This window comes from Marmota monax, unplaced genomic scaffold (assembly GCF_021218885.2).
Source record: "Marmota monax isolate L192 unplaced genomic scaffold, Marmota_monax_Labrador192_F-V1.1 WCK01_AAM20220418_F8-fsc00021, whole genome shotgun sequence".
NCBI classification, from domain to species: Eukaryota; Metazoa; Chordata; class Mammalia; order Rodentia; family Sciuridae; genus Marmota; species Marmota monax.
Window position 1 is genome coordinate 13,855,473 of NW_026695228.1, and position 1,073,601 is coordinate 14,929,073.

The 1,073,601-nt window shown below is 39.9% G+C and overlaps 4 protein-coding genes and 1 pseudogene across 20 annotated transcripts; 3 read left to right on the forward strand and 2 right to left on the reverse strand.

The window, feature by feature from the left end:
- Window positions 1-153,734: 153,734 nt before the first annotated feature.
- Window positions 153,735-188,586, forward strand: Ctnnb1 (catenin beta 1). 3 transcript variants are annotated; one of them, XM_046437493.2, is made up of 16 exons: window positions 153,735-153,933; window positions 174,331-174,391; window positions 174,822-175,049; window positions 175,212-175,465; window positions 175,595-175,833; window positions 175,922-176,123; window positions 177,357-177,501; window positions 181,534-181,637; window positions 181,716-182,054; window positions 182,306-182,464; window positions 184,260-184,379; window positions 184,873-185,023; window positions 185,119-185,240; window positions 186,253-186,313; window positions 187,275-187,495; window positions 187,799-188,586. In XM_046437493.2, exons 2-15 carry the CDS (start codon window positions 174,379-174,381, stop codon window positions 187,481-187,483), a joined length of 2,346 nt encoding a protein of 781 aa, XP_046293449.1. In that variant the 5' UTR covers window positions 153,735-153,933; window positions 174,331-174,378; the 3' UTR covers window positions 187,484-187,495; window positions 187,799-188,586. The 3 variants fall into 3 exon arrangements, with proteins under 3 accessions (XP_046293449.1, XP_046293450.1, XP_046293448.1); XM_046437494.2 differs by having other exon boundaries at window positions 187,958-188,586; XM_046437492.2 differs by having other exon boundaries at window positions 187,275-188,586.
- Window positions 188,053-724,864, reverse strand: Ulk4 (unc-51 like kinase 4). Of its 5 annotated transcripts, none has more exons than XM_046437489.2 (38): window positions 724,712-724,824; window positions 723,972-724,078; window positions 721,803-721,985; window positions 702,927-703,026; window positions 701,158-701,297; window positions 694,879-695,041; window positions 690,649-690,750; window positions 690,015-690,098; window positions 685,459-685,534; window positions 682,238-682,330; window positions 679,780-679,895; window positions 679,569-679,638; window positions 678,742-678,838; window positions 674,149-674,253; window positions 671,853-671,913; window positions 669,942-670,123; window positions 669,121-669,167; window positions 661,559-661,637; window positions 634,114-634,221; window positions 629,278-629,361; window positions 616,070-616,231; window positions 594,682-594,864; window positions 564,304-564,431; window positions 539,282-539,415; window positions 537,692-537,813; window positions 537,470-537,526; window positions 532,198-532,249; window positions 532,007-532,101; window positions 497,006-497,057; window positions 496,762-496,906; window positions 482,411-482,503; window positions 457,136-457,184; window positions 410,387-410,492; window positions 342,987-343,153; window positions 336,815-336,913; window positions 295,340-295,525; window positions 194,927-195,012; window positions 188,053-192,206 (listed from the first exon to the last, which is right to left on the reverse strand). In XM_046437489.2, exons 3-38 carry the CDS (start codon window positions 721,938-721,940, stop codon window positions 192,128-192,130), a joined length of 3,840 nt encoding a protein of 1,279 aa, XP_046293445.1. In that variant the 5' UTR covers window positions 721,941-721,985; window positions 723,972-724,078; window positions 724,712-724,824; the 3' UTR covers window positions 188,053-192,127. The 5 variants fall into 5 exon arrangements, with proteins under 5 accessions (XP_046293445.1, XP_046293443.1, XP_046293444.1 ...); XM_046437487.2 differs by having other exon boundaries at window positions 723,845-724,078; XM_046437488.2 differs by lacking the exon at window positions 723,972-724,078 and having other exon boundaries at window positions 724,712-724,864.
- On the forward strand, window positions 629,637-630,843 carry LOC124087603 (E3 ubiquitin-protein ligase RNF220-like; annotated as a pseudogene).
- A 92,605-nt stretch (window positions 724,865-817,469) lies between the features above and the next one.
- Window positions 817,470-944,511, forward strand: Trak1 (trafficking kinesin protein 1). Of its 11 annotated transcripts, XM_058576621.1 has the most exons (17): window positions 819,479-819,690; window positions 849,954-850,148; window positions 900,133-900,209; window positions 905,999-906,115; window positions 908,928-909,028; window positions 909,890-909,998; window positions 911,967-912,045; window positions 913,029-913,159; window positions 914,630-914,704; window positions 915,381-915,518; window positions 919,857-919,933; window positions 921,488-921,724; window positions 922,696-923,015; window positions 929,568-929,786; window positions 938,693-938,795; window positions 939,586-939,678; window positions 941,702-941,840. In XM_058576621.1, the coding sequence occupies exons 1-16, from the start codon at window positions 819,600-819,602 to the stop codon at window positions 939,656-939,658; spliced, it is 2,142 nt and encodes a 713-aa protein (XP_058432604.1). In that variant the 5' UTR covers window positions 819,479-819,599; the 3' UTR covers window positions 939,659-939,678; window positions 941,702-941,840. The 11 variants fall into 11 exon arrangements, with proteins under 11 accessions (XP_046292349.1, XP_058432599.1, XP_058432601.1 ...); XM_046436393.2 differs by lacking the exons at window positions 819,479-819,690; window positions 939,586-939,678 and adding an exon at window positions 817,470-817,753 and having other exon boundaries at window positions 929,568-929,918; window positions 941,702-944,511; XM_058576616.1 differs by lacking the exon at window positions 939,586-939,678 and having other exon boundaries at window positions 819,431-819,690; window positions 929,568-929,918; window positions 941,702-944,511.
- Window positions 944,512-960,749: 16,238 nt separating this feature from the next.
- Cck (cholecystokinin) lies at window positions 960,750-966,261 on the reverse strand. The gene is made up of 3 exons (XM_046437460.2): window positions 966,109-966,261; window positions 964,797-965,012; window positions 960,750-961,139 (listed from the first exon to the last, which is right to left on the reverse strand). The coding sequence occupies exons 2-3, from the start codon at window positions 965,008-965,010 to the stop codon at window positions 961,006-961,008; spliced, it is 348 nt and encodes a 115-aa protein (XP_046293416.1). The 5' UTR covers window positions 965,011-965,012; window positions 966,109-966,261; the 3' UTR covers window positions 960,750-961,005.
- Window positions 966,262-1,073,601: the final 107,340 nt, after the last annotated feature.

Sequence of the window (1,073,601 nt, forward strand, 5' to 3'; positions counted from 1 at the left end):
TACAGATAAGACCTTAGAAGGCTGGGGATCTTGGGAAATCTTTCTCACACACTGGGCTGTCAAATTGTCTGCAAATGTTCTGCTAAGTCTTCAATCAGTACTTACCTGTATGCCAACATCTAATCCTGCCCACAGTTGTACACTAGCATGAATTGGCTTATTCTTGGACCTCCAACAACTGAGAGTCCTGCTTCCCCTGGTGACTAGACCAGGAACAAAGTTTAAATACTGTTCTTGGAAACATCGATTCCAGTCTGACCCTCAAATCCAAATCTCTTTCCAACTCTTGGCTCTTCTCACTGTCAAAATTAATGCTTCCTGCCCTTGTTGGTACCTGTTTGGAATTGGTGCCCAAATCATTTTCAGAAAAATATGGAGGAATAGGGAGTAAGGCCATGTCCATGACTGCTACCAGGTTCCAGGTGCTGTGCCAGATGATTTCATAGATTTGTGCTGTTTAACATAATAGCAACCAACCACATGGAGCTATTTAAATTTCTACTTTTAATTAATAAAAATTAAATGAAATTTAAAGTTCTTCAGTTGCCCTTAGCTACGTTTAAATGCTCAGCAGTCATGTACAGCTAATAGCTTCTGTAATGGGCAGTGCAGACATAGAACGCTTCCCTCATTGTGGAAATTGTCTCTGGACATCCTGCATGTAGTTCTTCTTTTTTCTTAAGCCTTACAACAGTTCTCTGGGGTAGTTTTTCAGTTAGTATGGATTGGACTGCCTGGAACAGAAAATCCCAATTTGAAGTGAAAATTTATCATTTATTTTTAAATAAATAATGTTTATTTATATCAATCCAAAAGAGAGGTGATCCCAGGAACAATATCATCGATGAGGTTATCAAGAACCATGACCTTCTGGTCTCGGTGCTTTGCCTTTCAACTGTCTTCATTTCAAGTCTAGTTCCCCATGTGACTGCAAGATGGCAACCAGTGGCCATTGAGATAATGGGCCCACAGCTTATATCCCCCAGGAGAAAGTAAAAGTTCCTCTCTTCCAATCTGATTGGACCAACTGGGATCACATGCCCTTCCCTTAACCAATAATAGATGCCAGAGATTTTTGCATATTGCTTGAGATGAATCTAAATCCCTCTATGGAATTAGGGATTATAAAAAGTGGAACAAAATCACAGTTCTGTTAGAAAGGAAATGGATATTGGACAAACAAGCATTATTTTCTGAAACTGTGTTATTATTCCCCTTTCATGAACAGGGAGACTGAGACTCAAGGGATTAAGTCACCCCAGGTCACAGGACAGAGCAGAGAATTAATCCAGGGTCTGTCCTAGAACAGACTATGTCACTGCTTACATGCCATACAACATTTACCAGTCATATTTTGTCACTCAGCAGCCCCATGCCACAGTGTCACTGCAGTGGTTGTCACCCCATTCCTGATTAGTATTAGCATGATGAATAGCTAATAAGGCGAAACAGCAATGAACTTGCTCTGATCATTGCTCTGTGTATACAGCTTCTGGTTATCTGTTGTACAGGACACATTATGCTGCTTTTCTCCCTCCAACCTCTCCTTTTATGTTAAATATATGATTTTTATCCTCAGAAGGGGGATTATCTCTGAGCAGAATTGGCAAGGTTAAACACTATCTATAAAACACATTCAGCTGTGCCATGAAATGAATTACATAATATATCAGTCATCTACCTGGCTCTCAAAAACCTGCAAATGCATTTCTGTTCAGTATGGGTGAGTATTTTATATTTTGCCTCCCTTCCCATGAAGGTAAAAATGACCTTGGTTCTTAGGAAGTGAAGATATATCGAATGGTTAGGATCAACACAGTTCCATTTCATTTAGTCTCCACTAAAATTGCAAGGAGTGAAAATAGAGATTGAATTTATTTTACTATATATTGCCTCATTTGAACTTTAGTAAGGCATTAGCTTCTAAAGAAAACCCTCCCCCTTCCATAATCTCTTATTGATGGGATGTTAAGGAAATTGCCTTGACTTTATTGATTCTGAGCTATGAGGTACAATGTACCCATGGTGTGTTAAACTGAGAAAAGTGTGCTGGGCTGGCTATCGCTGCAGAGATGGAACTTGCTGTCGGAGCAGCACTTTGGCCTTACCCAACATGCATGGCTATTCTCCCCAAAGAGCAAATTAGTAGAACGCCAGGCGCATCAGAGCCTTCTCACACAACCTTGCTTTAACAGAGCAAGCAGTAGAAGGAGAGGAGCCTCTTGTCCTAAGGAAAGAACAGCAAGCCCAGACCCCCACCAGGCCAAGACCACTTTCTCCACATCTCCAGGTTCCTGAGGGACAGGAAGCCCCCTTCAGAAGTCTCCCAAGTAGCCCCTGAAACTGTGTCCAGCAAGAATGTTTCATTTCTCCGAGCCACAGAGTCCTCAGCTATAAAATGATGTGGCAGGGTGGAAAAGGTGTCATTTGTCCAGGGTGGCAATGTATGCTGGTAATTTCAGCTACTCAGGAGGCTGAGGCAGGAGGATCCCAAGTTCAAAGCCAGCCTTGGCAATTTGGTGAGACTCAGTTTCAAATTTAAAAATACAGAGTTGGGTATGTAGCCCAATGGGAGAGCCCCTCTGGGTTTAATCCCCAGTATCACCAAATACACAAAGTTGTTATTTTGGGCTGGCACCAGTGTCTCTTATACATTTATTAAGAAAATGGCTAAGATGGGTCATTCTGGGTAAGGAGGACAAGATCCCCAGAGAATGGTCTGCAAGGGGCCCGTGGAGCAAGCTGGTAGCTAACATGCCCTGCATTAAAAAGCTATCGGCATTCTGTGGGGTTGGGAGAGAATCCTGTGAGCAGTAGAGATGTGAAACAGGTGGGAAGAGAAGACACTGGGGCCAGTCTGGTGAAGATAGGACTTTTAAGATCAGGAGTATCTTTTTACATTGATTGTGATGAAAAGTCATTCACTGCTTCCAAACCTGTGATAATATCTGTCACTCACACAAAAAGTGGTTCCGTGTAGACTAAGAGGGAGGCAGGGCTTGGGACAAGGAAGAGTTCACAGTGCACAGTGCAGAGGGGGCAAATACCCCAGGAGGTGAGTGGGGATAAAAACAGGAGTTGAGAAATGACCATGAGAACCCTAGCCCCGTGCATTACAGATATCTCAGGGAGGAATCAAGCTGAGAGCGGGGCAATGCTATCTCTGTTAGATCTCAAAGGATCCTCAGCTACCTGGACCACGAGGGAATATAATTCCATACTTGGCAAGGCTGAGGGGAGGCTTCCCTGTGTGACGACAGTTCACGATTCCTCCTCTTCCTCCCTGCTCTCCACTTCCTATCATTTTTTTAAATTTTTTTAATAGTTATAGGCGGACACTATATCTGTGTTTTATTTATTTATTTTTATGTAATGCTGAGGATCAAACCCAGTGCCTCCTGTGCTAGGCAAGTGCTCTCCCACTGAGCTACACCCCAGCCCCACTTCCTATCATTTTTGAATAACGTGTTCAACTGACCACAGCCATCATTCAAGAGCTGTCTTTCTCTAAGAGAGACAAACAAGCTCCATGGAACATCACATGGCTCCCCCACATTCATTGGGAGTCCGGCTTCAGTTGCTCTGTCTTCCCTCATCCCTCGCTCCTCTTACCCACCCCTCATGCCCCTTACCCATCCCTCCCTCAGCTCTCACTTCAGCTTCCTACCTGATAATCCTCCTGCACCTTCCTGGTAACACTCCCCATTCCCTTCAGCTCCATGGGGAACTGCCTTCCCTCTGTCTCTTTATTCTGAGCATCCTAAAAAGCAGTTAGCATCCACAGACACCCATCAGAAAATCCTGCTTTGTTCCTACTCTCACCCAAGTCCCATGGGTGCTGGGATGGTTAATTTTAGGTATCAGTTTGCCTGGATTAAGGATTACCCAGGTGGCTGGTGAAGTGCTATTCCTGAGTATGACTCTGAGGGTATTTCCATGAGAGATTGACATTTGAATCGGTGGACTGAGTAAGGAAGATCCGTTCTCACCCATCCTGGACTGAGGACCTGGATAGAGCAAAAAGGCAAAAGAAAGGCAAATTCACACTCTCTCTCTTGAAGTAGAGGCATCCTTCCTCTGCCCATGGACATCAGAAATCTAGGTTCTCCATCCTGTGGGCTCCAGGATTTCTTTAAGCAGTTCCCCAAATTCTCAGGCCTTTGGCCTCACACAGAGTCACATTATCGGTTTCTGTGGTTCTGTGACTTCATGACTAGGACAGAGCCACACTACAAACTTCCCAGGTTCTCTGGCTTGCAGATGGTCTATCATGGGATTTCTTGGCCTCCTTAATCACATGAGCCAATTCCCCTAATGAATTCCTCTCACCTCTGGATGGATGGATAAGTAGGTAGATGATAGATTGATTGATTGATTGACTACTTTTTTCTGTCTCTTTAGAAAACTCTGGTTAATATAGTCCATAAGGCCCCAATGGATGTATTACTCATAAAATTATGTCACAGGTATATGGTCAGAAATAAGAAAATGATCTCCAATTGAAGATGCCTTGGGTTCTCAAGTCAGGGCTGATTTAGGAAAACGAAGCGTATCTTTGTGAGCATTCCCTTCCTTTCCAAATGCATGTCCTATACAAACCTCTCTTCCACCAAATTTTCACTTTCATTTCTTCCCCAGAACATGCCCCTCACTTAATAGCCAACTGACCTAATGGACCCCACATAGAGATACTTAGCTTTGTAAAAAGGGCCACTAAAGGAACTGCATAGAGGGTCATAGAGTATCTGCCACCAACAAGGGAATGTTTAGGACAATGTGTTTGGGATTGACGATGCAGATTGACCTTTGCCTGCTGACCCTGCCAACCCTCTCAGAAAGAAAGAAAGATAGAATTGCATCACCTGCATATGTCCTCAGAGCTCAGCTCAGTTTCTGCACAGAGAATTCTGCACAGAGAAGACAGTCTATGAGTGTCCACTGTCCCAGGCAATCCCAGACTAAGGGGCCACCGCTGCTGAAAAAAATGAGCTTGCCCACCTCTGATGACCCCCAATTCATAGATAAAAAGCTTTCCCAGGCCCAACAGAGAGGCACTGTCCCTTCCTTCCTGGACGTGATAATGAGTCACTTTCTCAGGCACGAGATCTGAGGGGAGTGAAGGTTAAACAAATAAACCTCTTTCTTGCTGATATTAACTGACTCGCACGCTGTGCTCTGGGTATTGCACTAAGTCTGTTCTTTTTTTCTTCATTTTAGAAAAAAGTGGAAGGAGTTGAAGATGGGGTGGGAGGCGAGCGACAAGGGTCAGGGAGAAAAGGTCACAAGGGCGCAGAAAGTTCCAGTGTACAGCAAATGCATGTTGAATGAACTTCAGCTTGAGGTGACTCTAGACATTATAGAGGTCACAGACCAACGGTTCAAATGCCTGTAGGTGGAAATGAGTGCAGCCAGCCACATAGGTAATGAGGGACCACTGCTCCCAGGAGGGCTCGAGCCCTTTCTATGACTGATACCCTTTCTCAATCCCAGACAATTATTGCCAAGCAGATATGTGGGTCCCCTGTGACTAGAGATCTTCCTATTTTTTTTTCCTCAAGAAAAGTTAGAAATCTGTTTTCATGGGGAAAAATATGCACTTTGAAACATTGGAAACCAGTTCAAAAATTGTGAATGCTACACCAGTCAATCAAAATGCACCTGAAGACTGACTGGATGGAATCCTCTCTGTTTGGTGTGGAATAATGATTCTCAAACTGAAGCGGGTGTTACAGTCCCCTATAGAACTTGGTAATAGCACAGATTGTTACGCCCATCCACCTCGGGCTCCATTTCTAATTCAGCCGTACTGGGATAGGGACCCGAAATCTGAATTTCTAACAAGTTCTCAGGAGATGCTGATGGAGCTGGGTTTAAAGGGTTGTGGCCACACTTTGAGATTCACTGCCCCCATGATGGACTTTCTAGCAGTTTGAGTAGAAAGGGCTTACTCTCTCCTTCAGGGCTGCCTGTGAATGAAGTCATGTGTGACCTCTGTCAGCCTTATATTTAAAATAGGAGCCTCAGGCACTAATTCCTGGACACTTTCATTTCCTGATTATATTTTCCTGAGAAGGTCTGGACCCCTAGTGTCATATTGTCTTAAGTTCCAAACTAGAAAATGCTCTCCTAAAGAAGCAGGTGCCCCTTAGACCTATGACGCTCAGTGGCATTCGATCATGTTAATATTAGATAAAATCCAATATAAATCCTCGTGGTGTCAGGGGTTCTGCAAGGTTGTTCTAATTGCCTGAAGCTTAAAACACATTTTTAACCTCTTCTGCCATCAGAGAGTCAGTTCCAACTAGGCCAGGGGAAATTTATAAACCCTTGGGGGTCTCATTAGGACAGGAGAGCACATTTCTGGTAACTAAGGAGCAATGGACAAGCAAAACTCTCTGCTCCAGCAGGACTATGTTTAACCAGGGCTTCTTTTGTTTGCTTTTTTAGTTTTTTAATTGCCTTTAAAAAGTTTTTTTTAATTGACACATAAAATTGCATATATTTATGGGGTACCATTTGATAGTTTGATACGTGTATACCTGTATAATGTTCAAATCTGAGTAAACATATCTATTTCATCAAATATTTATTATTTCTTTGCATTGACTACATTCGAAATTCTTTCTTCTAACTTTTTGAAATATACAGCATAACATCATTATCTATTGTCTCCCTACTCTGCAATAGAACTCCACAACTTATTTCTCCTGTCTAACTATCGTTTGGTGCCCACCAATCAACTTTTCCCTCTCCCCACAACTGATGCTTCTCAGAGAGAGAGGGAATCTAGTTCTCCTAGAAGATCCACAGCTAGAGCCCCAGAATGACAGCTCACAATGATGGATCTAGGTACATAATCCCAAAGGTTCCAACATGCTCTCACTTATCCCAAGTACCAGTCTGTCTTGTCCTTGAAATTTCCCAATATCTTCTCACTAACATATAAAAACAGGAGACTAGCAGACAACTCTTGTGATAGCCATTCACATCACTGTTTGGCATCTGGGGAAGACCATCACCCAGGGCAGAACGTCACCCTGCAGGTGAGTGTAAGCACCTGTGACTAAGGCAGCCATAAGACCCCTTCTCTGAGTTTGGTGGGTTCCACTGGGAGAGCTCCCAGTGTGGCAGCTGTGAAAGCTGAGGAGTGACGCAGCTGGATGGAGCCTCCAGGGTGGAATGTAGATTGGGAAACCAGCATCCATCCTGCCAAGATTCTGCTTTTGCAAATCTGCTGCTGGTGCTCAGGTTTCCCTGATGACTCTTTTCTTACCTCCCCACCACTCTTCTGCAACCCTGCTAGCTCAGATTTAAGGGTCTCTCATATGCTAAGGTCCTTGTCCCCTCTCACATGGGCCCTGGGGCCTGTGTTCCTGCCATGTTGGCCTCACTGAATCACTCCTGCTGTAGCTTAAGGCCGCATCCTCTCAAGGAATCCTGGACCTGTTAGAACCATAATGGGACCTGAGCACCATTTTACAAAATGCATGTAATGAAAACTGAGGACCCAGTTGGACAATGACCCCAACCTACTTGGCCACCATGAGCAACTGTACTTCAGAAAAGGAGTCTGTGGATCTGTTCTGTCTTGTTTCATCCAAGTGTGTCACCCAAGTGTCCTGGGCTTCTTTAAAATGTGGAGCAAAACCTTACATGTGGTTCTTTGTTGCAGGGATTCACTCAGGAAAGAAATGGAGGAAGAACTTTTAAATGTGGATAAAACAACATGGGAAATTGTTTTTTTTTTTAATGTATTTTCAAAGAGAGTCAACCCTTAACTAAGTACAGGAGTCAGTCTGGATATAGTCATCATGCCCCCCCACCCATGGGACTTCTTTGAACCTACACAGCTTTGCCTGTGTGAGTTGCCTAAGAGCATGGCCACTGAGAAGCCCACCTCACAAGACCCTGCCAGCTCTCATTCATAGCCAGGTCTCACTGCAAGGTAAAGTTGGGGTCACATGCCTGGGTACCAGGTGATAGGTAAAAGTAAGTACAGAGGCCGAGGATGTGGAGCTGAGCGGAAGGTCACACAGAGTTGCTGGTCCTGGCCCAGGTGTTCATCAGCTGCCTGTACCCCTTTAATGAGATCTCCCTGAGCCTCAGTTTATTCATCTGTGAAATGAGATAATAACACGGAGGCCAGGATGGGTCAGGGGATTACTAAGCAAGGAAATGGTCTCCACTGGGGTCTGCTTCAGCCTTATTGTGTGGGAAGTTCTGGGATATGAACGGCGACACAGACTTGACTCCTTCTGGAGGCCAGGGGCAATTGCCCATTGGCTGTCCCTACGTGGGAAGGGGACAAGGTGGTAGGGTAGCCTTCTGGGGGATGTAGCTCCCATTGGGCTGAGGACGATTCTCTAGAGAGAGCAGCAGCGGTGACCACTTTATGTCCAACATTTCTAGCAGCTGGGAATACACCCCTTGGTGAAGGAGATCTGGGTTGGGCACTACCTGCACCCACCCCTCCTTCTTCACTTCTCTTTAGTACCATAGACCCCTCTTACCCGTGGCTTCACTTTCTGTGGTTCTTATTACGCATGGTCAGTCACAGCCTGAACCATGAATCCCATCATCACCAGATGAGGGGTGAGTGTGGTACAGTAAGATATTTTGAGAGAGAGAGAGAGAAACCATATTCACATAACTTTCATCAGGGTACATTGCTATCATTGTCTTATTTTATTATTTTAATTATTGCTGTAAATCTCTTACTGTGCTGAATTTATAAACTTTACTGTAGGTATGTATGTATAGGGAAAAAAAAACAGAAAATTTTTACTTTGGCTCACAGTGTTGGAGGTTTCAGTCCATGGTAGATAGGCTCCATTGTTTTGGGCCTGTGGCAAGGCAGCACATCAAGGTAAAAGCACAGAGTGAAGCAGAAACTGCTCACCCTATGGCTGGGATGAACACCCCCAGTGACTGTAAGACCTCCACTAGACCTTGCCTGGTAAAGTCTCCCCTGTCTACCTCCCACTAGATCCATGAGCTGGGAACACATGGGCTCCAACATATGGGTTCTACGGGACACTGCAGATCCAAGTTATAGCACCTGCTGACTCAGAACCATAGGCTAACATGACCCTCAGGTGCTCTGTGTGCACTGAGGCAGGGGAACTGCCAGGGTAGGCACTGTTCCTTTTTGTCTTCCACAGCACCATCACAATGCTCGCCACATTTACGGAAACTTCGACACTAACTTGTTGATGTCCAAAAAAAAAAAAAAAAAAATGAGAACATGAAGCCAGCAAAGAATTTGGATCCCCACAGAATGGGATTTATTTTCTTTTCCATATATTTATGGGTGCATTATAATTCAGACTGAGATTTAAAACCCAGTTTTTTATCAACTAGACAGGTGACCTTGGGTCAACGATTTTACCATGCATGCCTTTTCTTCTCCATGGGTGAAATGAAGAATAATTTATACCTCACAAAGTAGTCATGAAACAAAGTAGTCAAAACACCTAACTGTGGGAAAAATGGAGGAACTTTGGGCAAAGTGGAGGGAGGAGTGAGGAGCGGGTATGGGGGCAGGAAAGATGATGGAATGAGATGGACAACATTATCTTAGGGACATGTATGACTACATATATGGTGTGACGCTACATCGTGTACAATCAGAGAAGTGAAAAGTTATGCTACAATTGTGTACAATGAATCAAATGCATTCTGCTGTCATATGTACCTAATTAAAATAAAGAAAGAAATTAATTATAAAAAAAAGAAATAGAACTTGGGGGAAAAAAAAAACTAACTGTGCCAAGCACATAGTAACATGGGAAAAAAAATAAAGGAAAAAGATATTTCCAAGGTCTAGCTTAGTGCTTGACATACATTAACATTTAGGAAACATAACTGAAATGAATTGAGTTGGAACAGGTTAGCTTTCAGCCTCCAAGGAAACAGAATGTCCACATGAGGAGGAGGGAGTTTCAGAAACTTTGATCTCACTGCCTGCTTTCCTCTTGTGCTTGATGGTTTTCACAGCGTATCATCAGCTGTTGACACATGGGAGGATTTGTCCCTGCCTACGCAAAGTCTTTGCCTTGCGACATTCGGGGGATGGATGGAGATGAGTGAGGCCGGAGACCATGTGGCCTTGGCATTTGGCATACACAGGCCGCCACCCTCAGACTTCAAAGCAAATGGAGCAAACTGGTCCTGTGCACCAAATTCAGCATTGGCCCCTGTTTTGCTAGACCTATAAGGTTTTAATTTTATTTTAGTTACCGGAAGACTTTTAAAAATCAGGAGAATTGGGGGAAAGGGGTGGAATCTGACTTTCTGGTTTCTCTTAAAAAAATCAGCATCACTCGATCCCCAGGCCTGCTGAGCAACCGTTAGCTGAAGCTAAGAGTAGCTGCTCTCTTTGGCAGCCTACACATCCCACTTTGCCACAGCCTATACCATGCCCTCTTGTCACGCTTCACCTAAACATATTCTCTCTTGGCCTCAATCCACCTGTCTCTATCCTCTTCTTGACTGGCCCCTGGAGGGACAGAAGATCCCAGGGAATTTGCAAAGAATTTTGGCCCTCATAATCCAGGGAATGAGGCTTTGAATGTATTGTGTCTTCCTCTTAAGCATCAGGGAGACCCTCAAGATCTAATAGAAACATTTTATGTTTTTCATTATTTGCGCACTTAGTGTGTATTGAGATTTCTACATAATTTTCATGTTAAATTTTTATAATAATTCTGAGATGGATGTTGTGAGTTCCATTTTGTGGATAAGAAAAGTGATGCTCAGAAAGGTTGACATCTAAATGAAGGGCTGGGGATATAGCTCAGTTGGTAGAGTGCTTGCCTCATATGCACAAGACCTTGGGTTCAATCCCCAGCACCACAAAACTTAAAAAATAGAAAATAAAAAAAGAAAGGTTGATACACTTTCCCAGGTTCACATGGGAGGCCAGTGGCAAAATTGGGACTTAAGCATGCATCTGGCAGACCCTAGTGTTGCTAAGCCCCCGACTACAGGCTTAACTTCATATATGTGCACTTATGGGCTGCAAGATGGTAAACCCCCATAGATTACAATACACTAACTCCATCATCTGAAACTAGTTGAAAAGAAAGATAAAAACATCAATCAGGAGCTGGGTGCATTGGTGTACCCCTGTAATCCCAGCGCCTTGGGAGGCTGAGGCAGGAGGATCACAAGTTCAAAGCCAGCCTCAGCAAAAGTGAGGCACTAAGCAACTCAGTGAGACCCTGTCTCTAAATAAAATACAAAATTGGGCTGGGGACGTGGCTAAGTGGTCGAGTGCCCTTGAGTTCAATCCCCAGTGTACTCTGCCCCACCAAAAAAAAAAAAAAAAATATATATATATATATATATATATATATATATATATATATATATATATAATCTATCTCAGGGGCGAATACTGTTGGATGCCTACTCTTTCCTATGTCTTTTAAATGTGTGGTCAAGCTCCATCGAGCAAACCTCTCAATCTGTATGCCGGTGTGGGAACAGAGCTCTTCTGCGGCTGAATGCACACTCTGTCAGCAAGCCAGGAGCTGATGGTGCCTTGAGCTGCAGCTGAACTTCAAATGGGGCTTATCCCTAGTGACTAAGTTGCTCTCCACATACTTCTGCTCAGCCATGGTACCTCTGGAGCCCTCTTGTCACCTATCTCTGATGCCACCTTATCATCTTTTTGGGTTACTCTCAGAATTCTGCCCCTACCTCCCCACCCCTGGATTATCCCAACAGTGTAGAGTGACAGGGAACACTCAGGACTCAAATCAGTTCTCCATAACTTTATATCACTGCTCACTGCTCCTGTTTTATTTTTATTTTTTGGTGGGGGGAAGTACCGGGGATTGAACTCAAGGGCACTCCACCACTAAGCCACATCCCCAGCTCAATTTTGTATTTTATTTAGAGATATGGTCTCACGGAGTTGCTTAGTGCCTTTTGCTGAGGCTGGCTTTGAACTCTTGATCTTCCTGCCTCAGCCTCCTGAGCCACTGGGATTGCAGGTATGCGCCCCTGTGCCAGCCACTGTGCCCCACCACTGCTCCTCTTAAAGGGAATTTTCTCAGCTTTCTGTCTGCTATAGGATTTTGCTGAATTCATGCTTTGATGAAATGTTAAAACTAGGCAAGTTTCCATTTCTCCATTCAAACAGATTCATCTCTTGCCTACAGGGATTCCTTTTCTTTGGCACTCCTGACAGAATGGTGATGTAGCCTATGTTGATACCCTCAGAAATATGAAATTTATTACCTCAGAGGGCACTCTGTTCTTTATTTCCGAGCACTGAATTGTAACAAACTCTTCTTTTAAACTATCTGAAATCTCCAACATTTTTATGTTATTCATTCATGAGCAAACGTGTTGAGCACAGATTTGGTTATGACATAATATGACAAATGACAGCAAATCCACTCAAATTGAACTACCCAATAAAAGGTATTGGGGTGGGGGCCGACGGCTGGTGTTGTGGCTCAGCGGTAGAGTGCTCCTCTAGCATGTGCAAGGTCCTGGGTTCGATCCTCAGCACCACATAAAAATAAATAAATAAAATAAAGGCATTGTGTCCAACTACCAAAAAAAAAAAGTATTATTGGGAAAAGGGCTTCAAGGGAGGCTTGTCCCGGAGTTCAAAAATACCACAAAGGACCAGGCAATATTTCTTTTCCACTCTGCGTTCCATGCCATTGCCCCATCCTTAACCTCTCCTGGAAGCTTCTGGGTCAACCTTTGTGTTAGTCCAAAAAAATGAATGCTGCAGTTCCAGGCCTCTCATCTCATCCTGCAGGGGAGCCAAGAGCAACCCATCAGCTTCTTCTCCCAAGTCCTAAGGCTCACTCTTATTGGCTTAAATTGGGTCACATGTCCATCTCTGAACCAATCACTGCAGCCAGAGGGATGAACTATGGAACTGGGGTTGGAGTGTCTATCCCATCCACACCAAAGACATGAAATGAGGGAGTGGGAAATTTTCTAAAGGGAAATGAAGACAGTGTTGACTGGAGAAGAAGATATAGATGCTGGGGAAGAACCCACAAGTCTTTACATTTTTACAGCTGCCATGCTGGTTATTTAGGTTAGCAAGTTAAATAAAACTCAAATCAGAGAAGCCCATAGCATGGTGGGAACACTCTTGATTACTACATAGGTTCTCGTCAGTGCTGGTGCCCCATTCTGGAGTAGCAAGAACACATACCCTCTTACGAGAAATCTTCAGGCATTTGAAGACACCTCGCCCATCTTTTCCAAAGGCTTCCCTAAGTTAAACATTCCTCCATCATCCAGTCGTAAGCCTTGTTACTCCATGTATCAGACTCAGACTATGACAGGCTCTAGCTGTGGATAACATGAATGACAGGCACAGAACTGAACCTGAGTCCAGGAACAGTGGGACTGTGTTTAGGACAGGATCCCCCACAACTTGAAAAACAGGATTGGAGTCAAGTAGTTTCCTGGGGAGGTGATTCCAGAAGATACCAGCAGGTAGGGAGGGGAGACAGCCAATGCAGAGTAGTTAATGAGCAGGCTGTCACGGTGGGCACGGTGCCAGGTGAGTCAGCTGGGTGGAAATAGAATACTTAGAAGTCATTTCTACACCAGGACATCCAGCATGACTTAGTTAAGCCCAATGTGACTGTGAACCATACTCCTCCTCACCCAACTGAAGGAGGATCAGCTCATCTCTGCCTTGGCCAGATTCCAAGCTTCTTGTGGCTGTTCCAGCTGCACCTAACCCTGGGGCATTGTGCCAGAGGGACGCTAGAGTGGAAAGAGGTCATTGTTTTCGTGGATTGTGGCTAAAATACCTTGTCTTTGCAAATTTTACAAAAACACGGTGCCTCGGGAGTATTTTATCCCAAAGGGCCTTGGAAGGAAGCAATATAAGGGAAGAGAACTGAAGCTTATATTTATTTAGCTTCAGGTGACAGAACACCTGCCTCAAAGTGGTTCCCAAACCAAGAAAATTTACTGGCACACAAAATGGAAACCAGACGTGGGTGGTGTGTGGGATTCATATAGTAGCTCCTTATGCTCACCAGGGACCCAGGTGGTTTTTTTCTGCCTTTCCTTTCTTCCTGCTCTGGTTTGAATGTGTCCCTCAAAATTTCGCGTGCTGTGAACTTAATTCCCAAATTCACGTGTTAGTAAATTGGAGATAAGATCTTTGGGAAGTAGTTATGGTTAGATGAGGTCCTGAGGATGCGGCGCCCATGGTGGGATTAGACAAAAGGGGACCTGTGTTTGCATGCTTGTGCTTTCTCGTCTGGTGACGCCCTTTGCCGTGTTACAATGCAGCAAGAAGGTCTAGTCCAGGAGGAATGAAAGTGTGCAGGCCACTGAAATAGATGAGTAAACCAGCCTAAGGACAAAGAAAGATCCAGAAAAGGGCTGGGGTTTTGCTCAGTAGTAGAGCGCTTGCCTGGCACGTATAAGGCACTGGGTTTGATCCTCAGCAACACATAAAAAAAAATAAATAAAATAAAATATTGTGTCCATCTACAACTAAAATATATATATATATATATATATATATATATATATATATATATATATATATATATATATTTAAGATCCAGAAAAAGCCCCAGACCCTGTCACGATGGGCAAAAGGTTGACATCTGCAGCTGAGGGGGAGAAATAAAGAATGTCCATACACTTCTGCCCTTTTCAATGCTTTATTTACTCAAATCACTTAATACGATTTCACTCTATAGGTTCTTAATCAAGAAAATGACAATTCTTAATGCTAGGCACTGCAATAGACAGAATCAATTCACAGCAAACAATTCTAGATTAATTCTAAACACTGCAAAACACACTTAATCATGACAGGCTCATGACAGACATTCCCTCTGCATGCTAAGCTTAAGTGTCAAATCTAAAGTCTCAAGCCTTAGGCTTTAAGTCCAGCAGATGCACACTCTCAGACCGTGGTGATCAGATGAGGAACCAAGGCAGTTTTCTCCTGGGGTGGAGCTGATGGCCAGTTGAGAGGTTTGTAGGGAGAAGACTCAGCTCTCATCAGGGTCAAGATGTGGTTGTAGAGTTTGAGAGTGGTGAGGAAGATGCAGAGGATCAGGCAAATGATAAGAGTTGGGATGTCAGTCCAGGCCCTCATCAGGCTCTCTGGCATGAGGGCATCAGTGTAATCTGGCTGAATGTCTGTTCATTTGCTCCATCACTTATACTAAATTTTGGGGCTTCTGACCACCCTTAGGCTCAGGCCTAAGGCCATCTTTACAGATGCAAGACAGCTGACTTCATCTACAACGGGAAAAGATGGTACAACAGAATGATTCAAGAGCAAAGGCTCAGGGCATGGAGAAAGGGCTGAGCTGCTCCATGTGGCTGGAGAACAGGGAGGGCTGAGTGTCTTGCAGGTAAGCATGGCTGGTGGGCAGTGGGCACATTGCCCTGGACTTTCAGCCAGGCTTCCCCCATGGACGTCATCCTGAAGATGTTAAGTAGGCCAATGAAGAATGTTGAGTGACAGAGGGACATGGTTACATTCAGATTTAAGAAGGCTGGTTTTTTTTTTTTTATTTTAATGGGTGTGGAGGAGTGATGGACGGGACTCCAATTAGGAGTCAAGTACACATCATTTCAAATTCTGTAGAATTGGCCGACATGGTGTTCCACCTGAAACAGACTCCCCACCCCCTTACACACATACTCAGCTCTACCAACTGCTCCTGAGGGATCCTCAGAAATCATCATAAACAGCTTCTCTCTTCCAATCTTAGGCCATTGTCAGCCATCCTGCAGTTGCTACTCCTGTGTGTGCCTGTGAACACGTATGTGTGTATGGGTGTGCATGTGCAGATGTTATAGGGTGCAGTTCATCCACTCCTTGCTTTCCCCCTTCACCAATGATCCTCAAACTCCCTGCAAAGAGACCTTGAGTCATGTATGGAAGAGACAAACCACAGTGTCCCCCAAAAACCTCCTCTGTCCCTTGAAAGTTCTGACCAAGAAAGAGGACTGAGTTGGAAACCAAGACAGCTCTGTACTAGGTCCCTATATATGATCCTGGGACAATATTTTATGCTCTCAAGTCTCTGTTTTCTCTTGTGTAATATGGGGAAAGGTATTCCAGGTCTGTGAGCTTAGAAGGGTAAAATAGAAGGTAAAGACTAAATTGTTGAAATCTGAAAATTAAATTTTCTTTTTTGATCATCTGTATGGAGCAGGCTTATGACAATATTGATAAGAGCAGTGCTTTCTTTGGGCCAAGCAACTTTATTGCCCCTTTTAATTCTCAGATGCCAGATAAGGAAAGGAGGCCTAGAGAGATCAAGCAATATACTCAAGGTCACAGAGCTAGTTAGGAACAGAACTAGGCTTCAAATCCAGTGCTGACTGGCTCCCAGGGTTCCCTGTTCATTGCCACTCGACTGTCATCTTATGATGGCCTAGTAGTCACTTAACCACTGAGCCACATCCCCATCCCTTTTTATTTTGTAATTTAAGACAAGGTCCCACTAAGTTGCTTAGGACCTCACTAAGTTGCTGAGGCTGGCTCTGAACTCACGAACCTCCTACCTCTCGGCTTCCCAAGTTGCTGGGATTACAGGTGTGTGCCAACATGCCCAACTCCCCTAGTAGTCTTGTGACTGGTACTCCAAACAGATTTCAAAGCAGAATAGTATATATCTTTATCCTATTCTTGGAAAAGACAAGAGGTCCCCAAATATCAGGTATATAGTTGAAGAAAATCAAGACTTAACAAGATCTGACTTTGGAAGAGTAAAGGTAACTTCCAAACAGAAAACACATTCTCGTCTGGGGTGACTGCTGGAGTTAAGAACAGAAAACAGAAGACACAGGCAAAGTCCACTCAGTTTTAGGATAAGAGCACAGGACAATGAGGATATTTCCAGGTTTACTGTGGAATATATGTAAACACACCGAGGTCAAACCCAAGAAAACAATCAAATCAGCAAGCATTCACAGGGCACATATTATATGCTGTGATGAATATCATACCACCAATTCCTTTTCTTAACTGTAGTTAAATAAACATAAAATCTGCCATTTTAACCATTTTAAGTATGCAAAACTACAGCCTAAAGAACGATCCTATTGTCTGTCATAACCACCATCCATCTTTCAAACTTTTCCATTTTCCCCAATGCATCCTCTATACCTGTAAAACACTAATTCCACCTTTATGAGGAACCTAATGTTGCCGCATGCACCAATTCCTTTTAAGCAGATGTCACTCTTTACATTTCATGTCTTACACAGCAGAGAAGTGGGCACAGAATTGACACTTTGATTTATTTGCTCACTTACTCCTTCATTCATGCCAGCATGTCTAAGTCTGAGCTACAGAATAATCAGCAGCCTTCTGCTGCCTGATATGAGCTATAGTGAGACAGGAAAAGCATAAAAAGGTCTCAGTAACTTCTGAGCTACATTTCTCACAGGGCTGTGGGAGGGCTGGCAACAAGGAGAAAGGATGTATTTTTGAGAGGATAAAGCCCCCTTATTATAGCATTACACAAAATTCCTGCTGCTACAGTTTCCTTCAGGAAAACTCCAGGCGCGGTCAGTACCGGTGTATGTAAAACAATGAAGACATTCTGAAGTCCTATTTTTCAAAGCCAAGAATAAGCTTCAGGAGTGCAAGGAAATGTCACCATAAAAATCTGGGGAGAGGGAGGCATCCCGGAGACCACATCAATTCAGCTTTTCTCTGCACTGCTGCTTATTGACACACCTGCCTTGTTCTCCCCAGAGTGTGGAAAGGGAGCCTTGTTAGGGAAAAGAATTTTGCTAGATGCTTCTTAAACTCCCAATGGCGGTTTGACTTCCTCTCACTGAAAGCAATAAAGATCAGGCACATGTACTACATTTTTTATATCTGTGTGCGTGAAGCAGGGAAGCCCATGTTTGTCCATTCCTTTCCAAGGAAGACAGAGTTACATAGGTGCCCAGCTTGTTGAACCAAGAGTAGAGGGCAAGCATTCTCAACTTCTGCACTACTTACATTTCAAGCCATGTAAGTCTTTGTTATGGGGACCTTGTGTGCATTGGAGTATTGTAGGACATTGAGCAACTTCCCTGACCTCTACCCATTGGATAAAATAGTAACACCCCAACTCTACCACCAAACCGTGTTTGTGACAACCAAAAATTCTGCCAATTATTGCCAAAGGTCTCCTAGGGGGGTATGATTTCTATATTTATTTAAAACAAGCAAACAAACAAACATCCAGGTGAGGTGGCACTTGCCTGTAACCCAAGCAACTTGTGAGGCTGAGGCATGAGGATTACAAGTTCAAGGTCAATTTAGCAAGACCCCGTCTCAAAATAAAAAATGAAAAGAACTGGAGATGTAGCTCAGTGGTAAAGTGCCTCTAGGTTCAATTCCCAAGTCTTAGTTGGGGATTCCCAGGTTTACCCGATTCCCAGGTTTACCCTGAGAATCAAGGAAAACAAAAAAGCAATCTTAAATTTAAATTTCAGATAATCAGTAAACATTTTTAATGTAAAATATATCCTATTGTAATTTTTGGGATACTTATACTAAAAAAAATACTTATCATTTATTTGAAATCTATCTGGGGCAAAATCACCTCCATTTGAGAACCATGAACTAGGATGACCTACCATCCGAGTTTTCCCGGAACTTTTATGGTTTTAGCAGCAAGAGTTCAACATGCCAGGAAACTCCTCAGTCCCAAGCATACTTGGACAACTGACCTCTTTAGAAGATCTAGCCTCAACCCTTTGTGCTAGTTTCAGTTTTCAGGCTCCCACAGACCCACAACATCCTTGATAGATTCTGGTGCTTTCAATGGATGGAAAGCCTCCATTGAAAGGTTGACGGGTAGGGCTTTCAATGGGAACTACTAAATGGCCTTATGTTTGCAGAGTTGTTGATTTGCAAACACATTACCAATAACAGTTCAAGTCAGACTTCAAAGTGGTCTATTGATTTTGACAGCTTCAGAGTAGATTATTCTTCCCAGCAAAAAACATCTATATCCCAGATATTTCATCTTAAATAATCTAATACTCCAAGCTAATGGGACTAGGCTAGTAAGACTCTAGCTACACTTTGGTTTTTTGTTTGTTTGTTTGTTTTGTTTTGTTTGTTTGTTTGTTTTTCTTTTTTTTTTTTTGGATTGTTGTTGCCTTCATTCAGAATTTTATTGACTGATCTTCCCCCTCCCCCAATCCAGGACTGTTACTAAGCAACATGAATTTCTGTCCCCACCCCCACCCCCCATTATTTTACATTGGGTAATTCAGCAAAGTGAGACTTGGACATGAGGGCTGGTGTTATTGTAGAAGATTCTCCTGTACTCATTTATCTATTGCTACCGAGGGTATAAGTCCACAGACCTCCCACAACCCCACTCTATAATTCCCCCTGCCCCAGAAATCTGGACTTTAGGCAATAAGAAAACAAAATCCATCTTAGTTTCTTTAGTCATCTTATATTATCTTACAATTAAATTAGCTGATGGAATAGGGCTGTGAAAATAGTGTTCTCCAAGAATTTGGAAATGCAACCATTTTTTAAGGAATTTAACTGAAAAAGTTTCCACTCAATGACTGTGACTGACTTGGTAAGTTTTCTCCTGAGGAATCTGAGAACGCTCCATTATTCCCATCAGTACATCTGGGATTGTCTCCGAGAGGCAGGATGCAGTGTGATCACTGTGGTGTGCTGGAGCCTGCCCATGCCAGCTCACAGGAGCCATTGTGCAAACCTCTCTTCTGGCTGCTGACTTGAAATCAGCCTCAGTGGGAGTATTTACACCCTGGAACTTGACTTGGCAAATGTTACAAATCAGGGCTTATTTCATTTTTAAACTTTTCCTAGAGAGTCATTTGTTAGACATTTACTAGTATACCCTTGAATTAAATGTAAGCATAATTAATACCTAGAGGCTTGGCCGGTTGAGTAATGCCATAACTGGAGAAGGACTTTAGAAACGGCCTGGGGCATTCTGGTGGCATCCCCAAGGCTGCAAAATTGGTCATTGTCTTACCAGTACCTAAACAGGGAGAACTACATATGCTCCCATCCTGGGGTCAGGGGTATCCTGTGTGCTCATCTGCTTCAGGGCCTCTGGGAAACCTTTTGAATATCATTTGGCTTTGTGAGTGTAATTGGATTTATAATGTAGGCTAGTACTATTTCTTCTTATAAGTTAATAAATCAGCATTCCAGACTATATATCTTTGTTGGAGCTTGTTACAGTTTGGCAGTGAGGTATCCCCCAAAGCTCTCATGTGAGACAATGCAGGAATGTTCAGAGGTGGTATTATTACATTATGGGACTATAACCTAGTCAGTGGATTAATTCGTTTTATGTGTTAATAATTTGAAAGCACTACTGCACTGAGTGGTGACCATATAGACAGGTAGGATGCAGCTGATGAAAGATCATGGAAACATCTTTGGGGTTTATATTTTGTCCCTGGTGAGTCAAATGTTCCCCATCCCCAATCCCTCTTCTTCCTGGCTGTTATGAAATGAGCATTTTTCCTCTTATACCCTTCTGCCATAATGCTCTCCCACACCTTGGACCCAGAGCTATGGAGTTGGCCAACTACAAACTGAACCTCTAAAACCACAAGCTGAAATAAACTTTTCCTCCTCTAAGATGTTCTTGTTGGGTATTTTGGTCACAGCCATAAAAAACCTGACTAACATAGAAATTGGTACCAGGAGGTCATTGTTGTGAATAACTTGACCTTGTGGTCAGAAGCATTTAGAAATGGTTTGCAGGAAGAGTTTGGAAAAATGTGGAGATGCAGAATATAGAAGCCTTAGAATGAGGCAAGCAGAGCTTAATGGGTGATTCTGGTAAGAACTCACAAGACCAGAGTACCAACAACACCAGGTTCATGAGGTTTCAGAGGGGAAGGAGAACTCCACTGGAAATTGGACTAGAGACCATTCGTGTTACTTTCCTGCAAAGAAGCTGTCTGCATTTCGCCCATGTCCTGAGAGTTTCTGTGAGGCTGAATTTAAAGGTGACAGACTGATTAATCTGGTGGAGGAAATTTCAATGCAGCATAGCATTCAGACCAGGGACATAAATATTTCTAGAAGGTTTTAACTAAGTTTACTGTGAGAATCAGGAGAAGAAAGATTTGAAAAATTTGCAATTTGACCCAAAAAAAGTGTGTGTAAAACTGGGGCCAAGAGATAGATGGTTGTTGAGGAGATGCTAGTCACTAAAGAGAGCTAAGTACTCTATACAGAGACAACAGGAAATATGGCTTGAGGGCATCTCTGGAATTGGCAAGGGCACAGTCATCACAGGTTCAAAGGTATAAAAGTAAAAGTTCCTTTGAGAAGGGACCATGTGGGCAATTTGCTTGCACAGGGGACCTCGGAAGTTGTTTCACCACAATCAGCTGCCCAGTCACTCTGAACCCACTATATCCATGGTACCACGAGGCCTGGCTACTGCTCAGGATGGTGGCAGATCTTGATATTGTCCACGTGGTCCTGGAATCTGCAGGAATAGAGAATGTAGGAGTTAGGGGGTCATGGTAGCTTCCACTGAGATTTCAAAGCAAGTATAGATTTCAGGCAAAGTATAGCAGGGTCAGAATCCCCTCAGATAGCCCCTGAGTAAACATGTGAGAAGGAAACTGAAGCTACAGTGGAGACCCCCAAGATTAAGAGATGTCAGTAACATGGAATCTGACTACTGTTTTAGTCAGCTTTTCTCACTGCTGTGACCAAAAGGACCCAACCAGAACAACCGTAGAGGAAAGGTTTATTTGAAGGCTCACGGTTTCAGAGGTCTTAGTCTATAGAAGGCAGGCTCAAGGTGATCATGGCAGTAGAGTATGGCAGAGGGAACCAGCTCACATGATAATCAGGAAGCAGAGAGAGAAAGAGTCCACTCTCCAGATACAAAATGTATACTGCATAGCCATGGCCCCCATGAACCACTTCCTCCAGCCACACCCCATCTGCCTCCAGTCACCACTCAGTTAATCCCATCAGGGAACCAATCCACTGATTAGGTTAAAGCTATAACCCAATCATTTCTCCTCCAAACCTTCTTGCATTGTCTCACATGTGAGCTTCTGGGGGACACCTCACATCCAAACCATAACATCTATCAAGGAAAAAGGAAGAAACAAGCTAAGAGTGAGGCTGTGTGGGCTGCAACCAGAAAGGCCGTGAGGGTGGAGCTACCCAAGTCCCTTGAAGAGAGCATCATGGTGCCAGGTGCCCCAGATGCTCAATGTGGATCTACAGAACTTATTTGCCCAGCTGGATTTCAATCTTGCTTTGGTCCCATCCCTTTTTTCTATGCCCCTATTTCTCCCTTTTGAATGGGAATGTTGACTCTGTGCCATCACATATTGGATATATGTAACTTGTTTTTGATCTTTACTGGGACTCACAGCCAGGAGTTTGCCTTGACTCTCAGGTGAGATTTTGGACTTGGACTTTTGGGAGATGCTGGAACTGTTAAGACTATGGGAACTCTTGAAAATGAGCTAAATGTATTTTTCATGGTGAGATGGGCATGAGTTTGGGGGGTCATGTTGGGGTGGAATGTTGTGGTTTGAATATGTCCCCGAAAGCTCATGTGTGAGACAATACATATCAATTCAGAGGTGACAAATCAGATTATGAGAGCTATAACCTAATCAGTGGATTCCTTCATTTGATGGATTAATAATTTGAAAGGACACTATACTGAATGGTGACCCTAGGCAGGTAAAGCTGGAGGAAGAAGATCAATGGGGGTCATGTCTTTAGAGTTTATATTTGACCCTGGTAAGTGAGGTTCTCTCTATCTCTGCTTCCTGGATATCATAAACTGAGAAGTTTCCTCTACCATGTCCTTCAACCATAAAGTTCTCCCTTACCTCAGAACTATGGAGTCAACTCATCATGAACTGAACCTCTGCAACCATGAACCCCAACACAATTTTTCTCCTCTAAGTTGTCCGCGTTGAGCATTTTGGTCCCAGCGATGCAAAACCTGCCTAACAGAGAGCACAAGCATAGTAGTTACGTGCCCGGGTGTTGAACAGAGTCAGTTTGAACACCATCCCTATCATTTTCTGGCAGTCATAACCTGGAGCACGTTGCTCAGCTTTTCCAGGTCCTCATCTTTATCTTTCCTTCTGATTAAGGTCCAGCTCAGATTTTCCCATCTCCGTGCACACACACACAGATTGCAGCACACACAGATCACACCCTTCTCTAAACCACTTATTTTATTTCTAGTCTTGTCTCCACCCACTAAATTTTATTATGCTTGAAGTCTAGAACAATGTTGTATAAATGACTCTTTTACTTCCCCAGAGGGTAGGTGCCTGATGCAAGCTCATTAATAAATTAATTCACTAATAAACATCTGTGGGGTTTTTTCAGGAGGAGTAAAAGGTATGTTTCACACTCACTCATTAAAAGTGCCAACCCCCCCACTGCCCATTGCAAGAAATGACTCCAACTCTATCAGTTAGGATGCTTTTAGATACAGGGAATAGAAAACTCACACTCACACTGGCTTTCACAAGTCTAAAGACAATAGAGAAGTGGAAACAAGTCAGCTACCGAGTGATAGCGTCTTTAGGGAGCCAGGATCTTCTATCTTGCTACTCATCTGTCCTTGCTGTTGATCTCTTCTAGGGTTAATAGCAGGGCAAAACATCAGTATCACACTCTTATGGCAAAGTCCATAGGAAGGGAAGCCATCTCTCTGAATCTGATTCTTAGGAGTGCGTAAACCTTTGCTGGACCCTTGCTCCCCAATCACACAAAGGCTTTTTCTCATGTCTCGTTGGTCAGGAGTTGACCACATGCCCTTTACTTACCTAATCCCTGACAAGGAAAATGGGGTTAATATGGACCATTAGGATGAACCACATGGGCTGGGATAAATGATCAAAGAGTGCATCTCAAGGACCCCCATAAGATCTGCCAGTGTGTCCATTTGACCCTTTTTACACCTCCATTTCCTCCTTCAGCTCCAATCGCCTGCCCCATTGACACTGCCTAACAAGTTATTGCCTATATAACAAATTCAGCTTCCTCGTCCCACTAAGGGGTCATCATTGCCTCATATCATATTTTCTTCTTGAAGAAGTAGGCATTTGGTGAGAAATCTAAGTAATCCGTAACCTCAGGACTATGGTGTATATATAAGGTGACTTCAACATGGGAATCTCACTAATTCAGCTTCCCCCAAAGGAAATTTCCATCTGATATGCAATGCAACAGTCCTCTATTGAAGTCTCATCTTTCAGGTAATAGTTAATAAGAATGTGTTATCAATGACAGGGCTTGCTTACATATGCTCCAGGAGGGGAAAAAAGAGATAAAAGAATCCACAGTGATGTGATGTCAAATGACAGGATCTTCCACATGGCTGGTGAAAGATAACTGCAATCAGTCTCATAATCTCTTGTTTTTCAGTTGGGCTTCAAAATGTGGCATCCAATCCAATTGCTGTCAAAGGCGTCTTCTACTCAGAAACTTTAGAAAGGCAAAGGATGTAAATATCCTGCAATCAAAAAGAGGTAGGTGTTATTTGCCTCCTCTTCCCACCTCTCGAGAGCTTTACTGTGCCAAAGATGGAAACACATCCAACTTTTTTCCCTCTGTCAGATTTATATTAGTAGCAATCATTTTCTAAGCACTTAGTATGTCTCTGGGCCCCTTTTATGTTTATGTCATTTAATTTCTACCACAATTTTGTGAAACTGCTAATAAAACCATCCATTTAAGCAAAGATCCAATGCTAATGTGAACTTGATCTAATGTTTTTCCCCCATACTGTCTCTCTCTATCCTTACTGGGCTTAAAAGGTGGGTTACTGTTACCCTCCATTTTAAAGATGAGTTAACGGAAGCTGAACTGTATAATATTTTGATAAAGGTTAGTAGACTGTAAGTGGAGGAGCTGAGTCCTGACCCCAGGTCTCTGGGCCCCAAAACTACCTTTGTGCCTTATTCAGTGCTACACGAACATCTGATCTTTTATTTCCTCCAAAGTCTTATTATTCTCTGAAGCCCTGTTGAATCCCTAGTGTAGTGAACCTAGGATTGCAATGCAAGCTGGAACTTTCAGGAGAAGCAAATGACAATAGGCAAACTGAACCCCAAGCCTTCCCTGGTTCTAGGCTGTATGTCCACCCACAGTTGTGGTTCCATCTCCCAGCCATGAGCCCTTCCCATCGGTGGACACCTCGTCCCCTTCCTTGGAACTAAAAGGAGATTTGCTTCCCCTAATTACCAAGAAACACGGGCCCGAGTTTAACCCTTGAGCCCAAGTCAGTGAGAAGCCCCCGAACAAGGGTCTGTAAAGACAGCTCATGAGCTAAATTTAGCCTACAGCTTGTTTTTGTACAGCTCACAAGCTAACACTGGGTTTTACATTTTTGAATGGTTGAAAAAAATCAGAAAAAAATAATATTTTGTGACACATGCAAATTATGTGAAATTCAAATTTCAGTGTCCATAAATAAAGTGGTGTTGGAACACAGCCACACTCACTCCATTTACATTTCTGGCTACAATGGGAGAGATGAGTTGATGCAACAGAGACAGTAGGACCTGCAAAGCCTGCACTATTTAGCAGAAAAAATGTTTGACAACTCCTTCCCTAGGAGGGCTCTGAGCCAGTCAGCAACTCTAGCATTACGTGTCCACCCAACAGAACACATTCAATAGGACACCAATGGTACTTCTAGCCCTATACAGAGCCTACGGGTAGTCACAAGGCCCCACAGACAAGCTGAGACCATTGATGTACCTGTCCTTTTACTCTTAGGTACTTTAGCCTTATTCAGGCATTTTTGTTGCTGAAATCTCTAGAGGCTAAAAAGACATTCCCCCATGCCTTTGAGGACAACTGTTACGTGGCAGGCACCAGCTCCCATGCCCAGGCGCACAACTGCCCATAAGTACCAACACCATAGCCCCCACAGAATGCCTTCATCCACCGGACCTTTCCTCAGCTCACTTGACACACATGGCTGAAACCATGCAGCATATTACTACCCCTTCAGGTTTTGCTGGCTGCCAATGGGAACAATCACTAAAATTAAGAGAAACATCTTTCTCTTCCCTCTTCAGATATAGTAGTGCAAAATTTCCTTTGAATTTTTAGTGAAAAGAACTATATTAGATGCTGTCAGTGCCCTGCCATTATCCCTTGGTACTAACACAGTATGCAAGAACTCAATCCAAACATCTGTATCTACATCTCTGTGCCTGAGCCTTTGTCCCCAGGAAGTGGGCTGGAAGTGCCAGGGCATGACCATCCCAGCCTCCAGCAGCCCTTAGCCTGAGATTCTCAGGAGATGGTGTCTATATACCCCCAAATCCCTCCCACCTCACAGGATAACTCTGAGATATGTCTTGCATTATGTTTTCCCAGAGTTTCCCAAAAAGATTACGTTCTGGTCATGACCTGTGCTCTACTTCCCAAGCATTATTCCCCTCCCCTCCCAGAATCCTCATCTCTGGATCTGCTTCTGGGAGGAATACAAAGACTTCAAATTAAATCTACAGTTCTGGCTCAGGTGTGGGTCATCGATGAGTGGACTAGAAAAATCTGGGAGGCAGACACTGTGTTGTGTCCCAAGCATCCACCCTGCCCACTCCACAGGCAAGTGCCTGGTACACAGTTGACCTTCCACACACGTTAGCTCCTTTTCTTCCTTTTTTCCCCCCAGAATCACACTCCCAAATATGCAGACCTAGAAACAGAACAAGATGACCTCTCATTTGTAGTTCATGCAGCAGACTTCCTTTGAGTTACCTAAAGAGCATAACTGACATGGGACTCACAGAAGCTGTTTTCTGATGTGCAAAAGCAGAAGTGGGAGTGGAGTTCAGGGATAGGGCAAAGGGAAGAGGTGGAGGGAGGAACAGGAAAAGACAAAGACCCAGAAATATTATCCAAAAAAAAAAAAAAAAAAAAAGACTTAGTCTTTCTGAAAGGGTTTGAGCCACTGAGGGAGCTACTGGGTTAATGGATACAAGTTGGTGGTAGCAAATTGTTCCTTTCCTTTAGTGGAAGGGATTTGACAGTTCTGGGGTTTTAACTGTAATGATACTGAAGAATCCAGTGGTATTTAACCCAGACTTCAGCTGTCCCTGGTCCCTGCATCCTCAAGCTTGGGAGAGCAAGTGACCACTCATGGTCACTTCCTGCAGGTCCTACCCGCCCAACCCCCCTCCCCAGGACAATCCTAATACCATTCTTAATGCTTCATCCAAAACTTGAGGCCAAGTGTGTTTCAGAATTCAGAATATATTTTAAAAAGGTGATTTGGAACATGCAGCACATTTTACATAACACCCCAGTGGACACTGGGACATCTTATAATCAATGGCATTAATATTTTTGCAGCAGCATGCATGCACATTCACACCAAAAGAAATCAATAAAGTCTATAAGTAGCCTCCCTTTAGTGCAGGTCAGATATTTCTGGCAAATAATATTATTTGGGTCAGATTTTGATTCTGTTTAGATTAGAACCAACTTTTGGTTTTCAGAGTTATTGGATCCTAAGATTATGAATAAAGAATTAGGGACCTACAGAAGGATATTCTTATAACAGCATATTAAATCTTGAAAGGAAAATGGATTCTGGTTTTCATCCTGGATGACACCTCACCAGATCCTATTTGTGAGAGGCAAAGATGAAGCCAGAGCAGGCTCTAGTCCCTGAGAGCTAGAGTTGAGCTAGAGTGACTGGCTGTGCTATCATAGGCTTGCAGGGGAGAGGGTCCCCTAAAGCTGGAAACTGCTAGAACCCAAGGAGGAGGCAGGAACAGGAAGCAAAGAGGGGCCAAGGCAGTCCCCAAAGAGCCAGATTAAGTGTTGTATCTTGGGGACACGTATGAGGTCAAAATGGTCAAGTTGTAGTCTCAGAACAGGGAGGGTAGGAGGAATGGACATTCTTCTTTGGGACTGGCCTATGCATGAGGAGTAGGTCAACTAAATTGGATGGATGGGCACTGGCTAGCCTGGACTTAGCTCCAGAAGCCTCTGCTGAAAAGCTGCCTTCACTACCTGGACTCATGGGAGAGGATTAGGTCATCAGATTAGCTAAGGGCAGGCCTGGCCTCCCGGGGATGGGAAGAGTGGTTTCTTCTGCCTGAACCACTCTTGTGACATATCCAGAAGGTGTGCTTTTGCAATCTCTTCTCCATCAATTACTAAAAAGCCAAGGGACTTTGGTCTATAGCTATTTTCTCTTGCCACCAGGGTTTAGAAAGTGGACAAGTTGGGTTTGATTATTTTACACCCAAAATTCAAAGCTTAGTTCTCAAATCCTTATTTGGGATCCAGCAGAGGTCACAGCCAGGCAGGCATTTGGGATGGAACAGAGATTCTTACAAGGCCGGCAGGCTGCTAAGGCCATGTCATCTGACCATTCCCAAATAGACCCATTTAGATGGGCCAAGAACCTCCATGATCCAAGCCCTGACACAAAAAGGAGGCATGTTTTGTGAGCTGAAGGTAAGTCCCTCAAGGGTATACCCATGGAGCCTGAAGAAGCACCCATATTTTGCATTACAATGTCACACAAATAATAACAGTAAACACACAAACAAAAAAAGAAGAAAAGAGAAAACCTTTCTGGGGGCAGCTACTGTTCTAGCCATTTTACGTAAATTAAACCATTTAATGATAACAACCTCATGTTTTCAATATGTATAGTGGCCCCTTGTCCCCACCCTTGACTTCTGTTTGGCTATAATGGGGATCTTCTTTCGTGAACAGTATCCCATAAGCAGGTACACATGGCCTTCTCTTCTCTGCCTTGGGGACTCTGGCTCAGCCCTCTCCAGGACAGAGCATGGAAGCCTTACCCCCACCCCCTCACTGGTCAACTTCCACCAAAATTCAATGCTTAGTTCTCAAATCCTTATTTGGAAGGATCAATGGGTAATTGCTTCTGCCTTCTTTCCTTCTGGAGGACAACCCTGGGAGGCTTCTGTACCCGTCTCAGTAATTGTAGAGCCATTAGGCTCCCCACTGCCAGCAGCAGTAACAAATAATGCGCCCTAACATCGGTGTTTTCCTCCTTCCCTGCTTGTTCTTCCTCTTGCCTCTTTCCTGCTTCCTGGGATCACTTCCCAAATAAGAGGCCTACAAGCAAAACCTTGTCTCAAGATCTGCTTGAGGGAAATCCAAACCCAGACAGAGAAGTATTATTGTTTCCATCTCCCTTTCACAGACAATCAGTCAACAATGAATATTTAATGTTGGCTGATGAATTAATAAATGCGAGATTCAGGTGGGAGGAAAATGAGATGAGCCAAATATTGAAAAAAAGAAGTTTCCTTAAAGGAAAGCAGAAGAGAGAGGATGTCACGACCGGCTGCTTTCTGCCCCAGGCCCATACAGCCCAGTAATGGGGCGTGTGTGTGTGTGTGTGTGTGTGTGTGTGTGTGTGTGTGTGGTCTGTTATTATTTGTGTGACTATTGTAAATGTGCTCCTGAGATTGCTAAGCTGGTGATCTACATGGGCCCTGGGCAGAAATGGCTTTGACTTCCCACTGAAACCGGAGGTTCTTAGGAACCCAGGTGGCTTTGCTGTAGACCTCCTCTCACTGCATGTGGCCAAGAGGAGCTAATTTTCTCTCCTCATAGGGAGCAGGCCAGCTCCTTGAGGGTGAAGAGCATGCATGGCCAGTATGAGCGGTGAGATCCGCTCCTGAAGAAGGCCTCTCCCGGGTGAGGGCCCACCGTCTTGGAGGATCTTGGGCCTGGCTGGCAGTTGTAGCAGAATGGACAGACAATGTAGCACAGTGACTCAGCCTGGGAGGTGGGTCAGGGAGATCTCCGGTGCAGCCAACTGGAGTTTCTCAGTGTGGCCAGCACCCCCATAGCAGGTCCATGATTGGCAGAGAAAGATGACAGCATGGTTTCCTCCAATAACTTGGTATGATTCATAAGCCATTCTTGGAGACTTCAGGAATACCTTAATAGAGAATTTTCAAAATACTAGAGTCACTGCTAATAATTATTGTGACATAATTTGTCCCCCACGAATGGTGAAGCCTAGGGACCGATGGTTACAATACTCTAATTTTTAAAAAGCATGCCTAGAGTTCCTCATTCATCAAAGTGTGACAATGATCTCAGAACTCGGACTGCCTATGCTGGAATCTCAGTTCTGTAGCTGACTAGGTGTGTGCCGTGACATGTCTATAACACAGTTGTCTCCCTTGTAAAATGGGTAGAATGTTAATAATTGCCTAGGAGATTTGTTGTGAGGATTAAATAAGACATTGCATTTAGAATACTTAGCACAGAGAGTAATTGCTTAATGCTTGCTAGAGAATATTATTAGCCTGACACTAACCTCAGCTTCTTGATTCCCAACTAAGTCTACAATTGTGAATGCTGATGACTTGATTTGGCCATTCGCTGTTTGAAGACCCTTTTCATAGAGGAGTTTTCCATTTCTTAATTCTTCATTGTCAATGATGTCTGCTTCCCACTGGAGCTGCTCAGAATAGCAGAAGCTGGCTTTCCCAGCAGGTTTTGCAGCCAGGGCACAGACTATTATCTTGGATCCACCAACTGTATACCATGCTGGACTTTGACTCAGGAGCTCTTAGTCATTGGTGGATATCTTCTCTCTCTCTCTCTCTCTCTCTCTCTCTCTCTCTCTCTCGCTCTCTCTCTCTCTCTCTCTCTCTCCCTCTCTCCCCCCACCCCCTTCCTCCCTCCCTCCCTCCCTCCCTCCCTCTTTCTCTCTCTCTCCCTGGCTTTAGGGTTTTGTTTTGTTTTTTTAAAGTTGTAGACGGACACAATACTTTTATTTTTATTTATTTACTTATTTGTACATGATGCTGAGGATCAAATCCAATTGCCTCACATGTGCTAGGCAAGCACTCTACTACTGAGCTACAACCCAGCCCTCTCCAGGTTCAGGTTTGTGGCACAGGCACAGAGGTGGCAGCAATACCAACAATAGTGCTCAGGGTTCAATGATGGAAGCAGTAGCATTTTCCCCAGATCCCTTCTGCCATGTGATTCTGGGTGTTGCTTCAGACTACTTATTCTCCACCTCTGCTCTCCACCTTCCTGGAAAGTCTCTAGCCACTCGTATCCTTTTTATCAAATTCTCTTCTGCTTCCTTCAGTCATGGTTGGCTTCTGATGCCTATAACCAAGAGTCACGACTGCTGCAGCTACATTGCAATGCAACAGAGCCATGGCCTGCAGCTCGCAATGCGTACACCTATGAGTGTCTCCTGGAGCCACCAGTAATCCTATATATTTAAATATGAAGCCAATGCAAGCTATGACTCATGGAACCTCATAGCTTCTCACCTGCATCATGGAGACAAGGTTCCTCTCAATCCATCCTCAATGCTATAGTCAGAGCAATGCTTAGAGAAGCCAGATATGAACCCAACACCCCATCTTCACGTTAATGATATTTGGCATGTTCATAATCTGACCATTTCTCAACCATGTCTCCTCTCTCCATCCAGCCTCCATCTCCAACACACAAATATCTACTTGTGCAGAAAGATTGGGTTCCACTGCTTGTAGCTCACAGGATTTGCCAAATACTAAGGTCAACTCATCATTTACCCAGCAAGACTATATCCAGAGGTCACCTCCTCCCAGAAGCCTTCCTTTCCTTGTATGAATTAGGCATCAGAATTCTCTTGGCATAATCCATTGTCAAAATTTGTGTATCCTCTTGACAATTGACTGTGTCCTTATATAGCTCTTCTTTGATTCCTGGGTGACAAGGATGGTTTCCTTCATATCTGTGCCCTTAGCTCCTCAAGTAAATTAAGAGTTTGGTCAACATCTGCTGAATTAATAAATTATCTCTAGGTTTCCTTCCTCCCCTGGCACCCCTTAGTTCTTGTTTAGGCCTCTATCAGATCTTTTATTCCACTCTGCAGCACCCGACAGTTATTGGTAAACATGTCTTGTCCACCTTTGAGCATTACAGTCCAGGGTCCAGGGTCGTGAGCACCCTATGAGGGTTTGTGAAATTGGTTTAACCTGAGTCAACAAGGTGAGATGGCAGCCTGTATTGTTCATGTTTACTGCATTGTGGAATTGTGAAAATCCTATCCAAGCTCCTTTTGAGATTCTCCTACTCCTTTTCTTTTTCCCCCAGTGTGAGTGAGCCCTGCCAGATCTTGCTCACAAAACCTCTTTAGCTCTGAGCTTGGGGTTTGACCCATCCATCTTTACTGTAACCAACCAGTGTGTGATACCAAACTCTGAAGAGGACTCAAGAGAAGCCAGGTGACCTAAAGCGGGTAGGAGTGGATGGTTGCAGATGAGGGACCCAGAGGTCTGGGCTCTCTTCCTGCCTTAGTAGATCCAGGCTGCCCCGTTCTTTTGTTTCTGAAGTTTCCTGGTCCAGGCCCTCACCAGGGACATATCCAGCTCTGTCATCTCCAAGAAAATCAAATTAAGCTGGAAAAGAAGATACTAAAAAAAAATCCACACAGCAGCCTTCAGTGATGAGTATAGAAGAGCAGATACAGACGACACTGATGGCTATATTGAGTCACCGACAACTGCACCCAAGGCTTCTGTTGTAAAGTGACTTTTGGAAAAACTACCTGTTCCTCTCCTCACGGCCCCCACCCCTTGCTTCCCCTTACATCCTGAGTCATCTGCAATATAGCCTGGTAAGCTCCCAATCTACCCTGCCTGGCATCTCATTTCATGCCACTCAAGGACAGCTCAACTTCCTGTTCCCTCTACCACCTTTAACTCCTGGTCTCTCTGGTAGGCAGTGAAGTGAAAGAATTCAGGAGAGCATGGAATCAGACTTGGGTCCTTCACATGGCAAGGTACCCTCAGTCTCACCTTCTTCATCTGTAAAATGGGACCAGTGTTGCCTATTTTGCAAAGTTGGTAACAGGATGGCCAATTTAGTACCCTAAAACACATCCCATGAATGTTGATCCTGTTCCTTTCTTAATTCTGATCCTGGCAGTCTGGGAGCCTGAGGCTTACTGTATTGGCGGCCGCCCAAAAAGGGCCAGAGTAAGAGAAGAGGAAGAGAGAGGAGCCAGTGGACTGTGCAGATGCCAGAAATGAGAAATGATTGAGCTGTTTAACAGTAAAGGATGATTCTCCCAGGCTTGGAGGAGAGGTCCCTGGGCCACACCTGTCATAAAGCATCAGGAAACCATCAATCCACATCAAAGCAGTCAATCCCTTAGTCTCTGAGAGTTTAAATCATAAACACAATCAATACTAGACTCTGAATGTTGCAGCTGCCCTTCACCCAGAGGCTCCTGGAGGGACCACAAGCAAAACAGGTTTCATGCCAACTCACCTAGGATCACTCACTCCTTGAGGAGTCCAGTTGCATTCTGGGCATCAAGGGCCAAAAATGTGCATCCATTTAAGACATTTCCATTTCTGAGTGATTTTGCATAACAAGGTGCCCCACCAGAACTAAAAGGTTCCATTCAAAAGTGGGACTGTATTATCACTTTTCTTGGGTCAGATTCCCTAGAGACAGAACCTGTCAGCTTCCTAGATGTGCTCATACCCTCAGTAACCCTTCATGTTTTTAAAATGCTTTATAGTATGTGAAGGTTTTGGCACACATGAGTCTTGTAAAGAACAAGGATGCTTTTTTCTCATTTGAAAAAGTAGGAATGGGACTCAGGGAGTGTAAATAGCAGCCAGCCTGTGATTCATAGGACTGGGACCCTAACCTCAGTTTCTGTCTAGACCAGGTCTCTCATTCTCTGTATTCACGATCAACATTTTAACATTTCTACTACCAGATATTGAGTTTGGCCTGAAGCTGCCTCTACACATTTTAAGTTTGGCTTAAAGCTTTCTCTATACATAGTGAACTGTAACCTAACTTGATGGGTAAAATAGACTAAATCGATTCTTATAACAAGTAGCTGAGCTTCAGTCACGACAAGCAGCCAACTGTTCAAATCTCCTTCAAATAAGACAGATGTGAGCTATAACTGATTGGGTTGCTCTGTACCTCATTTCCAACTTTTTTGGTATATCCCTTTCTCTTCTTTGGCTATAATTATAACTTCCTGTGTGGTAGAGAAAGGTATTCTGAACCCATTTTAGTTCATACTGCTGCCTGATTCTAGAATCATAAACAAATCCAATTAAGATCTGCAAAATTAGATTTATAATTTTGTTTTTTAACATGGGTCTCTTCCTTTCCTGAACCCTTTAAATATTTCTGTTTCTTGAGCATTGTGACCATAGAGTATTGCAGCTTTCATCTCATAACTGACATCTTGCTCATCTTTACAGCTCTAGCATCTAGTATGGTCCTGTTTTCCAAATGAACTCAGAGGCCATTGTAGATGCAGCTAAAGGGCACAAAGGCAGACCATGCATGCCTTCAAATGCCCAACGAAGGCAATTGCACTTAAAACCCATAGACTTAGGGACTTAAGTTGGGCTCTAATCTAATAGAATCTCCATCATAGAATCTATATAGGTCCGTGTGGAAGACGCGGGAAGTAGTGTTTTAAATATCCCAAAGCCTTCAATATGTGAGGATTTTTGCTGAAGGAACTATTCTATTGTAGGAGAACATGGTCAGGGAGGTTAGATCCAAAATTGCTCAACCTAGAATTCGAGACATCCATGAATGGCCCCTTGCCTTCAGTCTTATTGATCTTCTTCCTATCTTGTGCTCCAGTCACTTTAAGCTACTTGCAATCCTGAAAATGTCATCCAAATTCCAGACACCTCACCTCTTCCTGTGCCATTTTGCCTTTGCATTTTCTTCTCCTTGGGAATCTTCTGTTCAGTGATGGCAGCTAAGGCAGATTCTAGGTCTCTTTATATCACTGACTCCATTCCCCAATTGACTTTGATGAGATTGGGTCAATTTCAAGGATATTTATTGTGATATAGGAACTAAAGTCAGAACACTTCATGTGACCCAGGAAGATCAAAGTTCTAAGCCTTCTAAAAGCCCAGGGGCCACAAGGGACCAGTGGATCCCTCTGTCCAGGATTAAACCAGAGATTGTTCAGTCCAGAAAAAAAAAAAACAGGGGCTTGGGCAAGTTTCTCTAGGAGTTACACTAAAGACAAATATTCATGTAATTTATGTTGTTTTTGTTGTTGTTTTCTAAGGTTGGAACTGGGATTTTTTTTTTTTGACTGAGATTTTGTGATATTTTTATCACTTCCTCTCTCTCTGCTTTTCCTGCAGAAACCTCTCAGCCTGCTTCAACATTCTGTCCTTCAGGGAATATCTGGGGGCATCCAAGATGGGAAACAGTTGCCATTAGAGAGAAGAAACTCCTGAAAGTTTAGATAGAAAAGTTTAAGGATTGGAAAGATAGGTGCATTCTGCTGTCATGTATACCTAATTAAAATAAATTAGATATTTTTTAAAAAAGAATAAGTGTGACCCCTGGATATTTCTCTTTATAAAAAGCTCTTTTCTTACCACCTAGGAGTAAGGTATTGAACTGAGGTAGGATCAAAGAGAGAAGGAAAAAAAAAAGTCTCAGAAGGACAAAGTCCTTCTGCTTAAGTCTAACTGCATAACACACGGACTTTCGTGAATCCAGAAGTAAGGCAAATATTTAGTATAAGAAGCTAGGTGTAGTCAGTAGACATGACCCAAATCCCTTCTCATCTCCTGATTGGTTTGATAATGATAACACTGTTGAGTCCCCACCCCAGTTTCTACCCTCAGGCCATACTGAGAGCCTTTTCTCCATATTTTATTTGACCTTCTTCTGTGAACCCCATCTCCACCAAACATGGATCACTTCTGGCCTTGATGAATCACTTTTCCTGATGCTACACAGATGACTTTAGGTACTAAAGAAAACCAAAACAACACTAAAAGTTTCAGATAAACCATAAACAACAGGAGTTTGTTGTTCATCTCTACCCAAACCAGTATTAGAGACCTTTCCACAAAAATTGGTAGAAAGGGAAGGAGGTGCACGGAGGCAGATATGTATTAAGCATCTGATGTGTGCCAGACACATCACCAATTGTATTTCATGTAATCCTCCAGTGATTCGGTGAGATAGATGTCATTGTTTTCCCTAAAATCAAAGGAGGTTGGAGAGTTTTTGCAACTTCTTTGCCAAGATATTTTTCACACTTTAAACCTAGATCTGCTTGATTTTTAAATGAACCATAGAATCTGCTGAATATTATAGGAACCTGAGAATTCTCCAGGGCATCCTTGGACGTCCGAAGGCATGGTCAGGCATACAAGGAGAGAAAAAAAAAAGAGCAAAGGAAAGGAGACAAAGAGACAAAACGAGACACAAGGGAAAGGAGTGGAAGAAATTGAGAACCCCATGGTATGGCATGAAACTGTGATCCAAACAATTATCTCAAACATTCCTCTGTCTTGGCCCTGCTCTGAAGTATCAGCTAGTTGCTGAGGACAAAACAAAGCCCTCTTATGCAAAGGTGCTAAAATGTTCAAGACATTGCTATATATTTGGCTCCTCACATCTATAGAACAATGGAATAGTGGTGAGAGAGGTGTGTTAAAGTCACCCAGGATTATTGTGTTGTGGTCTATTTGGTTCTTGTATTTGAGAAGTGTTTGACATACATAGATACCCCATTGTTTGGGGCATAGATATTTATGATTGCTATGTCTTGTTAATGTATGAATCCCTTAAGAAGTATGAAATGTCCTTCTTTATCCCTTTTTCACTAACTTTGGTTTGAAGTTCACTTTATCTGATATGAGGATGGAAACCCCTGCTTGTTTACATGGTCCATGTGAGTGGAACGTTTTTTCCCACCCTTTCACCTTTAGTCTGTGGGTGTCTTTTCCTGTGAGATGAGTCTCGTAATATAACATAGAGTTGGGTCTTTTTTCTAAATCCAATCTATCAGTCTATGTCTTTTAATTGGTGAGTTTAGGCCATTCACTTTCAGGGTTATTATTGAAATATGATTTGTATTCCAGGACATTTTGGTTTATTTTTGGTTTTTAACTTGACTTGCTTTCTCCTTGGATTGGCCTTTCCTTTAGTGTAGATCCTCCCTTTGCTGATTTTCATTGTTGTTTTTCATTTCCTCCTCCTGGAATATTTTGCTGAGGATGCTCTGTAGTGTCAGCTTTCTCATTATAAATTCTTTTAACTTTGTTTATCATGAAAGATTTTTATTTCATGATCAAATCTAAAGCTTAATTTTGCTGGGTATAAGATTCTTGGTTGGTAACCATTTACTTTTAGAGTTTGGTATATGTTGTTCCAGGATCTCCTGGCTTTGAGGATCTGGGTTGAAAAATCTGATAAGATACGAATTGATCTCCCCCTGTACATGATCTAATTCTTCTCTCTTGCAGCCTTTAAGATTCTATCCTTATTCTGTATGCTAGGCATTTTCATTATAACGTGCCTTGGTGTAGGTCTGTTGTAATTTTGTGTCCTATAAGCCCCTTGTACTTGATTTTCCAATTCATTCTTCATGTTTAGGAAATTTTCTGAAATGATCTAATTGAAGAGATTGTGCATTCCTTTGGTTTGAATCTGTGTCTTCCCCTATCCAAATAACTCTTAGATTTGGTCTTTTGATGCTATCCCATAATTCTTGGATGTTCTGTTCATGGTTTTTTATCATCTTCATTATATGGTCAACTTTATTTTTCAGATTGTATACTTTATCTTCATTATCTGACGTTCTGTCTTCTAAGTGATCTAGTCTGTTGGTAATATTGTCTATTGAGTTTTTAATTTGGTTTATTGTTTCCTTCATTTCAAGGATCTGAAAAGCAGTATGGAGATTCCTTAGCAAACTTGGAATGGAACCACCATTTACCCAGATATCCCACTCCTCAGTCTATACCCAAAGGACTTAAAATCAGCATACTATAGTAACACAGCCACATCAGTGTTTCATAGCAGCTTAATTCACAATAACTAAACTGTGGAACCAACCTAAATGCCCTTCAGTAGATGAATGGATAAAGAAACTATGCTATATAAACACAACAGAATATTACTCAGCATTAAAAGAGAATAAAATTAGGGCATTTGCAAGTAAATGGATGGAGTTGAGAATATTGTTCTAAGTAAGCCAATCCAAATCAACTAAAGGCCAAATATTCTCTCTATCACATATTCTCTGATAAGTGAATGCTGATTCATAATGGGGAGGAGGAGGCATGGGAAAAATGGAGGAACTTTGACAGGGCAAAGGGGACGGAGGGGAGGGAGGGTGCATGAGGGCAGGAAAGATGGTGGAATGAGATGAACCTCATTACCCTAGGTACATGTATGACTGCACATAGGGTGTGATGCTGTATCGTGTACAATCATAGAAATGTAAAGTTGTGCTACAATTGTGAACAATAATAAAAATGCATTCTACTGTCATATATACCTAATTAAAGTAGATTAATTCATTTTAAAAAGAAATTAAAATTAATTGAGGGAATTTTCAGATAATGCACAATTAAACATATGTATTTTGTTTACATAAAACCAGATGAGTATTTGCTTTCCATTAACTTGATATAGTTGTATCATATCAATAATAATAAAATAATAAAAACTTACAGCACCAAAAAAAAAAAAATGGAATAGTGGCAGGTGACAGCTCCCACGTGCATTTTCACCCTACTCAGTATGGTCAACATGTATATGAGGGTGGGACAATGGCCAGAGGGAAATATGCAGGATTCAGGTAAGCTCATAATTTGTCACACCTTCACACCAATATTCTTTAAATATTAGTTCTATTAGTTCGATATTTGTTTAGAGGAGAAGATAAGTCCTAAGTGGAGGAAGTGCTAAGCCACCCTCTTTTACTTGTTGGAAAATAAACTATGTACAGAAAATTACACTTATCATGGATACTCACTGAGTTTTCACAAACTGAACTAGCATTGTTACTAGTACCTGGATTTTTTAAAAAAGTAAAATTATGCCCAGAATCTTCTTTTATGTTTGCTTCTTTGTCTCCTCCCAAGGATTAATCAGTACATTGACTTTCAACAGTAACAATCAACTGTCGGAGTTTGGGGATTTTTTTTTTCTTTAAATGGATGAAGCCATATACTATGTACTCTTTTGTGTCTGCTTGACATCAAGTGAGACCTATTCATATTGTTGGATGTAGTTGAAGATTGTTCAATTCCGTTGCTGATTGCATTCCATGGTATAAATATATTGCAATCTATTTCTCCATCCTGCTGGTGTTGGGCACTTGGAAAGTTTCCAATTCTTGCTACTATGAATGGGGCTGCTATGAAAAATCTAGAAATATCTCTTGGTGAACATATGTAGATATTTCTGTTGAGGAGTTTTGTAGATATAGCTAGACATAGACATACACAGAAATAGAGACAGAAAATGCAAGGTCATGGGGGGTGGGGCACGTGCTTATCATTAGTAGGGATGCTACCAAACAGCTCCTCAAAGTAACTTCACTAAGTCACCTTCCCATCAGCTTACTGTATAAAGTCCACAATACGGTTTTTCTAGGGGTTTTGTTTCTTTTTATACAGGCGCCTTAGCAGGCTGACCACTTCCAATCCTCCATCCCTAAAAGACATATACAGTTCACCTTTTAGGAATTCTGGAAAGTGCCGTTTTCTCCATTTTTTTTTTATTTTAAAGAAATCTTAGTACTTTGTACCTTTGGTGGACTGGCATTCTGACCCAAGGGGCCATTCCTTTCTTACCTAACTCTAGAAAACAAATTCATAGATGTAGCCAGACTATGTTCCCACTGGGCCAGCTCTATTTCCCTCTTTTTCTCTGCCTCTCAGTAAAATCTATCAGTGCAAGTGAGTAAGAGTGGGATTATCATGGGAATTGCTATAAATCTGCCCTACTTTTTTTTTTTAAGGAAAGCATTTGCAAGCTTCAGTTCCTTAGCAATTACTAGTAATAAACTTCTTGGTCACACCTCACTGACACTGCAGGTTTGTTAGCAACCAGCAATGTGATCCTAAATAATATCGTTCCTTCCCTTAGCACCATGCTCAACTCTGGGCAAGTCAGAGGGGCCCCTGCTTCAATCCTCATGCCTTGAAATTTCAAATCCCCCAGCACCCCCTTGACCCTCTCCCACCCCTAACCCACTCCTTAGCAATGCCTTCCTGAAGGCCTTCCTAAGAACACTCCAGTGTTTGGAACCAGCCAGAACCAGCATGACTATTGGGCAAGACATTCTGAACCTGGACCAGGACCCATGTGGGCCCCATTCTTCTTGAAATTCTCTTTTGCCCATGGGTACAGCTAACCAGATGCCCAATGAGCTGCAGGATTCATGCTCTGGAGTTGTCCCAAGGCCACCTGATGTGCAGACTCCTTCCACTGGCTGGTGCAGTATTTCTTCCAGAAATACTAAGCTTCAGATTGTGTTTGATATTGCTGATTTAGGGTGACCCTCACCCACATCCAACACAGAATGAGGTGAGGGCTCTGAATTACCAACAGTTCACCACCAACCCTTGACTTGGGTCAGGTGCATGGGCCCATGGATTAGCTCCCACAACATGCTCTCACAATTGGCTCTCACCCCAGTGCTGCCTCTTGCTTATAGCTCCTGAGGGAAGTAGAAATATTTCACTCCATTCTCCCTAGGGCAGTCACCCTATCCCCTTTCTGGCTCTGCTCCCTTCCAGGCAGTCCTCCGGGGTTGGCAGTACCTATCACCTCCAAGGGCTTTTAGGACTGTCTCCACAAAGCCGGTGGACCTGTTGGATCAATGTCCTCCTTTCTTCCTATCAATCAATGTGGTGACATCATGTTCTCTCAAGTCAATCTTTTTTATTAATGTTTCTTTTTTTATTCTAATTAGTTACACATGACAGCAGAATGCATTTCATTTCATTGTACACAAATGGAGCACAACTTTCCATTTCTCTGGTTGTGCACGATGTTGAGTCACACCATTGTGCAATCATACGTGTACCTAGGGTAATGATGGCCTTCTCATTTCACCATCTTTCCTACCCCCATGCCCACTCCCCTCCTTTTCCTACGCTTTGCCCAATCCAAAGTTCCTCCATTCTTCCCATGCCTCTTCCCCCCATTATGGATCAGCATTCACTTATTAGAGAGAATATTTGGGTTTTAGGGATTGGCTTACTTCAGTTAGCAAGATATTCTCCAACTCCATCCATTTACCTGCAAATGCCATAATTTTATTCCCTTTTAATGCTGAGTAATATTCTGTTTATATATACCACAGTATATATACCACAGTTTCTTTATCCATTCATCTATTGAAGGGCATCTAGGTTGGTTCCACAGTTTAGCTATTGTGAATTGAGCTGCTATAAACATTGATGTAGCTGCATCACTATAGTATGCTGGTTTTAAAAGTCCTTTGGGTATAGACCTCACGTCAATCTTAAGGGACAGCAATTCCATGCAGTAATGGTTCCATCAGCCTGTCTGCTAGTGTGGAAGGCAGGGGTGCAATTAACCTTGAAAGCAATCAGTCTAGGAATACAGTGAGTGCAGTGGAAAAGTTTAAGAGAAGACACAGTTGGAAATCACGTTGTGCTACAAAATCCTAAACAACAAATTTAAAATGACAAGAAAAAGAAGCCTCATTCAAATTTTCCTGCATACTCTGGAAAATTTTTGCATTTGTAGTTGTGATGGTCAATTTTAGGTGCCTGTGACTAGGCCATAGTCCTCAGTTATTCAATCAAACACAAATCTGAGTATCGTAAATGTGATTAACGTCTACCAACCAGTTGACTTGATATAAGAAGATTGTCCTCAATAAAATGGATGAACTTTATCTAATCAACTAAGAGGCCCTAAGAGCAGACCTGAGGCTTTTGTGAAGAAGAAAGTCTAACTGTGCACTGCAGTTCTTGCTCATGCCTGACAGTTCTAGCCTGTCCTTCCTGATAGCCTGCTTTATGGATTTCAGACTTGCTTAGTCAACCTCACAACCCCATAAGACAATTCTTTACAACCGATCTCCTAATATGTGCCTATCCTACTGGCTGTTTCTCTGGTTGGCATGACTGATACAGTGGTCACCATCAATGAAGCAAAGTTAACAACCTTTGAGAGAGTTGCTAAAAGCCATTATTCACAAGTAGCATCATGAGTAATAAGGAAGCCAGCAGTAAATACACGGCATTAGGGAAATGCAGAGGCATAAAAATCCATTTTGTTTCAATGCCAAGCGTTCCAAAGAGCCATGGCGCTGTGTCACTGCCTCTCTCTCATAGTGGGAGATTACCCAGGAATAGTGCATGTCACCAAAAAAGAACATGAAGAAATGGTTCTTGGGCCTAAAAAAGGAAAGACAGTGCCTGGATACCATGGGGAAACTTGGCATTCACTGATAGAACAACCAATAAATACCTCTACTCACTATTGTCAATCTTTGCTGACAAATCACTATGGCTTAGATGGACCCATGAACTTTTTAATACACTTATTAATCAACTAGTCTATACAGTCAGGGACAGGGGAAAACTTTTTTTTTCTGGGGTTCACACCCAGTATGGGTGATCATGCATTCCTGCTCACTTTTGTTGCCTGATAGGTAATGAAGAATCTGGCTTCTTCAGAGTTCCTTTTACCTTTAATAACCTGGTTCTTTTCCCAAGGAATTCAAAGCATCTTTCATTTATAACTGTGACTAGGCCATAGTCCTCAGTTATTCAATCAAACACAAATCTGAGTATCGTAAATGTGATTAACAAATTTCATGTCAGAGGATATGGGGTTTTTAGTTTGGTTTAAAGTAAAGTCCCCTTCATTTGTCCACCCAAGGCCTCTTACTTCATTCAGAGAGAAGACTTCACCATTCCATTCTCAGACCATGGGCATCCTCTTAGGGCAACTCTCACCTGGATCCACAGCAAACACACAGACCAGGCAAAGTTGGCTTTGGGTGAAAGTGCAGCGACACTCAGCCAGGAGGCCTTGCAAGCAAGTTCTAGCCAGTCCTCCTCTGGTGATTGAACACAGTCGTGCTGCCTACACTTGACCTTAAGGCAATGAAACCACTGTGGCAAGCATTTCCACACATGGTGCTTTGACTCAGACCACTGTGCATAGGTGGGTCTGAAGCAAAAGGATTACTAGCCTGGAAGTCAGGTCCTCCAAGTTCTCCAAATAATTATCTCTGCGAAATGAGGAAGGCTTCTTTTCTCTCCAGACTTTGGTTTCTTCATCTATAAAAGGAGCGAATTGCTTGGAATAAGATACTAAGGTTGCTTTCAGTTCTCACATGAGGCATTTTTTAAAAATGTGTAACATTTAGAAGGAAAATGCAAAAATAATGTAACCCTATTTCTTCTGCTTGTGGGAGTGCAGTTTTAAAACTGGGTTAGGTAATATATGTATTCTCCTTTATTCTGTTCTCCATTTGATTTGTAGAAATGAAATTAAACATCAGCATTTAGAGGGATATATTAGGCAGGACAACTGACACCTGGCAGGATACACTGCCATCAACACCTAGAGAGACAGAGGGACAGCTGAATCAGCAGTCCAAAATGAGAGAACTTGATCTTGACTGGGTTCACAGGCAAACTTGGTTTAACCAACAAGGGTTTTAAAAGTGTGAATGCTGATGCCTTTCAATGGAGCATGTGCAAAAGGCCAGGTTCTACCATCTCCCCAACTCCCTCCCTGTCCATTACACTTCACTCATGACAGATCCCACCAAGCCACCCAAAGGCACTGAGTTTAGGAACACACATTTATTACCCCTTCCTGATAAGAGAACTAAGAAAAGTGCTTTTTTCCCTTTCCTGTTTTGCCTCCACTGTATTTCTCAGTAAATATTATATGGTCAGTGAGGGTACAAAGAAGTTTGTACTTCCCTCTATGGGTTAATTGTATCCTGATATAACAGAGCAAGAATGTGAACTTGGAATGAACAGACTTGGGCCCAGTCTCCAGCTCTACCATTTGCTTCTTTACCCAGAGCCTCCAACTTATTTGCCTTCCAGAGTTTCTGCTGTGATCAGCAAAAAGCATCTGGCACAGGGGAGCTCCCAGCAGGAACTCAATAAATGCTAATTCCTCTCTCATCCCTTGCAGAGTCAGCCTGAACCTCCCTCCCATATCTTCTCCTGGGAAAAGGTCTCCTGGGCCCATCCAGGCTGGGCTGTGGTGTGCAATTCCTCATTAACAGATGTGAAGAGCCCAGAAATCAAGCTGGAGTAGAGGTGCACAGGGTGGTTCCTTTTGCAATTGCTCATGGAAGTGGAAAACAGCACCATGAACATGGTGACAGTAATGGTCAAATGCAAGATTCCCTCCTCAAAATGCCCAAGACACCACAGCTTTTGGTAGCCTTTTTTTTTTTCAATCAAAGCAAAGATTTCTTGAAAAAAAAAATCACATAGCAAAGGAAGCCAAAGGAATGTTGATGCCTGTCCCTAGAAGCCACATATATCTATTTTTGGTTCCCAGTAAAGCCCAGTACACTGTAATTAACATAATAACATGCTCGCTTCTATAAAGACAGATGACACAGTTGACCCTCAGGCCCCATCTGGGCAGAGGACGTGTGCTGTGGGTTGTTTTGTCAGCTGGGGACCTGGATTCTTCATTGGTACCCTCTCATCTAGTTTGGATTAGGACCAGACATTTTCAGGAAGACCAGAAAAGATAAGTGTGGGGTCAACAGGACCTCTAAGGGAAAAATCAGCAAATGTGAAATCAGGAGGCATCATGGGTAGAACTGGTATGGAAAAATTTTGCTCAAGTCACTTCCGTAAAGATCATTAGGCTCTTGAAGCTCAGGGGAATTAAATCTTTATCTTGGTCTTTTCCACCCAAGCTGGTGAAGGACTCAATACAGTCTCCCTACTAGACCGCTTCCTAGTCTTGGGGATGTCATACATTTGCTCTCAGGACAACGTCATTGAGGTACCAAAAAAAAAAAAATACCCCAATCATCCACAGGTAGGAAGCCTCGGAACATTATAGATTGCACATGGGTCATCTTAGGTGGTAAAGCTTTCTGAATACCCTTCCTTAAAGATAACACTGTCCCCCGACCTGGAACCTTCTCTTCCTGCTCCCCTCAGTAATCTTGACTATGTGACTCCAGTCTGCTCTTCTCCAAGTCCACTAGGTGATCCAAGTTTTTCAATATTACATTTAAATTCTTTTGGTCCCTGTCTACCCTTGAGTCATTGGTCGCTAAACACTGGAATCATTCTGCTTGTCCAGGGGAAAGAAAGAACAAGGAAATCTCTTACCCAACCTCATTTTCCTCACTTGTAATGATAATCTCTTAGGCCTCTTCCATTTCAGAGATCCTAATCTTAAGACTGGCTTGTCCAAAGGTGAGCATGATCTGCTATAAGCCTATCATCATCAGATATGTGTGTGTAAGTGGCTTTGTTGTGCACAGACAGGTAGAAACAGGTGTGTGTATGTACATAAAGCTATCTTTTATGAAAGCCATCAGAACCTACAATTATAAACACCTTAGTCATGTACACAGTAGCATTCATCCTTCACAATAAATTTAATAAAAGCAGAGCAGGTATTGCTACTCAAATCCAGATCTTCTGACTTTGGACCAGAGACCTCTTTGTGACCCCACATTGCATCCCTGGTAAGCAGGAGCACTGGAAGTTTATATGTCTCAGAATAAATGAATAGGGCATTCTTCCCTTGTTTCTGAGTTGGTGTAATGCTATAGTTAAGATTGGACTCTGCCTTAGTCTGACCTGTATTTGAATCTTAACTCTGCCGTTTAGTTGCTGTATACTCTTGAGCAAACCACTCAACTGATACTCTATAAAATAAAGGAATTAATAATATACACATCAAAATGGAGTTATAAGGATTAATTCAGGTAGCCCATGGAAGTGTTTAGCACAGACACAGCACTAATAAATGATAGCATTAATTGGATTAATATCAAGTATTTTTAACTTGCATTGATCCCTCATGTGTTTCTTGCCACATGTGTTCTGAATAATTTTAATTTCAAAAATCCAGGAGCAATACGTCACTCAGTAAAGAACTTGAGTCCAAGGTAAGGTTAGATGAGCAGGTTCAGAAATTACTTTTGAGAAACTCAGTAGAAAGAAAGTCACCACCTCTTATAAAATGCTGTGGTCTTCCAGATTGTTGGGTTCATGTGATTCATGTATGGCCAACACAGAGAAAATCATGTGTTGATAAACAGAGCTTCCCAAAAGGAATGACTGACAGGTCATTTTAAAGGAGCATCAATCCCATAAAAGGCCAAAAATAACCATAAGCAGCAGCAAGAAACTTGGCTTTTAGCACAGTACCGCCTCTCCTGCATGGGACAGGAAAGATCTAGCTGGAAACATCATCAGGAAGAAAAAGGGTCTGCAACCAGATCAACCCAAGCCACCTTCCATAGTGGAAGCCAACTCATCTGAAGTTAGGTTTGAGACTACTCTTCTCCACAATCTAAGTACCCAGCTGCTGCCCAGACGTGGCTCCTGGAGAAGCCAGGATCCAAAGCCCAAATCAAATGAAGCATTAGGATGCTAACTGTAAGGTATCTAAGGTTAAAGGCAATAGAATCTACTTCTTAAACCAGCCCACAGAAGGTTCTCACTCCACTGCATTTTAAAAAAATTTTTAATTTGTTTTAATTAGTTATACATGACAATAGAATGCATTTATGTGCTTTGATATATCATACATAGATGGGATATAGTTTCTCATTTTTCTGAGTGTACATGTTGCAGAATCATATTGGAATCATATTGAATCATATTGCAATCACGTATATACATACAGTAATAATGTCTGTTTCATTTTACTATCTTTCCTATCCCCACATCCCCTACCCTCCCCTCCCATCACTTCCCTCTACCTAATCTAAGGTAATGCTATTCTTCCCTAGTACCCTCAACACCTTATTGTGAATTAGCATCTGCATATTAGAGAAAACATCCGGCCTTTGGTTTTATGGCATTGGTTTATTTCACTTGGCATGATATTCTCCAACTCCAACCTTTACTGGCAAATGCCATAATTTTACTCTTCTTTAAAGCTGAGTAATATTCCATTGAGTATATATACCACATTTTCTTTATCCATTCATCTATTGAGGGACACCTAGGTTGGTTTCATAGTCTAGCTATTGTGAATTGAGCTGCTATAAATATTGATGTGACTGTATCACTATAGTATTCTGATTTTAAGTCCTTTGGGTATAAACCAAGGAGTGGGATAGCTGGGTCAAATGGTGGTTCTATTTCCAATTTTCTGAGGAATCTCCATACTGCTTTCCATAGTGGTTGCACCAATTTGCAGTCCCACCAGCAATGTATGAGTGTACCTTTTTCACCACATCCTCACCAATATTTCTTGTTGCCTGTATTCTTGATGATTTCCATTCTGACAGGAGTGAGATGAAATCTTAGAGTAGTTTTGATTTGCATTGTTCTAATTGCTAGAGATGTTGAACACTTTTTCATATATTTGTTGATCAATTGTATTTCTTCTTCTGTGAAGTGTCTGTTCAGTTCCTTTGCCCATTTATTGATCAAGTTATTTGTATCAACTGCATTTGTTTTCCAAGTAATTGTCTAATGCACAATCCCTTGGCCTCTGGGAACCTTCTCAGAGAATACAGTACTTCTAAACTGGTTTTATCTTTTAACTATACATAGGAGAGTGGAGGCTTAAGTATCTTGGAAAGAAATCCAAGGACAGATGAAATGGAACCAAATAAAGAGCTCTGGTCCAAAACTGGGGGCCAAGACTGGGTTCTGCCTCTCTCTCTTCTCTGATTTTCCCTGTCCCCCGTGGCCTGTGGCACAAGGCTCCATGCAAAGGTGACACTCCATCTTTGGGTACACTCAGGGAATTGCAAGCTTCCAAAGTGGTGATGGCAAAAGAACTCTCAAGCCCTTCAAATCCAGAGATTCTGCTTAACCTTCCACTCTGTAGACCTCAGTCTCTTAATCAACAAAACAAAACCATGGAACCTGGACAGGCCTCTTTAGAACATTCATTCTCAATGGGAATTATATTGCTCTGGACCTTCAGGAATTCTGGGGGCCACCAAGTACCTGTTTATCCAGCCTAGTCTTAGCCTTAAGCTAATCCTTACCCTCAATAAGAGATGGCCCATTCTGTCTATGCATGGGGTCAGTTTAGGTTGTCACCTAGCCTTGGCAACACTCCTGGCTTTGAGTTGGTGAGGGCCGAAGATACTAAATATTCTGCAATGCACAAAATAGTACCAGAAAACAAGGAATTTTCTGGCCTAAAATGGCCAAAGTTTCTCCACTGAGAAATATTGATATGGTGGGATAATAATAATTATAAAAAATGACATTAAACTCAGAGGACAACTTCAAATCCCTTTAGAGCCAGTCAGGGACTGCAGGATATGCCCCTCCTCAAGATCAAATTCAAGGATTCAAATTCAAGTCTTTAAAATACTGCCAAAATATCCCACATGCAGTGCATTTGACTTTTGACCTCCAGATTGTGGCCTTTTGATAAGGGTCATGAAGATATTCATGACAAATTAAGTGAAAAAAGAAAGGATATTAGTTAGTATGATCCCATTTTAAACATATGTATTTTCTCTTCATACATATGTGTGAACAGATAAGATTTACATATCTGCATATCAGCATGGGTGTATATGTGTGTATGCAAAAATCATTTCAGAATACGGAATGAGATTTGGTGATAACAAAACCAAAGCTGCTGTGTTTTCTCCTGAAGTTTTCTCTAGCCACGAGGAAACATGAACCTTTTTAGCAGATATTGGCAACGGCTTATAATGGAGGTCCCCTGGGAATCATCTATGAAAAGAAACAGCAGCCACAACTCTGGGGTCTATGCCTGTGATTGTCATCACATCCCAAATGAGTTTTCCTAACCTTCAATCAGACTTCTGATGGATGTAAATCCACACCCTGGGCTCAGTGTACGTAGCCACAGGAACTGCAGCAATGCTGAGGGGTGGGGTACAGGCTGGGTGGGGAATGGGAGGAAATCGGTCGCAAAGGAGCAAACCATTCTCCACTCGCATGTTCTTCTGTGAGGAAAACACGTGTGCTGGCCACTAAGACAATCATTCTGGGCTCAAAAACAGGAAGAAATTCACTAAACACTACATCACCAGCACAAAGAGCAGAGAAGGTTTGCCAAGTGTGTGGCCCTGCCTTGAGAGGATACCAGCTAAGTCTTTAAAGGCAAGACCCACTGCCAGGCTCATGATTTCTAAGGCAAAGGCACAGCCTCATTTGCCTTAGGCCTCCAAGCTCTCAGACTATCTTAACTTGGGCCCATCTTTGTCAAGAAGGCACTGGGATTATTTCCCCATATAGGACTGAGAGCTTTTCTGAGCTCCTCTGTTATGCCAAGCCCCAAACCTGCGTCATTTCTTCTGCTCTTGACAATAATTTCTTGATGAGCTTGGCCCCTTACATGTACTATCTCATTCAATTCTAACAAAGATGCTACAAAGCTATTTGTTATCACCAAATATCATATTATTGATAAAGAAATTGTGGCTCAAGGAGATTCAGTCCCACAGCTACTAAGTGTCAGGTTTCAAATCCAGATCTGTTAGTGCCACAGTCTCTAACTTCCTGTGCTTATCCACCCTTGCACACCTCCAAAGGGTGACCAATGGAGCTGAGGTAGGTCCCATGGGCAGGGAAGCCATTGCAACTGATTTTCCTTGAGGATAATGTCCAAAGGTGTGAGGAGCTCTGGAATTAAGCCTTAGAGAAAGGACATAGACTAACCATTCAATTTATCAGCTGTGCCACTGAGCCCATGGTCAGAAATTTATCCCTGTTAAAATTAAATGTAATGAGTAATGGTATTTGTTTATAGTGAGAGCTGATGTAGGAGAAGGGATACACATCACTTCCTCTCAGATTCCACCCAACTTTGCTAAATGAAATATTAGTTCTTTCTTATCTAATGTTGCATAAAAAAAAAAGTCCCAAACTAAGGGACTTAAAACCATCACCGTTTATTTAGTTCCTGATACCATGCACTGGTGATTTGGGCTGGGCTCTGCTGGTGGTCCTGTCCTTGGGTACCCCCACACATCTGCAGTGAGTCACATCTCAGTTGTAGGTGGACTTTGTTAATTCTTTTTTTTTTTTTTAATGGTGTTGGGGATTGAACCCAGGGCCTTGTACATGCGAGGCAAGCACTCTACCAACTGAGTTATATCTCCAGCCTGACATTGTTGATTTCTGAGGCCTGACCTGGACAATGGGGCTGCTCTGGCTCTGGTTCACTTGGTCTCTTGTTATCCAGCAGGCTCATCAGCTGGGTCCCATCATTAGACAGGGACTGGGGTTGTGGCTCAGCAGTAGAGCGCTCGCCTAGCACGAGTGAGGCCCTGGGTTCGATCCTCAGCACTACATAAAAATAAGTAAAATAAAGGCATGGTGTCCAACTACAACTAAAAAATAAATAAAAATAAAAAATAGACAGGTTTTCAAAGAGAAAAGTCCACAAAACTTCCAGAGACCTAGACTCAGAACTGACCCAGTGACAGTCCTGCCACTTTGTATTGGCTAACACAAGTCACAAAGCCAACCCAGATTTGAGGGGTAGGGAAATAGACTTCACCTCCCCATGGGAAAAGCTACAAAGCCATATTACACAGGGACATGGTTTTAGAGAGGGGGCAACTTGTGGTCCTTTTAGAAATAACATGCCACAACTGGCTTAATGTAAATTCAGTTACTAATCCCATGATGCTTCCCTAAAGATGGCCTCCCTCTTGCCCCTCCACATTCAATTCAAATTACCCTGGAGCATCCTACAGGGAGATGCTGACTTCCAATCCCCACCCCATCTCTACCTCATTTCCTGCACCTTGTAATTAATATGCTTCTTCAATTCTTCTAGAAATTTCTGCTTAAAGAAATGCCTCCTCACACACACCCTAATTAGAGTGGGATAGCCTGATGCCTCTTCTTTGAAGGACCCTAGTTCAGTTGGTTCTCTGTCCATTTCTTCACACACTAATTGTTCAAAAAATAAAACAAAACAAAAAAGTATTTATGAGCTCCATAACATACCTAGCACTGCTCTAGCATCTAGGAAAATAAAGGGAAGAGTGAAACCAGTTCCTGCTCTCAAATAGTTCATAGTCTAGTGGGAGAAATAGACACAAACAAGACCCATTTTTTTTAATCTATTATTGTAAGTGCAATGATAGAAGTATTGCAGCCCAGAGGGTCACTAAGCCTTGGGCAGAGGAGGGGGTAGGGTAGGCTGATGCCTGAAAGAATCCTAAAGCCCACGAACTACTGGAAGGTGTTACATGGAGTAGAAACAGCAAGAGCCGTGAACAATAGTGGGAAATGGCGTGGTGTGGGTTGGAAAATACATCAAAGCACAGAAAGGAAGTTGAAGCTGTGGACCTTGTGAGCTGTGTTGATGATTTTAGGTTTTCTTCTGAGAGCAGTAGGGCTGAAAGGGTTCAAACCTGAACTTGGAATAATACGTAGTTTATATCATTCTTGCTGCTGGGTCACTTAGGAAGAGATGATGGAAATTCTGTCTTGAGTATCCTGGACTTGGGTATTGGTGGTGAGCATATAAGGTGGTGCTTCTGATAAGTACTCCATGGGTTACAAGTGGCAGAGATGGTAGATTGATTGACTAGAAGGGAGGAGGGCCTCATGTTAACACTTCCAGTTCAGGTGACTGGGTATAATCACCTATAAAAGCATGGAACACAAGAGAAAGAGCAGGCTCTAGGAGATTATGGGCAAGTGGCCTAGGTAAGATTGAGGTGCTTATGAAACCTCTTGGTGGAAGTATTGAGGGAGAAGTTGGATATATTAGAATTAAGCTCAAAAGAGAGGACTAGAGTCATGAGCTCTAGATCAGCATGAAACTGAGGAAAGTAGAATAAATCAGGGAGAGGATGCAGCATAGAGACAAGAAGAATATTTAGGATGAACCTTAGGGAACATCTACATGTAAAAAGTTCTTAGCAAAGGAGGAACCCATGAAAGTGAAAGAGAAGAAATAGCTCATGGGAGAAAAATAGAAAGAGTGAATGGGGCAATACTAAGAGAACCTGGGAACTTCATTGTCAATGGATAACCAGGGAACAGAAAATTCAACATTATGGAAGTGATCAACCATTTCCAATGCATCTCAGTAAGATGAACTCTTAAAAATAATGCCCATTTGATCTGGCAGTTTAGAAAAGTAATTCTGTGACCTTAATTCATAGCAAACAGTTGTTTAATGGTTCCATAGTCTATACTCTAAGCAAAGACTTTTATTTGGAGTTTTCAAGTAATGTTTGCAACAACCCTTCAATTAATAATAATTAACCTTTATTGAGTGATTACTATGTGTCATAGATTGATTAACACTCTTTATGATAATCACATGAGGTAAGTTTCCATTGCTATCATTTTAAACTAAGGTTAAGGAGTTTACCCAAGGTCACACACCTGGGAACTGATGGGGCTAGGACTCAAACCCAGCCAGGTCTAGCTGGGGAGTCCATGTTCTGCACCCTGGTGCTGAACTGCCTCTCCCCTTAAATGTTATCTTCATGTTGCAGATGAGGATAAAGGACCCAACATCACAGAGCTAACACATAGCATGGCCACCATGGGAACCCAAGTTTGCTATTAAACACTGCACTGCACAGTACTAGCAAGGACAGCCCTACAGAGTGGTGGGTCAAAGGCAAACCACCAGAAACTAAGGCATACTGGGGAGGTGAGGAATGGAGCGGTAGGTATGTTCCCACCTATGTGGGAGATGCAGAGAAACAAGAAGCAGGCAGAGAGCTCTTCCAACTGCAGACTTGCCCAGAGGGTTCTGGAGAATATGGAAGTCCAATCTTTCTAGGTGAAACTTGGGCTCACCAGATACTTCAGCAGGACCCGGGAATACTAGATATATGGTTCCTTTCCTCCTGCCAAAGTCCTCATTCTAAACTTCAAAGTGGCTTTCAAGGGAAATCTGGCTGCTTCCCCCAAGGGCCAAGCAACACCAGCTTCTTAAAGGGAGTAAGGAGAAACAGGTTGGCTCTCTAGAAGTATTCACCCAGTATGCCAATTTATATTCCATGTGATTCAGCAATTATTTATTGCATTCCCATGGGCGTAGACCAGCTGGAGCTAAACTTGGTAATTGTTTCCCACCTTATCCTGGGCAATTACATTCCAGCTGATGGTACATACATCGATATAAATTGTTCACCAATAAACATGTCCCTTAAGAGACTTTATTTATCTTTTAGAAGCTTCATGAAATAATCATACAGATTCATCATGCCATATGCTGCCTTTAGATTTTATAGGGGATTCCCCATTAACTTTAATAGGGAAGGTTGTAACATGTCTCCCGCACCCTCTCCCTTGGCATAGATCAAGGTTAGCGCATGGCCAATAAAATCATATTTTTCTAAAGACCTATTGGTTCATTCCTGATCACCTCCTCAGTGATCGTAGGAGTACCTTCTCCAGGAAGGCTCTTGTGTTATGTCTTCTCTCCGGTAGAATGACATTCCATACAGGCTCACACTTGGTCCTCAGTCCCTGTTTACCAGCTCATATTGATCTTACGGTGTAAAAATCCTTCCTCTCCTTGAGCTAATGTTCTTCTACTCACTGTTGCCACTAGTCCCACCGAAAATCATGGTCAGACTTCTGTGGGCACTTCCAGGTGCTTCTGTAGGTGCCCTGGGCCTTCCACATTTTGTACTTACCCAAAAGCTCTGACCCTTCAGGCTTCCCTCCTGCTTTCTACTATCTGATTTGGGGATGGTTTGGTTTTTTTTGTGAGTGTGTTTTGGAATTGACTTTGGTATTAGGGAAGAGAGAAAGATATTGTAATAAAAAAATAAAAAATAAACTTCCAAGAAACCTGGGTTTTGAAAAGATTTATTTCATGTAACTGTTCTGGGGGTCATTCCAACTCCAACTTATTGCTCCATAATCTTTGGTTGCATGACCAAAACCAGGTCATAGGTACCTCTCATGTCTGTTTGGACGTGTGATGTAAGAAAAAAATAATTCAAGAAAAAAAATGGACTTTTTGTTCATGTAACAATCGCCTGGAAGTAAAAATTTTCACACACCTACCCATGCCCATACTTGGTCCCAGAGGTGTGTCCAGCTGTCTCATTCCAGTGTAAACTCTGATACTATGTATGGGAAATGGGGAGAAGGGGTTTTGTGGGCATCTAGCATTTCCCCCACATAATCTTACTAGGTTAGCTTCTTCTGGAATGAATGACTGAGAATCCAACGTGTTTAAAGGGAATTTTTCATCACAATAACATTTTTGTAGAAGAATGAAATATAAACCAAATGAAGAGCTGGGTAGTAACCTTTGCCATCGTGCCTCAGACCTTCCTGAATTGTCTTCAGCTAGTGTAAGACCTTAGTAGAAAAGTTCACTCTTGGCTTCTTCCTCACACAAAGCATATCTAATCCATCCAAAAATAGTGTGGGTTCTTCCTTGACTACATATTCAGAATCTAAACATTTCTCACCACTACCCACTGCCAAGCCAAGCGAACATCAACTCTCCTATTTCAGTAGCTTTCTAATGATGGGAATTCTGCCCACCTACCATTCTAATCTCAGCACAGCAGCCAGGGGGATCCCTTAAATCAGAGCCTGTTATTTCTCCTATTGAAATTTTCCAATGATCTGTTAATAGTATGTGTCCCCCAGTGGAATGTGATCTGGATGAGGACAAGAAGCCATATCTCTACCATTCAAAATATCTTAGGTGCTTGGTAATATTCATTGGGATACATGAGTGAATGAAATGGCAAGGGACAGAGATAACTCCTGTAAGAGTAAGTACATTTAATCAAATGCATGAAAAAAAAATTCTTTACCACTTGTACTATCGTCTAAATCAGTGCCTCCCAGTGAGAGAGAGAGCAATGTTGTCCAGAGAGCATGATCCGTAATTCCTTAATTGAAACCATGGGAGGAGATGACCAGAGAGAACATGTGCCCTTCAAGAAGAATCTGGAAGAGAGTCCAATCTGGCAGGGGATAAAGAAAGATACCAGTTGGGCTTATGAATCAGTGAAAAGAGATTCAGAATAAAAATTGGGGTTTGTGGAGATATCCTAGAAAGTAAGGCCAACAGGGTATCATGGACTGGTAGGTCCTTGGAGCCTATAGATTCAGATAGAAAGAAAATATCAGTAATCTAAGAAATGCAATTCAAGCAGAAGTGGTGTACTGTTTCCACGACAACAATTAATATATCTTTTAGTAGCAGCAGCCAACATGAGAGAAGTTGGGAAAGAAACAGTACCATCAGGCATAGCTGATCACATTGTAAACCTTTAATATATCCATCTTTGGGGTCATATTAAGAAGAATACTATCTTAGATAGGAAGCCTATCTTAGATTTTGCCTGAGGAAGATGTTAATAGAAGGAAACAACTATAAAAACCAAGACATTCATATAGCAGTCATCACCATAGCCATGTGTACTACTAGGGAATGAGTCAGTAAATGACGGTATAGTAACTCAGAGGAATATATGTCACAAAGCCTTAAGAAATAATTATGAAAACCACATAGAAACACTAATGATGCTCATGACAAAAAAAAAACCACTCTATATGTTGTAGATGGTAGGCTTAAAATCTTTAAAATTATGTTCACAATATAACTTAGACTAAAGAAGAGTATCAAAAGTATTTTTGTCAGTGGGTAGGTTATTGTTTTTCTTTTTCTAAAATTAACTTTAATTACTAAAGCTCCAGAGTTCAGTCTCTGACAATAGAAAATGATTTTGCATAAAAATGAGGGAGGGCAGGAAAAGACACCCCCTTTCTTGGTAGCTGGTCAGTTACTAATGCCCCATGAAATAGCCCAGCACTGGGAAGTGCTAAAGAATATGAGGCTCAAGTATTCTTCCCAGAGTGCTGTCCAGCCTAGCCATAGTGAAAACTGGGTCTATTCTACCTACTCAATTTATGCAGAAAATCACTGGAACTTTGGGCATGGAGGCCTCTTGGAATTACAGTGGTCATACCACATTCCCTGCTATAAACAAGAAAAATGTGAGATGGTGAAACTCTTGAGGATACTTCCTGCCTTCCAGGCAAAACACGGAACAGCAGCATCTGGCTCAAAGGCCAGGGTGGGGAAGACTCAGCCTTCTTGAGTTAGCTGCTGAGGAACCTCTGGCCCTGAAGCCTATGCTGCCGGAGAGCAATTATTCAATTAGTCCCTGAGCCTGCCAGCCCTTTGCTCTCAGAACAACTAGAGTGCAAGTGTAAAAGGAGAATAATTCCTTCCTTTCACAACTTGTCTTTTTTAATAGCTCACTTTTCCAAACTCTTCTACACCCAGTGATAACGGCCATATAATCTCAGAGACAATGCTTGTCGAGGTCAGATCACCTCTTCCCTGACTCTGAGCAAAGCTACATTTTAAATTCCCTCTTTCCAAAAACTGTTGTCAGCCCTAACCTGAGTCTTTTCCACAGAAAAATATCCAACCTCTTGTAGTTATAAGCATTTGTAAGGCAAAGGAGTATCCCACAGTTCAACTCATCTGGAAGTCCTATTAATGTGACCACTTTCCACAGGGCTGAAATCATATTACCTGCTTCCCTCTCCTCCAGTCCACTGACACAGATAGTAAGAATTACTCAGAATTATTATCACCACAGAATTATTATCATCATCATCATCACGGTCCCATTTATTAAGTCCTTGTGTTGTGCCAGGATTGATGGTGCACACATAACTTTTCCATCCATTTCATCTTCCCAACAATCCTATGTATTAGATACTGTTATCTCCATTTTGTACAGGAGGAAACTGAGACAAAGCAAAGCTAACCAACTTGCCAAGGCCACATGCAAATTGAAATATTGTACTTTGATTCGAGAACCTGTTCGTGTCCAGAATGCCCCCTGCCACCTACATAATTATCAATAATAAAAAAGAGACAAAGCACTAACAATGGAAAAGATTCCAAAGTTTAATTTGCTTTCTAAAGTATTTCTGATTTTCTGGGAATTGAACACAACCATAAATAAATTCACCATTGTGACCTGACTGGGGGAGAAGGGGTGTTAAAAAGCTTCTAACAATAGCCCAAACCTGAAAATGTTTCCTTTCAAAATAAGCCTCAAATCCAGCTTTTTGCTCTGGAAAGGAAGGTATGAGTCTTAAACTAAAACAGAAGTTTAACCAAACCCAGTAATTCTTCTAGGTCTAAGTATCTCTGCCCAGGACCTGTCAATTTTTTTTTTTTTTTGAGAGAGAGAGAGAGAATTTTTTTATTTTTATTTTTATTTTTATTTTAGTTTTCGGTGGACACAACATCTTTATTTTATTTTTATGTGGTGCTGAGGATCGAACCCAGCGCCCCGCGCATGCCAGGCGAGCGTGCTACCACTTGAGCCACATCCCCAGCCCCACCTGTCAATTTTTAAAAGACTCTTCTTATTGACTTGAACAAAAATGTTACCTAGCATGATGACTTGAGAATCCTCACCATGCATTAGTAGGATTTGCCTCAAAAGTCTTAAGGAGAGCAGGTAGGAATGGGTGTGAGACAGAAATGTGAGAGAACAGGACAGAACACAAGAAGGCACTCTCCGGCCTGCACAAGTGAGGTGAGCACAGGTAATCTGGATGAAGCAGGAGGTCCCGTGGGAGGCAAATGCAGCCCCCAGCTAGAGAGCTGCAGGAGTGTCCTGGCAGCAAGAGGCCACCCCAGCCCAAGGCTTCCTCAGATATCCTGGTTGGGTTGGGGGTCTTTAGAGAAGGTTGGTTTCTCATAGGCCAGCAGGTAGGAAGGCCACATGAAATTATAGGAGCAAAACACAGATCTCACCATGGGCATAACTTCATTTTTATCCACAGGGTGGTAAGAAAAGAATACCCAGTTCCAGTCCTAAAAATAAAGCCGTCACAGAGCTGCCTGTTCAATTCCCCCAACAACCTACAGGATAAAGCCCTGACTCCTCCACTTGCCACACAAGTCCCTTTGTGATCTGACCCCTGTCTCTCTCTTCAGCTTCAGCTCCCAGGATTACAGTGTCCCCCTACCCCGGACCCAGTGTCCCCATTCTTCCCCAAATGCACCATGCCCGTGCTGACCTCTGCACCCTCTTTAGAACACCCACCTCCACTGCCTACTACCTCTTTCACAAAGCCTCACTTCCTGCCTTTCACATCCTGCTCCCCAGTTCCTCAGGCTTTCCTTTGGGCTCCAAAAAGCCATTCATCCCTGCTCAGCTGCTCAGTGTGTGGTGTTATGATTGTTGGTGGTCATAACTCCTCTCCCATCAGCTGGGCGTCTCTCACCCCATTCCTGTTAGCTTTCCTTCAGGCTCTTCAATCAAACCGTATTGACATGTGAAGAGGATTATTAAGCCAGTAGTCTAGGTAACCCTGTGTCTAAGTCAACTAGTCAGCATTATGTTAGAAACCAACATAAGCCACAAAGACCTGTGGAAAGCAAGCCCTAGAGTGTTGTATACTAGATGCCACAGGTACAGGTGACCCAGGAAATACACCTGTATGTGGTGCCTGCAGTGAACTGGACTCAGTGAATGTTGGTTGAAACGAGGCTCTCTGTGGGCCTTGACTCCTTGTGTCCCTTCAGACAGCATTGAATTTATATTTATCATCCCTTCCCAGAGAGACTATAGCTGTCAAAATTTCCCTGAATAGTTCCTAGGAAAATTTCTTTTAGCACAGACTAGCTTTATTATTATTAATTATTATTATTATTATTCAAGAAGAAGGGAGAATTTTAAGAAGAAAAAATTGAACCATTCAGGAAGTCCCCCATCACTGGGTCCCCACCCCTGCCTAGGACACTGACACCTTCCAGTATGTGCTCATTCACTGGTTCCGCAATCACAGCAGCAGCAGTGGCTCTGGAAGTTCAGCCTCTGGGCAGCTGAACGACAGTCTCCTCTTCACTCTCTTCTGCCATGGTCATTTACTAAGCTGTTTGGCCCAGTCTCCCTGGCCACATGATAAAGGGCAGTGCTCACAGCACCTGCAGTTTTTATGATGCAGGTCACTTTACTGTCAGTGTGCCATCAAGCGCACTGAATTCTGAGCACTTGCTTCCAAAACATCCCTGGCTATTCAGATGTCTAAAAGTCCCCTCTGCTGTATTTATTTTAGCATAGACACAAGATTGCCTGGCCTTCTGGCTTAAGAATACTCTCCACTTTGTAACAAGGTTTGACATAAGAGGCTCAAGAAAAGAGATAGGAATTGTCTTTTTTTTTTTTCAGTCTACCTTCAGAAAACTTGCTTCTCTAAAGTTAATTCATATCTGGAAATCAGCCAAGAACTCCTAGGCCAGTGCCCTTCAAAAGGCCTCCCCCTGGGCATCTAGGGAATGCAGTAGGATTGATTACCTGAGCAAGAAGGCTGGGAGGTCCCAGGACTGGAATTCCTCCCACAGAAAGACCAAACTAGGGTTTGACACCAGGACCCCTCTCATTCTGCAACTGGGGCTCAGGTCCTACTGCACATCTGTGCCTCGCTGCTTGGCACAAATTCCATTTGGAGAAGGCACAAGCTGGGGTTTTCCTCCTTACTTGGTCTAGCTGCAGGACTTTCCTCCTCTAGAGAAGTAGCTGTATGTTAGTCCACATATAGGCTTGGACCAGGCCCCCAGAGCATTCTCTACCACTATTACTGACCCTAGGACCATACTGCCTTCCCAGGGCTCCTGGACTTCTTGTGGGGACCTGGAGTTCTGGTCCCTGGAGTGAGAGACAAGCCTGGGAAGACTTCCCTACCATTCCCCTCAATGCCCAGTTCTCTAGCAGGATCCTCTTCTGCACATGGAACTGTTCTAATTTCTAGCCAGACAATTGCTCCTTCTTGAAATTCTCTGGAATAAAACCTGCCTGCAGCCTTGTTCTTGGTGTAGAAGAGGAGTTAGCTCTCTGTTGTACCCCAGGACCTAGCCAGGCTTAGAGTCATGTGCCAATCCAAGCTTCCCTGGGAGGACCCAGAGCATTTTGATTGACAGCGCTGTGGCTGAGGAAAGTGGGGTGACCTGCAGCATGTGTCAGCCAGGAGGGACTGAAGCCACTGGGCTTAGCAATGGGCAGACAGCCAGGGCATCCTGGAAGCAAGAAAGCCCAGTTGTGGGTGGGGTCTGCTAAATGAGCTTGGAGTCAGGAGCTGAGAACTAGCTCTGAGTCAGCTTCAGGGTTCAGACAGCAGTACCTGGGGACAGGAATAAGGGCAGGCAAGAGCAAGGGCAATGTGGAACCACACTGTAAGTGCAGAGCAGAGGAGAAGGAGAGTTTGGGGCTCAGCAGAAACTTCTTAACTCCCTGTAGAGTGAGAGCAGAACACATACCTCCTGGGCCTCCAAGATCCTGACAAAGGGCCTCAATTGTGAAGAGAGAGGGCCTTCATGTGATTGCAGCCAACAAAAGTGTGAATTATCCCCTTCATGTGCCAGAGAGTGACTCTTTCTTGTGCCCACCTATACCCCTGAGCCCAAACTAGCCATGAGGTATTTGAGTTTTTCAGGGAGCCTGCATAGAGAGGGGTCCTTTTGTCATCAGCAAGGACAGCACTTCATCCACCCTTCTTGCCTCCAGCTCTTTCTTTGGGAGGGGGTAATCAGGGACTGAATTCAGGGGCACTCAACCACTGAGTCCCATCCCCAGCTTTATTTTGTATTTTATTTAGAGACAGGGTCTCACTGAGTTGCTTAGCACTTTGCTTTTGCTGAGGCTGGCTTTGAACTCACAATCTTCCTGCCTCAGCCTCCAGAACCCCTGGGGCCTCCTGCTCTTTTAAGGGACAAAAGTACTTTAGATTCTCAGAATGGCAAGACAAGTACCAGCACAAGTGTGAAATTATAACCACAGTCTTGGATCCATTTTTCTTATCCTAAGGAATATCCTATTCAACATGCAATATTGTTAAGGTCATAGAGCTCCTATGCCCAGATAAACTCTGTCCCCCAAAAGCATTACTCTGAAAAACCAGACACATCTTATGCCCTGGTGGTATAATGATGCCACTGCTGGAGATGTCTTGAGACACCTCCTATAGAGCCAGCAGAGACTATTTACGAGGCACTGACCAGAACCAGTATCGCTATCATAAAACCACACCTTGTTTTGGCCCAAGAATGGAATTAACAGTCTATCTGTCAGGACCAGGATCAGACATCGGAATAAACACCAGCTTTCCTGTGTGTTTTTCTAAAAGTTCTACAGTTTTACATTTAAGTTTGTGATACATTTTGAATTCATTTTGTATAGGTATGAGACTGAGAGGAAGGTTAAATTATGGATGTTCAGTCACACCAGCACTATTTGTTGAAAAGACTCTGTGTCTCTCTCTCCTTCTCCCCCTCCCCCTGAATTGTTTTTGCACTTCTATCAAAATCAGTTAGGCATATTCATGTGGGTTCCTTGCTGGGTTCTTTGTGCTGGTCCATTGATATTTGTCTCATCCACCATGTCCCTGTAGTTTTGATTAGTGGAACTATATAGTAAGTCTCAGAATGAGATTCTACACAAATTTATTTCAGAAAATTGAAGTCTTGAATTGTTTTTCTCCCGTTTTATTCTCTTTTTCAAAATTATTTTATTTCCTTTGCCTTTCCATATAAATTTTCAAATCATCTTCTATATCTTTAAAAAAAATGTCAATCTTGGATTTTTAATAGTAAATGTATTAAACCCATATATCAATTTGGGGAAAACTGACATTTTTATTGTGCTGATTCTTCCAATCCCAGAACACAATGTTTCTCCATTTATTTAGAGTTTCTTTGATTTCTTTCATTTAGTGCTTTATAGTTTTCAGCATACAAGTCCTATACATGTTTCATTAGATTTACCTAGTCTTGTACATTTGATTTACATCTAAGTGTTTCATTTTTTGACTGAGTGATTATAAAAGGTATTGTATTTTTTAATTTCAGTGGTCATGTGTCTACTGCTAGTATGTACAAACACAATTTATTTTTATGTTTATATTGTATTATATTGCCTTGATATACTAACTTAATAGTTTCTCTTTTTTTTTTTTTTTTTGGAAATTCCTTGGAATTTTCTACATGGACAACAATGTTATTTGTAAATATGAACCAGTTCATTGCTCCCTTTGCCTTCTCTCTCTGTATACCTTCTATTTCTTTCTCCTGTTTTATTGCACTGGGTAGAAATTCCAATACATTGTTTCACTGGGAGAGCAGACCTCTTTGTCTTGTTCCTAAACTTAAGAGTAAAATCTTTAGTCTTTCACCAGTAAGCACAAAGTTAATTGTAGGACTTTTGTATGCTCTTTATTGAATTGATGAGGTTCCCTCTACTCCACTGGGGATTGAACTCAGGGGCACTCAACTACTGAGCTGCATCCCCAGCCCTGTTTTGTATTTTATTCAGAGACAGGGTCTCACTGAGTTGCTTGGCGTCTCGCCATTGCTGAGGCTGGCTTTGAACTCGAAATTCTCCTGTCTCAGCCTTTCAAGCCACTGGGATTACAGGCGTGCGCCGCTGCACCAGGGTCTAAGAGCTTTTTTTAAAAACAAACAAACAAAAAAATCATAAATTGGTGTTGAATCTCGTCAAATACATTTTTTGCATTAATTTAACATGTAGTTTTCTGATTGGTTTTAAATGAATAGTGAATCATCCTTGCATCCTGGGAATAAGCTATACTTCATCTTTTATATATTTTTTCCCATATTAATAAATTCCATTTGCTTGTGTTTTGTTCAACATTTTTGCATCTATATTTGTGATGTGTATTGGTCTGTAGTTTTTGCTTTTTTTTTTTTTCCTTTTGTAATGTCCCATTTTGGGTGTTAAAATAATACTTAGCTTCCTAAATAAAAACGAATGGGAAGTGTTTCCTCTTCTTTATTTTTTGAAAGGAATTTGTGTTGAATTGGTTCAAATACTTAGAATTCTCCAGTGAAAACATCTGGGCCTGGTGATTTCTTTTTTGAGAGTTTTTAAATTCTGAATTCAATTTCCTTGCTAGTTACAGGACTATGAAAATTAGCCTTCATGCAAATGTGGGTGAGTTGTGACAGTGTATGTTTTTCAGGGAGGCTCCACTTCCTCCCAGGCGTCAAATGCATGGGTGTACAGTGTTTCTTTATCATCTTTGTGTGTCTTTGGGGTCCCCTGTTTTACTCTTGATGTGGGTCATTTATGACTGCTCTCTTTCTTCTTTTGTCAGTTTTGCTAGAAGTCCATTAATTGTATTGATTCTTTCAAAAGGATCATCTCTTAGCTTTCTAGATTTTCTCTATGCTTTCTGTTTTAAATTTCATTGATTTCTGTTCTTAACTTTACTACTGCCTTCTTGCTGCTCGCTTGAGGTTCATTTTGCTCTGCTTTTCCTAGCTTCTTTTGGTGAGAGCTGTGTTATTGATCTGAGACTTTGTCTCTGCATTCATTCAGTACCGTGAATTTTCTTAATAGCGTTGCTTTAGCTATGGCCCACATTGTTGATAGGCTGTATTTTCATTTTCATACTGTTCGATGTATTTTTTTTTTATTTCGCCCTCCAACTTCCTCTTTAACTCTTGGATTATTTAGAAGTGCGTTGTTTAGTTTCCAGTTATCTTCCTGTTATTGATTTCAAATTTGATTTCAATGGGGTCAGAGAACATACTCCATACGATTGCAATTCTTTGAAATGTACCAAAGTTTATTTTAATTATAGCCCAGGATATTGTCTAGCTTGGTGTTCCGTGAGCTGTGTTCCATGGGCAATTGAAAAGAATGTGTATTCTGCTGTTTCGGTGAAGTGTTCTATAAATGTCTACTAAATCTTCTCGGTTGATTGTGTTGGCATCTATCAATTCTCTTTTTTCCTTCAGTTGACATTTTTCTGGTTCTTGTGTTACAAGGGATTTTCTACTGAAACCTGGGCATTTTCACAGGATAAGTCTCTAGTTCTTATTTAAACCTTCTGTTCTATTTGACTTTGGGGAAAGGGGGACCTTATCACTGTCCAGAGGGGATGAAAGTCCCAGCTCCTAACTTGGCCTTCTAGGATTTGACACTGGTGAGGGTGAAGAGATGCCCGTACCAGCAATGAAAGTGGGGAGAATTCTGGGGTTCCCATTTGGCCTTTGCAAACACAAGTGGGGGTAGCATAGGTCTGTGGTGTTGGGCTGGAGTACAGCAGTTATCACTTAAAACTTTCCTCTTTCTCTCTGCAACTTTAATATACATATATTAAAGCAATTCAGTGAGACCCTGTCTCTAACTAAAATATATATATATATTGTAGTTGGACACAATAAATACCTTTATTTTATTTATTTATTTTTATGTGGTGCTGAAGATGGAACCTATCGACCCACCATGCTAGGTGAGTGCTCTACTGCTGAGCCACAATACCAGCCCCTAGTCTGCAACTTTAGTTGAGACTTTATGTTTTTAAATCTATGCACATTGGTGTTTCTGGGTTGTAGCTTCTTCCGCTCCAAGTTTGGCATACATGAGGCAAATAGAAAATGCAGAGAACTCATCAACATGTAGTTTTTCGGGTCCTCAGGTGCCCAACTGATCTGTTGGCCTTCTTTCCTCTACCTTCCAGTATCTTCTTATGTTTGTTTCAAAGAATGTCCAGAGGTTTTTGTTTTCTAAAGGTATTCTTCTTCTATTCCATCTTCACAGAAGTTTTAAAGTCCAATGGCACATTTTTCATTCATTTTCTTTCAATCTTTTTTCTATTCATTTCTAAAAACTTTAAAATTTTCATGTATAAATTATTTTTTAAGCTTAGCATTACAATATAAATATGATTTTAATGGTTATAGAATATTCTATCTTACTAAGATCAAGTAATTTCTTAGCCACTTATTCTTCTTAATTACTTGGATCGTTTCCAAGATTTTATCATACAATTCCTTCAGCCCCTCTCTTAATGAACATGTGACTTGTTTCCAGATCTACTGATTAAGTATCACTGTAATTAACATCTTTGTGCCAGGTGCAGTGGCACACTCCTGTAATCCCCACAGATTGGGAAACTGAGGCGGGAGGACCTAAGAGTTCAAAGCCAGCCTCCGCAATAGTGAGACACTAAGCAATTCAGTGAGACCCTGTCTCTAACTAAAATACAAAATAGGGCTGAGGATGTGGCTCAGTAGTTGAGTGCCCCTGAGTTCAATCCCCAGTTCCAAAAAAAGGGGAAAGCATTGTGCGTGAAATTGTATTTCTTTATTTGTAAGTTATTTTTGAGTATCAGTTCTAGAAATGGAATTACTGAGAAATCTATATAGATACATAGATATAATACATATTTTAATGGATAGTTTAGAATATGTCTGTAAGAAACATCAATGGACACTTGCCTATAGCATTTGGATTCAAAGGAATTCAAATGTTTTCACTCTCATTTCAATTTGAGACAGAATATCACCAGCCTAAGTTAAACAGATGTGACCATCATGGTCCTCCTGCTGGGGTCCTTCATCAACCTGCTAGTCAGCCATCATCTATTATCATTTGTGTCTCAGACATGTCACCTCCAAACAATGATCAGCAAATCCTTTAATACTCCAGTCCCATGTTTCTTAGTTTCATTCGGGTGTGTATACTCTAGCAATAAATTATTTTAGAGCATTCATGTGTGCTGTGGTGAGAGTTTTTATAGCCTCCATAAGTCACTACAAAATGAGGGTTACACCTGTGCTATTCAAACCAGTAGCCACTAGCCACATGTGGCTATCTAAATTTAAATTAAAAACTCAAGTTCTCATCTGCACTCTCCACGCTTCAAGTGCTTGAGAGCCACATGTGCCTCGTGGCTATTATGTTGGACAGCAAGGATTAGAAATTTCCCATAATGGCAGCAAGTTCTATGGGACCAGGCTGGCAAAACAATTCCTCTGGGGATTCAGCTGTCACAGAGAACCTTTGTTTCATAATTACCTTTCCACAAATCAATTGAGATCTGAAATGAAGTACATCCTCCTATTCATAGAAGACACAAAGGGGCACCCCACCTAGAGAGGCTGACGGTAATTATAACCGTAAGCGACCTTTGAGGATTTACTAGGTGCCAGGCACTCGGCTAAACACAGCTGCTTCCCAACAACCCTAAAGTGTGGGTACTATTTTATACATAATGAGAATTTTCTGGTGAAGAAAATCTTCTCCCGTTCACTGTAAGTAATTTGTTTTGAAGAAATCCTTAATATGATGCTTAGGGTAGAGGGTAAGACTACAAAATTGTGTCCAAAGCATAAAAGGCATCCACCAATTTGCTCTATTACAATTTATTTTTCCGAGGGAAGGCAGCGGAGAGAAAAAGTTATCATTAGGAGGATGAAATGTGAAGCAGAGCACCTCGAATCTCTTTACAAAGCCCCATGTGAAGTAAGAAGCCTGAACCCTTGTCCATACAGACCTGCAGGCAGCAATCCCAGGAGAAAAGGAGGCCTTTGGCCTGGGGTCTCCCACTTCAGAGTCAAAAGGAAAGTCTGGGGTCCCCTGGTTCAGTGCAGGTGTCTCACTCTGGTTGCTGGGAGAAGAGACAGTACAAAGTCAGCCAGTGCTTTGGGTACTCCCAGGATCCTGCTCCCGGGGTCCCCAAGCAGAGGGGATGATGGAAACTTGTAGTTCCTTGAACCACTTGATGTTTCCAGGAAGAAGCAAGGTGAGGCATCTTTGCAATTCTGTATGCTGTGGAGTGGGAGTCCCAGCACTCCCTGAGATATGGGGCTTTAAACCTGTCACAGTAAATAGTCAGGAATTAATACACCAACTCCCTGGCCCTGGCAGTGCAATTTGCCATCTAAATTGTTACCTTCCCCAGAACGGTACATAAACAAGATGAGCAGGTCACAGGAACTTTTCAGCAGACGTGGTACTCATAGGTAACCAGCTCTTCCCCAAGAGGAGGGAGGGGAAAGAAGATGAAGGGAGTTGGCGTTTCGTGCATGCCTGTGTGCACCAAGCAGGGAGACGGATACCTAGCAGGTTCTGCATCTTTGATCTCTGCGACCTCCTATAAGGGAGGAATTGCCATCTCCATCCTGCCAGGACAATGAAGGTCAGGATCATTTGCCCAAAGTCACTAAGCTAATGGGTTAAGGAGCCACCCTCAACCTCAATGCGTCTGACCCAAATGTCTTGCTCCTCCATTGAATCAGGTCTAAAACAGTTCTAGGAGAAAGGCATCAATTTTGTTCCATAGGGAAAAAAAAAAAAAAGTCCTCCTTTTATCCTTCCTGTGCATCTTCCTCCAGCTGCCTCGTTCCTTTGCTTCCTACAGCCACACCTGCCCCTCCTTGTGCTGACTGTCTAGGGCAGCTGCAGCATTCTGCTCACATGAGCAAAAGGCAGAAGAGCTTGCAAGTTTATAGCCTCCCGGGTGGTCCTTAATTAAGGACTGACAGAGTGGGGAATCTAAAAACCCAGCCCCCTTGCCTGAATCAAGACAAGCCCTGAGTTGTGACATGGATCACCCTATGGAGCCAGGTTGAGCCTGGGACTCTACCTGGGTCCACACCCTTGTCGATTCCCCACCTGCTCTGCCTCCCCACTCCCTTCCTGGTTTCTTCTGAGGACATCTCCCTAATAAGTCAATTTCCCAAGCATCCCGGCCTTAGTGTCTGCTTTTGAGAAACCCACCCAAATATGAAGCATTTCCTGGCTAAAGGCAGTCAGGTTGTATCTGGGACAGGGTTGACTTAATGACTCAGGTCTGTTCTCCTTCATGAATAAGTTACTCGACGTCAATACCTGTCTTTCAGTGTTGGCTAGATTGCCTAGAACATGAATCTCTACCCTGCTGATAAAACAGGAGTGGATCTGGATATTAAAGGAGTTAAAATTTGAACCCAAATCAAAATGTTGATCTATAAAACCTCATCAAAAAGACATTGCCCCCCCCCCAAGTTCTTGATATGACTGGTATGACCACTCAAGCAGCTTAGGGTACAACCAATCATATCCCTTCTATTCTTCTTTGTCCAGTTCCTCACCTTCCCGCCTTATCTGGAAGAAACTTTCTCCTTTGGACTTCTCTATCCCCATCTCCCAGTATTCTTTAACTTTACTCAGACTTATGAGTCATGCCTGAAGGAGAGGGAACAAGAGCCTGTAGTCTCCACCTCTACTATGGCTTCTGTTTCTGTCACATGGTGTCGCTATTGAAAATGGGGGCTGCAGAGTTGGATCAGAGCCTGCCATGCCCAGACACACAGGATGCAGCCCAACTGCAGGGGTGCCTTTCTTACACACCACCTTGTAACTATAGGAGACAAACATGTTGTCTGAAACTTGCACTACTGTGCACAAGAGGTCACTTGTACAGGTCTCTGTATAGCACACTGTGTTGTCCCAATGGGCTTCAGGGTCATGGTTCTTTTAATTCATGTTCATAGGCTCAGCCAGTTCCATACACTCCACTGGGGGAGTATCCAGTCTCAGCCCTTCTCCCTATCCTGGCCCTAACTCCCATCCCCTTCCCTATACCAAAAGACACAGCCCATGGTCTCTCTTGGTGAGGTGGGTCACCACCCCAGGCTTCCCTTCCTCCTTTGGGCTTCTTGGTGTCCTCTGGCCAGGGCTCCTCCGTTGAACAACCCAGTGCATGAGGGAGGACTAATGTCTCTGAATATCAGCAGCTTGAGGTACAACCAGCCCTACCCCTGTATTCTTTACTCACTCAACTCCCACTTTTCCTCCCACAAAGCTGAATTGTAACCCCAGAATTTACATGTTGAAGCCCTAAGCCCTAGTCCCTTGGAGTATGGCCATATTTGGAGGTAGGGGTCTTAAGAGACACTAAAGGTAAAAACAGGTCATCTGTGTGGGCTCTAAGCCAACGGGACGCTGTTCTTGTGAGAGGAGATGATGACACAGAGAGAAGAGAGCGTGTGAAGATACAGGGGGCCAGTTGCCATCTACAAGCCAAGGAGAGAGACCTCCGAATAAACCTGCCAACACCTTCATCCTGGACCATGCGGTAATGAATTTCTGTCGTGCAAGCCACCCAGTCTGTGGCACTTTGTTATAGCATCCTAGCAAACTAATATAAAGCCCCTTGCAAACTTTTCTTCTTACCTTCTGCCAGTTCTGCCACCTAAGGGGCATTGGGAAGAGTCAGCTTTGTTCAGGCACATAGGGCACCCCCTCTCCCCCTAGAGCCCACACAGATGTTCTCCTCCTCTCACATTTTTAAAGGAACCATTCTCATGTTCGAGGTGTCTTCCTGCAGCCCCCCAGCTGGAGAAGAAACAGGCATCTTGCTCCTGCTCCGTGATGACATTTTATTACCATACTCAAAGCACTCAGCTACCCCCACCAGCAATCCGACTCCCCAACCCAGGTCTACACGCTTTTGTTCTTGCCTTGCAGCATGAGAGCAAGAAGCATGGGTCCTCCTGATTCTACAACAAGGAAATGACACCACTTACTGCTCTATTTCACCTAGAATTGGTACGGGGAATATACAGAATGTTATTTTTCCAAAAAAAAAAAAAAATTTAACTGCTTGGAAGGAAGTCACTACTCTCACCCATGGAAAATTAACAGGAATATAATCTCCCCCACATGCAGAACTACCTCAAACGCCTAAGGGACTTCCCTAGAGAGATCCAAAGCAACACAGGACCCCTGAGACGGAGTCTCTACTAATTTGGTTCCCTGGGTCACCCAGAAATGGAAGCAGGTGGCCTAGGGAGAGGGAGGCTGGTATTTCCTCTCCACTCGCGGGACTGCAGTACACTTTACATTTCCCAAAGGCCATAATTATTTCCTGGAGAAGAAATTCAAATGACCCAGATAGTTAATTCAGTGAGATTGGCCCAAAAAGTATTTACCTAAAAGGCAGTTTTGTCAGAGAGAACATCACAACACAGTCAGGCCTTGCTCTCGTTGCCTGCAAACTGCAGGTGCCAGATCCAAGTCTGAAGCCTAATGTAATTAGAGGGGGCAGGAGGTTTGGGAATTTGGAAGGCAGAGAGAGGGAAAAGGAGAGAGGGAGGGAAAAGCAAAGAAAGAGGGAGAGGAGAAGGAAAGGAAAGAGGAAGGGAGGAGAGAGATGGTTTCCTTATGAGCTACCAATGCAATGCCCCTTGCAGGGGCTATCTATGATTCTCCTGGAGCCTAAGAGTTCCCTCTGAGTGGAACAATAGATGCACAGGAGTAGATTTGGCTGTCTCCATCTCCCTTTTTATGTTCACCTCTGGACTAGTTAAGACCACCTTTCCTTTCCTCCAAGGCTCTACGCTCCCCTCCTACCAGAACCAAGCCTCAACTCTGCATCACCTCCTTGTTTCCTGTAATTTAAACACTGGTTCCCTTAGTACAAAGAGCTGAGTTCTAAGTCAGTGAACTCACTGACACCAACAGCTTCTACGTGTTCAGTACCATGCTCAGGGCTAGAGATGAGCTGACTACACCATCAAGGGACAAGTAAGAAAATGGAGTGGAAAGAGCTCCACGGAAACAGGAGGATCCCAGTGCCATCTGTGTAGGCTCTAAGCCAACAGGACTGGTGATTGACAAATACTAATTGAGCAGTTACCGTGTGCCAAGTACTGTGCTGAGCCCTTTGTTGTAAGTTAGTTCATTTCATCCGTATCAAAAAACAGCAAGTCTGATTATCATCTCTATTTTATAGGTAAGGAAATGAAGAGCCAGGACTTGAACTTAGCTCTTAATTATCATGTCCTTAAGAAGCCATGTCTTAATTACCCTATAACTAAGGCTCTCAGTGCAACAAAACGTAACCGACCATCAAGGTCAATTTCTCAACTCTCTTGTCCCTGTTTAAGAAACAAGCCCAGGCAGCTACTGACAAATCGACCTTCCACCCATGAACCCATGGGAGCTCACCAAGACAACCAGAGATGGTGTTAGAAAGAGCATGCTGTCTGCGATTTGTGTAGTTATGGCATAAATGCACTGTTGGACAAGGAGCTTTGTTCACATGCTAACCCTGACTTCTCCCTACCCTGCACTCTTCTCTGATTTGATGAGGTTGAAAGAGGCTACTGAGAAGTCCTGAGGAAGAACTTGCATTCTTGTCTGCTCCCCAAATGCAGAGTTGGGCTCCAACCTGGGTATAACCACAATCATTCAGCAAAACCTGGGTTGGAAGATCAGTCTTTCCTGTAGGGCTTCAGTATTTGGGTTTCCAAAGTTGCCACACCTAATCCACTTCACTGGTGAAGAAGCTGGTATTATTTGGTCAATCCAGAAGCTTCTTGATCTGCCTCAATGGTCCCGAATTCAGGCAAGAAAGAGACATGCTATGTATTGGGCTTCTTCCAATCCCAATAAGAGAAATTGTTCCCAGCAAAGCAAGAATGGTGAATGGGCTTAGAAGAAGCATTAGACCAATCTTAGGCACTCAGAGAATGTCAATCACACAGTCTGGCTAATGAGAGTTCAATGATTCAAGATAAAGGAAAAATACATCCTGCTAACCTATAATTTGAAGAATTATATTTTTACTCATATAAAAAGTATAAACCAGGCACAATGGTGCTTGCCTATAATCCCAGTAGCTTGGGAGGCTGAGACAGGAGGATCACAAGTTCAAAGCCAGCCTTAGCAATGGTGAGGCACCAAGCAACTCAGTGAGACCCTGTCTCTAAATAAAATAAAAAAAATACGTCTGGGGATGTGCTCAGTGATTGAGTGCCCCTGAGCTCAACCCCCAGTATCCCCCACAAAAAAAAAAAGAAAAAAAAGTGTATATAAATGTTTTTTCAGACAGGTACTCATGACAAGTGAGTAGCCATATAGAAATTAAGCACAAATGAAAACTTTTAATTTCTTCAGATTTGGGGTCTGTTTATGTCATATGTAAAGGATCTTGCTTCCACCAACTGACATTTTTTGCATGCCCGAGCTTGGAGCTGAGTTTGCCAGGATCTTTTACACACTAAACCAGTCCTACCACTTTTATGAGAACCCTAAAAGTTCGGGACCACACAGGGCAAAAATATCCACTCTCTACGTGATCCTGGGTCAGCCATCCATCTTACCCTGCCTCAGCTTCTTCCCCTGCAAAACAAAAATAGCAGGACCTCCTTCCAAGGTATTTGTGAGAACTAATCAGTAAATGCAAACATTTTGTAACTGTTATATTCTTAGTTTGAAGGGATAAAACTTAGGTGAGGCTGAAGATAAGGAACAAAAAGACCAATAAGAGTAAAGGGAGGGCCAGAGACATGTGGGACCCTTCTGAGAGCTAGTGGATTTAGTGCTATTTGAAGAAAAAGTCCAAGAGCAAAACAGAAATACTTCTACAGCCTCCTCCCAATTCCAAGATTGTGGCTAATGGCTCAAGGACCAGTGTCTTGATATTCAACTGGTACCTTCCCATACAACCAAGCATTGAAAGCATAGCTCAGGGGTTAACAGGATTTCCCTCTCCCCGGTTTCCTGTGTGTTAGTCTGATCTTCCCAGAAAGAACATAAGCTCCTTGTCTCACACAGGATGTCTCTGTGCGCCCCACAGACCTGGGCCCAGAGCTGGTCCAGAGCAGACCCTCAATAAATATTTGCAAATTGTCTGCTGGGAAGGAGGTCTGACTTGGGCCAGCTGCATGGCAGACTCTCTGCCTCCTCTCGGCTTGTGGCCACCTGTCAGATCTCAGAGACACAGGCAGGATGTGTTTCTAGCACCTATGGAGAGAAGAACCTTCTTCTTGGTCTTCGGAGGGAAGACAGTTGATGTTCAAGGTGGGGTCCTGGAAAGCTGCAGAAGCCACAGCAAAAGCCCCGGATAGGCATTGCCACTTGGTGTTTCTAGTGACATAGGGAAGGGTCAGGTGAAAGCTGACTCTCCTGGCTGGCAGGTATTGTCACTCAGAATATTCTCAGCAGGGTCCTCAGGAGAGAGAACAAATCGGAGAGGGCAGGAAGTCACCAAAGAGCCCTGCACTCTGCAGTGATGTGCCCCCCCCCCCGGCCGCCCCCCGGCACGTCTGGCCACCCGGCAGCTCCAGCAAGGAAACAACTTCTTTTTGTGGTCTGACCCTGGCTGGCTGCCAGGGCTTCAACAAGAGCCTTGTGATGTGCACTTTTGAAATGTGTTGGTGGCGCGGAATGGCATGTCTAACTCGTGTTTAATGCCCATCAGCATTTATGTCTCTTTCCCACGCCCACGGAGGCAGACTGGCTGCATGTGGGGAGCTGCGGTGGCCTGTGTGACACTTCCTTTTACCCCAATCCCGGCCTCTGTCTGTCCTAGGGTGTGGCTTCCTTGGAGGACAAAGAGAAGACAAGAGTAAGTTATGCATGAGGTTAGCTGCCAGTTTCACAGGATACCATTTTTTAAGTCTTCATAACCATTCTGCAAGGAGATATGGCCCCCGTTTTACAGGTGGGGAAACTGAGGTTTGGAAAAGTTAAATCTTTGGCTCAGGGCGATGCAATTAGAACCTGTGAAACAGGGATTCCATCCCAGCCTATCTCCTCCAGGAATCAGACTCTTCCCAGACACATCAACTGGACCTCTCATAAGGCCCCAGGGTCATTATTCTTGAAGACAGAGGCAACCGCACTCCACATTTCCATCATAGATGACCATGGACATTCAGAGTTTGAAAAGGACTGATATAGGTCGGGTCAGCTCGTTCCATGCTCCTGGTTTGCTTTCGGTACTTTCGACTTGATGAGGGTGTTAATTCACAAAGTATGCCTATCAAAGTGTGAACGTCACCAGGATTATTTTTTCCCACTCATCTCTTATTGTTCTATTAATTATTAATTAAGGCAGCTACTGCCCAACAGTTTTGATAGAGACATATGCTGACTTTGGGTGGTCTCTAGGAAACCCACACCAGAATGACCTCCCCAACACACCAGTGTGAAACAGTCCCTTAAATGCATGGGGGTTCATACTCTGGTGACACAGCCCTTTCCACGGCATGAGGTGAGAAGAAACCACTTCAATCAGACAGCCCTTTGGGACCAGGTTCTCCCATAAGATTGGTCTGTGAGGGTCCATAGTTTATTTGGAAAGCAATCCCAGGAAGTGTCAGTAGGGTAGCCGGGCAGTGAGAGCAGAAAGGACAGGAAGAAAACATATGGGGGGTTAACCATCAGGTCACTGCAACTGAGGCTCAGTTCCCCAAGCGTTCCCTAGGAAACTGTATAGAATGACCTCAGAGCTATGCCATCCAAGGGACAAGGGAACTAGGACTTCTGTCCACCAGTCATTTTGTTTAGAACAGGCTAAACACTCTTGTGATCAAAGTCCTCAGGCAGAGAGACACTCAGGTCTGAGTTCAGAATCAGTCAGCAGGTGTGGGCATATCAAGGTATCACGGGGATATGGGTAGCATACAAAAAGCAGTGCTCAAGTCCCCATGATGGTCCCACACCAGATCCCAGAAATGCAGGATAAAACTCGTGCCTTCTTGACCTCCTCCTCCTCCTAATTGGTTGAGATTTGGAAGATGCCATAGCCTGGGCTCTAGGTCGCCTTGCTTGTCTGCATCCACACCTTCTCAGGCATCTCGGATGGGAAGAAGAAACCAGGGGTTATTGCCGGAAGGAGTCTGAGAGGATATAGATGGGGCTTTTTATAATCAATCAAAGGCAAACCTTCTGGGAAGAAGAGCACCAACCTAGAGATCTCTCAGTGCGTTGGCTAAGGAGTCAGTGACCATGCTCAGGTACTGCAGTGAAGATTCAAGACTTGTAGGATTTGCACACTCTTCCTGGAAGTTGCTCATTAGAAACCAAATGAAGCATAACTCATAAGTCAAGGAAGATTAGGGCATAGGCTGAATGGATCATATGCAGCCTAGAGGAGGGTGCTGCACCCCATGCCCTCTCATGGTACAGTGAGGGACCCCTGCTTCCTAACCTCCCTTCAGTGATCCTCCTCCTTCTTTCTGTTTCTGTGTCTGTCGGGATTCCTTCTGGGGGTCCCTGTGGGCTGCTTCTGTCCCCATCTGTTCTCTCTCTGTCTCTCTCCCTCTGCCTCTCTCTCTCCCCCTCCCTCCCCTTTGCTATACTCTCTTTATGGCCACTAGTTCTCTAAGGTTCTCAACCATCATCTCCTGTCTCATTCTTCTCCTTCATTCCCTCTCCACCCCTCTCCCTTTCCCTGGGCTCCCCAAGCCTCCTTCCCCAACCTCCTTTAGAGATTTGTGTTCATCCCTAGGAGGGATTTGGAGTTGCAGCAATAGGAGCTGCATAAATAATTAGTGGAAGGAAACAGAGCATATGTATCCCAGTCTATGTTGCCTGTGTAGGCGGCAGATGGAGGCCTGACAGGCTCATCCATTGCCAAGGACTGCTCTGAGTGTCAGTCACCAGTGGCCCTCCATTCAACCGCCCCTTTTAGCCGCGATCAACATTTCAAAAGAGAACGCACAAGGCCTACAGTAGGTTCCTATAATTCACCCAAGGGTTACGCCTGCCACAGGGAGACAAGCCGCATTCTTCTCTCTGAGTGAGCTATTTTTAAGAATGCTCCCCCTCCCCGTTTCCAGTTCCCAGTTCAGCCCAAGAGCTGAATTAGATTCTTTCTTCATTTTGTAGGGCTCCCCCTCTCTGTTATTATATAAAACCATTTCAGCCCTTAAGGAGCTGGCATCTGACATCCACAGCTACTGAATCCCCAGAACAGAGAAGGGAAGGAATAAATAGAAGGGAGGGAAAGAAATGTTCTGTTTCCGCTTCAGCAACATGAATCGTCAGAGAGTTAAATAGCAACAAAGTATTTGGTGTTAATCTTTAATATTCCCAGGAACTTGTCACCTCCTCCTTCAATCCCAGAGCTGCCTTCCTCCGAGTGATTCTGGCGCCTCTCACAAGATATCACACCTTCTATTATGCTCTAAAAAAAGTACCCACCAGAGGGGAGTTCTTAGTGATTAGACTGCTGGGGGAAAGAAAAAAAAAAAAGAAAAAGAAAAAGAAGCTGTTCCTTGCTATTTACAAGAAAATGACTGGAAAAGGATGAGCCATGGATTTCTTCTCTGGCAGTCTTTCTTATTTGGAGCAGACCCTGTCTGAGCTCAGCCCCTGACGCAATCTCTCACTTCCCTGGGCTCCAGAATCAGAGAGTGGCACCTGACAAATATCAAGGGGTGGAGATGGCATCAAAACAGGGAGATGGGCAGAGGCTTGGTGCCTGACACCTTGGTTGTGCCATTACCGAGAGCAGCTCCTTCCCACTGGGGACAAGGCAAGCCGGTGACTTACTTTCACACAAATGACGGGATTCTACCTTTAACATACACCGTGTAGTATGTATTCTCCATATGGGTTCCCCAGAGGCAGATTCTGAGATCAGAAGGCCAGAGGGGCCTTCTGATCTGGGAGGAGAACCCAGGAAACACCTTGGAGGAGTTGAAAGTGAGGCAGGAGAGAAGGAGTCCATCAAGGGTGTGTTACCACCCTTAATCCCCTGGGGAACTCCAGCCAAAGCTGCACAGGGAGGGCCAGTGTGCTGGAGTGTTGTCTACCAACTCTTCCCCGTCCTTGGTCAAGGGCTGCTGGAAGGGCCTGAATCCTCTGGCTCTCAGGGTGTGTGCACAGCTGCAGAGAATAACTCCAGCAAAGACATGCTGGTGCAGTTGTTGGAAACACATCACCCTGGAAAGCAGGAGGGGATGTGGACATGGCATCCACTGTGAATATCAATTCACCAGTATCATTTGTGTTTGGGGCGGATAGCTTCCATGTAAAGAGCATAAATCTAAGTTTAACAGATAAGCACTGTCCTTACTATACCAAACCTCTTCTTTTTGAGTTATCTTATGGGTTTTAAGACACCATGTCACAAGACGTACTGATGTCATTACCCTAACACCATTGGTCAGAAGGATTTTTATGAAGGAAAGGCTTTCCTGTTTGTAGAAAGGTCCTATCCTCACCCCAGATGCTCCATAGGACTTTGTGAAGCTGAGTAGTCCTTCCTCTCTTCCTCTGGCACCTGCGGACCTAGAGTGTACCCAAGCAAAGCAGAACAGAGCAGGAAAGAGGAAGGAGATGAGTAGTTCCCTCCATGCCAGCCTGCCAGTTCACCTCCGCCATCTCTCTCCAGAACATGGATCTTTTGCAGACACTCTTATTGTTATATAGCATGTCTACCAACATGCTTCCCCTCCTAGCTCCATGAGGCCCAGGCCTTGATCTTTTCCAGAATTGTACCAGCAGGTGGTAGATGTCTAATCACTTTTCTCAAATGAATGAATGAACACATGTCATCCCTGCCCACTTAGGACTTCCTTCAGCACCTCATTACCTATAGGACCAAGTTTAAACCCCTTACACTAATTCAAGGCTCTTTCCTATTTCCCACACTCATTTGTACCCAAGTCTTATGCCCTCCCATTATTCCTCTACACTGGGGCTATTGACCATTTGGCCAAAATTTCAACTTTTTTAACTCCTTTGCTCTTTGCATATGTTATATCTCTGCCCAGAATGCTCTTTTGCCTTTCTTCTGCCTGTGAAAGGGCTACATACCCTCAAAAAATCTAACCAAAAAAGTCCTTTTCAATGTGAAATCACCCTCACCTCCTTCCAGAGGTATAAGATAAGCAAATCATTACACCTAGCATGTGTTGGGAGCACTGGCTAAAGGAGATGACTAGCACCCTTTTAAAAACACTCTGATATTTACAAAAAAAAAAAAATTAAAGGCCCCTAAGTATCCAACAAGAAAGCTTTCAGAACTGATTTGGCTTTCCTTATACATTTTTCAATTTAGAGTATTTTGTTTCATTTTAATTCATCAAGCTTAGAGAAAGAGGCACCAGAAACATTCTGGAGTTTAGGGACTTTAGAGGTCTTCCTGTTGGTCTACTTCCAGGAACTAAAATCATTCATTCATTCACTCATTCAGCACACTGTGCCAAGCATCATGCAAGACCTAGGGCCTAAGAGTAGAGACTTACATGTGACCCAGGCCCTGCCCTTCAGGCCACACACTCTGAGGGAAGTGACCAGCAGAATGTTACAGATCATTAAGACATTATACAGTTCCTGACCATTTGAAAGGGCCTGCTTTAGAAAATTTTTTAAATTATAATAATGAATTAGAACCTATTATATAAAGTAAATAGCCAAGAATCCACACTGATGAAAAAGAGTAAATAGATACATAGTAGAGAAGGGACAGCTCTTCCTTACAGAGCTCTAATTTAATAAATATACAAGGAGTGATGGGAAAAGAAAATTGCCACTTGGCAATCACCACATTAATAATGGTTGCAGGCAGTAACTCAATGCTAATGCAAAAGTTAGAGGACAGATGTATGCTAAGGATGAGATATTTGCATAACCTCAAAATATCTCCCAAGAGGAAAAGGGTACACTTGTACATTGCTGGTGGGACTGCAAATTGGTGCAGCCAATTTGGAAAGCAGTATGGAGATTTCTTGGAAAGCTGGGAATGGAGCCACCATTTGACCCAGCTATTCCCCTTCTCGGTCTATTCCCTAAAGACCTAAAAAGAGCATGCTACAGGGACACTGCTACATCGATGTTCATAGCAGCACAATTCACAATAGCAAGACTGTGGAACCAACCTAGATGCCCTTCAATAGATGAATGGATAAAAAAAATGTGGCATTTATACACAATGGAGTATTACTCTGCATTAAAAAATGACAAAATCATAGAATTTACAGGGAAATGGATGGCATTAGAGCAGATTATGCTAAGTGAAGCTAGCCAATCCCTAAAAAACAAATGCCAAATGTCTTCTTTGATATAAGGAGAGTAACTAAGAACAGAGTAGGGTCGAAGAGCATGAGAAGAAGATTAACATTAAACAGGGATGAGAGGTGGGAGGGAAAGGGAGCGAGAAGGGAAATTGCATGGAAATGGAAGGAGACCCTCAGAGTTATACAAAAGTACATACAAGAGGAAGTGAGGGGAAAGGGAAAAATAATACAAGGGGGACAAATGAATGTCAGTAGAGGGGGCAGAGAGAGAAGAGGGGAGGGGAGGGGAGGGGAGGGGGGATAGTAGAGGATAGGAAAGGCAGCAGAACACAACAGACACTAGTATGGCAATATGTAAATCAATGGATGTGTAACTGATGTGATTCTGCAATCTGTATATGGGGTAAAAATGGGAGCTCATAACCCACTTGAATCAAAGTGTGAAATATGATATATCAAGAACTATGTAATGTTTTGAACAGCCAACAATAAAAAATTTAAAAAAAAAAAATATCTCCCAAGATACCTCTTCTTTACAAAGGAAGAGCAGGAATTTTTAGTGTGGAAACCTGACAGATGCACCTCAACCAGGTGATCAATAGCACCAACAAGAAGACATGTTGCCATCATGTCTTACAAGCCCATAGTAAGAGGGTTCTACAAGATGACTGCCTAGCATTTTTCAAAAGTGTCATAGTTATAAAAGGCTCAGGAGGCATGACAATCAACTGCAATGTGGGATCCTGGATTGAATTCTGGGCCAAAAAAGCAGACATTAGTCAAATAATCAGCAAAATAAGAATAAAGTCTATAGGTCAGCTAGAAGGGTTATCTAGTTGTTCATTTCTTGGTTTTTACTCATTGAAAGATGTTAACATTAAGAGAGTCATGTGAACAGTACACAGGGTACTATTTTGAACATGTTTTTGTAAATTTAAAGTCATTTCAAAACAATAAATCCAAAAAATGTATGGAGTGGGGAGAAGCCTATGCTCTTTCCTCATCTTTCAGTATCAAAACACCCAGGGAGTGGATCTGAAATATTTTTCTAGTTTATCTCCATCCCCACAAGGCTGAGGCCTCTCCAGGGACATCTCATTCACTCTGGGGTCCTGTGGTGTTTGTGTACAGGAGCTCTCCTATCATCTGCTCCCCCATCTCCCACCCCTTACATTCTGAGGACCATTGCTTAGAAATAAGAAAAGAATCTGTGGAGAAAACTCTGTACTTGAGAACAATGTTATTTGAATATCACACCTTTGATGAAGAGAAAAGACAGTGCAGAGTTGGTGGGGTGGATAGTTTATTTGCAAAAGGGAGCACAATCCTCCTCCTGTCTCTTGTTTAGATCTCTTTGCAAGGTACCTTTCTGAACCCTCTACCCCTCCCCCTTGCATCTGTATTGCTCTTGCACTTACTTTGAGCAACAGACAGAAGTGACACTGAACCAAAAGAGAGGTCTTGCCTATTTCTGCTCATTCTGCTTGAACCCTCTCAAGGTGAAGAACCCTAAGCTAGCCTGCTGGAAGATGCAGAGGTCCCATGGCACAGAGACAAGCCAAGGTCAGCCACTCATTAGACACGGGAAAGGAACAATACCTGCATGAACCTGCTAGCTGACTGCAGACTTGTGAATGAGCCTCACCCAGACCAGAATCACCTGGCCGTGTCCAGCCAAAACAGCTGCCTTACAGTGCTGTGAGTTAAATAGATGGCCATTGTTTAAAGCCACCAAGATCTGGCAGTGTTAGTCACACAGGCTGGACAACTGATAGGGAGGGTAAGACTTCTATTTCTCTCTATTCTAATCTCTCTCTATTCTATATCTCTCTCTATTCTATATCTCTCTCTCTATTGTATATCTGCAGGCTCAGGGACGAACACTGGGCAAATGCAAAAATGTGGATCCTTGTTTTAAAGAAGAATGGTCACGCCAGGCATGGTGGCACATGCCTGTAATCCCAGTGGCTCAGGAGGCTGAGGCAGAAGGATCGTGAGTTCAAAGCCAGCCTCAGCAAAAGCAAGGTGCTATGCAGCTCAGTGAGACCCTGTGTCTAAATAAGATACAAAATAAAGCTGGGGCACTAAAAAATAACAAGATCATGGCATTTGCAGGGAAATGGATGGCATTAGAGCAGATTATGCTAAGTGAAGTTAGCCAATCCCCAAAAAAACAAATGCCGAATGTCTTCTCTGATATAAGGGGGGGTGACTCAAAATGGGGTAGGGAGGAAGAAGATTACCTCTAGATAGGGAAGAGAGGTGGGAGGGAACAAGAAGGAGAAGGGGAATTGCTTGGAAGATGGAAGGAGATGTATAACGATGTATAATGATGAGGATCATTATACAGAATACATGTATGATGATGTGAGAAAAAAAAAAGAATTGTGTCACCTTAGATTGGATAGAGAGAGGGGAGGGGAAGGGGGGAATGGAAGGACAGCAGAATAAAATAGACATTATTATTGTGTGTGTATATACGTGACTGCATGACCAATGTGATTCTGCAAACTGTACACTCAGAAAAATAAGAAATTGTATCCTATCTGATTCGAATGTATGATATGTCAAGTCATTGTACTGTCATGTATAACTAATTAAAACAAATTTTAAAAATAAATAAATAAATAAAGCTGGGGATGGGACTCAGTGGTTGAGTGCCCCTGAGTTCAATCCACTGTATCCCACCCCCCCCCAAAAAAAGAAAAAGGATGGTCATAAATAACACCAAAAGGTCTCTCCTCCTAAAAGAGAGAATATGGACCCCTCCCCTACTCGAAGGAAAGGGATTCCTTTGTAAGAATGAGGAAGCAAAGCACAGGCAAGTCCAGTGGGGAGCTCCTCAGTATGTGGGGAGCTGCTGGGACAATAGAGACAGAAGCAGCTCAGTGATCTCCCTGCACAAATCTTATTAACACCTTCTCCCTGAGGGATGGTCAGCAGGCTCCTGAGGCTCAAGTTATAGGACATGCAGCCCTGGGAGTCAGACCGGCTGGGTTGAGGTCAGCACACTGGAGAAATACATCTCAAAGGACTGTCATAGAAAGGATAGGAGGAGGAGATGGATGGCCAGAGGGCTAGCAAGGGTGAGGCAGGAGGGAGCATGAGAATATGTCTGGGGGCGATCTCCATGAGTACCAGCCACAGAGTCTTTTGAGCCGGAGTTGTAGGTGCCTCCCAGAGGCTGGGAACAAGAGGGGCGAGACTCCCCGGAGATGAGATAGTAGCTAAATTTCAGGTTAACTTACAGCATAAGTAGCTTTGCTTGAGGTTTGGGGTCCTCACAGTCCATTCCTCTACGCTTGGGCCCCTCAAAGGCAGAGCCCAAGAACAAGGCTGGGGAACCCATAATGCTCAGTGCAAAGTGAGATTAATGCTCAGTGCAAAGTGAGGTTAGTGGTTCTGAATGGTGTCCAGGTGTGTATCTCCATGAAGATGGTGGATATTGTGTGCTGTATTTGTCCCCTCACATGAGAGTCTCAGTCCTTGCTTCAAAAGGCATCCCTAACCCTCACTCAGATGCTATGGGAGAGAAGCTAGATGTCTACTCTGTTCTGTGTTCTTGTCAGAATTCAGAACTGGTCACTGGCTGGGAGGCGCTGTCTTTACTTGTCTGAGGACATAGGTTTACTCCCCAAGGTCACAGCTTATCTTTGCTCTCAGGAAGTGCCTTCTTGCCCTGGACACAAAGGAAATGGCCTTCAGTGCCCTTTCCCTAGCTCTGTCTCCCCTAAGGCCGATCCTGGTTTTTCCAGGAATTGGCTGTCATCTGGCCACTGAGCTGAGAACCACACAACCCAGCTACACAGATCATAGGAAAATAGAACTCTTCAAAAAGCAGGCTGCTTATATATTAGAATTAAGGAATTATTTATCATTTATTCTATACTGAGAGAAAGAAATGGAAATGAAGGGAAAGAGAAAAGAGCAAGTACTCAAAAGAAATATGGTAGTCAATATTTATTAGATAGGCCGACCAGCAATAGCGCACTCAGGGGAGGCATTCCTTGACGTGCGACATCTTGGTGGGCAGCAACCACCCCCCAACACCCCTCACCTGGGACTCCTTCTTCCTGCACTCCAGGCCTCCTCTATACTGACAACCAAGCTCCCAGAATGCCGTGTGCTGCCCTTGGCTGAAAATTAAACTTGGGTTTATTCCAACCCAGCTCAGCTCTTTCTCTATTGTTCCCCTTAAGAGGTAAGACAGCTATTAAAATAAACAGCAGGGCCCTCAGCCACACACGCCCCTTGTTAATTCCCATGATTAACCCTGAAGGGGTCAATAAAGAATAAGCCCATGATTAATTATTTAATGATGGTCTCCCACTTCCAAGCCTGGACTGTCTTATTCCTCAAGGCCTCTGTGAGGGGTTCACTATGAGCTTAAAAGTTGAGGGTCTCAGACCCAGGGGAACTCATCTGCCTTCAGGGATTTCTCAATGGACAAGTAGACATGAAGACATGAAGTAGACATGAAGAGTGCCAAGGTCCCTGACAGAAGGTGAGGACACTTTGGGGTGAATCAAACTTTGTCAAGCACCATCATCACTTGGAACAAGGCCCTTCGTAGGGTCCAGGCCTCATGTTTGCCTGAAAGAAGTTATCTTCACCTCCCCACAAGAGGCCATATTTGGCTTTTATCAGAAATCCCCAGGCAGTAGGTTCCACCCTGAAATTCAACTGCTCCTCAGGGATGAAGCAGATTTTTTTTTTCCCCAAAGCGGCAGAGCTTCCTTAAAGCCACCATTTATAATGCAAGTTCCCCTGAGAACTTGAGAAACATCCCTTAGTAACATTCCCTAGTAGACTCATCTGCCAGACATGAATCTCCAAGAATCAGACCCTAAGACAGGGATTCAAGCGCAAGTGGATTCTTTCTGGAATAAAGGGAAGTGAGGAAGTTGGGCAAGAAGGGGAGAGCCACCAATAACGGGTACTTTGTTGACCATTTACCAATATGGGTCACTGGAGTTTAATGCCCTGGGAGAATTGGGAGCCTTGTAGAACACAAACCTCATATTATTCTCAACTTAGCTGGGGTATTTTTATACTAACTTCCACAGTCTTTGGTTGAGGATAAGCAGGGAGCATGGGAAGGGAAGAGGGATGTTCATTCCCAGGCATGTACAACCTTTCATGTGGATGGGTCAAATGGGCTTCAGTGACCAGAGGAAGCATTCAGGAAAAGAAATGCAGGCTCTGGCAGATGGAAGTCAGACCAGCACACCCTGGGGTGGTGAGGGCCATGAGTATGAGCAGGGGTTCCCAGCCTCTGCCACAGGCCTCTCCATGTGAACAACATACCAGCAGTGGTGGTTATAAATAACTTGATCTATTCCCTCAAGAACCAGATCTTCCATAGGCAGGGGAGGAAAGTTACGTTATCTGGAGAAGGAAATCGTGTGATTGTCCACCACTGCACAGATAGTAAGTGGCTCCAACTCTCTGATCCAATATTCCAAATCCTTGTTATTTGAGCACTTGGCCAGGATGAGGAAATTGGCAGCCAAAGAATGGACATGGAATGAATGAGGAAACCCCGAGGGCAGATATTAGCTACCATTTATTGAGCAGTTATTATCTACCTCACCTTGTTCTAAGTTTTCTAATGTGTATTTTTCAAAGGAAATCTTTGTAATATCTTCATGAGTTGATGCTATCATTTTCTCCACTTAACAGATGAAGAAACTGAGGCACAGACTCAGACAATTATTGTGTGTTCCCCCTTATATGTGCTAGGGGTGAAAAGTGATATGAAAGTATCAGGGAGATTAATAAGGAAGTGAGTCAGGGGGAGAGGGGAGTAACCAGGGTGGGTATCATCAAAGTATGTTATTTGCATGTGTAGATATGCCACAAGGAACCCCTTTATTCTGTATAATTAAAATGCACTAATTAAAAATAATTTCCATTGAGTCTGGTTCATAAATCACAGATTCTGCTGGGCCCTGGCCCTCAGAAACTCTAGATCTGAGCTGCTCGATAGAGTATCCATGTGGCTCTTCCTCACAGCGAACCGTTAAACCTAGAAGGCCCAAACTTGGGGACCCAAGTAAGCTCTTGGAATATGGCTAGGCCACGTTTGAAGTATAAAGCACATACAAGTTTTTTAAGGTTTGGCATGAAAGTAAAGGATGTAAGATCCCATTAATAATTTTCATGTTGATTGAGTGTTAAAATCAGTGATCTAACTCAAATGTATTCTTATTAATTTCACCTGGTTCTTTTTACTTTTTAAAATATGACTACTGGAGCATTTAAAATTACATACGTGACTTTCATTGCATTTCTACTGGAAGGCACTGTTCTAGAAGTTCCTGAAAGAATTCTCAATCTCTTCATCCCACGTAAAGTGACTCCTCCCTTAGCCCTCCTCACGTTAGTGAATGGCCCTGGACACAGGTGCACACACAGTGACAGCCACACAGCTTCATATCAGCTCATTTTTAGTGCCTCATTCTTACCTTGGAAACAATAGCCAACAACCATAGATGTTTGAAGAAAGAACATGAAAGAAGAAGACCAAACTGAATAAGGGGAAAAAGAAAGAATGGAAAGAAAAATGAATCAAAGAAAATGCAAGAAGCAAAACGGGGTGGGGGGGAAGTTTTAAACCCTGAAATTAATGTTCTTATAGACAAAAGAGAAGATTTTTTTTATCTGTGAGACAACATAACACTATGGAAAAGGAACACTCAGCAAGCAGAGCTCCTAGGAATTAGAAACTTAATCTGCCAATTTTTTTAATCCAGTAGAAAGGTTGGAAGAAAGTAAAACAAGAAGGCAAAGAATCAGATAATAGAATAGCAAGGATAAGAAAATGAAGTAGTCCATAGTGCTGTGTGAACTTTTTTTTAATCATGACTCTTTGTAATAAATGCTTCTCCTATTGCACTGCAACCCGGTACATACACATCGATCCTTACACGGTACTAGTATGTGTTACCCGATATGCTGTATTAGTCAGAGTTCTCCAGAGAAACAAAACCAGCAGGTCATCTGCAGATGTACAAGAGGAGATAATTCCCCTAATCATAGGGGGATTGGCTCCCATAATTATGGAGGGTGAGAAGTCCTGACGTGCCATCTGCAAGCTGGAGACTCAGTCGTACAATTCAGTCCAAGTCCAGGATAGCCGTCGGTACAACTCCCAGTCCAAGGCCAAAGCCCAGAGAATTGGCAATGGGGAATAGAGGGAGGGCATTCATATAAGTCTTGAGGCCTAAAGGACCAAGAAACAGAACTCTGGTGTCTGGGGAAACAAAAAGATGGATATTCCAGCTTACAAAGAAAGACCTAGAATTCATCCTTCTTTCAACTTTTTTGTTCTGTCTGGGCCTGAAACAGATTGTATGATGCCTGCCCAGAGTGGAGAGGTTTGATTTTTTTTTTTTTTTTACTCAACTTACTGATTCAAAGACTAACTTCTTCCAGAGTCACCCTCACAGACACACCCTGAAACAATGTTTTACCAACTATCTGAGCATCTCTTAGTCTATTCAAGTTGATACATAAAATTAACCATCACATACGAGACTCCAATTGCTTATTTTATTCTAGCCTATTTTATTTTGGTTTTTAAAAATGTTCCTTACAAAGAAGTATGGAGATTCCTCAGAAAATTTGGAATGGAACCACCATTTGACCCAGTTATTCCATTCCTCATATATACCCAAAGGACTTAAAATCAGCCTGTAGTGATGCAGCCTCATCAATGTTTATAGCAGCTCAATTCATAATAACTAAACTATGGAACCAACCTAGGTGTCCTTCAACAGATGAATGAATAAAGAATATGTGGTATGTATACACAATCGAATACTATTCAGCCATAAAGAAATGAAATTATGGCATTTGCTGGTAAATGGTTGGAACTGGAGATCATCATGCTAAGCAAAATAAGCCAATCCCAAAAAAACCAAAGGCTGAATGTTCTCTCTGATATGAGGATGCTAACTCACAATGGGGCCCTGGGGATAGGGAAGAATAGAAGTACTTTGGATTAGACAAAGGGGAATGAAGGGAAGGGAGGGGAAATGAGAATAGGAAAGATGGTAGAGTAAATTAGACATTACTTTCCCATTTGCATATATGATTACATAACCAATGTAATTCTATATCATGTACAACCAGAAGAATGAGAAGTTATACTCCATATATGTATAATATGTCAAAATACATTCTACTGTCATGTTTAACAAATAAGAATTGTTTAAAAAATATTCCTTACATATACTAAAGTGGTCTTTCAACTTTCTATTGGTTTACAACATGAAACATGAAAAACTCTTGTCTAAAGGATGCAATACTTAACCTTAGAATTTTGTAAGAAAAAAAAGATGGGAAGAAATTAGCAAATAAACTACAAGAAAAATTTTTAGGAATTGGAGGACTCACATTTTCTATTTAAATATTACACTGTGAGCCTCAGAGAGTGTAAGATTCACACAAGATATTTCATAATCAAATATCAGGACAATCAAAGATAAAAAGAGTCCTTAAAAATTTCAAAAAGAGAAGAAAGTAACAAACAATACAGAGATACAAAGAATCATACCACACATCTCAATAGCAATTGTGAATACTAAAAGCAATGGAGCTAAGCCTCCATTCTGGGGAGAAACTAAATTCAAAATGGAATTTCACTTCTGGACAAACTCTCAATCAAGTATGATGTAGAATAAAGACAGTGCCATGCAATGACTTAAACATACAGCCCCCATACATTCATTATTAGGAAGCTACTCTAGGATGTGTCTTAGCAAAATAAAAACATAAACCCAGAAGTAGAAGAAGCAGGAGATGAATCAGAGGAATCAGTGACAGAAAATGCTAGGAAAACAGATCTGTCTCAAGACTAGGAAGAAAGAGAACAGGTAGGAACAGAAAGTAATACTATCTGGGGATGTCTCTGAACAGTGGGATAATAGGTTATTTGCTACATTTAAGAGAAATATTGACAAAGTATTACCAGATCTATGGTAGTACTGGGCATGGATTGGAGATGAGGCAAAGGTCTTGGATACATAGAAAATTAAGCAAGGGAAAAAGTGGAGTACATCTTCAAGAAGGGAACACAATCATAATATACTGCTTGGTTTAACTATGAGCAATCTTTTCATGGTCTCAATAATGTAAACATAGATCTGATTAACCAAAAGTTGTGATGTATCATTGAGATTGATGGGGAGTGACAGTGTAAGTGGTCACTGGATGCTATTTTAGAAGAAGTTAATAAATTGCATACACATTGACACATTAAGAAAGAGCATATAATTCAAGAATAACATATAATACAATATGCATATTATTTAGGGGAAGGAAACAAGAGATAAATGTGTTTGCATTTGGGTATTTGAAGATAAGACAAGGGGACCATAGAAGGAATTCTTATAAGTCTTTATAGTCATATAGGATTTTAATGTGCAGAATTTACTTTGTGAGAAAATTTAATTTCTTTAAGAAGAGTCATCAAAAAATCAGGAAATAATTTTGTTGAATTTCTTCAAACTGTTGATTCAGTAGAAATTAATAAGTAAATGTATTTTTTACATAGAATGTTTATTATTAGGAAATCAACCTCCTCCCACCTGCTTCCATGCTCATGTTGAACATATTCTGAAGATAATTTCTCTTGGGGGTTGCTAATCAGGATCCCACCAATCCTATTCCAGTTTGGCCAGCAAAGACTACATGTGCTCGAACGGCAAGATCTGAATTTTGGAGAAAATGATGAAGAGTTGTGGTTTATCATTGGGAGAAACTGTACTTTCCTCCCTAGTGAACTGCTGGCCCTGGCTGGTGCACCCCTGGTTCTTCTTGGACTGCCCTCATCTCCTTAGATGTATTGTGCTGATCTTAGACACAGAGGGCTTTCAGGGAGTGTCCACACTGGTGGGAACACATCTCCAAAGCCAGAGACAACTGTTTCAAAACTGACTAAAGAAAAGAAAAATAAATGAATAAACTCTCAGGCAGACATGGTGGTGCACGCCTGTAATCCCAGTTGCTTGGGAGGCTGAGGCAGAAGGATCTTGAGTTCAAAGTCAGCCTCAGCAAAAGTGAAGTACTAACCAACTCTGTGAGACCCTGTCTCTAAATAATATTCAAAAATATAACTGGAGATGTGGCTCAGTGGTTGTTTCCCTGAGTTCAATCCCTGGTACTCCCTCAAAAGGAAAAAAGAAAAAGAAAAAAGAAAAAAAGAACTCCCCTAAAGTTATTTAAAAGACAAACATGGGGGTGGGGTACTGGGATTGTGGCTCAGCGGTAGAGCACTTGCCTAGCTCATGCAAGGCGCTGGGTTCGATCCTCAGCACCACATATAAATAAATAAGATAAAGGTATTGTGTTCAACTACAACTAACTAAATAAATAAATAAATAAGACAAACATCTCTGGGGAAATGCAAATGATTTTTACAGGCAAAGATATCTTTCTCAGTGATTTTATTACTTAATAATAATATGAAATACTTTTTTAGATGAAATAGAACAGACTCTACGTAAGCAAAGAGCCCCTTAAAATTGTTTTTTCCGGGTATTCAGATTTCTGACGGGACACCTGGTAACAAAGGAGGCAGACAAAGCCCCAGAAGCATGACTTAGCCTCCTCCAGCTTACACTCAATGTGCAGAGGAGCCCAGGGGTCCATCCCTCAGGCCTCCTCTTGAAGTAGAGGTGAGGGTGTTCATATTGCCATGCAAAGTCTGAGCAAAAGTAGTTTTGCAGCAACCAGAACCAATCAGAAGGACCCAAAACTAAAGGTCCCTCTGTCCCCAGTTTGAAAACACCATCTCTGCCTTCTGGTTTTTCCTTTCCTTTTGCTTGACTGAATTTCAGAATATAGAATAAAATCTGTGCATGCCTCATCCAATAACTACTCTTAATTGTGTTGCTGCTGCAATGTGTAATAATGCTCTCTATGATTATATTGCTGTACAAATCCCTCTCATGCACATTAATTCACTTGACCCTTAAAACTACCAAGTGAAGTCGGCAGAGCATCTTATAGAAAAATGAGGCACACAGACACTGAATGTCTTTCTGGGAACACACAGCCAATAACCATTAGCGGAGAAGCCATTTCATTTCCACCCAGGGTTTTCCCTCAAAGGAAATGGAGCTGTTAATAATAACTATATATAATATAAAAGTGCCATATTCAGCAGAAACAAGAAAAAATAGAAATTAGAATAGGTATATGGGCTGGGTAAGGAAGGTCAACGAAGTCCTACACAGTTGCTATAATTCCAGACACTGTAGCAATCTAAGCAAAAAAAGAAAAGAAAATTAGTCATAAAGCTCCAGTTGTAAATGATAAGCGAAGCCAAAACCCAACATTATAGATAAAACTATCCTTGAAAATATGTGGTTCCATTTTTCTCATCTCAAGGATTATCCCATTCAAATCAGCCCCACTTAGGTATCACCTGGGTCTACCACCTAATCACTCACTCCTAGAAACACACAACCTTGTTATGGGTGTAGCACAGGTTCTGGGGAACATCTACAGGCTCAAAATCAACACTTCCCTATCAGCATCTCGAGAAGGTAAAGCACAGCTTCCAAATGGAGTGATTGGTGTTAGTCAACCTGCTAAAGAATTATTCCCAAAGGCTGCAGAGAAGAGTCAAGAAACTTATGTTCCATTATAGCACTGTCAATCAAGAATTCCCCCTGAATCTTTGATTGAGTTCCATTAACATCTCAATGACTCAAGTTCCCCATCTGCAGATGGAATATAATCCTTCCATCAAGTGCTGCTAAAACAAGCCAAAAGGGAAACAGTTGTATAGTTACATCTGGGAAGACCCTCACAGGGTGTTGTTGGCACCTGCTGCTTATACCTTACTAACTCCTTTCTCTTTTTTTGCTAGAATTCAATTTTGGGGAGAGGGGTCCTCATGGGTCAAGATATCCCCCCATTCCTTTGGGACAAGATATGGAAACATGGATCAACTGAAATCTTTGAGATTCTTCTGGAAATTAGAACTTTAAATGAAAAGACATAAAGCTAAAGACATCTGATGAAAAGACCCCAGAAAAGATAGCTCACGAGATTTGGATTAAGATTCTCATGAATCCCTTGGTTCCCATAGTCTGATCAATCAGTTTTTTCCTATGATTTTATAAACCACCCAATACCCTTGCAACAAATTATTTTGTAAACTAAATTAACATGCCCAGGCTTGGTGGCACAGGCCTGTAATCCCAGCAACTCAGGAGGCTGAGGCAGGAGGATCGCAAGTTCAAAGACAGCCTCAGCAACTTAGCGTAGACCCTGTCTCAAAATAAAATATAAAAAGGGCTGGGGATGTGGCTTAGTGGTTAAGCACCTCCGGGTTTGATCCCTGGTACCAAAAAAAAAAAAATTAACTAAATTAACATGTCAATTCCTGTTGCTTCTTATCCAAGAACTCAGAAAGACACAGAGAAAGAATGTGCATGAGAGATGTCCTTTTTTGACATCTCTTACTACAGGACAATGTAGTATAATAAAACCAGGGGCCCCCCTCTTAGGTTTGCAGACAGTTGACTTCTTGTATCCTCACATGATAGGGAGAAAGAAGCAGTAAGCTATCTCCTGTCTCTCCTTTTAAGGGTGCATCATTTTATGATGATTATGGTGTCAAAACCAAAATTGCCTCTAAAAGCCTCCATCTCCAAACACCTTCACTGCTGAGAACCATAGCCAAGTAGGAATGACGCATGGCATTTTTGGTTGAAAGGTGATGCCAGCAAGCCATTGAGATGATAATGATTATGTTAAGATGTGCATTCAATTGGAGATTAGACCCCTGCTGTCCGCCTTGGCCTGCTACTTTGGAGCTGTCTTGGGACTCCCGAAGAGTTCCCATTGGTTGGGGAAGTGCAGTAGGAGGGATTTCCGGAGGAGGGATTTCCTGTTGGTGTAGTGTGTCCCGGGAGAAGGCCTCGTTTGTGGCATTGGCGGGAGTTTTGGAAATAAAGTTTGTTCCTGCTTGAGTGGCTCGTGATTTTGTGCCCAGCCAGACTGCGGCACTTCACAGGGAAAGTATGATTTCAAAGTATGAATGGGGTAGGGGGCACTCAAACATTCAGTCCATAACAACATTCAAGATATTTCATTCAAACAGCTGGCAAGAAATGTAGGCTGGGAGCTCAGCTGGGAATGCAGTTTGGAGGACCTGTAAGTGTCCTCTCCATGTGCCGTGGGCTTTTTACCACCTACAGTCTAGGTTTCAAGATGGAACATTCCAAGAGACCCAGGCAGAAGCTGCTGGACTTTTATAACCTAACCTTAAAACATTTCAGAATAGTACTTGGCTGCATTCTAGTTGTTCAGCAAGTCACTAAGCCCAACCCAGATTCAAGGGAGGGAAATTAGAATGTTCCTCCTGGGGGAGGAAAAAACATGCTCATACAGAGAAGGAAGGAATTGATAGAGGTCATTTTTGGAGACTACCCCTGATATCAGCTTTAAAATGACAGTTGATGTGCAAGTGATTTATATAGGAGAAAATGGGTGAGAGGGCAAGGGAAGCAGGTCAGAGAAAAGGAAGAAATCCAACAATGAGGCCATCTTGGACAAAATTCCAGCCTCAACCTGACTGCAAAGATGAGCTGTGGAATGTAAACTGTACCTTAGGGTAAGACCCAACTTCATAATCTTATATGGGTCAGAAACTGGTGGCCAGGAGAGGACACTGGGGACATGAAAACACATGCACACTTTCCACTTTTCTACACATGGGCAACTTAGCTCCAGTAGCTCTAAGGGCAGACCTCTAAAAAGAGTCATCAGTGCTACCCTGAAATGGAAAGCCCACAGATGTGGGAGAGAAGGTGCACAGAAATGTAAGAAACTCAGGGGGATCTGAGCAGAGGACCAACTCCATCTGTGACAACTGGCTTAGATGCCTTGAAAAGAGGAGGTAGAAGTGAGAATTTGTCATTGACAAATCCTCATGTATTATTTCATTCCATTGTCACAGCTGCTCCATAAGATAGGTCTTAGAATCTCTATGTTCCTGAGAGAAACCCCATTCTTGGAAAGGTTAAGTAATTTACCCACAGAAAAGAGTCAGAGCCCAGAATTATATTATTCTAGGGCTCTGCTCCTTCTTTAAACCAAAATAAAGTGACAGAAGACTAGGAAACTCAAACTATGCCTCTTGCCACAAATCATGCTTGGAATGTACCCTTTGGGTACAAAAGCTTAGGTTTCCCTCTGATACCTCACAAAACCGGATCACTTGTAGAAGCCTCTGCACTCCAGTGGAAGATGTAGCAAGGTTCTCTAGCATTCAAGTCATGCTATTCCCAGGAGCGATGCGAGGACTCCATCACTCATTTAAATCAATGGTTTTCAATGAGAATGGCAGGTGAGGTCCTGTTCCTACCAGAGGACATTAAGCAACATTCTAGAGACATTTTTGTTGTCACAAGGGGCAGAAGGGTCTTGCTACTGGAATCTAGCACATAGAATCAAGGGATGTTGTTAAACATCCCGCCCAAATTGTCAATAGTGCTGATCTTGAAAAATCCTGCTATACAGTGACAAGAGTCTCCAGCCAAGAGAGTAGAACAGAAAGGAGCTGTGACTCTCCCATCTTTCACGTGACCCAACATCTAACTCATATTGAAAACAGAATTTTGGATGGTAGGTTTTTGTCCCCAGGAAATACAACTAACTCTTTTCTTTCCCTTTTAGTAGCCTGTTCTGGTTAGACTTCCTGAGTCATGCCACATCATGGCCTTCCCAATGACCCACTGATGTATGACATTCTTGGGCCAGAGAAGATAGCCAGCCATCTTCTGGGGGAAGAGGTGACAGTAACTTTAAAAGTGAGAAAATAGATAGTGGATTGTGTTTCCATAGCAATCTGTGTTCTCTACTTACTAGTCTGTTGCTTCTTAATCATAGAATCTATTTAATGGATGAGAGAAGACAGTGATGTGTCTCAACATTTGGGAATGTTGTATACATCCATCTATAGGTGAATTATGGCCATAATTTCAATGAATGGTCATGTTAAACATTAGTTAAATACCCAAACAAGGGCTTCCTTTTCAAGTAGTCACCTTGGGAGGCTGTACGTTTATTTTAACAAGTCTTCCCTAGCTCAAAATGTATTCATACTTCATCCTTTAGAATTGCCTTCCATTTCAGCTTGGAACAACAAAAGAAAAAAAAAACTCATTATCTCAGAATCATACACTTTATTTATGATCCAAAATGGTATTTCTCACTTTGAAAAACTACTAGACTTTGTCAGACATATCTATGAACAAATCTAGGGCATTTCTAGACATCAAATATACTCTCAAAGAACGGAACTTTGCAAGATATTTATCTTCAGAAACCACCTTTTATAATAGATTTAGGTTACAGTTTAGAATAAGATTATGCCCAAGGTTAAAGTAAGCCTTGAAATATTCACTGTTCATTCCAAATTCATTCTACGAGGCCAACATCACCCTGATACCTAAACCAGACAAAGACACTTCAAAGAAAGAAAACTACAGACCAATATATCTAATGAACCTAGATGCAAAAATCCTCAATGAAATTCTGGCCACTCGGATACAAAAACTTATCAAAAAAATTGTGCACCATGATCAAGTAGGATTCATCCCTGGGATGCAAGGCTGGTTCAATATACGGAAATCAATAAATGTTATTCACCACATCAATAGACTTAAAAATAAGAACCATATGATCATCTCGATAGATGCGGAAAAAGCATTCGACAAAGTACAGCATCCCTTTATGTTCAAAACTCTAGAAAAACTAGGGATAACAGGAACATACCTCAATATTGTAAAAGCAATCTATGCTAAGCCTCAGGCTAGCATCATTCTGAATGGAGAAAAATTGAAGGCATTCCCTCTAAAATCTGGAACAAGACAGGGATGCCCTCTCTCACCACTTCTGTTCAACATAGTTCTCGAAACACTGGCCAGAGCAATTAGACAGACGAAAGAAATTAAAGGCATCAAAATAGGAAAAGAAGAACTTAAATTATCACTATTTGCAGATGACATGATTCTATACCTAGCAGACCCAAAAGGGTCTACAAAGAAACTATTAGAGCTAATAAATGAATTCAGCAAAGTGGCAGGATATAAAATCAACACGCATAAATCAAAGGCATTCCTGTATATCAGCGACAAATCCTCTGAAATGGAAATGAGGACAACCACTCCATTCACAATATCTTCAAAAAAAATAAAATACTTGGGAATCAACCTAACAAAAGAGGTGAAAGACTTATACAATGAAAACTACAGAACCCTAAAGAGAGAAATAGAAGAAGATCTTAGAAGATGGAAAAATATACCCTGTTCATGGATAGGCAGAACTAACATCATCAAAATGGCGATATTACCAAAAGTTCTCTATAGGTTTAATGCAATGCCAATCAAAATCCCAACGGCATTTCTTGTAGAAATAGAGAAAGCAATCATGAAATTCATATGGAAAAATAAAAGACCCAGAATAGCAAAAACAATGCTAAGCAGGAAGTGTGAATCAGGCGGTATAGCGATACCAGACTTCAAACTATACTACAGAGCAATAGTAACAAAAACAGCATGGTACTGGTACCAAAACAGGCGGGTGGACCAATGGTACAGAATAGAGGACACAGAAACCAATCCACAAAACTACAACTACCTTATATTTGATAAAGGGGCTAAAAGCATGCAATGGAGGAAGGATAGCATCTTCAACAAATGGTGCTGGGAAAACTGGAAATCCATATGCAACAAAATGAAACTGAATCCCTTTCTCTCGCCATGCACAAAAGTGAACTCAAAATGGATCAAGGAGCTTGATATCAAATCAGAGACACGCCGTCTGATAGAAGAAAAAGTTGGCTATGATCTACATACTGTGGGGTCGGGCTCCAAATTCCTCAATAGGACACCCATAGCACAAAAGTTAATAACTAGAATCAACAAATGGGACTTACTCAAACTAAAAAGTTTTTTCTCAGCAAAAGATACAATAAGAGAGGTAAATAGAGAGCCTACATCCTGGGAACAAATCTTTACTCCTCACACTTCAGATAGAGCCCTAATATCCAGAGTATACAAAGAACTCAAAAAATTAGACAATAAGAGAACAAACAACCCAATCAACAAATGGGCCAAGGACCCAAACAGACACTTCTCAGAGGAGGACATACAATCAATCAACAAGTACATGAAAAAATGCTCACCATCTCTAGCAGTCAGAGAAATGCAAATCAAAACCACCCTAAGATACCATCTCACTCCAGTTAGATTGGCAGCCATTAGGAAGTCAAACAACAACAAGTGCTGGCGAGGATGTGGGGAAAAGGGTACACTTGTACATTGCTGGTGGGACTGCAAATTGGTGCAGCCAATTTGGAAAGCAGTATGGAGATTTCTTGGAAAGCTGGGAATGGAGCCACCATTTGACCCAGCTATTCCCCTTCTCGGTCTATTCCCTAAAGACCTAAAAAGAGCATGCTACAGGGACACTGCTACATCGATGTTCATAGCAGCACAATTCACAATAGCTAGACTGTGGAACCAACCTAGATGCCCTTCAATGGATGAATGGATAAAAAAAATGTGGCATTTATACACAATGGAGTATTACTCTGCATTAAAAAATGACAAAATCATAGAATTTACAGGGAAATGGATGGCATTAGAGCAGATTATGCTAAGTGAAGCTAGCCAATCCCTAAAAAACAAATGCCAAATGTCTTCTTTGATATAAGGAGAGTAACTAAGAACAGAGTAGGGTCGAAGAGCATGAGAAGAAGATTAACATTAAACAGGGATGAGAGGTGGGAGGGAAAGGGAGAGAGAATGGAAAATGCATGGAAATGGAAGGAGACCCTCAGAGTTATACAAAAGTACATACAAGAGGAAGTGAGGGGAAGGGGAAAAATAATAGAAGGGGGACAAACGAATGTCAGTAGAGGGGGCAGAGAGAGAAGAGGGGAGGGGAGGGGAGGGGGGGGAGGGGGGATAGTAGAGGATAGGAAAGGCAGCAGAATACAACAGACACTAGTATGGCAATATGTAAATAAATGGATGTGTAACTGATGTGATTCTGCAATCTGTATATGGGGTAAAAATGGGAGCTCATAACCCACTTGAATCAAATTGTGAAATATGATATATCAAGAACTATGTAATGTTTTGAACGGCCAACAATAAAAAATTTTTAAAAAAATGAGAAAAATTAAAAAAAAAAGAAATATTCACTGTTCAAATCCATCTTAGCCACGTTTATGATAGTCTGTATTGATGTAGCCATACTTTGGTTAACCTTGGTATGGAACGAATATTTTCAAGTGGACACCACTTCTGTTTCTGGTCTTGAGTTGCTAACTGTAGCTAGCATGCACTGGTCTGGGCACACTGTAGAATAAACAGACATGTGGACAGACGATTACAGTTCCAGACAATATTCAAACTATGTCACAACCGATGGGGCAAAGGCATCTGTTTGGCCAATCAGCATAGACTTCAAGTTTCAGCAGGGACCTGCTGGGTTTGAATTAACCCTTTAGTTGCTGGATTGTGGGGCCATCCAGAGGTTCAAAGCAGAGGCTGAAGTGTGGTATGGAGGTATAAAAATGGGATTTTCAGTTCTGTGTTGAACAACTGGTGTCCATGAGCTCAATATGAGCTCTGGTAAAAATAATAATAATAATAATAATAAGCAGGATAGGAAGTATACAACAGAGGGGGCACAGAGAAGGGGTCATGAGTCATGCAGATGCTTGGCCACCTCATCCCACCTGTGAATTCCGCTCCAGGTACAGTGGGGAGTTAGCTCCACAAGCTTGGACATTCTCCAGCTGACGTGTCCTAAGTCACGCTCTCTGGCTCTCCACTTTCTGCACTTGACCCACTCTAGCTCAGCCCAACAGTGAGGGCACTTGCTGTCTGTGTGGCAATCTGCAACCAGTGGAGCGGAGATAGGGAGGGGAGTGCTGGAAGACACTTCAGGCTCCTCTTTTTCAACCAGGCACCCTGGGAGGCCTGCTGGCCTTCGCCACAGTCTCAGGAGACTCACATCCCCTTCACCATAGAAGCAACCTCCGTAAACGCCTGTTCACCAACTTTTCCTCCTCCACTCTCTCTGCCCCTCAGTCTCACCTCCAGAAATAAATTCATGAGCCTTTATCTCAGGCTTTTTTTTTTTCAGAGCAACCCAAAACCAGATGGTAAGAGTGAGAAAGAAGGCAAGGTTCAAGCTGCTTCATTGCTTCCAAATAGCAGAGAGCATTAAGATCCAGGAACCATAAGATCTCAGAGCAGTCAACCTGGTCAGTCACTAAAACTTCTGAAAAACACGAGGTCCAGCTCCTTTCAAAGGCCTCCCCCATTTGGACTAACCAGTATTGATTTCTCTAAACATGTATCAGCCTCCAGAAAGCCATGCACAGTACCGAAGCAAGGAAAATGATACCAAGTAAAGTTTTCACATCTTATCTTCGTCCTCTTACATTTTTTTGAATTCTTGTTTTCCTCTAACAATAATTTGATTTCATCCTTTTCTTTCTTGGTTGTCCTTATCATTCATCTTTTCAGTTATCCCTTGGCCTCCTCCAGCTTGCACATCCCTCCTACGACCGATTTTTATCATCAATCTGAAGCCCTGTCTATTCTCCTCCTCTCTGCCATTTTCTTACCTCAGACCCTCAACTCAGCATGCTTTAGTGACTGCCTAGGGTCACCTGTTGCTTGCTACCACAATCCATTCTTGGTTCATTGCTAGGAATACCTTCTGTCAGACACAGTGTTGGGATTTGAAGGACATCTTGATAAAGAAACCAAAAACGCCAAATTCTACCTTCCTCCCAGTGAGTTTGCTAAGATGCGTTTGCCATTGTACAAAGGGAAATGTGGGAAACAGCGCACCATTTTGGTATTTTCAGACTTAAAAGTCCAACACAAAACCTTCTGGCAAAGTGACTAGAAAGTATGGTCAAGTGCCTAAGAGAAGGAAGGTGTCTCTCTCTCCCACAACTGAAGACAAAGCTCTCCATAGTCCAGCACCCAAGACAGTACCCAAGTGCACATGACTGAAGAATAGAGGAACACATGTGCTTAGTGTTTCAGCTACCTCAAAACAAAAGTAAGAAGGAAGCAGAGTCCCAGGGAAGAAATTATATGATTGGGCCCACTCCCAAGCAGGAGGTGGAGAGTCTAATGAGGAAGAGGAAAATGACCATAAAAACACATTTGTATGTCCAGTTTACAAAGGCATTTTGGAAACAAATAGAACAAAACAAAATTATAAGGAACAAATTTGCAAGGATAGTGATAAAATAAGTTGTTCGATTTAGCATCTCTAAGAAAAAAGAGAAAGTCTTAGTTCATATGTTTCTGATCTCAAAAGTGTAATGTTGTTCATATATGCCTTAAAAAAATTGGTTATAATCAGGTTGTCACCAAAAAAAGACAGCACAGACACTAAACAAAGTACCTAGGAAGTCAAACTCCACCCTGTATTATAAGGACATGATAATTCCAGAAGGGGAGTGCATAGGCTTAATTTGAACATGGATGTGGGACAGTCCAATGTGGCTCATATGGCCTCAAAGATGACCCAAAGATGTCAAAAGTGGGATCGGGGAAATTAGTGTCCCCTGATCTACATTGCTTTGCCTTTAAGGGATTGTCAGGGTCATGTGAGAGTTGGATCTTAGCCTGGACAACTTGCAGTTAGCTCCCTTACCTCTGCTTCTGAGTTGATTAGAAACTGCAGTGATGCTGACAGCCTGCTGGTGCACCCAAACCCATCCTACGGTTCCTTCTGGCTACCTGATGTCAAGGTCAAAGAAAGGGCTCTGCCTTAGTGTACCATTGTGCATTTCTACATCTGCATTGTATTACACAGAAGTAGTATTCGTCCATAAGTGAACAGGATCTGGGCAGCATTCTGAAGTCTAATTAATTTAGTTTAAAGAAACACTCAATTGGGAAAGAATGAAAATGGGCAGGAAGCTAGACCGTAAGCACCTTTCTCTCCTTAGAGCCTATTTTCTCATGCTTTTGTTAACCATCAGGCTCCCAGAAGAAGCCACAGAGCATCGTGGACACCTAATTCTTCTTTTTAGGGTTCCTCTTTGGAATCTTTTACACCCACGCACTGTTTCTTTGATGTTGCTTTCAGAAATCTCTGAAATGGGTAAAGAAAAGCCACTTTGGTTCCACAGCCCACTCCCTGATGCTCTGCTATGGTTTAGATGTGGTTTGAATGCTTTCCCCAAAGGTCTATGTGTCTGAAGCATGGTCCTCAGTGAGGGGGGCTTTGTGGGAAGTAATTAGGTCATGGGGGCTCCATCTTTGGAAAGGATTAATGCTGGTCTCATAGGAGTGAATTAGTTCCCACAGAAGCAGTTGTTGTAAGAAGAGCAAGCTTACCACCTCTCAGACCCCTTGTTTCCTTGCTTGCATATGTGTCCTTTCTACATATGGTTCCATTTCTGTTTCTCCACATTTTGTAATGCAGCTGGGGATCCTCATCAGGACACCAGCACCATGCTTCTATCGTTTCCAGCCACCAGAATCATGAACCAAGTAAATCTCTTTTTTTATAAGGTACCCAGCCTCAGTTATTATGTTATAGCAACATGAAATGAACTAAGACAGTACCCATTCCCAGCCTAGCTCACCAGAGAAGTTTACACAAAGAACTCAACCCAAATCCAAGATAAAAATGAAATTAAGACTCCTCCCACCATTATAAAGTTTCCACACAAAAATTACAATTCTTAGAGAATATGAAAGTTCCAACAATGCAATCAGTTTTCCATTGTTGCCTGAGAGAAAGTAAAATCTAAAATCAAATCTCCCCCACTTTTCTACTTAAAGAATCCCATGTCTCAGAATAGCCTTTGCTGATTTTGTTCCTTCTGTTCGGCCTAAGCTGAGGGATCACTCTCAGGAACCAGGATGGAATCTTGATTTCCTCTTCAATAGCTACAGCACAGGGTGGCTTCTTGGTGGAACTGGTGAGCCCCTACTGATGTCCTTCAGGAAAGATTTATCTAGTGCTGAGTACTCCATGACTCCCACTTCCCCACATTCCAAATAAACTGTCCACATAAGCATATCTCAGTTTCAGTCATACACCGCAAAGTGACCCCCCGGCACCCCAAGAGCTTATCAATCATGTAAATGCTATTTTCCTTACTTTTATGGTTTAGATCTGAGAAGCTTAAATAATTGGATTCCGAGAGCCTCAACCTGATCAATCCATCCTAGTTTGACAATCATTTGAATCGACTGTCAAACTAGGATGGACTGACTGGGAGGTAACTGTAAGCAAGTGGGGTGTGACTGGAGGGAATGGGTCACTGGGGATGTGCCCTGGAGGGTTCATCTTCCCTATGGCCCCTTCCCTTTCTTGCTCTGCTTTCTGGACTCCATGAACAGGGCATTCTCCCTCTGCCACACTCTTCTGCCCTGATGTTTTGCCTCACCATGGACCCAGAGCAATGCACTCAACCAACCATGGACTAAATCTCTGAAACCCGGGGCTTAAAACAAACTTCCTCCTCTAAGTTGTCCTTGTCAGGTATTTTTGTCACCGTGTTGAAAAGCTAACTAACACACGGGTCCCCAAGAAATAGGGTGGGAAAGAAAAAAAAGCAATGCTTTTATCACACTACCTCCTCGAAACTGGCAATGGCTCTCCATTGCTTAAAGGATGTACATCTTTTCCCCAGTGTTTAAGGCTTTCTGGGATCTAGCCAAAATTTATTTCTCCATCTCTGCGTGCTATCCATGCCATTTTACCTACTTCCAATGTCCTCCCTCCTCCTTCCAATCATTTCCCTGCCTCAGCCATTAATTTAGTTCAGATGCCACCTTTTCCATGAGGTTTCCCTGGCCACATCCAGTGGTATTTCCCTCCACCTCACCCTTCTCCCATCCCTGAAGGACAGCAACCTGTGTTACTCACCCACAGTATTGACCCTGGGCTCCCTAATTGGAAAGACCAAAATTACACCCCCTAAGGCCTTAGCAAGAACCAGGTACACAAAATATGATCGTACCCTATGGAAAATTTGGTAGTCAAAAGTCACACTCTGATCCAGGCACAGTGGCTCATGCCTGTAATCCCAGTGGTTCGGGAGGCTGAGGCAGGAAGGAGGACAGTGAGTTCAAAGCCAGTCTCAGCAAAAGCAAGGTGCTAAGCAATTCAGTAAGACCCTGTCTCTAATAATAATGTGGCTCAGTGTTCTAGTGCCCCTGAATTCAATCCACAATACCACCCCTACCCGCAAAAAAAGTCTCACTTTCAACTCATGTTAATTAGGCTTTGCTTGCAGAGAATAGACTCTATTCTAATCAGGCAAGGCAGGAGCAAATTATTACAGGGTATTTTCAGCTTATTTGATCTGTATAAGCACTCAATAAACAGGTTAATTTTTCTGAAATGATTCCCAAAGCCACAGGAAAAGATAAGCCATACAAAGAACAGCTGCTTCTCCTACAGGTCAGGGGCCCCTGGAGATAGAATCACAAGCATGTGGAGCTAGGTGCCTGCTCACTTAGCCCTTCCATACTCATGTGAGTGCACTTGAAAGGCTGACTCCAACTTCTACCCAGAACTTGATCTGCAAGGAAGTCTGGGAAATGTAGTTCTTGGCTTTCTAATCTCTGCACACTACAGGAAGGGTAGAATGGATGTTGAGTTGGCTCCTAAGTGTTAGCCTTGCCTCTTTACTTCACTGTGGAGAGAGAGAGAGAGAGAGAGAGAGAGAGAGAGAGAGAGAGAGAGAGAAGGGAATGAGAGTAAACAAGAAAAAGGAAAAATTCATCTTAAAGATCACTATTCACCCCAACTCTGCCATATAGTTAATAGTCCAGAATCTTCAAATAGATGTTTCTGAACGCTGAGGCAGTATTTTGCAAACATTCATGTAAAAATCATTACAGACTCCCTATTTGTCAAAATTGTTTTTATTATAATGTTATTTAAAACTCAGAAACATAAAAATAGCTATAAAGTTCTCATGGTAACAAAGTCTTAAAAAAACAATAAAAATTAATTTGCAAATTAAACACAAGCAAAAACTCTAAAATGTATGAATTTCAAACCAACATTTCTTTAGCATGATAAATGATGTTGTTTTGTTCAAAGTAAATCACCAATGGTGGGACCTAATAGTAGAAAAATTCATTTGCTCGTTTTACATTTCACATGTTAATGGCCTGATTCTTTTGATTTTGAGTGGGATGGCCCATTGTTTCAGTCACTGTCAGTATCATTATCATTATTTTTCCTTTTTAACAATGAACTCATTTTTAACCACTGATTTTAATGGGCCAATCAATTTAATGGTGCACTCCAAAATAGAGTACTGAAAATTTTAAAGCACCATTTAATGAAAACTTCTTCAGTGCATAATTACTAATACCCTTATTGTTAATGAACTGTGGAAGGTTGGTTTGTACAAAGAGATGGTTCATGCACAGCACTGCTGCACGTGCGGTTCCAACCGCCACAACGCAGGCTCTTTGGAGGGCCACATGTATATACCACTGTGTGCAGGTGATGACTCGTCCTCCCACCTACTTCCTCCATATGAACTGCTGGGAATCCTTTGTTCCCATGGATTCATTTAAGCTTTCCTTGGAACCAACATGCTCATCAATATAAATGTAAACAGGAATAGTACTTGGTTAAGACAGTTCTTATGAAAGAAACAGGATCCTCCCTGCAAATCAACAAGAACACGCCAGGAAATCCATGGGGGGGGGGGTGGGGGGGAACCTGTGCAAAGAATATGAGCAGATAATTTTTAAATGTGGAGGCAAAATGGCTAACGAGCCTGGGAACTGATACTCACACTGACACAATGAATTCAATGACCAGTCACAATAATTATGAGACGCTGTTTTATATCCATACAATTGGCAAAATTAGAAAGTCAGATAGTACCAATATCTTGATCATAAGGGGCAAGCATTTGGGAGGAAAACCTTTATATACTAATTATGGGAGAGAAGACTATGTGTAGCCAGTGGAAAACAACCTAACCTTACTGAGTGAAATTAAGTATGTCCATATTCTGTGGTCCAGAAGTCCCACCCCTGGATATACATCCAAGAAGATCATACACTCAGGTACTTGAAGGAATATATGAAAGGGAATTATTTTTGTATCACCTCCATATATATATATATATATATATATATATATATATATATATATATATGAAGAGATTTTGTGTTAAATGAGTTGTCCATTAATAGGGGAATGGATAAGCAAAAAATGGTACCAGCCCACTGTAGAACACAAAAGGCAAACAGAAGTAATGAGTTAGAGGTTCATAAAGCAATACTGATAAGTCCCTAAAAGCATTTTGTTGGTTACAAAATTTAGAATGAACTCTCTGTTATACTACCAGGTCAAAAATGAAAGCATATTCATACACAAATGTGCATTTTCCAAAGATATATACTTAAGACACATGCCAAACACATCCATGGGAACCCATAGAGGGATGAGATATGGGAGTATGCATAAAGAATAGAGACAAGAAAAAGTGAAAAATAAATAAATAAAACAAAAAGGAGCTCTACCTCAACTTACAAAAACAATGAGAAGCACATGATGAACTCCATCTAAAAGTTCAAAAAGGAAAACTAAGTGTGTGGATATGTGATAAATTTTAAAAAATTGAATCAATGTGAATTGGTGATTGAGTTGGATATGGAGATAAGATAAAGGGAGGTATTAACAATGAATCCTAACATATTAGTGGTAAAATAATTTGACAAAGATGACATTTATGAAAAAGGATAATATTGGAGAACTGTACTAGGGGAGGGAGGAAGTGAAAATTAAGAGGTTAATTTTAATCAAGGACCTGAGAGCCATTCAAGCAGAAATACAGCGTTGGATTTGAATAAATGGGCCAGGACCTGAGAAGAGAGGTCTAGGATGGTTTATATTACTTAACCCTCAGGCTGATGTAACAAAGAAACTCAAAATACAGACACTTAATAAAGCAAAATTTTACTGTTGTATAATTCTGCTCCATGAGATAATTCAGGAACCCAGGATTATTTCATCATTTTCCTCCATCAACCCCAGAACGTGTTCCCACTGAAATTGGAAGTTACCACTTGGTCTATATCCCAGCCTGTGGGAAGGAGGGAGGAGAGAGAATCCAAGGCAAGTGGCTTGTCTTTAAATCGGAGATTAACCAAAAGTTGCACACAATTGTGCTCATTTCCAGTTGGTTGAAACTTGGCCAAGTCTCAAAGCTGACCTCACCTAGTCACAAGAGAAGCTGGGGAATGTAGGGTCTAGCTGAGAAACACAGGGTCTGGCTGACTCTACTACTATGGAAGAAGGGAAAAATAAAACTAACAGGGCAACTAGTAGTCTGCCCACACAAGCAGTTAAGAGTCCTAATCAAACATGCATCTAAAAGCAAAGATGCAGATAAAGTAATGTAAGATGACAAAATAGATAACTAAGAAAAACAGAAAGAAACCGAGCCCTCATAGATCCCACTGTTAATGATGCTGTTGAAGTAGGAAGATCCCAAAAAATAGATTGAAAACCAATGGAGAGGGCTGGGAGTATAGCTCAGTTGGTAGAGTGCTTGCCTCACATACACAAGGCCCTGGGTTCAGTCCTCAGCACAGGAAGGAAGGAAGGAAATCAGTGAAGATATAGGAAAGAAAGCCAGCAGTGTTTTGTTAAAGGAAAACAACAACAACAACAAAATCTCCCCCAGAGAGAAACCCCACTCCAATGGGAGATGGGAATTCATGAATAATATTTCAACATCCTTATTCTACATAGGGACAGTGTCTCAAGAGATACCAGAAAGTGGAGTCCCACCTGCCCACAATAGTGACCTATTCATTAGGTGGGCTTCTTTTCCTTCCCCTTCTCACCTCCCTAAATTCCTGTGGGCTTCTGGGGATCTGCTTCGCAGAGATCCCCCACTAAGACAATGCCTCAAAATGCACTCTGGTAGTGTTATCATGATCCTGTTGCTATGACTCCACACTAGTGCTCAGGGCGGCCAAAGCTGGAGCCTTCCCTCAGGGCCTGTGCCACAGACCAGGGGATTTATTGCAAAACTCAAAGACCTGTATCTCCAGGTCACATCATTTCACAATCCTGCTGGCTCTGGCTATGACAGATCAGACTGCTCCCTAAATTTAATACCCCACTGAGCTACAACAACAACAACCAAAAGGAAAAAAAAAAAACCCACCTCACTAGACATTCCACTCCCAAGAAAATAAATAAAATCTGCGTCTCTGATGGCGAGGTCGGAGGATGTTTTATTTTCACACATTTGCACTGCACCTTCACAGGCCGAACCCATGAATCCTCAGTCTTTATCTCGACACTATATTAAATGGGAATTAAACTGAGTGATAGTAATGGCTTTTCACAAGTTCAGAGGGAGGAAGCCGCTGGCAGTGCTGGGCACAGTGGCCCATAGGGGGGAAGGCAGCTCTGCCAGGGAGCCTTGGGCAGTGCTTCCAGTCCTTGGTGCAAATCCTACTCCACATCTGCTTATCTCAATTGCTCCCCAGAAAAATCTGGCTACACAGAGGACCTGGATTTAACTCACACTCTCCACAATGTTCACAAGAAGCCCTGTTTATTGGAGCTGTCTCCCTGGGAGCAAAACAACTTTGAAGCAAGACATTGTTTTGAGATTAAACTTCAGCGTTTCAGAATTGTTTCATTTCTACACACCTGTAATCCCAGAGGCTTGGGAGGCTGAGGCAGGAGGATCGTGAGTTCAAAGCCAGCCTCAGCAATTTAGCAAGGCACGAAGCGATTCAGTGAGACCCTGACTCTAAATAAAACAGAAAAAAGGGCTGGGGATGTGGCTCGGGGGTTTAGCGCCCCTGAGTTCAAACCCCGGTATTAAAAAAAAAAAAAAGAATCATTTCCTTTCTGAAAGTTTTGAAGTTTCCCTTAACATTTTAAGTCTTTGTCTATGTTCTCGAAGGACAAAGCAGAGTGGAGAGAATGACAACAGGCAAAGGAGCAAAGCCTATTTCATTAATCTACCCTTTTGGTTCAAGAACATGTGTAGCTATATTCTTTATCGTTCTGGGGTCAAGTATTCCCAGATATTGATGAAAGCTTTGGGCCTCTCCCCAGAATGCACATGTGAAATGGTGCCTATCCTACCACTGGTCCTCTGATTAAAGACCTCTGCCAAATGAGAAGGAGGAAGAGGGGTAAAAATAAGAGAAAGCAAGAAGAAAGGGGGTCAATGAAGAAGAAAGGCTTGAATGACTCTTTCCAGTTGAAAATCACTTTCACGTACGGTACAGTCATGGACACCACAAAGCAACCCTGTGATGATCTAGATCATTCTGCTACAGGAAGGTATAGGAGGGGTTCATGACTCAAACTTGGGGTCAAAAGGCATCTTGGAAGAGATGTTTCTAAGGGACCTGAACAACGAGTAGAAATTCACCAACCAGAAGGGGCAAAAGAAGGTGCAAGGTTTAGAGAAACACATGTGCAAAGGTTCAGAGTTAGAGAAGATTCAGATGAGCCTGGGAGAAAACCTTCCCATCTAAGGCATCCCCCCCCCCCCCCGCCCATCACAGCACACTGTCCTCAGAGCGAGCACAGATGCACTAGAAGAAATAAGTCAACTGAGATGCATGGGGACTTTTTTAAACCTTTGTTTTTATTTCTCACACCTGTTCCATGTTTCCTTCTTGAAACTGTCTTCCTTCACATACCCCTTGGGTTTTCTGCCATCTTGCTGACTGCTTCTTGCTTGGAGTCATTGTGAGCTCCTCCTCTCTCCAATCTGAGAGATTGGATCCAGACTTCAGTCCTTGGACTTCTCTCTTCCATTCTCTCCTCTGCATTGGGCTAGACATACCATCAGAATGCTGGTGACTCCTGTGTTGCAACTCCCAGCCAGGCTTCTTCCCTGAAGCTGGATATCCCACTGCCTACCTGCCTCCACAAAGACACCTGCTATGCATCTCAAATACAGGTGCAAACCCAAGGTGCTCCTGCAGTCTTCCCCAACTCCAAAAAGAATGGCAGCAGCTCAGGCCTAACCCTCAGAGCCATTGCGGACTCCCCACCTTTATCCTTCTATGTATGATCCACTAGCAAATCCCTATTGGCTCCATCTCCAAAACATATCAAGAACAGACCATTTGTTACCATCACCTCTGGCCTAGTTCACTTCAATAATCTCCTTTTTTTTTTTTTTGATCTTTGTTTCCCTTTCATCTCTCACCCTTGTAGGAGCCAGCTCCTGTTAAAACTTGTCAGATCATGCTCCTTCTCTACTCAATACCCTCCGAAGGCTTGGTCTTCTGAGTAAAATCCCAAGTCTCACAATGATCCGTGATGTTCTGCAACATGTGCTCTCCTGTCCCCACCGTCTCATGGACTTCTGACTTGCTCACACCCAGGCAACCACACTGCTGTGCATTGAAGGATTAGTCCCCAGGTTAGCCCTGTTGGGAAGTGGGTCCTAGCAGGAGGTCTTCTAGACATCAGGGTATGCTTTTGAAGGGAACAGTGGGCCCCTTCCTCTTACTCTCTTTGCCTCCCAGCTACTACAAGGTGAGCCACTTGCTCCATCATGTGCTCCCCACCATGATGTGCTGCCCCACCACAGGCTCAAAGTCTACAGAGTTAAGCACTATGGATTGAAGCCTAAGAAACCATGAGGCAAAAAAAAAAAAAAAAAAAAAGTTCTTCCTTATAAGTCCTTATAAGTTGATCATTTCAAGCATTTGTTACAATTTGTTAGAGTAACACATCTAACTAACACACACACACACACACACACACACAATTTTATGTACCATAAACACATGAATCCCACTAAAACCTCAGGGTTTTGGCTGTTGGCATACCCTCACCTGGAAAGCTCTTTCCCAACAGTCTATAGGGCTGTCTCCCTCCTTACTTCTTTCACTGACATATCTCTTCTCAGTGATTTCTCTGACCTCTCTGCCCAAATACTTTCTGTCCCTCTTCTCTGTTTTATTTTCTCTTTGACAGTTTTCACCATCTGACACACATTTCATTTAACTTGTATACTCTCTATCTTTCCCCCTAGATCAAATAAAGGGAAAGATAGAGTTTTTATCTGTTTTGTTCACTGTGCCTTGAACAGTACCTGGAACATACTATGTTCTCAATGAATATTAGCAAATATATAAATGCATAACAGGGATTTAGTCTTGAGAGTCAAGTTTTCCATTGAAGAACTAGATGTTCTTCAAAATATTCTAATTTCCAAAAATCTAAGAGCCCTGAAAAGGAGGGGATAAATTTATGCCACAAGTTGGAAAGAGAATGTATGCTATCCATTTTTTTACGTTAGTCATTATGAAGAACTTTCTCTTGTCCAAAGGGATAAGATGGGGGCTAGAAGACAGGTATAACTATAGTTCAGTAACAATCTGATCTGTATTTGAAATTCTGAGAATGGGGGGTGGGTGATAGACTCCCCAGATAGGAAGAGAAATACCCAAGGATGGATGGGGACTGACACTTGCTGCCTGGGGTGATTTAAGTAGATGAGGGATTTAAAATAGCAGAGTGCTGTGGTCAGCTCTGTATTCTAGAAAGATCATTCAGGTGCAATGCAGAGAATGGATGTTACAAGGGGTAACAATAATAGGGGCAGAAATAAAAGATGGGAAACTCTGCAAGTCAGTGGTGGATGAGATCTGTAGCAGTAGAAATAGGTGAAAGATAGGTTAGAGAGACATTCAAACAGTGTGAATGATCAGTGGTTGACTGGGTAAGGCTGGGTCAAGACAAAATGAAGCACCAAGATTGGGACCCCCAGTCCTGCTGTATATCTGATAAGCAAAAGAGAAGGAGAAAAGCAACTTTGGTTGGGAACCAGGAAGCTGCTTTATGCCTAATGGCAACAAGAAACTCATAAAATTCATTAGTAAAATGTTTGTGAAGGAGTTGGCCCTTCAACCATAAAACCATGACCACTGGGCCTGGAAGAGGACATCTAGGCCAACACCTTCCTGTCCCCTAAGCAAGAGCATGAGAGGGGAGCACTCTTCCACCCACAGAGGATGAGGCTACAGGGGAAGGGATGAGCTAGTTGGTGATCCCAACCAGGGTTTTAAGAGGTTGAGCCTAGCAATGGCTCAACCTGGGTGTGCTGGATGGGACTGGTGGAAAAAGGCCGAGGAAAACAAGTGAAGGAACAAAGAAATTTCAGTTATGGTAAGAATGATTTTTTTTTCTTTTTAAGCCTCAAAATTGAGATAAACCTGAGGCTGATCCCTCAGTGTGGTTTCAGCTAGACAAATCACCCCTCTGGGGTGCTAAGATCATCTGTAAATGGGGAGATTTGATCATTTACCCCAGAGATCAAATGAGACAGCATTCAGTGCTTCATAAACATTAATTCCATTGTGTCACCCACTCTCCGCCTCACCACCCAATGTACCTCTGCCTTCCAAAGCTGCTCTTACTGCGACTCCATCCAGAGTTTCCCCATTTAAACTCGCCCTTTTCCAATTCCCAGGTTATTGCTCAGAACTCTTCCTAACTCCTTCACTTTCCTCCCTGGGGCTGGGTCCATCCACAAAAGCGTATAAATGTTCATGGCCGAAGAGGTAAAGCTGACTATCTGCCTGGACTTTTCTGGCTGGCATGTAGAAGCCTGTTAAGGTTCTGCCTCCCATCCCATTTTTAAAAGAATGTACTTGCTCAGATCTGTTAGAAAGACTCCTCTCATGTATTAATTATGTCCCCACTAATTACACAGAAGGGATCAGCAGCATTATTGGAAGGGATGGGAATGGAACAACCAGGAAACAGAATGATGAGCTCAGCTTGGGCCTCACACTTGAGTCCAGTCTGAATTGCAAAAAAAAAAAAAAAAAAAAAAAGATTTTGAATCTTTTCTTTCTGTGCACACAAAGGGTGGAAATTTCCAGTCCCTGATCTGGTGGGCTAACTGGAACTGCATATGAAATGGGGCCGGGAATGAAAGAAAGGAAGAGAGGATCATATATTTCCTAATTCTAGGACCCCCCCCCCTCAGCCATATGACATTCCTCTTATTTAATAATTGGGTTCAAGAAGAGCAAGAGGAGGAACCCTCACACATTCAATGCCCGTTTCCCATGTCAGGGACATTACACTGTAAAAGAGAAGTTGAGGAAATGTGTTATTTTTCAAGCACAAAAGGAAGGTGAAAGCTGTAAGGCTTGGAGGCCCAGAGAGTGGACATAAGCCAAGGGCCCATGCTGCCTCCCTATTCCAGCAGCTTCCCTCCGTCTGGAGCCAGCAGCACCTTGGACTTCCAGAAAACCCATCAGGCTGAAGCTTCAGAGAAGCTACCTGGACCCCTCCCGCCAGGGCCATTGTAGGAGTGATGGAGGGCCCCTTGTACAGGGCCCTTGTAGCAGTAATGGAGGCCTTTCCAGGAGTGGTCAGCCACCACAACTCACCAAGGATAAGGCCCTCAGGTTACCAGACAACCTGTGATAAATGGGCACCCAGAGCCATCCAAGGACAACCCACCTAGCTTGCCTCATAGCTTTGGAAACTGCAGCCACCTCCTTCAGGGGGAGGCACTGAGTCTTGCGAGCTGCCCTGGGCCAGATGTTCCTCAGGGAGGGAGAATAGGTAAAAAAATTGATATGTGTTACTTTTGTTAAGGAGAGGGTGGAGAGAGGAAAAGGGGTGGAAACCCTTGCTTTAGCTTATCCGCACCTGAATGCTTTAAAATTATTGATAAGAAAGTTTTAGTTTTCAAACTTAGGCTAAAGAAAATTATAAAATCCACATTGGCAATGAATAAATTAAAACCACATATCTTCATCCTGGAGATGAACCCTAATTGGTGTCTACCTTTCCAAGTTTTGTTATGCAAATAAGATTCATGTTTAAGATATTCATAGCTTAGATCTGGTCTATTAAATAGTATAACATATCATGCACATCTTTCCAAGTCAGTAAGTAAACATTATGTTTTTAAGAACCACCTCTTATTCTGTTGTACGAATGCATTATATTTCTGGAATCAATCTGCTATGGGTGGGCATAAGTTTATTTCTGTTTTTGTTGTTGTTGTTGTCGTTTGTTTTTATACAAAAATAATGCACTGATGAACTTCCTTGTTGCTAGATTATGGCATGTGATTATAATTATTTTCATAGAATTAATCTAGAAGTAGAATTAGAGCAAAGGGTGTGCACATTTAAGAGTCTTAATAGATACTGTCAAATTGTCTTCTAGAAAGATTGCAAGGTCTACAATCCCTTATCCCCACAACACTCTGAAAATTGAAAATGCCTTCTTAAATTTAGTATATAAAATTATGTGGTGGCAACCCCTGACCTGAATGAACACAAGGCGATTTACAGCCTTTAATTATCCCATTTAGTACCGAGTATTTGGACATTTCACTATAGACATATAAATGTATTTGATCGTGGATATTACCCTCATCCCTGTGAGGAGTGTTATATAAGACATAGTACATACGTCATATTGCTGTATCCAAAATCTGAAAATAAAAAATTCAAATTCCCACATACTTCTGGCTCCAAGGATTTCAGATAAAGGGTTGTGAATCAGTGTTAGTACACAAGAGTGCCATTCTCTCTATGTACACACCAATGCACAATTTTATGAGTTATTTTCATCTTTGCAGCCTGATTATAAAAATCTTAAGTGAAGTGAGGCATTTCCTCAAGTTATCTGACCATTTGAGTGTCTCCTTACTTAACCTATTAGCTGTTGTTTACATCCCAGGACCGTCAGCTCCAGCTCTCCCTCTGACCCTCTGATATGTCAGTGCTGCTGCTAATGATCTCCTCACACCCCTGAGGGACCCCTGACCCATGCTGCCCACATCAGCTCCTCACCCTCTGCCTCCTGGTCTTCAAGTCTCCCTTTTGGCAGGTGGGACACCATTTTCTTCTAACCTCTGGGTATTAGACAGAGGGAAGGAGATGGTCCAGAGCAAAGACATCCCTGGTCACACTATTACTGCATACAGTTTTCTGTTCCCGAGAGGTATAGGAGGTTGAAGGGGGTGTGGTGTGTCAATTCTACTGAAGTCTCACCCCTATAGTAATTACAGTTTCACCAATGGAGCCAACTCACCTCTGCCCATTCACAGATAGGATCATTTTTGCTACCACTATCAAGTCATCAGTTCAAATGACCATGAAATTATAAATAAAACCATACAGGGAGCTGAGCCCAACAGTCTACTCTCAGAAATGCCCCTGATATCATTTAGCCCTAAAAGGATGTAGGTAATCCGAGCAGAATGATTCAGGGAATACCTGGGAAAGAGTCAAGGGCCAAGACATGTCCATATGCATGTGGCACTGATACCCAGTCACATGGATTGTCATAGCTGCCCCAGGTGTCTGGAGGCTGATGGCTCTGCCTGCCTTGCAGATTTCGATTTTGAAGCAGAGGCCAGCCCCTGGCTGGTGCAAGAAGTGCTCCCTTCCAGCCCCGCCCCTGAGTCTATCACTGAATCATTCACAGGCTGGGCCAAGGCCTCAAGAGCACAATGGGATGGGCTGCAATCAGATGCTTCTCTCAGAGAGTGTAGCTCCAGCCTGGAGGAAGGATATCTGAATCCTGGGTAAAGAGTGTCTCTAAGCCCTTATAAGAATAGCTGCCGCCACCTGTAGACAGCAACAACCAAAAAAAAGAAAGAAAAGAAAAAAAAGAGTCTTTATGCAGAACCTTCAAGAGAGCATCTGAGATCACCTGTGTCCTCCACACAAGCAGAGCTTCAGTGTCTGGATGCCTGAGACTACGCAAGCAGGCTTTGGGAAGTGGGCCAGTGGGATTCACAGGTCACGTTTCTGCGCACAGTGAATTCCAGTGGCTCTTAATCTGGCCTACTGATGGGGTTTGAATATCAGCTCTACTGCTTGGGTCACTCAAATTTTTTGTGCCTAACTTTTCTTATCTGTGTAGTAGAGAGTAGTATTACCAGAGTAATACGAGAAAAAGAGAGAGAAAGAGAGAGAGAGAGAAAGAGAGAGAGAGGTCAGCTGCATAAAGTTCATGAAATAGTGCTTGGTGCATGGTAAGCAAACAGTAAATGCAAGCAGTTATTATTATGTTTTATTACTATTTGGGGGGATTATTAATTTATATCACATGAAGAATAAAAAGATATTTGATCATGAACCTGGACAGTTCATTATAGAAAATACTAAAAAAAATATATAGTAAAAAAAAAAGTGTTGTTTTCAAGGCTCAAATTCTAAGTGCCAGACCAAAGAGAATCCATAATTTCTCTGGATAATAAAATGAATGTGAGAACATGTGGAGGAAGAGGGGAAACCTCAGAGTACAGAATAAGGAACACAATGAGGGGCTTCAAGGAAACCCACTAGGGCACTGGGGACCAGGCAGCAAATCTGGGTCACAGTGGAACTTACTTCTTGACACACACACACAAAAAAAATTACCACCATGATATTACAACGAGGAGGGGTCCATAATTTTAAAGAGATTCCAAAAGTAGCTCTAGTCCAGCAATATACAGAAAGAAAGAAATTCTTAGAGTTGAGGGCATAACATCAAAGAGTTATGAAGGATCAATTCAGGATAAAAACTCCCTTAAGAAACTTAATTAGGGATACTAACTCCAAGCTGGGATTCAAAATGAAATGGCAAAAGGAGAAGGGACACAAGGTTTTACTACTTATTTTCTCTGTATGTATGTACACATAGACACCAAAGGGATCGGGGAACAGAGTGAATATTTGTTGGGCATTAATCCAGTCTAATTTATTACTACATATGTGAACCTAACAGGAAAAATGGGCAACCATACCAAAAATGTCAATAATGGGATTCTGTGTGTCAGGAACTCTTGGTTCAGATTTGGTTTTGGTGTTAGAGAAGGTGTTAGGTCTCAATATCCCACCTCTTAGGAAGCTCCTTGACCTTTGCATAAATGTGCCCACCTTGTACCTAGCAACCTCACATAAGGACACATAAATGAAATGCAACAATTAATCCAGAAAAGACCCTGCTGCATCTTTCTCTCACTCTGATCACTTACAAAACAAAAACAAATTTTCCCATGGAAACCTGTAGCTTCTCCTGTTAAACACAGAGGCTGCTGGCAACTTCCATATAGCAACTTCATGTCCTACTTGTCTTCACACACAGATTTGAGGGAAAAAGTCTAGCAAGGGGATCCCAAATTATTGACAGTGGTCATCTGGGTGGTAAAGTCAAAGGTGATTTTTATCCTTTTTTTTTTTCTCTAAACCTTTGTTAAAACCTGAATTTTAAAATAATGGCATATGTTAGTTGTATAGCCATATAAAATTAAGCTAGTTTCTTTCTTTCTTTCTTTCTTTCTTTCTTTCTTTCTTTCTTTCAGGGGAAAAACAAAAATTTCTTTGTCTCTTTGTATTCTCAGGATAAAAATGCACCTTTCTATGTTCACAAGGTCCCATAGGATCCTGTTCCTTTAGAGAAATTTTAATTATTGGGTTAAAAGAAACTGCTGCTCTTGTTAGTCCAATGGTCAGTTATTAGCATCTTTACCTGGTTGAACCTACCCAGGTCCTCATCCTCAGCTATGTGCTGTTCTCTCTACCTGCAAAATCCAACTCCACTCAATCCCATCTTTCCTCCTTCTTCTATCTCCCTCCCTCATTAAGTCTTCAAGTCTCCCAATCATTATCAAAGTGGCCTTGACTGACCCCTCAATATTGGACTTTCCAAGATCCTATCCATTCACTCAATAAATAATTACTAAGCACTAACGATGACCACGAGCCAGCATAAAGGTATGCAGCAGGGACACAGCAGTCATGTGACCCTCTAGACATGCTATCATGTAATTTGTCTGGGATCTTATTTCTGATCTCCTTTGGTAAACTGTGAACTCCTATATGTCAGCCTTTATGTCCTACATGCCACTAAACAGTCACAGCTCAACATACCCAGCACATAATAATCACACACGACTTTAATACAAAATAAATGAATGCCTCAAATTTATTAAAAATGTTATCTAATTTATTTTTCTTCTGCTCTAGTTTTTTCTTCCTTTTTTTTAAACATTATCACTCTCACAATTTATCTTTTGACAAAAGGAAACAGCTGATAAAAGAAGCCCTCTTTTGTTCTGAGTTTCCTGGCCAGGTTGCTCAAGTCCTGTTTGCTTTGACCGCCTCTGGAGGGCTTGCTGGGTGAGGTCAGGGAAGGGAAGGAGAGATCCCGCCAGCACTGGAGCCTCAGGAAGCCAACAGCAAGGCTCCCGCTGTGTGCAGGGAGGGAGGGGGTGGAGGGTGAATGTCCAGCCTAGACAAAGCCCAGCCTGAGGAGAAAGGTGTGTTTCAAACTTATTCCCCCATCTCCGGATCTGCTCACCAAAGTAGTCTGTGCAATCAGGCTACAGAACCTTAGGACAGATAGGGACACTATCCCCAAAGTCTTTGCTTTTTCCTGGAGAGGCAGAGCTGGGAGGATCTCAAATCTGTGACTCCTAGCCTCTACTCAAACATGACGTCTGAGTGATGAATCACCCACAGTTATTAACTGAGCACCTATGTTGTTCTCAGCACCTGTTCAGGTAGGCGGGTAGTGGGGGAGGCAAATTCCCAGCCTAGAAAATCCCCAGAATGTGAATGATACGATTTGTGGTGTCCATAAAGTTGTGCAACTCACCTGAGTGAATCAGAGTCTGAGGCCCTGAACACCTTTGCAGGAGGAGGAGGCGTCTTCAGGCTGCCCCTCCCAGAAACATAGGCTCAGAGACCCGCCTTCTCCAGGCTTCTCCAGGCTGAACCTGTTTCTTTGTCTTAAGCATGCAGGAGTCCTGAGAACCCATGCAGGAGAGGGAAAGGGATTACCCCTGAGTGAGCACCACCTCCAGAAGACTTAGGCATGTGTAAACACCAACACTATGTAAGCAGACCTAGACTATGTGCTTTGATCATCAAGACCATGAGACATCTGCTGCAGAGCCCCCCAGCACTGTATTGCTTCCTCATATCTATTATACACTAGCATAGGGTTTCCAAATCACACACTCGGTGGCCGCTTGCAGTTTGTCTAAATTGAGCAGAACAGATTTTCCAGGACCTTGCCATCTCCAGTCAGATCTATTAGCACCGAACTAAACCATGAGATCTGGCAGCTCATAAACATACCTTCCACCACCCGGTATCTCTCCTTCACCTTCTACTCTCTCTGCTTCCATAAGAGGACATGCAGGAGGAGCCATTGTAGGTGTTCGATAAATATTTGCTAAATGAAAGGGGAAAGTGTGGCCTGAAGACAAGAGGAGGAGGCCTCAGAGGTAGAAGCAGGCCTGATTTCTTCAAGAAATGTTCACAACTATCTTGTTGAGAGCTTGTGTAGACCAAAAGGTCCTTCCTCCGGCACCCATCCCTGCCCAGGAAAACACAGGAATGAATGACAGTATAATTTATAGGAGCAATAAAAATCCATAGCTACCCATTACCTCCTCAGATGACTCATGCATGTATGTAATTGCAGTAAAACATCTCAACCAGCAAGAACAGAGGTTAGCGTTGGCGAAGGAAAGAGTGTCTTCCTAAAATGCAATGTTTTACTCCTACTCAGGCTGGACATTTAGACCTAGGATCTTAGGGTTACTGTATAGGAAAATACATATGGGAAAACTGAGGCTCATACTAGTAACTGATCCTTGGCCACACAACCAGGTAAAAACAGTGTTTATTATTCTCCTGCCCATTGTCACCCAGAATTCAGCCTAGAATGAGAGCAGATGATCGTCAGAGCAGGAAGATTGAATGGCCAGAAAGCAAAGGTTGAAATCAAGTTAATGAAGAAACCAGAAACAAAATATACCAGCATGTCAGGAATAATCCTAGTGAAATAGGGTCAACCAGGAATACATTAAGAAGGGGAAAATGCTAGTGTATCCCTCCAAAATTCATATGCGGAAACTGAATTACCAATATGATGGTATTAGGAAGTGAGTCCTTTGGGGGGAAGTGATTAGATCCTGAGCATACAGGCTTCACAAATGGGATTAAAGGGGGCCTCCAAAAGCTAGCTAGTCCCTTCCACCTTGTGAGAGCATACTGAGAATTTACTATCTATGAACCAGTAAGGGAGACCTTCCCAGACACAGTATCTTCTGCCATCTTGATCTTGGAATTTCCAGCCTCCAGAACTGTGAGGAATAAATTTCTGTTGTTTATAAGCCACCTAGTTTGTGTTCTTTTGTGCAAGCAGCCCAAATGAACTGAGACAGAAGGCAATTAAGAAAAATGGAAGACTGCAGCATCGGGTATTGGCGAGGAAGATGGAAATGAGCACTCTTGTACAGTAGTGGTGGGACTGCATGTTAAAAGAGCCCTTCAGAGGGCAATTCAGCATTGTCTAGTAGAATTTAAAATGTGCATCTCTATGACCCAGCAATCCCACAACTTCCCTAGAGAAGCATTTGCATATGTGCACAGTGAGATGTGTTACAGGCTGTTTATTAAAGCATTGCCTAGAATCATGACACATTAGAAACAACTTATGTATCCAATCATAGGGATGGATACAGAAAATGTAATATATTCACACTATGGAATAGCACAAAGGAATTAAATAGAGCATGAAGATCCAACTAGGGCCACCACAGCTTATACCATGTCTTTATATGAATTCAAAAAGGATAGTCCCATCTGTGTGAGCCAATTAGAAAGAGACACCCCTTTCTCTGGGCTGAGCTAGCAGAGATGGACTGAGTTTCCACCTCCACATACTCTTCCCGCTGTGTGACTAGAGCCTAGTTCTGAATCCAGACCTACCAACCAAAGGACTCATGAATGGAAAAACATTGTAGAATCATATGTGTTTAATTTAAACACCATTTTTTTCTCTAAGGATATAAATACATAGCATACATGTTAATGAATAAACTAGAGGCACCTATCTTCCCCACAGTAGCTATTACCTCTGGTAAGAACTATTGGTAAAAAGTGCCCTTTAACTTTTTCCAAAGTGTTGTAATTTTTCACAAGGAGAATACATTTCTCCATAATTTGCATCATAAAAATTAAATTTTAGACTGAAAATATAAACCATGGGAAGGTGGGTCCTTGAGGCAGAAGGAGAAACTTGGGACACCCTAGGTGAGCCTCGTCTTACCCTCACCATGTCAGCACCAGAGGTGAAGGCAGCCTGTGTGAGGGCCCAAACCTACACCAATTCATTCTGCCATGAGGTAGCTTAGAAAGTGACAGAGAGTTGTATTGGATGGGGAAAAAAACAAAAAACACCTTTTTAGAAATCAGAAAAAAAGTGGGCCCAGTGAGACTCTCTCTCTCCTAGGCACACTTGCAAGCTACCTTGTGACTTCAACCCCAGAATCCCAGCCTCAGAAACTGGAAGAAAATAGGAGGAAAGGAGTGGAGCTTCCCCATCCTCATCCTCTCCCAGGGACATCATTTCCCAATATCAGCAGCACCTCTCTGTCCCTGTAGAAAGTGGTGAGAAAGTCAATACACCAACCTGAACAAGATCAAAGGATTCAGCCCACAACTCTAGGGGGCTTTGCACGGTGAAAAGAAGGTGAGAGAAGTTGACTGGTCTTGAAATTGTTTTTTAATGGTTTGATTTCACGGTCTTCTTGTTACTTAAGTACCATTCATCTTCCTCCAAGTCTCTAGCAGGAGTTTCATATGGCTTGGCAGCTCAATTTCCTCTCAGCCTACTGGATGAGACCAAAGGTCCACTGGTCACTTATCTAAGAAGGCACATTGGAGCCATTAGGACCCATACCACCAGGTCCCAGCATCTTTCTCTTTGCAAGATTTACAGCCCCCTTGAGAATGGATTTATATCTCCGAACACTTGCTATTCTTGTCACCTCTATTCAGTGGCAACCCTTGTATTGATCGTTCATGCTTTGGGTACTATTTAATTATCTCTCAGAACAATTGACCACTCAGTCAAGGAGACTTCACTGAAATGACGATGATGTTTGACTTGAATGTGCAACGTAAAAGAACAAGAGTCCCACACCATTTCCTGCATATATCTCCCTTCCCTTTACCTCGATCACCCACCATCATGCTCACTCACCAGCAAGTGGGACCATGATGGGCGGCCCAGGTGGATTTCCATGTTACACCTTCTCTCTCAGGGACCAGCCCTTATGTCATATCCCAAAGCCAACTCCACACAATTTGACTCTCATACTAGGAATATTATTTCTCTTCTGATGACTGAAAGAGAAGAAAAAAATGTGAAGTGAAATGATGGCAAACAGAATAATGAAAAACTGAAAGGCCAAGTCAGCATTTAAAAGCCATGGAAGGATAAATGACTGGTTGCAAGCTGACCCCAGCATCATCTTGCTATTATCGAACCTCATGTCTTGCTCCAGTCTCTCCATCTCCTCAGACTTGCCTGGCAAAGCCCAATACCTTTGTCTTGGTCCACATTCCTGCTGCTTCTGGCCCCATAGTTCTCCCAGAAGTCAACCTGAGCCAAAGACTCAAAAGGAAAATTCTGGGGAAGTGGAAACATCACCTAGGATGAGAGGACGTGAGTCAGAGAACCAAAGAGAGTTCTTGAAGGCCAGGGAGGCCCGATTCCCTTAGAGACCTCAGGGCTCACTTCCAAGGTGTCCCACCTGAATGACAAAGAAGTTGAAGCATTTCTTCTCCAACTCCCACTCACCATTGCCTGAGAGCTGCTCCTGGGGAACCACTTCTCTGGCCCTTTCAGCCTTCCCAGCACACTTTGGAAAGAAAGCTCGGGCTGAAAGGACATGCATGCAGTTGGCAGCTGTACCCTGTCCTGGAGGGTGGGTCCCAAGGACATGGGTAAGTACTCCCACAGAAACTGCTACAGCTCTTCGTCTCCCTGTTGCCTGGCAAACTCTTATTTATCTTTTAAGATCCAAGCGAAATGTGACCTTCAAGATGTCCCTTCCACACTCCCTCCCCAAGAGGAAGAACTAATAGCTTCCTCCTTCAAGCTCCATTAGCACTTTGCACACATTCAATTAAAGCAGCAGCCATGTTTTGTTCTGCTTTGTTTGACTATTATTCCCAAACAAACTGCACAATTTGAGTGTGGAAATAAGTCTGAGCCATCGAGGTATCTTAACACCTTCACCCATTCATTTAATTTGAATTTACTAGCCTCTATCTTATAGCAAGCACTGTTTCAGATACTGGAAATACAGAAGTAAAATAAAATAATAATTCTGGGACCCTGCTTCCTTGATTTTAATGTGTGTTTGTGTGTGAGTGAGTGTGAACGCGTGCATGTAGAGGTGACAGATTAAAAACAGACAAATTAATGTATAATATGTCATTGGTGATAAACATAATAAAGAAAAATAGAGCCAGGTTGGAAATGAAAACTAAGTGTTAGGGATTGTCTTTTAGGTGGGATGGGGAGGGGAAGATCTCTCCTAAAATGACATTTCAACATGGATGTTTGGTAAAGGGAGGGTTGGTCCCTAAAGATATTGAGGAGAAAAGCCATCTGGATAAGTAGAATCATTTTTGCAAAGGCCCTGAGGTGAAAGCATGCAGGGTGTGCTTTGAGAAGAGCAGGAAATGCATAGTCCACTCAGATCATGGCTGATTTCACTGTAAGATCCACCTAGAAAAACCCATCTTCTTTTGCTGAGCTTCCTCATCCCATGCCCAGCTCTAGTGCTATACTTACCATATGATACTATAGTCACACATAAGGTCATTAAGGGTAGAGACTGTCTCTTTTGATCATTTTTGTGATCTTTGTACCAAACTCAGTGTTCCTCTGTCATAGATACTCTTTACACTGACATCCTTATTATCTTCCATTGAAAACTTGGAAAAATAAAGATCAAGTCAGAGAAAAGGTTCATTTCCATGCATACTTTCTGTACTTGCTACAGTGCCTACTTGCAAAGGAATATTGGAGAATTCAGCTTCAGAACAGTTGGTCGCAGTGGCCATTCTTGTACGAAATTAGGATTCTTTTGGGGGAGATGCAGCCCTAAAGTGTATAGCTCTTTCTCTCAAGGGCATTGAATTGACTCCAACACTTGCAGACATTTTGCAGATTGACCAGAGTAACTGTGCTGAAAAACAATGATGTAGGACAAGCTTTATGGATGAATGTGGTCTTCAGTCCTCTAGAAACCACCAAGGTTCTAGGTCTCATCCTAAGGCAGAGGCAGCAGCTGCTTAGGGTTGACTCAGACAAGGACCTGAGTGATTGTATTTTAAGGTGCTAAAAAGATGACAGCATGTTCCAGAAAAAAAATCCCATGAGCCTTCACATTAGTAAGGACATTTGGAATTGCAAAGGCAATTGTGTTTTTTCTTTCCAGGACTCTACTTTTCCTTTAGAGAATTATACCTTTCCTACTCCAAGAATGTGCTTCAGGAGAGGGTGGAGTTGGCAATCACAGTTCCCTTGATTACAGGGTCAGGATTCCATGACCTAGGTACTATTAATATTTCCATTTTATGAATGAATAATCTTAAGGTTCAGCCAGATGAAGTATGTGCCCAAATTCACTAATCTAGGGGTCACACCCAGTTCCTTGTGGTTCCAGGGAACTTGCTCTTCATAGAAATGACAGGGAACAGAGTAACCATAGGGCAGAGGGGACACAGCCAAGTTCCAGAAGCTACCATGAAGGCAACATAGTACTAGTGAGTTAGTCCCAAGAGCTCATGCAAGAGATAAGGTAGGGCCTGAGGATATAGCTCATAGGGTAGAACCAACTTTAATACCCAACTAAAGAACAAGCTTCAGGAATCCAAATGGACTTCAAAGAGTTAGAAGTCCTCATAGACACTAGCAGGGGAGGCAGGGGAAGGGGTTAAGGTATCATCTACAAAGATAGTAGAGTAGGACAGCCTACAGTCCCTCAGGGACCTCTGGGGAGAGATAAGATGATTCTCCTTTCCTGGGTTACCAGGAGTCAGAACAAGACTCCCTGTCCACAGACATTTGCCTTGTGTCCAAGAGACAATCCAAGGTGACCCATTTGAAGAGGACATTCACATACCAATTCAAGTAGGGTCACCCTAGAAATACTGCCAATTTGAGGTCACCCCTGACCTGTTATTTGAGTATCCTCAAGAGCAACTAATTCAGCAAGGTATTATCAAGCCCATCAGTGATAACCTTGGTGTCAATATCTGATTTCAAGGGGCAGGAGGCAACACAGGCCCGCCCAGGGGACAGTCCTGCATCAAGGTCATCTGGTTATAAGTGAGAGAAACGCGATTCAAACAAGCTTAGGAAAAAGAGGCAAAACTTACCCTATAAAAATCATACCACAGGAAGGTCAAGTCCCCTGGAAGGAGGGACCTAAGAGAAGTTCATTCTCTCACCTTTTCTCTTCTCTTTGCTCTCTGCAGGAAGGCCTCATTTCCTTCCCTCAGGCTGAAATCTTGATCCCCAGGAGAACATACATTCTCTTAACTCCATCATCCAAGAAGAAAACTCCAATTAAGTCCCAGAAGAGGTCCTGATTTGCCATCCTAAAACCAATCACAATTACCAAGGAGTGAGGTATTGTTGTTGTCCCCACCAGTCAAGGATGTTGGATACCAAAATAACAGCCTTTATTTGAACCTCAAGGAGCTTTTGGTGTCGGGCATAGGAGGAACAGTCCCCCAAAGAGAATGGGAGCATGACAAGGACGTGACCCCACAAGAACTACTGGGACCTGGGCAGTCACACCAGTAGTATCTACTTCAGCTCCCAGATTTTTCACCCTTACCAATCCTACTCCTACCCTCCCTGCAGGGAATACATCTACTAAAGTCCTTCATTTTGTGTGGCAAACCAGTGAGTCTGGGATCTCACCCATGTGAATAGAAGAGTGGTCTTTGTTATGGAGAATGGGAAAAGAAACAAGACTAATACTATTTGCTAGTTTCCTCTGTTAAAATCTTCATGGTGCATCCCTAATCCACACAGCAAGATCAATAGTAGTGTCCCATCTTGCAGATCAGGAAAATGATATTGAGAGAAGCACAGGTAATTGCCTTGGGTCACAAAAGGGACAAAAAGGGGGTCCAGGTGAATTGAGCCTATCTTTTCACACTGTTAGCTCTGCCAGAGGTGATACTTCCCCAACCTATGGAATCTCTCCCCACTAACACTTGCATATTGGCTGGAAGGTAGGGTACCCACCCTGGGGGTAAACATTTTTTTTTTGTCATATTTCCAGCTTATTCTCCTACCTGCCTACAGATATCTGCATGGAAGGAAAAAAAAATGTCTGAAATCCAAACCCCTAGGAAAAATAACCCAAGCCATTGAGTGATGGAGTCTTCTTTGAGGCTTCTGGTGTACAGTTGACAAAACCCTTTACAGATGATTGCAACAGGATATTAACCAGGTCCTCTTGTCCATGTGGAATTGACAACTGGTACCTTTAGATGAGAAGAAGGTGGTATTAATCATCCTTGCATTTAAAAAAGGTGACACCTCCCCCCCACCCCCCAGGGCTTCTTAAGAGACAGCAGAAGTAACCACTCTACAATCAGTCACTAGCCTGTTCCTGGACAATACATACAGACAGCAATGAGAGAAGGACAAAAGAGGGGATAAATGGAGAGATCTGTGTAGCTTTGTGGTGGGAACATCATCCCTGGCAAGACTGAATCCTTGCTTCTCCACAAAGGATGGGGAGATATGAGTACTTTCTGTTCCTCACACCCATGGGGAGGAGAACTCAGAAGAACCCCAGTGGAAGGCATCATATCTCTCTCTCTCTCTCTCTCTCTCTCTCTCTCTCTCTCTCTCTCTCTCTCTCTTGCTGTCAACAGGCAGAAGGCAATGCATTTGGAGCTCCAGAGGATTTGTAAATGTCTCCTGAAGATTTGTGACCCCTAGGAACATCCTCATCTTGCCTGGAGTAGGAGGCTTAGAAGAGACTTAGATGAAAAGGGTCCAGGAAGAAGGAGAGGACACCTCCACTTCAGAAAAAGGAAATAGAAGGTTAGAAGGCAAGGCAGGACCTCTGAAGTTACCCCACATGTCCCTAAACCAAGAGAGGAAATGCTCCCTCAGAAAGGGCACTAGGGACATGAACTGCTGGTGGAGTTGACAGGAGTTGGGGCCACCCCTGAAGAGTCTTCAGCAATGGAGATAGGATGAAACTAAGCATTTACCCAAAGAATCCATACCCACTTCCTATACCAAGAGGGATCTATAAGAAAAGATCCCAAGCTTCTGAGAGCCCCAGATCGAACTAGAGAGACATCAAGAGCACCCCCACAACAGGAGAGTTGTGTAAATTGACCCCTGCTTCCCTGGCATTGCCACTGCCCCAGTGTAGACAAGCAAGAGACAGAGGAGGGAGGGAGAAGAAAAGAAAGCTCCATGCTCTCTCTTCATCCTTCCCACTTGAGTCATGTGTGTAGATAGCAATGCCAAAATCATGGTACTGAGTGGGGTTTCCAAAAGAACATGGCTGTGTGTAATGATTGGAGGGGCCAGAAAGTTATGGAACCCGCCAAGATGAATTAAAGGTCAAGAAAGGCAGATGTCACAGAGGAAAGGAGTGAGCGCAGGGATAAATGCCTCATGCTTGCGTGCCTACCCTGCTGACTGCTCTCAATGAGATACGTGCATTTGGATTTTCTTAATTGATCTACTTTTCGTAACCCTTCTGAGACTTCCAGAGCTCATTTTTATGTGTTCTTTTAGGGATGAAAAACAAAACCAGAGCTCTCTAACTCGGCTTTGCTTGTGTCTGCTTGGCTCATTCTCTCATATAGCAGGGAGGCTTTCTCTGGGTGGCTGGTAAGGGGTTACCACCCACTCCATCTTCAAATCCTTCCTATCTGTAATCTTAGGAACAGGTTTCAACCATCTCTAGTTGAAAAGACTCAGGGGAGGAACTTGATTGGCCTTGCTTGTGTCCCATGATCCCCCTTCCACAGAGTCAGTCTTGTGATTGGCATACCTCCCCCCATCACCATGTGTTTGGACTTGGGGAGGCAAAGTTCCCCAGGACACAGCTGAAACAAACAATACTAGAGATAGCCACAGGATACTAACATGCATCTTAAGTAAGCACAGCTTTCATTCTTCAGACGTCTTGGAATTCCTGTTCCTCTGCATAGTTCTAAAAGATGGTTTAAATTATGTGGGCTTTTAAAGAATTCCTTTTAATGGAATCAAAGTGATGATGAAAGAAAATAAAAGTGAGTGAATGAGATTTCCACCGTTTAGGCTCCTCTTCCCTAAAAATTATAAAGGCCTATTTGTAAATAAGAACCTCTCTTTGGCCATCCTTTTTGCCTCCCCGTGGATAATAAATGATTAAAATGTCATGTGTTCAGTGTCTACTGTTTGGACAACACAGATCATAAGAACATTCCATCTTCAAGAAAGTTGTGTTGGACAGCACTGGTTTTAGAGGCCTAAAATACAATTGGCTGAACTAAGAATATGTTGGTGATCACAGCAAGTCAGAACCCTGAAGGACCAAATGCCCCGAGGGCAAGGCCATTCCTCTGAGATCAGGATTTTTGCAGAAATTGCTGGAGGTTAAATGTGGCTCGGGAATTGCTGGTGGCACTGGCCTGGCTGCTTCTTCCAGGTAGGAGCCAAAGCCCACCAATAGGAGATATGCAGGTACAACTGGCTGGAGCAATAGCAGCTAAAGGCAGGAATAGATTTGCCTTGCACATTCCTTTCCCAAGAAGAGACCTCACTCTGGGACCCAAACTTGTTGGGGAGAAACAGAAATAAAGAAAAAAAAATCACTTAAGTTAGTCTTTCCAGAGAATCCATAACCTTTTCCTTTTGCTTTGTATTCCCTCCCTCTTTACACACTTTCAAATCTGAATGAAACCTAAAAAATAAAAGTCTAGAGAGATTTGGATCTGAACATCCAACCCGGAATACTCTTTATTTATTAGTTAGTTGGTTAATTTGTTTGTTTTATTTATGGTACTAGGGATTGAACTCAGGGGTACTTTACAACTGAGCTCCATCCCCAGCCCTTTTTATTTTTATTTTTTATTTTGAGACAGGGTTTCACTAAATTGCTTAGAGTTTTGCTAAGTTGCTAAGACTGCCTTTGAACTTGGGAGCCTCCTTGCTCAGTCTCCCTATCTGCTAGGACTGCAGACATATGTCACCAGGTCCATCACCACATCCCGCAACTCCTTTTTATAAATGTATCAGAATCAACAATTCCCCTAGGTAATGACTAGTTTATCCTAGTTTTCTTTGCTTACCTAGTTCTTGACTTGGTGTTGGTATTTAATCCATGTTGGGATTTAGAAAATGTTGCTGCATTAATGGCATAAAGAGACAGTATAGTTGCCTAAGAAAACATTTATCTATTAAATATAGGCAAGATAGCCTAGCATGTGCCCTGGGTTCAAACCCCACCATCACAAAATAATAATAATAATAATAATAATAATAATAATAATAATAATAAAGGTCAAGAGGGGATAAGAAATTTAAAGATACATCACCGAAACCAGTGGCTGCTAGAGCACAGGGTCACGAAAATCTTGGTTCTAACACTGGTTTGGGCTCTTTTAGAGACTAGTTGTGCTCCTTGGGCCTTGGTTTACTAACTAAAAACGGAGGTACTGACTGTTGCTCTGAAATTCTCCACATGGTGACAACTAGCCATCCCTTCTTTGACCCAAAACAAGTGTATTTTCTTTTCCCAAAAGTGTATGATATATTCCCACTTGCTTTAATATTGGTAGAAATAAGAGAGTTTATTAAGAAGAGTTAATTAACCCTCACCCCCCCCCCATCAAAGGTAAATTTGGGAGTGTCCCTTTTGGCTGGGGCTAGCTTAAGTGACCTGTAATTAGGTTGTAAAACTGCTCATGATTATGTAAATGTCTTGCTGAGCCCACAGGAGAAGTATTCCCTAACCCCAGAGGAAAACTGGAAACCTGACAGAGTGTTGGACTTTTGAAAGCAGAGAGAGACTGTATATGAGACTCCGGGACTTGGTTAATGCAGGTGGTCATAAAATTACAGGCAAGAAACTTAATTTTGTTTTAAAGGTCAAAGAAACAGGCATCTTCAAGTAGGTGAGAAAATACCTACATACACTGTACTTTACACGTGTAAATACTTACATGTCTCTGGTTTGGGAAAAAAATGCTAGTGAGTTCAATATAATCATTACTATCCTCAGATTAAGAAAACTGAGACCAGGAGAGGTTCACTTTGATTCATTCACATTACTGAATGCCTACTAAGTGCCAGGCACTAACCCAGCAATGCACATGTCAGACATAAAACTTTCAGCTCGATGAGGGCTGTAAGATACTGAACAATGATTATACAGATAAATACTTAATTACAATAATGTCAAGATCTAAGAAAGGAAAAGTCTAGTCACTCGGGAGCAGGTAAACAGCAGAGCAACTCTCTAACTTAGTGCAGGGGTCAGAGGGAAACTAAAGAAATAAGCAGGGACCTGAAGGGTGGGTAAAATGTCACCAGGTAAAGCAAGTGAGGCAAAGGAAGAAGTCCCAGGCCAAAGGAGCATGACAGTCACGGACTCCGAAGCTGATCCTGGCCCTTAGACTGTGCAAGGGTCCCTAATGGTGCTCTTTCAGGATCCAATCTCCCTTCTCAGCCCTCTGCTATTTTGCAAGTATGCATTTATTTTTGTGATTATTACACTGATGCCTGCCTTCCTCAGTAAGCAACAGTTACAGGAGAGACCCTGCTTCTCTCTGTACCTTCAGCACCTAATCCAGGCCTGCATCAGAGAGAATAGGGGCCTATATCCATTTTTTTTTTTTTGAGTGAACAAATGAATAAAGCTAACAAGTGTGAATAATTGTGTAATTAATGAAAAATGGAGAAATAGATAATAACAAAAAACTTGACCTTCAATTAGTAGGAGGTCTTTAGTGTATTGCATGACCCATAATGCATTTGCTCTAAATAGCAGTTATTTTTTAAGATAGCAGCTAACCTAAACTCTGGTAATGACTGAAGATTTCCTTCTATCACTGTGATGATATCCCTTTGTTGGGGTGAGAGAAGAGAAGTGACTTGTTTACATACTACAGGAACTCTGAACCAGAGGCTTGGTCCCAATGACCTGGCTGCCTCTGGATAAAAGGTGCATGAAAAATGGAAAGGCTGTTTTTTTTTTTCTTCTTTCTCACCCTGCAGCATCTCACCTATCATGAGCTCATATTATCAAACTTTGAAATCTTCATACCTCCATCTCAGACTTTCTTCTGTCACCTGGACAATTATTTGCTTAATATTTTTCTTTAAATCAACCTAATGTGTTCCATTGAAATGTTCAAAGGAAAGAATGCTCTGACTTTTTTTCTTAAACAGTGAACTTCGATAAACACAATAAAAACAAAAGTATCTTGAGTAAATCGGAATATGAATGTGTGGGAGAGGATCTTAGCCTGAGGCCTGCTCTCTCTGCGTTCAACCAAGAAATGCTAGAGGAACTTCATGCCTAAGGAAAATGCTCCCAGGTAGGAAGATCAGGAAGAATGCAGTGTACCTAAAAGGGTAAGTATGAACACAGTTGACCATTTAAAGCAAGAACAATAATAACATATAACATACATACGTAGAGGTAGAGATACATGAAGGTAAGAGCAAAAAGTCAGAAGAGGGGAATGCAGATTTCATGTTGTAAGGATCTCTGTAAGGATTCAGGCTGTGATAAAAGTACCAATTTAAAACAGACTGCAATAAGTTAAGGATCTGTTTTGTAATTTTGAAAGTGACCACTAACAAAATGATTCCATAAAGCACAACTTAAAAGTTCATACAGGACATAAAGTGGGGGGGGGGGGAAGAAATTAGCAAAGGTATATTAACTTGGTAAAAAGAAAAAAAAAAGCCAATATAAATCACAAAACTTCAATAGATCTGAAACTTGGGGTAGGGGGAATAAGCTTCATGGTTTCGATTCTATGTTTTCTAATCCTGCATGCCTGACCCACCTGAAATCTGTCCCCTCTTACCCCAAGTAAGTAAGTGCTTATCTACCCAAAGGATACGACAAGGAAGTCATCCCATTACTAGAAGTGGTGCTTGCAATCAGATATCCATACCCTCCTCATTTTTCTCATGTCAGAGCAGAACTAGGCTCAACATGAAGAGGCAGAAACCACTTCCAACCAGAGGACTTCCTTCAAACCAGTGGTTTTGCCCACCAAATAGTATTGGGCAATGTCTGCAAATATTTTCAGTTGTCACAACTTGGGAAAGGGGACTGATGGTGGCATCTAGATTGCAGAGCTGCTGCAGAACATCTAATAGTCCACAGGACAGCCTCCGACAAAAAAGTAGTATCCGGCTCAAAATGTCAGTAGGGCCAAGGATGAGAAACTCAGTTTTAGGACAAACTAATCACAACACCAAACTGGATTCTTAATTCCAACCAATAAGAGAGTTGGCAACACAAATACACCTGTCCTGAATTCCACACTGGGAGAAAAAGTTTTACCCCTACTTCCCTGGGCTGGAATCAGATGCATGGTTAACACCGGCATTCTTCTCAGAGAGTTTGGTGACTGGTTCTAGAACATACAAAAAGCTCTCTTTTCACAAAGTTGAAATTCTGGAAGTCAGGTAAAGTCCTTTCCTAATGATAAACTCCAGAGAGACAGCACTATGGAAATAGAGTAATGCAATGAAGAGATGCTGTTTTGACATGACACATCCATGGGACCTAGGATGAGTACACGTGACCTCCCTAACTACAGAGGACCCCAATCTCATGCCTTCAGTAGTTTCTCAGGGAGGCCTGAATCTCTTTACCTGTATTTGCTTTACTTGGTTGTACAGGATGCAGCCATGCGCTTCTCTGTTTCCATGGCACCTGTGTACTGTACCTCCCAATGCTCACCAGCAAAATGCCACCAGGCATAGCTGTCACCCTTGCCTCCTCATTCACTGGAAGCACAGGCTTCTGGAGCCAACATGCTTCCTTCAGAGAAGCACCCAGCCTCAGGGAATGCTGCCCTCCTGTCTCCTGCTGACAGCCAGGGCTCGGCAGAGCCTTGGAGGAGAGAAAGTGAAGTTCCTTGGAGGCCTGCTGATCCCTGACAGGCATCCCCAGGGATTATGGCAGGTAGAGAATTCTCTCAGGGCAACATTTCTACTGCCCCATAGGCTTCCTTCCTGCTAGGTATGTGCAGGGGAAGGGCCAGGAGTGGGACAGTCATGTGCAAGGTCAGGGAAGGAGGAAAGGGAGGGCTAATAGATCTGGGAAGGCTAATCTCTCCAGCCTGTGGCCCTGCACAGAATCTTCCCATTACTTCTCCTCAAAGTTCTCTAGTAGTATCAGCTGAGGGAGATGCAAATCAGACCCCCAAGGACTCCCAGGGTAGACAGTGCACATTCATGCTGAGGCAGGGGCTGATTTTCCATTCAGCTGTGTTGTTGCAAAGCTATCACTGTGCTCATGATAAGTTTTTCTCCCTGAGTGGCTCATCCACAGCTGTACCAACCACCATGGTGTAGACCTCAGCCAGCACCTGACCATCCACCAAGCCTATTTCCACCCCTTGGTCTTAATCACATCCATTCTCCCCATCCACACCTCCACTGCCTGTCTTTCTTCAGGTAGATCATCTCTTGCCTGAATGCCTGAGGACCCCCACCCATCTTCTCACCTCCTGTCTCCTGACAATCCCTCTCCCATATCTATGGGTATACCAATTCTTCCCTTGTGATTTTTCAGAAACATAGCTCTGATCACCCCCCTGCTTTAAACACTTAAAAGACATGCCCTAGCTTCTAGAAAATTCCAAATTCCTTCGGGCTGAACAAAAGGTCCTACTGGAATTCAGCCCTCCTTTTATCTCTGGCCAGTCAAACCCAGAGAGGGTGATAATTAGATGAGTCCATCAGAGAGAGAGAGAGAGAGAGAGAGGGAGGGAGAGAACAAAACCTCTGACCCCCTTGCTTTGCTCTTTTTGAAGGTCATCCAGGTCAAGGCAGCTGTTTACAGGCCAGGGGAATCAGTCAGAGCTGTCTCTAAAGGGCAACAGCATATGCTTCTGACCCAAATCTCTAGTTCATACCTCTTGCGCTCCTCAGAAGAGCATCTTTCAGGATTCCAGCCTTCAGCCCCTTTCCTATTGACATCTAAGTAACAAGGTAATGATGAGGCTCCCTCCGCTCCTACTCTATTCTCCAGGCACAGTGCTAAGCCCTTTACCTGTCCACTTGTCCTATCTCATTTCATCTTCACAAAAGCCCTATGAGGCAGCATGACTATCATCCTCATTTTGCAGATGACCAAACTGAGACCAAGAGGTTAACTAACCTGAAAGTCACACAGACAGAAAACGGCAGAGCTGGGAACTATAATCACAAGCATGCCCTAAAATACTTGGCCATTCTGTTTCCTAGGTGCAGGTGGGGAGCAGAACGAGGAGGACACTTTGCAGTTTGTTATTTATTCTTCTGTGTAGACTTTGAGCGCATGTTAGCAGCTGCTGACTTGACCTCTCTTTTGCAAGGATTCTTTAGTCCCTTTGAGAATTTATGCATCCTGTTAAATAGAAAGGATTCAGAAGTATCTTGATGGTGAGCAGAAGCTTGGCCTACTATTCCTGGAAGAATTTGGGAGTCTTGGCCAAGTCTGGTTAGAAAAGGAGAAATTTCTACTTGGTCACCCTCATATCAAAGGCTGCAGGCAGGGAATCTCAGTTCACAAGGTAACCTCCTACACACCCAGAAAAGAAAGAGTTTGTAGATTTCACCCATTCCAAGGGATCCTCTGGGAACGTGAATGGGTGTTCTGGCATCTCAGTGATAGCAGCTGACTCACGTCCCCTCTCCCCATGGGAAAGCCTCATTACCTCCCACGAAAGACAAGAGGTGGGACCGTAGCCTGAAAAATGCCATTCAGTGTAAGAGGAGTGGTCTTAGGTGTGAAGACCTACACTTGAGATTTCCCAGAGGTGGCTGATTCCTTAAAAAAAAAAAAAAATGAATGTCTCAAGCTGCCCTTCTCCCTCTTGCTGTTCTTCATCTATTTTGTTGTTGTTTAAAGGTCAATGAAAATGTACAGCACAGGTTATTCAGAACCTACCTCTGAGGATGAGACTGCTTTTTGCAAAGGGGAAATTCAGCACGTGTGATTTTTACCTCCCTGCACAGTACAGAGGAACTATGCCTGAGGACTGGTGGAGTGAAGAGGTGAACTTGACTCGAGTCCACCCGGGGTGGGTGGGATGGACATGCATTCCTGGCATTCAGGAGAATACCTGCTCCAAGATTTATGGGCTTCATTTTAGGTTTTAATGGTTTCTGTCAAAATTCCATGAGGCTTTATGACTGATGGAAGCAAGCAAAGGGGAAGAGTACTCCAAGGTACTGGAAATAGCAGGTGGGAAGGCGGGGCAAAAGAGAGCATGCATTTGTTTGTCAAATGTTTACTGGGCATCTAGCATACATCCTTGACTGATTCCCATGGGGACGTGTGACTTTTGAGGACACTCCCAAGGCCTTGCAATTCTTGGTTTCTATGGGAGAGTGGAGGTCTATTTTCATTCTTTTAATGGGGGAGCAAAGACTGACATTTTAGAGGAGCCTAAGTTCATGTGGATGCTTCTCCAACCAGCAGTGAAGCTTCTGGAAAATGAAGCCTATGAGCTGACCCAGGGCAGAGGTACAGAGACGAGGAACTGCTCATTGCTCTTTCCTGGTTCTAAATCCTGCACGTCTCCAAGTCCCTGGCAGACTCATACACCTGTTCACGTGAGATTTTGAACCTACCCGATGATGTCTGCCAGACTTCTGTGTCTGAGACCCAGACATGCTCCCCACGTGCCACCCATATCCTCTCACCTCACAGCCCAGGTGGTGCCCACAGCAAACCACTAGGCCTTTCCCTCTTTCTTGCTGCAGCCTCTCAGAAATAAATGTATTCAATGCAAAGGTACCAAATGGATGCAACGGTTGTTTTTAAATGCTGATTTCATGTCCCTCCCAAAGGTACTCTCCTTCTTTTTAATTTTACATCAGATTGGCGATAACAAACTCTAGGGCAGATTCATCAAAGGAAACTGATAATTACTGACTGTACATTTTATTTTGTTCATTATTTTGTTAACACCTGATTCTGAAAAATACTCCTTACGAATGGGTTAGAAGCTGGCATAAAAATTATTAGTAATCACAAGATGTTTTTGCATAGAAATAGGTTTATCACCTGCCAGCTGCAGTTAAGTATATGGGACTTGCTTTGTGGCAGCCAGCAGCATCAGCAAGTACCTTTCCACCTTCCTCCAGGTGACAAACATCTTCTATCCTTCAGGCTGAGATGTATTTTGCTTTGCAGAAATGCATCTTGTCCCAGCTGGAATTCCCTCCTGATAGGTAGAAAATATTAGATTACTGAGGAAGAGAAGACAGAGGTTGGACAGTACCAATACGGACATCAAGGGAGAGCTATCCTGAGGACTAGTTGGGGTGGCACAGTGGAAGTCTCCATCATTGCTGACAGTATCAGAAAGAATGTACCCACTCATCCCAAGAGGACTACATCAGTCTCCTGTACTGTGTAAGGAGGATACCTTAAGATGCTTCCCAACATCTTTCAACAGCTTTCTTCTTTTGGGGGGAAGATCTTGGTTTGTGACACTTACCAAAGGTAGAAGTTGGAACTCCTCTTGCCCAGCCACCCCAGCTGCTAAGGTGCAGGCAGGTTACAAGCTCTTTCATTTTGACACACCCACATGAGATTTTGGGAAACTGGTGCCATGAATTTTGTGCTACAGAGAATCCTGATGAGCATTGCTGCAAATTATTCTAGATAGCCTCCAAGCCTCCTATTCGGGAGAATGAACACAGTATTTGTGCACAAGCATACACCTCTGAGAGCAGATCTGGGACCAAATCAGACTACTCTTCTTGGTCACGGGGCCTTCAGGTCTATTCCTCCAGTTTCTCTCAGAAATTTTGTGAAATATCTGATATTCTTGAACAAATTCCCCTTCAGCTTAAATTGGTTAGAATGAGTTTCTGTTTGTCCCTAAGATTCCAGACTGTGTCCATAACTCCATATAAGCTGCAATTAACAGAAGTCCAAAGATAATTGCTGGCTTCCATAACCAAAAACCTTCAGGACCAGGTGTGGTGGCGCACACCTGCAATCCCAGCAGATTGGGAGGTTGAGGCAGGAGGATCACAAGTTTAAAGCCGGCCTCAGCAACTTAGCAAGGGTCTGAGCAACTTAGCAAGACCCTGTCTCAAAATTTTAAAAATAAAAAAACAAGGGCTTGAGACATGGCTCAGTGATTAAGTGCCCTGGTACCAAAACAAAACAAAATCTTCAGGAATGACCACATTTGGGGGGCAAGACTGACTATGTAATTTGCAGGGCCTTGTGCAGAATGAAAGTCCAAGGTCCCTTTTCAAAAATTATTAGGAATTTCAAGATGACATAGTAGGAGCATTAAAACATGCACAGGACCCTTCTAAGCTCAGAGCCTTATGCAACTGCACAGCTTGCATGTCCATAAAGATAGCTCTGCCTGGTGCTCAAACAATGTCACCAGGACCCCAAAGTCCTTATCACTACCTCTTGGCTCAGCTTTTTTTTTCCTGTGTTGACGTCTTCAAGCTGTCCCCCAGGAATCCCAAGCTTTAAGAGCAACAGAGAAAGGGTCCCTTTCTTAAAATTTCCAAAAGAAACCCAGAATTTGTTGTAACTGGTCAAGCTCCTATCACATACCCATTTTGGAAGGTCAAGCCATCCCTACTCTAGAGCCCTGTGACCTTGGAGTGGAGGAGGAATAAGAATGGGCCTATAATCCCTGCAACTCAGGAGGCTGAGGCAGGAGGATCAGGAGTTCAAAGCCAACTTCAGCCAAAAAAAATCAAGGCACTAAGCAACTCCTTGAGATCCTGTCTCCAAATAAAATTCATAATAGGGCTGGGATGTGGCTCAGTGATTGAGTGCCTCTGAGTTCAATCCCCGATACCCACCCCCTCCCCCAGAAAAAAAAATGGATGGAGGGCAGGTAAGCAACAGAGGTAACCACTGTACCAAGTATGCATGAACAGTAGGAAATATGACCCCTTAAGAAAATGTGACAGAGAGAGTTTAATGTTCAATGCATGCTCTGCTCATTTCCAGTTTCCTTTCGCTTAGGTTTTGACCTGTGCAAAAGTCATGGACTGTGAATTAGTTAAAAGCTAGCGTCCTTCCTCTATTTTTCTCCTCCTCTTGGAAGCCACATTTACAAGGTGGTGGAAGTGCCTGATTGGCATTGCATTATACTTACATTAGCAAGAAATAAACCTTTTAAAAATAAGCTACTGAGATGGCTGACTTTGTTTCTTACTATAGCAAAGCACAACCTATTCTAACATAGTACATTTTAGAAGATAGAGAAAACAAGGTTTCTCTGGCTCTTAGTGCTCCTGAATACTATATGATCAGAGCATGTAGGAGCACAGTTGATACGGTTAGGAAAGGTTTTATGGTGGAGAAGATATAGGTAAGATTTGAATAATCAGGAAAAAGGGATCATTACATGTAGAGATTTGTGTGAATAAATGATACCCCATGACTTAATATGCTGAAAATTGTACATTCATTCATGCTCTCATTAGGATGCTAGAGGCTGGAGAATGTAGCAGACAATCTCTCTATGTTGTTAGCCCTCTAGCACATCATCCCAAACACCATAACCCCTCAGTTGGTCTGGGGAAAAGCAGAATATAACCAGATATATACTTTCATCTCAGGTCTATCAAGCAGCATTCCCCACAGGCCAGTTCAGGACAATGCATGTCATAAAGGGTCCAGGAAAAAATTCAGCTGCTTCTCCATCATATTGGCACATTAAAGGCTTTGAGAATTCCCATAGTAATGAAACCTATTTAATTTTGTCTGTGTGTTTTCTGAACTGATTAGACCATGGTACCTCTTTTTCCCATAACGCTATCAAGGGATACTTATAGACACTATGGCATTTCCTTTGTATAACAAAAAGGTCAAAGGTAATAAAATAGTATAAATGTTAAATACCTGCAGTTCAGACCTATCAGCCTCTATAAAGCCAGAAAGACAGTTATGATCAATACTCAGCTAACTTCCTGTTCATCCTGGGCTAAATCCCAAAGATATTGAGATGGAAGCAGGAGAAGAGGCAGATCCTTTGTATCCATTTAGAAAGTTCTTTTCGGCAAGTAGCAAAGAAGACGGCGTCAGCTTAAATAAATAGGAGTCACCTTTTTTTCCCTTCCATAACAAATTTCAAGATTTCAGGGTCAGTGCTTCTGACTTTGTCTTGACCTCTCCCTTGTGGTCATGATATAGCTGCCTAGATTCTTGATTTCACATCTACGTTCAAGACAGGAGGAAAGGGGCAAAGACACGGTGCCAGTTTTCTCTATTGCTTTAATCAAGAAAGTTAAGTCTTTCTTGGAGTCTCCAGAAAGTAAATTTTTTGTTTCTCACTGGTCTATGTTGCATCTGGAGAAAGGCAGGGAATGAGCCTAACCTATCTCAGTACAAGGAAAGGCAGAATGGACACTGGATCAGTTGAATTGCCTGCTACATTCTGCTTCCAAATGTAACCACAAAGACTCAGAATCTGCGTAGAGAAACTTTATTATTTCAATATGTTATTATTTCTGTATGTTAAATTCTAGCTGATGCTGCCTTTGTTTTAACTTTAAATTTCGGATGCCACTCAACCTGAAAAGCATATAGGATTGTTGAGCAAGCAGCAGTTTGACTTTACATCCACTCCTGTTTATCTGTTAGAGAGTTCATATTAGTTTGGACTATTATTTGTTTTCCCCATCCTGAAATCTTTCTCCATCAGCTAGATCTCAGGCTAATTGTTTCTCAGTTTTTTCCTGCTCTGGAAAGTAATTGTTCCTTTTTATGAAGAGCCTTTGGAATCCCCAGAGCAAATTTTGTTTAGGCCACATTGATTATACTTTATTTCGTAAAGAACATATTTTCTAAATTTGGTAAATCACATGAAACTCCAACCATCTGAACACGGATGGCCCTACAAATATATTTTTTTAAGTACACAGCCAATGTATAGTTATACGGTGCTACTTATTTGGTGTTCTTAGACACAGTGTTAAATACATTGTATAGAGTATTTCATTTAATTCTCATGACTACCCTATGAGGTAGGGCTTCTTCATCTTATAGATGAAGACAGAGAGATTGAGAGAGACTTAGGACTTGCCCAAGTTCACACAGTCAGACAGTGATAAAGGATGGACTTAAATCTAAACTCTCCCAGAAATTCACACTGGGAATGCTCAGCTGATAGGAAATCTCCTAGTGGCCTTCACCATGCAAAGGCTGTGAAGTAGAAGCAGGTATCTTCAACAATCAGGGGTTTCCTTTAGGGGGGAGGTACTGGGGATTGAACTGAGGGGTACTTGACCACTGAGCCACATCCCCAGCCCTTATTTAGAGACAGGGTCTCACTGAGTTGCTTAGCGCCTCGCTTTTGCTGAGGCTGGCTTTGAACTCGTGATCCTCCTGACTCAGCCTCCTGAGCTACTGGGATTACAGGCCTGTGCTACCATGCCCAGCAAAGGGTTTCTAAGACATTGGCACGATGGGAGACCAGGAGGACACTCAGGTATCATCTGGGGTCCAGGTTGAAGTCCAAGTACCAGCAGATCTCCCCTGCAACCCACCCTTACACACCTATGCATAAAGTGTCCAGAATAGGGGAGGGGAGGGGTAGACTCACTCTCTTTGGGGCCAAAAGGATTCAGCCTACATCTTTCATTTCTACCCTGGTCAAGGCTGTTCCAGAACCACAATCCCAGACTGAGAAGTTGAACTTCATCAAGACTTCTGAGGAGGTCTTGGAACCATGCCAAGTTCCAGCTGTTCCCTTACTTGCCCAAGCACTGTAATGCTGCAGAGAGAAAAGCCTTCTCTGGTTGCCAGTCAAGATGCACAGACCAGTTCCTCCTACAACATGCCCAGGCATGCTGACCACACTGAAAACACTGATTGGTCAGATATGTTGACTGTGGTCTTAGGTCAAGTTCTCTAAAAGCAGACTCTAAGATAAAGACTGGTGTACTGGTGCCAGGGGAGACCTGGGAGGAAACAAGGGAAGCAAGACAGGGGAGGGGAGGAAGCCAAGCAAGGTATGTCCCTTGGAGAGTGGCTTCAGCCTGATCCCATAAGAAGCCCTGGAGTGTGAACTACACCTCACAGTTGTCTGGACATGAGGCAAGGGAGCTGGCATTGCATGTCTTCCTTGACTAAGAGCCACTCCCTATGTGGGTAAGCATGTAAATTCCTCCCTTCATCCACACACATTCAGAGCCAGCTGGTTCTCTGTGCATGTAGACAGAGGGGGTGCCAGGAGACCAGCAATTCTTTAATAAGAAATGCAGATGCTGGCTTTTGGAGGTGAACACCAAAGTCAGGAAGGGGGTCACAAAATGATACAGGTGATCTAAGATGTGGTAGAGCTCACACCCTGAATTCAGACCTACCTGCAGCAGCCCTGATAACATACTGAAGTATGTGACTCCAAAGTGTCACTGGGAATGTTCGTGTGTGATTCTTCTGGCCAATGAATGAGGAAGTATCAGGTGATGATAATAAGGGGTAATAATAAGATACTACATATTTCTGAGATTTTGTTTACCTAATGTTTTAAAAATTAATGTTAGTCTATCATAGTGCATGATACAAAAATCAGCTTCCTATTTTCTAATGAATAAATTACACAATATTTATGAGAACTGTAGGAGTTTCTGAGTCTGTCACAGAAATAAACTTTATACGAACTCTGCTCATATATTTGGACACCTGCACTTAGTCACAGGTGACTACATACTGCTCTTGAGAAGTGCACATCATGACATCATGACTTTCATGAAGGATAGGACTCCAGAAGAATAGGATTCGTTGTGAACAATAAAATATATGAATAACTTTTATAATAACTTTAGTGAGGTATAATTCATATGCCATATAATCTCCCCATTTAAAGTGTACACTTCAATGGTTTTTAGCATACTCACAAAATTGTGCAGCCATCACCACAAATAATTTTAGAATATTTCCATCACTCCAAAAAGAAACCCCATACCCATTTACAGTCATTTCTCATTTCTCCTCAAATCTCCAGCCCTAGGTAAAAAAGTAAATAGGGCTGGGGAGCCATCCTTCTTGTTCCTTTTTCCAGAAACCATATAGAAAATCTTCTGGAAAGAATCTTTTTGGAAAGTCTCCTATTATCCATGTTTGCCTGGGAGAGCTACAGCTTTTGAGTGCCTTTCTGAATACCAGGCTCTTTTGACTGGCAAATCAACAGAAAACGAAAGTCTATGTGGACTCAGTGCAGCTGGGCTAATGAAGCTGGCCCCATGTCCCAGTGCTGGAGGAATGTGAGCATTTGCACGATTCTCTACCCTGAGAGCAGCAGTCTCCTGCACACTAGGCAGGGGAGTGGCCTGGTTTCCTTCCTGAACACCAACGGGATGTCAGGTGGGTCCCTACAGAAGGCCTGCATTTCCCAATCCTGAATTGGGGAAAGCAGAGCATTCCTTATACAGGAAGTTGGCAGTGCTACGTGGTCCTGGCTGAGCCAAGTTACAAATTTCTGTAAAAGCCTCCCTACCTTTTGGGAGAAGAAAAAGGCAAGGGAGCACTCTGCCTGTTATAAACCCTTTAGAAATAAATTGACAACACTACTAAGAGATTTCTAGCTGACCAAAATATTTTTATTTTTTCAACTGAAGCAAGGAGTCAAGAAAAAGTCATCTCTGAGACTCAAGGTTGTTAAGTCAATTAAACATAATTACCTGTGTGTAACTTTGCTGTATAAAAATGTTGGCTAGAGTCACCGAGTTGGGTGCATTAAATAAACATTCATATGAAGACCTTTTCCACCAAAATAGAAGAATAAGGCAGGAAAAGGAATACATTTTCTGAACATCACATTGGCTACATTAAGAGGGCTCTGTGATCACATTATTATGTGCTTTGTCTTCAAACAGAGACTTCCCTGTCTTTTTCACCCATAAGCAGAAAAAGTCCTCTCCATGCTCATTATCAGACTCACGGAGCCCGTTCTCTCTGATGTGTCTCCCTCCCTCACTTTGGAGCTCCACTTCCTTGAGATCTGTCATTGTCACCTTTATTATAATGGTGCCTTACAATCCCACAGCTGGTGACACTCAGGGGAGGAGTATTCTGATGAGGAGGGTGGGGGCGCCTGGGAGACATTGGTGATGGAAGTTTCCACAGAGGCTACACTGAAAATTTGCAGAGAGAATGGAAGGCAGGCAGGTATTTTTCCACCCAGTTTTACTCCCCTGGTCTCATGTAAGGAAAAAAAAAAATGGTATAAGAAAAGCTGTTGAAAGTATTCGTAGAAACAGAGCTTACTGTTACACCAGTTGTAACAGGCAGGAATATTCCCGTCTCAGGTAAAGCAAGCAGAGGCTTGTTCCTACAGAGACCATTGTTGAGTAAACAGGTAGGGGTTGTGTGCTTTCTTTGTGTCATATGTAGGCAAAAGGAGCTTAAAACACAAATGATAAGAAGGAACAGTGGCTGGTTTCCTCGTATCAAATCCAGTGGTTAGATAGCTAACCAGACCAATAGGACCTGAAGGACTTCTTTCATTCTTGTTTAGAGATTATGCCTCTGTGGATGCTACCCAATTAAAAGAAGGACAAAGACTAGCAAGTACAATTCACCCACATTTAGGGGTAGAATTGGCCCAGGATTTCACAAAAAGGCAAGAGCAAATTAAGTATTTTTAAAAGCTAAAGGATTGTCACACTGATAGGTAATAATATATCAAAAAAAAAAGGTTAATCCTACCAGTTAGTAGGATTTAATCTGTTTTGGTCCAAAACAACTGAATTTAATCAAGTTCATTCAGAGATGTGACTTCTATGATGGTTTATGACACTCTAGAGATGAATAAAGTCATGCATGTCTGTTTATCTGTCTATCATCTATCTATTTTGGGTATTTTTTTCTCCCTAAGAATAAATAACTATCAAGACAAAAATAGATTTATAACATACCCAGTAGTGTGATGAGTTGCAGAAATCAGATTTTTAAAAAATCATTAGGGACCTCTCACTGGTTTTTGTTTTTGAGCCTGAAATTAAAAATGTGCTGCCAATTTAGGAGAGAGTGGGTCTAATGCCATATGGAAATGGCCCACAAGTTGCTCTGTCATTTTGAGCAGGAAAAAAAGAATAACTATGGGAAAGGGAAAATATATACACTTTGAGAGATAAAATTTATTGACATAAAATATGGACTCCATAAACTAAAAATATACAGAAAGTCTATTTCAGATAGAGAAATACTGCAGAGGAAACTCTTCTGCTACAAGGGTAGAGAAGGCCAAGTTAAGAGGAAAGCCAGGAGACTTATAATCATTTGCAAGAGGAAATAGGTTTAGGCAGTGAAATATGACATCTCGCTCAAAGTAATCCAAGGGCAGTTTTCGTAGAGGTGGGTGATTCTGGAAGAGGTTATGGAACAAAAAAAATCACAATGAAAGTGAAAGCTGTTGAGCCTCCTTCAGGATAAATTCCAAATAGATTAAAGATAACAATGTAAAAATAAAAATAGTGTTATTATAAAACATTAAAGCCTTCTTCTATAACTTGAAGCATAAGAAAGAATTTCTGACTATGACTCAAAATATAGAAGATACAAAATAAAAAGTTTATTACTTTCTCTACATAAAAATAAAAGTCTCAGAGGAGGAGGAGAAATAACAAGGATGAGGGGGACAGAAGGGAAGAGAGGAGAAAAGAGAAAAACAAGAAAACCTCACAAAAACATCATAAGCAAAGACAAATTGTAAAAAAAAGTCATATCACAAAGAACAAATCTTCCTAATATAGATCTCATAAAAATTTATGTGACCGATAGGTAAAATATATAATCATTAGTTCAAGGAAGTAAAAAGAAAAAATATTCAGATGTATGAAAATATGTTCACCTTCATTCAAAGGTAAATGCAAGTTCAAATTACAAGGACATCATTTGTAAAATTCCAAAAGTTTGATGATGCAGTATTAGATCGGGTTCTACCACAGATCTTAGTGTAAATAGTTTATTTGGGAAGTGATCTCAGGAAAACAGCAGTAGAGAAAGAAGTCAAGCTAGGATGTGTTATCAAGCCAATTGCCACTCTGAGTACCTAGAGCTCAGGTGGGAATCAGTGGCACAGTGTAGAATGCTCTTCAGACTCACCCCTGCTATCAAGAAAGCAGTGGTATGTACCTACCAACACCCAGTCCATTACCATTTGATGGTTGCTTGTGGGGAAATTACTCTCAGGCATTTCTGCCCCATCCATTCTCCATGCTCACCCACAGGCCAAACCTGCTCTCTAAAACCAGAAAAAAAAGCTCTGGGGAAGAGGTTTGCAGCTGTAATTCAGAGATGACTGTCTAGAGGGTATGGTTGAGACACCACAGTGTTTTCACACACCCTCCACTAATGAAACTGCCAGAGAATAGCCCCTCTCACACATTGCTGGTGAGAATGGAAATTATTACACCACCTGTTGTCATTGGGAGTGCCTATGAGACATTGGTTCTTTGACGGTATCATGCGGATTCTTCTCTCCTAGTGTATGTAGTATGTGTGTGTGTGTGTAAGATTTGCACATATAATAAAGGACACATGTGCAAAATTCATACACAATTATTTGTAATGGCAAATGCTTGAAAACAATGAGAAGGTACTTTAAATCAATTAAAGTATCATGGAAAGCCATGCAGTTATAAAAACAAATAAAGTAGCATTCTGGGTACTAATGTGATACGATTTCCAGGATATGTTAGGTGACAAAAATAAAGTGCAAGAAAGTGATACCCATATTTGTCATAGAGAAACCAGTATAAGGATATGATACAGAAGAAGTTAATAATAACCTTAAGGTGAAAAGGGAAATTGCTAGTACCTGGTGGTTTAATATATTTTATATATATATTTTTTTCCTGGATAAATACCTGAAGAGTTTTCTAAAACAAACACCAGTTCTCTATTCTATACAGCTAGTGACTTGCAGCCTTTCCAAAAACCCATATCTGAGGGCTAAACTCAATGTTGAGCTAATAAAGTAGTGTAGAAATTATGTCAATAAAAAAAAAGAACATTCTAAAAGAAAGTTCAATTGAACTTTCAATTGAAAACCATGGAAATTTTTATTTCAATCTGTTGGAAATAGATACAATAACCAAGTAAAATAGTTTTACTAGAAAAAATATATAGCAAAAAGAAAGAAAGGGAAAGTCTATATCAACTCAATCCAGTCAAGTTAATGAGTCTGGCTCAGCGTCTCAATCTGAAAGGAATATATGATACCAATTGATGTCTAGTGGCATGGATATGATGCACTTTTTTACTCTCTGTCATATATTTTTGATTTGTTAGTATGTTTTACATGTATACAACCTTGAAATTTACATGTGTATATTTTGCAATCTGGAAAAAAATAGTAGAAATGCAATAACTAAATCACATACTAGAAAGAGAGAGAAGAGTAGAAAATAATAAAAATGGGGGGCTTATCAAGCCAGGTGTTGATCTATAGGAATCCGGATGACTGAAGTGGAAAAGAAATTTCTTGGAAGGATATGGGATAGTTCGCAGAATCACCAGGAAGGTAGAAAAAAATCAAGGGCTTGAAAGACAAGCAGAAACCCAAGGAAGCTACGTAGTTGTAACCGCAGAACCATCTGGTGAGGATGCTGTTGCCATCTCACCTATTGACCCTGGCCACCTCTCCCATATCTAGGGAAACAAGATGTCAGAACAGACATTTCAACAAGATACCAGGATATGATGGTCTTTATAGGTTCAAGTGAGATGTGAGGCAGGTTGCCAGGCTGAAACATTGAATAGATGGCTCAAAATCTGGTATAATGAAGACATCAAAGGGATGAGAGGCCACAGTTGGAAGAGGATCCTTGAAGAGGACCTTAGAAGGGCTACTATGGACTCCCTCCATGCCCCAGGGAAAGGAAGTCAGAGAGTTCCAATAGAGGAGCTGCCAATGAATCCACAAAATCCCCCCAACAGAGCCACCTTTAAACATTGGCTGGAGCCAGAGAGCAAAAGCCAGTTTACAGCAGTAATCAGCCAGGTAATAAATGTTGCATTCCTCTTACACGTCTTCATGGGACCAACCCCAAAGGGGTAAAATATATAGCAACTAGTCCATGGGGAGGATCTGATAGAGAGAGGAAGACATCAACTCACCCTAGTTGGGAAGAGAATTTTTACCTCCAACTGAAAATAGAGGTATGGGTTAATAAATAGAGGTGGTATTTTTGCGCCTTAGTAACCACAGGTCTATGTTTCTTGACAAAGACCAGGAAAGTCATGGACATTCAGGACCACCCTTATGGAGCAAACATAAAGGTAAGGCAGGATGAGGTGGACAAATATAAAGTAGCTTTTAAGATCACCAGTCCCAATTACAGTAAATTGACAATTGCATAGAAAAGAGACATTATCGCTGCAGTCACTAAAACATTTAAATTTTCTCAGTTTCTTTTGTGTCATCTACTCCAGTGAAAGCCCCAAATAGAAGCATCTGATTGGTAGCGCTCAGACCTCAAGTCCATGTCTCATCTGCCATATCCAGTTGCTGGAAAAGCTCTGCTTGGGGAATCCCCCAATCTCAGAGTAAGTGTTCGGAAGATGGATTCTTATTAGAATGAGAGGCTCTTATGGCTACTTCCTTTTTTGGGAGGTGGGGGGCTACTGGGGATTGAACTTAGGAGCATTTGACTACAAGCCACATCCCCAGCCCTTTCTTTGTATTTTATTTAGAGACAGGGTCTCAATGAGTTGCTTAAGCACCTCACTTTTGCTGAGGCTGGCTTTGAACCCGCGATCCTCTTGCCTCAGCTTCCCAAGCCACTGGAATTACAGGTGTGCACCACCATGCCTGGCTTCTGATGGGTATGTTACCAAACTAAGAGAGCACAAGAGAGGGAAGAGAGGATTCCAAGAAGAGTGGCATAAACTCTGCCCTCAACCAAGTGGTCTCCCTCCACTGCAGCAACTACAGCATCAAAGCATCTCACTTGTATATAGAACCTTATAACTTGAAAAGCTCTTTCATTTTCTCTTGTCAACAATGCAATAACTCTCTGCATTCCAAATGGTGACCTGATCATAGTAGTATTCAATAAATATTTGTTGAAGGGATGAATGAGTAGAGGCGTGAATGGGTATAGAAGAATTAAACCCAGTGGTTGAAGTACAGGCTTAGCAGTCCATCAGCCTTGTTCAGCCCTGTGCAGTGGCACTTACCCATGGTCATGGAGATGCTGTCTGTGCTGTGCTTAAAATGAAACTGAGGAATTTAATTTAATCTAAATTTAAGAGCCACATGTGGTTCAGGGCTATTTGACCAAACAGTGCAGATCTGAGTTCAAATTCCAGCTCTGTTTATTGAGCAAATAAATTTGAGCAAACTCCTTAATTTCTTGAAGTCCTTAATTTCCATAAGTGTGCAGTCGGAAAATGATGCTCTCCTTTCCACTGGCTGTTAAGAGGTCTCAAATATGAAAGATGTTGTTCAGGGTTGTGAAGGGCAAAGCTTCAACTTGGCAGAAGCTCAATAAATGGAAACCACCATTTGGGATATTGTGACTTCCACTACCACTGCTGTTACTGCTACCACAGAGATGATACCAAGGCTCAGAGAGGTTGAAAAGCCTGTCCATCATACAGTTAATGCACAGCAGAATGGGATCCGAATCTCCTGGATTCATTATAGCAGTGGCTTTTCCAAGATCCCATTAGGGCCTTAGCATTGTTTGTGTGCTGAAAAGTGGATTTTTCCACCAATGTTGCAAGTAACATTCATATTGACATAGACTCCACAGGGATTGGTAAAAGATAATTTTGTTTAAAAGCAATACAGGATTTATAGCAGCTTTTTGTCATTATGTAGATCCTCAATCAACAGATACTGAAAGTACAACTATTATTAAATTGAGGCATTTCATAGTCTTAATTTCGAAAAGGCATCCTTTATCCTTATTGTTAACACTTCCCTTTGAAACCAGTATAAAAGAAAGGAAAGACAAAGGATATTTACAAATACACACAAAAGAGTTAAATATATATTTTTCAATGGTGACACAAGAATACACAAGGTATAATTCCCTAAAAGATTCTGCAATAATCAGCAACTACAGAAAAAAACCAAGCTCTGAGTTTAATTTTAAAAACTAATTGCACATACTGAGAATGGGAGAAAAAAAAATGGTTTAAAGCATATTATGGGAAAGATCCAGAGTTTTAGAACAGTGATCCTGTGTGGAATAAATATAACTCATATAGCATATGCAGATCCACTGGAATGAAAAAATACTAAAACCCCATATTTACTTTTTACCTTGAACAAAAGAAAGAAATCAAGCTGTTGACAGCAGTACACATATATAGTTTGAATATTCATCTAACGGGTATCTACACAAAATTATTTTACTAAGAAGACTGAAACAGTTAAAAATCTTTAGAAATTTTAATTTAAGACTCAGGATAAACCTGCAGGGTGATGTGATTATTAAAATTAAGCCAAAAAGACTGAATCATCCCTGCCCTATTAGCACACTTTTTCCACGTAACAAACCATCCCAAAACAAACAATCTTTCAGTAATTATCATATTTTTTTATTTTTCAGAACCTATACCATGTCACTTATAATGACAATTTAAGAATAAGGGTCATGAAAATCAAGTACTTTGAAGAAGGGATGGGGCTGGGATTGGCTTGGTGATAAAAGAAGCACACTAATAAGAAAAAGGAATATGTATGTTAAGTATTTTCTCCCTTGATTACTTACAGTCTGGTTCTAATATGATTTATAGTGGCAGAAGAAATGCTTTGAATGGGTGATTCCTTGAAGCAACAGAAATTCAAGCACCTTCTTCTTTTCCTAAATTGATTTAATTTCACAATTATAAAATTATATGAATTCAGAGTGGGAATGACACAGGCTGACATAGACATTTCTGGAAAGTCCCAGTGGAGATATATAAATTTCATACTTGTCAACTTTTCTTATTTTTATCAAAGAAATTGACTATTTCTTGTTTCTCTTTTTGAAAGAAACCAATATTGTCTTTGTTTCTTTTTCTCCCCCCACCAGATTCTATAATTATAAATTCAAAATGTAAACAGATTTGAAAATAGGTGATGAAGAAAAAGCTTTAATATAACAAAAGGAAAATAGAATAAAATGCAAGTCTAACACTGCATGAGAAATCTTGATAAATATGCAGTACCTCTGTATAGAAGGGTGGTTATGCACATCATTGCTTATCCACCTAAAAGGAGCATATGAAATAAAATATATGTTAAAGAAAACCCATACAAGTGTTAAAAATATGTGCATTGTATATGAAATTTACCTATTGTAAGATTTAGAATTAAATATTAAGTTCATCCAATAGAATAAACCTTAGTAACTAATAAATTTGAAAATTTGACCATGATAAAACTAAACATAGGTGGGTAAGTAGGTAGATAGATAAATGGATAGAGGTTTTTAACAATCAAAACATTAAGGTAGCAATGCAAACAGAAATGTCATTTCTTTCAGTAGCATTACTGAGAAACACATCAGAAATGATTGTATTCTTTCTGTAAGAGAATTTTTTTTTTTTAGCCAAGTAGTTAAAAAAAATCAATCTCTATGTTCCTCCTCTTTTCCAGGCCCTAAGTTATTTTTTTGCTGAGTGATACAAAATAGAAAATGGACATTTGCTTCTGGCACTGTGACCTTCTCCAGGCCCCTGCTGGTGCTACCCTGATACAATGTATTTCTGGCACACAGTTGTGATATAAACCACCAATCATTCTCCAAAAACACTCAATTTGACAGCAAGTAAAAGTAAAAACAAAACAAAACAAAAACAAATCTCTTTTAATATCAAGGAAGAATGCCACCTTAGAAACACATTTCCTTCTTTGATAAGACACAGGATTTTAAAAAAATAATTAGTTCAGATAGGTAACCACTCAACAATATATTTTTCTTCAGTAGCTGATCCATATGTTTTCCAACTGAGACACAGCATAAACCTCCATGTGTTTGAAAATGCCATACCCTCCACCCCAGGACATACACAGTCACATACACATGCGGGATGGAACTTACCCACTCATGACTAAACCATTTGTGATGAGATGGTGAGGGCAGGGGAAAAGGACTGGGGAGGATTTTAATTTTTTTTTATTTTTTACAATAGGCATATTTACTAAACAGGACATTTTGCTCTGTATTTTGTTTTAGAGTGTGTGTGGGGGATCACAATTGTATTTTGACTTTATATGGTATGGGTGACTCAGTTCACAACAGAAGCACCTGCAGCAAATTAATTTGTTGTAGCACATTAATTATCTCATAGCTTCTATTTAGGCTGCAGCTGTTGCTCTTATGTTAATAATATTTTTTTTTATCACCACTGTATACAACAGGTTATGGCAATAATAGAAATATCTCTTTCTTTTTGGGCTATCCCCCCTGTCGTTTCCATTTTTTTCTATGTCAGAAGGGAAGACTGAAAGAAATTCAGGCAAATTAAGCCCCAAAGCGCACTGTAATTTTCTATTTCTGAACTGATTTGTGAGAGAATGGGTAACCGAAATTAGCAAAGAATCACCCCACACAAAGATGGCGCGTGCAGAATTTGTGAAAGCGAAAAAGAAGACGAAGGACAAGCAAAAGAGGGACGGAATACTGCAGTGCTGGGGTGGTGAGTGTTTGGATGGGGGCGGGGACAATGCTGCAGTTTTCATGAAATAATAAGGTGGGGGAAAAAAGGCATACAAAGAGTAGGTTTTTCATTGTTTGTAAAATATAAACACAGATGAATTCTGTCTTTGGTTTGTTCATGCTTTTCACTCTGCACAGCAGGGATGTTCTTAAGAAGTTGCCCTCTGCGAAATTTCACTAAATGGGAACCGTGGACCCTGCATGATGGGATTATAATCACACCAGCCACTCCTTTTACATAATTTTTTGTTTAAAATCCAGTAAGACTCCCTGTTTTTAATATATATAAAGCAATAGACATGTATATGTCGATAAACTGAGAGTTTGCGTCCCCCTATAGCCTAGTGCAAGCTAAAACAAAAAACTGGTAATATTACATCTACAAATCTCAATGGATTCAAAAACAATATGAAAATTTTTAGCTGACAAGAACATGTCTGCTGCCTGCAGTCCCTGCAATAGCTCACCATGTTGCCTACTAACCGAAAGATCAAAAATTATCGATTTCATGGCGCTGCGTGCTCTGGAAAGAAAAGCTACTTTAAAATTTGCATTGTTTAAGAAATGAGTTAAAAGAAAAGAATCATTTTTTTTTTCTGAACACTTTGGAATGTGAAAATGGCTAGTTTTAATCTTATCCATGATTTACTATAATTCTATTATTTTTAGCAGCTGGAGTCCAGAAATGATTTTTTTCGATGAATTTAGGATTTTGCCGCAGTATACATCTGCAGTCCCAGAATCCTCCGGTAAGTTAATCCTTCTTGCGATGGGAAACGCCTTTAACCTTCTTGTGAATGAAATATCTGCAACCATTTTGAAATTTTTAATAGAGAGGTTGTGTGTATCTTCGAGCGCATGTGGGTGTTGGGGGGGTATGTGTATCCAAAGCATGATTTCTTAGCAATGCAGTGGTATTTGTCTTAGTTCTTACAGACATTGAGAAACATATATCTCCATGTTCTTTGAATATCATGGATGATGCCTCCATTGCTTCTCCTTCACACTTTCTATGGTAGCCATTAAAACGTACTTCCTTAGTATGGTAAACCAATGAAGGCCTTGAGAACACAAAACTCCAAGCATGAAGGGCGTTCCTGGCATAACTAAGGGACCAGGCCACGGCCACCACCATGGCCATCGGCTCTGTCTTTCACTACCCCTCCCTTGCTCTGCAGTGCACATTAGCTGCAAGCTTTTCCACAGTGGCTTTCCGCTGAATTTGCCCAGTGGGTTCCTAGATTACTTCTGTGAGCGAGAAAAGCCAACCATGTAGTCTGACAAGAGGTATTTACAACTACTTAGCCTGTTCAGCTGGAAAGAAATCAAAAGATAACACTGAACTCTGAGATGATGTATTGCAAATCAAAAGTCCCAATCCATAAATAGCCCACTTGATGAACTGCTAAATGAAAAGCTGATCCTTATTTTTGTCCAGTATTTTCACATTGCCATGAAGAAATATTTTTAAAAGATCTTAGAGTCAGGTTTGTTTTTAAATGCATAGGATTTCGCTTAGTGTTACCTTTCTGCTAGGAGGGGATCCTTCCCAAGGGGATTCAGTCTAAAGGGGACCACACCCTAGCTTCGCAGCTTGTTTTCTACCATTTCTCCTTATTTTAAAGTAGGATTGACTAACAGTTACAATTTTACATTAAATTAAGTGACCTAATCAAAAGGAGACAGTCAACCGTTTTCTTTTCTCTAAAGGAAGCTCATTGTCTTAGGTGCTCAATAAATGTTTAATTAATAGATTTGATAGACTTAAGGGAACAGACCTTCTTTTTCTTTAATGCTAACTTGATTGATATTTTTACCCGAAATGCAAAAACAAACTGGGCATTTATTTATTTTTTCCCCAAAGGCAATTCAAAAGCATATGTTTTGATGAAAGGATGCTTTACGCTCAGGTTATATAGCCAACAATTGATGTGCCAGTGGTCTGATACCTTGACAAATAAAATCTTCTCTTTTAAAATCAGCTGGAGACACTTTTGGTTTCTAGGAACACAGCCTAAAATTTAGGACCATTTGTCTGACACCATTTCACAAAATTAATTTTTGTCACACCCATTTTACACCAAAGATAAGTGTTTTTTATGAAATACATTGCTGAAGGTCAATTTTTTAAGTTTCACAAAATCACTCATTAGGTATCTTGATTCTGTATTTCTCTTTGGTTTAATGATAGTATGTGTCTTAATTTCACATAAATTATCCATCTCATATTTTTGGTGAGACAACTGGAACAATTTGTTTTATGAAAGAAATCAAAAATTCTGAGCAATTTGTTAAATTCAACTGACTTGTTTTAATTCTGGTTCACCCAATAATTCTAGTATGCTTGAATTTAATGGGAAAAACAACATGCTGCATTGTTGCAAATTTTACATTTCCTTTAATACCATCAATAGGGATTTAAAATTTTTTATTCTAAATTTAGATTAAAATTTCAAATTATAGAAAAATGCTTTATTTGGGCAACTGAAAAAAGAAATGTAAATATAGAGGTGCTTTTAGCCTTTATACCTTCTAAAGATGCAGATATTTCCTAACCAGTTTTAATAGTGTGCCTTATTCAGCAAAATTAACTAAACACAGAAAAAAATCTGTTAAAAATATTCCTCTCATAGGGGTAAACCAGCCATTTGATTTTAAATGCATGACTTTCATTGAATTTCGAGTGTATTCTTTAACTCTGCTTTTGATAATTAAAATTGGAGTTCAGTACCTGGAAATGCCATTTACACTTTTTGAGTTTCTACTAGAAACATTGCTTTGATAAAATACCCTTTTCTGTTCAATCTGTTTATGACCAAGTTAACCACAATCAACAGCAGCATTAAATTTTACAGAATTACTAGCAAAGATACAAATGAAAAAGTCTTTCTAGACAATGGGTTCCACTGAGCATCATGTGTGTGGACTTTTTTCACTGCAGTGGTTCACATGTGCTATGGGGATAGACAGCAGTTGACATTATCACTATATGTAGTAAAATACCCTAAGACAGAAAAATAAGTTATATAAAAAAATACGTTGGCCATAAAGCATCAGCTCTGCCAAAAAGTACAAACACTACCTCTATGAATAAATGAGTAAGTAGGTTTCCTGCCTGTATTTATGTATAAAGACCTATTGTTTGCACGCATTAATTATAGTCCTGGGATGAAAGCACTGAGATAACTTTCACTGTTGCTTCTTGTACTCTCCCTGTGGTTTTGGAAGAAAAACAAGAATAATAGACTAGAAAATGAATTGATCATAATTGTTCCGGTTTTGACAAATGCCAATCTTGCTGAATTACAATGGAGACATTTCCAAGGGAAATTAAGAACCAACTTCAGCTTTATTGAAACGAATTAGAAAATGGTTTTGAAGAACAGAAAATTAGTTTCAAAAAATTAGAGGTTGCCGAATCTATAGCTGCTTCTATAAACATCATACTCGGATTTCTCAAGTAATACCGTAGGAATGAGATCCTCCCCGCCCCTAAGAAAAATCCTCACAAATACATCTATGGATACCTAGTGACACAGTGGAACCAGATAAAAATAGAATCTATACGAATTAACTTAATTGACATTGCTCTGGAGTAAATCCATTTCCATTAGTTATTTATTCACAGTAGGTACTCAAAAGACTTGTTGAATTGTAGGCTTGGTGCCCAGTCCACCGAGAGTTCACCGCCTTCGGGAGGGAGTGGGAATGGAAGGCAACTCTGCCGGCGATTCCCATCCGGATTCTGGTTGAGTGGCGGGTGAGGTGGGGGATCCACCACCCGGACCGTCAGGGGGAGAGGCTTTGGGCGCGGCGGGACTGGGCTGCGAGCCAGGTCCTGCAGGGAGCTTGTGGCCCGACGGCAATGTCTGCGAGACCCTAACTTGGACCCCGCTGGGAGACCTCCACCCAAACGTGGGGTGGCGGCGTCCAGCAGCGCTTAAAGTCGGGCGGGCCCCGACCACAGCGCGCGCGCCACCGCCCGACCCCGAACTTCCGCCCTTCGGGAACCTGTCCCACCCGGCCAGGGGCCGCGATCTAGGTGCCGCCTCTTGCGGACCGCGGAAAACGCGCGGCGACTCCGCGTTTGCTCTCTCGGTCTGCGGACGCGCGGAGAGGGGCGTGCAGCTCGGGACAGCAGAAGACCCCTGAGCCACCCTCCTCCAGCGCGGCCCGCAGGGACCTGGCTTCTCAGCTTCCGACCTCTGGGCCCTCACGGATCCCCCCTCCAAGCTAGCAGAGCCGAGCGGCCGTCACCCTCCACCCGGGGAGTGTCCAAGGGACGCGCAAACGCCCCGCCTCCGGCCCCATCCGCCGACGGACGACGGCGGGCCGCGGGGCACGGGGACTACTTTCGCGCCCGCCCGCGCCCCGCCCCTTGTCCTCGCGCGGCGGAACGCTCCGCGCTGCGCCGGGCGGCAGGATACAGCGGATCCTGCGCGACTTATAAGAGGTCCTTGTGAGGCGCCATTTTAAGCCTCTCGGTCTGTGGCAGCCGCGCTAGCCCGTCCGCGGGAGCCGTGAGCGAGGGGAGGCGGAGACGGAGGACGGTCCAAGGAGCAGCTCCAGTCCCCGCCGAGCCGCCACCGCAGGCCGAGGACGATCGGACTCCCGCGGCGGGAGGAGCCTGTTCCCCTGAGGTGCTTGGGCGCTCCTTTCCTTATCCTTCCTGGGCTGCTCCCGTTCCCTCTTCGGAGCCAAACTTCGTCGCGGGCGCGCGGTCCCGACGGCGGGCGGGGAGCCGGGCCCGGAGCACCTCGGAGGCCCAGGCTGGGAAGCGGGGGCAAGGACTGAGGAGTGGGGCGGGCCCGCCCGGGGCGCGGAGGGCGGTGGCCGGGCCCGGGCTCTGGCCGCGCTGCCCCGGGGGCGCCGCTGTTGGGGAGGGGGTGTCGTGGGGGCGTCCGGAGCCCGGATGGCCGGGGGGTGGGGGTGGGGGTGGGGGCCACCACTGGCGTCCGGGCTCTGGTCGCGGCCGAGTTTGGGGGAGGGACCCTACGCCTCGGGATGCGCCGGCCGGGTGGGGGGCGGGGTGGGGCCGGGGGCTCCGCCTTCCAGCCCGCGGCGAGTTGGGGTTCCTTGCGGTGGCGGGGACACCACCCTAGGTCCCGTCCGCTTTAGGGGATGGGTCCGGGAGACTTAGCAGGTTTCCTCTTTCGTTCTTAAGGAAAATAAGAGAATTGGTAATATTTTCTTAATGCTCTGGCTATGTGAGTTTGAATCCAAGCAACTTTAAACCTTAGAGTAACCAAACTCTTAGTGCAGTCGGCACGATGCGTCAGTAGGGTGTGCACAGATGAAATCGTGTCTTCCACCTCTATTTTTCTCGTACGGTGCAGATGAGTGAAAGCAAAGCGACTTATACTGGTTGTCTTGGGTTTGTGGCAGTGGAGACGAGACCCTAGTAAAAGAGAGGGGGTGGGGGCGAACGGTGACTCGCTTACTGTTTCTTACCAAGTGAGCAGATTCAGCCTCTGACTGGGAGAATTAGAAATACGTTAATCCAAGTAGTTTTATGGCAGCTAAACTTGATTTTTAGAGGACATTTTCTTTTGGGAGAAACGAAAATTTTCCTTGATTCCAAATTGGCTAAATAAATAAAATTCAGGCATTGCAACTTTGTTTCAGTGTTTTGTCTGGAGAGAGAACTTTGAACCTAGACTTTCAAAGTTTAAGTTCCTTCCCATAGCCCGCTCCTGAATCCGCCAAGCTCGAAAGCTTTGGCGGTGGGGTGTAGGGTTTTTTTTTCCTTCATTTTCTGTTCCCCTTTGGAGGGAGCATTGTCTCATACTTTGTATCTTCCAGACATCTGTGGTCTCCCCTCCCCCCGAGTTTGTGAGTAGTGAATGAAGAGAGACTAGGCTGCTGGTATGCAGAGGTCGGCAAAAGGAAATCGAGGAGTGGTTTTAGTGAAATAAGAGCTTTGTATCATGAATAATGGTGGCTTAGACGAGACATCAACTTGAAGAGACGGCAGCATTTTCTTTGATAAAGTCTAGGCTGATGTTTCTCAGATCGCTAAGTTGTAAATTATTTTGTCTGGAATTTATGAAGCCATTATTTGTTATTTGGTGAACATTCAGTATCGTTAGGTGTTTTTGTGTTAACTTTATTCCAAGAAATATAGATCGAAGTATTATTTACTTTATATTGGTGTTTGCTGTCTGCCTAAATTAGTGACATAAACTTATACTTTGGAGGCTTTTTGTTTTGCTACGTTTATTTTTACATTCAAACCATCCAAATCTCCGAATTTAAAACAAAATAGCCACCGCCACCACCACCACAAAAAACAACTTAAGATTTGAGGATGTCCTTTCACAGTAGACAAAATTTGATTAATTTGCCCCCATATTCATTACTTTGACCTAATCTTTGTTCTGAAGGCCATGTACAAGGACATGGCCCTGAAGTGATTGCAACAGTAACTTGAAAAACTTGCAGAAGTCTTTTCTATAGGATTAAAGGAATGCTGAGACTATTCAAGTCTTAAGTCCTTGAGGAGGGGGAAAAACTGTGTTAGAAAGGTTACTTAGTATTGCATATAACTTAAAGTCCTGTAGAGTCCTAGGCCTGAGAGTCTCAAAGACCAGAACAGTTATTTAAAAGTTTATAGGAAAAACCGAATTTTTAAAAAGTGGTTAATTAAAAAAGGGAAACATTTAACAGTGTTCAGGAGTCAAGAAGTATCCAAGAGATGTTGGTTTTTTGTTTTGTGTTGTTTGGGAACTGTCTGTGATTTGATTACTTCCTTTACCATGATTATTGCAGAAAATGTGCAGTCCAATATTAAAATTTATCAAACTTAATCCTAATTGATGACAGGAATAAAAATTGTTGTAAATGAGGGTAAATGCTTGTTTTCAAAACACTACTAAAATAGAAAGGGAAAACCAGGAGCCACATTTCAAACATTTCTATAAGTATACTTTGAAATGTGGCAATTAGAAAACTTGCAGAGATCCTTTTTGTTGTTGTAAGATAGAACAGATTGAAGAGCTCATAAGTTATTAAAACCCTAAAATGGATTACATATGTATATTCAGTCAAATGGAACATTTGTGTTATTAACCTGAGGTACTATATTAATCAATCATAAGGTGATTTTATTTCTCTCCATAATCTAGGCTGATAATAATTGTAGATTAATAGGTGGTAAATTTTAAGAGAACTTTTTGACATTGGTCAGAAGTATGACTTTAATCCAAGGCAGAAGGTATGAATGTTTTTAGAACTGCACATACTTCTAATAAACAATACTGGTAACTCCTTTGTAGTGCTGCATGTTTTTTTGATTGTTTTGAAAATATTATTATTAGCTTTTTTTGTTGACCTCTTTTAAACTATTGTTAAAACAACTTTACTGAAAATATTTTTATTCCATAAAAGTAAATGGTAAAAATAGGAGCTGCTTCTGCTTTGTACAAATCACATACAGATCATTGCCTCCTGTACCCTATTGACAGGATACTCATTTTCAGAGTCAATTCTCTTTTAATAGACTATTGTTTATATAATATTTCTCCAATACTGACTGTGATAGATAACTAGGCCAATAGGTTAAATTAAATACATAGTCCTCTGGCTTCACAAAAGGGAAATATGTGCCTTGTATTAATTTAAAATGAGTTAGGCATTAACTCCTATAGGGGTTCATCTTTTATACTCTAGAGAAAGTTCTCTATTTCCTCTGTTTACTTAAGAAAGTTGCCTTTGTGTTTACTGCAAGACTCAGCTTGACTTGGTTTGAAACCTAGATTTATCTGTTGAGGCCTGAACTCTGCTGTCCTTGAAATATGCATATAATGTTTTTTCCCTAAGGAAAAAGAAGCTCTTAAGGAGAGAAGTCAAACAAATTAGAAACCCATTTTTAGGGTTTTACCTCCTTTTTGGACTTGTGTTATGGGCATCTTTTTAAAGACACATTTCCTACTCCCAAAGTCTCTTGAGTCCTGAGGCAATAGAGTGAAGTAGTGTTAGAACATGTTTTCCTTGCATGCTTTGGTCATGTTGAGTGCCCTCCAGTGGATATAATATAATGCTTGTGATTTTTTTTATTATTATTATTCAACAAAGTTTATGTGTAATGTGTTTATGAATAGTTCTGATGAGAGAACCAACTTGAAACCTTATGAATTCTAGAATAACTTATAAACACTACTAATTAAAAGACTGGTATGAGTAAATGTCATTGCTACCAATATTTGAAGAATAGTTAAATTAAGATCCCTTTGTTTAAAATATAACAATAAACCAAAAACTCATTTAAATGCTTTAGGAGATAATCATTTTTAGTCATTGAAAAAAAAACTAAAAAAAAATCTCAAAACTTTAATGAAGATGGGAATTGTTAATTTGTCTAACATGAATAAGTGCTCTATTAGGAACTAGATAAGTCAGTATATGTGAACTAAAATACAGTGCTGTAGCAACTGGACTGACTGTAGGGTCTCTGGTACAGAGTTATGGGCCATAACCCATTGAATTTTTCAGTGAAGACCTTTTTCTAGGCTCCTTAGTTGAAGTTTATGCATTTCTGTTACTAACATTATTTTCTGAAAATACTTATTTCAAATCAGAGTCTGATTACTAACAGAAATGAAGCTTGTTCTGGATTAGAATTTGGAAGTCAAATGGTTAGTTAATGGAAAAATCTCAAAGAGTTTAGGTTTTGTTGTTGTTGTTGTTGTTTTTGTTTTTGTTTTTTAAGCTGTCTCCGAGACTGCGGTTAAAATGAAATTAAAATGTTAATAGTGTAGGGGAGGAAAATGATAGTATCACTGATTGTTCCGCTTTGCCTTTGGCATTCAGTATAATTCTGTGGAAATATTGATTTTTGACTATAAGAAATCTATAGTTATTATATCTAGTTGAGTGTTTAAGACAAGAATGCCTTAAGTAAATGGTTACCTCAAAATGGGTTAAATATTCCTCCATAAAGTCATACTTGGGATGTCCAAGTTAACTGCTTAGTATTTGCAGCATTTATATCTAGCAAGCTTTTTTTATTTCCAGAGTTTGGAAAGTTGGGTATTTAGTCTCCATATTTAAATGTTACTGTGACTGGACTGAAAAAATGCAAACCATAGACCACCATTTGTTTTTAAAAGCATTATCTGAAAACGGCACTGCATGCAGGCTTCTGTTTTTTTTTTTTTTTTTTTTTTTAAGATTTTTATGAGAAATGAAAGTAGATTTGAAAGTTCTTTTTAATTCACACAAAACTTATTAAAAAATCTTACTAGAAATTTATCTCTTGAAATTGATTACTTCCTTCATTAATATAACACACAGCAATTGGATGTTCAAGAAATATGATTCCGTAAGATTGCTTTCACAAGCCATATAGAATTTGGTCTTACTACATTGCAGTGGATATGGCTACTCAGGTATTTCTAGGGTCAGGAAGATGCTGGGTATCTCAGACCACTCAGAACCTCTAATGGGAGAGCACCATGTCTCATCGAAGCAGCTGGTTGTAAGCAGCACCAGCCATCATGTGAAAATATGGTTTATTTTGCCAGATCATCATCCTCTTCATCTTTTTTTTTTGGCCTACAAGAAGTAGGAAATCGGGATTAATATACATCTTTCAATGTGCAAATATTAGTATATGAAATTCAAATGTTAAGACGTTCTTCATCCCAAATAAAATGCATCTATTGCAGAATACTGCTAATTTGTATATAGTACTGCTATCTGTAGTAGTACTATTTGGTATATAGGTTTTTGTGGTGATATTTTGAAATGACTGGTTCTTGAATTTATGTAATTTAGCAAATAACTGGTAAGTTTTTATTTAAGCACTTGGAAAATGCCTTCTATTAATTGATGATAAGGAACTTAAGAAACAGTATTCATATTATTAACTTGTTTGTGAAGTCTGGGAGATCCACACTTTTAAATTAGAAATTAAGATGGTTTGATTGAAGGAAGAAGGGGCGAAATAACTTGCTCATTTCATTACCTGACCAGCTTAAATACAGTTCTTTATCATTTTAAAGGGAGTATCAAAACTTAACCTATTAAGACACTTAATGCTGGAAAGATTCTGTATGAACACAATTTCTGTCAACCTCAAATTTTACACATTAAATCATGTCCTAGTCAGAAGAAGCCTTAGCATTTCTAAGCATAACTATTGGTATTATGTTAGATTCAAAATTTTAATTAATTGAATGTGTTTTACTTAATCCCTTTTTAGTCAATACAAATTTTATGCAACAGTTTAATAGATTTAGGTTAAACATTTTATTCTAACAAGGTTTTTTATTTCCAGACTTTGAAAAGTTGACTGTTTAGTCTTCACAGATCATAAGCCAACATTGGTTTTAAAAAACATTACCTGAAAATAGTGCTGTAGGCTGTAATTCTTATAAAGTATGTACAAAATGCAAGCTGATCAGTGAACCTTTCATAAAGCATTAATCTCAGAGGTGCCTCACTTCCCCCTTGATTATCCCACAATTCCCATTGATTTTATGGAGCCATTTTAAAGTTTCTTTTATAATATTTCAGAAGTTTTCTTAACTCTGATTTCTTTTGAATTTTTGGAAAAGCTTCCCCCTCTTCCTCTGACACTTTGAAGAGCTTGAACAGCTGGATGATGATGGGGTGAAACTGCTTCATAACATTTGTCATTTTCTCCTCCATTTTAAAATTTTTTCACTAATGTTTCCATGATTTTGCTTGTGATTTAATGATTCATGAGTTGCTGGACTGATACTTTCTTTTTAACTGATTTGAAATGGATATGTTAAAAAATTGAGGGGGTGTGGTTAGCTGACTTGTTCTTTCAAGTTCATCAGCCTTCATGTCTTAGACCTTAGCCCTAGTTAATAAATTTTATCTTAAATGCAAGTAACTGATCCTGAGTTGGAAGTAAAAGTGTTACAAAAGCTGAAAGATGAATTTAATGAGCTTTTATTAACAGTTTTGTGATAGCTGAAATAATAGTGATACATATGTATGTTATGTAACACTATTGGACACTATTCATATAAAAATATGAGAAGTTAAATTTATTACAGAGTTTCTTGGGAGTGCAATTTGAAGATAATCTGAATAATTTGATACACTGAGAAGTGGTTGTCACAAAGTTATCCCAATTTCCCTTTAATACAAAGTAAACTGATTGAAGAGCTATAACAGACTTTAAGTACTATACTCTTTTTTTTTAAGTATAATTAAAGTGATTGGGGGTAAGGGTATAGGGAATGAGTCTGTCTTTGAAGTTTTCATGTACTAGATGAATGCCATGTGTATAAGGGAGGAACAAGGATTCTTGGTAACATTTTTCAGTGTAGCTGATCCTGGAAGCTTCCAAATGGAATTCCAGTCCCCTTGTATAGGAAAACACTGAATTCCATTCTGAGATGATTGAAAGAATGAAATGATGTCAAATAAGGTATATTATCTATACCTTATAATTCATTTAGATGAAAAATTGTTGTTTAGGAAAAATAATATGCTTGATAAGGCTGTACTTAAATAGAATTGTAAATTTAATGTGTCAGTTTTCTGGCATTTTGCCTAATGCTATTGTTCATTTAGCTTTTTAGCCCAACTGATGTTATTTTATATCTGAGTTGTCTTCCATATATCATTAATCCCTACTTTTAATTTTGCCATCACTTTTTTGGGTTCTGAATTGTGGATGAGAAATAAAAGGCTAGGAAGTTTATAGAGATTAGACATCTAGGAATACCAGAAGATTGGTGGTCATTATTAAGGCAGAGTGAATATAGTTAAAATAATATTGTTTAATATGGGGAAGCTGGGAACACTAAAATGGGATTGTTTTGTTGTTTTTGTTGTTACACAGTACTATTGATCATACTTGAAGAATACTTTGACTATATGCTAATGGGTCTTAGGTTTGCCCTTATTGTCATTATATCCCAAATCCTTAAACATTTGTCTAGAAAGGACTAAGGCAAAGTACGATTTAATGCCTCTTCTTTCTCCTTGACTAGAAGCTAGAACCTACTTCACACCCCAACCTTCCTATCATCAGGCTGTATTAAAAAGGTGCATCTTTACAATGAAGGAAGAATTGCATTTTGGTCAGAGGCCAGTCCTGGTGCATGCCTTTTCAAGGAGTTTGTTACTTTAGTTATACCTTGCTCTCCCAAGAATCTATTTTAGTTCCCATCTCCCACTTACCATCATCTTTTGAAATCCACTCATTATGACTTCTGGAATGCATCATTCCAGAATTACTTCTTGGTCATTCTCAAAGTTCCAAGCTTTGATTTTAATGGTATCAAATTTTACTACCCACTACTTGTCTTGATTTCAGACATCTTCCTGGGTCATTCTCCTCCTTCCTGGAACACTTTATTAGGTCCTCATTGTCACTCTCTCCTTTTTAATTCTTGGTAATATCAGTACCCATATAGAACAGTGCTAATTTCAAATCTGGTTTATGAACTCTTTATTGCCAGTACGAATTGTATTAAATTTATTTCAAAACGTGAATTACCTGTCACTAAGTTCACTGAGTTCAACTGGCTTTTTTTTTTTTTTTTTTTTTTTAAGCAAGACTTTTTGATGAAGAAAGCAGTGTTTTGATTTACAATCTGGCACAGACTCTGTTTTGGCACTTTGAGTAACATTGATGTAGAATATGCTTCCAGTATCCTGACCGCTTAGTTCTCTGATTTCTTCTCTTGTAATCTTATTTTCCACCTTAATTCTGTCACATCCCCATTGTCATATCCTAGAATACCTTTTTTGTACCAGTAACTTTGCCCTCTCTCCCCATCTCATTTCAGGCACTCCACTCTTTTATTCCTTTAGTAAACACTTCAGTTCCTACAGCCCCACTGGACCCTAGTCTATCCAGACTTTCCCATCAGTCACTCTAATTTATACCCAAGTGAAATTTCATTTTTAATTGTAATCATTGTCCTTTATATATGCTCAACAACCTTGTCCTTCCATGGGACAATGCCCAGTGATCCATAATCTGTTAGTTCACTTTGTGACTATCTTGTACTTTTCCCTCTACAATGTAATGTCCAATACTTCCTTTCCACTTTCTCACTCTAACTTAATGTCCTTACTTTCCAGTTCACTAAGAATATTGAGCAATTGGAAGAATTCCTATAGCTCCCATATGTGTGACTGTTCCTTTACATTCTTCTCTGATGCTGTGAATGGATGTCTCCAATATTTGCTCTAATTGTATACTAGATGACATTCCCTTTTTGCTCTCGAGAATATTACTCTGCCTTTCATTCATTCTCCCTTCTCTTGCATCCTTGGTAGTTTACTTCTCTGCTGATTCTTCCCATAAGCACACTAAAGTGCTATTATTTATCCCATTTAAAAAAAATCTTTTCTACCATTTCTTTTTTCACTCACCACCCTAGTCTCTGTCTCTCTTTAAGGCAGACACTTTGAAATAGTTGCATATATGTGCTATTTGCCCCCCCCCCTTTTTTTGAACCCCTGCCAGTGTTATAAATTTTTAGTCTTCATATCATTTAACCTATTTGTAGCAATTAGCCCAATTGCTAGGAACATTTGTTTCACTTGACTCTGTCTAGGTAGGTTTTTCTTTCTGCCCTACTGGCTGTTGCTTCGTTGATTTTTCATCCATTTCTGTGACCTCTGGTTGTCCATATTTGTTGTCTAACTTTAAGTAAATGATGTTTACAGCTATTTGCTAATGACTTCCATTTTTTTTTATTCCTAGCCTTGTTTGCTTCTTAACTCTAACATTCTCATATTCTGCATATTAACATTCTCATTAACATTTTTTATATTAATAAATCTAAAACTGACCTAGTTTCTCCCAAAGATTTATATATTTTTTGCCTTTCTTAGATAAAACTCTGTTACTCAGGCTTAAGACTGCAGTTCCTCACTCATCTTTCTCCCACCCTCCAAAATTCTTTCTGTAAATCCTGTCTGCTTTTCTTTCAAAATATATCCAAAAATCAACCATAGCTATGCTGTCTTAATCTTTTGCCTGGATTATTGCAAAGGCTTTCTAATTGGTCTTCCTTTAAGTGCATTCTCAACACAGTAGCTATTGTAATCCTTTTTAAAGCAATAGATCATGTAACTTTTCTGTTCAGAAATCTCTAGGAGGTTTACCTCTCAGGAAAAGCACAAGCTCCTATGTGTTCAGACCATGACCTTCATCAGTAGGTATTACTTTTCTCTTCTTGCTGCCATTTGACTTTTTTGTTTTTCCTTAAATTGATCAAACATTCATGGACTGATGTCAGATATCACTTCCACAGTGAGATATCTTTGTTCACTCAGTTTCACTCTTATTATACTCATGTATTTAACTTCTGGCAGTTAATCATACTGTGATGTGTAACAGGTGTTTACTTGCTTGTTATTTTCCCTCTACAGGCTTCTTTTCCTGGCTTTGTATTCCCTGGTATCCAAAACAGTGTATGAAATTTATAGGTATTCAATAAAGGTTTGTTGAATGAATATTCCAGAACCAACCAGCTTTTGTTTCCTTTCAGCTAATGCCCTATTTAATTTTCTGCTCCCTTGGTCAGACTGAAAGAGATATCTTATATACACGGTCTCCAGTTTTCATCCTCATTCCAGTTTGTGTTCTTATTCCAGTGAACATGCTTTTGTTGAGTTCACTGCTGAACCTCTGTTGTCTAATCAGATGAATACTTTTTTACTTTAGATTTGCTGGATCATTCAGCATCTGGTGCATTTTGTACTTTTTTTCCTTTTAGAATAGCACTGTCCAATATGGTAGTGTCCAACTATGTGATTGTTGAACATTTGAAATGTAGCCGTGTGACAAGAACTTATTTTTTAATACTAAATTAAATTTAACTGTTAATAGCCACATGACTAGTGCAGTTTTAAAAACACCTCTTTTTTACTTACGTATCACTACTAGACCTAACTGCTCAAGCCAGACACCTAGGAGTAATCTTTTTTTTTTTTTAATTTTTAATATTTATTTTTCAGTTTTTGGTGGACACAACATCTTTTATTTTTATGTGGTGCTGAGGATCGAACCCAGTGCCCCACGCATGCCAGGTGAGCGCGTTACCGCTTGAGCCACATCCCCAGCCCTAGAAGTCATTTTAATTCCTCTTATCTAATTTCTCTCATCTACTATATCCCTTTCATCGTCACAGATAAAGTAAGTATTACTACAGTCTAGCTATTTTTTGTGCCTAGCACTGCTATGCTAGCCTAAGCTAATACCCATCACTTGGACTATTTGTTGCTCTAGCTGCTGTACTGGTATTTATTCTTTATGTTTTCCTTCCAGGTTTCAAATTATAGCTAGAACCAGCTTTTTAGAGCGCAAATGACAGCTTGTTCATTCATGTACTTTATAACCTTTTATGAGTTCTGATGATACTTAGAAGAGAGAAAAACATTCCTTCCCAAAGGCTAGAGTACCCCATATAATCTGGCTGTTTTCAGCCTCATCTCCTTGCACTCACCCCTCTCTGTATAATCAAACCACTCTGATCTGAAGATTTCTTCTTAAAAGATTAAGTTCTTTCATGACTCCAGACCTTTGCACATAGTATTTTTTACTTTTGGAATGTTTTTACTTTTGTTTTACTCACAGGCTGGCTCTTTTGCATGTTAATCGCATCTGCTTGAAGGTTGTCCTTCAGAAGTCTCAGGTTATTAGTGAGATCTTCTGCTTGGTCATTCTATTCTCCTCTGACACTTTGTTGCTTAGTTAATCACTCTTTCATTGTAATTGTTAAGTTATTGTCTGTCCCTCTCGATGCAAGAACCATGTTTGTTTTAATTACCTTATATCTAGAATCTGTTAACAGTTTCTCCCAGCATATAGCTGATGGATAAATATTTGTTGAATAAATGAATGAAATCTATACATTGCATTATGCTGTTAGTATTGCTATTTCCTGAAACTATTGAGTAAATAAAGGAAACATGGGAAAGCTTTCTTTGGAACAAACAAATCTTTTGAATATGCAACAATTGGCAAATTGAGAAAAAAATATGCCATTGGGATATTCATGTGTAGCACCAGGTTATGACTCATTTACTGGTTTATTTTGGGATTCACAATAGAACAAAGATTAGGGGCTATTTCTTATTAAAGATATTTATATTGAAATAAAAAGCAGTTACATTTTTAAAATAAAAGCTTCCTAGCTCACCGTACTTTCCTTAATATTCTCTTCCCAAATATTAGAGAACCTAGGGTAAGGCTCTCAACAGAAGAAAAATGTCTTTCTTTTAGGGGAATAACATAAATTTAACATGCCTGGTGGGGGACAGAAGGTTGCTAAAGATAGGAATCTATGTTTTAATGAATACATGTTTCTTAGGGAGCTGATGTTAGGGTTACTCTTTGGGGTCAGGGGTTTTTGTTTTGGGGTTTTTGCTCTTTTTATTTTTTACCTTGAATTACTTCCTTATGTTATTCATAGAGCTTCGACCATGTTATAATTTATAATATACTATTTAGCTGGGGGTAGCAGCAGCAGCAACCTATGACACTTAAAAGTGTAATGCCAGGACCATATACCAGCCCCTCTAATAAAGAACTGCTTAGTCATCTGTAATTTTAGATGTTCCTAGTTAACCTGATTAATACCTTGGAAGGATCTGCCGGTTCTAAGGGAACCTTTGAGCTAACTTTATATGGAAAATAAAAGTCATGCATATATTGAAACTGCATTCTGGTTTATTATATACTAGTCTTAATGACTGGAAATGTTTTTCTCAAATAGTCTTGGTGTATCATTGGGTTCAGTTTTGTGTTTTTCACACAGCCTGTTTTAGAAGAAAAAGCAAACATTGTGACCTTTCTTTGTAACCTGTTAACCCACTTGAAACTCTTTTCTGTTCAGGCCTTCACATTTAGGCTTAATATATTTACTTAAAATATAAATTCATTTACCTAAAATGTATAATAAAATGAGGAGTTGGCAAACTATTGCATACTTCTATTTTTGTATGGCCTGTGAACTAAGAATGTTTTTTACATTTTTAAATGGATGGAAACTAGTCAAAAGAAGTATAATATTGCACAACATAATGAAAGTGATATGGAATTCATATTTTGGTTTTCATGAGTGAAGTTCTATTGGAAAATAGCTATGTTCATTAGTATGATACTATCTGTAGCTACTTTCAAATTTTAGTCACAGAATTGTGTAGTTACAACAGTGAACTTATGGCCCACAAAAAACTTAAAATATTTACTGTCTGGCACTTGACAGAAAGTTTGTTCATCCTTGTTCTAGATGTATTAGTTCTTCATAAATGAAACCTTCATGGATCTGAGGCATTTAAAAACCTCTTAGGTTATATATAATTGTTGGACATCTAAGCCTTTATATTACATTTTGTGTGTGATACTGTCTGCTTTTTGAGCATTTTTTAATTGGCAAACAGTTTATCAAATGTTTAAGGGCTTAATATATGCTAAATACTCTGAAAACAGTGGGGAACTAAAGAAACAGTCTCAACCCTCATAGGAAATCATTCATTGAGCTTTTTTTTTTTTTTAAAAAAAAGATCAGTTGTGTGATTTTGATAGGGAAGGGAAACTTGTAACAACTGGAGAAGAGGAATGTTATCCTTAATGTACTATAAAGCAGGTGCATTAAATTACTTCTAGAAGCCATTGAGTCCCTGCCAGTAATTCTGCCTGTAGTCTAGACATAGAACAGATTAACATGGAAACTTTCTTGAAGTAAAATATTCCCTTTTTTTTTTTTTTTTTTGGCATATCTAGTATTGTATAGGTAGGTACAACGTCAATAGTAGGGAATATGTAGCAATTCAGATCTTGGTAGGATTAAAGGATTTTTTAAAAAATAATTTGGCTGTGGTTATTGTTCAGAGGATACCTATATCTAAAATTGCTAACTAACCTTACTTTTATCTGCAACACTGATCTTACCATTTATCAGTAACTTGCATGTGACTAAGCTACAGAGAGACCTGAAGACCTGGATTTGCATTCTAACTGAGCAGTTCATTAGCTGTACTCCTGTATTGACTGCTGCTAGTTAGTTTTCTCATGTGATAATTTGGGGGAATGATGCCTCCCTACTTTATGAGGTTGCTAGGAAGATTAAAGGAAATAAATAAACTAGGCTCAGAACTGAAGTTGTGGCCTTAATTATGTAGCCTTGTTTTAGTATGTTAGGGGAAAATTGAGTGTTCAAGTTGATATCTGGTAGTATCTTCAAATTATGCTATAAAAGATTTAGGACATGATGGTGACATCATCAGAAATTTGGCATGCTTTTATAATGCATTTGAGTCTTAGATTGCTGGCTTTTATAGGATAAAAATTATGAAAGAGAATCTTTAATAAATGACTTATCTAAACATAAAAAATTGCAGTAAACATTATTTCCTTGCTTTAGAAAAAAATGTAGGTTATTTTTCCAAGAATATATCACTTTTTATTATATTTTATTTTTAGCAATTTGTTTTTGCCATTGAGGCAAGATGGTTGACTTAGTTTCCATGTGTCTTTTGCATAGTCTCTTTCATAGGCAACTTAGTTATAATGCTTAGAAAATATATCCTTAGCTTTGTATTCGAATATTTGGCTAAAAGTGTAGGGCTAAACAATTTCACAAGATACCTTCTTGGACCAATACTTTTTAAAATAATGTTATTATATTTAGTTCTGTAACATAGGCAACATTTTGTTTAGGATTTTGCTAGGTTGTTGAGGCAGGCCTTCAACTTGATCCTCCTGCCTCAGGCTCCTGAGTCACTTGCATTACAGATCGCACCATCATGTCTGAGTGACCTTTCCACCCTAAATATATTCTATGCTTTGCATTTGATCACTACATGGAGTAATTCTGCCTATCCTTACCTGGTGAGCTCCTCCTCTCCTCAAATGTCACTTAGTTAGAGAGGCCTTCCCTGACCAACCACTCTTGGTTAGATGGCACTCCTCTTCTACCAGTGACATTCTTCTCACCTTGTTTATTTTCTTTATAACATTTCTCATTCTCTTAAATTGTCCTGTTTTTATTGTGTAGTTCTCTAACAGTAGAATATAAGCTTTACTAAAGTGTGGCCTTGACTCTCTTACTCTTTGTTATTGCAATGCCAGTAACATAAAAGGCACTTAAAATTGGTTCAGTGGATGAATGTTATTTCATGTAATGAGTAAATTATTATTTATTCAGCCTTTGTTGATGGACATATGGGTAATTTCTACCTTTTTCTCTATGAGTATTTCACTGTACAGACCTTGTGTTATGCTTCTATGAACATTCCTGCAGGATACATATGTTACAAAAATGGAATATTTTTAAGTTACAAAGTACTTAAACTTAATTCAGCGAATAGTGCCAGCTTACTCTAAAAAATTTCTGCTAGTTTAGTGGTATCCTTCTCAGCAATCATTGCCAGTCTGATAAGCAAAAGGTACATGGATTTGGGGGCTGAGGCTGGGGCTAAGTGGCAGAGTGCTCGCCTAACTCATGTGAGACACTGGGTTTGATTCTCAGCACCACATAAAAATAAATAAAATATAGGTATGGGTCCATCTGCAACTAAAAAAAATTACAAAAAAAAAAAAAAGGTACATGGGCTTAAACATTGTTTGTAAACATTATTGCTCACTTTCTATTTTTCTTTGAAATGCTGTTTCTTCCTTTGTAATGTATTTTTTTATTCATTTGTCCCAATTTTTTTTTGTACTATGGATGTTGGCCTTTAGTCATGTTTTACATGTTCCAATATATTATTTTAAAAATCACATTATTTGTCCAGAATTAAAATGAATGTGTGTTTGTGTCTGTGTGGGTTTATGTATATATGTATATATTGTGTGTTCCTTTTTGGTTTCAAAGTTTCAGTTTCACTTAACATTGATTGGGCTTCTTAACCATGGCCTTTTTTTTTTTTTTTCCTATATTTACCCAAATTTTATATCTCTCTCTTTTTTTGTGTGTGTATTTGATGAAATGTAATGTAGTAAATAAGAATGAAAAACTTTTTAGAATAACAAACCAGTTTCTACTAAAACTATTAATCATATCTCCTGAATAGCTCAATTTTAGTTATTTTAAAAAGACTAATGTACAGATATTTTTATTTTAAAACTGTGTTTGAAATGCTGATAGCTATTTTCTTATTTTCATTCCATTACTTTTATATACAAAGTATACAAAATAATGTAAAAGAACACCTATGCACTCACCAACCACATTAACATTTTGTAGTTAATGCAGTTTTGTTCTGATTTTTTTGAACAAAAACAAAATACTATATAAGAGTTAAAACCATCTTTGATACCCTTTCCTATCCCATTTCCATTGCTTCTCCCCTTAGTATGAAATGGCTATGGCACATTCTTTGTATTTTTTACTACATAAAAGTATAAGGCATTATTTTGGGGCTTTTAAATATAATTCGCATAAAATTATATCTTGGAAATTATGAAAATGTGCCCATATAGATCAAGCCTGTATGTGTAAAGTACTTTGAATAGCTTTGTTCTAAAATATCAATCTTTTTGTTTGCTTTTGTTAACAAGCAGCAGTATACTGGAGAAAAACAATGTCTGCTTTTTGTATTAATTGGTTTTTCGAGGTGGAGCAAAAGATTATTTTAACCCTCCCCTCCCAGAGGACTAGTACTATTATAAAATTGTTATAAATCCAGATTCTGTATGAAGTTACTCATTGATGAAATTAACAATAAATTAATAAATGTAAAGGATATTATCTTGATCCAACTATTTTAAATAGTAAAGTTATATTCTGAGACAGAATTGACTGCATGTGTTTATAAAGGGGCTTATTTTGCTGGGCGTGGTGGAGCATGCCTGTAATCCCAGCGGCTTTGGAGGCTGAGACAGGAGGATCACAAGTTAAAAGCCAGCCTTAGCAAAAGCGAGGCACTAAGCAACTCAGTGAGGCCCTGTCTCTAAATAAAATAGAAAATAAGGCTGGGGATATGGCTCATTGGTCGAGTGCTCTGAGTTCAATCTCCTGTACCCCCCAAAAATAAAAAATAAAGGGAATTATTTTTATATAATATGTACACGTACTCCATAAAAATAATAAAGGGGTCCATTAAACATTTATCATGCTAAAAAAATACATGTAGCCAGAAAGTTAAAAAAAAAAAAGTTTAAGCACTTAATCTGCATAAAAGTTAAAAACATTTTTTAGGGTGGATGGTGTTGATGTGATAAATATGTTAGATAGGCGGACATAACTATAATTTCAGACAACTTTCAAAAGTTGACAAGACTTTGGGTAGGTTGGTCACTTGAATGATGCCTTCTGTGAAAATTATATTAACTTATGCTCTGTCAGTACTTATTTAAATACTTATTTCAATATTTTGGAGCTATGTGTCAAGGGACTTAAATGTTCTTACCCTTAAACCCAGTAGTACTACTTGTAGAATTTCTGGTAATGGAAGAAATGAAGAAATGAGGGATGGACAAATTAAACATCCAAGAGTGGGAGGAAAGCTTAAATTATAATATAGATACATGCTGTATCTATATTATATGTATATATGTATAGATACATGTTCTACAGTTACTTTGTTGAATATAATATCACTATAACTAAAATGCCATCATTAACTGTGTGCTGGTCTTACCAAGTTATGGAAATGACCAGGAAACCTTTTAGACTGAGCATATATTATTTTATGCTGGGGTAGGGAAAACAGTTATTGGGAAGAAGGAAGAGATCATTTGGGGGAGCATCTTTATTTTCCCTGCCACAAAGACATTTTATATTTCTAATAGCCACTTGTGCACTAAGACAATACCAAAGGCACATAAACTTTAGGTATTTTGGAGAAGCAAAGGTCTTTTGGTATTTGTTCCTTACTGCCATTCCAGGAAGACGACTCCCAAGACACATACATAGCCAAAGAGCAAAAACAGAAAGAAACCTAGAGTGAAATGTGACTTAAAAACTTATTGTTCAGTGAAAAGTTTTTAAAACAGGAAGATTTTGGGAAGATGCATTAATTTTTGCAATGGCAAAGCATCGTCAGGGACAGTTGGTAAAAATGCACATGCATGTGCTTTTAGATGTACAAATTAAATTATACTTATAACTTTTTTAATCCCTGGAGATACATCAAAAGTTTCTGATAACTCCTGAAATAGAGAAGATTTTAATAGAGAAAAAAATGATTGCCTTTGTTCTAGTACAGATTATGGGAAAGGTGAATTGTTAGTATGAACTGCCAGTATAAAGCTGTCATTTTTATAACACCTGCGTTAATTTTAAATGGTAAAGTAACTCCCAGTTAGTAGTACTGTACCTTTTTTAAAAACTTAATAATTAAGATAATGTTGTCCTGGTGATAACTGGAAAGATAAGTTTAAGGTGAATTCCAAGTTTGTTGAATTAGAATTCTCATGTGACTCCGACAGGAGAATTTATAGAATATAAATCAAATAGCAAGATGAATTTTGAGGTATTCTTTATAAAACATTTAATTGGAAAGAGTATATACTTACATAGCAGAGAAGACCAAAGTAAAGGACGCATGTGTCCACCAGCACCTTCTTTCTTTGTCAAAACATAACTTGGGAAAATAGTAAGTTGGTGGTAATACAGCTTTTAAACACAAAGCAGATGGAGTTAGTGATCATCTGCATTTAAGAGCATTTAGTATTTCATGATTTTTAAGCACCTGCCTGCCCATCTTAGTTGGTACGTAGATCTTCCCACTTTTGTTTCTTATAAATCTTTTTGAAATGTCTGTTAGTTGGAGTTTTGATCTCCTGCATCGATAGTCTTTGTCTTTCTCCTTTATGCTCTGGAAGCATAAATAAAGTTCTATTAGATAGTTTATTTATTCTCTCTAATGTATGTGTGTGCAAAGTTAAAATATTTCTTTACCCCCAAATTTTTACGTTTTGTCTGTTTCTGCAGAGTTGAGTTTTTTTTTGTTGGCTTTTCTTGAGCTTTTTACTATGATGTTAAAGGTTGTTCTGAAGTGATTAGTAAGACTTGGCTTCTTGTAAGCTCTGGGCCTGGCCCCTTTAATAATTGGCAGGGTGTGGTGGAGGAGAGCCAGGCCTTGGCCTGGAAGCTCTGGTTAGAGGAAGAATGAGGAAGGTTTTTCCTTTAGGGCAAGACTCTGCCCTACCTCTCCCTGGATGGTCCCTTCAGTTTCTTTGGTGAATAATGTTCGGATTTTTGGTTTATTTGGATCTGTGTGCAGAACATTGTAGGAGTGAGGGGACCTATGCTGTAACTCTGTAGTTCCCCATTTTTACTTCTGATTTTTACTAATACTTGCTAATGGACATTACCCCACCCTCATCTCAGGGTTGCAATGAAGAGTGAGAACAATTCTTAGGTGTTGAGAAGTCCCCAGCCTACTAACGGATTTTGTAAGTTTGAAACACAAACTTACTTTTTTTTTTCTGTAAAATCATATAAATCATATTCAAGTTATCACGTCAGCCCACAAAGTTTATCTAGTAACCATGACTAAAATATTTTGACTTGCATCAACAGTGAAGATCAAATCCTATATTTCAGTGAAGCCTGATGTATGGAAGCACATAACCTGTAGACATGACTGCTAGTTGGTTTCTGAGTTTGTTGGCATTGACCAAAGGAGAAGCTCAGTATAGAATGTTTTTAATATCCTTTCCCAAAAATATACTGGGAGCTGGAGTGAGGAACGTATTTTCCAGGTGGGGTGGAGAGTGATAAAGTAGCCAGTCATAAATATAAGCAAAAATATAAGCTAAAACACAGCATCCATGTATAGAGAATTTGAGCGCCCAGCACGGTATTTCTCAAAGTGTGGTCTGCACAATATATACTGCAACCTAAAACATTCATTTAAAAAATTAAGGTTTCTACCAGGCATGGTGTCACACACCTGTAATCCCAGCAACTCAGGAAGCAGAGGTGGAAGATTGCAAGTTTGAGGCCAGCCTTAGCAACTTGGTGAGACCATGTCTCAAAATAAAGGGTTGGGGAAAGTGGCCCTACGTTCAATCCACAATCTCAAAAGAAAAAAAAAAAAGAAAAAGGTTTCTATAATCCCCTTCAGTTCTGCTGAATCACAATATTAAACATATAATCCATTAGTAAATTGGCTTAAAAAATGTCTTATTCCATATCTTTACACACCCAATACGTTAATTTGTAAATATTCAATATATTAATTTCTAGTGCTTACTTTATAATTAAGGATATTCTGTCACTAGAGTCCATTCTGTAACTGTTCTCATTTGAAAATGAGTTCCTGTGTGATTCAGTATTTTACATCAATATTGTGTAGTAAAGCTAAAATTCAGACATCATTTAAATTCTAGAAGTTTTATATATATGCAGCAATTATTTTTGATACTGATTACAGTAGTATCCGAGTTGGCAGAATTTGTATTTATAACAAATCATTGCTGAAGATTTGAATTTAGAAAAATTTTACTAGTAAACCTGATTTTGTGTTGCAAAGTCATTTTACTTAGTGGAAAAAAAAAAAAAAAACCTAAAAATCACTGTTTTGATCCACTCACCAAAATCTGTTTTATGAAGTTCTTTTAGGTGACATTGTAATGTATCAGAGAAGAAAACAAATAACGTGTTTTTAAAACCTGTTGGGCTGCCTCCTCTGTCCAGAGGGGATCTGTGTTTTGTTGTTGTTGTTGTGTGTGAAATGTTAAAATAGAAGAGATCTTTACCACAGAAGTTTATTTATTTATTTTTTTATTTTTAGTAGTTTCCCCTACCCCTTGACTTTCATTATTAGAACTACTAAGCTTTCTCATCAATATCTTGAATAGCCATAATTTATTTTTCTACTAAAAAGAGGTGGCAGTTAAGGAAGAGCTTTAATTAAAAAGTTCATCAATAATGGAGCTCTGGTTGGTGTGTTTGGAGGAGATTTTGGGGGTTTCTGTTTTACTAAATTACATAGATGTTTAGTTTCTTTTTGTGTGTTGCGTACGTGTTGTGCAGGTGGGCATAGTCCTTGACACTTATCAGGTAGATATCTCAGTGACTTCTGAGTATTAAAATCAAACTATGTTTAAATCCTAATGACTTTCAATTAACTTTTTTCAGGGTATTTGAAGTATAGTGTACAGCTGCTTTGAAAATCCTGCGTGGACAATGGCTACTCAAGGTTTGTGTCATAAAGCTTTAGTTACTGAATTGGGGCTCTGCTTCATTGCCATTAACCCAGTCTGGCTCAGATCCCCCTGCTTTCCTCTCTCCCTGCTTACTTGTCAGGCTACCTTTTGCTCCATTTTCTGCTCACTTCTAATGGCTTGGTGAAATAACAAACAAGCCACCAGCAGGAATCTAGTCTGGATGACTGCTTCTGGAGTCTGGATGCAGTACCATTCTTCCACTGATTCAGTGAGTAACTGTTAGGTGGTCCCCTAAGGGCATAGATAATTTCATCGCTGAGCTAATCCTATCATTCTGCTTTCCTTGGCTGCCTTACAGATTTAACTTTATTTCTAAAAGTAATTAAAAGGTCATATCACAGATTTTTTTTTTTCAAATTAAGGTAATATTTTCAGTGTACTAATATGGTTTCATTATTACAGCTGATTTGATGGAGTTGGACATGGCCATGGAGCCAGACAGAAAAGCAGCTGTTAGTCACTGGCAACAACAATCTTACCTGGACTCTGGAATCCATTCTGGTGCCACTACCACAGCTCCTTCTCTGAGTGGTAAAGGCAATCCTGAGGAAGAGGATGTGGACACCTCCCAAGTCCTATATGAGTGGGAACAAGGATTTTCTCAGTCCTTCACTCAAGAGCAAGTAGCTGGTAAATATTAATGTCTTACTGAAAGAATGCAGTGTTTAGAATGAAAGTTTTCTTGGAAAATTAGGATGTGATAGCTTCGATAAAATGAATGGTATGGTGAAAGAGAGTAATTCTGGTGAAGTCTGAACTTTGGATAGTAAGTGTTGAATTTACCTTTCCCAGATATTGATGGACAGTATGCAATGACTCGAGCTCAGAGAGTACGAGCTGCCATGTTTCCCGAGACGTTAGATGAGGGTATGCAGATACCATCTACACAGTTTGATGCTGCTCATCCCACTAATGTCCAACGTTTGGCTGAACCGTCACAGATGCTGAAACATGCAGTTGTAAACTTGATTAACTATCAAGATGATGCAGAACTCGCCACACGTGCAATCCCAGAATTGACAAAACTGTTAAATGATGAGGACCAGGTAATCAATCAATCACATAGCTAGCTTTTCAATCTGCCTTAATGGAAATTCTCAAGGGAATAGTTTCACAATAGTTCTTCAGAATCAGTATTTGAAAACTAATGATGTCTCTTAATTCCTGTGTTAAAGGTGGTGGTTAATAAGGCAGCAGTTATGGTCCATCAGCTTTCTAAAAAGGAAGCTTCCAGACACGCCATCATGCGTTCTCCTCAGATGGTATCTGCCATTGTGCGTACCATGCAAAATACAAATGATGTGGAAACAGCTCGTTGTACTGCTGGGACGTTACACAACCTTTCCCATCACCGTGAGGGCTTGTTGGCCATCTTTAAGTCTGGAGGCATTCCTGCCCTGGTGAAAATGCTTGGGTAAGAAAATATGTCAGAGTACTTGAAACTAAGACACAAAGAGAATGCAATCACAACATTTCTGATGAAGCTTTTTTCTCCTTCCCAGTTCACCAGTGGATTCTGTATTGTTTTATGCCATTACAACTCTCCACAACCTTTTATTACATCAAGAAGGAGCTAAAATGGCAGTGCGTTTAGCTGGTGGACTACAGAAAATGGTTGCTTTGCTCAACAAAACAAATGTTAAATTCTTGGCTATTACAACAGACTGCCTTCAGATTTTAGCTTATGGTAATCAAGAAAGCAAGGTAAAAAAAATTGTTTTGTGGTTTTCATGGTGCATAGGAGACCTTCAGTGTGATATAACACAGATCCTTGAAAATTCATAGTATTCTTCACCCTTTGTATGGATCCTAGACAAATTGGGCATCTCTATTTCTTTAAATATTTTGAATATGTGTAAAGCACTATGCTAAGTACTAGAGGTATAGCAGGCAAGCTTCTTTTTTAGTTTTCAATCATGGGTAGGAGAGAGGCATTGAAATAATGAACTAATTACTAATTCATGTGTTAAGAAGAAGAGGAGCTATGAGAGCACATAAGAAATGAAATAAACCTTAGGAGACTTGGGAGGAGGTGATAGTTGAATTCAGCTTTAAAAGATGACAAGGTATTGACTAGGTGAAGGTTAGGTGATGAAATGGCATCTTTCAAACTCCTAAGGAGGGAGGAGCATGTAGATTCTGGAATTTAAAAAGTACATAACTGGGCATACTGGCATACCTATACTCCCAGTGACATGGGAGTTTGAAGCAGGAGGATCACAAGTTTGAGGCCAGCCTTAATGAGACCCTGTCTAAAAATTAAAGTCTGAGAATGTAACTGTGGTAAAGTGCCCTTGGGCTCAATCCCCAGTATAACAAAAATAGAGAGTAAAAAGGAATAACCGTTTGAAGTAAGGCTACTATTGACATAGATCTTGCAGTGCTTTGTAGGAATTATTAAAAGTAAAGTGGGAACCATAATCTTCAGCAGAGGCATAAGGTGATGGGATTTGTTTGTAGAATATTAGGGATAGGGTCTGGAGGTAGAAATATACAGGAAAGTAAAGAACCAGAATGAATGATTATTTTACAGTATCTCTTAAAAGTGGATATGATAAAGAAAATTAGAATGTCAAAGATGAATTTCAGATATCCATTCTGGTTTAAATTATCAACGAATCAGTTTTGATACAACTTTCATCACTAGTGCATACCAACATGGTTTTGTTTTGTTTTTGCTATAAACAGCATAGGAAGAAGGAAATCAGACCAAAGTTGATGTTGTCTTGGGAGAACTGGGATTCCTGAATTTTAGTGCAATGCCATAGCAGGAGAGGTTAGATAAAGCCCTAGTATTCCTAGACCTCTAGGGTCTAGGAATACATTTTAATCTGAAGGCACGCTGGCTTATATTCTGGTGTAATAAGTTAATAATATGGCTTTTCTCACGCATTTGACCAAGATTCCATGACTAACAATATGTATACATCTTTCTAGCTGATCATTCTGGCTAGTGGTGGACCCCAAGCTTTAGTAAATATAATGAGAACCTACACTTATGAGAAACTGCTGTGGACCACAAGCCGAGTACTGAAGGTGTTGTCTGTCTGCTCTAGTAATAAGCCGGCTATTGTAGAAGCTGGTAAGTATGTGTATTTCAAGATCTTGTGTACAGTGTCTGTAATTCTGATTAGATTACTTACTTTAGGACAAGGGGAATTTACCAACTGAAAGTAGATAGTCCTATTGAATTTATAGCCAAGATCACATTCAAAAAAGGGTACATTCTGCTTGTCCCAGGTTTGGTGCTATTTAAATTTAATTAAACTCACATACAGTGTTTTGCTTTGGTATTCTGTATTGTCAGTGAGCTGTTGGTCTGTTGTGAAAAATAGTTTTTACTGTTTCTACTGTTCCTCTGTTGTTTTCCCCGTATTTTTAATGAGGCAAAAATTGTATGTGTTAGTTTATATTGTGTACATGTTGGCGGTAGGAAAAAAAGAGTACATGGTTTGCACTAGGGTCTTTCGTTAGAAGTCTTGGAAACTGTTATTTTTCAGCTATCTAGCGTCCTTTCTTCTTTCTATAACCCACCTAGTATCATCTACCTAGATTCTCAAACCAAGCTTCAGATCACTACTGGGAGAGGAAAAATATAAAGGCATTTAATAGAAGAAAATGTTGGGATATAGAGTTGGTAACACACTTTGTGTTTGTTAATAGTAATTTTACTTGAGAATTTATGGGAAAGAAGGGGATTATGATTGCCTGGATTGGCTTGCTGACAGTGGGATCCATAAGCTTGAGCTAGGCAAGTATGGCTGAGTTCATAGAACAAGAGGATGTAAATTCCGTAAGCTCTTCCAGAGACACCCGTATTATTTGTTTAAAAGTACAGATAATTAGGCTAACTTAATCATAATCCCTAAAATGTTTTTTTTTAAGTGAAGATAAACAACTTATTTGAAATGACAAAAGGTCTGTTGGTAGCTTAAAATTTATGGAATGGAAGCCTAGGAATATTCTATTCTTTTTTTTTTTTTTTTTAAGATTTCCACTAAGTTATTCTAATGTTTGTTTACTCTGAACATACTTAGCACCTAATGTATTTTAAGCAACGGATTAGGCACATGATATACCTTGGGTAACACATAGGGTTCCTGTGCTTATTCTCATTCTGGGGAATGTGACAAAAATAAATTGGAATGCATGTTATGTGAGAAATAAATAGCAAATAATGAAAACAGAATTAACGGTGATGGGAACTGGCTAATTGGAAAGGGCATTACTACAAAGGAAATATTAAATGGGACTGCATGGTAAGAAGGAGTCCTTTCTACTGTCTAAATGGGGGTAGTGGTGGTAAATGCTTTGAAGGTAGAGAAAAGAAATAAATGTGTAGTATGAGTAGGAAAGAGATCGTGGAGCTTCACGTGCTGAAGAAGAACATGTAGATAGATAGAATTTGGTAATAGGGTGAATGTCCCAGTGGTTGATGAATTAGGCAGGACAATATCATGCAGGACTTTCTAGGCTCCTTTTGTTTCTGGAGTTGTGTGCTTTATTCCAATTTTGGTGTAACTTCAGTTAGTTTGGAAGAATAGGTGGGATCTGAATTCTAAAGGATTCCCTAAGGTTATATTTATCTTAAAGATAATAAGAAACTAAACATTGATGTGGCTATGTCCTAGTAGTATGCTGTTTTTAAGGGGCACAGCCATATCAATGTTTATAGTGGCACAATTCACAATAGCTAAACTGGAACCAACTTAGATACCCTTCAGTAGATGATTGGATAAAAAGAAATGTGGCATATATACACAATGGAATATTACTGAGCAATAAAAGAGAATAAAACCATGACATTTGCAGGTAAATGGATGGTGTTGGAGAAGATCCCAAAAAAACAAATGCCGAATGTTTTCTCTGATATAAGGAGGCTGATTCATAGTGGGGTAGGGAGTGGGAGCGTGAGAGGAATAGATGAACTCTAGATAGGGCAGAGGGGAAGGGAGGGGATAGAGAGTTAGCAAGGATGGTGGAATGTGATCGACACTTATCCAAAGTACATTTATGAAGACACGAATTGGTGTGAACATACTTTATATACAACCAGAGATATGAAAAATTGTGCTGTATATGTGTAAGAATTGTAATGCATATTCTGTCATTTTTTAAAAAATCAATTAAAAAATTTTTAAAAAGTAGAGGGAAACCATCATAAACAGAATCATAAATTAGGTAATAAATAGCATTTTAGCTCTCCCCAGGGAAACAATTTTTTTAGTGTACCAGTTTTTGCCAGGAGAATATTGATATATATTAAATTTGGGTCTCTGGGTTTGCCTTGTAAAATTTACTATTTTGTATATAGCCCCTGGTGGGATTTTACCTCTTCAGCCCAGTGAAATAAAAACAGAAAGGAGAACTCTTTACCTAAAATTACTGATCCTACCAAATAAACACAAGCTTTTCTCTCCTTACCATAGGCCATTTGCCTCAAATTATTTAAAAATCTCTGTATAAACCTGTTGCAAAAGAAAAAAAAACAAAGCTAACAAGAAACTTTGGTTGTTGAACAGTGGCATAGCACCAGAGCAGTGCGTTTGGAATATTAATACTAACATTGTGTGGATCAATAGTGTGACCAAAAGTTTAAGAGGACCAGATCACTGAGATGTTATAATAGGAATGAAATACTTTGTTTTTAGAGATACATGGCAAATTTGTCAATGTTTGAGACTTCTGAAAGATTCAGATAATATAATAGGTAAGGGACTAAAGGAGCAATCAGAAGTGGTTTGTGGTGGGGAGAACACAGGTACTGTGAAGATAAATGAAACTATCAGAAGGATTGCTTGTTTTTTTTCTTCTTTTTCTTAAAATAAGAAGCTGACATATTCAGAGTGTAAGTAGGTATCTGGTAAACTATATGGTACCAGGATGCAGATGAAGGCAGAACTAGAAATTTTAGAAGTTCTTTTAGTCCATGAAGGTTAAGATAGGAAGAAAAGTGGAGAGGGTCAGGGACAGTGTCTCAAAGTCATCTGCCTGGGACTTTCCACTTTAGACCTGCCAAATCAGAATGGTTGTATGTTTTTAAAGTCTCTTGAGATATTTTGATGAGCAAGATCCATTCTCTTAGTGTTAATAACTGTGTAGAGGGAGGGAATGAAGTCTTAGTGGAAAAGAAAGTTGTCATTTAACAAATTCTGAGCATCAATTTTATGCAGATCACTGTAGCTGGAGCTACTGCGAGGAAAGAATCTGAGATGATCTGACGAATGAACAAGGGAAAGTGTCTCTCGCTGCATTCAGAAATGTTATTAGTTCAAGAGAGATGGTGAAGTTAAACTAGTATGGAGGATTGGGTTTCATTTTATATGCCTTTTCCAGAATAAATTTCTCCCATTAAAGGTCATAAATGAAGGAAAGTGTGAACCTTTGGGCTAATATATTTTGGAGTCAGTGACATTTGTTATAAGATAGGGTCTTACTATGTTGCTCATACTGGCTCAAGCTATCTTTCTGCCTCAACTTACCGATTAACTGAGACTACAAGCACATACCACCACACCAGGCCCGTCAGTGACTTTTATATGGCCACCTTTCAGAATTGGTTTCTACCCCAGGAATTTACATAGTTACTTCAAGACTTTGCTCAAATGTCACTCTCACTCTGAAGTGACCTAATTACCTACTTAAAATTGCAATGTGCCCCCCAATTATCCTATGTTGTTTTTCTTTGTAGTGCTTAATACCTGTATTTTAATTTATTAATTATATATTTGGTATCTGCTACCTCCCTCATACTAGTGTATGTGCAGCTCAGAACAGGGTCTGGTACTAAATAAATATTTTTTAAATGACTGCATGGATGAAAAGAAATAAGTAATAGAACTATTACCTACAGGGGGGCAATGAAGATAATGAAGACATTTTCCATATAGGAAAAGAAGGAACTATAGATATTTCACAGAAGTTGTCACTAGTGAGGTGAATTGTTAAAGAAAAACCAAAGTACACCCTGGAAAATCAGGAATAAAGTATCAAGGAGGTGGGGAGATTGACTTTGAAAATAAAGGGGGAGATTTATGTGACTGTAGAAGACATTGAGAACTTTCAGGAATGTATAGCTAATGGCCGTTGCATTATATCCTTTGTAATTTTCTAGGTGGAATGCAAGCATTAGGACTTCACCTGACAGATCCAAGTCAACGTCTTGTTCAGAACTGTCTTTGGACTCTTAGGAATCTTTCAGATGCTGCAACTAAACAGGTAAATTCTGAGGCAGCTGGTGCTTTGGTGATAGGATTTAGATGCATATGTACTAAGCATCTGTTTTTATCTCCATAGGAAGGGATGGAAGGTCTTCTTGGGACTCTTGTTCAGCTTTTGGGTTCAGATGATATAAATGTGGTCACCTGTGCAGCTGGAATTCTTTCTAACCTCACTTGCAATAATTACAAGAACAAGATGATGGTGTGCCAAGTGGGTGGCATAGAGGCTCTTGTACGTACTGTCCTTCGTGCTGGTGACAGGGAGGACATAACTGAGCCTGCCATCTGTGCTCTTCGTCATCTGACTAGCCGACATCAAGAAGCAGAGATGGCCCAGAATGCTGTTCGCCTTCACTATGGACTACCAGTTGTCGTTAAACTCCTACACCCACCATCCCATTGGCCTCTGATAAAGGTATGTTGTCAAATAGAATGCTGTCAGAATTGAAAATGAACCACCTTTAGCTATTAGATGACTGTCTAGGCATAGGGATTGATAAATAGGAATTGTATTCCTTCAGAAATGTGGCTGGAATGATGTTCGGATTCTGAAATTTTGTGTAGTTATTATTGCTTTTTAGTTAATGCCAATCGTTTTAGTGATAATTATAGGCTAAAAAAATGATTTTGTTGATTTGTATGCCATTTCTTCCCTCTTATCTACAGGCTACTGTTGGATTGATTCGAAATCTTGCCCTTTGTCCAGCAAATCATGCACCTTTGCGTGAACAGGGTGCCATTCCACGACTAGTTCAGCTGCTTGTTCGTGCACATCAGGATACCCAGCGTCGTACTTCCATGGGTGGAACACAGCAGCAGTTTGTGGTAGGTAAATCTTTACTATAATATCTGGCATTTTAAAGGAATGTATACATTGAAAACTTCCTCAGTTATTGGCTCTCCCAAACCTCTAACTGCAGGACTGATGATGATGAAAAAAACTAAAATGTTTCTATGGCTGCAAAGAAGATACAGAGTAAAGTGGTCCCTAGTGACATTTTCTAGGACATGTTTTTGGCATGGTTTAAGCAGAGAATGTGGGAGTATAATTTGCTACTGTAGGGTTAGACACTTAATGAGTGCTGTCATTTAATGCATACAGAGGCTTACCTACTTAGGAAATTCAGTAGAGCTTTAATTTGAATACCAGTCTGTATGATTTTAGAGCTTCTTATCCTCCACTAAAAGATAAGTTTTGCTATAAATGCTTTACAGGTCTTTTTACTGTGTCTTCCATGTGAGGTTTTAAACTGTTTTCAGACCTAAGAATATAATATAGAGTTCAAGAATAAGTAATACGATTTTTGAAATCTTTACCCATAATATTCTCATCCTAAAGCTCTCGTGTCAAGTTAGTGTCTTAAAACTAAGTGTATAATCTTGTAAAGATAAAAACACTTCTGATTCCTGAGCCCTTCAGGATTCAGAACTTGAAAAAGTTTTCTTATTTAACCCATTTTTGTCCCCTGTCCCAGATGTGGAACACACCTATAAAAACTTAATACATTTATGTATAATTCTGTAATATATGCTTATATAATAGTAAGAGTATGATTATATTATGTACCTGTGTCAATTTCATTGCAATAATCACAGAATATAGAAAACTTGGGATTGGGTTAAATCAGGTTATTTTAAAACAAAGACAAACCCTACTGGAAAAGATCTTAGGATTCCCATATTGCTAATTGTTCTGTGTATTCACTCATATTGTGGCTTTCCTTTCTCCATTTATTTGTTATTGACCCATTTCCATGGAGTAGCTTAATAGAATGCGGATGGGAACCTTTTTTAAAATTTTAAAGAAGGAAGTTGTTTATAAAGCCACTGAAAGCAGAATCGTAACAAAACAAAAAAAATTAACCCAGAAACAGAAAGCATATAATAAATACTTTACAAAAGCTAACTTCCTTCTCCTATATAGTTGTTGTTAAAATAGTCTTGGTAGACATGAAGAGTAGATTAACTAAGTAAGTATTTCACCAAATAAATGTAGATGTCCAAAAATAGAGAAAATAGCAAGAGGTAGTCTGAGCATTATTCTGTGTGTCATCTCAAACCCTCTTACCTAGCATGGTTGGTATCTTAGTATAAGAGAATTACCTTTGGGAATCAAGGCATACAGAAATCGCACAATTGGTCATTGGTGTCCCTAGGGTTTTGTTGTGGTACTACCGGGGACTTGCATTTTCATTTACCCCTTGCATAGTGCACATATAATATAGTTATATTATACTGTTTAGGAAATAATGACAAGCAAAGATTATGTGTGTTCAGTATAGGCCCAGTTCTTTCACTTCAAATACTAATGATTTGTGGTTGGTTGAATCTGCAGATATGGAACCCATAGATATAGAGGGCTGTTTGCTTTGTGCACAGCCCTGGGTATGGAGGAGGGGTGCTGCTTGGAATTAGTGCTGCCGGGGCGCCTCCTTTCAGTGACATTTCACATGATGGAATCCTCCCTCATTCCTGAACTAATTGTAGATTATGGGGACCTTTGGGTATATAAGTGAATAATTATAGTCTAGTAATTGCTGCTGAGAATGAAAAGCTGTTGAAGTTTTATAAACTTTAGAGAGAAGACTACCCTATTTGTTAACCATATTTCTTTCGATAGGAGGGTGTCCGCATGGAAGAAATAGTTGAAGGTTGTACTGGAGCCCTTCACATCCTAGCTCGGGATGTTCACAACCGAATTGTAATCAGAGGACTAAATACCATTCCATTGTTTGTGCAGGTATGTTTCGTTTTTAAGTGAGGTATTCTGGATCTAGATTTTATATGTTCTTACGTTTTCAGAAAATTAAGAGAGACCAAAATAGAGACAACCAATACTTAATTTTATGAAAATGTCATTCATTTTCCTTTGTCATTATAAGGAGAAACACTGTGACTAAACCTTCAAGAAGAGGGGAGAAACTTCACATTACATTTTTAGGGTTGCTCAGGTTTGGAGGATGGAAGCTGGCCTGGGCTGCCAGGGCACAGGCATCCAACCAGCTCTGGTTTTTCTAGATCTTAGATTCAAATGGCCTCTGAAGAAAGGATTTGTAACTCAAGAGTATTCTAGATAGAATTCCAGTGTTCTAGAGCATTATTCAGAGAATGTGATTTGAAACCAATAAATGCTGCTCACGCTCCCAATTGGGAATGTTTGCACCACAGTGGGGTGCTTGCTATGCTTTTAATTTTAGATTTAATTAGGTCTTGTTTATGTGTTTTCTCCTTAGCTGCTTTATTCTCCCATTGAAAATATCCAAAGAGTAGCTGCAGGGGTCCTCTGTGAACTTGCTCAGGACAAGGAGGCTGCAGAAGCTATTGAAGCAGAGGGAGCCACAGCTCCTCTGACAGAATTACTTCACTCTAGGAATGAAGGTGTGGGTAAGTAGAAAAGGAACAAAAGCCTTTTAGTGGATATGTGCGGACAGTAAAGCCTCAGCTTTTCCTCAATGGCCATTTTTCTCTTCCTTTCCCAGCAACGTATGCAGCTGCTGTTCTATTTCGAATGTCTGAGGATAAGCCACAGGATTATAAGAAACGGCTCTCAGTTGAGCTAACCAGTTCCCTCTTCAGAACAGAGCCTATGGCTTGGAATGAGGTAGGCAAATGTGTTCACATTGATCTGGTAGTTTGCTAGAGCAGATTGCTAGATTGTTGTTTGCAGCACTCAGTACATGTTCATTTTCATTGATGGTATCTATCCCTGGATGGAGTGTTGGTTGTCTTTATGCTGTTCAGCAGCTGCTTTGAGGAAGAAGGAAGTAACCAGTTCAGAATCATTTAAACAAGTTGTCCCTTAGAATTCATAAGGAAGATATTTTTGAGGAAGGATATATAGGAAAGAGACAGAGGCAGTGTGTTAAGCAGTTAATTCAAGTCAATTTATTGATACTTTTTTAAAAACAGTTTTTCATATCTATAACAAATAAAAGTAGAAACGAATTTTTCTTCAGTGCAGGATTTCATTGAAACACTGTAGTAAACAAAATTAAAGCCAACCTGGAAGTCTGTTTTACCCACCCTATAATAATAAACTACAGAACATAGTCATACAGTGAATTATATTTGTTGAATGAATGGAAAGAAAAATTGGCAATCTAAGGTTTTTTTTTTTTTTAAACAGTGAGTAATGTGTTAGTTGGGTTTTTAATAGACATTAACATGTTCCAACTTGAGCCACCCATCCTTATGCCAAACCTATTCTCATAGGTCTTCTCTGTCTTAGTTAATGGCAACTTTGTTCTTCCAGCTGCTCAGGCTAAAAATCATCTCTTTCCTACAGTACATTCTGTCAGCAGCTCCTTGGAGGGGGCATGGGGGCATTGTGCCCATTGGGTTAATTGCTATATCTCTAGCACCAAAAGTGCAGTGTCTAGCATATAGTAAGTGGTTAGTATGTTTAGTTGAAAGAATTAGTTAAATGTTTTCTCTTTGCACACAATTAAAAATAATATCTTTGAGGGAGGGATGTTTAAAGGACTCTGATTTTTAAAGTGTTTTTGTAATATTGCCTTCCATGACTTTTGTAATCTTCAGAGAATGCAAGAAAGTATAAGTTGAATTTTCATTTTTTCCTTGTATTCTTTCTTTCCTTGTACTCATTTATCTAGACTGCTGATCTTGGACTTGATATTGGTGCCCAGGGAGAGCCCCTTGGATATCGCCAAGATGGTATGTCTCTCATATTTCTCCATATTTAACTCCAGACCATGATAAAGTTATAAAATTTTATGACAGAGCCAGTTTGCTCTTCTGGGAAACCAGTATTGGCAAGAAAGTAGTGGCTGCAATTAAAGGCAGTTCTTAAATTCCAGAGTCAGCAATACTATTTTTTTAATTGAGCATAGGGAATTTTGAACCACACATACTGAGCATGCAGCAGGATCACACCACCAAATACACGTCACTTCTGGATCTGTGCTGTGTAGGATGTTCCAGTTGCCTGGCTTTTTATTCTTTTTGGTCAGAGAACCCATAATACCTTTGTCTGCAAATCTATCTATAAGCTCAGATGGGGGGGTATGTGTGTGTCAGTACTTATGTAGTTAGTTTTGAAAAGCTAATTTGAATCTTGATAATGAAGATGAAGAATAGAGTAGACTAATAACTCTGAACCTTCTTAAATTCATAATCTCATCTGGTTTTACCTAATTCCTAAACTCTGAAACTCATAGCCTTCTTACCATGGCAGATCAATGTCAACCCTTTTTAAGGTGTCATTGGAAAGAGTGTCTTGAGTTTTGTTTTTTGTGGGTATAACCAAAACTTCACCCCATCACACTGCCTTGTTATTATTTCCCTAATCAATGCCTAAGAGGCCACACAGTGGATTGCCGTTTTTTTCCTCAGGCACCTTAAGTCTCTTCCAGGGTAAAAGCAGAGTGTTCAAGAGTATGTGGATGGTATGACTGAAACCGCTGGTGTGCTTCTAGTGAAACACACGGCTTATGTAGTCTCACGGGTGGCCTCGCTCTTGAGGCCTACAGTGAGTCACTGCTTGGCTCAAGAAAGAGGTTCAAGACGTTGGAAAGGACTGTTTTCTGACAAGTTTGCTACTAAACTGTGGCTGCCCTAACCTCAGTGTCAGCCTGTGTGTTTCTCTCCCATTTTGTTGCCACCCCAAATTTTCTAGATCCCAGCTATCGCTCTTTTCACTCTGGTGGATACGGCCAGGATGCCTTGGGTATGGACCCCATGATGGAGCATGAGATGGGTGGCCATCACCCTGGTGCTGACTATCCAGTTGATGGGCTGCCAGATCTGGGACATGCCCAGGACCTCATGGATGGGCTGCCTCCAGGTGACAGCAATCAGCTGGCCTGGTTTGATACTGACCTGTAAATCATCCTTTAGGTAAGAAGTTTAAAAAAGCCAGTTTGGGTAAAATACTTTTACTCTGCCTACAGAACTTCAGAAAAGACTTGGTTGGTAGGGTGGGAGTGGTTTAGGCCTATTTGTAAATCTGCCACAAAGATATATACTTTGAAAGGAGATGTCTTGGAACATTTGGATGTTCTCAGATTTCTGGTTGTTATGTGATCATGTGTGGAAGTTATTAACTTTAATGTTTTTTGCCACAGCTTTTGCAACTTAATACTCAAATGAGTAACATTTGCTGTTTTAAACATTAATAGCAGCCTTTCTCTCTTTATACAGCTGTATTGTCTGAACTTGCATTGTGATTGGCCTGTAGAGTTGCTGAGAGGGCTCGAGGGGTGGGCTGGTATCTCAGAAAGTGCCTGACACACTAACCAAGCTGAGTTTCCTATGGGAACAATTGAAGTAAACTTTTTGTTCTGGTCCTTTTTGGTCGAGGAGTAACAATACAAATGGATTTTGGGAGTGACTCAAGAAGTGAAGAATGCACAAGAATGGATCACAAGATGGAATTTATCAAACCCTAGCCTTGCTTGTTAAAAAAAAAAAAAAAATTTTTTTTTTTTTTAATATCTGTAATGGTACTGACTATGCTTGCTTTGAAGTAGCTCTTTAATTTTCTTTTTTCTTTTTTTTTTTTGCAGTAACTGTTAGTTTTTTTTAAGTCTCTTGTAGTGTTATGTTATAGTGAATACTGCTACAGCAATTTCTAATTTTTAAGAATTGAGTAATGGTGTAGAACACTAATTCATAATCACTCTAATTGTAATCTGAAGAAAGTGTAACATTGTGTAGCCTTTTTTGTATAAAATAGACAAATAGAAACGGTCCAATTAGTTTCCTTTTTAATATGCTTAAAATAAGCAGGTGGATCTATTTCATGTTTTTGATCAAAAACTTTATTTGGGATATGTATGGGTAGGGTAAATCAGTAAGAGGTGTTATTTGGAACCTTGTTTTGGACAGTTTACCAGTTGCCTTTTATCCCAAAGTTGTTGTAACCTGCTGTGATACAATGCTTCAAGAGAAAATACGGTTATAAAAATGGTTCAGAATTAAACTTTTAATTCATTCGATTGTGTCACCTTTTTTCCTTGACATTAAGTGTTACAGGAGTCTTAAGTTTACCCAGACTACCTTCATCCTGAGCAAAATTCACATAGTGAAAGTAATAATTTTAAGTTGTAATGAGAGAGAAGACCTTACCCTCTGCATAGGATTATTTGCCAAGTTTCTTTAGTACTTGGCCCTGGGTTTAAAACGCCCCCCTACCCCCCACCCCCAGTGTATTTCAGCCTAAAATATTGTGATTCTAACTAAAGAACTAGTACTCCTTCACCCTAGCCTCTTGGTGTAGTTATGGGTTTAATCTTGATCTTGCTCAGGTAATCAAAGACCTCCCCAGTTCAAAGATATCTGGGTACCTTGTCTTTGAGCTACACTAAGCTAAAAGTCGAGAAAGCTGAAAGCCAAATAATCACCCTCTTTTAGATGGTGTTTCATTTCAAGTATTTTTTAAAAGTATACCAATTTGAACTTCAAGAACTTTTACCCAAGCGTGACTCAGAGAAGGGAATTTCTTCAGCTCCACTTTGAACTGATAATTAAACATGCTTAAGTGTCTATGTCTATCTATCTGAACATAATCAGAGAGCCTGAACAGGTCTTCTTCCACACCATCTGCCAGATGAGCCAGTCATCCTGGTGGTAGGTCTGACAGGGTTCATTGCTCAGGACAGACTTGTAAAGACTTGCGATTTTAGTCTTTTAAAGTGAAACTGTTTCATGCTTAAGGAAACCTGTTGGTTTACTATGTTTAAAACATAGTGACTGACAAACATGCATTCAGATCAACTTCATCTAGGGAAGACTTTTTGTAAATATTTCTTTCATAAAAACAAAATGTTATTGGAGTTGAAAGAGGGTGCCTCATGCATGACAGAATCAGCCAGTACTGATAGGTTGGTTAACACTAAAGACAGGGGACTGAGTTAAATATATTGACATAGGTGCAGTAAAATAGGATGAAGGACAATCTAGAGCTTACATGTCAATATTAATAGTATTTATGTAGACTGTGTTTAGACTGTTATAGATGTGGAACACCTATAAAATGGGTTAAAGGATTTATAAGCTAGACAACATCTTAGAACTTTTGCCTACTGCTATACTTTTGAAGTTCCATTTAAAACACTCTGATCAGCAGGGTATTCTGGAATGTACTTAGAAGCACTAAGGGCAGTTAATCACCAAAATATTTAGGAAGAAAGAGAGGAAGGCTTGTTCTAGTAGCTGTCAAGCCTAACTTTATAAAGAGGTAGTTAGCACTGTTGTTGGCACAGCACCAGAAATGTGTATAGGATGTAGGCACTCAGAGAAACTTTGGAAGTAGCATAGGTCAGTGAGGAAAACTTTCATAAAGCTGTAGAACTAACTATTAGATGGCCAGAAAAATAACCATTACCCCAAAATATCAGGGTTTTAAATAAAGGTGGTACCAATACTGGTTTGGGTTTTGCCTCAAAACTCCAGGATGTCTGTGGAGCATGATGTGACACCCCATGTTGCAAGCCCATGTGTCCTGGTGTCTTTGTTCACACAAAACACATACTATATAGTAAAAGAGCCACAGTTTCACACAATATGGGTGTGGGTACATTACAAGATCTCTTTCATACAATACTGAACAAAAGCAACTTACTAATGCATGCTATAGAACTTAATTTTGTTAAAGGGGGAAGGGAACAAGCTATTTAAGGAAAGAACTCATAGATGGTGAGACTAAAAAATTATGAAGTGCTTAGATGACTACAAAACCCAGAATGGTCCTTAACCTGGGGAGGGGGAGATGCCATAGGCTCTTTCCTGTAAATTGAAATGGTGGGACTTGGGGAGGACAGGGAATAAAGCAGCCAGCAATGTTGAGCTCTGGCCAGGAATGGTCCACTGGACAAAATGATTCTGAAATACCAAAAACTTCCCTGTTTTGTGTGCAACACCAAAGATTACTCCCTGCTTAAATAGAAGGGGGAAAGAGTCTTCCACTGCTCCAAAATACTTCTGAGAAGACTCCACACCCTGAACCTTAGGGCTGTTTGTTCCCCCAGGAACAAATATAAAAGGAGGGGTGACAGATACAAGGAGACCTGTATCTGTTCTGTGCACCCAACAGGCAGAGCCCCTGAAGCTGATCCAGGCCTCTGGCTGCTCCACTAACTACCCCGTACTCGGGCAAGATCCCATACTCTGGCAGATCTAATCAGGCCTGAACCATAGGCATCTCGCACAGCAGGACTTAAATCCTGAGGCCTTCTCACCGTGGACATGAAGTAGACTATGAGAGGGCAAAGGAAACTGCCTGTGGTGGGACACAGAATACACTGAGTCACATATCAAGCTCTGAATACCTACTGATGGACACAAGGGTTACAGAGTCACAGTCTTGAATTCAATCAAGCTGCGCGGCCTTGTGGGCAAGTAAAACAGCAGCCCCCTGAGTGTTTTCTCATCTATGAAATGAAGCTAAGGCGGCCTGCTGTGCAGGCTGTATTGGGGATTGAATAAGGTAATGAACATTTTTTAGATGGGGAAAATGAGGCCTCAGAGAGGCCAAGGGATGGCCTCAACTTGTTGAAGCTGTCCAAGATCCAACCCTACCTTCCATATTCAAGAGTAAGCCTTCCCCAGGACAGCAGTCCTGCATCCTTCCACAGTGTACACCAAATAACTGCACTTGACTTGCAGGAAAATTAAAAAACCTCCCTGTTTTGTGTACAACACTGAAGATTACTCCCTGCTTAAATAAAAAGGGGAAAGAAGAACCTTCCATTGCTCTGAAACACTTCTGGGAAGACTCCACACCCTGAACCCTAGGGCAGTTCCCCCTAGGAACAAATAAAGGGGTGGAGGTGTGCTGGGAAAATAGGGAGACCCATGTCTGTTCTCTGGACCCAACAGACAAGACAATATGAGGCAGAAGCTAGAAAGCTTTCCAGGATAAGGTGGGTAGGTGGTAACAGTAAGGGAAAACGATCTTGATACCATCATCCCATCTAGTTGGGCATACTGTCTAGGAAGGCAGCATTCCTGAGCCTTTTGCATTCCTGTAGGCAAACTCAACCTATCTGTACTGGTTAGTAAATCTTGCCCAGTCCTCCCCAGGACTACTGAAATCAGTTTGTCCCTGGAACAAAAAAGTCCTGACAGGTAAAGTGGGAGGAAGACAAGGGGCTGAAACTACCTTCCAGAGGCTTGCTCTGGAGTTGCAGCTGGGTAAAAGATCTTTCCCATAGAGAAGCAGACCCAGAACTGTTTCTGACCCTGCTTTAGTAGCACAGGCAGGGCCTACTTTAGTGGAAGCCTACTCAGCCCACACGGAGAGAATTCTTGATCATAGCTAGCAAACCTGGGCTTCCCTACAAGAGCCAACGAGTCCATTCTGAACCAGTTGTCTAGGGCCCAGAGTTAGTGAGAGAACTTCAGTCCCAGGTTCTGGGTTCAGCTGAGTTTTATTGGGTCCAGGCCCAGCTGTGGCTGGTGATGCAGCAAATGTCTGGGAGAGGACCTTACCCACGCAGCCAAGGCTTGGTGTTGCAAAGTGGGCCTGCGCTAAGTGCCTTCCTGCTTCATGCCCACGGCTTGGAGGATTTCCAGGGCCAAGGAAGCCACCACACTGTCAACAGATAAACTGTGAGAAAGACCAAAGTAGACAAGACTTAACAGGCATGTGTGGGGTGAAAGGCCTTGATCAAAGGGGTTGTCCTTTTCATTTAAGCATTCAGTGGGACAGCAGCTTCCTAGAGCTCTGTACATGACCTCTCTGGCAAGCAGAAATAAGAACCCCTGCTCCCGAGCTGTGAGGTGAGAATCCTGCTGCTCACAGCTCTGGTGGGGCTCAGATCTGGCCATGCTGGTGTCCTTAAGTTAGGCCCTGACTCTCTCACATCAAATCAGCTTCTGCCAGGAGCACTGATACTGCACTATAAGGACCTGACAGCAGCCAGACTGCTGAGCCTGCACCCTCAGGGGACCTTCCCAGCTCCTTCCTGGAGCAGACTTGTGGGTCCTAGAGCCACTCTGCATCCTCACTGGCCTGTCCTGCTCCATTTTGCCAGTTCCTGGCCAATCAGCCAGGAGCTTTGGGTTTCCTGCTCTCAGAGGTATAGATGTGCAATTAAAAACTTAAAGTGGAAACTTGGTCACCCCAGCACATTGTTTGAGACACTTGTGAACCTATGATTTAGCAACTGTTAGCAAAGAAAAGAATGACATTCACATAGCACTGACCCTTGAAGTGTAAAATTAGCTCATGGCATACTCTTGACAGCACAGAAATAGAGCTGTTACCACATAAACGGTTGGGTGGGGGTGCCACATGAAAGACGGGTGGCAGTGGGATGGGGCTGCAACCAGGACATGGTGCCATGAATTCCTGCTCTGTGCATCAAAGGCCCCGGGGAATAGCGGGAATGCTTTTGAACTCTGGCCTGCTCCTGGCTGAGCCCAGGCTGGTCTGGTGGGGCCAGACTGCCACCCCGCCTGCCAGAGCAGCCCCAGAGGGGCTGGCCAGGAAAGCAGATCAGCCTGCGCAGAGCAGCATCAGAACTGAGAGAACTGCCACCTACTCTGGCTGGGCCATCTGAGCCAAGTCCAAAGGTTTACCTGGTGTCGATGTTTGGTTGCTAGAGTGATGTGTGTGGGTGCAGGAGAGGCCACCACCTGTGGAGTGCTAAGCCTTATTTGGATAATTTAAAGCACATTTGGGTCTAGCTCCCCTGTATTGGTCCAGTACAATGTGTTAGCTTTGGCTTAAGGGCAGGCAGAGGGCCCTGCTAGGTGAGGAGCCCCACAAAGGTTGACATGGGAGAGCTGGGAGCTCTCAGGGGCTATCTGTCAAACTCCACTCCTCAATGGCTCCCCTCACCCCCAGTGCCCTGCTTGGGGTGACTACACCACGACTCTGCAGAAGGCCAGGATCCATGGATACCCACAAACCAGCACAGCAGGCCTGCAGCCCAGCCCCAGAAGTCCATTCACATCTGACACCACAGGGGCCCAGCAAGGTGGGAAGGGACTCTTTGCCTCCAGGCCAGCCTCTCCTAACCTCACTGGAAAAGCTGGAGACAAACCACTGATCTGTTTTTTGCAGAGGAGGAAAAGGGGCTGGGGCAGGCCAAGAACTGGTGTCCTCCTCCCCACAATCCAGCATTCAATGGGACAGGCGGGCTGCCACAGAGCCACTGTGTAGACTCGTCTCGACAACACGGCGGCCATGTATTAACTCAAATGAGTACCAACCCGAAACACGAGCAGGGAGTTCACAGAACCCTGCGGTTCAGAAAACAGAAACCACAGGAAATGCCTGACTCCATGATCTACGGCACACACTGAATGAGGGTCAGGCATCCCTTAGGGCGTGGGTCCTCCCCAGGGTGGGGAGAGAAACTGGGATCAGGAGACTGGCCTGTTCAACCTCTGGCCACCTCCCTCAGCTTTGGGGGCAGTGGTCACAGGGAGGAAGGCTGCATTCACCAACCTCTACCCCGGCCATGCTGAGGCACTGACTTCAGAGTGAGGCCAGTTGCACGGCACCAGCTGATAAGGGATGGGTGCTGGACCACAGTGAATGTGGGCACCCCTCCCACGCCACCCCCTGCAAGTTCAGTGGGGGCAGCTATATGTTACTGTAGGATGGTCCTCCAGTGACTCGTTCTCATGTCCAAGTGTCAGCGTTACCCTGGGCTGAGATGCCAGTGCCTGCCCTCAGTGTGTCACATGCTCCTCGGGGACAGACCTACCCCTGGCCTAATAGGGACCTTACTTCTAGGATGTTCTAGACCCACGGACTGTCCAGCTGAGGCACAGGAGGCTGGCCTAACCCCACACTCAGCTTCTGCGTGTGGACTGCTCTGTTCCTGTGTTCCCAGTCTGCCCCCTGCAAGAGTCAGCTGATCCTCGTGCCGTGAAGCAGGCTGAGCTGCCAGTTCTGCCCCAGGCCTGCTGGGCCTGCAGGTCAGCCACAAGGTACTGATGACAATGCCTCTGGCTGAGGTGCCATGGGGGCATGTGTACGAGGCCAGCAGGCACTGCCTCTCATCAGGCTCACTGCATCTGCACCTGGTTACCGTCCACCCAACCTCCTGGCATGTGGTGGGGATACCGCCATTCTGCAGAGCTTAGGCTTTCTTTCCCCATATTGATCCCTGTTCCCCTCTTCTTTCCACTATAGTGAAGCTTCCCAGCAGGTAGAGGGCCCAGAGCTCCTCCCCACTGAAGTGTCTCAGTGGCAAGGACAGGCTCGGTGGGAGGTGTTGGTTCCTGATATAGGAAGAAACGAGGGGAGAGGGGTGGTGGAGAGCATCTGCCAACCCTGTGCAGGCTGCTCGACTCCTTCTGGGCCCCACGTACCTATCACCTGGAGCCAGTTGCTCCAGAGCCTGCAGAAGGCTGCCAGCATTCTTGAGGCTTTCTAGGTGCTTCTCATTGGAGGTGATCTGCAAGGGAGGTGAGGAGAAGAGAGTAACCAACTGGTCCATCCTGACTCGCCCTCATGGATGGGCACCCTGAGTGTCAGGCCCACGTGGTGCTGAGGCTGCCTGTGGCACTGGAGAGTGGGCCTCCAGGCAGTCTGCAGCCCCCCCCCCCGCCCCCAAACCCTGGAGCCCAGAGTGCTACTGACCATGAGGATATAGGCAGGAAAATGAGACCCTGGGGTGGGCACAAGTGAGTCCACTGGGGCTGGAGTTGACCAGTTCAGGGTGGGTACCTGTGGGTCCCCCTTGTGGGTCCCTCAGGATGGTTTGTGGTCTGGAAGCCTGAACATTCCAGTTAAAGCAAAACTCCACTGTCTGTGCTGGGACCCAGCAGGCCAGCTACTAACTGGAGATCTGCCCTTGGGGCTCTGAGCCTAACATGATCCCTTTCATGTGGACACAAGGATCATACTTCTGAGTGCCTGGGGATCTCAGGAGCCTGAGAGGAGGAAACAACCAAACCCCAGGAAGTGTGCCCAACTCATCACCAGTCCTGGGAACAGCTCACTTGGCATCCCTGACTCGGCTACACCCACCTGTGGGGGTCACAAACTCTCAGGGCTGGAAGGGGCTTGGATGGGAACTGACCCAGCCTTGGCACCCACAGACCTCAATTCAGCCCCTACATAAAACAAATCCACCTCCTGTGAGGCTGAGACAGAAGCTTTAGGGTGGAACCTTTAATTCTACTATTAGACTTGATCCTTTGTTTTGATTTTTGTTACTGGGGAGTGAACCCAGGGACACTTTACCACTGAGCTGTGTCCCCAGGCCTTTTCATGTATTTATGTTGTACCTTTTAAAATTTTTTTCAACTTCTAAGTTGTCGAGGGTCTCACTAAATTGCTGAGATTGGTCTCAACTTGCAATCTTACCGCTTCAGTGTCCCCATTTGTTGGGATTACAGGTGTGTACCACCACACCCGCAAGACTTGCTCCTCTTAATTCGATCTTTGATTGTTAGTTTAATATTGTTGTGATAAACACTGTGTGGCACTTTCCATTTCAGAGGGCTCTGCAGTTGCCCAAATGTTCTCATTTAACCTTCTCAGCAGCCTCACCTTGCAAGGTGAGTACATGCCGTGTTTTCTAGGTAATCAGGTAATGGAGGCCTAGCGAACTTCAGGGCCCACTACAGGAATGCACATGCACTTGATCCTCTCCCCATGAAGCTGGCCCTGACTGGCCTCAGCTGACCTCACTGCCCAAGTGTTCTGTGTCTCTCCACTTGATCATAGCCACCTAGGCTGGATTAGCATCTCCCTTGTTCTCAAGAAGATCATAGGGTAATTAAACCTTAACATGGACCCTGAACTCCATGTGAGTGAATTTGCACCTCCCCCGAGATCCTTTCCTACTTCGTGAGTGTGCCAGAGACCAGCTGCCAGTTCAACTGGCATCAGCTGTGATTTCTGCAAATATTTGCATCTTAAAAGAACTGCATGTAAATTTGTTATGAAATCTACACTCAACTTGGTGAGTTCAGAAGACTGCTGTTTGAAAATGTCATCTGGAGTTCAAGAAGTCTGAGGTAAGCACAAACCTATATAGAAGGTGCACTGCACATCAGAGCTCTGTGTAGATTCCCACCTGACTTCTCAGACTGCCTCAGACAGTTCAGCTGAGCTACACCTAGGCTCCTGGACCCAGCCAGGCCTGCCACGGGAATGTGTGCAGAGGCCACACTCCAAGGAAGTCACCCTACAATTTTCAAAGAAATAAGAGAACTTTTACCCAAAAGGTTGGTTACAAGGTGCCAATAGAAAACTACGGTGAGAAGTGTGCAATCCAAGGAAGAGACCAAAATAGCATCATATGCAGTGTCATAAACGTAGGCATTAACAGAGCCCCAAGCACTAAACCATGTGATCTGACCATGCATGACCATGATGTTTAACTCTACAGTTAAACATCAACTCTTGTCCTGTGTACAAAAAGCACATTAGAAAATAAAATCTTTAAATTATATCAATCAGGTTCCACTTCTGCGTAAGACAGAGAAAACACATGCCACCCTGTCTGTCCCTCTGAATGCAACTATCAAACCTAGGGAGAATGCACAGGCCAGCTATTTGAGAATGCCAGATGGTCAACAGCAATAGGCCAATTTGGGGAGAACCCTGAGTTCAAAGCACCTGCCTGGTGGAGAGTTTACCACTTGTCTCCAGTGCAGGCCAGCCCAGCCTCAGCAAACCCACAGCCCAGAGGGGAGGCAAGAGTGGGCAGACACACCACTCCAGGGAAAACCCAGCTGGAAGAGTGGAAAGGGGACTCCCCAGAGCTCCTAGAGTAGACGAACCCCCACACCTTGCTCCTGTTCCTCCATTGTGGTTACCCTAGGACCTGGGCAATTCTACGGGGGCTGCAGTGGCAGCTGGTGGCAGCAATAGCAACCAGCAACAGGAATCTGAAGTCAGAGCTCCTCCTCTCTGCTCTTCCAGTGTTAGTAACAGACATGGTGCAATTGTGGAAAGGGAAGGTTTCTCCCCAGACAGAAAATGGGAGACCCAGGAAACCAGAAAGTACTGGGGAGATTCCTGAGGAAGAGCTTAGGAATGCAACCCAGTAATACTGTGTATGGAATCCCTGGGTTCATCCGCAGCCTAGGCATGCATGAAACAGATCCTAAGGGCAGACCCAGAATTGACCTAACAGATATATCTGTCCACATCCCAGACTGACCCCTGGGGAAGGGACATACTAGATAGAGGCACACAGCACTGCAAATCCTGTGAAACATTCAAAATGGCAGTTCCCACCTGCAGCTGAAACTAACCAGCATAATTGCTTGCTTAAACAAAAATATCAATATTCTCATTGGGGTTTCAACGAGAGAGTCTTATACTGCAATATTTAAAATGACTGGGATAGGGCTTAATGGTAGAGCACTTGCCTAGCATGCTCAAGGTCCTGAGTTTGATAACCAGCATTGTAAAAAACAAAAACAAAACAACAAGAAGAAGAAAACACACATACACACAATGACCAGGGTAAAATTCAAAATTAACTGGCATTTGAACAACCATGAACATCTCAGTCACATAAGGCAATCAATTCAACACAGTAAATACAATAACAGATGTTAGAATTACCTGATGAAGACTTTAAATTGTTATAAAAATGCAAACAAGCACTGGTACTCTTAAAAGAAGCATTAGAAGAGAATGTATCGGTGAGAATATAGAAGGTGCAAAAATAAGCCAAATGGATATTTGAGAACTAAAGTGGGCCTCGGAAATCCTCACTACACTGACTGAATGGTAACGTGGAGATCAGAGTTAGGGAACTTGAAGATGGATGAATAGAAATCACCCAATCTGAGCATCACAGAGAAAAGATATTGTAGCCACAGATGAATAGCCTGTCACGAACTTGTGGGGCAATGACAAAAAGTTTGTACCACTGGAGCTACAGAATGAGAAGACCAAGAATGAATGGATGAAAAAAATATTTGAATAAACCAAAGCGAAAACTATTCCTAGTGATCAAACAATGTTGAGTAAATCACTAACAAGAAAAATCCACAGAAATCAGGATTGAAACTTGTCATAACCAAAATTGTTGAAGACAAAGAATCTTGAAAGCAGACAGAAAAACCAAGATGCATGAATTTGAGGGTAACAATTATTTGAATTACTATAGATTTCTCATGAGAAACCATCAAGACCAAAAGAAAGTAAGTGGAGTATCTTTAACATGCTAAAATAAATGCATTATCAAACTGTAATTCTGTATATAGAAAATATGACTCAGGAATGATCTATCATTCAGGAATGTCGGTGAAATAAAGATATTTTTAGGTGAAGAAAAAAAATAACAGAAGCAGAGCTGCTCTAAAATAAAGGAAGTTCCTCAGAGAAAAATATCATAAGGAAAGGAACTTCAGGATGAAGGAAGAGCAAGAGAAACGGTAAATGTAACAAAATGTTCTCTTTGCCTTTCATGGTAGAATAGCAAGAATTATGAGATTTTCAGTATATGTACATGTAGCATAAAAGACAATTGGAAGCAAGGTGTGGTGGCACACACCTGTCATCCCAGTGGCTCAGGAGGCTGAAGCAGGAGGATCACAAGTTCAAAGCCAGCCTCAGCAAAAGTGAGGCACTAAGCAACTCAGTGAGACCCTGTCTCTAAAGAAAATACAAAATAGGGCTGGGGATGTGGCTGAGTGGCCCCGAGTTCAATCTCCAGTACCAAAAAAAAAAAAAAAAAAAGAAAAAAGACAATTGGAACATGAAGCAGGGAGGACAAAGAAACCAACGAGGTAGCCAGGTTGCATATTCCAACTCAAGTGGTGAAATATTATCTTAAGTACACTGAGAGAAGCATTTTATAATCCAGAGAGCAAACATCAAAAAAAAAAAAAAAAAAAAAAAACTATACAAAGAGATAGTTAAAAAAAACAGTAGATACATAAAAATGTAATACTAAAAATACTCAAGTAGCTTTATAAAAGGCAGCAAAAAACAGAGAAAGTAGGGAAATGAAAACACTGGAAACAAACATTTAATAATTATATTAAATGAAAATGATCTACCAGTCAGAATGGCAACTATCAAGAATATAACCAACAGTAAATGTTGGCGAGGATGTGGGGGAAAAGGCACACTCACACATTGCTGATGGGACTGCAAATTGGTGCAGCTAATCTGGAAAGCAGTATGGAGATTCCTTGGAAAACTAGGACTGGAATCACCATTTGACCCAGCTATCTCTCTCCTGGATCTACACCCAAAGGACTTAAAGCAAATTCTGACAAATTTCAATGCTATAAATCCAACAGAATATGTCACAATCTCTAATGATAACAACTATAAGATGCGGATGAAAGAAAAACCAAATAAATGAAAATACTGTGTTCAAAAATTGGAAGGCTCCATACAATAGATATTAATTCTCACAAAATATGGTTTAATAAAATTCTTATCAAAATACAATTAGGAATTTTTGTAGATATAGAATAACCAATTCTAAAATTTGTGTGGAAAGGCAAAGACCTAGAATAGCTTTAACAATTTTGAAAAATCAGAATAAAATTTGAGGAGTTGTACCACCCAATTTTAAGATTTACTATATGGTTATAGTAACCATGACAGTGTGGAATTGGCAGGGGGACAGACACAGAGATCTACGGAAGAGAATGAACCAGAAATAATGTCACACAAATATTGTCAAAATTTTGAGAAAGGTGCAAAGGTAATTCAATGAGGGAAGAATAGTCTTTGGAGCAAATGATGCTAGAACAAAGAGAAGCTTATCTGCCACAACATGAACTAGACACACTTTTATACCTCCTAAAAATGTAATGCAAAATAGATCTAAATGCAAAATATAAAACCATAAAACTTTTAGAAGAAAATACAGGAGAAAAATCTATGTGAAATCAAGTTTGTCAATGAGTTTCTAAACTCAGAAACATGATCCCTAAAAGAAAAAAAATTAACAAATTGGACTTAACAATATTAAAAACAGTCATCTTTGAAATACTGTTGAGAATGAAAAGATAAGCCATAGACTGTGAGAACATATTTGCAAATCCCACAGCTTAATAAAGAGCTTGTATTCAGAATATATAAGGAACTTAAAAAAAATTCAACAATAAATAAGAGAACCACCAAACCAACTTTTTAAAGGGGCAGAAATTCCGCAGAGACAACTCACCAAAGATGACACATGGGTGGCAAAAGAGAAAAATGTTCAACATCATTTGTCCTCAGGGAAATGCACATTAAAACTGTAATGAAATACCACTAATACTTAGTAGAATGGCCAAGATTCATAAAACTAACAACAAATGCTGGTGAGGATGCAAAATAACAGAAACGCTTACTCACTGCTGGTGGGCATCCAAAATGGTACAGCACTTGGGAAGACAGTTTGGCAATTCCTTGTAAAAGTAAACACAGTCACCAGGTGGCCTAGTGATTGCACTCTTAGGTATTTACTCAAGTGAAATGAAAACCTGGAGCCACACAGAAGCCTGTATGCAGAAGTCCACAGCAGTTCTATTCATAATCACCAAAATGTGAAAGCAACTATGATGTTTTTCAACAGGGAAATGAAGAGCAAGGAAGTCATTCATGTGTCACTTAGAACCCAAGCACACCTGTGCAGTCTGATTTTTTTCAAACGAGATTATCAGTAAGTTCAGGTAACTTTTGAAGAGAGTTTTAATTCGTCTTCCTAAATTATTTTGTCCCATGACACCAATCCGTTTTCTATAGCCAAACCTGAAATATTAAAATTCCTAATTACTTTGAAATCAATGATCCTTAAAACCAAATGGCTCCTTTCTTCCAGAATTTGGTCTCCTTTTAAACCATTGAAGGTTATGAAATAGATGGGAACCAAGCTTCTTTTAGAAGCATTCCACTATATCTTAACAGACAAGGTGACTTTTAACATTCTATGTTCTCAATACTTAATCTGCTCCAAAGTCATCCCACCTATTTCTCTTTTGAGCTTCCTAAACAAACCGAGACCCACAGAGAAATATTACCATTTTAAGTGAGGTAGAAGGGACATTTGTCCATTTTGATTCTGAATTCGTAGCTAAGTGACCACTGCAGAAATTCTCATGGCTGTGATGACAGCAGTCAAGAAAAAAATGCTGCACTGATTCTTTTTTTTTTTTTAATATCTTTATTTTACTTTTTTTTTTTTATGTGGTGCTGAGGATCGAACCCAGGGCCTCCCATGTGCTAGATGAGCGCTCTACCGCTGAGCCATAATCCCAGCCCCTGCATTGATTCTTTAGAAAACAAATGTAAAAGAGGACTGGCAAAGAGTGTCCACAAACTACCTTATTCCTGTAGTTACTATTTTCATTACTAGCACTCAGTTAATATACAAGCCAAGATAAGCAAACTCAGTTTTATTTTGCAATAACGTACTATGACAGAGGTTGCTGAAGCTCCAAGTCCATGAGTGGTTTTCAATACTTCAACATGTCAAATGGCAGGCACCCATTGCCTGAAAACAAAGTCGTGCCTGTCTTACATTTCTCTACTTAATTATGAAGACGCACTTGCCAAGTCTGAAGTACTAGTCCTTATCTAATGCTGCTGAGACATCTGCCTGGTAGACGTATGAATAAAATCAATCAGAGTGAAGCAGGAATTATATTAAATACATGAAGTTCACCTTGTAGACAGGTTTTGTGCAAAATATAGGGTCTTTGAGGGATAAATCCTAAGAGCTGGCAATGTGAGCTTAGAATTAAAATCAACCTGGAAAGACAATCCCTCTATTTCTGTTTAGTTGAGGATGTGTGTGTGTGTGTGTGTGTGTGTACATACAGGTTGAATATCTCCTATCTGCAAGATTTGGATCATAAGTGTTTAGGATTTCAGATTCTTTCCAGATTCTGGAATATTTGCATATACAAGAGGAGATATCTTGGGATGAGAACATGAAAATTCTGAATGTGAAATAAATTTAGGTTTCATATACACCTTGTAATAATAACCTGAAGGTAATTTTATATAATATTTTTAGGAATTTTGTGTGTGAATTAAGTTTCATGGTATGGAATTTTCCACTTGTGATATCATATAATTGCTCAAAAAATTGAAAATTTTGGAGCATTTCAGATTTTAAAATTTTAGTTTAGGGATGCTCAACCTAGGTATATGTGTATGTATACACACACAGTGTAGTTACATAATACCAGATAACACACTTTGAGTAAATACACAGCTTTATTCAACTTTCTGCTGTGTTAATCAACCTGGTCCTGTGTTAATACAGCATTCATGCATCATTTGGTATATCCCAGACACTGAGAAGAGATGCTTGTGTCCTGCAGAATAATCCCTCAAGTCCCCTACCAGGCACACAAATCATAAGGTAGTGGATTTATGCACAACACCCTGCAGTACAGAGTTTGGGTTGGCTCTTTTCTCAATTTCAGCCTTCCCAAAGGCAAGCTAGCAGGAGGAGCCACCTTATGCCTTCTAATAGTGGCAGGACCCTGGCCAGCCCCTTCAGTTTGCAGGCAAGACTATGAGAGCAGAAAGGACAATAGCTTGCCCAAAGCACAGTGGCCACTGAGGGACAAATCCAAGCCTGGATCCTGCACCCTTTTTCTAAGGCCTTCAAAAATGTACAAGTCAGAATGTACTTCTGTTCCCTATCACCATGGCACATCATGAATTTATGCTTATAAATTATTCTCATGAAGCTCATAAAATGCTCCAGTGTGGGCTTCTGCATTTATAAGTGTTTTTTGGTGTGGAGAGGTTCGCGGCTGGCTGCGACTGAGTCAGACATGGGCAGGCCGTGGCACTTATGAGTACGTAATAACATCTGTCTATGCCTTTAGTGATCCTGAAATGTGTGTGGCAAAACGAAGCCAAGTTAACTTTCTAATCATGAGTTCCTCCCAACAGGCCCAGGCAACACTGACGGACTAGAAAAGAATCAGGGGGGTGAAGCTGACATCAGTGGGAGCAGCCCAGGTGCTCCGTGGTGCTTGTTATTACAGACACACACTTCACACAGGGGAGGATTATTTTAATTCTGTGGGCTTCAGATCTTATAAATACAAGTAAAAACAAGCAGGTAACTATGACAACTCTACTTCAGAGAGATTCAATTTCAAAAATAAACCTATGCATTCATTCCCTTTATATTGTTCCCTCAACATATACTTTGCCCTCTCTTCAGCTGGGGTTTTCATGCTACTTCAAAGCCATTTCTCTGACATCTTCAGACATGCCGTCTCCTTGCCATCCGACACTGGGATGAAATCCGGAGAAGAATCTGGTCAGTGTGATAGAATCTGGCATTCCCTCTCCTACTTTCTACCTGATGTTGCAGTGTGCATTATGGGTCTTTCTAGAAACTTCCATAGCTGATGCCAACGTTTCATCTTCTGTATTCAGATCAGAGCAATGCCATTTTAACACATGCTGCTCTGCATCTGGGCCCATGTGCTCATCACATCCTCCATGGGATGCTGAGGGCACCTGAGACTGAATGGAGTATTTTCATGCACAGTCTTCAGCTGCCTTGCCTCATCTGTGCCTTTCCTGGAGTCCGTTTAGAAACTTCATCTTCCTTAGCAAAAACAAATGAGGCCCCTAATGACCAGGGCTGGTAAGCAGGGAAATGATCTGGAAAAAAATCTAGAGGTATCTTCTCAGGGTTCCTGTCAGTGGATCCACTGATAATCAAGAAGTGTGGAGGTCCTGGTGGAGCCTATATTGGGGCAGCTCAAGGAAAGAGGTAGGCCTGATATTTAGCCTATACCCCCATGAATGCAGGTTCCCTGGTGGAAGACAAAGATATTGCAAAAAAACACCCTGAACGGTATCTCAGCTTAAGCAGTGCCATCTTGGTGTCCAGGTAGACCATTATGGGAGGCATTCTTCCATTCTCTCACAAAGCAGTTTAGCTTTAACTCACTAGGAGAGCTGCAAGCAGCATCAAGGCCCAGGGAAGTATTGGCATCTGGAATATAGTGGTTCCTCAAGTTGAAGAAGGTTGGGATAGGAGAGAGAGAAAATGGCAGATCACATTTTATTCAAGAGCACCCATGAGTCTTCATGTTGTATATTCCAAAAGAACTGGGACGAAGAGAGATGTGCCCTTTACTGCCGACCATTGTTGCTGATCCTCATCATTTCCAGCAGGAAAAGGAACCTTGGAGTCCCTCTCTCACATAGAACCAGAGGTTCCTGGTCCTGACTTATGGAGTCTGTGGGTCATATGCACCGTTCAGCAAACTATTCCTCATACAGAGACCAAGACTCATTTGGCAACTCTCTCAGAGCTTGACTACCAGAAGGCTTGTCACCTCTCTCCTCGGATAGTCTAGTCTGTCCTTGCTGGTGATGGGAAGTGAATTATGGTCCACTGGGGAGTCATCGTGGGCCATTATATTGTGTCTTCTTCACAACAACCCTATGAGGAAGGTCTTCTATGGTCTCTGTCTGAGGTAGGTGAAGGGGGTGGTCACTAGTAGAGCTGGATCCGGATCTGCTGACTCTCCTGCTGCCCACCCTGTGGCTGTACTGTCTTGCCTTCCCTCAGCCCAGTTACCATGCGGCCTTTGCCTCCACTCATTAGGGTCTGGCTGCAGCAGCAACCAACACAGACAGGGCCAGTGTGTGGTGAAGGTGGAGCTGGCACCTTCTAAGAGTAGGGAAGAGGCTGACATTCCACTGTGGGGGGAGCCGGCCCCAGCTTCTGGGAGCCCAGGTCCCTGAGGAAACAACTTGGCCTGCAGAATTTAAGACATCAGCTTCTGGAGCTGGGTCAAAGTGGGGAGCAATGCTGTCTCCACAGGACATTTCCAGATTTGGAAGAGAAGTGTTCAAAGGATGAATCTGAATGATCAAGTGGCACGGGAGAGCAGACATCAGTGAGAACACACTAGAGTTGAAAATTTTTCTTCTCTCTCTTGACCTTTTCCTCCTCCTCCTGGTGTCTGGATGCTTCTCAACCTTGCCTGACACCCCCATTCTCCTCTCCTGCCCACTCTTGTCTATACTTGGGGGCCCCTGCTAAATCAGAGGCCATGAAAGTGACATACTGAGGATTTGAATGTTTTTCTTTTTCACCCCATAAGACATTATTATTTTCTAGAACAAAATTATCCATAGCTGCCTCCTCCTTCATTTGAGGCCAGCCAATTCTCTCAGCTCTCCACAGGGCAGTAAAAATGCCCTTATTGCTTAGAAACTGTTCATAATTACATCAGTTTCTAGCCATTAAATCTGGTAAGTTTAAAGTGCTGAATGTAATATAGCTGGTCAGGGAAATCTTTTAGGGCTGATCCAACTAACTATCTACAACAGCCAGGTCCAAAATAAGTGAGGAAAAAAGTTTTAATTGACAAAAAATTATAGTTGTGGACCTCTTGTGAATGTGAGAATAAACTAGACTTGACCCAAAGAAAGTTCTAGTGAAATACAGGATCAGGACATACCATTTTTCCCAGGGAGACCTGAACCAAGTGCTTAGAAAGAAAAGCATGAGAAAATAGATTTCCAAGGTAGTGGCAATGGGACATCAACCAAGGGATGTGGCTGAAACTGTTTCTCACAAGAGAAAATGCTTGGGGTTGGTAACCCTGGTGTGATTTGGTAAGTGTGAGAACTTGAGCCCTGAAAAAAAGAGGAATCATGTGAGTTTTGCAAACTTGTCCCAAACACATCTTAGCCAGTCCTTAGAAATACTGCATAAGGCCAAACTGAGGTGTCTATTTGACAGTGCAGTCACTAACTTTGTGTTATGAGTGGTGTGTGTGTGTGTGTGTGTGTGTGTGTGTGTGTGTGAGAGAGAGAGAGAGAGAGAGAGAGAGAGAGAGAGAGAGAGAGAGAGAGAGAGAAGTAGACTGGAGAAGTAGCTTAACGGTGCCCATCTCCAGCCTTAAAAAGTAAAGAAGTAATTTGAGATGGCAGTAGGTGTCCGTAGGTGGCAGAGCTGGGGACAGAATGATGAGGCAGAAGCAGCCATGAGAATACCTGGGGGATTTGAACTCCAAAGAGGGACCACAGGAGCAACACGAAGGCCCGAGGCAGCAATGAGCCTGGGATGTGGAAGCAGGGACTGTAGGAGGATGAGAGGCAAAGAGGGTGAGGCCCAGCACCAGGTCCCCAGAATGCTGACCTCGGTCCTCCTCCCTGCCTCCACTCCCCAGGGAGGTGCAACCTGGACCTTCACCCTCCACGGCGAGAGGACGCCCCAGTGGAGCTGTGAGCTGCAGGTGACAGATGAGGAGGTCGGTAAGTAGAGTGCTGCAGGCCCTTGGTGTAGGGCTAAGTGTCCAAACAGTCCCTGGGCAGGGGGCAGGGAGCGAGAGAGAACTCTGCATTCTTTTTTTTTTTTTTTTTTGTGCTGGGGATGGAACCCAGGGCCTTGTGCATGAGAGGCCAGCACTCTACCAACTGAGCTATGTTCCCAGCCCTAAAGGACTGCATTCTTCATGACAGGGAAACAGAAGAGATTTCTATAAGAACTAAAGTAAATGCAAGCACTCTTCAGAGAAGAGGAGGTATGGATGGGCACACAAAACTTACATTTGAAAACAGGCAACATAGGAGTGGAGGGGTGATCACCTACTTGACCATTTTTAGTCATCTTTTCAACAGAATTATTATATGAACGTTTGAATTTGGGGGTAAGTCACCACTTTCTAATACATGGCAAAATTGTCACCTAAATGAGTGAAGTCTTCAACCCCCTCCTGCAACACATGGTAACAGAGGAAGTTAGTTGGTTATGGCTGGCGTGAATTCTGCCCATACTGACATGCTCTATTGACAAAAACATCTTTGCTGCAGTGAATCCACAATTAAGGAAGGGAGACTGAGGAGACGACACAGACTTGGGACCCAGTGTGGGTCTTCAAGGCCCTCAGAGGAGCCTGAGTTCAAAAACCCTAAGGGTATCAAGTTGGGATTTGTAGTGTAGGACACAGAGCCCTAGTGTCAGAGGGACAGGAGGGCTCCAAGTGGTGAGGCCTGAAACTCGAGGCTGGGCCCTGAGCCTCCAGTCTGGAGGGGTCACTCCTGGGCTAACTGGCACATCTGTAGCCACAGGTAGGCAGGCCACAGAGCAGCCAGCTTTGGGAATGAACAACATGTCCCTGGACTCAATGGCAGTCACCCTGACCTGGCACTCCCTCAACACATGCCAGAATGAGGCTGAACACAGTTGGGCCCCAGAAGCAGGAGCTGGTGGAACCACTTGAGCTAGGAGTCCCCTCAGTCCTCCTTTGACCTTGCTCTGTCCTCCTCACTCCACCTTGTATGACTTCTGTGACTTTCCAAGGGAACATGAGGGACCATTGAAATTCCCTCACGTTAACCAAACTGGGAGGAATATAGAGCAGGAAGGAGAATTAAAATTAAAACACACTTTGGTTTACACGATTAAAGCTGTCAGGCACCAATTAGTCAAAATTTAGGCCTGTACTGACTGCCGGACAGATGAAAACTCCCATGGTGGTTGTTATTTTTGTCAAGGAACTTGATCAAATACTGCCAGACTCCATTTGGAAACGTTTAAATAATGACCATTTTGAGAAAATGAAGAGCCCCTTTGAGAGACCTCACCCTGCCCTCCCTCGGTGGGAGCAGAGTCTGAGGACATTCTCGGTGAGGCCTGGCTCCGGAAGCAGAGAGGGCAATCCTGAAATTGCTAGATTTTCAGTTCAGACAGACAGGGCAGCTGCCAGCTGACCCCAAAGCATTCATTATGCAGGACTGGGTGGTGACAGGGGTGTGTGTGTGTGTGTGTGTGTGTGGTGGCAGGGGCTTGAAAAACTCACAACGGAGTCTGCTGACCCACACTCTCTGCTCTGGGGAAAGTCTGATGGGCCACTAGGACCCAGCAAAATTTGTATGCATGGGAGACAACTTCCTGCCCAAGTGTCAGATTGACCTTGGGGTAAAATTAACTAAAGCAAGGTCTCAGAGGCTGCAGAGGACTACTTCAAAGAGCCCAAATATTTCTCTGTAAAAGTCTCTTGGCAGGCAGAGTAGACTAACCTCCACAGGCCTCTATCCTTTGTCCTCATGGAGACCAGCAAGGACAGGGAAAGTGGGGAGAGTGGCTGGTGCTGGTGGCAGGGCAGGGTTGAGGATCCTGGACTGAGAGGAGTTGTGACTACATGTGTCAATCACTCATGTGACCTCCTGTGAAACTCCAGCACTTCTATAGAGACACCAAAGTTTTGGTCCAAGGTCTCCAGTGGGTAGAGCCGAAGCTTCAGAAAAGCCTCAGGCTGGCTGAAGACGGCTCTCACATCCTTGAGGAGCAGAGAGGACACATGAAGAGAGGCATCTCAGAGCCAAGGTCCCAGGTTCTGAGGCCCAGAGGGACTCCCTCCTGCATGGTGAGCAACCACAGGGAGTTCTCAGGGACAGGCTGTTTGGTTTATCACTGTTTCTTCACATTGTTCCTAATGGCTCAGAGCATACGTTCCACCTCTCAGAAGCCTAAGAAGGTGACACCAGAAGAACTTCAGGTGCCTTTGGACTACCTAGAGTGCGAATAACTTAAGCAGTTCATGGACGCCAGCTCAAACACAAAAGTATCCTTCGGAGGTTTTCGTTGAACAAAGGTAGGAAAATAGTTTGGACTACAAAAGGATTTCAACAGAGGGGAGACCAGGGGGTTGCTATTCTTCCTTCTAACCCAAGTGCTAGCTCTCCTACCTTCCCACAAACAGCCTCTTACTCCCATGGTCCCTTGATCATTTAACAGTGCAAAATTGTACATAAATATGTACAATTAATTATGTGTCAATTAAAAGCAAGCAAACAAACCCACTCTGCTCAGCAACCCGCTTATAAGAGCAAAGGAATTGGTGACAGGAGGATGCGACTGCCTCTGCCTCAGTCTTCTAACCCTTATTGCCCCCCCTACCTTAGTACTATACATCCTGCATGGCTTAGGTCTTCATATGACAACCACCATAGTGAAATGTCATTTGCATGCATAACCTCAGAGTGCCATGAATCCCACGACTCTTACTCACAGAGGAGGAAATAGCTACCTCCAGAGGCAAAGTGACCAGCCATGACCTCTCTTAGAATACTTGATCTCAACCATCTAACAACCCTGAGAAGGAGTGCAGGAATTTCAAGCCAGGAGCGGAAGCCAAGAGGCAAACAAGATCAAGATCATCCATGACACAGGAGAAAAGCCGATTTGGTGGCTCCATGGCCTAGGTTACTACTTCACATTAGTGTTCCTCTACTTGGGGTGATTTAGGTCCGTAGGAGACATTTGGCAATTTTCAGTTCAGACAGACAGGTCTGGTTGCCACAACTGGGGGCAAAGGGGAGGTGCTACTAAGGCCTAGTGGACAGAAGCACAGGCTAGCCCCCGGGATAAAGAGTTACACGACTCGAGATGTAGACAGTGCTGAGGTTGAGGCACCGGGTAGACCCCCAGATCCTTGCTGGATCAGACTCTGGTGGCTCTCATGTCATACTCTATGTGTACAGTGTCTTTCTTCAGGTTACCCACCTCCACGCACCATTCCTTTCCCCCATCCTAAGGTGGAATCTTGCAGCAGCATTTCTTCGGTGGCACATGGGCCACTGGCCATTGCTTGGATGAATTCTACTCCAGGGTTGACTTGGGCTTCAAGGTCCTTCTGAGCTTCCCAAGGCAGAGAGGCTCTGACAGATCATCCTTAAAGGCCCTGCACCCCACCATCCCCACAAGTAGCTCCAGTAAAGACTCAGATCTCTAGTTGAAGGCTCTGAGTGTAGCTTCAGGGCCAGCCGAGGAATAGTACCTTAGCAGTGTGCAGGGGCCGGCCGGCCCCTCAGCTCTGTACCAAAGTGCTCACTGGTTACATGAATCCAACCAAACCAGCAGACATTTTATAGCCTGACCAGTGGACACTCAGATGTCATCAGGTAGTTATTTTTCCCAGATGACCCACTTGAATGAGAATTGGAAGCAAGTCTTACTGCATTCATATGAAATTAGTTCTGTATGAGTTTTAGAATATATCAGAATTTAAGCAAAAAAAAAAAAAAATGTGTGATGAGCAGAACTTCCCCTACCCACTCAGTACTTGGGAATCATATTCAGGCCCTCACATGTTAGGCAAGTGCTCTTCCACTGAGACTCAACCCCAGCCCCAGGTCTTCATTATTTCACATTTAGGATATAGTCATTCAAATGTATTCCTTGGGAATGGATAATTCCATCCATCTCCATTAACTTCACTAATCATTTCAATATAAATCCATGAAAAGAATAAAGGTTACAGACTATAGGAGTCTGACATGTCACTCAACATGTCCTTAAAAGGAAACAAAAAACAATCCTGGAAACAGAGACCTGGCCTGGAGAGATGAACAAGCCCCAGGAACTCATGGTCCCGTGTAAGTGTACAGTCTTCTAATATCTGGATTAGGCGGGAGAGTACAGCACAATCCAGACGCTCCTGTAACCGAGGGACACCATGAGTCTACATCCACTTCACGACATTACAAACTAGCATGGTGAGTCAGCTGCTACCTCAAGGAGATACACACATTAATAATGAAATGGATTAAGATCATAAGGTCTGCTTTAATGGAATGCAACATCTCAATTCTTATGAAAAGTAAATTATGTACAGAACCAAAGGGCCTTCCTTCATGGTATTCTTTTAAATAGAACAATCTCCATGTCTCTTAAAAATTATAAACATCTGGTTCTACAGTTAGTTTCCTATAAAGTTAAATATCTTAATGAAGTTTATAATAAAGAACGTGCACATGATCATGTTGAAAGTGGGCTGGGGAAAACCTGTCACTTTTTGGAGCCCAGGCAACATAGGTGATGTATTATCTTCTACCTCTAGTTTAAAGGTGCAATGAAAAGACTGTTCATTGGTGTGAACTGTTATGTGTGAAGATTATAAAGGAAACTGTTTTTTTTTTTGTATTAGCTAGAAAATATACACTTATAGTAGAACAGATAACACACACATGCAACACATACACACATACATAACTGTATACTGCACAAATACCACACAAGGTTGTTGCTAAAGTTTAAGGGTAAGAGATCACTCAGAGAGTAAGAACTGTAATACAATATAAAATCTACCTGCAGGGGCAGGGAACACAGAGTCCAGAGAAAAGAGGTGGCAATAAGGCATGGTCAGATGAGGGAGGAGACAGATCTAACAGAGAGAGGGTATAACAGCTGGGGCTGGACCGCAGGCTGGGAACTCACTTCATCCATCAGACCCACCCACCCAAGGGCCTATGGCCTACAACAAGCCTAGGCTGGCTCACAGCCACTGCCACCCACTTCTTTCCACAAGGGACCCAAAGAATTGTTCTGCACACCTGTGGGGGTTCTTGGTCCTTAGAGTTGGAAATCAGAAATAAAGTTGAGACTCTCCCTTTCCTCCCTAATCCATTTTAACTTTTTGTTGTTTTTCCAGGAGTACACAGAAACTGGGTGGGGGGTGGAATCAGCAGTTCAACCTTCCGCCTTTCTTTCTTGGAATCAAGGTAGCTTTCTGTTAGTGTAATGGTAAGAGCTAACGCATATTGAGTGCTTACTATATGCCAGTTCTGTTCTCAGCACTTACAAATAAATTAGCTGATATAAGTTTTTAAGAGTTAAACACTAGTAATGTCCTCATTTTATGTATGAGGAAACTGCAGAACAGAAAACTTAAGTTTCTAAGAAAAATACATGAAACAAAGTAAATTAAATTCAAATCTCATAAAAATGACAGTGTCTAAGAATTAAGTACATTTTTGGTTTTCTATCCATTTGTTTTTGTATTATTAAAATAATTGGCAAAACTACTGCGATAACTTTTTTCCTAAAAATAACCATCTTTCTAAATTATTTTTTAACCTTTTATATCACACATAATTTCTATCTAATTGTTATAGAACTTACAAAACCGTTTTCTACACTTTTCTATTGTTTTCTCACATTCTACTCCATCTTCATATATTAATAATTTAACAACTTCATTGACCTATAGTAAACTGACAAGTGGAATTCATACAATTTGTTGTTTGGACATAGGTATATAATTGTGAATCTAACTCCTCAATCAACATGCTGAACATATCTATCATTCACAAATATTTCCTTGTGCTCATCTGTAATCTATCCTTTCTATACCTACCCTCACCTCCAAGGAAACCAGTGATCTGCTTTCTGTCACTACATACTACTTTGCATTTCCCTAAAATTTATACAAATTGAATCATACAACATATGCTTTTTTTGTCTGGCTTCTTTCACTCAAGTTGAGATGCATGCATTTTATAGCATGTATCAATAACTCAATGATTCATTCCTTCTGATTACTGAGTAGTACTCCATTGCATGGACCAATGTATCTGATTACCTAATGACTGACATTTGGGTTGTTCCAAATTTGGGCTATAAATAAGGTCACTCTGAATTCTCATTGTTCATATGAGAACATGGTAAGAGTGGAGTTAGTATTTCTGATGCACTACATTTCTTTGAAGATCCAGATTTCAAGCTGGCATCTCTTTCCTTCTGACTGAAGGGCTTTCAGCTTGTGTATATTTGAAAACTCTTTTATGCCTTGATTTTAGAAGATTTTTTTTGTGGTGGTGTGGGGGGGCTGGTTATAGAATTGTAGGTTGACAGTTTTCCTTTCAATAAAGATGTGATTTGTTTTCTCACTTGTATTGTTCATGAGAATGTGCCACCATCCCTACTTTTGTTCCTGTGTTGATAATGCTACATCTTCTTCTGTTTTAAAGGTCTCCTTTTTGTCACTAATTTTGAGCAGTTTTATTGTGATGTACCTTGGTGTAGTCATCTTCATGCTTCTTGAGCATATTGGATCTGTGGGTTTATAGTTTTTACCTAATTTTAAAAAAATTCAAGCTTTAGTTCAAGTACTCTTGCTACTCTCCTCTTCACTTTTTCTCAGGGACTCCAATCATACATGCATTAGGCCAAAGTTATCCAATAGTTCTATTTTCTTTAAAGAAATTGTATTTCATTTTGAATAGCTTCTATAACCATGTGTTCAAACTATTTTTTTTCTTTTATAGTGCCTGATCTGCTGTTAATCCCATCCTGTGTATTTTTCATCTCAGACACTATAGTCTTCACCTCTATAAGTTCTTAGTTTTTCTCTTTTTGTCTTCTATGACTCTGCTAAACCTTTTGCACATATAGAATATAGTTATCAACACTCACGTCTATCCATTCTGAGTCTGCGTCATTAGATTGATTTTTCTTCTTCATGTGCCCTCTAAACTTTGTTGCCAGACTATGTAAAAATTTACCTTGTTGGGTATGTGATATTTTTGTACTCCTAAAAATATTCTTAGTTTTTGTTTTGGGATGCAGATGGCTACTGGAGACATTTTGATCCTTTGGGGTCGTGTGTTTCTAATTTGCTTGGTGAGTCTAGGGCTAATTATTCTCCACTAATTTCTGAACATTTTACTTGATGCCCTGTGAACTGTGAGTACAGGCAGTGTGTGACTGCCTGGGCACTGTGCCTTTACTCCTTCTTATGGTTATTCCCCAGCCTCACTCAGGTGCTCATTCGTGCTGCTTAATACTCAGGGGACCATCTGTCGATCTTGGGGTTCCTCTCCAGTGCTGTGTCCTGGGAGCTCTAGCTGCCTTGGCCTCCCCTGACTCTCAGTTCTGTCTTCTCAAGTCAGGGAATCTGCTGCACCCCACTTCAGTGCCCCTCCAAATGCTGTGGCAATTACCTCTTTGTTTGCTCTCTCAGGGTCACAATCTTTCTCCTGCCTGATGTTTAGTATTTTAAAAATAATTGTTTTATGTTTGCTCATCCTCCTCATCCTCCTCCTCTCCCTCCCCCTCCTCTCCCACCTCTTCTTTTTTGCTTATTTCAGGCTGGCAGGAAAATCAAGGCCCTATTATTCATCTTGACCAGAAGCAGAACTCCTCCTGTATTAATTTGCAATGCTTACATGTCAAAAATTATCTAATGTTTCCTCTATTGTTGGTTATGTGAGATGTTTCCAATTTTTTTTAATTTTTTTATGTGCATATGCATTAGTTTATATATACTCCAAAGTTGCACAGCAACATAGCCAACCAACACCACACATCAATTCAGTCATGGTGAGAATATTTTCAGGAAATAAAGGTTAATTAACTTTCTAAAAAGGCCTAGGGACTGATTCATGAATTTAAAGATGGGTGGCAACTACAGAATCTTAAATTCAATTGTTCATAAGAACATTTGGCACAGATATCTCAAACTACCAGTACAGTCATTTATATCCTATGGAGCTATGTTCCAATTTGATACTGCTCCAAATAATTGACATTTCTCTGAGTATTGCATTCCATGGACTCTCGTGACACCTATTTACAGATGTCCTGTTTACATGGTGGCAGGGAAGATAAAGGGTTATTAAACAATATATCTTCATCACAGCTAAACAACTCTGATGTGCCTGGGTTCAGTGCTCTGTCACTAATAACTCTGCATAGGGTGACCTGAGATGCCTGTACTCTGCACTATTTCTAAACTGGCTCAGAGGCCCACATGCCAGTGGGGTAAGTAGAGTAAACTGGATTGTTCTACCATCCTTGTGCAAAGACACAGGCAATCTTGTACAGCCCTTGGTGTCTGGTAAACACCCTAGAAGAAGCAATTTATCTTTCTATAAAGAATGTTAGGACAGTGACAAAGCAGAGCTACTAACATGTGATTTGCTATTCAGGTTTCGGGGATCACCTAGGTTGGTGATCTATCATTACAGAGGAGGTCTAGATGTTCTCCCCTTCACCTCTGGTTAGAAACAATTTGCTGGTTACAAAGAACAATTTTATAGCACTTTGTTAGGGGTTACAATAAAGCATTGGTATGGATTTTGCTTTTGAAAGTATTTGTCTTATTTGACCTGATATTTAGGTGATTTTGAGGCAAACCATTAAGTACATAGAAACAAAACATTAGATCAAAAGATCAAACTTAAAAAGAATGCCTACAGGATCAAAGCCTCAGCTCATCCTCTCTTGCTACAGGAGCGTAGAGCAGAGGGAGCAAACATTTCTTTTGAGAAATGCTCTTTTCAAAGAAAGATCAGAATCCAGCTCTTAAAGAATGGCCAAAGGGTGGGGAGATAAGGGGTGGAGAGAAATCAGTAATGGCACGCAGAGCAAACTTTTCAGTTGCTAGTCCTAACAAGTTGGTACATCAGTCATATGTCAGAATGCTCCTGAGAGAACAACCCAACTGTTGGTGAATCTGCTCAGAATCTTTCCTCACGTTTGCAGGGTTCAAGGTGATGCAATCTGCCCAGGAAACGTGTAGCTCTGCCATGCCCTCCAACTAAGACAGACCCAGATGCTGCTCCTACTGGCCCCAGGCAGAGCAAATGGTTAATGAGCTGTCCCGTTGGGCCCCGACTTTATTTATGAGTGCATTAAAGACCAGAAAATTGACACAAAATGGGACTTTGATGCAAAGTACCAGGAATCAGTCCCTTTGGCAGCTCTTGATTCCAGACAATGACAGAACATAACAGCTTGGACTCACACTGATGCACAAGGGCCTGACTTAGCATCTCAGAGGAGGGAATGAGCTAGGGAAGGTGTACCTATGAATCTCAGACACCTGCCACAACAGCTAATTTCAAATTGCACAGGTTTCAATTCACTGACTAGGTTCAAATCTCTCGCTCTCCTGTAGCTAGCTGATGATAGCAAATGTGGTACAGGTTTGTAACACATGCCCAATTTAACATAAGAGTTCTTTTGCCAGAATGCTGAGAAGTCCCAATATTCTGGTTCTCTGGACCTTTCCAAAACCTTCACTTCAGATCTAATCTATGCTCTCAATTTGTCCCAGAATCAAAGTTTTGGACTGTCCCTTGCTGTTTCTGTGGACCCTCCCAGGTCAAAGCTTCAGCCCTTGAACCTGTTTGGTTGACAGGGGAGGTCAGATGATAATAGCAGGTGACAGAAGAAAAAGAGAAGATTGAGACAGGCTGACCAGAAGGCAAATTTCATATTTTTTCCTTCCCAAAGAATATGATAGAAAGTTGACTAACTAAAATCAAATTCTGCATGGAAACAAGCAATATGAACAGAAGCAAAAGATAAATAATAAACTGGGAAAACAATTTCAACATTTATTACAAAAGCCTTATTTCCCTAGTTAAAGAGCTTCTACAAATCAGTAAGTATGAGGTTAACTCAAACACAAAAACAAACTGAACTGGACAGAATACATGAAAACACAGTGCATATGAAAGGACGTGCCCATGGTTTTTAGACAGGAAACTGTGTTCATGCTCACTTACGGTAAGTAATGAGAAGAACAGCAAGATGCCATTTCCATCTATCTGATTAGCAAAGACAAAGCAAGGGAGGAGAGAATGGGAAGAAAAGGTGTGGAATGGATAATGGCTGAAGCTTGTGTAAAAGGGGGAGGAGAATGAATATCTGCCACTTCCTTGCAATATAAAGCATCTCTTGGGTTATATGCAGAAAATTAATTTTTTTGAAAAAAGGCCTTCTCCAGAGAATTTGGTGGCTAGCGAAGGGATTGGATGGGAGAATGCTCATTTTATATTCTTTCTACTGACTGAAACTTGCCATACAGCTAGACACGTCTGTCAATATCTGGGGAAAGAATGTCTTTTCTGGGGACTCCTTTTGATAGACATGCTGATAGGTCAGGCTGAATCTTCAGAGATCAATACATAACAATTTCCTTTAAGATAATTATGGTACATTAGCGTCTGTGAAGGTCTTGCACACATTCTCTTCTTGAATTCTTGTAACCACTCTCTGAGATGAGCATTGTCTTAATCTTTTTTTTTCTGACAGTGGAGCGAGGCTTAGGGCTTAGAGGACAACCTTCATCGGCCAGAGAATGAAATTCCAGAAGTGAAACAGGTAGCTGCATTTTTTTCTAGACTTTCCCAGCCCAGGATTTGGGCTATAAACCCACTCTAAGCCAGGGGAGGAAGCATTTGAGGGACGGGGAACAGCTGAAAGGCTAAGACTGGGGTGACCAGCAGAGGTTTACACATATAAGGCCCTGAGGCCTACTCAGGAACAACTAGACCTTTAGGAGGAGGAGGCAGAACATGTGATAAAAGCTTTTCCAGAGCCCTGGTAACACCAGAAGCTGTTGCCACAGCCGTGGCTAAGGAGAAGGGAAAGCCGGGGTCGGGTGGAGACACATGGCCCCAGGCTCGCTTTCAGGAGTAGACAGGAACATGAATTTAAAGCACGGCTTCCTGCTGAAACCACAGAGTACCTTCTTCCTGTTCCACACTCAGAGCTTCCTTTCTTCACATGGTCCCTACTTGCCTCTTGGCTCCAGTATTTCTGGCAAGACTCTTCACCTGAATAGTGACAGTTGTTCAGGAGGCTTAACCTATTCATGTGAGATTTGCTTTCTGGTCAGCCTGTCTTAACCTTCTCTTTTTCTTCTATCACCTGCTATTATCCTGTGACCGCCTCTGTCCACCAAATGGGTACAAGGGCTGGAGCTTTGACCTGGGAGGGTCCACAGGAACAGCAAGGGACAGTCCAAAACTTTGATTCTGGGACAAACTGAGAGCTCAGATTAGATTTGAAGTTGCTCCTGAATAGGTTAAGCCTCTCTCCAGGGGATGTCCTCAACACCAATTGCACTTCATGAGTCATAAGTCAATGGGCTTCAGAAGCTCAGCCCATGTCTGTCTTGGTGGTAGGATGCTGCGATTACATCTTGTACTATGCTGTCCATGTAAACTGCTTATTGCAGACAGCAGAGGGAATAATGCAGAAGAAGGCTTTGAAGGATCCCCATCATCAATCTCAGCATATCAAAGAGCCTGGCAGTAACCCTAGGAGTTTATGGCAGAAACTCAATGGAAAATGGCAAGATCAGAGTGGGGACTGGGTTGGGGGAAAATAAGGTGAGCCAAGAGCAGAAATGAGGATCACTCAGCAGGCAAGGCCACAGGGTTCGTGAGGGCCAAGTATGTAAAGGGGTTAGGGGCTTTTTTCTTCTAACATGCAGGAAGAAAGAAATTGCTTTTGTTTAACTTGGTACATGGAAAGACAATAGGACTGAGCAGCAGAGAGAAGGATACAATTGCCTGCTGGCTCAAGAACAGAAATTATTTGAAGACAGAAAACAGAGCTTCCCCTGGTTTTTTGCCCCTGGGATATGGATTTTGGCTGTGAATGGGATATGATGCTTATCTTTATATTGACTTTTCTTGATCCAAACTTGAAAAGCAAAATAAGAACAAATGGGGCCACCATGGATGAAATTTGGTTGTGTAACTTTGCTCTGCAAAGAACAGCACTCCAAGTTATGGCTGATGAAGGGCATGGTCCCAATTTGCCTTTCACCAGAGACATTAACACTCCTGGGATGTTTTAGTTCATTCTGTGCTGTTATAAAAGAATACCCAAGACTGGGAGATTTATAAAGGACAGATTTATTTCTCACAGTTCTGGAAGCTGGGACGTCCAAGGTTGAAAGGCCTTCCTCATGCAAAAGTCTTCTTGCATTATCCCATGGTGAACATGGAAGAGAGAGGGAGAGGGAGGGAGACAGGAGGGAGAGGCAGACAGGAGGGAGAGGGCGAGAAGGGAGAGGGAGAGAAGCGGGGAGAGAGGGGCCAAACTTGTCCTTTTATCAGGATTCTACTCCAGTGATAACAGCATTAATCCGTTCATAAAGGCAGGGCCCTCATGACCTCTTAAAATCTCACCTCTCATCTTTGTTGCACTGGGGATTAAGTTTCTAAAACATGAACATGAACTTTGGGGGACACATTCAAACTATAGTGGAAGGGTTGAACTCTCTTCAAACAGCCGATTTTCCAGCTAGTGACTGAGGTCTTGTGGAAGTGGAATTTATCACAGTAAGAACTTCACATCCTTATGGGATGATATTAACACTTTCCCAGGGAGGCACTGCACGAAGGTGAAACCAGGTTTGGTCATCAAAGCTCAGCCCAATGAATATTGTTGTCTTCCAGGGGACATTACACACAGGGACATTTGAGATGGGGCATGCACAGCTTGCTTTCTTAAATGAGGCTGAAAGTTCTTTTGGATGTTGATCTCATGATCCTGTATAAATATAACCAGATTGGGTTAAATGAGCCTGAGGTGGGTGTGAAAATACCTAACAGGAACATAGTGACTTCTTTGACAGGATGAAAATTACACTAAAATTTCAGTTTGAGTCTAATTATTATCTATGTATTGTTTTGTGGGGAAACTAAACTTCAAGAAATCTCAAAAACAGAAAAAAAGAAAAAGAAATAAAGGAAATACAGCAGGTATGAAGATCTCTGTGGCTATTAGAAATAATCCATATCCCCTGTTTCCCTTCCTTACAGAATCCAATTTCATTCAGGTATCGGCTCCTGTCCGACATGGTTTGACCTGGGGAAGATGCACCCACCTAAGCACCAGGGTAGTTTCCCACTGGTCTGAGATAATCCTGGTAAAGTGATTCTCTTATTTAGTCAATAAGTCTTCAGTGAAACAGTGGAAGTCTGCTGGAGGCCTCTGGGAAAGACTTTCTTCTCCAAGATCCAAGCAGGTCATGGAGACCCTTTGGAGACTGTGTCTTGATTTGACATCTGGAACTGCTACAAATATTCTGCCATGTCCAGGAAAGCAGCTCATGTGAGGAAGGGGAAATTCAAGAAAGATGAGCCAGTCAGGGCCCTGGAACACCCTATACCTCTGGATTCTTTCATGAGACACAGTTTAAAACAATTTGGCATGCTATTTTTGTTATTTTCTGATAATATAACAACTAATATGCAGCCTTAAGAATACTTTGAAGGATACTTTTAGTGTATCAGTACTCAGGACTCAAGAGAAAGACCTGCCAAGTCCACTGCTGAGCTTGTCCAATGGCCATGTTATTTCAGGGAAGAATTGCTCCTTGCAGTAATTTTTTAAAAAGCCAAAATATTCACCCTAGTTTTAAAACATGGTGGCCGAAGATGGTGAACCTTAGGGACCCCCTTTGTTCTGGTTCACAACAGAGCAGACATCCCCACGCAGGGTCTCCATCTGACTGTGGGATCCAGACCCATGTCAGAGAGTTGCAGAGAGAGCAGCAGAATCAGCTGCCAACTCCTGAGGCTTTCCACCTTTCTGAATTTGTTTTCTACTAGAGCTGATCACCCATACATTTTTAATAATTTAGTTAACCTATTGGAATTGTTTTGTTATTGCTATTGTAGAGGCAATTATTAACCACATACTTAAAATGTTCCTAATTTTGAAATAACACACCATCATCTGCATGCACTGAACACATTTAAATTACAGCTATTGTTTACCGAGGTGGCCATTTCAGATATCAGCAGGAGAGGACACCAAACACTAAAATGACTGGAATAAATCACCAAGGGCAACTCGGTACACTCGGAATTCTCAATTCGATTTTACAATCACCTGGACCCAATACCCACTGACAATATCATAAATACTGACATGAAATTCCCTTAGAAATTTAGCTGCATTGAAAATATCCACAAAACACAGGTGAGTTGAAAATGATTTTGGTGCCCGAACACAAGCACCTTAGGCTGAGAAAAGCAGAGGTGGAAGTCACCTTTCACAATGATAAAAGCCTGACTAGTTTTCTGGGGCATCCACAGACTCTCAGGTTGGCAGTGGCTCTGGAGTCCACGTGGGTAGAGCAGGAGGAATTTGGGGGCACATTCATCTAAACTCTCCTCACTGTATAGAGGAAAGTGAAAACTCAGGACAGAAAGGGGGATGGGGAACTGATGAAGGAAGGGAGTCATTCTCAAATCAGACAGTAGACCTGAACCCTGTATCTTCTCATTCGATGAACTTTATTTTGGTATAAGTCCTGCTAAGGTCTCTGTCATATAATATTATAAGGACGATGATGATGACAACTAAGTTTATTGAGATTTACTATGTGCCAGGTACTTTATATGTGCCTTTATAATCATGCAACAAATGGATGAGGAAGTACTATTATCATCACAATTTAACAAATGGGAAATTGAGACAGAGGTTAAATAATTTCTACCCAACTGAAAAGCAGAGGAGCTGCGATATGAACTCTCAGTCTGGTTTCAAAGCTCCGCTCTTACTCTTAGGTTACATAGGCTTGGGTCATCTTCAACAGGCTTCCATCCTCAATGAGCCCTATCTACCTGTGTGGTGGTAGTAGTATTAGTGGCTTGTACTGGGAGTGAGGTTAGGGAGTCCCCAGGAGCTGGACTTGATTCATTACTGAGGTGTCAAGGAGCTGGACTTGATTCATTACTGAGTGTCAAGTGACTTAAAGCAACTTTGTAAAGCAGATGTCCATACATGCTGTCCAGAATTATTGGGATACCTCTGGGTTATGAGCTCCCTGTGGGAAAGGCCTGTGAAAGTCATAGGCTGAATATCATCTCTTGAAACTTTGGACCATCCCCATCTTTCTATATTCTTGCCTATATGCAGGAACCCTGGAACTACAATCCCCAGATTCCCTTGCCAGTAGGTTCCAGATTAGATTCTGCTGGAGAGATCAATCATAGGATATTTGGAAGGCAGGCAAGAGAAACTATTATTATGCAACATATGTGAGTTTGCTGGTGGCTTCTAGGCTTCTTCCTGAGAATTCAGTAGCAATAGCAGTTGAAAACTTTTTTTTTTTTTTGGTAGTTTTCTGTGATCCTTGTAAGCCATGGTTTCTGAATACTTCTTCTAAGTTTGACTCCATCCTCTTCTGTCCACGATACCATACAATCCAGAGAATCAGGTCCTCAGTCAACCATAGACCAGGCAGCACTTTGCCTACAGATTTACAGCAGGTGAAAAGTGCTCATAATCACTGATGGTACTGTATCTATTATGTGATTCTTCCAATGAATGGAGACTCAGATACCCCAATAATATCCTGCACCATTTATAGCAAATGACAACCCAGCTTAAAGTGTAAGAAATTCAGCTTACAAGATAATATATAAACTCAACCAGAGAGCTTCCTGCAAATTTTTCAAAATTGGCTTTTGGATTTCCTGATGGTTGACCTATTTCACTATTTCTGTTAATAAGAAGATACAACATTATGATTCAAAGGAAAAAAGCATTAACTTTTTCTAAGAGTTTGAATATTTTAAAAATGAGTTTAAGAATCACTATTCACTCCCAAATCAGCCAGTCCCCCAAAATCAGTCCTCTAAAACTTCAATACTCTTCCACTATTGTCCTGTCCACGAGTATTTTCCTGATTTTAAAAAAAATAAATTCAGCAGGATTGTGCTACTTAGAAACATTTAGATCTTCCTATTCTTGTTTTCCCCCTATTCAATCAAAAAAGAAAATGAGATTTGACCTAGATGTAAGAAATACGGATCCCAACAACCATGATTATATCCTCTGCTGCAACAAGTAAATCACTAAAAAATTATGTTCTCTGAAGCATATTAGAAGAGTGATGACTTTAGGAAGGGTGTCATCTTTTATGCTTACTGGGGATCCTCAAATCATAGAGGTCAAACAGAAGAGACACTCAAAATACTTAAGAACTGGCATGGCATGAGACCGAGCAGTCAGAATGGGCACCATGACCAATCCAAAGCAATGCACACTGTGATGTTCTGGGTGAATGTCAGCCCAGGAGTAAAGCATCAGATTTGGAATACCTGAACTTCTTAGAGAATCACTGAAGGTTATAAGGAAATGGAATAATTCATTGAGTTAGAATGAGTAAGGTAGAGTTAGGAGTAGAATATTTGCAAAAAAATGGCTGCAATTATTCTCCTCTCTGTATCCACACCTGACATTGTAGCTCTTCCCATTGAAATGTAGAGTCTATTTCCCATGCTTGAATCTGGGCTGGCCTCGTGACTTGCTGTGGACAACAGGATGTGACAAAAGCAATGTTGTGTCAGCTCCAAGCCTAGGACTTGAGAAGCTTTGCACACTTCCATTCTTCCTCTTGGACCTCTATCTGTGTGAAAAACCTGAGCTAGCCTATTGGAGAATAAGAGGCCATGTAGGGCAGAACTGGGCCAGTTGTCCCAGCCAAGTCCCAAGACACATGAAAGACCCAGCTGAGATCTGCAAAGCCTACCTGACTTACAGCTGTCCTAGCCCAGATGAGAAGACCAATCAAGACAAGCCAAAGACTCTCTAGCAGGTTGTAGCCTACATGGCTACCTGAAGAATCATGAGCTATATGTGTGGCTCTTGTTTTAAGTCAATACGTTTCAGGGTGATTTCTTAATACAGTAATATTTAACTAACAGTTGTGGAGGGTCTTCTAAAAACTTGGATGAGGAAACTCTATGTTCTATTATCCTTTGCTCAGAAGGAGAAATTTATAATACCAATCAAAATACTACTTTTGTATTGCTTTATTTCCAACCACTATAGCCCATATTCTCCCACATTGCTAACTTGTATTTATTATAATGAACTTAATGGTTATAAAATATTCCACTGAAGGCATATTAAATAATTCATCTACTCATGTCCATGTAGGTAGACATTTAGATGGCTTACAATTTCTAAGAATTATAAATAGTTTTACATATATAACACACTCCATATTTTGGATGATTTCTTTAGGACAGATTCTTAGGAGCAGGATTACCAGGTCAAAGTTATTAACAATAATGTGGCTCTTGCAATAGGCCATGAGACACTTTTCACAGGGGATGAACCAATTTTCATGGACACCAGCAGAGGAAGTGCATTGGTTTCATAGAACACTTTCCAGAACTGGATATATTTTATTTTTAAGAGCTACAAATTTACTAGATAAAAAATTGAAAAATAAGAGCTTTGGTTACATTTATTTGAATGGATAAAAGCCTGGAGCAATCATGGAGCTGTCTGATTTATATACCACTGGAGAAATGAGGTTGGCATACAATGTTGAAAATGCAAAGAACTAAGGAAGAGGTAAATGCTTCTCAGATATTTACTTCTGGAACATCTACAGCATCTCTAAATTGTAGAAGCCAGTGGTTACTTTCCTAAAATGATCTTTTAGAAGAGGAACTCTCATTACTATGCACATAATATTTGAATATGTATAAACCACCTATAAATGTATATTTATATGGGTGATTACTTAACAATCACATTGAAGGGATAAAAATAACTCAACAACAGACTCTATAGGATTTTGCAATAAGTTCACTGATATTTTTATTGGAGTTAGTCTGCTGAACACTACCCAAACAACATGACTACACCTGGGTGAACCTTTACGTTAAGACTCCACAATACACACACACACACAGTCAGTCATGGCACAGCTTGGTGAGGCTCCTGTGGCCTTCTATAGCACACCCAGAGAATTGTGCAAAAGCACCACATGGATCCCAGCTAGGAGAACACTGTGGGGACACCTCCCCAGGCCTGGTACAAGAGACCTCTGGCTAATAGCAATTAAAGCCCTGAAGTTTATTTAAAAAGTTCATCTTCCCTTCTCTTTTATAACCCAATTTGATCATTTCACAGATTTTTTTTTCTGATTTCTTTACAGGTTTCTTTCTGATGTAGAATACCCAGGACCTGAAATCAGAATAGGGAAGCAGCTAAATTCAGATTTGTAAAAGGGGGCCATGCAAAATTGTGTGATATTTCTTAGGCTCAGGGACTTGTCCAAGATCTCACAGCTTCTCTGGATGGAGGTGGATAAAGCCCAGAAAGGGTCAGAGGAGGCTGTTGTATCTCAGTATAAAATGAAAAGCCATGGTTTCAGAATCATTTATTGCCTAAGGATCATCCACATTGCCTGCTGCCTTCATTAGTCAAGACTGAGAGCTGAGCAAGATGGGGAGAAATCAATATGCCGCAGGGATGGTGCCACTGATGGAGAATATTGTAGTAACTAGGGTTCCCCCCTCTTTTAACTGGCTAGCATTTTATTTCATTTTAAAATGAAAAATGCTATTCAATCTTTTAAGACTAGGGGAAATGTGCATTTCAATATAATGACAGAATACAATGGACTGAATCTTCCCAGGACCCGAGATATCTTCTAATTAGCTCTAAGTTACATATTGTGAACTGATATAACACATCAGCACTAATTTATTTAATGTATATAGCCAGCTGAAAAGATTTCACATCAATCCTAATTTATTTAACTTTCAACCAGACAATAGTTTAAGTACTGAGTGGAATGGCTGATCGTTATTTTCTGCAGAAACAGGCTTTCTGGTGTACTATGTATGAGTTAAATGCATTTACTTTAAGTGATGCAGTTTAAGTATCTTTATTTTAAACATCTACCAATACAAATGAAGAAACAAACAAAATCAAGAAGCTGGACTATCAGTCCATGTACACTGTCAGACATGTTATTGCTAAACTATTTAATAAGAAAGATACTTATAAAGACAAGACATGCCCATGAAAATAAGTCAATTTGAATCTGTGATGAATTTAACATCTATTACTAAAAGATATTTGATGTTTATTATCTATAGTAAGACTCAGTTTTAGGTTCTAAAATAATCCTGGCTTCCTGATTAGTAAATATTTTTGTAATATTTAATATACTTAACATTTTCTATTTAACATCAACACTGTGGTCCAGACCTAACTGATACTGTATGGTAAGAGTCTGACAAGAGCAAGGGAAAATTATTATGTGAAACAAATGCACCAAGAAGGAAATGTCTTACAGAAACCACTGACCCAGGAGTATTCTACCCTGAGCTATATCCCCAGTCCTTTCTTATTTTGAGACAGGATCTTGCTAAGTTACCAGGCTTGAACTTGAGGTCTTCCTCCCTCAGTCTCCCAAGTTGCTGGAATGACAAAAAAACCACGTGTGAGCATGCAGGCATGTGCATGCCGCATGTGTGTGAATATGTATCTATCTAGATATACAGACACTCTCACTGCAAAAAAAAAAAAAAATGTTGGGCCAGTAGAAAATTGAACAGATATGTTAAAATGTTGACTGTCAGTTTAAAGTGTTTAACTTTCCTCTCAAGAGATGGCGTTTTCCTCAAGTCATTATTGAGTAGAAACAAAGTAGTAGCTGAATCAAGACTTAATGAAATTGTTTAAGCATGTTAGTAATCAGGGTTTTCATACAGAAGCCAGGATTAAGAGATAGAAAAGGTGTGCCAGGGAAGGCTTTGCTATCAGTTCTGCTTTTAAATGTCTGGGTAGTCATTTGAAGAAAGAACACAGCAGAACGGGTGGTTGGTGGGAACAAAGCAGTGACAGATTATTCTCCGAATGACCAAACCTGAGCTCTAATGAGGTGATTTTATGAAAACTCAGCATGTTGTAATGAGCCATTTATATAACTATTTGCAAAGCACTTGAAACATTCAGAATATTGCCCGGTTGTGACACAGGTATATTTGCTGTCCAATTATCCCTCAAGTTCTTAAATTTGAGCAGACAGTTTTTAAATGAAGGCAAATAATAAAAATTCCTGATTCCAAATACAAAATTCACAATGAATACCTGTTGGCATTATGGAGAATTTTAAACATTTCAAGGATCTATGTTAGTAAAAATCTGTCTTTGGCTCTATACATGTTGATTTTAGATAAACAAAAGTCTAAATCATTTTAGACTTTTGTTTATCTAAAATATTCAAAAGTCTAAATCATTTATCTCTAACTAATTCAATATAGGCATAAGGGAATTTCAAAATATTAAAGAATAAGTGAAACATTTCTTAAATGGAATATCCTAGAAGAGTCTATGGCAAAAGATTGAAAGAATTGTACACTTATGTCAGAAAGAACAAAATCAATAAACATTCAAAAGTCATGAAATGCCAAAATTCAAATGCAAATGTTATAATTATTTTTAGGTCATTATGTTTTAAAAATCACAGTCTTGCCTTTGATAATAATTATTTGGCTTTTTACTGATGTTGACACAGTCCTTTTCTCAGAGTTTGGAAGAAAATATTTTCCTATTTTCGAAGAATATTTAAAGAGCTTCAAGCTCAGGAGCTGATACTGAGATATTTTATTCTGCCCAAATTAAGATTAAATCACTGAAAGTGTCAGAGCAGGAAGTAAAACTCTAGGGAGGCTATTAACAATTTAGCATTTCTAGTTCATGCTGGAGAGTTAATTCCACTTGCCAAAGAAAACGGGAGAAGTGGTATTCATTAAAATTAAAATATTGTGACTGCAGACATGTACCGCCACCTTTATATTAGAGCACATCAGGAATAACATACAAATGTCCCCATGGATCTGGTGAGGTTAGTGAGGTCTCAGCTTGATTTCTATTTCTTCACACAGAAAAATACAGACAACCAATTCTCAGTTATTCGCTAATGGAAGGAGGTTGCTGCATACATGTATAGCCGTGTCCTCTGAGATGTTTTCCCGGGCCAGGGAATAGTTATGATCTTTAAGATCACAGCTATAAATTTGCTTTTTCTGCACAGTAATTTACTTCTGACATACTCTAGTCTGTAACTCAGGGTCACCTTGGGCAGTGTGCCCTGGGAGTATCCCTGTGCCACAGGCAAGCTATGTGTGGGAGGATAGCAGCCTGTGGAAGTGACTGGCATGGAACCCAAGGGTTGCATGGTGGAGCAGAAGATGAAAGGTGATAACCAGGAAGTACTCAAAGTTCCCCAAGACTTCTCAGAGGTATTTGAGATGAGGCTGGAGAGATGAAATCCCTATTGCATGTGGATCTAATGGAAACCCTTTGAAAACTGGAAAATGTGAGGTAGTAGGTATTATACACAAAATGGGTCTGGGGCTCCCTTCTTCCTGGTGAGGAGCTACTTAGCATCTCTAAGACAGACAAAGGAGAGGTCTGCCTTTAGGACAGTGATGGATAGATGAGCCTATGAAGCCAACAAAGAACTTGGACACGTTAGCTCAGTAGAAACATGGAGATTTTTCACAAGGATAAATATAACACTTGGGGTTCTTAGTTTCAACTGTAAGTTACAGAAAGACAGCAGAATGTAATGAGGAAGGGGTACCAAGGGACAGTGTTATGCTTCTGACTTTTTTTGCGGGGGGGTACTGGAGAATGAACTCAGAGAATGAGCCACATCCCTACTTTTTTTCATTTTTAATGTTGAGTTAGGTTCTCATGAAGTTGCTAAAGCTGGCCTCCAATTTGTGATCCTCCTGCTTCAGCCTCTGCAGTAGCTGGGATCACAAGCTTATGGGCATGTACCACCACGCCAGGAACTTTGTGTCTTAACTGCATCTAGGTGCTCAGCTGTATGCATTATGATGATTCTTTAAGTTATACAGTGATGTTTACATACCCTTCTATAGGAAAAAATAAATTTTATAATAAAAGAGTTAAATTAAGGAAACAATTGAGCTAAATGTGCAACTGAAAAAGTTAGACAAGCAATAGCAAAACAAAACAAATTCCATCTGGGTGCTCCTTATTAGAAGTACTTCTAAAACATAGGTATGGAAAGGCTAAACATTATAGAAAAAGAATAACACAGAGATATGGGAAAGTTAAAATTATGGAAAAAGACCTACTAGGAAAAAGAAATCTAACATAATTATATTAATAATAATAAAAAAACCCAACTGGTCTTAAGATAAAAACCATTGCTGAGCATAGTGGTACATGCTTATAATCCCAGCGGCTTGGGAGGATCATGAGTTCAAAGTTAGCTTCAGCAACTTAGTAAGGTCCTAAGCAACTCAGCCAGACCCTGTCTCTAAATATAAATATATATAAAAGGGCTGCGAGTGTGGCTCAGTGGTTAAGCACACCTAGGTTCAATCCCTGGTACAAAATAAACAAATAAAAATGATTAAAAAACCATCATTAAAGACAGAGAAAACCACTACATAAAATTAGAAATTTCATCTATCAATATAATAAAAAAATTCTAAAATTGAATTTATCTGGTAAACTAATCTCAAAAGTAAGAAAAAAACTGAGAACTACATAGAGAGAAACATACAGATTCAGAAACTGATGATAAAGCAGAAACAAAATTTAAATATGTGTGTATGAATAACAAGCTCAACTTAATGGACATATGTAGAGCTTTACTCCCAACACTCAGACTCAGACACATTTTTCAGTGCATGTATTAAACATTCATAAAAAGTGATCACATACCAGGCCATAATGTAAGTCTCAAAAATTATCAAGAAACAGAATCCATACATCATATTCTCTGACCATGACACAATTCAATTAGAAGTCACGGAACAAAACAACTCATGGGTTTGGAAATCTAAGGTTATATTTATAAATGACTTAGGATTCAGAGATGAGATTAAATTGCTAAAGAATTTAGAATTGAATGAGAATAAAAACTGTATATATCAAACTTTGGTGGTATCAATGACCCTAAGAGAGTTATGTACGGCCCTAAGTACTGATACTTAGAAAAAAAGAAAGGTAGACAGGTAAGGAGTGCATCATAAAAATCAATAGAGTAGAAAAACAAAAACAGAATAAACCCAAGGAAAATAAAAGAAAGGACACAAATATAGCAGAAAACATAGCAGGAAGCAAACACGCAAACACACACACACACACACACACACACACACACAGAGCCAAGAGATGATTCTTAGAAAAGATGGATACAGTAAACAAATCTCTGGAAAGGTTGCTCAAGGTAAAAAGAAGAAACAACACAAGAAATGAAAAGAGGAGCATAAACAAAGATAGAGCAGAGATGGACGCAATAAGGCCCTAGTGGTTCTGTGTCCCATGGGCAAGTTATTTAATCTCTATACCACTTTGATCTCATACTCTGTAGATTAGGGGTATCCAAAGAATCAATCTAATATGACTGCTATGAGAATTAACCTGGTTAATTCTAACTAATATGCCTGGATCCATCTATGGCAAGAAAAACCAATATATATAGTGCTAACTCTATATCATTTTGTCCATTTTCCCTTAGATGATGGACTATTTTATTACTCTTTTTGAAGAATAGCTTTTGGTTTTTGTGATTTCTATTGTTTTCTATGCCTCTAATTTCTCCCGTTATATTTAGCATTTTCTTCCCCTGCTTTATTTTTGTTTGTTCTCCTGGTTTTTTACAAGCTTCAGTCAATACATTTATTTTTAATGTTTCTTGTTTTAAAATTCATGGTTACTGCTAATTTTTTCTCTAGCTAAAGTTTTTAAGTTTTGCTTCAAACTTTATAATGCTATTTCTTCAATTCCATATTGGTTTTAAAACATGCCTTCAAATTCTTTTGACACTCCTCTCATCAAAAATGGAATCTATCCAGGTGCCATGGTGCACACCTGTAATCCCAGTGACTCGGGTGGCTGAGATAGGAGGATTATTAAGTGTGAGGCAAGCTAAAGGTCAGCCTGGGCAATTTAGTGAGACCCTGTCTCAAAATAAAAAAAAAAAAAAATTAAAAGGCCGGTGATGTAGCTCTGAGGGAGAATGTTCCTTCATTCAATCTCCAGTACTATACATAAACATACCAATAAATAATAAATCTTAATTTTCCTCTTTTTGTATACAGATCAGCCTCAGGACTGACCTCCAATGGATAGAAGGTGCTACTTCTGAAGCCAGCTTCTGCACGGCTCTGGAGCTCCTGAGATGGTATCCTTAGACCTTAGCCACCATGTTCTGGGGAGCCCCTGGCTACATTAAGGAACTATATATTCCAGGCGAGAACAGCCAAGAGGCTGGAGGCTCCCTCTCTCCACCCAGCTCCCAGAGAATAGATGCTCTTGCTCAGGTGTGGCATACCAAGATGGGGTCCCCTGATAACCCTCACCACAGTTGGCTCCCAAGGCAGGACCCTCCATGCTGGAGGTTCTGGAAGAGGGAACTCAAAAAGGATAGAGGCTCCCACCTCCACCCTGCGCCTTGTTCATAAAGCAGGGACATCATTCTGAGACAAATTGACCGTAGTCCCTTTACCCAGCTCCAGGGGTATAGCTTAGATTTTTCCCAGGGGAAGAGGCAGGCCTTAAGAACAAAGAACTACCAATATTCTCCTCAAGGAACAGACTTTGAAATGGCATGAGGAAGTTGGAGCCCAAGGATACTTTCTCAAAGACAAAAGATATAAACAAGTTGGGGGAAGCTGGTTTCAGGGGGGGCAACATGCTAAAATGTAGCCCCATCTTCTTCAGCAGAGAGAGAGACAGAGAAAAAAAACAAAAAAAAGAAGGAGCATTAGCGTGAATGCTCAGAGGAGCCCTGTAGGTATCAGAACAAACCTGAAAGATTATCTCAAAAACTACAATGCAGAGAGACACAAATTCAACTAGATTAGATAGTAGGGCAATTTTTGCCCTAAAACATTCTTGAAAACAATTACAGCAATGAGGCAGCAAGTAGTAAAGATGAACAGCTGGATGTGATACCAAAGAGCCATGTGTCTTATCAGAGATCACAGAAAGAGACACAGAGCCCTGCTAAAGCCATGATCTTCCCAGGTGACTGGATACACGGGAGGATGCACTCACTGCAGGGAAGGGGTGGGGGCAGAGAGAAGAACAGACTTCACTAAAATAATCCAGCTAGGCACTAAGCAAATAAAAAATAACAAGCTCCTGGGGAAGGAGAACCAGTAACCAGAGTTGCTACATTATCTAAAAAATTGTCCGGTTTCCAACTGGAAATCATAACCTACACATACACATACAAACCTTCCCCTATGTAATTCTCTCATCTGGCTGTTCCTGAGTTGTATCCATTCATAATAAACTGCAAGTCTAGTAGTCAAAAAATAGGAAAATATTACTGACACACAGAAAGAAAAAAGGTAATGACAGAAATTGATTATGAGAGGACCAAAATGTTAGAATTAACAGACAAAACATTTCAAAGTAGTATGTTCAAATAACTAACAGAAATCATGTTTAAAGTAGGACAAGAAAGCATGATGACACTGTGTCATCAAATGGAGAATATTAAAAGATTTCTTTTTATAAAAGTGAGATTCTGATGTTCAGAAGTTTAAGAGATGAGATGAAAAATTCATCAGAGACCCTCAAATATAGATTTGAAAGGGAAAAAAAAACAATCAGCAAACTTGAAAATATGTGGATACAGTTATGCAATCAAAAGAACCGAGGAAATAAGAATAAAGAAAACTGGACAAAGCCTTAGGCAAATGTGGGTACCATCAAGTGTACCAGCATGTGTACAGTGGGAGTACCAGGGCAGGAGAGAAAGGATCAGAAAAACTACTTAAAGAACAATGGCTGAACCCTGTCCAGACTCAATCACTACCTACAAAACCAAGAAACACTCTCACTTAACAGTTGAAATTTCATCTTTCTCCAGTTGATGTTCATTTAACCAGTGACACAGCCAAAACCCCATAGTCCTTCTTCATCTCTTTCCCTCACACTCTACTTCCAATGCAAGAGCTAGTCCTCTATGTACAACCTGGACAGTACATCTCAAGTCCAATCTCTCCATCTCTACTCCTACCATATCAGTTCACCATAATCTGTACATCTTCTGGAACAGGAGTCTCCTAACCAGTTCCCTTCTTTCACTCTTTCCCACTCCAGCCCTTTCTTCCCATGGAAGCCATAAATCAAAATCATATTATTCCTTTGGTTAGAATCCTCTGAGGGTTTCCCACTGTAATTAAAATCTAAACTCTACCAAAGTGACACTTGCTCTGGTATCTGTCTACTTCTCTGTCCTCGTCTCCTATCATTCTCCCCTTGTCCACCATGTTTTAACCTCATCAAACCTTATTCCTTGAGCAAGTCAGTTCAACTCCCTATAGGGGCCTTTGCATTTGGTCCAGTCCTAGAACACTCACTCTCCTAGTATTCTACATAACCAGCTCCTTCTCAGTGCTCAGTTCTTAGTTATCAGAAAAAAAGCCTTTCCTGACTGTATCTTCCTTAGTTTTTCTGAATTAAAGGAAGGTCAGAGTATCTGAATAAACATTTCCCCCAATGAAGATATAAAAGTTGTCAAAAGCACAAGAAAAGCTGCTGAATATCACCAGACATGAGCAAAATAAAAATTAAAATCACAATGAGATACAACTTGACACTCACTAGGATAGCCAAGACCATAAAAGGCAAACATTAACAAGGATATGTTTAAATTGTGAAGAAATCAGAACTCCTGTAGGACACAGCTGGTGGGAATATAAAAGGGTGCAGCCACTTTGGAAAAGAGTCTGGGAGTTCCCAAATGATTAAACATTGGGTTACCAAATGTAACCCAATTGATCTCAGCAATTCCATTCATGGGTATGAGCCCAAGAAAAACAAAAGCGTATCCAAACAACAATATATGCAAATTTTCAGAGCAGCCTTATTCATAATAGCACAATGGTGAAAATTTCAAATGACTACCAACTGATAAATGGATAAGTAAAATGTGAGATATGTCCATACAATGAGATATTATTTGGGGAAAAAAAGGAATACTACAAAATGGATAAACTCTGAAAGCATTATATGAAGTGAAAGAATCAAAAAAGGCCACTACTGTATAATTCCATTTATATTGACTACTCAGAACAGGCAAACTATAGAAACAAAAATTAGTGGGCTTGAGAGAGGGAGAAGCAGGAATGATTACTAATGGACGTGAGGTTTAAGAGTGATAAGAATTTGTAAAATTGATTATGTGATGGTTGCCCAACTATGAATATACTAAAAACCATTGGATTACATACTTTTAAATGTGAATGATATGGCATATGAATTTTATCTCAATAAAACTGTTATTAAAATATGATATATTGTCCCGTCCCCATCCCTCACAGCTGTGTAAAGCCCATGGACATTCCTGCATTTTCTTATATGGTTCACTAATCATCATGTATGGCAGCATCTAAAATAGTGTCTTGTAGGTTCTATTAATGGGCATTGAAATCTTTAATTGAATTAGTGCTATAGTTTTGGTCTGGAATGTCCCCTAAGAGCCCATATGTTAAAGACTCGGTCCCAGCTTGGAGCTATTGGCCAATTTCGGAACCTTTAAGAGGTAAATCCACTGGGAGTTCTACCCGTCACTTCATGGTGTACCCTTGAAGGGGACAGTGGGCCTCCAACTCCTTCCTTTCTCTTTGCTTCCTGGCCAAGAGGTGAGTGGTTTTGCTATGTCACGTGCCCCTACCACAATCTGCTGTCTCGCCACAGTTTAAAAAGCACCAGGGTTAAACAATCATGGACTGAACCTCCAACACTGAGAGCCAAAATAACCCCTTTCTCTTTATAAGTCTGTCGTCTCAGGCACTTGTTATAGAAGTGGAAATCTGACTAATACTCGTTTTGAATATGTCCCTCTAGTCTTTCATTCTTTGTTCATATATTTCTCTTCACAATTTAAAATTAATATTATGTCAGGCATTTCCCCAAAACATTAAAACTCTTCTTACACTGTTTAATGATTGAAAATTTTAATGTAAAATATGCGATTACATCTATGTCCTCAGCAATTCAAACTCATTTATTCTGACTTTGAAATACTGTCATTTACCTTTTTAAATTTTTAGTTCCTATGCAGCTGATTATTGAGAATGATAAATACTCCCACCTAAGGATTTGGGAAACTTCTATGAAAGAAGGAAATGATAGGAGGCAGTTTCAGCCTGATATTTCCCTAACCCTTCTCCCACATCTCTCCCTCACATCCTGCCTACATATATTTACTGAAATACAACAACTGTTTTTTTCTTGGTTAAATAATACATCCCTCTGAACAACAAATTCCTTATTATAATGGGAAAGTTAAGATAAACAGCTACTATTGAGTAGAATTGTAATTTTGATGGAGAAATTTACTAAAATATTCCAGATGGTGTTCTGATGTATCCTGTAGCACAGGGCTATGCAAACCACAGACTGGGGCTATGTCATTCCCTAGAATACCTTACAGTGATTACAGAAAAGAAAGATGTAGTTTCTGGTCCTGAGGTTGGGAAAGCTGCTGCCAGTTCTTATGCTTTTATATGTTTACTGTTAACTCACAGATGCTGTGGGGAATTAGTCACTTGAACTCCCTCTTCCTGTTGATACCATTTTATTGACCCTTTCACTAATAGGTATATCCAACACTATTGTCTCAGGGATTAAGGTAAATTATGAATGAGTCTAAAGGCAAAAGTTGCTCTCAATTCTTTATCTTAACCTCTTGAGAAAATCCTAATGGGGGAAAATGTAGGTTAAAAAAAAAAAGAGAAAAAATTACTTGTTTTTTTTAGTTCGTCCATTCCATGAGTGTTATGAGACATAAATAGTAGGAGATGAAATTTTCTCTGGCACAGATAGTTGGGAAAATATTTTTAAAATTTAAGACTCAAAAATTCAGTGGGTAAAAAGTTTGATATTCTAATGTAAGAAGTTCAAATTGGTGTGAACTGGGTTGTCCGGATAGTTTTTTAAAATGGTTATTTGCATATTTTAATAAAAATGAATAATTGGATTTGGCTTTTTAATTCAGTAAGTTGGCATAGTTTTACCTAGTTTTTAGTTCAAAACTTTAGTTTTTTAAAAACACAATAGTACTGAAAGGCAAAAATTTAGAATAAATGTTACAAGAAATATTTGTGTTTTGGATTTGCTGCCACTATTCTAAAACATTTTAATGAGGATCTTCTCTATAGTTAGGGTACTATGCAGAGTGCTGGTAAGAAGAGAGGCCCAGGGCTAGTGGTGCCCACTAGGAAATCCTGATGAGGGGAGGGGTCAGCCAGCCACTAGAATCATTCAAAACTAACAGCAACAGATAATCAGCAGTATAGTCTCTGAGGTCAGAATAACTCGACCAACACTTCAGACATCATTGTTGGACCCTTGTGTTTCCAACCATGGCTTGCAAAGAAAATGGGCTATATTTGGAATGTAGAGGTCTTAATCAGCAACATCCCCCATAACGTGAAGAAGAAAACAATCACATCCAGAGACTCAAATATGACTTCCAGGGTATGTTAATTTGGTTTAAAAAAGAATTGTGGCATGGAGGAATCAGTACTGCAAGTTATATTATGGTGGGTTTCCAGGAATAAAGGACTGTGTCTAAAAAGATGTGAGTAGCCTAACAGGACTATGAAAACAAGTTTAGCTGTTTCTTGCATGATTTCTAGAAATAACGTTCTTACTTAAATATAAAAGTACACCATTGTAGTGAATTTACAGGATGCATTACTCTCTCAAGTGTACATGTACAACTCCTCTGGGATGGAGTGCTGAAGACTAATACATGGAAGGACTTGTGATTGCAATTTATACAGGTTGAGTATCGCTAATCTGAAAATCTAAAGTCCAAAATGCTTCAACATCTGAAGTTTTCTGGGTGCCAACAGGATGCCACAAGTGGAAAATTCTATACCTCATGTGACAGCTTGCTATTGAAACACAAAATTATTTAAAATAGTGTATAAAATTACCTCAGGCTATGTGTATTGGGGACATATAAGGCACAAATGATATCACCAGATATCTTATCCCAAGATGTCTCATTAGGTATATATAGGTATCCCAACAATCCAAAAAAAATTCTGAAATTTGAAAGACTTCTGGTTCCAAGCATTTCAGAGATAAGTGAAAGCCTGTACTCTTCATACTCTTCAAAACAGATAGTTGCCATCCTAAGAGAAGTTAGGACTTCTTTTCCACTGAGATTCAATGACTCAAGAATATTTAAAAATACTTTTCATATCATATATGACTGATTATCACAACTCATCAAGAATGAGCAAGGCAGTGAGGCTGGGGCTACAGCTCAGTGGTAGAGCACTTGCCAAGCATGCACAAGGCCTTGAGTTCAATCCCAGAACCACCCACTCACTCCCCCAACCAAAAAAAAAAAAAAAAAATGAACAAAGTGTTTAAGTGTTGTCAGTTTTAGGAGCGCTTAGATCAAAAGGGAGAACCTGGTTCCCTGAAACTCTAAGTTCTATTAATTAAGAAGAAACCTTTGTGTGTATTGTTTTATTAGACTAGACAAATCCTGGTCACAGAGCAAGATGCCTTGTCTCTAATCTGCCAGGGCAAAGGCCATCAAGTCACCATATTCATTTTTGAAACATTCACTGGGTGTTTACCATGCACCTGACATTTTCCTAAATACTTTGTATGTATCCTTATAGAAATTACAGAAATTAATTATTATTACTCTATGCAATTAATAGATCCAGAAACTAAGGTTCAAAAAGATTAAATAACTCTCCCAGAATCAGTGAATTAAAAATGGTAGAGGCTAGAGTCATTGGAATAAATGAAGAGCCCAGGCTTTTATCTATTGATTCCATACCATTTTCTTCATGTGTACAGCTATAAAACATTCTCAGAAAACTTAGTAATGACATAAATGTTATATTTTTATTTTGTTTAAAGGTGTAATAATAAAAGTAAATAAACAATTAACAATATTTTTTTAAAAAAATTCCTGGAGAGGCTACATACGATTGGAAAATTTGCTACTTGAATTCTGATTCTAGTCCTGCTGCTTACTGGTTATGAGAATTAATGGAAACTCTTCTGAAGGTTTTGAGCTCTGTTTCCTTAATCTTCCTAAGAAGATTAAGGCACTGCACAGGAAGCACTCTCTTGCTCCAGGGCACCTGACAAAGGGCAACCATCAGCATGATGAGATAATCTAGAAGGAAGTTCCATGTAGACCACACACTAAAATGCAGGGATGTCACTATTATTGCCCCACAGTGATGATGAATGTGATAATACAAGCCAATTATTGGGACCACAACACAATTTTCAAAGACAAGCAGAGTGATGGGATCCCTAGCAGCCTAATAAACCTAACATACATTCCTCCTGTTTCTATGGAACTGAGGGTACCCCTAACCTTTCCTGGCCCCATAATCTAGGTCAGGCACTGAGAACAAGATTGCTCCACTGTCCTGGACAAGATTCCTTCTCTTTGTCCTAAATTGATCATCAGAGCCCCTGCTTTAAATAAGTCACTTAGCCTGCTATGGAACAAGTTTTAAGATTCAGTACTTTAATGCAACAACATGTTACTACTATTTTTATTTTTTCTTTTCAGCCTGAAAACTGTCTCTAGATCTTAATTGCCAGGTCTGATTCTTACTTATTCTCTTTAAAATGCAACAAACTTATACTGTGGTGAGCCGTGTTTGTAGACCGTTGCCGCCATTAGAAAATGGCGCCGATCTCCATTGTGGATCTTGGTAAACAACTCCTTATTAGGGAAAGTTGGCGCGCTGTCCCTCAACACCCTATGAGAAAACCCCGCGTGGCAGCTTTGGATTAGACTTGAGTAAGCTTTATTAGGCTATGCTTGGGCGCTCGGCAGGGGGTCACTAGAAGATGATACATGAAACAAGGCCTGAATAAACTGCTGAAAGAAGAATCCTGTGTCTTGTTTTCCCTTGCCGGCGAGGGGTCGCGACATTATACCCTGGGAAGGGGCTTCCTCCTAAGATCTTACATTTCCACTAGCTACTTCAGGAGGCTCCTTTAAGAGAAGAGCAGTGTTAATTAGGTTGGTGATGGCCTCTGAATACCTTTTTCTAGTATCTAGAATCAGTCTTGGGAGGAAACTCAGCATTAGTGTGAAAAGAACTAGGGGTATAAAATATTCAACAACTCTTCCTTATAGAAGCCTTATTTCCTGCACCCAGAAAAATCCTTACTCAGATGACTACTGTACCCAGTGACTGGGCGGGCGTTGCAGGTAACGCTTCCATTGCATTTTCTTTGTTAAAAGCCCCTCGTTTGGATTGTGTAGACGGTATATCTACCACAATTTGGCCTACGTAAGTAGCATCACTCGAAGCACTAACTGCATGCCACCCGCTCTGGATGAGCAGATTTCTCAGCCCCATTTCAGATCTGAGGAAGTAGAATCTCATGCAGGAATCAAGAATCTGAATTTCTGCAAAGTTCTCTAGTGGTTATCAAAAACACTAAAGTCTAAGAACCACTGGTATAAGAAATGATCAATGCGTACGTCCAGTCAAATTAATGCTCAGAATAGACTGGTACCTAGGCTACATCTCAAATGTATTACCACTACACTCAAGATTTTTGCTTCACTCAAGTTAGGCAAAATCAGAAATAAGTGAGTGTCAATGATTTACTGGATGACATTTCAAAATTAAGGTGCAAACAAGGACATTGTTGGAAGTTATCTTTATGAAGGGGGATGTGAGAAAAACTTTTCAAGCAAGGCTCTGAAAGTACAAATTAAAGGCAAAAAGTTGATATTTTTCTGGTGAATGAAGGACACTGTAGGTAAAATTGACAGATATGATAGTTAGGAGATGATATTTGCCACCTTTGGATCTAGATTTAGGCATCTGTCTATATATAAGCAATGCCTGTAAATGAACTAGACAAAGCCAGATAAACCAAGAGACAAATGGACAAAGGATATAAAGAGAAAATCTGAAGAAACATTTGCAGAGAAAGTCAAATTGGATTTATGAGATATTATTTATACCCATCAGAAGGGATATAAATGCCTGACAAGGATGTGCAGGAGCCAAGAAACTTCAGGAACTGTTGTAGAGGATCTGACCCAGGAAAACCACTCTGTCAAATAATCTGACAGTATTAACTGAAAGAAAGTATATCTGTGCCCTAAGCCTAGCAAGTCCACTTCTGGATATATATTCTAGAGGCAAAGAACTATATGTACATATGGCAACATGAATGAAGTTTAAAAGTATAATGTTAGGTTAAAAATGTTTTTTAAAAGAGAACAAGATCAATAATTTAATTTGTATAAATAAAAAATACACCTACATATCTAAAAGAGCACTAATACATACACAATAGCTTTGTGTATATAGACTTTCAAACTCCATTCATGGTGCAATATGTAAACACACATATCAAGGATGCAGGTTGAGGACACACATTAAATACATAAGAATGAGGGGGATAGGTATTAGAGAGAAAAAATATTAAATCCTAACCTATAGCTGAACAATAATAACAAAACAAAAAACAGGTGCATAGTATATCTATCTAGAGAGAAAGGCTTTAAATTCAGACAAAGAAATAAACTTTTGATAACTAGGGTTTATACTATTGACTAAAACCAAGTGGTCTCAACACCATTATACCATAGAAAGTGAATTCTTCACCAGCTGGCCAGGAGCTGATGACCAGGAATGCCACAGCCAGGCTCACGGTCTTGCTGACTGCCTAGCAGGTGAGGCTGGCGACAATCACACCTGCAAGTCTGATGAGATTCTCCTACCCTATTCAAACCTCAGTCCCACAAGATGGGTGGAGGGCAGACATGATGGCAGGGGTTGCATTAAGGATGTCTTTCCTAAGTTAACAAAAAGCAACAAGCAAAATAAGGGCAATTCAAAAGAACCAAGGAATAAAGATAAATAGAAAAAAAAATAGAATTGAAATATTTTTTCCCTTCTTCCTCGTGGGTTGTGTAGGGCAGTTACTTTCTTGGAAGTCATAGACTCAGAAGACAGCAAGCTTGCACCTTGAGTTTCTGAGCCGTTCCATGATTTAGCAGAATTTCCATTATTTGGCTTTGAGGAATCATGATTGCCTGTCACTGCAGTTTAAGCCCACTAAGAAGCCAATGTTGTCAGCCCAAGCTCAGGGTTCTGAGGTCAAAGAGGCTTCAGCTGGGGCCTTAGAATCACAGGGCAGCCCTTTCTCTTACTTCAATTCATGGAGCAGGTTTTGAAATCTCTGGTGTGCCCCACCTAAGGGTAGGCAACCAAGAGGACACAAGAAGATGCAGGTCTTGCCCTTGGGGACAAGATATCTGGCTGTGTCAATACACCTACTATCCAATGGCTATTAGTCAACTGTCTGCAGAATAAGAAAGATAAACTGACTGAGGAGGACTGTTGAACACCTGTTTCCTTTATAAGATCTTTTATCAAATACAGTGCATTTATGAAGTGTGTACTCTGTGTCTAGAACCGTACAAAGACCTGTGTATTCTATGCTCAGAGCTAAACAAAGGCACAGAACTGTAAAAATACCCAAGTCTTACTGGGGAAGAGAGGAAAGATTTAAAAAAAATTAACTAAAGGTCAAGAATCAGAGAAAACAAGGCGCAGAGAACTACCCTCAGGTATAGAGGATCAACTGCCAAATAAGGGGGCAACCACGTGGGGCACAGACAGCAGAGGGCAGGCAGAAATGGCAAGGGGCCTTGAAGGATGGGTGGGGTTTGGACAGGCAGAAACAACAATGTGGAGTAATAAGCAAAAGCATAAGGTTGAGGTGGAGGCCACTTTTCTCTGGGCCTCCACTTGGCAGCCTTTTCCTCTCCATTTCATCAAAGGCAACATGAGGGCATTTCCTTCCTTCAACTCATACACTGTGATCTTAGGAGAGTCTCCTTCAGTTTTCTCGTTTTCCAACCAGCATCTCGTGACAAACTACACAAACTGCATTCTTGAGAGGAGGAAGTGTTATACTCTAACATTTCCTTGGAAAAACATAAAAGCCACAAGAGTAAAATCAAATGGTCGACTTTCTGAAGGAGATAATTACCCACCCAAACTAGATCATTTACACTAGCAGGGAGACAGGCAAGGACCAGTATGGCTTGTTTCGGTGGTGAGAATGTCCCTGATTTCTTCACAGTGCAGCCTACAATTTTCTGATGGTTTAAATGATATGTTTTTCTTTAAAGTACAGCTTGACATCATACAGTGAATGCCTAAAGACTACAAAGTGTGTATAATGGAGATATTTTTTCCCCAGTAATTCTCAAGGTAAAACCCTTCTCTTTTTAGAAAAATAACAGTATCAGTTTGGTTACACAGAAAAGTGGGAACACTAAAAGAAGCTCAGGAGTTGGAGGAGTCTCAGGGAATTTGAAGAATTAAGATTAACTAGAGGTGAACTTATGACAGAGTCAGTTTTTGAAAACTTAATCTCTTCATCGGTTTCTTGAAAGAGTTAAACTCCAATTAAATATAAACAGGAAAGCAGACATCATGTTATTCTGTAATACATGGTACTTCTGATACAAATGCTTATGCATCCAGTAAATTCCAGAATACATGTTGGACTCTCAGGTGAAAACAGTTTTCAGAGACACTGAAATTGCATATAAGATGTTCTTGGCACTGAAGAGGGTATTTGCAATTAAAAAATGGATTTTATTTTCTAAATAAAACACGTACAATATGTAAATAAATTATACATGTTCACATATATATGTTTGTAATTAAATATACACCTAAATAATGCACACGTATGTTCAATAATATGAAACCAGATCTTCAACGTCTTTCAGGAGGATCACCATGGATAGTGACTGGGCCCATGGATCCCCCACTAGCTGGGGCAACACTACATGAGCTGTGAGTGTGGCCTTGTCTGCTGCTCGGGCTCCCAAGAAGAAACTGCTCTGATCTGCACTCTTTTTTTTGGCAGGTAGCAAGTACACAGTATTCCAATCACGAGTAGTACCATCGTACCTCACAAATCAATACGGACAACTCTTCAAATTTGATTCTTGAATACAAGTTTGCAGCTAATTCCTGCAAGAATTTCATTATTAACTGAAGTGCAATTTAGAATCTTTGATTGAAATGCCTGCCTGCTACAATTCCCAATTCTCTTCTTTAACTAGATTACCCAGCATTTGTTGGAAAATGTGTTAACTGTTAAGTTAAAGAAAGTTATATTTACATACCTGTATATATACACAAAAATACATATTTGATACAGTGATATTGTAGATAACCTCCTCTGCTAACAAAGAGTAAAAAAGAAAATACTAGGTGAATGGCAGACTTAAGGGTAAAGAAGCTGGTAGTCAATAGGGGAAAAACTGAAGATTTCTGAATAAAAGAAAAAACTCAAGTGAAATATATATTTCAGTGGTCATCTGTAAAGGCCATTTTGTAAAAATATTAAGCATTTTTCAATGACATTTCTTTTTCCTCTGTTTTAGTCACATCACCTGGACTGAAGGATGAACAGTTTAACTATTTTGAGGCCATTTAGAAATGGTCCTCTATGACATGGCATGTTTTAGGAGAAACACAGTGAAAGGCCCAGAAGACAGGGACAGCATTAGTCAGACCAGCGATCAGAGGCAGAAGACAGACCCCCTTCTCTTCCATCCAGAGCAGTGCTAGGGGACACTGAGGAAAAGGTTTTCTATAAGGGCTTCAAATTGAACACAATCTCTTAACCAACCGCTTTAGGGAGAATGACATAGAAAAGACCAGTGTCTGATGACATTGCATGTATGCCAGGCTGCTCCCTGGAGTTTCCAAGTTTGTGATTTGATAGAACAGCACTGAATTTTTGCTTTAAGGTGATCTGTTTTATTTATTTTGGTGAAATGAAAATAAAACAAAAGAAAGAAGTTTGGAAATTAGCCTCTGGCTTCTAGAAGAGGAAATAAAAGGTACAATCTAGCACTGTCTTCATTTACCATCACATCCTAAGAATTTATTGGAAGAAGGTATCCTGCTGGAGAAAATCCATAGGGCACTTTGTCCAGGAGCAAATGATCCTGAGTCGCTGGCCTATTTAATTTATCTCATTATATCAAGTGCACCTTTTAATCACACCAACAAATTGCTTCCATGGCCATTTATAATTTGATTTTCTCACTTTTCACTATAGAATCTCTACTTCTTATCATCTCCGTCCTTTTGCCCTTACATGGGCAGCAGGTCACTGGCTATTTGCTTTCTCCGTAGTTTCCAGGACACACACTCCTCCAGGATCCACTGAAAGAAGCTGCTTCAGAATTCCTGACTATTAATATAATTAACACCTTTTCATTCTAGAACAGGCCCATAGTCACCTTTCAAGTGCAGCAATTATGGAAATAAGACATCCAGATGTGTGGTAATTTCTTAATAACTACACACCTATGAAGTGCCAGGGGAGGCCACAAGGTTTCAAACCTGCTTAAGTATGCAATGATGCTAATTAGGACGATAACTTGTATTTATGCGGCGCCATCCTGCCCCAGCAACCTAAACTAGCATCAAGGCATACAATTAACAGTCCCAAGTAAAGAGTGACAACATTCAGAACTCGAGTCTTTTCAGCAAGAAACAAACCCAGGCAGAGAGAACCTTAAGGCACACTGGCATCTCTTTTCTTGTGGAACAGGCTATCCCAGTGAGTCAGAGGTGAGGGGCAAAATGAAATGCAAACATCTCCCTTCCTTCTTAAAGTCTTTTAAGAAGAGGAACTAACTCCTAACTTAGGTGAAGACCTGGCATGAACCCTGAAAGATGCAAAATGATCTGGATAGATCGGGATGGTCAAGACGAAATAAATAGGATAAATGCAGATTTCCACAAAGACAATTAACTTGTGCTGAACATGATGGGGAAGATGAGGCTTTGCAGCAACATGTGTGAAAATGGTATCTGAACACTTCAAGTGATGTGACTTCTAGGGGCAGGGATGTGATCCTAAGTGCTATCAAGAGAAAACCTGTATAAGCGTCAGCAAGGGAGGTGACCAGTTCCATTCTTTCTATTCATGGACAGAGAATCACATTCACCTCTGGCCAATGCATTTTTAGAGACAATAGACAAAAGAGGCCAGAGCAGTGGAGGATCTGAAAATTAGAATGGGATGGGATCAGAAAAGCAGCAGCTAAGAGAAGGTAGTATAGTGTGTTAGTTGACTTTCTGTCACTATAACAAATACCTCACATAATCAACTTATAATGAAAAAAGGTTTAACTTGGTTCAGTTTTAGAGGTTCAAGTTCATGATTAGTTGGCCCAGTTGCTTTGAGCCTGTGATGAGACAGCATGCCAGAGTGGAAGGATGTATTGAATAAAACCATTCACTCATGGTGAGGAAGCAAAGAGAGAGAGAAAACAGCTGAGGTCCCACGATCCACCCCCCCCCTTTTTTTAGTTATACATGGACTCCATATCTTTATTTATTTTTATGTGGTGCCGAGGATCGAACCCAGTGTCCCACATGTGCAAGGCAAGCACTTTGCCACTGAGCCACAACCCCAGCCCCCACCATCCCCTTTGAAGGACATGCCCCCAGTGTACAAAGAACTCCCACCTCCCGAAGGTCCACAGCATGTCCCAACAGCACCAAGCTGCGAGCTACCAACACATGGGCTTTGGGAGGGAGGGCATTCTACATCCAAAGGACAACAGCTGGGGATGGCAAAACAGAAGAGATAGGATGGCTATATACAGGTATTCCTAGAGTGGTATTACAGAAGAAGGACTGGGATGATGATGATGATGATGATGATGATGATGATTTTAGGGGTATCAGGATTGAACTCAGGGGCACTTGACCATGGAGCCACATCCCCAGCCCTATTTTGTATTTTATTTAGAGACAGGGTCTGAGTTGCTTAGCACCTTGCTTTTGCTGAGGCTGGCTTTGAACTCGCCATCCTCCTGCCTCAGTCTCCTGGGTCACCGTGATTATAGACATGCGCCACCATGCCTGGCTGGGCTGGGTTTATTCTAATTTTGCCCATGAGCAAAATTAGATTCCACTGTTAGAAGTTAGGGAGGAACTGTGTCTCCATAGAAGACATATGTAAGCCCAATATAAAGCCGTGAAAGCTGCTAGGCCTCCTCCTATGTGATTTGCTCAAATAGAAATTGGACCGTTCCTTATAGTTCTTGGGTAAGAAAATGATGCCCCGGACAGAAGTGAGGGTGAGGCTGCCCCTGCCAAGAAGAGTAAACCCTGCAGCCAGAGTGGACATAGGGAAACTGCAGCCTTGTTCTTCTATGGTGCCAGCCATACAATCTTCTTTGGATCCTTATTCTTTTTGGTTTTGATCTTTTTTTTTTAAGTCTTTTTAAATTACCATACAATAAAATTGAGCTTTTTGTATATATAGTTCTCTCAACTTTTAGCTAGTTAATTTCATGTCCATCACCAACACGTAAATCTTTCCATCACTCAAGACGTAAATCTTTTCATCACTGAATATAATTCCCTTGGGCTGCCCCTTTCCCCAAACCCTTACTGATCTCTTCTCTGTCCCTATAATTGTGTCATTTCAAGAATTTCTGACAAATGGAGTCATGCACTATGTAACTTTGAGACTGGCTTGTCTCAGCATGGTGCCTTTGAGATTCATCCAAGTTGCTGCAGGTTCCAATAGTTCAGCTTCTTAAACAGGACTATGTGGAGTATCACTGGGATACTCTGAAATCTGTTTTTAAGGTTTTCCAAACTTTTATGGCTCAATCTGGGTAGCAGTAAATCAAGTGTAAGGAAATTTATGTTATCTCCTGCCTCTAATATTCTTTTTCTTTCTTTTGGTATTTAATTTTAAATAAAATTTTAACTCTAAAAAAATGTATACTCACCAAAAAAACTAAATGCCTCATATCACTACATTCATACATGAATAAGAAAAGGAGTTTTTGTCTCCACGGCTTTCACCATTAAAGGGAAACACCATTCATGGTTTGGTGGCTATTCTTTATAATCCATTTTCTAAACTTATATGACCATATAATATTCAAAATATATTTATAAAATTTGGCTCTTACCATAAATACAGTTGTACAACCCAATACCATAAATGCTTTTTTAAATATCAATACATCTAGTTCTATCTCATTCTTTTTAACAATGGTGTAGCACTGCATTACAGAGGTGGGCCAAAATTTATGTAATCAACATCTACTGATGAACATTTTACATTTTCTCCAAGTTTTCACCAATCATGTAGCAATAAACGTCTTTATCTTATGTATTTTAGGGTTTATAAATCATTTCAATGATGAAAAAAGGTTTTTGTAAGAAAGGGTACTTATGGGAAAGGATATAAGATTTGACCAATGGTACTGCATCAGGGAATAAAAGTACAAAACTATATGGAATTACTGAAACTTAAGTATCAAAATTAAAGTTTCCTGACTTGCATGAGCAGGAAGATGTTTCTGATTAATATCGCATTAACTGGCCTTATCTCCACAGGTCTGGTTAACCTGTTTCTCCCCTGAAGGTCAGAGCTACTTCCTGCCACAGACTTTACAGTCCTATCTTATTTGAGCTTCCTGGACTCACTTGACTGGAGTCAGTGCCAAAGAGATTGGAAACTGCCAGCACAAGGATATTCTGAATCTCTACGAAACCCTCATGTCTATTTCTTCCTTGTTGCATTCAGTCAACTTCTATCAACTGATCTCCCCCGAGCTCCTGAGGATTAAGTTTACTTTCCAAAAAAAAAAAAAAAAAAAAAACTGACCCTATACTGACTTTTTATGAGTTTTACAAATTATCTGACAATCAGAGCACATTTGGACATCTGCCAAGGTTGCCCACTGCTCACACGCTATGCCAATTCCTCAGGCGGTGCTTATCTTGGAAATTTTAAAAGGCAAAATCAAAATTAGGTTACAGATAACTACTTTCCTACAAATCCAATCCAGAAATCAGGGACCAGGTGTCCCATGGAAATGCAGTTACAGAAGCATCAATGATACTGTAAGAAGCACATGCATTACTCAGATGACAGCAGGCAGAAGTTCAGAGTCAAGTCACAGGCAGAGAAGTCATGTTTACATCTAAGCCACCTAAAAAAATCCAAAAAACCTTTCACTAACAGCACTTGTGTTTTAAAAGTCCTTTTATTTCACTTGGACTTCATAATATTTCTGAGGAACAGAGTTGAGGCTCGGGAATAGTCTAGCCAAGGTCATGTGGTCATGCTCACAATGGCTGCAGAGGTCAGAGAGAAACAAGTTGGGGAGGTCAGAGGACGGTACAAGAGGCAAGCCGGAGTGGCCAATCTCTGACATCTCTACAGGGAGTTATGTGAGATCTGCAGTTTAACACTTGGCATTGTAATTTCCCAAAGTCTGAAGGGTCTGCTCATTTAACACACAGACTTCCTCACAAAAACACCAAAGAGGTCTCAAATTCCCCACTACTGGGCTATTACTGAATCACCCTAGTGAACTCTTATAGCAACCATTTGATTGAATAGAGAGCACGGTCACCAAGCTGACTCAGGTATCTGTTGGCTCTGTGGGTCTGGACTGTAACGATTCATTAGCATAAGAGATCTCTAGTTAAGTCTGGATTGCATCAGGCAAGTCTGTCCACCTGGGGGCAGGGAGCTCCTCTGGGCCAATACCTGAGGAAGTGGCCCAGCAGTGATACATGTAAGAGATTCATCAAGAGAACAGCAACTTGTGGGCAAGTTAATCCAAACCTGGCCTGTACTCTGGGGTTCCTGACAGCAATCTACTCCAAGTACCTAAAGAAAATGGAGTGTTCTAGGATAATAACGTGTGCAATTATAGAATAATACTGGAATGTTTAATATAAAGTCCTTGCCTTTAGATCCTTGGGGGGAAAAAAAAAGTGAAAACAAGAAGAAAAATGTCCATCTAAGGTTATGCCTCCTATGCTCTTCATTTCCTGTACACTTCCTAAACCCCAGAGTATCAAGTGTCTCAATGCCATTCAGGATCCCTCAGTTTCTCATTTGTTCTGTTTGTTTAGATATATTCTTAAGAATTTTACAGATTCAAGGTAGTAATGAACTTTCTGCAATCTACTTTCCTCATCACTCCATAACATTTCACTAAATTCACAGAATCTCTAAAGGTGTTGGAGGCAAGTTTCTTAACACTTTCTTTTATCTTTTTGGATTATTTAATGAGTGTTTCCTAATAATTCGACTATTAATAACTTTTGCTTCTTCCTAGCACCTTATATAGAATAAGTGATTAGTAAATGTTTGTTAAGATAGAATGAGTAGATCTAGTATTTGAGGGAAATAAACCATAATTGTAATTAGTAGTTTCCTTGGGACTGCAGTGTAATTTCTTTCCTTCTGCTTGTCTTTCTGTGCCTTCCATATGTTAAAGTAAATAATTGCTAAAGATTAAGTAAAACGTAAAAGTGTGTGTCTGTTTAAATAGCCCTGTTTTATTTTTCATTGGTTTGCTAGGTAGGTCTTTATGCGGGTGTTTTGTTTTTTATTTATTTATTTTGCCACAGCGACCAAAAGATTGGATACAAACAATTTTAGAGGAAAAAAGTTTATTGGGGGCTCACAGTTTCAGAGGTCTCAGTCCATAGCCAGCTCACTCCAGTGCTCTGGGCCCAAGATGAGGCAGAACATCATGGTGTAAGGGTGTGGTGGAGGAAAAGTGGCTAGAGACATGGCGCCAGGAAGCAAAGAGGGTTCCTCGCTGGGGACAAAAACGTAAACCCCAAAGGCATGCCCCCAGAGTCCTACCTCCTTCAGCCACACCCACCTGCCTACAGTAACTACTTAGTTAATCCTTATTAGGGGATTAATTCCCTGATTAGGTTAAAGCTCTTACATTATCTCATCTCTAAACTCTCCTGCATTGTCTCACACATGAGGTTTTGTGGGACACTTAATATCTAATCCATCAGAGCTGGTTGGAATGCTGTCTGTTCAGGAAAGCTACAGCAAAAAACAAACAAACAAACAAACAAAAAACCACAACTGGCCCAACCTGATAGCACAGAATCATCAATGAGGAATATGATGAATTCAGATTCCTGGGGACCACGATAGAAGACAGTGATTCACTTGGTGTGGACTATGGGCCAAGCGCCTCCAAAGCAGCAGAGCTGTGGACTGGTACTGGGGAACCACTAAGCTAAGTAAAACAGTGACAAATCAATAAAGCGCCAGGCCTACCTAGTGGTTAGGTGCTATTTATTATATAAGATGACAAGATTTTTAGAGGAGAATAAAAATTCACAAAAAAAAAAAAAAGAGTATAACTAAGAAAAACATCAGGGTGACAAAACTCAGGATAGGACAAGGTCACATTTGCAGAATTGCTTCTTTTTCCTCAATTGTTTATTATGAGATATGTGTTGCTATGGTGAAGGGAAGAGGGCTGAACATGGAGGGCTTTTAAAAGGGGGTTGCCTATCGAAGGGGGCTTAACCTTATTCCTGGGCGTTGGGTGGACAGGCTGCCTCATCTGCTCTCAGTTGCAGGCCTGTAGAGCCACTTATGGTTTGGTTAGCCACTCAGGTTCTTTGTTTCTTCCTGTCAGCCCTAGGGCACCCCCCCAAGCCTTAGCTATAAAGACAGGGTGTCCCACCTGATGGTCTAGACGCCTTCTAGCTCTACATTTCTGGGCTTTTATGATTTTGGAGAAGTTTCTCATGGGCTAGTTCTCTGTGTAGGCCGTGGAGAAAAAGATCAGTGCATTCTCTTTAAAGCATATCCATAGCCACAGGAAGCATCTCTGCCTTGGGCTCGGCAGGTACTCCTCTCTGCTGGCTGCCACTTCCCTCCCTCTGCTTCCAGGGCTCTCCAAATGGGGCAGCTGGAAGTGCCCGTGTGAAGCTATATAATCAGTTAAACAAAGAAAGATTTCCGAGCCTTTGAAGTGCTCTGCTTAAAGAAAGATATCCGAGATGTATGTGTTAATATGTGAGAATATATTTGAACTTTGTGGAAAAGGACTACAAATAGTAAAAATGTCACATGTTCAATTAACTCCTGTTTTAATCCATCCTTTGAAGGAGTGGAGATAAAGACTCAGACAAAGGGAGAGGGGAAGGGAGAAGTGAATGGGGCAGAGACGCCCGGAGTGTCACAAGATCACACTTAGAAGAGACTGCCAAACGAGGGCCCCTTTCCTAGGGTTAGAGAATTTAAAACAGGATAAAAATGTTATAATGTTGAGGGTGAAAGGGAGAAAGGTGAACAAAAGTAAAATGATATTTACACAAATGTGCCGAACAAAACTTAGGATTCTAAACTGACTTTTAAAAAGTGCTTTTAACAATGGCACCTTTATAATAGTGGGTTGTTTTTGTTTTTTTGGTACCTGGGATTGAACTCAGGGACACTCGACCACTAAGCCACATCCCCAGCCCTGTTTTATATTTTATTTAGAGACAGGGTCTCACTGAGTTTCTAAGCACCTCACTGTTGCTGAGGCTGGCTTTGAACTCGTGATCCTCCTGTTTCAGCCTTCAGAGCTGCTGGAGGTGCATCACTGTGCCTGCCTTATAATAGTGTTTTTTGAAAGACAAGTAGAGTGGATAATTAAGTCATGAAATAACAGTATTACATAGAGTACGTTTTAAGTCAGTTTTCTTCAAAAGCTGTGCTGGGAACTAAGGTAGGTTGTTTAACATAGGTTAGCCTCATGGTAAAGCTCACCAGCACAGTGTCAAGAATCACATTCCACAGCCTGAGATTTAAGGGCTGATGACAGAAATCATCAGCATCTTCACATACTTATCAATTTCTACTTTCGATTACAAATTCCTAACTAGTAAGAATATTGCCATCTTCACATTGTCCTCATCAAGTTTTATGGAATTGGAGATTACTGAAATTATATCTCAATGGTGGCTAATGTCTCTTAGAAACAGACTAAAAAGAGAACAGATAAAATTAGACTCCACTTTGCAAACAAGTCACAACCACTAATGACATAAGATATAGGAAAATCATGGCCTGTGCCATGTGTTAAAGAGTCCTCTGCATGATGTCAAACTGGAGGTAATTATACCCTGGAGGTAATTATAAACAAGTGTACTGGAGGCATTGGGAATCGGGGGAGTTGGAAGTGTGTGGCATCAGGACAGAAAGGATGGACTTGGTCTTTGAATATCACCAAAATTCTTACCTCAAACTATTCTTATTATAGATATTTAAAAGTTCCACCCCAAGTCTCTAAGGGAATATGTAAAAAATGGAACATATCGACACAAAGCAACCCAAATAAAAAATGCTCTGCCTTCTATAAAAGAAATACTTAACCTGAAAACAGGAAAAACTGTGCCACAAGTCTTTTTAAACCTATTATGGAACCAGGCCAGGCTAGGGGATGAGGGCAAAAATGAGAGCCCAGCTCACTGTCCCCTGCAAACTGCTGAGGCCCAGCCTTGGCCCTCTCAGCAGGACCCATTCCCGTCACCAGAACACAGAGATGGAACATCTCTGCAGGGAAACACTTCTTGGGCAAAGGGAGGCAGCAAGAGAGAGCCCACATGTAGGAAAGGGTCTTCCCATGTTGAATTTAAAGCTTCTAAGAAATCTTAACAGAAGTAGATGGTGGGAGAAGTTCTAGGGCCTTTTGAAAGCTCTCCAGTGTTACTGGGGTCTGGAGGAGGGGAAGAAAAGTATGTCAGGAGGGCCCTGTGGACTTCTGTCCTGTGTCACTTGTGGATAAGCCTAGAAGTCCACTTCTCAGGGTGAAGTCCACGTATTTTAAGGCTTAAGGAGAGAACTAAGGTACAGGTTAGCAATGGGGAGGGGGGGCTGATTCAAAGATGCAGGAGGGGAAACAACATCTGAAACTTATTTCACCTCAAAATCTATACCCACCCTCCTTCCTCTACAAATGCCCATGGTCCATCCCTCCAGCCACATGGAATTGTGATTGAAGCAGTGGATAGCATGCCACCCTGTGGCTTCCCACCGCTCCCAGACCTCAATTTCTTAGTGGGCGTCATCTGAGCTTCCTTTGCCTCACGCCTCCTTCATGTACTGTGTAGTTAGACTTACCACGCAGTGTCTGCACTGAACATATACAGATTTTTCTTGTCATTATTCCCTAAACAATACAATATCTCAACCACTGACATTGTATTGGGTACGTTAATCATCTACAGATGATTTAAAGTTATAGGAGGATGTATATAGCTTATTGCAAATACCACTCCATTTTATATAAGTTCTGCAGCCGGTGGTGTCCTAGAACCAATCTCCCAGAGATACTAAGGGACAACTATTTTTAATTATATTATTTGTATAAAAAAAGAAGTTTGAGCATTAAAAGTTCAAATCCATATGGTTTTGACAAGCTCCTTGCAAAAGGTAGGGTTGAGGATCAGGAATAAGTCACCATCTCCCTCTGTCACTGTTGCTGTCTGGAAGGGCCTATGTGAGGGAGGAGTGGGCAGGAGGGAAGGGGAGGGCTGTACCTGAGGGGCATGTCAACATCAGCCACACCTGCTAGGACAGGAAAAAGCATGCATGCCCATACACACACAACAGAAGAACATGCACACACAGGGAATTATGAGACCCAAGCGCAGAATTCACCTACAACCAAGACTGCACGACACTTGATGATTTATCATTCACCTTTCCCACAGTGTAAAGTGTTACAGTTCTCATTCACAAAACACAATCTTCACAGCCTGTTAGCAGCAGAATCAGCCTCAACCACAGGCAGTAAATCCAAACCTGACTCCTCTCCCACTGCCGGGGAACCAAGTACAGCCCTCTGGCTTTCCCATCCTTATGGGAACCCTGCATGTCAGGCAGCTCTGGATATGGCAGCCTTGAAGTTCTGTGATCAGGGGACAAGCTGGCATCCATACGACAGATGGACGCTGAGCACCTTTCTGTCTGTCCTCTTCTCTGAGAACCAGAGAGAAAGATGATGAGAGCTAATCAAGTTCTTATTGCCTCATACTCTCCTCTCAAAGGAGAGACATTTCTCAAATGGAACAAAGCAATTTCTTTGCCAAGGAAAGCTTTTATGTTCACCTTCAAAATAGCATTTCTGCTTTGCAGAGAGCCTTTCAGAGGGACACCTTCTTTGAAAGGGAGGAAGTAAATATGAAGAGAGAAAGTGTCTGTAGCTCCAATTTTTCTCCAACAGGATTGGAGTGCTTTGACATAACGGAGTCTGGCACCTGGGAATCCAGCTTCCCTTCCCCCAACTGTGACCCAGGTGTGGGGAGTCTGCAGCTGTGGACACACAGAGTGAGGGCCCACAGGAGACTACCCTGCTGCATAATGGAGGCCTGAGCGCTCCTGCTCTGAGAAGGTGGATGTCACTGCCATGCTCTCAGGCTTCATAAAGGAATTCCAAGGTGTTTAAGAGAAGTAAGTAAACATTACTTTCTGGATTATGTGGGTTCCTTATTACTTAGCCTTACCTCTTGATTTGAAGACATTCCCCACTGACCTTTCTACAAATTCCCTTCTTTACTCACCTAGCCTTTTGCTTTAAAATGTTAAAGACTGCCCTTAAAATCCTAATGGGATCAGATGGAACTTAAAAAATGTATTAAAAATCCCACTTGCTGGGACATAATTTACCAGGAAGCTCTCCAGTTTCCTGAAGGGATGCCAGGGAAGAGATCCAGTGTGTTGTGGAGGGTACAGTAGTGTATCAGGACTCTGCAGAAACACAGAACTAAGGGACAGTGAGAGTACATATACATACATGTGTATATAAATACATGTAGAGATTTATTATGGGGTATTGACTCATGCCATTATGGAGGGTAGAAAGTCCCCAATCTGTTGTCTGTGAGCTGAAGACCAGGAGAGCTGGTGGTGTAGCTCAAAGACCTGAGAGCCAGAGAGCAGATGGTATAGATTCTAGTCTGAGTCCAAAGGTCTGAGAACCAGGAAACACCAAGGGAAGAATACTGATGTTACAGCTCATACAGCAAGGATACTGGATCCTCCCTTCTCCCACCTTTTTGTTCTGTTCAGGCCCTCAGTGGATTGGTGATGCCCACCTGCCCTGAGTAGGGCCATCTGCTTTACTTAGTCTACTGATTCTATGCTAATCTCTTCTAGAAACATCTTCATGGACATCCCCCAATTAATGTTTAACCAGCTATCTGGGCACCTCTCAGCCTACTCAGGCTCACACATAAATCAACCCCCACAAACAGCACAGTGGGCATTGTAAGCTGGGGGCAGAGACCAGGGTAAGATTCTGAGGACACTGCCAGAGTTCTGCCCAGTCTCCTTGGGTCTCTTTTCTGGTTGGCACCCTCTTCCAGGGACATGCACCAGGGGATCTAGACAGAGGATTGCTCTTGGCCTGCCAGTCAACTGCACCTGGGAATTCGCTCCTGCAAGGCTGCCCTTGACAATGACTGGCATGAACATCATGTATGAAGGCTTTGTTTCCTAGACCTGAGTAGGGACAAATTCTGAGGCATAATCTTATACCTAGTATCCCCTGTGCAATCAGGATGGAGCCACCCGCTGGACATACTGAGAGTACGTTTGTTTGGCTTCTTCCCATTTTCTGTCTCACTTCCCTGTAGGTCTGCTGGAGCACTTTCACAGTATACAACTTGCACCTGGCTCTTTCTTTCTGGGTCTGCTTCTGAAGGACCCCCTTAAGACGGAGTGCCTACTGCTAAGGACCAGTAGAAACAGGGCTCTTTTGATGAGATGGGGATGGGACGATCTCTACCCACCAATTTTTTGCTTTGGGTCATCCTTTAGCAATAGTGGGAATTATACTGCAGAATCCAGACTTGTCCATATAGCTGGAGAAAAAAGAGCCTTTTTTTGAATACAGCGGCTTTGCTTACCAGTGAGTTTAATCATATTCACACCTAAAGACCCATCTATTACTGTTGCTTAACACTTGTGGACAGTGGGGGCGGTAATGGCTGTTGTTTTCCTCAACAGTGATTAATATTATTTGCATAAATTTCTAGAAGCACTTAATACAAAGAAACAAAGTATCCACCTAAGCAGTGCATGAAAAATCAGCATAATATTAACCAAAAGAGGAAATTAAAAAGGAAAATGTCACCAGAAATTTTTGCTTATCAATCTTCATTCTTCCCCTTTAACACTGTTTCCCCGCTGCTTATATCACATTTGCATAATTAAATTGCTGGAAGCGTGTGTTTTAATTTGGATGGAAAGTACATATTATTTCTACTGTATAAAAAATTATTTGATGTTTGATTGAGTTTTTAATGCTCACTCTTCAAATTACTAAAGAGAGAAAAATAGTTTTGTTTTTCTGTTCTTTTTTTTCCCCTAACCTATTTGACCACGAGGCATTCAGATATTGTTAGAAGGTTACAAGTACAGAATTAAGACCAAACTAATGCAAATATAAGTCTCTAGGAGATGGGAAATGGAGAGCTAATGCTTGGGCCAGTCTATCTGTGGTTCCAGATTTTTATTTGCCATGTGAACTGGGTTGGGGGGTCATCTCTCTCTTCCTCATTCATTCATTCATTCATTCATTCATTCATTCATTCAAGAAATAACTTTTAATGTCTACTCTGGGCTAAAAAGGGATTAACTAGACTTCCAAGGTATAATATAGAAGTTGCTAGCCATACATGGCTATATAATTTGTTAAATTAATTAAAATCAAACAAAATTAAAATCCAGGCCCTCAGCATTGATGTACTTAAGAGTGTCCAATAATCACCTATGGCCAATGGCTGCTGTACTGAATGGGACAAACACAACTCATTCCTATCATCATAGAAAGTTCTACTGGGCATGCTGAACTAGATGATTTCTAAAGGTTCTTTCATCTCTAATGTGTGATTTAATAATGTGAAAATGAGCCCAGGTTCATACAGGAAACCACTCTCAGTGCCATGCTGAAGTGCCTGCCATTTTACATGCACTCACTGGGAGTGTTTCAGAACTGGACAGGCAGGAGTGAGTACACAGGGGATGAAGGGGCCCATTTATGCTCTTGAAAAAAATTAAGAACCCAGAAAAGGAGAAGACACATGTGCAAACTGTACAAGCAGGCATGGAGATAAGAGAGTAATTCTTAAGGTGAGTATAGAACCAAATTCCTCAATTTTTCCAAATGGTAACCTAGCTGTCTCTCCCACCTCTGAAGCATCCCAGGCTGGTGACATATCTGGTATTTCCTCTTGATTAAAAAGGCTTCAGGGCGTGGGGTATGGAGGTATATCTCTAATCCCAGCTAGTTGGGAGGCTTAGTCAGGAGGATTGCAAGTTTGAGGCCAGTCTGGTCAATTTAGTGAGATCCTGTCTCAATATAAAATAAAGAGTTGGGGATGGAGCTCAGTGGTAGAATGTCCTTGGGTGTAATCCCCAGTACTGCACACAAGGAGAAAAATAGGCAGGATTATGTTGCAGCATTGACAGTAAGGGAACAAGTTGATTTATATGGGATTCACTATTTGTCGCCAGGCCCTGTGATGGTGAGATCATTTATATTATTTTCCAAAAGATAGTCACATGAACTTGATCATGCATCTTACTTTAGTATTATGGTGGATAGAGATACTTATCTCCTTGCTTTGGACTTAATCTTGTGATTTGATTTGGCCAATGGGATGTTAATGGATATGATGCAAGTAGAAGCCTAGGATGTACTTTCATGGTTGGATTTGAGTCTTTTTGTGCCTCTGCCACTGCCTTCAGAAAATTTTGCTCCGACTAGTCCATCGGCCAACCTGCCTTTTGTACTCAGCCTAGCTTAGGTCAGCTGGACTCAGATGACCTACAATCACATGATCCAGAAATAAATGCTTATTGATGTATGCTACAGAGTTTTGGGGATATGTTGTACATTCTTGTGGTAATGGATAACCATTATAGATGGTAAAAAAAAAAAAAGGGTGGCTAGTCCTGGTTAGAAAAAGTACACCATTTGACACTCTGATTTTTTTGGACAACTGAGTTCTTTGAAGGAGCTGGACAGTCAATGCCACTTTAAGCATGATGAAGACAAACCAGATCAGCATTGACAACTAAAGTTCTATTTGTCAATGTTCACCTACACTATGGGAAGTCTACTAAAAGCATTACAGCAACTGAGGGAGAAATGCAGATGTTAGAACCACCATATGTTATAACTTTGATTTTACAAAATGTATACGTTCCCAGTCATCTTCATCAAGTACATTCTTTGCTTCTATAATAAATTCTTTGTGCTCTATAATGGAAAGGGAAAGGGGAAACTTTGAAATTAAATCATTCCTTGAGAACCTTCATTTTCTCTCTTCACACACACCAACTTTATCATCAGAGACCCCAAGGCATGAAATCACTAGAATATAGCAATGTCTGGCACAGAAGAGCAGATGAACACACACATGAATGGCAAACATGAACCCCATCATGCCCTCCCACACTCCAGAATCAGGCAAGGTGCGGCAAGTGCCACCTCTCATCTCTGCCCCTTGGACCCAGGGCTGAAACTCTGTTGCAGGAGGTTGGCTGCATCCTCTGGTAGCAGCCAGAAGGGTGAAGGACAAGGGAAATGAAAATGTGGGGGCTTCAGCTTGCAATCAGGAAACCAGGGCAAGTGACTTTAGGGTAGCCATATTTGATCTTGAAAGTTCCCGGAAAGAAAGCCCTGCTAAGCATCCCCATGAGGACCCCATTCCTACATTTCACTTTCCTAATCAAGATGATGTCCATCCCGCAGAGAAGACAAACAACTAACTGAACAACAAAAATGAACTTTAGATTTTTTTTTTCAAATATTGCTTTAGAAATGGAATGCATTCTGAAGTGACTGTAAAATGGTTTCATAAATAAAAATTTTTATATATTAAAAGTCAAGGCAGCATAAAATTGCAACAGATATGTCAGATGAAGTAATGAAGTAATTTGGGGTTTAAAAAATTTTTAATACAGCTTGTGACAGATTCAGTGTAGGTGCAATAGAACCAAATGCCATGGTGGTTTACTGAGTGTCCCTCCCTCTGATGAAAGTCTCAGTCTGGAAGAGTGTGGAAGCATATGGGGAGAGTCAGTTAATGTGTCCATGGTTCAGAATCAAGCTTCTCTATCTAAATTTTTATGCAGGGAAAGAAGCAAACCTATACAGTCACAACAGAAATGCACAGCCACGGGCTACTTCATGTTCTCAGGAAAGAGATCAGAATGGGGAGGAAAAAAGGGATGCCCAGAAGACTAATGGACTTGCACTACAATCTACGCTTCCATCTTGAGTTTCAATTGAGCCTGAGGTTTCTAATACATTTTCCTTGTCTATGTTGCAATCAAAGTTGATTTAGAGGCCTCTAATAATTAGGATGTTGCTACTGTTATTAGAGCTAAAGTCATATAAGAAATGCATAGGCAGCTACTGCCTAATAAAGAATCAAATGAACAAAAAAAGTAAACGGCTGACAAGCTGTGGTCTTGTTTTAATTTGAATCCTCACGAGTTCCCATCGCATTGTAGACGCACATAAGGATGAATAAGCCTCTGCTGCCGTGGAAGCTTCTCCCTCCAACTAACGCTAATTATCTTTCTATTTTCTACCACAGGCCTCGTGAGGTGATTACTGACGGGGACATAAATGGGACCCAGAAGCTGCAGCAGGGCTGATGGGCCCTTCTCTTTGGTTTTACACAATTTATTTGAAAAGAAATGACTCACCTAGACAACACGTTAAGCATCTCTGTTATCTTTATATTTTTCAACACTGAAAACAGGATCATGTTCATTAATGTTCCAGTGCGATAAGCTTGTATATGCTGCCCCTCCATGTTCTTCACTTTAGCAGCATCATTAGAACCTTGGTTGGGAAAGCTCTGGGGAGAGGATGGGCCTTTTTCCTTTAGGACTCTCATCAGAGCAATAATAAAGCTAAAAGTACCATCACCCATTCAGTAACAGAGAGACTCCTGCTCCCAGAGGAACTAGGGGGTTGCTCTTGGTGCTTGTCTTCAGTTTAGAGCAAAAAAGCCCTGGAGTTCCTTGGAGTGCCCCTGCACCAAGCATGGATTTCGTCTAACCACCTCTAAAGGAAGTGGGGAGGGTCTAGTAGGCACCTGGGGCTGCAAATCGCAACTACTCTGGTAGTATTTAACCAGGGCAAGCTCATCACCCAACTGCCTGGTCCCACTAGTCCTATGACCCTTCCCCATTTCTGAGATCAACAGAAAGGCTTTGGTGAGTAGCTGCCCTGGATGACTTCAAAGCACTTGGTTTGCAACCCTGGTATATGCTTTCTTGTACTGTATTTTTTAGTAATATAATTTGAATCTCTCTTCCCCAGTGGGCTACAAAATTCCTTGTAGGCAAGGAGATTTAAAAAAAAAATTAATCCTAATGTCTCGCACAATCCCTTACAGACATTCAGTTCTACTTCTTCTTCTCTCCTTTCCTTCCTCTTGTCCTTCTGTCCTCCCTGTGTCTGTTTTCTATGTAAATCCTACGCATTCTGCTCAATGCTAGTGGGGAGTGAACAAGCAGTTTCTGAACTCTGATCTCTATATAGAAACTAGACATAAGGATGTTATGAAATGCTATTGTGGGGGTGAGACAGGAGGTCATCCAGCCCTCATCAGAAAATGCTCTACATGGAGACATACATAGATAGCAGTGATTTGCCAGGAGAATAGATAAGGACAGGAGGAGGGTGGGAAGGAAACATTGCTCCAGTAGTGGGAACAGATCAGTGGTGTCCGAGTCCAGCTGATGGAGGGAACTGTTAGGGGCCTGAAGAGCTGGCAGGTATAGAAGAGGAGGTGAGGAGATACCAGAGAGAAGCAAAAGTCAGGAAGGACTTCCTAAACCACATCCAAGACCCCAGGCTTCCTCCTGAGGGCAGTGGGATTGCTGTCCGGTCTTTCAGCAGGACAGGGAAGTGTTCTCGTGAATGGACACTAGGCACTGACTACATGGATTGCCTCATGCATGGAGGACACAGCTCCTGCTCCCTGGGACTCTCTTCTTCTCACCTCTTCAGTTTCCTACCACTTTCGTTTGGATAAAGCACAAAATCCTGGAGTTTAATTTTATCCGTTTTTTTTTGGGGGGTGGGGTGGGGTGGCAAGGATGGGGTTCCTTCTTTCACTTGCCTCACAAGTAACACTAAATTTCCTCTTTGACAACATTAGTCCTACCCTTTTTGGCATACGGAAGTTCCTGATTCTACTTCTTTGCAGAATGAGCTCAGCAACACTAGCCTAGCGCTCCCCCAGCACCCAGATTGGGCTGCCCGGAGGGCAAGAGGTAAGTGGGCCAGCAGACAGGAGGAGAAGCAGGGAGGGAGGGAGAAGGAAGGAGAAGAATCCTACCATTTAGTTCCTTTAGACTTGTTTCAATATTTTCAAACTTTTGCTTTTAGATTATGTGAACTTTTGTCATAAACAACTTTTAATAATAACTGTACAATTAACAAGGGAGTATTTTTTTGTGTTGCAGAAAATAAATCTGAAGTAAAACAATTGAAAAAGATGACAGTACATAGATACTCTATCTCTAGTTCTCCTCCTCTAAAACAACTAGTTTAAGGAATTGTTTTCCAAGTATTTTTAGGTCTGGACCATTTAACGTGACAAGAAATGGGACAGTCACTGGACTTGAGGGCTCAATCACATATGTACTCTGCTTTCTTCTGATGAGTTTCAAACTTTTCTAATGACTTAAAAATAACCTACAATACATGAGTCATTACTCAGGGTTTGTCTTCAAAGAATGTCAATTACAGAATTTAGTCACTAAATCCCCCTTCTTTAGACAGAGGAATGAACATTTAGGGGAAAAAAATCCAAAGGATTTGTAAGTAAAAATTTATACCTTTTTAAAAAATAGAACAGGTACTAAATAAAAGCTGTAGTTCTAGCTGAGTTCAAAGGCACACTGCAATAGCTTTCAAGTTTATCCCAATGATCAACTCAGTCCAAAGTCATGCATGTGCTGACTAGACATGTCATGTATATATTGCTTTTTTAAGTCGTTAGCATGCAAAAAATGTCTTCATGCTTGAAAAAAATGATAAAATAAGGAATTCTTAGTTTAAATATTCCCAGTTCAGAATCCATAGTCTCAAACTGTGAAACAAGACCGTCCATAACACCCTAGCAAACCAGACAGGTATTTTGCTCCCCAGCTCTCAAAAACTAAGAGACAGTTGATTTCCTCCCAGGGCAAGTGCTTATCTTGCCAACTTCATTTCTCCCTCTCATGCATGCAACATCCATTCTAAAAGCTTCTTTTTCTCTTTCATAAATGGTTCTCCCTTTCCTGCCTCCATACTACTCATGCTATTCCCTGAATCTAGAATGTTCTTCCCTCTAAATATACACATGTCCAAATCATGTGTTTCAAAACTCATCTCTAGCACCGCATTCTCTATGAAACTTGCCCCACTATTTCCAGAGGAGATGGGCCTCTCCTTCCTAGGGAATGTCTGGGCCAATTGTCACCTTGCATCATGCTGTCTACTCTGGGCTCACTGAGAGTGGGGTAACCTCAGGGTAATACTTAGTGTACTGCTTTACTTACAAGAGGCATCAGTACCTGTTACCTGCACGAGCAGTTAGGTATTAGGAAGGTATATGAACACACAGATTTGCCAAGTTAAAAGTAAGTAAATTGAGAAATGGCAGAAGAAGCATAAAGTCTAAAATGTGAAAGGATGCATTTTTAACCCACTAGAATCAAAGTGTGGAATATGATATGTCAAGAAATTTGTAATGTTTTGAACAACCCACAATAAAAAATTAAAAAAAAAAAAAAAAAAAAAAAGGATGCATTTTTAAAACAGGTATATTCACCTCCAGCAAATTACAAGTTGGCATTTCTGGGTCCCTGAACAAGGTGTCCTGGAGGACAAAGTCAAGGCTATCATTTTTAGCATCTATGAAAAAGCCTGGGTTTGGGCAAGTGTTTTACTTAATGTTGTTTATTTTTCAAAACAGCTCCACAATGTATATATCTCTGCCTTTGCATAGGAAGAAACTGGGGTTAAAGGAAATGAGTGAACTAAAAGAGGTTCAACTACTGAAAACTCTTCTGCCTCCAAAGTCTTCCCACAACTTTATGTTCTAAGAAAGAGAAATATAGACATGCACAGTGAGTCCAGTAAAACAGGGGTAAATATGTGTATAAGACTCCTTTAAGTGAAGCTAGTTTTAAACCAGGAAAAAATTCAAAGAACCTATCTGCGTACTATTTCCTAGAACTTCTGCCTTCATGAATCCTCTTGCCTATTAGATCTGGCATTATCTTCATGGTTGAAAAATAAACTAGCAGCATCCAGCTGCCCCTCTCCAGTGTGAGCCAGTCCTCAGTTCTCAGCTTCTGGGAGACGCAGAAAGCTCAGTGACTCCTGAGCACTGATGGTCTTCTGTAATGTCACCCAGAGCTAGGCCTGTCTCTAAATGACCTGAGGAACCTTGAGAAGCAGTGGTCTGAATGGTTCACAGTCTCTAAGACACAGGTCCAATCAGATGGGACTGCTGCAATCTTTCCATCTCTGAACATATTCGGAAGACAGGGGCATCTCTAGCATTCAGGCCATATAAGAGGTCACCTGAAATGGAAGGATGAACTCTTACTGAATTCACTGCACAGCTCCACTCACAATTGACCACTCACAATAAAAATCCATCTATCCCCTCATACCTATCTAACATAACTCCCAGAAGGTAGAGACACTTGTGACTACCCTTTGCCAAATATAAACACAAGACTCTGATTTCTCCTTGGAGTTTGGGGCACAAAAAGAAAGCATATACGTTTCTCTATGAAGGAATCTTGCTATGGAATTCAGGGCCCAGGGCATTTTATTCCAACTTTCAATGATATAACAAGCTTTTGTATAGTTTTTCCCCTGTAAAGAAAAGGAACTATCATGTTGGTGCTAATCTCAAGGACACACATCTTTCTGAAAAATAAGACATGGATTATTTTGTCCATCTTGCCATTATTAATATGAACATAAATTCTCTGTTATCTCATGGATACATTTTCCAGGCACATGGTATATATTTTATAATTTAATTCTACATTATGAGGATGTGATTTGTGAAAGTTGAATCTTAACACAGATCTTTTCTATAGTTTACGTCTATCTGATATTTAGCAAATTTAGCATTCTCATATTTAACCTAAGAAGACAATAAAAGTGTAAGCTGAAGAAACAGTTTCATAAAATCCTAACTTGGTTGCTTCTGTCTCTGCTACAAGAGATAGAATGTAGCATGCTCTTGATCATCTGTTTTTTATTTTGTTTTTGTTTTGTGAATCATTAGCCCTTTTATTAAGAATAAAAATTATGGCCGCTTCCTCCAGAAAAATATGCCTGAACAGAAAAAACAAGTTTTCATATAACTGATTTTATTTCATTAGAATTTGTTTCCTTAACAAACAGAACGTAGAAATAATCTTTATAGACAATTATATATCTTTATCCTTTTTATGTGTTTATTATGCATATAAACCAAAAAGTAATCCTGCTTGGGAGTAAACTTCAACTTGAAGACTTAATTATTGTTTATTTTGCATAGGAAGCTGAAACTCTGGCATAGTCTCTGTGTGTGTCCGTGCGTGTGCATGTGCTTGTGTGTGTTAACAGTAAACAGAATCAGGTGCATCAAACAATTCCCGAATCATCAAGGACTCTTGTATTTAACTCAAGGCTTACTCTTTCTTTACTGTGCCTTTCAATAATTGTCACTGTGTTTGGCAAGGTCTACCTCACTGGGCTGCCTCTGCTCTGTCATCACAGAAAAGATGCAAAAATCCAACTTGCTACCCTGAAGTCTCGGAGTTGGGTGGTGCTGCCAGAAGCACACATTTCTCTTTCTGCAAAGAAATTAAGGAGGCTTTGTCCTTTGGAAACTAACCTTCAGGGCCTCTTCTTCCAACATGGAGAAGTTTATAAAACGGTCTCTACTCTCCTCTTCTAGAATGAAAGATCAAGATGTCTCATAATTTCAGTAATGGGGACTATAGGACCTTGTCAGGAAGGATCTTCCTCATTCATATGACAAAAATGGAAACAGAACTTCTAAGTGTGTCACATGATAAACTTCCCCCATGCAGACCGTTCTGAGAATGGATTTTCTTTCCACCCCATCCAGAGGTGTCTTGGGACTTCGCACCCTCCATCATGCTTGACAAATCCCTGAACAAGGTGGCCATTCAAGGCCTTGGCTGTCTTTACAGGATTCACTACCAAGGTGGGAATACCTGTGGGACTGTTTGCCAACAGCCAGGTGCCAAAGTGTACAGCAGTAGAGGGTAATGGTGCCTCCTTCTCAAAAGCAGTTAAGTCTGGGGCTCTTTGACTGCAACAGTATGCATCTGATGGACATTAGTCATAGGCTGGTTTCCTGGAAATGCTCCAGGAAATTCACCCAGGTGCATTCTAAAGAAAGCGAGACCACTGTCTATCTCTCTGGGATGGAGATATATATATATATATATATATATATATATATATATATATATATATATATATATATATATATATCTGACAGTGAGAAACCCCAGGGATTCTACAATGGGTAATATTTGACGGGCACTGCTTTATTCTTTTTCTTCTTGTTCAAGCTACAAGTCCTACAACTGCAGTCCTCATCCATTCTGAAATACAACAAGATGCTTATTGGTTGCCTAAGGGAAGGTTTCCCCTTGGGGACAACTTTCCAAATGAAACTTCTTCCTGACAGAGAAGATCCCCACTGCTTGGCGAGGCTCTAGGCCAGGTGAACAGAAAGGATTCCTTTTAGTCTGCTGCATCCAGTAGTAGGTGCCCCAGTGACTTCTGGGCTTATCTCCAACCACAGGGCCAGGGAGCTGATCTTCCCTCCTCTCTGTCACCTGATTCAATAACATATGGTCTCAACAGGGTGCTGTTGCTCCCAAAGGGGTGTACATGGGGGTTAGATACTATAATGGTTTATGTACCTCCACATGACCACAATACATAGACATATCAAAATATTATACAGAGAATTAGGGGAAAATATCTGAAAAGGTTCTTTGGGTGCATAATGGAAAGGTTGACAAGCACTGCTAAAGTATACTTAAGAAGGGGACTTGGGGTGTCTCTTTGCTGTTCTTAGGATATTTGACCACGGCCTCCTATTCCTTACTCAGCTCTTGGCTCCTGGTTTCCACATGGCTTTGGAGACCCCTGACTCCCCTCCCTTGTAAATGCTATAAACATCATTGTAGCTACTGAAGAGCAATTAGAACCACACGCCCCTGACAGTGCCTACTGCCAAGGGCTCATCCTCAACACACTACTGACTGTATTCACCACAGTATTTATTGACAGAATCAGAAGGGATTTGTAATTCCAAAGAGAAAACATAAAATTCTGCATCAAGTTTTGATGTTCCCCAAAGTTCTTAACTAGATTGCACCACTGGGAGGTTCCCCCACTCCATTTTGTTGACCCCTTTATTTCAGATAAGAACTCATTCTGCCCATGCTCTTGGTTCTAGACCCTTCTGGCCACCTACAAGAAGCTAAAAATAGTCTATACCATACCACCACTACCACCACCATCACCACCACCACCACCCCCACAGGACAGTGTCCTTTGGATTTGCCCAGCAGAACAGTTCAGCTCCTCTTTGATTAATCTTCTCCCTTGGACTAGATTCCTCATCCCCACAGAATTCAAAGCCTAAAAAGGAGACTGCTTAGCATGCAGGAATGCAAATGACTCAGAGGACCTAATCTAAGGAACTGGTTAACAGGAAATATGCAAGCCCTTAAAGTCAGACAAGGCCACTTTACAAAAGAACAGGTCACAAGCATTTTCAAATTTCAAGGCAAAAGAGAACAATGCGATGTTCTCTTGGGTTTCAGAATGTTACTCATGTTTCTTAGAATCTGTTTCTCACTTTTTCTTCTCATAGTTTTACTGTGGATTCTTGTTCAAGACCAGCACTCTCTGGTAGCTTTCCACTTTGGGCTTGGGGAATCTATGAAAGGACTTGACTTTGGTGTATCCTATGGATGCTCTTGCTCACTCCGGAGAAATTTAAAGCTTCATATCTATTGCTCATGGGTCTTTCCATCTTAAAGCCCTCTCTGGACATCCAGTTCCCACTGGCTCTTAGAATAAGCAGGCATGTATCCATTAGGCATTGACTTACCTCCCTGACTATAGATCAGCTAGGGCTCTAATCAGAGGGCCAGTGAAATGGGCAAAAAACTGTACTAACATATTTGATCAACTCTTTGAAATAGAAGAGTGATAACATGAAGTCAATAATAACTAAAGCAAAAAAAGTAAAGTCTATGCTTACTAGATTATAACTTGGTTCCAAATCTGTATTCATTACAGACATGTCTAATTGCAGATGAGAACATGCACTCAGTGTTCCTAGTCTTATTTCCATAGGGTGCACCCATGATATTAATTGATTAGCAATGTTGGATGAAGTAACAAATAGTGACCCATTCCTCCCTTCACCCCAAACTTAAATAACTTAATTCATTAGCATTTAGTTCTTGTTTCCCTTACAGATATAGTTCAACATTTCAGAGGTTGTTTTCTACATGGTGCCTCAGAAACTGATGCTCCTTCCATCTTGTGGCTCCAATGTCCCATGGAAGTCTCAGAGCTTTTTGTATATAGTTATCAAGTGAGCAAAGGGACGGCTGAAAAGACACCTCTGCTCCAAAGGAAACTCAACTCAGAAGTCACACACCTGTGCTCATACACCACTGGTGGAACCTGAACGAGAGGAGGCTGGGATGTGAAGTTCGGTTACAAGCAACACCATGCTTGGTTTATCACTGGCCACTCTGTCACTGCCATCAGTCCAGAGTAGCTGAGCAGAGGCTGTATTGGGATCATGAACTCGTGGGGAGGGCCTCACAGGACCTCAGAGCCCCAAGCCTCACTGGCTGCCATTTTCATAGACTGCGTTCATTATGAATCAAGCCTGCATGGATGTTTCAGAATTTCAGTGGAGCCTGGTTTTCCACTGGCTGTGTTATATATGAGGCATGTTTTCAGTTAGCTCAGTTAGTATTAGTTTCTTACCACAAACACTGTGTGTCTTTGGTACCCGGTCCCTTACCTGTTAGACTGGGAGCTCTTTGAGGACAAGATACAACAGAGTACTCCTTGTGCTTTCTGCTCTTGAATTGGGATGTGAAGAAGCTTGACACTTGCCAGCTTACAAAAGAGGCCTGGAAGGTCTCACTCAGGGCAATCAAACTGCCAGGTTCAGGCAGCTCACCGAAGAAGCTGTGCTTACTAGATTACAACTTGTTTTTCCAAATCTGTATTTATTACAGAATCATGTAACTGCAGATGGGTACTACTGTGCAACCTTCTCTAGGTTAAGCACTTGGCCTCTGTTACATTATGAAAGCCCAGAATGGGTTGGTGACCTCACCTGTACTGGTGGACACCCCTCCCCCTACTGATCTAGGCTGTCTTCTTTCTCCTTCCCCCACATGTGCATCAAAAGCACCATTATGCTTCTGTTCATCTTTCTTGAAGGAGTTGCTCTTGACTCATTTACACATTGGAAAGCAATTAGGAAACTCCTATTTGCCAAGACACTCACTGTGCTCATGGTAAAGACATCATCTAAAAATGTCTGTCTGTTATTGAGGCTTGTTCCCCAAAGAAAGATCTCCAATGGCAGAATTGTAGAAAATGAGGATAACTTTCAGGAAGTACCCAGGAGACAAAGAAACTCTGAAGTAGAAGGGGATTGCTAGCACTCTTTTTTTTTATTGGTTGTTCAAAACATTACAAAGCTCTTGACATATCATATTTCATACATTAGATTCAAGTGGGTTATGAACTCCCATTTTTACCCCAAATACAGATTGCAGAATCACATCGGTTACACATCCACATTTTTACATAATGCTATATTAGTAACTGTTGTATTCTGCTACCTTTCCTATCCTCTACTATCCCCCCTCCCCTCCCCTCCCATCTTCTCTCTCTACCCCATCTACTGTAATTCATTTCTCTCCTTGTTTTTTTTCCATTCCCCTCACAACCTCTTATACGTAATTTTGTATAACAATGAGGGTCTCCTTCCATTTCCATGCAATTTCCCTTTTCTCTCCCTTTCCCTCCCACCTCGTGTCTCTGTTTAGTGTTAATCTTTTCCTTATGCTCTTCCTCCCTGCTCTGTTCTTAGTTGCTCTCATTATATCAAAGAAGACATTTGGCATTTGTTTTTTAGGGATTGGCTAGCTTCACTTAGCATAATCTGCTCTAGTGCCATCCATTTCCCTGCAAATTCCATGATTTTGTCATTTTTTAGTGCTGCGTAGTACTCCGTTGTGTATAAATGCCACATTTTTTTATCCATTCATCTATTGAAGGGCATCTGGGTTGGTTCCACAGTCTAGCTACTGTGAATTGTGCTGCTATGAACATTGATGTGGCAGTATCCCTGTAGTACGCTCTTTTAAGGTCTTCAGGGAATAGTCCGAGAAGGGCAACAGCTGGGTCAAATGGTGGTTCCATTCCCAGCTTTCCCAGGAATCTCCACACGGCTTTCCAAATTGGCTGCACCAATTTGCAGTCCCACCAGCAATGTACAAGAGTACCCTTTTCCCCTCATCCTCGCCAGCACTTGTTGTTGTTTGACTTCATAATGGCTGCTATTCTTACTGGAGTGAGATGGTATCTTAGGGTGGTTTTGATTTGCATTTCTCTGACTGCTAGAGATGGTGAGCATTTTTTCATGTACTTGTTGATTGATTGTATGTCCTCATCCTCAAAAAAAAATAAAATACTTGGGAATCAACCTAACAAAAGAGGTGAAAGACTTATACAATGAAAACTACAGAACCCTAAAGAGAGAAATAGAAGAAGATCTTAGAAGATGGAAAAATATACCCTGTTCATGGATAGACAGAACTAACATCATCAAAATGGCGATATTACCAAAAGTTCTCTATAGGTTTAATGCAATGCCAATCAAAATCCCAACAGCATTTCTTGTAGAAATAGAGAAAGCAATCATGAAATTCATATGGAAAAATAAAAGACCCAGAATAGCAAAAGCAACTCTAAGCAGGAAGTGTGAATCAGGCGGTATAGCGATACCAGATTTCAAACTATATTACAGAGCAATAGTAACAAAAACAGCATGGTACTGGTGCCAAAACAGGCGGGTGGACCAATGGTACAGAACAGAGGACACAGAGACTAATCCACAAAGTTACAACTATCTTATATTTGATAAAGGGGCTAAAAGCATGCAATGGAGGAAGGATAGCATTTTCAACAAATGGTGCTGGGAAAACTGGAAATCCATATGCAACAAAATGAAACTGAATCCCCTCCTCTCGCCATGCACAAAAGTTAACTCAAAATGGATCAAGGAGCTTGATATCAAATCAGAGACTCTGCGTCTGATAGAAGAAAAAGTTGGCTCCGATCTACATATTGTGGGGTCAGGCTCCAAATTCCTTAATAGGACACCCATAGCACAAGAGTTAATAACAAGAATCAACAAATGGGACTTACTTAAACTAAAAAGTTTTTTCTCAGCAAGAGAAACAATAAGAGAGGTAAATAGGGAGCCGACATCCTGGGAACAAATCTTTACTCCTCACACTTCAGATAGAGCCCTAAAATCCAGAGTATACAAAGAACTCAAAAAATTAAACAATAAGATAATAACCCAATCAACAAATGGGCCAAGGACCTGAACAGACACTTCTCAGAGGAGGACATACAATCAATCAACAAGTACATGAAAAAATGCTAGCACTCTTCAATCACCCCAGAATGGTAATTCTTGGTCCTCCAACACCTAAGATTGGACCTGGGTTGAATCTCAACTTTCAAACCTAAGAACACTCTTGGGTTTAGCAAAAGCCCCACAGAACATAACTTCTCTTATTAGAGGAATTATTCTATAATTCTTTACCTGTCTTGAATATTCAGTGATTACTTTTTTAGAGTTATCCTTTCTATGACTACGTTCTTTTTTTTTATGACTACATTCTTAATAGAGATATTGAGGTAGAAAGTCTTCAGGGCAGTATTCATAATCACCCTCCTTACTGTAAGAGAGCTGTCAAGATTGTTGTTGGGGAAAATATTTTAGAAGGTCTCAAATCAAACTGCATAATCAGGATCCCTGTTTTATGCAAATTACAAGATATATTCTTAACCGCATCATAGGAACTAATCATCCCAGCACCACTGCTCAGAGAAAGCATCTGCCATCCAAAATTTAGAACAATAATTCACAGTCTATGGAACGGTGTAGCACCACAGATTAGACTTGTTAAAAATTCATAATGATTTCATATAAAAACATTACATTTTTATAGTTTCAAGAAATGACAGGGTAGGGTTGGTATAAATGTTTAACTAGCATTGTCTCATTTTTCACACTTTGTTTATTTCATTATTGGGTGTGCTAAAATGAAATAGCTAGCTTAAAAATGTCATCAAATTAAAAACAGAAAACTTGGGAACAAATATTCTATGTGAACTGTCTTTCTAGGCCCTATGGCTCATTCCACCAACTTTTGCAGGCAAACACCTGGATATTTTACTTAATTATCACATAATTTCTCCTTCTAGGTAACTTAAATTGTAAATCATTCTGACCTTGGTGAGATGAAACATAGGTCATGGCCTTTAAATTTGTTTCCATATTTAAGGCCACTGTGGAAAGACCTATTCCCCTGGTTTCTCCATGCCAAACTGCTCTTTGGCTATTCTGTGACTCTAGATGTTTTTCTATAAAGGAAAAAGAATTATTCAAAAACCATCAAGTCTGATTATTAGGAATTTGAGATGTGACAGTCACTGGGATGTTTCAGACACAGAGAGGAGACCTGGAGCTGCCTGGCAGGAATATGTTTGATTTGCCGTTGTCAAGTGTGTATCATCTATTGCCCTGTCCCTTGATAGTCTCTCCTGTTTTTAAATCCCCAGTGATCCTAATGTTTCTTTTCTGATAAATCACTCAGAGAGGCCCAAGGATGGGGTGACATTCTAAATTACAGCACCAAAAACTATATCCTTACTACTAACTAATGGTAGAATAATCAGATCTCAAAGTCCATGCCCTACAAAGCAGCACAAAGGGACAGCTTTGGGACAGTATGGGTGGTATGACTGCTTTTTCTGGGATTCTTAATTTTCCCAGTCATTTCTGTAATGTCTGAATTGTTTTCATGTACTGCTTATACAATCAGAATGAAAACAAAGATTTAATTTGCTAAGAAAATTAATGCTCCTGTGGTCTGTGTGTCCACAAGGCAGACAGGATCAGGGTGGAAGTCAGGTAAAACCAGGCAAAGTCCACAGAGCCTGGAGTTCAGGGAGCAGCTCTGAGTGGCAATAGCAAGTCCTAGGTAGGATCAAGGCAGAGGGGACAGGAGATCCAAGGGAGGCAGCAGCCTGGGAAGTGTTGTCCAGATGGAATAAAGCCTGGCAGTTTCGAGCGGCAGGTTGAAAATGGCCCCTCCCTGCACCTGGGGGAGTGGAACTTTGAGCTTAAGGGATGAAGACTTAGGCCCATGCTTTGGAAGAAGGCAAGGGAAAAGGGGACAGCAGCAGTACAAGGTGAGATGATGAGCAGCAAGTGAGAATTAGGGATCCATGCAACCAGGAGATATGAAGCCTTTCTGCTTGCAGGCATCCTCTGCAACCACAGAACAGAATGGAAATGGAAGGAAATGGTGACCCTAGAAGGTGAGGGTAGGTGAAGACATTTGAGTAAATATTTGATTCTCACAGAAACCTGTGAGGCGGAGGGTATGTAATCTTTCATTCATTAATAAATGTTGAAGGAAATTAAGCAACTTGTTTAAGGTTGCCCAGTGCAGAGCTGAGGCTGAAACCTAGACCTGACACAAACACCCTGCCTTGTCATGAAAGAGATCTTGCAAGGAATAAGCAGCAGCTCATCAGTAGCTGAGCCACCTGTGGGAAGGCACTGGTGGCACATGGGCAGAAGGCCTCTCTGAGTGTGGGAAGATGCTGGGCAGGTAGCTCAGCCACCACAGCCTCAGGGTAGGTGGAGCTGAAGATGAAAAATGTCCCTCAGTGTCAGGTTCTCAGAGTGGGACACCAAGGTCTCACAGCTCAGGAAGGTGTGGTTAAGTACTCCCTGAACCTAAACACTGTCACGTGTGTTTGCTCATCACTGTCCAACACCAAGCATAGAGCCACACATACAGTTGAGCACGTAGTAGGGCTCACATGTTTGTAGTAGGCACTTACAAATGTAATGGCTTAGGTACAAATCTGCAGCCTGCCAACCCAAAAACCTACCCAACTCCTCTTTAGTCTGTATTTTCAAGAAGATGGGGATCTGATGAGTGCCTATTGCAGCAGATGTCATGGCAGATCCGGAGATGAATAAAAATCATCCAACTAGGGACTGGGGTTGTGTCAGCAGCAGAGTTGCCTAGCATGTGCAGGGCACTGGGTTCGATCCTCAGCACCACATAATAATAAAATAAAGGTATTATGTCCAACTTCAACTAAAACAACATATTTTTTAAAAAATCATAAACACTTTGCACCTACCATGTACTGGGCTCCATTCCAAAGGCTTTTATAGAAGTAACTCATCTGCTTCTCCCAACTGCTCCATCCAAGAAGAGTATTATTAGACACCCATTATATAGATGAGGAAACTGAAAGCACAGACAGGTCTTAGTAACCTATGCTAGTAAGTTCTGGAACCTAGATTCAACCCACTATTTTGACTCTAGAGTCCATGCTTTTCACAATTATGCCACAATGCCTCTCATGATCTCTAGCCATGGGACAGTTGGGGCAAACAGGAAGTAGGCTCTGATGATCAGACAGGCTACAGCCCATCAGGGAGGAGCAAATACAAGTTTGCAAAGAGAATTCATTTCTTCAAACTACATGCACTGTACAATTCTAGGAGCTAGGAAGACAGCAATGAGGACAGAAATGAACACATTTCTTCATCACAGTGCTTATAATCTTAGAGTTATAGATAAATAATAGAAAATAAATAAATGGGGTTGGGAATGAAGCTCAGTGAGAGAGCTCTTGCCTGACATGGGAGAGACTCCAGGTTTAATCCAGCACTGCAAGGAGGGGCCAGGGGAGAATGGAAGGAAGATGGAATGAAATGACAAGGCAAACAGACACAACACCATAAGATGGTGGTACCTGGGAGAAAGAAAGCCAAAGCAGGAGGCAGAAGATGCAGAAGCAGGGCAAGAGGCACCACTCCCTGCACACTGGTCTCCAACCAGTTGACAGGTGATGCTTGAGTAAAGACCAGAAAGGAATCAAAGAAGAAAGCCATGTGGGTATGTGTAAGAATCTTTCATCAAGAGGGCATAGCACATACAAAGGCCTTGCAAGACAAGCATGCTTGGTGTGTTTGAGAAACCCCAGGTATGTCTAGACTAGGGTGAGCAAAAAGAAAAGTCATAGGAGTGGTGGTGAGATGTGTATATGGTGGAAATCAAATTTCAAGGGCCTTGTAGATAAGGTAAGGACTTGGATTTCCCTCCGAGGTAAGGTCTTCAACATCATGATCTTACTTGTGGCTGTGTCCAGAAGAGACTATAGGATGGGAGGCAGGAGTGAAGCAGGAAGACGAGCTCAAGGCAATCAAGTGATTTACCTGAGAGGTGATGGGTATGGATACTAGAGGTGGAGGTTAAAAAATGATCCAATTCTTAAAGAATGTCAAAGTAGAGCCACAGAATCTGTGGATGGATGGGAGTGGGAGGGAGAGAGAAGAGTTCAAGACCATTTGATGTGACCCCTCACTGTCTTGGGCCACTGCTCACAGGGCACCTGCTGCAGAAGCATTCCCTACTGATACAAGGTCTGACCTGAGAAGTGTGACATTGCCATGACTGAGACAGCAGGCACGATGGAGTAGCAGGCTTGGGGAAGGCATAAGTCTGAGGTGTCCATGAGTCAGGCAGGCAGGGAGATATGGAATAGGCTGTGTATGGGGGCCTGGGCAGACTGAAGGTACAAGCATAGAGTCCCAAGTATAAAGATGCTAATAAGGGCAAGGAACTGCTGAGCTCCCTGAGGGGTGAACACCTATGGAGAGGAGAAGTGGTCTTAAGATTGAGGCTTCAAGCACTCAACAGAGACACCAGCAAAGAAGTCCTAGAGGATCAACTGGTATGTTGGGAGGAGAAGCAAGAGAGCTTGGTGTCCTAGGAATCAAGGGAGTGAATGTTCCAGAAAGAAGAGTCATTGGTGTCACAGTGGCCAAGTAAGCAGAGGATTGAGAGTTGATCATTCACCAGCTACTGGTAGACAAGCTGTGGGTACCAGAGCCTGGCTGGGTGGAGACAGTGAGTCCAGACAACACGCCCAAGGAGTTTTGTTGGGGACAGGAGCAGAGGAATAGGGCAGAGCCAGGCAGGGCTAGATAAGAACGTAGGTCAAGAGAGGACTTAATCAAAAAGATGGGGATATATCTGCATATTGAATTAGGATAAAAAAGACCTACGAAAGGGTACTCTGAGACTATAGGTGAGAGAACAAGGAGATGTGTTGGGGGCGAGTCCTGGAGGAAGAGGGAGGAGCCGAGTCTGGGGCAGAAACAGAGGGCTTTGCCTCTGCGAAATATGCAGAGAGCTCACCAGCTGAGAGAGATGATGGTGGGTTTGGACATCTCTAAAAAAAAATTTAAATAGAGAGTTGTAAACTTAGATTTGATTGGGGGAAAACTCCAATCTGATAAGATAAAACTGAGGGAAAACATGCAACATTAATCACAATTACCGATTTCTCAACCTGTTGTTGAAAGTACTCTCAGACACAAACTCAGCTTTTTCTAGGATCAGACATGAGATGGGCCATTCCCTGTGGAAGTAGGCGACTGGATACAGAACTTGTTGGACTCCATAAAAGTGCTTAGGAGCTCAACCATGCTGTTAAGAACACATTATTATTTGGAGATGATTTTATATTACAGCGTTACTATGAGATTAAGTTTTCAAATTGTAATGCCATTAATTGGGACTTTTTTTTTAAAGCAGAATTTTATTGGGTGGTGGATTATTTAAGTGCTTATTATTTTGTTTAACCAGAACATTTTTTAAAAGCAATTTTAATTTTTTATTGGGTGGTGGGTTACCCAAGTATTCATTATTACTCATAATTTTTGTGTGACGAATATTCATAATGAAAACAAAATATGGCATTTTATTCAAATTTTGATATGAAGTGCAGGTTTCTGCCATAACATCTTTAATGAATAAATAAAATGACAACATCATTTTTTAACAGATTCTAATATTTTGGTGTTTTTAGGGAAGGTGGTTATCTTTGTAGTTATATATCATTAACAAAGTAAAAGCTACAGCAAGCTTATAAAACAGTATAGCTGAGTAAGCCTATACTTGGGTGTTCTGCTATTCATAATATCACATGGGTATCTATTTTCAGAGAAGAGTTCTAAACAGTCAAGCAAAGATTAATTTCTGTTGAAATAAATTTTGCTGATAAGCGTATCTTACTGTATTCTAGTTTCCTGGGAGCCCCATCAGACAGATGCCTCTGTCAACCAGAGGGGCCCCCGTGTAGCCATGTCAGAGAGAAGACACTAACTCTAGAGTATACAGAAGGTTCTTAGGTATGATGTTACTGTCATTTTTCTTTCTTTCTTTTTTTTTTAAAGAAAAGACTATTTTAACAGAAGCCAGAATACCAGTTTGTGACTGAACTAGAGGTTGACATATTTGAGGTACTCATGAAGCAGAGATCAATTAAGAACGTTCAAATTAGCAATATGATTCTCAAAATAAACCCCAGAGGATTTTGCCAATTCTTCATTATTTGGGGTAAATACGATACACTATGATATTTATAATGGTTAAACTGTTACGTTAAAATATCTGGGTTTACATCCTGTCTTCACCGTTTACTTACCTGGCCTCCTGTGCTCCGGTTTCCTCAACTGTAAAATGAGGGTGACATCCTAGTCCCTCTTAGGGTTGTTCGGAAACTATCCATGTCAGTGACTCAGCTCAACAGCCAACCCAGACAACTCAATACGTGCTGGCTTTTACATCATCGTTAAGACAATGATCAACACAATAACTTTGAGGAAAGCTGTTTTCCAGTCCATAGAGTTCCACAATTAACAGTTAGTGATAATAAACAGAATATCCCTGGGAGGAGCACTTAGCAGCAGAGAGCAAATCCAGCTTCATGACAACTCAGAGACTCAGGAGAACCAGGTACCAAGAGAACAGAGCCCCATTCCAGCTGCACTGTTGCTGAAGCGTTTCTGTGCAATGACATAGCCTCCAGTACCATTCACCACAACATGCAGCTGGCCAGTGTCCAACCTTTGTAGTGATAATGGAGGCAGCAAGCTTGTGCACAACTCCACAGTGGCCTCTCCCCACCATGCTGCCCATCCCCAGGATGCCCTGGGGCCAATGGTGAGACAATGCCAGGGGCTCCAGCTCTCGGTGGCCCTGTAATTAAGCCTAACAAGGCACACGGAGCTCCCTGGGGGATACACAGAGATGCCCACAGTAATTGGCAACAGGCCTCTGGTTCCCCAGAGGCTGAGGATTATGTGTTGGCAGCAGGGAAGGGCCAGGGAAGGGTCAAGGCCTTGAGGGAGGCCAGATGGAATCACCTATCTTCATGCATAAGTCATAAGCAGCTCTATTGACTGCAGTGAGCTCTCCTGAGTGAGACACAGCAAAGCCAATCCCTGGTTTGGTGAAGCAGGCCACAGAGGCCGCTCCTGTGCTGCGAGGCTGCTGCTGGCCCACATCTCCCTATGGTTCCAATAAAGCTGACTTTAGAGCTCTGGTTCTTGCAGACACAAGCAATAAAAATATGTGCATCATGCAGGGTGTGTGCTAGTTTACCTATCACTGCATTCTTCAGCAGAAGCTATGGACCGCTGACAGGAAAGGTGTGCATGTTCAAACAGAAATAAGCCTTTACTGAGGAAACAAGGAGGATAGAAGTGTGTAATGTAGAAGGACATATACCTGGGTCTTGAACATTATAATGATAATTGTCATTTTCACAGGGTATATTTGTGTGCATGTGCAGGTTTATGTGTATTTTCGTCTTTTATCAATGGCCTTTTCTGTGCCAAGCATACTTTGCTAACTATCCCCTATAGTTCTCAAGTAAGGGCCCTGGCAGGTAAATTAGGATTCAGCTTTAAGATGTTAAGTGATGTGCCCAAGGACACACAGCAGGTGAGGAATAAGTGAAGATTTGAAAGCCACGCCTAAGTCTCTTGTCTTAATTCAGTCGCTGGTGATTGACTGGAGAGGCGCACTTAATACTCCCCCCACTCCACTTCTGGGCCTTTGCTCCTGAACTGATCGATCTGCAACAAGTATGGCCTACCTGACCTCCATGAGACCCTGTGTGGGGCCTCTTGCACAAATTACTACATTATTAATGTATTAGCAAGTGGGTATTATCATTTGAACAAATAAGATAACTCCTGTACTTCTGGCTAGTTGTTTCAGTTTTATTAAATCAATATTCTTTTCCTAATACTTCTAGTGCTACTCAAAGTCTACTTGTAAATTCTTTACTAGACAAACAAGACAGAGGGCCATAAATAGGTATGCCAATTTTGAATGATATTATCATTTTCAAATAAAAGGAAAATAAATAAAAGATGTTCAAAGAAGGATGTTAACAAATCTTCTAGAAACAAGTGGACAGACATGAATTAAAGCTCCAGTCTTCTCTCCAGCAAACATACATGAAAGTATATGGAAATGGCTAGAGACGGACTAGATTCTGAAGAGGGAACCTCACAGACTCATATCTTTTTTTGTTTTTTTCCCCATACCTTTTTTTTTTTTTTTATGGCTTCCATAACCACTCATTCTGGATTTTCAGGAGCAGCCTATAGCATAATACTTCATAAAGACATGCTCCTGAACCATCTGGGGGACCTTATTAAAATGCACTCTGATTCAGCAGGCAGGAGCCTGAGATTATGCATTTCATGTAAATTCCCAAATAATGATGTAATTATAGGTCAGGGACCACATTTGGGGGAATAAAGGGCTACAGGTACTGTTATTTCTGTGACATCACTGAATATCCCAGAGATGGCACTATTTCATCATTTTTTATTACGCCCTGGATTCTGAACCCACCAGTTCATTTTGCTGCCATATCTGATCTGGAAAATCTAGTTGTCCTATTGGTGTATGACATGAATAGACGTTCAAGTCACACTGAAAAAGTCACAAATTCCCATTTAAAAGGAGGGAGAGAATAAGCAAAAATTGACAATATGTGGCAGACTCATGATTTTGAACTTTGATACAAATTTAAAATAGCAAATTCAAAATAACTTTCAAATAACCAGATTATCTTCCATGTCCTGATGTTTTTACAATTAACTGGGAAGAAAGTGATATATATATATATATATATATATATATATATTTATATTTGGGAAGTAAGACAACTACATTTTTTTTATGCAGCCAGAAAATCAATATAACATAGCAATGACGATGATGATGGGCACACTGATGATCAACAGTGACAATTGCCATGGTCAAGCAATTATGTTTCAGACCCATGCTAAGCTCATTGCTTATACTACCTCATTTAATTTTCACAACAATCTTATGAGAGAAATATAATTGTCCCCATTTTTTAGATTGGAAAACTGAGACTCAATGAGGATAGGTTATCCAATTGTTTACCAAATAAAAGATCAAAGAGGAACCCAAGACTGCCTCCCCCAGACCACTGCTCTTTATGGTTAGTTATGCTAAATGAGCTCTTTTGATTTCAAATGCAGAAGCAGCACTAAATTTTCATCCACTTCAATGTAAAGACTTATGATAATAAGACCACAAGGAAATTAAGGGCTTTCAGAAAATAAAATTAGGACCATTGGTTTTCATGATTAAAACATGTGGTTTTAAATCAAATATTCCATATTGTGAAGTAAATTGTTCAGGAATCATTTGGATACACTCCCTGCTTATTTCAATAAAGGATGATCTGTTAATTACACACACTTGATAGCTTCATGGGTTAAATCCTCCAATTCAGAAAAAACAGTATAGTTTCACAACCATACTAACAATGGCACCATTACAAAGATGGGAAATGTCCCCAAAGCCAATAACAAGCAGCATCTGGTAACTCGCCTCTCCATGGCTGAGAACCTTTGGGGGCTTAGAAGGAGTCCCAGTCAAATGGCCTCACTACAAGAGCACATAGATTCTCAACATTTTCTTAAGATTCACTTCAATGGAAACCCAAGGCTAATAATTTTGTGGTGATTTTTAATAAGCTCAATAAACAAAGAGGGACAATAATTAGGTTAAGTATGGATTGGGATGGTCTTTTATTTATATATCATAATATTGGAAATATAGAGTAATTCCCAAGAAAACATGTATTTTGGGGAGTGAAATATACTTTGTATTTTAAACAGGATAAAACAGTCATTATTTGGTCTAAAGTAAATACAGATGATCCCTAACATGTAACTCTTCTAGTTCAGATTTTTTAAAAAAATTTCTATTGAATATCTATGATATTCAGTAGAAATTATACTTTAAATTTTCTTCTTTTCCTGGATATCAATATGTGGCATAGCATGCCCTTGAGATATTGGGCAGCAGAAGTGGGCAGCAGCAGTGGGCTGCTCCCAGTCCGCCATGCAATCATGTGGGGAAATAACCTATACTCTGTAGTGCACTATTTTATTTACTAAATTATAATATTTCATAGATATGTTCAGTGCATTTTGACCTAAGATATTTTCAGTTTACAATAGTTTTATTGGGATGAAACTTGAAGAACATTTGTATGTGACAATATTTAGTTCAGCAGATTCTCCAAATGAAATTCCCCAAATACCTATCTTTGGAAAATATGGCTGAATACAACAGAGGTGCACATACACACACATATGTATGCACACATATATTTATTGTGTAACACATTTATTATTTATATATGTCCACAAGATACTATTATACAACTGTATACTTACTGTACCATGTGTTCATTTCTCAGTCTGTATATCTGTTTACTGTATTATATGTCGCAGATGCTCTACATGGGAAGGATATGGGGGGAACAATCTCTATGCCAAGGTTGAGTTCTGTCCCTTTTCTTGATGCCAGGAGGGTACTTAATTTTGTAGATCCCTAGACTTGTCATACCAACATACTATTCCCATGAAGGGTTCTTGGATTTCTCAGATCCATTCGCCACAATTCTTAGCATTTTATACTCTGCTCAGAAACAACTCTCCAAATTGGTTTTATAAATAATTTACTTGGTTTTTGTCAGAGTTTATTCTGTTATTCAATCCCTCTATAGGATTTTTAAATTTGAAAGTCACATTTTGTTTTACAGATGCAATAATCTTTGAAGTCTCTATGAGGATGCTAATTAGATCTTTTAAAAAAAAAGTCTTGTTTCTCATATTCTCTTGTGTTGTTCTGCGGGCACTCTGGATATGGACCTTCCTCAAATGCCCAGCAATTCTTCCTTATCTGTTCATGGTAATAAAGGAAGATCTATGGGAGTGAGTACCGGGCAGCCTGATGAGCTACGTTGGCAATTTTTAGGATCTTGCTTTGATTTCCTTGGGGAAGTGAGAACTGTGGGCAGTCTTGCCTGTAGTCAGTCAGTGAGAAATGAATGAGAAGTAAGAAGAGACTTCAGGGAGGAAAAGGGATGGAGGTTTGAGCATGTCCTTTGGGGGGAGGGCAGTGGCTCTGGGGGATTAGGGCAGCCTAGTTCAGAATCCAGTACTTCTTGTGCCAACCCACAAGAGGAAAGATCCTAAGAGCAGCTTCCAGGGTAGGACTGGGCCTATGCTCCATCCTTTCTCTGAGCCCCTGCTTTTTCTGAGGCCAGGATTCTGCAGAGCTTCTCAGTATACCTGCTTCTTGCCTGTGGTGGTTGGAACTCTCCTAAATTCTGAATTTCTTCCTGTCAAACCAATTCTGTCTTCTAGAAATTTCTCAAATTAAGTATCTTATTGATACTCTTCCCTGTTTTCAGAGAGATTGTTCATTTTTTACTTATTTTTATATTTTGATCATTTTGATGGAATTTGGGAAGACACATGAAATTTTCACCATCACAATTTAAAATCCCATGTAGAAATATGTTTCATATATAACAATAAATCCCACTATTATGTACAATTATAATGCACCAATAAAAATCTGAAAAAGAAATATATTTTAACATACTTATGTATGTACACACATGTACATGCCTACATGTTTCTCTGAATATCTATGTGACTAGAAAGAAATAAACCAAAATATTAACTATGGTAATTTATGGGTTATTAGTTTAAAGATGACATTATTTTCTTCTTCTTTACTCTTATATATTTCCCTAGTTATTGATCCTTCCCTCTTTTTCAATGTTGCAATTTGTTAAAACAAATTCACGTATTATAAAATTCAACATTTTAAAGTGTACAATTCAGTGGTTTTTAGCATACTCAGAGTTGTACAACCATCACCACAATAATTTGTAAATCCCCCAAAGAAACCAGATGCTTTAACGGTCACATCTTATCCCCCCCCTTTCTATCCCCTGAAAATCCTAATATTCCTTTAGCTTTGTAGATTCCATAGGTCACTAGTCCATCTATGCATTGTCTATTCGGGGTATTTCATTTAATTGAAGTATACAGTATTGGTGTTTGACCTGTCTCCAAGGTTCATCTATGCTGTTTTATGTGTCACTACTTTATTCCTTTTTTTTTTTTTTTTTAGAGAGAGAGAGAGAGAGAGAGAGAGAGAGAGAGAGAATTTTAATATTTTTTTTTGTTTGTTTTTGGTGGACACAACATCTTTGTTTGTATGTGGTGCTAAGGATCGAACCCGGGCCGCACGCATGCCAGGCAAGCGCGCTACTGCTTGAGCCACATACCCAGCCCAACTTTATTCCTTTTTAATGGCTGAATAACAGTCTATCCATGGAATTGCCACATTTTATTTATCCAGTCATCAGCTGATGATCATTTGGGTTGTCTCTACATATTATTTTCCTTTTTGCTGATAGAATCCAGGTCTTTGCATATGCTACATCAATACCCTACCACTGAGCTACATCCCAATCCATTTGTTTCTACATTTTTGCTCTTATGAATACTGCTGCTGTGAATTTCATGTACAAATTGTGCATTACAAACATTTTAAAAATAGTCTATAAGCCAAACTCTTAAGTAATCTGGATTTGCATTTCTCCTACTACCATAAAGTATATGGTTTTATTATACTTTTAAAATTTATCTAGTATCTGAAAATACCTAGATAAAATAAATGAACTTTAAGGGCTGGGGATGTGGCTCAAGCGGTAGCGCGCTCGCCTGGCATGCGTGCGGCCCGGGTTCGATCCTCAGCACCACATACAAACAAAGATGTTGTATCCGCCGAGAACTAAAAAATAAATATTAAAAAAATTCTCTCTCTCTCTCTCTCTCTCTCTCCCCCCCCCACCTCCCTCTCCCTCTCTTTAAAAAAAAAATGAACTTTAAAAAGTAGACATTCTTGCATTAACTGGTGAACAACTAGTAAATTCAATTTTTTTTCCAACAAGACACGGGCATGAATTAACGATGCCTATAGTACTTATAACCATTTTTTAAGAAGACAGGCCTTCCTTTTAGGAATATCATTTTGAATACATTTCATTCTCTTAACATACAATACTCAGAAAACAATACTTGTGTGCTGAATTGAAACCTGCTAGGCTGTGAAAAAAGGGGGGAAACCTATTTTGCTGCCCACTCATAGAACGCAACCCTTAGAAAGGGATTATTTCCATTACATTTTCATCAGGGACTAGCAAAGAAAAGTATATCATGTTATTACAGAGCCTGGAAAGGTAATGACTTCCAGGTTGCTAAGCAACGCCACAATGTTAAAGGCCCCAGTATCTATGATCTCTAGAGACACTCTCAAATTTCATTAAAACCTACTCATAACCATTACACAAAAGGCCCATGTGGAGTTTATAAACAGGCTTAGGTTCTTGACATAATAATGAAGAATTAAAAAAAACAGGGGCATCAAAACTTTGTGGTACTTAATACCAAATATGTTGACTGAAATCTGTAATGTTTCTAGAGGTGTTTCACAGAAAGAAAGTACTATTAATTTATAGTAAATAAAAGTATTTATATCCTGAAAAAATTATACATGGAACTTTGAGACTTTCTTTGAAGAAGGGACAAATATGTTGTGTATATCAGAAATAGAAGCAAGGATAATTTAAAATGAGAGCCCCAATCATGATTTGCATCAAGAAGGGTCATGAGAGCAGCATGCTTTCAAGTAAAATAGGAAATCAAGATGCAACAGGAAATAATCCTCAGGAACAATTTCAAAACATTTCCCTTAATAATGATGTTAGAAAAAGCTAATCACTGAAACAGAAAAAGTGTGCTGGGCTTCAATAACAATTTCATATGTATCATTGAGATGCTAGCCTAGGATATTTGGTAACTGACCAAGATGCCAATCAGACTTGATGTCTCTATTGCACAGATGCAGGCCCCCTAATCTCTTCTAACCATCTCCTAACTATTCTCAGCAGAAATAGTGGAAGGAGATCATGTGATTAGCTTAGTCTTACTCTTCAACCCTATAAATCAAAATACCTTTTTTAAAAAGCAAAATAATGGTGACATACCTAAATGGAAGAAGGTCAAACACACAAAAGACCCTGAGGAGGTCAATCCCCCATACCAAAAATACAAACATAGATTAAACGGGTCATTTATTGTGATAGTGGATATTTAAGGCATTCTTGAATAAAAATTATGCAGGCATATGAGATCATAGGTTTGCTATGCTTAACAGGTAGTTATAGAGTGGCAGAAGATCCTTATTACCCAAGTATTTCTTTTTAGCATCCAGTTTCCGAGGAACACTCACTGACTCAAGAAGCATAAATCTCAGGGGCATGAAGAAGTTCACTGATAAATTGATGGGTGGTTGGCTCTCATATACCCACGCGCAAAAGTTTAAAAAAAAAAAAAAACTCAAATTTTGCAGAAATGTGGAATTTCATGAAATCAGTGATGGTGGAAGAGTCACATAAAAAACCTTCAATGTGTAAGGTTCTGAACACACAGGAAACAATACAGGATGATTAACCCTGAAGAAGAGGAAATCCGTTCAAGGGTGAAGATAGAACAGGCAATTGAAAAGGGAATATTAATTTGAACAGCAATGGAAAATTGACAAAAACAAATAGTTTCACAAAAAGGAACATTTTTTATGTTAACATTTTTATGGTGCCATGGCAAGTTAAATATGAATAATGTTATAATGTGCCATCATGTAATTTCGATAATGTGAAATTTTGACAAAAATTCTAGCATCATTGGTAGAGCCCCAAGTGATGGAGTGAAAGGGGCCATTCTATAGGTCTTCTGAGGGTTCATATGGAACCTGTATCATCAGAGAAAGGCTGCTCCTCTGCTGACTCCCATGGGAGGGGGATATGGGAACATAACACTCTGGGTGGGATAACTTGCATCCTACCTGGCATTGGAAAGAGTCCCAGAATTCTGCAGGTTCCAGCAAGATCCCTTCCTCTCAATCACATCTGCCTGGGGCAGCTAGGTTCAGTCTTATCACATGTTGCATCCTGTTTATGTCACCACTATGAAAAGCCTAGGTCCCCAGGCCAGCCCTCTTCCCCTGGGCTCTCACCCCTATAAGGCTGTGTTCATCCCTTTATCGGACTCCCTTGTTCATGCCTCATCTTGAACCCCTTCCCCTGGGCTCCTTGACAGTCACCAGCAAAATCTATATCTTCAATCTCTTCCAGAATGCTCCCTTTACTCTCTTGCTCAAACCAGGTTTTTCTCTTAAAACATGCTTCCTGTGTAGGTGACTCTAGTACACCTTGAACCACTGAATCCAGAGAATCTCCTTGGTTCTCATGGAATTATCTTTGACTATTCTCTTTGTCTCTTGGCCTCAATTCAATATGTCAGCAAATTTCAATGTTCCAGCTTCAAGATCTTTCCAAAATATGACCACTGCTTACCCTACCCAAGCTCAATCAGGACTCTGGGATGACAATAGCCTCCTAACTACGTTCCTTACCCCTCACCCTCTTCAATGACTGTTCTCAAATACAGTTACCAGATTATCTCATGCTTCTGCTTACAGCCCTCAAAGTTTCCCACCTCCCTCAGAATAAGGCTGGTCTTTATAAGGTTTCAGAGGACCTTGGTGACTTTCTCCCTCCATCTCATCCTCGCTGCTCCTCCTTGTTCATCTTGCTTTGCACACATGGGCTTCCTGACAGTTCCTAGGACATAGCAGATGGGCACATGCCTTGTAGTCTCTGCAACTGCTGTTCCCCTGACCAGTACAGCTCTGCTCCAAATACCCTCTGGCTGCTTCCTCCATACTCTGGAGGTCTTTATTCAGATGTCACCTCAGTAAGGCCATCCCTGGTCACATTACCAAAAAGTTAAAAATATCCCACTGTCCTTCCTGTTGTTCTTTCCTTCTTCATGCTTTTACTATCTAAACTACAACACAGTTCAATCAATAAATGTGGCCATCATCTGATTCTCCCCCAGTAAGCTCTACTGCAGGTTTTGTTTTGTTCTGTTTTATTCATTGATGTATCCCCAGCATTTAGAACAATGTCTGCCACATAGGAGGCACTGAATGTCAGCCAAGTGCTAAATAACTCACTAGTAAAAAATCTTCATAGTGTTGTTAAAAGACAAATTTATTTTAATAAATTTTAGTTTCATTTTTTAAGAACAAATCCCAACCAAACATTTAGTCATTACTGACTAAAATAGGTAGTCAGTTTAAGAAATCTACATTAAGTGGCTAATTTTCCATTATCACTTATTCTGAATTAGAAAAGGAATCCCCATTTTACAAACCACATAGCTAATTCAGGTCAAGTATTTCTTTTGAATTAAGAACATTAGTTTAATGCAAAAAAAAAAAGCTTAACTTTACAACAGTCTCTAAGATAGATATTTAAAATATCAACTGCAATATTCGTTTATCTTCAGCTTTTTCTATGGTCATTTAAAAACTGAAGACCCAAAACTCAACTCTAGTTCTCTGCTTTAACATGTGGCCTATCTACTTTGAACCATCCTATTAAGGGCAAATACAATATTCCTATGAATATAATGTAGACATTAGCTATTGTTTATTTCAAATTACATGTATGAAGACACAAATTGGTGTGAACATACTTTATATACAACCAGACATATGAAATATTGTGCTCTATATGTGTAATAAGAATTGTAATGTATTCTGCTGTTATTTATTTTTTTAAAAAATCAATAAAAAATTAAAAAGAATATTTTAAATTAATTATAATTATACAAAATGGAAAATTCTACTTAAAACATTAATCATAAAAAGAAGAATTAGAAACATCTAATATAGGCGTCCATAAGGGAAGGGCCTCCAGAACAATTTTCATTGCTGTTTGCAACCACAAAGAAGTATTTTTCAAAAATGTTCATCCTAATACTTAACATGTTTTGAATACTCATCATTTTGAGAAGTTTTGTTAAAAGTACATCCTTAAAGAAATCCCAAATTACCAGGGACATCTACAGCATTCTGCAAGGCAAAAGCCACACCATGAAATTGATGATGGTTAAAATGACCAACTCAGAATCAAGAAAGTGCCATAGTAAATTAGAATCACTATAAATTGAACCAAAAAAGAAAATTCCCCCAAAATGGGAATATTCAAGGTTTGAATAAATAAATGACCCCTAATAGTAAGTCTTCTCTTTTTCTTTCTATTTTTTTTAAAGTTGTTAAAAGGCAACAGAACATAAAACAAATTCTAGGGACTCTTAGCTTTTCACTTACATTGGGTGGAGTCTCAATGAATTAGTGCCATGGAAGGAAGCAGTTTTCCTGCAGCTCTTCTCTCTTTTTGAGCAATATTATATCTGTTACCAAGGATAGTAGATTGGCCCTTCCCACATTTTAAATGTTCTCTCCCTCAGGCTTAAAAATGGACTATTTCTTTTGCTTCATGAACACTATCCTATTTTTATAATTTTTACCTCTTCCTTTAAAAAGTTGTCAGTGTGGGGACTAGGGATATTCATACAGTGTCAGTGTATCTCTCCAAGGATTACTTAGTAATTGCAAGAGCAGCATGCACCTATGATGGAGAGATGTGGCAGATGGCTCCTCAAACAAGCAACTCAACTTAGCATCACCCGAGTGGGACAGCTGGGCATAGTATGCTTCCTAATGTGATACAACATGAGGGCACACTACTAATGAGACAGTCTGACCCAAAATGTGATGAGGAAACATTCAGATTCTTATAAAATGTGAGTCATTTTACAAGACAACTGATAAGGCTTTCAAAAAAATTCAGTATCACAAGGGAAAAAAGGCAGAAAGACTATTCTAGATTAAGAAAACATTGATTAAATTTAGCATGTGAGATTTGGTTGGGATACAGCTTTGAAAAGCTATAAAAGTCACTGTTGACAACTAGAGAAAACTAAAGGTGAGCTAAATATTAACAATATTATGAAACTGTTCATTTTCTTAGGTGTGATAATGATATTGTGGTTAGTTAGGAGCCATATGTCACAATGTCGTTACTTTCACATGATTTAGAAAACACACATAACAGAGAAAGATGTTAAAATAACAATTCTTGGTTATGCACTCATGCATCATACTATTCTTAACTTTTCTGTGGTTTTAAACTTTTTATAATAAAAAGGAGGGTGAAAATGTTATCAATGGCAGTAGGACCTAAAGGAGGAGAAAGGCTTCATAGAGAATGCAGGAATGTATTTTATCACCCAGAATTTCAGGAAGGGGCAGGGGATCTGATTCTCTTGAGAAAAGAAGTCAAAAACAGAAGGAAACTAATACTGCCCAGGGGTTATGAACATCAGACTGAGGAAGGGAAGGGGAGCAGCCCATGGGTTGGGTGGAGAGAAGCAAGGAGCTCATGTTGGAGGGGAAATGAAGTATCCTCAGAGTGGACTTTCAGGAAGCTTTCTCTGTCACATGCACATCCTGGAGTACCTATGGTGGAGCTCAACATAGTTCCTCATGGTTCGTCAAGGCACTCTTATTTTACTGACAGTGACATAGAAGACTAGCCCTGAGAGGGACTGGCTACAAATGACTCTGTTCTACCAGCTACGTGCCTTCTCTGCCTGTCCTACGCAAAATCTCAGAAATGTCTCCTCAGAGAATTAAGTGAAAATTTGAGCAAGGTATTTCTTTTCTGTGTTGGAAAGATACAACAAAATCATTCAATGAATTCCAGAGCCAGCTTGCAAACTCTATGGCAACCACTGGCAGAGAATATTTTCTAAGTATAAATGGGAATGTATGGATTCAAAGCAAGAGCTCTCTGGGAACCTCTTAAGAGTATCCTCTCAGAGTTTAAGAAAAATTGTTCAAAAAAACAGATTTCATTAAAAAATGATTATATTTACATTTTACTAAGTTGTTATATAATGTTTCTCTTACAAATTTTACTGGATTCACACCATTCCCCATTCTTTTTTTCCTTTAAAAAATAATAAGCAGAAAAGAAAACCAGAACCAACCAACCACCAATAAAACTAGGTCTTAACTACAAGAAAACTGGGCAGGAGTGAAGTGAGAGAGACATCATTTTGCTTATTTATCACACCTCAAAGAATATTTCCTTACTTTTCTAGCAGAAGTTAGGGTCAAGGCACTCTTATTTTACTGACAACACATAGAAGACTGAGCCCTGAGAGGGACTGGCTACAAATGACTCTAAATGACACTAAATGACTACAAATGATTCTAAATTTTACAATCCAAATTGGCCCTAAAATAGACAAAGAGTAGCTACAGAATTTCCAGTTTATTTGATCTCTCTAAAGTTTTAAAGACTCTCTGTATGAAGAAATGCTAGGCTACATTCATTTTCCCTAACAGAGCATGTCTATTCTCTTGTAGAATGAAAAACACCAAGTGTCTTATGTGAGCATTTGGAAAGAAAATGATGGGGAGCACAACAAGATTTTCTGAAGGCCATAGGGTAAAGAGGCTCCAAGGAATATATATTTGTAATACATCTTTAATTGTAATCACCTTCAGAATTATCCCATATCACACTCCTACCACCTCTGCAGCACCAGGTACATGGGCTGAAAGTGACTGGGAATTAGCAACAACAGCTTATCCCAATCACCCTCCCGTGAATCACTCTTCTGCTTTCATAGAGTAGTATACATTTAAGCCAATTTAGGCACAAATGGGTTAGTGATGGTTCATGTGCAGTCAAATATTTTGAGTGTCAGCATAAGCTAGCTTTAATTAAGAGACAAGTAACCAATCTACAATCATTACCCTGGGAAAATTCCCACATATCAAGTTTAAGGAATAAGTAAACTTGAGAGATTCTTGAAGGATTCCCATCACATTTTAATGCTAAAGTACAAAGCATAATTATAATATCTCCCAACTTCCTGTAAATTACAACAGATAATTAAATTGTTAGGTTCCCCCAACATTCTTTGAATGTTCTAAATACAGACTATGAAGAGGACCCAAGGGGCAAAACATCCCAACTCATTAGCAGAAATTAAACATGTTTCTTCCTTATCGAAAACCATGGTTTCAGAAAGTTACTGTCACAAGATTGGAACTTTAAACAGAAATGTCAAGAACTCAGCTGGAGGGATCTGCCACCTTATTCCCAACAATGCCTCACTAATAGCCAGGGCTCACCACTGATACATTTATTACCTGGCCTTGTAAATTATGGGGCCACACATTCTCTCTGATTCCATCCAGGTTGACTCAGCTTTGGGAACAGAAGGGTACTCCTCCATCAGGGATTTATAAGAGACGGCTCCACCAGTTGAGAACATTCTTCTCTTTAGATGTGCTCCTGCAGGAGTGTACACTTAATGATTGTTTTGAGGTAGGTCCTTAAGTAGCTTGTCTTTCCTTTCTTAACTTCTTACAACTAAGAGAATGCATTGATCAGGCCCCCTTCATGCAATTACTGACACCAGGTAATAAATATGGATTGGCCCCTGGCTCTGTGGAATCTGGTTCCTCTGTTCCCGTGAGCAGAGACTGAGAGGCGGGTGTCATCAAAGTCACAGGAAATCTTCACTAGCATTCCTTATGCCACTCAAGTTTCTGTCCTTTACCTATCTGCACATCAAATCTCATCCATTGCTCAAAAACTTGGCAGGGACATTGTAGAGAAGATAGAAGCACTAGTTTGTGGACTAATTAAATGCCTTTTAAGGTCCTTCTCAGTCAAAATATAGACTGAAGAGCACATATGAACAATTGCCAATGACAAAATTATATTCTGTGGATGTTCCTTATTCAGCTCAGTAATACTTACTAGATACCCATTACATGCCAGGTGAAGCATTATGGTGAAGCATTACTTCATAGTGAAGATAACTAGAATTCAATTGGGATGATGCCATTACCCTTTTGTTTCAGAGATCAGAATTTCCTAATTTTAGTAACAATGTCCAAACTCCAAATGCTATCATGGCTCATATTTGGTAGCCCCTGTCCTGTTTCTGATGTCTCCCCAAACTGGCTCCATAGATTTCTGGGCCTTTATTTAGGAAGTGCTGCTTCCTTCTCCACATCCCTCTAAGCTCAGTTTAAACATCACATCCTTGCCAACTTCCTCCCCAAAGGGACTGTTCTTGTGAAACTTTGCTGGCTCTTGCAGTACAGCAGTGATTGCATTCTACTCTGTAATTCAGTTGACTGTTTCTGAATCTGTCCTGGCAGAGATCCTTGAGGGCAGGGAGCAGGAAGATCAGACCTTACTGTTCTAGTATCTCCAGTGCAATACTTTGAACACAGTAATGACTTTAGCTATTATTTTCTCATGAAGAAAAGAATGTATCTCTCAGGTGCCTTCTAGATCAAAGTTTAGTTGAATCTGGTTTGATGAATACCTGTAGAATCCAAATCAGTACTAAGAGCAGCTGTACAGAAGCTGGGTACTTGGAACGAGGATGGACTATGGGCAATCCAATTTGGGCTTGATACCAGCGATGCTATTTCCTAAGCTACTGGCATTGGGACATTGCTTCCGTTCACTGAGCCTTGGTTTTTAACCTATAAAATGGTAATAGGCACTGGGGGTGATCTCTAGGACTGCTGTGAATATAAAAATAAGACTGTGTATCAAAAGTCCTTACACAAGGACTAGCACTCAGTGGAAACCAATGTCAGACGTCAAGTTTTTACTGACAATAAGATTACATCAGTACCCTGACAAAAGGGGAATGTGAAGGTGAGAACAGAAACTAAGCCAAAAGTTACAGAATAATGGCTGCCGAAGAATTAAAGATAGGGAGTAGCAGGATGAAGTAGAAGAGGAATGGAATGGTTCAAAAGTGTATGCAGGTATTATACTATTCTTTGGGTAACTTGTTGCTTTTTCTCTCCAAAAGTACTCAGTTCAATACTCAGTTGAAGTAGAACTGGGCTTCAGGATGGGCGAATTCAAGGCCACAACTGAATTGATGAGGGCCCTAGAATCTCTCATTGTGTGTTTTATATGACTTGAACCCAATAAGACTGACCGAGTAATTTAGAGAGCTTTCAGAGGATTCAAAGCACTTATCACAGATGGCTGCACACGTTACAGGTACTCTTGAATAGCTGAATTAGAAACATTAAGGGATCAGGCTGACTTATAGGGGCATACTCCAGGAGTCAATAGGAAAGTATATTTTTTTCACTGGAAATATTCAGTCTGTTTTTTCTTATTAAGGAAATAAATTATCATGATAATTTCAAATCAGAACATTTTTGCACCTCACTTTTTAGAAATTATACAGCAAATAAAAAGATAAACGTGTGGTTCAAAAACATATTTGGTATTTGACCTGAACTCATATGGGCCCCATGTATGGTATAGTTTTAACACATGGGTAAAAATTTATACATTTTGCTGCAGAAATATGTGCTTCATAATGGCATTGTCTGGGTGTTCCCTGTGGGTATCACGTACTGTGTGAGAATTATGCCAAATAAAATTTGAAACTTCTGAATTCCAAAACAAATCTGGGCCCAAGAGTTTCAAAGGAGGGATTGTGGATCTTTACAAACTTAATCATGTCAGACATTAGGCCATATTTTTCAAGCTTTTATCATTCTCTATCAAATCAACACTCTTGCTACATTTACATATCACCTGTATTATCATACTTTCTAGTACAGTAGTTTCCCTTATCCAATTTCCTCTCCTATCCCATGGTTTAAGTTACCCACAGTCAACTGTGGTCCAAATACATTAAATGGAAAATTCCAGAAATAAGCACTTCATAAATTTTAAATTGCACATTGTGCTCAGTAGCACAAAGGAATCTTGTGCTACCATGCCTGGGGTGTGAATTACCCCCATCTAGCATATCCATGTGGTCTTTGCGATCAGTTAGTCACTTGGCAGCTGTCTAGCATATTAGACCCACTGTTGCAGTACTGTCCCACAGCGAAAGGACAGTGATGCAATTCAGATATGCCAAATAGAAGCCAAAGTACTTCCTTTCATATCATCCCAAGAGGAAAGGTGAATATAGTATAATAACTATTTAGAGAGAGAAAGAGAGCACAAATTCACACAACTTTTACCAGGTACATTGTCATAATTGTTCTATTTTATTATTGTTAATATTTTACTGTACCTAATTTATAAATTAAATGTTATCACAGACAAGTATATATAAGAAATAGATACATATATTTACAGAGTTCAGTACTATCCAAGGTTGTTGGCATCCACAGAGGTACTAGAAAAGGAGGGACTACTGCACTTGCCTTCAGATCCTTTTTTCTTAAATAACATACCTTTTAAAAAAATGCCTTATATCCACTGCAAAAGTTGAAGGTCTGAGAGGTCTGCTCTCTGGTTAAAGAGTGAAATTCTAATCGAATAGAGAGGTGGTTAAAGACAGAGTAGAATGAAACTGAGATCTTTGCCTCAAATTATCAGAAAGCTCAAAAGAAAACTGAAAAAGAAATAACTACCTTTCTATATGACTCAGTGTCATCTGTGCCATGCCAGCACACCATCTCCAAGATCCTATGCTTTGGGAAACTGGCCTAGACTGTCATCGTCCTGATACTCAGGAAACAACTCTGCTGAGAGAGGAAGTCTGTATGGGGATGGGGACATGGTTGTACAAAAGCATAACATAGCAGTGAAGAGGGCTCATTGTTTTTTCTCTTTCTGTTCTGTCACTCAAAGCCTGTCAGCTGGATTCAGTGGTCACTTGCTGCAACTGTTTACTTATCAAATTGGCACCAAAGTAATTTTGAGTACAACTCTCTGGAGCATTCACAGCCTCCTCTTGTCAAAGGACACCTCAGAACAATAGGACCTAGATGTGAACACAGACTGACCAATGAAATGACAAACAGGACCTCTATCCTTTATTAACTACACTAGCCACTGTAAGTAATGGCCTTCACAATTGGTAGAGTAAGATTTATTGTAGAAAGAAAATATGTCAGTATTGAAAAGTACCTTCAAATAGATATCATCTATACATATTTTTGTAAAAATAAAATAAATTGGATACAAGGGAGAGTTCTTCCTTAGAGTAGCATACTGGGAGTTGGAAATGTTGGAGGTTAGAAATCTCCATTTTGTAACCATTTCAAAATTAAAAATACAACTACACATTGATTAAACTAAGTGATCAAAATTAACATCACCAGTAAGGGGAAAACATCATGAGCCTCTGGATGTGGTGGACCAATATCACTACTGAGGTATTCATGAATCTAATCATGAAGAAACATCAAACAGACCCCAATTGAAGGAGATGTTGCATAATATCAGCCTATATTCTTAAAAATGTCATGAAAGACTGTAAGATTGTTCCAGATTAAAATACACAATCCTGGTCAGGTATGATGGCCACAAGCCATGATCCCAGCAACTGTGGAGGTTGAGGCAGGAGGACAGAAACTTTGAGACTAGTCTCAGCAACTTAGGCACTCAGCAACTAAGGAGACCCTATCTCAAAAAAAAAAAAAAAAAAAAGAGGGGGGCCCGGGGATGAAACTCACTGGTAAAGTGTCCCTGGGTTCAATCTCTAGTACCACAACAAAAATAAAAATAGAATCCCAGACTGTATTTAATATTAGAAAAAAACATAAATTATTAGAATAGTTGACATAATTAGAATATGGATGTCAGAGTAGTAAAAGAACTGAATCAATGTTAAATTTCCTGATTTTGAATACTAGTATAGTTAAGAGAATATTGTTTTTTTAAAAAAAGAAATACATGCTATGAATTCAAGAGTATGAAGGCAACCTCTTACCCTCAAGCAGTTCATGAAAAAATGCATATGTATGCAAATAGGAAATGATCAATATTAAAAATAGGTGACTGTGAGAAAGATAAGTGATAGTTGTTTTACTACTCTTCCAACTTTTCTGGAAATTTGAAATGAGGTCTAAGAAACTCCTCCCAGTTCACGAGGCTGACATGGAAGCCAACATCATACTCCTGATTTCCATTTGGACTCACCATCCTTCTGAGAATCCTCAGCAGAAGCTTCTGCTCCTTTGGATCCTCCCTGGACATCAGCAAATCAGCAAAACATTCCACATTTTCAGGGGACAGGCTGTCTGGGTTTTCCCCTCCATACAGCTGAACCAGTATAGACAGACACTTGGATGAAACCTCAAAAATTTCAGGATCCTCACTAGGAAGCTGAAAAGTAACAAATAGGATACTTTAAATTCCATTGAAGATAACGTTGGTATTCCTCAAAAAATACAGTAAAAGTTGGCTCAGAACATCTGTCTGAGCAGAAAGTTTGACTAATTGAATATTTTTTTAAATGAATCTATTGTAAAGTTATAGGATAGCTCAAACACAAGGCTAATGGCACAAAATCAAAAGAAGATCCTGTAGTCCTTTTTTTAACCAAAGGAAAAAATGAGCAGAACTAGTAGAGGATGGAGATGTATTTTACATCTGGCACATGCATGGATTCATCTCTATTTACGGGGGGAAGGTGTTGATGGATTTTTCAGGGGCAAGTTCCTTTAGATTATCATTTACCTGTAACTTGCTTAGGGAAAATCCACTTTTTAGAGAATATTAAGGAATATTTTAGCCTTTTCTGCATCCAAATCATCATTGACTCTACAGAGCATTGGTTCTATGTACACTAAAAGATACAACATGAAATAGTAATCATATTATAAACATTTTAATCTATTTTTAGTTTTTATTTTATCTGCAATATCTTTATTGAGATGTAATATTTATACCATATAATTCACCCAAAATGTATAATTCAACAGTTTTTAGTACATTCACAATAATGCAACCATTAATACAATCAAACCTATTAAAATTATTTTTGGTGCTCTGGATTGAACCCAGGGCCATGCCACACTAAACACACACTCTACCACTGAGCTATATATCCAGTCCCTTCAATGAATTTTAGAACATTTTCATCATCCCCAAAAGAAATCTTATACACTTTAGTAAGATTTTGCTATCCCCCTTTTCCTGTGCTTTTTGTTTCAATGAATTTACCTATTTTGGATATCTCAGATACAAAAAATCCTATAAAATGTGATCCTCTGTGACTGGCTTCTTTCACTTAGAATCACGTGTTCAAGGTTCATCCATGTTGTAGCATGTATCCATAGAATGGAAGTAACACATTTTGTTTACCTATTTATAAGCTGGTGGACATTGAGAGTTTTCAATTTTAGGCTATTCTGAATAATGCTGCTGTGAACATTTGTGTACCTATTTTTGTGCAAGCCTGTGTTGTTTCTTTGGGGTATATACCCAGGAGTGGGATTGCTGGGTCATGTGGTCACTCTATATTTAACCTTTTGAAGAACTGCCAGGCTGTTTTCTGAAGTTGCAATTTGCAACAACAATGTCTGAGAGTTCCAGTTTCCTTACATCCTAACCAATACCTGTTATTATCTGACTTCTGCATTCAGCCCTCCTAGTAGCTATGGAGTATGGTTTCCATTTGTACTTTCCTAATGGCTAATGATGCTGAATCTTCTCACATGCTTATTGGGCTTTTGTATATCTTTTTTGGAGAAATAGCTGTGCAAATCCTTTGCCCATTTTTAAAATAAATCATGTGCAAAAAAAATCAATATAGCATGTGACTTTTTATGATTGAGTTCTGATAGTTCTTTATGTTTTAAATATGATTTTAGAAAAACAATTTTCCATTCTGTAGGTTCTCTTCTACTGTCTTAATAGCATTCTTTGAGCACAAAATATTTTAAATTTGATGAAGTTTCATTTATCATTTTTAATTCAGGGTTTATATACATGATTTTTGCAACATATCTAAGAGTTCACAACCAAGCTCATGAGGACTTATATGCTTTTCTTGCTAAGGATTGCTTTGGGCCTCTCATTTTTCCAAATGAATTTCATGACTGCTTTTCTTTTATTTCTATAAAGAATGTCATATGAATTTTAATGGGAAAATTCGTAAAATATGTATAGCACTTTTGGTAGTATGATCATTTTGACAATATTAATTCTGCCTATCCAAGAACATCAGAGGTCTTTCCATGACATGATCTCATATCTAGAAGACCCAAAAAACCCCATGAGAAAACTTCTAAAACTCATAAATGAGTTCAGTAAAGTAGGAGGAGACAAATCTAACACCCATAAATCAATTGTGTTCCTTTGTTCCAATGATAAATCAGCTAAAAGAGAAATTAAGAAAATTATTCCATTCACAATAGCCTCAAAAAAACATACTTGGGAATCAATTTAACAAAAGATGAGCTTTACAATGAAAAGTACAGAACACTAAAGAAAAAAATTGAAAAAGACCTTATTTTAATTTTCATTCAGTTCTATATGCATTTTAAAAATTTCCTTTAAGATGTCATCTTTCACCCATCAATATTTGGAAGTGTGTTTTCTTTTTAGGTGTTGGAAAATTTCCATTTGTCCTTCTGTTATTGACTTCTAATTTGATTCCACTTTGGTCAGAGACTACTGTATGATTTCAGTATTTAGTTTTTTTTATTACTCCTTATTTATAGTAATCACATACTACCTTTCTGTTTTTGTATAAGTGTTTGCCTTTTGAATATTTTAAACTTTCTTTTACAAACTTCCTATCCTATTTTCTTTCCTCTTAATAAATTTTAATTTTACTATCTTTAAGAACATTCATGTTACTGCCATCATTAGTACTAAGGAGGCCATAGTTGATACCTTCTACTTACTTTAATATTAGATCTAGTTCACAGCTGTTCATTGCTGCTGCTATTGTTAAAGGGTGATCCCACCATTCCATTTTGTGGTATTAATGGTGTACATAGGCACTGGACATTTATTCTAATGAGGTAATTGATCATTATTGTTGCTGCTGGTACTTGTTTCCCTTTTTTCTGAAGAGGAGCTAGGAAGCAACTGGTACACTACAATTTCATAGGGTATAGACTCTGTAGCTGAACTATACCCCCAACACACAAACCAGCCCCCCACACAAACCAACCCCACTCAAGCTTCAATAATACTATAACACATAGAATAGGGGAGACAAAAACTTTAAACCAAAGACTAGATCCAAAGTAAATATGACTAGAAGGGAACATCAGGTCCTACTCTTTTTTTTTCTTTAATATGTACTTTTTAATTGTAGATGGACACAATACCTTTATTTTATTTTTATGTGGTGCTAAGGATCAAACCCAGTGCCTCATACATGTCAGGAGAGCGCTCTACCACAGAGCCACAGCCCCATCCCCAGGTCCTACTCTTGGACATCTATACCTACAGCAAAATCAGAGAAAGAACTCTAAAATTAGAAAAACACACACCATTATAGCAGTTTAATAATAGTAAATTAATCCAGCAGTTCAGCAGCAAATCTACAGGCACTGGTGGTGAAAAATAACACTTGAAATACACTGAACTTATGTGATGAAGCAAATGGAAACCAACATGGAAGTCATTACAAAAGAGACAACTACATGCCAAAGGATGTCCTCAAAAAACAGGAAAAAAAATCTACCTCAAAAGATGTGCAAGTATAAGACCTCTGAAACATGAGGAAACAGGCAAATAAGTCTCCTCCTATCTAAAGATATAATCCCCCAACAAAGGAACACACACAAAAGGTGACAAAATTTCAGAGAAAGACTAAAAAATTGATTATTAAAAGAATTAATGAGTTAAAAGAAGACCTAAGAAATTAATTAAGAAATGAACTAAGAGAGCAATTACAGGAGGTAAAAGACCATCTCAACAAAGAAATAGAAACTCTGAAAAGGAACCATTCAGAATTAGAAACAAAGATACAATAAATCAAATAAAAAATTCACTAGGTAGCATTACCAACAGACTAGATTACATAGAAAGCAGAATCTCAGGCCTTGAAGATAGGGCATTTGAGCTAGAACACTCAGTATGACAGTAAATAAAAATAAATAAATACCATGCTCAGGATATACAAGAACTCTGGGGCAAGATTAAGAGACCAAACATGAGAGTCATCAGGATAGAGAGGGAATAGAAATACAGGCTAATGGCATTAAGAAACTTTCCAGTGAAATAATGTCAAAATTGTTCACACCTTAGAAATGAGAAGATCATCCATACACAGGATGCATATAGAACCCCAAACAGACAAGATCAAAAAAGAACCTCCTTCTAGACACATCATAAACAAAATGCCTAACAAGAGAATGATAGAATATTAAAGGCTGCAAGAGAGAAACATCAGATCACATTTAGAGGTAGACCAATACCACTCAGAATCTAAAAGCCAGAAGAGCTTGTAATGAGATAATCCAATCTCTGAAAGAACACAATTGCTAGCAAAAGTTGTATATTCAGCAAAGGAATTATTCATAATTGTATAAGGAACAAAAACTTTTAAAGATAAAGATAAAAGAATTAATGATTATAGAAAATATTTAAAGAAATACAACAGAAAGAACTCAAACTTCACAGTTCTCAAATGGTTGAGGCTTTCCAGAAGAGCAATTAAACAAATGAAAATAAAAATAAGTTAAATCTATGAAACAAACCAAAATGACTAGAAATGATAAACATGTCTCTGTAATAACTTGAATCTCAACTTTCCAATTAAAATACATAGATTAGTAGACTGGATTAAAAAACAAGACCCAATTATATGCTGCTTGCAACAGACTCATCTTATACACAATGATTATCCACAGGCTGAAAGTAAAAGAATGGAAAAACATTCCACACAGAATCTGAAAACAAGCAGGAGTAGCTATTCTCTTATGTCAAAGAACATTTCAAACACAAATTAATCAGAAGAGACAAGGAAGACAGCTAAATGCTGTTAAAAGAAATAAGCCAATAAGAAGATATAATTATAGTAAATATTTATGCCCCAATGTTGGCACACCTAATTCGTAAAAACACTTCTTCTAGTTCCAATACAACAATACTTGGTGGTTTCAACACACCCCCTCTAAACAAGAGACAGGTCATCCAGACAAAGATACTTCTCACCTAAATGAAAGTATAAATCAAATGGAGCTAAGAGATATCTATGGAATATTTCAACCAAAACAGCTGAATACACTCTCTTCTCAGCAGCTCCTGAAACCTTTTGCAAAACAGACTATATTTTAGGACTCAAAGCAATTGTTAGCAAATACAAACAAAACTGATATTATTCCAAGCAACTTATCAGATTATAATGGATTGAAATCAGAAATCAACAGCAAGAAAATTTATAGAAACCACATAAACATATGGAGATTAAGACCCTTAAATGAGGAATGAGTCATTGATGAAATTAGAGGATAAATTTTTAAAATTCTAGGATTAAGATAGAACACCAATACAACATTCCAAAGTATCTGGGACATTATGAAGGTAATACTAAGAGGAAAGTTTATAGCATTAAAGATCCACATTAAAAAAACAAAGGATCCTAAATAATCTAGTGCTATATCTAAAGGGCCTAGAAAAGCACGAACAAACTAATTCCAAAACCAGTAGAAGACAGGAAAAAATTAAGATCTGAATTTTAATTGATACAATAGAACATTAAAAAAAAACTACAAAGGATCAATGCAACAAACTTCTATACTTCTAGATCTGATAAACAAAGTCAGCAAAGTAGCAGGATTCAAGAACAACACTCATAAATCAACGGCTTTCTTATACTCCAAAAATGAGTCTGCTGAGAGGAAAATTACTCCAGTTACAATAATCTCAAAAAATACTTATGAATAAATCTAACTAAGGAGGTGAAAGATCGCCACAATGAAAATTATGAAACACTAAAGAAAGAAATTAAAGAAGACCTTAAAAGGTCTACCAGGTTCATGGTAAAATTAATACCACCGACATGGCCATATTACCAAAAGTAATCTATAAGTCACCATTAAAATACCAATGACATTCTTCACAGAACAAAGGATTATAAAAACAGTCCTAAAATTTATATCAAAAACCCAGAATAGCCAAAGCAATCTTAAGCAACAAGGGTGAGGCTGGAGGTATAACAATACATGGATTTCAAATTATATTACAAGCTACAGTAACAAAAATAGCATTGTACTGGCAAAAAAAAAAAAAAAAAATAGAAACAAAGACCCCTGGAATAGACTAGAAGTCACAGAGACAAATCCATATAAATACAGTCATCCAATCTTTGACAAAAGTGCCAAAAGCATATATTGGAGAAAAGATGGCCTCTTAAATAAACTGCACTGGGAAAACTCAAAGTAAATTGAAAACCTAAGAATTAGATCAGGAACATGAAATTGTGAAAAGTCAACACAGAGGCAACACTCCAATGGCCTGGGCATTAACTTCCTTAATACAAAACTGCTAAAAGCTCAAGAAATAAAACTAAGAATAGGAATATCATTAAAATAAAAAGCTTTTGAACAGTAAAGGAAACAAGAGCATGAAGAGAGAGCTCACATTTGCATCATGAACAGCCAGAGGAATGAGAAGTTGTGCTCGATACAATATGTCAAAATGCATTCTGCTACCATGTACAGCTAATTAGAATAAATTTTAAAAAGACTACACATATCAAAATTTAAAAAAGAAAGAGAACTTATAGAATGGAAGAAAATCTTTGCCAGCAACTCTTCTGATAGGGGGTTAATATCCAGAATATATAAAGAACTAAAAAATACTTAACACCAAGTCCACTAATAAGCCACTCATAAAATAGGCAAAAGACGGTAGTGAGACCCTGCCTCAAAATAAAGAGCTGGGGATGTAGCTCAGGGGCAAAGCATCCCTGGGTTCAATCCCCATTACAAAAGATAAAAAAGGAGAAGGAATATAAACAACAATAACTGTTGGCAAAGAGATGGGAGGAAATAAGGTACACTTTACATTGTTGATGAGACTGAAAAGTAGTACAACCACTTTGGAAAGCAGTATGGAAATTCCTCAAAAGACTAGGAATAGAACCCACTGTATGTTCCAGCTATCTCACTCTTCAGTATTTATCCACAAGAACTAAAATCAGCATATTATAGTGATATATGCATACCCATGTTTATAGCAGCACAATCCACAACAGCCAAATTAAGAAACCAGCCTAGGTGCCCACTGACAAATGAATAAAGAAAAGTGGTAAATATACACAATGGAGTTCTACTAAACAACAAAGAAGAGTGAAATTATGCCATATGCTGTTAAATGGATGGAAATGTAGAACATCACGCTAAATGAAATAAGCAGACTCAGAAAGTCAAAGGTCAAATGTTTTGTTTCAGATACAGAAGCTAGAAAGAAAAAAAGGAATAAAAAAATGGAAATTCACAAAAAATAGAAGGAAGATCAGTAAAGCAGAAGCAGGGGATCAATGGGAAGTAAGAAGGGGTGGGAATGGGGAAGAGGAAGGGAATGAAGTTGACCAAATCACACTGGGTGCACATGAATATAACACAATATATATCAACTTTATATGCAATTATAATGCATCAATTAATTAATAAAATCGATACCAGAATAGAGAAAAGGGATTGGAGGAGGGAGAAGAGGAAAGGAGGTAATACTGTGGATTAAATGGAGAAAAATCATGTTATATGCATTTTTGAATAGTCAAAATGAACCCCAATATTTTGTATAACTTTAATGCACTAAAAGTAAAACTACTAGACACCTGGTAATGATCCCTGAGAGATGGGAGACAAATAGGGTCAGACTAGAGACTTGATAGGGTTTTTAGAGTAAAGAACACAGAGGGATCAGAGGTGGATTCCTTAAATTGTCTCAGCACATTTTATTTTACTTTGTACCAGGGATTAAACCCAGGAGTACTTAACCCCCGAGCCATCTCTCCAGCCCTTTTTTATATTTTATTTTGGGGGTTCTGAGTTGCTATAGGGCCTCACTAAGTTGCTAAGGCTGGCTTTAAACTTGCTATCCTCCTGCCTCAGCCTCCCGAGCTGGTGGGATTACAAGTGTGGCCTTTTATGATAAAAAGGGCTGCAGTTGTGGGGCAGTGGTGGATCGCTTACCTACATGTATGTGACACTGGTTTTGATCCTCAGCAGCTGCAGTTGTGGGGCAGTGGTGGATCGCTTACCTACATGTATGTGGCACTGGTTTTGATCCTCAGCACCAGAAAATAAATAAATAAATAGATAGATAGATAGATAGATAGATAAATTGTGTCCATCATGAAATACTACTCCACTATATTCAAAATAGAAAATAACCCAGGAGGTGGCTAGGATTTGGAGAAATTTGAGCACTCATACACTGTTAATGGGAATGTTAATGGAGCAGGCACCCAGGAAAACAGTCTGGCAGTTCCTCAAAAGGTTAAACACAGTTTTGACATATAACCTAGATAGATACTCACAAGAAAGAAGTGTATATTTATGTAGCAATTTGTACACAGATGTTCAGAGCAATATTACTCATAATAGCCCAAAAAGTGGGAGCAACTGAAAACTCCATCAACTGAAGAATGGACACACAAACATGGTACACTTACATGGTGAATATTATTCAGTAGTAGCAAGAAATGAAGTACTTATACATGCTACAAACATGAATGAGCTTGGTACACTAGGCTAAAAGAAAGATGAAAACATCACATTTTATGTACTTCCAAATAAAACACATAGCATAGACCAATTTATAGAAACAAAAAGTACATTAGTGATAGATTAGAGTTGTAAAGGGGAGGGAATAGAGACTGATTTCTTATGAGTTTGAGGTTGTTTTGAGGAATGATAAAAAAAATTCTGGAATTAGATAATGGTTGCACAATAAACATCAAAACCATTGAAATATACACTTTCAAAGGGTTAATTTTATGGTATGTGAATTATTTCTCAATGAAACGACTAAAAATACCAATTCTACACAGTCTCCATGCCAACTGAAGAGGAAGGAATTAATTATAACTTATTCTCCTAGATCAATGACATTCTGACACCACCAAAGACAACAGAAGGAATAAACTATAGAACAAGACCCCTCATGAATATAGATGTAAAACTTCTAAATAAAATCATAACACATAAAATTCAACATTATATTAAACAATAATTACAACTAAGTGTAGAATGTTCTAGGGATGCAGGTATAGTTCAACATTCAAAAATTTATCAATGTAGCTGGGCACAGCAGCACACACCTGTAGACCCAGCTACTTGGGAGGCTGAGAAAAAAAGACTGCTTGAGTCCACAAGTTCAAGACCAGCCAGGGAACACAGGAAGACCCCATCTCAAAAAACACAAACACCCAGACCTATCAATGTAACATACCATATTTATTCATTTCCTAGAGCGTCCCTAACAAAGTGCCACAAACTAGGTGGCTTAAAATAACAGAAATTTTTTGTCCCACAGTTCTGGAGACTAGATATCTGATAGCAAGGTGTTGGCAGGGCCTTGCTTCTTCCTAAACCTCTGGGGACGCACCCTTCTTTGCCTCTTACAGCTCACAGTCCTAGAGCCCCAGCTCTTCTTTGATTTGTAACCACATAATTCCAACCACTGCCTCTAACTTCACAGGGCCTCTCTCTCATGTCTTTGTCTCAGTCATAGTGGATGAGGGACCCACCATACTCCAGTGTGACCTCAATTTATTCTATCTGCAAGAACTCTGTTCATAAATAAGGACACTCTGCAATACTGGAGGTCAGAGTTTCACTATTATCTTTTTTTGGAAGACACAAGTTAACCTGCCACATCATAATCCAAACCACATGACCATCTCATCAGAAAAAATACCAGACAATAACCAGTACCTATTTATAACAAAAAATCAGCAAGCTAGGAGTAGCAGGGAACTTCCTCAACCTAATAAATGGCATGTAAGAGACAGAATCCTTTCCTCTGGGATCTGGCAGACAAAAAGGATGCCTTTTCATACCACTTTTACTGGCCATTATTTGGGACATTCTGGCCAGTGCAATCAGTGCATCCTCCCTCCCATCCAGACCTCTGCCCTATAATATCCATACTGGAAAGGAAGAAGTTATTTTATTTGAAGAAGAATGATTCTCTGTATTAAAAAAACAAAAACACATGTAATTTATAAACAAACTACCAGTGTCTGTGAGTTCAACAAAATTAAAAGGTTTAAAAGCATCACACAAAATTAATTGTATTTTGCATGTAAACAACAATCAGAAATTAGAATTAAAACAGTACCAGTAAAACGGCATCAAAAATTTAGAAATCCTTAGAGATATGCCTGAGAAAAGATGAAAAGATCTATACTTAGAAAACTACAAAATATTGGTAAGAAAAATTAAAATTGACCTAAATAATGGAGGAATACACTTTGCTCATCAGCCAAGTGACTCAAAATTGTTAAGATGACTATTCTCCCCAAATTAATACATAGACTCAATATAATCTCAGCTGAAATGCCAAAGGGTTTTTTGTTTTTGGTAGAAATTGATAAGCTGATTCTAAGTTTCACATGAAAATGCAAAAGGACAGCCAAAACAAATCTGAAGAAGAGCACACATATAGACTCAGATGAACACAAGCAACTGAGTTTTGACCAAGGTCAATGACAATGCAGTTGAGGACACATTTTTGACAAATAAACAATGTGAAAATTTTGATTCATACCTTGCATCATTTACCAAAATGAACTCAAAATGAGTGCTAAGCCTAGAGTTAGCACTCTAAAAAAAGCTAAAACCATAGACTTCTAAGAGAAGACAGGAAAAAAATAGTTTTGTCCTTAGGTAGAGGAAATATTTCTCCGATATGGCTGCTAAAGCATAATTTTGAGAGGAAAAACTGATGAAAGCTGATATTGACTTAAAACATCTGTTCTTCAAAAGACAAGGTTCAGTTCATAATATGCTTAATAAATAATAGGTAGTACCACAAACACATACCATCACAAAATGCCCCCTCTAATGCAGGACCAATGAAAAGTATTCTTTCTGAACAAAAGCCCTAAAAAACTGTGGCCCTCCCTACTTCTGGAAAATGTACATGTTATAAGTGACTGCATTCCCATTTTTGTCTAACAACCAAGACTCTCAAAACCAAAACCATGGCTGGATATTCCCATTTGTCATCCTTTACTTTCTCTGATTTTATTATCCTGTATTTTTTTGATGCTAACTTTCTTGCAAACATTCTTATTAGCCACCTCAAATACTAAGTGAGAGAGATGAGATATGAATACAGACATGGATATGTACGACTTGGAAATATTCCTAAGTAAACTTACATTTGAATTTTAAGAACTGTTTTATAGTAATCTAAAATCACAGTTGTACTGTGTTTACTAGTCCCTTTATTCAATTTATGCAATACCATGCATTTTAAAATCTTTTTAATTATGCAGTCTATTTTTAAAATATTGCCTGGTATAGTGTTTTGTCAAAAATTACATGGGGATATTTATTTTCAAAGAAGAGAATATATTAACAAAAAAGGAAAAAAAAATAATACAACATTTCCTGCCCTTTTTATGCTGCCTAAAAGCATTTGAAGAACGGAATCCCTCTGTTTGTTAGGGCATCTTTAACAAGCCTTCACATTAGACCATCAGTCCTGTTCCTTTTTATTTTCATGTATCACTCTTGCCAAACTTAGCTGAAGGGGCAGCAGAAAAGGGTACATTTATGCAATGAAACATTCTGGTTGGAGACACTTGAAGGCATCAGACTTAGTTATGGTTTTGGAAGGGAAAGAACACTTTCTACTGGTAAATGAGTTGAGGTGCTTAGGGATCTTGAGGATTAGAGATCAGCAGTGAGACTGTCAGGGAGGACAGCCTGAGAAAGAAATGGGAATTGGCTTGGTGGCGTAAGAAAGACACAGTGACTAAACAGCTTAGATTATCAACCAAAAAAGAAGGAAAATGTGATTCACATCACATTTGAATGTGGTAATTCCAGACAATGCACGGAAATATTACTATCCCTATTTCCCTTGAGAAATAGGGAAACCTCAGTCTCCTTTGACCTCCAGGCGTATTACATTCATAAATGTGGAAACTTAAAATAAAACCTGCCACTACCTTTATTTATTTGGTCATAAGTTTGTATGTTGCATTCAGGATTTTTTAAAAAAATTCCCCAACAAATAAAAAATTACAAATAGGAAAAATGGGCCTTGACTTCTGAGATTCCTATACTGTCCTAACTTTCATAATGTATTTCATGGTCTCCTTGTCAGGAACTAAAATATGGAAAACCATAGCTCCTTTTAAAAGCCATAAACATAAAGGCAGAAGGATATTTAAACAGTTCTATGGAAGTGGCCAAGTTTAAGAACAACAGAAGATAAATATATTAAAAGTGAACACTAAGATGTTAAATTTTATGGAAAAGCTTTGGCCTGATCATGTCACTTACTGCACTATTTTAGACATTCAGGTGGATTCTCTCGGATGAGATGTAGCTTTGAGATATCCACCCAAGAAGTAACCAAACGCCCCACTATGCTTCCACACATGCCCCCCTGCAATCCATTTCCACATGGGAGCCACAGAAACCTTTTTGAAAACTTAGATTACATCACTTCCTTGTTGAAGCCTCTATTTTCTTCTTGTTGCATTTTGAACACACTAGACACTGCTATGGTCCACAAGATCCTCCGTGTCCCAGGCCCTGGCTTTTCCTCCTGTGCTCCTATGCCCACCACTGCACTTGCCCATTATGCCCTAACCAGTCTGGGCTTCCTTAACTAAGCCTACCAAGCATGGTGCCATGCAAGGTGTTTGCATCTGCAAATTCCTTGGTCTGCTGTCCATTGTCTATTTTCACAACAGCAGTTCCACATAAGTCATAGCTCGATCCAAATGCCACCATCTCAGAGTCCTCTGTGGCCACCAGTACACACACCAAAAAACCCTCATCTTATTCCCACTGCCTTTCTCACCATCAAACCCACTTTGTTGTTCTGCAGAACAGCTCTCTTTTCATTAGTCAGACCAACTGTCACTCTCAGAAATGAGCACACCCATTCATTTGGCTCAGCCCATAAAAGCTGACTTGACCTCTTCTGGGAACCTGATACAGAGGAGACACCCAGTAAACATGTGCTAAATAAATGTACCAATACACATGCTGCATCGGCAAGACACCCAAAGACAAGAAGAGTATACAGAGATATCCTTGAGTAATGTAAACTACAAATAATGTAAGCATTTATACGCCAAATATTACTGTCCCAATGATTTTTGACAACAAACTATTCTGTAGAGGAAAATGTGAACATATGATCTTTATGAAAACACAATGACAGTCATACATTTCCAGGCAAATAATAATTTGATGAGATAGTAACAACAGGAACACTAAAATAGACATAAGCCATTACACAGAAATGAAAAGAAAGTAGCTATAGATGTAGGACAAGAGCTTAAAGACCTGACAGAAAAGATGTAAAATGGTAGGCCCTTAGACAAATTGGTCTCTACCAACTTGTACTATTCGATCAGTGGCATTTTAAATACTTACTGTAAGTTTCCAAAATTTAATAATTGGAAGATCTCATGTAAAAACCTAAACTTCCCATTTTTTTCCTCTGGCAGGTTGAGGGCAGGTTCTCATTACTCATGTCTACCACTGAACTGAGTCTGGCAGGAGTTCTCTAGAGCCTCATCCTACTAAATTCCTCACTTCTAGAATGATGCCCTCAGGTTACAGAGTGCCTCTTTCTAAGCAAATGGTTTGTCAATTGCTGTACCCTCAAAAGACAACAACAGAAAAATGATTTGATTTCTTGAGTGACATAGATAATGCTTCCTGATACTGTTCAGGTTTCCAATTGTGTCAGAAGGAAAAATACAAGGAGAAATGGCATCAGCAATGAACTTGATAGGAACAGAACCTGAGAAAAGGAGGAATGTCTGGAGTAGCAAGGAAGATGGGGCTACAAAACAGGTTTGAAGCACCCCATGTGATAAAGAAGGCATATTGTGATTTGCATAACATCTTGAGGCAAATTACCCAGGAGGACAAGCCAGAGAGAAAGGGGGAAAAGAATTTGTTCAAATAAGACAGCACTTGGGCATGGACAAGACTGGAGCTAGAATAGGGAATTACAAAGCACCCTATGAAACAGAGCTGGGGACAGAACATTCTGATGGGCACTCTCTGATCTGCTGACAGTGCACTGAAATGTACATGCCAGGAACGCCAGGGCTACAGCCCCTCCTGAGCTCCATTTGAAGTGGAATGGCATGACAGTTAACATGTCTCTATGCATGTGAGATAGCAGGGAGTAGAGGGTACATTTATGCAATGAAATATTCTGGTTGGAGACACTTGAAGGCATCAGACTCAGATATGGTTTTGGAAGGGAAAGAACACTTTCTACTGGTAAATGAGTTGAAGTGCTTAGGGATCTTGAGGCTTAGAGATCAGCAGTGAGACTGTCAGGGAGGACAGCCTGAGAAAGAAATGGGAATTGGCTTGGTGGCGCAAGAAAGCCACAGTGACTAAACAGCTTAGATTATTAAACAAAAAAGAAGGAAAATGTGATTCACATCACTTCCCGAGGAGACGTGGGTTTGGGCAGAGGTTGTGAATAGGTATGAAGAACTCACAGAAGGACCAAGCTAGTCTAGCTGTAGAAAAACACACGTCTCTAAGTAGTAAGGCTCCCTCTGAGAGAGCTCCAAGAAGGCGGAGAACTTCTCTGAGAAGGAGGGTAAGGAATTGCACTTAGGTTGCAGAGGCCAACTCTGCAAACCTGAGGTGCATGGGGGCTCTTCCCACCTAGGCAGCAGGAAGTGGGGGAAAGGCAGGTAAGCATACACACAGCCTCTTTTAGGAGCTGAACCTGGAAGAGACACACATCCCCTCTGTTCACTTCTCACTGGCCTGACCTTGGTCAAACACATGGTTCCACTGAGCTGGAAGGGAACCTGAAAAATGGAGTCTTTATTTTGGTGCTGAAGGAGTTAACAAGCCACTCTAGCATATTCACTATTTAAGTTAAAGGTCTCTCTGACCTTGGTGCTGTTTCTTAAAAGCAGATGAATTCCCATGTGAAAAATGGGACACTATTTTTTGGCAAAGACAGAAAATTGAGGCTGAGGGAATTGGGTATAAACAAGCCCTATTAAGCTATCCCTTACCTTACTATTTTTCTACCCAATTAACTATCTTATCCCAAGCCCCTTTGCTTTATTACAGTTTCCCAACTTACTGGCCTTGTCCATTTCAGTACAGATGTAACCTGCTTGGCCTCTTCCAGGCCTCATTTCCTTAGAGGACTCCTGTGCAATATAAAGCTTGTATTAAATAAATTTAAAAGTTTTTCTCTTATTTATCTACCTTATGTCAATTCTCAGGTCCAGGTGGAATCCTATGGACAGAGGTGGAGCTCTGTCACTCCTATGGCATCACAAGGAGAGTGGATGTAGGTGTACAACTTGAAGCCTCTGCTACATGCACCCCATGTGTCAAGAAGGTCCTGATGTTGAAGGAACAGCATGCACAACACAGGTAGTCCCTCTATCCTGCAGCCCTTGCTGGAGATAGGTAGCCCATGAGTGCATGGGCATGTAACAGAACATCAGGCCGGTTAAGTCCTGTTTTAGACAGGGCTGTTAGAAAAGGTTTCTTTGAGGAAATTCCCCTTGAAAACGGCCAATGCAGTGAGGGCAGGAGCCAGGTTAGCATTGGGGGAAAGAGGCTTTCAAGGTTAAAATGCCTAGTTCAAAAACCTTGTGCCATCACTTTAGAATGCACCAAAAAATAAGATGGATAGATGAAAAAAAATGGTAAAATACAGAAAAATGTTAATTATAGAATGTAGGTGGTGGTTATATAAGGGCTTACTATGCAATTCTTTCAACTTCTCTGTATGAAAACTTTTGTAATAAAAATGTTGAGGGGGGGGGGGAAGCCCCATGACGGGCCTGTGCTTGGTATTTCTAAGGCGCAGCCAGGAAGCAGCAGGACTGAGAAGCTAGAAAATGAGGCCAGGAGGAGAGCAAGATGACAGGGCCTGAAAGAGATGGTCGTCCTGCTGCTCTCACCACAGCTGCCGTGGCAGTTCTCCTGGAGATGAGATTAAGGCCATGGATATACAAGTATGAAACGCAAGGTACAGGTTGCAGCTACAGTTCTAAATCTAGGACTCCTAAACAGCACAAGCACCATGGCACGCATGCCACTGCAGGTCCCTTGTGGAGGGGGCAGCAGGTAGCACAGCCCTACAGTGGGGTGTGGAATCTGAAAAGCTGTCCTTGGGGAATCCTCACCAGCACTTCCATCACCACTGCACTGCAGAAAAAGAAAGCTTCTCTCTTCAGCTTCAGCTGCATTAGGGAAAAATCCTGGCACCACCTTAGGGGTCAAAGGATACATCCTAGGTTGCTTTGTCTTTGCCATGCAGAAACTGGTGAAGAGCACAAGAGGGATCAGATGACGGGGTTACTCTTTGTGAAGACTTCTGAAAATCTCCCCACTGTCCTCACCTCCCCTGGAGCCAGAGGTGCGTGGGTTTCAGTACAAGGTCAGTACCTACTGTAACTGTGGCAGCCTCCTGTGGGGTTTTTGGGGCTGGGTTTCCTCAGTCCTGCTTAACTGTTTACAGGCTTCAATCTGCCTCTGTCCACGAGAAGCACACCAAAATCTTAATCTGCTACTGATTCCAAACCCTTTATTCATTATTTTAAGTTTATTCCTGCACTTTTCCTTTGCAGAAGTCTTGTGAGACACAGAAGATGGATGTGTGGAAAAAGCCATAAGAAGAAGTCTTTCTGTTCAAGACTTTCTTGGCACGTCCCTCACATGGATGGAATTATTGTTAAAATTAATTTGTATCTTAATTTAGAATTTTTTAATAGTAATAAATCTTTACACTACGTATCTGACATGTCTCTGAATTTATTTAGGTCACACTTTGTGTCCTTTAAACATTTTCTTGTTAACGGATTATTTTTGTTCTTTTTATAGTATGATTTTAGTCACTTCTGTGAAAGGGACTTTCTTTCATTTTGCTTTCAAGTTAATGCCAATCAAAAGAAAAGACATTGATTTCTGTGCAATGTGATCTTACGTATCATCTTATTTGTTTTATAGTAGCAACCTATTTTTTATTTCAATTTCTTCTTTTCTAGGGAAAAAAAAAACTTACCAGTTGCAAGCAATGATCACTTTTAGGCTGAAGACCTACTTCTCTTAACTCACAGCATTTCCTATAACCCACTGCCTATCACTGTCGACTACTAGTGACAGTACAAGGTGCTCCTCTTCTTCAATTTTAGTGAAAAAGCTTTTAGTCTCCTTTATTTAAAATGTTTACTATTGATTTCTAGGAAATAATTTTTAGCATGTTTGAAGTAATATTCCATCTCAAATGGAGTTTAAAAAATGAAATATGGTCAGCTGAACATGTAGTATCAATTTATTCTCTAAACTCTTAAATATTAAATCATGTTTTTCTAGTGCTTGAACTATTTATGAATTCCTCAAACTCTATTGGGTTATACGGGTACTTTGATGTACTGCTAAAATCGATTACTTTTTGGTTTTTTAAACTTCTTACCTACAATCCTAAGTGAAAGTAATCTTCAGGTGTTCTAACATGTTTTCTAAGACTTCTTATTACAACTTCATGAAAGCTTTCCATATTATCCTGCACTCTGAGTCATTTAGGGAACACAGGAGGAGTCTATTCCTTGGAAAATTTAGAACTCACATGTAAGACCATCTAGGCCTGGCATCATCTTAATGACAGCTCTTGAAGATGCAGAATGTCATAATACCACAATCCACTTTGTTTTTTCTTTTTCCATAAGATGATTTTGGTAGTAACTAATGGAATTCTAATATTTATTCTTCAAATTGACAGTCATTCTAATTGCTTATGAAAGAAATGTTAGCAGGAAAATAAAGAGCAAAAGTTTTCCTCTTTCCCTCAGGTGCAGAAAATCTGATTCTATTCTGTCATTAAACAGTCCATAGAAATATTATTTCTAATTAAGGACATCTTTTAAGATACCTATGAAATCAACATTTAACTTTAAAACATAAAAAATTCTCACTGGCTGAATTGCCTGGAAATGTTTGCTTTGATAATCATATGTATATTGACATCTTTGAATTTCTACGGGGTATAAATACTTTATGAGATTTATTTGTTGAATTGGCATTTCACTTTTTTCTACCCACTGCAATAAAAAAATTAGATCTGTGGATTCTTATTTTTAAAGATGATCAAATTTTAACAACTGTTGAAACTTTATATTTTTATCTATTCTGATGCTACACTCAGTAATTTACACAGTTCTAAAAAAATCTACTTCTCTACATATCCAAATATAATGCCTTGATGTTATACATATTTTGCATTTATGTGGCTTTACTTCATTTCTGTTTCTTAATGCTGTAGCCACAGAATCCAGACTGAATGTTTATGAGATGTCATTTTTACCTCTGCACAAGAAATTTTTAAAAAGACTCAGAAGACGCAGCACTGATAAAAGATATAGGAAAACAGGTACATTTCCACATTTTAAAGAGAATGTAAACTGTTAGAATCTTTTAGGGAGTTATATAGTAATTAATATTTATTAAAATAAAATCATGTTTTTATCTAGCCATCTCATTTTAGGAGTTTATTTAAAAAGAAAAATGAGAAGTACAAAAACAAAGTGGAGACATTTACTGTATCACATTTATAAAAGCAGACAACTAGAAACAACCTGAATGACCATGAATCAGGAGGTGTTTGAATTGAAAAAATAATGGTATATTCACACCATGAAAAACTATACAGCTGTTAAAAAAGAATGAAAATGACTTATAAACAATGACTTGAAAAGATACCCACAATATTACAAAATGTTTACTATAGTCTTATTTATAGAAATGATAGCAAACACTCAAAAATGGAAGTCACTGATTTAAGTACTTGCGATTATAAGCAGTGAAAAGAATGAACATGTCAAATGTAAACAGTGGATACAGGGGGAGGAAGAAGGCTTAGTTTTACTTTAATCATTTCTAAATTGTTCCAAATGCTACAATGTACTCAAAGTACTGTTTGTAATTAAAATTTTATATCTGAAAATAAATCTGCCTTTCTTATCCCTAAATGTTAAAAGGAGGAGGGAGGGGGTAGGATTTCTTAGGCATGCTGTGTAGTGTCAATAGTGACATGTACCTGGCTTACCAAAAGGAATGGTGGAGAAGACAGGAGGGGCTCAGCCTGCCTGCAACAGCTCCAGGAACAGACTTTCAAAATTTCCTGTGGTTCTCAACAAGGAAACTTGGAAATGTTACTTTCTAGTTTTTAAGATTCAGAAGTATATTACAAAATTATATGATTTAAAAGTCTATTAAAATTACCATTTAAAAACCCCAGGATATTAAAAAATACATGAAGTCCTCCTCATTTTAAAATAATTCCTTTCTAAATAATTCCTATCTTAAAGACTAGATTTGAGGTAGAGACTATATTCTGAAAGAAAAAGAATGGAGATAACACATTTTTTTCTTAGAAAAGGTTATTTCTATTCAAAATAGATATAGCAAAATTGGGAGGCTAATAAAATAAGGTCAACCTCCTTCTAACAGTAAAAATTTGTCAAACCAGGCAATTTTTACAACTTCTAGAAGAAAATTCTCTATATAAAATTGTTTAAAGGTAGTTAAGGCTTTATTATCTAAACATTTATCATGAACTCCATAAGGTAAAGTCTCAGTTTTCTAAATGAATGGTTCATTTATTCAAAGTGACTGATCCAGAACTAAAATTAAAATAAGACTTTGTCTAAAGCTTTATGCTATAGAACTTTGTTGCCCACAAAGTGCCTTTCCTGGGAGCTCTGCTCCATGCACCTTCATGATCTGCACAGCACTGCAGGGGACTTGACCCTTCAGCTGAAAGGGCAGGTTTTGCACCAATAGAGCTGTTAGGGTAGCTAATTTTAGAGCTGCAATGAAATTGTTGGAAATACCCTTGGGTACATTATTTTAGCACATTAATGAGGCTGTTCACAAAGAGTGTTTATTACAATAAGAGATGGATGTTTATTAGATCCGTAATATGATTACAGAACATGCTGTATGGGAAGGGCCTCTGGGAGCCATAGGCAGGGTAATTTTGCAGGCATTAAACCAAAACAAAAAAGCCAAACATCATTATCAAAACTGCTAACTTTACTGTATCACAGTTATGGGTAAATATCCACACTATTAAATATCCACATTATTTTCCTGTTTCAAAAATGATGCATAGGCATGCTTTCTGAGTTCACAAACCATCAATTAGGCTTCCTCTGGCGGTGGCAAATAAATAATATAAAACAAAGGAAATGCACTGAGTTTGCTGTTTACCTTAAATATAGTCCACTTTTGAAGACACCTGGGAATTTTGTTAATTGTAGCCATAATGGTTTTTCACCACATTTTATTGTACTACTGAATAATAAAGATATTATATGACCAGCAATAATACAACAGAGACAGAGGCAAACAGTGAGTGGGCAGAGCATTTGCCATGCACCAAGGGCTATGCTAAGAGCTCCTCATGCATTACTCCTTCTTCCTCCCAGCAACTTTGTGGGCTGTTACAATTTCCTCTCTTTTGTGAGGTGGAAAAGGAGCCTTATTAACTTGCCCGTGGTCATTCATGTGGTAACCACTGAAGTCATCTTATGCAGCTAAACAAATGGGTGCTCAGGGCTGACCCATGTGACTCAGGGAAATGCCACCATCTTCTGCCAAGTGGCCTCATACAGAATGTCAGATAAGTTAGGTAACATTATTTTGTCTCCAATTTTTAAAATGCATCCATTTCTTTCTTTGTTACCTGTAAATGTGCATTTCCATGGTACTATGCTATTATCCATGCTGATAACACAGCAGCAGTAGTTTCCACAGTTTAAAAATCAAGTTTATGTATTGAAGACCAGGAATGACAAGGTGAATTGCAATCAGTATGACCTTAAAACACTTAAAAAAAAAAAAAGCATGGCAAAATACCTATTATCCATCAGCACTCCAACTTTAAATGAAATCTTCCTTATTACCCCAAAAGAAACAGCATAATATCTCTGGAGTCTATTTCTCTCTGATGAGCCAATGGAGAAAAGGTGTCTTTCCAGAGGGGGACCAATCCTGAAAATTTCACTTTCTCTGCAAAAGCATGCAATATAAAAACAATGTCTTCTTTGTGACCCTTGGGAAATATGCAAGAATAGCTCTCCCACTTGGAGGCTGCCACACTCATTTCTTGAGTATCCATGGAGGAATCGGTTCCAGGATGCCCAAGGATATCCAAATCTGCAGAGTTCAAGTCCCTTCTATAAAATGACACAATACTTTCATATAACCTAGCACATCCTTTTGTATACTTTAAATCCTCTCTAGATTATTTGTAATACCAAATGTGATGTAAACACTAAGTAGTTGTTACACTGTATTGTTTAGGGAAAAAATGACAAGAAAAAAAATCTGCACTTGTTCAGTACAGACGCAATATTATGTACACATAGAAATCTCTCACAATGAATCCCACTGTTACATATAATTACAATGTACCAATAAAACTTAATTTTAAAATAGTTTCAATTATAGGAAAATAATAAGAAATTTTGCTAAAATACTGAGAAAGGGGAAAAGAGCAAATTACAGACCTGTATGTATACTATAATCACATTGTATAAACAGGGGCATATATATTTTCATTTCACACATAAATACATGTAACTGTGAAAACAAACATTATTTTTATGAACCAAGATATATATGTATGTATTTTTTACCTTTTAACCCTTCCAAAGAGTTTGAATTATTTTTACATAATTATACATATATTAGTTTCAAATGAACCTATATACTAGTATATAGTATAGTGTTTTTTTAAACACATCAACAAGGAATAATCTTAATATACATATTATATTATACATATTATATGTGTACAGACACATAGATGCATATAAATATATGCATCTATGTGTGTATACACACACACACACACATACATTCATCCATACAAAGAATTTTTATTGGAGACTACATATGGATATATAATCTGAGAGAGAGAGAGAGAGAGAGAGAGAGAGAGAGAGAGAGAGAATTTTTTAATTTTAAAAAGAACAGCATATAAAATGTATTTGTTAAACACTCAAAATGTTTAGAGATGGGCTGGGCAAAGTTCAGTGGTACAACAGTTGTCTAGTATGTGTGAGGCCCTGGATTTAATCCCCAGTACTGTGTAAAAATAAAAAAATAATAAATATAAAAGAAAGAAAAAAGTAAAATTCTGTAAACTATGCAATCATGAAAATGGAAATCAATAAGAGAATTTACCTGCCTATAACCAGTAGGACCAGTTTTTCACTTTTCATTTGCACTCTATTACCACATATGTGAAGTCCTAGCATGAAAATATATTACCTTATTTTATATTTTGATATTTTACTATGCTTTCCCAGTATTAATGGTCAAAGTGTTTTAGTTTGAACTAAATGAAAGAATAACTTACAGGAAAAAAATGAGTTTTGGTTCGTAAATGGTCAATTTGTTTTTCTCTCAATGATAAATTAAGGGAAACTGATCACTGAGTTAAACATTGAATTTTCTGTATTTGCAGTGTTTCTGCATGATGGATTTTGTAATTATCTTGGCTTCTGCATTCCAAACAGCTTTGAGGTATCATTTATAAGAAATGTGAGTTTCCCACTTTTGCCTCAAGTGAATCTTTAGTTATAAGCTAAGCCATAATTATAAAAAAGTTATGAGTTAAAAATTTTTCCCCTTCAATTCACACTGACAAAAAGAAAGATAAATACAGTTTAAGCAAACAATTTACACTTAAATTTATTTCTCTGTAAAATGGGTGGTTGTCTACTACATATTTAAAGTCTTTGGTTCAAGAGATGTGCTCCTGATGGTAGAACATTCTCTCAGAGAATGGATCACATATCTCAGGTGTTTAGTGGTGTCCTAAAGACCTGAGGACCTAAGGACAGTTTAATTCCAAGGACAGGTAGAAATTTTAGAAACTTTACTAATGATCAGACTATCCAATCAAAGAGAAAATTCAAGTACCTATTAGAAGTTATATACAAACTAATGATCCAAATTAACAATACACCCATTTCTAGAAAGGATGCTGATGAGGTCAAATCAATTAAGGCTGATTTTCCTCCACTTGTTTTAGCAGATCATGTAGACAAGGCCCAAAGTAACTCAAAAATTGCTAAATAAAGTTCCATGTTAGAATAATAGTAACTTTGAACTAAATATGTGATCAATTACTCTTTGACTTAAGTGATACTTTAATGGAAGGGAAATAGAAAAACTGCACGTTAATGAACTTAAGAATATTCCTTGTTGATGTGTTTTAAAGAAACACTATACTATATAATAGTATATAGCTTCATTTAAAATTAATACTAGTTTTTTATAAATTATATTTCATTATTTATTAGATACTTCAATATCTCTTAAATGAACTTTACAAGAATTTGAAGGGGCCATCAGAGATCTTCTAATCCAACCACTGGCTTGGAGGCAGAAAACCGTCATTTCAATTCCCTGGTAAATCTTTCAATAAACGGGATGAAAAAGAAGCCTTTATGCATTATGTCAATCAGATGTATGGGGTCACTGGATATGAATGTAGCAGGGGCCACATCCCAAAATGGTCTGACTGCATGGGGATGGGGACCAGGTGGCCATGTTCTTTGATAATAATTAGAAAGCAGACCCAAGGGCTGCTGCTTATGTTGGAAACCAAAGCCCCCAAGTCCTCTGCAACAGAGGGACACAATTCAGCTCCCTCAGGAAGGACATTGAGAATTAATGAAGATTAACAAATGTTACAGGTGGTATACCTACAAAACCCCTCATCTGCATTTTTCCTTAAAATAATTGCTATTTTTAACATTTCATGAATGTAGCAGTAGGTGCCAAAACTTGGAACATGCCACGTTTGCAAGTAGAAGGTCTAGCAACATTTTTAAAGTGCAGGATAGGTTCAATAGAAAAAAGAATGTGATATAGGTCAATAATACTTTGTATTGACAGCGTGTGGAAACAATAATGTATTTGATATTAGGGTTAAATAAAATATATTATTAAAATTGATGTGAAAACAAAAAAAGAAAACTTTATGCTCTACTGAGTTGTATGCAGCTGTTTATTTTGGAAGTAAAGAAATATTTCTTATAGTACTACAGAGCCTTTTTTGCTTTTGCCACAGGAAAGTCAACCAAATTGCTCTTAATCTCCACTCAAAAGAACAGGATGCTGACCTTTGCTGGCAGAATCAAAGAGTGAATTTTGATGATAACAGCTACTATGAGAAACTCAAGAGTTGCAGAGCTGTTGAATATTTATCAAGTTTCTTACTGCACTGGCCACTGTCAGGAAAGATGGAAGAGAGGTGTACTTCTAAATCATCTAAGCAGCTTGTAGTTTACCTGGCAGAATTGATTCTGGAATTTCACATCCCAAATTTAGAGAAAACTTAACTGTTTACTAAAAATGATAAGGTATATTATAATGCAGACACTTCTCTCCATCTGATGGGAAGAACATCAGATATCTCTAGAATGGAAGGAATTGGCAATTAGCTGTTATTGCTTCCATGCCATACACACTGTACTCTGAGCAGATCAAGAGAACACCTTGGTTCCCACTCATACAGGATGAGCAATGCCTCTAAGTTTCCAAGGCTGGAGCTGACTGCCATGTGTCCTGCCCTGCTTCAGGAATACTAAACCTGTTTTATCTCCCACACCCAAATCAAAGCAGAAATTATCTGAATCCCTTTGCCGACTTCCACAGATGCTTAGACATTAGTGTGCTAACTCTCCCAGAGAAGAAATCCATACTTCAGACATGTTTCTTTTTCTGATTCTAATTAAAGGAATATCAAATAGTAACACGTATTTTCTAATTCTGAGAGTATCAAAAAGTATCTAGGAGCAACTTTTTGAAGGATATGGCGAAGAAACTATTTATTTTTGCAAACCTTTTTGATCCTGGTAGAGCACCTGAAAGCATTAGGTCCTGGAGGAACAGAAGGCCAGTGGGGAGGGTTATAGAAAAGCATGTGCAAACATGACTTGAGGCTCCAGGATGGGAGAAGGGAGGGGCACGAAGGCATAAGGACCCCAAGTCAGAGGGGTGAGCATCAGGACCTTTTTCATTTGCTTACTCTTTGCAAAATTAAAACAACTTTAGTGTATTCTAAATTTTAAGTACATCTTTATTGAGAAAGAAAAACAAAAATAGAGAGAACAGCACAGAAAGGCATTTTTTAAATAAAAATTTGTCTAGAAATACATTATCCCTTCGTGTTTCTCCAATCTTCTTTTTGTGTTCTTTATATACACAGAATATGATATAAATCAGACCAGATTCTAACAGTATAACTCATTCATGCAGCTAATGTTTACTTGTTGAGAGTTTGCCATGGTTGAACATGTTGAAAACGTCTAAAGGATAAATCTGGGAACTGAATAGGTATGTGACTTCCAATCAAGAGATGCACGAGTTCAAAAATTGTAACCCCCTCCTCTCATATACATACATAACAACCAAAATAAGAACTTTTCAAGATAAATATCTCTGCAGACCAGAAATTGAACAAACATATAACCAGCTTGAATTTCAAAAAGCAGCCATAAGTAGCTCTCCCAAAACAGGATCTTCAATGTAATAACAGCACCACTTCTAGTGTGGCAAGATAAAAGCTAAGTGTAAAGTGTGAGGTGAGGGCTGGGATTCTGTGTCCACATAAAGAAATGAAGCAGCTATCCCAGCTCTGGGTCCCCTTAAACAAGGTGGCTCTATTGTTGAAAATATCATGAACAGGGGGCTAGGGCTCAGTGGTAGCGCACTTGCCTGGCATGTGTGAGGCACAGGGTTCAATTCTCAGCACCGCATGTAAATCAATAAATAATAAAGATCTAGCTAAAAAACATTAAAAAAAATTATAAACAGAACCTGGGAAAACAGGTTTACTGCAGGCTTAGTATCTGGATTTGTGATATACCAAATATCTCTGTGAGATTGAAATCTGGGCCTCTCATCTATTTCTAGATTGGAGGACCCAGGGCAGAGCTGAGGTAATTATGAAACCAGGGGTCAGCCGGTAAAGAGAAAAGAAATAAGAGCATCACATAACACAAACAACTTCCACACTCTTGATGAGCCTAAACAGGAAGGAAGACTAAAATGGAGAAAGAGAACCACCAAATACAAGAACCATTAGATGCTTCCCTCAAAGATCCATATGTTAACAGCTTGGCTTCCTAGGATAGTGCTATTGGCAGGTGCTGAGAATCTTTAAGAGGTAGGGCCTAGTGGGACCTCCTTAAGTCCCTGGAAGCATACCCTCAATGGGTATCTTGGAATACCCAGTCTCTCTTGCTCTCTATATTTCTGGTTCAGTACATAATTTCTTGCCATTGACATCCATACTTGATGATGCAACCAAAGGTCAGTTCTGAGACTACACTAGAATATTTGAATTTTGAGCCTTCAAAACTGTGAGCCAAATAAAGCTCTCTTTACTTCCTAAGTAACCTGTATTTTGTTATCATAATGCAAAGTTGACTAACACAGTTGTATTGACTATTCTAAGGTCCCTTGTATTTCATATAATTTTAGAAACAGTTGGCCGATTTCTACAAAAGTCTGCTGAGATTTTCAGTGGGGTTGCATTGAGTTTATATTTGGGAAGAATCTAACAATACTGAGTCTTTCAACTCATAAACAGTTAACTTCCCATGCATGCAGAGGTTCTTTAATTTTTCTAAGCAATGTTTTATAGTTTTCATATGGTTTGTCAGATTTATCCCTACTATTTCATATATCTTTTTAATATAAGGTTGGATTCAATTTATTTAAATTTTGTTAAGGATTTTGGCTCTATGATCATAAGAGATACTAGTGTGCAATTTTCTTGTAATGTCTTTGTTTTTTGGTATAAGGGTAATGCTGGCCATATAGAAAGAGGAAATAGAACTACTCTGATTTTCTAGGAAAGTTTTTATAAAATTCTTAATTGTTTGGTTGAATTTAATACTGAATTCACCTGGGGCAGCAGATTTCTTTATGGAAACATTTTAAACTAAAAATTTAATTTTATGAATGATAAGGTGCTACTCAAGTTATCTATTTTTTCTTAAATAAGATTCATTTGCTTCTGTTTTTAAAGAATTTTTCAATTTCATCTAAGTTTTTTAGTTGATAGGCATAAACCTGTTCAGAATGTTAACTTTTTAATGTCTGTAGAATTTGTGAGTGTCTCTCCAGATTCCTCTTCTCATTGTCAATGAGTTTATTAATTTTGTTATATTTTCAAAGAACTGAGTTTTGGCTTAATTTCTCTACAGTTCTCCTGTCATTGACTTGTGCTGTGATTGATACACACACACTCTCTCTCTCTCTCTCTCTAGATTATCCTAATATACTTCTACTCTATTTGGGTTTAATTTGATTTCCTAGACTCTTGCGGTAGAAACTGAGGTCACTGGCTGGAGACCTTTCTTCTCCTTTTCTAACTTAGGAGTTGTGTGCTATAAATTTCCCTCCCTATAAGTTCTGTTTTAATAGCATCCCACAAATTCTGCTGTGTAGTGTTTTTAATGCCAAGCATTAAGCACTCCATATTTAACTTCATCTGACCCTTGACTTTTTCCTTTGCAGCTACTTCCTCTAGCCTGTCAATTGTGTGATACATCAGAAACTGCACACAAGCAATCTAATCAGTAAACAAAAATAATAGTTGTTTCTCTTAATATTTGCAGAACTGAAAAACATCTTGTGACTAGGCAATTAAGATCAGATGTGCATCATCTGATCCTTCAACAGTCTGATCAAACTTGTCTTGCTGTGAGAAGATGCCTGTGGTTTACAAACAACCATCACACCCTATATAAAACACTCCTAAATCAGATTCCCTGCAAGATGGACTTTGAACAAGAGTCCTCCATCTTTTGCATCAGCCAGCTTTTCAAATAAAGTCACCTTCCTTGCCTGAATTCTTTGTCTCTTCAATGAATTGGCTTGTGGTATGTGAAGCAGCTGGATAAAAGTCTGATAACATTTTCATTTAGTTCAAATTTCTAATTTTTTATTTTTCATTTAACCCATGCTTATTTAGAAATGTCCACCACTTTAGATATTTGAGAATTTTTCTAAATATGCTTCTTTTTATTGATTTTTAAATTTAAACTCATCATGGTGAGTTTTATATATTTATAAAATATTATTACCATGTAGTACAAGTTACATAAAATTTTTATGTATTTATAAGTTTTCAAATGCTTTATATGACTTGAATCATTCTAGAGACTTGTTTTATGACTCAGAATATGAGCCATCTTCATAAAATGTTCATGCACTTGAAGGAACATATTTTCTACTTTTGTTGGTTGTTCTGTGAATAACAATCAGGTCAAATTGTATAGCACTGCTGCTTCAATTTACCATTTCCTTGCCCATTTTCTATTTGTTCTATCAATTATCAAGGGAGGAATACTAAACTCTAATTAAAATGAAAATTTGTCTTTTTGTCCTTATGTTTATAACACGTTTTTTGCTTCATTTAGCTTGTTCCACACTGTTATGTCTACTTAATGAACTGTCTAACTTATCATTAGAAAATGACTTTTTATTCCTGGTAATATTCTTTGTTATACAATCTACTCTGGTTAATATTAAAATAACCGTGCCAGCTTTCTTTTGACTCGCATTAGCACAATTCACCCTCTTTTATGATTTTACCTTTAACCAACTTGTGCCTCTTATATTAAGGCAAGTCTCCTGTAGGCAGTATGCAGTTGGTCTTGATTTTTTATTCCACAAATGGGAGGGAAAAGCTTAAAGTGAACTGTTGGCTAATGGGAAAGAGATACCACTGATTTGTTAGAAGGTATTGGGAAGCTGGGACAAGACAGAAGGTAGAAATATTATAAATTGTTTTTTCTAAGGAAACATGGATACCATAGAAAGTGATAAATGTTAAGAACATCTGAAACACACCAGATGCAGTGGCCCATTCCTATATCCCAGCAGCTGGAGAGGCTGAGGCAGGAGGATCCAAAGTTCAAAGCAGTCTTCAGCAACTTAACAAGGCCCTAAGCACCTTAGTGAGCTCATGTCACAGGAAACAAACAAGCAAAAAAAAAATGGGATGAGGATGTTGCTCAATGTTTAAGTGCCCCTGGGTTCAATCCCTGGTACCAAAAAAGAGAGAAAATCCGAAACATAGAGAAGATGGAGTAAGGAAGAAAATAAAAATCACTTGTAGTTCTATCACCCAGAGTAAACCACTGCAAGCATTTCAGTGTGTGTCCTATTATTTTTAGAAGCAGTCCTCTCTTTGCATGGACCATAAAAATGACCATGCAGACTAAAACCATGCAAATGATCTTAATGAATGGGAAAATTAAGATTGCTCTGTTTCTTAAAATTTTTAATCAAAACATTAAAAATCTCTTATTATAAACATCTAGGAGAATTTAAAAGGAAACCTTTTATTTAGCACTAATTTGAAACATTGAAAATCAAAGTGTTTTATTTATTTAAAAACACTTATCAAGGGCTGGGGTTGTGGCTCAGTAGTAAAGTGGTTGCCCAGCACATGTGAGGAACTGGTTCGATTCTCAGCATTGCATATAAATAAATAAAACTCCATTGACAACTAAAAAAAATTTTTAAATAAATAAATAAAATAAAGTCATTGTGTCCATTTACAACTAAAAAAAAATTTTTTTTAACCAACCACTTATCAAGAGTTGTTTGAACAGTCTGAATAGTCCTTGTCTTGTACTAAAAGTTTCAATGTGAAGAAGAGACACCCTTTCCATGCCTCTTTCTAAATCTGGATCAACTCCCAACACTTTATCCTTTGCACTTGTTCGCATGCATGTGTGCATGGTGCAGGGGAAAAGCCCAGAGCTTCATGCATGCCAGTCAAGCACTTACCACTGAGCCACATCCCCAGGCCCATCCTTTGCATTTTCAATGTCGTAAAAATATCTCTAAGAGTTCCTACAATTCAAAGTGGTGGGTAAGCACCACTTCTTCTGGTGCAACCTCATCCTTTTAATGAAAACCATCTTTCTCATTTAGGTAGATAAATTATCCCTAGGTTCCTCAGGCTGTGCATCTAAGCCACTCGAAGGGCAACAGTGCCAACATTTCTGCAGTTGTTTCTCTTTTTTAAATTTTTTAACTGATTTTTAAAAAATAAATGATAGCTGAATGCATTACAATTCTTATTACACATATACAGCACAATTTTTCATATCTGGTTGTATATAAAGTATGTTCACACCAATTCGTGTCTTCATACATGTACTCTGGATAATGATGTCTATCGCACTCCACCATCCTTGCTAATCTCCTGCCCACTCCCATACTCTCCCACCCCTCTGCCCGATCTAGAGTCAGCTGTTTCTTTTATAACTCCATTTACTTTCCATTCAAATTTCTCTCCCCACATTATCACTTGTTTCTTTGGTGCACTTTCATCTTTGCTGAATGACTCCTTTCCATTATTCATTTTTGTAAAATGGTATCTGCATTTATCAGTAGGGGGCAAAGAGGCAACAGAATCACATGTTTTGGAGTCTGTGTATGAAATAAAAAACAGGTACACAGTAATCAACTGGTAATGGACTTAGAAATAGGTGGCATGATTGGTCATTTATGATGATGCATGTTTGTTAATTACATAGTGATTTACTGACTGAAGAACTGGTAGCAAAGTTTGTACTTCATGCCCTTACTCCCAATTAATATACCATGGGAAATGAAATTTGGACCATGTTATTAAGGGGACTGATATTGTTTAATTGGAATTTAGGCCTAGCAGAATCATGCAAAGCAAGGACAACCTCTGTGTATGTGCCTATTAATTGTAAATTATGCTGAATGTTATTAGTTATTAAATGACTTTAAATACAAGTTATATATATTTAAGTGTATGTATGTACACATACACACATATATATATTTATATAAAAATGTATACATATATTTATAATATAGATAATATTTATATATTTGTGCACCGGGGATTGAACCCAGGGGGTACTTTACCACTAGCAACATCCCAGTCCACTTTTTATTTTTTTCAGGGTGGGGGTACCAGGGATTGAACTCGGGAGCACTCAGCCACTGAGCCACATCCCCAGCACACACACACGCGGGTGCATGCACGCTCTCTCTCTCATTTTAAAATATATATATATACATATACACACACACACATATATATATGTGTGTGTGTATATGTGCATATATATGTGTGTGTGTGTGTGTGTGTGTGTGTGTGTGTGTATATATATATATATATATATATATTTTTTTTTTTTTTTTAAGAGATGGGGTCTGGGTTGCTTAGTGCCTCACTTTTGCTGGCTTTGAACTTGTGATCCTACTGCCCCAGCTTCCTGAGTTGCTGGGATTACAGGCATGCACCACCACACCTGGCTCCTTCTATTTTTTACTTTGACAGTGTCTTGCTAAGTTGCTTAGGGCCTCTCTAAGTTGCCAAGGCTGGCTTTGAACTTGCAATCCTCCTGCTCCAGTCTCCCAAGTCACTGGGATTACAGGTGTGGGGCACTGCTCCATGTTGCTTTATAATTTACTTCATTTGTTTAATATGTTGTAATTGTTTCCTATGGCAATAAATACTGAATTACATCTCTTTTTTATTAGTTTCATTGTATTATACAGAAAACATAATTAACTAATACACAACTGACTGCCAAGATACTTCTAATTTTTCACTACTAAAAACAATCCTACCCAGAAATTCTTTGCTGTTTGCCAATGTGTCTCCTCAGGGTAAATTTCTAACCCTTTTATTGCCGAGTCAAAGGCATTTTACATTGGATAATATTATGGCTTAAACTGTGTACCCTAAAAAGATGTGTTGAAATCCTAACCCCTAGTACCTTGGAAGGTGATCTTATTTGGAATTGGGGTCTTTGCTTAGGGCCTCACTAAATTGTTGAGGTTGGCCTTGAACTTGTGATTCTCCTGCCATAGCCTCCTGAGTCTCTGGGATTATAGGTATGTGCTGTCATGGCTGTTTTGTTCTTAATATTATTATTTTGTAATTGGCATATCATGATTAATAAATATTGTGATATTTCATTTAAACTTATATTAAAATATTTTTTCCACATTGTTAACATGCTTGGAAAAATCATATTTAATGGTATCATAGAATTCTGTCTTAAAAATGAAATTTAATTTATTTACAATTGGTAAATATAGGTTATTAACAAAATTCTTCATACTAAAAATAATTCCACGAATATATCTGTTTTCACAATCAATTCTGTATTTTTGTGTTTATTTCCTATGCAAGGTTTCTAGAAGTAGAATTCAAATGTATAAATTCAAAAGTATAAATAATTTTAAGACTCTTGATATATACCAATTTACCTTGTAATTTACCAACTTTCATTCCATAGTTGGCTTCCAACTTTGAGTTCCAGAACTCCAAAAACCATGGGTAGTTAACCATCGTCATCAATTCTTCCACAATATGTGAGATATGCATGTGTAAATTATACTAAAATTTGGATGTATTCTGATGTGGTCCTAATTGTTAACCTCTATAACTTTACCTGCATGAGAGTGCAATTACTAAGACTCACTTTCCTCAATGATGCACATAAAAACTCAAGCATTAGTGATGCCAAAATATCATAATCCTAGACTTCTAAAATCAAGGAAAGTGTACTGGGAATAAAAAATAAAGTGCATCCTTAAAATCCTTTTAATTAACTAGACTTTGTTTTCGACATGACCCATGCATGTTTCAGTTCAACATTCAAGTCTTTCTTCTATACTACTCTCACTTCCTCTTTCTCTTTGGTCTGTTCCTCTGTCCAGTCTTGTTATGTTAGGGAAACACATCCACATTAAAGCATTACTACTTGAAAGGGGGCTTGAAAAGAAGTCAATGGAAGGATGTTGGGTAGGTCATCAATGGGGGTGATTTTCTAGAGGAGGTGCCTCAGGCACTCCTTCTTTCCATCACAGAAGTGAATGTTTTCCTACTCAGCTTAGAGCAGGCAGCCTTGATCACTAACAAAATGCTATTTAAAAAATTAGATATGAAAAATGCTCTTTATGTGTAATATGAATTTAATGCATTCTGCGGTCATATATAACAAGTTAAAATAAAAAATAAAATTGCATTAAAAAAAACATACTTCAACATTACTACCATTTCAAGACAAAGGTGTAAGAAGTAATGGGAGAGTGCGCACCTGCAATTCTGGGGCCTGTTTCCCTAAAACTACCCAAATATAAATATTGAATGTCAGAGCCCTGGGAACTGCTGTTAGAAAAGGGTACTGAAGCTGTGGCATCTATTTTGACTGCTTAGAGGCTTCTATGATCACCAGTGCTGCTGGGATCCTAGGGCTGGGTTTTTATATATCGCAGTTACTACAAGTATAGCAGTTTTCAGAAATACATGAGTCCCTGGGCAATGCTAACTGCTCTTTCATGTTCTGTCAATCAAAGATGGGGTATAGGTTGTTGCAGAAATCAGGCTGCCCAGTGAATGTTAGAGAATAACCTGCCAATAGGGCAACATCTAGAAAGAAGTCAGATGATGTGATTTGAAAGCAAATGAACTGGTTATCCATAATCATTACCACCTCTTGAGGGGCTAGTTCAGGTATGGTAGAAGAGCAGGGGTGCAGACAAACTGGATAAATTTGTACTTGATTCTATGTCTTACTAGATTTGGTCTATTCTCAGTTATGCTAAGAAAATATACTGTACATGTTAGCTTTTCACTTCTTTTCCTACAAACATATTTACTGAATCCTTTCTCTATACTAGGTCCCAAAGTGAAGCAAATAGATATGGCCCTTGCCTTCAAAGGACTTACAGTCTAGTGGGGGGAGGAAGACATATACAAGTGATTTTGCTACCGCGTCATTTCAACTTATTATAACCTGTATTAGTTATAGTTTATAATGATTGCCATGTGAGAATTCGAAATTCCTCCTGAAATTATCAATTATGTGCACAACTTTGCATATGTCTGGGTCTAGGCATTTTTATGGGCAGAGAGTCTAGAATCATCAGTTTCTCAAAGTAGACTAAGGATATCTTTCTTTTACATACAGTTCACTATGATTCTCCTACAATGTGTCCACTCTGCAATCCATTATCAACTATAGGCAAAACATTAATTGGAAAATTCCAAAAGTAAATAATTCATAAATTTCAAACTGCATGCCATTCTGAGGGTTCTCTGGACACCAACACTATAATACCACTACAATTGATCTGATAACTGAAATAGCTAATAATTGACTAACAGGTGGGGTAGGATATACATGTGGATACACTGGACAAAGGGATGATTCATGATCTTACATGGAGCTAGACTGGGAAATTTCATTACACTACTCAGAACAACATCCTGGGGATTCACAGGGAAAGTCAATAGTAGCCTGTGTCATTCACCTTACTTCATCTTGGCACACAGGCACTGTATCATCACACATTTTTTTAAAAAGAGAAAGGGCGAGTACAGTATAATAAGATATTTTGAGAGAGAGAGCGAGCGCAACCACATTCGCATAACTTTTACAATATGTTTTAATTGCTCTGTTTTATTATTAGTTGCTATTGTTCATTTTTTATTGTGCTTAGTTTATATACTAAACTTTATCAAAGGTATGCATGTATAAGAAAAAAACAGTACAGATGCTCCATGATTTACGATGGAGTTACATTCAGATAAACTCGTCGTAATTTGAAAGTATCTTAAGATGAAATGCCTTTAATACACCGAACCTACCAAACATTACAGAAAGCAACACAGCTCAACAAACATCTTGAGAGACTATCACTAGCATATTGCTAGCCTGGGAAAGGATCAGAATTCAAAGTACAATTTCTACTGAATGCATATAACTCTCAAACCACAGTAAAGTCAAAAAATTCCAAGTCAAGTCATCATAATTGGGGGGCATCCATATACGCAGTTTACCCAGAGTTTTAGGCATCCATTGGCAGTCTTGGAATTTATCTTCCACAGACAAGGGAGATAGACTGTGATTCATAAACTATGGATTGATAGGTTTCATATTCTGTTAAGGATAGATAAGTAGTTTATTTTCATAGAACCATATGTGGAAAGAACCTCAAAAACTAGCAAGTTCACTCTTCTGTCTGTAAGCCAAAAGCCTCAAAAATTATCCAAGTAAGATGAAAATTGAAAGTCTGTTTATTTTTTCCCCACAGGAAAGCAATTCCAGCACCTCATCCTGTAACCTATTATATTTTTAAACAACCACTGTAAAATTTATCTTTGATCTAGATGTGTTCTACTTTAGGTCCTCCATGGCCTTATTACTATTTTTCTTCACTTTATATACAGCTATAAACGTTTGTTAATCTTTCCCACAAAAGATACATGGCAATGTTCTTGTCACAGGCCATTTTTAAATCTAATGGCTCCAGTAATAAATGTGGATATACACAATACAGCTCACATACATTAGGCAGACGCCTGGCCAATAAACAAGAACCTAAGTATGATCAAGTTACTTGTTACAGAGGCACTGTCTCACAGAGCTGGGAAAAATATCTCAGAGAATGATTTTTATCCTTGGGTAATTACCTACTCTGGATGCCAGGGCTGCATCGCCATGAGACACCTGTTATCTAAGATGAACAGTGTAAGAGGCTGCTCCAGGAGAACTCCAGGGAAAATCAGGATGATCTATAGCAATTGACACTCTTCAAGCAAACCTGACTACATACTTTTACATATGTAAATGTTCACAGTAAATAATCAGAAGAAAAACTGGAAAAAGAGAGTTGATAAGAGGAGCCTTTGGGAAGAATCTGTAAACACCAGTGGGGGGAGTCCACAAAAAAAGTTCCAGAATCTGCTGAGTAAAGATCCTGAGCTAAGCAGAGGGGTCCTGTCTCAGGCCAGCTGGGTGGAGAGAGATAGGAGGAGGAGGAGTACTAAATGAAGGAAAGACTAGCCATCAAAAAAAAAAAAAAAAAAAAAAGCAGAGGATTAGGGTAGATTCACATATAGGATAACATGTGATTGAATGAAAATTTTCACAGAAATGACACTCAACTGCCAAAGTGAGAAAAGAAAGCAATTCGCTTATGAAATGCAGCCAGGACCCTGCTAGATACCTTCCCATGTACCACCTTGTTTAATCTTCCCAGGTGAGAATCAAAGGTGCCTCATCCAAGATCATACAAGCTGGCTGGCAGTAGAGCCAGGCACTGAGTTTTTGATTTCTGACTCCAAGTCCAGGGTGCCTCCACTTACCTGGCAACCTCGAGCCTAGAATCACATTCCAATTTAAGTAATTGGGGGATAAAACTGTATGGAAATGGGCTTCATGAATTTCAGGAACTAGCTGTAGTACAAACCAATAAAAGTTGTCACATAATCCTAATTTAATCCTGAACCAAATGAAATGCCACTTTTGTAAAGCCCCAGTGGCCAGATACTGGCATTTTTATGTAATTCAATGTATCACAAAGGCATTTAAAAGAAAGAAAAAAGCCATTAGCCCCAAAGGTAGAACCCAAAGTTGTGCTTCAATCTTACAAAAGGCAGGAAAAGGATGGGGGAAGAATACATAAAGCATATTAAATATTTAAATGAAAAATCCTAAAATATCAACACAAAAGACCATGTCACGTGTTCTAAGCTGACCTCCTTCCTTTATCACAGGAACTCCGAAAGTCAGCCTTCAGGTAAAACCTTCTGATTTTGAACATGGCAGATGCATATCACCCTGTTTAACACACCTTTGCTGCCGGCAGACAATCACCTGTCCGCTCAAAGTTCCTGGTTTTCTGCCCTTCAATGACCTCAGAATCAATAGAAAACTCCCCCAAGCAGCACCTAGGCCCCTGAAGCATCAAGTCTGCATTGTAAGCTTCAGTCTCTACTTTTAACACTCCAAGAATTTTTCATCATGGCCTGTTCTGGTTGTTAAAATTCAATTACCTGGGATAGACACCTGTTCAACAAACAATTCTGAAAGATGCAAATTCCTCCATGACAGGAGATGAGACTGCCTACTCCCTTTTGAGATTTAAGTTTAATCACTCAAACTCGGCAATGAGCCATGTAACAGGGCAGTTATTACAAGTATAGTCAGAGTCAAGCTCATCAGCTACTGGGTGAGGCTGTTCCCTGCATTTTGAAAGCACATCTTAATCATTTATATTTCCCAATTAACTCTAAGGAATTGGATATGACTACGTAAAATAGAAGTGTTAAGATAACTTTTATCCTTCCTAAACAAAAAATGATTTATTAAGTCTACAAGCACTTTTCCTCATTCATGTATTTCTCATTGTCTTCCGGACAAAACGCAAAAGTAGCCTCATTCAGAATCTCTCCCTAAACTATGCAAATTGCATCTGGAGATGACTCCTAACTAAGGGCATTTTTCAAAACTTAAAAAAAAAATGCAGAATGGATTTCTAATCCAGTAGATTATGTTTCAATGAGAGTATTTCCAAGAGTTGTACGAGTTGGAAGTTAATCCATAGGACAACTAGAATTGTAGTGGGGAAAACGTGGGCTTTGAGATCAGACATCTAGCCCTATTATTCTGTATTATATATTATGTAAGCTTTAGGGTTCTTATTTGTAAGGTGAGGATGGGCCCTTCATCATAAACAAGGAAGGACTAAATGAGGCCAAAGGTAAAGCACTGAGAGCAGAACCTAGCTCACTGAAGGACAGGATACCATGTGGCAAATATGAAATCACTTTCATAGGAGATTTATTTGTTCAGTACTTACTATGTGTCAGATACTGTTCACTTAATCCCCATAATATCCTCATTGTCTAGTTAGTATTATTAACCCCATTTTAAAGGTGAGGAAACTATGGAATCCATAAATTAAATAACAAGTATTGCTATTTAATATTTGCCCAATGTGACAATTGGTAAGTGGCAAAGCCAGGTGGCACTTGTGCCCAGAAGTTCCATGCAATACTGGCTTTCCTTGCTGCTATTATTGTTTCACTTTTACTTACTTCTTGTATTTTATCTTCCATGTCATTTTGAATTTGTGATTGCATGGAATGTAGATAACAAAAGAAAGTTTCATTTGATAAAGGGTGACTGAATGTACTTTTTACATAAAAAGACTTTGGAGTTAATTGGTAAAAAAAAAATAAAGCTAAAATTAATTTAATTAAAGTTATTCCAGGGAACAACAATTTGACTTAAAAACATTGGGAAATTTTATAGGCACTGAAATGATATGTTTAAAAGTTTTTAAAAAAGTAACTCAATTTACTTTTAATATATTCATTTTATGAAGGAAGTTCAGATTACAAAAATATAATAATATAAATATTGGGAAATAAACACATGAAAAGATGCTCAATACTATTCATCATTACTGAAATGCAATTTGAAATCACAATGAGGCATTACCACACTATTTTAAGATGGTCAAATATTTAAAATATATTTTTTTTAAAAAAAGAACTGATAATATCTGGGACAAGAGCTCTCATCCATTGCTGGAAGGACATAAAAGCCACTTGACTTTGGAGAATGTTAGATTTCCTAACAGTGGGTCATCTTACTTTCTGGAGTGAGCTCAATTTGATCACTGTGCCAGAAATTCATTGCTTGCCATTGGTTCCATATGTATCCTTCAGTACATGTTCTGTGATGATGGGCAGATTTCCTTAAAGCCTCCCTCCTTCAGAGTAAGACTGTTACTTTCCTCCATAGAGGGCATTTAAGGCACATTATAGGAGTCAGGGGTTCTCTTGCTGGTTCTGGTGACTACACCACTAATAAGTGTGGGTGTAATGGCATTGGTCATGGGCTGCCTACACGATGTGCCCAGGACTCAAAGTCCCTCAAGGATCCCCAGTCCTAGCCAAGGTTATTATCCTATTGCCTTCCCAACAAGGATACTGTGCACTCCAAGCTTCCCCACATTCACTAGCACCCTAATTCCTTCTGTCTGCCTGCATCCTACAAAGGTGCCACTCTCTGTGGACCTTCCTACAGGCACTGAGCACTCCAAGTCTTCTGCCCACAGTGACACCTGCCCTCATCTGCATGCCCGCCCCTGGCTCTGATTCTCCTGATCCCTGGGGGGTTGTCTTCTGCTCTCTTGTGGACTGTGGGCAGCTCTGGGTTTTGCAACCCAACAGACTTCTCCACTGTATTGTGGGCTGCACCCTGCTCTCTCGATTGAAGTCTGATCTATGCCTTTCAAGTTTGCCCTTTCACCTCAGTTTTAGGGTACCTCTTTTAAAATCTTAGAGGTATTCTATCATAGCTTAATAATTCTTCATATTAAATTTTTTCTGTTTAAATCATTGTGTGCTTTCTGTATCCTGATTAGGCTCAGAATGACATAATAACAACATTTTATTCCTGTACTTATGGGTAGTATTTACTAATAGTGCATTTTACATTATTTTTATTTTTCCTTCTAATTTTATTATATTTTGGGGTAAAGATTTTAGCCTATACAATTACTACATACTGGAATTTATTGATACTCTTAACACAATACTTGGTCAACTTTGAAAAGATGCTTCCCAGAAAATAAAGATGGTATAGTCTCTATTTTCAGAGTATGGAGATGAATATTTTCCTATTAGATCAATCTTACTAAAGTACTCATATTGTCTATAGCAGCTTCCAACAAACGTCTAAAGAGCTAGAGAGTAATTAATATAGATTTATGGGATATAAGGTTTCTGTTATAACTATTCTGTTACAACTCTGCCATTAGGAGGCAAAGCAGCCATAAACAATGTGTAAATGAATTGTGTAGCTGTGTTCCAATAAAACTTTATTTACAAAAACAGAGTGTAGAACAGACTTAACCCACAGGCCAATCCCTACTCTGTCAGGCAATGAAAAACATATGTTCAATATTTCAATACAAATGGATTCCTCCCTATATGTTTTTAGTTCTTCTCATTTTATACCATTCCACGCATTTGATACAAAAAGGTTCATAGCAGTTATATCTTCTTATGGACTTTATTCTTTATAGAACCCCTCTTTTCCTGTTAAAGGGGATTTTTTTTTTTTGCATTATACCTTGTATCTAAGATAGGGAAACACTTAGAAAGAACAATATAAAGACCAAATATAAGTTTCAATAAGTCCATTAAGAATAAATGAGTTCAACTGGAATAAACTCACCTATTACAAGGAAAAAAAAAATCTCAGACTAGGGCAAACACTGAAACCGTATCTATAAAACATACATGTGAAATAGAGTGCACTCAAAGTTTCCCTTCAGTCTTTCTTAAACTATTTTTAACCTTTTTGTTATAAATGTAGGTATTATCTTATATCACATATTGTGTCCATTTACTTATCTTCAATAGGGCATTTTTACATCTTTTATACATCCTTCAAGCTGTGTAGTTTATTAGTTTTCCCTGTCTGTTCACAGAAGCCTGCTTTGTTTCCTTCCTTTTTCTGTGAGAGCACAGGATTCAGCCCTGATGTTCCCTGATGTAGCAATTTTGCTGCTGTCCTGTAACTTCCGCAACATTCTATACCAAAGATCTGTCTAGTTCCCTGGGTTTTGTGTCCTTCCCTCACTTCATTGTAAGTCTATGGGCCACATTTTTGGTGACTGCTCTATCCCTTATATCATTTAATATAAAACAGTAGTGATTTTTTCCCTTTTTAAAATTTCCCTTAGTTGAAACAAACTTTTACTCATTGAATACAACTAAGTCTGCAGAATTATTCATCGAAACTGCATCTGTCCTCCTTGAAGCCACAGGGCAGGAAAACCCAAATCCAGCAGTTTTTCCAGCACTCAGAGCTGCCTGCCTCTGTGAAGGGTGGCAGCCATAGAGATGCATTTCCTTGGGTTGTCTGTGCTGTCATCCTTGGAGCCACAAGGCTGCCTCCACTCTTCAGGAGTTTTTATGGAATTTCATCCACAGGCCCTCTGGCTGGCTGCTCTGTTGAAGGGCAAGTACTGTATGTTGGGTCCTCTTTGTTCAAAACTGTTCAGTGATCCAAATTCTGAGTTTCTATTGGGCTCTTTTCATATCTTCAGTGGTCTTGTGTAGTCTCACCCATTTTTATTTAATTTCACCTATTTTAATTGTTCCATTTTTGTTGGGGTTGAAAAAGAAGGTGCCCCAGGTCTATGTCTGTGTTTTCAAGTTTCTGGAAAGTCCTGCAAGCCAAGTGTAATTCCAAAATCTCCTTTGGAAAGGGAGTTGATTTCCATAATGATTTACTCTTCCTTCTTGGAATTCATTTGTTCAATTCTTTTAAACCTCACATTAAGAAAGTAATTAGATTTGAGAGTCTGCCTTACTTAAATATCTATTTAAACAAATGATAAGCTTCTTGGTTTTAAACCATAAATTCAGTATTTCCAGAGCAAAAAAAAAAAAAAAAAAAAACCTTTCAAAGTTCTTTTGGTTCCAGTTTTGAAGGGGATTAAAATAGCATAGAAACTCAAAAGTTCATGAAATTCAAATAAAATTACTTCAACCTCAGCAATATTCTGAAAGACACATAAACAGGTGAGCTCTTACCAGTGGAATAAGCAGGCTAATGAGGTCTGTCAGTGGTTTGCAGAGCACTAGCAGGTCTTCGGCAGCCTGAGTGTCCCCTCCTAAACCAGACTTCTGGGCCTAGAAGAGTGGGAAGATAAATAAAAATGGGTCTTGGTGATTAGTCAGCTTAGCTATAGGAGACAGATCCACTCGGATTAGCAGACGTAAGGATCTGGAGAAGCATTCTGCCTGGGTCCCTGACACAGGACATAGAGGCCCCAGAAGAGATATAACACGACAAACAGTGCACATGCTGCCACTGCCACCAGTTCAGGATACAGAGGCAGACCAGTGAGCCCACAGATAAAGAAATAACAAGAACTGCTGCTGGAGGAAGGACGGTGACACTCTACATGCTGAAGAGGATAAGCACTTTATCTTTCCTACTTCCCTGAGATGACGTGCTTTAGCCCCATTTCTTAGGTGAGAAGACTGAAGTTTAGAGAAACTGTCATTTGTCTAAAGTCCCACAGATAATGGGTGACAAAGCTATTTGATTCCAACTCATGTTTACTAATCTTCTGAGAATTTTTATGCGATATATATATGTATATATATACATATGTATAAAATTAATTTTTCTATGTTTTCATTGCATGCATGCATACACCTACAGAGAGAACACCTTCTAGAATATTTACCACTGAATGAATAGGCTTCATATACTGATCTACATTTCTTATGACATATAAGCTTAAACTACCTGAGAAAAAGTAAAAACCATTCACTCATTTCTTAAAGTGCATCATCTCCCAGGAGTTTTATAGAACTGTCATATTCCAAAGGACATTTCTATAATAGAGATGAATTGTTTTATATTGAAAAGTAACATTGATATTTATTGTGTTTGCCATAGGATGTATATATTTCATTCATACTTTTTCTCTCTGATTTTACTTTTATTCAGAAAAAACAAACCACTTTTAGATGACTTTTGCCTGAACTCAAGGAGCAGGCTGCCCAGCCTTGGATCATTAACCTGGACTCCAAGATCTTTCTCATGAATGCCAAGTTTGCTTCTGCACTTCAGACCTGTGAACAGAATTTCAGATGCCTGCCTTTTTTTTTTTTGGTTCAAAATGACTTGATTTAAAATGAGATACTTGTCTTTTAGTGATATACACCTCTCTACAGTTATGGGGAACAATAGTGATCATTAATTTGGAAGCTTGGAGCTTCCCTCTTACCTACCTCACTATTGGAAAGGCAGAGCTTCCTCCCAGAAAATAAATGTGTTGCACTGTCCTAGTGGCCTGAACCTTCTTGAATCTTGGCCGTTGGTCCTGTGCCTTCTTAAGCATTGTCTGACATGGAATATTGGCCTTATCAGACTAAACATTTAACATGTCTTCCATTAAAGTAAATTGATTCCCTCTTGGTAAGGCTAAGGCTGTGTTGCAAATCAGGACCTAGGCAACAGCAAGGGGCATGGTGTCCCTGCTTCCTTTCCAAACCTCATAAGCAAGCAGATGGAGCAAAGGAGCAAGCCCACAACGGGGAACTTTTCCACCAGGATGTTTGGTAGTGCTCTGGATCCTCCAAGATCTGCACAGTTGTTTATTACTAGAGCCAAGAAACATCTAGACTCTGCCCAGCAATTGTCATGGGTTCCAGAGACAGAATGTTGCAGCTTTGTAGCACAGAGAATTGCATGACAGGAATGCATTTAGAAATTCAAGTCTCTTCACAAAAGTGTCAGCACACAATGGAATCTCTGTGCAGCAAGGGCTACGTGGAACAGAAAACATAGGTTCCAACAAACAAATGCAGAGGCCCAGGTTTGCTCTCTTCCCAATACGTCTTCACTTCTCAGAATCACGCTTCCTCTAGTGAGCCTTCTGACAACCAGATCTGTGGCTCTTTGGGTGCATCTTGCACAGGGTTCCTGTCTCTACACTGTCAGCCTCTGTGCTCTCCAAACCCCTTTCTAGAACTTACTGTCACTTGTCATTGCTATACAGTAACTTTTCCCATGACTAGCCATCGGATATTCTTGACCTATCTAACTGGTACAGTCCAGGCGAGAGAAGATAGTGGTCTAGGTTAAGGTTTGAGAGGAGTAATTGGATGTTAGATATTTAAGGTAAAATCTATATTATTTGGTGACAGATTATAGGTGGAATATGAAAAATTAAAATTTTAAGATGTACGCCCAGGTTTTTGTTTGCACAGCAGGGTGAGGGTGGCATGACTTGCTGGCAGGGGAATGGGTTTGGAAGACAAATCCTGAGCTCAGTTATGGACTATGGGATAAGGGATGGTCACAATAATTAAGGTGCTGTACATATGTATGGATATCCCTGAGAACTCTGGGTAGAAATAACAAATCTAATAGTTTTAAGATATAAAACCTGGGGATGTCAATATTTACTATTAAATGTTTACTATTAAATAGAAATATAACAGGATATAATGAGATAGAATATAGCCAACTTCCTGGCATAAAAATGTGTGGGACTAATACAGTTTTGTGATATCTACCATTGCTACATGAACCTAGTGCACAGAAGCAAGTGCTCCAAGAGGTCTACTGATAAACACAAAGGGAGGCCATCTGTACAGAATGAGACAGTTTGCTACCCATGCAGTTGCTGGTAGGTTTAAGCACATGCTACAGCACAACTGTCCATGGTGTGGACCAGATCAGTCCAATTCCACACTCATTGTGCTCCCCAGATGCTCTCATGTGCATGCTCTTGATGCACAGATGACCAAGACTCAGTCTTTACTCTCTAGGAATTCACAATTAAATTTAAAAGATAACCAGTTTCCAAACAACTTCACAAAAGACGGTACAAAACTTCTACAATAGAAATAAAAACAAAGTTTGGGTGGCATAATGTGACAGATGACTTCATCATTTGGATGGTGGAATAAATTCTACATGGAGTATGGAATTTTGGATGTTGGGGATTTCACGAGGAAAGGCAAGGGAGTAACAAGAATCAGGATCCACCTAGAAGATGGTGATGGGAATGCTTGGTTTGGGTATGGGCAGCATAGAAGCCTGGCAGATGAGACATCATGTGGCTGAACCAAACAAGACCCTGAGTGCCTCCCCAGAGAGTCGTAAATATATGTCATAGATAATGAGGTGTCACTGAAGTTTTCAAAGGAAAGGATATGATCAGGACCATGGGCTACGGCAGAAAAATTTCACCTGCACTCAACAACTGGGCCAGGACAATTCATGGGGAAGAGCTACAAGGGGAAGACCACAGAAGAGTCAAACTGGATAATTCCAAGAGATTCTAAAAATAGAAACTACAGCCTCTCCAATAATAGATAAGCTTTATGTGCATGTGAGACTAAAATGCAGTGACCCTATCTCAGTCTTCTAATGGAGGTTCTGACACTTGCCTACACTCACTACAATACACTTGCAAATTATCAACAGTTGAACAGACAACTAAAGAATAATGTAAAAAGCTTTCCTACACCCACTTCAAAAATGACAGAAAAAAACCTAGGAATGGAAAGTTTGGTAACCTGGGTTATATTACTAAATATTTGCCTTCCTTAGAAAGGCCATCCCCAGCCTCAAAACTGAGTTTGGCCTCTCTACCATTAGTCATTCTGCAGCACCCTGTACCTTTCAATTGTTGCATTTTTCACAATAAAATAAAATGAAAATTGGCTTATTATTTGTGTATTGACCATCTTCCCTACTAAACCGTAAGCTCCCTGACAGCTAACACCCTTCTCTCTTGACCTCTACTTAAATTGTAGGTGCCTAGCCCTATGCTAGGCTCCTAAGTAAAAAATAAATCACCAAACTAATAACTCACAAGCCTGCTAGGAGTTAATCAGCAAATATGAATTAAGGGCCCTCTCACACAGAAGGACACAGAAATGAGGAAGTCATGGTCCACAGTAAGCTCATTATAGACAAGAAATTGAGTACCTTTCTTCTTGTTGCTGTTTATGATACAGCAACCAATTAGTGGCTAACTTCCTGAGCCAAGTATATGTAAGACACTTACATACATAAGTGTCTGAGTTTCACCACAATTCTGCAGAGTAGTTATCATATCTGCTTTACAGATGAGAAAAGCGGTACTCAAACAGGTAAAGTGACTTGTTCAGGCCCACACAGGTGTACTTGGCACTTGAATGGAAGATATTCCAGTTTGCAAGGCCCAACACTTCACCACACCAGTGAATCTCAAGCACATTATTTTCTACCTCTCTATATGTCACACATAACACTCAGAGGGTTAAAATTGGACCAATGCTGAATCTCAGGTAAACTTGGGGGCAGTGATTTTACTCTAGATGGAGATTCTGACACTTGCCTACACTCACTACTCATGGATCAAACCACTCTCTTCCTTGGAAAAGAAAAGTACTTCATAAATCTAACCACTGTTATAATTTACACACTGCCACTCTTCAATTCTACTTTAAAGAAGTTTCTGTATAAAGTAGATAGAGATTTTGAGTGCAGAAGAATCCCTAGTGCGGTGTATTTTGTAAATGGAAAAGGTGACTGATGGTTTTGCAAAGTACTTACAGCTCCGTGTTTCAGGTGGCTATGCCTTTGATGAGCACTCCATTTCTTTCCCCAACTCTTTCCCCTAACTCAGTCTCAAGGACTCTACCTCTTTCAGACTGATGCCAGGTATCATGGAGATCAAAGCCAGAGGTCAAGGCCAAAGCAATATGTGACAGATATTATAAGGAAGGATTCAGAAAGATGATAGCATTAAAAGACAGTGTTAAAGATTATGAAAAAAATTAAAACCAGTGATCTATTGGCACAGTAGCCAATGGAAAAAAAGATAATTAGAAAACATTTGTATTCAGGAATTTTCTTTTAAATACCCCTAAATATATATCTCATCATTTGTGATAAAGGAGAATTTCTATTATCTGGGCTTTTTAACTTCTGATCCTTTTTATTAACCTACAATTTACAAGACATAGTCTTTTATACACTGATATCACCAAGGTATTTATCTCTTGAAGAATTCCATAAAACTACCACTGTAGTTTATATTCTCTGAAGACAGACTCTGTAGAAAAAAGGAAAACCTAGAAAAAAATACAGTAACTCAAGATTCCCAAAGTACTTAAAATGCTTTACTGTTAATTTAAAATGATTATAGATGAGCAAATAAAAACAACAAGATAATAAGAAGGCCATGTTAACTTACTGGCTTTATAATTTGGGTTGAACACTTAGTAACTACCAGATTTGTTCCAAGGATTGTGGAATTATTTATTAAATCATACTCGACAAGCCAAATACTTGACTGGCTTAACAGTGCATAAAAGATACCATATATCATAGTGATAACCCAGGGTCTAGGGATTCATTCTTGGCTCTGCTACTCTGACTCCTGGCAAGGTATCAAAACAGTTCAGTTCAACTTTAGCTCCTGCATATATCTGAGCTAGGATGCTACTATTTGATATACATCTCTTGTAATTTTACCAGGCTTTTAAACACCACAATGAATTCATATTGGCTATATGCCTTTCTCTTGATCTAAGAAATCAGCTGAGTCAGTTGGCTAGGAGAGAACATTAAATGAATTAGGCATGTGGAGACATATCACACGAAAGTACTCAATAAGACCACATCTCCTTTTGTCCTTAGAACTTGATACTAAGTAAGCACAGGTTAGACTTCAGGCCCAACTGAATTTTTCTATAGCCAATGAATATACCTCTGATTCTTCAAATCACCTCACAATTCCATGTTAACAGTTATAAGGGAAAGCAAATGAGAAAGTTTATATGATATGCACACATGTTTACATGTATCTTATTACATCAAATGTGTGTGCGTGCAAAAACTTCCAATCCATTATTTCTAGAAAGCTAACCCCTCCTGCTGATGAAGTCTGGACATGAAAGTCTGCACCCTACTTGGCCTGCCCTAGGATGCACCTCAGGGAAGTGCTTTCCTTGGACAGAAGTAATTTCCCAACTAATGCTAAGTCTTTGCTTACTATGCCTCTTTTAGAGCCTTCCCTTAGGATTTTGTGATCAAATCCTCTCGACATTGGTCATCCCAAGTTGGCTTTTGGTAGACTTGAATAAAATGTTATTTTTAAAAAAATAATAAAGACTCATCAGAAACAACAAAGAGGAAAGTGTGACTTGGAGTAGGATTGCTCAAGATGTAAGAAAAGTGATTCTCTACCTGCAAAGCCAGGCGTACAACGCTGGATGTATACGTCAGTATGCCATGCAAAATATCAAGCAGGGAAAAGAGCAGTGTGGCTGCCATCTCATTGTTGTTTTTATTGTCCACATCCAAGCACAGTGTGGCAGTTTCAGTGAATAGATTACAGACGTGACTGACAAGTCCTGAGGATAAAAAAGGAAAAAACACTCATCATAAAACAATGTGTCACATGAACCAGACAGAGAGGCATTCTTACTCTATGTTGCATAAACTTCCAATCCTAAGCAGTACACTTACCATATTCACTGGGCAAGCTATTTAAGATGCAAGTGATTCTGATGCAAGGGTTCCCAAAACACACTTAGAGAATAATCAGAGGATTCTGACACTGAAGGAAAAAGTGTTATTCACAAACATGCTGTCCCCAGATTCCCCATTGGAGGTCAGCATTCTTCAATTAACAAATTAGGGACCATGATGGGACCCATCATCTCATGAGGTCTATAGGTAGTAAGTGGGTTATTTCCAGAAGATAATGCAATAAAGCAACTTTTTTCTCATGAATTTCAACAATGTAAGATTAATAATGATCTTAAGAAATTTAAAATTTAGAAATTGCCATGTCCTATCATTTTGACTCTGCAAACCTATTAAAAGTACAGCTGGTTCTCATCAACTTTTAGTTTGATGTTATCTGCCATAACAAATAGATTTTCACATTTTGGTAACAGTATTATTTACATTTAACTTGGCATTTTTATTGGTATTATTATTCAGCATTAGCCTTTGAATTTATAAAAATGAATGAGATATAAATGTGATTAAAATAAAATGACGTAAACCTAAATAATGAATAAGACCTTGGGCACCAGTGAAACATAAATCAAAATGTTCTTAAAAATTTTTTTTTTCCAAAGACAATGTCTTACACAAGCAGATTATGGGAGAAAGAATGGTAAAGAAATACAACATGTATTGAAAGCTGGATGGCATTCGATCCACAATCCATTTGCCCCCAGCCCCCAGGTCAAATGAATGGAAACCCTGCCAGCCACAGCCATTCAAGCTTTGGCATCTCTTCCAGACAGCGTATATTGTCGCTTCCAGCAAACCAATCTAGTTTTCTTGTCAACTATACCTAAGTTTTTAGACTATAAAAGCAACTAGTTGTCATTAAAGGCAAAGACACACCAAAATTACAAAGTCATCAAAACTGTACTCCTTGTGGCAAAAACAGGTATAAGACACAATTAACAAGATGCTCTAAAAAAAAAAAATTGAGCCCTAAGGTTGAAGATAAATACACTTGAAGAGAAAGTAGAATGAATTATTGTCAAAGTCTCTTTATTAAATGACAAAGTCTTATAGCACATATCACCAATGACAAAGTGCACAGAAACCAGGCATGACCAGGCATTCTCCATACAGCTATTATGCATCACTTTTGTACATGCTATGAAATAGTACTTGTCATCCCTGAGATGCAGATGGAGTAGAAAGACTTTAAAATGAAGTATTTGGTAAGCATGTACTGCAAGAGAAGGTGTATCCCTTCTGGGGTTCCTGAGGAATTTATAGCATATCATACAGAAAACTGGTGGTGTCCAGCTTGGAGTAGCAGAGAAGGAAGTGGCTCTTCAGAAAGCAGAGGTGACCCATGAGCAGCCATCTACATACAGCTTGAATCAGAGTAAACCACTGGCAGGCCACAATGTTCTCCCCATGTTCATTCAGTTTTATATCAGAACATCCTTCCTTAAAAGGATGAATGCAATCAAATCCCTTCTGGGAAGGGAAGACTTTCCCGCCTGCTACGGGAAAAAAATAAGGCAAGAAGTGCCCAGCTCTGATTTTGCACACTGAAGTCACCAGCTCCCCAGGGAAGGTGTTCAAATGAGATTAGAAGTATGAGGCAAAAATCTTTTTCACAATAGTGATAATGCCAGAAAGAACCACCAATATGATTTTAGGTGACCGATCTCAGCCATATTTTTAGTTTTCTTCAGAGCCAGAACTCTCACTTAGGGTCAAAATACATGTTTTTCACATCTCAACTATTTATTACAAAAACAAAGAAAGTCAGAGACAGTTCAGTAAAATGAACCCTTTTTTCAACAATTATCAACATTTTGTCAATCTTGTTTTATCTACTTGTTATTAAAACTATTTTAAAGCAAATCAGATACCTTATTTCTTCTGTAAATACTTTAGTATAGCTCAACAGATAAAACTGTTTGACCTGTACTGTCATTACCACCTAATAAAATTATTTCTTAATATACAAAATACATTATGTTCAAAACTCAACTGTCTGAAAATGATTCTTTTATACAATGGAATACTATAAAAAGCAATGAACTGCTGATTCCCACAACAATAATGGACGAATCTCTAAAACAATGCTGAGAGACAGACCCTAGAAACAAAGAAAAAGTCTACAAATTGAGTGATATGAACACATTTGTTTAAAATTTCAAAGAAAACCTGTCTTTGTTGATTTATATCAGAACAGCAGTTGCTTCTGGGAGAGGCACAGAATAGGATTTTCTATGGTGACAGGAATGTTCTGTATTTCATGGGGTGCTGGTTACAAGTGTGTATGCCTTTTTAAAATTAAATGAATTTTATATGTAAGATTAGCATTTTTCACTGCATATAAATTATACTTATTACATATTATTTTTAAATGCAGAGTTAAAAAAAAAACAGATTGTGATATACAAGAGCAATGTTTGAGAAGATAAATGAAGAGGTGTGTGTGGTCTGCCCTGGGACAATAGGAACATTAACTGAGCCCTTGCTGTGTCTAGTAGTACATATGCTTACTGGAAGAAATGGAGAAGTAAATTTTTTAGGAACTAAGTTAGCTTTTAAAATATGCTGAGTTTGAGATAACAGAAGGGCATCCAAAGTGTTGATGTGCCAAGGCAGTTGGAAAGTAAGCCTTAAAGTCTAAGTAGCAGTTCATAGTGGGAAAGGGGAGGTAGGAGATGACTGGAGAGAACAAAAACGTTCAGAAGAGACAGGCAAGTTTGAGAGGCAAAGACTGAGGACTGAGTAAATCCCAGAAATGGTCAGGGAAACAGGAAATGAAGGCACAGGTGCTAGAGCAGGAATCAGGATTGTGTCAGGCCATGAATATCAAGGAATGATCAGATTTTAAAAAAGAAAAGGAGATGTCAAGAATTCTAACTGAAGATCAGTAAAATAGAAAAATAGAAGGCCCAAGTTCACTACCCCATAGAAAGTCAAAACAGCAACTATCCCAAGAGAACACCTTAGTGGGCGGGGGGGAACAGGCAATCTGCCTGAGACACCTTATGGTCCACAGAACTAAATAAAAACTGCATGAAAAGGGTAAGAGAAATGGTCTCACTGTGCATCACCCTTCTCCCTCTCCAAGTGGACACAGAGTCCAACAAAGAAGATTCTCCCAGAGACAACCAGAGGTGGAATCCAGCTCCTCTACCTCTTTGAGATGCTTCCCAGGAATCCCCCACCTATCCCACCTAATGGGAAACACAGGGGTAAATATCATGGTTAGACCACCAGGAGTAGAGTGGAAACAAAGAAAGGAGGTAGACTTCACAGTAATTAGCATGCAGATCTTGGTGGTAGTTCTATGTACCTGCCAGCATAGTGCCCAGTCAGAAGTATATGCTGACAGTCGAGCCCATCTGAAAAACTCCACTGGTCAGTACTAGAAGTGGTGATTTCTACCTGGCTTGAATCTTTGAATATCAAGCCTGCAGGACCATCATTGAACCTTAACCTAGGGCTCCACATAAGGAGGGAGAAAACTATAGCAGCAATTTTTGGCAAAGAGCAGGGGTTAGACTTGCCATATCAAAAAGTTTAAAAGTGTTCAACCCAGCCTCAAAGCCCACCTTCAAGCCCTGCCTAGGCAGGGAGGCAAACCTCAAATATGCATATCCACATCCCAATCAGTGAGTCCACCCAACCTCAGGGCACCTCCTGCAACCCTTTCCAACTAATGAACTCAAACCATCTAGCTAGAGAATATGCTTTGAGGCCAAGTTCAATCAGAGGCAGCTGTAGCCTGACTACAGAGCTCAGTCAGATAGCAGAGACCAGCCACCTGAACCATTCAAACTCAGAGCAAAGGCAGTGGGCCACACACTAGAGAAACTGGAAGCATACAATGCCTGCATAGAGTCATTATCATTTAGTCCATCCAGAGTCACAGCTAAACTAAAAAGTGAAGATCCCTGCCAAAGAACACCTGTAAAAGAAGAGGTAGCTATCTCCTCAAATGTGTGGACACCAATGCAAGAAACAGGATTAGGAAGAAACAGGAAACCACGATGCCTCCAAAAGAATCCAACAGAACTCAAATAATAGACCCTAAAGGAGGTATATAAAACAACACAATGACTTAAAATGATTCTCTAATATTCAATGAGCAACCAGAATACAGTCATGGGCTGGGGGTAGAGTGCTTACCTAGCACTGCATATAAAAAACTAAAACAAGGGTATTGTGTTCATCTACAACTATAAATATTTTTTAAAAAGAATACAGTAATATACCACATAATATGTTCATTATACACTATAAATATGACAGTGATTCCATAAGATTAAAATGGAATTGAAAAATTCTGTTGCTTAGTGATATAACAGCCATAGTAATATCTCAGCACAATGCATAACTCATGGATTTTTGGTGACACTGATTTAAACAAACCTAAAGCACTAATGGGAGTACAAAAGTATAGCCACTCACAATTATGTGAAGTACATGATACTTGATAAGGAAAATAAATGTCTATGTTACTGATTTATATATTTGCTATAGTATGTTCTTTATTATTATTTTAATGGGCTCCTTTTATTTATAGAAAAAAGTTAACTGTAAAACAGCCTCAGGCATGTTCTTCACTAGGAATCCCAGAAGGCATTGGTACCTTAGGAGATTACAGCTCCATTTGTGTTGGTGCCCCTGGAGACCTTCAGTGGGAAAAGATATGGAGGTGGGGGACAATAATACTGAAGATCCTCGGCCTATATAAGCCTAGTCTAATGTGTTTGTGTCTTAGTTTTTAACTAGAAAATACTATATAATAACTATATAAAAACATTTTTTGTATAACTGTTCAATGTGCATTTTAAGCTAAATGTTAATATAAGAGCCATAAAATTAAAAATTACAAAGCTTATAAAATAAAAAGATACTATAATCTGAGGCTAATTTATATTTGAAGAAAGAAAAAAAGCTTTGAATGGATATAGTATAGCCTAAGTGTACAATGCTTGTAAATCCTATGGTCATGCACAATAATGCCAAGGCTTTGACATTACTTACTATTTCTAGAGCCACCCAAAGCAATTTCCAGTTCTATAAGCTCCATTCATGGTAAGTGCCCTAGACAGGTATGCCATGTATTATGTTTTATACATTTTACTGTATTTTTTATGTTTAACGGGTTTAGTTACACATATATCATTGTGTTGCAAGTGTCTACAATATTAAGTACAACCTGGGATCAATAGGCTATACTATGCTGTCTGCCTGTGTGGTACTACCTAGGTTTGTATAAATATATTCTGTGATGTTTGCACAAAAAAATTGCCTAATGATGCACTTTTTAGAATGTATGCCCAAAATAAAGAAATGCATGACTCTTTACAGTTTTCTTTTAAACAACTACATGAACTTTGGAAAATAAGACACAAAATGAGGCTAGAAAAAAATCCAATACAAAGATTCAGTAAAAACCTAGATCAAGATGAAGAATCAGTGAACTTGAAAACAGAACATTTGAAATGATCAAATCAGAGAAGCAAAAAAGACAGCAAGAGAAAGAATAAAGCAAATGAGAACTATGGGAGACCATCAAGAGGCCTAAATGTATAACAGAGATTCAATAAGAGGAAGAAAAACAGACCCTTATATATGCCGGAATGGCTATGATCAAAAAAGAGATCAGTGTTAGCGAGAATATGGAGAAAGAAAACCCTTGTACTAGTATACTGGTAGGAATGTAAATTAGCGCAGCCATTATGGAAAACTGTATGGAGATTTCTCAAAGAATTAAAAATAGAATTACCACATAATCTAGAGATTATATTTCCTGGTATTTGCCCAAAACATCTAAAATTAATATATCAGAGATGTCTGCACTGCCATGTTTGATGTACCACTATTCACAATAGTCAAGTTATAGAATCAACTCAAGTAACCACCAACAGATGAATAAGAATGTGTGTGTGTGTGTAGAATGAATAAAGAGATGTGATGTATGTATACAATGTAATACTAGAAAAATAACAAATTTCTTGATTTGCAACACAAAATTGGAAAATACTATGCTAAGTGAAATAAGTCAGCACAGAAAGTCAAATGTGTAATCTACAATAACTGAACTCAAAGAAGCAAAGAATAAGAGTGGTGTGGATACAAGAGCCTGGGAGATGGGGAGATGCTGGCCCAAAAGCACAAAATCTTAATTACTCAGGAGAAATAAAGCTTTTTCATCTTTATAGAACACAATGGTGAATTAAGGAAATAATTTATTGTACATTTCAAGGTCATTAAGTACATTTTAAATAATCTCATTACCAAAAAAGTATTAGAAGTTGTATATTAAGTAACTTATTCAATGATTTCACTGTATCCATAAGTCTTAACATCACTTTGTACCCATACATATAAATAACCATGATATCCATTTACAATTAGTTTTCTTAATTAAAGAAAAAAAAAGAAGAATGTCTACATAAGAGAATTCAAAGCCTGAGAAAAGTTCACTGATCTGGAAACTTTCAGGTCACAGAAGACTGTCACTGATAAACCTACTTTTGCATAAAGCCAACAACACCAGTGATCCACAGTTCCTAAAGAATTAAAGAAGGTTCCCTTGCCAAGCCTCACAGGATTTAAGGATTAGATTGCTAACATTGACAAAGTTGGTGAACAGGCTAATACATGATGTATTTTACACAAGTGAAGGAATAAATCTAAACATGAAGCTTTGCCAATCAAAGTAGCAACCTTTAATCTGAAGGTGTGGGGTAGGGGGCAGTAACAGTCCCCATACAACTTTTTATTCTTTTCCACAGATCAAGAGAAAGATACTCCACCCTCCAAAGAGATGCTGTGAAGCTGAAGGATATTAAGCAGGCTGCACTCTGCAGAGTGAAAACTGTTCAAGGAATCAAAATGACAGCAGAGATGGACGTACAAATCCTTCACCTTGGTCTTCCATTAAGAAGCCTAGAGCCCCTCCCCCTGCGCCGGCAAGGTAGACGGAACTGTGACCACCCACAGAGCAGGCCCAGCGGCCTGCTGAGGGGCAGAGCCGACCCCCACCCCCCGCGCCTGCCAGGTAGGCGGAACTGTGACCACCGACAGAAAAGGCCCAGTGGCCCGCGGAGGGACAGAGCTTCCAATCACTCCTGCAAGGTAGGCGGGCCTGCGACCCACCGGAAGAAGAGGAGCAGCGGCCTGCTGAGAGGCAGAGCCGCCCCCCACCCCCCGCGCCTGCAAGGTAGACGGAACTGTGACCACCAACAGAACAGGCCAGACCTGCAACCGACAGACAGAACAGGCCCAGTGGCCTGAGGAAGGGTAGAGCCGCCCCCCCCGAGCCTGCAAGGTAGGCGGACCTGCGACCCACTGGCAGAACAGCCCCAGAGGCCTGCAGAGAAGCAGTGCCGCTGCCTGCGCCTGCAAAGTAGGCAGAACTGCGACCACCGACAGAACAAGCCTAGCGGCCGCAGAGGAACAAAGCCGCCGCCCACGCCTGCAAGGTAGGCGGACCTGCTACCGACCGGCAGAGCAGGCCCAGCGGCCTGCCGGCGTGGTAGGCACATTGCCCCAATTGGAGGAGGGGCAGAGCCGCCGCCCGCGCCTGCGAGGGAGACTTTGCAACTATACAAGACCAATATAAATATATAGGGGGAAAATTCAATAGCACAACAGTTTCACCAAGTAGAAAGGAACGCGAACAGTATGAAGAGACAAGGAAAGAAAGGACCACAAGCATTGCAGGTCAACTCAACGTTAGAAGAGGTAATAGCTGCAGCAGATGGAATGTCAGATAAAGAATTCAGGATATACATGCTTCAGATGATCTGGAGTCTCAAGGAAGACATCAGACAGCAAAATCAGACAATGAAAGATCACTTCAACAATGAATTACATAAACAAATCCAAGAAGCAAAAGATCAACTATACAGGGAGATAGAGGTTATAAAAAGCAAACAAACAGAAATCCTAGAAATGCAGGAAGCAATAAACCAACTTAAAAACTCAATCGAGAATACTACCAGCAGAGTAGAACACTTAGAAGATAGAACATCAGACAATGAAGATAAAGTATTTCAACTTGAAAAGAACATAGACAGCTCAGCAAGACTGTTAAGAAACCATGAGCAGAACATCCAAGAAATATGGGATAACATCAAGAGACCAAATTTAAGAGTCATTGGGATACAGGAAGGGACAGAGTTTCAAACCAAAGGAATGAGCAATCTATTCAATGAAATAATACGAGAAAACTTCCCAGACTTGAAGAATGAGACAGAATCCCAAATCCTAGAAGCCTACAGGACGCCAAATGTGCAAAATCATAAGAGACCCACACCTAGACACATTACAATGAAGATGCCCAACATACAGAATAAGGAGAGAATTTTAAAAGCTACAAGAGAAAGGAAGCAGATCACATTTAGGGGTAAGCCAATCAGGATAACAGCTGATCTTTCAACACAGACTCTGAAAGCTAGAAGATCCTGGAATAACATATTTCAAACACTGAAAGAAAATGGGTTCCAACCAAGAATTGTGTTTCCAGCGAAATTAAGCTTCAGGATGGAAGATGAAATTAAAACCTTCCACGATAAACAAAAGTTTAAAGAATTTGCAGCTAGAAAACCGTCTCTTCAAAACATCCTCGCCAAAGCATTACAGGAAGAGGAAATGGAAAATAACAATGAAAACCAACAGTGGGAGGTAGGACAGTAAAGGGGGGGGGAAATAATCAAAGAGGAAAACAAACAATGTTTAGTAACATAAATAAACAAATATGGCTGGAAGAACAACCCATATCTCAATAATAACCCTAAATGTTAATGGCTTAAACTCACCAATTAAGAGACACAGGCTAGTAGAATGGATCACAAAACAAGACCCAACAATATGCTGCCTACAGGAGACGCATTTGATAGGAAAAGACATACATAGGCTGAAGGTGAAAGGTTGGGAAAAATCATATCACTCATATGGACTTCGGAAACAAGCAGGAGTGTCCATACTCATATCAAATAAAATAGATTTCAAGCCAAAGTTAATCAAAAGGGATAAAGAGGGACACTACATACTGCTCAAGGGAACCATACACCAACAAGACATAACAATCATAAATATATATGCCCCTAACAATGGTGCAGCTATGTTCATCAAACAAACTCTTCTCAAGTTCAAGAGTCTAATAGACCACCATACAATAATCATGGGAGACTTCAACACACCTCTCTCGCCATTGGACAGATCTTCCAAACAAAAGTTGAATAAGGAAACTATAGAACTCAATAACACAATTAATAACCTAGACTTAATTGACATATATAGAATATACCACCCAACATCAAGCAGTTACACTTTTTTCTCAGCAGCACATGGATCCTTCTCAAAAATAGATCATATATTATGTCACAGGGAAACTCTTAGACAATATAAAGGAGTAGAGATAATACCATGCATCCTATCTGATCATAATGGAATGGAACTGAAAATCAACGATAAAAGAAGGAAGGAAAAAGCATACATCACTTGGAGAATGAACAATAGGTTACTGAATGATCAATGGGTTATAGAAGACATCAAGGAGGAAATTAAAAAATTCTTAGAGATTAATGAAAACACAGACACAACATATCGGAATCTATGGGACACATTGAAAGCAGTTCTAAGAGGAAAATTCATTGCTTGGAGTTCATTCCTTAAAAAAAGAAAAAAACCAACAAATAAATGATCTCATACTTCACCTCAAAATCCTAGAAAAAGAAGAGCAAAACAACAGCAAAAGAAGTAGAAGGCAAGAAATAATTAAAATCAGAGCTGAAATTAATGAAATCGAAACAAAAGAAACAATTGAAAAAATTGACAAAACTAAAAGTTGGTTCTTTGAAAAAATAAACAAAATCGACAGACCCTTAGCCATGCTAGCGAAGAGAAGAAGAGAGAGAACTCAAATTACTAGCATACGGGATGAAAAAGGCAATATCACAACAGACACTTCAGAAATACAGAAGATAATCAAAAACTATTTTGAATCCCTAAAGAGAGAAATAGAAGAAGATCTTAGAAGATGGAAAAATACACCCTGTTCATGGATAGGCAGAACTAACATCATCAAAATGGTGATATTACCAAAAGTTCTCTATAGGTTTAATGCAATGCCAATCAAAATCCCAACGGCATTTCTTGTAGAAATAGAGAAAGCAATCATGAAATTCATATGGAAAAATAAACGACCCAGAATAGCAAAAACAATGCTAAGCAGGAAGTGTGAATCAGGCGGTATAGCGATACCAGACTTCAAACTATACTACAGAGCAATAGTAACAAAAACAGCATGGTACTGGTACCAAAACAGGCGGGTGGACCAATGGTACAGAATAGAGGACACAGAAACCAATCCACAAAACTACAACTATCTTATATTTGATAAAGGGGCTAAAAGCATGCAATGGAGGAAGGATAGCATCTTCAACAAATGGTGCTGGGAAAACTGGAAATCCATATGCAACAAAATGAAACTGAATCCCTTTCTCTCGCCATGCACAAAAGTTAATTCAAAATGGATCAAGGAGCTTGATATCAAATCAGAGATACGCCATCTGATAGAAGAAAAAGTTGGCTACGATCTACATACTGTGGGGTCGGGCTCCAAATTCCTCAATAGGACACCCATAGCACAAAAGTTAATAACTAGAATCAACAAATGGGACTTACTCAAACTAAAAAGTTTTTTCTCAGCAAAAGATACAATAAGAGAGGTAAATAGAGAGCCTACATCCTGGGAACAAATCTTTACTCCTCACACTTCAGATAGAGCCCTAATATCCAGAGTATACAAAGAACTCAAAAAATTAGACAATAGGACCTGAACAGACACTTCTCAGAGGAGGACATACAATCAATCAACAAGTACATGAAAAAATGCTCACCATCTCTAGCAGTCAGAGAAATGCAAATCAAAACCACCCTAAGATACCATCTCACTCCAGTAAGATTGGCAGCCATTATGAAGTCAAACAACAACAAGTGCTGGCGAGGATGTGGGGAAAAGGGTACACTTGTACATTGCTGGTGGGACTGCAAATTGGTGCAGCCAATTTGGAAAGCAGTATGGAGATTTCTTGGAAAGCTGGGAATGGAGCCACCATTTGACCCAGCTATTCCCCTTCTCGGTCTATTCCCTAAAGACCTAAAAAGAGCATGCTACAGGGACACTGCTACATCGATGTTCATAGCAGCACAATTCACAATAGCAAGACTGTGGAACCAACCTAGATGCCCTTCAATAGATGAATGGATAAAAAAAATGTGGCATTTATACACAATGGAGTATTACTCTGCATTAAAAAATGACAAAATCATAGAATTTACAGGGAAATGGATGGCATTAGAGCAGATTATGCTAAGTGAAGCTAGCCAATCCCTAAAAAACAAATGCCAAATGTCTTCTTTGATATAAGGAGAGTAACTAAGAACAGAGTAGGGTCGAAGAGCATGAGAAGAAGATTAACATTAAACAGGGATGAGAGGTGGGAGGGAAAGGGAGCGAGAAGGGAAATTGCATGGAAATGGAAGGAGACCCTCAGAGTTATACAAAAGTACATACAAGAGGAAGTGAGGGGAAAGGGAAAAATAATACAAGGGGGACAAATGAATGTCAGTAGAGGGGGCAGAGAGAGAAGAGGGGAGGGGAGGGGAGGGGGGATAGTAGAGGATAGGAAAGGCAGCAGAACACAACAGACACTAGTATGGCAATATGTAAATCAATGGATGTGTAACTGATGTGATTCTGCAATCTGTATATGGGGTAAAAATGGGAGCTCATAACCCACTTGAATCAAAGTGTGAAATATGATATATCAAGAACTATGTAATGTTTTGAACAGCCAACAATAAAAAATTAAAAGAAAAAAAAAAGAAGGCTAGAGATGTCAGGGCATAGCCAGGTCTGCATCCCTGGAATGACCAAGACAGTCTTTTTTTATTTTTCTTTTAATCCCCCTTTTCTCTCTCTCCTCTCTTGATTAGATTCAGTCAGAGGTGGGGTGCAGTAACTATTCATGGTTTAGGTCAGCTCTGCTTCAGACCCTGGTAAAGGCACAGCCACTTTTTATATTCCTCTTGCCTCTTTCCACTGGTTCTAAATAATGCATACCTACTTGAGGTAAGAGGTACCCTTTATTGCATAATATTGTAAAGATCCAAGACTGAAGCTTAAACACTGAGGCAAATAAACAGGGCAAGCTTCAGCCAAAATTGTCTCCAGACCAGAAGACCAACTTTTGTCTCCAATAGCTAAAAGTAACACTCTGCATAGACCAGCATAATAAAATAGGATTCTGTGCCTTGCTTGCTTGTCATCTCCCTCAGACATTGTATAAAGGCATATGTTAGTACTCCAAGTCCCCTGGTCAAATGCCATCATAACTACTTCTTAATACTTCATCCCAACATTTCTAAAGAAATTCATTAAGTCAAAGAACCCATGAATGATTTTGCATTAATTATAACTAACTCATCAAAAAAATCAAGAATTATTTTGTATTAATTATAAGCAAATCCCTAAAGGAATCATCCCCATAAGTTATTTTCAAGTGTTTAATGTTCCAGGAATATTAATGTGCATGAGTTGTTCCCAGCTCCGGTCACTGTGTCCTTTTTATATTATTACTTTTTTCAAAATGTGTTGGAGAGCTAATTTAAGAGTATAGTTTGAACTAAGCTTTTGAAAGTACTTCACGTTTGTAATGTCAATGATTTGAACACAATACTTTAAATCTGAATGTAACCACCCAAAAGAGAATCTTTCTTTTGGATAATTTTACATTTACATCATGCAAACATGTGGTCATTTCTTCTAGGGATCATTAAAGTAAACCTAAGCAGAACATCTGGAAAAGGAATATAAAAGCATCTATAAAATTCAATGTAAGTAAGTCATTCTTATCCACATTGACCAATGCTTAACCACCAAAACCAGAACTTACATTAAATCAGCTGAGTTAAAAGTCTGCTTTTAAAAGCAGAGAAAAACTTGGAGGGTGAAAGTGCCAATGCCCCTCTTGGTCACACTAACAGGATTTAAGTGGAAGCAGGGGTGAGCTGTGGGGTTCTGAGTCGTGCAGCATCCAAATGCACTCAACCTCTCCTGGTCAAAGGCCCATGAGCAGAAATGACCCAAATGAAAATACATCCAAATATCCCTGAGGATTAATAATTTCCAAGCCATTTCACAGTAGATAATTGTGTCCGCTATTCCAGCTCTGGTTAGCATATGTCCAACATGCTCTCACAGTTGGCTGAGGCATTTCATAAGAGGCCACAGGTATCACACTGTGCTTGTTGCCAGGCCAACGTCCCTGGCTTTGATGCCTCTCACATATTTTCCCTTCCCACTTTGCAGTTTCTGTAGCATGGAGTTTTGGCTTCTTCATCTAAAGGCCTCGCCCCACCCTCTGCCAAGCACCAGGGCTAGGAGTTTGCCTCTCCCCAGTCATGGGCAGGATATCAAACAAGTTTAGCTCCATGAGTGTGACTAGCTAGTTCACAAGTAAAGCAACTCACTGGACATGTAATATGAAAGAATCTCATGGATCATGGGCTCCTTGACTACAGCCTGAGGCTAACGTTTTAATTATTTTCTTCCAACCCAAAGGACCTCTGTATTCAGAACTTTTATTTAAATTACTTTCCTAACAAAACTTTGTACATGAGAGTATTTTAGAAAACAAACTGGCCCAGCTCCCTTCGGATAGCACAACTATCCCTGGAATCATATGATGAGCCCAATATATTATATTGAATTATTCCAAGTATATAATGAATTCTGGGTACCTATCCTAAGAGACTGCAATGCCCTTTTCTAGTTTAAGCAGAGTCCCTCGATTTTAACTACATAAAATCTCTGTGGCCAGAAAGAGGCCCGAGTTGCATACTTGAGAATAAAAAGTTTTAGAGAATGAACTCAATTATAAAATCCCAAAATGAGAAGTTTGTTAACACACAAGGTATTTTTTGCACTGAAGACAGACTCATTTTGATTACTCAGCTAAAGTGGCTTAGGACTGCCTTAAATATACCTGGAACAATTTTGTGAGAATATAGAAACAATTTTGTGAGAAGTGGATTATTAATTTCATTGGGAAAGGTACTGGGAACTGAACCCAGAGTTCCTTTACCACTGAGTTTTATCCTTAGCTCCTTTTTTATGTTTGATTTTGAGATAGGGTCTTTCTAAATTTCCCAGGCTGGCTTCAAACATGCACTCCTCCCGTCTCAGCCTCCTGAATCTCTGGGATTATGTGTGTGTACAACTGTGCTGACTAGAAGTGGACACTAATTTCACATCTAAAATTTAAAACATAATGTTGTTCATGATCAATTAAAAAGATAAATTCTATTAACTCAAAGGTATACAAACTTATTTTTCCATTTCTGCCAAGGAATGGATGAGTAATAAATGATTGATCATATATTCTAGTACTCAGGAAAGCACTAGAATGAGAGGGGTGCAGGGGCTGGGGATGTGGCTCAAACGGTAGCGCGCTCGCCTGGAATGCATGCAGCCTGGGTTTGATCCTCAGCACCACATACAAATAAAGATGTTGTGCCTGCCAAAAACTAAAAAATAAATATTAAAAAAATTCTCTCTCTCTTTAAAAAAAAAAAAGAATGAGAGGGGTGCAGAGGCAGGAAAAGAAATCCTCTGGTAGGGAGGATCCCTTAGCAGCAATACTGCTTGGGTTCTGCCCTGAAAGCCTGCAAGCTTTGTCTAATTTAATTCTGACTTCAATTCAGCTCTTGCACATCCTCTGGAACCTCCCCTGTCATTTATCTCTGAGATGGCAGGTAAACATCTAGGAAAAACCCTGCAACTGTTTTCATTCACTGCTTAATTCTCAATATGCTGAGCAGATAATGCTCATTTTACAATACTGGACAATGGAAAAACTACAACACTTAATAATGGTTCCGTCCCTTCAGGGCCTAAAGACATCAACACCTCAAATAAGGTACTAGGTTGGTGCCACTTGTCGGAGGAAATGAAGATCAAAAGGAGGGCAGGGAAAGTACCTGTGGAGAAGAAAGGACTTCCGGACATCTGGATTTGGACTACCAAAGGGAAGAGGAAAGATACCCTGGGTTTGTTCAATACATAGTGAGAAGGATTTCTATTTGGAATTTGAATATGCTTTATTCAGACAACTTGCAGGAAGGCTCAAGTAGAAGACCTGTGAAGGACAGCTAAGAGGCTAGGGCAGAAGAGTAGAGTGAATTGGTATTCAGACTGTTGAGACTCTTTCAGGATAGAAGGCCCTAGATTTTATCCTGTAGGCAATGCAAATTGGTAAAGATTTCTCCTGTTGTTTCTTATTATAAAAGCAATATATACTCATTATAGGTAAATTCCCATTTTCATTTGTTCTTATCATACTCAAAAATTCAAACAATACAAATGTATGCACTTGTGTGTAAAAGTATGATATAGACAATGAACAGTTTGCTGACATCTTTTCCTCAAATTCACCAGTTTGCTACAGTTTCTTTCTAAGCATATGAAATATATGTAAACACACAGACTATGCATCATGCACAGAATATAGTTTACAACTTACTTTCCTCACTGAATAATATATCAAAGGCATCTTGCTATATACACTTACACATATATGTATGGCTAACTCATTGTTTCAAAGGACTGCAGTGTCTTATTTTAAAAATAAAATTCCATAATATCATTAACAATCCCTAGAAGGAAAAACTGAAGATCAGCCACCGTGTGGTTATTGTGCAGGAAACATTCCACCAATTCCTTCCCTGGAGTTCCAGACACAGTATAAAGAAGGAAAAGAGGGAACTGCTCTGAGAAACACCATCTCACATTGGAAAACCACAAATGGAAGTGATGATGCCTCATCCCAAGGATAGTTTCCAGGAGCTGGGCTGTACCAAGAATGAAAAAGGAAGGGATGGCCAGAGAAGGGAGACTTGGGGGAGAGGGGCTTCAAGTGCCAGCTCCAGGCCCAGCCCCAGCCAATCTAGGCTCAAGAATGGCTTTTGCCTGCACTAAAACTTTTTTTTTTTTTAAACTTGGCCAGTTTAAGTTTCTGATATATGCATGTATGAGTCTTAAACAATACAATGAACTGGAAAGTTTTTTGTTGTTTTAAATCTTCTTTTAATGAAGGAGATTAACAGTCTCCAGTTTAATAGTTTTAATTTGACTCCATACATTATTTTTTCTCCCTCCTTCCTTTTCTTTCAATCTGTTATTTATTTATCATTTTTATAGGAGTCCAAAGTTGTAGAGCAGTCCCTGATCTCTTTCCTCTTCTCCAGAGGCAACATCGTTCACATTTTTTACTCGATCTTATTTTCTTCTAATATATTAGCTATGCTCTATCAATATTCTTTTTAGTTTCAGGCATATTCTGTTGACTTCCTATTATGGAATAGGAAAATGCTGCTCTCTTTCTCCATTCCTATCTCACAAGTGCACAGTTCCCAATCCTACCTCCTCACTATGCTTATCTCTTACTTTTGATCAGATGAATATTTAGTAATTATATTGATATGATTATATGAACACTATTCCCAAATAAATAATGTAGGAAATTATGATTATTTATGCTTTTACTTTTTATCCTCCCTGGAGTTAATAATTCATAAAACTCATTGAAATGGTACTTTGACAGCACGAAGGCTGAAATATGTCCACCCCCCACCCCCACCAATCATTCCACTGAAGATATATCCACACATTAACTTCTGGAACCTTTGAATAGGATCTTATATGACAAAGGGGATTTTGAAAACATGATCATAAATCTCAAGATGGGGAGATTATTCTGGATTATCTAAGTGTTCATAACGAATCACAAGGGTCCTCATAAGAGGGATGCAGGAGATCAGAATGAGCAGCAGTAGGAGTGGTGACAGAGATGAGAAATTTGAGTATTGCAAGAAAGGGACAATAGTCAAGGAATGCAGGTGTCCCTGGAAATTTTTCAACTTGATTTTTCAAAGCAAGGAAACAAAAAGCTTCCAGAAGCAATGAAATCCTGCCGACACCTGGACTTTAATCTTCTGACTCCATAAGAGAACTTGTGTGTTGTTAGCCACTAAATTTATGGCCTTGTTACTATGGCAACAGGGAACTATGGAGGAAACAAAAGCAGTTGCCTTGGCTTGGTCTGCCATCTTTACCAAGCAGTCCTTAGCTACTGTTCGTAGTAAAAAAGATGTACTTCTGATTTGGCATCAACTGATAAACTGAGAATTTAGAGAAGCAGTTTGATAATACTGGAGACATTCCATATTCAATATATTGTTTTATTAGGAATTTTTACAAATAGGCTAAATTTTGGTTGGACAAAACAGGAAGAAAACAGCATTTTTCAAATTATAGTTAAAAAAAAATCATATTGGACTGGGAGCCTAGAGATGCAGACCCCGATCCTGCACTACAACAACCTGTGCTACTGAGTTTCAATCTCCTTGTGTTAGTCAGTTTTGCATTACTGTGACAAAATATCTGAGCTATCAACTTATAAGGAAAAAAGGTTTATTTTGGCTTGTGGTTTCAGAATTTCAGTCTGTGGTTACTTGGTCCTATTGCCTTTGGGCCTGTGATAGCACAGTACATCATGAGGAGGAGACAGAGGAGGCCTGTTCATCTCATGGCATCCAGAAAGCAAAGAGAGAGAGAGAGAGAGGGAGGAAGGAGCAGGAGTCCCAATTACCTTCAAGGGCATAGCCCCAATGATCCAACTTCCCTCTACTAGGTCCCACCTTCTAACGGTTCCACCACCACCAACACAGCACAGGCTGGGCACCAAACTTTTAACATGTCGGCCTTTGTGGGATTTTCAAAATACTAACTATAGCATTCCTCATTTGAAAAAAAAAAAAAGCTTCATGTGATTTCTGATTTTATTATTGTAAAAAACAATGTGACAACTGAATTATATTTATCTTTAAGCCTGTTACAACTCTATATTAAAAACTATTTCCATATATTTTCAATAAAGTCACAGAAGAAACCGTGACTACCATTTGTAAATCAGTAATCAAAACCTAAACACAGACACTGCAATAAGGCAGTACAGAGAAACTTTAATAACAGCAAATACCTCTATGATCCTTACCAGGTGCCAGCTATTATTCTCAGTGACTTAACCCACATCCTTCAATAACACCATTTCAAAGGATGAAATTCAGGCTCAGAAAGGTAGTTTGCCACAGCCATGTGGCTCCATGGTGTGTGTTAGTGCCCACCATGTGAGATTGCTTTTCTGTAACTAAAAGGACTAGAAATAGAAAAGGAAGAAATTAAGATTATCTAGTAAGTCTGAAGTGTGAATGTAAAAAAAAAAAATCAGATGTGTATTTAAAAATAAAATCCATGACAGAAAAAGATATGAAAGATAAAGGGGAGGGCTTCACTTGAAAAGCCGAATCTCTCCCATCATTAGAGAAACACAGGACTTTTAAAAAAAACAAAAGTAAATAAAAAGAAGGGATACAGAATCACTATGGCACCAGGCATTCTACCTTAAAAACAAATCTGCTTCATAGAAATCATACTTTGCAAAACTTATTTTCACATTTGCACACAGCAGGTGTATCGTCCCATGACAATATTCTACTTCAGTGGCATCTTTCTGCAATAGTTAATTAACAGGTGCCAGTCACAGCAAGCCCATGCTGGCTGATGTTGCAGGAGATGCAGAACCACATTAGATATTCAACACCAGTGTTGTCAAGAAAATGACAACAATCAACAGGGAGCACATTTCATTTTCAGTTGTTTGGTGGACAAAATAAATATTAGTTACAAAGAATCTGAAATGCAGCTTTTACATATCAAGTTTCCAAAGAATTTGAAGTTACACTGAAAATCAATTCAAGTTATAAGGAGACTTCTAAATGTTCACTTAAACATGAATGTAAAAGATGAAGTTGGCTGAAATAAAAACACAGGGGAAAAGAATTAGGAAAATGTGGTTAAAAGCAAACAAGAATAATACAGCCCTTATTCCTTATCTCCTTGTACCTGATTCCTATGTGCTCTTAGCATATTCGACCTTCTGGAAAACTTGCATTTCCTTAGCTTACTGGACACACTACTCTACTGGTCTCCTCACTGACCACTCCTTCTCAGTTTCCTCCTGTTCACCCCTAATCAAGTATATGTTCACTCATCTGGTGAATATCCACTTTCCTCCTCAACCATTAATTCTACAGGAGCAGGAAACATATCAATTTGGGTTACTTCTGTATCACTTAAACTTTGCATTAAGACTCATAGTATAGTATGTGCTTAAGTAACATGTGCCAAGTTATTGACTTGACAACATGACCAAAGGAGGGCTTCTTCTAGGAACTTGTTGATTATTCATAAGAAATCCCATTATAATTAGGAGATGTGCAGAAATGAATAAAGGTCACCCAAAGGAGAACAAGCAGAGGCTGTTCAGAGGTTGCTAGAGTAGGAGACTTGGTATCATCACTTGGGTTTGGCAGAAACTTGAGGCAGGTAGGAATAGAACAGCTTTAAGAGAAAAGACAGGAAGCCTTTTGACCTTATGAATGGAAACTATAGGCATGGGGAGGCTAGAGGTAGGTAGCCTAACTAGAAGCACAGCATCGTTTTATTAATTTTCCAAACATGGGAGCGTATTTGGCTTTCTAGGGTTGGTCCCAAGCTGATAGCTGGGGAAAAAGTTATAAAGTAAGTTGAAGTCATTGACCAAGTCATGTGACTACCTTGGGGAATTGCTACAGAGGTGGTGGTTTGGCTTCCTGGGCCAATCACTATGGAGTTTGCAGATCTGAATTATACTCTCACTTATCATCTGGCCATATCTATTTGTAGGTTATCTCTCAAGGGTAACGCAAGACGAAAATCCATTAATGTCAGGAACAGAAAATAAAGCTTATTCTCCAAATTTTCTCTCAAAATCATGGAGGTTTAATTTTGCCAAAGCAATAAGGAAATGAAATAAACTAAAATACCAAAAAAAGTTAAAATTATCATTATCTATAGATGATGTACTTGTGAACCCAAAGAAATAAAAAGAAACTGTTACCAGTCAATGCATAGCATTCCTTAATATAGACAATGCCCAATAGAACTACCTAATTTTTTAACATGTAAAATATTTTTAAACTTTTTATTAACTCATTGTAACAGTGAGGTTCATTCAGACAATCATACATGCATAGAATATAATTTGCTCCATTGTAGTCTCTAGTGTTCCTCTTTCCCTTCCCCCCTTCCTCCCCATAGTCCCCTCTCTTCTACCCTACTGGTATCCTCCTTACTTTCTTTCTTTTTTTTTTTTTTTTGGTATCAGGGATTGAACTCAGGGGCACTTAACCACTGGGCCACATCCCCAGCCCTATTTACTATTTTATTTAGAGACAGTTGCTTAGTGCCTCACTAAATCTCTATAGCTGGCTTTGAACTCACATCCTCCTGCCTCATCCTCCCAAATAGCCAGGATTACAGGTGTGCAGTTCCATACTGGCTTATCTACTGTTTTTCAAAATGATGCTTTGTAGACATAAAGGTAGAATTCACTGTGTTGTGTTCATATGTGTACACAGCATAATTTTATTAATTTCATTCTGCATTTTCTCCCTTTTCCCATCCGTTTTCTCCCCCTCAATCTCCTCCCTCTACTCCATGATTTTCCCTCCTTTTTCATGGTATATGCACCTCTCCCTCTTAATTTTCTCTTCTTTTGCTTTAGCTTCCTCGCATGAGAGAAAACTTTTGACCCTTGATTTTCTGAGTCTGGCTATTTCACTTATCATGATGTTCCCCAGTTCCATTCATTTACTAACAAATGTCATCATTTCATTCTTCTTTATGACTAAAACTCCATTGTGTATATATACCACATTTTTTTAATCTATTCATCTATTGATAGGCATGTGGGCCGGTCCCATGGCTTGGCTACTGAGAACTGTGCTGCTATAAACACAAATGGGGCTGCATCCCTGGAATAAGCCGATTTTAGATCTTTTGGACAAATATTAAGGAGTGGGATACCTGGGTCGTATGGCAGTTATATATTCCTAGTCTTTTGAGGAATCTCCATACTGCTTTCCAGAGCAACTGTACTAATTTGCTGTCCCAATAAGGTATCAGCATATCTTTTCCTTCCATATCCTCACCAGCATTTATTATTATTTATACTACTAATTGTCATTCTAACCTAAGTGAGAAAATCTCGATGTAGTTTTAATTTTAATTTTCCTGATTACCAGGAATGCTGAACATTTTTTTCATATATTTGTTGGCCATTCATATTTCTTTTGAGAAGTGTATGTTTAGTTATTTTTCCCATTTAGTAATTAGCTTATTTGATTTTGGTGCTAAGTTTTTTGAGCTTTTTATGCATTCTGGATATGAATTCCCTGTCAGAGGAGTAGCTGGCAAAGATTTTTTTCTCCATTTTGTAGGCTTCCCTTCATTCTCAGTCATTTACTTTGCTGTGCAGAATCTTTTTAATTTGATGTTATCCCACTTATTAAGTCTTCCTTATTTCTTCTTTAGTGCTCTTGATAAGGAAGTTGATACCTATACCAATATGTTGGAGTGTTGATGCCAATATGTTGGAGTGTTTTTGGTTGCAAAGTTTCTGGTCTAATTTCTAGGTCTTTGACCCATTTTGATTTGACAGGGTAAGAGATAGAAAGCTAGTTTCATTCTTCTACATCTGGGTAATCCAGTTTTTCCAGAACCATTTGTTTAAAAGGCTATATTTTCTCCAACCATATTTTTGGCACTTTTGGCAAGTATCTGATGACAGCAACTATATGGGTTTGTCTCTATGTCTTCTATTTCCATTGGTCCTTGTGTCATTTTTTATGCCAATACTATGCTATTTTTGTTACTGTATCTTTGTAGCATAAATGGAGATCTGGTATTGTGATGCCTCCAGTGCTGCTCTTGCTTAGTGTTACATTGGCTATTCTGGGTCTTTTATTTTTCCAAATGAATTTTAGGACTGATTTTCTAATTAAGAATGACACTGGTATTTTGATGGGGATTACACTGAATCTGTAAAACACTTTTGATAAGATGGCCATTTTGACAAAATTAATTCTGCCTGTCCAAGAACATGGGTGGTTTTTCCATCTTCTAAGATCTTCAATCTCTTTCTTCAATCTTCTATAGTTTTTCTATTTTTTTAATTCTTTTTTCTTTCTAAGGTTATTGTGAATGGGATAGTTCTCCTGATTTCTTCCTCAGGATATTCATTATTGGAGTATAGGAAAGGTATTAATTTATGAATGGTGATCTTGTATCCATCCTGCTTCTTTCTGAATTTGTTTATCAGATATAGAAGTCTTCTAGTGAAGTTTTTGGGTCTTCTAGATATAAGATCATGTCATCAGCAAAAAGATAATCTGACTTTAATTTTTTTAATTTACTTCTCTTGCTTGATTGTTCTGGTTAGAGTTTCAAAAACTACACTGAATAGGAGTAGCGAGAGTGGATACCCTTGTCTTGTCCCTGATTTTAGAGGAAATATTTTCAGTTTTTCTCCCTTCATTATGATGTTGGCTTGGATTCTGTCATACATAGCCTTTATAATGTTGAGGTATGTTCCTTCTATCCTTAGTTTATACAGCATTTTTAACATGAATGGGTGCTGTTTTTGTCAAAGGCCTTTTCTGCATCTATTGAAATGGTCATAATTCTTGTCTTTAATTCTATTTATAGGGAGATTTACATTTATTAATTTGTGTATGCTGAACCAACCTTGCACTCATGAGATAAATAAAACCTACCTTCTTGAGGTGTTTTTTAATGTGGTTTGCTATTATTTTATTAAGGATTTTTGCATTAAGGATGTTCATCAGGGATATGGATCTGTAGTTTTCTTTCCTTGACATGTCCTCGTCTGGTTTTGGCATTAGGGTTATACTGGCCTAGAGAATGTTTTGGGGAATATTCCCTCACTTTCTATTTCATGCAATAATTTGAGAAAGACTGGTGGTAGTTTTTCTATAATGGTCTGGTAGAATTCTGCTGAGAATTCATCTGGTCCTGGGACTTTCTTTGTTGAAAGGCTTTTAATTGCTGCTTCAATCTCATTGCTTGATATTGTACTGTTGAGAATTTCTATATTTTCCTGGTTCAATCTGAGCAGGTCACATATGTCTAAAAATTTGTCAATGTTTTCTAGATTTTCTAATTTACTGGAGTATAAATTTTCAAGATAGTTTCTAATACTTCTTTGGATTTCAGAAGTGTCTTAGTGAAATCTCCTTTTTCATCTCTAATTTTATTTAGTATTTTGGGGTTTTTGTTTTGTTTTGTTTTGTTCTTTGGTTAGCTAGGCTAAAGGTTTATCAATCTTGTTTATCTTTTCAAAAACCCAACTCTTTGTTGCATTTATAATTTGTGTTGACTTTTTATCTTTTCAAAAAGCCAACTCTTTGTTGCATTTATAATTTGTATTGACTTTTATTCTCTATTGCATTCATTAAAGCTCTGATCTTAATTATTTCCTGTCTTTTACTGAAAAATAAGTTTCTTCTTCCTTTCTAGGATCTTGAGGTATAGTACTTAATTATTTGGGATCTTTTTTTTTTTTTTAATGTAGGCACTTAGCACTATAAGCTTTCTTCTTAGAACTTCCTTCATACTATTCCAGAGAATTTGATATTATATCTGTGCTCTCATTTGTTTCTAAGAATTTGATTTCTTATTTCTTCCATGATTCATTCCTCATTTAAGAGTATTGTTCAATCTCAAGTGTTTATGTGGTTTCTATCATTTTTCTTGCTGTTGATTTCTAATTTCATTCCATTATGATCTGAAAAGATGCACAGGATAATCACAATTTTTAAAAATATTTGCTAATACTTACACTATGACCTAGGGTCTATTTTCGAACAGGTTCCATGAGCCACTGAGAAGAGAATGAATTTAGCTGTTTTGGGGTGAAATATTCTATAGATGTTTGTTTTAGTCTGCTTTTTTTGTCATTGTGACCAAAAGACCTGGTCTTTTAGAGGAACCACTTCAGAGGAGATTTTTGCTCAGTTGTAGAGGTCTCCGCCCATAGATAGCTGACTCTATTCCTCAGGGCCTGAGATAAAGCAGGATACCCTGGCAGAAGAGTGCAGTGGAGGAAAGTAACTCAGGAAATGCCCACTGGGAGAGGGGGAGGGGTGGGAGAGAGAGAGACTGAGACTTCCCTTACCACTGATACAAGATCCACCTAAACCAGCTACAACCTACCTGCCTATAGGTACCACCCAGTTAATTCCTGTTAATAATTCACGGATTAAGCTCTTACAGCCCTGTCATTTCACCTCTAAACCTTCTTGCATTGTCTTACACATGAGATTTGGGGTGACTGTTCAGTCCACTTATAGTATTATTTAGGTTGGAAGTATCTATTGATAGTACATCTTGATAACATACTATTGGTGAAAAGGTTTTCCTGAAATCACCCAGTATTATTGTATTGGGATCTATCCAGGACTTAATGTCAAGCAGTATTTTGTTATTGTCTTTTTTAGGTAATCAGCGAACTTATATTTGGGACATAAATATTTACAATTGCTATATCGTCTTGTTGGACTGTTCCCTTTACCAGTAGATAGTGACCTTCATTTCTTCTGATTAATTTTTGCTTGAAATCTCCTTTGTTAGATATGGAAATAGCTACTCCTGCTTGTTTTCTGACTCCACTTACATGGATTATTTTTATCCTTTTACGTTCAGCCTATGAATATCTTTGCCCATGAAATAAGTCTCTTGCCAACAGCATATAGCTCAAATTTGTTTTCTTGTTGAAGTCAATTCTGCCAACTACATCTTAATTCAGAAGACCATTTATAATTGATGATAATATGAATAGAGGCTTGTATTTCCTATTTTGGTTTACTTGCTGTATTTAATTTGGTTCAAATTTCATTTAGCTAGTTGCTATCCTAGAGTGTTTCATCCATTTCGGAACTCTGGGATTTGTTTTTGAGTTCTTCTGTATGTGGTGTATTTTAAAATATTTTTATAGTGCTGGCTTAGTGGTCCTGAATTCTTTTGTTTTATCCTTATCATGAAAAAATTTTATTCTAATTCTGAAAGATAGCTTTGCTGAATATAGCAATCTTGGGTGGCCACTGAGAGCTTGGAAAATTTCATGTCAAGCCTTCTTTGATCTTATGGTCTGAGTTGAAAAGTCTATAGTGAACTCTACTGGCTGACCCAATGCTTTTCACTGGTATTTTGGTGTTGATGCTTCTTTCTTGATCTTGTCTATTTAGGGTCCTATATGCCTTCTGTATGTATATGTCTGTCTTATTTCTATTATGTGGAAATTTTCCTGTTACATCTCATTGAGATGCTTTATCTCTATGTTCTCTTCTGTCCAAAGGACTTTCAAATTTGGCCTCTTGATGTTGTCCCAGAGTTCTTGTATATTTTGATCATGATCTTTTTTCCTCCCGACTGTATACTGAGTTTTTGAGTTCATATATTCTGCCTTCAAGGCCCGAAGTTCCTTCTTTGAGCCCTGAAGTTCTGTTTTCTACATAATCTAATCTATTGGTGATACTTTTAAGTAAATTTTTAATTTGATTCATTGTGTCTTTCATTTCCAAGTCCCGATTGATTTCTTTACAGTGTCTCTATTTCTTTATTAAAATAGTTTTTTACCTCTTGTATTTGCTCTCTTAATTTGTTCCTTAGATGATCTTTTAGCTCACAGAACATAATAATTAGCCTTTTAAGTAGTCTTTCTATGGAATTTCATCTACTTTCATATCAGTCAATTCCTTTTTTGTGGAACTGTAAATTTTGGGGAAAAACTTGGTTTGTTTTTTTCCTCATGTTTTCAGAGGTCTTAGACTTGCATAACTGTTGAGACAGATTCTTACTCTTATTAGGATGTATCCTTCAGTGTTTAGTTATCTTTTCTATTCTTGAGACATTTCAGTTTTTTTTCTATATCGGTAGACATTCAGTAGTGTGACCCAAAGTCCCATTCTAGCTGTTCCTATCTTGGTGCCTGGTTGTTGGTGTTGGTTATTGTACCTCCTATTGAAGTTGAAGTGGTTGGAGCTTGAGTGGGGCTAGTTTGTGCAGAGAGTTGGATTTCCTCATAATATGGCTGAGTTGTGAGTGTAGTTCAACAGCAGGATCTCTAGCCTGTGAATTTGTAGTGTCTCAACCCTCTCCAAGTTCCTCTCGGTAAAGGGGGTGCAAGAAATAGCAATAATGGTAACAACCAAATAAGCCTTAAAATAAATGTCAGTTGTTCCATACAATTATAACATTAATTGCCACTTGAAGAGAAATAGGGGGTCAGCATCAACAATAAGCAGACATGAACTAAATCTAACATTAAATGGCAGTGTCTACTATGCTATCCACTGTATTAATAAGCACATCAACCTGAATGTTGGGGGTAGAAACTATATAAACTAAATAGTTCTATCAGATAATGAAATTAGAGATCCTTACATGACGAGAAAATGGGGTAGGAAGGCAAAAGAATTTGAAATATTTAAAAGTGAACAGAGGAGACGCAGTAGAGAAGTAGCAGGTGATGGCTATAGAGGAGAAGCAAAAAAAAAAAAAAAAAAAACTAAAATTAAAGAGTGAAAGGAAGAAGGAACAAGAAAATTTGACTATTAGAGGGGGGAGAAATAAGGAGTAATAAGAGGAACCAAAACAGACATACCAACAAAGAAATAAAAAATCAAACCAAAACACACACACATAAAATTTTATCCTCCAAAGTAAAAACAAGGCTAAGTAACAAAGAGATGAGGAAAAAAAGGCAATTCATATGAAAAAAAAAATTCACATGTGCATGCAGACATGTGTGTGCGCACACACACACGAATCTATCAGAGCAACAAGAACACACACATACAGACATATGTAATGGAAAAGGTTAAGAAAAAAATTATTAATGAGAAATGGAAAGCCTTGTCTCCACTGAGGTGATCAGAGAAAAGGATGATGTACTGTCAGAGCAGGGCTGATGTAAAAATATAAATGGGAAGTTCCAGCAGCTGAGGTTTAGTTCTGACTGTCTTTTCGAACTTTGTAAAAAGATATTTAAGATGAGGTACATACCCTCTGTGGCTGGGCTATGTAAGTGCTATATAAAGAAGAAATGTAACACATTACAGAAAGATTCAAAGTGAGAAGTGAGACTTAAATAAACTGAAAGGCATATGGTCTTCAATGGAAAGTATCCATAAAGACACAAATATAATACAAACTGGCATATAATTAATATTGGTGATCAAAATCTTACTAGGATTTTTGGAGAAAAATTTTATTTGAAAAGATAAATATATAAGAATAGGTAGATTTTTTTTTTAAAAGAGAGTAAGTCCCTACCCTATCAAACATCAAAGTATATTCCAACACCACAATAATTAAAATATTGTGATTCCAATACAGGAATTAAAAGCTTTACCAATGGGGGAAAAACAGAGTACAGATACAGATAATCAGGAATGTGCATTAAAAATATGTGAGTTCTTATATAAACAAGGATGTGAAAATATGAATTTTAAATTCTATTTTTTTCTTTTTTTGTGGTGCTAGGGCCTTGTGCATGCAAGGCAAGCACTCTACCAATGGAGCTATATCCCCAACCCTTGAATTTTAAATTCTAGAAGGAATAGTACTGGTATAACTGCTTAACTATTTTAAAAATTCAGGAATAAAACCCTACATTTCACACTATTCATATAAATAATTCAGTCTGATTGGAGCTTTAAATATAAAAACCAAACCCTCAAGTGGGGAAGGATATCAAAAAATGTGACAGAAAACATTGATGGAGTGGACAATGAAAAGTTTAGAATTACTACATTTCAAAAGACTCAATAAAGTTAATTCATTTTTTAACTTATGAAAATGTGTTAATATGCATAATACACAAAGAGCTCTTACAAATTGCCAAGGAAAAGATAAATAGCCCATTTACTCACAAGTAAAGCATAAGACAGCTATTTACCAAATAAATACAAATGATCAATAATTCTATGAAAAGTGCTCATTTTATCCATTAAAGAAGGCTACTTGGATGAGCAAGTGAATAAAGAGACAAGAAACCATTATAAATGATGATGTAGAACTACTTATAATAAAGAAATATGTCTAAAACATAATATGGATAATCAAGTTAGAAAAATCCATTTTTGCTTTTTTGGCATATATATTACAGGCATTTGAAAGTAACTTTTGTAATTGAATCTTTCCTATTTTTCAAGCACTGTGTCTTTGCCACACATTATTTTATCTAATGCTCCTAAGGCACTCAGCTATTATTTCCACCACTTTGAGAAAGCAGCTTGTTCAGAGCTGGAAGTAAGTCACAAACCCTGGCAAGCTACCTCCAGACCTGATTCTGCCTCAGAACCTAATGCTGCTTAGTAAGCGCTACACATATGGGTAACTCAGGTCATCTCTGGGGAGATAAGTTCACTTTTAACTTCATACACTTCTGCATTATTTAAATTTTTATAATGAATATGCATTGCTTTTGTGATTGGAAATGATACAGATATTTTACATCTTGTAAAAAATTAAAAAGAAGAATGATTGACAGTACTTTAGCATTTTTAAATTGTGGATAGAAACTCAATTTGCTAAGGAGTAAGGCTTCAGTTTGAGCTTCTACAATACCAAATGAAACTTTTACTGCATTCTGATACTTTCGTGAGGTTTTCAAGAAAGTTTCAAGTGTCTAAGTAAGAGAGCTAGATAGCAAGAAAAGAAGTATGACTTGGCTGGTTGTGGGGCACTAAAGTGCTGGTTTTGCTTATCTAACTGAGATGGCTTCGGCTCAGGGGCAAAAATGTGAAAATCAAGAATTTGGTTCATGGAGCTGAGAAAGGACATTCTTGAGTGATCCTTCCTGGAGGTCTCACAGTAAGAGGGATCTCATTTCTTTCAGGAGCCACCCTTCCCACTTAGACTTCATCTCAGTCCCTTCAGCCTCCTACAAACCCTTTTCCCTAAGTTACCGACTTTCCTATAAGTTTCCTTCATCTCTCCCTTTCATCTGAGAATATTCCAATTTCTCAATTCCTAAGGAAATCAACTGGCCTTGGTGTCCCCTTAAAATATCATCCTATTCTTCTTCCTTTCACTAACAATGTAGACAAATGTCCCTTTTTTATTTTTTGCACCATTAAAGGTATGACTAGAATTTTCAGAGGTTATTTTACCAGCTTACACTTCAGATCTGCTTATTTATTCCTTTTTTCTTTTTCTTAATTATTTTTCAGTTTTTGATAGACAAAATACCTTTATTTTATTTATTTACTTTTATGTTGTGCCAAGGATCAAACCCAGTGCCTCATATGTGCCAGGCAAGCACTCTACCACTGAGCTACAACCCCAGCTCCAGGTCATTTCTTCTAACATGTTCTCTAACATGTTCTCTAACATGGGAGCTTAGATCCTCAGGGAAAGCAGTTAGAAAGGGAATATCACCAATCAGCTGGAACCTGGAACATAAGCTGGAATCCCACAAGGATGACTTGAACCCTGCTTGTTCCCTTCCAGGGAAGGGAGGTCAAGATCAATGGTGGTCCACGTTTGACCCAGTTATCCCTCTCCTCCGTCTATACTCAAAGGACTTAAAAACAGCATACTACAGGGACACAGACACATCAATGTTTATAGCAGCACAATTCACAATAGCTAAACTGTGGAACCAACCTAGATGCCCTTCTATAGATGAATGGATTAAAAATGTGGCATATATACACAATGGAATATTACTCAGCAATAAAAGAGAATAAAATCATGGCATTTGCAGATAAATGGATGGAGTTAGAAGATAATGCTAAGTGAAGTCAGCCAATCCCAAAAAACCAAATGCTGAATGTTTTCTTTGATATAAGGAGACTGATTCACAGTGGGATAGTGAGTGGGAGCATGGGAGGAATAGACGAACTCTTGATAGGGTAGAGGGGTTGGAGGGGAAGGGAAAGGGCATGGGGTAATTAATGATGGTGGAATGTGATGATCATTACTATCCAAAGCACATGTATGAAGACATGAATTGGTGTGAATATACTATGTATACAACCAGAGATATGAAAAATTGTACTCTATATATGTAATAAGAATTTTTGTAACACATTCTGCTACCATATATAAATTAAAAAATTTACATGAAAAAAAAAAAGATAAATGGTGGTCCAGATGTTACTATGTGTCAACAAGGTGAGTCATGAGAGCAGCCACAGAAGTCCCTTATGGTTCCTTCTCTCCCTTCATTTACCCAAGTAGTTCAAGTGGAAAGAAAGTCAATGTCTTCATAAGGAGCCCAGAGAACTTAATGAGAAAACTGGTCATAGGCCAGACAAGAGAGTGGAGGCTATTAACACAAAAGGAGGCAGCAGTGTGTGGTTTATAGTCTCAGCACAGCATCCTCCTGTCATGATGGTGTGTTTGGTATTCAACACGCATCTCTTGAATGGCTCATATGGTGCATTCTTCTTTTTTATTCATTTTTTCCTTGCTTTATCTTATTGTTATTTTTTTAATTTCTCATTTTTCTTTTTTTTAAATTTTGATTTGTTTTATATGACCACAGAATGCTTTACAATTCATATTACACATAGAGCACAATTTTTCATATCTCTAGTTGTACTGCAGCTTGTTTCTCACATTTTTGTTGGGTTCTCTGTTGCTCATCACTAACTGACTGGAAACACAGTCCTTACGGATGGAGGAATGGGTAACTGGGCCTTCTGAAGACTGATTGTCTAGGGGGCAGTGGTTTGACTGAGGGCGTGATATAACTCATGCTCTCATTCTCTTGCTTCACTCAGTGCCTCACAATCAGTAAAGTGGAGCACCTCTAGTAAGAGAGTCAAATCCTACTAAAAGCCCAGTGAGCTGAAGAACAGTTATATCCCCCTTCCTGGCATAATCTTGCCTCCTCATGACACTACCTGAAAAAGAATGAATGCTTTCTCCTTAAGCTTCATACCCCTCTCCATCCCATACACACACTAACTACAAATCGATTCTTCTCTATTTAGGAAATGTACCCTATGTGCTGTTGTATTTTCAAGGAAGTGAGCATTAACACACCCTAAGAGTTGGTACACTGGTACACACAGATTCTGTTATAGTTCAGTAACTCAATTCATCTCAATCAGGAAAACTTCCCTCAGATGTCACCTCCTGCCAATCTTGACCAGAAAAATTCTAATCTCTAGATTCTAAGCATCATAAAGCCCAAAACACACTAATAATAATTTACACAGGACATAACACATAAAATTATCACATATGAATTCTCTCTTTCCTTACTTTAATTACTAACCTATATGCAGAGGACCTTTCGGAACAGGCCAAAGCCATGATGAGGTTTTCCTGTTCCAAAGCCATCATTTGAAATCTTGGTGGTAATACCATCTTCTCCCTCTCAACCCAAATGTCTGTTACTCAGTCTCCTTTTCCGTGTCTCTAAAACGACTGTGTGCTACAGCTCCTTTTCTGTTCCAGTTTTGATATTGGACACCACATGCCAAATTTACTGTATTAGCGTTCCTTCTACCTCTGCTTTCTGTCCCCAAATAGGGTAAGCCTAATCTTGCTCATTATCAATGACATGATATTGTCTCAAAACTACGAGAGCCTGAGCACTGTGCCGTCACTTACCTGGGCAAGTACGAGTCCTGCCCAGCATTCAAAACCCTCCACTAGTTCCACCATAGACCACACCTCCAGCCAGAACCCACCTTCCCCATGTTCAGTCCTGCCTCGGTGCTCTGTTCCACTGCTCCCTCCAGCTGAGAGGGGCTTGCATCTTTTGCCCACAGTCTTTGCCTCAGTTCAAGGTGTTCTACTTTCTCCTTACTTTCAACTTCTGTTCATATCCTCAATTTCGATCATCTTGTATTGATTTTTTAATCCTCTCACATAAAAAAGCCTCTTCCCATCTAAACTGCAAGTTCCTCAAAGGAAGAAATACTTGTAGAATAAAAAACACATTAAAAATATTGAATATATATATGTATTTGAACTGAGAATGTGCTTTTTGAGCACTATCTGCAATGTCTACCATAGTCTGGAATACACGTGTTAGTAAATAATTTTTTAGTTGTAGAGGGACACTATCTTTATTTATTTTTATGTGGTGCTGAGGATTGAACTCAGTGCGTCACCCTCATGAGGCAAGCACTCTGCCACTGAGCTACAACCCCAGCCTCAGTAAAGGAAATTGACTTAGATAAGAGACTGTGAGACTTCTGGCGGTAAAAGGAATGGACAACAACTTCTACGTCATTCTACCCAGAGTATACATCAGTACCTAACACCCACCAGCACTCAAAAGATGTCTGTGTGAATGATAGTGAAAAAAGTAGATAAAGGAGGGGAAGAATATCTACGTAAAAGTTATGAATATCACAGATTAGAATTTTTGCAAAATGAAAAAGATCAGTAAAAATGAGTACTAACCACTCAGAAGATAGAGGATTCTACTGGTAATAGCAACAACAACAACAAAAGATATCTAAGAATAAGTTTAATAAGAATTCTACAAGTTCTATATAAAGAAATAGTTAAAACACTATCAAGAACAGAAAAATAGATAAAAATTAAGAAAGTCATAGGATAGGAAAACTCAGTATTAAATAACTACCAATTCTTAAATTAATCTATCAATTCAAAGTAATAGCAAGAAAAATAGAAGTCAATATGGTTTTTCACTAGACAAGCTATTTCAAAATTATGGAAAAAATTAGAAAGCAAAATACTAAGAAAACTGCTAAAATAATTGGATGCAGAAACTATGGCAATGAAAATTTAAAACACGGGTTGGGGTTGTAGCTCAGTGGTTGAGCGCTTGCCTAGCATGTGTGAGGCACTGGGTTCAAGCCTCAGCTCCACATTAAAAAAAAAAATAAGTAAAATAAAGATATTGTGTCCATCTACAACTAAAAAAAAGATTTTAAAAAAAGAAAATTTAAAACACGTAACCATACTGCAAAAATTCAAGAGTTTCTCACTGACACATGTATAATCAAATTAAAGGAAAAAAATGAAGCCTAAAATCTATGCAAAAAATCAGTATCAAAGCGTGACAATGGAGAAAAGATGAACTGTTAAGTTGAGTGCTGTTAAAAATGTGCAGTCATAAAATAATAACTTCTATACTGAAGACAAATTGCAGGTAGATCAACTATCTAATAATCAAATCTGAATCCATACAATTAGTAGAAGAAACAATGGTCATTTTATATTTTTGAGTTAAGAAAGCATTTAAATATAACATCAAATCCCAAATAGAATTCAATTTTTTAAAAATATTTATTTTTAGTTGTAGTTGGACACAATACCTTTATTTCACTTATTTATGTTTATGTGGTGCTGAGGATGGAACCCAGGGTCTCACAAGTGTGAGGCGAACTCTCTACCACTGAGCCACAACCCCAGCCCCTCAATATGGTTTTTAACTAGCAAGCTATTTCAAAATTATTATGGAAAAAATTAGAAAACAAAATACTAAGAAAACTGCTAAAATAATTGGAAGCAGAAACTATGGCAATGAAAATTTGAAACTTATAAATTAAATTTAAGATTTACAAATATTTAATAAAAATCCTATTTCTGTAGTAAGATAAAACATTAAACTCAAAAGACAAACAACAAAGTGTCAATCTTTGTATAACATATCACAAAGATCAGTTTTCATTTATGTGTAAAGAATTCAATGTTAACCCTACACAAAATATATGAGGGAACTGCTTCTCAAATGTCAGACAACAAGCTGTTCAAGTCTCTGACTCTTGTGCAGAAAATACATGAAATGAGCCCCATACTCTCCCTGGCTTTTTATCTGAAGGAACTTTCCAGACTAAGGTATAGGTGACAGGTCCCAAGCAGAGCATGGCAGTCTTACTTTGCTGTGGAGAAGTTGGAGATTGGACTTAGTGTTTGCTTAGAGAACTAGGTTTTCTAGGTAGAGTAATGAAAACGGTGGAGATGCTCAGAAAAGGAGCTTAGGACATCTGCAGGGTAGTACCCTAAAGTGTCAGACCAATTACTAAGATGTGGACAAGGTTACAGGAGTTGTGGTAAGGAGCAGTATCCTGAAAGTTGTAAGCTGCATGGAGTCTGAAGATCTCACAGATCTGGGGGACAAGTTCTGACAAACCAAAGGGAAAATATTTTGCCAAATATTTGAGTATTTAACTGAGACCCCATGGTAACAAAAATTAAAAAGAAGCTTGGAAAGATTCAAGCTAAACCACGATTAACTAAATGGCAACTGGAAAAGAACTCAACATTCTCTAAAGATAACAAAATACAGATTCACAATATACTCTGCAGAACTGCCAACTTGCAATACAAAATTAGTATTCATATACAGAAACAGGAAAATGTAAACTGTAACTAGGAAAAAAATGAATCAAACAGAGCAAAATAACCCTAAGTTATCCGGTAGTTTAAAGTCACTAGTGACAGTATATGGAGAGATATAAAAGGAAATATGGTCATAATGAATTAACAATTATAACTCTTTCAGACATAAAACCTACAAACCAAATGGAAATTCTAAAACTAAAAAGTATATTATCTGAATGAAGTATTCTCTAGTTGGGATGAAGAATAGACTAGAAACAACAGAAAAAAGCCTATAAACCTGAAGATTAAGCTATGAAATTTTCCATTCTGAAGAGGAAAAAATATTAAAAATTTAGCAACAGTGATCTGCTGGATGATGCCAAACAAACTAATATAAACATTTTATATACATAATAACTGGGGTTTAGGATAAAGAAGAGAGAATGGAGATATAAGAAATAAGGGTCGTGGTTTGCCAAATTTAGGAAAAACAAAATATATACTTGCAAGTTCAAGGAACTCAGTAAACCTCAAACAGAAAATTGTAAATAAGATTATATTTAGACACATTAATAGACAGATTTCTGAAAGTCAAATATGCTATGTCAGAGATAAAAGACTTTTATATTAATTGAAAGGTCAATTCATCAGGAACACACAACAATCTTAAATATAAGCACAATTAATAACAAAGTTTCAAAATGCATAAAGCAAAATGTGATTTAAGTAAAGAAAATCTGTATTATCTGGAGATTTAAACATTTCTCTCAATGATAGAAACACTGGGAAAATCTCAGTATAAACTGGGTGTGGTGGCACATGCCTCCCAGGCTCCCAGTGGCTTGGGAGGCTGAAGCAGGAAGATCACAAGCTCAAAGACAGCCAGCCTCAGCAATTTAGTGAGACCATGTCAAAAAAGAAAAATAAAAAGAGCTGGGGATATAGCTCAGTGGTAAAGTGCCCCTGGGTTTAATCCCCCTGCACAAAAACAAACAAACAAACAAAAAAACAAAAACAAAAACAAACCCTAACTCAGTGAAAAAGAAAAATCAGCTATGAAAAATCTAAATAGTACTCTCAACCACCCTGATATTGATGACTTCTAAAAAGTGCTATGCCCAACAACAGCGGAATACACATTATTTCCAACTACACATCAAATATCCAAGAGATACTACATGCCTGCCTGAAATAATGTCTCAGTAAATATTTTAAATTGAAATCTTACAGTGTGTTCTTTCAACACAACTGGAAATAGATCAGAAATCGATACCAATAAACTACAAAATTCACAAATGTTTGGGAATGAAAGAACATACTTCTAAAATACTCAAGGGTCAAAGAACAAACCACAAGGGAGTTAGAAAAGATCACAAAATGAACAATAATGAAATACCACAGTGATCAGAAAGAAATCTGTCACATTAAACACTCTAGCAGCAGCTTTAACTTAAATTCTATAAATTTCCACATTACAAATCTACAAAAGCAGCAGCAGCAGCAAGTCCCAAGGAAAAAGAAAGGGATTAATTGAGAAAAGAACAGAAATAAACGAAATTTTTTTTAAAAAAGAACTGATACTTTTAAAACTAGTAAAATTTATAAAATCCATAAGAATATTAAAGAGGAAAAACACAAATAAATACAATGTAATACCATTCTGCAATAGAAAGGAATAAAATACTGATATATGCTACAAATATATAAACCTCAAAAATGCTGTGGGAAGTGAAAAAGGCCAGATGCAAAAGACTATGATTTCATTTATGAGAAATGTCTAGAAAAGATAAATCTACAGAGACCATTTACCTATTCTCTTGCCAATACTTTTACTGAGCTAGAACTCAATTCTAATGAGTACAATAGAATAATGGTTTTCAAAAGGTTTTTTTTATTGATAAAAACCCTTTTGTAGAACTCCTCCTGAAGAACCCCAGTATTCCATATTGATGAGAATAAAGATGCTCTGATGAAATGACGAGAAGGATGTCTCACTTGTGATTGCCCCTTGAAAACCACCTTCTCTAAAGTAGCCTAGGCAATCAGGAGTAGACCAAACAGAAAAGCCAGAGTTAAGAATATCTGTGAAACTTCCAAAGTACCACAATAGAATTCCAGTATTTTTTAGCAGAATGTCAGCTGCTATCCTATGTGTAGGGTGCTGAAAGCAGGATACCTGGGCAAATGTTTATTGATTAGCACAAAATCTGCAGTGAGCTTATATCCTGGGTATAATCTATTATATAATGGTAAGGGTGGGAGACTAGGTTTTAACTTCTGCATAAGGTGGTTAAACATGAGGATTTTTTCCTGTTGTTCAAAAACACATATTAATTCCTCCATTCTGTTCCTGCTTTCATTTGAACTTCCTGAGTGGTATATAGGACCCATTTATCTTCACTTTCCTTTCCTTACCTGTTAAAATAATTTCAAACCTATTAACTTTAATCTGAAAAGAGGTTAACTGAAAACAGTGGGACACACAGTTTCCTCTGATATATTATTTTCTATATAATCTGTAAATGTAGTTCTGATTTCCTTTTATTATTTAATTTCATGACATTTTGATAGAATCAAAAGAATATTGACAGTATATAAGTAAATTATGAAGCACAATAATAAAACAAACACCCAATATTATACTCAACTGAAAAAATTAGAATACCATCAATTCCATGTAATCTCCCTGAATAATTCCCCATAGATATTTTGGTCATTTTGAATTTTAAGTGTTTAATTCCTTTGCTTTGCTTCCACAGTATTATTGTAAAAATATATTGCTTCGCATACTACCTAGTTTTTGCTTTTCAGTTTTACAAAATTAGTTATCATACTACATATAGAATCAGGGAGAGGGGCTTGCTTTTATTTCTCACTCAATGTTTTGTTTTTAAACTTCATCCATATTTCTGCACAGACCTGAATCATTCATTTTTACTGATGGACAACATTCCTGTGCATGATTTTAGCACATCATTCTATTGATGTTTATGATGCTATAAATAGTTTTGTACATTTCTCCCCATCTATGTAAGAGTTTCCTGAGGATATATTTGTAAAAAAGGCATTGCTTGGTCATTGGATACAAAAATGTTCAATTTTATAAAATAAAGCCAAACTGTTATCCAAAGTCAGCTTGTCGGTGTACACTTCCATTTATACTGTTCACTAGAATCCATAGCTTCACCAGCAATCTTCCATCTTTTAGAAGAAAGGAATGCTTTTTCTCACCACACCAAATTTAATTTCAAATGCTCATAGCAAATCAGATTATGATAAAAACTATTTCAGGAAGCTGGACATATGATATCTAACTGGAGATCCGCAGGGCTGCCAGTGGAAGCCTGATGGCTCTAGGAAGCGCAATGGAAACCAACAACCTCAACAAGAGGCCAAAACATAATTAACAAATTCAACATGTATGAAAGGTTTTAGTCCTTATTATACAAATAAGCCTGACTGATGCCAACTCTTCCTTAATACTTCCATTCTGTCAACCTAAAACCAAACTATTCTGCAGACTCCAGCATCAGCAGGAGTTCAGCAGTATACCCCATCTCCCTCCAGCCACATAAACACTGAAAAGTCAGATTAAAGGAGCTCTAGAGTCTGTTCACGCTAAGATTCCTGAAGAATACCTAAATTTTTCAGAAATCATCTATTTAGGTTAGAATGTTAAAAAATATTACAAACAGTCATTTCTGAACTGGCTAAAAAATTAACCTAAATACTGATGTCTTTTTTCAGTTAAATTTAACTGACAAATGTAACATATGTAATTATCATAGATGCTTTCTCAATAATTTTTTTCTTTTTAAAAAGGAGAAACCTGGTTATTAATATCTGACATTTCAATGTCTTGAAATGATCTAAAACAATACTGCATTGCCAAAGAAAAGAACTGAATCTTACTTAAACAATTGAATATATTTTTAAAATAAGCAAAGACCTTGAAAAGAGCAACACTAGAAATCGTTAATTTCAGAATTTCAGCTCTTGGAACAATTTATTTGGATCAGTGTTTTGATTTCAGCAACAGAAAAAAAAACACTTTGGTTATGTCCTACTACATAAAACAAAGCAAAAAAATAAAAATTAAAAAGCACCCCAGAGAAATAAGAGGTCTATAAACTTCGAGTATTTGATTTTTAATTAAGGCTGAGCACTCCCTTGGTCAGATAGAGAAGGCTCCTCCCCAACACACTGAAGTGACCTGACCCTGCCTCCCTCCCTTCATGTCTCTGCTCAACTAGCACCAATGACAGGAGAGGCCCTCCCAAGTAACTCTGCATACAGCTCTTCCCTTGAAGTGCTACCCTCCTACTGTTCATGTCACCAGATGACATGTTTTTACTACACAGATTAGTTACTGTCTCTCTCATCTAGAATACAAGCACTGTTAATACAGGGCCTTCGTTTTATGCCATGTTGTGACCAGTATCCAAAACAGTGGCTGAAATTTGTCAGCTCTCAACAAATATTTAAATAAATGAATATGGAATGACTAAGCAAATGGAAATAAAAGCCATTTCTGTTATTCTGGATTATAAAATGCTTCAGGCCTTCAGATTGATGTATGCTAATATGGAAGTGTAGAGCATAATTTTGAATTTCATTTTCCATCAATGTCTGATTACTTACTGATTAAATCTGACAAGCTGCAATGGGAGAAAAATCATTATTAGATCTCAACCTATCATCTATAGCAGATAAATGTAGCTAATCATATGTTTTATTATACATAATAGCTTTTAGAGAGGAAAATATATGGCCACAATGTCACTGTAAAAAATGCTCAGTGTAACTTTGCTCTCTACATCTGAATTTAGCCACATGGATATATAGTTCTACTTAGGTCTTTAAACGTAAACTACGAACATATATTTTAAGATAACATTTCATGTGTAAGTGGGTCATTTTCAATATAATCACGAATCATAATTTGAAATGCACTGGAGTTGTTGCTTTCTATAATTTGTGTACAGCATGTATGTATATGTTTGTCTGTGTACCTAGATACTTTCATATAATCAGAGACCCCAAAATGGAAGAAAATTAGTACATTTGTAACCTATTTTTATATCAGTTTTGTCAACAAAACAAGGATCTACATCAAATAGACAAGGGATTAGTTCAGAGAGAGAGAGAGAGACAAACAGAGGAATGAATGGAAAACCTCAGGCCTCTGTTACAGAAGCACGAGCCAACAGAAGTTACACCAGGCTGCAGCATCTATTTTCTCACCCCATCCTCTGGCCCCAGAGACAGGAATTCAGGTGAGCCAATCAATCTGAGAGGATGGGTAGATGGTTCTCCTAAGTGTAGAATTAGGATGAACATCCACTGGAGGAAGAAGAGTACAAGTGGACAATAATTCATGCACCCTTTTTTTTTTTTCCCCAAGTTCTGAGTCAGGCAGGGGCTTTGAGCAAATCCTGCATTACAGTCATTTTTCTTCTTGCTGCTTTCACTGCTGTTTTCCCCCTTCCATTTTGGACTCTTTTAATTTTTCTTTACAATTCTATAAATTTCTCATCAATTATTCTTCCTCTTGGTTTTCTTCTTGCCTTGGAACCATTAGTCTGGCATTAGTGAATATTTTTTCCTATTCTCTGTTACTTAAGTGTTTTGTTGTTCAGACCACAGTTCTCCAAAGTGATTCATGGGAATGTGATTTTAAAATATTACAATGTATTCCATAGTTATTTTTACAAAAAACGAAAATCCCAAACTGTTCTTTTCATGGGACCAACACATCACCCTGCCTAACAGAAGGGGTGATGCTACTTAACCTGAAGAAAGAGGTCGGGCAGCATGACCCAAGAGAGGCAGAGTGGAGGATGCCAGAACTCTCTGCAAAAGTATAACACTGTGTGTATGTATGGCACAAAGCATGTCTGCCAGCCTAAATGAGTGCACCAATTATGTTATCTAATGTTAACTAGGTTATCAAAAAGTAAACACATACCTTATAGATTCCTGGGGGAAATGAAATTTTAGGAATACTAATAATACAAACAAAAGCAAACAAACTCATAGTGGGGTTGGGAGGGGGAACATGGGAAGATTAGATGAACTCTAGATTGGGAGAAGGGGAGGGAGGGGAAGGGAGGGGGCAAGGGGTTAAAAAACATGGTGGAATGAGATGGACATCATTACCCTAAGTATATGTATGAAGACACAAATGGTGTGAATATACTATGTATACAACCAGAGATATAAAACATCGTGCTCTAATTTGTAATATGAATTGTAATGCATTCTGCTGTCATTTATAACAAATTAGAATCAAAAATTTTAAAAAAGAATAAACAAAAAAATCAGAGCAATTTTGCTCCTTCGTTTTCCTCAGCCACAATATGATATTAAAAACGATGATAAGCTAATCATATCTGGAAAGAATTCTGCTAAAAAACTGGAAACTATAAAAACTATTGTTAAATGAATCTTGCCATGTATTTTACCTTGATATTTTAGCAAGAAATTATGTGAAGCCATAATAATTAGTAATAAAATTTAAAACTAAGTTTCTGCAATGGAAAAATAGTACTCAATCCAGTAATGCCATACATTTTTAGAAACTTAATGATAAATATTCAGAAACCTCTGTGAGGTTTCATATTTTACAGTAAAATTCAGGAAACCACAAATCACTAGGCAAAACATTTTCTTTTATACAAAAAAAGTGGATGACATAATATATAACAACATCCCAAAATGGATGAAATTTGATTGTTATCAATTAATCACTGGCAACTTTTAGAAAATATTGCTAATAATCTGAAGCAGCAAGTATTAAACTATATTGAGACAGACTAGACCAAGTACAATTAATTCAAACATAAGTCCACTCAAACTTCCAGATTCTGTCCCTATAAAGAAATATTCAAATAATTATGTTTTCTATGAGCCAATTAAAAATATGCTGAAGACACATTTTGAGAACAAATCATTTATTTACTAAAAATGTATCTTAGTAAAACCTCTATAAATAAAACTACTGATAAAATAACTGCCTCAATTTGAATTTTTAAAAAATTATTCTCATGTTAAGGTCACAAAGTTAACACCACATGCAAAATTTATTCCTAGCATCATTTACTGACAAACTAATGCAAAAGGGTCATTGAATGGCAGAAATGCACAATGTGTTAGAGGAAAAAATGAAAACAAAAATAAACACATACATAACTATAGACTCAGATAATATTTATAAAGTACTAACTTTGTGAAAGACAACATTCTGATATATTCAGACTCATTTTCATGTAATACTTCCTAGGTTAGATATAATAATTAAGCCTATTGTTACAGGTCAGGCCACTGAGGCAAAGAAAGGTTAAGACTTGGTTGAGGTCATAGTGGATATAAGCTGCACAGCCAGACAATCTGGGCCAATAGTAGCTACTCTCAATCACTAAGGCAATGATATGATTAGTTTTACAAAACCAAGATGTTTCAAATATAGGCAAATCTTTAAAATATTTTATAATGAGACATAGAAGGATCGGGGGGAAAACATAACCTGTACCACTTTGATCATGGCTAAAGTCTTAAAATTGATGCTAAACTTGAAGATGACATGCAGTTTTTCTACACTAAGATTCTAAGATTTTGTATTTAAAGTTGTCAGTATGCTATCTAGCAGAAACTAATATAAACCCACACTTTCTTAACAACAATTTTAGAAATGATCAAAATGCATATACAGACACAAAAGAGAATATCCACATAAAAAAGTGTTGTATGAAAATACAATGAAACAGTACTGGATACCACAAGAAAAACTACAATTAAAAAGGACAAATAGCAGATACGTTGAGCAACTGGAATTTTCTTACACACACTGCTGATTGGAATGCACATTAATCCAACACTTAAAACTATCTGGCAAAATCTATAAAGTCTAATATATACTCAGCTTTGACTACATAATTTCAACCCTAGATCTGTGTGTGTGTGTGTGTGTCTATGTGCATATGTGTGAATGCATCCAAAATGAATGAAGAGATAGGTCCTCAAAAAACATGTAAAAGAATACCAATGGCAATCAAACTGAAAATAAGCCAAATGTTCATTAAACAAAAAAGAAACTACAAAATATTCATATACTAAAAACTTACAAAAAACCTTATAAAAAGAGAAAATATGAATAACTCTCACAGAAATTATGCAGGAAACAGACATGAAGGGCATATTTTATAATTTTTATATGGCCTTCAAACAGGCAAAACTAATCAACAGTGATAGAAATCAGAAGACTGATCAGCTCTGGGTGGGAACATTGGTGGCGGGAGGGGGAGACTTGGAACTTTCTGGTATGAAATGCTCCTTTCTTTGATCCATGTGTTGATTTTGTATGTGTATATATCTCTATATTCAACTTAATATTCAATAAGTTGCATGCTCAAAATTAGTGTGTTACATGTATGTTAAACCTCAAATAAGTAAAATAATAAAAGAATCAAACAATTTTCACATTGATTTAAATAGTTTCCAAGTAAATCTCAGTAGCTCTTGATAGAAATACATCATGTTCCAATAGTTTGCAAGAAGAAGTGATATACTGGGGAAATATTTTACTAATTATTTAAAAATAAAAATTTTTGCATAGCTGGTATATGGATTGAAAATACACCTAATTTAGGAAGCACCTCAATGGTACATTTTTCTACTCAGATCTATGCATTGTTCATGAGTTTTAGTTTTTAGTTATAATAGTTATTAAGGAAAGTAGCAAAATAAAATAAAAATGACAGGAGGTTCAAATGGCTGAATAGAAATGTCCACCACTCACCTCTTCCTCCACTAGGAATAACCAAAGTAAAAGGTATATTGCTGGATTTGGAGATAAGTGAATATAGGAGAATACCAGAAATCATCAAGAGAAACTGGAAACACAACAACATGCTAAGAAAAATAAAATATGCTGTCATAGACCACCCCAGATCCACAGCCAGGGGAGGGAGGAGTCTCCCCTTTGCAGGGTTAAGGGTGAAAGAGAAAAACCATCAAAGCAAATGCAATCCTAGCTGAAGTTTCACAATCCTTACAGACATGTAGCCCACTTAAGAAACCTGAAATCTGCACAGTAGCCTTATATGGAAAAGGATTTCATACCATCCTCCAATGAACCCTGATTACTGTAGCCAAGAATCATTTTGAAAAGGAACCTACCATCTGAATTTGGATGGCTCTGAAAGTCACAAACCCCTGGGTATTCCCATCTCTTGAATAACATATACACTCTCCACTGCACTGGCTTGGGGGGTAGTGATACTGTGAATCCAACTTGAACCAGAAGAACAACTGTGACCTAAACTCACTTGGTTCCCTGCACTGAGGGAATTGGTGTTGTGACATAGAGGGAAACCAAGGATAGTGTCCTCAAGAACTGGAGATCAGGGCACTTGTCCTCTCAGACTGAGGGCATGAACCAGATGCACATGGACCCACATCAGTGCCAGGTTTGAAGGCGGGAGGCAACAAGGTTCCATCTGCCCCTATCCCTGTGTCACACTCAAGCACGTGTTACTGACAGGTCAGGAAAGGAATATTACAGTCCCTTCTTCTATCATGCTCACAGGGACATGCTGAGGAGCCTTGTGAAATTCCATGGCTCCAGCCATTGCCTCAACTCTGGGAGCACATAGCTAAGGGACAACAAGAGCAACTTTGGCTTGCCCTGGCTATGTCCCACTCCTGCTCACTCCCAGATGGGCATTACAAATGAAGAAAGCAGGGACCCCTTGCGGTGATGACCACAGAGGGCACCAAGAGGAACCAAAGAAATAGAGAATAATAATACAACTCCTATAGCTATCTCACCTATATGTTTTCTGCCACTCTGTCCCTGCACATGGTCTGAGCACACACTGCTGACAGGGCTGGGTGTGAGTACCATAGAGGGGATGCTACAGTTCCAGCCATCTCCTCTCCCCATGCACTGTATGAGCCTATAGCACTGGCTAGTCAGAGAACAAAAGTGTGAGGCCTCTCATCACTGCTGGGGTTACCAGTGTTGAGGCCTTTGCTAGTAGCAGAGCTAGCATCCACACTGCCTGAGGAAACCCCTACCACCAGATAGGGGCCACTATTCCCATTGTAGTTGCAGCCACACAGTAAGCACCTGCCTGAATTGCTACTTTCCACACTACTGCATGATCCACAGAGAAAGTGGGTCTCTCTGACTCTGTAATGCTACATGCTGTGTTCAAAGTCATTAAGCACAAAGCATAAGGAAACCATACTATGATGCTCAGCTTTAATCAAAACCAAAACTGTACAACAAACCAACACCCAAAGAAACATGTTCAGGAGAAAACTGCTTAATAATGTTACCCCATATAAGTGGTAGAGATACCTGTCCAATAAGATGCAAAGTTCTAAATGTAGGAGTACAAGAAATGTAAAAAAAAACAATGTAATCTGTCACTTCCAAAAAACATAACTCTCTAGCAATACATTCTAAAGAAATAGAAATGAATGAAATACATGATAAAGAATTTAAAAGGATGATAAAATAAAAAGCTCAATGAGATCCAAGAAAATACAGTAAACAGTTAAATAAATTAGGTACACAATGCAGGTTATGAATGAGAAATTCAGTAGAAATATAGAGATTCTGAAAAATAACCAATCAGAAATCTTAGATATTAAGAGCTCAATAAATCAAATTTAAAAGTACAGTTGAAAGTTTCAATGACAGATTAGCTCAAGTAGAATATAACAGGTCTTTTGAAATATCCCAGTTAGATATCTCAACATTGTAAAAGCTATCTACACTAAGCCCCAGGTCAACATCACCATAAATGGAGAAAAATTTTAAAAATTCCCTCTAAAAACTGTAACAAGACAAGGATACCCTCTTTCACCAATTCTACTTAATATAGTTCTTGAAACTCTAGCCAGAGCAATCAGACAGATGAAAGAAATTAAAGGGATATGGATAAGAAGAGAATTACTCAAAATATCACTACTTGTCAACGATATGATCCTATACCTAGAAGACACAAAAATTCCTCCAGAAAACTTCTAAAACTAGTAAATGAATTCAGCAAAGTAGCAGGATATAAAATGAACACCCATAAATCAAAGGCATTTCTGTTCACAATAGCCTCAAAAAAATTAAATACTTGGGAATCAACTTAATGAAAGAGGGAAAGACCTTACAATGAAAACTAAAGAATGCTAAAGAAAGAAAGAAGACCTTAGAAGATGGAAAGTTCACCCTTTTCTTGGATAGGCAGAATTAATATTGTCAAAATGACCATACTACCAAAAGCATTTTACAGATTTAATGCAATTACAATCAAACTCCCAATGACATTCCTCATAGAAATAGAAAAAGCAGTCATGAAACTCATCCAGAAAAAAAATAAGAGACCCAGAATAGCTAAAGTAATTCTTAGCAAGAAGAGTGAAGCAGGTGGCATCACTATACCAGACCCTAAACTATACTACAGAGCAATAGTAACAAAAGAGCATGGTATTAGCAACAAAACAGAACCTGTAGACCAATGGTACAGAATAGAGGACACAGAGACTAACCCACATAATTACAGTTAGCTTGTATTAGACAAAGGTGCCAAAAACATGCATTGGAGAACAGATAGCCTCTTAACAAATGGTGCGAGGAAAACTGGAAATCCAGATGCAACAAAATGAAATTAAACCCCTATCTCTCACCATGCACAAAACTCAACTCAAAGTGGATGAAGGATCTAGGAATAAAACCAGAGATACTTCACCTATTAGAAGAAAAAGTAGGCCCAAATCTCTATCATGTCAAATTAGGCTCCGACTTCCTTAATAAGACTCCTATAGTGCAAGAATTAAAACCAAGAATCAATTAATGGGATTAATTCAAACTACAAAGCTTCTTCTCAGCAAAATAAACTATCAGTAAGGTGACTAAAGAGTCTACAGAATTGGAGTGTTTTAGCACACACACATCAGATAGAGCACTAATCTCTAGGATATATAAAGCACTCAAAAATCTTAATGCCAAAAACAAGTAAACCAATCAATAAATGAACATTTCTCAGAAGGTGATATACAATCAACAAATACATGAAAAAATGTTCAACATCTCTAGCAATCTGAGAAATGCATATCAAAACTACTCTAAGATTTTACCTCACTCCAGTCAGAATGGCAGCTATTAAGAATACAGACAACAATAAGTGGTGGCAAGGATGCAGGGGAAAAGGCACACTCATACATTGCAGGTGGAATTGCAAATTGGTGTAGCCAATCTGGAAAGCAGTATGGAGATTCCTTGGAAAACTGGGAAGGGAACCAGCATTTTACCCAGCTATATCACTCCTTGGTCTATACCCAAAGGACTTAAAAACAGCATACTATAGGAATGCAGCCACATCAATGTTTATAGCAGCACAATTCATAATAGCTAAATTGTGGAACCAACCCAGATACCCTTCCGTAGATAAATGGATAGGGAATATATGGTACATATGCACAATGGAATATTGCTCAGCATTAAAAGAGAATAAATCATGGCATTTACAAGTAAATGGATGGAGCTGGAGAATATCATGCTAAGTGAAGTAAGCCAATCCCAAAAAAACCAAATGCTGAATGTTTTCTCTGATATGAGGATGCCGATTCATAATGAGGATGGGTGGGTAATGGGAGGAATGGAGGAACTTTAGATAGGGCAAAGGGGAGGCAGGAGAAGCGGGGCATAGGGGTAGGAAAGACGTTGGAATGAGATGGACATGAACAGTGTGAATATGCTTTATATACAACAAGAGACATGAAAAATTGTGCTCTATATGTGTAATATGAATGGAACTGCATTCTGCCATCATATATAAAAAATTAGAATAAATTTTCAAAAGAAATATCCCAGTTAGACAAAATGCATAGAAAGCAAAGAAAGCGTACTCAAGACCTATGAAACACTATTACAGGAACACATATCCACATTCTTTAAATACCTGAAGATGAGGGGGGGAAATTAAAAGCATAGAAAACTTACTGAATGAAATAATAGAAAATGTCCCTAATCTTGGGAAATGGATATCCATTTATTTATAGGAGATTTATATGACTTGAGATAGAAATGACAAGAAAAGATTTACACTATAGCATATTATGTAAAACTGTCAAAAGAATAAGACAAGAACAAACTCCAAAATCTTCAGGAGAAATTTGCTAAATCACATTTAATGGCAACACCGTTAGATGAACAAATTTCTAAGCAGAAATACTACAGGCCAGGAGGGCACAGAATAATATACCCCAAATCCTCAAATAAAATAACTAAGATTACTATACCTAGTTAGCAAGGCTACCTCTCAAAAATTAAGGAGAAATAAGTAACTCCCAAGACAAGCAAAAACTAAGGAAATTCATGACTACTAGACCAGCCCTACAAAAGTTGCTTAAGAGAATTCTAATCTCAGAAGTGGAAGAAAGATAGCTACCATTGTAATAGCAAGTGAAAGTATACATTCTCTCAGTAGATACAATTAAGAGAAGTAGAAAAGAATCAAACAGTGGGGCTGGGGTTGTGGCTAGGCGATAGAGCGCTTTTATTGCACATGTGAGGTCCTGGGTTAGATTCTCAGCACATAAAAATAAATAAAGGTATTGTGTCCAACTATCACTAAAAAATAAATACTAAAAAAGAAAAGAATCAAACAGTAAACCACCAACCCCCAAAGATGAGCAAGAGAGAAAGAACTGAACAAACACTATTCAAAACAACTATTCAAAATCAACAAAAAGACAGAAACAGTCCTTAACTATAACTTTGAATATAAGTGGACTAAATTCCCCAATTAAAAGACACAGACTATATTAATGGATTAAAAAAATAAATACTCAACAATATGTAGGTCACCAGTAACACCCACAGACTGAAAGTTAAAAAAAAAAATGGTAAATGACTTTCTGAGTCAATGGGAATCCAAACCAATAGCTACACTTCTATCTACCAAAATAGACCTTCAGACAAAAACTGTACGGAGAGATAAAGAAGGTTATCATATAATGATCAAGGTATCAATTCAAGAAGATGTCACAATTGTAAATGCATATGTCAGAGCACCCAATTTTATAAGAACAAACAATATTATGGACCAAAAGAGAAAGATGCACTTCAATACAAATACAGTGGTGAATTTCAACACCCTACTTTCCTCAATGGTCAAATCATTCTGACCAAAAATTCAACAAAAAAAATCACAATTAAACTAAAATACAAATCATATAGACTTAGCAGACATTTACAAAACATTCAATAGCTGCAGAATACACTTTCTTTCCAATCAGTTTATGACATTTCTAGAATACATCATTTACTGGGCTGTAAAAGAAGTTTTTAACAAATTCAGAAAAGTCACACTGCCTTTTCTGATCGCAAAGGAAAAACAGGAAGACAATAGAAATAAAAAGTTAGAAATTATACAAATGCACAGAAGCTAAACAACATGCTCTGAATGAACAGAGGAGTCACTAAGTCAGTCAAAAATATAGTACAAATATCATGAAATAAATGAAAACAGAAATGCAATATACCAAAATTGTGGGATTCAGCAAAAGCAGAAGTACAGAGAGGAAAGTTTATAGTAACAAGTTTATAGCAACATTTGTACATATCCAAATGTAGAAAGGTCATTAAAAGCCTGATGATACATCTCAAGGATGTAGAAATACAAGAAAAAAAATGTAAAATACAAGAAATAACCAAGAATAGGAAAGAAATAAAGACTGAAAAATACAAAAGATGAATGAAAACAAGGAGTTGGTTTTGTAATCAAAGAATCATGTGTCACCTTACCTGGTTCAGACCTAATTGCAGACATAATTACCTGGGAGGCTAAGGAAGGTGGATCACAAGTTTGAGGCAAGCCTTGGAAATTTAACAAGATTCTACCTCAAAAAAATTTTTTAAAAAGGCTGGGGATGTAGCTTGTGGTAGAATGCCCCTGGATTCAACTTCCCATATAAAAAGAAGAAAAAAAAGACAGGTCTTGTCTTAAATTCAGTGTTTGGGAATGTCTTTCTATCACCTCCATTTCTAAGGGATAGCTTTGATGAGTTCAATATTTTTGGTTGGCAACTGTGTTTGTTTGTTTGTTTTCTTCCTTTAGCATTGAAAATATCATGTAATTCACTCCTGATATGTAAGACTTCTCTTGAGAAGTTTATAACCAGCAAATCAGAATACACTGTATGCTTTGAGGACCCTTTGTCTTTAAACTTCTGAAGCTTGATTACATCTGGAGGCAGATAGGTTGGGTTCATTCTGATTGAAGACCTTTGACTTTTTTGTAGGTGAATACTTCCATCCTTCCCTGGGAAGTTTTCTGTTATTATCTCTTTGAAAAAGCTTTCTACCCCTTTTACATTCTAAAATCCATCTTGAATCCTAATAACTCAGATATTTGCTCTTTAATGCTTTCCCCCAAAGTTCTAATAAGCTTTCTTCATCTAATTGTATATTTTCAAATAACCTATCTTCAAGCTAACTTCTGTATGGGTCTATTCTGCTACTGATGCCTTCTAATGCATTTTTCATTTCACTTAATATACTTCTCAATTCAGGGATTTATTTTTTCCCAAAATTATTTCAATCTTTCTGGTACATTTCTCTGATAAGGTACTGAATTGTTTCTCACCATTTTCTTGAAGTTCACTGAGTTTCCTTTAAACCCCTATTTTAAATTCTCTGTCCAAACATTTATACATATTGGTCCCTATTCAGCTGTTACATGAGCTCATCTGAAAGTTCTTGATGCTTTTTTTGGGGGGCGGGGGGGGGGGCCATGACAATGACGCCTGCACAATGAAGGAATAGGTATTTATTCCATTCTTCATAATTTGGCTTTGTGTCTGTCCTTCCAAGAACTCTAAGATATCTCATTTTCTCTGAGCCTGTGATCACTGCTGCCATCTCAGCATTAAGTGGCACCCTAGACCCAGGTTTGTGATGAGTCTGTGGTTGATGTTGCTGAGGGCCATTGCTAAGTAAGAATGATGCATGGCATGACCCAGGTCATTTGCAGTGCCATTGCATGTAAGGTGACCTTGCTCAAGGATCAGGGCGGATCCGGGTTTAGGGCGTTCCCGGTTTAGGACAATCCGGGTTTAGGGCGGTTCCAGGTTTAAGGTGTACCCTGCTGGGAATAGGGCGTATCCTGCTGCCTCAGGCGTGCCTGCTCCTTGAGTTCCCGTTGAGTTCTCTTTGAGTTCTCGTGGGATTCAGAGAGTATTTTGGGATTTTGCCCAGAACATGATTGGGGCCCAGAACGTGAATTCCCCCAGAACGTGTTTGTAGAGTGCCGGTGTGAGTTCGGGAATAAAGAATTGCTGTTTGAATCTACAAGGTGTGTGGTGGCTCATGATTTTGTGCCCAGCCAAACTGCGGCAGATGTGTCTTCACAGTCTCCACTTTAGAGAATGCCCCATTCATGAGTCTGCCCCAAATCTACAGTCAGTATGTCATTCAGATGAATTGGAGGAGTGCCTGAAAAAAATGTAGTCTGTTCCCAGACACCCTAATGCCCAGTCACCAGCCAGTGTCAGGCACTGTGGGATTCCTTGGAGAGGATCACTGGAGGTTCTTACTCCACTGCATTATTACTCTGGCACTCCTAATATTTATGAAGCAAAAGTGACAATAAAATTAGAATGAGTATCTCAATGATAAATACTTGATTATGTGGATTGAATAAAACTCTTTGGATGACCAGTTGGTCAAGATATGATTAGGAGGATTGAGTATTGTATGGTCATGCTTCCATCTCATAAAATGGAACCACTTCCAATTATCCTTTCTTATTTCAGATATAACAAATATCCTGTCTTTACTTTTGAACTTTAACTTTAAAATTGGTTTCAGGTGTTCCACGCCAGCTGCATGTCAGAGAGGTAGAGCGAATATCATCTCCATATGGAAGGTGCACTTGGTGGAAGCCCAGGATTAAAGAAAGCAAGTCCCAGTGAAATTCCTGAGAGGTGGGTTAGCATGGTTTTAGTCCATGCATAAAAATAACTTTTCTAAACACTAGCCAATTGTCTAAAATAAAAATGTATGCCACTGGCCACTCAGCAAATCAAGGGAGAAGAAAATAAACAGTGTCTATAAAGGGTTGGGGGGATCTTGAATGATCAGTAATATTAGCCTTAAAGAGAAGACAGTGTTCTTAGGCCATTACACAAACGAACAAACAAACAAAAAGCCTGTTATGAGAAGCAGAAAGAAATGCCTAATGGTGCCTTGGCTAAGCACTCAGTATTCTGGAAAGAGGTGAGTCAACTCTTGGTGTGAACACAGGGAAGGAAGGATGCTTAGGTTGGAAATTCTGTATCTCTGAGCCCTTTCCCGCTGGGGTATCCTGAGCTGGTTTCTGGACCTCATTAGTCTAGTTTTTGTCATTTGTACAATGAAGTACTTGAACACATTATTTTTAAGAATCCTCCAACTCTAAATATTCCATGATTCAAAAATGATTTATTGAATAAAGTTGAAGGAAACAAAATTCAGGTCAGAACAACTATTTTCAACTGGAAAGAAAATTCTATGGGTACAGTTAGGAAGATGGGGGGTGATCAACTATAATGTCCAGAATAATTAAGCTGAACACTATTAACAGAATGGAAATAAATGACATATGATTTATTCAGTTATTCATAGCTGGTGACAGAGCTATCTAGAGAAGAAGATTGGAAGAAATTCAAAATTTGGTGCTTGTATAAAGTAAAGATCTTATTATCTGCAATTTACTAATACACATATACGTGTGTGTGTATACGTGTGTGTATTATATATGCATATAAGTGGAAAGCACTGATATCTTACTTTTTATTAAAAAATGTTAATGCTAGATCATTGCTCTTTGGGGACTCATTTTTTAAGAGTTCAAAATTATACAGGCTTTAACAATAAAATGCATACAGAGACATTAGAAATCTAAGTGATCTCTTGACATTTGACTAAAAGTCAAAGCAGTGGACCACAAGACAAATAGAGCACTTCACCCATGAAGGTGGACTATTAGCTTTGTTTCATGATCTGTAAATGAGTTATTAAATGCCTCTATAAAGTTTTATTACTGTTTTAATCCCATTAATAACTGTCTTCACATTAAATGTTCTACTGTTTGCTGAATATGGCTGCAATGTGCTGCAATTATTACTGCCTGACATTAGTTTTTTTTCCTCTAAAACTAAGGATATAAAAGCGAAGGCGTTAGAGACATTCCGCAGCACTAATTCTATAATTTAAAGGAAAAAGCCAAGAGCCAGATGTTAGCTTCTTCCTTTGCACAAGTATAACCTGCTTGATTCCACATTTCCATCTCTAGTTCCTAAGTGTCAGCAGCCCAAACATAAGGGAATAAAAGTGAATGTATGTTTCAGCACTTTGTGAAAGCACTCACAGAGAAAACAATCTACTTCTTAATAGCTTTCTTTCATTACATTAACTTCTCCCCTGCATTTCATCTTGGAGATTGCAGGAATGTTTATAAACACTGGCAAGGATAAGAATCACAGAATCTTAGAACTATGAGTGCTCTAGGGGCCACTGGAAAACCTCCTACCCCACTGGAATTGCCTTTGTTATACTTTCCTTCCAGATTCCTGGGCACTCACAGTGCAGAGCACTGACTGTATCCGGAAAATGACCTCTACGTAGTTGAGTCTCCATCTGTTGAAAAGGTCTTTCTTATCCTGAACACAAAGTGGGCTGCTCTGGAACTTTCACTAGAATCCCAGGTTTTGCCTCCTCGAGCTATTCCTAGCATTAACGTCCTCCCTGCCAACAGGAAAGGGAGACACATCCCTGAAGACATCTCTCAGGGATGTGGTTATTCATCTAACCTACAAGCCAGTCATCCTAGCCTCTTCCACCACTCCTCAGGAGAAATGGCTCCCACTTTCCTATCATGAATGCCCAATGATAAGTAGTTTCCAGTTTCATTAGCAATGCTTAAGATATTTTACCCACAAGTATACTTGACATTCCTCCTCTTAGGGATGAGATGACTGATGTCCCACAGTTGGTAGAACACCCAGTACTTCCCTCTTGAAACATGTGGTAGGTCATTTAAAGGAAAAAACAAAGAATATGAGTATCCAGATTCATGGGGTACTTTCAGAACAGAGCACTCACAATGTCCAGAAGTTGACCCCTGCTCATTTGAGACTTCCACCTGTTGAAAATGTCTTTCTTAGGCTGAACACAAAGTGGCTGACCCAAAACTTTAACTAGAACTCAAGGTTCTATTCTTTGGAGCTACTTAGAGCAGAAATATATGGAACACAGATAAAAATGTGGAGGAAGCAGGGCCATGATAATCAAGATAAATTAACAAAAACCCTTAAGTTAAGACATTATCACCATAACATACTAAATGTTTTATTCATTTTTAACATTTTATTCACTTTAAGTTGCTAAAATGGGAATTTAATATTTCTTTGACTCAAGTTCTATAGGAAATATTCAAGATCTTCTGACTCTACAGTTTCAAGGAATTGCTTCTAAATTTGATTTGATGTCTTACAAGCTACATATATACTAAGGGGGATATTTAAATGTGGTCTTTGTGGTCAAAATAGTTTGCTGTCCATAAAGTATTATGCTTCTTTCCAAAATGTGGAAATACTGCTGGGAATCTGTTGCTTAGTCATGTACTCTCTGCTTCTTAACGTGGCCATGAGACAGAATTTCTGATCAGCAGAATGTGAACAAAAGGGATGTGAATCATTTCCCCACTGCATTCCTTTTCTTGATTGTGGTAAAATATATAGGACATAAAACCTTACCATTTTAACAATTTTTAAATGCACAATTCAGTGACAGCAAGTATAATCACAATGCTGTATAACACCATCCCTATTTCTAGAACTTTTTCATTACAGAGAAGCTCTGCACTCATCAAGCAGTTAACTCCCAGTCTTCCTTACCCTGGCACTATAAACCCCATTCTACTCTCTATCTCTATGAATTTGCTTTTTCTAGGTACCTGACAAAAATGGAACCAAATAAAATTTGTCCATTTGTGTTTGGCTACTTTCACTTAACAATGATTTGAAGCTTCTTCCACATTCTTCATGTCTCCAAATTTTATGCCATTTTATGGCTAACATTTCATTGAATACATATACCATATTTTGTTTATCTTCTCATCAGAAGTCAAAAGTAGTTTCCATCTTTTGGTTATTGTATATAATATTACAATAAACATTTGTACATGTGTTTAAGTTCCAGTTTTCAATTCTTTTGGGGCATATTACAGGAATCGAATTGCTGGATCATATAGTAGTTCCAGGTTTATGAGGTGCCACCTTACTGTTTTCTACAGTGGCTGTACTATTTTGCATTCCCACTAGCAATGCTTGCGAGTTCCAATATCTCCATTACCTCATCAACCCTTCTTTTTATTTTTTAATAATAATCATATCATCATACATGTGAAATAGTCTCATTGTGACTATTGGGTGGTTTGTTCTTTGTTTTTGATGCTGGGGGTTGAATTAATGTGAATTTCTTTTGCACTGCTCCAATGACTAATAAAGCTGAGCTTTTATTCATGTGCTTATTAGCCATCTGTGTATCTTCTTGAGAAGAATATATATTCAAGTCCTTTATACATTTTGAACTTGTTTGAATTCCATTTGTTGAGTTTAGAAGTTTTTATATATTCTGCATTATAATCTCTCATCACATATATAATTTATAAATATTTCTTCCATGAGCTGGGATTCTAAAGAAGCAGGTACGTATGCCTTCTCTTTTACTTTACCCTTCTGCCTGCTAAATGCGGAGGATTCCAAGACCATAGAGAATAACAGAGTCATAAAATTCAGGGGACAGGTGTTACATGAAAGAAAGCCATACTACAGACATGTAACTGATAATTTATTTTATGCTAATCCACTATAATTATAGTTCTTTTTTTCTATTATCTAGGATTATTCAACCTGAGGATTCTCTGTCCAAATGTACATTATATTTCTTACTGTATGATCTAGGAATCCATGATTTCCATTTTCCAGATCTCATCTCCATCAGTGTCCATTAAATGTGGCCTCAAACCTTCCTGAATTAGACTTTTCTTTATTCAATTATATGCTAACAGTATTATCATTTAATCTAGGCAGACATTTATCTATAGCACTGAAACCTTTTACTTTTAAAATGAGATATTTTCTACCCATATTCATAGGCACCTATATTTCTTTGTAACTTTTTAAAAACAGTGGCTCTAAGATCATATTTGTGGATTTTTATGTACTCTGTACTGGAATCTATTTGTGTAGGTAAAGTTTAAATCATTTAAAATAGGAGATACTGTTTTAGAATCTAATCACTTATTTGGGGCTTTCCTTCTCTTTTTTTCATTATCTGCTTACATGATTCCATGTGGAGATGAATCAGCTATTTTTAGTATGTACTTTTAAATACTTATGCTAATTATATTAATTATGCTTGAAATTTTGCATATATTATCATTTAATTTTCAAAATAAACATATGGAATAAGCACCATTATCCCCAGAGATATTAAGACCCAAAGAGTCTCAGCAGATAAGTTGTAGACTCCAGATTGAAGCCCAAATAATTATCATTACCATATTACCTTCTTTTATTCACATACTAATATCTGAATTCTTCCTTAAATAATGGACTTATAGCCTCTTTTTTGGAAGACAGCTTCAAAAAATGCTCTTTCAGGAACTCTTTGTGATATCTATAGGAGGCAGAACTAATTGTGTGCTAGTCCTTGATGCTGTTATAGATTCCCACTTTTTAAATATCCCTCCTTACTCTTTTTCATTAAGTATTTAATCTGATCTAGTAAAAGAGCTTGTTAAATATTTTCTTTTATAATGAAATGCTTTCTGATAACTGATAAAATAGCTTTGATATTTCAAGAGCATTTTAGACATTAAGAAACCTAAGTGAATACTAGTGCAGAGGCTCTGGAGAAGAGGTGTATCTCTGCAGTCCATTCTATCCTAGTGAAATGGTAAAGACAGAAAAATGGAAAGACCTATTACAAATACATGGTTCACCACATTTCAAAACTGAGGTCAGAAAAGTTGAAGAAAAAATAAGATCACTGCATGAAAATTTTCAACTTTCCAAAATTGGTCTTCTAAATTTAAGATTGTGGTCTCAGTCTTTGCCAGTGATTTTCATCATGCTCCAGTGAGATAACATCTGCACTTAGGAGCTTATTAGCCAGCTGGGTCCCAAGAGTATGCCCTTATCACAGGAGAAACTGAGAACCTATTTCAAAAAATCAAGCAACATTTCAAATATTATTCATTTCAACAGCCTTAAAAGAATCTAATGTATAATGTCTTACACAGAACAGATTCTAAATAAATATGCACAGAAGGAAGAAATATGTGAAGCACATCATATGGATGAAGTTAAAGGCCAAAAAACACATATACAGGGCATTTTGTGACTGAGATTGTGAACAGTGTATTTATCTAGAAAGGGAACACTGAACATTCGATTTATTTTACATAGTCACTGAGTATTTACTAAGCAACTATGACACAGGAGGAACTGTGCAGAGGATGTAGCTGTATGGGATAGGCAGGCTCCTTTCTTCAGTTTGAGAGAATGAAGAAACTTCTGGATATGCATGGTGGTGCCATTATGCATAATGTGAATACACTTAATGCCATTGAACTATTACAATTAAAAATGGTTAAAATGGTAAATTTTAAGTTATGCATACTATAATAAATAACTTATGTAATGAAATCACATTATACAAAAATGAAACAAGCCAATCAATAAAAGGCTAGATGACTTTTTGTATGACATGACTACAATATGCAAATCTATAAAGATAATTCTTAGCTGCCTGGGAAGAAGAAATTACAGGGACATGGAGAGTTATTGCTAATGATTATGGGTTTCTTTTTGAGGTGATAAAAATGTTCTAAAATTTTGTAGTGGTTATACAACTCTGAATACACTAAAAACCACTGAATTGTATACTTTAAATGGGTAAATTTTATAGTATATACTAAAACTATATTAAAAATTAAAACAGTGATTATAAAGTAGCCAAAGTGCAGGACTAAGCAATATCATTTACTCAAATATAGTCTCCCCTTTCTCACTATTCTTTGTTTCAATCCTTATTCCTTTGAGTGGACTTTCAAACATATGCCCAGTAGGGACCTCAGAAACAAGTCAACTGCAATCCAGCAATTGCAGGGGGGCGGGGGTATAGAGGGCAGAGAGTGGAGTAAAACAATCAAAACCATACTCACAAAATTGGCCCTTGTCATTCTCCAGTACTTCCTGAACCCCATAGTACTCAGGATTAGAGCTATATAGGAAACTGGGACCAACAACCCCGCACTTTAGCCTTAAGTAGGCAAGAGATATAAAGGTACCTAAGACAACAGACCAAGGATGAAATGAACACCATAGCCAAACTAGGAGAAAGGAAAGACTGCGAGCATTTCTGGAAGATACAAGGTTCAAGCAGATGCTTTGGTTCCCCATTTTTTTCTATTCTCTCTATCCATAAACCTAACAGGGGAGTCTCTCGTCAACTCAGCAAGTGAAATAAGTGCGAGACATCAGGTGTCCCACATCTCATGTAGCACCTCAGTAAGACTAATATTCTAATGCATTACTAGAAGAGTAAGATAGCAAGGAGCCCTGTGATTATTAATTTGTAGCATTGCCTTTTCCTATAAATAAGAGTCCAAGACAACTTCAACTTTTCAACTAAATAGTAAGAAAAATGATGGCGATTCGCATACTGAATGTTTTCAGGTTTCCTTCCTGGCCTACTTCGCCACCCAGCATCTGATCTGTATGGGTGGCATCATTGAACTCTCTTGCCCTCTGTTTTCCCACAAGGTTCAGCCAAAGGCAGCCACTGGCAGGAGATTGAAGGGTGCATGAGAGTAAAGCTGGGCCTCTCCCCTGAAGGTCCTGGTTCCTGTATGGCAGCCCTCTCTGTGCAGTTCCCAGCTCAGGGCCCATCCCCATTCCCTCCCTGTGTCTTGCCCATGATATTTTCAGTATGGGCATCAAATAATATTTTATATGTTTTTGATGGTTGATACTATCACCAGAAAAAGTCATTTTTCACCACATTTTCCTAGGATAAATGTTATTTTTTATCTGTAAATTTATTTCTGGAGCATTTTCTTCTATTTTTGTCACTTTTTTTTTTCTGGTGCTGGGGATTGAACCAGGGCCTTAAGGATGTTAGGAAAGCACTCTTCCACTGGTTTACATACCCCATCCCTATTCTATTTGTAAATATTTCTTTCATCTGTTAAATTTCCTCTGTCCTCTTCTGTAATAGCACCAATTATTATGTTGCATATCCTTTGTCAATGACCTCCATCATTGACTCTATTCAAATTTCTAAATCACTGATTGTGTGTGGTTTCTTGTGACTCTTCCCAGTTGGATAATTAGACTGAACTTGATGCACGAATTACAGAAAGTGATGTAAAGTTCTGATTCCAAATCTAGGCGACCTTGATAGATTAAAGAGGACAGATTAAATAGGGTCACATATTCTTTGCAATTCTAATCTACAGGTCGAATCTCTTTCCCTACCCTTGACCCAGCTGGTTTAGTGATTTCCTTCAACCTATTAGATGCTATGGAAGCAACATGAGATTGCCAAGGCTACAAAGCAAGAAGCTTTGCCGCTTCCCTCAGACCATCTATGAATGCTTCCACCATGTCAAACAGCCCGAGTGAATCTCTTTGAGAATGAGAGGCCTGTGGAGAGGGAGGGCCTCAACCCCAGTCAAAGCTCCAGCCATGTGTGTGAGTCTAGTTGACACCAGTAGAACCTAGCTGAGGGCCAACCCTCAGAAGAGAGCGTAAATGAGAGCACCGTTCTTTTAAGTCACAACTAGATTATCTGGCAAAAACTAATTCACTGATAAGACTTTTTATTAATTAAAGACTAGTTAATTAACCTTTCTTCTTCATATATCTTCATACTACTATGAGGGCAGCATGCTCATTATTATTATATTATAATGTCTATTATTTCTTGAGTTGACTCACAGTTTAATAACTACATTTTACAAGTATGTTGACTTGTAGGGATTTGAGGGTTCACCTAAGAGAGTTTGAGTTAGCTATTGGATGGGCATACCACTAATTTTGTAAACAGAACTTATAGAAACAGTCTTACCCATTCCTTTATTATAGATCTTTACAGCTTCTTTTCAGGCTATGTTGGCAGTGCTGACTCATAGCAACAAAGACCTTATGGCCTCCAAACCTAAAGTATTTAGTATTTGGTCCTTTGCAGGAAAAGTTTGTCAGTCCTTGATGTACACCTCATTTTGAAAGACAGTCTTAAAAGGAAAGAAATCTAAGAGCTATTAAGTGTGCTTTCTTTTTCTTAAAACTTACCCAACTCTTGGTGATTATCTCGTCATTTGAGTAAACACCGATTTAGATAGTTTAATAATAAAACTTTGATGAAATGATTATTTTAATTTCTGGCACTTCGTAAACCACTGAAGACAAACATAACTGCTTTAAATGTTTTTGTGGAGGTGTTGCAGTTTTTTTGGTGCTGCATTGTGTCATGTAAATCCATTGTCCTGACAGCTTTGCTGATAAAACTGAAGCTGGAATTAATATCCATTATTGAAAGGTCATTGCACAGCGATGAGCCAGCAGCCAGTTTTAAAATGTTAATAACTCTGATATTTTTCAAATACAAACAAAAGGTTCTATTTGGTTTTATAATTCTTTCCCCAAATGTTTCTCATTTAAAAATGAAAATGTTTAAGGAAAAAAACTGAGTAACATACTATAGTTGCATGCTGGTGATAATGTCAGTGCACCTACTCATCAGTATTAGTGCACACTGTGGCAGGCCTAGCAGGCAGCAGGCATGGTATTGAGGCCCTCCTATGTTATCTGCCATGCTTCACTAATTCTAAATATCATGATCAATAACTTTCCTATGTTCATATGTGAATACATAACTAGTGAAATGCCATATCATATACAACCATAAGAATGGGATCCTAATTAGGATATCAGAAGTTATACTCCATGAGTGTATAATATCCCAAAATATACTCTACTATCATGTACGTCTAAAAAGAATTTAAAACTTAAGAGCACCATTAGTTTATATATATATTTTTTGGTGGGGGGTACCAGGGATTGAATGCAGGGGCACTCGGCCACTGAGCCACATCCCCAGCCCTCTTTTGTATTTTATTTAGAGACAGGATCTCACTGAGTTGCTTAGTATCTCACTTTGGGTGAACTTGTGATCCTCCTGCTTTAGCCTCCCAAGTACTGAGTTTACAGATGTGCACCACCACACATGGCCAAGAATGTATTTTATCGTATGTTTATGTCACCTGTTTTGTTACTTGGTACTTCAATTTATGCTTAATGCAGATTTTCTTTGAGACTTTGATAGAAGTTTTGTTCATATGTTGTCTCTATATTCACATAAAGAGTAAAATTAGTTGGCTAAGATGTTCTAGAGAACACTTCCCATTTAGTACCTGATGCTTCTCATTTTCAACTCAGAACCGTTGATGTTCATATCTTCCGACATCTTTTGTTTCTCCAGAGTACTAGAGCATGTCCAGAGTACTCTGAGGTCTCCAGGTTTCCATCCAGGGTGCTCACCCCATTCTGCAAGGCATAATGTGCATGTGGCAGCAGCAGTAGCTATGTCAGGACCAACCACCATGTGGGCTGCAGTGGTTGAGGTACTGATTTCAGAAACACCTCAATATGAGGTGGGGAAACATGTGCCTTAGAACTCATCCTTATGGCTACTTGTCCCTTGCTGTTGGTGTGTTGGTGCAGTTGGACACTGACTGATATGATGTTGTAATGAGACACTTAAGTCCAGAAAATAATCATTTCTCCTTTATATTACAGTTCACTTATATTGTGGTGATTTTTAGAATATCAGAATTAGAATTAGTCCTGCAGGTTCGGAAATAGAAAATTTAATCCTGTACAAAATGTAATAAACATATAAACCAATGAGGAAAGGAAGCCAGAATTGAACAGAAACAAAGATTCACCAAAAAACTTCATCAAATATATAGGGCAGCAAATTGTCCGAGACTCTTCACGTGACCATACTCCACCGACTCTTCACATATTCAAGGTTTACAAATATTCATAGGATCTTTCACCAACTTTGGAAAACTAAACCCTTGCATTTAGCAGCTAGGGGGTTCTGAGAGCAGGATAACATGAAGCCAAGTCAGATCTGGGCACTGAGGACTAGGATCAGATGGTTTTTTTAAGGTCACAAATCTTCCCATCCCCTCCCTCCTGGAGTCGGCCAGCAAGAGGCAGGATGGAGTTCCTGGCCTCTCTGGAATCCCAGAAGCCCCTACTCTTCCTTGCTCCACCACACTTACAGCCCCACCACCCTTCTCAGGCTCAAGATCATCTGTGCTCATCAGGACCTTTGTCTCTACTTGTGCTGAGGCAGGAGGATTCCCAGGTCATCCTCTTTCTTTCTCTCCTGCAGTCTAAGCAGCAAGAGGATTTACATATTCCGCTTGGAGTTCATAGCCAGTTATCAGAAAAATCCCTCAGATTGTCCACTTCTCTTCATATCCCTTTACCTTCTGACTTCATGTGAAAACTGCCTTGCAGAGAACCTTGTCTCCTCTGCAGGCCTTCAAGTGAGAGAATCCCCCTGCCTCACTGCTTTTACCACAGAGCTTTCATGATGTTCCTTTCTTCCACACCGGTGCTATTGGACCAAGGGACAGCAAACTTTCTTAAAAGGCCATTTGGTAAAATATTTTAGCATTTATGGACCACATAGATTTTAACTACTCAATACTGCCATTACTGCACAAAACCAGCCACAGTCAATACCAACATGAAGAGACTTATCTATGTTCCAATAAAACTTTACTTGTAAAAGTAAGCAGACAATGATAGGCTGTAGTTTACTGAATCTCAGATCAGCAATCTGCATCACCTACTTCACCCACAATTGCCATCATCCCAGACCACTACACATCACTTCACCTAATTCCCTGAAGGTCACTGTTCTCTCTCCAATGCTACTCCTACCATAATTATTTTTCTGATTTCCACTTTATGCTCCAGGTTTTGAGACTGAAGTGTGTTATGGTTAGGGGAAGGGGAGGGACTACAAGAAGAAAACAAAATTTGTGAATGTAAAGTTGTCCCTGAGCCCCTGAGCCCTAAGCTTCACAGCTGTAGGGTAAACTCACCTCTGTTCCCCTGAGTTCTCTGACTTTAAAAATCCATTCAATACAATGTCAGGAACCACCTTGTTCACCTTACAGACAATCCTTCCTGACCTCTTAATTCCCTAAGCTCCTGCCCTCAGAGATTAGTCCTCTGTCCCACCTCAGCCATGTGATCCTATGCTTTCATGGGTCAGCAGCTTCACACCTCTGTAAGCTCACTTTCAGCCATCTGACTCCTCATATGCTGTCTCAGCTAGCCAGCAGAGCTACTCAGAGTCTAAACAGCATTATTCTGCATATCCTGCTTCTGTGCCAGAGGCAGAGTGGAGATTGTTTTGAAGGGGTTCATGGTGGTCTTTTTTTTTTTAATTGGAGTGGCCATCAATGATCTACAGAAAACTAACATTATTAGAAGAACCATACTGTCCAAAGCATCAGCAGCTGGCACTAATAAGGAGTTTGGAATTCCTCAAAAACTCCCATTCCAGAGCATTACCACAGTTTGATTTATATCATACCTCCCATGTCAGGTCTGGAGCGGGGAGCCCATCTGAGAGAAAAAGCCCATATCCGTGGCATTTGTTACAAAAATCATTGGCAATTTTTTAATATCAGTTGCCTGAGGCTCAAATATCAATTGAGGCAAAATAAAAAATCATCTAGAAACTTAAAAGGAAGATCTGTGGAAAGAAATACCTATATATCAGACTTTCAAACACTTAGACATATTCTTGAGGGAATCTACAAGGTTGTATGCGTGCTTAGCCCTATGCACATGACTGGGAAAGACCAGAGGCCAGTCTTTCCTCCGGCTGATGCCCTGCACAGACATGTAAATTGCCTTAATATTGAAGGCACGTCTCCAACACATACAGTCTTTTGGCAAAGACTGGGAGACATGATGATTTAAGAAAATGTCATTAGCTGACCACTAAGCTAAATGAACAGAAACTTCTGTGGCCAGATACTACAGGGCATATAGACTTTACCAAATTAATGCCAAAATGTCCTTATGCAAACAAACAATAAAAAAGGCAATAACAAAATAGCCTTATGGAAGGATCTACTTTCCAGAGTTGACACATTATGTCATCTGAGACACCTACTTTTCAACAACAACAAAAAAAAATCATAAAACATTCCCAAAAACAAAAACTAGAAAAATATGACCCCCACACAGGAAAAATGTGCATAAACACTTTTTATGGAAGACGCACATGTTGGACTTACTGGACAAAGATTTTAAAACAGCAATATATAAAGAATTATAGAAAACCATATCTAAACACTTAAGGGAAACAATAAAAATGTCTCTCACTAAATAAAAAGTAACAACAAAGAGAAATTATGAAAGAGAATCAAATGTAAATTCTAAAGTTGAACAGCACAATAATTGGAATAAAAAATTCTCTCACTGATCTTAGAAATAAATAAAATTACAAGTGCATGCCAATAAATCAGTTAAGGTAGAGGAATTTTTAGAAAGACAAACTATTAAAAATGACTCAAGAAGAAGTAGAAAATATACTTATGACCAAGAGATTGGCTTTATAATTTAAAAAACCCACAAAGCATATGGATATAAGCAAGTATGGTTTACTGACTGTAATAACCCAGGGGCCATCTTTAGAGATTAGAAACTAGAGTGTACTCTCTAGCCCCTAAAAATTTTGTCCTTTGCACACTGAAAGTACAGCTACATAGACATAAAATTATCCAAAATCTCATATGAGAAAAGATCAGTTTAAGGATTTGTGATAAGGATCTTGTCATTTAAGTTAGTCTAGACATACATGAGGTTCGTTGGGTATATTTCTCCCAATGTAGCTTCTTGAATAGTTTCTTTCAATCTTGAAGCCCTGTGAACTTTGAACACAAATTATCTGCTCCTCTATATTCTCAGACTGTAATAATGAGACACAGAAAGAAGAAAATACTACAGACCCACTCACTTAAAAAGAAAAAAAAAGGAGGAGGAGGAGGCAACTAGAAGCTGAAATCTTGGTGGACACATTTTTTTAGTTCTCTTTATGCCAAGGGGGAACATATTCTTTGCTTTGGACAAAATTCTGCTCCCTGAGAATGTTCCTTTCTGGCTCTAGCTTCTACCATCTGAATCATTCCTCCTTTTCCCTAAGAGTGAACTATATCTGTGGATGAGGAAATTACTCAGCCCAATTCTGTTCATACAATTCTGAGAGGCCTTGAAACCTCTTTGCATTCTGAAAAGCAATGTCACTGTCTTTAGCCCCCACTGGTGTACTTCTAGTAATATGGTTCTATTGAAAACATTGTTATTTCCTATAAGCCACTGATGTTTACTCCAAAAAACAAAAGCACACCCATTAATTCCTTCAAACATTGTCCATGATAACTTTGGCAGACAATCAGGTTACTGTGCGAATAATGCTGTTAAGATACCGAGTATCCCTGGTAGCTAGCTGAGACAGTGTATGAGGAGTCAGATACCTACAAATAAGACCATAGAGATGTAAGGCTAATGACACAAGAAAGCATGGGATCACATGGGATCACTAAGAAGTCAAGCAAGGAAGGATTATCTATAAGGTGTAATCTAGGTGGTGACTGAAAATTTGTGTTCAAAATAAAGTACTGTTTTAGTGTGGGAAATTCTCATGAGGCTATATTGAAGTGATTTAACTGTGGGAAACTGAGTAGACACTGAAATGAATTTGTTCAGCCATCTACATTAATGATTATTTCAATGTTTTCGGATATCATTTCAGATGATTCAACATGAATGAATGAAAGTCATGCTACAAGATGAAAAAAAAATTATATTCAATAACTTGTTAGAGTTGGAGCATAGGTAGATATGCCCTGAAACTCATGAAGCATGTGTGTCAGGGGTCCTCAATACTTGAACAGTTCTAAAAGCTTAGAAAGTGTAGGGGTGGGGAATTTTATGCTTTTAAAATAAAAATTAAATAAGCCATCATTAAGACCAAACATGGGAAAGAATGCATTCTCCTCATCAAAAGCAAACAAAGAAACCTACAACCAGTCACACTTAAGAATGGAGATTGGGAAATACTGCCCAAAACATGAGCAAAGAACACAATTAGAGAACAATATGCCATAAATGAGCTAGGATGAATTAAATATTAGGTAATCTATTAAATATAATCCATCCAATAAACAGATTCAAGAAAAATCATTTGATAGTTTTCATTGAGGCCAAAAAAGAATTTGAGAGAAGTCATTATTTATTCTTGATTACAAAAGAAAACAGATAAATTTAAAATGGATGAGTATTCTTGATCCGGAGGGAAAAAATTCTGAGATAAAACCAAGATAATATTCTCTATTCCATTCTCATTGTTTCTTGCAATTAGATGAGAGGAAAACATGGAGTTATGAAAATTGAGGGAAAAACTATCATTATTAACAATTATGATGATTATGTAACTGGAAAACTGGAAGAATCATCTAAAAACTATTATGACAAATTCTAAAATTAGGTACAAAATACACAGAAATCAAAAACTTTCAAACGCATTTTTTAAATTGAAAAAGACATAAGCAAAAAAGTCCTAATTTTAAATAACAATTAAAGGATAAAATAACTAAGAAAAGATTAACTTAAGAAATGCTCAAAGTCTAAACCAAGAAAACTATAAAACATCACTGAGCACACACGTGTCCTGAATAAACAGGAAAACTTAACTTGCTTTTAGATTCAATACGGCTTGGTATAAGCATAAATTGGCACATTACTTAGAATAACCTGTAATTATTGCCACAACTTACAAATGCACATACCCTTTGATCTAATAACTCCAACCTCAGGAATTTACCCTAGATATCATCTTGCTCCTATCTGAGAATATGTATATATTAGATTATTCATTGCACAACTGTCTATAATAGCAAAAGATTGCGTATTATCCAATTTAGTGAATTATGCTATATTCATAAAACAAAATAAGATGCTGCAGTGTAAAAGAATAAAGATGTCTATGAACAAAACTCCACAATTGTTGGCAATGTTTACTATTGGAAATAAGTGCATAGTTCTCTTAGGGAAGGAAAAAAATTATCAACATTTAAGCATAATGTCTACATAGAAATAAAACTCGAAATTCTTATGGGCAAATGTCTAAACAGTAATTTTAAATCATTTTATTCATTGACAGATTTTGTCTGAGTTTTATTGTGAAATATTCTAATAAAATATTTTACTGGTCAAAAAGCAAAACATTCTCATGACTTAAAATATTGTACAGATTTGCATAAGATATAAAACAAACATACTCTTAACCCATCCAGTCTCATTTTTCAAGACTCTTTTGATTGGCAGAAGTAAGTCTAAAAACTATTTCTTGGTTTATCACCTTCATTCCAGGAGTAGTATCCCTATTGAACCCCACTTTGAATTTTTGCTGGCCATATCATTACTATTTCTAGATACTTACCATGTATTTTGACTTACCAACTTTAAATAGTACTTCTTGATGCTCTGCTATGCAAGAGGAAGAAACTTACCAATGGACAAAACTCAACAGGATTAGAGATTAATTCTAAGAAACAGTTACCTTGTTCATAAAGTAGCTTCATATTGGAATCTTTGCAGGCAACCAGATTGCTGAGTAGGGCAATCACACTTTGCATAGTATTACCCAGAATGCTCTCCTGATGTTCCTGTAATAAATTATAGTCTCCATTACAACCACATAGAAATAAAATTACATCATCATAAAGACAAATGAGCTCAATACCTCCATTCTTCCCACAAGGTTAAAGAATTATTTTTTGCATTGTAATGACTCATATCCTTCTGGGTTAAGACTCTTGCCATCAGGAAGTTAAGTGAGCCGAGAGGCTGAGTAAATCACTCAAAAATCAGCCAGAGGTATGCATGCAGTCCTTGCCCAAGAGCTGAGCAACAGCCACATGCTCCTTTGTGCTTTAGGCGGGTAATAAGTGAACAAAAACCAAGCATATGGAATTTAGAAGACCATACTTGAAAGTGAGGTTGAGATCATAAAAGAAAATTACTCTAAGAAGTATTTCCACATTTTCCAGATTATCCTGGTACTGATAATTGCCCACTTTAGCCTTGTACATCCATGTTGTAATATGACTTATTTTATTACGGCTTCGGTGCAATAAACTACATTTGGGACCTAAAGAGTAGATTTTGCTTTCTTCACTACACTTTTCTTCACTGCAGAGAGTAACTTAGGTCCTTAAAAGAATGTGGAAATTGAGTAATTCTTCAGTTTCTGCTCCTCAATTTAAGGACAAATAAGGTAATTTCTTAGTAGTTTGTAAAGAAGCAAAAAAAAAAAAAAAAAAAAACCTTTTTTTTGTTCCCTTTTTCATTCCTCTTTTTTAAGAATTAAAACCAGATTAAATTAGATTTAAAATTTTTCATGATTCAAAAATGAAGAAAAATTCTTTAAGCTCCAGAAGTAGGATGAGGCAATGAGATGCACAAGGTGCAAAACTCAGGCAGCCCTCACGTATAGGCTCACACAAGTATTCATTGAGAACTTCCAGAAGCCTAGCTGGTCCCTGCCCTGTGACCCCTCTACTGACAGCTAGGCCCATCCCAAGAAGTAACAAGTAGGCCAATTGGGTAGGCTCTATTTAAGCCTTTTCCTGTTTTTCTCTTTTTTCCTCATACATAAAGAAATGTATGGTTTACTCTGCTTTTAAAAAATATATATCACATGTATTAATTCATTTAATTAATGAATGAATAGCTATTTTGTGCCAGGTACTGTTCTAGGAAATGGAGATATACCAGTGAACAAAAACAAAATCATCTGTTCTCACGTAATAGACCACAAAAAACAATATGATAAATAAATTGTCCACTGTGTGAGAAGGTAACAATGATCTGGCAAAAAAGGGACAGCAGGAACATAGGCTTGAGAAGGCAGTGGGGCAGTCCATGATTTTAAATTGGGTGGTCAAGGTGAGACTAAGAAACTGTCACTTTTAAGAAAATTTTATCTTTTATACATGCTAAAACATCTTGGAAGTGCTGGGATTAATTCATGCTAAATAAACTTCTTTCAAAATAACATTATAATTATGTTACAAAGATAGCATGCAGTTTCCACAGATCTTCACATAGATTTCCTGATACCAGTCAATATTACCATCTTACCTAACCATAAAACCAAGAAATTAACATATAGTACTAATAACTAAATTACAGACTCTGTATAAAATTCACCATTTTTTCCCTAATGTCCTTTTCTGTTCCAGAATCCAATCCAGGATCCATGTTGCCTCTGGGTTTAATTCATTTTTGCAGCAGATATTTACTAGGTGCCAACTGTTCTAGATACTGGCTTATATCAGTAAACAAAACAGAGAAAACAAACCACCAAAATTCTTCCCCTATTGTTTACTTTGTAGCAGAAACAGAAGACAATAAACAACAAACATCATAATTACATGACATGTCAGAAGGTAATGGGTGCTATGGGAGAAAGAACAGCAAAAGGAGTCTGGGGAAAGGTGGTTTGAAGGGAAGCTTGCTGTTGAATATGGCAATCAAGCACAGCTCCTTCAGAGGACAACATTTGAGTCAAGATTTGAAGGGAGGGGTGGTGTTTTTCTTTTAATACACAACTAGGTATACTAGCTAATTTGTTTTAGGATTGTATTCTAAAGTGACATTGCCCCATGAGTGACATCTTTGTCTGATTTTAGTATCAATGTCATGCCTGCCTTGTCCATCCATTTTATTGCATAAGTATTTATTGTACACCTAATCTGAGAGATTTGACAGAAGAACTCATTCATAAAAGCTCTGTATATCTTTGCTAGTAGATCTTTAAAATTTTTTAAAATCTTCTACGTGGTTTATCTATACCTTACCTCAGTTTGGGTTAAATCCATTTTCCTCAAAAATCATCTATAATGTCTTGAGTTTTCAAAGACATTATAATAAAATCACATATAGTTTTCACTTATACCTTCACAAATCTTCTCTAAAACCTATTTATATTGTCCTTTATACCATATCCACTATCTTGTGGATCAGACTCATCAACACTTTGTTTATACTATTGGACTTTTCAAGAAACCATCTTTCCATTTTATGCTTTCCATTTTTTGCTTTGAGTGAGTCATTATGAAAGTCCACAAATGTCCCCCTTCTCTCTGAGGTATACAGTAGGCTGGCATTTCTTTGCCTGTTTGTAACTGGAAACAATAATGAGACTTCCTTTGGCCAATTAAACTCATTTGGGCAGAAGCTCTAAGAAGTCAGTGAGGGCATCATCATCTTATCTTTCCTCTTGCTCCTGGGACCTTCCAGATGGTAAAATGTTATGGTATAGATGTGGTGTCCCCCAAAAGCTCACGTTTGAGACAATGCATGAAGGTTTGGAGGAGAAATGACTGGTATAGCCTTAATATAATCAGTGGATTAATTCCTACTGGGATTAACTAAGTGGTAACTGGAGGCAGGTGGGGTGAGGCTGGAGGAAGTGGCTCATTGGGGCATGGCTATGGGGTATATATTTGAATCTGGCGAGTGTAGTCTCTCTCTGCTCACATGATGTGAGCTGCTTCCCTCTGCCGCACTCTTCCACTATGATGTTCTGCCTCACCTTGAGCCCCGAGGAATGGAGCCGGTTTTCTATGGACTAAGACCTCTAAAACCATGAGCCCTCAAATAAAATTTTCCTCTCCTAAAATTGTTCTGGTCAGATCCTTTAGTCACAGCAGCAAGCAAAAAAAAAAAAAAACTGACTAAAACCTAGAGTCACCAACAGCCTGGCTCCCAGAGTAAGAACATGAAGCAGGCCAGGAGCCCCTTAATAGACACCTGGTTTTCAGAGCTTACAAAAATGCCAATACTGCATATGGCTCTGAAACTCTTCTCTCAACTGACTTGTACCTCCCACTGATGAGAGCTACTTGATTTCATATGGGTTTTACCACCTACATCTTGGTTTAATGTAGGACCAGCTGGTTCTTTCCAAATACTGATGCCTAAAAACTTCTAGCTTTAAAAAGCACCCACTTAAGAGCACTTTTATAGTGGATGTTAATGTTTGACTGTTTCTCTGACACCAGCTTAGGAAGATTAATGTGAAAGCAATGGTCTGCCACGAGTTTCATCTAATTATTCTTACAGTTGGTTGGAAGGAAAGGGTGATTAATAAGCACCAAGATGACACTACATGTTATTCATGATAAAGTAACTAATGATACATAGGAAACTTATACTTGTGAAGAAAAGTAAAGCTAATAAATCTTTTATTTTTGGTCTTGTTTGGTAAAATAACACATACTCTTCCTTATTTAAAGGCCCTTCTATCAGAAAACATGGGTCAGTCTCACTGGAGATAAACCCATTTGATAAACATGGGTTTTTTTATGACTAAATGTGCCTTTTCTATGATACTCTTGACAATATTTTCACTCATTCTGAAGCCAATACTTTTCCTGTGTTCTTGGGGTGAGTGCTACATATTGATACAGGTATTTTCTTTTGGTATAAAAGCCCTTGAAAGCTGTTGCCTTCAGACACTGAGAACCCAGGATCAGATCCTAGCAAACAAGGTCCTGGCTGCTGGCTTGAAAATCTTGGATGACTACAGATAGAAGGCTGCTGCCAACCCACTCGATCTACAGAGGTGTATGACACTGAGGCATGCCCTGGTCACCAGCACCCCCACTAGTGTTATTACTAGGGGTATTCTGTGCATCAGTACCAAAAAATATCAATTTATATCTCAGTCTTATCTGAATTCGATGCACAGAATAAAGAAGAAATTAATCATCCTGCAAACCACAACTGGTTTCCTTTCCTAGACATTATTTAAAATATTATTTTTTGTTGTTGTTGGGTTTTAAACCATTCATAGATCCTGAACTTTATTCAGCATAAAGTGAACTCTATTTAAAAAATTACAGAATCACCTTTACTTGCTTTTCCTCTTATAAGCATCCATTATTCTAAACAGCACAGATGAGGGAGACTTCAGAACACAGTAACTGTTCCTGCTCAAGATGAGGACTTGGTCCTCTAGGGGAACTAAGACAGCTATTGCTAAGGACTAGATCATAATTTCCCCGGAAAGAATGCTAAATACATGTGAAGAGCAGTTGAGAAGGTGTAAATGTGAATTAAGCACACTTCTATTAACTTTTATCAAATTGAGTTATTTCATCTCTCTCGGCAACTTTAATAAGATTTGTTCTTGTTCACAACCATATTAGCCTACAAGGGATAAATTATGCATTGAAAAGCACCACATTTACTTGTTAAAGTCAGAGTGGAAGATTATACAAAGGGAGAAACATGAGAGTAAATATGTGGGACAGAGTTCCTCTTGGGCACGACTGAGAGACTGGTGGAAGGAGATAAGGGACACATAAGTTTGGTTCAAAGACTGCAGGCTAATGTTGGAGGGGAGGGATGGTTCTGATCAAAGACTGTGTCATCATTAGATGCTCCTCTGGGACAGCCCCTTCCTCTCCTCCAAATTTATGCCAGAGTCCCAGGGTAAAGGACAATAACAAAAGGCTGAGTAAAATCCTTTTTTTCCCCCCTCCAATCCCCATAGCTCACTAATAAAGCATGGAGTCCACAGCACTGGTATCCTGATATGTTTAAGGAGAATGGGGGGAGGGAAAGGAGACAACAGAAGCAAGTGATGACCTACAACAGGACCTTCAGAACACAGGGTTTAAGGCACTGGCAGCACAGGGTCATTCTTGTCATGTGGCAGAAGAGCAGTCACATGGGCCTGGGCGGAGACAAGACAGCACTAAAAATGCACTGAGAATCTTCTGAGCATTGTGGCCTGTACCCCAGCACTCCCCTACATCATCTCAGTTCATACTTATGAAAGCAAGGCCACGGTTACAGTTCTCCTCTTTTTACAGATAGGGACTAAGGTAGTCGGGACAAGTAAAACTTGTGAAGCTCTGTAGGGGCAATGCTGGGATTTTGTCTGTGGATGGCAGAAGTTATGCCCTGATCACCATGGAGAATAGCCACATGACCCCAGGACTGAGGTTCCTCGGGATGCGGGGAGGTCACCAGGCCAACTAGTACACTCAGGTAACCAAAACCACTTGTGGTTCCACCAGATTATTTGTGATGAATTAAAGAGAGTCTGGAGTAAAGGGGTGGAAAGGACAGAGGAAGTACTGATTTCAGGCTGCTATGAAAACACTTGCCTTTCTTCCTTTCATGCCACAAGGTGCCATGCCTTATACCACTAGGATCTTCTGGTTTCAAAAGAGCCCTTATTGTTTATCACTATGCTGGAAAACATACAACCCAGGAATTACAATATAGGTACTAGCAACTGCAGTAAAGAATGAATCATCATATTACCCAAAAGAATAAAAACACACACCAGAACCATCATTAATAGCACAATTTTCAAACATCTGTAGTAGCATTGGCTGATGGATGCTCTTACATCTTCTATGAGGTGAGCTCACAGAACAGGCATTATTGATGCCCCAGAAAAAGCAATTCTGCTGTACTTCATGACGAAAATATTTAACTCACAATGTCTCAAGTTTTCAATTCTGCAAATACTTCAATGAAATTTACACAGGTGCATTAAAATAAGTTGGAAATCATAATCTAGAGCTTTACTAATTAATAACATACAGTAATATATTTTACTATATATAAGTTTTTTTAAGTGTTACACATCTTTTAACAATAGGACAAAATGGATTAACTCCTTTATCCATAATCCATCAATAAGCACAGCTGACCCAATTTGTGTGCCTATCACTATAGTATGGGGACATTTAATAAACAGAATAGTTGAGAGCTCTAATAAAATACAGCATTTGCCAGCAGAGATAATTAGAATTGAAGGAGCAAAATTCTAGTGTTTGGCAACACAGATGAAACAACTTCATTAAAATGTACAGCTTCAGCAAATGAAAGGCAGGAGAGCACTGGACCCTGAAGAATCAGCCTTCTCAACACTAATTGCTTCAGTGCTTTAAGAGGACAGCTCTGAAATACCAAGGGCACAGCAAGGAAATGCCAGTAAAAAATGACTAGCCCTTCCAAAGTGGCCCCACTGTAGACAGGGCCTTACACTTCATTCTAATACCTGATAGTGTAAAGACTACTGAAAGACCTCACATATCTCAATCTGAAAGTATGACAGGCTTGTTGCAGCATTGCTCACAAAATAGCTAAGATAAAGAAACAACCCATATGTGTGTCCATTGACAAATGGACAAAGGTAAAATATATGATATTAATGTGACACGATATAAATGTGATATGCATATAGTGCATATAAAACAGATAAATGTGATGCATGTATAGTGACTAGAATGGAATATTATTCAGTCTTTAAAAAGACAACTGCCATTTTCCACAATACAGATGAACCTGGAGGATCATATGCTAAGTTAAAGTAAGCCAGGCACGAAAAGAAAAATATTGCATGATACCATTTCTACATGAAATCTTTAAAAACTAAAGGCTGAATATACAGAAATAGAGGATAGAACAATGGTTACCACAGATGGAGATGGTAGGGAGAAAATGCAGAGATGTAGGTCAAAGTAGACCAAATAGTAAATATGTACTGCACATACAAGGACTACAGTTAATAACACTCCGTCATATTGGGGGGTTTTGTGAAATAAGTGAATTTGTTGTTGTTGCTGCTGGGGCTTGAAGCCAGAACCCTGTGCATGCAAAGAACATGCTCTACTACCGAGCTACCTCCCCAGCTAAGTACATTTCTGCTGCTTTTGTCATAAAAGAAACTATGTGAGATAATTAATGTTACACTAATTCACTACAGTAATGGTTTACAATCAATGTGTATCCCCATACATCAGGCTGTAAAATTCAAGTATACATACCAATTTTTTTAAAAAAAAATTTGGTACATACAAGGTCTAAGTAGTCAAGGTAGAAAAACTTTTGTCAACTAAAACTAACAATGAACTATGGTCACTCTCTTCTGTCTTTGGTGTAGGTCAGAATCTACAAGAAAACAACTAAAAACTACAACTAAGCCTGGGGATAAGGATCCAGACAGAAAGAAGAGCAAAAACGCATTGAAGTATTATGCATATAAATATCTTTGATCGCCTGGACAGAAACACATAACACTTTCTATTTAGCATATATTTAGATTACATTTCCTAAAGGAAAAAAAAAAGTATATTTTTCTAAGAATGCTAACATACCACCCACACACTTGTACAGCAGCACCAGGATGTGATGGTGTGCCCCCTCATTGTCCTTTGCAATTACTCTATTTGGTTAAATTCCGCGATATAGGAATACCAAGCTCGGAAGACAGCCTTCACAGAACTTCAAGAACTCTCTCTCAGGGAAAGAGGACTCTTGTGCAGGTTACTGATTTCTCACAAGGCGGTTCCAGAGGCAGCTCACAATCAAGGGGATCTAAACTGAGCCCACTGCCTCCTTTGCCTTTGCACATTCTTTCATTATTCCTTCCTCAGTGAAAAGCCCCATAGCCTCCCCAGCTACTGTGGGAATCATGGGGACTGCTAAACCATTTGGACTTCTGCCTCTTGTTGTTCTGCCTCACTCCTACAAATAGCCACAATATCCCCACTGTCGCTGCCTGAGATTGAGCAGTCATCATTGTTGGCTGGTACCATCACAACCCCTGAAGAGAGTCCCTACTTCCCAGCACACCTCCTCAACTGGACTCTTTTTTCTAATGCAGCAGAGAATGTTCTCATTCCTGGGGCTTAAATCTGGGAGGCTGTAGGCCAACTGCGGGGGGTGGGCGGTGGGTAAATTTACAGTAGGTTCAAGATGACTGTTCCCATGGTCTACTTTGTGTTTAAACCCCTGGTGACATTTAAAGTCCTGAAAAAAGGGGAGGCCACAAGAGTCATGGGGTGGCAGAAACAAGGATACTGTTGCCCTAGTGTTTTCAGTCCCACAGAGGATATCATTCTATGGTTTTGGAAATAGTCTCATGACTTATTAGGCCTAGGGGCAAACAAGAGTGAAAGGAGCAAGCTGAATTAAACTGAAAGAACACAGGGTAATTTAAATTGATTCAGTTATTCACCTCATAAATACATAGGTGGGACTTCTTGGGAATAAAGGTCAAAGAATTTGGGGATCCCAAGTGGGACTATTTGGGTTAGATGGTGTTGAGGCTGGGGCAATTGCCACTGGGCATTTGCTATACCAGTTGCAAAGTCATTTTTGAGCTCCTCTGCCAACATGGTCAGGGTTTCTGGGGCTTCAGCAGGCTCCGGCAGGAGCTGAGGAGGCTAAGGGAGAACCTAGTCACATGCTTTTCTCTCATCTGGAGCCAAAATTGCATGATGCTCTCCCACCATGAGTCTCTGGGTACAGGAATAAGTCTCTTCTTTCATTTGGGGCATCATCATTTGAAGGTCTCCCTCCACTTTCTGATTAAAGACGCAAGGGAATTTTAAATTATTTTAAAATTTGATTGACAGAGGCCCTCTAGCAGCAGATAATACAAGTTATAATTAGTGATACATTCCAGCTGGCACAGCAGGGAGGGTTTGGATCAACTGGTACCATTTGCCAATCAGTATGCTGAGCTCGTTTTTAGGATCCCAGTCCTCCGTCAAGGGCAACAACAATGTGCTGTGAATGCCCTTCTGGCAGGTTAATTGTGTCGCTTGGCTTTCCCAGCCCTACCCTTTCATGTTACTTAGGCTTCTAGCAGGAAGCTTCCATCCTCTTGGCTCCTGACAGGGCCCTGTGCCTCAAGGCAGGTGCACTGGGCCAGAGCCAACGCTGCTCAGACAGAAGAGCCTGGCAACACAGCCAAAGGGAGGCTGCCAGCACCAGCATCCCTAGGGAGGGACTGTGCACCTTTCGTGTGTCTGTCTGGAGTGTTGAGAGACAGACCAAACTGCACAATAATCCCCTGAGCTAAGACCCAGCCCAAGGTAGGGAGGACAAATGATTAAATACAAATGTGCATTCTGACACAAAATTCCCCCAGCCCTCTCCTTATATCCCTGCCACTGTGTATCCAAAAGTAAAATAATAATGGTAAATAATAATAAAATCTTAAACTAAAATCACTCTTAAAAATTCAGGCCAACTGTGATTTCTGGGGGCATGGGAAGGTTGCCCCTCTTGTGTGGGGTGGGGTGTTCATCACCTCCCTGGGCTTGCCTTTAGTGCAGCCCTTCACGTGAGTACAGTAAAGTGTTGCCCAATGCTGAGCCCCAGGAGGGCAGAACTAGGAGTCAACCATGTCCCCAGGGCCTAGGCACAGTGGCCTCAGAAAAATTAAAAATTAAAGAACAATCTTGCTCAAAGTTGCTTAGGCCAATACAGCTGCAGGGAGGGGCACAGACAGTCTGTGAGAGGCTCCTTGAGGAAATTAATTGGTAAGCAGAAATTGCCTTCAATCCAGCAATTAATATGTACTGCACACCTAAATTTCCTACATAATAGTGTGAAATAGAACTATAAAAGGATAAAAATGGCCTTTCTCAAAGTTTTCAAACAGTATCTATTTGCTTTTGAATAACGTGCAATAAATGATAAATTCTGATATTTTTACTTGAAACATGTAAAATTACTGACATGCTAAAATCATCATGTACTCATGAGGCACTCTTATCAGCATGGGAAACCACGCTCTTAAAATTCTGAAACACTGGCACAATTTTAATGTGACTTTCTGTAACTGGCTCACAAAGAAGTGTTTCTTCCTAAACAAAAATACTATAAGTGGTGTGAAAATGAAAAGACAATATCTACAACTAGACAGTTGTCAATCACAGGGGTCTTTTACTGTGGGAACGTACAACATTTGGCAATGGGAGTAATCCCTCGTGTTGGTGCCCACAGCTCCTGTCTGGAAGAGGGCCTGGTAAATTCTGCAGAAAGACAACCTCAGTGGGCACTGGCTAGAAGTTTATTTAAACCTGAGGTTTGGTGAGCCTAAAGGAATGGAGCAGCAGAGCAAAACGACTGAAGAGCTCCAAGCCGTGATTTGCCCCAAACCAGCCAAAAAACAAGGTGCAAAAGCAAGAATCATAGACTACCAGACCCTGGAAGAATCTCAGAGACCTGTGTAGTGCAAAGCTTTGATTTGGAAGATAAAGAAATTGAAATTCTGAGAAAGCAATGTAAGGAGTAAAGGCCAGGACTAAATAACTCAAAAGTGTACATTCCTTTCTCATCAACCTCACAGCCCCTCACGGTTCATTGCCTAAAAATCACACCAGGACATACAGAGCCAAGGACATGACTTTAAAAATGATTTTTAAAAATGTCCCCACATTGGAATAATACTGTAAATGCTGTTCACCGGAGCTGCAGATTTGGTTGTTCTTAACACCTGCTCCAGTAGGTCCACTCTTACTTGCCAAAAGTAAGGGATCGGTCAGCTTTCCCTGAGTAAATGGGAATACCTCAATGTAATGCCCACTGAACTCAATGCTGCAAAAGAAATATTTTCTGGATTTGATAGGATTTTTGAAACAGTTTTTACCAAAAAAAAAAAAAAGGCTGTCTCTTAGGAAGTGACAGCCATCTTCCAGTAAGAGATGAAATCTTAAACAAGCAGCACCTTTTTCCAATAAATTATTCTGAGAAAATGACAAATCAGACACCAGGGGAACTGCATGCACGTACATTGTGTCTTCAAAAATCAGCAGTGTAAGGCAGCCTGGATATTTGTCACTCACCCTAGAATTTGCTGCATTTGATATTTTATGCATGATCACATTTCTGTTTTTAATCTCCATAACCGAGGGCAATCACTTTTCTTAGGCTCTTCTTAGATAATAACAGTTATATTTGTAATAATTACTCTTTGAAACATTCAACAAGCTCATTTTCGACCACACAATGACAGTAACTACACCATCTTGGAGAATATGTTGGGTGTGATAGGACAAATGATCCCAGGAATTTTTCAACTCCCAGATAATCTTTACTGACATTTATTATTATTAACTGGAATTAGAAAATAGCCTAAATATATGTATAAACTGAGCATGTTAATGTGGGTCAATAAAGATGTTAAAAGTTTCATGCTGGACAACCGGAGAGAGAATGAAGAGTCCTGTGATGTGAAAGGTTTAGAGAGAAAGAATTAATACACTCAGACCCTGTGTATAAGCCAGGTATATGCTGGGTAAACAAGAAGCACAAGGAGATTCCAGGAATCAGAAGACTTATCAATAACACCAAGGGAGAAAGTGACCATATAGTGGCCTGTCCCCATTTCTCAAATCCAGAAGAGAACTTGAGAGAGCTTCAATTATTTAGGCTAAGCCAGGCTGGGAGTCTACTAAGGACTTTGAGACATCAGCTAAAATCCAACCATGCTCTTCAATATCTCCTCTGGATCAAATACCAATGGGTATCATAGCTATATGCAAAGTGTCCAAGACTCATCTGAGTGTCCATTTGGTCATATCCACTGCTTCTGCATCAAAGCAGCAGTTCCACCAGTCCACGAGCATTCCCCTGAATTCAGAAATTGGAAGGAAGAGAAAGGGAAGGCTTTAGTGTTTCCATATTTTTTAATTGCTATATCCCCCCAAAACAAGGTTCAGCTTTAGGAATAGATTTAGATTTCTAGAAGGTTTTATTAAACTTTACTCATGCCAGTCCAAGAGAAAACTCAGAAAAACAAGTGTTAAGAATGAAGAGACACTGGAAGAATAGAAGCAAGAAAGACCAGGAAGGAAGAAAGGATAGGATAGAAGGAAGATGGAACAGATGGCTTTCTCTTGTAAAGAAAACTATATTCAAATATAGTGAGGCTGAACTCAGGTACAGTGCATGTTTTCTACAGGTGCTAAATCACAAGATCTTCAATGCAATCAAAATTCACCTGATTCTAAAGCTGCCATTTCTTACTAAGCATGACTTGACAGACCTAGTGTGGCCAGCCACTGGGCACCTCCAGTTGCTGAACATCATCAAAGAAATGTGCACAGAGAAGCAGCTCTTGAATCTATGCTTCGGCACTGCTGAGGGTCTTCCCACTGTGACCCACACCATTCTCCATAGGCAGGGAGCAGAAAAACAAGCACAGTCTTTCTCTCTGATTCTCTTTACCTCCAAACACCAAGTTGTTTTTTGATTCATGGACTATACATGTCAGTATTGCTTTCTTACTGCCACTCTTACTTGGCTGGTCCCTGTGAGTACATAGAGTCATAACGTCACAGGTCCTTCTGCACATGAATTTTGATGAGCTGCCGCTGATTAAACACGTGGTCCTCTAAGGCTGACTGGCTGGCACAGAATCCTGTTAGTGTGCATGACAATGAACAGGTACACATGATGGTTGCCATGAGCTTGTATTGTGTAGAGTGAGCACAGAAGGAATACTGGTCTTTAACAAAGGCCTCTGAGCTTCTGGAATATACATATACCATTCATGGAGAAGTGGACTTTATTATTACTTAGTCTTATCAAATATCTTAAAATGTCACCTCTCAGGGTAAAAAGAAGCTAAATAAACCAACCAACTAAACAAACAACAACAACAACAAAAAAAAAACACTTGTTTTGGAGATACAAGAAATAATCTCTATAGCAACATTAATACAGTTTCAATTCTGAACCATTTCACTATGCTTAGAAGCAGGTTCTGCTATACCAGGCTAGAGAATCTACCCAGAGAGAAAGCAAAGACCTAAGCTATAGCATCCATGTCTAGATTATCACCAGAACTAGTGATAATCACTAGATTATCACCAGTAGGGGCAGGGAAAGGAGTACATGCTCAGGTAGCTGGAAACATTTTGTTTCAAACTCTGCAGATGATAGCCAGCCTTTCCCCTGAAGCAACTGACAGCACCCAGCTGCATCATACAGTTGCACAGCTGGAAGCTCAACCAGACACAAACAGCATAAGATGCTGCAGATTATATATGGAGAAATGATGCTTAATGAGAGGTGATCTGTTGGGGCCTCAAGGCGACTTTCAAGGTACTTTTTTGTATTAACATTCTTTGATGCTAAATCCAATGCTGTGTCTTTCCAATTACTCCCAGGAAAGAAATCAAAGGGAGAATATCTAAATGGGGTTTAAAATTTTCAAATTACAACTTTTTTTAAGCTTTCTGACTGTATTAAAATTTTTAAAATTTTTGTACAATGTTATTGTTTGGATATAAGATATCCCCTAAAGGTCCTGTGTTCATGCAGGAATATTGATGGGTGAAATGATCAGATTCTGAAACCTGGGTAAACAAGAAGCACACTAATCAATCCACACTAGTTTGAGTGGGCTAACTGGGTGGCTAATTGTAGGCAGGTCAAGCATGGCTGGAGGGGGTAGGTCACTGAAGGCAGGCATACCCTGGAGAGTTCATCTTTCCTGCAGCTCCTTCCCCTTTGTATCTGCTCTACTTCCAAGCCACCACGAGTGGAGTGAAGCAGAACTCCTCTGTCATGCCCTTCCACCATGATGTTTGGCCTCACATTGGGCCCAGAACAATGGAGTTGGGCAACCATGAACTGAACCTCAAACTGTGAGCCCCAAACAAACTTCTCCTCCTCTAGGTTGTTCTTGTCAGGCAGTTTGGTCACAGTAATGAAAAGCTAACTAATACACAGTCTCATTTATTTGTGGACTGTGGCAAAGATCAAATGCAAGTTTTAGCACAAGTTGACATTCCCACACTCATTTATGAGAATACACACTACTTCACTCAAGAACAAATTGTGTTATTATTAGAAGAAAACAAATTCTCAGAAGCCTGCCTTTCTGAGACACCCACAGACTATCTCTCATTTTCATAACTTTGGCAGATTCAACGAGCACAAACAGCACTAGGTAGGGTCTTCTCAGTGTCTCCTCCTGAGCAGGTGTAGCCTCGCATTCATGGAAAGGGCACCAAGTCTCTGCTGGGCTCCTTTCAGTGTATCCACCAGGAGGATACACATACACCTACACATACCACTGTTGACCTCCAACTAATAATAGCAAAACACTTCCTTACAAGCATAAGCCTCACAATGTCATTCTGCTGGCCTTAGAACCAGGACCATGGGACTGATTGTGGTCTTCAGATCCTGAGTGCTCCTGCTCGCTGCCTGCTATAGTCCAATCCACTCCAGTGGCCCAGTCTCAGAATCCAACTGAGTTAGTCCAACTTCATCAAACAAATACTGAGCAAGAGTGGGTGGGGAGAGAGAGAAGGGTATAATTATGAGTTATCACTTTTCAATCACAGGGATTTATAAAACTGAAAACAGAACCAATTTGAACATAGTGAATGGTTTGTAGTTAAGCTCTCACATTAAAAGAGGTTTTAATGTTTCCAAAACAAATACACATGGACATCCAGATCTACACTAAGCCTTTGCAAAATAATATGTGAACAATTTGTTCACATAGTCATCATTTTGGGTAGTTTTTCTGAAGTCTTTTGTCTTATTTTCTATATCTTTGTCTTATAGAAAATCCACTATTTTCTGAAAAGGGAAAAGTAGATAATTTTCTTTGCACACAACTGAATATATATGTAAAGAACAGCATGTGCTAGGCCTACCTCAGATTCTGTAGTGTCCAAAACTGGCACCCAGACACCAGCTCTTGGAGAGATGTCCACCCAACGGGTAGACAGGACAAACATCTCAGGGTAAGAGGTGCTGCAGTGTGCTGACCAAGGCAGGCCAGAGGGTGAGGGCTGGGTGAGATAAAACTCAGGAAGGAGATGAGAATGGAGTTGGGCAGAAGGTAGCAACAGACTGGAGAGAGGCGGAGGAGAGAGGCGGAGAAGAGATCATGGCTTCCAAAGAACAGAGGAGACATGGGAGCATGTTTGCTGAGGGACAGGGAAGGAGACATTGCAAAGAATTACTCTGAATTCCTGGCTAAGATTTTTGGAATCCACACTAAATCTTCACAATAAACAAGTGCCTAGTAGTAAAAACAAACTAGAAGTAAGTCACAGAGATATCAATTATGTCATCTTCAGAGTGGGTGGAGCAGAGTTGCACAGCCTCAAGGGGGAGCACCACAAAGCCTTGCTCCTGCCAGCTTCTCTGAGCATCTCAACTCCTCTCTGACAAGGCTGTCATCACCTGACCTCCACACTTCCCTTTCTGCTTTCAGTGGCCCTGTGGGCCTCTGTGCACTGACTTTAGATCGAATCTAAATAAAGTAGGTTCTACTTCGAGCTGGGAAGGTCAGCACCCTCTCTGGAACTACATTAAAGCAAAGGGGCAATGTCTTCTGGAAGTTTTTTAAGAAGTTGGATTCTTAACTATTCAGATCTACAAAGTTCTGAAAAATGTAAAGAGCAAGTGCTATTACTGATTACCAATTTTGTTCTTACCTGCAAATATCATTTAGCAGCTGTGGATATGCTAAGGAACAACTAGATGAATTCTGAAGTACCCTCAGAGCCTCTGCACTTTAGAGAGATTTGTCAGTACAATTCAGTTTTGTTTTCAACTTTAGAATCTAACTTCTTTTCGATGTAAGCTCTTAGATAATGATATTTATGGCTTTCAAGAGATGGGGTGAGGAGAATATAAGAAATTCTGGATGTGAGACACGGATATCAAATAGTGGAAATGAAAGAACAGAATATTATTAGCTATTTTCGGTTTTTAATGGAACTCACAGGCTTCTATATGTGCCCAAGAAATGCCTCAGAACTGCAGTGTGGCAGGAAGCCCAAATGAGGTCTCAGAAAAGATAATGGAGCTTTAATGATGGAAACAGTAAGAAAATTAAATCTAATCATGTTCCATTAAGCATACTCTTAGCTCCCATTTTTACTAAATTATTTTATTATGATTTTGCCTCTGTCTATTGAAATAACCTTTTATGGCAACTTGATTTGCAAGCACAAATAAGTCTCATTTATTTTCCACTATGAAACCCTGTGGGATTAATAAGAAGAGATGGATCATCTAAAAATCTTACCCATTCTACAATCAGGAAGTATGCATTCAGGAAGATGAACACTTTGTTTTATATTTATATTTGTAAGGAAAGCATTATACCATAATTACAGTCTCATTTAACAGTAACATAGCACCTGGCAACTCCTGTACCAGCCTTGAAAAGGCAGCCAGAATCATGCACTCTTCATGTGCCGTTGTGTCTTACACCTCACCTCCTGCGGCCTTAGTCATTTTTCTCATCTTCCTCCCATTTTCCGATGAACTTTTACCATGTTTGCAACACTTGGTGATTATTGACTCAAACTGCTGGGTTATGTGCTTCCAGCAGGATATTCCTGCACAGCCATCTCGATGTGAATCCTAGGGCATGGCATGGTGGATTATAGACCATCTTGCCATCTGTCCAGGAACACAGACAAAGGATATAGCAGAGGAAGATGGCGGAAACTGTTCACACTCCTAAGAACATGAGCACCTGTCATATATGCAGGTTGTATTTTAAAGAGTCTTTCCAAAGCATGTTTGCTTCTGAAAAATGTCATAAAGGGAAAGTTGTGATGACTAACTGAAATTGCAATTCACTATTTTAATGGGTTTCTGGACAAATCTTGACTGAGCAGATTAGAAACTAGAGGACTTAATGAGGAAAATCTCTCACATGTAAAGAATGGTATCAATGGGAGGAGAAAAGATTGGGAGATGAACATTTAGTAAAGAAATAAGATTAGTAATACGGATAAATCAATTAATAGCATCAATTTTCATAAAGCAGGATATATGGGGATAAATATGCAAAAACACACTAAAAATAGGGTACTTTATTCACCTCCCTCAATCTAAAAGAGATGAAGCGAAAAATCAGTATAGATAAGGAAGTCTTGAACAACAGGCTCATTATGATCTTTCTTATAGGCAGAAGTCAAATGCTGAATTCTATAAAAAGAACAGTTTTTAGGTATATACCAAAAATGTATGAAAATTCACCACAGCATATAAAATAATTAATCTGAAAAGGAAATTTAGAAAATAATCTCATAATTTGTATTAATATCAAAAGACTTTACATTAAAAACTACAAAACATTGCTAGAGAAAATAAAAATATATATAAATAAGTCAGACGTGGTGGTGCACACCTGTGATCCCAGCAGCTTGAAAGGCTGAGGCAGGAGGACCACAAGTTCAAAGCCATCCTCAGCAACCTAGCAAGGCCCTAAGCAAGACCCAGTCTCTAAATAAATATAAAAAGGGTTGGGGATGTGGCTCAGTAGTTAAGCATCTCTGGGTCCAATCCCCAATATCAAAAAAAAGCAGGAAGAATAAATAATAAAGGGATGATATCCTATGTTCATAGTTTAGAATACTTAATATTGTTAAAATGTCCACATGTAAAAGAATAAAATTCCTTCCTCACTCATATCCTATACAATAATGAACTCAATATTGATTTAAATACTTAAAACCTAAAACTACAAAAATTATAAAAGAAAACAAAGCTTCAAGACATTATATTTGGAAATGGCTATATATGTTATATATAATGCCAAAAGCAAAAGCAATAAAAAATTTGATGTTTTAAAATATGAAAAATAAAAACATCTGTACATCAAAGGAAACAATCAGTACACTGAAAAGAACATCATATGGAATGGGAAAAAATATTTGCAAATCATGTCTTATAAGGGATGATTATCTAGGATAAATAAGAAACTCCTACATCTCAAAAAAAAATTGGAGGAAACAATTTGAGATAGCTCCATCACTTATAATCATAGCTACCTATAATAATTTGTTCTTCATTTCACATAAGAAATACAATCAATCAACAAATACATAGAAAAAATTCATCATCTCTAGAAATTAGAGAAATACAAATCAAAACTAAGATTTCATCTCACTCCAGTCAGAATGGCAATTGTCAAGTAACAATAAGTGTTGGCAAGAATGTTGGAAAAAGGTACACTCAAACACTGCTGGTGGGACTGCAAATTGGTGCAACCATTATGGAGATTCCTCAGAAAAAGGGAATGAAACCACCATCTGATCCAGTTATCCCACTCTTTGGCTTACCCCAAAGGACTTAAAATCAGAATACTATAGTGAGGCAGCCACATGAATGCTGAGAGCAGCTCAATTCACAATAGCTAAACTGTAGAACCAACCTAGGTTCCCTTCAACAGATGACTAGATAAAGAAAATGTGTAACATATATGCAATGGAATAGTACTCATCCTTAAAGAAGAATAAAATTATGGCATTTGCAGTAAATGGATGGAGCTGAAGACTATCATGCTAAGTAAAATAAGCCAAACCCAAAAAACCAAAGGTCAATGCTGATCTATAATGGGGGGAGGGGAATGAAGGGACTTTGGATTAGACAGAGGGCAGTGAGAGGAGGGGAGAGGGTGAGGGGATGGGAAGGGCAATGGAAAGAGACAGACATTATTACCCTATATACATGTATGATTACACTACCAGTGGGACTCTGCACTATGTTCAGCCACAGGAATGAGAAGTTGTGTTCCATTTGTGTATAATGTGTCAAAATGCATTCTACTGTCATGTATAACTAATGAGAACAAATTTAAAGAAATGATGTTATTATTATAAAAAAATTCTTGGTGAGCATGTACAGAAATTAGAATCCTTCTACACTGTTGGAGGAAATGTAAACAATGGTACCATCAAGGTCTTAGGTACTAGGACTGCCAAGATAAGTAAGAGCTAGGCTTGGCCTTCAGTTGAGTTTATCAAGCTGAAATCAAGTAGACTAATGCTATTGACAACTAAGATACTAATGTATCAACTGGTGTTTCACTGCCTTAATCTAATTACCTATAAGCTAATAGTTCTTTTTCACTCTATTGAAACTATATACCTACCTAAGAGTGAAGTTCAATTTGTTCATTAGCATGGCAAGCAGAATTCTAAGACCCCATTACATGCCATTAAGAACTTTGCAAAGGTAACTATATAATTAGACTGCTGACTTTAAGATTTGGAGATTATGCTGGCAGGTCTAACCTAATGACATGAGCTTTAAAAAGGATAAGCAATTTCTTCAGTTGGTTTGTAGAAGATGAAATTGGAAACATTCAAAATATGACAAGCACTGCTAGATAATTCTATTCATAATGGAAGGATCCATGGAACAAGTAGTAGCCTTCAGGAGTGCTTCTTAACCAGCAGCCAGTGAGAATGTGAACACTTCAAGCCTAAAAGAAGGAATTCTGTCAACAATGTGGATGAACATGGGATACTTCCACTGTGACTTCAAATAACAGCACAGTCTAGCCAATACAATACTTTCAGTATTGTGAGACCCTAGGTAGAGGATCATGTGGGGCCTGATTGGAATTCAAACCCATAGAAACAGATAATAAATGGATATTGTTTTTGTGTTTTCTTGCCCTTAAAAATTAAATAAATTATTATCAAATATATGGTCCATGTTTAAATTTATTTTCTTGCAAAAATATTTTTCAGTTTAAGTTGCTCACATTCATATTAGTTACACTCTAAGTTCCCTTACTCTGTATTTCCCTCTTTTTGATTTACTTGTTGTAGAAATTAAAATTGCTTTTACTGTAATAATTCCCACAGACTACATCTTCATAGTGTCATTTATGTGTTCTGACCACATTATTTTACAATGAATCTCTAGAAGTTTTCCACCTTGTAAAACTGAACATATGGAAATGTTCGAAACCCAATTTGTGCAATTAATATGTGAACACAGGTATGCAACATTCACTTCCTCTTCCACAAAGAACTGAAGTAACAGGAAAACAGCTCTATTTGAGGTAACTGATCATGGGAAAAAGCTAGATTTCAGTCAAAGAAAGACTGGAACTATTTAAAACTCAGAGACCTAGTAAAACAACACAGAAAGATGAACAAAGCACACTGGGAACTGCCATCTAGAGTTCCCTAGCCAGGGAGCAGGGGAGACTCCCCTTTGGAGTGGTAATAATGAACAAGACAGGCCCCCCACAAACTTCATTAGCACAGATTCCAGTGTCACAGATTTAAAGCCCACTTGGGGGTGTAACCTGGAGTCTATGCAGTAGCTTTGCTTTAGAAAAGGATCTCTGACATAATCGGACAATCCCAAGATCGCACACTGCTGTAACTAAGTGCCATCCTGAAAAGGGGGCCATTGTCCAAATTCATATTATATAAGGGTCAGAAATTCCCTGCACATTCTCATCTCCCCCACAAACATTCTACCACACTTGTAGCCTCATAAACCCAACTTAACCCACTAGAGTCACTATGACCCAGCAACCAACCCCACTTAATATCCTGCGTTACGAAAGATTGGTGGGTGTTTCAGTACAGAGGGAAGCCTTTAAGAACAGCAAGATCAGGTGCTTGTGCTCTGGGACCAAATGCATGATCAGACACGGGTGAACACTCAACAAAGCCAGGTCTGCAAGCAGGTGTCCATGCAGTTCCTGTACTCACCTCACTGCTCACTTCTGAGCACATGACACTATTGAGTCCAGGAGCTAGTACCACAGTTACTGCTGCCATAGCCATGTAATGCATTTAGGTATGCTCTGTTACACAGGCTGAGAATGAGTGCTGAGGCTCCCACTGCCCGCTCCCCACCATGTCATGTCTAGGCTCTTGCTCCTCTTGGACCTTAGTATGAGCACCACATATGAGGTGCTATAGTTCCTGTAGCCACCTCCTTTCCACACATAGTGTGGGCTCAGGCCACTGGAGTTGTTTCAGGTTTCCCACCAGTGCTTAGGTGTTCAGGGCCAGAGGCCTATAAGAGAAACAGCTTATCTTGAAAGTTCCTGAGAAAAATTTCATTGCCTAACTGGTGCCACCACTCCCATTGTTGGGGTGGCCACACAGTGAGCACCTCACACTCACTGCTATCTGTGCCACATGTGCCTAAGTGTTCCCTGTGTGGCCCTTGGAGACAGTGAGTTTATTCAACTCTGTCATATCATTGTGTCCCAAGTCATTTGTTACAGCCAAAGAAATTACAGAACACTCTGGAGCTGGAACCAAAGCCAGCAATACATTCTAAACTGACACCTGAGACATATACATCCTCAGGAGCAAGTCATTTACCATAAAGGCCACTCCATAAAAGTGGAAGAGAGAACTGATGCACTAGATGTGTAAATATACACAAAGAATAGGAAAAACTAAGGCAACATGGCACTTCCAAAAGAACACATAACTCTTCTAGCAATAGATCCCAAAGAAAATATGGATGAAACGCCTGGTAAAGAATTTAAAAGAATGAGTATAATGAAGCTCAATAGACATGACCAGAAAAGATTCTTAAATAATTCTCAAAACTACAGAAGAAAAGCAATGAATCCATCTAAGGGAGCCCCCATTAGACTATGTTGATGGAGAATTGGAGTTATTTGATTATAAGCCATGGTAAAACTAAAATTCATGTTAAGTGAAAGCAGGCAAAGAGAGGTCTGCCTATAATTGTTTTTTATATGTACACATATAGATAAATGTGTACATATACATGTATATATAGAAATAATTCAGATGCACACATGCTAACATGTTAACTATGAATTCTATTACACAGAAGGTGACTATAGTTAATAATATTACATCATAGAATTCAACACTGGAGATACATTGATGGATTTTTTTAAATTGAGACTCAAAACCTAAATGATCAGGACATGTAAAATTGTACAACTTTTATTTCTCGTTACAGTTTGGTTCTGTGACTGAATTCCCCTCTGTCCACCCCTTCCTCATATCATATCCCAGGTTGAATTTTTTTTTTTAGGCAGATAGTCCATCTCCCCTCCCACACAACTAAACCCCTAGTGAAAGCAAATAATGAATTCTGTATAGTAGCACCTTGAGCTGTCCTTTGGATTCACTTTGGTAACAGAAATCCAAACTATGTTGCTGGGGAACTGGAATAAATAGCAGAGACTAGTCACATGGGAAAACCCAAGGCAGAACCTGGTTTCTGCGCAGGTCCTAATGACAGAGCACTGCCCATATTCAATCACGACTTTCTAATTACTGCCCCAAGATGAAGAGTTTATGCTGGATATTATCAGAAGTAGACAGAACACAGAATCTTGAAAACACAAATATAGAGATTTCTTGAGAGGGCAAAAGCTCTGCATGGTAAAGGATCTCAAAGTTAAGGTCTACCATTCATATCACACCAGGTGGAGAAAAAAGAACAACCAACTCCTTAACACAGCAGGTACACTGAGCCCTCCTAACATGTAATTTTCTGAATTTAAAAAAATTCTGAAAAAAAGTCATTTCTAAACACATCTTTCATTACTGGAAGTCTCTGACTTCCTGGTGGGCTCAAGTTAATAAGCCATAAAATTTTAAGGCCCCTTAGGGATGCATGGACCCATTGAACATTACAAGATCCCCTAATGTGCAAAACTGATCAAAGCAGAGAAGTCTTAGACTTGCCTATCCAGCTCCATTCTCTCCTGGGAAGTTATCCGAGGAAGAAATAGAAAGACTTGACTTTACTTCAACCTGCTATGCTCTGCCATCTATCTAAATGGGTTTCAACACTGCTTACTTTGCAAACTAAACCCTCTAAAATATTAATTGTGTAAAAGTAGCTTAACTGGAGCTATGGAAAAACTATAAAATGTTTTATAGTGAAATAAAATAAAAATCCAGTGCTTCAACAGATACAGAGCATCTCAGGAGACCAGACAGATAGAGAGACATATGTGAGCAATCTCCCAGAGCTTATGAGTAATATATTTCAAAGGAAAACCTATCATGGAGAGCAAAATGAATCATTTTTACAATGAAATCTAGAAATTGCCATAGTTATATAGCAAAGCAGAAATTATTCACATGTGAATCATGTGGGGACAGCATTAGAAAAAAAGAACATTATTTCTGCTTTGATCAATTTATATCAAGAACCATGCTATGAATTTTAATCTAAGAAACATCAAACATAAGTGAATATTTTTTGGCCCATAGGATATACACACCAAAAGACCCAAGTAGATTTCATATTTAATCTCAGTTGCTGCTTCTCCAAAGACTGTTTTGTATTGTTTTTCTCAACCACTTAAATGGTAGACTTATTATTTAAAAAAAAAAAAAAGTGGCACTGTGCTCATATCCTATTATTGCTATAAGGAATTACTGCAAACTTCAAGGCTTTCAACAATGCACTTCATTGTCTTACAGTTCTAGAGGTCAGAAATCCAACACAGGTCTCACTGGACTAGAAATTCAAGTACCTGCAAAACTTCTTTTCTTTTTGGAGGCTCTAGGGGAAAATGCACTTTCTAGCCTTTTCTAGCTTCTAGTAGCTGCTGCATTCCTTGGCCTCTCCCAATGCCAAGCCTGCATGGCCACTTGAGTCTTTTTTACAACATACTGTGTCACCTCCTTCTTCAATATTTACAGGACCTCAAGATCATGTTGGGCACACAGGATGATCCAGCACAATCTCTTAATATTAAGGTCAGTGAAATAATAACTTTAATTCTACCTTCAACCTTAATAAACCCAGTGTTGTGTAATATATTCACAGGTTTCAGGGACTATGATATGAACATTTGGGGGCTGGGGGCATCATTCTGCCTGCTACAGGTACAAACTCTGAAAACAATCCCTAGCCATACCACAAGGGAGAATCAACATCAACATATAAGAAGAATGCCCAGAAAAGGTGCTTATAAAGTAGAGAAGTTACTGAACAACAACTACTTGTCAACATCTACAAAAGTAAAAATTAATTACTCAATATTGCTTTACTCACATGTTCCAAAATGTACTCCCCACACCAATGACTCTCAGGTAGATCTTTCTAAATGTAAATCTAATGATCAAATCCTTCTTTAACATTCTTCTTGAGAGGACATGAGGTCAAGTCCAAACCCCTTAGCACGAAATGGAAGCTCATCACAGGCTGGCCTCACCACCAATTGCCCTTGAGCATGTACTCACTCACACAGGCATTTAGTGAGCACCTACTATTGCTAGTAAGCAACCTAAGTACAGAACACAGTGGTGACCAAATATGAAACAATTCCTGTTACAGGAAGTCATTTATCTAGTGTTGGACTTTAATCCACTAATTTCACTGACAAATATTCTTGAGATATCAGTACTTCCTGCGCACCTGTGACAAAGGTATCTTTGACCCAGTCAGTCTAGATGATCCTCCAGAAGAGATGCCTGAGGGCACAGAAGATCTTGGGGGCTGATGTTCAAAGGATAGCAGAAAGACTTTAACAAGCCAAAGGACAGGCACATAATGCCCTTTAGGGAAGGAAACAGCAAGTACTGAAATGGTAAGTATTTTCCTCCTGAAAGGGAAACCCAAGCATCCCAAAGAACTGCACCACTGCATGTCTGTTATAACTGACATTACACTGTATTATATTTGTTGACTTATGTCTGTCAACACAGTGTGCGCTCACTAAAGCCAAGAAGCCATTCTTCCCCCTAACTCCAAGACTGCCCAAAAGAGCAGTTGACTGAACAGCAATAATTAACAGATTAACAGAAATCATATACAAAACAAAACCTCCACGTGAGATGGGGGATATAACTCAATGACACAGCATTTGCCTACTATGTGCAAGGCCCTGGATCCCATCACCAACTCAACAAACAAATAAAAATCTCCATAAGATAATGATTTCCATTTACTTCTCTCTCTGACATAGTCCAAGGACATAAAGGTAGGTAGATCTGGCTGAGAAATAAAAACAGATGCCTGTTATTTATCACAAAGAAAATTGGCAAATGGATATAAGTATTTAAATCAAGAGATCAGGAAAAGAATAAAATAACCCTAATGAAAAAAGAAATGGGAATTGATTAAAGAAGTTTTATTAAGGAATTAATGTAATAGAATAAAATCAATAAAATTGGTAAGTATCCAAAAACAAGTTCTGAAAGGGGAAAAAAAAACTTTAAATCAAACACTAGCTATCTTAATGTAGATCAAACGGAGAAGTCACCTATATATCAAATTAGGAGGAAAACAGGGTAAATAATAACACATATTAAAGTATTCATACACTGCTATTCCAGTAACAGAATAGGTACTATAGAGAAAAAAAAAATCAAATTTCCAAAATAAAGACAACAAAAACTTTAAAGGACTATAACTGGGAAAGAAATTTTAAAAGTTGCCAAAGGATAAATAAATGGGGGAAAAGATGAATCTCCTGTGTAGAAAAATTCCAAATAGCTTATGTAAATATTCTGCCCTCAAGCAGGTGGAACTTAATTTCTCATCCTTTGAATGTCAGAAGTGCTTAGAAACATGTTTCCAAAGGGTGAAGTACAGAAAAGGGAAAGGAGGTAACTTCACAGTAAAGAGGCTGCCAAACCTCAGCCACATGGTCCACGTTAATAGCATCAATGACAAGTCATGTTGGCTGCAGGCACCACTGACATAATGTGATGAGAATGGTACTTCATTTCCATAGGTTCCCTCCCCCACATCCATAACACCTGTCTCAGGAGAAAAAGAATAATGGACACACCTGAATTAGGCACCATCTACAGAATAGCAGTGCTACTCAAAACCGTCAAGGTCATATAAATCAAGGAAAGTCTGAGGAACTTCCACAACCAAAGAAAATTAAGGAGACATGATAAATATAATATAGTATTCTGGGTGTGTCCCAGAAGAGAAAAAGGACACTAAAGAAAACTAGTGAAATCTGAATAAAATATTGAATCCTTCACTGTGATAAATGAACCATAGTAATGTAAAAACTTAGGGAAAGTCGGTGAAAGGATACAGGACCTACCTATACTACCTTTGCAACTTCTCTATCAATCATTTAAAGCTATACTAAAAAAATTGTTCTTTAAAAAAGTGGTCAAAAATTAGAATCTCCTAAAAATGAACTAAGCCACATAGTTTCAGAGCTAACTTCTAAACAAATTTTCTGTGAAGGGAGATAAAATTTCTATACTTTAAAAAATAGTGACATTAGTATGCTCTAACTTGTGTGTTTTTAAAAATAATTTTAGTTGTAGATGGACACAATACCTATATTTTATTTATTTTTCAAAATTTATTATTTATTTAGTGCTGAGGATCAAACCTGGTGTCTCACCTGTAAGGCAAGCACTCTACCCCTAAGCCACAACCCCAGCTCACATATATATTTTATACTATAAGTAACCACTAACAAATCAACAGAATGAGATACATTAAGAATACTATAGACAAATCAAAATGAAATTCTAAAGAATGCTCAAGTAATTCACAAGAAAATTTTAAAAAACAAAAAAGGGGTGGTAAAATAAAATGGCAGACAATATCTAAACATATAAATTTACCATTGAAAAAAGAGATTTGAAGAGTAGTAGATCAAGGGGGAAAAATGACCCAACCACACACTCTACAAAAAACTCCTTTAAAATACAATGATAGCCAGCATGGTGGCTCAGGAGGATTTCGAGTTCAAAGGCAGCAGCAGCAACAGCAAGGTGCTGAACAACTCCATGAGACCCTGTCTCGAAATAAAATACAAAATAGGGCTGGGAATGTGGCTCAGTGGTTGAGTGTCCCTGAGTTCAAGCCCTGGTAGCAAATAAATATATAAATAAATACAATGATAAAGTACAGGTTGAACATTAAAAAGATGGGAAAAGATATGTCATGAAAACATTAATCAAAAGAAAGCAAGGGCCAGGTGCAGTGGTACACACCTGTAATCCCAGTAGCTCAGTAGGCTGAGGCAGGAGAATCCAAGTTCAAAGCCAGCCTCAGCAATTTAGCAAGGCCCTAAGCAACTTAGACCCTGTCTCTAAATAAAACATAAAAAAGGCTAGGGATATGGTGCAGTGAGTGGCCCTGGGTTCAATCCCTAGTACAAAAAAAAAAATTTAAAGAAGAAAGTATGGCAATATAGATATAAAAAAAAGTAGACTTTAGAGGAAAGAAAATTACAGGATCATAGACAGTATATAATGATAAGATTACATAATGATTCAATTCACCAAGATGACACAGAAACCCTAAACATGTGTAATCCAAGAAACAAAGTAACAAAACATTGAAGCACAAACTGAGAGACAAATTGATAGAAAAACTAAAAAGAAAATCAGCAAGGACATAGAATAACTCCACAACACCTTCAACTAACAGAATATAATCAATATTTATACAATGTTATGAAGAGTACCAGATGCATTCTTTTCTAAGCATCCACAAAATATAAATGAAAATAGACCATATCCTGGGATATGAAACAAACCTCAAAATATTTCACAAAAATGTACCTATACACACATATTGTACCAATATGTATTTTCTAGTTTTGATATTATACTATGGTATATGTTACAACCATTAGTGGAATCTGGATACAGTATGAGACCTGACTGTACTATCTTTGTAACTTCTTGTAAAATTACAAATATTTCAAAATATAAAATTTAAAAGTAGATGACACAAAAAAATGACAGACCAATTTCATTTACAAATATTCTAAACTCCTTTTAAAATTTTTGCATACTAAATCCAGCATTACCTTAAAAACAATGAGTGCTCCACATGTAATTACTCACTAGATATGTAGTGAGTGGCTATCCAATCCCTGAGACTGCCATGCTCCAGATGACAGGTGAGGTTGGGGCAACAGACATGGCCCCTCACCCTCACAGGACTATTTAAGATGAGGTAGAGAGGAAGGGCCTCAGTACACACTGAAGGTGAGAAGGAAGAGAGAGCAAAGGTCGTAAGGTAGGAATAAAGTAGGCTCATTTGTGTCCTGTAAGTAGTTCACTGTGATTAAAGCACATTCAGGAAAAGGAGAACAGGGATGACAGGAGATGGTGAGCAGCAGCCACAGTCACATCAGGTAGGCTTTCACAATGGTTGGGTTTTATGTTTTAAGTAGTAAGAAGTCAGTAAAAATAGAAGTACACTGCTGTAAGTTTCTTATATAAGACATGGTGTAAAGTACACTTCTAGATAACTTGAGCATATTTCATTCTGATATAGAAGAAAAATAATATGCCATGTATAGATAGGACATATGTGGGATAAACATGAATAGAAATAGATGAAAGAATCAGAAGAGACCTAATATTCATGCATCATTAACTATACATGAGACATCTGGGCCCTAAATATTCATGATAGAAATAGAAATAGAAAGCAGAAAATATTCAGTACCTACCTAGTTTGAATAAAGCCACACATTATTGACATCTCTTTAAGCCTTATATGTTCTTTACTTAACAAACACAAAACACATGAATACTTAGAAAGAGCACTGTCAAGCTACAGCAAGGGCCAACTCCATGTCTCTGTCTCTCTTATACAGCCAATATGTGTTATTGATCCAAGATACTTTTCATCTGTGGACCTTCTTTCTCAAATTTCTACTTGAGAAAGGTTGATGCAGCAAAGAGAGAAAGTAGATATGAACATATGGGTCCCCAGAACTCAGGTATTTCAACCTGCTTGCACCTCACCCTATGCCTTGCTTCTCACTGCATGTAATCGATCGATTTTGTAAATCAAATGATGTGAGATTACTTATTTGATCTGGGACTCTTTACATTCAATGAGCTCTCAGATACTCTGAAAGCTTATTTAGAGGTCACTATTACATCAAGGTAGTTATCTACATGATAGCAGGCAGACTGGCACAAATTGAAGATACATATTGTCAGTTCTACTCTAGTCACTGAGAAGGAAAATAATTGATCCAAAAGAAGGCAGGCAAAGGGGGAAAAAAACATTAAATACAGGAAACTTAGATAATGATGATCCACATAACAATGTTCTGGTCAATGATAGACTGTACATACAAGATCCCATAAGATCATAATGAAGCTGAAAAATCTCACCTAGTGATGCAGTAACCACCATAAGACCAAAGTGCAATGCATTATGTTTGTGGTGATGCCAGTAACTTACTGCATAACCATAAACCTACTGCACTGCCATTCAAATGAAAGTATAGCACAGAAATTATGTCAAGTACATAATATTTGACAAAGAGATTATTACTGGATTATGCATTAACAATACTATACATATTTATTAGACTGTACTCCTACTTACTAAAAAGGAGTTTACTGTAAAGCAGTACACCTATGACACAATCAGTAGTCTCATACATCTTCTGGTTACCACATCCCTTGACAGAACCATGAGACCACATGGTGCGACTGACCCATACCACCTAGGTCTGTTTAAGTACACACTGATGTTCACACAACAAGGAAATCACCTAATGATACTTTTTTCAATATAACCCTGTTAAATGATACACAACTATAGTAAGGCAATAAGTTTAAATACAAAAACATCAACAATTACATTAAGTGGAAATGTTCCAAACCCGTTAAAAAGAAGACTTACATTGTCAGAGTGAATAAAAATGTAAGCCCCACTATCTTCAAGAAAACAACTTTAAATATAAAGACATAAATCGGTAAAGAGTTGAGGTATGGGAAACAATATGACACATGACCAAGGGTGATATTAACATCACATAAATTTCAGGATAAAGAATACTGCCAGGAATAGAGTCATTTCAACAATAAAGGAATCCATTCATAGAGACTGCTACAATCTTACATTTAATTTTCACATGGAATAACAGACCTTCAAACTAGAAAACAAAACTGATACAAATGAAATAAAAACACAATTGTAGTCAAGAGATTCCATCACTACTCTATTAAGTGACAGACAGGGAAAAAGAAAACCCATAAAGATATAAGGAACTTGAACTACAGTGACAAAAAATTGACCTAATTGACATTCAGAGAACACTCCAACAACAACAAAAAGATACACATTCTTTACAAAACATATGGGGAATATTCACCAAAATAGACCATATAGTGGGTATAAACAAATCTGAAGAAATTATATAAGATGCAACTCATACAAACTATCTTCTCTAACTATAATGCAATTAAATTGAAATCTGTGTGTGTGTGTGTGCGCGCACACACGTGCATGCACGCGTAGTATGGCTTAGATATAGTTTGTGTATACCCTTCAAGGATTCAGATGCTGGGAGCCTGGTCCTCAGTGTGAGTTGATGGCACATTTGTAGGAAGCAGCTAATGGAAGGTAGTTAGGGGGCATTGCCCTCGGAAGGGATTAACACAGTTCTCTCCAGATCCCAGACAATTCCCTCAAGAACAAGCTTTTATAAAGAGAAGACCTGGCCCCCAAATCTCTCTGGCTTACTCTCTTGCCATGTTGTTTCTCCCTCTCACACATATATTCCTGCAAGATTCATGTCATGATGCAATTCACCAGAATTGAGCAGATGCTGGCACCATGAACTTGGAACTCAGACTTCTGAGCCCAAATTATACAGAATTGGGTACACTGTTATAGCAATAGAAAACAGACTAATAGGCTGGCATTTCCCACAAATATTGGAAAATTTAAAAATACTTGTAAATAATCAATGAATGTAAGATGAAATCAAATGGAAATTAGAAATTAGGCTGAATAGGCAAAAAAACAACTTATTAAAATTTGTGGGTTGGAGGGCCAGAGTTGTGGCTCAGTGGTAGAGCACTTGCCTGGCATGCCTAAGGCACTGGGTTTGGTCCCCTGCACCACATAAAAACAAACAAAGAAAATAAAGGTATTGTGTCCATGTACAACTAAAAAAAAAATTTTTTAAAAAATTATGAGTTGGAACTAAAGCAGTGTTTATAGGGGAAATCTATAGTGCCAAACAATCATCATATTAGAAATACAAGTCTGAAACCAGTGACTTACAATTCTACATTAAAAAACTAGAATAAAAGCAAGAAACGAAACCAAAGGAAACAAAAACGGATATAATAAAGAATGAAATTAATAAAACAAAATGAAAAGAAAAAAATAAATAAAAAGATAGTTCTTTAACAAGGTAAACAAGTAAACCCTCTGGTCAAACTAAGTGGGAAAAGAGAACAGAAAATATAAATATTCAATTTCTTATTATTGTTTAAGCAGTATGAGAAAGAGAGGAGAGACATCACTATAGGTGGTCAGATGATGCTAATAATAAACACTGCTGTGCCAATAAATCAGAGAAATGAGGTAAAATATATAAATACCTTGAAAGACATCAAAAATAAATACATGTGGGCATGGAGGTGTAGCTCAGTAGGAAAGCATGTGTTTACCATGTTAGGACCTGGGTTAAATCCTAAGCATAAAAAAAAAAAAAGGAAGGAATTGGAAGGTAGGAAGAAAGATTAAATAACTCTATATCCATAGGCAAAAATGAATTTTTAGTTTAAAACCCTGTCACAAAGGAAATTCTAGTCCCAAATGGGTTTGCTAATAAATCTTACAAAACATTTAAGGAGAAAATAACAATTCAAAAATAAATATATATAAATATATACACACATACTTTGTGTCTGTATCGCAACATCTCTCTATGTGTGATATATATTAACATATGATTATTTTAACAAATATATACTATATAAATATGTAATATGTTATGTATAATAGTATATATTTATTATATATTATTTACTCTGTGTGTATGTTTCTAGTATAGATTTATTATATATTATTATATATAATATCCCAAAGATAAAAAATCCCAAAGAAAATCAAAGATGGGAAAACATTTCACTCATTATTTGAAGCCAACATTGTCCTGACACAAAAATAAGAAAAGATTACAAGAAAAAACTACAGACCAATATGCTTCACAAAAATTCCTAATTTTTAAATGTTTTACTAAATCAAATTGAATATTATATTAAAAGAGTAACATAAAAAATATATAGGCTTTAACCTCAGATATAATTTAGGCTTAACATTTAAAAATCAATAAATACATAATACTAAAAAATAAAATCTATCTGATCATTTCTATAAATGCAAAAAAAAAATCCATTCATGATGAAATCTCCCAAAGTAGAAATGAAAGGAAATGTTTCCATCTATTTAAGACTTGTATCAAAAAAACACTATAGTTTATATCAGACATAATGCTTTCCCCCTATGATCTGACAAGACACTAAGATATCTACTCTGAGCATCACACCTGTACAATAATAATATTGTACCAGAAGCTCTAACAAGTAAAACACATACCTTTGGAAAAAGTAATACTATCTTACCTTACAAAGTCATGATCATCTACAAAGAAAATTCTATAATTGTATTATATAACAATTAGAAACAAAAAGTGAGCTTAGCAAGATTGTAGGACAAAAAGTATACAAAAATCAATTGCATTTTTACATGCTAACAATGAAAAATCAAAAACTGAAGTAAAATACCACTTAAACATATTAAATACTTAAATTTGACCAAAGCTGTATGAGACTTATACAACGCAAACTACAAAATATTGCTGACAAATATGAAAGAAGGTATGTATAAGACATATATCAACTTCATGGATGTAGAAACCCTGTTATTCAGATATCAATTCTCCTCAAATTTACATATAGAGACCAAAACCCCCAATAAATACCTCAACAAGGTTGTAAGAGAAATAGGCTGATTCACTTATAAGCAAATTCAAAGAACCTAGAGTAGCTCAAAAACTTAAAAATGAACACATTTAGAGAGTTTACAATAATAAAACAGTATGATACTGACACAAAGATATATGAAACAATGGAACAGAGAACAGAGTCCAGAAATAGACTCACATGTATATGAGTGATTAATCTTTGACCAAAGATGTCTATGCTAAAGGGACAATCTTTTCAGCAAATGATACTGGAAGACTGGATAGCTTCAGGAAAGAAAATGAATTCTCACTTCATAAGATATATGAAAATTAACTCAAGTATATCATAGATCTAAATTTAAAAGAAACTATTAGGGGGCTGGGGATGTGGCTCAAGCGGTAGCGCGCTCGCCTGGCATGTGCGCGGCCCAGGTTCAATCCTCAGCACCACATACAAACAAAGATGTTGTGTCCACCGAAAACTAAAAATAAATAAATAAATAAATATTAAAAATTTTCTCTCTAAAAAAAAAAATACAAACTATTTGGCTTCTGAAAGAAAAGAGGAGCACAGTTTGTGAAGTTAGGTTTGACAAGTATTTCTTAAATTAGGACACAAAAATATCTAGTAAGCAAAAGTTAATTTTTTATTTTGATCAAGTCAAATATAACTTTATGTGTGACATTACAAAAACGAAAATGCAAGCCACAGCTCTAGAAAAATATTCTGCTTATACATCTAAACTAATATTTGTATCTATATGTAAAATGAACCCTTACAAATGAACAAGAAAACAAAAATGGAGTTTGTACATGCACTTCACCAAAGATGATGTTCATATGGCAAATAAGTCCATTAATAGGAAACAGTAGGAAAATTCAAATTAAAGATATACTACTATAAATCCATACGAATGTCTAAAACTAAAAGGGATAATCTTACCAAGTGTTAGCAAGAAAGGGGAATAACTGTAATTTTCTCACTGCTAATGGCAAAACAAAAATGTCACAGCAGCTTTCAAAACAGTTTTATATTTTCATAAAGTTTAAATATACACCAATTATATAAATTGGACATTCCATTCCTAGGCATTTATCTAAGAGTAAAGAAAGCATATTTTCAGACAAAAAAAAATTGTGCACAATTGTTCATTGCAAAATAGCCCCCAAATAAAAAAAAAAAACCAAATGTCCATCAACAGGTGAATAAATTTTGTATATGCACACAAGAGCAAAGAAAAGAAACAAACTTTTCATGCGATAACAGCCCCCAAATAAAAAAATAGCCCCCAAATTAAAAAAAAAAACCATCAACAGGTGAATAGATAAATTTTGTATATGCACACAAGAGCATAGAAAAGAAACAAACTTTTCATGCGATAATGCAGATGAACTCAAACTAACTATATGCAAGGGAAGAAGCCAAGCAAGACAGAGTACGTACCTTATTATTCAGTTTATGAAAATTTTAGAAAATGCAAGCTAACTACAATGACAGAAAGCAATTATGCAAGACAGTACTGTGATGTCAGTAAAATGGTAGAATACGAAGTTCCTACGAACTCTCATACTGCTACAGAGTCACTAATGATGGTAATCACTCCTAGATAAGAATACCTTTGTGGAGGACCCAAAGTCTACCTGAGAGTTCCAGCACATTGAGGAACAAAAAACCTGAGAGAGAACACATTGGAAAGGGGAAGAAGGTAAGTATAGCTTGGTGCAAGAGAGAAGCCCTCATGGCCCACAATTTCTCCCATTGAGGGAAAGTCAGAGTAAAATGAGTGCCTGCCTTCGCCATCCTTAAAGAATGCTACTCAAAAGGCCTTTAGGGCCTGATCCACTCCACTCAGAATATTTAGAGATCCACACAGATGAATTATATGAAGGCAGCTAGAAGCAGGGAGAAAGGAACTGGGTGTCAGCATGGCAACCAGCATGTCTTTCTCAATAACCAGTCATGGATCCTGCTAACTGGCTCACAGACCACTAAAAGGAGCTCTTCTCACTATGAATAACACATCCCAATGCACAGCCCACATGAATCTCTGCAAATAGTATACAGATATCAAAGAAGAAGGTATAGATAATATATATATATAGATATAGATAATATATATAGATATAGATAATATATATAGATATAGATAATATATAGAGAGAGACATATAAAAGCAGGTATAAATATTAGAAGCAAATTTCAGTCCACTGGACAGACATAAGGAGCACAACATTACACACTTTGGGGCACTGCTCTAAGGAAAACAGACAAAGAGACTCTCAGTACCACTCCTGGTTTTAAAAGATCAAGGAAAGAAATACAACCCTAAGACTTCTCCATTCAGAAAATGAAATGATGATGCACCCATAGAAAAGATCAGGGAGACCCCTAAAATCTCTAACTAGACAGATATAGTGAAAGTCTCTCTTCCAAAGCCAATCAGTAAAAACTGGAGTATATGTATACCACTTCAAATGCAAAGACAATACAGAACATGTAAAATGAAGGAAATATGACACCAGCAAAGGAACAAAATAAGGCTAAAGCAGTTGACACACACACACACACAAAAATGGAGTTCTATGAATTTCCCAAAAATGAATTCAAATTAATCAACTTTAAAGAAATTCAGTGAGCTACAAAGGAACATAGACAACATTACATTGACAAAATGAATTCAACAAAGAAAAAATAACCAAACAAAAGTTCCAGAGCTGAAGAAAGCAACACCTGAACTTTTCAGAAAAGTTCAACAGAGCATTTTAATAGCAGCTTTGATCAAGCAGAAGAAACAATCAATCAAGTCAGAGACAAATCATTTGCAATTATCCATTCAGAGGAATAAGAAAGGAAAAGGGGAAAAAAGGACTGAAATCTTGTGGAATTTATGCAACAGAAACAAGGAAACCAATGTACATATTTTGAGAGTTCCAAAAGAACACAAAGAAAAAAGGCAGAAAGCTTTCTCATACGATTGATGACTGAAAATTTCCCAAATTTTGTATGGGGAAATGATCATCCAGATCTACGAATCCTAAAGAATCCCAAATAGATTAAAAATAAAGATGTCTTCACTGAGAAACATTATTATAAAATCTTTAAAAGTCAAAGAGAATTTTGAAAGCATCAAGAGAAAAACAGCTTATCACATACAAGGGAAACTACAAAAGACTATCAGATTTCTCAGCAGAAACTTTACAGGTCAGGAGAAAGTGACATAATATGCTCAAAGCACTGAAAAAAGGAAAAATGCCAATAAAGAATATTATACAGGACAAAGCTATAAGCTGTTTTTCAGAAATGGAGAAAGACAGACTTCTTAGACAACAAAATCTGAGACAGTTCATCACCAGTAGACTTGCCTTATGAGACATGCTAAAGAGAAATCCTCAAGTTAAAATGAAAGGATGCTAACAATATGGAAAGTACATGAATGTAAAAAATAACTGGTAATGGCAAATACATGGTCATATTCAGAGTACTGCTACTGTTAAATGGTGCTGAATTCATTTTAATTCTAGAATAAAAGTTAAAAGAAAGTTAAAATAATTATACTATCTTGTTAATGATACAATATAATATAAAAAATATAAACTACTGTATCAGTAACAAAATGAGGGAGGAAAGAAAGAGAAGTTAACAATGTGGTTGAAATTAAGTTGCAATCCATTTAAAATATACTGTTATAACTAATCGATTTTTGTGTAAGCTTCCTGGCAATTACAGAGAAAAATAAACCTATAGTAGGTGGGTAAAAGTTAAAAGGAATCAAAACAATTCACTATAAAAAATCATGTCTCAAAGAGAGGAAGAAACTACCAGAATTTCCAGAACATAATGAACAGAATGGCAATACTAAATTCTTACCTACTGATAATTACTTTAAAAGAAAATGGATTAAACTCTCTAATCAAAACACAAGAATAAGTAGATTTTTAAAAAGTAAGTTTCTACTACAAACTGCCTATGTGTGTACCATTAAGGACACACATAGGCTGAAAGCGAAGGGATATATATATATTTCTTTTAAAGCAAATGGTAACCAAAAGAAAATAAGAGTGGTTATATTTACATAATGAAAGAAAGTAGACTTTAAGTCCAAAACTGTCTTTCATTATGTAAATATGAAAGTAGACTTTAAGTCCAAAACTGTCATAAAAGACAAAGAAAGTCATTATATAATAACAAAAGGGATAATTCACCTTCAGGACTCATATATTCAAAACATTCCATCTAATTAGCAGAAGAATACAAATTCTTTTCAGGCACAGATGAGACATTCTCCAGGATATATCATGTGTTCAGTCACAAAACAAGTTTAAACACATTCAAGAAGAGTCAAACAATTCCAAATATCCTATGCTACTACACCCTATGAAACCAGAAATCAGTAATTAGAACTTAGAAAATTCACAAGTATGTAAAAATTAATCAAGACACTCCTGAACAATCAATGGGTTAAAGAAGAAATGTTCTAAAATCTCAAGATTAACAAAAATGGAAATGCAGCACACCAAAACCTAAGAGTGGTAGTAAAAGTAATTTTAAGAAAGAAGTCTGTATCTATAAATGCCTACAATATGGGAGGTAGGGAATCTCAAATATCCAACCAAAATTAATACCTCAAGGAATAGAAGAACTAAGACCAAAATTAGAAGGAGGAGGAAAATAACAAAGATTAGAACAGACATAAATGAAATAGAGACTAGAAAAACAATATGAAAGATTGATAAAACTAAGAATTGAAATTTTGCAAAGATGAAATTATAAAGTGTTGGGGCTAGGAGTATAGCTCAGTAGTAGAGCATGTGTTCAACATGCACGAGACCCTGGGTTCAATCCCCAACACCACAGACATAAAACTAAATGTCTTTTAGTTAGACTTTTTAAAAAGGGAGAAGTCTCAAATAAGATAATAAATATTATAATTAATATCACAAAAATACAAAATATAAGTAAATATAATATAAAGACTACAATGAATAATTATGGGCCACAAAATTTAATAATCTAGAAAAAGTAGATAAATTCCTAAAAATATACAAACTACCAAGACTAAACAATGAAGAAATAGAAAATCATAGCATACCAAAACCAACTAAGGAGACTGAATAAAAACTTCTCAACGATGAAAATCTCAGAGTACTTGATGGCTTCACTGGGGATTTCTACCAAATATTTAAAGAATAGTAATACCAATCTGTCTCAATCTCTTCTGAAAAAAGTAGGAGGGAATACTTCCAAACTCATTTCATTATTCCAAAGCCAGACAAGGATACTACAAGAAAATTACAGACCAATATCACTGAAAAACAGAAATTTTAAAAAAAACTCAACAAAAACCAGGAAACCAAATTAAGTACATAAAAGTGATAATACATCATGATAAAATAGGATTAAGCCTTGAGATGCAAGGATGGTCCAGTATATGCAAATACATAAATGTAATACACCATATTGAAATAATGGAAAATAAAAATCATATAGACATCTCAATAGATACAGAAAAAAGCATTTGACCCAATTTAACGTCCTTTCATGACAAAAACATTCAACAAATTATGTACAGAAGGAATGTACCTCAACATAATTAAGAACACCTATGGTAAGACTACAGCTAACACCCAACTCAACAGTGAAAAGCTAAAAGCTTTTCCTCTAAAATTGGGAACTATGCAAAGATGCCTACTTTCTCCACATCTATTTAAAACATTACTGGAGGTTCTAGCCAGAACAATTAGGCAAGAAAAAGAAATAAAAGTCACACAAATTGGAAAGGATGAAGTAAAATTTTCTCGCTGGGCAGGTGACAGTTTTAGTGAAAAGCTTTTAGAACTAATAAATGAATTTGGTAAAGTTGCAAGATACAAAAATCAACGTTGAAAAAAGCACTTGTATTCCTACACACTAACAGTAAACTATGTGAAAAAAAAATTAAGGAAATAATTTCTTTGATAATAAAACAAAGCAATAATAAAATACATAGTTATAAATTGAACCAAGGAGATTAAAGATCTGCAATGAATTCATGGGGTGGGGGAATAGAATACATCAACATGAACTTTCACACAAGTTCATACAGAGATGACAAAGATATTTTGCTCATTATTTTTCATATTGGCAGAAAATTGGGGACAGAAGGCCAGACGTGAATGTCCATCAACAAGGAGTGAGCAAGATAAAAATGTTGCTAGGGCTGGGGCTGTGGTTCAGTGGCAGAGCACTTGACTAGCATGTGTGAGGCACTGGGTTCAATTCTTAGCACCGCATATAAAAATAAGTAAAATAAAGGCAAGCTATTTATCTACAACTACAATTTTTTTTAAACTTTGCTAACACAATGAAATATTATATGGTCATTAAATAAGATGAAGAATACATGTGGGCATACATGCATGTACCCCACACATACACTGTTGCCAAGAACATTGAGATAAATATTAAGTTGGAAAATTTAGTAATGTCTCATTTCTGAAAACAGATGAGACAGACACATGTTTAAAAAAACAACCAGGAGGACATGCATCAAGCTGTAAGCTATGAAATGATGAGAGACCTTCACATGATATGGCAGACAAGTCTGTATTATTTAAACTTCTTTGACATATATATTATTTTTGTTACCAAAAAAGATAAAACCAAAGATCCTATGTAGTAATTTGCCCATACTGGCTTTGCATCACAGTCTTTCTCCAATTTGGTTCCTCTAATAAATCCAAAATGCAATTTCACTTGCTAGAGCTATTTAAAAAACTGTACTTTCTCCATAAATCTGTAAACTGATTTAGTACATCAGATTTCCTGGCTCAAACTAAAAATCCTTTGCAGCTCTGGGTAATAACATAAATCTTTTTTTTTTTTTTTTTAAGTTCACCCAAGAAAACAAAGGCAAATGTTCAGAGATGTTTGCCATTTTATTTAATCAAAACTAGTATCATTTCACTGACGTTTCTACTTTCTTAAAGTACGCCAGGCGCAGCAGTACACACCTGTAATCCCAGTGGCTCAGGAGGCTGAGGCAGGAGGATTGAGAGTTCAAAGCCTGCCTCAGCAAATCCGAGGTGCTAAGCAACTCAGTGAGACCCTATCTCTAAATAAGGGGTGGGGATGTGGCTCAGTGGTCAAATGACCCCGAGTTCAATCCCTGATACCAAAAAAAAAAAAAAAAAAAAAAAAAAACATAGGTATTCTCAGTTGTTTTGTTCATAACTGAACTTTATGGGATCTTATGTTTCTGAAGAATTTTTAGAAAAAATAATATTCAGTGATTACATACTGAGAATGTATAATCACCATTTTACACGAGGCTCTTCCAACAATTCTTTGCATTTACCTTGAGTCATTTTACTTTCTGCTATGACAGGGCTCTGAATACATGTTTTTTGGTGTCATGTGACTGGACAAAGCTTGACCGCAACAAGCATTTTATTTTTGAACACAAGTCTGAAACCAACATGGCCAGTGTCCAATGACTGGGCATTTCTAGATAGTCCAGAGTCAGGAAAGAAGTTGAGTGGTAACACTTGCCCTGCCCAAACGTCAGGGGAGCCACAAGCAAACCATCTTGTGTAAGTGCATCACATTGAAGGACACTGGCCTTTCCTACTATTTCATCTTTCAATTAATCAACAATAAAAACTCAAAACTACAAAAGCTTACAGTCTTGGAAAGTACATTTTTAACATTTACTCACTCATTTACTTGTCTCCTATGCTTCTTAACTAGACTTCTTTAGAGAGAAAGACTTAAAGCAAGTCTAGAAATTTGAGAGAGAAAGACTTAAAGCAAGTCTAGAAACAAGAATGATGATGAATGAGCTAGTCAGCTTTCCACTACAACAACACACACCTGAGATAAATACACTTAAAAAGAAAGGCTTATTTTGGCTCATAGTTCCTGAGTTTTCAGTCCATGGTTGCTTAGCATAATTGCATTTGGGCCTATGGAAAGGCAGCACATCATGGCAGGAATATGTGGTAGCGTAAGGCTGCTTACCTCATACAGCCAGGAAGCAAAGGGGGGAAGGGGCCAGAGTGCCAATATCCCCTTCAAGAGCATCCCCCAGTGGCCTAACTTCCTCCAAGGAGGCTCTGTCTTTTAAAGGTTATACCTCTTCCCAATAGTACCATAGCTGGGAACACCTCAGATCCAAACTACAGTAACGGAAATACTCAAGATCCCACTATTTGGGAGAAGCCATATGTGAGTAACATATTTTCAGTCTGTGCCCTGAGGATGGCTAAACATTAATACTAAGCTCTAGTTTAGCCATTTTCATTGGCTATAATTTATAGTTTTAATGAAAGCAATCCTCTTTCAAACCAGCTGAACTGATTATGTAGAAACTAGTTCTTCTTTAGCCCGGGTGTGCTAATCTAAGTTTTACTTTAGTTTAGCCCATTCAGCTAACATGATACTGATCAAATTAGTCATTTTTTCAGATGCTATATGACCAATTTCACTTTATTCACTCCAGTATCAACAGATCATACCCTAGCCCTACAAAGTTATTTTCCAAATATATATTTATGACACAAGCTTCCAGAACTGGATATGTTTGCTGTGTGTTTTAAGTCATCTTTGTATGCAATAGAAATTCATTATACAGCTCCATTCCGCAAATTACAAAAGCCCTTAATGGGGGCAAATGTAGGTTGAAGAATGAGATTTATCCTGCATATAATAGGTAGTCTGCATAAATTTCAGAGTATCTTCTTAGGTCAAGTGTTCTGATATTTTAATCAAAAATCATTTTATTTCAGACATTTTTGCCAATGTGCAAGGCAGAATCTTATTAACAGCATACTGGACACAAGCATGAAGGTTCTTAAAATTATAAGAAACTTTCTGACCTGCTTCCAAGAACTAACTCACATTAGCTGAGTTGCAACTAGAATAGAGCAAAAAAAATTTTAAAAGACTGAAGCACAGGATTGAAAACTTTTCTTAAATGCAATATAGCTGCCACTTCACACAACCTTAATGACCCAGTGATTAAATTCTTTAGGCTCCAAGGGTCCATAAAGAAACTCTTTTCTAAACACACAGTTCACGTGAAAGATTTACTAAAGTTGCTTCAACTGATATTTTCAAGAATTGTTAAAACAATATTATTGTCAAACTAGTGTATTGCTAATCACATTTTTATTGTTAACATTTGCCACTGAAATTGCTCTTCAATTGTTTGTTTTGGAACAGACTCATAAAATATCATGACAGCGATATTTTGGCACATATTGGAAAATCTGCCATGAATAAAGATTTTTTCCAATAAAATAGAGTTTGCCTATATTACTTGGCATTAAAATGATTTACTGAAGTAGCCAAAACATAAACCACTGAAATAAAATGAGAGATTAGAGTTATAGCAACATTCAAAGACTGATACATCCAAATTCACATTTAAAACACATTTTAAAGCAACTTCTACGCTTTGGAAAGTGGCAAAGCGGAAAAAAGAACATCCTTCATCCTACTCATCTGGCAATTCTACACATAAAAGCCAAGTCATCATGATGCTTCTGAGGGCTCATATTCTTCAGGAACACACATTTATTAAGCAGATTCAGGATGCCTTAGTGCTGTGGACCCAGAAGATTGCATACACTAGAAACCAATTCAGCTTATTCTAATGCATGCTACTTCATCCTTCATTCCCTGCCGAACACTGGTTCTGCCAAAGAAAATTCAGAGTTCTAAAGCAGGTAGGCCCTGCCGCGGAAGTGTTACCCAGGTCCCAGGACAATCACCTTTCTCACCTTTCTCCATTGCTTGGCCAGCTAAAACTAGGGCAACTTCCAGCTGAAACACAGATTTGATTGAAATGCTGCCCACTCTGCTCTGTCATGTTATCAGAACTCCTGGGACTTTGGATCAGACCTCAGACCAGCTCTGTCTTCCATGTTCCCTTCCCCACAATTCCTTTGGTTGACCCTAAAAGCCTAACTTGCAGCTTCCTGTTTTCATCCTGTGGTGGCAAAAGATGCAGGGACACTCAAGTTGCCAGTATATGCCCATGACCTTAAGCCAAATTTGCTCCACATCCCAAACCTGTGACTGATCAGTCTACTTCCACATTGCAGGAGGACAGGGATTCTAAAAGAATCACCCCAACCCCTTCTCTCTCCAGGTAGAGGCTAGTGTCTGGTTTTAAAGGGCCTAAATTACTTGCACAAATATGAAATAAACGTAGTATATGACCCTTCAGGATTTCACCCAGAATATCCTTTAGCCTCACTACATAACCCCTTCTCTGTGACCTCTGCTCCATATACTGAGGCCTCAGTACTCACCATGCCAGGTGCTGATCTTGCCTTTCCCTTTCCTCAAACTGCAGTGCTTCCCCTTCCTCAAGAAAACTCCTTTGTCCTGAGGCCCTATAGAAAGGTCACTACTTCTGTGAGACAGCAGCTGTGACTTCTTTCCTCCAATGATGTGCTACACATCGCTTTTTCCTGGCAACATTATTGTAGAAGGCCTTGTATGCAGCCTTCCAGACAGGAAGAAGCACTGTGCCTCCTGAGTAGGCCATTACAATTAGAGATTGCTTTTATTTCCTTTCCAAAACAACAAAAAATACTTTTAATTGGCCATTTAACAGTTTGAATCCATCCCTGGAACTCCTGGTGGACCATATAATGCCTGCTGTCCCTGAGACTTCCACATGGCTACTCTCTACACACAGTTCAACAAATTCAGCATTCTGCTCCGTGCCTCTGCACTTGCCTCCAGGCCTGCAGGAAAAACAACAGAAGCTGCCAGCAATTTCTGCCCATCAGAAGAGACAGGCTTACTTTCTTAATGAAAAACATCTAGGAGATGTACTGCTGGTAAAAGCATACCACACGGGGACTTTAGGAAAGAACAAAGAAGTTACAAAGCCTGTAAGAAGTTTGTAAGCACATCAAACATGAACAGTTATGGGCTGGGAGTAAAGAAAAAAGTCATCAAGGTTCAAGGTAGACCACAATCTGAGTGAGTGAAAAGCTCTTTTGTCATTTTGTTAATGGGCAGTTAGAAGGCATAAGGAGTAGCAAACATGCAGGGTGCCACACAATCTCCTCATTACTCCTTGTCCTGATCACAGCATTGCTAGAAGCTGTCATATATATGTTAGACAACACCTAGACCCTCAAACTTAGAAAGCAAACTGAAGTACATACTGTGTTTCCTTGACTCTAGGAACCCGTCAGTTCTAAGATGCACCGTTATTTTATCAAGTGCTAAGAAAGAAAAATGTTGCCAATTAAACTATGACACAGTTTCTTATTACTCAGAATTTTATTTTCTTTTTATTGAAAGAGCTCTTTCAGATGTATTCAGACAGATTTTTATAATATATCACTCTCAGGCATTTATAACAAGGAAAATAAAAGTGAAATAAATTGGTTTAGGCAATGACAACCAGGTCACCTCACTGAAAGCAATTGTAAAACACCATTGATTTGGAAAGTATACCTCAGTTTCAGAAATGTTAAACTCTGAAAAATGTGTGATTCATAGAATCAATAAAATATTGTTATGTATGGCTCAGTGATAAAAAGTTTAAAAAGTCAAGGTAATAGTTCATGGGATAATGGCTACGAAGACCTTCCACTGATTAAAAATGTATTTAAACAGAAAAAAAAAAATCTAAGATTATTTAACTCAAGAAAGACAAAAGTAGAATAGGAATTTAATAATGCTCTTCAAGGACATCAAAATGCTGCTCCATGAGCAGTGTTTTAAAGTCCCTTGTTCTTTACTTTTTAGCATGAAGATCTCTTTCTACAAGAAACCTGAGTATGGGGCTGTTTTGTTCAGAGTAAGAGCATCTTCCCAGACACATCTATGGGGCTAGGACCAGCTTAACTCCTGACCTGAACAGATGTGTCCCTTTCTACTCACTCCCTACCACAGTCACAATCGCATGACAAGGGCTTAAACTGTGGTAGTGACTAATTAATTAAACTTTCACTTCAGTGTAAAATATGAAGCACTTGCTAGGTGCTCAGTACACAAACATTAATATATTTAAGTAACTTATAAGAAAGAATTTTCTATATCAGAATTTTAGACCTTGAGATGACAAAGGGTAGAATGAAAATTTCTTCTCACAAAAGGTGAATTAACCTTAGCAGTTTAGAAAGCCTCCTGCCACAAAGATGAATCACATCTATCCGTTCTAAATACACATACACACACACTTATTTTGGGGGTGGAGAAAGTAGTGGGGAATGAACCGGGGGGCTCTCTACCACTGAGCAACATCCCCAACCCTTCTTTTTTGAGACAGGGACTTGCTAAACTTCCCAAGCTCCTCTTGAAATTGTGATCCTCTTGTCTCAGCCTCCCAAGTTGCTGGAATTACAGGCATGCACCACTGTGCCTAACTCCATTCTGGCTTTAGAAGTCTACAACACTGGTTACTTTTCAAATGCATACTAAATGTGGTGGTCTGGATGGTTTGGGTGGCTGGTCCCACTCCCAACCATGTGGCCAAACTTAGCACCTTGCTGTACACTATTCTCCAAAACAAATCCGCAAGTATTGTTCATCCTTCCTACTAAAGGTGTCTATTAGTATACCACTTGGCAAAACCTAAAACTCTGCTTTAGACAGCTCTCAATCACATTTCTTCATCTCCGTTTTCTATATCCCTTCTCCTGATACTGCCTGAAAACCCCCTTGTAGTGTATTCAGTCCAGGCTCTCGTCTTGTATATTCCATTCAGCATGGCAGCTCTATTCCATCTGGTCACCAAAGCCATACTTTGAGAATGCTGCCCATTACTACCCTTACTCCTCATCCAATGTCAAAAGCTGAGTGCTATGGTTTGAAGGTGTCCCTTCCAAAATTCAAGTATTGTCAATGTGACAGTATTATGAAGTGAGGCCTCAGGAGGTGTTTAGGCTATGAGCTCTCCTCCCTCCCCAGTGGGAGGCTTCACACAGCATCATGCATGCTTGCCCTTCCACCTTCTGCCATGTGAGGCACAGCTTGAGGGCCCTCACCAGATGCCAAATGCTGGTACACTGATTTTGGACTTTCCAGCATTTAGAACCATAAGAAATGAGTTCCTTTGCTTTATAAATTACCCAGTGTGTAGAAGTTTATTAGCAGTGCAAATGGACAAAGATACTCAAGATAACCCAACCAGCATTCCTGAAAGGGAAAGGGGCACCTGTAGCTAAGAAAAAATGCAGTTTTTATGACATAGTCATAAAAGCATAGAAAAAAATTTTGTTCTAGTATTTGAAGATGATTCAAGAAAATTTATCGTGTGACAAAGCTAATGAAGCTAATGCTCCATTGATGGCCATGGTAGGTTAGATTGACCTGGCTGCAGAAAGTTACCCACCTTTGTGTCTTTTTCTGTCATTGAGTTCTGGAGGTAACACACTTGGTAAACAGAGATAACACACCCATAAACAAAAGAACCTTTTGCCAAGGTCACTCCTTTGCTCTAAACACCAACTACATTTTCAGCCTAATTCTGGGTGTGAATAGGGATCTAAATAGGGAGTTATTAGAAGTGACTCTACAAATAGGAGTCATAGATGATATTTAAGATGCATTCAATGAATAGAAAAAACATGGTATAAGAAAACTAAGCTATTCTAAATTCTAAAGAAGACAATTTTCTAACCAGGCATAAAACTGATGGTTTGGTACCCAGTAATGTTCATATTGAGCATCAGAAAATTAATACCAAGTATGGCAATAATCATCCTGCCCTCTCTCCACAAACCAAACTCAAATAAGGCATTCTATGCTGAAAACACATATTATTCAATGGAAATAAGATGCAAATGACTTGTGAAAGGGCAGGTCATTAAATAGTGTCTCTATACAATTTCAGAGCATATCATCCCTTTACAGATAAGAAATCTAAGAGATCTAATGAGGTTAAGTGAGATGATAAAGAAGATTCTTTGAGTTAGAATCTGGGATTTAAAAAAAAAAAAAAGATAGCTTGGTAAAAATCTTTAGACTTTTAAAATTTCACAGCCCATTTCCTTTCTTACCAGAATTACTTCAAAAATGAGTGGGATCAGTTTGCTTTCTTCCACAAGTCTGTTAAAAAAAAAAGATAACCACACATTACAATGTGTATATTTAAACTATACATTACAATATATGTATTTAAGCTATTGCCCTGATGCGGAACAAGAAAGTCCCTGTGTTTAACTGTTAAATTCTGTAACCAAGAAACATTATGATTAAATGTTCGCTTTTAATACACTGAACTATAGCTATTAAATACAAGAAATATGAGTCTTCTTTAAAAGTGACTACTATCTTGGTCTTATTCATCTATAAAAGCGAAATCTTAAATAGACTGATATTTTAATGTGAAAATTAATTAAAATTCACAATTATTATAAAGAATATCAAAAAGATTTGCCAGTTCAAAGAATGTAACCAATCCTCACTACAGTTAAATTATAAGCATGTGACACTGTAATTTTTTATATATGCCTCATTAGCTGTCTTCTCGGCATTAATGAATTAATGTACAATGAATTTTAACGGCCTTTAATTTTTAAAAAATTGGACACCAATCATCCAATACACTCTAGGCACTCTCCCTCATCAAATCTAGTTATAAATTTTCATCAATTGTAACACAATAATTTTTTCATGCAATTTAAGAGAAAGTAGCCTTGATAACACCAGAACTATTCAAAAGTCAGTTTTTATTAAGAACAATATTTCAATCTTTAAATAGTCCTTTAATCCTGGGTTCAGCAAACTTTTTGCTGCAATAGTCCACATAGTAAATATCTTCTGTTTTGCAGGCCACACTGTCTCTATAGCAACTACTCATCTGTCATCACAATGTGAATGCAACCATAAATAATACAGAAACAGTTCATGTTTATGTTCCAACAAAACTTTATTTACAAGAAACAGACAATGGGCCATTTGGGGGCCACAAGCTTGCTGGCTCCTACTTCTAACAAAAAAATCACTCCATTGTAATATTTTATTAGAATTAACTTCGTACGATAAACTACAAAGCTTAAGATGAGCATATTGCATTTGTTGTAGATATGTGCAGTTTGTCTATTTTACAAAAAATACCAGGTGGAAACAATTTTATCATCTGTTTCCCAGTAGCTTGTTCACAGTAACACATGGATAAAAGAAATGCCTATGAGATTAACCATTAAAAATATCAGTGTTTACAAATCTATGTCAAGGTAAGAGAGAGGTTTCCCAATGACTAAAGCAGTTAGAAAGACCTATTTCAAAAATTAAATGTGATTACTGTTCCCCGAAGCATCATTCACAATAACCAAGATATAGGAACAATCTGGGTGCCTACAATGAATAAGTGGATAGAGAAAGTGTGGTGTAAACACATGACAGAATAATTTTCAGTTGTTAAAAAGAAGGAAATTCTGTCATAGATGAATCCAGAGGATGTTATTCTAAATGAAATAAGCCCACACAGAAAGAAAACACTACATGATCTCACATATCTGTGGAATCTTTAAAAAGTCAAATTAATAGAAGTAGAGAATAGAAGAGTGGATACCAGAGAGGCTGGGGCCGGAACTGGACAGGAAAAGGGGACACATTAGTCAAAGTGTACAAAGTTCAGTCCACCCAGAGGAACAAGTACTTGTGTTATATTGCATAGCTCAGTTACTATGCTAGTAAACAATATATTTTCTACTTCAAAATTTCTAAAATATTTTAAATGTTCTTACCACAAAGAGTATATGCAGTAATGAAAATATAAGTCTGATTTAATCTTTGCATGATGTGTATATATGTAACATAAAATTACATTTTATCCCACAAATGTATACAATTATTATTTGTCAATTTAAATAAAATAAAATTTAAATAACAAAATATTTAAAATAAATATGTAATTTCTGTAAGGGGAAAAAGGTTTTGATTACAAGTTGTAAATTCATGTATATTTTCTCACTTTCCTGGGCAATGGAAGTCTCAGATGTGAGGATGTAGCACCTCACACTAAGCCTGGGTAGGATGAGATATGCACAAGCTAAAGACCAAGCACAACTTCAGGTCCAGCACATTCATCATCATCTTTCTCACTTTCCTAAATGTTAACTCTCTATTTTACTAACTTTGTCTTAAGTCTTTGTGATATAAAATATCATTAGGTCCAGGATGAAATACCCAAGGGCATATATCTCAAAGTTATCCTAGCAATTAAGGCCAAGAAAGTCCCAAGAACAAAGGTACCACTACTTCTCCAGTGATAACTAGAAGTCCAAGTCTCCCTCTATTTATTAGAGGCTGCTGTATCATTCAGATATAGAAGTGTGCACTCACAAGACCAACCTGTTCATTTAAAAATATAATAAGTTATAACCAAACTAAACTACCGTAATTCATACTTAAAAATTAGAATACATTCTTCTCCAGATCTCTGCATAATGAGCAGGCTGGATTGTCTTCAAAGTCCCCTCTAAAATGTAAAACTCCAGGCTTTACGTTCTTCTGAACAGTCAAAAATGACAAATTTTGTTCCTTGATTTAACATAATTCAGAGTCACACTGGTAAATTAAAAGGGAACTCAAGCAAAGTTTTAAAATGTCATTAAAAATTCTATATTGTTTTCTATGATTTATGAACTAAACTTACATGTAACTCTAAAGCAAATAAAGAACCAGGGTGTCTGCAAACCTTTACAACTATTGAAGACTCTATTTTTCAAAATTGTGGAAAGTGATTAACAAGTGGACAATGAGATGAATATGCTGGGTTTAATCAGTACTTAAAAATTAAAAATGAAGCAAAGAATATCCTGAAGTGCCAAACCTAGTACTGTTCTGTATCTGTAGTATGCTGGACAGGGGCAAAATAATGGTTATTTATTCATTTTATTTCACAGTGAGTTGTAGATGAACATCTGATATCTAAAAATTTGAAGAGACTCTTTGTACACTGCTTTTGCTCTATAAGATGCTGACAATAATGAAAGCTGGCTGAAGGGCTGATAGAAATTCGTTGAATTACTTTTGCAACTTTTCTGTATAGATAAAGCTATTACAAAATAAAATGTTTTTCTTTGAGTCTTCTCTTTGAGAGGAAGAGTCTATGTCGTCTGCCTTTAAACCTCGGCAGAATTGTGACTGCTTTGACTAACAGTAGCATAGAAAAGATAGTTTGTGATTTCTGCCTATACTCTCTATATCTTTTTCTGAATTTTCTTTTAAGTCATTTATAGTATTTTATAAAAATATTTATTCTAGGGGCTGGAGTTGTGGCTCATTGGTAGAGCACTTGCCCTGCATGTCTAAGGCACTGGGTTTGATTCTCAGCACTGGATATAAATAAATAAAAATAAAAGTCCATCAACAACTAAAAAAATATTTTTAAAATCCTCTGAAAGGGAAATGAGGAAAACTACCCCATTTACAACAACCTCAAAAATAAAGTAAAATACTTGGGAATCAACCTAACAAAAGAGGTGCAAGACCTCTACAACAAAAATTACAGAATGCTAAATAAAGAAATTAAAGAAGACCTAAGATGGAAAGATCTCCCTTGTTCTTGGATATGCAGAATTAATATTGTCAAAATGACCATACTACCAAAAGCATTACACAGATTTAATGCAATTCCAATCTAAATCCCAATAACATTCCTCATAGAAATAGAAAAAGCAGTCATGAAATTCATCTAGAAAAATAAGAGACCCAGAATATCTAAAGTAATCCTTAGAAGAAGAGTGAAGCAAGTGCCATCATTATAACAGACTTTAAAATATACTACAGAGCAACAGTAACAAAAACAGCATGGTATTGGCACCAAAATAGACCTGTAGACCAATGGTACAGAATAGAGGACACAGAGACTAATCTACATAATTACAGTTATCTTATATTAGACAAAGGTTCCAAAAACATACATTGGAGAAATGGTGCTGGGAAAACTGGAAATCCGTATGAAACAAAATGAAATTAAACCCCTATCTCTTACCATGCACAAAGCTCAACTCAAAGTGGATCAAGGATCTAGGAATGAAACCAGAGACACTGTGCCTAAAAGAAGAAAAAGTAGGCCCAAATCTCCATCATATCGAATTAGGCCCCTACTTCCTTAATAAGACTACTATAGCACCAGAATTAAAAATCAAGAATAAGTGGGATGGATGCAAACTAAAAAGCTTCTTCTCAGCAAAAGAAACCATCAGTGAGGTGAACAGAGAGCCCATAGCTTGGGAGCAAATTTTTACCCGCCCCCCCCCCACACACACACACACATATCAGACAGAGCCCTAATCTCTAGGATATATAAAAAAATCAAAAAGCTAAACACCAAAAAAACAAATAACCCAATCAATAAATGGGCCAATGAATTGAACAGACACTTCTCAGAAGGTGATATACAATCAATCAACGAATATATGAAAAAATGTTCAACATCTCTAGCAATTAGAGAAATGAAAATCAAAAGTATTCTAGGATTTCATCTCACTCCAGTCAGAATGGCAGCTATTAAGAATACAAACACAGGGCTGGGGTTGTGGCTCAGCAGTAGAGCACTCACCTAGCCCATGCGAGGCCCTGGGTTCAATTCTCAGCACCACATAAAAATAAATAAAATAAAGGTATTGTGTCCAACTACAACTAAAAAAATATATATATAAAACAAACAACAATAATTGTTGTCAAGAACGTGGGGGGAAAGGCACACTCATACATTGCTGGTGGGACTGCAAATTGATGCAGCCAATATGAAAAGCAGTATGCAGATTCCTTGGAAAACTGGAAATGAGACCACCTTTTGACCCAGCTATCCCACTCCTCAGTCTATACCCAAAAGGACTTAAAAACATAGCCACATCAATGTTTACAGCAGCACAATTCCCAATAGCTAAACTGAGGAACCAACCTAGATGCCCCTCAACAGATGAATGGATAAAGAAAATGGAATATTACTCAGCAATAAAAGAGAATAAAATCATGGCATTTGCAGGTAAATGGATGGAGTTGGAGAACATAATACTAAGTGAAGTTAGTCAATTCCAAAAAATCAAATTTTTCTCTGATATAAGGAGACTCATTCACAGTGGGGTTGGGAGGGGGAGCATGGGAGGATTAGACCAACTCTAGATAGGGCAAAGGGGTGGGAGGGGGAATGAGAGTAGGAAAGACAGTGGAATGAGATGGACATCATCACCCTAAGTACATGTATGAAGACACGAATGGTGTGTATATACTTTATATACAACCAGATATGAAAAATTGTGTTCTGTATGTGTAATATGAATTGTAATGCATTCTGTCATACATAACAAGTGAGAATAAAAACTTTTAAAAAATAGTCTGAATACCATTTGATGCATAACTAACAACTGCAAACTTATTAGCATAAAGAAATAACCATTTTCCAATGCTTATGGATTCTACGAGTTATGAATTTGGACAGGGCACAGTGGGGATGAACTGTCTTTGTTTCATGATGTCTGGGGCCTCAGCTGGGAAGACAAGAGCTTGGGGTGCCTACCACAGCTCCTCTGTCTGGCTAGGCAGGAATAAGTAAAGGAAAGCTCCATTAACTGTTCGCCTGAGAGTCTACTGCTGCCCTCTCCCTGTGGCCTTGGACACTCCAGCATGACAGCTGGCATTGAGAGGGTGCTTCTGAGCAGAGAGTGTCTGGAGAGTGAGCACTCCAAGAAAACCAGAGGGAAGCCACACGGCCTTGCCTAACCCAGCCTGGAAGTCATGTAGTGTTGATTTCTCTGGGTTCTAAGTGGGAACAAGTGAGTCATTAAAGTAGTCCAGAATCAAGTGGAAGGCAACTAGACTCAAACTCTTGGCAAGATATGGCATAGTCTCTTTATAGAAAAGAGTGTAGGATAAGAGATATTTTCATGGCCATCTTTGTAAAACAGTCTGTAACAAATAGAAAATGTTTAAAATATTTCTTCACCACAGTCTGAACAACTCTAGTTTAGAGAGTCAGAAACCAGTTAATAGGTCACTAAAATGCTATAAGGGGGGAAACTGTGGGCATTATAGTATCACAAAACAAAGTCATACACACTTATTAGTTCAACATTCTGGGGGTCAGATGTCTATGTTAACCTCTCACAGTCATACAAAGCCAGAATCCAGGTGTCAGTTAAGCCATGCTCTATCTGGAGGCTGAGTATGGAAGGGATCTATTTTCAGCCTCCTCTTGTTGGCAAAATCAGTTCCCTGTAGGAGAACTGAGGTCCCTGTTTCCTTGCTGGCTGCCAGCTAGGGACCCTTCTCATCTCCTTCATTCCTTTCCATTTGACTCCACTATCAAAACCAGGAAAGGAGGCTCTCTTCCATGTCCAATCCTTCTCAAGCTTCAACTCTCTTTGGCTTTTCCATCTCTGAACACTAGGCCAGACTTCAAGGATTCTTATGATTGGTCAGGCCCAGCCAGATATTCTCTATATTTTAAGGTCAACTAATGTGGGACCTGAACTACATCTATAATAACCCTTCACAACAGCACTAAATTAATGTTTAATTGAATAATTAGAAGAAGGGTTACAAGGACCAGGGGCTGGGAATCTTAAAGGCCATCTTAGAATTCTGTCTATTTCAGGTCTAAACTTGTTCCCCAATCCAGTTCGATCTTGGCCCTGCTTCCCTTCCTAAAATTAATTCATATTTGATTCTCTGAATAAGCCATTTAACTTGCATATCGACCCCAAACAGAAGCTGAACTTGGTTTAGTTTTCCAACACTACTGGTTAGGAGTTTTAGATTTCATATTTGTTCTATAACTGACTGAGCATTATACTACAAATATAGCTTTTGTGTTTACATAATTTACCAGTCTAGCGGACCAATGACAGTCATTTTAAATTAAAAATCTCTAAAATCAACTTGAATTTCAAATTACTGATTCAGTGAACCGGCTTCAAAAAGAAATGGTTTCCTAATGTTTATAGTATGATATTATGTCTACCCTGAAAGCAATAACATTTGCAGCTTTTCTCCTTGAAATGCTTGCCCTTGCCTGCAATGCTTGCTAATCCACTTACACAGAATTGCAGAACACTTTAACAAAAATGGAATAATATATACTAGGAATTGTTTTTCACACATACTAAAACGGGAAGGGTTGATATTTTAGGTTTTGCACGAATAAATTGTAGATCCAGCCATTTTACAAAGATCTACAGTGTCTTAGGAGCAGGCATTATTATTCTTCCCTGAGGATGTTTATATCCCAGAAGGCACAAAACATATCAAAATAACTTAATTCAAGTTATAAGGCTGACTGTTTTATTCACTAAAAAAGTCCCAGAATTAAGTTACTATATGAAGATATATTAGAATGTACCTCCTACATAAAGAAACTTCCCACTGCCTAAAATAGCATGAAAAAGATGAATTTTAGCAAGAAAATTTTTGGTGAGATTAAAAGCAAGTGTTTTCCAACAGGAAGAATATTTTAAGCAGAAATAGAAGAATTTTATGTTGCATACACTACTTTGCAAAATATTTTTACACCTAATACCTCAACAGATGCTCAATACGGTCCTGTGATAATCCACATCTATTGAACGAAACAGGGCTACAAAGTGTAACTATCACAGAAAGCACAGAAAGTGAAATGAGTGTAGTCAAGAGGATCTCCACACAGCATGCAGAACTCTTTTTTCAAGGTATCCCTGATGCCTCCAAACTGCAGACACTGGCATATACCTGAAAGTCCTATTTATCCAGGGCTTAACATGAATTGCCCCTACACAGGCAGCAATGCTCTTGATCACCAGCAGAGGGCTGTGGCCCCTCATTCCCACATCCTGCCAGTGCTTTCAGTTCTACCTGGGTCCAGAACCTCCTCACCACACTTCCCTTCCTGTCTTTCTGAAGCCTGTGGCTCTGCAGCGGGTCTCCTTTCTCTAAGGATTCTGTGAATCCTTGGCATTCTCTGCAACATGTGACCCTATATCCATCTCACAGCTCATGTTGAAACTACAGCAAAAGAGGCATGTTCGTTCTTGCACCAAAATGGGGAGGAGACTTAACATAAAGAGAAAGTATCAGTAAGATAAAAGGATTAATAGTAGCACAGACCAAGGCAAGTCCCTAAGAGAATCATCCAATTGTATATATGGTCAGATTTTCTTTTCTCCTACAGATATAATTACTATGCTTTATTATTGGGTTCATATCAAATGAGATATTTTAAATATCGCTTTCAATGTCATGAATCTGTTTGTTATAGTCTTTCTTGTCCTTTTCATGAAATGAAAACAAAATTTTTTTGTTTTGGATTCTATTTGGAATCAGACTGAGATTTCTCCCATTCATTCAATAAATATGTATTTAGTGCCTCTTAGTGTCATGCTCTGGCTAAATGAGAGCAACATTAAGTATTATAAGTTGTATGATTGATATTTAAAGTTAAAGATCCATAAAGGGGCCGAGCGCCATGGCTCATCCCTATAATCCCAAGGGATTGGGAGGCTGAGACAGGAAGATCGCAAATTCAAAGCCAACCTCACCTTTTTGCTTAGCGAGGCGCTAAGCAACTCAATGAGATTCTGTCCCTAAATAAAATACAAAATAGGGCTGGGGATGTGGCTCAGTGGTCAAGTGCCCCTGATTTCAATCCCCAGTACCCCACCCCCAAAAAATTCCATAAAAGGGGGCTGGGATTGTGGTTCAGCGGTAGAGTGCTCGTCTAGCACGTGCGATGCCCTGGGTTCGATCCTCAGCACCACATAAAAATAAATAAATTAATTAAATAAAGGTATTGTGTTCAACTACTTCTAAAAACATAAATTTTTTTTTAAAACTCCATAAAAGGTAGAAAAGGAAACAGAATCCTCTGAAGAGCTGGGGTAAGGGCTTCGAAGTGCAACCAAACCAATAATGACAATGGTAACAAACAGGGATTACAGCTACTATGTGGAACATACAGTTCAGAGGCATTATTAGTCCTTTTTTCTTCAGATGAGAAATGGAAGTACAAAGAAGTTGAATAAATGGATTAAGTGGCAAGTAATAAGGCAACTTAAATGCGAGTTCACATTCCACAATATAGGTTACTGCTTGAGGTATACAGAAATAGGTTATTTTTTTAAAATATTTTTTTAGTTGACAGAACTTTATTTTTATTCATTTACATGCGGTGTTGAGAATCGAACCCAGTGCATCACACATGCTATAAAAGCACTCTACCACTGAGCTACAACCCCAGCTCCAGAAATAGGTTATTGACAGAGACAGAGGGACAGGTAAGCAGGGGAAAAAAGCAGAGAGCAATGAAGTATGTCCTGGGAAAAAGCCGCAGCATGGAAAAGCAAAACCATGGCTCAGTAAGCACAATGGAAAGCAAGTTTATTACATATGTGGACGAGGTAATAAGAGGATCAGGCTGGAGGAGTAGGCGAGGGCAGGTCACAAATGGTCCTGCTAAGAATACTGCAGAGAAGCTTGAACATGATCCTCTGGGTGAGAATTGGCAAACTACAGCCTGCAGGCCATATGCTGTTGGCTACCTGTATTTGTATGGCCCACAAACTGAAAACAGTTAGAGATTTTTAAATAGCTGAAGAAAAAAAAATTTTAGACTGTAATATATAAAAGTTATATGAAATTAAAATTTCAGCTTCTAGAAATAAAATTTTAGTGAATCATAGCCATGATCCTTCCTTTACACACTGTCCATGACAGCACTGAGTAGCTCCAACAGAGACCATATGGCCTGCAAAGCCTAAATATTTACTACCTGGCATTTTACAGGAAGTTTACTGAGCTCTGTTCTAGGTGACCGGGTGTCATGGTGGGTTGGGATAAGGCAAAGTGATATCATTAGTAGCATTTTATGTCTCCAATCGGAAGAATGGCCTGGAGAAAAACAGGATCAGTGAGCAGACAAGGAGTACTCTCAAGATAAGAGGTGATAAATCAGTCAAAGTAGGAATCCGTAAGAATCTATAGGAAAAGATGAGATACACTAAATGAGATTGTAGCAAGAAAACTATTGGATACAGGAAAAAGATCTAGAATGATTCCAAGTACTTGATTTGTGCTCCCAGGAGCCACCAAGAGTGATACAATAATCATCACAAGAAGCAATCTCATTTATTGGAGCTCCCTATGTGTGGAAGCACTGTGCTTAGTACTTTGAGTCACTTAATCCTTCCTGTGAGGCAGGAATTAACCTGACCCTGCAAAGGGGAAAAACTCACATTGAACCTTGTTCAAGGTAACACAACCAAACGGTTTCAGAGTTCAAAAACTTAACTGCTCTAAGATACTGTTCTAAGATAATGTACAGAGGAACAGCATGTTTGGATAAGAGATTAATTAAGTTTGAAAAGAGGAGTGAAAGACTCAAGGCAGAAACCCAAGACGTATCAACACTTAAAAAGTTACTAGGAAAATATAAAATAAAAAGCAGTGGTCACAATATTCACGAGCTGGGAAGAAGGAATGTCAATGGCAGTAGAATGGAAGAGAGTAAAAATGAAAATAAAAAATAATAAAGCTTAACACCCTGTTCACTTTTTAATTGTAGATGGATGCAATGCCCTTTATTATTTATTTATTATTTTTTTTTAAATGTGGTACTGAGGATCAAACTCAGCGCTTCACACATGCTAGACAAGCGCTCTACCACTGAGCTATGACCCCATCACTCTTGACGTTCACAGTTTAGATTTGATTCCTTATTCCTGTAGGTACATTATTATTAACTTTAGCAACCCTAAGCTCATTTTAGGAGCTATTTCTTAGATCAACTTGTGATTCTATGGTGCTAAGAATAGAGAGCAATGATCAACTTGACACCACTGAACTAATGTTATTTTGCTGACTATGAAACCACAGATGGGTGATTGATCATCATTCAAGCTCATGTTTCCTAGAACCACCAGACCCTGTGTGTGTGTGTGTGTGTGTGTGTGTGGAGCAAATTTCCAGTTTTGTCCCAACTACAGCAAATAATTATTTTTAAATATTTTATATAACTATATAATGTTATTTGCATAAAATGTATATAAGTATAGTAAGATAAATATAATATTTCATTAATGTTATCTAGGGGAAAAAGTATTACAATGAAAATATATAATGCCACCATTGTCTTTTTTTCTATCCATGTAAGACACAGTATCAAACCTATCTTCAAAATAGCAGCTACCATTCACTGGGCATGAACTCTGTGTTGCACTGAGCTCTGTGCTTGAACATCCCTGCCTCATTCAACACCTATGAATTCTGAAGTTTTGTCCAATTACAGAGGAAGACACTGAGGCACAGGCTGCTGAGGCAATTTGTTCAACCTGCAAAGTCAGTCATGAATCTGAGATTAGAACTGGAATCTGCCACTATCAGAGCCTATAAAATACATCATATTGGGATGGGAATTGGGAGAAAAGTCCAAATTCTAGTGATTTTCTTAACATTTTAAAAACAAGTTTCCATGATGTTAAATATTCATATAAAATATGAGTTGTTCTATATTTACAGCTTTCTAACCTATCCACTTATTTAACTAGTCTCCCCCTCTGGATGGAACACTGTTTTACACGATCTATTCTTATACATTAGAATGAAAATAAAGGTAGTAGGGCTAAGGGATCACTTCAAATGAATTTCAATTCTGAATTTCCCTAGCTTTGTATTCCTGGAAATTTACATAAACTTTGAGCTTTATCTTCACCACATGCAATACTACCACATGCCAGTGAAGCTTTCAGCATTGTCTGGTACATTAAAAAAAAAAAAAAAAAAAAAAAGTCCTCCAAAAAGAGATACTGGCTGTCTTTACTTTTAATGTTATCATTTCAAATAATGTTTTAGGAGGCATTCTTGTAAGTACATATTTATATGTACTTTTTACTATTTTCTCAGGATGTATTCCTAAAAGTAGAATCAAAGATATTTAAGATTTAATCTTTTTGTCTTTTTGATAGCCACTCTGACAGATTTTAATTTGCATTTCTCTAATGATTAGTGATGTTGACCATTTTTTCATATACCTACTGGCCATTTGTATGTCTTTTTTTTGGGGGGGTGGGGGGGGAGGTCAGTGTACTGGGTACTCTACCACTGAGCCGTTTCCCCAGCCTTCTTCATTTTTTATTTTGAGACAGAGTCTTGCTAAGTTGCAAGACTGGCCTCAAACTGAAGATCCTCCTGCTTCAGCATTCCAAGCAGCTGGGATCACAGATTTGCACCCTTACACCTGGCTATGTGTCTCCCTTTAAGAAATATCTATGCAAGTCCTTTGCCCAATTTTTTTTTCATCAGGTTGCTGTCCTACTGTGAATTGGAGTTTCTTATATATTTTAGATACTGACCTCTTATCAGATGCATTATTAGTTTGCAAATATTTATTCCTATTCTATAAGTTGACTTATCTTCTGATCACTGTTTCCTTTAGCTGTACGAAGCTTTTCAGTGTAATGTAATCTCTCATTTGTCTGTTTTTGCTTTTGTTGCCTCTACTTTGGGGTTTAAGGGATATACTAATTTAAAAGGCAAGCAGCAGTATATGAAAGTGAATTTCATATTTCATTAGACTCTCAAGTACTTTAAAAAAAATTATGTGGCTTTCCTTCTCAGTTAACTTGCTATCTTAACATAATTTTCTTCGCTTATTAATGAGGTAAGTCTTTCACATGTTTATTGTGAGGAACTGGCTTTTCATGTCCTTTTCTGTTTTCCCTTTGGGCCTATGCTATGTTTGAATCTCATGAAAACCCAATGAAATCTATCCCTACAACCTGCCCGAATGGTTAGGCAGGATTTACAATGAGGCTGAGAAAATAAAATAGCAGGAAAATGTGGTATATTCTGAGGGTATGAAATGTCTCAGCAGCATTTACCTCTCTGAAGAACCGTGACTAATCTACTTGACTGCCTGGTTTTTTCCCCCCTATGTAATAATATGCCACAGCAAAGAATGCTAAGTGGCAACACATGTTCAAGATGGTATTAAAAATGTCCCAAGAAAGTCGCAGAATGTTATTTGACACTCAGACCACTGTCTAATCTGGCAGCTCTCTTTAATTATATCACAAAGGTTCCATCTGTACAGCAAACACTGATATATTCTGACCAATAACTGTCACCACACAGAATTAGAAGACTCTTGACATGGGAGAGGTTTGGTACTGAGACATGACTGATGTATCAAGGGTCTGTGTGTTACACCTCACATTACATTCCATTCAGCTCATCTTCACCAAGCTGATTGACAGGGGCAGGTGTATGCAATATTCAAACAATGTATAACTTTATCAAGAGTAAATAAACAAGAAAGAATTCACAGCACAAGTACTTTGTTAATTCCAAAATGGCAGATCACCTTGATAAATCACCAAAAGGGTGTGGAAACATAGGAACAGAGCTTGCCATCCTACAACTTGCCAAATAAGAAATTTATTCTTTCAGAATTCAGGAGATACACTGATGGCATCAAGAAACTTTGTTCAGCCATCATTTCTAGAGTCAGGATGCCATAAACTGATGGTTTTGCAGGCTGTAAATACAAATAAATAATGGTTGCTGAATTAGACTCGATGACCAAACACAAAATATATGGGTGTCACAGAAATGCTTTAATTTGAGACAATGTTTTCTTCTGCCCCTGTTTGCAGTGGTGCACAGTTTGACACCATCAGAAGCAAAATAAATCTGCATTACCATTAGAAAATAACCAAAAGGTAATAACTGATCAGTCAAAATTCAAAAAAGCTAACAAGAAAAACTGGGAACTCCCACCAAGCAAGGATAAACATGTGTATCAGTTAAAACAAATTGTCCCTACGTCATTATTTGGATCCAATGCCACTGTCACCTTTTCACATTCCTTAAAAATTAAGCAATGAAGTGAAGATGTTAGTCTGATGTTAAATAAATAATTTAAAGAATATTCTTTTTAAATTCTGAAAATATTGATGCCTATAGTGTCTAGAAGAGGAAATGGAACAGTATAAGAATAAAGTGTATTGTTTTAATACTAAACCTTGTGTACACATGAGAAACCAAGTGTTTCATCAAAACACATCAACATTTGGATGGCTAATCGCCTATGAAAGCCTGTGAAGGTTTGAGTTTCATCAATGCCACCATGACTGCCGTCTTCAATTCCGCACTGACATCCTCATCCTAACACTCAGGGAAGTCCCACAGATGCAGACCACTCACAGCTCTCTGTCAGCACAAACCCCACAACTGAGACATTTCTTAGCACTTTGTAGATTGAGGAGGCTGCCAGTGAACTTAATTCAACGTGAAATCAGGAGCCAGAACAGAGCTCAAATCCTGGAAGGACGGGGAAGAAAGAGGTAGAACTGATCCAGGAACTAGAATCACACCATGAATCCAATTCTAGCAGGAGCTGCAGGATGGTGAAAAGCAAAGAAGGTGCCAGAACCTCAAGATGGATGATGGCAGAGGGAAATGAAGGAGAAACATGCTTTTGTCATTATCCACATGATACTAAGGCTAACTGTGCTGAGAAACTGAATTGCTCTTAGATGTAAATGTGACACAGTGAGACTTACAGCAGAGTTTGACTTTAAAGTCCACTGTGATAGTGACTTGTGTTCCAAAATAAAAGCAGCTCTACTGAGTAGAACAATGGACCAAGAGGTCCACTAATTTGCTCAAATTGTTAAATTTAATGATTAATTTGATCTTGCTTCAAGTGAATTGTGGGGGATGGGACAAATTTCCTCTAGAGCCCCCATTTTCTTCCTGCATAAAATGAAGACACTGGCCTAACCATGTCTTTTTACCCTGTACAATGGATGTTCTGCATCTTGGGGCCTGGAGGAAACATACAGCCGAGGGCTAGCCAATTCCTAGAGAAAGCAAACAGCCCACCTTTCAGCAGATTTCCTATGCAAACCAACACACCTCCTTAATTGAGCTTTGAAAACTCTAGGCCACTATTCATCTGCCATAATCCCTCCAGAGACAGGTACAGATACAGGTTGTAGGGTCAGCCCTTACAACTCAGAGCCACTCAAGTTGTCAAACCAGCCAATCCTAAACCTATTTACTGTTTTACCTGTTCTTTTCCACATAAACCACAATAAAGGTCTCTATCCACATCTTCCTGTGCTTCCTGATTACCCTGATGCTACCCCCTTCTGCTCCCAGTATCGTGGTGCTCCCTCCTCTTGGGATCCGAGTCTAATAGACTATCTTTTCAATGTCAGTCATCTCATTTTGGTTGGCTTTACCCTACCTGAATAATAAAATCTACATTTTAAAACAGCTAAATGATCTCCAAAGTTCCATAAAGTTCTAAACAGCTGATATTTTTATGTTCATATATATCGTTTTATTCTTTAGACCAAGAGTTGGCACTTTCTGAAAAATTTCAAAAGTAAATATGTGGGGCTTTGGCAGACATAAGGATCTCTGTATCACAGTTGTCTCTCGGTTTGTAAGTTTTACAATGCTTTAAAAATGTAAAAACCACTCTTACCTCACAAGCCATACAAAATAGGCTGCAAGCCTATTGGCCTTCTGGATCACAACCTGCCAATCCTTGCATTAGAGAAAAAGGGAAAGTTGACAGACCTTAGGATGGCTTGCAAAACCCAAAAAGCATCATTGACTCTGAACTCAGATTTAAAACCGCTGTATAATGCACAACTGGGGAATCAATATTTGTACAATAAATTCCAAATTGTTTCCTTGTAAATCTCACACTGGACAAAAAAAATTATTTCTAACCCAGAAATAATTGCTAAGTGCTCACATGACAATGAATTCACATCTACACTGAAAGAAAACAATGAGGAAATATCACTGCCTGAAATAACTACCTGAAATAACTCTGGCCAGATTCCAGTAGACACAACTTCAACAGGTTCACAAATCCAGAGAACCACAGCAAGCACAATATGTCTCCTCTGAATATACTTTTGCAACTTGTAAATTCCTCTAGAACCAGATAACATAAACACATCCAACTTAAATACATCAACACTTGCTTTAGAATTGGAGGTTCTATTTAACTAACAGCTTTCAAACATGGTTAAAGACCACAATTCATTAAACCAAGAAAGAAAAAAAATTCCCAAAATGCTAATTTTTCAAGGGTAAAATAAAGGTTTATGCTAAGATCTATTAAAAGGACAATTTCAGTGGAAGAACACAAAATACCCCAGCAAAGCCAACAATTAGGACAATTTTTATTTCCAAATTTTTCCTAATTTTAATATCAATAATACACATTGGACAAGTACACAACACTAATCCTAAAATCAAGGCAGGGAGAGAAAGTGGGTGAAGAAAAAAAAAGAAAACCTCTTGCCAGGCGCAGCAGTGCACAACTGTAATCCCAGTGCTCAGGAGGCTGAGGCAGGAGAATCACAAGTTCAAAGCCAGTCTCAGGAAATCGAGGCACTAAGCAACTCAGTAAGACCCTATATCTAAATAAAATACAAAATACAGCTGGGGATGTGGCTCAGCGGCTGAGTGCCCCTGAGTTCAATCCCTGTTATGGCCCCCCTTCCCACCACTGGAAAAAAAAAAAAAGACCAGAATTTTGATTCTTTTACACTTGCGTTATCTTCTGAAATTCCTCTAACTTTAGTAAGAAGCATAGAGGCGAACCATATGTGCTGAGAACAATGGAACATGGGCTATGTCCACAAAAGAGGAAAGAGCAGGTTAAAAATGGATGCTCAAGAGTGCAGCCCCTGTTGGAGAAACCCTCTAATCTGCAGAGTGCTGGTGAGGAATAAGTAGGGAACCACACAAAGAGTGACCCTAAAATGGAAATGGGAGCCTCAGAGACTGGCTTGCTTCTCCTTATGAGGCTTTTCTGTATCCAAAGGCACCCTGAGAAGCAACATGTTGTTTCTGGAGAAGTCATTTGTTCTAATTTTAAGAGTGAAGTTTTGCATTAGTAGTTATTTTACTCAAAGACATTTCATCCAAGGAAATGCTTTAGCTGTAGAAATTGAGCTAAATGAGGAGGAGAAAACACTCTAAATGGCTTATTTTAATAACAGAAAAACATCTCGAACATAGCCAACATTTCTGAGGATTTGGGCTTTATTTTAACCAGTTATGAAATTGAAATTTAAATTTGTATAGAATTTTAAATCTACATCAAAATATGATAAAGCCAAATTAATATATATAAATGGAAAGGCAAACTCATGAATGGAGTGTTCAAAATGAGTTCACAAAAGAGGAAAGAGCAGGTTAAAAGATAAACCCCAAGATAAATCCTAAAAGAATGGCCCCTCCCCATGCAGTTTCTTTCAACTATTGAAAAATTTGTTTACACTATTTTATAGGGTGCTAGAGCTGTGGTCTGAATTCTTGTCACCAAACATTTCCACCTTCTGTCAAAGGGGGTCACCTCTTCTAGGAATACCTCCTTCAATTTTTCTTCCTCTGATCATGATGAAGAGGAGAAAGAAGGAAGGGAGAAGGAAGGGGGAAGGAAGGGGGAGAAAAAAGGGAACTCTTCTTTAACAGAGACACTTTAAAATTAAAAGCCCTAATTTCCCAAATTTCCTGATAAAGTTTTTCTGCAGCTGAACTTCATCATGATGAAAGAGAATGAGGACAGAGGAAATGGCCCCAAAGCCTGAGCAGACACTAGTAAGGGCTGAAAACCTGAGTTCTACCATACACTGTATGTACACTCTGGCTAGCTCAGCTGGCTAAATATATATATTTATTTATTCTGGCTTCTGTTTCTAAAACTAGTAAGGCTTCTTTAGGACCTACTGCAGTAGATTAGCTACTTTCCCACTTTGGGCCACACTGAAATTAAATTTATTTTTCCTTTGCTTATGCAGGTGGGTAACTAAATGCAGGTCATGGGAAACCAGCAGGGCCTCTGGCCTGGGGTATCAGCAACACTTTTAAAGTACTGTCTATGGATCCAATGGTAAAAACTCTTTATTTTCCAGAGGAGGGAACTTAGGTACAGACAGGTTGACTAACTAGACTAAAATGACACAGCTAGCTGTGTTACAGTCATTTAGATGCTGCCATAATCTTAGGGACATGCAGGTCTGTCTGAAAATATTTCAACATTTAATAAAAGCAAATATACAAAACTGTCACCTCCATTAAATGGTAAGCATCCTTAAGGTAAAAACTGTATCATATTCTTTATCCCTGTCATCATTCAGTAGATGCTGATAAGATGTTAAATAAATCAATGAATCAAGGAGTCAACAAATGAACCATCAATCAAAGAGGGAAATTACTTGGAAATAGGAGACCATAAGGCCAGAATATTTTTACTGAAGGATACACCACTGATTCACGATGAAGTTCATTTAAGAGATCCCTAAAAATTTTATTTTTCTAAAAAGCATTTTTATGATCTTGCCATAAAAGAAATGGCTTTAACATTTTGAGGAAACTAAAATGATAGCAATTTTTCCTAGGTATAGAATATAAACAATACTTTTGCAATTCAGAAAAATAGCTAAATTTTGCTCCAAAGAACTCAAAGTTAAAATTCAATTTCTTTACGGAGGGAGATTTTCTGAAAGCTAATTAGCTCTTAGTGGAAACAAGCTGCTGGAGTAATGCTCTCTCAAAGAGGAATGGTTTGGTGCAACCTACTGTAAAATTAAGAAAGAAAGGGCAGAGCTCAGGAGAGTTAACAGATTCCCTCCAAGAGTAAAATTGCACTAATGTGGAAAACAATTTACCTCTCTGCTATAAACTCCGCAATAAACTAGATTTGCCAAACCAGAAGTGTTTTTGGTTTGTTTGTTTTAAATACGTCATATATGTCTTAGCCCACATTCTCTTGCTTTAACAGCATCCCTGAGACTATGAAATTTATAAAAGGAAGAAGTTTGTTTAGAATCACAGAAGTTTGTTTAGAATTTCTAGAGGCTGGGAAATCAAAGATTAGGTGGCCATATCCAGTGAGGGTCTTGTGCTGCTTCATAACATGCCAGAAGTCATAAGACATGTGGAGGAGAGAGAGAAGGCAGTAAAACTCCTACAGTAACTAACTCTTTCTCATAGGAATTAACCTATTCATGAGGGCCCCACCCCCATGGCCCAAGCATCTCCCATGAGGCCACACCAACCCATACTGCTGCACAAACTCTAAGGCACACACTGGAGCCATAGAAATATACAATGTAGATTTGATCAAGCATTTGCTTTATTTTGAAAAGGAAAAATAAACCTTTAATGGTACTAAGGTTTTTTGAGGGTTTCCTTATCCAAGAATACTCCCATAAAATCAGAAAAAACACCTAAAAATGATAATGCTTCACTTGACACAGGGTAGCTTAATGTCCCAATGGTTATTATTTGGTATTCTAAACTCAGTGATTTCCAGCTACACTAAGATCTATACCCTTCAAAGAACATGATGCTAATGGATTCAATTAATAAGTTAAATTTAGAGCAGTGGGTCATGGTTATTTGTATATTAGAAATCTATTTGCACAAAACAGGTCGCTGTACTTGATATACATTTTGCAGTCAAGCTTTTTCCTAAAAACCACTGCTACCAAGTAGATGGGAAAGATCTCTGAGTTTAATAAGTTAGCATTTTATTTTTTTAAAGTTATTATTTAGTCTAACTTGTTATATAAGTCAGAATGCATTTCAATTCATAGTACACATATAGAACAAAATTTTTCATGTCTCTGGTTGTGCACAAAATAGAGTTACACCATTTCTGTCTTCACATATGTACTTAGAGTAATGATGTCTATCTCATTCCACCATCATTTCTACCCCCATGCCCTCTCCCTTCCCCTCCCAATACTTTTCTCCATCTAGAGTCATCTAATCTTCTCTCCCTCTTCCAACCCCACTATGAATCAGCCACCTTATATCAGAAAACATTCGGCATTTGGTTTTGGGGAATTGACTAACTTCACTTAGCATTATATTCTCCAACTCCATCCATTTACCTGCAAATGTCATGATTTTATGCTCTTTTATTGCTGAGTAATATTCTATTGTGTATATACAGCACATTTTCTTTATCCACTTATTTATTGAGGGGCATCTAGGTTGATTCCACAGTTTAGCTATTGTGAATTGTGCTGCTATAAACATCCATGTGGCTGTGTTCCTGTAGTATGCTGTGTTTAAGTCTTTTGGGTATAGAGCGAGGAGTGGGATAGCTGGGTCAAACAGTGGTTCCATTCCCAGTTTTTCAAGGAATCTCCATATTGCTTTCCAGATTGCTGATGGGACTGCAAATTGGTGCAGCCAATGTATGAGTATGCCTTTTTCCCCACATCCTCGCCAACACTTATTGTTATTTGTGTTCTTAGTAGCTGCCATTCTGACTGGAGTGAGATGAAATCAGAGTAGTTTTTATTTCCATTTCTCTGATTGCTAGAGATGTTGAACATTTTTTCATATATTTGTTGATTGGTTGTATATCACCACCTGAGAAATATCTGTTCAGTTCCTTGTTCCTTTTATTGATTAGGTTTTTTGGTGTTAAGTTTTTTGAGTTTTTTATATATCCTACAGATTAGTGCTCTATCTGATGGGCGTGTGGTAAAAATTTGCTCCAATTCTATAGGCTCTCTATTCACCTCACTGACTACAGAACATTAAAGAAAGAAATTAAAGATGACCTTAGAAGTGGAAAGATCTTCCTTGTTCTTGGATATGCAGAATTATTATTGTCAAAATGACCATACTACCAAAAGCACTATCCAGATTTAATGCAATTCCAGCCAAAATCCCAATGACATTACTCATAGAAATAGAAAGGTAATCATGAAATTCAGCTGAAAAAATAAGAGACCCAGAATAGTCAAAGCAATCCTTAGCAAGAAGAGTGAAGCAGGTAGCATTACTATACCAGCCCTTAAATTATATTACAGAGCAATAGTAACAAAAACAGCATGGTATTGGGAACAAAATCAACTTGTATACCAATGGTACAGAGTAGAGGACACAAAGACAAATCCACATAAATACAATTATCTCATATTAGCCAAAGGTGCCAAAAACATATGCTGGAGAAAAGATAGCCTCTTCAATAAATGGTACTGGGAAAATTGGAAACCCGTATGCAGCAAAATGAAATAAACCCATCTCTCTCATCACGCACAAAACTCAACTCAAAATGGATCAAGGACCCAGGATTTAAACCAGAGACCCTGTGCCTAGAAGAAGAAAAAGTAGGCCCAAATCTTCATCATGTCGGATTAGTCCCCAACTTCCTTAATAAGACTCCTATAGAGCAAGAAATAAAATCAAGAATCAATAAATGAGATGAGTTAGCATTTTAGATCCTTGCCAAAATAAGGGTGATAGTTCTCAGCACTGGACTATTCTGTTTTGGTTACAGTAAGCAAATATGGAAAATTTATAAAACTGACCATATATTAGTATATAAATAAAAGTAGATACAAACCAGAAATGGAAGAAAAATATTATACAGTGATAATCACAATACAATAAACTAGAAGTGAATATTAAAACTCAATTTTCATATATCAAAATGACAAAAGTCATGTACACTAATTTGATACAGGTTTCACACAAACTGCCACTCTTATATACATAGTGAACAGAACAGAAAATTAAGGAACAGGAAATTGGCACAAATTAGACTAGAGACAATTTGGGAACATCTTTCAAAATTAGAACTGCTCAGTCTAGAGGTTCTCAATGGTATTTGTGCATTTAATCATCTAGGAAAAATGAGCAATTGTTGTTTAGTCCTAGAGATCATGATTTTATTGGCCAGAAAAGACCAGGGCTTTAGAAATTTTAACAAATTCCCAGGTGACACTAATGTACAAATATTGTACAACTGTTGAAGCAATTCCACTTCTAATCATTTACCCTACATATATCCACACATGTAACCTATGTCATTAATTATATCAAGAGGTTAGAAAAAATATTCTCCAAAAGAGGACTTGTTAAATCAATATGGAATATTCATAAAATGCAATATTATATCTTAAAAAGAGGAAAAATTGTAAAATACCTTCCAATAAAGCTTAGGGGATAGAGCTATAGTTTTTAATAAGGTGAAAAACAGGGTAATCAGCATGCTATCATCTATGTGAAAAATAATACACACACAAATTAATAGTAGCCATCTCTTTAGAGTTCAGTGTATGTATATATAACATTATTCACTGTTTGCAATATCACAAGATTAGAAATAAGTCTATCCATTACAACCTAATTAGATAAAGTATGATATATACACACAAGGTAAAATCTCACCACTATAAAGTACAATGTGGAAGCTCTCTACATATTGATATAAGACGCAAATCTTGAGAATATTCTGTTAAGTGAAAAAAAAAAATCAAGTGACAGAAAAACGTACATAATGCTATTTGGGTGTAAAAGGAAGAAATGAGAAAATATACCTTCACATTATCTTGCATTTGGACATGAAAGAAATAAAAGCAGCGCACCATAGGTCATGCTAGGAAATGAGACAAACAAGGAAAGGAATAAGTCTTTTCAATGTCTTTTTACATTGTTCTCTTTCCTGGGGCGGGGGGTGGGGGGGTGGAGGGGGGGAGTATTACCCATTCCAAAATCTTCCACTTAAAATATATTTTTAAAAATTCTAGTAGGGAAATAAAAACAAATCCCCAAAGTCTAATTATTGGTTATTCTTCCCTCCCCAACCTTTAAGGCTGGTGCATGCACTTGTCATGTTTCACATGGGTCCCAGGACCAAGGACCACCCTAAAGTAAGTGGGAGCTAGAAGATAACCAGAATTAAATGCTTTGCTCTTGACCCTTGGAGCCTGCACCAAAACACGTGGTGCCACTGTATCTTAACACCTTGCTTCTTGAAAACAGGCAGGCAAAACAGAATCTATAAAGACCCCATGTAAAGTAAAATTGGCATGGGGAGGCAGTTAATCCATTTAACAAAACGATTTAGGTATCTTTGCCTATCAGTATTCAAAATTGATTGTGCTCTTTTAAATAGTTATATTGTATTCTATATTATGATTACATAATTCAATTTATATTCATATAAAACTATATAGATCATATAAAATTTTCACATTTTAAAAATTATTTGCCTCAGGCTGGGCATGGTGGTATATGCTTATAACCCAGCCACTTGAGGTAAAAGGATCACAATTTCAAGGCCACCCTGAGCAAGTTAACAAGACTATCTCAAAATTAAACAAAAATAAAAGGGCTTAGGGGATGTAGCTATAGTAAAGCACCCCTGGATTTGATCCCTAGTACTGGAAAAAAATTTGCCTCAGGAGAAATCTTTGTGCATATGGGAGTTTTCCTGTAGAACAGATTCTTAGAAGTAGAACTGAAGTTTGAAGGTTATTCACCTTTTACTTTTTAATTAGACACAGTGAATAAACATTAAGAGATTCAATATTATCAACAGTCGGGGAATGCAAAATAAAAGTTCCATTTTTATTTACTAGTTAGCAAAAATACAAATAAACACTTGCATTAAAAGCATTTCAGATGGGGCTGGGGTTGTGGCTCAGCTGTAGAGTGTTCGCCTACCACATGTGAGGCCCTGGGTTCAAGTCTCAGCACCACATATTAATTAATTAATTAATTAAGGTATTGTGTCCAACTACAACTAAAAAATATTTTTTAAAAAGCATTGCAGAATGTGTGTGTGTGTGTGTGTGTGTGTGTGTGTATATATATATATATATATAAAATTTAAGTAGTGCGACATTGTTTAGGAAGCACACACTAAAACAGTAACAACATCAACCTTAAGGGAAGAGAAGTGTAAGAGGCAGTTGGGGGACAGGGGGGTTGAGATAGGAAAGCCCAGGAAATCTCCAGATTCTACTTTTCGAATTTAAGAGAAAGACAACATATGAAAACACTACTTGCTCAAATAAAACAAAAATATAAATTAGCCCACTGAATTCTGTTTGTAAACTCTGCTTAGTGAATAAAAACAAGAGTAAATTAATTTTTAAGCCTATTTTATGATCATTTTTAAAATAAAAATAGTTTTATAGAAGCTATCAATTACCTGTTTCTACTTCTCTAGAATTCTCCTCAAGCACCAATATGAGGAAATTTAACTGAATTAATAGAGTTGGCAAGAAGGAAAAGGCGTACAGAAAACATGTCACAGGAATGAGCTAAAGTCGACATTAAAAAAGTAAATGCAATCTGTTCAATCTCATGAGAAGATAAAATTAGCATACAGCATTAGTACTTGATGTCAAATGCCTAGGAAAGAAGAAACTATCTGACTTTCTACTCAACTTCTAAGACAGATTTACTCTTTAGAATTAACTAATTCTTGAGGAAGAGAAAATGGTGCTTTCCAAGTGAGGAACTTGGGAGTTCCATGGCCAGTACCTTTTGGAAGACTCTAAAAGGCTTCAGGAACATGGAGTTTTCATTGCGCTCCCCGAGTTCTTTTGCAACACCACCCAGAAAGGACCAGGTAATATTTATAAGGCACCTTCGGTAAATGGATAAAGGAAGGTAGCCAGACTGCGAGCTAGACAGCCCCAGCATCATGGACAAGACCAAGAACACATGGTAATGGTGACTCATGGCACACACAGGTACTCCCACACACCCAGCTTTCCACTCTCTAAAGTAGAAAAGCCTTTCTTATTTACTAGTAGCAACTAGTAAATGGTAATGCATGAAAATGTAGCATTTCTGTGATTAGAGAGCAGACAAGAAAAAACACAGGTGGTTGGAAACGTGTGATTTAACTCTTCATTTAAAATGAACCTGTGACTCTGGAGGTGCACTGCTCCTATGGATGGTATTCAAAGCCCAGAAAGACCTCAGGTATCGCCTGCCCAACACTACTTGTTTTCTTGTTTGAAAGCACCGGAAAACCTCCTCCTGTGTTTCCCTTCTGTGGCCCTAGTTATTCTTAGATGAACTATGCCTGGCAAAACTAAAAGTATTCTAGCAACCAGTGCTAATGCAATCTGACATTATTCAGTATATTCAATAACAGCAAAATTTCCCCACCACTTAAAGAATAGTATGTCAATTGAATAAAATGGTAGCAACGAAGAGTCAATAAGTACTACTGAGATTTAACAATATTCAATGAAAAATGTGGCACCAATTTTCTAAAACTATATGTAATAGTTTTTTTCTCTTTAAAGAATTTATCATTTTGAAAGCATCATGCACTTTACAGGATGCAAACTCAGGTAAGGGATTAAAAATTTGAGCACAAGAGCCAGCACAGCATACATGACAGATAGTACAAACCAGGAAATATGAAAAAGTACCACTTTGGCAGCCCAAATGTTGGTATTTTAGAATCTCATCATCTGTAACATTTCCAGATCACATAAAACACATTTTATAGATGAGAAACAAGACCAAGAGATTTGAACTTACAGTACCTGGTAAAAGTCGGGTTGTGTTCAGTCATCGCGACAAGCAGTTTGAGAGCATATGCTGGTACTGGGTCTGGCTCCATGAGGATGTGCTCATACCTGAAGTGACAAAGGCATTAAAAAACACTCAGTAGTTTCCCTCACTTAAATGCCCCATTTAAATAACAGGGAAAAAAAGAGACCATAAGGTACAAACATCTGAGAAAAATAGATATAAAACTATGAGCTATAGGACATACAGGTTACTCAAACTCAGAAAGCTTCCACAGACTTCACTTCCTAATGGTAATGACATTGATCTACTTCATAGAAGACGGTTGTCAGGAATATTCCTTCAGATCATCTAGCACTAAGCCTGCCACATAATAAAAGAATACAGAATACCCTCACATTTCAAAATTCACTAGGGGTCTCCTGGCACACAACACATAGTTGCACTCATGGCTAAGACGCAGCATACAACACAGTAAGGACACACAGCTGAATCACAAGGGAAGGATTCCATATGCAGGTTTCTCTGTGTACTGAGAGTATGCAAGTGCTTGCTCTCTCTCATGTAAGCAAGTTCTGTTTCCCCCAGAACCCACCTTTCCATGAGGGGCTACACTCAGCACAAATTTTCCCCAAGCATTGAAAATATAGTATGTGTGTGATGTTTCTGCTTAGGGAAGCAGATGAGAGACTCAATGGCCACAGTTTTTATGAGGGTTTGCTCGCACAGGCAATCTCTGACATGTCTCAAAATTCCAGATTCCCAGAAGGAAAGCAGAGGTTCAGCACAGCCAGGTCCTGTGCCCCATCCGGACATATCAAACTATACTTATCAGCTAAGTATGGCCTAGGAGCACTTTGAGAGCCATCTTCCAAGATGCCCAGCTTTATGTGGATAGCTTTATGTGGTTAACGGTCTCAGGCTAGGTATGTTAACTCTTCTGCAGAACACTCTTACAATTAATACTTTTAAAGTTTGACCAAATTAAAACAATGTTATCAAAGAAAATAAAACTCAAAATGCCTTCATCAAAAGTTTCTACAACAAAATGCAGACTGTTCCCCCATGTTCTTTGCTAAGCAAGAGGCTGCTTTGTATACATCTTACCTATTTAAGTCCAGTGATCCAGTGAACAGCACTGTGTAGATACTCAGTAAATAAGCATCAAATGAGTGAGTGAATGGATGAAAAAACAAACTAACCAATCAACTTTATGACTTATTTCTCTGGAGTAGCCAACAACTAAAAAGCAGGGAATAGAGGGCTTGGGGAGGACTCTCTAAAAATACAAAATGGATATTTAAAAATCCTACAATGAAACAGATGATTTTCATCTAGAGAACAGGGCCCCGGGCTCTTACTCAGAGCTTATTTACTCTCATTTTGGAAATTATTATCTAACAAGCTTAATTACACAGCCTCTAAGCCCACAGTCATTAAAAAGGAGCCAAGAAAAGGGAGGAGAGGGACTATTACAGAAAAACAACCTGAGAGTTACAAGAAACAGGACTAAAGCATAGGGGGAAACAAACAAAGCAATCCCAATTCTCCAAGCAGAGAGCAGACAGGGGAGCATTTAACAGAGAAGCTGCCTCAATGGGGCCCCAGGGCCTGCTGCATACTACAATGTTCAAAATGGGGGTAGTTAAGAAAATGTTATGCTGGAAAGAGTGTTCTGTTTAAGGACACAGGAAGTACCATATATTAGAATGGTTGCTTAATTTTTTTTTAATCACAGCATTTATAAGATTTGTCCATATATTATAAAGATGAAATACTAACCACTCATAACATCATAGAAGGTCAAAAATAGCATTGTTAAAAGAAACATAGCACAGGATGAAATTAGCCAAACTATGTCATGTGCATGTATGAACACATCACAGGAAATTCCAGTTTTAGGTATAATGCACCATTTTTTAAAAATTTAATGTTTGTATAAAAAAATGCAGCAAAATCAAGTATGAGTGATATCAAGAAAAAAAAACAGAAAATATTTTCTCACAGCAACAAAATCAAGTAAATTTCTTTAGAAGTTATAATGCATTTGACAAACTTTAGCTACCAATACACATTTTCTTTAAAAATGGCCTAGGAAAGACAGAAGAAATAATCTGTTCCCTTCTCTAAGTATTCTTAAATAAAGAGCTCTTATCCCAAGTTGGGATACCCAAGAACACTCATAGATTCAATGATTTCCTAGAACTCAAAGAACTTGATAAACCTCTTCTGCTAGTTATGACGCATTACAATGAAAGGACACATTAAAATAAGCAAAGACAAAAGACAGAATGCAGGAGAGACAGGCGCCAGCCGTCAGTGGTCATCTCCCACATCTCCCAGTGCAGTGGGACAGAAGTGCTTGATCTGCTTTGTGACAATGTGGACAGTGTAGGAAGTACCGCCAAACAGAGAAGTTCACCTGAGCCTTTGTGACCAGGGCCATTACTAGGCATGGAGAGCCCATGTGGCTGACTTTAATTACTCCGTCTCCAGCGCCTCCAGAGGTCAAGGGTCCCACTATATCACATCCTTAGCACACATTATGTGGCATGGCTCGGGCTCCAGGTATACAAAGACATTCTAATAAGGCAGGATGTTCCAAAGACCAATAAGTCATCTCCCAGGAGACAGTCAAGAGCCAGTTCTTTATGAGGTCCAGGGTTTAAACACCCAACACGTTCTAAGTTAAATCTTTGATTCACACATAGTTAAAACTGAGAGGCACTGACATTGAGATCAAAAATAAAAGAATACCTCCTCAAACAGGATACTTGTATTTGGAAACCAAGGGCCAGGGCCTCTCAAATTGAAGGTGAGAAGCTTCTGAAAAAATGATTCACATACCCAGGATAACTAGCCCCTTGCCCAACCCCAGACAATACTGAATCACGGAGGGAAGAGGTCAAAACCCCATTAATTTTTTTTAAAAGGTTCCAAATGATTTTCCTACTTACATGCTTGACTGGAAAGCATAGGAGAAAATAAGGACAATGATTTAGAAATATAATAGAAAAAAACACATTCCCCACAGGCTGAAAAACATGCTTTAAAACAGTCTTGACAGGCAACATGTAGTACTGCATTTTAAAACAGCGGTGAAATTTTTCTAAGTGTCCTGAGGTTGTCTGAGGTCACCTGACCTTGAAAAAGAGGGGGAGTGCCTGGGGGCCTCAAGCAGCACAAGCCTGTGTGAGACAATTCTCCCAGAGAATATTATTCTATTAACTCCTTTTGGGGGGGAAAGAATAAAGTTCATAACAGACATATTTAAAATACAAATATTAAATATATTTTGGTTTAATCAGATAGTTTTGTAATGAGCAGCAAGATCTAGCCAAAAGCATGCTACAATTTACTAAGCTTATCTTCCAAAGACAGATAAGCAGCTGATAGTAGATGGTTGCCACACACCTCTGAGTGTAACTAGGCCAAAAAAAAAAAAGGAATGAGCCCTGATTCTTTAAACTGCCTCAGAGGGTTTCAAGAATCAGAGGAGCACTTCAAGTTCCCTGAGCCTGGCTATAGGTCGCTATCAAAATTGACAAACAGCACCCTGAGCAATAGTGTCCTTGGATCCCATTCCTCTACCTCCAGAATCCTCTCTAACCAAGGAGCCAAGCAACTAGAATCCAGAAAGGAAAAGCCATTCAAACTAAATTCATATCCACTTGGAGAGAACATTCCTAAAAACCACATATTTTTGACCAAGGTGAAAAGCCAAAGTATGGGATGTCTTTTCCTCCTCATTCTTCACTCCCAATCCTAAAAGAAATGAATCTATATCTTGTCCAAAGCCTGGTTCAAATAGGGCCCAATTAGGTAGGCTGGGAAAAAAACTGAAACACGCCATCCAAATAACTCTGGATCATGGTTGAGAGGCTTTTCTGAGGGATATGACCAAAGAATTGGCCAAAAGAAAGTGTCTTCAATTTCACTGAGTAGAGGAAGGAGGCACTGTATCATAGAGAAGTTGATTCCACAAAGATTAAGTCACAAATTCACTTTTCAATCTCAACGGAGTACACTCAGAAATGGGACATGGGGAAAAAGTGATTTAAAATATTTAAGAAAAAGAAGAAGATCCTGCTAATAAAGTACATTATAAAATCAAAATAATGATTAAGCTTAGAGTGGGATCAAGAATATACATATTAACAGAAAGGAAAGAAAGGTGACACCTAACGTTGGCCAAGAAAGAGTAATTTTAGAGTGAGACACGTCAGGCAATACCTTATGGAAATGTATCTCCAATAGATTAAAAAACGCAAGTAAAAAATTTAAACTTCATGAGAAGATAAAAATGTATTCCTGAGTAAGCAGTCCTCTTTAGCATGAAAACAAAAATGTTTATAATTTTGAAGTTTTTAAAAGTTAAATATTTCTCAATAGCACAACCACTTCAAATATCATAAGGGGAAATTATTTGTAGAATATTGGTAAAATATTGGTAATATTCTTACTATAGTCATTTGTTGATTAATGGCAGGATATAGTCTAAGAAATGCATATTTAGGTAATTTCCTCCTTATATGAACATCATAAAATCTACTTGTCCAAACTAAGACAGCTACAAATGTCAACAGGTGATGTAATCTTATGGGACCACAGTTGGATATGTGGTCTGTCATTGATAGTAACATCATGCAGTAGTGATGACTATTTAAAGAACTATTGAAAATCATCGAAGATACCACTGAACAAATGGACAAAATTCATGTAAGGTTAATTAAAATGACCAAGAAATGTGGGTGAAATGGTCTACTTCATTAATATCTGAAGGAATATGTGTTAGAACTAACAAGGGAACAGCAAAATGGGCAATTTCATAATAGAAACCTAGTAGGATAAACTGTCCATCTTTGAAAAAAAAATTGGCAAAACATTTCAAATGTCTTTGAATTATATATAAAGTTCAACACAGTAATTCTACCCCTAGAGAGTCAACAAAAGGAAATAACAACATGCTCAAAGACGTAGTCATAAAAATAGTCTTTGTAGCATTTTATATGACAGTAAAATACTGGAAAAATAGTTACTAGAAGTTCCCTAACTGGGAATTGTTCAGATGATTTTTAGTACAACTATAAAGGTAGATGTAGATGACAAGCAGATTACAAGATAGCCAATAAAATATTGTTATATAAGTAGCCAAGATACAATCACAAATGTAGATATTTACAATAAGATGACTGGGAGTGGGGGCAGAGAGATAGGTTACAAACAGGAACTTTCATAAAGTATTAAGTAAATCTCCTAGGAATGGAGAAACCATACAGAGGAACAGGAAAACACTAACTCAAAATGGCAGACAAAGGGCAAAACAAACAGTTATGAACAGCTGAGTAAATACTGCAATGTTCTACAATCTATAAAAGAATTCTAAACAAGAGAATGCTATGAGGAAGAGAGTGTTTCTTAAAATGTAAATCTAACAATGTTAAGATAGTTCTGGAACTTGAGAGCTTAGAAGAAAGAAATGGCTGGGTTTAGATAAAGAGGATGCCACCAGCGAGCATGGTAGTGCACACCAGTAATCCCAATGGCTCAGGAGGTTGAAACAGGAGGATCACAAGTTCAAAGCCAGCCTCAGCAACTTAGTGAGGCCCTCCCTATCTCAAAAAATAAAGGGCTGGGGATGTGGTTCAGTGTTTAAGAGCCCCTGGGTTCGATCACTGGTAACACCCACACCACAAAAAAGCAAGTTTTTTTTTTAAATTGATGCATTATAATTATATATAATAGTAGATTCATTATGTCATATTTATACATGCATATAACATCAATCACATTCCCCTCTACCTTCCCTTTCCCATTATTTTCTCTACTAGTATCTCTTCTATTATTATCATAATTACTGGATTTTAATTATATATAATAGTGAGATTCATTGTGATATATTTGCACATGGACATAACATAATTTGGAAGATTTCATTTCTCATTACTTCCCCCATGCCCTTCCTTCCTCCCTCTCAATCCCCTTTCTCTTCTTGGTCTCCTATTTTCATGAGATCTTTTTTTATTTATTTACTTTTCTCCTCTCTCTCTACAGCAAAGGTGTTAAGGTAAAAATCTTTCAAAAAGGCTAAAGAATCTTCCATGAGCTGCTACGAGAAAGGGCCAAATAACTTACTATTTCTGGCATTTTTAATAGTCCCATCCAAAATCTGAACCAGATGACATCTTGAATCAACCCCCAAAGTTTATGATAGACTATAAATCAAACAATTAGTTATTATCTTAAGGACTTACTAGTTGTGTGATTCTTTAGCATTTGGCATATATATATATATATATATATATATATAAATACCAGAGTTAAAAGGAAGTCCATGTTGATAAAGAAATAGACAATCATCATCAGTCTACTGGGAGGGTCAACAGAGAGGGGTGTGTGTGTGTGTGTGTGTACACACATTATCTAGATACACACATGTAATTTTTAGAATAAGAGAAAGGTACAATTTTAAAATAAATATTAAATAAAATTTCAGGTAGTAAGCATGTTCTCTCTAATCAGATGAAAAGCAAGTATTAAGTCTTAAGAAAGGATTCTAATAAACAAAATATACCCAAAGAACTGGAGTGAAAGAACTATCCTTATTCAGAGAGAACAAAATTATGTTTATGTCCGATTATTGACTCTAATTCCCAAATTATCCTAATTTAGATTCCTGTAGGTTATACCCCTAGAGGGTAAAATGCACCCATTTAGGCAGACTCAAAACATGATAAAAGCATTAAGTAAAGGGGGAAATATAGAACATTATGATGCCTCTTTCTGAGGTAAAATATTTACAAGTTAGATTTGAAAAAAAAAAATTACCCGAGCAAAGGTCAAAAATGAAATAGTCCTTCTATTCTGACTCCCAGAGATGACCAAGTTCATACTTATTTATATCTATTTTAACATAGAATTCTTGTGACCAAAGGAGACAAAGATGCAATATAGAATCATCCAGCTGTCTTGAATCATAAACCAAAATTAGATCATCAAACTCATGATTTTTGCTAACCAGTGTGTTGCCACTAACAAAATCAATTTCTAAGTTCCAATTTCTAAAGGAAAATACAATTCTAATGTGTAAGGAATATATTCCCCTCTCAGATTCCAAAATACAAAGCCTTAATAATTCATGCAGTCATTAGGGCCCTGATGATTTTACAGGTCACAAGAGAATTATAAGAAAAGAAAGGCTATAATCATTTTCCCCAGGAGAAGAATGCTGAATGCCATACTGTCATAAAAATATTATAAGCATATTTATATCAGCATGATCTCTTTTCAATATAAAACACTCAAAAGCTGAAACAAAATATAAAACTAAAATACACATGGATGAAATAGCTCTAGCCTACAAAGGCAAAGAGAATGGCGAATTTTTCTCATGGCTTGCTACACCACTTAACACCTCTGAATATCCTATCCAAACAGCCCCTCTCTTTTTCCCCTTCCCATCATTCACTATCTCTCTATATTGTTTTATCTTCTATTTTTTTCTCACTACTAATAATTACTTGAAGTCATATTACATAATTATTTGCTTAATGCTCTGCCCCCTCCACAGGAATGTACTTCACTGAGGGGCACAGTTTCAACCTTGTTCACCATTGTATCCGCAGAGCATGGTGCAGAGTTCATTCAACATACATTTGCTGAATGAACTAACAAAGAAAGGAGGGAGAGAGGAAGAAAGGAAGCACCATAATCTGCATGTGCATAATTCACAATGAGTTAGAAAACAGATACTTCAATTGCATGAAATTAAATCTCAATAAACCCATTGTAAGCTGAAAATGCGTTTACTGCATCTACCCTGCCAAACTCACTAGCTTAGCCAAGTACACCAGAGTTATGGTTGTTTCCCCTGGAGATTGCATAGCTGAGATGGAGATGCGGGTCTCCACTGCTGCTGCCTCCCCAGCTGCCTAGCATCACAAGACAGCGTCATATTGCCTATCAGTGAGTGACCTGGGAAAGGATCAAAATTCCAAGTACAGTTTCTACTGAATGTACATTGCTTTCATTTATCATAGTCAAAAAAATCATTAAGTCAGCATCTTAAGTCAGGCCATGGGTATTTACATCTGTATGAATATTAAGATTTCCTCTCCCAAAAAATAGCCAAGATGTATTTCTGAAGGACCTAGTCCTAGTTAAACATTAAAGAGATGTGTCCTCACCTTATGTAACATATCTCAGGAAAAAATGTTCGAACAGTCAGCATTAGAATATGTTCAGTACTAAGATTTCATTGATAATGACTTTGATAAACTTCTGAGAGGTTCTGATGTTATTAAAAAGGTCAATTTGGGCTTAAGTTCCATTAAATACTTACTGCCTTGCCTCTTCTGCATAAACCTTTAAAAATTAAATCTTGTCTCTCAGCTGAATAAAAATCATGATAATTTTCTGAGTATATGTGGTATCTTTCTTCCCAGAAGAGGAAAAAAAAAAAAAGAAGACCTCCTTAATCATATAGACAAACTCAGTTAACTGTTTCTGGCATTCCAGTTACCTTGAAGAAAGGAGGAAAAGCTGAAAGAAGGGAGGAGAAAGCAAGGGCATACATTCCAAGATAATGGCAGGGCCAATATATGAATCCAAATATACTAGCCACAAGAGATACAGGTTTCCAGTGGCCAACAGCAGCAACTTTAATAAGTACAGAGCTTCCTCAAACTGGTGGCAGAAGAGGAAGGCAGAGGAATTTCAAGAATGAGGAAGACCAACCCAGATGCCCTTCAATAGATGAATGGATAAAAAAAATGTGGCATTTATACACCATGGAGTATTACGCAGCACTAAAAAATGACAAAATCATAGAATTTGCAGGGAAATGGATGGCACTAGAGCAGATTATGCTTAGTGAAGCTAGCCAATCCCTAAAAAACAAATACCAAATGTCTTCTTTGATATAATGAGAGCAACTAAGAACAGAGCAGGGAGGAAGAGCAGGAAGAAAAGATTAACATTAAACAGATACATGAGGTGGGATGGAAAGGGAGAGAAAAGGGAAATTGCATGGTAATGGAGGGAGACCCTCATTGTTATACAAAATTACATATAAGAGGTTGTGAGGGGAATGGGAAAATAAACAAGGAGAGATATGAATTACAGTGGATGGGGTAGAGAGAGAAGATGGGAGGGGAGGGAGGGGGGATGGTAGAGGATAGGAAAGGTAGCAGAATATAACAGTTACTAATAGGGCATTATGTAAAAATGTGGATGTGTAACCGATGTGATTCTGCAATCTGTATTTGGGGTAAAATTGGGAGTTCATAACCAACTTGAATCTAATGTATGAAATATGATATGTCAAGAGCTTTATAATGTTTTGAACAACCAATAAAAAAAATTTAAAAAAATAAATAAGTAAAAATAAAAAAAAAAAAGAATGAGGAAGATTTGACAAACTGTTGCTGGCTTAAAGATGGAGGAGGCTCTTGAGAAGAAATGTGCATGTCTTAAGGGACATAGGGCAGCAAATATATGGATATTATGGTCCTACAACTATGTAGAGCCACCCAGGAGAGGAATGCTAAATGCCTACTGTCATAAAATTATTGTATTGAATAGTCACCCCCCAAAATATATGACCAATTCCTAACATGTAGCCTTACATGGAAAAAGGATCTTTGCAAATACGGTTAAGGATCTCAAGATCACCTAGATTTAAATGAACTCTAGAGTCAATGTAGGTGTCCTCACAAGAAAAAGGTAGAGGGGACCCTGGAAAAGACACACATGGGAAAAGGGCAAGTGAAGACAGAGGCACAGACTGGAGTAATCTGACCGAGGCTCCAGGGGAGAGTGGCAAGAAGGGGTACCTGATCTAAGCACAGTATGTACAGGTATGGAAACGTCAAAGTGAAACCCACTAACTTAATAGGACTGAATTAATAGGACTGAATAATTATAATAACAATTAATAGAGCCAAATAATTATAATAACAATTTTTAAAATCCCTGCAGCCATCGGAAGCTAGGAGAGAGGCATGGCCTGGATTTCCCCTCAGAGTTTCCTTAAGCAACCGACACCTTCCCATACCTTGATTTCAATTTCTGGTCTCTTAACACTGTTAAAAGAATCTATTTTTGTGTTTTAAACCAGTTGGTTTGTATTAATTTGTTGCAGGAAGCTAAAAAAAAACACAAGAAACTGAGTTCTGCAAATAACCTGAACAGGTTGAAAGCAGAATATTCCCCAGAGTCTTCAGATAGAGTCTGCTGGCTAGGCCCCTTTTACTGCACCTTAGCAGAGAATCCGGTCACCTCCTAGGACTTGGGACAGAGCTGTGACCTAATAAATGGACGTGGATTTAAGCAACTAGGTTTGTGGTAATTTGCTATGCATCAATAGAAAACAATGTTTAGCATTCAATTTTCTTATATTATTACATCAGTTAATCTTTACAATCCAAATTTATGTAAGAGTTTTGATAGTAGCATCCTTGTCTTGCTCCTGACCTTAATGACAGTGTCCTTCATGAAGTACTTCCAAAGCTAGTAGGGAAGGATCACTAGAGTTCTGGGAGATGTTAACCGGGAGGCTGTGGGGAAAGTGTCCTAAAGTCACAGAATACTGAGAAAACTCTGCTTTAGAAAGTAAAATGGGTGAACTCAAAAGCACAGTTTCAAAAGAACACATTTCTTCTGGATTTGTTTAACAACATGCAGACCCACAGTTTTCTTTTTAAAAAAAAAAAAGACAACGACAACGATGACAGTGGTGGTGGTAGAGGTGGTGGTCTGGATGTTTAGTTAATACTTTGGTCAACATTTTTATTTACATGACTTAAAAACCTCTTCAATTAAAATTCCAAAAATTTTTGGCTTTGTCAAAGAGTAAATTATTCATAATCCCCACAACTAGAAATATTTACATGCCACAGTTGCTCATAGTATTTGGATAAGCAAATGGGCTGATGGAGAGAGAAAACATTTTCTCCACAGCTTATTTCACATAGTTCTATAAACTACCCAGAACTCTGCCTCTTCTATACCTTTGTAAACTGCATTCTTGCCTGGAATGCCCCATCCCTCTCTTTTCATCCATACTGAAGTTTCAAAATCTGACTGAACTACTCTCTAAAAATGATATTGTAATCTGCATATAGTAGGCACTAAAGAAGTAACTAAAGTTCCTTTCTTTAAAAAGTAAAGAATATACACTGGGAAGAGGTAATGGTTCCTTCAGATTCATTAATTTACAGAGTAAGCAATTCGTTCACAGTATTGATGACAATTTTGTGATCATTAATTTTATGTTAACTTCACTGAGCCACAAAGTGCCCAGACATATGGTCACATGTTACTCTATGCATGTGTCTGTGAAGGGACTTCGAGATGAGCTTAACATCTGAATCAGTACACTGTGGAAAGCAGACTGTCCTCCCTAATGTGGGTGGGCCTTAATCAACTGAAGACCCAAATATGACACAAAGGCTAAGAGGGAGCTCCCTGGAGCTGGGACAGAGAAGTCATTCCCTCCTTTCCAACTAGACCTGAAACAATATCTCTTCCCCAGTGTCAAGCCTACCAGTTTTGGGGACAGAAGCCACACCATTGGCTCTCGTGGGTATCCAGCTTGCTGAACACAGATCTTGGGACTTCTCAGCATGCATCCTCATGTGAGCTAAATCTTATACATGTCTATATTACATATGTACATATACATATATCCTAATGGTTCTGTTTCTCAGGAGGATCCTAATATGATGTTTATTCTTCCAATTGATCTTTCATTCATATTACTCAGCAGTCCTGATAAGAACATAGGCATTGTTGGGAGTCACCCCAGCTCCAAAGACTAACTTCCCAATCCCCCAAGAAGAGCCGTCCAATGGTGAGCCCTGCTGGCTCACATGATCCCACCGTCCAATGATGAGCCCTGCTGGCTCACATGATCCTTACCCACCAATCAGACTAGCCCTGCTGGCTCACATAATCCTTACTCACCAATCAGACTAACCCTGCTGGCTCACCTGATCCTTACACACCAATCAAAAAGTACCCCCTGCCAACTGTCAGACCACCCCTGGCTCTATAAATATGCAGAGCTGTTCCTCAATAAATGGGCATTTTCTCTGATGGCAAGCCTTGATGGTTCTTTCAGGCATCATACCAACGTTAAATTAGTTTCCTTCCTGAGAATTTGTCAGGGGCTACTAGAAAAGAAACAACCTTTCTCTAGGTATCTCTACATCACAGGAGCCATTTAACCCCCAAAAGCACAAAGCCTATCTAAGAACAAAGTCATGTAGGTGTTGGCAGAGTAGAGAGAAGGGGAGAAAAATACCTACATGGAGTATTGTAGACATAAATCAAACCCCTGAATTCAGCTGTATTTGGTGCCAGCACAAGCCTTTGATTTCTCAGTTATGTGAGCAAATAGTTTTTTAAGTTAATTTAAACTGAATATTATTGTTTTCAAATAAAATAATCTTGACTAACACAATACTTTCATGTAATAACTAAGGAGCTTACAATAATCTGCATGAAAAGACTATCACTTTGGCTTTATCTAAAATACTATTTAAGGTCAAAGGAGGATTAAAACTTTAACAGCATTAAAAGTATCAACATCACTATTTCTACTTGCCAAATTCAAGTAGATGCTATCAGCTCCTATGAATACTGGAAACTTCATAATTAAGCCATTATATTTGCATACCTAGTAGAGAAGATGAATTTTCCAGTATTAACATTTCTAAACATAATTATCAAGAATTTCATCTTCAAAAACCAAATTCTTTGCCAAGGTTCTAGTTTTCCAGAGTCAAGAAAGCTAAACTAATGTGCTACTTGTATTTCATTGAAAAAAATTACAAAACATTACTGAATCCTTACTATATATGCCAAGTAAGCAGAATAAGCATTATCTATTTTAATGATCACTTCATGTCTATAAAGTATGTACTATTTGTACTCTTCTTCTATTACAATCTTCATTTTAAAGATTAATAGGAGAGATTAAAATAATAAGCCTAATAAAAACAGTAGTGGTGTTAAACATTTGTCAAGAGTGTACTACAGCCCACACACCATACTGCTGTACAAGAAGGATCCTATTTAATCTTCACAATTATCTTTTGGGGTAGGTACTATCTTTGGCTTTATCTGCAGATGAGAAAACTAAGGCTTAGAGACTGAAATGCACAGTCCAGACCTGTGCTCCACATCAGAATCAGTCTGTAAGTTTGAAGACATCCACACCACATCTTGGTAAATTCCATACTACTACTTGAAGTGCATTTAAAGTTGTTTAATAAAAACTTGAATTTCTCTACATTATTTGCGTCCTTGAACTGCCATATGGTTTACATTTGTATTTTCTTCTTTAATTCCTCATCTTTGAAAAAGACAAACAATAAAGGAAATATGCATTATATATTTCAGCTCAAATGAGTAATACAGAAGCACTGAATTAGAGTTAATAACTCTAATATAGACTTAATTTTATAAAAGATAGTTGAAATTCTTAACAATTACCAAAATCAGAATGCAAGTACTCTGGTATCTATATTGTGATAATTATTTTTCTTAAATGAGAATAGATCTTGCGAAGTAGAACAAGAAGAGGAAAGCATCAGGTAAGGCTGCTAGTCTAGAAAACTTGTCAAACTGAGACTGCATCCTAGGTCTTAAAAGAAACCATGAACAGGCACTCATACTAATACAAAATACTTAATTTTAAATACTAATACATAAATTAAATACTAATTTTGCAAAAAAATCATTTAATAGTGATATGTGACATACTTTTGTATTTAAATTATGATTTGATAAGATTCATTGTTTCCTGAGCTACATCATTGTAGTGTTCCACATTTGTCATGGGAATTCTCAGTAACCCATCCTATTGTGTTATGGGAACAACAGAATAAAAGGAAAAAATAATCTGTCTCTGTTAACTCATCACCTGTCCCACCAACTCTTTCAACACTCCCCAAAACATCCTATTTGTAACTAAAGAGTTTGGGCAAAGGGTAGCCTTCCTTCCATCTCTATTGTTTCTGAGTAGAGCCAGAAGTCTCAATGTCTTACAACACTGACCTGAATCATAAAGCTCACCCCAAGCCAGGACCTCCTTGAAATCTAAAACTTCAGAGTCATGTGTGTCTGGCAGAAAATATAGGAAACTCTAAATGAATGTTTTTGAGATGGACTGAGGTTGTTCTGGGTCCTCTACAGTTTAACAGTTACCGTCTGTCTCTAGACTTCTTTGACACTAAATATACAAATATATGTTCATAAATATAAGGACTTAGAACCCCAACTCCATCACTGGACCTAGTTTAACAGAAGCTTCCAGGATGGCCTACACTTCTCTACATGAGTGCAGAAGCAAAACACTCACTGGGGAAGTAAGACGTCTCTCATAAGAGCCAGAAGATTGCCTTCAGAATCAATGTTTACTTCCTCCTCACCATTCCCATTCTCCTGGTTCACAAGTAGAGATGTGGTTTCTGACAGCAACCGCAAGCTGAAGAGTCTCCACTCCACTTGGAAGAGGGGAAAAATGTCAAGAATGTGACTACACTGAGAAAAAATTAAAACAGATTATGCAACTGAGAAGATTCTACTAATGTGGTCTCACTTACCATTTTGACTTTGAACCAAGGAGACCAAGGGTGGCAGGATATAATCAACAACCTAAAAGAAAGGATGGGAAAGACTTGGGTTGAGAACTTTCTATTAACACAAAACCAATCTAAAGCACTATCTAAGAGAGAGGAAAATAACAGCTAAATTTATCCTAGACTTAAAACCCTTCATGACATTTAATAAACCACCAAACTCATTTAACTTTGAAAAAGTTCTCAGGTCAAAATGACACTATGAAAATCAAAACAGTAATTTCTCAAAACCTTCAGCACTTATGAAAGGAACTTTTAGTATATAATGCAAAATCTGGCTGGCAAAGGTTGGTATTAAACCACCAAATTACATGCATAAACTGTTGATCATTACTTAAGTTTAAGCTAAACAACGATCAAAATGTTGGTGAAAAAGAGAAATACTAATTCATGTCTTATCAAATACATCAAAGGACTATGACAAGTTTATTATGGTTATTTTTGGAAATAGGCTCAAGAGATGTAAATATGCTATATAAAGCACCCTATGAATTCCCATTTACAGTAGACACAGGACACTCAAATATGGTTTGAAACTTAACACAAAAGCTTAAAAATATTTTTTTCCTCCAAAATACCAATGAAGAAATGACAAATCATTACTGCAATCTAATCCTGAAACCTAATTTCTCATTTGATGGACTGCTTTTGCTGTGCACTTGTCCTATCCACACTGGCAGGCAGGAGAAACTATGCTATACACAGGCACACAACACCTTGGTCTAAACCAATGTATTGATGCCCTGCACAGGTGATGACTCTCCACACACGCTAGGTGGCCCATAAGTATGAACCTGTTCTATCTCCACTTCACCTGTGTTTACATGTAACATTGTATCTGGATATTTTTAGGGACCCTAAGAACCAGGGATATTTTATTCACCCTCTACCACTAAGTAATGGACATCACTCAAAGCACAGATGTCACGCTCCACCTAAGGTATTTGGGGAACTCCAAACTTCCAATTCAAAAAGCAGAAACTTACAAACAAAAGAAATATATCCTATTATTGGTATATATCAAAATGATCAACACCTATGTTGAAGGTTTAAGAGTATATATTGAGAGAGGAGTGGAACTAAAGTAAGTGATAGAAGTGTCCATCTCAAGGTTTGAAGAACAATTATGATCGACAAAAAAAAAAATGAATATATAAAAAGTAACAGTTTCCTGTTTACCTACAGCAACCAAAATAACTGGAAAAAATATACCATTTATAAAAATAGAATTCTAAGGTACTGTTTCAGTTTAGATATGAGGTGTGCCCCAAAAGCTCATGTGTGAGATGGTACTAGAGGTAAAATGATTGGGTAATGAGAGCCTTAACCTAATCAGTGGATTAACCTACTGATGGGTATTAACTGGGTGGTAACTATAGGCAGGCAGGTTTTGGCTGGAAGAGGTAGGTCACTGGGGGCATTCATTTGGGGTACATATTTTGTTCCTGGAGATCAGAACTCTGCTTCCTTTTGCCATGTCCTGAACTGCTTTCTTCTTCCATACCTTTCTACCATGATGTTCTGCCTCATTTTGGACCCAGATCTATGAAGCTGACCATCTATGGACTGAGACCTCTGAAGCCATAAGCCCTCAAATAAACATTTCAGCCTCCAAAATTATTCTTGTCAGGACTTATTGGTCATAGCCATGAAAAAACTGACTAAAACAGTACCTATGATATAGCCTTCATAGAAAGACACAAACACATACAAAAAATTAAAATTGGCAGGTACTATATATAGACACTAATGGATTTCTGGCTTCCAGTCTGAGGTAAAGAGCTTGGAAACCATCATGACTATCCTTACAATGAGGAAAGAAGTGGATGGGGAAGGTGACCAAACTGAAAATCAACAACTTGTCTTAGATACATCTGAGACTAAAGTCATGGGGCAAACTATCATCCCTAAACCTGGAGGGGCAGGCAAATAGGGAAACCAAAGCTTTCAGGGGCAGAAAACACACTGGAGCCACAACAGAAAATTAAAGGGCAACTGACTAATTGTTGGGGACTGTGCATTAATGGAAGGCAACTTCAGAGAAAAAAAAAAAAAAGTTTTAGGGAAGCCCTCACACTCTGGGGAGTCTGACCTCTAAAGCTCCACCAAATTGTCAGGGTAAAGACCAGGTAAGAATCTCCTGAAGCTACTGGCAGGGGCCAGGGGAATCTGAAATGTGCCCAGGGCACTCTTTTCTCGTTAACAAAGACCCAGACTCAAGGGACCTCTTTTACCAGAGCCAAGCCTTCTGTTTTTGACAGAACTTAACTGACCTGGCCTTTCTGCCTTTTCTACAGGGTAGTAAAAGCAGAGAAATCCTTGTGAAAGCCCAAACCCAGAAGAACATGCTCACCAAAAGAGTGACACCTAGTCCAACAATTAAAGAACATTTCCCTTAACCCAGTATCTTACCAGGCTCCTATATTAAACAGCATTACAACTGAGAAAAGCTCCAAGACAAAGACTTCATTTAAAGAAGACTTCCTTAGGAAAACCCAAAGACAAGAGGAAAACAAAATCAAGGAACACTACAGGAAATGTTAGCCTCTGAAACCTACAGCTATCAGACAATAAACACAGACGAGCTCAGCCTTTGATAGCCATAAAATTGCACACAAAAGGCCCATTTTCCTCAGTTCATTTTGTCTAACACCTGATGTTGGGATGAAATATTCAGTTTTGAAAGTAAAATAAAACCAACCTAGAATCTCATACCAAGGGTAATTATCATACAAACAAAAGGGGAAGAATGTTTTTGTAAGTAGAGCTGCCTTATAAAAAAAAAAATGTTCAAAGTTGTTCTTCACAGAGAAGGGAAATAGGGCAGAAACTTATATCTACATAAAGAGGACTATTAAATAAGTAAATTAATGAAGGTCGATTTCCTGCAAATTATTCTGTAATTCCAATGCATCAAAAGTCAAAATCCCAACAAGGCTTTTTAAGAACTCCTCATATTGATTCTATAATATATATGGAAAGTGAAAAGTCAAAAATAACAAAAAGCATGGGGCAAGCATGGTTGATCATATCAAATTTCTGAGTTTATTATGATGGAAATAAAGTGGTACAAGCACAGGTTTAGACAAAGAGATCCCTGAAATAGAAAAGCAAGTCTAGAAACAGACACACATGGTGTTTTCGATTTTTGCTGCCATAACCTAAAAACCAGACAAGAACAATTAGTGGAGGACAAGTTTACTTTGGAGCTTATGGTTTCAAAGCTGTCAGTCCACAGAAGGCTGGCTCCACTCCTCTGGGCTTGGGTGAGGCAGAACATCATGGCAGAAGTGCGTGGTGCAAGAAAAGAGGCTCACACATAATGATCAGGAAGCAGATAAAAATAAACACCCCAAGACATATAAACACCCAAAGACATATCCCCAAGGACCCATCTCCACCAGCCACACCCTACCTGCCTACAGTTGCCACTCAGTTAAGCACTGATGAGGTTAAAAATCTCATAACCCAGTCATTTCACCTCTAAACCTTCTTGCATTGTCTCACACATAAGCTTTTGGGGGACACCTCACATCTAAATCAAAACACATAGCAATTTATAAGTGGCTAAGACAGTACTACCAATAGCAGGGGTCAGGGTATTACTTGAGAGCATAAGTACAATGAACCATGTACTTTATTTTTTAAAAATCAGAGAACTTTTTTAAAAATTTACAGAGAGCTTAAAGAGCTAATGGCAAAAAAGAAAAACTTTCATAGGAAAATATGGAATAAAATTTATGATATTAGAATAAGAAAGGGATTTTTTAATTGATACCTAAAAAGGACAAACTAAAAGGTGAATATTATCTTAGTTTTTTGTTTCTGTAACAAAATACTTGAAGTTGAGTAATTTATAAAAGACAAAAGGTTTGTTTAGCTCAGTTTTGGCCCAATCAGCTCAGTCTATGTTGAGTGCCTCATGGCAGATGGCATCATAATGGCAGAAATAGGAGCAAGAAGTCGGAATGATTCAAGAACTAGGCTTTCTCTTTTTATAACAACTCACTCTCTTGGAAATTAATTGGGGTCCTGAAAGAACTACATTAATCTCTTCCAAGGGCACCACCCCTAATGACCTAACCATATTCTACTAGTTCCCACCTTTCAACATCATTACTCTGAAAACTCTGAGAATCAAGTTTCTAGCACATTCATCTTTGGTTTCACACTCAAACCACATCCAAACCACAGTATTATCATCCCTCGGCATTCAAAGTAGATTAGTTCCAGGAACCCTTACATACCCAAATCTAATGATGCTCAAGTCCCTTACATAAAAATGATATAGTATTTGTGTATAAAACCTCTGTGCATCCTTCCATATACTTTTTGATCATCTCTAGATTTATAGTAACTAATACAATGTAAATTCTAACTAACCTGTTAACACTGTACTGTTTAATGAATAATGACAAGAATAAAGTCTGCATATGTTCAGTAAAGATGCCCTTTTTCCCTAATATTTTCAATCCATGGTTAGTTGAATCCATAGATGCAGAATTTACAGATATGAATGGCTAACAGTACTAATAAATCTAAAGATTGAATACATGTAACCTTGAATACAAACCAAATGTAAACTTCTGTGTCATTCTCCACATTTTAAAAGAGGAAATCTAATTACGGCATCAATTAACTTTTCAACTAACAGTTTTTCTTTGAATAACTCAAGACAATTAAAATGGTACCCACCCCATGTGATATAAATTTAATCCTTACAAGTGGGAATAATCCTTTAGGAATAACAAATAGAAGAAGATAATGTGGGAATTAAATGCGTTTTCAATATATAAGTGAACAGAAAAAGTTTAGAAGATTGACTAGCTCCTATTTGTTGAGTAATGACAGCTAATGACAGTAATTACTTTATAAAAAGAAGGCTATCCACCCAGTAAGAAATAAATTGAAAAAGTAAGATTACATAAGAATGCATATTTGGCAAGCTGAGCTAGATAAAGAACATAAAAACTAAAAAAAACCAAATCAATATTTTTCATATTCCATTCAATAACTACATAGATCAAAATAATAAATAGTTTTCAAGAAAAGATTATGGTTTTTAAGACTCTAATAAGAAAAAGAAGATCATGTGTCTTTTTGGCAAAATGTGCACTTAAAAAGATTCTAGGAAAAAAAAACCCATGAACATAAAAATTTAAATGTTAGTTACTTCAGGGATTTGGGATGTAGACAAAGAAACATTTGGTCCCTGGACTAGTTTCAAGCAAAATAAATAAATTCAATAAATATAAGAAAATATACCGGACTCCAAGATGGCCGCGAATAGAGTGCATCACACCCCGTATACCGCGCCACTGCGCAGGTGAATAACGAGTTAGAACGACAAAAAACTATCTTGTTAGGAACTTACAGCAAAATGGGGGTGCACCGAAACCTAGAGGAAGGATTTCCAGCACCGAGCTCCAGTAACTGAGTCTCAAACACGAGCCAACTGTGCGACCAGAGATCCGGGCTGACTGATCCGCGCGGCCCATCCCGCGGCTACAGACGGCAGGGCGCCACCGAGAAGCGACCAGCAAGCAGGGAGAAACGTTGCTACGGATTCTGTGGAATCCTGCCGGCTGAGCCCTCACTGAACCCCGGGCAGAGTTCGGGATTTCAGACGGGGAAGGAAGCGGTACAGTTCTATCCCCCACAACGGAAACTCCACCAAGGAAAGCAGCGGCCACCATCTTGGAGAGCTGAAGTAACCACCGCCACTCTCCAACAGATTGCAACAATAAAACAGGTGTATATTACTCTGCTCATCTCCCATACAGCGGGGAATTTGCATAAAATCTCTCCTAGGCTTTCCGGGGGAGGGATTATCAGAGCGAGCCTGCATAAAGACGCGGGGAAAACTAGAGACACCTGACCTTCAACTCCTCCTCCCATCAGCGGCAAAAACGAAACCTGTCTTGCCAGGCTGGGGGAGGGGCAAGCGGAAAAAATCAAAACAATAGAGTTCCGGGGATCCCAATAGCCACCCTCCACACCCAACAAACGGCAGGCCCAGAGTACAGTTTGAACTGCCGAGAGGCATCACTCAGGGGAAATCTGGTCTAGCAGGAGAAACCAGGACTAGCAGGAGAAACCAGGGGACTAGAGGCGAGGCCCTCGCGACTGGGTGGCTGGAGACCGAACACCCGCCAGCGACAGTCCTCCCGCTGACCCCGTGACTGGACGGCTGGAAAACGCCCGCCCGTCGGCGACCTACCGCGCGACTGGGCGGCTGGAGACCGCCAGCCTGCTGGCAACCGATCACCACCGGCTGCCCGCGCAACTGGGCGGCTGGAGTCCGCCCCGCCACCGGCAACCGATCGCCCGCAGGCGACCAACCGCGAGACTGGGTGGCTAGAGATTGCCCGCCAGCCGGCGACAGCCCACCCGCTGCCCACGCGACTGGGTGTCTGGAGTCAGCCCCCCCCCCCCCGCCGGCGACCGATCGCCCGCCAGCTGCCCGTGTGACTGGGCGGCTGGAGACCGCCGGCCCACCAGCGACAGCCGGCCCGTTGCCCCTGCGACTGCGCGGCTGGAGACCACACGCACACCGGCAACCGTTCGCCCACCGGCTGCCCACGCGACTGGGCGGCTGAAGACCGCCCACCCGCCGGCGACCGACCGCGCGACCGGGTGGCTAGAGATCGCGCGCCTGCCGCTGCCCGTGCTACTAGCCGGCTAAAGACCGCACGCCCGCCGGCGACCGATCAACTGCCCGCTGCCTGCGCGACTGGGCGGCTGGAGACCGCCCGCCCGCCGGCAACCGAGAGCTGAAACCAACCAGAGACAGTCCAGTCCCACCCCCCCCATTCGGACACCCCAGCAAGGAGCCTGGGACCCACCATAACAGAGAGGTGACATCACTGGAGCTCGGCCATCGGAATTCCTTCCCAGCGGAATCCACTTTAGCAGGCATAGTCTACCAACACAAAGGAGAGACAACAGAGATATACAAAACCAAAACAAATCTATAGAAGAGAACAGAAACACAGCAATCAAATAGAGCTGGAAAGTAACGTGAACATCATGAAAAAACAAAGGAAAAAAGGATTACAAACAATGCAGGACAACTTAAACCTACAGGAGGACCTAGAAGCATCAGAAACATGGATAGGGAAAGAACTCAAGGCATACCTAACTCATATGGAAAGGAATATTAGAGAAGACATGAGACAGCAAGTCCAAGCAATAAAAGTATATTTTGAAAATGAATTAAACAAACAAATTCAGATGGCAAAGAACGAGCTTTACCAGGAGATAGAGATCTTAAAAAAAAATCAAACAGTAATCCTAGAAATGCAGGAAACTATAAAACAAATTAAAAACTCAAACGAGAATATTACAAATAGACTAGATCAAGTAGAAGTCAGATAATGAAGACAAAGTTTATCAACTTGAAAATAATATAGTCAACACAGAAAAGATGCTTAAATCCCACGAGCAATCTGTTCAAGAGATATGGGATGTCATAAAAAAACCAAATTTGAGAGTCATCGGGATAGAAGAAGGCATAGAGATTCAAACCAAAGGAATGGACAACATATTAAATGAAATAATTCTAGAAAACTTCCCAGAGATGAAAGATGGAATGGATTGCCAAATTCTGGAAGCCTACAGGACCCCAAACATTCAAAACCATAATAGACCAACTCCAAGACATATAATTATGAAGACAGCCAACATACAGAACAAGGAGAGAATATTAAAAGCTACGAGAGAAAGGAGGCAGATTACATTCAGGGGAAAACCAATTAGGTTAACGACTGATTTTTCATCACAGACTTTGAAAGTGAGAAGATCCTGGAACAATGTCTTTCAAACGCTGAAAAATAATCGATTCCAACCAAGAATACTGTATCCAGCAAAATTAAGCTTCATATTTGACAATGAAATTAAAGTCTTTCACGATAAACAAAAGCTAAAAGAATTCGCAGCCAGAAAACCAGCACTGCAAAGCATTTTGAGCAAAATACTACAAGAAGAGGAATTGAAAAATAGTGCCCAAAACTAATAGCAGGAGGTATCTCAGTAAAGGGGGAGGAAAATAACCAAAAAGTAAAAACTAGCCAAACTAAAATAAATAAATAAACAAACATGACTGGAAGTACAAATCATATTTCAATTGTAACCTTAAATGTTAATGGATTAAACTCACCAATCAAGAGACATAGGCTAGTAACCTGGATCAAAAAAACAAATCCAACACTATGCTGCCTTCAGGAGACTCATATGATAGGAAAAGACATACACAGGCTGAAGGTAAAAGGTTGGGAAAAATCATACCACTCACATGGCCCTCGGAAGCAAGCAGGAGTGGCCATACTCATATCGAATAAAATCAACTTCAAACCTAAGTTAATCAAAACGGATAAAGAAGGACACTATATACTGTTAAAAGGAACCATCCACCAACAAGACATAACAATTATCAATTTGTATGCACCAAACAATGGAGCTGCAATGTTCAAAAAACAAACTCTCCTCAAATTCAAGAGCCAAATAGACTACAACACAATAATTATGGGTGACTTCAACACACCGCTCTAGCCATTAGACAGATCCTCTAGACAAAAGCTGAATAAAGAAACTATAGAACTCAACAGCACAATCAATAACCTAGACTTAACCGACATATATAGAATATATCAACCATCATCAAGTGGATACACGTTCGTCTCAGCAGCACATGGATCCTATTCAAAGATAGACCATATACTATGCCATAGGGCAACTCTTAGTAAATATAAAGGCGTGGAGATAATACCATGCACCATATCTGATCATAATGGAATGAAACTGGAAATCAATGATAACAGAAGGAAAGAAAAATCCTACATCACATGGAAAATGAACAATATGTTACTGAATGATCAATGGGTTACAGAAGACATAAAGGAGGAGATAAAAAAATTCTTAGAGACAAATGACAATACAGACACAACATACCGGAATCTATGGGACACAATGAAAGCAGTTTTAAGAGGGAAATTCATTTCTTGGAGTTCTTTCCTCAAAAAAAGAAAAAACCAACAAATAAATGAACTCACACTACACCTCAAAAACCTAGAAAAGGAAGAGCAAAACAGCAAATGTAGTAGAAGACAAGAATTAATTAAAATTAGAGCAGAAATCAATGAAATTGAAAAAATTGATAAAACTAAAAGTTGGTTCTTTGAAAAAATAAATAAGATCGACAGGCCCTTAGCCATGCTAACGAAGAGAAGAAGAGAGAGAACTCAAATTACTAACGTACAGGATGAAAAAGGCATATCACAACAGACACTACAGAAATACAGAAGATAATTAGAAAGTATTTTGAAACCCTATATTCCAATAAAATAGAAGATAGTGAAGATATCGATAAATTTCTTAAGTCATACGATCTGCCCAGATTGAGTCAGGAAGACACACACAATTTAAACAGACCAATAACAAAGGAAGAAATAGAAGAAGCCATCAAAAGACTACCAAACAAAAAAAGCCCTGGACCGGATGGGTATACAGCAGAGTTCTACAAAACCTTCAAAGAAGAATTAATACCAATACTTTTCAAGCTATTTCAAGAAATAGAAAAAGAAGGAGCTCTTCCAAATTCATTCTATGAGGCCAACATCACCCTGATCCCGAAACCAATGGTACAGAATAGAGCACACAGAAACCAATCCACAAAACTACAACTTTCTTATATTTGATAAAGGGGCTAAAAACATGCAATGGAGGAAGGATAGCATCTTCAACAAATGGTGCTGGGAAAACTGGAAATCCATATGCAACAAAATGAAACTGAATCCCTTTCTCTCGCCATGCACAAAAGTTAACTCAAAATGGATCAAGGGCTAGATATCAAATCAGAGACACTGCGTCTGATAGAAGAAAAAGTTGGCTACGATCTACATACTGTGGGGTCGGGCTCCAAATTCCTTAATAGGACGCCCATAGCCCAAGAGTTAATAACAAGAATCAACAAATGGGACTTACTTAAACTAAAAAGTTTTTTCTCAGCAAGAGAAACAATAAGAGAGGTAAATAGAGAGCCTACATCCTGGGATTTTTACCCCTCACACTTCAGATAGAGCCCTAATATCCAGAATATACAAAGAACTCAAAAAATTAAACAATAGGATAACAACCCAATCAACAAATGGGCCAAGGACCTGAACAGACACTTCACAGAGGAGGACATATAGTCAATCAACAAGTACATGAAAAAATGCTCACCATCTCTAGCAGTCAGAGAAATGCAAATCAAAACCACCCTAAGATACCATCTCACTCCAGTAAGATTGGCAGCCATTATGAAGTCAAACAACAACAAGTGTTGGCGAGGATGTGGGGAAAAGGGTACACTTGTACATTGCTGGTGGGACTGCAATTTGGTGAGGCCAATTTGGAAAGCAGTATGGAGATTCCTGGGAAAGCTGGGAATGGATCCACCATTTGACCCAGCTATCGCCCTTCTCGGACTATTCCCTGAGGATCTTAAAAGAGCGTACTATAGGGATACTGCCACATCAATGATAATAGCGGCACAATTCACAATAGCTAGACTGTGGAACCAACCTAGATGCCCTTCAATAGATGAATGGATAAAAAAAATGTGGCATCTATACACAATGGAGTATTATGCAGCACTAAAAAATGACAAAATCATAGAATTTGCAGGGAAATGGATGGCATTAGAGCAGATTATGCTAAGCGAAGCTAGCCAATCCTTAAAAAACAAATACCAAACGTCTTCTTTGATATAAAGAGAGCAACTAAGAACAGAACAGGGAGGAAGAGCATGAGGAAAAGATTAACATTAAAGATGAGTGGGGGGAGAGAAAGGGAGAGAGAAGGGAAAGCATATGGAAATGTAGGAGACCCCCAATGTTACACAAAATTACATATAAGAGGTTGTGAGGGGAAAGGGGGGGGAACAAGGGAGAGAATTGAACAACAGCAGATGAGGTAGAGAGGAAAGATGGGAGGAGAGGGGAAGGGGGATAGTAGGGGATAGGAAAGGTAGCAGAATACAACAGTCACTAATATGCCATTATGTAAAAATGTGAGGGTGTAACCAATGTGATTCTGCAATTTGTATTTGGGGTAAAAATGGGAGTTCATAACCCAATTGAGTCAAATGTATGAAAGATGATATATCATGAGCTTTGTAATGTTTTGAACAACCAATTAAAAAAAAAGAAAATATACCAACATATGACCATATTATTTTCTCAACTCTCAAGAAAATATAGATGGGAAATATGTACAACTAACTTTTATATTTTTTAGTGGCAGATGGATCCAATACATTTATTTATTATTATGTGATGCTGAGGATCGAACCCAGTGCCTCACACATGCTAGGCAAGCACTTTACCACTGAGCCAAAACACTAGCGCAACTAATATATCTTAACATTTATGCCAATATGAACTCTATGTAGGGTCACATTAGTCAGAGTGCACGCATGCGCAAGCATGTACACAACACAGAGATTTATTCAGATGAGCAGATAGGATGGAGGTAAGGGGATTCTATCACCTCCACTATTGAAATTTAATAGCTACAGTGTTAACAGAAAATAGAAATGATGAATATATAAGCAAAACAAATCTTTAAAATTTTTTCTTGAGGCCACTTTTTAGACCACTGCTGTAACTCTATTCATATAAATTTATCCTTCAGCATGAATAAAATAGAAAAAGTATTGAAATCTATAAAAGTGCCTGCTCTATAGGATGCCAATTTGCTTTTGTGTCCTAGTTATCAGCTGAAGTCACACTGAATTCTGCAGTTTAAATAAAATTCTCAGCCCTTAATGCTGTAAGCAATCTAATGTCCTCCCCAACTTTCCTGGGAACTTGCAGAGGCTTATTTTACTTTCCCATGGCTCACTGCCAACTCTGTTTCTACCTCACTTACTGTTATATTTGTTTTTCACCTTAACCTGCTCTTTCCTTCTGAGAGACTGGATATACAAAGTTACAATGACCCACTGTCATGGACAGCAACAGAACTCTATCCCCCATCCTCTGAGAAACCAGAGGGAAGCCAAATCAAAGCTCTGCAGCCATTAGTCTGCTTCACTATGCTTTGTGCCCACTTTTCTTCCAAGTTAGGACACAACAGAGAAAGCCAATACACTGCCCTAACCAATCGCATAAGATGGCCCACGTCTACTTAGACCACCTCTAGACTCTCCATGCCAATGGCCCCCCAGTCAGGACATACCTGAAATATTCCCTTTTTTCACTGTTTAACCCGCCCACTTCTTTACTTCCTTTGAGTGCAAAAAGATGGCTGATTCCCTTGCTATAGCAAGCTCTAAATAAATAGTGTTTCCATTTGGCTGGTCTTTATTGGATTCCACCCACCTCTGTAGACATAAAACAGTTTCTTTTTAAGGATTAAGTGCAAACATTTCACAAGTCTTGCTATGTATACTAGAATTTACTGAGAGCTTGCAGTGATGGAGACATTATGAAAGCGACACCAGCAATTTAAAGTTGAATATTAACTATCCTTATTATTAATCATCTTGAATTACCTGCAAAAAATTTACCTTTTCCACCAACCTTTCTCTACCAGCTCCGAGTCTGTGCCCCACTGCCTGACTTGTTGGCTTCTAGGATCCCTCTTTGTTCTTGCCTCCTGTCCTCTTTTATTTCCCCCACCAATGAATAGCTGTTCATTTCCTAACAAGACAAATTTTAGGTACTTTATACCTGTCTTCTCAAGCACTCCCTAATCCTACCTAAAAAAGAAACTGAAACACAGTTCAGATACATCTAGGCCTAATAGCTATAAAAAGGCCAGGCAGGTGTTTCACAGTAGCTTCTTTGCCTTCCACCAGACCATAGTCCTGGGAAGGAGCACCTGTTGGCCCCCTAGGATCCAAGTGGACATCTTCTCCCAGGGGGGTCACTCTCTTCCAAACACACTTTTAAACAGTAGGTATTTATTTTCTTCCTTCAATATCCACTGATTTTTATCTAAAACTGTGGCTAAGTTCCCTTAGGTTCTGGGAAATTTCAAGTCTGATATCATATCAACACAATAAATGAATATTACACTTACTGATTAATCATGTTGAAGATGTGTTTTGTTTTAAAAAATAATGAGTAGGGCTGGGGATATGGCTCAAGTGGTAGAGCACTCGCCTGGCATGTGAGGGGGGCTCGGTTTGATCCTCAGAACACCACATAAAAATAAAAGATGTTGTGTCCACTGAAAACTAAAAAATAAATAAATAAATATTTAAAAATTCTCTCTCTTTAAAATAATAATAATAATAATGAGTGATTCATGGTGGACTTCAACTAGTATTTTAAAAAGTTACATTAAAATAGTATTCTTTAATTTAAAAAATGCAATACAGCATAACAATAATGGAAAACCTCCCTCACACACACAAAAAAGATGAAACCCTAAAAACTCTCTGCCAAGTCACTTGTGAGTGACAGTGAGGAAACCATGATGAAAAATCTGACACAAGATATGGCAGAGAGCATGCCCTAGACCTTCAAATTGGCATAGCTTTGCCTGTTGGTAACAGGTCTCCTTATCAAAAAGCAGAGACTGAGCACACTTTGGCAGAGTTAGAAATTTTTTTTCATCAATGTTTTGCCCTTCCAAATTATTCCACAGAATACATAAAAAAACATGCCATTAACCACTGAAATTCTAATTAGAATCCACTGCACCAATGACTTCTAACAAAATTCCATTGTCACTAATTTTACTCTTTTATAAAGAGTAACCTAAGGAATTTTAATATTTAATGTTAGTGTTAGCAATTTCTTAAAAACATTCGACAATGTCAAAGTTAATTTGAGGACATGTCCTAAAAACAAAATACTACTGAATTCTTTTTAAAGATAGAAATTACTGAAGACTAGGAAATTTTTTATTTCTTTGCGCAAAAACTAGAATCTTCATTTAAATGAGAAAGTGCACACAAAATAGTTATTGTTAAAATGATCCTCAATGGCATGTCCCAAATGAGATGAATGTCCAATTTAGGGACACTAAAGATGGCTCTGGAACAAACCCAGAAAATAACAAACTAACTTGGATTATGCAAACACTTATAGCACTAAATCTCGTTTTTTCTTCAACAAGCTATTAATACACAAGATGATTCTTTGTTTATAATTTAACATTTTCCATTTCATGAAATGTCAAAGAGCTTTAAGCTGTAAAAAACCATGCAACCCTATTCAAGCTACCTTCTTTTAAAGAAAAACGCAACAATCTCATAACTTACTGAAAAATGTACCTCTAAAAGGTAATCATTTACAATGAAAGTATGTTTTACATAATTGATTTTATAAACAAGTTTATTTTACGTTGATTTTATTGATGAAAGTAAATTGCTTGAAAAGTTTTCTAAGTAGTCAACTGAATTCTTATTCTACATTTGAAAATGACATCACTGTTTCCATTTTAGGACACCCTAATCAACCTGAAATACCTGATAGCACCATCATTAACACAGCCACCTCAACTGTCAGCCTCTTCTCAGCAGAGGCTGCCTCAGATACACAGGATGAGGTACCACAGACTTAACATCTACCTCTACTTCTAGAAGAGGCCACTCAGAAAAGCAATCTCAAGCAGCTAAGAAAGCCAGACAAAACATTGGTTAAACAATCTTCTTTATAATATTAAATAGCTAGTAGATGGCAAGAATTCCCAAGACCATATCAGGTTAACAAAAATTCAAAAAAGTGATTACTGGCAAGACTATGAAAAAAAGGGCACGCTCATGTGTTGCTGGTGGGAAAGTATAATCAGTAGACTACAATGTAAGGAATGCTGGCAGTATCTAACAAAAGTACATATGCATTTACCTTTTTAATTGGATGCAAAATTTTTTTCAAGGAATTAACCATCAAGATATACCTCCAACAATAGGAAACTGCATATGAACAAAGTTATTTATTGTTTTTATTTGCAAAATACTAGAAACCACCTAAAGTTCTACACAGACTAGCTGAATAGCCTATGGTATGAATACTAACTAGAGTGCTATACTGCTCTAATAAAGAGGAAGATAAATATGAACTGATAAGAAATAACATCCAACATTATTATATGAAAAAGCATAACATAGAAGACAATATGTATTACCAACTCTATAAGGAAAAAAATGGGAAAAGAACATATACATTCACTTTACAAAAAGAAACACTGGAAGGTAAGCCAGAAATCAACAAAGGTGGTGACTCACAAGGGTAGGGAGGACATGACAGAGCATCAGTTGAGTGCAAAGGCTCTATATATACCCAAGGGAAGGGCATGATGTTCCTCTGAATATATCTTTGATAGTTTTGATTTTCAAACCTTGTCAATGTTCTACATGTTTTAAAACATTAAAATCAACAAGGGGGGAAGTACATTTAAAATTGAAAGCATTACCAATAATAGCATTTTATACACACATATATTTCTTAGTCCCATTTCTTGGAAAAGTCTAGGAGCTAAGACATTCTAAGAAACAGACCAGAGCACACTTAGTGTTCCGATCTTAGTCTGTAATGTTCTTTCCCACTAAAGGAAACCAGAGATCCTCAGAGAAATGATTAATTCTAAGGCCACGACAGAATAACAAATTGAGGCCACAGTATCTTATTGTGCCAGAAAGTAAGGAAATGCTCAAAAAAAAAAAAAAAAAAAAGATAGGCAGTGTCACAAGGATACAGAAGCCAATTCAAATGGACTTACACTGATCAAGTCTTGTGAATTTCAGCACCAAAATAATTTAAACAATAATGAAGCCACTGATAAATACAGGAAAGAGTGGTAGACAAAATGTTGCCCCCTCCAAAAGAGACCCACATCCAAATCCCCAGAACATTTTGATTTGTTACTTTACATGGCAACTGGGACTTTGCAGATTTAAGTTAAGGATCTTAAAAGGGGATATTATCTTAGATTATCTTTATTAGAATCCTTGTAAGAAGGTCTAGAAAAGTCAGAATCAGAGAGGATTTAACACTGAAAGCAGAGGTAGAGACCGAGATGTGAAGATGCTACTCTGCTGGCTTGAAGATGGAACAAGTCAAGAACCAAAGAATACAGGTGGCCTCTAGAAGCTGGAAAGGGAATGAAATGGATTCTTGCCTTAAAATATCCAGAAAGAACATAGCTATACTGACAATTTGATTTTAGCCCCAAAGACTCATTTCAGGGTCTGACCTCCAGACCTGTAAGATAATAAATTTGGGTGGTTTAAAGCCACTAAATTTGTGGTAATTTGTTATAGCAACAATAGGAAACTAATACTGACATGAGTTCATACCAATGAAAGATAGTGAAGATGTGTATTCATACTAAATAACTTTGCAAAAGAAAAAAAATTAAATATACTTGTGAATATATAGCTCACATTCACCAAGTTCTAAATAACCCTTTTCATATTTATGAAAACTTTTAAATTCAAATATAAGATACTAACACGCAGTTAATCTTCACAATTTGAACGCACTGAAGTAAGTAGCACCCAGATGAAGAAACAGGGTATCACAAACCCTTTTGTAGCCTCTTCCAGTCACTGCCTAAACAGTGACCACTGGAGGGTAACCACTATACTGACCTGTAACAAATTTTTGGCTGTTTTTAAACTTTGTACAATTTTAGTTTCATATTAAGTTGGTGAGATTTATACATATTGGTAAGAGTAACTATAGACTCATTCATTTTGTCTTCTGTATAGTATTCCAGCTTACAACTGTCCCATAACATATTTCTTTATAGACTGGTGATAGGCACTTTGATAGTTTCCAATTTTGGAGCTGAACATTCCTGCATACATATTTTGGTGAAGCTAAGTTCACATTTCTGTTAAATGCATATTTAGAAGTGAAACTACTGAATTATTAAGTCATAGTATATACACATGATCAGCTTCTTCCAAACAGTTTTCCAAGCTGATTGCACCAATTCATACTCTGACTAGCAGTTTCTGAGAGTTATGTTTTTTCTACATCCCCATCAATACTATGAACTCAAATAATCAGCTTAAATGACTCAATATTAACCTTCACCCTTTAGTTAAAAAAAATTAATGATATATAATAAGGTTTAGCTTGGTTTTTAATGTCAAATAGAACTGCATCTTAGGCAAATTATATCATTAGACTTTTCCAATAAAGAAATCTTTATTTCTTTGCTATTTAATGTTTTTTGAAAGCATTGTGAGTGGAAACAAAGTCTATGTACAAATAAAATTCCTATAGTTTACTGACTACTCTGTAGGCCAGACTAGTGACTTCCAACTCTGAGGCACTAAATGGTCTAGAAATTCAGAAAAATCTCAGTTAAACACTTGTGCTCAGGAAGAGTTAAGTGCATTCAGCCACTTCCATATAATACAGTATTGATCAGGAACCTTGAAGACAGTGTGTGCTCAAATTTCAAACAATGTTAGGCTCCTTGGGGTGTGGATCTTCATATATTCCAGTCATGCTCAAAAAGAGATAATTAGAGGACGTCCCATGAGTTATGGCATTAAAAAATACTTTTTATGAGGCTGTAAATTGTAATGATACCTTTTTATCATACTAGAGGTTGCAGTTTCAATAATTAGTATGCTTGCATTTCATGAGTAGAAAATAAACTAATTAAATTTCTATTTAAATGCAATTCAGATATTTATAAACACTGGATCTTAACAAATTAGCCATGAGGTTACTGTTCATTAAGCAAAGGAATCAACAGCAACATCTCAGCAAATAATGTCTCAATCTTAGACTTAAAATTCATTGCTGTGAAAATCACCATGTCAAACAGGGTTTCTAGGTATGATGGGTGTGGTTACTTGGATTAACACTCACTGCAGACAATGAAGAGTGCTAGATAAAATATAAAAAACCAAAATCCTAAAAATAGTTAAGGTGTCAAAAACAGTGAGGGATTTTTCAGGCCAATTTCTGGACAAAAGCTTAAGCAGAGCCTAGCCAGATGGTGCCAGGAGGTAGTTGCCAACAATACCAACACAGGGCTGCCGTGGGGTTAGTGGGGCCAATACCTCCCAGGATAGGAGCTTTTTGAGTGGGTACCTGCCGAGAGAGGATTCAGCTCTCAAAGTGAGGGACCAACCCTGAACACACTCGTGTTCCAGAACAAAAGTGTGTCCTAGGGAATCATGGTCTCAGACCTGGATTCTCAGGAATTTGTATACTCAGATAACCTGAGTGTGAGGCAAGGTCCCAACTGGTAGAACACTTAGATGGCTGGCGGAAGCAAACTCGAAGCCTCTCTGGAGGAATGAATGTCCACACTAGGTTTCAGGGAACGCCCACAAATGGATGTCAAGGACAATGAGCAGCAAGGAGTGAACCATCAAACCACCATATGAATATAATGATTTGGGCATAAACAAGATGTAACAGATACCACAGACTACGAAGAATTTTGCTATCTTATTCCATGGGAATTATCAGACATGCTGTATAGGAAAACTACATTTTTAAAGTGTAAATAAATAAATCACAAAGAGAATATCTATAGGGAACAGGAAATTATAAAAAGCAGTAAACATTCGAAAAGAAAAAAAGACAAGCAGAATTTCTAGAAATGACAAAATACAATTGAAAAATAACCAAAATTAAAATCTGAATGGCTATACTTGAACACAGAAAGAGAACCAATAAAATCATTTAGAATATACCACTGAAAGAGAGGATGAAATATGCAGAGGCATTTCTTGTAGAAATAGAGAAAGCAATCATGAAATTCATATGGAAAAATAAAAGACCCAGAATAGCAAAAACAATGCTAAGCAAGAAGTGTGAATCAGGCGGTATAGCGATACCAGACTTCAAACTACACTACAGAGCAATAGTAACAAAAACAGCATGGTACTGGTACCAAAACAGGCGGGTGGACCAATGGTACAGAATAGAGGACACAGAAACCAATCCACAAAACTACAACTATCTTATATTTGATAAAGGGGCTAAAAGCATGCAATGGAGGAAGGATAGCACCTTCAACAAATGGTGCTGGGAAAACTGGAAATCCATATGCAACAAAATGAAACTGAATCCCTTTCTCTCGCCATGCACAAAAGTGAATTCAAAATGGATCAAGGAGCTTGATATCAAATCAGAGACACGCCGTCTGATAGAAGAAAAAGTTGGCTACGATCTACAGTCGGTGGGGTCGGGCTCCAAATTCCTCAATAGGACACCCATAGCACAAAAGTTAATAACTAGAATCAACAAATGGGACTTACTCAAACTAAAAAGTTTTTTCTCAGCAAAAGAAACAATAAGAGAGGTAAATAGGGAGCCTACATCCTGGGAACAAATCTTTACTCCTCACACTTCAGATAGAGCCCTAATATCCAGAGTATACAAAGAACTCAAAAAATTAGACAATAAGAGAACAAACAACCCAATCAACAAATGGGCCAAGGACCTGAACAGACACTTCTCAGAGGAGGACATACAGTCAATCAACAAGTACATGAAAAAATGCTCAACATCTCTAGCAGTCAGAGAAATGCAAATCAAAACCACCCTAAGATACCATCTCACTCCAGTAAGATTGGCAGCCATTAGGAAGTCAAACAACAACAAATGCTGGCGAGGATGTGGGGAAAAGGGTACACTTGTACATTGCTGGTGGGACTGCAGATTGGTGCAGCCAATTTGGAAAGCAGTATGGAGATTTCTTGGAAAGCTGGGAATGGAGCCACCATTTGACCCAGCTATTCCCCTTCTTGGTCTATTCCCTAAAGACCTAAAAAGAGCATGCTACAGGGACACTGCTACATCGATGTTCATAGCAGCACAGTTCACAATAGCAAGACTGTGGAACCAACCTAGATGCCCTTCAATAGACGAATGGATTAAAAAAATGTGGCATTTATACACAATGGAGTATTACTCTGCATTAAAAAATGACAAAATCATAGAATCTACAGGGAAATGGATGGCATTAGAGCAGATTATGCTAAGTGAAGCTAGCCAATCCCTAAAAAACAAATGCCAAATGTCTTCTTTGATATAAGGAAAGTAACTAAGAACAGAGTAGGGACGAAGAACAGGAGAAGAAGATTAACATTTAACAGGGATGAGAGGTGGGAGGGAAAGGGAGAGAGAAGGGAAATTGCACGGTAATGGAAGGAGACCCTCAGGGTTATACAGTGGAGGGGGTAGAGAGAGAGGAGGGGAGGGGAGGGGAGAGGTGGGGAGGGGGGAGGGTGGATGATGGGAAAGGCAGTGGAGCACAACAGACACTAGTATGGCAATTTGTAAATCAATGGATGTGTAACTGATGTGAATCTGCAATTTGTGTATGGGGTGAAGGTGGGAATTCATAACCCACTTGAATCAAAGTGTGGAATATGATATGTCAAGAAATTTGTAATGTTTTGAACAACCCACAATAAAAAATTAAAAAAAAAAAAGAAATATGCAGAAAGACAGAAACTTAGAAAATAGAAAATGTTTAACGTACACGTGATCTAAATTGCTAAAAATGGAACAAAAGAGGGAATAAGCTGAGTTAATGGCAGAGAACTTTCCAGACTGATGAAAAAGGACAATCCACAGAGTCTGAAGGCACAGAAAATCTCAGAATACATTTTTAAAAGAAATTCACATTTAGTTACAATATAGTCAATCTACAGAACACCAAAGATACCTCCCACCAAAAGAAGAGTTTTAGAATGAGACCAAGGAGACAAAGATTCCTTCAAAAAAAAAAAAAACCTGAAGACTACAGCTGATCCTCTCCAACAACAGTCCAAATCATAAGATTATAAAGTAGTATCTGTGCAATGCTTAACAATTATGGCAAAAATAACTGGAAACTCAGAAAAAATATCCCTCAAGAAATAATGACTTCATCAGACAGTTTGGCAGCAACTCACCTAAGGTTTAAAAAAAATGGTAAAGGGTATATTTCAGTCAAAAATCAGTGAAAAGACAAGGTGAAAATGAAGAACAAAGGAAGTAGCAAAAATAAATGAGCTTCCTATTAAAGTGCGATGTTAAGGTTTGATGAGGGTGTTTGAAACAAACACTTGGAAATGCAACAATAACATAAGTATCAAGAGGGAACTAAATGGAGGTAAATAGGTTGAGCTGTATTAATTAAGGAAAATAAGTTTCAAGTTCAGGTTTTAATAAGTTCACATACATGATATTAATTTTAGGGTAAGAGGTAAAATAACAGTGTATAAATACGACCTTACATGGGGGGGGGACGTCAATAGGACTAGAAAGTAGAGGTGGAACAAAAGAAAACATTTATGGCAAAAGTGTGAAAGAAGACAGTAGAATTAATCCAAATATATTAATAATCGCACCGTGTAAATGGAGTATATGCCCAGTTATAAGTCAACATTTATATGAATTAACTTTTTAAAAATTATATAAAATGTATATGGATATAAAAATAAAGAAATGTTGGAAGTAAAATGACACAGGAATTATCAAGCAAATATTAACCAAAAGAAAGCTTGTATGTTTGTATTAGGATGGGACAAAATAGACTTATGACATACATCAGTAGAGATCAAGGAAGTCATTTGCAACTATAAAAGATGACATAATTGCATATTTGTATACAATTAATATGGCCTCAAAATATATAAAACAAAATCTTTCACAACTATAAGAAGAAATAAGAGTAATGAGATTTATATACACTTCTCTTAAAAGTTTATAATATAAGCAGATCAACATTAGTAAGGAGAGTGTTAGAGTTTGCATCTGGAATATTCTCAAAGGCTCAGGTGTTGAAGGTTTGGTCTCCAGTTGATGGTGCTATTTGAAGGTGGTGGAAATTGTAGGAGGTGGGGTCACTGGGGATGTGCCTTAAAGGGTATATTTCATCCTAGACCCTTCCTCCCTTGTGCCCTCTCTGCTTTCTGGCTGTATGAGGTGAGGCGCTTTCCTCCACTGTACCCTCTGTCAGGAAGTTTCTGTCCCATCTCAGTCTCACAAGCAATGGAGCCAGCTGACCACACACTGAAACCTCTGAAACTGGGAGTTAAATCTTTCCTCCTCTAAGTTGTTTCAGATATTTTATCACAGTGACAACAATCTGAAAACACAGAGAGGAAGGATTTAAACAAAATAATCAATAAATATAACCTAATAGACATATATTGAATATTGCACTGAATACCTGGTAAAGTACCCATTCTTCACATACAAAATATCTACAAAAAAATAGGACTATGATGTCTTTAAAAATACGAACAAACTGAAACCACAGAGTAGATTTCCAAACTTCAAAATAATTAAGATAGAAATCAAATCTAGAAATAACTATAAAGCGCTTATATACTTGGAAATTTTAAAATATATATTTTATATGCAAACACACCATGAGTCAAGGAAAAAAAATTTTTTTAGAAAATATCTTAACCAAAAGATGACAAAAATTCTATATCAAAGCTTATGAGATGCTGCAAGAACAGTATTTAAAAAGAAACCATCTTTTGGTGACATATGTTCATCATTACCCTAAGTACATGTATGAAAGCACGAATGGTGTGAATATGTTTTGTGTACAACCAGAGATATGAAAATTTTTGCTCTATATGTGTAACATGAATTATACTGCATTCTGCTGTCATATATAACAAATTAGAATAAAAAATAAATAAAAAGAATATTTAACCAGAAGATAGCTATTATAGAATTGCAAAATAAAAAAGAAATGGGGCTGTGGGGTGCTGGGGTTATAGGTCAGTGGTGGAGAACTTGTCTAGCACGTGTGAAGGCACTGCGTTCAATTCTCAGCAATGCATTCAATTCTCAGCACTGCATATAATAAATAAATAAATAAATACATACATACATAAAAAGGTTAAAGGTCCCTTGACAACTAAAAACATTTTTTAAAAAATTGTGAGTGGGACAAGGAAGTGGTTTGTGCTAATTAGTTATGAAAATCTGTCTAGTATGTTGGGGAGCAAAGAGTTTGGAACCATAACTGAAGAAAAATGAGAGCTGTGGAGAAGGGGAGAATTTGAGCATGCTGTAACTTTAACTAGAGAATGGACTCTTGAGCCAGGCTCTATCACTGACTGCATGTGATAGATTTCCTTACCCTTAAGCGGTCCCTGCCTTAATCTAATATAGTGGCTTGGAAATAACAAGCACTCCATAAATAATGCCTACAGTTGATATTTTAATCAATAAAATTTTATTATATTCATCCAAAAAACTATCTTTAATGCAATCGAAAACAAATAATCTAAATATTTATCCGAAAAATAATGAATAAAAGACCTAAAGAAAAAAGAAATAAGGTTTATTAGAGCAGAAATATGAAATAGAAACATAAGAGGAGACTGGCAAAACTGAAAAGTGGCTCTTGGATAAAGTTAATAAAGCTAACAAAACTCTAGTTAGCTTGTTCAGGGAAAAAAATATATATATAAAAAAAAGTGATACTAGATCACACTGCCACTAAAGGCAGGAAGAAAATATGAATCTCTTCATGCCAATAAATTGTTAAAACCATATTTAAAAATAGAGAAACAAAACTAAATAGAGGGGCTAGAGTTGTGGCTCAGTGGTGGAGCACTTGCCTGGCATGTGAGAGGCCCTGGGTTCGATCCTCAGTGCCGCATATAAATGAATAAATAAAACAAAAGGTCCATTGACAATTTAAAAATACTTTAAAAAACTAAATAGAGAAAAAAATTGAATTAAGAGAAAACTATTCTATAAAGATGACCCTCTTCTTCCCTTAAAACAAATGTCTTAATAGCTTCACAGGGAAATGCTAGCAATACAGAGAATGAAATAATTCCCACTCTTAAAGGATATAAAAAGAGGGGACACACCCCTATTTTTATCATAATTATTAGTACATACTAATCATACAATAAAATGAGTTTCATGGTGACAGTTTCACACACGTAACATCCTCGGATTGTATTCACTCCACTGCCCTCTCTTATTCCTCATCCCAGTCTCCCAAGTCCCTTCCCTTCCGCTGTCATGTCTATTTTTTAATATTTTTTAATTATAATTGTTGGCGGATCTTTTATTTGTTTATTTATATGTGGTGCTGAGAATCAAACCCAGTGCCTCACACATGCTAGGCAAGCGCACTACCAATGAGCCACAACCTCAGCCCTATCATGTCCCTTTTTTCCACCCCCTTACAAAACCTGACAAAAGCAATAATCTTCAGAGGTCTAGTATCATATTAGTATAATTATCATCAGGGGACAGAAAGTATAAAGGATTTCATGATAAAAGGCCAATTCAAGAGAATACTTGGATGAATACTTCACTAACGTTTATCCAAATGGTCACTAAATATGTTAAAAGGCTTCATTAAGTCCTGAAAAAAAATTAAAGCTATGGTGAAATAATACTATACAGATCTGTTAAAAAGTCTGAAATAACCAGAGTTAGGCAGGATGAGAAGCACCAGGTACTATGCTGCTGAAAGTGAATGACCACCCTTAGGGAGAACTGAGTTCACATGTACCCCATAACCAATGAGTATGTATCCTAGAAATAACATGTGCGTAAGTACACCAAAATACATAACAATATTCACAAAATACCATGGATAAGTGCCCCAAACTAGAAGCAACATAATGCCTGTCCAAGGATATTTTAACATATTGTATACACATATTCATACTATGGAACTATACTATACACCAATCAAAAATTTAACCTGAAACCACAGGAAATTGTTACTCCTACTTCTCAAAACTACATCTGAAAATCTTTGTGAAATAGCAAAGGGACCATGCAAGAACCAAGATCAATAATCATTAATAAGGAGGGAAGATGGCGGCGAAGGGAGTGCATTACCCCCGTGTGCTGCTTCACTGTGTGGGAGTATGACAAGTCAGGACGGCTAAAGGATATCTTGTTAGGAATTTCCAGCAATAGTGGGGTGCGCCGGAACCTGGAGGAAGGATTTCCATCGCACGAGGATCGGCTACGGGGACTCAAACGCGAGAGGTTTGTCGCACGGAGGGTAAAACTGCTTATTCAGCAAATCGCCCCGCGGCTAGAGTCTGCAAGGCGCGCTGGGATAGAGACGCAGGGTTACAGCGCTGCAGTTTCTGCCAGACGCGCAAGCACCGCACTCAGGGCTGAATTCTGGGTTCGAGACGGGGAAGGAAGCGGTCCATCTCGGTTCTCCACACCGGTCAGACCACAGAGGAGGCCAGCAGCCACCATGTTGGTAAACTGACGTCACCACACCTGTTTTTGACTGACCGCAGCTCATTCAGCCATAGAACAGGTAATTTCAGGCTGCAATTCGCCTGCGGCTTGCAGACAGATTGCTAGGGTTCAGCGCCTGGGGGCTTCTTAAAATCTGATCTTATCGGAGTGAACACGGAGCGCGGGGCGGCCGAGTCCCGGCTCCCGGAACCGTCCCGGAACCGCCCTGGCTCCGGGCTGCGGAGCCTGCGGAGGCTGCTTCTTGGACCCTGCTAATATCAGAGCAAACACGAAACACCAAGAGGCCGAGTTCCGGCTCCCGGAACTGAGCCCGCGGGGACTGCTTCTTGGAGCTTACACTTATAGGAGCTTACACCGAGCACAGAGCGGCCGAGTTCCGGCTCCCGGAACCGTCCCGGAACCGCCCTGGCTCAGGGCTGCGGAGCCCGCGGAGGCTGCTTCTTGGACCCTGCTACTATCAGAGCATACACCAAACACTAAGCGGCCGAATTCCGGCTCCCGGAACTGAGCCCGCGGGGGCTGCTTCTTGGAGCCTACACTTATAGGAGCTTACACCGAGCACGGAGCGGCCGAGTTCCGGCTCCCGGAACTTCCCTGGACCGGGGCTGGGAGCCCGCGGAAACTGTGTCTCGGTCCGGGTCCTGCTGAGGGCAGGTCAGGACTCACCCATTGCTTGGGTTGCCTGGCAAGGGGAACGAAATGCTGCCATTCGCATAGGATACCAACATGGCAGAGATCTGATGTCAGCAGAAAGCGGTGGAGGAGAGATCTTCATCAATACCAGCGGTGACATAAGCAGTTGGTCTCCTGGTAAGGGGGGTGAGGCTCAGTCACCCGAGTCTCCTCAATTTGTCCTCGAGCCAGAGGGAAGGAGCCGGGCCGCCGCCAGCCCCCGGAGCAGGCCCAGCGGCTCGCCAGCGTGGTGACCGCGTGACCCCAATTGGAGAGGGGGCGGAGCGGAGCCGCCACCCAAACCCGCCAGGTGGGCAGACCCACGACCCAGTAGTACATGGGCGTGGTAGGAGGGGCAGGGCAGAGCCGCCCTTCGCGCTTGCAAGGTAAACAGACCTGTGACAGCCTGGCGGGTCAGGCCCAGTGGCCTGCCAGTGTGGTACACACGTCACCCCAACTCGAGTAGGGGCAGAGCAGATCCTTATCCCACGCCCGGATCAGGCCCTGCCGGTGTGGTGGTCACGTGACCCCAATTGGAGTGGGGGTGGAGCGGAACCGCCACCCGTGCCCGCAGGGTGAGCAGACCAGTGATCAACCTGCAGATCAGGCCCAGGGGTCCGCAGGCGTGGTAGGAGGGGCAGGGCAGATCCGCCGCCCGCGCCTTCAAGGTAGGCAGACCTACAACAGACCTGCGGATCAGGCCCAGGAGCCTGCCGGCGGGGTACAAATACCACCCTGATTGGAGTAGTGACAGAGCAGAGTCGCCTCCCTTGCCAGGAACAGACCCAGCATCCTGCAGGCGGGGTAGTCACGACACCCCAATTGGAGTAGGGGCAAAGCAGAGCCTCCACTCGTGCCCGAAACGTGGGCAGATCTGCGACCGACCAGCAGGACAGGCCCAGTGGCCTGCTGGTACGACAGACACGTCACCCCAATTGGAGTAGGGGCAGAACAGAGCCGCCACCAGCTCCCAGAACAGGCCCAGTGACCTGCCGGCGTGGTAGCCACGACACCCCAATTGGAAGAAGGAGAGAGCAGAGCCGCCGCCCGCACCTGCAGGAAAGATACACAAGCAGTATGAAAAGACAAGGAAAGAAAGGACCACAAGCAATGCAGGTCAACGCAACTTTAGAAGAGGTAACAGCTGCAGCAGATGGAATGTCAGATAAAGAATTCAGGATATACATGCTTCAGATGATCTGGAGTATCAAGGAAGACATTAAACAGCAAAATCAGACAATGAAAGATCACTTCGACAACGAATTACGCAAACAAATCCAGGAAGCAAAGGATCAACTATACAGGGAGATAGAGGTTATAAAAAACAAGCAATCAGAAATCCTAGAAATGCAGGAAGCAATAAACCAACTTAAAAACTCAATGGAGAATACTACCAACAGAGTAGAACACTTAGAAGATAGAACATCAGACAATGAAGACAAAGTATTTCAACTGGAAAAGAACATAGACAGCTCAGCAAGACTGTTAAGAAACCATGAGCAGAACATCCAAGAAATATGGGATAACATTAAGAGACCAAACTTAAGAGTCATTGGGATACAGGAAGGTACAGAGCTCCAAACCAAAGGAATGAGCAGTCTATTCAATGAAATAATACAAGAAAACTTCCCAGACTTGAAGAATGAGACAGAATCCCAAATCCTAGAAGCCTACAGGACGCCGAATGTGCAAAATCATAAGAGATCCACACCTAGACACATTATAATGAAGATGCCCAACATACAGAATAAGGAGAGAATTTTAAAAGCTACAAGAGAAAGGAAGCAGATTACATTTAGGGGCAAGCCAATCAGGATAACAGCTGATCTTTCAACACAGACTCTGAAAGCTAGAAGATCCTGGAATAACATATTTCAAACACTGAAAGATAATGGGTTCCAACCAAGAATTGTGTATCCAGCGAAATTAAGCTTCAGGATGGAGAATGAAATTAAAACCTTCCACGATAAACAAAAGTTTAAAGAATTCGCAGCTAGAAAACCATCTCTTCAAAACATCCTAGCCAAAGTATTACAGGAAGAGGAAATGGAAAATAACAATGAAAACCAACAGTGGGAGGTAGGACAGTAAAGGGGGGGGGGAAACAATCAAAGAGGAAAACAAACAATGTTTAGTAACAGAAATAAACAAATATGGCTGGAAGAACAACCCATATCTCAATAATAACCCTAAATGTTAATGGCTTAAACTCACCAATTAAGAGACACAGGCTAGTAGAATGGATCACAAAACAAGACCCAACAATATGCTGCCTACAGGAGACGCATTTGATAGGAAAAGACATACATAGGCTGAAGGTGAAAGGTTGGGAAAAATCATATCACTCATATGGACTTCGGAAACAAGCAGGCGTGTCCATACTCATATCAAATAAAATAGATTTCAAGCCAAAGTTAATCAAAAGAGATAAAGAGGGACACTACATACTGCTTAAGGGAACCATACACCAACAAGACATAACAATCATAAATATTTATGCCCCAAACAATGGTGCAGCTATGTTCGTCAAACAAACTCTTCTCAAGTTCAAGAGTCTAATAGACCACCACACCATAATCATGGGAGACTTCAACACACCTCTCTCGCCACTGGACAGATCTTCCAAACAAAAGTTGAATAAGGAAACTATAGAACTCAATAACACTATTAATAACCTAGACCTAATTGACATATATAGAGTATACCACCCAACATCAAGCAGTTACACTTTTTTCTCAGCAGCACATGGATCCTTCTCAAAAATAGATCATATATTATGTCACAGGGCAACTCTTAGACAATATAAAGGAGTAGAGATATTACCATGCATCTTATCTGATCATAATGGAATGAAACTGAAAATCAACGATAAAAGAAGGAAGGAAAAAGCATACATCAATTGGAGAATGAACAATAGGTTACTGAATGATCAATGGGTTATAGAAGACATCAAGGAGGAAATTAAAAAATTCTTAGAGATAAATGAAAACACAGACACAACATATCGGAATCTATGGGACACATTGAAAGCAGTTCTAAGAGGAAAATTCATTGCTTGGAGTTCATTCCTTAAAAAAAGAAAAAACCAACAAATAAATGATCTCATACTTCATCTCAAAATCCTTGAAAAAGAAGAGCAAAACAACAGCAAAAGAAGTAGAAGGCAAGAAATAATTAAAATCAGAGCTGAAATTAATGAAATCGAAACAAAAGAAACAATTGAAAAAATTGACAAAACTAAAAGTTGGTTCTTTGAAAAAATAAACAAAATCGACAGACCCTTAGCGATGCTAGTGAAGAGAAGAAGAGAGAGAACTCAAATTACTAGCATACGGGATGAAAAAGGCAATATCACAACAGACACTTCAGAAATACAGAAGATAATCAAAAACTATTTTGAATCCTTATACTCCAATAAATTAGAAGATAGTGAAGGCATAGATAAATTTCTTAAGTCATATGATCTGCCCAGATTGAGTCAGGAGGATATAGAAAACCTAAACAGACCAATATCAATTGAGGAGATAGAAGAAACCATCAAAAGACTACCAACTAAGAAAAGCCCAGGTCCCGATGGGTATACAGCAGAATTTTACAAAACCTTTAAAGAAGAACTAATACCAATACTTTTCAAGCTACTTCAGGAAATAGAAAAGGAGGGAGAACTTCCAAATTCATTCTATGAGGCCAACATCACCCTGATACCTAAACCAGACAAAGACACTTCAAAGAAAGAAAACTACAGACCAATATCTCTAATGAACCTAGATGCAAAAATCCTCAATAAAATTCTGGCGAATCGGATACAAAAACATATAAAAAAAATTGTACACCATGATCAAGTAGGATTCATCCCTGGGATGCAAGGCTGGTTCAATATACGGAAATCAATAAATGTTATTCACCACATCAATAGACTTAAAAATAAGAACCATATGATCATCTCGATAGATGCGGAAAAAGCATTTGACAAAGTACAGCATCCCTTTATGTTCAAAACTCTAGAAAAACTAGGGATAACAGGAACATACCTCAATATTGTAAAAGCAATCTATGCTAAGCCTCAGGCTAGCATTATTCTGAATGGAGAAAAACTGAAGGCATTCCCTCTAAAATCTGGAACAAGACAGGGATGCCCTCTCTCTCCACTTCTCTTCAACATAGTTCTCGAAACACTGGCCAGAGCAATTAGACAGACGAAAGAAATTAAAGGCATAAAAATAGGAAAAGAAGAAATTAAATTATCACTATTTGCAGATGATATGATTCTATATCTAGCAGACCCAAAAGGCTCTACAAAGAAACTATTAGAGCTAATAAATGAATTCAGCAAAGTGGCAGGATTTAAAATCAACACGCATAAATCAAAGGCATTCCTGTATATCAGCGACAAATCCTCTGAAATGGAAATGAGGACAACCACTCCATTCAAAATATCTTCAAAAAAAATAAAATACTTGGGAATCAACCTAACAAAAGAGGTGAAAGACTTATACAATGAAAACTACAGAACCCTAAAGAGAGAAATAGAAGAAGATCTTAGAAGATGGAAAAATATACCCTGTTCATGGATAGGCAGAACTAACATCATCAAAATGGCGATATTACCAAAAGTTCTCTATAGGTTTAATGCAATGCCAATCAAAATCCCAATGGCATTTCTTGTAGAAATAGAGAAAGCAATCATGAAATTCATATGGAAAAATAAAAGACCCAGAATAGCAAAAACAATGCTAAGCAAGAAGTGTGAATCAGGCGGTATAGCGATACCAGACTTCAAACTATACTACAGAGCAATAGTAACAAAAACAGCATGGTACTGGTACCAAAACAGGCGTGTGGACCAATGGTACAGAATAGAGGACACAGAAACCAATCCACAAAACTACAACTATCTTATATTTGATAAAGGGGCTAAAAGCATGCAATGGAGGAAGGATAGCACCTTCAACAAATGGTGCTGGGAAAACTGGAAATCCATATGCAACAAAATGAAACTGAATCCCTTTCTCTCGCCATGCACAAAAGTGAATTCAAAATGGATCAAGGAACTTGATATCAAATCAGAGACGCGCCGTCTGATAGAAGAAAAAGTTGGCTACGATCTACAGTCGGTGGGGTCGGGCTCCAAATTCCTCAATAGGACACCCATAGCACAAAAGTTAATAACTAGAATCAACAAATGGGACTTACTCAAACTAAGAAGTTTTTTCTCAGCAAAAGAAACAATAAGAGAGGTAAATAGGGAGCCTACATCCTGGGAACAAATCTTTACTCCTCACACTTCAGATAGAGCCCTAATATCCAGAGTATACAAAGAACTCAAAAAATTAGACAATAAGAGAACAAACAACCCAATCAACAAATGGGCCAAGGACCTGAACAGACACTTCACAGAGGAGGACATACAGTCAATCAACAAGTACATGAAAAAATGCTCAACATCTCTAGCTGTCAGAGAAATGCAAATCAAAACCACCCTAAGATACCATCTCACTCCAGTAAGATTGGCAGCCATTAGGAAGTCAAACAATAACAAGTGCTGGCGAGGATGTGGGGAAAAGGGTACACTTGTACATTGCTGGTGGGACTGCAGATTGGTGCAGCCAATTTGGAAAGCAGTATGGAGAGTTCTTGGAAAGCTGGGAATGGAGCCACCATTTGACCCAGCTATTCCCCTTCTTGGTCTATTCCCTAAAGACCTAAAAAGAGCATGCTACAGGGACACTGCTACATCGATGTTCATAGCAGCACAGTTCACAATAGCAAGACTGTGGAACCAACCTAGATGCCCTTCAATAGACGAATGGATAAAAAAAATGTGGCATTTATACACAATGGAGTATTACTCTGCATTAAAAAATGACAAAATCATAGAATTTACAGGGAAATGGATGGCATTAGAGCAGATTATGCTAAGTGAAGCTAGCCAATCCCTAAAAAACAAATGCCAAATGTCTTCTTTGATATAAGGAAAGTAACTAAGAACAGAGTAGGGACGAAGAACAGGAGAAGAAGATTAACATTTAACAGGGATGAGAGGTGGGAGGGAAAGGGAGAGAGAAGGTAAATTGCACGGTAATGGAAGGAGACCCTCAGGGTTATACAGTGGAGGGGGTAGAGAGAGAGGAGGGGAGGGGAGGGGAGAGGTGGGGAGGGGGGAGGGTGGATGATGGGAAAGGCAGCGGAGCACAACAGACACTAGTATGGCAATTTGTAAATCAATGGATGTGTAACTGATGTGAATCTGCAATCTGTGTATGGGGTGAAGGTGGGAGTTCATAACCCACTAGAATCAAAGTGTGGAATATGATATGTCAAGAAATTTGTAATGTTTTGAACAACCCACAATAAAAAAATTAAAAAAAAAAAATAAAAAAAAAAATAAAAGAATGAATTTTAAAGACTCAAAAAAAAAAAAAAAAAAAAAAATATAATCATTAATCTCCAAAACTGTTACCATGGCCAAGTTCCTTATGCAACATATTACTTCTCCCAGTCCCACTGGTCAGCTCTCATCTTCTAGAAGGCTGCTCTAGCACAGCTGAATCATCAACCAAGTTACTAGTCCTTGGGCACAGCTCCTCCTGAGTGTTTTTATACTTGCTACTGCCTCTGCCTAGAAACTTCTTCCCCCAGATTTATCACTTGTCTATCCAAACATCCATTATTGAAGAGAAAAATAACTACTTATAAAAATCACTTAACTCACCCACTTACACTTTCATGTTTCCTTCATAGGACATCCTACCACTTGGTGTATTAAAATTTATTTGAATATTTATCATCTCTCTCTCTCTCTACTTATAGGTTCTATAAGGGTTACTACTTTGTTTCATTTCTATCCTTGCCCTGTGCCTGAAGTAGTCCTTAGTAAGGCAAGGCAATCGATTAATACTGAAGGATTACCCAGAGCAGTTAGATATTAAATGTGATATGTTTATATGTTTCATATTTGCCATGATTCCACACTTCCTTCCTAGAGCTAAAATAAGAAGAAAAATGGAGAGTAAAGATTACAGCTAGGTGCCGTGGTGCATGCCTGTAATCCCAGTGCTCAGGAGGCTGAGGCAGAAGGAACAGGAATTCAAAGTCAGCCTCAGAAATTTAGTGAGGCTCTGTGTCAAAATACAAAATAAAAAGGGCTGGGATGCAACTCAGTGGTTAAGCACCCTTGGGTTCAATCCCCAGTACAAAAAAAAAAAAAAAAAAAGATTACGGTGCTGGCATTTACCAATGATCTTTAAACAACTTTCTCTAACACAGTGAGTTCAAACACATCTAAACAAGCCTTAAAATTTCAGATATAGAAACGCTTGATACTTCAAACCATCACCACCCTTGACCTCACTGTAACCACCACTAAAGTACATGCTATCTTGTTAAAATGTTGAGGAAAATTCTTTAATATGCAAAAGGATACAATTTTAAGAAAAATGTTGAATAAAAACTATAAAAGAAAGAACAAACTTCATGAAGGAGTTGTGATAAACTTACTGAACATAAGAAACACACACACTGTTCACTTTGCCCGGTGCAGTGGCGCAGCCTTATAATCTCAGTGGCTCAGGAGGCTGAGGCAGGAGGATCACTAGTTCAAAGCCAGCTTCAGCAAAAGCAAGGCTCTAAGCAACTCAATGAGACCCTGTCTCTAAATAAAATACAAAATAGGGCTGGGGATGTGGCTCGGTCATCGAGTGCCCCCGAGTTCAATCCCCAGTACAACACACACACACACACACACACACACACACACAGAGTTCACTTTTGAAGCCTGGGAAGTTAGTGGCATTACCATATTCACATTACAATATCTGAGGAGTTAAAACATTCTTCTAAATACCATTTGACAATAACTGAGAAAACCAGCAACTAAAATTCCAAAATAACATTCTTCCACTGATTTTAAAAATAATTCCTAATTAAGAAAGCAAAATACAGACTCCTTTTCTAGCATTCTAAGCTACATTTTAAAAATCTTGATTTTCAATATGCATATACTATAAGCCCAAATCAGAAATGAACTAATTCTAAGATGTCACAAGCCAAGGAAGGCACTGTTTAAATGAAGCATTCAATGCAAAAAGGGAGGGCTGGGATTGGGGGAGGATATGAAAGGATAATGTGAAGAAATAAATTCCAGAATTAAATCCTACAATGCCATCTATATGACTATGAAGGGGTCAAAAAATAATGTTTCTTTATAATTTCCTTAGTACAATTTTAATTTCTAAGTTCAGTACTTTCATTCATCCTCATTACAGGCATTCCCTAACTTAAGTGACTGTTCTCTAAAATTTTGCCTATTGGGTTTTTTCAATTTGAGAAATATTTTCAAATCAAAACCTTTGCTGGGTTTTGCCCAGCAAAACCAGGGTATACTCTATTATCCAAAAGCAGTCACTAGGGTTTGGGTCCCTGTACAAATCACCAGTGCTGCAGTGGGAGGAGCAGGAGTGGGGGACAGGAAGGGGAGGATGAGACCCTGTCTCTGCTCCAAGGCAGGTTCCAAGAACAGCCACTCCCTGAAACAACTGCTAAGACTAGCTGGCTAGTCTTCCTGGGGTGCTTTCTGATAAATAGCAGAGGAAGCCTTCCTTCCCTCTGCTCATGTCAGCAGCACCCAGCTCTCCTAAGGATTTCCCTAAGGCAGAGGTTCTCAAGTGGGGGCAATTTTGCCACTGAGAGGACGTAGGTCAGGATTTAGAGACATATGAAGTGGTCACATCTGAGGATCCATGGAGTGAAAGCTACTGCCCCGATTGAGCAGAGGCTGCTGAACATCCTACAATGCACAGGGCGGTTCCACAACAAACTGTCCATCCCAAAATGCCCAAGTGCCCAGGTTGAGAAACCCTCTTGCAAAGGTTTATATTTGGTTACAATAAATAATCAGGCAAGGAAGAGGAAGAGGCTGGGATAAAGATGTAACCAGAAGAGCATGACAAGAAAGTCAATAACAAAAGGAACAGATTTCCTAGGTCTGTCCTGCTTTTCGAGATGGTTACTGCATACGAGGAACCCATCTGAGCTAAGAATACGGAAAGCAGGCCCCTTTATACAGAATTACCAAGGAAATGAAAAAGAGCTTTTTTCAAAAGTTGCGAAAACTGACCGTAGAGCAATAATCTTTCAACAAAACAGGATATTGAATTATTGCTTCAAAAGCCGACAACGTGACCTTGATAAATTCTTCTGATGCTGTCAGCCCTAGGAACACATTTAATCATTATTAGTAAAGGTGTTTATTTTCTAAATCACAATATCGAAATGCCTCAAACATTGTATGTTGTGTGGTCTACTCACCTATAGCTCCATCTATGTTAGTTTCTCCCGAGTCAATTGATTTAATATGACTCTGAAAAATAGAAAATAAAAATTTTTAATAAACGGAAGTTTAAAAATAACTTTAAAAAAAATTAGGTAGTTAGTATTCCTCCCAAAACTGTATCTACCATTTTTAATGAAACAACTCTTAAAAAACATTAAATACACTCTACATATTATGAATACCATAATCATAGTTTTAAAACATGACTGTAATACTAAAAGTTATAAACTATAATTTTTTAAAGAAATTTTTTAGTTGAAGATGGACACAATACCTTTATTTATTTTATGTGGTACTGATGACTGAACCCAGTGCCTCAGATGTACCAAGCAAATGCTCTACCACTGAGCTTCAACCCCAGCCCATAATCATTTTTAAATATACAAATCATCATCAATGAGATTTAATGCTAGAATACATTAAATAGCAACTGAGAAGGTAAGAATGATCCAACTGATCCATAATCATTTCCAGCAACATGCCACACTGACTCTCAATACCTGGGATATTAGTAACAATGACACCCCATTCCTTCCAAGAGCTCTTCCAGCCCACCTGCCTGGTTCTCCCCCACTCTCCCAACTGATATTATTCATGTTTTTAAACATTTTGCTGCATATTCACATATCCCTAAATAGTACATTTTTGGTATGGGCATTTACTCAAACTGCATCCCTTTCATACAAATGGAAAAGTATGTAGCCATTAAAATGCTCAGAAAAAGAATATTTTTTAAAAAAATATATGGATAAGAATTAAAATACTTATGTTAAATTCAAAAAGTAGAATAGAAACACACACAAACACACTGTGTGTATATACACAGTCTCAATCACATATGTCATAGGTATAATTTCTTCTATAAACAAATGCATACATATGAATAAAATATTAAGGAAACAACATATTAACAGTGGTTATTTCTGGGTGTAGAGTTGTGATTTTATTTTTTTCATATTTCACTATAATTTTCCACATTTTCTCTAACAAGGCTGCACTTTATATTTTAAATGAATAAGCATAAATTACTCTTAAAACAAGAAAAAAATCTTAAAGACATATTTACTTTCCAGGTTATAAAGAAAATCACAATCTACGAAATGACAATTGAAAATTCCAGATATTCTGAATTCTCTTTTTCTATCTATGAATAAACAAAGAAAAAACAGACTATATATTTTAAAAGGGAGATAATTATAAGCTTTTCATAATAATAATCTGGCTAAAATAGTTTCAAGAAATTCCAAAATGGGACATTTCTTTTGTAAATAATTATTAATTTGATGCTAAAGAAAATATTTGGAGGTACCTTTGGCTATAATAAACCCACTTAATGGTCTAAGTCTTACTGTAGATGACAGGCACATAGCATTGTCAATGCCATGATCCTTCTCATGTAATTACTTTGAAAGAATATGTAGATAATATACAGATACTGAGGACATTAACATAAATTTTCCAGAAGGAGATCACAGAAAGGACAGGCATCAGTTTCTTTCAGAGCCCAAGATGGGAGGTGTGCTGCCACTTTTCCTTTTCTGTACTCTTGGGATTTTCTAAGCACACATTTCTTTTTCTTTTTTCCAGTGTCAATGAGGGTTATCAACATGATGATATTATGGGTTTCTTATATAACTTCTTTATACTTCTCCTATTTAATTAAAAGTATTCCTACTGGATATTTCATTAATTTACCAATTTTAATGTTTTTTAATATACTTCATTCTTAGTGTAATAGAACATAATGAGGTAAGAGAATGGGTTAGGAGGCATTGGAGATTCGAGGAGAGAAGATATGAACAGTCATCAAGGTGAGCGTCAAAGTATATAAACTAAGAAAATAAACGAGATGTACAAGTCTGAGGGAGAGCTCAATTAAGACAAACAGTCATGTATTCAGGGTGAGAATAATGCAAGCTGTATTATCTCTTTTAAAAATATAAGAGGGCTGAAGCTGTGGCTCAGTGGTAGAGTGCTTGCCTGGCATGTGTGAGACCCTGGGTTCGATCCTTAGCACCACATAAAAATAAATAAATCAAGGTGTGTGTCCATCTACAACTAAAAAAATTTTTAAAAAAATAAAAAATAAATAAAAATAAAAGAGTGTTCCATCTCTGCTTTACCTACAACAGAAGCCAAAAGCTACCAAACCAACATTCACAGATAATAAAAAATCTACAGAGGTCACAAAGTGTGTCCTTTTTTGATAGAAATACATAATTAACACATTATGTACTTTTATAAACTGATAAGGGCCAGAACTGACGAAAATACAACAAAATCCTTTTCTTTAGCTCGTTAATCAAGCGTGTTTTCAAAAAGACCAAGAAATACAATGAACATTAGGTTAATATACATGGTAAGTTCCCTATTTTCTGTCATTATCTCCCATTTCCAAACCCAGTTCAATGGAGGCCCAAAACAAGTATGAAATGCACACTCCTCCTTGCAGCTCACCAAAGACTGACTACTAAAACTTGAAGAAGAAAAAAAAAAGTTATGATGACTGTTCATTTCTACCAATAAGAAGTGAAAACAGCAATTATCAGCTAAGTAGTACTCTTTAGCCCAGAGTCTTTGAAAGCTTGATATTGGTTTAAGAGTACCCTCCTAAACCATTTCCAAACAGCAGTCTATCTAAAATATAAGAAGACCAAAACCTTGTTTCACTTGAGGGGGGGGGGGGGCCTACAAAATGCAAATTTCTATAGTCATATTTCCATATACTAGTATAGAATTTTTCTGCCAAAAAAAATAAAAATAAAACAAAACCCAAAGATAAATGCCTTCAGGTCAAACAGGCAATCTGTGCTCCGGTGCCTTTATGCAAACTGAACCCAGTGTGGGAAGCACAATTCCAATGCCCTCTCTATCTTGCTCCTTATGACCCTTGAAACAGTGGACATCACACGGACATCGATGGCTTGTTCCACGCCCACCTCATGCAGGCCAGCATCTCCTGCAGAGCTGCTTCAATGGAACATCTTGTCGCTATTGGACACAGCTCTTAAGGTACACTACGAATGAGTGTACCTTAATTAAGGCACATTTTTAAAATATAAAAATGATAACATACCTGCTACATGGTAACGACCACTTTTATTTTAAAAAATATTAAAAATATTTTTTGTCTCCAGATGGACTAATAAGGCCTTCAAAGTACAATGCTATGGATGCAAACATGAATGGACTACTTCCTCATGTCACCAGCCCCAAAGAAACACTGTGATCTGGAAAGCTTCAAGCCACTGGGCTGAGTACTGGGTTACAAAACATTCACAGTTGTATAGCCCTCCCATGTCCCCTTCCCAATTTTAATATATGTTTAGGAATTCTTTGCTTAATCAAAATTATAAAAGAATTATTTTAAGGCAGAAAACTCCAGAGGTTTTACTTCTAGTAGGGTGTCTGATGAGTTGCCCATGTCTTATGACATGGATAGGGCATTATCTATCACTTGAGTAACAGTTTTGATGACATCTTGAAAAGATTATGAATTAACTCACAGAAGCAATGTCCAACTCTCAAGAGTTCATAATAAATTCACAAGAAGTGTAAGAAAAAATAAATCCAGGTCCTGAATTTCCATCAATAATTTACTCTCTGTAGTAGTATTTCATCAATGCCATCAACACTGAGTATAAGAAAGGTGAAAATCAGGGAAAGCTAACAAGATACAATAACAATAAAAAAAAATTCTGGAACTAGCCATGATTCAAACAAGGAAAATGACCTGAACAGAGCCAAAAGACCCATCTCCATTTCATTTCTCTAAATTCCCTTTATTTGGGTGAGATTACAATGGGAGGGGGAGGGAATAGGGCTAAAATTTTTTTCTCAAAATCATGATGAGATGTTTGAACAAGGAAAGTTATTTTCCATGTACTAAGATGACCCTACAGAATACTCAAGAGTACTCCCACACTTCCCTTCCTCAAGGTGGCCAACTCCCTTTTCTTTGGACACAGTATTGCAAGGAACAGGTATAATACCTGAAAGTCTATAAAGACTTTTAGGTTAGACACTTGTTAATTCCTTGAGAACGTACTGTGGGCAGAAAAAAGAACTAAGGAAGAAGAAAGAACACAGGATAATTGTACCTGAACAAACATGATGCCAAAATACTCCAAAATAAGCTATAAAGAACAAAACTACTCTTGACAGCGATGTGCTGGTGCAACAGGATTATAAACACTTAGAATTATAATCGTGCTAATATGGTACCCATATTCTACTTAAAAAGAGCCAATAAAAAAGCAAGTTAAAGATAGTTGTCTACAGATGACCACTGTAATTAATAATTTGCAAATTCACCAGTGAACTACCAAAACCACATACTTTATAGAATCTGGGCTTCAAGAGACTACAATGATAAAGATTTGAAATTGAACACAAAATGATCTCTACTGCATTGCCAGAACCCACTGTTTCCTGTCAGTAATATCCATTCAACACTTGTACTTAAAAACATCATACTTCACCATATGATGAACCTCTAGAAAATCATATTCTCACTTGTGGGTGGCAGTAATTTCTTTATTCCAAAATAACAATAAAGCTGAGATGCCTACTTCATTTTAACTAGATCCTTCTGTGGCATTTTGAAAATCTCAGTTCAGTTTATTACAAGTATCAAAGTCAGACTGGAGATGCTATCTGACAAGTACCTTGGCTTTTCCTTTGTGTACAGCTTTCTCATTTTATTCAACAATACACACTGTAACTACAATACACAAGGGAAAAGATAACTCAAAACTATATCCTAAACAAAAAGATAGTACAATGATTTAGTTTTCATTTCTACCTATGTCATGACATCAAAATTAAAGAAAAAACTAAGCTGAGTTTAACTCAGAGAAATGCCAACACAAAAAGATGTGACACAATTGGACAATGTAAGCCTAAATGAATAACAATGAGTACATATTCTTTGCATTCCATGTTCACCATTTTATTTTAAATTTGTTCATGATGTTTAATACCAAAATCAATGAAAGTATTTCTGTGGACTAACTTACCCTATTTGGGGTGATCTCTGAACAAAATACATTATCAGGAGTAAATATATTTTTCTCCAAATGTCAAATTTTATTACAGTCAACAGATTAAAAATATAAAAAGGTCACTTCCCTGGAGACAAATAAATGCCACAAGAATTTTTAAATTACCTCATATTGACATCAAATTCCACAAACAGAAGGATAAGACATTTTGAGTAAGAACATGAAAAACTTAAGTGCTACTCACAAGAATAGTTCCATAACTGAAAAGAAACTCTTCTGTTACAACTTGAGGTCGAAATACCTGTGTGTGATGAGAGTTTCCACAGATTAAATCCCGAAAACCATGAACAAATTTTGTTCAAGACACAAATAAAAATGTTTTTTCTGAATTGATGTTTCTCAGCTTCAGTTTACAAAGAAGTGAGCCAATTTATATTTTCTTTTCCCTAAAATGATGGTACGGTACCTGAGAAGTGACGAGGTGAAGTACTACAGGCATCAGGGGGAGGCACATCTTCAGCTGTTTTGCTTGAACTGTGGATGGGTGTTTCCGACCAGAGACATTAGCCAAGGCGTTGAGAATGTCACCTGTGAAGCATCCCAGAGCAGGCGCAGAGGTCAAAGATCACACGTGGAGGTGCCCATGGTCATTGCTTGATTACTAATTAATCTCCAAATAATGGGTCTAAATGGTATGACCTGTGTTCTTTTTATTCACAGGTACTGAGTTTAGAAGACACCATGGCCACTAGGGACAGAATGTAATATTCTGCATAAAAGCTATCAAATAAACTCAATCTCTCATCTAGAATTAAAAATAGAATTTACAAATAACTATTACACACTGGTTTTAGAAAATCTTTTTGTATTTTCCAAAGTTCAACTATGATCGCTTATTACTCTTATAAATAGGAAAAATTACTTTAAATTTTTAAGTGAACAGATAATGGATCATGACTTTTAAAAACCAAAGGATATATATAGTAAAAAGAGATCAGTTCCCAAACACCTCCCTGAACTCAGCTACCAACTGAAAAAAAAAAAAATCTTCTCCTGATGTTTTAGTAAAGAGCAAAAAGTTATTATCAGTTGATCATGAAGATATTTTCATTATTTTGAAGTTCTGAATCTCTATTTCTTAAGTATACTTTATCGTAACAGTTTGAAGCAAACTATATTTTAAACACTTTTGGTTAATAGCTACATCTGCTGGAAAAGCATGCAAAGGGATTTAAACTACACATACATTTTCCTTATTTAAACTTCTTCAAATAAAAAAGTGATTTAATTGTAATAAACATTCTTTACAAATCATTATCAGATATTTTTACCTTAAGGATAGTTTTTCAAACCAAAGACATCTTTAAACATTGAACTTTAAACCAATACTGTCAAAATTCTTTAATATTAAATTTTGACATTTCAGTTTTTTAAATTCTATATATGTTCAAGTTCTTTTATCAATTTTAATTTATGCCTCTACTCTTTTTTTTAGGGGGTGGGGGGGGGGGTAAGCAGGGATTCAACCCAGGAGCACTTTACCACTGAGTCACATCCCCAGCCCTTTTTTAATATTTTATTTAGAAACAATTATCACTAAATTGCTTAGGGCCTTGCTAAATTGCTGAGGCTGGCTTTGAGTGATCCTCCTGCCTCAGCCTCCTGAGTAGATAGGACTATAGGCATGTGCCACTGTGCTCAACTATGGCGCTAACCTTAAGAGAAAATTATTTTCTTCAGATTTAGGCAGGAATAACTTTTGAGAAGTTACCTGCAATAATCATAGAAGTCCAATTTTAAGCAATTAACATGTTTCCTTCTGTTTATTTCTAAAATTCCCAGATTACCTCAGATAACACCTCAATGTAACATTTAGCCTGCTCACATCTCAAAAATATCACTAATGCCAAATAATTATAAAGACAGATAAATCTTGAAACTACATTTAAGGAGAGTGTCATTGCACTCTCCTGTAAAAACAGATAAGACAGTGCCTAAAAGCTAAGTCACAGAAAGGTAAGCAGCAAGAGGGCCTAAGGACAAGACTACAATTTACAGAGGATTGTTGGCAGTTCCTGCACGATGTGACGGATGAGAAGATCCAGGCATCTAGAGAGGTATTCACCACTGCCTTGCTGCTCCTTGCCTGGAGTGGTCTTTCTGCTGTCCCTCTCGATGTACATCACCAGCCTACAAATGGGAAAGTGCACAGATCACCTCTCATGATAAGACAGTTACTAACATCTATCCCAAAAAGCAGCCAAGGCAAGGGTTTCCAGAGGACCTGGTCCCAATCATGTGGACATTTAGATTCACCAATTTTTCAAGCAGAGACAATAGTGATAGTCAATTTCTGCCTTAGAAAGTTCAAAATGTTTATGCAGAAAGAATCTCAGGCAACTTTGAATCTGTCTCCTAGGGTATTACAAAACAATGCCTTGATTTGATTCGCCTTTGGTCAATGGAAGAAAACATTATTCTCCAGATGATAAATGAAAGGCAAACAAAGATGTCTGCACATAAGAGCTTTTTGTGTTCCAAAGATTCCAAGCATAACCACAAGTTGACCTGCACTTTTGGTGATCATCAGCATTAAATTTGATTGGAACCCCAGGCAATTCATATGAATTCCTATTCTTTTAGTAAACTGTATGCATAAATGCAAAAAAAAAAAGGTTTCATTTTACACTGGGTTATATAGACAGCAGGTACTGTCTAAACATCTGGATTGTACATGTCTCTCTACTAGTTTTATAATATCTTTTAACCACAGCAAACCACATCAGTATCTGAATCAAATATTTCCAACTCAGAACTAGAAAACACAATGGACCATGTATCAGACCGGGCCTGATGCAAACTTCAATGGATCATTTCAGCCTTTATTCAGAAACAGAACGACATCTATGGTAATGGATCCCCTTTCCTGGTGGAAAATGAGCCACTGAACAAAGGAGGGGACTGGGCTTTTATAGGTTGTAGGTGATTTAGTGAGCATGTCAGTAGTCTGGACACTCAGGAATTTGAGTTTGGGGGCTGGGAGTCCATGGCCAGCACCTGGAGAAGAGTTATCTTAGAAGAGAATAGTGTTTCCTAGAGGCTATCACTTTAGGTTTGATGAAACAATTTCTTCCTGCCTGCAGCCAGTATCTGAAAGGGATTTACCTAGAGAAAGATGAAACCTATCAATATCTGGCTTTTTTTTTCCAGCCCATTTTCCCAGGCCTCACTATTTTGGTGCTTTTCATGTTCCATATCCAATAAATCATATTATGATTTAGATGTGGTACCCCCCCCCCCAAAGCTCACATGTGAGACAATCCAAGAAGGTGTGGAGGAGAAATGATTGGATTATAGCCTTAGCCTAATCAGAGAGCTGATCTCTGATGGGATTAACTGAAATGGTAGGGTGTGGCTTTGGTGTATATATTTGTATGTGGCAAGTGGAGTCTGTCTTTTGATCACATGACCTGAGCTGCTTCCCTCCACCACCCTCTCCCCCCATGATGTTCAGCCTCACCTCTAGCCCTGAGAAATGGAGCCAGGCTTCTATGGACTAAGACCTCTGAAAACACAATGGACCTCAAACTTTTCCTCCTCTATAGTTGTTCTGGTAGTCATAGCAGCGAAAAAGCTAAAACAGACCATGACCTTAAATATTTAGGATGCTGTTGCTGGCTGAGGCCCTCCCCACTTTTTCTCAAATGAGTTTGATGAACTCAGTCATTTTCACAAGTTCCCATTCCCAGCAACTCTCTAAATGATGAGTTCATGGATTTCATCATGGAAAAGTCCCTTTGCAACAACTTCCCAGTCATCCATCTCTCCATTTCTGTTTTCTTACTCATCCCACTGAACTTTTGCTTCTCAATTCCCACTATAAACTGAAAAGAGGTGGTTTTGTACATAATACAGATACATAGGTATACTGATATCTTGACACAGCATTCATGTGATTCTCAATAGATTTATCCATGCATTCGCCTTTGTTTATTACTATTTATAACCCCATAAGGGAACACACAGGAAGTTAGTCTAGATTCTGCATCAGTTAGCATCCTCTGTTCTAGTCACTGATTATAGATAGCCCTTGCCACACTCTAACAAATGTAAGACACTGGTTAAAATACGAGAGAATATTGATGCATCACTAGGAAGGTATCAATAGTACTTGAAAGTAGCAGCATAAAACTTTCTGATAATGAATAACCATAGAAGAGCAAGACCCCATTCCCTTTTATGATAAATGGACTATAAAAAACATCAGTCATGTAAGTTGTCATGTACTGAATGGAGCCGTCTTGGAGTTCCTAGTCCTGAAGAATCATCATGGCTCATAGCTTCTAAGAGAATGGCAGTAACTCCAAAAACCTTTTAATTAGTTGGGACCTGTTCCATCAGCCCAACCAAGGAGAAGGACAGCCCTACTTCTTCTTGTTTTGCTTGACATCTCTCTGCTAAGCTTTGCCATGGTCAGATTTGGACAGATTTTCCAAAATTAAAGATGGCATTTAAGTACATCACTTCTCAAGATAGGTTTTTGCAGAACCCCCTCTGACTGTATCTGGTCTCGTTTCTACTTGCTAAAATCAAGCACTTCCACTGTGACCATTCATTCCTCAACTTCCTAGGAATTTTATTAATTTAATCTGTGACATTTCTTCTCAATTCATTAGCCCTTGCTTTTCTTCACTTTCTTCATGATTGGAACTACAGATTAGTCAGTTGTTCATGAATATAATGAAATATCTGAAACAAGCTACTTATGAAGAATAGGGTATTTAATAAAGCTCACAGTTTTGGAGATTTAAGGGCTCAAATCATCTGTGATGGTCTTCCTGCTGGCAGTCATGAGGCACCACACAGCATCCATCATGCATCAAGAGACAGAAAGCTCGTGTGTGTTTGTGTGTGTGTGTACGTGTGGTCTCTCCCTCTTCATATAAAACATCAGGACTCAACCATGGGAGCTCAACCCTAATAAATTAATCTAATTCTAATCAGTTCCCAAAGGACCCACTTTTAAACGCTATGATCAGATTAAGTTTTCTCTTCTAATGCCTCACAATAGGAATTATTAACACATGAAACCTTGGAGAACACCAAAACTATATCCAAACCATAGCCAATTATTTCCCACAATCTATTATTTGACTACACTCTTGCTGCTCTTTCTTTTCTTTGCACCCATAAAGCCACATGAACTCTGGATGCATCCAACCATCTATTTTCTACAGAGAAGGATGCTAAAGTAAACTAATGGAGTAAATGTATTCAACTATAAATGCATTAACTCCACTGTTGAATGACCCAAATGGTATCAATGATTCAAGTGGTCACCTTATTCCCAAAGTCTATTTTCAATATTTTCTTCTTTTCAAACCACCAATCTTCCATGTTATCTTGAGATTGAGTGTTGTGCCTCCAAGTATGAACACACAAAACATACAGAAACCCTTCCTTTCACAACAATGGATCTATCCCTTCTTCCATCTATGCTGACCCTTTCATGGTTTTCTAGCAACTGCCCTTCTGTCTCATCTTCTGCCAAGTGTCTTAAAAGGAAAACCTATAAATACTACCTCCACTCTTCTAGATATTTGTTCCTCAATCCTGCTCTATCTGGTTTTCACTCCCATCACTCTCTAAGGTCACCTCAAATCCAATGGGCATTAGTCTGCCTTTACTTGTCGTGACAAGTCAACGTTATTGAATACTGTTCTCATGCCTCCTGTTTCTCTATCCATCATGACATCATACTTTCCTAGTTTTCTTCTCCAGCTTCTTTGGTTGTTCCTTCACACTGTGTGTGCTCCTAAATCTTCAAGTTTATTTAAAAAATGACTTCTAGGCCATTACTTTCCTCTTTCTATCCTTTTGACCCAGGCCATCCACTTTAATTACCTGCCATATTAACAGACACCTTCCAATTCATATCTGGAGCTAAAACCTAAGCCAATATATTCAACTACTGACATGATATCTGCTTTTGTTTGCCTCAACTACACTTCAAACACTATGCAACCAAAATAAACATCATTATCTCACCAAACCTGGTTGTCTTACAACTATGATATCCTACTCTCGACTATTGTTCTTTAGCCTATAAAGGAAACCAGAAACCCAGCAAGTCAATCTTGAAATATTCTTCAAACCCTTAGATTCTCCACTCTGTAGCCAAGTGCAATCTACCATATTCCCTTGTCCTAGACTACCACAACAGCCATCCAGGTAGGTTATCTGCTTGTTTCTGTCAATCTAGCCTCTGTACTCACTACATCTAATCTATTCTCATCCATCCAGCAACTCCCCTATTAGAAACCCTTCTATGGCATCTCATTATTCTTAACATGACAGCTCTCAAAACTCCTTATCATTACCTACAAGGCCTACAAAATCTGCCCCCAACTACCTCTCCACTTCATCATGCTTTTTCTATCCTTCAATCACAATGTCCTTCTTTTAGTTTCTTAAACTCAGTACTTCCCACAGAAACAGGATATTACCTTAACTTAGATGGCTCTTCTCTCCACTTCCTCCAAATAAATTTACATCTGTATGCCATAATTCCCTACAATTTCCACTCATTTCCCTAAATAAAATACTTATATATCATTATATCATGGAAGAGAATGCATTAAAATCTTACCCAACTATAACTTTCTAATACATATTTTTTGATTACTTGATGACACTCATCATCCTTGTAAACTTTAAAGGACTAAATCTGATTCCGATAATCACATCTTTCCCCTTCTGGGCACAGTTTCTGACACGAATTAAGTACTCAATAAATATTAGATGAATAGGTAAATACAGCTGTTGAAATGGCCTTACCGTTTTCTCTAGCTCTCTATAGCAACTGCTTCATCTTTATTATTCCCTAGGCCCTTTTCTTAATTCTAATATTTGATGTTATGTTTGCTTAAAATTTATACTACTGGATTATATAAAAGGTTAAAAAACAAACAAATGAATCTGCTTAGAAAAAAAAATTCCAGGAGAAATATCAGAAGGCTAATAAACTGGGGGAATGTTTTCCATTTCATATCACAAAAGGTTAATGTATATATACACACACATCTCTCAATTAGAAAAAGACTAAAGGCAAGAAAAATCAAATGCACACAGAATTTTAAAAGGAAATATACCCAGAATACAAATGACTCAAGCAAAAATATATTCCACTCTTCTCATGAGAGAACTATACATTAAAATGACATCTCTTCTTTCATATACACTCACAACTCAGGAAGTTTGATAACAGACTCCCATGGAAACTCTGAGATACTAATACTCTAGTAATTCACTATTGGAAACAAGCAGGTACAAATCCCATGGGGAGTGTTATAGTCTAGACTCTGAACATCCTGCAAAGGCCCAGGAGTTGAGTGCATACACTATGGGAAAGTGGTGGGGCCTTTTGTGGGTGAGACCCAGTGGAAAGAAGTTAGGTGACTTAAGGACATGCCCTTGAAAGAGATACTGGGACTCCAGCTCCTTCCTATCTCTTTGCTTCCTAGTTGACATGAAGTGGGCAGCTTTGCTCAAACACACACTCCCACCATGAGGCAGTACCTACAGACCCAAAAGCAATGGACTAAAATTATGGACTGAAACTTCAGAATTTTGAGCCAAAATACTGTCCTGCACATAAGTTGACCATCTCAGGCATTTTGTCAGAAAGGAAAGCTTATCTTGAGCCTGACTGCTCTGGCTCAGGTTTTGAGGACTGTTTTGAATAGGAGCCATGAGAATGGACAGCCTTCCCTTTCTGAATTCAGAATACTTTTAGATTTCTCCATGTAGTATGATGTTAGCTTTGGGTTTGTCATAAATGGCCTTCATAATGTTGAGGCAAGTTCCTTTGATCTCTAGCTTCTCCAGTGCTTTTAACATGAATGGGTGCTGGATTGTGTCAAAGGCCTTTTCTGCATCTATTGAGACAATCACATGATTTCCTGTTTAAGTTATGAATCACATTTATTTATTTATGTCTGTTGAACTAACCCTTGCATCCCTGTAATGAAATCCACATGATCATGGTAAGTTATCTTTTTGAAGTGTTTCTGAATGGTTTGCTAATATATTATTAAGAATTTTTGCATGTATGAACATCAATGATATCTCAGTCTGTACTTTTCTTGATGTGTCTTTCTCTGGTTTGGGGTTACAATGGCTTCATAAAAAGTATTTGGGACTGTCTCTCTTTCAATTTTGTAGAATAATTCAAGAAGAGTGGTGTTAGTTCTTCTGTAATGGTCTGGTAGAGCTCAACTGAGAATCCGTCAGATCCCGAGTTTTTCTTTTTGGGGGAGGCTTTTAACTGCTCTTTCAACTTCATTATTCGATATTGGTCTGTTTAGGTCTTCTTTATCTTCCTGATTCATTTTGAGTGGGTCAAATATGTCTAGAAATGTGTTAATGTCTTCCAGATTTTCCATTTTATTGAAGTATAAATTTTCAAAATAGGTCCTGATAATGCTCTGGATTTCAGAAGGGTCTGTAGTGATATCTCCTTTTTCATCTCTTGTTTATTTTCATTTTCTTATTTTTCTTTTGGTTAGTTGGGCTAAGGGTTTATCAGATGTCTATCTTTTCAAAGAACCAACTCCTCATTACATTGATCCTGTGTATTGTTTTCTTATTCTCAATTTGATTGATTTCAGTTCTGATCCTATCTTTTACTAGCTTGGAGGCATTTGTTCTTTTTCTGAGGCCTTGGGATGGAGCATAAGATCATTTATTTGGGATCTTATTTTTTTAATGTAGGTACTCAATGCTATAAATTTTCCTCTTAGAACTGCTTTCACGTTGTCCCAGAGATTTTGATGTTATATCTGTTCTCATTCATTTCTAAGATTTTGATCCCTATTCTCCCCTCTTCTTTGATCCATTCTTCATTTTAGAATATCATTCAACCTTCAGGTGTTTCTAAAGTTTCTATTCTTCTTGTTCTTGAACTCTAGCTTCATTCCATTATGATCTGATAAGACACATGGTATTATATAGATTTGGGGGGGTGGGGCGGGGTGCTGCAGTCTGGCTGGGCACAAAATCAGGAGCCACTCAAGCAGGAACAAACTTTATTTCCGAACTCCCCTGAATGCCACCCAAGCCCTCTCAGGGACACCACACACCAACCAGAACTCTCTCACCCTCCACCGGGCTCCGGGAGAACTCAACTCAAGGGAACTCCAAAGTAGCAGGCGCCTGAGGCAGCAGGAGCCGCCCCTATTGCCAGACAGCAGGGGTCTATATACAATTGAATACACAGCCTGTTTCAATCCAGCATCATCCAGTCACAGCAATTATACACAGCTTAGCTTAATTATCATCTTAATGGCTTGCCTCTCAACCATTACTTCTGGCAAAATGCCAGGGGCCATTCCTACTTGGCTGTGGCTCTCAACAGGGGGGTATTTGCTAAGATTTGCTTTGTAGTCTAGAATATGATCTATTTTGGAAAAAGTTCCATGCACAGCTGGAAAGAGGTGGAGTATTCTGTAGGTGTCAATTAGGTTCATTTGATTTATAGTATGGTATAGGTTGGAAATATATTTATGATTTGATGTTTTGATGACCTGTCTAATTGGCGATATGGGTGTACTGAAATCATCAGATATTATTGTTTTGGGATATATGTGAGATTTAATGTCATGGAGTGTTTTTTCCATGTAACTGGGGACTTTGAAATTTGGGGCATAAATGTTTACTATTATTATATCTTCTTGTTGGGATTGTTCTCTTTACTAGGATATAATGAACTTCTGTGTCTCTTCTTGAAAAGCCAGCCTCTATCTCAGAGCAAAGCTGTCCAACGAAGGGACATGGCCTTTGTCCTTGGAAAAACCCACAGAGCACTCCTAGGCACATTCCCACCCTGCTAAGTTGTTTATCTACAGGAGAGATCTGCTGCGCCAGCTGTCCCTGACTCAGTCAGGCTAGGTGGGGATCCATAGCAGCCCCCAATCAGCATGAGACAGGGAAATACCTGGGATGCCAGATAACCCTCCCAGTAGTTTATGGTAGTTGATAACCTGTTGGGAAACCATGTAGTTCAGCACGTACACCCCTCTTGGCTTAAACCAATCAGTTCAAAGGAATACCCCTTTTGTACTGACCAATCACCCCTACCTAACTTGTTCCCTCCAGTGAATGTGCTAATCATGTTTTAGAGTTGTTGTTTGATTTTCCCGCGGCGTGAGGTGATTTGTTATGCTATATGTGAAGTCCCTGCCCTTTTCAAAGAATGTATATAAGCTCTGCTCAAGCTATTCTCGGGGCTTTTTGCTCTTTACCTCTTCGAGGTAGGCTTGGAGCCCCAGCATGCTGGACCCCCAATAAACCCTTTGCTGTTGCATGAGACAGTCTCTTGGTGGTCTTTTCCTCTGACATTCGCCTGACCTTTACATTCTGATTAATCTTTGCTTGAAATCTGCTTTGTCAGATATGAGAATAGCTACTCCTGCTTCTTTTACCTGAACCATAGCACTGGAGTATTTTTTTGCCATTCCCTTACTTTCAGCCTGTGAAGTCTTTGCCTATAAGATTAATCTCTTGTAAACAGATGCATCTTGTAAATAGATGCATTCTGATAATCTGTGTCTTTTAATTGGGGAGTTTGAAACCACTAACATTTTGCATTAGTATGGATAAGTGTTTCCTGCTATTATGGGTTTTCTTGTTTTGTTATAGTTTATCCTGTCTTGATTCTCATTTAGTGAATCATTCTATTGAACTTCTTTTGTTTGGGAGCTTTGGGAATTGTGTTTTAGTTCCTGTGTTTGTGATTTATCTTTGAGTATTCCTTATAGTGCTGGCTTAGTGCTCATGAGTTCTTTTAGTCTAATTGGTGATTGGAAAATTTTTATTTCACCCTCGAATTTTAAATCAAGTTTTGCTGGACATAGTATCCTTGGCTGACACTTTTTTTCTTTTAGGGCTTGGAATATCTCATTCTGGGCCCTCCTTAATTTTAAGGTCTGAGTTGAGAAATCAGAAGTGAGCCTTATTAGTTTGCCTCTAAATGTGACCTGGTGTTTAGTTATTGCAGCTTTTAATATTCTTTCTTTATCTTCCCTATTAGGCATTTTGATCATGATATGACTCAGAAAACTTCTTATTTAACTAAGTCTATTTGGGGTCTTGTAAGCCTCCTGTATGTGAACATCTATGTCATTTCTGATATGGGAGAAGTCTTCTGTAACCATCTCAATGAAAATATTATTTATGCCTTTAGTTTGTATCTCCATGTTCTCTTCTATCTCAGGTTTGGTTAATAATCAAAGAGATATTGGGGGGGGGGGGGTAATATCTGGGATAAAGCAAAAAATGGAGGCCAGCTAAGAGACTGAGGATTTGAAGACAGCAATGAATATATGTTAAGTTACTATTAAAAGATCTAAAACTATGGAGGTAAATTCCAATTCAAATTGGAAAACTGAATCCGAACACTTTATGTCCCCTTTTTTACCTACTCCCCTTGGAAAGTTCTTCAGTACCATTCACAGTCAGAACTTTCAAAGAATTTCTTAAAGATGAAAGTACAGATTAAAAGGATCAAGGGCTGGGGATGTGGCTCAAGTGATAGCACGCTCGCCTGGCATGTGCAGGGCGCCAGGTTCGATCCTCAGCACCACATACAAATAAAATAAAGATGTTGTGTCCACCGAAAACTTAATATTAAAAAATTCTCTCTCTCAAAAAAAAAAAAAAGAGGATCAAGAGATGGCAAAAGCACACATGAAGGAAAAAGCTACCTGGGGAAACAGACAGAACCCCAGCACCACCCCAAGCCCTAAATGGCAGGGAAATAGGACAAGTTTACACTTACAGGATAGTAAGAAAAGAAAGTTTCTCAATTTTATAAACAATTTTTAAAGAAAATAAGTAGCAGGAAACCAGGGACAAAAGTAATGCTAAATACAAAGAAGGATCAGAGAGAGAGAAAGAGAATGTTAAGAAAAAATAAATGAAGGAATTGTACTTTAAGAAATTTCATCTGAGAGCAGCACAGTTAATGATTGAGATGGGGAGAAAGCAAGACAACTACGTGTTAGAAGTACACAGGCAGGAAGGAGAAAAAGAAAACACAAGATAAAAGAGAAATGGGCTGCCTGGAAATGGTGTGAGTAGAAGACAAAATTCAAGTAGTTCATCGTGGAGAGAATGACATATTTTCACCATGAGAAGTAAATTATATGGGTTTTAGAAATGGAGAGTTCAAGCTCCTTGCTTTGACTTTACCTGGAGTCCTCTACAAGGACACCATCACCACTGCTCTCCCCCATTCCTATCCTTCTAGAACATTCCTACTCCCTTCAAGTGCCACTGAGCTCTATTGCCTATCAATTGGACTACCCCATTGCCTATTTTTACTTTATATCTTCCTATGGGCAGTAGGCTACTAGAATAAGATATAAATTATGGATATCCATCCTATTTGGATTCACATTAGATAATTTCACCACAGGTTACTAGTTCCTTACTGAGCCATACACTATTTCCAAAGAATCAAAATACCCCACTAGTGTTTTACTCCATTCTAAGTTCATTTTTTATCAGTCTACTACAGATTCTTTGACTTCCTTTCCCCATACAAGAACAATTTGCTTTAAATATGGGATGCATTTTTCCTCTCTTCCATTTCCCTGCCAGAATCCTCAGCAAATTCATTGTCCAATTCAATACCTCTGTTTGTAATTAAAGCTTTTGTCTCTAAGCTTATGGCAGCCAAGTGATAAATGGAATTTTGGCCCAAATTCAAACAATAGTGATCCTAATATATCTAAGGGCCTTCTCGGATTAGTTCTTTACTTCCCAAATATGTAACTGGAAGAGACATAGTAAGCAACTAGCAGAATCCAGACATTGGCTATCTGACCTTAGACATGAAGACTAATATTATAAGTGACAAATGCAAGTATAGAATTTCCCCTCTCTACCAAGATAGTAAATCTAGTAAATCGTATCAACAGAAAAACTATAGAAAGTAGAACCAACAACAAAAATTTAAAAGGTGTAGGGATGATAATATCTATTACAGCTCCATTTAAAGAATCAATTCACCCAGTATAAAATCTTGGAAAATGTTTGCAATGGATCTTGAACGACAGTGAGTTATCTAAAATGTAAACATGTTATAATTATAACTGCAGCTACAATTTAACATGTAATATCTCTATTGGAGCAAATCAATACAGACCCGGCAAATTTCTTACCTGACAAAGACAACCCTTACCCCCGATTGAGAGAATACACCAACAAGTGAAAGAACAACCAGTATGTGTTTGTTTTTACTCATCAAGGCAAATGGGTCATATTAACTGTCTTGCTGCAGACTCTGCCAACTCCCCTGCTCTTGACCATAAAACAGCCTGCAAAGATCTATCCCCAAGTATCATACACCTATATTATTTTGATGACATAAGGAAGAGTCAGCAACAAGTATTCTGGAGGACTTAGCAAGTCACTTAAGAGAAACCTCATTAAAAATTCAGGGCTTACCACCTCAGTAAAGTTCTAGGATTAAGTGGTCTAGAGCAAGTTCAGAAAGTATGGGAGTCTGATTATAACAAAAAAAGGAAACACAATATGTGGTGTGATTTTATGAATTTAGAAGGCAATACATACCATCTTTGGATCTGTTTGTTTCGCTCACATTTATGAAGAGCCTTAAAGTTGCTAGTTTTAAAGGGAGTTGGATTAAAAGCTCTGCAGCAATTCCAAGCTACTATGTAAGTGGCTCTGCCACCTAGACCTAACATCCAACATATCTATGGCGCTGAGTAGCTACGGAAAATATAACTCCAGGAAAGTACCAACAGGTCAATCACAATCCATCTTTGTGCTTTTAGAGCAGAACCTCATTCTCATTTGTGGATGACTATTGTTTTAGAAACAGCTTCTCATAGAAAATAAGCACGTATCTGTATACGGGGTAAAAATGGGAGTTCATAACCCACTTGAATCAAACGTATGAAAAATGATATGTCAAGAGCTATGTAATATTTTGAACAATAATAAAAAAAAGAAAAGAAGCACGTGACCACTGACGTCAAATGAGCTTATGATCTGAGCTACATATCATTAACCTCACTTCACCATGCCACTAGGTTTTGGATACACATCAGTAAACCATCATCAAGTAGGTTGATAAATATAAGAGACTGAGCTTGGATAGGGCCACAATGTACACACTACATAAGAAGATGGTTCCTATTTCTCCAAAAAACTCCTCTGAATTACCTCCTCTCAATTCTGATTAAGAATAATTTGTGGGCTGGGACTGCAGCTCAGTGGCAGAGCACTTCCATAGCACATCTGAGGCACTGGGTTCCATGCTTAACACTTCATAAAAATAACCAAAATAAAGGTATGCTATCCATCTCAACTACAAGATATTTCTTTTTTTTAATAGAATTATTTATGAACAGCTGACTGAAAAAAGAAAAATTCTGATTCTGGTTAGTGAATGATTCAATACGATATGCTGGCACCAAATGAAAGAGGACTGTCACATTACAAACCTAATCAAAAGCGTACCTGAGAAGAACATTCTCCAGTGAGCAGAATTTCAAAACAGATTTTGTTGGACTCTGTGTTTAACTGAGATATGGCCACTGGCTAACAGTTTAGTAAGATGGTCAGGGACATAAGACTGGTGGCAAGAAATTCTAGGAAAGAGGTTTGCTGATAGACCTGAGAATGGGAAAAAAGTATGAAGACATTTGTATGTGATGTGGATGTCAAAGAGTATCCATTTCAGAGGAGGCCCTCAATAATCAGGTAGATGACATTCTGCAAATGGCAGTCAAGATTCCTTCTCCAGTCACTCCAGTGCTCGTACAACAGGTCCATGTACTAAGGGGATGGGAAGTGGCAAAGATGGAGTGTATGCATGGGCTCTGCAAAAGGAATGCTCGTCAATGATTATGTAGATACTGGCCCTCCAATCAAGAAGAAAACCAATGCTGAGAACTTGGTGTAGTGCCATTTCCTCAGGAGAACAACCAGTTGCCTAAAACAGGTTGATTTGAAGAAGGAGCAGCAAACTATTCTCACTAGAATAAACACAAATCCCTGCACACAAACTTCACCAACCTATAAAATGAAGTACAGACTTAAGAAATGCTTTACTTACAATCATGTAATCAAAATAGCAATGCCTTTGATCAAAGAACTTGGCAATGGGCTCAAGCCTAGGAAATTCATAGTCTTGGCTGCAACTATCACATACACAGCTCTTAAAAGAGGAATGGCTTATGGAGAATTCAGTCGTGGTGTCAACTGAGGAAAAATCATGTTAAAACTCTGGGCTCTATCTTAAAACATGAAGGATTTAAAACATGAAGTATATGTTTTGAAATGGCACCAAAAAAATATGGTATTATCTCCCCACACAGTTCTGGGAATCAATAAGCAGAAGAGATCCTCTCTCATGATTATAATATTTTTGCCTTCAGTCACCATGACTTTGAGCTCTGCTGGGTTGTTTCCTAGGAAGAAAAGGTTCCACCAGAAGATACAACAACTAAACTAGAAGGTCAATCTGGGGATACAGGAGGCTTACTGTACTGGTTGGAGTACGTCATCTTGATTACCAATGAAAACTTGGTGGTTGTTTCACAGTGAAAATGGGCAACTATAACAAAAATGTTCTCTGAAGAACCTCTCAGAATGACCATAAAATCTAGTAGCTGAAGTGAGAGAAAACCTCAGCACCAAGAAAAGTCTAGTTCACTGAGGATTCAGATCTTTGAGGTAATTTACATCCCTAGTAAAGTGCAAAGATATGATTCAAGTGTATTTACAGTACTAGAAATAGTTAATCATAGAGATTTCTAATTCACATTACAAAAACACTCTCAAGAAGCCTCAACAGGTAGATCAAAAGTTGTCCTCCTGCACTGTGGATATAAGATAGTGGTTGTGTTTTTCTTACTTTGACAATATGATGGGGTAGAAACAGTATTTGGTTATCATTTTAACTTGTATTTCTGATTATTAATGAGGCTGAATATCTATTCCTATCAGGAATCTCTCCACAGTACAGAGATTATTATGTATGATGCAAAAACTTACAGGTTTTTGTTAGCATGTAAGTTTTATTTATGATTCTTAGGGGATCAAGTTTCTAATTTATATGTAGCCAAACAATCAGTATTTCCTTTTATGGTTTCTTTCATTGCCTTTCTACTCAGAACAACCTTCCTTGCCCATATTTAAACATATTTTCTTCCAGATGTTTATGGTTTCTTTGGGGTATATAATTCTTTAATCCATCTGGAATTGACTTTTGTATAGTATAAGCAGAGAAAATAATTTTTCCCACACAGTTAACCAATTATCCAGAGTAAATATTTCTTCTTTAAAAAAAATCTTTCAAGATCAAAGCAGATTTTCTTTTATTTCACTGATTATCATATTAATGCAATGCCATGGGGAAAGGGGAAGAAAAAACTCTAGGAAAACCCGATTCATCAGGAGCACTGACATTTCAGGCTCACAGCAAACCTATACAATGAACTTACAAGACTATTCATCCTCTAAAAGGGTTATCATTTCTAGAGACACATAAGGCCCTATTTTATCACCTGTCATATTCAATATGAGAATGAAGCCATTTGAAGAAATAGGTGGACATTTGGGGGCTATCATATCATTTTTATCTGATCCTGACAGCTCAGTTTCACTGCCTGTCTTACACTAGATGGATTTGAGAGCTGACATCATAGAAAATGTGCTGAAATCTAATCCATAAAAGACTACTGGTGATGATGGTAAGCAGGAAAATATATCTGCATAATGTAGCAAAGGTTATCACGGGCTCCTGATGTGGGGCTTCAGTTGTCAGGCAGATGGGCAGCATCATGATTTGCAGAAAGCCAGCTGCTAGTGGAGTTTCAAGGGAAAAGAAAGAAAAGAAGTGCAAGTTTCCATACAAACTCATCACAGAGAATTTTAACATCTCTCTATAGCCTGCAGGCTTGCTCTCTTTTGCATATCTTTATATTCAACCTTGCATCTTATATGCACACTAATATAATATCTGGGCTACAAAACACAAAGAAACAAAAACCAATCATTTTCCACTGCTTGTACCCATATTTGTTTCTGGGAACAATTTGTTATTGAAGTACATCTAAAAGTATGAAAAATTTTGAACTTTCACTGACTTAGAGATCCACTTAACCTTTAAAACAACTGGTACCTATTGCTAACATTTAGGGTTTTTTTTCTTTTCATTAGTTTTTCTTATAAGAGTGAAATAGCTCATTGTATAACAGTCTAAACACACAAGTGAAGAGATAAATAATGTGTTTTTCCTACGCTCCTTAGATAATAAACTTGATATTATTATTCTTTGCCTTTTTTTAAATGACTTTTATACAAATACATGCTACAGAATCATTTTTCCATGTATGTTGTTTTTAAAAATGTCTTCAAAATTAAAATAGAAAGCTGCCCTGTCATTATTTTTACTCATCTAATGAACATTTCTCTAAGTTAATCAAATAGGTCATATATATTATAGCTATGTCATATTTACTGAGCCAGTTCAATATCAATGCATGTAACAAAGCTGCATTGGATACCTTCATGCATATATCTGGAAAAATTAATAGTTTGATTTCTAGCAGCTAAATATCAAATGCAAACCTTTTAAACTGAACTTATGGGTATTGTTAATAGAAATATGCGTTTCTACAACGCTTTCCAACAAATCACAGCAACTCACATTTCCATGCAATGTGGACAACCAGTGAAAACACTTAAAATATCCAAAGGAAAAAGACAGGTCATAAAAATAAAGTAAAAAATATAATTGGAAAATAAACAAAATTTAAAAACCTCACTGGATGGGCTCAATAATGAATGCAGATAGAAGAAAAAGGTCAAATAAATTTAACTTATAAAATGTAAAAAGTACAGATAAAACAGACCAAGAAAAACCAGAGTCCCTGGAAGCTGTAGAGTAACAAAACACTTGTATTATCAGGTCTCAAAAAGGGAGGAGTGGGCAAATGAAAACGAAATAATGACTGAAAATTACCAGATGATATAAATCTGCAGATTCAAGAAACTGTGAGCCAACACCAAACAAGATAAATCCATAGAATCCCATAATGTACATCCCAATTAAACTTCTATATCCTTAAAGCAAAACTGTCCCCACTCCTGCATGGCCCAAAGAGGAAATAGGTCTCTTCAAATCTACCACAACAAATGCTATGCCCAAAGTCATTAATCACAACCAAAGAAGCTACTGGAAACACACATTATGGTGCCTAGCTAGAATCAAAGCCAGTATTGAATAACAAACCCAAACCTCCAAACACATCTTCAGGATATGTAGAAATATGTTACACCAAATGCAGAAATATCAATGAAGAAACACGATAACATGACATCTCCAAAAGATAACTCTCTGGTAAGAGATTCCAACAAAATCAGAATTATGAAATGCTTAATAATTCAAAAAAATATTTTTTTAAATATCAATGAGATCCAAGTGAATACAGAAACAGTTAAATGAAATCAGAAAAACAGTGCAGGATATGAATGAAAAATCCAGCAGAGCTTCTGAAAAAGAACTAAGAGAATTCTTAGAAATGAGGAAATCAATAAGTCCAATTCAGTTGAAAATCTCAGCAACAGACTAATCTATAAAAGAAAAGCCCCACATTACATTAAAAGGCAACTCCCTTAGACTAAGAGCAGATTTCTCAGCAGGGTGGGATGGAATGAACATATTCCAAGTCCTCAAAAAGTTCTAGTTTTTGCTACCTTGTACTTTCAGTTATTCTTTCATCTTTCCATTATGGAACTAAACAATAAAATAACTATTGTATTATTATGCCGAGCAAGATCATTCTTCATAAGGATGGAAAAACAAAGAACTTCCAAGATAAAAACTGAGGGAATTCATGACCAGCTTTACAAAACATGCTTAAGGGAGTTGCACACACAGAAGTGAAAGGTAGCATGTGAAACTATCAACTCCCACTAGAAGAGTAGATACATAAAAGAGAAATGAAAAATGACCAAACACTATTAATACAATACACCATCAAACAACAAAGATGAATAAGTCAAAGAAAAGACCAAAGGAATATTCAAAACAACTAGAATAAAAAACTAAATGACAGGCATAATTCAACCATTTCAATAATAACCCTGGATACAAATGGACTTAATTCTCCAACTAAAAGGTACACATTGGTTGTACAAATAAAGGAAAACAACAAATCCAACAATATGTTCCCTACAAGAAACTTGCTTCACCAATAAAGACACACACAGACTGCAAGAATGAAAATATAAATTCCAAGCAAATGGAATCCTGAGCAGGAATAGCTATACCTATATCAGACAAAATAGACTTTAAAACAAAAACTATAAGGAGAACACATTACCTTCATTATCATGCATTACCTTAATATAAGACCTGAAATTCCAAAACTACTAGAAGAAAACACAGGGGATACACTTCAACTTATTAGTATAGGCAATCATTTTCTTAATTAGGCCCCAAAAGCACAGGAAGCAAAAGGAAAAACTGACAAACGGGGACTACATTAAACTAAATAGTTCTTGCATAGCAAAGGAAACAGAATGAAAAGAAAATCTACGTAATGGGAGAAGATACTTGCCAGAGGGTTAATGCCAGAATACATAAAGAATTCAAAAACTTAAAGAAAAAGTAATCCAAGCTGGGCATGATGGCATATACTTGTAATCCTAATGATGCAAGAGGATCACAAGTCTAACCTCAGCAATTTATTAAAACTCTCAGCTACTTACCCGGATCCTATCTCAAAATAAAAAGGACTGAAGATGCAGCTTAGTGATAAAGCACTCCTGGTTTCAATCACCAGTACAAAAAGAAAAAAGAAAAATACAATGAAAAATGAATAAATAATCTGAATACACTTCTCAAAAGAAAAGCAAATAACTGATATATTTTAAAATGTTCACATTAGCCATCAGCTAAATGAAAATCCAAATTACAATGGGTTTCACCCCCAATTAGAATGTCTATTATTTTAAAAAAATAACAGACATAGGTGAGCATATGGAGAAAAAGCAATTCTCTACACTGTTGGTGGAAATATAAGTTAGTACAACCATTATGGAGAAAACCATGGAGGTTCCTCAAAAAACTAAAAGTTTACTACGGTATCACTCACAACAACTAAAATATGGAATTAGCCTAAGTGCCCATAAACAGATGAATGGATAAGGAAAATATGGTGTATATACACAATGGTTTATTATCCAGACATAAAGAAAAATAAAAATATAGGGTCGACACTCCATCATGTAAGTTCAGGCACTGGCTTCCTTAACAAGAACCCTAAAGCTCAAGAAATAAAACCAATAAATAAATGGGATGACATCAAATTTAAGAAGCTTCTACTCAGCAAAGGAAATAGTAAAGAAAGCCTATAGAATGGGAGGAAAATCTTTACCAGCTGCTCCTCAAAGGGGATTAATATCCAGAATATATTAAGAATTCAAAACATTCAACACACACAAAAAAAAAAATCAAATAAATGGGCAAAAGAACTAAACAGACAATTCTCAAAAGCAGAAACACAAAATGGTCAAATATATTTTTTAAAGTTCAACATCTTTTAACAATCAAAAAACACAAATCAAAACTATACAAGATTTCTTCTTGCTCCAGTCAGAATGGCAATTATCAACAACACAAATAATAAATGATGGTGAGAATGTAAGGGAAAAGGTATGTTCATACATTGTTGGTGGGACTGCAAATTAATACAATCACTCTGGAAGATTGTATGGAGACTCCCCAAAAGATTAGTCACAGAACACCACATGACCCAGGCATCCCACTCCATGATATTTATCTAAAAGAACTAAAATCATCTATACAACACAGACACTTCAATGTTTATAGCAACACAATTCACAATAGCAAATTATGGAATCAGATAGATACCTGTGAACAAATGAATGAATCAAGAAAATGTGGCATATGTACACAACGGAGTTCTACTCAGCCAAAAAGAAGAATACAATGACACTTGCTGGTAAATAGGTGGAAATGGAGAACACCATGCTTAGTGAAATAAGCTAGACTCAGAAAAATCAAGGATTGAAGGTAGAAGCCAGAGCAAAATAAGGGAAAGAAGGCAGTGGGGGAGGGGATCAAATTACAAATACACAGAGACAGTTCACAGAGCAGAAGGTGGAGAATGACAGGGAGGGATGAAAGATGGGAAAGGGGAAGAAATAGAAATGAATTTAACAAAATCATGTTATATGAGTAGTAAAGGGAATTTTACCTTTATGTATATGCAGAAAGTACCAATCAAAAAGAAAGGAGTGAGGGCTGGGGTTGTGGCTCAGTGGTAGAGTGCTTGCCTCGCACATGTGAGGTACTGGGTTTGATTCTCAGCACCACATAAAAAATAAAAATATTGTGTCCATTTACAACTAAAAATATATTTTTGAAAAAAAATAAAGGAATGAAAGGAAGATCAGTAGAGGAGGGAGAAGAGGGGGATGGAGGAGAGGAGAAAAGGAGGGATGGTGTTTAAAATCAAATTCCTTCCATATCTGGTTTTGTCCAAATGAACCGAATTACCATATATAACTACAATAAAAAGAAATATACTGATAACACTGTGATTTAAAGGCAGCTTAAATATATATTCTCTGGGGAATTATACCACAAACTTGATATATATATTGTTTTTAATTTTTAGAAATTGCTTTATTTTTATCTTTAATTATATAAAACATGTATGTGTTTATTAAATTTGGACCATAAAACAGATACATTCAGAGATGTACAGCTCATCCCTGGCCCTGCCTCCCTATTCTCTTCCCACCCACTAATTTACCCTTCCTTGTTGCAAATTTTTTATTTAACCTTCCATTTTTTCCTCTTTGAAAATGTTAGCAAATGTACCTATTATTTCTGTGTTCACCCTTTTTCCTAGATAACATGTAGTATGCTAAATGCTGCTCTGCACCTTGCTTTTTTGGGGGGCGGGGAGGGGAGGTAATATATCTTGGAGATGACTATAGCTGTGGTTATGGATATTCCCTGTTCCTTTTCCCCTCCATTATGGGGATTGGGATACACAGATTTCTAAAGATGGTCCTTCTCCAAGAGTTCCACTCCTAACTACTCAACCAAACAGTAATGTAGGTACTACTGAGAATGGGAGTTGGAAGGTGTGAAGTTCCAGTTCAGTTAACCTTGAGATATGGAGAACATCTGGGTCAGCCTAATCTAATCAGGTGAGACCTTTGAAAGCAGATCATTTCCCCTGACGGGTGGCGGAACTAGACAAAGATGTTTGAACCATGAAGCGAATTCAGGGCATGAGAAGTGATCTTGCCAGGAAGAAAGCTAACAGCTACATTGCGAATTTCTAATCCAGAAGACTTCAGTCCTATAGTTGAAAGAAATTAATTCTACCAATCACTAGTGAACTTTGAAGAGAACACGGAGCCTCAGATGAGAGCTACAGCACCAGCCAATATCTATGACTTCAAGCCTGGGAGGTCAGCAGTAACAGAGTGCCCACCCTCCTAACCCATAAAACCATGAGATAAATAGGCATTATCTAAAGTCACTGAGATTATGGCAATTTGTTTCAACAAAAAATAGAAAACTAACACGGAGATCACCACAGTTCCCCGACTAGATTCCTGGTGCTGGATGCTTGGGTAGTTTAGCCCTGTGCTGTGTCATTTCACTTCTCATGCAGTCTCCTAGAAGCAAGACAGCTAGGTCAAAAGGTAAATGAATACGTTTTTTATTTTCCTTTGTTGAGGTCAAGTATCCCTACTCTAGAAATCCAAAGTCTGAAATGCTCCAAAATCTGCAATTTTTTTGAGCACTGACATGATACCACAAAGGAAATAGTTATCTTGCCACACTTGACTCATGTGCCTGGTCACAGCCAAAAATGCAGGCACACTAACAATATGTATAAAATTACCTTCGGTCAATGTGTGTAAGATGCATAGGAAACAAATGAATTTCATGTTCAGACTTGGGTCCTATCCCCAAGATATCTCATTATGTATATACAAAAATCCACTCCCCAAAAAAGTGCTTCTGGTCCCAAGAATTTCAGATAAGGGATATTCAACCAATATTTCCAGATTCTTCTTCACAGTAGTTACACTATTGTGCATCTTTTATACTGGTAGTGTAAAAAAGTGCCAGTTTCCAGAGCCTTGCCAAGAGAATACATTGTCAAATATTGCCAATGCATTAAGTGATAAATGGCATCTTAGTGTAGTTTTAATAATTGGCATTTCAATTAAAATAAGGCAGATTTAGCATTTACTCATAAGTTTAAGGGTCATCTGCTTTCCTTTTTCCATTAACTGGCTGTTCATGGACTCTTGTCTATTCCTGTCCAATCCTTTTAATTTACTTTGGGTTTCTGTGTTCCATGTCACAGGTCTTCCTCAAATATCTGGTGATTTTTTTTTTTAAATGACACTGAAGTGTGGCTGGAAGTTTGCACATAGGAATAGGGCTTATGACAGATGGCCTCTAGTGTAGGACAAAATTCCACTGGCTGTAGTAGGGAACACTCAAATGTCAGCCATTGTGGGGCTTTTATCAGATCCCCAAGAGCTTCCCTAAGATGATGCTCCAAACTCTGGGCAACAGTAGGTAAGTCAAGCTGCAAGCAGTCCGAGTTTGAATGGGAAGGTAGCTAAGGCCCTCCCACAGAGTAAGTTTACTTTCATACTGTCATCTGCTTTTCCACAAGCTCCTCATCCCCTCTTAGCCACACTATGCAGAACACCTCTCAAGAGCCCTGCTACAGTTGGAGAGGAGAAGCCTCCCAGATGCTCAGTGTAGGAGGAAAGCTATGGCTCAAATCTCCATAGCAATTTCTCACTTATGCTTTCAAAGTACCTGGTAAGCCCATCTCCTTACCATTCCAAATATTACCAGGTAGTAATCATGTCTAATATTGGCCTCATCCCTTGTAGACAATAAGAGATTTCAGCAATCTCCTTCCACTAAATGAGTAAAGATTTATCCGTCAGCTTTCCAGCATCCAAAATACAAAGTTATGGGGAAACAACACTCATCCACTTTTAGTCATCTTTCCCTCTGCCATTGTTGTCTTGTGCCTTTTTAACTCCTTTACTCTCATTCACATACAGAAGACATAAAGTTGAACCTGAAGATGACTACTAAAACTACCTTGATTAGAAATCATCCGCCATCTGTCCCTCCTCCTCCTAGAATTCCTGGCGCTTTGCAAAGTGAGGCCTCCTGGACCCACACTCCATCTTATTGTTTTCACATGGATTTCCCATGTCTTTGTCGCCGGCTCAATACAGTTCAGCGTGTTCTTTCATATGGACTTTCAAAGCCGCAATGACATCCCCAGCAGAGACCATTGTCTCTCAGTTCTTCTGTTGATTTTCCAAAAAACCTGCCTCTCCATAGTGTTTTCATTAATTGTTAAAATTCTTTTCTGTCTCTTTCATTAGTTCTGCCACAGTAAGAGCTGCCTGGTCTTCCTGTTCTTTCTCCTTCAAGAACTATGTCTTGCAAAACTGCCTGGGGCAAACGTTGACCTACTAATTTCTTCCCCTACTCAGCACCAGTTGAGGACAGGTGCGCCAAAGCAGGTGAGGAAAGGGAAGCAGGTAAAGTCGTCTTCCCAGAGCCTCCCAGTCTGGGGCAGGCTGGCCCCACCAATTCTTTCAGCCCTACTCCAGATGTCCTGGACACTTCTGAAGTAGGAATAGGACTACAGACCCCAATCATCACACAGAGAAAGCATCTGCATTTAGAACCCTGCAGAAGCTCCAAGGTCTATATTCACCATCAGGGACTCAAGAAGAGGCGTGTCATCTCTGCCACACAGTGCAGGAAGAATGCAGCCCACCTGTGAGATCCGCTCTCCACACTTGCCCTGCTGGCTATGTTGCTCCAGAGAATCAACATGGACTCAGTCAGGATGTGCCTTCAGGCCATCTGTTTCCTGCCATTTGTAAAGTTTTCTAAATATTCATCTAGAGACACACAGAAGTCACAGCAGTTCCCTGGGAGGACTGGATGTGCCATGAGTCCCCAGACACTGAACATCTGAATGGTTTTATTCCTCCCAGTTAAACAGTCTTTGCAGTTAGGGTTGCAGAAAATGTTTCAGATAGAGTGATCTGAATGGCTCTCTGAAAAACAGAGACCTGAATAACCCAAGGCAGCTAGCCAAGCAAACCCTGGGGGGGGGGGGGGGGGAAGAGATCACAGCCACTGAGAATGCAATTGGGGAAAGACTTAAAAGCAGTACAACAGGCTTAGTGTATTCAAAGAGTAAGAAGAGCACTGTACTGTCACGTATAACTAATTAAAACAAACTTAAAAATTAAAAAAAGAGTAAAAAGAAAACCTGCATACTGGAAGCAAATGAGCAAAAAGACTACAAAACAAGGGCTAAGAGATGGGCAGGAACTGGATGAGGCCGGGCAGAGTGGGTCCTGGTGAGGAGCCGGCTACTATTTTATTATGGCTGGGTAGTACCAGAAGAGTCTGAGCAGGGAAGATGAGTCACGACGGTGTGTAGATACTTCTGCTGCTCTACAGAAACCAGACTGAGAATGAGAAATGACCTAAGAACACAAGTTGAGAAACTTAGTTCATCTGGTAGAAAATGATGGTAGACATAAGGAGCGATCAAAGGCAGCAAAGTCACTGTTAAGGCCATTGAAAAGTAATGAAGACAAGTGACCTCCACTTCCATCTATTATGGACTAACAGCAACAGGATTCACTTCCAATCTAAAACAAAATATTCAAAACATCAATTTTAAAGACAATAAGCAGAAAATAAAGAAGGATATAAGTAGTAAATCCCCAGAGATGAAAAACAATGAAATCTTATTAAGCGCTTCTAAATACCCTTGAATTAGACGTGATTAACTATAATATAATGACTTGCTAGAAGGTAAACAACAAGAGAAAAATCACAGAATAAGGCAAATACCTTCCATGTGAAGAGTATATTCAATTATAGCCATAGTCATGAATTGATATTAGTATTTGTCAGCACTTATCTGTAGGAATAGACATTCTCAAAGATTAGCCAAAGCTCACACCAAAGATCAGCTGCAAGTGACTTCATGATGTGGACACTAACTTTGACTACCAGTTAAGCTAAATGTTATCTCCCCTATAAAAAAAGAATTTTTTCATTAATACAACTCTATTACCAAAAAAAATTTTTTTAACATTCTCAATCATTATTTTTCTTCTGTCAATAAAAGACATGTGGGAATTTGCCTTGTTATATAAATATCAACATAACAGTCAAAATTTTTCCATTTTGCCCACAAAGCCCAATTGTGAATTCTCTGGATGTTTACGGGAAAGAAAAAAAAAAGTAACTGTACCAATTCCTAATCCAAATCAATCTCAGCATTGCACACTCTCTTCTTATTCCAGAACAAGTAAAAACCTAGATGAAGAAGTGAACATTAAACCAGATTTTAAGGAAACCTCTGGGCTTCAACAGAGGTTAATCATAAAGCATCATAGCTTGAAGGGAACTTATCTCTTCCTTTTAGAGGAAGGAATTGAAATGGAGAGGGAAAAAAAAAAAAAAAAAAAAAACAAGCCCCAGTCCAGAGTAAGTCCTTGAACTCCCACCCAGCTTTCTTCCTACCTTACAAGTCTGCTCCTCTGGAGCCTTCACAGCTACTCATTCCAGAATCTCACAACAACAACAACAACAAAAAAAGCCTACCATTGGTTCTAAAAATCCTAAGGTACAAAGGACCAACTCTAACACCCTGCCTCAGAGTGGGCTCAGATCTAGATAGAGTACCCCAGGTACTTTCACACCCCACTTCAGATTTAGAATCTTCTCAGGTTCTTTGTGTGTCTAAGCTGAGATTGTAAGACATATTAAACTCTTGGAAATTTTTAGAAAAAAGTTTTCAATACCAGATGCATAAAGGCCAAGAAATATCCTGTAAAATGCATATGAAACTACTAATAAAACATGAACTAAATTGAAGTTATTGATGAAGCCATCCGAGAAGATCATACCTTGCTTGGCAGCTGAGTAGCAACATCTCACGATTATGCATCACAATATACAAAAGCACCAGGAAGGCTTTGGCTCTAATGGAAGTTGAGGGGCTGTCAAGTAGACGTATAATTGTGGAGACAAAATCCTGTGGAAGACATTTAAAAAACCTTTTTGAGAAAATGTGAAAAATCCAGGATGGCTTCAATTCCCAGAGTAAATAGATTATAATAAATAGACAGCAAGAAATAAAGTATCAGCTACTGTTTTACACTTAATTTGTTCTAGACCCCATACTAAGTTTGATATGTATTCTCTCATTTAATCCTAAAGTTTTGCCATAAAAATTGACAGTAGTATCCCTATTTTATAAAGAAAAAATAATCTTGAAGAGGTAAGCAACATACCCAAATTCAGAGCTGGATTTGAATCTAGACCAGCTGAGTAACAAAGCCGACCTCTTGACTCATTAACCACACAATTCAATGTGTGGCAGTCACATCTGCATTCAGATGTCAATCTGAGCAAACCCGCACATGCAGAGATTATATCTCTAGTCCACATCTGAGATCTTAAACACAAAATGAAGGTAACCCAACATTTCTTAAGTCACAACAGATAGTAGAATAGCTATTGAGAGTGCTACTTGCCCTCTTAACAGGCAACTGTATTATTATTTCATGTGTACATTGATACACAAATATAAAACACACACACACACACAGAGTCAATAAATAGAAGAAACCAGAGATATAAATACTGTGTGCTTACGGAAGACTCGGGGAGCTCAATTTTTTTGTTTTTTTTTTTTTTTCTGCCATGCCTTGGTGCCTTTACACTGAATATTCTATTGCCAGGTGAGAAAAATTTACAATCATAAATGTGTTTTTAAATAACAACTTAGACCCCTTTTTAACATAAAAGAAAATAGAAATAAAAAGGGTTTGGGATGTAGTAAGGTACTTCTGGGTACAATTCCCAGTACCAAACAAAACTAAAAACAAAAAATCAGAAACCTCAGGCCTTTCCTAGTTCAGATATCAAAGATATAGGGAAGATTGATTAGTGGAGCAGGAGGAGACTGAGAAGGACAGAGGAGACAGGAAAGGAGAGGAAATATGGAATAAGTTTAACAAATTTTAACAAACCCACATTATATGCATATATAAATATGCCACAGAGAATTTCACCCTTTCTGTATATTTAGAAAGTACCAATAAAAGACAAATTTTAAAAAAAGAGCAAAAGGAAGATTAGCAGAGAAGGAGGAGACTACGGGGAGGGAGAGGGAAGAAAACAGGGATTGAAAAATTCCTTACATGTATGATGTTTTCCAAAATGAATCCAACTGCTATATATAATGCTCTAATTTTAAAAAGAAAGGGTGTGGTACAAGAGGTAAAAGGGCAGAGAGAAAGATTCATAAATCTATCAGAGCGGAGAACATGTTCATAAACGATTTATTTAAAGAGAAAAAGTGTGAGAGATGTGAGAAAAGGGAATGTTAAATTCCATATGGAAATAAAATGCAATAAATGAAAAAAAAGAACCACATAAAACTAGCCAATGTGCTTTGGTACATTAGTAAAAAATTAGTAAAGGGATAATTTTCTTGTCATAAATATCAATAGTGTACCTAAAAAATAAAAGAAACTACAAAACTAATCCCTTGAAAATTGGAACCTCTAATTTTTTTCTACATAGAATCACATTAACACATTTCAAAAACACTGCAGGCAACATTCATAAATGGCTATTTCATGGAAAGACAAAAATAAATGAGAATCTAAAGATTTCAGCTGATGAAAAGCTGGCTCCATCTGCTGTGGTCTGAGTGTTTTTCTCCTCCCACAAAATTTCAAGGTTGAAATTTTCACCATGACTCTGTAAGTATTGGGACGGTAGGAAGGTGATAAGGTCTTGTGAACTGTACCCTCACAAAAGGGTCCACTACCCCCATAAAAGAGGTGCCAGGGACCTTGTCTGCCCTTTTGACCATGAGAGGACATGTACAAGGTGGCATTGTTGAGGAATACATTCTTACTACACACCATATCTGCTGGCTCCTTGACCTTGGACTTCCTAGCCTCCAGAACTGTAAGCAACAATTTTCTGTTGTTCATTCATCAGCCAGCCTGAGGTATTTTGGTTAGAGCATTAAAAATGGTATAAGTTACCACCCATCCAAAATTTAAAAAAAAAAAACCAATGATGAAGCCCAGGTAAACTGTATTATCAATCTTAAGGAAACATCATTAAACAAGCACTTATAGACATGAGAAACATCCAAGTAAATCAATTACATAAGAAAAGGAAGTTAATGTGAGCTGGGGTGGTGGCTCAGTGGTACAGCACTTGCCTAAGCATACGTGAGGCACTGGGTTCAATTCCCAGCACCACATAAAAATAAACAAAGGTATTGTGTCCATCTACAACTAAAACAGATTTTTTAAAAAGGAAGTTAATTGCATAGAGAGAAGGAAAAACAAGTACAAAAATTCAACAAAATACAAGCAAGTTGAATCCAGCAATAAATCGGAAGTCATTATGACCAAGTGGGGTATATCCCAGAAATCCAAGACGAATTCAACATTTGAAAAACCAGTGTAAAACATCACATGACAGATACAAAGAGAAAATTTACATGATAACCAATTGATAATGAAAAAGTATTTGATAAAATTCAACTATTTACAATTTTTTGAAAATTTTCACAGCAAGCTAGGAATAGAAGGGACCATCCTCAATCTGAAAACAGACATCTAGAAAAACTCTACAGCTAATATCACATTTCACTGGATACTTCTAGGAACTGGGAATTAAGCAATGATGTCCACTCTCCTCACCCATGATTCCATATTTTACTGAAACCTATAGCCAATGCAACAAGGAAAAAGAATATTTAAAAGACACTGGAATTGGAATGGAAGAAATGTTAACAGATATGACTGTAGAAAATCCACAAGGAATACACCAAAAAAAAATTCCCCAACAAGTGGGATTAGCGAGACCTGGTATATTTCTGTATATTAGAAATGAGTAATTGGAAAACAGTGTTTGTAAAATAACATCTTTCAATAGCTACAACGACAAACTGGTTTAAACCTAACAAAAATAGATTCTTTTTCGGGGGTGGGGAGAAATAGACCAAGGATTGAACTCAGGGGCACTTGATCACTGAGCCACATCCCCAGCCCTATTTTGTATTTTATTTAGAGACAGGGTCTCACTGAGTTGCTTAGCACCACACTTTTTGCTGAAGCTGGCTTTGAATTCATGATCCTCCTGCCTCAGCCTCTCGAGCTGCTGGTATTATAGGTGTGCACCATACACCAGGCCAAAAATAGAGTCTTTACAGTGAAAATTGCATAAATATAAAAGACTGATAAAGGTTTAAGGACAGACGTTCTATGTGATAGAGTAAAAGAGCTAAATTAAAGATAGCACTTCTCCCCAAATTGACCTAAAAAATTAATGCAATTTTAATCAAAATGACAGAAGGATATTTTATAGATACAGACCAGCTAACTTTAAAATATATAAAGAAAAAGGAATTAGAATTGATCAAACAATTCGGGTGAGAAAGAAAATCACATAATGGTTTTCTGACCAAAAACTACAGTAATCCAACAATGTGGTACTCACAAAATGATAGCCATATAGTCCAAGGAAATAAGACAGTGTTTAGAAATAAAATCAAATAGTTTATGACAAAAGTACAAAGGCAGTTTTGAAGAAAGGATATTCTTTAACAAAAAATGCTGAACAACTCGATATTCACATGGGAAAAAAAATAACTTCAAATTAACTAAACTTTAAACCATCTATGCAAAAATTAACCCAAAACAGACTGTATAATCAAGCAAAATGTAAAACTACGAACTCTTAAAGGAAAAAAAATGTTCATAATCTTCAATTAGGAAGTGTTCTTAGATATGAAATCCAAATCACAGTCCATAAAAGAAATAATTGACAGTTAATTAAAATTAAACTTCCTCTATGAAATCACTGTAAGATACATATGAGCAGAAAATACTTGTATAAAGAATTCTTAAAATTCAGCATTAAGAAGTTTTAAATGCACAAAATATTTCAACAGACATTTCAGCAAGGATGTCAACTACCATTTGAAAAGATGCTCGGTATGCTTAATATCATGATCATTATAGTAATGCAAATTAAGATCACAATGAGATACCAGTATACATTCATTAGAATGACCAAAGTGAAAAATTATGACTGCATGGAACTATTAAAATTTTTCTACATTGTTAATGGGAGTGGAAAAATGGTACAACATTCTGGAAAATAATTCGGCAGTTTAAAAACTAATATTAAACATATACCTGCCGCAGTCTGGCTGGGCACAATTCAGGAGCCATTTGTCAAAAGAAACAAACTTTATTTTTAGAACCCCACACACCAAACAAAACAGCTCCTCAGGAAAAACCCTCAGAGCCCAACTGCCACCACCAGCTTCCCACAAGCCTCTCAACCTCCCCCACTCCTCCTGCTCTTGAGGCTGATTGGCTGGGTTGCGTGTGCAGAGCCAAAAAAGTCCCCCAATGAGCAGCTCCATAGTCTGCAAGGGCAGGGAAACAGCCCAATGAGCATCACCACAGAGGAGCCAATCAGCTACAAGTTGCTGGGGCCACTCTGAGCCAATCATCAGCTGGCAGTCTGAAAGGGCAGGGAATGGACATAAGTACGTACAAACATACAACATAAAACACAAGTGTGCACACAACACATAATATAATAGTAAAGGCCTTATAACTTTTTACAGGTGAAATCTCCATTGCAATGTTTAAAAACTCTATAGTCAAAAAATAGAACTGATCAGCAAAACATTAACCTAGGTCTGTATGAGCTCAAAAAACAAAATAGAACTTTATGATGTGGGAAAGGGCAATAATAAAATAGATATTGAAAAAAGCATCCTGGTTCTGTCGCAGATGTAAGAATAACCAAACTGGAGTTTTGGATATCAGTTGTTATGGATTTGAGCCAAATCATCTTCTTTTTGGTCTGTAGAAATCGCTTTAGTTAATCTCTCTGGAATCCAAATTGGCTGCTGTTCTCCCTGTGGAAACACATAAACAGACCCCCGACTCCAGACAATCACTGGGTCAGGACCTTGGTTAATCTCTCTGGAATCCAAATCGGCTGCTGTTCTCCCTGTGGAAACACACAAACAGACCCCCGACTCCAGACAATTACTGGGTCAGGACCTTTCCATTGTCTTGTTAGAATATCCTTCCAAAGTACCTTGGGCTTATGTACATTTTTTGGACACATATGCCTTTCCGCAGCACTAAGCCCTGATGAATCCAAATTTTAGAAGTTTAGAGTAAAAAGGGTTATTTTAAGTTTATCTTTGGGGAATATATACCCCTTCCCATATACCAATATGTGTTTATTCTTATGCAATGAAAATTTATGTTTACAAAAACATACTTGTACACAAACATTAATAGCCACATTATTCATGGTAGTCATAACCTGAATGCAATACACATGTCCTTCGTGAGTATGTGATACATCCACATAATGAAATACTACTAAGCAATAATTTTTACTCTATTAAAAAAAGCACAAATGAGTTTCAAGTGTGTAATGTTAAGTAGAAAAAAAAAATGGAGAAAGTAAATCTGTAAGGTAGGAGGGATGAAACTGGGAAAGAGTGGAATGAATCTGACCTAAATTTCCTATATGAATACACCACAGTGAATCTCACCATCATATACATACACAAAACACTAATTAAACACCAGAAAGAGCAGTAAAATAAGGGAAGAAAACAGGGGGAGGGATGAGGGAAAAGGAAGGGGGACTAAACAAATTACATTCCATGCTTTTATAATTATGTCAAAATGAATCCTATTATCATGTAACTAAAAGGTGCCAATAAAAAAATAAATAAATAAAAAACTAAGGTAGACAGGACATCAGTAATTGCCAAAATCGGGATGGGAAAGTCTTACTAAAAAAGGAGCTGCACAAGATCATTCTTTGAGATGAGGGAATTATTCTATACCCTTCTGTGGTGCTGACAAGAGTCTATGTAGGTTTATTGGTTCGTTTGTTTATACTGGGGATTGAACCTCAGGGTTAACCATTTAGCCACATCCCCAGCCCCCTCCACTTTTTTTGAGACAGGGTCTTGTTACGTTCCTTAGGACCTCACTAAATTGCTGAGGCTGGTTTTAAACATTTGATCCTCCTGCCTCAGCTTCCCAAGCTGCTGGAATTACAAACATGTGCCACCATGCCTTCCTTGCAGGTGTTACTCCTCTGAACTCAAAACCAATAAAACCCAGTGAATTGCACTTAGTATGTACATTTCTAAAGCAATACAAAATTTTACTAATATATACATATATCAGACCAATTCAAGCAAAAACAGGATGGACATTTCTGATATACAAGGTATTCCATCATTCTTCTTGATATATAAGACAGAATTAGACAAAAACATGGTACACAACAAAAAGAACACTGTATAATGCCAAAGGCCACTATTAACAAACTTATTACAGCAATGAATGCAGTAGTGAATGGTGTACCCTAAATAGTCCAACAACCCCCCTTTCTAAAGTAAAAACTACACAGATGTGATAAGTAACAATCTTAATCACACCCCTAAGTCCAAGCCTACCAAAAAGAACAAAAATACACAGGATATAGAAGGCCTAAATAATATAAACAATAGATTGGATGTTAGGAGTATACATCAAAATTCATGCTCAAGTAATATGAAATAGACCTTTTTTTTTTTTTAATCAGAGGGGGGAAATGCCATATTTTAATTCAAAAACAGATGTAACAGGGCTGGGGTTATGGCTCAGTGGTAGAGCACTCGCTTAGTACATGCGAGGTGCTGGGTTCAATCCTCAACATCACATAAAAATGAAGAAATAAAATAAAGGTATTGTGTCCAACAACAAATTTGAAAAATATTTAAAAAAAAAAAAAAAACAGATGTGACAATGCATACCAAAGAACTATAATGGTCTTTAAGATAACAGAAAACATGATATCCTCCAGGGAGCCTACAACCAGACTAAAAAATAAACACATACCTCCACACTACCCCCAACATGTATGCACAGGCTGTATAAGCAATGATTTATAAAGCACATTGGAAGAACAGGATGAACATACCCATCTGTGTATATGTACATGTTTTCCTTAGAAACATAATAAGGAAATAAACCTTTTTCTTAACTAATCATGAAATGTTCCTTTAAATTGGTCACAAAGAAAACCTTAATTAAATCCATTAAAAATCATTTTTGAGAATATAAAAAATGAAATTAATAAACACATCAAGGACCCAAAAGTTTTATCTGAAAAGTTTTAAAACTGTTAAGTGACCTTAAAAAGTGGGGGAGAGGGGAGACAAAATTGCAGAACATAGTAAAAACAGTACATATCGGAATCTATGGGATACAAAAAAAAGCATTAATTATACAATGTATAAATAGATATCTAAGTGAAAATCAAAAAAAAAAAAAACCTAAACTAAATGCCCAACATAAAAAGCTGAAACAAAATATCCAAACTGAGACAAAAGGAATGAAATAGGAAAGATGCACACAGAACTATTAAGGTAGAAAATACAACAAAAGGAAAATAATTAAAAATGGTGGCTCTCTGAAAAACATCAAGAAAATAACTCACTGAATTTATAAAGAAAAAAGAGGAGAGAGCAAAGATATAACAAAAGAATGAAAAAAATAACTATTGCCTGGGTTTGATGGAATGAAGTAAAAGCTGACTCTAGGTATTATGTATGGAAATAGTTCTGTTTTATTGTTGTATATATGCCATTGTGTGAAGATGTAAATATTTCTGTATCCACTCTACTCATGGATATTTGAGTTAGAGTGGGTACTATTATTAGGGAAGCCATATGGACATTTTTGTACATGTCTTCTTATGAACACACACATCCATTTCTCTGGGTAGGTACCTGGAGTAGAACTGCTACCTTCAGAGAGTCTCAATTTACTCTCCACCAAAATGAGAGCTTTACATCTGCACCACCACTTGTTATCAGCTGCCTGTTTTTGTCTAATTCTGTCTTTTATCTCAAGAAGAATGAGGGAATACCTTGTAAGTACTTAACTTACATTAATGAACACAAATGGCCTATTTAGATGGCACTTTGCAGAAAGTTCACTATTCCTTACTTTAAAGCTATCCAAAATTCTACACTCCTTATCCAAACTGATAAGGAACTAAAAAAGACTCAAGACGATGAAAAAAGGAAATCTATTTAAACCTCCTTCACAAAGGAATACAACAGAAGACTAGTATAAATAGCAAGAAACTAAGAAAATGAACAAGTGCAAAGAAAATAAAATTGACATGGCTGTCTGGCTGCCAAACAACACAGCTAGCCTAACGGTCCTTGCCAAAAACTGGTAGGGGAGTGGCAGAGCAGTGGAGTGGCAGAGCAGTGGGGTGGCAGCCAGGGTGGGATGGAGCGCAGCCTGTGGTGATGTGGAGTCCACTATGCAGGTGTAGTGGTCCTGAAGCACAGTGGGCCAGCACTGAGGTAGGCTGGGGCAAGCTGACCCCATCATGCCACTGCAGCCCAGCTTGCACACAGTGGAGATGGCCACTACACAAGCTCACTCAACACAATGCTACAACTACAGACACCCCACTGAGCATGCACAATTCAATGACTTCAACCTCCTCCTTCCCTAAGCAGGGAGAAAATGAAAGTAAAGCAAACCTGAATGGGCTTCAGGGATAACCAACACTGTGAGTACGATTTCAAAACCTAATTAGCATAAATGTGGACCAATAACAGTGAACCATGTGATATATAAACCCCTACTCTAGCACTCTTGGGGACAGAGAGTTCTGTTCCTATTCTTCAATAGATCCTTCCATTACACTCACTCATCCTGGTGTGTGGAGTTCATTCTCCAAATTCACAGGACAAGAACCCAGAAAGAAGAAATTGATGGTGAACTGCTGGGGTCTGCTGCAACAGCAGAGGGCAGCACAGCCCACCATTGAGAACTGCACCTTCTGCAGACCTCACCTGCCAGCAGAAGCAGAAAAACTATTCTTGTCCGCTAGCACAGAAAATCAAGCTTCATCTCAAAGTTCCAGTTTCAAAATCACAAGTGTTTTAGCTTCTTTTAAAAATGTTTAATGCACACCAAATATATGTGATCTTACTCAGTTTTATATTAAAATAAACATTTTTTAAACATTCTAGATTTAAAGAAAAATTGATTAATAGCAACAAAAAAAAAAAACCCACTTATGAGGGAAAAGCTAAAAAGAGAAATGCAGGACAAAAAACACTAGATTCTTACTGAGTGATAATGAAGCCCTTGAATAAATGGAATGGTAACATAAGATGTTGTTAAAGAACTTGAGATCCAGTGTCAAGAAAACCTAAATATGAAGGCCACCTTTCTTGGCAAAATAATCTCTGATCTGGTTTCCTCAACTTTAAAATATAGTGAAGAAAATATCCAGGCTGGATACAGTGACTGAAGGCTTTTGTCTATCCAGATTCTAAAAAATACCATAAAGCATAAAGCTGCAAGAAGTACATTACTATTATGGAAAAGACAAAATACAAAAAAGAAATGCAAGTGTATTTAAGAATTTAAAAAATTAAAGATGTCATTAAATGATACTCTTATTACAGTTCTTAAACTACAAAGATTCCAAATAGGTTGTTAAAATTTACATAAGGAGGGGAGCAACATTATGACACTATGTATCTGTCAAAATGAATAGATACATAGGGAAAAGACCTGAAATACTTAAAAGTTACTGCAAGAATCAGTATCTTTATGTATCAACAACTTTAACCAATAAAAAAAAAATCATGGACACTGAAATAAAACCACCAAGTGACACAACCAAGCAAAAAACTTATAACTCTAACCTCAAAAATCAAATGAGTTTAGGAAGACCTGGTATATTTTTATACACTAGAAATGAATAATTGAAAAACAATGTATTTAAAGGATAATGCTTCAATACATGTAACAGAGATTGATTTAAACCTAACAAAAATATGGTTGTCCTCACTAGTAGTCAGGGAAATGCAAAGTTAGAATAAGAATCTGCTTTATGCAAAGCAGACTAGCAAAGATGAAAGTGGGTGGCAGTTAGTGCTGCAGGATCCCCGGTAAATGAATAAATCTTAAACACAGCTGGCAGTACACTAGATTCTTATTCCTTCTTATAGCTAGCAGGAAAGAACTTATTATTTCTCAAAGGCCTTACAAATGTTATTTTGTTCTAACATAGCTATTGTATCTGAAGAAATGCTGACAAAGTGATGATAAGTGAGTTTTATGTTAAAAAATGCTCATAGTAGTATTGTTATAAGACAAACAAAAACAGAAAACAATTTTACCATGTAAAAATAAAATTGGTGATTTGTTAAGTCTTAATTGTAACTAATACATCATCTAATACCCAGATTAGTGTTCTTCACAAAAAAAAAAAAAAAAAAAAAAAAATGATAGATATATCTCAAAGGGAAGGAAGGGGGAAAGGAAATAGCAGAAGTGGTGCTACATGACACCACAGATAGGCCTGAAAGGGTCATGAAGCTGCACCTGGTTTTCCTGGAACACTTTGTTTTAGAACCCAGCCACCATGCTATGAGGAAGCCCAAACAGCCTGTGGAGGTCCATACAGAAGGCACACAGACCCCACCCCTAAACTTCAAGGGAATTTCCACAGAACTAGCACCAACTTGTCTGTCATGAATGAGTCATGAGGAAAGTTCTCCAGTACCACCTCAGCTAACACAGCATTGCACATGTTACAGAATCATGAACATAACAACTCACTGTTCTTGTCTAAGTTACTACATTTTTCAGTGGTTTGATAACATAGCAATAACTAAATGAAACATAACTTAAGCATATAAAAAGGAAATTTTTCCAGGTATAAAAATTTTTCATACAGCAATAGATTTTAAAACACAGAAAGGTCAGATAATAAGTGATGATGATGTCTATTATATTTTTATTAGTGTATATTACTCAGCCATTACTAAATCTTGCATAATTAGTGCCATGCTTATGGAGTCAACAAAAAAATTAAAAAATCAGAAGTAAAAGAATGACATAAAATTTATTCATAACACAACTCTGAATAACTTAAGATAATGCAGTACAATTTTAAACATAATCCAAAATGCCTTCTACCCTAAACAAATCCTCATTTAGTCATAAAAAAAAAACTGAATAAAAAGTAATGACTTTGACCCTCTACAACTAATTGACCAGAGCTCCATATTTATTCTTCAGAACAGGCACCATACTTCTAGAACAGTATTCCTCTTACAACATTTGAGGAAGGAAGATTACAGGCTGCAGGCTAAGACTTAGTGTCATAGATAAATAATCAACACTACCTTTAGAGAACCAAAAAATGGCCTCGGGTCACTACAGCTTGCAATCCACTCTGCATCCAACTTTGATTTAAATTCACTTTGTCATACAGCTCAACATACCTAAATATTACATACAGTGAGAATAGTAAAACTTAGACCACTACCACTGCTTGACCACAGTAGAAGCTGTTGAGTTCTATAACTCAAAGCATAGCACAAGTATATGTCCAACATTCACCACCAGGAGTGAGTGGTGCTCACTGGTGATTTCAGAATAGGCATCTATTCTAACTACAGACGATATGGTGAGCCATTCAAAATGTTAGGAATTTGTCCAAAATATATGAAATATTCATCAACAAAAAAATTAATCAAAATTAAGCAAAATAGTAAAATATTCCTCTTATATATCTCATAAAGACAGAATTATTAAACTAGCAATGAGGAAGAAATCTTCATAATTATTTCCTGCAAATTTCAAGAGGTAAAACTGATGTTCTTCAACCCTCTGTCAGCTAAAAATAAAGAAATAGAGCCTGGCCATCCATTGATAATAGCCTCAAGAAAAAACAATGAGAAATTATGTAGATAACTGTACAGACACTATTTTGCTGTTTAATAATGTTGGAAATGAAAAACAATACATTGATTAAATCTGACACTGTTTCTAATAATGCTTTCCTTAAAGGAGTTTACCCAAGTAAAATGTCTTTTAGAGAATGCATATTAATGTAGACTAAAAATATGTTTTAAGCTCAATCTGATTAAGATGCATAATTTCCATATTCCAAATGCTTGATTAGCAACCATTAAGTGTGAATGATTAGTAATTTTGCAAGAAAAAAAAAAACAGAGTATATTTAACATACAAATTTTTCACAAAATAATTTTACATGCATGAAATTTCCTGGTGATCTTCCATGGTACTTCCAAATAATATAGAGATCATGACTTCACACTTATTAATCATTGTTGTGCTACGTAGCCAAAACTAGACTGCTAAAATTAAAATGGACAATAGCTAGTGTCAAAATTAATAAGCAAAGAAAAAAGTTTAAAAAGCAATAGAGTTACCAGCCAATGTCAATAACACTACAAGGAAGCTATTTCACCAATGTGTATCAACAAATTGACCTGTTAAATACAATCATTTTAAATATTAATACTGAAATCTTGAAGTGACCTCCAAAACACATCAAGTCTAAAGTATGCATTACTGATTATTCAGCAATGAAGTTACAAGGTCACATGCCTTAGAGGAAAAAAATGAATCACTGTAGTTTACACTTTTTTTTTTAAGTGCCATCAGCTAAAATAAAGAAGAGCTGAGTTCCAAGAGTTTTACATGTTACTTTCTAACATGGAGAGTGTGGTACTCAGTTGTGAGATAAAATCTTGCATTTTTTAAAGCCACACCAATGATTTATTTACAAAGCAATTGACTAGTTTGTTGTAATTTTCATGTTTTCCCCCTTCTTGTATGTGTTAAATATAGATCACTGCAGGTCATAGCTTTTTCAAATATTTCTTGGTTATCTGAAGCTCATTTTCTGGTTGATTCCTCAGGAAGAGCTCAGAGGAACTGATCTCTTCTATTCATACATATCTGTAATCTCTGCAACATAAGGCATGTTATGGTTTGGATAGGAGGTGACCCCCAAAAGCTCATATGTGAGACAATGTATGAAGGCTCAGAGAAGAAATATTTGGTTTGTGAAAGCCTTAACCAGATCAGTGAATTATTCACCTGACAGGATTGAATGGTAACTGAAGGCAAGTGGGATGTGGCTAGAGGATGTGAGTCACTGAGGATGTGTCTTGTATCTGGAAGTAGAGATCTCTGCTTTCCCATCATGACGTGAGCTACTTCCCTCTATCATCATCTCCTATCTTCTTGTTCTGCATCCTTGGAGCCCTGAGGAATGGAGCCAGTTGTTTATGGACTGAGACCTCTCAAACTGGGGGCCCTGAAATAAACTCTTCCTCCTCTATAGTTGTTCTGGTCAGGTCTTTTAGTCACAGAAGTGAAAAAGCTAAGACAAGACATAAAATGATTGAATGTAAGATCCTTGACTCACATCTTTTTTACTTAGCCATCCCATCTTAAATACCTTTTCCACTGAATTCTGGCATCAAGTATTGCTGTAGAAAAGTCTGATGACAGTATAATTTTTTTTCTTTTCCGTGTGTCTAGGTCCTTTTGCTTAGAAGTCTAAAAGGCTTTTCTCAAGAACATCTTAGTGTTGCTATTAGAGAATAATTTTTTTTTTTTACTTCAGGAAAACACTTAATCGATTATGGATTTCAATACTTGTTCCATTTCTTTTAGATTTCTTCTTTATATGTTGGATTCTTTTGTGTGTGTGTGTGTGGGGGGGGGGGGGGGGGGTACTAGGGATTAAACCCAGGGCCTTATGCATGCTAAGAAAACACTCTTCCAACTTAGCTATATCCCCAGCCTCAGGGATATTCACTTTCTTCTCTAAAACTCACTTTAATGCTTCTAATTTTCTCCCTTAATTTGAGCTTTTTTCTTCTATTCCTAATATCTTATTATAGGTTGGATATTGCTAATCCAAAAATCTGAAATACTCCAAAATCAAAAACTTTTGCACTCTGACATGAGGCTACAAGTGTAAAATTTCACACCTGACTTCATGGGAGCTGACATAATCAAAATATTGTATATAATTACTTTCAGACATTAATTACTTTCAAAGGTGGAAGATCAATCAATGTGATGTTTAGACTTGGGTCCCATTCCCAATGATTCTCATTATGCATATATGCAAATATTTCAAAATTCAAGAAGTTTAAAATCTATTTCTGGTCTCTAGCATTTTGGATAAGAGACTCCACCTAATCTGGGCACTGTGATGCACACCTGTAATCCCAGCAGCTCAGGAGGCTGAGGCAGGAGGATTCCAAGTCCAAGACCAGCCTCAGTAACTTAGTGAGACCTAAGCTACTTAGCAACACCCTGTCGCAAAATAAAAACAAAAAGGACTGTGATGTGGCTTAGTGGTTAAGCAATCTTGGGTTCAACCCCTGGTTACCCCCCCCCCCAAAAAAAAAAGGATACTCCACCTTCAATTCACAAGTATTACAGTGTCATTCTTTTGTGTTCCTTTATAAAACTGTCTTCATTTTGGCTTTTCCCTTTATTTCCTCGCCTTTCCCGAGATATGCCATTTCTCAGTATCTTTCTATAGGTATAGCCATTTCTTTTCTATTGCTGATTTGTGTAGTTCTCTAAGAGGTTCCATTAATTTCTTAATTTCAGTTTTTTAAAATATTATAGTGTTCACATCCTTTATGGTCATATTTCATCTAATAATTCTTCATTATCTATTAGGATGTTTTTCAAAACCACTTCTTATACTCTTTTATACTACCTGTTTATGGGCTTAACCACAACCAATTTATGTTAGTGGTGTTTAAATGACATCGATTTTACAGTACTTTTGGGAAAGAGGTTCTAGTTTGATCCCTCGAAGAAAGGAGTGATAGATCTGGATAACTTTGTAATTTTTATGATGCTAAGGCTCTTTCTCTCTGTTACCATGAAATACAAATATGGCCTCTAAGAGCCAGGTCCTCAGTACCTTCCCAGTGCCTCCCCTTCCTGGTCCCCTCCATGCCTTTGCCCTCAGGGCTCTCACCATATTTAATATGTCTCCTAATTCTGTTTTTTTCCAGGATAAGGTGCTGTCTTCAAGGAGGGAGTTTTTATTGGGCGTTTCTAAAAGCCTTGAGTTAATCTTGCCTACTCCTACCCTACCGGTCTTTTTATGCTCACCCAACACACTGTAAGGCTATGAAGCCCTTTTTAGGTTTCAGTGACTTTTCTAAGAACTGCGTGCCAAGTTTTCTATCTTAAGTGAGCAATTTTCCTATAAGGGGTAAGCACTTGCTGGAAATTCCTAGATTCTCCAATTTACAGGACTGCCACAATTCACCTTCTCCTTCCCTCTGTAGCTTCCCAAAGAGCTGCTGGCATCCCATGTACATTCATGATTTCACTCTACCTGCTCATATCCTAGGGTTTATGTAAATACTTTGAACATTTTTTATAAAGATAACTGAGATTTAAAAATTACACACAGCAGCATTTCTCCTCCCCAAATCTGACCCCAAGAGGATTATATAATGCTTAGTTTTTAGTATTTCTCAGTTTAATTAGAATTCACAAGCAAGAAGGGCTATGATGTTCATTATTTCATCTGAATAATCTTGCCAGTAAGCAATTATAATCTAAAATCAATTACAGAACTGTACGCTGAAGTATGGAATTCCCAGATAGGTCAGCAACCACAAATATTTTTAAATAAATATTTCATCCCACAACCAAGGCCTTTCTAACATTAATCTGAAATGTAGACCACAGCTCAAAAGACCAAGACAATGGAGAAAGAGAGACAGAGAGAGAGAGAACCCAGAAAATCCATAGCCAACCTACCCATATCATGGGTAGGCAAAAAGATCTAATGTTACATCCCTCAAATGTTCAACCAAAAAAAAAAAAAAGTTTCCCTCGTTCACACCCATAAAATAATCTTAAAGCTACCAGGGTTGTCCTATGCAATCGTGTGATTTACATGTGAAATTTACATTTATGCTTTCTGAATCCTAAAGAGATGGAATGGGAAGAACCCAGTAGACATTTAGAGATAATTATTTTTGAAAGCTGAATAAAATATGTTTTTTAGTTAACTTCAGATTTTTCCCCAAACTAAACAAGTATGGCAACAATCATCCATGAAGAGCTAAAGATTGAAAGAAGATGCCTAATTCTGTCACTCATAAGAGAATTAAAAGGATAATATTTTTCTTGCATCTGAAACATGTGATGCTCCAGCTAATAATACAACTACCACAAGAGAAGTCAACTCACCCCACTGGCTCACCCTAAAGCCCCATCACATTCTATCTGTCTGTCATTTACAAATGCCACATCACTAATCTGTCAGAATGTTTTTCCATTCAAACATGTGTGGTAATGTTCAAAGTCAGTGGGTTTAATAAGCCTTATCATTTGCAATGAAGGATAAAGTTCTGAAAATTTGGTATATTCTGGGGCTTCAGGTAAAACTTAAGAAATAGAAAAATGATAATCACAGTGTTTCCATCTTCAAATATCCTTCTAAAAAACAAAAGGAAACTGGAGATCACAAATGGTCCCAAAACCCAATAAATGAAAAGATGGGTGCCTCTTGTTGTTAATAACATTGCTAATAAGAACAAAAAAGCAAATCAGGAGCTTTAAAATAAAAACTCTTCCCCTTCCAAAGGAAAATAAGTAGTGATTTTTATCAAAGTAGTGACTTTTTCAAATCTTATTTTAAACACATAAGCCCTAGTTCTCATTTTTGCTTTTGAAAAACATTGCTAACATGGACATAGGTGAAACCTCTATTGCACCTTCTCCAATTGCACCTTCTTCCTTCTGTCCACAGCTCTCTCCCCCACTTCTGTTCAAAATATCTGAAGCTGATGAATTAGTGCTGGCACCAATATATTTTACTGTGTAATTTTGCACCATAAAAAATATAAAGACTTGGAGCCAGGCATAGTGGTGCATGCCCATAATCCCAGAGGCTGAGGCAAGAGGATCACAAGTTCAAAGCCAATCTGGGAAACTTGGTGAGACCCTGTCTTAGAAAACTAAAAAGGACTGGAGTGTGCCTCATTAGTAAAGTGCCCCTGGGTTCAATCCCCAGTACCAAAAAAAAAAAAAAAATATATATATATATACACACACACACACACACACACACACACACACACACATATATACACACATACACACACACAAAAGAGGGAAAAAAAAAAAAAAAACACAAAAAGACTTCGGTATCCAGGCTAGGGTTGTGGCTCAATGGAGGAGTTCTTGCCTAGCATGCGTGAGGCACTGGGTTCAATTCTTAGCATCACATATAAATAAATAAAGGTCCGTTGATAACTAAAAAATGTTTTTAAAAAAAGACCAATATATATTATATTTTGCAGTTTGTCTTTCACTCAAAGTTCTGAGATTTACCAGTGTTAATACTTTTCAAGCTGGTTTATTCATTTTTAACTACTGTACAATACTGCACCACATAGATACATTAGTTTAGTTACACAACCTCTTGTTGGTTGACTTTTACATTGTTTGCCATCTTACTTTATTATGAACACAATACTATGCTAAACAATTTTCACACATTTATGTGTACACATATTTCTGTATAAAGATATATTCCTAATAGGGATATTTATTGCTATGGTATGTACATCTTCAGCCTCTACTAGAGAGAAAATTGCACTCCAAAGTGACTGTTAAAAGAACTTCTGCTGGCCCATTCCTTTACCAACAATTCTTATCGTCACACTTACACATTTGCCAGTCTAAGAATATAAAATAGTGACTCATTTTAACTTTCATCTTTTTCTCAACACCAGTTCAAGCTTATCAACCATTCCTGTTTCTTCTGTGAAGTAACTTCACATGTAAGTCCACTTTGTCCTATCTTTTTCTTGTTGTTATTCAACTATTTTTCACATTTTTTATGTTGGACACCAATTCCTTAGGAAAGCTTTCCATACAACAAAGTCACAAAGAGTTGGTTAAATTATATTTAAGTTTTTCTTTTCATATGTTACTCCTATAATGTAAGGAGAGAGATCCAACACTCAAAAATCAATAGGAAACCAATTGAAAGAAAGAAATGTGGTACATGCAGACCATGAAATACTGTTTGAAAAAAAGATGAGGAACATTCTATAAACAGCTATGAGTTGTCTCTGAGATATATTAACTAACCCCGCCCACAAAAACACATAAAAAGAGATATATAAAAGGTGTACCCTTCATCTAAGAAGGGAGGGATATTGCAGAACCTACCAGGGTTCTTTTCAGAGCCAACTTAACAGATTCAATGGACTATCCCAGATCATGTTTTCTACCCATTTGCTCAAAATCCAAGGCCTACCAGCAAGGCAGCATCAGATGCCAGGCAGCACAGCTCAGATGCCATGAGAAAAGAACCATACTGTGTGGGGATGGGAACCACCTTGACTTAGAGGGTCATACCCAATAGGTATCAACATCTAGAAACAACCCCCTGGGCAGATCTTCCAAAGAGTTAACAGAGGATCTCCTCAGAAATAAAAACCATTGCATTTATAGAAGTCAAAAGTTACCGCTTCCTACCAAGTATTTATTATTTTCCCAGTCCAGATGCAACTTATCAACCAGGAACCATTTTTTAACCAGAAGGATTCCTGCTTGGTAACAGAGACAACAGGTTCATCTTCACAGGTTCCCAGAGACACAGTTAAAGATGAGACGAAATTTACATTTTCAGAAAGAAAAGCAAAAGGTTTCATTATATAGGGAGAGAAGTAGGCAGAGATGAATAAAGAGGGAAACATGTGTACATTTTTATGTGTGGAGATAAAATAGAGATATTTGCTTATATTTTAAGTGGAAAATTAAATGTCACCCTAGAAATATTTACACTCAATAAGAAAAATGGAGAAAGTGTAGAAGATAAAGATGAAAACCAGACTTCTCTGAATTGGTCTTCTCTTAAAATGACATTGGAACCAAGTTAATGTTTTACATGGTTATAAAACAAATGAAGCCAAAAATTTTTTTTAAAAAATATGTCATACCTAAAGTGTACACAAATTGGTGGCTTAGTAAGACAAAGAGTTATATAAAAGAAGGTTAAATGCATTAATTAATTTGGTGGAAATACCCAAATACAAAAGAACTAAAAAAATTAAAGTTAATAAGTTGTGTTCAGAAAATCATGTTAATTACACTGTTATTGTTCAAAATATACAATATAAATATTATAAAAATTATATGTCATTAAGATTTTCTATTTAACAGAAACAAATACTAATATAATATAGTGTATTTAAAAATACAGTTAACGTATTTTTAATTTTTTTTTTAGTTGTAGATGGACACAATACCTTTATTTTTATGTGGTGCTAAGGATCAAACCCAGTGCTTCACAAACACCAGGCAAGCACTCTACCACTGACCACAATCCCAGCCCAGTTAATATACTTTAAATACATATTTCCTAGCTCTGTTCATTGCAAAGATGTAGAGATAATAACCAAAACAGTAGTAAGGAGTACCCATACCAGACTATGGACCCTAAATACTAGTTTGCAGTAGAAAAACCAGGACTCCTTGAGAAAAATGGATGATTTCAGATCCAGAGCAGAAAATGCACAAGAGGAGTTGTGCAACTACTGTTGTATCAGTAACAAGAAAGCAAAGACTATTCACACAGACAAAAAACCTGGGAGGCACCTTGCACAAGTTTCTGGAAAAGAATATTATGTACAATGGATTGAAACACATCAAAATCTTTTAATTGGTTCTTTTTTTTTTAAATTTTTTATTGTTGGTTGTTCAAAACATTACAAATTTCTTAATTGGTTCTTTTTAGTTATACATGATTTTTCAGTTCATAAGTACACAAAAAGAATCAATCTTTGGAAAATAGTAGAAAAAAAATCAATGCATTATCCTGAAAACCAGACAAAAAATGAAGCATTTATCCTGCCTTTGCTTGTATAAACTGTATCTCAGTACAAGGAGTTCATAAGTAAGACCCCTTTCCTATAGAGGAATCCTAACTAATGAACAAAGAATGATAGAATTTAAAGACATACTATTATGATTATAATATATTGACATAAGTAACTATCATTGATAACTCCTAAAGCCATTAAGTGAAAGGCTTATAGGGAAATTTATAATCAATATATTGTATTGAAACTTCCTGAAGCCACTGTTCACTCAACTCAGAAAAGAGAAAGTCAAGCAATTATTATGTGTCTTCTATTATACAAAGAACATACAACTATACATACAATCAACGAAGTATTCCCCCCCATTCAACTTGAATCTCAAACCTGTTAATAGCAGTTTACAAATACAGAAGTCATATGTCAAAAGATTCACATTTTCCATGTTGTTTGCTAGATTCAATCAGCAAAAAACAGCTGTGGAAAAAATCTAACTATGATTAGTTTACTCAACAAATTCATTACAAAGAAGGGAAAAAACATAAGGGAACACAAATACTAAAAGAGAACTGAGATCAATCAACATAAAATAAGAAACTTAACGGGGCTGGGGTTGTAGCTCAGCGGTAGAGCCTCACCTGGCACCCTGGGTTCAATCCTCATCACCACATAGAAATAAATAAAATAAAGGCATTGTGTCCAACTACACCTAAAAAATAAATATTTAAGAAATAAAATAAGAAACTTGATTTGATTCTGATTCAAATAATCTTTTTTAAAAATCATTTTTTATGAGATAGTCAAGAAAATGTAAACTCTGCCAGGATATGTCAGAGAATATATTGGGAAAGTATTAATTTTTTAGTGTTGAGTGACATGAATATATTTATTTTAAAAGATTCCCATCTACTACACGTACATATGAAGTTGTTACACAATGATGTGATGTTGGGTTTTGCTTCACAATAATGCAGAGGGAAGACCAGTGTTTATGTGCCAAGTATAAATGAAGAAAGAATATAAATAAAGCACAATGAGCCACGTATTTAAAAGTGTTGATGGCAGGTATACATGGGGCAATTACATTATTCTCTCAACTTTATACATGAAACTTTGTCTTGAACACACCCACCCATCCCTTGATAACCACGACTACCATACTAGTTTCACAGCAATCATTCTGATTTTCACTTCATCTCCAGTTAGCTTCTGATTTTTTTTTTCCCAAGTTAAGATATGTCTTTGCAAAAATCATCCAGCACCTCTAAGGTTTCTTTTTTAATGTTTTTTAGTTGTAGTTAACAAATACATTTATTTTTATTTATTTATGGTGCTGAGGATCAAACCCAGAGCCTCGCCCATGTTAGGCAAGCGCTCTACTGCTGAGCCGCAACCCCAGCCTGCACCTCTAAGGTTTTTAGAGTAAAAACTTGCAAGGCATCTGTTCAGCTATACTGTCAGAAACAGAAGTCTTTCAGATTCTGTTCTTGTTCTGTTTAGATTTTCTAAGTTCTAAGAATAGTCACCTTCTACTGATACCCTGAGGTCAGACAACGAAGCCCATTTTCCAAGTGGCATGATTTCTGAGTCAAAATGTAAAACAGAACCACAAATTCCAGCAATCCAAAATAACTTACTGTGGTTCACCAAATTTAAAAAGATGAAGATTATGGGGAGAAAAAGAATCATAATTTACCATGTGACCTTGAAATATCTTGGCTGAAAATCTTAAAGATAAAAAAGTAAGTTGAAGGAAATGAAGGGACTATAACCATGGACTTAATAAAGCTCTAAACCAAAATTTTTGACATATGTGAAGATATATATTCAGGGTACAATGTTATCATTTTTACTGGAACTGTAGCTATTTGCCAACATACATAAAACCATAGTGTTTTATATATAAACTACACAGGAAAAGGGACTTTTTTAAAAAAATGCAAGACTAAACTAGGAATTTTATTTAAAAATTTATCCTAAGAAAATAACTCTGAATGTCCATGCAAAAGGATTTAACCATAAGAATGCTCTCCATGGCTTAAAGACAGAAAATTTAAATGTGTAATAATGAACTGTTGGAGTGATGCCTTCATAAAATGGATGTAATAATCTTTTAAAATGATATCGAGGGGTTAGGGCGTAGCTCAGTGGCAAAGCACTCACCTAGCACGTGCGAGGCCCTGGGTTTGATCCTCAGCACCACATAAAGATTATGTACAACTACAACTAAAAAATATTGAAAATAAATAATATGATATTGAAGAACTGCAGTAACTGAGCTAGACACACATTCTTAACCCCTCATTGAGTAATATTTATCAAATATACAGTTGATCCAATTTCTGTGAGAAGATTCTAGTAATGTGTGTGGCAGCAGGGAAGGGGGAAACATGTAAATGAAATGTGCCTATGTATATGAACTTGAAGAGATAAATATTAAAATGGTTACAGAGGTTAGCACAGTAAGCACTTTAAATTTTTTTGTATTATGTATTCTACATATTCTGAATTTACCATACTGAATATGTAAAACCTTAAAATTTTTAAAAGTTAAAATCTGGTAAAAATTACATTAGATTTCCAGGGATATTTTAAATGTTGAGGTGTCATAACTAGAGAATATCACAATGGACTCATCCAGCATCTTTCTACCCAATAAAGAGCAAGAAACATCCATGAACTCCCAAGCTCCTTCAACCCCATCTCGTAATGACTGCATGTCTGCAGGACCCAAACAGCTTGGAAGAACCAGAGAAATATAACTATGAAGTAAACCAGGAAAAAAGTTTATAGGGTAAATATTAGTACATACATTCAAACCAAATCTGCATGGTTTCTTCTTAAACCTTATCAGACTTTCCAGAAGTCTCTTATTCACTTAAGAATTTAAGTTGAAACAGTACTCTCCCCTTTTCCATGTTTTTCCAAGCAGATGCATGAAATACTAATCCCTGTACGTGCTTTTTTTCTATACACATGTATCTATGTGTTTAATTTACAAACTAAACTGATAGTTTTATAAATTAGGCACAGAAAGAAACTAGCAATAACTAATAATAAAATAAATATAACAATATAATAGAAATTATGTGAATGTTGTCCTTCTTTCTCAAAATACAGAATTTTCAAGCTGGGCACAGTAGTGCATGCCCGTAATACCAGCACCTTGGGAGGCTGAGGCAAGAAGATGGAAAATTCAAAGCCAGCCTCAGCAACTTAGTGAGATCCCATCTCAAATTTTTTTTAAAAAAGGGGGGAGGGCTTGGGATGTGGCCCAGTGGATAAGTGCCCCTGAGCTAAGCATGTGCTGTAGCACTGAGCCATATCCCTAGCCCAAAAACGTATGATCCAGAACCAAAAAAAAAAAAAAAAAAAAAAAAAACAAGATACAAAATTTTCCATTCAATATTTTCAGACCACAGTTGAACCATGAAAAGCAAAACTACAGATAAGAGGGCACCACTACAATCAGCTCCCTAACATCTAACCATGATTCCAGAATCACATAGTAAATGCCATTCACCAAAGGTTTGAAAGTTTCCTGAGGGGTGGGGGGCATTGAAAAATGTCACTTTTTGTTTTGCCCAATTTTTCCAATTACTGAAATATGGAAAACACATGATTTGTGAATCAAGAGAGTCTTCTGTTACTATGGGGGTATATTTGTATTACATATATAGAACACTTGTTTTGTATAAAGGATTTTTCTGCCATTTAAGTACAACTACAGGCAAGCAGATCATGTTGAAGATAATGACACACAACAAAACCATCACAAGTAAGGCAAATGGCTGCTGGGTAATGATTATATAAAAGAACACTGATACCCCAGTAGCTAATGCAGGTGACAGTGTGAACAGATTCCACCAATACCTAAAAGAAATACACACAAGAAAATGAGCATAATTCAGAGGAAAACAAACTACAGCATCTAGTTAATGTGGTTTAAGATGAAAACCTAGCTATGGTTTCATATCTCAAACAGATTAATCACTAATTACAAATAACAATGAAAACTTCAAGTATACTGCTAATTTAAAATTTCTGAACTCTAGATTTTATTATAATAGAAAATAACATAGGCTTAAATGACTACTAGCTAAATAACAAGTGAATGTTATTTATAGCATCTACCTTTCTAGAGAACAATCTAGTAATATCTGTGCAGAGACTAATCCATTAACAGTAGAGGCAACGTATTAGAGGTGAACACAAAGATGTATTTAATAAGATGATACTTGTTTTGGGGCAAGTGGGAACCGAACAATGGAAGGCAAACAGTTCAATAAGAGGGAAGATTCCAATTATTGGAGCTTCAAAAATGACATCATCTAACAAACCATACGTTTTTGGGCTAGGGACATAGCTCAGTGCTAGAGCACATGCTTAGCTCAGGGAAGGGAAGGGAAGGGAAGGGAAGGGAAAGAAAGTGGGAGAGGAAAGAGAAGAAGAAAATGTTCTTAAGGAATATTTAATATCATTAACATATTGTGAAAACAGATAAATCAACATTTTTATCCTAACTTTGTAAACTAAAATTTAGACAAAAAATAAAATTATCTCTAAATAACTGAGATTGTACAGATGATTCTGATTTCTTCTTCTAAACTGTCTTCAATAAGCAAAAATTTTTTATTGAGAAAGATAGGAATAGACCTCTCTCAAGAACTTATTTTCTAGGCATCAGTCTACTCAGAAGAACCACATGTGCAGGACACAAGAAACTTTGTATTGGCTCCCATATCCCTTCATCTAGCACTCGACACCCACCAAAACCAAACACTTGCAGGGGCAGGGTGAGGGGGACCCTCATTTTAGCAAGAATAATGTGAATAAACCTGTTCCTCAAACACATATGTATGTACAGATGCATGCACTTTTATCTTCTTTCAGTAAAAATAAAACAATAGCCACTGTGTCAAACAAAGCCCATGTGGAGGGCCAATATCACAGCCCTACATGATCCAGATCTGCTTTCAACTTCCCAGCCTCTACCCATGTCCCTTCATTCCCACTTGCTGTACTTCAACTCTGCTGGCTTTTTTCCTCTTTCAAGATTGCCCCAAATAGTTTCACATTTTAGGGAAGCTGACCCACTAAGTTCTTCCCCCAGCTCTGCACCTAGCATGCTCCTTCTCATAACCTCCTCAGGGAGGCCTTCACCAACTCCTCCTCACACCCAACTATACTAAAGGAGACTGGCTGCACATCGATTCCTGCAGTCAGTCACTCCGTCCCATTACTGTTTATGATTTTCAGAACACTAGCACCTCCCACAGTTATTTTGTTTCCTTGTTTACCGTCTGCCCTGTTAAAAGTATAAACATTTATATCCAGTACTTATATCTGCCATGAACTTGGAGAAATAGTCAACACACAAAGTCTCATTTGTGAAAGAGTTACAAATTGCTAAAAGTACATGGGCCAGAGTGAATGCCCAATAAGTGGTAAAATGTTTTAATTAATAAAAAATAAAAACTTACATTTTAAATGAGTTTGATTATTATTGAGCTGTTATAGGCACATTTGAAAAACTAGAAGAGAGAAGATGCACTTCTATTCCAGCCACTCAATGGAGCTAAAATTCCTGGATAATATACATAAAACAAACCCAAGATGACTGAAAGGTAAAGAGAAGGAAGCAGAACAGCTAGGGGCCTTGGGACTTCTGTTCCTCGGGTTAGCTTTTTGCCTCATATCCCAGAGTGGGCTCTAGAGAGTCTAGGACCTTGGAAACACTAAAAGATACACATACACAAGTACATAAGAAAACCAGCTCTCTCAAACCAAAGGACCTAGAAAGGGGCAGACAGGAAGAGAGAAAACTTTAGTTAATAGTTATTTCACTTAAGTTCAATACCATGAAAAACCTAAACTCCAGCTCCATCAGCAAAGGGTAAGTAGGATGCCATGACTTCCATCTTCACATGACCATAACAAGTCACCCCAACACTATCCCCAACCAAAGCAGTGTCAGAAAAAAACATGTAGAGATGTGGGACTTTCATCCCAACTCTGCAACAGCCAGGTCCCTCTCCCCGCACTGTAGTGTCAGTGTAGACTTTATGAAAAGCCTAGATCTCTAACCACACTAAACGACACACTTCCCTTCCCTCTCCCTGCCAGTATCAGGAAAGGCACAGTAGGAAGCCTGCACGTTGGCCTTTCACCAGGAATGAGTAACCCCATGCCAGCCAGGTAGGCTACCAACAGAGGAGGCCTAACGGAAAGTCTCAACTCTCCCTCTAGCCCAGCAACAGTGGGCAGCTCTTCCACCAGCTCAGGTATCAGAGCAAATCCACTGGGCACCCGGAATTCTGCCCCAACCCAGCAGTAACAAGGCAGCACCCTCCTTTGCCCAGCCAGTTTGGTGTCAGAGGGAGCCTAATAAAATAGATTTAAATAAAATCTAGAGACTTAATACCACCCAAAACATCTCATAGATGGAGCTGCAGTTTTGCAAGATGAAAAACTTCTGGAGGTCTGATTCACACTAACATGAATATTCTTAATACTGAACTCCAAACTTAAAAATGGTTAAGGTAATAAATTTTTCAGTTTTTCTCCCACAATAAAAAACTTTAGAAAGTGCCAATACTGATCAAAAGTAAATTGTTACTTATCATTCCATATGTTTAATTCCTCATTCAAACATTTAAGAACATGAAAATCAGTTACTCATTATAAGACAAAAATCATATGAATACATCTTATTTTACTGCCATTGGAAAACACAATATTTTAGGTTTAATAAATCCCCATCTGTGCTAAGAGTTTAAATAATTAGCTTCCAAAACTGGGCTTCTTACCATAATTCATGCAGTAAAACTACTTGAGTGTTACTTTTTAAATAACATTTAATAACTTGGAAAATTTAATAGCAAAAACTAGACACATAGATTGTTGGAAAAATACTTTATCTGAGGGTAAGTTTCATTGTGGCATATTGGTACATGCACATAACATTTAATTTCACTAATATCCCTCCCCAATAACTCCCCTTGCTTTCCCCTTCCCCCATCCCCTTCTTTTGCCCTATTGGTTTCCCTTCTGCTTTCATAATGGCCCTTTTATTCTTTCTTTAACCCCCACTAGCTTCCACATGAGAAAAAAAACACACCAGTTGCATTTCTGAGTCTGGCTTATTTTGTTTAACATGATGCTTTACAGTTTCATCCATTTTCCTGCAACTGACGTAATATTCTTATGACTAAAGAAAACTCCATTTGCATCTGATTTCATAAAATATGTATTTAAGTGGTCCCATTTGAGACCCAATAGTGTTACTTCTACCATGTTTTCCAAAACTTAAAATATCTTTGACTCATTACCTTCCACCTTATGTATAGCCATTACTTTTTTTTTTAAACCTCTTTACACACTTCACTGAACACTAATGTTCTCAGAAAGGACTTTTCAGACCATAAAACTCAAATGGAATCACCTAGAGATGACATTAAAATGTAGATTCTGATCCAGCAGATCTGTAGTGGGCCTGAGAATCTGCATTTCTAACACTTCCTAGTGATGCTGATGCTACTGGTACATGCATCACTCTTCAGCAAGGGGTGAGAGAAGTCACTTGTTACAAGGGTACTAGAGAGACCCGTTTATGACACCCTGGTAGGAATGTAATACTACCCCCACAATCATGCATAGACATAATATTGTTAAAATGGCATATTACCAAAAATAATCAAGAGCGTCAAAACAACCCCCATCAAAATACCAATACCAAGGCGAGCGCAAGAGTGAGCACACTCACGCATAGTATCTGTGTTAGGTTTTTGTCACTGTAATCAAAATACCTGAGAGCAGATAAAGTTTCTTTTGAACTCATGGTTTCAGAAGTTTAGTTCGTGACTGGCGTACTTCATCACTCTGGGCCTGAAGTGAAGAATATCATGGCAGCAAGGCACAGGAGAGAAAAGTTGCTCACCTCATGGTAGACTCCAGGAAAATATAAACCCAAAAGGCACACTCCTAATGACGCATTTCTTCCAGCCACACCCTACCTGCCTAGAGTTACCACCCACTTACTCCATTCAATTTATTAATCCAATGGATTAACCCACTTTATTAGGTTACAGCTCTCAAAATCTAATCATTTTACCCCTGAACATTGTCACAATATAGGAGTTTTGGGGGGACAGACACCTCATACACAGACCACAATAGTACTCTTTTTATAAACAGACATGTAGATCAACACAACAGATGAAGCAAACCCACATAGTTACAGTTATCTGATTCTTGACAAAGGTGCCAAAAATGTATGTTGGATAAAAATGGTCATTTTAACAAATGGTGCTGGGGAAACATCCCTGTTTAGAAGAATGTAAATAGACCCTATGCAAAAGTCAACTCAATATGGATCCAAGCTCTAAGCATAAGAACAAAAACTTTGCAATTGCTAGGAAAGAATAAAGGGAAAACACTTAAACATATAGGCACAGCCAATGACTTTTTGAATAAGACTTCTATAGTTCAGGAAATGATAGCAAGAATCAATAAATGGAATAGCATCAAATTAAAAATCTTTGGCAAAGGAAACATCCACATGAAGAAAGATTACTGAATGGGAGAAAATATTTGCCAACTACTCTTCCAACAGAGGATTAATATCCAGAACAAAGAATCCAAAAAACCCAACAGACACACACACAATCCATCCAATAAATGATCAAATGGATTGAACAGACTTCTCAAAAAATACAGCCAGGCAAGGTGGCACATGCCTGTTACAGAGACCAGGAGGCTGAGACAGGAGGATTGCTAGTTCAAAGCCAGCCTCAGCAAAAGCAAGGTGCTAAGCAACTCTGTGAGACCCTGTCTCTAAATAAAAATACAAAATAGGGCTGGGGATGCGGCTCAGTGGGAAAGTGCCCCTCAGTTCAATCCCAGGTACCTCCCCCCACAAAAAAAAAAAAAAAAAATGGCCAAGAATTATCTGATAAAATTTTCAACATCTTTAGTCAAAGAATTTCTCAAAAACCATACTGATTCCATCTCACTCCATACAGGATGACAGTAATCAAGAATACAAATGACAATAAATATAGGCCAAAAAATGCAAGCTGGGGTAAAGGAACTCTTAAACACTGTTGGTGCAAAGTAAATTGGTACAGTCACTACAGAAACCAGTATGGAGGTTTCTCACAAAACTGAGAATAAAACTACCATATGACCTAGCTATAGCATCTTTGCTATTTATCCAAAAGAATTAAAATCAGTACACTCTAAGGATACATGCATTACCCATGTTTATCACATGTGTATATATTGCATTTTCTTTATCAATACATAAATGGGTAAAGAAAATGCAATATATACACACAATGGAGTTTTATTCAGCCATAAAGAACAAAATTATGTCATTTGTAGGAAAATGTATAGAACTGAAGAGCATCATACTAGGTGAAATCAGCTGCATTCAGAAAGAATGTTTTCTCTCATATGTGGAAAGCAGTGGGGAAATGGGTAGGAGGGACTTCACAAAAGTAGAAAGGACATTAATAAGGTAGAAGATGATAATCAGAGGGGAAGGAGGAGGAAAGAGTAAGATGTACCTGAAAGTGAAATTGATCAAGTTATATGTGTGCATCAATAGGCCACAGTGAAATGCAGCATTCTGTATAATTAATCTGAACCAATAAAAAAGAATGATGATAATATAAAGGAATATGAGAAAGGAGATGTGAGAAGGGTGGGTTGGCATCATATCTGCTACATATTATGTATTAGGTAATGTAGATTCGTTTATTGTTTCAGATTTCTCTTTAAATTTGGAGGGCTTTCATAGGATTGGCTAATGGGCAAGTGGTATGGCTTCACTTAAAATGGTAGCAACTTAACACTGAACGTCCAGCAATTACTGGATTTGGAACGTCTTTGTTGTTCAAAATAAACTTATGTGATGGAGACCCTACAGAAAAATAAATATGGTTGATTTAACTGATTTTTAAAAAGAATGTAATACTTACAAATTATACTATAGATAATACAACATCAAAGGAATAGGGAGAGACTAAAACTGAGAAAGGGGGCTCCAATAGTGATTTGGTTTGGCAGAGTATCAGACAAGAATAAAAATGGGTCAGAGTAAGCAGAGAATGTGAAGGGATCCCTCCCAACGCAGGAAAAGGACATGGAAAAAAATAGGGCCGAGGTGGATAAGACATAATAAATGCCAGCATATAGGAACGACTCGAATTTTCTCATTTTTCATTACTAAAATGGGACAAGCAGGCAGAATTCATTTATTGTATTTCTATTTTAATCACTAAAATGCTCTTATAATGTCTTCAAAGGAATGCTGTATGGTACAAAGGTTTAGAAAATTCAAAAAGATCTCCTGGGATGAAGAATAAACTCTACAGAGATGACATTATCTGTTGAACCAATAAAACTATATAAGAAATCAACTTTTAAAAGTAGAATAATGGATGAAATTGAAGTCAATTCAAACCTTTTCTTGGATTAGTCTTTGAAGATGAATCCCACAGGACAACATGGCAGTGAATAAGGTCAACAGGTACTGCTGAACTTTGCAGATGGCAGAGGCCAGGGAATTTATTATGGAGTTTAGTCCCACCTTCTCAATAACATTCTGGAAGGCAGTAGGAGACTGGCGAGTGATTCTACACAAGGCCTGCAGAGAAAGGAGAGCGATTGCGATTGTCAGACAACTTAAAGCCTATTAACCATTACCCCAAAAGAGAACATACACTCCTGTGCAAAAACAGGAAGTACTAACCTTGCTCCTTTTTTATTTTGGCACAAGAAAGAAAATTTAAACAAACTTAAAAGGAGAACAGTAGCCTAGCTGCCAATAAAATATAAAGTTGTTTTAAAACATCAGTATTACAACAATAATCACTAAATTAATAAGTTAACTAATTCACAAGTCTATAAGAAAACTTCCTTTTTAAGTAATAAACATTAAATGTATTTTTGTTCTTTTTAGTTATATATAATAGTATAGTATAATTTGACATAGTTATACAAACATGGAGTACATCTTATTCTAATTAGGATCCCAGTCTTATGGTTGTACATGACACAGATTCACTGTGTATTTATGCATGTACATAGGAAAGTTAAGTCAGATTCACTCCACTGTCTCTCCTATTTCCTGTCCACCCTCCCTTTCCTTCATTCCCCTTTGTCTAATCCTCTGAACTTCTATTTTTCCCCTTCCCCTCCTTGTTGTGTGTTAGTATCCACATATAAGAACATTCAACCTTTGGCTCTGGGGGATTGGCTTATTTCGCTTAGTATAAAAGTCTACAGATCCATCCCATTTTCCAGCAAATGCCATAAAGTCATTCTTTTTAGTGGCACAATAATATTTTTATTGAGTATACTTACCACATTTTATTTATCCATTCATCTATTGTAGGGCACCCAAGTTGATTCCATAGCTTAGCTATTGTGAATTGAGCTGCTATAAACATTGATGCAGGTTCGTCACTATAGCATGCTGACTTTAAGTCCTGGGTGTATATACTGAGGAGTAGGGCAGCTAGGTCAAATAGTAGTTCCACTCTAAGTTTTCTAAGGAATCTCCATACTGCTTATCACAGTAGTTGCACCAATTTGCAGTCCAGCAATGTATGAGAGTGTACCCTTTTCTCTACATCCTGCCAACATTTGTTATTTGTATTCTTGATTGTCGATATTCCAAATGGAGTGAGAGAAAATCTCAGTGTGGTTTGAATTTGCATTTCTCTAATTGCTAGAGATGTTGAACATTTTTTCATATATTTGTTGATCACTGGTATTTCTTCTTCTGTGAAGTTCTGTTCAGTTCCTTTGACCATTTATTAATTAACCAGACCTTAAATTATACTATAGAGCTATAACAAGAAAAACAGCATGGTATTGGTACCAAAACAGACCTGAAGGCCAATGGAATAGAATAGAAGACACAGAGACAAACGCACATAAATACAGTTATTTCATACTAGACAAAGGTGCCATAAACATACTTTGGAGAAAAGACAGCCTCTTCAACAAATGCTGCTAGGAAAACTGGAAAGCCATATGTAGCAGAATGAAATATAACCCCCATCTCTCACCCTGCACAAAACTTAAACTGGATCAAAGACCTAGCTAGACATTAGACCAGACAACTTTCATCTACTAGGAAAAAAATATAGGCCCAACACTCCATCATGTTGGCTTAGGAAGCGAATTCTTCAATAAGACTCCTAAAGCACAAGTAGTAAAATCAAGAATAAATGGGATGATATCAAACTAAAAAACTTCTTCACAGCAAAGGAAACAAGAGCATGAAGAGCGAGCCTACAGAATGGAAGAAAATCCAAAGCCACATGCACCTCAGATAAAGCATTAATCCTCATGATATATAAAGAGCTCAAAAAACTTAATGCCAAAGTGGGCAGGGGAGACAATAAATGTATTCTTTGTGCAGGCACTAAGTTCTGAAAACTACTAATAAAACTTAATATTTAACACTGTTTACTGTATGGAACACTATCTCAGACTGTCTAAAAATCATTAAATTCTTCCAAGCATATGTAAGAAAGGTAGTGTTACCCCATTTACAGATGAGACTAACACTTAGAGTATTTAAGTAATTTGCAAAATGTCAGAGCCAGGAAAAGGCGGAGCAAGGATTCAAACACAGGTAAGTTAGCCCTCCAGAGCTGTTGCTAGATTGTTCATACTTTTTCAAATTATCACATGAGTTCCTCCTCCCTGATTTATATTTAACCCCAGTCTATAATTTTCATTAACAATGAAAAGATCAAATACAAGACAAGTTGTTAGAAATATGATGTCTAGAAGACAGAGGAAGCAGGAAGGGAGGGAATGAGGGAAACATTTTTTTTTTAGAACTTTGAAAAACATTTCATTTTCTAGAAAATCAGGGGGAAAATATTTTTTCTATCACCAAGAATGAGTTTCCTTTTAAACTTTTTCCTATTGATAATATAAGGAATACAAGTGTTGGTTGGTATAAAATTGAATCTTTCGCAAAAATAAAATGCTCTAAAGCACATGTTTTCATTTAATGCTAACCCTTATTTCCAGTCTTTATGAAAATGCATCTCGCTAAAAATACACTGATGTAACAATAGATTTTTATATTTATTATGTATGATTTTTAATTATTTTATAGCACATGTATTATAAGGTAAATTTATATATATTTTATATATACGTATGTGTATGTGTGTAAGTGTGTGTGTGTGTGTGTGTATATCCCCCCTCAAAAAAGCAAGTTTCAAAATAGAAACACAGATAACATGAGAACACAAGGTAATAAGATGCCTTCAAAAGTTCAAAAACTTTCCAATAACTAAACTCATAAATACTGAAGTGAAGCAAATGTCAAAGAAATTTTTAATGGTGATAAAAATGATAAATGAACTGGGCACACAGCCCATAATCCCAACAACTCAGAAGTTTAAAAAAGGAAGATCACAAGATCAAAGCCAGCCTTAGCAAGTTAGCAAGTCCCTAAGCAATTTAGTGAGAACCTATCTCAAAATAAAAAATAAAAACAAAACAAAAAGGCTGGGGATGTAACTCAATGATAAACTGTCCCTGGGTTAAATTCCCATTAACAAGAATGAAAAAGGAGATGAAGGAGGAGGAAGCGGGGGAGGAAAGGAGGAGGGAAAGGAGGAAGTGGGGAGGAAGAGAAGGAAGGGGGGAAGGAAGAGGAGGAAGGGGGGAAGAGAAGGAAGGGGGGAAGGAAGAGGAGGAAGGGGGGAGGAAGAGAAGGAAGGGGGGAAGGAAGAGGAGGAAGGGGGAGAAGGAGAGGGAGAAAAAGGGAAAGGGGAAGGAGGAGGAGGAGAAGAAACAACTAGAAACAGAATATGCAAGAGCTCTGAGACATTTAAAGACCAAATTTAAGACTCATAGGTCTGGAGGAAGGGGTGAAAATACAGAATAATGAGAGAGAACTAATTCAGTGAAATAATGGCAGAAAGTTTCCCTAATCTTAGGAATGAGATGGACACGCAAGTACTGCAGACATTTAGAACTGCAAATAGACATGAGTTCAAAAGAACCTCTTCACGACATATTATAGCTAAAATGCCAAAAATTCAGGCCAAAGAAATGTTTTAAAATTGTAGAAGCACCAAGTCACTTATAAAGGCAAGCCAATCTGAATGCCTATAGATTTCTTAGCAGAAACTCTAAAGACCAAGAGGGCAAGTGATGATGTATTTTAAGACTCAAAATAACAGAAAATAACTGCCAGCTTACACAATGATATTCAGCAAAGGTATTCTTCAAAATCAAATAACAAAAACCTTCCAAGATAAGCATAAACTGAAGGAATTCATGACCACTAAGACAGTACAGCAGAAGATACTTAAAGAAATCCTACACACTGAAGAAACCAACAAGAGAGCCTGGGAAAGAATAAAGCTCATTAAAAGAATGGACAATCAAATAAGAACTAGGAATGAAACAAACATTAGAAATAAAATAAAGTAAGGGGAAGTAATGTATCTCTCTCTCTCTGCAACCTCCTAGATGTAAATGATCTTAATTTCCCAACAAAGAAACAAATCTAGCAGGCAGGATTTAAAAATAAGACCTAATTTTGTCATGCGCAAGAAATATACCTTACCAGTAAAAATATTCACCAACTGAAGTTCAAAAAGAATAGGATATGATAGTCCATGCAAATGGAATCCAAAATCTAGCAAAAGTAACTATTCTTATATCTAACAAAGCATATACTGAGTCAAATTAGTCAGAAGAGACAAAGAAGTTCAATGTGTTATTAGTAAAGGGAACAACTGAAAAAAAGATTAAAATTCTAAGTATTAGTACCCCCCAAATCTCAGTGCACCCAATTTCATAAAACTACTCAAAAGGACGGACAGGCCCTAATAAAAGGAATGATCTCAATGTACCATCCACACAGAAAATCTATAATGATACTACAGAGTTAAATTATACATTAAATCAAATGGACTCAACAGACATGTACAAAATATTTCACCTAACAACAGGAGAATACAGTTTCTCTTCAGCTGCTCATGGAACTTTCTCCGAAAGAAATCTTATATTAGGCCAAAAAGCAAGTCTTGGCAAGAAAAACAATGAGAATTCCTTGTATCTTATCAGGTTATATAATAATGGAATGATATTCAAAATCAAAATCAAGAAAAAGTACAGAAATTATAAAAACACATGCAAACCAAACAGTACACTTTTCAATAATGAGTGGGTGATTGAAAAAATCTAGTAAAAAATTTAAAAATTCTTAGAATCAAGTTGAGAATAGAAACAATATATCAGAATCTATGGGATAAAGCATAGGCAGTTCTAGGAGGGAAATTATGAGTGCCCACATTAAAAAAAAAAAAAAATCACAAAGAGCTTGATGCATCCCAAGATCTTAGAAAAATGAGAATAAACCAATTCCAAAACCAGTAGAAGGAAAGAAATATAGAGCAAAAATTCATTAAATAGAGAAGAATACAAAGGATCAGTGGAAGAGTTGGTCCTTTGTAAAGATTGATAAATACCCAAACTAACCTAAAGACGCACCAAATCCAAATTAATAAAATTATGAGAAAGGAGATGTTACCATTGACACTACAGACAAAGAATCATTAGGAATTATTTCCAAAAAATATATGCTAACAAATGGGAAAATATGGAAGAAATGGACCGGTTTCCAGCACATACAAGGATATGGAAAACCTAAAGAGGCCAATAACAAAGAAGAATATGAACATAGTAATAGAAAGCCTCCCAAAAAAGAAAAGCCCAGTACCATATGGATTCACAGCTGAATTTTACCAAATGTTTACAGAATATTTAATAATGCTCCTCAAATTATTCCATGAAATGTAAAGAAAGGAAACACATCCAAACTCATTCTATAAAACTGGTATCATCCTGATACCAACACCAAACTGGACACATGAAGTTTCATATCAGTATCTTTGATGAATATAGATGCAAAAAATCTTTTATAAAATACTAGCAAACTAGGCTGGGGTTGTGGCTCAGTAGTAGAGCACTCGCCTAGCACATGAGAGGCCCTGGGTTCGATCCTCAACACCACATAAAAATAAGTAAATAAAGGTATCGTGTCCAACTACAACTAAAAAATACTAGCAAACTGTACTTGACAACATATTTTTTAAAAATCACACATAAATGATCAAGTTGATTTCATTCCTGGGATATTAAAAATGATTCAATATAGACAAATCAATAAACTAATATAATACAAATAGAATCAAGGACAAAAATCACATAATCATCTCATTAGTTGAAAACAACGCCTTGGACAAAATACAACACCCCTTCATGATAAGAAAAAAAAATCCTTAAGAAATCAAGAATATATACACCGCAACACAGTAAAAGATATATATGACAAAGCCAACATCACATTGATGAGGGAAAAGCATTTTTTCTAAAATCAAGAACCAAGATTCTTTTATTCAACACAGTTCTCAAAATTTTAGAGCAATTAGGTAAAAGAAATACAGAAACACAAACAGGAAAGGAACAAGTTAAATCATGCCCATTTGGAGATGATATAATCCTATACTTAGAAACCTTAAAGCCTCTACCAGAAGACTTTGATGAACAAATTCAGCAAAGTAGCAGGATGAAAAAAAAAATCAACATACAAAAAAAATCAATAGATTTTGTATTCTTCAGTAATGAACCCATGGAAAAGAAAATCAGAAAAACAATCCCATTCACAGTAGCTTCCAAAACACACACACACACACACACACACACACACGTCCCTAGGAACAAATCTAACCAAGGTGGTGAAAAACCTCCACAAGGAAAATGACAGAATGCTGAAGGAAAAAAAACGAATATACTATAAGATAGAAAGACTTCCCATGTTCATAGACAGGAAGAATATTGTTAAAATGGCCATATTACCAAAAGTGATCCACAGATTCATTGCAATTCCCATGAAGATGCCAATAACATTCTTCACAGAACTAGCAAAAGCAATCCTAAAATGCAGATGAAAGAACAAAACACCCCGAATTGCCAAAGCAATCTTGGGCAAAAAGAGCAATGCTGGAGGTTTCACAATACCCAATTTCAAATTTTACTAGAGTCATAGGAAGAAAAACAGCACACCAGTGGCATAAAAACAGGCATATATAAAGCCGGGGTTGTGGCCCAGTGGTGCAGCGCTTGCCTAGCGTGCATGAGGCACTGGGTTCGATCCCCAGCACCACATTAAAAAAATACAAACAAATAAAAACAGGCATATAAACCAACAGAATAGAACAGAAGCAAAGACAAACCCACATAGATAGTCATTTGATTCTTGACAAGGTGCTAAAAACATTTTGGAGAAAAGATAGTCTTTAAAAAAAAAATAGTGCTAGGAAAATTGGATATTCATATGTTGAAGAATGAAACTAGATCCCTATTTCTGACTCTGTGGAAGTCAACTCAAAATGGATTAAAGATCTAGGCCTAAAATCAGAAATTTTGTAACTGTTAGGGGAAAACACTTCACCATATAGGTACAGGCAATGGCTTCCTATTTTTTTTTTTTTACTTTTTTTTTATTGGTTGTTCAAAACATTACAAAGCTCTTGACATATCATATTTTATACATTAGATTCAAGTGGGTTATGAACAAATGGCTTCCTATTCTGATTAGAACTCCTATAGCTCACGAAATAACAAGAATGAATAAATGAGAGTGCATCAAATTAAAAAGCTTTAGCACAGCAAAGGAAACATTTAACAGCATGAAGAAACAGCCTATCGAATGGGAGAAAATCTATTCCAGCTACTCTTGTGGCAGAAAATTAATACCCAGAATACACAAAAAATTCAAAACCACCACCAAAAAAATAAATGGGCAAATGAAATGAATAGATAGTTCTTAAAAAAAAAAAAAAAAAAAAAAAAACGTACAAACAGCCAACAATTTTCTCAAAAAATGTTCCTTTAGCCACCAGAGAAACAGATCAAAACCACAATGAGATTCCACCTCACTCCACATTAGATGGCAACAGTCAATACTACAAAAAAAAAATAATACACGCTGGCCAAAATATAGAGAAAAAGAAACTCTTATACACTGTTGGTGGGAAAGTAAATTAGCATAGCCACTACAGAAATCAGTATGGAGGTTCCTCACAAAGCTGAGATTAGAACTACCATATGACCCAGCTATAGCACTCCTTGGTATTTATCAAAAAGTCAGCATTCTTTATGTTTACACAGCACATTTCACAACAGTCAAGTTATCAACAGTCAATGGATAAAATGATTTATAAACACACACAATGGAATTTTATGCAGCCATAAAGAACAAAATTATTATTTGCAAGAACATGGATGGAACTGGAGAGCATCATGTTAAGTGAAATAAGCCAGACTCAAAGACAAGTACCACATACCTTATCTTATAATGGAAGTTAGTGGGGGAAGAAGGGTGGGGGGCTGGGGAGAATAGCATGATAGCACAAAGGAGACAATTAGGTTTAGGAACAGGATCAGGAAATGGGGTGGGGAAAAGGAGAGGTACTAGGGGGTGAAACTGATCAAATTATATCCATATACAAATATGCCACAATTAAACCAAATATTCCATGTAATATGTGCCAATGAAAAAGCTCACTTGTAATGAATCTAAAACTGCTATTGATGAAACCAAAACAATCATTTCTTTTTTTTAATCCAATTTTTGTTTAAAGAGCATTTTAAATGATGTCCTTAAAGATCACACTGCAACCAAAATATTTCAAGAGAGTTAGGATCCTCCCAACAGTGATTCAATGCAGCAAAACAATTAATCTCATTAACACTGTAATAACTCTTAGAGAAGCTGACACAGCAAACTGACTTTCAATTGGTATAAAATCCCTGATTATAATGCAGAAACTTCCTGATAGAATACGGACATATCTTTTAAGTAACATTCAAAACAACATGATGACAATCTCAGTGTCTCCTCTTCAGAATGCTGTTCAAAAGCTTAAAAAATTTTCCATTTTGAAAAGCTCACACAGAAGACAATCTTTAGTCACTTCTGAATATTAAATTCAGTTGAATGCTTCAGAGCAACAGAGATGATGTGGAGTCTCAGCACAATAGTGTTTGTACTTTCTGAATCAAAACAAAAACAATGTCAAGTTCAATCTTCAGTGATTTGGTTTTTAAATACTTCATGAAACAAAGTTTGAAAATATATTTCATAACTGTAAATAACCGTTCCAATTCAAAATTCCCTTCAAATTTTTCTTCAAATAAAAATTTGATACAACTCAGAATTTGAATTGTTAGTCTTTTTAATAAAATAATTTCTAAAAAATAGACTAAATCAGAAGTGAAGGTGGCATATTTATTACAAACAGAGTCACCAAGGGAAGAAAAGAACCATTTCTCTTCAGTCTTTGAAATGATTTCTCAACATCATATGATATTATCCTGAAAGCTTTTTCAAACTATACACTCTCTCATCTGAGCCTTGAAAGATCTTAAGATATATCAGGATAAATTCAAGGTGAAGAGAGAGAAGAGAAAGTAGTTAATGTTGCTTGAAAAGTGCTCACTCTACCCATACCTCTAGTGAGAATAGTGAGAACCACTACCCCACATATCTTTTGATACCTTTTCATCTCAGCACTTCAATAATTATGATTACACCAGTCAGCTCCCCGATAGGAGCCATTTTACTCAATTTAATTTCTCAAGTCCCCACTGTGATTCCTATAAAGAGATTCCCTATAATCCCAATAATCTAAGATTCACTTTTATCTATTCAACCCATTTCCCCAACTCAGGTCCACTTCCTCCAACTACCAATGCCTATGAATGATGTCACCACTATGGAAAAGAAATAAGTCATCTTTCACTTTAAAGCACACTGGTGTTTTCTAAGGGCTAGAAGGTCTCAGAAACCCTCCTAGTCTTTAGTACCCTCCCAGGGCACTAGTTCTCACACTTCAACAGGTTAAACATTATCTGGAGGACCACTGAAGTGCAGATTACTGTGCCTCATCCTTGCCTACCACCTCTCATTCCCTAAAGAGATTCTGATCTAGCAAATCTAAATTGGGGTGCAAAAAATTGATGTTGATGCTACTTGTCTGGGGACCACACTGATGTAGAGGAATCTATGGGGCCAGACCTCATTAGGAGAAATGACTCAGAAAATCAGTGCGAGGCAGCAAATGTGGACAGTTACAAGTGGATCAAGAAGCAGGTTCATGCCTCAGAGCTAAGCAATGCTATCCCCCGCCCAATGCTCATTCATTCAATCAACATCACCAATCCTGAGGCATCTTCCATGTGTTCAGGAGAGGAAAAACAGGGCTCCTATCTTTACACTCTAATAGGGAAAACCATATATAAATAAGTGGAATACAGCTGTGTTCATTTCTGTGAGGGGAAAATGAGAACCAATCACAATGGCAAGGAAGAGGAGCCAGATACATCCTAATGGAGGTGACACATAAGGTGAGACCTGAAAAATGAGGAGTTGCCATGTGAAAACCCAGCAGAAAACATCCCAGGTACAGGCAAAAGAAAGGGGAAAGGTCCCAGGACTGAAAAATGTGCAAAAATCCTAGGAAATATCCAATTATAAGCTTGACTGAGCCATACTAAGTAAGGGAACTAGTGTTACAAGATGGGATAAAATATGCAATGCAGTGGCAAAACCATGAACGATCTTAAAAAGTCATGGTAAGAACGCTCAATTTCATCACCAACTAGGTAAATTAACCTCCATGACACATTCCTTAGAGGTGAATATGGAAAAAATAATTGAGAAGAAAGTTCACCTCTAGCAAGGCCCCCAGGGGAGGAAGCAACTGTTATTTCTTGCCAGGAATGTATGTGAAGTATCTTCAGAATACACATTCCTAGTTTCTTTTTATTTATTTATTTATTAGTTGTAATTGGACACAATATCTTTCTTGTGTTTATTTTTTTTAATGTAGTGCTGGGGATCGAACCCAGGTCCTCCCTCATGCTAGGCAAGCGCTCTACCTCTGATCCCTAGCCCCAGCCCACAGATTCCTAGTTTCTATAACCTGTCTTTAATTCTCATATAAATCTGCTCACAATACAGGTGTAATGTTCTTAAGATTATGATATTAGGATCATTCTCCCCTATTATTTCACTTTTTCCCCCCTCCCAGTAAAGAGGGAAAGTTAATGTAAGTAACCTCCTGCCCTTTACTCACACTTGGGAGAGGAGGTTCCCTCAAATTCTGCAGGAAAAGCCCTAATGTGCAATCAACAGACCTGGCATCAAACTGAAAGATGCACAAAACATATTTCTGGATTTCAAGGAGTTCATTATCTATAACACATTAAAATAAAATAAACTAACATAACTAGTTTGCTAAGCAAAGTATGCTCACTGCTTTAAATATTACCCTAAAACTGAAAGCACTTATCAATTCATAACTTCTACCTACTACTTTAAATAAAGTATTGTGAATCCCTCTGGAGGGAAGGGGAAAAGTCATTAGAAATTTTAAGCAGAAGAGGAGACACAATTTCATGAAGTTCACTGTGTGTGGAGAACAGAACTGGTGATGCATAAAATTGGCCTTTGGAAGACCATTTAAGAAGCTAGTCCAATGGTCCAGGTGAGAGACAGTGGTGTCATGAATTATGAGATAGCACAGTAGCTGCAGAGGGAGGTAGACAGATCTGCATTAGAATCACGGGGCAGGTTGACTAGCAGGCTATTAACAGTGACACAGAAGGAGCCAAGAGAAGGGAACATTAAAAATGACTGCTAACCCTCACTCTCCTTAACCTATTCTTCTTAACCTCCTCCCAGTTTCAAACTGCACCTTGTAAGGAAGCAGGACAACAAGAAACAGAGTGCTGAGTCAAGGAGGGGAGGAGGAGACAGAGTAGCAGTGGCCAGAAGAAAGAAGAGTAACACTGAGTAGGGGGCCAGAATGGTGGAAGCTTATTACACCAAGGGAGTAATGTTGAGAGCCACAGCCGAAGGGGCCCCAGCAAACTTCCAGCTGCCGGCTGATGATTGGCTCACAGCGGCCCCAGCAACATCTAGCTGATTGGCTCCTCGGCCCCAGCAACATCTAGCTGATTGGCTCCTCTGCGGTGATGCTCATTGGGCTGTTTCCCTGCCCTTTCAGACCACGGAGCTGCTCATTGGGGACTTTTTTGGCTCTGCCCACGTGACCCAGCCAATCGGCCTCAAGAGCAGGAGGATTGTGGGAGGTGGAGAGAAGCTTGTGTGGGAGAGAGAGGCTTGTGGAAAGCCGGTGGTGGCAGTTGAGGCTCTGAGGGTTTTTCCTGAGAGGCTGTTTTGTTTGTCGTGTGTAGTTCTAAAAATAAAGTTAGTTTCTTTTGACAAGTGGCTCCTGATTGTGCCCAGCCAGACTGCGGCATTTGGTGGCTCGCACGGGGAGCGACTGAGGGTAAGTGAAACTGCTCGCCCCTGAGGGCAGGGCGAGAGGATGGGTAGCCATTTTAAGATTCTTCTTTTGTTATTTTGTTTCACTTTTGTTTTAAGTTGCCTGTCCCTGGAGATGTGCAAGATGGAAGAAAAACCGCTCACATCTGAGGAACAGATAGGGAGAAAGGACGGATGGACATTTCAGGAGGCTATTATAATGATTTTGTGTTGTTCCAATTTTGTTTCACTCAGTTTCAGTTTTGTTAGGCGTTATTTTGTTGGGTTGTATTATAGTAGAAATACGGGATCAGAAATTAGTAAAAAACAAACTGAAAGAGTGTTAAGTAAATTGTTAGAGGAAGGAGGCATCTCAGTAAAATCAAGAACAATCAGGGCATACGTTGATACAATACAAAAATGTAGCCCATGGCTTTTTAAGGAGGAGTTGTTAAATATGTCACAATGGAACCATCAATGGTGAAGATTTAAAAAGAAAAGAAAAGCCCAGGGACTCTGCCAGTTGGCACATTGCCATTGTGGACGTTCATATCTTGTTTGCTTAGTCCAAAGCCTTCAGTTCAGACAATGGTAGAGGAAGAAGAAGACATAATGATTCAAGTAAAAGAGAAGGTCTCTCAAGTTAGTCAGACAGAGGAAAAGATTCAAGTAAAAGAGAAGGCCTCTCAAGCTAATCAGACAGAGAAAGAAAGTGTAAAACAGAAAAAGCCATCAGGGGGAAAGTTACAACAGGAGACTGCTACTAACACCTTTCTATCACCAGAGGACGTAAGTGTCCAACTAACAAGGCCACCTCCATATGCTGGGAGGTCCCCAACCCCCGCAGTTGATAGTTGGGATCCTGAGACAAGATCTCAAATATTAACATGCCCTGTATTTGAGGCAGGAGTGCAGCGATTTTACCAAGTTTTAAATTTCAAAACAGTGAAGCAGCTAAAAGAGGCTGTAACAACCTATGGTCCTCAAGCACCCTTCACTGTAAGTATGGTCGAATCCATTAACAACTTGAACATGACGCCAGCAGATTGGGCTAATATGTGTAAAGCTGTGCTAAATGGAGGACAATACCTGTTATGGAAGGTTGCCAATGAGGAATTTTGCAAGGAGACGGCTAGGCGAAATGCAGCAGCTGGTTATCCTCAGAGAAATCTAGATATGTTGTTAGGAAAGGGACCTTATGAGGATCAGCAGCAACAAATTGCATATGATCCTGGTGTATATGCACAAATTGCTGTAGATGCAATTAAGGCATGGAAGACTTCACAAGGACATGGAGGTTTACAAGGTCAATTATCTAAGGTAATACAAGGAGCTAATGAACCTTATGCTGAATTTGTAGATAGGCTTATTCAAACAGCTACCAGAGTTTTTGGGAATACAGAACAAGCAATGCCATTACTAAAACACCTGGCTTATGAGCAAGCGAATCGTTGGTGCAGAGATATCATTAGACCATGGAAACATGAAGATTTAAACACATATATTAAATTATGTAGAGACATTAATGAACAAGAGCAAGTCGTGGCAGCTGCAGTAAAACAGGCTTTAGATGCCAGAGACATTAATGAACAAGGGCAAATTGTGGCAGCTGCAGTAAAACAGGCTTTAGATGCCAGGCCAAGAACATGCTACAATTGTGAACAAACAGGACAGTTTAAAAGGAATTGCCCCATTGGAGGAGGGTTTAACAAAACTAGGTATCAAAGGAGTAGAATACCAGGTATTTGCCCACGATGCCGTAGAGGGAGACATTGGGCTAATGAATGCCGTTCTCAAACCACCATAGAGGGTACTCCATTATCAAAAAACGAACAAGGACCAGGTGTTTATCCACGATATCGTGGAGAAAGGCATTGGGCTCCATTGCCAAAAAATGGACAGGGGGGCCCAATGCTCCGGGGCCCAAAACCACAAATATACGGAGCACTGGAGGAACCCAGCAACCCCATCAGGGTAGTGCCCAGGACACATTGTCCATCAGATCCCTCATCAGACAAACCAGAGGGAGCGCAGGGTTGGACATCTGCGCCTCCGCCAGAGCAGTACTAACTCCAGAGATGGGAGTTCAAATCATTCCCACAGGGGTGAAAGGACCTCTTCCCAAAGGAACAGTAGGCTTATTATTGGGACGCAGCTCTTCTACTCTAAAAGGACTTACGATAAGTCCTGGGGTAATTGATCCCGATTATGAAGGTGAAATAAAAATTATAGCCAGTTCTCCAAAGGGTATATCAGTAATTTCACCAGGAGATAGAATAGCACAGTTACTAATAATACCCAGCCTACATGATAAATTTTCCAGTTGTACTGTAGAAAGAGGTTCCAAGGGATTAGGCTCCACAGGTGTAGATTGGGCTATGCTTTCTTTAAATTTAGATTCTCGCCCCATGCTAAAACTAAATATTCAAGGACATGAATTTAATGGGCTACTGGATACAGGTGCAGACCTTAGCATCATCTCTCGTCAAGAATGGCCAAAACATTGGCCATTACAACAAGCCACTCAAACGCTTCGAGGCCTAGGAGTGGCGACTAATCCCCATAGAAGTGCAATGGTATTAGATTGGAAGGATCCTGAAGGATGTGAAGGAACTATACAGCCATATGTATTGGATCATCTTCCTATAAATTTATGGGGACGAGATGTCCTAGATCAATTAGGTTTGACATTAACACATAACATCAACCAAAATGCACCCACTGTTATGACTAGACAAGGTTTTAGGAAAGGAAAAAGATTAGAAAAACAAGAACAAGGTATAGCAGCACCAATACAAATAGATCAAGGAACAGACAGACATGGGTTGGATTTTCAGAAAGGGCCACTGAGACAATAAAAATTACTTGGAAATCAGAAAGACCAGTATGGGTTCCTCAGTGGCCCCTGACTAAAGAAAAGATACAAGCAGCCCATGACCTGGTCAAACAACAATTAGCAGAAGGACATATACAACCTTCTGTATCTCCCCATAATACTCCCATTTTTGTCATCAAAAAGAAATCTGGTAAATGGAGATTATTGCAAGATTTAAGAGCCATTAATAATGAGATGGTTATTATGGGACCTGCTCAATCAGGGATTCCTCAGTTGTCTGCTTTGCCAAAAACCTGGTATGTTTTAGTTATAGATATTAAAGATTGTTTTTTTTCAATTCCAATTCATCCTGAGGATAGTCCACGTTTTGCATTTACTATCCCTGCACTGAATCATGAAGGTCCTGATCAGAGATATGAATGGAAAGTACTCCCTCAAGGGATGGCTAACAGCCCAACTATGTGTCAAATTTATGTTAACAAAGTAATCCAGCCACTTAGAAATCAAAATCCTGAACTACAAATATTTCACTATATGGATGATGTATTATTAGCACACAAAGATAAAAACACATTGCTAGAATGTTATGCCACACTTACAAACTTATTAAAAAATTATAATCTAGAGATAGCAATAGATAAAGTACAATTAAATTTTCCAATTAATTATTTAGGAGTTCTATTATCCTCAACCATGGTCCGTCCACCAAAAATGCAAATACGAGTAGATCAACTCAAATCACTTAATGACTTTCAAAAGTTATTAGGAGACATAAATTGGATAAGGCCTTATTTAGGTATACCAACAGGAGAGTTGGGACCTTTATTTGATATCCTAAAAGGTCCATCAGATCCAAATTCACCCCGAATGTTAACGCCTGAAGCAAGAAAGGCATTAAAAATCATTGAAACATATATGGAAAATATGCATTTGGATAGAATTGATATAACTTTGCCTTTATTATTTATTGTACTACCAACAAAAAATATTCCTACAGGAGTATTTTGGCAAGAAGGTCCATTATTATGGATACATTTATCTTATTCTCCTAACACTATTCTGACTAGGTATCCTGAGGCTGTAGGACAATTAATACTCAAAGGAATAAAAGCAGCAAAGGGAGTGTTTGGAATTTCTCCCAATAAAATTATTACTCCATATACTATGAATCAAATTGATGAGTTAGCTAATGAGTTAAATACTTGGGCAATAATCATGTGCAAATCTAATGTTTCATTTGATAACCACTTACCATCTAATCCTTTATTGTCTTTTTGGTCATTGCATCCTGTAATTTTTCCAAAAATGACAAGAAAAACACCTATCATGAATGCTCCAAATATATTCACTGATGGGTCAAATAATGGTACAGCAGCAGTAGTTACCCCTGATCAAACTTTTACATTTTTAGTACCCAAACAATCAGCTCAAAAGGTAGAGCTTAATGCAGTTTTACAAGCTTTTGTGATGTTTAAAGATTCTGTATTTAATTTATTTTCTGATACTCAGTATGTAGTTAATGCTATAGTATCTCTTGAAGATGCTGGTAGGATTTCCCCTTCTTCTACTGTTTTCTCTTTGCTTTCCACTATACAAAGTCTAATCTGGGACAGAAAAGATCCATTCTTTATAGGACATATCAGGGCACATACAGATTGCCTGGAGCCCTTAGTTTGGGCAATGATTTAGCAGATAAAACTACACATGACATACATATTTTCTCTACACTAGAAGAAGCTATAAATTTTCATAAAAAGTTCCATGTCAATGCTAATACTTTACAAAAGCGTTTTAAAATAACTAAGAAACAAGCTAGACAAATAATAAAACAATGTCAAAATTGTGTGACCTTTTTACCACAAGTTAATCTTGGAGTCAATCCTAGAGGATTGATACCTAACCATATTTGGCAGATGGACGTCACACACTTGCCAGAATTTGGAAAATTAAAATATTTGCATGTTACAGTTGATACTTCTTCTGGATTTTTGATGGGCTCCCTTCATGCCGGAGAAAAAACTAAAGATGTTATAGCTCATTGCTTACAAAATTTTGCCACTGTGGGTGTTCCAAAACAGTTAAAAACAGATAATGCCCCTGGTTATACTTCTACCTCTTTTAAACAATTTTGCTCAACATTTGGCATTACTCATATAACAGGAATCCCATACAATCCACAGGGACAAGGCATAGTTGAAAGAGCTCATCAAACTATTAAAATGTACTTATTAAAGCAAAAAGAAGGAATTGGGAAGGGGTATATATTCCCCAAAGATAAACTTAAAATAACCCTTTTTACTCTAAACTTTTTAAATTTGGATTCATCAGGACTTAGTGCTGCGGAAAGGCATATGTGTCCAAAAAATGTGCATAAGCCCAAGGTACTTTGGAAGGATATTCTAACAGGACAATGGAAAGGTCCTGACCCAGTAATTGTCTGGAGTCGGGGGTCTGTTTGTGTGTTTCCACAGGGAGAACAGCAGCCGATTTGGATTCCAGAGAGATTAACCAAGGTCCTGACCCAGTGATTGTCTGGAGTCGGGGGTCTGTTTATGTGTTTCCACAGGGAGAACAGCAGCCGATTTGGATTCCAGAAAGATTAACTAAAGCGATTTCTACAGACCAAAAAGAAGATGATTTGGCTCAAATGCATAACAACTGATATCCAAAACTCCAGTTTGGCTATTCTTACATCTGCAACAGAACCAGGATGCTTTTTTCAATATCTATTTTATTATTGCCCTTTGCCATATCATGAAGTTCTATTTTGTTTTTTGAGCTCATACAGACCTAGGTTAATGTTTTGCTGATCAGTTCTATTTTTTGACTATAGAGTTTTTAAACATTGCAATGGAGATTTCACCTGTAAAAAGTTATAAGGCCTTTACTATAATGTTATGTGTTGTATGTATTATGTGTGCACACTTGTGTTTTGTGTTATATGTTTGAATGTATGTATGTCCATATATCATATATGATGAGCGCTCATGATAAAATGGATCCAAATATTTTTTTTTCACGTGATTTATATGGTTTAATTTAAATTGGGTAAACAACTGTTGAGGATTGTTTTAATATGTAAACAAAAAAGAAGGTTAACAGATCTGTTTGTTTACTTTCACCTTTCCTTTTCATTATATTTAATAATTCTCTTAAAGATAATGTAAATTGTTAAGAAAATTGTTTTCTTTTAGTGCCTTCTGGAATGTTACATAATTTTTTCTTTAGCCATTATTGCCAGAATTCCTATCTTCATCCCAGTGCTGGTGAAGTCAAAGATAAAACCAATCTACAGCTTCTACAATAGCCATCACTGAACTGCTTGCAGAACTTGCCTGGACACATTGTGAGCTCACCTGTATGCATTGTGAACTATCTGTTGGTGCAGCGACTTGTGGTAGTGTTGGGGTATTTTTGCTGATGATGTCATTGGTGGTACAATTTTTCCAAAAGGAGCCGTCAATTGGCTTGGTGTATCTTCCTCCCTTCTGCTTGTCATGATCGTCCAGCTAAAATTTGGGGGCCAACAGAGGTGAGGCAAAGAACCTCACCCCCCCGCTGGTACAAAGACCTCTCCACAAGTGTGGCTGTATACTGGACCGGTAGTCAGTGACGGGTAAGATCTAATTGCAATGGTACCAACCTAAGGACCATATGTACTATTGGACAACCTAAGGCAGGCACGGTCCCTAAGCCACAAGCTTGTTGTTTAAACAGAGAGGGGGAGATGTTGAGAGCCACAGCCGAAGGGGCCCCAGCAAACTTCCAGCTGCCAGCAAACTTCCAGCTGCCGGCTGATGATTGGCTCACAGCGGCCCCAGCAACATCTAGCTGATTGGCTCCTCGGCCCCAGCAACATCTAGCTGATTGGCTCCTCTGCGGTGATGCTCATTGGGCTGTTTCCCTGCCCTTTCAGACCACGGAGCTGCTCATTGGGGGACTTTTTTGGCTCTGCCCACGTGACCCAGCCAATCGGCCTCAAGAGCAGGAGGATTGTGGGAGGTGGAGGGAAGCTTGTGTGGGAGAGAGAGGCTTGTGGAAAGCCGGTGGTGGCAGTTGAGGCTCTGAGGGTTTTTCCTGAGAGGCTGTTTTGTTTGTCGTGTGTGGTTCTAAAAATAAAGTTAGTTTCTTTTGACAAGTGGCTCCTGATTGTGCCCAGCCAGACTGCGGCAGAGTAAATTAACTGATAAAACACATCAGTAAATATAACTGGAATTATTGGAGCCAAGTTTCTCCAGATTTACAAACATGGCATAGGGGAAGACTAGAAAGAATCCTAAAGTATCAGATTAAAATGAGAAGCATCAATACCAGTAGTCATAGGAGTGTTACATTATAATGTACTGAAAATTGTGGCAATCCAGGAGTCCATAATGATATAGATACAAATATACACACATGCACACACATGGGAGAAGGGGCAATGGTGCCTTGAAACAAAATACCAACTAACACCGAAGGCCTGTTTTTATATAGTTCATGAATAGTACGAAATGTGGTTTTTACATTTTTAAAGGACTATTGAATACAAAACAAAAACATGCATTAGGGACTGAATGTGGGGAGAAAAAAACTCATAACATTTATTATCTGGTCTGTTATAGAAAGTATTTAGCAATCCCTGGTGTAAAAGAAATGATACAAATGAATGTCCATCATGTGGCAGCTGGACAGTTCGGAGCCACCGAAGGATGCTATGGAGGTATAATGAGGAAACTCCAGATAGACTGAAATGGGGCCTCATGCTACCAAATAAAAGCCATACACTTCTTAAAATTATAAATGTCACAAAAGATACAGTCTGAAGAACTGCTTCAGACTGCAGAGACTAAAGAGCTATGAAAACAAAATACAACACATGAACTTGAATAGGATCCTGGAGCAGAAAAGTAAAGAAGACACTGTTGGGACCATTGGCAAAATCTCAATGAAAAGTCATTAGATTCAGAGGAATGTTAAGAACAGAGTATAAGAAGCTCAAGATGAAAAAAATCAAGCTTGATGCCCCAGATGAAGAAAGGAAGGGCTAGAAGGTATGAAAATTTGGTGGGAACAATTGGAAAAACTTGGCCAAGAAAAGAAACGAAGCTGAATATAAAGATGAAAAGCTAACATAAACCCCATAAACTATAGTTCAAAGATGCCTTGAGGAAATTCACTAGTGTACTCCAACTCCTTCTGATAGTTTCCCATTGATTAATAGCATAATGAGTTGTTTTCTTTTAAATTTTTAAAACATGTTTCTGCTGGAGTGAGTGAGTGTGTGTGTGTGTGTGTGTGTGTGTGTGTGTGGTGTGTGGGGGGGGGGGGGTAAATGGATAATATATACCCTTTCTTAACGATATTCAAAGAGCAGCATTTTTAGCCCTTGATCTTCAAGATTACATAGGTGATATAAGAACTGAAAAGAAATCATAAACATCCACAAGTTTCAGCAACATGAAAGTCATTGGTGACCTAAGATCAGGTTCAGAAGCATTTAAGATAGTTTCCAGATACTGATGAGGAAACAGGGGCCGGAAAAGAACAACAGTACAGTGCAGAAAAACTCTAAAGCCACGTGTTTGTGAAGAGTATGCTTGTGAAGGTACTTTTTGCTATGTTTGTTTTTGCTTTAAGGGGAAGGGGCACAGATTAAAAAATACTTGAATCCCAACTACATGTATCCAGTGGAGAAGGAAAAGTTCAAGACTTGGGAAAAGAACAAAAGTCGCCATAGACGTGAAGTTCCCAAGGAGGAACCAAGAAGATGATTTGGAGAAACATGAAGAAGTTTGTCCCTGACAGGAGCAAGGACAGCTCATCAATTATACTATGAGGGAAAGAATTGAGAGGTGTACATATAAATAGGTCAATAGATATTGAGAACAAATAATTTCCACCAGATGTCCCCATTTTTCTCTGAGCAATAAAGACACTTCATTTAGTGAGGACACAGGATGAAATGTGGGATTAGAAGTTTAAGGAAAGAAAGTATGAAACTGTCACAGAGAAGAAGCTGACAAGAGAAGTACATTAAGAGAGCCACATAATGTTCAAAGCCAGATGAGACTGGTAACCAAAAAGAGTACTTACATAAATCCTATGAAAAAGACTTGCATTTGTTCAGAATATTAAACTGATATAACCATGCAAACACATCTTCATACATAATTGTCCTTTATTATATAATCATGTGCACAAAAGAGCAGACAACTAATAAAAGCATAAAAACTCAGACCACAGATGCCTGAACATTAAATTCAGCTTTTCTGAACTACATAAGATAAAATCTTTTAACACAAAATCTGAACAAGGGTACTAACAAGAAAAAGCAGGAAACACTAAAAATATGACAAACCAAATCCCTGTGCCCTATTGCCACAGTTTTCCACTATCACCTCCAAACAGCTTTTAAAATACTGTCATAGTCCTACAAAGTCCTACTGGAATTTCCTCATAGCCCCCAAGGTTTTCCAGGTCCCGTTCTTAAAATCCCACTTCAGGAAAAAAGAAAAATCAAATTATTGCTTTCACCAACTATTCCTCTGAGATTTCTGTTTTCTACTAATTGAATTAAGTTTACTCTTACTCTGGCACATGTCTTCAAACTTGGCATTTAAAGATATGTCCCCGAAAGATGTTCCATCTTACCGAAATTGCTGTTATCCTAAGAGAATCAACGGTGGAATGTCTGAATAGGTACCATAAAACAGGTCCAACTTCTCCTGTAATAAAGCCCTGCGCCTGAGCTGAAAAAGTTGTGCAGACATTCTCAATAATCTTTGCAGCCATGTGATTCACAACACGTTCTTCCTAGAGAGATCAAACAAGGAGAAATCCAGAGACTATTATTTAGTAGTAGGAATACATGCATGTCATTTCTTCAGACAAATCTCTACCCAATAATAATATCTCTCAAAACCAAAGTTAAAAACCAAAAACTGTTAGAACTAATAAATTCAGTAAAATTGCAGGATACAAAAATAAACATTAAAATCAGTAGCATTTATCTTTTCGGGTGTAAGAGGGTAGTGCTAGGGATTGAACCAAGGGTCTTACACACACTAGGCAACACTCTACCACTGAGTTACACCCAACCCCAGCCCCAATCAGTGTTATTTTTATACATCTGAAACTATCTGAAAAATAATCTCATTTACAAAGCAGAAAAAAAAAATACACTTATGAGTAAATTTAACCAAGAAAGTGAAAGATCTATTTACTGAAAACTATAAAACCCAGATAAAAGAAACTGAAGATGACACAAATAAATGGAAAGTATTCTGTGTTCATGGATTGGAAGAATATTGTTTAAATGTCCACACTTCCCAACGAGATCCACAAATTTAATATTATTCCTATCAAAATTTGAATATCATTTTTCAAAGAAATAGAAAAAATCCAGCTCCCATTCTTGTGTAACCAGAAAAGACCCCAAAATAGATGAATAAATCTTGAACAAAAGAAAACCTGGAGGTTTCAAACTACCAGATCTCAAAATGTATTACAAAACTACAGTAGTCAATATAGCATGAAAACAGGTCTATTCATCAACAGAAAACAATAAAGCCCATAAATAAACCTATACATTCACTGCCAACCTATTTTTGACAGAAGTGCCAACAACATACAATGGGGAAAGGAAAGTGTCTTTTCTATAAACAGTACTGGGAAAACTAGATATACAAATACAGAAGAATAAAAGTAGACCCTTACCTTAATCCTTATATAAAGAAATCAACTCAGCATGAATTAAACTCTTAAACACTTGAAATTATAAACTATTAGGAAAAAAAGGAAAAGCTCCTATGACATTGGTCAAGGAAGATATTTCTTGGATATGATCCCATAAACACAATCAATGAAAAACAGAAAATGGGATCACATCAAATAAAATCTTCTGCACAGCAAAAGTAACAATTAATACAGTGAAGAGACAACCCACCAATTGGGAGAAAATAATTATAAATCATACATTGGCTACAGAGCTTATATCAACAACATATAAGGAACTCAGACCACTCAACAAGAAAATAAATAACCCTATTAAAATCATGGGAAAAGGACTTGAATAGGTATTTCTCAAAAAAAAAAAAAAATACAAAGGGCCAACAGATATAAAAAAGTGCTCAGAAAAATGGAAATTAAAACCACAAAAAATGAAGTAATTCCATATCTGTTAAAATTGACTATTAGCAAAAAGATAAAAATCATACCTGTTGGCAAGAATGTGGGAAAAGTGAACCCTTGTAGACTGTTGGAAGCATTGTAAATTAGTTTAGGCATTTTGGGAAACACCATGAAGGTTCCTCAAAAAACTACAAGTAGAACTACCATTTGATTTGGAAATCTCATAACCAAAGGAACTGAGGTCAGTATCACAGATGCCTTCTCTCCCATGTTCACTGCAGCATTGTCCACAGTTGCCAAGACACGGCTAATACTACCAACCAAGCTTCACATTCACCAGGCACTCTGCTCAACAAAAGAACACACTTTTCCAAGATCACACAAAACAGTACCAGATTAGGTCATGCTATGGACCATAAAAAAAACATCTCAGCAAATTCCATACTCGGAAATGACTTTGTGATGAATGACAAACTTCAACAAACAATAACAGTTTAAAAACACAAAACTTCTACAAGACATCATAAGAATACACTATCTTGAGTAGGCAAAGCTTTTTAGGACAAAGAGGCACTAAGAATGAAATATATATTTTAAACTTCATAATTTCAAATTTCTGCTCATAATGACAACATTAAGCCTCACAGTTTCTCAGTCTGGGAGAAAATTTATAAAACACTAATATTAAATATCTAAGCATACTATTTCATGGTATATTTTAATTTAAAATACTGAATGGAGAATTATATGTATAATATAATCCCACATTTGTTTAAAATATACACAACCAAAGGAAAAGCATAGAAAAATGACACTGTTAATGATGATTCTAACAGGTGTAGGTCACAGGAAAAGGAGTCCACCAATGCTACTTCACCCATATTTTACACTGTTTGGATTGTTACAGTATGTGTGCATTACTTTAATATGATGTCTTTTTTGTGTGTAAAAACAAAAAAGAGGCCTGAGGCTGTAGCTCAGTGGCAGAGTACTTGCCTAGCATGTGTGAAGCACTGGGGGGGTTTCAATCCTTAGCACAGCATAAAAATAAAGGCATTCTGTCCATGTACAACTACAAAAAAAAAAAATTTAAAGAGAAACTGTTCAGTGATATCTAAGTCTAAGCCATGGTTTTGCATTCTACCAGCTATACAATTCAGGCACATTCACCTCTGTGCCTCAGCTTCCCCATCTATAAAACAAAGATAAAATGAGGCAGTTTGATAAGTGTTTGTGCCATCTGATTGTCTTAACAATCCAGATCATGGAAAGTACTGTGTTCTCTATAAGTGTTAATTTTTCTTCCCATTACTACTAGTAGCATACCGTATGAACTTTTGATTGCCAGAACAGAAAATTACGATGTACTTTGATTTCCTCAAACTTCTGGCATATTTCAAGAGTACTAGAGAGAATGCTTCCACCCAATTTATTTCCTACCACGCAAACAGAATAAAGGCCACTTGTAGCCTCCCTCTGATCCTTTATTCACTGCATTTAAGAAAAATATGTTGCCTGTTTAGCAAATTTGAAAAAGAAAAGTGAAATGGATGTGCCTAAGTGCTCAGTTTACTACTTCTTGTTGGGGGTAGACTCACTCATACTCGAGTTGTCTTCTCATATAATGTGTACTTACTTAAAACACTAGGAGAAGGCTTCTCTAACTGGGAGGTACTAAGCTGCCCTCATGTGGCGGTTCAATATAATATAAGGAAGTCCATTTGCCCTCAGAATCTATGACCTCATTACATCATATATGAAGATGACATTTTGTTCTGGATACTTTGTTCTGTTCTTTCTTTTGCTTTTACTTCTACATAAGGTTCTAAAACCTTCTCCCCAAATGTGGGAAGGAAAGATGCTATTTATGGGGGAACCTTCACATATACTTTGTATCACAATTGTCAGTCAATTCCTAGAGGATTCATTCCTAGCCCTAGAAAACCACAACTATTTTAGCACCTAGGTTGCAAAGAGGTCCAGAGTCACCTCAGTGCTCTATAAACTCGGAGGCTGTCAGGCCAATTCAGTGTGTGACTGCCTGAAATAAGCTGTCCTAGTCCCTCTGGAATCCCTTGTGGGATGTAACACAAGCAATAAGACTAGTGCTATTTTCTGCTCATTAACTCTTTGGAAGGGCCAACTAGACTAAATTATCATTTAATCAAAGCCCTCTTTTCATAATGTCGTGAGAATAAAAGCTATGATTATTAGAAAAATATCAGGGTTACTAATGAAAAGCTGTACTGTTTCATGGTATTAAGTAGATATAGTGTATTGTATGCAATCTTAACAAAAAAGAAAGCTTTGCTGCCGGTTTTAATTACATGCCTAATTTTCCAATAAAGAGAGCCAAAATTAACATCTAAAATATTGACATTATTTTTACTTTCATAGATTTAGTAAAACTATGATCTTCCCTCTAAAGGTTTCAAGGTACCTGCAGTTATTTTACATAGTTTAGTATAGCTTTAGTAACTCTCCGAACCTTAAAGAACATAAGATTTTTCATTTCTTACAATATAGTGGGCAAGAAACCTGGTAACACTACCTCTCTGAAAGCAACCAAAAATGATAGATGTAATAGAATAAAGTTTCTTTAAAACATCTACAAACTAGCACCAAATTCTTAAGCCAGTGATTGTGTAGCACCCAGAGGTACTCAACCTGGTATTTGTACCAAAATTATTTCTCTGACAAGGTGAACAAGAGGAGTGAGGGCAAAGCTGAAGTCCCTCGCAAGTAGGAAATACAATGAAGACTCCCCAACCCAGGCGCAAACACAAGTAGTCAGCAGTGGCCACAACTGAGTACAATACATATAAACAAGAAGGAACCCCCAGCAGACACCGTGGCCCAACTACTCAGAGTATCACGTGTTTGAGATCAGCCTGGGCAACTTAGCAAAACCCTGTTTCAAAATGAGAATTTTTTTTAAAGGGCTGGGAGGTGTGGTTCAGTGGTAGAGTGCTTGCCTAGCATGTACAGAGACCCCACATTCAATCCTCAGTAATAAAAAAAAAGAAAGAAAAAGAAATAGCTCCACCATCTCTCTGACTCCCTACTGAACTGAGTTGGGGGTTGAGGACAAACCCACAGGAAATGAAACACAGAGTCAGCCCTCATTTGATTTGCAGAGTATCAGCTTCAGAACAGCAATAGTTGCTCTGATATCTGACTTTTTAGCAGCAACAACTGTGGCCAGAAGACAATGAAATTCCATCTTTAATCGCTAATTGAAAATTACCATCGCCCTACAACTGCATTCCCAGAAAAAATACATTTCAAAAGAGAAACAGATTAAAATAAATTTTTTAAAACCAAAAGACATGAAGTAAAATCAAACAAATAGAATAATAAGATGGTACTATAAATACAATTATGCCAAAAATTATAATAAACGTAAATTGAATAAAATAATTAGGAAAAATAACTAAAGTAATCTTTAATGAACACTAAGAGATATCTAAAAGTCAAAGGATGAAAAACGAAGACTGGAGAATATACGCCCATTATACAGAACCCAAAGAAAAGAGAGCCAGTATAGCTATTCTATTATTAATTCCAGACAACACAGGCAAAAGCATTATTAGGTATTTTTTAAGGTCATACCATAATGATAAAAATTACAATTTACCAAGGGGGAACCTAATTTTTCTATACGGGTAATAACACCCAAAATGCATAAAAGTGAAATAAGATTAAAATTGCAACCCTACTGTGATGGTTAATCTGAATTGTCAACTTAAATGGATTAGGGTTGTTTAAGATTAAGATGCTTCTGGATGTCTCACTGTGGGAGTTTCTAGGAATGACTGGCATGTGGGACTGCAAACTGAGGCAGAGAACCACCCTAAATATGGGCAGCACAGTCCAATAGGTTGGAGACTTGGATGGAACAAAAAGTTGGAAGGAAGAAGCAGTAGCAGACACAAGCTCAATTCTTGACTGCTGCTGCAATTGCTTGAGGACATCAAACTCCAGCTCCTTCATTCTTCCAAAGCAGATTCTGCCCAGTGACTTTCCAGGCCTTTAGTCCCAGAATGGGGAGGCATCATTGTTCCCTTTTATTCTGAGACTGTAGCTTCTTAAACTGAGTAGCTAGGTTCCTCCAGCTCTATGACCAGCAGACAGCCATTGTGAGATTACCCAGCTTCTGGTCATGTAAACTAATCTAATAAATCCTCTCTCAATGATTATACACACACACTCAATATATTTTATATTGTTGATTCTGTTCCTGTAGAGAACCCTAATACACCTACCAAAAGGAAATTTTTAAATTAACATCTTATTATCTGGTAAGTAGACCAAAAAAAAAAAAAATCAGCACAGAAGATCTAGATTTATCTTCTATCTAAACAAGTTAACAAGTTTAACCTAATAAGAAAAAACTACATCACCCACTATGACAGAATTCAAAAGGAAATCTCAAAAGACTAGAAGTATGCATACATTATTCTCTCTAACCATAATACCATTAAGCTAAAAATAGCAACAAAATGATGACAAGAAAAACCAGAAGGGCAAGTATTACATAAGAAAGTCTGTTGCTTTTCTGCTTCTTAAAAGTACAAGGCATATCATGGGCAAAAGAGTCAAAGGAACATGAAAATTTATACAGCGCCCCATCCCATGTAAATCCTGAAAGGTGTCACTGCTGATATTTCACCAATTCTTCAATAACAAATCAAGCAAAGCCAAAGTCTGAAGCCTCCCCTGTATGTCCCCCACTGCAGAAGGAGAGAAGGTACTACCTCAGGCTTGCAACGAAAAGCTCACATGCTATTAACTCCTCACCCCCATGGACTCTGGAAGCTGGTCTACCCGCTCAGTGCTACCTGAGAACTATTTACCACATAGACTCCTCAAAGGTTCACTTCAAAACACAATAGGTAACTCCACACCTGGTAAACCATTTTTCATTAGAAAATTATGACTTTGAATTATCATGTTCATAGCAATATCTAGAAGAAAAAAAAATTATCTTATTGCATGAACATGGCCCACCTTTTCCACATACAAGGTAAAAGGGAACTGAGAGTCCCCAGCAAAAACCCAGATACTCCTGGTACATACATTTCTCAAGAACAAAGAGAATTTATTGATTAAAAATACACAACTATACATGTCAGCACTTGCCAAAAAATAAGAATTTTAACTCATTTCTCTCCTTATCTTATATAACTAGTGCCTAAAATATTGTGAACACATAAAAAAAAATACTAGAAATGTTGTTAATTCAAGTATAGTCTCTTCTAATATAAAAACTGGTTCTCTCAAAAAGAACAAAGCTCTAATTAACAAATGAAAATTAAATTTCCTCTTAAAGGAATTTTGTTACATCAAAATTATCTAATAAGCTATTGTTCAGAAATGAATAATTAAGCCAACAGTTTGTTATGAACTCACATTTTAAATATAACATATGCCAGGTGTCAGTTTGGCACCTATAATTAAATAGACAACTACTCAAGCTATATGGCTGATTAGAAACAAATGTATAAATTACTCTTCCCCTCTAAACATGTGGAAATTCTCTAGGAGTTATTTTCAGCTTCTATGTTGTAGAGTGACCTGCTACCTTGGGGGGGGGGGGGGGAATCAATACCTAAAAAAAAATTTTTCCCAGCCTCCATATTCCACACACATATACAACATATGTCATTCAAATACAACGTCAAATATTCGTGAGGTCAACACAGCAATCAGCCCAAGGAGGGACGGTTCTTTGCTACTACATACACACAGGAAGGGCAAGACAATGGAAGAGAAAGTCCTGAGACTCAAGGGCCTGAGCCAGAAGCACATGGCCTGTGCACTAGTTTTAGTTGCTTTTATTTCGCTCTAATAGGAAATGCTGCTAAGTGCAGCCCCCTGGGCTTGGCCAATTCCAGACCTCTAGAAAATGGCCAATCTGTGGACTCCCAGTTCTAAGTCTCTGAAATACCAGAGCAGCTGTGGGACTGAGTCAGAAGCACCATCAATGCCTTTCTTCCACACTGCCACTCTTTTGAATAGTTGGATCAGATCTCCCAATTTTTTGTGTGTTCGATCACAAGGTTCTCACCCGCTTCTATCTTAACATTTCTCTCAAACAAGAACAAAAACATCTAATACCTCTATCACATGTTACACAAATCATAACCACAGGGCAAATTGATCTATTTGGAAAATAAGGTCATAATATCTTAGACACACACACACACACAAAAAAAAAAAAGCTCCTGAAAATTATTTGAACATGCTTATTGTTGTCTCTGAATAAGGTACAGCTTCCTCTCCACAGAGAACCTACAACATGACACAGGATAAGTAAGGTATGTGGCCAAACAACTGAAAATACTTTATCCTACAGGTCCTTGAGTAGATGTACAAGTTAAAGCTCTCAAAAGTACTAAGAACAAATGAGCATGTCCAGCCTGGCTTAACCCAATGTGCTCCAACTTTTTTGGCTAGAAAACCTTTCATTCATATGATGCTTATAAATATCCCACGACAAAGCTAGCTTTCTATGAATAAGGAACACAGTAATTTATTACTTAGAAGTAACTTTGCCTTTCTAAGAGGTCTACATATCAATAAAAATTTATATGCTGCTTTTGTCCCAAATCAGATTAGAAAGAAGGAAAAGGGGTTAAAAGAAGAATCAATGATTCATGTTCAGTGAGGCACATTTTGTGGTGCTGAGGATGAAACCCAGGGTCTCATGCATGCAAGCCAAAGTACTCTACCACTGAGTTATACCCCAGTCCTGAATTTTATTTTGACACATAATTTTGTGCACATTTTTATGAAGTACAACTGTTACACAATGGGTAATGATCAAATTGGGGTAGCTATCCATCATCTTGAACTTTTATAGGTTTTTTTTATACAGATTACATTTAGATTTTAAATGGGAAAAAAAAGAAATTAAGCCAAAGAATATCTCAGTAGATGTAAAAACAAGAGAAAAAGCACAACAATATGAATATACTGGTGTCACAGAACTGTACACTGAATGGTTGAAATGGCTAGTTTTAGAATAAGACAAAAATCGCAATTTTTTTTCCTGGTACTAAGATTTGAATCCAGGGATTGAAGACAGGGTCTTGTACATTGCTGAGGCTGGCCACAAATTTGCAATCCTCCTGCCTTAGCCACCTGAGTAACTGGGATTACAGGTATGTATCACCATACCCCACAAAATCACACTTTTAAAGAGAAAAATGGAATAGACCACAATCTTGACTATAAGGTAATGCACCTTTGCTCTTTAACAAAGTGGGGACAAAGGTGATAGATTAAACTTTTTCAGGTGGTTGGAATCTATCTCAAACAACCCTACATGAAGGAAAAATTTTAAACTAGAGCTAGAGACTATCTGTGAAATAACAATACATTTCAAAAATAATAGGCTATCACTAATACTAGATAAAGAAGAGTCTTAAATGGCTTAGTAATCACACAAGAAATAAAGCCAATGAAGTTTCAAAACAAATTAGTTAAAAGCCAGGTACAGAAGTAGGGATTAAAAAATAACATTTCTGTTTATGAATACATGAAGACAGGGCAGGATCTTAATTAAACTTTGCTTAAATTCTGCCTCCAGTCAAGGCATAATATATTAATGTTCCCATTAAATATTCAGCTGTAAAAAAGCTGGACTATACCACAGTTAACTTGAGTAATAGATTAGTTGACTGCGATGAAGAGTGCAAAGACACTTCAACCAGGTGTCATCTTAATTCGTTTTTTAAATAAAATCTGTCATTGTTAGTATTTTCATTGTCTATGCCTTCCATTTAATGCCAATATCAATTAATTCTCAAATTAATTTACAGATGTATTCTCAATCAACATCTTAACAGGCAAACACAAAAAGTTGATTCTCTACGTGCAAATGAAAAGGAGTAAAAAAACAGCTAAGAAACTCTTGGGGGAAAAAAAGATGATCTTGGTAAAGTGAAAATTCTTGTGTATGTCTTTTTTTAATATTTATTTTTTTAGGTGTAGATGGACACAACACAATGACTTTATTTTTATGTGGTGCTGAGGATCAAACCCGGGTCCTGCCCATGCTAGGCGAGTGCTCTATCGCTGAGCCACAATCCCAGCTCCTTGTGTATGTCTTTTAATCTCTAAAATTCAGAGTTATTAATTTTGATAGCCTGGCACAAACATAGGCCAAGAGAACCAAGCAGGGCCCAGGAAAAGACTTTACACTGATAGGATGCAGGTGACACTGCAGAGCAATAGGGACAGGACAGACTTCAACCAAGTGACATGGGGTTATTATCTATACTGATTTCAAAACAAAACTAGACACACACAGCACCATACACACACACACACACACACACACACACAAACTAGATGAAAGCTCTAAACGATAAAAGAAAAAAATAAAATTTAAGGGAAAGTATAATGGACTTTTTTTTTTTTTTTTGGTACCAAGGATTGAACCCGGGGTTCTTAACCACTTAGCCACATCCCCAGCCCTTTTTTAGATTTTATTTACAGACAGGGTCTCACTGAGTTGTTCAGAGCCTCGCTTTTGCTGAGGCTGGCTTTGAACTCAGATCCTCCTACCTCAGCTTGCCAAGCTGCTGGGATTACAGGCGTACGCTACCGTGCCTGGCATAATAGACTATCTTGATGTTTAGAGTAGGGAATCATCAGTGAAGATCAAAAAAGAACATATCAAAGGAATAGATTGATAAATTTAGCTACATTAAAAGAAATTTGGGGGCTGGTATAAAGTTCAGTGGTGGAACACTTTCCTAGCATGCATGAGGCCCCAAATTGAATCCCTAGAACAAAAAAAGAAGAGAATTAAAAACTTCTGCCTATCATAGATACTATAAAAAAATGAAAAGACTGATCACAAATTAAAAGTATCTGCAACACAAAACCTCAAAAGCTGAATATGCAGAATACATACAAAATTCCTATGGGTCAAGTGCCATTGATATCTCACTTTTACTGACCAGTTTAAAAAATAAAATCATAAATGTGTATGGCACATCAGGTACAGGAGCACATGCCCATAATGCCAGCTACTCAGGAGGCTGAGGAGGGAGGATCAGAAGTTCAAGGATTGCCAAGGGAACTTAGGAAGACTCTGTCTCAAAATTTAAAAACACAAAAAATTTAAAGGACTAGGGATGTAGCTTAGTGGGAGAGTGCCCCTGAATTCAATCTCCAGTAGTATGAAAATAATAAAGCATATTATATGCGTGCATGCATGCCATTACAACAAAACAAATAGGGCAAAATGTTAAAACTGTTGAATCTAGCTGATGAAAACAAAGGTGATCCTTACAGTTCTGTTTTCTCTCCTGTTCTCAAGTTTCAAACACTTTATAGTAATAAGTGGTTGCAAGGGTACAGAGTCCCACAGAGTAGCAGAGTGGGGGGAAACTACTGATATAAGATATGATAAGCACTTTTCAAAACAGGAAACAGAACCAAATGAATAAAAAAAAAAAAACACAAACATCCTCATTAGCATTCACAGAGACACATATTATAACTACTTGAAGAAATCACTTAATGCCCATCAGGTTGACAAAAAACTGCAAGTATGGCTATTTCGAATAAGAAAGAGGCTAATGGGTGTTCCCAATATTCTGCTCCTAAGAGCATAAATATGTCCTGGGTACATATACTGAGGCATATTCCAAGGACAACATACTATTCTGTGGTAGAAATGAACTATTGTTTTTATACAATCAACATGCATCAACTTCAGCTACTTTTAAGCAAAAGAACTAAATCTCAAAAAAACATGGTGCCATTCCCATTTAGAGTTCAGGATTAAGAACCAATCAATTCCATGTTCAGCAATACTCTCAAAGATAAAGGCATCATAAAAACTTAAGGATGTTTACCAAAGTCAGAATACTGATTGTCCTTGAAAGGAGGACAAGATGCAATCCAAGAAGGACAAAAAAAGAATGCTCCAGGCTGCCAGCACTTTTTTTTTTTTTTTAAAGACAGTGAGTATGTGACAGTGTTTCCAACTACACATATACACTTCATGTGCTCTTCAGTATGTGAGCCATATTTCATAAGAAATTACATTCAGAAACACCAGTAGTACTGGAAATTGTTGAAGATAAAAGGCATAAAAATCATTTTACCTTAAATTAGGTCCCCCAATGCATTAGACAAATTTGTTATTTCAAGATTCGCTATAATCAAAATTATTTTTTTAAGGATAGAAATCCTTTATTAGGGAAAATAATCACCCTCTCTTATCCGTCTGGTAAGAACAGTGTTAGCATATATGCTGCCAACATGCATATTTAACTGCTTTTCAAATAGAAAATGGAAAATTTCATAGACTACATAATTTAGACTTCTCCTCTAAAAAATATAGGGGCCCTCTCATACATACCAAGACAATAAAAGGCAAGTGTGTTACTAAAATATAAAACTATTTCGATATTTCACAATTAATAGTTGTTTAATAACAATGCACACGGATATAAAAGATTATTCTTCCTATTATGTGTCCTTGGAAAACATAGTGGGAGGGGAGGAAACAAGATACAACCTCAAAGAGTATAATCATCTTTTAATAGGAAATAACAAGTTTTAAAAATTAAACATGAAAAGTTTTGAGATTTTATGCTACTAAAGAGATCCCTAAAATACTCCTTCATCCTTTGTGTTCCTGATTTTCTTTTCCTTTTGCACTTATGTATTTGACATATTCCAATTTATATTTTTATCTCATCTCTACTATAGGTGAGAATCACCTTCTTCATCTGTGTAACATAAATGCTCCCAGCTTGAGGCCTTGAATGATGAGGCCAAACATCTTTTAACTGTAAGTGAAAACAAGTTAATTCTTGTATTATTGATAAAGTATGACTTATCATACAATCATATATCCCATAGTGACAAATGACTAAGCACTCAAAACCATAGGCTGAGAAGTGTTCCCACTTCATTTCCCAACCGCTAGGGGGAAGCCTTGGAAGGCTTTTCCACAATGGGAACATAACTGTCATCACATAATATGTAAAGTAATGAATGCCAAAGGAAGATGTTTATCCTGATATGTCTTTTTCATTCCTGAAGGAGTGTTTTTAGCCTATGGCTTTGCCTTGGGTGAAACAATGTCAAGTCGTATAAAGCAAACAGAATGCCAACCTTTTAGGCGGGTTATCAAGTCCTTTACATGGTTACACACAGGAGCAACATGCATATAAGGGGGCCAGCTGGCTTTCGACCGTTATACTTAACTTGAGAGGTGAAGTGAATAAATTGAAAAAAAAATTACATCACATAACAAATACTACTCAATATTCAAATCAGTGGATACTAGTGGGAAGCTTCCACATTTCAAAACTTCAAAATGGCAACCTGACAAAATAATCAAGGGGCACCTGAGGCTCACAGAATTCTCTGTACATACTTTGCTTACCAAACTTCTGTAGCAATAACTTAAAGGGGGGTACATAATTAACAGCATGCTATTAAAAGCTAGTTAGTTGTTTATATCTGTTACTATCTTTTTAAAATCAGGCCATTAAACAAGTGAGTGAGAAAGCTAGTTCTTTTTTATACTTGCTCCATTGCAGGTCACCTGCTAGGGGTGGCTTGTCAAGATTATTTAAATTCAGGAGCAATACTTGGTTGACAAGCTCCTGCACTGCTCCAGGCTACAATCCTCACACAGTGCCTGGAGGGTTATTACAATTGCGTGTCTACAGAGGACAACAAAGGAGCCTTACCCCTTCCCGAAGGCACCTCATTAGCACCGTGTAAGCAGCCAAGGGAACGGCCCAGCATTCTCTGGGGTTCTTTTTTTTTCCTTCCTAAAATGAAGTGGAAGGAAAGACAGTGAAGCTAACAGCACAAAAGATATTAACCCATTCAAGAAAGAGGCACAGTTCTAAATGCATGAACTATTTAAAACTTCTTAATATTCTATTTAATTTAATACTTAATACCTGACAATTACAATCAGGTCAAGGGTCTTTTACTACAGCGCATATACTGAGTATCTCTTCTATCTCCCAGTATTTTACATATGATGTTCACAAGATTCCCCTCATCAAAAGCTAGATAAAATTAATTTAAAAATGAGAATATGGTTCAACCAACAGAGAAACTATTCTATTCGTAACTGAAGATGATAGCATAAATAACCCTACCCAAAACATACTACAAGATCCGGAATCATTTGAAAGCAGAGAACACACAACTTTAAGTAACATCCATAAGACAATAAGTTACCAGGTGAGATAATGTGCTAAATAAAAATAAGCAAATGTAATTAGCAGGGACACTGATTTTAACGACATCACCACAATTGTCCCACAGAAGATTAACCAAATTACCATAACCACCTCAAGAACACTCCTGCAACCTATCAAAGTAAATCAGGTGCCACTCAGGAAGGTGAAAAAAATTTTAAAGCACAAAAAAAATAGGAAAATAGGTTCTAATTTTTTTTTTTAAACAGGCAGACCTGAATGCTCAGAATGGGAAAATGAATCAGAGGAAGCAAGACACAGGACAGGTATGTCTGTCCCCTGTGCAACCGGCCCCTGGCATGCTTGGTGTGGGAGCTGAGTTGGCAGATGGAGCATTGCCTTTCTAAAAGGGGAGGCTCCTGTATGGCTGAGGATGATGCATGGACATCAAGCATGTGAATAACCACCACTTTGAGGAGTGTAAGTGGCATGGGCAGAAGCAGATGCAGGCCACCACTCTACTGGAAGGTGGCTTCCAAAGCTCTGGCTTCCTCATATGCAGCAGCAAAGAGAAACTGGACAGTGGTTCTGACTTGGATGTGGATGGGGATGACACTCTGGAGTATAGGAAGCCACTATACATGGAGACTGGTGTGATCCCAAGGCAAGGAGCCTGGTGAAGACACAAAGAGAAGCACTCCAGGGCACAGTCCTAAATGGTGACATCCTAGCATCCACATCACACTCTAGTTCTCTAAATGGGCCAGTGGCAAGATGCCACCTACCAGCAATGGTGAAAGCAGCAAGTAGGAGGCCATGCAGAAGACCTGCATTAAGAGCAACATTGAGAAACTCACTGAAGATTCAGTTGTGACTATGTTTGAAGCCTTGAAGGCTTGAATCAGGGAGCTTGAATGGCAGCTATCTAGGGGAGACCAAATCAAATGCCTTATCTGTATGGGCTCACACTGATGTCCCGTCGATCCAGTGTTGGCAAATAAGCTACTAAGGATCAGGCTGCAGACCCTGGGTGTCAAGAAGCTCTAAGCTTGATGCAATAGCATCACAGCACCTGGAGACCTTTGGAGGATCTACTTGTGAGCTAGCCACCTAGGCAGGCCTTTCCATGAGTGAATAGCTTCACCTGGACCCAGCCTCTGGGACCATGACCCTCTTCCCTGTATGCATATGAACATGCATACACACATAAGACACAGGACTCTGGAACCAGAGTGGAGGCTGAGGCCCAGGCCCTGCCTGCTAGCTCCCACCAAGCCTAGGTAACGAACATACCTTCCATGTCTCTGTTCCCAGGGTCAGGCAGTAGAGTGGGGGTGGGGAGTAGACAAGGCAAGGCTCCAGAGGTACAGTTCCCACACACATGCAAACACTAGACTGAAGCACATGTACTATAGACCACGGATGCTTACAATGCTGTGTATAAATGAGGCAACTCCTTTGCCCTCTACCCCCTCCCTTTTGGTTGTATGACTTTCTTTTAAAGAACTTCTGGAAGCTGTGCTCAGGGTTGGTTGGGGGGCTGTTTAAAGAACCTCTGGAACCTCCTTCACAGCTGGTTGGGGGTTCAGCCCATCCACTTCTTGGGGTGCCTGCCTCTGCTTCTCCTATGTGCTCAATGTTCAGTGGTATATATTTCTTCTCCCAGACATGGGTTACATGCCCTGAGGGACGTGACTCTCTCCTTAGTCTTAGCTCTTGGGGCTGCTCTCAGGACCTAGGAAGTAGGTCCTGAGCTGCAGCAGAGGCTGAAATGGGGGCTGGTTGAAGGCACCCCTGGGTGTCCCTCCTGAAGGCCCCAAAGTATGATGCTGTGCCTGCATATTCCATACAAAAATAATTGTCCTTTCCCTTTTAAAAACTACACTTGACAAGGATTAAACCAAAATAACCAAAAACCTGATAATTCCACAAAATCTGTTGCCTCCCTAAAAGCTATTTTTACAGACCCAGGGATTAACTTCCTTTTTTGGTATGCTATAAGATGTAGTCATGTCATGGCCACAGAATCATCCCTTTATTAAAAGAGGTTACCCTTTATCCAGTTTAAAAATAGACACCAACGAACAACATTCTCCCAATCTACTGTAGAAACAGACATGTGATGCTGTATATTTACATAAAACTCTAGTGTGAATGACAGAAAGCAAATCAGCAGTAGCAAAGTATGCTGAGGAACCTTGCTGGTAAAAGTATATTATCTTTGATTGTAGCAATAGTTTCACAGATATATGTGCATATATCAAAATTTATCAAATTGCTATCACTTCATTATACAGCATTATACATTAAACTGGGAGAGAAAGGGTGGGGGGTACAACTAGATTCCCATTCCTGACAAGATGACAAACTACGTACCTGATTAATCTTCTAATGCAAATAAATGGTTTTATTTTGACATCAAGAAGATAAAGACTAAATAAAAAACTGAAGAATCCCAAGCACAGTATGGATATCCTGAGCACTGAAGTCTGAGTTTACTCTGAGGGCCCGAAAAACCTGATAAATTTGAGCTTTTATGTCAAGGCCTCGAGAGTCCTAGGGAATGGCAAAGTGGACATCAACTCTCCAGCCTCATCCCTAAAGAGCTGCAAGGAAAAGTGCCTTTCGCAAAACTTCGCACATCAGAACATCACACAGTTCCTTTACAAGAAGAGGGAAACAGAAGCTGCATGTGCCGATTAAGAAACAGGACCGTGTAATGAAGTCAAATCCTACCATTCTATATTAATCATATTAATGACTAAGCAAAAGCTCTAGTGCAAGTATCTCCATATATTTTTATATATTTTTTTAATGTTGAGGATTGAACCCAGGTGCACTATACCAATGAGCTACATACCCAGTCCTTTTTTAGTTTTTTATTTTGAGACAAGGTCTCACTTAGTTGCATAGAGTCTTGGTTGCTGAGGCTAGCCTCAAACTTGCAGTCCTCCTGCATACACTATTCATATCTTTAAAGAGAAAACACCAAGTTTCTGCCTGTATATAAAATGAGACAAAATAAGAATATACATCTCTTTTTGCTGGTATTTTCAAAGTTAACTCTGAATATAAGAAAGTATTCATAAAGTTTCTTTTTGAAAACTAGGCAGATATGGTAAAAAATAGAAAAAAAAAAAAAGACTTTTCCCTGTACACTTGACCTTACTTCCTAGCTTTCTGGTTCATAAATGAGTTTGCTCTTCAAAACAAATTTACATACAAATATATTCAACCCAACATGTACAAAAAGCTTTCTGAATAGAAAGAAATAATGCTAGTGGAAATTATTTTTAAGTATAAGTATGTAGAAACATTGCGTTTGGTGCATTAGAGTACTAAATGTCACAAAGATAGCAAAATACTTTCCTAATTGCTACACATACTCAGTACCAGTCCTAACATTTACTGGAAGACCCAAAATCATAAAGATATCAGTTCTCCTCAAATTTATCTGCAAAATCAATGCATTTTTTTTTTTTAAAGATGATTTACGGACCAGACAAGCTGACTCAAAAATGTATTATGACATGTAAAGGGCCAGGAATAGCCAAGACACTAATGTAAAGAAAGAACAAGAAAGAGATTTGCTGTACTATCAACACTAATTATGAAGCCAAACAATTTTAAATATTCATATTTTATAACAATTGGTAGCTACCTCCTAGTGCTGATTATTGAGAAAGTTGGTTTAATATGGATCTAATAATATTCAGGTTGTGTAACATTTGAGCAAGTTCAAGAACAAAAAACTTAATCAGAATTTCCTTATTAATTTAAAACCTACCAGTATCTGCTTAAAACTGAGTATCACATGATATGACTAACCCATAATTTATCAATATCTATTCAATAATGTTTTTTTATAAAACATATTCGTGGAATATTAAATTTTCTCTTGGTGAGTTCAATAGCACTTCCATATTGTAACTTTAGAAACAAGAAGTCAAATCCTGCCATTTGATATTAGTCATATTAAATGCCAAACCTGCACAAAGTAGTGTTTTATTTAAACTGAAAGGGGGCTTTATATTGAAAGAAACAATGGTCTCCTGCTACCTAAAGGAGTCAAAGATGGCAACAACTTAGGGAGTAGTTTGGAGACTTTTAGTTCATTATTTTTAAAATATGGTCTGAGAATCTCCTACATATTTAAGGGAATTAGGCACTGAGAGGGAGGGAAGAAAAGAAACAAGGTCAGCTAGAGAGAAAGACACTGAGAAACTCTTCCCCAGAAGTAAAGTTTCTCCTAAGTTCCTTAGGCATGCTCTAAGGGGAAAAGTCAAAAAACTTTTGTAGGATATTAACACTTGTCAGCCAGGATGTGTCGGAACATGTCAAACAGCAACAGAGTTAATCAGACAGTCTCACCTGGGTGGCTACAAGATATATCAGCTCCCCAAGGGTCGGTAAAAGGCACTGTTTTAATTTGCTGTTCCTGAAGTTCTCCCTAATTAATTCAGTTAAGAGAGCAATTGCCTGAAAAGAGAAAAGCATATTAGTTCAGGTGTATCACTCAGTTCTTTAAATTATAACATTAAAAGCAAAACATGCCACAAATTTATCTCCCATTTTGTAGAACTACTTTCCAAACTGTGTTCAAAGTATGGGAATTCAAGGAAATCACTTCCCCATCTTTAAAGAAGTACACAGAGGTTGACAGAGTTCCACCAACTAAACCAGGCCAACCAATTCACTGGGACACCAGGACACAGATTTAAACACACCACATCCCTGCTCTTCTCTAGCACACTACAGTTTGAAATGTTCTCACAGTATAGCAGACTTTTACATGATTCCTTTAAAAGTCTGCGAGGGGGAATGTTATACCAACGTTTCAACGTAATCTACTCCGAAATTCAGCAGCTTAACTTGCTAGGAGTCAGACTAAGAAAATCACATACATATTGAGTTTGTACATAAGAACACAGGTTAATTGAATAATGAAGTAAGACAGAATGGTTTTAGAATGATACATACAGAATGACCCCATACTAAGAAGGAAAAAATGTCTATAAATATTGTGGATGAATTACTCTAAAACAATGAAAATCAGAATGCAGTTTACAGATGAGACTATTTCTTATCATTCACTGGAAGACACTTGAAAAACTGAAAGTGAGCCTTTCAAAAGTTTCAGAGCAACTCAACAATGCCACAACATTCAAGCATGAAATTGCTGGGTTTTGCAGATGCATGTGGGGTTACAGAACTATTCAGCAGTCATACATTTTAGGAACACTTGTTGACAAGGTATTTTTAAAGAGCTTTTTGGAATGAACATATATACAATAACTATGTATATGCCTGTGAAGTCATCTCTATAATCAAGATAGTTAACATCCCCTAGAATGTCCTCAAGGACCTCCCTCTGTTTGGCTCCTCCCCAACCAGCCACCAATATACTTTTGATCAGTAGTTTGCATTACTAGGGTTTATATAAATGGAATCATACATTGTGTATTCTTTGGTTTCTTTCACTCAGTGTAATACATTTGAGATTCACCCACATTGTTGCACTTACCAAGAGCTCATTCCTTTTCATTTCTGTGTAGTATTCCATTGTATGGATATACCACAATGTGTTGCTCTCACTACCCAATGACTAACAAGCAGTGAATCCCTACCAGAACAAAGGATAAACAAAGAATGATGCAATATCACGTTATCCTCTTCAGTATGTCATTTCCACGGTTTTCCTTTTCTTTGACCTTCACTGATCATCCACTAGGACTACACTGAATCATCTAAAATTTGTCTGTATTCAAGTTTTTACCTGCAAAGACAAACTGTCACCAACACATTACCCCAAAAGAATGGCTCAAGTAAGTATATGAAAGAGAAGAAAGGATGAAAGAAGGAAGCTTGGAATATCAAAAAGGAATGAAGAACATAGTAAGCGAAAGTATAGATAAATATGCTTTCTTTTTCTTATTAATTTTTCTGAACTGTTTCATAGTTAAAGCAATTATGCCAAAAATTGTGATTTTGTTCTAAATATATTTATAGAATATATTTAAGATGATTATACAAAATGAGTAAGTCTAAAGAGATGAAAAAAGTTAAATTTTCTGTACTTCACTTGAACTGGTAAAATTATGACACCTGTGGACTGTGATAAGGTGTATGTAATACCTGGAGCAAGGATTACAGACAATTTATGCAAAGAGAAACACACACCACTATACAAAGAGAGTCAAATTGGAATTGAAAAAATGTTCAAACCCTTGGAAGACAGTAAAAAGAAAACAGAAATGAGAATGAAAGCAAACAGAAAGTAGCAGGCTTAAGATCAAATATATCAGTAATTATATTAAATGCAAATGGTCTAAATACAGCAATTTAAAGACAGTTCAACAGAGTGGAATTTTTTAAATGGCCAACTATATGCTGCATACAAGAAACTCATACCAGCATAGTGATATAGGTAGGTTGAAAATAAAAACATAATAAAGTAAATCAGGGAAGCAGTAATCAAAGGAAAGGAAGAATGGCTATGTTAATATCAGTAGAAGAGAAAAACTGTAGAACAAGTCAATCCACCACCCACCAAAAAAAAAATGCTAATCACGAATGTGTATCACTGAGCAAGAAAGTCACAAAATATATGGAGCAAAAAGAATAGAACTGGAACGAGAAACAGATAACTACAGTTAATGTTGTGGACTTCAACACTTCTCTCTCAGGCACAGAAAGAAAAATACTGCATGATCATCCTATGTGAAATCTTAAAAAGTAAAACTTGTAGAAATAAAAAGTAGAAGGGTGGTTACCAGAAGCTGTGGGTTAGGTAGAGGGATAGGAGGTTGCTGATTAAAAGGTACAAAGCTAGACAGGAGGAACAAGGACCTACTGCATAGAATGGTGACACAGTTAATGTGTATGCCACAACTGTTCAAATTTTAAATATTCTCACTATAAATAACTATAGAAGGTGATATGCTAATTTGCTTAATATAATCACTTTATAATGTATACATGTTAAATGTCACATTGTATTCCATAAGTAGTTAAAAAATTTTAAATTGACAAATAATTAATAAATTGATAAAACAAGGAGACAGAAAATGAGCATACATCAAAAAGATAATGGAATACTATAACCTTATGCATATAAATTTCATAACTTGAATAAATGGACCAATTCCTCAAACACAAATTATCACCACTCACTCAATAAGGATAGTTATTTGCAAATGACATGATTCTTTACATGTCAACTAGGAATGTGATCTTCCTAGTTAGAGTTTGGCAAGATCATAAGATTCAATATCAATACTCAAGAAACAATTATATTTCTATATATTAGCAATGAACACATGAAAATCGAAATTAAAAACAATGATATTTACAATAAAAAATGTAATACTTGGGTGTAAATCTAACAAAACATGTGAAGGATGTGTATGTGAAACTATACAATGCTGTTAATAAAATGTAAATCAAAGAAGATCTAAATAGAGATATATACTATGTTGACACATAGGAAAACTCAACATAATGAACATGTTAATTCTTCCTAAAATGATAGTCAGGTTTAATGCAGTTCTTATCAAAATCCTGGTAATTTTTATAGGTATCAACAAGATTTTAGAATTTACACGGAAATTCAAAAGAATTAGAACATTCAAAAACCACTGTGAAAAAGAACAACGTGGTTGGAATTATTCTATTTGACTTCAAGATGTATGTACATAAATACAGACAACTGATTTTTGACAACAGTTCAAGATTTATGTTAGGATTTAGATGCAAGGTGCCCCAAAAGGTCATGTGTGAGACAATGCAGAAATAGATTATGAGCTGTAGACCCTCATCAATGGATTACTCCACTGGTATGGATTAATTGGATGATAACTGTAGGCAGACAGGGTGTGGCTGGGGGAGGCAGGTTGGGGTTATGCCTTTGGGGTTTATTTTGTCCCTGGTGAGCAGAGCTCTCTGCTTCCTGGTTGCCACATTTTGAGCTACTCTTCACCATCACACCCTTCCACCATGACGTTTTGTATTACCTCAGGCCCAGAGATACAGAGTCACCCAACCATGGATTGATCCTTGGAAACTGGACCAAAATAAACTTTTCTTCCAAGTTGTTACTGTCAAGGTTTTGGGTCACAGGAACAAAAAAAGCTGACTAAAATGACTTACATAGTTATTGTAATCAAGATAGTATGGCAATTTTATGGGACAGACACATGGCCAATGGGACAAAATAGAGAATCCAGAAATAGCTTCACATAAGTGCAGACAACTGATTTTTGACAACAGTGCAAAGGCAATCAAATGGAGAAAAAACAAACTTTAAAAAAAGAAAGAAAAAGAAAATGGTGGAATATTTGTATGTCCATAGGAAAACCAAAAAGTGAGACTTAACCTAAATCTAACACTTCATTCAAATAGTTAACTCAAAATGGACCAAATATAAAACACAGAACTATAAACTTCCAAGGGATGGGGAAGGGGAAAAAACAGAATAAATCCTCAGGATGTGGGGCTAGAGCTAAGGAAAAAAGGTAGATCAACACCAAAAGCATAGAGACATTGTACCAGAGAAGACAGTTGGCAAATAAGTGAAAAGATGTTCGACAGCACAAGAAATGAGAACAAAAACCAAAGTGAGATATCACCATACATCTATAGTAATAAAAAATAGAGAAAACATTAAAAGTTACTGAAGATGGTGAGAAACTGAATCACTCCCACCTTGATAGTGGGAAGTAAGAAATGTACAGCCACTCTGGAAATGGTATGGCAGTTTCTTTTAAAAATTAAGAAAAAAAAAACTCAATTACTACACTCCTAAGCATTTATTTCAGATAAAGGAAGACTTTCATGCACAGAAAAAATGTTAATGGATATTCATAGCAGTTTCATTTGCAAACGTCAAAACTGAAATGACCCAGATGTCTTTCAATAAGCTAATGGTTACATCAACTGTGGCAAAACCATCCCAAGAAAACCTCAAGAGGAAAAAATAAATTATCGATACACACAATTACCTAGATAAATCTCCAAAAAAATTAGGAATGAAAAAGAAATCCCAAAAGGTTACATGTTACATGACTATTTATACAACATTTTAAACATGACAAAAATATAAAAATGGAAAAAAGATACTGAAGGTTGTGGGAGTGTGGGATCACGTGCAGTAGGGGGAGGCTAAGGTGAGCATTAAAGAGATCCTGAAGGATCGTAGCAGTGATGAAATTTCTCTTTTCTTTAACTGTCCCAGTGTCAATATCCTGTGGTAATAGCATCCCATCGTTCCCAAAGATGCTATCATTAGAGAAAGTGGACATAGCATACCCAGCACTTTTCTGCATGTTTTTTTTTTTTAAACAATTGCATGTGAATCTACAATTATGCCAAAATTAAGAATTTAATTAAAAAGAACCTCATGCTAAACTCAAAACTCAAATCCAGCTTTCTGCTTCAGAGTTGGTTGCAGGGATTTACAGCATTTTTTCCATTTTATAATCCACTGGTCCTTTTTGTCAGTAAGCATCACTGGAAATTTAAAACATTTTAATGCTGTAGACCCTTAAAGTGATAAAATTGTTTGGACTGCCTCCAGCATAATAGAAATTGCTTTGGAGCTCAGTGTCTTGTAAACAGACAAGCATCATATAATTTATTCTAGCAATGCCACAGCAACCTTCATTCCACTTGCAAAAGTTAACTTTGGATAGCATTAAACCGGACTCAATGGGTAGAGGATCCCTGCAATGTTATTTGTATGGGTTTTCCATTTATCTTTAAAATTTACAGAAATATTAATATTAAAAGGGGAAACTAAAAATAATGAACAAATACAATACAGAAAAGGGAAATACTAAGGAGAAAAAAATGTTTTTACTGACCTAGGTACAACGATATTTTTTAAAGGCCAATTCTAAATAGATAAAATAGATTTAGTTCTTCTTTGAACTCAAATCCATGTAATATGTGGGTATTATTCTTAGGCATGTTTGTCTTAGATGATAAGTCTATTTAAAAAAAAAAAAAACCCTGAGTAAAGAAAATTAATAGTTTTATTGTTGTTCTTATTCTACTATTACACTTTGAGGCCTATCTATATCATTATTGATTCTTAATTAATTTAAATGGTTCTTCTGTAACCACAGGCATGATTAATTGGTTGACTGGTATGCAGACAGTCATTTAAAACCGTATAGTCATTTCCCAAACTACTACTTTGAAATTAAACCCATTTTATAACAAATGTGATCAAGTATAGTCAGGTCTTTTGGCTTTATCAAAAGTCATCTAATTGCTATTAAAAAGGTCAATCACTTCAATTCCATATGCCCTGGACTGAGTTTCTTAAATCAAGGGCCAAAAGAGAAGCAGATGAATTAAGATCATAATAGTTTACAAGGTCTACAGTTTAAAACTAGCCTGCTGATACTTGTACAAAAATAATTTGCCTGCTCTTGACCCTCAAAATGTAGTTGTTCAATGTCCAAGGTAATGTATGTGTAATTAACAGTTACAAATAGAAAGCTCCAGATCCAGAAAGTTGACATTTTTTATATGGTCAGTGTTTTACCCTGTTTACACTCAATGGGAAATTTGGCAATAGTGATTATACTAACAATTTTTTTTTAAGAGAGAATTTTTTAATATTTATTTTTCAGATTTTCGGTGGACACAACATCTTTATTTTATTTTTATGTGGTGCTGAGGATCGAACCCAGTGCCCCGCACATGCCAGGCGAGCGCGTTACCGCTTGAGCCACATCCCCAGCCCTATACTAACAATCTTTTAAATCATACACTGTCCAATACTGTTTCCTGAACCCTAAAATAAGAGGCATCCCAAAATTTTTCAAATGAGAAGAGAATGCCAATTTTCTGTCCAAGCCTTTTCTTTCTTGAAGCCTCACTTTTAATATCTCAAAATTCCCTTGGGCACTTAATTCTGTAAGCCTCATACCTTTTTTGTCCCCATTCATGTTCAATTTTATTGATATTAAATCTGAAACTTCTTTGGATCTTATATATCTCATCAAGTCTTATCAAGAAAAATCACATCTACAGATGTGAAACTTCAAACCCTCATTTTCAGTGTTGGCTGAAAAAGAGGATGAACACCCTGGACACATAAGGGCTGGACACATGCAGAAAGAAGATAAAAATGAAGAGAATACAATTCTGTTCTGTATGTAATAACTCTGAAAGTGTCCTTGACAAGGTTGTAAGAAGCTCTCTTTGGTGACATCTGGACATCAAAGTTTTAACATTAGCTCTAATTTTCTGCGTGTTAATTAACTGCATTAAAACTGCATCCAATTTACATCTATCTCCTAAAACTAAATAATCAGTCAGAAGTAAGGACAAGATAGTTTAAACAACCAACGAGTACACTGGCAGATTCCGTCTCTCAAAAATAAATAAAATATGTAAGTAGATATCTCAAAACAGTTTTTCAGTCATTTAAAAAGTATGAACATGCTGTTTAAATAAACTGTCAACTTCCTCTGCTTTTTTCCCCCACAAATGTCAACTGCAGAAGAAATTTGGGTTTTGGTGACTAGTTACCAGGTCCCCCTTCCTCAACCTCCTTTTGAGATAAATCCTTTCCAATACTAGCTCTAGTCTGTTCAGCCTTCCAAATGTGGAAGACAAAAGGATCCCTGGCTCCCTTCAGGGGCCATCTTTCCTCCCATAATGTGGTACCATCAAGGGCAGTGCCACTTTTAGCCAGCAAGGCTCAGGAATCTGAATGACACAGAATAAAAGATTTGGCTGAAGTTCACTCATTCATTCTAGCAGTATCCCCAAGCAAGTCTCCAGGAGAATCCTAGTCCAAAGACCTCTGGAGCTGCCAGGTACTTTTTGTTCTAAAATTTCTTTTGGAGCCATTGATCCTGTCCATTTCCTTCTAATATCTAAGTTAGGTATAAACACCTAAGTTAAGCATAAATGCCTAAGTTACGCAGAGTCACCCTTCAGAAGTGATAGATAGTACTAGTGCTATTGCTCACTCTTCCTGGACACAAAAACATTTCACAGATCCTTTACAGTTGAGTGGTACCATGTTACTAGCTCTGGCCAATTGGCTGAAATTGAAATCATATAGTGTATACTGCATACCCATCCGACCTTGGAAACTTTTAAAACACTATGCTGGATGGAGATACCATATAAAATGGAAGTAGCAAGTAATGCTTAAGTCAGCTGCCCCTCACCCCACAGCTAAAGAACAAGTCTCAGATTTTGACAGTCTTCATTACCACAACAGAGGGTTGTCTATCCTGAGAGAACTAATTCAGTTCCTACTTCTATGTAATAATGCAAGAGTTCTACTACTTTCAAAGAATCATTAACAAAATAATCAGTAAACTATTGCATCCACATCTTACAGAAGATTTGTCTGGCAGATAAGATCTGCCATTGACATTTATGTCATGGATCTGACGCGAGGGTGGCAACACACTAATCACTAAAAAAGTAGTCCATGAAAAGTACACTGAAGATCATAATCCAGACAAGGCAAAGCCATGAAGATAGTAAAAAGATCAATTGTTGCCAGAGGGATTGTGGGGGAAGGAGGGATTAACAAACAAAGCACAGGAGATTCTTAAGGCAGTAACAACAGTAACAATATATATCACATTGGTGGATATATGTTGTCAAACATTTCTCCAAATCCATAGAATAAATGTACATGTTAGACTGATTTATGCTGCTGTAATAGAATATCACCAATAGGTGACTTATAAAGAACAGGTTTATTTCTTATAGTTATTGAGGCTAGGAAGTTCAAGACTGAGAGGCTTGCATCTAGTAAGGGCCTTCATGCTGCATCAGAGAAGGCAGAGGGAGGTCAGAGACAAAACAGAAGAGGAAGGGAGAAAGGCAGAGGGTGTGGGGAACCAAACTTGCCTTTTTTAAAACCCACCCACCTTACTGACAATACCATTAATCACCTTTTACTAGGCCCTACCCAAAACTGTTGTACTGGGGATTAAGTTTCTAACACATGCTTTCTGGGGGATACATTCAAACCATAGCAACTTTCAACATCAAGAGTAAACCATAACGTAAACTATGAACTTTGGGTGACAATGAGGTGTCAATGAAGATGCAGCAATTTTTTAAACAAATGTACCACTGTCCCACTCAGATGCAAAAGGCTGATAATGGAGAAGGCTATGCATTGTGTGGGGGCAAGAGACATTGGCTATCTCTGCTCTTATCTCTTATTTTGCTGTAAACCTAAAACTGTTCTATCAAAAAAAGAAATTTGGGTTTTGGTGACTAGTTACTAGGTCCCTCTTACTCAACCTACTTTTGAGGTAAAGCCTTTCTAATAAAACACAGTACTCAATTTTGCCTTGCAGATTAAAAAATTGGCTATCCATTGCTATAAGTCAGTTCATCAGATTATTCAAAAATTATTTGTCCATTTGTAATGGATGGCAAGTAAGATATTCTGTAAGTTCTCCCATTGAAAATCATTTTTTAAATGCTGTTTAAAATATCCTTTATAAAATGCACAACTGAACTGTCAAGAAATTAGGAAACTTCAAAGACTAAAAGGAGAGTAAAATGGGGGAAAAAAACAAAGAAAAAAAGGAAATGAGATAGGTAAGCACTCAGGATACTGTAACCCAAGGGACATGTGCTGCATTCTGGTGACCTTGAAATGACATTTTGAAATGGAACAAGAGGCAAATCCCAGGATCTGTCCACAGGGTAATATAAAATAGGAAACCATTCATATTAAGTTGGAACCCCAAGTATACATAAATAAGAAATGAACCAGCTTGTAAGAAAGCATAGCAAGGAATTTTGAATCATTGATACTAAATAAATTAATGGGGGGGGGGGTAAATCTCCCCAGAGAATCAAGCCAGGCCTAAAAAAAAGCAGGTCTACAACTCATATTATGCCTCTTTTTGGAGAATTGATTCAAATACCTGGGAGTCTGCTTGGCTGGTCTACATGGCCTCTAGTTAGTAAAGTCACAACACTATTTTTTTCCTAGCATACTCTAGAACAGTGGTTCTCCAATTTTAACATGTATCACAATCACTAGATTTGCAAAAACCCAGGCTGCCAGGCCCCATCCTCAGAGTTTCTCATTTAGTAGGTCTAGAGAAAGGTCTGAGATTATGCATTGTCAACAAACTTTCAGAAGACATTGCTGCTTGTCTAGCACCACACTTTCAGAATCACTGTTGAAGTGCTCAGTAGTGCTACACGTTAGAATCACTGGCTTTCAAAACTATAGATACCTGCATCCACCTCCAGAGATTCTGATATAATAGGTCTCAGGTACAGCCTGGACATCAACATTTTTAAACTCTGCAGAACTCCAGTGTGTCACCAAGGTTGAGAACCACTGGGCTAGAGAACAGAATCTGAAAGTTCACTCAATTGAAAATGCTGATATGGTTCAACAGAATGCAATCTACCCAGCCATCCCCTAAACTACCTCTCCTAGGTGGACCTAGAAGATATGTCTTGGTGAGGGGGATGATAGCATCCCTTAAGAGCTTCAAGGTAGCTATCCTTTATAGGTCAAAAAAAAAAAAAGAAAAACATTGACAATATGATTGGGTTCCCTGATCAAATGGGAATAACATGATTCAGAACCAGTCACAGTACTAGCACTTAACTGCAGAGACAAAAGTTGGCACAATTACCCTATGGAGTTACACAGCATTGTCATCAGATCATTCTGACCCTATGACTCCGACACAATGGTAAACTAACCATCACATCAGTTCACTAAGTTGTCACTTCACGTTTAATAAGAAAATATTGAAAAAAATTAACTCAAGCCCCTGTATCAATGATTCACAGACTCATTCCTCTTAGCCAGATCCCAAACCCACATTGGTTTACAGAATTATAAAATTCCTCAACTACGCTGGCAAATCCATTGAAAGAGACCCCTATGAAGAGGTGTTAAGTGAATTTTACAGAAAGTCTTTAACATTTATCATGTGACTGGGCAATAGGGAAAAAAAATACCCAGACCCTTTGAAGTTATTAGATAATGACTATGAACTTAGACTGATATCTAGAGAAACCTAAAATGCCACTATAATCCTACTGTCAGATTAGGAGCTTATTAAGTTCAGATACTATATGGAATCATAGCTCAAAGTCATCTCAAATCTGTCCCAAGAACCAAGGGGCCCAAGGTTATTTTCCTAGTCCCAGAACATTTAATAACTGGTAAAATTCCCACACAGGGTCCTCCTCATTGGGCAAAAGCCACTGGAACTACTATTCTTACTCTATCCACTCAATGACAGTAAATCAAGCAACCCCATATTCACAGGGAACTTCAGAGATCAGTACCAATAAAGACCAGAGAGGTACAGAGATGGTGATTTCCACCACATTGTGTTGCCTGTCCAGTGCAGAGACCACATAGATCATGGAGAATTACTACAGATTATTGCAAACTTAATTAGGTAAAGATGCCTATTGTAATTGCTGATTCAAATGTGGCATCTTCACTAACACAAATGAACCCAGCTCCTGGCACCCCTAATGCTTTCTATTCCAATCAGTACATAAAATCTGAAGACGTTTCTACTTGTTGGATTACCCCATATCAAATGTCCTGCTATGTCTTAATACAGCCCAAAGGCACCCTGATCATCTCAATGACATACAGAACAAACTGTTCCATTATATTGGCAGAATGTTAACTGGACCTGGTGAGCAGAACTCTAATTTATAAGCCAAAGGGTAAGTGATAAATCCTGAAAAAGTTTAGTCTGCCATCTGGGTGGTGTTCCTAAGAGCCCAGCATACTGGAGCATAAGAAGATATTCCCTCCAAAGTAAGAGGCAAGTTGCTGCACCTTGCATTACCCACCAAGATAGAATTATTCAGTCTCTGAATTTTGCAGGCTTCGACCCATTTTCTGAGAATTGATAAGGCTGCCAGATTTGAGAGGGGCCCAATACCAAGTCCTGCAGCAGAGCCATGCTGAAGTACAAAGTGTTCTTCCAATTGGGTCTTAAGACCCACAGACCTAATGCTATTGGAACTGTCTGGGGCAAAAAGGAGCTGCATACAGCCTGTAACAAACTCCAGCAGCAGAAACAGAGCACCGATCCCTAGGACCGGGGAAGATGGCCTTACCCCCCTCTAACAACCATTATCCTTTTGAAAAGTAGCTTTTGGCTTATTTCCAGGCTCTGGTTAAGACTGCATGATTGACCTTGTGACACTATGAAAACTGACCTGCCCATCCTGAACTGAGTGTTACCATAAAATTGGTTATGCACAGCAGTATTTCAGTTTTAAAATTGATATTTATGAGACCAAGTTGAACAAATTAATTCACTGCATGGGCAGGTGGCTGAGACTCCTGTGTCATCTGCTGGCTCCGCTACCTCATCCCCTTCCTCAACCCATACCCACAGACCTCATGGAGTCCTGTAGTACTCTCAAGAGGAAAAAGTACAGGCCTGGTTCACACATGGTCTTATGGTACGTCAGCATCAGCAGATGGACATTGCACTGCAATCCCACTCAAAGGCACCCCAGAAAGACAGCAGCTAAAGGAATTCCTAGGTTCACAGAACTTTGGGAAGTAATCCACATTTACTTTAAGCAGAAAGAGATGACACAGGATGGATCCATAGCAGCTCAGAGGCAGTGGTTTACAGGCTAGCCAGCAGATCAGAAACTTAGGGGGGAAAAAACTGTACTTAAGGGAAAAAAAAGTCTGGGATTGAAAGGCACAGATGGAGCTTGAGATGAGACCACAGTATAAAGACATTCGTATTTCACATGTACAAATGCCCACCAGTAGATATCAACAGTCACCTGAAAGAATGGAGCCATCCTCTATGCATCTTTCATCAATTACCCTGTGGATTGCTCAACAAGCCCATGTAACAAAGAAAGCCAAACAGAGGCAGGTAGGAAGGAAGCCAGGCAACGGCTCAACAAGGGCCCCCACTCACCAACGCTGACTTGGCTAATGCCATTGCTGGTACCCAACCAGTAAGAACAGAAGCCAACACCAAGCCCTGATATGGCTTCATACCCTGCAGGGTCCACATGAATTATACCAGAACTGTCCGATCATGAAGAGGGCAATATTTTTTCCTCACAGGAAGTAGATGGCTATTCCAGGGATGAATTAGAGACCCCTGCTTCCTGGGCTTCTGCCAACTCCACCATCTATGATACTGTCCCTTCCAATCAGCTTCCCAAACACTGTTCCTTCTTGGATCCAGGAATAACAGTCCTCACCCTACCCCTTCCTTTTGGGCCAAGAGGAAAGAACAACTCCACTATTACTACTAACCCTGGACAAGTGTACCACCCCTTTGTAAATTAACTATCAAATTATCTCAATTTGAGTATTCCCTCTATTGGAAACTAATATATTCCCCTTTGAAAAGCCCATGAAAGGTTCATGTTTCCGTTTTCCCCTTATTGGCTTGTGCAACCAATATTGGAAATAAAAGCATCCACCATAATACCTGGGATGTATCCTTTCCTTGTGAACACCTCTATTATAAACTTAGAGTGATCAATGAAAACCCAGAAAACTTCAGCCTTTTAAACTTTCCCAAACTAGCTTTTAAGCTTTCCCAAACTATTACTTTATCCTTTTGAGTTAATTTTACTCAAATTAAAAAAGAAGAAACTGTTGGAATCTCAAGGGACAATATAACCATGTCATGTCAATATCAGAGAACAGACCTTCAATCTCCTATTCTTGACTACTCACCATGCAAAACTGCCCACCAATGGCAGTGATGTAACAGAAGTACAAAGAATGGTCCTGCCCTTTGCAGAGGCATCCCCAACCTACAGCCTACCAACAATGATGAGAACGGTAGTAGTGTTCAAACAAGTGCCTTTGTGGGGACCCTTAGACATGATGAAAATGTCAATTCATACAGACATTATGGCAATCAATCAGTATGGAGGTTCTTTATAAAAATACAAATATAACTACCATATGATCCAGCTGTATCACTCATTGGTATCTACCCAAAAGAATTAAAGAAGACATACTTTAGAGATACACGCATTCCCATGTTTCCAGCAGTACAATTCACAGTAGCCAAATTATGGAACCAGCCTCAACAGCTGAATGTATAAAGAAAATGTGGAAAAAATATATATATATATGAAAATATATATATACACACACACACACACATATATACATACACACACACACACAAACACACACACCCCTAGTACAGTTTTATTCAGTCATCAAGAACAAAATTATGTCATCTGAAAAAAAATAGATAAAACTGTGGAGCATGATGTTAAGCTAAATAAGCCAGACTCAGAAAGACAAGTATCAAATGTTTTCTAGCTAGTGAGGAAAAAAGGGGAAAGGATCTCATAAAAATAGAAGGGAGACCATTAGGGTAGAGAAAGAGGGCTGGGAAGAAAAGAGGAAAGGCAAGGGGAGGTACTGAGGATTTAAAATGATCAAATTACATGCATGAACATACCACAATGAAATACACTATTGTACGTAAGTCATATGCACTAATAATATATTTTTTAAAACAAGCACCTTTTTATCAATGCAGAGTACTATGGCCAGGAATTAGCAGCTACACTGGAAAGTGACACATAACCTCTTCCTATCCTTCTCTGCTGCCTTCTGACCACCAGAAACAACCTGATAAAGATGAAGAAACCATTCCAGGTAGGAAGAAAATGGCATACTGCTGTGGCAAGTCCCCTCTTCTGTACGTAATAAAAACACCTACATATTGCCATACTAGTGTCTGTAATTTTGTATAACCCTGAGGGTCTCCTTTCATTTCCACAACCAACAATAAAAATTAAAAAAAAAAAAAAAACACCTACAGGCGCATAGATGATACGTGTATATTAAGGAGCGCAAGACATTTTTATGTAGGAACAGAACATAAATGTGTTCACTACATAAATGTTGTCTGATGAAGCCAAATTACCTTTGTCCTATTATTAAAATTGAGTCTTTTAGATGCTTTAGTAATTTAAAAGTTATGGCAAAAAGGACATAATACCAATATTACAACTTTGAGCTTGCTATATATCACTAATGTTATTTACTTGCTACTATATTCGTAAAAGTTGTATCTCCAACTCTCCTCAAATAGTAGAAATATAAAAGAGGCTTATTTTAAATTGCATTTTTCTGCTTCAGGGATCAGCTCTGATTAGTTGTGTTTTGTGCGATTCTTTCCATCACCAATTCACTCTCCATGTTTCTTTCATCTAATAGAAAATTAAATGTGATGCTTTGCTAGGTTCCCAAGGATTACTAAATTACATTGCATTCAAATATGTAAGCCTCATAACTGCTGCTCTAAAAATATAGCAAAGGTACATTCATAGCACCCCAGGGAAAATAAGCATCAAAATTAGTCAGACCAGCAAACACAGAAGCTAAAAATGGTTCTACAAGATGTCAGATAAGAAATTAAATGAATACTGTCATTATAAGAAATTAGGAGGCATGCCTTTTAAAAATTATTTTACATGAGATGTTTAATTTTTTGCAAAAGTGATTCAAATATGGCAGTTCCCCAAATGATATGCACTTGAGCATCATGGCTTAACAAACTGAGAAAATGTTTCACTTCACCCTACACAAAAATGTGGTGATTATTCAACTTTCACTTCATCATTTTCAACAAAAATTTGTCTTTCATGCTGTCAAGAAAGAAACAGAAAAGATTGAAATTTTGATTGTTACTGAAATTAAAACTTATGGATTAACATAGAAGAAATTGTCAGTTTTACATATTCAGTCTCTTCACCCAGCAATTGGAATGTCTCTCTCTTTATTTCATGGTATTTATTGCTCAATAGGTTTTTCTTTCCCCAGCATCACTGAAGTATAATTGATGAAAAGAAATTATACATAACCAATTTTATACATATAAATATGTAAAATAAAGAAGTTGGTTTAGCAGAAAATATAGTGAAATTAATTATGTAGGTGATTAAAAAATGATATAAGTTCAGGGCTACAAATCCAGAAATTATCATGCACAGTGTTTCATGTGACATGTAGCATCTTATGACCCTTTAACAGTCTATAAACCAACTGAGAAAACTACACCAAAGCAGCAGCAGGGTACAAAGTACTTTGTGAAAACATTAAACACAACAAAAAGGGAAAAGATGTAAACTAGATTTCACCTCCAAATCCAACAATCAAGTTTTTCCAGAAAAGCATTCAATTTCTACACGCCAACAACAAGAACACCTTACTTTGATATAGGTTTCAGATAATATTAACAAGAACAGCTAATTTACTAAAAGATCTTCTGGCCTATAACATTATGGTTAGTGCTTCTTCTTGGGATATATAGCACATCACTGTTGTTAACCCAGACCTCATGACAGGATGCATTTAGATAGCACTCCACCCAATGAGAACATTTTCTCTGAGATTCCAATATGGCATCATCTGAAAGCCTAAGCCTGCCTTTGATTCCCATTCGCTGCTGAGCAGCAAATGTCATCTTGAGCCTAATTCACAAAGCATTTGGAGGGCAGGTGAGGCTGCTGTACTCACCCATGCTGAGGCTTCCAAGCCCCATCTTGCCAAAGAATGTGTGAATGTTGCAACCCTCTCCTCAGCCCTGACCTTCCAACCCCTACTCACTGTCCTTACCTGATGACAGTAGCTCCCTGTTCATGCAACTCTCCCCTGCTGTGTTCCTGTCCTTGCACTCAGCACCATTGACATCCACATGAAAGACACACCAGCACCCTGAACACAGTTTCTTGACCTCATCATTCCATTCCTTCACCTTTTCTCCTTCTCCCCAGCTTAACCACTCACCCACAAAGTCACATCCCAGATCCTGACATCTCTAACACTTCAAATTCAAACATTACCTAATTATCACTTATATATTCTAAAACTTCATTTTTCAGTGCCTTTCAGCAAATTTTTTTTTTGCACTGATCAAGAATTAGGCAACCCTTGCTCAGAGCTTTTATTACTAACCTTCCTTCATGGACAAGGCATACTAGGTTCTGGGGTATAAGACTCAAAATCATAGGGTCTCATGCAAGAGGGTTTGGAGTAGCCCCAGAAGCTGAACCATCTAAGACCGTCGCACAACTGGGCAGACTGACTTCATTCACCCCACGTTCTTCATCATAGATTTGTTTCTATGGAGCTCTCTTCTCTTTCCCTGGGAGCAGCCTACCCTTTCTCTGAGACAACAGTGTCACCTCTTCTCCACCTCTAACCACTTGGGTGCCACTTATGCTATTTCCAATGGTGACCTTGCTGCATGCAGTCCAGCATCAGCAGCTATAGGATAGGAGACTGCTCATTCTCCCACCACCAACCACACCCTCCACTGCATTCACTTAGTAATCCTTTTTTCCTGCTATAGTGATAAACATGTCCCCTCTCTGAGGCCAATAACTTTAGGTCATTTCCTCCTACACATTTTAAAGACAGCTCATTTCCAGTTTTCTCTACAGACATCCCAATCTGGCTTATACTTTAAAAATTGTCCTTTGTGAGTCACTAATAAACTTCACCTTACCAAATGCAACAGAAATGTTCATTTTCTACTTTATGTAACTCTCGGAATAAAAAGTTGACTTTTCTCCTTTGTAGAACACACTCCTCTCTTACCTTCCAACAAAGCAGCTCTCCCAAGTTTTTTTCTACCTCATCACCATTCCTTTTCAGTCTCCCTTATTACTTCCTGTTTGATTGCCTCCCCCATTAGAGAACTCCATGAGGACACACTGTCTGCCCTGCTCATCACTGTCTACAGTGCTTAGACCATTACTAAGTTCAAGGATGGTGCTTGTTAAATATTTATTGACTAGATGAGGAAAAAAACCTGATCCACACTTAACATTCTATTTAAAATTAACTTAAGATGGATTATTGGTCTAAATACAAAACTCAAGACTAAAAAATTTTAGAAAGAAACAGAGGGGAAACCGTATTCTTGGGTTAGACAAAGGTTTTTTTGTTTGTTTTGGAAAAAAGATACCAAAACCATAATCCGTGAAAGAACAAATTGGTAAACTACCTTAAAGTAAATTTATCAAAAGGTAAATTTATTCAAGGTAAATTTATCAAAACTTTTCTTAATTTTAATCAGAATTAAGAATTTTGCTCCTTCTCAACTCCATCTTTACTGTAGTGACAACTGAGGCTGTGATTCAGTCTGACATGCAGTTCTTTGTCCACGCCCAAGAGCTACACTTTCTTGAAGTAACCAGCCAGGAGATGGTCACTCAGATTAAGGCTCATGTAACTTCACTGGAGGGCACCACCCTAGAAGATCAAGTTATGCTCCTGGCAGGCAGGCATGCTACTGGAGGATGGGGCTACCCTACGCCAGTGCTGGGTGGAGGTCAAGACCACCTTGGAAGTGGTCTTGTGCTTGAAGGTAAAATTCATGGTTCCCTGACCCATGCTAGAAAAGTGTGAGGTCAATTCCCAAGGTGGCCAAACAGAAGAATGAAGTCAGGCTGGGTCATGCAGCAGATGCAGAATAACTGGTACTTTGTCAATTTTGTACCCATCTTTGGCAAGAATGGCCTCAAGGTCATCTCATAAATCTTATGTAATCTTTGCTTTCTCTAATAAAGCCACTTTATCCAGACCAAAAAAAAAAATCAAGAACTTCTAATGAAATTATGTCATTTTCATGAAAATGAATGAAATTGGAGAGCATCATGTTAAATGAAATGAGCCAGTCACAAAGACAAATAGCATGTTTTTCTATATATGTGGAAACTAGGGCTAGGGGGCGGGAGATGACAAAAATAGAAGGGAGACCATTAGGGGAGAAGGGGTGCAAGGGGAGAGAGGAGGAGAGGGTAAAGAGAGGTACTGGGGAGTAACATTGAGTAAACTGTTATACGCATGTACGAAACGCCACAATGAAGTCTACTATTCTGTATAATTAACATGCACCCATAACTTTCTTAAAAAAATTAACTTTTAAAGACAATAAAAAGATAAGTCACAAGCTAAGAAAATACTGAAAACAAAACATTGGATCAAGGATTTGTACTCTGAATATTAAAATAACTCAGGTAAAGGTAGGCAGGCATGGGTAGATGGATGGGAAGGTAGATCACACTCAAAACTTATAAATAAGAATCAAATAATCTTAAAGATAGTAATTTCCTTGAGACCATCTGATCCATACCCAACCCGCCACATCACTTGTGACATCCTTCCCAATTGCAGAGTGACTTGGATTTTCACTAATTACACCTATGTCATAGGACCTCTGCTATTACCACTCATGTTAAGTTGCCTGTCTTGTACCTTCTTATTAAGCTAAGTGAAATTAGTAATGAGGGAATATAAATGTAAATCAATGTATTTTATGTATCCTGTATGTATAGTGCTATGTATATTTGGGGGGATAGAGAAAATATTAATTCATCAGTGGAGTCATCTAAGCCTGCAACTTGTTTTATGAAAAGATTTTTAATGAATTATTAGAAGATACAGAAAAATCTCAGGAGCTCTATATCTGTTATCAGATTCAGAAAATATACAGGCAACTTCTCTAATTCATTTGAGTAACCAAGTGTGTAGGCAGAAAGTTGTTCAGGTGAGTATTATGGTCTAGGTATTAGATGTCCCCCAAAAGCTCATGTGTGAAACGATGCAAGAACATTCAGAGGTGAAATTGTTACAAGAGCCTTAACCTAATCATTGCATTAATCCCCTTATGGGGATTAACTGAGTGATAACTGAAGGCTGGTAGGGTGTGGTTGGAGGAGGTGGGCACTGGCGGCATGCTTTTGGGATATATATTTGGCAAGTAAGCGTAGACTTTCTGCTTCCTAAATGCAATGCCCTGATCCACTTTGCCTCACCAAACTCTTCCACCATGATGTTCTGCCTTACCTCAAGCCCTAAGGAATGAAACCACTTGTCTATGAATTGACACCTCTGAAACCATGAGCTCCAAATAAACGTTTCCTCCTTAAAATTGTTCTCATCAGGTTTTTTGGTCAAAGCAGCAAAAAAAGATTAATGAGTTACAAAAATACAAACTACTAGTTTTGTTGGGTTTTGTCTATTATTTTATCTGTTTTTACTTTTTCTATCATCTATTCTTTCTAGGTGTGCAAGCATGTGTGTGTAAGTACGTAAGTGCAACCATGCAAGTGTACAAGCATGTAGGTAAGTATGTGAGTGCGCAGGCATGTAGTTGTGTGGGGAGATGTGTAAACATGTGAGTGTGCAAGTGCATACACATGTAAATGTGTGACCGTGTGTAAGCATTTAAGTGTGTGGTTATGTAAGTGTACAAGTATGTGAGTGTGAACATGTAAATATATGATTGTAAACAGGTAAGTTTGCAAGGACATAAGCATGTGAGTGTGCAAGCATGCACGTGTTTGAGCATGTGTGAGTATATAAGTGTGCAAGCATATGCGTGTGACCATGTGAGTGTGCAGACATGTAAGTGTGTGGGTGTGCAGACATGTGAGTGTGTGGGCATATAAGTGTGATTATGTAAATATGCAAGCATACAAGTGTGTATGAGTGCAAGTATGAGAGTATGTGCAAGTACATGCTTGCATGTTTACATTCTTACATGTTTACATGCTTACATTCACACACTTACACATTTATATATACTCAGTTTCACTTGCACGCTTATGCATAAACCTACATACTTACATACTGCACACTCACATGCTTACACACATGGTTACATTCACGCTCACATGTACTCGCATCACACTTATGTTTCCATGCTTGAACACTTACATGCTTGAATACTTTCACAGTACTTACATATACTTAGATGCTCGCATGCTTAGACTCACATGTACTTACACTTACAACACACACTTACATGCATACACACTTACACGTGCCCTTATACCTTACTTACACTCATACATGCTCACTTACATGCTTACACACGTCTGCACACTTACATCCTTACATACTTTCACACACTTGCATACTTATATGCTTACTCATTTAAATGCTTACACACATGCTTACACATTTACTTATACTCAAATAAGAATGACTTGCAAGTGTGTGTGAGTCTAAGTATGTACAATACATGTGTGTGAGCAGCCCTTCACAGGCTATTCTCTCTAAACAGTATTTCCAACTCAAAGTAAACACAGTTCCTTACAAAAGTGGCTTCAAAGCTAGGGGATGATGATTCCCAAGCAGGCCTGTGAAATGCTGCTGCCAGAAAGCAAGCACATCTTTGGAGACAGTGGCAGGGTCACGTCAAAAGGAGCAACGAGTAACCCTGAAAGGACTCTCAATGGACAGATGTGGGCCAACAAAAGCAACAAAAAGACTAATGACCACAAAGGAAATAAATGTGTGTATGTTTATATATATTTCTCAGTACAAAAAAACATCAATGGATGATTTGGAGATAAAGGCATGAGCTTATCATTTTTAAAACTGGCCTATAAAGGGAAACAAGCACATATCCTGCCTTACTAAACACATTTTAGAATAATCAAATGGTTGATCAAGGAAAATTCCTATAAGAAAAACGTGCAACTATCAATGGAAAAGGAGTTACCAAACGAAAAAAAATCATTACTTTGTAGTCCTCAAGAATTAATGCATCTAGACAATGATAATCAATGCTAAATGTTTTAAATGAAAGTGAGATAAATTTATAGTAAGACTAACATCTGAAACTATTAAGTAATCGTAACACACTAATAACGAGACAACCATATGTATGCTTTTCTTTGTGTGGCAATGGGAAATACCACAGCACCAACTAAAAATTCTAACTCCCATCACAACCACCCAAAAAAGTGAACTTGAATCTAATCAAGGGGCTACATCTAACCAATTTTTTCAGGCAATGCAGGTGATAGGGTACTAAGTTAAATGACAGCATAAAGCCACAAAAAAGTTTGACATTCCACTTTCAACTAAGACAAATGGAAATCTCTCTGTAATAAATGAATGGTACCCAAAAGTAATAGGGAAATGTCTGATAGTACTTTTTCTGGGTGTGACAATACAATTGAGGCTATATTTTTAAGTTCTTTTCATGAGGAAAAAAAAAATGAGTGTGAGAAAAATGCGATTTTCTTGAAACAAAAAAGAGAAAGAGGGGAAACAAGATGAAACAAGATTTGAAAAGTGTTGATAATTTCTGGAAGTGAGTAATGATACCTCATTATTCTACTCTACTTTCATATATATTATGAAAATATTCCACAATAAAAATGTTAATGAAGGGACTAACCTAATGTCAATATTCCTTTCAATTCTAGAATTTTCTGCATCTATATTCAGTTACCTAAAATATATTCACTGCATGCTTGAGACGACATGCAGCATAGTACCAGAAATATTCCCTACAAATTATTACACTTAAAGAGCCCCAGTAATTAGAATGGCAAATGTATTATCTAGGAGAATAAACTAAAGATGACTGTATTTTTCTATGGAAAAAAAGCCAATAAATTCTATTTAAAAAAAAAAAAGAAAGAAAAGATCATGACCAGTTCTTATCTGTAGCTATGAAGAAAGAAAAGAAACCTAGAGCATATCATAAGGATAGCAAAATAGTTTTTTTTAATTGGTTTCTTCTGTGTTTTAAAAAAATATACATATATACACATACACACACATATATATACATACACACACACACATATGTATATATATACATATACATACACACACCCCCCACTATACTTTTCTTATCATTCTTTTAATCATTTGTTTAATCCTTAAGCATTAACAGAGTGCCTGAAATACATATGCAACTTGGCTGGCTTGGCACTATGGGATACAAAGGAGTAACAAAGTAAGATTCTTATGACTTTAAAATGCTTACTGGATCTTCAACCTATGTTTATTATTCATGGGTATTAAAATGACTAGAGAAAAATTCATCAAACACCTGAAGTTTTTAATGAATGATTTACTGAAAAACTATATATAAACACCCAACTGCATTATACAGAAAACTAGTCTCAAAAGCTCTGAGCTGAAGGTTCACCAGTGGCTCCACATAGTCCCCAAGTCCCCTCAAATCGTGTGCAAGATGTTGCGTGAATTTTTCTGGAGAGGATATCCTGGATTTCATTAATCTCATTAACCTAAAATGGTAACAATCACCAATAGAATGAAGCTAAGTTTTTTAGAAGAAACTCCTAAAAACATGAAAACACTGTACTGAATACCTGCTGAATTTCCATACATCTGCTTCTTTCACAAGATAAATTGTTAAACTTACATAACATTTTTCCAGTGTTTGAGTGACATCTAGTGGCTAAACTGTCACATCCAATTGCTCACAAAAGAACTGAAAAGTGCTTTAAGAAATAAAATTTAATTTGAGTAAGTCCCATTTGTTGATTCTTGTTATTAACTCTTGTACTATGGGTGTCTTATTAAGGAATCTGGAGCCCGACCCCACAATATGTAGATCGGAGCCAACTTTTTCTTCTATCAGACGCAGAGTCTCTGATTTGATATCAAGCTCTTTGATCCATTTTGAGTTAACTTTTGTGCATGGCGAGAGAAAGGGATTCAGTTTCATTTTGTTGCATATGGATTTCCAGTTTTCCCAGCACCACTTGTTGAAGATGCTGTCCTTCCTCCATTGCATGCTTTTAGCACCTTTATCAAATATAAGATAGTTGTAATTTTGTGGATTGGTCTCTGTGTCCTCTATTCTGTATCATTGGTCCACCCGCCTGTTTTGGTACCAGTACCATGCTGTTTTTGTTACTACTGTTCTGTAGTATAGTTTGAAGTCTGGTATCGCTATACCGCCTGATTCACCTTTCCTGCTTAAAACTGTTTTTGCTATTCTGGGTCTTATTTTTCCATATGAATTTCATGATTACTTTCTATTTCTACAAGAAATGCCGTTGGGATTTTGATTGGCATTGCATTAAACCTATAGAGAACTTTTGGTAATATTGCCATTTTGATGTTAGTTCTGCCTATCCATGAACAGGGTATATTTTTCCATCTTCTAAGATCTTCTTCTATTTCTCTCTTTAGGGTTCTGTAGTTTTCATTGTATAAGTCTTTCACCTCTTTTGTTAGGTTGATTCCCAAGTATTTTTTTTTTTTGAGGATATTGTGAATGGGGGGGTTGTCCTCATTTCCATTTCAGAAGATTTGTCGCTGATACACAGGAATGCCTTTGATTTATGTGTGTTGATTTTATATCCTGCCACTTTGCTGAACAGACACTCAATCAACAAGTACATGAAAAAATGCTCACCATCTCTAGCAGTCAGAGAAATGCAAATCAAAACCACCCTAAGATACCATCTCACTCCAGTAAGATTGGCAGCCATTATGAAGTCAAACAACAACAAGTGCTGGCGAGGATGTGGGGAAAAGGGTACTCTTGTACATTGCTGGTGAGACTGCAAATTGGTGCGGCCAATTTGGAAAGCAGTATGGAGATTCCTTGGAAAGCTGGGAATGGAACCACCATTTGACCCAACTATTCCCCTTCTCGGTCTATTCCCTAAAGACCTAAAAGAGCATACTACAGGGATACTGCTACATCGATGTTCATAGCAGCACAATTCACAATAGCTAGACTGTGGAACCAACCTAGATGCCCTTCAATAGATGAATGGATAAAAAAAAAAATGTGGCATTTATACACAATGGAGTATTACTCTGCACTAAAAAATGACAAAATCATGGAATTTGCAGGGAAATGGATGGCATTAGAGCAGATTATGCTAAGTGAAGCTAGCCAATCCCTAAAAAACAAATGCCAAATGTCTTCTTTGATATAAGGAGAACAATTAAGAACAGAGCAGGGAGGAAGAGCATGAGAAGATGATCAACATTAAACAGGGATGAGAGGTGGGAGGGAAAGGGAGAGAGAAGGGAAATTGCATGGAAATGGAAGGAGACCCTCATTGTTATACAAAATTACATATAAGAGGAAGTGAGGGGAAAGGGGAAAAAAACAAGGGGGAGAAATGAATTACAGTAGATGGGGTAGAGAGAGAAGATGGGAGGGGAGGGGAGGGGGGATAGTAGAGGATAGGAAAGGCAGCAGAATCCTAGTATGGCAGTATGTAAAACAGTGGATGTGTAACCGATGTGATTCTGCAATCTGTATACGGGGTAAAAATGGGAGTTCATAACCCACTTGAATCAAATGTATGAAATATGATATGTCAAGAACTATGTAATGTTTTGAACAACCAATAATAAAAAAAAAGAAATAAAATTTAAAATGGCATCACAGGGCCTGGGAGTGTCACTCAGTGTCTGGGCACACACTTAATATGAGCACAGCTCTGGGTTCAATCCCCAGCATAAAAAATAATAATAAAGACTGCATCACAAAGGAGCACCTGGCATGATTTCAACTTATGATGTAAACTCATTATCGAATAAAATTTGGTTCACTATGTAGTATGCTGAATTCAAAAGTTTACTAGATAAACAAAGTATTACTTTTTTTAATGAAATGATTATTTCTCCCAAATCTGCACCCAAAACACCAGTGAAAAGCCCGGAGGGAAACAGTGCAAGAATAAAATATACAGAACCTCAGAAACTAGTGCCTGGCCTCTCCTCTCAGCAGAGGCAACATCAGGAATACTATGTGTGTGAGAGGGACAGGAACAAGAATTGGAGAAATACTGAAATACTAAGTACCCAGCATCCAAAGAGAAGGAAGCACAAGCCAAGAACTCTAGCTAACAGTACAAACCACTATGCAGTTCAGCTCTCAGGCAGCAGCAAAAGCAAGTACCAAGAGGATCAGGCCACAGGTGAGATCACATCACCCAGGGTATGGACAGGTCCCAAGTTCCCGCAAAGGCCCTCTGTTCAGACCCTTGAGGATTCCCATCACAGGAGAACATACCTCCCAGCCACTTACAGAGGGTTCCAAGCATAAAGATGCCACAGGGGTTAAGGACAGCATCACAATACAGCCTTGACCTCTGGCCTGTCTTCCCCTAACTAAGCCACAAGGCAACTCTCCTTTCCATGCACCTTCCACAACACCCACCTGCTCATCTCTCCCCCATGTTGTCTACTCAAGGGGAGCTCCCCTTCTAGGAAGGAACCACAACCCACAGAATAGTTCTGAATATATGATCAGTCTTTCCCATGCAATGACCTACAGTCAGTCTAGAACAATAGTCTATGACTGAGATTCACTTGGGCCTATTGCCCAATGCTGCTGTTCGTCACTCTCAATGCTATTCAGCACTGACTAGCGCACTGAATGTGACACCCTTCACCCATTCTTCTGTTGATGGAATATGGATATGGATTATTTTAAATGTGGGGCTGTTATAAACAATGCTGTCAGTATGTAACTACTTGTGTCATTTGGCACATTGAGTTTTAAGGTAATAGATGCTCAGTTACAGGTAGAAATGTTTTCATGGCCAAGAAGTTTTCCAGAATGGCTACATTCATTCATACTCCCCCTAGAAGCATCTAAGAGCTCCTTCTATCCAGTACTACCACAACCATGTAGGATTGAGAGACTTTTTCATTTGTGCCCATCTGGTGACCATTTTGACACTTCACTTTTCTTTTCATTTGCATTTCCATGACAACTCAGCATTTGGAACATTGAACATTAGAATTTATATTGGCCAGACTTCTTGGATATTAAAGTCTGCTTTCAGATATTATAGCAATTAGCAAATCTGTCACTCTTCTAGTATATCCAGGAAATAAGTATATTTGTAAGTACATGCAAGTATGCATAGGTGACTAAAAACCTGATGCAAGTCACCATCACCTCTCACCTTCTACACTAGTCTGAGTCTACCTTACCCTGTCCCTGAAATAGGGTGATCCTTTTAAAACATAAGCACAACAGTGTACTCCTCTGTTCTCAATCCTCCAGTGGCCTCCATTTTATTTTGAATAAAATCCCAAGTTCTTATCACATCTTACAACAAATCTACATCATCTAGTTCCTGACACTTCATCTTCTACCAATCATCTCATCAGCCCTATATTCACCCCTCCTTCTTCCTTGAAACAGGCAAACCACACTTTTTTTTTTTTACCTCTAGCCTTTTGCAAATGCTATTCGCCCTGTCTCAAATACTCTTCTGCCAGATAGTTCACCTCATTTCCTCAATTCCTTCAGGCCTCTGCTTGGATGTTTGCATCACTACAGAAAGTTCATTTGGACAGTACTTAGACAAATAATTCCTCTAAATGCTCCAATACCACACCATCAGCTTCTGATATACCAAAGCCCCTCTCCTTACCCTGAGTTTTTGACCCTAAAAGCTTTGGGGGTTTTTTTATGCATTTTGACTCTTTCCCAGTCCAAGGAATAAAAATCCATTACCAATTGACTATACTTCACATTAACAGGATAGGTAGAAAGCTATTTTCAGTATTCAAAGACATTCATATAAGTAGTACAACAGTAGTATTCACTTCACAGAACTTAAAATTATTAACTAAATAAGAAAAAATTCCCAGTATCAGTACTTGAAAGAAATGACTGATTGATACTAGAAATATCCTTAGTGCATGAATGACCATTAAATACTGGAATCAGTTATCAAGAAATAACTGACAACTAGTGAGGATGAAAACAAAATCAAGGTAAAAAGCCAAAAGAATTTCAATTTGAATTATACAGAATGCTTCAAAAAGGCCTTGTATTCTGCCACACCATCTTCAGTAAGAGACAACTGTTGTAAATGAGCTTAATTCTATCCAGATCCTCATTTTACAATTGCCACAATTCCACAAAAAAAAAAAAAAAATTAAGTGAAGGTCAACATAAAGCTGTATGTTCTAAATCATGAAAAAAAAAACAATCTTTTTTGTCATTCATAACATGTCAGTAATGAAAGAAATTACCTCAATAATGGGTGTATTTTCCTGGAGCTCAGTTGTGTGCGAAGCCAGCAAACCAATTACCCGAGCAACTTTGGCCCGTCTGTAAATGGAGAGAATACAAACTTTGAAAAGAAGAGTCAGGACCAAGGAAGTCAATACTAGCTGTCACATGCTTTAGATATAAGAATATGAAATAAAAATTCAGTGTAACAGGACAGGCCTATAATCCACACATACAATGTCCAAAGAAACCATCCCTCATGTATAAGGAAAAACTTGGAATAACCATGTCCTTTGTAATTCTATTATGTTGACAAAATTTAAACAAGCTATGGTTTAATGATGAAACGGAAAATGGACTTTTGAAAAGGCCTTAACCTGAGACAAGAGAGAAATACTCATTAACCCTTTTATGTGAGTACACAGGCATTTGGCTTAAGGTCTCTATTCCACTTTTACTGAGCTAGTGAGTTTCTATATAGGTGGTAAATAATATGAGCACCGTTAAAAAGATTATTTGTATTTTAATTAATCCTATTTAGTTTTAATGATGCTTTTCTTTGGCATCTAGCAAAAAATGAAGTTGAAAAAATTACTAAATTGAACTTCAGACCTCAGTGTGGTTTGAAATATAGGAAATTAAGATTTTTTTCACCAGAAAAGAAAATGGGAAGTTGATGAGAACCACATTTAGTGACACCTGCCTGTTTCCTGGCTCATAGCATGCACTAATTTTCACAGTTCCTTAAACATTCCCAGGACCCATGCTACTCAGAAGTAGCACAGGGAAAATGTGCAGTGACACTTCTGACAGATAATTCTTATGGAATTCAATTCTCTTAACATATGCAGATAAAAGTCCTAGCCATTTCATGATTACCATCCCACCTCTGAATATAAAGACTGTACTTTAAAAGTGATCATTTTGAAAAAGATTTGGTAGGATATTATACCAATTTACAAAAGAAAGAAGCTTCCAGGCTCCAGTTTGCCATTTTTATGCCTTGGATCCTAAATGTCCCCAGCCTGTGGCACTACTTTTAAGTTTTTTGAATGAGGTATTTGTCACAGCAACAGAAAGCTGACAAACAAGGCCATTGAGTAGCTGCAATTGCAACCAAGTCACTTGCTTTATTGCCATGTGTGCAATTCAAACAGGTAGCTGCATTAAGATCTAGTTGGGTTTTTTTTCACAATTGTAAAACAAATGCTTGTTATCAAAAACTCACCAATTAGACAATATGAAACACAAAACCTGTTTTCAAAAATAAGCTCAAAAATATTTGAGGGGCTGGGGCTGCCTGGTAGAGCGCTTGCCTAGCATGTGTGAGGCGCTGGGTTCGATCCTCAGCACCACATAAAAATAAATAAAGGTATTGTGTCCAACTACAACTAGAAAATTTTTTAAAAATTTATGAGACACTAAATCATTTCTCAATCTACAAAATTAAATATTATCTACTAGATTTATTCAACTAAAATAAAAATGTATCACAACATAGTAATATTTCTAATTTCCCCAGAAATAATTTCAAATCAAATCAGAGAAAATACCCTACCTAAAAACACTAATACTTTTCAATTATAAACTTAAAGTAATAATGACAGTAGTCCTCAGTTTATAACAAAAACTTATATACAATAATACTCTATACACAATACCCTCACAAGACTCCGTCGTTTTCAGAATTCAGTTTTCTTCAATATGGCCACTCCAGGTTCTAATCCCCTCCCCAACTCAGGACAGTCTCCTAAGAACCATCCTGTATCCCCAAGAACATCTGGGGCAGCAGTGTCCAACAGACTTCCATGTAATAACAGGAATGTTCCATGACCACACTCTTCAATGCAGTATACACTGAAAACATCACTAATCATGCACATAAAATATGCCTGGTGCAAGCAAGGAACTTAAATTTTATTGAATTTTAATTTAACAAACTACATGTAGTTAGTTAAGTCATATTAGAGCATAGAGCTGATTTAAATTTTTTTGTTACTGTTCATTTGTTTACTCAATTATTATCTAACTCCCTCAAGGTCAACCCTTAAAGTCAATGAAGGCAGAGCTTTGTTCTGTTCACCATTGTGAACACTGAGACCAGTGCTTGGAGTACAAGTATGCCCTTTCTAAATGTCTGCTTAACAAAAATGATCACATCATCAAAAACTAAGTTACTACATGTGTTAGCAGGAAAGGAGTGGATAAAACATATGGCTGCACATTGCAGAATTCAGAAGTGAAAGTGAATTCAAGGCTAAAGTGAAGTGAAGTAAAGCAGAATTCAAGGCTAAAAGCATTAAATGAGAAATTTTCTTATAAACTAAAAACTGTATGACCTACAAAAAATATAAGGTATGATCCTTCATACAACAAATAACAAAGCATGAAAGTAAAGCCAAAGGGAGTCAGAAATTTCAATCTACTTCTTCCCCAAGCTCAGCAATAAAAAGTGAACATACACACATTCAAGCATCCATGGTAAAACCAACAAGGCTAATGGAACACATGTATATACCAAACTCTACACCCTGGAAAAAGATGAACACTCTTACTCAATGGAAGACTGTACTGGACAGTATCGATGACTAGGAACCACATGTCCTATGCATAGTCTTGAGTCCACAGTGAGAATAATGGGGGCAACAGTACCCTGAGTAGTTACTCATCTTTTATGTGCCTGGGTCTTGGTTACCTCATAAGTTCAGAAGGACTAATAGTATGTACTCCATCAAGTTGTAAGAATCAAGGGATATAATCCACATGTAGAAACTATCTTGGAGTCTGAATTGAACAGGTTAGCTACCATTATTGACCATATTCGTGGCCTAATTTTAAAAATTGATTTTATACAAGACCACAAAGATAAATTAGAACACTCCCAAAAGCAGAAATATTACATAGAATTCACTATTATAATAAAAATAGTGAAGTGGAAATGATAAGCAAAAAAGCCTTGACACCTGCAAATTTAGAAGCACTTCTGTGTATATTATACAGTAAATAAAAAATGAAACCTCCATAAATCACAATCATGTTAGCAGACTAGACACTGATCCCTTCAAGAATCTGTTAAAGTAGAAAAATTATTTTAACTCCATGATAATTAGAAACAAAGAAGGGCTGAAAGTGGAATAGAAAGTCCCAGATGACAAACAGAATCACACAGAGAATAAAAGAAACCCCTAAGGCCGGTCGTGGTGGAGCATGCCTGTAATTCCAGCGACTGGGGAGATAGGAAGATTGAGTATTCAAAGCCAGCCTCACCAACTTAGTCAGGCACTAGCAATTCACTGAGACCCTAGGGCTGGGGATGTGGCTCAGTGGTTAAGCACCCCTGAGTTCAATTCCAAGTATAAAGAAAGAAAAAACAAAAAGAAAGAAAGAAAAAGAAAAGAGAAAGAGAAAGAAAGAAAAAGAGAAAGAAAGAAGAGAAAAAGAAAAAGAAAGAAAAAGAGAAAGAGGAGAAAGAAAAAAAAGAAAGAGAAAGAGAAAGAAAAAGAGAAAGAGCAAAAGAAAGGAGAAAGAGAAAGAAAAATAGAAAGAGAAAGAGTGAGAAAAAAAGAAAGAAAGAAAAAGAGAAAGAAAGACAGAAAGAGAAAGAAAAAGAAAATACACCTGTCCACCAGCCAACAGATCCCACCTATTGATACACAGGGCTCCTCCCTTAAAGGAGAAACACTAAACAAGCATGGAGGAAACTGGTATTACCACATTATACATCATTTGATCATATTAAGTAAGAATAAAATATCATCAGGCATTTGAGAAATAAACAGCATTAAAAAGCAGAACTATAATGAAAAAGAAGTGACCTACAGGTTCAAGAGATAAGCGCACAAGTTTTATAATACTAAGGCCTTACCTTAAATATTAATTATTATATTTAATCCTAATATATCTCAAAGGATTTTTTTTTAAACAATCCTAACATTTATCTCCAAAAAAAAGTATATTTCATACCAAATGTAGGAAGGAATAAAGAACAGAGAACAAAAAAATAAAAACTTTCAAAAATGATTATTAAAATTCACTAGAAATCCTAAAAAATAACCAGGATAAATACCAAGCTTGATGACAGAGAGATACTGAACAGCAAGCAAAGAGCATGGCAGTTCTTCAAAAGATTGAACACAGCGTATAAGCCAGCATTTCAACTACTAGTTACATTTGTGATGAAAACATTTAAGTTCAGACAAAAACTGGCATATGAATACGAACTAATACATACAAGATGGATTAACCTTGACCTACAAAAAATATAAGCCTGCAAAATGACAGAAGTTAGGCACAAAAGGCCACATACTATATGATTCCATTTATTTGCAAAGTCCAGCATAGGACCAAAAAAAAAAAAAAATCAACATAAATTAGGTAGGTGGTTTTCAGAGGCTAGGGGAACAAAAGAGGTACAAGGTTTTCATTGGAAGATAAAAATCTTCTGAAATAAGACAGCAGTGATGGTTGCACAACTTTGTATGTACTAAAGCCCAAACTCTACACTTTTAAAAAGTTGATTTTATAGTGAACTGTACCACAATAAAAAGGACAAAGTGAGAAAGCAAAAGAGTTTGAGAGAAGAGTAAAAAGACAAATCCCACACCCATACTGCTCCTATTTTCAGAAGCATAAAAGGATGAAATGTTGGGAGGAGCTAAGAAATTTAGTAAAGCAACTGCTATAACATGTTTGTAAAAAGATTCCTACATATGGTCTGATAAAAACTTGCCTGTACTGGAATAAAAAGAAAAGTTCAGACAAAATAAAGCAAACTCAAACAAGATACACACAAGAGGAAGAAAAGTTGACGTTGGCCCCAGTTCCTGCAGAGCTAAAGTCAGCACAGGGGAAGAAAGCATAAGTCCAAACTGTGGCATGGAGGTGAATGGCTCCAGGGGCAAGACCACCTCCCTGAGCTACAGGGTCTGACAGAAACACCCAAGGAGGCAACTACTCCAGAAGCAGAGCCACAGAGAGGCCTTCTTGGAAAAGTAAACAAAACAAACCTACAGAATAATGAAATTTGATCAACTAAGAAGTGAATTTGATCATAGAAATGGAGGAAATGTTCCAAAAAGATGAGCATTTAACCTCATCTTATTCAGATGTAAAACTATTACTAAAAAAAAAAAAAATTAAAAAATGAATTTGGGGAAGTACTTTTTTCTAATTTTATTTATTTATTATTTATATGTGGTGCTGAGAATCAAACCCAGTGCCTCACACATGCTAGCCAAGTGCTTTACCACTGAGCCACAACCCCAGCCCCAAAATTCATATCCTAATGGATACTTAAGTGGCTAAAACAATCTCAAAAAATTTGGACCTTTCACAATTTCAAAACTTAAAACTACAGTAATCAAGACAGTATGGTATTAGCATAAAATCAAAGATACAGACCAATGGAATGGAGAGCCAAGAAATAAATCCTCACATATATGTGTAAACAATTTTCCACAAAGGTACCAAGACCATTCCATGGGGAAAGGCAAACCTTTTGACACATAAGTATAGGTAAAACAATATCCACACACAAAGGCAATCAAGTTTTACCCTCAACTTACACCATTTTCAAATACTAATTCAAAAACATATCAAAGATCTAAACTCCAAAGCAAACTATAAAACTATTAGCAAAAAAAAAAAAAATAGGAGAAAACTTTATGACTTTGGATTTCACACTGACTTTCTGGATATGGCACCAAAAGCACAAACAAGCAAAGAAAAACTACTTGAATCAAACTTCATCAAAATCAAAACCTTTTATAAATCAAAGATCACTACAGCACAGTAAGAAGGCAAAAAACCCTCTGGATGAAAGAGAATGTTTTCAAATCTCTTATTTGATAAGGGTTAATACCCAGGATATATAAAGAACAAAAAAAATTACTCAATTCAAAATTGGGCAAAGGACTTGAATAGACATTTCTCCAAAGAAGATACAGATAACCGACAAGTACCTGAAAAGCTGCTAGTCACAAAAGAAATGTAAACCAAAACCATGATCTCCAACTGGAAGAGTTATAATCAGGAAAATAAACAAAGACCAGCATTCATAGAACATGATTCACAATGGTCAAAAGGTAAAAACAATGCAAGTGTCCAACAGATGAAAGGATACACAATATTAGAACATTATTTGACCTTAAAAAGAAAGGAATCAAATTCTAGCACATGCTATAACTTGGATGGACCTTGAGAACAAAGCTAAATGAAATAGCCACACACAAAAAGACAAATATTCATACTTCTACTCATATAAGTACACACAATAACCAAATTCATAGATATAGAAAGTAGAATTGAGGTAACACACACAGGTATCTATATAGAGAGAGAATGAGGAGAAACTTTAAAATTGTATCATGTGACTCTAATTTTGTTTTCCTATATGCAGAACAAACTTGGAAAACTGAACAAAACTAGAAGCAGCAGTTTCCTTATTGAAAAAGAAGGCTTCAATCAGAGGACTTGTCTACCTTAATATTTATCATTTTCCTCAAAACCGTTTTACAGTTAAACTTCAATTTAAAAAATGAGAAACAGTTTTAAAGCAGTACTTGGAAAGAACTAATGTTTGCTCTAATGTCACTAGGGGGCACTCCATTCAAAGAGAAGCTTTAAACAAAAGTATTTTAATAAAAATTTCAATGGTTCCTTTCAATGAACATACAACAAATCTCATTAAATGCTCAACTATCACCTTTTTCTTTACACCAAATTTTACTTTGGGAGAGTAACATTGGAAGATGCATCAGGATGATTAATTACCCTAAAGCATTTTGTACACTTTGCCAGCAGGGAAAAACAATTACTATCATGCCACTACCACAATTCACAAAATTCCTTCACCTCCCTTTTCTCATATGTTTCTCCTAACAATCATAAGTATGCATGATAATAAGAACTACAAATTCCACACCCCCAATGTATATTAAGCACCCACTAAAATGTACCCACTGTAAAAGATTTTCCACATATTTAGTTTATCAGGTAGTTACACTATCTCCATTTTACAGATAAGGTAAGTGAGGGTCAGCAGTTAAAGCAATTTTCCCAGGGGGAAAATCTGGAATCCACCACACCCAGGTCTGCCTCTGTCCTATGCACATTCCCCAGGAAGCAGAGACTCAGAAGAAGATTTCAGCATTTGGCTACATCTCATTGGCAGCCAGAGCCCTGAGCCCTCTAATACCTGATGCAAATGTGCTTTTCACTCTGGCACGCAGAGTCCATAAAAATTACACTTCTTCCCTCAGGAGTTTACAGATCACAGGCAAACTATGTGCTGCAGTACATAAACAAGTAGCAACGGGAAAACTCACAGGAGTGTAACAGGAAACACAGAATCCATTCCACAATGAATACTCAAGAGTAACAGTCAATAAAGTCTCTAGACATTGCTTAGATAATCCTAGAATTGTGTTTATAGTAGGATAATGTCTATTTTTAAATCTTTTTAAATGAACAAATCAGGATGCCTCCAGAAATTGCATTTAGACTCAGCACTTGTTATAAATATGTATTTTGTAATAACTTCATAAAACCACAAAGAACTCTTTAAAATATAAATGTTACTTACATATCCCAATTTGGAGCTATTCGCAAATGCTGGATTAGCAACTGGAACTAGAATTTTAAAAATATACGTTTAATTCATGAAACAGCACAGAAAGTGATGACTAAGTTAACAAATCAGATCTTTACACAGCTAAAATGTAAATTATACACCAAGAAAGTAATTTACAAATATGCAAAGCACTGAGTACATGAATAAAGTAAAACCAAAAACTAAGTACTTTTTCTTACCATTTACTGCCACTTTATATTCCACTCCCACCTGATACACCAACTATCAAAAGAAATCATTAATACTATCTTAATAGTATTAATGCAAAATGCACTTAATTTTTTTTCAAGTTAGTTCCCAAATGAGGTCCCTTACAAAAAACACCTCCAAACCACTGTAATTCCTCCTAGAAGAGGACTTCAAAAGCTCTGCCAAATCTTGGTTTACTAATAAGCCAAGACATTCCAAGCAATAATATTTCCAGGGGCAACAGAAAATAAGTCTAGACCCTTGAGGCCTCCCCTCAATGTCATCTCAGAAGCCTTGGCATTGACCAGGTTGGCCCAGTCAAGGGGCCCCATATTCCAAAGGACAGTTCAATGCATATGTGAAAAATTTCTTAGAATTAAGTTACATAAAACAAAAGCTGAGAATCACACACACACACACACAAAAAAAAAACCTTGAAATCACCAATTACCCCGTGCTTTTAGGCCAAAAATTAAAATATGAATAATTTTCATGAACTTAAGATCTTGTAATCTCCAACAGCTAAGCACATGAAGGCAAGTTGTGGGGACTCTAGAAAAGGCTTTTTGCCTCACTCTACCTACCAGGGGGGAATGGAGTAGCCTGGTGGCTACCTCCTTGTGACCAGCCACCACGCATAAATAGCAGAGGAGATTCAGCTTAGCTCGGGAGGCCGCTGTGCTCTTCTCAGTGGAGTCAATCTGTGAGCACACTTGTTGCAAAAAGTCATTCCAATCTTGGTCTTTCAGAAATAACAACTTGTCAACTGCAGAGGAAAAAATAAAATAAATATATATATATATATATATATTTATTTTAGTAATATATTATGTGAAAAAAAGTACTGCTGAAAACATGAGAAATAAAACAGAATTTTGAGAGCAAGGATGAGGACAAAGAAAACCTTAACACTGTCAAACCAAAAACACTCCACAGACGACACTACTTTTCTTTGTCCTATAGTCTTCATCTCCATCTACCCAAGGAAACTTCTTAACTACTTCAATGGAAAGCTGCTCAAAAAGGCAGGCAGATGAGTAAAGGAGAACTGTTCTGCAACCTAGGACTTAACAAAATATAGATAAAGTTGTATTTCAAGAAAACAAGATAGCCTTTTTATCTTTCTATCAGCCCAGTCCTAAAATACTGAAAAAGACATAGGTTGTACAGTTGTTAAAACATGCCCATGAGGGCTGGGATTGTGGATCAGTAGCAGAGTGCTTGACTCACACTCTGGGTTCAAACCTCAGCACCACATAAAAATAAATAAATAAATAAAAGTATTGTGTCCATCTACAACTAAAAAAAAATATTTTTTAAAAAGTGAAATTTTTAAAATGAAATTACTGCTCATTAGAACCAGGTTTATACAATAGCTGGAATCACCTAGAATTCCTACCTCCAAGTCCCTATACAAACAAAAGGCAAAGGCTAGAAAATGAGATACCATCTAAAATGTGCAGACACACATGGTGGCGCATGCCTGAAATCCCAGTGGCTCAGGAGGCTGAGGCTGGAGGATTCCAAGTTCAAAGCCAGCCTCAGCAACTTAGTGAGGCCCTAAACAACTTAGTGAGACTTGTCTTTAAAAAGGGTGGGATGTGACTCAGCAGTAAGCACCCCTGAGTTCAATCTCCATATTAAAAAATGAATTAAAATGTGCATACTTTCAGCTGATCTCTTTAAGAAAGATAAACTGGAAAAATAAATTTATAAATAACTCAAAGGGGAAAGAAGAATATTACTTCAGATAATGTTTCATAAATAATCGATGGCACTGAAAGCACTATGAATAATATTTTGCTTCATTTTAGTCTTTCCAAAACAATCCTCTTTGAGATTTGGGGGCTTTATTAGTTAAGTTGACCTATATAAAGCATTAGTTGGTTTATTCAAATTTGAATACTTTATTTTGAATTTACTTCAAATCATAAATACTACATGACTATAGTAAAGAATTTTCTCCAAATTTAGCTTAACAACTTGAAGTATCATTTGTTCAGCTTCTTCAATCAAGTGAAGGTATGTAAAAGTTTCTGGTGTACACTCAAGATTAAGACATTCATTAGCTGAAAGGAAACATAACAAACATTCTTTAAGTATCTCTATTCAAACACAATCCTCATAGCAGTATGCTGAGTAAGACTCCATTTCTTCATTATGGTCCCAACCCTGTGTAACCAGAAGGGCTCTGTAAATCAAAGAAATTCTACTAGCTCTCCAAGGGAAGGGAAGGAGAAGACTCTCCATTCACTGAATAGGAAAACGCATGGACAAGAGTGCAGGACAGACAGAGCCAGCTGAGGAACATCAAAAGCTGGCAGGAATAGATTGCAGATGGTTTATAATTTGCATAACACTGCCCTGAAGACATAGCCAAATAGCAAAACAATAGAAATTTATTTATTCCTACACAAATTTTATTTGCATATAAATTTTATATTTGAATCTGAATTCAAAAGTTTGAATGTTTGATAAGCCATTTATGAGCCTACCTGAATGTGCTGGTAGATGCAATATTTTTGGATCAAATTTAACTGGTGGTTGCTTCAAAATCTGTGGTTATAAGAAAAAAAATTAAAAATCTTTTAAGATGCATTTTGAGATTCTGAGACAAATGTGTCTCCCCTAAAATGTTTCCTACAAAATATAAATCAATGAGGAAAACAAATGCTGTAAAATTTATCATAAAAAAGAAAAAGAATTCAACAGTGCTATTTCAGATTAAAATATAGACAATTTATTTTTAAAAATCATTTCAACCAATATCTGCAATAAAATATACCTTCACAAAAAAGATTTGCCCTACCTTGGATTACTCTTCAACTAATTTGTCTAGGTTAGAAATATTAGCATTTGACAAATATTTACTGGGTACCTACCAGAGTGAGAGACTATTCTAAGCACTAAGGTGGGTACAAAATAAAAGACACGATCATATTGTCAGGAAGCCAATATTCTTGTCGGGACATGAGATAAACATTTGTTAAACTACAAATACAATACAAAATATTTAGCAAATCAAAACATGCAGGACATAATTATAAACAAAACATTTCAGAGAAATTTTTTAAATGTAATTTAGAGAACAGACCAAAAACTTCTAGGCTGATGTAGTCAGGACAGGGTTGATGAAAGAGGTAGAAGGCAGGTTGTGTTCTGGAAGGCCAAGTAGGACCTCATGTATTAGAGAAGAACCATTCCAGGCAGATGGAACAGCATAAAGAGAAAAGTGAAGAAACCACATAGCTGGATCCATGACTTCAGAACAGCTGCGGTACTCACCTTGAGGTTTTTCATTGAAAATTTCGCTATTTCTATGTTTAACTTCTCCATAACCTCTACATATAGCATTTTAAAACCCTTTACTGGTAATACTCCTTTGAGAAAAATGTATAATCTCCTGGTCTCACTTTAAATTCTAATCATGAGAAATCCTTAAACCCAAACTGAGAACATTCTACAAAATACCTAGCCAGTTACTCTTCAAAGTGCAAAAGTCATGAAAGACTGAGAAAGTATCACAAGGCCATAAAAAACAAGGACAGATTATAGGAGACAGAGGAGACATTAATAACTGTAATACACAAACCTAGAACAGAAAAGGGGCATTAATGGCACAGTGGGGAAAAAAGCAAATAAATCTGGTAGCTGACAGCACTGTTTCAATCTTTAATTCCTGGATTTGCTATAGTACTGTGGTCCTATAAGATGACTCACACCAGGAGAAGCTGAATGCCTTTTGAGACCCAAGAGTTCCACTATAATTTTGAACCTTTCCTCGATATCTAAAATTGGTCCTAAAAGTTGGGTTATAAAACCAAAGAAAAAGAACATGGTCCAATATAATCAAATAGTTTGATAGAAAGTTCACTGGGGGAAATGCTCCATTACCCATCAAATGTAGTATAATTCACAGTTACTCTGCCAGACATGTGAACTCATAAAATTAGAACAGGAAGTAAAGTGTGAAATGTGTTGGGGGTCTGGATTAAAAAAATAATAAAAAACAGCAGTACAAAGAAAGTAATTATTTTAAAGGTGATTATTCACACCTTAGTAACATAATATTACATCCAAAAACACATGAAGAAACAAAGCTCACTCTGGGTTAGAAATGCACTGTGAACCATGACTCCCTACACTCTGGCTGTTGCTCCCACATCTGCTCTGCAGCTTGACAGCCTTCTAGAGAAAGGGGTCTCTGTATGACCCGCTCACCTTCAGCCTCAGCCTGGTGAGCACCACTCACTGACCCATGGCCACCTTTTAATACCTCAGCAACCAGGATACTTGGAGTGAATCAAGGACGTATGGATGGAGAAAGAAAGGGACTGAGAGCTAAGGTCTGCGGTGTAGAGGGCTGCAGCCAACCCCCACATGTCAAGACTGCAGTAACAAGAGGCAGAGCTGCAACATCAAAAACAGTGGAGGAGGAGGAGGAGAAGGGTTGGGGTTGTGGCTCAAGTAGTAGAGTCCTCGCTTAGCACACGTGAGGCACTGGGCTCGATCCTCAGCACCACATAAAAATAAAGATATTGTGTCCACCTAAAACTGAAAAATAAATATTTAAAAAACAAAACAGTGAGGAGAAAACTCACCACTCCAGTGAGGTAGAAGTGAAGGAAAGAGTTGTAGACCAGGTGGGAGCTGGAAAGGCAGACGTAGTCGCTCAAATGAAAGAAGCAGACAAGAGGAATAGCAAAGAATATTCTGAATGAAAACATCACCAATTCCAGCCCTCAGTGAAGCCTAAAACCCAGCCCTTGGTGGTTACACATCTTTCCGCACCTTGGGGTTGTCGATAATTGGGGTGACAATAAGATCTGAGTCTGTGTAGATTAGTGCTCTCATCTGGGATTCCAGGGCCTCCTGGCTCAGGTGTCCATTTGTCACCTGAAATAAGAATAAAAATTACACTTTGTTTCTATGACTGATAAAAAGCTTAGGAGACCTAACAAGATGCTGAGGAAGACATCATTGTGAAAGGTCTTTGGTATCAATGGATCTTAATTGCTATTCGTAGCACTGTCACATTTTCAACCAATCTTCACAAAAGTCCTGAATTGTGTGTATTATTATTCTCATTTACAGATGGAAAACACAAGGCTTGGTTTGTTCATGTCAGGGAATCCTTGCCACCAAGGCTGGTTAGGACTAGGAGATAGACCTCCTATAGTGGGATATTCTAAACTGTGAGGCAGTGAACTGGTTTTGATTACTAGCATGGCTTTATCTTTCACAAAATGCTAATTATTTGTTTTATGAGTATTTAATACGAAACTAAAATTATAGTTTGGTAGCAAATCAGTATTTCAGCCCAAGGTGTTAAACACCAATATATTTAAAAACCTAAAGTAGAGTTGATAAATAAGGAAAATGGATAAGCAGATGTTCACCATCAGTTCCTCTGAGGTGTTTCTTTGTGCTCTACTTAACTAGAACTCTTATTCCCAGTGTTATGACTTAGTTTATAACATCAGGGGAAAAAGAGGATCTAGGCATTATGAACTTCAACTGAAACAAGGACTAACAAACTGAATAAAACAGAAAACCAAATCAGTGAGGAAAGAAATTATCTAAAACTAAGGGACATAGATAAAGAAACAGCTAATAAAGTTTCTAGAAACCAAGACAGGCCTTGACAACTGTAGACAAAAGATATATAAAAACATATGAAGAATAAAGAAACATGAACTTTCAAGACAGATGGAGATGGACTGACATGGACACTTGTTAATTATGGAATCTTAAAACCTTATTTTATCTTAGACTAAAACTATAAACCTTCCAGGACTGTGAAGAATAAGTGTAGAGCATTTATAACAATACCCCACACTGCTCAAAGAGAACATTTGTAATTAATAAAGTTCTCTTTAAAAATCACACCAGCTTTAGCAGAGAAGGGGCTGGAAGAAGGCATGGAAGACCTAGGGAGATCAGTTAGGAGATTAGTTACAACAAAAGCCTGATGGAGAGGAGGGTGTCCTGGGAGCCTGGGGAGCAGGAAAGGAGTGGAGTCACCACCAGAGCCAAGGGATGGGCATCCCTGCTGATGGCCACTTGTAGGAACTGCTAGTAAGTAACTAGTCCACAGAGCAAAGAGGCTGATACTTGAAAAAAAATGTGACTAAGTTATCATTATATGTAGATGCTGTAACTGAACATTCAGGAAGCCGAAATCAACTGAAGGATTACTAGAAATAATATAAAAGTTGTTAGGTAGATCAATTAGAAAATTTATATGTAAAAATTAATTTCCTACAGGTAAACTGAATATATGCACAAATATGTTATTACTAAGTGATCAATAACTGCAATGAGATCAAAATCATTGTATGAAAAAATTAAGTTATAACACTGTTCCTTTGAAAATACACATGTGTATCTAACTGAAATTATGTTTACTCTGGGTAATGAGATTTTAGGTGATTTTTCTATTTTCTTTGTTCTCTTTGACATTTTTCAAGTTTTCTATAACTTTTAACTGAATAAAAAGTATCACTTAAAAATCATAAAACACAAATAGTTATACAATATTGCTTGAATATTCAGTAAAATGATGATTCTCTACAATAACCATCTGCCACATTCAACCAAAAAAACATTATTCCATTATTTCTGGAAGAGAGTCCAGAAATAAATCTATACACATGCTGTCAACTGATCTCCCAAAAGGTGTCAACATAAGTAAAGAATCTTTCAACTAAGTGGTGGTGACATCCAAACGCAAAACAGTAAAGTTGGACTCCCCCCGACACACACACCTCCTGACATATAAGAAAATTAACTCAATGGATCAAAGATCTATATGTAAAAAAGATATTAGAAGACAGCATAAGCACAAATCTCTCTGACCCTGGAGGAGGCAATGGTTTCTTAGATGTGCTGTCTAAAGCACAAGCAATAAATACACAAAAAAGACTAATTGGACTACATCAAAATTAAAAACTTTTGTGCTTCAAAGATACCACCAAGAAAGTGAAAAGACAATCTACAGAATGGGCAAAAAAGTTTACAAATCACACATCCAGAATATGTCAACAATTATGACTCAATAATAAACCTAAATAACCCAATAAAAAATGATCAAAGGATTGGAATACACATTTCTCTTAAGAAGATAGATGAGTGGACAATGACCACATGAAAAGATTCTCAACATCACTATCAAGAATACACAAATCAGACCATGAGAGGCTGTGCCCCGAAGGGAGTGAAAAGAGCTCAAGAAAACAAAGTTAAATGTGCTGATCGGGAGCGACCTCTGGTCTTAAAACTAAGAAGAGACGTGAAATACAGGGCCCCTAATTTTCCAGAGAAGGAAAAAGGACAATTTAGCCAAAGTCCTAGAAGTTCAAAATTTTGGCTTCTAGTTGCATTCCGTCCTGATCCTCCTATTTGGCAAAATCAGAAGGAGCTTATGGCACTGTGGTCCAGGTGGTGGAACCAGTGGGAGGGATGAAATCAAGAAAGATCTGCAGCCTCCCGGGCTCAGTGATGCATGCCCTTAATCCTAGCAATTTAGGAGGCTGAGACAGGAAACTGCAAATTAGAGGCCAGACTCAAAAATATAAACAGGGCTGGGGATGTGGCTTGGGATTTAAGCACCCCTGGTTTCAATCCTTAGTATAAATAAAACGAAAAAAAAAAAAAAAAAAAAGACAGATCAAAAGTACAATGATACGGAATTTCACACCTACTGGGATTATTATAATCAAAAAAAAAAAAAAAAAAAAAACCAGCATAGCATTAGTCACAATAGCCAGAAGGTGGAATCACTCAAGTGTCCATTAACAAATGAAGACTAAGTAAAATGTGGTAAATGCATACAAGGGAATATTACTCACCCTTAAAAGGGAATGAAATTCTGGCTCATGCTATAACATGGATGAACCCTGAAGGCAGAGATTTGGGGGTTCAATGGGTAGAATTTGAGATAATGAAAACATTGTAGAGATGGATGGTGAGGATGACTGTACAAAAATTTGAAAATAATGCCATTTAACTGCACTTAGACATAATTAAAATAGTAAAATAAATGTAATGTATATTTTTACAACTCTTTTTTCATAGTACTGTGGGTTGAACCGAGGGCCTTGAGCATTCTAGGTAAGCACTCCATCATTGAACTACATTCCCAGCACCTACCACATTTAAAAAAAAAAAAAAAAAAAAAACAGATGTTGCTGAGGATATGTAAAAATTGGAAACCTAATACACTGCTTTTGAGACTGTAAAATGGTCCAACAGTACTCTTGAAAGTCAGTTTGAAAGTTCCTCAAAAAGTTAAAACAAGGTGTTTCTATGACATAGCAATTACACTCCTCAGTATATACCCAAAAGAAATGAAAATACACACCCTCACAAAAACTGTACACAAATGTTTAGATGCATTTTTTTAAATCTTTTATATATATTGTTGTTAATGGACCTTTATTTTATTCTATTTATTTATATGCAGTGCTCAGAATCGAACCCAGTGCCTCACACATGCTAGGCAAGCGTTCTTTCACTGAGCCACAACCTCAGCCTGCTAAAAATGCACTTTTATTATAGCCAAATGATAGAAACAATTCAAGTGTCTATTAAACTGGTGAATGGGGAAAAAAAAGATGTGGTATATATACAACAGATTTTTTTTGAGAATTAAAGGGAATATAGTACTCATATTACAACTTGGACAGATCTGGGAAAATACCCTATTAATAAGTGAGGGGAAAAATAGTCATAAAAGACCACATATTGTATGATCCCATTTATATGAAATGCCAGAATAATAAGTTTAGAAAAAAGGTACATAAGTGATGTCCTAGGATAAGAGAGGGGAAGAAGTGGGGGAGGATTGCTACAGGATTTCTTCATGGGATGATGAAACAGTTCTTAAAATTCACTGGGGTAATGGTTGAATAACTACGAATACGCTTAAAGACGCTGATTTGTACCCTTGACATGGGTTACTTTTATCCCAGGTCAATTTTATCTCAATAAAGCTGCTACCAAGGGTGGTTCCTGCCTGTAAACCCAGCAATTAGGAAGGCTGAGGCAGGAGGATCCCAAGTTCACAGCCAGCCTGGGAAATCTGCAAGACCTTCTTTCAAAATAAAAATGGCTGGGGATATAGGTCCTGGTAGAGCACCCTCAGTTCAATCCTCACTACCACCCCCCACACATGCACACACAAAGCCATTACCAGAACAACAACTAAGAAGCAACAAAATGGGATATTTCCTTTAGAGTAGCTACTAGAAAAAAAAAAAAAATTGATCACAGAAAATAACTATTATAACCCTTGCAATTATGAACACAGTTCAAATATCAATTTGCAATTATTTTTTTCTGAGCTTCTATATCTTATATAGAAAACATTCTGTCACTGCTCACCTTGGTCAAAGGAGAGGTCTTCTGGGGTGAGTTGTGAGTCATATCCTCACCAGGACTCAATCCCACTGCAGTGCTAGTTCTTGGAGTAGGACGAGAACTGGAAAATACACACAATTCAACATTATTCAGATTTCACAAAATTTATCTGCTGCTTAGTATTTTCTGGGGGGTGGGAGGGGGAACGCACATACCATGAAAACTGGTAGAATGTGATGGTTACATATGATCTCACCAAAATTTTAAACTCTAATTTGTGTTTATATGCTATAATTTTTGTAACTGTTATTAAAGCAATTTCTGGATAATTTATTATTTCTTTCACTTGCAGCTTCTGTGCTATAGCTTTTTGTTGTTGTTTTTTTTAAAGCTAGAAACTTATTCATTTTATAATTTTTTAAATGTCTGCCAGTACAGGCAGGATTAACATAATAAGTCAAAGATTCTACAAAGGATGGAAAATATTTAGCTGTATTTCAATAAAGGGCCCCTATATTCAATTCCCAGTATCACCAAAAAAAATAAAATAGCTTGACTTCTGAAAATTTAAATTCATTTTTATTTGAAGTTAAAATACAAAATGAAAAGGCTTTGATCTTACAAATAGGAAAAGCATTTTTTAAAATTCATAGCAAAATCTAGATTCCTGGCCATCACTTAACTACAACCTTGAAAATGGAGAGTGAAGAGTGGAATCTGGAATTAATATCCGTGTTCTTCATCTCTGTGTAACATGGTTTGCCAGCAAACCATGTTACTTAAGCACTTTTTCTTAAAAGTGCTTTAAGAAAACTTCTCTCACTGATTCCTTGTTTTGGGACTTCACATACCTAAGAAGAAATATGGATTCATTCAATTGACCCCCAACAGTATTCTTCGGCCGCAACTCAGTTGGATTTTCTAAAACAGAAAAACAAGGTATCATCCAAAAGAAATAGAAGTATCATGAGTAAAGAACATAGAAATTTGAAAAGAAAGCTAAGACTGAAATTAGGAAAACAGAATCCAAAGCAATATGAATGTACTGGAATGAAAGCTCACCAAGTCTGAAAGATTGGCTTAGCCTTTGGCTACCCTTCTGCCCCTTCGATTGTCCATTCTGAGGGCTCTGCAAAAACTCCTTGGAATCTTGTGGTTCTGAACACTCGATCACATTTCTGTCAATCAAGAGGAGAAAAAGCAACACAAACTTATTCAAACTCTACAGTTTTATGTGTAGAGCACAAGGTTGAAAAAAGTAATTAAATTACGCATGACATTTGGAAAGTCATAGTTAGAAAAAGGAATATTTTTCACCAGATAGTTAAAATGAGCAGTTTCTATATACAAAGTGTCATATCCAGATGTCTATAACCCTTTCCCTGAAAAATGAATGGTAGCAAGCAGACTAAGATAACACTAAAGCAGTAACTAAACCCAACAATGAATTTCCCATTATTTTTCCTTTTCAGTTGCCTGGCGTGGACTTGAAGGCAGCAAGGTACAAAGAAAAGCCCTCTATCTCTGTTCCAAGGAACAGAAAAGGGAATTCCTAAGAAGGCGGCAGAGGAAATCCCCTCTTGTTTTTCTCTTTTCCCCTTGTGTCCTACCCAGCCTCCAGGTAATACTGCAACAGCTTATTGGGGACAAAAGCAGATGCTGGCCAGTGCCTGGAATGCTAAGGAAAAAAGAGGAACCCTTGGAGAGCTAGGACCCCACGAAAATGGGGCAAATCCCTCTTACTCTGCTTCCTCCTTCCCACCTCTTAAATCCAAAGACATCCAGCAAGACATAAAAACTACAATATACCATGACTAAGGGGTCTACTCTGGAAGGATAAGACTGGCTGGATATTTGAAGACCAACTAATCTAATCCATCACAGCAAGAGCCTCAAAAAAAAAAAAAAAAAGCCATATTATCACATGAAATTACACAGAAAAAGCAGTGCATTACATTTAAACTGAAAAAGGGCAATTTGAAAAACCTCCAGCTAACATCATACCTATCAGGGAAAAGACAGAATGCTTTCACCCTAACCCCAGAAACCAACCAAGGATTTCCACTTTCATCATTCCTGATTTAATCTCTCACTGGAAAAGTTCTAGCAAATGCAATAAGGTATGAAAATCCAAAAGGAAGAAATAAAACTACCATTATTTGCAGAGGAAATGATTGGCTATGTAAGAAACTTGTAATTAACATAAAAATCTTTCATTGCTTGATTAGCAAACTTTTCTAAATAGATGCAAAGAAACAAAACATACTTAACAATAAGTTACATTAGTTCATTTCTTTAAGTCAGATCTAAATATCCATCCAATGTACAAAAAAGGATGCTAAGATATAGCAGAAAATTAATAGTAGCTATTATTATAGTCTTTATTTTTCAAAGTGTTTTCATTTTTCAGTCTCTCATTTCTCCCTCTACAACTCTCTGGGTAAAGTAATAACTCCACTCATTTCAGAAATGATGAACTAAGGATCAGAGGTGTCCTAGTCTTGCTGACACTAACAAAAACCAGAGCCCACTCTGCTGATGCACCTTTCTTCTTTTCTATAATGCCAACTCTGTGCCAGATTATAAGCAAATGGAAGGTGGAAGCTGTAACTCAAAGTTCTGTGGCTCCAGAGAGCCTAATACAATAATAAGAACATAGTTGATTGATCACAGAAATTCAAGTTTGGGAGAAATTATAAGTAGAATTCTCACTTCTCTGCACAGTATATTAAATCTGCCAAGATTAAAAATAAGCAGACAATCCTTCACCAGCAAATGAGTTGGGGATGGGAGAAGCTAGTCAAGTAAGACTTTCTCCCTATTCAGCTACTTTTCACACATTGCTCTTTTACAAACACCTCAATTGCTAAGTGTCCAAGACTAAGAGGATTTTATAATAAACATGAAGTACATTAGGCAGGATGAGCTAGGTGATGCAATGGTTATATCCAAACATCAAATCTGGGTGCCTTAGAATCTCACTACTTTGCATCTCACTCATGTGCAGTCATTGAAGGTTGGCAGGAATGCCAAGTGTATCACTATTACTCAAGAGCCAGGCTGACAGAAACTTCATGTTGACGTTTTCCTTCCAGATTACACCAGCAGAAAGAAGAAACGCGACCAATCACACACTAGTTCTTGAAGTTTCTATACAGAAGTAACATCACTTCTGCTCACATCAGCCAAATCAAGTCATATGACCACACCTAACTTAAAAGGGGAAATGGCTTTCTACCATGTACTTGGAAGGCAGGAAGCCAGGTATGTTGGGCGAGCAGGACTGATAACCATTATAATACATCACTGATTGAAATAAAAAATAAAACTGGTCAGAAAATGAGCAAAGTCAAGAACACAAAAATATGACTAAACTCATTAGCGACCCTAAATTATACAAATGCTATATTTTCTCTATGAAAGCACAAAAATTCAGGTCACTGATGTTGCATCATTAGAATAGTAAGGGGCACATATGTTCAATAACTACACTCCAAGCACAAAGATAAGTTTATACTACCTGAAGCTGAAACCCTCCATGTTGGATTCCTGGTCTTCTCTAGTGAAAGCATTCTTCCAAAATGAATGCTGCAGTAGTCCTGTCCAAGTTAATCTTGATAAAACAAATATTAAAATTCCATTTTAGCATGATTTACCACAGAGAATTCCCAGGGCATTTCCCAATTATATATAACATCAGATTTTATAATTTGTAAAATCATGCAAATGTACCTTTAAAATTGCTTTATAGTTTACCGTTTCATTTCAGAACTCAATTAACCTCTTAGACAACAAAGTCAGAAGAAATATTTCAGAAGCTTTAAATGGTACATAATGAAACTAGGAATTACAAGTCTCAGGTTTCACATTACATTGAGCTGGATGAAAATATTTCAGGTGTCCCAACCAGTCTAGAAAGGGAGTCAAACAATTTGCGATTTTAAAGTAAATATGTCAGATATTATCCATCTATAATTCTGTCACCCATTATATCCCAAGAGCAGCAAGATTATTTTAGTTATCCTGCTAGTTGGGGAATTTAACCTTTCCTGTTCAGAAATAGGAATATCTGTTTCTTAACTATATACAGCTACACCCCTAATCAGGAGACAAAATCATATCTAGCTTGTTCACTTACACTAAAGTGTCTTTAGGCTTATCTAAAACCCAGATTCAATTTTGAAGAATCAAATGTTACTACTGATTTAAACTCACTAGATGGAGAAAAGTTAAGCCTGACTGAAAATTAAAAACAAAGAATTTTTTAAATTTTTCAAAATATCAATTTAAATAAAAATCACTTTGATTAAAAGTAAAAAATTTTAAAAGAATTTGCAACTAAATATAGTAATATCCTTTTACACAAAGTGTCCTTTTTTAAATATTTATTTTTTAGTTGTAGTTGGACACAACACCTTTGGTTTATTTATTTATTTTTATGTGGTGCTGAGGATCAAACTCAGGGCATTGCACATGCTAGGCAAGCTCTCTACCACTGAGCCACAACCCCAGCCCCAGGGCATTGCACATGCTAGGCTAGCTCTCTACCACTGGGCCACAACCCCAACCCCAACCCCAAGGTCTATACATGATTAGTACACAATTTTTTCCATGCAAAGGGTACTTATAATTTACTAGAGAAATAAAAATGGTCAATAAAGGAAAATTGATTTTTTTTAATCCATCAGATTAGCAAACACTTAAAAACTTAAGCAAGCCTACTGTAGATGAAGCCAAGGAGCTTGCTAACATACGCTGGCAGCGGAAATGTAGCAAGTGTACCAAACTGATCCCAGCCTGAGCAATCCTGCTTTGAGAAATTTATACAAAGATCATTGCCCAAGTGGACACTCTCACAAAACCCAGAGGGATATCTAGTCCAGTTATTATAATATTCTAAATCAAGAAACACTCTAAATGTCTATTTTTATTATATATTATTGCACCTACATTCTTCAGCCACTTTAAATGACTAAGCAGATATATATTTATTAATATGGGAAAAAGATTCCATAATATACCATGAGAGAAAATAGTTGGTTATGGAGTAGTATTGTTTAAGCAAAAAGAGTATACAAGAAAAATTATATAATATAAATGTAGGCATTTGCAGATATACCATCCTAAATATAGCTGTCCCCCAGTGTCTTTGGGGGATTGATTCTGGGATCATCCCACCAACATATCCCCAAAATGCAAGGATACTCAAATTTCTTATGAAATGACATATTTGCATACCACCTTCACACATCCCCTTCTATACTTTAAATCATCTCTAGGTTACTTATCATACCAAACGTAATATAAATGTCATGTACCTATAGTTATACTGTATTATTTAGGAGCTACTCACAAGAACAAGGTCTATACATGATTAGTACACAATTTTTTCCCCCCAGTACTAGGGATTCCCCCCAGTACTACTGAGCCACATTCCCAGCCCTTTGTTATATATTATTTAGAGTTGTTTAGGGCCTCCCTAAGTTGTTAAGACTGGCTTTGAACTTGCAATCATCCTGCCTCAGCCTCCTGAGCCACTGGGATTACAGGCATGTGCCATGGTGCCCGGCTAATACATATTTTAAAATTAATATTTTCAATTTGCATCTGATTGGATCTATAGATTCAGAACCTACAGATACAGAGCACTGAGTATAAATCATCTATATTTATATCCTATCAAAAAATGCCTGGGGTTGTGGCTCAGTGGTAGAGCACTTGCCTGGCACGTGCAAGGCCCTGGGTTCGATCCTCAGCACCACATAAAAATAAATTTAAAAAATAAAGGTACAATACAAAAAAAAAAATGCCTGAAAAATTAGCCACCAAAATAACACCAATCCTAAAGTATTCTAATATAAGCAAAAGAGGTTTAGTCCTACAGCTTATAGAAGCATTTGCATCTCCTTCTACAGTGTTTTTCATACATTTGATAGAAGTAGGGAATTATTTTACATGCTATACTAAACATTCCCCATTTTATACCCAGAAAGAGAGCGCCCAGATACTTAACTAAACCCTCCCCCTAACCTCCACCTATCAAGTGGCAGAACCAGAAAAGCAGTTGCTCTTGGGCTGGGGATGTAGCTCAGTGGTACAGCACTTACCTAGCACACACAAGGCCCTGGGATCCCTGGGCTCCATGCCCCCACACACACTTTCAAACTAAGGAGACTCCCCAGCCTCCCCGACCTACTACTATAACAATTTCTAACTTCTTGACCATCACTGAAACTCCAAAAATTCATCATATGCCTATTATCCTTTTCAGTGCTATCTTCATTATGACAGGATTATTATAAAAGACATCACATTGAAATGTCACTTAGAATTAACTCTCTTGACAGCATCATTCCTAGTTCTATAGTCTATAACACTTTCAGCCACCTACAATGGAAAGGAGTGTACTCCTTGGGTCTGGGAGTCATAAGAAAATAATGTATCTACTAGGCAATTTTTTTTTTTTTTAAACATGATGCTGGTGATGGAACACAGGGCCTCCTGCATGTTAGGCCCTGGAGCTACACCCCTACACTGGCAACTATTTAATTCATGAAAAGAGGAACTGACTAGAAATAACTCATGATTAAAAACTCCTATAAAGTGAGAAAACACAATCCAAAGTCAGACTTCTTAAAAACAAAGTAATTTGAATAGTTATTTAAATATTAAGAACAACACTATTTTAAAAGTATGTCAGAAAAAGATTATACAATTATTCACGTTAAAAACTGTTCATACCTTTTCTGAGGGTCTTTTTGAAGTAACCCATTAAGCAAATTAATAAAATCTGAAGATGCTTTAGGAAGCGAAGAATCTGTAAGCAAATTTCCAAAAAGAAAAAGTGAAAAGTAATGAATAACAACATTTTTAAGCCTATATCATAATATTTAAAATAATACTAATTTAAGCCTACAAAGTACTTTTAAGAGAACAATTACAGCCTCCATTTAATGGGGCAGGACAGGGGAGGTGCACAGCACAAAGGTACCAAACTTCTAGATCACAGGAAATAATGAATCTCAAAAACTAAGTCTTACCTAACCTTTAAACTTCCTTTTTACCAACAAACAATCTCAATAAAAGTCACCAACCTTACACTGATGCTTCTGCCTTCTGCAATTGGTTAAGCCTTATTCTCAGAAGGACTCCTATCCTGACCAACCTTGCTTTACAAATACACTATCATTAAACTACTTGTAATAACTTCTTTATTTTGAAGTTCGTTAACAGGGAAATAATTAACATTGCAAGTTTATAAAACCAGCCAACTTCATTAATCTCATAATTTTGTCTTTTTAGTTAGATGGGCATTAAATTATGGACAATTCATCAGTTTAAGGTAAAAAGAAATGACCTAAGACAATAGCCAAACACCCCTGAGACGAGGCAATCAATTCAGATGGTACCACTGTGCACTGTGGCCCAAGTTTGATGAAGATCACCTAAATAGTTAAGCTTGGGCCACCTGTGATATTGTGACCTGACCCCTAACACTTTTTCAGATTTCTCTTCCCCACATGAAAACCTGTAACTTTTACCAGAAAATACTTATTAAAAAAAATTTCATCTTCTAAGAAAAATTTTTAATTGACTTTTAAAAAAAAAATAAATGATAGCAGAATGCATTACAATTCTTATTACATGTATACAGCCAAATTTTTCATATCTCTGGTTGTATATAAAGTACGTTGACACAAATTCGTGTCTTCATACATATACTTTGGATAATGACGTCCATCACATTCCACCATCCTTGCTAATCCCCTGCCCTCTTCCTTTCCCTCCTACTCCGAAGGCTGACTCATAGTGGGGTAGGGAAGGGGAGCATGGGAGGAAAGATTAATTCTAGAAAGATTATTTTCAAGGCATCAAGTATCCCTTGAAGATGCTGGTAGGATTTCCCCTTCTTCTACTGTTTTCTCTTTGCTTTCCACTATACAAAGTCTAATCTGGGATAGAAAAGATCCATTCTTTATAGGACATATCAGGGCACATACAGGATTGCCTGGAGCCCTTAGTTTGGGCAATGATTTAGCAGATAAAACTACACATGACATACATATTTTCTCTACATTAGAAGCAGCTACAAATTTTCATAAAAAGTTCCATGTCAATGCTAATACTTTACAAAAGCGTTTTAAAATAACTAAGGAACAAGCTAGACAAATAATAAAACAATGTCAAAATTGTGTAACCTTTTTACCACAAGTTAATCTTGGAATCCATCCTAGAGGACTGATACCTAACCATATTTGGCAGATGGATGTCATACACTTGCCAGAATTTGGAAAATTAAAATATTTGCATGTTACAGTTGATACTTCTTCTGGATTTTTGATGGGCTCCCTTCATGCCGGAGAAAAAACTAAAGATATTATAGCTTATTGCTTACAAAATTTTGCCACTGTGGGCGTTCCAAAACAGTTAAAAACAGATAATGCCCCTGGTTATACTTTACCTCTTTTAAACAATTTTGCTCATCATTTGGCATTACTCATATAACAGGAATCCCATACAATCCACAGGGACAAGGCATAGTTGAAAGAGCTCATCAAACTATTAAAATGTACTTATTAAAGCAAAAAGAGGGAATTTGGAAGGGGTATATATTCCCCAAAGATAAACTTAAAATAACCCTTTTTACTCTAAACTTTTTAAATTTGGATTCATCAGGGCTTAGCGCTGCAGAAAGGCATATGTGTCCAAAAAATGTACATAAGCCCAAGGTACTTTGGAAGGATATTCTAACAGGACAATGGAAAGGTCCTGACCCAGTAATTGTCTGGAGTCGGGGGTCTGTTTGTGTGTTTCCACAGGGAGAACAGCAGCCAATTTGGATTCCAGAGAGATTAACTAAAGTCCTGATCCAGTGATTGTCTGGAGTCGGCGGTCTGTTTGTGTGTTTCCACAGGGAGAACAGCAGCCGATTTGGATTCCAGAAAGATTAACTAAAGCGATTTCTACAGACCAAAAAGAAGATGATTTGGCTCAAATCCGTAACAGCTGACATCCAAAACTCCAGTTTGGCTATCCTTACGTCTGCGACAGAACCAGGATGCTTTTTTCAATATCTATTTTATTATTACCCTTTCCCACATCATGAAGTTCTATTTTGTTTTTTGAGCTCATACAGACCTAGGTTAATGTTTTGCTGATCAGTTCTATTTTTTGACTATAGAGTTTTTAAACATTGCAATGGAGATTTCACCTGTAAAAAGTTATAAGGCCTTTACTATTATGTGTTGTGTGCACACTTGTGTTTTATGTTGTATGTACGTATGTCCATATATCATATATGATGAGCACTCATGAAAAAATGGATCCAAATTTTTTTTTTATTCACGTGATTTAAATGATTTAATTTAAATTGGGTAAACAGCTGTTGAGGATTGTTTTAATATGTGAACAAAAAAGGAGGTTAACAGATCTGTTTGTTTACTTTCACCTTTCCTTTTCATTATATTTAATAATTCTGTTCAAGATAATGTAAATTGTTCAGAAAATTGTTTTCTTTTAGTGCCTTCTGGAATGTTACATAATTTTTTTCTTTAGCCATTATTGCCAGAATTCCTATCTTCATCCCAGTGCCGGTGAAGACAAAGATAAAACCAATCTACAGCTTCTGCAATAGCCATCACTGAACTGCTTGCAGAACTTGCCTGGACTATGTATCACTTGTATGCATTGTGAACTCACTTGTATGCATTGTGAACTACCTGTTGGTGCAGCGACTTGTGGTAGTGTTGGGGTATTTTTGCTGATGGTGTCATTGGTGGTACAATTTTTCCAAAAGGAGCCATCAATTGGCTTGGTATATCCTCCTCCCTTCTGCTTGTGATGGTCGTTCAGCTAAAATTTGGGGGCCAACAGAGGTGAGGCAAAGAACCCCCCCACACTGGTACAAAGACCTATCCACAGGTGTGGCTGTATGCTGGACCGGTAGTCAAGATCCAATTGCAATGGTATCAACCTAAGACAGGAGGCTGACGCCTTGAGGTCAGCTCATCCGACGACGGGTAAGGACCAAATGTAGTATTGGACAACCTAAGGCAGGCACGGTCCCTAAGCCACATGCTTGTTGTTTAAACAGAGAGGGGGAGATGTTGAGAGCCACAGCCGAAAGGGGCCCCAGCAAACTTCCAGCTGCCAGCTGATGATTGGCTCACAGCGGCCCCAGCAAACTTCTAGCTGCCAACTGATTGGCTCCTCTGCGGTGATGCTCATTGGGCTGTTTCCCTGCCCTTTCAGACCACGGAGCTGCTCATTGGGGGACTTTTTTTGGCTCCGCCCACGCGACCCAGCCAATCGGCCTCAAGAGCAGGAGAAGTGGGGGAGGTGGAGAGGCTTGTGGGAAGCCGGTGGTGGCAGTTGGGCTCTGAGGGTTTTTCCTGAGGAGTGGTGTGGTGTGGTGTGTGTGTTCTAAAAATAAAGTTCGTTTCTTTTGACAAGTGGCTCCTGAATTGTGCCCAGCCAGACTGCGGCAATCAAGATTTTTCATTTTTTCCACCTAAGATAATTCTAGAAATATCAAAAGTATTCTGCATTTCTATTTACTCCATTCATTGCTTCGGAATTTTTTTTCTTTTAAATATTCAAATATTTGTGGAATCCTATATTCAAATGTGTCTTAAGATTAACTTATTTAATAATGTTTTATTTTTCATTTCTTAAAATGTATGGTAGATTGTTATGTCAGCCACAATTTGTATAATTAAAGTTCCAACTTTTTTTTTTTTAAGAGAATTTTTTTTAATATTTATTTTTAGTTTTCGGTGGACACAACATTTTTTTTATGTGGTGCTGAGGATCAAACCCAGTGCCCCACGTGTGCCAGGTGAGCACGTTACCGCTTGAGCCACATCCCCAGCCCAAGATCCAACATTTTTTAAATACAACAATATCTAAATTTTAAAGATTTTTAAAATTTCTCAGGATAGCATTACTATTCATCCAGCTAAAGACAGATAATCACCTGATGTGTTCTACACAACACAGAAATAATCATATGAGACATGAATACAAAAAAAATAAGTATTACAGTCAAGAAACATGTATGATGATTGAGTCTTAAATCTTTAAATCTGTTTTCTTATAAGAGAACAAAATTCATGTTTTTAAATCAAACTTAGTATTACTTTCTTTTCGATTTAAATATCAAAAAATGGCAAAGAAAAAATTATGAACTTGGGATTACTTGTAAAGTACTTTTGAAGTTTATGTATCAGTAAAGCAGATTTGGGGAAAGGTATACGCAGTATAAGGTATAAATTAACTGTACTTTTTTGAAATCTTACCTTTTGGAATAGGTGGTAAAGGATCTTCATATAAAATCTTTTCAATTAATTCTGAAACACTTTCTGAGAAGAATGGAGGTTTTCCTGAAATCACATAAACTTGCAAAATTAAACAGTTTGCTATCACCAATTCTAAACTTATCTCAACTACAAATACTTTAGAAATATACAATTTATAGAGAAAAACAAGTACTACTCTGTGGATACCTAATATGTACATCAAGCACATGCTATCTTTTTATACTTCTAATTCAAAATTTATTATTCTAACCAACATATAAAATCACTTATAGATCACTACCATGATCCAAGGGTTTCATGGGCTACTCAACAGATCTTAATTCTGTCACAAGGCACCTTTACAAGAATTTCTACTAACAATCAGTTTTTAATAGACACATTTTGATATTCCAGATTATTATCATGAACAATTTACCTACATGTCAAAAAAATTCTAAAACCTATATACACCTAGGTATCAAGCAATTCAGCCAAAATGGGTATATACAAAAACAATAAAACCAGCTTTTTTATATCTTATAGGTAAAATATTTGCAAACTACAGAATTAACCTGCTTTTTATTTATTTATTGTAGTCCAACCTTGATTTTACATTAAACCAGAAAGTAATCACCTGAAAACATTTCATAAAGCAGACAGCCCAAAGACCAGAGATCACTGGTGACAGAGAAGTCAGTACCCCTCATAACCTCTGGTGCTGTATAGATAGGAGATCCTAAAAACAAAGTATAAAGAACAACTCCATTAGGCATTTGTATTATACCCACTCAACCTGGGAGAGATCTAGTGAGATGGTAGAAGACAGGAAGAAAACATACATGAATAAAAACTTCATGTGTATTTCACCTTTTTAAAATGTTTAATTTTTTTCAATAGTCTAGGCAGTTTTGTTTGTTTGTTTTTTAATTTTTTAGTTATCAGGGCTGGGGTTGTGGCTCAGGGGTAGAGCGCTCGCCTACCACGGGCAAGGCCCTGGGTTCAATCCTCAGCACCACATAAAAATAAATAAATTAATTAAAGATACTGTATCCAACTACAACTAAAAAATATTGTTTGTAAGTAATAGCTGAACACAATACCTTTATATTTTATTTACTTTTATGTGGTGCTCAGGATTGAACCTAGTACCTCCTTCACACGTGGTGGGCAAGCATTCTACCACTGAGCTACAACTGCAGCCCCATGTTTGTTGAGATTACATTTTGCAAAGGATATATATATAAAGATTTTGAAAATTCACCTAAGTGAGAGGCATGGAACTTTCAGTTTCTTATACATACATACTCTTTTTAATAATTTATATAGTCAAAAGAAAAAAAAACCTTCATTATACCATTATAATTAAAAAAGGTTGTTGGACAGTCTTCATAACCCCAAATCCTACTGGCTTAACAATGAAGGTACTTGTTAAAATCCTTGTCCATCACAAGTCAACTGAGGGACTCTGATCCTCATTGTCAAAAACCCAGGCTGATGGAGGCTCCATCTCAACCCATGTATCCTCAGTTTCGGAGGCAGGGTAAAAGAATTAGCAAATTACACACTGGCTCTTAAAATTCCCACCTCCAAGTGATTCCGCTGGCTTCTGCTCAAACCTTAATGGCTTTGGCTGGGGAGAAGATGCAGTCCTACCACATATCCAGGAGAATGGGAAATATTTGATGAGTGGCACTTACGTGTATAATATATACTTTATACAAGTTTAGCATTACACAGAAACACCACAATAGAGCCTGAAAGTTCCTTTATTCACTGATGAGAGATGTTACAGGGGTATTCACAATCCCACAAGTCACACCAATATCCATGGCCCTCTTCTCTACCTGGTGCATATTCTATCCACTCCACCTCCCAACCCCCAGTAAGAATGTTCTCCCCATGAAGTAATCATCAATTATTCAGAAACAAAATTCTACTCAGGTAAGCCTTCCAGCACATTTTACCTCCACGGCTTACTATAGCCACAACATCAGCCTTATATGTTCCTAAGTATGGTTTTACAGTTCTCCCATGGAATTTTCTTGGTATGCTATCACATTTCATACACAAATTCCTTCAACAAACATTATGAAGGACCTATTTGCCCACCCTAGATGCTGAGGAAACAAAGATAAATCGGACCCTTGGGATACCCAGGTACCCTGCACAGCACTTAATAGGTGCTTCATTAATATTTGTTAAATGTGAATGACTGTATCTTTTGCCACTAGAAATCTAAGTTCAGTGAGCACCAAGGTTTTTACCTGTTTATTCACATCCATATTCCTAGGACCTAGAACACGTCTAAATGTCAAATTAATAAACATGAAATTATCAAAGATTTTAACAAATAAAAGAATATGAAGTCCCTACATTCATGATCAAACAGGTAAAATAAATAAATATGTGTGTGTGTGTGTGTATGGATATATATGGATAAATTCAATGATAAACTATATAGAATACTATCAAAGGAAATAACCAGTACTTAAATACTTGGTCCAATAAAATCCTAGACAAAAAAGTAGTCATCTGGGAAAAAGCTGAAGGCAGAAAAGAACAGGGGGAAAACTAAAGGAAAAAGGACATATGGGAGCAACCATCTGATGTGTGCAGGAAAACTGTAAGCATGCTGTTTTAATGGAATGTAAAGCAAAAGGTAGAGAGGGCTGGGGATGTAGCTCAGAGGTAAAGCACTGCCCTGGCATACACAGGGTCCTGGGGTTTGGTCTCTAGCACTGCATCCCCACCCCCACCCCCACAAAAAAAAGGTAGGGATTCATGGGGGATGGGGTAGTCGAGGTCTTCTAAGAAGCAGACACCAAGTCAAAAATCAACAGTGCAAGGAAAGTATTACAGGAAGCTCTAAGTTAGAGGTAGTTGGTCAGACAGCAGTGTATAATGGACCCCAAGTGAGATACCACACAGTCTGAGAGAGGTTCAGAAAGTCATCAAGAATCCCTGAACCAAAACTGACATCAGACCATCTCGCAGAAATAGGCCTGCATTAGTAGCCTGCCATGCTGGTTGTGGGGCTTCTGGGGAGCACTGCCTCAGAACAAAAGCAGCCCCTCAAGGAACAGGAGGCCTTGGTCAATCATGTTCCCTGTAGTTGAAGAATGAGTCACACTTTTAGGGGCATCACAAGAATAGAGAAGCAAATAGGCAGATGATCTGGAAACCCAAACTTTAAACTGTAGGTAAGAAATTCTAAACTTGAAACTTATTTCATCAATCAACTCAAATTCCCAGCTTCTCTCAATCAATCAACACCGAGCCAAGGCAGAACTGAGCGAGACCAGCTCAACATAACCTCCTTCCCCCGCTCTTAAACTGGGCCATTTCATTCATTCACATAACCCTCCAGTTCCTGAAGTTTGGGACCCATGATCAACAGGAAATTAAATCCTAGAAGCTATGATGTTATTCTCAAGGTTATGTAGTGAGGAGCGAGTCAGAATGAGAATCCAGGTGTCCTTTTAGAAGCTCTTTGCAATGCTACCTTTATACAGACCATCTAAAGCTTTCATCACAACATCACTCCTAACAGATTCTTGATGGTTATACACCACTGCTGACCAACTGACAACCCCACCACAACACCCAGTCACTTACTAGGTCAAAAGTCAGGTTATTTCATGTGCCTTGTTCATCACCATACTTAAATTGTAAATTATCAAAGCTCCAAAGAGAAGTGGTTTTGCTTATTATCAGAGAATGTGAAGGCGAGTTGGCTATGACATGGACAGCCCACAAAGGCAAGGACCGATTCTGCCCTGCTGGTTATAAGGGCATTCTCCACTGACATGACCCATCACAAGGACTGTGCTAGCATCAATGCTAGAACTTCTAACTACTTCACACAGCTCTCTTCCGCTTACTAAAGGGGAATATTTCAAATATACATTCCTGAAATAGCCTTTCTTGGTTTCTATAATAAAATCTTAACTCAGAACTCAATATTCTACTAATATAGCCCACAATAATTATCTTCATTGAGTGCTGGTCATTATATGGAAAGCTAATTGAGGTTCCTAAAAGCTGCGATGTTGGTATGAAATTTTTCCTATATAAGACTGGCTCTAATAGTTAATTTTCTTTGGCTACATTTATGGTGACTACAATTACCCTGCTATTCTCCATACTTTTCCCTCATCTCTCTCATCCCTAGGGCACATGGCTGCCAAGCCCAAGCACCCAACTTAACTGATGGCACAGCAGGTATCATAGAGCTTCAATGGCCCCAGTCTCAGGTACCTGTACATGGAAATTTGAGGAGAGATCTTCACCATTTCTACCAAAAGGTAGAAGAAATAGCACTTCAAGGGCTGGGGATGCAAGTTACTGGCAGAGCACTTGCCTAGTACGCATGAAGCCCTGGATTTGATCTCTCATACCACAAAGAAAAATAAATAGAAATATCACTTCAACTCTCCCTTAGGTACAGTAATTTTAACACCCCAGCCCCATTTCATTGTCAAAGTAACCTACCAAGAATACACCCCCTAGAAATCTGTTCCAAATGGAGAAGATAAGTCACTTAATGATATTGAAGAATACTTACTGACTACAAGTGTGTGCCAGGCACTGTTCTAAAGAGCTGGAAGAGTCCCTTCTGTTCTAATGAGTGGCTGGTAACACATCAATTAGCACATAGCATTAGAGGCTTCTCATACCTAAAAATATTAGATCCAAAAGGAAATCTGTAATCCACGGACAAAGCTATACCCATGTCCAGGTTTCTTCCAGTAGTTTCTATTTTCAATATGTGATTTGTTTATAACACAAGACCAATGCCATCTCCTAAACACAAACCTTGGGTGGCCCAAGAATTATGATCTTTAAGCTCTCCAAGTCCACATACCTTTGACTCTATTTTTCATGCTTTTCTTCAGCATATTTTCCCCACTGTCACCTCCTCCTTCTTCTGCTGCCACCAAGGCAAAGAACTCTTCCAAATTTTCACCTTCCACTTTCGCCAAGCAAAAATTACTAAACTTCAAAGTGCCAGGCCCTTCCAGGAGTATCTATAAAGATCAAAATGTGTTTTTAGAAACAAGTTCAATTTAATTTGCATATCCATTAATACTTCTTATAATTGCACTTTAGACTTTCAGAGTTGGCTTTCTTGCTTCATCACAACTCAAAAATGCTAAAAATTTTTTAAAGAAGCTATTGAAAAATACAACATTTTAAAAATAGAATTGGCCATTCTCAGATACCATATAACCACAGGGAAACCTCAGACTTCTGGAAAATAAAGTATAACATATATAATATTAAAGAAATATCTATTTAATTCATTTTTTTCCATGTTGAACATTGAAGTCTTTACATATTCTGGATATTAATATTCTGTTAGAAGAATAGCACCAAAGATTTTCTCCCATTCTGTAGGTTTTCAAATCGGGTATTGTGATAGCTCCAGATTGCTTTTTTTGGCTTCAAATTGCTTTGACTGTTCTGGGTCTTACTATTCCAAGTGAATCTTAGGACTTTTTTTTTTCTAGTTCTGTGAAGAATGTTATTGGCATTTTGATGAAGATTGAATTGAATCTGAATATTACTTTTGGTGTATGGCCCTTTAATAATATTAATTCTGCCTATCCATGAGCATGGGAAGATTTTCCATCTTCATGAGTCTTCAATTTCTTGCTTCAGTGTCCTATAGTTTTCACTGTAGCGGTCTTTCACCTCCTTGATTTATTCCTAGGTTTTTGTTTCAGTTTTTTTTATTGTTGTTGTTGTTGTTGTTTAAGGCTATTGTGAATGAAATTGTTTCCTTAATTTCTCAGCATATTCATTATTGGTATATAGGAAAGCTATTGATTTTCACATCAATTCTATAAACTGCCGCTTGGCTAAATTAGCTCTAGCAGTCTTCTGGTGGATTTCTTTGAACCTTCTAAGTATAGGATCATATCATCTGCAACATTTCACTCTTTTCTTTCCTATTTTTATCCCTTTTATTTCCTTTTCTTGCCCAATTGCCCTACGTACAATTTCTAGCACTATTTAAATACTAGTAGTAATAATGAACATCCTTCTATTTTTCCAGATTTTAAAGAAAACGCTTTCCGTTTTTCCTTTTTCACTGCAAGGTTGGTTTGGAGTTTTACACTTACAGCCTTTGTAATGTTGGAGGTTTCCTCTATCCTTAGTTGAATATTTTTTAGTTATAAGTGGACATAATGTATTTTTATGTGGTGCTGAGGATCGAACCCAGTGCCTCACACATGGTAGGCAAGTGCTCTACCTCTAAGCCACGACCCCAGCCCTATCCCTAGTTTCTTTAATGCTGAATTTTGTCAAAGGCTTTCTCTGCATTTATTTAGATGATCAATTTTTGCCCTTAGTTCTGTGTGTGATGAGTTACATTTATTAGTTTATGTTAAACCATCCTTGCATCTCTGGAATAAAACTTGATTATGATGTACAATCTTAACAAAATATTAGCAAAATATGTACAACATATTAAGGATTTTTGCATTTAAGTTAAGGGTATTTGCGTTTCTTTCCTTGATGTTTCCTTACCTGGTTTCGGTAAGATATACTGGCTTCGTAGAATGAATTTTTTAAGTGTCCCATCCCTATTTAGTGGAACAATGTGAGGAACATTGACATTAGTTCTTTAAATATCTAGAATTCAGCTGAAGATCCATCTGATCCTTGGCTTTTCTTTGCTGGAAGGCTTTTCATTACTGCTTCTATTCATTACTAGTTACTGTTCTGTTTAGGTTTTCTATGTCTTCTCCATTCAATCTTGGCAGGTCACATGTCTAGAAACATCCATGTCTTCTAGATTTTCCAGCTTACTGGAGTTTCCAAAATAGTCCATAATGATCTTCCAGATTTCTATGGTAATTTCTATTTCATGCGTAATTTTAATTTGGGTCTTCTCTTTCTTTTGGCTAGGTTGGATAAGGGCTACTCAATCTTGTTTATCTTTTCAAAGAACCAACTCTTGATTTCATTGATTCTTTGCATTGTTTTATTCTCTATTTTAGCTCTGATCTTAATTATTTCCTTCCTTCTATAGGTTCTGGAATTGGTTTCTTCTTGTACAATGGCCTTAAGACGTATCATTAGGTTGTTAGTTTGGGCTCTTCTGATTTTTTTATGTAGACACTCATAGCTGTAAACTTTCCTCTTAAAACTGCCTCCACAGTGTTTTTTCTAGTATGTTGTACCTCTATTCTCATTTGGGTCTAAGACTTTAATTTCTCCTGATTCCTTCTATCACCCATTCATCATTCAAAAGAGTGTTATTCAATATCCATGTGGTTATCTAGTTTCTGTAGGGTTTTTGGGTGCCGATTTCAAATTTCATTCCATTACGATCTGATAAGACTCAAGGAATTATATCATTTTTTGTATTTGCTAAGAATTGCCTTGTAGCCTAAAATAAGATCTATTTTGGAGCAAGTTCTCTAAGTCACTGAGAAGGAAGTATATTCAGTTGTTGGACGAAACATACAACAGATATCTGTTAAATCCAATTTACACACACACACACACACTCAAAATATACACACACGCATGCAATACACAAGCATCATCCTAAGCCCTCCTGACTTTTAGAGTTTGTGCTCAGAAACCTGAAATGATTCTTTTGGCCTGCCTCTATGGCCTATTTCTCTAGAGACGTTTAAAATTCTATCCTTGTCCTATGTTTTAATTATGATGTGTCAGAGTTGTTTTTTGTTCTTGTACATTTGGGGTTCTAAATGCCTCCTGTATCTAGATGTTCCTTTCATTCTCAAGATTTCTGAACCCCCAAGATACTCTTACTGTCCAATACTGAATTTTAGAGAAATCCCTTTCACCCACCTCACTATGAAGCAGTACTCTCCCTGCTTGAAGCCTGAGCCACAGAGCAACTAGGAATACAGTCTTCTAATTTACCATCTTGAATCCCCCTATGGTTTAGTTCTTAAATGTCTCCCAAAAGCTAATGTGTTGAAGCCTTGTTCCCCAGTGCAGTTTTCAGAGGTGGGCCTTTGAGAATTGAATGTATCATAAGGGCTCTGATCTCATGAATGGACCAATCCAATTATGGATTCAGAGTTTAATGTGCTATTGGGAAGTAGTGGAAACTTTAGGAGGTGGGGCCTAGTTTGAGGAAGTAGGTCATTGAAGGTGCTCCCTTAGTGTGTATTTTACACCTAACCTCTTCCTCTCACCTTCCTAGCCATCATGAAGTAAGGAGTTTTGCTTTAACACAAGCTTCCCACCAACATTCTGGCTCACCACAGGTCCGGAAACAATAGAGCCAAATGATCACAGACTGACACCTCTGCAACTGTGAGCCAAAATAAATCCTCCCTCCTTTTGAATTGTTTGGTGTTGTGTCATGGCAACAGGAAGTTGACTAATATGGTCTACACTAAACCTGTTCAGCTTTTTTCTTGTCATCATTCAATAAATGTAATGTAACAAATATTTACATAGCATAGCACTTATTGTATAAGTAATCTAGAGATTCAAAATACGCAGGAGAATATAAGTTGAAAATACTATGCCATCTTATATAAGGAACTTGAGCATCCTAGGATTTTGGTAACAAAAGGGGGTCCTGAAACTAATTCCCTTTTGGCTAACTAGGAATGATGATACCTAACAATCTTTATTTATCAACCCTCCGTGATATCTAAGAGGCTTGGAAAATCCATCAACCTGAGATGTCTTTTATTCAAGAGGCAATATAATAAAAGGTAAAAACCAGAATTCTGAATTTACAGAACTAGAATTGAGCCCACTTACTTGCTATCTGATACTTCATGTGTAAAATGTGAAACACCTGAGTCTTCAGACTACTGTAAGGGTTACTTGAACTTATACGAGCAAAGGGCTAATAACTATGACTAGCATGTGATAAGTACTCAGGTTTGCTAATATAATTTGTGAATACATTTTTTTTTTAAGAAACATTCTGGGAAGTGACATGGTTTCTTCTAGAGTCAGTAAGAATATTTCTAGGCGGTTGCAATGGATTGGGTCACGTCTGTTTTTAAAAGTAACTTGAAGTTAACTCATAACTTCTAGTCATAAATACTTACTATAACGTGTCTATTAGTCTACAAAAGTGGTTTTTGGACCTCAAGCATCAGAATCCTCTGAGGACTTGTTAAAGTGCAGATTATTAGTCACTCCCCAAAAGTTTGATTCCTAAAGTCCAGTGTAAAGCCCAAGAACCTGCATCTCTAACAAGTCCCAGATATTAATACTGATCTAAGGAACACACTTTGAGAACCATTGGCAAACCAGAGTATCTTTGTCCTGACTACTAAGTAGATTTTTATTAAAGAATTGTGTAGGATGGCTGTATTCCAATAAAACTTTATTAACAGACAGGAATCCTGCCCAACCTTTCCCAACTCTTGCTCTAGAGCACACGTTACTTAACAAATCAGCATGAATTTTAGATAACAGCTGATAAAATTCATTAAACTCCCATTCTCTGGTCCAAATCCAGCCACTGCCTGGATTTGCACAGCTATGACCTAAGTAGTTTTACATTTCCAAGTGGATTAAAAAAAAAAAAAAATCAAAAGAATATTTGACATGTGAAAATTCTATGAAATTCAAATTTCAGAATCCCTAAATAAAGTTATTGAAACACAGCCACACCCATGCATTTGCACACTGTCTATAGCTGTTTTCAGCACTACAATGACAGTTGGGTGGCTGCAGGCTTGGGGTAAACATATGAATAATTCAAACTAGAACTTCTTTACATGTTAAAGTTTCATGAAGTTCTCTTTTCAGGTTTAATTTTCTTATACAGATGGCCTACTAAAATAAAGTTAAAATGAAATATTCAGTTTTTCACTTCATTAGCATAAAGAAACCTCAGCCTTGTAACATGTGCAATTCCTCCAGACCTATACTTATAAAACAGTAATAGCTACCATTGATTTTGGACACACTACCTGCCAGAAAGCACCCTAGAAGTTTAACCTAGATATAATACATAATCCTTTTAACTACTCTGAAAATATTTATCTACATATCACAAAGAAGGAAACTAAGGCAGAGAGAAGCAGGGCGATTTGTCCAGGATCACATAGTCTCTGTGTCAAAATTGATTTGCAACTCGCCACTTTGGAAAGCAGTATGGAGATTTCTTTAAAAACTTGAAATGGAACCACCATTTGACCCAACTATCCCACTCTTCAGTCTATACCCAAAGGACTTAAAATCAGCACACTACGGTGACACAGCCACATCAATGCTTACAGCAGCTCAATTCACAATAGCTAAACTGTGTAACCAATCTAGATGTTCTTTAATAGATGAATGGATAAAGAAACTGTGGTATACATACACAATGGAATATTACTCAGCATTTAAAGAAAATAACATATGGCATTTGCAGGTAAATGGATGCAATTGGAGAATATCATGCTAAGCAAAGAAAGCCAATCCCCAAAAAAACAAAGGCCAAATGTTCTGATAAGTGGATGCTGATCCATAATGGCGTGCGGGGTGGGGGGAGGAAAAATGGAGGAACTTTGGGCAAAGGGAAGGGAGGAGAGGTGAGGGGGTATGGGGGCAGGAAAGATGGTGGAATAAGATGGACATCATTACCCTAGGTACATATATGACTGCAAATATAGTACAATGCTACATCATATACAACCAGAGAAACGAAAAGTTGTGTTGCAATGGTGTACAATGAATCAAAATGCATTTGCTGTCATATATACCTAATTAAAATAAATTTTAAAAAATTGACTGCAACTCAAACTAAGCAGGTTTCATGACTTACACTGAAGAACATTTAGTTATGGGAATCAATTTTACCAAGAAAGAAAATATTTGATCCATGATATAAGGAATCGCCTATATACTGCCAAGAATGCCACTGCCAAGCTAAAATAATGGTTCATAAATGTGTACTATAATTTAAGAATTAAAAGTCTTACCTATTGGGTTCATCATTTACAATATACCTCAGTGGCAATAAGCACTTACTCAAAGACCTCTGAAAGGAAGAGAGGCTTTACATTCCAAAAACTCCTTAAATAGGCAGCGAAAATGTAGTACTACACATTTTCTTTCATTTAAAAAAGTAACACCTTTGAAGAAAGCACTCTAAATTGAGATATAAGCCATTAGGAAATCAAAACTCATAAATTACCTTCCCAGGAGAAATGTCACAAAAGAGAATGCCAAGTTTATGAAGATGATATAATCCAGTAATCAGGTCAATCCCAAAGTCTCTTATAACATCTTCTGGGAGGTTTTCATCTTGAGCAATAACTGTTTCTAAGGAACCACCTGCAATAAGTTGATTAAAATCATCCATTTTAACCCACCAACATCACAAAGTCTCTGAGAAGTTCAATACTGGCTGACAGTGAGCATTAAAATATGATTTAAACAGTAAACCCTGATAGACTAGTTGTATACATAGTGGTTTTGCACTGTAAACAATGTCTGTGACCATACCCTAGAGTCAGTCCCAGGAAGCACCTGGAAGGATGGTATTAAGTCAGCAAATGGATGAGAGGATAATCCCCCCAAATCCCCTAGGAAATAAACAGCTGCAAAAATTAAACGTTAACCCCAAACTGTACACTTAAACATACAAAGCGTAGGCTCGTTTACTCACATGCAGCATCAGGTCACATTCCACAAAGCGCTGTATGGCAAAAAGGATGACACCCTCCCTAATGTGGCTGTCACAACCCTTACTGGGCACCATTGAGACAAAAAGCCAAAGCCAAGCACACTGTGAATTCTATTGTTCTATCCTTCAAAGGTGCCAGTCCTGCCTCTTATCATCTAAGTGCCAGGGGCAAACTTTTAATTAAAGCATCAAGATTATAACAGGAGTCAAGTTCTGATAAAGGAGTGTCTCAGCTGGCATGTGAAAGTTTAATCAGAATGACTATGATGGGGAAAAAAAAGGTATTCTGGGTTTATTTTCTTTTGGTGGATGAGGAACCAACATTGGTATAATTTAAGATAGGATATTACACCTGGTCAGGGGTCAGAAACAAACAGCTGAAGTCAAAATAACATTAGGGGTATCCCCTGATCACGTTGCCAATGTGTATGTCTATTAAGGTAATCCCACCATGACCCCCTCACACCGACTCAGAAAAATACAAATTAGCCCTAAAAGTAATTTGGTTTTAAGTTTTATAAATTCTGACTGCTGACAAGCAAAATTCATAATGCAAATAATCACATTACATCAATATTCAATGATCCTTTATTACTAATCAAGGTATAAAGTACACCAATGGTGATGCTTATTAGTTTTTTTCTGATAAACTCAAAATGTTAAGGCTAAAAGTCCAGATAAAATGTATTCATTCACCTTCCTCCCTATATGTAGTCCCAGAACATTGTGTAGACAGCTATAACATCTCCATTGTCAAGGAGTGAGAATTATTGGTTCATCTCTGTACTTTTCCCACATTGCTTCAGTTCTTATAAAGTGCAAGTATCCTTTTCATAAAGCCAAAGGATAACAGCTTTATGAATGTACTAGATAATTAAAAACTAGTTAACATCTAGCGTTTATTTTTATTCATTGTGAAAACTTGCTTGACAAGTTAATCATCACTTTAAAATATCAAGTTTCTATACAGGTAATTTAATAACAAAGTAAACTCCAAATAAACTTTTATATAATCTTTCCTTTTACCAAACATCTTTTATCTTTTGCCCTTCCCTAATATTCATCAAGCAATAGCTTTTCAAATTAACATAATAATAGCTATAATAGACGATTTTTAAAAAGCAACAGGAGCTGGGGATATAGCTCAGTGGTAATGCATGAGGCTCCGAGTTCAATTCCACAGTACCACCAAATTTTTTAAAAAGGTAAATACAAACATACACTACGTTTCAATACTGCATCAGGGGACTACTTCAGAACATGCCTTACAGCCTTACCTGTGCAGAGTTCCACCACCATCCAGAGATGATTGCTGGTTTCATACCATTCATGAAAAGTTACAATATTCTTGTGTTTAATTTCATGGGTGAGACGGACCTATAAAACATACAGCATTCACTTTAAGAAGTTCTTAAACTCAGATATGAGAAGCACCTAACTATGTAATTGGGACATGGATAAGAAAACAGTAGAAAATGGACTGGGGTTGTAGCTCAGTGGTAAAGCACCTGCCTCACATGTGTGAGGCGCTGGGTTTGATCCTGAGTACCACATTAAAAACAAAGATACTGTGTGTTTATTTACAACTAAAAATATATTAAAAAGAAAAGTGGTGGAATTTACTTACAGACATTAGAAATAATGGTTAGGAATGCCAGTCACATGGAAAAATGCTAACAGTGTATAATCTTAAAAAACATGCATCTGGGGGCTGAGGATATAGCTCAGTTGATAGAGTACTTGCCTTGCACGTACAAGGCCATGTGTTCAATCCCCAGCCCCGCAACAACAACAAAAATGCATCTGTGTAAATACAGATTGTACAAGATTTATGGTTAATAACTAGAAGATGTACATGCAGCTGTTAGTAGAAATATAGATGCTCCTTGACTTATGAGGTTGTAGTCCAATAAATCCATCCTAAATTGAAAATACTGTAAGTAGAAAATGCATTTAATAGATATGAACTATTGAACATCATAGCTTAGCCTCACCTACCTTAAAGGTGCTCAGAACACAAAGCTTAGTTAATAACTGTTGCACCTTACATACACAGAGAATAGATATGATGGGATACTAAAAAATAAAGACCTCACACATTGTGGTGGTGCTTGCCTGTAATCCCAGTCACTCGGGAAGCTGAGGTAAGAAGGTCTGAAGTTCAAGGTCAGCTTGGGCAACATCATAATACCCCATCTCAAAGAAAAAAACAAAGACAAACCAAAACTAACAGTGATTGTCTTCAGTGCACCTTTTTTCTTCTATCCATTTTTCTATATTGTCCAGATTTTCTATTATGAGTATGCATTACTTTTATAACATTTAAAAGAACTCAGGATTTTACAATCTTCTTTTTCAAAAATATTCTTATTGAGTCCTAATGTCAATTTATCCAGATTATTAAAAGAAATCACAATGAACACAGTGATCTTAAAACTGTATATTTTTATTTGACCTTAATACTTGTGCACTAAAAACAAAAATGCAAAAGTCTGTCAATTTAAAAATACTAAATTGCTTCAGGGGCTTTGCTTTAAAATTCCATTAAATATGAAAACTAAAATCACAAAGCTATGTGCATTAGAAGTCAATCATCAAGACTTAGAATTAAATCTTTTTAAAAAGTGGATTATAAACCAGGTACAGTGGCACATGCCCAGTCATTCTGGAGGAAGGAAGATCACGAATTCAAAGTCGGCCTCAGCAACTTAGCAAGGCCCTATCTCAAAATAGAAAATGAAAAGAGCTGGAGATGTAGCTTAGTGGTTAAGCATCCCTGGATTCAATCCCCGGGGATTGAAAATAATCTACCAAAAAAAGTGGATTATGTAAATACAAAACAGAAAGAGGCTAACCAGAAGTGGGAGGGGGAGAGAAATGGGGAGATGAAGGTCAAAAAGCACAAAATTGCAGTTATGCAAGATGAATAAGTCTAAAGACCCAAAAATACAGCATATGGACTATAGCTAATTCTGTAGTTTTACTGGAAATTATCCAAGAGACTAGATCGTAGGTGCTCTACATACACACACATCTTTACTATATAAAATGACAGTTATGTTAAATTGCTTATCTGTAGTAATCATTTCACTATGTAGATGTAAGTGAAAACATGTTGTATTTTAAACTTATACAATTTTAAGAAGTCTTTGAAAATACCTAGAATGGCTGACAAGTACAAAAGTGCCTCAGATTCTTTTAAAAAAAAAAAAGATCACAAATCTTATTGTCACTTTATTTAGAAATAGAGCTTTTTAAAAATGGAATATGTGGTACACTCTCAGAACTAGATAAGCTCATAGTGTAACACAATTAGAGGAAAATGATTTAGAAAACAGATGAGAAAAACAATAATCAGAGTGATCAAGAAAGAATTTAAGGACTAAGAAACCATAAAACTAAAAAGACCACTAAAGAATGGTGAAGGCCATGTAGCAAGCATGTTTAAGGATGCCCACTGATTCAGGCACAGGAACACAGAGGTCCTGATGGAAAGAGATGAAATTCCCACAGATTCACCATCAGAATTCAGTCCTCAGCACACTCTGACACTCCCCAGTATTCAACTTCCACCCAATACCTACTTACTCTTCCGGTGTTCGTTACAGGGCCACATCATCTCTGGCAACCTTGCCGCCTACCCCCACCTCAACCACCCATAGTTACTCTGCAGACCCGTACTATACAATATAGGAGCTGCTTGCCATACAGGGCAATTACAAAGCAGCCAATATGAACAGATATGTTCTAAGTGTCAAATATACACCAGATTCTAAAAACTTAATACCTGAATGAATGGAAATGACCAAGTTTTGATCAAAAATTGCGTGTTGAAATAAGGTACTGTATTTATTGTGTTTTAATACATTTAAGTTAATTTTACCCTTGTGTTCGTGTGTGTTGCCCGAGATCAAATCTCAAACCTGAACCTTGCACATGTAAGGAAGATGCTCTACCACCGAGCTACACCCCCAGTCCCTTTTTTCTTTTTCAATGTGGCTACTAGGAAACATACAATTATATTTGTGACCCCCATTATATTTGAGAGAAGTGTTGCTAGTTTTCCCTAAAAATCATGACCTCCAAAATCTACCACACATGCCTGTGAGCACACTCACTTCCCTTTCCCTTGTCCTAGATCCCAATTCCAGCTAAATTCAGCCTTCTACAATCCTGCATATATTCAACAGCTGAAGTAGACACAAACCACCAGGTCACAATCTCAAAAGGCCACCAATTACCTGACCTTCAAGAGGCTATTCTCACCTCCTCTTTCCTCAAACCTCTAATACTGCCTTCCCCTCCTCCCACCTCTTAATTGATGACTGCTAATTTCAGAGACAGCAAAATCCCTCAGGACTTTCTCTTGCTCCTGACACCAGGTCTATCAAGCAGCATCCTTATCTCTACCCCATTCTCCTCTCAACTGTCCACCCTCCTTTCAAAAGCCACTGTTTCCTCAGGTATACAAGATCCCATGCAAACTTCACTTTGACAGTCATCTCCTCCCTACCCTACATTCATTTTCCCTTTATACTGGCTCATTCCCTGCAATTATCTCTGTGGAGAGGCTCCAGTGGCTTACCTAATACCCCTTTCACCTACATGATTAATACAGAGTTCCTATATTGCCAAAGACAGCTTCATGCCTGGACAGAAAAAAAAAAAAACACTTCCTCACTTTCTGTACAGGTGAGGGGGCAGAGGAAAGGCACCAAGATGTTAGTCAAGTCACTGGCTGAAGTTTCCTAGGAAACTTTAAAGGGGTTTTATTCAAGACACCAAGTAACACCTAAGCACCCCCTTCCTACCCAGGAAAACTGGCATGATGGCTAAAGGTATTGTCACCCAGCAACTGTAAAGTGGCCTTAAACACAGCCAAGCAATAAAGACAGAAGAGACAAACAATAGCTAAGAGGCATTTGGTGAAACCAGGTTATAAATCCAAGACTTCCTTCACCTGAGAAAATAGGCCATCTGCTTCAAGCCCTGGGATTTGAGGTCTCTCATCAGGAGTCACATGTAACTCCTAATGCCCCATATTGCCATCCAGCTGTCACCCTATTTCTCTGCTCCTTGCTTCATCAAAACTCAAGAGTGGCCTCCACCTCCTCCCACTTCCTCTTAAACCAGTTCCGGCTTTTATCCACAGCAATTCACCAAAACCACCATCTTTAAGGTCATCCGTGGCCTCTGTTGTCAAATCCTCAGTCCTCACCTTATCAGCTGCATTTCACACAATTGATTTCTCTTCTCCCTGCATCGCTTTCTTTACTTGATTTCCATGACACCACATATTTGGCCAAAGTTTTCAGCTTCAGAAAACTGAATTCACTCTGGCAACAAAAGAAACCCCTCAGGGGCATGGGAAACTCAAACAATTGTCAATAAGGTTCATTGGACAGCTTCTAAGCTGAACTTCCAGAAGATTCCCAAAAATCACACCATAAAACTAAGCCACAACCAGAAACAGCTGACAGCTAGTGTGTTACCTCTGCCACCACTAAGACATCCAGCACCACCAGTCTCAACCCAACTGACAAATCGGTCCCTTGAGGCCTCTCTCATCACTTACATCAGTTTGGAAACCAAGTCTCCTCTAGTACATCTAAAGGGGATAATTTCATCAAAAACTCTATAAATTGGAGAATTGCTGTTTGTAGCTTCCCCGAGTCTGCAGAACAAGAAAGCATGCCAGAATGGGCAATGACCAAGTCAGTCCACAGCACATCATCCCATTCTTTTCCAGCTCTCCTTTCACTGGATGCTCCCTTTCATACTACTTTGCTACTTCTGCTTATGCTATGTGTTGCAGTGAAGGTCCTCAGTGCTCACCCATCTTCTCATATTCACCTAATACCTACCAGCTAATGACACTCAAATATTCAACTCCACCCTGAACTTCCCCCTAAATGCAGACTCAAACACTCATTGTCTTTACATATCTGTTTGAATGTAAAAATGGATACCTCAAAATTTAAGTGACCAATGAACCCTCGTACCTAGACTTTCCCCTCTTAGGAAATGACATCACCATCAATCCAGTCACCCCAGCCCAAAATTGTAGAATAATCTTTGGTTTCTCTTTCACACTTCATATCCAATTCATCATCCAAACCCTCAGCTCTACTTTACAAGAGAACGCAAAATTATCTGTTCACATAAGCTCAAAACCAGCAAGACAATATCTGTAATGTAAGAAGTCAGGACCGTCATCATACTTGAGAGGGTCTGAAAAAAGGTATGAACGGTCTGTAGAATAATGCTCATGTTCTGTGGCTGGATGCTGGATGCATAAGCACATCTTCAGGAAGATTTGAACAACTATGATTGAATACTTTTTTTTGCATGTATGCTTTACTTCTATAAAAAGACTCAAGCTGGGCACAGTGGAGCATACTTGTAATTTGTAATTCCAGTTGCTCAGGAGGTTGAGGCAGGAGCATCATGAATTCAAAGCCAGCCTCAGCAACTTAGGGAGACCCTGTCTCAAAATAATATATAAAAAGGGCTGGGGATATAGCTCAGTAGTTAAATACCCGTGTTCAATCCCAAGAGCGTGCGTGCACACAAATGTATACTTTTTGGTAAATAAAGTGACTAATACTTGCAATAACAGATAAATCTCAAAAGTATGATAATAAAAAGAAGTACAACACAAGAGTCACCACAGGAATCCATTTATTTGATGTTTAAGAAAAAAAAATCTTCAATGCCAGAAATAAGGGCAGTCGTTACAAAAGGGTATTGAAGAACAAGATATTTGTGAAGCGGCATGAAGTACTTTCTGGAAAGAGGGATATACTCTATATATTGACTTGGAGATTTGTTACAAGACTGTATACGTTTGATTGAAGTCATCAAATATGAACTGAGCATGGTGGAATACACCTGTAATCCTAGCAACTCAAAAGACTTGAGCCAGGTGGATCTCAAGTTCAAGACTTGCCCTGGTAACTCAGCAAGACCCTGTCTCGAAATCAAAATGGGTGATAGGGAAGGCTGGCGACATAGCTCAGTGGTAAAGCAACCCTGGGTTTATTCTCCAATACTGAGGAAAAAGAAGCCATTGAATTGTAGACTGATCTGTGCATTTTATCTCAAATAATACCTCAAAGAACTTACTGGACAAAACTTTTGAAAGAAAATTTGAGGGGCTGGGGTTGTGGCTCAGAGGTAGAACACTCACCTAGCATATGTGAAGCCCTAGGTTCGATCCTCAGCACCACACAAAAATAAAATATATTGTGTCCAACTACAGCTAAAAATAAATTTTTTTAAAAAAAAATTTGAAAGTCTACCTTAAATGAGTATGTAAATAAACACCCTATCTATGACTTCTCACCATCTCTACTATAACCACCCTAGTCCCAGTCACCACCATTCCCCGCTTACAATGGTCTCCCAACTAGCTCCCCAATTCTACCCAATCTGCACAATCTCTTCTCCATACAGATGCCAGAGAGAACTTACTCAGGAGCCTGTCACCCCCCTCCTGAAAACCCTGTAAGTCTTCCCACCAGCAAGGGACCCTCCCCAACTACCATGTCCTGGCCACACTGGTCTCTCCTGTTCCTCACCCACACCAAACTTTCTCCAACCTCCAGGCCTGCACACTTGCTGCTTCCTTTGCCTGGTTATCCCCATTCTCCACCCCAGACACTCTCTTGGCTGGCTCCCTCCCTCACCTCTGCCCACATTTCACCTCAGGATCCTACCAGCTGCCCTAACTATGCAGTGACCATCATCATTCTTTCCATTACCTGCTTTATTTTTCTTCTGGCAACCCACACTAGTAACTATTACAGATCTTTCCAAACAAAATGGAAGTTTTCTGAGGATAGGGACTTTGTCTTCCTCACTGCTCAATCTCCAGGGACTAGAAATGTGCCAGAACAGAGCAGGGACCCAGTAAGTACATGTTGAATGAATGAGTGTAAATGGTGAGCTTGGAGCTATGATAGAGTCAGACATGGGAAGACAAACAGTAAAATTGATAAATCCTGTTACGGAAAGAGGTGATGTTCAAAATAGGTCATCAGCCACAGATATGGGCACTGGCCAGGTGTCTGGTGACCACTTGTGATGTCAGGGGGTGGGATCAGAGGTCCCAAGAAACAGGCCACGGCAGCCCCACAAGGCACTCAGTCATTCATTAACCAGTATGGATAGGATGCAGTATTTTAAAGAAGAGTCCAGGAACCAGGTACTGTGGAAACACTAGGGAAAGAAATATGAAGTGCTTAGGAAGAACTGACAGAAAAATCAGAGTTTATCCTTAGTCGACTCAGAAATAAGAGTAATGACAATAATTAATGTGGAAGGAAAAAAATGACATTACAGATTTTGGGGTAGATTTTCACAGTAAATTCTCAACTCTTTAGGTGAGTACTGCTATTTTCCCTTTTTATAAAGAAAACTTTAGATTTTCCCACTGAAGATGAGGCTTAAACCAGTTCGACAACTTGACCAAGTTCATCCAGCCAGTTAAGTCATGGCTCCAGGACCCTACCTAGTTGTGCCTAGGACCCAAGACCCCCAAAACCCCAGCCTTACATAAGCACTCCTCCTGGTATCCAGCACAATTCTCAATAGCATTTGTTGTACTTGGAACGGCACCAGTTACTAACATGTTTTCACTGGGATTCTGGCATCCACTTTCACATCTGGCATTTGCAGTATGTGTCACAAATTGCATTCTCCTGGCAAGATTGTCTCCCGGCTGTGATCAGGTCCCCTGCCAGGGTGAAAGAGTCAAGAGATTTAATAGAGGTGGCACTCATTCTGGACCTTGATAAGTTTCAAAAGTGTCACAAAGTCTCCTGCCTAAAATCTTCCCACCTCATGGCTCTACTGTAGTCTCTGAAAATTCCCAATTATTCACCACCACCCCTAAATTAAGCCACTGATGGACTCCAAAATGCCAATGGAATATGATCAGAGAAAGGGATGACACTTTAACAAAAATGACTTTACTATGTTAGCTAGATAGATTACCCAGGAGTATCCTGAAAGAGGTGACTTGTAAATTAGGATACCTGAAGCTGTAGTTACAAAAAGGTCCAAAAAGGACTGGGGGTTGTGGCTCAGAGGTAGAGCGCTCACTAGCATGTGTGAGACACTGGGTTCGATCCTCAGCAGCACCACATAAAAATAAAGATTGTGTCCACCTATAACTAAAAAAAAATTTAAAAACTTTAAAAACAGTATGTCCAACAAAACACTAACAAACTGAATTCAACATATTAAAAGAATTATACACAATAGCCAAGTGTATTTATTCCTAAAACAAATATAGTTTAAAATATGAAATCGAGACAACATACCACATTGATGGAATGAAGAAAAACGGCACAGGATAATCTCACTTAATGCAGAAAAAAAAAAAAACACTTGACAAAAGTTAACACTTGTTGTGGAAAAAAAAACCTCAAACTAGGAATGGAAGGAAACTATCTCAACATATGAAATCTGTATTTGAAAAACCAAAGCAAGCAACATACTCAATGGTGAAAGGTTGAAAGCTTCTCCTATAAGATCAGGAATAAAGCAAGAATATCCATTCTCAGTTTTATTCAAAGTATTAGAAGTCCCAGCTAGAATATTTAGTTAAGAATTTTACTTTCCTTCCTAATTAGAAAAACAAAATTCTCTGCTTGCAGATGACATAATTGATTTTATATGTAGAAAGCCCTTAAAATTCCACATACAAAAAACCAGCAGAGCCTGGTGCAGTGGCACATGCCTATAATCCCAACAGCTCTGGAGGCTGAGGCAGGAGGATCATGGGTTCAAAGCCAGCCTCAGCAAAAGTGAAGCACTAAGCAACTCATTGAGACCCTGTCTCTAAATAAATAAAATACAAAATTACAAAATAGGGCTGGGAATTGGCTCACTGGTTGAGTCCCCCCGAGTTCAATCCCCTGTACCAAAAAAAAAAAAAAAACTAGCAGAATAAACATAGTCAAGTAGCACAGTACAAAGTCAACACTCCAAAACTAGCTTTACTTCTATACACTAACAAATAAATTTGAAAATAAAATAAAGAAAACAATTCCATTTATAATACCATCAAAAAGAATAAAATGGCGGGGGGTTGGGGGAGCACTATAGCTCAATGACAGTGCTTGCCTAGCATGTCCTGGGTATAATCCCCAACACTGTAAAGAAAAAAAATAAATAAATTTCATAAGTATTAAATAAAGAGGTAAGACTCGTATATAATGAAAACTGCAAACCATTGTTGAATTTTTTTTTTAGAAATATTTCCAAATTATTTTTTAATTTTATTTATTTTTATGTGGTGCTGAGGATCAAATCCAGTGCCTCACACATGCTAGGCAAGCACTCTACCACAGAGCCACAACCCCTGCCCTGTTGAACAAACTTTTAAAAAGACAAATGGAAACATATCCCATGTTCATGAAGAAGATTTAAGATGTCAATACTAGCCAACACAACCTAGTCATTCAATGTAATCCCTACCAAAATTCCAGGTTTTTTGCATAAGTACAAAAACCTGAACAAAAATTCACACAATCAAGGAAGATGGCGGCGAGGGGAGTGCATTGCCCCCGTGTGCTGCTTCACTGTGTGGGAGAATGACGAGTCAGGACAGCTAAAGGCTATCTTGTTAGGAATTTCCAGCAATAGTGGGGTGCTCCAGAACCTGGAGGTAGGATTTTCATCGCACGAGGATCGGCTACGGGGACTCAAACGCGAGAGGTTTGTCGCACGGAGGGTAACACTGCTTATTCAGCAAATCGCCCCGCGGCTAGAGTCTGCAGCGCGCGCTGGGAAACGAGGAGATAGCGACGCAGGGATACAGCGCTGCAGTTTCTGCCAGCCGCGCAAGCACCGTACTCAGGGCTGAATTCTGGGTTCGAGACGGGGGAAGGAAGCGGTCCATCTCGGTTCTCCACACCGGTCAGACCACAGAGGAGGCCAGCAGCCACCATGTTGGAAAGCTGACGTCACCATACCTGTTTTCGACTGACCGCAGCTCATTCAGCCATAGAACAGGTAATTTCAGGCTGCAATTCACCTGCGGCTTGCAGACAGATTGCTAGGGTTCAGTGCCTGGGTGCTTCTTAGAACCTGATCTTATCGGAGCGAACACCGAGTGCGGGGCGGCGGAGTTCCGGCTCCCGGAACCGTCCCGGAACCGCCCTGGCCAAGGGCTGCGGAGCCTGCGGAGGCTGCTTCTTGGACCCTGCTCCTATCAGAGCATACACCAAGCAATAAGCGGCCGAATTCCGGCTCCCGGAACTGAGCCCGCAGGGACTGCTTCTTGGAGCCTACACTTATAGGAGCTTACACCGAGCACGGAGCGGCCGAGTTCCGGCTCCCGGAACTTCCCTGGCCCGGGGCTAGGAGCCCGCGGAAACTGCTTCTCGGTCCGGGTCCTGCTGAGGGCCGGTCAGGACTCACCCGTTGCTTGGGTTGCCCGGCAAGGGGAACGAAATGCTGCCATTCGCATAGGATACCAACATGGCAGAGATCTGATGTCATCAGAAAGCGGCGGAGGAGAGAACTTCATCAATACCAGCGGCAACATAAACAGTTGGTCTCCTGGTAGGGGGGGTGAGGCACAGACACCCGAGTCTCCTCAATTTGTCCTCGAGCCAGAGGGGAGGAGACGGGCCGCCGCCAGCGCCCGGAGCAAGCCCAGCGGCTCGCCAGCGAGGTGACCACGTGACCCCAATTGGAGAGGGGGCGGAGCGGAGCCGCCACCCGCACCCGCAAGGTGGGCAGACCCACGACCCAGTGGTACATGGGCGTGGTAGGAGGGGCAGGGCAGAGCCGCCGTTCGCGCTTGCAAGGTAAACAGACCTGTGACAGCCTGGCGGGTCAGGCCCAGTGGCCTGCCAGTGTGGTACACACGTCACCCCAACTTGAGTAGGGGCAGAGCAGATCCTTCTCCCACGCCCGGATCAGGCCCTGCCGGTGTGGTGGTCACGTGACCCCAATTGGAGTGGGGGCGGAGCGGAACCGCCACCCATGCCCGCAGGGTGAGCAGACCTGTGACCAACCTGCAGATCAGGCCCAGGGGTCCGCAGGCGTGGTAGGAGGGGCAGGGCAGATCCGCCGCCCACGCCTCCAAGGTAGGCAGACCTGCAACAGACCGGTGGATCAGGCCCAGGAGCCTGCCGGCGTGGTACACACACCACCCTAATTGGAGTAGGGGCAGAGCAGAGTCACCGCCCGTGCCAGGAACAGGCCCAGCGTCCTGCAGGCGGGGTAGTCACGACACCCCAATTGGAGTAGCGGCAGAGCAGAGCCTCCACCTGTGCCCGAAAGGTAGGCAGATCTGCGACCGACCAGCTGGACAGGCCCAGTGGCCTGCCAGTACGACAGACACGTCACCCCATTTGGAGTAGGGGCAGAGTAGAGCCGCCGCCCGCGCCTGCAGGGTAGGCAAACCTGCAACCGACCGGCGGATCAGGCCCGGTGGCCTGCCGGCGTGGTACACTTGTCACCCCAATTGGAGTAGCGGCAGAACAGAGCCGCCGCCAGCGCCCAGAACAGGCCCAGTGACCTGCTGGCGTGGTAGCCACAACACCCCAATTGGAATAAGGAGAGAGCAGAGCCGCTGCCCGCACCTGCAGGAAAGATACGCAAGCAGTATGAAAAGACAGGGAAAGAAAGGACCACAAGCAATGCAGGTCAACGCAACTTTAGAAGAGGTAACAGCTGCAGCAGATGGAATGTCAGATAAAGAATTCAGGATATACATGCTTCAGATGATCTGGAGTATCAAGGAAGACATTAAACAGCAAAATCAGACAATGAAAGATCACCTCGACAATGAATTACGCAAACAAATCCAGGAAGCAAAGGATCAATTATACAGGGAGATAGAGGTTATAAAAAACAAACAAACAGAAATCCTAGAAATGCAGGAAGCAATAAACCAACTTAAAAACTCAATGGAGAATACTACCAGCAGAGTAGAACACTTAGAAGATAGAACATCAGACAATGAAGACAAAGTATTTCAACTGGAAAAGAACAGACAGCTCAGCAAGACTGTTAAGAAACCATGAGCAGAACATCCAAGAAATATGGGATAACATTAAGAGACCAAACTTAAGAGTCATTGGGATACAGGAAGGTACAGAGCTCCAAACCAAAGGAATGAGCAGTCTATTCAATGAAATAATACAAGAAAACTTCCCAGACTTGAAGAATGAGACAGAATCCCAAATCCTAGAAGCCTACAGGACGCCGAATGTGCAAAATCATAAGAGATCCACACCTAGACACATTATAATGAAGATGCCCAACATACAGAATAAGGAGAGAATTTTAAAAGCTACAAGAGAAAGGAAGCAGATTACATTTAGGGGTAAGCCAATCAGGATAACAGCTGATCTTTCAACACAGACTCTGAAAGCTAGAAGATCCTGGAATAACATATTTCAAACACTGAAAGAAAATGGGTTCCAACCAAGAATTGTGTATCCAGCGAAATTAAGCTTCAGGATGGAAGATGAAATTAAAACCTTCCACGATAAACAAAAGTTTAAAGAATTCGCAGCTAGAAAACCATCTCTTCAAAACATCCTCGCCAAAGCATTACAGGAAGAGGAAATGGAAAATAACAATGAAAACCAACAGTGGGAGGTAGGACAGTAAAGGGGGGGAAAATAATCAAAGAGGAAAACAAACCATGTTTAGTAACAGAAATAAACAAATATGGCTGGAAGAACAACCCATATCTCAATAATAACCCTAAATGTTAATGGCTTAAACTCACCAATTAAGAGACACAGGCTAGTAGAATGGATCACAAAACAAGACCCAACAATATGCTGCCTACAGGAGACGCATTTGCTAGGAAAAGACATACATAGGCTGAAGGTGAAAGGTTGGGAAAAATCATATCACTCATATGGACTTCGGAAACAAGCAGGAGTGTCCATACTCATATCAAATAAAATAGATTTCAAGCCAAAGTTAATCAAAAGGGATAAAGAGGGACACTACATACTGCTTAAGGGAACCATACACCAACAAGACATAACAATCATAAACATTTATGCCCCAAACAATGGTGCAGCTATGTTCGTCAAACAAACTCTTCTCAAGTTCAAGAGTCTAATAGACCACCATACCATTATCATGGGAGACTTCAACACACCTCTCTCGCCACTGGACAGATCTTCCAAACAAAAGTTGAATAAGGAAACTATAGAACTCAATAACACTATTAATAACCTAGACCTAATTGACATATATAGAGTATACCACCCAACATCAAGCAGTTACACTTTTTTCTCAGCAGCACATGGATCCTTCTCAAAAATAGATCATATATTATGTCACAGGGCAACTCTTAGACAATATAAAGGAGTAGAGATAATACCATGCATTTTATCTGATCATAATGGAATGAAACTGAAAATCAACGATAAAAGAAGGAAGGAAAAAGCATACATCACTTGGAGAATGAACAACAGGTTACTGAATGATCAATGGGTTATAGAAGACATCAAGGAGGAAATTAAAAAATTCTTAGAGATAAATGAAAACACAGACACAACATATCGGAATCTATGGGACACATTGAAAGCAGTTTTAAGAGGAAAATTCATTGCTTGGAGTTCATTCCTTAAAAAAAGAAAAAACCAACAAATAAATGATCTCATACTTCATCTCAAAAATCCTAGAAAAAGAAGAGCAAAACAACAGCAAAAGAAGTAGAAGGCAAGAAATAATTAAAATCAGAGCTGAAATTAATGAAATCGAAACAAAAGAAACAATTGAAAAAATTGACAAAACTAAAAGTTGGTTCTTTGAAAAAATAAACAAAATTGACAGACCCTTAGCCATGCTAGCGAAGAGAAGAAGAGAGAGAACTCAAATTACTAGCATACGGGATGAAAAAGGCAATATCACAACAGACACTTCAGAAATACAGAAGATAATCAAAAACTATTTTGAATCCTTATACTCCAATAAATTAGAAAATAGTGAAGGCATAGATAAATTTCTTAAGTCATGATCTGCCCAGATTGAGTCAGGAGGATATAGAAAACCTAAACAGACCAATATCAATTGAGGAAATAGAAGAAACCATAAAAAGACTACCAACTAAGAAAAGCCCAGGACCGGATGGGTATACAGCAGAATTTTATAAAACCTTTAAAGAAGAACTAATACCAATACTTTTCAAGCTACTTCAGGAAATAGAAAAGGAGGGAGAACTTCCAAATTCATTCTATGAGGCCAACATCACCCTGATACCTAAACCAGACAAAGACACTTCAAAGAAAGAAAACTACAGACCAATATCTCTAATAAACCTAGATGCAAAAATCCTCAATAAAATTCTGGCGAATCGGATACAAAAACATATCAAAAAAATTGTACACCATGATCAAGTAGGATTCATCCCTGGGATGCAAGGCTGGTTCAATATACGGAAATCAATAAATGTTATTCACCACATCAATAGACTTAAAAATAAGAACCATATGATCATCGATAGATGCGGAAAAAGCATTCGACAAAGTACAGCATCCCTTTATGTTCAAAACTCTAGAAAAACTAGGGATAACAGGAACATACCTCAATATTGTAAAAGCAATCTATGCTAAGCCTCAGGCTAGCATCATTCTGAATGGAGAAAAACTGAAGGCATTCCCTCTAAAATCTGGAACAAGACAGGGATGCCCTCTCTCTCCACTTCTCTTCAACATAGTTCTCGAAACACTGGCCAGAGCAATTAGACGAAAGAAATTAAAGGCATAAAAATAGGAAAAGAAGAACTTAAATTATCACTATTTGCAGATGATATGATTCTATACCTAGCAGACCCAAAAGGCTCTACAAAGAAACTATTAGAGCTAATAAATGAATTCAGCAAAGTGGCAGGATATAAAATCAACACACATAAATCAAAGGCATTCCTGTATATCAGCGACAAATCCTCTGAAATGGAAGTGAGGACAACCACTCCATTCACAATATCTTAAAAAAAAATAAAATACTTGGGAATCAACCTAACAAAAGAGGTGAAAGACTTATACAATGAAAACTACAGAACCCTAAAGAGAGAAATAGAAGATCTTAGAAGATGGAAAAATATACCCTGTTCATGGATAGGCAGAACTAACATCATCAAAATGGCGATATTACCAAAAGTTCTCTATAGGTTTAATGCAATGCCAATCAAAATCCCAACAGCATTTCTTGTAGAAATAGAGAAAGCAATCATGAAATTCATATGGAAAAATAAAAGACCCAGAATAGCAAAAACAATGCTAAGCAGGAAGTGTGAATCAGGAGGTATAGCGATACCAGACTTCAAACTATACTACAGAGCAACAGTAACAAAAACAGCATGGTACTGGTACCAAAACAGGCGGGTGGACCAATGGTACAGAATAGAGGACACAGAAACCAATCCACAAAACTACAACTATCTTATATTTGATAAAGGGGCTAAAAGCATGCAATGGAGGAAGGATAGCATCTTCAACAAATGGTGCTGGGAAAACTGGAAATCCATATGCAACAAAATGAAAATGAAACTGAATCCCTTTCTCTCGCCATGCACAAAAGTGAATTCAAAATGGATCAAGGGGCTTGATATCAAATCAGAGACGCGCCGTCTGATAGAAGAAAAAGTTGGCTACGATCTACAGTCGGTGGGGTCGGGCTCCAAATTCCTCAATAGGACACCCATAGCACAAAAGTTAATAACTAGAATCAACAAATGGGACTTACTCAAACTAAAAAGTTTTTTCTCAGCAAAAGAAACAATAAGAGAGGTAAATAGGGAGCCTACACCCTGGGAACAAATCTTTACTCCTCACACTTCAGATAGAGCCCTAATATCCAGAGTATACAAAGAACTCAAAAAATTAGACAATAAGAGAACAAACAACCCAATCAACAAATGGGCCAAGGACCTGAACAGACACTTCTCAGAGGAGGACATACAGTCAATCAACAAGTACATGAAAAAATGCTCACCATCTCTAGCTGTCAGAGAAATGCAAATCAAAACCACCCTAAGATACCATCTCACTCCAGTAAGATTGGCAGCCATTATGAAGTCAAACAACAACAAGTGCTGGCGAGGATGTGGGGAAAAGGGTACACTTGTTCATTGCTGGTGGGACTGCAGATTGGTGCAGCCAATTTGGAAAGCAGTATGGAGATTTCTTGGAAAGCTGGGAATGGAGCCACCATTTGACCCAGCTATTCCCCTTCTTGGTCTATTCCCTAAAGACCTAAAAAGAGCATGCTACAGGGACACTGCTACATCGATGTTCATAGCAGCACAGTTCACAATAGCAAGACTGTGGAACCAACCTAGATGCCCTTCAATAGACGAATGGATAAAAAAAATGTGGCATTTATACACAATGGAGTATTACTCTGCATTAAAAAATGACAAAATCATAGAATTTACAGGGAAATGGATGGCATTAGAGCAGATTATGCTAAGTGAAGCTAGCCAATCCCTAAAAAACAAATGCCAAATGTATTCTTTGATATAAGGAGAGTAAGATCAGAGTAGGGACGAAGAGCAGGAGAAGAAGATTAACATTTAACAGGGATGAGAGGTGGGAGGGAAAGGGAGAGAGAAGGGAAATTGCATGGTAATGGAAGGAGACCCTCAGGGTTATACAGTGGAGGGGGTAGAGAGAGAGGAGGGGAGGGGAGGGGAGAGGTGGGGAGGGGGGAGGGTGGATGATGGGAAAGGCAGCAGAGCACAACAGACACTAGTATGGCAATATGTAAATCAATGGATGTGTAACTGATGTGATTCTGCAATCTGTGTATGGGGTGAAGGTGGGAGTTCATAACCCACTTGAATCAAAGTGTGGAATATGATATGTCAAGAAATTTGTAATGTTTTGAACAACCCACAATAAAAAATTAAAAATATTAAAAAAAAAAAAAATTCACACAATCTCAAGGCATGCCAAATAACCAAAGTGATATTGCAAAAGAAGAACAAGTGGGAGGATGCATACTTCCTAATATCAACACTTAACTTCAAAGCTATAATTATATTATAAGTATAAATAAGAACAAGACACAGGCCAATGAAATAGTACAGAGCCAAGAAATGAATTCTCACAGATACAATCAAATGACTTTCAAACAAAAGTGCCAAAATTATTCAATGGGGGAAATAACAGTCTTTTCAACAATGATACTAGGAAAACTGGATGTTCACATGCAAAAACACAAATTGGGACCCTTATCTAATACCATATAGAAAACTAACACAAAATGAATCAAAGACCTATACACTAAAGTTAAAACTAGGGCTGAGGTTGTAGCCGAGTGGTAGAGAACTTGCCTAGCAGATGTGAGGCACAGGGTTCGATCCTCAGCACTATATAAAAATAAAAGTATTTTGTCTATCTACAACAAAAAATTTTAAAAAGTTAAACCTATATAACTCAAAAAAGAAATTATAGGACAAAAACTTCACAACATTAGATTTGGCAGTGATTTTTGAATATAACACCAAAAGGGTAGGCAATGAAAGAAAAAACTAGACTTCTTAAAAATTAAAACTTTTGTACAAACTATCAACAGTGAAAAATTCAATCTAGAGAAAACATTTGCAAATGAGAAAAACATTTACAAATCATATGTGATGAGATCACTCAATTTTTTTGAGAACTCGTAAAACTTAATCACATTAAAACACCGGCAAAGAACCAGGTACATACTTATAATCCCAACAACTTCAGAGGCTGAGACAGGAGGATCATAAGTTCCAGCCAGCCTCAGCAACCCCTGGATTCAAGCACTCAGTTCCACAAAATAGAAAAATAAAATGGGCAAATAACTAGAATAAATATTTCTCTAAAAATATAGAGCTGGGATGTAGCTCAATGATATAGTGTTTGTCCAGCATGCACCAGGCCCCTAGGTTTGATCTCCAGCACCACTCAAAAAAAAAAAAAAAAAAAAAATACAATAGTCGATGATCACGTGAAATGCTATGCAACATCACTCGTCATTAGAAAAATGCAAATCAAAACAATGTTTTGGCCATAAAAAAACACCATAACAAGTATTGGTGGTGATATGGAGAAACTGGAACCCTCATACACTGTTGGATGAAAGGCTAAAATGTATATCCACTATGGAAAACAGCATAGTGGTTCCTCAAAATATGGAGTACTTCCATAGGATCCAGCCATACCACCTCTCGGTATATTTGTAAAGGAACTGAAAGCAGGAGATGTTTGTACATGCATATTCATAGCAGTATTATCCACAATAGTTAAAACATGGAAGCAACTCAAATGGATATTGATATATGAAGCAAAATGCAGCATGTACTAGGTTGATATACAAAGGAAAAATTCTGGCATGCTACAACACAGATGAACCTTGAGGACATTATGCAAAATGAATCAATCACACATATACTGTATGATACCACTTATAGGAGGTACCTACAGGCATCAAAAGCCTAAGGACAAAATAAAATAGAGTGGTAGTTGTGAGGAGCTGGAGGACAGGACAGAATTGATTTTTCAATTTTTCTTTAGTTGTAGATGGACACAGTATCTTTTTTTTATGTGGTGCTGAGGATCAAACCCAGGGCCTCACACATGTGAGGCAAGCACTCTACCACTGAGCTACGACCCCAGTCCTAGAATTGATTTTTTTAATGGGTATAGAGTTCTAGTTTTACAAGATGAATAGTTATGGAAGAGGATGGTGATGGTGCTAGCATAACAATATGAATGTACTTATCACTGAACTGTAAAATTTAAAACACCAAGGTAGTAAACTTTATATTTTAATACAATTTTTTTAAAAGGTAGGGTCCAAGAAGCCTAGGCTGTAGAGTGACAGTTACTTCAAAGCCAAGTCACTTTGACTCAATGTCCTTTCCAAAAGTTTCATATACATACACTAAACTATAGAAGAATACAGCTTCCCTTGCACCAAAAAACAACAAAAAGCCTTAAATTGGTGATAACCTGGTTATGTTTAATTGCCATTTTTCAGGACTGGTGGCACTGAATAGACAGGTAACCAACCCATCCAGGTGGGAAATGTGGCATTTGACAAAAGGAGTTCAGTAGATTCCATTCATATGCCACATTTGCTTGGTTGTAGCTTCGTCCCTCCTCAGACAGATGAGAACACACTTGACTCACCCAGTTGGTTATTTCAGGTCTTTTGCACTTTTCAGTACAAAGAATCGCCACAAAATTGATTGTTCCCTTCCGTCGCCCTTTGTAGACAACAGTCTTGCTTCCTCTGCCAATCTCCTCATACAGAATAAAGTTTTCCATCTCTGGTCCAACTTCTTACATATGATAAAACAGCATCTTTAGCTCCTAAATAGTAAACAAAAATGGAATTTATAAATGCAAGCTAGCTGCATGATTAGCACAGAATAATTACTGAAGGATAATATATGTTAGTAAACCTAAATTCTATAAACTCAAAATTCACCTTTTATAGAATAAACAAAAGCTAAGATAAAAGAAAAATTCACAAACCAATATTCAACTTTCTATCAACAAGAGCTGAAGAAAAATAGTGCAGATAAGTCATTTTGAACATAAGTAACAAACTCAGAATGGATGTTTTTCTCCAATATATCTTGATATCTTTTTTACCATGAAAACCTGGTACAATGCAAAGTACAAGTCAATGTTTACTTTCCACATTTTTATTGGTACATCATGGTTGTATATAATGGTGGGATTTGTTGCTACATGCACACAATATAACAATGTAATTTGCCTAATACTGTTTCCCAGTATTTCCACTTTCCCTCTCCTCCCTCCCTTTCCTCTATTAATCTCCCTTGTCATGAGATTCCCCCACCAAAAACTTTTTCCTTTCTGGCTTCCATCTGTAAGACAAACATACAATTTCCCACTTTGAGTTTGGCGTATTTCACTTAACATTCTCAAGTTCATCCATTTTCCTGCGAATGACAATTTCATTCTTTATGGCTGAATAAAACTTCTTTGTGTATACATACATACATTTTCTTTATCCATTTGTCCACTGACACCTAGGCCAGTTCTATACTCAGCTACTGTGAATTGTGCTGCTATAAACATGGGTATGCATGTACCATTATAGCATAACGTCTTTAATTCTTTAGGATAAATACTGAGGAGTGGTATAGCTGGATCACAAGGTGGTTCCATTCCTAGCTTTTTGCAGAATCTCCATACTAATTTCCATAGTGGTTGTAGTAATTTACAATCTCACCAAAAATGCCAAAGTGTTCCTTTTTCTACACATCCTCTCTAGCATTTTATTGTTTGTATTCTTGAAGACTGCCATTCTGACTGGTGTTAAGATGAAGACTCAGTTGTTAAAAAAAAAAAAAAAATGCAGTTAAAAAAAATAATTTCTGTTCAAAGGACCCTATCAACAGAAAGCCAGGGAATGGGAAAATGTTTTTCAAATCATATCTGATATTAATACCAAGAACATATAATGAACTCCTACAACAAAAATTCAAACAAGGGCAAAAAATATGCATATACATTTCTCCAAAGACAATAAACCAATTGTCAACACATAAATGTTCAACATCACTAATCTTTGGGGAAAGTAAATCAAGTGAGAGCCAGGGCAGTGGTATCACCTGTAACCCCTTTGTTACCAAGGCTGGACCTGAACTGGGCAATTCTCCTGCCTCTGCCTCTGAGTGTGGCTTAAAACATTCAAGCAATTCTCTCTCTGGAGCTGTTTCTTAGAGTAATATAAGAGTTTGATCATAGGCAATGCCTACACCTATAGTCCCAGCTACTTCCTGTGCCCAGGAGTTTCTGGCAACCTTGGCAACACAGGGAAACCATCTCAATTAAAAAAAAAAAAAAAAAATTAGATAAATTTTAAACTTATGTTGCAAGTTTGAAATTTCAAACTTTAAGGTTATTCTGACTTAGTCCAAAAACATTCCCCACTGAAGACTTCCTAATGCACTTTTTTAAAAATCTGTTAACTCCTTACATGTAAAATAAAATGCAGAAAACTCCACAACATAATAAATAATTTAATAAATTACGAGAAACTCCCTGGTAATCACCACCCAGGTAAGGAAATGGCACCTTGCCAGCCTCAAAAGAAGCCCCTCAGTTAGCCTAGCCGAATCACAACCTGTTCTCCAAAAGTAACCACTCCCCTGACTTTCATCCTCCACTTCCTTAGATTGCTTTATAAATCTCACCCAAGCGTGTTCTTCCCACAGTTTATTCTTCCTCGTTTCCTCAAAATGTGGTGCATCTTCTGTGATTTCTTAGATCTACAAGTTCACTCAGGAAACTTCTGAGAAGCCAGAAATCAGAGCCACTTACACACGTGCATTCAGTGAACGTTGAAACAGATCACGTGATGGGAACACGCAGGTAAAAATCACCTCACCAAATGTATTGACTCCCTGACTTGAAAGTATCCGCATCACCTGGGAAATCAACAGAAATGCAAATCCTTGGGCGCCTCCCAGATGCACAGCATCTACTCTAGAGGCGAGGCCCAGAGGGCGGTTAATACACAGCTTCTAGGCGAATGCATGCCCATGTTTGCGAATCAGCCTTACACGTGGACTTAACAGGCAGCACCACTGTGCTAACCACTAACAGGTGATCCTTTTCGCAGCCCTTTACAGACTGATTAAGCGCAGGCTTGGAACCACTACGTAATCACCAGCCCCTCGTGGCCCAAGCAGCTTCTCCCGCCTCCCAGGTCGGTGAACATCAGCCAGGCAGGCCAGTTTGGAGCCCTGGAAATGCTGAGGTGCTATTAAGACGCGACCGCTCTGAATTTTATGAAGTGGTCCCGGTATCGCCCAAACCAAAGAGCACCCTGGTCCTGGAACAGGTGACCCGTATGACCCGAACCAAAGCCCCATGAAGTTGTGTAGAATTTTAGTTCAATAACTGTGCAAAACAGACAGCAGAGAGAGGCCTAGTGGTCGCGGTGGGCGAAGGATCAGGAGAGGGCTGCCCGACGGCGCCCCCCTAGGCCCATACTCTATTTCATGTCCGCTAAAATTCTAGTCTGGACTCACAGCCACTACAGCCACCGCCTCACGCACCTGGACGCTGGATCGGGAGAAGGCGCCAGGCCACAGGACCGCTTGCTCGAGTGGGCGCGCCTTGGCCTTGGCCTGGAGCAGTCCACTGGCCCACTACCGGGGGGAAAACCAACGAAGAATGACGGAGGTGCGGATGCACTCTCTGGCCTCGCTGGCCCAGCTCCCCTCCGCATTTGGATTAGCCCGCGCTGTCTCCAGGGCAGCACGCAGAACGCCGGAAGAACAGCAGGGAGCTCACTGGCTGCTCAGTCTCCTTTCCCATTGGCCGGAGCACGGAAGTGAGGGGCCACCAGGAAGCCTCCCTTAACTTTAAGGACCTCACACCCTACCCTAGGTGAAACCACGGGCTCGAGACCGGGGTGAGACATGCTAGAGAAGGAGGGACTCACAATGGCAGCTTACGGGTTTGCAGGCCGACCACCCCCTCAGCATTTAGATTCGACCGCGCGTATCCATGGCAGCACGCAAACGCCGGAAGGAAGGCGGGGCGCTAACGGACCGAGCCTTATAGTTTCCAGTGACTGAAATTGCAAGGCCCCGCTGCGTGTTCAGTCTTAACAGGTCGCGCAACTGGGGTGTGGTACAGGTAGATCTGACCTGTCTGGACAGTGGTTCCAGAGTTGGGGGCCGTGGAGGCTTGCCTTCACTGTCCTCCAGGAGCTGAGGTGTACGTGTCGCGTAGTCCGAGCAACTGAGCGCTCAGAAGCGGGTTCCTCACCCTTGAGACAAGAAAAGACTGTGGATTATCATCCTAATTTATAGATGAGGAAACCGACCAGTTCTTCTTGAGTTGATGGCTTAATAAACAACGCTCCACGCTTTCAAATTCCCGCCAACCAGACACCTGAGAACCACCTGCCCCTCTTCTGCCTCCTTCCACCCAAGTTAGCGCAGTGATTTTCAAACTTGAGCATCAAGATCACCTGGAGCACTAGTTAACAAAACACAGCTTTCTAGCTTCATCCACAGAACTAATGATTCTGTAAATCTAGAGGCTAAATATTTACACTTCTATCAGATTATCAGGAGATGCCAAAATTGCTAGTCAAAGGCCACACTTTGTAAGCCAATAGCCATACTCTCTCTGGTCTCAGGTGAATCATGTCTCGTATTATTTTCCTTCAGACCCTTTCTGCCTTCTCAAGAATCTTACTATGTTGTGCATTTTAACAACTTTGGTATGGAAAATATTTCTTCCTGGACCACTACCAAATTAGCGAATACAATATTTCAGTTTATTCCGAGTTTTGATAACTAAGACTTTATGTTAGAAAAAGTATTAAATCATGGGGACTCTTAGCCTGGTTTCCTTGGATGCTTCCAGGTAATTCATGAACCTGCTAAGACAGGTAAAATGTTTTGTAAACGTGTACATTTTTCTGACTAGAGTCCACGGGTTTAACAGAGGTGCTAATAACCCAGAAAGGTTTAAGAATTCCTGCTACAGATAATTTTAAGACAGTATCAAAAAGATAAGCTGAAAAACACATGGACATGACTCAGTGGCTACTTCTGGTCCAGACTTTAACAAACTAATCTTAAAAAAAAAAAAAAAGTTGAGCCCGGCACAGTGGCGGACTCCTGTAATCCCAGAGGCTCAGGAGGCAGAGCAGGAGAATCAGGAGTTCAAAGCCAACCTCAGCAATGGCAAGGCACTTAGCAACTCAGACCCTGTCTCTAAATAAAACACAAAATAGGGCTGGGGATGTGGCTCAGTGGTTGAGTTCCCCTGAGTTCAATCCCTGGTACCCCACCGCCCACCCCAAAAAAAGTTGAGTATGAACAGTCAACAGCTGAAACATGTTTTAAATTTCTTAAATTCACTAATTGGGCACAGCGGTGCTTGCCTGTAATCCTAACTACTTGGGCAGCTGAGGCTCAAGGATCTCAAGTTGGAGACCAACCTCAACAACTTGGTGAGACCCTGTCTCAAAAAACAAAAAGGGATGAGGATGTAGCCTAGTGGTAAAGTGACCTTGGGTTCAGTCCCCAATACAAAAACAAAAAAGAAAAAATGTCATATGTTTTCAAATGGTGAGTTTCTCAGTCAACCTTCTTTTCTCAGAAGCCCCTAATACATCATCCTCCTCACCTCTAGATTATCATATAGAATGTCTTCATTCAACACAGGAATTTCTTAAGGACAAAGCACTGTGTTAGATGTTGCATAAGAGGAGAAAAAATTATTTATTTTAATTCATACAAAGGAGTGTATGAATAATAATAATGCATTTAAAGTCATCAAAAAATTTTTGAGCCAAAAAATAAACTCATAAAATTCACTTGAATCCTGGAGAGACATTAGAACAAAACATACATTTTGAAGACTGAAGGATTGTAGGTATTCAGAGTGGGCCCCCAGAAAGACACTCTACTTCCACTTAGAAGGGAGACAAAACAAAACACTTGGGAAGGGCTGTGATTGTCTTCACAAAATAACTTGGACTTGAAGTTTAATAGGAGGAGCTGAACATATGAATTTACCATGAGGCTCCCAAAACCTCACTGAAATGATTGATATTGAAACCATCAGGGCACTTAGGAACAAAGAAGGGAACCATCCTTAGATGAAAATTATGAGGCACATCTGGAGCACAGAAAGGACTTTTTTTTAGCCAAACAGGATCCATAGCAGAGGCAATCCCAACTCCACCATTAAAAATCTGAGGACCTAAGCACTTAATCCTCTTCTTGATAATGGATGAAAGGAATGCAATCTCCACTATCAAGAGACCTCATCACCCAGGGCAGTGGCTCATGCAGTAACTTGCTTTATTTATTTATTTATTTATTTAGGTACTGAGCTACATCCCTAGCCCAGCCCTTTTTATTTTGAGACAGGGTCTCACTATCTTGCTGAAACTGGCCTCAAATTTTTAACCCTTCTGTCTCATCCTCCTGGGTCACTGGGATTACAGGGGTGCTGGCTCACTGCAATAGCTTTTGCTTACAAGATAAAATGTAGAAATACTATCTAAGCAACATGAATAAAAGGTCAGGGTAATGGAGAATGAGTACAAATCTGCCTTCTGAACTAAGAGGCCTTTCCTTAGCCCCCTGTCCTTCACGAATTATGGCAGCTAGTCAAAAGACTAGAATAAACTGAAATTGCTGATGCAGGAGTGCACGCCTGTAATCCCAGCGTCTTGGGAGGCTGAGGCAGGAGGATAATAAGTTCAAAGCCAGCCTCAGCAAAAGCAAGGCGCTAAGCAACTCAGTGAGACACTGTCTCTAAATAAAATACAAAATAGGGCTGGGGATGTCACTCAGTGGTCGAGTACCTCTGAGTTCAATCCCTGGTATCCCTAAAAAAAACTGAAATCAATTTCCATGCATGTATGAGTTTGTCAGGATGAACTCACTATGTATAACTATAAAGCTCTAATAAAAAAAATACTACAATTTTTTGTTGGTAAAAGAGATTTACACATGAAAATATACCAACATCTGGGAGAAGGGAGAGTCTGCGGTTTAAAAAAAAAATAAAAGCTACCTCACTGCCTCATCACCACAAAATGAAAGTTCATAATTCCCTAAATATACAACAAATACTGAGCCTATTAGGGCCTAACTCTTGCATATGAACACATAGACAACAATATCAAGGGCTGGGGATATAGCTCAGTTAGTTGGTAGAGTGCTTGCCTTATATGCACAAGGCCCTAGGTTCAATCCCCAGCACCACAAAAATAAATAAATAAATGTGTGTGTGTGTGTGTGTGTGTGTGTGTGAAGACATGTAAAGAAAGACTCTAACATGAAGGAGATTGAAATAAGCAAACCTATAAAAAAACAAAATAATGCTAAAATCAGATGAAAAACTTTTAAACTTATAATTGATGTCTTCAAAGACGTGATAAGATATAACATTCATAGTTTGCACTTTAGTTTAAACCAAGATACTTAAGTGTTGTGGATATTTTTAAATAAGCAATTAGATTTTTTTTGTTGACCTACATGTTATTTGGATGTGGGAATTTATTAAAATTTTCTTTGTGGCCTAATGAATGGCTGCTACAGTTGCTTCCTCTTGTCCTCAGGGGCTACATTTCAAGACCCCCAGAGGATGCCTGAAATAGCAGATAATACTGAACATAAGTACACTTTGCTTTTTCCTATGCATATATAAATATAATGACTTTTCCATCTTCACTAAGCATTTAATATCCATGAAACTGTAACTTTTGCTGTTTGAGATGTGATAGCAAAACTACCACAATTTTTTTCCTCCTTCACAATTTTAGGGATATAAGATTCCTTCTTACTAAGATCTTAACAAATTTCCCACAAGTTTTTTCCTTATTAAGTCAAAAACTTTCACTTTTTCCCTTAAAGGAGGTACTTTATGGCCTCCCTCTGGAGTATCCAAATTGCTAGTATCACTGATCTTACACTTTGGAACCATTATTAAGTAAAATAAGTGTTACTTGAACATAAGCACAGCAACAATTAATCTAACCAAAATATCTACAAAGTTGCTAACAGTCTGGTGAAGTATACAGAATAGATACACCGGACAAAGGGATGATTCTCATCATGGGTGGGATAAAGTGGAAAGATGTGAGCTTGCATTATGCTTCTCAGAACAACATGCAATTTGAAATTCATGAATTATTTTTGGGATTTTCCATTTTATATTTCCAGATCATAATTAACTGCAAGTAAATGAAACCATAGAAAGTGAAACCTTGGATAAGGAGGGAGGGGACTACTATAGTTTTTAATGTTTTGCAGAAGTTTAAAAGGAATATATTTTTCACATTTGGGGGGGGTTTAAATTTTTATATGCATATTTTCAACTTATTAACTGATATGTTCAAGTCCTTTAAATCTCTTTGTATGATTTTTTTTCTACTTCTCTGCCAGTTCCTGAGAAAAGTGTTTTGAAGTTGCTCATTGTGGATTTGTTTAGTTCAAGGACAATGAAAAATAAGAATAAAATGATCATAGTAGAAACAGAAGGAAAACATTACTAAAGAAAAAAACAAATGAATGAGATAGAGGGGTGTTGGGAAATCCACTAGGCAGAGGCAGAAATTCAGAGGGTAGGAGATAAGTTTCCTTTGGTAAGCTTCTGGATTGTAATTCCCCACAGCACTAGACAGAAGCTGGCCAGGAAGTGATCGGGTCTCTAGCCATCCTTAGGAGATAGCATGCTCTGCTAGAAGATACCAGCTTGGGGAACTTCTTTGCCTTGAGAAAGAAACTGGAGTCTGGGAACCTCAGACTGCTGCAACACTTTGCTCTGGAAGGACCTAGAAGGAGCATGATCCTTCTACAAGCACCAGCTTGTCAGTGATCTTCAGCACATTCTCTTTGCCTCTTGGCCTTATTCCCCTCACATTATTGACAGTGTAGTCCTCCAAATTTGTAAATTCTGTGATTGGGGACAAAAAGAGATTTTTTTTCTTACATATATGACTCTAGTGGAGTGCATTACAATCATAATTATCCATTCACAGCACAATTTTTCATAACTGTGTATGTTCATGCCAAATTATGCCATTATACATGAGCTCTCATTATTTTTTTTGCATTACAATTCTTAATACACCTTTATACCACAATTTATCATATCTCTGTATATAAGATATGTTGACACCAAATTCACATCTTCATACATGTATTTTGTATAATGATGAGGGACAAAAGAGATTAATGGGAGAAAAGCATGCAAATTTCATTTGATGTTAATATTTTAATTTCTTTTATGTGCACATCAGGATCTTCACAGGAAAGAATTGAAGTGGAAGATAAACATTATTTTAATAAGATTTATTGGTACAGATTCACTTTGGCATTAACTCCCCATCAGCAGTGATAAGAATGTTTTTCCTGCTACAGGGAGAGTACTTTTCTCACAAGAATTTATGCTATTTTTAGATAGAAAGATACAGGTATAAGCCCTACAAGTATCTGCTCTTTCTCAATCACCTTTAATTCAAAGTAATCAGTATGCCAAAGCCGCATGTTTTGAGATGGCATGTTTTGATTCCCCTCAATGATACTTCTAACAGGACTTTCCTCCACTGTCATTCTCTAAAATCCAAGTCACTGTGTGAAATGGAGTTTTACTTAAAATATGGCAATAACAGATAGCAGTTACAGCACAGAAAGGGAGCAACTTAAAACTATTAGATAGAGTGGTGGTAAAAGAGTTAGAAAGCATAAATTTGCCCATTACTGATAAGGGAGCACTTTAGCAGTATCTAGAAAATCACAAATCATATACAAATCCCTATGGTCATCAATTTCATTTCCAGGAATATTTATCTAACCAGATATCTTTCTCTCTCTCTCTCTCTCTCTCTCTCTCTCTCTCTCTCTCTCTCTCTCTCTCCAGGGATTGAAACCAGGTACAAAGCCACATTCCCAGTCCTTTTTATTTTTTTATTTTTTATTTTGAGACAGGGTCTCACAATTGTTTAGGGCCTCTCTGAGTTACTGAAGCTAGCTTCGATCTTATGATCCTCCTGCCTCCACTCCCAAGCAATTGTGATTATAAGTGTGTACCATAGTGCCTGATGCAATAGATATAATGTTATCCTTTCAAAATTATATCTGCAGAAGTGTATTTATTGTGGCTCCATTTGTAATTTTAAAAAATCAGTTAAAACTCAAATGTCCATCAGCAGGAGACAATTTAAATTAGAAACAAGCCAGTCATGGGAATGCATGCCTGTAGTCCCAGCTGCTTAGGAGGCTGGGGCAAGAGGACCACTTGAGCCCAGGCTCTGGGGTCAGTCCGGGAAATACAGTGTGAAGTGGGGGTGGGACAAATTAGAAGTAAATTTACTCTTCTTGTGTTGATATGCAAATATCTCTAAGGTAAGGTAGTAAGAAAAACCAGGAGCAGGGGTTGTGGCTCTGTGGTAGAGCGCTTGTCTAGCACATTTGAGGCCCTGGGTTTGATCCTCAGCACTACATAAAAATAAATAAATAAAAATTTAAAAAAAAAAACAAGTTTCATAACATTTAGTACACTACAATATGTGGAGAGAAAACTAGAGAAGGAAAACTACATGTAGGTATTTTCTTATATATGCAAAGAATATTCCTCCCAACATTTCCTGAAGTATATGAAAGAAACCAGTAACTACTGATAGAAGGAGAATAGGTATAAGAGATACATTTTGTACATTTTGAATTTAGAACCATATACTGTAGTCTTTCTGCATATCATATTATTTAAATTAATGTACACTTTTAATTATATATATTATATGTGTATACAGTCTATATGTGTGTATTATGATATACATGTATGTAGCATGCAAATATGTAAAAATATAGTATGTATATACATACCTATGTCTTATATACATAAACATTTAAATGGACAAAATGGAGTTTGGCAAATCTAGTTCCCACAAGCCTCTGAGGACTATGCCTGCAGCTCTTTCTATTTTTACCTTCTCATCTCTTCTACTCAGTCCAGGACTTACCCCTCTTTTCTCCTTGTCTTCAGGGAAAAGCCATAAGACTGACATGTGGTCTAATATAGCACTTAATTCTCTATTAATCACTTTCCTCTAGAAAGAACTGACCTGATCTAATCTTTCATCACCTATAAGAGTCAGTAAGGAGTGTTTCTAAATACAGTGTTTTAGGACTCTGGTTTTGACCTTTAACAAAGCAAAAAATATGCACATTATTCGAATTTAGAGTTTTCTCTTCCAAACTGAGTTCAAATTTTTAGGCTAAACTCCCTTAACAGACTTTGAGGCAGGAATCGAAGGGGAGGTACACTCTCTTGGCACCTCCAGAATAAAAGCTAGTTTCCTTTCATCATTCCTAATACATAGGTAACACTGAAAGGATCATTCTTATTCATCAGTCTCGGCAAGGATCTTTGCTTTTATTTTTGAGGATAAATTCCTATGTAATAGAGTGACGTCAAAAGTTTAGAATTTCCTCTGTGATTTAAAAAATGATTATTTTTGCAGCTCTGGGTGTCAAACCCAGGGCCTCAAACATGCTAAGCAAGTGTTCTACCACTGAGCTACTCCCTCAGCCCTAAAAAATAATTTTTAAGCTTGGAAAGGCATTTTCTATTTGGAGGTTAGATATTTGCCTATTTTTCTACTTTGTTTCATCTTTTACATCAGATTATTTAATTTATATGAAATTTATTTTGGTGAAAATTGGGAATTAAGATATAACTTTATTACTCCTCTGAATAATTAGCTAATTATACCAGCACTAAAATTCTCCCATTTTTAGGAATTTATGTTATCTCCCTCACTGTAGACCAGATTTTTAATATACGCATTAAGGTCTGTTTCTAGCTCATTAATTTTGCTCCGTGGAGCTATTTTTGCACTAGTTGGAGACAGTTTTTAATTTTGATTTTAAATTTTTATAATAAAAAGGGAAGAAAATTTGCCTAGTGCCAAGTACAGTGGCTTATGCCTGTGTCCCAGCACTTTGGGGCTGAGGCAGGCGGATTGTGTGAGCCCGGGAGTTGGAGGACAGCTGGGCCAAATAGAAAGAAGGTCCTTTCTTTAAAAAAAAAAAAATCTACAGAGAAAGAGGAGCCTAGGATGACCATGAAGACATAAAGGGGAGGGCTATGGTTAAGACAAGGCAGAACAGAGTGCAGAGTGTGTGCAAGGAGTCATTTAGAGTTAATAACTGAGGTGCTTAGTAGCACTAATGGCCTGACTGTGTGATAAAGCTCATCAAATTGTTACAAGAGGAAAAGTCTCACATCAAGACCCTCAAATCCATAGCAATCTAACAGCAAAATCAGAGGAATCCTATGTATTACCCTTCTATTTGTTCCATAAAGGTATATTGAGGACCTGCTATGTGTCAGACACTATATTAGCCTGAGCTTAAAGCAATGAACAGAGGATCTGCTCCCAGGAGCCCCCTGCAAGTAGAGAGAGATGTTGACCCTGCAGCAGAATATTTAGTTAATGGGAATTATGCCTCTTGTTTTATTTTGTGGATGTTTGTCAATTTCAGCATCTCAGAACCTGAATCTTCTTATGTTTGGGTTATTACTTACTTCTGAGGTTGAATTATTTAAAAACTAGTACCCTAGGAGAGTCTCATGCTTGAGATTTATTGGAAAAGGGTTCTTAAGAGAAGGAAGATGGGCCCATTCTAGCTGCAAGGATGATAAGAAACATCATCTCTTAGCTGGGCACGTTGCTGCCATGAATAAAATCAATGTTTAAAAAAAAGAAGGAGAGTAAAGGAAACAGGACAGGTCAGGGGGGAAAGCTAAGCAAGGAAGTGGTATAGCTGGAGACCCTTTGGGAGCTCTGAACCATAAACTGTACTTCAGATTTCGTCCCACCTTGAGGCAAGGATGTCACTTTTGAATGTCTGAATCAGTCAACCATTGATTGAAGGCTACTAATGATAAGTAACCTAATTTCCATAGCTAAGGTTATCACCATTAATACAGGAAAAGTTATGAGATGTGTATTAGCCAGATAAAGAAAACCTAGGTGAAGGGTCCAGGTCTGCCACTTTGGAGATTACGCAGCCTCAGAGGCTAGCCCGTTTACTCTGTGGGTGGGATAGTGAGCAGCAACTGCTCCTAAGGTTTGGCTCTAGCATCTACTACTGATGCCACCACTAATAGTTCTCCCACCATGCTATTTACCTCAATATTAAATGTTTTTACATTAATAACTGCCATGGAGCTCTCATTTGGTACTCCGACAACTTCGGCTAGAATACTTGGTAGTATAACTTTGGGATTTGGATTAAAGTTCCCTGGAGTGGGTGGAGCAGCACGTATTGCATCTACTACAATTTCCACAACTATCACCACCACTGTCACTGCCACAGCTACTATCACAATCACGAATGACTTTAACCCGAATCTAAGACCACTGACATCAACTGGGATTAATAACAATGATCCAGTCAGTGTTTCTTCTGTATCCCTTACTTCAACTGTTAATTTAATAACAACTCCACTATGATATACAGACAGCTGGATGGTCTGATAAATAAGTGATGCCTTGAGTTAGAGGATCAACAGAAGTATTTTCTTTACCAGGTCACCCAGGTCAATGCTTGAAACTGCGCATTGATTGAGAGCAGTGAGGAGATTACTATTTTACATGGAGAAGTGGAAAAAGTGAAACTGAATCAGAGAAGGTTAGAATAAGAATGAGATTTTTATCTTGTCACAGCAGAAGGAACTCAAAGATCTGTTGACTCCTTTAGAGAAGTCTGTGAGGGACCAGAGTGTGTCTGTTTACCTGCAGCATGCAAATGAGGAGTGTGAGAGGACTCTTGATGCAAAAGAAGGTAGAAGAGAGAACAAAGATTTTTTTTTTTTTAATGTTTGTTTTTGGTTGTAGTTGTCAATACCTTTTATTTTATTTATTTTTTTGTGTGTGTGTGGTACTGAGGATCGAACCCAAGGCCTTGCACGTGCTAGGTGAGTGCTCTACTGCTGAGCCACAACTCCAGCCCCAAGAAGAACAAAGATTTTTAAGGACTGTCATTGCAAGGAGCAGGAACACAATATTAAGATTGCCTTTGACTCACTCAACAACCATATCTTTAGCAGGTTGATTGTGGATTGTTACCTATATATTCCAAAGATGTTAAATAGTGTTTACAGTTACTTAATCTTTGTGCATGCTTTTTCCCCATCAAATTACTGTGTTGTTAAGAATTATACTGTAATTTTTTTCTCAGAATTAAATGAAAGTTATATCAACCCCTTTGCTCAGGCAGCAACCCATTAGATGTTGATTCTGCTTGTGCAATACATATCTTACTCTCCTAGATTCCACATGCTACCATCATTACACGTCTTCCTTCTCACTCCTACTGAAATGTGAAAAGATGTCTACCAAATATACGCATCAATTAATTTTTACTGTGTGCTAGTTAAATTCAATGTCAAGTGCTAGATATTTCAAAGTCTGTCTCTTCAATGGAGCATACTGTATAGTTGGAGATATAATTAGTTAAGATCTGTATAAATACTGTATAGACAAAACAAGGAACTATTTTATGAATTACAGAATTATGTTATAGAATTTCAGAGAAGGACCAGGTACAGTGGCTTATATCTATAATCTTATTGACTCAGGAGACTGAAGCAGGAGAATTGCAAGTTCAAGGCCAGCCTGGACAACTTAACAAGACCTTGTCTCAAAATAAACCTCAAAAGGAGCTGGGGGTATAGCTCAGTGGTAGTGTATGTTAAAACTTCAGTACCACCAAAGAGAAAAAAGAAAGAAATTCAGAAAAGGAAGGAACAGTTAAGATAAATTAGGACTCAAATAGATTTTTTTTTTGTTCTGATGTTGTTGTTGTTATATGTGTGTGTTGTGGTACTAGGGATCTTCTACATACTAGGCAAGTACTGTACCATTGAACTATACCCCCCAGATTTAAACTAGATTGTTTTTAGAATACTAAGGTTTAGGGCCAGTGTTGTGGCTCAGTGGTACAGCACTTGCCTAGCATGCGTGAGGCACGGGTTCAATCCCTACAACATATAAAAACAAATAAAATAAAGGTATCGTGTCCATATACAACTAAAAAAAATACTTTTTTAAAAAGAGTAAGGTTTAGAAAATTCAGGGTTTGTTTGTTTTTTTATTATACACATATCCTGGTGTTTTATTTGGTTTTATGATATATAGTTGTTGATCTTTGTGTATTTATTTATTTGCTTTTCAAGAAAATGGCTTCTTGTTAGTTTTGAAACATTGGAATTTCTTGTGTTTTACTTAAGTCATATATAAATGTGTTGTTCTAAAAAATAAAAATATGACACTAAAATAAAATAAACCACTTATAAGAAAACGTAGTGAGACTCAAACCCTGTACTACATTCACCTTATGACCCCTATCACTGCCCTGTGACCATGATCATGACAGTAGCACTAAACAAGGCTCAAGCAATAAGGCTCTCTTTGAACTTACATTTAAAAAGCCCTCAGCCTAATGCAAGCCAAAACCCTGAATCTGGCTCTTGCAACCACAGATTTAACTCTAGCCCTTAAGCTAATCCTAGTCCCCTTGTTTTTTGTTTTTGTTTGTTTTTGATACTGGGATTGAACCCAGGGTATTTACCGCTGAATTACATCCCCAGTTTTTGTTTTGTTTTGTTTTGTTTTTGAAACAGGGTCTTATTAAGTTGCTGAGGGTCTTGCTAAATTGCTTAGGCTGGCCTGGAACTTACAACCCTCGTGCCTCAGCCTCCCAAATTGCTGGGATGACAGGAGTGCACCACCATGTCTGTCTTCCTTGTCTCACCATAACCCTAACTTTAGTCATATTCTAAACATACCTCTGCCCCTAGCCTTTGCCCTAGCCCCAGCCCTAAACCCTGTGGTATCTTTAACGCTAACTTGATGGCTCTGTTTATATTTTCTGTTAAGCTCAGTTCTCCATTCTTTTTTTCTTTTAATTTTTTATTTGTTCTACTTAGTTGTACATGACAACAGAATGCATTTCAATTAATCGTACATAAATGGAATGTAACATTTCAATTCTCTGGCTGTACATGGTATAGAGACTCACCATTCGTGCAATCATACATATGCCTAGGGTAATGATGTCCATCTCATTCCACCATCTTTCCTATCCTCATAACCCCTCTCCGCCCTCCCCTTTGCCAAATGCAAAGATCCTCCATTCTTCCCATGCCCCCATTCCATCATAGATCAGCATCCACTAATCAGGGAAAACATTTAGCTTTTAGTTTTGGGGGATTGGCTTACTTCTCTTAGCATAATATTCTCCAACTCCATCCATTTACCTGCAAATGCCATAATCTTATTCTCTTTAAATACTGATTAATATTCCATTGTGTATATAAACACCACAGTTTTTTATCCATTTATCTATTGATGGGCATCTAGATTGTTTTCACAGTTTAGCTGTTGTGAATTCAGCTAGTATAATTGATGTGGCTATGTCACTATCGTATGCTGATTTTAAATCCTTTGGATATAGACTATGGAGTGGGATAGCTAGGTCCAATGGTGGTTCCATTCCAAGTTTTCTGAGGAATCTCCACACTGCTTTCCAAAGTGGTTGCACCAATTTGCAGTCCCACCAGCAATGTATGGGCGTACCTTTTTTCCCTCATCTTCTCCATCACTCATTATCACTTGTATCCTTGATAACTGTCATTCTAACTGGGGTGAGATGATATCTTAGAGTAGTTTTGATTTGCACTTCTCTAATTACTAAAGATGTTGAACATTTTTTTCATATATTTGTTGATCACTTGTATGTCTTCTGAGAAGTGTCTGTTCAGTTCCTTAACCCATTTGTTGATTGGGTTGTTTGTTTTTTTGTATTAAGTTTTTTTTTTTTAATTCTTTATATATCCTGGAGATTAGTGCCCTATCTGATGTATGTGTGGTAAAAATTGGCTTCTGTACTGTAGGCTCTCTCTTCACCTCTATGATTGTCTCTTTTGCTGAGAAGAAGCTTTTTAGTTTGAATCCATCCCATTTATTGATTCTTGATTTTATTTCTTGTGCTTTAGGACTCTTGTTAAGGAATTTGGGGCCTAATCTGACATGATGAAGATTTGAGTCTACTTTATCTTTTATTAGGTGTAGGGTCTCTGGTCTAATTCCTAGTTGAGTTTTGTGCATGGCGAGAGATAGAGGTTTAATTTCACTTTGCTACATATGGATTTCCAGTTTTCCCAGTACCACTTGTTGAAGAGGCTATCCTTTCCCCCAATGTATGTTTTTGGCGCCTTTGTCTAGTATAAGATAATTATATTTATATGGGTTGGTCTCTGACTTCTATTCTGTACCATTGGTCTACTTATCTGTTTTGGTGCCAAGATCATGCTGTCTTTGTTACTGTTGCTCTGAGTATAATTTAAGGGCTAGTATTGTGATGCCTCCTGCTTCACTTTTCTTGCTAAGGATTGCTTTGGCTATTCTGTGTCTCTTATTTTTTCCAAATGAATTTCATGATTGCTTTTTCAAGTTCTATGAAGAATGTCACTGGGATTTTAATAGGGATTGCATTAAATCCATATAACAGTTTTGGTAGTATGGCCATTTTGACAAAATTAACTCTGCTTATCCAAAAGCATGGGATATCTTTCCATCTTCTAAGGTCGTCTTCAATTTTCTTCTTTAGTGTTCTGTAGTTTTCATTGTAGAGGTCTTTCACCTCTTTTGTTAGATTGTTTCCCAAGTAGTTTTTATTTATTGAGGCTATTTTGAATGGGGTAGTTTTCCTAATTTCTCTTTCAGTGGATTCATCAGTTATGTATAGATTTTATATCCTGATTTATGTGTATGGATTTTATATTCTGCTACTTTGTAGAATTCATTTATTATTTCTAGAAGTTTTCTTGTGGAATTTTTTGGATCTTCTAAATATAGAATCATGTCTTTGGCAAATAGTGATAGTTTGAGTTCTTCTTTTTCTATGCGTATCCCTTTAATTTCTTTTGTCTGTCTGATTGCTCTGGCTAGAATTTCAAGGATCATGTTGAATAGAAGTGGTGAAAGAGGGTATCATGGTACACTATCTTTTACATATGTTTTTGTATGTGATTGACCATGATTTTATTGAGAATTTTTGCTTCTATGTTCATCAGGGATATTGGTCTGAAGTTTTCTTTCCTTGATGTGTCTTTGTCTGGTTTTGGTATCAGGGTGATGCTAGCCTCATAGAATGAGTTTGGAAGGGTTCCTTCCCTATTTTTCTATTTCATATAATAATTTGAGGAGTATTGGTATTAGTTCTTTTTGGAAGGTCTTGTAGAACTCGGCTGAGAATCTATCTGGTTCAATTCTTCTTATTAAATCAGTGAGCTGCCCAGAATTTTTGCAATATACTCTTTTTTAAATATTTATTTATTTTAGTTGTATTTGGACACAATATCTTTATTTTATTTATTTATTTTTATATGGTGCTGAGGATCAAACCCAGGGTCTTGCATGTGTGCAGCAAGTGCTCAACCGCTGAGCCACAACCCCAGCCCCTGCAATATACTCTTGTTTTGCTTAAACCAATCAATGATCAGTTCTATTCCTTCCAATTAAGAACCCTTACTAATGCAGGAATTGTTACCATGAGTAGATGCTGGCAAAAGGCCCTCAGTTATTGGAGCAAACTTAGAGTAGATATCTAGTCTGCTTGGGGACAAAGGCAATGAAATCCAGATCATGTTAAGGTATGGGGATTTGGCAGCCTTTCACAGAATGTTAGAAAATGATTGTGTAGGGCTGGGGGTGTAGCTTAGTGGTAAAGCATTTGCCTAGCATGTGTAAAGCCCTTGGTTAAATTCCCAGCAAAACACACACACATACAAACACACACACACACACAGTTATTCAAATTTTATCACAGTTGTTTAAATTTTCACATGGAATGAACATTCATTGGAAGAAAATGCTTTAGAGCAATAAGTGATTGTCAAAGAACATACACATAAGTTTTTTAAACCACAAAGAATTTAAGACTCAGAGGTTGAGATTACTCTTTCTAGTGAATCTGGAGAGAGTTAAGTTCTTAAACTCTTGATTTAAGACATGGATTCAAACCCAAGGAATCTCAAAGACTTGATAAAAGAATCCCCTGAAACTACAAGGCTTAAGCAGAAAAAAGTTGAATTTTATGACTCTTGAATCACATCTGCTGAATTCGCAGTCCTATTTTCTTAGTAGGCTAACTGAAAGCCGGATTCAACGATGGCCTATTCTAAATATGGTTGTGATGTCTGAAATTCTAGGATATAATATAGACCATAACTTCTCCAATTTTTCTGGTCTCAGGGTGTCTCTACACTCTTCAAATACTGAAGACCTTAAAGAGCTTTTGATCAAGTGTGCTCTACCTTTAGATATTCGTCATATTAGAAATTCAAACAGAAATCTGAAAATATTTTAGTAATACTTAACTAAAGAATAGTAAACTCATATTTTTGCATAAAACATTTTAATAAAAATAACTTCAAAATAAAAAAAAAGAAGAGTAGCATTGTTTTATAAATCTCTTTAGTGTCCGGCTTAATCAGAGAGAGCTGGATTCTCCTACCTGCATCTGTTTTCACTTTGCTGAGATGTCCACTGAACACTCATGAGAGATTGAGAGAAAAGGCAAAAAACACCATAGTACTATTATGAAAATGGGTTTGAGCTCATACATTCCCTGAAAAGGTCTCTGGGCCACACTTTGAAAGCCATGAATATAGAGAAAGTTCTCCAAAGACTTTGAAAGATTCTAACCACTGCTTAAATATGTGCCACAATTAGAGTCTGAAAGAATTTCCTTCATCAAAGTCTTGAGAAATAAATTGATTGAGAGAAGAGCATAAACACTTTTTTAAAGCACTTGGGTGGTTTTTCTCTGTAGGCTGTAGATACTAATGCGAAACGTTATGGCTAGAATGAACTCTTTCATTTCAGGAGGAACAGCAGGATCCCAGGAAGGTCTGAACCAACAGCAGCTCTTGACTGTGAGAGCCAAGGTGGGCATGATTGTGGTAGTAGCCAGCAGGTACAGAGATAAAATTCTTACCCACTGGGATATCTAGTATTAGCTATTTGAATACGTAGCTTTTATTACTCGACCAGGTGGCAGTATACTAAGATATAATTGATTTTATGACCCAACAAAAAAATTCAGGTAAGAGCCAGGCGTGGTGGCACACACCTGTAATCCCAACAGCTCGGGAAACTGAGGCAGAAGGATTGGGAGTTGAAAGCCAGCCTCAGCAACTTAATGAAGTCCTAAGCAACTCAGTGAGATCCTGGCTCTAAATAAAATACAAAAAAGAAAAAAAAAAGTGCTGGGGATGTGGTTCAGTAGTTGAGTAACCCCTGGGTTCAATCCCCAGTATAAAAAAAAAATGAGGTAAGGAAAACAGGTATACTTTGAGATGCTGTGATAGAGCATCATGGCCCCTTCCCAGAGTACCAGACCTAAGATTTAGTAGAACAGAAAGTCTTTGAATGAAAGGTAGGCACAAATGCCCACGAGGAAACATGATGATAGCATAAAGAAATTTACCATACATCTTCTTCCTGGGTGTTCCCAGTAGTATTTAAGTCGCCCATCACAGTAACAGTGTATGAGAAAAAAGGGAAATACCCAGACTGCTGGGGGAAATTGATTGGGCACTAGTTTGGGGATAACAGTACCAGTAGGGTTCCCCTCCACTTGTTCCTCTTGGTCTGCCTCCTCTGATCAGCACTTACTCCTTCAATTCTCCCCTTTTTCTCCTGAGTCATCAGTTCATTTCTCTGCCATTAACTCACTGTATTTTAATTTTTTCCTCCAAATGAGTTTGATAAAAATTGACATATTTTAGCAAAATTGAAACTAAGCCTATGACCTCAAAAAGAGATCAGAAATCAGAATAAAACAAGATCCAGCCGGGTGCGGTGGTGCATACCAGTAATCTCAGTGGCTCCGTAGGCTGAGACAGGAGGATCATGAGTTCAAAGCCAGCCTCAGCAATGGTGAGGTGCTAAGCAACTCAGTGAGATCCTATCTCTAAATAAAATACAAAATAGGGCTGCAGATGTGGCTCATGGTCAAGTGCCCCTGCGTTCAATCCTTGGTACCCCACCAAGAAAAAAAATCAATAACCAAAGAAGAAATGGAAAATTTTTCAAAAGATCTTCAGGCCCCTCAACAAGCAAAGTCATGCTGACTTTTTTCACACCAGATTCACTAATCATATGTATGTTCTAGGCAAACTTGTCACAAAAAGACTTCTTATCTTTTAGAGATACATACAGAAATATTTATGAATGAAATTGATATCTGCAATTGAGATTTTTCTCCAAAATAATTTCAGGAATAAGGGAAGTGGCTGAGGATGGGAAGTGACTGATAGAAATCGACTGATTCTGCATAAATAGTCATTGAAGCTGGTGATGAGTACATGGGGAATAATATACTATTCTCTCTATTTTTATGTTTAATTTTTTTCATAATAGAATATGTTTAAAAAAAAAGAAAAACTGCTGAAGGGCTAGGTGCGGTGGTACATACCTATAATCCCAGCAGCTGAGGCAGGAGGACTGCAAATTCAAAGCCAGCTGAAAGTATAGCTAAGTGGCAAAACATCTGCCCTGCATGCGTGAGGCCCTGGGTCTGATCCCTAGCACTAGCATGCATGTGCTGGTGCGCATGCACACACACGCATCGCTTGCTGAATATATGCTAATATTGCTGATTGGAACCCCAAAAGATGAGACAAGTCTCCTAGAGAAATAATATCGGAATCATCTCTTTCACAAGAGAAAGAAGAACGAGGCAGAAAATAGAGAGAGTGGAACACACAGAAAATCCTTCTGGAAATTACATTCTCTGAATTGAACGGTTTCTGGGATTTTGCCTAAAAATCATGTCTCAGTGGACACCCCATGATTAATAAAACGTCTTAAGATTTTCTTCTAGTAAAAAAACATTTCTATTTGAATTATCCAGGAACACAAAGAACCTCAGATACTGAAAGGAGGGAGAAATGTGGCCTGCTAGCCAGAGAGCTAAATTCTCCCACATTATTCTGTTTTCCATCTCTCCGTTCTCTGTTGTTGATGTATTTGTCTATTTCTACAAATGAAATAATACCTTCATTTCTCTAACTTTATTTTTCTATATAACTTTATGTTTCTAGTTGGGATTAATATCCCTTGGTTGTTTTTTAATTGTCAGATATTCTTTTTTTATGTTTTATTTTTTTTTCTAGTTGTAGATGGAGACCATATCTTTATTTTATTTGTTTATTTTTATGTGGTGCTGAGGATCAAACTCAGTGCCTCTCATGTACTAGGCAAGCACTCTATCACTGAGCTATACCTCCAGCCCTGTCTTAAATATTCTTATGGATTTTTCTTTCCATGTGAACTTTAGAATACAGTGTCATTCCCTTAAACTTTTCTTGGCATTTCATGGGAATTATATAAAATTCACTGATCCACTTGAGGATAAATGACATATCACAACATTGGGTCTTTCCATCTGGTTCACTTGGTTAACATGTAATCATTATCCTCGGGTCTTAGTCAACTCTAATTAAACATGACAGCCTTATATTAGCTGAGCTTGGGCAGACAGCTGGGGGGCCTCGAAGTAGAATAGACTGCAAAGATCCACAGAGGTCAGAGACCTGCAATGAGTCATTCCCAGGCCCAAGGCAAAACACAACAAGAATCATGGAATGGACTTCTGAAAAGTGTAAACATCTTTTCAAGATTCTCAGACTTACTAAAATGGGCAGAATGGGCTGATGGGGACTGAGGCTGTGTGTGAGCTGGGGAAGGCAAGCGGAGGGAAACTGAGGATGCTGCTGTTTCAGTAATAGTGTGCCTGTCTCTGGTTTCTTGTTTCTGTCTTAATTTATTACACATTCTTTCTGCATACTTTTGCCATTGTTTGGTATACTCGCCATTGTTTTCCACTTTTTAAAAATCAGGAAGAAAAGATTAACATTAAACAGACACATGAGGTGGGATGGAAAGGGAGAGAAAAGGGAAATTGCATGGTAATGGAGGGAGACCCTCATTGTTATACAAAATTACATATAAGAGGTTGTGAGGGGAATGGGAAAATAAACAAGGAGAGATATGAATTACAGTGGATGGGGTAGAGAGAGAAGATGGGAGGGGAGGGAGGGGGGATGGTAGAGGATAGGAAAGGTAGCAGAATACAACAGTTACTAATAGGGCATTATGTAAAAATGTGGATGTGTAACCGATGTGATTCTGCAATCTGTATTTGGGGTAAAATTGGGAGTTCATAACCAACTTGAATCTAATGTATGAAATATGATATGTCAAGAGCTTTATAATGTTTTGAACAACCAATAAAAAAAATTAAAAAAAATAAATAAAAAAAATAAAAATCAGGTTCTTTCAGACGTCTCTTTTGTAAACATCTTAAAGCTGCATTTTTTTTTCTCATTTCTTTCCACCCACTCTGAGAGTCTTCTTTTTCTGAAGTGGGATTTAACCTTTTAATATTTACTGTGACCATGGATTAATCATTGGCCTTATTCTTGTCACGTTTCAGAGTCTGGTTTTATTATGCTTTATCGGTTTCCATTGTGTTGAGTTGGGTGTCCTGTAGCTATTTCTATTTCTCTAGCAATAACCCTTAACATCTAAAAAAAAAAATTGTACTTCTCCATATATTTATACATTATGCAGGTTGAAATCTTTACACTTGCCCTTTTCATCCTTTTCTATCACATTCCAGACTTTTTTGGAAATAGTATATTTTCATTGAAAATAATAATTATTTTTATGCTTAAATAATTCTTTAATAATACATGCATTAACTATCCTAATAACATTAAAATTATTTACACTTTATGCTGGTTTCAGAATTTACAGGTTTTTTTGTTTGGTTTTTGATGTTTAGGGTTGAACGAAAAGACTTGGACATGCAAAGCATGTGTTGTACTACTGAGCTATACTTCCAGCCATTTTTAAATGATCTTTTTACATTAGAAAAATTTCAGATTAATAGAAAATTTGTAAATATAGGACAAATGTTTCCTATAGGCCCCACATCCAGTTTCCCCTATTATTAACATCTTATATTAATATGGAATATTTGTCTCGATTAATGAACAAATATTGATGCATTATTGTAAACTCAAGCTCACATTTTACTTAGATCTAGCAAATATCTTTTATTCCGTTCCAGGATCCCATCCATGATACCACCTTACATTCATGTCTCCTTAGGCTCCTCATGACAATTTCTCAGGCTTTGGAGCCCTTGACAGTTTTGGGAATACCAATCAGTTATTTTTAGAATACCTCTCACCTGGCATTTGTCTGATATTTTTCTCACAACTAGACTGTGGTTATGGGGTTTTGTGAGGAAGACCACAAAGTCCTATTCCCCACACATCATAAGAAGGAGCATACTATTAACAGGACACCACTGTTGAGTCAGCCTGACTACCTGTCTGAGGGAGTGTTTGTCAGACTTCTCACCTGTGAAGTTACTCTTCCCCCTTCCCATACTCTACTCCTCAGAAGGAAGTCACTGGGAGAACTTACTCTACCTTTCGAGAACAGAGATCTACATAGTTTGGAGTTCTTCTGCATGGAAGATTTTTCTCTTCTTCCTCCTGTATTTCTTTAGTTATCCATTCATATTTATTCATGTCAACATAGATTCACAGACGTTTATTTTGTACTTTGGACTGTAACCCAATATTACTTTATTTTGTTGACCAAATTGCTCCGGCTTTGATCACTGGGAACTTTTCAGTTGACTTCTGTGTCCCTTTGACATGAACTCTATAATTATGCCTTTAAAAAAAAAAAAAACAACACTTTTCTTTCTGGCACTATCAACTGTTCAAGGCTCATCTTGAATTTTATCATTTTGCCATGCATATAATTCTTTAGCCTCTTTATTTGGGTTATTGTTTGTTTTCCTAGTGTATACCCTTAGTTAACAATATTACTGTCTCATTTTGATAAGAAACATACAATTGTTGAATTTTTAAGGGTAAATATTAAAGAAATAGAAACAAATTGTAAAACTTTCAAAATAGTTAAGAGTGGAGGAAAAGAACCAATAAAATATGTTTTGTTAAATAAAATTTATAGGAGCCATTGCTTTGGAGCAAGTCCTAACAGTCTCCACCATAACAGACCACAATGGGTTCACTCATGCTAAGTGCCACCCGATCATACTGACCCTTTGAGGGCTTCATCTGGATCTGGAATGCCCCCAAAGACCACGTGTTAAAGGTTTAGTCCCTAGCTAGGTGCTGTTGGAGGATAGTGAAAACCTTTAAGAGACAGTGCTTAATTGGAGGTTTTAGGTCATTGGAATTCTTCCCTCAAAGGACGTCGTGGGAAGCCAGTCATGCTTATCGGTGAGATGAATGGGCTTCCTCCACTCTGTTCTCTTGCCATGCAGTGGTGCTGCCTCACCACAAGCCCAAAACAACAGGACAATCAACCATGGCTGAAACCTTCAAAATTGAGCCCAAATAAACCTTTCTTCTTTTTTTTTAATTTAATTTTTTCTTTTTAGATATACATGTCAGTAGAGTGTGTTTTGACATATTATGCATACATGGAGTATAACTTCCCATTTTGGCAGTTGTACATGATGTGGAGACCTTTCCTCTTTAAGTTGATTACCTCAGGTATTTTGTTGTGGTAATGCAAAGCTGACCAATACATTAAGCAGAAAAATCTTCAAATAGAAGATATAAAACTCTCCCTGAAAATAGGAGATTTGCAGCAACCCATGAGAAGAGCCCCAGCCAACCTGAACCAGCTTTAACCCTTACATAGAAAGAAATCTAATGTTAACAAATCCACTATTTGTATTATTCTATTTCCTTGTTCCCAAACTTAGTACATTATAAAAAGTAACTGTTCTGCCATATTCAGAGGAATACTTATGTATTCTGTAGGGGAGATGCTGCCTGACTCATGAATTACTAAAAGAAGCCAACTTGATTTTTAAACTAAATTTGCTAAATTTTGTTTTAAAAACATATCTGACAAATTTCAGAAAAGGAGGGTCAGGGAAGGAAACAATGATCTAATCAAGCTTCATCTACTTGTGTATCATTTCCTTTGCTTGGCACTGTGCAATCTGGAAGGAAGCATGGGATGATGTATCTGCCTGAAAGCACAGTTTGAGTTCTTGTCAGGAATAAGACCGACCCTTTCTGCAGCATGTCCAAGATCATCAGACAGAGGCATTCCTGCTCTTCGTTCTTGGCTGTGTTGTCAAAAATGTCAATCCATGTTGACTGAGGTGGCTTTTGTGTCCCATCACATTCTGTGATTCAAAAAATGAAAGACACAAGCACTTTGTCCTGTTCCTGAAAAGTCTTTCTTCATCAACTTGGCTAACAAACAGGGCCTAGACCTTGGTTTATGAGCCTATTGCTGCTGAGTTTGCTAGTCAGCTTTTCCAGATGGGATGAGTTTTTCAGGAATAAAGTAATCTCTGTTCCTCCCACTCCCTCATTTAAGTCAGCCTCATCATTGCCAAGTTCTACCCATTTCTTACTGGTGTATGTATTCTTAAGCCTTGGTAAGAGAAACAGTCTATTCACAGTGGGTCAATGGATTTACTTTGCTCAATGTGATAAATTTAGAAACACCAGGAGAAAAATATTCTACTGTTGGAGCTGAGCAGTACAAGATTGTTACGTTTGTTTTCTTCTCAGGGTCCTTGCAGAAACAGCTGGCCCTGCTTGTCCTCACTCATCTCCAAGTGTGACATAAAAAACAATATCTAAGAAGTTTCTTTACAAGCTCTGCTCTTTGCTTTGACAGTTTCCAACACAGGTGAGTGCTAAAGCTAAATAATGACCAATACACATACTGGTAATAACAGGATGGGCCTCTATGTTATCCTGTTAGGGATGGATTCCCCCGAAGGTAGCCAATGAGGCAGTTTATTTGGGAATGATCCCAGGCAGAGGAGCAGAGAAGCAAGACAGAAAAGGAGGGTAGCCAATGAAGTGTGTTTTATCAAGTACAAATAACTGGGATCTTATCTCATGAAGGTAGTCTGGGAGCCACAATAGAACATATGTTTCCTGAAGGAATGAGGGAACAGGGACTTCTGGAACAAGCTCTTCAGTTCCCCAGAATGTCCAGGCCACTGCCTTGAGCACAGCAGGGTTTTGTAACCAGAGAATGCTAGCAAAAGAGATGCAGGTGCTGGCAGCTGGTACTGGCTGCTCATCACAACTGTATGGCTGCAGGGGATGTAGGCAGAGCCCCAGTAGTGTCCCCAATTCTGATCAACAAGTAATTATTTCAGATGTCATAACATGGTGTAATGTTATGACCATATATGGCATCTTCCTTTGGTAATAGGCTCCAACCCCTACTCGTACTAGTCGCATGACCCAGCAGGGCCAATCATATAATCACATGCTTCCCAGTGAAGCATGAAGCAGAGTAAAATATAATCTTAAAATCTGATCTGATGAAACAATTTTTATTTATAAAACATTTTCCAAATAAATCAAAATATATTAGGTGTGGTGTGTCCATTTCTCATACCCCATATAGCAACAATGCTGGCTGAATGTCAAAATCTGCTCTCCCTTTCTTCCCAGTTGTTCATTTAGACTCTATTTCCCAACCTCCCTTGCAGTGAAGTGTGGCCATGTGACTAAGACCTCCAGCCAGAAGTGCTGGCTCATCAAACCCCTCATACATGTCCATGTCCCTTTATGCTCTTTCCCCCATCTGAAATTGGGGTGACCATGCCAAAGTGACAGAACCATGTCACTAAGATGGCAGAACCATGAGTAGCCCAAGTCCTTGAATGAATGAATGCAACAGAGCTCCTCTACCAAGCTAGAGTCACTCTGGACTGTTCCTTTAGCAGTATTGAGACCTTCCTCTTACATTCTAGGTTTCCTTGTTACTTCAGTTTAGTTCACCTACTGAGCATCTGCTCTGATGCCTCCCTTGAGCCTCCATGGACACAGCACGAAGAATCCCAACTCAAGGGAAACAAAATATACACATGTGACAGTAGAAAACTGGGGCTAGAACCATGTTGGCTCATCCAGGAAGATGAATACTTCATGAGTCAAGAGGGAGGAGACAGAAAATAATAATAAAAAAATTTATATTAAAATGTGCTAAATTTTAAGAACTAGAGAAGAGTAACGGGCATTTGGAATGCTAGGGGGAAAGAAGTATCAGTATTAAATGAGATGGCTCAAGGAGGCCTGTTTTGGGTCTGTTGTGACTTAAAGGACTCAACCAGAACAACTGTAGGGGAGGAAAAGTTTGAGGGCTCATGGTTTCAGAGGCCCTAGTCCATAGAAGGGTGGGCTCCATTCCTTAGGGCTCAGGTGAGGCAGAACATTATGGTAGAAGAGTGTGGCAGAGGGAAACCAGCTCACATGGTGATCTAGAAGCAGACAAAAGACTCTACTCTCCAGATACAAAATGTATACCCCACAGCCACGCCCCAATGAACCACTTCCTCCAGCCACACCCCACCTGCCTCTAGTTACCACTCAGTTAATACCATCAGGGATAAAGTCACTGATTAGGTTAAGGCTGTGACCCAATCATTTCTTCTCCAAACCTTCTTGCATTGTCTCACATGTGAGCTTTTGGGGGACACCTCACATTCAAACCATAACAACCCTTTACTGAGAAGGTGAGAGGAAGCTCCATAGCACATGTACAAAAAGAACATTACAGGCAAAGGGAAGTGGCATGGTAAGAGTTCTGAGGTGAGAGTGTCCCTGGCATGTTTCCCTTGAGTTAGGATTCTTGACTGCTCCTGTGTGGTGAAGTGGATTAGAAAGAAGAGAAAATGAGCTCAGTGGAATCAGAGAAGGAGACCATGTTGGTCTCTTAGACCACTGTAGAGATTTTTGCTTATAAGGGAAAACATTGGAAGGTTTTGAACTGAGGAGGTACATATTACTTACCCTTAAATAAAAAAAAAAAAATAACTGAACCCAGGTCTTACATGTGCTAGGTACACACTCCTGAGTAGGTGTCTTAGTTTCCTAGGGCTGCCATAATCAACTACATACCCAGCCTCATTTTACTCTGATTTTATAGTATCATAGGCTCCTATGTTGACAAAATACTGAGGTTGGGAGGATCAGGGGGAGTAAGCAAGGATTTAGGAGGCTCTTGCAGAAATCCAGGAGAGATGATGGCGGTTTGGTCCAGATTGGAAGCTGCATAGGTGGTGAGAAGTAGATTATGGATTACATTTTAAAGGTAGAACCAACAGGAATTCCCTGATAGATCAGATAATGGGTGGGGGGGGGGGAAAGAGAAATGTAAAAAGATTGTAGGGTTTTGGGCCTGCCTATCTGGAAGACAGGAGTCTGTGGGAGAGCAGAGCATGGTGGAAGACCTGGAGTGCAGTCTGGGAGTGGTAAGGTAGAGACACCTATTAGACATCCAAATGGCAGTGTCAGGAAGTTTGCTTATGTGATCTGGAGTTTGGGGTGGGAGGGAGTCTTGGCTGAAGATATAAATGTGGAAGTTATCTGTAGATAGATGGCGCTTAAGGTCTTGAGATTAAATGAGATCACTCTTGGAGTGAGCGTGGTATGACTTGCCAGAAGCCAAGTTAAGAAAGTGTCGCCAGTGTACCAGTGACAGAAGTTGTGTCAAATGCTGCTGAAGATCAAGCCAAAAGAGAAGAGAGGGTGGATCCCTCAGTGTGGCAATGGGAGGTTAGTGGTCCAGACAAGAGCCTGGGTGGACTGGGTTTAAGGGGGAAAACAGAGGAGAAGAATTGGAGACTCTGACAATAAGCAACTCTTTTAAGGAGTTTTGCAATAAAGTAGAGCCAAGAAATGGGATGGTAATTGGAAATGGAAATGAAGTCGTTTTCTTTTCAAGGAAAAAAGTAACAATATGCTTGTTTGCTGGTGAGAATATGCCCAGTAGAGAGGGAAAACTACTGGTGGAAGAAAAGGTGGGAATTATTTTTGTGATGTACCTGAGTAAGTGTCTTAGTTTCCTAGGGCTGCCATAGTCAACTGCTCCACACTTGATGGCTTAGAAAACCAGAAATTTATACTCTCACAAATCTGGAAGTCGGAAATCAAGCTTTGGCTAAGATGCATTCCCTCGGAATGTTCTAGAAGAGAATCCATTTATTACCTCTTCCATCTTCTAGCAGCTAATGGCATTCCATGGCTTGTGACCACATCTCTTTTTTCTGCCTTTATATCACCTTCTATGTCTTTTCCTCCTCTTCTGTCTTAAATCTCCCTTTGCCCTTCTCTTATTAGGATACTTATTAGTGTTCCTTAATTCAAACTAATACTTTATTTGTAATAATGTCTATTTTCTAAAAATTTATTAAATACATAGAAAAAATATATATAAAATATATAAGTATAGGGGCTGGGGCTCAGTGGTAAAGCACTTGCCTGGCATGTGTAAGGCACTGAGTTCGAGTCTCAGCACCAAGTATGAATAAATAAAAAATAAGGTTCTATCAACAACTACAAAAATATTTTTAAAAATATATAAATGTATGTAGGTACCAGGAATTGAACTCAGGGGTACTCAAACACTGAGCCACATCCCCAGCCCTGTTTTGTATTTTTTTTAAATATTTTTTAGGTGTAGATGGACACAACACAATGCTTTTATTTCTACGTGGGGCTGAGGATCGAACCCGGGTCCCGCCCGTGCTAGGGGAGTGCTCTACCTCTGAGCCACAATCCCAGCCCTGTTTTGTATTTTTATTAAAGAAGGGTTTCACTGAGTTGCTTAGTGCCTCGCTGAGGCTGGCTTTGAACTGGCTATCCTCCTGTCTCAGCCTCTGGAGCCGCTGGGATTACAGGCATGCGCCACCGCGCCTGGCAAAAATATTTTTCTCTGTTTGTTCCCACATAGAAACTCTTAAGATTGTTTAAGAAACATGGGTTTTAATTAGCCTTCAGTTATGCAAAGTTACCTCTTCCATATTCTAGCAGCTAATGGCATTCCTTGGCTTGTGACCACATCTCTTTTTTCTGCCTGTACACTTCACCAATTGACATTTGGGGGCCCACTTATGTTACAGTGGGGTTTTAGCATGTTCCTGAAGTTTTACTGGTCGCAGTAGTAGCAATGGAGGTGGAAGCCATGGGAGCCCAGCCTTGTATGAGATGGCCTTGAAGTGGTCTGGTCTTCCTCACCCCCATAGCCACTCGCTGTTCCTGATAATCCACTGGAGTCCATCCTCCACACAAGATTCAAAGGGAGATTTTATTTTTTATGTTCATTTTTTGGTACTGGGAATTCAACCCAGTGGTGCTTAACTTCTGAGCCACATCTCCAGCCCTTTAAATTTTTTAATTTTAAAGAAGGGTCTTGCTAAGTTTCTGAGGGCCTCGTTAAGTTGCTGAGGCTGGCTTGGAACTTGCAATCTTCCTGCCTCAGCCTTTGGAGCCACTGGGATTATAGGAGTGTGCCATCGAGCCTGGCTGGATGGGGCTTTTAAAGATGTGAATTTGATCATGTTATTCCTATACCTAAAACTCTTTATTCCTTCCTTTTTTTTTTAATACCATCAAGGCCCATGGTCTGCCTCTTTCTTGAAACCCCACCCACCACAGCTCCAGCCATGGAGGGTCTTTCTTGCCTCTGGGTCTGATGCTACCCTTTCTCCTTGTATGACTGGCTCCTGATCTTCCTCTGAATCTTAAATGTCATCTCCTTAGACAGGTCCCCCTGATCCACTAATCAATCATAATCCTCCTGTTATCCTATTTATGCTGCCTACATCCTTTTATTCTCAGCGCCTCTCACAAGCTGATTGAATATGGGTGTGTGTATGATATTATGGAACTACTCTCCTAGACAAAAGGCCCACTATAGGCAGGAACGTACCTGTTTTGTTCACTATTCTATTAGCCTAGCCTCTTCCAGTGCCTGCCATAAGCAGATGCACACATATAAAATATTGTTGAAAAATAACTTATGCAACTTTTTCTTTTCTTTTCTTTTTTTTTTTTTTTGAGATGGGGTCTTGGTATGTTGTCTAGGCTATGTTGCTAAGTTGTCTTCAACTTCTGGGCTCAACTGATTCTCCCATCTTAATATCCTGAATGCTGGAACTACAGGCATGTGCCACCATGTCTGCAACAAATTTTTATGATTTTTTTTTCTGTTATTGATCCACACTACCATTTCATTCATTCTGTGTCTACTGACAGAGCATCTACTATGAGCCAGGAGCTGTATTTGGTGCTGGGAATGCAGCAATGAAGTAAGTAGACAAAAATCCCAGACCACAGGATGCTTTTTTGCTGGTGACTCAGGTATCTTTGATGTATGTCTCATCTTAGTTCCCCCCTTTTTTTTTGTTCAGCAACCAGTTGAGACAGGAGTTGGTGGGTAAATAAATACTCCATATTCAGTTTTGCATTCTCCCCAGTTCCTCAGAATTCTAAGTCCATGGGACTAAGTCCCAGTTGCTCAAAGAGTTTATATACTCTAGAATAGGCTTTCTCTCTTTCACTATTTCATCCTTTCTGCATCAAATTCCCTTTTCCACCCCTATTCCATGGGCTCACTTCTCATAAGAAACTTCTTGTCTGTAAGTCCTTTTCCAGTATTGCTTTGGGGGGAACCCAAGGTATCTCTTTTTGTTGAGTCATTTTCTTCATTTTCACCTTGGGTCCCTGGTTGCATTTCAGGTTCCTAAATGGCACAATCAGATATACTTTGTGTGTCTTCCCACGGTTACTAACTCAGAGCCTGGCAAATATCAATAAATGTATGTTGATTTTTTATTTGATTCAACAAAAGAATACAGTGGCTATCAGTGGCTCAAGAGAAGCCTGTCATTTCTGGTGCAGAGACCTCTGCCTGATGTTGCATAAAGCCAGGACATGCCAAGGAAATTACTGTTTTCTCTTTGATGTAGCCATCCTGCTTCCTTCCTGGGATGTGTTCCCTGTACCTTGCCTTCCAGCAGCAGCAGGTTAGCAGACGCTCCAACTAGCTCTTGAGCTTGGGCAGATTTAGAGCTGGGCCACTCACTTAAGAGGGTTCTGCCTGCCACCTGCTTCCTCCCAGCTGGGGTGAGAGAGGGAAACTAGCCCCTCCTCTTCAGGGGTAGGATCTACATATCCTTCAGTTGGTGATAGAAGCCAGATGTCAGAACCCTGTGCTGGAACAAGGCCACTGTCAGGCACTCAAATGAATTGAAAGACTTCAACATTCTGTACCAACCTTGACTGAATGCATATATAGGAAGTGACAGGCAGCTGGTGAAGGTGCAAAGAGCATAGAACAAGAGTTGTAGTTTGGGTTTACCACTAATTTTATTCTTGTGTGGTCATGTACCACTTTTCTGCCCACAGTTTCCTAAAAATGAGAAGGTTGAATGAGATGGTCTCAAAAGACATCCCTGGCTTTAGTATTCTTAAATTACGGAACTGGAAGGAATCTGATCTGTCAGTGTATTTCAGATAGTCTATTTTCTACTCATTAACACCTTCTCTGTTGGTTACAACATCATGTCTATTCTAATCCCACTATGAGACTGACAGCTCTAGCCTATTTACTCTTGTACATTCTCAGGCAGTCACACCTGTTTACATACAAACTTAGCACATTTTTGATGATATTTTGTAACTGAATTTTTTCTCAAGATAATTGTAGATCCACATTCAGTTGTTAGAAAAAATACTTTGCTTAGTGTTGTTTCCTCCAGTGATTATATTTTGCAAAACCTTAGTATGATGTCACAATTAGTACGTTGATAAAACTCACCTTTTTATTCAGATTTCTCCAGTTTTATTTGTAATCATATGTGTCCAAGTTCTACACAATTTTATCACTTCACCATAATCAAGAAACTTAGTTCCAAAGTCCCAGGATCCCTTTTATAACCACACCTACCTTTTTCCTACCTAATTTCAGCCCCCACTCAATTTTTTTTCAAAATGGTTTAGAAACGAACTTGAACTTACAGAAATGTGTCAATGCACCCTGTATCCAGAGCACCGATAAAAGTTTGCCTATTTGCTTTACCACCTTTTGCTCTCAAGATGTCTTTTCTCTTATAATGATGTAAGCTAAGTTGCTTGCATCATGATCCTTCACCCCTTAATGATACTTCGGTGTGTATTTCCTAAGAATAGAGACATTTTTGTATATAAATGCAGTATAAGATATCAACGTTACTAAATTTAACATTGATCCAATACCTCAGTCTACCATATGGATTTCTATTTTATCAATTGGAATGTCCCTTATAACACTTCCTCCTGCCCCATTCAGGATCTAGTGCAGGTAACACATTTAGTTGTTAGACTCTGGCACTTTTAAAATCTGAAACACTTCTCAAGATTTCTTTTGTCTTTCATGACACTGAAGAATACGGCCCCCACCCCCTTTTAGTAGATGTTCCTCATTTTAGGTTTTTCTGAGGTTTCATCATCATTGGATTCAGGCTATGCATTCTCCTGAGTATACTGCAGAAGTGATGTGTCCCAACGACATGATGCCCATCTGCTATCATTGGTAACGTTAACCTTGAATTGCCCAGTCAAGATGTTGTCCACCTGCGCTTTTGCATAGTTACTATTTCCCCTTTGCTACTAATAAGCAAGTCGACAGGTTCCAGGCAAAAATCTAGTTCTCAATAACATTGTCTTTAGAGTTAGTATCTATTAAGCTCCCCACAATCAATTTTTACTATTTACTTGATCTCAGATCTTTTTCCAGTATGGGAAATTAAGTTTTGTAGGGTTTAGTTTCCTTGCGTCTTAGGCTCTTGTCTGAGTCCTCTCCAAGTCCTCCCAATGTCCTGTATATTCTCTGAGCAGAGATGAGGCTGGAGACTTAGACTAGGCAGCCTCAACTGGAAATGATCTAATGTGGGCTGTTCCCATTAAACCGTCCACAAGTGATTTGCATAAGAGTGTGGCCTGGGAGTGCTCACTTCCTGGACCGTTTCCTGAGCTCCCCTCCTCTGCCCAACCCCACCTTTACCCGTAGCATCTTGTTCAGATTGTCGGGCCGCATTCCCCCTCTCCCGGGTCAGTACTCCCAAGGTGTAAGCCTGACAGTTGCGTTCCCTGGGGACGGCCGACCCTACAGAAACCCAGCGTCCGGATTTCCACTGCATTCACTACATACACCCCGAGCGCGGGACAGGTCGCCGGAGTCCCATTCTTTGCTTTGACTCTTAGATCGACACCGAGAAGTGCCAGAAGTAAATAAATGCTCAGGAGAGATGCGATAAGCTTTTCTCGACCCAGATATTTCCAGGACAGTTCTACGTGCCCGGCGGCGCCGGTAAAAAGCACCTGGGTGGCAGAGGGCTGCCTGGAGAGGCGGAAGGGGAGCGGCTGCGCGCGGCTCAGACGCGCCCGGGGCATCCTGGAGGGCCGCCCGCAGGTGGCAGCGCGGGGCGGGCGGGGCCGGGGGAAGGGAGGGCTCGGCGCGTCGGGCGGTGACGGCAGCGCGGAGGGGAGGTGCGAGCCGCCGGCCGCGGGGAGCCATGGCGAGAGGCCGCGCCGCGGCGCCCGCTTCAGTGCCCGAGTCCGCAGCAGCGCCCCCGGCCGCCGCCCCCGGACCCACCCGGCCGCCGCCCCGGCGCACCCCGAGCCCGTGACACTCGCGCGCCGGGAGCGAGGCGCCCCGGGAGAGGGCCCTCGCGCGGGAGGGTGGCGCGGTGGACTCAAGTGCATCCCTAACGCGCCGGGGAGTCTCAAGCACCCCGTCGACCCCCAAGTCCCGGATCCCCAGCCCAGGAGCTCCAGGTCGGCGAGCGATCGACCGGAGGAGGCGGCGCCGAAGCCGAGCTCCGCCGCCGGTGTCCTGGTGCCGCCCGGCCGGCTGCAGCGGAGGGGACCGGAGCCGCCGGGCGGCCGGGCCGGACCGAACACCACGCGGAGGCAGCGGCTGGGAGAGCCCGGCGCTGGGAAAGCCCGCTTCAGAGGCCCCGGGACCTTGTCTGCTTCGGGGCCGCGTTCCGGGCGCTTCTTGTGGGTAAGCCCGGGGTCTGGAGACCGGTGCTTCAGGCGCATCTAGCGCGGGGTGGGGAAGGACGCGGGTGTTCCGAAAGTGGCGGCGGGAGAGGCTGGGCCCGGGCCCCTGCGGGTACGACCCTTTGCATTGGCCGCACCTGTCGAAGGTCCTTGGGGGCCCAAAAAGGTACCCCTAGGGTATCGTGTCGTCCACGACGCGTGGCCTGGATTCCGGACGCTGGCACTCTCGAGGTGACAGTGAGGCGACCTTCAAAGAGCCCAGGACTGAGCCAGGCCAGAGCGCGGCAGCACCCCGATTCCACTCTGAAGCGTAACTTAATGCAAATTACATCTGAACATGTCAGGGACCAGACATATGGCCTTATAGGGTCCCCCTAGATATCCTGAGAACTAACAAGTTCACTTTGTCACTTTTTTGACCCGAGTTTTAAAATTCTTTCTAACCTCCAAGGTCAGCCTTTTGCAGGTGAAAACAGATTTAGTGAAATGAATTGTTTATTTTTATTTTTTGGTAAAGTTGTGTTTAGGGAAGCTTTCAAAGTTAGGCAACCAGGAACTGGATGACCTATCCCTTAAACCTTCCTCTTTGAGAACACTGTCGCTGCACTTGCTCAGACGCAAATTAGTGTCCACTTTGAGAGCCTGCAAAAGATGAGTGTTTAGGCCTCTGATTTTTATTTTTTTTCTGATGTGTTTCACCAGAACTTTGTTTGCTTCAGTGGAATGTGTAAACCTTATCAATACTGCCTGAAGAGTGTAGCCAGGACTGGTACCCTTTTCTGCAGGGTCTTTTGGTGGTCTGGGGGTGAGTCTGAGCAGACACTATAAGGAAACAAAGTAGTTCCAGTATTCTTTCTGATTTCCAACCACCAGAGCAGCAAGAGGGAGATGGCCAGACTGCATGCACTGGCTGATCAGCCCTGCTGTGGGTCTGCAGGGGAGAGGATTTCCCAAGACAGGGAGCTTAACTAGGAGGTTTTCGGAGAGGTAGACCTAGGGTGACAGATGGCTGTTTCCCTCTTAGGTCATGTTTTAGTGCTCTTTGATCTCTGACTCCAGCTTTATCACAGAGGAGCCCAGACAAGCGTAGAGCCCCTGCGGAGCTGAGTTGGCTCTGGGTGATGCTGAGCTGGGTTAGAAAGCCCAAGTCTGGGTGCAGGGGGTTTGGCAAGAGCTGAGTTTCAGCTTGGCCCCAGCACCAGAGTTGTTTCCTGTTTGATGCTCCAGGGACCTGTGGGATTCAGTTTCCCATGGAGAGCTCAGCTCTCCATGGAGGGTGTCTCCATCCTGGCTCTTGCTTTTGCTCCTCACTCCGGTGAGTTAAGGACACTGGCCTTGGAGTGGGATTCAAATTCTAGCTCCTTGATCTTGCTGTCCTTACTGGGTATGTGATATTGGGCCCTAACTTAATATCTCTAGCTCGGCTCTTTACCCTTCTGGATTGCCCCTTCCTTACTAGCCCCATGTTCTTCCCTCAACCCCCAACAAACCAAATTGAAGTGTTGTAAGGATTAAGGAGACAGTGTTTTAAATCAAAGTATCCGTAAAAATTTGACTGAATGACCTGGGAGGGTTTTTGAGTCTCATTCTGACTGGACCATGTGACTTAATAATCTTCTCTGAGTACCAGTAGGTATAATAAAGCAGGTGTTAGAGTAATTATTACCTTTTTTTCTTTTTAGGTTTTTTTTTTTTTTTGTGTGTGTGTGTGTGTGTGTGTCAAATCAGATAATGTAAGAGGGCTTTGAAAATAATAGAGCATCATTCACATTGAAAGGAGATCTAAACTTTCAGTTTCCAAATAACTGCCCTGCATGGTTTGCCATCTAACGCTGCCTTTGTTCCTGTCATTGCATTTGGAGGCCCTGCCCCTGGCTTTGCATGCAGTAGGCCTCTGTGATTATTTGATCATTCCTGGATTAGCCATCTGGGCTCCCCATCTTCATGGGGACTTCATGCTCCCAAGGTGAAGCATGAATCTTGGGTTCCTCTGCTTCATCCACTGTGGATGACATAATTGTTCTGTTGCCTCATAAAGCGCACGAGAGAGCTGGGGAGAGTGAGCAGGCAGGTGGCCACTTTTCTTCTGTAGGGCTCACATGAGGAAGGCATTGGGTGGCGAACAGTTTACTTAAACTCACTGCAGGTTGCACATACTCACTCATGCCTTTTGTGCACACTGCATTTTAACACTAGATGGTTGGGAGGTTTGATAAACTTGAAGTTAATGCCATAATGATCAGTCTCTTCAATAGATGATTCTGTGACCCTTGTGTTAGAAAATGGAAACTGGGTATTCATTTATATCCAGTATGCACTGTGACTTTTGTGAGGGAAGACAAAATCATGCTTCTTTTTAAAGATGGAGATGGTAGGGGGAACTGTCTTCATATGAAGAGACATGTGGGTTCTTAGACTTTATAGTCTTAGATTAGTGTCTGTCACACATAGATACACTGTCAACGGGCTCCTTCTCCTTTTCTCCTTCTTTCTGAACAATGATCCCTATTCTGACCTGCCTTCTTATTAGGTGTATCCAAATGGAGGCCACTTTCAGTATTGAAAAGTTCAAAATCTTAGTGAACAGACCGTACGTAATAGCATGTATATACATCTGGATGTCTCTGAGGTATGATGTGCAGCTTCTTAAAGAAAGGCTTTTGTTTTATAAAGGGCTGCGTGGCATTATTCATTGGGAAGCCCTGCTCCTTATGTGATTGTTAGTGTACCTGAGTGGAAGAGAGTGAAAGGGAGGGGGTCTCTTAAATCCTTGTTTAGGTTCTGGTTTAGCATTCTAGGAAGGACTGCTCCCACCCTCAACCTGTTTGGTGATCAGAGTTTTTCTAAGAAGCGATGGACATCCATTTGATAAACACTGACAAATGGCAGTGACTTCTCAGGTGGCCACTAACATCCTTGGGAGAGTTCTTGGTCTCAGGGTGTGAGGCTGTGAAATGGATTATGTTGATGCTTCTTGAATTTGTCCCTATTACCTTCAGGGCAATGGAAACCTGAAAAGGGAATTTTGAGAGCTTAGCCTGGGGTTTCTAACACTTTTCAGTGTTAACTGAATAGTTCCTTTGAAGAATAGAATGAAGGCTTCTTATTTATTCATTCATTCATTCATTTATTTATTGAGACAGGGTCTTATTATGTTGCTCAGGGGCTCCTCCTGCCTCAGCCTCCTGAGTGCTGGGACTAAGGTATATACTACCATCATACCCAGCTTGGATATATCTTGTTTTAATATGAAAATATTTTACTGTCAGAGTCAAAAAGCACTTGAAGATGCACCTTGTCTTCTTGAGGTCCTGAGAGAGCCCCTCAGCTTGAGTATGTGCACCCTAGTTTGGGAATCCTGGAGCTCAATTTCTAGGGTCTCTTCTAGTTCCAGAATGTATTAGGACATTCAAAAGCAGAAGGCAATCTACTCAGAGGAATTGGATTTTGTACAAATATCTGAAAAGGATGCTCCAACATTGAGGGGAAATAGGTCTAGTAGTAAATTTAAAAACTGCCAGAATATAAATTGCCTGGATTTCAATGTTAAGTAAGATTATGCTAGGGGTATTCAGGGGACTTTAGAATCTTTCTTTAGAAAAAAATTATTTGAAAATAACCATGAAAATGTGGATTAAATGGTTTGACATTTTCAGAATAGCATCTCTTTAGCTTACCTTTCAAAGCACTTCATTCTTATTGCATTCCTTAATGACTAGACTTCTTTACTAGATAGCTGCTTATGTTGATTAAAAAATGCCACTGTCTCCTGACTTATGTTCACACACATTAGCAGTTAGGAAATCCTACATTGAGTTACAATGCCACAGGCTTATTTGTGTCTCTTAAAATGGATATTAGCTAGGGATATGGGATTTTATTTTTTCTTTCTTTCTTCTTTCTCTGGGTTTTGAGAGAAAAAGCACGAATACATATGGAGAACTGTACATTTTTAGAAGTTCTCCACTGGTTCTTTTGGTGGTTTGGTAAAAATCAATCAGTCCTTGCCAGTGGTTCTTTAATGTCAACAACACACACTATGAGTCTGAATTTTTCAATGGTAACTTAAGTTTTGCAAAAAAAAAAACTAGAATAGATATGATCTTGTGTAGACTTGCCTCCTTTTATTGTGGGTCATTATCAAATAATTTCTCATTTTGAATGTGACCAAAGATAAAATGTCTCCCTAGAATGTAGGAGACATCACCTGTCTTATGGAATCATGAATTTGGACCTTGAGGAGCAAGTGAGCAATAAATGTAGAAACCATCCTTGAATTTGAGGACCACTGGGAAACTTTTGGGGAGTGGGGAGGACAATTTCCTTTGATCTCCAGGAGCATCGACTGAGGATCTGTGTGATGAATGACCACAAGACAGCTAATCTGTTTGTGCCAAAACTTCACGGTGGAATCAAGTGTCTGTGTTCTGGGGAGAACAGCAGTGGAAGACTACAGTATTTATGGGGTGGGGGGGGTACCTTGACCTTTGCTGTTTCTGCATGACTTTTGGTTCCCTTTGTCCTGGGTCAAGCTGATTGCAGCTACTCAAAGCAGGGATAGTGGGCCAGCTGCAACAGCATGACCTGGAAACTTCTTAGGCCTGCAGAATCTCAGGCCCCCACACCTGCTAAATCTGAGTCTACACTTTAAACGTGTCCTCAGGTGGGATGCTTCTTTGTGTGTACAGAGATGCGTTCTTTTCAAAGCCACTTTGCAGATGTTGGGAAGAGCAAGTGGCAGCACACACATGCTCCCTTTCCTGCTTGAGAGAGCTGGTTCTGGGTGTTTCATTCAGCCTCCTGTCCTGCAATGAAAGGAAAGGGATTAGGGCTTCTTAGAAAAGATTGCTGAACCCATTCTCTCCCCATCCCCTCTCCTTTAATTCTGTGCAGTGAACTGTAAAGTGGGAGGATCTAAGAGGGAAGGGATACGCTGTCATTCAGTCGGGAGGAAAACAGTCTCCACCATCAGCTGTACACCCTCCCCTCCCTCAACACACACCCAAAACTTTGGGTGATATTTTTAAGTTAGTGAAAATATGTCAGAGCAGGAATAGACATTTTCTAGTAGTAGATGCACCCACCCACCCACTCTTTGTTGAGCAGATCTGAAGTGCTGGGTCATTCACCCTAATTTCGAGAGATCACAAGTGCAGAATGACAGAACGGGAACTAGGTAGAGAATAAATAGATCTGAGCCCAGCACATGTCTCCCATCCTGTCTTCCCAGCAGGTACAGAGCTCTCAGCCCCCTCTGTATTCCCCACACTGTGCAGATGGAAGAAGTAACCAGTTTTTGTTAAATTCTTCTTTTCTTGCCCCAGGGGTGCCCAAGTCCCCCAGTCTGAGAGATAACAGAATATCCCTAATGCAGTGTCTATTATTCCATTTTTTTAAAAAAAAACCTGATAAAACATATACATATCAGTATTAACCATTTTAACCACTTTTAAGTGTACAGTTTGGGTAGCCTTAGGTCCATCTACATTGTGTGCAGTCATGACCACCCTCCATCTCTAGAACCTTCAGTTTTCCCCAACCAAAACTCTGTATGCATTAAACACTAACTCTCCCCATTTCTCCAGGCCAGCCCCTGGCAACCACCATCCTGTTTTCAGTCTCTGTGAACTTGACTGTGTTGGGTACCTCATGTAAGTGGAATTGTATAGTATATCCTTCTGCATCTGACTTATTTCACCTAACAATGTCCCTAAGGCTCTTTCATGTTGTAACATGTGTCTGAATTTCCTTATTTATTTATTTGGTTGTAGATGGACATAATATCTTTATTTTTTGTTTGTTGTTGTTTGTTTTTTATGTGGTGCTGGGGACCAAACCCAGGGCCTCATGTGTGCGAGGCAAGCGCTCTACCACTGAACTACAACCCCAGCTCCCGAATTTTTTTTTTTTTTTAATATTTATTTTTTAGATGTAATAGGACACATTACCTTCATTTTATTTCTTTGTTTTTATGTGGTGCTGAGGATCGAACCCAGGGCCTCGCACATGCTAGGCAAGCGCTCTACCGCTGAACCACAACCCCAGCCCCTGAATTTTCTTTTTAAGACTGAATAATATTCCATTGTGATTATATACCATATTTTGTTTATCATTTCATCCACTGAGGGACAGACACTTGGGTTTCTTCCATCTTTTGGCCACTGTAAATAATGCTGCTATGCATGTTAGTTTACAGAGATCTATTTGAATCCCTTTCTTTCACTTCTGGCCATTTACCCAGAATGTGAATTGCTGGATAATATGATAATTCTATGTTTAATATTTGGAGGAATTGCTGTGCTGTTTTCACCAATGGTTGTTATCATTTCACATTCCCACCAGCAGTGCACAAAGATTTCAGTTTCTTCACATCCTTACTAACACTTATACTGTGTGTGTGTGTGTGTGTGTGTGTGTGTAATAATATCCATCCTAATGGGTGTGAGGTGGTTATTTCTTTTGAAATATAACCACTTTTCTCCCTTCATCCTGGTATTTTCCCAGCACCAGTCATAGTCTGCCTTGCTTTGAGCTGGGGGAAATTCCTGAAAAGCAATGGGATATTAGGAGTCCTTGCTTTGACTCATGCTCCTTCTGATTACTGTTAAACTCTTGGGACAGCACATTTAATTTATGTTAATAAGTGCAGAGGGATGTGAATAAATATGATTCCTAGAAGCTGCAAGTGTTTGAGGTCTTTCCCTCCATTCTTTGCCCTCATGTTTTATAGTTTAAATTGAAGTCAGTTGATGGATTAAAGAGGAAAGAAAGGTAACTCAGTAAACCAGTATATTGATTTTTTTTTTCGTTTTTTGGTGCTGGGGATTGAACCCAGGGCTGTGTGCAGGGTAGGCAATAGCTTTACCACTGAGCTACATCTCCAGCCACATTTCATGATTCTGAATATAGAATTCTTACAGTAACTTTGATTAGCCTGTTGGACTTTGAATTTGAGTTGGTGATTTGGTATCTCAGAGATTTGGAAATACAGTGAGAATATCAAGGGCCATTTTTTTTTTTTTTTTTAATCAAGTGAAAGGTCTAAAGATGTGGGCCTTATCTGCACTGCAGAAATTCAATCCTGAGAAGAAAATGGGAGGTTTACTTAAACTAAAGGGACAGGAAGATTCTTGTCATGTTACAAAGTTAGAAATTGTGCCAAGGGATGTAAAAACACCAAGTAAACAAACAAAAAACCAAACCTGTGATTGAGGACACACTATAGTGATTTGGAGGGAGGGTGGGAAGAGGAAAAGGAACAATTTGCTGTATGTATGACTCACCAGTTTGGTCTGTGAGTGACATAGCTGGAGTCAGACTTTCTGAGACAGCTGGTTTACTGGCTTTCAGGATAGAGGAGAAAAAAATAAAAAAGTGTCCCTCAGGCAGAGGGTATATCATTTCAACTTTTGCATTCAGAATATATTTTAAATAAAATGCTGAGTATTATGGGTATGGTTCTGGGCTGTAGCTTTGTTTTCATTCATTAGTTAAAAGATAAAAAACTTCAGATTTAACAGTCTGGATGAAGTGCAGCACACCATCCATATATATGAAGCATGTTTCTTTTTTCCCCCTTGAAGATTGCTGCTTAGATGTGTTAACCCAGTAAACCCCTGACCAAAACAAACAAACAATAACAACAACAAACAAATCCTGTTTCTATTTGCCATTCTGGGTATTGAACCCAAGGCCTTACACATGCTAGACAAGCACTGTACCCTGAGTTACATCCCAACCCCCAAACTCCTCTTTCTGCAGTTCCTGAATCATTGGCTGGTATGTTTACCTCATATAGTTATTAAGAAGATTACATGAATTAATACACGTGACCAGCTCCAGCAAGCATGTTGTGTTAGCTATTATTATTGTTGTTAGTGGGCTCCTTCTGATCCATTCATCCACACATAATTTTGGAGCATCACTGTGCGCCATGCCCTGGGGGAGTGTGCTGGCCTTTACCTTTGTTGTACTAACCAGAAAAGCCCCTGTGGCCTAAGGCATTGTGTGACTTATGGTTTTTGCTCACTGGATGACTAATTTCCCTGCCTTGGATCTCAGAAGAAAGGGTTAACTTTGCAGTGGTCCCAAGGCATTAGAAAATTCCCTTTGTACTTGATATTTGGACACAAATCTCAAGACATTCCAAAGATCTCTTGTGGGAAAAAAATGTAGTTTGTTATTATATATTTGAGAAAACAGCTCTCTGTTTGAGAAAAACAAGCAGAATGTTTTTATTATTACAACAGTGGGTAAAAGGCGTGAAAAAGCAAATCATTGGGCAATAGATGTGTTTATTCTGTACTTGGAAGATAGGAAAGTAGTTTACATAAAAAGAAAACAGATTACTTTAGGACAAGAGGAATGTTTTAACCACTATTGAATGTTACCTGGTCTCCTGATGTTAGAAATGATAGAAAGGAATAAAGACAATTATAAATATTTCTGGGACTTAGGTTATCTTATGATAAATTCTTCATGGTATACTGAATTCTCTGTTTGTTAGGAGGCAGCATGGCAGAGATCATCAGCAAATTTGAGAATTTCCCTCACAAACTCAGAAGCTGCATCCACATTTGGTCACTAGGGTAGAAAAGGGATAAAGTTTGCAGAGTTCCCAAGGGAAGGCCCATGGCAGGTTTGGGTGGCATTAGGAGAGGTGTCTGGCTTCACCTTGGGAACATGTCCCAGGTCAGTGTATGGTAGGTGCTTGGCTTCCTTTACCTCCTCTGTGACTGAGCCCTGCCACAGAAACTCTGGCTGTACTCAAGGTGACAGGGTGGTGACTTCAATTGGGAGAGTTAGTGATAGTGTGGATGGAAGGAAGTGGGTGTGTTTGAGTGGCACTGAGGAGAAAAGCTGAGGCTCAGTTGCTGAGGGGGCGGTGGAATGAGGGAGGGGCAGAGCCAAGGGTGAGACTGAGGTTTCTGAGTCAGACTGCAGTAACTCAGTTGTACTGGTGCAAGGACCCAGAGGGCACTGTTTAAAATGTGCCATGAGGTGCTCCTGAGATTTCCAAGTGGAGATGTTCAGGGTAGTGGGACATTTGAGACTGACACTGGGAAGAGAGATCCAAGTTTGAGGTGAGGGATTGGGGACCATACTGTGGACACTGTAATGATGTCACAGTAGAAAAACTTAGAGGAGGGAGCAAAGTCTGGGACTAGATCCGAAATGCTGGGGGTGGAGGTGGGGGTTGGGTGGGGGCAGGGGTGGGACAGTTCTCTTGGCAACAGGTTGCTGGAGGCCTAGTGAGATAAAGGCTAACATGTCCTTTGAGTTTGTTTATATGTAGTAGGTGTGCAAATATTTGTGGTTGTATCACTTGGTTTTCCATTGTTCAGAAGAGATGTTGGCTTAGCCATTTTATAGCAACCTATTGAATATAGGAGTTCTCGTGGTGTTCGTAACATTTTGCAAGTTTCCTTGCCAACACATCTATGCTGTCTCTCACAGATATTTATATTTTATGGATTCTTGAAATTAGCCCTGAATAGAGAGTTTACTGTACCTTTTTGTGATTTTTTTTTTTTTTAATATGACTTACTTGAGGTTTTATAGTTTGTATTCTTGGATCATGGTAAAATTAGAGAAATTGTAATTTGCTTGTTTGAGCAAGGAGACCTCTGCAGTCCCCATGAGAATGGATAAAACAAGAAATTTGACAACACCAAGTGCTGGGAAGGGTGTGGACCAACTACAAGCGTCACACACCACGTACAAAGAATAGCCACTTGGAAATCTGTTAATATTTATTACAGTTGAACATACGTATGCCTTTTGACCCAAAGATTTACTGACTTCTCCTGGTCAAATAGTCAACAGAAACAAGCAATTATATACCTAGTTCATAGCAACTTTACTCACAGTAGTCCCCAACTGGAAACAACCCAAATGGCATCAATGGGTGACTCTATAAACAAATTGTGATGTAATCATATACTGTTGTATTCCTCAGCAGTGAAAAGGAGAGAAGCACTAATGCATGCAATAAATGGATGAATGTTGCAGACAGAATGTTAAGCAAAAGACACCATAAACAGAAGTACTCACATATGACTTTGGAAACAGGCAAAACTTTCCTATGGTGATGGAGGCTGGAAGTGTGGTTACGTAGAAAGTGCATCCACAGTATAAGATGTATATGTTAAATAAAAATTAATGGGGTTCATTCAGTGTGTAAGAAAATCGAAGGGTCTAATTGATTTGTCAACTATCAGATAGTAATGCAAAAGGATGTAAAATATTTCTTCCATGGAATTTCACTATTCTCTGACTTGTGTTTTCCATACTGCTTACCCCTTAAAGGCATTTAGAACACACACACACCCTGGTAGATGGTCTTGGAGGCAGCTGTTGTTCAGTCTTTGGGGTAGTTAATGAAGCCTGGGTATTGTCCGTCTGTCTTCGGTCTGCCCAAGGATGTATTGTTTTTATTGTGGGCCAGGGCTTCGACTAGGGTGAAGCTATTGAAGGCACTTACCTAGGATACAAAATTTAAGAGAGGGTGTCATAAACTCAGTAATTAAATATTTTTTTTTTTTTTGTGTGTGTGTGTGTGTGTGGTATTGGGGATCAAATTGAGGGCCTTGCTGATGGTAAACATGCTCAACCACTGAGCTACACCCCCAGCCTCAGATAAGTAATATTTTAATACAATACTTAAAAAACCCCCAAGTGCTAACAAAATCTATAATAAACAAAATATAAAAATTAAAAGACAGGATCAGTATTTATGTATTTTCCTTTTGCCTCAGGCACCCAACAGGGTTCGGCAGAGGCCTGAAGATGAAGCTGGGGGAATCTCTGAGGCTTGACCTGGATGTGAGACCTAAAAAGAGGGAAAAGAAGGTTGGAAGGACAGAGACTGAAGTTGTGATTGATTATGTTGAGGCCTTTCAGGGTTTTATGAATGCAAACAGCTGTGTGGTGTCTTGCAGAGGGATCTTCTCAGTGTACTAAACATTCAAGAGAATGACCTATATGAAGTATTTATGGTAGCTCTTAAATAGTGGAATCATTGTCTTTGAATTTTCACAAGTTTTGTAGTTTTCATAGCAAGAGTGATTCTCAGCTGATGTTATAAATCAAAACCTGGAACTGTTAAGGTTTACATAACTCATTTAGGTAACTTATTATTATGGTATTAACAAGGAGTAAAACACCGTCTTTCAGTATGTAACAGTGTTTAGCAGTAGGGAAGGTTAATGATTGCTCACTTCTAACTCTCGTGTGATTTTTTATTGCATAATTACCTGCAGGCAGGAATGGAATTTAGTAATTTGTTAACCTTAGTACTGCATGCCTACAAACCCATCCATGCTATTGCATGTCACCAAGTGTGGGTTTTGAAGTATGGCCACCTTTGTCTTTTTCTGGTGAATAAGCCTCATGTTTCATATCCACTTGGCCCTTCCTGGCAGTCAGGATGTGTTGCTGGACCAAGAGTGAGAGATCCCAGGTTTCTCAGCTCCTCTTCCAGTTGCTATGGAGACAGCCAGCATCAGTGCCAATTGGAGTCTCCCTTTGGCACTTCCAGCTCAGCTTCCCCTTAGAGGCTGAAATTCTTCCCCATTCTGTGCTTAGGTGCAGTTTCTTAAAATGATAGCGGGCCTTTAAAAGTGTACTGTGAGGGCTGGGGATGTGGCTCAAGTGGTAGCGCGCTTGCCTGGCATGCATGCGGTTCCATCCTCAGCGCCACATACAAACAAAGATGTTGTGTCCTCCAAAAAAAAACCTAAAAAATAAATAAATATTAAAATTCTCTCTCTCTCTCTCTCTCTTAAAAAAAAAAGTGTACTGTGATAGGAATTTGTTTCAAGACTTGCACAAGTGAGGGTTAAAACTTCCCAGCCCTGTGAACCACTTCTTTGTTGACCTCCCGCCTTCTTCCCTATTCTCCTGCGCAGCCTTTCCTCCTAGCAACACTTCTCAGATCTGAAAGGCTCTGAAAGGCTCCCGGGTCTCAGACTTGCCTCCCCAGACCTGGAGTTCCCTGTGCTTCTGGAGGGGGCCATACCCTGGCAACAGGGCGCACTGGGGACACTGGCTCACTGGCCTCTCCTTGTATTGTGGAAAGGGTTTTCATTAGGAGCTCTATTTCTTTAATAGATGAAGGGTTGTTCAGATCTTCTATTTCTAGTTGTTAGTTTTGGTAAGTAGTATATCTCAAGGACTTTGTCCCTGTCATCAGGGTTGAATTAATTGGTATAACTACACTTCTTTTATTTCCTGTAAGATCTGTAGTGATGTCCCCACCTTTGATTTCTGATATTTGCCTTTCTTGTTAAGGAGATCCCTATTCAGAGGAACTGCTGAATCTGAGTAACTCAGCCCAGGAAAGCGGGTGGGAGTGGTTTCTGGAAGGAAAGAATGGAGGCCCTGGGGGAAATAAAGCCAGGCTGGGGAGGGCAGGCGGAAGGCGGGACTTTCCCCGGGTACCTCCTTTCTCTGGAGGAGCTGCCAAGGAAGGAGCAGTCACGTGGGCGGTGAGCTCACGCAGCAGAGGACACCAGCTGTGCTATTATTAGGGCTCTTAAAGTCAGCAGCAGATGTTATTAGGCCGAGTTCCAGGCTTGTTCACTTCCCACATATGGCATAATACAGTACATGGAACAAGAGGGGCTCTAACACCAGCTTCTCCATGATATAGATCACTATTCTTTCCCCAGGAACTTTCCCTTCCTCTCTCTGTGCTTTTTTCCTTGTGTCTATCCTAGTCTCTGTGTTTATTAAACTCCCTGCTGTTTTTTCACTTTCTCCCTCACTCTGTGTTTTCTCTTTCTTCCTCTATCCTGGGCTCTGACTGGTTTTTCTCTCCTCTCTTCCTTTTCTTTCTTTCTCCCCTCAGCCCCTCTTTCTCTGTCCTCCCCACTTCTTCCTCTATTTTACTGCGTTCTCACTCTTATCTGTGGATCCACCTTCTACTTCCTCCTTTTCTCCTTTAAGGGCATTTTCATTTAACCCCATGTGGAACTAGAGCGGGACATAATGGGACAGGAAGAAAGTTGGCCCATCTTAGATTAAAAGAGAATCTTGACCTTTTCATAAAAAGTGTTAGGAGTGTAGGTAAGTGAGGGTGGCATGCACAGTGATCTTTTTGACAAGGACCTGTTTGAATTGTACAAGCAGTGGCAGCTGTCCTGTAGGACCACTTTAACCTGAACAGACTGGTGAGCCAGCCTGGGTCACACATGATTTTCGCACACCCATTTGTGTGTTGTTAGTTGACCCATCACCTCTCCTGCTGCCGTTGCCCTGGTTCTTATTGATCAGCTTTATCAGAAAGTTTCCATGTGGCCTCACCCTCTCTCCTCCCTTTTAGAGTAACCACATGTCTCAGAAGAATCAATAGATCAAGGGTTTTTCAATAGATCAAGGGTTTTTTTCTATTAGAATCAATGTCAAACTGATATAAATTATTGCTCTGGAGGACTATATTTCTACAGCAAATGGACTGTTAGGTGAGATTACCTCAGTGTATACTCTAAAGCTCAGAATGCTGGCAGCTTTAGTATGGAAAGTTTCCTACTTTTTATTTTGAAATGCAGATGTTTTGATGTTAATTTTCTAACTATGACAAAATTACCTGATCATATTTATATTTCAAAAATAATGAAATAATATATGCATACATTAGGGGTATTTCTTATTCTAAGTGGCAACTTTCAGAAGCACCTTTTAAGAAAACTTTCTATAATCTGGGCATTTTTTCTTTAAAATAAAGTTAAATATTTCTTTTGGAAAAATACTTTTGGATTTAAAACATTGCTCAGTTTTAAAAAAAGATTGGGAAAACAACAACAACAAGCCAAAAATTTAACACTGTAAGGTCAGAATGAGAAGAGAGATCCTGAACTGGGCAACTGAATTCAAGAGTTCCTCTCTCCTACTTCAAGAACAGCCCTTTACTTCTTGGCTTTGTCTGGAGAAGGGGGATCATAAAGGAGGAGGCCTTTTCTTGCATCAGCAGCCATTCCTGCTTGTACAGACTAGTGGATGTGGGCGCCAGAGCTCCCAGCTTCCCCGGGCAGCACGGTTACCTGCGGTATCCAGGTGTATTTGCTGAGTGGTTTCTGCTTATTCCAAAAAACATGTGATCCTGACCTCATAGATCATCAGCTGATAAGAACCATCTTTGGTTGGAGTCAGGGGTTTCCTGGCAAAATGGGTCGATGAATGATTGCTTAGTATATGTGGAGTGGCTTTCCTGGGCCGGCCATTACAATGGAACATTGACCACAGATGTGACAGACACACGGATGAGTAACCAGTGTAGGCTGTGGTCCCAGGTAGTGACTAGGGGAGAGGACAGAGTGGTGGCAGCAAGGCATCTCTGTGGAGGTTTTGGGACAACAGAGACTGAATAGAGGGGAATGAGCCATGGGAAAATATGGAGGCCTGGCTTCCCAGGCAGAGCAAACAGCATATGCAGAAGGCTCTGCAAGAAGACCGGTGCTGGCTGGAGGGTATGGAACTTCAGGAGAAAAGATGTGAGGGAGGCCCTGAGATGATCAGGGTATTTACATCCTATTAGCCTGCCAGGCCTGGTAGGAGTTTAGATTTTAATCTCTGTGTAATGAAGCTGCTGGTGATGCTGAGCAAGGGGAATTCCATCCATGATTGACTTTTTTTTGGGGGGGGGGTTACTGGGAATTGAATTCTGGGGGTGCTCTACCACGGAGCTATAGCACAGGCCCTTTTTAAATTTTGAGAGAGGATCTCCAAAAGTTGCTTACACTGGCCTCGAACTTGCAATCCTCCTTCCTCAGCTTCCCGAGTCCTTGAGATTATAGGTATGCACCACCATGCCTGGCCAATTGATTGACTTAAAAATGATTCCATGTGGATCTGTGCCAGGTGAGGCGAGGCAGGAGTGAAGTCTGAGAAGGGGAGTGGTGGTAGCTCAGTGGAAGGGTCTGATATACCCTTGGGGTGGAGGCTCAGGACAGCTGCACATATGAGAAGTCCTTGTAGGGAGAGCCTTGCCTGAGACCCTAGATCTTATAGACATTCTCGATGGATTTTGTAGAATTAGAGCACATTTGCACAATTTAAAAATGCTGGTGTTAATAGTCATACGTAATTGTTTTTTGTTCAGGCAGTTACCAGGGACTGCTTGGGGTCCAGTTGTATCAAAGAAGCAAGTGGAGGCATCTTTATCTACAGGGAGAGTCAGAGGGTGCTCAGAATTGAGAATGTTATTTTCTTTTGTAGCTGAGAAATTACTTTGCAGAAGTAAGATGGTAAATCTCAGACTTCGCCCCAAATCAGTGAGCCCAAGGTAATAATCAAACAGAGTGTAAAGAGCAAAAGGGACCATGTGTTTCAGAGCCTGGTATCAGTGACAGTTGATTATAGTTAACCTCAGCTATGAGAATTATCAAATTTGAAAGTTTTCTGAGGATTCTTTGACCCTTGTGTATGCTATGAAATTTGCCAAGTCTCTGTCTGAGTACAGTGACCCATTTGAAACGTACTGCTTTTTAATTTCTGTTGTAAATTAGAGCATGGTTGCCTGAGGTGTGTTTCCAATTTCCTCATGACTTGGGTTATAGCAGCTTCTCTCATAAGGCTCAGGGACCAGGGAGATTATAAAAAGATTAAACAGCTCATCTGAGGCTCATCATTATCACCTTTGCTTACCTCAGTGATCTGAGATTAGTTCCCTCCCTGCAATGCTGCTGGCCTTGAGGACCAGGGGGGTGGCGGGGTGGAAGAGAGAAAATCCTCACTCACTCTTACTTTTGAGCAGTGAGTGGGGTTCCAGCTGCTCCCCTTGCAGGAGTATTTCCCAAGTTCTCTCCTGAGGTGTGTGCTGATGCTTCTAGGGGAATGTGGCCCAGGTTGTCCGTAAAGACTCTGGAGGGGCTGGAGTTGTAGCTCAGTGGTAGAGCGCTTGTGAGGCACTGGGTTTGGTCCTCAGCACCACATAAAAATAAATAAATGAAATAAAGGTATTGTGTCATCTACAACTAAAAAAATATATTAAAAAACAAAACAAAACAAAACAAAACAAAACCTGGAGCTTGCAGTTCTCTTGAGTCTGAAGTATTTGAGGACAAAAGCAAGCTGCTTCCTGGTCCAGTATGGTAAGAATAATTGGCACGAGAGCTGGACTCAATTTTAGGATTGCAGTGAGTAGGGTGTGTCTGATGATTCTGAATGTATTGTTGCTTCCAAGGCAGGGGCTGCAGGTTCTGTGCAGAGCTCAGGGGTTGCCCATTGCCCCCTTGCTATTGAGGGTCCTGGAAATGTCCCCAAGTATGATGTGAAGCTCCAATATTTTTTAAAAATATAATTTTAGGGCTAGGATTGTGGCCCAGCAGTAGGGTGCTCACTTAGCATGTGCAAGGCCCTGGGTTCGATCCTCAGCACCACTTAAAAATAAATAAATAAATAAAGGTATTGTGTGCAACTATGACTAAAAAAATAAATATTTTTAAAAAATGTATAATTTTATTTTTAATTGGCACATAGTAATTGTACACATTTACATGTCACATGGGGCACAGCATGACACTTTAATATGTGTATACAGTGTGTAATAATCGGATCAGAGTAATTGGCATTTTATCATTTCTGACATTTATTCTTTCTTTGTGTTGGGAATATTCAAAATCCTCTCTACTAGCTATTTTGAGATATTAAATTAATTTTCACCATAATTATTCCTGATGTTCTAGAGATTCTTAGGAGTTATTCTTTCTATCCAGCTGCTCCCTGTCCTGTTAAACCAACCTCTCTTCATCCCTGTTGCCCTACATTCTTCCCAGGCTCTGATGACCACTCTCTATTCTTTTCTTATTTGGAAGCTCTGAGATTTGCTCAAATACACCCAGAGTGCGTCAACCTGGAAAAAACTTCTTCCCACATCTCTAACTCTTCTAGGCCTTTCCATTGTATCTTATTTACATCCAAGTAAATAAATGCCAAATTATTAAAATCAAATGGATGCTGATAACCTCCTTGGCTTGTTTTGTCCTATCTTTTTTGTCCCAAGACCATGGCACTACTTTTTAACACCCTAAAGTGTGGTAGCTGCTGGTCTCTATAGAATGAAACTCCATTGTCTCTGGAATTAAAACACTGGCTGCTTTGTTTGGAAATGTGGGAAGGAAGGGATTTTTCCTGTTGCGTTATGATCAAGTCAGCCCTTTTAGAAATATAAATTCTGCATTGGAGTTTCCTTAAAAGCTGATATTTTGATGTGTTTGTTCTGGTCTTATTAGCGCATCGCACTCTGGGTGTTTGTTAATGGGCTCTGGGTAATTACTGCAGCCTCCATTGCAGGGAGCACGGCATCAGGGAGGACAGCCGGCTCATTACTCAGCAGCTGGCGGCCCCTGACCCCTCCTCCTTGGAAATACTGTGAGGCGCAATTAGAGAGGTCTTGCATGGGGATAAGTGATTGCTGGGGCATAAATAATGCAATCTACCCTGTCTGTCTGTGAGTGTGGTGGGGCAGAGCAGCATTACTATTTGGAAGTCTGAATCACGAATTCTGGATCCATCATGTTTAGACTCTGTGATCCTAGGAAAATTCTTAGCCAGCAAGCCTCAGTTTTACCTTCTATAGAAGAAGCCTGTGTATCCTGCTTGTGGGGACTAGATAAGTTAATAAATATCTTGCTTGTTGGCAGCACATTGCATGCATTCAGTGAAGGGGAACTTTGAGTGCGTTCCTTTGGAGGGTGACATTTTGTTATTTTGTGTTTTTCATCCTCCCTTTGAACCCAGACTCTAAGCCTCTGTCCCTGGAGACTGGAGCATTCTGGCCTAAGATCATTCTCCCCTGACCACCTGCTACATCACACTGGGTTCTGATGACTCACCCAGCATCTTGACCACAGGCTCTCCAGTAGTGTCCTCTCCACCCTGCTTCACCCACTGCCTGAGGCATATCCTGGACTATGTCATCTCCTGGAGTTGCCTGTTCCACCTCTGAAGTCTAATTGCCATGCTGTCTGAATTCCACTCCTTCCAGCCTCCTGCACACATTCCTTGCCCCATCCAAGCTCCTGGCTTCTCCCCCTCCACCCTGTCCTTTCATCATCAAGCACCCATTGTCCTTCCTTTGTGAACTTGACAGAACTTTGCCCCTGCTTTCTAAGAGCAGCTGGAGAAATCACACTGTCACCTTTCACCTAGCATGGTGACCCCATAAACCAATAAAGCTAGGTCACAGGCTTTGTCCAGGAGTGCTCTTGTGTTTGCTTAGGCTTCTCTTCAGGCCTTTGAGCATGATGACTGATCTAGACTTCCCATGTCTTTCTGAAACACTGGACCCCAACTGGGTGCAAGTGCTGTCCTGTTGGCCTGCCTCCCTCTAAGCAAAGGAGGGACACTCTTTCTGAGGCTGGTTTGTGTCACCCAGTTGGATTTGTGTCCCTACTGAGGATCAGCATTGGTTGTCTCTGTCTCTTCAGCCTCTCTGACCTATGGAATCCATGTCCTGTAATATGCTCAGTTCTCTGCCATCTTTCTAGACTTCCTGCAACTCCCCCCCCCCCCCCAGCCATAGCACTTTCCAGTCTCACCAAAATGTCCTCTGCCTTCTCATCCTGGCCCTGTTGCCATCAGACCCCTGAGCCCATTACTCCAGCACCAGCAACATGGTGAATCTGGTATTAAGTCAATGATACACCTTCCATTCTGGCCTTCTTGACCTCTGACAGCAATGATCTGCATTACCTTCATTCTTTCCTCCTTGAAACTCTTCTCTTGACTTCTGGGTGTCCTCACATTCCTAGTTTTCCTTCTGCTTCAACCACCTGGCTTGGTTTCCTTGCGGACTTCAGGCTCTTCTGCCCTCTTGCAGTCTTTTCTTTTTTTGGGGAGGCTGTGGGATACTTGGTATTGAACTCAGGAACTATTGCCCACTGAGCCACATCCCCAGCCCTTTTTTGTATTTAATTTAGAGACAGGGTCGCACTGAGTTGCTTAGTGCCTCGATGAATTGCTGAGGCTGGCTTTGAATTTCAGATCCTCCTGCCTCTGTCTCCTGAGCCACAGGCGTACCCTCTACACCCAGCCTCTTGCAGACTTTGAATGTTGGTGCCCTTCAAGTGGGTCCTGGTATTTGCTTGGCAGACTGCCCCTGGTGATCTAACAGAGCTATGTCTTGGTTGCCACCACTACCCAGATCTTGGTTCAGACCTGTCTCTGAGCTCTGGACCCATTCACTCACCTGCCTCCTTGTGCTAGTCAGCTTTCTATTACTTTAATAAAATACCTGAGATCATAAATTTAAAAAGAGGAAAGGTTTATTGTGGCTCACAGTTTTGGAGGTTCCAGTCCTCCGTCAGTTCGCCTATTGCTTTTGGGCCCAAGATGAGGCAGTATATTATGGTGGGTGTGCATGTCAGAGGAAGCTCTCACCTCATGGACAGAAGCAAAATAGTGGAACAATGGGACAGGGTCCCATAATTCCCTCTGAGGGCATGCTCTCAGTGACCTAAGATCTCTCATTAGTTCCCTTCTCTTAAAGTTTCACTATCTCCTAATAACTCCAGGGGCTGAGGACCACGCCTTTAACATGTGGAGCATTCCAGACCCAAACCACAGCACTTCCCTTTGTACCCTTTCATTGTAGGATGCATAGGCACTGCCAGCTCACCACCACCATTGCTACCTGCTCCTTTGACCTCCTCCTCCAAAGAAAAGGGTCTGTCTGTGAGCCCAGCCACATGGAGGGTGCCATTGACCTCAGCTGCTCCAGCAGGAACTGGGACCTCTTCTTAATGCTCCTTTCTCCTTCTCCCTGATCTCCCTCTTGAGCTGGGTTGCTGTAGTATTTTCTCTATTCTGCTGCTGAGATGACCTTTCTAAAGAGCAAAACTGAATCCCATCACTCCCCGGCTTAAAACCAGTTCAGGAGCTCCCCATGGGGTCAAAGTGGCTACTGCCTCTCGTCCCCTTGCTAAAGCCATTTAGAACCTTTTAAATTTCCTAACTGGGTCATGCTCTCCCCCTCTCCTCCAGGGCTTTGCTTCCACTGTTGCCTCTGCTCATAGAATCTGCCCCTCTGATCCTTCTCCACACAGATTTCTCTGGCATCCCCAGCTGGCTCTGATGGCCCAGCTAATTCCTACTCACCCTTTAGTTCTGACCTGAAGTTGGCCAGGGAAGCCTTCCCTGACCCCAGGTGACCCATTTGTATCTGCAATTTTCACAGTGGCCTGACATTGCTATTTTTGTCTGTGGCCCCTTGAAGGCAGAGAGCATCTGTAAAAGACTTCATTGGGGCAGTAAGGGACAGGCAGATGGCCTGGCAAGCTGGTATTTGGCACTTGACTCCAAGGACCATTCTTGCTTATGTTTTATGGGGCAGAAGTTGAGATCATTCTTCTCAACAGATTGTAGGTTCCATAAGGGGAGGGATTTTTGTTGGATTCATTTTCTGCTGTGTTCTTAGCACACGTAGTGCCTCACAGGAGTACCTGCATATACTAGGTGCTCAGTAAATATTTTGGCAAATGCCTAAAGAGCAAAAGAGAAGTTTTCAATTTTCACTGAGTCAGTTTTCATAATAATGCTCAGAGCTTGGCCTCAGGACTCTCCAATGTAAGGTGCTCTGTTCCTCTGCTGGGGTGGATGGAAAGGTGGGGGAAGGACATGGCAGCTGGCACACTGGAGGGGATTTTCTGCAGCTTCTCTCTGCTCATTCCTCACTCATTTGTGAATCTTTTAAAATCACAAGTTATAATCACCAGAATTCCTGGGTCATGAGATAGCCTTGGCTGCTGACTCCTGTCACAGCTGGGGAAATCTGCCCCTTTCTAGTCCTAAGAATTAAAGGCTACCCAGGCCTGACTGCATACATCAGAATGCCTTTTAGCTTTCCAGGGAGTTTATACAACTTTGGATTTAATCTGGCCCAGTGTGGAAGACAGCACTGTGGGACCATGGAACAGAAACATGCTCTTACTATGGCATGATATAAATGGAGGCTGCTTTTGTAATTTTAGGATTCAAGTAACAATTAGGTAATGTTCTTATTGCTCATTTTTTGGACAAATACTTATGCTATACCAATTTTGTCTATTTTCTCCAATGAAATTTTTTTTTTTTTTTTAAATAGTCCTGGGGATCAAGCCCAGGGCCTTGCACAGGCTGGGTGAGTGCTTTACCACTGAGCTAAGTCACCAGCGCTTTCTATTTTATTCAGAGATAGGATCTTGTTAAGTTGCCCAGGTGGAACTCAAACTTGGAATTCTCCTGCCTTGGCCTCCCAGGTCACTTGGATTATAGTGTGCACCACCAGCCTGGCTGTAATGATTGTATTCCTTGGTTTATGAGTTTCATTTTCAGCTTTCTCCTTAAGTGGAACAGAAGCTGCTGGAGGTCAAGGCCTCATCTGTGATGTTTTTTGCAGGTGCTTAGCACCTAACAGTGTCTGGTACAGTGTTTTTATTGAATGAAAGGCTGGCAGAGTGCTGGGGACAGTGAACAGATGCAGCCCCTGCATCATGGGGTTTGCAGTCTGATTGAGGAGACAGACATGAATGCAGTTTCACCAATGTGTGTAAAGTTGTAACTGCAGTACAGAGATTCTGTAACTGAGGCCACTTGTGCTCAGAGGACTGATGAAGGAACTCTGGCTTAGTCAGTGCTTTATTATTGAGCTGTAAGAATTCTTTATGTTTTTAATTTTTTTTTTTTTAGTTGTAGATGGACAACAATTCCTTTGTTTTTATTTATTTATTTTTATGTGGTGCTAAGGACTGAACCCAGTGAGTGCCTCAGGCATGCTAGGCAAGCAGTCTACCCCCAACCACAACTTTATGTATTCTTGATACAAGTCATTTATCAGATATATGATTTGCATATATTTTCTATGGCCATCTTTTCACTTTTTTGATGGTATCATTTTAAAATGTGATGAAGTTATCTCTTGTACTTTTGGTGCCATATTTAAGAAATCATGGCCTACCTTAGGGTCATGAAGATCTATTCCTGTGTGTTCTTCTAAGAGTTTTGTAGTTTCTGCTCTTAACATTTAGGTCTATGATCCATTCGAGGTAATTTTTAAAAAAATACATTTATTTATTTATTTTATGTGGTGCTGAGGATCGAATCCAGGCCTCGCACGTGTTAGGCAAGTGCTCTACCGCAGAGCTACAGCCCCAGTCCTCAAGTTAATTTTTATAAGGTCTCTAGAGTCTGACTTCTCTTTTGCAGGAGGTTATCTGATTTATCCTTGCACCATTTGTTAAAAAGTCCATTCTTTATGTATTGAATTGCCTGGTTGAAAACCAAAATAACTATGAGAAATATTTTTGGGCCTTCACCTCTGTTTCATTGATCTGTCTTTCTTTATGCTGGTACCATACTATCTTGATTACTATGGCTGTGTTTTAAGTTTTGAAACTGGGCAGTGTGAATTCACCAACTTGGCTATTATATTTGTTTTGTTATTATATTATATCCCTTATATTTCCATTTGAATTTTAAGACTGATTAACTTTTATAAAAAATAAAGCATCTGGGATTTTTGATAGGAGTTGTGTTGATTGTGTAGATAAATTTCAGGAATATTGACATCTTAACAATATTAATGAACATGAGATATCTTCCCATTGCTTTAGACACTCATTTCTTTTTGCAGTGTTTGTAGATTTTGGTGTACAAGTGTTGTACTTTTTTGATTGCATTTATACCTAAGTATTTTTATTCTTTTTGGATAATTATAAATGGAATAGTTTCCTTCATTCTATTTGTGGACTGTGTATTGCTAGTATAGAAACACAACTGACTTTGGTATATTGATTTTGTATCCTGTGACTTTACTGAACTTGTGTATTCTAATAGTTTTAATTTAGGTTTTTTTTTTTTTTTTTTTTTTTTTTTGGTGAGTTCCTTAGGATTTTCTACATATGATATCATGTATTTGTGAATAGAGGTGACTTTACTTCTTCCTTTTTGATGTGAGTGGCTTTCTTTCTTTTTCTGCCTCATTGCTCTGGCCAGAACCTCTACTACGATGTTGAATAGACGTGGCAAGAGTGGGTGGATATTTTTGTCTTGTTCCTGATCAAGGGGCAGAACATCCAGTGATTTACTGTTGAGTTTGATGTGGTCTGTGAGGTTGTCATAGACCCTCTGTATTGGGTTAAGAAAGTTTTCTTATACTTCTGGGTTGTTGGATGTTTTATTCTAAAAGGATGCTGAATTTTGTCAAATGCTTTTTCTATATGTATTGAGGTGGTCATACATTTTTTTTCTTTTATTTCACGAATATGGTATAATTAATATCATCATTCATTCAATGTATGTTACTTTTTCTAGGACTTTCATTATGTGAAAATAGTTTTTCTGTTCAGTCAAATAGAGAGTTCTGAGTAGAAGTTGCTTCTGCTTGCAAATTGTCATTTATTTTCCAAAAGAAAATGAACCCATAAGAAGGATTGTTTCACAGTTTGTGGTCCAGAGACATCACAGGAATATAGTTCTTAATGTGGTTGGTGAGTGGGCAGTTCCCCTATCTAGGGCTGGCCATTTATTGTTGTCACTGCTGTGATTACTATCTCTAAGTAGTCCCTGACTTGTCTGAAAATAGTGCTAATCATACTGGATTCCTTCTCTCATCTGTTAAAGAGAAAGATCATGGCTGCTTCTTATCAGAGGACACTGGCCTCCTTCAAAATGCATTGGAAACTGGGTGCAGTGGTACATACCTGTAATCCCAGCTACTGGGAAGGCAGAGCCTGAGGGTCACAAGTTTGAGGACTGTCTAGAAAAGTAAAAAGGCTGGGGATATAGCTCAGTGGTAGAGTGCCCCTGGATTTAATCCCCAGTTTAAAAAAAAAAAGCAAAAACATTGGTGGGATCATTTCATGGAATTTGATCCTGGAAACAATGACTTTGACAGGTCTTTGTAATCTTTTCTCCACTTTTGGGGTAAGGATGAGAAGAACTGCAGCCATCTCCAGACTGAGCTCAGGTATCACCGGAGCAGTCATTGCAAGACACTCAGCTGTCCCAGTCTCAGTTTGTCTTTTTCCCTCTTTCCTCTCCCATTCCCCTTCTTTTATCCAGCCCCCTCCTCCTTCCCCTCACCCCCAGTCTTCTCCCCCATCCCTTTTCTTCCCCTCCCCTCCCCCATGCCCCCTCTGTCTACCTCTTCCTCCCCCTTCTGTCCTGGCCCCTTCTCCTTTTCTTCTCCTGGTCCCCTCTCCCTCCCCCTTTGTCTTGGGAATCCTTTGTCCTTGCTCTGACCTCTTCTGCCCTACCCCCAGCTCCCAGCCCTGTGAGCAGACCTCTGCAGCTTCTGAAGGATGCTGTCTTTGGCTTTTCACCTGTGTGTTTCCCCAACTCCAGACCTCATGTCTGGTTTTCTCCTTGGAGGTCGGGGAGTATAGGGGATCCCAGTCTTCATGGTCATAGACAGACTCTGTCTGCATATTTGGCCATTTCTGAACCAACCCCTGGTTTTGCTACTTGGTCTTCCTAGTTCTCACTGTGGCCTGTTAGGGTGACAGGAGGACCGCCTCCCCACCCCTCCAGTGCCCCCGACCAAGGGGCAGGGATTTGAAAGAGAACAATTCTTTGGCCTCTTAAGAGCACTTGATGACCTGACAGACAACCTTTCTCCTCCTCTTCGAAAGGTCTTTTAGTTGGTAAGAGGCCACTTTTATTTTTTTAAATTGTTTTTTAGTGTATTAGAAATAAAGCATAATGATTGCTAGGGTCAAAATTTAATATTTTGTAAGTGGAAACTCAAGGATCCATAAGCTGGTTGTGGTCCTCTATGCTGGTCTCTGGAGGTGAGTTGGTTTCTGACTTCACTCATTGTGGCTCTCTGACTTAGAAAATCACCTTTCAGATGGCCCTAGGCCCTGAATTGACTTAGATTTTGGACCTTAAAATGCATACTGGAATTTTAAATAATGATTTTTTGCTTCTGCTTCTGTGTCTAGGCTATTCCCATTAGTATTTCTCTCTTTCTCTCTCTCTCTCTTTTTTTTTTTCTTTAAGGGTATTTGAATACTGCTTGTCTCTGTTTAAGAGGGCAACTTTCCTAGAAAGTAGAGTCAATAAATTGGATTTGTAGAGGCTGGGCGCCAGAGGCAGACAGCCCAGCTTCAAGGCTGTCTGTACAACTCTCCATGTCCCTGACGTGGGTGCCCCTTCACAGAGTTGAGGATGGGGCTGTGCAACAGGTCCAGTGCTTATTAATACCTGTTACCTATTAGTTATTAAGATGTTTGAGTCACAAAGGTCAACCACTGAGTGCCAGGAGCCTGCTGCCAATTTTCTTTATTTCTTTCTGGTGATCATTTTTTTTTTCATTTGAATTATATGCTTTCTCGGGATTTTTAAGTTAGTCCAGTTTCAGAAGCTACAGTTGCAAAACCAACTTAGAGAAAATACCAGCTGATGCCTGTGTGTTTTTTAAAGATTTTTGTTTTCATCAGAAAATAGGACATAGCAATTTTGAAGCATGACTATTACAATTTCTGTAAGCATGCACAGTGATTGGATTTCGGAGAGTGGGAGAGGGTGCATTTGCTGCAAATGCAGTCTGCTGCCACCGTTGGGGCTTACACTGATCACCTGGAACCTGGTGGTACAGTTCTTCCTCCAGTCTGCAGTTATTCTGGGATCCTGAGGCAGGGCCTTCTGGCTTCCACCCTTACCCAAGACTTCTTTACCCGGAAGGGTCAGAAATCAGGCTGTTGTATTTAGTAAATTGGATCCTACATAATATACTCTTTATTCAGAGGGACTTCCCAGTCAGAGACATTGTTGTAATTTCTTATTTGCATATAAAGATAATTTTTAAAAGTCTGTTTGTTTGAGCTTTTTGATTGTGTGGACTCTGGATAATTGAGCAATTTGTTATGTTATAGAAGAGGTATCCTGTGACTACACATCTTGGAGCCTACAGAATATGGCTGTCTTCCCACTGTTGTTCTCTCTCCTACGTCAGCTTCTGAGCCAGCAGTGTGTGTTCCGGGGCAGTGATCCCCAAATGGATGGCAAACAGAAACAGGACTTCTTGGTGGCAGATCCGAATTTGGAACTGGAAGCTTTTGCAGTCTCCATAATCGGGGTTTTAACTGAGTGACTTTGGCAGTTGTATTTCTTTTTTGTTGATTTAATTTGCTGAAAGCATATTTTGGGGAAACACACATAATTTTTTGCACCATTCAGGAACTCCAGGTTGACTCTCAGAAGGCTGTAGCTTGAGAAAGGTAGGTGTAGGGGTCGAGTCTCTGAGGCAGGGTGGAGTTAGAGGAATGAGGGTCTGTGAGGGTCTTGGTGGCCCCTCTGCTGTCTCACCTGGTTCTAGAAGAGTTGTCTTATTTCATAATCAGGAGCATAAACAACAGAAGTCTTTAGTTCCTCTGGCTCTTGTATTATTGTTCCTGGGAAGATGGAATTCAGAGGATGTCTAGAGTGCTTGGAGCCCTTCTAAGAGGGCAAGATGAATCTGTGTTTACAGTTGAGTTGGATTTAGACTAGAAGGCACTGTGTCTGCTAGGACTTACAGTACTTGACTTGGGAGGAAGAAATGTACAACTATTTTTTTTTCCCTGTAAGACTAACCCCTAGTCACAAACCACTAATGGGTCATATCTCTGTTATTTTTTTAAGTCTCTTTTAATCTGTAGGTTCCCCCCTTGTCAGCTTTCCATCACTGTAACAAAATACCTTTGAAGAACAACTTAAGCAAAAAAGGTTTATTTTGGCTCATGGTTTCAGTCCATGGTCACTTGGCTGGTTGCTATGGGCCTATGATGAGGCAGAACATATGGCAGGGAGCACATGGCAGAACAGAGCTCCTCACCTCTTAGCAACCAGGAAGGAGAGAGAGAGCGGGAGGGAGGGGCAAGGAGAAAAGGGGAAGATATTCTGAGGACCACATATTTCCTTCAAAGATATACCTCTAGTGATCCACTTCCTCCAGCTAGGTCCTACCTCCCAGTAGCCTCCCAATAGCACCACCAGCTGGGAGCCCTCTTCAACGTAGGAGCCTTTGGGATTATTCCAAATCCAAATGATAAAACCCCTTTATCACTTTGCCTTGTTATCTCTCTGCTGAGGAGCTTGACTGTTGGACCTGTAGTTAACCACGAGTCTGAAGTAACTTTTCCTTTGTGCATAACCACAGTGCAGCTACTGTTTGCCTCTGTGATTCTAAATAGTATCCTGGCACATGGGACATTGTGTTGATTGTGTGTGGTTGGTAGTTGGAGTAGACCCCAGGTGCCCTCTTTAACCTTGGTGGTGGTGTCGAGAAGTTCTTCACTGTGCTGATTCCTGTTCTGTTTTATGTCAGCCATTTTTTTTTTTCTCTCTGGAAACCTTTAAAAACATCTGAAATTTGAAGATGCTCTGTGGGACTTTTAAAATTCATTACCCTGGGCATTCAGTGGGCCCTTCCCATCTGGAGGTTCATGCTTTTCAGTTTTAGGAAAGTTTCTTGTATCATTTCTTTGGTAATTTCTTTCTCTTCTTTTCCTCTTTTCTCATTCTGGAACTCGTCTGGGATTGATCCTTTATTTTTCTTTTTTCTCTAGTTTTAATTCTAATTATCTCTCTCTCTCTCTCTCATATCCATATCTTTATTCTCAGTCTTTTTAATTTAATCTTTTCATTTTTGCTATCAATTTTTCAGTTTCCAAAAGGTCTCTCTTGTGGCTTCCACAAACCCCTCCACTATTTTGGAGTAGTGTCCTATTTCTATTTTCTAGATACAGTGTCCTCTGTCTCTGAAGGCATCAGTGATAGTTTTTTGAAGTTTTCTTCTGTTCCCTGCATTGTCTGTGGTTCCTGAGGTTCACTTTTCTGTTTGCTTTGCTGTCTGTCTGCAAGTTGAAGGCTTTCCTCAAATGTCTGTTGGGCTTTGGTTGTCCACATTTGAGGGAGCTGGTTAAAGCTATGCATGTAGAGTGGGGTTCGTGACTGTAAGGCTCTGTTATAAATGATAAGAAACTTAGCCTTTTCCACTGGGGACTCTGTAAGTCTCTGTAGATTTTTTCTCTTGGACTGGTGACTTTCATAGGAGGAATCCCTCTACTCTCCTGCCTGGATACTTACTGGTGTTTTACCAGTTGAGCTGGGCAAGGGAGCTGTGGATGCGGGGACTTCACATGGAGTATATATACATTTACACATATTTCTATTTTCAATCCAATTTCAGTCCTGCTTTTCCCTCACCAGTTCTACCCAGTGCGGTGGATAGAACCAGGGCCTCATGCGTGATAGGCAAGTATTCTACTGTGGAGCCATACTCCCAGCCCCATCTTGTCTGTTTTTGTGCCTTGGTGTACCAGAGTCCAGAGATTTTGTATTTTGTCCTCTTTGATTCCATTCTCTGCTGAATGATGCCTGAGGTTTAGGGAGGTGAAGAGGGCATGGGAGCTGGGATGGTGTCACAGCGCTTATTTGTATGAACCTTTAGCTGATCCCCTATTATCAGCTACAAGCCTGATTTCCCTTCCTCACCTCCAAAGCGTGGTTTTTCTAAGTCCCAAAATTTCTTGTTCCACTAAGGCAGTTAAGGTTTCATATAGCTGGTTTTCATCTTCTAAAAATGCATTAAATTTTTTCATCTTCTCTTGTCTTCTGTTTTCTTTGCCCTGGTGAGTTTATTAACATCTTTATAAAACTTCCCTCATACCAATGGTGGAATGCGATGGACATCATTATGCTAGGTACATGTATGACTGCACATGTGGTGTGAGGCTACATCATGTACAACCAGAGAAATGTAAAGTTGTGCTGCAATTATGGACAATGAATCAAAATGCATTCTGCTGTAATATATACCTAATTAAAATAAACAAATTAATAAAAACCCCCAAACTTCCCTCATGGTCTCTTGTGAGATTTAGAGAAGTAAAGCTGACATTGTACATTTAACCCCACGGCAACTGCAAGCCTTTTTGGTCTTTCCTTTGATAATTCTTTAGGCAGCTTCAATTTGTGCCTGAGATGCGCAGGAGGACAGCCTGCTCAGGAGAATCCCTGCCTTTTCATTTTCCACCAATGGGAGGGTTGTCCTAACTTTCAAAGATCAGGTGCTCTCTTGTGGGGACATTCCCTTTGCTTTGTCTTTAGCCTGGGCTGGCCTCTGATATCTCTTTGCTTGCTTTGGCTCTGCTCTCTACTCATGGGCAGACTTGAGCTGCTGAGTGTCTGTCTCATAGTCCTATGACTGCCTGAACAGGCCCTTTGCACCTTGCCATGGGATGAGCCATTACAAGAAAGAAGGGAAGGAGAATTGTGGGTGGTATGTATGTGACATTAAGATTGGGAGTCCTCTGTCCCTTAAGTCACAAGAAACAATGGAGGTCTGACTGCTTCATCCCCAGTTCCCAGAAGACAGTCCTGGTGGCTGACCAAATGTGTGGGGCTGAGATTATTTTTCTTATTAAACTTCTGTCTCTTATAGTCTTATTTTCTCTACTGCCCAGTGACATCCTGATGACTCACTTAGTGATTTGTATCTGCCCTGTGCCCTTGTGATATTATAACTTAGCATGTGACCAGATTTTGAATGCTTTGGTTTTCAGACTCCGTCAGAATTAAGGAGTCATCAGTGTGGTTCAAACACACAAATAATTTAAAGATGATTAAAAATAAAAATAAAAAAATATATAGATATATATACCCTCCTCTTGGTGCTGTAAGGGGAATGGCCTAAGCTCCGTGCTGCCGAGTTCAGGGTATCAGTATCTGAGGTGTATGTGGCTTGGAATTACTTGCTGGTTTAGAGCAGTGACCCTCAGTATAGTCCCTGACCAGCATCATCAGCACCACCAGGGAGTTTGTGAGAACTGCACATTCATGGGCCTTACTCCAGACCTCAGAAACTCTGCTGTGGGGCCCAGCAGTCTATGTTTTAACAAGCCTCCAGAGAGGTTCTGATGTGCATTAACTGGATTAGATGACCTGGCAGACTGGAACAGAAGTGTGTGTAGCCTTCCAGGTTGGGGGGTTCCTCCCACCAAGCCTGGAAGGAGGGAGTGGTCATTTCACTGGTGACTTCTCCAGGGAAATATTCCTCCAGTGTCACTGTTTAAGGCACCCGGCGCCATTGTGGAGTGGATTCAGCCTCTGATTTGGGAGATCAGAATCAGGATCAGAAAGCTCCATTCAGTCTTGAAGGAGAAACTAACTTCTGTTATTTCACATCATATGAAGAAGTAACAGGATCTGAATATGTGGATGCTGGCGATGACGACAGTTGGCGTTCCGGGGGCTCCTTCCAGTTTTTGTTCTGTGTGCTTGCAGGACGAGTGCCTAGCCTGGCTGCGACCACATTTGTAAGCCTTGCTCTATACTGTGCCCTCCCCATTGTGCTAAGGACTGAAAGTGGTGAGGGCTTCAGGACTTGAGTCCTGATTGACAGGGGCCCCTGTGCCCTGAGAAAGGGGCAGGCTGGTGCACAGGTCCTGCAGAAGTCATTTTTGCATGGCATTTGGAGATGTTGGCTCATCTGGAACCTCTGGTAAGAGGGAGAGGCAGGGAGAGCCGCCTGAGCAGGGCCACTGGATTGCCATTTAGATTCCCTGACTCTGCAAGCTGGCTCAATGTTGCTTTTTCATGTGCTGCTGGGAATGAAGCTGTCTGATTCTTTCTTCCTGAACAATGGCTGTTTTTATGAGTTCTTGCTTCTCCCAGGCAATATCCCACACAATGGAATCTTTTCTTTTCCATTTGTTTAAGCCATGGACCTTATGGACTCTGTCTGGTTGACTTTTATCTAATGTTTACAGTTAGTTAGTGTGATAGTGTGAGCTGGGTTTTTTTGTGTGTGTGAAGAAAAAGAAAAGGGAGATATCCCTGCCCCCTTACCCCCAGCACCAGAAAAAAAGACACTGTGTGGGGGGAAAAAAAATAAAAGCCACAGTCAGAATCAGGAATCAAGTTGGTAGCAAAGAAGGAGGGTAAAAGACAACCCTTGGGGTCAGTGGCTGCCACAGGGGGGATGAGGAATGAGGAAGGAGTACCCCGCTTTGCGGGTCCACTTTGTGTGGTTCCCGCATGTGTGGTATGTGCTTCTTCCCGGTACCCAGGCTGGAGAAATCCTTATGGCAGGAGCCACTGCCTCCCCATCCCCACCCCAGGTCCAGAGGAGCTGGCAGAGACTGGTTGTCACCTGTCTGAAGACCTGTTCTGAGCCAAGGCCAAGCTGACCCCACCTGACCTGGCTGGTCAGATGCAGCAGGCCTGAGCTGGCCTAAGTGCAGAGGTATTCTGAATCTGTAAGACATTGCCTTTCCTCCCTCTCCCAGTGAAAAAGAAACCCCAGTCCCCCTCTGCTCCAGGGGCCCCATTGCTTTTGCATGACTGGTTGTGGATGGGTTTACTGCTCATCTCACACAATTCAGACCCAGACTCTGACCCTGCAGACAGTCTACCCTATCCTGACACTAGCTTAAGCTGTGACAAAAGGTATTTGGATATGCAGAGGTCTGCTTTTGATTTTAGTAAAAGTTTCTCTGAATATTTTGGCTCTTCTTGCATCTCCCCTGTTGTTTAAGACTAGCTTCATGGGCGGCTGTTGAGCTCCTGTTAATGTTGCCATTGGGGTACTGAATAGGAAAGACAGAGCTCTGTCCTTTTACAGATTGGAAACTTGGGTTTTAGCAATTATGGGAAGCCATGGGCAGGTCAGGAAGATCAGAAACAATTCATCTTGTGCTATGGTATGGATATGGTTTGAGTGTGCTGAATTTTTTTGAAAGGATTTTATATATGGTGGCAATTCCATGTATGGTGGAAAGTAGAAATAACTTAGTTATTTTATTCACTTTCACAAATATGACCAAGTCACCAAGAGATAAATCGTTTCCCTTTCTGCAGACTAATCATTGCCATGATTATCTCTGAACATTTTTTAAGTATATCAGCTGTGCATGCCCAAAGTCTTAGACTTTTGACCAAATACTTTGTTTTTTAAATGATCATACAACAAAATACTTTTTTTAAATGTACAGTTCTATGACTTTTAACACATGGATAGAGTTGTATAACCACCACAAGCATATACAAAATAGTTCAGTATCCCAAAGGAAATGCCTTGTGCCTATCCCTTTATAGTCACCCCATCCCATATACTTTTGTAAAAACTTTTTAAAAACAACAACTTTCTTGAGACCTAATTTGCATACCACATAGTTCATCTGTTTATAGTGTAAAGAGCTCAGTGGTTTTTGGTGTATTCACAGAATTGTTAACCATTACTACAACCAAGTTTAGAACACATCTATTACCCCAGAAAGAAACCCCATATCCATTAGCTATTATTCCCTATTTTATCCAGTTCTCCAGCCCTTGCAATTACTCTTTCCATCTCTATAGATTTTTTCTTTTTGCACATTTCCTATAAATGGAATCTAATATGTGCTCTTTTTCATGCACAGCTTCTTTCCCTTAGTATTAAGTGCACCAGCACTTGTTCCTTTTTATAGTTGGATAATATCCCATGGTTTGTATGCGTGATATTTTGTTTATTTACTCATCTGTGGATGAACTTTTGGATTGTTTCTACTTCTTGGTTGTTTTGAATAAAGCTGCCATGAATGCTCAGAGACAAGTTTTTGTGTGCACATAGGTTTTCATTGCTCCTGGTAATGAAATATTTGTGAGTAGAATTGCAGGATTGTGTTTGACTCTATATTTAACTTTTTGAGGAACTGCCGAACTGTTTTTCATAATAGCTGCACCATTTTGCATTCCCACCAGCAGTGTACGAGAGCTCTAATTTATCTATGTCCTTGCCAATACTTATTGATTGCCAACACTTACATGTCTCATTGATTATAGACATCCTTGTGACTATGAAGTAGTATCTCATGGTGATTTTGGTTTGCATTTCCCAATGGATAATGATGTGGAACATTTTTTTCTTGTGCTTCTTGACTTTTGAAATTATTAGGTTGAAATATATCTTGGATAAGTAAATTTCAACATATTCTTAAAATATTCAACATAAACAGAAACATGCTCTTTTCTTCTCTATTATTAACTGATACTAGATTATTTCACCTAGGCAGATACTAGCAATTATAAAATTAAATGCATTCTTTTATGCTTTGTTCACTCAAAAGTCTAGGAAAAAGGTAAAAATTCCCACTTCTTAATGTCCCAATCTCAACATTAAAGTCTGAGTTTTTTGTGTTTTAAGCTTTAAGCACATGCCATGTTAGGATACTATATTGAGTAGTTGGTATAGATTTTAAATTCACAGCACACTTTTTTTTTTTTTTCCTGGCCTTGATTGTAATCATAGACTGCTCTGTATCCTTTTTGATACTTTTAAGCTTGGTCTTTCCATTTGCTATACTAGGGATTTAAAAATAAAAGTCTTTTGTGGCACACAAAGTTAAGTACCAAAATTGCCTCAGTTAGAGGAGCCAGTTCTATGTGGATTTGAACCAACCTGTAACCTGAGTCACTCACAGCCACTATTAATAGAACAGGGGCCTGGTGAAGGGCACCTTCGGTGGAGACTTTCAGGAAGAAGCAACTTCCTGGCAAAGACAGTCATCAAGATGGAAATAGGGCACCTGTGCATTTTAAGGTACAGTAATTAAAACCATTCAAAATTTCTCTTTGGTATTTAGATCACCTGAGATACCCAGTGCTGCTTTGGATATCAAGGAAAATGGAATATTCTTGTGTAAATGTAGCTGGACCTTATGGTCCTGGAGGGCTGACATCTTGTTTGGTATAAGTTTTCTCCTAGAAGACTGGCAGCAGGCTCAAGTGGTGCTTCTTGAATGAGTGAGTGAATGAATGAATGAATGGTGGGAGTACTGGATATTGATTGTCAATCCATGTGTGGCCTTTGCCACGCTTTCCCCTCTCCTAAGGGAATCCAGATTTGGTTCTACTGTAGGCCTCCTTTGTAGCTTATTGGGTGGGGGTTGAGGAGGCCTGGGGGCTTCTGCTTGCTCCAGGCCAGTCATGGTTGCCCCATTCCTGCTGAGTTTTGACACTGGATGCTGTGATCAGGACAGGTCTGCTGTGGTCTGCCTAGGAAGGTCTTCCCCATTGGGTAGGAAGGAGACATGTGGGAAGACTGCCATTCTCTGCCCCAAGATGCTGGCATGGCTGTACATGCTGCCCTCCTGTTTTGTGACCTTAGGAGAACCTAAGGTGAACACAACCCTGCTTGAGGCCAGCAAGAAGGGAGGGGTGGACTTGGATTCTGGGCTTGGTTCCTTCTTGGGCAGGCCACATCTCCCTTCCATAAAGTGTCCTGTAGCCTTGAGAATTCACCTCAGTTAACCTGCCACCTACCCCACATCTGAATAGTTGTGTTCTTAGTCTTAAGTGTTCAAAGAATCCAGGAAATACAACCAACTGAAAGAAAGTTGCATTTTAAATGCCAATAAAACAGAACATGTCATTCTTTGAGCTTCCTTTTAAGGCTGAGTTTGAGCTTCTCTTCCTCCTTTCTGCCTTCCCAGAGCTGCCCTTTGCCCAGGTTGGGGCTATTGTGGCTGCCTTTATTTATGCTCTCCTGGCTTGGCTTACACTTCTGCTGCTCTGCCACAGGGGACATTTAATTTGGGAATTGGACCTGTCACCAACTCTTAGGTAAATTATTGCTCTGAACCTCTCTCCTCATCTCAAAAATGTGCATAATATGCATGTCTGCTGTCTGTTGTAGAGATTTACTGAGATAAGGTGTGTTTATAAGTGATCTCTTTCCTGTAAGTTCTTTTATCATGTAAATCTATATTATGATGACTGTGGACTGGAAGGAACCTTTAAAATCAACCTGACTTATCTCGGGGCTGATTCAGGGGTTTCCCCTACTATCCAGAGTGGACTTGCCCATTGTTTTTTGGGCCATTTGTATTGTAAGGCTGAACATCCCATGGCTGTATTTAAGTGATTCTATTTGACTCAGACACTCTGCATGTTCTTAGTCTTAAGTGTTCAAAGAATCCAGGAAATACAACCAACTGAAAGAAAGTTGCATTTTAAATGCCAATAAAACAGAACAGAGCACCCATGCTCTGCTTCCAGCAGCGCTCAGAGCTGTGCAGGAATGTTTCTCACAGTATACTGCTAAAGACTTAAAACAGTTGAAGCAGTCCAAATCACCACCACAGGGTAACTGGTCAAGTTATGATTTGTCCATTCAGCAGATTTGTCTGCATCTGTAAAAGCTAAAGAAGCATCTTTACCAGCAATGATAAGAACTGATCTCAGGTTACTGCTGGGCAGGAGAATCAAAGTGCAAAACTGTGTGTAAAGCATGCTTCCTTTTAAAGGAATATGGGTCTAGGCACGTAATCAAAAGTTAACATGCCATAGGTTAAAAGATATCATTTGCTTTATGTACCTATAAGAAAAGTAATGTTATGAAGTTAGCATGGTAAGGTACCATTGACTATAAGACAGACCTTGATTTCAGAGATTTTAAAGTGGAGAAAGAGTGCATCATCTTAAGAGATTTATTCTTTACCCGCTCCTTGTGCTTTAACTGTAAGACAGAGTGCACATTTTCTCAATTTAAAAGAAATCTAGGTGTGTATGTATATATTACATGTATGTGTGTGTATACATATGCACATATGCATACATATGATGTAAGTAGGATTTGGACTTTGGGGAAGGCTCCCATGTCCTCTCTATATGTACAGATTTGAGTTCTATACTGCCCTTCTCCCCGTCACCACCGTGGGAACCAAGTTAACTATTTTAGAAAGATACCAGCTTGTCTTCATTAGTAGGTTCTGTACTAGTCTTTACAGATCCTAGAAACATTTTGCAAACTGTGGTGGGGTGAGAACCGGGGGTCGTTTCTGCTTTGCCTGTTCACAGGCTTCAGCTGTTGGCTTGTTTCCCTGTGGGTATTTTCATACAAGAGTATGTGTGTCGGGATCACGCATAATTGTCTTTACTTTTTGTATTGTATTTAAAAAAAATTATCCAGCTCATTAAGTTTATTATGTTCTAGGATAAATCTTGAAGTGACTAATTTCAGAGTGTTTTTTCCTCCCACAGAGAGACTGCTAGCTGTGGTGGGCAGAGGCCCATTCTAGGCAAGGTGTTGGGTAACTTAGATTTGTGTCCTGACTTCATATTTGCCATTACGGTTTCCTCTTCTGTAAAATGGGAACAGTGATGCTGGCTCCTTCTCTCTCATGGATTTGTGAGGAATGAATAACTTACATAAGTGACACATACTTAGTATGGACACTTATGCAGCAAAGGCATGAAGGACAAGGTTATATGCATATAGCAGTGATTCAAAGCATTTGGTTGACATTTATCATTTTTTTCCTGCATAAATAATATCATTTCTTTAAAATATTCTGTTCTTGTCTCTTCATCCCAGAGAACAAAGTCAGTAAGACAGATGGGGCAAACACATAGTAGGTTTTGAAGAAATCCCATTAGCAGTAGACAAAGCATATAAAAGCCCCATCCCAGTGGAACTCAAATTCTATTTGGGGGAACCCAGTGGAACTCATGTTCTGTTTAGGGTAAATGGTCAGTAAACAGATGAGTAAATTATTGTATATTAGGATAGTTTCTAAGCATAAAAATAAGAAGATCCAGAGTTCTGAGGAACAGAGAGAAGCTTTTTTTTAAAAAAAATATTGAGTAGACCACTACACAAAAACTAAACAAAAATAATTTTAGGGGCACTTAAACTATAAAGGGTGACCAAATTGCTACACATCAGTGTTGTCCCCTTGCATTTGAGAAGGAAAGACAGGGAAGTTTTGACACTGCAGGCCCCTGTAGTAGAGTAGTTGGTGAGGGCTCCTTCTTCAGCATGGCCTCTTTGAGCATCTTACCAGCTTATAGTCACAGCCTGTCATTGGGGACAGGCCTGAATGTGCACACTGTCACGTTAATGTCACACCTGCTTGTCAGGTGTTTTTGCAGTCCCTTGGTGACCTCATCAGTTTCATTTCAGGGTAATAAATGACCTCTAAGGGATTAATGACTTATGAGGACGAACTTTGTAAAAACTCAGGTATGCTTTAAGCCTTGAAGATGACCTTAAGTTTATGTTTGAAAACTCTTTATTATGGTACAATTACAGGTTTACAGAAAAGTTGCCAAGAGAGTAAAGAGAGTTCCCATATACCCTTGACTCAGCTTTCCCTAATGTTAACATCCAACATGGCCATTGACCTTTGGTTTTTAAGAGTGATGGGGTTGTGTGTGTCCACCCACACCCACACCCACACCCCGATGTGTACATGCACACAGTGAGGCAGGCAGCCCTGTTATCTGCTGTTCTTTTGATAGCTCATCACACACACACCCCTTCTGGGTACAGACTGGACTCTGGCCCAGGCAAAAGCAGGCAAGGAGCTACTTTGAAGCCAGAGTTCCAAAAGCAGGAGATATGGGGAGAACAATCAGCTGTCAAGAGAGCTCTGAGGATCATGTGAACTCAATGCCACTTGAACTTTATTTAGTAGAAGATCGGCCTGAGATACTTAATATAGACATCCCAGCTATCATGTGAGAATTCCATTCTGTTCAAGTAAAAATACAAGGGACTTTGGGAATGTTCACTTTTGTTTGTGTTATTCTAAGTCATCTCACTTCTTTCTTGTCTTTTTTATAAATCGGAAGGCCAGCAACAAATACCAGTTTGTTAATTTGTGAATCAGGAGCAATAGGCCCAATATCCATTCATCTGCCTGGATTTTGCTTTATTCAGTAGTACTTTGCCCTGGAAGAGATCCAGGTTGCTTTGGAAAGGGGTATTAAATTCAAATGATGACAGCCATCAGCACTCATTTTGGGGCTTAGGAAGGAGCCCACACCCTTCTAGGATGCTGGCGCCATCCTTCCAGAGTGCAGCTGTCTCTGGTGGAGATGGTGAGGCAGCTGCTTCTGGCCTAAGCTGCTCAATTGGCAGAAGGGACATTGAAATTGCAAGCCAAACCATGGCGGAGGAGAATCCCACAGCAGATGAGGTTTTGTCTGTGGACACGTCACTTTTTTAGTATGTCTGCTTTCTTGTGGATGAGATGGAATTTTCCAGAAACAGGAGTACAATGCTACAAGTTATTCTTGTGGAAATCTCTTATTCTCTTGGTGGGCTATTGCCATTATCAGTAGATGCAAACAAATTCCTTCTGTGTGCTGGGTATGGTGGTGCACACCTGTTATCCCAGTGGCTTGGGAGGCTGAGGCAGGAGGATCCTGAGTTCAAAGCCAGCCTCATCAAAAGCGAGGCACTAAACTACTCAGTAGACCCTGTCTCTAAATAAAATACAAAAAAAAAAAAAAAAAAAAAAAGGGCTGGTGATGTGGCTTAGTGGTTAGAAAAAGAAAAAAAAATCTGAGCATTTTATTTCGTTGACTGAGGATAGATTTTTCAAATTTTTGAAAAAATTTTTCTCTACCACCATCAATTTAGAAAAATAAAGCTTGCATCTACATATTTAGAAAGTTCCAATGATGCTTTTAGTATTACAAAAAAATTGCCCCAGAGACTATTTTAAAACTTTTCCGAAGCTCCAAACCAGTGACGATATTGCTGTGCCTCTGAAGAAACTTTGAGTAATAACACTTCGGAGGCTTGTTTGTTTTGGTGGTTTTTCTCTTCTCCCTTGTGCATACTATTTATTTGTGAAATACAGTTGTGTCAGTGTTGTCCATAGGCCTTAAAACAAGGTATTTTGCCATCGAGAAAGAGCGTAACAGTGCTGGGTCTTTAACGAAGACTTTCAGCCTGCTGCAAAATATAATTTTTATCAGTGAAGGTTTCATGTCGTGGGAAAACAGTGCCCAACAGCCCCGTCTCCTGCCTGGCTGCACTCACTGTGGCTGGTCCTGAGAAGCTGGACAGCCTTTAGCTCTACAGATGGAACGAGGGGCACTTTCACCTGTGGAATTTCTCTTCCTGTAGTTGCCTTGGGAGATGGATAACATCACTCCTGTTATTTAGGTTCAGAAGATATACTACAGAAAGTTTAAGAAGCTCAACTAAGATCTGCACCAGTTGTGAGTAGTGAAGTCAGAATTCCAGGCTTGGTTTTCAGTCCCAAATGCAGTACTCATTCTCCCAGACCAGGGCTCAGCAAAGTGACCCCTGGACCAAAGCTGTCCCACCCTCTGTTGTAAATAAAATTTTATTGGAATACAGCCTCATCCATTTTTTTTTTTTTTTTTGCATTTTATCTGTGGCTGAATAGAAGGACTGGCCACCTGAGCTTCTTCCATCCAAAGAATTGTGAGGAAATAATAAACCATTGTTGTTTTTGCTGATAGGTTTTGGGGTGGTTTGTTATACATCAGTGGATAAAATGAAATGTCCCAAGACATTTCAAAGTGAGATAAGACCCAAAAGGAGACCTCAGATGCCTTTTGGGTTGGGTGGTAGTGGCACATCACAAAAACATGGATCCTCCCATGTTGGTGTTGGAAGATTTTGAGAAGTGAAACAAAGTTGAGCTCCCTTTCTGAGTTACCCAAATGTAATTCCTAAGAACTCTAAAATATTACCAATAGAATCTGGAGAGCTATCTTACAGATACGATAAGCATAGAATACATGTTTCTTTATTTTGAACTTGTCATGGAAAATCAGTGTATAATAAACATTTTAAGTAGCTTACAGAATGTTTCCTAAAATAACTGAAGTTAAAACATTTGTACTAGACTTCCTGGAAATGAAAAGCTTTTCTGAAAATGATTTATGAATGGATTTTACCCTATGATACTAAGGGTATATTTTCAATTCATGGGTTATACTTAATTAAGTAGCTATACTTAAAAAAATAGTTGAGTAAAGGCTGATCAATTTGATATTGCTTGATTCTGATCAGAGTTCACTGATAGTGAAAGTCATAGAAGTAGGTGTTCAAGCATGTGTCTTTCTGTAGCCAAGGCCTCGGACTCCCTGCTACAACTATAACTACAACCACTATAACACAGGTTATAGTGGTAGGTAGAGGCGTTCCTAGAGTTTTGACAAGCTGGCCTAGATCTGCCCCCAGTAACCTCCCCAGCTCCAGCCCCGCTGAATCTTAAGCTCTACCCACATTGAATATTTTCATACTCCTGCCAAAAATGCTTTCCAACTAAACAACTTACCCACCACCACCTACCCCCAGCAACAAAGAAAAAAAGAAAAAAGAAAAAACCTTCCTGGTTATGAACATTTTACACTTTTTTTGTCCAAACTAATTTTAGAATTGTCTGTGCCCCTACCACTACTGTCAACAAACTTATTAAATAAAATGCAAGATTGACTTTTCGCAGTTTTTATTTAAAAAATTTTTGTAGTCCTTTGACTGTTTTAAGTGTGCACAGAGTATTGGGTGAAAAGTGACTTTGATACTTTCTTTCCTTCTGAGGATTTGCTACTAATTTTCTTTATATTTATGTTTGTTTCTTTCTGTTTATATTCTGTTTTGGGGTTCCCCATCTTCATTGACTTAATATCTAGATTATGTAAAACATCAATGCCTTTTTTGAGAGAAATAATAAACTATCCAGAAATTTATTTAAAATTTAAAATTTATTTATATGTGTGTTCTGAGAATGGAACCCAGTGCCTCACACATGCTAGGAAAGCGCTCTACCACTGAGCCACAACCCCAGCTCTTCAATGTCTTTCTTTTTTCACTTAGTAATATATTCCAGTTTATGGGGATCAATCAATCTATCTATCTATCTATCTATCTATCTATCTATCTATCTACCTGCCTATCTAGCTATCATCTATCTACCTATCTATTTTTCTTTCTTTCTCTCTAGCTGCAAAGCATTCTATTATTTGGTTAAATAAACTCTTGCATAATTAAGATTGCTGCCAGTATTTCTCTCCTACATTTCATGTCATAACAAATAACTTTATGTGGTTTTAGAAAACGTTTTACCATTTTTTGCATATTTCTGAATATTTTAATTTTGCTATAAAATATAGCACTTTATTTTCCATTAGATTGTCTAACTGGTTATTGTTAAGGATATGAATGTCATTGATTTTTGTGTAACATAGTGGTAGAATTTTTGTACTATATCCTTCTACTTTGCTAAGTGCCTTTATTGTTTGAGTTAGTCGTCTTATTATTTCTCTTGGGTTTCCAAGTATAAAATAATATTATTAGCAAAGGGATAATTTAGCTTCTTTTCCTCTTCTTATGCTGCTAAGTTTTTCCTTTGGTCTAATGTGTGCTGATATCCTCACTGCATTGTAATGCAGTAGTAGAGATAGTGGGCATCCTTGTTTTGTTCTAATCTTACTGAGAATGCCACTGGTATTTATCCATTGGGAAAGAGGTTGGCTCTAGTCCGTGGGGCATGATGTGTATTCATTTTAAGGATGTATCCATCAATTTCAATTTTATGGAATATTTTTCTTGGAACTATAGTGTTGAATTTTATTAAAGTTTTTTCAGTATTGATGAATATAATCCTAGGTTTTGCTCCTTAAATCTAATAATATGGTAGATTATACTAATGAACTTTAAAACGTTGAACCATCCTTATATTCCTGGTTAGATAGGTCTCATGATCTAATTTCATGTCCTGTAATTAGGATTATCTGGTCATTGAATATCTAATAAAATTCCTCTGTGAAATTTTAGTTGTAAATTGACAAAAGAATTTGATGAAGAAAATTCTCATTGTGTGAAATCTAAGGATTCAAAAAAAACTTATGTTGGGTTATATATCTGTAATTTTAGGTATAAAAAATAAACTATCCAGAAATTTATTTAAAATCTATCTCTTTCCAGACATTCTTTTTTAACTGGAATATTGCAAAATGGCATTGATATAAGAAAGAGGACCTGCCAAGATCAGACTTCATTCTGTGATTATGGAAGCAAAACCATTCTAGAACTTTGCCCATTTTTCTGTGTAACATGCTAATAGAGGCTAGGCAAATAAAAAAGGGATAAAACTAGCTGAACACACCGAGTGGTGGGGACTGTGGCAAGTTGGACAGCAAATTATAACTCCTGACCAAATGCTCCTTCTCAGGAACATCTCAGGAATATGAGCCTGATGTTGCTTGATCTCCAAATTTATCTAGAGGCCTCATATCTAGAATTTTTTTATGTGAAAACTTTTGATTTTTAAGATTTAGCAATTAATTAGAGGCCCATTGTAGGCCAAATACAACTCATTTTGTAAAAATGTGACCCCCCAACTGCTCTCCTGAGTGCAGGCAGGTGGGGTGGTTCTGACATGGTGTCTTGTGTCCTAGATGGGACTGGCTTCTCAGCTTTCGGTCGTGAAGAGGAAGCTCTGAAGTGTGTCAGACCCACCAAGGCCACGGAGAGATGCTGCTTGCTCTGTAACAGAATGAATGATCTTGGAAAGAAAAAGAGATGGCCTAGCTCAGCAAAGCTGATGTGGACGATGACTCCTCTGAGCAAGGTCCTGAGCAGTAAACACGTGGTTGGTGCCATGGGGTGGTGCCTGGTGAGGACCAGTGAGGAGCGAGTACTCTTGTTTGGCAAGGTTGACTCAGTCCCCCCTGCCTGCCATCCATCCAGTCCCTCGCCTTTTGAGTTTCCTCTTTCCATTTCCTATCGTTCTCTTGCTTTTATACATTGTGCTTATCATGGCCCACTCACTCCAAGGGACTGTTCTGACTATTTCCCTAGTGACAACCTGTCAATTTCAGCAAGAAAGCCTATTTGGGTGCCTCTTTCTTGGGGAGTTGGAGAACATGCTTCTTTGAGTCCCTCTGCAGCTCTAGCCCCTGACCTCAGTTTCCTGGGCTGATCTTATACAGAGCTCTTGGCTTCTACCCCAGTACCATACATTCCTAATTATTTGTGTTACTTCTTGGGTCAGCCTGAGGTCTGCTTTGGATTACTTACTAAAAGTAGCTGATAAACAAATCAAGCTGTGGTTTCCAGTTATTCTCTTGTTCTTTCCAGTTATTCTCTTGTTCTTTCCAGTTATTCTCTTGTTCTTTCCAGATGCCTGTGTTAATGCTTTTGTAGAGACTTTTCTCCTTTGCCATCAAACTGGTTTAAGTCCAGTATCTGATTTTTCACGTGGACCAAAACCCCATTTGCCTTTCTGTGGGTTATGTAAAATTAATGAAATCAGGGGATACTTTTCTCCACATATGCCTGAAGCATGACTTGCTCATTGAAGGAATTTTTATGCAGTCTAATTTGTCTTAATAATTAGGAACACAAATGATTTATTTATTGATTATATTAAAACATTTATTGTAAGGGGCACTATTTGTAGGGAAGTAGCTGTATCCATGCTGAGATATTTCTTCCCACTTGATCCCACATTGAAGTCAGAATATAGTGACAACTTCTGTTTCCATAGCTGCAGAATCTGTTTTCAAAAACACAAGACTGTGATCTCAGTGTAGTCGAGTGCACACTGAGAAGCTGATATGGAAATAGAAATGAGGCTTTATTCAAAATACAAGGTTTAAAACAAAAACTTCCTGTTCCCTTTTGGTGAGTGGGTGAGATCCCCACCCCTCCTTTTCAGGTTTTGTAGTTTTCCAGGTTAATTTCAGAAGTTGACTGTGAAGGGATCCTAGCTGACTGTCATTTGATCATGTCATTCAGGAAGCCCCTCAAACATTTCCTAATATGACAGATGAATCACTGGAAATTTATTGTACTTTATAGGTTGCTGCAGTTGTGATTGACCCGCCAGGTCACTGTAAAGACAGAAGAGTTGGTGTGGCTTATTTCAGCGGGCTTAGGCAGAAAGGGTGAGTCATTAAATTCATTCATTCACTTGAGTTCTGTGATGTTCAAGGCACTGAGGGTACACTAGGGTGAACTAAACAGGCAGAAGTGAGTCTTCGTTCAGTTTTTGCTCATATAGTATGAAGCATGGAAGTTTGTGCATTGTCTAGGGTAGGAAAATGCCGGTGGAATAGGGTCCCATTTCTCCATCAGCCTGACCTCCATTTCTGTGGGATTATCTCAAGAAGTGACCCAGAGCTGTCTGTCATTCATTGAGCATTTACTCTGCTAAGAGTGCATTTTTCTCACTTTAGTGTATTATTCATTCTTTATGACGACCCTGCACTGTTAGGGGCTGCTATTACTTTCCACTTTGTTGATGAGAAGGAGGGTCGTAGGGGTTAACTGACTTTAACTTGCTGAACATGACAGTTCTAATGCTGACCATGTCTTTTTGTCCCCAAAGGGGTTGAGCTTGTAGTAGAAGGACTTCAGGAAATGCATTTGTGGTTATATGGTCGCGTTTAGGAAATGTGCTCACATCCAGGTTATTTGAAAAGTGCTGGTGGGTAGGATAGTACAGCAATGCTAAGGTGACTCAACCATGGAGACGGAAGGGCTGGACAGTCATGTTGGAGGCCAGCCAAGGATATAATAAGGAGGAGTAACAGGGGACTGTTGGTGTAGTCCTGGGTGGGGACCCAATGCCTGTGATGATGAAATTCTACCGGAAATGTTCTTTAATTACATTTGTTATTTGTCTTGTTTTTATGTAAATAAAGATACCATATTCTAAACCCTGCTTCCCAATCTACCACTTTCCCACTTAATCTGCCCTGAGCATCCTTTTTCTGCATTGCCATTGGAGATGGTATTACGGTGAGGAGGGTGCAGATGTGTTATCTGGACAGACCATGCCTTATTGAATTGAAATTCATATTCCAACTTACAAGTGTTATGCAGATGCTAAGATGAGGAAAGTTAAATCTCTATGCATGGTTATGATTTTTCTTAGAAAATAGTTGTAGAAGTGGAATTGGTTTTGACAACATGTGCCTTTGTGTGTGTGAGGTCATCCCCCATGTCCCTGTCAGCACCAGGTTATAATTAGAATAAAAGCATGCCAATTTGATAGGTAACATAATCTCTTATACTTACTTTAATTATCACTTATTTAATGACTAGTTCTATTTTTTCCTGAAAACTTATTACTGTATCTTCTTTAATAAAAGATTCATATGTAGATATTTTATTGTAGATTTATACATTTTTTGGTGTGAAAAGATCTTCATAATTTCTTTGAGTACATTGGTCTTGAAATAGACAGTATCTTATAATCTTAATTTTTTTTTTTCCATGTAAGGTCATTGTCCCAGCTTTTTGTCATGAAAAATTTTCAAACCTATGTAAGTGGTAAGAGCAGAATACAATAAACTGTGTGAGTATTTGCCTTATACACTTATTTTTAGGCATGTTTGCCATGTGCAATAGTTTTAAATAGGCTTGAGTTCAACACCCATCGCACCTCTCAATTCTTAGGACTCTAGGCAAATTACTACCAGCCTGAGTTTCGCCATCAGCATCTTAAACAGGGTGATGGTTCTGGCCCAACAGCTGCCATGAGTTTGGGGCAAGGACTCCCCAGGTATTACCCCAGGTCTTGCTGAGCACTGCACAGTAAATGCAATCAATAATATGCTTTTCCTTATTAGCATTATTATGATTTTTAAAAAAGCTCTTAGTGCAGTAAAACCAGAACCTGCTAGCCAAGGTGGCCATGCCTTTAACCCCAGCTATTCAAAGGCAGGAGGAGGATTGCAAGTTTTAGGCAAGCAGGGCAACTTAGCAAGACCCTATCTCAATAGAACTGTTCTCTCCCACCCCATCCCACGTTCCTGGGCCTCTTTCTCACTCTAGGTATTATATCAGCTTTATCCTGGAGTGTGAGGGTTCAGCAGTGCTGTTGTTGGCTGGGTGAAGTTCATTACTAATTCAGGGCTGTGCACTGGAGGGCAAGTAAGGCCTCCTGTGCTTGCCCATGGATTTCAACTCATATTCTACTGTTTTTTTCCTCTCCCAGGGACCCTGTGCCCATTCAAAGTGAAGGCATGTGCAGTGTGGGCTGCCGGGCTTCTTAGTTTAAGGCATTTGGCCCTTCCCAGGCAAGATTCTCCTCTTCAAAGCAATAGCTTTTCAGCCTGGAATCTCAGGTTTCTTTACAGGGATTTGTTATAAAGTTACCATTCTTGCAGCCCTTCTGGGCTTTGGCTAGACTCCAAACTTCTTCCTCAATGTAAAGAGAGCCCAGCTACAATTTCTGGTTCTCTGGTTGGGGCTTGCACCAAGATGTGGCATATTACCGCTGTGATGCTTCTCTGAGAACTGCCTCTGTTCTGCCTGCTGCCCATCAGGCTGGCCTTGTGCCCCTTGGCTGGCAGGATTAAGTATCTGAGGGCCACTATTTACCCAGATAAGCAATTCTGTTGGCCTGGGTTGCTGAGAAAGCCCCTCTGCAGAGCAACACACTATAGTTTCTGTTCCCTACACTAGCCTGGGAGTGCTGTCTCAGGAATTGACAGTCAAATTTTGACTGCCCTGTGCAGCTTTTAGAGTCTCTCAGATGACATATGTCTGTGCTTGGCCTGGTCCAGCTTGTCCACTAAACTTACTTTGTGCTGGAAGATACATAAAAGTTCCACTGGGGCTGAAAGAAGAGAGGCAAGCTGGGAGCAGGCTCCCTGTGTAGCCTCTCCCCCTGGTCTCCATTGGCAGGAGAGGGAGCTATTTATGGCACTTTAAAAAAAATTTGCTGCCGCCAGCTAGAGAGAGACAGGGACTATTACGTAAGGCTGTGAGCGCGCGCTGTATTTTTGTTCTCTTTTTCTCCCTTATTCTAGGAGACAGAGATGGGCTTACAGAAGGCAGCGTGGCTGGGCATTTCTGTTCTCCCAATTGCAGCAGAATTATTTTTGGAACCGGGGATTTAGTCACATGACAGCAGTTTTCATTCATGAGCCCCAGATCGATTCAATGTTTTCATCTTTACTTCATAGGCATTTATTGGGGGTAGTGTGTGTGTTAGTGGGTTTGCATCTGTCCTGAGCAAGGGTTAGAGAGGAGAGTGAGTTGGATTCTGGAATTGAATTGGGTCAATTCTCCAGTTGCTTGAGTTCTGCAAATTTTCTCTGAGTGATGCTGATTTCTTTACTATTTGGGGGCTTTGACTTTCCCCAGAGGAAGGAATAACCTTAAAAGTGGCATTTGATTCATGCGTGTGTGCATTTGTGTGCGTGTGTGTGTGTCTAAGAGTGTGAAATATGTGGAAGCTAGAGAGTAAAAAGGAAAACAAAGGTGGGGGAATCTCATGAAAATGGAAAGGGAGGTCAGCAGAGGAAAGGGGGCAGTAAGAAGGGAAGGAGCGGAAAAGTGGTGGGGAGTATTGGCCAAACTGTATTGTTCTATTTTGTGCATGTAACAACAGATCCCACCAGTACATACAACTATAATGCACCAAAAAATATGGAGGAAAAAACAGAACAAAACAAAAACCCAGGGCCTGAGTGCATACTAGGCAAACACTATGCCATTGAGCTATATCCAGGGCCATTGTTTTCTTTTTCTTTCTTTCTTTTTTTCTAACCCAGGGCCTCTACATATTAGGCAAGGGCTCTACCATTGAACTACATCTGCAGCCAAAGTCTGCATTTTTGTTGTGTGTGACCACTGAGATGTGTGCTCGGTTAGCTTAGTAGTCAGTTAATGATTCGACAGAAATTTTCTTAAACAATTGGAACCAATAAATCTCCCAACCTTTACTGAGGAAAAAAGAAAAAAAAAAAAAAAGCCCAGGAAAGTAAGAGCAAGAGAGGACAGATGCACAGAAAGGCACATACAGTACCCATGGCAGATACTGTATGTGTGACAGGCACTACCTACAACTGCCACCCACATGCAAGGATGCCCGGAAACCATACTGGCAGAATCTGTAATGGTGGTTGCCTCTAGTCCCTAGCTATCCTGGTCTTTTCTTTCGGGGGTCCTCGGGCACTCTCTGGAGTGCACAAGAAGTTGGGAGTTGGCCTTGAGACCATTTGGCACCTCCTTTCCTGTGCTTTGGTTAACCTGCTACTGATTCGACTTCCTGGTTGTAGTTGCTGATATGGGTTCCTCCAAATCTTTCTTGTTCTATGGGTGGTCACACAGTCCCCTCCTGAGATGCTCCTTCCCTTCACAGCATCCCATCAAGTTGGGGCCTAATCCAACAAGATGGAGATTTGGGGCTACTTTTTCTTCTGATAGGCACAGTGTCTCTGATTTAATTTCTAGGTCTTTGATCCACTTTGAGTTGAGTTTTGTGCATGATGAGAGATAGGGGTTTAATTTCATTTTGTTGTATACGGATTTCTAGTTTTCCCACCACCATTTGTTGAAGAGGCTATCTTTTCTCCAATTTATGTTTTTGGCACCTTTGTCTAATATAAGATAACTGTAATTATGTGGGTTTTCTTTTTTTAAGGAATGAACTCTGTGCAATATACTTTTCTCTTAGTACTGCCTTCATAGTGTCCCAAAGATTTCGATATGTTGTATCACTGTTCTCATTTCCCTCTAAGAATTTTTTTAATCTCCTCCTTGATGTCTTTTGCAACCCATTGTTGATTCAGTAGCATATTATTTAGTCTCCAGGTGTTAGAGTAGTTTTTATTTTTTATTTTATCATTGATTTCTAATTTCATTCCATTGTGATCCATAGAATGCAGGGTAGTATCTCTACTTTTTTGCATTTGTTTACATGGAAGATTTTTATTATGCTTTGTGGCATAATATATTGTCTATTTTAGAGAAGGATCCATGTGCTGCTGTGAAGAAAGTGTATTCACTTGTTGAAGGATGAAATATTCTATATATGTCAGTTAAGTCTAAGTTATTGATTGTATTATTGAGTTCTATAGTTTCTTTGTTCAGCTTTTGTTTGGAAGATGTATCCAGTGGTGAAAGAGGTGTTTTAAAATCACCCAGAATTATTGTGTTGTGGTCAGTTTGTCTCTTGAACTTGAGAAGAGTTTGTTTGATGAACATAGATGCTCCATTGTTTGGGGCATATAAATTTATAATTGTTATGTCTTGTTGGTGTATGGTTCCCTTGAGCAGTATGAAATGTCCTTCTTAGTCCCTTTTGATTAACTTTAGCTTAAAGTCTACTTTATTTGATATAGTGATGCAAACCCCTGCTTGCTTCCATAGTCCATGTGAGTGGTATGATTTTTCCCAATCTTTCACCTTCAGTCTGTGTATGTCTTTTCCTATGAGATGAGTCTCTTGGAGGCAGCATATTGTTGGGTCTTTTATTTGATACAATCAGCTAGTCTATGTCTTTTGATTGGTGAGTTAGTGTGGTTAGTTAGTGCTGGCCATTGATTCTACAATCAGCTAGACTATGTCTTTTGATTGGTGAGTTTAGGCCAGTAACATTCAGGGTTATTATTGAAACATGATTCGTTTTCCCAGCCATTTTTGTTTGTTTTTGTTATTTAACTTGACTTGGTTTCTCCTTTGATTTGTTTTTCTTTTAGTGTAATACCTCCCTCTGCTGATTTTCGTTGTTTTTAATTTCCTGTTCATAGAATATTTTGCCAAGGATATTCTGTAGTGCACGTTTCTAGTTGTAAATTCTTTTAACTTTTGTTTACATGGAAGGTTTTTATTTCATCATCAAATCTAAAGCTTAATTTTTCTGGATACAAAATTCTTGGTTGGCATCCATTTTCTTTCAGAGCTTGCTATATGTTATTCCAGGATCTTCTAGCTTTCAGAGTCTGGGTTGAAAAATCTAATTGTTTCCTAATTGTAACCTAATTGTTTCCCCTTATATATAATCCAATTCCTTTCTCTTGTGGCTTTTAAAATTCTCTCCTTATTTTATATGCTAGGCATTTTCATTATAGTGTGCCTTAGTGTGGATCTGTTGTGATTTTGTACATTTGGTGTCCCATAGGCCTCTTAAATTTGGTTTGCCAATTTGTTTTTCATGTTTGGAAAATTTTCTGGTATTATTTCATTGAATAGATTGTTCATTCCTTTGGTTTAGAACTCTATGCCTTCCTCTATCCCAATAACTCTTAAATTTGGTCTTTTTATGCTATCCCATATTTCTTGAATATTCTGCTCATGATTTCTTACCATTTTCACTGTGTTGTCTACATTCTTTTCAAGATTATATATTTTATCTTTATTGTCTGAAGTCCTGTCTTCCAAGTGGTCTAATCTCTTGGTTATGCCTTCAATTGAGCTTTTAATTTGGTTTATTGTTTCTTTTATTTCAAGAATTTCTGTTTGGTTTTTCTTTAGAACCTCTATCTCCTTAGTGAAATAATTGAAGTATTGAAGTAATCTTTCACTTCCTGTATTTGCTTATATAGCACTTTGTCGAAATGATCTTTTGCTGCCTGTATTTGCTCTCTTATATCATCCTTTTAATTCACAGAACATTTTAATTATGTACATCCTGAACTCCTTCTCTGTCATTTCATCTGCTGTGCTGGCCATGGATTCTAATAATGTGGTATCTTGATTTATCTGGGGCACTTTCTTCCTTTGTCTTTTCATGTGTCTTCCCTTCTAGCTCTGTGGACCCGAGGCGTTACTGTTTTTACCCTATAGGCTTATAGTGCCCCTGTAGGGATCCAATACCTCCCCTTTGAGGAGAAGGAAAATGTTAACAGATCCCAATATAAACAAAATACCACCTAAAAACAAATAGTTGTTATTAAGATATTTACAGTTTGGTTGCAATGTACAGAAATAGTGAATTCAATTATTATCTCCAATATAATCAGTAGGTTTGTAAAAGGGTTTATAGTTTCTGATGGTGGAGAAAGAACTGGGGGTGAGGAGTAGGATGATATCCTGAGGAGGTAGGAGGTGAGGATATAGAGTTTTTATATCTTAGGAAGTGTGAAAGAGAAATCTAAAGAAGATTAGTAGCTAGAATAGAGAGGTAATAATTTTGGGTAGACAAGTAAGAGGGAAGACAGTAGAGTACATAAAACAAACCACGTATATATTAAGAAAAATAAAAAAATGTTAAAATAGTAAAAATTGGAGAGAAAAAAAGAAAAATAATATATAACATAACTGTACTATATTATTCAGTCATCTCAGTCCTCAATATCCAAATTCATGCAAAGTACTTGGTTTCACATATGTTGGGGATGTGAGGGCAGGAGAATAAAAGGGAGAGGAAAGAAAAAAATATTATGAAGGAAGAATCAAGGATTGTTCTGTTTGGAGATCAGTATCTTTCCTGCCTCCCTTCTCATCCGGTAGGTGGGGTTGTCTGTTTTTAGTTGGTATCTCTGCCCTCAGGATGGTGGGGTTACCAGGGTGTGAGGGTTGGTCTTGGGTTCAGGGCACCTGGAAATGGGCTACGGCACCTGCTGGTCCTGTTGGGAGACGGCACCTCAAGGATCTCCTTTGGGGCCTGCTCCTGTGATGTGGGCACCAGGTCTTATCTCCTCATCTTGCCTGTAGACCTCACAGTTCCTGGCCTCTAAATTCGTCTCTAAATTCCCTCACCCTCACCCTTTCTACTTCCTAATCAGGAACTTTTCTCTCCCGGGTCTTATGTGTTGCATTCTGATGGCTGCACACTTGTCGCAGAGGACTGTTTTGAATTGGGCAGTCACTGTGCCGAGTTAGCGGCTGTTGGGAATTAGGGGGAATTAGAAAACTATGGGTACCTGGCTATCTAGTGTTCCAAACTGGTAGTTGCCCTGACTAAAGATGGTGATGGAGGTGACCCACGGTGGAGGCATCTGCTTTTAGCAATGGGGTGTCAGGTTGGGTGGAGGGAGCCATGCGATGTATTGTGCTATGTGTTCAGAGATGAGCTCTGTGGCAGTGTTGCGGCTGTCAGCTGTCTGCTGTCTTCAGTCTGATGTCTCCAGATGCAGGCAGGCTACCGTGATTAGGGGACTATGGCAGTAGCTACCGAATCCCAAGGTCGAGGGTACCGGGGGAGTCCCACGTTGGTAGATGGGGGTCCACATGGGAGTTGTGGCCAGAGTTCCTGCGTGTGGGTAGTGGCTGAGTGTCCTTTGTGGGAGTGACGTCTGGGAATTCTGTGTCGGTGGTCCTGCTAAGGCACCCATGAGTCCTGCATGGGCGAGTAGTTGGGAGTTGAGAGTCCTTTTGTAACGCTTTGGCCTGGGGCCCTGCGCAGCATGGTGGCTGTGATTCCTGCGCAGGATCAGCTGTGGAGGGGTCCTCTATCGCTCTCAGCAAAGCAGTATTCCCACTAGTTGAGACCCAGGTCACAGAGTGACACAGAAAGCTGCCTCCCTCTGGCCCACCATCTTGGATCCCTGGTTGACATTCTTGAGTAATAGAAGTGCTTCTCAGTCCTGCTTCTGCCATTATTTGAGTAAAACTGAGCAGGTCAATTACCCTTTCCCCAAATCTTTCCCTGACCCCTGCCTCTTGAAATGAGAAGAGTGCTTCCAAGTTCTAACTTAGAATTGTTTTATGGGCAGGACAGATGGCATTTCATTTGTGAAAGCCCATAGAGAGCTGGATGGTGTGCGTAGAGCTGCAAGGCCTAATGCTTCTCAGCAGCCCGGCTTCCCCAGCCTGGCACCATGGCTGTAGAGCTGCAGCTCATCTGCTCATTGCCCAACTGTTCAGCTTTTACGTGACAGGTCCCACCACTTAGCCACTTGTCCAGCTATTTAAGGAGCTGGCCTGGGCTGATGGGAGTGACAGGAAGGTCATATGAGCTAGGAGAGTGTTAAGAGGGAGAAGTAGAGGAGGAGATGGTTCCCACTTGGCTGCCCACCAGCTGTCCGCCACCCATGATGTCCCTGCAGGTCACCATATCTGGGGTGTCTGTATTTCTGCTGTGAGCTTCTGTGATCTCTTGGGGTCTTTGCTGAACTCCTTTGCCCCTTTATGGCAGGAGGAATGTATTTAGAGGACAGATGGAGGAGAGTAGTCAGGGGTCAGGGGTCACATAGAGCCAGAGTAAGGAGCATTTTTTTTTAAAAAATTTTTAGTTGTAGATGGACACAATGCTTTTATTTTATTTATTTATTTATTTATTTATTTATTTATTTATTTATTTATGTGGTGCTGAGGATTGAACCCAGTGCCCCACACATTCAAAGCAGGTGCTCTACCACTGAGCTACAACCCCAGCCCGAGTGGGAAGTTCTTTAAGCAAAGCAGAGTTATCACTCCCAACCATAACACAGTGAGCAGTGTCTTTGGAGGCACTCAAAGCAAGGCTCAAATCCTTGGCAAGTTATTCAGTCACTTGGAGCCTGTTTCTTGTCCTGTAAAAAGTGGATGCTAATGATACTTTATAGGTTATGAGCCTTGAACGAGGTCACATATAAACTACCAAGCACAGTGCCAGACCCGTAGCTAGCTCATTTTACAATTCCAGGATTGCTGGGGTTGTCTGCACCTTAAAATAGCACATGTTGGTCTCATCACCTTCTAAGCAGGTGGCAGCTTGCTCAGAGAAACAGCTGTAAGATGGCACGAAAAAGAATTGTCTTGGCCTAGTGCTGGTCACGCCTTAGGTGCCAGTTAACCTCAAGTGAGAGCCAGGTCCTGAAGTGGCCCTCTGATTCCAGATGACTGGTTTCCTTCAGCACCATACCCAGCCTGCTGGACAAGGCTCACTCCCTCACTCCCTAGTCCAAATGGGGGAGGTTCTGAAGCCCAGAGAAGTGACACTGCCTCCTCAGTGTCACACAGCTCTTCTTAGTTCAGGTTCTGAGCCACCGAACTCACAGGCTGGAAAGAGGAGAAAACTCTTAGGGGCTCACGCACATGCGCTCTATCAGCAGAGTTCAGCAACAAGCTGGAACAAACTGAAGTAGTCCATCGAGTGCTAAGATACTCTGGGGGTTGAAGTCACTGACCGTGAAGTTCAGGCTGGGGACTTGGGCCAACCACCCCCTGGCACCAGGCAGGGGCATTCTCCTCAGCTCCACTGCAGAACTACCTGTGTGTGTGTGTGTTTTTTTCCCCCAGTGGCACCTCTTTTGCTGAGAAATTGACCAGGTTGCAAAATTTCTCACTCCTCTGCTAGGAGGAATCCTGCCTCCCTGCGTCTCCCCAGGCAGCACTGAGGAAACCAGACAGAGGCGCTTTCATCGAGGCCCTCCACTCACTCTTCTTAAGCCCTGTTTTGTTTCTTGAGGCCCATTTGTTTCCTCTGCCTGAAAGAAGCCTTTGGCTTGGTGTGCCAGGGTTTTGCTGGAGCCAGAGAGTGATCAGAGTGCTGGTTGATTTGCTCCTGAGCTCCGTGTAAACCTCAGAAGTGCCTGTGTACAATCACTGATGGAAAGGGAAGAAGCACGGAGCCTGTGGCAACAAAGGACCACAAATCATTTTCCCACTGGATTCCCATCACTTGTCCCAGTTCACACCTGGGTTCTCCCTTTGCTGGCTTTGTGACCTTTGGAAAATTACTAAACCTCTCCAAGCATTCTTTTCTTCAACAGTTAGGTGGGGCTGATAACAGTATTTAGCTAAGAAAAGATGTAGTGACGGGTTGTACATGTTAGAGCTTCCAAAGCACTTGCCACAGTGGGTAGCACATACTGAGTCATCAATAAAAGTTGGTAGCACGATGAATTTATAGAAGTGCAGTGCTGTATACTGGTGTTTGAAATTGTGCAATTTTGGAAACAATCAAGGGTCACTTAGATGAATACTTTTGAGGAAGGTGATTAATATCTGAGAGTTTGCTGTGTGCACAGCACCTTGCTGGGTGCTTTATTTGCGTCTGTGTCAGTAATCTGTTTAACATTCTCAGAGGTGTCGGAATTGTTACTGTATGAAGGAAACCAAAGCTCCAGACCTGCAGGAACTCGCCCAGTGTCTCACCAGCCAGGAAGCCCGAGCCCCACTCTCTTCTCCACAAATGATGCCTGGGGATTGTTGGGACCTGTGTACTGGGCAGCCCATTGCCACTTTTTCTTCTGTGTCTGATTCAATGCTTGGCTGTGTTTGCTTATTTTTGATCTTTGAACTCTTAGAGATCTCAAGCTCTCAGCAGAAATGTGATCTGAGTGCAAATGCTGATGCACAGTTGTGGGAATTTTGAATCACTAGAGTCTTTCAGAGTACTACTCAGCAGGCTGCCACATTACGGGAGGTTTGTTACCACTTCCCCACAATTTTTGGGTCTCCCCAGAGGGCATATGCTGTGACTTTCTTCAAGCTAGAAACTGGAAGGGCCTGTAAATAAGACTTCCTGATCCTGAATTTTTGCATGTGGGTCATTTGCTATGTTTGGCCCCTAAGTCACATTTGATGTGTATTGGTCTGCATTGAGAAAACGATGTGGTGAGGTCAAACTGACGCCATCCTAGAGAGCCTATGGGGTGCAGCCCACATGTATGGAACATGTCTGGATTGTTTCATGGGTTCCCCGTTGATTGCTATTAGTCCTCAAGGTTAGCCCTGTGTAATTAGTTCAGACCCTTTGGTTCCTGTGTGGATCATAGACCCACAGCTTCTTCGCTTCAGAGGATCCTTGTAGTTGTTTCAGCCAAACCTTATTCCGTTGCTTATTATTTGTTCTGCAAACATTTACTTAGTACCTAATATGTACCAGGACCAGTCCATCCTTTCAGAGAATTCATAGTTTTGTGCAGGAGATGAGCCCTGGTTAAGGGGTGATGTGTGGACAGAGAATGAAGGTTGAATCTAGGATGGAGAGACTATTCCCAAGCAGACTCCACAGAGTAAATGCCACATGAATAGGATTATGTAGAGAAAGGTTTGGAAGTGCTGGCATATGAATGTTATGTAGAGCCAAGAAAGGTGCTTGATTCTTAAGAATCTGCAAATTGTAATGTTGATGATAATGCTCATTTTGAGAATTTAGTAGTGCCAGGCATGAAAGTAATCATGCCTTACATTGATACCTTATTTTATAGAATTCAGAAGTTTGGACATGCCATAATTTATAACTATTCTTCTATTGATAGAAATGTAGGTTATTCCCCACTTGATTTTAGTTGGCAAAAGATTTTGGTCTTTTCACTTCAAGAGGGGCCTCCTGAGCTTTTGAATAGCTTTGCAATTGCTGAAAAGTGTTCTGGGGACTTCAGAACTGTGGCTTATGTTCCCTTTTGAGGCATCACTTTGATGGTGTCTCCCAAACTTCGTTTTTTAAGAAAGTGCTGATACTAACTTGCAATATTCATTTGACTGCATGTGTTTCTAGGTTAAGTGTATGACAGCTATATGTCAAAACATAGATACTAGGAGGAGAAACAGTGGTTTAGGGTTAGTGATTGGGATTTAGATGATCATCCTTATATTGTATATGATGAAAGAGGAAGTTATATAATGTATAGTTGAAGTCCTTGTTAAGAAATCTACATAAAGTTGTAGAACCTTTGTTTTAAAAAAAAAATCGGGCCAATTTAAATAAAAACTTAGCTTTCAGTAGAGCAATTGCATTTTGCAAAAGAAGACAGTATTTCATATTTCTGTGTAAGGATCATATAAAATGTCTAAGTACAGATTTAAGAAGGTATGAGTGAAAGTTCAATTTGTTAATGCATTTTTAATATGTATTTTTAGTTGTAGATGGACACAACAAACTTATTTTGTTTATTTATTTTTGTGTGGTGCTGAAGATTGAACCCAGTGCCTCACACATGCTAGGCGAGCGCTATACCTCTGAGCCACAACCCAAGCCCCGTTAATGCATTTTAAAACCCTTTGAGGTTCCTGTTCATGATCTACTGTCTCTCTGCCCAGGATATCTTTCCATGTTGTTAAATTCATACCTGCTCTGAAGCTTCCTTTCCTCAGAAAGTTGACTTCTCTCCGGCTGCATCATAATTAATGACTATCTTCTGTTGTTGTTCATTTTTTGTAGCATTCCACTGCGATAAATTTCTTTGACCCACACTTGGCCAAAGAGCCACATGCATTTTGCCGGGCTATCCCACTGAATTTATTCCCCATGCTACTACAGTAATTCATTAGACTATGAATTTCCTAAAACAGATGCCAAATTAAGCATTGTTACATGTGTGTATACATATATACATATATGTATATGTGTGTGTATATATAAATTTTTTTTTTTTCCTTTTTGAGGCAGGGTTGACTCATGATCCTCCTGCCTCAGCCTCCTAAGTAGCTGAGATTACAAGATTGTGCCACCATGCCTGGCTTGTATCTTTGTTGGTCTGATAGAGGTTTTTTTTTTTTGTTTTTTTTTTAAATCACTATTAAGGTTTTTAAAAATGTTTGGGGGCCTGTGGGGGCATTATTTCTTGGTGAGGGCAGGATATTTTCATATCCTTTGCTTATTTTCCTTTTGAGCTGTTTGCTTTAGGTTTGTGAATCACATGAATCATGTGCATTAATTATAAATTGATTATAAATTACTTAGACATTAATTTTAAGTATTCCTGGTTTAATTTCAGTGCCAATTTTACTTTGTCATGTCTTCCTTACTTGGGGGTTCTTTCTGTTGATCTGTTTGGTAATGAGAGCCCATGAGATGCGGTCAGCCTGCCTGGAATTCAGGAGTGTCAGGGTCATGTCATTTCTGTTTATTTCATAATGTCTTGCTATTGTAGTCTTTATGTATAACAGTAGCCTAAGTGGGCATAGAACTCTTACGTGACTGTCTTTCACTTAAACATCTGAGGAACTTTTTCTACCAGCCACTGGCATGGTACAGAGAGATGTAGGGATTTTTTTTTTTTTATCTCCAGTATTCACATTTATTAGATTTTTATCTGTATCTTTTGAATTTAAATTTCTCTAGATTGTGTCTACAAGTCTATTTCTTTTCATGAAGGTTAACTGGATCTTGGTGTAGAACCTCTTGATTTAAAGGTGGCAGTTTTCAGCTCTAGAAAATCACTGATACATTAGTGTGTCTTGTACTTTGTTCCTTTTGATTTTAGACTTTTCTGGGTTCTTCTGGAACTTTCATTAGTATGCCTTTTTATCTTAGGGATGACTTCTGAAGCTAATTCACAGATTCAATATCTTTATTCACTAATCTTTTCTCTATTTTGTTGAAATTTACTTACCCCACGCCCGCCACCCCCCCCCCCCCAAAAAAAAAAGTGTGTAGATTGTAAGAGTACAGCTGAATGGATTTTCACACACTAATGATTTTAACAAGTTAGTGTCCAGACCAGGCATAAGAACTTGACAAGCCCTGGGGCAAGGTCCTTGGTACCCCATACCAGGTAGGCTGTGGCAGTGTGCAGCGGTCCCTTTAGCTTCATCTAGGGAATTCCCATCCTGGCTCTCTGGAGTTCTTTTAATTACCTGTACTCAGGCCTCTGGTGCCCAGATACTTTTGGGTTATGCTAGGTGATCCTGGGCTTCCTTGTGCAGCATTTTATCTGTTTGTTTGTATTTGAATTACTGATGGAGGTGTGAAGATCCAGGTTTACCTGCATGTGATCTTACAGAAAAGTTCCTAGAGGCTCCAAGTTTCTCTTGTTACTGTTCCCTCTCTACCAGGAATACACAGCCTTCCCTAGCCCCTTTCCATTTTTATATTTGTCCATTTCAATGAGGGCAGGAAGTTTGTCTCTTAGGCTGAATTCATTTATAAGAGGAATTCTTGGTACACTTTGGTAAATAAACTCTTATTGAGGAAAAATGCCCCAGATTCAGGGCTGATGTTTTCTGTTAGAACTGAAATGTCAGGTGAAATTTCTGCTAACCTCCCTTTTTATTTTTGTGCTGGGGATTGAACTCAGGGCCTTGCACATGCTATCTATGTACTCCACCACCAAGCTGCACCCCCAGCCCCTTTACCACATCCCCACCCCCACAAATGAACTATAATGCATCATTTTTTATAAAGCAGTGGGTTGCAAACCTTTTTTGTTGGGGAGGTCTCAAGACCCCTCAAAGTTACTGAACATTCCCAGCTGCTTTCATTTATGTGGGTTATGTTGATTCGTATATATTGAATTCTGTGGATTATATTGATTCATGCATTAGAAGTTAAATTTAAGATTTTAAACCACAGGAATACAGAAGCACACATTCCACTAATTAGCCTTCAAAACAATGGCATCATCACCCATCATATAGTCTCTGGAAAATTCCATTACATGTGTGAAAGTGTCTTAGAAAATAGCCAGTCTCAGGAGCCCCAGGTGTTCTCAGACCACACTTTGAAATCCCTTGTATGAAAGAATGTTTTGTAGGCTTCCTGCCTTGTTCATTGAGCTCTTATGGAACATTTTTAAAATTAATTTACTTATTTTAATTAGGTATATATGACAGCAGAGTGCATTCTGATTCATTGTATACTTCCATATAACATTTTTTCCAGGTGTGTGTTTGTGTGTGCACACACACACACACAAGCAGTATTATAGGCCAGGAGAGGAGGGCCCTTGTTGAATTAAAGGTCAGCTTCCAAGGCCCTAGAGCTCTCCTGAAATGTGTGGCGAACTCACCTACATGCAGGTTTGTTCTTCCTGGGGCAAGTGCTATCCTTAATAGCTGCTGCTGTACACTCTCTCTTCCCCACCTTTTCCCTGTCTTAATCCCAGGCAGATTTTATTTATTTATTTTTAATTGATTTTATTTTTTTAAATACATGGCAGCAGAATGCATTACAATTCTTATTGCACACATAAAGCACAATTTTCCATATCTTTGTATACAAAGTATGTTCATGCCAATTCATGTCTTTATACATGTACTGTTTTTACATTGTAATTCTTATTACACATATATACCACAATTTTTCATATCTCTGTTTGTATATAAAGTATGTTGACACCCAATTTGTGTCTTCATACATGTACTTTGGATAATGATGTCCATCACATTCCACCATCCTTGCAATCCTCTGCCCCCTACTTTTGCCTCCCACCCCTCTTTCCTATCTAGAATTCATCCATTCCCAGGCAGATTTTAAATGGAGATGCTAATTGCAAGGTTGCTGTAGTGGCCTCTAGAGAGAGCTAGATCTACTAATCCCAAGGGCCTCAACCTGGGCTCCTTGGCTTCCCCGAACCTATGAATGGGCTGAATTTCCTGGAACTGCATATATTTTTTGGAATAAGATCTAGTTTTAATCAGGTTCTTAAAGGAATCACCTCATTTCTCTCTGTAGCCGAAGGTTCACATGCCTTAAAGTTCTTAGAGAGTTGAGACTGTATCATACTTGGAAGAGTTTAAGAGAAGCATCAAGTCTTAGGCAATTTAGTGTGCAAATAACAGCATCTCCTTGCTTTGTGTATACATAATTATATACATAATTCCTATAGTGATGTGTCAGTTTGTGTTCCTTGTAATGCTTGCTCACAGCTCTTCCCACAGGTTGTGGTTGCCAGGTGTCCCCGATGTCCTTATTTCAGGACATTCTAGCTGTAGTGCAGATTATTCATTTCCTAAAGCTCTTCAAAATAGATGTCAACAAGTAAATGAAGCCATGTGCTTTGTATTTTGGTCTGCATTGAAGCCTGTTTAGTTGAATGGAACTTCACTGCAATTCTTTTATTGAAACTGAAGAATGTAATAGGAGATGCCTTATAGGAAACTTTTTTCAGAATTTGCAATCTGAACCTATATCATCTTAACTTTATAAAGATTTTGTTTTTCTAGATATATTCATAGACTCTAAGTAACCATATCCTTCTCTCTGATTGTCTCATAGATTCTCTATAAGCCGCCCCTGCTGGTGTGCCAGACCTACCGGGGGCTGTCCTCCTGACTGCCCCAGACTCCGGCAGCGGGGCCCCCGATGGCAGTGGGCACCTCCCCCTGAAACCTGCCAAGCTGGACGCCACAGCTCCGCACGACGACACTTTGGCCAGCTCCGTGCCCCCTTTGGAGGCGTGCAACCATGCAGTCCTAGCCTGCAGCCCGGGCATCCCTGAAGAACACTATGTAAGCGAAGCTGTGGAAGATGCTCCCAGCGACAGAGTGTACCGGGATGCCTGCACCATTACCGGTATGGGGCCCTTTCCCTGCCAGGAATGGATGGAGAGAGGCAGACTTCAATGAAGATTGGGGAAGGGATGCAGCCAGGGGAGCAGGTCTAGGGGAGGAATGTGGGGTGAAACCACCAAAATGCAAAAAGGCTGAGCTTTGGGACTGTGAGGTCTCCCATCCAGAACCTGCTTTGCCAGTGAACCATTCTGTGACTTGTGTCAGTCACTGACCTGCCTGAGATATAGATGACACCTTCTAGAACTGTCATGATGGTTAAAAATATTAACACTGAATCCTGGGCAGCGGGCATGGCCCATCATGGATGCTAGTGTAGTTTGTCCCCTTTCTTCTTTCCCTGAGGCTGTTTCTTCAGACAGAGGTAGGTGTAATAGTAGTGTCATGGTGGGATGCAGAAACAGAGAACCACATGCAGTATTTCCTCACATGCAGTGACCATCCAGATCTGCACAGACATCCATTCTTCAGACGCTTGTGTCAGTCATAGCTTCCCAGTGTCCCAGGAACTGAATAATCACCTCCCGGTCCACTGGTAGCATCTACTGTTCACACACTTTGTACTGGAGCTCTTCCTCGTTTCTTTTCCCCAGGGGAACATTGAGACAAGCCCTTGAGCTAGTGCCAAGAGAAGGCTGGGAATGGAAGTGGTGTGGGATGGTGTATAGAACAGCAATGAGTAACAAACAGTTAAACCTGTTGCATTCATATAGAAGTTTGCTCTATTTTTCATTTTTGTCTTCTTTTTGCTTTTTTCCTATTTGAAATAATGCCCTGGTACCACTTTAAAATATGTACATTTGCTTCCAATAGCTTCTCATTGTTCTGTATTACCAGTTAGGCTTTGAGGATCTCCTGGGTGTTATATCAGGCAGAAACACAGGGGAGGACACTGAGGAAGGGGCTATAGCAGCCTTAGAAGGGAGAGGCTGGGGAGGACCAGGTGGCTTCATGGAGGAGCCGATATCCCAGCTGCATCTTCATTTGTCTGAACACGTGAACTTACCCTTGGGATTCTAGCAGAGTCTGTACCAATGAAATCCAGGAAACAACCAGCCTGTTTAACCAGTTTCTCTTTTTCTGAACGTGACCACAGAGGGCAAAGAAATGGCAGAATGCAATGCTGAAACCTCAAACCCCACAGGACATTGTAACTGAAGGTCCTTTGCTGGGATATCTGTAGCAAGCAGCATAGGAGAGCTGAGGAACAGCTCAGTGCTATCACGTTTGGCAATGACTCAGTAAACAGAAGCGTAAACATGGGCACTGTTGGCATTTGAGGTTCTGGGTAGCCGGATGATGCGGAACCTGCTCAGGATAAAGTCTTACTAGATGGTTATTGAAAGGAAGACATAGACTGAAATAAAGCATTCTCTGAGAGACCTTGAATTTCCCTAAGAATGTGTGTGTGGCCCCGAGGCTTTGCCCACTGCAGTCCTGGGACACTGCCTGGTATCCAGCCTCTGGTACAGGCACTCCACCCCCAGTTCCCTGTGAGCTCCGAGATGAACAGACTTTTTGTTCTCTTTTGAATTTTAGGCAAAACTGAATGCTGGTCACAAAGCCCTGTTATCCTTGCTTCTCCCCTACCCACAACTTAGAGGTATCACATTTTGGGGTGCGTCATTTTTGTTTGGGGTGGTTTAACAAGATGAGCCGATAGTGTTCCCAGGCTGCTGGAGTTACGTAACGCATTGTGCACCCAGGGCAGCTCACAATCTTAGGATTTGTCCCAACAAGCAAACTCAGAAAACTGCTGAGGAAGGCTCAGAAGAGCAGCCGTACCCAAGCTGGCCTCCCATGGAGGATCTCTTTTCTCTCTGAATTGCCTTTGGAGTTTCTTTCTGCACATGGCATTGGTTTTTCAGTTGGGGCAGCCTGTAAAGGCCCAGCCTGTGCCAGCACTCTGCCCGGGGAAGGTCATTCAGACAAACTCTTGTGGTAAGTGTTTTCTCCCGGTGTGTCTGCTGTTTGTTTTCTTTGTGGTATGGCCAGAAAGGAGAAAAGACCAGAGAAATTGTTTCTCTCTTGCTCTGTGGCTGTGTGGTAGGGGGATTGCAATGTTGAATGATTGATGGGCAGGGTGAGGGGTGTTGGAAGCTGCATGTCTTTACTGCATCCCCTGGTCTGGGCTCAGAGACGGCCAGTGGCACCTGAAGGTCAAGAGCACAGGGCTAAGTTGGGACAAGGCTCTCTGGACTCTGACCCCCTTTCCCTTCACAGTTCTCTGTGGCAGCTGAGCAAGGTCGCTAAGGTCCCCTCTTGGCCTTTCCAATTTGGCTGTTTCTCTAATCTTGCATCTTCCTCCTTGGTTTCTCAGAGCCTCTCCTGGGCCAGCAAGGAGTTTTTCACTTGTGAAGAACTGAGTTAGACAGTGTCTCCCTCGCTCCCTTCCACCTTTCCTCACTGTCTTTTCTTCTTGGCCCTGTGGTCCCAGCCCACATCCTGGTGATGGAGAGCTTGCTGATCATGTCTGCTTTGGTTTGTCACTCTTGCTTGGGGCTGACGTTTTTACTCATTTCCTCTAAGGTGATCGGAATCTGATGGTACGATGACCCATCTGGTTTCTGTCCCGTCTACACTCTGGTTTTGGCTATCTGGACCAGAAACCAGTGAATTCCTTAGAGACATGTTCTTCTTATCCATTCCAGACAGTCCTAGCTTCCAAACATATAAATCTTATTGAATAAGCCTAAAGTCATTTTGAACCTGCACGAGTCTTGCTATTATTGCACTCCTTTTGAATTAGCAGATATTCAGGGCCAGCTTTTTACTGGGGTCCATTCCAGAGAACTGCTCTTGCTCTCCGGTCCAGAGGTATAAAGGAGTGGCTGTAATCCTGAAAACTCAAAGACAATTGCTTAGGAAAGGGTGCTTATAGCAATTCTACCCAGGAGTACTCTTCATCAAAGGGCCACTATTTAGGAATTTTTCTTTTCCTATCATTAATTTAAGCCATCAAACTTGATGTTTTATCCTCCAAGAATATACTTAAATAAAATATTTGGACTTGTACATTTTATTAACTAAAGTAAGGCATTACCAGTTTCCACCCAGTATAATTTTTAAGAAGTGTTTTCCATTGAAAAGTTGTAGTCTGAGTGATAACTTATGTGGCTATAAACAGAAAAGAGTGGACAGTAAAATCTCCCTTTGTTGAAGAGTGAGAAAATTAATTCAGAAACTAGGGAATTGCAAGTATTTTCCACATTTGTAATTCAGAAGGTTTTTTTTTTTTGTTTTTGTTTTTGTTTTTTATTTTTTTGCTTTCTCTCTCTGTGGGCCCTCCCCTGCTTAACAGTTGATCAGTTTTGCAAGTGAGTGGAATGAGGGAGGGAGTCCTGGGAGTTCTGTTATGTTGATTTCTAGACATAACATCTTTCCAAAAACACAAAACACTCATGATGCTTTTTAAATATGGTATACGTGACTTTTGAGGCCACTGGCTGGCTCCTTCTTTTGTGTTCCTCATCCTGGAGTGGGTAAATGTAGTACCATGGAAGGGTTTTCTTGGGGGGAGGGGAGGGCGGTACTAGGGATGAAACCCAGTACTCTATCTCCAAGCTATATTCCCAGCCCTTCTTAATTCTATTTTGAGACTGAGTCTCCCTAAGTTTCCCAGGCTGGCCTTGAACTTGCCATCTTCTTGCCTAAGCTTCCTAAGTAGCTTGGATTACAGGCCCGGCATCACACAGGGTTTTTGATGTAAATAGTAAAATGTAGTTATAGTGTATTGGTAAGATTCTTGACATGTAATTGAGGCTATAGTTCTCAGGTGCGTGGTATATTTTTGTCTTCCTTCTAATTGGTTTAAGTTTTGCACTAGAAACTAGTTTTTAATATATCTACTATATCACAGAAGAGTATTACAGTCTTCACCCGCCTCCAGCCATTTTAGGAGACAGGTAAATAATAAGTTATAATTGAAAAAAGAAAGTCACCTTTTGACTTAGGAGCCAGTCTTGGGCCTCAGCCCCTGGTTCCAGTTCTTCCTGCCCTGCTAAGCCTGTAGGGCCTATGATTGAGAGTGACTGAGAGAGGACACAGGGTGCACTGTGGCCAGGAGTGAGCAGTCCAAGGTGGAGACTGCAGGGCCTTTTATAACCTAACCTTAGAAGTTACAAAGTCACTCCTTCATATTTTCTTAGACTTATGGGCTAGTGGTGGTGATTCAGTGTGGAAGGTCACCACACAGAGCAGGTAAGGACCAGGGGGTGGGGCGTATTGGGGGGTGGATATCTTGGAGGCACAGTCACACAGTATTACAACCCTATGAAGTATATCTTACCATCGTCTCCTCTTACAAGTGAGGAAATTCAAGGCACAGAGAACTTACATACGTGACCTGTTCAAAGTTGCACAGTTTAGTGGTGGAGCCAAGCTTAAAATCTAGGCAGTCTGTCTTAGGGAATAAAGCCCTCTTAATGACTCCCCATATTTTGTGAACTTTTTTGACTGTGATTCATGGTAAAACAAAACAAAACAAAAAAACCCAAAAAACCAGAAATCTCATTGTTTTATACTGTGAGTCCTCATATTCATATATAAGACCTCAAACAGAAGTTTCACAAAATAACCTTTGTCCTTATTACTTTCTACTCACTTGGATGTTTTCTGTCCTATTTCCTTCCAGGGGAGAAAGAAAGTAATTGTGATTCATCAAATTGCTTTTATATTCCCTTGCAGTTTGAAAGAGTTTTGCACTGTTCTGTCTTGCCTCTGTAGAAACTTAAAGAAGTCCTGCTTCCCAGAGCCCACCCTAAGTTGCCTCAGCATGAAAAAGTGTGTCACAGAAAAAGCCCAGCAGTTTAAACAGGCACCCTGGGGGTTTTCCGCCCTGAGCAGGTTAATGTTCTGAGCATGCGAATGTATGCATAGTCCCTCTCCCTTTAAGAATTTTCTACGAATGAGGACATTAGACACCATACCGTTGCTTTTTGTGCTCTGTACTGGAGACCTTTCCCTTCAGCACACATCCATCACATTCCTTTTGTGGTGACATATTGTTCATTGTTTCCAAGAGCCACAGTTCATTTAATGAATTCCCAGTGATGGATCTGTGGATCGTTTCCAGTGTTTTGCAGTTGTACACAGGGCTGGGGGATATCCACGTATCCGAGCCAACATGCAGTGAAACTGTGAGACTCCGTTGAGCAGGGACCTCAGTTTTGGTGAATATTGTCAGAGGTTGTAGTTTGTGTATTATTCAGATAACACGGGGAGAATGTGAGCCACATCATCTGCACCCCGGGTATTATCCAATGCTTTATTCTTTGCCTGTTCAGGTGTAGAAAACAGTGGCACTTGTGGTCTCCATTTTTGTTCGTCTCTGTGTGTAGAAGTTGAGCATCTTGTGGTATTTCCTAGAGTAAAAATTTTTTGTTTGTGGTGTTAAGGGTTGAACCCAGGGCCTTGCTACATCCCTAGTCCTAGAGCAGTTTTTATTGTCTTTTGCACAACTTGAGATAGACATAACAAAACACTTTATTTAAAAAAATTTTTTTTAAGTTGTAGATGGACACAACACCTTTACTTACTTTTATTTACTTTTCTGTGGTGCTGATGCTCGAACCCAGTATGTCACAAGTGCTAGGCGAGCGCTCTACCGCTGAGCTACAACCCCAGCCCTGCAAATCACTTTCTAACCATCTCCACTTTGAGCTCATGAAGTGGTTCCCTCTGTAATTCTAAACAAGGTATTATTTATATATTTTTTTCTTTATCAGCTGTAGAGAGGGACTTATTATATAGTGCCTGCCTCACAAGATTGCTGTGAGCATTAAATGTAGTGCATGCAGAGTGCTTAGGCCATTAGCATACAGTAAGTGCTTAATTAATCAGCTTCTTTGTTCATACTGCTTTTTAATTTAGCTTGTCTGCCTACTGATCTACCTATTTATCTGTCTATCTGTCTCGCAATCATTTGTCCATCTGCCTACCAATTTGTCTGCCTATCCTTCCATCCATCTCTCTCTGGCCTGGAGGAAAACCCTGGATGTCTGTTTCTGGGTTAGTAGTGGGAGGAAGGGCAGCAGCTGCAGAGCTGTTTGAATTTTGCCCTGCGGTTGTCACTGTTCACAGGCTCCTTTCCTCTCCTCTTTCTTGCTGTCTTGGAATCTGGGCCATAGGGTTTTCTCTTCTCTATTCTGGGCCCCAGATTTATTCTGTTTTTTTCTTCCATCAACATGCTTGCAACTGTCCTGAAGAAGTATGGTTCTCCTTACCCCAGGCTGACTCTTCTCTTTCCCTTTCCTTGCTCCCAGGGAGTCCTTCTTTTTGTTCCATTCCTGCCCTCCCTGATCCCGGAGGCTGGCTCCTCTCTGTGCTTGTCCTGCTGGGAGTGTCAGGGCTGGCCAGACTTGCAGTGGAATCTGCTGGGTGTGATGGGGCGTGGCCTGCAGGGGGTGCAGGCTGTGCAGGCCTCTGAAGTTATTGGGGAGGCAGAATATGTTTATCTAGCCATCAAATGGGAATAAGGGCTTATTGGGAAAAGCAAATGATGTTGTTTTTTTTTTTTTTTTTGTGAGAATACTTCAAAGATATCCCCTCTGAAGCTCTGTGTAAAGTCCAATGGAAGTATTCTACATCTCTATCACTAGCCATGTGTGGCCTTTGAGTGCCTGAGGTGCAGTTATTGTGATTGAAGAATTAATTTTAACATGTTATACAATGTGAATTAATTTGAATTTAAATAGGCACACGTGGCTAATGGCAATATATTGAAAGCACAGCCCTGTGCATTTTTATAGTTTATTGAAAGGCACTGACTCTCAATTAAAATGTTTTCATAGATCTTTAAAGTATGACCTCCACTTGAAAATCAAATACTAGTTGATTATAGACATTATTAGTCTTTCTGAATCATTCATAAAAAATGACTAAAGATTCTTTCTGTTGTTATTCCATATTTATCTCAGAAGTTTTTTGATGAGCACTTGAGGTTCATGCTAGAACTATTCATTTCTTTCTTGAGTCTTCTTCCACTTATTAGATCATAAGTGTGTGCTTGTTTCTCTTTTTGCTTTGGCTTCTAGGAAGCACAGTTACCTTAGGTGTTCATTGAGCAGTTATTCTGGTAAAGTCTTTCCTTTGCACTCTCCTGCCTTATTCTCTTTAATAAAGTATAGAGGTTGCTCTTATTTTATGTTTATTCTTGTGGTTCTGTTGAATCCTTATTGGACGTACACAGGGTGTAAAATGATTGAACACTGGTCCATTATACTTTCTTAAGGAATCATGAACTCTCTCCTTTGGGAACACACCTTACTCACATATCTTGGCCTGATCAGACCCCATTGATATTCCCCAGGGAGAAGCAGTGTGACTTTCTGAGATTTTAGGCCTCAAGTGCATTGGCTTTGGGGCAGAGACATCTGGATGTAATTCATGGTGGTAGCACTCCTGGTTTGTAACCTTGGGCAGCTCATCCAGTATCTGACCCTGTTTCTCCATCTCTAAAAGGGGCATAAGAAAACTATCGCTGATTCAGATGATACCTGTGAAGAGCCTAGTGCTGTGGTGCATGATAGTGTTCAAGGAACATTAGCAACTGTTTTTGCTTCTATCTAAACTTAATTGCCAATTTCTCCAAAGCTGCTTCTAACCACCCCAGTTCACATTGAAATTTTCTGGTACAGTATTTACTTGCCCGCCTCCTATGTAGTAGTGGGAGGAAGGGCAGCAGCTGCATAGCTGGGTCCTTTTCACTGCCTGTTGGGCTTGGATTTTGAATTCTGAAAGAGAGGGAGTGTGCTTTGGGTCACCTTCTGGGCCTACAGAGTGCCTTATAATAAATGTACCAGGGATCACCACATTTTTTTGATTTCAGTCTTTAAGTTTTCCAGACATCTATCTTGCAAAACAGAGCAAACAATTCTGGGGATTGTTCTGGGAAGGGCTACAAGGTATTTATCACTTGTGAACTGCAGCAGCATTAGCAGCTGTGGCAACACCAGGGTCCCCTGGGCACACTGTTTCCATAGGAGTCTCTGGGATAACCTTCATTTTTAGTTTGCTTTTCCTCCTTTCTTTCTATGTTCCTCTTGTCCTTTTCTCTCCCCTCCCCAAACCATGTCTCCCTTCCTCCCACCTGTTTCTGCCCCCTCTTCTTCCTCCCCACTTTCCTTCTTCTTCCTCTTCCTTCTTCCTCTCCTCGCTCCATCTCTCCTGTGCCCTTTTCTTCATCTGCTTTCTCCTCTCCCTCTTTACTAGAGAAACAATTTCTTCTTTCCATTTTAAAATAGTGCAGCTATAGGTGGATCTAGGTTGGCTGTGGCTTTAGAAGCTTTGCAACATTCAGGAGAACTGAGATATAGGCGAAAGGTCACAGGCCAAGCTGGGTTCATGTCCTTTGATGCTTTCCCAACATGTGACCAGGCTGGCCTGTTATAAACGTGCCCTTTCCCCATTGCATCTGAGTAACAAGTACCTTTCTACCCTCTTTCATAATATGGGTTCTGTGATAATAAAGGCATATATCATGATGCACATTTGGGATGGTCTGGGGTTTGGCCAGAAGCAGGAAGCTAGTACAGGTGTTACCTAGTGGTTGATCAATGTACCATAGATTTTTTTAATTATTAGAGTTAAATGAGCAAGAAGAGAAGAACTTTGGCCAGGTGTGGTGGTGTACACCTGTAATCCCAGCGGTGTGAGAGGCTGAGGCAGGAGGATCATGAGTTCAAAGCCAGCCTCAGCAAAAAGCAAGGTGCTAAGCAACTCAGTGAGACCCTGTCTCTAAATAAAATACAAAAAGGACTGGCTCAGTGTTTGAGTGTCCCTGAGTTCAATCCCCATACGAGAGAGAGAGAGAGAGAGAGAGAGAGAGAGAGAGAGATATGAACTTTGAATAAAATGAAGAAGGAAGGCTGAAAGCTCTGGGCTCTGTAGGAGATGACCACTGGGGGATGGAAGGTGTAGGTACCTACTTGCTCAAACATTGCAAGAACTTCTTTCTCCCTGTTGTCCTCACGATGTTGGGGATCCAACCAAGGGTCTTGCACATGCTAGGCAGCTGCTCTACCACTGAGCTACACCCCTGCTCAAAGTTTTGCTTCCTAATGATTGGAAAGACAGGCCAAGCCAGTGGGCAGGGTCCTCTTCCTGAAGCAGCCCTTCCCTCCAGCCTCCAGCTATGCAGAAAGGGCAAGCCGTGCTGAGGGATCCTGACATTCCATCTCTTTACCTGGGAGGAATTTGGTTCTTACTCAGCTCCCCACGGTAGTTGTCAGCTTTTTAGAGAAACACATAATTATACTCTTGTCAGCATTGAAAAGTCCTTTGAACAGATCATTCAGATTGCTATACCTGTAGGTTCCAATTCCAGTGCTCAATGCTATTTTAATTGCTATTTCTGTGTGTGTGTGTGTGTGTGTGTGTGTATGTGTATGCGTGCGCCCTGTAGGTATGTGATGTAAATAGAAAAGGGAAGGAGCGAATCTGAACTGTGAAAGGACCTAAAAATTTGCAGGTGCCCATTCTCCTTTGCTTTGCATTTTGATTTGAATTCTGACTGCCCTCGACAAGGGAGAATGAGAGGTCTGTCCAGGTGAGGCTGCAGCACCACCTAGTGGTGTAAGGATGCACTAACAACAGGAATTGGGAGCCTGAAGGCCAAGGCCAGATTCCTGCAAGTCCCTGGGTTTTCAGCTTTTGAAAGAGATTGCAGGAAAAGGGAATTACTTGTCAGGGTAGTCTGACAAGAAAGGCAGCTTTAATTGTGTAGAACATAAGAAATCCTTCCTCTCAGCCTTCTCTTCTGCACTCTAATTCTGTGCCCATCAGCTCTATTTGCTGGAGCTAGTTCTAGAAGTAGTTCCTGTAAGGCAGAGTGTTATTAAAGCCAAGTGTGACCATTTCTTTCTTGCTTAGTCTACATGTAAGGAGAGAACTTTATTCTTCTAGCTATCAGACATGTTATGCTTTACATGTCTTTGAATCAGGCGTTGCTGTAGAAATGCCAAGAGCAACTCTGAAATCTCAGTGCCTGCCTCAACAATTATTTCTTACTGACGGTCACAGGTGACCTTAGGATTGACTAGGCTTCATCTGGGGTTTGCTTCTTTTTATCTGTCATTTGAGATTTGGCCTAAAGGGGCAGCAGAAGACAGGAACTCAAGAGGGCGCACCCAATCACCCAGTACATTCGGAGCCGCTGGTTGGACGTGGAATAAGTCATGTCCATTTACATTCCATTGGCCCAGAGTCACAGGGTTATGAAATGGTTGTGCACAGTGAACTACAGAGGGGAAGTAAAGGAGGAACTGTGAACCAGATGAACCTGGATTCAAGAAGATTCTGAGGTCACAGGCACTCAGATGGCTGAGCTGTGCTGGTGGCTTTCAGGAAAGGCCTCTTGGTGTCAGTCACCTCTCAGCCCTGCTGGGCTGGAAGACTTGGGGTGAGGCTGGTCAGGGAGGGACATGGCTCTTTTGGCCCGGAGCATGGCTTGGCAAACTTCTGTGAAGGGCTGGAGAGGACATACTTTAGCTTTGCAAGTCAGGAGTCTCCTTTATTGTAGGAGGGACAGGTGAGACTGTGTTTCATTAAAACTTTTATTTATCAAAAAAAGGCAGGGGTCTGGATTTCCCTGTGGGCCATTGCCTAGACTTTCAAGGACATAGTTATAACAGGACACCAACTTAACAATAAGAGGGAAATACTCCTTTTTTTTTTTTAGTTAGGAAGCCAAAATAAAATTCCCAGGGCAGTTGGTGAGTCCAGTAATCCCCACCCAATCAGCCTGTTAAGCTGGGAACAGTCATTTTCATGTCATCGAAAGCTATGCAACCAGGGATCATTGTTTGTAAGCATGAAATCTCGTTTGCTTACCCATCTTCAGCAGCGGTGTCTGTAAAAGTTGTCAGAAGCTCCTTGGGCTTTCCATACATGGCATGTAGAAGGTAACTTAACCCTTTTGCTGGATTCCTGTTTCTCTTTTGTGAGCAGTGTTTCTGCTTCCCAGAGGTGTGCTGATGTTCTTATGGGTACCAGTAGGTGTGCTCAGCTGTCATTCCTTCACATTCTTTCTGGTTGAATCTTTTTTTTGTTTGTTTGTTTGGGTATCAGGGTTGAAACTCAGGGCCTCACACATGCTAGGCAAGCAGTCTACTACTGAGCCACACCCCAACCTTTTTTTCTTTCTGGAACTGCCTTCATAGAGATAACATTTGTATTCCATAAAATTCATCCATATAAATATTACAATTCCATAGTTTTTAGTAGGCCCACATGGTTGTGCAATCATAACCACAATCAATTGAGAACATTTTCATCACTGCCAAAAGAAACCCCATACACCTGATCGTTCCTCTCTCCTCCAGTGTGGCTGCACTTTTAATGTTTTCAGAACCCTCTTGGTTTCTGCTGCTACTGTCTTGACCCCAGCAGGCTCACTCCTCACCTGGGAGAGCAGAGCGGGATCCTCCCTCAGTGGTTATTCATACCCTTCAAGTGTGCACTTCTTAGACACTTGGATTGCACCTGACGCTCATGCACAGTGTCCGCATCACCTGATGAGGTACTTTACTACTTTTCTCTTATTACAAGTTTGTATTTCCTTATTTGTATTTTGCTTTAGAGTAGCTTGTCCTCTGTCACTTTCGACAAGCCAAATTTATGTTCCTGTTGATTTGAAACCTAGTTCAGGTAGCCTGGCATCGTTTTGCTGTCAGGTTTAACTTGTATGGTTTATTTATTTTGTCTAACTGCCTATCCTAAGGCTGGAGATAGACCTTTTTTGGATAACTTTGAAATCTTTTAATATCCAGATGATCTCATTTGAGGCTTTGAAAAAGTAACTATTGTTCATTTATAAATAAAGTTTCCTTTCCAGGAAATGATTTAGGTTAACAATTAAACAGATGAACACATTGAAAGGTGGGGCCAGAATTGGCATTGTGGATTCACAAAGTATTGCTCTATTAATAAAATAAAGTTTTCCTGATTTGGAATTTAATTTTTTTTTTTTTTAATCTCAGAGTTTACCCCTTGATGCTAGCTGGCCTTCCTTGTCTACTACTAAGAGGACACTTTGGGAAGGAGAGGACTGTGGGGGATTTGGGTCCTGAACTCTGACAGCTGCTCAGGCTGTCTCAGAAGCGTGGAGAGTCTGATCACAAATATTGGGCAAGAATGCTTAGGGATGATAAAACCCAAGTGTAAGTGTAAAAGTTAATTACTTGAAAATAGGAAATGACCTGAACCCCAGACTAGAGCAGCAAAACCCAAGAGATGGGAGGGAGATTGGTAAGATGGAGGCCAAGTGAGATATCCTGTTTTTGCTACGGAGAGTTAGAGAATGAGAGTTCCCAGTCATTTAAAGGGAGCTATATCAGTAAGGATTAACATTTGCTGCATAGAACCGTGACTTCACCTGATAATCTTTATTTTTCTTTCATATAAATGAAGTTCAGAGACAGGCAATGCTGGTGTGGCCCTACTGCCCTCAGGGGCCAAGGATTTTCCCTTCTTTTGGTTTCACCATTCTAATGATAGTTTCCATCCTTAAGGTCACCTCCTGTCTAAGAAGGCTCCTGAAACTCCAGCTGTCATGACTAAGCTTCCCAAGGCAGGGGAACCTTTGGTAGAAGCTTATATACCACTTCTTCTATTCATTGGCCAGAACCTAGCCTCGTGGTCATATTTTGCTGCCGGGGTGGGTGGCTAACACTGGTAGTCTTTCCAGGGGCTCAGGGATTTGATACTAAGAAGGGTATAGTTAATGGGAAGTCAGTAGTAGTGCCTACTCTGCCTCCCTGACCACAATTAACAGTACAATGTGAACCTTCGGACATTAGTGTGCCCTTATCTTTCACATCATGACCCTTATGAGAAAATAATAGTGCTTGCAAAGCCTAATAGGTAAACAGTGTAGGGGGTTCATCACTGGAGGCCACCTTGGGGGCTGCCCAATGTCCTCTAATCCCAGCACTGTTTAGAAGAAGAGCTCCATGTTAAATCACTAGACGAGAAAGGAATCTGGTAGCATAGCCTACAGAGCAAAAGGCAGTCATGTAATAAGTCCTTCAGAAGTTGAACCACTGACAAGATCAGTCATACCCCACATGACATGGTGCCCTGGCTTGGGACAAAGTCGGAATGGGTCAAAAAGGGAAGCATTAGCTACGTTCTGTGTTTAAGGAACTCTCAAAGTACTTGAGAGATTGTAAGTTGGGAGTGAGAGAAAGAAGAATAACGAGGAGGAGTTACTAGGAGCTCAAGGGTCTCCTAGGGCCAAGAGCAGGCAGCATGGGTAGTGGTTAGGGCTGTGGCCTCTGGTCCAGACTCTTAGAAAAAACAGGGTCCACTACCTGCTAGCTATATGATGTGGCTCCAGTTGTTCTACCTCTCAGTGTTGTAATGCATCCATTGTATAATGGGGGACAGTAAGAATTCTGACACTTAGAGATGCTGGGAGGATTAGAATAGTTAATATATGTAAATTCTCACGTGCTTATCCTAAGACTCCATCATTATTTTAAAAGTTCAGCTGAATCCCTATGGAACTCCTTTAAACTCAATAAAATCCAGATGATTCAAAGATACAGTGGATCTAAAAATTAACCATAATAGTTCTAAAAGAAAATATCACTGGACATTTTAATAATCCTGACATGGGAGGGCCATCCTAAGCACAGCATGAACTGTAAGCATGGTACAACTATGAAGAAAGTGATCCATCAGCTTGAGTGTACAAATTAAACTTTAGCTGTCCCAGTGGCACATACCTGTAATCCCAGTGATTTGGGAGGCTGAGACAGGTAGACTGCAAGTTCAAGGCCAGCCTGTGCAATTTAGGGAGACCCTGTCTCCAAAGAAAAGAAAAAAGAATAGTGTTGGGAGTGTAGCTCAGGAATAAAATATTCCTGGGTTCAACTCCAGCACTGCCAAATAAATAAATAAACAAAACAAACAAACAAACTTTGTACAGAGATTCTTACTGAAATATGATATGTTTGTTCTTGGAAAAACTTGCATATTCTGCAAAACTAGACACTGAAATTAACAGGAATTATGCAACTTTGTAACCAGGCAGGTTGCTCCACCAGTGGCTGAAGCCACACAAACATGGAGAAGCTGAGGCCTGCAGAGGGCAGGCAAAACAGTTGCCAAGCTGGGAAAAACAACTGCAAAGCATTTGATGGAAGAGGCCCCTCTGTACATCAATGATACATAGTGAATGACCCCAGGGATAAGAAAAGAAAAAGGACTCGTGTTGGCAACTTGGAGAAGAGCTCCAATGGCCAGTGTGTCTGTACAGGACTCTTGAATATTATTAAGAGAGAAATAGAAATAATGTAAATAAGAAAGTACAGATTTGTTATTCATAAAAATAAAACTAGGGGGCTGAGGTTGTGGCTCAGCAGTAGAGTGCTTGCTTAGGATGGGTGAGGCCCTGGGTTCAATCCTCAGCACCACATAAAAATAAATTAATTAAAGATATTTAAAAAACCAAATAAAACTAGACAAGGAATAAAAGCAAAATACAAGTGTTTGCCTATCAAATTTGTAGAACTTAAAAAGTTTAATAAAACTAGGTACAGTGAGAATGTGAGGACACAGAAAAATCTCATGTGCTGTGTGTGGGTGTGAATCCATGTGCCTGTCTCGAAGTCAGCCTGGTACGAACACAAATCTCACCCCCACAATTTCAGTTCTAGATTTTCTATAAGGAAGTAATTGGGTCTACACGAAGGGATCTGGTCAAGAAGGGTGTTTATTCCAATGCTCCTCACTGACCCAAGCGACTTTTCCAAGGAATATGGAGGGGGAAGCAGTCAAGTGAAGGCGGTAGAAGAGAGATTTTCAAAATGACTTTGGGACCAGTGACAGCATCTAAATGTTTTCAGACCTTTTTTTCTTTCCTCTTCCTCCTTCTAAATCTGTGGCAAGCTTACCTGGGAAGTTCTTTCAGGAAGTCCCATACCCCTATCTGTGAAATCGTAGAGGTGCCAGGCAGAAAGTGGATTGGCAGCAGCCTCTTGACTTTTTTTGTTCGTTTCAAATATTTTTAATTTTTAAATAATTTTTAGAGATATTGTACAAACTATAACACAACTCAGGTTTCCCAATGCTCATATTTTATTCCATTAACTTTATCACTTTTCATTTCTCCTCCCACCCTGCCTCAACCCTTTGGGAGTAAGTTGAGGATACCCTGACCACCATCTTTACATGCTTAGTGGGTGTTCTGTAACAAGGACGTGCCCTGAAATAACTGCAGTGTAACAACTGAAATTAGGAAATGAATTCTGACAGTGCTGTGATCTAACCCAGACTCCTTATTCAGATTTTGTCAACTGTCTCATGAATGTCCTTTAAAAGCAGAGTTTCTCAGCCATGACACTGGTAACATTTTAAATCTGAAAATCTTTGTTGTGGGGCTGTCCTGTTCATTGTAGGAAATTTGGGAGTCTCCCTGGTCTCCACTGTTGGATTCCTGTAGCACCCCTCCCAGTTATGGGAGCCAAAAAATGTCTCTGGACAGTGTCACATGTCCCTAAGAAAAAATTTAAATAATCATGTTAGAGGTGGGGAAAAAATAGCAAAACAAATTATTTCCTGGTTCAGGGTCACAAGTTGTATTTTTTTGACCTGGCTCAGCCCCTTGCCCATGAAAGGTAGGGTGTGAGCTCTGTCTGTCATTTCACAGACAGGCCCTTTGAGGCCTAGGGAGGAGTGAAGGAGTAGAACCCAGAAGCTAAGTCTTGTCTTTATGCATTTTGGTGGAAGCCTCAGGTCTCCCAAATGTTCAGTGATAGACCTCACTGCTTGCCCGGTGTTTTGAGAGGACAGGTTTCCCCAGTGCGAAGCACAGAGGTGCTGGTGAAGAACAGGTTCTTGCTCATTCCATTCTGCAGCATTTACTCTGTTGCTCTAATCCCCCAGTCAAATGGTCATTGGTCACCCAGTGCGGATGGTGATTGGTGGAAAATGCCAGGCGTTGAGAAAGAAGATAACGTTGGAGCCAGCTTTGGCCCAGGTTTTCTAGGAAGGTGGCCCTGAAGAAGTTACTCTGTCTGGGATCTGAGGGCACAGGCGTGGTTGGCAGGTAAGGGCAAATGTGCCAGGTAGAAGGCTGAGTGTGAGCAGAGGTGCAACCGCCAAAGGAGCATAACCTTGGTAGGATGGGAAGAAGAGCAGGGGTGGAGGCATGGAGCCCAGACCTGGGGCGGGAGGGCATACCTGCGTGTCTTTGCAACGTGGGCTGAGGGAATGAGGGACTGGAGAGATGTGCTCCAGCCAGGTTGATGTTATTCTGGGTCTGTTGTGGATGGGAGTAGGGGGTACAGCTTGCATCTCTTTTGGAAATAGCAACAGCGGGAGGGCAGCCCAGTGCGAATCTTTGAAGGTGATAGAACCAAAATTTGGGGGATACTTCCTTCTTTTTTCTTAATTCTCTTCCTCATAAAGGGAGAAAGTGAACAGAGGGCAATAAATCTAGAAGTCAAGAAACTGACCCCCTGCCTCTCTGTCACTACCAATTGAAAGAAAAATACCAACAATTTTATTTTGAGTACTCTATCTGGGGCTGAGTTGGGAGACAGTCAGACTGCACAGTTTATTGATAAAACCAGCTCACAAAACAAAGTGATTATTGTCTTTATGAGGGCTTGGCTTCAGGAACATTATCATTGTTAATTGGGTGGTGTCACTCTTAGGTTACTTTATGTGGCAGCCCAACCAAAAAGTAAATAAATGTCATCAGGCCACCTTGCAATATTTCCTTTTTTAAAGAGGTTTTCAAAGACACTCCTTGAATCTGTCCTCTTTTTCAGGAGACTTGACCCAAGTGGTCCTGATTTTCCCAGTACCTTCCTGTACCAGGTGTGTCCTCAGTGGTTACCAATGAGTCCCCACTCCAGAGTGGGCTGGATGCCAAGGAATTCTGGGAATCAGAGGGCACCCTGACCCCTCCTCTCAGTTCTTCCTTGAAGAACACAATATTTGTTTGAATGAGTGAGCACCAGTGTATTTAATTTTTACACGATCAATTATAGCATCTTACAGTCTCAGTTTTAAGGAAGCATTGTATATCATCCTAATGCTCCCCAAAGCTACTCCTGTCTCTGCATAATTTGAAAAAAAAATCTGTTAGAGAAATATGATCGAGTTTTTACAAGCATACTTAAAACCTTGGCACAGAACAAATTTTTGTAGATTAATATAATTGTCTGGCTTCTGTATAAAAACCTACTTCAAAAACTACAGCTTGTGTATAATTTTTACATGATTGTAGTCCATGTAGGAAGTCCCCTCCCACTTTTAATTTTGTATCACAAGCATCTTTCTCTTCAGCTGTGTTGTCTTTATAATAGTACCCAGGTAGGTCATCAGCTGGTCCTGTATATCCATCTTCAAATATTTCAACCAGTTCTCCCACCCATTGCTCTTTGGCCTGAGCTGCCCTCATCTCTGGCCTGGCTTGTGGTGGGAGCCTCCTCACCAACTCCCAGCTCTTAGCCCCTTCAGTCTGTCCACCCTGCAAGCCGCCAGAGTCATTTTTTAATCCTTGAATCAGGCCATGGCATGCTCAAGGAGCAGCTTCCTGTAGCCCAGACTCCCTGCCCAGGCCTAGGAGTTCCTGGGGGATGGGGCTCCTTGTCCTGCACCTTCCTCCTCTCTTGGCCCCTGCCACAGGGGCTGCCACAGGCCTTCCTTTGTTTTTACTATTCCCTCTGTCTGGAACCCTGTTTCCCCAGGTCTTCATTCCAGGTTCTGCTGAATGGCCCCTCCCAAGAATTGAACAAGTAATTGATATTCGTGGCTTTATATATTCTGTCATATGGTTGTGATTTGCTTAAATACCACCCTTTTGTTAAATAGGAAGGTCGTATTTGGCAATGCAATGAACATCTCTTAAACATTTATTGAAGAGATGAGAGTTGACATATAGAAATGTAGATTTATAGATGTATTGCACCCCCATGTCTATTTAACAACTGTGATATTTGTGATCTATGTGTTTTCTTCCAAGTTTCTGGCTCATGGCTTCTCCCCCAAGGGAGGACACAGAAACTAGAATTTCTTTTGGCAGAGGCAAGCCTCAGAAACTGACCTTCTACCTGCCTCGGAGCTGGCCCTGGAGAAATTCTGTAACTTACTTTGTCTGATAGTAGATGATAAGACTCCATTTCAGAAGGGATCCTGCCCCATACCCTGAAGGATCTGAACTGACAGGCTGAAGAATCTGGACTGACAGGCCTTGCTGGTTTTCCCCGCCTGGTCTGTCCACTGGATCCTGACCCTTTTGTCTAGTCACCTTTTGATATGGTTGAAAGAGCTTCCTGGATAGCTGAACATGTAGATGGTGGGGCACCCAGAGAGGGCATGGAAACTCTGTACCCTTCGAGCCCACCATGCCCTATGTATCTGTTCCTTTGTAGTATCCTTTGTATTAAACCAGAACACATAGGTAAGTCTTTCTTTGAGTTCTGTGAGTGCTCAAGCAAATTAATTGAACCCAAGGAGAGGGTTGAGGGAACCCTGATTTATAGTCAGTGAGTCAGAAGCACAGGGAAAACTATCTCAAGCTTGCTTTTGGCATCTGAGGGTGTGCAGCCTTGGGGACTGAGCACTCAGCTTGGGGCATCTGCTGCTGTCCCCAAGCACATAGCGGCAGAACTGAATTGGAGTAGAGGACACCCAGGTAGTGTCTACTGCAGAATTGCTCACTTGCTTGGTGTGTGGCGAGAAACCCCACCATATGCATTTTGCCGATTTTTAAGTTTTCGTGGTTTTATACTGTATACACCCTTTGCAATTTTTCATCACCCAACGTGCTTTTGATATCTTTGATGTTGATATATAGTCATGCATTGTTTAATGAGACATGTTCTAAAAAATACATCCCTAGCTAATTTCATCACGCATGAACAAATGTAGGATGGCTGTGACATTGCTAGGCAATATAATCTTATGGGACCCTCATTTAATATAATCTTATGGGACCCTCATTGTACATGCAGTCTGTGGTTGGCCAAAACATTGTTACACGGTACTTGACAGTATATGGATCTAATTTGTTCATTTTAATGGCCATATAGTATTTTACAGTTTATTTGCCTCTACTGCTGAAGGATAGTTAGCTCATTTCCTTGTTGGGGTGTGAGAGACAGTGCTATAGAAGCCATCCTGTAAAATATCTCATGGTTCTTTGTGTGAGGATTTCTCTAGGAATGAGAAATCCTCACACAAGGACAGATGTTGGGCTATGTGGATTATGGCATTGTTTGTGTTTTAAATTGTGGTTCAATACATATAAATTGAAATTGACCATTTTAACCACCTGAAATGCTCAGCAGCATGAAGCACATTCACGTTGTTTTGCAACGATTATCACCCTTCAGCTCCACTACCACCACTCATCCTTCCATCTGAAACTCTGTACCCATTAAATAATAGCTCCACTCCTGCCCGCCCCTACCCCCCTAGTCCCTGGCCACAGCTCTTCTGTGCTACTTCTGGCTCCATGAGTCGACTACACTAGATACCTCCTAAAAGTAGACTCATACAATATTTGTCCTTTTATGACTGTTTTAACATAAGGTCTTCAAGGTTTACCCATGTATAATGTGTTAGAATTTCTTCCTTTGTAATACTGGGTTATTACCATTGTATGTGTTTATCACATTTAATTTATATACTCATTGGCCAGTGGACATTAGGGTCGATCATGCCTTTTGGCTATTGTGAATAATGCTGTCTTGAACTCAGGTGTAGAAATATCTGTGTCCCTGCTTTCATTTTTTTATTTTTTAAATTATAATCAGGAATGGAGTTGCTGTATCCCGTGGTGACTGAGTTTAACTTTTTGAGGAACCTTATTATGCATGTTTTTTACTTCATCAAGTGTACCAAAACTAGGCTTATGTATTTTGCACTTTAGATTTCTTGGATTCCTTTCTTAGATTTAGTTCTAAGTGCAATTGTGGGTTTAGGGCTTATGGACAGATTTTTGGTTTTCCAAACATGCTGTCAAACTGTTTACGCTAAGTGTTGTTCCCATTTACATGGGCTCCATCTGGCTAGGCACTAGTTCTGTTTTGAGTACTTTAATTGCAGTCATAGCGACACTGAAAATTTTCATGTAAATAACCTCCCCCTGGTTATTAATAGTTGTAATATATAACATATTCACTTTTAAGAGAAGTCATCAAGGAAATTAGAAATCCAAAGTATTCTTTGTGTTTACTTACTGGCATGACAAATTGAAATAGTAATAGTCCATTTTCTGAGTGTTTTCCTGGAGGTTTAACTCTAGACTGGATTTAGATACATTAATTTTTTTTCCTTTAAAAATAAATTTGTTTCTTTTGCTGAGAAGAAACTGTTTAGTGTGAATCCATCTCATTTATTGATTATTGGTTTTAATTCTTGCACTATAGGAGTCTTATTAAGGAAGTTGGGGCCTAATCCCACATGATGGAGATTAGGGCCTACTTTTTCTTCTATTAGACACAGAATCTCTGGTTTAATTCCTAGGTCCTTGATCCACTTTGAGTTGAGTTTTGTGCATGGTGAGAGATAAGGGGTTTAATTTCATTTTGTTGCATATGGATTTCCAGTTTTCCCAGCACCATTTGTTGAAGTGGCTATGTTTTCTCCAATGCATGTTTTTGGCGTTTTTGTCTAATATAAGATAATTATAATTCTGTGGGTTGGTCTCTGTGTCCTCTATTCTGTACCATTGGTCTACCAGTCTGTTTTGGTGCCAATACCATTCTGTTTTTGTTACTATTGCTCTGTAGTATAGTTTAAGGTCTGGTATAGTGATGCCACCTGCTTCACTCTCCCTGCTAAGGATTGCTTTAGCTATTCTGGGTCTCTTATTTTTCCAGATGAATTTCATGATTGCCTTTTCTATTTCTATGAGGAATGTCATTGGGATTTTGATCGGAATTGTATAATGCTTTTGGTAGTATGGTCATTTTGATAATATTAATTCTGCCTAACCAAGAGCAAGGTAGATCTTTCCATCTTCTAAGGACTTCTTTGATTTCTTTCTTGAGGGTTCTGTAGTTTTCATTATATAAATCTTTTACCTCTTTCGTTAAGTTGATTCCCAAGTATTTTATTTTTTGAGGCTTTTATAAACAGGGTAGTTTTCCTCATTTTCCTCTCAAGGATTTGTCACTGATATACAGAAATGCCTTTGATTTATGGATGTTTTACATCCTGCTACTTTGCTGAATTCATTTACTAGTTCTAGAAGTTTTTTAGTGGATCTTTTTGGGTCTTCTGGGTATAGAATTATATCATCAGCAAATGGTGCTAATTTAAGTTCTTCTTTTCCTATACGTATCCCTTTAATTTCTTTTGTCTGTCTAATTTCTCTGGCCAGTGTTTCAAGAACCATGTTAAATAGAAGTGGTGAAAGAGGTCATCCCTGTCTTGTTCCAGTTTTTAGAGGGAATGCCTTCAATTTTTTCCATTTAGAATGATGTTGGCCTAGGGCTTAGCGTAGATAGCCTTTACCATGCTGACATATGTTCCTGTTATCCCTGTTTTTCTAGTGTTTTGAACATGAAGGGGCGCTGTATTTTGTCAAATGCTTTTTCTGCTTCTATTGAAATGATCACATGATTCTTATCTTTGAGTCTATTGATGTGATGAATTACATTTATTGATTTCCTTATGTTGAACTAACCTTGCATCCCTGGGATGATCCCACTTGATCATGGTGCACACCTACATCTTGGGAGCAAATTTTTACCCCTCACACATCTGATAGAGCACTAATCTCTAGGGTATATAAAGAACTCAAAAAGCTAAGCACCAAAAAAACCAAATAACCCAATCAATAAATGGGCCAAGGACCTGAACAGATACTTCTCAGAAGAGGATACACAATCAGTCAACAAATATATGAAAAAAATGTTCATCATCTCTAGCAATTAGAGAAATGCAAATCAAAACTACTCTAAGATTTCATCTCACTCCAGTCAGAATGGCAGCTATTATGAAGACAAACAACAATAAGTGTTGGTGAGGATGTGGGGAAAAAGGCACACTCACACATTGCTGGTGGAACTGCAAATTGGTGCAGCCAATATGGAAAGCAATATGGAGATTCCTTGAAAAACTGGGAATGGAGCCACCATTTGACCCAGCTATCCCTCTCGGTCTATCCCAAAGGACTTAAAAATAGCATACTACAGGGATATACCCATATCAATATTTATAGCTGCACAATTCACAATAGCTAAACTGTGGAACCAACCTAGATGCCCTTCAGTAGATGAATGGATTAAAAAAATGTGGCATATGTACACAATGGAATATTACTCAGCAATAAAAGAGAATAAAATCGTGGCATTTGCAGGTAAATGGATGGAGTTGGAGAAAATAATGCTAAGTGAAGTTAGTCAATCCCAGAAAGACAAATGCTGAATGTTTTCTCTGATAGAAGGTGACTGACTCATAGTTGGGTAGGGAGAGGGAGCAGGGGAGGAATAGATGAACTCTAGATAGGGCAGAGGAGTGAGAGGGGAAGAGATGGGGTGGGGGGTTAGCAATGAAGGTGGAATGTGATGGACATGATTATCCAAAGTACATGTATGAAGACATGAATTGGTGTGAACATACTTCATATACAGAGATATGAAAAATTGTGCTTTATATGTGTAATAAGAATTGTAATGTGGGCTGGGGATGTGGCTCAAGCGGTAGCGCGCTCGCCTGGCATGCGCGGGGCGCAGGGTTTGATCCTTGGCACCACATAAAAATAAAATAAAGATGTTGTGTCCACTGAAAAATAAATATTAAAAACAAATTCTCTCTTTCTCTCTCTCTCTTAAAAAAAAAGAATTGTAATATATTCCGCTGTCATATATTTAAAAAATAAAATCAATTAAAAAATAGAAATTAAAATAAATTTTGCTGGGTGCAGTGGCACATACCTGTAATTTCGGTGACCTAGTAGACTGAGGCAGGAAGATTGCAAGTTCTAGGCCAGCCTCAGCAACTTAGGGAAATCTTAAGCAAAGTAGTGAGACCCTGTGGTAAAATAAAAAATACAAGGACTGGGGATGTAGCTCAGTAGTATTATGCCCCTGGGTTAACTCCCCAACATCAATCAATCAATCAATCAATCAGTTTCTCTACAATTCTGGTTTTATAGCTGAGAGATTTGGAATTACTCTAATCTGTAATATAATTATCATCTGCTTTTGTGGATTCCTATACTACTGTTTCTAAGAAACACAGACTTTGCTTTTGACATTCTGGAGCCTCTATAGCAGACTTTCTCCTCCTTCACTTTTCCCTGACCCTGCTTGGCCTCTGTTGCTACACAATGAACCCGTGTGCCCGAGTGAACTGTGCCATGTTCAGTTGCACAAGGTGCCCTTTTGCCTCATGATGGAAACCCTGTTTCTCACTGCTGCACCCAACCTGAGTGGATTGGCCGCCTTTGCTCAGCTGCTGCTGTTGGGGTATGTATCCTTGGAGCCAGGGTCTGTGAGTTAACGGGGTGCCTGACACCAGTCTGCCTGGAGCTGAACCAGTGTACTGGTTTAGCCTTTCCTTAGACAGAATGGCTTCTGGTGGTAATTAAGGCCACAGTTGTTCCAGAGAACTCCTGGTCAAGTGTTTGTTTTTGTCTCTCAAGCATAGTTCTGTTGGCTTTTTTTTTTTTTTTTTTCAGTTCTGAATAGGTTTCTCTGTCCCTTCTCGGAAGAACAGTGGAATTGCCTCTCAGCGGAGAGCCATAGAAATGGAATAGAAAAGGGAGATTTTGTACCCATTCCCCTTTGGCTGGAGAATGAGCTGGGAGGTGTGCTAAAGAGGACAGGTGGGAGCTGAGGTCCTGGCTCCCAGTCCTGCTGCTGCTTAGCGGAGACTTTGGCATGTCTCTGAATCTCACAGGGGCTGGGTTCCCCTTCTGTCTTTTGGACTGTGCTTTCCTAGCTTATAGAATATGTTCCTAAGCCTCATCCTGCACTGCCTATTGGTTTTGGAGATTAAATGAGCTGCAATAACAGATCCAGGAGCTTTGCATGGCCCAGCACATCCTTATCAAGCACTTAGTGGTTGCCAGGCAGGGTCCTGGGAGCAGGGCAAGTGGTGAGAATGAACTGGCATCTGAAGGAGCTGTGCTGCTTCCAGAGGCCTCTGCTGGGTGGGACCTGTAGCACATCCTGGCACAGTCTCCCGTGTGCTGCTGGTTTGCTCTGTGATACGTGGTCACTTTCTACCTTCTCTGAGCATGGTGTTCTTTTCCACTAACTGAGGTGGTTGAGTCAGGGTGATTTTGCTCTCATGGCCTCTCTGTAATTTGTGGAATCACAACTTTTCTGATATGGAAAAACCGAAGATGCCTAGGTGAGACTCTAAACTGTATGAGCCCATGGAATCTTCTAGAAGAGGAATCTTCTAGAAGGTGATCCGTCAGACACCAGTTATAGAGCATTACACAGGTCTCTGGGACCCACATGGCCTCTGTGTGACTTTGAGTCTGTGCCCTTTAATCCTTACAGTTTCCAGAAAGTGGAATCATTTCCAAGTCTGTATAGAGTGGTTTGCAAGTGTCTGAGTGGGTGAGGAGTCTTGTGAAGCCTTTAGAACATTGCTGTGTCTCGCAGTCACTGCCCAGGGAAGCGGGCAAGGAGAGGGCTGCTGCCTCCAGTCAGAACGTCCTCGGATGCGAGCCTCAGGTCTCACTCCTCGCTCTCCACCCTATGGCCAAATGGGAACTTGGTGGGTAAAGAAATGGAGTGGGGTAGGGATGGGGAGGAAAAAAGGTGGGCCTCTGTTTTGTGTCCTTACTTGATGGTGAAGGGTCTTACATGTTGAGTGTTGTCCTTAATGTAGTCCATGATGTTCTCCCATTCCTCCCAGAGTGAGGCATGGGGTAGGCATGGTAACCCACATCTATATTTTTCCTCTTAGGGGTTAAAAAAAAAATTCTAAATTAGTGTCTAGCATTTAGAAATCAGAGGATTTCCTATAAACATACAGTTCCTGGTCTCAGCAGAAGTGGGCCTGTGGAGGCCCGGGGGGCTGTGGAGGCCCAGGTGCTGTAGAGGCCCGGGGGCTGTCTCCTCGTGGAGCAGGGAAGTGCTGTAGTGGTGGCTGCCCTCAGACATGACCTTTGTAACCTGCAGCTGTGCTCCAGCTGCCCAGAGAAACTTAGAGGGGAAAGGGAGTTTTCCTCAGCTTCATACCTTTGTTCTACAGAAGAGGAAACTGAGTCCCAGGGTGGTGAAGGCATGACTTGGAAGGGCTATAGGACGAAGTGAGGGCAGCATGAGGGAGTGGGACCCCATTCTCCAGACTCCTAGCCTGGTGCTCTTGCTGGCAGTCAGGGCCATCTCCAGCAGGTGGCGGCCGGGTGCTGGCTTCCTTCCACTCTGCCTCCTCCCTGGCTTTCTGTCTCCTTTCCTCTGTGCCCTTCTGTTCCTCTTTCTCCCTTCTCTTTTGCCAGAATTTCCTCTCACCAAACCCTTTCTCTTGCTCTTCTTGTCTCCTTCCCTCTCCCAGCCCCCGTGTTTTCTCGGATATCCTGCAGACTGGGTGTGTATTCAGGGGTGTTTGCATACTCTGCCCCCTCCCATGGACTTGCAGTTCTCTGTTCTCCTGGGACCAGAGCTCTGGCATGCAGGAATAGGCCCAGAAACCCCATCAGAACCACCTGCCCCCATCCAGAGTCACCCACTTGAACTGTGGTTCAGAAGAGGTGGGCCAGAGGCCAGGGGTTTGTAGTTTGACATGAGATTCTCTGATTTTTAAATTTTTTGAGTTCTGCCTCTGCTGTAAGAAAGCATTGTCTTGGGCACTGACAGGTTTGTCAATCTGGCATGTTACCTGATCAGTACAAATCCCTAGATGGAGGGTCCTCCTTCTAGCCTCTCTCCATGGCTGAGGATCCAGCCTGGAGAGGTATGGGATGGACAGATCTGCGACTATAGCCCCAGACACTCTGGATGCCTCACAGTCTCCTGCACTTTCTCCCGCCTCCCAGGCAGAACTAATGAAGCCCTCATCTTGGAAGGAGGGTCCATTTTAAACCTTTTGCTTTGGGAAAAACCTCAGAAAGGTTATAGCTCCCAAGAGGTGAAGAATTGTGTTCTGCTCCTAAAGTGGTGCTGTAAGAATGGTGGGCATTGGGTTGGCATTTGCTGAGGATGGAGGGGCCATCCACTTTCCTACGGGGCTTTCCTCCATGCTGGACAAAGACCTAGGGTGATACTGGGAGGGGCATGGAAAAACTTTGACACTAGATGACAGCACTTCCTTTGTGCTGAAGGCTGGGCGTCTGCAGTAGGTGGGGGTGGACAGCGTGGATCTGCTTTTCCTTCCCTTTGCTCTGTATGCATGCAGCACTTCTGAGTCCTACCTTTGCTCAGCAAGGTGCTAAGGGCCAGGCTAGATATAAAAGGGTGTTTCAGAGCCCTTTTTCCCCCCTAGGGGCTCACAGTTAGTAGGGAAGACATGTGGAGAAAACACTGCTAACATTGTGTTGGAATCATTTATGCACTGAGTGCTGTGGTAGCCAGAGGGGAGAGGTTGAGCGAGGCTTTGCAAATGCAGGGTGACATTTGAGTGATATTTTAGAGTGGAGCTGGCTGGGCAGTGAAGGGCATTGTAGGCAGTTAAAATAGCTGGTGTAAAAACCCAGATTTGTGAAAAAAACATGTTTAGAGAATGGCAAGAAGTTGGTTTGGCTTAAATCAAGGAAATTTGGAGAACATAGCACAGGATTAGCCTGATAAAAAAGGCTGCTTTACCAGAGACCAAACTGATTGTGCATAGTGGCCTGAATAAGGTAGATGTTACTTCCTTTTCTCTTAAAAGTTCAGGTGCAGAGTGTTTCAGGAGTGCCATCTCCACCGAATTTTCATCCCTGGGATTCCTTTGCTTGTATGGGCAAAGCCGATTCCATTGGCAGCTCAGCTCTGCAGCTAGACAGGTGGCAAGGCCATGGCTTGGAAGCTCTGTTTCATTCCTGGTAACTGGGAAGTGGGAACCCATTCCTGCAGGGAGATCTGGGAAATATATTTTCTAGTGGGTTGACCAAGGGCCATCCATCCCTTGGGGGTTGTTTTTGCTAAAAGGAAGAGTCAGAGACTGGATATTGGCAAACTGGCAGTGGCCTCTGCTCTAGGAAGGCACAGGCTGAATTATGAGGACTTTCATAGGGAGCTAAGGAGGTTTTTAAATCATGGCCTACCATGATGGTGCCAGCAGCAATATGGCAATTAACCACGGGGAAGGAGGTGACACTGAGAGGTCAGTCTCCTCTAACTGCCTTGCTGAGCTTGATGGCTTGACAGGCTGGAGTGGGGGTCAGTGGGGCTTGGGGTTGTTGTTACTACAGATCTGCCAGAAGCAAAGACCTGTAGGGGTTTGAGTTCAATCAGGAAATTGTTGCTTTCATTTGAGATTTAGCTAAGAACATGTTTTTGTTTTTTATTTTTCATGACACTGGGATCCAAACTCAAGGACACTGTACCACTGAGCTACACACCCCAGCTCTCTTAAAAAATTTATTTTTAGACAGGGTCTCGCCTAAATTGCCCAGGCTGACCTTGAACTTGTGATCCTTCTGCCTCAGGCTCCCTAGTAGCTGGGATTACTGGTGCACACCACGCCTGGCTGAGAACACATTTTTATAGCTTGTTAAAAATGTGAATTGGAGCTGTGGGGAAATGATGACCATAGAGAGCACAAAGGGTTTTTTTTTCTTCCATGTGGGCTGGCAGTGTCCCTTCACATTATCAGCTTTAATAAGCTTTCACAGAGGGACTGGGCTGTCCTACACAGGCCACTGGCCCTCCGAGATTCTGCACATAAGTTACTTCAGTTCTTGGCTCTGCTTGCTGAGTTCTGAAAGCGAAGGTCACTCTGGCACCACCCTAACTTGCCCATGTGTTTTAAGCCACCATCCCTAGCACACATATGAAGCCTTCTACCTGTTGAGAACAAAAGCTTCCTGTTGATGACAGTGTCCTTGGAATTGCCCAGTGTTTCACATGCGCCCTCCCAGAAGATGGGCAGCAGGTGCCAGGGCGATGGCAGGGCTTCCAGTCAGCTGCTGAGACTTCTCAGACAAAATGCACTACTGAGCTAGCGTGTGACCTTGACCAACAGGACAGTCCACAGCTCCTGTGAATTTCAGCTTTGCAGGCTGTAAAACCCAGCAAATAACATCCATATCCCACGTTTCCAGGAAGGCCGAGAGTGCATGGTGGGTGGCATGTCAACAGCATTCCTGGGGGATTCTTGACAGCTCCTGTGTTACATTCACCCAACCTCAGGCCGCTGGTGTACCTTCTCACTGAGGCTGAGGTGGTGTCTACTTCCACAAGAGTTCTCTGGGCCTTCTGAAAGTCAAGGATAGCTCCTGGGGCAGTCACTAGGGGCGTCATCTTTTCTGTGCCCCAATTCTCTGGGCCTTCCAAGCAGCTGAAAACTTATTGACATTTGTATGGCTGGCCACATTATGGAAAAATCAACTATAAAATTTTTTTAACAGAGCATTTTGGCACAGCCTTCCCTTTTGATACTTTATCTCACTCGTCATCACATGCTTAAAGGAAAACAACCTCTCTTGGGGCACCAAGACCCACACTGTAAATATGTTGATCTTCAACCCTGGAAACATGGAAGGATAGGTCAACTCTCAGCTTTTGAGCAGATGACATTGTGTTCACAAGTAACACTTTGATCTCAGAAGGGATATATATTTTTTTCTGGACTCTGTTTCCTTTCCCACCACCACACAGCATCCAGACACCAGAGGATACCGCCTGTCCTGTTGGTGTGTCATCCAGGAATGTGCTGGTCCCCTGCCTGGTTCTCCTGGGTACAGGTTGGCTCTACCTTTTGCAGAGTTGCTGTGGAGCATGGTTTGGTCAGAAGATGCTTGTTTAGGCAAGAGATGCTGTGACTGGCACCCACATGCCTTGATCCCAGGTCCCCTCTCTCAGATGGTGGTTGTATTATAGCTGGAAGTCCTCTCCTAGAGCTGAGCTCTGTGGGAACATCTTCACTTGAGAATGAGAAGAGAAACTATTCACTTCTCATGGGCCTGTCTTGAACCTTTTGGGTGGTGTCTTCTTGTTGGTGGGAAATGAGAAGAAACCAGAGAAATCGTCTTGAAGTGGGGCTACCACTCTGTCCAAGGGAGGATGTGGAGCTTCCGCAGGTCTGTCCTGGTTTTTGGCTGGTTGAAGTGCCAAGTGTGCACACTGTGACCTTTCCCAAGTGTTCAGGTGCAGTCTACCCTCCAGGATTGAACTGTTTCCTAAAAAGCCAAGTAAAATGCTGAGTGTCCTCCTGTTCTAATCATTAACGCTCCTTAGCACTTTGGAAAACCACACTGACATCCTGAATGAAAGCATTGTGCAGTAAAGCTTTGCACACGGAGCTGAATGAGAGGGGCTGGTGGGGCTTTGGAGAATGTGGGGGCTGGCAGTGTCTCCAGCAGGCTGCTGCCCAAAGGGTGACAACCCCTAATTGTAGGTTCTCTTTCCCTGTGGTGGTTCTTCCCCCCTCTCCTCCTCCCACCTCCCATCTTTGCCTGTTGTGTGACCTTCCTGTTAAACACAAAGGAGGCAGGAGTCTGGGCGACTGTCACGGCTGCTCTTCTGGGCTCTGGCCTCTCTGTGTTCGTCTGCTGTCTGCTTGGCGTTGGCTCTGGCAGGGGCTGGAGGGGAGAAGCTGCCTCCCCTGCTGTCCCTGCCTTGTTTCTCCAGAGAATCCTGGCCCCAGGCCTTCCTGCTCCCTCTGACAGCTGCCTCCCCCACTACTGCGGAGGCCAGTCATTGGCGCAGCGCCTGTGTTTAGGACCTGACTTCCTCCTTCCTTTCTCCTTTAGTTTGATTCCACCTTCCATGTTTTGGGAACACCTCATAATTTCAGTCCTTCCTCAGCAACCCCATTTCCCTATGGTGTTGGATGGTTTGATTCTGAGCGTGTCTTCTCCCCTGCCCTTTCTCTTTGGAAAGGCTGGAGACAGAATCATGTGTGGTCCTCCACCTGCACCCAGTTCCCACCTGTGCTTTCTTCTTAAGGCAAGAACGTGGTACAACACCTTCATCAAGATCTGACCCCCAGAGTAGTCTAATCTTTCAATTGGTGTTTCTCTGTTGAAGACTCATTTCTAGTAGGGAAGACTGAATTAACTCTTGTCTCTTTTCCACCTGTGTGCACCGTAGGTGCTTGGTTTAGCTCTGGGTTGGCCAGACCACTGCTCTGGGTTTGAATATAGAATATTCAAAGTTAGAGGGAGAGAGAGGAGAGCGAGGGGGTAGAGGGAAGGCAGACGTGATTAATGCACAATGTATACACGTGTGGAAACATCACCATGAAACTATTAATTTGTATAATTAATATGTGTTCAAAAATTTTAAAAGACCACTACTGCCCCATGGGCCATTTAGCATGGTGGGTCCTTAATGCCTCTGCGAAATGGGCAGAAAAAGTGGTTGATGTCAGAATTGACAGAAAATTATCATTCGCCCATTACCATCCATTTTATTCCTTCTCCATACTTTTCCTTTGATAAGTAAGTGCTGGGGTGGAAAAGTAGGGTCTGTGTCCTAGGAATGTCTGCCACATTGTCATGTTTATAATTTAGTCACAAGTGCTGCGTTTCTGTACTTTGTGTGAGTTGGTTCAACATCGAAGGCATTGTTGGGTACACCTTGGGCTCAGCCTGGGCCCGGGACTGTAGGGTTCAGGTGGTGGATCAAGGGCAGCTGTGTATGGCAGATTGCCATCTTACAGCAAGAGGAGTCGGATACTACACTACTCAGAAGATACAGCTTAATAAGTGCAGTAACAGAAGTTCTGACAAAATACTGTGTGAGTATGGAAAGGGGAAGAGAGAATGTTCTGTTTGGAAAGATCAAGCACCAGCCTGGCAGACTGTGCCTTGAGGGGCAGGCTCCTGTTGCTGTCATTGTCATTGTCTTAAAGGATGCCCTGTAAGAGCGTGTCAGGAAGGTGGAGCCGGGACTGCTGCGTTCACCATTGTGTCTCCTGTGAGACACGTGGATGAATGGATGGATGGATGGATGAATGGGTGGATGAAAGGAAGTGTGGATGAATGAACAGATAAATTAAATGAAGGTCAAATTCCAGCTGAAGGGAAGGCTTGAATGGTTAAAGAGTGAATGAAAGGAAGAAGTTAGGCATAGTGGTTAAGTTATAACTGGTTTGGCTAAAATGTAGGGTACTTGGAGAGGATAGTAGGGGAAAGGGTTGGAAGAAAGACTTAGCCCAGAGAATGAAGGTCACAAATTTAGGCTTTCGTTCTTAGTCGGTGGACACTTAACAGTAACAATTGTCTTGGGCAGATCTTGGCAATAAGCATGCATGATTCTAAGTTAAAATTTTTTTTTCAGTTTTAAATTATATATAATAATTGTACAATTTGTGAAGTACAGTGTCACTTTTCAATACAATTTGTATATAACATGCAGTGATCAGATCAGGGAAATTTACATTATTTCAAATGGTTTTCATTTTTTTAAATGTTGGGAACATTCAAAATCCCCTCTAGCTGTTTTGAAATATATAATTAATTATGATTGACAGTCCTCCTACTGTACTATAGAATATTCAAAGTTATTCTTCCTAGCCAACTGCATTTCTATACCCTTTAGCAATCTGTGTCACAGCATTCTGTTGCTGTGACAAAATACCTGAGAAAAGGTAAAGAAAAAGGAAAGATTTATTTTGGATCGTGATTTCAGAGGTTTCCAGCTGTTGTCAGCTGGCTCCATTGCTTCTGGTCCTGGGGCGAGGTGGAGTATCATGGTAGAATAGTGTGGTGGAGCAAGGCTGCTTGCCTCATGGTGAACAGGAAGCAGAGAGAGAGAATAAGAAAGAAACCCTGGACAAGAAATACCCTTCCAGGGCATGCTTCCTCCAAATAGGCCCTACTCCCACAGTTTCCACCCCTCCCAATAGTCCATTCAGCATAAGAGCCCTCATGATCCAGTCATTTCCCCACCTCTGAACATTATTGCACTGGAGACCAAGCCTTCAAGGAAGGAGCTTTTAGGGGACATTCCAGGTCCTACCCACACCTCTTCCCCATAACTCTAAGTCTGATGTGGCCTTGATTGGCCTCTCTGTGCTGTAGGTGAGACCAAAGACCCACTGCAGGTCACAAGTGTAGCTAACCAATGGTGGCAAGGCCTCAGCCAGAGTGGACTCTCCTTTCTCAGTCTCCTTTCTCTTCCTTTCTCTAGATGTGTGCAATAGCACCGATCTTCCAGAAGTTGAGATCATCAGCTTGCTGGAGGAGCAGCTGCCCCACTATAAGTTAAGAGCCGACACCATCTACGGTTATGACCACGACGACTGGCTCCACACGCCTCTCCTTTCCCCAGACGCCAACATCGACCTCACCACCGAGCAGATCGAGGAGACGCTGAAATACTTCCGTGAGTAGCTGCCCTTTGATGCTCTGATGTAGCTCCCTCTTAGCCGCCACCTCAGGTGAGGTCCGGTACTGGTCACACTGTCCCACAGCCTGCCTTCTCTGGAAGGTTGATGTGGCTGTGGGTTAACCACAGAAAGGGTCTGAATGTTAAATCTTCTGAAGTTTTAGATCAGCATGGACCAAGTAGGATTTTCATTTGAACTCACTTTCTTTTAGCTGACAAATTTGAAAAATGTTCCTATTTCTGCTTCTTATCAGAGGACCACTTGAGTACGTAGAAACTCCTATGGGGAAGGAGTTTGTCTCATTTAAAATTAAAGGTATTTGAGACATTGAGGGACCTAATGAGACATGTGCCAAGGGTGACAACTGAGAAGCTCTTTGAACTGGTATTTGGGAAAGTCGGGCTGTGGGTTGCAGCAGGAAACCGTTGATGCTTTCGGGCTGCAGAGCTTATACCTGGTAGGGTGAGCAGTACACTAGGAGAGCTCTTTTCAGTAGTCAGGATGACAAGAGATGACACTTGGTATTGTAGACCTCAAAAAAGGTGACAAATTTAAAAAAATTAATAATTAATACTTAATTTTGGTAACTGAAGTTTATTAGAGAGGTAGCTTTTTAGAAGCAGTTTCACTCTTTAGAAATTCATGCCAGCTGGGTGATTTACATATTGATGTATCATTGCATCAGCCTTTAAAAAAAGAGTACAGCAGTCCTGCTTTTATGTGGAGAAAACATGATTCCAAACCAGCTTATGATGCATCTCTAAAATTTTTTACTAATGCAGACCAGTTTTTCTAATTTTCTTAAAGTTTTGAGATCATTTAAAATAAACAGGCTGGAACTACAGGTTTATTTTTTAGGTTGTATCAGAGGCCATTTTCAGGTTTTCTCTATTAGATACTTTCGTATTAGGAGGGAAATTTGTTTAAATTGACCTGTGTTTTTATACCTGATGCAAATCCTAGTTACTTTGTGAACACTGCAGAAAATCAGTTTCAATAAAAATAGAATATTCCATAGGCTTTTGAATGACTCATGTATCTTGTCGAGTTTACGAAGCTCATTCTAGCTTACTCATGGAAATGTGGTATTGTGCACAGAAAAGCAAGTCCAGAGTAAGATCCTTGGTGTGTTCTGTATTTGCCTCAACTGTTAAATCCACAGTAGAATCCACAACACAATTATTGTTTGAGAAATCTCTCTCTGTTACTTACTCTTCCATAGATGACCCTCCTGTGATTCTGTAGTACCCCTTATGGCTGTTTCTGCCACGGGAGGCTCCCTAAGTTCCTTCTCATAACTCTGAATAATCACTGGATACACGGTATAATTGGAACACCATCCAAGAGCAGCACCACACAGTTTTCAAAGACCTTTCACACTAATTGCCTCATTGCATCCCTATCAAATGTCTATAGTTGGGCAGGGCTGGTTTTTTTTTTTTTTTTTTTTTAGAAGGGAAGTAGAATTGTATTTGATATTACAGTAAAACTTTAATTGCAACATTTTAATTTTTTATAAGCTGTTTCAGTAAGAAGTCTAAATTATACTATGTTATACATACATATACACAAATAATATACATGCAACACCCTACTTATCAGGGGTTTAAAACTATAGTGGTTTATTTCATATTTTTCTTGCATATTCATCATGGTTTGGCAAAGAAGTATATTTATTTAATTTACTCAGAAATTTAGTCTTAAACTCTCTAAAGTGTAAACTCTAATGGATTTTACAATGACAAATGTTTGACTTGAAAGTCACATGTAACGAACAGTTCTGCTCACTGTAAGCCAGAAAGAATCACACGATGCCATTTACCTACAAGTAGATCCAGAAGTGCAATCTTATCATAGACCAGGAACACGACGATTCAGAAATATTCAGAGAGCAGAACTAATGTCTATCACACAAGAAGAATGTTTTATATATTATTCCTGCAACTGATCACTTAAGAAGGAAATGAAATAATGATGTGATCATTTAATCAAAAACATATGGATAAGTGCAAATGCATAAATTAATATGACAATTAGGTATATTTTCAAAAGAAAAACTTTGAGTGATGAATTAAGGCAGGTTTTGAAAGAGCATTATTTTTCCTGATACATACAAGGCTTTTCCCCTGGTCTTTAATTTTTCTGCATTTCTAAGAAGAACGGGATGAAAATGAATTATGTAGATGGCCTTCCCTTAAAGATGAAGGACAATTTATTACATCTTGCAATCACTACTAGTAAGACAAGAGTCTTTCTGATTCTAACCAAGATGAGATATTAGGGAACAGATTTCCTTTCCTGTCTGCAACAACTAGAAAACTGACCAAAATATAATGAACAGAAATTTTCGAAACTTGAGAGATCAGACTTCAAACAACAATAATACCTCAGACATGAGTTTTTTGTTTTTTGTTTTTAACCAGGTTACTGATAAGTGGATATTTACAAGGACTGTGCCCAAAGATAGGAAACAACTATTACAAAAGACTAGTGGGAACAATACACAGAAACTGCATGTGGCCAAGACTAGTATTTTTCTCTGTTAGCCATGTTGTGAAAGGTTGTAATTCACAAGACATTGGATAGAGCACTCAGGAGAATCTTGCTTAACTGATGGTGAATAATTATCTCTAGATAAATTTAGTTATTATATGGGGAGGCTGCCAGTGCCAGGGGCCAGGTGGGGTGGGTGGGTGGGGTGGTGGGGGTGGTGTTTCTCCTGCCCAGGAGGGTATAAGTCACAGGAGAAGAAAAGTCAGAAATAATTAGTGAAGAAATAAGACAAGTCAGAATTATAGTTTAAATGGAGCTAGGAGTGTCTGATAGGTCCAGCCCACACAGGAACTGGAGATGAACAGTTAAAAAGTGGCTCCTGTGGTTTATTTAGGGGGTACATGAAAGGCAGGGATAAGTTTTCAGGAGTGGAGTCTTGCATCCTGATGACTTACAGTCCGCAGGTTCATTGGCATCTTGGCAGGTCACACCCATGTCTGAGTGGCTATGTTGCGACGGTAGGTCACCCCATCTCCAGTGCTTTGTGGGACGAGCTTGAATAGGACTCACAATGTTTCTGGGCAGTCTTTGCCAGAGAAAATTTCCACCAGAAGTTCTCAGACACCATATTCTCCTTTTTACTAGGCTGCAATGCCAATGTAGTCCACACATAGCCTATGGATGGCTCTCGACAATTCTACCTACCAAATCTCAAATGTGAAGTTTAAAATAATCAGGTTATTTCAAGATAACTGCATTCCAGAACAAAGCACAAGTATAGAAATGAAAATACATAGTCAGTATCTAATAAGATAAAATGTATAATATTTGGCTTCTGCTTTGTGTTACTGTAGAGAAATAATGGAAGGAAATAAGTTATAAAGAGAAAAGCTTTATTTAGTTCACAATTTAGAAGTTCACATCCAGGATTGGGCAGCACACTGATTTGGCCTCTGATGAAGGCAGTAGATAACAATGATGGAAGAGCAGGTTGGAGTGAGTGGTCACATCATAATCCAGGAAGTAGAGAAAAAAGAACAAGTAGGGTTCCACAGTTCTCTTTGAGGATTTGTTCCCCATGAGCTAGGGACCTCCAACTAAGTGGCATGTCTTAAAGGTCCACAGTACCTTCTGGGACCACCACTCTGGGGACCAGGCCTTTAGATATGGAGCTATGGGGCACTCATACAAACCACAGGAGCAGCTAACTAAAAACTTTCAAGTAATCCAATAAGCAGGAAAATGCAATCTATAAGAGGAAAGAAAAGCCATCAATGAAACCAAACAGAACTGACTCAGATGTCAGATATAGCATACAGGGATATTAAAACAGTATTCTACTGGTGCTGTTTATATTCAAAAAGCTATAGGAGAGATTGGGCATGTTAGTTAGCACTATGGAATATATACAAACAGAGGACAGATTGGGCATGTTAGCTCTATGGAATATATGCAAACAGGCAATCGAACTTCTAGAGATTAAAACTAGAACATCAGAGATGAAAAAACTCCTAATGTCTGATCAAATATTATAAAGAAAGATTAGTGAATTTAAAGACATAGCTAAAAAAATCTGAAATGAAACATGGAGAAAAAAATATTCAGAATTAAATTAATAGAGCACCATTGAGCTGTTGGACAACTTCAAGCAGCCCTAATATGCATTTTCTTGGAGTGCCTGAAGACAAATTAAGGGAAGGGAGGACAGAAAAAAATACTTGAAGACATAATGGTTGATTCTTTCCCCCAATTTGATGAATCTCATTAATGAATATATCCAGGAGGATTCACAAATCCCTGAGTATGTTATTGTTTTTCATCAATAGCAATTCAAGCTGAAATACATCTTTAATAATGAAAGAAAAAATAACTATTGACCAAGAATTCTATACCCAACAAATGCACCTTTCAAAGACAAAAGTAAAATAAAGACTCTTCAGACATACAAAAGCCATATAATTCATCACCAGCAGACCCATACTGTGGGTTAAGAGGACAGAAATGTTAGAGAATAGAGCCAGAAAATAATACCAGATGAAAATATGAATCTATACAAAGGACTGAAAAATATAGTACATGGTAGCCATGTGGATAAAAGTAATATTTTTATGATTTAAATCTATTTAAATGATCATGAGTTGTTTTAATGAGGAAAAAAATCTAGGGTAGGTTTCATAATACCCAAAAGAAGAAAAAGTTCAGACCTGACTTACAGAACTCACATGGTATTGAAGCATAACCAAAAAAATGAAGATTTGCAGTTGTAGGACACTATGGTTGGCCAGAGGAGTGGGGGAAGGGAAATTCTCCAAGTGGGCAGAGGGGGGCGCCTGTAAAATCACATTGGAAGAAGAAATTGTCATAATTATGATTCTACATTGACTTTCAGGAAATGGCTTGGGACGAACAAGATGTGAAAATTTATTTCAATGTCATATAGATAGAGGATAGATATTGACTCATTGATTTTATATCTAGTTTGTTAGTGGACTTTTCAGAATGAGCAGATCATTAAAATATTTATATTTAATGTGCATGTTCACCAAAGTCATCCAATTCAGTGGAGGCTCTAGATAATTAGGTGGACATAATGATGTATTTTCTCTTCTCTTCCAGAGGGCAAGATACAGGCTAGCTTGTTAGTGGTGACTTCTCTGACCTTTCAATCCTTCCAAATCTGGGTAGACCTATAATTCTCTTTATTATAGTGATTTATACTTTGAATAAAGAGAGTGGTATCTGTTGTGTTGACTGAACTCTGACAGATACAACATACTCTAATGGCAGTAAGCACAAAATGTTGCAATTAGAAGCATAATTTCAATTGAAAATGTGTATGTTGAAAAAGATGTGGTTTAGCAGCACACAGGAATAAGACATAAGTTTTCATTAATGATTACTTTGAGATGAAGGGTGTAATGTTTGCATTAGAAATATATTTATTCCTCTTTATTCATTTTAGGAGAGGCATCTGGAGTAACACATTCTGTTTTATATGATATTGTTTAATAGACATACAGGAGTGGGTTAAAGGAATGGCAAGCTATGTCATGAACTGAGCTATTGAATGTCCTTTGAATTTTGCCTGCAGTAGAGAAGAACAGGTGGAGTGGGAAATGTAGTAGGCCAGTGGATATAAAACTTTATATTTGTGGGCCTATCATATGAAGGAGGTTTCAATTTTGTTTTGTTTTTAATATCATAAAAGGATAGGATTAAGACCAACCAAAACTTTTCACTTGCTGAAAGTAAATTCGGATCCAATCTGTGCATTTACAAATCAATGGAGGTCTCAAATAATTCTCTTCCCTTTTGGTCCTCCTTTCATTGATCTGCATTCCCACACCAAGTGCTACTTTTTATTTTTCCAAAATATAGCTTTGTCGTGTCTACGTGTCATCTTGCCATCCTGTATCCTAGCTCCAGCCACCAACTGGACATTTCCCCTCTTAGTCTCTCCAGTTTCTTGTCATCAGAACCACCAAGCAGTTTAACATATGAGCTGCATCTTTTGATCTCGCCACTTTCCTGCTGAATGCCCTCCTGTAGCTTCCCATTTCTCCTAGGCTAAATTCTCAAGTTCTTGATCACTCTTACAAGACCATTATTCAGACCTGTCCTCTGCTTTCCTTTTCTAGTCTCATTGTAGTAATTTTTCCCTCATTCCATACACTCCTTCCATGCTGGCCTTCTTGAGTTATTTAAATGTTCTTTTCTGCCCTATAGATTTCTCCCATGATTTTCCTCATCCTGGAATAATTTCTTTTCTGATCTCTTCTGCTTAATTCTTTTTTTTTTTTTTTTTTTTTTTAATTTTTTATTGTGGGTTGTTCAAAACATTACAAATTTCTTGACATATCATATTCCACACTTTGATTCTAGTGGGTTATGAACTCCCACCTTCACCCCATACACAGATTGCGGATTCACATCAGTTACACATCCATTGATTTACAAATTGCCATACTAGTGTCTGTTGTGCTCCGCTGCCTTTCCCATCATCCACCCTCCCCCCTCCCCACCTCTCCCCTCCCCTCCCCTCCTCTCTCTCTACCCCCTCCACTGTATAACCCTGAGGGTCTCCTTCCATTACCGTGCAATTTACCTTCTCTCTCCCTTTCCCTCCCACCTCTCATCCCTGTTAAATGTTAATCTTCTTCTCCTGTTCTTCGTCCCTACTCTGTTCTTAGTTACTTTCCTTATATCAAAGAAGACATTTGGCATTTGTTTTTTAGGGATTGGCTAGCTTCACTTAGCATAATCTGCTCTAATGCCATCCATTTCCCTGTAAATTCTATGATTTTGTCATTTTTTAATGCAGAGTAATACTCCATTGTGTATAAATGCCACATTTTTTTTATCCATTCGTCTATTGAAGGGCATCTAGGTTGGTTCCACAGTCTTGCTATTGTGAACTGTGCTGCTATGAACATCGATGTAGCAGTGTCCCTGTAGCATGCTCTTTTTAGGTCTTTAGGGAATAGACCAAGAAGGGGAATAGCTGGGTCAAATGGTGGCTCCATTCCCAGCTTTCCAAGAAATCTCCATACTGCTTTCCAAATTGGCTGCACCAATCTGCAGTCCCACCAGCAATGTACAAGTGTACCCTTTTCCCCACATCCTCGCCAGCACTTGTTGTTTGACTTCCTAATGGCTGCCAATCTTACTGGAGTGAGATGGTATCTTAGGGTGGTTTTGATTTGCATTTCTCTGACAGCTAGAGATGTTGAGCATTTTTTCATGTACTTGTTGATTGACTGTATGTCCTCCTCTGTGAAGTGTCTGTTCAGGTCCTTGGCCCATTTGTTGATTGGGTTGTTTGTTCTCTTATTGTCTAATTTTTTGAGTTCTTTGTATACTCTGGATATTAGGGCTCTATCTGAAGTGTGAGGAGTAAAGATTTGTTCCCAGGATGTAGGCTCCCTATTTACCTCTCTTATTGTTTCTTTTGCTGAGAAAAAACTTCTTAGTTTGAGTAAGTCCCATTTGTTGATTCTAGTTATTAACTTTTGTGCTATGGGTGTCCTATTGAGGAATTTGGAGCCCGACCCCACCGACTGTAGATCGTAGCCAACTTTTTCTTCTATCAGACGGCGCGTCTCTGATTTGATATCAAGTTCCTTGATCCATTTTGAATTCACTTTTGTGCATGGCGAGAGAAAGGGATTCAGTTTCATTTTGTTGCATAAGGATTTCCAGTTTTCCCAGCACCATTTGTTGAAGATGCTATCCTTCCTCCATTGCATGCTTTTAGCCCCTTTATCAAATATAAGATAGTTGTAGTTTTGTGGATTGGTTTCTGTGTCCTCTATTCTGTACCATTGGTCCACACGCCTGTTTTGGTACCAGTACCATGCTGTTTTTGTTACTATTGCTCTGTAGTATAGTTTGAAGTCTGGTATCGCTATACCGCCTGATTCACACTTCTTGCTTAGCATTGTTTTTGCTATTCTGGGTCTTTTATTTTTCCATATGAATTTCATGATTGCTTTCTCTATTTCTACAAGAAATGCCATTGGGATTTTGATTGGCATTGCATTAAACCTATAGAGAACTTTTGGTAATATCGCCATTTTGATGATGTTAGTTCTGCCTATCCATGAACAGGGTATATTTTTCCATCTTCTAAGATCTTCTTCTATTTCTCTCTTTAGGGTTCTGTAGTTTTCATTGTATAAGTCTTTCACCTCTTTTGTTAGGTTGATTCCCAAGTATTTTATTTTTTTTGAAGATATTTTGAATGGAGTGGTTGTCCTCATTTCCATTTCAGAGGATTTGTCGCTGATATACAGGAATGCCTTTGATTTATGCGTGTTGATTTTAAATCCTGCCACTTTGCTGAATTCATTTATTAGCTCTAATAGTTTCTTTGTAGAGCCTTTTGGGTCTGCTAGATATAGAATCATATCATCTGCAAATAGTGATAATTTAATTTCTTCTTTTCCTATTTTTATGCCTTTAATTTCTTTCGTCTGTCTAATTGCTCTGGCCAGTGTTTCGAGAACTATGTTGAAGAGAAGTGGAGAGAGAGGGCATCCCTGTCTTGTTCCAGATTTTAGAGGGAATGCCTTCAGTTTTTCTCCATTCAGAATAATGCTAGCCTGAGGCTTAGCATAGATTGCTTTTACAATATTGAGGTATGTTCCTGTTATCCCTAGTTTTTCTAGAGTTTTGAACATAAAGGGATGCTGTACTTTGTCAAATGCTTTTTCCGCATCTATCGAGATGATCATATGGTTCTTATTTTTAAGTCTATTGATGTGGTGAATAACATTTATTGATTTCCGTATATTGAACCAGCCTTGCATCCCAGGGATGAATCCTACTTGATCATGGTGTACAATTTTTTTTATATGTTTTTGTATCCGATTCGCCAGAATTTTATTGAGGATTTTTGCATCTAGGTTCATTAGAGATATTGGTCTGTAGTTTTCTTTCTTTGAAGTGTCTTTGTCTGGTTTAGGTATCAGGGTGATGTTGGCCTCATAGAATGAATTTGGAAGTTCTCCCTCCTTTTCTATTTCCTGAAGTAGCTTGAAAAGTATTGGTATTAGTTCTTCTTTAAAGGTTTTGTAAAATTCTGCTGTATACCCATCGGGACCTGGGCTTTTCTTAGTTGGTAGTCTTTTGATGGTTTCTTCTAGCTCCTCAATTGATATTGGTCTGTTTAGGTTTTCTATATCCTCCTGACTCAATCTGGGCAGATCATATGACTTAAGAAATTTATCTATGCCTTCACTATCTTCTAATTTATTGGAGTATAAGGATTCAAAATAGTTTTTGATTATCTTCTGTATTTCTGAAGTGTCTGTTGTGATATTGCCTTTTTCATCCCGTATGCTAGTAATTTGAGGTCTCTCTCTTCTTCTCTTCACTAGCATCGCTAAGGGTCTGTCGATTTTGTTTATTTTTTCAAAGAACCAACTTTTAGTTTTGTCAATTTTTTCAATTGTTTCTTTTGTTTCGATTTCATTAATTTCAGCTCTGATTTTAATTATTTCTTGCCTTCTACTTCTTTTGCTGTTGTTTTGCTCTTCTTTTTCAAGGATTTTGAGATGAAGTATGAGATCATTTATTTGTTGGTTTTTTCTTTTTTTAAGGAATGAACTCCAAGCAATGAATTTTCCTCTTAGAACTGCTTTCAATGTGTCCCATAGATTCCGATATGTTGTGTCTGTGTTTTCATTTATCTCTAAGAATTTTTTAATTTCCTCCTTGATGTCTTCTATAACCCATTGATCATTCAGTAACCTATTGTTCATTCTCCAATTGATGTATGCTTTTTCCTTCCTTCTTTTATCATTGATTTTCAGTTTCATTCCATTATGATCAGATAAGATGCATGGTAATATCTCTACTCCTTTATATTGTCTAAGAGTTGCCCTGTGACATAATATATGATCTATTTTTGAGAAGGATCCATGTGCTGCTGAGAAAAAAGTGTAACTGCTTGATGTTGGGTGGTATACTCTATATATGTCAATTAGGTCTAGGTTATTAATAGTGTTATTGAGTTCTATAGTTTCCTTATTCAACTTTTGTTTGGAAGATCTGTCCAGTGGCGAGAGAGGTGTGTTGAAGTCTCCCATGATTATGGTGTGGTGGTCTATTAGACTCTTGAACTTGAGAAGAGTTTGTTTGACGAACATAGCTGCACCATTGTTTGGGGCATAAATATTTATGATTGTTATGTCTTGTTGGTGTATGGTTCCCTTAAGCAGTATGTAGTGTCCCTCTTTATCTCTTTTGATTAACTTTGGCTTGAAATCTATTTTATTTGATATGAGTATGGACACGCCTGCTTGTTTCCGAAGTCCATATGAGTGATATGATTTTTCCCAACCTTTCACCTTCAGCCTATGTATGTCTTTTCCTATCAAATGCGTCTCCTGTAGGCAGCATATTGTTGGGTCTTGTTTTGTGATCCATTCTACTAGCCTGTGTCTCTTAATTGGTGAGTTTAAGCCATTAACATTTAGGGTTATTATTGAGATATGGGTTGTTCTTCCAGCCATATTTGTTTATTTCTGTTACTAAACATTGTTTGTTTTCCTCTTTGATTGTTTCCCCCCCCCCCTTTACTGTCCTACCTCCCACTGTTGGTTTTCATTGTTATTTTCCATTTCCTCTTCCTGTAATACTTTGGCTAGGATGTTTTGAAGAGATGGTTTTCTAGCTGCGAATTCTTTAAACTTTTGTTTATCGTGGAAGGTTTTAATTTCATTCTCCATCCTGAAGCTTAATTTCGCTGGATACACCATTCTTGGTTGGAACCCATTATCTTTCAGTGTTTGAAATATGTTATTCCAGGATCTTCTAGCTTTCAGAGTCTGTGTTGAAAGATCAGCTGTTATCCTGATTGGCTTGCCCCTAAATGTAATCTGCTTCCTTTCTCTTGTAGCTTTTAAAATTCTCTCCTTATTCTGTATGTTGGGCATCTTCATTATAATGTGTCTAGGTGTGGATCTCTTATGATTTTGCACATTCGGCGTCCTGTAGGCTTCTAGGATTTGGGATTCTGTCTCATTCTTCAAGTCTGGGAAGTTTTCTTGTATTATTTCATGGAATAGACTGCTCATTCCTTTGGTTTGGAGCTCTGTACCTTCCTGTATCCCAATGACTCTTAAGTTTGGTCTCTTAATGTTATCCCATATTTCTTGGATGTTCTGCTCATGGTTTCTTAACAGTCTTGCTGAGCTGTCTATGTTCTTTTCCAGTTGAAATACTTTGTCTTCATTGTCTGATGTTCTATCTTCTAAGTGTTCTACTCTGTTGGTAGTATTCTCCATTGAGTTTTTAAGTTGGTTTATTGCTTCCTGCATTTCTAGGATTTCTGATTGCTTGTTTTTTATAACCTCTATCTCCCTGTATAGTTGATCCTTTGCTTCCTGGATTTGTTTGCGTAATTCGTTGTCGAAGTGATCTTTCATTGTCTGATTTTGCTGTTTAATGTCTTCCTTGATACTCCAGATCATCTGAAGCATGTATATCCTGAATTCTTTATCTGACATTCCATCTGCTGCAGCTGTTACCTCTTCTAAAGTTGCGTTGACCTGCATTGCTTGTGGTCCTTTCTTTCCTTGTCTTTTCATACTGCTTGCGTATCTTTCCTGCAGGTGTGGGCGGCGGCTCTGCTCTCTCCTTATTCCAATTGGGGTGTCGTGGCTACCACGCCGGCAGGTCACTGGGCCTGTTCTGGGAGCTGGTGGCGGCTCTGTTCTGCCCCTACTCCAATTGGGGTGACGTGTCTGTCGTACCAGCAGGCCACTGGGCCTGTCCTGCTGGTCGGTCGCAGATCTGCCCACCTTTCGGGCACGAGTGGAGGCTCTGCTTTGCCCCTACTCCAATTGGGGTGTCGTGACTACCCCGCCTGCAGGATGCTGGGTCTGTTCCTGGCAAGGGAGGCGACTCTGCTCTGTCACTACTCCAATTAGGGTGGTGTTTGTACCCCGCCGGCAGGCTCCTGGGCCTGATCCGCCGGTCTGTTGTAGGTCTGCCTACCTTGAAGGCGCGGGCGGCGGATCTGCCCTGCCCCTCCTACCACGCCTGCGGACCCCTGGGCCTGATCTGCAGGTTGGTCACTGGTCTGCTCACCCTGCGGGCACGGGTGGCGGTTCCGCTCCACCCCCACTCCAATTGGGGTCACGTGACCACCACACCGGCAGGGCCTGATCCGGGCGTGGGATAAGGATCTGCTCTGCCCCTACTCGAGTTGGGGTGACGTGTGTACCACACTGGCAGGCCACTGGGCCTGACCCGCCAGGCTGTCACAGGTCTGTTTACCTTGCAAGCGCGAAGGGCGGCTCTGCCCTGCCCCTCCTACCACGCCCATGTACTACTGGGTCGTGGGTCTGCCCACCTGGCGGGTGTGGGTGGAGGCTCCGCTCCGCCCCCTCTCCAATTGGGGTCACGCGGTCACCACGCTGGCGAGCCGCTGGGCCTGCTCCGGGGGCTGGCGGCGGCCCGGCTCCTTCCCTCCGGCTCGAGGACAAATTGAGGAGACTCGGGTGACTGAGCCTCACCCCCCTTACCAGAAGACCAACTGCTTATGTCACCGCTGGTATTGATGAAGATCTCTCCTCCACCGCTTTCTGCTGACATCAGATCTCTGCCATGTTGGTATCCTATGCGAATGGCAGCATTTCGTTCCCCTTGCCAGGCAACCCAAGCAATGGGTGAGTCCTGACCTGCCCTCAGCAGGACCCGGACCGAGACACAGTTTCCGCGGGCTCCTAGCCCCGGTCCAGGGAAGTTCCGGGAGCCGGAACTCGGCCGCTCCGTGCTCGGTGTAAGCTCCTATAAGTGTAGGCTCCAAGAAGCAGCCCCCGCGGGCTCAGTTCCGGGAGCCGGAATTCGGCCGCTTAGTGTTTGGTGTATGCTCTGATAGTAGCAGGGTCCAAGAAGCAGCCTCCGCGGGCTCCGCAGCCCTGAGCCAGGGCGGTTCCGGGACGGTTCCGGGAGCCGGAACTCGGCCGCTCTGTGCTCGGTGTAAGCTCCTATAAGTGTAAGCTCCAAGAAGCAGTCCCCGCGGGCTCAGTTCCGGGAGCTGGAATTCGGCTTCTTGGTGTTTCGTGTTTGCTCTGATATTAGCAGGGTCCAAGAAGCAGCCTCCGCAGGCTCCGCAGCCCGGAGCCAGGGCGGTTCCGGGACGGTTCCGGGAGCCGGGACTTGGCCGCCCCGCGCTCCGTGTTCACTCCGATAAGATCAGATTTTAAGAAGCCCCCAGGCGCTGAACCCTAGCAATCTGTCTGCAAGCCGCAGGCGAATTGCAGCCTGAAATTACCTGTTCTATGGCTGAATGAGCTGCGGTCAGTCAAAAACAGGTGTGGTGACGTCAGTTTACCAACATGGTGGCTGCTGGCCTCCTCTGTGGTCTGACCGGTGTGGAGAACCGAGATGGACCGCTTCCTTCCCCGTCTCGAACCCAGAATTCAGCCCTGAGTGCGGTGCTTGCGCGTCTGGCAGAAACTGCAGCGCTGTAACCCTGCGTCTCTATCCCAGCGCGCCTTGCAGACTCTAGCCGCGGGGCGATTTGCTGAATAAGCAGTATTACCCTCCGTGCGACAAACCTCTCGCGTTTGAGTCCCCGTAGCCGATCCTCATGCGATGGAAATCCTTCCTCCAGGTTCCGGCGCACCCCACTATTGCTGGAAATTCCTAACAAGATATCCTTTAGCCGTCCTGACTTGTCATACTCCCACACAGTGAAGCAGCACACGGGGGTAATGCACTCCCCTCGCCGCCATCTTCCCTCCTCTTCTCCTCCAGGGCTGGTTTTATTATCAAGGAAATGGAAGCATGGTGAGCTCAGTGTCTATTCCGTAGCACTGATCCATAGTCTGTAAGGTCTACTTGACAGTAGACTCAAACAGAGATTGTGTCTTCTGTTTGTTAGTTTGATTTTTAGTTATCTATTAAAAAAAAAAAAAAAAGAAATCCTGGTGAATTTGGCAGTGATAACCTATAATAAAATTGAAGAACTGAAATAAACATTGAGCAGAGATTTTGAAAGCTTTTACAACATGGTTGTTTCCTGGTATCCCCTTACTTCTGTTTGTTTTGTTGTATCCCTCCCACCCCGTGGTTCCTTTGCTTAGCGCAGAATGGCTGTTTGTCATATTAATTGAACGATCAAACATTAACTCTTTTTTTTTAAGAATTATTTTTTAAATTGTAGACGGACATAATACCATTTATTTATTTATTTTTATGTGGTGCTGAGGATCGAACCCAGCCTCTCGCACATGCTAGGCGAGCGCTCTACCACTGAGCTCCAGCCCCAGCCCTAAGCATTAATTAATTGAAACACAGGACCTTCTAAATGATGCTTTCAAATCAAGGTCCTGGGGCCCCAAAGTATGCAGGGAGAACTGAGGGGGCTCTTGAACTGATAGAGGGAAAAAAATAGGCATCTTTATATTCATTAACTTCTGACCAAAATGAGGTATAGACAACAAAGCATGGCGGTGCTGGCAGGACAGTGACTTTGTCACCAGTGGGGATCCTAGGTGTTTGCATGTCATGCCACAGCAGAGGCAAATCCCTTCAAATAGTGTCTTTACTCATCACTGCTCTGAAGTTACACCAGATGCTGATAGACCTCATTTTTGATGCATTAATAGAGAAGCACTTATGTCACAGATGTTGGTTTTTGTTCCTGTCACAGATCCTTTTCAAGGTCTAGTAACTACATCAGTGCAGCCATCTTCCTTGTACTTGTACTTGATCGTACATCGGCAGACCTTCCTTACAAGGAGGGATCAGTGAGCCTTTTGCCAAACTGGTGGAGGGGTTGGTAGAAGGCACAGGATAGGAGCCCTTGCCTGAGCTTGGTGTCCTCCTTGGGTTCCGTGTGTTTGTTTACACGTGTGTAACCCAGGAGACGTGTGAGTCACTTGTGAGGTATGTAAGAAGAGAGCGTAACTCTTTGTTTCAGTCTAGACTTATTTTCTGTTTTAAGGGTATTGTGGCCTTTTATGATGTGTGGCAGTGGGGACAGGGAGCTCCCAGGTGCCAGCACTGAGCAGGAGGCCAGCTACACCTTGCTGCCCAGACCAAGTTGACATAGCATGGCTCCCAGGGAGCCAGATAAAACTCCTTTCCTTTCCTGAGTGGAGAAGCCATACTTTGCCTTTTAAATCTGACCTTCAGCTGGTTTTCTGAGAGGAGGGAGAGAGCCATGGGTGCTCCACCTTTACCAGGTGGCAGAATGACCTTTTCAGAAAAGTTTCAACACTTCTTCCTGAGTCCGAGAAACACCAAAAGTGAAAATGACCCACAAAACAAATGTGTCCATAAACTTAGGGCATTTGAGAAGCAATGGTCAACATGTGGCACTTACTGTGTGCTCAGCCCTGCTTTCAGTGCTTTTCTTGTCTTTCCTCTAATCTGCCAGAAACCTCTGAATTCATTCCTATTGCTGCCCCATTCTATAGCTGAGGATGTTGGGACTCAGGGAAGTCCAGAAACTTCCCCAAAATCATGCAGCTAGCAAAGGGGGATGCTGAAATTCAAACCAAGGTTGTCAGGTGTGACTCTACACTAACCACTGTCTCTCAGAGTCACTAAAAAAGGGGAAAACTCTAGTTTAAGAATAAAGCTAGGGCTGGAGTTGTGGCTCAGGGGTAGAGTACTTGCCTAGCATGTGAGGCACTGGGTTCGATTCTCAGCACCACATATAAATAAATGAATAAGGTTCATCAACATCTAAAAAATATTTTAAAAAAAGAATAAAGCTAATCTTGTGAAACACAAAAGAAAAAAACAAAACACTTAAAAATATGTTTCAGGATATGTTTGTAGCTTGTTGATTTATATTTGTCTAACATATACAAAATTGATTTTTCTCCCATGGACCAAGGGGATGTCCCTGACCCTCTAACACTTAGCCCGATGTAGCTTAGTTTGAAGATGAGATGTGATTCTTCCTTGTGATTTTTCACCTCCATCCTGTGGTCTGCACATCCTGCTTCCCTCATCTCAGACAGGGAGGTGTGCTGTAGACTCTTTCACTCGTGTAGGGTTCAGCAGACAAGAGACGTGAAGGTTGCTGCACTGGTTAGTGGGTGACTGTGACTCCTTTTGGGTCCTTCTTCCAGGGGCATTTGATGTAACTTTGTGGTTAATGAACATCGGGAGGAAAGAAATCTGTTTCACGTGCGTTTCAGCTGCTGATCGTGCTACCTGCAGGTTCCTAAGGAGAAGAGAAAGTTATGAAGCAAACAAGAGTTTTGAGATATTGTTCCACTGTTGATTTTTACTCTAAGGTGCCTTTAAGGAATCTGCCAACAGGTTTGACTGAGTGGCCAGTAACCCCTGTAGTCCTTTGAGAACTTGACTTGTTTGAGTTTCAGCCGAGGCTTTCTTACTAAGGAGATCAAAACAGTTTCTGCATTATTGATTTATTTCCATGACCTAACCCAGGGACTTTGCATGGGGCAGGACCAGTGCAGGCAGCTCCCCGGGCCTCTGTTGGCATCCTACATTGAGTTTTTGTACCTTGCTTTTCATGGCTCAAGGTCGCTGACCCAAGTGTCACTTGGTCTGATATAGCTTAAGTGGAGATGAGACTTCATTCTCCCTTGTGGCAGGTTTGGGAATGCGTATTAAGCCAGCTCCTGTTGCCATTTTAATGTTTTTTTTTGGGTTTTTTTTTTTTTTTTTATTATTTCAATTTCAATAAGAAGCTAAAAACTATTGATCTAGTCTAATAACAATTGGGCACAAGGACTCCTAAGGCCTGGTATGGAGATATCCTGAGCTCCTGCAGCAGGGTGTGAGGAGCAGGAATCGTGTGCAGGGTGCCCCAGGCTTGCCCCAGGACTCTGGGCTGTACAGGAACATTACCTTCTGTAAGGCTGTACCTGTTTCTTCCTTGTTCATGCCCTTGCGTCCCCCGTGCTCACAGGCATCATGAGTGTTTGTACAGTTAGACTTGTGAGAATTCATGAGAAGGCTGATGTGTTACAGTACACTCAGCAGGGCTCGTCCCAGAGGGGCATCCAGCAGGGTAAGCATGCAGAGCTGGAGTCCCTGGCTGGGGGATTTCACCGACTCTGCCCACTCCACACCCCTGAACCTGGAGGTCCCCGTCTGCCCTTGTCACCAGAGCAGGCTTGATGTGGCCACTACCCCTTCTGGATCCCTCCTGGGCTGGCTTCCAGGGCCTCTACTTGCTCCAGGTTTTCCTGCTGTGCCCCATGCATGGGTCCTTCCTCTCCCTCTGTGCTTCCACATCAGTGGCCCTCAACCCTGATGCACCTAGAGCTTTAAAAAGGTTTCCTGCCCAGGCTGTACCCTCAGAAGTAGTTCTTCTCTGCTTTAGGCAGCTATAAAGTGCAGCTCGATGCTGGTGAGCCCAGCCTCCTTCTCTGCCTGTGATTGCTGGGGACCCCCCCTCTCCCCCCACCCCCAATTTCCCCAGCCTCAGTAGTAGGCATGAGCTTCATGTGTACTCTGCCAAAAGCAGACTTCCTTTCCTCCACGCCCTTTTGTCTTAATAAATAAATATGACACTGATTACTCCATATCCACATTCTCCTGACCTTCGGTGGTGCTGTTGATTCTTCCTCTGGGTGTGTCCCCGATCCCTTCTCTGACCCTGCTGCTGCCACCCATGGCCATCTCTTTCCTGGGCCACTGTCTTCCTCCTGTTCTCGCTGCTCTCACTCTTGCTTCTCTGCTATCCTCTTGTGTTTTCTAGAAATCCAGTTGGTTTGTTCTGTACCTTTGTCTTCCATGGCTCTTTGGATAAAATGTGGTGTCTTCAAAGACCCTGTGGCCTGGCTTTAGCTCTGTCTCCATCGAGCCTCGCTTTGCCCTCCCACTTCCCCGGCAGTTACACTGGTGCCTTCAGCCCTTGAGCACAGCTCTCGCCTGCCCCAGGCTTCTGCTGCTCCCTGTGCCCTCTCCCCTTTCTTTTCTGTTCTCTGGTTGTCAGCACAACTGTGTCCTCCGTTGAGAAACCTTCTGTTTCCAGCTTTTCATCACCATGACCAAAACACTTGACATCAGCTTGGAGGAGGAAAGATTTATTTTGGCTAATGGTTTTAGTCCGTGGCCAACTAGCTCGAGGGTAGAAAAATCATGGTGGAAGGATGTGGTGGAGGGAAGCTGCTCAGCTCATGGCAGCTAGAAAACACAGAGAGGGAGGGAGGTGAGGAGGGAGGGGAAAGAAGGGGCCAGTGACAAGATCTAGTCCCCAAGACCCCAAGATACCTACTCCCTCCAACCATGCTTCTCCTGCTATCGTTTCTACCACCTCCCAGTAGTCCATTCAGCTATCGATGGATTAATCCACTGATGAGGTCAGAGCCTGTGTGTCGGTCACGCTGCATTGCCCAGCAAACTTCCAGCTGCCAGCAAGAGCCCTCATGATCCAATCACTCCCCTAAAGCCCCACCTCTGAACCTTGTTGCTTTGGGGACCATGCCTTCAACACATGAGCTTTTGGAAGACATTCCAAATCCAAATCGTAGCACCTTCCCAGACCTCCCCATCTGTGGTGTCCACCCACTTCTGTGGCTCTACCTTTATCCTGCTGTGGCGACTGTCATCACTCTGTAACTATTTGCTTGATAGTGAAGATCAATAACGGTAATGATGAGTCACATTTATTGAGTGCTTACTGTTTGTCAGGGTTGTGCGTAGTGCTTTATGTTCGTGAGTGCCCTGAGACCCACATACTAGATTTGAAGTCCATAATCCTCTTTGTGTTAAATGACTTCTTCAAATATAATTGTTTTGTCCAAATTGAATTGGCTATTTAATTGATTCTTTATTGAGCATTTCAAGATGTAAAACTTTTTCTTCTTAGAAGAAGTGCTTGTTCTTTTTATATGTTCATGAAAAAAATAAACCCAGTTAATTATATCAACAAACAAAACAGGCATAAGCAAGTTTGGGAACACACAAATGATCCATGGTGGGGACAGTGTACTGTTCACAGAAGCCCAGATGCCCGGGCACAGAGAAGTGGCCAGCTGTCTCGTGGTGGTGCAGGTGTGGGCACTGGGTAGTGGACTCTGCTGGGGGTGGGGGTACTGTGGTGAATGCAGACTTCTGGGAAGCTGGAAAAACAGGATTAGTTAGGAAAGTGTCCTTCTGCTGCTGCCGTTGCTCTTTCTGCCAGGTAGGATTTTACCTCTTCTAGACAATGAAAACCTTGAAGGCAGAGGTCCTGTTAGTTTTGGTTTCCCTCTGTATAGAGAGAGGGTAGAGTGTGTGTGGGTCACGCTGCATTGCCCAGGCTGGTCTTCAATTCTTCTGCTCAAAGGATCCTCCTGCCTCAGCCTCCTAAGGAGCTGGGACTATTAGCATGCCTGGCCTAACGTAATGCTTTTTAAATTAATAGATGTTGACCATTTTCCTGGGTGTTGAAATTCTTGAAAAACACAATTTTCACTACTGCTTAACATTCAAGCATTTTATGTCTAATCATTTGTCTATTATTAGGAACCTAGACCATGTCTAATTCTTCCCCAAATAACACATGGGTGAACATCTTTCTGTATAGACATTTGTCTGCCCACGCCATGATTTTCTTAAGGTGTATTTCTAGAAATTGATTTATTGGGCTTCCAGGTTGACCATGAAAGCCTCTTTGAACCACATTATTATGAACTCATAGGTTAAATATTTCCATAAATTAGTGCAATAAAAGTTGTTTGGCTAACTCATGTTGAGTTGTGAAGTTAATAGGAAAACCTAATGAGCAAATGCTGAGTGGGTAAACGAATAAAGCACCATTCTGTGAGATGAAGGATTCAGGAAACTCCCTGGTGCTTTCCTCGCCTGAGAATGTTCAGAGGAGACTTGGATAGTGTTGAGTGCCTTACTCTTTGGGTTGAGAATTCTCCTTTCCAGGTTTCATCTCTAATTTCTGTTGGCTGGTTTGTAGGTGGTAATGGTTAATGATGAGTGAAGAGAAACATCCATTGTGTGTTTACGTTTAGTCCCGTCAGTAGGCCGTGGGGTGAAGGCTATTCTTAGCCTCATTTTAAAAATGGAGGATTCTTTGTTGTCTGTCCAAAGTCACACAGGAAGGGTGAGCAGCAGGGCCTGAGCTTATTCTCTTCCACACTATGATCTCTGACTGTAGCCCATCCCTCTTTCTTTCTTATTATTTACTGGTTTGAAGGGTCTCATGTGCTTCTGAGGCACTAAAAATGGATAGGTGCACACCTCTCTGGAGCTCCACTTTGGGATCTTCTCATCTTTAACCCATTTCTTTTACTCTTAGACATCAGGCCAGGTAGGACTGCTAAGCCATTTGCCCCCAAACACCAGAGTTGGTCTTTAAGGGAGTCTGAACACATCCTTAAGATTTTCTTATAAGATACCTGAGGAAGAATCTTAACCTTTTTCTTAGTTTGAATAGGTTGTTATCCATGAGTAAATGTTTGGAAAATGATAACACTAGGTAATGCCCGCGAAGGAGCTCACATGGGCGTTTATGTGAGCGTGCCAAACCATCTCAAGATATGCTGTTATTCTTCTAACTCAAAGTGTCTTCAAGGGATCAACTTCTAAAACTTTTTACCAAGGGAAACTTCATGGGAATGAATAGCGCTGTATGTTTTCTGTAGAAGTTTATCGAGAATTGAGCACAGCTAATCCCTGTGGGGTAGGCGATGTCTCTTTGAGGTGTGGGCGGCCTCTGTTTCTTAGTGAAGGTTTTCTTTTCTTCTGGTTCTTCAGAGAGTGCTATGGTTTGGATCTGAAATGTTCCCCAAGGGCCCGTGTGGTAAAGGCTTGGTCTCTAGCCCTTGGTGCTATTGGGAGGTGGTGGAACCTTGAAGAGGTGGAGTCTAGTGGGAGAAAGTTAGGTCATTGGAGGGGATATTGTACTCCAGCCTCTCCTCTTCCTCCCTTTGCTTCCCAGCTGCCATGAGGTGAGCAGTTTGCTCTATCTTGCTTTCCCCGCTATGATGTGCTGCCTTGCTACAGGCCCCAAGGCAACATGGCCTAGCAACTGTGAACCGAGGCCTATGAAACCACAAGCCAAAATAAACCTTTCCTTACAAGTTGGTTGTCTCCAGTATTTTATCACAGTGACAGAAAGCTGGCCAACATAGGGAGAAAAGTATTTTGAGTGCCAGTAGTGCAGTGTCAGAGGCCACCAACCAACTCAACTGCCCTTGAACAAATTACTCATGATTACGTTGGCACTAGCTTTTATTATCTGGAAATTAATCAGCATTAAACATTCTGTGAACCACTGAAATGTGTCTTTGACAATTTTTTTACCCTCTAGTCAAAGGTATTCTATAATGAAGTCGTTTTAAAATTGTTCTTTTTGTTTTTTTGAGTTTCTGCTCAGGTGGGTGGTGGAAAGTTCTGCACGGGTGCTGATGCTGATGGTCCTGCTTGGGTAACCAGTAGTTCTGCATGGGGAAGTAGTTGGGAGACCTACTCTGAGCTGAGGCCCGGAGCCCTGCATGGCCTGGTGACCATGATTCCTGCACTGGAGCAGGAATATCGCTCACTGAGAAGCAGTATTCTCACTACTTGAGTCCCAGAGCATGGAGTGACACAGAATGCTGCCTCCCTCTGGCCCGCCATCTTGGATCCTCCAAGTTTTTTTGAATTTCTTAATTTGAGTTTTCCTGTCATTCATATACATATATATATGAATTAATAGTTGGAACTTTTAATTCTTATTTTTATAAATCATAATGTTGTTTGTTTTTTTCAAGTGAAAATACTGTTAAATTGTTTTCAAGTGATAATTTAGGGACCATCTTAAAGAATTCTCAAATTAACACCATAGAAATATTTATCTAACTCTCTTAAGTTTGTTCTAAATTACCTGGGACTTTTTTCATTAAAATTTCTACATGTAAGGTGTAAATTTTAAAAAATCGGAAACTATTGAAAAAGTTTCTATATTTATGGAATGAAGCCTTCAAGGGCAGAGCCCATGCCTGCTTGAGTGGATCAGGACCTCACAGTCAACAGGTGCTTAATAAATACTTCTGAAGTAAGAGAAAGTACAGAAAATGTGCCTTTAAATGGAGAACAAACAAACAGTGTTTCTCCTTTTTTGAGAAAGAGATCTTTCTATTCTACATGTGGATTTAAAATTTTGCTTTTTTTTTATAAGAAAGATAGGAAGTAGGAAAGTTTGTTTTTCAATGACATTGACCAAATTAGATTGTTGTATTGTGTGCATGTACAAATAGTAATGATGAGTTCCACTATTGTGTATGATTATAATGCACAAATAAAAGAAAGTAAAAAAAGAATAGAAAGATCATTTCATCTGTTGTCACCTTCCAACAATTGCCTTCGTCCTAATGAAAATGAAGCAAAAATTGGGGCACCATAATATGCACAAATTGATAGATAAATAGCTCAAAGTGCTGACATTCTGGGAGAGGGAATGGCAGTAGTTTTATGAGATGGTGACCCAGAGAAAACAGATTGTGTGTGTGTGTGTGTGTGTGTGTGTGTGTGTTCGTTCATCTGTGCAGGGGAAGAGCCTGCTAGTACAATGAGGAATCTGTTCGCACTCAGACTTGAGAGTGGCAGGGCAGTGTTGAATGAAGGAAGGATAGAAATATGGGGTAGGGTGCAGATTGTGCTGGGGAAGGAAAGGGAACTTATTGGCCAGGGAGAGGTTTTCAATATCATTTGTTAGCACAAATAATGCATACGTGATAATGTCCTTGTAAAAAATGGCCGTGAATTTCTCTTATGCAGATGCTGAGTACTGGGGGTGCTCCTTCTTCCATCCCTAAGACCTAGGGCCTTTTGTTCCCAGGAACTGTGCCTTCTCTCCTCCTGCTCTAGCCCCATGGGAGCAGACTCTTCTTAGGCCCAGGTTTCTCCACTTGAGGCTGGCACTGATGTCTTCAGGATCAAAGATGGAAGCAGCATGGCCCTAGCTGCACAGTCACTTCCCACATGTGAACCACACAGGGTGGTGACGCCTACACCCAGCTGTGGGCCTGGCAGCCACACTGGGGGGATTCAGGGTGCCTGTCTGGGAAGGCGATCAAAACAGCCACATGTCAGAGTGCCTGACAGCACCAGGAACCCAGGCACAGTGTCTGGTGAGCCGGGCAGTCAGATACTCACATGATGGGCATACCTCTCTTGTGGCCCTGCCCTTGCCTTGTCACCTGTCACCTGACAGCTTTCATTTTGTTGTTGTCGTTTTTGATCAAACCAGATTCCAACTTTGAGTATCCCCTTCCCCTTCATTTTCTTTTTAAGAACAAAAATGCTTGGCAAGCAATTCTCTACAGATTGACTGTTTTCCTTTTCATGTTAATTCAGCACGTCGAAGACAAAACTGGAGCAGACTCAGGTGGGAAATTGACAGCCCAGCTCACACGCCATCCGCTCCTCCTGGTGGTGGGCACAGGCTACTGTGGTTTAGCTGAGTTTTGGCAGGAGTAGAATTTGGGGCTGTTTGAGCTTCTGGTTTGTTTGCTATGAAGCCTGAGGCATCTGCTATGTGACCTGCTGGTCATAGGAATGAGATTTCTCATCCAGCCCTCCCAGGCTGACGGGAGGCAGACACAGAACTGTGCAGGTTGTATTGATATCCTGACGCATGTCAACTCTGTTTCTCCTCTCTGTCTTCCTCAGATGTAGGGTTGTTGTTAATGGGGACTGCATTGGGACCTGGATTCATGGTGCCCTGAAGTGCTTGCTGAAGGCCTTCTTCTGGCTTGTGGATGCTTTTGTAATAGCCAGGCTTTGTTCCCCACCTTCCCTTGCAGTGGGGGTGCCTGTGCCTGGAGTGAGGGGGAGATGGTTGGGAGGGGTAGTTGACAGCAAGCTGTTCCTTAGCAGCCTGCCTTCTGCCGTGGGTGCTCAGTGATTGGCAGTGGCAGCGTTTTAAAAAATAAAGATCAGAACCAGAACCATGCAGAAGCATCCTGCTTAGTTAGTTTTCTGAAGCAAGTGAGAGAAGGCCTGCTTGCAAGGCTGTATTTCACGTATGCCCCGTGGCCCCCTTGGGGCTGTCCTCTTCTGTCTTAGCCTCCAGGTTGCCCTCGTATGAGGTCAAAGTGGCTGTGCTTTCTGAAGGGAGGAGAGCTCTGGAGACTGGGAGTGTGTTGCAGAGGAGGCTTGGGACACCCCCAGTGTGGTCCTGCAGCAAAATGTCTAACACTTCCACTGAAGCACTGGTGCTGTGGGTTTGATTTGTTTCTTGGTGACTTCTGAACCTAATTTTTGTTTTTTCATGGATCTAGTCATCCTTACAGACATTGAAGAACATACCTTCTCAGAGTAGTTCTATTGGTGTTCCAGGACTGCCATAGCAAATGACTGTCAACCTGGTGGCTTAAAACAGTATAGTTTTATTCTCTCACAGTGCTGCAGACCAGAAGCCCAGAATCCAAATATCAGCATGGTTTGTTCCTTATGGATGCTCTGAAGTCTGAAGGAGGGAATCCATGCCTCTTTTGCAGTTTCTGGTGGCTGCTGGTTGGTGGTCCTTATCATTCCTTGGCTTATAGATACATTATTCTAACCCCCCAATTCCACCACCCCGCCAGTCCTGGAGATTAAATCTAGGGGCATTCTACCACTGAGCTACATCCCCAGCTCTTTTTAATTTTTATTTTGAGACAAACTCTTGCTAACATGCTTAGAGCCTTGATAAGTTTCTGAGGCTGGCCTCAAACTTACAGTCCTCCTGCCTTAGCCTCCCATTACAGGTACACACCATCATGCTCTATACTCGATTCTGCTTTTTGTCTTCAGGTTACCTTCTCCTCTCTGGTCTTTTCTCCTCTTCTAAGGACACTTCCCATTGGATTTAAGACCCACCTTAGTTTAGGGTGATGCCATCTTGAGACCTCCGATTTGATTATACCCACAGAGCCCCTTTGCACATAGGTATAGCTTCCAGGTGGACATACCTTTAGAGGGTCTTCCGCTTTCAACCTAGAGCCTTTTTCTGAGATGGCCACTTCTTTCCCTTTGGTTACCATGACACTTGGTCCCATCCTCATGAAACATTCATCTGGGACATGTCTAGAAACATGAGGTTGGTCAGTGTTTCAGTGTTACAGTGTGATAGGGTTACACTGAGCTCTCATTTCTCAGGAATCTGGGGCCCTGTGTGGGCAGTCGGGTCTCCTCTGGAGCCTTCTGGATAATCCAGTCCTGGCTTTGATCCTCCTCCCACCTGGGTGTACTTTGTGCCCACAATGCAAGTACCTGCCTCCTCGTTCCATATCCGCTTGGCTTATTCATAGCCTCCCTACTCAGACACGTTCCCACAAGGCTTTGGAGAAAATAGTGGCAGAAGCAGAGCAGTCATACATACCTACCCAACTTCCTAAAATGGATTAGAACCAACTTCCTATTATAGACTTCTTTCTTTTATATTTCGGTTTGCCTTGTTCATTTGTTGCTCTTTTCGTCTTGATATTCATTATGAATTCATGGCCTTTACAGACTCAACTTGTTCTCTTTAGCTATAATTAGTTATCTTCTTTCTTTCTTTTTTTTTTCGTATTCAAACTGTCACAACTTGGCCTGCAATTTTCCTCTTAAACTGTCTCCTGTGCTCTATCACTTCCACCCACACTTTTGGGAATGGTCTTTGTGTTCTCAAAACCTGGTATTGCAGGCCTATCTTGGTGTTTCCCTGTCCCAAGATATGCAATCAGCAGCTCTCCAAGGAGCCCTGGTAAAGTCTAACCCAAATGTGGTTGATGTGCTGGTGATGGGTGGAGGGCATCTTTGTTGGGCTACTTGGGTAACAGAGCTAGAAATAATATTCTTTCTTTCCTTCTCAGGATTGAACCCAGGGATGCCCTGCCACTGAGTTACACCCACAACCTCTTCTATTTTATTTTGAGACAGGATCTCACCAAGTTGTACATGCCGGTCTTGAACTTGTGATGCTCTTGCCTCAGCTTCCCCAGTAGCTGTGATTATAGGTATAACCATATCCAGCTTAGTATTATCTTCTTAACATCACAAAGTCACATGGATATTTTTCAGTTTCAGTCTTGCTTTTCTGATCATTTTTAAATTTTGTTTCCAAACTTTTCAAATTGTTTTCTCTATGAGATGCCAAAGTTTTTAATCTCCTTTAATTGTACCTCTTCTCTTTTTCCTCCTTCAACGTTTTCTCAATCACTTATTGAGGAAGTGGAAAGGCTCAGGTGGTGGGCTCTGCACCTGGTGTATATTAAATGCTCTTGGTATTTGCTGTGTGATCCTGGACAAGTGATTAACCCACCTGAGGCCTAGTCCTTGTCTGCACGGTGTGGGGGTGAGTTGGTTGTAGGGGCCTGAGGATCCAGTGGGATTTAAGGGAGTGAATGCCTGGAATGCCTTCAGCACTTGTAATTGGTGTGGTGAAGATGTGAGACCGAGAGGTAGCAGGCCGGGGGGTCAGTGAGGTACCTCTGGGGCTGCTCCAGGAACTTGTCTAGCACAGGTGGTATTGGGGAACAGGGTCACATTTGGGAGGAGGTTGTCCAAGCCTGGACCAAGGGAGGGGCATAACCCTGAGGAGTGTTGGGGTTGTTGATGTGGATTTGCAGCCAAATACCCCTGGATTTTAACGTTGGAATCATCTCCACAGAGCTGTGGATGGATTATTTTCTCCTTCTGAGCCTATAAAATGGAAATTTTGATATAGACACTTACTTCAGAATTGCTCAAAGCCCATAAAATTGGCCATAAGTGATGCTGTTTCCTTTATGTTTATTATGCACTTGGTTTTGTTTCTTAACCATTTTCTTGAAAAGCAAACGGAGAATGCGTAATCTTTGGACTTGGTGTAAGTCTTTTTTTCAGGAGTGGGGATTGAACCCAGGGGTGCTTAACCACTGAGCCACATACCTAGCCTTTTTTTGTATTTCATTTAGAGACAGGATCTCACTGAGTTCCTTAGGGTCTCGCTAAGTTGCTGAGGATGGCTTTGAACTCATGATCCTCCTGCCTCAGCTCTCCGAACTGCTCGGATTACAGGCATGCCCCCACACCCAGCCTTTGGTGTAAGTTTTGATCAAGAATGTGTTCCTATTCAGAAACAGCCCCCCGTGTCCTTCTACTCTGCTCATGAACTCAATGCCTTTGAATTAGATAGGCTGGGAAAAGTGTATAAATGATGTCTCTCCTCCTTTCCCTAATTATAGCTAGAAATTTATATTCTCTTTTTAATTGCTCCTACTGGCTTATTTCCTTTTTTTATAATATATTTTTTAAACTTTATTTTATTTATTTATTTATTTATTTTTATGTGGTGCTGTGGATCGAACCCAGGGCTTCACACGAGTGAGGCAAGTGCTCTACCGCTGAGCCACAACCCCAGACCCTGGCTTATTTCCTTTTCTAAAGAACTAGAGTGACAAAGATGATCACAACTAACATTTATTGCAGCTTACTTTGTCTCAGGCCCCTGCTAAATGCTGTGCATGCATTAATTAAAGCCCCACCCTGGCTCTGCAGCATGTGCTGTCATCATCCCCATTTAGCAGATGAGACTGATGTGTCTCACAGGGTTGCAGAGATGTTGATTGAGAAGTCTGAACCAAATCTTAGGCCATCGGATCCCCAAAACCCTGTGCTCTTAACTGTGAAATTACACTGTCATCCATCCACCCATCTGTCCATCCATCCATTATTTTTATTTGTTTTTTATGGGTGATGGGGTATGAATAAAATATTAAAGAAATTCATAGCATGGTAAGGTAAATGTGCCAAGGCCTCCTCTGATTTTCATAGGATGCTTTGAGGAGTTTGTATTTCTCGTTCCTTTATTAATCTTCACGTTCCAAATTAATATTGGACCTTCCTTCCCAGACATAATGGATCGAATCTGTTGAATGTCCTGGTTTTGGAAGAGACTTAACTGGCAATTTGTTTATTTGTGGGGCCTGTCATCATCTTTTCAGAAATTCTGATTAAACAGACCTTGGAAAACCTCAGGACACCAGCTTGTGCACACCTGTTCTAAGGAACAATACATGAGAGGGCGCCCAGTGGTTTGCTGTGGGGCTGTTGAGGAAATACCAACATTGCCAGGGGAAAGGTGTTAAAAAACCAATGGAAGAGACGAGATGTATTCAGATAATGGCTAGTTATTGGGGGATTAAAGTCATTGCTGACTTCTGATGTCCTAGAAAACTTTCAATGTGTCTCCAAGAGCTGGGGTCAGAGAGAGCGATTAATCTAAGTGCAGGAGGCTGTGGGGTCTGTTTCCCACTTTGATCAGGGAGAGTTTGGAGTTGGGTAGTGGATGCCAGAGCAGCACCTGGCCTCCAGACAGTGGGGGCGACGGCTGGAGGACACAACATGAACAGGAATGGCGCCATTCCTTTGTCCCCTGTATTTTTTTTTTAACTTTTCCAAAAACTTGCTAACAACTTGAGTCAAGATTCATCACCGTCATGGGTGGGCCTCTGTCCACACATGGGTGACTCCTTACCTGCTTGTGGTTGCGGCCCCCTGCCTTATCTTCTCTTTTCCCTTCTGGTACTTGAAGAGGCTTTGCTAGTTGATAGTGGTAAAGAGATAGAAATCTTGCAGTCCTCAAGTGGACAGGATGCTGCATAAAGGCTGGGCCACCTGGGCTCAGTCACCTGCCTGGAAGTGATAAATCAACATTGCCCTGAAGGAAGGAAAGGGCACCCAGTGGTGAGAGGCTTTTGGAAAAGAGGCAGGGGCTAGGAAGCCAACATTAGGGCAGCATTACAGGCTTTTTAGCTTCCTTTGATTTAGGAAGGTTAGATATATTTGGACAAGGAATAGATTCTAAGACTCTATGACACTATGAATAGTGTGTGTATAATGTAGTTTTTCCTCTTAGGGTTTTTTTTTTTTTACACTATACACATATATGCATAAGCACATAATTATGTATATTATATAACACACACACACAACTCACATGCATATGTATCTGTGAGTTCTGCATCTGCATATTTAGCCAACTGTGAATTGAAAATATTTTTTAAAAACTGTGTCGTGTGCAGAGTGTTATGCTTATCATTAGTCCCTAAACAATGTAATATAATAACTATATAAACAGCATTTATATTGTATTCACTATTATAAATAGTGTAGAGATAATTTAAAGTGTAGGGGGAGATGCATAGGTTATATGCAAATACTGTGCTGTTTTATGTGAGGGAGATGAGCATTTAAGGATTTTTGGTTTTCATGGAGTCCTGGGACTAATCCCTTGTGGATACCAAGGATGAATGTTAACCTGTGTGCTGCTGATGACACCTACAGAGACAGACCCTGGTCAGTGAAGTAAGTAGTTTGGTTTAGGGCAGGGTTGTCAGCCAGATGGCTTTGCATCCAGGGGGATATTTGGCTATGTCTTTAAACATGTTTGGTTGAAACATTTGTGGGTTGGAGGGTGAAGCTACTGGCATTTAGTGGGTGGGGTTCAGAGATGTTGTAAAGCATACTGCAATGCCAAGGGCAGCCTTCTACAACTCCACATGTTGAATATTAAATTTTAGACTATCATAAGTCTAAAATCTGTTGAATAATCCGGTGTTTCATTTTTATTATGAGACATTTGGAACATGTCAGTCATTTAGAACTAATATATATTAACTATTTTTCAAGGAAATAAAGCATCACAAGTGCATTTATGAGGCCAGTTTCAAAGCCCCATTCCCTCACTCCTTCCCCAGAGGCAACCACCTTCCTGAAGGTGGGCTGCTTCTTTCATGTGTGAGTTTTTGTGTTTTGATCACACACGTCGGTGTCCGTGGAGCAGGATATTGTACTGTCTGAGCTCTCTGTAATAGCGTTCTCCTCTGTTTATATGTTGTATGCTATTTTCCCAGAAGTTTGAGCAAAGGCATGAACACAGAATAAGTGCTCTTATCTAAGTGAAGTTACCATTTTTGAGTAACTTACATTTCCTTTAGGTGCTGGTCACAAATTTTAAGAACTGTTTAATGGTTTGAACCAGTTGGAGGAAAGAAAACCAAAAGTATGGTTTGCAAATTATAAAAGGGGGCATTTTCCAAATGTAGAAAATACTTTCTGTAGTGACCCAGAATTGAGCAAATGAGTATCTTTACTTTTGTTTGAGGCAATGATAGTGCTAAGCCCCTAGCCTCCCCACCACCTGCACCCTCTCTTTCCCTGTGTGGCACCTCTCAGCCTCTGCTCCCAACATCCTTGGAAGACATTTCCTCCATCTCTGCATCATTTTTCAGAGACGGCCAGTTTCTATGGCAACGGTTAGATTGAAAGATGAGTGGAGAGCAGGAGGCGAGGCTTGAGTGAGACTGCTGGGTGGTGGTGGTGTGTGTCCCTGACGTCACCCTCTGGGCGTCTGGATAGGATGATTCTGGCTACTCCCATTCAGGGCTGCTGTCCAGTGCCGCTTTATTAGCAGGGCTGCCAGAGTCTCGATAGCTCTGCAAATTGCCTCCCTTTCTGCTCTCCCTGTCCCCCTCCCCGTCCCCCATAGAATTTTTCTTTCCGCTGCCCCTTTTCTGTTTTGGCTCCAGACTGTCATTAAGAATGCACAGCCTAATCCTGGTGTGTCTCGGGATGCTCTCCTGCCCAGCATTCTGGAAGGGCAGGGAGGCATGGCAGCGTTTCACTTGATGTCGATGGCGCTGTGAAGTCCGTTCCTCCCTCTGCAAGAATACTGACTATGCAGAAATTTATCGAAGCGGATTATTATGAACTAGACTGGTATTATGAAGAATGCTCAGATGGTAATTATGGCCCCTGAAATCCAGAGCAGGGATGTGTAGGGGTATTGTCTCTCTGAGAGGGGTTCCTGAAACCTTTCTGGGGAGATAGGCAGAAGCTGGGGGCACCGGAACTGGCAGGCATGCATGGCTCTGATAATTTGGAAGGCATGGTGGGGGAGATGGCAGGTGGGCAGGGCTTTTGACAGTGGGAGACTTCTTTTGCAGTATGCACATTGATTTGCTTAGAAACAGGAGATGGCTTTGGTGTGCTGGGCTTGCAAGCGGTGTACTTCTAATGGATTGAATTCCCTGGCGTAAGACGAGAGTGTGTTGTTGATGCATGTGTGGTGTGCAAGTAGAAATGTGTTTGCTGTGGTCCGTGCTTTCAGAGGGGTTAGGGAACTAGAGACTGGACTGGAGCTGGCTTCCCGGACGGTTAATTGCAGGCCTGGACGAATCTGCCCTTTCCTGAGTCCAGACCTGGGGACCACTGGGAATGCTGAGGGGAAAGGCAAAAATAGCTTCCCACTTAGCGGGTGATTCAAATGAATTTTGCTTGTTGGATCCAACAGAAATTGAGGTGGGAAAGTGTCGGGATGGGCAAGGAGAGACTGTGTCCTGTCACTGTCTCAGTTTGTGCAGAGAGGGTGTGGCACATTCCAGAGGAGACTGCGTGGAGGCCAACTTGTACAGCTGGATGGGTCTCAGGAGGTTTCAGGCACAGGAAAATAACACAGAGAGGCATGGACAGGGAGGGGGTCTCGGTTTCCATGGTGTTGGGCGTCAGCATGTATGTTGCACGCTTAATCTGTCTTCTTGAACTTTTTTCTTGAAAATGACCCTTAAACCAAACATCTTTACAAGAGACACAATTAAGAGGTTTGCTCTGAGGGTCTGTTCCCCAGTGATGATATGTCCCCAGTCTCCCATGAGCCTTTAATAGGTAAGGTAACTGCTTTTTAATTGAATTGGAAGTTTTAGATTGCTCCAGCCATGACTACGTTTGATTAACCTGAATGATGTAACAGGCTGGGAGCTGGCCTAGTTAGCCCTAGAACTGCATAATGATTTCTTATCTGCAGATTTTTGCTTTGACTATGGACTATAGGAGAGAGGCCAAGAGGCTTTTCTCAGGGCATTTATATAAATGTGCTGAGAAACTTTACCACTGTCTCCTAGCTTTACATGAAGATGTTGTCATGTTGGGTCTGTATGCATCTTCAAACATCTTTAGTAATGAGGATGGTGGACAGCTTCCAGGGTGTTGAGAGGAAAGGGTGAATGAATTTTTTTTTGAGGGGCAGGGCTGTTAATTTTTGAAGCAAGTTCCCAAGAGGTAATTATAACTCCAAAAGGCAATTATAGAGATACTTCTTTGGGGAAGCCATCATTGACCCCCTTCTAGTTTCCTTGATGATTTGTGGCTTATTAGCCCTTTTATAAGTTTTTAAAGTAAGCAATTAAATATATCCTCAGTGTCCCATTGGATCAGGGAGTATTGGTTCCAGTGAAATGCCTGTCATTGACCTGTGGGTGAGCTGGGTGTGGCTGTGACTCCTGTTGAAGTGGGGAGAAGGTTTCTTAATGTCTGGACCTGGCTCTTCACTGTTCTCTTTACACACTGAAATAAAGCCAGCCAGTCTGGAGACTGAGAGGAGGCCTGCTCTTCTCTGAGTGTCCATCAGAAGGAATTTTTTACCCAGCAGTTCCTCAGTGGCATGTTTTGGCCCTGAGGCCCCATGACCTCTCCTTTTCCAAGAGCAAAGGAAAACGGAAGCGACAGTTCATTCATCCAGGGATTAATAGATATTGATTACTGTTACTGTCTGAATGTGTGTTGAGCAAAAACACTTGCTCTTGAGCTCCATCCCATTGTTGGATGAAGGGGAGAGAATGGTTGGGACAGAATTTACAGGGACAACTGACACTTTCATAATCCCACTTAAAAGATAGGTAGCAAAATATGATAAAAGGAACTGAAATCCAGAAATCATTGTTTAGGAAACTCACAAAAGGGGGATCTTGTGTGTATAGTAATTTCATGGTTATTTGTTTATACATTTCAAATTAGTTGGATTCTTTCCTGGTTTTAGGCAGGTTGCCCTAGAAGTAGTATTTGCCCTTGTTTATGTGGGTCTTTTTAAATTGCAAAATAATAGACACACAGCATTGCTTTGTACATCTTATCATTTGGCATTTGAATCAATATTGAGGTAAACTCAGTGTGGAGGGAAACTTCTGAGAAACTATATATACTGATAACCAAAGGCAACTCAAATGTTTTGAAAAAGATCCAAACTCATTATTTATTTCAGAGTTACTGACTCTCACTTAAATTGCACCATTAGCAATGAAAAAGTAAGGTGTATGGATGGGAATAGAGGTTGCAGGCCAATTAGGACCCTTCTATAAAAGTTGGAATTAAGTGGTGGCTGTTGTTCTCTCTGATCTTTGAGGTCCAGAGGAGTTCATCTCCTTCATCAATTTTAGTTTTGGTGGTCTTGCACCCATCTCTGTGCCCCCACCTCCTCGTAAGACTAACAAAAGGCATGGAGCAGGGACTTAAAATAATAAGAAATGGAGAACGCTGATTGCTCAGTACCTTAAAGTAATTTTTAGAGATTCAAAGTGGCCAGCCATTGACTACATATAGCAGTAGCCTTTACACGATTTGCACACATTTACAGTTTAAACTTGGGGGAGTGGGTCAAACTTTGTAGTTATTTAGATTTGATGTTCCCTCTGTACAGCAGGACCTTTAAAACTTGGTAGATCATTGAACATTACCCGCTTACTGAGAAAGCAGATTCTCAGACTCCTTTCAGACTGGGAGAGACCTTAGGAAATCTGAATGCTTTGAGTGATTCTTATATCAGGAAAACTGCCAGTCAGTGGAGAACAACCCCAGGTACCAGGGTCTGGAAGATAATTCTTTAGGTCAGTTGCGGAATCTTACATCAACTACATGGGTCCCTGAAAAAAAAAAAAGTGTGCTTATGAAGAGTGAAAGTCTTTTTATTTTCAGAAGGCCTGGGATCAAGTGCATGTCCTTAAACAATCAGATTGCATTTTGTAGTTATTCTGGGAGGATATAGCGTGATGGAAAGAGCCCTGGCCTGGAGTCTGTGTTTGAAGCTTGTTCTGCACTTTGTGTGGCATGTGGTTTAGGTGCTTCCTGGGACCTCTGGAACTTCTCTAAACCCAGAATCCACCTCTGGAAGATGGGAAGAGCCAGTTGGTTGGAGCCTTTGTGAAAAGTAGAAATTACATATGTAAAGTGAAAGCTCTTTTGTAAATTGTGAAGAGGCAGCCAGGCCAGGACTTAATTTTTTATTTTCTCAGAAAAAGTACAGATTGTTAAGTTTCTTTAAAAAAAAAAAAATCCTTTGAAAATGGAAATGGCTTTTGGGGCAAGGTACAGTATTGCGACCACCTGTTCCTTGTGACTGTTACCTCTATAATCAGACTTGTTCTACATCCACACTTGCCCTGGCCCTTTTTACAGTGTTTTCGATTTGAGTGTTGGGGCAAGAGATAAGGTTTAGTTCATGGTGATTTTACAAAATAGGAAACTCTGATGGATTGTTGCCAAGATTGTTCTGATGAGTTCTCACCCTGCAGTGGAAGTCCATAACCACAAGCAAGGGTGATCATGGGGTTATTTGCTTGATTTCAGTGACTTCTAAAATATCACCCAAGATGGGGGTGGTTGTCTCCTGAGAAATTTTGTTAAATGCATTTTAAGCATAAAATGCAAAGCTGTCCTAGGGTTTTGAGGCAATTTACATAATTTTCCTGCACCTTCTTTTCCCAAGTGTCATACAGTGGAAACAGACCTCTGTTTTTTTATCTTGTGTGAATTGCTTGATGCACCCTTAGAAGTAGAGATTGATTTTAACTTTTTCAGACACTGCACTCTCTTAAATGGCTGTTCAGGTGATTTCTTTTTTAAAAAAAGAATGAAACATAAACAGTTTTGTAATGAAACTGTTTTATCACTTTCCTCAGTAGAGATAATGTCCTCCCTCTGACTTAGAAGCCAAGGATGAGGGAATTGACAAGAGGAACAAAGAAAGCCCAGAATCCAGGAGTTTGGGACTTAGCTGTTGTTTCTATTTATTTAAAGAGCATAAACCAGGTCCTGGGGAAATGACCCTCCATCATGGGCCAGCCCTATTCTGTGGGTGCAGAGTGGGATGTGAGGGAGCTACAGAGAACATGGGGAGAGGAGAGAGCAGCAGGTGGAGTGAAGAGGAGAGAGGCTGTTACACTGGTATAGATAAATGGATGACTAAAGAGTGGGAGAGGAGAAAGGTCATTACCAACACTCAAAAGCCAACTCATAAATGCAGGAATCGTGGAATGAGAACTTCACCATTTGCTGTTCATCATAATAACTGCTTCACGCAAGAATCTTCAAAACTAGTGGTCTCAATGTATGTCACCACAAGATGCTTTTTTTTTTCTTTAAAGTTGTAGTTGGACACAATACCTTTATTTTTATGTGGTGCTAAGGATCAAACTCAGCACCTCCCACGTGCCAGACGAGCACTCTACCGATGAGCCACAACCCCAGCCCCCACCATCAGATGCTTTCTAACTGCAGAAAGAAACCTAGGAACTTGATAGTGGAGCAGTTTGCAGACATCACCTGAACCTAGTGGTCCCAGTAGACACCAGCAGGAATGGGGCTAACCCACAGCAGGTGCCTCCTGGTAAGATGCATCGAAGAGAAAGTGCATGCCTCTGTGGGGTCTTTTATTGTTGTTGTTCTTTTTAGATATACATGACAGTAGAGTATATTTTGACATATTATACATATATGGAGCATATCTTATTCTAATTAGGATCTCATTGTATGGGTGGACATGATGCGGATCCTCTGTGAGGTCTTTCTGAAAGCTTATAAACCCAATGTATCATAAGAAAACACCAGATCAACTCAAAGCAAGGGACAGTCTACAAAGTAAGTGGCCTTTGTGTTCAGAAATATCATTGCCTCGAAACACAGAGACCCAGGAATGGTCCCACATTAAAGAAGGATCATGGGACCTGTCAGTTCAATGCAACACACCGTCTTGGATTCTTTTGCCATAAAAGATATTATTGGGACAACTGAGGAAGATCTTAGTAAGATCTGAGGGTTAGGTAATAACCTTGTTTCAGTAGACAGAAAGAGAGAGAGGAGACAGCTGTGATAAAATGTTAGCATTTCTGTAATTCTCAGCTATCACCAAGGAATGCAGAATATTCATTATTCAGTTTTGGTGGAGGTATACAGGTGTTCATGGGAATATTCTTTAAAAGTATTCTGTATATTTAAATATTTTCATAATTAAGAGTTGGGGGCAAAGTGTTAAATGCCCTGTCCTAAGTGTTAATTATGGTTCTGGTAGATAGATATGTCAGTAGGTAGATGGACAGAAAGATTAGAAAGAAAGAAACGTGGACATCATTTGTTTAGAATACCCTCAATTTGAATTAAAAGATGAGTAGAAACAATAGGATTATGAGTAAAATTCCTGGAGGGAGTATTTTCAAATGTGTGAAATCACCTTTTGTTTTCATCTACATGCTTTCTGGCCCAGCGTGGCATCCTGCACAGACCATAGTCAGTCTGATACTTGCTGAATGAATCATGCACAGGTGGAGATCCCCGCCCCCTTCCCAGAGTTCAGGATAACCGATTCTTTCATTTGGAAGATCTGATTCACAAATGAATTAGAATTTGTGAATTTTAGAATTTAATTAACAAGCCCAATTCAGTAGCATTTGATGAAATTCAAGAATTTCTTCATACTGAGTGTGTTTTAAAATAAACATTGTATTTAAATCTTACACAGTTTTTCAAAATGTAGTTTTGAACTCCTTGCCTCTCAAAAAAGGTGCCTCCTCCCTAAGAAGACCATGTCTTTAACATGGTAGAATGTAGCAATCTTTTTCAGGTTCCAAAAATTTAACCAGAAAATGCTTGTGTACCTAGATCTTCATTTCAGATAGGTTTTAATTTTAAATAAAATATTATCTTTTGGCTATCTACCTAAAGGCACTTGTGTACCATCCTATGGAAGTAGCAATTCAATTTAGCAGACGTTTTTAGCTACTTAAGCAGAATCCTCTACTCTAAGGATTCCAGACTGAATGAGACAGTCCATGACCTTGTATAGAGAATTCTTTGTGATGATCTTACCTCAGCTAAAATCTCCCCTCTTGGTTACCTTGCAAGGTTACCTGAATTGCCAGAGAGGTAGAATGGGTCTCTTGGTGTAGCTTTTGGGGTCAGGGAGACCTGTCTCAGTGTAGCTAGGAGATGGCTGAAGTCCAGACATTATAGAATGAGCTGCAATACCCTGAGATGCCCTCACTGGGGGCCACCTTTCAGTGGACTGAGAACCTGCTTTGTTCACTGTTGCAGGTAAAATCAGGCAGTAAGGAGGAAATGGTTTCAAGATACACAAATGGTAGATTCCTTTCTCAGGTAACATTGTAAGATGTTAGGCTTAAGATTTTTTTTTTTCTTGCCTTGCTCCAGTAGTTAGAAAGGATCTTTATGAATTTGTGGAAATGGATTTAGTGTGAGAGTGAGATTTTTTAAATGCAGATTAGTAAAGAGAAAATGCAATGTTATTGCTAAAGAAGGACTAGGATGAATTAAGTTTCACATAGGCAGTCATTCCCGCACAGTTTCCTTTTTGCTAGACATCAGAAGGATCACTTCCTGCCCCTGATCAGCGCTGTCAGCAGGTGGTTGTCACAGATTTATCTCAGATTCTCAAGCACACCCACAGGAAATCTCTCATTTGAAGGCTGTTGTGCAACCCTTCACCAGGGCAACTCCTCCACTAGCACCCCACCTTTAGACAGGTGTACCTACTGTGGCGTGGTTTGTATTTTGCTATCCAGTTGCTATGAAACTTCCAGGAAGCTACCATTCTTGTTGCTCCCAAGGGGGAGAAAATATGAGGAGAAGAATCTGGAGGCAGAGAATTGGCCAAGTTCCTGTATCTGCCTGGCCAGCTCCCCTCTGGGCCATGGGCACCTGGCAAGGTCGCCCCAGTGTGCAGCAGGGCAGGACATTCCCATTCCAAGAGGTGCTTCGCCCCACCCTGCCCCTCCTCCAGGCTTGTGGGAGCCACCCCCTTCTGGGTCCTCTCTGGGTGATGCACACCTCTCCACTCCAGCTGAGCCAGGGCATGTCCACTGCCCAGGCCGGGGCCCAGCTTGTGCCCCTTGGGCCTGGGCCCCGATGGCTTTTCCAGGCAGCCATCCCAGAGCTCCCCGAAGGGTGGCCCCTTAGGGTGATGTTTCTGCTTTGGGGCAACTTCAGCAATGTCCCTGAGAGATGTAGGAGGGGAAGAGGAATGTTTTGAATACAATTGCTGGGATGAAGAGAGGAAGACCACCTATGAGCGGCAGGACAGCCTGGACAGCTTGGAAGAGGGTAAATTCTATGCTTTTCTCTTATTTGATCCTTTCTCTGTTAATGTCAACAGTCTTCACTGTTCTGATTTTACTACCCTCTTATATATTTTTTTTAAGTTTGAGGTATTAAAGTGCACAGATATGTAAACAGCTTGATGTCTACATAAAACCCCCACCCAGAGAAGCAGCTTCTGCAGCTCCCTAGAATGTCCCCATACCCCTTTCTTGCTGACCCCTGCCTCCTTAGAAACCACTGTTCTGAGTTCTGTCCCCTAGAATGGGCTTTGGCACTGCCTGATCTATGTTAGTGGCATCCAGCAGTGGGTATTATTTTGTGTCTGTTTTCCATAGCTTAACTAAGGCCTTTGGTCTTTGAAATTCATCCGTGATACATGTATGTCATCCTTGTTTTTTTCCTTTGTGGCATTACAAGCACTCTGTTTTAAGAGTTTCAGTTGTTTTATTTTGACTGGGTTTTAATAAGTTAATGAACAAGAAAATGAGTCATTATTAAATAAAACATGTTTTTAATGCCGGCAGTGTTTATTTAAAAAAATGATTAATCACTGATTTGAAATAAGGAATTTTTTTTTTTTTTTTAAACTTAGAAATAATTCAAACAGAAAAGCCCAGAGACTGACATTGAAACCTCCAGGGAGGTCACTATAGAGTCCCATCAGAGGGATGCCCCTGTTCAAGGAGGAGGAGGGCCCTAAGTACAGGTGGGCCAAATGCGGGAGTGAGTTCCTGGTCAGACTTCTGGGGCTTTACCCACAGCCCAGAGAAAGGGGCTTTTGGGAGTGGAGCAGGTTGAGTAAGCAGTGATTGCCCGGATGTCCTTTAGGACTCTGGAGGAACAATAATCAGAAAACCTTTTCAGTACTTTGCTTTAGGATGATCTGTTTTCAGGTCTCAGGATAACATTTATTTTCAAAATTATTTATAACCAGACACATGGTGAAAGTTTTTTTTTTTAAGTTACTGTTCCAAAAATATTGTTAACATTTCATTTCCAGCATGGTGAAGTGTATTTCATTGCAGAAAAGAAGAATTTGGGACAAGTCATAGGAGAGCAAGGGGCTCAGTTCTGCGGCCTGGAGCTTGACAGGTCCCTTACCTGGCTCTTCCCTGAAGGAGACAGTGGAGGGGAACAGAGTGGCAGGCTGATGGGGACGTGAAGGTTAAGGAGGACAAGGATTTGTTGGGCCCCTGGAAGTAACCAAAAGAAAGGCATCCGTCTTCTCTTGTAGAAATAGAGCCAGCTCACATTTAACTGGTTTGCTTCCCATCCTTTAAAGCCATGCCGGTCCAAATGTGACCTGCACCTGTGTCACCCTAGGAGCTTGTTAGAAAGGCAGAATCTCGGGCCCTTCCCCAGACCCAGAATTTGCTTCCTAATGAGATCTAATAACCAAATTATAATTTCCATCCTAGGGTTTTTATAGGAGGAAAGCTAAACAACTCAACCAAAGTCACATGGCTAATTAGTGGTTCCAACCTATGTAGAATGGCTTTAGAGTTCTCTGCTTTTAATCACGATACCAGTTATCAGTTCTCAAACTTGGGTGCCTGGCCAGCCGTGTCAGCGTCTCCCAGGAACTTGTCAGAAATGCACATTCTTGAGACCCAACCCAGACCTACTGCATCAGAAGCTTTGGGGTGAGGCCCAGTAATCTTGAGTTTTAACACACCCTCTGGGTGATTCCATGCACATTGTCCTGTGCTAGTCCACATCTCAGATACCAGCGTGTCTGCCTTGTCATAGAGTTCAAGGGGAGACCCTGCCCTGCATTTGTCCTGTTATGATTAACTTCTCTTGAGTTCCCATCTAATATCTCCCCTTTCTCTAGTAAAATACTTTCAGCTGTCCTGTAGGTCAAATGATGACAATATTTTTAGGATAGTAATCTCAAGAGAAAAACCCTTTATTGCCAACATGCTTCTATTTTGTGTGTGCAATAGAACTGCCTGGAGGAGGTCTGTGAGGTGGCTCAGGGAGAGTGCAACTCCAAAGGTTTGGTTACGTGGTCAGGTTTTCTGGAAGCCTGTCGTGTATCCCAGAGCAAGCTGGGCAGGACCCTGTTTTCCATCACAGTTACACCACCTTGTCTTGAGTCATGGGAAGCCGGTCCCACGTGTGTAAGAGGAGCAAGTAGCAAAAGCACACGCAAGGATGTGGCTCCTGGGGTGCTTTTCTTCACTGTCCACTTATCTAAACCAAGTGCTTTTGTTTGAAGACTGAAGGACAAAATTCGTACTTGAGTTGCCCTGATAGTTACAGGTACAGCATGCATTTGTTGATCTCTCCCAGTCACCTTGTGGGGTACAAGGCACTTGCTGACATCACCCATTTAATCTTACAAACAGATGTTGAGGTAAATATTATTCCCATTTTGTCAATCAAAACACCTGAGGCTCAGTCAGGTCGGCCTTATCGAGGGTGCCTCAGTGGTAGAGGGGGGGTCCTCCTTCTATACACCTAGGTTCTTGTACTTAGAGTTCCAGACCCTCTTAGGTCCTTCCCTCGGATCATCTCGTTTAATCCTGACCCACCAGGCAGCAAGGCTGTGCTTTTTTCTGGGGAGAGGACATATTCCAGCTCTGCATGGTGCCAAAATCAAAATCAATGTGCCGTGGGGCGTGCTTGGAGGAAGCTTTGTTGCGTTCCCAGCCCCTTCTCCTCAGGGTGAGATCAGCAGGGCTGACCTATGTAAAGGAAGTGGTGGGCCACCCTGGAATGAGGAGGACGGGTGCAAAATGAAGCTGGTGCTTTGTTGCCTGGCAGATCCACGTGGCTTTCTCAGGAGATGCCTGAAGGAGCCTGGTGTGCTCATTTCTTCTTACCTGGGCATGTCCAAGTCTGTTGTCCTATTGCTTGATGAGTTGCTAAATTTTGACAGGATCCTGTCCTCCAGGATCACTCAGGAGAAGGCAGGAATTAAATGGAGCATGTGGAATAATTAGGAATTTGCCAAGTACTCTGGTGGTTGAAGTTCCCTGAGACTGCAGCATGTATCTCCTCCCCGTAGGGTGCCTGCCTACAGTCAGGGTGTGGGCAAGCATCCTTCTTTTGCACGAAAGGCAGTTTTCCAATGCTGAACACTAACCAGAGTTTATAATCTGGACAGAGATTTAAAAAAAAAAAATGCCCACGGGTGCTGGGAGCCCAGAGCCTGATGGAGTGCCCTGGGCCAGATGCCCAGTGGCAGCACCTGCTGGCTGTTAAGTTCTCCATTTGGTTCCAAGGTGAACCTTGGGAAGTGGCACAAATAAATCACCTTCATCCAACTCAAAGGAGTGTTCCTGGGCTGCAGGGGGAGGGCTGGGCCCCATGAAGAGTGATTGGTGTGTTAGCCCTGAAGGTGGTTGTCATACCTCAGGCCCCTGTGGGCTGTGGAGTGGGACCATCCTCTCAGAGAAGGGGCCTGTGGCCTGGTGTCTTGTTAACAGTGTGTGATACTGGAGGGTGATGGGCAAGTCTTCCTGGAGGATCATGGATGAGGAAGGAGCTGACACAGTTTCTCAGTTACAACTGCAGCACAATCGAAGGTCTCTTTGCATGTGGTTTTCAATGTCCTGGTCTCCACTCAGGGCTTGATTGTCCATGTCCATGGGTACACACAGGTCTCCCAGTGATGTCAGTTTCCCTACTGGAGTTGGGGGACAAGCATCACCTCATAGCGGGCCCTGGGCCGAGCTTACTCACCATCTCTGTATTTTAGGGTCCCTCTGCTGATCTCCTCATAACTGGTCTGTCTCTGTTCGCCTGAACTTCCCAGTGGCACCGCACTTCCTGTGGCTTCTCTATCCTGTGCTAGCGTGTGCAGGTGTCTTACCTTCTCAACTAGGTCAAGAATTCCTGAGGGTAGGATTCATTATTTACTCAAAAGATAACGATTAAGAGCTGCAGTTTGGGGGTCAAACTGATCAGACCCTCCCATAATAGCTCTGAGACCATGGGCAAGTGACTAAAATGGGACAATAGCAGTGCTTTCCTCACAGGACCATGTAAACTATAAAGGAGATGATATGCATACAGTATTCAGCCAGGTGCAGGCACATGGTGTGTGCTCAGGGTGAGCCATTTGACTGTCACCTCATTAAATGTCTCGGTGACAAATGGCCACCTTAGGTCAACACTGGTGTTTTAGTCTGGGGCAGGACAGATGATTATAGAATCCAGCCAACCTGGAAATACACAGTTATATCCCATCTGTCCTTGGAATAGCCACTTGGCCTCTCTGTTTTGTTTAGTGGGGATCATATTTGAGTTGTGGGGTTGTTCTGGTCTTAAGTGTAGTAGTACTTATAAAATGCCCAGGGCAGAGTTAGCATGAAGCAGATGTTCAGTAATAGTCATTCCATTTATTCTTCTCTGCCTTCTAGACAGCCTGCTTTGGTACACTGCTCTCAGATACCAAGGCTGAGGAAAGTGAACCAGTAAAATTGCCGTGCAACAACTTCAGTTAACAATGGCACTCCAAGCAGTAAGATGAAGCCAGAGTTGTACCATGTTACTCGCTGTTCTTGGCAAGTGGTGCTTTGCTCCTGCTGCCTGATGCAGGGATGGGGCACCACACAGGTGTAGGTGATGGCCCCGTAGACCACTGTTTGGATAGTTCTGGCTCAGGACTGGCCTCTGCCAGCACCATTGCCCCAGAGAACTTTGGTGCCTTTTCCTGGAAGCCAACAGGCAGAGCCACCTGGGGTGGGACAGGTGGCAGGACTCTGCTGGTTGCTAATACCACAGATACTTAGGGAGGCATCCTGTGATGCATCCTTCTTTGCAACTTCCTGTTTCTTCTTTTTATGTCACATTGGACTGGAGCTTGATTGTCCCTTTCTAGTTGGTTTCTTTTTTTGCAGGAAGCCTTAGGGCAGGGAGAGGGACTCTACAGCTCACTTGTTTGTCTTGACAAGATGTATAACAAGATGTAGATTTCCACCCTTCTCTGGAGTGATGGTTAGGAATGAGCTGTTCTTTGCAAATAAAATAGATCTCACCCCCTACCTTTTTTTTTTTTTTTTTAAAATATGAGCTGTGTGTCTGGTTCAAAATGAATGTCTGTGCTGGTTCCTAAATGGAGGATTTGTTATTCCTAAACAATTTGTTTAACAGCACTATTGTGGCCCAAGCAAGGCTTAGTCAGGGGCTGAGGTAATAAAAGAATGTTTTTATGTTGTCACAGGGAAGTGATTGGAATATAGTGTGGTTTAGACATGCTTATTTGCATGTTATTTGGTTACTTTAAATATTCAGGCATAATTGGCACACTGTAAAACTCACTCATTTTAACTGGGCAATTCAGTCAGCTACTTGAGAGGTTGAGGCAGGAGGATCTTAAGTTCAAGGCCAGCCTGAGCAACTCAGCAACAGTGTGTCTAAAAATAAAATTTAGCACAAAAGGGGTTGGGGATTAGCTCAAGGGGAGGACATTCCTGGGTTCAATCTCCAGTTTAAAAAAAAAGTACTTTTCCAAATTAGCCTGGTGAATTTTACAAAAGTGGGCAGAACAGCTAGAATAACTGAGACTTGGAGACTTGAATAAGTACTTTCTTCTTGCTGGGTCATGGGAAGAATAGGAAATTTCCAGATGGAGAAGTGGGAGAAAGACTGTTTCTACAGAGTCAGACACCTGAGAGTGCCAGGCCAGACACCCGAGAGAGTGGCATCACCAGGCGTGACTGAGCTGTGCAAAAGAATAGACTGAGGGTTGATGAGGAGGTGGGAAGGGTGGATAGGCCAGGTAGAGATGGCCTCTGTGTTGAAGCTGCTGCTTGCAAGAAGGGGCGGAAATTTGAAAGCCGAACAGGAACTAGTTAAATTCAAAAGCACAGAGACAAGACTTTAAAGGACATCTATTTTGTAATGCCTGGAAACTTGGCTTGAATGGTGACTCATTTAGGATTTTAAGGGAAGCTTTTCAGCTGTGGTTTTCAGGTTCTGAACCTCCACCCTCCACCTTGTGACAGGGCAGACAGTAAGTAGTAAGTTGTCTTCCCATCATCACGGAATGATGCTTTTTCATCTTGAAAACTGCTGCTGCCGGTCATAGTGAGAGAGGGCTCTTCCACTGACTTGTGGACTTTTCATTTTTCTTTCTTTCTTTCTTTAGATACCAGGGATTGAACTCAGGGGCACTCAACCACTGAACCACACCCCCAGCTCTTTTTTGTGTTTTACTTAGAAACAGGGTCTCACTGAGTTGCTTAGTGCCTTGCTTTTGCTGAGGCTGGCTTTGAACTTGAGATTCTCCTGCCTCAGCCTCCTGAGCTTCTGGGATTACAGGTGTGTGCCACTGTGCCTGGAGTACTCATTTTTCTGACACCTAATTACCAGTTTTGCCTTGACTGGGCATATCAGAAATCCTAGGGATATATATATATATATATATATATATATATATATATATATATATATATATATAAAGTTTATTCAATATGCATGTATTTTTTATAATAAAAACTATAGAAAACAAAATTTTCTGTAATAATAAAATTAATAAAATGAAACAAATTCCAAGGTACAGATGATAGAAGGAAAAATTATTAGATAGTATTTGGATTCTAAAAAACAAATTGAAAATCTTTTTTAATTAAAGTAATGACCCTATAAGCCAAACAGAATATAAACAACCCCAAATGTAAATATATGGACAGTCAAGAATATTTGTGGATATGGCTTCTGGGTCTCCTTAGAGTTAGGAGGAGACAAGGTCAGAGGTGTTTTTATTTTTTTACACAAAGACACACAACATATACATTTATGTATGGTGAGTAAATTATTGACTTATTTATTCACTTCAAAAATATATAGATGCATCACACTGACATTAATGGGAGAAACTGAATTATCTGAATTAGCTTAAGAGATGAGAGGAGTGTAACAAATTAGAACAATTAAAAAGAAAAAGAGGTGATGAGAGCTATTTGCTCCTTCTACCAAAATGAACGAGGAGTGAGATTTTCTAATATTTCTTAAAGACCACAAATAGGGTTGGTGGAAGCATGAAGGGGGCTTATCAGGCCTGTTAATATGACATGTGACATGGAGCTGAGGTCCCTTAGGAAAACATGTTGTTGGGGACGGAACCTGAAGTTCCCCGCTTGGGTCTCAGCTCTGGCTGCTGCAGACAGCCCTTCCACGGCTCCCACCCTGTACCTCAGTGTCTCCCCATCACTGTTGTTTTCTTCCCTTGTGGGATTGCACCCGGACCCTCACCCTCAGTCACTCCTGAGCTTCCAACTGGCCAGGGCTCCTTTGCCTGGGGCAGGGACTTGTTCCTACTCAGGGCCTGCCCACATAGATACTTGAGAATTTTTTTGGCTATCATCTCATGCCAGTGAGTAGGAGGTGGAAAATGGGTGCCAGCATTTATTCTCCAATTTGTTTGGGGCATGGTTTAATTTTCATCCAAGTTGCACTACTGGATTTTGGACTAAAACACCTCTCAGAATGGTGCCCCCGCAACCCAGTTAGCCATGACAGCCCAATCACACATCTCCCTCCCTCTGGTCAGCCAGCCCAGGCCTACTCATTCCACTTTGCCCTCGTGATACCTTCCTCTGTCTGCCTTCCCAAAAATGAGCACTTGATTCTCACCTCATTTCAAAGTGGATTCTGCCCCAGTGGCACCCAGTTGTGATGCTGGTGGGAGGAAAGGAGGGGTCCTGCCACTATGGGTTGTGGTCAGCCCTGTGGGCCTGGCACATCATCCTGCAGTGATATGACTTTCACAATGCCCTTGGTTTCACTGGGCAAGTTCCATGTTGCTTCTGACCTGTCATGTGCCCATCTCAAAGGGGGACTCAGACCCAGGAAGTAGATTGCTCTTGTCCCCCTCATCTGGCAAGAGGTGCAGATCCTGCACTTTGTGATTTACCTCCTGCTTTATCTGATCTCATGGAAAGAGCCCACTTCTCTCTATTCCACTGCCAGCCAGGACCTTCCTGGATTAGTCCAGCAGTCCGGACTCTGGTCACTGCAAATTGCCTTGCATCCCCTCCCCCATGGCTCCCCAATGAGATCAAAATGTTTTCTGAAATACAAACCTCACACTTTCCCTTTGAAAAACCCTGCAGTGGCTTTTCATTGTCCTGTGATAAAAGTTCTGTAGAGAGGCTCACCAGGCCCTGAACCCCCAGACACCTCTCCCTGGCTTTCCTGTTTCCCTTGTACCCCAGGAGGGCAGGTGACCCGACTCATTGGGCATAGAGCCTGGTGATGATAATGAATGCCGTTTAGGTGTGAGTTCACTAGTACTAGAGGCTACATAAGTGTGTCATGTGGCTACTTGATGACCTAGACAGGGCACGTTTAATTTCTTTTTCTAGGATTTAGACCATAATGTTAATGTACTAGTTATTATGGAGGTTTGGGGCTGTTCCTTTATCTTCTGTTTTTGTTTTGTTTGGGGGCATTGGAAGTGAGTTTACTTGGCTGTGGGTCAGAAAAGGAGCTTCCATTTGAAACACTTTTCCTACAGAGAGAAAAACTTGGCCACGGTTTGTTGTAGATTTAGTGTCTAGAAAGTTGGTGCTTGAAAAGCACAGCCTGTACTTATCTTACACTCTAATGGCTTGGTTTCTTATTTTCCCAGCCTCATTGGTCTTAGCCCTGCCCCCTTACTTCTTGGAAGAGGAAACCCAAGACTCAGCCATTAAGAGACCTGCCCAGGCCTCCTGGCCTTTGTCTCCTGTGAAAATCTAAGCCTCAAAGTCAAGACTCTTCCTCCCCCAATACCATCAGCGCTTCTTACTCTGTTCATACACATCCTGAGCACTGTTGACTGGTTCCAGCCCTGGCCTCTCTCTTGTGTCCTTTGTGGCTCTCTGACAGACTGGCCTAGGCCTAGGATCAGTCCCTGCAGTGCAGCCCCATTCTCCCCATTCTCTGTGACATTGTGTTCTTGACATCTATGGAGTCACCGCTAGAACTCCACCTGCCATGCAGGGTTGCTGTGAAGGTTCAATCAGAAGGAATATCACGTCCCAAGAGATGACATAGGGGCACCATAGGTGTTAGCCATGCTCCTGCTGGGGACACTATTCTTATTTTGCATTTGCTATTGCTAGCTCTATGGCATTGAGCAAGTTATTTCCTCTTTCTGGGCCACAGTTCCCCATTTGTAAAATGGTGTTGGTGAAAGTGCCCACCCCTATGGTATTTCTCTGAAGATTACTAGAGAGAATCCACACAGAGGGTTATGAATGACCTGGCCATAGACGTATTCTCAGTGGGGTCTGCCCAGGCGGATAACCTGAACACTCTGAGTTGACCCATACATGATGTAGAAAGGCACAAGACACCACACTGTACCCCATGAAGGTGTACACTTATTATCTGTCAATTGTTTAAAAAAAGTTCTATTGCTGCTGGTATAAATTTCTCTTAAAAGTAAGCTTGGAGACTACCCTAGAACCTTATATTGTGGCTGACTATATATTTTCCCTGAAAAGTATTTAAAGTAATCCCCCCAATGGTTATTGTAGAATAAAAAGAAAATTAAAATTTGTGAATGTATCCAAATGTCAGCTTCTTTGTGGCTATCCTTAATTTTTTTTCCTGAATACTATAAATTTATACGTTTCTCTCTCCCCCCAAATTGGTATAATATGTACTTTTAAAACTATAACTGGAATAATAACACACTTCCTTGCATTAGAATAGGCAGTAGGTTTTCACTTATACCTCTGACTTGTCTAATTAGATTCAGTCAAAGATCCTTACACTTATGGGGGTCTCTGAACCCTGTCCCTTCCCCCCAGCTACAGTTGTGCCATTTTGGGTGTGAAGGGGCACCCCTAGCCTCCTTTCACTATGTGCGTGGTGTCAGTGGGTGCCTGATAAAGTGATGCTAGCAAGATCATTGGCGTAGCTGTGCATTTTTGTTGGGTTCAGTTGCTAAGGTATTTTAAAGCTTTTTGAAATTGGCTTTATAAAAGGGCAACACAAGGAATCCTTGTGGTGGTAGATATGTGAACATGCACAGGCTGAAGGTTGTACAGAGCTTCATGTACACCTGGTCAGACACACACAGTGTAGGTAAAACTGGGGAAATCTGAGGAAGATGCATGGATTGTGTCAATGTTGTATTCCCGTTGTAGCATCATGTGATAATTTTGCAGAATGTTACCATTGAGGGAACCTGACTCCAGGGTATGCGGGATCCCTCTCTAATTTCTTACAACTACATGTGGTTACATGTGACTGACTGTATGAATAATTACAGTGATCTTGGTTCACAAATGGATCTCTAAAGGTTTAAGTGTAATCTCTGATTAATGTAATGCTAGAGAAATAGCGGCTCTGAATCTTGTTCTAGAAGAACATCACGTCTATGCAGGAGGAAAACTAACTCCTGGTGGTATCGTAGGAATCTTCACATAAGGATTTCTTGTGCCCTGGAGCTGATGAACTATCTAGGGCAATTGGAGCTGGACTTCATCTACATCAAATTAGATTCTGGTTTAAACCTACTCTTATAAATGTCCTTTGCCACTCCCTCCCTGGCAACTCTGTGTGAGGCAGGGGAAAGGGAAATGGCTCAGGCCATGAGCATCCCTGCAGCAGGCAGGAGGGATCCTGCCATGGAAGTGCTGATGGAGGGTAGGGGGCAGAGGGCCAGGCTCTTGGCTCTGTGTACTCAGTCTGGTCGGTTTCAGATTCAGGACCAGATTTCAAGGTTCCTCCTTAAGCTAGAAAATCATTCCAACAGCTCAGATTTCTCTGAGCTCATTTGCTAGGATGATCTCTACTTGCATTTAATAAAATATTTAGAGACCTATTGAATTCCAGTTACAGTTTGCCATTAGTAATGCCCCTGAATATGAGTTACTAAACACTTTAATTCCTAATGCCTTGCATGGGCTGTTACCGAATGGGCTGGACCACTAAGAAACCATCCACTCCTAACAGAATTATTCTCCAGTGTTTTGGTTACGAAGCATTACTAAGAAGTTTTATTTAGCACCAAAGTGACAAGGTTCAAAAAATTTGCACTTTGGCCCTGAATCCATTTACATTCACTCCGTCCTCTGTAGAAGGACGTCCCCTGTAGAAGCAAACCTGTGCTACCTTCTCAGTGTTTGTTGAACTGCAAATCAATTCTTTGCCACTGATTTAAAATAAAACAACTCTGAGGTTTTTTTTTTTTTTGTTTTTGTTTTTTGGCACACTTCTTTCCTTGAACAACCCTTTTCTTCAATAGAAGGAGAACAAAGACACATAGTCCTAAAGCAGCTTGTGAGCCACCTCTGTGACCGCAGTGAAGTGTATGTGTAATGAAACCACAGTGTGTGTGTGTGTGTGTGTGTGTAGCAGCAACAGCAACAATAGTAGTAGTGTTTAAAAAAAATATATATATATAGTTTCCTGGTATGAACGCTGGTTGCATAGGCTTAGAATTGAGGCGATTTGGGAAGAAGAGGCCTGTGCCATTATGAAATTACCAGTTTAAGGTTGTTGTTCAGTAATTAAACCAATTGCTGCTTCCTGAAAGCTCCCGTTCTCTCCATGTGAATCTGTACAGTCAATAGGCTCTGGATCCTATGGGAATTATGGAAATTCACTCATGGGAGCTGTGCTGCTGACCTCCTCCCCATTTCCTTCAATTTGCTGAGTTTGTATGAGGCCAGACCCTCTTTCATTGCCACCACCAGACCTCACCTTGAAGTCAGGGCTTCATAGGAACTCCATGACAACTCTCCCTGTCATAAACCTGGGCTTCCTCACTGGAACTGGGACATGAGACCCCTGGGGTGCTGAGTACAGTGTGGGTTGAACCCAGCAAAATCCATTATCCTTTATGCCTAATAAGCAGAGACAATTTCAGGGCCAGTATTTTACATGTACCATTTGTTGGGTGGGGTTGTGGCACCACAGTCTCACTGTGACTTCTGTTTCTTACAGTTTTATGTGCTGAAAGAGTTGGCCAGATGACTAAGACATACAATGACATAGATGCTGTTACTCGACTTCTTGAGGAGGTAAGTATTCAGGGGAAGGCAAAAAGGTTGCTTATAATTGATCGATCGTAATTTATATTGATTAGTGCAAACGTTACTATTTCAGCAGGAGTCCTAGAGATTGGGCCTCCTTGGGGTATAATTTAATGGCTTTACTTTTTGAACTAGTAGTTATGTAGCTGACCTTGGTAGCTGCAGTTTTCTGCAAGTGTTTTAGGTTTTTAAAGGAACATATCATTGACACAAAATATGGTAGCATTCAGATACTTGCTAGAATACCCAGTTTAATATTTGAGAACCACTAAAATATATTTTAAATCTACCCCCAAATGTCAGAAAAATACATGATTATCCCTGTCTTTCTAACATATTTTAAGTTTTTGCTTATATTAGGCTAGTGTGTTATTACAGTGTCAGTGTAGGAAGAAGTAAAATAAGCGTGGCAAGGAAAATCTAGAGAAGTTGCTTAGGATTAGGCAACTACTTGAGGACTGGTTCTCAGTTTCTTCTGAGTATTCCATTGGCAGAGAATTGAGGTCCGAAGGCCTCAGAAAAAGGAGCGTAACACGCGCGTCCATAGGCCTCGCCCAGGCTGGAGCAGGTAGGGTCTTAGCTAGCATTTGCTAAGTGCCCCAAATATCCCAGCACCACTGAATCCAGCCTTTAGTGAACAGGTGCTGGCTTTTAGAGCTGTGTTTCTGCTCTAGACTCCAGAATGACTTTGGGCTCATGACTGTTCATTCGCATCTTCCCTGGAAAAAGAGTAGAAGGGATGGGAGACAGAAATCATTGCTACCATTTTTGGGGCACTGGGAAGACAAGGTTGAAACCTGGGTGGGACCTGGGCCAGTATGGGGGGGGGGGCAAAGCTTTTGCAGTGACTCTCTGTTCTCCCTGTTTCATGTCTCTGTCTTCCTGTGTTTCTCCCTTCTGCACAACCAGCCTCCCCACACCTGCCCTGCAACACACTCCTGTCTCGTTCTCTTGAAGGGGAAGTTGCAAACTCTTCAGGGCCATATAAATGATGTCAGGGTTTGTTTCTGTGTGACTGGGCATGGGGGAAAGCATTTTGGGGCCCTGACCTTGTGCCTTCTGGTGGCATCCAGAATTGCAGCCATCTTGGTGGTGGCATTGGCCATGTGGCAGGTTCACATGGTTGGGCCCAGGGGACTTTTTAAACCTGAGATATAATAGATCTTTGATAAAATATCTGTTTCTTACTATTTGGGATAAATCTGAACTGAGAGCTGAGTGTTTTCTACAGGCCATCTCATTAATTCTGTAGTAGCTTTCAGAAGTTGATACTGCTGTTTCCTCCATTTTACATGGAAGGAGCCAGAATCCAATGGGACAGGCACCAAGATTACTTGGCAGATTCCCAGCCCGGCCCCTTAGCCCCTCTTGCCTGGTGGGACTGTCGCTCTTGACGGTTTTGTTTGCTTGCCCATTTAGTCTTTGTTAATACAGTTGTCCATGGGACACTTACTTGGAAAATGTGACCAGGGCACTGCAGCCTCTGGGTGTGCACTGCCAAGGTCCTTGCTGAGGCTTGTCTGAGCTGGCAGTGCTGTGTAGGTAAATGCTCCACAGGGCATGACCCTGCTCTCTGCTAGGACATGCAAGGACCACTTTTATTTTTTCTTTTTACTCTCTCTCTCTCTCTTCCCCTTCCCCCGCCCTCTCTCTTTTTTGTGTGTGTGTATGTTGAGGAGGGCTCATGGTTTCAGAGGTCTCAGTCCCTAGATGGCTGACTGGGCCCCAGGTGAGGCAGACCATCATGATGGAAAGGAATAGAGGAAGAAGCAGCTCCTTGGTCACAAGAAAGTAGAGAGAGCACAGGACCATTTCTAAGGAGCCAAGGACATAAGTTTTTTTTATGTAGATACTTAGTATCAAGAATTCATTTTCCAGAGGCTGGGCATATAGCTCAGCCCTGCATGCACAAGGCCCTGGGTTCAATCCCCAGCACCACAAGAGGGAAAAACAAACAAATAAATAAGTAATTCACTTTTCCTCTAGTTTATTTCCTGACCGAATGTTGCTATATGAAGAATATAGTCTCATATTTTTAAAAATTGAGTTGCTGGAAAGAATGTTGGTAGGGTAATTTCTTCACATGAGTGTTTCATTGTGGCTTCTTTTATTTTTAAAGAATTATCGTGTTTTAATTTTTTTAATATTTTTTTTTAGTTGTTGATGGACCTTTATTTTATTTGCTTGTTTATATGTGGTGCTGGGAATCTAATGCAGTGCCTCAAGCGTACAAGGCAAGCGCTGTACCGCTGAGCTACAACTCCAGCCCCAGGTTATCATGTTTTTATCTCTGTGTTTTATATATAGCAACACCATTTTGTTCTTGCCCTGATAAAAATCCCAGATGAATTTACTGCCTTTCTCTGGAAGCAGTCGGGGTTAAAGTCTAGCTGCACAAGTCATGTGACAGCTGCACCCTGCTGTGCTTTTCACTGGCCTTTGCCTCTGTTTCCTCTGCTCATTTGTGTTGGTTTGCATGCCGGCCACATGCAGGCTGATGCCAGGGAGTTGCACAGGATGCTGAAGCACAGCCCTTGAATGTGGACTGTGCTCCTGGTTTAAGGGGACGAGGCTGCTGCAGCTCACCCTGCCTCCCTGCTGTTGGGAATATACCTTTGGGTAGAGCTTGTCTCTTCCCCAGTTCTGAGAGAGAGAGAGAGAGAGAGAGAGAGAGAGAGAGAGGTTCCATTGTTCCCTTAGTCATGCTTTTATCCTAAAATTAGTGAATGGGATGAGTCAGCTGCTACAAGAGGGAGGCAGGCTGTTCCTTCTCTAGTGGGTTCACTGTCAGTGCAGGGTTTTGTTGCAAGACCAAAGGCTGAGTCCAAGCAGCAGTCTTCAAAAGCAAAACAAAGCAAAGCATAGCCAACAGGAGGGAGGGAGCAGGCAGTTAGAGCAAGCTCCACCTTGCCTCATTTCCCACGTGGTAAGAGGATTAGGTTTTCCTAATAATTTACTACTTCCAAGGGCCTAAATTATTTGTAGTCTCTTATTCTCTTATGGTTTAATCCACTAGTCATTTCCTAGCTGTTTCCTGAATTTAGAAGCAAACATTTGTCATATGATAATTGGTAGTAAGAAATGGGAGCTTTTTTTTTTTTTCCCCATCTTGTGATTCCCTCCAAGGAAACTCAACCAGCCTGATGCATTAGTAAAACTAGAGCAAAAAAGACCAGAGATGCTGTAATAATTTTGGAAGTGTTTTTCATTTCATCCATAAATATTTTTACTGTAACTTCCTGCTTTTTTTTTTTAACCAGCAGAGAATGTTCTTTGTGATGACTGTAGAGATAAGGTTTCCTGTGTACAGATGCCAGCCCTCCATGGGGCCAGGAGAGGCAAGAGGCCCAAGGGCTGGGGTTGGAGGTGTGAATGCAGGGCAAAAGCCTTTCCTTGTTCACTTGTTTTTCCCCCCGCCCTGCCTGTTTCCATTGCTCTTGGGTGGTGGCCCTCGATGCCCTAGGAAGCCATCCCTCCTTCTTTGGGTGCCCTGGCAGTGCCTTGCCTAACCTGCCTTCAGCATTGTAATTTTTGCTCAATTTGTCTGCAGGGAAACGTGCAGACAAAATGTGGCTGAGGTGTGCAAAGGGTCTGTGCTTGCTGGGGCTTAGCAGCCTGGAAAGCAGTGCAGAGCAGGGAGCCAGAGAGTGAGCTGATGGGCGTTAATTAAGCACCGTTGGGCACTCAGTCTAAGAGCTTGTTCTAGCAGAGAAATTTAATAGACTCAAGTTAGATTTATGGAGACTTTGCTTCACAGAGAAGTGTCCTTTGTACTGCAGTTTTAGCCAAATGCAAAAGAGCTGAAACCCACTTGGACTGGGTGCTGAGACATTGGAATTCTGCACCTATTCCCTTGCACACAGTTCTTTGAATTCTTTCCCTTAGATACCAAGTAAACACAACTATTGAGTCTGAGAATTGACAAAGGAATGTGAGATAAGGAAGCTTCCTGGTAGATGCTGTGGCCAGCAGGAATAAATGCACAGAGATGAGCATCTAGATGGATTGGGCAGAACCACCGTGTCCCCTTGGCTGCATGGGAGGGTCCTTTCCACATGTGCTGAGTCTCTAGGTAGTAAGGGAACAGTAGTAAGGGAACTATTTCTAAGATGCTAGAAATAAAAACTGTATTTTCCTTTTGTCATACAACTTAGTCATAAAGCTAGATTTTTTTTTCCCAAGGCGCTCTCAGCTAGCCTGCCCCCTTCTTTACCCTCCATTTAACAGACAAGGGAATTGGGCCACTGGGATGTTCAAACTGTTGTACTCAACTTAGAGTAGGATGGCTCACCTGGGAGCAGTTAAACTGGTGACCAGTGCCTGCTGTAAGAAACACAGCTTAGGGACCAGGATGTGGCTCAGGGGTAGAGTGAGTTCTTAGCATGCACCAGGCCCTGGGTTCCATCCCCAGCACCAAAGAAAAGAGGAAAGGAATGAGTCTTAGGTTTTTGTCCAGGTACTCATACAGGTAAACATGTGATAAACAAAAGTTTAAACATGAAATAGTGCCCTTATCATGTGCATGCACTCTGGTATTTTTCAGTTTTGTGCTGTTGTTTTGAATTCAAAACAAAATTCTGGTAACTGAATGATGACTAAAATGATATTTCAGCCCACCCTAGGGGTCATAAGATGTGTTTCGGAACAACTAACCCACAGTGTTCCTGATGCTGGTGAAGCCAAAGCCATTTGCCTCAGACCACGTGGGTGGTTAATAAGTGGGTGTTGAAGCATAACCTGGGACTCCTCTCCAGCTTTGTTTCTTCTCCCCCAAACTACATGTTTCCATGCTTTTAAAATGCTGGCAAACAGAGTAATTAGTGTAAGACTGCTACAGAAATGTGTTTTCCCAGAGCCCCCTCTTCTCACCATCCCCTGTCCCCACCTAGTAGTGAGCAGGTGGAGTATGACCATAGAGGCAAGGATGGATGCTGTGGGGATCATGAGTGTGCACTCAGGGAAGCCATCTGTCCATCATCCAGGACATCTTTCTTCTCTCATAGACAGCCCTGTCTTTATGTGCCACACAGGATTTTCCAGCGTGTGCTGCTCTGTCTAATTGAGGTCATTGACCAAACCATCAGAAAATCCTGTGTCTGAGCACATTGCCTCTAAAGTAGGGCAAATGTGTGCATCATCTCTGCATTTTGAAAGACTGTTTGTTTTTAATAAAGCCTCCATAACCCTCCTAAGCAAAACACAAAATAGCAAAACAAAACAGATGTAGTTGTGTCTCAGAGTGACTTTAAATGTTTTTGTTTCACATGAGGCAAAAATAAGGAACTCAGTGCATTCCAGCCTGGTAAATGGTACAGAGGCTGCCCCCCTGTGCCAGATCTCAGCTGCATTGTGAGAGCATTTTAGAACATCTTCATTCCTCTTACAAAGAGTTACTGGTGTTTCCATGTGCTGAGCCCTGGCATTACAGCACCCCAGTGGCAGGTGGAGAGAAGCTTTATCAATGATGGCACAAACACCAAAAGCAGTTGTGCAGAAGTATCTTTGGAAGCATTTTTCCCCCTGTGGGAACAAAGATTTGTTTTCATCACATCTTCAGGCTTCCCTTTGGTTGCTTCATGTCTGCGTAGCTCTCGTACATACGTGGGCAGAGTTTACTCCTCTTTAACGGGCGTCAAATGCTGACACAGATGGTGAATTATCAATTCTTTTGTTATTTCTGGATGCCCTTGTTTTCCTCACTTGACATCAAGTCCTAATGGCTCCTTCAGGACACGGGGGTATTTTTGAATCCTCCTTCTCCCTCTTGCCTTTCGTAGAAAGAGCGGGATTTGGAGTTGGCTGCGCGGATCGGCCAGTCGTTGTTGAAGAAGAACAAGACCTTAACTGAGAGGAACGAGCTGCTAGAGGAGCAAGTGGAACACATCAGGGAGGAGGTGAGGCACGATGGACTTGGGAGCAAGGTGGAGGGAGATGGGTTGGAGAAGCCACCCTGAGGGAGCACCCAGACCTGAGCCAGGGCTCCTGTCAGAAGTGGCCTCCTGGAGGCCGGAAGCTGGTGTCCTGCAGCTCTTTCCTTTCTTCATACATCATGGACGGGTCTCTCAGGGTAGGCACAGTCCTTAGTTGGTAGGCCTTTAGTACCCTGTCACGTAGGCAGGCTGGGCAGCAGGGACCGGCCACAGTCCTCACCCTCTCAAAGTGCAGACTCCAACCTCAGAGCTGCTCCATGCTCGGCAGAAGCGCATACAGGCCAACATAACAGCAAGTGAGCAGAAGGTGGCTGGGCCAGAGAAGGCCAGCTCCTGCTGCAGGGGAGGGTGGTGACTGGCATTCATCCTTGTAATGTAATATTGTGTGTATAGGAAAAAAAAAAACAAAAAATAGCTATTGTTTTCATGGAAGAAACCCTGTTATTTTCATGATGCCCATCTTGGCTGATGACTGTCAATGGCTACAGGAAGGGCATGAAACATTTAGACTTATCAGACTTATCCTAAGAGGATGAGGAGGATCCACACCTGTTTTCTGAAGCCATGTGGTGTGGCCAGGAGGAAGGAGACAATGGAGTCAGCCTCAGCTTCTGGAACAGGAGTAGGAAGCTGAGAGCCAGGCCCCCTGGGGGACTTGTTTCCTGTCACCCTATTTCCGCAGTGAATTTTGACTGTGAAATTTTGACAGGTTTTTTTTTTTTTTTTTTTTTTTTTTTACAGGAAGCTTCTCTCTTATTTTCTATCAGGAACTTCCTTATTGGGAGTGTACGTCCTTACCCATGTCCCTAAGATGTAATCAAATTTTCTTCTCACTGAAGTGATTCCCAACCTGGGTTTAATGGCAATTTTAATAAAATGAAGTTGAGTTGTCATACTATATGAAAAGATTTAATCCCAGGCTATCTTTAAAGATGGTGAAGTAGAATACTGTTGTGTTCTAGGAGAAATAAAATTGACCCCTGTCTTCCCTGCCCCTAGCATCGTGACCTGAAGTCCTCCCTTCTCTTAGGTGACCATGAAGAAAGTGTGGGGGTTAGCCTGGGACCCTTCTTACAATTTTTCATTTTTTAATTGGTACATTATATTTGTACTTAATGATGGGATTTTTTGTTAACACATTCTTACATACAAACAGTATAACACTATAATTTGGACAATATCATTTTCCAGTATTTCCCTTTTCCCTTTTCTCCTTCCTCCCCTTGGTTCCTTACCCTCTCCTCTACTGATCTCCCTTAGATTTATGTGAGATTTCTATCCACTTTCTTATCTTTTTTCCTCCCTAGCTTCCACATATGAAAGAAAACATAAAGCCCTTGACCTTCTGAGTTTGGCTTATTTCACTTATCATGTTCTCTAGTTCCATTCATTTTCCTGCAAATGAAATATTTTCATTCCTCTTCATAGCTAAATAAAACTCCATAGTATAAATATACCACGTTTTAAAAAATCAATTCCTTGTCCATTTATTGATGGACATTTAGGCTGCTTCTATAGTTTTCAGACTGCAATTTTGTTGTTGTTGTTGTTGAAACGAGGGATTGAACCCAGGGGTACTCTACCACTGAGCTATATCCCCAGACCTTTTTATTTATTTCTTAAATTTTGAGACAGAGTCTCATTAAGTTGCCCAGGCTGGGCTTGAACTTGTGATCCTTCTGCCCTCAGCCTCCCTAGTAGCCACCTCGCCCCTTCTGGGCAGAGGAACATGCCTCTCAGGAACCAATAAATCACATTACCATTCTTTCATGGAATTCCTTACCACATACAAAGAATATCCTATTCTCTGGGATTGGAAATGTTTTGTTCCCCTGCCTTGAAAAAGCTTTGAATTTACAAAGTATAGCATGTTCCTCTTTGGTACATCATTGAATGATCAGTCTAGGTGTTGAAGCCTTTGTGTATATAATAAATTGGCTTCTCCTCGGGAGAAACAGTTCACTCCCTGTGTTGGGTTGGAAATTGGACTTAACCATAGACCTCACATCAAGTTCTAAATAAGAAAGAAAACAGGGTTGCACACTCTTTTTAGTACTGATTTCATGTTCATCACTACTAAATATTGGAAGGGCAAATGAAGAGTTTTATAGCAAAAGTTTTTTTTACTTTAAAACCTGAAATAAGTCTCCATGATTTGCAAAACCACCGTAGCAGTAGCTGTGTGATCAGTTCTTGATAGTTGCTCTTTTCCTCCTGTATCTGAAATTTCTGTCTAGTGATTGTTGAGCACAGAGCAAGGACTGACCGAGAGTGGCCAGGAGCCCCATGAAAGTGTATCAGTCACCAGGTGGGGCTGTGTGGGCTTCTAGGTAGGGTGGACTAGCTGCTTATGGCAGCCCACCAGAGCTGGCACCTCCATGATCCTGTTCTGAGATGGATTTGGTTCCAGCAGAAGTGAATGGCCTCTTCTTTCATTTGGTAGTGTGTCCAGCTGGTCATCTAACTACTTCCAAAGCCCAGAAGTAATCTCATGTCCTCCATCATCATTCTAGAGCCTTCGTGTCCCTTTTCTATACCAAAATTAAAATTATTAATTTAGAGAAGGAGATTTCTGCCTTCAATCAATGGATTCTGTTTTTCTTAAGTGGGATCAGACTCAACTCTTAGAAACCCCTATTTTGTTGAGTAGCACGTAATCGATTAGTGCCTTCACTTTCAATGGGAAATTTGTCTCTAAGTAGTAAGTGTTTGAGTACAAGGAGGACATTATCACCTCTTAGAAAGCAAAAGGTGGGCCTGGCTCTTGTCTGTGCAGGTTTCTCAGCTCCGCCATGAGCTGTCCATGAAGGATGAGCTGCTCCAATTCTACACCAGTGCTGCGGAGGAGAGCGAGCCGGAGTCTGTCTGCTCAACCCCGTAAGTCACCTGGAGGCTGTGTTTCTGGAGGCCAGGGCACAGGCTGCTGTTGATGTCATTGGAGTCACCTAGGCAGGGTCACCTCCACCAGCAGCACAGGTCAGCCTTCCCCAGAATAAGCATCTCTAAGTGCCTCAGATGGATTGATTTGTACTATTTTTGTGGGACATAGAAGGGCAGGTTTTAAATTTTCCTCTTACTGGGTCTTTTGCTTACTTGTCAGGTCGTTTGATTTGCTCTGGCATGTTAAGAGATTAAAAAAAAAAAAAAGGTGGTGGGCTTTGCTGTTAAAGGAACACAGGGTTCTGAAGCCAGAAGTGCCATGGCAGGTCCTTGGGACAGAAGGTGTGGAGGCTGTTCTGAAAGTCAGCAGAGCCCCGTGTGGAACTCTAGAACCTGATGGCCTGAGTTCAATCTTAGTTCTGCAACTTAACCTGCATGCTCCTGGCCACGTTACTTATATTTTTGTGCTGTTTCCTCATTAGTAAAATGGAGCTACTAATAGCAGTTAAGTCATAAAGTTCTAGCATCGAGTTAATACATGCAAAATACTTACAGCAGTTCTTAGAACACAGAAGTGCATCCTAAATATCAAATAAACCTCCAGGCATTCCAGAATTGTGTTGGCTTTCTGTAGATCCCATCCCTCTGAATTCTGAGGTAATGTAGCAACTGCAAATTGTGGACAGAGGGGTGTACACGGTACACTGGGGTGCTATTTTCCTGAGCATTAGGGAGCAGTCTGATTGCAAGCCTCACAAACTTTCTTTGAAGCAGCCCTTCTGGGTCTCCAGATGGGGCTGGCTAGGTAGTGGAGGAGACATCACCCTCCCCAGATGGTGAGCGCAGTATCTCTCCCAGGCTGAAGAGGAATGAGTCATCCTCCTCAGTCCAGAATTACTTTCATTTGGATTCTCTTCAAAAGAAGCTGAAGGACCTAGAAGAGGAGAACGTCGTACTTCGATCCGAGGTGAAGTGCACTCCCTCCCTGTCCTTGTCACCCACTGGAAGGGTGGTGGCCCTGTTTGTTGTATCTGGCGAGAATAGCCACAGTTACAGTGCTGTCCTCAGAGGCCACCATCTCTGGCAGAACCACTGAGCCTGGGCTTGCTGGGCATACTCAGCAGACAGGCCTCACCCCTGCACTGGACACTGCCTTCCCAGTAGCTGAATCCTGCAGCATGTGGACTGAGAAGAGGTGCAAACCTCTCCTCCTTCACCATGGGGTCTTTCCACCATGTTCTTCAGCTCTGGTCTCAATGTGTAGGAAGTGACCCAGAGTGGAGGTGAAGCCAGTTTTCACGTTACTGAAGTCAGATTGGCTCCAAAGAAACAGTGCCCCCAGAGCCTGGAGACATGTTCCTTGAACAGTTGACTTAAAAAGGTTGAGCTGAGGCAACTTGGAAACTCTGCGTTAGAGAGTTCCCTTTATTGGCAAGGTACTACGCTGGCACTTTGCGTATGTTATTATTATAATTTTTAATCTTCTACAACAAGGCTGCAAGTTGCTTACTTTGATTCTCATTTATAGTGAGAAAACCAGGCTCCAGGCTGCTAAGTGTTTTGATATCCCAGGGTCCTATAAGTTTGTAGTAAGTGACAAAGCCAGGATTTGGATATTTATGTGACTCTCAGCCCACACTTTTCCTCTTCACCTACTGCCCTTCTCTAAAAACATGGATGCATAAAAATTTAGTACTGTTTGCTTAATTGGCAGTGGGTTTGTGTTCTCTAGCCAGAGGGATGATGTCAGGTTCAGGCTGTGTGCCCACCTAAGCTGGCCCTAGACTCCCTTGAGCCCCTTCAGTGGGGCAGACTGTCTGTCATCTTGAAATTGCTGTGCCTTGGAAAGAACCTAACAAGATGCTTTTCTGCAAGACCTATTCTTGTAGACTTCACCTCTTCCAGCTCTTCACTTCCTAATGAAAACAACCTTGAGTTGCCAAGGTTGCCCCAGTGTGCTCTGCCAGCCAGTGGCTTAGGCAATTGCAGGCCCAGTTTCCCATTCTGAGTCTAGCACTGCCTTTCCAGCCCTTGGGAGATGCCCCAGTTCTGAGTACCCAGCAATCCCACCTCTGTCAGAATCTTACCTAAAGTCAGTGAGGGAATCTGATCCCATCTATAGATTCTCACTGTCCTGCCTTTGTTCTCAAAAATGTAGTATATATCTCTCCTCGGCCAGGATCAGAGGGCTCTGAGACACCTTTTCTCAAACTGCATCATTTTCACTGGGCCTTCAGATCTCTTCCTGGAGGAAGCTGACCAGGGTCCTGGGACGGCTCTTGGGTCTCTAAATTTTCTGTATTGGACCATATGCTGAACACAGCATGTTTAACTCCAACTCAGAACCTCATAGTTCAGTGCGTGGCACAGAGTAGTGATAGAGTGTACGTTAGCTTCATATGATGTGTGCTTATCCTTATCCTTAGGATCTCCACACCTGGCTGTTTTTTTTTTTTTTTTTTTTTTTGATGGTACTAGAGATTGGACCCAGGGCCTTATGCATGTTAGGCAACCACTCTACTTCTGAGCTACAGCCCCAGTCCTGTGGTTATCCTTAGAATGCCTGCCATAGACAGGGCAGGGTCTTAGGCACTGTGAGAGCCACAGCAGTGTCCATATCTATGAGCTGGACAGACAAATGAACAGGCAGACCCTCCTGCAGAATCTTACAGAGCCTGCTGTGTGAGGCCCTTGGGTTCTGGCTTTGTGTGGCGCCCTCTAGTGATATGTGTTTTTCAATTTTCTGCTTTGAGAGTGTTCCCTTAACTAAGTAGGAAATGTTTTGTACTTGAGGGTCTAACTAATGACAGGTAAGGAGATACCGACCAGCACTTCCCAGACTCGGGTTTGCCCCTGCTCCATGCCTCGCCCTCACATGCATGGCAAGTCACAGTGCAGTGTGAGTGCTGGGCCCTGACCTGAGCCTTTTCTACAGGCCTGCCAGCTAAAGACAGAAACCATCACCTACGAAGAGAAGGAGCAGCAGCTGGTCAACGACTGTGTAAAGGAGCTGAGTATGTCCCCTGCCCACTTGCTCCCAACCCCCACCCCAGTTCCTACTTCCTTGTATCTCACATTGTCATGACCCAATGACTTTGTATCGCCTTTGATGAAGAGCAGGCTCCCTGCCAGCCTGAAATCAGTGAAACGAGACCTGACCTTGTGTGGCACCCCCTCCCCACTAATGAATTGGGTTCTAGGCCATTAGCCATACATTATGTCACTTTCTTCTGAGATGGATATTTAATTTTGGCTTTCTGCTATAATATTAGAATCATTAAATGCCAAAGCTAGGCCCAGATACAGAAGTCTGGCTTGAGGATGTGAAGAAAACTGCTTGTTAGTGATTTGATTTGTGAAAATTGAGGCCTGAGTTCTCAGTTTTGCAAATAAGTACTCCCCTACCATTTTCTCCATGTAAGTTTGCAAGGTAAGATAAAAGGGCAAATAGAATCTTTTGCATTTCATCAAAATACTAAGCAAATGAACCACACCCCATGTTTAAGTCTTATAAAATGGGTTATGTCTGAATAGGAATGAAAACCAAAGGGAATTGTACTGTGCATTAGCAACTGGGATTTCTAGAACAAGGTGCATGTAGCAGGGCTTCCTGTTGGTGACATGGATCTGTTTATGTGTGGAATGTTGGGATTTGGCCAGATGCAATATGTTTGGGTTGTCCCCTCCCAGCTCACTCCCAGTGCCTGTCTGATTGGCTCTGAGAAGACAGTCTTAATCAGTGGGGTTAGGCCCTTACACTGAGCCCAGGATGACAGCCCATGGGAAGACCATGTCCCTTCTCATGACTGACTGAGTCCTGAGAAGCCATTTTGCTTCACCATGGAAGAACACAGTCACTGCATCCCTTCATCATGTACCCTCTGTACTCCTCCCCATAAAGATGGGGTTTCATGTGTGAAGACCAGGAAACCATTCTCTCTGGTCTGTGTGTGTAGTTTTCTCTCTTACTCTTGTGATTGTCATTTCTTTGTCAAAGGGGATGCCAACGTGCAGATTGCCAGCATCTCCGAGGAGCTGGCCAAGAAGACTGAAGATGCTGCCCGCCAGCAAGAGGAGATCACGCACCTGCTGTCACAGATCGTTGACTTGCAGAAAAAGGCAAAAGCTGTAAGGCTTCTGTCACTCTGGCTAACACCACAGTGGTTGTGCCAAGATGGGAAGGGGCCATTACTCTAGAAGAGTATGTGCTGCCCCTTTGGAGAAAAAGCTTAGTGGATTCAGTAATAAAATGTCTTGTGGCCCTGAGTTGGCCAAGGGTCTTTTCATAACCTCTTACCTCCTGAGAATAATCTACAGATTAATAGAATTCATCAAAAAAGGTGCTGCAGGAATTCATTATAAGCTAATATACTGGCCACAGTAATTATGCTTGACAATAGCCTGTGGTTGTTCAGTCTTTAGTGCAATCCCAGCACCCAAATTTACATCAGCAGGAATTGGGTTACTAGAGTGGAGCAGCCTTCCATGAGTACATCCTCCTCTGAGTGTGACATCCCTAGATGTGGCCATGCTAATTAATTAGAGAAGTAACATTCCTCCAGAGGCCAGAGGCCAGGGTAATGAGTTACTGTACTTACAAAATAAGAAATTCTTCTCTTCCTGCCCAATTCTACTTTCTTCTACTTCTGCCACTCTATGTTTTCCTTCCTCCTCTTTCCTTAATGGGAGGTGGTATTATTATTATTATTATTATTATTATTATATTATTATTTCTCAGCACTTCTATATGATGTGCTCAGGGCATGTATTTGAAAGTGTCTAAGTTACCAGTTCCCCAGAATCTAAATTGAGACCTGATGAAGCACAGTGCTCTTCATCCAGAGGTCTCCACTTTGAGGTAGATTCAGTACTTTGATGAGCTTTGGGGGTAAGGATGGGGGTTCACTCTATGGTCATGAAGAGTTATACAGATGATGTTGGGTAGTCAAAGGGTGGACTATTGTAGACATTACTTGTTGTGTATCCATTCCTCACTTATTGTAATTAAATGGATTTTAATTCTTATTTTTCAATGAACTCAACTAAGATAATTTACAATGCAGTTATGACTGTCCTTGTGGTAGTTTGGCCAATGAGAAATCCCACAGGAGGACATTATTTAGAAAATAAAATAAAATAAAAAGGTGCTGTTGATGTGAAGTTCTGAAATTTAATTTGATCACTGCCTAGTATTTGTTTCAACTCAGTGCACCAAGTATGTGGTGCAGTAGAAGTAGCCCCTCGAGGATTAAGTAAAATGGCAAAAACTAGTTTTGTTTCTCATATGAAACCTTTGCTGTGAGAGGCTAAATAATTTTGGAAAAATGAAAAGGGGGAAGAAAGAAGCAGAGAGAGAAAAAGAAGAAAGATGGAAGGAAGGAAGGAGAGAGACTGGCTTCTAGAAAGCAGCCTTTACGTTGGAGGTAGGGAGTGGAAATTGGACTGTAAGGCCTTCAAAATTGTATAAGACAAAATTTTACTCCAGTTTGAGATAACACATTTCATTGTAGAAAGGGGATGGAGTCATAATGGATCAGGTAATGAGGGGAAGAGTTGGGCTTATCTGGTGTCTACTTACGTGTCTTTGCTGTGTTTTAGTGTGCAGTGGAAAATGAGGAACTCGTCCAACACCTGGGGGCTGCCAAGGATGCCCAGAGGCAGCTCACGGCCGAGGTGGGTGTGTCTCCCTTACTTCTTGAGGGCTTTTGGTTCCAGCAAAGGTAGAGCATATTCCCTTGACAGGCTTTGTTCATGTTGGTGTTGTTGTTTGTACTAGGGGTTGAACCCAGAAGTGCTTAGCCACTGAGCCACATCCCCAGCCCTTTTTACTTTTCATTTTGAGACTGGATCTCACTAAGTTGCTGAGGAACAACTGTTTTTATATTGAATTTAATATTGCTTTCACCTCGGTTCTGCGCCTGCCGCCCCTGTTGCTGGTTGTGAGCACAGGGAGGCCATGCTCCACACCAGCCCAGGGCCTGGCACATGCTAAATCTTGGCTCTATAAATGCTCACCAGTGTAAACCATGCAACATATGGCTTGAGAGGAGCCTGTTCAAGGATATGCCTTGAAGCAGGGTGTGCTGGTTTGCTTTTCTGTTCATTTAAGGTTGTTTTATCTGCATTGCTCATTGTTGGCATTTTAGGAGATTTTTGAGACTGTAGGCTCACTCTAAGTAAAAGTTAAAGAAAAACCAATCTTGAGAGTTTTTGCTGTTTGGCCAGCAGGGCAGCTGTTCCACACTGGAGGCCTGGTTAGATTGCATGTGTGTTTCTGGCTCCTGTGGGGGGCATGCGCCTGACTACTCATGAGGTCCTGACCCTCTGCATCTTTCTCGGTCTTCTGTAGCTGCGTGAGCTGGAGGACAAGTATGCAGAGTGCATGGAGATGCTTCACGAAGCGCAGGAAGAGCTGAAGAACCTCAGGAACAAAACCATGCCCAACACCACGTCCCGGCGCTACCACTCGCTGGGCCTGTTTCCCATGGTGAGCTGGTGCTTTCTTCCCACCCACAGGGAGGCTTGTCGGGTAGGATGGCTGTGGTGCCTGATATTGTGACCACCGGAGTTGGGCGTTTACACTTAGCCTCTTATTTCACAGTCAAGGGCAAGTGAGGCCAACAGATGTCTTCTTAACTGCATAAGACAGATTGCTGCTTTATTTTCCATCCCTCTAAATCTGTTGTCTTTCCTACTCCTGCCATTAAAACATAAATTTACTATGAACTTGATTTACTTAGATGTATTTTCTACATGACTTTTCTTCTGACCTTATTAGAGTATGTGTTATTTCTTTTGGCTCCAGAAGTATATTCCAGAATTCTTAAAGTGTCATACAGTTCTGTTGGATCTCTGTATACTTATGAATCATTCTCTTGGTGACTTTCAGTGTCTGTGATCTCTAAACAACTTTTCTTGTTTTGTTGTTGTTTTTTTCATACTATTTTCACATGACCTTATTTCTTTAGCCCCACTTAATTTGTTTCATGTTGGGGCTTTAGGGGGAATGTGGTAGAGAAGGGGATTTTTCAGGAGGTTAATCTCTCTGTAGAAGCTGGACAGCGTTAGGGTTAAGCTCCTTGTTTGGTCATTTCTACATGGCATTTGGTTACAGGGAAATCAGCTTACTTATTTTATCTTCTATCAGTATAAAGCCCTGGAAGGAGAGGGGAATGTCTTATATGTAATTTTCTTCTCTCCCTTCCTCTCTTTAATACTCTGTACCAAGCACAGCAATTTGTATGTGGTAGTATTGTAGATCCTTAACAGATGCTGAATTACGGTGGGTGGGTGGAATGGATGGGTGGACAGATGATGAATGGATGAATGGATGGGCAGTGGATGGATGGATGGATGATGGCTGGCTGGCTGGTGGGCTGAATGGATGGATGATGGCTGAAGGAAGCATAGATGGATGAATGGATGATTGATAGATAGAAGGCCTAAAGAACAAACTATCAAGAACTTCTTTATATTCAGGCTTCATTTTCATGATTTGTTGAAATACCAAATTCTCTCTGAGATGAGAAGAGATTTGGAAAGAAGCTCACCTCAATGAGACAAAAATGGATGACTGTATAAGTTTGTAAAACCAATTCCCTTCTGGTTTTGGTCCCCCTTTTCTTGAGCTCTTTCCCTTTACTCTCCCATTGCTGACCCTGGAGGATACTATCTCGCCATTCCCCACTGTGTTGGGTCTTCTTCCTAAATCCTGATCTCTCTTCTTTGCTTTTACATATTAGAGTCAGACTAGACCTTTCTCCCTTTCTTTATTTCTTCTTTTTTTTAATATTTTTTTAGTTGTTGATGGATCTTTTATTTATTTATTTATTTATTTATTTATTTATATGTGGTTCTGAGAATCGAATCCAGTGCCTCACACATGCTAGGCAAGTGCTCTACCACTGAGGCACAACCTCAGACCCTTTCTCCCTTTCTCTCTTAAAAACTTGATTGAGGAGCTGGGGCTGGGGCTGAGTGGTAAAGCGCTTGCCTGGCACGTGTGAGGCCCTGGGTTCGATCCTCAGTACCACATAAAAATAAATAAAGGTATTGTGTTCATCTCCAACTAAAAAAAAAAAAAAAATTAAAAAAGAAAAACAAACTTGATTGACATGTAAGGGAAACCAAAAAGAAAAATGTTAAGAGTCGGCTTTCCAAGGGGCAGATGGCTGATTCAGTGTTCGCGGGAATCCTAATAAAAGCAAAGAATATTCTGTCCCCCAAGTTTCCTGATCTAGCAGTAACTGCTTGAGGCTTCCCCCTGGCCTGTGTAGCTCTGCAGGCTTCTTGCCTGGGTTTCCTTCTTTCCTGGCTTCTCAGTCTGATGTAGTGAGCTCCTGGGGCTGCTTTGTTTTGTAAGTAACCTGGATTCACTCCACTGCCTTTCCAGCTCTCAAGGACAAATCTGTCTTTGAAAACCAAACCATTGTAAGGGAAAAGTTGAATTGAAAACACGTACTTCATTTTTTTTTTTTTCCCTTCTGGAAGGAGTCTCAGCTTTCATATTTGCTGAAGTAAAGCTTTTGTTTGCTTTTTTCTGTAGTTGTTGGCAAGCCCAGTTTTTGAAGATGGCTATTTTTAAAGTGCGTTATGCATTGAAGATATTTAAAACAGTTCTAAAGATCATACCATGACTGTTTCTAGAGCAGAACGCCCAGCTCTGTCTCTTTTGCTCCCTGCCATTTCTAATTGTAGAATAAAACAGCGAGTAGTAGTTTGTGTAACGGTGTTCCCAGTTCTTTTGCCTTATGGCAGGAGTTCTTAATCTAGGATCCACAGATGGAATTCAGGAGGCCTGTGAACTTTGAGGGAAAATTATGTGTTATTTTCATCAATCCCTGACTGTATTCAGTATTTCCTTCCTCCATGAAGGTAGGCAACAAGCCACATGTGATGTGAACACCGTCTATGACCAGTAGAAATCATAGGTATTTATATAGCAATACCAGTTGTCACAGATGCCTCAAAATACCAGTGATGCTAACTAATCTCCGTGTCAAAATCAGTTATCAGTCCTGAAGCCAAATACATACATAAGTAAATAATTTGTCTTCTTTGTAGTCCTAGTTACTTTATTCATTTAAAAACTGTATTCTGAGAAGGCATCCATAGGTTTCCCTGGATTGCCAGATTAGAGGGGTCATGGCTCCAAAATGTCATGGAGCCCGCTTGTGACTTGCTCCAGCATGGTTTTGAAATTAGTAGTTTGGTATCTCATTTTTCTTAGTGTATACGAAGGTCCCTTCTTTCTCTCTGTTCCACAGAACTCTGGATATAAACCACATGGTGAATAGAAGTCTTCAGAAAAATATCCTCACCTTATCAGACCTCAGACTCACCTGGGGAAGCCCTTCAACAAGGCTTATGCTTATGGCAATCTGTGGGTGTAATTATGAAGTAGAATGGCATATTTGTAGTTAGGATTGAAAACAAGCTCACTAGCCCTTTACTTATGGAGCTTCCTGCTGGCTCCTCTGCAGTCTCCACACTTGGTTCAGCTTCAGACTGGAGTGTCCCTGCGGACCATGGGGCCCAGGAGATGATGCCCAGGAGACTCCATGCACTGCCCGCTGGGAAGCACTGGCCACACCTGACTATGTAAATTTAAATAATTAAAATTAAGTACAATTAAAAATTCAGACTTCAGTCATACTGGCCACATTTCAAGTGCTAGGCTAGTGGCCACCATGTTGGACAATACAGAGGACATTCCATCACTGCCAAAAGTTCTGTTGGTTAGCGTGGAGTTAGCCCTCCCCTTTAGGTTGTCCTACCTCGGTGTCTTCCCCTGGTGCTCAGCTGCTTTTCTGAACACATGTGACCCCATGGGCATCTGCCACATCAATGTGAGGAGGGACTGTGTTAGGTTCTTCCTCATATAGCGAGGTATGGGAGGGGGGGTTCCATCAGGCAGTCTATATTGTTGAGTCTCAGTTTGGAGCCTGGACCATTGGGGAAGTGAGAAGTCATCATTGACTGGCTCTTCCCTCATCCCAAAGCTCACATCCTAGGTGGAAAGAGAAATGAGTGAGCTGTTCAGAAAACTAGCAAGAACTTGTGTTTGGGGTCTGCTTGGGAGGAAATGCAAGGCTCCTAGTGGAATAGGAATCATGCCTTTCATAGAGAAGGTGGGTGGATTGGTGGGGAGAGGGCCTTCCCTTGTGGGAGGCCAGGGGAGGTTAAGGACAAAGGCCTAGAGATGATAGTGCCCACAACCCAGTGTCTACAAAGAGGCTCTATTTAGTGCAGAACCAGACTGCTCTATAAAGGTGGGGAGTACCTGCCTAGGAAGCAAAGTTGGAGGGCCTTCATCCAACCTCAGTACCAGAACCCTGGGTGAGCCAAGGGGCTGCAGCAGACCCTGTGGCCTGGGAGGACAATAACTTAGTGTGGCCCGTGTGGGCTGTGATGTCATAGCTAACCATTTATAAGCTCGGGGGTATTTTCAAATTCATCTGTCCCCACTGTTCCGAACACACTCCCCTCTGCCCCCCCCCCCAATTCTCTATTCTTCTTTGTGGCCATAGTTGTAGCTCCACGGTTTGGCTAAGGGAACATGGCATCTTTCAGACACTCAGCAGCACTTTAGACATTATACTCAGGGCCTGATGGTGCAGCTATGTTCAGAACCTGCCTTGGTGATAGCATAGCCAGGGTCTCTGACCATGGAGAATGCTCTTAACCTTATGTTGTGTTTCAGAAAGTCTGTGGGTTTCTGATGCCCCAGTTTACTCTTTTATGGCTCCCCTGGCTACAAGCTTCTTATAGAGACAGACCCTTTGAATTTCTGCTCTCTTTTCATGTGTCTTCTGGCTTTTCTCAGGACTCCTTGGCTGCAGAGATCGAGGGAACAATGCGCAAGGAGTTGCAGTTGGAAGAGCCTGAGTCTCCAGACATCACGTAAGGCTAAACCACTTTTATAGCGCTAAACCTCCCAGAGAATGACTTGTGACCCATGGTGCTCAAAAACTAGCATGTGTGTGGGTCTTAGGTATCAACAGCAATGACTGTGGTCCTTCCCAGGTGATAAAGGGACATAAGAGAATGCAGTTAACATCATCCCTCATCTCCTCTTGAGAGGTTGTAAAGATATATTACAAACTTCTAGAAAGTTGGAAAAGAAGAGGTGAAGCATTGAAGTATGATTCTGCTCTTAGAAAGAGCAGTTTCTAAAAAAAAAGAAATTGGATATTTATCCTCTCATTGTACAAATTTAAGATCAATTTTAAGTCTTGCTTTTTTTTATACCTTTATTTTATTATTTATTTATTTGTATGTGGTGTTGAGGATCAAACCCAGGACCTGACGCGCATATAGGCACAGTCGACAAATATTCCTTCTACAAATATTTATCAAGCCCCACTATGTGCAGAGGGCTCTTCAGTGGTGTGCGCAAGGCTTCAGTTTCCTTTCTGGATGCATGTAGGGACATCAGCTTCAACATCTCTCTTCCTAACTTAAGATCTGGTGCTTGGCCTGCTCCAAGGTGCTTATTATAAGGAACCTGTAGACCAGGTTTTGTGGTGTTTTCTCTGTATCCAAACTCCACAGACAGATCTCTAATGGGACCCTGGGTGTGTCAGTGTCCAAAGGACTTCAGTACTCATGCGAAGGAAGCCCTCTGTGGCCCCAAAGGAAACGCCATTATGGAACATATCTACCCTTTTCTCCTCAAAAGAGAATGAATTAGCATCAAAGTGTGGTTCTGCTCTTAGAAATAGCTGTTTGTGAAAACAGAAAAAAACTGATATTTATCATTTCATTCTGGAAATTTAAGACTGATTGGGGTCTTGATTTTTTTTTAATAGGAATGGTCAATAAATATTCCTTTTACAAAGATTTATTGAGCTGCACCGGGATAGCATAGCCAAGGTTATGGGCTACCCATAACTTTGCTGCCACAGTGTTCAACAGTGAACACTGCCCTCCTAGAGCTTGCTTTAGAGTGGATATTATGAAAGAAGAGAATTTGCTAGGAGACAATAAGTTATACTTTTTTTGTTGTTGTTTTTGTAGCTGGACACAATACCTTTATTTTATTTATTTTTTTATGTGGTGCTGAGGCTCGAATACAGGGCCTCACACGTGCTAGGTGAGTGCTCTACCACTGAGCCACAACCCCAGCCCAACATAAGTTATACTTAGGTGTTTTTACTTGTAGGTCAAGCTTTCGGGACATGAAAAGCAATGTCACTTTTGCTAGTATCACCTTTAGTATACAACTGTGCATTACAGTCTTGGAATCAGAGAGTGTTGAGTCTTCTGGTTTCACTTTGTGAAGGAGGCACCCAACACCCTAAGAAAGACGTTGAAAGCACAGGATATAGTAGACTGCTCAGGGGTTTCTTGAGGGCCAGGTGCCTTTGTGGGCCATCAGTTGGTCTTTTGTGGGAGATCTAACTCCAACGTCATTTCTGCCTTTGCTTACTCATGGATGTTGTGTGTTCTCTGCAGTCACCAGAAGCGTGTCTTTGAGACTGTGAGAAACATCAACCAGGTTGTCAAGCAGAGGTCACTGACCCCTTCTCCCATGAACATCCCTGGCTCCAACCAGTCCTCAGCCATGAACTCCCTCCTGTCCAGCTGTGTCAGCACCCCCCGGTCCAGCTTCTATGGCAGTGATGTTGGCAATGTTGTCCTTGATAACAAGACCAACAGCATTATCTTGGAAACTGAAGCAGCAGATCTGGGGTGAGTGAGCTGGGAGTTTTCTATGTCTGTTTTGGAGAAAAGAGAAGTAGTATGGGTTGAACCACAGGCTCATTAGTCATCAGAGGGAGCTTGATGAGAATTGCCTGGAAAATTAGACCTGTACTTCTCCAAATACATTCTGCAAACCCACCAAGCTCATCCTTATCCTTGAGACTGATATTTTACCCAGTTGAAAGAGGTGTAACAAGTTGATGCTTTTCTGTTGAAGAGGAGGATTGATAAATATGATTTTCCATTAATCATCACTGACATTTGTTTTGTGAACCCCTTTGTAGTTGAATGTTGAAAATGCTTACGACTCGGGCTCTCTGTCTTGTTTGTTGTGGAGGTGGGATGCAAGCATCCCAGGCACCTAGCAAACGTCTGCCATGTTGTGGGTCTGCAGGTTAGGCGCTTTGTGCAGTGGTCAGTTCCTCTCTGTCCTGAAGTCCTGCAGATCCTGACCCCAACCCTGCACTGCCCACTATCTACACCCTTGTCCTCTTATTTATCAAAACTGATTCTTCTGGACCAACAGAGTAAGACAGATGAGAAGCTCTTTGATCAGAGCTGATTTCCTTTAGAGTTGAAAGTTCAGCTCCTTTAATTCAAGAGGAAAGAGATAACCTCTCTTGAACTTGCTGGCTGCCATTCTGCAGCCTATAGAAGGTTTCTTCCTGCAGTCTCAGGAGGGAGATGCTACTAGGGGGTGAATTTTACTTAGATTTTCATTCTACTCTAGTGCCATGGCCCTTCTGAAAGAAAAACTAATTCAAACCCACAGAGGGAAGTAGTTCTTGGCGACAGGCATTTGTTTCTCCATTCCTGCCTACATTCCAGCCGCTGGCCTTGGTTTCTTTGGTCCGGCGTGCAGTGCCAAGCTCCCTCCCTGGAGCTGTCCTCCGGGTCTGTCCCATCTCAACAGTCCTGCCGGCTGCCCCGCTGCACCCTCATGGCATTTCTTCTTGCAGGAACGAGGAGCGGAGCAAGAAGCCAGGCACACCAGGCACGCCCGGCTCCCATGACCTGGAGACGGCCCTGCGGCGGCTGTCCCTCCGCCGGGAGAACTACCTGTCCGAGCGGAGGTTCTTCGAGGAGGAGCAGGAGAGGAAGCTGCGGGAGCTGGCGGAGAAGGGCGAGCTGCGCAGCGGCTCCCTCACGCCCACCGAGAGCATCATGTCGCTGGGCACGCACTCGCGCTGCTGCTCCGAGTTCACTGGCTTCTCGGGCATGTCCTTCAGCAGCCGCTCCTACCTGCCCGAGAAGCTGCAGATCGTCAAGCCGCTGGAAGGTGATCGCAAGGGGCCACGGCCCCTCTCTGTCCTCCTGAGCGACTCCCTGTGGTCCCTCATCCACCACAGTAGGCGTGGCCACCGCTGCCACACCTACTCCTTTTTCTTCCGTGACAGCCACCCACGCTGCTGGTTCGAGTTCCTCTGAGGGTGGCCCATAACCTGGCCTTGTTGCTGCCGCAGTGGGTTTGGCAGTGCATGCCCGGGCCACCGAAGTAACCCCAGGGAGATGCACACAGTAGCCTTCTAATTCTCTTGCTTTTGCCTTAGTGCCTTAGATATGAGACCTTTTGGAGAGGCAGAGGCCCTGCCGACAGACCCCGAAAACCATTAGCCATGCCTGAGGAATATAGGGAGCTCACACTTTCACTTGTTAGACATTTTGCCATCAAGGAGTAGTGCCAAGCAACTACCATAATTTTTTTTCTTTTTTCTTTTTCAATAACCACGTGAAAATGATCTGTGGGCTCATGTGTTCTGATTTGATCTTCATACAAAGAGTATGGCTTTCTACAGATGCAGTGTTCTGAGCAAGACTCCTAGAGTCTGCAGTTTGGTGACCAGGAAAGGGTAGCTGTGTAGGCCAGTGAGCTTTGTAGCTTTCTAGTTTAAGCCACCCTTTTGCAGGGGCAGTTCACTTTTTAGTGTCAGGGCTTCTTGGTTGATTAGACTCATTGAAAAACTCAACTTTTGTTTTCTTTCTCCTTTTTTCATTTTTTGCTTTGGGTATTATAAAACATTTTCCCTGTGCCTACTGCTACCTGCCAAGAGCCACCATGTTTGTAGTTTTCATTTTTCACTCCTTTAGTGTGGAAACCCACAGAGACTTTGAGAAGGTGTTTTAGAATTCTGCATTACATTTCTGATGCAAAGCCAAAATTTCTGTGAGTCAATACTTCTCAACATTTATTACCTCTTTAAGAACCATTTTCAGACACTTTTACCTAATTGCACCCACCATGCAATTTTAATATCACAGAAATATCATTTATGTACTCCATATATAATCTATATGTAGATATATGTCAAATATAAAAATATATATTCTGTGCCTAAAAGGAGTATAATTTTTCTCACCTCAAAGACATCTGTTTTTTCCCTGTTGAAAATGCAGGCTGTAAGGTTAGGTTGTGCTTGTTAAAGACTCAAGACATGACAAAATCCTTTATTTTCCAACGGAGGGAAGAAAATGGGCTGTTTTTTGTCTTTTCCATGGTAATTTTTAATTGTATAATTTAGGGCCTTTCTAGATTTCAGAAAAGGGATGGCTCATTCTTTTTTAAAAATTATTTATTCAGTTGTAAGCTTGGCAATTGTTTTCTGATTTTCAATTATGTCTGTTTTCCTTTCAATAAAATCTTCCATTTCTGCAATTTTCCTTTCTGCCTTTCTTTTCTTTTCCTTCCTTTGTCTCTCAAAGATCATTGGATGTTATCATCTCTATCCTCTCCTTTCTTTATTTTACTGTGTTTCATTGGATCATCTAAGAATATGTTTTTTGGATTAATTTCCCAAGTATATTGCAGAATGAGATTTTTAAAAATTTATTTTGACCAGTTCATCTTTATTTCTTCTAACCTCTGACTTAGAAATATTTTTGTGATAAGTTAATAGAATAAGAGAAAATCCCACTTGATATGCAAGGTAAATTTCATTTGTAGCACCCTGTTCCCAAGAAGCTAAATTACTACCATTAAAAAGTCATGTCTTATCACTACACCCTGTAACTCATCCTCATGATAAAGATCCTTTGGGCTCCATTTTGTAGTTCTCTGATTTCTTAGCTGTTTAAAATACAAGCAATATTTTATTACTCCTTCTATAATTGTTGTGTTACTGTGTTTAATTTGATAAGGGGGGATGTGACATAGAAGTCTGCCTGACGCTTAGCTTCTGTACCCTGTATCTATAGTATTTGATAAGATAACCCATCTATTTAGCTGTTTTCCTTATTTGTGAAATAGGCTTATAGTCGTTAAATAGATTGTGGTGAAATGTGTTTTGTATTGTGCCTAGCACCCAACAGATACTTATTAAAACTTAGGCACCTCAAATTTACTCTAGTTCCAGCAGCTCAGGTCTCAAGGGCCCAGGTATCAGTGTTGAGACCTGGGCCAGCATTGTGCTGGGATCATGTTCCTACATTATCCTTTTCCATTGACCCAGATGAGAACCTGACAGGATTCCCTTGATCTCCATCTACCAGCCTAGGTGAAGGCATCTAGGCTGAAGCCCTTGGAGAATGCTAGGTGGGATCTTAGCAGACAGACCATTCCTTACCCATTTGATTAATCTTGCCATCTGCTTATTGTGTCAACCGAAATAGCTGAGCTAGATGTTTAAGAATGCTAGCCTAGCACTCTTGTGTCTGCATCTTATGAGTTTTAAGTAGGTAAAGAACAAACAAAATATTCCAACTGGAAAGAGGGATAAATCAGTGTTAAAAAGACTGAGGAAGGTGGTATTTCTTCCCTCTGTTTTGTTCTCCTTTCTGATTCATTATAACTGAGGCGATACTTTCAAAGAAACAACTTACTATGTAATAAGGGAAAGCATACACTTCTAAGCTGTGTGTTATCCTGCAGGTTTTATTCTGACTTTTAAGCCCCAATGCTCCTCTGACATAGTAGATTTGGTTTTCTTCTCTTTAGAGGAAAACTTTTCAGATAAAACAGTGGGGTATGGAAGAAAGCAGACAGAGGGAAGGGGGCCGTGACCATAATTATGTTTTCCCTGCTCTCCACACCCTTGTTCTGTAGAACTCTTTTGTTTTGGTGCCAACCAGGAACTCAAAGTTTGCCTCTTTCCCCAGCCTGTATTCATGAGGATCTTAGCAGACAGACCATTCCTTACCCATTTGATTAAGCAGGTCCTAAGTCCTAGGTGATATTAGCTAACAGCACAGTGCTTCTCCTGCTCTGTAAAGGAAACTAGGCAAGGTAGTGAACTGGAAAAAAAAAAAGAAGCCTAGGAAATTTGCAACCTGGGATCAGCTCTGAATATGTGATTCATATGTACTCTTTAATTTTCATGCCTCTTTGTGTTACATGAAGGACTTCAGGCAGCCAGGATATGGGTAGAATTCCTAGGTGTTGGTTCTGGCTGAGGATGTGGCAGGGCTGGGAGGTAGGAGGTGTTCTGCACAGGTGCTAGGTTCAGCAAACCCCTGCTGGAGCCTGAGAACCAGTAAGAAGTAAAGGGTTCCTGAGCCCCACAGCCTGGCATATCTGAAATTGAACAGTTGGGCTGGAGATGACTTTCACCAGGAGTCACTTGTGCAGCATATAAAATGCCTGCTTGGGGACTGGCGAGCCCATTCAGGGACGTTATTTTCTAGACTCCCGAGGCTTTACATATATGAGGCTGCCTCATTGCTGAGAGGCCTTCTACATGATTAAGAGAATGGACACGTTCCCCATCTCAGTTTCAGGCCCGGATGAGCTGCTTGCCACCTGTGTGCCTTCTGGAAGTTACTTTTACTTCCCTGTGCTCAGTGTCCTTGTCTGTAAAATAGAGATGACAGGGTTATCGTGAAAATTAAACAAGTTATAGACATAGACCTCTCAGAAGAGTGTTTGACACTTAAGGGTCAGTAAAGGTCGACTATTCTTATGTGAATAGGGGATGCCCAAGGCGTGGGGTAAAAATTGAAGTATGATACACCATTCAGCATATTTCAGGGGAAATTGTACTGAGTTTCTTAGGCTATGTGGTTTCAGGGAATGAATTAATTCCATGCATTTCTGTAGCCTCCTTAAATCCAAACAAAAGACCCACTGTAGCCTCATTTCTAGAGTCCCATCCATGGGTGGGTGGGTGAGGGGTAACCTGTGAAACAGGTGGAAGATCCAAGCCTATGGGACTCTTTCTAGGGCTTAGACCTCCAACCTCCCTGAGTCCTTTCCCAGTGGATTTTAAGCATCCTGAGCCCCTTTTAGGAGGAATGAGGAAAGGTGACACTTCCTTTCGACTGTTCTTCACTTTCCAGAGTCTCTTGGCCTCCCTTCCACAGGTCGAGGAGACATGGACATGTTGTACTGGGAATTTCTTGTCATCATTTAAGACCCTAGGGTGCAGTCCCAAGTTAGACATGACAGTGGCTTAAGTCTTCTCCCTGGTGCTGTTTTATTGCTAGGAATGTGCCGGCACAGCCAGTGGGCCCTTGGATAGTATAAATGGGAGTCCCAATAGTGGCAGAGAAGCCCCTGACCCCCGCAGGAATGTGTGGGTCTCCTGCTGGGACCTAGATACCCACCTGGGAATTTTGCTGTTGACTTTTTAATGCAGCTGGGGGCCAGCCACTTCTGCTCACCTTGCCCGGCTTCCTAGCCGAACACTGATGACCTGGCTTGTTCTCCAACCTGTACATTAGGGAGGGGGCAGTGTAAGAACCTGGCCTTTGTCACTGAACCCTGGCTCTGCCATCACTCATTGATTTTGAAAAATCATCAAACTTCAGGAATGCTCCATTTTCCACCTGGCAAGTGTGAGTGAGTGATAATTCTTGCTGCCTAGGGTGGTTTTGAGGAGTGAATTAATGGACTTATATGTAAAACCATTTAGTTGATGTGATGCATGTCAAAACACTGAGACAGGCGTGCAGATGTGTCTCGATACAAGGTAGCTTTGTATCGAGATACAAGATGCTGTGGCACTGGGGACTTGGGATCCCCCCGAATCCCTGACCATATCTGCATAGCGTTGCTGGCACATGCGCTCCCTTTAGGGTCTGCGGCCTCCTTCAGATTCTCAGGAGATCTGAACATTAAGAACCACAGCTCCAGAACAGGGCTTCTCAGTCTCATCGCTGGTGACATTTGGGACTGGATCTTTCTTTGTGGTGGAACTGTCCTGTGCATTTTAGGATGTTCAGCACCATCTCTGGCCTCTGCCCAGGAGGTGTCATAAGCATCCTTCTCTCCCTTCACAGTTGTGACAACCAAAAATATCTCCGGACTTGGGCAACTGTTCCCTGGGGCGGGGGGTGGGGGGCAGGCGGAATTGTCCCCAGTTGAGAACAACTGCTTTAGATGTTCTGACAGGTCTGGGATATAACTTCTTTTGTTATGTTCACCTCTGTGTTATCTTTTTCCTTTTTTGCACATAGAATATTTTTTATTTATAGTCAGTAGATGCAGGTTAAGTGGGTTGCCTTCCTACCTGTGCACATTTACGGCTGGGGCAGATCTTGAGGTGGGTGTCTAAGAGCACTTTCAATGCCTCTCTAAACATCTCTGTCTTGAGCATTGGGTATTTATTTATGTGGCTATGTTTGGGTGACTCCTGTCCTTATATAGTAGATCCAGAACTCCCAGTCTCCCAGGCTGGCCCCAGAGTGCTGGTTTCATGTGAGGCATGACTAAGTGTTTCAAGGGGAGAAAAGGCTTGTTCTATCAAATAGGCTGGGCAGAAACTCAGGCCACCAGAGCAGGTGGTGAGATGTTCTGAGATGTTCTTCCCCAAACACACCTCTGAACCTAGGTTTCCCAAGCATGCTTGGCCTTGGAACACTTATCTTTGTACCGCACCTGGGACACCTTGAAGTCCTCAAAGACACACTCCGGTGTTATTACAGACCTTCCACAATGTCATCTGAGTCCCAGGGTCTGGTGTCACTGAAGAGATTGGCTGCTCGGCTTTAGACCTCTGTGCAGACTTACCGTGTTCTTAAATCACACCTCTCTCAACCCAGTTCCCCCTCCCTAACCCTGCAGCCTTTCAAGGTTGCTGGCAGAATGCAGAAAACCCAAGTAAAGGAGGTGACAATCAGACTACCACTTACCTCCATGTGCTTTAATTTCCTTTTGCTTTACTCTGTGTGTCTCCTGGGGTGGATTTGGCACGGAATTGGTATATATACACTCCCAGCCCCTTGTTTTTTCCCTCTTGTATTTGTAAAATGATCTGTGTTGGTTTGGGGCGTTGGCATTGGTTGATTAAAATAAAGAGCATCACCAAACATCCTTGACATACAGTGTAACATTTTACTTAAAAAATTGTTTGAGCCCAACATGGTGGTGCACACCTATAATACCAGCTACTCAGGAGGCTGAAGGCGGTTTGCAAGTTTGAGGTCAGCCTGGGCAACTTAGCAAGACCCTGTTTCAAAATAAAAATTAAGAAGCTGGGAGTGTGGCTCAGTGCTAGAGCTTTTGTCTGGCATGTGTGATGCCGTGGGTTCAACCCCTAGTACCACCCCCCCCCCACAAATAAAAGGTCGATTGCTTAAATTGGTGCCCCCTCTGGGTGTGGTGGGGATTAGTGACTATTTCACAGCAGGAAGGGCTAAGGCAGCTATACTGATGTGCCTTCTGCCGTCCCAGAGCAGGCTAGGCCCTACCCTGGGTTCACACTAAGCATCATTACTCTTCCTGGATCTCCCAGATCCACATGTTGCAAAGCTCTGTGTGATAAGGGGACAGACCCTGAAAAAGATGAATTGTCCCAGTGCTGTTATCCTTGCCACAGCGTCTTAGACTCCATCCTAAATCTCCCCCTTATTCCCTCCTTCTCTCTCTCTCTCTCTCTCTCTCTCTTTTTTTTCCTGCAAGGTTCTGCCACCCTTCACCACTGGCAGCAGCTGGCCCAGCCTCACCTTGGGGGCATCCTGGACCCCCGGCCCGGTGTGGTCACCAAGGGCTTCCGGACACTGGATGTTGACCTGGATGAAGTGTACTGCCTTAACGACTTTGAAGAAGATGACACAGGTGACCACATCTCTCTCCCGGGCCTAGCTACCTCCACGCCAGTTCAGCACCCAGAGACCTCAGGTGAGAGGTCCCGAGCACACGTGACTGTCTCAGGCAGCAGAAGTTACCCGAGCCGGCCTCAGGCTTCCCCAGAGGAGATGCAGGAGATGCCAGCAGCCACGGAGGAGGAGGAGGAGGAGGAGGAGGGGTCTGGTGAGGGCACCACAATAAGTCCTGTAAACCTGGCACCTTTACCAGAGGCAGAGTTCTGGGCCATTCTCACTTCTGTTCCGGGCATCATCTGTAGTGGCTCTTTGTCTGTAGCTTCCGCTCGTCTGTGTGGGTGACAATTAAAGCATTCCCATTGTGCCGTTCTGTTTTTTAATACAGAGTCTCATGCCTCCTTTTTGTAACAAATGGGCGTAGCCCCTGCCCATCTTGGAGGTGCAGGGATTTTTAAATGGGAGCAGGAGAGGCTGCTAAAAAGAAGTGGGTTATTGGCCTCCCAAGAACATCGGGACCCTTCTTCCTGTTATAGGTGTCACCCCATGTCTGAGGGGCAGATTCTAGAGTGATTTCCCGACTGAACGGGGCTGACCTGGGCAGTGCTAGGGGAATTGTGAGTTCTGGGTCATTCTGAAAGCAAATGACAGAATCTGTTACCTGTGGGTTGCACTGAGATAAAGAGAAGCCCAGAAAACTTTCAGGATTCCAGACAACACTTGATAGACCAGCCTTTTGACTTTAATTACTTCAATGAAGGCATATATGTCACTTTCTTTCTAGCTTACACATATTCAAAGTGGAATTTTTCAAAGTGATTAACCAAATAAACCCTAACAGAATGTCATTAAATTCTTCCAGAGGTCTCTAGATGAAACTAGAAAAGACATTGAGCTGATCTTGCCTCCCCACTCCCCTACCCCAGTCTCTGAAGGTGAGACTGAGTTTGTAGAATGACCCACATCTCAGTTGCCCCTAGAATGGGAAGCTTTCTACTCAGGGCCCTGAGAGCATGGGTCTGTGGTCACCATATGCCCCAGATAGTTACCCTTTACTCTTCCTGGATCTCCCAGATCCACATGCTGCAAAGCTCTGTGTGATAAGGGGACAGACACTGAAAAGGTGCTGTCATCCTTGTAACATTTCTGAGTCACCACGTTTGAAGGAAGGACATTCATCTTTGTGATTCACAATTTTCATCTGCAGAGACTCCAACACTCCCCACAAAAACACAAGGCAGGAAGGAACCAAGGTTCTTGGTGGTGTCTCCCATCCCTTGGCTAATTTCTGGTAACTGTGGTCAAGAGACTTGATTTGGGCCTGACTTTTCTTTTTCCTTTGTTGTCAACTTCCAAGGAGCCATAGGTAAAGCTGAGAGTTATTTAGCATTTAGATTTATTTATGGTTTGATTTTTTTTAAAGCAATTAAGTTACCAGATTAAGTTTGTGCAAAAATGAAGATGCTTATCTATGTAGTATCTACACAGTCAACAAAGAGCAACTTTGTTATCCATCCTACCCCTGTCATAGTGGCCATCTGGCAGGCAGGTGTCCTTGAAGAACAGTGTCTGAGTGACTTGTGCTGAAAGGGTAGACAGTGCCCTCCCCACAGCTTTACAGGTAGAAAGTGAATCCAGGAAGTTCAAGGACCACCACTAGGTGCATCTTCGAGAAGTTGAACAGAAGCTATCATGTTGACAAACAACTTCTCTTGGAGGACAGAGGGAGAGAGGGAACTGGTGATGGGACTAAAGTCCCAACCATAAGCACTGGCTTACGTAAAAAGGAAGGGAGCAGCTCCTGGTGGAAAGGAGCCAGGAAACTAGTCATGAGGACTAAAAAGTCACCATAAGCAATGACCGTTCTTCCTAGGCCCTCCTTACTGAAACCTGCAGCAAATCCATCCCAGCAATGTTATTTGAGGTGAGGCATGCACAATTACAGTTGAAACTATAGAAGGGTCAGGCTCAAGATATGTGAATTCAAAAAGGAATTATCTGGGTGGCTAAAAATAATTTAGGGACAGTCTCATTGTTTGAATGACCTAGAGTTCTTTTGAGCTTGTTTTCCTGATAAGACCCATCTCTAAAAGCTCATCAGAGGGGGAAGGATGTACTCTGACTTGGCTCTTTTTTTCTCTGTTGGGAATGACAGAACCATTTTGATGTTTGGAATGCGGGAAGCATTTTACTCTGTACATAAATCATCCTCAAGGCTCCAAGTGACTCTCTGTATACAACCAGTGAGTCACAGGCAGACAGATAAGCCTCGGTGGGAAGACTTGGGGCATCCTCTGTTTGGGGATTTGTATCCAGCTGGTCTGGTCTCTGCTTTGGTCCATCATCCACACTTAGCCACAGTCCTGGGATCCGCCATTCTGTCTAGGAAAATTTCATAGGGAGAAATTTTAAAAACAAGTTGATTAATCTTTTTCCTTAACAACTGGTGTGATGGGCAAACTGGGAAGATTTGTATATTAGACACTTTCGTCTAGAGCCTGCTGCCCCACATTGGGGGTGGGGGGAGTTTTGAGCACTGAAAAAATTTTATTAATATATTTTTAATGTGTTATTTGAAGTATCACTTGGTGATTTTTTAAAAAATCCAATGTTTTTAAAAGGATCCATGTTATTGTATTGTAAATAATTTAGATGATTAAAATGGATTGTTTTAAACAATATTTAGATTATAGTTTTACTTTATTTCAGTGACATGTTTTTTGTTCTAATTCATATAGAAAATGCCCTTGATTAGAAACAGTCCATATCTTGTCCTGACAGTGTTCTGTATTCTCGATTTTTATGGTAGGGAAGAGCCTCTATGTGGCAGATGATTAAGAGTTAAGTTCACACAGTTACATCAGTAGTTGGCTGGTCGGATGGACCATTCAGGTGAATTATCTTGGATGCCTTGATCCTTAAAGGTGAAGAAAGTGTGGGATTAAAGCTATGCCCACAGAAGACGTTGCAGGTCAGTCTATTCAGCATTTATACACATGGAGCCCATTTTACCTGGAGAAACGAATCATGCAGACCGTGGCATCTGATCTGGTAGTGAGTGACCCTGCAATGGAGATGTGTCATAACTGGGGCTGAGATCCTGAAGTTGGTATTGGAAGGCGGTCACACTTGGTCAAAACAGGCCTTGAGAATTTCCCTAAGTCTCCAACACCTGGCCACCAGAGGTGAGAACCAAGAATCAGCTTTCGTCACATCTTTGTTTTATGCATAGGTCCATGCATAGGTCCAAATTCCGTTCAGGAGCAGTTACAGAGTGTGGGAAAAGGAGCCAGACAGAAAGTTCTGGCAGCCATGTGTTCCTATAGCTTTATCACAGGGCAGGGGCCAGTTGCAGTACACCTTCATCAGCTTGTATCCTGTCTTGCTTTCAGTCTCACTCATGTCCACAGAAGTGGGTCCAGATAAGCTCGTGAAGGTAAGGTGGCCCAGGGACCCAGCAGAACCAGACAGAAAAGGCTGGTACACTGGTTGACAGGCCTTCAGATGTCTATGGTGTAGGGAAGTTCCTTCCCAGTGTCTTGTGGGAGGAAGCGCTTTTTGATCCAGCCTGGCTCTACTGCAGTCTGCCCCCACCCACCCACATCAGGACCTGCGAAGGAAGCCCCTGTGCTCTTGCATCAGCGTGAATGGGAAGCCAGAGCGGAGAAAGCCAACTGTAGCCTGGAAGTCGAATAATGAAGAAGGAGAGAATTGAAAACCAACAGCATAGAGTCAGCCCTGCTTAGAACTTCCAGAGCAGAGCGCACTTGCTAAAAGCAGTTTCTTTAGGGTGTCCTTACCTGGGAGAACCACAGAAGGTCCCTCCAGAGTCCAGAGGCTCCCACATGGGTGCTGACTGGTGGGCATCAGCTCTTGACTCTTCTTACATGGAGGGGCCTTTGTGGAAGCACTCGCCTGTCAGGGTTCAGTGCGAGGGAGGAGTGCCCTCTTGGACTGGCTTTGAAGACGCTAGCCGGAAAGGTCTCCAGACAGCTCAGCCAGGCGAGCTCCCCTGCTTATTGGTGTCAGCCACAGAAAGAAGGACAAAAAGACAGAGGGCATGCAGGTCAGCTTGTTGACATCCAAAGGATCCATGGAGATTTTTGTACTTGCCCTTTTAACATTTTAACAGCATTCTAAAAAAAATCTCTTCTCTAGATGATACCCCAGGGGCATTTGAGAGATTTTCTGGCCCTCTGCACAATGCTGTGAAATTGTTCACCTCTTAAATCACATACTTTTTAGATGAAAGACAGTAGATAGCTTGGTGTGGAGTAGGATGACTAGACTGTTAATGTTGCAGGAACCAAGAATAAGTTGTACAGAAACTGGAAAAAGATTCTATGTTGATGAGGTTTAAAATCTCCATGTGCCTGACTAGCAGGGGCCCTGGAGTTTCCTCTGAGTTATAGGACCAGATCAGGGCTGTGTCCAAGAAATGTTTGAGAAACAGAGAAGAGTTACCTGGCCCATGTGAGGCCTGGAACGCAAGGGCTTAAAAAGTATCATTATATAGTTGTATAGTACTTTTTAGTTTAAAGTGACTTTTTAATCTTATTTTTTTTTAAAGTGATGAGCCACTTTATCTGAACCCACTCTTCATAATATCCCCCACTCCAAGGGAAATGCAGTTGAAACCACATTGATCACTCTTACCATATCGGTATTAATGATGGATTGTTGGGCACATGAGAGTTTATGGAAGTTTTTGTGTATGAATTCATCATGGAACTTTTTTTCCCCCAGAAAAATTCATAGGCAGAGTTATATAATGAAGTGGCAGGAAAATCTTTAAAGCATTTTTCTATGCCCTGGTATTTTAGTCTTTTAGGCAGAAATTCTAAGGCATTGCTTTGCCTTTTTTGTTGGGGGGGAGAGGTTAATGGAAAGGGAGCTATTTCTCATGTAGCTGACAGGCAGGGAGATATCCTTCTTCTCCCCTCCTCTCCCCCTTAAGCAAAATTCAAAATTCATTACAAGCCAAGCATTTTAAAAAGATGTACTGATATTCTTAGGGCTTAGTTCAAGCCATGCCTTTACGTTGGGTTGACAGTGGCTTTTACTGACAGTAGCTTTGTTTTTGCTTGGATGGAAAAGCCTGGCCCCTGGGTGCCACCCCTGATGTGGCAGCTACTGGAATAACCGGTGCAGGGAGGAGCGTATACGTATGTTGGTTATGAATTTATAGAAATTACAAAGACCCAAGTCCTGACAACAGCTTCAACACTACATGGTCAGGTTAAGAAAAGGAAAAAAGCTCAAGGTCATTTCCTTCATTTCATATAAGTTGGTCCTTTCCATGAAGAGTGGGGAAGAGAAAATAGAAGGCCTCCGTGCACCACAAAGACAGGGTCCCTTTTTCTTGTCCAAGATTTTGAGATGCATTTGAAAAGAAATTTGCACTGCAGGTGTTTTTAGAAATTATTTATGTGCCTTTAAAAAAAGTGGTTTGGGTGCATGGCATGGCCAGTATTTCTCCATCTCAAAGACCTCTCTTGAAGCAGCTGGGTGTGTGCTGCATCTCCCTAGAGACACACCCAGTGAAGTTGCTCTCTTCCATAACTCTGTGTCTCATGGCAGGGCTCTTTTAAGGACTAGATTCTGTGTTGGCTTTTAGAGAGCAAAAAACTTTTGTTGAACCTAGCACGTTTCAAATTTGCCCTTCCCAGAGGATGGGAGGGGAGCGCCACTGGGACTGATTAAAATGTATGAGTCAATGTGTTTTGTGGGCAAGCAGATGGAGTCGTCCTTCAGCCATTGTGGAGATTCTGGGCCCACCAGAGCACCCCAGCCTTGTGTGTGTTCCTCTCCTCTGTTTTGGGCTGTAGAGAGACAGTGGGCTTTCTAGCCTGAGTCTTCAGGAGGCCTGATTGCTCCACAAGGCAGCAGCCATCCAGATTTATATGGCAACTCTACTGCTGTGTTACTACCACTGGTGGCAGCCAAAGAATCCCAGTTACTCAGTTCTCCAGTCAGGACCAGGCATCATGGAGCATGGGCAGTCAGCACCACTTACTCCAGGCAGAAAACGCACCAGGGTTGCATCAGAGAACAGGAGAGAAGGGTGACTCTCAGCCGTAGAAAGCCCTCAGTGTGTGTACCTGCTGCTCACCAAAATCGCGTGCTTATGTGTGATGTGTTTTCAGAAGAAAAAACCTGCAAGCTAACTACCTATAGTTTGCCAGCGTAGAAGAGTTTGAATAATCGAGGATTAATTGAGTTAAAAACTTACCAGATTCTGTATCAGCATCAGAATTCAGGGAGAGGAAAAGCAATTGAATTTAAGAAAAGTCTGGGGCTCTTTATTGGTAAATGTAAATTAATACATTTTAATCTCTGCACATTAATTGCATCTCAGCCTTTTGACTGAGATCAAGTGTAATACCTCCTTCATCCACTGTAGCACCCAGAAGCCTTCTTGTCAGGTTGAGAGAGAGGAAGAATTTAAGTAGAGAAAGCATTAATTCTAAGAAGTCCTGTCCTTCGTGTCCCCAAAGTGAGTAGCATGAGATGAACCCACATTACCATTTTCTAAAAAGAACTTGTTTAGAGGGGCAGGGGCTTTGGTGTGTGAAATAGTCTTGGTGACTTCCAGAGTGAACCCTCACCCTGAGCCCCTGCTGCCTGCCAAGAAGAAGGTTTTACTTGTCTCTTGGTTTGGGAATCTTCTCTCTTCCTGCACCCAGGGTTGTAGCAAGCATCCCTTTGCTTCTCTGTGGCAAGCACGAGGAGCTCCGGCAAGCCCATCCCCAGGTGACTCACTGTCTCTGTGTTGTGTCATCCCAAGAAAGGGAGGTGCAGCAGCGGCCAGGCCATCCATGATGACACGGGAGAGCTCCCGCATCCAGGCATCCCAGTGGTATTTTGGAGGGGCCGAATCTCCCGCTTTGGCACTTTTGACCCTCGTTGATCTTCCTTGATCTTCTAAAGCTATCCATTGCTCTGGGGAGTGGTGACTTCTGAATTTTTAGCAGCCTTTTCTTATCCCCAAAACCCATTTGTTTAAGATGGGTTTTGCTTCTGTTGATGCAACTGTATCTCTAAAACATCCTTATACTACCTGTTGTGATCAAAGATCTAATACTTAATGGGGTGGAGGAGAAAGTGTGCATTTGTGACCTTTTCATTTGATATTCTGGCCATGTGTTTCAATGGGGGTACATTTCTAATGTTAAATTCAGCCTTGCCTTATTTGATTTTTTTTTTTAATGTTCTCTCTCTTTCAACTGTTTTGTCTTAATTCTACCTGTTGACTGCTTTTCCCCCCTCTCCTTCCTGAATAACCCATCATCCCTGATATTTGGGATGGCTTTTCCAGGCCTTCTGCTGCTTCTGTTTCTAGACCTTATTGCAGCAAGAGAATCGTGATTGTTCGGTTGCCTTCTCTTCATAGCTTCGTCCATTTTTGTTTGGCTTGCAGCAATTTCTCGGTTATCTGAGTTCCTGAACCATTGCATTTATTGCTTGAGGAACAAAGATTCATAAAGGCTATTTTAAATTTTTTTATTTTTCCCTCTCCCTCCCATTTGCCTGGAGCTCCCAGTGGCTGTGGGGCTGATTGCCGTGCCAGGGGCCATGGGAGCCTCTTTTGACACACAGAGCCCGACCAGACCACAGTTGGGGCCCAGCAGTCTTGCCTTGCTCCTCTGGCCCCGCTCACCATTTTTGTGTTTTGGCTTTGTCCTCACTTCCTTCAATGTATGTGCCTCCCATTTTTTTTTTTTTTGGTTATCATTTGTTGTTTGTTTCATCTGGTTCCTGGTTTTCTTTTATGACACAGTCAGCTGTGTGTGGATCTGTAGGGTTTGGGGCACCAATCAGTTTGTTTGCCTTTTTCTTTTTTTTTTTTTGTCAAACCCGAGAGAAAACGTCCCATAAGGAGCTAGAAGTTTCTAGTTCACAGCCTTTGGAATCTTCCTGGCCTTTGACTCCTCATGGCCTCTGAGATCCTAATCCGTTTTCTCCCAGGAGGTCTCTGGGGGGCTGAGCTGCTGCAGGGGCATAGGTGGGTGGGGAGGGTCGGGGGGATCATCCCAGGACATCATTGTGCATGCTTTTTGGTGCAGCCTCTTTTTTTCTTTTTCTTTTTTTCCCCTAATGCTTGAGTTATGAATGAGGATGACCTCTACAATCATGATGTCTCATAACTACTTGTTCCTTCACCAGCTTTCTGATGCATGGTCTTAATACCTGTGATTTTACTTTGCTCCAGACCACAATCTTCAGCCGCCTCAACAACAACCTGTTAGAACATTAAAAGGAAATAAATTGAGGAACCCTTGTTGCTCTCTCGACTTCACTTGAAATCAGACATCCTAGAAATGGCAAGAAAGGAGCCAGGGGGAGGTGTCAAGGAGGGAGCAGTGATGCCACTTGCACCACTGTGTGTCAGACACTTCTTGGAGCTGGGGCACCCCAGAGGGCCCTGATCTCTGGAACTCTTGCCAGGTTGCTATTGAGGCTGCTGAGATCGCCACCTCCCACCATGTCAATCACAGGTGGACAGTAGTGGAGCCAGCTTCCCGCGCCCCTTTTTGTGTGAGCAGAAAAGGGAGCACCACAAGCCTTGCCTAACTGCCAGGTGCCAAGTGCCTCTCCCCGCCCGCTCCATCCCCTCCCCTGGGCCAAGTTTTGGCACCTGTTTGCCCATGTAAAGCAACAAAAGAAGAAAGCAGATCCTGACCTCTGTGGAGGAAAACCAAATTTACCCCCAAGGCCCATTAGTACCTCCCCCTGGAACTGGATCCACTACTGGCCCAGGAATATGATGAGGAACCCTGTCTGGATTGGGCCGGAAGCTGGGATCCAATGTTCTGCAGACCAGTGCTCAAAAATGTGGTCATTTTTTGAGGGACCACCTTCCTCACCCAGATCCAGTTAACAAGGTAGCTCATCACTTCTTGCATCTGCTCAGGGCTGTGCTGGAGTTTTGTTTTTACCGTGGTATACTTGGATGCAAGGAATATGTTTTGTTCCCCGATTTAGCGCACCACCCTGGGAAGTGCATGTCACAGACCAACTCCACCTTCACCTTCACCACCTGTCGCATCCTGCATCCTTCAGACGAGCTCACGCGGGTCACACCAAGGTAAGGGTCCCTGGCCCCTGGTGGGCAGAGGTGGGGTGAACCCGGGCACTCCCTTTCCTGCAAGGCTTCCTATGGAGCAAAGTGAGGTCAAGGAGCTCATTCAAAAGCCAACTCTAGCCAGCTTGAGCATTTTAGGAGCATTTATAGTCACCTGTGCTGAGTCAGATCTTTGCTTTTGAATTGAAGCTCCTGTTGATTCAGATGCAGCACAGGTGGAGAAACCTCAACCCACCTTTCATTGCCCTTTTCTTGGCCCTAGAATGTATTCTCAGCCCCTTCCTTAACAGGCGAACAATTGATATCCAACAGACCTGCAGCCAAATCTGCTGGATGTTTGCCCCAGAGCTTGCCAGTAGAGCATGGCGTTCTTTCATGGTGGAGTTACGGAGCTCTGTGGAAGCCCTTGTACCTCTGGAACAGGCCCCAGGAACCATGCGCCACAGCCAGACTATAATGACCCAAATGATAAAAAGGAGTCTCCAAGACCAAGCCAGAGCCCAGCATGGTCAATTCCTTCTGGTGCAGCATCTGGCAAGAGGCCTTGTATGTCGTGGGTTGGTCTGTTTGGCTTGATCAGCTGCACAACTTCCCTCCACACCTTCCAGTGAAAGGGAAAGTGGTCTCCCCAACATAGCAGAATGCCCCCCTGAGCCATTCCCTCTGTGGTACAATCAAGCAAGATCCTGAGGTTTATGGAAGGTAAGGCTGAAAGGGAGGGAGGTGAGAAGGGCCAGCTTGGAGGGAGCAGCCACCCCCAGGAGCACCTTAAACTATGAATAATTCTCCACAGGTCATGTGAGGAGGACCACGAAGCAGCCCTGTGCCCCGCTGAGCTGAGAGGAGATGTAGGGCAGAGAGTCTGAGCCCACGGGCGAGGCAGGGGGTGAGCACACGGCCAGCAGTGCCTGCCCTGGCAGGTCACATGGAAAGAGCTGTGTGTGCACGCGTGGCCGCCACTAACCTGGGGACTTAGGCTTGGATGTGTCTCTGTGGTTGTGCCTGGCTAACAGAGCCTTGACCGTCCACACCCCTAACCCTCTAAACTGCCCCAGCAAGTCGAGTGCCAGTGCTAATACAGGCCTAACCCGAAGGTCTCATCCTGTGGATCTCGAAATTTTAGTTCTGTCTTCTCCATCTCCCCTCTGGCCCAGAAGAACCTGGTTTTCCCATCCTGTGGCTCTGTGTTTGGAAGAGACTGTCTTTAAAGCCGCAGAACTCAGCTCCCCAGTGAAGGCTGGTGCAGGGCAACTAGATGCCCTTTCTGACTACAGCCTCAGGATGCAGACTGCACCCAAGTGGATCTTCATCTGGAAGACCACCCAGCTATGTCCCAGACCAGGAAAACCATAGGAAGTCAGGAGTATGGAAGGGCTTTCTTACCAGAGTTGGAAGGAAAGGTAGCCAGAAACACAATTAAATTTCCCTGAGGATGGTCACACAAGGTTTTGAGTCTAGAATTTTTTTTTTTAAACCCTGTCTTAATGATACATCAATATTTGTAAAATTCTCCCTGTGCCTTTACAAAATCCACATTTTCAACCACAGGAATATGCCGTGGTTTCTAATCTCACATTTCTCAGAGTACTCCTGATCGGCCAGCTTACTCCCTCCTTAGCTTGTGGGAGATGGGCCTGTTCTATGGTCACTGCCCTTGCTGATTGGCCAGTGGTGAGGTCACCTGAGTGTGGAGCCACATGGTGTTTCCAGCCTGTATTTCCTGTTGAACTGTTTCCCCAGGAAGTGTCCCTTTGGTCACTCCAGGGACCTGCTCCAGAAGGGGTCCCCTACCTTCCCTTTCCGTGGTTGGTGCTCTGCCCGTGGTATTTGGTCCTCCCCTGGCCAGGCTGGGGACACTCACCTGACCTGCCTATGCCAAATCGGAGGGCAGGTCCCAGGAGACCTTTGGAAGGAGGTACTCCTTTGCCCTTGGCTGCTCATTCAGAAGCAGGGCAGGGCTCGTGCCTATTTGCGCCCCCCAATCCCTGGAGCAGCTGTTAAAAATCAGTCTTCCTTGTTTTCATAAGCAGACAGAAAAGCCTTTCCCCCTGCTTCCCCTCCCGTAGACTTCTTTGTCCTAGTGGCTGTTGCAGCTGGACCCCAGCTGCTGGGCCCCTAGGGGTCCTCAGCATGACACTGAGTGAAGGAAGAGTCTTTCAGCTTTCCTTTAGTCACTCGGGGGCCTGAAGCTGGGAAACTCTGTAGATGAAGGTCCCATAATACAGGGCATGGCTTCCTTCCACTGACCTCATAACTCCGCTCATCAAAATGGGTTTGGACAGCATGTGAAGGTGGTGAGGGGCAGCAAGGTGCAGAGGAGAGAGCACTGTCCTGGTGTTCAGGAGGCTGAGGTGCTCGCCACCTGGCCTTGGCCCACCCCTGGGGCCATTTTTGCTGTTTCCAAAATAAGCCGTTGTATCCCGTAGTTCTGGTTAGTGTCTTGCCTGAGGGAGAAGTAGGGATTAGGAGGGAACACTGGAATTTGAGTGGATTTGGTGGGGGAGGAAGGCCTCTTTGCCAATCAACTTCTTTCCCCATCTGAGAGCATTGGGGTCACTCAGACTTTAAATCTGGGATTATCCACTTAATACCCAGGCGTGACTAAGAAGCCACCTAACCTTGGAGGCTGTTTCTTGGTCTGCAAGGGGAACAGTTACACCACCCACCAGAGGAGAGCAAAGGGAATCACAGGCACCTTCCATCAACTCATACCAGGGCCCTACTTAAGGGATTCCCAAGCCTCCATGAGTGAGAGGAAGGAACAGATGTGGACAGAGGTGTCTGGGGCTCCCATTGCAGGGAGTCCTCCTATTATATCCCAGGTCCACCTTGTGGAATGACCACTGACCCTTCCCATGGTGCTCACGGGCATTTCTGATGGGTCACCACCTGTTGTCTTTACTTTTCAGCCTTAACTCGGCCCCGACTCCAGCTTGTGGCAGCACTAGCCACTTGAAGTCCACACCAGTGGCCACGCCGTGCACTCCACGGAGACTGAGCCTGGCCGAGTCCTTCACTAACATCCGGGAGTCCACGACCACCATGAGCACATCCCTGGGGCTGGTGTGGCTGCTAAAGGAGCGGGGCATTTCTGCGGCTGTGTATGACCCACAGAGCTGGGACAGGGCCGCCCGGGGCTCCCTCCTGCACTCCTACACTCCCAAGATGGCCGTGATCCCCTCTACCCCTCCGAACTCGCCTATGCAGACACCCACGTCCTCCCCGCCCTCCTTTGAGTTCAAGTGCACGAGCCCTCCCTACGACAACTTCCTGGCTTCCAAGCCAGCCAGCTCCATCCTGAGGGAGGTGAGAGAAAAGAAGAACGTCAGGAGCAGCGAGAGCCAGACAGACGTGTCCGTCTCCAACCTCAACCTCGTGGACAAAGTCAGGAGGTTTGGGGTGGCCAAAGTGGTGAACTCAGGGCGAGCCCATGTCCCCACCTTGACTGAAGATCAGGGACCTCTCCTCTGTGGGCCCCCGGGGCCAGCACAAGCCCTTGTTCCTGGAGGCCTGGTACCTGAGGGCCTGCCTCTCGGATGTCCCACCGTCACCAGTGCCATCGGTGGACTGCAGCTCAATAGTGGCATCCGACGGAATCGTAGCTTCCCCACCATGGTGGGATCCAGCATGCAGATGAAAGCCCCCGTGACTCTCACCTCGGGCATCTTGATGGGTGCTAAGCTCCCCAAACAAACTAGCTTGCGGTGAGGTTGGGGGGCCTGTGCCCCGGAGGAGATGGGCATTCTCCACCCTGTTCCCTGCCTCCCCTTCCCCCTGCAGTGCACTCTCCCCCTCTTCCCGTCCCTGTCCACCTCCTGAGCTAGACAAATCAACCTTGTGCCTAACGGGGGAAGAGTGGAACTTTGTAAAAAGTGTGTACATAGGACTTGGAGACCTTGTGTCTGCCCCGCCCTTTCTTCCAGTTCCACAGGAAGTGTCCCTGCGCTGTCCTCTGGTGAGGACTTTACCTGTGGAGTCCGGGAATGGTGGTGTCCTTTCTTCTTTCCTTTTGAGAAGCACTGAAACTCCCAAGTGTGTTCTTATCCCATGGATAGGAACCAGTGAATCCGGTGTCTGACAGCTCCCCACCGCACCCCACGGGCTGTCAAGCGGCCCAGGTCATAATGCATCTGGCGCCCCGGGGGTCCTTGGATGCCTCGCCCACCCGAAGAGCCTAAGGGGCCTCCATCCTGGCCACACGCACCTGGCTGTAGCTTTTCACAATCGAGAGCTTTTCTTTCTTTTACGGGTGGCCCAGCTTCTTCAAGACCGTCACTACTCTGCCTCAGTGGACAGTTGTTTTCCTTTTCTAGGTGTGATCTTTTCTTTTCATGCCTTCAACTTGAAGTCATCCTGTGTTTTGTAATCAGCTGTCAGACCACAAGGCTGACCCGGAAGAGAATGTATTCACACTCCCACCGCTTTGTTCAGCAGTCCCTCTGTGTTCTGTGTGACGTTTTGTTTTATTTTTTCCATTTTTTTTTTTTTTATACATGCAGGGAAGCAATGGTACCGGCAGTGTCTGTTGTCTGTTTGGTTCCATGACACCAAAATGCAAATTTCAAACACACCGAGTTGCTAATGAGAGAGCAGCTTATTTCTGGGACCCAGTGTCACAAGCAGGTTGATTGAAGGCCAGACCCAAGACAACTCTAACAGCAGGACTGAGGAAAGGGGATAGGAAAAAGGGTTCTTCAAGAAAATTTTCAACAGTAAAGGTAAAGGAGAAGAAACCCAGCTAAACCGTACCCATCTGGTCAGGACAGGAATCGGGCATCGGCCTTCGGCTGGCTCAAGCCCTCGCTCTGAAATGGGCAACCCACTTTTACTCATGGGGTCGCCATTCAGTGCCCACACATTTGCCCTCTTGTTTCAAAACAGGATGGTCACAATGAGATAGTTTCTTCCCCCCAAAGCCCTTTGTCTCCTTGTGCCTCCTTTTGTGCTTAGGGAGAGATTAGAGGTGCTTATGAAAAGAACCACAAGCCAACAAGAGAGCCTGGTCTTGTTGCTGTAGCCGAGTAAGTTGTGAACTTTTATTTATTACCCGTGTGTGCCGTATTTTAAGCAAATACCCTTCCAGCTCCAGTCTGTGTGTCTGTGGCATTGCAATCCAAGCAGATAATTTATTTATTCTAATCTGGGAACACTGCCCACCAAGGTGTTCCATGACCACCTGTTCCGGATATTTGTGGAAGGATAATATCCTCTATACCTGAAATTGTCATCCTGTGCCCTCCCTCCCAGCTAAAGATGTGAGCTTCAGTTGAGTGAGTTTAACCTTATGTCCACCAAGGATTCTTTGAGGAAGTCCCGGTGGAGCAAGCTTCGGTCCCATGATTTCAAAACCACTTGTCCTCTGACTGTGAGAGCACTGGTTATGTTCTCAATTTCCCCTCACCCTAGTGTGTCCGTACTCTGCAAGTAACTTACACCTTTTTATTTGAATGTATTTTAAAGCAGTAGGTTGAATAACAAAGGAATATGAAAAACCATGGACTGATTGGACCACTTTATGTATTCAGAGAGGACCCACCCATCAGGAACACCAGTGTAAAAATGGGCAATTCAGAGGTTGCAGTATTTAGTATAGTAAATAAATTAAATGATCAACATTATACAACCACTACCAAAAAGTGAGTTGTAATGCATCAAAAAAATCAATAAAATTTTATTCGCGAACGAGTATCAATAAAATAAATTCAAATGATGGAAACCACCCTAGTTTTCTGACTAGTGTCTTGTCATCATCAAGGAGATGGGTTTCCTCAGACTTGAGGGTGTTCATCTCTTTTGGGGAAAGTGAAAGGCATGCACTGCCCGTGCTGCAATCGCCTCCCTTTCTTCCTACATGAGATATCTTATGATGAGACACTTTCCCAGTCAAAATCTGATTCCCCTCTCAGGGCTACACCCTGTTCCACTGTGCACACCCACCACAGTGCAAACAGTACAGATGGTCATGGAGTCAGTTCTAATCTTTCTCTATCACAGCACTGGAGTGAAAAACGCTTGCGTGTATGTGATTTCCCACATATGTGAGCACATCTGTGAAACCAGTTCCCAGACAAACATTACCAACTGCCTTCTGGGGAGTCGTGTTAAGAGACTTAAGAACCAAGAACAGTGGAGGCCCACCGAGGGGCAGTTGAGAGAAGAAGGAAAGGCTCGGATGCAACTTATTCTGCCACCTTGGTAGGTGAAGGCCATGAAACCCTGCCAGCGCTAGTGGGACATAGCACATAGATTAAAACCAGGTACCACCATTCGGTATTGGTGTGACCTTGGGCAAACCACTTGTCCTCTTTAGGCCCTCCCTTTTGAATCTGTGAAATGGGGATAGTAATCACACCTTTGGGTTAATTAGTTGAGAAAGTATTTTTTGAGCACTTATCATGTGCCAGATGTTTTAGGTACTAGAGGGACAGTGATGAACAAGAGGAGTCCTGCTGTCATGGAGTATGCAATCTACCGAATGGAGAAGGACAACACCCGACAGAATAAGAAGGGCTATGCAGAGAATTACAGCAGAGGGGTGTGAGGGAGGGGCAGCCACTTCTGATTGGGCAATCAGGGAAAGCCTCTCCAGGGAGGGGCATTGAATCAGCCATGTGAGATTTGCCTGGGTGTGTTTGGGCAGAGAGAGGAGCTGGTGCAAAGACCCATGGATAGAAAAGTGAGGATCACAGAAAGAAGGCCCAAGTGGTCATTTGCTGGTAGGATAATGGAATGCTGTAGGGTCAAAGAAACCATGATACTCACCAAAGAGCCCATCTGATCACCATATTTCCCAGCCACTGCCATTGAGCAGGCCAGTGGCTGTGAGCAGCAGGAAGCCCAGGTATGGTTCTGCATGCTCCTCTCTTTCTGTGTGTTAAAGCTCAAAGCCACACACTGGAATGGTGGAGTCTCCATCATCCAGCATCTCCAAGTACGAGGACGAGTATTCCCCATGAACCTGTGTTAGACCTGTCATCTGAAAGAGAACTAACTAAGCATTTGTGTCAAACCAGTAAGATTTTTGGAGGGCGTCCCAGAATCCCCAGGGGAGGGAACAGGGAACTGTTTTAAAAAGCCCTCCAGGTGATTCTAGGGCACACTGAAGTCTGAGAACTGCTGTGTAAGGTGGGAGTTCTTTGCAGGAGGGCTGGTTCCCTGCCCAGGCTCTCCCTGAGAAGGCCAGACAACTGCATTCTAACTTGCTTGAAGGGTAGAGAAAGAATGGGTGGTTTATCTGCTCAGCAGGGGCAGGCAAGGCTTTGAGGCCTGGTGACCTGGTATTGGGTCTTCAAGGATGGGCAGGATTTGCCAAGTGGGAATTTAGAATTTAAAAGACCTACTATGTGCAGCTATAATTCTCATAGCTAATTCAGACAGGAATGGATACTAAAACCATTGGGTGAGAATTTGTTAGGGAGCAGGAGAGTCATATCTTCCTACAGAATGTTTGTTAATTTACAAAAGGCGGGGGCTAGCATCTTTGCAGTGGAGAGAATTGTGACACCCTACTTTAAGTTCATCATGAAATGTAAGGTTCATTACCCCAAAATGGGACAAAGTGATACTAGTGTCCCCTGATGTGTGACATATTGGAAGGCACATTATTTCTGTGCTCTTCCTGCCACAAATGCAAAACCTGAATCATGAAGGTGATAAAATATTGTGTTTTTGAAAATGGCAATGATGTGAAAGAAAGGTCGAAACGTTCTGGATTAAAGGAGGATAAAGAGACAACTAAAACAACTCATGATCTGAATTGGATACTTAGCTGGAAAAGATGCTTTAAAAGATAATGTTGGGACAGTCAAAGAAATTTGAATATAGAGCACATATTTTAAAATAATACATCAATATGAAATTTCAATAATTTATACTGTGGTTATATGAGAGCCTGGCCTGTTTCCTAGGAGATGTGTGTTAATGAATTAAGATAAAGAAACTTCATGTCCACAAGTCACTTTCAAGTGTTTTTGGAAAAAAGCAAAAAAAAAAAAAAAAAAAAAAAAAAGATTTTTCAAAAAGAAGATGCAAAAAAATAAATGTTAATCGTAAAAAGTTGGAAGCACCATAATAGAGGTTTCACAGTCTACAAAGTGCATTCTTCTGTCATGTGGGTGTGGCAGGAGGATGTCTGAGATGGTTCTGTTTCTTTCCTGTTCTCTGCTGAATTTCTTTGTGTGTGTCCCAAGCAACCCCCCTGCCCAGAGAGTTCAATTAGGGGACGCTATGGCTCCAGGGGGAAGTTGTCAAAGAGACTGTTGCCAGGACCCCAAAATAAAGATGTCAAATTCTTGGTTTCTGGTTATGATGAAAGAAAAACCTAAGTGTATGTTTGGAGTAAGACCAAACAATCTGGAAGGGAAACTTGCTGAGCCAGTTCTTTTCTTTGCTTATTTGACCCTGCTAATCCCACTTGCCAATCACCTAGGACAAGAACTGGATAAATGTTCTTCAAGTAGACAAGGGAAGGAGGAGTTTGGAGAGGGATTCCACTTACATCAGATGTAAGAGCCCTTCACCTATCCCTGTCCATGAGCTGAGTCCAAGGTTATAGGAGAAGCCCCGGATGAGTCTGAGGATCCAAGGACAGATGAGCTAGTTTTGCAGGGAGCCTGGGAAAGTAGAGATGTTCTAGAACCCTTCTTCCATGGGTTACTCTCACCCATCACGGGGCAGCAACCACATTGGGCAATGAGAAAGTTAGAAATGGCAGCAGGTGGGCCTCAGCAGGGAAGTACCAGGAGATCTCAAAGTATTGGCCCCAGATCTGTGTGGGAGTCACTTCGATACATTGCCTAGGAGCCGGTAGGCAGGCAGGTATGTCCCAGGGGGCCTTGCAAACAGTACAAAGGAAATAACACAGCCTCCCCCACAGCTCTAGCAAGTGCCTCCACCCAGATATGATACCACCCGGGGAAAAGTTGGTGGAGAGGAAAAGTCTATCTGAATTATCTGAACTGATTGCAAGGCTCATATTAGAGATTGAATTGAGGTGGTGTGTGTGTGTGGTGGGGGGTGGTGTAATTTTAAAATCATGGGAGAATATATTTCCTGTAGCCAGTAGAGGGCACTTGGAGACAGCAGAAAACTTGAAGGAATTGGCTCTAATGATGGAAGCACAAGATCAGGTATGTGGGGTTTGCTTTCCTAAGAAGAAGAGATCCAGGGCAGGAGCTGAACCTCCCAACCCCTCCACACCACCACCTGCAAGGAAACAGTTTGTCATGGGTGCGCGGTGGAAGGAAAAGCCAATGGAGGAGACTCGGCCCCTCACATTCCAGATCCTTTCTAGAGCGTCAGTGGCTGCAGTTGCCTGGGGGTAGGTGGGCAATGCCAGACCGGCAAGGACTCCCAAGGTTGCAGGTCTTCCCACCTGATTCAGGGTTCTTCCCACTCTTTCCACACAGTCGGATCTCAGTTCCATGCTACTCTGGGGATCCAGAGAGGGCCTCCCTGTGCGTGGGCAGTTGAATTGGTCATGGGGACAATTGAATGAGTCCCTCTGCTTTGGGGGCAGGAAGTTGTGAAGCCTGGTTGATGTCCTTCAGGTGAAGTGCAGGGAGGCATGTCTGGCCAAGAAGACCACTTACCCACAGGTGTGGATATAAGAAAAGAAACATCACAGACTGGGAGGAAACAACTTGCACACCCTCCTGCCATACCCAGGATCAAAGGAAAGCATTTAAAAAAATAATGTACAAAATGCTCTGTATTATTAGGGTATTTCCCACCTTTTGAAATTAGCCCACCTAATTAATGCATCTTCCTTTTACGCCCCCCCAAACATTTGCAAATAAGTTACAGGCATTATGACCCTTTTCCTCCTTAACATTTAAAATTTTTTTTGTAGTTGTAGATGGATAGAATGCCTTTATTTTATTTTATTTATTTTTATGTGATGCTGAGGATTGAACCCAGTGCCTCATGCATGCTAGGCAGGCACTCTACCATGGAGCTACAGCCCCAGCCCTCGCCTTAACATTTAGCCTGTATCTTCCAAGCCCCATAAAGCCCAGCACAGTAATTGAATCCGGGACTAAAATGTTTGTTGAATAGTTTCTAGCATGCACCATGCCAGGCTAATCTTGCTCTGGAGCCCCAAAGAACTTGAGCCAGCAAGGGAAATCTGGGCCTGTAGCTTAGATCAGCAACTTGGGGACCAGCAGCTAGCTCAGCAATGCATAGTAGATGTGACAAATTCAGAAAAGGAAGCAAGAGAGGAACCTGGGACATGAAAGGCAAGGCAGAATCCATCAAGGTTTCCATGAGTTCCAGGGAAGCCATTGGAAGAGGAGATTTCTGAACTACAGCCAAAGAGAAAGAGAAAGAACAGAAAAGAGATGTGTTGTTCTTCCACACCCCAAAATACATAAGCCCACAGTCCTCCCTGGGGCCTCTGTTACCTGTGACACTAAAGCCTTGAATAGCTACAGCAAAATCCAACCCCTGCCTCTCCTGGGTGCCTGATCACAACAGTGGTGGCTTCTGCCACCCTCAGGCCTCGGAAAAAGCAAATGTACTGTATTCTCAGCTGTTCTGGTGTTCTGCAGAAACGGGAACTGGCCAGCCAAAGCAGGTAAAGTTGCAGGGCTCAGGAACCAGGTAAGTAGGCCCCGCAGCCCATCAGCTGTGGTCTAGCTCCTGGTCCCTGTCAGTGGCTGTGCTCTCAAGGATGGAATCCTGACCCACCATAATTGTCCCAGGGATGAAGAGGGAAGGCTCAGCCAGATGACAACAGCCAGCCAAGCCTCTGGGGGCTTTACAGATACATAGAGTGGCACTTCTCAACTCTCAGTGATAACTGTTTGGTCATATTTTGCATTTTTATCAATTCATCATGAGTCAATATTTTTATAAAATACCATAACACCAAATTATGAGAAAAAATAAAATGCAAAGCAAAGGAAACCAAAATATAATATCAAATTTTAATTGGATTCAATAGACATTAAATTGCATTTTAAAATATAAGAGCAAACATAGGGAAAACTAAAAGCATTATGAAGACAGCACACATTATTCATTGAAAATGTTCATAGGGCATTTAGTATGGAGACTCACTGTTAAATTCAACTTTCATAGTTCTGCAGCTGTAACTAACCAAAAAGTAAAAAGATAGGTAAGTGGTGATTTTCTGTACTAAACACTTAGATCCGCTTTTGAATGAATACTGTTTTATCAGTATTAAGGTTTATAATATAATAAATGAGTAGGATTCTTTTAATTTTTTTTTCAGCTAGTTCAGGTTGATAACTGTCCCATTTACAAGGGATAATGTATAAGCTTCTCAGCTCTCTTTTACTAACACTCCTGATTGAAGCTGATATATCTAAAGTAATTTATTGACAAAAAATTTCCAATGGGGTTTGTTTTCCAGCCTGTAATTCAGGCTGAAGAATACACAATGCAAATTTTTATGCCTCCAAGTTAGATAATAAAGTTAAGCTTTAAATTTTGAAAGGCTTGAATAAAAATTAACTTCATGGTAAAAGAAACAAATTAGAAAAATAAATATACACTTTCAGTTGCTCAGATTTTTAGGCATTTTTGGCTAAAGATTGCCAAACAAACCTTAAAGCATCACTTGTTGTAATGTGATCATTAGTTAGTGGCTCGTGCCACCTGCAACTCAACCCAAGTGTTCCATGACACTTGAGTGGACCCACATGCTTGGTCATGTGCTTGGACTTCGTGACAATGTTAATTGTCCAAAATTTATCTAACCATTTACTCTCAATTTCCATTCTTATCTCATTGTGGACAGTTTGCAGACTGATGTGAGCCCTCAGACCATTCTTCAGGTAGTGCTGGTGTGGGAACTTCTATGGTATAAAGCACCTTTTTGTTAAATATAATGAATTTCTGGTTAAGTGATGAAACTTTTAAACATAATTTGTTATTTTTGCTTCTAGAAAAATCACCCTCAAGGCACAGAGCAGTAGGGAGAAATTGATGCCTTGGGATGGGCCCTTCTTCCCTTACTTAACCTCAAAACAAACATCATCAATGAACATTTCTGCTTAACGATATAGCCACCCCCTCATCCAAAGAAACATAAATTCATGGTCTTCTTCAAACAGAAGTGCAGGAGATTCCAGGCCATACTTGTCCTTCTTGACCCTGACTTGATGAACTGGAACCCGTGGGTGCATTATAGTGATAACTGTGGAATTGTTTAAATAGGGGGTGAAAGATTGAAAAAGCAAAAGGGAAAATTGATAAAACAATAGTACTGATAACCACGGGAATCAGAGCCCTCAATTCTGTAGGACTGGGGGAGCAAAGGAAATATGTGGCATTGTTTAGACAAAAAAAATCAGGGGAAAAATCTAACTATTAAGTTACGGTCTCTTAGCTCTGAATTCACCATTATATACCCTGCTGAGGCTTCTGTGTCAGGTGCTGCAGACAGGGAGACCCCTGAGGGCAGAAGGAGAAGCAGGAGATCTGTTTCTTCCTGCCTGTAGCTGTCTCCCTCAGCAGCGCTTCTCCACCCTGGCAACAACATCCTAAACCTGCCTCACCACAACACTCCTTCCTCCTGCTCAGGGAGGGAAGTGGAATTGCACCCTCCCCTCAGAGCTCTGGGTTCACCTGCTGAGGACCCACTCCGCCAGCTTTCTCAGTTTATTTTATTCTAACCTGTTTCCTTTGCTCCCCAAGTCTTACAGAAGTGGGGGCTCTGATTCCTGTGGTTATCAGTACTATAATTTTCCCAATGTTCCCTTTTGCTTTTTCAATCTTCCATCCCCTGCTTAAGCAATTCCCCATATTCTCTCTGTTGAAAAAAAGCCAGTCCTTCTTACTGGTTGATAATTGTGACTCATTCCCCCAGCACCTAGTTCATGTTCCCTTTGTCCTTCGTTGGTCGAAATTCTTTCCCTTGTGAGAGTAATGAAATTTTTCATTTTAGCAAGATCCAAGCCATATGTGGCCAGGCCTATTAGATGGGCTTTCCAGGGGCGCAAATGCAGTGAAGGAAGGAAATCGTGATGATGAATCATGGCCCTGAGGCCTGTTTAGAAACAAGGACCCTAGCACATTGCTATGATTATGCATATAAACTCAAGAGTAGAGGCAGTCATATCAATTGAGGGGCTAGCACAATAATCCAGGAGAAGGATAGTTGGTGGCTCCGTTCCAGGTGGTGGTGGAGGAAGAGGTGAAGAGAGGGTTAATTCTAAATGCATTTTGAAGCCAATCTGACAAAGAGGTTTGCTGAGGATTAGATGGAAGGTGAGAGGAGTCAAAGATCGTCCCAGGGCTTTTGACCTATGCAGCTGGAAGGATGGAGTTGCCATCAGTTGAGTTGGGGAAGGTATTAGGTGGATAAAGTTTCAGGAGCAATCCATGAGTTGAAGTATGCACAGTTGACTTTGAAATGTCACTAGGTGTCCAAGTGCAAATGATTCCAAATCTTTGCTCTTTGACTTGATTTATCACTTCCCACTAGAATGAGGAAGCCTGATGTCAGTCCCTTTCAACTCTCATTTCAGCAACTCTGGTGCGCAGCACAGTGCCTGAACCACAATCATCTCAGTAAATAGCATCTGAGTGAATGGATGAAAAAAAAAATTGTATACTGCAGAGGTTCCAATTGAGGCCAAAGTTTGTCTTATTCAAGCTCCAACTCCACGCTTGTTTTCCAGACAGGAAGAGAATAACCATTTGGTTCTGTAAACTGCAGCTTCTAGTGTTCACTGGAAACCCATCTTACTAGTTCATCACTTGTAAGTTGAAGTCCTTCTTCCCCAAAGTAGAGAGAAACCTCTCAGAGACATAGGAGCTTTCTGCCCTTCTTTTATAAGTGTGTCCCAGCCTGGATTCTGCTGGAGACTTATTCAGTCAGAAGACAGGGCTTTGACAACATCTCAGCTCTAGGAGGGGCCAAGGGACTGAGGTGGAGCAGGAGATGCCCCCTCCTCGCTTCTTTCTTTGTGTGTGGATATGCTGTTTGTGTTGTGCCCCCATCTCCTAGGAAACCTGAAGAACATTCTAGAACAAGTTCTCTGGGAGCTTCCCTCTCTGCTCAAGTTCAAATCCAAGTAATTACAGACTGTCTGTTGGACACTTGTCAGGGGACCACAGCCAGGTGCCTCCTTTGCCTGGTGTCCAGCACAGAATAGGAGGAGCCCTTCTGGACACTCTATACTTTCACCTGAATTCAGCCAGCTCCGACTTTTGCACCAGTGTGACTCTATAATGAGCTGCCTATCCTGCACCTGACCTCTGGTGTCATCTTCTTCATGGAGGTTTTCTTAACTCCCCATTTTAGTTTATGAGTTTCTGTTGTGCAGAGAGAGACAGAGAAAGTGAAGGTAAAGATGGAGAAGGCTGATTTGATATTAACCAACTTGATCTTGTTGTTATGTTCAGAATACAAGACTACATGCACTCGGTGGAGCTTAGCATTTTTACTTATTTGGTATTGTTTTTCCTTTCACTTTTCCTTCACTCAAATCTGGAAAGCATAAGGTGCTCACTAATTAGAGGTAACCATAGTTACCAAGTTGCCTTCAAATTGTCTTGAAGAGGACATTTTTTCCCCCTCTTGGTTTTAATTCTACAAAAGGCATTTTACATGTCAGTCATCCTTATTCTATATTCCCTTTCACTGGATGATTTTCCTAACTCAGGAGTCTTTTGGTAGCCATATTAAAAGTTCAGAAGTAAAATAACAAAATAATAAAACCAACCATTCATTCTTAGAAAATAGTTTCAGGTCCTGAATTGTCTGATTTTAATATTTCAGCTGATTGGGTGGCAAGAAAAAATAAGCCTGGACCCTGCGGAGTTCAATGTGTACAGGGTGAGACGCCGCAACAGAAAGAAGTTGGCACCTGGAGGAGTGGTTTTAAAATGTCCACTTGGGGGCGCTGTGGTCTTCTGCAGGAGCAGAACCAAGGACCATTTCTCTGGTTAGGTAAGTTACTGAGCATGAAATTTCACAGACACTCAGGTTCCAATGAGCCACAGTGGTGATTAGATACCCTTAGAGACTGGCTGGCTTCCTCTTCATCCAGTCAGCCCTATTGTTCTGCTTTCTCCCGCCTCTGCTCATTACCTTCATAGTTTTTGCTGCATTGTATTTCAACTGCCAGCTCTTCCGACTCTTCCTGGTGGCTGTGTCTCTGTACCAGCTACATCAATGCAGTGCCTGGCACACAGGTACATTTCAGTGTGTGTTGCTGAGCCTGTGTAGGGCTTGAAACAGTCCCTGTGAGCTAAGAGGGGAGAGCAATTGAATCTTTTCCGGAATGGGACTTAGATCAAGCATGTTGAAATCATTCTGGCTGCAGCCCAGGGGAGTCTGGACAGGTATGACTTGAACAACTGCTAATTGTACCTGTTCCTGTTTGCATATTAGCCACAAGAAGAAAAAGATAGAAAAGGTATTATTCTTGGAATTCATTTAGATGTGCCTTATTTCATTTGTCAGTAACTCTTGTTCCTTCTGGAGAATTTCCAAACCAGAAGCATCTTGGGAGTCCTGGTAATGGACACAAAATTAAGACAATAGAAAAGCCACCCATTCTTAGAGAAGAACATGATACCATGAATGACTGGGGTTTAAAATTTCAGCACATCTTGAGACAATATTTCATCAATATTTTAGAGTCCCAGCAGAGCCTGCCAAGCCTTGGTTGGTAGGTTGAGAAGCCAAGGGTAGGCCCCAAAGTCATTGCTGGTGCCTTTCTCAAAGGTAGGTGACAGGGAGATAACCATAGGGTGAGTCCAAGCAGGCATAGCTGGACTTAATCACTCAGAGTTAAGCCTAGGCACTGAGTGAGGAGCAGGAGTGAGAGAACCAACATAAAAGGGAGCAGAGAGAGGTGGAGGGAGATCTAGGCAGAGACTCCACAAGGGGCAGAGCACAGTGGAAGAGGTTTCGGGCCAGAGTGCAGAGACATTAACCTGGTCTAGAGGCTGGGAAAGCAGGAAAGAGCTGGCAACATAAAGGTCTGATGAACCAAGAGGCAGATATGCAGCTGAGCCCAGGTGATACGCCCCCAGCTTCCCTTTGGAAATATTAGTTTCAATCTCCCCTAAGACAGGGCTGCAAAATAACACAACGTGTGAAGTTGCTCTGTGAGAGAGGGCATGCCAACCGTTGGCCTCCATACTGTTACCCTGCCGAAAAGCAGGCTCATCATTGTGAGACTTTGAGAAGAAGTTGGGATTTTTATGGGAAATTTCTATATTTAAAAAACATGAGCACTCTGGTTCCAGATAAGAGTAAGCACACTTCACACATCTTCCAGCTGATGATAGCTCCAGGAGAGACTACATAGATCAGCTATTTGAAGACAATGGAAGGAAAAGAGCAGCAAGCAGATTGAGGAAGAAGACCAGAAAAGGAAGTACATCAAGCCAGTAGTGGGTTTATATTTCACCTGCTCTGGTGTCTTCCTGGTTTGAATATAGCAGAGCAGGAGACTGCAAGTGGGCTCCAGGGAGAAGTCCCCTAATTTTGGTTCAAGAAGTGAAATTTGGGACTACTAATGCCCAGAGAGAGAGTATGAATGCTCCTGATTTTCTTCCTTTCTTAGCTTTCTCTACTCTCTAGATAAGAGCACATCTGTGGTGGCAGCAGTCAGTAATGGAACTGGCAGAACCAACATTCTGAGGAAGGGCAAATCTGCTGTTTGATCAGAAGAATTGCCATCTCAAGAGGGTGAACTCGTTGCGTTTTTTCCTCTATGTTCTCCTACCACACAGACCTGAACATGGCCCCAAATATAGCAGTGTGAAGCAGAACAGAGTAACCAGAACCCCAAGTTCCTAAGTGAAGGGCCCAAAAGGGAAGCCTCAAAGAACACAAAGCACTGGAGAGGTTAAAGAGGGAGGAAAGTGACCTCTATTTGTTTATGAACTCCAAGGTTTCCTATTGTCCCCACTCCACTGGAGCCAGACATGTTTAGATCTGGTCCTAACTAGCATACCAAAGACTCTGAGAACTGAAGTAATGGAGAGATCACCATCCAGTTCCCAGCCTGGCCAATGAGTGATTGATGTATGCCTGAAATGGAGCCAACAAGGAGTATAAACTCTTTGAAAACAACTGACATTGTAATCAGAGCCTATAAGGGTGGGTTGGTCCTTGATGCCAGGACCTGACCAGGTGGATAACCTGCTAAAATAAAAATAGCATTTTTTTTACAAGATTTAAACAGGCGACAGTCTCATAATATAATTTTCACAGTGACCAGAATATAAAATCAAAATTACTGAGCGTACGAAAAAAAAAAAAAACATGAACATTTAAATTGTCCTTGGAAAAGACAGTCAACAGATGCCGGTGATGAAATTTCACAGATGTTAAAATTATCAAAGTCCTTAAAGCAGCTATGATAAAAGTGCTCAAATGAGCAATTGCAACCATTCTTGAAACAAAGTTTAAAATAGAAATCTCAGCAAAGACATGAGAGATAAAAGTAGAAATCTGAGAATTTAGAAATACAAAACCAAACAAAGGAAGTCACTGGATGGACTCATTAGCAGAACTGAATCGACAGAGGGAAGAGTCAGTGAATTTGAAGATAAATAGAAATTATCCAATATAAACCATAGAGAGGAAGAAAAGGATATAAAAAAATGAACACAGCCTCTCTGACATATGGGATGACAAAAAAAGGGGGGATGTCTGACATCTGTGTTATCAGATCCTAGAGAGAAAGAAATATATATATATATATATATATATATTTATACACACACACACATATATACTTGTGTGTACATATATACTTACATATGTATATGTAAGCATGTATATATGTATGTAGGTATATAAGTATATGTGTTTAAGACCTAAACAGACCACAAACAAAGCAAACAAAAAAATCCACACCCAGTCACACCACAATCAAACCACTGAACACTAAAGACAAAGGAAAATCTTGAAAATAGAGAAAAATGGCATTGTTTTTAGGGGGAAAATGGTTTGAGTGAATGTAGATTTCTCATTAGAAACCATAGAGGTCATAGGAAGGGGAACAGTATTTCTAAAAGTGCTGAAGGAAAAAAAAATCTAAATTTGGCAAAAATATCTTTCAAGAATGAAGGGAAAATAAAGACATTCTCTGGTGAAGGAAAACTAAGAAAATTCACAGGAGCAAACCTGTTTTAAAGGAATTGATCATATTCCTCAGACAGAAAGGTATGTCTGGGCTCCGTCCCACAGCTGAACTGGTGGCCCCTTGGCATCAAGAAAGGACCACTCGTGTATCTCAAGCTACTATTTTCAATTTGCAAGGTAAATGCAGAGATTTGGGATGTGCAAAGTGACCTTCAGAAGCCAATTTTGGAAACATTCCAGCAGCAGTGAAGAGTGGCAGCTCATCTTCCTGGCTGGGGAGACTAGTGTCTCTAAAGCAACTGCTTATTGGAAAATGTCCCATGGTGTTCAGGCCCCATAGAGTACTCTTCAAAGCTGTGAAGACAAAATGGTAGTAGTGTGGTCCAGGCTCCCACCCTGAGGAAGGAATCACCAGAAGCCTCTAGACACTGGGCCAGAACCTGGGGATGGGCAGAGCAGATGGAATACTCTGCCGACAGAGGTGGTATTTTCAGGGGGCTTCATGGCATTAATGAGACAGCCATGGAGGGGAACATGGTGGACACTGGGTAGCCACCCAGGTGACAAACCTCAGTGATTATCATAATCATCAGGGGAGAACTGGGGTATTTCTTCAGTAAAGAATTTGGATGAAGAAGTAGTTTGGGGACCATTCTTATGACTCTGTGTCTCTCTGTAAACTGTCACAACGAGGAGAATATGAGCCACAGTTGTTAGAAGGATGATCTACAAATATTGTAAAAAGTTTGGAGAAGAGGAAGAACAATACTTGCGACCCCAAACCCTGGACACGACTATCTTCATTTTTCATATCGTCTCATGAATAGATAAATAATGTGAACAGAGGACTTTCCACTTTACATGGGTGTTCTGGAACAATATGGTTCCAGGGTATGGAAACCAGCCCCAAAATACAGCGAGACTAAAGAAAGAGGCAGATCTAGGACTGCACTGGTGCAATTTATTGGAGACCCACTGACAAAAGCATGATCATAGGCCACAGCAAGAGGAGTGGATCTCCATAGTTTGGGTCACAAGGAGGGGTATATATATCAGAGGGGAATATACAGGGTGGAGAGGAGTAAGTGAAGGAGATTGGGGAAGGGGTTGAGGAAAGGAAGTGGAAGAGAAGGAGGAAGGAAGGGAGGGGAAGAGGGCAGGGCTTTCTGGTGGGCATGGGTTCCTCAGATCCTTCTCAAGTGGGGCTTGAAGAGCTGTTGGCTTCTGTGAGAGCTGCTCAGCTCAACTGTAGGAGCTCCAGGTGATCCCCCTGCGGAGGGCTGAGGAGGATCCAGGACATGCCAGTTCCTGGGTCCCTGTAACAGCATGTGGCATGGAGATGAGAGCAGGGACACTGCAGTTAGAAGGTGGCCAGAGGTGGTGCTGAAAGCATTGGGAAGCAAGTCTTTAGGCTCCCTCCCACCCCTGCCCAGGAGGCTCTCTCAGGTCCCCTCAAAGCCTCCACGAAGTATCACTCATGCTGATTCAGCAATTTCTGTGCAGGCACAGTTTCCAAACAAGGCTCCAGCTCTCCTCCAAGGCTCCAACTCTCCTCCAAGGCTCCAGCTCTCTTCCAAGGCTCCGCATCTCCTCATTGAGGTCTGGAACCACAAGCTGTTTAAATCCTGGCACTGCCACTTGTGGGCAGTGTATGGATCCATCAGTCATTTAGCTTCTTGAAGTTCTGGTTTCCTCTTGGAGAAGCGGGATCATGATCACCTTGGAAGATTGGGACAGTTTCCTGAGCTGATGCCCATGAGTTTCTTTGTACAGTGTCCAGTACCTAAGAGGAGGTCAGGGACTGTTCTCTCCTTCCCTTTTCCACATTAGGAAAATTTCCAAGGGACTTTGAAGAGGGCAGAGGTGATTACTGGGCATTCTTTCAGTGCTCTTGACAGCTGTCTTTGAGCTACCTACACTAGGTAAGCCCTAGAAAATGGATAGTAATGCAAACAGAAACATAAGGAAAAACTGTCCCTTGAAGACATAAATAATTTCTGTTCTGGGTAACATTCCAAATATGGCATTTTATTGACCTATAGTCATGAACCCGTTTTTTTTTTTTTTTTGAAGGGCATTCCATATACACCTTTTCTTTCTTTTTTAAAATATGGTTTTAGTTGTAGATTGTCACAATGTCTTTATTTTTATGTGGTGCTGAGGATTGAACCCAGGGCCTCACGCGTGCGAGGCAAGTGCTCTACCACTGAGCTACAACCCCAGCCCATCAGTTTTGAGTATATTAGCAAATCATTTCCCCATCCTGACTACCTGTGTGTGTGTGTCCTTGAGTTCTCCTTTTGAAATGGTTGTAACGTCTTACTAGTTCCTTTATTAATGGAAGCTTTGACATGTGTTGATTTTAAATTTATATGAGCCATGACTTTACCTTTGAAAATGTAACACCTACTTCCTTGATGATTCACAAATCAGTAATTCAGATAAGACCTTCTTCATCCTTTCTCCACTGATTTTATATTAAATTCCAAGTTCCTCATCATGCCCTCCATAAAACACAAACAATACACATCCACACTCATGTGTGTACCCACACAGGGTCATGCTGTCATCCCCATACATACCCAGTATCCTCTACATGCCCACAAAATAGTGATCTTTGCTGGAGAGGGTTGCTAAAAACACAGGCATCTGAATATTTTGGACTGAATGGGAATTGGATACCTAACATACGAGGTGATTGGAAACCAAATTGCAGGGATTAAATAAATGAAGTAGTAACCTTAGCAGGGAATGGTATAGAGTGCTATCTATTTGGAGTCTACACTGAATCCTAACTTCAGTTCAAATTTAAAAATCGTACTGCCTTGATCTTTTGGGGTCCCTCTTTGAGGACTTGCTTGCCATTCTCTTTCCACCCTTAAGGAAGGTGAACTGAGTATCCACAGTGATGGTGGTCTGGGTAGAGTCCCTCTGGGACCTGTTATATATTTGCCAATATTTTTTTCAATGTCTGTTCCTTTGTGCTGCCATGTTCTAAGTCAGACCTGGAGCCATAGCTGGTTGACGATCTGAGATTGTTGGAGCCTCGGCTGGGAGGCATGGAAGGTCTGTCTACACTGTGGGTGGTAGTTATTAGATCATCTCTGGTGTCCCTGTGTACTCACTTGTTCCCTTTACTGATCGCTATAGAGGACCAACAGACAGATTGACTTCTGCTCTGGATAACTACCAGAGTCCTCCCAATATGCTTACTAACTGAAAAACAGCAGAACTCTTGGGAAAGCAATCACAGGCTCTTCTCTACACCAGCAAAAACGCTGGGTCCTGTGGCATTGACCACTTGGGAGCTTCCCGGGAACTGGCTCAGGCTTTCTAAATCAGAATATACAGTTTAATGAGAGTCCTTTGGTGAATCTTCTGCACTTTCAGAGTTTGAGAAATGCAAAGAGTGACAGAGGTCCCACTAGCACAGGAACATTAAACCCTCAAGTCTGTGACTCTAGTTGATAGGTGCACTGATCATGTTCACCCCTCAGAGCCAGCTTCCTCTTCCATAAAGGAAGGACAATAATCTCTGTGCCACAGGCCATGGAATGATCAGATACTTGCAAAGGCAGGGTAAGGCATTGCCTTATAACTTATTTAAAGAGAGAATTCTAAAGAAAACTTATGGGGGGGGCAGTAGGATTGGCAAAAGAGATCAGGAGTCAGGGTTTTCAGGGCTGGGCTCTAGACCTGACCACAGAAGGCACTTATGCTAGCCACCTTGCCTCAGCAGGGGGTCAGCTCCATGCCCTAGTACTCATTTCCCAAGCTGTGTCTGGGACCATCTACTGCGGGGATTCCCTGGGCACTGCAGGTCAGACTTCCCTCCTTGCATGGTCTGAGGACCCTCAATACATTCAAGGAATAAACAGTCAGAATGAAATCACTTTAATAGCATAGCAACATGTTAGGACCAAAAGTCACAAAGTTAGGAAACATCATATTCTTCAATTGCACAATTCTGCTGAGGTGTGTGGTTTCACAGGACAATCTTAATAGAAGGATTTTTCACATTGAGAACTTAATAAATAAGATACTTAAAATGTCAAACTTCAGAGACAATGAGTTATGAGCATGATTGTTTTCTTATTCTGCCTCCTCTGAGTCAGGTGGATGGAGGCTGGTCTTCTAAGAAGGATATTCATATTCCTCAGCACTGCGCCGGCCAAAATCCATCCAGCCCATGTAGTCCCGGTCACTTATCCTGTGGCTGGGGTCCAGGTTCTGCAGGTTCTTAATGATGGACATGCGGCCAGAGGGAGCTACAAGGGACAGAGAAGAAGAAGAGAAGAGCATTATATCTAAGAATACAACCAGTTCAATTTGTGAAGGCAAACAACAGAAAAGGCCAGATGAAATATATACATTTATATTCTTAAAGGTATTACAGACAAAGATGAAAGAGGAGAAAGACCTATATCTTCATAAATGGATAAAAGTGATGTTCACTAGTTATGGGTGTGTTTTGTGTTCACAGTTTATTTAGATGGGTTCATTTTGTCCTGCCTTATACAAACTGAGGAACTGCCTCAATTTTTCTTTGTCTCCCCTACCCTTAACAGTATTTTCCTTGTGTATATGGCCCTCAGCAGAAAGCAAGAATTTCCCTAGTACTTACCCATTTCTAAATTTCATTGCTTAACATCCCTGACATACCCAACTTGTCCAGAGAGCTTTAAGATAGTGCAATCACAATATCTTGATATTGAAATGGCTTTAAAAGATGGAGTTAAGTCCCAATGCTAATTAAACAATGTTTTGAAATTATTAATTTGAAAGCTACTTTCTTTTCTTAAAAATAAAGATAACCCGAAAAAGATACACTATCAGATTAAACTCTTGGCATCTCAGTAATAGTCCAAGAAGGATGCGAGAATAAAAGAGGTAAATGAAGTCAGAGATTTTGACCTAAAATCAATAACTGAAATTGAATGGGTGCCATGTCCTTGGGAACAGGATTATTCTTGCCTAGAACCCACATTGAGTGGGCAGAAGTATGACAAGGTAGATGCTTTGGAGGCATGTGACACAGTGCCTCTCAGAGATCACAGACAGTGATCTGTGCAAACGAAGGGTTAAACAAGGCGCTTCAGGGCCATGAATGGGCAAAGTCCAGGCCAATTCCTGAGTAGAGAAATAGAGGACCTCTCAGTGGTGGCCACTGTGTTGGGGGCCACCATGTCTCCACTTCTCAAGATATTGGTGAGGCTCTCCTTGCTAGTTCCTGCATATGGAGCCCAAATATGTGCTGTTTACTGACAAGTGACCCTTCATAGGCAGTTACCCTGTCCTAATGGGTAATGAAATTAACCAGCTATATTTAAAGCAGACACACCACTCAGAATAACAACATGCCCATCCTTTCTCTCTCTGCTCCCATCCCTTCCCAGTTTGGGAGCTAAGTCAACACAGCACATTTGAGCCCTTTTTGTAGACATTCCTAGCCTATCCAGAAGGGAAAGGGCCCCTGCTGTTTAACTGTTTGAGGACATTTTGTGGTGAAATATTTGTCCTTAAATTCAGCAAGACCTGCAGACTCAGTTCTCCATGGACAGTAACATGGAAATATGACCCGTCCTCCTGCCTGCTCTGATGATGAATGCTATAACCCAAATTTCCATCTAGTGGAAGCAAAGTGACAGCTTCAATATGAGCAAGCAACCAGGGTTGCTGGGATGAGCACTATGTATAGCTGTCATTCTATAGAGCTCTGTCCTCACCTGGGTGTACTTACCATAGTCTTCATTTACCAGTGCTACACAGAGTAGGGACTTATAACTGATTTATGGAGTCAAAGTGAAGGGTATGACTTCTTTAAACTTTAACATCCAGAACCGATAGTACAGCTGGGAAGCCAAATGGCTTCCAGACACTCTGGGGAAGTCAGGGCTTGGAGAACCTTAGTCTTGTTGCGGCTTAGATGTGCAGACATCTGCACATCTTCTATTATTATATTCTATTATTATTATTCAACCTTCTAGAGCCATGGCTTCCTTATGGGCAAAATGGGCATGATAATACTTACTGTGCCGGGATGTTTTTCAGGTCTGAGAGAGACAACAGCTGCAACACTGGGGTTTTGCTGGTTATGGATAAGTGTGTACTGAATGCCATTAGATGCACTATGCCACTAGATGCCTCCCCTATCACCCTCTACTAGAACTGCTTCTCCCCAAACCATTAAGAGTTCCTGATAATAAACTCTTACACACTTCTCAAAGAACACATTTTGTCATTTAGAACCTTTGATGTATTCTAGTGTTAAGTCAAATCGAATATGATCTCAAAATATATAAAATATTCAAGGACATTTATTCCTACATCGTATTTGTCAGTAGAAGAACATGATTGTTTTCTAGTTCTGCTGATCCTGGGTGTTGGCAGCTTATTTTCCAAGTGATTGCTCTTCCCACTAGGGTTCCTTTGGCCCAACAGCCTGAAGGCAAAGACAGGAGGGTGTTGAAAGAGGGGATTGGAAGAACTTCCCATCTAAGATTTATGCTGTAAGAGCCACTGGTAGGGTATTGGTTCTAGGAAATAATTTGGCAAGTAGCTCACCCCACCCCTAGAACTGGGTTTCTTGGGTCTTTCCTAAAGCTGGAGAGAGATCTACATTTCAGTGAATAGCCTAGGATATCTCAGACTGTCTGGCTGAAATTCAGCCCACATCTGTGAGCAGATTCTAAATTACGTTCAGATAGGCAAGCAGAAGGAATTCTCCAAACTGTCAGACTTTCTGTCATCTGACTAGTATTTCCATTTTTTCAGTTTAATTCTCAGGAAAGAACACAAAAGGTGTAGTTTGAGCAATTCTACGAATCACCTTCTGTCCTTTTCCCTCTGAAGGCCCTTGTCAAAAAGTTTCTAATTTCATCTTCATGTAAAACCACAGAAGACTCTAGAAAGCCAAGCCCTCCATTTTCTTCCTCTTTACTCAAAGCCGTAAGTTAAAGTTCAAATCCAATTGAGTAAAACCTCATAGAAAAGGAAGTCACTTCCCTCAGCCATCCTGGCAGTGTTTGCTGGATGTTTTTAATTCAGTTATTGATCCACTTTAGCACTCTGCCCCTTAGTCAGCGTCCATCATCAGTGTCATTGTGGATAAAGCTGGGAGAAAAAAAAATCATGATTCCTCCTTCTGAATCACACAAAGAGCCAACCGGGACTCCAGGGAGCTCTGGCCTCCTATTTTGCAGATGAGAAAGTCAGGCCCAGGAAAAGGGCACTAAGCCAGGGAGCTGCTAAATCACATTATTCCTGGAAAAAGGAATGCTGAGAAACTGACTTATGGAAACATCTCTCCAATAGTTGTGTTTTCTTTCTTTTTTTAATCATCTCATATGTAATTATTTCAGTTCACTCACTGTCAAGGAAAAACTCAAAAATGTTCCTGGTTCTTTCCTTCTGTTACATTCTTTAGTGAAAACTGACCTATTCTCACTTGTTTTTGTCAGATCTCAAGCATTTTCAGCATCCTTCACTTCCTGCTACAGAGTTTCCAACTGTCTGCATCTGTGTGGCTCCTGGTTCAGCTCCATTAATAGAAGAGGTTGTTTAGTGTATTTGGAACCACTTTCCAGGATTTAGTAATTATCTTTAAAAAACATTTTCATAAAATGGTGTTGAGCTTAATCAGCAACACTGTACCAAAAATTAGCTTAAAGAAAGATTTTTAAGAACGTTTTCCTTACTAATAAATTAAGTTCTCTACACCTCATTTTGATTTGCTTATAGAAGACTTCAAAACTGTACTCTCAGGTGCAGTGGAACTCTGGAAAGGAAGGTGGAAATCCTATTAGTCTGTGTTTTCTCCCAAAAGGGACAGGGATACCTTCATCTGGTGGACGTTAGAGGAGAGGGCCAGGATTGACAGTCCAGAACAGGGACAGAAGTGAGGGACGAGAAGGCAGCATCCTTACCTTTCCGAGCCTGCTGGATGTATCGGGCCAGCAGTGCGCCCAGGTGCGCTCTCGGCTCCCCGTCTGTCCTCTGCACAGCCCTCAGCTGCCTTCGGGCCGCCTCTTCTGCCCTCTGCACCCCGGAGCCTGCGGCACCAGCTGGGGGTACCGGCTGCGTCAGGGCCCCCGCAGCGAGTACCGCCATCAGCACGCACAGGCAAACGCCACGGTTCATGGCTGTGGAGAGCAAAGTCGAGGGGGCGTCAAAAAAAAAAAAGAAAAAATGCTGGGCATCCGCCAGCGCCTGCCGAGAGTCGGGCACCTGGAAGCGGGCTCAGTCCAGCGCCGGCGCACCAGATCCGCTAGGCTGGAGCAAGCGCTAGGGCTTACCAAGCGCAGACCCCAGCTGAGTGACACACAGCCGCGCGCGCGCGCCTAAGCGCGCTTGGCTTGTCTCTAGGGTAATCCGCACCCAAGAGCCAGGATCAGAGAGAACTGGTGTTTTGCCCTTTTTAGCAGAAAGAATGTCTCCTGTTCGCCTTAAGTTTGAGAAAGCTTTTGTAGAGCGTCTTTGTTCTAACTGGAAAAGCACTCTATTAAAGATAGTGTGAAAAATACGGGATCTCAGCAGAGAGAAATGAGACCCTTGAAGGAAGGCAAGACTTTTCCAGATAGAAAAGAAGCTTTTAATACTGAAATAAATGACGAATAATAATAATAAAAAAACACACACACACACATACAGTTTAAACTGTGGATGCCATAAATTAAAAAAAAAATTATAAAGTTTCCTCGAGGTGTATGTGGGAATTAGTAATAAATCATTACGCAAAACATAGGTAGGGTTTTAAAAATCAGAAATATGCGTTCAGTTCTCAGCCATTGCCAAAGCACCGACTGACTGCATTTTAGAACTGTGATTAGATAGAAAATCCACATATTTCTATTCTTAAAGCTCTGGATTTTCTGCAATATTTAGAAAATGGATTTAAATATTAAAACTTTTTGGTATTTTATTTGAAAAGATTGCAAAGCACCTCTGTTTAACTGCTAGCAAATCTCAATTTGCCTGAGACTCCTAGCAAATGGCTATTTCAAAGTTTTGTGCAAAAAAGACCCACACAGGCTTGTGAAAGTCTCTAAGGCAGCTACCCACCCAGCCCTCATTTTTAAATCCAGCACCCTTATTTCTGAGTTTTAAGAATGTCTTTTCAGCTATGGGGGGGGGGCACAGAAAACAGAAAAAATATAAAGGGGTACAAAACTGAAGACAGCATTCTTCAAAGACACAGGACACTTGTATCCGCGTGGGCGAGTGAAGGGACCTACATACCTCTGGATTAGAAAGCAGCTGGTTTAGCGTTTCCAGCGGAGCTGCGACAGCCGAGCCAAGTTCAGGGTAAACGGGCGGGTGGCTGCCTCTTAAATAGCCCCGCCCGGCGCTATAGGACAGTCATCTATTTACCCAACGCTGACGCAGACCCGCAGCAACACGTGCTCAGAGGACGGCCACTGGGTCGACAACCGATTGAAGTGGCTTCTAGAAAAAGAGGGGAGACGGCTCAAGAAAAGGGGGCTAGCCCCTCCCAGGCGGGGATCCCGGTGTGGGTTCTCCCGGGGGCCCAATGCACTTCCACCCTAGCCCTGTCCGCTGCCTCTCCTTGGCCCATTCCAGTGCAGTGCGCTTTCCAGGGTGGGAAACCCAGGAGTCTTTAGCTTCTGGGTTGGATAAACTGCCTGAGTTTAATTCACTTTGGGAACCAGTTGGGCCTCCAAGGAAACTTTGGGAACCCTAGGCCGGACTGACAGCTAGGCGAAATTCTGAAAGTGGGCGTGTGTGTGTGTGGGGGGGTGGGTCCCCTCTTGGATCACCTGAGGCCCTGGTCTCTGGACTTGTAAGGGCTCTCTCCAGGGAGAAGAGGGAAGTCAGAATCTTCACTTGCTTCTCAGCGCAATAAAAGCCCTTGATGATTCCAAGGGCAAGTGTTCCCAGTCCGGGAAAGGGATCCCGCCACTGCTGGCTGTTGGTGTCCTGGGCCTTTCTTCATGAAGCTGTAAAATGGAAATGACACCTCGGGGCTTGGCTCAGGGGGATCCATTTTAAGAAAGGGCTTCGATCTCTTCCTGGGCAGAGTTACCACAAACCCGCGGCGCCCGCTGCTCATTGTCGCCAAGTGGCGCCAGTGAGTGTCTTGGGGAGCTTGCAGCCCACCGCACCCCACAAGTTCCGGCTTCTCACGCCTTCTGCGAGTACTCGCGCACTCCCCTCTCCCACCGCCTCTCCAGAATTCTGACTGCTCGGCTTGGAGATAAGGACTCTGCCGCTGCCCCTTGTCATTCACCTGCCCAAGGAGGGAAGAAGGGCACCCGGGGCACGGCACCCGTGCGTCTTCCCTGCGCTGTTGCTCCTCTGACTCCGTAGCGAGGCTGCCCCAAGCCGCTCAGAGCGCGGTACATGAAGCCATCTAGGTTGGAGTCCGAGGGCTGGTGCATGAGTTCGCTAAGTTCCTTAAAAAGCACTGCTAACCCCATTTCACAGACAGCAAACCCGGGGCGCGGGGGCGGGGGAGCGCATAGCTCTGCGGAGGGTCAGCACCATTCCCTCGTCGCCTGCGTGCACCAAATCTAGCCTGGGGATCCCCAGCCATCCCCTAAACCGGTCGCTCAACCCCTCCCTTCTCCTTTCCTTTTATCCATCTTGAATTCAAAGAAAAGATTTAGAAACGTTTCCTTAAAAATTGGAATCTGTACTCAGGCGTGGACTGTCCGGATTGAGGGATTGAGGGAACGCTGGAGTGGGGGTCTGGTGGTCAACTTTGGTTGCTGCCTGCCTTTCTAATCCGAAGGGGAAGCTGCGTTTCTGCAACCTAGAGGCACCATTTTTGAAACAGAACAACTGATTAAATCCTGTCTAGTGGTTTTCCCAGGAGGCTGCTAACAATTATATGGTTCGGTTGAGGAAACTAGTTTCATTTGTGACAGTAGTCAAGACATGTCTGGAATTGTAATAGGGCCTGTTCAAATGCCAGCAGTTTCTGATTCTGCATGTCTGAGGTGGGGTCCAGGAATCTGCATGTCTAACAAGTTGCCTGAGAACTTGGCCATGGAACTTCCTTACCTTAGGCCAGTTACTTGACTCCCTTCCCTCCCTCTGTTTATTGAACATTATTTTGTGCCAGGCCCTAGGGAGCAGACAGTACAATGGGGGAGCTCAAGAAATAAGTAAACAAACAGCTCTGCACGGTTCTGATGTATCTGGAAACTCTGGGGTGGAGGTGGTGGGAGATAATCTTGAAGAAATGCTCTGATGAGCTCAGTGAAGAAACAAGTTTAGCATTTTCAATAGATGAGTCTGATGGTGATGTGGAAGGTGTCCCAAAGACAGAAGGGCAGCCAGAGCTGGTTAGGAGGGCCATGGGATGTCAGAGGAACAAGGAGAAAAAAAGGTAGGTTTATATTTAGGACAATGCACCATTATGAAACCTGTTAATTCTTATGAAACTTGACAAACATCATGCAAGTTGTAAAATTAGTAAAAGTAGAGATAAGTAAACCTTCCAACTGCCCAGGGAGTGACCTCTTGCTGTTTTAAGAAACTAGTAGAAGCATGGGGGGATTTGATGACTGAGGCTGATCTTGAAGTTCTAGGTTGGGAGACAAGAGTGGAGTGGATGGTGGAGTGTTGTTACCCAAGACAGGAATTTTAGGAGGAAGAGCAGATTGGGAATGTGGGGCTGGGGTGGGTAATGAGATCAGCATGAGATTGAGTTTATTGTTTGTTCATGGACCATCCTAGAGGAGGTTGGGAACCTGAGTCCTGAGCTCAGGGCAGAAGGGGCACTGGAAGTGTGGATCTAGAGTGTGACATGTGGGTGACAGCTGCCCATCTGGGAAGTGTAGGTAGAGTCTAGAAAGGCAGATAGCAGGACAGTGGTGGGGCGGGTGGATGCCTCTAGACAGACCCCGAGGAGTGACAGCAAGAAGAAATGAGTGGAAGAAAGGGAGCTGGCACAGAACCTGAGGGGTGGCCAAGAGCCCAGAGTGGAAATGCTGCAAAGAAAAGTCAAAGGGGACAAGGACTTTCAGAGGCTGGAAGGAGGGCTGGGGCAACAGGTCTTTCATTTACAATAAAGTTGTAGCCACTTCCCTCCAGGGATGGGAATTCTGAGCTGGAACTTGTTATGGAAGATAAGCCAAGAGAATAAAAAGTCCGAAGAAGTCTGAACTTTTGGGCCATAGTAATGATTTTTCCTTCTTAATGGATCAGAGGGTACTAATAATTCTGACCTTTGTTTTCTGGCAAAATGGGCCTGGGGCCTGACTTTTTCCTGGAATACCTATGCGTATCTGCATTGAGGAGAATCCATTTGCTTAATGCTTCCTGAGGGAGATGCTTTTGGTGCCCTTCACCACCGCTCAGAGACCCCCCCCTCTGGCTCCAGCTGCTGCTGAGTTGGGGAGTTTGAAATACCCAAACTATATTCCCTCCTCAAGCTTTCAAAGCACCCCACTCTACTTCCCTGGCTCAAGGCTCTGCCCAGCTGGGTTCAGCCTGGAAGTAAGGGCGTGAACTCACCTTCAGTTTCTGTGGGATGGAAGCAGTTTCTCCTCCTCTGTATGGCCCATTCCAGAAGCTCCTGGAAACTTTCCAGAGTTCCTTTGTCTGTAGCAGTGACCTTGATAACATCTCTTTAATTGGATTTTTCCTTTCTTTGTCTTACACTTCTCGTTTCTTTACTTTTGCTTTCTTAGATCATCATCTTCCAAATAAAACTCAGGCCCCCAAGTCTGTCTAATTTCAATATAATCCTACTGAAGATGCCAACTGTCTTTCTGGTACTGTAGGGTGACAACAGTGAACAAAACACACAAAATCCTTGTGCTCATGGTGCTTCTCTTATAGTGGGAATACACTGATGTGGGATGGTCATGGATGAGTTCACAGGGAAGCAGGGACAGGGCATGTGGAGGGCTTGGCAGCCCCTTCACTCGAACATATGCCAACCTCTGGTTGAGGACCCTCTATTAGGCTCTTTGGTTTGTGGACTTGCTATGTACACTAAGGAGAAATGGCTTTTACTTCTCTGTCCTAGTAAAGAAGAGGGATGCTACTCATACATTGCTGGTGGGACTGCCAATTCGTGCAACCACTATGGAAAGCAGTATGGAGATATTTCAGAAAACTGGGAATGGAACCACCATTTGACCCAGCTTTCCCACTCCTTGGTCTATACCCAAATGACTTAAAATCAGCATACTATAGTGACATAGCCACATCAATGTTATAGCAGCTCAATTCACAATAGCTAGACTATGGAACCAACCCAAGTGTCTCTCAACAGATGAATGGGTAAAGAAAATGTGGTATGTATACACAATAGACTATTACTCAGCTTTAAAGAAGAGTGAAATTATGGCATTTGCCAGTATATGGCTGGAGTTGTAGAATGTCAGGCTAAGCAAAATAAGCCAATCCCACAAAACCAAAGCCGAATGTTTTCTTTAATAAGCTGATGCTAATTCACAATAAGTGGGGGGGGGCAGTAGGGAAGAATAATGTTACCTTAGATTAGGTAGAGGGAAGTGATGGGAGGGGAGAGAAGGGGATGTGGGGATAGGAAAGATAGCAGAATGAAACAGACATGATTACTGTATGTATATGTGTGACCACATGACCAATATGATTCTGCGACATGTACACTCAGAAAAATGAGAAATTATATCCCATCTATGTATGATACATCAAAGTGCATAAATGCAGTCCTTGAGAGATATATCATATTTTCAGGGTAAGATTTTCCAATTATGGGATTGTCTCAAAGACATACATCCTTTTTGTATCAAAGAAAAATTGGTGGAATTCCAGGGGCATGCAGGAACCTTCTAATTTATTATTCATAGAACTTAAACCTGTTACAAGCCGTCCCCATTTAACAGAGGTCAGGAGGCCGCTTGCTCTAATCAGAAATGAATCGGTTTGAAGGCTTCTATTTGGGGTCTTTTCTTCTGCTGATCATGTATTAGAAATCTCACATTTGTTTTGAAACATCTAAAGGCCCACATAGCCAACGTCATTGGCCTTTATCCGAAATGGTTTGACTGAAAAGACTGGCTGATGGATTTCCTTAGGACACTTGTCTTAGTTTGGATTCTTATAAAAGCAGAGCTGGATGCAAGCGTCTGGTTACATGGGTGGGTTTGGGAGTGATCCCACGGAAGCAGGGGTGTTGGAGGAGGAAGAGCGAAGACGCTGAAGTGTAATGGTGAGTTACTGCTAAAGCTGATCCCCCCGGGGTCTCTTCTGATACTCCTCATCCAGCTGAACTGAGGCAGGAAGAGAGTCCAACATCTACCCACTGACTCCCATTCCCATTGGATAAGGCTGCCCCAAGGGGTGTTACGCCCCCTTCACTTCCAGATAGGCCTCCCTGCCCCTGCAATGCCACAGAAAACCATCAGGCAGAGAAGAGAGAAGCAGGCAGCCACCGTGGGAATAGCTATAGGGACAAGATCAGGACTCAACAGTGACCACGTCTTGGTGTAGACTGTCACAAAGCACCACAAGATGGGTGGCTTAAACAAATACATTTATTGTTCATAGCTCTGGAGGCTGGAAGTCCAAGATCAGGGTGAAGCATGGTCGAGTCCTGGTGGGGACTTTTTTTCCTGGTTTGCCAATGACCATTTTCTTACTGTGTCCTGCACATGGGAGGGAGGGGGACGGGTGAAGCACGAGTGCAAGCTGGAGAGAAGGGTCTCTGGTTTCTAAATATAAGGGCTCTAATCCCATCATGAGAACCCCCTCCCACACATATGCCCAGTGACCTCAGCTAAGCTAAATCACCCCCAAAGCCCCCACCCCCTCATACCAGCGCACTGTGGGGTAGAACCTCAAACTCTGAATTCCGAGGGTACAAAAACATTCAGTTCACAACAGAGTGGAAAACACCAGTGCACTGAAAAAGGGTTTACATTTTTTTCCAATGGCGTTTTTGTAAAGATGATGGAATAAGGGGATCCTAAATCCAGGAAGGACCTTGAAGTCCCTCTCATTCAACACCACCTGGTGGAGTGAAGAGATTGTGCTTGAGAAGAGAAATGAAAACAGTGATAAAGGTTAAGTGGTTAATCCTCCTGGGGTGCTCCAGGGCCCAGTGTAGAACACTTGCTTGTTGTCCCTGAGGGGGACAGGGAGCTGGAATATGTGTCTATCAGCTCCTGTCAGTCACTGGCCAAGGGCAGTTCCTGGGGACATTCATTCTCTAGCATTTCTGACTAGCTGGGTGTGTGGGTCAAGAGGGATTCTGGCCCCAGGGCAAGCCCTCCAAGGAAGAGCCGCAGATGCTGGCACCTGAAGCCAGGCCCGAAGGCAGAACAATAGCAAGACCTGAGTAGGTATGAGTGGAGCAGCGACAGAGCAGCTGTACTCCCTCAGCCCTTACATAGGCCCAACGTTAGGACTCACCGCGTTTTGACCTCATTTCCTACAACAGTGCTTGGTGCATAGAAGTCGCTCAATAAATGTGTTGAATGAGCTCTTCATCTTTATGGATACCATCTGACAGTATGCCAAAAAACGGAAATTATGTGACTTATTCACCAGTGCAAGGATTGTACCGGACACACGCCAAGTGACCAATAAACACTACCAGCTAAAGTGTTCGTTTAGTTAACTGGATTTACAAGGTGTAGAGTGGTGAATGAAAAGCCATTTGTTCACTCCAAAATCATCACAGGAATTGTCTTTAGGACCATTTCTTATAGCCGGGGATGTTAAGAGCCACCAGAAATCAATGGGAGGTCACCACCTCAAGAATGGATGACAGGAGTGAGGAGAGGTTAGCCCCCAGCTGGCCCATCTCCATGCAGAAGGAGCTTTCCTTTTGCTTTTCAAACTAATACTGAAAAAAAAAAAAAAAACAAGAGGAATGGTAGTTGCCAGGGAAACCGGCTGCCAGTGTTCTCAGGCCTGCCCTTCAGCTCTCTTTCCTTTGCGGAAGGTTTAGAAGAAGCCACTATGGCTCCACTCAGGAAAAATCAACAAATGATAAGACTGATTATTTGAGGGGTGGTCTAGGAGTCTTTCTAGTTCTATGGATCCCCTTTCCTCTGAACCTGACGTTCCCCTCTCAGCAGGGGGTAAGTCTGTTCCCCTGGAATGATCCCAGTCCCCAGCAGAGACATCTCCCACCTCACCAACCTGCCAGGTAGCCAAATGGGAGCCACTCCCCCCCCCCCCCCCGTCCCACCTGATGTCCTGAGTCCAGTTTAGGAATCTGGACACAGCTCCTCAGGACAATCTTACGGGAGAAGGATCATAGTTTTAAAAAGTAAAACAAACAGGTTTGAATAGGTATTAATTGCACATATTTCAAAACTTAAACTACAAAAAGGGATGTAATGTAGTGCAAAGAAATTCCACCCCCCCTCCACCTCCCAGAGGCAGGGGATTTTAGTAAATACTTCCAAAAAGAGTCTATGCACATAGAAGGCAATCAAATATATGTCAAATGTGCATTCTCTCTCTCTCTCTCTCTCTCTCTCTCTCTCTCACACACACACACACACACACACACACACTTGTGTGTGGACTCCAGGCAGAAGCATATAATACATAAGGCAAAGTAGAAAACATTTACTATTCACTTGACTTAATATCCCTCATATTCTTGGTAAGTTATGTAAAAACTGAGCAAAATATGTCACTTTATATGGTTAGTATAATTCTAAATCAATATCGGAGAATAATCCATCATATGGATGTGCCTTAATTCATCTGGCCAGTGCCCGACACATAGAAATTTAAGTAGTTTTCAATATTTTCTACATATAATTGATGCTTCCTGGAACAGACACCATTCTACACACGTGCAAATCTATCTCTGAGATGAATTCCTAGCCGTGGAACTTCTAATTGGTATATACATTTAAAATGGTGATACATTTTGCCAAGTTACCCTCTATGGCAGTCGATGCAACAGTCAAGGAAGCATCTTAAATCTTTTCTTGTTTATTAATGCTTCAGCTTCAGCTCCTCAGCAAAGCCCAGTACCTGAGAGCATTAGCTTGGAGTTGGTGGAGATAAGCCTGCTGAGTGGCTGGAATTTGACCTTGGAAGCCGGGTTCTGTTTAAACTCTGTAGCTTGTGTGTGCAGGAGCAGGGGATCAGCAATGCTTTTCAGAGTGGCTGGTACTGTCCTCTAGGTGATCTTTTGGAAATCTATAGGGACTTTTTTTTTTTTTGGATGAGCATAAAAATAGGGAATAGCTACAGGCATTTGGTGGGAGGAGACCCGGGGACCTCCTGGACGGACAAGTGAGCCTGTGGTATTGAACAACCCCATTGGACATCCACTTAGGTGAGAAGCCCATCTGCACTTAGCCAAGCCTGGAAGCTTATTTCATGAAACTTACAAAAACCAAAGTAGTTTTTCTCAGTTTTATTATAATTTCCTAAGGATGTGAGGACTTTTAAGTCAAATGAAGATTGCATGTTGTGTTGGTAGGAATTTTCACAGGAGATGGCTGCCATTTTGAAAAGATCATGTTATGTGTTCCCATGTGGCTTGTGGTGTTTGAGTTCCCTATGTGACACACCTGTACTAAGTGTCTATCTAGTTGTCCCATTCACAAATCCTGTGTTTATATTAATTTGCTTGTATTTCAAATTATCCAATGTAAATAAAAATTCTATTTAACTCAGGGGCAAATTTTATTGTTTGTTTCAAATCCATACTTACACATTTTAAGAAGGAGCATACATCTGACCATTTTCTGTGTCCTCTAGTTTAGCTGTATCTGTAAAATTATATATTGAGAGACACATTGCTTATTGTAAAATTATTTTTATATTTATTATAGAATATGTTCTATATTTATATATATTTGCAGCATTATATTGATTTTTTTTAATTTTTGTGGTACTGGGGATTGAATCTCGGGCCTTATACATGCTGGGCAAGAGCTCTACATATGAGCAACATTTGCAGCCCTTTTTAAATTTTATTCTGAGACAAGTTCTCATTGAGTTGCCTAGCTGGCCTTGAACTTGTGCTTCTCCCACCTCAGCGGCCAAGGGTTGGGATTATAGTGTGTACCACTGCACCCATCTTTATGATTTTTAAAAGTATTATATATGTAGTGTCTAAGATAAACAAAGATGGGCACTAGTTAAAGTGGTAAGGACAAATTTCAATCAGTAATTTCAATATGGAAAAGCGTTTAACATGAACTGAACGCAACTTCAATTTGTACAGAGGAGATCAGGTGTTTAAAAGGAAATAAGGAAATAGGAAGAAAAGGAGAGGGTGCTCAGGAGAAATGAAAAATTATAAAAAGTGGGAAGCAGAGTGTTGGTGTTGGAAACTCATGTGGATTCGTTAACTGGTTTTTATCGAAGGGGTTCCTACTCTCCCACAGAGGCTGGGAGACACCAGCACTATCTTCAGATGCTGGATAAAACAATCAGTTCTTTTTGCAGCTATGGGTTTTAGCAGGCAGACACTTTAAGGGTCGTCCCAAGGATGTGTCCTTGAGCTGTTAGAAATGATTCTACTCTGTCTGCTTAACTCTTTATAAGCCAGAGTTGAGACCTCATTGAGAAAGGGCTCAGAGGAAGCAGGTTACAGTTTGGTCAAAAAGAAAATGTATATCAGTAGGTTAATCATAATAGTTAAAAATGTTATTTCAGGCCAGTAAAGGGAGAGAATGACAGATCTGTTGTTAAAAGGGAATGTTGAGTCAGATGAAATGGAGGAATCCAGACTTTAAGAGCATGAGCCTCCAAGGCCTAATCATGCTAGACCTGTGTCTTGCTATTCTAACTCAACCTGGTGAAAGTAGAAAAATCAAGTTAGGAGCAAGTTTCAAAAGTAGGACTCCAGACATTGAGATGGGGGATGTGTGTGAAGGGAGAAGGGAGCCAGGATGTCACCACCAAAATCTTATGTACCACTTTTGGTACATAAAGATTATTTCTTCTTCCTAGTAGCCATGTTACTTATTGGCCATCCAATCTGTACTCAGCTTCTTTTGGATACACCTGAAAAATCCTAGGGTGGAAAGGCAGTTCCCAGGTATCAGCAGGGAGGTGGACAGTACAGCCCTGAGGGCTCTCTAGAGGTCCAGAGATTAGGAAAAAGCAAGTTTGGGGCTACTTTGCAAAGGAATGATGCTGAGAAGTGCCCAAAAGTCTTGTTGACAGGGATGGCAGCCAGAGAAAAAAAGAGAAGAACATTTCACTCTGAAGAGCAGTTGTATTTGGACAGTGGGAATTTTACCATAAAAGTGAAAGTTCTATTTAGATTTTCACAACATCTGTTCCTTAAGGAATAGCCTGAACCTGCAGCATGTGCTACAAAATGCTAAAAACTGGCATCTTGGAAACGAGAGATCTGTGCATATATTTTCCTAGCACCTGGGAGGATGAGTGAAGGAAGGAGTTTGTTTACCAGTTTCTCCGACTTCCCTGGAGACGGCTGGCAGCAGACGGGCTCCAGATGATTGGGGAAGTTCTGGGTGCTATGCCCAGGGACTACCAAGGACTTGCAGAGGAGTGAGCAGAGGATTTTTATCTGCCAGATTGTGTTTCTTATGTAAGTTTCTGGAGCTTGGAATTGGAAGGAAAAAGAAATTTCAATCCTTAAACAAAAATCGTGGTTTGTATTTTGGGTCCCTGTCTTGACTTTTGTACCCTGCAAAACCTATGCACAACAGACCTCAAGACAAAGACCAGGATGCAGGTGGTCTATCTGGGAAAGACCCCAGAGAGCTTGCCTGAAGAGGTAAGGAAGTGAGACAGCGTGGTCACTGCTGGGAGAAACTGGGACTCAGTCTTGCTGAAGTCTGTCCAAGAAACTGTATAGAAACTATCTTAGAAGTGTCCCACTGGGGCGTTTATCCATGATTTCTATCTCCTACTATTTATTTATTTATTTTTGTACTAGGGATTGAATGCACGGGTGCTTAACCATTGAGACACATCTCCAACCCAGCATCCCCTCCTTTCTTTAAAAAATATTTTTAATTGTAGATAGACACAATATCTTTATTTTTCTATGTGGTGCTGAGAATCGAACCCAGCTAAGAAGTACTCTACCACTGAGCCACAACCCAGCCTCCCAAGTGCTTTTTAATATTTTATGTAGAGACAGGGTCTCTCTGAGTTGCTTAGGGCCTCACTAAGTTGCTGAGACTGGCTTTGAGCTCATGATCCTCCTGCCTCTACCTCTCAAGCAGCTGGGATTACAGGTGTGCGCCACCGAGCCTGGCTCTATCTCCTACTGTTTAAGTGTGACTGTGGCAGGTGGTAGGTAGGGGATTGTGTGCACCTAATGATGATGTAGGCAGGGGGAAAAGATGCATGTGGGCAGCCATCAGCCTGTAGCAGAATCGTCTCTTTCAGTGGCAGATGAACCAGGTGAGCTGAGGGAAAATGCGGAGAAGCACCAACAGGGTCTCCTGCATCCCTTCAGTACAAAACCTCATGGAAAACACCTCTCTGGTTCTTGTTCTTTGGAAAACACATGCACCAGGAGGAACAGATATATTGCTCTGGAGGAATGTTCAAGAAACATGTCCTCTTTCTCATGCTGGACATTGTTTTTCTTTTCTGACCCTGGAAATTTTTAGTGACTATCATAGTAGACCTGAGTCCCAGGCCTCCTGCCCACTATCTGCAACCCAGAGCAAGCCACTATAGTTTTGTGACCTGTATTGGCACAGTTATCAAACAAGTGGTCAGGAATTGCTTCCTAGAACAACTGTGAGGGCTCAGTGGGATAAGCCATTGGGGTTCGAGGTGAGGCCTTGGGGATAAGAAAATTTGCATCTCCATTTCTTTTCCACATTCTGTGCTTCTTAGAGCAAAGATGGGTCTTAAAATGAGATACAAAGGATAGAGGAGAGGTGAAGAGTATCTTGGGATTGTTTGAGTTCTCCAAATCCATCCTAGGCTCCTGGGTTCTGTCACTCATTCTCCTTTCTGAGAAATACAACTTCACTGAGGTTAAAGTAGAGGGAAAACAGCCTTAAAAGCTCAAACCTACTAGAGCTGTTGAGTAGCAGGTTTTTTCTGGGCTGCCTGTGAATGACCCCTTGTATAGCAAAATGCTAATTTTAAAGAAAAATTATAGATGCAGGAAGGAAAAATGTAGCTATTTCTTGTAACAAGAGGTGCGATTGCTGCAAGAAGTGCCAGGCTGCTAAAAGAACACACGTGTCCCCTACCACAGCCGAGAAAATCAGAAGCCAGGAGTTGAATTTGTTCACAGCCAGAGCCCTGGAACATATGAAGGAATCCTTTCTTGGGAAGATACAAATAGGCCTAAAGGAAGAATCTAGAGAAGTTACTGCTGGTTTCATAGACATGGTTGTGTTTCCTTTTAGTGGGGAAGGGTACCGGGGATTGAACTCAAGGGCACTCCACCACTAAGCCACTTCCCCAGCTCTATTTTGTATTTTATTTAGAGACAGGGTCTCACTGAGTTGCTTAGCTTCTCGTTTTTGCTGAGGCTGGCTTTGAACTCGAAATCCTCCTGCCCCAGCCTCCCAACCTGCTGGGATTAGAGGCATACACTACCACACCCAGCTTCTTTTTTCTTCTACCCATGAATATTTGCTTTCCTGCTCTGGAAAGGACCATAGTATAGGCAGGGTATTTGAGAAGAACTCACCTTCCCACATTGTTCATTGCAGATTGACTTCTCTAGCCCTGTGACTCTTTAATCCAATATTCTTTCTGGTGGGGGCAGCCTGCTCTGCTCTGCAGAGATAGGTCTCAAGTTCTGGGGAATCAATGTGCCTTGGGAACAGCCCTCAACCAGTAACCAGTGGGAATTGGTGGCAAGCACCCTAGCTCTCCTATTCTTGAGTGGGGGCACTCTGAGGCCATATTATACCCTGGCCCCTGGAATTCCCCAGCAGGATTCAGCTCCAAGGGCCCTTGGTGGTAACATGCTCAGTCAGGTACCTTTTATTGGTTTCCTTGCCCTGTTTATCTTCCTCATGTGCACACCTGTGTTTCCTGGTATCACCTCCCAAATAAACCACTTGCCCTCAAAATTTGGCTTGGTGTCTACTTTTGGGAAAACCCAAACTGTGATGGTTGAACTTTTGACTTCCACCAACTTCCAGAGTTAAAAAATATTCCTCATGTATACTACTCTGCCCACATGGCTAGGAGACCTTCACGATCTAGGTTAGGGTACTGTGGTGAATGGGGAGTGGTGTTAGCTACGAAGAGTCTATTTCTCCCTGGGGATGGAGTTGACATGGGGATGTGAACACTGGGACTTACCTTGGCTAGGTTGAGGACATTCTTTTGGACAAGTTGGCAAAATATCTGCTGAATATTCCACAGCCCCTAATGTAACCATGGGGTGAACTTATCCTAGTATCCAGATCTTTATAATATTTTTAGGAGCATAAAACTACATGATGACCCAGAAGTAGACATTTCTTCTGAATCACTTATTTTGGACCATTGGTTTTCAGTGTGGCATCCACCAAACTCCTAGTTTAGAACTATCAGGGATGCTTTTGAAAAAGACAGTGTTGGGGCCTCATCTGAGATTTACTACATTAGAACCTCTGGAGGTGGACCCTGGGAGCTGAATGGATAGAAATGGAGGAAGCCAAGGAAGGGTTAATATGAGAGAAATGCCACAGAGTGTGGCCTCAGCCTGATTCCTCACTAGAGATCTGCAGGATCTTGAGGCAAGGGGGCTGGGCTATCATACTCCTGCATCTGTCAGTCAGGACAGGTTCTCTGGCAGGTGAACGCGCTAGCATTTCTGACTCTCTGTAGGTGCTTGCTAAGAGACTCCTTACCTGAGTCAGCCCTTCATACAGTCACAGGCAGAGCTGGTGGGGTCTGAAGGGAGGACAGAAGAGATCCACGGGCATCTGGGCTGGAAATCAACAATGTCCACTACAGCGGGTGATCTTTTTATGCAAAATCAGAATAATGGACTAAAGACCTCAGAATACTGGACCCCCTTCTCCCCATCCTGGAGTGGAGACTGGTGGCTTCAGTTGGACAAATCCAGATGGGCTTGGCTCTCCACACCAACTCCTTTTGGAGATCTCTGTACCACTGAGATGTGCAAACGTGCTCTGTTATTCTTTCTGGTTGTCTGTTAGGTAACTTTTAGTGCGCGTGCGCACACATACACACACACACACACACACACACACACACTCGACTTTAGGGTGAGCATAATTGGGTGAACACTTCAAAGCCTGTTTCTGCTGGAAAGAAAGGAGGAACCCCAGGGCTCATTGCCAGCTTCCTCCCCTTTTCACAGATGCTACAAAGGACACCCAGAGGATCCCCCACAGGCTTTCAAATGGAGAGGCTGCAGTAATTATTTGAATTCCGGGCGGGATGGGGGCGGTGGAGAAAGTTGGTTTCAGACTATTTCTAAGCAACTGACTTGGTGTCGAGCACCAAGAGTATCCTGGGAAAGCCAGACTTTTTTTTCCTTTTGGTGGGAGAAGGATTATATCCCCATAAGATAAATGGATTGTTGAATCATTATAAAAAGGGAAAAAAAGAATGGAGAAATTTAGGAAGGGGAGGAAGGGATGCAGATGCCCGGAGGCCTTGTTACGTAGTGCTGCCCTCACCCAGATTGTCTTCTCTACCCTACAGCAGCTGCTTCGCGTGCAATTCTTTGAAGACTTGACACTGACATCCAAGAAACCTGTGTGGATGGAACATGACCATCCCTGTAAATGAGAACAACTCTACCTTCCAGGGAAAAGTCACAGACAGACCCTTTTCTGGGCAACTGCCCCAGTGCCCAATGGTTGATTATCCAGTTTGGAAGGCTTTGGCATGGGAATTCTGGCTACTGGATGATTTGGGTTATTTGTTTTTTGGGCCTCAGAGACTCTGGGCTTTCGGGGTCAAATCAAAAGTGAGTTTGTGTCAGGTGTGGTGGCACACACCTGTAATCTCAGCGGCTCAGGAGGTTAAGGTAGGAGGATCACAAGTTCAAAGGCAGCCTCAGCAACAGCGAGGTGCTAAGCAACTCAGTGATAACCTGTCTCTAAATGAAATACAAAACAGGGCTGGGGATGTGGCTCAGTGGTTGAGTGCTCCTGAGTTCAATCCCTGGTACTCCCCCTGCCAACCACCAAAAAAAGTGAGTTTGCTTTTCTCCCAATTGCTGTAGTTCAGGTCCTTCTTGGCTCCTGCCTGAGCTGTTATCACAGCCTCCTGGACCCAACCTCTCTACCTCCTCACTTTATCCATTTTCTATTCCCTCTCTTCCCCCATCCTCACCCAAACCCTCTCCAGTAAAATCTGCCATTTCAGTTAAAAAGAATGCTCATCAAGAGACTGAGGAGGAAAGGAATAAGTGCTAAGTTCATACCCCTATCTTCTTTTATTTAAATATTTATTGCTACATAACAACCTGCTAAGGAGCTCCTTCTGGTAGTGACCTCCATGTCTTCCTGACCCCACAGTTTCCCGCCTGCCTCTGTCCTCTCTCTGGATCTAAGATCGGGGGCCAAACCACAGTAAGATCATCTCAGAAGGAATATTTCTGTGACTGAGTGCCCTTGCCTTGGAGCTTTTCCCGCTCCCTGCTCACAGCTGAATTTTCCAGTTTTGCAATTTACAATTAGGGCCAAATGTGGCCCAAGAGCTCTTGAAAGCATATTTTTGTACCCTTTTAAAGTAAACTTTAGTTTGTGAAATTGAGTGGGTTCTGGAAAGCCGAGAATCCATGGACTTTGTGGGACATAAATGAGTTGGGTCTGCACCAGTCCTGCTGGGTTTGGAGAATGGGGTGCTGGCTGGGCTGCTCTCCCTCCTCCAAGATGGGACATTTGCAGCCAGTTGTGGGCTCTCTGTGACCTCTGGGGTATGAACTTAGTATTTATTTCCCATTTTCTTGGTCTTTTGATGGACCACGGTTTTTAGTGGAAATGGCAGGTTATACTACAGAGATTTGGATTGGAAGCAGAGGTCTTGGGAGAGGACATGGGCTTTGGTGTCAAACAGACCCAAGCTTAAACACTCTCTCTGCTACTATTCTCTGTGTGGCCTTGTCTGTGTTATTCATCTCGGTTCTTAGCTTGTCATCTGCAAAATGAGCCTAATAATGATATCTGCTTCTTGTAGTAGCCATCAGGCTCTTGAGGTTCTGACATAGAACCATACATATGTCAGTTGTTAGAGTCATTATTGAAAATTAAAAACATGCTTTTTGACAGTTGGGATTTCCTGTCTTTAAAACACATCTTCTAGAAAACCGAAAAGCCAAAAATCAACAACAAAAGATGCTGTACCTTGGGGTTAGTTCAAGGAAATAAGGTTAGAAAGGTTAAACTGAAGGCCAGTTTTATGGAGCCTGGATCACTCCCATGTTTCTAGGGTTGAGGGAGGAGTTCAGAAGGGCCTGTGGCATTGTAGCAGAGGAAGAAGGTGTGAGCCCTGCCCTGCCTCTCCCACAGGACCCAGCCCAGGGCACTTGCTGTGGTCTTTCTTCTGGGAAAATCCAAGAACAGCATCTATTCCCCTTGACCTTGGGGCAAGGACAGCTACACTACTCATTGAGTTTGAGAAAGAGAACCTCAGTTAAAGTCAGTCCCTGTAGCAAAGGACACATGTTTAGTATGATTTATACTCTCCCAGCTGGGTGTGTGTGGTGAGAGGAAGGGATGTCCTTCAGAATGCCCACACTGTAATTATTCTCATTTTATGAGAAGTGTGCTTATATTATAGTCCAGTTTATAAAACTAGGCCAACTATCAGATTAATAGTGATGCAACTTTGAAGTGTGCTTGAAGTTGTCAGAATGGGAACAGCAATTAGAAGACCTCTTGTGAGCAAATTATTTCCTTTGGATATGGTTTTATGTCGTGTCTCTGTGTGTGTGTGTGTGTGTGTGTGTGTGTGTGTGTAACATGTTTATCAGATTTTGTCAATTCTAAAATTTTTAATTTGTTCCCACATTTTTAACATTTCTGATTCAGGACATGTGTCACAACCCATGAAATTCTACAATTACTGGAGATTAGGTGGCCTGTGGTTCTCATTGGCTGCAGATGCAAACCTTGACTTTGCTTCTTATTGATATCACTTCAATAATGTACATGATTAGTCTTATAAAGGTTAACTTTAAATATATGAATTTTAAATACCTTGAATATCTTCAAAAAGATTTCACCATAATTTGGCATTGAAATGAAAAGAAAAGATACTACACTTTTGCACTGTAAACACCGAAAAACATAACAGAAAAGCCTAAATATTCATTACTGGAGAAATGATCCTGATTCCATATTTCCTCAGCCAACAAAAACCAAGTGCTTTAGATAGGTCATAAAAAAGAAGATATCCACAAGTAGATGAAGTTGTGCTGTGTTTTGTACCATGTTACTTGCAAGAAGATTGCTCAGTACCCACCAAGCCATGCAACTTAAGGTAAAAGAAATTGCCAATTTCCTTAGATGAAAGAAATTTCAAAGCAACAAGAGGAGGGTGTGACTGAGTTTTGCATTATGCAGAATGATTATGAAGTAATTATGGGGATTTTTGTGGGGGTAGGTGCTGAGGATTGGCTGCAGGGCCTCACATATGCTAAACACCTGCTCCACCACTGAATTACCTTCCCTGTACCAAGGAATTATGTTTAATCAGCAGCACTTTTTTCCTTTAGTGTTCCTAAAATAATAGTGCATCTTGCATTCAAGTCCATGAGAGTCTTAGAGTCCATGAGATATGGCATATTGAAAAATGACATAACTGGTTCATTAGCAGCAAAGTCTGGCATTACCTGGAAAATATGCTTAGTATAATGCTTGGCACAAAACAAATACCCCTAACCCCCCCCCATTCAAATTCCATATTCCTCTCCTGAAAACTATTGTTTTAAATTATTGCTTATAATTTAAAACTAGACAAAGTAAATGAGGCAGAAATTTTCAACACAAGACAGCCAGCAGTGAAGACACTGATCCCTGAGAAAAGAGAAACTCATATTTGTCCTGGACCTATGCCTAGGAAAACTTTTGAGACTGGAGCAGAAAAGTTGAGCTCAAGAGGAACACAGAGGTCTTGCCTGGTAAAGGACAGAGAATGGAGTCTGGAGTTGCTGGAATGAATGGGATTGGGAGAGCATGATGCTAAAGAGGAGCAAGTACATGAAGGGGAGGAGTCTGGGCTGTGTTTGTGTAAAGATAGACTATGATGGAATGCAGTGAACAAAGTCAAAATATCAGAAGTTGTGCAATGCTGGGAAATATTGGATTACCCACACAACCAGAGGTCAGAGAATTTGCTGAGCACTCCAGCACTTCAGAAAAGGCAAAATTTAAAAGAACAACACCTTAAATTGAAGGCCATGACTTTAAGACTATGGGCAAAAAGTTGAAATTGGCCTTAACAACTAAACAAAGCCTGACAGGATCAAGAGCATCTACTAGCAATTTAGGAACCGATCAGAGCAAAACCTAACATTCTTTAAAGAAAAACAGCATAGACTGGATTTCCTACAATGCATCATCTACAATGTCCAGCTTATAATAAAAAACTATCAGACACATGAAGCAGGAAAATAAGACTTATAATCAATAGAAAGATACTAAATAGAAATATACCCTGAAATAACCCAAATGTTGAAATTAGCACACAAAACATTAAAGGAATCACAGTCATGTCACTTAATAACATTTTGGTCAAGGATGGACCACACATATACCATGTAGCCTTAGTATGTAAGTAGGCTATACCACGAAGATTTGTGTAAGTATACTCTGTGATGTTTGAGCAATGATGAAATCACCTAATGACACTCAGAATATACCTCCATCATTAAGTGGTGCATGACTGTATTAAAAATGTGTTCAAGGATTTAAAATAAAAGATTGGCAGGATGAATGAACAGATGGGTAAGAGGATAGACTTTAAAAAGGATAATTAAAGTACATTTAAGGACTTAAGACAAAGACTGCAGAGTGAGTGAGTAGATCAGTATCCTGGACATGGAAAAATGCAACCAAAAAATAGTTCTGGGTTTCTTGGGTTACTAGGCCAGTGCTGTGTAGTGGTTAAGAGCCCAGATTCTGAGCTCAGACTATCTGGGTACAAATGCTGGTTCTTCTTATTTACTGTGAGACCTTGGGCCAACTTTTAAAAAATCTTTTCTCAGATACTTAATTTTTCATTAGTAAAATGAAAATAATAATTATAAGTACTTTTAGTTAGACAAAGGGGAATGAAGAGAAGGGAGGGGGAATGGGAATAGGAAAGATAGTAGAATGAATGGGACATTACTTTCCTATGTTCATATATAAATATATGACCAATGCAATTCCACATCATATACAACCAGAAGAATGGGAAATTGTACTCCATGTATGTATAATATGTCAAAATACATTCTACTGTCACACATAACTAAAAAGAATAAATCAAAAAAAATGATAATTATAACAATGCTAACTTTGGGGGATTATCATGAGCATTAGATGAGAAAACGGTAAAATGCTTTTCTCAATGTGTGAAACAGACTAACTACTACCCAATTATTTCAACTTTTATAGGCTTATCTCAGAACTCCTACAGCACTCTTTCCTTCCTCTTGCCTTTGAAAGACCCTTATATTATTTTAGTAAATTTAGATCATGCTTTGACAATTGATTTAAGTATTGTTTGAACTAGGAAAAGACAAAGCAATGGCTAAACACCCGTGGAAAACGTTATCCAGAGTTTTTGATTTGGTTCAAAATCTCATTTTCTTCCAAGGAAAAGAGGTGGGGAGTAAGGATTAGGTGACTGTGTGTATATATCAAGAAGTGATGGTGATGGTAATGAAAATAAATAAGAGAAAAGAAAGAAAATGCCATAATTAAAATGTAGTTCTACTCCTTCAGTTGTTTTTAAAATAAAAAACCATGAGTATCAACTTCAATTCTGAGGAGGTCCTATTATGTAAAATGTGAATCTAAATTCCTCTCTTTTCCCCAGTAGTCAGGGAAGCGGATATTTTTCCTTTCTGCATAAATGTTTCAATTTTCACTGACTTCTTTACTTCAGAGCCTTGAGTGACTAGGTTCCTTAAAATTAAAATGGTTCACATTGTTTATGCTATTCGCGATTTGAGAATAATAACTGAGACTGTATTTTAGCCTTGAGGATTCAGAAAATAATGTTAGTCTGCTTTATCATACCTTAATAAAGTTACTGACTGTTTAGCCAGGAATAAATGTTAGTTTATGGATAAACAACTGTGTAGGAGTATTTCCTCAATTGAGGCAAAAATTTTCCAATGAAAATAAATGAAATACACTGTGCAGATAGGTGTGGAGTTGCCATTTTCTTAAAATCTTGGTTTAACATCCACCAACACAGTACAGCCTTCAAAATCACCCAAGACCCTCATTTTCTTTCAATTATCTTTTAACATTAAATGCATTTTTTTTTTTAAATCTAGAGATTCCCTGTCCAGGTCCTCAGAGTAGAGACCATATCCCTTTCTATCTCTGCGCCTATAACATATACTAGTGCTTAGCATATAACTTTTGTGATATTGATGCATGTTAAAAGAACTTTATTAATAGTATCATTATTAATTGAGTGTCATTTTTTCAAGTTATCAATGTGACAGCTCATCACCAGCAAATGATATTTATTGTTGTAATTTAGATTCCCAGTTAAAGGATGCCCTGACTGTTAAATTCATCTGAGATATATAAATCTATCTAAATGAGTGATTTTTGACTCATTAAAAAATTTAATATTATCTTTGTTTAGATGGTTATAGAAAAACAACCAGATTCTCCCCAAAGAAAAAGATGCCATTGTGACTATGTCGATTGACCATCACTTGGAAATCATAAGAACAGAGGCCAAGATTTGGCTCTGGTTCTTACCTGTGTGATCTTGGGTGAGTTAGTTTTTTATTTACTTCTGTAAATTTTTGCTTTAAGAAGTTCATTCATCTCCAAAGAGTGATAGATAAAATGTAAAAAGGGGGAATTAAAAAGATGTATCTGCAATGAAAGCCAAAAATCTATGCATCTATGGACCAGAAACATAAAGCACTAAGCTGGGGCTGAAGGTGCAGGCTTGGGGCCTCCAGGTGCAGAGGTCAGCAGCAGCAGGAATTCAGCAGAAGCTAGAGTGCTCTACACCAGCCAGGCACCAGATCCACAGTCACCAACGGAAGCCACAGACTGAGCTGGGGTTCCCTTGCCCAGGAAAAGAGATGAGGGCAAGGGTCAAAGCCCATGACTTCCTGGAGTTATGGCTTAATTTACCTTCCCTGATGGATGAAGTGAGCAGACAGCTTTACAGCCAAGACCTGGCCCAAACCTAGGCAAATGTTTGTGCAAATATTTAGTAGCACCACAGGACTGGGTGTCCTGGGATACTCAGTAGAAGGATTAGTGGAGGTGACAGCAAACCAGTTATAGGAAGTCATGAGCTGTGGATGGGGAAAGAAAAAGGGAGAGACAGACCAGTTCAAGAAAAACTGAAAAATTGGTAAACACATGAGAAAAACTGATTCTAAGAAGGATGGTAAATAAAATCAACAACCAAGAGATTAATTTATTACAGATAAAACTAAAATAATAGAGCAATATAAAAACTAAGAATGCTAAGAATTCTCAAGAGATAAGTAAATGAGAAATTGGAAATTACTGAACAAAAACAAATGAAACAAGACGAAGAAGATAAGCTAAGAACCAACTAGAAATCTTATAAATGTAAAAATATGATCATTGAAATAAAAGATTTACTAGACCAAACTCTAATATTCAAGAGTCCAGTTCTAAAGGATAAAACCAAAAAGTAACACAGGAAGAAAAAAAGACAAAGTGTGTGAGCGCGCACGCGCACACACACACACACACACACACCTGATATATCCACACCAGAGGGAAGCTCTGGCCTCTGACTAGTCAAGGATTATATTGCGTCCTCTCTCTGGACAGTTTATACAAGGAGGCTGCAGATGAATCTACCAGTCTAGGCCTGGAAGCAGGCAATGACAGAGAAAGGAAGGGAGAGTGATAATAAAAAAGCAGCCCTCACTCAGTGGGAAAAACAGATAACCCATTCTGATCCCACAGCTTGAATGACTTCATTCTTAATGGAGACTGAAAGAACCAACAAGGCTAGTAGGAGAAAATGCCCCTTTATTAAGGAACAGCTCTGCATATTTATAGAGCAGTGGTTGGGCAGTTATGTCAGTTTCTGATTGGTGGGTAAGGATCATGTGAGTCAGCAGGGCTAGTCTGATTGGTGGGTAAGGATCATGTGAGCCAGCAGGGTTAGTCTGATTGATGGGTAAGGAGCATGTGAGCCAGCAGGGCTAGTCTGATTGGTGGGTAAGGATCATGTGAGTAAGGATCACCATTGGACTGCTCTTCTTGAGGGATGGGGAAGTTAGTCTTTGGAACCAGGGCAACTCCCAACAGAGACTGCCTCTAACTAAAGGGGTGCACACAATGAAGGTAGCTGGGAACCCAAACTTTCCTAAGATGTCAGGCTTCACATTTCCTTAACTATTCTCAGGGATGACAGATCAGTTCCCCCAGCATGAAGTGTTCTTTTGGTTACTCTTTCCTTGGTGTAATAACTGATTCCTCCAACTCTATGTTGAGCAAGTGTTTGATAAACTAAGTAGGTCCTCTATTATTTACATGTCACGTCCCACTACTCCAGAGTAAATAAACCTAAGTTTATTTATGGGTCTATCTTTCTGGAAGAGTGGACCAATGGGAGCTATCCCTGATTACTTGTAGTTCCTGTTGTATTAGTCAGCTGCTATAATAATGCTGCCTAACAAATAACCCCCAAATCCCAGTTGTTTACAATGATTGATATGGATTTCTTGTTCAATGATCTGCAGCCAAGTTGGGATAAGTCTGCTTTAGGCTATGGGTTAATCTTTTTAACTTAACAATTAACAAGAGATGTACCTTTTAAATAGATTTTAAATGTACAATGCAGCATTTCTACCTATAGGCACAGTGTCATATAGCAGATCTATAGAAATTATTCATCTTGAGTAATTAAAATTTTATACCTGTTATTTAGCAATTCCCTGTTTTCCTCTCCCCATAGTCTCTGACAACCACAACTGTATTTTTTCACTTCCATGAGTTTGACTATTTTAGATAAGTGGAATCATGCAATATTTATCTTTCTGTAACTGGTTTATTTCACTTTGCATAATGGCTTCAAGTTTCATTCATGTTGTCACATATTGAATTTCTTTCTTTATAAGGCTGAATAACATTCCATTGCATGTATACATTTCATTTCCATTCAGCAATGGACAGTTAGGCTGTTTATAAATTTTGGCCGTTGTGAATAGGGCTCCCAGCAACATGGGAGTACTACCATCTCTTCAAGATCCTGAATTCTATTATAAATATACCAGGAAGTGGGATTATTGGATTATTCTTAATTTTTTTGAGGAACTTCCATACTTCTTTCCATAATGGCTATACCAGTTTGCATTTTCACCAACAGTGTGCCAGGATTCCAATTCCTCCACAAACTCACCAACACTGCTATTCTTTGTTTTAAAATAGCCACCTTTATAGATGTGAAGTGATATCTCTCTATGGTTTTGATTTGCATTTCCCTGATGATTAGTGAGGTTGAGCGTCTTTCATATACCTGTTGGCCATTTGTATACCTTATCTGAAGAAATATCTCCTTAAGTCCTTATTCCATTTTTAACTGAGTAAGTAGGGTTTCTTTGTTTCTTTTTTACTATTGTGTTTTAAATGTTTCTTCTACATTTTGAAAATCAACCTATAATCAGACATGCAGTTTGTACATATGTGGGTTGAATTTAATTTTCTCCAAGCACCATTTATGTTGAGACCCAACATAACCATTTATGTTGGATGGGAAGTTTCTTTTTGAAGCATGCTATTCTCATGGCTGATAAGGGCAAGCCAAACCATGCAAGCACATTTACTACCTCTGGTTGAATAAGCATATAGCACATCTACTCACATTCCAAGTCACAAGACCAAGCTCAAAGTCAGTGGAACAAGGAAGCATACATGTCCCTTGGCAAGGACAGCAAAGGGTTATGAACAAATCATACCTATAGAAAGCATGCAGATTGTGACTTCATTTGGGATGCAGTAGAGGTGGTACCCACAGGTCACTATAGTAGCCACTTCCCAGCCCCAAGAAAGCCACATAATGCTTGCTTGATTCCCCAAGGAGCCACTTAAAAATGAATTCCTAAAGTGGTCCTTAAATCTGTGTCCTCACACTCTGCTCCAATCAAGCCTAAATTATTTATTTATTTATTTGGGGTTAGCTTGGCATTCAGGGTACAGAATAGGGCAGAAGGAAGGAAACAAGAAAGTGGGGCTTTCTCCTTTTCTGCTTTTCACGAGCAGAATAACTTCGCAGAAGGACATGTCCCCTCCCTTAGGTATGAGACAAGGAGTAATTGAATGTTCACCATAGAGTCACACCATAGAGTCACTGGGCTCCCACAGAGATAGAGGGTCCTCATGGGAATGAAGAACCAAAGAACTACTTTCAGGGGAATAGAAACTCAGAATACTTCCTTCATGAGCAGGGGTGGATGGGCTAGGTAATCATGGTATGTATCTCACCAGATTATTTGATGTACACGGGTGGTGATGGGGACACACACACACACACACACACACACCCCCTGTTCTTTCTCTTTATTTCCTTCCATATGGCCACAGTGCTATTGATGTGTAAATGGGATGCAATTGTGCATGGATTTGAGAAAAGCATTTGCTAACACAATGCTTAGCATAGCATAGACAAACATAGAATGCATACAAATGAACATCCTAGGTGGTTTAGATATTAACTTTCATTGGTATATTTCATGTGTTTCATGATACTGGTGAAATCTGTTAAAAATGAGGTTCCAAAAAAAATGTCTTAGGTTTTAGGGAAAGAAAATAAATTGAGGGATATTTTCTGGTGTGTCTTCTTACAAAACAAGGTCTGATTATTTCCACTTGCCTTTGAGAAAATAGACTTGAACAGATGAAAATACTTGCCCAGCGCCACCGAGTCAGTAATAACAGATCAGTGACCAGGGAAGTGTGTTGCTCAATAATAAAAGCAAAGACTCAAGTTCATGCCTGCTTTTGAATCACAAGGATGCTCGCTCAAATTCTTTTCTCTCAGGCAGACTGGCCCTGAGTCGGGGTGGGGAGAAGAAAGAATCTCCAGTTGTAGAGTTTTGGAGAACACAGGCTCAGACTCATGCCAGGTGAATAAGGTGACCTTCTCCACCCTGCATCCATCACTGTATATCTGGATTTCACAGGTCAAGACAAGAACGATGATATTTTTCATTCATCAATACTTCCCCCACCCTCAGTTATTTTTCTTCTGGGTCAAGGTCAAGTTTCTCTCCACTCTGAATATATCAAAAGCTGGCATCATGACTTTTCTGTGTGTGGGGAAGGCAGTCCTTTGGCCCTTCCTCTTGCTGCAGAAACAAGATAGCACAGTCAGAGGAAGGACCATGACCTATCCAGGACCTCCTTTTCTCAAATGAATGAGAGCCACAGGGCCTCCAGAGAGAGGAGACAAGCTCTCTGACCCTCCAGGAGGCAGCAAATGAAAGAGAGCAGTTTTCTTCAAACAGCAGTCTTTCTGGTTGGAGGTGACAGCTCTTTCTCCTTTTCTTTATGATAGCTGAATGGGATAGCCTCCTAGCATGCACTGTGTTCGCCTTACCTGGTTTACTTCTTCACTCTGGGAAAACCAATCTCTATGATTTGTGATGGAGACTCAGATTCTTCTCCTTAACCAACTCCTCAGCCCTAGCCACAAGGGTGGGCTGTGACCTAGGTGTGGCCAATCAGATCATCCTATTCTTGTGGTGACTGGATTACAAATCAGCTCTTAACACAAGCGGAGGCCGAGTTCCTCTAGAAGATTAGAAATATTAACCTTGGGGGAGCTGCCTCTGACTTTATGTCAAAAGGGGATCTTGTAATCATCTGTCCACCAAAAAATAAAAATGCACCCAGAGGACTGAAAGAAAAGAAGGAGAAGGAAAGAGAGAGATCATCAGTAACCTTTAACACCTGGATCCATCTGTGCCTAAATAGAAACCCACGACTGGATTTTCTATTTGTAGTAGTCAATAAATTCTATTTTTATGTAAGCTTGTTTGAATCAGGGTTATGTTGTATTCAACTACATTTGAACCCTGACTTCTATAAACTTGGCCTTATCTATCCAGGTGAATAGAGAAAGAATTTTTCCCCGTTGGGTGGAAGGAGGCTTATGATTAGAATCAAACATTCATACCCTTCTTTGGAGAAGGCAGCTCAGATGTGGATACACGTGTTCATCACCACCTTTTCCTGCTCTGTTCTGCCTTGCTTTGGAGCTAAATGAGATTTGTTCTGGAAGATTCTGGAGTTGTGAGATGCTCACACTCTCATGATCTCTCTTCACTGCTCCCCCAGAAGGGGATGGAGGAAGAGGTCTGATGGGGACTGATGGGCAGGAGAGTTTTACATCTCTTCTTCTTAAAACACAGTTGGGATTTCACTAGGAAGGAAACCCTTGGAACACCCCAATTTGCATTGATAAATTTTTAGAATGAATTATACTTAGTTATGGTCTTGAAAATCTCCTGCTGGGGGTGATAGTCCATATACATTAAGTGGAATGCTGTCTTTAGAATATTCACCTATGAAATGTCCATTGTACTGAGAAAGATCTGCCTCTCCAGTGTGACAAGGTGACCCACATACAGCTGAACTGCAAGCATGGTGCTCTCTGGCAGGAACAAATTGCCATCTACTTAATTTCTCTGAGCACCATTGACAGTGAAGTGGTTACATCATTACCAGAAACTAAGGCTGATTTAACAAAGTAAGGCGAGTATGAGGATGCTTCCACTGCCGTTTCCAGCTCTGGAGTCGGGGAGACGAAACTATTGGCTTTTCAAATTAGAAAGCCAAGTCTACTGAAATTAGGCCAGGCCTGAAAGAAGTTGAATTAGGGCTAATAAGAATGTTTAAACCAAATTCATTCAAGTATAATTAAAATACAAAAATCTGCACATACTTAGAGTGCAGAGCTCCATCGGTTTTGACATTTCCATACATCCTTGAAGCCGTTGCTGCAATCAAAATAATGAACATTTTCATCTCCCTGCAAAGTTTCCAGGTGCATGGGCCGAGGCTGTGGCTCAGCGGTAGAGCCATGGTCTGGCATGGGTGAGGCACTGGGTTCAAATCTCAGCACCACATATAAATTAATAAATCAAATAAGGGTCTAACAACAATAACAAAAAATATTTTTAAAAGGCACTAATTAAAAAAAAGTTTCAATAGGTGCCCCTCCCTTTCTCCAAAACTACCCCTGTCCCCAGGCAATAACTGATCTCCTTTCTGTCCTGATAGGTAAGTTTCCATTTTCTAGAATTGCTAGAGTTTTGAAGTGGATTTACATGGTGACTAGACAGGATCTGTTAGCAGGTGGGGAAACTTGTCCTGAGGGCATGGAGTTGACAGGGGAGGTCCTCTCTGCCCAGCTCTGAATTCCTAGAAATTTCTCTCTCCCTGACTCTTTGAGAAACCAGCCATAGGTTAGCCTGCTGGTGGTGAAGGATCTGGAAACTATAGTCAATAGGCGCTCACCAAGAAGAGCCCAACGTGTTAGGGGGGTGGAGTGCAGGACGAGGCAAAGAGAGGAGGATGGTGTGAAATGGGGGTGGAGAGGTGGACAGGGCTGATCCTGGGCACTGCTGTCTTTGCCAAGATCAGAAACAAAGTTTAACCTGAAGCCGGGTGGGAAGGTTGCCTTTAAATGGCTACGTCTCAGAGCAAGGAAGAGAATTAGGAACAGCAATGATGAAGTTGCTCCTTGGGACTTTACATTTTGTTTTTAGGAAAAGAGCACATCTTATCTTTTTTCTTTCTTTCTTTTCTTTTTCTTTTTTTGCAAATCTTATCTTTATGAGCTGAAATAACCATGGTCCAGACTAAAGTCACCCTAAATTCTCCTCCAGGTCTGACTCAATCATAAAGAAGTGTTTAAAATATTTTACACATGTATATTCCGCCAAAATACATTCTACTGTCATGGACAACTAAAAATTAAAATATTTTAAAAAAATGTTTATAGAAAAGTATCTTAACAAGTAAAAACTTAAAAGTTCCTGAGCCTGACTTGACCAGCTCCATTGTGAGGTTTCAGGTGGTAAGTGCTCTTGTTGAAGAAGGATTGGCAATGGTGGACACAGGTCTGTCCCACACACCTCTACCTGAGTGCTAGCTCTGCTGTGGGGCTGGCCATGCCAGTGGGGTAAACATGACCCACCATTGCCACCAAGTAAATTAACTTTGGGACATAATTTTAGGCTTAGAGTTAGTATCAAGACCACATTAAAACTGATATTGTTTGCGTATACAAATAAATCATGCGCAATTTCCCCCATACCTCCTTTTCTAGGCAATAAAATTTGATGGGTACAATTCTATTGTTGAACAAATACCATCTTCCCTATCTTGGGTCTCTTCAACCTCTCAGGGCTAGAGGTGATCAATATGAACTACCTGGAAAATCATTTGGTTTATCTTTCATAAAGTCATATTGCAATTATTAATGACAGAAATTAATGTCAAATGAATTGGAAACCAATTCCTGAGTGCTTTCTCATCTGGGGAGGTACTGGGGGAAGTACACTGAAATTGTTACATATGGGAAATCACCGCTATTGTGATTTTCTCACATTGTGTTGTGAGTGTGTGTGCCTGTATTTGCTGTTACCCTTGAAGGTCTTTGAGGCAGGGGACACACCGTATTTGTCTTTATGTTCCTGGTTCCTAACCCAGTGTCTACTACATAGTAAGGGCCAAGTGAATGTTTACTGAGTAATGAAATGAATGAACCAAATTTTTACATTTACGTTCACATAGCTTCTCATTTTTTCTTAAAAGAGGTAAGTACTGGGGCTGGGGCTGTAGCTCAGTGGTAGAGCACCTGCCTCGCACATGTGAGGCATTGGGTTCAATCCTCAGTACCACATAAAAATAAATAAAGTTATTGTGCCATCTGCATCTCGTGGCTTCTGCCTCATGATCTAAAATGGCTGCTTCTAGCACAATTCCCAATAGCCAAACTATGGAAGCAGTCTAGGAGTCTGTCAATGGATGGATGGATAAAGGAAAATGTGGTATATCTACACAATGGAGTTTTATTCAACTATAAAGAGGAGTGAAATTCTGTATTTAACAGGAAAATGAATGGAACTAGAGACACTCAGGTTAAGTAAAATAATCAAAATTGAGAAGGTCAAGGGTTGTATTTTTTTTTTTTTTCATGTATAGCAGCTAGAGAGGAAAAAGGAAAAGAAAGGTGTTTTTGTGTGTGGGGGAGGAGGTGGATCTCATCAAAATCAAAGGGAGATCAGTAGAGGAAAAGGACCAGAGGGTGAGAGGTGGTGGGGTGGGGGAAGTGCCGGGGAGTGATATTGGCCAAATTATATTGTCCACATTGTGTGCATGTATGAATATACAATGATGAATCTCACTGTTACGTGCAATTGTAATGCACCAATCAAAAATATAAACACAGTTTTAAAATAAAAGCTAATAAAAAAGGAAAAGGAAAATAATAAAAGATTGCTTCAACTCCTGTCATCTGCCTCCTGAGATCTAAGAGGTAAAAATAGGCCAACTACTCATTCCTTTTCAGGGTGTGACTTAAAGTGACTTATGTTACTTCTGCTATCATCATAGAAGCTGCAACTCAGTCACATGACTGCAGGAAGCTTCAAGAAAGGCTGGGAATTGTCAATTCTAGTTGGGAAGCCCTGTGCCCAGCTAAAACTCAAGTGTTCTCTTTTAAAAAAAAGAAGAGGAACCTGGATATTGATGGCCATACATTCTTTGCTATAACCCACGTAAGATTCCCTGAACCCTTCTGCCCACACATGGAACATGTGCATGCCATCTTTAAGTGTAATGGCCATCTGGGACTGGGTCTACCTCCAGGTCAGAGATCTGAGCACCTAAAATTTAACATATCCTAAACCCAATTCTTAACTCTAGTATCCCTAAGTGAGATGTCCCCCAGTTTCCCCTTGTCAGTCAGTGACAGCCCCACCCTTCAGGTTGCTTCAGCTAAAAACTTTGGAATTATCATTGACTCATAGAGCACCTCATCTTCAACAAGTTCATTATCTTACACTTTGATTATATGACCACTTCTAGTACCTCCAAGGAGTATGTCTCAGCTGGATTTTGCAACAGATTTGAGAGTGGTCCCTTAGAAATTTAAGTCATCAAACAAGTGAGAAGACAAGCCATGGGATGGGAGGAAATACTTGTAAACACATATCTCATAAAGGACTATTATGCAAAATATACATAGGACTCTTAAAATTCCACAATAAGCAAACACAACTGGATTAAGAACTGAACAAAGACCTGAACAGACATCTCACCTGAGAAGATATACAGAAGGCATACAAGTATATCAAAAGATGCTCCAAGGCAAATGTCATCAGGGAAAATGCAAACTCAAATGATAAGGAGATACCTCTTCATACCCGTAAAATGGTCAAAATCTTAATCAATAATACTATCGAATGCTGGCAAGTATAACACAGAAACTCTTGTTATTGTTGGCAGGAATGCAAAATAGTATAGCAACTTTGGAACACAGGTTGGCAGTTTCTTATAAAACTAAACATACACTTACCATATGATCCAGCAATTGTGCTCCTTGGTATTTATCCAAGGAGCTGAACATTTATGTTCATTCTTGAAAACTCAACATGGATATAGTAAAAAGATCAGTAGTCACCAGATGTTAGGGAGAAGGCAGAGGACTTATAGGCAGAGCACAGAGGGCTTTAAGGGCAGTGAAACTACTCTGTATACTGCTATAATGTGATGCATGTCATCACACCTTTGTTGAAACCCATAAAAAATTCAACTTCCAGAGCAAGTTGGAATGTGAACTACCAACTTTGGGAGACAATGATGTGTCAAATGTAGGTTCATCAATTGCAACAAATGTAGCACTGTGGCACACGTTTGTGACAGTGGGGGATGCTGTTCCTGTGTAGGGGTAGAGAGTATAAGGAACGCTTTGTACTTCTGCTAATTTTCTTGTGAACTTCAAACTGCTCTAAAAAATAGTCTACTAAAGAAAAAAATATCAGACCACAACGTTACTCTGCCTAACCCTGCTTTGTCGACCTTGCTGAGAATTCCCTTCTCTGCATGGTTGTGGTTGGCATGGGTCTCAAGAGACATTTTACACAAGATTTGGAAGGCTAAGTGAACAAACGACCGTGTTTTTCCTGGGGAAGGCTGGGAAGGTGGATGCAGAACAAGAGGCCCCTTCATGACTTTCTCCAGTTGTCACAAATCTTTCTAACCACACAGGCATGGGCCCCAGGGGGCTCACTGCTCCTCCAGGTCCCACTGAATTTTGCTCTTCCGATTCCTGGCTCAGATGTGCAGTATTTCTAAACAATAAGAGAAAATGGATCATTTAATAAATAGTTTTAGAACAATTATCTAAGAGAATAGAGAAGAAAAAGTTGAATATTTACCTCGTTCTTATTCTTTGCACCAAAAAGAAAAAAAAAATAAAGAACTCAGATGACTCAGAAACCTAAACATAAGCCATTAGATCATAAAAATATTTATTTTTAAGTTTAGAGTGATGAAAACTTTTCTTAGGCAGAAGCTAAAATATGGACACCATTAGAAAAAAAAGATGAATATATTTGACTCTATTCCAGGCTGGATTATGTCCTTTAAAAAGATATGTTGGAATCCTATTCCCAGGTACTTGGGAATATGACATTACCATATTCGGAAGTAAATTTCAAGATAAAAATCAAATTAAGATTAGGAAACAGTGCAGGTCCTAATCCAATAGGGCTAGTGTTCTTAAGAGCAGAGGAGAAGCCACAGAGACTCAGTGGGAAGATAATGTAAAGATACACTTGCGGCAGGCTGTGTGACAACAGAGGCGGAGATTGGAGGAATTCCAAGGATTGCCAACAACACCAGAAGCTAAGAGAAAGGCATGGAAAACACTCCCCCAAGCCCTCAGAGAAGGGAGGGCCTGCCCACACTTCAATGTCACACTTCTTGCCTTCCTCAATGGGACAGCACAACTTTCTGTTGTTTCTAAGTCACCCGGTTTGTGTTGACTTCTTGTGACAGCCTTAGAAGACTAATGCAGACTCTATGAAAATGAAAACATTCACCAGCCTGAATCTCAGCTCTCGATCCAGTTCTCAAGTAAGATTTAGCTCCCAGGAGAATGTGCCTGAAGCAAGCCATCATGAGCCTGGGTGCCAAGTCTGAGGCCACCTCTTCACTGGCAGATGTTGCCCTGGGTCCCCCCAGTGACCAGACTTCTCACTGGGAGTGAGAAGATACGGAGAGCTCTCATAAATTTTATTATCACTTTTACTGGAATGGAAAGACTCAGGAGGAAGAGATTCCTGGAAATCTTATAAAAGTCATGTTTTTCCATTATAAGGGTGTTAGTCTAAGGGGGAATGCTTTTAGTGCTGAAGTTTAAGGCAACTTGTAATGATCTCTGAGGACGATGTTATGCTGTAAACTTTTGCATAAAGTCTGTTTCTACTTATGCCCCTTATGCCTAATATATACCTCTGGACTGCCAAGAACTTTAAGCTCTGAGACTCTAAGCTCATGGGTTTACTGGGGAAGGGCAATTTCTGTCTTCCCTCCTCTTGCCCTCTCATCCCATTGCCTGTGGGCACAGTCTGGGACAAGGGTACCTGGTGGGTTTGTTGATTGAGAATAATGCAAATTATATGTGTTTAAGTCTTTAGTGATTTGCCTCTCTTATAGTAGGTATGAAAGTTTGGAGAGTGGTATTGTAGTAAATATGAAAGCATTTTATTTTGTGAATGTGAAGACAGTGTATTATTTCAGTGAGGTTATATAAATTATAAGCAAATGGAAAAACAAGAAGATATTCTCTAGTAACATTTTTGATTAGTAAAAAAAATTGAAAACATTAACTTGCAAAAAGGACCTCAAAAAACAGAACAACAACAAAAGTACCTCAAATCATAAAGTCAGGTAAAAATTAAAATGATTGAGTTCCAGGGATGATGGAGTGAAAAGATCAGCAAATCTCCCCACAAAGCAACTGCAAAACTAGAAAAAAATATTTAAGAACAATCGTGCTGTGGAAGAGACCAAAGGCAAACAACCAATAAGGAGCATTTATTTATTTTCAATGGCTGAATTTAGGGTAAGAAAAGTAGGAGTCTAGTTTTGCTTAAAACATGATTTTATGTGATAGTAAGGAGAAGAGGGGAGATACTATGGAATGCAGCTATTACCATGCTAGAAGTTCTTATCCATTCTCCAAAAAGAATTTAAATATACAGATTGCTATGGTTTGGATCTTGAAAGTCCTCCAAAGACCCAGGTCTTAAAGACTTGGTCCCTAAGGTGGCAACTTTGGGAGATGGTGGACCTTTGAGAGGCAGGACCTAGTGAGAGGTCCTTAGGTCCCAACCCCTTCCTCCATCTTTTTGTTCCCTGGCTTGTGATGGGAGCAGTTTTGCCTCAACACACACTCCTACCTCGATGTGCTTCTTGTCACCATCCTAGAGTAATGGGGCCAACCAATTATGGACTAGAAATCGCCCAAACTTTGAATCATAATAAACTTTTCCAAGTTGATTCTCTCAGAAATTTCATTATAGTGATAGAAGCTGACAGACACACACATGATACATGAATGTATTCTCATTGTCAAATAAAACAGAATCAGCAAATGAAATTCCACATTGATTCTCTTATCCTCTGATCTCATATCTCTCCTTTGACATTATTGCAGCTATAAAGACACAAATAGCTTGGTTTATGTTTGTTTTGATGTTGAATAAATAATGTCATAGTGTGCTAAACTTCTATATTTCAACTTGAATTTTTTTCAGTTAACAGTGTTTTTGCTGAACTTTCTATGTTGTCAAACTCACATTTTTAAATCTTTATTTAATGGCTGAATGGAATTGAACTTATTGGTGTGTCATGTCCCCATCAATGGACAGCTAGCCTCTTTATGCAGATGCACAAGTAGTTCTCCCCATTTGAAAAGACCAGGACAGAGTGTTACGTGGGTGTTCAATTATAAAGTCACAGTCTCATTGTCCTCCAAAGAGCCCCAACCCCTCTATCCTTGCCAACATTAACTATTTAATTTGTTTTGCCCATTGACTGGGAAACTTATAGTCTCATTTTATAATTTATTTTACTTCCTGCAAATCTATAATTATTTTTTTAAAAGTTCAAACTTATAGGAAACGAAGGGCTGGGGTGGTAGCTCAGTAGTTGAGCGCTTGCCTTGCATACATGAAGACTGGGTTTGATCCTCAGCACCACATAAAAAAATAAATAAAAAACAAAGCTATTGTGTTCATCTACAACTAAAAAATATATATGTTTAAAATAATTATATGCAAGAAAAAGAAACCTTTTCTTTTAAATTATCTTGCCAATTCCACAGCAGTCCTGTTATTTCTTGCTCATTATATAATACTGTTTTTATTCCCAGAGAGAAATATTCCATGTCTAGGACTATAAGTGAGGGGCCTCCTGCACCCACCTGGGCCAATGCTATTTTAGTGAATAACATGACCTAATTTCTGGGCAAGGAAGTGTAAGAGCTGTCTGCTAACCTAGAGAGTGGAAGGTAAAGAGGAACCCAAGACAAGATAAAACCATGTTCACTGTTTTGTTATTTGTTGAATCGTTCATCAGGTTATGTATGTGTGGTGGTCTGCTACCTCCCACTGCCTTGAGACAGCCTTCTCATTTACTTATGTCTGCTTGTAGCTCCTTCTTTCTTGTGGCTTCCTCTCTGATTGTCTGCCTGGGAACAGCCTAATATGCCCTCCCCAGATCCTTGCTTCGCTCCCCAGGGTATGATAGAGCATGATAAATCAGAGTTGAACAATCCTGGGTGCGACTCCCCAGCTGCAAACGCATCCCTACCCAGTCCTATGATCTTGATCCAGCAATTGTGCTAAACCCGTTTCCTGTTCTCTCCTTCAAGGGTGGTCCCTCTGCCCCAGGATTGTGGACTACAGCTGTGAGGACATAATATGGAAGCCCTTCGCCCAGTAAACATTAGCTCTCTTTCCCTCTCCTCCTGACGTCTGCAGATCCTCCGAGAACATCTATGGGGCTGGTACTACTTCACCTTCTACTTATTCCTCACCCACTAAGGCCTGACCTGTGTGCTCATACTCCTGACAAAGCAGATTTTTCTCAGGATTTTCAGATGATTTTCTAGCTGCCAGACAGGACAGATTCATTCTCAGTCTTCATTTTGCTTGACCTTCTCAGTCTTTTCCCCACTTTTCCTTTTTAGCTTCCACAACGGAGCACCCTCCTGGTTCTCTTTCTAACTCAAATTGTTCTCTCCCCTTGACTTCTCTTCCTCCACGACTTCCGCCCCACTCAGAACCAGAGCTCTAATCCAGACTCTTCTCTGCTCCCTTTGTTATAGATTGGAAGTCTAAGCTAACCCTAGCTTCCTGGCTTCTTGTGCCCTATTACCAAATCCATATCTCGAGCTCTGACCTCTCTCCTTGAGCTCTAGAATAGATCTTCAATGGTTTTCAGGATAGTCTCCATATGACTGTTCTATAGACTATGATGGTTTGGATCTGGAATATTCTCCAAAGGCTTATGTGTGGACAGCTTGGTCCCCAATGAAGCAATGTTCAGAATCGGAGATTTTAGGACATGATTGGATCATGAAGGCTTTAATGTCATCAATGGATTGACAGATTTAAAATTTGAATAGACTGTTGGGAGGTAGTAGAAACTGTAGGAGATGGGACTTAGTTGAAAGTAGAGGATCTTTGGGGTGTGCCCATGGGACTATACCTTGTCTCTCCCCTCCCCTCTTTCTGCATTTTCAATCCACCATGAAGTGAGCATGTTTGCTCTCTCTGACTTGCGATACTCTGTCTTACCACAAACCCACAGCAATGGAGCCAACCAAAAATAGAATAAAACCTCTAAACTGTCAGCCAAAATAAATCTTTGCTCCTCTAAGTTGATTTTCTCAGGTATTTTTCACACTGACACAGAGATGACTAACTCAGGCTCTTAATTCTGCCAACTTTTGATTCTCCTGATTCTCCAAATATGGTTTCCTCCCTCGAATGGAACGGTAAACTTGGCCATCCAATTGGATTGCTCTAGTCCATCTACTCCCCTACCTCCACCTACTCTATCAAGTCACCCTTCAAAATGGGATCAGACTTCCAGAATGATTGACAAGGAGCAAGATGACAACATAGCACTGGTGAGCATTATCTCCTTGTGAGGTAAGTTTTGACCCTCTGAAAATGTGGGATGGAAGGGATCCAGGCATACTTTCTCTCCAGTGTGCTTCCTGCTGTGATCTGTCATGCATGCTGGATAAATATCCTGTTGAATGATTTTGCTCTGTTTGTTTCCACTAAAGCAGAGCCAAAGGCAAGGCTAGAATGCAAATAATTCACTTGGGAAGTGATCACAAGGAATAGGAGTGAGATACAGGAGGAACAAAGGAGGAGGGAAAACCAATGCAAAGACACATTTTTAGGCTGGCACCACTATGGCTGGTGACTGATGCCCAATGATGTGGGGTGATCTACAGAGTCTTGTGAAATGCATCTCAGAACTGCCTTTCTGGGGCATGAAAGGGGAGCATTTACCATCAGTTCTCATTGTCCATAGATGTTAACTTCTGGGTGCTTCCGGGTTGCACAACATGAGTGCTGAGTGGGTTTCCTCCATCATCCCAAGTGATGACATCAGAGTAGCTCTGGGGCAGGGGGAGAGAGCTACAGCCCTGCCATGTCTCTTTATGGTTCCTTGTGAAGTGGTGCTCAATGCAGTAGGATGTCGCCTTGCATTCTCTCACTTATTTTCCAATTTTTTCACAACCCTTTTTCCTTTTCTTTATTCTTTTGGGCTTGTAGCTCCCAAATAAAGTGTTGTCACTTTTTATCCTTATTAATGAGTCTCTTGTTTCTAAAAACTCATCATAAGGCAATGTCTTAGGAGACTAGGATAGTATATTAAATTAATTGCTATGGAAATAATATTAATTAAAAAGGATGTGGACTAGTCTGGCTATTTATGGCAACACTACAGACTTAGGAAAAAAAGTGACTGGCTCAGTGAAGTTCACGTTCAATATAATTTTCATGCCAGAAAGTTTCTATGGATGATTTTCTTCTTCTTTTTTTAACTTATAGTTGTAGATGGACAGTATGCCTTTATTTTATTTTTTATGTGGTGCTAAAAATTGAACCCAGTGGCCTCACACATGCTAGGCAAGCACTCTGCCACTGAGCTACAGGCCCCCAGCACTGGATAATTTTATTCTTTTAAAACTTTCTTAAAAGAACATTTTTCATTGAAGCATAACTTACAGAAAAGTGCATACATCATAACTGTAGACTTTGATGAATTTCTACAAAATGTACACAACCACCTAACCAGTCCCAGATTAATAAATATAAAATTGCCAGCACTAATTAAACCTTCCATAAACCTTCCTCCAACCATTGTCTTCCTCCTCCCAAATGTAGCTTATTATTTTGACTTCTAGCTTATATGGCTACTATTGAGAAGATCCTTATCTGCTTATCTGCTGTAGTCACAAGTCAGATTGTGCTTAAAGTTAGACCCAGAATCTGATTATGATTCAGAGCTGCAGAAAATACCAAAATAAATAGCTAATAGTGAAAGAGTGATACTGGGAGGCCTGGACTGAGAACATTTTGGTAGCACCCTCAAATTCCCCTGTTTGCAAAAGTAACCTCTTCTCTCAGTCAGGGGAGTATAATTTACCCTTGCCTGGGGACCATGTTGACCTCATTTGAATGGTGCCTCATGAAGACAGCAGTTTTCTTTAAAAGTTTCCCCACCACTCTTCATTGCCTCCAGGCCAATAACTAGAATCAGATCCCTGCACAGCTTTATGCAAAAGAAACAGCCAGCATGTATCAGCAAGACCATGTGTGGGGTCATGTTGGGGGCAGCTTGTGCATGAATCCCTTATGAATGAGATATTTTTTCCCTTATAAAGTGATACCAGGGAGTTGCTTGTCCTTTATGCCATATGGAGACACAGTGATAAGTCTGCAGTCTGAAATTTGGAAGACAGTCCTTACCAGAACCCAACCATGTAAGCATTCTGAAATCAGACTTCAAGTCTCTGGAACTGCGAGAAATAATTGTTTCTTACAAGTGATTCAGTTCATGGTAATTTATTAGCATCGCAAATAGACTAAGATACTCTCATAACAAATTACCATAAACTGGATGGTTTAAAACATCATCAATGTATTATTTCAGCATTCTGGAGCCTAGAGGTCCAAAATCAAGAAATCAGCAAAATTGGTTTCTTCTGAAGGCTCTGAAGAAGAAACTGTTCCATGCCTTTCTCTAGCTTGTGTTTTGACTTGCAGATGCATTAATCCAATCTTTACCTCCATTTTTTACAGTACCTTCTCTGTCTTTTCTTTTTTGTCTCTTATAAGGACATTTGGTCATCAGATTTATCTTTATATCCAGGATGATCTCCTATTGAGATCCTTAACTTTATCACATCTGCAAAGACTCTATTGCCATATGAGGCCACATTCACAACCATTGGGAATTAGGACCTGGAGATATCTTTTTAGGACACTATTCAATCTGTTACGTGAATCTTCAGAAAAGTCAGACCAGGTTCAGGGCAGATTGTAAAACTGGAGAGGGCAGAATTCTTGACATATGTGTATGTTCTCTTGATTCTTGGATCAATGAGTTGATTTGACAAGGGCAGTGTTAATTACTGTCAGATTGTGTCATAGGACTTTTCCAACTAACCCATAGACCTGTAGTAGGAAACAGAATTAGCCACAGTCACCCCAGTTGATCCACACACCTGCAGTTAGGGGCAGAGCCACCTAGACATCCTGTCCACCATGGCCTGCAGTGGAGGCACTCAGCACGCCCCTTACAAGCAACACAACTCCTGTTGACCATGGATACATGAATGGTAACAAGAGATGTTTTAAGCTCTTGGGTTTGAAGCTTGTTTGTTTTACAGCAACAGCTAATTGATACAGAGATTAACTTATCTCTGTCAGGTATCAGTAGGCAAAGAATAAGTAAATCTAGAGGATTTGAATCACACAGTAATCAAGCTTGATACAACAGCTGTAGAAAAAACTCTGTAGCCAACATCAAAGAAAACATGTTCTTTATAAATAACTGTGAAGCATTTACAAAAACAAAACAAAGCCCCTCAAATCTTCATTTTAGGTCTAAAAGTAAATTTTGACCATTTCCGATAAGAAAAACTGCCATAAAATTTGGTAAACAACAAATGATGGCAAAAAAAAGCTAAATTTAACCCCTCCTCAAAACTATTCATTCAAGTGGGACAGAAATAGTTTCTTCAAAATACTTTAATTGCAGAGGAAAAAAAAATCAAACTGAACTTATGGACTAATTAGAAATGAATGACAAGAGGCACTATATATAAAAATCTGTGGGATGCAGCCAATGTCAGACTAAAAAAATCTAACTTTAGTACATTTATTAGAAAATATGATCTTTAAAAAAAAATAAATGAACCAAGCTTTCAACTAGAGATGCTAAAAAAAGAAGACCAAAGCAATCCCAAAAAGTGAGTAAATAATAAATATAAAAGAAGAAATCAATTAAATGGAACACTAGAACCCATAGGAGTATTCTTTCTTTTTCTTCACCTTTTTTTCCTCTCTTCCTTCCTTCCTTCCTTTTTTTAAAATTTTTTTTTTTTTAATTTTGGAGGGTGGAAAATACAAAGCAGAGAAGCTGTGAAAGTTCAGTTAAGATGAAGTTTGGGAAAACACTAATGAGCATTAGGAATGATAAAGATGCCAGGACTGCAAATAAGTTTTATAAAATTGAAGGGAAATTTGTATAATATTAAAAATAAATTTGAAAGTCAGGAGGTAAAAACCACAAGATTTACCAGAAATAAAATGATCAGATTGACAAAAGAAACAGAAAATTTAGAAAGAACATTAAGCCTAGGTAAAAATGGAAGGTTGGTTTAATATCTATACCCAAATGTCACCATGCCCAGTCAATTCTCCTGGCAAGTTTCTTCAAATTTGTAAGGAATTAAAAATTCCCATATTACTTAAAAGTCCTATTTTACTTAATCAAGTAAAACTATGGAAATGTTTCCAATATATCCTGCAAGGTACAGATAGTGTTGCTACCAAAATCAGAAAGAGGGGAGAAGGGAAGAAAGCTATAGACCCAGCTTACTTTATAAAAATGATAATTTGGGATGAGGGGAGGCAAATTAAATCAAGCAATATATTAAAAACAGGATTCATACCAACTAGGCAAACTTAATCCAACTTGAGCAAATTTTTAATGTAAGGAACTTTATTGAGATGTTGAAGAAGAAAACCATGTGTACATTTCAATAGATGGTGAAAAACATATTTAATAAAAATCAACTCATTCCAAAAAGAAAAAAAAACCTCAGCCAACTATAAATAGAAGGAACTTTCTTAAAATTATAAAGATACTGTTAGAAACTGACTTTACTGAAGCAACCACACTCCTACAACACCAAGACAGAGAGCCAGAGGATATTAGTGGGTTCTGATAGGCAGCGGGTCCCCCTGGGCTCTTTTCCTGAAAGTGCTTCCTTTGATGTGATGGATTGGGGAGCAGTCGGTCCACCTCTGAATTTGATCTCATTTCCTTTGATGTGATGGATTGGGGAGCAGTCGGTCCACCTCTGAATTTGATCTCATTTCACTCTACCTTGAAGACATTCCCAATGGTTTTGGGGATTGGGAAATATCCTCTGTTAGCTTTCAGTTCCATTCCTTTGTTTATCCTAATTGAAATTTGGAAAAGGAAAGCTTTCTTTTTAAAGACTAGGTTTAGAAGAGTAGGTATCCAAAGTTCATTAATCCAGAATTATCTGGAATCTGTTTTGAAATGCAGAGTCCTGGGTCCATCCAAAGTAATTTTTTTTAAGTATAACTTTCCCTCAATTTTAACAATAATACAGACTTATATTAAAAATAAAAAATAGAGCAAAACTGCTATAAAAATAAGACCACAGACTCGAAATATTTAAAAATATGACTCTGGGGGAGTTTCTGCCCCTCAGAAGTAGATGAAAATTTTACCTCCCTTCCTTTTTATATATGAGTATAACACAGCATTCTTTCCCCCTTTCCAGAAGTTGTTTTGAAAGCTATAGGAGAAAGAGGTTCTTGTATTAAAACAATCAGAAATGAAAGACTATACATTTGAGAAGTATTCAAATATACTTTTTCAAAACAAGTAAAATAATAGTGAAAATAAAAAGGTAAAATATAAATAAGATAATTCAAATACATATTTGAAAAGAAATCATAGGATTTGTTCAGAATTTAAAACTTTTAGAATGTATGGCTCTTTAGTTCATGAAGAAGTAACTGTTTTCCCTCAATATGCACTCACAACAAAGACTTACATAATTTAGCAACTCATTAATCAGCAAAATTTGGAAAATATTCATCAGTATTTTTGCTCTGTATAGATATTGGAAACTGGTTCAAATTGCATAGATGTTTGAGGCTGCCTTTTGTTTTTTGGCGGGGGAGGTACCAGGGATTGAACCCAGGTGTGCTTAACCACTGAGTCACATCTATAGCCCTTTTTAGTTTTTACTTCAAGAGAGGGTCTCACTAAGTTGCTGAGGCTGGCTTTGAATTTTCAATCCTCCTATTGAGGCTGTTTTTGGTGTCCTAGTAAGTTGTGAATATCTGCCTGACATTAAATATACTATGTCATATTTATCAGAGAGTGGTTGCATCATATTTCCTTCATATTAGTCAGGATAGGCCAGGCTATGCTGCAGTATAAGCAATCCCAAACCCTGCTTAGTTTTCACTCAGGTGGCATGACAGTATGCTGCTGTTCTCTACCACTGTTAGCATTAACATTTCCAGATCCAGGCTTATGATACAATCATACCTAAAATACTTCTGGTTACTGTGGCAGAGCAAACCAAGAGTTCTGGGATTTCTATCCCTGATAATTAAACTCTTGGATTGGAATGGGTTCATGTTACTTTGCTTACAATTCATGGGTCAGAATAGGCTGCATGACTGCACCCAAGCTGAAAGGGCCAGGAAATCCAATCTTGTCCTGTGTTTCAAAGGAGAAGAACTGGCCAGAAATATTCAGCATGCCTACTACATATAAATGAACTGTAATTTATTGAACCTACCCCTTATTCCAGGATATTTATGACATTTCTTATTTCTCTTTGTTATAATTGGTGTCTTCATAAAAAAATCTTGGCTCAGGAATTCGTTCTCTTTCTTCTTACCAGTGAAATTACTAGATCAAAGTGAATACATATTTTAAAATTCTCGTTCCACGTTAACAAATCTCACTGGAGAAATGTTTTATCCATTCACAGCCACATAGTTATCACATATGCTACCCCAGTTCCAAGACTCAAAAACTAAGGTCTTTTGAAAAACTCCCTGAGAAAGACTCTTTGACCTTCATTGATACGTCATCAATTCAAATTTGAGTGTTTCAGAGCTCCATCCTGTCTGTCAGTTCAAACTTTAAGAGAATATCTTTTTTTCTCTACTCAGGAAAGACAAAATTGTTGGAGGCAAGGCTCTTAGTCACAGTACCTCCCCACTTCCAGACACTATGGGTCATGCCATTGCCTTCTGGAGTGCGACACTCTAAAGAAGAAGGTGCCAACCTTTGTTCTTTGTGATTGGATCCTCTTGCTTGAAGATTTTGCCTTATTTGGATAAAATGCCTATTGATTTGTTAAACCCGTGATATCACAAGTGACCCCCTCACTTATTTGGGAGCATCCTCAAAATGTTGCCTTGTTTTGCTCATAAACTGACATGTGGCGTGTGCACTTGTCTTCCTCTCTCTTCCCGTTTGTCTTCACCCACTGCCTGCAAAGCTGCCTGAAGAAGCTTCCTGTCTGCAGAGCCCATTATCGGTGATATGTGAATATGCAAAGGCACGGTCTCCTGAGACACTTGCCTCTCCTCATAAACACACATGCAGAACTCAGATTTTGTGATGTTTGCCTATTTATACAAAACTTGCCTGATTTTATTGTGAAGCTAACTAATTCCTCTATCTATTGGAGGCAGCATAATGAATCAGAAATCACTGTGACTGGGGACAGTGCTTGACATAAACAGTAAATGCATGACAGCCCTCAGTATGTGAGATCAACGGGTGAATTAAGTTGAGTACGGAACAAGCAAGTCTTGGGGAGCTTAATCACACAGATTTGTTCCAGTGTTGTCTGGGCACCTGTGGACATCAGTTATCAAGGACCGTAAATTGATGGATAAGAACTCTGTCTCCTACCACTGGGGAGTCTTTTTCTTTTTCCATAGATAGAGAATCCATGGAAATGTCCCTTAAGTTGTAGGTATAAGGAATATGCCTTTATATTAACAAAACTGAATTTGGGTGAAGCTCCTTTTAATTTTTTTCTTTCTAAAGAAGTGTGGGTCCGTATATGATGAGAGAAACGCATCTGTATTATAGACATTTTAGAAAATACAAAAAAAGCATCAAAGAGAACAACAATCAGCCATAACTCTTCTAAAGAGTTTGGTTTTCTGCACATACTTGAAAATAAATATATATGCTAGATGTCTTATAAAAGTGTGATTATATTGGTATGAAGTTTTACATGTTGCTTGTATCATTTCACATGTCTGAGCTTTTTTTCCTTCTAGAACCTGATTTATTTTTTTCTGAAGTAAAAAAGTTCCCTGTCTCTCTTCCCAGCCCTTTGGTCAGAAGTAACTACTGCAGTGATTTGACACGTATTCATACATATATTTTCTGTGTTTATCCAGATATGAAAAATAAATATATCTGAAGGCATATATCCTGTTTAAAACAATAAACGAAATTATGTTCTATGTATTGTTTATTTTTGTTCACTTAACAATGTACCCACTTCCTCATTCAATAATTACTTTTTTATCGATGCTGTCTCTATGCCAGGCAAGAGGAACCATGATTCCTTCTTAGGACACAGCAAGGCACTCCACCTCATTTTGAAAAATGGGTATAGAATATCCCCCAATAATTTATTTAACTATTCACCTACACTTTTAGGTCAGTTCTAATAATTTTTTGCTTTGACGAACAATGTTCCTCCCACTTGTCTAACACCACTAGCCCAGATGACAAGGGAAGCAGCAATTAATTCAGCAGATGGGTTAATTACCCTCTCAGACTATCTACCACCTCTTTTTTAGATATACAATTTTAAAAATACTAATTGCTATTACATCTAATCAACTCTGCATTAGTTTTGCCCTATTGTTGTTTAAAAATTCAAGTCGTTTTATGTTTGTAATGGATATTTTAATGGATTGAGTCAAATAAGATTTGATTTAGAAGTTCCTGGGACCTACCTCTGGCCTTCTTCACCCTTCACTGGCAAACCAGTGTGTGAGTTCCTTCTCTCTCTCCTCCGTGCTCCAGAGTGGGAGCTAGCATTGATTTCTATTTCCAACTTCAAAAAGCATTTTTAAGAAATGTGTGGGGAGATCATATTACTTCACAGCAGCCCAATGTTTAATACTTTGACATGTCCTCGGCTGTGACTTTGAGTCCTTGAGTAATGCAGAGGAAACTTGGAATGGCCGCCCTAACTGTTTCATGTCACTCCTTTTCCAGTAAATCTCTGACCCTTGTCCTGATGCACTTGTCATGGCTTCCTCCTGGCTGTCATAGTCCCTTCACTTATCCCTGCTCCTGCTCCAGTTTCTCCCCCCCACACACACACACACTCATTCTCTCCCTTCAGTTGTGTCCATCAGCTGTAGGTTCCAAATGAGCTGGGAGTGCCTGGAGTCCTCTCCTTTGACACAGGCTGCTTCCTTGCCTGGGAGTAAATCCCCTTCTTTCCTGAATCCACTTGTTCTTAAGAATATTCAAATTCACTACTATACTGAACTAACTCAGCTGGTGTGTTATAGGGAGAACAGTTCAGTTAATACAAAACCAAACAGAGGTTCTAAAGCCAGTTCAAAATATGTCAAAAAATCTCCATTGCTATAGTTTAGATCTGGAGTGTCCCTCAAGGGCCCATGTGTAAAAGATGTGTTCCCCCAGAGTGGTGCAATTAGTGTACTTCAAGTGGTGGTGTCTAGTGGGAGGTGTTTAGGTGATTGGGGAATACCTTTAAGGGGCTATAGGACCTCAACCCCTTCCTCTTCCTTTCCTTTGGTTCTCGACTATAAGGTGAGTAGCTTTCCTCCACCATGTGCACCCACCAGAACTTCCTCCATAACATTCTGCCACAGACCCACAGCAATAGGGCACACCTATCTGGGACTGAAAATTCTTAAACTATAAGCCAAAATAGACCTTTATTTTTGTTACAGTAACTGAAAACTGACTTATATACCCATTTTGCTAAAATACGAAATGCTGAGTAAGTACTTATACTACATACTACATATTTAAACAAAATTACATTCCTTTTGGAATCATATGATCATTAGGAGGCTGGTTGGACTATGGTTTTAGTATAACATTGATAAGTTATGTTATGTTTTCCCCCCTGTTTCTAGGTTTTTGCATAACTTTTTGATCTCTTTTTCCTCCTGTGTGAAGTGAGACGACGACTACTACTACTACTACTACTACTACTACTACTACTACTACTATAAGAATACTACTTCCTATTTCCAGTTGTTTTGAAGGAAAATGTGTGGAAAGAGCATCATCAGTAATGTCTCAACTGGTTCACTCAACTAAGAGTGCTTTACAAATTAGTTGTTACCTGGTAGGGGATCAACAAGGTGTGCCTGATTTCTGCCTGGTAGAAAGAAGGGCTTCTAAGATTATGGTTTTAGCACATACAAAGGACTGGATAGTGTTGTGTCAGACTTTGCAATCTTATCGATAACAAGGTATTCAATAAATTCTACTTCTTGTTGATCGGCAGTGGCAATAAGGGTCTTGGTATGGTTCTAACTCTCAAAACTGCCCCAAGACATATTAGAGCAGGAGGTAAAGACAGAGGCAGAGGAAGGGAGCTGACAGTGCTGATGCTCAGCTGAAGAGTGATGAGAAGCCAGGCCTGGTGGCACCATCTGGATAAGGTCAAGTGGCCCTGCAGCAATGTGTGTCCTGCTCTAACATTTGTTTTCACCAAGTCCCCTCCAATTATAGCCATCCCAGACTCAAAATTGACAAAGAAAATTTTAGTCTGGTGCCTGCAAATGTGAAACTTTCTGATGAAGCTCAGAAAACAAATTATGGTTGATCCCTTGTGGAGCAGGACCCATGTGGCCTCATTCCCTGAATTTCAGCTGTGTTTGGTGACAATGCACAGATGGTGCTGGTCCTTGGGCCATCTCCTACATGCCAGGTGACCCTCTCTGCAGAAGGTAGTGTCTTTCCAGCCTTTGCCCTGCTTCTTTCCAGCATTTCAGCACAGTGGACAGCGCCAAGCTTTCCAGCTGTTGCTTATTTCACCTTCTGGGTGTTTCCACGCCTGTTCTTTTGGCTCAACACATCTAGAATTTTTAAGACCAGTTCCATAAAAGTCTGAAATTGTTTCATATTCCTCCAAGATAAAATCTGCAAAAATCCAGCCCCAATTTCACTGAGATAAAATTGAAGTCTACCAAACTGTGTATGTTTAATTTGTACAATTGGTTCAGTTTGACCCATCTATCTCTACCTCACCCCAATCAAGATAACAATTTTCATCACTGCCAAAAGTTTCCTTGAACCCATTTAGAATTCCTCCTTTTATCCATATCTATTTCCAGGCAACCACTGATCTTCTTTCTGATATTATAGATAGGATTTCATTATCTAGACTATATATATATATGTGTGTGTGTGTGTGTGTGTGTGTGCGTGTGTGTGTGTGTATACATACACACACACACACACACACACACATATATATATATATATATAATTGTATATGAAATATAAATTGTATACAACTGGAAGCATACAGAATATACTTTTTGTCTATCTTCTTTAAGTTATCATAATTTTTAGATTCATCCATATTATTGCCTGAATGGTGTGTTCTTTTTTATTACTGGGTAGTAGTCCACTGTATGGATATGTCACAAATTGTTTATACCCAATAATGGACATTTGGGTTTCATCTAGGGTTTATTATTATTGTTACAAATAAATATTTGCTATGAAATGCATAAATCTTTTTATGGACATGTATTATTCATTTCTTTAGGGTAAATACCTAGTAGTAAAATAACTAGGTCATATAGTAAGCATATGTTTAATGTTTTAAGAGACTACCATTACTGTTTTCCAAAGTGTCTGTATTGCTTTACATTCCCACCAGACCAGAAAACATACAGCAGTATATGAGAATGCTCCATATTCTCACCAACACTTGGTCTAGTGAGTCATTTTTATTTTAGCCATTCTAGTGTATCTACGGTGCTATTTCGTTGTGGTTTTAATTTTTTATTTCCCTAATGACTAAAGATGTTGAACACCTTTTTGTGGAGATGGATATAGAGTATGTGTATATAAAGTATTTACCTAAATCTTTTACATTTTATATGTTTTCTTATTATGTTGAAAATTTTCTCATTTGTTTTGCATAAAAGTTCTTTGTCTCATATGTATGTTGCAAATATTTTTTCCCAGTCTGTGGCTTGCATTTTCATTATCTTAAGGTAACTTTCCAAGAGTACCTTTTTGTTTTGAAGTCCAGTGTATGGACTTTCTTTTGTAGTTCACGTCTTTCACGTTCTGACAATCCTTTGCCAACCCCAAGATCGCAAACATCTTTCCCCTATGTTTTCTTCTAGAAATTTATAGTTTTAGGTTTTACATGTAGATCTGTGATCCATTCTGAGTCAATGTTTATGTATTGTGTGAGTTAATTTTGTGTTTGTTCATTTTTTTCTCACATAGATATTCAGTAGATCCAGCACCAGTTACGAGAAAGGTAAGGTAAGTTTTGAGGTGTACTACCTTCCTGATTAATATTGTCTGGAGATGTTCTCATTGGTCTTTGTGTTTCAGTAGATATGGTGCAGGGTAGCTGCACCATATTTGATCTATCACATCTTTTGTTTTAGATGGCATTACTCCTAATGCAGCTTTATTTCAGATTGCTTGCTTCTGTTGATTATTATTATTTTTTTGTCATCTACATCACACAGTTGACTCACTCAGTTTAGAGTCAACCAAAACCTCTACATTTTCCTCGTATGTGCTACTCTTTGGTCACATCATCTCTGTATCAGCTGAGTTTTGCAGTTCAAGTCCATGATTTTATCATTTTGAGCATTATATTTTCTCTGACTTGCTTTGGCTCATGCTTCCAATCCATTGATTCTAATTTTGTTGGGCAGCACCATTTCGTGCCATCCATAATTTCCATATGCAAGGCCTAGGTCATCCATGGCAAGGTCACCTGCCAGTCACAAAGAGTCCATAATGTTCCAAAAAATTACTCATTCAATCTCTCTCCATTCAGTCTCTGCCTTTCAGGAACTGAGGGGGCACAGATGAGTAAGTGCAAGCCCTCAGCTCAAGTGCTCCTTATCTAGGGAGGGAGGCGGGAGTGAAGCCAGTCATTGCAATAGGATGTGCGCTGTGTCAGCAGAGAGAACTGTTTGGGAGGCATAGAGGAGAAACAGCTAATCACTAAGGGATGGCAAAAGGTCAGAGAAGAATGTCATACATTTGCTGCTGCCCTAATTCTCTCCCCTCTTTTATGGTAATACTCACTTTGGAGGATACCTGTCTATTTCTATCCAAACCATCAACACAAAGGAGCATTACCCCATCAGTAGATTCCAAACCCCAGGCTGCCAGCCTCAGCATAGAGCAGACATAGAAGGCAAATAAAAACCAAAAGAAATATATATATTCTTTTTTCCCCTCCATTTCTCCTCATTTAAGTCATCTTTGTGCTCATTACTTTAGAGGAAGCACATGCCCCATCAGAAAATAGAACTACCCTAGAAACCTCATTGGATTTATATTTGCACTTAGAAGAGGGTTCCTAAGAATAATTAATTAGAGTTCAAGAAACATGAAAGGAGAAGGATTTTCCCCAGACTAAAAATAGACTATCCCATGCTGGGAAAGAAGAGCAAGCCTGTGAGCAATCCCAGGAGTGGAGAGGAATGCTCTTGATAGCTGGCAGCCCTGCTGCGGAAAGACCCCCAAAAGGGGTCACATTCAAGAAAGGTTCCCAGTACAATTATTGCTGAGAGCTACCTAACCTGAGAGTCAAGAGGACATGGTGACAGATTTTATCATGACCCCCTCATGGGCACTGATGACTAAGGATCAAATAGCGTCCCCCAACCCAGTCCCTTGGCAAGACTCAGAGATTGTGTGAGGTCCCAGGAAGGACTGAGTATATTTTTTCTGTAACCCAGAAGAATGGAGACTTGAGTGAGAAAAACAGAGTCATGGAGTATAAAGCAAGTTCTAGTTCTTCAGCTCCTTAGTTCATGAGCTGAAATGTACACTCATCACTCACCCAAGGATATTTAAATTTCTTTCTTCTGCCCCTATTCCACACACCTCCTTTCTTTGCAGATGGTTTCTAAGAAAAAGAGAACAGAATATCACTTTATCTTGGTGCTCCATCTAACTCATAATATGTCTAAAACTCTCTCTGACCTATACAGCAATGTTCTCAATAAAGTATTGTTAGACAAAGTCCAATGTTAGAGAGAGGTTGATCCTGCCTCCCTATCCCTCACCTTGACCCCACCAGTCACAAAAGTATCAGGTATCCAAAGAAAATTTAGGTGACTGAGATAGAAATTAAAGACTTTATTCATTTGAAACACATCAGAGAGTACATAAAGGTCAAGTAGCCCCCAGATTAAAGTAAGGTCAAGATTTTTATAGGATGGAAGACTGGATGTATGAACTTGTGCCTTTGGTTTAGGAAGTGGTTTTCAACTTCAATCAAAATTCTTGATGAGAGGTTGTTCTTGTTTTTGTGCAATTGGTTCAAGGTCATTGGTGCCATCTCAATACCATCAGAGTAGTATTTTTCGATAATTATTTTTGCAAGCCTTGTGGTTTACCTTCTAGTCAAAGTTTACAATGTAGGTATGTACATAGCAGAAAAGAAAGAAAATGGGGCTGGGTTAGAAGTCAAGGGGGATATTTGGCCTTCCATCATGTGGATTTCAGTCCTTATCTACAGGATCACTGATTGTATCACAAATGAAAATGTGTGAGCAAGAGCACATGGGAAACTATCCCTTCTGTGCAGAGCACCCCAGTCCGCGTTCTTGAACATCATCACTGCAGGTCCTTCTGTAGGTCTTGAATTCTACCTGCTCCTCTGTCCCAGTCAGGCATATGATCACCTTTTGTGGCCATCTTTTGGGGGGCTAATGGGTAATGCTCACCTCCATAAACCCCAGGGACTGGTATAAAGATCCCAAGACTTTTGATCCCCACCTTTTGGCCCCACCTTTCCCTATCAATCTTTTTCATCTTTCCTGACTTGTCTTCCTGATATGTTTGGTCACTACCCTGTCCTGCTATGTGAACCTCACCAGCTTCTCCTCTGTCACTCAAGCCATCTTCTCTTTGACCCAGCTGGGCTGTCCAAGGCCAAGTTTCTTCTCCTGGCCCTCTAAGCTCCCAGGTCCTTTACTTCTACTAGCTCTTTCTCTCTCTCTCTCTCTCTCTCTCTCTCTCTCTCTCTCTCTCTCTCTCTCTCTCTCTTTGTTCTTCTTGAGCATTATCTCTCAAAGGTGTGACAGTTCCCTTTGGAAATTCCCAGCAGGTGTCTGGCAGATGTCCACATTAGCTTGGCCAGTTGTTTCTGCTGATACGGAAAGGTAGCCACGGAGATGCCATAGACATCAGGACATCAGGAACCTCAGGTGTTGAACTTGGAAATTCCTCCCACCCACAGGACATCAGGCCCTGCCATCTGCTGGAAAAAGGAAACACCCCCACATTTTCCAAAACAGAGGTCTGACAACACTCTCTTTGTCCATAGTTTGAGCAGTTTATCTTTTGGGAAAAGAGGATACATTTTGGATACATTTCCCTCAAAACAGTCTGTCTGCTATTACACGGATGAGGAATTGTAATCTGACCCTAGATGAAGGGTATGAAGGTACTAATGACCACACAGTTTCTCTGGTGCATTGTCCCTTCCTCCTGGGCCAGGAGGGCAAGGTCCCAGTTAGCACACAGAATGAATTTTTTAAAGCCACCCTTCTGAGAAGACATACTGCTAAAGTTCCCCACTTCGGACAGTTGAATTAAAGAACTGACCTCTCAGGGGAAAAGCCTTAGTGGGTGAAGCTCAGCTGAGATTTCCACCGGCTCAATCCCTGGCTGGTCTTTTTGTGTCTATACAAAATGCAGAATCTTACAACAACCCTGCGGGAGACAAAGCAGAAGCTCATCTTGTTCCACCTCACAAAGGAAACAATTTCAAAGAATTTGTAGATATATATTTTAAACTCTTGCTGATATGTCTGTGGAAGTTCTTTGTACAGGTGCCCAAGGGACTGTGGCTCTGTGGGCCTCAACAGCTGTAAACCAGTCCAGGAAGTGAAAGACTTGGAAGAATAGGAAGTTTCCGAGTTTGGGCAGTTATGCCAAGTTCTAGGATGTAACCATGATGTTCTGGATTCGTTTAGTTGAACCATATGAAATAACCAATTTTGTACATGAAAAACATAGAGTAGCAGAAGTTTCACATGGTTCAATCCAAACAAATATGGGTGAAAGTAAGATTGAGATTTAAACTCAGTTTCAGCCACCCCCCGCAAAAAAAAAAAAAAAACCTTGCTAATATAGTTTCTGTTCTCCTAAAAATAAAAGAGGCCTAGCTAGTTTTCTTTTTACCCTTTTTTGTGCTCACCTCACTGAGCTGCTTATTTGCTTTGGGAAAGTGGGCTATCACATTGGAAAAATGGATCTGCTTCTGCCTTAATTACTAAAACTTACCTTTGAGCTTTTTCCTCCGCGGGTGGGTAAAAAACCATAACATTGTGTATGCCATTTAGCCCATGATTGAAATCTGGGAGCTATCACTCCTAAATTGAGAGTCAGAAATGAAATTTAAAGACCATTTTTAACAGAATATTACAAATAATTACTTTTAAATAGCAGCAAAATTTATCATTGGTGTCTGAGCTCCCGTTAGTGCATATACTTTTGACTAATACCCTGCTAAGCTGAATATTGCTGAAATATTGCACTAACAGGAGGCCAGGCATCCTCATGACCAGATACTAAATGAAAGTCATCACAAAGAATTAGCATAACATCCTTTATACCTTATAATTTTATGGACAGACGCAAGCAGCTTCTGCCCATCAAAGACTTTATAAATGGCATGGAAAATAAATACCCTGTGGCTGGCATCTATTAACAAGATGAACATCCTGGGCACACTATTTCATAACTCCCACTGGCTTCCAGAAGTATAATTAGGGTTGAATTTTTCATGAACATCGACATCATTTTCTTTGTCCACTCTGCTATGCTTTGTGTTTGGCTGTTTCCAGCACTCCGCTCAGAAAAAGAGAAATGGAAAGAGAGTCCTATTCTCATCAACTAGACGCAAATTGGGGCTGGCTCTAAGGATAGCCCCAGGCTCCTCTATGGAGCTGGAAGGCCTCTTCCAGATAGAGGTAGAACTCTTCCTGCCTAATTCTGCATACTCCTAGCTCATGCTGGGGTTAGAAGAAGATTCAGCATCTGGAGTTGAGTCTCCCTTGAAGGACTCTCAGGTTTTGGAAGCAGGAAAAAAAGAAAAAGTAAGTAGATCTACTTACTCCACAATTTTTAAGTCACTTTTCATGGTCTCCTACTACCAAAGGAAGAAAGTTCAAGTTCCCTAGCACAGCCTGTGAGGGCTTCCAGGTCTGCCCCTGTGTGATCTCCATCTCCATTTCCTGCCTCTCCCCTAACAGGATTCCACTTCCTGCCACGTTACATTTCTTACAGTTCTTTGGTTGTGTCTGTCTTTTACATGATCAAAACAAAACTTCCCCTGAATTCTCGCCTGGCTAAAAGGTGCTTTTCAAAAGTTAGGCCAAGTTCTGATAAAATAAGCGTGTCTCAACTCAAAGGCCAGTTTCTTATTTAATGGGGAAATACTGAAGACATGCCCATTGAAGATGGGAAAAAGGCAAGGAATGAGCTATTGCCACTAGCCTTAAGCATCAGAAAGATAAAATCCAAAAATAAATTTAAAAAGAAATGTGCAAATGTTAATGTTTAAAACTCTAAAACAGACCTGAAAGTCCAAAAGGTAGACCCGATCTCAGGAAAGATATGAAATATTCTTGCACAGGGAGACAGAATCAGAAATTTCAACACTTCTCTATTTAAAGAATTAATGTGATCCCTATAAAAGCACAAAAAAATTTTCTACTTGAAACTTGACATGATGAAAATGAAATTCTTGTAGAGGAAAAAAAAAGAAGAAAAACTTGGCTAGAAAAAACCTAAAAAGAGGAAAAATACTGGGAATCCAGGCCAGCCTTACCATATATTGACACACTACAACTCCTCAATAATTAAACTGATATTGTATTGATGCTTGAACACAGACCTCTGGAGCAAAAGTAAAACCACTCAAAGTAGACCCAATACGTATGTCAATCCAGAGCACGTGAGAAGTGTCTCAAATCCCTGGGGGAAATGAGATGTTTATCATTATTCATCATCAGTTTAGGTTTGAATACATAAATAGATTGAAAAAAATATGGAAAGATAGTCTGTATAACAGTAATATCAAAAATGATAAAATTTTTGTTGTGTCTTTTATTCAATCCCAAAACACAGTTTTTCTTAAATTCCTACCTGAACTAAAAGCACTCCTTCAAAAGTCAGGTCAAGTTCTGATAAAGTAGATATGCCTCAACTCAAAGGCCAGCTTTGAATTGCGGAATGGATTTAACAAAAGGAGTTCAAGACATCTACCCTGGAAACTGTAAAATATTGTTGAAAGGTATCAAAAAGATCTAAGTAAACGGGGGAAAGAAATTCCATGACCATAGATAGGAAGAGTTACTTGTTAAGATGATAATACAGGAACACCCCTTCTTCTCTAAAAAAAAATTAAATGAAAAAATTTCAGGACTTAGCAACTGATAATTTTTGTTTTTTTATTGATTCTGACAAGTTTAAAATTCTGACAAGTTTAAAATCATCCAGCCCATCTATTTTCCATTCTTGTATTGAAGAAACTGAGATAGGGCAACTTATAAATAAAAGAGGTTTATTTAGTTCTCAGGATTAGAGGTGGAAAGCCCTCTAGTGAGGGCTCCATTTGTTGTGTCATTTGATAGACGTCATCAGGACTGGGAGCATGTGTCAAAGTGAGAATCACATAATGATATAAGAAGTCAGAGTGGGAAGGGGCCAGGCTTACTTCTATATGATGACTCACTTTTGCAAAAACCAACTCAAGACTTTGAGAACTACCTTAGGTCTTTATGAGGGTAATACCATCAATGACCCAACAAGCCCAGGCTCGACCCTGAAAATTAAAGGTACCACTTCATTGGGTATATCATCATCACACTGGGACCCAAGCTTCCAACACATGAACCCATGGACAACACCCCCAAACCGTATCCAAAGCCACAGTACCACCTACTAGTCAGTAGCCACCTCAGTTGTTAGATGGGCTGTCATGGTATCACAGTGCTTATGTTGAAGCAACCTTTACTTTACTTAGTAATGACCACAAAGCTCAAACTGTTATTAAAGTATATTGTTATAGTTTTAATATTTTATTATTGGTTGTTGTTGTTAATCTCTTTCTGTGCCCAACTTAAAAATCAAACTTTATCATAGGTAGCTATGGATAGGGAGAAAAAGCACAGTATATATATATGGTTTGGTACTATCTGTGGCTTCAGGCATCCATTGAGGGGGATCTTAAAACACATCCCCTGAGGATAAGGAGGGACTACTGTTCTCAAATTGATCAACAGATTCAATGCAACCCCTATCAAATTTGTGACTGGATTTTTTTGAAGAAATTTTCTAAAATTTATGTGGAAATTCAAAGGACCCAGAATTGGCAATGCAATCTGGAAAAAGAAAACATGTTTTTTAAATATGTAAAGCATCTATGCAATTCAAAAGTGAAAGCTACATGAAAAACTGCTTAGAAAATTCTCCCTTCCAACCACGTGACCTCAACCTCTTTCTCCCCTTCCTTATAGGTAACCGTTTTTTATTAGCCTCTGACCTTTCCTTTATTTCTTTTTAGAGAAATGATCAAAAATTGCATGTATTCTCATTTCCCCCTCTTTCTTATAGTGAAAGGCAGCACAATATGTTTCCTGCTTCACTAACCAGTGCACATTCTGCAAAGAGGAATGCCATTGGAGATGGAAATGTCCCTGATGCTTGTAAGAGAAGTCACCTATGGTCAGCAAGACCCTGACCCATCCCAGCAGATGGCACCCCTGGTAGAGGAAAGCTAAAGGAGCTAAGAAGGTTCACATACGTCCCCAGGAGTGATCCCTGAGAAATCTCAGCTCTCAAGAGTAGATAGGAACAAGGTCAGTTTTGACCAACTTGGTCTTTAACACCTGGCGGGAGAGTACAGTCTAAGCACAGTCCTATACGGACATATAAAAGGAAAAACAAAGTGGGTTTTTATTTTTTTTATGTAACTTAAAACATTTCCTGCTTGAATTTGCATTTCTGCTGAACATTTTTTGTGGCAATCACACCATATTAGTTCACAGAGATTGATTTCATTCTCTCTTTTGGCTGCCTGATGTGAAATTCTCTCTTACCCATGTGAAGTTGTATTTGATTAACTGTGCTTTGATCCTCTATTTCATTAGTATCTCTTTTATAATCTTGATTTTCTTCAGGTGTTTTGTGAATTTTGGATTTTGTGTTCACTTCTGCATTAGGGTCTTCCTGAAAGCCTCTCTGTGCACATGATATTATTTACCACAGCCTATACCATGGACAACATGCAGTTGTGTGGGGAGCATCCAGATTTCTGGATGTGAGGTTGCTGTTTTCTTAATGGATTAATAGCCGTGGAAGTTACTGCTGTTTCTTGATAATTAGTGTCTATACTCACAACCCCTCTGCCATATTTTTCTTGGCATGGGAAGAGAGGCTGCTTCTTCTGCCGTATTCCAACCAGAACCCCTTCAGGTATCTCTACCTACCTTTTCAAATGGGAAGCTGCCCCTGCCTCTTTTTTCTGAGAGGACTCCTTCTCTTGCCTCCTGACTTTCAGGCATCCCTCACGATTTCCATCAAAAGCACCTCTCTTGCTTTTCAAAATAGCTATGAATTTTTAGAAGATATAGTTTCGTAATTTTCTAGAGTTATATATTAGAAATAGCAAATACATATGGTTCTCTTAATCCAAGATATATACTTTTCAAAAAGTGTACCTGGACAATTAGACAATGTCCTTGGTTCCCAGAGCAGAGATATGGACTGCAAATTTAGGATCTGGACTATTTCCCATTAATGATCCTAAGCCTGAAAGGAAGGACTCTAGAAGTCAAGATGTTCTTGAATCCCTTTTCTGCCAAGGGTTCATCTATTACCCATTGTTATAAAAATGATTTGGTCACCATTTGGTGATGCTACTGTTGTCTGGAAAGCATTCAGAAGCCTAGGGCTCAGAAGCTAAATCAATCGCATCGATTGTAAGATGATAAATGATTCTGAGGCACCAGCCGTATACCTGATAATTGCAACTTTATCAAAGGAGAACATCTTTAAACAAGCTTTAATAAAAAATGCTGGATATTTTGCGGATAAAGTCTTGAGAATGACAAGTGGGAAGCGGTCACCATTTTGGAAAGAGATTGAATTAATTTGCAAACCAATAGGGAGCTATGCGAAACAGTAGAAATTATACATGAAAAGTAGAAGGGGTGACAAAAATATTCACACTCCTCTGCATCCCCCAGCTCCTCTGAGAAGAATCAGGGCACAGCATCCCCCTCTCTGTGGGATCCTCTTGCCTATTTCCTAATCCTAGGAAATTTTAGCTCTAAGGAATTCTTGACTTAGTTCCTGCTGGTGTTGGGGACTGTGGGGGAGCCCCAGAGACCTAATGTCCCCAACTCTGCAGTTCTGGCTTTAACCCAGGTGGTGCTCCACAGTGTCTTAGGGATTGAAAAAGTTGCCATATAAAGGTACTTCTTTTATCTGGAGAATCAATTTTCCTCGACAACTTTTAAGAGAAATGCTAGATTTGTATGTAAGGAAACAGACACATTATGAAGTAGAAGGCAATATCAACAGTCATTTTTAAAATCAAATATGAGATGTCCAAGAAATATTGTAATTGTAGAAAGTGGATTTAGGCTGTATTCTCTACACCTTTTTTTAGTGTTTATTTCATTCTCCTCTTACCTTTCTTTCATGAAGCTTTCCCTAGAAGAGTTTGGCAAGCCATTACTCATAGGAGCAGTTACTATAGACAGGCATACTCTGTACCCAGCACACCTCTCCCCCACAGCTTGCCTTCCTGACTTACAACTGCAGGAAAGCTACACATACTTCTCAGACTTGTTTGAAGCTAGGGTTTGTTCCTAGGTTCTGTGAATGAAGCTAAGGTACCTATTTGAGACTATCTGAAACCAAGGATCAAAATGATCTGCCTGGCCCTTCCTTTGTCTGTGACCTGTGGCACAGCATCATGGTGTTTATCCACTTGATTAAGAACCTTGTATCGCCTCTACTAAGGCAGCGGAAAGAATGTGGATAAAGATCCAGCTCCTAGTCTGGCACCAAAATCCTATTATGGCTAACCCCTGCCTAGCATCCTGAGATGATTCTTTTATGATTAAAGGAAATACCCTAAATCTATTCACTTGGAACTATGCAGGCTCTGAGTGTTTTCAGGATACAGGAGAGAGATTATGAGGGTCTTAATCAGCAATGGACTTCAGATGGAAAAAAAAGTGAATAGATTCCCAAGGTGGTTCAGGGGACAGAATCAGCTGAGCATGAGGACAAAGAAATTAAGGGGCCAGTGTGCTGACACCAGGGATTCTGGCCTGGCCAATTCCCAAGTCAGATGATACAAGAAGAGGAACAAGTTTAGAGGAAGGTGATGAAACATACACTAGAAATGCTTATTTGAATTTTCTTAAGAAAACCTCAAAATGAAGATACCTAGTAGACCAGTGAAATACAGACCTAGAATTTGAGAAATATGTTTGGGTCTTTGAAAGCGAATTAGAGAATTATAAGCACATGCAAATTGAAACTGTGAATGGTTAAGTAAAAGACCTAGTGGGATTTTAGTTGTTCATGTCCCATATTCATTAGAGGTGAATAGTACTCGCTGTGTGTTTTTAGGACTCTGAGCTGTGCTAACTGCTCAACTATGTATAATTTTTTTTTAAGGAATGAACACATGGTTGCAGAATTTAGGCAGCATCTAAGTAGGAGGCTTTCTCAGCAAAAACCTCTCATAAAATTTAAGTTGCCAAAGCACTAGAACCAGAACCTGAAAAGAGCAAAGAAAAGAAATGGTGTTGCCAGGCACTTCTCCATGCAGTTTTGATGTATTCTGTGGGTAAATAATGCTCAGGTCAGAGGGAGGGGGTGAGCATCTGTAGACAATGTTCAGCCTTAGGCTGTGCGTGCTTTCCAACAAGCCCGCCATCATTCCTCAGGGACCATCAATTGATTAATCAAACAGTCAGTCATTTAGTTGGTCAAACCCTCTTTGAACTCAGAGTCAGGTGCATGTCTACACAGAATAAGACCAGTCCAAGAAGTGGGGAAATGGCATCTGGGGTTCACTGACTCCTCCTCCTTCTCTATGACCTGCCTCCTGCAGGAGCCAGTGAAACAACTGGTTTCTAAGCCCAGAATTAGACAGTCATGGGGGACTTTGTATTCTCCCCTTCCTGCAGGTGACCTTAGCTGACATGAACCCCTCCAAAGGAGCCATCTAAGAGTTCCCTTGCTATACAAATGCATCTCACACAGGCTCCCAAACAGCACCCTCCTCCCAGGCACCACATTGATGCCCTCCCCCAAGCCTGCCCCCACTTCTGTTCATGGTGAAATTCTGAAGAAGCAACAATGAACCATAGCAGTCAGCAAGTTGGGATTGTTAACGGTTATTTTATTTTCATTTTTTATTATAGAAAATTTCAAACATATGAAAGTAGAGAAGATAGCATAACAAATCCTCATTCCTTATTTTAAATCGAATTCGGGAGCTCTTGATCACTTCATTAGTAAACCATTCAGTACAATCTCTTATGTTAGCAGCCTAACCACAATACCATTATCACATTGAAAAATTCTCAAAAGTGGTCTTATATCATGAAATATTATCTTTGGTTATTTTACTAATTGATGTCTTTGTACCAAACAAGGATAGCATTTCCATCTATTTTCTCTTCCCACCCTGGCCTGGAATTAACTGGTTGTTGCGTGAGGTGAAGTACCTCCACTCCCAGCAAGGAGTGGGATCCTCATTTATATCCTTCCCCGTGCAATACTGGCCCAGAGACATCCTCTATTCCCTTATGTGAGGTTGTTTATTACATTTAAGGGAAATTTTGAGCTGTTTCATAGCTCTCACGTTGGATGGAAAATGATTACAACAAATTTGAAATTCCAGCCCTACCTTCGAGATACCTCCAGGGTGTTCATTATTGTATTTTCACTGTGGATTGTAAACACTGGGTCCTTTACTTAAAAGGTACCCTTGGGTTTTGTTTTTGCCAACATCCCCCAAACTAATTCCATGAAATACAAAATCAACATGATTTAGAACAGCCTGTTAGAAAATGCTTCCTGCTATCAGGCTGGTGAGGCAACTAAATAAGAAAAACTCGATCCAGTGGCCTCATTCATTTAATTGCAGCATATATTAGGTATCGAGAATGTGTATCTAGCCCTGTGATAAGAGTACCTTCAGCACTTCACAGTCTAGTCACCAATTTGTTCCCAATTTTTGACTTCGAAGACTGGATCCTTTTTCCTCTCAGAATTATGGAACCAATAACAAGACCCAGCACTGACTGACTTGAACAATAATAGAAGAAGTGGGAGGTAAATTCACAGATCAGCCTCCTACCCTTTGGGGTCAGGAGGTTGTAGATAGAGGGGAAAAGACATGGTGGGGGGAGGATAGGCTAATTAAGGGGAGGAATATCCATGCTTTCTTTTTTTAAATTTTTTTTTTAGTTGTGGATGGGCACAATACCTTTATTTTATTTTTATGTGGTGCTGAGGATGGAACCCAGAGCCTTCCATGTGAGGTGAGCACTCTACCCATGCTTGTTATTAGAAGGAAGTTACAGGTGGGTCCAGGCTCACTCTGGCACTACTCAAATCCAGGTGGTTATAGTCAGCCCGCTTGAAGAGGAGCTTCTGACCTTCAGACATCCCATCCTCAAAGGATAGCAAGATTTGGTGTGGTGAAAATTCAGCTAGAACACCCTGGCGCTAGAAGACCAGGGCAGGGGAACGAATCCTCCCTTTTTATTTTTATTCCGTATTCTTGAGAAGTACTGAAGGGTGGCCTTATGTCTTCTGTAACTTCTTCAAGCTGAACTCAGGTGCCATCAAAAGGTACTTTAGAGGAATGAAAGCTTTTCCTAGCTAATCTTAAATAGAGTTGGCTGTCACACAGTCCTAGGCCTCACTCTCCATACCCCTGAGTAACTATCATTTCTAATTTGATGGCTTCCAATGAGACCAGACCATTGAAGATGTAAGGACCAAAGAGCAAGAGGAGAAGGCTAGCTATTAGGGGGTTCAAAGGGGCAAAAAACAGGTGCTGTTTGGTGGGGCCTCTTTAACCATGTTTAAAATATTTCAGTACCACTTCTATTACAGGTCCCAGGTCCCAGGATCTGGTCACTGCTTTGCAGACATGGAAACCTTTGCAGAGAATGGCTTCAGATAACCCAAACGTATAAAGACCAAGGTGGACAACAGGAAGTCAGTTTATATAACAAAAATAAGAACAAATTGGAGTGGATTGAGTTCCTTGCTTTTGTAATTATGTCAGGGTATATCCTGTTGTTGTATATAACTAAAAAGAATAAGATAAAAAAAATAAAGAAAGAAGAACATTCAGTAACTAGACTATTTACATTGGATTTTTCTTTCTTTTTTTTTTTCTCTCTATAGGCAGAACTATACAAGAGGCCAAATCTTTATCAGAGAATGCTTGTCAAAGTAACATAATGGCTCTATTCTGAGACAGGCTGAGCAGTACATTTCAGAAGAGTTAGTGGGACTGGAAATTTGGACCTCTCGTGGCTGGCAAGATTTTTTGCTTTTTCACTGTTGACCCAGATTGCGCCCTGCTTCAAAGCTCATCTCATTCTGTTCCCCTTTGCTCTGATCCTTTATTAGTATGTGAAGTCAGACAGCAATCATATTTTTTTTTAACTTCTAAATGTGGGATAGGGAAGTAGACCAGGGAACTCACTTTACTGAAAATCAACCTCTTAGTTATTACAGAGATTTGTCAACATAAGTGAGAGTATTTATTTAATGACTTCTCTTGCTGAAGGCAAGTGACTTCCAGAAGTCACATTAGACCCAGAGTGCCTGGTAGGCACTAAAGGTGCAACAAGTCTGAGCCCATTGGTACCAACAATTACTCCATTCTTAGTGGGGAGGTCCTTCTCTCCCCAAAATGACTGATAAAGTGAAAAAGGCTGAAAAAGACTTAAAATACATATATTATCTGATAATCAAGATGGTTAAATAAGAATAGTGATCAGATATAATGACAAAGCTTTCTGTACCTTACAGACCATCAAGATAATATTAATCTTGGGCCACAAAGATTATCAACAAAGTGACCTCACTATGAGGTTGAACAGGTACTAGGCTTATGTCCTCAGAAGTACTTTGTATATAAGACTGTGATGGCTTCTGTGCAAGGTTGTGTTCTGATGCAGTTTTTTTTTAATAGTGAGTATCAGCCAATCACCCATAAGGACCCTTATGTACATGTCAAGTACATTTTGATTATTTTTTTCACCCTCATCTTAGTACCTTTGTTTTTGGTTATATTTCCCTGCTGGGTGTTCAAGATCAATCAGATGTCCCCTATGTTGGTCAAAAATTAATCTTTTTTTCCTCATACTGCTAAGATTAGCCAAAAGTCCTCAGGGATTTGTTATATGACCTTGGGAGGAGACTCTTGACTCATCCAGTCTTTTCTCTTAACCAATTGTATCATCTGTGGGGAAGAGTTACGGTCTTGTAGACCACATGGCCTCTCTTGGAATCACTGGGGTCATTCCCCTCTCCAAAGACTCTCCAGTGCAGAATGTGCATTGATTAGTTCCTATGCATTAGGGTCCTTGTGATTTCCCTTATCAGGAGATCAGGTGACTCACAGAGTTGCAGAGTTCTTTTGGAGAGGTCCCATGATCCCCTGGGTCCTGCTGACCCAGGAGGGCAAGGACCAAAATATTCACTGTCTTCTTAGCTCTTTTCTCTTCCTTAGCTTTGGTCTCCAACTCTTGGTTGTTGAATTCTCAGAAGACCAGTTTCACCAATCTTGAAGTGAAAGTAGGTTTTTTTTTTTTTTTCTGTTGCTTTTTTTTTTTTTTAATTTTTTATTGTGGGTTGTTCAAAACATTACAAATTTCTTGACATATCATATTCCACACTTTGATTCAAGTGGGTTATGAACTCCCACCTTCACCCCATACACAGATTGCAGATTCACATCAGTTACACATCCATTGATTTACAAATTGCCATACTAGTGTCTGTTGTGCTCCGCTGCCTTTCCCATCATCCCCCCTCCCCCCCTCTCCCCTCCCCTCCCCTCCTCTCTCTCTACCCCCTCCACTGTATAACCCTGAGGGTCTCCTTCCATTACCGTGCAATTTCCCTTCTCTCTCCCTTTCCCTCCCACCTCTCATCCCTGTTAAATGTTAATCTTCTTCTCCTGTTCTTCGTCCCTACTCTGTTCTTAGTTACTTTCCTTATATCAAAGAAGACATTTGGCATTTGTTTTTTAGGGATTGGCTAGCTTCACTTAGCATAATCTGCTCTAATGCCATCCATTTCCCTGTAAATTCTATGATTTTGTCATTTTTTAATGCAGAGTAATACTCCATTGTGTATAAATGCCACATTTTTTTTATCCATTCATCTATTGAAGGGCATCTAGGTTGGTTCCACAGTCTTGCTATTGTGAACTGTGCTGCTATGAACATCGATGTAGCAGTGTCCCTGTAGCATGCTCTTTTTAGGTCTTTAGGGAATAGACCAAGAAGGGGAATAGCTGGGTCAAATGGTGGCTCCATTCCCAGCTTTCCAAGAAATCTCCATACTGCTTTCCAAATTGGCTGCACCAATCTGCAGTCCCACCAGCAATGTACAAGTGTACCCTTTTCCCCACATCCTCGCCAGCACTTGTTGTTGTTTGACTTCCTAATGGCTGCCAATCTTACTGGAGCAGAGACGCGCCGTCTGATAGAAGAAAAAGTTGGCTACGATCTACATATTGTGAGGTCGGGCTCCAAATTCCTCAATAGGACACCCATAGCACAAAAGTTAATAACTAGAATCAACAAATGGGACTTACTCAAACTAAAAAGTTTTTTCTCAGCAAAAGAAACAATAAGAGAGGTAAATAGGGAGCCTACATCCTGGGAACAAATCTTTACTCCTCACACTTCAGATAGAGCCCTAATATCCAGAGTATACAAAGAACTCAAAAAATTAGACAATAAGAGAACAAACAACCCAATCAACAAATGGGCCAAGGACCTGAACAGACACTTCTCAGAGGAGGACATACAGTCAATCAACAAGTACATGAAAAAATGCTCAACATCTCTAGCTGTCAGAGAAATGCAAATCAAAACCACCCTAAGAAAGTAGGTTTTAATTCTAACCTTTTTACTGTTTTTCAGATATCAGGGATACCTTAAGATATAAAGTGATTCCAGAGGGTAATTGTTCCTTCTGTTGAGTTTTATTCCTTTCTACAATCTCTTTACTACTTTCCCAAACATTTCACAACTTGTCCAAACCCTTAGTTCTATACCATAACTCTTTCTATTTTGGATTGCAGTAATCTTTAGGGTAAAAATTTACCCTTTTTGGACATGATTTTATTTTTATTTTATTTTTGATACTGGGGATTGAACTTAGGGACTCTTGACCCCTGAGCCACATCCACAGCCCTATTTTGTATTTTATTTAGAGACAGCGTCTCACTTAGTTGCTTTGCACCTTGCTTTTGGTGAGGCTGGCTTTAAGCTTGTGATCCTCCTGCCTCAACCTCCTGAGCCACTGGGATTACAGATGTGCACCACCATGCCCGGCTTGGACATGATGTTAAATGGGCTTAATCTTAGCCTACTTTGAGAGTTGTCTTTTAACATGGAGCAGGGCAAGGCTTTATCCGGGAGGAGGTTGGTCTTTTGACAAATCTTAGTCATAGTTTTATGTTTGAAGCTGACCCTTGCCTTCTCTCTAAACACCATCTAGGACGTTGTCTGGTTGGTCACTCTGGTAGCATCTTAGATTCAACCAGTTGCAGGCAGCCCACCTGAGGAGCATTTTCTGGTCTTTAGGAACCTTGTCTTCAAAGGCAAGTAAAATCAGAGTAGAGTTAAAAATTCAGTTAAGCTACCCAGACTGTGCAAGACCAGGGCAGGGTAATGAAGAAGTAAGACATCCGCACACAAATCAGAGCAGTGACACTCACAGGCAATCTGGGAGCTATAGGAGCAGCTCTGAACGGGTCTGAGCATGCCTTCCAGCTGCAGTGGGCCAGGCAGGCTTCTAGAAGTGTCATGGGAACTATGCCCAGAAGCTCCAGAAGAAAGAGGTGTGTACCAGAACGAGTTCAAGGAGGACTTGAGAATGAGCAGGCCCATCTGGTGGGGGCTGAGGCTGGAAGAGCAGTGGGTTTTTGGTGGAAGATAGAACTGACAGGCAGAGCAGTTGTCATGTGTCCACTTCTGAGCTGGTGCCAGATCCAAAGCCAGGGCCTGCAGAGCCCAGCAAGAGAGAACATGGGGTCAGGTCTGAGGTGGGATAAAGGTAGAAAGAGATCTCAGAAGAGTCAGGTTGCTCCCTTATTCTCCACCCAGCCAGGGATGCTGCCTCGGACAGGTGGTTCCCAACCCAGTCCCTCCTGCTGTCCTTGACCTCTACCCGGTTCCAAGGCCCTCCATCCCACTTCATGACCTCTGCTAGCCCAGACTTTTCCCCAGATCCCTAGTTTTCATTCTGTGGCCTCCTACTCAACCATCCTCATTCCTGCTTTGTCTGAAGTCCTGGATCAAGTTGACCTAATGCATTTGGTGCCCTCCTTCCTCCTTCCCTTAACTGACTGTGGACTCTTCTTAGTGCCTTCCAGACTTCAGCCATCTTTCCTTTGCTCCCTCCTCTCTGACCTTGACTGCTGCTAGTCTGTCTGAATCTCTACCTCTACTTCAGTTACTCGCTTCCATCAACCCCAAACCGTATAATCAAATTTGAAAATGCAACTTCAAATCTGCTCAGAAGTGAATTTTAATAAGATGATGGTATTTGGCTTGAATAAGAAAATGGATTGCTAAGTGGTTACTGCCATGGCCAATCCCATGACTTCTTAGACAGCGAACCACATGGCTTTGACTTCTAGTGCCAACCCAGGCTAATGTGGAGTGAAATGAAAACTTAATATCACTCTTTCAAATGAATAGGAAGGAAAGTATTTTTCTTTCTTAATTAACTCAGTTTGTAAAACAGAAGCCCTTGAGTCAGATTTCTTCCAGCTTAAAAATTTATATTTATGGTCTTGCTTTTACTAAATTGAATAACTCGAATAAATTTCACATAGCTTTTTCAGAAGCTAACTGGGTTTTGTATAAATTTTTGGCTCCAAGAACCAATGATGGATGACTTTCATGAGTTCACTTACTCTACAGTTTATATCTGAGTGTCCAAGACATTTTTAAGTAAGAAGTGGTGGTAGGCTGATTTTTTGTAGCAGCCACTCCAATTCCTACCACTTCTTACTTAAAAATGTCTTAGACACTCAGATATATAACATTTCTTAAGCAAAAACAACAATAACAAAAAGAAATTAATTGGTTCACATAGCCAAAAAGTCCAGGGGTTATGTCCTCAGGCATGGCTGGATCAGGGGTTAAAATACTATCTTCAGAAATCTTTCTCCTTCTGTGTTGGCTTCCTTTAGATACAGGCAAACATGATCACTAGCAATTTCAAGTTGTTAGTCTGTCAGCTGAACACCAGAGGTAAAAAAAAAAATTCCTTTTTTTTGTAATATTTTCTTGAGATACAATTTACATATTAAAGAGTTTGTTTGCTCAAGTCAATAGCTTTTAATATATTCACAGTTACACAACCATCATCACAATCGATTTAAGACATTTTTATCACCTCAAAACAAAATTCATCCTCTCTAATTATCATTCTTCATTTCTCCCTCAACTCAACACAAATCACCAATCTAATCTTTATTTCTACAGATTTGCCTGTTCTGGGACATTCTATATAAATAATGTCCTCTGTGGCTGGCTTCTTTCACTTAGCTTAAGGTTTTCAGGTTCATCCATGTTGCAGTATCTATCTGTTCTTTCTTCCTTTTTTCTGCCTAATTATATTTGATTGTATGACTATACAGCATCTTATTTATCTAGTTATTAGCTGTTGAACATTATCTGTTGAAAATTGTGTTTACTTTTGACACTGTGAATAAAACTACTGTACATACTCACATACCAGCTTTTGTGTGGACATATGTCTCTATTTCTCTAGGTAGATACCTAGGGGTGGAATTGCTGAGCCATATGACAATTCTGGGTTTGACCTTGCGAGGAACTTCTATGTCATTGTAAAATGACAAAGTAGCTGCACGGTTCTATGTTCCTACTAGCATCCCATGAGGGCTCCAATTTTTCTACATTCCCACCAACGCTTGTTATTAGCTACCTTTTTGATTATGGTGGTTATAATCAGTGGATGCTAAGTGATATCTCATCATTATTTTAATCTGAATTTCCCTGGTAGCTATTAAATAGCTTATTGGCCATGTATGTATCTCTTTTTTTTTGTTGGAGAAATGTTTATTCAGATCCTTTGCCAATTTTAAAATTAGATTATTTGTCTTCTTGAATTCTAAGAGTTTCATAGTACAAATTTTCAGATATATGGTTTATAAATATTTTCTCCCATTTTGTGGGGTGTCTTTCACTTTTTTGTATGTGGTGCTAGGGATTGAACCCAGGGCCTTGTGCATGCAAAGCAAGCGTTCTCCCAGCTGAGCTATATATCCCCAGTCCTTGATGGTATGCTTTGAAGCACAAAAGCATTAATATTGATGAAGTCCAATTCCTCCTTTTTGTTAAAAAAAATTGCTTGCTTTCTGTATTGCTTGTGTTTGGTTATCATGTCTAAGAAATATTGCCACATTTGAGGGTGGCAATATTTACCTATTTATTTTCTTCTAAGAATTTTAAGATTTTAGCTTTTACATTTAGGTGTTTGATACATTTTGAGTTAATTGTTATAAACGGTAATGGTGTGTGGTCCAAATTAGTCTTTTGTATGAGGCTACCAAATTGTCCCAGTACCATTTGTTGAAAAAAAAAAAAACACCTCTTTTTTCACCATTTGAATTGTCTTGTCACCCTTGTTGAAAGTCTGTTGACTCAAAATATGAGAGTTTATTTCTGGACTCTCAAAGTCATTGAGAGTCATTATCTATCCTCATGCCCATACCCCACTCTCTTATTCTATTATTATAGCTTGGGAGTAGTTTTGAAACCAGGAAGTGTGACTTCTCTAATTTTATTCCTTTTAATATTGCTTTCACTATTCTAGTTCGCTTTAATTTCTATTGAATTTAGGATTTGCTTATTAACTTTTGCAAATTTCCTCAGTTGTCTAATTTATTGTCCATAATATTTCCTTATAATTATTTTCTGTAGGGTCAGTAGTAATGTCCACTCCTTCAGTCTTCTTTTATTTTTCTTGATGATTCTAAGTAAAGATGGGTCAGTCTTGTTCTTTTTAAAGAACAAACTTTCTGTTTCATTGATTTTTCTCTGTTGTCTTTCTATCCTCTATTTAATTTATTTCTCCTCTTATCTTTTTGTTTCCTTCTTTCTGCTTTTTTTTTGGATTAAGTTTGATTTTTTTCCTAGTTTATTAAGGTGAAAGTTTAAACTATTGATTTGAGATCTTTCTGCTTTTGCAATGTAAGCATTTACAGCTATAAATTTCCCTTTAAGGGCTATTTTTACTGCATGCCATGAGTTTCAGTATGATGTGCATTTCTACTCATCTCAAAGTATTTTCTAATTTCTCTTTTAATTTTTTAATTTAACCTTTTGTCTAGTGTTGAATTTATATTGTTTAATTTCCATGTTTAGTTTGAAATGTTCCTTATAGGCCAAGCAGAGACTTTTTAGAAGGAGGGAAAGTAGGAAAGGAAGCTCTGGTGAGTGGAGACTGGCCAGGCTTTCTAGCATGCTGGCAATGGTCTTGTGGCTAGAAGTCACAAAGACATCTCTCTGACCTTGGGCCTGAGGCAGCTCACCGGGAAGTCACAGAGGCAGGTCAGGAAAGATGGCCCTTGTGGCTGCATGTGTTATACTCTGTCCTATCTCCATATCTTTCCTCCTGTGTCATCCTGATCACCTTTGTGCCTGCAGGTCAGGAGTCAAAATCTGAGAAGTTGTATCTATGTATCTGTCCCCCCTTGCCCACCTCCTCATCTGTGATTGATTATATTTCCTTTTTAAAAAGGGGCCCTGGGCCTAGGATGCCTGAACTCTTTGGACCAAATGCTTCTATGTCAAAGCAAAGTGGAGGTTATTACACTAAGTTTCACTCTAAACCTAATATTCAGTGTCAGGAGTTGGTTGTGGAGCTGGGGCAGGGGCTCTGTAGATTGAAAGGTGATAGGGTGGAGGTTTAGACAATACTGGGTGCTCTAGGAAGAGGTCCAGGACTGCAGGAAGGCAACACCATAGGAACACAAGATCTCAGACCCAACTTGGAGTGCCAGCACTGGAGGAGGGAGCCATCCAAGTAGGTAGGTCTGGAATGGTGCCCCCAGGCAGCCTCCAGCCACAAGTGCCACTAGAGAGGACATGCAAGTGCAGAGAAGCCTGGAGCTTCAACAGGAAGCTCATGATGGAGCAATGACAAGTATCATAGCCATTAGCATGAAGCCCTGCTTGGGAAGAAGCTGCCATCGCTTAGTCATTAGACACCAGTGTAGGGAAAGCAGCCACCAGGGCAAGGGTGGAGAGCAGCTCAGAGAAGGCTGGCAGAACTGAAGGACAACATGCAAAGCCCAGGCCTCCTTCCTGCAAGGCCATGAGAAGTCATGTGCTTTCTCCTGCACTGAGAAGTGCCTTGGAAAGCAACAGTGGTAGGGACGCTCCTTGAGAAGTCAGCAGCACCATTCCAGAGCTTATTCTAAGCTCAGCTTATTTACACAAAAGAGACATTCAAAAAAAAAAAAAAAAAAAAAGAGACATTCAAATAAGAAGAGGCAGAATCACCTTTAGTTGGTAAATGTGTTTTCCTGCCCTTAGAGGGAAATTATTCTAAAGCAAAGTATGGTCAAATGTGCATGTGTGTATGCAGAAAAGTACATTTTATGTATATCTGAGTCTTGGTGAGTAAATTTGATGCTGTTGTATTGGACACAAATGATAAACCAAAGACTTTGATTATTATAATCTCATTCAAATGTCTTATATCAATTAAAAAACAAACAGCCAAATCCGAAACCCCAGTGTTGTCAAGGAGCTGAAAATTGGGGACAGGCCTGGGTCTTCCAATCTCCTCACCAGTGTTCTCCCCACCGCACAGCAAGCCCCATCCTTGGAATCCTTGGGCATAGACTGTTCCTGATTGATATGATGATTTGAGTTTGATTTGCTTTTAATCATGAAGCATTTGAAGGCATAAAATTGCCTAGGAATAAAAAGCTCAGGTCAGTGACAGAAACAGGGTGATGATGAATGCTGATTCTTACAGAAGAAAATGTTCCTCATTTTTCCTGAGTAAATAATCAACTTCCACAGCCCGGTGAATGAACATAGTCTTTGTTATGGGTCTCCAGCCTCATGCATTATGGATGAAGACTGTCCATGTACAGACGGCGGGGACTTTGGCTCTTTCAAAGCAAAATCAACCCTCAGATCAGCTACCACCTATAAATAGCTGTCATCATTGGCTTGGAAGACAATAATAATAAATCTGTGATAAGAAGCACGCTTATCATCAGGGACCCAGGTACAAGGGTGAGGTTGAAGATGGAAACTCCACCCTGGGTTATCACTTCATGCACTACAATCCCCTGCGTTTCTTAGGGAAAAAAAATAAAGCAACTGCTTAAATAGCCATCACTCAGGAGACCAGGGGCCCCAGCCTGACTTTGCCTGGTACAAGTATACATTCGCTTCATGCCTGACTACACTCCTCTCTTCCCGAAAGCCTTTCCTACTACATCCAGAGAAGGCTGCCTGTCTCTGGAGTATTCCTGAGTGAAGGGGATCTGGAATTCCCCAAATAAAAAAATACTAGCCCCTCAGATATTTCAGTTCTGCCTCACAAAGTCCTCAAACAACCCCAAGCCAGAAAGAGTCAGATCACCCATTGCCAGGGTGAACAAACTTCCTAGTTTGTCCAGGAAAAATAGAGTTAGTCCCATTTCCCAAGCACAACTATTTATAACCCCTTTCACTCTTGAAACTATCTCAGTTTGGATGGTGAATTAATTATAGAGCCCCATTTTCTATTGTGAGCCTTAAGGATAGTCCTTCCAAAGGCTCCTGTCTTGTTGAGACTTTCCTATTAGGACTGAGTGAACCAAGGGATGTAGGAGATGTGAGCCCAGAAATGGGCAAGGCCTCAGAAGGGTTCAAATACCTCCTAAATGAGATACTATCTGGAAGCTGTGGACAGAGCCAGGCAGGAAGGAGGAAGACAGAAAGAACAGACAGTGTTTCCAAACAGGAAATCCCTGGACACCAATATAGCATTTTGCTGCTGCTATTGGATTTTTAGGATCAAAAAACTTTACCTGAAAACATCATAAATTTTTCTCGAGTTTGTGTTATTGGAAGTCATTCCCTTTCTCCTTTGTTTTTAGTAAAATGATTGCAAATGTCAGTATGCACCAGTTGTGCTAAAGTAAAAAACAAACAAAAAAAAATAACCTGTCACTGTTAAGGGCATTATTTGATGGGCAGAAGAGCAGGGTTGGGTCCGGGGCTAGGGGAGCTAGAGGCTGAGTTGAAACTGTCCAAGGGTAGATGACAGCTGGGGAGGGAGGCAGGAATTAGTGCAGTTCCACGGCAAAAGATCCATTGAAGATTAGAGAGATTTATGGATATGAAAGTAGAAAAGAGAAAGGAGTGGGTACAGGCAGAGGGAACAGCATAAAGCACACACTGTATTAATTTCTGTTGGTGCCATGAAAAATTTTTATAAACCTAGTGCCTTAAAACAGCACAAATGTACTAACTTACTATTCTGGAAGCCTGAATTCTGAAATGAGTCCCACTGGGCTCAAATCAGTATGTCAGCAGAGCTGTCTTCCTTTATGGAAATTCTAGAACCCCATTTTCTTGCCCTTTCCAGTCCCTAGAGACTTCCCTCATTGTTTGGTTCATGTCCCCTTTCCATCTTCACAGCCAGCAAAGATGATCAACTCTAACTCACATTGCATCTAACAGATGGTTGTATCTAATCTTTCTCTGGCCTCCTCTTTCATTCATAAGGACCCTTGTAGCTACCCTGGGTCCACCTGAAAGATCTAAGGTGCTCTCCCACCTCAAGATCCTGATTTAATCATATCTGCAAAGTCTCCTTTGCAGTGTAAGGCAGAATAGGTTCCTGGAACTAGGGTGTGGACATCTTTTGGGGAAGCGGTTATTTTGCATACCACAGGTTCCGAGTAAGGAAAGAGTCCTGGCAAATCAGGAAGCTGAAACAGTCCACTTAACTAGATTCAGAGGACCCTAGGAAGGAATTCATGTAAACAGAAGTATAGACTGGAAATCCAACAAAGGAGAGAATTTTTTTCTGGATTCTTGTGAGGGGATATATTTGATGATGGACCACATATATCCCTTGCTCAAGCAGCAATCAGGAGGGCAGTTGTTGTGATGGCTAAGGGACAAGGCAGGCAGACAGCTTCCAGGAGGCCCTATATGTGGGAGCCATGGTGAAGGCTTGTGAGCCCAGAATCCTGAACAGCTCAGCTCAGGAAGACCAGATTCCCACTTGAGAGGGAGCTTTGGGCTCAATGATTGTCACCTTTTCCAGCAGGAGTGGCAGAAGATTTTCTTCAGATTAAAGCCATATGCAAAATAGATCAAATTCAAGCAGACAGAGGGATCCCAGAATCACCTATTTCGCTGCTCACAGAGGCTGTAAAGCCATCTCCAAGGATGTTAAACATGCCAAGTGAGAAGACTGAGTGGTAAGCAAGGACTCCAAGGGCTTGGACCAATCAATCACATGGTCAAATGTGAATTGGTTTATGGGCAGAATTGCTCCCAGAAAGATTTATACAAGGACTCTTAGTTTGAAGTCCCCTCCAAAGCTGCCCCTGAGACTAGAATTTGAGTGCAAGTCATTTATTTGGAAGGTGGAAGGAAGAACATGGGTAAGTGAAGGAGAAAGATATTTGATCCAGGGAAGGAAAACAGTAAATGTGCATTATTAAACCATCTACTGCAGTGGGTAACTTCAGAGGAAACTCTGGAGAATAGGGTCCCAGGTGGGATAGAGCTGGGCTATTCACATCTACCAGTCTTGCCTAAAAGCTGGCCTAGGGAGATGTTAATTCCCTACTTCTTTCCAGTTTCTCCCTGCTGCAGGAAAAGAGGGCTGCAGAAGATCAGCCCTTCAACAAAGATGTCTAAGGGAAGGCAGGTTGACCCTGTGCCCTGCAATGGTAGGGGTCTCCCAGGAGATACAAGCAAACACTTAACATCTCCCTGGAGATGGTTTTATCAAGGGATCTGGGACAATTGAAGTGCCCATTCTGCCTCTTTCTCTATTGCCACCTATTGGTGGTCTCTCCCAGGTCTCTGTCTCTTGGTGTTGTGAAATGTCCCCCTGTAAGTGGTGGAAGGGCATCCAGGTAAATCTGTGCTAGGAGAGAAGCATTCCTAACTCCACAAGTTCCAAACAGAACTGGGCAAGCTTTCTGGCAGAATGGAGATGTGACCCCAGGGTCCCCAGGAAAACTAGCTTTAGTTCTGTAGCAATAGCCTGTAATTGCACCAACCAGGCACGTACTTGAAATGATGACTAAGGCATGAATGAGAAAATGAAAGATCTCTTTATTTTCATGCTCATTATTTTATGCCTCTTTTTGATGACTATACAAAAACTACCTTTCAGACAATTAGCTTAATTAACAGATTATATTTTTATTGAAGGCTCCAAGCCATGTACCCAGGAGTTGACCACAGCTGAGTAAGGATGCTCTTGCCCTGGCTGCCTTCCTCCTCCTACCCACCTCCATTTTCAGGAACAGGGCACTTGGCTGGCCTTTGCCTTGGCCCATCTCTCAGCAGCACTCAGTACACAGAGCTATGATACTCCCTTTCTCTGATTTAAAACTAAAACATTATTTATAATGAAAGTAATATGCGTTTTTAAAAATATTTATTTTTAGTTGTAGATGGACACGATACCTTTATTTTATTTATTCATCTTTATGTAGTGCTGAGGATCGAACCCAGGGCCTCCTACGTGCTAGGCAAGCCCTCTGCCACTGAGCCACAACCCCAGTTCGTAATATGTGCTTATTATAACATTTGGAAAGTGCAAAAAACCATAAGGAAAGAAACAGAAGTCACCTTTGGTCTCCTGTGAGAGTGAGCTGACCCTTGCTATGAATCAGGCACCAGCATGTATACGTCTCACAAGAATCCAAAGAGGTTGGTGCTCAATAGTTCCATTTATTAGATGGGAACACTAAGACACTGGAAAGAAAAGAAATTTGTGCAAGATCATCATTAGCAAATGAAAGAGCCCATATCCTAACACAGGCAGCCTGGTTTCCAGAGCCTTCTTGTTTAACCACTAGTACATTTTTGTTTATACCTGCAGTTCCAAGTTCAGTATGGAGGACCCCATAGCATTGCAATAATCTTTGTGGGGCATTTGAAAGATTCAGTGCAAGTACAGCAATATCTGTTGGACGCAGAATAAACTACTACTGTTAAGTTGTCTGGACCCAAATACTTAATAAATGAAATGATCAGGTTTTTATTTGACGTGTGGGGAAAAGGGGTTGTGCTAGGGACTCCATCAGAGAATCACTGAGATCCTAAAGCTTTCATGAACTGAGAAAGTTTGGGAACCTCCAATTTATAGTATTCTGCACAGGTATATATCACCTTCCCTTTTGTTTCACAAAAATGGACTCATAATGGGTATGCAGTTTTATGACCACAGTTGTTCTTTTTACAATCTTGGGAATAATTTTGCATGTAATAAACGATTTTTTTCAATTTAGCTAGTATCCCAGTGTTAATTTTTTTTTCAGATTTCTCTCTTTATCAATAATGCTATGCAAACAACTCTGTAAATAAGGGCACCACATGGCTCAGCCAAAAGGTGTATTCATATTAAGACTCTCAGTATGTGGCTAAATTGGTTTCTAAAAGACCTTCCCTAACTGCATTCCAACCAAGTTTATTGAAATAGCAGATTCACTGTACATTTGCCCAATCTGTGCATTATTTTAAAAACATTTGCCACTTGACAGATTAAAAATGTTTATTCTCATTACTGTTTTAATGTATGTCTTCAGTGGTTCATGCATTCGGAAATTTTTTCATTTGTTTATTGGCCATTTGTGTCTCTTTTGTGAATCATCTATTCTTGTTCTTTGCTCATTTTTCATTTGAAATGTTCATCTATTTCTTATTGATTCGCAAAGCTTTCATCCAATTTTAATGAAAAGTTTAAATCCCCAATGCAGCTGTCAGAAACGCTGATGGCCGCAGTTCTCTGCAGATCTAATTGTTTTAATAAGTTCCACTAATGACTCAGAGGCTAATGAAGGTGTAGATCTGATTGAGAGAGCTTAGAAAAGCTGTGTAATTAGAAGTTTCCTCTCCCAATCAAAAGAGCCAAGTATATTTATCAGTTCAATTTCCTATTTTTTTTCCTATTTAAAAAATATATTTAAACATACCCCACTGGTCTTGGCAGAGTGGTGGGGAGGATATTAGAAGCATGTCAGATCATTATATAACCCTCCAATTAATGTAGGGTCGTAGTTCCTCTTTTGGGTTGCATATTTTTTCTTTAAAGTAGAAGCTTCAGATCTCTGGTTCATTTCTGCCTCGGATGCCTCCGGGACCAGGAGTGAGGGTGTCACCTAGCAACCAGGGCTCTGCTTATAGAAACAGAAGCTTCGGCCCTGGCCAAGAGAGGAAAATCACCAGTTGGAATAAAAAAAGTTTTATCTTTGAACTCTAGAGCAGCCAAAGACACAGCACCTAATGAGATGTGACAGCCCAGGCTGTCCTCCCAGAGGAACCCTGGGCTCTGGAGGCTCAGATGCAGAGCTAGGGCGGAAGGATGGCTTCAGAGACACCCTTGGAAGCCTTACTTCCCATACTGAAGGGTAATGAGAAGTTGTCTGCTTTGAACTTGGACTCAGAATGGAGGACCAAACCCCCCTACCTTTCAACCCTGAGTGATCTGATCTCTTGGGTCCCCAGTGCTGTTGGTCAGTAATGGGGAGTCACAGGTCTCAAGACTTCACTCAAGTATTTGGGCATGCGGGCTGATACCCAGGAGTTCAGCTTTTCTACCTGGATCTGAGCAGGAATGTGTAAAACACTTTGAGAGCTCTCACACTGAGGCTGGGATGTTATCTATTCTTCCAGATATTCTCCATCCGTCAATCACAAGAAGGGGTCAGGACAGAAGTGAGGAAGAGCTGGAGTTACTGAGATTCTGGGGAGGAAGGGACTGTAGCTAGCTGGCCTCCAATGTTGTAATCCCCATGGGAAAAACTGTCCTGATTTGGAAATTACAGCACCTTTCCTTGAACCCCACCCCACCACCCAACATCCCCTCGCGGATTCCTACTTGCTTATTCTTCCTTCTCTTTCTCCATAGGACTTGCTGTGTCCAATGGAATATTACTGAGGATGGCAGGAACGAAAGACTTAAAATGTTCTTTGTCCAGTTTACTCTTCCGCCCACTGTTATGGAAAGACAAGCTCCAGAAAGGATGAAAAGTCATCTATCATGGATCTAAACTTAACCTGAAGTAGAGCCACCCCAGCCAACACCCAGGCCTACAGATGAGAAAAACAAAATGTTTATTGTTGTAAGCCACTGAAACTCGGGGATGTTTGTTAAGCAGCATTCTTGTAGCACTACCTGACTGATACAATGTTTATTACTCCCTACCTGTCCTGATCCTCCCTGTGTCTCCCCCCATCCCCTGGGCAATGCTGGAAGCAGTTGCCCTTTGGTTGGATGGTACTGGTCTTCCTCAGCAATGCTGTTGGGAATTATTCCCTTACTGCAGGAACTCACTGAGGCCATCACTGAGATTCTGGGGAGGAAGGGACTATAGCAGAGAGTTTAACCCATTTTAAAGCACACTCATCGTGTTCATTACTTCCCACCAGCATTTCCTGACACCTGGAGTCAAGATCCCTATAATTGTCTACTTTTGTGACCATGGATCCAAGCTCAGAGCCCAGAACAAAGGTGTGCTTTAGAGGATTGTTGGCTATTTGAATAGAAGAATGAACAAATATCCATCTCTTCTAGAATCCTGGACCAATATAATACATAATAGAAATAGTTTTGGCTTGTCACGTGTTTCCTTGGATCTGAGGTGGGACATGGCCACCATTTTATTTACCCAATCCAAGGAGGAAGTTGGTTCTTCCACAGATCAGACAGTATTGGAAAATGTCCAAACAAAGCATCCAATACTTAAAATTCACTTGATAATTCCTGCTACAATTGATAGGTTCATGTCAGTCTGTGCTCCAAGATTCAATATATGTCCCACCCATGAAATCCAGCGTGGGGATGCAAAAAGCTGAGATCCAGCGTGGGGATGCAAAAAGCTCAAATTCATGGGCTGGGGTTGTGGCTCAGTGGTAGAGCGCTTGCCTAGCATGCATGAGGTACTGGGTTCAATCCTCAGCACCACATTCAAATAAAATATATGTGTTCACCTACAATTTATATATATATATATATATATATATATATATATATATATATATATATATATATTTTAAATGCTCAAATTCATGCAGACAATAGAGAAAACAGTGGGAATTAAAAGATTCTTAGTTCTCTATTCATTATAGGGAATAGAAACTTTATGGCAGACTAGAAGGCCTCCTCGCTGGGTTTTTCTGCTGGGTGAGGAGGGCACTGCCATCCCTGTGCCAACCTCCACAGACACAAAGGCTGCTCTTCAATGCCCAGGAGGATTCTTAAGATAATAGTTCTGAGGCTCAGTGGTAGAATTCTTGCCTAGCATGCATGAGGCACTGGGTTCAATCCCCAGCACCACATTTTTTTAAAAAAGTAAATAAATTAATAGTTCTGCTTGCCTCTGTGGGCTGCAGCCAGCTGTCTCAGTACAATTGGTTCCTGAATGATAATGTCCTGCCTCTTACTTACAGTGTGATACTTGGTGTTCTGGTAGCTGGTCGGCTGTGTCTAGCTCTGTTACAAGGGCCAAAAGCTCATCAGGATAAGCCAGATCTGAGTTTGGACTAGAATCAGGATGCAAAATGTAAAAAGTTGGGAATTGGTGAGGGGAATTGGTTCTGGAAGGTGGGGAGGGAGTTGAGAATAAGATGAGGGTTCAGGACATTTGTCTTCAGGTGTCCCAGAAGCCCCCAAGCTGGGTGTTCCTGGGTGCTGACATAAAGTGTGGCAGGTCTGCTTTCTTACTCTTGGGATGACCTCAGGCAACCGGGGTTAAGCAAGTGAGACTTTCTCGCTCTTTTCAAAACACCAGGATCCTGGTTTCGCACACTCACATCCTTACCCAGCACTTGGAACTAGCTCTTTAGCTCTAACCTTAACATGGGATTGGAAGAAAGTGTGCACATGGGTGTGCAGGTCCTGGGAGAAAAGCCTCAAGGATGGTCACTTTTCTTGTCACCTGCAGCAATTTCAGATTGGACTAAACTGAGTAGCACAATGAAAGATGGGCATCGTGGAAGGGATGGATGAGAGAATTAAGGAATCCTGTGCATGAGAAAGGGGCTGAATTCTGGGAGAATCCTCCCAAGGCAAAGTCTCCCTTAAAAGCCAGTGAATAGAAGTTTCAGAGATGCATTAAGCCGTATAGATGTCTAAGTTTGGTGATACTCTCATTTGAGTTTTTAATTTGGTTTATAGTTTCCTTCATTTCTAGAATTATTGTTTGATTTTTTTTATAATCTCTATCTCCTGATAAAGATGCTTATTTGCTTCTTTTATCTGTTTATGTAATTCATTTTCAATGTGTTCTTTCACTGTTTGAATTTGCTGTCTCATATCCTCTTTAAGATTCCATTCCATCTGTCTAAGGTATTCCTTGAGTTCTTTATTTGACCATTTTTCTGATGCCTCTAGGTCCTCCTGAATATTTAGGCTGTCCTGCATTGTTTGTACTCCTTTTCTTCCTTGCTTTTTCATGCTGCTCATGTTACTTCTTGTTCTGTTTGACTGCTGAGTTACTGTTTACTCCTATAAATTTATTTGATGCTTGGGAGGAAAGGTATTAGAAGGGAAGGGAAGAAGTCACTAAAGAGAATGAGAGTAAGCAGGTAGAATTCAAGGAAGGGGGAATAAGGAAATTGAAAAGAAATGAAAAGACAAAAGAAAAAAATAGAAAAGAAAAAAGAAAAAAAATTTAAAAAATAATCAAAAAAATTAAAATTAAAAAAATAATAATAAATATTTTTAAAAATTTTTAAAATGAAAATGAAAAAAACCCAAATAATAAAAAAAAATTAATAAATGCAGTCTTAGAGTTTGATTAACTTCTCTTCCAGTAGGTGGAGCTGTGCCCACCGGGCCAAGCTTCTCCTCTCAATACGTGGGAACCAATCACTGTGCAACAAGTGCTGGCGAGGATGTGGGGAAAAGGGTACTCTTGTACATTGCTGGTGGGACTGCAAATTTGGAAAGCAGTATGGAGATTCCTGGGAAAGCTGGGAATGGAACCACCATTTGACCCAGCTATTGCCCTTCTCGGACTATTCCCTGAAGACCTTAAAAGAGCGTACTACAGGGATACTGCCACATCGATGTTCATAGCAGCACAATTCACAATAGCAAGACTGTGGAACCAACCCAGATGCCCTTCAATAGATGAATGGATAAAAAAAATGTGGCATTTATACACAATGGAGTATTACTCTGCACTAAAAAATGACAAAATCATGGAATTTTCAGGGAAATGGATGGCATTAGAGCAGATTTTGCTAAGTGAAGCTAGCCAATCCCTAAAAAACAAATGCCAAATGTCTTCTTTGATATAATGAGAGCAACTAAGAACAGAGCAGGGAGGAAGAGCAGGAGGAAAAGATTAACATTAAACAGAGACATGAGGTGGGAGGGAAAGGGAGAGAAAAGGGAAATTGCATGGAAATGGAGGAGACCCTCATTGTTATACAAAATTACATATAAGAGGTTGTGAGGGGAAAGGGGAAAAAAACAAGGAGAGAAATGAATTACAGTAGATGGTGTAGAGAGAGAAGATGGGAGGGGAGGGGAGGGGGGATAGTAGAGGATAGGAAAGGTAGCAGAATACAACAGTTACTAATATGGCATTATGTAAAAATGTGGATGTGTAACTGATGTGATTCTGCAACCTGTATTTGGGGTAAAAATGGGAGTTCATAACCCACTTGAATCTAATGCATGAAATATGATATGTCAAGAGCTTTGTAATGTTTTGAACAACCAATAAAAAAAAAGAAAGCAAAAAAAAATGTCTAAGTTTTCACTGAGTTTAGGCTTGAATAGTTTACTTGAGTTTCATGAATGATGCTATGCAGACAGAACTTAAAAAGGGGGCGGGGTGGGCTAGGCTTTGTGACTTTCAAAATCAAGTATAATGAGATGAGAAAGTAACGCCAAAGTGTCTCATCCTCCTCATAGATAAAATCATCTAGGACAAGAACTCTTAGAAGCTGAGTTCCCATTAGAGCTTCCCTGGGGTTTATGAATGTATGTACTGATAATAATAGCTATCATTATTATCATAATGATAATTCTCATTATTGCTATTTTAACAAGTCCCATGTCTTGAGAACCTCCCATCTGGCACTTCTCCTACATTTAATGTCTTATTTCATTGAAATTGCAACAAAAATTCAGATGTGAGGAAAGGTTAGTTAATTTGCTCATCACTACACAGAAGATAAGCAAAACAACTGGGACTTAGCACCGGATTTTCCAGGTTCCAACATCTGCCCTCTAAATTATTTACTCAGAGAACTAGGTGATATATTTGAAATTCATTTCTTTTTTTTCCTTTCTTTTTCTCTCTTCTCCTTATTTTTTCTCTCTTCTCCTTTTTCTTTTTGGAACTGGGGATTGAGCCTAGGGGTGCTTTACCACTGAGCTAGCTGCATCCCTAGCCCTTTTTTATTTTTTTGAGACAGGGTCTCACTAAGTTGCGAAGGGTCTTGCTACGTTGGTAAGGCTGGCCTTGAACTTGTGATCCTCCTGCCTCAGGTTCCCCAGTTGCTGGGATTATAGGTACATATTACCATGCCCAGTTTGATTTCCTTTCATTGGTAAAACGTTTTCCTTGTAACATTTCTTGACCTCCTCATCCACTCCTCATCATAATCAAAATTCTCAGTTCCCCGCAGCATGGCATGACACCTGTACTATTGACTCAACTTGGGATTTGGTGATGGTTCCATGACAAACAAATGTCAAGAATGCAAATGTACAGACAAGATCCAGTATTTGTCTACATGGGTCTCTGTGGTGTCTACAGGTAATTTGAAATTACACTGAAAACTCAGGATACTTGATATTAAAAATCAGAATTTCTACCTCTTTTTGAAAAATCAGAGGATCAACAAAACTGATGGCAGCTCCCGGTCTGGTTCACTGTGATCCCCACCTGTTCCCACTATACCTCTGTCACTCATGCCAAGGGACAAGAGCCACACAACACAACACTTTGCTCTTAAAGTACATTAGATTTTTCTAATTCCTTTACTCTCACTTACTTCTATTTTTCCTGGCCTCTCAAGATGTTTGAGTTCTATGTTCTTTAGACACACCAGGGGCCATCCTGATCTTACCCTGTCTTCTCTCTTGTGCCCTTATCCTGCTGAATGGCACAAAGACCTCAGCTCAATTTCAGACAGAACTTTTAAAAATTGTGCATCTAATACTTGTTATTGTGACCTCAGGCAACTCCCTTGGCTTCTCCAGCCTCGGCTTCCTCATCTGGAAAATAAGTCCAGGTCCATTTATGTCAAGATAGCCAAAAGCCAAATGGCAGGTTTGTCCAAGACACTGAGTGACAATCTAACAAATGGGTGATTCATCAATCATTTGATTGTTTTAAGTATTTTGTTTTTGTTGGCCAGCTTTCATGGTATATCCATAACAAGATTTTATGGTATATTCTTCCCTTGTCTCTGCATCCCAACTGGAGATTAAAACACAAGAAAAGGAGACTTTGAGGGGAAGGGATGAGGGAGACAGGGTCATGAGAACGTGTCCTTTAAAATGAAGATTCTCATACATGGACTAGTTTTGTGAGTAAGAAACCACAACTGAAGGATGTGTTCATAAGAATTTCCCTTATTAAAGAATATATTACATTTTCCCCCAACCCTCCCTCTCTGCTCTCTTTATCCTGGGGTTCCATTGACAGCTATGGGAAGTGGAGGAGGATGTGGGATGTTCTTAAGTGCTGTTGTAAAGACAGAATGAACATTCCCATCCGTTAACACGAAACAATTAAACCAAACAAGTAAATTGATCCAATTCACCCTGTAGCCATTTGGGAAGTTGAATAGTACTTTCCTCGTGGGATTATTGTTAAGGATTAAATAAATTGGTGATCCTGAGGTGGAGGATGGCACTCCATAAACAGGGACCATCATCATGACAGGGCTCAGAACAGCCCCGCCACCCAGCCTGTCACCAGATCTACCATCTGAGTCCACTGGAACTCCTCCCTCATGTCCACCCTGAAGCCTACAGAGTCAAGTTTCTACCCACATGAGGGTGCCTAGAAGAGTCCTTGCCCCCCCAAGGGTGGAAAGGAAGGAATTAAGGATGTCCTGAGAGCAAAGCCGTGGAATCTGATGGACTCTGAAGGTGTGCAGAGGCCCCAGGCCAAGCCCCAGGTCTGTCATGAAGTCAACCCTTCCCCTCAATGAAGGCTGATCCCTGAGAAAAGGCTGAAGAAGTAGAGTCAGAATACAGTCAGGTTGGCGGAGGGGCCTGCCCACCCTGGGCCCTGGGATGCCTGAAGCCATTAGGGCTACCCATTGTATATTGGAACCCAGTGTTCTCGGAGTGCATGTTTACCAAGCCACTGTGGGATGCCTTGCTTCCCAAGAAGCACTGCCTCCAGGGAGAAAATGTGCTCATCTGGCTGTTGTGAACCTCCGGGCTGTTTGAAATTAGTAGATTTTCTTTCCAGGTTTGTTCTCAGATCCCACACTGGTTGTGTTTATTCAAGCATCCAATAACTTCTGGGACTTAAGAAATTGAATTTTTGAGCTTACATGGCTCCGGGCCAGATCCCACATCAGTGATTCATTTTCTAAGATCAATGTCCTCTCTGGAGGACCCGTACCTGGACCCACCGTGGCTGTGGGCTCCTCGGCGCCCCTAAGAGCTTCAGCCACCTCAATAAGACACCAGTCCTGGAGCAGAAGGCAGGAAGTGGTACTGCTGCAAAAGAGAATCCAGTTTGAGGTGCTCATGAGGTACCAGCAAGGTTTGTTCTTGGTCAGGACCTATGGCTTTACCTAATATTATTGGAGAGGAAGGGGGAAAGTTCCTTCCCAGATTAGTTTTAAAATCTAATTGAGGAAAATTCTATTGCCCAGACAATGGCATATTAAATTGTTCAACAACAGTGAAGATTTATGAAAAAATTTACCCCCAATCTATAGAACTAGGGAATGTGATAAATCTCCCAGAAATTTCATCACTGTTCACTATATATCATGCCTAGAAATTGTGTTAGGTATGTAAATGTAATGAGCCACAGGATACTGAAGCAGTACGACAATATTCCAGAGCAGACTGGCCTCTGCAGTGACAAATGTGTCCCCTGCATACATATCCAAGAGACAGGAAGGAGCACACCGAGGACCTCCTTTGTCTAGGCACTGGGCTGGTGGTGACCTTGGCTGTATCATCTCCGTTCAGCCTCACTGTGTGCCTATGAGATGGGTCGTTTACTGGGTTATTAAAATCTCCATTATATTGGGTTTCTTTGGGTGGAGAGCTGAAGCCAAAAGCAATACATAATTGTTAGGTAAATACTATCATGTCCCAGAGAGTAAAAAGGAAACGTCAACCCAAGGCTGGAGAAGGGCCGGAGGCCACAGCGGGTCTGTGGACTGAGCAGCCGGTTTGCTGACTGCCTCTCTGGTGGACTGACCTGACTCAGCTCCCCAAGGGCCAGGCCTCTCAGTTCAAGGACAGAAAATGTAAGGCATGTGGCCAAGATTGAGTTTTCCCTTGGACCTGCCAGGATGGTCAAGGGTATGGGGACATGAAGTGTAGATAAAACCCACCCACGAGGGCTCCTCCACATAGGATCCATGAGTCATTCTCAGAGGACTCTGGGAACCTGTAGCCAGTCTGGTATTGGCAAAGTCCTTAGGGTTCAGGCAGGAAGTGCTGGAATTGGTGCAAAAAAAAAAAAAAGTCTTTCTGTCTCCTCTGGCTTCTGGGGGCAAACAACGTTCATCAGGTGCTCAAGTAGAGGCAGCAGAGTATCTGGGCTCTGAAATTAAGCAAGACTCAACTGTTTGATTCCTGGGGTCTCAGAGGGTTGGGAATAAGGATCTCCTGTGCCAAAAAAAAATGTATCCACTCTGTTGATGGCACTTTTAGGAGCCTGTCCTGCTTGCCTGGAGCTTGTCTTCTTGAGGCTTTTCAGAAAGTCTATAGATTATCTCTAAGCTCTGAAATAGTCTGACATTTTGCTGATCTGTTTCCAAGTGCTTCACCACTGGCCATGTGAATTGGCCTTTAGGACAATAAGAGATGGTTTAATAGATTGTTTAATCCCTACATGTAAAAAAGGATCGCCATCACTCCATACTGGGGTCAAAAACTCCTCATTTCTTCCTACCCCATCTCCACTCAGCTGGTACTATGTGCTAAGTCATGCTACCTTGCAGACCATTCCTGAAATCCATTTCTCTACAAATAGTTAACATGCATAGATTCCGTTCTCACTGCACCAGGAACTACACTAAATAATTTACATGCATAATCTCACTTATTCTTACAACAATCTAATGAAAAGTCACTATTTTTCGATTTATCTCCTAATTTAACAGGTGGGAAAACTCAACTTCAGACAGATGTCACAATTGATCCTCAAACCATACTTCTATACATACCAATAAATTGAAAACTTAGAGGAAATGGATAAATCCTAGAAATTGCAATCTACCAGGAATGATTCAGAAGAAATAAGAAATATGAATAGACCAATAACAAGTAAAAAGATTAAATTCATAGTAAAAGGGCTCCTATCAAAGAAAAGCCCCCTGATGCTTTTACTGCTAAATTCTACCAAACATTTTTAAAAGAATTAATACTAATCCTTCTCAAAACTTTCCCCAAAAAATCATTTAAAAATTAATTTAGAAGTATTTGATATCAGGGACATCACCCTGATACCAAAGCCAGACAAGAACACTATAAGAAAACTAGTAGGCCGGTATCTCTGATGAACATGGATGCAAAAATTCTCAAAAAAATTATACTAGCAAAATATTAGAAGGGATGTAACTCAACCTAATTCATCACTCAAAGATGAAAATTCTCCTCTAAGACAAGAATGCACTCACTCCACTTCCATTTAACATAGTACTAAAACTCCTAGCTAGAGCAATTACACAAGAAAAAGAAATTAAAGGCATCCATAAAGAAGATAAAAGTGAAGTGTTTCTGTTTGCTGATGACATGGTTTTTATATATAGAAAATCCTGATGACTTCACTCTCCCCACAAAATTTGAGCTATGTCTCAATTCATTCTCTATTGCTAACAAAATACCTGAGATTGGATATTTTATAAAGAAAAAAATTTATTTAGCTCACAGTTTTGTAGGGTGAATGTTCAAGATCAAGCAGCCACATCTTTTCTGCCACCAATGAGAGCCTTCTGACTACATCACAGTATGACCCACAGCATCATAGTAGTAATATCTGCAAGAGAAAGAGAGAACATGGTGAGACAGCAAGCCAGAGAAATTCAAGGACCAGGCTTACTTTTTCAATAACAACTGTCTCTCTCATAGGAACTAACTACAGTCCTATGAGAAATACATTATTCATTTCTGAGAGCACAGTTTCCATGTCCTAATTACCCCACCAATAGACACTACCTCTTAAATATTGCAACACCTCTCAACAATATCATACTGGTGACCAACGTTACAGCTCTTGAATCGTTGGAAGATGCACCATATTCCAAATTCAATAAAGTTTCAGGTTACAAAACCAATATGCAAAAGTCAATAGCATCCCTATATCTTAACAATGAACCATCTGCAAAAGAAATTCCAAAATGACTCCATTTACAATAGCATCAAAAAATAACATAAATATTTAGGAGTAAATTACACTAAGGAGGTGAAAGATTGTATACTGAAAACAATAAAACATTGGTGAAGGAAACTGAATACAATGCAAATAAATGGAAAGAAAATCTATGTTCATGACTGGGGAGAATTACTATTGTCAAGCTGCCTATACTATCCAAAATGATCTATAATAGGGTCAATATAATTCTTACCAAAATATCAAAGTTATTTTTTTCATAGAAATAAAAAATCCTGGATTGTAGGTCAAGATGGCGGCGAGGGGAGTGCATTACCCCCGTGTGCTGCTTCACTGTGTGGGAGTATGACAAGTCAGGACAGCTAAAGGATATCTTGTTAGGAATTTCCAGCAATAGTGGGGTGCGCCGGAACCTGGAGGAAGGATTTCCATTGCACGAGGATCGGCTACGGGGACTCAAACGCGAGAGGTTTGTCGCACGGAGGGTAAAACTGCTTATTCAGCAAATCGCTCCGAAGCTAGAGTCTGCAGCGCGCGCTGGGATAGAGACTCAGGGTTACAGTGCTGCAGTTTCTGCCAGCCGCGCAAGCACCGCACTCAGGGCTGAATTCTGGGTTCGAGACGGGGGAAGGAAGCGGTCCATCTCGGTTCTCCACACTGGTCAGACCACAGAGGAGGCCAGCAGCCACCATGTTGGTAAACTGACGTCACCATACCTGTTTTCGACTGACCGCAGCTCATTCAGCCATAGAACAGGTAATTCCAGGCTGCAATTTGCCTGCAGCTTGCAGACAGATTGCTAGGGTTCAGCGCCTGGGTGCTTCTTAGAATCTGATCTTATCGGAGTGAACACCGAGCGCGGGGCGGCCGAGTTCCGGCTCCCGGAACAGTCCCGGAACCGCCCTGGCTCAGGGCTGCGGAGCCTGTGGAGGCTGCTTCTTGGACCCTGCTACTATCAGAGCAAACACCAAGCACTAAGCAGCCGAATTCCGGCTCCCGGAACTGAGCCCGCGGGGACTGCTTCTTGGAGCTTACACTTATAGGAGCTTACACCGAGCACGGAGAGGCCGAGTTCCGGCTCCCGGAACTTCCCTGGACCGGGGCTAGGAGCCCGCGGAAACTGCGTCTCGGTCCAGGTCCTGCTGAGGGCTGGTCAGGACTCACCCGTTGCTTGGGTTGCCTGGCAAGGGGAACGAAATGCTGCCATTCGCATAGGATACCAACATGGCAGAGATCTGATGTCAGCAGAAAGCGGTGGAGGAGAGATCTTCATCAATACCAGTGGTGACATAAGCAGTTGGTCTCCTGGTAAGGGGGGTGAGGCTCAGTCACCCGAGTCTCCTCAATTTGTCCTCGAGCCAGAGGGGAGGAGCCAGGCCGCCGCCAGCCCCCGGAGCAGGCCCAGCGGCTCGCCAGCGTGGTGACCGCGTGACCCCAATTGGAGAGGGGTGGAGCGGAGCCGCCACCCACACCCGCCAGGTGGGCAGACCCATGACCCAGTAGTACATGGGCGTGGTAGGAGGGGCAGGGCAGAGCCGCCCTTCGCGCTTGCAAGGTAAACAGACCTGTGACAGCCTGGCGGGTCAGGCCCAGTGGCCTGCCAGTGTGGTACACACATCACCCCAACTGGAGTAGGGGCAGAGCAGATCCTTCTCCCACGCCCGGATCAGGCCCTGCCAGTGTGGTGGTCACGTGACCCCAATTGGAGTGGGGGCGGAGCAGAACCGCCACCCGTGCCCGCAGGGTGAGCAGACCAGTGATCAACCTGCAGATCAGGCCCAGGGGTCCGCAGGCGTGGTAGGAGGGGCAGGGCAGATCCGCCGCCCACGCCTTCAAGGTAGGCAGACCTACAACAGACCGGCGGATCAGGCCCAGGAGCCTGCCGGCGTGGTACAAACACCACCCTAATTGGAGTAGGGACAGAGCAGAGTCGCCTCCCTTGCCAGGAACAGGCCCAGCGTCCTGCAGGCGGGGTAGTCACGACACCCCAATTGGAGTAGGGGCAGAGCAGAGCCTCCACCCGTGCCCGAAAGGTGGGCAGATCTGCGACTGACCAGCGGGACAGGCCCAGTGGCCTGCCGGTACGACAGACACGTCACCCCATTTGGAGTAGGGGCAGAGTAGAGCTGCCACCCGCGCCTGCAGGGTAGGCAAACCTGCAACCGACCGGCGGATCAGGCCCGGTGGCCTGCCGGCGTGGTACACTCGTCACCCCAATTGGAGTAGGGGCAGAACAGAGCCGCCGCCAGCTCCCAGAACAGGCCCAGTGACCTGCTGGCGTGGTAGCCACGACACCCCAATTGGAATAAGGAGAGAGCAGAGCCGCCGCCCGCACCTGCAGGAAAGATACGCAAGCAGTATGAAAAGACAAGGAAAGAAAGGACCACAAGCAATGCAGGTCAACGCAACTTTAGAAGAGGTAACAGCTGCAGCAGATGGAATGTCAGATAAAGAATTCAGGATATACATGCTTCAGATGATCTGGAGTATCAAGGAAGACATTAAACAGCAAAATCAGACAATGAAAGATCACTTCGACAATGAATTACGCAAACAAATCCAGGAAGCAAAGGATCAACTATACAGGGAGATAGAGGTTATAAAAAACAAGCAATCAGAAATCCTAGAAATGCAGGAAGCAATAAACCAACTTAAAAACTCAATGGAGAATACTACCAGCAGAGTAGAACACTTAGAAGATAGAACATCAGACAATGAAGACAAAGTATTTCAACTGGAAAAGAACATAGACAGCTCAGCAAGACTGTTAAGAAACCATGAGGAGAACATCCAAGAAATATGGGATAACATTAAGAGACCAAACTTAAGAGTCATTGGGATACAGGAAGGTACAGAGCTCCAAACCAAAGGAATGAGCAGTCTATTCAATGAAATAATACAAGAAAACTTCCCAGACTTGAAGAATGAGACAGAATCCCAAATCCTAGAAGCCTACAGGACGCCGAATGTGCAAAATCATAAGAGATCCACACCTAGACACATTATAATGAAGATGCCCAACATACATAATAAGGAGAAAATTTTAAAAGCTACAAGAGAAAGGAAGCAGATTACATTTAGGGGTAAGCCAATCAGGATAACAGCTGATCTTTCAACACAGACTCTGAAAGCTAGAAGATCCTGGAATAACATATTTCAAACACTGAAAGAAAATGGGTTCCAACCAAGAATTGTGTATCCAGCGAAATTAAGCTTCAGGATGGAGGATGAAATTAAAACCTTCCACGATAAACAAAAGTTTAAAGAATTCGCAGCTAGAAAACCATCTCTTCAAAACATCCTCGCCAAAGCATTACAGGAAGAGGAAATGGAAAATAACAATGAAAACCAACAGTGGGAGGTAGGACAGTAAAGGGGGGGGGGAAATAATCAAAGAGGAAAACAAACCATGTTTAGTAACAGAAATAAACAAATATGGCTGGAAGAACAACCCATATCTCAATAATAACCCTAAATGTTAATGGCTTAAACTCACCAATTAAGAGACACAGGCTAGTAGAATGGATCACAAAACAAGACCCAACAATATGCTGCCTACAGGAGACGCATTTGATGGGAAAAGACATACATAGGCTGAAGGTGAAAGGTTGGGAAAAATCATATCACTCATATGGACTTCGGAAACAAGCAGGCGTGTCCATACTCATATCAAATAAAATAGATTTCAAGCCAAAGTTAATCAAAAGAGATCAAGAGGGACACTACATACTGCTTAAGGGAACCATACACCAACAAGACATAACAATCATAAATATTTATGCCCCAAACAATGGTGCAGCTATGTTCGTCAAACAAACTCTTCTCAAGTTCAAGAGTCTAATAGACCACCACACCATAATCATGGGAGACTTCAACACACCTCTCTCGCCACTGGACAGATCTTCCAAACAAAAGTTGAATAAGGAAACTATAGAACTCAATAACACTATTAATAACCTAGACCTAATTGACATATATAGAGTATACCACCCAACATCAAGCAGTTACACTTTTTTCTCAGCAGCACATGGATCCTTCTCAAAAATAGATCATATATTATGTCACAGGGCAACTCTTAGACAATATAAAGGAGTAGAGATAATACCATGCATCTTATCTGATCATAATGGAATGAAACTGAAAATCAACGATAAAAGAAGGAAGGAAAAAGCATACATCAATTGGAGAATGAACAATAGGTTACTGAATGATCAATGGGTTATAGAAGACATCAAGGAGGAAATTAAAAAATTCTTAGAGATAAATGAAAACACAGACACAACATATCGGAATCTATGGGACACATTGAAAGCAGTTCTAAGAGGAAAATTCATTGCTTGGAGTTCATTCCTTAAAAAAAGAAAAAACCAACAAATAAATGATCTCATACTTCATCTCAAAATCCTTGAAAAAGAAGAGCAAAACAACAGCAAAAGAAGTAGAAGGCAAGAAATAATTAAAATCAGAGCTGAAATTAATGAAATCGAAACAAAAGAAACAATTGAAAAAATTGACAAAACTAAAAGTTGGTTCTTTGAAAAAATAAACAAAATCGACAGACCCTTAGCGATGCTAGCGAAGAGAAGAAGAGAGAGAACTCAAATTACTAGCATACGGGATGAAAAAGGCAATATCACAACAGACACTTCAGAAATACAGAAGATAATCAAAAACTATTTTGAATCCTTATACTCCAATAAATTAGAAGATAGTGAAGGCATAGATAAATTTCTTAAGTCATATGATCTGCCCAGATTGAGTCAGGAGGATATAGAAAACCTAAACAGACCAATATCAATTGAGGAAATAGAAGAAACCATAAAAAGACTACCAACTAAGAAAAGCCCAAGACCGGATGGGTATACAGCAGAATTTTACAAAACCTTTAAAGAAGAACTAATACCAATACTTTTCAAGCTACTTCAGGAAATAGAAAAGGACGGAGAACTTCTAAATTCATTCTATGAGGCCAACATCACCCTGATACCTAAACCAGACAAAGACACTTCAAAGAAAGAAAACTTCAGACCAATATCTCTAATGAACCTAGATGCAAAAATCCTCAATAAAATTCTGGCGAATCAGATACAAAAACATATCAAAAAAATTGTACACCATGATCAAGTAGGATTCATCCCTGGGATGCAAGGCTGGTTCAATATACGGAAATCAATAAATGTTATTCACCACATCAATAGACTTAAAAATAAGAACCATATGATCATCTCGATAGATGCGGAAAAAGCATTCGACAAAGTACAGCATCCCTTTATGTTCAAAACTCTAGAAAAACTAGGGATAACAGGAACATACCTCAATATTGTAAAAGCAATCTACGCTAAGCCTCAGGCTAGCATCATTCTGAATGGAGAAAAACTGAAGGCATTCCCTCTAAAATCTGGAACAAGACAGGGATGCCCTCTCTCTCCACTTCTCTTCAACATAGTTCTCGAAACACTGGCCAGAGCAATTAGACAGACGAAAGAAATTAAAGGCATAAAAATAGGAAAAGAAGAACTTAAATTATCACTATTTGCAGATGATATGATTCTATACCTAGCAGACCCAAAAGGCTCTACAAAGAAACTATTAGAGCTAATAAATGAATTCAGCAAAGTGGCAGGATTTAAAACCAACACGCATAAATCAAAGGCATTCCTGTATATCAGCGACAAATCCCTTGAAATGGAAATGAGGACAACCACTCCATTCACAATATCTTCAAAAAAAAAAAAATACTTGGGAATCAACCTAACAAAAGAGGTGAAAGACTTATACAATGAAAACTACAGAACCCTAAAGAGAGAAATAGAAGAAGATCTTAGAAGATGGAAAAATATACCCTGTTCATGGATAGGCAGAACTAACATCATCAAAATGGCGATATTACCAAAAGTTCTCTATACGTTTAATGCAATGCCAATCAAAATCCCAACGGCATTTCTTGTAGAAATAGAGAAAGCAATCATGAAATTCGTATGGAAAAATAAAAGACCCAGAATAGCAAAAACAATGCTAAGCAGGAAGTGTGAATCAGGCGGTATAGCGATACCAGACTTCAAACTATACTACAGAGCAATAGTAACAAAAACAGCATGGTACTGGTACCAAAACAGGCGGGTGGACCAATGGTACAGAATAGAGGACACAGAAACCAATCCACAAAACTACAACTATCTTATATTTGATAAAGGGGCTAAAAGCATGCAATGGAGGAAGGATAGCATCTTCAACAAATGGTGCTGGGAAAACTGGAAATCCATATGCAACAAAATGAAACTGAATCCCTTTCTCTCGCCATGCACAAAAGTGAATTCAAAATGGATCAAGGAGCTTGATATCAAATCAGAGACACGCCGTCTGATAGAAGAAAAAGTTGGCTACGATCTACAGTCGGTGGGGTCGGGCTCCAAATTCCTCAATAGGACACCCATAGCACAAAAGTTAATAACTAGAATCAACAAATGGGACTTACTCAAACTAAAAAGTTTTTTCTCAGCAAAAGAAACAATAAGAGAGGTAAATAGGGAGCCTACACCCTGGGAACAAATCTTTACTCCTCACACTTCAGATAGAGCCCTAATATCTAGAGTATACAAAGAACTCAAAAAATTAGACAATAAGAGAACAAACAACCCAATCAACAAATGGGCCAAGGACCTGAACAGACACTTCTCAGAGGAGGACATACAGTCAATCAACAAGTACATGAAAAAATGCTCAACATCTCTAGCTGTCAGAGAAATGCAAATCAAAACCACCCTAAGATACCATCTCACTCCAGTAAGATTGGCAGCCATTATGAAGTCAAACAACAACAAGTGCTGGCGAGGATGTGGGGAAAAGGGTACACTTGTACATTGCTGGTGGGACTGCAGATTGGTGCAGCCAATTTGGAAAGCAGTATGGAGATTTCTTGGAAAGCTGGGAATGGAGCCACCATTTGACCCAGCTATTCCCCTTCTTGGTCTATTCCCTAAAGACCTAAAAAGAGCATGCTACAGGGACACTGCTACATCGATGTTCATAGCAGCACAGTTCACAATAGCAAGACTGTGGAACCAACCTAGATGCCCTTCAATAGATGAATGGATAAAAAAAATGTGGCATTTATACACAATGGAGTATTACTCTGCATTAAAAAATGACAAAATCATAGAATTTACAGGGAAATGGATGGCATTAGAGCAGATTATGCTAAGTGAAGCTAGCCAATCCCTAAAAAACAAATGCCAAATGTCTTCTTTGATATAAGGAAAGTAACTAAGAACAGAGTAGGGACGAAGAACAGGAGAAGAAGATTAACATTTAACAGGGATGAGAGGTGGGAGGGAAAGGGAGAGAGAAGGGAAATTGCACGGTAATGGAAGGAGACCCTCAGGGTTATACAGTGGAGGGGGTAGAGAGAGAGGAGGGGAGGGGAGGTGAGAGGTGGGGAGGGGAGGGGAGAGGTGGGGAGGGGGGAAGGTGGATGATGGGAAAGGCAGCGGAGCACAACAGACACTAGTATGGCAATTTGTAAATCAATGGAGGTGTAACTGATGTGATTCTGCAATCTGTATATGGGGTGAAGGTGGGAGTTCATAACCCACTTGAATCAAAGTGTGGAATATGATATGTCAAGAAATTTGTAATGTTTTGAACAACCCACAATAAAAAATTAAAAAAAAAAAAGAAATAAAAAATCCTAAAATTTGTATGGAAACCAAAAAAAGACTGCACATAGCAAAGACACTCGAGTGGCAAGACAAAGACAGAGGCATCTCACACTCTCTGCTTTCAAAATACATTACAAAAGTATAATAATAAAAATAGCATGCTATTCACATAAAAACAACATAGACAAGTGGAACAGAATAGAAAGCCCAGAAATAAAACAAAGTATTTATGGTCAATTGATTTTCAACAAAAGGACCACAGACACACATGGGGGCAAAAGGAGAGTCTCTTCAATAAATGCTGTTGGTAAAACTAGATAGCCACGTGAAGAAAAATAAAACTGAGCTCTTATCTCTCAGCATATGCAAAATCAACTAACTATGGATTAAAAACTTAAATATAAGACTGAAACTGGGCAATTATTAGAAGAAAACATAGGGGCAATGCTATTGGATAGGACCCAAAAGCTCAGACAACAACAACAACAACAAATAGAAAAATGGATTGCACTGAACTCAAAAGCTTCTGCACAGCAAGCCGTAGTAAAAAGACAACCCATGGGTTGGGAGAAAATATTTGTAATCAATAAGGTGCTAATATGCAAAATATGAATGATCTCAATACAAGAAAACAAGAAACCTCTATTTTAAAATGGGCAAAGGATATGAACAGACATTTCTAAATAGAGGTATGAGTTGGCATGGTGACTCACATCTGTAATCCCAGCAACTTGGCAGGCTGAAGTCGAAGGATTTCAAGTTCGAGGCCAGTCTCAGAAACTTAGTGAGACCCTGTCTCAAAATAAAAAAATAAAAAGTGCTAGGGATGTATCTCAATAGTAGAGTGGCTCTGGGTTCAATCTGAAGGAGGAGGAGGAGGAGGAGGAGGAGGAGGAGGAGAAAGAAGAAGACAAAAATAAAAGTGAGATATGAATGTTAACAGATATCTGGGAAAAAAAATGCTCAACATCTCTAAAAAATGCTCAACATTCTCATGTCAGCTTTTCATTCAATTTGTGGTAAACACAAATTGAAACCCCAATGAAATATGACTTCATACCTGTTAAAAGGACCATCATCAAAAGAAAAATAATAACAAGTATTGTTGAGGAAAGGGAATCCTATTTGCTATTGGTAAGCATGGAAATTATACATTTTGGAAAATAGTATGGAAATTCCTCAAAAAACTAAGAATAGAATTACCATATGATCCAGCAATTCCACTTCTGGGAATATATCCAAAGTAACCAGTTTGATGAGTATATATGAGCATTCTCATGTCAGCTTTTCATTGCAGTGACCAAAATACCCAACAAGAACAATTTAGAGAAGAAAAGATTTTTTTTTGTTTGTTTGTTTGTTTTGTTTTGTTTTGTTTTTTGTGCATGGTTCCAGAGGATTCAGTCTATAATTGGCTGAAACATCATGATGGAAGAAAGCTGCTCAGCATGTAGCAGCTGGGGATCAGGAAGAGAGAAAGACAGGAAGGGGCCAGGGATAGATATAGTACCCAAGGCCACACCCACAATGACCTACTTCCTCCAGGTACACCCCATATCTCTACAGTTACTACCCAATGGTCCATTCCAGTTATTAATCCATCAAATGGATTAATTCACTGATGAAGTTACAGCCTTCATGATCTAATCATTGCCTTAAAAAGCCCCACCTCTGAACCTTGCTGGGAACCACACTTCCAACACACAAGCCCTTTCGGGGGACTTTCCAGATCTCAACCATGACACCATGTTGTTGTCTTTGACCAATAGAATGTTAGCCAATGTGACATGAACAGAGGCCTGAAATATGCTGGTGTGGTTGAGCTTGTTTTCGTGCTTCTGATGTGAAATGGGCTTCCAAGGGTAGCTCAGTGGTTCCAGCAGAATGAAAAACTCAAAGGAGCAGACCTGAGCCCAAGTCCTGCTGAGCCCAGCTTAGATCAGATGACCTGCAGACACAGAGAGAAAAACAAATGCTGTCATCAGCTAATGAGTACTACAGTGGGTGGCTATGCAGCATTGTTGTAGCAAGAGTTCATTGGTATAATGACCAAGGTCACTTCTTTCCTATTCTTTAAATTATTCCTTGAGCCTCATTATTTTTTAAATGCCTATCCTAAGACTTGATAAAAATTTGAATTTGGCTTTGCCAGATTTCAAGATTTCAATCTATGTTAATTCATAAAAAAGTCCTCCCCTAAAATATTAACTAACCTTAAAGATTATTTAAGAATTTTATTTAAAAATAATAAGAAAAAAGAAAGAATGAATGAGGCCATAAACCTGGCTGGCTGTGTAGAGTGATCAAAACCAACTGGCTTAACCTTGACACATGATTCTGAACTTGGAACAAAGCTGGAAAAAATGAATCCAAACATTGAAATGATAGCACTTCTGGGAGGAGCAAAAATTTACTGCTAAGAAATTGGAATGTGGAAGGAAAAAAAATCTCTCCAAAATAGCAAAAAGTGATCCAAAATTATAAATATTAAAGACCAGGTCTCATGGGAAAGTTTTTGCCATTTACTGACCTCTTTGGCAGGTCCCATTTCATGGAGTGGAGATCACTGGAGAATATAAAGTTCTACAGAAATAAATCTGCCTCTGCCCCAAGGAGTAGTCATGGAAACTATTATTTACATTTGACCTTCAAAATATTCAGTGGAGAAACCTTCTTAGTCTCAATCACTGACCTGCATTAGAATCCAAATGGATTATATTCTGACTTGTGCTTCTTATTCTACAGCACAGAAAGCTAGAAACTATAGCTTTCTGTGAAAAAGAAAAAGAAATCTTCGGGATCACACTGTATTCTAACAGGTACTTTAAAACTTTTGAAAGTCTCCAATGTGGCAAAACAGAGCAGGTCAGTGATATTCTGGGGAGGAGAAGGAAAAAGAACAGATCCAAATTTTTAAAAAATAAAGTAATTCAGAGCCAGCTTTGTATGAATCATACCATGATTCACCTACATTTTGAATCACTGCCAGTGTGCCAGGAAGGGTGCCCGATGTTGCATATCCAACATCTTTGACTAACAGCAGTAGTTAATATGTATGGCCCACTTCTGTGAATCAGGCTGTGTGGCATCCCGATGACTGATCCTTTCCTCTCTTCCCTTGCTCAACAGTTTTAGAAAGGGATTCCTAAATTATGTAATGCCTCAAATTAGCCCATAATAGACAATATAGAATGTGTGTGTGTGTGCGTGTGACAAATCATCATTTACAAATCATCGTTAACCATGCTTTCATTCTATTCAAGATTGTATGTCATACTGATAATTAATTGTCAAGAAAACTATTATTGCACTATAGAGATATACAACTTATTATTTACTGACTGTTTTATGTTAAGCACTGTGTACATCTCATTGAATCCTCATATAATCCCAATCATTATATTAATTTCCCAGTTTCCCTATCAGTTGACCAGTTTATGTAGATCAGAAAACTGAGATAACCAACTTTCCAGGGGTTCCCACAGCTAATAAGATACAGGGCTGGAGGTAGAACACATATCCACTGAACTCCCAGGTCTCTGTGCTAAACAATTTCTCTAAACCAACTCTATTTTATCATAAATGAATTTTTAAGTACATAAACTCTTAAGGACAGAGAAGAGCTAATTGCACAGATTGTTGGAAGTGAGAAAGCAGATAAATATGTGGTAACAAACTTAGCAGAACTCAGAAAGCTGACTCTTGGCCAGAAGTAGATCAGATGCAGCCTGAGTTGACCCTCAAAGCCCCCAGAATCTCAGGAATGACTGGCAGCAATTATGCCTGGGAATTGGGTAGAGGTGAGGCTAAATGGCTCAAAGCCTGGACCTTAGTTCTCCTTTCTCAGTGCATAAAACTAGATGCCCGTCCCTCACCACTGTAGCTGAAAAAAATTGTCATTCTATAACCTGGAGAGGTCCAAGCCAGAGTCTCTGAACTGGGAGCATCAGGCACAATTTAGTACAAGAGTGCCATAGTGAAGACAAGAGGTTTAAGTAAATATTTATTCACTTGTAAGCTGAGACCCAAACCACTCCTCAACCTTCTTCATAAACAGGCTCCAAGAATCAAGCAGCCAGGCCTATGTTCTCCAGGTAGGGGCTCCAGGAGCCTCGTCTGGGGGATATGACCATGCCAAGAGGTCAGACTTAAGGACCTGACATCAGTGATGCCCTCAAGGAAATTGCCCAACCACTGCCTCCAAGAATAATCCACCCACAGCCTTGGAATTCCCAATCCACTTTTTAGTATCCTACTCTTTATAAATATAAACCAGCAAGCAAGTGTCAACAGACATCTTTATTTCAAAGACTATAAATCACTAGAAAGAAACAAATTTAAAAGAAAGGTCTTATGCTGCAAAACCAGCAACAAAAATCTATCATAAAAAGAAAAACATTGCATCTTCAAAGTAGGTACAGGATACAGGATACTGGGAGGAAAAGAGAAAGAAACATTCAGAATATAATGAAAGTCCTTGGACATTAAAAAGCATGAAAATGATCAGTGGAAGGCTTGAAAGAAGATGTTGAGGAAATTTCCTAGAAGTAGAAAAATCCAGAGAGGGAGAAGGAGAAGGAGAAGGAGAGGTAGAAGGAGAGGGATGGAGGGAGAGAGGGAAAGGGAGAGGGAGAGAGGAGGGAGATGGAAAGGAACTATTAAATGAATGAATTGATGACAAATATAAGATGCACAGCACCCAAATAATAGGAAAAAGAAATCAGAAAAAGAACAAAGAAATCAGAAAAGAACTAATTATCTACCAAATCCAAGATAAATCTGCAGAACTGAAGTATATAAGTTTCCAGGTTGGAAATACCCTTTATATTGGGGGAAATAGAACCACAGTAAGGTGTGTCAATGTGAGATTTCAAAATGTTGAGGACATTCTTATAAATACCGAGAAAGAAAAGACAGGTCATATGCAAAGAAACAGAATCAGAATAGCTTTAGACTAACTAAGAGTAATATAATTAATATTCTCAAGGGAAATCATTCTTCATCTAGAATTCTATATCCAACCAACGGATCAACTAAATGTTGGGGAATATAGACACTACAGACATCAAATTTCTAAAAAAAAAAAATTGAAAAGAATCCCCAGTATTCTTTCTTAAAAAGTATTTGACCCTTGACTTTCTGGGTCTGGCTTATTTCACTCAGCATGATATCCTCCAGTTCCATCCATTTATCAGCAAATGCTATCATCTCTTTCTTCTTTGTGGCTAAAACTCCATGGTTTATCTTCTTTACCCATTCATCTGTTGGTGGTTGTTTCCAAGACGTGACTATTGTGAACTGTGCTGCTAAAACAGGGCTGTGCCTGTATCACAGTATGCTGACCTTCATTCTGTGGGATAAATACTGAGGATCGGGATAGCTGGGTCACATGGAATTCTATTCCCAGTTGTTTGAAGAATCTCCATACTGCTTTCCAAAATAAGGGGAGGGGGAAGAGAGGGGATTCCCATGAACAAAGAAGAGAAATAGATCAGTGGAACAGAGGAAGGGAATTGATGGAGAAGGCGGAGGGATGGGAAAAGGGAGGAACAGTGGAACAAAATTGACCAAATTATGCTGTGGACATATATGAATACACCACAGTGAATTTCACCTTTATGTGTGACTATACAGCACGAATTATAAAACACTAATTTTAAAAAAAACTATAAATAGAAGGAAGAACAGTAGAGTAGAGGGAGGGAGGAGAGGAGGGAGGAGAGGAGGGAGAAAGGAAGTACTGGGGACTGAAGCAGAGCAAATTATATCTCATGCACATATGATTATGTCATAATGAACTCAGTATTATGCATAACTCTAATGCACTAATAAATACATTTTAAAAAGTTTAAAGAGAATGTGTTCCAATAAAGCAAAGTAGTAAGCCAAGAAAGAAGGAGGCATAGGTTGAGGAAGGAAGGGCTCTAACCCAGGAGTGAGCAACAGGGATGGTCATAAAGGGAGAATCCAGAATGGCAGGTGTGGGGGGGGGGTGCAGAGATCAGGGAAGACCTGAGTGTCAGGAACCTCCAGGAGGGAGAATTTTTTTCAAAAAAGATAAACTGGGGAAAAAAATAACATGAACATCATAAGAGGAGAACTGAACCACTGGAGCAAAGTCAAGGTTGAATGGGTAGTAAGTACATAAGAGACCAAGCAAGCAAACAAGCAGAAACAGTGATTGCTAAAGAGGAAAACAGACTTTTCTGGAAAGGGAAGTAATCATGATACTTGAGCTTGTCTGTGAAGAGCATTTTTACAGCCAGATGAAGGTGAACATCAGCAGAACCCAAATTAGCTCTGGATTGTACTGGAAGGAAGACAGGACAGAGGCAGAGCCAGCTGAATCTCCATCTTCCTAATACAAGACAATCCCAATTACACACAAACCAAGTAGAATAAGAGCATTTTCTTCAGAGAATTGGAAATAAATTCCCAAAGCATTAGCCCAAAGAGTTGAACATGCTTCTTTTTCCCTGAGAAGAAAGATGAAGGTGTACTTGTTTTCATTACAAAACCTATTTTGCTCTTTGTATTATGAGCTTATATAACTTGATGAAAGAATCAATTATTAAAGGACACAATTAAACTGCACTCACTTAATGTTTTCCACTGCAATAAGTACATAAAAAATTAACCTTATTAAATCAGAGCTCTTGAGATTTATAAGTCTTTTTTGTCTCTTTTCAAATAAGTGAATCTCCTTCTCACCAAGGAAGAGATACTGTTCTTGCAGTACCATGGGAGGCCCAGGGGTATGGGGGGATGGAAATTGAAAAGATCTGGGTCTCAGGTACCACTCTGACCACTTTCTTTTTTTATTAATTTATTTATTTTAATTAGGTATATATGACAGAAGAATGTATTTTGATTCATTGTACACAATTGCAGCACAACTTTTCATTCCTCTGATTGTACACAATGGAGCATTGCATCATATGTGCAGTCATACATGTACCTAGGATAATGATGTCCATCTCATTCCACCATCTTTCCTGCCCCCATTCCCCCTCCCCACACTGCCCTCCCCTTTGCCCCATCAAAGTTCCTCCATTTTCCCCATGCCCACGCTATTATGGATCAGCATCCACTTATCAGAGAGAACATTTAGCCTTTGGTTTTTGGGGATTGGCTTACTTCGCTTAGCATGATATTCTCCAACTCATAAATTTACCTACAAATGCCATAATTTTATTCTCTTTTAATGCTGAGTAATATTCCATTGTGTATATATACCAGTTTCTTTATCCATTCATCTATTGAAGGGCATCTAGGTTGGTTCCACAGTTTAGTTATTGTGAATTGAGCTGCTATAAACATTGATGCGTCTGTGTCACTATAGTATGCTGATTTTAAGTCCTTTGGGTAAAGACCAAGGAGTGGGATAGATGGGTCAAGCGTGGTTTCATTCCAAATTTTCTAAGGAGTCTCCATACTGCTTTCCAGAGTGGTTGCACCAATTTGCAGTCCCACCAGCAATGTATGAGTGTGATTATTCCCCCACATCCTCACCAACATTTATTGTTGGCTGTATTCTTGATAACTGCCATTCTGACTGGAGTGAGATGAAATCTTAGAGTAGCGTTGATTTACATTTCTCTAATTACTGGAGATGCTGAACATTTCTTTATATATTTGTTGATTGAATGTACATCTTCTTCTGAGAAGTGTCTGTTCCACTCCCTAGCCAATTTATTAATTGGGTTGTTAGTTTTTTTATGTTAAGTATTTTGAGTTCTTTACATATCCTGGAGATTAGTTCTGTATTTTATATACGTGTGCCAAACATTGCTCTCCAAATGTAGGCTGTCTCTTCACCTCATTGATTGTTTATTTGCTGAGAAAAAAGCTTTTTAGTTTGAGTCCATCCCAATTGTTAATTCTTGATTTTATTTCTTGCACTTTAAGAGTCTTGTTAAGGAAGTCAGGACCTAATCCGACATGATAAAGGTTTGGATCTACTTTTTCCTCTATTAGGCATAGGGTCTCTGGTGTAATTTCTAGGTCCTTGATCCATTTTGAGTTGAGTTTTGTGCATTTTAAGAGACAGGGGTTTATTTTCACTTTGCTGCATATGGATTTCAAGTTCTCCCACCACCATTTGTTGAAGAGGCTATCTTTTCTCCAGTGTATGTTTTTGGTGCCTTTGTCTAGTATGAGATAACTGTATTTATGTGGGTTTCTCTCTGTGTCTTCTATTATGTACCATTGGTTTACATGTCTATTTTGGTGCCAATACCATGCCATTTTTGTTACTATGGCTTTGTAGTCTAGTTTAAGGTCTGGTATTGTGATGCCTCCTGCTTCACTCTTCTTGCTAAGGATTGCTTTGTCTATTCTGGGTCTCTTATTTTTTCCAAATGGATTTCATGATTGCTTTTTCTGTTTCAATAAGGAATGATGATGGGATTTTAATTGGAATTGCATTGAGTCTATATAGTGCTTTGGGTAGTATGGTGATTTTGACAATATTAATTTTGCCTATCCAAGAGCATGGGAGATCTTTCCATCTTCTAAAATCTTCTTCAATTTCTTTCTTTAGTGTTCTGTAGTTTTCATTATAGAGGGCTTTCAAAACACTAGAAAAACTAGAGATAGTAGGAACATGCCTCAACATTGTAAAAGCTATTTATGCTAAGCCCAAGGCCAACATCACTCTAAATGGCAAAAAAATTGGAAGCATTCCCTCTAAAACCTGGAACAAGACAGGGATGCCCTCTTTCACCACTTCTATTCAACATAGTCCTTGAAACTCTAGCTAGAGCAATTAGAGGAGACGAAAGAAATTAAAGGAATACAAATAGGAAAAGAAGAACTCAAACGATCATTATTTGCTGCAACATGATTCTATCCTCAGAGGACCACTTTCTAGTTGTGTGAACTTTGTTGTTATTGAAACTTTCTGAGCCTAAGTCTTCCTGTATTATTGACACCTTTCTGCCTTTGAAGATCTATTAGTTCCTTCACAGTGCTAAAACAGAGTCTCTGAGATTGCATACATTTTAATGAACTGAAGTTTATTTGGCTCACTGTTCTGGAGACTGGACAGTCCAAGATGGAGGGGCTGCCTCTGGTGGGGGCCATCATGCTGCACCCACCCATGGGGGAAGGTGGAGGAAAGGAGTGTGATCCTGCTGCAGTATACCCTCTTATGAATAGAGCCTAACTTCTCCTGTGAAGGAGCCTGGAGCCTCCTAAGGGACCCCATTAAATGAAACATCCAGTTTCCATACCCATCTTCGCTTGGTGCTGGCTCCCTGCTTCCACTGATTTCCTTTTGGACAGGTGACGGGCATAGGGTGGAGGGCTTTCAGAGAGATCAAAGGGAAGATGGAGAGGAAGCATACCAAGAACCTGAAACTTGTTCAGCTTTCCCAGCTTGGTGACGGTGCCTCAGCACCTCAGTGACACTCATCACCACCTCCCTGCTTCCCTTGCTAGGTCCTCTTCTTTCCAACAGAGACCTCCTCTCCCAACCAGCCTGGCCTCTGGTTGCATCCCTTCCTATTTATGACTTCAGAAGGATGTCTCTCTCCAGATGATAGTTGGAACATATTTTTTTAAATAAAAATATTTTTAATTTTTTTATTTTTTCTTTTGAGTTATACATGATAGTAGAATGTATTTTGACATATCATTCATACACGGAGTATAACATCCCATTCTGTGGTTGTACACGATGGTCAGGATAAAATCCAGGTTTGCACGGTTCCTGGGAAACTGTGGAGATGTCTGATACCATCTGATACCCTGGACAGGGGGGCTCCAGGGGGCTCCAGAAAATGTTCTTTACTTGCTCCTTGGGTGAGGGGGGACATTTATAACTCCCACCATGCATTTCATCCTCACATTATTTCCTGCATCAGACTTACTCTTTGTCGTTTTCTCTGGCAATCTCCTCTCACAAATGAGCCCCACTTACCTGGGTGGTGACCAACCAAGAGGTGAAAGAAGAGGTCTCCCACTGCATCTTCCCTCCACAGCCTGTGCTCTCTACCATGTGGTCACAGGAGAAGGCTATGTGGCCCACAGGTGGGAAGGGTCTCCCTGGCTTCACTGGCTGGGTGAAATCTGTCCCAAAATATTACTCAGCCATAACGAAGAATGACTTTATGACATTTGCCGGTAAATGGATGGAATTGGAGACAATCATGCTATGTGAAGTAAGCCAATCCCAACAAACCAAAGGCTGAATGTCCTCTCTGATATTGGATGCTAACACACAATAAAGGTGAGGGGAATAGAAGTTCACTGGACTAGACAAAGGAGGATGAAGGGAAGGGAGAGGAGATGGGAATAAGAAAACCAGTAGAATGAAACAGATATAACTTTCCTATGTTCATATATGAATACATGACCAGTGAATGTCTTGTAAAAAAGTGACAGTAGAGCTGGGCGTGGTGGCCCACGCCTGTAATCCCAGCAGCTCAGGAAGCTGAGGCAGGAAGGTGGCGAGTTCAAAGCCAGCCTCTGCAAAAGTGAGTCACTAAGCAACATGACAGTGGCCCTGACTAGACACTGGGAATCAGGGGGGTGGCAGAGAGGTGAAGCAAGGGAGTGCACCCCTGAGGCCCCCAGGGCCATCCAAGGAGGACCCTGTCCGCTGGGGAGTACTGGTATTGAGGGACTGAAAGCTGCAGTGTTCATTCATTTCAAAGCACAAATGGCCAGGACACTGTCCCTGGTACTCAGCTCTGCTTACCTGCTTCTGTGTTCTTCCTTGGTGTAGGAGCTGGGGCCTGGAGGAATCTGTACCAACCTGGTTTCAGTTACAGTGTAGGTTTCACACTCACAGCAATTTAGAAGACAGAGGGTGGCAATTGCCATGCTTCACCCAGCAGAAGCTGGCGCATGTCCACACCTCCCAAGTCCCCATTTTTTGTTTTTTGTTTTTTTATTTTTGGTACCAGGGATTGAACCCAGGTGTGCTTAACCACTGAGCCACATCCCCAGCCCTTTTATATATTTTATTTAGAGATAGGGCCTTGCTGAGTTGCTTAGGGCCTACCGAAGATGCTGAGGCTGGTTTTGAACTCACAATCCTCCTATCTCAGCCTTCTGAGCCGCTGACTCTGCAGCAGAATCTGTCTACCCTGCCGGTCACCTCACTTGAGCATGTTGAATGGTTGGGAAGTTGGCAGCAGTTTCCCACAAGTACTAGACATCCTGGAAATGGCAGCAGCTCTCTCTCTCTCTCTCTCGGGACAAGAAAGAGAGAGCTGCTGCAGTAAACCCTAGAGCCAACTGACTTTTCTCCATTAGCTCTTTGGCCAATGTGGCTAGCAACAAATTCCATGAAGCCTCTAGAAAACCCTGATAGGAGCTTTCTACCAGCATGGTGCCCCAGGAACCCACAGGACATATTAACTAAATAAAAGTGATGCTCTCTACCCTTGGGTAAGTTGCTTTGGCATGAGATGAACCAGCGTGCAGGCATTATTGAATAAAATAATTTGACTGACAATTTGCACCTGGTTTTGTTGGAGCCTGGGAGAGGGGATTTCAATGGTTATGGATGGCTGGTCATAGAGTTGGAGCATGCTTACATACTTACATAACCAGCTCACTGTCAGACACCTCCATGACCAGACTCTGTTTCTGATATGCTTCACCACTGTGCTGCTGTGAAGCCCAGAGACAGGGGACATCCCCTGGGAATCAGCAATGTGAGGACAAGGAAGATCGTACCTGAGATCGCTGAATCCCGTTGAATTTTATTTTCTGCTGCTCTTGTCCCATATGTACAGGTGTCCGGAAGGAGTATTTTTGCTGATGAATTTAGTGCCTGGGGAAACTTTGGGGAAGAGAAAAACATACTCAATTATTTAGTGTCAGGTGTAGATTCAAACAGAAAAGGGTTCTGAGGACTGAAACCTAACAGTGACCAGGAACAGGAAGGGACACCAACAGAGAAGGTGAAGGAGCAGTGAGATAGGACAAATGCCAGGAATGTATACTGTCCCCAAAGTCGGTGAATTGAGTGTTGTAAGAAGAGAGAGCCTCTCTAATATGTAGCATCCTAATGCTGATGTTCCCAGTATGTCTGGACAAGCATTCATCAGTTCCCTCTTGTGCCATATCACACTGGTTTTGCTTCTTTGACTGTGAGGACTTAGGGTCACCTTAATGGGATGTGCACTCTGTAGCTCAATAGCCACTGGTATAAACAGGTAATTTGGAAAGATTCATGCTGATTAATGATTAGGTTTCCCAAAGTGAGGAAGACTATTATGTATGCAGGGGGTAAAGATGTCATATGGTTCACAGTAAGTTATTTTGTATGTGATTACGTTGTCTCTGAGTTGCTGCTGAGTGTGATTAGTACATTTTTTTTAACCAAAATAAAAATAAAAAGTAAATGGCAAACAAAAAAAAAAAAGAAGAGAGAGAGTGATCGCCCATGTCAAATGCCGCTGAGAGTAAGATGTGGGCTGAGAGTTGGCCTTAGGATTTGGGGGCAGGTAGGTCACCTATGGCCCCAATAAACATGCTTGCAGTGAAGTGGATCTGAGAGAGAATGGAAGGGTCAGGAAGGGACAAGAGGAAAGTTGGACAATTCTTTTGAGGAGTCCTTTGAGGACATGGCAAGAAATCTGAGGCCAAGAGAGAGGCTTTTAAGTTGAGAGATATTGCAATATGTTTTAGATAATGTTATCAATCAAGCAGGAGGGGAAAGTGACCCCATGTGACTTGTCTCTTGACAAGTCTGAGAATAGGCAAGGGGGATGGGGCCAGGGTGTGAAAGGAGAGCCCTTTTATTCGGGGCATCAACAGTTCATCCATAGGGCTGGGGTTGAGACTCAGTGGCAGAGCACTTGCCTAGCATGTGTGAGGCACTGGGTGCGATCCTCAGGATCGCATAAAAATAAATAAAATAAAGGTATTATGTCCACCTACAGCTAAAAAAAAAAAATAAGAAAGAAATTTAAACCCAGTTCATCCATAAAGATGATGGGGTAGGTAGGCAGAGTATGTGGGTGAGCAGAGGTGTTTACAGGAGCCTGCAGATGGTCTTATCTGATGACTTCTGTTTCCTCAGTGACATAGGAAGCAATCTCATCAGTGAAGAGGGTGGATGAGGGAGGAGGTGTTAGAGATTTAAAGAGAGAGGAGAAAAAGTGTGAAATGCTTATCTAAGAGATTGGAAATGTAAAGGTCCATTTGATGATGGTTGTTAAAATTTAAAGTGACACCATTCCACATGGTTTTGTGGGGTTGTTGTTTTGTTTTTTGGTTTTTTGTTTTTGTTTTTGTTTCCTTCTTCTTCTTCTTCTTCTTCTTCTTCTTCTTCTTCTTCTTCTTCTTCTTCTTCTTCTTCTTCTTCTTCTTCTTCTCCAGATATGTACAGCTACTGGGGTACAAATCAGAGTAGGTAGAGAATTGGGCTTAACTGGGATTGAGTGGTCAGGTGAATAGGTCAGAGAGAGGAGAAGGGACCAGGGTGGGGTGCACACATGACATTATCATAGCAGTTTGGAATTTGAGCCAGAAGAAAAGTGAGGTGGTGAGGGACGTGAAGGACAGTGAGGTTGCTAGCGTCACATTTTAGAGACCACAGCAGAGTCAAAGAAGTGGAGTTAGCCAACTGTTCACGGAATGGAAGGATGCGCAAAGAGGGGGCACCTACACCTGAGATTTTTGAAGATGGTGGAGTTATTAATAACAACAAGGCCAAGGTATGGCATTGGGAGTGGGGGTTGAAATGAGGTAGAAGATAAAAATCTTTGCAGGTGATGGCCCTGAGGGACTGAGATGCCAAGGTGCTGGTAGCACCAAAAATGATGACCCCAATAGGGCTGGAAAAACCATGAGTCAGGAGCCAAAATCTTCCACAAATGAGGGGCAGGGACAGAGAATGGAGGGGGAACACTTGCTTCAAAGAAGCCAGAGAACTTTCTGGAGCAAGGAGAAAGCAGCAATGAGAAGGAGGTTATGTGGTTCATCTCCAGCCCCTGAAGTATGTAGGATTTGAGATTAAAAGAAAAAAACACCCTCTATTTAAGGGGGATTCTGAAACCGTGTTCTGAGGGTGAGACAGTTATAGTCTCCATACTCCAGTAACAGACCTGGCCAGGATACTCTCAGGATAATAGTACAAGATAGTAATGGGTGTGCATTCACACCACACACACACACACACACACACAGGCCCTCCCCTCCTGATGGCAGATCTGTAGCAATGGATTTCCAAACAAATTTAACACAGGTCTGAGAAGTAGGAAAGGGCTCAGGTGTTGGAAGACCCCCATCACCTGACTGCCAGTCTCTCAATACCACCACCCGCCTGGGTCATTCACAGCTAGGA

What these genes read in the sequence shown, in the direction of transcription:
- Ctnnb1 (XM_046437492.2), top strand. An exon ending in CCCATTGGCCTCTGATAAAG is followed by an intron (nt 182,055 to 182,305) that starts GTATGTTGTCAA and finishes TCTTATCTACAG; the next exon opens with GCTACTGTTGGATTGATTCG. An exon ending in CCATTCCATTGTTTGTGCAG is followed by an intron (nt 184,380 to 184,872) that starts GTATGTTTCGTT and finishes TTTTCTCCTTAG; the next exon opens with CTGCTTTATTCTCCCATTGA.
- Ulk4 (XM_046437488.2), bottom strand. Translation starts at nt 721,940, where the DNA reads ATGGAAAACTTTATTCTGTATGAGGAGATTGGCAGAGGAAGCAAGACT. An exon ending in CACAACCCGACTTTTACCAG is followed by an intron (nt 457,185 to 482,410) that starts GTACTGTAAGTT and finishes TTTTTTTAACAG; the next exon opens with ACTTGTGGAAGAAAGCAAAC. An exon ending in TCATTTTTGAAGTAATTCTG is followed by an intron (nt 410,493 to 457,135) that starts GTAAGAAAGGAA and finishes AATTTATTACAG; the next exon opens with GAACATCAGGAGAGCATTCT.
- Trak1 (XM_058576616.1), top strand. Translation starts at nt 819,600, where the DNA reads ATGGCATTGGTTTTTCAGTTGGGGCAGCCTGTAAAGGCCCAGCCTGTG. An exon ending in CCTGAGTCTCCAGACATCAC is followed by an intron (nt 919,934 to 921,487) that starts GTAAGGCTAAAC and finishes TGTTCTCTGCAG; the next exon opens with TCACCAGAAGCGTGTCTTTG. An exon ending in GGAGGAGGAGGAGGGGTCTG is followed by an intron (nt 929,919 to 938,692) that starts GTGAGGGCACCA and finishes TCCCCGATTTAG; the next exon opens with CGCACCACCCTGGGAAGTGC.
- Cck (XM_046437460.2), bottom strand. Translation starts at nt 965,010, where the DNA reads ATGAACCGTGGCGTTTGCCTGTGCGTGCTGATGGCGGTACTCGCTGCG. An exon ending in CATCCAGCAGGCTCGGAAAG is followed by an intron (nt 961,140 to 964,796) that starts GTAAGGATGCTG and finishes TGTCCCTTGTAG; the next exon opens with CTCCCTCTGGCCGCATGTCC.